The following is a 939,143-nucleotide window of genomic DNA, read 5'->3' on the forward strand; positions in this document are numbered from 1 at the left end:
AATTTTGCACCCTGGTCTGACAGATACTTTTTTTTTTTTTAAAGAGATGGGGTCTCACTATGTTGCCCAGGCTATAGTGCAGTGGCTATTCCCAGGTACAATCACAGTGCACAGCAGCCTCAAACTCCTGGGCTCAAGCAACTTTCCTGCCTCACCCTCCTCAGTAGCTGGGACTACAGGTGTCTACCACTGCACCTGTCTCATTTGGTCTGACAGGCTCTTTATTTTATTTTGTTTTTATTTTTTCGAGGTGGGATCTCACTGTGCTGCACAGGCTGGTCTCAAACTCCCGGCCTCAAGCAATCCTCCCACCTCGGCCTCCCCAAGTGTTGGATTACAGGCATGAGCCACTGCTTCTGGCCTGGTCTAATAGACTCTTAATTACAACCCCATGGCCTCTGGAAGTTCCAGGACTATCTGTCCACAGCACAGGATCCTGTCTCTGCAGGCCAGAGTTCCTGCACTAAAGTCAAATGAGGATTTCCTCTTTAAGGTCCTGGCTATACAAATGGATTGCAGTCTGATTTCTCAGAAATCACATCCAGGCCTTAAAACCCATGTAAAGGGCTGGGCATGGTGGCTCATGCCTGTAATACCAGCACTTTGGGAGGCCGAGGCAGGCAGATCATGAGGTCAGGAGATTGAGACCATTCTGGCCAACATGGTGAAACCCCATCTCTACTAAAAATACAAAAATTAGCCGGGTGTGGTGGTGGGCGCCTGTAGTCCCAGCTACTCAGGAGGCTGAGGCAGGAGAATCACTTGAACTCGGGAGACAGAGGTTGCAGTGAGCCAAGATCTCACCACTGCACTCCATCCTGGTGACAGAGTGAGACTCTGTCTCAAAACAAAAAAAGCCTATGTAAAGACTTTTGCTACAACATTTATCACACTGTGTTGCAATTATTTGCTCTTCTGATCCTCTTTCCTACTAATACGAATGCTACCTGTGTGCTAAGCGTCCGTATATATACATTGCCCCATCTAATCTGCATAAACACCCAGCAAGGTATATTGATTAGACCTATTCTACAGATCAAGAAACTGAGGCTCAGAGTGGTGAAGGCATTTGATCCCCAGAATGCAGTTGAAGTTCAGAGATGGGTCTAATTTTGTCACGAGCCCATCCAGCACACCACGGGACATTTTCCTGCTAACAATAATAAACTCAGCAGTTGTTAAACACATGCCACGTGCTAGGCCAGGTACTAAGTGTTTCACATGCATAGCTCATGTTTCCTCAAAACATCCCAAATAGATAGAGACAATTATTCTCTCCTTTTAAAAGAGGCTGGGCATGGTGGCTTGTACCTGTAATCCCAGCACTTTGAGAGGCCAAGGCAGGAGGATTGTGTGAGCTCAGGAGTTCAAGACCAGCCTGGGTAACATAGCAAGACCTTGTCTCTATTAAAAATTTTAAAATTAAAAAAAATAGTTGAGTGTGTTGGTACATGCCTATAGTCTCAGCTACTTGGGAGGCTGAGGCAGGAGGATCACTTGAACTGGAGAGATGAAGGCTGCAGTGAGCTGTGATTGCACTACTGCCCTTCAGCCTAGGCAACAGAATGAGATCCTGTCTCAAAACAACAACAACAACACAACCCCCGCCAACACATACACACACACACACACACACACACACACACACACACACACACACACACACACAGATAAAACTGGTTGGGCACAGTGGCTCTTGTGTAGTCCCAGCACTTTGGGAGGCCAAGGCAGGCAGATTGCTTGAGCTCTGGAGTTCAAGACTTGCCTGGGTAACATGGCAGGAACTCATCTTTACAAAAAAAAATACAAAAATTAGCCGGGCATGGTGGTGTGAGCCTGTGGTCCCAGCTACATGGAAGGCTGAGGTGGGAGGATCACCTGAGTTCGGGAGGTCGAGGCTGCAGTGAGCCGTGATTGCGCCACTACACTCCAGCCTGGATGAAAGATGAGACCCTGTCTCAAAAATAAAAAATAAAGAGAGAGAGAGAAAAAAAAAAACTAAGGCTCAGAGAGGTCCAGGAACCTATCCAGGGTCACACATCTTTTAGAAGATGCCACTGGGATTTTTTTTTTTTTTTTTTTTTGAGATGGAGTCTCACTCTGTCACCCAGGCTGGAGTGCAGTGTGCGATTTCAGCTCACTGCAACCTCTACCTCTACCTCCCAGGTTCAAGTGATTCTCGTGCCTCAGCCTTCCGAGTAGCTGGGATTACAGGTGCACATCACCATATGCAGCTGGGATTTGAACCTACTTCAAACTACAACATCTGTGGACTTTTTACTCCATTTACTGCCTCTGTAAACAACCTCAAGTGCAGGGACCACCATGATTTCCATTCATCTGAATTTTCCCAAAGCCCAACAGGGTTCACCAGGTGATGAAATATTTACTGGGCATATTAGTGATGAAAGGAATGGGGCCCTGGATATGTCTCTACGTGCCCATGCAGGTTCCCTGGGTCTGCACTTCACATGGGGCATCTGTTCAGTACATGAGCCATGAAAATGGAAGCTGACTTCCTCATTATAACCCTTATTCTGGTGGTATGGCCTCTGATGAAGTATTACTTCTTTCTTTCTTTTTTTTTTTTTTTTTTTGAAATGCAGTCTCACTTTGTTGCCCAGGCTGGAGTCCAATAGCGCAATCTTGGTTCACTGCAGCCTCTGCCTCCCAGGTTCAAGAAATTCTCCCACCTCAGCCTCCCTAATAGCTGGGATTACAGTCGAACACCACCACGCCCAGCTAATTTTTTTTTTTTTTTTTTTGAGATGGAGTCTCACTCTGTTGCCCAGGCTGGAGTGCAGTGGTGCGATCTCAGTTTACTGCAACCTCTGCCTCCTGGGTTCAAGCGATTCTCCTGCCTCAGCCTCCTGAGTAGCTGGGATTACAGGTGTGCACCACCATGCCTGGCTAATTTTTGTATTTTTAGTAGAGACGGGGTTTCACCGTGTTGGTCAGGCTGGTCTCGAACTCCTGACCTCATGATCTGCCCGCCTCGGCCTCCCAAAGTGTTGGGATTACAGGCGTGAGAGCCACTGTGCCCGGCCTTAATTTATGTATTTTTAGTAGAGACAGGATTTCACCATGTTGGCAAGGCTGGTCTTGAACTCCTGAACTCAGGTGATCTGCCTGCCTCAGCCTCCCAAAAGTGCTGGGATTACAAGTGTGAGCCACCATGCTCAGCCGAAGTATTATTTAATAAGCCAGCTGTTTTTTTTTGTTTTGTTTTGTTTCCAGAGATGGGGTCTTGCTATGTTGCCCAGGATGGTCTCAAATTCCTGGGCTCAAGCGATCCTCCCACCTCAACCTCCCAAAGTGCCTGGATTGCAAGCATGAGCCACCACCCCGGCCCAAGCCAGCTGTTTTTGCTTACACTCCTTTAAAAGCTTTTGAGGATCCAGAAAAAGCAAAGAGCAATTAACTTATAACAGGCTGAGCTTTCTCTGCTGCCCGGCTTTGGCTATTACATGGTTTAGCTGGGCACAAGTAACAAACTGTGAACATCCTGCCCTGGAAGGTTCACAGCCACAAATAAAAAACAAATCTTTCTATGGGAATAGCGAGGAAAGGGCTGTTGGTCACACTTGGGGCTTTGAAAACACATCCCACATCCCCAGAGCTGACAGGAACTCCTATGAGGAGATCACCTTAGATCATGCAGGCCAATTACATGTCAGAATAAGAACTGACAATCTTGCCAGGTGCAGCAGCTCAAGCCTGTAAGCCTAATACTTTGGGAGGCCAAGATGGGAGGATCACTTGAGCCCATGAGGTTGAGGCTGCAGTGAGCCATGATCACGCCACTGCACTCCACCACGGGTGACAGAGCAAGACCCTGCTCAAATACAACAATAACAACACAAAAGGAGAAAACAAAAAAATAACTGACAATCTGGTGATATGAAAAGAGAAGTGGCTGGGCGTGGTGGCTCACACTTGTAATCCCAGCACATTGGGAGGTCGAGGCGGACAGATTGCTTCAGTCCAGGAGTTCGAGACCAGCCTGGGCGACATGGTGAAACCCCGTCTCTACTAAAAATACAAAAAACTAGCCGGGCATGATGGTACATGACTGTAGTCCCAGCTACTCAGGAGGTTAACATGGGAGAATCATCTGAGTCCGGGAGTTAGAGGCTGCAGTGAGCCGAGATCGTACCACTGCACTCCAGCCTGGGCAACCACAGCGAGATTCTATCTAAAAATAAAAAAAGGAAAATAAAAGAAAAGGGAAGAAAAAATGGAATTCTAGATCATGAATCTTAAGAATCCTCTGGTCTTTGATCTAGTATTATTAGCTCCACTGCTATGGGACAAATCACTCAGAACATATTGGCCTAAAACACCAAAGTCATTGATTACCTCTTATCTCCTGTGGGTTAGGAATTTGGGAGCAGCCTGGCTGTGTGGCTCTGGTTGGAGGTCTCTCGTGAGTCTGCAATCGGATGAAGGCTTGACTGAGATCTCACATCCACTTCCAAGGCGTTTCACCCACATGGCTGACAAACCGGTGCTGGCTGTTGGCAGGAAGCCTCAGCTCCTTGTCAGGTGGGCGTCTCCACAGGCTGTTGGGGTGTCCTCAGCACGGCAGCTGGCTTCTCACAGATTGAGCGATTCAAGAAACTCAAGGGAGAAGCTGCAATGCCTTTAATGACCCAGCCTTGAAAGTCACACGGGGTCACTTCTGCTATATTCTTTTTTTTTCTTTTTTTTTTTTTTGAGACGGAGTTTCGCTCTTGTTGCCCACGCTGGAGTGCGATGGCACGATCTCGGCTCACCGCAACCTGCACCTCCCAGGTTCAAGCGATTCCCCTGCCTCAGCCTCCTGAGTAGCTGGGATTACAGGCACGTGCCACCACACCCGGCTAATTTTGTATTTTTAGTAGAGATGGGGTTTCTCCATGTTGGTCAGGCTGGTCTGGAACTCCCGACCTCAGGTGATCTGCCCAAGTCAGCCTCCCAAAGTGTTGGGATTACAGGCGTAAGCCACTGTGCCTGGCCGCTTCTGCCATATTCTATTGTCTACTTGGGCTAGCCTGGTTCAGGGTGGAAGGCGACTGCACGGGGGCAGTGTCTTAGTCATTTGTAGCTGCCATAACAGAATATTGCAGGCTGAATGGCTTAAACAACAGGAATTTATTGCTCCCAGCTTTGGAACATGGAAGTTTGAGATCAAGGTGCCAGCATGGTTGGGTTCTGGTGAGGGACCTCTTCCTGGTGTACAGATGGCCGCCTTCTCATTTTGTCCTCACATGGTGGAGAGAGTGAGCTCTGGCCTCTTCAGCCTCTTACAAGGAAACTAATTCCATCATGGGGACTCTATCCTTATGACCTCCTCAAACCCAATTACCTCCAAATCCACCACATTAGGGGTTAGGGCTTCAATGAGAAGACACACAAGCATTTGGTGCATAGCAGGCATGAGTACAAGAAGACATGGGTTGTTGGGGCCATCTTGGAGGTACATTGCCAGTTCTGAGAATCCGGCCTAAGGATGAACAGCAGGTATTACCAACGTTTTAGGCACAAAGATGTTCATTACAGCATTATTTCTAATAGTAAGAAATTTGAGACATCTATATGAGATTGGCTGAGTTAACTCCAGCACAGCCATGCAATGGAATAAAGGATATATCCATGCAGATGTCCAGATAAAGGACTGGGAAGACACCACCACACTTTGAGCAACGATTATTTCTGTGGCTGGGCATGCGATTGAGTGGTATATGTAGAAAACTGAGGCTCACGGAGTCCCAGTGTGGGACCAAATGCAGGAAGGAAAGAAGTAGGTTCTTAAAATCTATTCTGCCACAGTTGCGTTCTCCTTAACCCCCTAGAGAATGGAATCTGGGGGGCCGGGCGCGGTGGCCCAAGCCTGTAATCCCAGCACTTCGGGAGGCTGAGGTGGGTGATCACTTGATATCAGGAGTTCAAAATCAGCCTGACCAACATGGTAAAGCCCCGTTTCTACTAAAAATGCAAAAATTAGCTGGACATGGTGGCGCGTGTCTGTAATCCCAGCTACTCAGGAGGCTGAGGCAGGAGAATTGCTTGAACCCAGGAGGCGGAGGTTGCAGTGAGCCAAGATCACACCACTGCATTCCAGCCTGGGTGACAAAGAAAGACTTCATCTCAAAAAAAAAAAAAAAAAAGAAAGAAAATGGAAGCTGGGCACTTTAGCTTCTGAATACCCACTACCACATGACTAAAACATCCCTTTAACCAAACTGTGTCTTTTCAAATCAGAGGCCTAGCAGCCACCAATGGGGTTTGATCCTAAGCAATAGCCTGTCCAGCTAGATGCCAGGGATTGACTCTCATCCACCTCTCTAATCCTCTCTGTCACCTACACCGATTAGGACACTGAGCACTCCAGACAAGGAAAGACCATGGGAGGCCAGGCACGGTGGCTCACGCCTGTAATCCCAGCACTTTGGAAGCCTCAGGCAGGTGGATCACGAGGTCAGGAGATCGAGACCATCCTGGCCAACGTGGTGAAGCCCGTCTCTACTAAAAATACAAAAATTAGCCGGGCATGGTGGCAGGTGCCTGTAATCCCAGCTACTCAGGAGGAGGCTGAGGCAGGAGAATTGCTTGAACCTGGGAGGCAGAGGTTGCAGTGAGCTGAGATCGTGCCACTGCACTCCAGCCAAGGTGACAGAGTGAGATGGAAGGAGGGAAGGAAGGAAGGAAGAGAGGAAGAGAGGGAGGGAGGGAGGGAGGGAAGGAAGGAAGGAAGGGCGAGCCATGGGCTACCCCTTCTCCTGTTGATGAGAAACAGGTGTTCATCCTCTTCCTTATTCCCCTCCCCCAGTTCAGTGGGAAATCACCAGCCATTTTTCTTGACCTCAGCACATTCATTATCCAGGGATTGCAAAGAAAAGGAGACCATTTCTGGAAGAAATATATGGCTCCATCTGTCCCTGTTTCCCTAAGGCTCCTAAGTTTCAAAAAGCTTTTTGCAGATGAAAATACAGGTTTGTCTTTCCTTCCTTCTTTTCTTTCTCTTTCTCTTTCTTTTTTCTTTCTTTCTTTCCTTTCTTTCTTAGATGGAGTCTCACTCTGCTGCCCAGGCTAGAATGCAGTGGTAGGATCTCGGCTCACTGCAACCTCTACCTCCCAGGTTCAAGTGATTCTCGTGCCTCAGCCTCCCGAGTACCTGGGATTACAGGTGCCTGCCACCACGCCTGGCTAAGTTTTGTATTTTTAGTAGAGACAAGGTTTCACCATGTTGGTCAGGCTGGTCTCAAACTCCTGACCTCCAGTGATCTGCCTGCCTTGGCCTCCCAAAGTGCTGGGATTATAGGCGTGAGCCATTGCAGCCAGCTGAAAATACAGGTTTCTTCCGGCCAGACTGCTGCAGTCCCTGCAGACCCAATGGCATCTTTTTCTGGGGTTTAGGACAATTATATCCCTAAGGAAGAACAGGCTGATCAGCTGATAGAATGGGATGCTAACTTTCCCCCCACCTCAGTCAGCAAGCCGGATGTGACAGAATAACAAGACTTTCTGCTATGATTTTAACACTAATAAAGTAGTTTGACAGATGGGCACAAGCTGTGGTGACAAACAGACCCTGCTTTGACTTCCATCTCTGCCAAAGATGTACTGTGTGGCCCTGGGCAAGTCACTTCACCTCTCTGTGCCCCCATTTGCTAACTTAAAAAGGAAAGAGTAATATGGCCTACCTCTCATGGTTGCTGCGAGAGTTAATTAGATATCATTTAAATGCTTAGCAAGGTATGCTGGGCGCAGTGGCTCACGCCTGTAATCCCAGCACTTTGGGAGGCCGAGATGGGAGGATCATGAGGTCAGGAAATCGAGACCATCCTGGCTAACATGGTGAAACCCCATCTCTACTAAAAACACAAAAAATTAGCCAGGCTTGGTGGCGGGTGCCTGTAGTCCCAACTACTCGGGAGGCTGAGGCAGGAGAATGGCTTGAACCCGGGAGGCGGAGCTTGCAGTGAGCCAAGATTGCGCCACTGCACTCCGGCCTGGGTGACAGAGCGAGACTCCACCTCAAAAAAAAAAAAAAAAATGCTTAGCAAGGTATATAACCTAATAAGAGCATTAAAAATAGTTGCCATAATTATTATATTATTGCAAATTCAGAAGACATCTTATTGGGGAAGGAGATGATGGCAGGATGTAAACGTTGTAAATCTGAAAATACCGCAGTACTGTGAGCGGCTTCCCTTGCTCATGCTCTCTGGCTAAATTATTTCCACTTGGGAATTTTGGTGCTTCTTTTTTATCACTTCGTGGTTTTGTTTTTGTTTTCATTTTGTTTTGTTTTTGTTTTTGTTGTTGTTGTTGTTTTTGACATGGAGTCTTGCTCTGTCGCCCAGGCTGGAGTACAGTGGCACGATCTCGGCTCACTGCAACCTCCGCCTCCTGGGTTCAAGCAATTCCCCTGTCTCAGCCTCCCGAGTAGCTGGGATTACAGGCGTGTGCCACCACACCCGGCTGATTTTTGTATTTTTGGTAGAGATGGGGTTTCACCGTGCTGGCCAGGCTGATCTCAAACCCCGGACCTCGAGTGATCCACCCGCCTCAGCCTCCTAAAGTGCTGGGATTACAGGCATGAGCCACTGCACCTAGTCACTTTGTGGTTTGTTTATCCAGAAAGGCGGAAAAAGCCAGGCATGGTGGCTCACACCTGTAATCCCAGCACTTTGGGAGGTCAAGGTGGGCGGATCACTCGAGGTCAGGGGTTCTAGGCCAGCCTGGCCAACATGGCAAAACCCCTGTCTCTATTAAAAATACAAAAAAAATTTGCCAGGCATGGTGGCAAATACCTGTAATCCCAGCTACTCGAGAGGCTGAGGTAGGAGAATCACTTGAGCCCGGAAGGCAGAGGTTGCAGTGAGCAGAGATCTCACCACTGCACTGCAGCCTGGGTGACAGAGCAAGAGTCTGTCTAAAAACAACAAAAAAACAAAACAACAACAATAGCAAAATAGAAAGGAGGAAAAGCATGGGGACTAATCCGGGAGCAGAGCCTAAGGAACCAGATTCAAAACCAGACCCTGCTGGCCTGGATGAAGTCTTTGTGCACATTATGAAAAGCTGCCCAGTGTGACTATGGGGAAACTGCTGAGCCACGCTGGGCCTCAGTTTCTTCATCTCTGAAATGGGGATAAATAAGAAGATCTATCTCACTGGAATATTCAGAAGATCACTGTACGAACTGGTGCACACTCTCAAGCATGCTGGGTTTTTGTTGGTTGGTTGGTTGGTCGTTTTTTTTTTCTTTTTGAGACAGAGTCTCACTCTGTTGCCCAGGCTGGAGTGTAGTGGCACGATCATGGCTCACTGCTGCCTGGACCTTCTGGGTTCAAGTGATCCTCCTGCCTCAGCCTCCTGAGTAGCTGGGACTGCAGGTGTGTGCCATGACACTTTTGTATTTTTTGTAGAGAAGTGGTTTCACCCTGTTGCTCAGGCTGGTCTCGAATTCCTGGACTCAAGTGATCCTCCCACCATGGCCTCCCAAAGTGCTGAGATTACAGGTGTGAGCCACCTCAGCCTACAAGCATGTTACAAATACCATTTATGAGCTGATCTTTCCCTTAGGCAACACCCCCGACACACACACATTTTCTGTTAACCTGGGAACAAGGTCAAATCTTTTCCATCTCAAGGGAAAAATTATCTCCCATAACCTTGCATCAACCTTCAATACCAGTCTTAACCCCTTCACCAACAAACTTTTTGAGAGTTGTAGCCCACTTGCTGCCTCCCCCTCCTCGCTTCTGCTTTGGCTCTTTCTCTCTCCCCACCCTGAATCTTCTCTTTCCAAGGACAAATTCCTAGGGCCGGATCCAGGGCCTCCTAGTCCGGGTTTGCAGGCCTGCCTGGTGACCCTGACACGGCACTGCTCTCTGCTGCCTTCACTCTTTCTCCCTCTGGCCACCTCTCCAATGTTCGTGTCCCCAGGGCCCTCCCCCGCCCCTTCTTCTTGCCGTTTCATTCTCTCCTGGGCAGGCCCATGCATTCCCAAATCTGCTGGGCCCACACCTCCAGGGCCGAGCAGCCAGTGGCCATCTCCATGTGGCAGTTCCACAGGCCCCTCAGGTGGAGCTTATCCCCGTCCTGACACCTGACTTCCCTCCTGGGTTCCCATTTCAGGAAACACCCCACTGTCCACTCAGCTGCCCAAGCCAGACCGAGGTGCTTCCCTCATCCTTCACCAGTCACCAAGGCCCATCAATTTAGGCTGGGTGTGGTGGCTCATGCCTGTAATCCCAGCACTTTGGGAGGCCGAGGTGGGCGGATCACGAGGTCAAGAGATCGAGACCATCCTGGCCAACATGGTGAAACCTCATCTCTACTAAAAATACAAAAATTAGCTGTGCGTGGTGGTGCATGCCTGTAGTCCCAGCTACTCGGGAGGCTGAGGCAGGAGAATCGCTTAAACCCGGGAGGCAGAGGTTGCAGTGAGCTGAGATCGCGCCACTGCACTCCAGCCTGGCAACAGAGCAAGACTCCGTCCCAAAAAACAAACAACAACAACAACAACAAATTTAGCCTTCTGAAGTTCTCTTGCCATCATCCTCTCACCTCCATCCCACCATCCCACTCTGATCCAGGCCATTCATCCATTCAGTGGCCTTTCATTGTGCACCTACTGTGTTCTAGGGACCATGCAAGGCACTGGGCACGTACATCTCTCCCTGAATCCTTAGAACCCATCCTTACTGGTCTCCTCCACAAAACACTTCCCACCCAGAACCCTGCGTGAACGCTAGCACTGTGCTGTCTACAGAACTTTCTGCAATGCTGGAAATGTTCTCTATCTGTGCTGTCCAATAGGGTAGCCACAAGTAGCCATTGAGCACTTAAAACAGGGCACGTGTGACAAGGGAACAGAATTTCTCATTTAGTTTTATTTAAATTAATTTATTTAATTAACTGTTTTAATATTTAATTTATTTAAATTATTTTAGTTTTATTTAAATTTATTTAACTAGCGGCTGCCACATGGGACAGTGCAGCTCTAGAGGGAAAAGCTGACCACATCCTTTGCAGTTTGCAGCCCCTCCTTGGCTCCCCAGAGCCCTCAGGGTCAAGTCCAATGACCTACAAGGCCTGGCATGGTCTGCGTCCCGCCCACTGCCCCAGCTGGCTCTCCACCTGTGACACTGGTTGCTTAGAGTTTGTGGAAGCCAGGGCGCTCACCTCTACCTCCGGGCCTTTGCACCAGTTCTTTTTTTGTTTTTTGAGACTGAGTCTCACTCTGTCTCCCAGGCTAGAGTGCAGTGGCGCGATCTCAGCTCACTGCAACCTCCACCTCCTGGGTTCAAGCAATTCTCATGCCTCAGCCTCACGAGTAGCTGGGATTACAGACACCTGCCACCACGCCTGGCTAATTTTTGTACTTTTAGTAGAGATGGGGTTTCCCCATGTTGGCCAGGCTGGTCTCGAACTCCTGAACCTCAAGTGATCCGCCTGCCTCGGCCTCCCAAAGTGCTGGGATACAGGTGTGAGGTGAGCCACCACACCTGGCCCACCAGTTCTTCTTTTTTTTTTTTTTTTTTTTGAGATGGAGTCTTGCTCTGTCACCAGGCTAGAGTGCAGTGGTGTGATCTCGGCTCACTGCAACCTCTGCCTCCCGGGTCCAAGTGATTCTCCTGCCTCAGCCTCCCAAGTAGCTAGGACTACAGGCTTGCACCACCACGCCCAGCTAATTTTTTTTTTTCCTATTTTTAGTAGAGATGGGTTTCACATTGTGGCCAGGATGGTCTCCATCTCTTGACCTTGTGATCCGCCCACCTCTGCCTCCCAAAGTGCTGGGATTACAGGCATGAGCCACCGCACCTGGCCTCGCCCATCAGTTCTTTAGTCTGGTAGGAACACTCCCACACCCAATTCCCCACACAACCCCCATTTCTTCTCACTCTTTCACGCCCAATCCAGGGGTCCCTGTTGGACTTCTGTGATGGGGGCCCTCCTCCGTTCCATTTGGAAGCTTTGGGTCATGGCATGAGGCTATACCAGTGATGCCCTGTCCACATCAGCTGAGAGGTGTTCCCCAGGGATCGCCGAAGATCCTTCAGGGCAGTGGCCTCAGAGAGCTGATGGGTGGCACCGACAAGAGGTAGGACCCCTGGCCATTCCTGCTGAGAATCCAGCCTGTGTGGCTTTCATGGAGACGATCTGCATTATTAGCAGAAAAAAGCACGGGGCTTTAAAGTCAGACAGGCCTGGAAGGAGGGTGGAGGTTCAAATCCCATTTCTGCAACTTGAACCCACTCACTATAAGCTCAGTTTTTTGTTGTTGTTGTTGTTGTTTTTGAGACAAGAGTCTTGTTCTGTCTCCCAGGCTGGAGTGCAATGGCACGATCTCGGCTCACTGCAACTTCCACCTCCTGGGTTCACGCGATTCTCCTGCCTCAGCCTGCAGAGTAGCTGGAATTACAGGTGCCTTCCACCACGCCTGGCTAATGTTTGTATTTTTAGTAGAGACGGGGTTTTACCATGTTGGCCAGGCTGATCACAAACTCCCAACCTCAAGTGATCCGCCCACCTCGGCCTCCCAAAGTGCTGGGATTACAGGCGTGAGCCATCGTGCCCGGCCTCAGTTTTCATTTCAATAAAATGGAGTAACAGCATTTCCCGGGGAGGATTCTTGTAAGAGTTAGATATTGTAACCCTAGAAGTAGCTCCGTAGCTAGTTTTTTTAGGGAAAGGGAAAAGATTTGTATGGCCCAGATGCTGTCCTTATAATCCCACAGGTGGAGCCCTCCTCCCACAGAAATGAGGTCTTGTCTTCAGTTTTAAGAGTGAAAAACCAAAGTCCAATCTCTTTATCTCTGGTGGCAGAGATAAAGAAACTGAGGGTCAGAGAGGGCCAGGAGTTTGTCAGAAACCACAGGGCAAGTGGACAGCAATACTGAGAATGCAGACCCACGGATGCCCCCCGGGATAACTGTGCCTAGAATCTGTGGGTCCAATGGAGGGAAGAAAGCCCCCGAAAGGCGCTCACCTTTTCGGATGGGGTTTTCTGCCTTCTTCCTGTTGGACCTTGGGACTGGCCGGTCCCCTCTAGGGGAATCGGAGGCAGAGGCGCCTCCCGGAGTCCCCTGCGGGGCGCTCTGGAGCCTGTGCACCTGGAGGCCGGCAGACACTCCGGGCCTGCAGCGGGGACCCTCGGAGCTGGAGAGCTCCAGGAGGTGCAGGCAGCGCGCCACCTCCTCCAGACGGTACACGACGGGGCGTCGCGCCTCCAGGGCTAGGCCGGGCGGATGGAGGGGGTCCCCGGAGCCCGGGGGAAGTGGCGCAGTGGGCGTCTGCATCGGCCCGAAGGCACTTGCGCAGAGGTCCGGCAGGCAGCAGAGCACCTTGTGGGCGTGGTCGCTGGAGGCAGCGCCTGGCACCCCCATCTGGCACAGAGCGTCCCTGCCCTGCCCCCTGGGGCTGCGGAGGCCACCTCCACGCCCATTTGCCATCCCTGAGCCGCTTCTGCGACCTGTGGGGGTGGGGCGAGGGTGACTGGGCTTTCTCTTCCCCTTTCTTTGGAAGTTTCTATGACATCCCAAGCCCAAGAGCTGCTGGCATTGTGTCCTCCTCTCACCTGTCATCTGGGGGTCGGGGAGACAGACTGAACTCACCAAACCACAGAGCTCGCTGTGCACCCCTGAATGGGACACTATCTCTTCCTTCATTCAACAGACAGATCTGGGGCTGGGGTCAAGAGCCTCCCTCTTCCCATTGTGTGCTTAGGCAACTCTCTGAACCTCAGTTTTCTCATCTGTAAAATGGGAATGCTAAGAATAATACCATTTTAATAGTGTTTTCAGGATTAATAAGAAAACAACCAAAGTGTTTGGCATCCCGGAGGCCTGCAGCAAAGGGGCTGTTTCTGGTTTTGTTTTGTTTTGTTTTGAAACAGGGTCTCACTCTGTCACCCAGGTTGGAGTGCAGTGGAGCTGTGCAGCGGCGTGATCTCGGCTCACTGCAGTCTCTGCCTCCCAAGTTCAAGTGATTCTCCTGCCTCAGCTTCCTGAGTAGCTGGAATTATAGGTGTGCTGCATGCCCGGACATTTTTTGGATTTCTAGTAGAGAGGGGGTTTCACCATGTTGGCCAGGCTGGTCTCAAACTCCTGACCTCAAGTGATCCGCCTGCCTCGGCCTCCCAAAGTGCTGGGATTACAGGCGTGAGCCACAGCCCCCAGCTGGGGCTGTTTTTGTTGAACCCTTCCTCCACCCCTACCTTCCTGCCCCCTCAGCCCAAGGGAACCCCCTGCCTGGTCCACCCAGGAGCCCATCCCTGCTGAGCTTTGGGTTGAGCAGGGAGAATGGCTAAGGCCGAAGCTGGAACCAGCAAGAGACAGGCTCTGTGACCTTGGACAAGTAACTGCCTCTCTCTGGGCCTCAGTTTCCCCATCTGTAGAAGACAGGTGCTATACTGCAACAAGTCAGAGGGGCAGCAATGACCGGTACATTTATGGAGCACTTACTGTATGCTTCATGCTTCACCTGCTTCCTAACAACCTTATGAGGCCACCAGCCCCACGGTACAGGAAGCAAGGCTCAAAGAGGTGGAGCGAGGCGTCTACGGTCATACAGCTATAAGTAGGGTTGGTAGACTTGAACCCCAGCTCTCCTTTCTGAGTAGCATGTTCCCCTGGGGGCCTTGGGCTAACTTTGGAGGGGCTTCCACCTCCCCAGCCCTCCCTTCCTTCCAACCTCCATCGGGAGGCGCTCCCCTGGAGGAGCAGCTGCCGCTGGCCCCCACCAGGCTGGGCACAGAAGGCCAGGGCTGGGCATGTTCCCCTGGGGGCCTTGGGCTAACTTTGGAGGGGCTTCCACCTCCCCAGCCCTCCCTTCCTTCCAGCCTCCATCAGGAGGCGCTCCCCTGGAGGAGCAGCTGCCGCTGGCCCCCACCAGGCTGGGCACAGAAGGCCAGGGCTGGGCTGCTGCTCTGCCTCCAGCTAGCTGGGAGATGAGATGGACAAACACGGGAGAGTCGGCCTGTTGGGGGAGGGCATTCTGGAAACCTGCCCTGGCTCTCCGGGTCTGCACCCAATAGCCACAGAAATGGAGACTCAGTTCCTTCAGCAATCTGTGCCCCTACTATGTGCTTGGCACTGAGCAAGGTTCTGGGGTGGGGTGGAAAAAACGGGACACCTGTCTGTCCTCCAGGAGCTCACCCTAAGTCACAGAAGCCCGTGTTGATGGAGGATTTACTATGCGGACTGCCTCCTTTAGTTCTTACTACAGCCAAGTAATTGGTGCTAATATTATCCCCAAGTGAAGTATTTGGAAGACGAGGTCCAGAGAGGAAAAGTGATTTGTCCGAGGTCATACTACTCGGTCAGTGTTGGAGCTGAGGTTTGAACCCCAGACAGGCTGACTCCAGGGAGGACCTGAACTGTCTCTCTACAGGGCTGTTCATAGAGTACCTACTATGTGCCAGTCATTGTAGGTCCTCTCCAACCCTCCCACAGACTGTACCCCTATTTTGCAGAGAGGGAAACAGAGGCTCAGAGAGGTTAGGTAACTGGGCCAAGACTACACAGCCAGGAAGTGGCAGAGCAAAGATTCAAACTCAGACTTGCCTGATTCCCCAAACTTCTCAGGACCCAAGAGGAGAAAAGAGATCAGCCCTATCATTCGTTCAGTCAGTCAGTCAGTCATTCAACAAGTATTTATTGAGCACTTATTATATCAGGTATAGGGCAGACAGCAATCAACCTGACCCAGCCCCTGCCCTCAGGGAGCTCACAGTCCTGGGCATATCCATGGGGTGCTCATACTAAATAGTTATCTCTTCAGCATTTAGGGGAGGGGCTGTCAGGAATAGCTTCCTGGAAGAGGCAGCTCTGGAATTCTGTCTGGGCCATCTAGGTAAGACATTTAACTTCTGAGTTTTTTCATCTGAAAATTAGTAATAATAAGGCTCACTTGGTCCAGTGTGGCTCAAGAAATGTCATCCATGCCCGGTGCAGTGGCTCACATCTGTAAATCCTACCACTTTGGGAGGCCAAGGCAGATGGATCACTTGAGCCCAGAAGCTCAAGACCAGCCTGGGCAACATAGGGGACCCTCATCTCTATAAATAATAATACTAAAAATGAGCTGTGTGTGGTGGCACATGCCTGTGGTTCTAGTTACTCAGGAGGCTGAGGAGGGAGGATCGCTTGAGCCCAGGAGTTCAAGGCTGCAGTAAGCTGTGATCGTGCCACTGCACTCCAGCCTGGGTGACAGAGCAAAACCGTCTGTTAAAAAAGGAAATGGCTGGGCACAGTGGCTCACGCCTGTAATCCCAGCACTTTGGGAGGTTGAGGCAGGTGGATCACGAGGTGAAGAGTTCAAGACCAGCCTGACCAATATGGTGAAACTCTGTCTCTATTAAAAATACAAAAATTAGCCGGGTGTGGTGGCACGTGTCTGTAGTCCCAGCTATTCAGGAGGCTGAGGCAGGAGAATTGCTTGAACCCGGGAGGCGGAGGTTGCAGTGAGCAAAGATTGCACCACTGCACTCCACCGTGGGCGACAGAGCAAGACTCCATCTCAAAAAAAAAAGAAAAAATTCTGTCATTCATGATTACTGTTATAATCCCAGCGAGCCCCTACCACAGGGCACAGAAAGTGGGCAGGGAGAGAAGAGGGGTGATATCCCAAAGTCCATGCTTTGGGAGAGGACAGGTAGAGAGTTCCCAAGACCCTCAGAGCCCAGGAGTACAGGACAAACTAGTGAAAAGAATCCGCAGTGGCTTCAGACAGGGTGTCGCCTCTGTGGATCTGTGGCCAAAACTGTGACCTCAGCCAGGCCCCTGGGGCCTTCAGCAGGAATGAGGTCAGGGCTGTGGCTGGGGGAGAGAAAGGAGCAACAGGTGTTCAAGAACTAAGGACAGCTGCATAAAGGGTGGGGGAGGGGGGAGATTCTGAGCTTAGAGCTTTAGCATTGGTGTAACCTGAGTTCAAATCCAGGTAGGACACTCATCATGTGAACTTAGGCAGGTGATGTCACCTCTCCAAGCCTCACTTCCTCTTTTAGATATTGTGTTATTAATACCTGTATCACTAACTTGTCATAGAAAATCAGATCATCCTGACAATTACTTTATTGATTAATTGATTGATTGATTGAGACAGGGTCTCTCACTGTATCACCCAGGCTGGAGTGCAGTGGCACAATCATGGCTCATTGTGGCCTCAATGTCCTGGGCCCAAGTGATCCTCCCACCTGAGCCTCCTGAGTAGCTAGGACTACAGGTGCTCACCACCGCACCTGGCTAATTTTTGTATTTTTTGTAGAGACAGGGTTTCACCATGTTGCCCAGACCGGTCACGAACTTGTGAGCTCGAGCAATCCACCTGCCCGACCTCCCAAAGTGCTGGGATTACGGGTATGGTGTAGAGCACTTACCAGGGCCAGGGGCTGTTCTAAACACTTTCTACGTATATTTTGTTAATGAGAGGTATGTGGCACAGCAGCTGGCTCATGCCACATAAGCACAGCTGTTATCACTCCTCTGCATCATGTGATTTTGTTACAATCACTGTGTTTTACTAATCAGGAAAAACACCAGCAATAACAACAACAGGGAAAGCGAATTCCATTTTGGGAGCAGGATAGGGCCTTGGGCGATTCTGTGGGCCTGGCTGGGACCTAGATGAGGGCAAGAATTTCAGAGGGCCCAGTCCCTCTAGGGCTATGCACTTGAGGTCTTCTCTCAGGAACTTCAGGAAAAAAAGGCAGAATTAGAAACCTTTCCTAGGAAGAATTAGGAACTCTTGTCCTAGAAGTCCAACTTGCCTCCTAAATAGAGCATGTGTGTGTGTGTGTGTGTGTGTGTATGCATGTGTGTATGTATGCGTGCATGTATGCGTGTGTGTATGCGTATGCGCACGTGCATGTGTATGTGTGTGTATGTTTATGTGCACGTGCCTATGTGTGTATGCATGTATGTGCATGTGTGTATGTGTATGCACATGTGCATGTGTGTGTATGTGTACGTGTGTGTATGCGCACGTGCATGTCTGTGTGTATCTGTGTATGTGTATGCGCACGTGCATGTGTGTATCTGTGTATGTGTATGCGCACGTGCATGTGTGTATGCATGTGTATGCATGCGTGTGTGTATGCGCACGTGTGTGTGTGCATGTGTGTGTGTATGCGCACGTGCATGTGTGTATATGTGTGTATATGTATGCACACGTGTATGTGTGTATGCACATGTGTGTGTGTGTGTATGCGTGTGTTTGGTGGTATCGGGGCATTGTCCCAGATCACTGCCCAGCTCCTGGCCTTGCTCAGTCTTGCACGCTTTCCAGCCCAGCCCATCCAAGCCCTGCTGCCAACCGCCAGTCCCAGCTGTCTGTTGTGGCAGATGTTTTTGGCTGTGCCATAGCAACGCCAGAACAGGATGTAACTTGGATCACAGCAGGGACAAGCCCACGCGCACAGGCCGCCCATGCCTTTCCCCTCCCTGAAGGCCTGTTGGGAAAGACTGGTCAGGTCCAGGTCGAGGACAAATGGTGTTTGTTGTCTGGAGAGAGGCAGACCTCATGTCCTCTTGGGGTCAGTGGCAGGGGAGTGGGAGGACATAGTGCAAATCCTAGCTGAGCGCCTCCTTCAATGAGCTCAGGTTTGCATCCATTGGCTCTTCCAGGAGATGCTAAGGGAGTTGCCAGGTAGGACGAGAAACCACCTGTCAGCAAGGCCTGGCCTGTGGGGGCCGGCCTGTCTTCCCCACGATTATAGCAACTACTCATTGAGGGATTACTTTGTGCTACTTATGCTAAATACTTTCTATAAACAAAGAATATAAAGATTCAGGGGCATTTACTTTGTGTTAATTACACAGTGCTACCCTGTTTTTTTTAAGGAGCGAAGGTTTAATAGGCAAAAGAAAAAGAAAGAGAAAGGAAAACTGCTCTGTCTCTCTAGTGAGAGAGGGGAGACTTCTAAGAGGAAAAGAGCCACCAGCGGAGGATGCACTGGATTTTATAGTCAGGTTTGAGGAGGCGGTGTCTGATTTACATAGCGAACAAGATTACTTCCCTGAACTGTAAACTTCCCGCACATTGCATACACAGAGAGGATAGGAGATCCTTGCTCTGTCGCCCGGGCTGGAGTGCAGAGGCGTGATCTCAGCTCACTGCAGCCTCCACCTCCCGGGTTCAAGCAATTCTGTCTCAAACAAACAAAACGCAAAGTTGGAGATCCTGCTGCCAAAACCCCGTTGGGCAGTTGGAGGCCTGGGTCAGTCTAGAAGCCTTTGGATAACACCTGGGGTAGCCCCAGCCAGAAATCCTCAGTTGCTCCAAAACCTCTCCCAGCCCCACGTGACGGCTAAGTTCTCCATGAAAGGATGCTGGTTCAAACATGTCCAGCAAACCACGGGTGCTGGAGGATTCTCCATGTTCTCCCCAGTAAGACTGACGTCCGAGTCTTTAAGAATGGCAGCCACACTAACCGTGTTTTTAACTGGCTGATGGATACCCATTATTGATTTGACTTGGTTCTAAAATGGAGGCTGAGAGCCCTGAGATGAAAGGTCAGAGGTGGAGTCTGCTCCTCTACTCACCGTTTTGATGAAAGTTGTACCTTGGTATCCGGACAAGGTCCCCATTATGAAGCTGCTATGTTGTCTGGGGTAAATACCTGGGGTTCGTCATCTCGCACCAGGAAAATTTAGGACATGGACACACATGAAGAGTTTGGGAGCGGAGGTTTAATAGGCAAAAGAAAGAGAAAGGAAAACAGCTCTCTCTAGCGAGAGAGAGGGGACTTCGAGAGGGAAAGACCAACAGTGCTAGTCTTTATAATACTACTAGGAGGTTATTCCTGTTTTCCAAATGGGGAAACTGAGGTGGAGAGAGATTCAGTCACTTGTCCCAAGTAGCTGAATGTGTAAATTAAGGAGCTGCAATTGGGACCTAGGACTGTCTTGCTCCAAAACCCTTGATCGAATGGTAATGCTGCCAGGACTGGCTACATAATTTACTAGACCCAGTGCAAAACAAAAAGGCCACGCTCTTGTTTAAGAATGATGAGAAATTTCAAGATGGTGACAGCAGAACATGAAAACCAAGTGCAAGGTCTTCGCAAATTTATGCAACTGCCCTGAAGCCAGCCCTGGGCACTGTACTTCCATTGTCACAGCACGCAGTTCCCTTGCCACCCTCAGACACTCAGAAGGGTGGGCACAAGCAACCTAGAGCAGCTGACAGCCCAAGACAGTAAGCCCCTGCCTGGCACCCGAGAGCTACAGCGATCCAAAGGTACTCTGTTCCTGGGGACCAATGCAACCCCATCAAAGGGAGGGAAGGAAAGAGCCTTCCACAAAAATGCTCTACTGAGTTTCTAGAGCCACGGGCCTGGGAGCTTAGAGAGCAAATTTTAGCTCAATTTAAAAAAAAATTCTTTTATTAAATCTTTCCTTTTTTTTTTTTTTTCCCAAGATGGAGTCTTGCTCTATCACCCAGGCTGGAGTGCAGTGGAACAATCTCGGCTCACTGCAACCTCCACCTCCTGAGTTCAAGCAATTCTCCTGCCTCAGCCTCCTGAGTAGCCGGGATTACAGGTGCCTGCCCCCACACCTGGCTGATTTTTGTATTTTTAATAGAAGCGGGGTTTCATCATGTTGGCCAGGCTAGTCTCGAACTCCTGACCTCGTGATCCGCCCACCTCGGCCTCCCAAAGTGCTGGGATTATAGGCATGAGCCATCTCGCCCAGCCACATTTTTTATAAGCTTTTGTTTTGTTTTGTTTTTTGTTTGAGACGGAGTCTCGCTCTGTTGCCCAGACTGGAGTGCAGCAGCGCGATCTTGGCTCATTGCAAGCTCCGCCTCCCAGGTTCACGCCATTCTCCTGCCTCAGCCTCCCGAGTAGCTGGGACTACAGGCACCTGCCACCACGCCCAGATAATTTTTTGTATTTTTAGTAGAGACGGGGGTTTCACCGTGTTGGCCAGGATGGTCTCGATCTCCTGACCTCGTGATCCACCCGCCTCGGCCTCCTAAAGTGCTGGGATTACAGGCGTGAGCCACCGTGTCCAGCCACATTTTTTAAATTATAAAAGTAACATAATCCTGAGGCCGACACGGGCAGATCACTTGAGGTCAGGAGTTCGACACCAGCCTGGCCAACATGGTGAAACTCCATCTCTACTGAAAATACGAAAAGTTAGCCAGGCATGGTGGCATGTGCCTGTAGTCCCAGCTACTCGGGAAGCTAAGGCAGGCGAATCACTTGAGCTCAGGAGGCAGAGGTTGCAGTGAGCCAAGATTGGGCTACTGCACTACAGCCTGGGTGACAGAGAGAGACTCTGTCTAAAAAAAAAAAAAAAGCCGGATGTGGTGGCTCACACCTGTAATCCCAGCACTTTGAAAGCCCAAGGCAGGTGGATCACCTGAGGTCAGGAGTTTGAGACCAGCCTGGCCAACATGACAAAACCCCATCTCTACTAAAAATACAAAAATTAGCCAGGTGTGGTAGTGCATGCCTGTTATTCCAGCTACTCGGGAGGCTGAGGTAGGAGAATTGCTTGAACCCGGGAGGCGGAGGTTGCAGTGAGCCGAGATCACACCATTGCACTCCAGCCTGGGCAACAGAGCGAGACTCCATCTCAAAAAAAAGAAAAAAAAGTAACATAATTCTGTTGCAGAGATTTTGGAAGACAGACAAAAGAAGGAACAAAATAAGCCTTGAATCCTCCCTGTCTAAACCATTGCTGTTAGCAGGTGGTGAGTTTTCTTTCTTTCACAGAGGGCTTTCTGTCAGGATCCCCGGGATGACATAGACTGCCTCTTCTTTTCCTCAGTGCCTGGCCCACAGCAGGGGCTCCATGAACCAGAGAGGAATGCCAGAATGAGTGGATGTTATAAAGGGCTTGGCTTGGTTGACCTTTCAGATTCTTCTGGACTCTGAAAAACTCAGGATTCTTTGATTCACAGCAAATGCCTAGCATCGACCTGGGGTTCAGTCCCAATATGCCAGGCCCTTGCCAGTCTCAGAAGTGACTTGAGACATGGCCCCAGCCCCAGTGGAACTTGGTTTAGCCAGTCATGGGTGTCCCCAAACGTTCCAAGCTTTGGCAAATGAAGCAGGGGCTCCTTTTTAAAAAAGATCTTTATAAAAAATCAAGTCAACATGAAATTGGAATACGAAATTAATATAACTGAGGTTTTCCCTCAAATCCTATGCTTTTAAGCTAATGATTCTACAGTCCTAGAACCTTTTTTTTTGTTTTTTTTTTTTTTTTTAAGAGACAAGTTTTACTTTGTTGACTAGGCTGGAGTACAGTGGTGCCATCAAAGCTCACTGCAGTCTCCAACTCCTGGGCTCAAGCAATCCTCCTGCCTCAGCCTCCCCTTTAGAGTAGCTACATCTATAGGCACATGCCCCCACACCCAGCTAACTTTTAAAGTTTTGTGGAGATGGGGTGTTGCTTTCTTGCCCAGGCTGGTCTTGAACTCCTGGCTTCAAGCAATCCTCCCACCTCAGCCTCTCAAAGTGAGAGGACTGCAGGCATGAGCCACTGTGCCCAGCCTGCAACTAACACTTATGGTTATCAATACTCCCTCCCTTAGTTAACTGTCTTAGGTATCATAATAGCCTTTCTTATATGTATCAAAACTCATACTGAACAACAAGTTCTCAGTTGCAAAAGGAGATTTATTGTTTGCACCTGTCTATAAGTACTTGCCCACAAGTTAAACAAACGCACGCATAAGTCCACAGGGGCTCCTTTTCATGGCATATCTCATTTACTCCCTCACTCTCTCAGCATCTGTTGAGCATCTACTGCCCTCTAAGCATTGCACACATGCATTAGGGACTATTTTCCTTGGGGAGAAGATGGTGGGGTAGAAATTGCATGAATTTGGAGTCAGGCACTCCCAGCCTCTGCCCCTTCCTGGCTGTGTGTCCCTGACCCACGTTACCTAACCTCTCTGAGCATCCACTGCTTCCTCTGTAAAACAGAATCATATCTGCGGTGAGGATTAACTTGGTAATACATGTGAAACCCTTGCAACTAGGAATATATCCTCCAATTCCAACAATAACAACCACCATTTATTTATTAGGTAGTGTGCCAGGCAGAAGGGGATTTGCATGCATTATCAGTGAATTCACCAATGACCCCATGAAGTAGGTAGCATTGTCAGTTTGTTCTGATCCAATTTCAAGAGCAAGAGGGAGGTCTACCACCACCACCACCACCACCACCACAATGTACCATTTGTGGGATAATTTGTCTTTTTAAAATCTTTTATTTTTATTTGTTTTTGAGACACGGTCTTGCTCTGTTGCATAAGCTGGAGTGCAGTGGTTCGATCTCGGCTCACTGCAACCTCTGCCTCCCAGGCTCAGGAGATCCTTCACCTCAGCCACTCAAGTAGCTGGGACCACTGGCACACCACCATGCCTGGCTAATTTTTGTATTATTGGTAGAGATGGGGGTTCACCATGTTACCTGGGCTGGTCTTGAACTCCTGGGCTCAAGCAATCTGCCTGCCTCGGCCTCTCAAGGTGTTGGGATAACAGGCGTCAAGCCACCGTGCCCAAATTTGTCTTTTAGAGTCGGATGCTGGAGCATCCTCTCCTAGGCTGGGAGGTTGCTAATGTAAATGCCACACTGTATTTGCTGAAGTGGTTTACAAAAAAAAGGAATTTCAGGTTGAAAATGGACTCTTAACAAGGTACTTCAGGATGCACAATTTCCATTTAAAGGCAAAATATGGTGAATATGATCTACGGGAAAGAAACACACCTTGTGTCACCCCAATAGCCTTTGGAGCAAGAAGTGGGTCCAATTTCCCAGGGGCTGGGGGCTTCATCTCCAACTCATCTGCTTCCTTGCTGAAACCACAAGGGAGATCAAGATGCATCTTTGTCTGGCTTCTTTCTACTTCTGGGGTGGGAGAGACAGCTCTGGGAAGGGTTTCAGATGATGAGGGAGCAGTTCCTATCTGGCTTCATCAATTTTTAGATGTACCTGTAGGCAAATTACTTCCACTCTGTGGGCCTGTTTTTTCATAAACTGAGAATAATGCCAACAAGGCAGTTAATAGAAGGATCCCAAGGTAGTCCAAAGAGTTCAAGAAAGTTAGAAAAAGGACTCTCCTCTACCTTTTTTTTTCTTTTTTTTGTTTTTTGAGACAGAGTCTCACTCTGTCACCCAGGCTGGAGTGCAGTGGTGCAATCTTGGCTCACAGCAACCTCCACCTCCTGGGTTCAAGCGATTCTCCTGCCTCAGCCTCCCGAGTAGCTGGGATTACAGGCGCCCGCCATCATGCCCGGCTAATTTTTGTATTTTTAGTTGAGACGGCGTTTCACCATGTGAGCCAGGCTGGTCTTGAGCTTCTGACCTCAAGTGATCCACCTGCCTTGGCTTCCCAAAGTGCTGGGATTACAGGCGTGAGCCACCGTGCCCAACCCTCTCACCTCTTTTGAGATATGCATCACAGACCACAATGCCCAGTTTGGAGAATTCCAGGGGATTCTTTATGTAAAGCACATAGAAGGTATGTGATAAACATAACCTGGTTTTAGGAGGCAAGGATGCGTGGGTGGGTGGTGTTTCCTGGGTGGAGCTCTCCTTTAGAAAGGGCTTCTTTACCATAAAGTGAATCCCCCTAAGTTCCAAGCCGTCCTCTGTGCTGCCTTTGGAGCCTCTCCCGAACATCTTGCCAAGAGGGGGTTCCCCAGGCATAAACACAAACAAGCATGCGGATCCTCCCCAGCAAAACCACCTCCACTGTAGATGTGATCTGGGATCGTGCCCAACCGCGAGACAGTTACTCTGAGGAGGAAATCAGGGCAAAAGCAGCCCATTACAGGAATATTGTCCTAGGGCCTTGAACAAATAAGTATCGGATGAGTTTTATGAACACACATTGTTAGGGTAGTGTGGGTGTTGTCTCCAAAAAGCATGTGTGCAATGTAATTAGCAAAGCGTGAGCCTACTCAGTTGCATCATATTCTTATTTTGATGGTTTCTAAACTTGGCCATCAGAATTCCCAGGGAATCTCAGAAACATACAGATTGCTGGGGCCCATCCCACCCCATTCATGGCTGGAACCCAAAGAGAATTTGTTAGCTATCTTCAACCTTGCCAGAGAACAGTGTCTTGAACCATGACCCTCAGTGATTTGTTTTTAAAACATTTTACAGAGAGGGCTGCATTATAGCTTGATAACACTATTAGAAGCATCCTGTGGCTTGGCGCGGTGGCTCATGCCTATAATCCCAGCACTTTGGGAGGCCAAGGCGGGTGGATTACCTGAGGTTGGGAGTTTGAGAACAGCCTGACCAACATGGAGAAACCCCATTTCGATTAAAAATACAAAATTAGCCAGGCGTGGTGGCACATGCCTGTATTCCCAGCTACTCGGGAGGCTGAGGCAGGAAAATCACTTGAACCCAGGAGGCAGAGGTTGCGGTGAGCTGAGATCACACCATTGCACTCCAGTCTGGGCAACAAGAGCTAAACTCCATCTCAAAAGAAAAAAAAAAAAGAAGCATCCCACTAAACTTTTAATATTCAATAAGCAATTCTTAACCAAAATTTGGCACCCCATAGAGATTTACCTAGAAGGGGCTGGGCACAGTGGCTCATGCCTATAATCTCAACACTTTGGGAGGCTGAGGCAGGAGGATCATCAGAAACCAGGAGTTCAAGACCAGTCTGGGCAACATAGTGAGACCCTATCTTTTAAATAAATAAATAAATAAATTTAGCTGGGTGCAGCAGTGTGTGGCTCTGGTCCCAGCTACTTGGGAGGCTGAGGCAGGATTGCTGGAGCCCAGGAGATCAACACTTCAGTGAGCCATGACTGCCACTGCACTCCAGGCTGTCTCAAAAAAAGAAAGACTTACCTAGCAGGACTAAATGTGCTAATCAGCATGTGAGCAATCTGGTCTGCTTGATGATTATAATTCTTTTGGTAAAGTAATAAACTTGCATTCTGGTTTATTCATCAGTCTTTTGAGTCCAGTTGAGAGACAGAGCAAGTCCAGATGAACTGAACAAAATACTTCCTGGCTCTGCAGGCACTGGAATTTAGGGGTCACGCCCAGGTACTTGTGACAGTTAGTGCTCACCAAATACATGTGCCCCATACATTTCCCAGTCTCCCTGGCTGTTGCATTGGGACCCTGTGACTGGGCCCTGCCCACTGGAAAGCAAGTAGAAATGATGTATCGCATCCAGACAGAGGAGACTGAGTGAATGTGACTCCTCCCTGACTACACAGCAGAAAGCAAAGAACTCTAAGGAGGCAGAATTTTAAGATGGAAGTTGAGGTGGCTCACACCTGTAATCCCAGCACTTTGGGAGGCCAAGGTGGGAGGATCACTTGAAGACAGGAATTAAAGACCAGCCTGGGCAGCAAAGCGAGACTTCATGTCTATAATAAATTGTAAAAATTAGCGGGGCAAGGTGGTGCACGCCTGTAGTCCCAGCTACTGGGGAGGCTGAGGTGGGAGGATTGCTTGAGGCAGGAGGATCACTTTAGCCTAGGAAGTCGAGGTTGCAGTGAGCTATGATGGCACCACTGAACTCCAGCCTGAGCAAGAGAGCCAGACCCAGTCTCAAAAAAAAAAAAAAAAAAATTAAAAAAAAAAAAATGGAAGCAGCTCTGCCTCCTGAGTGTCCAAGGGAGAAGAGCCACCAAAAGCTGCCTGGGGTGAAGTGGACTGGGACATGAGCATGCACCTTGGAAACCAGCAGTACTTAGCCTCCAGGGTCCTCCCTCTCCCACCAGGGCTGGTGGGAGCAGGTTAGATGTTCTTTAGTGCACACCTCTGGCTTTACATTTCCTACTTGTACGGGAAGAGAACCCACCCAAAGTCCAAATCCTTTCCTGGTGGGTAACTTTTTTTTTTTGGTACACAAAGGACCACCCACAGGTGGGCCTGTTCTTGCTTACTGACAAAATTAGAAAGAAAACAGACTAGTTCCAGGAGGAACTATCATTTCTTCCTGTGGTCCTTTCTTTGGTGTAACTTGTCCAGGTTTTCTAGCAAAGAACTGAGCATGTAATAGATGCTCAATAAAGACTGGCCATGTCAATGACGATGATGATGACGATGTATCAGACTGTTTTGGCAAGGGCTGAGGAAGCAGTTTCCTTTTATATAAACTCAGTCATCAGGAATTTATAAAGAAAAAGTTTATTTTCATCACAAGAAGCACACACACTATATACAATACACACCAACAGAAGTAAAAAAAAAGTGCATTCTGCATCTTCTACTGCAAATTCACAGTACAAAAGATACTGCCTTTAAATATATTATTTAAAAAAACAAGAAGAAAAACAATAAAAAAAATCATCGATATCTTAACGCAATTCACGGGAACCCACTGGCAGCTTCTGGAAAACCAAACAACTCATGGTGTGGAGCTCCTGATTGGGGAAGGGACAGGGATTGGTCTGTACCTACATTTTGTTGCAAAAGAGCTCAGGACACTAACAGAGAGGAAAACTAGGGTGGTCTAGGTGGTAATAAAATCTCTATGAAAGAAGAGTATGATTGTGTGACTGGGGAATGGGCAGGTGCTGGACTCTGGTGCAGAGGCTGCCTGGCCTGCGCCACCCCACGGCTGGCTAGCAGACCAAGCTACGTTCTTTCATTGGCTCCTATGGGACACAGCATGGGCCAATGCCTGCCTGGCCTGCAGGAACCGCCAGTGTTGTTTCTAGCAAGGCTCCTTGGAATAGATGTGAACACACAATGTAAAACTGCATAGCAGGATAAACACGTATGGAGTAGGACAAGCTCACAACCCAATGCTGACCACTACTGACAAGACCAAGTATCCAATCATAACAGATGAGACTTTAACAGTTTTGCATAAATACATAGTATTTGTAAACTATTATTAAGGCACTCAATTGTAAAACAATAATTACAGTGTAGGAAAAGAGGGAGGAAGCAGCTATCTTCTCATGCAGCAAGGCCGACAGGAAGGACAGTGGAGGACTGGTGATCTGCTTATCGGGACTCCTGTCTGAGACAGTGACTGAAGCCGGGGCCCCAGCACCTATGGCCAAACAAGAAGACGGCAGTCTCTCCAGAACCACCCAGGGCGGCACTGGTCACAGTTTCATTCCAGATCGTTAAGGTGATTTGCTCTGTGGCTCAGGTGACACAGTGTGTCTGGATGCACATGATCACTTGACTCGGTTTCTATACTCAAATATACAGATGCAGAGTGAACTCAAACACACAGGCATTCCACTGCAGAGCAGATGATAACAAAACAAGTGGCTGGGGACAGGGGTCATTCAACAACCTTCATTTGGTTTGCAATGTCTGCAGGAATCTGGGTAGTGGGACCAAGACAAGTGAGCCTGCTCTGTGCTAGCCAGGTGTCACCAAGTTTCTGATCTACCCAGCTCTCTTGCCAGAGGTGAAGGGGGTCCCCTCGCTGAGTTGCGTGTTTAGAGGAGCCCTGCTAGGTGGCCAGCCAATGAGAAGAGTTTTGGGCAAAATGTATTCTGGCACCAACAATTTCCCACCAATGGAAGGCAACTCCCTCTCCAGATGCCTCAGGTGAGATGACTTAATAGGATCTTGACTAAATTATGTAGCATTTGTTCCCACTAGAGAGAAAAGGTCCCCAGGAGAGTGGTAGGGAAATTCATCAACCTTCTAGAATGGACTGCCCTCAGATAAGAGTGCATTAGTCCAGGGCCGTGCTGAGGGTCTGTTCTGTTCAAGCTCAGCTCCACACTGCTGCAAACTCTGGACTTCTCCAGGGGAAAAGGGCTTTAGATTACTGGAATGCTCTTTAGCTGAAGAGGACAGGGTGGAGCAGAATGGGCTTGGACAGTACAGCTGTCTGTGTGCACCTGGTGAGCAATCTGTATGCTTAAGCAACAGGGTGCCAAGGAGAAGGGCTTGCCACCCAGCAGAGAGCTATTCAACAGCCCAGAGGTTGGCTGGGGTCCCTGCATGGAGAGCAAGGAAGCAGGGAATGTAAAGAGAAATAAACTCTGCTCTTAGGAAATACATGCAACCAGGGACCTTGCTAGAAGGCTCGGAAGTAGCCGTAAGACAAAGAAATGGAAATCGGCATTGTCAATTACCATCCGAGAGCAGCCCCGGTTCTCCTCTTCCCGTGACCACTATCCCCCTTATACTTAGCAAGACTTAAAGAGAAGACTTTCCTGTATCAATGCAAGGTGAAGATGTAGAAAAGTTCAGTCTAACTTTTGGCATGCCACATGAATTAATGTGAGGCAGAAGATAAGATTCAGCTGTTTTTTATAAAGAGTATCAAGCTGATTTAGAAAATGTTCCTTTTGTCCCAATTCAACAAATGCATTCAATGAAAATGATAGTCATAAAAAACCAGTGACTTGCACAGCACAGACCCCTGCCTCCTCTGCCTGCCTCTTTCCTGTGCCACTTATGTTTGGAATTTTCCCCATCAGCTAAGGTTGCATACAAAGCAAGGGCCAAGCTATGGCATATGTTACAGTGCAAACTTCCTTTTCACAGACAGCATGAATTCGTCTTTGCCCAGGTGTCCCGACACCTGACAGAATGCTCATCTTGTTCATACAGCATTTTATTTTTTTGAGACGGAGTTTCACTCCCAGTTTCATTGCACCCAGGCTGGAGTGCAGTGGCGCGATCTCGGCTCATTGCAACCTCCGCCACCCAGGTTCAAGCGATTCTCCTGCCTCAGCCTCCTAAGTAGCTAGGATTACAGGCACGCACTACCACACCCAGCTAAGTTTTTGTATTTTTAGTAGAGACGGGGTTTCACCATGTTGGCCAGGCTGGTCTAGAACTCCTGACCTCAGATGATCCGCCTGCCTCGGCCTCCCAAAGTGCTAGGATTACAGGCGTGAGCCACCGCGCCCGGCCCCATCATACAGCATTTTAAATAGCCATGTGCCATCTGTTTACATGCAACTGATCTGGGTTTCCAAAAATAAACCTTACCCTTTTCTCCAGGCCAGGCTATTAAGCATCAAGTCCAGAATGCTTCACTCTGCTCTGTGGACGGGACCAGCGCTCTCGTCTGGATGTTGATATGCTAGCTGTGCTTCCAAAAATGAATGGGTAAGTTTGCCAGAAGCCAAAGACCAACTTGTACTCTCCAGATTCCACACCCCACCCCCCAACTCTTTAGATAAGAAAAATTATGGCTTTCAAAATTAAAGTTTTCAAAAATATATCATTCTCATACATAGACGTGGTTAAAAAACCAACAAAAGCCTGTCATCACTAAATTTAAAAGATTATTTTGACACAAAAATTGATCTACCACATGAAATTTGATTTGGCAAAACATACCGAACTTGATATTTTTTGAGGCTATGCTTTTGTTGGCTGAGGGAAAGGGGGAACAACCCACAGGGGTTTAGGAATAAGTGGATAATCACCTTTTAAGGTGATTTTAATTGACACTAGTGGGAAAACAGCTCCCTATAAAGTAATGTATGTATTTTTAAAAATCACTCCAAGGAGACAAAGTCCTGGAGGGAGGATTTTTGCAAAAACTGTGCTCACTAGGTAAAATATGAACTAGCCTTGTTCCTGCAGATCCCTCCTGGGGTGCTTTCTAGAATAGCTTTGGGGAACACAGTTCTGGCCAATGTTAAGATGATGGCTCACTCACTCACTTTCAGAATTCAGCTGGTCCTTGAAGGCTTTCTGGTTTCACTGAGTTAATCTGGCGGACCCAGCTGAGGGCAAGATGGAATTGTGGAAGAGCTTCAGCCAACTGTGTTCACCTGCCTTCCCCCATGTACGCAACCTACTCCATCCTGCACAGGTGAGGCTAGTGCGGGGCTGGCAAAGCTTGTGGTCGGGAGGAGGGAAGGGTCTGGCCTTAGGTGTCAGAGAGGCAGAGGGCTTCACATTTACCCAGTTTCTTCCTACAGGGCCATGAGCAGCCCTGTGTGGCAAATCAAACCAGGGGTCAGCAACTTTTTCTACAAAGGGCCTGACAGTAAGTACCTCAGGCTTTGTGGGCCACATGAATTCTGTCACATATTATTTCTTTTTTTTACAACTCCTTAAAAAGGTAAAAGCCATCGCTTGAGCCAGGGAGGTTGATGCTGCAGTGAGTCATGATTGCACTACTGTACTCCAGCCTAGGTGACAGAGCCAGGCCCTGTCTTAAAGAGGAAAAACCATTCCTAGCTCACGGGGCCACATGCCATAGTTTGCTGACCCCTGAATTCAACCTTTCTGCTTTTCTGCAAGCTGCCTCTCTCTCGAAATGTTTTGACATCTAGCTTGCTGACACCTTTGATTCAAGCCTGGCGCAGCGGGACTGGCTGAGCTCACCTGAGTCTTAAAGGGGCCGCCCACAGAGCCAGGCAGCGACTACAGATCCCTCTTATACTCCCTCACTGCTGCTGGGAAGAGCTGGAGGGAAACAGGAAGCAGTAATCTCACTGCAGGAAGGGGCAACTGTAGACATCCGGGAAGCATCCCGACAGTCCCGTTCCTTTCGGGGAAGCCGCTGAAATCTCCTTTCCCTTCCCTAGATGGGCCCTAGTGGACCTAAGCATCTGGGCTCTCAGCAGGACGATGTGTCTCAGAACCACCACCTGAGCCAGACACTTGAGCAATTTCAAACCTAAACACAATCATGTGTTTCAGCAGCAGACACTCAACAATGCAGGTGGGCCCTTCCCCTTGAGATTTAAACTTCAGCATTAGCAACAACTGAGAACAACCCATACATTTTCCCCACCGGACCCCTGTGCTGGTCAAACACGTAACAACACAACCAGGACAGGGCGCCTGCACCACCATTCGGGCACAGAGTCAGCTCAACAACAGCGTGGGACTACTCATCTGATGACTTTACTCAGCAGTGCTTGGGGCTGTCGGGTTAAAAGTCTTGACACGTCTGGGGTCCCAACCAAAACACAAAACGAAAAATTCTTTTTTTGGAAAAACGCTTTCAGACAGAGCATTATTCCCTGGAACAAGCCTTGGTCATTCGTGTGTTTTAAAAATAAAAAGCGCAGCGAGAACAGAGGTAGGACTTAATGTTGCCATCCGAGAGTTTTCTGCGAGGCCAAGAATGAGCTAGAACGTGTGCCGCGGTGAGGCTGCCACCACCAGGACTCTTCTGCAGGATGCGAAGGGAACAGTCTGGATGTGTGCGCCTATGTGTGCACGTTCTTCCTAAAACATGGTTCTTCTTGAAGACACGGTGGGAGCGGAGTTTTGTGTCTCCTGGCCGGCGGCTCCTGGTTCTCCCAGGCCACACGACTGACAGCTCCCCTTCTTGTGCTGCATGTTGGTTAGTTTCTTCTCCTCCTCTCTATGGCAAGAGTAGGGGAAAAGTTAGGATGACTTCACTCGTTTAAGGGAAATCAAGATGTAAGGGGTCGATCCAAATCCACAGTGAAAGTGAGGGAGGGATCATATGAAAATATCCGCCCAGCCTGACGCAGCAAAAGGCGGGTCAGCTTTTGCTCATCCACGAAGGGCTCTTTAAGTTTTCTGGGGCGGGTTTCCCTGATGGTTTGGAGGTTGCAGCTGGGTCCCTCGGGGTTCCCTGGGGCTCATGCAAGAAGGAAGATTCACTCAAAGTGGTGTCCTGGGAGTCAGCGACGGTGGACGGGTCAGCCTCACTGGACAGGTCTTCCGTTGAGAAGGTGAGACTCCCCAGCTTGGCAAGAGAGTGTGAGCGCTTCAGTGGGGAAGAGACGGTGAGGCCCGCCAGCCGGAGCCGGGTCTCAATCTCCTGTGTCCGCTGCTTCACCAGCCCGGGCTTCCCACGGACACTGTGGATGCTATCGCTGCTGGAGCTCCGGGTCAGGTTGGAGCTCATGGAAGAGGAGGTGGGGGTGTAGCAGATGGTCTTCAGAAAGTCTTTTGAGAAACTACTGGTGTGGTCCAGGCGGTAGAAGAAAGGAGGGGGGCTCTTCAGTGAGCCTCCTTCCAATGAAGCGGGGGCGGCCTCTGACTTCTCATCACTCCCGGCCTGGCTGGGCATAACCAGGGGGCCCAGCTCGTGGAGCGCGGCTGGATCCTGGCTCTCCTCGGGGATGCTGGCCTCCAGCCTGCTGGCAGGGCCATCCCTGGAGGGAGGTGCTGGGTCTGCAGGCACGCTCTTCAGCCGCTCTAGCTCTTTGGTGTGCTTGCGGACCAAGCCTGCCTTCTGCAGCTGAATGATGGACTCCTGGTGCTGCATCAGGTAGCTGTTGGTTGTCGGCTTCTCAGATTCATTACTGAACAGAAGCCTCAGGTCCTTGGCTGGCTTCATATCTTTCTTGGGTGACGATTCTTCCTTTATTACCACTTCTGTGCTGGGAGGGTTCTTATCACAGTGAGAATTCTTCAAAAGGAGGGACTTTGGCAGGACTTTTGGGGTCTCTCTGGAAGGTTCCAAAAGGCTGGCTGGTGGCTCTAGGGCAGCTCCAGCCCCAGGGCCACTGGTGTCTGCCCTCCTGGAGCCTGCTGGTGGTAGGAACGGGGGAGGTTCGGTTGGGCCAGAGGCTGGCTTCTCCGGAACACGGGACCTGCTGGCCAAGTGGGCCACAGGGGAGGACGTGATGTGGGGTAGGAAGGCTGGCTGGGTGCAGATGGCGGGAGCATTGGGGTCCTCACATCGCTCCCTGGAGGCCTCAGGAGCCCCGCTGGCTGTAGGGTACATGCAGTCGGCACAGGATTTATAGGAAGGCTTCACTTTGTTAAGGATCCCAAATATAGCATCATCCTGCAAGGAAGGGGACAAGAGCATGGTGAGACGGTGCAGTCATGAGCCAAAGACCAAAAACATGAGGGTGGGCAGGGAAAGGGGTGCGAGGCCGGACTGGGGGCCAGGCCTGGAGGGGAGGCTCTCATTTCACTTAATACTGACAGACAGACCTCCTGGAGCCCACTTGATCGAGAATAACCACTGGCCTGAGGTGGATTTTATACCCCAATAGAAAACAAGTTTACATTGTTTCCTAAGGAAACCCTCCTGCCTTTTGGTCAGTGAGGATCTAAGTGAACGTGACACATGCCTCTGTGTCCCCACCCTTCACTTCCTTACAGGCCAACTGACAGGTACCCAGTGGTCCTGGGAATGGACTAGAAAGCTGTGTGAAGAGTCCCAGGGGAGAGAGGGACAAGTTCTAAGTCTCCGCGGAGGGAAGGCTTCCCAGAGGAACTGACACTTCAGCTGAGGCTTCTGGGACAAGCAGGTGTTGACCAGCCAGAGAGAGCAGCATGCAGGTCCAGAAGCAAAGCAGGAAGGAGGAGGGCACCCCCCTACCCCACCCCGCCTGCACAGGACTGTAGGCTGGAGGGCAGGACAAGGCAGGAGGGCAACAGGGCTCTGTCTCTCTCTCTTTCAAACAGATAAGAGACAAGGTCCTACTATGTTGCCCAGGCTGGTCTCGAACTCCTGGGCTCAAGTGTTCCTCCTGCCTCGGCCTCCCAAAGTGCTAGGATTACAGGTGTGAGCGACTACACCCCGCCAGCTCTGTCTCTCAACACCTCCTTATGTCCTTGCCCCATCCTCTGAGCCACTGTGATCCCAGCATCCCAACTTCCCCTCTTACCCCAGCAGCCTGCCTGTAGACCACAGCCAGAGGGGGCTCATCACCCACCTGCTTAAAGGCCCCGCCATGGCTTCCAGTTTTTTTTTTTTTTTAAATGAAGTTTCGCTCTTGTTGCCCAGGGTGGAGTGCAATTGCGTGATCTTGTCTCACTGCAACCTCTGCCTCCCAGGTTCAAGCAATTCTCCTGCCTCAGCCTCCTGAGTAGCTGGGATTACAGGCATGCACCACCACAGCCAGCTAATTTAATATTTTTAGTAGAGATGTGGTTTCACCATGTTGGTCAGACTGGTCTCAAACTCCTGACCTCAGATGATCTGCCCGCCTCAGCCTCTCAAAGTGCTGGGATTACAGGCGTGCGGCACCATGCCCAGCTAATTTTGTATTTTTAGTAGAGACAGGGTTTCACCATGTTGGTCATGCTGGTCTCAAACTCCTGACCTCAGATGATCTGCCTGCCTTGGCCTCCAAAAGTGCTGGGATTATAAGCGTGAGCCACTGCACCTGGCCCAGGGTTTTATCTCATCTGTCTTTATGGGTATTTGCTTTGTGGTAGGCAGGGAAGTGGGGGAAATCCATAATTAGTATTTGATTTGGAATGCTTTATGGAGGTCGACAGATGCAACTGCCCAGTTTTGTTTGCATTATAACATGCTGTTAATAATAATAAACTGGCTGTATACTTGAATGCATCTGTCAGGACCCCAAGTGCCCCCACTTGAGAACCACGGCTGTCCTGTGAGATGGGCAGGTGAAGCCAGAGGCAACAAAGTCAGCAGCAGGGCAAGGGTGGAAGTGGAGACCAGGCTGCACGGCCACCCTTCCACTGAACCAGCCTCTGCTCCTGCATCACTTCCCCCATGGAGGAGGGAAAAGGTTGGCTGGAATTAACCAATTTCTCAGTAAGCACCAGGTTGAAGCTCAAACCTTGTGGCAGATAATCCACTAAAAATGGCAACTCCAAGAGACTAATGGAGTTAAGTATTAGAGTCTAAGTTGGAAGGCTGGATACTTGACAACGTTGGGAAATTACTATCAGTTTTGTTTTTGTTTTTAGACGGAGTCTCGCTCTGTCACCCAGGCTGGAGTGCAGTGGCACGAACTTGACTCACTGCAACCTCTGCCTCCTGGGTTCAAGCAATTCTCGTGCCTCAGCCTCCTGAGTAGCTGGGATTACAGGCATGCACCATCACACCCAGCTAATTTTTATATTTTTAGTAGAGACAGGGTTTCACCATGTTGGTCAGGATAGTTTCCATCTCCTGACCTCCTGATCTGCCTGCCTCGGCTTCCCAAAATGCTGGGATTACAGATGTGAGCTACCGCGTCTGGCCCTATCAGTTTTTTTAAAAGGTGACAATGGTATTGTGGCTATGTTAACATACTGGAGCATTTATGAATAAAATGATATATCTGAGGCCAAGCGTGGTGACTCAAACCTGTAATTCCAGCACTTTGGGAAGCCAAGGTGGGCAGATGGCTTGAGACCAGGCTGGGCAACAGTAAGACCTCATCTCTACAAAAAAATAGAAAAGATTAACCGGGTGTGGTAGCATGCGCCTGTGGTCCCAGCTACTCAGGAGGCTGAGGTAGGAGGATCACTTGAGCCTGGGAGGTCAAGGCTGCAGTGAACCGTGATCATGCCACTGTACTCCAGCATGGGAAACAGTGAGAACTTGTCTATAGTATGTATCTATCTATATCTACAGTATATACCTATAATATATATTTTTTAGATACAGGTATCTATATCTAAATCTGGGATTGGTTCCAGGATCATCAGGGGTGTGGGGAAGTGGGTGGTAGGGGTGAGATGAAAAAGAATAGTCATATATCGATAAAGGCTGAAGTTGGCTGATAAATTATATGTTTTAATTTTACATACACAAAAAGAAATTGAGTTGGAAGCCCTGCCCAGGGTATGAATAAGGTACATGGGGTGAAGATGGTGTGCAGAGATATGTGTTATTCCCAACAGATTCTCAATTTGCTATATAAGGTATGCACTACGTACCCACCAGCAGAATCACCCTGTGAAAGAACCCTCAGGTCCCTGGAGATGGGAGCTGGGGGCCCAGAGGAGACAATAGAAAAAAATCAGCTGGGTGTGGTGGCGGGTGCCTGTAGTCCCTACTACAGAGGCTGAGGTAGGCCAATTAGAGTGGGATGGAAGGGATGGGGTGTGCCACCCTGCAGGCCGGGCTCTGCCTACCTCCATGCCGTTGGGACAGCTCCTCTTGCTGTTGTTGTTTAGGTTCTCCGAGTTGAGCAGGTTTTGATCGAGCTGGGTTGGAAGCTGCCCCCACCTCCCTGCTCCCAGGCCCTCCTCCCTTTCCGTCTCCTCCACCTGCAGCAAGGAGCCGCTCCGACCTTTGGGACTCCCAAACTCTAGTTTCTTCTTCACATCCTTCTCACAGAGTCCGGAACCTTGCTGGGGCTGTCTGGCCGGCCTGTGCACCTCTGCAGGTGGAGCAGCTTCCTCCAACAGAGCCTCCCTCTCCGGATCCTCCAGGTGGACCAAGCTGCCAGTTTCATCCTCAGGGGAAGGCAGAAGGGGGTCTGAGAGTCGCCGGAAACAGCAGGGGAGGGGGGGCCCTAAGCCGGGCTGGGCGGCATCATCCAAGAAGGGCAGCTGGCTTTCCGGGGTGCCATCTGGGGTCTCTGGCAAGAAGTCGCCAGGTCCTGCAGGGTCATCCACAGGCTGCTGGAGGCTGCTGTCTGTCTGCTGACGCCACAGCTTGTTGTGCCGCTGTTTGCTGCGGGGAGAGAGGGTAGAGGAAGGTGAGGGGAGGAGGATGGTGCCTGGGGGTGCTGGGAAGAGTATGCGGTGAGCCAGTGAGGGGCTGCCCAAGGTCAGGGCGCCAGGGACGATCCATGGCTCATTCAGGTAAAGCCTCTCTCTGTTCATTTGTTCCCAAGAAACACAAGGATGAGAAACAGCACTGGCTCCTAAGTTGTCCAGGCTCGCACAGGAAGCCTGATGTGACTTTCTGCCTCTGATGACAACGGGGAAGGAACGCGGGGGCGTCTAGACTTCAATCTGTGTATCTGTGTTTAGTGATGCCTCATTGTCACGTCAGTTACACTCCATCTCTCATTTCTCTGTCAAATAAGAATAACAACGCTCTCCTACCTATATTGTAGGGAAATGAAGGGAATCAAAGTGGAGTATGTACAGATCTATACACGATAATACAACTATACACACACATAACGCACTGCAATGCATTTGGGAAGATCCTGGAAAACTAGAAAGTATTTGTTTAGGTTTAGGTCAGTTTTTAAACAATTTCTTCTACTATGATGACATTGTTTTTATAATCCCTTTTTTTTTTTTTTTTGAGATGAGGGTCTCACTCTGTGGTCCAGGCAGTGCAGTGGTGTGATCACGGTTCACAGCAGCCTCAAACTCCTGGGCTCAAGCAGTCCTCCCACTTCACCCTCCCAAGTGGGGCTACAGGCATGTGACACCATCCCTGGCTAATTTTTAAATTATTTTTTTTGTAGTGACAGGGTCTTGCTATGTTGCCCAAGCTGGTCTTGTACTCCTGGTCTCAAGCGATCCTCCTACCTCAGCCTCCCAAAGTGTTGGGATTACTGGCATGAGCCACTGCACCAAGCCCTGTAATACATTTTTAAAATGTAAGGCATAAAAAAAAAGTTTACGGTGAAATAAGGTAACTAAGTCACCCTCAAGGACCTTAAAGTAATACCAGTATCACAGGCTTGCGAGGGTTAAAAAGAGAGAGGTAAATGTAAGAGCACAGTGTGACAGAGCCATTCATCCTCTCTGCTCGGTGTGCACATCCCAGCCAGCAGCTACTCAAGGTCACTGCCACGCTGCTATGAACCTGGCCTGGAGCGCCTGGCTTAGGCTGCAGAGGGCACTGAGTGCGTGGCAGGCTCAGGGAGAGGTCAGTGAGATGCTCGCTCTTCCTCCTCCTCCTCTGGGCCTTGCCTGGGGACCTGTCCAGCCCTTCCGACAGTGAAGGAGTCCACAGTTGGCCGGCCCTGTTCTCTGGACCCTGTTTAACTCTGCTAGGGCACTCCTGCATTCCCAAACTTGGCCAAGAGGCTGGTAGACTTTGCCTGTGGCTTCCTTCCAACACCAGACTGATATCTCCCAGGGAGGCCTGCTTCTTGTACAGACTGACTGGAAAGGGAACCGGGAGAAAGTGCCGCCCAGGCTCTGGGCTTCCAACTTGAGAGCCTGGGGTACTGGAACTACGGTGAGGACCTCCCCCACCACCCCGTGTGGGTGACAGAACCGCAGGGCTTTTTGCACACAGCACCCTGACTCAGAGGCTGAGTGAGGGGCCGCGGTGTACCTCTCCCTCCTGCCGCCCACTGGCTGTGTATGGGGGATAGGTCAACCTCTCAGCGTCAGCTCCTTATCCCTGCCCTGATCCTCGTAAAAGGGGGATAACCTGTACAGAAATTTTTAGGATGGGAGTTCAGAGACTTTAAGCTACATTTATTATTTACTACAAGCCAGATGTGGAAGTATCTGTAAAGGTAAACTTGTTTAGCACTGCAAAAGGAAAACAAATCTTGGGACCCCAAACTCATTAAGCCAAAGGGAAAAGTCAAGCCGGGAAGTGGGTCACGCAAATCTGCCTCCCATTTTGATTCCTAAATAAGATGGCTACGAAGATGAAAAGCTACACACCTCCCTCATATCTTGCCCACAAGGAAATTCCTTGCGGTCCCCAAGATCTTTACCCTAAAGCTTTTCGGTTAAAATTCACCATGGCAATGTAAATTGCCCACTATCTTCATAGATTGTGGGGGGTGGGTGGGAAGGAAGACACAGGACAGAACTCAAAGTCATCCCTCTACCCATCTGACACAAATGCATATCTGATTGTTTCCTCTGCTCTATTGTCTATGTTATGCAAAAACGCAGATTCACTGAGCCAGATGAAGGCATACATGACTCTCTTCCCCCTACCCCGCTTCACATGAAAATTGTGCATTTCTCGATATCCCATCCTTTCCCCTTAAAATTTGAAGCCCTCAAAATTATCTTCAGAGAAAGGCACAGACGTGTCTCCCAGGTGTGCATCCTTAACAATGGCAAATAAACCTCCTAAAATGATTGAGACTTGCCTCGGTCATTTGGCTTGATTGACAGATAGCACTCATGCAAACCTCACAGCAGCTCTATTGGGTGGGTATTCTTTAAAAACTTTTTTTTTTTTGGAGGTGAAGTCTCACTCTGTCACCCAGGCTGGGGTGCAGTGGTATGATCTCGGAACCTCTGCCTCTTGGGTTCAAGCAATCCTCGTGCCTCAGCCTCCTGAGTAGCTGAGATTACAGGCACACGCCACCACACCTGGCTAATTTTTTTTGTATATTTTTAGAAGAGATGGGGTTTCACTATGTTGGCCAGGCTGGTCTCAAACTCCTGACCTCAGGTGATCCGCCTGCATCGGCCTCCCAAAGTGCTGGGATTACAGCGCCTGACCCTCAATTTTTTTTTTTACAGCTAAAATACATATAATATAAAATTTGGGCCAGGTGTGGTGGCCCAGCACTTTGGAAGGCTGAGGTGGAAGGATCGATTGAGCCCAGGAGTTTGAGACCAGCCTGGGCAACATACCAAAACCTTTTCTCTACAGAAAAAAATATAAAAAATTAACCGGGTATTGTGGTGCGCACCTGTAGTCCCAGCTGTTTGGGGGGCTGAGGTGGGAGAATCATTTGAGCCTGGGAGGTTGAGGTGTCATGATCATACCCTGCAATCCGGCCTGGGTGACAGAGTGAGACCCTGTCTCAAAAAAATAAAATTTGCCACCCTGACCTCTTTTTATTTATATATTTAAACAATTTTTATTTATGTATTTCTTTCTGAGAAAAGGTCTCGCTCTGTTGCTCAGGCTGGAGTGCAGTGATGCGATCATGGCTCACTGCGGTCTTGAACTCCTGGTCTCCCAGGTTCAAGCCATTCTCCCGCCTCAGCCTTCCAAGTAGCTGGGATTACAGGTGCACGCCACCACACCCAGCTAATTCTTGTATTTTTAGTAGAGACGGGGTTTAACCTTGTTGGCCAGACTGGTCTCGAACTCCTGACCTCAAGTGATCCACCTGCCTCGGCCTCTTAAAGTGCTGGGATTACGGGCATGAGCCACCACACCCGGCCTCATCTTGACCACTTCTAAGTGTACATTAAATACATTCATAATGTTATGCAACCATCACCACCAACCAGAGAGCCTCTAGAGTCTCCAGAATGCTCTGTCTCTGGCAAAGCTGAAATTCGGTACCCATTGAACAGTAACTCCCCATTCCCTTCTTCCAGTCCCTGGCAACCACCATTCTACTCTCTGTGACTTTGACTTCTCTAAGTATTTCATATGCATGGAAACATACAGTAGTTCTTTTCGTGATTTGCTTATTTCACTTAGCGCAATGTCATGAAGGTTCATGACTGTCGTAGCCTGTGTCAGTCTTTCCTTCCTTTTTAAGGCTGTGTAGTATCCCATTGTATGAATATGTCACGTTTTGTTTGTTTATTCATCCATCAATGAACACATGGGTTGCTTCCACTTTTTGGCTATCGTGGATAATGTTGCTATAAGCACTAATGTACAAATATCTCTCCGAGACTCTGCTTTCAATTGTTTTGGATATATTTCCACAAGTGGAATTGCTAGATGATATAATTTTATTCCTTTTTTTTTTTTTAGACGAAGTTTTGCTGTTGTTGCCCAGGCTGGAGTGCAATGGTGTGATCTCGGCTCACTGTAACCTCCACCTCCCGGGTTCAAGCAATTCTCCTGCCTCAGCCTCCTGAGTAGCTGGGATTACAGGTGCATGCCACCACACCCAGCTAATTTTGTATTTTTAGTAGAGATGGGGTTTCTCCATGTTGGTTAGGCTGGCCTTGAACTCCTGACCTCAGGTGATCCACCTGCCTGGGTCTCCCAAAGTACTGGGATTACAGGCATGAGCCACAATGCCTGGCCCCTAATTTTCTGAAGAACCACCATACTGTTTTCCACAGCACCTGTACCATTAACATCCACATTAAGGTGAGCATTCATTGTTTTGTTTGTTTGTTTTCTTTTTCAGACAGCGTCTGGTTCTGTCACCCAGACTGGAGTGCAGTGGCACAATCTCGGCTCACTGCAACCTCTGCCCCCTGGGCTCAAGCAACCCTCTGATCTCAGCATCCCAAGCAGCTAGGACCACTGGTGCACGCCACCACGCTGGGCTTTTTTTTTTTGTACTTCTAGTAGAGACAGGGTCTCAGCATGTTGCCAATGACAGCAATAGGAGGCAGAGAAATTCTAGGCAGACAGGTGCGGGTCCCTGGCAAAACCCCACCTTCAAGCCGAAAAGCCTGAAACCTGTGTCCCAGAGTAAGAACACCCAACCCTGTGTGCCTGCTCTCTCCCAACTGGCTCTTTCTGAATAATGTCTTTTTACCAATTGAATGTTGCCTTTTCCAAAACTACCTATAGCCCACTCCACCCCCATCCTGTGCCTATAAAGACCCCAGACTCAGCTGGCAGAGAGAAGCAGCAGTTGGACGTCAGGAAGAAGTGCCTGGATGTCGGAGAGAGTGGCAGCTTGACTTTAGAAGATGGAGGCTGGACGAGGCAGAGAGGTGGCTTGACCTCAGGGGAGAGCGACCTTCCCTTCCTATCCCCTTTCCAGCTCCCCTCTCTGCTGAGGGCTGCTTTCATCACTCAGTAAAATTCTCCACATTCACCATTCTTCAATTCGCCCATGTGACCTCATTCCTCTTGAGCACCAGACAAGAATTCAGGACACACCAGGTGTGAGTACCCAAAAATGCTGTCACATTGGCCCTTTGCCCTCACTGGTAGAAGGCAGCTGCCTCACACGATGAAGCAAAGGGCCCACTGAGCTGGTAACACACTGCTATCTGTGGATGGCAGAGCTAAAGGAGTATTATAACACACCCTCTGAGGCCTTAGGGTCACAGGCACCCACACCTGGATGCTGCCATGGGGCCTGCACAGGGTTCACTCCTGCCAGAGCAAAGAGGCCGGTTCCTCCACTCGCTCACCCCAGTTCCTGCACTAGTTCGCTTGTACGCTCCCTCCCATGAGGGGTTGAGTGGGGTGGACTGGGTAAATGAGGCACCTCTGTCACGTGTCCCAAAAAGGGGTCAAGAAAATATACTACATCAGCAAGGCTGGTCTCGAACTCCTGAGCTCAAGCGACCACCCACCTTGGCCTCCCAAATTGTTGGGATTACAGGTGTGGGCCACCACACCTGACCTCAGTGTTTTAAAAAGCATTTTTGTTTAAGAGATGGGGTCTTGCTCTGTCATGCAGGCTGGAGTCCAGTAGCACAATCACAGTTCACTGCAGACTCGAACTCTTGGGCTCAAGCAATACTCCCATCTCAGTTTCCTAAGCAGCTCGGACTACAAGTGCATGTCCCAGGCCCAGCTAAGGTGGGCATTAATTCTTAGAAGAGGGAACTGAGGCTCGGGAAGACTGATGGGCTTGCCCTGACTTGCCCTGCTCATCAGTGGCGGAACCTGGTTGCTGTGCCTCTCCGAGTCCTTGGCTTTTCCTGCAGCAAAGCTGGTGCACAGGGCTTGGCACAAACCAGATGCCCAGGAAGCGAGATGCGCACGTGCTTACGCCACACACACGAGGCCAGGCCTTGGCTTAGAACCTAGGCACCGTTCCCTCCAGCAGCAAAACCAGCTTTATGTGTGTGCCAAGAAAATCAAAACAGATCCCTCCTGGAAACCACTCATCAAAGCCCAAACAATAGTTGTTTTTCTCAAACTGGCTCCCCCTGAGAGGCAGGATTTTGGCTGTGGAAGCGGCTGCTGGGCCGAATGGGAGCATGCTCTGCTGCCGACAGAGGCCTGGCTGGCTTGGCCACATGGCTGCTCCAGCTCCGCCTGCCAACCCTTCTCTCCAGGCAGGCACCCACCTTGCATCCAAGATGCCTTCATACTCAGACAGCTGCCTCATAAAGCCCGCGTTGGGGCGCGTGATGCTGCGCTTCTGCTTTACATAGTTATATGCTTTTTCCAGAGGCCAGCCGAATTCCTTCATTGCATAGGCTATGACTGTGGAGGCCGAGCGACTCACGCCCATTTTGCAATGCACCAGGCACTTGGAATGGTTCCTCCTGCAGGGGTGGGAGCAGTTGGGGAGGAGAGATGGGGGAGAAGCAGTGGGGAAGGAGTTAAAAAGCTCCAACAACTTCATTCTCTCAGGTTTTACCCGAATCATTTTTTTAAACCCTGTAGATATCTTACTGCCGAAATCCTCCTACGTCTTAATGTTTACGGAGCAGATGTCCACGCACTCTCTAAAGGAAATACCACCACTGTAGAATCAATTAGCACACAATGGGATATCAAAAGAAATCTGTTCTGGCCTGGCCATGTTTTGTTTGCAGGGAGAGCTTCAATATTTGGCTGCCTTCAGGGACCAAGTGAGAATCTTCTCACATGGCTGGGATGGGCTAGGGGACCAAAAGCCCTTTCCTGAGACGAGAGTGGGCAGCTAACGGGATTTCTGCAAGAGCTACTCAGCTGCTACAGCAGATGGAGACAGTGAATGAGTTACTGCAGAAAAATGGGGTCAGCAAACTGAAAGCTGCAAGGCCCTGGGGAGAGCGAGATGCTCTTCAGACAGGAGGGCCAGGGAGCAGGAGTAAGGGCGGCCGCAAAAAAAAGCCAGGAGTGGAAGATGGGGCTGGCCGTTTATTTGTAAGGAGGCAGTGCTGGCCCAGGCCTGGCTGATTTACCAGATATGGCCCAGGAGACAGTGTTTCTTTAAGTATCACTTGCTCAAGAATGTGAAGGAGCGCCAAGCCAGTAAGGGCAGCACCTGCGAAACTTTATTTGTACAGAAGGCAGACCCACCAGGTGGGAGCCGGCTCTGGTTTCCTATACCCCAACCTTGAAATTCTCCTGCAAATCTCAGTGGGGTTTTTTCCCCCTAACTGCTGGTCTGAAGTTTCCGTCAAGGGAGTCTTGAGTTTGTCTCCTGGGAATATAAGGGAACTAAGATTTGGTTAAGGACACATCATGTGGCTTTGACCCAGAGGGAGATAAAGCAGAAGAGGGTGATTGTCTTGACAGCATCTCAAAGGGTTCTTTCTGTTCTTAATAAGGCAGAGCTGTTTCGCAGGGGAATAAAATGAGCACCAGAGACAGGTGAAACCGCTGACGGGCTCAGGGGCAGTGGGGCTGGCCATGACCTCCAACGTGCTGTCCTGTTTCATGCGACAGTAACTCAGGGAGGGAAGAAGGGCCGTATTCTTAGGGAGACAGTCCCAAAGAAGCTCTAAGCCCGTGTCCGTGCATGTCATCCCCTAGCCCTCTTTGGCTCAGTGACTTCCTAGGGGTGGGGCCCCTGAGTGTCCACTTGGTATCTGGGGCTTGCCTGGAATCAGAGCTGATGATGACAACTGGGGTCAAGTGTCACAATCAAAGATAGGTGGGAGAGACTAAGCTCAATAGGGACTCTACCTGGAGAGGACCAACCACTTTTCTCCTTTGGTGCTTGGAGTCCTGCGACTAAAAGCAAAGGTCCATCCCACATCAAGTCCACTCCCACCAGCCAACTCCTGCGTCTGGAGTCCCGTTAGGATCCCCCCTCCCACCAGCCGACTTCTGCATCTGCAGTCTCGTTCATTCCCACTCTCCCAGCCTCAGCAGGTTGGTTTCATCCTCAGCCCCGCCTCTCTGTCCACTTACTTCGCTTTGTTTATAAAATGATACGCTTCATTCCAGTGGGCGAGGAGGTCTGTGGTCTCTTCATCGTAGACTCGGATGTTATGATATGCAAATAAGCCAGGAAAAAAATTATCGATTTCTCTGGTAACATTTAAAATGTAATCAACCCTGCAATGAGAAAAAAATAAGAAACAAATTTGGACAATCTGAATGAGAAAGAAAAGCAAGGTAATAAAAACTGGCAGAGAAAAGAAAAGGAAACACACATTAACCAAGGGTCATATGTTCGTGGCGGGACTTTGGTTTTTCCTTAATAGCTATGTTTTTTGGTATTTTCTAAATGCCCTCTCAATGGTGAAAATGTGTTATATTTATACTAAGAAACCAAATTATTGTAAAGACCTTATAAAAAGAAAGCTCAGTTTAAAGCATTCTGGAAAATTAAATATACGTATTACTTAAATTTATAACTATTCATGACTATTATGAATATACAGAGGCTTAAAAAAATCCCAGTGTCTTCACTCTTAAAGAGCTAAAAAGCAGACTATATCCATCCATTATCTATATCCTTGGGAACTGCCTTAAATCTTTTTTTGGAAAAAGGCAAGATAGACAAATAAGTATTTGACAGGGTCTGCTAACCCAGGTTCTGTAGTTCTCTCAACTTAATCAATACTTTTACTTCTGGAAGAAAATAATGTCAGGAGTTAGAAAACATCTCAAATAGGTTTCATAATATTTAGACATGCTTAAAAAAATACCTAAGAAAATCATTAATTTATTCCCAGCAAGACGAAAGCACAGAAGAGTATGGCCTTACGTTTTAAGAATACTTTCTGTTGAAAGAATGCATCTTAACCGGTAGTTCTAAAGATGTATTTTAAGATTTGTTTAGTCTTGATTTTTAAACGTGGTAATTCTAGAATGTCATCATGTCAGGCCCACAGAACGGTGATTTTGTGGCTGTGTTGTTTTAAAAAAAAAAAAAAAAAAAGTCCAGACATCTGTTCTTGAAGGTCTAGATTGAAACATTTTTCATCCCTGCTGAGTGTTTGTCAGACTACGACAGGCATATGCTTCTGGCCAACACTGAGCGTAAAGTTGCAAGATTCCCACCAGGCCCCAAAGCATTAGCTCAGATAGAGCCCAAAGTGGCCCAGGGATCAGGGTTGCTGACTAACGCAACAGCCAGCAGACCTCTGCGTCCACACTAGGGTTTGCAGCAACTGTGCGGGGCAGGGAAGCGGGGTGGGGGTGAGGCAGCACAGAGCCTAATCAATATCCAGGCGGTCCTACAGCAATTAGAGTGTAATTTTAAGTTTTCCTCAATCCACACGATCACGCGAGACTTCGGCACAATCTAAACTCCATGAATTATTCAGGGCGTGGTGTTTGGAAGCACATCTGTTTAGCTATGCACATCAACCCCTGGCAGCCACTTCAGAGACCAGGGTGCAGGCAATTACAGGCAGGCAGCCCCAAGGTCTCCCCCTCCATGGCAGAGTGGAGGGTTTCTAAGCTGCCTGGAAGGACAGGGAAAGACAAGGGGAGGAGACTCACCCTGAGCCCTGCAGTTCCTCCAGATTGGATGCATTCCATTCAGAGCCCTGGGAGACAGATCACACAAGCTCCTGTGAGTGTCACATGTCAGCCTCAGAGCTGCTCAGGGGATGCATGGTTTGCCCTAGCTCTGGCGGTGAGGTCTTATTTCATGGCCCCATTGGCCTCAGAGAACAGAGAGAACCAGCGGCTGATATTCAAGGAGATTCCTGAGTGAGTACTCAGAGCATGAGAGGAAGGGAGGGAGGGACGGAGGGAGGGAAGGGTCCCGGCCCTCACTGGCCCCTTGGCCTTAGGGAAACAGCAAGTCCAGGAAAACCTGCTCTCCGTCTCCCCACTTCCTTTCCTAAGAGTCCAGTGGGGGGGGGTCCTGTAAGCAGAGGCAATGACCTGCGACCTCCCACCCAGGGAAGGGCACGTTCACAAGCCACTAATTAAAGCAGGAATCGTTCTACCTTCTGGGAAGTATTTTGGCAATACTGAAAAAGTTCCCACCCTCTGACCCAGTAATTCCACTTACAAAAAGCTATCCTGAGGAAATAATCAGAACTCACACAGTGATTTAGGTAGGAGGATATTTATAATTATTTGTAATAAACCAGTGGAAACCACCCAAACGTCCAAAGGGAAAAAATGAGTAAAATAAATGAGGCTGGATCTTCATGATGGAGTCTTTAAAACAAATAAATTTTGCAGAATATTTAATGACACAGGCAAATACCATGTAAGGAAAAAAAATTTTAAGAGAGGAGGATACAGGACTATATAAACATAAACAGTATGATCCTTTCTTTCTTTGTGCGTTTTCAAAGAAGCTATATATGCATTTTAAAAACCCAAAAAAACAGAAGATGGGAAAATAAATATGCCAAAATGTTAACAGGGACTACCTCTGGATTTGCGAGATCGGGAATGCTTTTTTCTTCTTTAGATTTATTTCTATTTTCAGACTTTCTGCAACATGTTTTAATTTAGTACTTTTAAAAAATGGTATCATTGAAAAACCTTCCACTCCCAAGCATTCAAAGGACATGGAACGGGGGAAAAAAAAAAAGAAAAGAAAAAATGATCACTTTCCTCTTAGGAAATGCAAACAACATAGTATCATAAAGAGCAAAAGAATCCACCTTTGTCTTCCTTGAAACTTCCTTTCCCAAGTTCCCAAGAGGGCAGACCCCTCAGGACCAGGGGTGGCAGGGCCCTGAGCAAGCTGGCAATGTGCGACACTAGCTGAATTTTCATATTTGAGGGAGAGGCCCAAACATAAAAATTCCTTTAGTATCTCTCATGGAAAAAGTGACATAAAGCACTGAACCACACTAAAAACATAACGCGAGTGCCGCTGAAGCTGAGACTGTCCTCTTGCTGTGACTGCCACCTAGTGGAGAAAGAAGGAAGGTGCCTTCTGTTCCCTTCTCACCAGGGAAATCAACAGACTTCCAGGGAGATCAGTGCCCAGGACTGCCCACACTTTCAAATCCACACATGTACATACATTTTAATCAATCACTATGAAATCTATATAGATTTGTATACAGAAATGTATTAAAAAATATACATATCTACTTATCTACATAGATATCATGACATATACATAACTCTTAATTACTTCCTACAGAAAACAAAGTCTTTCTTGTCTCTAGTAGTAAATTTACTTCCTTAGCTTTCCCAGGAAGCACTTTCTCCTCTAACAATGGTTACCATTAGTTAGCACCTGCAAAAACTGTACTCGGTGCTTTAAATATGTATTTTTAATTTTATTTTATTAAAAAAAATATTTTTTAGAGACAAGGTCTCACTATGTTGCCCAGGCTGGCTTCCAACTCCTAGGCTAAAGCTATCCTCCCCCTCAGCCTCCTGAGTAGCTGGGACTACAGGCATAAGCCACTGTGCCCAGTTTGTATTTCATTTAATCCTCATAGTCATCCCTTGGGGTATAGGATGAAGAAAAAAAGAGGAAAAGTGACTTCTTCCAAGTCACATAGCCGCTGAGGCTGAGGAGTGGGAATCCCGGCCCTGGTGGGCCCTGATTTTCATTACACCACTAGGCCTCTCTAATTTTAGTAACGTGCCTTCCTCTATAGCCTCTCTGACTTTGACAACTTGCCAGTTGCCTTCTATGGATATTCACAGCATTAAAACAATCTGAGCTAGCCGTGGAGGTGCACAGAAATCAGTACAACCCACCCAGAGCTACAGGACCCGGGTGAGGGCTTCCAGCGGCCCTGGAGCCGTGCATGGAAAAGCTGTCTGGACAAGCTCAGCGGGAGCTCCGTGTCAGCTGTGTGATCTCTCCTCCCTGTTGTTTCTCATGTCTCAGGATGCCTAGGCATAATTCTGGGGTTTGGTGAGGACACTTCCTTTAGTAACTGGGGTTTTTTAGCCCACAAACCACTTGGAAGTAACTGGATGGGGCCTATGTGTTAGTGGCTGAAGAAGACAAAGGGTTTGCAAGAGTCTGAAACACATGCCAGTTGACTACGCCAAATAGCTCCCAAACAACTCCCCGCAGCTCAGCTGGAAGCCACGTCTCAAACAGCTGGCTCAAGAGCAGATCAGCAGGCTGCAGGCCAGAGAAGGGGCCAAAGAGGGGAGCTCCTGCCAGCCAGGATGGAGGCTCTGGCAACTCAAGTTTTTTGCCTGCTTTTTCTCCCGGACTTGCTACAAACTCTTAAACAACCAGGGTCTGATTTATGTCCCCCAAACCAGATACTGCCAGGGCCATGCCTCTTACGAGATAAAGATGATCGAAGATAAGGGAGGGCTTGTCCATCTGTCCCAAGATAAGTAGCATCTCATTGTCTATAAATTCCTTGAGTTCCTTCAAGTTACAATTCATCTGTTTCTCTAATTCATTACGAATCTGTGGAGTAGAAAATATTAGGAAAAGTGATTTGTTAAAGAAAACAATCGTCCACCTCAAAAGAATTAAAGTTACAATGGAAACTGTGCCTATTTCCAAAAAAGGTGGGTGTTTTTTCTCTTTCAGAGTAATACATTTAGATACACGCAACATACATGCGTGGGTGGCAGGAATGCAGGTTATTCAGCTTAGAAGTAAACCCAACTGGGTAAAGTTTATTATTTCAAATAAGGAATTTGATTTCCATGAGATCTCTTCTACCAAGTTTAAACTTACTTTTACTTTTATAATTAAATGTCAAATACATCAAATAATCTAAAATCAGTTCTATCTTTCTTGGAAAGATATCACAATATGATTTTTAAAAAATGTATTCATTAATTAAAAGACAGGGCTGGATGGAGTGGCTCATGCCTGTAATCCCGGCACTCTGGGAGGCCTTGGTGGGAGGATTGCTTGAGGCCAGGAGTTCAAGACCAGCCTGGTCAACACAGGAAGACCAAGTCTCTTAAAAAAAAAAAAAAGATTATAAATGAACTTTTAAAATGTCAATTTTAACTTCTTAGATCCATCCAGTTGAATCTCTCATTGTAATTCATTGCATGCTTTGAATAAAAAGCAATGGAAAAAAAAGTGATCCAGGAAAAAACATGAAAAGGTAAAAAGGTAGAGAGAAATTATTCTAGAATTTGATACTTGCAGGTCAAGCTGTCATCCTGTGGAGAAATAAGTCTGCTGTCTCTTCCATAAAACCCAAGGTAATAGGGAGCAGAAGAGAGAACAAGGGGGTGTTATTAAAACAGATCAATGCTTCTCGGTGCAGTCTGTGGATCTCATGGACTTCTCCCCAAAGGCCATATAGGTGAGGCTCACAAAGGTCAAGAAATTCACTCAATGTCTCATAGCCGATAAGCGGCAGATCTGGACTCAAACTGGAGTCTGACTCCGAGGCCTGATACAATTGTAGAACGAGGCAGAAAAAAGCCTCCGGGGGCTGATACCAGAGGACAGGTAAAGACAACCAGATGTTGGGCCTGCTTTTGCTGCACTTTCGGGAGCAGGACACATGGAGGCTGCATGACCTCTGACCTGCAATGAAGGGAGGAGTTGTCTTACCTCTTTGGAAGTCACATTTTCTAGATCCTGGCTCATCATGATGCTTCGGAGCTTGGCTTTGATGAGGCGCTCGGTCCTTTCCCCTTCAGTGGGCCTGGAAAGAAATGACGTTTAGGAGAGCAAGGAGCTGTAGAAAGCTTGTGGTCGGAGGTTACAGGAATGCCAGATGCTCCTGGGTCTAAACAGAACACGGCTTGGCAAGGAGAGCACGCTTCTTGGTGTGCATGTTCTCAGGCAGCAGGGAGAGGTGCACAGAAAACCCGCTGCAGCTCTAGAACTCCCACGGGAGTCAACAGAGCAGGGAGCAGGTCAAGCGGGGAGAGGACAGTGTGGAAACTCCTTGCTCAGACGCTCTTAGGGCAGGATGCTGGGATGCCCAGCGCAACATCCCCAGGCCCCTGGGCCCTTGAGTCTCTGCTCGAACACGTGTGGGCATGAGGACCTCACTGTCTGAGGCAGCCCGGCCCAGCTGCAGCAGATCCCATTATCCCCTTTTTCCTCAGAATCAAAATCTGGGTATTTCCCTGCTCTGGTTTTAACTCTAGGGGACACACAGACCAGGATAATCCTTCTTCCCCATGAGGAATCTTCAAATATTCAAAGGCAACTACCCTTCCTCCGTGATTTCAAGGCCCTCTCCTAATGTGGCTTCCCATCCCTCAGGTCTCTGCCCTCTGAACACACTGTGGTTTATCCATAGTCTTCCCAAAATGCAGTGTCCTGGAGGAACACCACACTGTGGGAGCAGGGTCCTGACCCCGAGGGGAGGGGCGACCAGCATTCTCCCTAACTAGACTTCAGCGAGTGTGGCCTCTCCATGTCAGCGCTGTCGTAGGTCACACGACACAGGTCATGTGGTTCACCATGGCTGCTGCTAAGGCAGGCTGCCCTCACCAGTTGTGTTTTTGGATCCAAGGAAGCAGAGGACACATTCCTAACTCTCCTCAGAGCAGAGCGGGAGGCTCTGAGAATTAAGTCTCTGGTAATCTGAAGAGAAAAGGCCAGACCACAGAGCTCTGGAAGGAGTTGGGGACACAAAGGGCCACACATTCCTTTGAGAGTCTGATGGGAGTTACGGACCCCGTCCCCAGAAATGCATTCACCAAATTCATCAGTAATTTTTTTTTTTTTTTTCTTTTTTTTGCATGGGACAGGGGCCTGTGTCACAGACCCCTGCTTTAAACGCTGGTTCTGAGAAAGCTAGGGTTCTCACTCAAGGGACTCCAGGGGAGGTGTGGCCCAATGCAGGTTCAGGGTCGGGCACAGGGCAGGTGGGGGAGAGGCAGGTGCCTGTGGGCTTGGGTGCGCTCACACCAGAGGCACCTCACTTACTTGTCCACAAATAGCGCGGGGGAGTCGGGCCGCGTAGACTCCAGGTCCTGCATGGCGTTCCACTCGTTGATGCAGCTCTGCTCGGAGCTGATGCAGCTCTCATAGTAGGTAGCCCAGATGAGAGCTACACCCCCGGGGAAGTAGTTGTGCCTCCGGGCCACTTCGCAGGCCTTGTGAAGCACCTGCAGGGCAGACCTGGGGCGAGGAGAAGACAGGGTCAGGCCTGGGAAGGCACAAGAGATGCAGGGTTTTCTCCTCTGACAAAGGGGTTCAAATACGGGAAGGGAAGGGCAATGATTGATTGGTTGATTATTTCTTTTTGGGACAGAGTCTCGCTCTGTCACTCCCAGGCTAGAGTGCAGTGGCACGTTCTCGGCCCAATGCAATCTCCGCCTCCTGGGTTCAAGCAATTCTCCTGCATCAGCCTCCCGAGCAGCTGGGACCACAGGCGCCCACCACCACGCCCAGCTAATTTTTCTATTTTTAGGAGAGACAGGGTTTCACAATGTTGGACAGGCTGGTCTTGAATTCCTAGCCTCAAGTGATCTGCCCGCCTCGGCCTCCCAAAGTACTGGGATTATAGGCGTGAGCCACCATGCCCGGCTGAGAAGTGCAGTTTGTAAAGGGCTCACTCTTGGAGTCACACTTACACATACAGGCGGCTGGGGAATGCATATAGCCTGAAACATTCAGCCCGCCAGGACACGGAGCTAGTCCTTGGGACATATTCACTGATTGAATCTAAGAGTGGCCAGAACACCCCACATTATTTCCAAAGAGCAGCAGAAACAAACAACAACAAACTACTTCATAACTCTTCCAATCAGGTGGTTCACGGGTTATTTTACAACCCATCAATTAACTCCAGAGAATTAAGAACTGCTCCTGAAGCGTGGTAACCCTGAACATATGTTCATATGACCCACATTGAACCTAAGACCCACAATTAAGCTTAGCAGCTGGAAGAAAAAGTCTTTAATATGCAACAGAGACATCTGCCTGCATTCTAAATAATTACATTTCCACCCATCCCCCCATCAACATTCTAATAGCTTAGATGCTTAGATTTCTTAAGAAAACAAGTTCTAGAAAGTCATTTTAATATAGAAACTAACTGAAGAGGTTTGGGGAGCAGACTGGGAAACAATATTAAGAATCTATGTTTTATTTAGTCACCCTCTTTTACTTCTTTTTTTTTTTTTTTTTTTTTTTTTTGTTTGAGAGAGAGTCTCACTCCATCGCCCGGGCTGGAGTGCAGGGGCGTGATCTCGGTTCACGGCAACCTCCATGTCCTGGGTTCAACTAATTCTCTTGCCTCAGCCTCCTGAGTAGCTGGGACTACAGGTGTGTACCGTCACACCTGGCTATTTTTTGTATTTTTAGTACAGACAGCATTTTGCCATGTTGGCCAGGCTGGTCTCAAACTCCTGACCTCAGGTCATCCACCCACCGTGGCCTCCCAAAGTGCTGGGGTTACAGTTGTGAGCCACCACGCCTAGCCCATTTTACTTCTTTTTACAAAAATATAGGCTGAGGCCAGGTACGGTGGCTCACGCCTGGAATCCCAGCACTTTGGGAGGAGGCTGAGGTGGGAGGACTGCTTGAGGCCAGGAGTTTGAGACCAGCCTGGGCAACATAGTGAGACCCCATCTCTACAAAAAAAAAAATAGAAAAGTTAGCCGGGTGTGGTGGCGCATGCCTGTAGTCCCAGCTACTTGGGAGGCTGAGGCAGGAGGATCACCTGAGCCTGGGAGGTCAAGGCTGCAGTGAACCATGATCACACCACTGCACCCCAGCCTGGGTGACGGAGCAAGACCCTGTCTCAAAAAAAAAAAAAAACGAGAAACCCCAAACCCCCCAACATTGTGAATATACTTAATGCCGCTAAAAATTGTGCCTTTAAATATGGTGAAAATGATAAACTTTATGTTACATGTATTTTGCGCCTCCCTCAACATGCACATACGTAACGAGCTTCTTGGTAGAAGGGGTTTTTCTATTCATGCTGTCGGCTAAGAAAATATTTCTAGGGAGTTAAAAGTCCCTAAAACCACACTTACCACATGGCCTGGACAGACACAGGCTTAAATATGTGCATCCTTCCTGCTGTGCTCACGCTGAACCCACTGAGAATAAAACACAGAGAGAAAGGTATCTGTGGTGAGAAATCAGCGCCTTGAGTGAAATCACTCTGGGAGGAGGGAGCCAAACCACTGCGCACGCTGGGAACAAGCACATCTCAGGCCACATGATGAGGGATTTTACGGAACCCGCTTTCGCAGAGACATGGGCAAGGGCAGAAAGAGACACATTCCCAGATGAGGAGGGCTTGTTTTTAACCCAGCACTGCGAGTTCCACCAAAAACTGAAACCCTAGCAAAGGGTGCCAGGTGAAGGCCTCCGAGAGCGTCTCTCTATGTTCCAACGTGGTTCCTGCCTCCCTGCCACCTCCTGTCCCACAGGCCCGGCCGTTCCTTTTTGTAATTGCATGGAAACTATATTCATAGGATTGCACGGAAAATAATCAATATATAAAAATATCTATTAATACATTAATATAAATATGTTAATATAAAATACTAATATAAAATATAAAAAATTAATACAAGCCAGGGGTGGTGGCTCACGCCTGTAATCCCAGCACTTTGGGAGGCCGAGGAGGGTGGATCACCTGAGGTCAAGAGTTTGAGACCAGCCTGGCCAACATGGTGAAACCCCGTCTTTACTAAAAATACAAAAATTAGCCAGGCATGGTGGCAGGTGCCTGTAATCCCAGCTATTCGGGAGGCTGAGGCAGGAGAATCACTTGAACCCAGGAAGTGGAGGTTGCAGTGAGCCGAGATCGTACCACTGCACTCCACCCAGGGTGACAGAGTGAGACTCCGTTGAAAAAAAGAGAAAAAAAAATTAATACAAAGATATTAAAATTAAAAAGGAAAAATATCCCCATAACCCCATCACTTAAACAACAAATCAAATTTTTATTTTTCTCTTCCCATCCTACAAGGCAACATAACTCTGACCTGCTTAGAATCCCCGTGTCAGGCCACTTTCCTATTCTGTTTCTTCCCACTCCTCACCGTGCCCACACACCTTCCTTGGGAGTGAACGCGTGCGGACGCTAGACGGCCCCTCATCCCCCGACTGCCTGCCCGGGTGGAACTGGTTCATTCCTCCTTTGTGGCCCCCAGGGTGGCGCTTGAAACCTTGTTGTGCCTGTCAGTTGTATGTCTCTCCTTGTACCCCCAAAGCTGGTGAGTTCCTGCTGCACCACATTAGTCCGTGAACTTTCAGGACAAGCCCCATGGAGGGCATGCGGTGAGAGTTCACTTAACCCATCGAGGTGGCGGATGGGTATCGGTTTACCGCTGTCTTGAACTTCACACAGCAGCATATCTCCTGTAATCACTCCCACTGATACTTCATGAGCTAAACTCCCCAATCAGACGTCCAAAACATACCCTCCCTCGTGCCCTCTCACTCGAGGGCAATATGATTTCTCCCGCTGTGACACTCCCGCCACACGTGTCATTCAGTGCTAATGATCATCCAAGGATGCCTGAACCAGCTCGTGTTTTCAATGCCTACTACATACAGTGAGAGAATCTTTTAAAGAGACCTCCTTACCCATCTCCATCAAGGTGGATTTTCGTGTCGCTCCACAGTCGGAGAACCATCCCAATGGTGCAGCTTTTACTGCGATGGGGGAGAGAAGACATGTGGAGTCAGCGTCTACCCACCTACGTGTACAGCCTTTCCAGCTCACCACCTGGTCCAGGACGGGCTGTTGGACGTACGTGTGGGAGTAGGCTGTCTGCATAGGAACCGTTCACTGATGAATTCTAGAAGACACAGGTCTGGGATGGCCCTGTGGACACAACTCCGTAAGTGCTCAGCTGAGGCTTTTGGGTGCAGTGTGGGCTGACCGCACGCCCACTCTACAGCAGGGAGGCAGCTGCCCAGGGCTGGTGCTCTGCTGGCGGAGGCCACATGTGTACTTGGGGGTACATAGGCAAGCACCGGCAGCCAAGCCCGGCCTGGCCTGTCCTGGGTGGCGGCAGGGGGAGCGTGCTCACACCGTTCCCGGAGCTCACTTTCAGACCTGTGCACCTGCGCCTTTAGTGTGGCTGCGGTTTTACAATCTCGCTTAATCTGGTTTTGTTTTGCCCATCCTACCAGTGAAATGAGACCGAATGACTGCAGAGACTGGCGCCACTGAAAAACAGAGGGAAAGAAAGGGCTTATCGGAGAGTCCTCAGATTATGATGAAAATTCTTCAGGCATTTAAAAGTCGACTTGTGAGAAGCCGCTGTAACCGTGCCAAGAGCCAGCTCTGTGGACCTCAGGAATCTCATGCTTCCATCTCTGCTGCTGCCAACACCACGGTCATGTTTTATGTGTGCCCGTGTGAATGGGGCCTCTGGGGATCACAGACCCAGCTCCCCTCCCAGGTAGCGCCCTGCCCCATGCAGGACTCTTCTCAACCCCATGCTTCTATATCTGTGGGGAAGGTTGTTCCAAGCCCTTCCGGCCAATGACACTCAGGCTTTTGGGTTGGGCAAATTCTCAGGTCCCTCCGTGCCATCCTACCCACTCTGGAGGGACTAACTAGTATTTCTCTTATAGCACTGAAAAATAAAATTTATTTTGGGCCTCACAGAGCTCTAGGGACCACGTGGCTGTGTCAGCCCCAGGAGGAGGCAAGGAAAGGGTCCCTATGGAGCCCAAATCCGACAGGCAGAAGCCAGGTCAGATGGTGCCCTGAGAACGTGCAGTCTAGAAGACCCAACCTGAGCCCTGACAACCCTCACCAGGAACTCATAAGGAGGTGGGTACAGCACAGAGAGCTGCAGAGAGCACAGGACGGGGGCAGGGCCAAGGCCAGGCCTAGGCCAGGGGCGGGGCCTTCCAGGGCAGGCGGAGGTCAAGGGGGCAGGGATGAGACTGCCCATGGGAAATAAGGGGCACATAAAACCATGTGGAACCTAAGCCCCTAGGCCGGCCTCCCTTGGACAGAGATGCGCAAGAGGCTCAGCCCACAGGGGACTTCTGCTCACGGCCTTCAACTAGAGCCAGGAGCATGGAACAGGGACCATACAGGACTGCAACAACTGCACGCATCTCCTATCATCCCCTAGCTGTTACTTTTGTGAGTTTCCAGCAGTCCTACAATGATTAACAATAAGATTTCTACAAGGAAGGAAGACCCATGGGAAGCATATTTTTCTTTTCTTTTTTTTTTTTTTTTGAGCCAGAGTCTTGCTCCGTTGCCCAGGCTGGAATACAGTGGTGTAATCACAGCTCACTGCAGCCTCGACCTCCAGGGCCTAATCAATCCTCCCACCTCAGCCTCCTGAGTAGCTAGGACCACAGGCACATGCCACTATGCCCAGCTTTTTAAAAAAAACTTTTTTGTACAGATAAGGCCCCACTATATTGCCCAGGCTGGTCTTAAACTCCTGGGCTCAAGCAGTCCTCTTGTCTCCACCTGGGGAGCATACATGGGAAGCAGGAAAGGGATACATAGTAAGGGAAGCTGAATCTTTTTAGAGGAAGAGTGACCCCAAAGGATAAAGTGGGTGGGAGCAATTGCAGAAGAAGAAAGCAGGCTCCAAGTTCCTAGGGCCTGTATGGCGGGAACAGAGAAGCCAGATGGGTCTGGAGGTCCAGGCAGGAGACCAGCCTGTTCCAAGACCCCATCGTGGAGTCCTTCACCAATGGCAAAACACTGATGTGTGGATGGTGGTGTACACTCATGGCATTCAAAATGTTCCCAATCCGAATCGAAAACATAATCCTGCTCGGGTGTGGTGGCTCATACCTGTAATCCCAGCACTTTGGGAGGTGGAGACAAGAGGACTGCTTGAGCCCAGGAGTTTGAGACCAGCCTGGGCAATAGTGATTTTTTTAAAAATTATATATAAAAAAAAATTAGCTGGGAATGGTGGCATGTGCCTGTGGCCTCGGCTACTCAGGGGGCTGAGGTAGGAGAAATGATTGATTCTGGGAGGTTGAGGCTGCAATGAGCCTTGATTTCACCACTCCAGCCTGGGTGACAGAGCGAGATCCTGTCTCCAAATTAAAAAAAAAAAAAAAAAAGGAAGGAAAGGGAAGGGGAGGGGAGGGGAGGGGAGGGGAAGGGAAGGGAAGGGGAAGGGAAGGTGAAAGGGAAGGGAAGCGAAGGGGAAGGGGATAGGGAAAACAGGAAAAGAAAGAAGAGAAGAGAATAGAATCCACGATTGAACCCTAAGGTGGCATGGCTGCTCTGGTCTTCCCAGGATGCGTATGCAGATATAAGACTCTGAGTGAGGCCGGGTACAGTGGCTCACGCCTGTAATCCCAGCACTATGGGAGGCCGAGGAGGGTGGATCACTTGAGGTCAGTAGTTCGAGACCAGCCTGGCTAACATGGTGAAACCCTGTCTCTACTAAAAATACAAAAACTTTCCAGGCATGGTGGTGCATGCCTGTAATCCCAGCTACTCAGGAGACTGAGGCAGGAGAATCGCTTGAACGCGGGAGGCAGAGGTTGCAGTGAGCCAAGATCGTGCCACTACACTCCAGCCTGGGTGATAGAGTGAGACCCCATCTTAAAAACAAAAACAAAAACTTTGAGAGTGCGCAAGCCTGCTGCAGGAGCCGCCATTCCAATGCTGCCTTCTGGAGAAGCGTTGGACTCTTATGAAGATGCCCTTTGGGGGTAATGCTTGTCTCTTCCTTTTTTTTTTTGGCAGGGGGAATAAAAAAATAAAATCCCAAGGAAGGAATTTAGAAAAAACAAGTACATTGCTCCCTCAGCAGGCCAAAGGCTTCTGGCGGGGACCTGGACTTTTTTTCAAGCCAGGAAGGAAGACAACAGCCTGGTGCCCGGGCAATGTGGGAGCTGCAGGAGAAGGCCCAGTTCCCAGCCCCCGGGATTCCCTGGGCACAGAAGGCAGCTGTGTCAGGCCCAGCGACAGGAAAGACTGCTTAGTTCCGGTTCCCATCAGGCCCCTGCTCATCTTGGGTGGCCTCTCAACCGCCCTCTCCAACCTCAGAGACCTGCCCTGGCCTTGGGGTCGGTGCCCACAGGTGGGCCGTGGCTCCTGCTCAGAGGGTGCAGAGACTCGAACTTGAGGGAAGAGCATGCAGGAGAGGCGAGGGAACCACAGGGAGAGGGACCTGGGAGAACTGAAGTCGGGGTGCCGAGGGGAGGCAAAGGGAGGAGAGGGTGGGAAGGAAGAGCGCCATGGGGGCGGTGCGGACGAGCGCACGGGCCAGTCTCCTCCAGCCAGGCAGCAGCGGAGTGGGATGCGCATGTGGGCATCTAAGGCATGCCCGTGACTGCTGGCCTGTGAGCTCTGTGAGACTGTAGGTGTGTCTGCCGTGCTCCCTGATGTGGCCCCAGCACCTGGCGGGGCGCCCGGCACAGGGAAAGAGCTAGCAAGTCCATACATGATAAACCTAGGAGTGAATGAATGAGCAAGGTGGTGTACAGGAAGAGAGCTGCAGCCTGCTGGGAAAGAATGAGTGGCATCTACTCATTCAGCAGGTCGACAGGAAAAGCCCTGCCTCCAAGTCCCAGCCCGGCCACTAACCGGGATGACCCTGGGGTAATCACTGCAGCCTCGTGAGCTTCTGACTGTCATGTGTAAAATCTGAGGTAGCACTACCCACCCCAGGGGGATGAAGGGGTTAAATGAGATGTTCACAGAGGCATTTTGTAGGTGTGCTGTACTCTACAGTCAGGAGGACTGGGCTTCCACACTGCTCCCACGGTTAGGATCAAGACATTGGGCACAGGCCATGGGAGGCCGATTTCCGTTCGGGATCAGAAAGCATTATTGGAACAGGCCACACTTGCGAGGGAAGTCCCTGCCTCAGAAAGATTCAGAAAAGCTAGACAGTCACTGGAAGAACAATTACAACCGCAAGACGGTCAAACACTAAACACCGCTATGCCTCAGAACCGTACAGATAATGGCCAAATAGATGGGGCTCTGGGCATTTCTGAGAGCACCTGCCTGGTGGCACCCCATCCTAATGGACCATGCCCTCCAGTCTCCAAGTGGCTCTTCAGAGCTCACATCCGAACACCTCCTATGCTACAGGTTCTTCTAGCCCCAGGTTCCCAACCACCCCAAGGCCACAGAGGCCAGCCCCAACTCCATCTTCTACATGTGTCACAGGAAACTTTCTCATAGTGCTATTTATTATGTACTGCGGGGGTGGGGGCCATGTCATAAAAGAAATGTCCTCCCTTTTTTATTCATCTCCTTCTAACAAGCATCAAAGTCTCAGTCGCTAGCATGTGACTTACAGAAGCTCTCATGGGAACAAGACAAGACCATACTGTTACCGTGACACTCACGGCCTCCCTGACTGGTTTCTGCTGTTGATTCTGCCTCAAATGCTCCTCAAATGCACCTTGCTGCTCCGCCTCCACCCTAGAGCTCGCCTGACTGCCCACTTGCCCGTTAAGAGTCGGCTTAGGCTTCACTCCTGCCAGAAAGGTCCTGCCAGGTGCTCTCAACAGTCACCCCCTCCTGTGGTCTCACAAAACCCCAGCACCTCTCGGTCACTCTCTCCCTCCTATCTGGTTGTGACTGTCTTCCATGCTCACTTAGAAGCTCTCTGAGGCCAAGAACTGTGTGTACTGTTGCTTCTTTGTTTACCTGGGCCTAGCCCATTGCCTCATACACAGGAGAATGCAAATAAATCATATGCTTAATGAATGAGTCGATGAATGAATGATGAATAAAGGGAATCTAATCTAGTTTTAACAAATCCAGGTTTTGCAATGATCTCACAGGCATTCATTTATCTTGTGATGTCAGGGGAGTGACTCCACCCTCATTTCACACGCATCTTGGGGTCAATGCTCTAACTTACTTGGCCTCCAGTTAGTGGGAAATTACAAGCTACACTTCAAGCCTCTGACTAGGACCTGCCATGAAGTACTTGGGAATCAGTGGAGTATCACTGTGGGGTGAGGTGTCTGAGGCGAGGCCCACCAATCTCCATACTTCTCCCCGGGCCCCTCTGCCTGAGAGGGTCTCCCTGCTTCCCTTGGCAGACTCTGGTTTGGCCTTCTGGGTTCGGCGTTGTTGTCACCTCCTTCAGGAAGCATTTCTGGCTAAGGTGCCCCACTCTATAGCAGCTGGTGTAAAACCTCTCTAAGCAAACAGCATAACTTTCTGTCCTCTCAATTGACTGAGTTCTGAGAGCACAGCCTGGAGCTGGCACGGTGCCTGGCACAGAGAGCTGAAATGGCACACCCTAGTGTTCCCAGTGGCTCGACTCCCCAGGCTCTCCATCAGGACGCAGCCCTCTCCCACCTCTGATGGATATGGGACCATGGAATGCTTTGTCCAGCAGCAACTCTTGCCTCCCTCACAGAAGGGAACACCTAGCCCATCAGACTCACCTTTCCTTACTGGAAAAGTCCACTCCCAGCAAGATATTCTCCTCGGTGTCCTGGCGCCCGCTGCTGTACACCACCACCATGTACCGGACCCGGTCCGCCCAGGCGCTCTCCAGGCGCACTGCCTGGAACAGGGCAGACATGCTCTCACTAACCTGCCTTTGGAGGTGGTGCCTCCCTCCCATCTCCAATGCAAGATCAACACTTTCAGTGTTCTACCTTTCCCTCTGGGAGTTAAAAATGAAGAGAAAATTCTTGGCTGGGCATGGTGGTTCAGGCCTGTAATCCCAGCACTTTGGGAGGCCAAGGTAGGCAGATCACTTGAGGTCAGGAGTTCGAGACCAGCCTGGCCAACATGGCAAAACCCCATCTCTTACTAAAAATACAAAAATTAGCTGGGCATGGTGGCGTGCGCCTGTAATCCCAGCTACTCAGGGGACTGAGGCACGAGAATCTCTTGAACCCGGGAAGCGGAGGTTGCAGTGAGCTGAGATCATGCCACCACATGCCAGCCAGAGCGACAGAGTGAGATTCTGTCTCAAACAACAACAACACAACAAAACACAAAGCGGAAGTTCTTGACAGCAGGAACCAGGCCTCGTTTCTCTCTGTAGCACCAGGGACGCCGCCTGGCTCAGAGGAATCACCCAAAATGCAAGAAATCAGTGAACACATGAAATCCAAAGAAAGTTCGTATTTAGCTTATTTAACTGCCGTGGAGACCTGTTTCATCCCTCCTCCCGCCCCTCTGGGGAACTGAGGAGTCAACCTGGCTTTGGCTTTAGTGCACAATTTGAGAATTTGTTGTAACCTAAAAGCTTTTCCCCTTATCATTCACGAATGGTTCCCCACCAGGTTTCACAATTAAAAATTAAAACTTGCTGGCTGGGCACGGTGGCTTACACCTATAACTCCAGGACTTTGGGAGGCAGAGGCAGGAGAATCATTTGAGGCCAGGAGTTCAAGACCAGCCTGGGCAAAATAGCAAGACCCCATATCCACAAAATTTTTTTAAAAATAAGGCAGGGTGGTACACACTTGTAGTCCCAGCTATCCAGGAGGCTGAGGTGGGAAGATTGCTTGAACCCAGGAGTTTGAGGCTGTAGTGAGCTAAGATCATGCCACTGCACTCCAGCCTGGGCAACAGAGCAAGACCCTCATCTCACAAAAATTAAAAAAAAATTTTTTAACTTGACATTCTCACTGCTTCTTACCAGCTTGATTCTGTCTTCGCAACGCAGAAGGTTGATCATCACCTGAAGATGTTGAGGCAGATCACCTGTTGGACCAATAAAGAAAGCTTTAAAAGGTCTCTTACCTACTCTCTAGGAAAAAAAACCTCTGAAAGGCTGACTTTGAGGGCTTGGAAAAAGATTGAGAAGTTAAAATTTGTCTACCTACACCACAGGAGAATCACCACAAAAACTTCAAGTCTGAATTTCTCTTACACCACTCTGAATACTGTGCGACGTGGATGGGTGACATGGAGCTTACTGTCATGTTGTTAAAAGTTGCTCTTATTTCCTGAAATACATACAGTATAGGTTTCCAAATACAAAATGTGAAAAATACAGGCAAGCCTAGAGAAAAATGTTATTTCATTCAAGCCAATGTTACTCGGCAGGTTGGGGTGCCTAGAAACGACAGCTGTGGCTGGAAGTAAGGCATTTGCTAAGAGTTAATCATTAGAGAAAAAGGACAGAGCATCACGTTTCCTCTTCAAACAACTTCTTCTTCTATACAGAGTCTCGCACTGTCACCCAGGCTGGAGTGCAGTGGTACGATCTCAGCTCACTGCAACCTCCGCCTCCTGGATTCAACAGATTCTTCTGCTTCAGCCTCCTAAGTAGCTGGGATTACAGGTGCCCATCACCAGACCCGGCTAATTTTTGTATTTATAGTAGAGATGGAGTTTCACCATGTTGGCCAGGCTGGTCTCGAACTCCTGACCTCAAGTGATCTGCACGCCTCAGCCTCCCAAAGTGCTGGGATTACAGGCATAAGCTACCCCACCCAGGCCCCACTTCAAACTTCTGCATTTTCCACTGGAGGCAGACATTATTTCCATAACCGGGGGGGCGGGGGGAAATGTTTAAGTGACTCTACAGATAGCAGCTGTATGCTGGTTGCCCAGAGAAATAATTTGAATAGAAACCAATCTGTCATTTTCTCTTTTCTTGCTAAAAATTATGTACTCTTTTTTCTTCACTATGTAAAACAGGCAGTAACCAGGGACGGCTTCTGAACTTCTCTGAGCTGCCCCAGGGTTCAGGAGGTGTTCCTGGAGTGCAGTGAGGAAAGTCTCTTACTGGCCATGAGTCTCGCGCGAAGCAGAGACCCTGTCAGAAGAAGCGCACACTTTCACGGAGGGGAAAGTTGTAAGGGAGGTGCATAATTAGTAAGTAGCAGGTGTGACTCCAAGGTTGCTTTTTTTCTCTAGCTTACACATTTTTCTTTATATCTGCAAGGATTTCTTTCTGAAGAAAGGGTCATCTGTAGAGATGCTAATATCAGCCTGGTGTGGTGGCTCACACCTGTAATCCCAGTGCTTTGGGAGGCCGAGGCAGGAGACTCACTTGAGGCCAGGCATTCAAGACCAGTCTGGGCAACATGGCAAGACCCCATCTCTACAGAAAAGTAAAAAATTAGCTGGGCTTTCTGGTTCACATCTGTAGTCCCAGCTACTTGGGAGGCCAAGGCAGGAGGATCGCTGGAGCCCAGGAGTTTGAGATCACCCTGGGCAACACGATAAGACCCTGTCTCTACAAAGGAAAAAAAATTACTCTATACATCACAATTACAACCCCAAAAGGATCAATAATGCTTACACACTCAAATGCTCCAAAAGGAAACATTGTGTTTGTTCCTTTTGCAAAAGCATCTTTTTCATTTTAAGGGAGAAGGACAGATGATGTCCAAATTGCACTTCCTGTCTCAGAGAGGAATTGGGTCATTAGAAATTTGTGCCTCTAGCCAGGAGGGTAGATCTCATGTTAAGCGTTCTTTCTTTTTCTTTTTTTTTCAATAGAGACAGGGTTTTGCCATGTTGCCCAGGCTGGTCTCGAACTCCTGGACTCAAATGATCCTCTCACCTCAGCCTCCCAAAGTGCTGGGATTATAGGCATGAGCCACCAAACCCAGGCCAATTAAGCATTCTTTCCACAATAAGTAAAATTTAAAAAAGAAAAGAACCATGCCCCTCTTATCTGTCCTCTCCAGTTATACAATTCCACAGTGTATAACACCCTGTGTTGACCCTGCTTCCTATGATGAGCGATTTGGAGATAAGGGTTCACATTAAAGAAAGCCATAGACCTCCCCAGCCCCTTCCTCCACCCGTCATGTCACCAATGCAACACAACGACAACGACCATGAGCTGGTTCTTCACCTGCCTGGGCCCTCCCACCATCTACCCGAGTCACAGAACTGCATTGGGGAAAGCAAAAACAAACCCCTGTCTGATAAATGCCTAAATGAAAGGGACATTTTCCACACAGATAAACTTCTTTCAGTGGGATTGTTTGCTGAGATATGGAACTGCTGACAGACAGAAATCCAAACCCCAGTCTGACATCCACACACAAAAAAATCAGAGAATATAAGCCCTAGAAAGGGTCTCAAATTGACTGGACTGGCTGAAACAAACTGAACTACTTTTCCAAGGACAGAATTAACCCTCAATTGTACTCAGCTCTGCACAGTGGTTACTGGGGGGCCTCTGGTACATTCAGGAGACTTGATGGTAATTCTAGGGAAAAAAAGGAACTAACGTAAGTCTAGTCTGCGTCTGTCCCAAGGTCATTTACAGACCAACTGTGGACAGCTGGCGGCCCCTCTGCCTTCCGACCTCATCGTCCACTCCAGACCTCAGGGCACAAGAGTCAGCCAGCTGGTGGCTTGCATCCTACCCTTCTAGTCTTTGGATTAGAGGAAGGAGGTATCTGACACTTAGTGAGCAGAGCTTGAGCATTTGCTTTGTCATATGTGTTACAATTAAAACATGAACAACAGCTACATTTCTAAGAGGGCAGAATAATTAGCAAATTCAAGAACGAAGAATCTGGCTGAGTATGGCACCTCAAACCTATAATCCCAATGCTTTGAGAGGCTGAGGTGGGGAGATGGCTTGAGGCCAGGAGTTGGAGACCAGCCTGAGCAACATAGTGAGTGAGACCTCATCTACACACACACACACACACACACACACAACTAGCTGGGTGTGGTGACACGCATCTATGGTCCCAGCTACTCAGGAAGCTAAGGCTGGACAATCACTTGAGCCCAGGAGGTCGAGGCTGCAGTGAGCTATGATCAGGCCACTGCACGCCAGCCTGGGCAAGAGAATGAGATCCGTCTCTAAAAAAACTTTTCATATAATTAAAAAAAAAAAAAGAATGAAGGGTCTGTTTATAGCTGTATTGTACTAGAAGTCATCGTAATAACAATGATAGTTACCCATATATATATACAGCACCTACTACAGGTAGGTATGTTACACGCATAACTCTAAATTTCCATATTGTCTGAGGCACCAGTATTTGATGCCCATTGTAAAGACTAGGAAACTGAGGCTTAGAAGTCGACCTGTTACGGCTTAGTAAGTTGGAGAACTAGGATCAGAAGACAGGTCTGCCTGGCTTCAAAACAAATACTATTTCCACAAACCACACTGCCTCCTTGTACAGGACAGTTATTTTCTTTGCTTAAAACAGACCTAAATATCATCAACATCAGTATGTGAAAATACTGACTGAGCCTTGGTGTTTGCTATAAATTGCATGGTGTAGAATTCTAACCTGAGCACTCAGATCTAAAATGAAGCTGAATGACTTGAGGTTAAACAAACAAAATGTTCACAAGAAAACTGGCCACAATAGCTGGTTGGTTTCACCTGCTGCTGTTCTGAAAGGTAAAGGCCTTCTCAGCTCACAGACATTCAATTATGCACTGCCTCTCCAAGAAATGCCCTGAGATGCTGTCCACCTACGACAAAGATCCACTTACATGCAAGCACTTTTTCCTCTTTCTTTCTTTTTGAGATAGGGTCCTTTTCTTTTGTCACCCAGGCTGGAGTGCAGTGGCGCAATCGTGGCTCACTGAGCAACACAGTGAGCAACATAGTGAGACCTCATTTACATACACACCCACAAAAAACTAGCTGGCTGTGGTGACACATCAGCCTCGACCTCCTGGGCTCAAGCAATCCTCCCACCTCAGCCCCCAACCTTGCTGGGATTACAGGCATGCGCCACCACGCCCAGCTAATTTTTGTATTTTTTGCAGAGATAGGGTTTCACTGTGTTGTTCGGGTTAGTCTGGAACTCCTGGGTTCAAGCGAGATCTGCCCACCTTGGCCTCCCAAATCCTGGAATTACAGGCAAGAGCCACCGTGCCTGGCCATAAGTGTGTTTTGTTGTTATTGTTTTTAAGAAACAGAGTCTCTCTCTGTCACCCAGGCTGGAGTGCAGTGGCGTGATCCTAGCTTGCTGCAGCCTCAAACTCCTGGGCTCAAGCGATCCTCCCAACTCAGCCTCCCAAAGCACTGGGATTACAGGTGTGAGATACCATGCAGGGCCACGCAAGCATTTCTTGAATTCCTCTTTCTAACTGCCTTCAGCTCTGAGTCAAGTCTCCTAAGAAAACCAGTCTTACTACTTAGTAGGCACTTCTTATTTAAACTCAGTTTGATCCTCACCCTATTACTTCTGTCTACTTCCTAAAAACAAACTATTACAGAATCAAGACTTCCTACTACAGTGTCTATCTCAGAGTTGGAGCCAAAGGCCCTTCAAGAAATTCTCCAAATGAGTGTTTTTCAAATGCTTGGAGAAATCCATCCCAAGATTAGGTATACAGCACTCCAGATGGTTATTTTCAAGTGGACGACATCTGGCTATAATTCATTTTGGTGCATTTGTTAAAAAGTCAGGCTGTAACTTACAGCCTGCAATTAACTGATAAACTACAGAGAGGAAATCTTTGCATCCCAGCAGGATGCTGCTGACCTTACTCCTGACGCAGACAGACATGACATAAAAGGTTGGAAAATGTGCGTGGTCTGCTCAAGAGAGAGCATCTGAGCCTCTGCCTGCACTGGTCACTGCAAACCTGCGTCCACTATGTCTAAGGCCTTCAAACTCAGCAACATCACCAACAATGGAAGTTTCCTCTGCTGTCCAGAAAAGAAGCTCCAATGTAAGAGTATCAACTTAGAGCCCTCACCTGCATGCTTGTGGGGGTGCTGAAGACTCCGCTGGCCTTGAGGGCTGCTTCCCTGTTGTAAGAAGAGGGCTGCGCCTTTCACCATGAAAAAGCTCTCACTTAAGCTGGGAAGGATAAGACCAGAGCACAGTTAGACCGGAATTCAGACAGGAAAATGGACAAAGAATTACTGCAGGGGAAAAAGCTTTAGCGTGGACAAATGGCATGTAAAATGCAAATAGGATGAAACTGCTTTTATAATAATTCCACGTAGTACTTTTCTCAAACCTTGCTTTTGCTAAAAGCTTGCTGCTGGAGAATTTTCGTGACAAAATAATGCTTCTGTGACAACACCCAAAGTTCTACATAGGCTCTCCAGGGCCCCTTTCTGCAGAATACTGGACAGGGATCTCACTGTCATATAACATTTTCTTCTTTCTTTTTTTTTTGAGACGCAGTTTCACTCTGTCATCCAGGCTGGAGTACAGTGGTGTGATCTCAACTCACTGCAACCTCTGCCTCCTGGGTTCAAGCGATTCTCATGTCTCAGCCTCCCCAGAAGCTGAGATTACAGGCATGTGCCACCATGGCCAGCTAATTATTGTATTATTAGTAGAGACATGGTTTTACCATGTTGGCCAGGCTGGTCTCAAACTCCTGACCTCCAGCAATCTGCCTGCTTAGGCCTCCTGGAGTGCTGTGATTACAGGCGTGACCACGCCCAGCCATAACATTTTCTAAGAAAAGAGAACAACTCCCTGATTAGGAGAGGGCAGTCTACTTTGTGAATTCTCATGCTCTTGCTGTTGATCTCTGCTTCTAACTCTCTGGCTTTTAACAACTCCATTGTTTCTTGGTGACTTCCCTTGATGGAATACAAGATGAAATTACACTTTCACTAGTTGTTTGCATTTTAAGAAAAGTGGGGAGGGGCCGGGTGGCTCAAGCCTGTAATCCCAGCATTTTGGGAGGCCAAGGCAGTGGATCACTTGAGGTCAGGAGTTCGAGACCAGTCTGGCCAACATGGTGAAACCCTGTCTCTACTAAAAATGCAAAAATTAGCCAGGCGTGGTGGCACATGCCTGTAATCCCAGCTACTCAGAAGGCTGAGGCACAAGAATCGCTTACTTGAGCCCCAGGGACGGAGGTTGGAGTGAGCCAAGATCGCACCACGCACCACTGCACTCCAGCCTGGGCGACAGAGCAAGACTGTGTCTCAAAAAAAAAAAAAGAAAGAAAGAAAGAAAGAAAAAAGTGGGTGGATACTGACTTGTGATTTAACTTAGTCAAGGTTGTCCTGTCCACTATTCTTGAGGAAAACCTCAAGTTGGCCCAATGAATTTCTCAGCAGAATGAATCTTTGGCCTTTGTTATTTTAGCTAGCAATAACATTTATAACTACCTATAACTTTAAAAATTACAATTAAAAAATGTTTATTTGGGAGGCTGGGGTGGAAGGATCATTTGAGCCCAGGAGTTCGAGACCAGCCTGGGCAACGTTGTGAGACCCCGTCGTACATCAAAAGTTTTTATTTTTAATTTCACTTTCATGACTTGGCTATCAAGTCTGGCTTTTGCAAAAATTAAGACATAAGAAAAGAATGCTTCAGCTATGAATTACTATCAATTGTTCAAAAATACCATCAACTCTCAAAATTATGCATAAAATACACCAAAATTATTAACAACGGCTTTGCGGGAGGTGGGGGAGGAGGAGGAATAGATTATCTTCTAGTATTTTCCAAATGTTCTATATTAAACATATATTAACCTTTAAAACATCTACTTTTGTTTGATTCTCAAAATAATATAAAACACTACTATATAATTTAAAAAGAACATTCTAATCTTAATAATTTCATAAAAGGAGGTCACAGTTCAAATTGTAGGCAACTATAAAAATTTCGCTCTTGAACAACCAATGAACATATACATGATTTGAAGGAAAAATCCCTAAGAAAAAGCAGTCTTCTAATTAAAGAGAACCTTGAAATTAAGTAAATCAATTCCTGACAGAAAGACGAAGATGTTTTCTGTAATACAAGAAAGCAAGATCACCTTTGCCCCAGACATCTAATGTTAGTAGTTAAACGTTCGAATTCTGGAATAAAAAACTCAGCAAAGTCTAAAGTATGACTCTGGGTGCCAAGAAAATGCCACAGGAACTAGCATTTCCAATCAGCAGCTCCTGAGATCAGGAAGACTGTTATGTTCTATGATATAAAGTCCACAATAAAATCTGTTAGTTTTTCTGGTTAAATGCTCATGCTAAAAATAGTGACTGCTCAAATATTAAGTAAGAAGACTTAGTTTTGCCTTCTTGTTCAGTCCTCTGAATTCCAGGCAATTGGTTTTCGATATCTTGTGACACCAATACTTGACATCTAACAGCATTTTGTCCACTACTGCAGATGCACTGCCGAGTCATCCTTTCCACCCTCTCACAGGCATATATTTGTGCTGCAAGGTTCAAGTGTTGAGGAGCTCAGGATTATAAATAACGAAAGAAACGAGAAGCAGCCTTTCTTTGCTGTCTCACCCTCACTCATAGGAAGTAAAAAGCTCTTTAGCATCCATCTGGCCGATCTCATTTCACAGGCTGCAGAATCACCTAACCCTTTCCACCTGCAAAGCTTGTCACTCTCTCCTTCCTTAGAATCTCACAGCTGAGTATGTTTTCAGAACTGTTCTTAGACACAGATCATTTACTATTTATTCTCATCAAAATCTGAAACAGCTATGCGAGAGGTTCCAAACTCATGAAACCTAAAACAACCATCAGTTCATCGAAGCAGCTGGGAAAATCTTTTCGAGACAACATCAACTGCTTTTGTTCATGAGATTAAAAAAAAAAAATTCATACTGACCAGAAACCCAAGCACGCTGGAAACAGCCAACCATTAACGATGACCTTTGCCTTGGAAACCATGAGCAAAAATTCCCCTTGGTTTCCCTTATATTTCCTTTGGAAAAAAAAAGGAACAATGCAACAGACTAGGCTGGTTTCACTCTGTGATCACTTACAAGGCCAGCTGTTCCTCCTCCATGTTCCTACACTGATAAGAATCAGGGACTCCTGCTCTACGCATGAAGTCAGGATGGCATTGATTGGGGCCCTGGAACACTCTGCCTCTGTTCCCCCACGACAATCAAGTAACAGGCATTTACTGTAAAAAGCAAGACTGGAAGCTGCAGGGAAGCCCAAGTAGCAGCGCATTATCCCGAAGCTGTGAGATCACCCTGCGTCCTGCAAATACAGTCAGGAGATACAGCCAGAGGAAACCGCACGACATGACTCTCCGGGTGGGGGGTGGGGTGGGAGGCCGCAGAGCATGGTCAGTCACAGGATTTATGAAAACAAGATGCAGAAAGTCTCTGTGACCCGGCTTCCTGGCTTCTCTTCTGAGCTCACTCTGGGCCCAGAGCCTCATGCGCCCTCTGCGTGGCTGACCTGAATACTGTATCTGACGACTGCAGCTTCTGATGCCCAGAGGCACAGGCTCCCGATTCATCAGACCCTCAAAGTGTCCCACTGGGGAAGTCCATGAAGAAATCCACATTGGTGATGGCACGCTCACTTTACCAGGTGTCTGGGGCCAGGAAGCCCAAACCCACAAGCCATCCATCCCAGCCACCCAGAAGTCACTCTTCTCACAAAAGATCTGAGTGTCCTAAAAGGAGTGACTAAAGTTACAAAAGGTCAGACGCAGACAGACAAAACGGAAATGTCTTCCTCCACCGCTGTAAGAAAAATCTTGATGAGGGATAAAAAAAAAAAAAGCCGCTGCCCTCTCTACCCGCCAACTGGAATGTTTTTATCTCCACCACACAGATCTGTTCTCGGACACTGATTACTGCCATTCGGGAAGCTTCATAAGATTAAAGTTTCTCCAAAGCATTGAAGACAGACAAAAAACCTCAATCAATGCTCCTCAAAAAACCCCAGGCCCCCAAAATATAAACAGCCAGTGTCATCCAGAAACCAAGCCATGGCAGGAAACCAGTAATCAGGGTGGTCATACGTACTAATTTGAGCTGGAAACCTCTGGACAGCAGAAGCAGTGGGTTGGCTGAAGGAAGATGCAGAAGTCGGTAAAATAAAAGAGGTTCGTGGCTGCAGTGCTCACATCTCTAACGCTCCCTACAACTGCCCTCCGAGCTCTGGCCATCTGCTCCCTATGGAGATCAGGAAAAGCCAGGAGGCTGCCGAGTGCTTCCACGAGGGCTGGGGAGCCAACTCCTCCTCAGAGTCCTACCCGAAAAGCAAATGGCTCTTGTGGAACTCTTGTCTTCCTCTGATATTTTGGCTGAAAAAGGCCCTTGTCCCAGCACATCCTGATGAAAGAGGGCCATTCAGCAAAACAGCTGAGGTTCCTCTAATCACTGCACTCCTACGGGCTTTTCTGTAGGCCGGAGAAACAAGCACCGGGGTGTGCATTCGACATTGTGAGGGCAAACAACTGGCCCCAAGGAACCAACCCCAAGCAACAAGACCCCCTTCCGATTCAAATCAACATTCTGAAGGATGACTCTTTCTTTCAAATCAGCATCCATTTACCCAACGGTGACGGTGACGTGGGCAGCTGCCGCAGTTAGTTATTCTGCGTACTCAAAGCACGGTTACATCCTGAAAATTCTTCAGTCATGCTAACAGCTATCTGAGGGGACACGCCAGGTAGAGGGGACCACATGCACACCTATGAGGAGCTCTGGGATACGCACGGTGCCCAAGGCAGGTCAGGCTGCAAAGGTCCTAAAGGTTGGAGGTGTGATCCCAAACCCTCCAGGCACAAGCCAGCCAAGAGCTGTGTTTTTAGCGTTTCTTTCAGTGAGAGAAATAAGTTCAGGATGTGAATAACCATGACGCAGGAGAGAATGGAATAAGTACCCTAAGAAAGGGGCTCGGCTAGGGTTTACAAGAGGGAGGAGGGAGCATTTAACTGGTGACTTCTGGAACAATTCCTGAAGGAAGCAGCACTGAGTAGGGGCTTCTCTTCCCTCGGCTCACAAGTGACCAAGCGATCCTCCCTACGGATTAAGTGAAACACACATTACCATGATTCTGGTTTTGCAGGTGAGGAAACCCCAGCTTGCCTAGGAGCACATATCTCTACAAGATGGGGCTGGACTCACATCTATCTGCCCCACGCCCACCTGCTTAACCCCTGTTAAGCAGCTGTTCTACTCATCCAGAATGAAAATCAGAGCCATTATGCTGCGGTCACATCCGCTCATGCCTGCCCAGGTGCCTAATGGCAAAGCCACTAAGGCACTGAGAAGTCAGAATGTGGATCACATCTTCCGTCCTTCTTCCCAGTGTGTGAATGCATCATGCGTGGGAAAGAGAGAGAAGGAACCATTCAAGCAAACAGAACTCCAGGAAGACGAGACTGTGCCGGGGTTCTTCCATCTGCCCAAGTAGAAATCAGAAGGGCAGGGGACCCACAGCCTTATCCTACCCACCACTGCCGTCATAGTTGGGGGACAGGACACATCCTTTGGCCCTTCTGCACTGCATAGAGGCTAAGGAGTTCTGTAAACCACACAGCCACGCTGACCAAGAAGTCGCTTTCAAGGTAAGTTTCTCATCAACAGGACTATTATTTACTGAGGATCTCCCATGTGGCCAAGGCTGTAGGAGGTACTTAGCTACGCCACGTCATTGAACTCTGGCAGTTCTGCAGGGTAAGGTATTTTCTCCATATGACAAACGAAGGAAGCCCGTCAACAATTCCAAAATAGAATCACCAGGGATAGCATGGACAACGCCCATGGTGACTGCCGCGCTTTAAGGTTTAAGAAAAGTAAAAACTGGGGGTGATGACTCATTCCTGTAATCCCAGCACTTTGGGAGGCTGAGATGGGTGGATCATTTGAGGTCAGGAGTTCGAGACTAGCATGGTCAACATGGCAAAACCCTGTCTCTACTAAAAATACAAAAATTAGCCAGGTGTGGTGGTGCATGCCTGTAATCCCAGCTACTCAGGAGGCTGAGGCAGAGAATCACTTGAACCCAGGAGGCGGAGGTTGCAGTGAGCCAAGATCGCACCACTGTACTCCAGCCTGGGCGACAAAGTGAGACACTGTCTTGGGCAGGGGCGGTGGGGAACAAAAGTAAAAACAATGGTCTGGGAATTCATATTTCTGGGTTCCAATTTACATTCTACCATATATACTCTGATTAACCCCTAGAATTAACCCCTAGAATTCCTTACAGGGTTCTGTTCATTCATCCAAACAGGCAAACATTTGCAGAGCATGGAGCACAGGGTAAGCCAAGCCAGCCCAAGCTCTGATAAGGGCAAAGACAGCCATCCTCTTTAAGGAATGGGTATATGTGCTGGTGATCTGGGTGTCTGCCCTGCTGCATAGAAACAGCATTTCTTGAAGAACAAAAATAGTAGGTATAGAAACATCACAGTATGGAATATCCAAACACCCCTGAATTCCAACTCTGGTCATACATTGAAACAACCTATCAAACTCCTAAAACACATTCATGCCCAGGTCCAGCCTCAGCAGAGTCTAATTCGGAAGGTCTGTGATGAGTCCTGGGCATCTACTTTTTTAAAAAGTTCCAGGGAGCTGGGCATGGTAGCTCATGCCTGTAATCACAGCACTTTGGGAGGTCAAAGTGGGAGAATCAGTTGACCCCTGGAGTTCAAGATTAACCTGGGCAACGTAACAAGATCCCATCTCTACAAAAAAATAAAAATAAAATTAGCTAGGCTTGGTGGTGTGTGCCTGTAGTCCCAGCTGCTCAGGAGGCTGAGGTGGGAGAATCACTTGAGCCTGGTGAGGTCAAGGCTACAGTGAGCTGTGACCACACCACTGCACTCCAACCTGGGAGACAGATCTTGTCTCCAGAAAGTTCCAGGGGGTGCTTCTGATGCACAGCCAAGTTTTAAAAACCTCAGAATCAAATAACATCATGGCCAGGCATGGTGGCTCACGCCTGTAATCCTGGCACTTTGGGAGGCCAAGGTGGGTGGATCACTTGAGGTCAGGAGTTCAAGACCAGCCTGGAAAACATGGTGAAACCCAGTCTTTACTAAAAATACAAAAATTAGCTGAGCGTGGTGACGCACACTTGTAGTCCCAGCTTCTTGGGAAGCTGAGGCACGAGAATCACTTGTACCCTGGAGGTCGAGGCTGCACTGAGTGGAGATTGTGATCCTGGAGTCCCCACTGCACTCCAGCCTGGATGAGAGTGAGACTGTCTCAAAAACAAACACACAAACAAACAACATCAGAAGACACAGAGAAAACAGTCTTCTCCATGGGCTTCATAAAGATACCTCTCACATAGGTACACGTCGATGTTTTCTGCTGGTAAAAGGTAACACCAACAAAAAGGCATGGTGCTCTCAGAAGGTGGGTGATGTGATTAGGTGCAATAAAGGGAGGTCATGCTAGGGTCAAAAACAAAATAATACTCTCTTTGGAAGCAGTAAAACAGATGCTAGTCTTCTACTACACACTTTCAGAGACCTGAATGTTCTTCTGGCCCTCTAAGGGAGACGCTGCATCATGACAATACGAAATGATGACAGTGAAAGCAAAAACAGATCAGACCTGTGCTGTGTGAAACAGACATGGGGTCTCGCTATGTTGCCCAGGCTGGTCTCCAACTCCTGAGCTCAAGCGATTGTTCCGCCTTGGCCTCCCAAAGTGCTGGGGTGACAGCTGTGAGCCACCGAGACCAACCTCAGATCAGACCTTTGACAAACTCTGCTGTGGACAAAGCATTCTGGTGAATGTCAACTCATCTGATCTTCACAAAACCGTGTGGAAGACCAGACAGGCATTATTACACTAATTTATGCCTAAGGAAACAGGGAGTTAAATAGTACAAATTTAGGATTTCTGATGCTGTATCTCGAAAAAAAAGTAGAGAATATGAGCCTGAAGAAGAGGCCCTGTAAAGGGTCCCAGATTGATGGGACAGGCTGAGACAAACGGAATCACTTTTCCCTGGATAGAACTAACCCTCAATGGTACCCCACTCTGCATGGTGATTACTGAGGGGACTGTCAATTGTCCAGCGAACTTGATGGTAATTCTAGGAGAAAAAGGAACTAATGTAATGCTGTCAGCATAGAAAGATGGGTGCCAACGAGCATTCCAAAAAGGAGGCTCTGTTAATTCGGTTTCGATCAACAAGTATTTGCTGAGTGTCTATTGTGTCCGGTCAGTGCTAAGGCCTGAGAATTTAGAAGTGAAACAGACCCGGTTTCCACCCATGCCACAGACCACTCCACACCTGGTCTGGAGTGACACTGGAGGGCCAGGCAGGCACAGGACAGTAACTTCGATATAAGGCAGCAAGTTCCACGGTGGAAGGAGGTGGAAGGTGCAGATGCACGTACACACAGGGGTTCAGGGAGGCCTCCCTGGAAGAAATGAAGCCTGCGAGGCCCTGAAGGATCAGTAAACAGAGAGGCATAAGGGGCAGGAGAGTAAGATGATTATGCTACATGTACCTTATTGTGAACCCAGGAGGATTTGGCCTCTGTCATAAAAGGCCCCCCTGTGGGTTCATAAACCTCAATTTACAAATTGTGCTTTATATATCAGTTCCTTATAAGTTTGGTTAGCGTAAATTGGTTTCTTAGAACTTGATCATCCCTGAGTGAACTCACAAATTCAAGTTTCAGAATGTGCAAACCTAAGAAACAAACCTCATGCTTGTGGTTGAGACATCGCACTGTCAACATCACAAATTCTCAGCACCTGAATGCCTGGTATACTATCAACATATATTGTTTTAAATATGTAAATAATAGCTTTCTAGTTATAGAGAGTTTGTCCCTACATTTTTCCACTTAATTTTTACAATCCCATTCCCCTGATGAAACAACCCCAGCCTGGGCAACATGGCAAAATCCTGCCTCTACAAAAAATACAAAAATTAGCTGGGTGTGGTGGCGTGCACCTGCAGTCCCGGGTATTTGGGAGGCTGAAGTGGGAGAATCACTTGAGCCCGGGAGGCAGAGGTTGCAGTGAGCCAAGATTGTACCGCTGCACTCCAGCCTGGGAGACAGAGGGAGACTCTGTCCCACCCACCCCCGCCTCCCAAAAGAAAAGAAAAGAAAGAAAAGAAAATGAAACCACCAAGACTGGGAGAAGATAAATGACTTGTCTGTGGTCATCTGGCTAATAAGAGGTAGAATGGGGCTGAAAAAGTTCGGTGCTCTTCCTGAAGAATCCATAGGTCAGAAAGCAGCACCATCTGACCTGCAGCAATAGCAGCAACGTGGAAAGCTAATCAACTGACCTCAAAACCACTCTCAGTGAGGCTCTGGATGGATTCAGAACCCCAGGCCTAGCAAAGTGAAGTTGATAAAGATGTAAAGGAGATCGAAAATTCACCATTTGGAGAGAGATTAGCTAAAGACTGCAGGTCGGATGGAAAATTCTTTCCATGGTTCTCCCACAGGTTCTTCCCTCATTTGGAACTCGTGTTTAAAAGTCACAAAGACCCTGAGTTGGGCCAAGGTCTCGTTCTTCTTCACTGTGGGCCTTGCAGTGCAACATGGCAGGGCCTCGTTCCAAATGTCACTCTTCAGAGCCTAAGAAAACAAGTAACTTTAGGGACACACCTGTCAACCGGAGCTCCCAAATTGTACCCCCCTAAACACATAATGCTGAGCATAGAAAAATTCCAGCTCTGCAGAGCGTTATACTTAGGGAAAGGGGTCACAGACAAGGAATGCTGGCAGGGCTCATTACAAATATCTTTGCTGCTGGAACATGTATTGTTTGGCTAGAAGGCGTAGGCTTCTCTCAGAGAGAAGGAATGTCCAAAAGTATTTCAGACAGTAAGAGACATTCTCTGAGCCAGCTACACAGCTCTCCTTCAAACCAACGGGTAGCGGCAAGCAGCTGAACTGACCAGCGAGCTCGCAAAAGCAAGCTTTTTTTTTTTTTTCTCCCTAAATAAGACAGCAAGTGATGTGTCTTGGCTTGGTTTAGCAAATTTTAAGATAGTTCCCTGATGACCCCAAGAGCCCTCAGGCCCCATGGAAGCTGGAGCTAATGCATCTTCCTCCAAGCATCATCTGCTCTACCAGGATCTAAGCCCCTTCACGAGGGCAGAAGGTATAAAGGCTGCACTGTGCGGGAAATGCTATGGCAGCAAAGACAGCCAAACACGCCAGAAATAACAGGCACATGAAGGAAATGTTTCTGAGACAGCTCAAAAATTCCGAGAAGAGATTATCCCGACTGTCCCAGGTTCTCAGCCCTGTCTATGGTATGCAGCCCCATACCACAGTCATTTGTCACCGAGTCCTAACTTTGTCAGAGGCCCCTCCTTTCAGGTCTCTCAGGCACCACCCAGTTCTGGCCCTCCTCACCCCCGTGAGCCAGGCGACATCCAAGCAGCCCCACGGTGCACCCGGCTCTGTGCTGCATTCTCTGAATGTCCCTGAAGGCCAGGGCTGTTGTATTCTCTACCCACTCTCTGTCTAGTATGGGAGCCACTGGCCAGATGTGTTGACTGAACACTTAAGATGCAGTAAGTGTGACCAAGAAACTGGGTTTGTCATTTTATTTCATTTTAGTTAATTTAAATTTAAGTTTAATTAGCTACATGAGGCTATCAGCTGTGGTATAGGACAGCAGAGCTCCGGAAGCTTTTGGCCTGGTGAGAAGAATCAGGACAAGCGCCTCCCTGGCCTCTCGCCCACTCTGCACAGCCGCTAACCATTGCTCTCATGACATTCTTTCCCAGCCCCAGAACTTTTAGCCATGTGACATCATCTATTGATTAGAGTCCAAACTTCTTGTGCTAACTCTCTATGGGTTGCCACAATTAGCCATTGTATGTCGTTAACCTAAATTTCATTCATCTGCTATGTCCTGACCTTAGGGGCTTAGAATATAGTTAGAAAACAGTATTTCAGAATAAAAAACCATTCTTGTATTACCTCTCGCACTATTCCCCCTGTTCTCCATGCTTCGCATTCTCTGTTCTATCCCCAGCTATAGCACTGTCCCCATAAAGCCTACTGTGGTTCTCGGCTCATGGTGTCCTTCCTCCCATCTGCCTCCCGACGTCATGCCTGTCTTCCAGTGTTTATGCCTTCTCCAGGAAGCTTTCTCTTGTGGCCCTCGCTGTGAGCTATAGCTCCTCCCTTTCAACATCTTCTAGCACCTCCTCTTACTGTGCAGGTGAGGACACTGAGGCTTAAGGGTTAAGTCACTTGCTCAAGGTCACATACAGTCGGTCCTCTGTATCCGCGGGTTCCTCATCAGTGGATTCAACCAACTACAGACAGAAAATACAGTATTTGAGGGATGCTGAACTCTTTGAATTAGTGGGTTCTGCGGGTGCTTAAGCATCCATGGATTTTGTTATCCTCGGCAAAGGCGGGGGTCCTGAAACCAATCCCCTTGGATACTGAAGGAAAGACCACCCTTAGTGATAGGAACCTAGGAACCCAAGTTCCCTCATTTCCAAATCGTGTTCCCTGACCCACTTATTTACTAACTAGTGGTGAAGCCATCTTCCTGCCAGTATATTTTAACTTCACAATGGGATGTGAGGGCCAGGATGCACATGCTTTTTAAATCTCCCTCTGTGCTTGACATACAGTAGATTGAAAGTAAGTGCTGGTAGATACACTGGCCAAGCTGTGCTCTTCTCTGAAGTCAGTATTCCAGGAGTAACTCACCCTGGTCATCTCTGTGCCCTGGGCACACTGGGCACTCCCCACACACAGGTTGAACCTGGCAAATAAGACTCACAGCATCATGCCACGTGCGAGTTAAAGCCACCTGGAGGTCAGGTCAGGTCTTCCTGACAACTGAGTGCTTCAAATAACACAACAGCAGCTAAGTTCCCCACATCACCTTGAGTGTCTGGAGAGCTAGGCCTATGACTTCTCTGTCTCAGGATCCCTCTCAGTGCCCAGAAAACAGTGGACATCAATAAATGTAACACCAATAACATCTTCGTTGAGCGCTATGCTAAGCACATCAGGTATGTTAACTCATTTATTCCCCAGTGTCCATCTCTCAGTGTTTTATACATACGGGAACTGAGGCTCAATTAGCCGAGCGTGGTGTCGTGCTCCTGTAATCCCAGCTATTGGGAGGCACAAGAATCACTCGAACCCAGGAGATGGAGGTTGCAGTGAGCCGAGATTGTGCCACAGCACTGCAACAGAGTAAGACTCCGTCTTAAAAAAACAAAAAAACAGAAAACAAAACAAACAAACACTGAGGCTCAGGGAGGTTAAGTCACCTGCCCAAGTTCATGAGACCAAGGAGCCGGGAAGCAGGAAGGGGAAGGCAGGAGTGTAACTCTGAAACCTCTGCTCTTAGGCACTGGCTTTCAGCTGAACTGATACCTCTGGAAAACAGTCTCAAAAAAGTCCACTTCTCCTCCCAACAATTCAGACCTAAAAACCATTTGGCGGGGAAGGGCAGGGCAAGCTTCTGAGTTGGGGAGGGGGTGTGGGATCCCAAGCTGAGGTGTCTGTTGGCAAGCAGGGTGCAAAGGGCATCTGTGCAGGGAGGGGGCTGCAAGGGAGACAGAGACTGCTCACAGGCAAGGAATGAAATATTAAACATTAATGTTAATATTAATATTTATAATTAATATATTTATGATATATAGCATATATACATATTATATTAATTAATTATAACTATATTAATATAATTAATTATAACTATATTAATATAATCAATTATAACTATATTAATATAATCGATTATAACTATATTAATATAATCGATTATAACTATATTAATATAATCGATTATAACTATATTAATATAATCGATTATATTAATATTAATATAATCAATATTAACAAATATATACTATATAATATAAATAATACCTAAGTTTATATAATATGCATAATGTTAATATTTATTAATATTTCAGGGACAATGGGAGTCATGAATATGGAGAGACAAAACTAGAATGAACCCCAAGGTGCTGCATCAGAATTGAAGGTACCAGTCTGAACTCATAGTTTTCAACCTATTGAAATAAATATAGATGCACGTGTGTGTGTATGCACGTACATACAAATGTTCCCTAATTCTGCCCATTGAGAGGCCTGTGGTTAGCAACACCCCAACAGCAATAAGCAGACCTAGCTTGGCTCCTAAATTTCATTTTCCACTAAAAGGAACCAGAGCCCCTTGGATAAAGGACTGATTCCACAGGTGGGTAGGGAGCATCTGTTGCCAGAAAGCAAGAAAGCACTTAAAGAATGATGTGGACATGTCAAAGGGACACAGAAGCCAGCCTGGATGAGATCCCACTGGCCCTAACTGTCCACAAGGACAATTTGAGCAAGGATGTCAACAATTTAAGAGCAGATTATAAACCACTGAATAAAACAGAAAAATACAAAGAATTGAAACGGACATTGATGGCAGACAGGATATTAACATAATTTTAAAGTATCTCTCCAAGGAATGCTTCTGAATGATGAAGGGGAAAAGAATAACTGTACAGTGGAAAAGCCTGGTAAAACCCACCTTAGTGACCAAAGTGAATGTCACCATAGTGGGACAAAAGGAAATCAAGTGCCACCTTATGGGATTCAACGAGGACGCAGCATCCCTTGGGTGATGTTCCAGCCAAATACACGTGCCCGGTGGAATCACACAAGAACATCAGACACACTCACACTGAGGGACACTCTGCAAACTGACAGTACTGGGCACAAACATGTCCAGGTCATGGTCGACCGCAGTGGCTCATGCCTGTAATCCCAGCATTTTGGGAGGCTGAGGTGGGCGGATCACTTGAGGTCAGGGGTTCGAGACCAGCCTGGCCAACATGGCAACACCCTATTCTCTACTAAAAATACAAAAATTAGCCGAGCGTGGTGGAGCATGCCCGTAATCCCAGCTACTTGGGGCGCTAAGGCACAAGAATCGCTTGAACCCGGGAGGTGGAGGTTGCAGCGAGCTGAGATATCACCGCTGCACTCCAGCTTGGGCGACAGAGTGAGTTTCCAACTCAAAAAATAAAAAAATAAAATAAAATCCAGGCCACAAGAGTCAAAGAAAGACTGAGGAAGGTTCCAGACTGCAGGAGAGCCAAGAGACAGGATAACTAGATGCAATGGGCAGTCCTGAATTGGATCTTTTGTTATGAAGGACAACGCTGGGACATATGGTGACTCTTGAATGGGGTTAGAGGACTAGACGGTGGGAATGCATCAGAGTCAGTGTCCCGCGTGGATGGCTGTGTTGCGGTTCTGTGGGAGAATGCCCTGGTCTGTATTCCAAGGGTAATGGAGTAGCAGGTTGACAAATTACTTTCAAATGGTTCAAAAAAGAAAGTTCTTTTCACTGTACTTGCAATTCTTATGTAAGCTGGAAATTATCTCAAAATTAACGAGAATTTTTTATCGACGTAGTATTTTACATATTTATGGAAAACATGTAAGTATTTGTTACATGCATAAACTGTGTAATGACCAAGTCAGAGTATCTGGGGTATCCATGACCTTGAGTATTAATCATTTGTATGTGTTGGGAGCATTACAAGTTTTCGAGTTACCAATTTTTTTTTTTTTCCTTTGAGACAGGGTCTTACTCTGTCGCCCAGGCTGGAGTGCAGTGGGACGACCACGGCTCACGCAGCACAGCCTCCACCTCCCAGGCTCAAGCGATCCTTCCACCTCAACCACCCAAGTAGCTGGGACTACAGGTGTGTGCTGCCACCCCCAGCTAATTTTTTAATTTTTTTGTAGAGACAGGGTCTCACTATGCTGCCAGGGCTGGTACTGAACTCCTAGGCTCAAGAGATCCTCCCACCTCGGTCTCCCAAAGTGCTGGGATCATAGGCATGAGCCACCATACCCAGCCAAATTTTTTAAAGTTATTTTTTAAATCTCCACTTAATTCGATTTTGGTAAAACACGACCTGTAATTTTTCTTTATCGGTAGGTAATAAAAGCTTCAGATGATTTTACTGATCACTGGTATGGGCATATTTCATGACTTTGCCCTTTCATCTCTTGCATAGTTTTACCCTCACCAAGCAAGACCTTCCCTGCCTCAGCACTGTTTGCCCTCTTCGTGTTTTCCAGAACAGAAGTGGCCCTGTTTCGTGCCCAGAGCAGAAGAGAACGATGAAGAGCTCTGCTCTCCCAGGTCTTCCTGGTCTGTGTGTGTCCAGGTTTTGAGGGCCTCTCACATACACGGCTCTGGACCACGTAAGATCTAATTTTAGCATTTTCCTGCTCGGAGACCACATGTTTGGAACAGCAGGGGCTGACCTGCCCGTGCAGGCCTCCTATTGTGAAGGGCACGCGAAGCCAGGATACCGCAGCCCTGCAGGATGTGACTCAGCATCCTGTCTCAGTGCTGGGGCGGCCAGCAGCTCTGGCACCAAGTGCTGCTGCTGACCTCACCTCTTAAGACCACAAATACCCAGGGTAATTGGTGGGATAGGCATGCAGCATCAGCTCTCCCTGTTAAGACAACTTGCTTGTCCATCCATTATGCTGGGCTTCCTTGTGAACACCACAGGTATCTATCAGGAAGAGTTCTTCCGAGGAACTGATCTGCTGGTATTTTCAGGACACCAAGAATCAAGAGATTGGTCTTGTTTCTCTCTTTGCTTTGACTACCAGGAAACTCAAAGTCAGATCTGTGGCCAAATTCTGGTAACCATACCAATGCTATGTCATGTATTACATGTACAAACCTTCCCCTTACTTCATCTTATTTTCTTCTGCTTTCTTCGTGTCCCGATTTTCTCACTAATGTTACATTCTATTGTTCTCTATGAATGTTGTAAGGTGTTTCAAATCCTTTTTGGAGGGCACTACTGTAGATACAACACACATTACCCCTGAGGGATAAGGACTCTTTTTGACTCCACACAGAATCCCTGGCATTTGGCAAAGAACCCATATTTAGGCACTAAATACACATGGGCTGAATGGAAAAAGCCAATAGCTAAGTAAAAACCACCTCCATTACCATATTGTTTCACAAGAGGTTCTTTTCCCTTCCATCTCATGAGGTGGGGCCTGGTCAGGAGTCCCCAGGGCCTGGGAATTAGGTTCCTTAGGGAGCCTTCTTGCTGTAGGGGCAGCCAACAGGTCAGTGGCCTTGACTCCAGACCTAAAGAGCCACTCCTAGACTCCCAGCTGCAACAGACACAGCGTGGCACGGGTGGGCCTGGCCACTGGGGAAGTGACAAGTGATTTCCAGATGCTGCAGCCAGCCTGGCTCTTTCCAGACCACACTGAAGGCCCCTTCCTGTGGGAATTCTGATGGGGCCCAGATTTGGGGAAACACGCCTCGAGGACTCTTGGCAAGTGCGTGCCAGGCCTGGACCAGGAATGACTTCTGTGGGCACAGGGAGAGACCAGGCATTTCCTAACACAGGACCTTGAACAGCCTTCTCTGAAACAAAGTCTTTCTAAAAATAGCTTCAAAAGTAACCATTCAAGAAAAGAAAGAAAAAAAAAACTGTAAAAGTAAAGGCACTCAAGAATGATATTTCCCAGATAAAAGCCTGGCACAGGTTTCAGAGGAACTTGCAGGAAAACAGGTCAAGGCTGGGTTTTTCCTCTTAGGTGTCACTTGGTTAACATTGGTCTTTGGAGGGGAACAAGTGCGGCAGGAAGGGCTGGCACTGAAAATGATGGCCACTGGGTATAGGCCAGGGCCAGACACTGTACACAGAACAAGACTCTCTGGAGGCCTCAGGAGGGCCCTGAGAGGAGGAAGGCAGGTGGTGGGCCCAGGGTCAGACATGCAAGTGAGCTAAGTGGCAAGGCCGATGCCCCATCCAGAAGCCCCGCTCTGACCACACGCAGGCTCTCCCGGCATGTCCTCATTTATGCGGCAGTCTCTTGTATCTCACTGCAATTCTGCCCCCACACTGCAGGCTGGCCAGCGTGGCTTCCTCATAAGCACATCACCCTGCATCCCGACACTGACTACACCCACAAAGCAGGAGCCCCCGCACCCTCCAGCCCAATCGCTCAGTTCGCTTTGAAAATGGCTCCTCTCGGGGGCTGGGCGCAGTGGCTCATGCCTGTAATCCCAGCACTTTGGGAGGCCGAGGTGGTTGGATTGCTTGTGGTCAGGAATTCAAGACCAGCCTGGCCAACATGGTGAAACCCCATCTCTACTAAAAATACAAAAAATTCGCCAGGCATGGTGGTACAAGCCTATAGTCCTAGCTACCCAAGAGGCTGAGGCAGGAGAATCACTTGAACCCAGGAGGCAGAGGTTGCAGTTAGCCGAGATCGTGCCACTGCACTCTAGCCTGGGTGACGGAGCAAGACTGTCTCAAAAAAAAGAAAAAAAAAAAGAAAATGGCTCCTCTGGATTTTGATTAATCCTATTTTGATTAATCCTGGTTTCTCATTTTCAGCCTTCCTTGAAGCAGCATGACCCATCTGGATGTCCTCCTCATCTCAGGAATTTTCTAATAAGCTGTCTAAATCCAGAGATCCGACCACAGAACAATGAATGCCAAAGATGAGTTCTAAAGATGCGAGTACTTTCTTTCTAAACGGACGCTGCTTTGTGTATGGCTCTGCTCCTGGGGGCAGACGCGGCAGGCTAAGCCCTGCGGAGGAGGAGGTGAGTCCCAGCAGAGGGTCACTTCCTCTCAGTAGCCCGGCTGGTTTTCTCCACTGCAGGGTCAGACCATAGCCCTGACCCAGCTAGACCCCCATAAGCGCATGACCTTGCTCTCACCGTGGGAATAAAACTCGTGATAGTCAGTTACAAATACACAGCAAATGATGAGCAGCACAATATAAACACAGATCTAGATTGGTGGGTCTGAGGACTCATTCTTAAATTTGGAGGCCATCACCTAATCTTGTCTTTTCACTTTACATAGCAGGAGACAGGGACCCAGAGAAGTGAAGAGGCGTTGCCTTAGGTTGCACAGCAGATGACGCCTCTCAAGATGGACCCTAGGTTGTCTGACTCCGTCTCACAGCTTTGCCCCATTTATCATGAAGATGAACGCTGGTAACACTGCTACCTACGAGCTGAGCTTGCACGCACATTCCTGGTGTGTACATGCATGCGTGCACGCTCACGCAATGTGCTAAGTGCACAGGAAGGAGACCAGAGCCCTGAGGCGTTCTTTTGAAGTCTAAGTACTGGTGTTTCGAAAGTTTAATGAAACCTACTAGACTCTGAGCAAAATTCGTTTTACGTTAACCTTAATGAAAAGTTTAATTAAGTTCTGACAGAATTAACTCTTCACGTCTCTGTCCTCATTTGTCCCCATTCTAGAATGAGTTTTCTAATTAAAAAAAATATATAGGGCCGGGTGCAGTGGCTCACGCCTGTAATCCCAGCACTTTGGGAGGCCGAGGCGAGTGGATCACCTGAGGTCAGGAGTTCGAGACCAACCTGGCCAACATGGTGAAACCCCGTCTCTACTAAAAATACGAAAAATTAGCTAGGGGTGGTGGCGCATGCCTGTAATCCCAGCTACTCGGGAGGCTGAGGCAGGAGAATCACTGGAACCCTGGAGGCAGAGGTTGCAGTGAGCCAAGATCGTGCCACTGCACTCCAGCCTGGTGACAGAGCAAGTCTCCATCCCCCCCCACAAAAAAAAAGTATATATGTGTGTGTGTGTATATATATATATATATATAGCTAGGCACAGTGGCTCATGCCTGGAATCCCAGCACTTTGGGAGGCCGATGTGGGCAGATCACTTGAGTCCAGGAGTTCAAGATCAGCCTGGGCAACACAGTGAGACCCTGTCTCTACCAAAAATACAAGGTGGTGTGCACCTGTGGTCCCAGCTACTTGGGAGGCTGAGGTGGGAGGACCAATTGAGCCCAGGAGGTCGGGGCTGCAGTGAGCTGTAATCATGCCACTGTACTCCAGTCTGGGCAACAGAGCAAGACTCTGTCTCAAAAAGAAGAAAAGAGAGAGAGAGGGAAAAAAAATTGAAGGCAAATTCTGATTTTCAAATCAAACGTTCCAACAAACTGCAGAAATAAAACCCGAGTTAAACCAAAAGGAACAGCCAAACAGCACAATGACCCCAATGTTTAAATATGCCCCAATGTTTAAAAGTGGGAGTCAATGGGAGGCCACTACCTACAAGGCCACAGGGGTTAGGGCAGGACTCAGGTCCCTGAATCACAGCAGCCTGCATTCAAACCCTGGCTCAGGCCTCCCACCAGCCTCGTGGAACTGGTTTCCTAAAATGAGGAGAGTCCCTACTTTGCAGGCTTGTGACAACAAGATGACAGCAAGTGCAAAAGTTCCAAGCCCAGAGCCTGCAGCCTGCAGAAGCTGGCCTCATTACCACCCGGATGTTCTCCGGGCTGCAGCACATGAAGGGGATACGTGACAATCCCTGCTTTAAGTACAGCTCAGGGAGTTGACGGGACCTGCCCAAGCACATAGTGATGCCGCTAATGGCTCACCAGGAAGAATGGACTGCAAAGCCTGGTTCTTCTGATAAACTCCATTCTGTCTCCCAGTGTGGGTTCTGATGCATAGGGAGGAGGAAAAGACAGTGCTTGGATTTTGGGGTGAAGAGCACAGGTTTTGGAGTCAATGAGACATGGAGTATGAGGGTCTCAGCTCTACCGTTTACTACTAAATAAAAACAGGCCACTGACCTCTCTGGGGTTTAGTCTTCTCCTCCAGGGAATGGGAATTCAAATGTCCTTACAGGGTTTTCACAAAGATTAACTGAAATAATGCACACAAGGCAATCACAGAGTGGAGTATGGGTGCTCCCTTTTCTCTCCTCCATCCCTGCTTTATTTTTTCGCCTGGGCACTTACCAACACACGATTATTGCGCTTGTTTATTTTATTTACTGTCTTGTCTCCTCAACAGAATGTCAGCTTCCAGAGCAGGAATTTTTATTTTGTTTGTTGCTATATTCCCAGCCCCTAAAACAGGGCTTGGCACACAGTAGGAGCTCAAAAAATATTTGTTGAATGAATAGCTCACAAGCAGACAGATGAGGACAGAGGGGTCTTGAGACTGATCTAACAGCACCGATATTACTAAACTGCAACGGAGGCAACGGTGGGAAGAATTTCTCTGTCCTTTGTTTCCTGAAAGTCCAAGACCACTTTTAGTTGCTCAACAGGAAACAATACTCAACTTACAAGACCTCTAGGGCCTATCCAGGGCAAACTGGGCACTGTGAGGCAGGAGGTCAGGCAGCCCTGTCCCTAGGGTGGCTCACGGTCTAGTGGGCAGGGCCAGCTTCTTCATATGTGCTCAGAGGGGCCCCGTGCTTGGTTTAATACTCTGTTGGTGCCATCTTGAAATTCTTAATAATGTTTGTTGTTGTTGTTTGTTTGTTGGTTTGAGACAGAGTCTCACTCTGTCGCCCAGGGTGGAATGCAGTGGTGTGATCTCAGCTCACTGTAACCTCCACCTCCCGGGTTCCAGTGATTCTCCTGCCTCAGCCTCCCAAGTAGCTGGGATTACAGGCACGCGCCACCATACTCGGCTAATTTTTGTATTTTTAGCAGAGACAGGGTTTCACCATGTTGCCCAGGATGGTCTCAAACTCCTGACCTCAAGTGATCCGCCCGCCTCGGCCTCCCAAAGTGCTAGGATTACAGGCGTGAGCCACTGAGCCCAGCCTCTTAATAATGTTTTTAAAAGGGGCTCTCCCATGTTCATTTTGCACTGGGCTTCACAAATTACGCAGCCAGTCCTGCATTACAGGAAATATTTCTGTACCTAAGTACATATACTACAAAGCAAGTACCAAACACCAAGGAAACACTAAGGAGAGAAAAACGCCTGTGAGAAGAAAAAGGAAGACACGAATCATTCCCAACAGAAGCTGTTACCATGAAGGAAGTACGGGCAGGGGCATTTGTTGAATGTCTACTATGGGAGAAGGGGTTCGCATCATGAGCACATTTAATTCTGACAACCACCCTACAAGCTGTGTACTATACTGGCCATTTGAAACTAAGGCCTGCCCGAGATCATATAATAGCCTAGGAGGTGACAAAGGACAGACACAGGAGCCAAACCCATGCCCATCCCTCCCTAAGTCCAAAATCATAGAAAAAAAAAAATAAGAATCAACATGGGCGGTTATTTTTAAGGCCAGCATGTTCAAGGTGGGGGCAAATCCAAGAGACACTAAGCCTCAGAGCATGAACAAGCATGTGGGTGCTGAGTGGAGGGGACCAGTGTTTACCAGGGTGATGTCAGACTCTGCAAGGCTCGCTCCCCGTGTTTCTGGTCTCTTCCCATGAGCACCAGGCACCCCTTACCATCCCCAAACTAGGCACATCTGTAACGCTGAATGGAAGCCTACTTGTTTACATGTGTTCTATGTTAGACTGGGGGCATCCCTAGAACACACACAGATTGACTGGTGGGCAGAATTCTGCTAGGTGCATGCACCCGAGTGAGCCTTTCTCTTTGAATGTGGGAGGGACCAGAGAACAAGATGGGAGAGCTGTTCCCTTAATTAGGCTGTGCTGCACATTAAAGGCGGTAAGACAGTCATTCCAGTGATAACAATCTGTCATAAGACCCTACAGAAGCAGACTCTCCTGTTGGCCTTGAAGAAGCAAGCACCACGAATTCTCCACAGCTGCAAGAAAATGAATTCAGGCCAGGCGTGGTGGCTCACGCCTGTAATCCCAGCACTTTGGGAGGCTGAGGCGGGTGGATCACCTGAAGTCAGGAGTTTGAGACCAGCCTGACCAATACGGTGAAACCCCATCTCTACTAAAAATACAAAAATTTGCAGGGTACACCTACAGTCCCAGCTACTCGGGAGGCTGAGACAGGACAAAAATTTGCAGGGTACACCTACAGTCCCAGCTACTCGGGAGGCTGAGACAGGACAAAAATTTGCAGGGTACACCTACAGTCCCAGCTACTCGGGAGGCTGAGACAGGAGAATTACTTGAACCCAGGAGGCAGAGGCTGCAGTGAGCCGAGATCGCACCACTGCACTCCAGCCTGGGCAACAGAGCAGAAAAAAAAAAAAAAAAGTAAAAAAAAAAAGAAAATGAATTCAGCCAAGAACCACGTGAGCTTAAAAGAGGACCCTGGGGTTCAGACAAGACCTCAGCCCCGGCCAGCAAGCCTTGTGAGTTCCCGAACAGAGAACCCAGCTATACCGTGTCCAGATTCCTGACCCATGGAAGCTGTGAGATAATAAACATGGCCTGGGTGCGGTGGCTGGCCAGGCATGATGGCTCATGCCTGTAATCCCAGCACTTTGGGAGGCCAAGGCGGGCAGATCACCTGAGTTCAGGTGCTCGAGACCAACCTGCCCGACATGATGAAACCCTGTCTCTACTAAAAATACAAAATTGGCCAGGTGTGGTGGTATGCGCCTGTAATCCCAGATACTTGGGAGGCTGAGGCAGGAGAATCGCTTGAACCCGGGAGGCGGAGGTTGCAGCGAGCTGAGATTGCGCCATTGCACTCTAGCCTGAGCAACGTGAGCGAAACTCCATTTCAAATTTAAACAAAATAAACATATATTGTTTAACTGTTAAGTTAGTGGTAACTTGTCATGCAGCAGGCAATGACTGATACAGTAACCTATGCACACATCCATCTCCAGTACGGACACAGAACTTGGATGCACGGGGTGCATGACACCTCTTGGCAGGACTTAACTGGACAGACAAGCAACAAAGACAATAAAGCCCAGGCTAAGATGGACTGCCAAGGGCAGGGAGGAACCCCAGAGTGTGGACAGGTGCAAAAGTAGGGGTGTTCAATGAAGAGGGGAAGCATGGTCTGCAGGGCAATGACATGCCAACCCCCATCCACTCTGACACTGTAGGGGAGGGGGTGAAGGCAAAACCACACTTCAAAAGGCTGTAGGGAGAATGGGGTCCCTGGGGGACTTCCAAGTGGAGACCAAAAGGGGAAGGGAGTGCGGAGAGAAAGGCAGAGGAGTCAGGGAGTTCACAGTTTACCACTGAAACCAAATAAAACAGAAGAGACAAAATCCTGCAGCTCGCTCTGGCCCAAACCTTTGCTAGGGCAGGCAATCACAAATGAGCAAATTATAATAATTCTAATGACCACGTTCCCGCAATTGACTTGGAAATGCTGGATTAAAAAAAAAAAACTTCACTCCTGATCCACACCCTGGGGACAATATTATCTCCCCAGTGTCCTACCTAGCCCACAACTACTTATGTCTCATGCCAGACTGAGCCAGCTCCCGGGATGGCAAGGGAGCCAGGAGCTGCTGCCAGCAGGGCCATCTGCTCACCAATTCCCACAGTCTGAACGGCACAGCTTCCAAAGAGGGACTACGAGCGGCCAGCAGCAGCCTGCACATGCAGAAGGCAGGGGAGAGCGAGGGAAATGGATCTATACTGCTCTGCTGCAATCATCTGCATGCTGGGTGTGAGATGATCAGTTCTTGAGACACTTCCCAGAAGGCCTTCAGAAATACTGTCTGAGTTACAACACTGCTTCCTCCAAGTCTGTATTCTTATTTGCATCTTATAGGAATGTAGCCGGGTAAAGGAGGAAGGCTGCTTCAAGTCAAAGGGCATCCATGGTGGGCGCCCTCTCAGGCCTGGACCCAGCACCTGCAGGAGTCGGCCCCTTTAATTCTCCTCTGCCGTGAACTAACACTGCACATCAGCAATACTTTGTGAAGACCGAGCACAGCAACCAAGCCCACTGTGGACCTGATTCTAGGCAAGGAACTTTTTTTTTTTTTGAGACAGGGTCTTGCTGTCACCCAGGATGGAGTGCAGCGGCACAATCTCAGCTCACTGCAGTCTCGACCTCCTGGGTTCAAGTGATTCTCCTACCTCAACCTCTTGAGTAGCTGGGACTACAGGCGTGCGCCACCATGCCCAGCTAATTTTTCTATTTTTTTTGCGGAGATGGGGTCTTGCCATGTTGTGTAGGCTGGTCTCAAACTACGGGGCTCAAGCAATCCACTCACCTTGGCTTCCCAAAGTATTGGGATTACAGGCGTGAGCCACTGGGCCTGGCCTAGACAAGGAACATCACACAACTACTCCACAACCCTGAAAGGTCACAGTGTCATCCCTGTTTTATAGGTGGAACAATTGAGACCCACAGAGCTGTAAGAACACACAAAGGTAAAGGAACTCAGCCACCAGCACAGGAGCCAGATGCCAAACTTAGGTCTGCCTGACTCAGAACCCCACTGCCTTCCCTCTACACCTGGCTGTTTCTCCTACATGTCTGGAATTTACTGCAGGGTCAAAGGTTCATCCATTTAAACTGTTCACTTTTATCAACTTACTTATTTTGAGACAGAGTCTCGCTCTGTTGCCCAGGCTGGAGTGCAGTGACGCAAACTCGGCTCACTGCAACCTCCCGGGTTCAAACAATTCTCCTGCCTCAGCCTCCCGAGTAGCTGGGATTACAGGAGCGCACCACCAGGCCGGCTGATTTTTGTATTTTTAGTAGAAAGGGGGTTTCACCATGTTGGCCAGGCTGGTCTCGAACTCCGGAGCTCCAGTGATCCGTCCCGCCTTGGCCTTCCAAAGTGCTGGGATTAGAGATGTGAGCCACCGTGCCCAGCCATTTAAACTGTTTAAATGCTACACAAAGGCAGAGAAATGAGGCCGTCACTAAGGGATTTGAGAGCAGTTAGGGATACAACAAGGGCACACAGACCTGCATTGTAAGGCGGGTGTGGCACCTGTCACAGATAGGGATGCCAGGGGCTCCCTGCTTTCTCTGAAGAGAGGGAAATCACAAATATCTGGGGCAGGCGCACTTTTAGCTGGTCATGAGGACTACAGCCAGGTGAAAAGGAACTGGCCTAGGGAACGTGTGTGACGGGGGAGCAGGGAGTAGTCCCAATGGACTGGAAAAGGCACATGCGAGAGGGGAGGGTGGAAAGGCCACCAACGCCGGTGACGCTGGAGCTCAGAAAAGACTCCGAGGACCAGAAGGAAGAAGCATCAAGGGACCAGGGGGTGATATGCCAAGGTAGAGAGGATGGGTCTGAGGTGTTCCTCTGTGACGGGACAGAAGAGATGTGAGGACCTGAAGAGGCGCCACCAGGGAACTTGAGAAAAAGAAGGCAGGTGGCTCGGAAGACCCGATCCATGTGACCCTGCAATTTATTGGATATGGATGAATCAGAGCTGACTTTTTCGATGACCCAAAAGATGAAACTATTAATTAAGGCTAGACGGAGGGGAGAAAAGAGAGAGAAATACCCTGCTACCTCCAGTTTTTCTCCCTACAGCACCTCCTAGAGATGAGGTGATGGCAGCTCACCTTCAGGATCCATTGGAAACAAAGAGAAATCTCTCCCTAATTCTCCTGACCCCAAACAGAAAGCAACCAACTATTCCATAATTTTCTTCTCTAGGAGAGATTCAGAGAGAAGAGGCCTGAAAATGCAAATTAACACACGGATGTGAATGAGTTTCAGTCAAAGCTTAAACCAGGACACAACTTTTCTTGTGTAGCGAGGAAGGCTAGGAGGCAGGATGGTGTCCTGTGCCTAAAAAGGTGAGTGTGACGTCAAGGTGGCTGAAGAGGGGTTTAAAAGGGCACCTAGGGGGACAAGCCCAGAGCCCAGCATCCCACCCTAAATGAGAACACAGGTCTCCAACTCCAGCCCAGGGTCTCCCTGTGGTCACAATGGTGTTGGGGACCTGCTGACAGTGGCACGGAAGGACTCTCGGTGGTGGTCAGAATGACCCAACATCCCAGGAGGCACCTGCCACCAGTTGGCATGAGTCCTTGGTGCTGGCCCTGGCGCTGCTGCTAATCCACCCCAGTGGACTTAGGCATGCTCCCTCACCTGTATGTCCAAGACAGCTAATTCAACAGTACTACTAACCTGGTCCCCAGAAAGGCGGCAGAGTAGGATCAACTTGGCATTAGAGGTCTCGCTTCAAATACAGGATTTCCCAATTCCAATCTTGGGCCTCAGCCACCAACCGGGAAAACCCCCCTCCAAGGGCTGTTTTGAGAATATGGAAAGCTGCCAAAGCTTTATTTCCCATCCCTTTGTAAGGTCCCCTGCAGCTCCCAACTAGAAGAGAAAGGGACCTTTTATTAGCAAGAAAAGGGCCAGGTGCAGTGACTGTCATCACGCCTGTAATCCCAGCACTTTGGGAGGCTGAGGTGGGAGGATCACTTAAGCCCAAGAGTTTGAGACCAGCCTCAACAACACAGTGTGATCTCATCTCTTCAAAACACATTTAAAAAAATTAGCCAGGTGTGGTGGCGCACGCCTGTAGTCCCAGCTACTTGGGAGGCTGAGGTGGGAAGATAGCTTGGCCCCAGGAGTTCAAGGCTGCAGTGAGCTATGATCACACCATTGCACTCCGGCCTGGACAACAAAGACCCTGTCTCTAAAAAATAAAAATAAAAAGTTTTAATTTTAAAAAAGGTTAAATACTAATGAGAAAGGTCCACATACAAATTTTCATGTCACTGCTATTTATAAGTTCTTATTAACTGAAAACACTATGCTATAAGCTATTAAAGGTAACTAAAAAATAAAAATAGCTCTTTGCCCCAAAGACAGTCTAAGTGACAGAGCTCAGTACTCACTCATCAACAACAGCCCTGAGAGAGACAAGAGATGGAAGAGATTCCAACCCCAAGAAAGGGCTGGAGGGGAGCCAGGGGAGGAGGCATGGGGGAGGGGACCTCCAAGAGGGAGCTAGGGGAGGGCAGATGGGGAGGAGAGCCCAGAAGGGAGCTGGGGGAGGGGAACATGGGGGAGGGGAGCATGGGGGAGGGGAGCTCCAAGGGGGAGCATGGGGGAGGGGAGATGGGGAGGGGAGCTCTAGGAGGGAGCTGGGGGAGGGGAGATGGGGAGGGGAGCTCCAGGAAGGAGCTGGGGGAGGGGAGCATTGGGGAGGGGAGATGGGGGAGGGGAGCTCCAAGAGTGAGCTGGGGGAGGGGAGATGGGGAGGGGAGCTCCAGGAGGGAGCTGGGGGAGGGGAGATGGGGAGGGGAGCTCCAGGAGGGAGCTGGGGGAGGGAAGATGGGGAGGGGAGCTCCAGGAGGGAGCTGGGGGAGGGCAGATGGGGAGGGGAGCTCCAGGAGGGAGCTGGGGGAGGGGAGATGGGGAGGGGAGCTCCAGGAGGGAGCTGGGGGAAAAGGGCTTGGGGAGGGTAGCTCAATGACGGGACGTGGGGATGGGGAGCTAAGGAGGAGATCTGGGAGAGGGGAGCTTGGGGAGGGGAGATGGGGGAGGGGAGATGGGGGAGGAAAGCTGGGGAAGGGGATCTGGGAGAGGGAAGCTTGGGGAGAGGATCTAGGGAGGGGAGCTGGGGGTGGGGAGATGGGGAGGAGAAATGGGAGAGGAGCTTGGGGAGGGGGATCTAGGGAGGAAATCTGGGGCAAGGGAGCTGAGGGAGGGGAACTTGGGGAGGGGATTTAGGGAGGGGAGCTGGGGGAAGGGGAGCTCAGAGAGGGGACTTCAGGGAGGGGAGATGGGAGAGGGGATTGGGGAGGGATGGTTAGGGATGGGATCTAGGGAGGGGATTTGGGGGAGGGAAGCTTGGGGAGGGGATCTGGGGGAGGGGAGTGGGGAAGAGAGATGGGGAGTCGGGGGAGGGGAACCTGGAGGGAGGGATCTGGGGAAGGGGATTTTGGGGAGGAGAACAGGTGGAGAGAGGAGCTGGTGGGGAGGGCAGTTGGGGGCAGGCATCTGGGGGAGATTTGGGGGGAAGGGAGCTGGGCGCCCACAGGAGCCGCTGTGAGGTGGGCAAGCCCCTCTTTCAGTTCCTCCTCGACAGTCAGTCTCCAGACTTCCACTCCACCCCTCCCTGCTTCCACCCAGACAGTCTGATCTGCAACTCGGCCCATGACTGCCCCCATTGGGAATCCAGCTGCTTCTAGCCTGGGAACCCTGACGTGGGCCCTGACCTGACCAATCAAAAACCCCAGGGTGATGGAGCAAATGTGTCCTGTATCTTGAGCATAACATTAAAAGTGAGGACCCAGCAGAAGTCCCCCAGCGAGGACCCAGAAATAAGGAATCTCTTTGATTCTTGCAGGCTAGTGTTTCCCTACCCACATAATCTTTAGAAATCATGTGTGCCGTAATAAAAGTGAGTATTTCCCCTCCCTTCACTCAAGCACACAGAAACATCGGAGAAAAGCTGAGCATATTTCTACCAGTTCTGCATATGAGTTTGACCAGAACACCCTGCTGTCGGTAATGAATGGTTGACCCCAATTTCTGAACACATATTTCCTTTTCCAATTAATTTTCCTTCCCCTCATGAGATAAAACAGACTATTTTTTTTTAAAGAACAATATTCCTGAAAATTTATTTACTTTTTTTAAAACTATGAGGTCAGAGTTTAAGACTGGCTCCTTGGTATGAAGGAATACATGATATTAATATAACAAAGGGCTGAATCTTCCATAAATCAACAAAACACCCAAACAAAGGCAGAACTTAATTTTTGGCAAAGAAAAAACAAAAATGTTTTTGGTGTCCATTAGTGAATACATCAGCTGAGGACTGCCATCTTGGAATCTTTTAAATGAGCAGAGCTAAAGATTTCTCATAAGCACAATTAAAGCACCCTGAATTGATACCTTTAGGGGGTTGAGTATCTGTTTCAAATCAGCAAAGTGCTTACCGCAAAAGGAACACCTTACCAAAAGCAAGATGAAAAAGTGAGGGCAGAGTGTCATGATTATTACTTTTTTTTTTAAGCAGAAGAATAGTCTGCAAGAAAATACATAAAAATGCTCAAGTTAGGCCGGGCACAGTAGCTCATGACTGTAATCCCAGTACTTCAGGAGGCCAAGCAGGAAGATGTCTTGAGGCCAGGAGTCCAAGACCAGCCTGGGCAACACAGCAAGACCTTGTCTCTATTAGAAAATAATAAGTTACCAAAAAATGCTCAAAATGGTAATGTAAGGGTGGTAGAATAATGGCAATTATTTTCCTTCTTTTCCAAGCGTTATATAATATTATTAAAGTGGCTAGACATATGTATGGATTTTAAAGCACTTCAGTTTTATGTGTTTTAGGTATAATTTCTAAAGCACTAAAAAATTGGCATATTCTTTTTTTTTTTTTTTTAAGACGGAGTTTTGCTCTGTCGCCAGGCTGGAGTGCAGTGGCGCAATCTTGGCTCACTCTGCCTCCCGGGTTCAAGCGATTCCCCCGCCTCAGCCCCCCAAGTAGCTGGGACTACAAGCACACACTACCACGCCCGGTTAATTTTTTCTGTTTTTTTAGTAGAGACAGGGTTTCACCATGTTGGCCAGGATGGTCTCGATCTCCTGACCTTGTGATCCACCCGCCTCAGCCTCCCAAAGTGCTGGAATTACAGGCGTGACCCACCGCACCCAGCCCAAAATTGGCATATTCTTTTTGAACGTTTTCCCTTTGGGAGAGGAACAAGAGCATTCCTTACCTGCTTGGGAGAAAGACTTAGGAACAAGAATTGAAAGTCTGCTTACCTGAGGTTTAATTTTCGATCTTCTTCGCTGCCAGCCTCCAACTACAGAGAAAGAAAGAGAATATCACACCACAGGCACCACTGTCAACACGCCTCGGGCGGCAGTCTCACATTTTCTACCCCGGTACTGGAAAAAGATAAAGATATCCAGGAAACCTAGCTACTTCTAAACAGCCGTGCCCTTTCCTCACCAATCCCGGTCTGTCCCTTGGAGTCATTTCCGTGGGGGAATTTTCAGGTTTCCAAATGTTGACCCACATTCCTGCCGCAGTCCAGGGGATGGAGTCCTGTTAGCTCAACATTTCCTATCTGGTGTTGTTACCCAGCACGGTCTTTTAGCCCTCAGCCCTCAACTTTCCGAGGTTGTTCTGGACCTTATCCTGTTTTTCTCTTTTAAGGGGAGGGGGTCATGTTTAAAGAGAATCCACTTCCTCCGCAGAGCCAGGCAATAACAGCTGAGTGATGAACACCATTTTCAAAAAACCAACCCAGGCAAGACTTGCACAGTGGAAGGTGGCCAGGAATCAGGCCGTCTGTTTGTGGGTCTTGAAAGCTCTTGATGGTTCTCGAAAAGACTTAAACATTTGATACGAAACATCCTAGGCTATCGGTTTATTTATATAAATGCAAGAAAGAGATATTTAATATTTTCTGAAATCTAAAAGGCCACGAGTTTGGGCTCCAGAAGTACCTATGACTTATTTTTATTTTTTTTCTTTCAGAGAGCAAACTGAAAATAAGAAGGAAACACATACACACCCCCCAAACAACTCCGCACCGCTGGGACTTGGCATGTTTTTTATGTTGCACAGAGGCGCCCATTGAATGGGAAAGAGAAACCTGGAAAGCTGTGATGGCTGGGAGAGATGCAGGGCTGATCGAGGACAGAAATGAGGCAGGAGCCAAGGGCGAAGGAAAAAGGGTCCAGAGATAATGTAGGGAGGGGCCTGGGCAGCAAGGGACACCCACCAGGAGGTGGCAACTTCAACCAAGAATGAGTACACCAGCCCGGCGCAGTGGCTCACACCTGGAATCCCAGCACTGCAGGAGGCCGAGGTGGGCGGATCACCTGAGGTCAGGAGTTCGAGACCAGCCTAGCCAACAAGGTGACACGCTGTCTCTACTAAAAATACAAAAATTAGCCAGGCACGGTGACATGTACCTGTAATCCCAGCTACCTGGGAGGCTGAGGCAGGAGAATCACTTGAACCCAGGAGGCGGAGGTTGCAGTGAGCCGAGATTGCACCACTGCACTCCAGCCTGGTGAAAGAGCAATACTTCGTTTCAAAAAAAAAAAAAAAGCGTACACCAGAGGGCCTGGGAGTCCCTACATCATATTAAGATGAAGTACATACAAGATTCTGCAGAGGCACCTACCCCACACTGAAGGAGAAGTGGAAAGAGCAGGGAAGGCTTCAATGACCACAAAACAAGTCACAAGAGCAACAAATTGACAAAGAGTATGTTGGGGTCTAACCCAGTGGTTCTCAATGCGGAGCAAGTTCTCTCAACAGGAGACATTGGAAGATGTCTGGAGGCATTTTTCTGGAGGTCACTACTGGCACCTAGTGGGTAGAGGACAGGATCCCACAACACACAGGATGGTCCCCCCACAAGAGAGAATGTTCTGGTCCCAAGTATCAACAGTGGGTTGAGAAACTCTGGTCCAATCCAAAAAAGTGCCTGGAGATCTGCCCATGAAAATTAGTCACTTTGAATGTTTCTCAGAAATAACAATGTTATGATCCATTCCTGAAAATTATTGATTTATCTATTCTTGTGCTCTGCCTGTTCACACAAAGGAACTGAGATAAGATTCACAGGAAAATGACATAAGTGACATAATCAAAGACTGGGAAAAAAAGAAAATTAAAAGAGAAAAGAGAGCCTTAGGACTGAGGGCTGTGATCCCCCGTTTCCCACGCCGGCAGCAGGCCTGGCTGTGTCAGGAAAGCACTGCCCTAAGTGTCTGACTCATTATGAAGTTGCAATTTGAAGAGTGATGACGTGACTTGGGGGTACGGACTTCACAATCATTTAACTCTCGGTCACTCTCTGAGGTTCTCAGATGAAAGGCCATCTCAGGTCAGTTATTCCAGGGAAACTACATCTGCCAAGGAACACATGAAAGAGGTAATTCAGTCCTTTTAGATGAGCCAGGGCCCACACACAGGAAGCAACTCAAGCGAGGGCGGACCAGGGCAGAACCGGCCTGGCCTAGGTCTCCTGACCCCATACACACTTGCTGTCTCCATCCCACCTTGCTTCTCACCTCAACACATCTGAACGAGGGCCTTGCCTTCGGGAAACATCCCAGCGCATTCAAAGCCAAGCAATGAATGCTGCAGCTTTGCTATGATCAAATAAAAGCTGCCTGAGTTTTACTTTATGTTTATCAGGGTCATTGGCACTTGGTAAAAATAATGCTTTATATAATAATTGAAAATGTATCTAGTAGACACAACACAAATGTCCAACAAAATGTGGTACATCCATACAATGGAGTATTATACAGCCATGAAAAGGAATGAAGTACTGCCACATGCTACAATATGCATGAACTTTGAAAACGTGATGCTGAGTCAAAGAAGCCAGACACAAAAGGCCACACAGGGTGTGATTCCATTTATATAAAATGTCCAGAATAAGCAAATCCATAGATACAGAAAGTAGATTAGTGGTTGCCTAAGGTTAGGGAGAATGGGGCAGGGGGAGGCTGCAGGTGAGGGCTAACGGGTACAGGGTTCCTATTTTGGGGAGGATGAAAATGTTCTGGAATTAGATGGTGGTGGTTGCACAATCTCATGTATATACTAAAAACCACTGAATTGTACACTTTAAAATGGCAAATTTATGGTATGTAACTAAAAAATAATAAGACCTTAAAATGCGTAAGACAAGAACAGATTAGGTTGCAAGTAACTCTAGGAACATGGGGTTTTGAATCAGAAATCTGGGCTGACAGGTTCAGCCTGAAGCCAACCTCTCCCCTTACCTCACATAAACTTTTGTGATGAGAACCTGAGATTAAGTGCATAAATTGCCAGACAGCAGTGACCGGAACAGAAAACAGCCCCTCCTCGCTGTGGGAAGGAAAGGCGCTCCTGCAACCTAACTTCTCAGTAGCAGGCTATTGATCGCCAGTGTTCTTTTGCCTCTAATCAGCGTGTAGAGGGGGATTACTAGAACCTTCTGTGTATAGATAACTCATGAATGGCCTCTCCTCTCCAAGGAGGGGGCTGTGAAGGTTCAACTTCCCAGCCACTCTGAAAATGTCCCTGCCAATCCCAGCAAAACAAGGCTGAAGAACTACCCTACCAGGAGACAGGGCTGTCAAGCCAAATGCAAACATTATTCTCTTGTCTCTCTCAGACACACAAACCTCCCCCGTGTTATCAGTCAACTTCCCCCACTCCCTCCCACAAAGAAAGGGGCTGAAGAGCCCAGATGCTGGCTGCGGAACTTCCTGGGCCTGGGACCGCAGGGCCGCTCCTCCAGTCTTCTCTAAACACAGCTAAGGGTCTGCAGGCGGACACTCAGCCTTGTTATAGGTAAGAGTTTAGACCAGAGGCCTTGACGGGTTCTTCAAGAGATGGTGGGCAAGATTGCGCGACCAGAGGGTCATCCCTGCAGCTACAGAGGGCTGACCTGCTCAGAGGCCCAAGGCCCCAGCCTAGGACAAGCCAGGCCAACCCTGCAGGCTAAGAGGGCAACAGTGCCCTCAATCAACCCCAGAGGAAAAAGTGGCCAGGCAAACGGACCTGGGCCACACACAGACCCACAAAAACGCGCACAGTGCCAGGACACGCAACCCAGGAATGCACCTATGCAATCACCCAGAATGGGTCACAGCCACACAGAAAGATAGATGCACATAAACACACAGGCCTGAGTGATGTTACAGAAAGGAAAAGCCAGACTAAGGCTGCACGCACAGACGTGAAACACAGCCACACAGAGCCCACAGCACGCTCGGTCACCGTCACACAGTGACACGGGCACGCCTACAGACAGAACTCCAGAGGCGGCAGGCGGGGAAACAATCTCACACGTTTGTAGGGGCACTCCCAGATGCCTGTCTCACGCTGGCACAGTCCCCGGACGGCAGGTCAGCAACAGTCACATCTCACATCGCACAGCCAGGCATACAGGCAAAGGGCCTAGAACTACCCCGGCCACAGGTCTCAGAACCAGCGGCTCACGCAGTCACCCAATCAAGGGTCCCAGTTGCACATCCAGTCACCCCTGGACCCTGGTCACACTGCAGAGTCACTCACAAATGGGAGTCCCGACAGACGCACAGTCCTCCCCAGACAGAGGTCAACCCAAGATGGGGGTCACACCTGAAATCACAGTCCCCACACAATCACGAGGTCACATCTGCACACACAGTCTCTGCACAGTCACCCTTAGGGGTCACAACGCACACAGTCTCCGCCTAACAGGGGTCACCCCAAGATGGGGGTAACCCCCTGATGTGGGTCACAGCGCACACACAGTATCCTGCAGACACTCCCAGAGGGGTCGCACTGCATACACAGTCCCTGCAAAGTCGCCCCCCGATAGGGGTCACACCGCACACAAAGTCCCCGCACAGCTCCCCAAGACAGGGTCACATCGCACACAGTCCTCGCACGGTCACCCCGGTCCGGCTGCCCGGCTCTGTTCCTACGGCGGGGCCCCGAGGAGCCCGCGCAGCCGCCCCCCTGCCCCGCACGCGCGGCCCCAGCTCCGGCGGCCTCGGCGCGGCGTCCGGCGGCCCAGGCCGGGCGCGGCGAGCCCGGGGCTCACCTCGCTGTTGCTGGCCGAGGAGGAGGCGGCGCTGGGCGTGGGCGAGCGCTGCAGGGTCACCAGGGCCATGGCTGCGGCGCGGTGCGAGGGCGCCACAGACGTCTCGAGCTAGAGCCGCCACCGCCACCGCCGCCCGGGCCGGGCCCGGGGCCTCCTGGAGCCGCGCGCGGGCGGCCGGGCCGAGCCGGGCCGGGCCCGCCCCTCCCCCTCGGCGTCGCCACCGCCCCCGCCCCCAGCTCCCGCCTCCCGCGCCGGCGCGCGCAGGCCTCAGTGCGCGGAGTGGGCGGGGAAGCGGGCAGGGCGGGACGAGGAGGCGCGCGTGCGCGGGGGCCCTGAGGGCTGCCCGAGGCCTCGGCTGGTCGATCACGTCCCTCGCGCGCCCGACACACGCGCCCCCGCCCGCGCGCCCCGCTATCAGGCCTGGGACTCGGGGGCGCGCGCGCCGCCCGGAGCCCGTACGCCCCAGGGGCCCTGCCCGCTGCTCTGCCTGGGGAAACTGAGGCCCGGCGACCGTGCAGACAGGACTGTACAGCGACCAGGAAATAAAAGACGTCCTGGGGCCGGGCGCGGTGGCTCACGCCTGTAATCCCAGCACTTTGGGAGGCTGAGGCGGGCGGATTACGAGGTCAAGAGATCGAGACCATCCTGGCCAACATGGTGAAACCCCGTCTCTACTAAAAAGACAAAAATTAGCTGGGCGCAGTGGTGCGCGCCTGTAGTCCCAGCTACTCGGGAGGCTGAGGCAAGAGAATCGCTTGAATCTGGGAGGCGGAGGTTGCAATGAGCTGAGATCGCGCCACTGCACTCCAGCCTGGGCGACAGAGCGAGACTCGGTCTCAAAAAAACAAAAAACAAAAAACAAAAACAGTAAGCAAAATAGATTCGCCTGATTTTGCAGAGGTTAATCAAGTTATTAGGCACGTTTTTAAAAAAGTATTTTGCTAATCTTTTTCAATGAATTCTTTCTGGGTGTTCTGAAACCCAGCCAACTCCTTGGAGGTCAGGGAAGGCTTCCCAGAAGAGCTTTATTCTGAGGCTTGGGCTTGAGCATAAGCAGGATTAACAGGTGAAAGAACAGAGAGACAGCTCTCCAAGCAGGGGGGATCAGCGTGCCCTGAAGCAGGAAGAAGTTTGTCAACCGGAGGCCAGCACTCAGGGAAGGGAAGAGGGGAGGAATGGCTGGAGTCTCCATCCTCTCTGGAAAGATCGCTCCGGCTGCTGCGTGGATGAGGGACCACGGGGCAGAGGGCTGAGGGAGACCAGGGAGGAGGCTGCTGCTGTTGTCCCGGGGAGAGGTGACCAGTTATGGGGATGGAGAGGGGAACATGGAATAAGATACCAAGAAGGCAATTCTGGCTTGACTTAGTAGTAGGAAACTTTTCTTTTAGCCAAAATCTCATCTCCCGGCTCCCACCCCCAACCTCTGCATGTTGCACAAGCACTCGCAAACGCAGTGGTCCCAGCCTGCCCCGCAGCTTAGCAAATTTGTCTTACTGCCCAACAGGAAACCCACGCAGCCTCCTGGATTCTTCCCCGTCCCTCCCTCTGTCCTGGGGCTGTGACCTCCTCCATGTTATTCACAGGGTCTCAGCACGATTCATCTCAAAGGTGATTCTAGTGGGGGGCACTGTAGCTTCTACGGAGCGTTTCTAAGAGGGGATTTGTGGGAATGTTTGTGGTTGTCTTGCTGATGGAGGGGGAGAGCTCCTGGCATTTAGAGTGCAAGAGCCTTGGATGCTAAATGTCTTCCAATGCACTGGACAGTCTCCCCAACAAGAATTGCTCCATTCCCACAAAATGTTTCCTGGGTGAAAAACCCATTTATAGTAATTTGAAGCCAGAACCTAACTCCATTTCATGCATCAACACTAGTCTTCCTTCCTTCCTTCCTTCCTTCCTTCCTTCCTTCCTGCCTTCCTTCCTTCCTTCCTCTCTTTCTCTCACTTTTTTTCTGAAACAGGGTCTCACTCCCGTCACCCAGGCTGAAGTGCAATGTCACAATCATAGCTCACTGCAGCCTCCATCTCCCAGGCTCAAATCATCCTCCTGCTTCAGTCTCCTGAGTACAACGGGTACACACCACCACACCCAGCTCCTTTAAAAAAAAAGTTTAACTATGTTGCCCAGGCAATCCTCCTGCTTCCGCCTTCCAAAGTGCTGGGATTACAGACAGAAGCCACCATGGCTAGCCTGGTATTTTTTACTGAATTTTCAGAAAGGTGACTATGTTGAAACCCTGTCTCTCCTAAAAATACAAAAAATTAGCCAGGCATGGTGGCGGGCACCTATAATCTCAGCTACTCAGGAGGCTGAGGCAGGAGAATCACTTGAACCCGGGAGGCAGAGGTTGCAGCAATCTGAGATCGTGCCACTGCACTCCAGCCTGTGTGACACAGCAAGACAGAGAGAAAGAGAGAAGGGAAGGGAGGGGAGGGGAGGGGAGAGGAGGGGAGAGGAGGGGAGAGGAGGGGAGGGGAGAGGAGGGGAGGGGAGAGGAGGGGAGGGGAGGGGAGGGGAGAGGAGGGGAGAGGAGGGGAGGGGAGAGGAGGGGAGGGGAGAGGAGGGGAGGGGAGGGGAGGGGAGGGGAGAGGAGGGGAGGGGAGGGAAAGGAAGGGAAAATACACTTTGTTTTGCTTGAGAGTTTTGTCAAGAGTTGTTCATCCATCCTTAGGGAAAAGGAGGTAATGGATGGCAACGCCTCTGCTAATATTAGAGCATCCCACACAAGGTGCCCACAACTGTAGCTGCACTCTAGGTAGACAGACAGTCATAGGTACTTAAATGTCAAATATAAGGGAAAATTGTGGACAAAATTCAGTTGAGTAGAGAATATTTTATTTCTCAAATCCAAGCACATTGATTATTGGCAGGCCCATGCTTCTGAGATGCCCCTGTGTCCTCTAAGGGAGTAGTGGCTGAGCATTTCCACATTGTAATGCATGTTGTTTCATTATGATTTATTTTTCTTTTATGTCTCTCTTACATTAGTTTTCAAATTTGAGAGTTTGAGAATCCCCTGGAGAAAATACAGATTGCTAGACCCCACCTCCCAGAGTTTCGAATTCACAAGGTTTGCTGTAGGGCTGGAAAATTTGCACGTCTAACAAATTCACAGGCAATGCTGATGCTTCTGTCTGGGGACGACAGTCTGAGAACTACTGCCTATACAAATGCAATGGCCTCTTCACCAAGAAATTCCTACCTAGATCTGATCCTGGTACCCGTCCGTGGCCCCCAATCCTAATCCCCCTGCTCTGGCCGGCCTGCTTTTCCACTCACCCCAACTTTTTTGGAGGCAGTCTCCACCCCTTCTCACTTCCTCTTAGAGCTGAGAGCCCTTTTCTTCCCCACAACTAACTCTTGCTAGAAATCACCTCCAAAAAGCTTTCCCTGCCCCTTAAGCAGTGTCATTTCCAGGATCTCGTAGCCCTCACCCTACCCTTAAACACACAGCAAGTGTCAGTCTGCCTTATCATAATGGGTCCATCTCTCTGTCTTGTCCCATTACCGTAGAGCCAGGAACGGTCCCTAAGAAAAGCCTCAGGAATCAGGCTGGGACCAGCGTGAGGGTGCAAAATGTAAGAGGGTGCCCCCAAAAACTCAATGATTAAGATAAATAGTATTTTAATGCAATATTTTAGAAAATCAAAATTAATGCCAAATCCATGATGAATAAAATATTTTTAAAATTTGCTTTTTTTTTTTTTTTTTAATTGAGACAGAGTCTTGCTCTGTTGCCCAGGCTGGAGTGCAGTGTGGCACAATCTCTGCCTCTTGGGTTCAAGCAGTTCTCCTGCCTCAGCCTCCCGAGTAGCTGGGATTACAGACCCCCACCACCATGACCGGCTAATTTTTGTATTTTTAGTAGAGATGGGGTTTCACCATGTTGGCCAGGCTGGTCTCAAATTCCTGAAATCAGTGATCTGCCTGCCTCGGCCTCCCAAAATGCTGGGATTACAGGTGTGAGCCACTGCACCTGGTCAAAATATTTACAAAAATTTTTTAAGAGCCAAGGTCTCATTCTGTCACCCAGGACTGGGTGTAGTGGTGCAATCCTAGCTCACTTCAGCCTTGAACTCTGGGCTCAAGCCATCCTCCTGCCTCTGCCTCCGGAGTACCTGAGACTACAGGTGTACACCACCACGCCTGGCTGACTTTATTTTTGCCAGAAACTGGGTGTTGCTATGTTGCCCAGGCTGGTTTCAAACTCCTGGAGGCACTCAATCCCCCGACCTTGGCCTCCCAAAGCTTTGGGATTACCGGCATGAGCCACCACACCTGGCCAAAGTATCAAATTTTTAAGTAAAATTGGCATCAGTATTGTGTCACTGATTCTTCCACTTACTTCAGACTTCAGTGTAGCTCAGCAAAGCACTTTTATTGATCCTGTCTTTATTTGATTCTTTTACAACTTTGGCCATTCTAAAGCCTTTTGTGAAAATGGCCTGTGGTTCAGCTGGGCATGGTGGCGTGCACCTGTAATCCCAGCTACTCGGGAGGCTGTGGCAGGAGAATCGCCTGAAACCAGGAGGTGGAGGCTGCAGTGGGCTGAGATCGTGCCACTTTTGACACTCTGTCTCAAAAAAAAAAAAAAAAAAAAAAAAGGAAGCCTGTCGGCTTGACTCCAGTAGCCTCTGATGGGGTGGAGTGGACAAGGGGAAGTGAAAGCTCCCAGGCCTCAGTCAGGGCAGGTCCCAAGAAGCCCTGAGCATGGAGGAGGGGAACAATCCAGTAGAGGCAGCTCTGAAGTTTTCTCCCATGCATTAGAGCCCTTTCCAATCAGTATCATGATTTTTCATCATATAATAGTTTATTTAATCATCTTTGACCTCCTCCTTGTAGTCCCAGCTCACTTTTGTAACTAATAAAAAACAGTGAGTTATTGAGCTATTTGCTCTCTGCTAAGGCACAATGCAAAGTGCTTTGTGAGTGTGTGGGGGACATGATTTATTAACATGTGACTGTCCCCCCACTTATACTCCAAGATCACCTCCTCCAGGAAGCCTTCCTTGCCCCGTGGCTGGGTTAGGCACCCCTTCTCTGTGCTCCTACAGCCCCTGTGCATTAGTGACAATGGCATTGTGGATCTGCCCTAGGCCCATTTCTGGGTTGGGACACTTTAGGTACATTCATTCTTGTCACCCTGTGATTCTCATTTCATGGGTGAGGAAATTGATGCACAGAGTGGTTAAGGCACTGGCCCCAAGTTATGTAACTAAGGAGTGGTGAACCTGGTTCACCCATGTTTTTCTGCTTTAGAACTCAGGCAAAGACAGGTTCTTCCAGGACAGCCTCAGAAAGTGTTGGTGCAAATTAGGTTGGTGCAAAAGTAATTGCGGTTTTTGTCATTTTTTTTTTTTTTAATGGTGCAAAAGTAATTGCGGTTTTGTCATTAATGACCAACTATTATAAGTAATAGTTCCCTTTTTTTTTTTTTTTGAGATGGAATCTTGCTCTGTTGCCCAGGCTGGAGTGCAGTGGCTTGATCTTGGCTCTCTGCAAACTCCGCTTCCTGGGTTCAAGTGATTCTCCTGCCTCAGCCTCCCAAGTAGCTGGGATTACAGGTGCCCACCCCCATGCCCAGCTAATTTTTGTATTTTTAGTAGAAACGGGGTTTCACCATGTTGGCCAGGCTGGTCCCGAACTCCTGACCTCAAGTGATCCACCCACCTCGGCCTCCCAAAGTGCTGGGATTACAGGTGTGAGCCACTGCACCTGGCCAGTAGTTTGCCTGTTAAAGCAAATAACTTGTAATTTCTCCTTAATTATTCATTCCAAAATGATATTCAGAGGTAATAAAGCTCTGATAGGCTGAATAATGGCCTGCAAAGATGTCCATATTCCAAATCCCTAGAATCCCTGCCTATGTTACCTTGCATGCTAAGAGGGTTTTACAGATGTGATTAAACTCAGGATGTTTAGATGGGGAAATTTTCCTGGAGGAGGCCCAAGAGGTCCTAATGTAATCACAAGGGTCCTTATAAGAGGGAGGTGAGAAGGTCAGAGTCAGTAGTAAGAGATGTGACAACGGAACTGAGGGATTAGAGTGAAGGAAGAGGCCACAATCCAAGGAATGCAGGCAGTTGCTAAAAGTGGAAAAACACCAAAAAATGAATTCTCCTTTCAGAGCCTCCAGAAAGAATGGAGCCCTGCTGATATCTTTTTCTTTTCTTTTTTGAGTTAGGGTCTTGCTCACAGAGCTGTCACCCAGGCTGGAGTGCAGTGGCATCATCATAGCTCACAGCAGCCTCGACCTCCAGGGCTCAAGGGATTCTCCCACCTCAGCCTCCTGAGTAGCTGCGACTACAGACACACACCACTATGCCCGGTTGACTTTTTTTAATTATTATTATACTTTAAGTTCTGGGGTACATGTGCAGAATGTGCAGGCTTGTTACATAGGTATACACGTGCCATGGTGGTTTGCTGCACCCATCAACCCGTCATCTGCATTAGATATTTCTCCTAATGTTATCCCTCCCCTGGCCCACCACCCCCTGACTGGCCCCGGTGTGTGATGTTCCCCATGCCCGGTTGATTTTTAAGGGTTTTGTTTGTTTGTTTGTTTTTTTAGAGACGAGGGTCTCAGCTGGGTGCAGTGGCTCATGCCTGTAATTCCAGCACTTTGGGAGGTAAGGCGGGCAGATTGCTTCAGCCCAGGAGTTCAAGACCAGCCTGGGCAACATGGCGAAACCAAAAAATGCAAAAAATTAACTGGGCATGGTGGCACATGCCTGAGGCTGAGGTGGGAGTATCGTCTGAGCCTGGGAGATCAAGGCTGCAGTGAGCCATGATCATGCCACTGTGCTCCAGCCTGGTTGATGGGGTGAGACCCTGTGTCTAAAAAATAAAAGAAATGAAGGTCTTGCTGTGTTTCCTAGGCTGTTCTTGAACTCCTAGGCTCAAGCAATCCTCCTGCCTCAGCCACCCCAGTTGCTTGGATTACAGGCACAAGCCACCATGTCCAATCCTGGCAACGTCTTGATTTTAGACTTCTGATCTCTACAATTGCAAGAGAATAAATTTATGTTGTTTTAAGCCACGAAATCTCTGGGAATTTGTTACAGCAGCCATACGAAATGAATATAAAACTCAACCTCCATTTGGGCTTTAAAAAACATATCATTATAATGCCATTACCCAGTATATTCCAGGTGCTTCCCAAGCGTTGTGTCATTTTCTCATTCACTCAATTCATCCAATAAACTATGTTTGTTGCTCTCCTGGGCACTAGTCTAGGAATCTGGGTTCCATCAGTGAACAAAATGGAATCACTGCCCTTGAAGAGCATTCAATCAAGTGGGAAATATAGTAAAAATATATATATATGCAAATATGTTTAAAATCATATGTGGTAAATATATTGCATTTAAATGAATTAATAGGCCGGGCACGGTGGCTCATGCCTGTAATCCCAGCACTTTGGGAGGCCGAGGCCAGTGGATCACTTGAGGCCAGGAGTTCGAGACCAGCCTGGCCAACATGGCGAAACCCCGTCTCTACTAAAAGTACAAAAATTAGCCAGTTGTGGTGGTGGGTGCCTGTAATCCCAGGTACTCGGGAGGCTGAGGCACAAAAATCGCTTGAACTGAGGGGGTGCGGAGGTTGCAGTGAGCCGAGATCATGCCACTGCACTCCAGCCTGGGTGACAGAGTGAGACTGTCTCAAAATAATAATAATAATAATTAATTAAATGAATTAATATTGGTAAGGGTCTTAGAACAAGATAGGCACTGATATGTGTCAAATAAATGAAATATGATGTCCAATCATGAAAAAGCTTGGGAGAAAAACAAAGCAGGCTAAGGGCAGAGTAATGGAGGAGGCCACTTAGACAAATGGTCAGGGAAGCTTCTGGGTGAGGTGATATTTGAGCAGAGGAATCACCATGACAGCACCACCAGGGAGGTGTAGAAACCCTGGGATCTGCCTGGTTCATTCAAACTGGCCTCCCCACTAAGGAACTGTGAGGTACTTTTTCTGAGACCCATTTTCTTTCTGTCTGTGTCACCCAGGCTGGAGCGCAGTGGCGCGATCTCGGCTCACTGCAACCTCCTCCCCCCAGGCTCAAGTGATCCTCCCACCTCAGCCTCCTGAGTAGCTAGGATTACAGGTGTGTGCCACCATACCCAGCTAATTTTTGTATTTTTAGTAGAGTCGGCGTTTCACCATGTTGGCCAGGCCAGGCTGCCACCTTGGCTTCCTACAGTGCTGGGATTACAGGTGTGAGCCTTCAGACCCAGCCGAGACCCACTGTCTTTCTCTGTAAAATTGATATGAAAGTGATAGTGCTCGGCCGGGCATAGTGGCTCACGCCTGTAATCCCAGCACTTTGGGAGGCCAAGGTGGGCAGATAACCTGAGGTCAGGAGTTCAAGACCAGCCTGTCCAAGACGGTGAAACCCTGTCTCTACTGAAAATACAAAAATTAGCCAGGTGTGGTGGTGGGTGCCTATAATCTCAGCTACTCAGGAGGCTGAGGCAGGAGAATCGCTTGAACCCAGGAAGCAGAGGTTACAGTGAGTCGAGGTCCCGCCACTTCACTCCAGCCTGGACAACAAAGCAAGACTCCATCTCAAAAAAAAAAAAAAAAAGAAAAGAAAAGAAAAGAAAGTGGTAGTGCTGACCTCAGAGCTTGGTTGTGTCAATTGAACAGCATACTATGCAGGAAAGGCAGAGCGTGCTGTCCTATTTACTAATAGTACCTAAGGTATTGGGTTGAATTGTGTCCCCACAAAATTCACTAGTCCCTGTGAATGGGACCTTATTTGGAAATGAGGTCTTTGCAGCTGATCAAGTTAAGATGAGGTCATTAGGGCGGGGCCCTATTCGCATATGACTGTGTCCGTATGAAAAGGGGGAAATTTGCTGGGCGCGGTAGCTCATGCCTATAATCCCAGCACTTTGGGAGACCAAGGCGGGTGGATCACCTGAGGTCAGGAGTTCGAGACCAGCCTGACAAACATGGAGAAACCCTGTCTCTATTACAAATACAAAATTAGCCAGGCGTGGTGGTGCATGTCTGTAATCCCAGCTACTTCGGAGGCTGAGGCAGGAGAATCACTTGAACCCGGGGGGTGGAGGTTGCAGTGAACTGAGATTGCGCCATTGCACTCCAGCCTGGGCAACAAGAGCGAAACTGCATCTCAAAAAATAAACAAACAAACAAATAAATAAATAAATAATAAAAGGGGAAATTTGGACCCAGAGCCAAGGGGAAAATGCTTCCTGAAGGTTGTAGTTGTGCTGCCACAAGCCAAAGAGCACCCGAGATGGTCAGCAAACCACCAGAGCTAGGAGTGAGAAGTGAGGAGCAGATTTGCGTGGCCTTCTGAAGAAACCAGCAACTCGATTTCAGAGTTCCAGGCTCCAGAACTGTGAGAGTAAATGCCTGTGGTTTAAGCCTCCCAGTTTGTGGCACTTTGTTACAGCAGCCACAGGAAAGGAACGCATCTAACATGATCATTTCATCAGCTGCAGAAAATGAGGCTCAGAGCAAGGCTAGGGTTTGAACCCAGGCCAACTAGACCCCAGACCACATACATGGGTTGTTGGCCTTTCTAGCCTGGGAGGTGACAGTTTGGATGTTCCACTATTTGCAGGGAACGGTGTTCAGAGGACTCAAAGCTTCTGCCACCTGGGCCAGGGTGTCCAGTGTTAGATATGGAAGTCAGGTATCTGGGGCTTCTGACAAAGCATCTCTCTGGGTGGGTCAATAGGCACCAGCAGCCAGGCAGTTGAGGGATCTCTGCCCCTGTGCGGAGTTGGCTGAAGCCTCCCTTCCTCTACCCATCCCTTCATTTAACCTGCTTGCCAGATCAAGGTGTTCCCTGGCCTCTGCCAGGGGTGTATTCACCTGAATTTGCCTTTTATTCACTATGATCACAAGCAACACACTGACCCTTGCTGGGCCTCAGAATCTCAACTCTTGGTGGGGTGCGGTGGCCCATGCTGGTAATCCCAGCACTGGGAGGCCAAGGTGGGTGAATCACTTGAGGCCACGAGTTAGAGACCAGCCTGGCCAACATGGCAAAAACCTGTCTCTACTAAAAATACAAAAATTAGCCAGGCATGGTGGCATGCACCTGTAGTCCCAGCTACTCAGGAGGCTGATGCACAAGAATCACTTGAATCCAGGAGATGGAGGTTGCAATGAGCCAAGATCACACCACTGCACTCCAGCCTGGGTGACGGAGTGAGACTCTGTCTCAAAAAACAAACAAAAGAATCTCAACTCTTAATATGGAATGATTAATGTCCTATAAGAAAGCATTGGTTAGATCAATTGGGTATATGCATGTGATATCCCTCCTAGATAGCTCTCAGTGGTCCTCATCTCCTGATATTCATGCCCTGTGGAGTCTCTTCACACAATACATAGAACTGACCTGTGTAACCACTAGGATATCACAGATACTACAGCATGTGGCTTCTGAGGCTAGGGGTCATAAAAGACACTGAAGCTGCTGTCTTGCTGTCTCTTGGATTTCTCATTCTGGGGGAATCCAGCTACCATGTCATGGGGACATTTAGGACATTTAAGCAGCCAAAGAGAGAGGGCCGCATGGCAAGAAACTGAGGTCTCCTGCCAATGACCAGCACTAACCTATTGTCATGTGAATGCACCACCTTGAAAATGGATCCTCCAGCCCCAGTCAGGCCTTTATTTATTTATTTACTTATTAATTGAGACCGGGTCTCATTCTGTCTCCCAGGCTGGAGTACAGTGGCACCATCTTGGCTCGCTGTAACCTCTGCCTCCTGGGTTCAAGCGATTCTCATTCTTCAGCCTCCCGAGTAGCTGGGATTACAGGCGTGCGCTACCATGCCCAGCTAGTTTTTTTGTATTTTTAGTAGAGACAGGGTTTCGCCATGTTGCCCAGGCTGGTCTCAAACTCCTGGCCTCCAGTGATCTGCCTATCTCGGACCCCCAAAGTGCTGAGATTACAGGCAAGAGCCATTGTGCCAGGCCCCCCATTCAAGCCTTCAGATGAGATCACAGCCATGGCCAACATCTGGAGTGCAACCTCATGAGACACTCTGAGCCAGAGCTGCCCAGCTGAGCTGCTTCCAGATTCCAGGCCCAAAGAAAATGTATGAGATAATAAATGTTTATTGTTTTAAGCTGCTAAATTTTAAGGTAACTTGTTATGCAGCAATAGATAACTTTTATATGCTGCCATAAAAATATTATAAAACCATGCACTAGTACAGAAAGATTTTTATAAAATATTAAGTGGAAGAAAAGAAAAGCAGGCCACCAAACAGCGTAGGACAGTAGACCCCATTTTTGAAAGAAAAATGTGAAGAGTTAAAAAACTCTACCAAAAGGGGAAAAAAAAGAGGGCATCAATGGAGAGATGGAGAAGCTTTGTTTTTGGATGGGAAGACTCAGTATGGTAGAGTTAACAACCTCTCGAAATTAAATTAAATGGAAATGCTATTGAAATCCCAACTTGATTCTTTTGAGTGTAGGGATCTTTACAACAGATAACTGGACAAGCTAACATTTATTGGGTATATATGTGCGTTGCATCACGTGACAGTCACTGTTTCATCTTAATTCCACCATAGGAGAAAGTCCCTCTTTATTTAATTTTTCTGAGAGTAAAGTACTGCTATTACCTGTTCCCCTTCCCATTTTACTTAGGAGGTTTCAAGAGGGGACTTGTCTGAGATCCTGGAAACCGTGGAGGTGAGATGACATCAAGCATGTTTGATATTTACATGTGTGCCCTTGGGCCTCCTGCCACATGGCCTCCCCACTGTGCCCTGGTTTCCCTAAGTACCAGCCCAAGGACACATGGATAGGAAAGGTGGAGCTGGGGCACCAGCCCAGTCTGCCTGACTCCAGAGTCCCTGGTCTTAATCACTAAACCACCCCAGAAAAGTAACCGTGGGAGAAGAGACCTGCAAACTAGGAAAAAGAAGATTAAAGGGAAGGAATCTGTTCTGCTAGATATTAAAACATATGACAAAGCTGTAGAAATTAAAACAGAATGGGGCCGGGTGCAGCAGCTTATGCCTGTAATCCCAGCACTTTGGGAGGCCAAGGTGAGTGGATCACCTGAGGTCAGGAGTTCTAGATCAGTGTGACCAATATGGTAAAACCCTGTCTCTACTAAAAGTATAAAAATTAGCTGGGCATAGTGGTGTGCACCTGTAGTCCCAGCTACTCTGCAGGCTGAGCCAGGAGAATTACTTGAACCTGGGAGGCAGAGGTTGCAGTGAGCCAAGCTCACACTACTACACTCCAGCCTGGGCTACAGAGCGAGACTCCAGTTCAAAAAAAAAAAAAAAGAAAGAAAAAAAAAGAAGAAGAAAAAAAAAAACCGGGCGCAGTGGCTCATGCCTGTAATCCCAGCACTTTGGGAGGCCGAGGTGGGTGGATCACCTGAGGTCAGGAATTCAAGACCAGCCTGGCCAACATGGTGAAACCCTGTCTCTACTAAAAACACAAAATCAGCAGGGTGTGGTGCTGCATGCGTATAATCCCAGCTACTTGGGAGACTGAGGCAAGAGAATCCCTTGAACCTGGAAGGCAGAGGTTGCAGTGAACCAAGACTGCGCCACTGCACTCCAGCCTGGGCAACAAGAGCAAAATTCCATCTCAAAAACAAAACAAAACAAAAACAAAAACAAAAACAAACATAGAATGGGTGCTGGCCTAGAAAGCCACAAACAGATGAATGGAGCACAACATTAAGTCCAGGAATAAACTCAAACACACAGGAAAGTCTGGTGAACGATAATAGGAGGTAGGTATCTGTGAAGCGTGGAGTAAGAGTGAGTTACTCAACCAACAGTTCTGCTGCCACTGGCTAGCAAGTAAATGCGGATCCCTACCCCACTGCTAGTCTCCAAAATTAATTCCAAATGAGTCAGTTAAATGTTTAAAAAACCTTCAAAAGTTGCCAGGCATGGTGGCTCACGCCTGTAATCCCAGCACTTTGGGAGGCCGAGGCGGGTGGATCACCTGAGGTCAGGAGTTCTAGATCAGTGTGACCAATATAGCAAAACCCCACCTCTACTAAAAACACAAAAATTAGCTGGGCATGGTCGAGGGCGCCTATCGTCCCAGCTACTCAGGAGGCTGAGCCAGGAGATTTACTAGAACCCAGGAGGCAGAGGTTGCAGTGGGCCAAGATCACACCACCCACACTCCAGCCTGGGCAACAGAGTGAGACTCGTTCTCAGAAAAAAAAAAAAAAAAAACCTTCAAAAGTTATAGAAAGTCTGTGTGAGTAATTTTTAATATGAAGCAAGGGAGAGAGATGAAGCAGGGTTTCTAAACATGACTATAGCCATATAAAAGTATGTTATAAAGCTGGGCGTGGTGGCTCACGCCTGTAATCCCAGCACTTTGGGAGGCTGAGGCGGGTGGATCACCTGAGGTCAGGAGTTTGAGACCAGCCTGACCAACATGGAGAAACCCCGTCTCTACTAAAAATACAAAAACTAGCTGGGTATGGTGGCGCATGTCTGTAATCCCAGCTCCTCAGGAGGCTGAGGCAGGAGAATTGCTTGAAGTCGGGAGGTGGAGGTTGCAGTGAGCCGAGATCGCACCATTGCACTCCAGCCTGGGCAACAAGAGCGAAACTCCGACTCAAAAAAAAAAAATGTTATAAAACCACACACCACTATAAAGAAATGATAATGCAAAAATCATAAAGGACGAAAAAAAAAAGGAAATAGATTTAACTACAAAAAAGTTTTTGTTTTGCTTTTGTTTTTTTAGAGTTAGAGTCTTGTTCTTTTTCCCAGGCTGGTACAATCATAGCTCACTGCCACCTTGAACTCTTGGGCTCAAGCAATCCTCCTGCCTCTGAAACTGCGTTTGCAAAAATTATAACTGAGAAAACGATGACAGTGAAAGAGATCTGACCTAACTGACTCCATCTTGCTTCTAACCTCCAAGCTGTCCGTGTTCATTCCTGGGTGTAGGCCAAACTAACTTTGGGAGGAATTTAGTTTATAGTTTAACTTTGTCAAAGTTTAACTAAGATGTTAATAGCCCATTTTCCAAAACAAACCCCTTTCCTGCCTGGGGACTAGACTGCCTTTGCAGGACTAACAAATTATTATAGCTACCAGATTAGAAATTATGGTTTAGGAGTCATGCAGCTGAAGCCTACAAGATTCTGAATCTCCCAAATTGCTCCTGGAGATAACATCACCATTGTAAAACCTAAGATCAGTGCTTGACATATTTTGCAGACCTCGCACTCGATGGATCAGCTGGCACTACCCAAATGGATAAACAGGCTCATCTGATCTGTGGTCCCCACCCAGAAACTGACCCAGCATAAGAGGACCGCTTCAACTCCTATAACTTTGTCTCCAACCTGAACAATCAACACTCCCCTACTTTCTGACCCCCTACCCACCAAATTACCCTTAAAAACCTTAGCCAGGCGCAGTGGCTCATGCCTGTAATCCCAGCACTTTGGGAGGCTAAGGCAGGCGGATCACCTGAGGTCAGGGTTCGAGACCAACCATGGCCAACATAGTGAAACCCCATCTCTACTAAAAATACAAAATTAGCCAGGTGTGGTAGTGTGCGCCTGTAATCCCAGCTACTCAGGAGGCTGAGGCAGGAGAATCGCCTGAACCCGGGACACAGAGGTGGCAGTGAGCCAAGATCACTCCACTGCACTCCAGCCTGTATGACAAGAGCAAAACTCGGTCTCAAAAACAAAACAAAACAAAAAACCCACAGAAAAAAACCCTGAACCATGATCCTAAACTCTTTCACTATTGCAGTTCCCCTGACTTGATACATTGGCTCTGTCTAGGCAGCGGGCAAGGATAACCCATTGGGCAGTTGCACCTCAGCCTCCTGAGTAGCTGGGATTACAAATGCAAGCCACAGCTAAAAAAATTTTCAAACCTTTGTAGGACAGACAAATTGGGGAAAACATTTGCAACAAAGGGATGATACACATACATATAAAGAGTTCTTTCAAGGCTGGGCACAGTGGCTCACGCCTGTAATCCCAGCACTTTGGGAGGCCGAGGCAGGCAGATCACGAGGTCAGGAGTTCAAGACCAGCCTGGCCAATATGGTGAAACCCCATCTGTACTAAAAATACAAAAATTAGCCGGGTGTGGTGGCATGCGCCTGTAATCCCAGTTACTCAGGAGGCTGAGGCAGGAGAATTGCTTGAACCCGGGAAGCAGAGATTGCAGTGAGCCGAGATCGCACCACTGCACTCCAGCCTGGGTGACAGAGTGAGACTCCATCTCAAAAAAAAAAAAAAAAAAAAAGAGTTATTTCAAATTAATAAGAAAAATAACCAACACAATTCAATAGAAAAATGGGGAAAAAAGAATAGGCACTTTACAAAGAAATAAATACAAAGCCCAGTGGACATGAAACTTTGCCATCTCCTTAGCAGGGCTTGGAGTAAGATGGGGAGAAGGAAGGATGCAAAATTTAAGGAGGCTGTCACTCTCAGGGCCATGTAAGTACAAAGTGGGCATATGAGGGTAAGTGCCTCCTTAAATGTGTAAATTGCTAGAGCCCTGCTGGATGGCAGTCTGGCAAAATGGATCAATATTTTAAATGTACAAACCCTGGCACAATGATTCCATTTTTAGGAACTGACCTTATGGAAACGATCAGGCAAGTGTGCCAAGAAACACATCTAGGATGTTTTTAATGTCGACAAATTAGAAATGACAGGTAAATTCAACCCTACGGACTGACTTTAAAAATTGTTACATCTGGCTGGGCATGGTGGCTCACGCCTGTAATCCCAGCATTTTGGGAGACCAACATGGGAGGATCGCTTGAGCCCAGGAGTTCAAGACCAGTCTGGGCAACATAGGGAGACCCCGTCGCTACAAAAAAAAAAAAAAGTAAAAATTAGCCAGGTTGGTGGTGCATGCCTGTAGTTCTAACTACTCAGGAGGCTGAGGAGGGAGGATCACTTGAGCCCTAGAGGTCAAGACTACAGTGAACTGTGATTGCGCCACTGTACTCCAGCCTGGGCAATAGAGTGAGGCCCTGTCTCAAAAAAGAAAAAAAAATGTTACATCCAGGTACATTGGCATCCTGTGTAAAAAGGATGCCATCCTGTAGTCCCAGCTGCTTGGGAGGCTGAGGCAGGAGAATCGTTTGAGCCCAGGAATTCGAGGCTTCAGTGAGCTATGTTCACACCACTGCACTTCAGCCTAGGCAACAGAGCAAGACTTTGTCAATAAATTAAAAGAAAAATAAAAAGTACGTCACTGTTCTATAGTGGTCGTGGAAAGAGGCTCAGGGTATGCCATATTGGTACAAGTGAACAGAGGAACCAACATATGTCACATGATACTATTTTTGCCACCTGCCCGTGTTTATGTTCACATTTGGAAATATTTGCCCAAAGTAATGGTCCCTATTTCCTGGTGGTGGGATTAATTGCAGGGGATTCTTACTTTCTTCTTTATGCCTGCTGCATAAATACTTGAAATCCTTAAATACTGCTTAATACTTGAAAAAGTGATTAAAGCTAATTTTGTCTGAGAAAGAGAGTGGGAGTTAACCTGTTATTCTGTAACTTCCTGGCCCCACCAGGGTTGACTCCTGCAGAGCATTCTCCAGGTAAATGTTTTTGCCCTGGCCTGACTGTATTTCAGAACTACCAGGAGGTCGTTTTGTTTATCAACCACCCAGTGGGGTCAAAAAGACCCTTAACTTCTACAATTCCAGCCAAATAAACAGAAGTTGCTTTCGAAAGTCTAGGGCCTCCCATTACTAGGATCAGTGAGTTTAGGACTTCAGGGTAGTGGAAAGGGCCTTGGTCCCACAGAGCTGTCTCAGGGCACTTAAATTTCCCTAAGTGTAAAATGGACAGCTTCAACCGTATCAGTGTTTCTCACCTTTCTCTTTTCTTTTCTTTTGAGACAGGGTCTTGCTCTGTTACCCAGGCTGGAGTGCAATGGCAAGATCTCAGCTCAGTGCCGCCTCAACCACCCAGGCTAATCAATCCTTCTACCTCAGCCTCCCAAGTAACTGGGACTACAGGCCTGTGCCACCATGCTTGGCTAATTTTTTGTAGAGATGGGGTTTCATCATGTTGCCCAGGCTGGTATCAAACGCCTGGGCTCAAGAGATCCTCCTGCCCCAGCCTCTCAAAGTGCTGCGATTACAGGCGTGAGCCACTGTGCCTGGCTTTTTCTTAAACTCACTCTCCTTTTTAATAAAGATAAAATTCTTACACCCTTCCTAGTGGGTACCTTTCTCCTTATTCCAATAGCCGAGAAGATACTGTGGAACTTTACTTTCTGTAGATTATATCACGAAAACAATAGTTGTCCCCCAAGCTCATTTTCCAAAATTAAATAATAATTCTAAGTATGCTTGTTTGTACACAGTACAGGACTTTCTGAAGCCACAGGCCACCTCCAGTCCTGGTCACTGATGCCTGGGGTCCTTCTCTGGCTCTCAATTAAAAGCTATAGTGTAGTGACTGAGTACCCCAGTTCTGGACACAACCTGGGTGAGGGTCGCCAGGTAAAATACAGGGCGTTCTGGGGAGGTGGCCCACGCCTGTAATCCTAGCACTTTGGGAGGCCAAAGTGGGAGGATCAGGAGTTCAAGACCAGCCTGGCCAACATGGCAAACAATGTCTATACTAAAAATAAAAAAATTAGCCTGGTGCAGTGGCACATGCCTATAATGCCAGCTACTTGGGAGGCTGAGGCACAAGAATCACTTGAACCAGGGAGGCGGAGTTTGCAGTGAGCCAAGACCACGCCACTGCACTCCAGCCTGGGCAACAGAGCGAGACCCTATCTCAAAAAAAAAAAAAATATAGATACACACACACACACACACACACACACACACACACACACACACACACACATATGGTGTCCTGGAATCTATTTCCTAGATCTGGCAACCCTAACCTAGTTCACATTTGGGCCTCTGCTTCCAGGCAGTGTGACTATAAGCACAGTCTGTCTTTCCTTTTTTCTTTGTCTCACCCTCTTTCTTCTTCTTTCCTTCTTCCCTCCTTGCCTGCCTGCTTTCTCCTTCTTTCATTTTTCTTCCTCCCTTTCCTCCCCTCCACTCCCTCCTCCTTCCTTCCTTTATTCCTTACTTCCTCTCTCCTTTTCTCTCTCTCTTTCTTCCCTAATTGTGTCAAGTGCATCAATCTTAATTTTAAATATGCAGCTTGATGAATTTTTACATATGCATAAACTCCTGCAACCACTACCCAGATTAAGGAGCACGTTTCCAGCATCCCAGGAAATTTTCTCATGCCTCTTGCTGGTCAGTATCTCCCCCAGAGGTAACCACTCTTCTCACAGCCTGTTATTGTCAATTAATTTTGTATGTTCTTGAATTTCATAAAAGTGGAAGTATGCAATATGAGCTCTTAAGTGTCTGGCTGCTTCTTCTTAACCTAATGACTGAGATTCATTCAGGTTGCTATATATAACAGTATTTTCCCTTTTCATTGCTGTATAATATTCCATTGTGTGAATTTTTTTTTGGAGGGGGGAGTTTTGTTTCCTGAAAACACCACAATTTGTTTATCCATCCTCTGTCTCATAGATATTTGGTTGTTTCCAGTTTGGGGTGTAAATTCAAAATAAAATCCTAAGGGTCCACTAAATGAACACCCTTCTTGGCAAAGGGAACCCCAGAAAAACTTTAAAAACTTTGTTTCCAGCCATGATGAGACAGGAGGTCAGGCACACCACATTACACTCCCTTCCTTCCTTTTGTGGTTTAGATACAAGAAAAGATCAGCATCAATGCTAAAATAGAGGGCTGAGTATGGTGACTCACACCTGTAATCCCAGTCCCCTGGGAGACTGAGGAAGGCAGATCACTTGAGGCCAGAAGTTCGAGACCAGCCTGGGCAACATGGTGAAACTCTGTCTCTACAAAATAAAATAAAATAAAATAAAATAATTAGCCAGGCACGGTGGTGCGTGTCTGTGGTCCCAGCTACTGGGGAGGCTGAGGTGAGAGGATCGCTTGAGCCCAGGAAGCAGAGGCTGCAGTGAGTCATGATCTTTCCACTGCACTCCAGCATGGGTAATAGAGTGAGACTCTGTCTCAAAAAAAAAAAAAAAAGAGAGAGAGATTATAAGACTGACAGAACAGACTTTTTGTGGCAATAAGATACCAAATTATAAACACAGCCTAAGGCCATGTCAGGCAAGGGTTAAGTCAGGTGCCCCTACTCTTAAGGAATAAACTATGTTCTAATTATGTTACAAGATTTTTCTTTTTCTCTAGCAGCGAAACAAGCACTGGCCTCAGAAGAAGCAATATTAAAACAGTTACAACTCATCTAGCACACAGACACCCAACTGACACCCTGTTCCTCCAGTCATAACAACAACTACAGCTTTGATTGAACAAGAGACTGAGTTTGGTAACTTTCTCCTAATAAAAAGATCACTGACTATGGACTGCTTCTGGTGGGGTTACGAAACCGCAACCTCATGTGCCTGCATTTCCTGAAAAGACATTTTGATGTGTAGGTTCTAATTGTAATACATTGATTGATTGATTGATCAATTGATTGATTGAGATAGGGTCTTACTCTGTTGCCCAGGCTGGAGTGCAGTGGCACGATCACAACTCACTGCAACCTCTGCCTCCTGGGCTCAAGCAATCCTCCCACCTCAGCCTCCCAAGTAGCTGGGACTACAGGTGCACGCAACTGCGCCCGGCTACTTTTTGTATTTTTTGTAGAGACAGGGGTTTCGCCATGTTGCCCAAGCTGGTCTCAAACTCCTGGGCTCAAGCGATCCACCCACCTTGGACTCCAAAAGTGCTAGTATTATAGGCATGAGCCACCATGGCTGGCCTAATTGTAATACATTTAAATGTTAAGTCTCCACCCCAAAGTGAACATGGGTTGTATGTTACATGCACATTTGTTCATACACATGTGTTGGGGCCACCTTCATAAATATTCATAGCTTCTCCTGTAACCTGCTGGATATATCATTCAGCCAACCCCTTCAGCACAAAGCTCCTAACCCAACCCCTCCTCCTTCAAAGTGCCCGTCTCTGTTCTTGGTAGGAGGCATACTTCCCAGGCCATGGACTGGTCACCTTGTGGGCTATAACCCCTTATAAGAAATAAGATTTCTTCTCCTCTCTGAATTTACACATTTGTGATTTTTTTTTTTTTTTTTTTTTTAGTTAACAGGGGCTATGAACATTCTTACAGAAGCCTTTTGATTGATGTGTGTTTTCATTTATCTTGGGTATATATATAGGCGTGGGCATGATAGATATTAGGATAGCCATCTTTAACTTCAGTGGATGCTGGAGCAAGTTTCTGAATTTCAACTCTGAAGTGGGGATGATAATAACAGCACCTGCCTTACAGGGCTGTTTCGAGATTCAAAGAGAAAATCTGGGTAAGGCAGGGTGCGGTGGCTCACGCCTATAATCCCACCACTTTGGGAGGCCAAGGTGGGCAGATCACCTGAGGTCAGGAGTTCAAGACCAGCCTGGCCAACATGGTGAAACCCTGTCTCTACTAAAAATAGAAAAACAATGAGCCAGGTGAGGTGGTATGTGCCTGTAAACCCAGCCACTCGGGAGTCTGAGGCAGGAGAATTGCTTGAATCTGGGAGGCAGATGTTGCAGTGAGTTGAGATGGCACCACTGCACTCCAGCCTGGGCGACAGAGTGAGACTCTGTCTCAGAAAAAAATAAAAAAGAAAAAAAGAAAATCCAGGTATTTAGAATTGGTACACCGCAATTTACAAAACGTAAATTATTGCTGTGATGGCAGTGGGGAGCATGAAGATATTGGACTAACTTTTATGAATGTTCAAGTGCTCCCATGATGAATTAAACACACAGGGAACTTTATAAGGGCCATATGTTATATAAGTGATACATGACTATTGTATTAAAATTCAAACTAGTTAGATATAAAGTAAAAAGTGGGTTTCACCCTATCCATTTTTTATTATTGAAGAAAAAAAAATATGTCATAGCGTGGTGGCTTATGCCTGTAATCCCAACCCTTTGGGAGGTCGGGGTGGGATGATTGCTTGAGGCCAGGAGTTTGAGACCAGCTTGGGCAAAATAGCAAGACCCTGTCTTTACAAAAAGTAAGTAATTTGGCTGGGTGTTATGGCATGCATCTGTAGTCCTGGCTAGGCTGAAGCAGAAGGATTGCTTGAGCGCAGGAGTTCAAGGCGCCACTGCACTCTGGCCTGGGTGACAGAGTGAGATCCTCTCTCTCTCTCTCTCTCTTTTTTTTTTTTTTTTTTTTGTTTTTTGAGACTGGGTCTCACTCTGTCACCCAGGCTAGAGTGCAGTGGCTTGATCTTGGTTCACTGCAAGCTCCGCCTCCCAGTTCAAGTGATTCTCTTGCCTCAGCCTCCCGAGTAGCTGAGATTACGGACATGTGCCACCACGGCCGGCTAATTTTTGTATTTTTAGTAGAGATAGGGTTTCACCAACATGTTAGCCAGGCTGGTCTCAAACGCCTAACCTCAAGTGATCCATCCACCTCGGCCTCCCAAAGTGCTGCGATTACAGGCAAGAGCCACTGCGCCTGGCCTGACCCTGTCTGTTATCTTTTCTTTTTCTTTTTTTTTGTTTTCTTTTTTTTTTTTAGACAGAGTATCGCTCTGTAGCCCAGGCTGGAGTGTGCAGTGGTGCCATCTTGGCTCACTGCTACCTCCACCCACCAGGTTCAAGCAATTCTCCTGCCTCAGCCTCCTGTGTAGCCAGGATTACAGGCACACCCCACCACTCCTGGCTGATTTTTTGTAATTTTAGTAGAGACGGGGTTTCGCCATGTTGGCCAGGCTGGTCTCGAACTCCTGACCTCAGGTGATCCACCCACCATGGCCTCCCAAAGTGTCAGAATTACAGGTGTGAGGCACTGTGCCCAGCCGACCCTCTTTTAAAAAAGGAAAAAATACTATGCAGTGAGTATTTTGCATGCATTTTCTTATTTCATCTTCGTCTTTTTATTTGATGATACTAAAGGCAGGTGTTAGAGGCTGGATTGCTAAAGCTGACCCAAAGAATGCCTCCCTCAGGGCTGGTTGGTCCCTCTCTCTCAGGCCTCAGTCTTCCCATCTGTACAGTGAGGTGCCTGCAGATCTCTGGGCTCTAAAAATCACAGCTCCATGTTTATCCCTGGCAGAGGAAGGGCCTGGAGTCCTGCTGCTTGCGTCTCTGGGATACGGGAGCAAAGAGCCACGCATCCTCATGGCCCACACAGGCGTCACCTCCAGTCTCTCCTTGGCCTCATCTCCCCAGCGTCCTGGAATGGCATCGGGCTGGCCCAGGGAGCCCCTGTCCTGTGCCTCTCCTTTCCCCTCAGGGGCTGCCAGGCTGACCACCCCCACCGCAGGCCAGGCCTACAGTGCCCCATGGAACGTCCTGACCCTCCCCCAGGGTGGCAGCAGGAAGAAGGAAGAAAGGGGATCCTCTCCAGCTGGCCAGAGAGACAGACCTTCTTGTGCTCATCAACCCTCCAAGAATGCCTGCCCTCCCTCCTTCCCCCAAGGCCTGTCCACAGGGGCTTGAGATCAGCCAGAAAAGTCAGGCAACTTTTCAGGGACTGGGAGCGAGGTCTCCCGGCCGGGCCTGGGTCCAGTCTCTGTGGGCAGTGCAGTGCCGAGCCCCACCCCTCAAGCCGTGCCCTGTCCATAGCTCCAGACTTTGACCCTGCACTCCAGTCCGGGCTGGCGGACAGAGGGCTGGAAACAAGACGCTCCAGAATCAGGAGCTTCCCCTCAGGAAATAGCATCCTGTGTCCCCGCACTGCAGTTGTCTGGTCTCTCCAGCAGTTTGGTACTTCCGGTGAGTGGCAGATGCACCTTTGAGCTGGGGACAGGGGTTGGGAGAGGGGAGAGGCAAAGGATTTCATGTCCTCCCAATGTCAAAGACAGGGCTCAACATTACAGCCTAAGGCAGGTGACAGGAAAGGAGAGATCCAGCCTCTCAAACATCCAGCAGAGAGACCATAGGTAAGTGATTTTTCCCTCCCCAAGCCTCAGTTTCTTCACCTGGAACATGGGGATCATAACTCCCCTCTTACAGCGTGAGTCTGAGTGTTAAAAGAGGTGGTGCATGTAAAGTGCTTAGAGCAGATCTAGGCACATAGCAAGTACTCAAATGGTAGTTATTATTATTTTTGGTGGGGGAGTTGGTAGGCTGGTTCTCAAACTTTTATAGCTTCTGTTCCATTTCAAGGATAAACTCTGCAAATAACTTCATGAGAAGTAGCCGTGTGGTGCAACCAGGGAGAACTAATTATGTTCATTCAAATGCCTCATCTCTGGCTTACTGATTTTTTTTTTTAAAAAGAAGTCTTTCATATTCTTTGCTATGGGCACATAGCAATCAAAGGCATCAGCTGTCTCAGATTGCCTTCTAGGGGACAAGGGAGGTCCTAGGCAGATAAATGCAAGACTGAAAGACAAGCAGAAAGCATCAAGTGGCAACTGCATGCCAACTGCCTAAATATTTTTTTGGAGCAGTGCAGAAAGCGCCGATAGAACTGGGTCTAGGTCCGAATGCTGTCCCATACTGACTGCGTAACCTTGGGTGGGTGACTTCTCCTCCCTAAACCTCAGTCCCAGCCTCCAGAATGAGGGCGGTAACCTTCCCTACTTCCTAGAGCAGTTGAGAGGATTGAGAGGATTATGTCGGTACTGCATCTACAGGTGTCTGGCAAGTGGCAGAGACCAAAATACATTGGTTCCCTTCCTGCTCCACACTTACACAGACATTCTAATCACACACACACACACACACACACACACACACACACAAATATAATAATCCCAGCTGTTTGCATCTTCTGGGATACATACTCCAAGCTTGCTGGGTTGAAGTAATGATGTAAAACAGAGGAGAACGGCAACACTAATAAAAACATCAGCAACAACACGAAAATGTCCAACCGAATAACTGAGCTGGGTGCGTTTAAGTCCAAAAGCTCATTACCTACACGCATGAATGATTTTACCTAAGGCTGGATCTGCCACATCTGACAATCTGTCTCTGGCTTGTCATGAGGACCTCATGCATTTATTTTGTATTTTAAAACACACACACACACACACACACACACACACACACACGTTGCTATAATCAGTGTCAACTTTGACTCATATCTTGAATTTTTTTAAAAAAAGATAATTGACTTAGGACTCACACTTTTTTCCTTTTAAATTTTTTTTTTTTTTTTTTTTTTGACAGAGTTTCACTCTTGTCACCTGGGCTGGAGTGCAATGGCATGATTTCTGCCCACTGCAATCTCCACCTCCCAGGTTCAAGGGATTCTCCTGCCTCGGCCTCCCGAGTAGCTGGAATTTCAGGCGTGCACCACCATGCCAAGCTAATTTTTTTGTATTTTTGTAGAGACAGGGTTTCACCATATTGGCCAGGCTGGTCTTGAACTCCCGACCTCAAGTGATCTGCCAGCCTCGACCTCCCAAAGTGCTGGAATTAAAGACGTGAGCCACTGTGCCCGGCCTTTTTGATTTTCCATTCTATTCCTACCAACACTCTAAAAATTCCTACAGGCATTTTATTTTATTTTATTTTATCTTATTTTATATTATATTTTATGTTTGAAATGCAGGACTCTGAAGCTTCAGCTGTTCCTATTTACCGGCTTGATTCTCAGATTTTTCAAACCATGTGATTTACTGGCAAGCATGGCATTTAAGCACCTAGGCTTATGAGTCAGGCTGGCCTGGGCTCTGCCTCTCACCACCTGGGTGTCCAGGAGCTGATATTCCAGTGAGGAGACAATAAGGCAAGGAGCTTTGTCAGCTCTCATAAAAGTTTATAGATGAGGTCGGGCATGGTGGCTCACGCCTGTAATCCTAGCACTTTGAGAGTCTGAGGCCAGCAAATCACCTGAGGTCAGAAGTTTGAGACCAGCCTGGCCAACATGGTGAAACCTTGTCTCTACTAAAAATACAAAAATTAGCCAGGCATGTTGGTGCATGCCTGTAATCCCAGCTACTCAGGAGGCTGAGGCAGGAGAATCACCTGAACCCGGGAGGCAGAGTCTGCAGTGAGCCAAGATTGTACCATTGCACTCCAGCCTGGGCGACAAGAGTGAAACTCTGTCTCGAAAAAATAAAGTTTATAGATGAGGAAACTGAGGTTCGATTAGGATTAACCAACTCATCCTGGTTTGCCTGGGACTCTGATGCACTGACTTTTAGTCTGAAAGTCTGCATCCTGGGAGGACCCTCAGCCCTGGGCAAGCTGGGGAGGTTGGTCACCCTCACTCAGTCAAGTTGAGCAACTTGCCCAGGGTTACATGGCTGGTGTGTGCCCAAGTCAGGCTGCGAACCTGGGTCTGTCTGACTCTCAGCCTGGGCCATACTGTCTCTTAGATTCTTCATGGAGAATTAGGAAAAATACAGAAAGCCCTTTATTCCTCTGCCTTCTCATTGTTAACATATAAAAATGGTCAAGCGGGCGGGTGCAGTGGCACACACCTGAAAGCCCAGCGCTTTGGGAGGCTGAGGGGGGAGGATTGCTTGAGCCTAGGAATTGGAGGTGGCAGTGAGCTATGATTGTGCCACTGCACTCCAGCCTGGGTGACAGAGTGAGACCTTGTCTCTTAAAAAAAAGAAAAAGAGTGGTCAGCTCTCCGGAAATTATGCAGACAGTCAAAAAGCCCAGAGAGGGGAATTAACTTAGCCAAGGTCGCACAGCAAGGCAGAAGTGAAGCCAGGTCTGACTCTGCCTTTCTCTTCTCCTCTTTTTTTTTTTGAGGCAGAATTTCGCTCTGTTGCCCAGACTGGAATGCAGTGGTGCGAACTCGACTCGCTGCAACCTCTGCTGCCCAGGTTCAAGCGATTCTCCTGCCTCAGCCTCCCGAGTAGCTGGGATTACAGGCGCCTGCCACCGCGCCTGGCTAATTTTTGTAGTTTTCAGTAGAGATGGGGTTTCACCATCTTGGCCAGACTGGTCTTGAAGTCCTGACCTCGTGATCCACCCGCCTCGGCCTCCCGAGGTATTGGGATTACAGGCGTAAGCCACTGCAGCTGGTCCTCCCTCTCTCCTTTTGTTCCTGCAATGTCTTTGTTCTATGTGATTTTTCAAAATGCTAGGAGACAGGAAGGAGGCTGCTGTGTGTTGAGGGCCTACTCTGTGCCAGGCGTGGTACCAAGAACTTTTGCTAAACTTCTTATTTAATCCTTAAAATGACCCTGTGAGATTGGGATTAACCCTGTTTTGCAGATGAAGAGCTTGTGTCTCCAGAGGCAAAGTATGGGGGAAGAGGGAAGAGAGAAGACCAAGGGTCCCTGAGAGGGGCTGTCCCCTAAGCCCCAGTATCCAAGCTCGGGCTCGAAGCTGGAAGGAGAATTGCCTAGAGGAACGATACCTTTCTGTTTGTTGGTTCTATCTCCAACTTGGCTTCTGAAACCCCAACAGAGTCCAGTTCTTGTGGGCTGGAGCCGTTTTCCCTCCTTTATAAAACTAGGCCATATTAAGAATGTCCCGCTGTCCAGGGCCACAGGCCCGAGTTGCCAGGAGCTGAGGTCTGCGGGAGGAGAGTTGTGAGTGAAGATGAGGGAAAGTTGAATTTGGCTCTTCTGGGCACAAATAATTCTCTTGTTCTGCCTCAGCAGGAGCCTGCAGAATATTTCCCTGCTGTGCGGGCTTAAGTAGCTTCAAGGTTAAAAGCTGGTAGGCCTTCTAAACTTCTCAGGGCCCAATCAGCCCTGTGCCCCAAGGCAGGTGGAGTTCTGTGCTGGAAGACCAAGTTCTGAGGCCAGACACTGCGTCTGTCATGCTCATAGCTGCATTTGCTAGCTGCCAGCCTGGCACATGGTAGGTGTGCATTAAGCGTGTGTTGAGTTTACTCAAATTGAAATTAAGTCACAGCTGTACCATTTAACTGGCTGTGTGACTTCAGGTAAGTCACATCACCTCTCTGAACCACAGTTTCCTCCTCTGTAAGACGGGACTGATAACAGCAGCCCCTACCTCATGACAGTGTTGGGAGACTTGGATGAATGGATGCTTGTGAAGCACTTAGTGCCGGGGCCAGCTGGCTCACAGTAGGTGCTCCACAAATGTCAGTATATTACTTCTTTTGCATCAGGCAGCTTGTTAAATTTGTTACGTTTGGCATCTTGTTCAATTTCCCATCCATCCCCTCAAGCATAGGTTATTAGAGGTTGAAGCATCTTGCCCAAAGTTAACGGCCAGTAGGTGGCAGAGCTGAGTCCTGAAGCCAGAGCCCATCGCACTAACCACCGGCCTACCCAGCCTACAGTTGGTCGTGCCCTCTGCTGGGTCTTTTCTATTCCCAGCCCAGAAACTGGGTGTCTGGGGACGCTCCCCAGAGAAAGTTGCATCATTCACCAGCCGTGTGACTGTGGCCAAGTCTCGGTCACTTCTCCATACCTCAGTGTTTCCATTTGCAAAACGGGAACAATGATATTCCTTCCTCCTAGGGGTCATCGGGAAGGTCAAATATAAAAAGGGCTTGGTGGTGTCTGGCACCTTCTAAGCCTTCAGTGGATGGTGGCAATGGCGCTAAGGATGATGGAGATGATGGTGATGATGTTGTGCCTCAACCCTTCCTTCCCACAGGCTGCTGCAATGCGTGTGGTGGTGATTGGAGCAGGAGTCATCGGGCTGTCCACCGCCCTCTGCATCCATGAGCGCTACCACTCAGTCCTGCAGCCACTGGACATAAAGGTCTACGCGGACCGCTTCACCCCACTCACCACCACCGACGTGGCTGCCGGCCTCTGGCAGCCCTACCTTTCTGACCCCAACAACCCACAGGAGGCGTGAGTGAGGGTCACATAGGGTAGCCTGGGGTGCCCATGGACCTAAGTCTGCAGAGGGAGTCAGGGTTCCCATCACCAAGAGCAAGCCCCTTGTGGAAGCTCTGATCTAGCATAAAATAAAGAAAATGCCAGGCGTGGTGGTTCACGCCTTTAATCCTAGCACTTTGGGAGGTCGAGGTGGGAGGATCACTTGAGGCCAGGAGTTCCAGATCAGCCTGGGCAACGTGGTGAAACCCCATCTCTACCAAAAATACAAAAAATTAGCCGGGCATGGTGGCGCACACCTGTAATCCCAGCTACTCGGGAGGCTGAGGCAGGAAAACCATTTGAGCCTAGGAGGTGAAGGTGGCAGTGAGCTGAGATTCCGCCACTGCACTCGTGACAGAGTGAGACTCTGTTTCAAAAAGAAAAAAATAAAGAAAAGATTCATAAATATTAAGCCCCTTGCTCTGTGCCAGATACTAGGAGGCTTTGTCTCGTCTTCCCTAAACTGGGTGCCTGTCAATACCACATGATTGGTGAATCTGGAAAACTTCCTCTGTTTTAATTTATACATTTTTATTTATTTTTTGAGATTGTGTTTCACTCTTGTCGCCCAGACTGGAGTGCAATGGCGTGATCCTGGCTCACTGCATCCTCTGCCTCCCAGGTTCAAGCGATTCTCCTGCCTCAGCTTCCCAAGTAACTGGGATTACAGGCATCTGCCACCACGCCTGGCTAATTTTTGTATTTTTAGTAGAGATGGAGTTTCATGTTGGCCAGACTGGTCTCGAACTCCTGACCTCAAGTGATCTGCCCACCTTGACCTCCCAAAGTGCTGGGATTACAGGCATGAGCCATCATGCCTTGCCAAATTTTATCTTTTTAAATAGAGATAGGGTCTCACTATGTTGCCCGGGCTGGTCTTGAACTCCTGGGCTCAAGTGATCTGCCCTCCTTGGCCTCCCAAAGTGCTGGAATTACAGGCATGAGCCATCATGCCTTGCCAAATTTTATCTTTTTAAATAGAGATAGGGTCTCACTATGTTACCCGGGCTGGTCTTGAACTCCTGGGCTCAAGTGATCTGCCCTCCTTGGCCTCCCAAAGTGCTGGGATTACAGGTGTGAGCCCTTGCACCCAGCTGAATCTAGAAAACTTCTAAGTGGGTGAACATCTAAGTGGGTGGATGGATGCACAGATTTATCAAATAAATTGCAAAGGTCATTATGGTAGTTTAGAAACTGCCAGATGGTTCAGCAAATGGAACACCCAATGAATAGCAGCTCAAACAGATTAAAAAAAAATTTTTAAGAGGCATCCTGTCACCCAGGCTGAAGTGCAGTGACATGATCATAGCTCATTGCAGCCTTGACCTCCTGGGCTCAAGTGATCCTCCCACCTCAGCCTCCCAAGTAGCGAGGACACACATGCATGCTATCATGCCTGGATAATTTTCTTTATTTTTTGTAGAGCCAGGGTCTTCCTATGTTACCCAGGCTTGTCTCAAACTCCTGACCTCAAGTGACCCTCCTGCCTCAGCCTCCTGAAGAGCTGGGATTATAGGCATGAGCCACTGCAACCAGCCAGAATTTTAATTCACACAGCTGTAAAAAACCAATGATTCTGATCAGTGGGCAGTGATTCGGGGCCCAGGCTCCTTCCATCTAATGGCTCTGCCGTTTTTCCACGTGCTTTTGAGGTCACCTCAATGTCACCATTCACATGGGCTGGTGACTGCAGAAGGATCATGCAGGACCACACGTGCAGAGTCTTTAGAGTCCCTTGGCCAGAAACAAGTCACACAGTCACATTTAGCTGCGAGAGGGTCTAGGAAATGTAGGTGAGCTGTGTGCCCAGGGGGAGGAGGAAAAGTTGTAGGAGCGGCAAGTCGATGTCTGCCACCAGTGTTTACAAGGAGGGGTGCTTGCAGCCAGACTGAACAGTGTGGCTCATAATCCCCAAAGCCAGGTCAAGGACTTCACTGAAACTCATCAGCCATGTAATCCCATGCTGGAGGTGCACTCCATATGGTTATGATGGGGCATCCTTCATTCCCTCTCTTCTTTATTCTATTAATGGGGAAATATTGGAAAATTTAGGAGGGAGAAGACCCAAGGCATTTGGGGAGTTGCAGGAGTGAACGTGGTGGATTTCTGGGTTTTGGACACACCCCAAGCTCCTGATCATGCCACAGCCCCATGCCAGCTGACCTAAGGTTTTTTGCCCAGCTCAGGGCATTGGGTGATCGAACTCTTCATGACCCTTCCAGGGACTGGAGCCAACAGACCTTTGACTATCTCCTGAGCCATGTCCATTCTCCCAACGCTGAAAACCTGGGCCTGTTCCTAATCTCGGGCTACAACCTCTTCCATGAAGCCATTCCGGTGGGTGAACAGTTCTTGACCATGAGGGATGAGCACCCAGGGCTGGGGTAGTGAGGGTGGGTGCAGCAGAGCCTTAATCACAGATGAGGGCGGGGTGCTTTGAGTCTCGTAGGCAACAGACTCCTGGGTTCAAAACAGGTTTGGTTTAAATTCTATTTTTGCTTTGAAAATTATTTTTGTTTTACATTTTGCTGTTAAATTGGCAGAGGACAAAGAATCTTCTGATGCCCAGGGGAAACTAGCCTTTGATTAGCATGGCTAAAATACAAACATGTTCTGCAGTGACGGGCACTTGGTGCTGAAGCCAAAAGGTTTCAAGTGCCCCTGAAGGTCCCAAGGCTTTTTATCAAGAAGGAATAAAATACTCATCAAAGCAAAAACTGCCAAAGCATTTATTATGTGCCAGGTCCAGTCCTAACTAATTTACAGCTAGCGACTAATTTAATTCTCTTTATAACCGGGAGGTAAGGGCTGTCCTTATCCTCACTTAATAAATGAGAAAACGGAGGCTCCAAGAAATGGAGTAACTTGCCCAAGGCCACAGAGCTCGCCAGTGGCAGAGCTGGGATTTGAACCCAGGCCATCTGTGACTCCATGGTGTCCAGTGTGCTAACAGGAACAGCACAGCCCTGGGACGGTTTGCTCAGGCTCCTTGGAGAGGGTGGTCTGGCGCTGTGCCCAGAGCCCCGTGCCAGCTCTCAAGGTTCATTCAACCTTTGGCACTGTGCTAAGGGCTTTATCCACATTATCTGTTACCTTTCATGGGACCAAGAGTATTTTTTTTTTTTTGAGACAGGGTCTCACTGTATTGCCCAGGCTGGAGTGCATTGGCATGATCTCGGCTCACTGCAACCTCTGCTTCCTGGGTTCAAGCCATTCTCCTGTCTCAGCCTCCTGAGTAATTGGGATTACAGGTGCGCACTACCACGCCTGGCTAATTTTTGTATTTTTAAGAGATGGGGTTTCACTATGACGGCCGGGCTGGTCTCGAACTCCTGACCTCAAGTGATCTGCCTGCCTTGGCCTCCCAAAGTGCTGGGATTACAGGCGTGAACCACTGCACCCGGCCAAGAGTGATTATTAACTCCATGATACAGACAAGGAAACTGAGTCTCAGAGAATTCAAGTAGCAAGTGATGAGGCTGGGGTCTCTGACACTATGCTCTGTTGTCTGACACTATGCTCTGTTGCTTTCTCTCATCCCCGGGGACTCTCACTGTTTCTGCTTTCTCTCCCCTATTTCTGACTTTTCCCCTATAACTCACCCTCGGTCTTACTCTTACCCTTACCATAAATAGGGGTTAAGAACATGAACTCTGGAACTAAGCTGTATGGGTTAAAATCCCAACACCACCATTTATTAGCTGTGTAATCTTAGACAAGTTATTTAATCTTTCTAAGCCTCAATTGGTCCATCTGTAAACTGGGGAAAGAATAGCATCCACCCCAATGGCTTCTTGTGAAGATTAAATGGACCAGTATAAGAAAATGCTTGGAACAGTGCCTTATATGCACTTAGCATTACATAAGTCTCTGTCATTATCATTTTTTTTTTTTTTGAGATGAAGTCTCGCTCTGTGGCCCAGGCTGGAGTGCAGCGGCACAATTTCGGCTTACTGCAACCTCCAGCTCCCAGATTCAAGCAATTCTCCTGCCTCAATCTCCTGAGTATCTAGGATTACAGGCATGCACCACCATATCTTGCTAATTTTTGTATTATTATTTAGTATAAACAGGGTTTCACCATGTTGGCCAGACTGGTCTGGAGCTCCTGACCTCAGGTGATCCACCCATCTCAGCTTCCCAAAGTGCTGGGATTACAGGTGTGAGCCACCTCGCCTGGCCCATTATCATTATTATTGACTTCCATCCCACCCAGTGCCCCCTTTGTCCTTCCTCTTCAGGACCCTTCCTGGAAGGACACAGTTCTGGGATTTCGGAAGCTGACCCCCAGAGAGCTGGATATGTTCCCAGATTACGGGTGAGTTTATTGTCACAGGCAAAGGGGACTGGGGCCTGACGAGTTAGCAGACCTGTCCAGAAGGCAGCAGAGGGTAGAGGCACCAGATTTCCTGTCCTACCCAGGCCCTGGTACCCTGGTCTCCTGGTCCTTGGTCCAGCTCCTTCAGAGAGGCTACCCACTCAAACCTGGCCTTGGGCTGGGAAGGTAGGGGGTATGAAATCACAGATCTCAAGCCCAGAAGCTCCATATCACCATATTGTTTTGTAGATGAAGATACTGAGTTTCAGAGAGGCTAAGTGACTTCCTAAGGTCACACAGCCAAGTGGCCAAACTGGGATTCCAACCAGTCTGTATGACCCCACACCCCTCCTTTCTTTTCTCTACAGCCTGATGCCTCTCTGGTCTTCTCCTCACCCCACCCCACACCACACCTGAATCCCCTCTACGAATGCACATTCAATCTCCACTTGCATTTTCCAATGTCAGATATGGCCTTTTCTGATAGAAAAATTTTCCTTGCATTGAGCTCAAAACCACGTCCCCCCTTGAACTTCACGTAGTGGTCCTGGCACTACCCTTTGGGCCCACAGAACAACATTGCTCCCACCTCCATTTCACAGCCTTCAAATATAGCTCTGATTTTTACCTTTATTTCCACCTTTTGCTTACTGTGACTCTAGCTATGGCTGGTTCCACACAAGCCTAATTCTGGAGGGAAAGAACTATCTACAGTGGCTGACTGAAAGGTGAGATTTTAAGCTTCACTTTGAGGGAGGTACCTCCCAGAGACCAAGTTGTAGTGGAAGATGGTTCGTGGGCTTCCCTCAGCATGGACTAACCCCCAGGTTTGAAGAATACCCTTAGGCCTGGTGTGGGAGCTATCCTTGGTCCTGATCACCGCTGGGCACAGAGGCAATGGATCCTGAGCCTAGCTGAGCATCAGAACCACCTGGGCAGCTGTTTACACATGATGTCCATTAACAACCTCTTTCAAATCCCTAATGTTTGTGTAATAGTTTTAGATGTATTCTTTTAAGGTTTCCAGATACATTTACATCATCTGCAAAACATAAGCTGCCTTTTATTTTTATCTCCCTCTCTCTTTTTTTTTCTTCTCTAACTGCTTTGGCCAATACCTCTAGAACAATGTTACTCATACAGATGATAGTGGATGGCTTTGACTTGTTCCTCATGTTAATAGGAATCTTGCAGTGTTCTAAATTAGCAAACACTCACTTGAGAGATACATTGGTATTTATATTCACATACATTCATATTAAGGGAGATTCCATACCTTTTTTGTGTGTGTGAGATGGAGTCTCGCTCTGTCACCCAGGCTGGAGTGCAGTGGTGCGATCTTGGCTCACTGCAAGCTCTGCCTCCTGGGTTCATGTCATTCTCCTGCCTCAGCCTCCTGAGTAGCTGCGACTACAGGTGCCTGCCACCACCACACCTGGCTAATTTTTTGTATTTTTAGTAGAGATGGGTTTTCACCATGTTAGCCAGGATGGTCTCAATCTCCTGACCTCGTAATCTGCCCGCCTCGGCCTCCCAAAATGCTGGGATTACAGGTGTCAGCCACCACGCCCAGCCTGATTCCATACATTTTTTATATATTACTGTTTTTTAAAGATTTTTAGGCCAGGCATGGTGGTTCATACCTGTAATCCTAGCACATTGAGAGGCCGAGGTGGGCAGATCACTTGAGCCCAGGAGTTCAAGACCAGCCTGGGCAACATGGCAAAACCCTGTCTCTACAGAAAAATTCAAAAATCAGCCAGGTATAATGGTGCATGCCTGTAGTCACAGCTACTTAGGAGGCTGAGGTGGGAGGATGGCTTTATCCCGGGAAGGAGAGGCTGCAGTGAGCTGTGATCATGCCACTGCACTCCAGCCTGGGTGACAGGGCGAGACCCTGTCTCAAAAAAAAAAAAAAAGATTAAAAAAATATGGAATATATAGTGGCTTTTATCAGATGACCTCAGAAGATTTTTTTTAAATGTAGATTTTAGGACCCCACTCTATACCTGCTGAATTAGAACTTCTGGGATAAGGTTCATAAATTTGCTTTTTTTCATTTTTTTGAGACAAAATCTTACTTTGTCACCCAGGCTGGAGTGGGATGTAGTGGTATGAACACAACTCACAGCAGCCTCAACTTCCTGGGCTCAAGTGATGCTCCCACCTCAGCCTCCAAAGTAGCTGGGACCACATGCATGTGCCACAATGCCTATCTAATTTTTAAATATTTTTGTAGAGATAGGGTCTCACTATGTTGCCCAGGCTGGTCTCAAACCCCTGGGCTCAAGCAATCTTCCTGCCTCAGCCTCCCAAAGTGCTGGGATTACAGGCGTGAGCAAACAGGCCTAGCAAAAATTTGCATTTTAAGAAGCTTCCTGGCGATTCTAATTATCAGCCATGTTTGGGAATCATTGTACTAAGACATGGCTATTTCTCCTAACCTGGGGACACATGACCCTTGTCCAGTCTTTTCCAGGAAAAACATGCCCTCAAGATGTTTTTCTATCTTGAGGAAATGATGGAAATGAGATAGTTCCAAGGGTATGCTTCACCTTCTTTTTGGCTTATTTCCTGTTCTTTGGATGTTTCTAGTGTATTTCTTTCTTTCTTCTTTTTTTTTTTTTTTTTTTTTGAGACAGAGTCTTGCTCTGTCACCCAGGCTGGAGAGCAGTGGCGCAATCTCGGCTCACTGCAAGCTCCGCCTCCTGGGTTCATGCCTTTCTCCTGCCTCAGCCTCCCGAGTAGCTTGGAATACAGGCGCCTGCCACCACGTCTGGCTAATTTTTTTTTTGTATTGTTAGTAGAGACGGGGTTTCACCGTCTTAGCCAGGATGGTCTCAATCTCCTGACCTCGTGATCCGCCCACCTCGGCCTCCCAAAGTACTGGGATTACAGGCGTGAGCCACCGCGCCTCGCTGTTTCTAGTGTATTTCTAATCGTGATAGATGTTTTTCCTATGGGATGTTTAAAAGGAGGGTGGATGTCCTCAGCCCACCTCCCTCCTCATGCCCGGCTTCTGACAAAGGGGAATTTGGCACTGGTACAACTCTCCCCTTCTCTACTCTGAATCTCATCGCCTTTGCTGTTACAAAGCAATGTGGTGGTCATAGGAAGTGCTGGGGGCTAAGAGGCCTGGGTTTGAGTTCCAACTCCATCATTGACTCACTCTATGGCCTTCAGCAAGGCCCTTCCCCCACTCCATCTGCCCAACAAGGGGCTTGGACCATCTCTGGTTTCTCAAAGGAGATTTTGTGGACCACCAGTCCAGTAGGTGCTCATGAGCTGATTTGATGACACAGCCATCTTCTCAAGCAGCATCCTGTGCAACTAACGTCCGCAGAAGGTTGTTTGGGAAAGGTCCCTGTGCCACCCTCTTGGTGGGATGGGGCAGATAGCTGAATACTGGGCTTTTTGATGTGTTTGATCATCCCAGGTTAACTGAGAGGGGAGTGAAGTTCTTCCAGCGGAAAGTGGAGTCTTTTGAGGAGGTGAGTTGCAGGGCTGATGCGGTGGATGGGGCAGGGAGAAGAGGGGAGGCCTCTGCTTCTTGCTGCTGAGTCGGGGGCTCCCTTCTCAGGCTCCTAGGGTCCCCACAGGCCTGCCTCAGACCCTTGCCCCAGAAGCACTCAGGTATTCTGAAGGAGGAAGTCTCTGCCTTCATGTTGGTAGTGGGAACAAAGGAACACTGGGATCATGGTGGCCATTAGGAGCTGATTTATATCTGAGACTCAATGAGTTTTGGGTCTAGAGAGCTGGCCGCATTTTCTCAGTGTCAGCTGCACTCCAAGGTCAGAACTTGGTTGCTTCCTAGCCCTACCGACATCTGTGTTGGTCTTTCTGCAAAGTCCAGGCCCTCAGCTGACTCACCTCTAAAGAAGCACCACCACCAATAATAATGACAGGAAAAGCCACCATCTCCAGGCACCAGCAAAAAGAGCTTTACTGTATGGCTTCATTCAATCCCAGCATCTAAAACCCTGCTTGGCACAAGGAAGGCGCTCCGTACATGTAGCTACTAGTGCTATGTCATGAAGACTAACCTGCTCTGGTCAGGCCCTGATGGACACCGAAGATACATGGTCGACCCAATGCAGTCCTCATTCTCAGTCATTCACTCAGGAACAATAGTAGCGTCTTGCAATGTGTGTGTCCCTTAACTTACTCGTGGTGAGAGTCACTGGGGCTGGGTTGGGGAGCTTAGGGGCTCACGATGCGTGCTTGAGATGAGATCATCTCATCTGTAGACAGAGCTGGGGTTCCAACGTGTCTTCTGCAAATGTCTTGGCAGAGTAGAAGGCAAGAGAATAAAGTTAAAAGGAGTCAGAAGGAGAAAGAGAACTCTCTCTGCTTCCTTTCTGACTTCTTTTGGGAGGTTCCAGGAAGATTTCCCCCATCCAAAGAACTGTTTTACAACCACTTTTATATTCAGAGTTGTGCAGGAGCCTCATAACAGCCTATGAACAGCCATGGGCAGCCTCATTTTACAGGGGCAGCTGAGAATTAAGGAGGTAACCAGACATTTTCAAGGTCACACGTCAGATAAATGGCAGTATGAAAATTTGAAGCCAGGCCCCTCTGATTCCTCATTGAGACCTCTCCCCACTGTTCATCAGGGAGTAGACAGATTGAGGGTAGAAGAAAGGGGAAGAGAGAACAGGGAATACCAGGGTCTTCCCCACCTTTCATCCCCCACTACCCTGTTGGTTGCTACCAGGTGGCAAGAGAAGGCGCAGACGTGATTGTCAACTGCACTGGGGTATGGGCTGGGGCGCTACAACGAGACCCCCTGCTGCAGCCAGGCCGGGGGCAGATCATGAAGGTGAGTGTGAGGGTGAGACCCCTACCTTTTGTTAATAGGAAGATCATTCTGCATGCTTATTTCATCCCTCAAGATCATGGACAAATCAGGAACATCTGTTAGAGGAACCCCCCGGACTGCAGGGAATTGACATGTAAAAAAAACAAACCTGTCCCACCCCCATTGCTCTCTTTCAGGATTTCCTCTTGATCGTGAAGCATGCATGTATGCGCTTGTACCTATGTGGGAGCAGCATATGCCTGTATTGCAATAAAAATAGCAAACATTAGAGTGTTTACCAAGCGCGAGATACAGTCCTAAGCACTTTATTGTGTTTATTATTATTATTAATTATTAATTGTGTTATTATTATTATCATTGTTATTATTATTTTTGAGACAGGGTATCACTCCATTGCCCAGGTTAGAGTGCAGTATCTTGATCATGGCTCACTGTAGCCTTGACCTCCCAGGCTCCCACCTTAGCCTACTGAGTAGCTGAGACTACAAGCGCATGCCACCACCATGCTCAGCCAATTTTTTTATTTTTTGTAGAGAAAGGATTTCACCATATTGCTCAGGCTGGTCTCAAACTCCTGGGCTCAAGTGATCCCCCCACCTTGGCCTGTCAAAGTGCTGGGATTACAGGCGTGAGCCACCACGCTCAGCCTATTGTGTTAATTAATTTAGTGATGGCCACAGCCCTTCGAGCTGGGTACTACCATATCGTTATTGTCATCTTACAGATGAAGAAATTGAGGCACAGAGGAGTTAAGTAACAGGCACAAGTTCACACGGTAGTACGCAGTGCAATTGGGATTGGAATCCAGGCAACCTGGCTTAAGAGCCTGTGCGTGCAAGCATTGTTCCATGCCTCCTCTTGCTGTGTGTGTGCATATGAGGGTATGTGTGTGTGCATGTATGTGTGTGTGTGTATGTAAGGGTATGTGTGCATATGTGTGTGTGCATGTGTGAGGGTGTGTGTGCATGTGTGAGGGTGTGTGTGCATGTGTGTGAGGGTGTGTGCATATGTGATGGTGTGTGCACATATGTGAGGGTGTGTGTGCATGTGTGTGAGGGTGTGTGCATATGTGTGACGGTGTGTGTGCACGTATGTGGGGGTGATTGTGCATGTATGTGAGGGTGTATGTGCATATGTGTGATGGTGTGCGTGCATGCACACCATGTGAGGGTATGTGTGTGTGCATGTGTGTGAAGGTGTGTGCGCATGTGAGAGTGTATGTACGTGTGTGATGGTGTGTGTGTGTGAGAGTATGTATGCATGTGTGTGAGGGTATGTGTGTGCATGTGTGTGAGGGTGTGTGCATGTATGTAAGGGTGTGTGTGCATGCATGTGTGTGAGGGGTATATGTGTGGATGCATGTGAGGGTGTGTGTGTGCATGTGTGTGAGGGTGTGTGTCTGAGGGTGTGTGTGTGCATGTGCACCTGTGAATGTTCATAGGTGTGCAGGTGTGTGTGCTTCTGTGTGTAGGGGTGCGTGTGTGTGTTCCTAATGTGGGCTGATGGGTGTAACAACCAAATGAGTGACTGAAGCATAAGTCTCAAATCATCGAGGTTTATGGAGCCAGCTTGAGGGCGCACCCAGGAAAAACGCGAGTCACAGATGCACCTGTGACTCCTTTTTCCAAAGAGGTTCTCAGGAGATTTAGTCTTTATACATTTTCTTTAAAAAAAAAAAGTGAGAGAAGGGTGTAGCAGCGAGAGAATGATTGCATACTTGTGAAACTTTAGTTAGTGCCCAGTAAATCTACATTTTACATAAGATGAAGGTTTGGGCCAGGCGTGGTGACTCACACCTGTAATCCCAGCACTTTGGGAGGCTGAGGCAGGTGGATCACGAGGTCAGGAGTTCGAGACCAGCCTGGCCAACGTGGTGAAACCCCATCTCTACTAAAAATACAAAAAATTAGCTGGGTGTGGTGGCAGGTGCCTGTAATCCCAGCTACTCGGGAGGCTGACGCAGGAGAATCGCTTGAACCCGGGAGGCAGAGGCTGCAGTGAGCCGAGACTACACCACTGCACTCCAGCCTGGCAACAGAGCGAGGCTGTCTCAAAAAAAAAAAAAAAAAAAAAAATTGAAGGTTTGAAGGAAAAAGGAATGGAGGAAGTTCTGTATCTGGGAAGATAAGCTTGTCATTGATGTTATCAGTGTGGAGTCTGTTGAAAGGGCTGGTTTCTGCTTACCCCTTAGGGAAGAAAGCCTAACTTTGGTCAGGTCATTGAGGGAGGGGATATAATGAGACGTGTCGGACCTCCCTTCCCCCCGCAGCTGTGAACTCAGCTCCAAGGTTTCTCTGGGGCTCCTGGGGCCAAGAGGGGGTCTGTTCAGTCGGTTGGGGACTTAGAATTTTATTTTTATTTCTCATGTGTATGCATTTACATGTGTGTACTGGTGCTTTTCTTCGGACATGTGGGTGAGGAGAAACAATGCTTCAGGGAGCAGGGGTGGCTGCCAATTAGGGCAGCTCTTCCTGCAAGAGGCAAGCAGTCAGGTGCAGACTTGGGCCATAGTGTCATGAGAGGTCTTATAAGGAATCAGCCTGGCCACTCTTGTCAGGACATCTGGCCACAGAGGGGAGCAAGGGCAGCCACATTGACTCACCTCCGCTGATGAGACTTTCCTGCCCTGAATCAACAGGTGGACGCCCCTTGGATGAAGCACTTCATTCTCACCCATGACCCAGAGAGAGGCATCTACAATTCCCCGTACATCATCCCAGGGTAAAATTGGACTGTTCTCGGGCAGAAGAGTGGTCCCCTTCATGCCCTCTTCATGACCCTGCTGCCTCCCCCAAGCTCCTTACTCCCTGCAGTTGTTCCCTTTCAATGTTTTTATGTACTTAGCTATTTTTTATTATTATTTTTTGAGACAGAGTTTCACTCTTATTGCCCAGGCTGGAGTGTAATGGTGCGATCTTGGCTCACTGCAACCTCTGCCTCCCAGGTTCAAGCAATTATCCTGCCTCAGCCTCCCAAGTAGCTGAGATTACAGGTGCCCACCACCACATCCAGCTAATTTTTTGTATTTTTAGTAGAGACAGGGTTTCACCATGTTGGCCAGGCTGGTCTTGAACTCCTGACTCAGGTGATCCACCTACCCTTGCCTCCCAAAGTGCTGGGATTACAGGCGTGAGCCACCGTGCCTGGCCCCTTTCAATGTTTTTAGTGAGTTTGAGCTACTGAATCCCTGGGAAGGCAGACTCAGCCTCGACTGAGGTCTACCGTGAACATTCTTTTGGATGACAATAGTGGTGATGCTGGAGACAAAGGCAGTGGATGTAATGTGGTGACACTAAAAGTGGTATGTAGGTGGCTCACGCCTGTAATCCCAGCACTTTGCGAGGCCAATGTGGGAGGATTTCTTGAGCCCAGGAGTTCAAGACCAGCTTGGGCAACATGGCAAGACCCCGTCTCTACAAAAATACAAAAATTAGCCGGGCGTGATGGTGTATGCCTATGGTCCCAGCTATTCGAGAGGCTGAGATGGGAGGATTGCTTGAACCTGGGAGGTTGAGGATGCAGTGAGCCATGTTCACACCACTGTACTCCAGCTTGGGCCACAGAGCGAGACCCCATCTCAAAAAAAAAAAAAAGTGGTGTGAATGGCAATAATGGGAGTGGGAATGGGAATGGTGATTGGGGCTGATGGTGATGATAATGTTAACGGTGGAGATGACAATGTCACTGAAACCAGTGGTGGTGTTCATGGGATGACAATATTGTTGATAGCGGAATGGTGGTATTAGGGATAATATTGTATTGATGGGGAAGACAGCGTTCATGGGGGTGGTGATTAGCGTAAGAGTTGTAGAGTGGTGATGTTAATGGAGGTGGTCTGGTGCTGATGAGGAGATCAATGTTGATGAAGGTGTGATTGGGAGTGGGGATGGTAGCTGGTGCTGATGGAAATGACACTATCAATGATGTTAATACTGTAGCAGAGCTGACAGTCTCAAAGGCAATGTTAATAACATGGTTGCACCAACCATGTTATCTCAATGGCGATGTTACTGGTGTCGTGGAGATGACAATATCAATGGCAATGTTAGTGGTGGTGGTGAAATGATGAATGCAGTTGGTGGTGATGACCTATTAATGATAGTAGCAAAGACAATGTTGTTGATGGAGATGACAACATTGATGGAAGTGGTGATGGAAGAGTTCGTTGTTGGTGTTGATGGTGATGACAGTGGCAATTGAGGTAGTGATGGTGGTGGTGTTAGCAGAGGTGACAAGGTTGATGGTAATGACCTTTATTCATCTCAGAGCCTTCATTTTCCTTCATCCTTGACCCTCCTCATTTGTATCTAGGACCCAGACAGTTACTCTTGGAGGCATCTTCCAGTTGGGAAACTGGAGTGAACTAAACAATATCCAGGACCACAACACCATTTGGGAAGGCTGCTGCAGACTGGAGCCCACACTGAAGGTAAGGTAGGGAGGAGTAGCAGTGCCCTAAACCAAGGTCGTGGGAGCTTGGTAATGAGGACACTTCAGGACGGGAAGATGCCACCGCTGGGATAACTGGGCAAATTAATTCCAGCAAGGGATGTGGAACATAACAGAATTTGATAATGTACAGGGAAGTTCTTGCTATGGGCTAATGAATCCTGTCTGGCCATGGCTGAGAGCCCTTGGTTTTCACATTTGTCTGCGAGTGATGATGACAGTAGTGATGGTGATGAGGATGAGTTGGTACTGATGGTGAGGAAAATGCTGAGAATGGTAATAGTGATGGTGATAAGGTGGTGACAGTTGTTAAAATTATGGTGGTGGCTGATGGTGAGGGTAGTGGTTGATGATGGAATTGGTGGAAAGGTGGAAGCAGTAATGGTAATGATGTTGGTAGCTGATAAAGATGGTGTTGGTGGTAGTGGTGATTGATAAAGATGACTGTGATTATATTAGTGGTGGTGGTGATGAGATTCTAAAAGCTAACTCCCTACTACCTAAAAATGGCAGCAGGAAAAAAAAATCCAGAAATGAGTGATCAGCACTTTTCTTTCCAGAATGCAAGAATTATTGGTGAACGAACTGGCTTCCGGCCAGTACGCCCCCAGATTCGGCTAGAAAGAGAACAGCTTCGCACTGGACCTTCAAACACAGAGGTATGCTCCCATGGCAAGGAAAGTAATGCCCTCTTCCACTCCTCAGATGGCTCTGGCATTTTCAGGGAACAGTCATGTCTGATCTCAAGTTCCACACAGGCTCCATAGCAGGCAGGGGCAGTGGTGGCTAATATCCCCTCCTCTATAAATGGGGAAACTGAGGCTCAATGATGGTTAAGGACCTGCTCAAGGTTACATAGAGGGGCAGTGGTGATGTTAATGGAGGTGGTGCTGATGAGATCAATGTTGATAATGGTGTGACTGGGAGTGGGGATGGTAGCTGGTGCTGATGGAAATGACACTATCAAGTATGTTAGTACCACAGCAGAGGTGACGATCTCAAAGGCAGTGTTAACATGGCTGCACTAACTGTCTCATTGGCAATATTAATCGTGTGGCAGAGATGACAGTATCAATGGCAGTGTTAATGATGGTGGTGAAATGGTGAATGGGGTTGGTTTTCTAAAGTCTGTGGTCAAATAACAGGAAAATGTGTACTTACTGGATGTGTACTTCGTGTCAGACACAGCAGCAAGTCCATTACATGAATGACCTTATTAAATCTCCTCTGGAGCTCTTTGGGATAGGGACAGTTCTCCCTATGCTTCGGATGAGGAAACTGGGGTGAATTAAGAGGTGAAGTCACTTGCCCAAGTCAGACCACTGGTGGAAGGCAGGGCTGGGATGTGATTTGAATTTGACTCCAAGGCTATTTCCAGATATCCATTTTGTGGCTGCCCCATCATCTCTTGCAACTGTTCCAGGGGGTCCCCACCATTCCACCCCGGTGCCAAGAGAAGCTCAGGTGGCATCTGGCTTTGCCCAGGACTCTTCGGGAGGCTCCTGAGTCTTCCAGGGCAGAAGAGCTTCATCTATTCTTTCCACTGTCCCTCTCGGACCTGGCCACCTTCTCTCTTGCCTCTCCTAGGTCATCCACAACTATGGCCATGGAGGCTACGGGCTCACCATCCACTGGGGATGTGCCCTGGAGGCAGCCAAGCTCTTTGGGAGAATCCTGGAAGAAAAGAAATTGTCCAGAATGCCACCATCCCACCTCTGAAGACTCCAGTGACTGCTGCCTCCCCCCACAAGAACTCCCTTCTCCCCTCAGCCAATGAATCAATGTGCTCCTTCATAAGCCATTGCTTCTCCCTCACTTCTTTCCTCAAAGAAGCATGAGGTGAGAGAAAGCCACAAAGTCAGTGCCTGGAGAAGGGTTCAGCCCAACATGGGGCCCCTCTCATCACTGAAATCCCTCTACCTTCTCTGGGTCTGGCATTATAAAGAACAGCTGAGGCTGTCATTCCATGAGTCTTCAGAAGAAAGGACAGCTCAGAAAATCAAAGAGGCCAACTGCCCAGAGCCACAGAAAATGGAGGATAATTGAGGCTAAGTAACCTGATTACAAGTTGTACTAACATATTAAAGGTTCTGAAAAGTCCTGCAGCAAAGACAACTATCTGATGTTGTTTAACCCAGTGCTTGCTAAACCTATCTGGCTATGGAACTCTTTTGCCCAGAGCACCCATGAATGCCATGACACAAATCTGAGAAAATGCTGGAACAGATTTTGTTGTATCTGTTGTGTTTGTTGTAGGAGGTTATACATACAACTGGGGTGTGGAGAGGGCAGAGAGGTGAGGCACTGAACTAGTAACACATGGTGTTTGTTCCACATCTAGAATTCCAAATGGCATCAGCTATTCACCGAGTGGCCCCATGAGCACCACGTAACCTTTGAGGAGGGGCCACTGGAGGGATCATCCCACAAGGAACCCCTTCATAGAGAACTGTTTTAGTCCATTTTCTGTTGCTTATAACAGAATATCTGAAACTGGAGATTTTTTTTTTTTTTTTTTGAGACAGGATCTCACTCTGTCACCCAGGCTGGTGTGCAGTGGCATGATTTTGGCTCACTGCAACCTCCGCCTCCCAGGCTCAAATGATCCTCCCTCCTCAGCCACCCGAGTAGCTGGGACTACAGGCGCTTGCTACCATGCCCAGCTAATTTTGTGTGTGTGTGTGTGTGTGTGTGTTTTGTAGAGAGTGTTTTGTAGAGACTGGGTTTGGCCATGTTGTCCAGGCTGGCGTTGAACTCCTGGGATCAAGTGATCCTCCTGCCTCAGCCTCCAAAGTGGTGGGATTATAGGCATAAGCCACCACGCCTGGCGGAAACTGTGGAATTAATAGAGAAAAGGAATTTATTTATTACCGTTATAGAGTCTGAGAAGTCCAAGGTTGAGGGGCCACATCTGGTGAGAGCCTTCTCTCTGGCTGGTGCAGAGGTGGGGACTCTCTGCAGAGTCCCAGGGAGGCTTAGGGCATCACGTGGTGAGGGGGCTGATTGTGCTAATGTGCTAGCTCAGCTCTGTCCCTTGTCTTAGAAAGCCACCATTTTCCTTCCCAAGATGACCCATTAATCCATTAACCTAATAACCCATTAATTGATAAATGGATTAATCCATTTATGAGAGCAGCGCTCTTAGGATCCAATCACCTCTTAAAGGCGCCACCTCTCCAGACCACCACTAAGGTGGTGGACTAAGGACTAAGTCTCAACGTGAGTTTTGGCAGGGACGTTTAAGCAATAGCAAGAACTAAACTCACCAAGCATACTCCTTTTTTGGGGGGCAATTTAACATCTCTCTTGTCTTTGGGCTGGCACCCTCGGAAATGACAAACAAGCTCCCAGATGTTTTTGAAAGCCTTAAATGAGCCTGGGAGACCCCATAGCATCTTCATCCCTAATTACCAGCCTCAGCCTCTGAGGTCGATTTTCACCTGTCTGGGTTTCTGTGACAGGCCAGAGCCTAGGAAGCCTCGTGCATCTTGGCCCAGGAGTGCCCCGTGTGCTGTGAAGAGGTCTCAGTTGGCTCCTGCCATGCCCTGCCATTTCCATGAGGGCTGTTTCATGAAGCACCTGCCATGATGCTGGCCAAGCCTAGTCTAAGTAGGGTGAGAGAGCCGAGATTTAAGGTAGACATCAATCCTAACAACAACAGTTATTATTGTTATTATTTTGAGACGGAATCTCACTCTGTCGCCCAGGCTGGAGTGCAGTGGCGCAATCTCAGCTCACTGCAACCTTCACCTCCCAGGTTCAAGCAATTCTCGGCCTCAGCTTCCAGAGTAGCTGGGATTACAGGCGCCCGCCAACCTGCCTGGCTAATTTTTGTATTTTAAGTAAAGATGGGGTTTCACCATCTTGGCCAGGCTGGTTGTGAACTCCTGACCTCATGAGCCACCTGCCTTGGCCTCCCGAAGTGCTGGGATTACAGGTATGAGCCACCGCGCCCAGCCAGTAATTATTATTATAGCTAAAACTTAATATATTCAGTCTGGGTACCATACTTTGTGCTAAACTCTTACAAAACATTGCTCATTTAATCCTTACACATGCCTCATGAGGTAGCTATTATCCCATTTCATAGGTGAGAAGACTGAGGCAGAGAAAGGCAGCCTGGCCGGGTGCGGTGGCTTACACCTGTAATCCCAGCACTTTGGGAGGGCGAGGCAGGTAGATCACTTGAGGTCAGGAGTTCGACACAAGCCTGGCCAACATGGTGAAACCCTGTTTCTACTAAAAATAAAAAAATTAGCGGGGCGTGCTGGCAGGTGCCTGTAATCCCAGCTATTCTGGAGGCTGAGGCAGGAAAATCACTTGAACCTAGGAGGCGGAGGTTGCAGTGAGCCTAGATCATGCCACTGCACTCCAGCCTGGGCAACACAGTGAGGCTCTGTCAAAAAAAAAAAGAAAGAGAAAGAAAGAAAGAGGGAGGGAGGGAGGGAAAGAGGGAGGGAGGGAGAGAGAGAGGAAGGAAGGAAGGAAGGAAGGAAGGAAGGAAAGAAAGAAAAGAAGAAAAGAAAAGAAAAGAGAGAAAGGATGGAAGGTAGCCTAAAGTCAATAGCTGGGATGCGATAGAATAGAGATTCTGGCTCAGAAATTATGCAATTCCAGTGCTTCACTTTCTTTCCCCGCCCCCGACAGAGTCTTGCTCTGTCGCACAAGCTGGAGTGCAGTGGCATGATCTTGACTCATTGCAACCTCCGCCTCCCGGGTTCAAACAGTTGTCCTGCCTCAGCCTCACGAGTAGCTGAGATTACAGGCACGCACCACCATGGCCGGCTAATTTTTGTGTTTTCAGTAGAGACGGGGTTTCACCATGTTGGTCAGGCTGGTCTCAAACTCCTGACCTTGTGATCTGCCCACCTCGGCCTCCCAGGTGCTGGGATTACAGGCGTGAGCCACCGCACCAGGCCGAGTGCTTCACTTTCAACTACCACACAAGACTGAATCCAAATTGTGGAGGGGAGCAGGGGGTGTTGGCGGGGTGGGGAATATGTAGCTATGAAGGGATCGGTTGGGCCTCTTCCTCAACTCTCTCCGCAAGCACACTGAAAAGGAACTAGCTCTCTCTTCCTCATAGCTACATTTGGGCCAAGATGAGAGGACTCTGACAAGGATCCCAGGGCAAGGGCACTTCCTGGTGCTTGGAGTAAGACCCAGGATTTAGTTTTTGACCAATGTGATTTCTTTATCCAGCCTAAAATTCTGTAGGGCAGGGGCCCCCAACCCCCGGGCCATGGACTGATAATGGTCTGTGGCCTATTAGGAACTGGGCCACACAGCAGGGCATGGGTGGTGGGTGAGCGAGCATTACCGCATGAACTCTGCCTCCTGTCAGATCAGCGGTGGCATTAGATTCTCATAGGAGTGCAAACCCTATTGTGAACTGTGCATGCGAGGGATCTAGGTTGCTTGCTCCTTATGAGAATTTGCTTTTTGTTTTTTTTTTTGCTTTTGTTTTTTGTTTTTCGAGACTGAGTCTCGTTCTGTCACCCAGGCTGGAGTGCAGTGGCATAATCTCGGCTCACTGAACCCTCCACCTCCTGGGTTCAAGAGATTTTCCTGCCTCAGTCTCTCAAGTAATTGGGACTACAGGTGCGTGCCACCACGCCTGGCTGATTTTTGTATTTTTAATAGAGGCAGGGTTTTACCATGTTGGCCAGGCTGTTCTTGAACTCCTGACCTCAAATGATCCACCCACCTTGGCCTTCCAAACTCCTGGGATTGCAGGCATGAGCCACCACCCCCAGCCCCTTATGAGAAATCTAATGCCTGAACTACCACTGCCCCCCACAGCACCCCCACAGCACCCCATCTGTGGAAAAATTGTCTTCCACAAAACCAGTCCCTGGTGCCAAAAAGGTTGGGGACACCTGGCCTAGGGAGAATGATCCCTACCTGCCAGCCAAGGCTAGCTGTCAGTAGAAATCCTATAGGACTCAGTACACAGTGAACTCACAAAATTGTATGGGGACACGAGATTCCACATTCAGACCCAGAATGACCCTCTTGTTCTTTCTGCAAATGCTAAGAACCTCCTTGAAAATGTATACTAAAATTAAGAATAGAAGGATCATGGGGAAATCCTGCAACCCACATAGTTCTGTAAATTTTATAGTGGTTGATTTTTACACAGGAAGTCTTCACTTAATGTCGTGGCTAAAAAATTAGCCGAGTGTGGTGGCACATGCCTGTAATCCCAGCAACTTGGAAGGCTGAGGCACAAGAATTGCTTGAACCTGAGAGGTGGAGGTTGCAGTGAGCCTAGACCATGCCACTGCACTCCAGCCTGGGTGACAGAGCGAGACTCTGTCTCCTAAAAAATTAATTAAAATAAAATAAAAACAGGAATGAATATCACATGCACATCTTTGGGGTGTGGGAGGAAACCGGATACCCGGAGAACACCCATGTAGACATGGAGAGAACGTGCAAGCTCTACACAGACAGTGGCCCCTGCCGGAATTGATTTTTTTTTTTTTTATTTCTCATCGAGGTTGTAATGAAATAAGTTATTCGAGGATATGTTATACTTTTCCTTTGCCTAACACTGCTACTTCTGTCCTGAAGGCAATTTGCAACTGGATTTTCAGTGAATTCTTGGCAGCTTGATGAATTTAGAAAAGGCTATTCTTTCCTCATCGAATCGTCTTGGCACTTTTGTGGAAAATCAGTTGACTATAAATGTATGGGTTTGGTCAGGCACAGTGGCTCATGCCTCTAATCCCAACACTGGGAGGGCTAGGTGGGCGGATCACTTGAGCTCAGGAATTCGAGACCACCCTGGGCAACATGGCAAAACCCTGTCTCTACCAAAAATACAAAAATTAGCTGGGCGTGGTGGTGCACACCTGTGGTCCCAGCTACTTGGGAGGCTGAGGTGGGAGGATCGCTGGAGCCTGGGAAGTCGAGGCTGCAGTGAGCTGTGATCATGCCACTGCACTCCAGCCTGGATGACAGAGCAAGATGCTGTCTCCATAATAAAAATAAAAATAAATGTATGTGTTTATTTTTGGACCCTATTCCACAGATCTATCTTATGCTAGTACCACACTGTCTTGATTTCCGTAGCATTCTCGTACATTTTAAAATCAGGAAGTGTGAGTCCTCCAACTTTGTTCCTCTTTTTCAAGACTTTTGTTTTGGCTCTTCTGGGTCCTTTTCATTTCTGTATGAGTTTAAAATCAGCCTGACAGGCTAGGCATGGTGGCTCACACCTGTAATCCCGGCACTTTGGGAGGCTGAGGCCCGTGGATCACTTGGGGGCAGGAGCTCAAGACCAGCAGGGGCAACATGGTGAGACCCCGTCTCTACCAAAAATACAAAAAATTAGCTGGGCATGGTGGCACATGCCTGTAATCCCAGCTACTCAGGAGGCTGAGACAGGAGAATCGCTTGAACCCAGGAGGTGGAGGTTGCAGTGAGCCAAGATCGCACCATTGCACTCCAGCCTGGGTGACAGAGCAAGACTCTGTCTCAAAAAAAAAAAACAAAAAAAAAAACAGCTTGACAATTTCTTCAAAATAAGCCAGCTGGCTGAGAAAGTTTGACAGGGATTGTGTTGAATCTATATGTCATTTGGAGAGTATGGATTGACATCTTAACAATTTAGGTCTTCTGATTCATGAATATGAAATGTTTCTCCATTTATTTAGATCTTCAGTTTCTTTCAGCAATGTTTTGTAGTTTGTAGGTCTTACACTGCACTTGTTAAATTTATTCCTAAGTATTTTATTTGTTTTGATGCTCTTGGGAGTGGAATTGTTTTCTTATCGATGAATTTAGAAAGCACTCTCTTCTCTGGCATGGTGGGGGTTGGGGCATTTTAAGTAGTTCATCATAAAATATTCTTGATTAATTGAGAATGATTATTGCCAGACACCGTGGCTCATTCCTGTAATCCCAGCTACTTGGGAGGCTGATGTGGGAGGATCGATTGAGCCTAGGAGTTCGAGACCAGCCTGGGCAACATAGCATCTCAAAAAAGAGAGAATGATTATATATGATGTATGTGGATATTCAAATATAAAATATAGTAAGGTACCACCAGTGACCAAAGTCTGCCTGAAACCCCCAAATCCTTGAGGAGTCAGAAGGTGCTTCAGGATGCTCTAGAGCTTCAGGGTTGTCATCCCTTGTGCCTCCTACGACACTCTCTGCATTCATCCTTAGCACCCGTATCACACTGTATCACAGTGGTGTGTTCATGCATGTTCCCTAGTATACTGTGAGAGCTTGAAGATAAGGAATATCTCCTCCTCCTCCTCCTTCTCCTACTCCTCCTCCTTCTCCTCCTCCTCCTTCTCCTCCTCCTCCTCCTTCTTCTCCTCCTCCTGCTTCTCCTCCTCCTCCTCCTTCTCCTCCTTCTCCTCCTCCTTCTTCTCCTCCTCCTCTTCCTCTTCCTTTTCCTCTTCCTTCTTCCTCTTCCTCCTCCTCCTCCTTCCTTCTCCTCCTCTTCCTTCTTCTTTTATTTTTCTTGAGCCAGAGTCTCACTCTGTTACCCAGGCTGGAGTGCAGTGGCATGGTCACAGCTCACTACAGCCTCGACTTCCCAGGCTCAGGTGATTCTCCCACCTCAGCCTCCAAGTAGCTGGGACCACAGGAGCACACCACCAGGCTTGGCTAATTTTTGTATTCTTTTTGGAGTCAGGGTTTTGTCATGTTGCCCAGGCTGGTCTCAAACTTCTGGGCTCAGGCGATCCTCCCGTCTGGCCTCCTAAGTGCTGGGATTACAGTCATGAGCCACCACACCTGGCTTGTTTTGTTTTGTTTTGTTTTGTTTTTTAAGAGACAGGATCTGTCATTCTATCATTCAGGCTGGAATGCTGTGGCACGATCAAAGCGAACTGCCGCCTCAAACTCCTGGCCTCAAGTGATCCTCCCGCATCAGCCTCCCAAAGTGCTGGGATTATGGGCATGAGCCACTGCACCCAGCCAGGACCATGTCTTATGATATTTTGCATCCTCAGTGTTGAATAACATGTCCAGGACATGCTGGATATTCCATGCATACTGACCACTTGCCACGTTATGATCTGTAAGAGAGTTCTGATGAATAGACTTGAGAGTTTATGCACATGTCACTGCAGATTCCAGGCATACCAGCAATTGTCTGCACCACCCTGCTAAAGGGCAGGCCAATGCCACCGTGTCTGTACCTCTCCACCACTTCTTCCTGACCCAATTGAATTGGACCAAGACTCAATCCAACACTAAACTGGGCCAATCAGCTTCATTCCTGAAGATCTGGGAGTGGGGCACTGAGCAGCTGAGTCAGGTATGTTTGCAGAGCTGGGTTATGAGGCTATGGAAGCTCTGTGCATGATTATGCATACACAGCAGCCACAAGGAAACAGATGGAAGCTAGACTCATTTCTGCCAGAAAAGGGAAGAAACAAGAGCCACAGATTCAGAGGGGCAGCTGTCTTGGGCCCCAGTGGTTTCCCAGATCCCTGTTCCTCTGAATGACACCAGGCTGTACTTTATTCCTATGCAATCTCTCTAAACTGTCAGAGTGAACCATCAGCCCATCAACCAAAGCTGCACTGCAGATGCATTTTATTGAGCTCACACATCATTTGAACATTTTTGATCCAATATACTAATATTTGGAGATTTCACAGAAAAACCTAGACTCCTCTTTTGAACATTGTAAGATCTGGTCACACTGGACCCATGGTGGAACAACATCAGCTGGAAGGGAGTTGCAGCCCCCCCCTGCAGACAGGGCTGGTGTTTCTCTTGTCCTTACACCTTTTCCATTTCACTGATTTACATGCCCTGAATTTCCCCTGTAGGAAATTAACTACCGATCCCAGTCTTATAATAAAGCTCTGTTCCTTAATTTTAATTATCCTGAGTAGAATTTCTGTTCCTGGCCACGAAAACAGTGCTGATGAGAGCTCTGTGGCCTACACATCCACGGCAGGCTCCTTGCAACCATCGCCCATCCAACAGCCATTGCTATCCTTCTTCTGTGCTAACAGAATCCCAATTTTGTGTTCAGGAGGCTGTGGGTATCCCTTGGTGCTCGTAGGCCCTTCCTTCCAGCCCTACAGCAGGACTCATGCTGGGATGGGCATGACACCCAGGTCTGATCAATGAGAAGCAATGGTAAATCTGCCAGGGGACTTCCTTTTCTAACCAAAACCAACAGACTCTTCTGAAAGAAAACCTTTTATGACTGCTCCTTTCCCATTCTACCTTCTTTGAAAAGAAATATGATGTCCAGCACAGGGGCAGCCATTTTGTGACCATGAGGTTTCAAGCACAGGGTCAGATGGCCAACATGCAGAGGATGGTGAAAAGAAAAGGCAAAAAGAAGCTGGGTTCTTGATAACATTGTTGAGCGTTGAACCTTCTCTGATCTCTGCCTGGTTTTGGTTCTAATGGTTTAAGCCACTATTGACTGAGATTACTGTTCTTAGGTTGGTGCAAAAGTAATTGCATTTGGGAGGCCAAGGTGGGCGGATCACTTGAGGTCAGGAGTTTGAGACCAGCCTGACCAACATGGTGAAACCTTGTCTATACTAAAAATACAAAAATTAGCCAAGCATCAAGGCGGGCACCTGTAATCCCAGCTACTCAGGAGGCTGAGGAGGGAGAATCGCTTGAACCTGGGAGACAGAGTTGCAGTGAGCTGAGACTTCATCTCAAAAAAAAAAAAAAAGTAATTGCAGTTTTTGCCATTGAAAATAATGGCAGGGGAGACTCTTGATCTTATCATTCAAGGCTTTCTGTTGCTCAATGTTATATTAAAAACAATGAATTTCCATACTAATTTCAAAGTCAATTCCTAAGATACTGTTTCATCCCATTGTGAACACCACCAAGGTCAGTTATATGTTTTTCAGAATACTTGAAGTACGAGAAAAACAGAAATATATAGCTCTGGCTACATTAAATATCTTTTGCCACTTTCTGAGATCTTTCGTAACTCTAAGAGAAACATGGCATTTCCATTAACGAAAATAGGAGCTTTTTGAATAGGATTGTTCAAAATTAGATACAAATGTTCTCAGCTAAAGGTCTCACATATTCAGAAGTTTGGGTGCCTTTTGTGATAGCTCTTGTATCATTTGATAATATTGATTTTTTTGAAAAAGGCAGGCTATTTACAAGGCAAAGAGTTTTTGTTTTGTTTTGTTTTGTTTTTGAGATGGAGTCTTGCTCTGTCGCCCAGGCTGGAGTGCAGTGGCGCGATCTCGGCTCACTGCAAGCTCTGCCTCCTGGGTTCACGCCATTCTCCGGCCTCAGCCTCCTGAGTAGCTGGGACTACAGGCACCCGCCACCACACCTGGCTAATTTTTTTTTGTATTTTTAGTAGAGACGGGGTTTCACCATGTTAGCCAGGATGGTCTCGATCTCCTGACCTTGTGATCCGCCCGCCTCGGCCTCCAAAAGTGCTGGGATTATAGGCATGAGCCACCATACCCAGCAGGAGTTTTTAACTTTCACTTTCTCAAGTAGAGAAGGCCCTCAACTGTAAACCCCTTTACCCTAGTCTCTGGGAAATATTCCTGCCCACCAAGCACTCTATCCCCCCCAGCCCCCAGCTCCACTGGGTTATTCTAGGGTGAGGGAGCGGACATGATCATCCAGTAGCGTCTGACCAGCCGGAAGGCAAAAGAGACAAGCAAAAGTTCTGTGTTACCCAGGAGAGCTCAGCTGTCCAGAAATAATTAGAGCTACAGCCACACGTGGTTCAAGGAAATGTGGTTGTCAGAGAGAGACAGAGATCTGCCAAGCCATCTCCTCTTCAACTGCCTGGGCGGAGGGGGCTGCAGCCCACATTTTAGAGACACAGTATTGTTTGCAGTTGATTTAGAACTTGAGCTGGAAGAAGTCCCCCATCATGACCTGCACACCATTAGAAGAAAGTGTTGTCTCCAACAAGCTCAGCCACAATGTTGGCTGCCAACGGTATGTCTTTCCCCACTCATTGGAAAGGAGATTATCACACTAAAGCATTGAGATGAATTCCGATGAACAAAGGTAGTCAGACCGTTAGGCTGGACTGTCACTAGGACATGATGACAATGAATAAACTTAGGCTCTTGCAATGTCCATCACTGACATGTTTTAATAAGAGTTGAACGCACAAATTGGCTTCCTTGCAATGTTTACTTCAAGCAGTAGGTCTGTCTGCTCTGGCCTTTGATGGGATCTGCCAGCTTCCTCCCTCCTTGTCTATGTCCCCTGCCTTCACCATGGGAAAAAAGGCTCCAGTAAACCAAATCCCAGAAGTGATGTTGCCTGCGGAGACCAACTCAAAACCAACTGGCCTCCCACTGCTTCCTTTGAAAACATATACATTTCACACACCTGAGTCCTCCCACCCCTCTCCACTCCACGGCAGGCTCCATGAATGGAACTCCAGGGGCTGCCTTTGTGTAATGATCAAGACGTCCCTGGACAGAGGAGCAGCTTCGCATCAGGGAATCCTGGTCCCCTGATCCCCATGGGATGAGATGGTGGGTGTAGCATCCTTCTGGTTTCTCTGCCCATTCAGCTGTCTACCCATGCACAAAACCCAAAGCCCTGGATTTTGGATTTTGTACCTGCAAACCTGAGTAAACTTTTTCCCCTCAAGAGTCATCATTCAGGCCGGGTGCAGTGGCTCCCACCTGTAATCTCAGCACTGTGGGAGGCCGAGGCGGGTGGATCACTTGAGGTCAGGAGTTCGAGACCAGCCTGGCCAACATGGTGAAACCCTGTCTCTACTAAAAAGTACAGGTGGGCACCTGTAATCCCAGCTACTCGGGAGGCTGAGACAGGAGAATTGCTTGAACCCGGGAGGCAGAGTTGCAGTGAGCCGAGATCACGCTACTGCACTCCAGCCTGGGCGACAGATCAAGACTCCGTCTCAAAAAACAATAAAAGTCACCATTCAGCCTGACCAAGGAGGGGGCCAGGAAAGAAGTCGGAACCGTGGCCTTCGCTGCTTCAGAAGGGGAGGCCCGTGCTCTGACTTCAGCTTGATTCACTTTGGCCTCAGTCCTCAGTTCCCAGGGGGTAACGGCGTTCTGAGGTTGTCACCTGGTGCAAGACCAGCTGTCCCCAGGGACACATCTGGATCTCTTGGTGCCAACAACGGCAACTCCAGAGGGGGCTGGGTGGGGGCATGTGGCTCCAGTTTGAATGCACCATGTCCATCTGCCAGAGAATCCACTGGTCAGGCTCTAGGGAGGCAAACCGGGGGGCCCCTGCCAGGAAATAGCTGCTCAGACCACACCTAGATCGCCTGCAATTTCAAAGAAGAAAGCCTGGGGCTGTGAGTGTGGGAGAAACCTACTGAACAGGTCCGGTGGGTGGACAGCAGGTGTCACATGGGCCTGAGCCTGGACGGTATCTACAGAGAGATATTTTGGTTGTTCACTGAGGGTTTGGCCGGGTGACTCTGGGTGGTGTCTGATTGGTTGCTGGCATTACCAGACCCTCCTAATATGGGTAGTCTTCCCATGTAGATCCACAGGTTATGAACAAAGCTTTCACCACATATACAGAGAACCCCCTAGAGCAAACATCTCCCCATCCCTGGGTGGACCTCAATGAAGATGAGCAAACTGAGTCAAGACACAAAACCCTGTTGGTCCAGGTCATACTCTTGGGTGAGTTCTTGATGTCGGCAGTGACAATCAGTGCCCCAGTTGGGGCCTGCCAGCCCCCCAAGCTCTGCAGCCTCAAAGACCAGCTCAGTCCCCCATCGGTCACTATTCCTGAGAGCCAGAGTTCGACCTGGTAACACCTGCACCGTGCATTCCTCGGCCGACCATCTCCTGGCCCCACTCCCGGTGGCTGGACTCCTGCAGTCCTCGGCCTTTGGTCTCAATGGGCAAAAAGCAGGAGGCCAGGGCAGCCAGGAGGCAGCAGCCACTGTAAACTGCCAGAGTCAGGTACACAGAGGATTCCAGCATCACCTAGGGGAAGGAGACACGGGTCGGTGAAAGCATCCCTTCTGAAGCACAGACATCGCCAACCATCAAATAGTATTAGTAACATCAGGCCCTCTCGTGATATCTGCTTGCTAAAAAGGATCTGGTGATTCCCTCCTCTCCCCCTTTGTCCCTCTCTCTCCTTGTGACACGCCTGCCCCTCCTTTGCCTTCCTCCATGAGTAAAAGCTTCCTGAGGCCTCACCAGAAGCCAAGCAGATGCTGGTGCCATGCTTGTACAGCCTGCAGAATCGTGAGTCAAATAAATCTCTTCTTTATAAATTACCTGATCTCAAGTATTCTTTTTTTTGTTTTTTGTTTTTTTTGTTTTTTTGAGATGAGTTTCATTCTTGTTGCCCAGACTGGAGTGCAATGGCGCAATCTTGGCTCACCGCAACCTCCGCCTTCAGGGTTCAAGCGATTCTCCTCCCAAGTAGCTGGGATTACAGGCTTCTGCCACCACGCCCGGCTAATTTTGTATTTTTAGTAGAGATGGGGTTTCTCCATGTTGGTCAGGCTGGTCTCGAACTCCTGACCTCAGGTGATCCACCCACCTTGGCCTCCCAAAGTGCTGGGATTGCAGGCATGAGCCAACACGCCCAGCCAGGTATTCCTTGAAATCAACACAAAACGGACCAACACAGATGCCATGCCACAGCCCTATGAGCTAAGTACTTCATCCCCATTTTACAAAGGAGAAAACTGAGGCTCAAAGAGGATAAGTGGTTCCTACCCAAGTTCATACAGATAATAAGGATGGGGCTGGGATTTGAACTTGGGTCTGCTAAGCTTGAGTCTGGGCTCCTTATAACTCTTCTCTCCTCTGGAACAGTGCAGTGCCTGTGCCAACTTCCTAGCTTTTGGCACATGGCAAACAACACGGCAGAGCTGAGTCCCATTTTCTTTTCTTTTGAGATGTAGTCTCGCTCTGTCTCCAGGCTGGAGTGCAGTGGTGCAATCTTGGCTCACTGCAACCTCTGCCTCCCGGGTTCAAGCAATTTTTCTGCCTCAGCCTTTTGAGTAGCTGGGACTACAGGCATATGCCACCATGCCTGGCTAATTCTTTTGTATTTTTAAGAGAGATGGAGTCTCACCAAATTGACCAGGCTGGACTTGAACACCTGACCTCAAGTAATCTGCCCACCTCAGCCTCCCAAAGTGCTGGGATTACAGCTGTGAGCCACCATGCCCAGCCCATTTCTTCATTTGCCAAATGGGCATAGAGTGGTGTCACTTCCTAATGGGAAGAACCTGGCAGCACCTGGCACCGTGGAGGCACATGGTGAGCTCTCAACCAGCATCAGTTAGGAGTGCCACACAACGGCTAAAATCAAAGTAGAATAGAAACACTTGGCTAAACACGTCTTTAAATTCCATTTCTCTGCAATATTCAGACTTGGCAAATCTACAGAAAGCAGATGGGTGGTTGCCAGGAGCCTAGAGGAAGTGGGCAATGAGGAGTGACTGCTTAGTGGATCCAGGGGTTTATTTTGGGGTGATGAGAATGTTTTGGAACTAGATAGAAGCAGTGGTTGCCCAACGCTGTGAATGTGCTGAATGCCACTGAATTGTTCCCTTTAAGATGGTTAATTTTGTTATGTGACGTTTACCTCAATAAAAAAGTGATTCAAACAGAAAAAAACCTGGATTTTCAAAAAGCAAAAAGACTTACTAAGATCCCTAGATACAAATGCTTCATGACACACGAAGAGTTGCAAAATTCTGCAATGACGTCTAATTATCTAATTCAAAAAGCAGGAACTGGCATATTTATTTGTTTTCCACTAAATTTTGTCGGCATACTTGTTTTCTTTCCTTTTTTTTTCTTTTTGAGACAAGGTCTCACTCTATCGCCCAGGCCGGAGTGTAGTGGAGCAATTTTGGCTCATTGCAAACTCTGCCTCCTGGGTTCAAGCAATTTTTGTGCCTCAGCCAGAATTACAGGCACCTGCCACCACACCTAGTTAATTTTTGTATTTTTAGTAGAGATGGGGGTTTCACCATGTTGGCCAGGCTGGTCTCGAACTCCTGACCTGAAGTGATCTGCCCGCCTCAGCCTCCTAAAGGGCTGGGATTACAGGCGTGAGACACAGCACCTGACCCTTCTTTCCTTTTGTTAAAAAAAAAAAAATTTTTTTGGCCAGGCACAGTGGCTCATGCCTGTAATCCCAGCACTTTGGAGGCCGAGGCAGGCAGATCACAAGGTCAAGAGATCGAGACCATCCTGGCCAACGTGGTGAAACCTTGTCTCTACTAAAAATACAGAAATTAGCCAGGCGTGGTGGTGCACGCCTGTAATCCCAGCTACTCGGGAGGCTGAGGCAGGAGAATCGCTTGAACCTGGGAGGCGGAGGTCACAGTGAGCTGAGATCACACCACTGCACTCCAGCCTGGGTGACAAAGCGAGACTCCATCCCAAAAAAAAAAAAAAAAAATCAACTTTTATCATAGATTAAGGGGTCCACTGCAGGTTTGTTACACAGATATATTGCATGATGCTGAAGTTTGGGGGTACAAATGACCCCATCCCCAGGTAGTGAGCCCAGTACCCAATAGGTGGAATTTTCAGCCCATGACTCCCACCCTTCCTTCCCAGTCGAGTGGTCCCCAGTGTCCATTACTCCTATTTTTATGTCTATGTGTATTCAATGTCTAGCTCCCAGAGAACATGCAGTATTTGGTTTTCTGTTCTTGCATTAATTCACTCACAATTGCCCACTTGTTTTCATCCACATTGTTTTTAAGCAAAACATATGGCAGCCCAAGGATTTTCTTCACAGGGAAGACCTGGGTTTGACTCCTGGATTGGCTACTTTCCAGCTGCATGACCTTGAGCATGTCATTTTAGCCCCTGAGCCTCTGTTTTCTCATCTGCAGGCAATATTTCTTCTGTCCTCGGGTGTGTTGTTATGATAAAATGAGCGAATGCAACCCGAGGGCTCTGGGGACAGTCGGCATGTAGTAACTGCTTGCCATGCATGGGGTTTTGTCACCCCCCATCCCTCTGTATTTGGGGGCAGCACCTACCTGGGCGATGAACGGAGTGATGAGAGCACCCACTCTTGCCATGCCGCTGCAGGTGCCCAGGCCGAGGGCCCGCGTTGCCGTGGGGTAGACCTGAAACACAGCAGCCGGATATAGGCATGGGGACATGCAGGTTCCTCCCACCACTCCAGCTCCAAGCTGATAGGACCAACCTCAGGGGCAGGCCGGAAGTCAGGGCAAATCCCTCCAGTGCTGGTGACGCCCTTAAGGGACAGGGATCCTCACCCCAAAGGGCATGGGAGGCTCAACTCAGACCTAGGGCAAGAGGCTGAGCTGCGGGTGGGAACCCAGTAAAGGGGTCCACTCTGTCCTGGGGGGGGCTCCCCAAAGACTCCTCCACCAGGAACTGCCACAAGTTCACAACTCAGGGGTTGCTCTCTACCTTCTTCTCATGCGTTCACCTTGAAGCCTGGGTCACAGGTTTTCAAGGGACTTCATAAAGAGAGAGATGGAAATGTTTACAGTCTCTCAGTTTGTACCCAGTAGGGGCCACGTGCTTTGTTAAGTGGCAAAGTGAGAAGGGATTGTGCATCTTCCAGCCCAAGGTAATTAAGAAGGGTATGTTTTCTCCTCTCCCTTCCCATGTCTGCTGGCTGCGAGAAGGACTCCATGGCCCTAAGCCAGAGGGCTTCTCAGCCTGGGCACTGTGGATGTTTTGGGATGGCTCATTCTTTGTCATGGGGGTGGGGGTTGCTGTGCGTTGTAGGATGTTTGGCAGCATCCCTGGCCTCTACCCACGAGATTCCAGCAGCCCTTCTGCCTCCCCATGCCACCTTATGACAATCCAAAATATTCCCAGGCATTGCCAAATGTCCCCTGGGGCAAGATCCCTGGATAAGAAAGGCACACGATGCGAGGAGCCTGGGTTCCCAAATCACTGGAGGAGGAAAGCTGTCCCCCAACCTAGAACACCCATATTGGACTCTTTTATTTTATAGTATTTTATTTACTTATTTATTTGAGACAGGGTCTCACTCTGTCATTCAGGCTGGAGTGCAGTGGCACAATCATGGCTCACTGCAGCCTCGACCTCCCCGGGTTCAAGTGATCCTCCCACCTCAGCCCCACCCCGAGTAGCTGGGACAACAGGCATGTGCCACCACTCCCAGCTAATTTTTGTATGTTTTTTAGGGATGAGGTTTCACCATGTTACCCAGGTTGGTCTTGAACTCCTGAGCTCAAGCGATCCACCTGCCTCGGCCTCCCGAAGTGCTGGGTTTACAGGCGTGAACCACTGTGCCTGGCCTGGGCTCTTTTATAAGTGAGAAGCTGCTCTCGTATCAAAACCCTCCACTCTGGGGGTTCCCTGTTACATTAGCTAACATGTTTTAACAAATGCAATGCTCAGTGTAGAAAGCTTGCAAAGAATAAAAACTTAAAGAGGAAAATATAAAACTCATTCAGGATCTCAACACTCGAGATTTGTCACATTTTTATGTATATTCCTCTAGCCTTTTCTGGATTATATATTGCACATATATCTTCATTCACTTACTTATTCAGCACATACTTCTTCAGTGCATACCATATGCATTTCTACATGATATTTCAATTTACTCAATTACATAAACAATATAGAAATATATCCTCCTTGTAAAAAATCAAAATGCCTAAATTCTCTCCTGATCTACTTCCACTGCCAGGAAAATTCTCCTCATAGGGCCCTACTATCAGGGATATCTTTGGAATGTATCTTCCCAGATATGTTCAAAAATATACACATGGAAAATAGAAAGTAAAATACATAAATGGTATCATATCATACATATTCTGCAATCTGCCTTTTCCATTCAGTAGTATGTCTTAAAATCTTGTCCACATCAATACATAGACATCCACCTCATTCTTTTTTTTTTTTTTGAGATAGGGTTTTGCTCCATTGCCCAGGCTGGAGTACAGTGGCATGACCATGGCTCACTGCAGCCTTCAACTCCTAGGCTCAAGTGATCCTCCCACCTCAGCCTTCTGAGTAGCTGGAACTACAGGTGTGCGCCACCACAGCCTGGCTCATTTTTATTTTATTTTTTTAGAGAGAGGGTCTTGCTATGTTGCTCAGGCTGGTCTCAAACATCCGGGCTCAAGTGATCCTCCTGCCTCGGCCTCCCAAAGTGTTGGGATTATAGGCATGAGCTACCGCGCCCACCACCTCATTCTTTTTAATGGTTTCTGGAAGCAGAGCATCCCCCACAGCCACTCTCCCCCCACTGCCCGTTCCCCAGCAGCTCCCAGACACCCCTCCTACCTCAGGTGTGTAAACATATGCCGCTTGAAAGCCTCCAGAAATAAACGCTCTTGCAATGAAGAGTAACAGAGTGAGCACATTTCTAGGAGGAGGATAAAGGCAGATGATGGCATTTTTTTCTGTCTGCTTGTTTCAGCATAGTCCTATCTTCCCAGGCAGTATCAATGCCCTAGCAATTGGCAAAGGTTACCCCTCCCCGATGCTCATTGATACAGACATGCAGGCACACATATTTCAGTATCATCTTGACAGTCCTGCTTTTGTAAGTTAATCATTCCTCAAAGTAACAGGCTGAGAGATGGGAACACCTGTGGTGCCCAGGATGGGCACAAGATTAGGGAGAAGTGATATAAATAGTGGAAAGCTCAGACAGGAATTTGGCTGAGGGTGGAGCAGGAATTGAGCCAGGGGCCAGCTGAGCTGGGGAAAGTAAACCACTATTTAGTATTCTTAGGATAATTCTGATCCCAACCCTCTGTCCCATTGTTCCCATAAATGTCCCAGAACACTAACATTTCAGGGTCGAAGCTACATCTCCCAATCTTCCTCAGACCAGGAGGTGGCCCACAGATTCCTCACTAGGTGTGGTCTGGGGCCTCTCAGAGATCAATAGAGGCATAAGCCATTTCTATATTTTGAGGCTCTTGGCAAATGGAAAAATGGAGAAATGTTAAAACGGGATTACAAAACGATCTATTTGAAATATTTCCATTGAACAAGTTAACAGTTTTAACATATATATAAATAGCTACATTTATGATCTCATTGGGAGATGATATCAAAAGTCTAAATATGGCATCATTAGAGCAAAACTGGGGCCAAAGTTCTCCCCTGACTACAACCCCCATCAGAGACCCTGATCTTTTATCCAGTTGTGAGGCAGCCATGACCCTCAGTCCTAATGAACACCTACACCTTTTTACCTGTATCTGCACCCACTCCTGGGCCTGCACTGACACCTGCACCCCCACTTGTACCCACACTTGGGCCAATACCCGCAACCTGGGCCGGCACCCACACCCTACACCCACACTTGGGCCTACACTCACACCTGGGTCTGTACCCCTACCTGCACCCACACCTGCACCCATACTTGGGCCAATACCCACACCTGGGCCTCACCCACACTTGTACCTACACTTGGGCTTACACCCACACTTGGGCTTACACCCACACCTGAGCCTCACCCACACCTGTACCTACACTTGAGCTTACACCCACATCTGGGCATCTACCCCACCTGTACCCACACTTGGGCCAATACCCACACCTGGGCCTGCACCCACACCTGGGCCTGCACCTATACCTGCACCCACACTTGGGCCTATACCCACACCTGGGCCTATACCCACACCTGGGCCTGCACCCACACCTGGGCCTATACCCACACCTGTGCCCACACTTGGGTCTATACACACACCTGGGTCTGCACCCATACCTGGGCATACACCAACACATGCACTCACACCTGTACCTGTACCCATATTCACACCTACACCCACACTTGGGCCTGCACCTCCACCTGGGCTTACATTAACACCTGGCCCGCACATCTACCTGGGCCTGCACCCACACCTGCACCCACACCTCCACCTGTGCTCAAACTCATACCTAGGCTTGCAGATCACCTACCTTCCAACACAGATAAACAGCAGGAGGCTGCAGAAGGAGAAGATGACAAAGCACAGGGCCATGGTCTTCTTGCGCCCCAGGCGGTCAATAATCCACAGAGTCACAAGGACACCTGGAAGGGGAGTGGGGAGAGATAGGCAGCTTCCGATGTGATTCCCAATGCCCTCCATCCTCGTAGCACAGCCTGTATCATCCCCTCCCCTGGAGGGTGGACTAGACTTAGTGACTCACTTCTAATGACTAGAAGACAGCAAAAGTGATAAGGTGTCACTTTTGAGGTCAGGTGATAAAAGACTGTGACTTCTGTCTTGGTGTTCTCTTTCCCTGGCCCTTCTCATATATTTGCTTTGATGGAGAAGGCCAGTTGGCAAGGAACTGAAGGTAGCCTCTGGCCAACAGCCAGCAAGGAACTGAGGCCCTCAGTGCAAAAACCTTCAAGGAATGGAATCTTGCCAGCAACCATGTCAGTAAGCATGGGAGTGGATCCTGCCCCAGCTGAGCTTTCAGATGAGACTACAGACCCTGGGCCAATGCCTTGATTGCAGCCACATGAAATATGCTGAAGTAGAACACCCAGAGAAGCCACAACAACTGTGAGATCATAAGTGTGCATTGTTTTAAGCCACTACATTTTTGGGATGATTTGTTACCTGGCAATAGATAACTAACCCAGGCACCAGCAGGAGCCTGAATGATGACATTCACTGAATCCAGGGAACAGGATGTCTGGGTTCTAATGCCTCATTTTCCCTTTAACTTGCCATGTGGTCTTGGGCTAGTCCCTTACCTCCTCTGAGCCTCATTTTCTTCTTCTATAAAATGGGCCTAAAAAATAACACACTCTACCTCAGTAGAGGCAGTATAGCATAGTGCTTATTAGTAATAATAATAACTGAATTTGAGATAAGCATTTTTACATCTTTTTTTTTTTTTTTTTTTGACAGAGCTTCACTCTGTCACCCAGGGTGGGGCGCAGTGGTGCGTGTGATATCAGCTTATTGCAATCTCCGCCTCCTGGGTTCAAGCGATTCCTGTGCCTCAGCCTGCTGAGTAGCTGGGACTACAGGTGCACGCCATCATGCCCAGCTAATTTTTGTAGTTTTAGTAGAGATGGAGTTTCATCATTTGGCCAGGCTGCTCTCGAACTCCTGACCTCAGGTAATCTGCCTGCCTTGGCCTCCCAAAGCACCAGGATTACAGGCATGAGCCACCATGCCCGGCCCCATTTTTACATCCATAATCTTGTTTAGTCATCAAAACGATCCTCTAAAATACATGCTATTAATTTATCAAATAGCATTTTTCCACAGTTATTCAGTCAATGAGCACCTACTGTGTGTCAGGAACTGTTCCAGGAGGTTGGGGCACATTAATGAACAAAACCAAATAAAACAATACACATAGTAAATAAAGAAGAATCTGGGTTTCAGAGAGGTAAAATCACAGAAATGGTGACTGCTTCCAGTTACAGAAATGTCATGTAATGTGACTTTCTTAAAGTCACAGAAATGGAGATTGCAAATGCTGAGTTTAACTTCTAGCCTTCATTCTTACCTACTAAGCTGTGTGGGGAAAGGGTTTTAGAGGAAAGATAGACAGTGTAGTATGGGACTGAAGACTCTGAATTCTAGGGTGGCAGCACAGGTCTTAGCGCTGCCTGCTGTGGGGTACTCAGTATCATAGTTGGGTTTTCCCAGAAGCAAACCCTGAGACAAGGATGCAAGTGCAAGGCATCGACTTGGGAGGTAATCCAAGAAAGGACCAGCAGGAGAGTGGGGAAGTAAATTTGGGAAGGGAAAGCAACAAACAAAAGGTGGGTATCAAGCAGTTGCCCACTACTGTGGGCAACTGGAGCTGAATTCCACTGGGGGACTCAAAAGCCAGCATAGAACATGCGCCTTGGAGTTTTCCTGCTGATGGGCAAGGACGCTGGGGTATTTGTCCACCAAATCCCACAGTATTGTTTAAAGGCTGCTCCCAGGTGCTAACTCCTTGGCACTTCCAGCTACCTTGCTTGCTTTTAGATACAGACACTTCTCATTCCTTCTGAGATAGTCTTCAGGCACAGAATCCTAGCAGTTGCAAGTTGCGGGAACAGTTTCTGCTACACTGGGCAAATTATGTCACCACTCTGAGCCTCAGTTTCTTCAGCTGTAAAATGGGAATAACTAAACGACTTCACAAGATTAAATAAGATTGCATCTGTAAGACATTTAACACAGGCCTTGGCATACAACAGGTACTCAATAAATACTAGAAGTTATTGTAGTTGTAATAATTATTCCTCTTAAAAGAAAAAAAGATAGATCACCTTTGCATCACGTGCAGGTTTGGATTTTTGACACTCTACTGTTCCTTTCCAGTGTGCCTGGTGTTGGAGGATGATTCTCCATGGGTTTCTCATATTTCTACACATCTTATGAGCAGAGGGATCAGCTGCCCTTTTGGACCAGGCTACCATGTCAGAGTTGTTTGTACAGCAAACAACCTTGGAAGATAGGGATACTGTTTCCCTCTGGAGCAAAGGGCAGGTTGGCTTATCGTCCAATATAATAAAGATGATGTCTCCCTTAGGGAGGTTTCTGGCAGGCTATTATAAAATATTTGGGTTCCCTAAGCTTGGGGTTCCCCAGCTGTGTTGAAAATCCATTGCATGTGTAGCCTCCACGTGGGTCCTTCCTCATCATCCCCATGGGACTTGGGGGCAAGGGAAACAGTCACCAAGGTACTACTCAAGCTGCTTGCTATAATAGTCTTTTGTCTCTGACCCAGGAGTCTCATGTCTTCTGCCAGCATGCATGAAACTGGGCAGCTTAACTTGACAGCCTTCAAGTAGGGTAACATCTCAGCCCCTTCACAGTTCTTGACAACTTATAGTTAAGGATTGAAAAACAAAGTCCCTCGCTGACTAAAAATGGGATTTGCTTCCAGGTAGGGTAGACAGAGCCACCAGCTGAACAATTGCCATATTCCCAGGCTTGCCTGACACAGCTTCACCTTGCACAGGTCCCTCACCTGGAAACTCAGAGAGGGTGGTCCACAGCAAGTCCATGTAATCCTCCTCACTCAGGTACTCGCAGGCCAGGCTGCATTTTGCCTCTACAGCCTTCTTCCGACTGGAGACTGGGGTTGGGAGAGAGAAAGAGAGGGGGAGACATATACAGAGTCTTGAATCACACCTTCCTGCTCCCCATACCTCCTTCCCTGGGGTGATTCAGTTTAGATGCCATAGAAAGAGCCCAGACTCAGAGACAGACAGATTCATGTTTGAACACCAAGCCGCAGTGCTCCAGCTTCATCTCTCTAAGTGTGAGTTTCCTCATAAAACTGGGGCAAATAAAAGCACCATGTAAAGGGATTGAGAGACTGAAAGTGGGCTATGCGTATGAATGTGCTTAGTACAGAATTGGCACGTAGTAGGCACTTTAGTGGCAGACAGACTCTAGGGTGGCCCCCATGATCCCCACTTCCTGGTAGTCATATTCTTGTGTAATCCCCTCCCCTTGATTGTGTAGATGGGGCCTGTGACTTGCTTCTAGCCAACAGAGTACAGCAAAGGTGACAGGATGTATGTGATTGCATTAAACAAGACTGAAATGCCCATTGTGCAGGACTGTCTCTTATGCTTTTCCTTGATGACTATGAAGGAGCAAGTGGCCATGTAGGTGGCCTATGTGGTGGCAAGGAGTGGAGGGGAGCCTCTAGTTGCTGAGGGCAGCCTCAGTTGACAGCCAGCAAGAATTTGAAGCTCTCAGTCCTACAACCACAAGGAATTGAATGCTACCAACAACCAACATAGGTGGGGTGGTGGGTCCTTCCACAGTTGAGCTTCCAGATGAGAACACAGACCTCCAGTCCTGGCTGATGCCTTGATTGCAGCCTGGCAAAGGACCCTGCTAAGTTGTGTCCAGACTCCTGACCTACAGAAGCTATGAGATGATAAGTGTGTGCTGTCTCAGGCCACTAAGAAACAACACACATTTATCATCTCATAGTTTCTGTAGGTCAGGAGTTTGTGGTAATTCTGTTATGCACCAATAGATAACTAATACATGGTTATCACCTGTTCCTGTCCCTCACCATCTACCCCTAACCTTTTTATTGAAAGCGAATTGGAGTGGAACCCAATGGCCAAAGAGGTGATGGAAACAAGATCTCATCCCTGTTCCAGGCAGAGTTAATAAAGAAGGATGAATGCTACATTGCTCCCTTCCTGACCTTGCTTTACTCTCAAACTATGGGACTAATCTCCTAAAGATAGAGGTGAAATGGTCTGAAATGTGTCCCTCCAAAATTCATGTTGAAACCTAATCTCCATTGTGTTGGTATTAAGAGGTAGGGACTTTGGGGAAGTGATTAAGTCATGAAGGCTCTTCCATCATGAATGGGATTAGTGTCTTCATTAAAGAGGTTGAAGGGAGCTCCCCAGCCCTTATGCCATCTGAGGACACAGTGTTTGCCCCTTTTATCATGTGAGGATGCCACAAGAAGATGCTGTCTATAAAGCAGAGAGCTCTCCCCAGACACTGAATCTACTGGTGCCTTGATTTTAGACTTCCCAGCCCCCCAGGACCGACAGAAATAAATTTCTGTTGTTTCTAAGTTACCCAGTCTAAGGTATTTTGTTATAGCAGTCCAAATTGATTCACACACCCTATCTGAACCAGCCATTTAACAGGCAAGACTCAGAGAGGGTGAGTGTCCCCCAAAGTTGCTCCACCTACACTTTCCCCATCTCAGTTGTGGCATCTCCATCCTTCCAGTTGCTCAGGCAGAAAGCCTTGGAGGTATCCTTGACTATTCTCTTTTATTATACCCTACGGCCAACCCATCAGCTGTTCAACCTTCAAAATATATTAGAATAGGATTGGCCACATCTCATCACTGCTGAGACAGAGCAGGGACCCTGTCTCAGGAGGCTTCTGCCCACCACCCCCAAACATGGAAATAAAGGAAAATCTTGAGTCCCTTCAAGAGAAATACCAGGCACCTAGCTAGCCTTGAGAAGTAACTGAAGAACTTAATAAACAGGAAGGTAAAAATACCTTAAAATAATAGCCACCCAAGAAGGTTAGAGCCACAGGATGTTTGGTTCCCTATAGAAACTAAAGATAACATCTTAACATATGTCCCTGAGTTGGTTTCAGAAACCCAGAATCCACCAGATGGAAAATGCTGACCACCATTGAGTAGACATAATAGATAAGGGAGAACTGAGGACTCAACTCTGACCACTGCCCTTGATTATAAATCTTTTCCTGAGGGGCCTAGAGAGAGTCAGGCCCACAGGCCAAACCTTAACACTCCTTCCTGCTGACCTCAAGTTTTTGAAAAAGCCTTCCTTTTTTTTTTTACCAATTACAAATCAAAGAATCTCTAAGTCCACCTGTAAGGCCCCCTGATCCTCAAGATATCCCAATTTCAGGGTCCAAACCAAGGTATAGTTTCCATGGATTGACCTCTGATTTTGCCTGTAACTTCTACTTTCCTAAAATGTACCCCTGCCTTTAAAAATCCTTGTTTATAAGCCATCCAGGAGGTCGGATCTTCAGTGTGAACTGCTTGTTTCTCCTTGCTTGGCATCCTGCAAATAAACGCCCTCCTTTCTCCTACTGCAAACTTCAGTGTAGATGTTTGGCTTTACCGTGCCGGGGGAGGTTCGGTTCAGTAATACTGCCGCCATCTTGGTCTGAGCCATCGTCAACCATCCTCTCTCATCTGGATTACCAAAATAACCTTCCAACTAGTCTACCTGCTTCTACGCTTGTACTCACTTTCTCCCCTGACCTCTCCACCCAGCCATGGTCTATTTCCAACACGTCAGTCAAAGGGATACTTTTTAAACCTAAGTCAAATCACTGTTATTCCTCTGCCTAAAACTCTGCAATGACCTCCCATGACACATAGAGTAAAAGCCAAAGTCCTTCAAAAATCTTTAAGGCCCTATATTATCTGGCACTTAACACATCCTTGACCCCACCTTCTACTTCTTCCCCTGTTGCTCCACTCACTCTACTCCAGCACACTGGTCTCCTTGCTGTTCCTTTGGCAAGTAAGGCATGCACCTGCCTCAGGATCTTTGCACTGGCTGATCTCTCTTCCTGAATTGCCCTTTATCCCTCCCCATGATGAATTTCCTCACTTCCTTCAAGTCTTTGAATTTCACCTTCTCATTGAGGCCACCCTGACCATCCTATTTAAAACTTAACTCTAACCACTGCCCCTTTATCTGCCCTACATTCCTGACCTTTTTTTTTTTTTTGAGACAGGGTCTCACTTTGTCACCCAGGCTGGAGTGCAGTGGCACAATCACCGCTCACTGCAGCCTTGAATTCCTGGGCTCAAGCAATTTTCCCACCTCAGCCTCCCAAATAGCTGGGACCACAGGCACACACCACCAGGCCCAGCTAATTATTTTGTATTCTTTGTAGAGATAGGAATTTGCCACATTGCCCAGGTTGGTCTCGAACTCCTAGCCTCAAGCAATCCTCCCTCCTCGCCCTCCCAATTGCTGGTATTACAGGTGTGAGCCACCACACCTGGGCTTGTTGCCATCTTTATGTTCATGAGTACCCAATGTTTAGCTCCCACTTATAAGTAAGAACATGTCGTATTTGGTTTTCTGTTCTTGTGCTAATTTGCTTAGGGTAATGGCCTCCAGCTGCCTCCATGCTGCTGCAAAGGACATGATTTTGTTCTTTTTTATGGCTGTGTAGTATTTCATGGTGTACTGGTACCATATTTTCTTAACCCAATCCACAGAAATATGGCATGCTTCATCAATTTGCATGGAATCCTTGTGCAGAGTCCATGCTAATTTTCTCTGTATTGTTCTAATTTTAGTATATGTGCTGCTGAAGTAAGCATGTGTGAAAGACTTTGAAATGGGCAAAAATGTCTTGTAGTTGTACCTTTATAGGTTACCTTCACCTGTCATTGTCTTTGAGCTATGTTGTAGAAAAATGATAGTAATGTAAATGATTCTAGTATTAATACATAGAAATGCAAATAGTGCCTGGTGGTGATGCAGTTGACTGCCCTATACATATTGACCAGTTTTGCCTCTAATTGTAAATTCACTTCAGCATTTCTGATTGCCTGTATATGTGTTTGCTTTGACTTCTCCTTTGAACCAGTTGTACCCTCTTATTTGTGTTAGTAGACAATTCTCTTTGGGTCTCTGACATTTCTGCATGTTTTGAGTAGATGCGCTGACTACCTTTGTTCTGGACTATATTTTCAAGGATATTTGTTTAGCAAACAGCCTTGGAAGAAAGAGAATGTCTCCCCTTGGCTCAAATAGTAGTTTGCTTATGGCTTTCGAAGATAAAATGTCTCTCTCCAGAGCAAAGGACAGGCATGCTTACTGTCTAGTATAAAAGGTTGGGGTTCCCTAAGCTCAGGGATCTTCTCTTGTTACACAACTCAATACTTTTGTTGGTATTGCCTGCCCCTCTTCATGTTACCCTGGGGGATTGGGGGCTTGAGGAACTGGTGTAGGAAAATGCCGATACTCTGGCTACTGCAATTGCTATGAGTAATATGGTCCTTTGTCTCTGACCCAGGAGTGTTGTGTCCTCTGCTAGCACCTGTGGGAGCTGTGAAAGGCTAACTTGTCAGCTTGCAAATAGGTCACACTCAGACTTTAAGTAATTCTTAACTGATTCATTTATTAATTAATGAGTTAATTGAAGTCTGTCATGTATTAATTTTATATTTGTACGAGAGGCATGATTTTACCTTTTGTTTAAAATTTTTCCTTTAACTCATCTATCACCTTGTAATATACTATATAATTTCTCATCATGCTATTGTCTCCCCTTCCCCCCAAATATAAGCCCACAGGGCAGAAATATTTGTCTTTTGTAATTAGAATTCACTGACGTATTCTAATGACAAAGACTCTCTCTCTCTCTTTTTTTTTTTTTTTTTTTGAAAGAGGCTCTCACTCTGTTGCCCAGGCTGGAGCAGGATTGTGCAGTGGCACAATCTTCGCTCACTGCAACCCTCCACACCTGCAGGCTCAAGTGATCCTCCCACTTCAGCCTCCTGAGTAGCTGGGACCACAGGCACACCAAGTCAGGCTACTTTTTTGTACTTTTTATAGAGATGGGGTCTTACCATTTGCCCAGGCTGGTCTTGAACTCCTGAGCTCAAGTGATTCACCTGCCTCAGCCTCCCAAAGTGCTGGGATTAAAGGCATGAGCCACCATGCTCAGCTGACAAAAAACTCTTTTTTTTTTTTTTTTGAGAGAGAGTCTCATACCATCGCCCAGGTTGGAAAGCAGTGGTGCTATATTGGCTCACTGCAACCTCCGCCTCCTGGGTTCAAGCAATTCTCCTGACTTGGCCTCCCGAGTAGCTGGGATTACAGGCACATGCCATCATGCCTGGCTACTTTTTGTATTTTAGTAGAGATGAGTTTCACCATTTTGGCCAGGCTGGTCTCAAACTCCTGACCTCAAGTGGTCCACCTGCCTCAGCCTCCCAAAGTGCTGGGATTACAGGTGTGAGCCACCATGCGCAGCCAACCCCCACACCCCCCTGACCCCCACCATTTTAACCAAACTTTTGTCAGGCTCCTCTGAGTCTTTTTAAAATTTCATCCTCACCCTTGGGCTCTGTCTAGTTTTGACAAGATACTGCTGAATCAGTCTAGCGAAAATGCACACCTTTGATATTTTTGATCCAATTCCTCACCCCCCACCCTTGATTTCTTATCACCCTGGCCTGTGATGGGGTTCAGGACATGCCAACCCTCAAATATGGCACCTTGGCATTTTGAATATTTTAAGTCAAAATAATTGGAGAAACAGCATGTGGAGAAGGGGCCTCTGACCTTCCTTTGCCCCTCACCCCTGAAGCAGGTCATAAAACCCAGACGGATTTTCTGATTTTTTTTTTTTTTTTGAGACAGAACCTCACTCTGTCACCCAGGCTGGAATGCAGTGGTACAATCTCGTCTCACAGCAAGCTCCGCTTCTCAGGCTCAAGCGATCCTCCCAGTTCAGCCTCCCAAGTAGCTGGGAACACAGATGCACGCCACCACACTCGGCTCAGTTTTTGTAGTTTTGATAGAGACAGGGTTTCACCATATTGCCCAGGCTGGTCTCGAACTCCTGAGTTCAAGCAATCTGCCCGCGTCAGCCTCTCAGAGTGCTGGGATTACAGGCATGAACCACCATGCCCGGCCATTTTATGACTTTATTTTGAAGCAAATCATAAAACCCTCAGGTGAGAGGTGCCCTGCCTATACCCAGAGAAAAAGAAAATCCTTATCTCCAAAGACACAGGGACAGAAAAGAATCTGAACAGGCCTTGCTGACTTTCCCCCAGTTTGTTACCACTAGGTCACACTCTTCGTCCTGTCATATTTCTCTACGACTCTCCACTGTTCATCAAATCTGGCACAAAGATACTCAGGCTTAACCATTTCTCCAGGTCTTCCTTTCCTTATGAAGGCTCCTATGCCACATCAAACTTAGATGAAATACGTTCATATGCTTTTCTTAATCTGTCTTTTGTTATAGGGGCCTCAGTCATAAAACCAGGATGAATAGAAGGAAAGATATGCTTCCTCCCCTATACTTGCCTTCAGCAATAGTCCTTTTTAAATATTTATTTATTTAGTTAGTTAGTTAGTTAGTTAGCTAGTTATATTTTTAGAGACAGGGCCTCGCTCTGTTGCCCAGGCTGGAATGCAATGGTGTGATCACACCTCACTGCAGCTTTGACTTCCCCAGGCCCAGACAATCCTCCTGCCTCAGCCTCCTGAGTAGCTGGGACCACAGGCATGCGAATTTTTTCTACATTTTGTAGAAATGGGGTCTCACTATGTTGCCCAGGCTGGTCTTGAACTCCTGAGCATAAGCAATCCTCCCACTTTTGCCTCCCAAGGTGCTGGGATTACGAGTATGAGCCTGGCCCAGCAATAATCCTATCAAGTCGGTTTAACCAGAAACCATCTTATCCTTGACATTTCCTCTTAGTAATTTTCCATCCACTGACTCCCCCACCCTGCTCCCTGGCTATAAATCCCCACTTTGAATACTTGCGTATACAGAAAGGAGCCCAGTTCTATACTGAGGTCTCTCTCCTCCTATTGCAATTGTTACTAAATGAAATTTTCCTTCACTGCTTTCACTTCTGTCCAGCTCTGGCTTTTTTGGACACTGACACATAGACCAGTACCTGGCGTGTAGAAAATACATACTAAGTAAATGACTTGCCCAAAGTGACACAGGTACTTGGTGCTGGAACCCAGGTCTCCTAATTTCCAGCTGTGGGCTTGTTCTACAGTTTTACTTTCCCACCCAGGTATAAGAGAGAGCTTTTCAACAGGGGTTGGCAAACTCTGACCAAATCTGGTCCCTTGCCTGTTTTTTGCCTGACCTATGTGCTAAAAATGTTTTTTTCGAATGATTTTTAGAAATTAAAAGAAGAGGAAATAATGAGGCATAAAAATGACCCAAAATTCAAATTTGCATGGAAACACAAGCAATGCTTGTTCATTTATATTGTTAAAAGAAAGACCTTGGACAAATTAAATGTAACAGAGTTTAATTGAACAAACAGTAAATCGTGAATCAGGCAGCCCCCAAGCCAGAATAGGGTCAGAGACAGACTGGTACTGCCAAGTGTTTAAAGGTTTATGGACAGAAACAGGAAAGTAACAGAAGACGGAAGTGAGATACAGAAATTGCTGGACTGGTTACAGCTCAGTGTTTGCCTTATTTGAATAGAGTTTGAACAGTTGATTGCTTTTTTTTTTTTTTTTTTTTTAGAGAGAATCTCGCTTTGTTGCCCAGGCTGGAGTGCAGTGGCGTCTTCTCGGCTCACTGCAGCCTCAGCCTCCCCAGTTCAAGCAATTCTGCCTCAGCTTCCTGAGTAGCTGGGATTATAGGCATGTGCCACCACACTCAGCTAATTTTTGTATTTTTAGTAGAGATGGGGTTTCGCCGTGTTGGCCAGGCTGGTCCTGAACTCCTGACCTCAGGTGATCCTCCCACCTCGGCTCCCAAAGTCCTGGGATTACAGGCATGAGCCACTACGCCTGGTGAGTTGACTGCTTTTGAGTGGCGGAAATCAGCGATTGGCACAAGAGTAGATTACAGTCTGTTCACACATCCAGTTAGGTTACAGTTCATACAGCTCACTATGTATGGAGAAACTTTAGGCTGAACTTAAAATATGCAAGGAGGCAGCTTTAGGCTGGACTTAATTTAACAATATGCCGTCCACTGTTGTGCTGCTACAAACAACAGAGTTATGTGGCCTGCAAATCCTAAAATATTTACTACCTGACCTTTTATAGAAAAAGATTGCTAACCCCTGTTTTACGACATTCCCCTGAATCCTTAGTTTAAGCATTAGGATGCTTAGCTTAAGCATTCTACTCTTAGGAGAGGCAATCTGTGCTCAGTCAATACCAAACCCTGTGATTGACTCTACAATCAAAGCACATCAGCAGAGCATTTAACACAGACTCTCCCACACCCCCACAGTGAGATGGGACTCCACTACCTCACTCAATCCTTATACCAATAAACAAAACTATTAACTATGATTATAGAGGCCTAATATAAAAGATAATTGGGCAAACCCCGAACACAAGCAGGAACTTGATTCTTTTATCCTCTAACCTGAGTTCAATGCTGAGAATTTAGTGTTATCTTAAAAGTCAGAATGGCTTAAAAGCACAGGCATAAAAAAGCATATAGACTTTTCTTTGCATTTGTTTCTTTTTGTCCAGAGGTTCCCACCTCCAGCTGCACAATAGAATCACATGGAGAGCTTTTAAAACTTACTAATGCTTGAGCTCCACCTGCTCTCCCAAGTCCTGATTAAATGGGTCTGGGCACTGTTTAAAAGCTTCCCGGCTCTGCATGGTGGCTCACGCCTGTAATCCCAGCACCTCGGGAGGCCGAGGTGGGTGGATCACGAGGTCAAGAGATTGAGACCATCCTGGCCAACATGGTGAAACCCCGTCTCTACTAAAAAATACAAAAAATTAGCTGGGCGTGATGGCGGTCGCCTGTAGTCCCAGCTACTCGGGAGGCTGAGGCAGGAGAATAACTTGAACCCGGGAGGTGGAGCTTGCAGTGAGCCGAGATTGCGCCACTGCACTCCAGCCTGGCGACTGAGCGAGACTCCGTCTCAAAAAAAAAAAAAAAAATGCTTCCCGGGTGAGTCTGTTATGTGGCCGTGGTGGAGAGCCAACTTGGTCCTCAAACTTAATGTGCACATTAGAATTATTGCTCAGGATCATATCCATAAAGCTCTGAGTACTATACTTCGTGAGGGCTCTTTAGGGGATTTGCGATGATAATTTTATTTTTTTATTTTTATTTTTTTTACACACACAGAGTCTCGCTCTCACCCAGGCTGGATTGCCGAGGCACAATCATGGCTCACGGCAGCCTGGAACTCATGGGCTCAGGCAGCCCTTCTGCCTCAGCCTCCCAGCTAGTAGCTAGGACTACAGGCACACACCACCATGCCCAGCTAATTTTTTAAATTTTTTGTAGAGACAGGGTCTTGCCATGTTGTCCAGGCTGTTCTTGAACTCCTGGCCTCAAGTGATCCTCCTGCCTCTTCCTCCCAAACCGCTAGGATTATGGGTGTGAGACACCATACCCAGCCATAATTTTAACCTATATTACATTTTCACCTTAAAATACTATTAGGCCCAGGAGATCAAGGCTGCAGTGAGCTATGATCACACCACTGCTCTCCAGCCTGGGTAACAGAGCAAGACCCTGTCTCAAAAAAAAGAAAAAGTAATGCTATTAGAAAAAATTAACTGAGAGGCCATTAGTCTGAGACAGCTCCAGTGTTGTGGGGTCCTAGGCGAGCAAACTGAAATCAGTTAAGAGTAACTTAACTGCAAACCAAAAATGAAATCCTAAGCTCCCAATCTACTGAACGAATCCCTTCTTGGCCAAGGGGACCCCAGAGAAACCTGAAAAACTGAATTCCGGCCATGATGGGAAGGAGGTTCAGACATACCTCCTTCTTATACCCCCTCCCTCTTGGAGTTTAGGCACAGCTGACCAGCATTAACATTAAAACAAAGATCGTAAGACCGACAAAACAGACTCTTCGTGGCAATCAGATACCAAATTCCAACTTGACTCTAGTAGAACATCACTCAACAGACAGCAGACCCTGAGGGAAATCAAAATATTTTACTCCCAAATATAATTCTTTTTTTTTCGTTTTTGAAATGGAATCTCACTCTGTCGCCTAGGCTGGAGTGCAGTGGTGCAATCTCTGCTCACTGCAACCCCCACCTGCTGAGTCCAAGCGATTCTCCTGGCTTAGCCTCCTGAGTAGCTGGGATTACAAGCACATACCACCGCAACCAGCTAATTTTTGTACTTATAGTGTAGACGGGGTTTTGTCATGTTGGCCAGGCTGGTCTCTAACTCCTGGCCTCAGCCTACCTGCCTCGGCCTCCTAAAGTGCTGGGACTACATGCACGAGCCACCACGCCTGGCCTGCAACTTTTCAGCCTCTTTTCTGTGAATAAATAAATAAATAAGTAAATTTAACTAACATGCTATTTCTTTTTGCACCTGTAGTCCCAGCTACTTTGGGGGCTGAAGTAGGAAGATCTCTTGAGCCCAGGAGGTGGAGGCTGCAGTGAGCCATGACTGTGCCACTGCACTCCACCCTGGGTGAAAGAATGAGACCTTGTCTCAAAAATAATAATAATAATAGGCCAGGCACAGTGGCTCACACCTGTAATCCCAGCACTTTGGAAGTCCAAGGCAGTCAGATCATCTGAGGTCAGGAGTTTGAGACCTGCCTGGCCAACACTGCAAAACACCATCTTTACTAAAAAAAATACAAAAATTAGCCAGACATGGTGGTGCCACCTGTAATCCCAGCTACTTGGGAGGCTGAGGCAGGAGGATTGCTTGAACCCAGGAAGCGGAGGCTGCAGTGAGCTGAGATCAAGCCACTGCACTCCAGCCTGGGCGACAGAGCAAGACTCCGTCAAAAATAAAAAATAAAAAAATAATAATAATAAATTTAATAATAATAATTTTGAAAAGGAAGATTCACAGCAAACCATGTGAAGGGGCCTAGTTTACCTGAGCTGGCTGACAAGAAAATCTGCTCTGTTTTAATCCAATAAGGAAAGTCACTTTGAAACAACCCACCTGCTTTTTGTTCCCTGTTTCTGTTTTCTTCAGCTCTTTTCTACTGATTCATAAATCGCTGTCCGCTCAGATAAACTCTTCAAAATTACCTCTGTTTTTCTTTAATGTGCCTTGGTTTATGTTTTAACAGTGCGAACTTCAGAGCCCAAACCCTGACATAAGATGTGGCTCCTCTAAGATTAGCTCCATCGCGACAAGACTGTCCAGGTTTCTACAGAGTGTCTTGGAAACCACAGAAGTAGTACAAGGCCAATCCCTTAAGGGCAGAGCCTGGGGTGGGAGTGTGTGCATGACTGTGTATGTGCCGAGGGTGTGGGAGTAGTTAGCTGGCAAAGACAACCAAGATACTCACTGCCGCAGACATCTCCTGCCTGGAAGAGTTCTGTGGTGAGTAGAACTAACCCGTAGTAAGAGAATGCATTGGAAAACCTGCCAGGAGAAAGCAAGAAAGGTAAAGAAATGATCAGAGGAACACCAGTCCCCTTTCCCTACCCCCTTGGGAAGGGCCAATGTCTACAGCAGCAGGGACCAGTCTTTGGGCTTCACTGGGATTTTGGGGGCTTTACTGGGGACCTTGAGCAAGAAGATGGTAGGTAAAAAAGCATCACGATATGATCAAAGGGAAGTGATCCTGTGTCCTTTGAAAGACCAAGAACTGTCAGAGGTGTTTGAACCAGAGCACCTCCATCTTGAATAGGGGTTGGGTAAATGAAGGCTGAGACCTACTGGGCTGCATTCCCAGATGGTTACGCATTTTAAGTCACAGGATAAGATAGGAGGTCGGCCAAGATACAGATCATAAAGACCTTGCTGATAAAGCAGGTTGCAGTAAAGAAGCCAGCTATGAATCCACCAAAACCAAGATGGCGATGAGAGTGACCTCTGGTCATCCTCACTGCTACACTCCCACCAGTGCCGTTACAGTTTACAAATGCCATGGCAACTTCAGGAAGTTACCCTATATGGTCTAAAAAGGGAAGGCATGAATAATCCACCTCTTGTTTAGCACATCACCAAGAAATAACCATAAAAATGGGCAACCAGGAGCCCTTGGGGCTGCTCTGCCTATGGAGCAGCCATTCTTTTATTCCTTTACTTTCTTAATAAAGTTGCTTTCACATTACTCTATAGACTGGTCTTGAATTATTTCTTGCATGAAATCCAAAAACCCTCTCTTGGGGTCTGAATCAGGACACCTTTCTGGTAACAGAACTATGCTATACAAGAGACACAACACCTCCAAGGCTGTCTACCCAACTGGCAATAGGGGAAAAATGGGACCAACCTCTGGAAGAAAACAGCCCCATTAATATCTTTTAGGGCTCTGGGTCAATTGCGTCAACTTGGACATGTGATTTTCGAATTTCAGAGCAGAATGACACCGTTTATTAATTCCTGGCTGACCCAGAAATTAGAATACTCAAGTTTGCAAGACCGGAACCTTCTCATCCAGTAGAATAGTTATATGAAAACTCAGTCATAATCAGAAGCCAGTGATTCATTTCCTTAGGTTTCAATGTGTGCAAGCAAATGTAGTGGCTTTCATAATGCACTAAAATTAGTCTCTAATTAATTGCTTCAGTATTCAAGGAGCGTTGGCCCAACCAAATTACATGTGCTCAAAGGTGGGTATTCTCAACTCTGATGCCCCACCATCCTTTTAAAAAATTCTGCAGGCTCACTGAGTTAATTGAGCTCTTAGGAATTCGGGGCAGAGCTAGAGTCCGTTCTGTATATTATCAAAGCTTTTTTCTCCTCTTCCCTGTAATTGACCACCTTGGGGACACTTCCCTGTTAATTAGCACCTTTGCTAAATGGTGAATAGAAAAATGAGAACTGGTTAAAATAGAACATAAAGCCTTAAGCCAGGCCAATTTTGTTCACTATTAATGCTGTGTACATGAATTGGTGCAAAGAGACTTGAAAGATGACTGCAGCTCCAATTCATTGTGGAGTTTAAGGTGATTACACTCTCCAAATACCACCCCCAACCCACACCTTCTGTCTCCACTCCCTTCCATGGGTATTATTTAAGAAAAAGTCCAACAGGATCAGAACTGGAACTTAAAAGGATGCCCATGTTGACCAAATCAGTGGTTCCCAAAATACGTGCCACATGCCACCCCTGTGGTACCCAAGGGGCAATGTGGGCTACAGGGAAGACACTGACATAGTATAAATACACACACACACACACACACACACACACACATGTATTTTTGAGACAGAGTCTCACTCTGTTGCCCAGGCTGGAGTGCAGGGGAGCAATGTCGGCTCACTGCAGCTTCTGTCTCCCGGGTTCAAGTGGTTCTCATCCCCCAGCCTCCCAAGTAGCTGGGACTACAGGTGCCCACCACCATGCCTGGCTAATTTTTGTATTTTAGTAGAGATAGGATTATGCCATGTTGGCCAGGCTGATCTCGAACTCCTGACCTCAGGTGATCCACCTGCCTCAGCCTCCCACAGTGCTGGGATTACAGGCATGAGACACCACACCAGCCCATATAGCAGAAATATTTAATCGTATTGTGAAAGAAAAATTACTTTTTAAGTTTACTTTCAATCCTTTCAATCCTTTTAAATTATATCCCAGTCTCACTTATGTGCTAATGAGTCCTTAACACCTCCCCTCTCCCATCTCTTTTTGTTTTGAGACAGGGTCTCACTCTGTTGCCCAGGCTGGAGTACAGTGGCATGATCACAGCTCATTGCAGCCTCAACCTCCTGGGCTCAAGTGATCCTCCCACCTCAGCCTCCTGAGTAGCTGGGACCACAGGTGCATGCCTCCACACCCAGCTAATTTAAACATTTTTTGTAGAGACAGGGTTTTACCGTGTTGCCCAGCCTGGTCTCAAACTGCTGGCCTCGAGAGATATTCCCACCTTGACCTTACCAAAGTGTTGGGATTATGGGCATGAGCCACCATGCCCAGCCAGCCTTCTTATCTCTTAAATACAGAGGCTCACTGCCTCTGCAAACCTCCGTCTAGTTACTTTTGCTGATATTTCTCTTTAAGAGTGCCTTCTATCTGTGACTTGCAATTAAGGTGTTTTCTTTTAAAGTAGAGTTATAAGCCTGGTTCAGCGGCTTACAACTGTAATCCCAGAATTTGGGGAGGCTGAGGAGGGAGGATTGCTTGAGTTCAGGAGTTCAAGGCTGCAGTAAGCTAGGAGAGCGCCACTGCACTCCAGCCTGCACGGTGATTAAAAGCAGTCAAGTTAAAGAAAAAGATGAAGGAAATGATAGTACGTACAGATGATAACCTGGATATGACGGAAATCAGGAGGATGATGTTCGAACTACTGAAATTTGCAAACGCTGCCTGAAATCAAAGTGCTATCTGTCCATTGCATTAAAACAAAACCCAAAACAGGGCACAGGGAGTGGAAAGGGGTCAAAGTGGTCAACAAACAGCTCTTACCATATAAACCACAGCAGCAAAGTTGTCCATCTAAAATGGGGTGTGAAAAGGTCCCTCATTTTGCCTCGGTCTTCCTGTTTCAAAACAAGGACATAGTGTTTATTCTCTCCCCTACAGATGCACGGGAGATGGGCTGGTGGCCTGAGACTAGTGCACACCAGGCTGGGAGGAAGGTTTCTAGTAAGTAGGACACTGGAGCTCTGAGAACCCAGGTCTCAAATCTACAGGACGCAGCCTCCCAGCCCCTCCAGCCAGAACCCAGCCATGTCCAGGGGCATGATCCCCACAGGATGGATCTCACGCCCTCCAACCTGGAAACCTGGACTTGGGAAGCAGATCCCTCCTTCCTGGCCCCTCAGACCTCAGCACAGATCCAAGGACACAGCAAGCAGAAAACCAGTCCAAAGCATGTCCAGCCATTTCACACACACACATGTGCCTTCCCCAGTTCTAGGTCTAGGTGGCAACAGTTAATGTGCTGAGAAACTAATTCACCAAAGGCCAATTTACCAAAAGATTGATTAGCTAAATGACCGATTGGCCAATTTTACATAATTCACAAATTTATCAAACTTTGCTTTACGATGTTCTTTAAAAAATATATGCTATGGCCAGGTGTGGTGGTTCGTGCCTGTAATCCCAGCACTTTGGGAGGCCGGGGCAGGTTGATCACTTGAAGCCAGGAGTTCGAGACCAGCCTGGCTTTCCCTCATCCATGGAAGGGATCTCTCCCCAAAGGCAACCAAATAGGCTTCTGCACCTCTTGAGGAATCCATCCTGCTCTGCCCCTGTAGATTTGGGGCAGGTCCCCTGGACTCTATGTTGTCAGACCAAACACCTCCTTCCAACTTGGTGAAATGCCATTCAGTTCTTCTTGCATAATATAAAAAGAATCAGAAATATAACTTTATTTTAAAAGGTAATTTCTTTATAGGATCTGATGTCTGCTTAAGGTATTTGTCATGTTTCTTCAATCGGCTTGGATGGTTCTTGAGGGCAGGGACTGCAGCCTTAAATCCGAATCTTTTCTCCCCATGTGTGCAATGCTGGTGCCTACATATACTAGGTGCTCATTAAGTTTCACCGTGGTGGACTCCCTGATGGTGTTACCAGCGGAGTGAGGCACCATTCATTAAGAACACCTACACAGGGTGCGGTTTGATCCCCTAGATCTAAGCACACTCCTTCCTGATATGGTTTTATTGCACAGCTTTTGCCAATCAGTCTCATTCGCTAGTCAGACTTCATCTGTGCTGAAAGGCGAAACCAAAGCAGGAGCAGTTACAGGACCCATTAGCAGAGGTTACTTTTCTCTAATCACTGGTGAAATTCTCCAGGAAGCATTTTTAGAACTTGGAAGTGAAAATACAGATTGGAGTTGCCAAATTACCCTTGCAGGTCCTGTCTACTGGGCCCTCATCTGCTCCATGTGCACGCACACACCCCACCTTGGGTACACATACCCACATGTGTCCTCGCATGCATGCCCTACTCCATATGCACACACTCCCCTGCATGCACCCCGATACGCACATTGCAGAGTCTATTGGTCCAGGCACTGACCTGTCTGGAGATGATGAGTTTCCCCAGCGGCATGGGAGCTCCGTTTTCAGTTGCTATCCTCTTTAAGGTGGCGATTGCCTTTTCCTGGTTCCCTGACAGCACATCATACCTTGCACTTTCAGGCAGCCACTGGGATGGGGGAGACAGGAAACCCAGGCGTGGCTGGTTAGGGTGGAACAGAGCACTCGCTTCTAGCCACACAGTGTTGCATGTGGGGTCTTTAAGAGTGGGGGCTCTGGAGCCAGAGAGCTGACTTCAAATCCTGGCCCCACCATTTATTATGTTGGTTGTGTGACCCTGTACAATTACTTGACTTCTCTGTGCTTTCATTTCCTTCTCCATAAAATGTGAATGATAAGAGATCCTACCTCTTAGGGCTCTTAAGAGGATTAAACAGGATAATACAGGCAAGGTGCCTAGTGCAGTGCCTGGTATGGGTTAATGCAGTTATTATTATTGTCACGGTTGCTATTACTATTATTTGGGGCTGTTTTCAGAGTTCCAGGTGAGGGCTGAATTAAATTAAGATCACTGTCAGAAATCTCACCCCCATTGTTCAAGGAATTACACCTCACCTGTATTCAGCATCATCTTGCAAACTCAGTTCAAGAGAAAGAAAGAAATCAGAAAGATTTTTAGGCCAATGGAAGTCCCAACCCCAAATGACTACATACATACATTTCTGTAAAAATGGAGCAACAGCTGTTTGAAACAGCAGGTATACTGGAGAAAAGACTAGGAGTTAGAAGATCTGATTTAGAGTTCTTTTGTCTACTTGCTGTAGGCCCTTTAACAAGTCAATTAGCCCCTCTGGGCTTCAGTTTTCTCATCAATAAAAAGAGGATATAGCAGAGAGTGCAAATGCCCACCAACATTCTGTTTCCTTTTTCATAGCGCAAAGTTGTCCTTAGATGTGGCTGCCCAGACAGGGACTACATTTCCCAGCTCCCTTTGCATCTAGGTGGGACCAAGTGACTTGTGTTCACCAATGGCATATGAGCAGACTATTCCTGGCCAAGGTATTTAAGAAGTGACTGTGCAGTCTCCACTTGCCTTTTGCAAGTCTGTTGTCTGTATGTAGAAGACTTCAAAGCCCTAGAGGATGGCAGAGCCACCAGCTGGACAAAAACTGGGCCCAGAATTCCACTTGCCAACCAGAAAAGTCATTCTGAACTATTGTGTTAGTGAGAGAGAAGCTCCTATCGTGCTGTTACTGAACTTGTGGGCTTTATTTGTTTCAGCAGCTGGTATCACCCTGACTAATATAGGGGTTCATTATAGTCCTGTGATTATTGGGAGGAATAAATATGATAATGCATGGAGCACAGAGCCTGCCACACAGTTAAGCTTAATAATTATTAATACTTATTATCATTACCAGGAATTTTTGTGGTATTTACCGTACATGAGAACTACCCATCTCTAGGCTTATTTTAGTGCCTACTGGCTGTAAAGTGTTTCAAGCATGTGCCCATGAAATGATGAGTATGTGGCAAGATCTCAGTAGAGGGTGTGGTTTATGCACAGATGAGATGAAGAGATCATTTAAACTCCTGGAGCCAGCCATGCCTGAAGTCTGACTTAATCCTCTGAAATGTATTTATCCCTCTCTTTTACTCAAGCCAGTTTGAATTGGGTTTCTGTCATTTGAAACTTAAGAGTCTCAACTAGTGCAATACAATCACTTTAAGTGTAGATTTTGCAATGATGGGGCCAATGTATCCTCCCATCCCCAGTTATCTCCCCAGAAAACATCCCAGAAGTGTCTGTCTGGAGGAAATCTAACACTCCATACTGGGGCTACCCCAGGCCATAGCTCCCTTGTCTCATTTCCTGATTTAAAAAAAATAATCTTGAAAGGTGGCTTTGGTATCCTTCCCTATCCCCTCCCCACCAAAATAGAGTGGACAGTAAGATGTCAGACAGCAAAAGGTGAAATCTCTTAAAGGATACCTACGAAACACAGCACGGCAAAGAGGAGGAGCGGGACAGCTGAGAGGATGAGCAGCCAACGCCAGCCCAGGCTGGGCATCACGAACACAGCCAGGACGACCTCGAACACTGTCCCGATGGCCCAGAATACCTGGCACAGGAGAATCAGGGTCAGTGGTGGGGGTAGCATGGTCCATACAGAGAGGAATTATGGGGGCATTGTGGACAAGGGTATCTCTGTGGGTAAGGGGTCATCGGAGTCAGTAAGGTTAGAATAGCCACACTTTCCCTGTGGTCTATATGGTTGGGCCAGGGCTGCCATGTTGCCCAGCTCACAAGGGTACCATTATACACTGTATAATATTTGCATGGCACCTGCTGGAGCTGAGCAATGTGGCAGCTTTGGTTAAGGAGATCAATGTGACCAATATTACGTGATGTCAAATTGGTAGTGAACACACTGGTTCTCTCTCTGTCTCTCTGTCTTTTTGTCTTGCTCTGTCACCCAGGCTGGAGTACAGTGTCCCGATCATGGCTCACTGTAGCCTTAACCTCCCAGGCTCAAGCAATCCTCCCACCTCAGCCTCCTGAGTGGCTGGAACTACAGGCACATGCCACCATGCCTGGCTAATTTCTTTTGTATTTTTAGTAGAGACAGGGTTTCACTATGTTTCCCAGGCCTCCTGGGCTCCTCGGCCTCCCAAAGCGCTGGGATTACAGGCATGAGCCACCAGACCCAGCCTCAAATTTTTTATTGTGGTAAAATACACATAACAAAATTTACCATCTTAATCATTTTTAAGTGTACAGTTCAGTGGTATTAAATACATTCACAATATTGCACAAACATCACCACTCCCCTTCTCCAGAACTCAATTTGCAAACGTGAAAGTCTGTGCCCATTTTTTTTTTTCTTTTTTTGAGACAGAGTCTTGCTCTGTCGCCCAGGCTGGAGTATAGTGGCGCAATCTTGGCTCACTGCAACCTCTGCCTTGCAGGTTCAAGCGATTCTCCTGCCTCAGCCTCCCGAGTAGCTGGGATTACAGGCGCCCCCCTCAACCACACCCAGCTAATTTTTGTATTTTTAGTAGAGACGGGGTTTCACCATGTTGGCCAGGGTGGTCTTGAACTCCTGACCTCATGGGATCCACCCCCCTCGGCCTCCCAAAGTGCTGGGATTACAGGCATGAGCCACCACGCCCGGCAAGAAATTCTGTACCATTAAGCAATAACTCTCCATTCCCCTCCATCCCCAGCCCCTTGGCAACCACTATTCTACTTTTCGTCTCTATGAATTTGATTACTCTAGGTACCTCATATAAGTGGAATCATACAGTATTTGTCTTTTTGTGACTGGCTTATTTCCCTGAGCATAATGTCCTCAAGATTCATCTGCATTGTACCATATGTCAGAATGTCCTTCCTTTTTAAGGCTGAATAATATTCCAATGAATGTATAGACCACAGCTTGTTTGTCCACGCATGTGTTGACAGACACTCGGGTTGCTTCCATGTCTTAGCTAGTGTGAATAACACGGCTATAAACGTGGTTGTACAAAATGGACACATTGATTTTGCTCACTGACATCCATCTCCCTTGCCCAATGGTGCCCCAGAATTCCTCATCAGAATTGCCACTTCTCGATGGGGCTGAATATCTTCAATTTGCCTGTCCAAGTCACTCTCCATCCTTTTCCACTTTTGTATGGGTTCCATCAACAGGCTCCCTGTCCTAGCGCTTCCCACTGGGTGCAGCCAATGTGGAGCCCTGCAGGAGATGGAAGCGGAGGGAGGAAAAAGAGACTGAAGCACTTACTCCCCTGGCTCCCTCCCTGCAGAGCAGTCGTGGCTGGCTGCATCTGTCAGCTGAGGGTCCTAGCTCCTGTCCAGCAGCCTTCATCATACAACTCTCTGGGCAGCTCATTAATCCCTCTCTTTGCCCCTTCTGGCCTGGGGTGGTAACACCCTGGCAGGGACTTTATAAATAGTCCATTATTTATTTATTTGTTTGTTGTTGTTGTTTTGAGACGGAGTCTCACTCTGTTGCCCAGGCTGGAGTTCAGTGGTGCAATCTCGGCTCAGTGCAACCTCTGCCTCCCAGGCTCAAGCAATTATCGTGCCTCAGCCTCCTGAGTAGCTGGGATTACAGGTGTGTGCCACCACACCTGGTTAATTTTTTTTGTTGAGATGGAGTTTTGCCATGTTGGCTACGCTGTTCTCAAACTCCTGACCTCAAGCAATCTGCCCACCTTGGCCTCTCAAAGTGCTGGGATTATAGGTGTGAGCCACTGTGCCCGGCCAATAGTCCCTTTATTAAACCATCTGCAGTGATCCTAATTTTAGAAGCTGTTTCCTACTGGGACCCTGACTCTACAACTACAGTCCATTCCAAAACCTGGCCCTCCAGCCTCCCTATTTGTTCTGGAGCCCCCAAGAACCTTCCAAAGTCCCCTTTTGCTTAAGTGAATCACAGTCGATTTCTGTTGCTGGCAATCAGAAGTGACAGAAAAATGTCTAACAACAAGTAATGCACTGATTAATAAGAATGGACACCAGTAGCCGGGCGCAGTGGCTCACACCTGTAATCCCAGCACTTTGGGAGGCCGAGGTGGGTGGCTCATGAGGTCAGGAGTTCAAGATCAGCCTGGCCAAGATGGTAAAACTTGTCTCTACTAAAAATACAAAAAAAAATTAGCCAGGCGTGGTGGTGGGCACCTGTAATCCCAGCTACTCAGGAGGCCGAGGCAGAGAATTGCTTAAACCTGGGAGGCGGAGGATGCAGAGAGCCAAGATCGCGCCACTGCACTCCAGCCTGGGCAACAGAGAGAAACTCTGTCTCACAAAAAAAAAAAAAAAGAATGGACACCAGTTATACAGGCCCATACCACCTGCACTGGGCCAAGATTTAACTCTTTAGTTGCTGAATCCTGGGAAGCCCTGAGAGAGGACAGAGTGTCAGGCAAGGGAATGAAGGGCAGTCAGAGTTCAAGATCAGCTGGTCTAGATACATTTCCTTTTCTTCTTCTCCTTCTTCTTCTTCTTCTCTTTCTCCTCCTCCTCCTGCTCCTCCTCCTCCTCCTCCTCCTTCTTCTCCCTTCCTCTTCTTCCTCTTCCTCTTCTTCTTCTTCTTTCTTTTTTTTTGAGACAGAGTCTTGCTCTGTCGCCTAGGCTGGAGTACAGTGGCACGATCTCAGCTCACTGCAACTTCCACCTCCTGGGTTCAAGCAATTCTCCTGCCTCAGCCTCCCAACTAGCTGGTATTACAGCCCACCACCACACCTGACTAACTTTTTGTATTTTTTGGTAGAGATGGGGTTTCACCGTGTTGGCCAGGCTGGTCGAGAACCCCTGACCTCAGGTGATCCAAACGCCCCGGCCTCCCAAAGTACGGGATTATGGGCATGAGCCACTGCGCCTGGCCTTTTTTTTTTTTTTAATAGATGGGGTCTTGCTCTGCCACTCAGGCTGGAGTGCAGTGATGTGATCACAGCTCACTGCAGCCTCAAACTCCTGGCCTCAAGTGATCCTCTTGCCTTGGCCTCCCAAAGTCCCAGATGCATTTCAATATTTAAACAATGGATTCATCCACATCAGTGTGGATCAGTGGAGCATCACCCTAATTGGTAAGAAGCAGATGTAGTCAGAATGTTGGGCTGTGGGATCAATGCGATTAACATTGTCAGTGTGGTTAAAATGATTGGGGACATCAGAGTGGGTTCATAGTCATCACTGTTGGAATCAATGTCCAGCATGAGCAAATAAACCATTCTGCCACTGTGTGGAGGGGGCCATTGGGCAGCTGCATGAAGTGGGGAGTCATGGAGCCATTGTATTTGCTCTGAGATCTTTCAGACCATGGTTAGAAAATGGGTCACAAGACCCTGGAAGAAAAACTTGACAGGAACTAGCTGGACCACGAAAGTTTTAAGGCAGCCTATAGGCCACAGAAATGGTCAAGAATGGAAATTCTTGACCAAAAAGACAGGTGGTGGGTGATGATATGAGTGTGGGCCAGAGTTCGGTCTACTCACACCACACCATTCAACACCAGCTCTCAGATACAAGCTATTTCCCGTTCAAGAAAAACATACCCTTCCATACCCTTGCCGACACTTCTTTTTTTGAGGGACGATAGATTGAATGTTTTTGTCAATTGAAGAATTTGTCCTTATTGCAAAACGGGCATGTCAGAAATGATGTAACTGATCCTTTTACGTCTTTGCATATTGAGTCTGTAATGTTTTTTTCTTAAACTCCCTTTTCCTTGACCTGTGGTTCAAGACATCTGAGAACCTCCTGCCGGAATCCACATGCTCTAGAGACCCAGGCCGCTCTCCTCCTTACCTCAATCAGCAAAATACATTTAGCTCTGGCTTTCATGGGAAGGAACTCGGCATACAGCGTCACCCTGGGAATGTAAAAGGGAAAGAAAGGGAGTTAAGATCAGAACTGGGTGGGAAAATGGCTACCGTTTTCTGAATTTGCAGCCGACATTCCTCCAAGGGTGGTCAGTGAACCACTTACATCAGAATTTCCTGAGATGATGTTGGTTAAATATACAGATCTCTAGCTCCCTCCCTTCCTAGACCTTCAGAAACAGACTCCAAGGGATGAGGCCCTGGCATCTGCATTTTTATTTTATTGTATTTATTTATTTATTTATGAGTCTCAGTCTGTCACCCAGGCTGAAGTGCAATCATAGCTCACTGCACAACCTTGAACTCCTGGGCTCAAGTGATCCTCCTGCCTCAGCCTCCAGAGTAGCTAAGACTACAGGCATGCACCACCACTCCTGGCTAATTATTATTATTATGATTTGTAGAGATGTATGTGACCCAGGCTGGTCTCGAACTCCTGGCCTCAAGCGATCCTCCCACCTCAGCCTCCAAAAGCACTGGGAATACAGATGTGAGGCACCATGCCCGGCCTCACCTGCATTTTTAACTCCCCAAGTGATTCTCAAATTTCCTAACTGCTGCCATTGAGCCCTACCCATAATCCAATAAGTCCAGGGAAAAATGTTTTCTTGGCAGGAACACCTCAACCTGAGCCCTTCTCAGCACACAATGTCAATCTGTCCCATCACTGGTGACATTAATTTTCATCACCTGATCAAGCTGGTGATGGAGATTACCAGCTTGGTAATCTGGTCTAACAGATTTCTCCACCCTAAGTTATAATTTTCCATTTGTGATTAAGAATATTTCCCCTTTGTGGGGAAGTATTCAGATTATGCCAATATCCTGTTCCCCATAGAACCTCTACCCACCAGCTTTTAGCCATTGACTATCTCTATCTAAGTCATCTACCACTGTGATGGTAACAAATGGTTGTTTTTGTTTGTTTTGTTTTTTGAGACAGGGTGTCACCCTATCCCCAGGCTTGAGTGCATGGTGTGATCATGGCTCACTGCAGCTTCAACCTTCCAGGCTCAAGCCATCCTCTTACCAGCCTCCAAGACTACAAGTGCTAGGATTATAGGCACACACCACCACGCCTGGCCAATTTTTTTTTTTTTAATTGTGGAGATGAGGTCTCACTATGTTGTTCATGCTGGTCTCAAACTCCTGGGCTCAAGCAATCCTCCTGCCTTGACTTCCCAAAGCGCTAGGATTACAGGCATGAGCCACTGTGCCTAGCCCCGCAAATGGTATTTTTTATTTTTATCATTCCTTCTATATTTATTAGTTGACATTCAACTGTAAGAAAGAGATTTTCCTTCTTCCCCTCATCGTATCTGTCTATCCATTTAATCAGTATAGACTTGTGGAGTCCTATTTATACAATGGGTCGAAGCCTGTTACTATTTTGATGCTTAGAAGAGCTTTTTCCTCCTCCCCTTTGTCTATCTTATCTTCTATCTATCTATCTATCCATTTAATCAATAAGGACTGGAGGATTCCAATTTTATTCCATGAGTTGCAACCTGTTTTTATTATTATTATTATTATTATTATTATTATTATTATTATTATTTTGAGACAGGGTCTTACTCTGTCGCTCAGGCTGGAGTGCAGTGGCATAATCTTGGCTCACTGAAACCTCCACCTCCCGGGTTCAAGCAATTCTCCCACCTCAGCCTCCTGAGTAGCTGAGATTACAGTTGCCTGCCACCATGCCTGGTTAATTTTTGTATTTTTTGGTAGAGACGGGGTTTCACCATGTTGCCCAGGCTGGTCTCAAATTCCTGACCTCAAGTGATCTGCCTGCCTCAGCCTCCTAAAGTCCTGGAATTACAGGTGTGAGCCACCATGCCCGGCCTGCAACCTGTTATTATTTTGATGCTCAGACTGTCCCAGATCTGCCCAGTGGGAGCCCCTTCAAGCTGATTCCTATTGTCTTTTTGGCATGCCTCCATCATTCCTTGAGGTCTTCCCTATTTTCTAGCACAAGATATTCAGCTCATCTTATAGTTCCCTTGCCCCAGCCCTGGAGTCTGTCATCACCTTTCTAAGAAGCCCTGGTTCCCTTTGGCAGAAGATGGTATTTAGAAACCAAGATCTCTGTGCTCAGTGTGCTCATTGCTCCTGGGGTGTCACTGCTGCTGGGCCTCTTGGTGGACACAGCTAAGAGATTATCTGTCTGTCTATCTATCTATCTCTATCTTACTTCTCTCCCTCTCTCTTCACACACTCACCATATCTATATCTATCTGTGTATATTTATTTAAAAACGAGTTCATACTGATACATTCCATTTCAGTTCATCACCTTAGGGTTCATTCTAAACTTCCCCACTTCCATGTTGCAATTCCCTTCTCCAATAATGGGAAATTTGGTCTCATTATCCTCAATATGGCTATGTCTTTGCTCAATTTACTTGTTTGCTTAATGTAACCAGCATCCCAACTGCACTGGCTGCCTCTGTCTGCTGCTTCCACACTTTCCTCCTTTTCACTTCCTCAGACTTGGGGCATGCTGGACAGGGAAGGGAACTTTTAAACCAGGCCCTGCTCCCACCTATCCCATGTTGCCTTCAATTTTGCTAGAAAGAGGAGGCCTTCTTTTCTCTCATATCTCCCACCTAAGGCAGGCATCTGAGCTACTAAATGGCCTCATGTTACTCTCCTAGCTCCTCTTAAGGGGTGGGGGTTGGGGGATAAAGGGAAGTTAATTTCCTTTAACCCTGTGAAGGCAGATGGTGCTGGGGACACATTTAGATCTCCTAGGATCCCTTTACTAGGTCTGTGTGCCCACCTTGCACTTCTGCTAATGGCTCATACCTGCAACCTTCTCTTAGGGATACTCTTGAGCAACTGAAGCTGCATCACCCCAGAGGTACCTAGGAGTTATGCCCATCTCCCCAGGGCAGGCTGCAGACTGGCATGTACGTGTATAAAAGGCCCATCCCCTGGCATTGGGGGAGGGGTGGGGGTCAGATCCTGTGGAGCAATGAACACTCCCTTAGCTCCCTGTGTGCTCAGGTGAGTCCAGAAGAAACCACATCCTTGTGAACTTCTTCCCTGTATCTTTCTCTTAGCATCTTTCACTCTTACAGCTTCCTCCCAAGAGCACTCTCAATAAATCACTTATAGAGGAATCTCTGCCCCCAGTTCTGTCTGCTTCTATGCAACCCAATCAATGGGTTTCCTTACAGAGCATTTCACTTTTCAAAAGGGGGCCTCAGCAATACCACTGAGATTTAGACAAAGTTCTATCATCAGTAAAAGTCCTACCACCATTTTCATATCTACATCTATCAACAACAGAGAAGTTGTTACTTGACCAGGATTGCACAGCTAGTAAGTTAGTAAGCAGAAGAGCCAACATTTTAAACTAGGTTTGTCTATATCATGCAGCCCATGAATCACTTCCCTGTTGGGACAGTTTCACAGTTATAAACAACACTTCCTTAAACATCTTTAGGCTGAAGTCTTTGTCTTCACATTGTTTCCTTAGGACAGATCCCCCTAAGTAGAATTTGAGTCAGAGGGTATGCCTGTTTTTATGATTTGAGATATATATATACTACCAAAGTGGTTCTCCAAAAAGTTGTTCCAATTTATATTCCTTTCAGTACCTCACTCAACAAAAACCATGGGGAATTTCATAACTAAACCCTGATAATAGAAACCAAGATTATAGTGGTTGCTAAAGATTGCAACAATTATCATGGATGACTTTTATATTTTATTCTGTTTTCCGAATGGTATGCTTATATTATTTTTAAAAATCAATAATAATACCATGTTTACCTTTCCTTTACCAAATCGAAGTCAAACTACTAATCATGCAAAAATGTGCAGCAGGATATTCTAAGGGCAAAGCTATTTCTGTCCTTAGAGATCGAGGATTTGTTTTTATAACAAACCTATAACGTATATCATGAAGTCTTTTCATTCTGTTTTTTTGTTTAGTTATAGAGTATTATATGAATGCAATCTCATTGTAAAATAATTTAGCAATACATAAGCATGCAGAGTATATGATGATTCTTCCTCTCCCTATGACCCCAACTCCCATTCCTCTCCCCCAAAGCCATAACTACTAATCAGAGTTTGCTTTGCAATCTTTCAGCTTTTTTTTTGCCCACACAGAGTCTCACTCTCTCATCCAGGCTGGAGTGCAGTGGTGCGATCTCAGGCTCACTGCAACCTCTGCCTCCCAGGTTCAAGTGATTCTCCTGCCTCAGCCCAAGTAGCTGGGATTACAGGTGCATGCCACAATGCCCAGCTAATTTTTTTGTATTTTTAATAGAGATGGGGTTTCGCCATGTTGGCCAGGCTGGTCTCGAACTCCTGACCTCAAGTGATCCACCCACCTCAGCCTCCCAAAGTGCTGGGATTACAGGCATGAGCTACTGTGCCTGGCCTGCAATCTTTCAGCCTCTTTTCTATGAAAAAAATAAATACATAAATTTAACTAACATGCTATTTCTTTCTTTTTCCCTTCTCTTTCCTTCCCTCTCTCCTACCTTTTCCTCCCTCCCTTACTTCTTTCCTTCTTTTTTTTTTTCTTAACATACACAGCACACTGTCAGCGTTCCACCCAAACATCCCCATTCTTAGCATGTCCACGCATGCCAGTCCACCTTCTAACTGCCAGTACCTGTGACCCTTTCCAGAGAACTTTCTCTGGTCAGTAAAGCTTGGCTGGCCAGCCTTTGTGGCAGGCCAGAAGTGCCGAAGAATTTAAACTTCCCGGGAGTAGCCCTCACTGGACAGTTCCCTCATCCTTGAAGTGGGACCATTTGGAGGACCTGCGGCTGAGTCTCCCAGAGGAAACTTCTTGCTCTTAAATTTCTGTGTTAGGTTCCGCTTCAGTAAGACAATATGGAAATCTTTTCATGTTAATAGAGGTAGATCTACAGCTTTATTTATTTTTGAGACAGGGTTTTGTTCTGTCACCCAGGCTGGAGTGTAATGGTGCAATCATAGCTCACTGCAGCCTTGAGCTCCTGGGCTCAAAGATTCTCCTGCCTCAGGCTCCCAAGTAGCTGGGATGACAGGCATGCACCAACATGCCCAGCTAATTTTTCTTTTTCTTTCTTTTTTTTTTTTTTGTAGACATGGAGTCTCACTATTTTGTCCAGGCTGGTCTCACACTCCTGGGCTCAAGCAATCCTCCTGCATTTGCCTCCCAAAGTGCTGGAACTACAGGCATGAGCCACCATGCCTGGCCAAGAATTACTCTTTTTTTCTTTTGAGACAGCGTCTCATTCTGTCACCCAGGCTGGAGTGCAGTGGCACGATAATGGCTTACTGCAGCCTTGACCTCCTGGGGTAGATGATCCTCCCACCTCAGCGTCCTGAGTAGCTGGGACTACAGGTGTGCACCACCACACTTGGCTAATTTTTGTATTTTTTGTAGAGACAAGGTTTCACCATGTTGCCCAGGCTGGTCTTGAATGCCTGAGTCAAGCGATCCACCTGCTTCAGCTTCCTTCTGAAGTGCTGGGATTGCAGGCATGAGCCACCATGCCCAGCTGAGCATTATTCTTAGCAGCTGCATAGTCTTCCTCACCTCGGTAGTATCATCATTTATTTAACTGCCCCCTAATTATGAATGCTTAGGTTGTGTTCAATTTCTTGCTTTTGCCACCTGTGCCACAAGAAACATCTTTTCCTATAATTGTTGTGCCCCATATTTGGCCATTATTTACAGCAGTTCATTATGAAAGCAAGCTACTTGATCTTTATCCAAAGTATGGCAATTATTATAATCAGACTGAAAAATAAAAGAATGAGCAATGAAATTAGCAATGCCAAGAATCAGCTGATTCTGGCATAAATAAATTCCCACTGCAAATAATCACATTTACAGCACTGGGCAATTAGAGGCTTGCCATTTGGATCACGTGTTTGGAAAGCAAGAACCTGTGATCTCAGCCTGGCATTTTTGCCTGGTCTTTGGAGGAACGAGGACAGGCTTTGTGTATAAGCTCATTGTAGACACCAATTTGAAGATCATTCTGAGGCAGGTTTCAAGGTAGAACAGCTGGGCAGCTACCTGAGGTACTGTCTTTAAGAGCAGCTAAAACACAAGTAGGGCGTGGGTTACCTTACTCCAGGTTTCCCACCGCAGCCGCTTACATAAATGGTGTTTGGCTGCGGTGCATGGCGCCCTCTACTGGAGGTAAAAAACACATGGGCCCAGTGCCAACCTGTATTGATGTTTTCGTGGAGAGACACGGGGCAATAACAGGTGATTATCATTTGTTATTTGTTGGTGCTTATTTGCATTTCCTAAATTTGGTAAAACAAAAGTATATTGTCTCTAATGACAAAAATAAAATTGTATTTAATTCCCTTGCTTGAATTAAAGTCTATTCCTTCTTGATGTCCCTCCGTAGAGAGAAAGTGTAATTAATCTGGGATTCTACATGTGATTCCTCTTATCTGCCTTAAAGGGTCTAGAAAACTGTTAAGAACCACCAGCCTACACTCCAGAGTCATTCTCCAAGTCAGTACCAGAAACGCCGTGGATATAAATGATTTAACAGGACCTTCTGACTATATATGCCTGAAACCCCTTTGAAATTGTTGTTCAACATGGTAAGGGCTTTGGCACCAGACACACCTGGATTTGAACCCAGTTGCAACTGGTTTGCCAAAGTTGCTCCAATATTTTCCGTCCCGGTATCTATGCACCTTTGCAGTATGACTGCAGCACATCCCATCAAGAGTTCATTTTCCCCTCCTGGGGATCTGTGTGGCCTTGTGACTTGCTTTGACCACCAGAATGTAGCAGAAATGATGTTATGCTAGTTCCAAGTATAGGCCTCAAGAAGGTTTGTGGCTTCTTCTTGCTGCCTTTGACCCCTGTTCAGATGCCATGGGACCAGGTGCCTGGGTGCCCCATGATTCAGTGGACTGAAGACACATGAGCAAGTCCCATGGAGTCTAGAGGAGCCACCAAACTGCCTCACTGCAGAATCATGAGTTGAATTAATCATTGTTTTAAACCATGAATGCAAAGGTGGTTTGTTACAAAGTAGAAGCAAACCCTACATTCCACTTTTTTTTCTTTTCTCTTTTTTTTTTTTTTTTTTTTTTGAGTCAGAGTCTCACTCTGTTCCCCAGGCTGGAGTGTAGTGGTACGATCTTGGCTCACCGCAACCTCTAACCCCCAGGTTCAAGTGATTCTCCTGCCTCAGCCTCCCAAGTAGCTAGGATTACAGGTGTGCACCACCACGCCTGGCTAATTTTTATATTTTTTAGTAGAGATGGGGTTTTGCCATGTTGTACAGGCTGGTCTCAAACTCCTGGCCTCAAGTGATCCACCTGCCTCAGCCTCCCAAAGTGCTGGAATTACAGGCATAAGCAACTGTGCCCAGGCCCCCTACACTACACTTAATAACTATCTGGCCAGGCACGGTGGCTCACACCTGTAATCCCAACACTTTGGGAGGCCAAGATGGGAGGATCACTTGAGTTCAAGAACAGCCTGGGTAACACAGTGAGACCGCCCACCCTGTGCCCTGCAGCCCATCTCAACAAAAAATTTTAAAAATTAGCTGGGCGTGGTGGCACACATCTGTACTCCTAGCTACTCCAGAGGCTGTGGTGGGAGGATCCCTTGAGACTGGAAGTTTGAGGCTGCAGGGAGGTATGATCGTGTTGCTGTACTCCAGCCTTGGCAACAGAGCGAAATCCGGTTTCAAAAATAATAATAATAACTATCTGACCTCCAGCAAGTCCCTTGTGAGTTCTAAGCCTCAGTTTTCACATCTGTCATACGGGGATAAAACAGTTGTTCAATGGACCAAGTAAGTTAGTCTGAGCAGAACATTTAGCAAAGTGCCCAGCACTTGGTAAGCTCCATTATTATATCTACTTTGGGGAAAGAAAGAAAAGAATGAGGAAGGGAGGAGAGAAGGAGGGTTGTAGAAAAGCACAGATCAGCGTAGAGGAATGGGCTCCTTAATGATCTAATTGACTTTTTTTTTTTTTTTTCTTTTTTTTTTTTGAGACAGAGTTTCACTCTTGTTGGCCAGGCTGGAGTGCAATGGCATGAACTCGGCTCACTGCAACCTCCACCTCCTGGGTTCAAGCGATTCTCCTGCCTCAGCCTCCCAAGTAGCTGGGATTACAGGCATGTGCCACCACGCCCAACTAATTTTGTATTTATAGTAGAGGCAGGGTTTCTCCATGTTGGTCAGGCTGGTCTCAAACTCCCGACCTCGGGTGATCTGCCCGCCTCAGCCTCCCAAAGTGCTTGGATTACAGGCGTGATCACCACGCCCGGCCCTAATTGACATTTATACTTAAAATTCAGAGTACATTACAAGGACTTCTGGTTGTTGAGCTTTTAAGAATTATACAGCAAAATCTTTTTCATCTGGTTTTATGAGTTGCTGCAATAGGATAAAGCTATTGTAAATTAATGGAAACTTTTAATTGCATTTAATCACATCAAAATATCTCCAACTAAATGTTTCTAAATAATGAACTTAAGGGAGCCATTTTTATAACTAGATAGGAACATTGTATAATTTAAGACATTATTTTTATGTAAGTGGATAGAGTTACAGTGGTGGGAAGCCAGTGGCTCTCTTGGGTGGCTAAATATTTCTTCTGCAATTTTGTTTCTAGTTTTTATTTGCCCTCCTCACAGATAAAACAGATATTTAGGCTGGGCGTGGTGGCTGATGCCTGTAATCCCAGCACTTTGGGAGGCTGAGGCAGGCGAATCGCTTGAGGTCAGGAGTTCGAGACCAGCCTGGTCAACATGGTGAAACCCCGTCTCTATTAAAAATACAAAAATTAGCCGGGTGTGGTGGCTTGCTCCCATAATCCCAGCTACTCGGGAAGCTGAGGTGGGAGGATCGCTTGAACCCAGGAGGTGGAGGTTGCAGTGAGCCGAGATATCACACCACTGCACTCCAGCCTGGGTGACAGAGTAAGAATCTGTCTCAAAAAAAAAAAAAAAAAAAAAAGCTATTTAGTGGAGTAGTTCAGATAATAGGTTTGGAGGGTCAAGTGATGTTTAGACATCAGCTCTGCCATTTACTAGCTATGTGACCTTGGGCATGCTACTTAGTTTCTACAAAGCTCCAGCTTTTGTACCTGTAAAATGGAGATGATCATAATATCTACATCCTAAGATGAGCGTTAAAGTGGTAATACACGTAAAGCACAAGGCTCAGTGTCTGGAATGTAATGATAGCTCAATAAACACATGGAAGGGCTACAGTAGTGTTCAATACATGAATAACTAAATGGGGAAGAAGTAGGGAGCAGGCAGGCAAGCTGGGGACCCTTAAGATAAGCATGAGATAAGGGGGAAAGGCCCTCCTAGCTCCTCTATGTCCTTTATTTTATTCCCCTGGTGTCCTGTGCCATAATCCCAGAACCCCATGGGAAGAATCTCTCGTCCTCTTTGTAGTCCCGCCCCTTTGCTGTTTTGGGGTGTGATTTTCTCTGTTCCAGCTACTCCACCCTTGCAATCGCATCTGCTTATAGGCTTCCGGAGGCTTCTCAAAATTCTGATCCACTGATGGCACCATTTTCTTGCTCTCCAGTACTCTTAAGTATTTATTCTATTTCTTAGCTGGGCGCCATGATGCATGCCTGTAATCCCAGCACTTTGGAAGGCCAAGGTAGGCAGATCGCTTGAGGCCAGGTATTCAAGACCAGCCCAGGCAATACAGTTAGACCCCGATCTCTACCAAAAAATAGAAAAAATTAGCTGAGCATGGTGGTGTGTGCCTGGAAGGCTGAGGCAGAAGGATCACTTGAGCCTGGGAGTTCGAGGCTGCAGTGAGCCATGATTTTGCCACTGTACTCCAGCCTGGGTAACAGAGCGAGACCCTGTCTCTCACAAAAAGAAAAGATTTATTCTATTTCTTACTACTTCTATGTCATTTCCAGGAAATGTGGAAGAAGAAGAAATAGAAAATGTCACTTCTCATTCTACCATCTTGAACAAGAATTTCTGTGGACATTCTGAATATTTAAATCCTTTATCTTTCCTTATATGAGAAGAAAATCCAGTGACTGTTTGAAGTCTATTTCTACAGGCATCTCTCTGAGCATCCCTGGTAAGGGAATTTGATTTGCTCTTCTGTGAGTACATTCCTTCCAGCCACGAGGGGAAAACGGTATCGTCCTCAATGAACTCATCATATTCATGAATAGGGCAGTAGTTGTGTCTGCAGGAATTCCTGGAGCTGGGCCAGAAGTGGAGCACATTGTCCACAAGTCCCTGCCAGCCCAGATTTATGGCTGCGGCTCCATTAATAGCCTTTCCTTCAAGCTCCAGTGGTTTGTAAGCTCATCCCAGATCCAGAAGTGTATGTCAAATGCCTACTCTACAGAGCCCTGGAGGAATTAATCATGAATCAAGGAGGGAAGGACTGAGGAGAGCTGAGAGCCACTCACCATCCTTCCAGCCTCCCAAGTGGCAGGAGGAGGCTGGGAGTTTGCTCATGTGTCAAATCCATGTGGTCATATCTCCCCTGTCCCTGTTCTATCTACAGTGATACCTTGAGTCATTCATCCGTCATCCATCATACATCACAATGACGCTTGAGCTTCTTGCCAAAGCCTTCAGCAGATCAAATGCTTGTTAATAAATCTTGAGTGCTCTGCCAGGCACTGTCCTGGGCATTTTACAGAATGTTGTCATTTAATGACTATTTTAAGGGACCCCATGAGGTGGGGATGTTGTTGTTCCATTTTAGAGATGAGAAAACAGATGCAGGAAGGTTCAGTGACTTGCCTGAGGTCATACAGCTATTATGTGACAGAGCAGCCAGGATTCAAACCCAAGCCGTCTGGTTTCAGAGCCCATGATCTATTTTAGAATTAGCATTATGCTGGCTGGGCGCAGTGGCTCACGCCTGTAATCCCAGCACTTTGGGAGGCTGAGGTGGGTGGATCACGAGGTCAGGAGATCGAGACCATCCTGGCCAACATGGTGAAACCCCGTCTCTACTAAAAATACAAAAAAAATTAGCTGGGCGTGGTGTCAGGCGCCTGTAGTCCCAGCTACTCGGGAGGCTGAGGCAGGAGAATGGTGTGAACCCTGGAGGCGGAGCTTGTAGTGAGCCGAGATTGCGCCACTGCACTCCAGCCTGGGCGACAGAGCGAGATTCCGTCTCAAAAAAAAAAAAAAAGAATTAGCATTACCCTTCTAGGCTGTCTCTTCCAGTCTTCCCCAATCATGATGCTCAGCAGGCATAAGAAATCAATCCCTGACCTATTACCCCTGAGGGGGTGGGCGCTCTAGCAGGACTGAACAGATCCCCACCCTCCAATGCTGATCTTGCTGCTTGTGCTGCCAAAGAGCCAGCCTGCCCGCAACAGAGACCAACATGGAGCCCCCAGGATGGAACCACTCCATGTCACTTGGTAGCAACTTAGGTACATACATTGGACTCTTCCAGTTTTGAAGGAGCAGCAATTCATCTTGACCGAATCGGCACCTATTCTGAGTATTGGTTTATCTTTCCTGCCCACAAGGTCTCAGTCACCACCATCACCTGAGGGCTCACACAATGTCTGACCCACTGACAAAGGATCCATCATAACATTGCATGGGACCCAAGGAGCCCATATAGAGTGAAGGAGATGTAGAAGCGGATGTATGGCCTGGAATCCGCTGGTCCTATCATATATTGTGCTATCCTGAAGCTGCTGGCCTAAGAGAGCAATGGAACAGGACTCTGAAGGTGTCACTAAGGTGTCAGCTTGGAGACGATGCCCTGTGACCATGGGGCACTGTCCTCCAGGACACAATACCCACTTAAGTCTATTGCCATTATGATGCTTCATTCCCAGGAGAAAAGATTCATGGGTCTGGAAATTAAGGGGTTGAAGTAAGAGTAGGCTTCACTGTCATCAGTCTCAGTGACCCAGATCAGGGGATTTGTACTTCACATCCTGCAACTTCTGGGCTCGGTGGGTCTAGAGGTCCTGGCTCCCAGGGAGGGAAAGCTTCCACAGGAGACACAGCAAGAGTCTCAGTAGAATGTCTTTTTTGAGATGGAGTCTTGCTCTGTCGCCGAGGCTGGATAGCAGTGGCGCGCTCTCAGCTCACTGCAAACTCCGCCTCCTGGGTTCAAGGGATTCTCCTGCCTCAGCCTCCCAAGTAGCTGGGATTACAGGTGTGTGTCACCACACCCAGCTAATTTTTGTAATTTTAGTAGAGACGGGATTTCACTGTGTCGGCCAGGATGGTCTCGAACTCCTGTCCTCACATGATCCACCTGCCTTGGCCTCCCAAAGTGCTGGGATTACAGACGTGAGCCACCGTGCCCGGACCCATTAGACTTTAAGCAACAGCTGCTACCCAGTAACTTTGGGCTCCTTTGTGTCAAGAAATGAACAGGCAAGAAAAAGAGTCACCGTGGGCTCCTTGGGTCCCATGTCAGAGAAATTGATCCTAACCACCATTAAGACTTAATAAGCCCCATCTATCATAGGGCCACCCAGGTGATATACCAGACATCTCTTGGTAATCTCCTGCTCAATTTTGGTGTTAAATGGACAAGCGCAGCAGCTATGGCCTAAAAGAGGCATGGCGACCAGGGACTCGAATCCCTTAGGCATGAGATCTCAGTCACCCACCCAGGTAAACCGTCTAGATCAGCGAGAGTGCTCGCTGAAGCTGAGAGGAATTTAGAATGGGAAGCAGAGGTGGGAGACATTTGGCCTTTTGGCCAAGGCAACTTCTGCAAGGAACTCAACTGTGAGCTCCATTGGCATCCATTGCAGCCGTGAGACTTTTGCAGAAAAGAGATTATCCAGAATCCTGGAGGAACTGTTCTTAGGCGGGGTGAGCTGATTACAATTATGGGCTGCATAACACATTTGAGTCAACAACAGACCACATATATGATGGTGGTCCCATAAGATTATAATACTGTGGTAATTAATTAACTTATTTATTTTGCAATCTTTTATTGAAGAGTACTGCTTCGTGCAGAGCAGGGCTAACTCATAGGCAGTGCACCCAGAGTTGGCCTATTTTCATTATTCTTTAATAGCGAGGGGGTCTAGCTATGTTGCCCAGGCTGATCTCAGACTCCTGGGCTCAAGGGATCCTCCTGCCTCAGCCTCCCAAAGTGCTGAGATTACAGGTGTAAGGTACCATGCCTGGCCTTTTTTTTTTTTTAATTTAATACTGTGTTTCTACTGTAGGTTTTCTATGTCTAAATGTGTTTAGAGATGCAAATACCATTGTGTTCGAATTGTCTGCAGTATTTAGCACAGCTACATGCTGTACGGGTGTGTAGCCCTGGAGCAATAGGCTATACCGTATAGCCTAGCTGTGTAGGAGGTTGTCCCATCTAGCTTTGTGTGAGGACAGTTTATGATGTTTGCACGGTGACAAAATCACCTATTGATGCATTTTTGGAACACATCCCCATCATTAAGTGACGCATGACTATATTTGAAGCAAGTGGGTCCACCCTGGACTGTGGAGGATGCTGTGATGTGCTACTTGGTCTGCCCTTCAGGACTGAGGCTTTTATTCCCTCCAAAATGAGCAGGAGCATTGCCTGCCAGGAGCTGAGTCCCTTGCAGAAGTTGCCTTGGCCAAAAGTAGCTGCCTTGCCTAAGATCATGCTCCATCCTTGAGGGCAGCCCACATCCGATGCCTGGTTGGTGTGAGGGTAAAAAGGCCTAGCCCCCCCGCCCCAATCTGAAACACCTCTGAAGGGCCACCTCTGCTTCTGAAACCCTGTAAGCTGACCAGAGGCCTCTGTGGCAATGGTATGGCAACTCAGCTTCCCCCTTCGCTGGTCCTAATTTTCTCACTTTCTTACAGGTGTTAATCCTAGTAACCACCTGCACAGTAATCTCCATCTCAAAGTCTATTCCCCAGGATCCCATCCTAGAACAGGGACCATGGTGCTCTTGCTCAATGCTGCGTCCTGGCACCTAGCATTTCTAGGTACTCAAGAAATATTGGTGGAATAAATGAATACACTACAAGGGATCGCCCTGGTCCTCTTGCAAAATTTTCCTAATGATTCCTTACCTCCAAGCTGTTCTACCTGCCATAGCCAGATCCATACTTCTAGGTACCTCCGCTGCTCAAGAACTCTCAGTGGCTCCTCATCACCAATAGAATCCCTTTGGCCTGGCATTTTAGGCCTTTAACAAGCTTGCCCTGGCCTACCTGTCCAACCTCAGCTTTTAATTCTTTTTTTTTTTTTTTTTTTTGAGTCAGAGTCTCACTCTGTCATTCAGGCTGGAGTGCAGCAGTACGATCTTGGCTCACTGCAACCTCTGCCTCCCAGGTTCAAGCGATTCTCCTGCCTTAGCCTCCCAAGTATCTGGGACTACAGGTGCCCGCCACCAAGCCCGGAAAATTTTTGTATTTTTAGTAGAGATGGGGTTTCACCATGTTGGTCAGGCTGGTCTCAAACTCCTGAGCTCAAGTGATCTATCCGTCTTGGCCTCCCAAAGTGCTGAGATTACAGGCATGAGCCACCGCGCCTGGCCAGCTTTCTCTTACAGATCTCATCCCTCCAAGCTGACCAACCAGACAATTAGCCTTCCTCAGCCTCAGCTACGGCTTCCTCTTTTCATGTGGTTCACTTCCTAGAAAATGTCCTAGATCTTCTCCAAGTCTCCTTCTGGGTCTTTCCAAATCCTTTGCCTTCTTAATAGCAAGGCAGTAAAATGCAATGGGTATAGAGCCCAGGCACTGGGGTTAGAAGGTCCAGTTCCTATTCCAGCTCCTCCACCACTTCCTGGCTGTGTTGCCTAGAGCAAGTTACTTTACCTCTCTGTGCCTCAGTTTCTTTATCTGTAAAATGGGGTTAATAATAGAATTTACCTTCTAGGGAAAATGAGAGATTAAAGGAGATCATCTGGGTAAACCGTTTAGAACAGCACCTGCCACATAGTTAACACTAAATATTGGCTATTATCATTTTTTAGGGTGGAGTCCAACACGCATTTTCTATAATGGGCCACATAGTGAATAGTTCAGGCTTTGCAGGCCATATATCTGCTGAAACTACTCAGTTCTGTTGCTGTGGCATGAAAACGACCATAGATAATACATAAATGGAGGGTGCGGTGTGTTCCAATAAAACTTTATTTACAAAACCAGTCAGCAGGTCGAATTCTGCCCGTATGCCATAGTGTGCCAATCTCTGCTTCAGGGCCCATCACAAATAGGAAGTCCTCCTCGATGCCCCAGGAGACAGTGGCTTCTTCCTACAGCTCTGAATATTCTCAGTACCTTAAACTACAACAGCAACAGCAAATTGCTGCCTGAGTGACATGTGGTTAGCATCATACTCTGCCTTGCGTTTAGGTAGGAAGAGCGTGGGAAGCAGCATTCATGGTAGCTAAAAGCATGGATATTGTAGTTACCCACCATGTGATTCAGACAGATGATTTCACTCTCTGAGGCTCAGTTTCCCCAACTGTAAAACGCAGATTGCAATAATACAATAACACACACCTCTTGGGCTGCTGCAATGCGTCCAAGTGGAACAGTCAATCAATGCTAGATGCATTATCATTTCGCTTTTACAACCTTCCAGCCATTGTGTTGTTTTGCTGCTGTTGTTGATCATAACAATACTGATAATGATGCTATTTTCTTGCTACACCATAGCTCCTTGATCCTGGAAGCCCTGGTATAGCTATCTCTGCACCCCTGCTGCCCCATCTCAGCCCCTAACTCCTGATCCAGACCATGAACAGACACGTGGATGGGCAGCCTGGCTGCATAGCCAGCACTGGGTATTTACTTACGACTGGGGAACTCCTCCGATCCCGAAGCCCACCAGGCCCCGGAGCACCAGGATCCAGCTATACACGGGCGCAAATGCACTAAGGATGCCATAGTACAGAGTCCACAGCACGCTGATCTTCAGCCCCTGAAGAGAAGGAAGACACGGAATCACAAGGGCTTTTCAGCACCTCCAGGTAGCGTTTGCACCTCACTGAGAGCCGCCGATAATGGGGTCACATTAAAGGGAGCCTACACAACCAAGGGGGTACTGGGTTCCTCTGTATGGGGAGTGCCAACCCACAGGGGTTGGGTGAGAAAATCATGGGGCATTCTTGGTTGTCCCAATGATTGGCATTGAATGCCAATCTGGGCCAGATATGTCAGATATTCCACAATACAGGAGACAAAATAGATTGTCCTGCATCTCATACCATCTCAAATGTTCTGCCCGACCATCATGCAGCTGAAACTCTGTTTCTGATGATCTGCACCTAGACTTTTTGCTCTGTTTCACACATTCAAGACTTTTTTTTTTTTTTTTTTGGCATAGTGTGAATATACACTTAATTTTTCAGGAACGCAACTTTCAGGTAAGTCAAAAGAAAATTTACTTTGTTTTACCTGGAACTTTACAAAATTGTTCTTTTCAGAAAACCATGCTGTCAATGACAACGCTGTGTGCAGCATTTGAGTCACTGATGGGAAGCTTCAGTGTCAGCTTTCACTCAGGGTTTATCTATGAATACACTGATCTAAACCTTATTTTAAAAGGTCAAATGTAAAGAAAAACCATCAACAATATTCAGTTAAGTCCAAACGTATTTACAATCAGGGGCAGATATTGACCCCTTCCTCTTGTCATCTAGACAGAGTTGTAGGTAAACATTTGCATATTAAAAATAAATTTTATTTTATTAATGACGTTTTAAATTTCTCCCTCCTAGTTAGCACTTTAGAACTGATTTCTTTCTTTTTCTCATTAACAAGTTTATTTTGGCATCATTATTCTAACATCTATTGTACCAGGATAAAACTATATCAAAGTATAACTGTACTGAGTGATATTTTTACTATGAAGAATAAAACATAATATAAAGGCAGTTTCCTGTGCGGGCAAACTCATTTTGAAGTTATTTTAATGAATGACATACTCTTACATCCTCCTAATTTGCAAATGAAACAAGTAACTTATTTCTTTCTTATTTATTTATTTTGAGACAGGGTCTCATTCTGTTGCCCGGGCTAGAGTGCAGTGGTGCAATCTCGGCTCACTGCAGCCTCAACCTCCCGGGCTCAAGTGATCATCCCACCTCAGTCTCCCATGTAACTGGAAGCACAGATGTGTGCCACCATGCCTGGCTAATTTTTGTATATTTTATAGACATGGGGTTTCACCATGTTGCCCAGGCTATTCTCAAACTCCTGGGATCAAGTGATCCACCCACCTCAGCCTCCCAAAGTGCTGAGATTACAGGTGTGAGCCAACACGCCTGGCTGATTTCTTTTTTAAAGTACGTGAATGACTAGGTTATTTTATCTTTGGAAATTTTTTCTGGATAGTTAAGAAGGCGTTATTCAGTGTTCACTTTTTTAAAGAAATGGAGTGTTGCTATGTTGCCCACGCTGATCTTGAACTCCTGAGTTCAAGGGATCCTCCTACCTCAGTCTCCTGAGTAGCTGGGATTACAGAGGCACATTTTCCACATTTTTAAAGTAAAGAGGGCATGTGTTCAATAGGGTCAAGAACCACAGAGGGACACAATGCTTCAAGACAAACATGGGGCCGAGCACGGTGGCTCACATCTGTAATCCCAGCATTTTGGGAGGCTGAGGCCGGGGATCACTTGAGGCCAGGAGCTCAAGACTAGCCTGGCCAACATGGTGAAGCCCTGTCTCTACTGAAAATGCAAAAATTAGCCAGGTGGAGTGGCGGGTGCCTGTAGTCCCAGCTACTTGGGAGTCTGAGGCAGGAGAATTGCTTGAACCTGGGAGGTGGAGGTTGCAGTGAGCCAAGAACTTGCCACTGCACTCCAGCCTGAGGGACAGAGTGAGACTCTATCTCAAAACAAAACAAAACAAAACAAAAAAGACAAACATGGCACATATTCCTGGAGTGTTAATTACCCTTAGAGATTGGAAAAAAAATTAAGAGTAAACAAATACTATTTTTATATCACAATCAATGCCAAATATGAGAGGGTAAAATGCAAATTTCACGTGCATTTTCAACCTGCTCTGTGAGGTCTGGTCAGGCCTCTTTCTGCAATACCCTTCCCAGAGCTCCAAGGGTGAGTTCACCTTCCTGTCCCCCAGGGAACACTTCAGGGGGCAAGTATGAAACATACTGATTTTTTGCTTTAAGATATTAAACTGAATTAAAGGAGATGAGTGAGGAAATTTGGAAGCCTACCAAATGATTTCGAGTCTTTTAGAAAATGACTTTATGTGGCAGAGAGAATATTTTAAATAATTTTGCATCACCTCACAAGAAAGTTATTTTTTTCATTTCAGTCTTCATTTTTATGATTATGTCAAAGAGTCCGTGAGGTGCCAGTCTGTCTTTAACACCTATTTATCTATTTGTATTTATTTATTTTTTTTTTGAAATAGAGTCTCGCTCAGTCACCCAGGCTGGAGTGCAGTGGCACGATCTCAGCTCACTGCAACCTCCGCCTCCTGGGTTCAAGCGATTCTCCTGCCTCAGCCTCTGAGTAGCTGGTATTACAGGTTTGCACCACCATGGCCAGCTAATTTTTGTACTTTTGGTAGAGTAAGTGTTTTGCCATGTTGACCAGGGTTTCGCCATGTTGCCCAGGCTGGTCTCGAACTCCTGGACTCAAACAATCCACCCACCTCAGCCTCCTAAAGTGCTAGGATTACAGGCATGAGCCACCACACCCAGCCAACACATTTTAAAAAATAGCTACTCTCCTCTCTATTTAACACAGAAGGCACTGGGACAACCACAACCACTAAGAATTTAATAACATTGCTTTGTTTGTGTTGCATTTATTTTTGCAGTCACTTCCTACTTAAGGCAATTGTTATTGATCTTCCAATTAAGACTGTATAGTTTCACTTTCCAAAAATATATTACAATTTTTTTATTAGCCCCATGTTACAAGTGATCGATTTTTAAAAAGCAATTTGATATAAAGAAAGTTATTCAGGTCCGGGCAAGGTGGCTCATGCCTGTAATCCCAGCACTTTGAGAGCTCGAGGCAAAAGGATCACTTGAGGCTGGGAGTTTGAGACCAATCTGGGCAACATAGCGAGACCCTTGGTCTACAAAAATTAAATCAAAAAAAAGAAAGAAAGAAGAAAGATATTAAGTACATAAGATAATAGGTGGCACAGGATTTACTAAAGTCTAGGAAGTGATGATAATAATAAAGCAACATTTTTGCACTCCTAAATCCATGACTGTAACATCGGTACTGGCCATACAGACATTTAATCCCTTTCTTTTGGCTTAAGCTAACTTAATAGGGACTTTCTTCCTTGGAATCCAAGGAGTCTTGAATCAAACAGAAGACTTAATTGGCATCAGCGGGAGAAAAGAAGGCACCGAGACAAGTGCATGGGAGTTAACCCTCCTTCAAGGTCTGCTGGGAGCCGTATTATCTGTCCTGTTTGATCACAACAGGTTGCAGCTGGCTCTGCATTTGTCTGTTGATGCCAGGGCTTTCCAGCTGCCCCAAAATGAGGGCTCAGCAACCCTGTGTAAGGCCTGTCATGGATATTACAAAAGCAGGGGGTACTGCCAGCAAGCCCCACCCAATAGCTTGTTTGGGACTCCGCAGACATGTCTCACGGGCCTTTGGGCTTTTCATTAACTATGACTGTCATTCCGTCTAATATCTGTTCTGCCCTCTATAGATTGATAGCTCCTTCCTTCCTTCTTTCCTCCTTCCCTCTCTCCCTTCTTTTTACATTTATTGAGCATCCCCTTTATATAAGGCTCCAGGGTAGATGCATAGACATTATGCATTCATTAATTTGCTCATTCAATAAGCATGTATTGAGCACCTGCTGTATACCAGACACTGACATATTTTCTTCACCCATTCATTCATTTATTCAATAAACACATGTTGAACACATGCTGTGTAGCCAGCATTAAAGATACTGATATATATTATTCATCCATTCATGCATAAAATATGCATATATTGAACACCTGCTGTTTGCTAGGCCCTGGGCTACCGTAAGGAACATGACAGCCAGAGTCTCTGACTTCATGGAACTTTCATTTGCATTTCATTAACCACTGTCACAACATTACACTGGGTCCTCACAGCAGCCCTGTGAACAAAGGTTGTTATTTTCATGTCTACTTTACAAATTAGCATAGCAAGGGCCCAAGTAGTTGAGCAATTTGCTGAAGATCCGTAAGTGGTGCCAAAGTTGGAGCCAGAACTTCCAACCTTGAATGAGCCACTCCCTTCCTCTAGAGCCTTTGATGGCTCCCTGTGACCTCTGACAGAAAACATAAATGCACAATGCACATGTAACACAGCAAGGATGGGGGCCTGGTGGAATTACAGGGAACTTTCCCTGTCGTGTCAGCCTCTGTTCAACTCTAGCCAAAAGATACCATGACAAAATGTGGGTTCCAGGCCTCCAGATTACCTGATTTTCCAAAAAACACATAACTTTATTTTTATGCAAGATGTCATTTTTGAAATGGAGGCAACTGATTCAAAATCCTATAAAACATTGTGCAGGATAAATAAAACACATCGGGGGCCATATTTGGCCTATGGGTTACCAGTTTGCAACTTGTAGCCTAGAAAGCCTGGTGCTCGTGGGCCAAATGTGGCCTGTGGTATTCTCTAACACGTTCAACCGAAGGACAGTATTTACAGGTCGAGGAGGCCCAAGGATCATCAGAGGGAGTCCGAGCGCCTGCCAGGCACCTTCACTTCCTTCTTAAAGATAAGATAGACCTAATAGCTTTTGAACTAGATAGTGACCGCTCCATACCATATTCTAAGTGTATTATACACTTTTTCCCTCTCTCCCTTCCTTCCTTCCTTCTTTCCTTCTTTCCTCCCTCCCTCCATTCCCTCCCCCCACTTCCCTCCCTCCCTTCCTTCCTTTCCTTTCCTTCTTTAGAGATGACATCTTGCTCTGTCACCCAGGCTGGAGTGCAGTGGCTCAGTCACAGCTCACTGCATCCTTGAATTCCTGGGCTCAAGCGATCCTCTCACTTCAGCCCCCAAGTAGCCTGGACCACAGTCACATGCCATCATGCCTGGCTACATTTTCTTATTTAATCCCCCCATTAAAGTGCCTATTATGGAGTCTATTTTGCAGATGGGGAAACTGAAGCTCAGAGAGGTGAAGCATCTTGCCCAAGCTCACCTCAGTCAACAGGGGTGCACTGTGATATAAACCTGGATGCGTTTATCTCCATGTCTTCAAGACCACACACCTACAGTTTCCTTCACGTTTCCATGGCTGCCACAAACTCCCAGGTGGTAGAAACTTCTGTAGGAACCAAAGTGGCTCACTGAGTCCTAACCCCGTATGTGAATGCCCCACAATATCATGCGGTGAACGCCCCGGCAGGAATCTTATAGCTGGGCCAGGGCAGATCAAGGAGGTTCTCGGTGGTTGCCAAGGCTTGCCAGCTGCCTGGCTTGCACAGTGTTCCTGGGGGAATTTTGGGGAAGCTTTATAATTAGAGTCTGATCTGTCCTTCCTGAGGTTGGGCCAGAATTCCATGCTGGGGAGGAGGAAGCTCTGCAATCTGGGGACACTTTCTCTTTCCCTCTGGTCAGGCCGGTTTCATGTTGGGTATGGAATTTATCAAGCTGTTTGGAAGAACTGGCGGGACACCATATGGGCAGCCTTCCTGGGCTTCATCTATTTGGGATGAATGAATGTTCAACTAATCAACTAAATTCTGAGGGATAATTCAGTTATGTCTCCCAGCGGCCAAGGTCAGGGTTAAGGATGTGGACCCTGGAGCCAGGTGTGCCTGTATTTCAATGCTGGCATTGCCATTTACGGACACCACAAGCTTGGCAGTGGTATAATAATAGACATTTATGTCATTTTCTCTGTGCCAAGAGTTTTATGTACAAGGGCCATTTACTCCTCATAACAGCACCATGGGAGAGACTATTATTATCCCACCTACAGATGAGAAAACTGAGACACAGAGAAGTTGAATAGCTTGTCTTTAATTAGAGGAGCTGGGATTTGAACCCAAGCAGTCTGGCCTCAAAACCCATGCTTTTCACAATGACACTGCATTATTTCACTTGTCCAAATGAGCTTCTTAGGTAAATATTGAAATGAGGGCTGAGGCCAGGCATGGTGGCTCACACCTATAATCCCAGCACTTTGGGAGGCCGATGTGGGCAGATCACGAGGTCAGGAGATCGAGACCATCCTGGCTAACACGGTGAAACCCCGTCTCTACTAAAATTATAAAAATTAGCCTGGCCTGGTGGCACGTGCCTGTAGTCCCAGCTACTTGGGAGGCTGAAGCAGGAGAATCGCTTGAACCTGGGAGGCAGAGCTTGCAGTGAGCCAAGATCTCACCACTGCACTCCAGCCTGGGTGACAAAGCGCGACTTTGTCTCAATTAAAAAAAAAGGAAAAAAAGAAAGAAAGAAAGAAATGAGGGCTGAGCAGGCCCAGGAGATGAAGAAAGAACATGAAGAGCGGATGCCACATCACTGCAACTTGGCGATATTGTTTGCACATGTTTTCTAGAGCCTGGTTTCTCAACCTCAGCACCGCCAACATCTTGGACTGGGTCATTCTTTGTGGTGGGGGCTGTCCCATGCACTGTGGGCTATGAAGCAGAATCCTTGGCCCCTATGCACTGGATGCCAGTAGCACACCCCTCCCCCAACGTGTGACAATCAAAAATGTCTCTAGACATTGCCAAGTGCCCCTAGCCCTGAACTGAGAACTACTATTTTGGAAGGTGCCAAAATATGGTTACAACCTTCAAGATTCAGTAAATGGCATTTCTGAAAACCCCTCTGTAAATCTCTTTAAAATCTCCTCTGAGGCCCTTCACAAACATGAAGATGTCTATATGGGAACGCCAAGTGAATTACTGCCCCTAGTGGCAGAGTAAATATACTCTTCCAAGGGAAGTTGGGATCCTACATGAATGACCATTGTGCATTGTGGACTTTCCAGGTCAACAAAGAACACTCATCAGGCAGTTGCTGCTCTGGAGAGGATAAGGCAGTTGCTGCTCTAGAGAGGATAAGAAAGTAGCAGAGAGTGGAAACAAGGAGGTCTGGTTCTCATCCACCACAGCTCAGTCACTCAAGAAGTATTTATTGAGTGTGCACTCTCAACCAGGGAGGTCAGGCTCTGGGGCCAACTCAGTGAACAAAACAAATGCAGCCCCTTTCCTCACGGAGTTTACTAAATTCCCTCCACACTCTTCAGTCTTGTGCCTGTGGCAGACAACACTAGTCAATCACAGCACTATCCCACTGAGCCTTCTGACTCCTCAAATCCATGTTTCTGGCATCCTCTAATAAATGATTAGAACAGACACAGAGACAAAACCCACCTGCCCTTTCATTTTGGGGATTCAATGAATGGTAGCTATGAATATCTGTGTTTTCTAATTCAGCCTCCTCTGATATAAATAAGGAAATTTCAGCCCTAGATGGGGAGTGGCTTGCTTTAGCCATGCAGTGTCAGATTCAAGCCCAAAGTTAAGGTATTTTTACTCATTTTCTGTTATATTCCTCACTGCCTTATGATTCAGCAATTGGATAGCAGAATTTGGGGTTCAGCAAATTTCCTCATTATGGATTCCTGAAGTGTGTGTGTGTGTGTGTGTGCATGTTTGTCTTTTGTGTGTGTGTGTGTGTGTGTGTTTGTGCATGTTTGTCTCAGGAACAAATAAATGAATTTTTTTTTCCAGACAGAGTCTCGCTCTGTTGCCCAGGCTGGAGTGTAGTGGCATGATCTCGGCTCACTGCAGCCTCCCCATCCTGGGTTCAAGCAATTCTCCTGCCTCAGCCTCCTGAGTACCTGGCACTACAGGTGCATGCCACTGGGCCTGGCTAAGTTTTGTAGTTTTTGTAGAGATGGGGTTTCGCCATGTTGCCTAGGCTGGTCTCTAACTCCTGAGCTCAGGTGATCTGTCCTCCCAAAGTGCTGGGATTACAGGCATGAGCCACCACTCCTGGCCTCCTTTGATTATTTTAAAGGCTTAAAGATTAACATTGGATTCAGCCTCAGACAGCCACAGCTTTACAGTTCTTTTAACGGCTGCTCAGCTCCATCAAAACAAAAATGACTCTGTTTTATTTTCAGAGGTGTTTTTTCTTCTCTCCTTCCTTCCCTCCTCCTTCCCTCCCTCCTTTCTTCCTTTTTTCTTCCTTCTCCCCCTTCCTCACTCTCTCTCCCTACCTCCTTCCTTTCTTCCTCCCCCCTCCCTTCCTACCTCGCTCTCTTTCTCCTTTCTTCTTTCCCCCTTTCCTTTTCTTTCTTTTTTTTTTTTCTGAGACAAATTTTCACTCTTGTTGCCCAGGCTGGAGTGCAATGGCACGATCTCGGCTCCTGAGTAGCTTACAGGCATGCGCCACCATGCCTGGCTAATTTTGTATTTTCAGTAGAGATGGGGTTTCACCATGTTGGTCAGGCTGGTCTCGAACTTCTGACCTCAGGTCATCCTCCCACCTCGGCCTCCCAAAGTGCTGGGATTACAGGCATGAGCCACCGCGTTCATGCCCTCTTTAGTTCCTTCCTTTTTTTCTTCCTTCCCTCCCTCTGTCCCTTCTCCCTCCCTCCCTTCTTCTTTACTTCCCTCCTCCTTTTTTTTCCTTCCTTCCTTCCTTCCTCTCTCCTGTCCTTAAACTCTTGTTCATTCTTCCAAACAGAAAATCACCATGCCATCACTCATATGCTCCAGAAACAGGAAGTGGGTGGGAGAGCAGATGGGGGCAGAATCTAAGGAGCTGCCACTGAAGACCAGAGTAATTCCTTCTTGGGTTAACAGGGGGGTAATAACCAGCTTTTACTTCCTTTGGGAGCCCCAGAGAGGCCTTTCCAACTGCCATCTCCAGCCCCATCACCGGCCAAGACCCCGAGGCCCATCATGGCTGCATTTAGTTTCCAGCCTGCTGCCTCTGGAGTTACATTCTTGGCAATTATATTGATCACCATTTCTTGGCAGTTATATTGATCACCATCTTCCAGGTGTCTGCTGGCCCAAGTTTCCTGCGCAATAGCAGTGAGAGGGGATGCAGCTGGAGTCTGCATCCTCTATGGCATTGCTGGAACGTTCATTCATTCATTGAGCCATCACCTGCTTCTGGAGCACCTACTGATTCAAGCCACAGGCATCATAGTGAAGACAGAGCTCTAGACTTAGAATGAGCAAGACCTGATTCTGTGATGAGCAAACCATGTGGTCCTGGGTAAGTTGCCCACTCTCCGTGCCTCAGTTTCCTCTTCTATCAAGTTAGAGTGATAATAGCACCTACTTCAATGGTTATTAAGGGGATTGGATGAGCTAACGCATGAACCATACTTTGCATCATGCCTGCTATACAACGCGCTATTTTATTTTCAGCCCATGATTTGCTAGTTGTAGTGGAGATTGCCTGTTACCTACCCAGCATCCAGATCTCACTTCTTCCTTCCTAACAGAATTCTAGGTTTGTTGAGGTAGCCCATTCCCAGCTCCAGTAGTAGGTTATTCTTAGTCTAAGCCAATCGTTTTCAAAGTATGGTCCCAAGCATTGACATTGCATGGGGTCTTGTCAGAAATGCTACACTCGGAATTTCAGTTTACATGTGTCCTGTGCCTAGCATGTGCCTGGCATTGTACAAAGAGATTCACACAGTGGCTCACATCTGTAATCCCAGCACTTTGGGAGGCTGAGGTGGGAGGACTGCTTGAGGCCAGGAGTTTGAGACCAGCCTGGGCAACATAGTGAGACCCTGTCTGTCTACAAAAAATAAAAAAACAATTAGCTGGGCATGGTGGCACAAGTCTTGTCCCAGCTACTTGGGAGGCTCAGGTGGGAGGATTGCTTGAGCCCAGAAGGTCAAGGCTGCAGTTAGCTATGATTGCACCTTTGCACTCCAGCCTGGGCAACAGAGCAAGACCTTGTCTCAAAAAAACAAAAGAAACAGTGATTTACACCTCAATTAACCCTAATTCATCTCTATTAACCCTCCAATACAGGTTCTGTTATTTTCTTCTTTATACGTATTAGGAAATTGATAATCAAAGAGGTCAATTTGGCTGAGCACAGTGGCTCATGCCTGTAATCTCAGCACTTTGGGAGGCCATGGCCGGTGGATCACTTGAGGTCAGGAGTTTGAGACCAGCCTGGCCAACATGGTGAAACCCTGTCTGTACTAAAAATACAAAAATTAGCCAGGCTTGGTGGCAGGTGCCTGTAATCCCAGCTACTTGGGTGGCTGAGGCAGGAGAATCACTTGAACCCAGGAGGCCGAGGTTGCAGTGAGCCAAGATCGTGCGATTGCACTCCAGCCTGGGCGACAGAGCAAGACTCCGTCTCAAAAAAAAAAAAAAAAAAAAATGTCAGTTTGCTTGCCCAAGATCACACAGCCAGTAGTGGCAAAATTGACACTGAACCTGGGTCCACCTGATTTCAAGGCCCTGAGCTGTAAGTTCCCTCTTCCTTCTTGTTTGCAAATCCATTTCATATCATGTCTGAGCTCTCCCAAAAGCTGGCTCTAAGATAAGGATCCTAGTAAAGATAGTTTATTTGAGCAGTGATTCCAGTAGGGGAGTGGAGAAGTGAGACAGGGAAGGGAAGGAAGGTAATTCAGGGTGTCTTCATGAACAGGCTCCCACAGCAGACACTGGAGCTCAGTCCTGCTGGGATTGAGAAATGGCTTTCTGGGTGCAGTGGCTCATGTCTGTAATCCCAGCGCTGTGGGAAGGCCAAGGCAGGAGGATCGCTTGAGGCCAGGAATTTGAGACCAGCCTGGGCAATATGGTGAAATCCCATTTCTACAAAAAATACAAAAATGAGCTGGGTGTATTGGCGCATGCTTGTAGTCCCAGCTGCTTGGAGGGCTAAGGTGGGAGGATTGCTTGAGCCTGGGAGGTTGAGGCTACTGTGAGCTGAGACTGTGCCACTGCACTCCAGGAAGACCCTGTCTCAAACAAAAAGAAAAACAAAAAACCCAAAATTTGAGAAATGGCTCTCTTTAGGGCAAGAGAATCAATGGCTTTATCTAGTATCCCTTGACTGCCCCAGCCAGGGGTAATGAGGAAATGGTTCTGGTCCAGGGGATATGAATAGGCATTGATTGTCTAGATTCTGAAATGTATATGCGTGGGCCCCACTAGGAATCTGTGCTTTGAAGAGAGTCCACAGCAGCCTTACAGCAATGTCTTCTCACTGTACTTCAACATCATCCTTATTAGGCCTCCCAACTGCTAATGCAGAACGGGTTTGCTACTTGTCCAGACCATCACCAAGACAACCCAGAGGACATGCGTTTAGAAGAGTAAGTTTGCCTTACTGTTTTCCTGCCGTACTGGTCTGAGATATTTCCCCAGAGCGTGGAGCTGGACATCATGCCTACAAAGACCACCTGTGGGGGGAAAGACAGTTGTCATTAGACAGAGGATGTGGATCATTGCACAGAAAGGGAACAACAAACGGAAGTGGTGACGTCACCCTCTAGGTAACAGCAATGATCTAACATTCACTGAGAGCCTGCCAAGGGGCAAACACTAAGTGCTTCCCGCAAGCTTCCCAACAATCCCATGGGGAGGGTGCTATTATTATTCCCATTTTACAGATGAGGGAACTGAGACTCAGAGAGAGAGGCAATTGCAGGACCAGCGTCACAGAGGCGTTAAGTGGCGCAGCCTGCGCTGGTATCAGGCATTCTGGCTCCAGAACTAGCTTTTGACAAGTTTCACACCATCCCAAAGAAACACTTGCCCTGCTGCTGAGAAAATACCAAGGGCTGCAAGGTAGAGGTTGGCATACAGGAGGCTGGCATGGGAGCTGTAAACTACTAGTAAGAGAAACCACTCATTGTGTGGGAGGCCAAGTCATTGTTACATTGTTAATCCTTGGAGTAACAGCTGGTGAGATTTGAATGATCCTACTCATATGACAGAATGGGGAGCTGAGGCTCAGATAGATTAGAAACCTGCTCCGCCTCCCTGAAAGGAGAGAGTAGAGGCAAGTCTTAAGCCCAAGCAGGCTGACTGGCACCTCATCACCATGCTCTTCCCTCTCCAAGTGCCAGACACCATGCTGAAGCCTTTATGCACACATCTTACTGCATCCTCACAGTAGCCCTACTTGGTGGGTGCTTATATTCTCCCCATTTCACAGATAAGGCAACTGAGGGCCAGAGAGGGGAGGGCACAGATTCAGTTTGGTCTGACCCAAAAAGCATTTCTTGTGGCATGTCCGAGGGCAGGGAGTGGGGATGGTACACAGAAGCGTTCCAAGGGAGAAGCAGACAGTTTATGTATGTATAATTTATTTATTTGTTTGTTTGTTTGTTTAGACAGGATCTTGCTCTGTCACCCAGGCTGGAGTGCAGTGGTATGGTCATGGTTCACTGCAGCCTCAGCCTCCTGGGCTCAAGTGATCCTCTCACCTCAGCCTCCTGAGTAGGGGAGACTACAGGTGTGCACCACCATGCCTAGCTAATTTTATTTATTTATTTATTTAGTAGAGACAGGATCTCACTTCGTTGTCCAGGTTGGTCTCTAACTCCTTGCTTCAAGGGATCCTTCCACATCAGCCTCCCACAGTGCTGGGATTACAGGCATGAGCCACTACACCTGGCCCGAATGGATCATTTTAAGGGAATTCATTTCCAAGTTTTCAACTTCCCTACAGATTCTTTCTCAAGAACGAGTTAGGAGTCTTCTTCTCCATTTCCTGCCTGACTCCCTCTTTCTCAGCCACACCTCTCTAGGCCAGTCTGACCAAGGCATTGCTTTTCAATGTAAACCCTTCAGGGTGCCTCAGAAGGGGCACTGATGATGCACTTACAGATGACTTTTGCAAGTCATCTGGTTTCCAATACCTTTATTATTACTTTCAACAGAATTGAAAAACAGTCTAATCAAGCTGTCAGCAAGTTAGGTCATGGAACATAATTTTTCAGAAATGAAAGCTGTGTGCTCTTTGGCACACGCAATTTGGAGAGCGTTTTTAAAAATCAAGTGGCATTAGTTTATTGAGTTCTAACAAAACTCCTTCAGTTCCTCAAAACTTTTTTTTATGTGAACAAAGCTTTTCATATATATAGTCATTCAGGAAAAGTGACAAATAGGAACAGACCTGGTGCTGAACCCTGTCTCACTTTAGCAATAATCATTCAGGAATACATAAAATATTTGGGAAACATTCCACACCACTCATTAAGGGATACATTTCCAATAAAACCTTGCTTATGATTAACAATTATTTATCAAAATTATATGTTGTTGTTGTGGTCTATTGTGTACTACTAAAAATTATAATGATAAGTCAGTGCAGGAGAAAAATTTTAGTGCTTAGAGCCTTCTCATCTCAGAGAATTAAAACTAATAATTTAGAATGTATGTATTCTGTCACAGAGAATTATAATAGGGTAATGAATGTGATCCTTTTAAGCAAAATAATATTACATTAGGCCAGCCTGGGCAACGTGGTGAAACTCTGTCTCTACTAAAAGTAAAAAAATTAGCTGGGCATGGTGGCGTGTGTCTTTGGTCCCAGCTGCTCAGGAGGCTGGGGTGGGAGGATGGCTTGAACTTAGAAGGCGAAGGTTGCAGTGAGACAAAATCACGCCACTATACTCCAGCCTGGGCAACACAGAGAGACCCTATTTCAAAAAAAAAATACATTAAGGTAAAATTATATGGAGAAATGAATGGAAATACCAGTTCCAAGAAAAAAGCAATGCAAAATTTCCAAATTCCTCTAAAGAGCTTGTTCATGTAACTTTAAAACAAATGATGGCAGATATCAGGTAAGTATTTCCATTTTTCCATTTTACTAGACACATTTTAAAAAGTGATATGATAATTTTATTTTGATTTTTATATTTCACTACACTGGCAATGGCATCATCTGCAACCTACAATTTTAAAACTTTCATGTCAATGTAAAAACATGTGACAGTCCTGGATTCTACATGGTTTTTATTTAATTCTTTTCTAGATTAACCTTGAAAAAAGATGTTTGAAGATTACTGTCTTGGGATAAAGTGTTGCCTTTGTTATGTGCTAAGTGATATTCTTACATCCTCAAAGAGTTAAATATCCCTCAAAACACCCATTTTCCCCAAAAGGAGAGATTCTGGCACAGCAAAGCACTGCTTCTATATCATAATAATTACGGTAATCTTGCACAGTATTTCCTGCAGCAAAAATGTGCATCTGTAATATCCTCCTTGGGTACTTTATGTCTCCAACTCCTGCAGGACTCTGACTTTTCCTTAGAAAATTTACCCATGAGACTTAATGGCTCTACCTAGCCCACAAGTCTAAACCTCATACCACAAGAAAGTAGCCCGAGGCAGGGGCTCTGAGCCTGCCAGGCCTGGCTTTCAATTCTGCCTCTTACAGGCTGTCTGGGCTTGTGCAAGTCAATGCCCCTCTCTAAGCCTCAGTTTCCTTATCTGTAGAAGTGACAGTAATAAAAGCACCTCTTTCATAGGTTTGAGAAGGTTAAAGAGGTAATGTATGCAAAACCATTAGCCTGGCCCAAAATAAGTGCTCAGTAAATTATGGTTGTTATCATCCAATGGCAAGAGACCAGAAAGGCCCTACATTGCAAAAACACAGACCTGCAGTTATTATTATTATTGTTGTTATTTGAGATGGAGTGTCACTCTGTCACCCAGGCTGGAATGGAGTGGTGAAATCTCGGCTCTCTGCAAACTCAGCCTCCCGGGTTCAAGTGATTCTCCTGCCTCAGCCTTCTGAGTAGCTAGGATTACAGGACGCGCCACCATGCCCAGTCAATTTTTGTATTTTTGGTAGAGACGGGGTTTCACCAAGTTGGCCAGCCTGGTCTTGAACTCCTGGCCTCAAGTGATCTGCCCGCCTCAGCCTCCCAAAGTGCTGGGATTACAGGTGTCAGCTACCGTGACCAGCCTGCAGTTACTCTTTAGGAGACATTGGTAAGAAGGAGGAATATAAAAAGCAAGTATCATGGACTCAGCCCCTGGTGTGTACTAGGGGCTGTGTGTATTTAACAAAATACACAGAAAAACAGGCATTATCACTCCCATTTCGCAGGCCACAAAATACAGCCATCAAGTGCCTCACTCAAGGTCACACTTCTGGAGGTGACTAAACCACAAAAACACAGGTGTATGTGCCATGAAACTCTTCCCACTGAGCTACACAACCTTATTGCTAATATCAGACTGGGCCATGCTGTGTGGAAGGCACTCAGGCCATTCCAGAACAGTTATCTACAAAAAACAACATTCTGGGAGGCATCCTGAATTGGCAGTGACTCCATCACTGATGCAGATCACAGACCTTGGGCAAGGGATTAACCTCTCTGTGCCTCATCTTGCTCAACTAATCATAGCGCCTAGCTCATAGGTCTGTGAGGATTAAAGAGCACATGTACATTGTGCATATATTGTATGCAATGTAGGTAAAGGCCTTTGCACAGTAAATGCTCTGTAAGTATTAGCTTTTGTGATTATCATTATTATCCTCTTATCCAGCCTGGCCATTCCTCTCTCTCTCTCTCTCTTTTTTTTTTTTTTAATTTGAGGTGGAGTCCTCCTCTGTCACCCAGGCCGGAGTGCAATGGCACAATCTCAGCTCACTGCAACCTCTGCCTCCCGGATTCAAGCAATTCTCCTGCCTCAGCCTCCCGAGTAGCTGGGATTACAGGCGCCCCCACCACGCCCAGCTAATTTTTGTATTTTTAGTAGAGATGGGGTTTCACCATATTGGTCAGACTGGTCTCGAACTCCTGACCTCAGGTGGTCCACCCACCTCAGCCTCCCAAAGTGCTGGGATTACAGGCGTGAGCCACTACGCCCAGCCCATTCCTCTCTTTTAAGAGGTTGCTGCTGATATCTCCCTGACAAAAAGTGAGGGTTCTGCAGCCTCCTCCTTCAAGCCTTAATTCCAGGGAGCAATAGCTCCAATTTATTGAACACCTACTCTATGCCAGGCACTGTGTTGTTTCCAGTCCTCAAATAATCCTAGGGATGTGGGGATTGGCACCTCCTGTTTGCAGCCAAGAAAACAGGCATACAGAGTTTAAGTGATATGCACAGGTGGGTTTCAAGCTCCCAGCAACAGAATAGGATGCCTGGGACACCCTCCCAAGTAGCTGGACCTCCGGGTGAAGTAGAGTTGGCTGTAAACCTGCTAGGATATGTGAGGTGGGGATGGGACAGTGTTTCCATCAGGGCTTAATTCTTTTCTGCTGAGCCTTCGGCAGCAGGAGAAGGGAGATATCCCACAGGACACCCCAGGGGAGCAGAACTGTATGCAACAGAAGGGAGCTGCTGGGCTGCCTACCGAGGTCAGCAATGCCACCTGCCAGCTTGGGAGCCTCCACTCGCAATGCAGCTGTGGTGCCAGGATGCTGAGGATCATCATCTCCATGGCATCAGCCATCTGCAGAGAGGACGGAGACATCATGAGGCCAGGATGCTGCTTGGTGCTGGGGAAGGCTGGCCAAGTCCATAACCCCAGAGACAGAGACTGTAGCACACCCCTCTCTACCCATTGCCAAGTGCCCTGCTGCACATCAAACCACACTCAAAGCTCCAGCAGTTAAAACCATGCATTACCATTGCAGGAATAGACAAATAGACATTTTATATTATTTTCGTGTGTGGTTTTTTTGTGTGTGTTTTAAAAAATATGGGCATATCACAAACAAAGTGGGAAAACATATTTCTAAAATCTGAGAAAAAAACATTTTTATAGATGCAGAGAGACAATTATCTTTTTGGTGCAGTTAAAGACTAGCTTGTCTTTGGCTTATAGGTCATTTGTTCATGTAGAATAGAATATAATTGTCAGTATAGTTAACAAGTGTGACCTTTTAATACATTAAAACAGACTCAGAATCCCTAGCAATTAAACATCGTGTACCTTTACGAGACTAGACAGACTAGGACAGACATGGAATCTAGAAGCATGCCCATGTCTTGGGAATTTGGTATACGATAAAGGCAGCTTTTCCAATTAGGGGGGGAAATGTTGTGGGGAAATTGACGATCCATTTGGGAAAATATGTAGTTAGATCACCATCTCCTGCCATTCACAAAAATTAATTTCAAGTATATTAAAGGTTTGGCTGTACTCTTTGCCATAGCCAGGGGATTTGAATGAGGGATCATGAGAGTCTTGAAGCAGAAGGCACATTTCTAATCTGTGCATGCTTTTCTAGGGAGAGCTCTACAGCTGACATCATAATCTCATAGTAGCCCTGAGCCCAAAGAGTTGAAAGCCACCTAATTAGCTAGAAAGTTCAACTCCTTCTTGGGGGCAACTGCCAAACACACCCAGCTCTCCTCAAGCACAGATCTCGTTATCACCACTTATTACGCCACATAAATTTTGTTGATTGAAATTCAAGCAAAGGCTCCATGTGCAAAGAACTGTGTCCTTCCTTGTAGGCCATGGAAACCCAGTTGAGCAGCATGGGGGTTTCTTGGAGGCTGAGCCACTGCCCCCCAGAAATACTTGCCCAAGCCAAGCCAGTGAGAACAGACAGCTTCCACTGAAATTTTCCAAAGCCAATGGCTTCCACTGCATCTTCCACCATGAAAGTATCTGGGAAGGAGAAAGGGAGAGGGAAGGAAGGAATCAGTGCACCTTGCAGTTGTCCTAGTGTGGGGTTTTCTGGGGTGGTCCCCAGCCAAGCTAATTAAACACAGCACATGCTGCTTTTAGAACTTATCCTAGAAAAATATTCCAGTGTGAAGTGATATCCTACAACTGCAGCATTACTTACAACGGGAGAAACGGAAAAACCCAGAATGTCCATCAACAGGAGTTGGCTAAATAAATTAAGTAGATATTATACATATATAAATTATTAAATATCCACATTATGAAATATGACCCAACAGTTAACAAGAATGTGCAGATATAGAAAGATACACAAAGTATATTGTTAATTAATGTTTAAAAATAAAACAAGATCGACAACAAGGTATTTAGCATGGTTCTATTCTTGGAAATGTACGCATGTGGGTGTACATGTATCTATCCGTAGAATATATACAAGGCTTTGAATTATGGTTTAATTTGTTTGTCAGAGGGAGGAAGGAAAAAATTATATGAGAATTAACTTTCTTCCTTTTACAATGTATTACTTCCATGGCCAGAAAAAAAAGAAATACTTCTTTGTTTTGTTTTTGTTTTGAGACAGTGTCTCGCTCTGTTGCCCAGGCTGGAACTCGGTGGTACAATCATAGCTCAATGCAGCCTCTATCTCCTGGGCTCAAGCCATCCTCCTGCCTCAGCCTCCCAAGTAGCTGGGACTACAGGCACATGTCACCATGCCCAGCTATTTTTTTTCTATTTTTTGTAGAGATGAGGTCTCACTATGTTACCCAGGCTGGTCTTGAACTCCTGAGCTCAAGCTGTCTTCCCACCTCAGCCCCTCAAAGTGTTAGGATTACCGATGTGAGCCACCATGCCCGGCCTGAAATACTTTTGAAAGGTACAATTCCATCTGCACTCCGATGGAAAGATGTGCACACTATATTGTTAAGTGAAAAGCAAAAGTTGTGGAAAGGTATGTACCAGAGGAGCTGTCTTTGTGATAAAATGTATATACGTGTGTGTGTGCCAAGCAGGGGAAGTAAGACTGAGTGGACATCTTACAAACTGCTTACCAGGCTCATCTTTGAAAACAACACTCACTTTCCTACTTTGAGAATTTCTTTAATGTCTGAATGCTTTCCAAATAAACAAGTGTTATTTTTATGCTCAGAAAAAAACACAGATATAATTTATAAGCTAATAAGTGTTTTTGAAACATACTAAAAGACGGCCGGATGCTGTGGCTTATGCCTGTAATCCCAGCACTTTGGGAGGCTGAGGCAGGAGGATCACTTGAGACCTGGAGTTTGAGAGCAGCCTGGGCAGCATAGTGAGTCCCCATCTCTACTAAAAATATTTTTAAAAAGTAGCTGTGAGTTGTGGCTCACGCCTATGGTCCTAGCTACCTGGGAGGCTCAGGGAGGAGGATGACTTGAGCCAGGAAGGTTTCAAGGTTGCAGTGAGCTGTGATCATGCCACTGCACTCCAGCCTGGGTGACAGAGTAAGATTCTGTCTCAAAATAAAAAAAATCCAAAAAACAAAACTAAACTAAATTAAAACACTAAACCCAATATGTTATGCTGGATTGTATCTGGGAATAGCACAATTGCAATGACTGGTGAAATCCGAATAAAGTCTGTAGTTGAGCTAATAGTAGCACACCAAGGTTAATTTTTTTAGTTTAGTTGTTAACATTAGGGGAGGCTGGGTAAAGGGTATGTGAGAAATGTCTATACTATATCTGCAATTTTTTTGTAAAGCTAAAATAATTCCAAAATGAATAGTTAATTAAAAAATAAAAATACAGCCAGGTGTGGTGGCTCACGCCTGAAATCTCAACACTTTGGGAGGCCAAGGCGAGCAGATCACCTGAGGCCAGGAGTTTGACACCATCCTGGCCAACATGGTGAAACCCCGTCTCTACTGAAAATACAAAAAATTAGCTGGGCGCGGTGGCGGGCGCCTGTAGTCCCAGCTACTCAGGAGGCTGAGGCAGGAGAATGGCGTGAACCCGGGAAGCGGAGCTTGCAGTGAGCCGAGATTGCGCCACTGCAGTCCGCAGTCTGGCCTGGGCAACAGAGCGAGACTCCGTCTCAAAAAAAAAAAAAAAAAAATTAGCCAGGTGTGGTGGCGCATGCCTGTAGTCCCAGCTACTCAGGAGGCTGAGGCAGGAGAATCGCTTGAACCCAGGAGGTGGAGGTTGCAGTGAGCTGAGACCGTACCACTGCACTCCAGCCTGGGTGACAGAGTGAGTTTCCATCTGAAAAAAATAAAAATACTAAAGGAGGATGCTGGGTGGCCCCGTGGGTGACCTCCGAGGATCTCATCAGCCCCTGCTGGGAGGTGTCATCTTTTTGGAATTTCAACCATGGGCTTTGTATGTCAATCATAATTTTCTCCAGAAGTGTGAGCTGGCGTTGATCACATTAGCAGGTTGTGGTTTCCTCCAGCAAAAAATATCATCCACAAGAAGAACAGTAGTGAGACTATTGTGGGGCATTTACTGGGTGCTCACTACCTGCAAGGCACTGTGCCGAAAGCTAGATGTGCATTATTTCATTTAATCCCCATCACAATCCTATGAGTTAAGGCCTAGTAGTAGCCCCATTTTACAGAGGAGGATATGGACTTGCCCTGTGTTTCACAGAGTTGGGAGTAGAGCCCAGATCAGCCTGAGAATAAAGCCTCAGCTTCCCTCCATCCCCTGTCATTGCCACCTTATCTCTGCCAACAATAGGCCTTGCATTCAAGTCATTAGTCCTCTCTTAGATTTGGAATCTGAGGCTTTTCAGGAATGCATAGAATGTTTTCATCCATCAGCAACAAGAAGTGAGGAAAGCTGGAGACCAGGTCCCACAGCACCGCCTCAGAGTCAGAACAAGGTCGTGGGTAAGAATGTGGGCTCTGAGGCCAGATTGCCTGGGCGTAAATCCAAATTGGCTAATTCCTAGCTGTATAACCCTCAGCAAGATACTTAACCCTTCTGTGCTTCAGTTTCCTCACCTGCAAAATGGGGAAGATGTTGGTAATAGATCCAATTGGAACTGTTGTGAGGATTAGATGGATAAAACATGTAAACTGGTTAGAGCAGTGCCTGGCACATAATAAATCCTCAGTCAATGTTAGCTACTCCCATACCATCATCAGTGTCACCATTACTATCACACTATCATCATAACCAACATCATCACCACCATTGTCATTATACTGTCATCCCCACCATCAGCACTATCACCATCGTCTTCACTATCAGCATCACCACCACTATCATCACCATCATCACCACCACCGCCATCATCTTCATCATCATCACCACCATCATCTTCATCATCACCACCATCATCACTACCATCATCATCATCACCACCATCATCATCACTATCATCATCATCGTCACCATCATAACCACCATCTTCATCATCATCACTATCATCATCATCACCATCGTAACCACCATCTTCATCATCATCATCACTATCATCATCATTGCCAACCTTATCATCACCATCTTCATCCTATCATTATCATCACCATCATCATGATCTCCATCATCATCTTCATCACCATAATCATCACTATCACCATCATTATCACCACAATCATCATCATCACCACACTATCATCACCATCATCACCACCACCACCATCATTTTCATCATCATCACCATCATCATCATCTTCACCATCATCATCATCACTATCATCACCACTGCCATCCTTATCACCATCTTCATCACTATCATCATCATCACCATCACCATCATCATGATCACCATCATCATCATCACCATAATCATCACTATCAACATCATTATCACCACAATCATCATCATCACCACCACTATCATCACCATCATCACCACCACCACCATCATTTTCATCATCACCGTCATCATCGTCACCATCATCTTCACCATTATCATCATCACTATCATCACCACTGCCATCCTTATCACCATCTTCATCACTATCATCATCATCACCATCACCATCATCATGATCACCATCATTATCATCACCATCATCATCATCACCATCATCATCACTGTCACCATCATCATCATCATCACTATCATCATCACCATCATCATCATCACTATCATCAACATCACCACCATCATCATCACTATCATCATCATCACCATCATCATCATCACCATCATCATCACTGTCACCATCATCATCATCACTATCATCACCACCATCATCATCATCACTATCATCATCATCATCATCATTGCCATCCTTATCATCTTTCATCACTAGCATCATCATCACCATCACCATCATGATCACCATCATCATCATCATAATCATCACTATCACCATCATTATCATTGTCACCATCATCATTATCACCACCATCATCATATCATCATCATCACCACCATCATCACCATCACCATCATCACCATCATCATGATCACCATCATCATGATCACCATCATCATAATCACCATAATCATCACTATCACCACCATCATCATCACCATTGTCATCACCATCATCACCATTGCCATCTTTATCATCACAGTCTTCATCACTATGATCATCACCATCACCATAATCATCACCATTATCACCATCATCCTCACCATCATCATCATTACTATCATGATCATCACCATCATCATTGCCACCATCATCACCACCACCATCATCATCATCATCATCACCATCATCATCTTTGTCACCATTATCATCATTGTTATTGCCATCCTCAGCCAAGTGTTGTGCATTGATGCTGACTGGCAGGGATTGTGATGTAACCTTGCCTGCTGAAGTAAGCTATGTAGGCTCAGCTCCCACTTCCAGCTCCACCCCTTGGCCCCCTGGGCCCTCCCAACTGCCCCTTCACATTACCCCTCTGAAATTGCCTGCTGGGTAGGCAACCTTGACCGTGGCCCAGGCTGATTCCCCAACTGCAGGGCCCTCTCACCATCAGTGGGATTGGCAAACTCCTTGGGCACAGCTGCCCCATCATCCAGCTCCACAGCCTCTAGGCCCACGTGGACCCCTTCAATCTGGACTTCATGCTCTCCTGAAGCCGTGTCGTCCTCTGACCTTGCACTCTCGCCTGTGCGACGGAATTTCACAACCCTAGAGAACAGAACAAATCTGGTCAAGATGGCTAAAGCTTCCCCCAAATGGCCTTGCTGCACAGCTCTAGTGACCAGGACAGGTGAAAGACTTCTTCTCATGGTTTGGAGAGTTGATGGATGGGGGTTAGCATTTCTATTGATTTGGACTGGGGTTGGGGAGAGTAATAACTTCAAGAGTTATAATATCAGGACTGCCATATACAGTTGAGCAGATTGGGCACTGCCCAATTCCAGGGTTTCCTATTCACAAAGTAGGTTATGTGATTGAGGATATCTTTGTTTTAGGCCAGAATACTGTTTGTGAGTACATTTGTTTCAGATTTTAGACTCATCTGTCTATATCTAACATTTTGGTCATCTAAAGGTCATGTTAGGCCCACAAAAAGTTGCTCACACCATATTTCTAAAAGTTTAAAGTGGATGCCATTTTTTAGAATAGAGACAAGGTTTCACTATGTTGCCCAGTCTGGTCTCAAACTCCTGAGCTCAAGTGATCCTCCCTCGTCAGCCTCCCAAAGTTCTGGGATTACAGGTGTGAGCTACCACGCCTGGTGCCAAAATTTTAAAATTGGGAAAATTCACATAAAAAGCCAGAATCCCAATGTCTCTTGAAAAAGTAGAATATCTCGCTGTCTGGAGCCCACATTCCTGCATTGGAATTGTGCTAGGTCTGGGCAGTGGTGGTCCCCGGCCCACCCCAACCCCTGTTTTAGATGGGTCATGCACTCCACAGTTGACCACTGTCTCATTATCTCCAGCCCTAAGGGTCTTTTGCCAGTTATCCTTGCACTTGCTCTGTGTTCCTCTCACTTGGCACGTGGCCCCATTTGTCAGGCCCTGTAGACATTTGAGTTTGAGACCCCATGGGCCCCACTCTTATGCAATATGTCCTTCAAACTATGCTGTTTCTTGTTCCTCTGCAAGAAGCTTTGATTTTTCTGGGCAGTAGTTTCTTCATCTGGGACTCCGGGGCAAAATTACCTGTCTCCTTCCAACTTTCTCACTCCCAAACACAAAATTCCTGCTGTCTCCCAGCCCTAGGGTGGGTTTTGGGGTTATAGCACTGAAAAGACAGATGTGTTCTGACCTCACAGTCTCTCAAGGGGATAGTGATACCGAATGTGCAAGTCCTTTCTATCACAGCTTTGAGTCCTCATAGACTTTTTGAGGAAAGTTTGGGGTGCTGGGTACAGTGGATCATGCCTGTAATCCCAGCACTTTGGGAGGCTGAGGAGGGAGGATTGCTTGGGCAAAGGAGTTCAAGACCAGCCTGGGCAACATAGTGAGATGCCATCTCTACAAAAAAGAAAAAAATTAGTTGGACATGGTGGTGTGTGACTTTGGTCCCAGCTACTTGGGAGGCTGAGGTGGGAGGATCACTTGAACCCATAAGGGTGAGGCTGCAGTGAGCCGTGATCATACCACTGCATTCCAGCCTGAGCAACAGAGAGAGACCCTATCTGAAAAATAAAAAGAAAGAAACAAAGAAAAGAAAGAAAGAGAGAGAGAGGAGAAGGAAGAAAGAAGAAGAAAGAGAGAGAGAAAGAAATAAAAAAGGAAGGAAGGAAGCAAGGAAGGAAGGAAAGAAAAAATAAAAGGAAAAGGAAAAGGAAAATAAAAAAGTCTGGCTGGGCATGGTCACTCACGCCTATAATCTCCACACTTTGGGAGGCTGGCGTGAAAGGGTCACTTGAGTCCAGTAGTTTAAGACAAGCCTGGTTGACATGGCAAAACCCCATCTCTACAAAAAATACAAAAATTAGCCAGGCATGGTGGCATGTGCCTGTGGTCCCAGCTACTTGGGAGGCTGAGGTGGGAGGATTGCTTGAGCCCAGGAGGTGGAGGTTGCAGTGAGCCAAGATTGCACCACTCCCTCCAGCCTGGGTGACAGAGCAAGATCCTAGGATTTTATTTGTTAAGAAAAAGAAAAAAGTCTGGAGTTACATGGGCATGAATAGCAGAGGTAGTATATGAGCAGATGGAGTACACATTTGATCCATGTTTTTAAAAGGTAAAAAAAAGAGAAATATTTAAGTTCAAAATACTGCTATTATTATTAACGATTGCATCATTCCATGTATTTCACCAGAGTAACTGTTGTGCTGGCATAGAAAGGGTAAATCTCTGGATTTCAGAAGCACAGGGAACATAACCTGCTTGTGAAGTTCTAGAAGAGAAAAGACAGATTAAATCACAGTAATTCTGTAAACACCTGAAACTCCACTCCTTGGCAAGGCTGGGCTTGGAAAACCTGAGCTGTCAGGCTCGTCTTGGCAGGGAAATGCAGGGCCCAGCACAGGGCTGGCAGACAGACTGGTGGGGTTTGAAGCTTGGTGCTAACATTTCACCCCCTCTACCACAGTCACCTCTAATAGAATCAAGTTTGTGCTCTGTGCAAGTTCCAGCTGTTTTCTGTGCACTCGATCTGCATAGCACCACTCTGAAGTTCATATTATTATCACCATTTTACAGACAAGAACACTGAGGTCCTAGAAGTCACATGGCTTGCCCACAGTCCCATAACTAAACAGGCATGGAACCGGGATTCAACCACAGGTTTATCTGGCTTAAAACACTGTATTCCTGGCCAATGAGAGGGTAACACCTCTTCAGACTCTTCCATTGCTTCCCATTTACTCTATTTTTTAATAAAGATATTTTATTTTGAGATATTTCAAGCATATAAAATTACATACATAACAATGAGAGAAATATCTTTGTTTCTGCTGTTTAACTAAAGGATTAGACTATTAGGTTGACCCATGTGAAATCGCCAACATTTGTCCCTAGTTTACTTGAAGCCATCCTGTCTCCATCGCTCACATCTTCATAGGCATTTCACATTTTAAAATAGGCAAAGGACTTCAAGAGACATTTCTCCAAAGAAGACATGCAAGGGGCCAATAGGCACATAATAAGTTGCTCAATATTACGGAAATGCAAATCAAAATCACAATGAGATACCATGAGATGCAGGTTCTCACTCTGTCGCCAGTGCTCTTCTTTGATCGGGGAGGGGGGGGTCTTTATAGGCATCATTATTTGATTTAATGCTCAGAGTAAACTTGAGAGGTGGAGACTATTATTATCCCCACTGGATAAGACAAACACATAGTCACTCTGAGCCTCAGTTTACCTCTTCTATACATTGGTGTGATAGTTGTGCCGTAAGTCAGGTGTCCTAGAAGAAAATCGTGAAACAGGGATTCTTTTTCTACTGTGGTAAAATATACATGCCATATTAAAATACAAAATTTGCCATTTTAACCATTATAAGTGTACAATTCAGTGACATTAAGTTTCACCTGAAACTCTGTACCCATAGAAATCAATGCTCCATTTTCCCCTATTCAGCCCTGACGAGCACCAATCTACTTTCTGTCTCTATGAATTTGACTCCTCTAGGGATCTCAGATAAGTGAAATCATACAGTAATTTTCCTTTTGTGTCTGGCTTATTTCCCTTAGCATAATGTCTTCAAGGCTCATCCAATGTTGCAGCACATTGCAGAACTTCCCTCCTTTTTAAGGCTGAATAATATTCCATTGTGTGGACAGACCACATTTTGCTGATCCATTCATCTGTTGATGGACAGGTTGTTTCCATGTTTTGGTTATTGTGAATAATGCTGTAATGAACATGAGTGTACAAATATCTATTTGAGTTCCTGCTTTCACTTATTTTAGATATAGACCCATAAGACGAATTACTGGATGAAAGGGTTATTCTATGTTTTATTTTTTGAGGAATTGCCAGAATGTCTTCCACAGTGGCTGCACCGTTTTGTATTCTCACAAGCAATGCACAAAGATTCCAATTTCTCCACATCCTTGCCAATACTTGTTATTTTCCATTTGCTTGATAACAGCCATCCTAATGGGTGTGAGATGGTATCTCATTGTGATTTTGATTTGCATTTCCCTAATGTTGAGCAACTTATTATGTGCTTATTGGCCCTTTGTACATCTTTGAAGAAATGTCTATTGAAGTCCTTTGCCTATTTTAAACTTGGGTTGTTTGACTTCTTGTTGTTGACTTGTACTTCTTTCTGTATTCTGGATATAGATCCCTTATCAGACATATGATTTGCAAACAATTTTTCCCATTCTTTGGATTGCCTTTTTACTCTATTGATTGTGATCGTTGAATGCACCAAAGTTTGAAAAAAAAAATTTTAATACAGGGTCTCACTCTGTCACCCAGGCTGGAGTGCAGTGGCGTGATCATGGCCCACTGCAGCCTCGACCTCCTGGGCTCAGGTGCTCCTCCCACCTCAGCCTCTTGAGTAACTGGGACTACAGGTGCACACGGCCATGCCTGACTAATTTTTTTTTCTTTTTTTGTAGAGATGAGTTTTCACCATGTTGGCCAGGCTGATCTTGAACTCCTGAGCTAAAGCGATCTACCCACCTTGGCCTCCCAAAGTGCTGGGATTACAGGTGTGAGCCACCACGCCAGGCCAAAAGTTTTAAATTTTGATGTAGCCCGATATATCTACTTTTATTTTTATTATCTGCTCTTTTGGTGTCATACCCATGAAATCATTGCCAAGTCCAGATCATAAGGCTTTTCTCCTATATTTTCTTCTCAACTTTTATGGGTTTAGGTCTTTGATCCATTTTGAGTTAATTTTTATATATGGTGTTAGGTAAGAGTCCAACTTCATTCTTTCACATACGGACATCCAATGTTCCTAATACCATCTGTTTAAAGACTGTCCTTTCCCCTACTGAGTGATCTTGGCACCATTTTGAAAATCATTTAATCAAATCATATGATTCGAGAATTTATTTCTGAGCTCTTGATTCTATTCCATTGATCTGTATGTCTATCCTTAAGCCACACCCAAGTAAGTAGTAGTAAGTTTTGAAATTGGAAAGTGTGAGACCTTTAATTTTGTTCTTATTTTTCAAGATTGTTTTAGTTATTCGGTGTCCCTTGAGAGATTCTATATGAATCTTCAGGTAGATTTCCCTTTATTTCTTCCTTTCTTACTTCTTTTCTCTCTTTTTTTTTTTTTTTTTTTTGAGACCCAGTCTCGCTGTGACACCCAGGCTGGAGTGCAATGGCATGATCTCTGGTAACTGCAGCCTCCGCTTCCCAGGTTCAAGTGATTCTCCTCCCTCAGCCTCCTGAGTAGCTGGGACTACAGGCGCATGCCACCACACCCAGCTAATTTTTGTATTTTTAGTAAAGACGGGGTTTCACCATATTGGCCAGGCTGATCTCGAACTCCTGACCTCAAGTGATCGGCCTGCCTTAGCCTCCCAAAGTGCTGGTATTACAGGCATGAGCCACCATGCCCACCCTCCTTTTTTTCTTTTGAGACGGAGTCTCGCTCTGTTGCTCAGACTAGAGTGCAATGGCACTATTATAGCTCCCTACAGCCTCAAACTCCTGGATTCAAGTGATCCTCCTGCCTCAGCCTCCTGAGTAGCTGGGACTACAGGCACGCACCACCACCACACCTAGCTTTTTGTTAGTTTGTTTCGTAGAGACAGGGGTCTCATTATGTTGGTCAGGCTGGTCTCAAACTCTTGGCCTCAAGCCATCCTCCCGCCTTGGCCTCCCGAAGTGCTGGGATTAGGATTTTTCTATTTCTGAAAACAGTGAGATGGCGATGTTTGTGTAAGCGATTTACTGAGGAAGGAGTCTAAAGAGAAACCCACTGGAAAGCAGGAGGAAGCTAAGAAAGGATGTAGCTCCTGCTGAAGTCTAGCCTCAGCCTGACCCCACAGGGAGCTCTGAAGTGTGAATCGTGACACTGAGAGGGTCCCGCCCGGGGGTGTGAGGGCTGGGCTGTTACACCCTCATATGAGTCAGTCCTTGGCCACACCACCCCCAGCAGTGGAGAGCATAATCTCCCAGACAAGGTGGCTCCCCTCCACCAGGGGCAATCCAGAGGGAGCTACAGTTGTGAACCAACACTGGCAATAGCTGGGGGAGTGCCAGCCTGCTAAAGGAATCTGTAAAGAGCACCAACCATATCTGCTACAAAGAAGTTCCTGCAGAGTTATTATACAAATTAATTGTAAAGCACGAGACAAATGTGAGGGATTCATCACTGAATTCCCCTTCCTCGAACTCCTTGGATAATAGCCCTCAAACCATGCAACTAGTTATTGAGCATTTGCTATAAGCCAAGAGCTATGCGAAGCCCTTTATATTATCTCCTGCTACCTTAACAATCAACTTATGAATTAGGTACAGTTATTATACCCATTTTATACATGAGGAAATGGCTGCTCAGGTTACAGCAGTTGCCCTAGGTCACACAGCTTGAAGGAGCCGAGGCTTCAGTTTGGTGGTCTTTGGTAATAGCGCCTTCAGTCCTAATCACTGGGCGTCAGGTCAGTGCCTCTCCCAAGCATTCACATATCTCAGGAATGAATGCAAGGTCTAAACTGAGCTGGCTTGTGTGGGCAGGCTTGCCAGAGAGTGGAAAACAGCGTGTGTTCTGGAGCAGGAATCAAAAGGCACAGCTCCATCCATGTCCCTACAAAGGACATGAACTCATCCTTTTTTATGGCTGCATAGTATTCCATGGTGTTTATGGCTGCATAGTATTCCATGGTGTATATGTGCCACATTTTATTAATCCAGTCTATCATTGATGGACATTATTCTCAGCAAACTATCGCAAGGACAAAAAACCAAACACCGCATGTTCTCACTCATAGGTGGGAACTGAACAATGAGAACACTTGGACACAGGAAGGGGAACATCACACACCGGGACCTGTCGTGGGATAGGGGGAGGGGGGAGGGATAGCATTAGGAGATATACCTAATGTAAATGACGAGTTAATAGGTGCAGCACACCAACATGGCACATGTATACATATGTAACAAACCTGCACACTGTGCACATGTACCCTAGAACTTAAAGTATAATAAAAAATAAAATAAAATAAAATAAAACAAAACAGAAAAATAAATAAATAAATAAATAAACAAACAAAAACAAAAGGCACAGCTCCATTCCAGCCTGACTGACAGCTCTTTGGACTGTCACTTGAGTCCAGGGGTTCTTGAACTGGATGCAGCCTCAGAACTCCCACGGGGCTGGTCACGACATGGATGGCTGGGCCCCGCCCCCAGAAGGCCTGATTCAGAAGGTCTGACCTGGGGCCAAACCTTTACACTTTGAGTGCATTCCCAGATGCTGCTGGCATTGCTGATCTGGGGACTGCTCTTCTCGTTCATCAGAGGCAGGCAAGCGATTCTGCTGTCCCCCTGCCCTCAACCCCATCGTGAAGCAGAAGCACTGAGGGACTGAGCCCCGAGGAGTCTCCACTCTCTTGTTGGCTGAGCTGGGCGTCTACAACTCACCGTCCTACCCTGAGAGACCTATGACACAGGACTCAGGCAAACATCCTGCCGTCTGGAGCTGGGGCATCCCTTGCAGCTGGAAGGCAGGTGTCACTTAGGAGCAAAGGCTTGGTGACAGACTGCCTTAGGCCTGGATATCTGGTTAGAAGGTGGGACCCAGGACATCTCTTAAGCAGTACTTGCCCAGCAAGAACACTGTTTTATTCAAAATAGGTATTTAAGAGGTCTGCATGGTGGCTCACGCCTCTAATCCCAGCACTTTAGGAGGCCAAGGCAGGAGGATTGCTTGAGACCAGGAGTTTGAGACCAGGCTGGGCAACACAGCAAGACCCCATCTCGGGTTTTGCTTGTTTGTTTGTTTGTTTGTTTGTTTGTTTTGAGACAGAATCTTGCTAGGTCACCAAGGCTGGAGTGCAGTATCCTGATCTTGGCTCACAGCAACCTCTGCCTCCCGAGTTCAAGCAATCCTCGTGCCTTGGCCTCCTGAGTAGCTGGGATTATAGGCATGTGCCACCACGCCTGGCTAATTTTTGTATTTTCAGTAGAGACAGACTTTCTCCATGTTGGCCAGGCTGGTCTCAAACTCCTGACTTCAGGTGATCCACCTGCCTTGGCCTCCCAAAGTGCTGGGATTACAGGCGTGAGCCATCACCCCTAGCCTGTAAGACCCCATCTCTACAAAAAAAAACAAAAAAAAAAGATTAGCCAGGCATGGTAGCACATACTTGTGGTCTTGGCTACTCAAAAGGCTGAGGCAGGAGGGTCTCTTGAGCCCAGGAAGTTGAGGCTACAGTGAGCTATGATTGCACCACTGCACCTAGCCTGGACAACAGAGTGAGATCCTGACTCTAAAGAAATAAAGAAATAAACCAAAGTAGGTATTTAGTTACGGTAACTTCTCAGGGATGCTGATAGAGATTGTGGGGGTGCTTGAAAGTCAGCGGTGTGCGTATAAACTGGCTCTCAAATACCCTCCCCCAACAATATTGATTTGTAGTATTTACCAATATCTGCGTCCTAGATACTCCCACGATGGCTTGTTTCAGCCTGTCAGTGACTAAATAACAGGCTCCCCAAATTCTTGCATATTTAACAATCCATCTGCTCTCTAGAACTGGTACCATCGGGCTCTAGCACATCACTGTTAAAAAAAAAAAAAGTCCTCAGGGGTGCAGTGGCTCACACCTGTAATCCCAGCACTTTAGGAGGCGGAGGCAAGAGGATCACTTCAGTCTAGGGGTTCAAGACCAGCCTGGGCAAAATAGGGAGACCCCATCTCTACAAAGAATTTTAAAATTAGCCAGATGCAGTGGTGTGTGCCTGTAGTCCTAGCTACTCAGGAGGCTGAGGTGGGAGGGTCGCTTGAGCCTGAGAGGTCGAGGCTGCAGTGAGCTATGATCACACCACTGCACTCCAGGCTGGGCAACAGAAAGAGACACTGTCTCTGAAAAACAAAACAAATGAACAAACAGAAACCTCCTGAAACTACTGACACATGCTACATTACAGATGAACCTCAAAAATATTACGCTGAGCAAAGAAGCTAGTCACAAAAGCTCACATAGATATGAGTCCGCTTAAATGAAGTGTCCAGAATTCATGGAGACAGAAAGCAGATTAGTGGCTACCAGGGGCTAGGGGATTGCCAGGGAATGGGGAGTCACAGCTTAATGGGTGTGGGGTCTCCTTTTGGGGTGATGAAAATGCTCTGGGACTAGACAGAGATGAGGGTTGTGCAACCTTGTAAAACTGCACACTTTAATTGATGGTTAAGATGGAAAAAAATAAAAAATAAATAAAATGGTTAAAATAGAGCCAGACATGGTGGGGGGCTGGGGTGGCACATGTGTCTGTAATCCTAGCTACGTGGATGGGCTAAAGCAAGAGAACTGCTTGAGGCCAGGACTTCAAGACCAGCTTGGGTAACATAGCGAGACCCCGTCTTTTATTTTTTTGAGACGGAGTCTCACTCTGTCACCCAGGCTCACTGCAACCTCTGCCTCCCAGGTTCAAGCAATTCTCCTGCCTCAGGCTCCCAAGTAGCTGGGATTACAGGCACGCACCACCACGCCCGGCTAACTTTTGCACTTTTAGTAGAGACAGGGTTTCACCATGTTGGCCAGGCTGGTCTCAAACTCCTGACCTCAGATGATCCACCTACCTCGGACTCCCAAAGTGCAGGTATTACAGATGTAAGCCATGGTGCCCAGCTGCAAGACCCCATTTCTAAGGGGAAAAAAAAGGTTAAAATGGTAAAGTCTACGTTATGTGTATTTTGCCTTCAAAAAAAAAAAAAAAGAAAAGAAAATCCTTAGCTCTTAGCACTGCCACAGATGTTACTGAAATCCCTTATCCAACAAATATCGAAAGAGCACCTGCTTTGTGCCAGGCCCAAAGGTGCTGCTGGGATCACTAAGGTCATCAGACGTCAATGCCTTTCTGCAGTGCTCATAGTCTACCAGGAGGGGATAAGAATTTTAAAAAGAAAAATAATGATTAAAAATGGACATCACTATATAGATGGTTTGCACATTGTAAGAAATGCTGCAAATAAAATAAACTGGGTGCTGTGAAAGGCTTATGGTGGGGGTGACATTTCACGTATGGAACCCACTAAGTGAGGGGTGGTGTGAAATGGGCTACAGAAAGGAAACTACAAGTGAGTGGGACCCCCAGTCCCAAAGAAGCAACCCCAAAATCAAAAACGTGAAGAGTCCCCTAAGGTATTCACAGAAGATGGACACATAGAGAAATATCCCAGGAAGGAAGGACATGAACGTTTGCGTGCATTCTCAATTCATCTTTAGGAATGAAGGCAAGGTCAATGGATCAGTACCCTTGACTCTGAGGATATCACAGAAAGAAATCGCTGTGTGGCCTGATCATCTTCCTTGAATACTCCTTTTGTCACATCTTCGCCGCAAGGACCGTCCACGGCTCCCTACTTCCTTCTGTGGACTAATAGTGACCACTGCAACCTTTTGGAAGGTAATTTGTGATAGCTTTCACAATGTTTAAATGTCCCGTGCTGCCACCAGCTTTGTTCTGCTGGCAATTCATTACAGGGATGGAAACAAGATGGCAATAACTTACGATACTGATCTTGGCTGATACGGGGCAAGGCACAGTGCCTCAAGCCTATAATCCCAGCACTTTGGGAGGCCAAGGTGAGCAGATCATTTGAGGTCAGGAGTTTCAAACCAGCTTGGCCAACATAGTGAAACCCCGTCTTTACTAAAAATACAAAAATTAGCTGGGCCTGGTGGCATGCACCTGTAATCCCAGCTACTCAGGAGGCTGAGGCAGGAGAATCGCTTGAACCCGGGAGGCAGAGGTTGCAGTGAGCTGAGATCACGCCACTGCACTCCAGCCTGGGTGACATGGTGAACTCTGTCAAAAAATAATAAGAATAAAGAACAGCTGATATGGACCATTAGTTTGCCATGTTTCAGGTCCAGAGTTCAGTGCCTTATGGATTATCTTATTTAATACGCATTTTCACTATCCCTATTTTGCAAATGAGGACACTTAAGCACAGAGGGGCGGCAAGCTCGCCCAAGGTCACACAGTAAGTGGCTAAGCCACGCTTTGGCAAAGCCATCTGACTTCAGAGTCTCCAGTCCAGCCACCCTGCTATAGTCCCTTCTGCTGCTAGCATGCTCTTTGCAGCTTTGATTGTGATAATAGAACACTAGAAATGATCATTAGGACAGGGGTGATTAAATGGATATAGCACATCCACTTTTTAAATGTTTTTACAGCCATGCAGGGTGGCTCATGCCTGTAATCTCAGCACTTTGGGAGGCCAAGGTGAGAGAATTGCTTGATCAAGCCCAGGAGTTCAAGACTAGCCTGGGCAACATAGTAAGACCCTCATCTCAACAAAAAATTTTTAAAAAATTAGCTGGGCATGGTGGTGCGTGTCTGTGGTCCCAGCTACTCGGGAGGCTGAGGTGGGAGGATTATTTGAGCCTGGGAGGTCAAAGCTGCAGTGAGCCACAATCACACCACAGCATTCCAGCCTGGGCAACAGAGCTAGAACCTGTCTCAAAAAAAAAATTAAAAATAAATAAATAAATAAAAATGTTAACAAATTTTTAAGTTGGCCTGTATCAAAATAGCCAAAAGGCAGAAACAACCAGCCAAAAGGCAGAAATATCCAACAGATAAATGGATAAACAAAATGTGAACAATATATACAATAGAATATGATCCAGGCTTAAAAAGAAAGGAAATTGTGACACATGTTACAACATGGATGAACCTTGAAGATATTATGCGGAGTGAAGTAAGGCAGTCACAAAAGGATTCTACCTATATGAGGATTCTACCTATGTGAGGGGACCTAGAACACTTACATTCACAGATGTAGAAAGCAGGATAGTGGTTACCAGGGGCTGGGGGGAAGGGAGGATAGGGAGTTAGTGTTTAATGAGTACAGTTGGGGAGGATGAAAAAATTCTGGAGATGGATGATAGTGATGGTTGCACAACATTGTGAATGTACTTAATGCCACTAACTGTACACTTAAAATGGTTTATGGTCCTATAATGCCAGTACTTTGGGAAGCCCAGGAGGGCAGACCACTTGAGGTCAGGAGTTTGAAACCAGCCTGGCCAACATGGTGAAACCCTGTCTCTACTGAAAATACAAAAATTAGCCGGGCGTGTTGGGTCATGCCTGTAATCCAGCAACTCAAGAGGCTGAGGGCAGGACAATCGCTTGAATCTGGGAGGGGGGAGGTTGCAGTGAGCTGAGATCGCACCACTGCACTCCAGCCTGGGCAACGCAGGTAGACTCTGTCTCAAAAAAAAAAAAATGTCAATGGTAAATTTTATGTTACATATATTTTACCACAATAAACATACACACACACACATACATACATACACACACATACATACATACATACATACACACACACACGCTGATCTGTAAGGGTCAACAGGGCAAGATTGTTGAGGCTCATTATTAAATGTGCTATAAAATGGGCTGGGCACAGTGGCTCATGCCTATAATCCTGGCATTTTGAGTGGCAGAAGTGGGAAGATCACTTGAAGTCAGGAGTTTGAGACCAGCTTGGAGAACAAAGTGAGACTCTGTTTCTCCAAAAAGAAAAAGTGGTATAGCATGGTCCTGTGAGCTAGGTCCTCAATACTCAAAAACTTACGTGTGGTCCTGGCCAGATGCCGAGGCTCATGCCTGTAGTCCCCACACTTTGGGAGGCCAAGATGAACATATTACTTGAGGTCAGGAGTTTGAGACCAGCCTGGCCAACATGGTGAATCCTCGTCTTTACTAAAAATACAAAAATTAGCTGTGCATGGTGACTCATGCATGTAATCCCAGCTATTCAGGAGGCTGAGGCAAGAGAATCGCTTGAACCCAGGAGAAATAGGTTGCAGGCCAAGATGGCGCTACTGCACTCCAGCCTGGGCAACAGAGCAAGACTCCATCGAAAAACAAAAAAAAGAAAGAAAGAAAAACTTAAGTGTGGTTCTGAACCAGAGGCCCCAGCAATCCCTTAGGAGCTTGTTAGAAAGGCAGAATCTTGGCCAGGCATCGTGGCTCATACCTATAATTCTAGCACTTTGGGAGGCTGAGGCTGGAAGATCGCTTGAGCCCAGGAGCTATAGACCAGCCTGGGTAACAAAGTGAGACCTCCGTCTCTACAAAAAATACAGAAATTAGTCGGGAGTAGTGGCGTGTGCCTGCAGTCCCAGCTACTCAGGAGGCTAAAGTGGGAGAATCACTTGAGCCCAGGAGTTTGAGGTTGCAGTGGGCTGTGATTACACCACTGCACTCCAGCCTGGGTGACAGAACAAGACCCTGTCTCAAGATAAATAAATAGAGGAGGAGGAGCCAAGATGGCCGAATAGGAACAGCTCCGGTCTACAGCTCCCAGCGTGAGCGACACAGAAGACGGGTGATTTCTGCATTTCCATCTGAGGTACCGGGTTCATCTCACTAGGGAGTGCCAGACAGTGGGCGCAGGTCAGTGGGTGCGTGCACCGTGCGCGAGCCGAAGCAGGGCGAGGCATTGCCTCACTTGGGAAGCGCAAGGGGTCAGGGAGTTCCCTTTCTGAGTCAAAGAAAGGGGTGACGGACGCACCTGGAAAATCGGGTCACTCCCACCCGAATATTGCGCTTTTCAGACCGGCTTAAAAAACGGCGCACCACGAGATTATATTCCGCACCTGGCTCGGAGGGTCCTACGCCCACGGAGTCTCGCTGATTGCTAGCACAGCAGTCTGAGATCAAACTGCAAGGCGGCAGCGAGGCTGGGGGAGGGGCGCCCGCCATTGCCCAGGCTTGCTTAGGTAAACAAAGCAGCCAGGAAGCTCGAACTGGGTGGAGCCCACCACAGCTCAAGGAGGCCTGCCTGCCTCTGTAGGCTCCACCTCTGCGGGCAGGGCACAGACAAACAAAAAGACAGCAGTAACCTCTGCAGACTTAAATGTCCCTGTCTGACAGCTTTGAAGAGAGCAGCGGTTCTCCCAGCACGCAGCTGGAGATCTGAGAACGGGCAGACTGCCTCCTCAAGTGGGTCCCTGACCCCTGACCCCCGAGCAGCCTAACTGGGAGGCACCCCCCAGCAGGGGCACACTGACAACTCACAAGGCAGGGTATTCCAACAGACCTGCAGCTGAGGGTCCTGTCTGTTAGAAGGAAAACTAACAAACAGAAAGGACATTCACACCAAAAACCCATCTGTACATCACCATCATCAAAGACCAAAAGTAGATAAAACCACAAAGATGGGGAAAAAACAGAACAGAAAAACTGGAAACTCTAAAACGCAGAGCGCCTCTCCTCCTCCAAAGGAACGCAGTTCCTCACCAGCAACGGAACAAAGCTGGATGGAGAATGACTTTGACGAGCTGAGAGAAGAAGGCTTCAGACGATCAAATTACTCTGAGCTACGGGAGGACATTCAAACCAAAGGCAAAGAAGTTGAAAACTTTGAAAAAAATTTAGAAGAACGTATAACTAGAATAACCAATACAGAGAAGTGCTTAAAGGAGCTAATGGAGCTGAAAACCAAGGCTCAAGAACTAGGTGAAGAATGCAGAAGCCTCAGGAGCCGATGCGATCAACTGGAAGAAAGAGTATCAGCAATGGAAGATGAAATGAATGAAATGAAGCGAGAAGGGAAGTTTAGAGAAAAAAGAATAAAAAGAAATGAGCAAAGCCTCCAAGAAATATGGGACTATGTGAAAAGACCAAATCTACGTCTGATTGGTATACCTGAAAGTGATGGGGAGAATGGAACCAAGTTGGAAAACACTCTGCAGGATATTATCCAGGAGAACTTCCCCAATCTAGCAAGGCAGGCCAATGTTCAGATTCAGGAAATACAGAGAATGCCACAAAGATACTCCTCGAGAAGAGCAACTCCAAGACACATAATTGTCAGATTCACCAAAGTTGAAATGAAGGAAAAAATGTTAAGGGCAGCCTGAGAGAAAGGTCGGGTTACCCTCAAAGGGAAGCCCATCAGACTAACAGCAGATCTCTCGGCAGAAACCCTACAAGCCATAAGAGAGTGGGGGCCAATATTCAACATTCTTAAAGAAAAGAATTTTCAACCTAGAATTTCATATCCAGCCAAACTAAGCTTCATAAGTGAAGGAGAAATAAAATACTTTACAGACAAGCAAATGCTGAGAGATTTTGTCACCACCAGGCCTGCCCTAAAAGAGCTCCTGAAGGAAGCGCTAAACATGGAAAGGAACAACCGGTACCAGCCGTTGCAAAATCATGCCAAAATGTAAAGACCACCGAGACTAGGAAGAAACTGCATCAACTAACAAGCAAAATCACCAGCTAACATCATAATGACAGGATCAAATTCACACATAACAATATTAACTTTAAATGTAAATGGACTAAATTCTCCAATTAAAAGACACAGACTGGCAAATTGGATAAAGAGTCAAGACCCATCAGTGTGCTGTATTCAGGAAACCCATCTCACGTGCAGAGACACACATAGGCTCAAAATAAAAGGATGGAGGAAGATCTACCAAGCAAATGGAAAACAAAAAAAGGCAGGGGTTGCAATCCTAGTCTCTGATAAAACAGACTTTAAACCAACAAAGATCAAAAGAGACAAAGAAGGCCATTACATAATGGTAAAGGGATCAATTCAACAAGAAGAGCTAACTATCCTAAATATATATGCACCCAATACAGGAGCACCCAGATTCATAAAGCAAGTCCTGAGTGACCCACAAAGAGACTTAGACTCCCACACATTAATAATGGCAGACTTTAACACCCCACTGTCAACATTAGACAGATCAATGAGACAGAAAGTCAACAAGGATACCCAGGAATTGAACTCAGCTCTGCACCAAGCAGACCTAATAGACATCTACAGAACTCTCCACCCCAAATCAACAGAATATACATTTTTTTCAGCACCACACCACACCTATTCCAAAATTGACCACATAGTTGGAAGTAAAGCTCTCCTCAGCAAATGTAAAAGAACAGAGATTATAACAAACTATCTCTTAGACCACAGTGCAATCAAACTAGAACTCAGGATTAAGAATCTCACTCAAAACCTCTCAACTACATGGAAACTGAACAACCTGCTCCTGAATGACTACTGGATACATAACGAAATGAAGGCAGAAATAAAGATGTTCTTTGAAACCAACGAGAACAAAGACACAACATACCAGAATCTCTGGGACACATTCAAAGCAGTGTGTAGAGGGAAATTTATAGCACTAAATGCCCACAAGAGAAAGCAGGAAAGATCCAACATTGACACCCTAACATCACAATTAAAAGAACTAGAAAAGCAAGAGCGAACACATTCAAAAGCTAGCAGAAGGCAAGAAATAACTAAAATCAGAGCAGAACTGAAGGAAATAGAGACACAAAAAACCCTTCAAAAAATTAATGAATCCAGGAGCTGGTTTTTTGAAAGGATCAACAAAATTGATAGACCGCTAGCAAGACTAATAAAGAAAAAAAGAGAAGAATCAAATAGACACAATAAAAAATGATAAAGGGGATATCAGCACCGATCCCACAGAAATACAAACTACCATCAGAGAATAGTACAAACACCTCTACGCAAATAAACTAGAAAATCTAGAAGAAATGGATAAATTCCTCGACACATACAGTCTCCCAAGACTAAACCAGGAAGAAGTTGAATCTCTGAATAGACCAATAACAGGAGCTGAAATTGTGGCAATAATCAATAGTTTACCAACCAAAAAGAGTCCAGGACCAGATGGATTCACAGCCGAATTCTATCAGAGGTACAAGGAGGAACTGGTACCATTCCTTCTGAAACTATTCCAATCAATAGAAAAAGAGGGAATCCTCCCTAACTCATTTTATGAGGCCAGCATCATTCTGATACCAAAGCCGGGCAGAGACACAACCAAAAAAGAGAATTTTAGACCAATATCCTTGATGAACATTGATGCAAAAATCCTCAATAAAATACTGGCAAAACGAATCCAGCAGCACATCAAAAAGCTTATCCACCATGATCAAGTGGGCTTCATCCCTGGGATGCAAGGCTGGTTCAATATACGCAAATCAATAAATGTAATCCAGCATATAAACAGAGCCAAAGACAAAAACCACATGATTATCTCAATAGATGCAGAAAAAGCCTTTGACAAAATTCAACAACCCTTCATGCTAAAAACTCTCAATAAATTAGGTATTGATGGGACGTATTTCAAAATAATAAGAGCTATCTATGACAAACCCACAGCCAATATCATACTGAATGGGCAAAAACTGGAAGCATTCCCTTTGAAAACTGGCACAAGACAGGGATGCCCTCTCTCACCACTCCTATTCAACATAGTGTTGGCAGTTCTGGCCAGGGCAATTAGGCTGGAGAAGGAAATAAAGGGTATTCAATTAGGAAAAGAGGAAGTCAAATTGTCCCTGTTTGCAGACGACATGATTGCATATCTAGAAAACCCCATTGTCTCAGCCCCAAATCTCCTTAAGCTGATAAGCAACTTCAGCAAAGTCTCAGGATACAAAATCAATGTACAAAAATCACAGGCATTCTTATACACCAATAACAGACAGAGAGCCAAATCATGAGTGAACTCCCATTCACAATTGCTTCAAAGAGAATAAAATACCTAGGAATCCAACTTACAAGGGATGTGAAGGACCTCTTCAAGGAGAACTACAAACCACTGCTCAAGGAAATAAAAGAGGATACAAACAAATGGAAGAACATTCCATGCTCATGGGTAGGAAGAATCAATATCATGAAAATGGCCATACTGCCCAAGGTAATTTATAGATTCAATGCCATCCCCATAAAGCTACCAATGACTTTCTTCACAGAATTGGAAAAAACTATTTTAAAGTTCATATGGAACCAAAAAAGAGCCCGCATTGCCAAGTCAATCCTAAGCCAAAAGAACAAAGCTGGAGGCATCACACTACCTGACTTCAAACTATACTACAAGGCTACAGTAACCAAAACAGCATGGTACTGGTACCAAAACAGAGATATAGATCAATGGAACAGAACAGAGCCCTCAGAAATAATGCCGCATATCTACAACTATCTGATCTTTGACAAACCTGAGAAAAACAAGCAATGGGGAAAGGATTCCCTATTTAATAAATGGTGCTGGGAAAACTGGCTAGCCATATGTAGGAAGCTGAAACTGGATCCCTTCCTTACACCTTATACAAAAATCAATTCAAGATGGATTAAAGCCTTAAACCTTAGACCTAAAACCATAAAAACCCTAGAAGAAAACCTAGGCATTACCATTCAGGACATAGGCATGGGCAAGGACTTCATGTCCAAAACACCAAAAGCAATGGCAACAAAAGACAAAATTGACAAATGGGATCTAATTAAACTAAAGAGCTTCTGCACAGCAAAAGAAACTACCATCAGAGTGAACAGGCAACCTACAAAATGGGAGAAAATTTTTGCAACCTACTCATCTGACAAAGGGCTAATATCCAGAATCTACAATGAACTCAAACAAATTTACAAGAAAAAAAAACAACCCCATCAAAAAGTGGGCAAAGGATATGAACAGACACTTCTCAAAAGAAGACATTTATGCAGCCAAAAAACACATGAAAAAATGCTCATCATCACTGGCCATCAGAGAAATGCAAATCAAAACCACAATGAGATACCATCTCACACCAGTTAGAATGGCAATCATTAAAAAGTCAGGAAACAACAGGTGCTGGAGAGGATGTGGAGAAATAGGAACACTTTTACACTGTTGGTGGGACTGTAAACTAGTTCAACCATTGTGGAAGTCAGTGTGGCGATTCCTCAGGGATCTAGAACTAGAAATACCATTTGACCCAGCCATCCCATTACTGGGTATATACCCAAAGGACTATAAATCATGCTGCTATAAAGACACATGCACACGTATGTTTATTGCGGCATTATTCACAATAGCAAAGACTTGGAACCAACCCAAATGTCCAACAATGATAGACTGGATTAAGAAAATGTGGCACATGTACACCATGGAACACTATGCAGCCATAAAAAATGATGAGTTCATGTCCTTTGTAGGGACATGGATGAAATTGGAAATCATCTTTCTCAGTAAACTACCGCAAGAACAAAAAACCAAACACCGCGTATTCTCACTCATAGGTGGGAATTGAACAATGAGATCACATGGACACAGGAAGGGAAATATCACACTCTGGGGACTGTGGTGGGGTGGGGGGAGGGGGGAGGGATAGCATTGGGAGATATACCTAATGCTAGATGACAAGTTAGTGGGTGCAATGCACCAGCATGGCACATGTATACATATGTAACTAACCTGCACAATGTGCACATGTACCCTAAAACTTAAAGTATAATAAAAAAAATTAAAAAATTAAAAATAAATAAATAAATAAATAAATAAAAATAAAAATAAAAAAACAAGAAATGCAGAGTCTCAGACCCTGTACCAAACCTACTGAATCAGCATCTGCATTTTAACCAGTCTCCAGGCAGTTTGTTTGCATGCTACAGTCTGAGAAATACTGTTCTAGAGGAGTTATGCTTAGACAATCATAGACATTTGGGAAGGACACATAAGAAGCCTAACTCTGGTTTCTTCTGGGGAGGAGAACTGGACGGGAATGGGAAGTTTTGAGGGAAGACACATTTTTTTTGCTTATTCATTTTGGACCCTTCTGTAATGTTTGACATTTTTAACCTGGGCATCTACTGCTCTTATTATAAATATACATAACAACAGCAACTATTGACCGTGCTCTAGTTGATGGAACAGCATGCTGCTAAGCATGACTATGCTCTGCTTTCGTCTGTGAAGTGGGAATGACAGCCAGCTTGCAGACGGTTGTGAGCATTAACTGAGCTTGATGAAGAGGAAAATTGTGAGCAATGAGGAAATATGAGCTTCCTGCAACCTGTCTTCTCCAAGTCACCTCTCTACCTTGAGTTTGGAGTACATTGACCCTTGTAAAAAGTGACTTTGAGAAAATGGCTTAGCTCCCTGCAGTTTTATTTATTTATTTTTTGAGACATGGTCTTGCTCTGTCACCAAGGCTGGAGTGCAGTCGTGCAATAAAGCTCACCGCACCCTCCAACTCCTGGGCTCAAGCGATCCTCCTGCCTCAGCTTCCACAGTAGCTAGGACTGCAGGCGTTTGCCACCGTATCCAGCCAATTTTAAAATTTCTTGTAGAGATAGGGTCTCACTATGTTGCCCAGGCTGGTCTCAAACTCCTGGGCTTGAGTGGTCCTCCTGCCTCAGCCTCCTGAAGTGCTGGGATTACAGGCGTGAGCCACAGAGCCCAACCTCCCTGCAGTTTTAAACCTGGACCTGCTCACATTTCTTCTCTGGCAAACCACAAAAAGCGAGGGCACCTTTGTTTATTAAAGTTTGTTTTGAAACAGAAATAAAGAGGGACCTTTGACATTGAATTGTACAGTACTCAGAAAGCCAGTCTACATTTTGAATCAGTCGGGTTCCTAAAAGAATTTGTCAACTACATGAGCCAAGATTTCCTGAGGGGAAAAAAAAGTAATATGAAAGAAAAAGAAAATAGCAGTGGCATATGTTAAATATATGAAGGCTTCAAAACAAGCTGGCTCACAATCTCTTGCCATTTGTTGTATATGTATATATATAGCATATAATTTACCAAAATAGCAGGGAACATTTGTTTTACATAATTTTGCTATTTAAGGAAGAGAAGAACTTGAGGAAATAGTTGTCAACCTAAAGATCTTGTTTGTACCACCATAGAATTTTCCTCGGTACCTTAAATTAGGGCCTGTGACTCGATTCAGGTATTGCTACTTTTTTTTTTTTTTTTTTTGAGACAGGGTCTTACTCTGTTGCCCAAGTTTGGAGTGCAGATCTGGGCTCACTGCAGCCTCGACTTCCCAGGCTCAAGCAATCCTCTCACCTCAGCTCCCCAAGTAGCTGGGTCTCCAGCTATGTGCCAGCATGCTCAGCATATTTTTTTTTAATTTTAGTAGAAACAAGGTCTTGCTATGTTGCCCAGGCTGGTCTCAAACTCCTGAGCTCAAGTGATCCCCAAAGTGTTGGGATTACAGGTGTTAGCCACCATGCCCGGCCTGATACAAGTATTTCATTTCATTTCATTTCATTTCATTTCATTTCATTTCATTTATTTTATTTTAGATGGAGTCTCACTCTGCCACCCAGGCTGGAGTGCAGTGGCCCAATTTTGGCTCACTGCAACCTCCGTCTCCCGAGTTCTAGTGATTCTCCTGCCTCATCCCCCCGAGTAGCTGGGATTACAGGTATCCACCACCATGCCTAGCTAAGTTTTGTAGTTTTAGTAGAGACGAGGTTTCACCATGTTGGCCAGGCTGGTCTCGAACTCCTGACTTCAAGTGATCTACCTGTCTTGGCCTCCCAAAGTGCTGGGATTACAGGTGTGAGCCACTGTGCCTAGCCAGGTATTTTAAATAAGGAAGTTTTCTCTCTTTTCATCTCGGCCTCTGGAGTTTTAGCCCTTGAGTTCAGGCTATCAGAGTTCAAGCTATCAGACTGAAAAGGAAGCTTAAGCTGTGATTATCTGTGTGTGGAATTCAGAGTCAGAGAGGTGGTCCATCGGAGTAGACAAGAGAGCCCAACTCTGGCAAACAGACTGACTTGGGTTTGAATCCCCTACCCACACCATTCAGTACCTGTGTGACCCTGGGTAGTTTACTTTGCTTCTCTGAGCCTCAGTTTTCTCACCTATAAAATGGAAATGGTAATTCCTACCTCACAGGGTAGCCATGGAGATCATAGGAGTCTATCTATCGAGAGCATCTGGAAGAGCCTAGCAGGACCATTCAGTACTTCCATAAGCATCTATTGAGGGCTGACATGCTGAGTGAGTGCTGGGGTCCAATGGAGGATGAAATTGACATGGTCCCTGACCTCGAGAAGTGGATGCTCTGGTTGGCAAGGTGGTTAATACACAAGTAAACAAATACATCACTATACATTTGCAAAGGAAATATATCTTGAGGAGGAAGCAAACAGGGTGCCAAGTGGGGACAGCAGTGGTACCCAAGGAACCCTCATGCCCTAGAAGGTGGGTGCCATTCCTGTCCCCACTTTACAGATGATAAAACTGAGGCCTAAAGAAAAAAAGTGAGTGATCAGAAAAGACCTCCCCAAGGAGAGATCAAGGGGACAAAGACAGTCCCACACAAATAGGGGAGGAGTAGAGAGAACAGCTAGTGCAAAGGCCTGGAGGTGGGACCAGGGAACAGAGGTCAGAGAGACAGCTGGGATCACACAGAGCCCTGGAGGTCACAGTGAGGATTTTCTGTGTTGTCCTAAGACCAGTGGGACACCATGGAAGGGTTTCAAGTAGCAGCAAGAGGGTGGAAGATGATCAGAGTTGAGTTTTGAGAAGGTCACTCAGCACATTCTCCCGCAAGAGGAGGAATCAATGGAGGAAAGTGGGTTGTTTTGTTTTGTTTTGTTTTGTTTGAGAAAGAGTCTCACTCTTGTCACCCAGGCTGGAGTGCAGTGGCACAGTCTCGGCTCACTGCAACTTCTCACTCCTGGATTCAAGCGATTCTCCTGCCTCAACCTCCCAAGTAGCTGGGATTACAGCTGCCTGCTACCACGCCTGGCTAATTTTTGTATTTTTAGTAGAGATGGGGTTTCACCATGTTGGCCAGAAAGGTCTCAAACTCCTGACCTCAGATGATCTGCCTACCTGGGCCTCCCAAAGTGCTGGGATTACAGGGTGACCCACTGTGCCCACCCCAGAAAGCGTTTCTTAAATATAGGTTTTAATATTATTTAGGTATGGCAAGGCTGAGAAATCACGAGATGTGAGCCATTGACAAGATATACTCTGTCATACTTACAGATCCCAAGAAGAAGGGGCATGCCACACTTTAAGGGGCACACATGGCAGCCCCAGGGTTTGTCAGGAGGCAGAGGGTATAGGGGGAGAACGTGACCAAGAGCCTTTATTGTGGTTTCCCAGGAAAGAAATGGGCAAGGCAGAGGCTGCCGGCTTAGGTTCGGTTCGTTTGAATAATTTCATCCTTCTCTGGAGCATAGGGGCTGTCCTTAATTGTCTCATGCCTGGTTCTGGGGTGATGAGGGCAGGTAGATGTGGCCTGGAGTCTGGGAGCTGGATAAAGAAGGCGGCTGGAGAGACCTGAGGCTCTGGCCTGATTGGTTTGTATAGGAAAGGCACGCTGGCAGGTGAGCTGTTTGCTATTTCTAGGAATTAGTTAACTCTGAGAGGGGCAAGTCCCTCCAGGGTCAGCAAGCCTCCAAGATGCTGAAGCATCAGAATATAAACAATCAATGGCCTGGTTAATACAAAAAGATGGCTGCAGAGGAGTCAGGGAGGCCAGGAAGGAAGCTGTGTGGCCAGTGGGAGAAGAGGTGGTGGTGGTTTGGATTAGGGGGGTTGGAGAGGTGGAGGGCTGAGGCTTTTGTTAAATATTCATCCCTTTCTCCCCAACTCTTCCAAATAGTACAAGAAGACATCTTCATAGGGAGGCTCCTCTGCCAGTGGAAGGCAGGGTTGCAAGAAGGGATCACCTTGTTTGGGGAACTCGATCAAAAACACTGATAACCAGTATCCCTCAGCTTTGTCCCAGATACCCTGGTGATGTGGCGTCTTCTGAATCTGAAACTTATCAACAAATGGAGTTAGATGCTGTGCACTTGAAGCAGCAGAGACTGCCAAGGTCACTAACATATGGACTTGCTTTGTCTCCTTCAAGACAAGACCTGGGGCACTCCCTGAGCTGTAGGATTTGAGAAGAGTCTTCCCAGGAGATGAACCTCTTCTTCAAATATTTGAGGCTCTGACCTGTGAAAGAAGGTGCCTCTCAACCTGAATCCTAACAGCAGAGCTTGAACTTCTGGGTATAAGAAAGAAGGAAGCAGATCTCAACTCAATATAAAGAGGAGCCTTATCAGGCACAGAAGTCGAGAGATGAAAATGGCTGCTTTAGGAGGCAGTGGGCTCACTCTCATGAGAGGCACTGCAACAGAGGCAGGTGTCCCTGTGATTGGCTCAGGAGTAATGATATTTAATATTTATGCATCACTTCAGCATGCCAGGTCCAAGCCTGAGTGTTATAAACTATCTTATGTAATGCACTCAACAATCATAACAGGGAAGTATTATTAATAACTCTAGTTTCAGCCAGCACAGTGGCTCATGCCTATAATCCCAACACTTGGGAGGCTGAGGTGGGAGGATCACCTGAGCCCAGGAGTTCGAGACCAACCTGGGCAACATGGCAAGACCATGTCTCTACAAAAAATTAAAAAATTAGCTGACCGTGGTGGTACGCACCTTTGGTCTCAGCTACTGGGGAGGATGAGATGGAAGGATCATTTGAACCCAAGAGGTGAAGACTGCAGTGAGCTATGATTGCACCACTGCACTCCAGCCAGGGTGACAGAGTGAGACCCTGTCTCAAAAAAAAAAAATCTCCAGTTTATAGACAACTAAGCTGAGGCTGGAGAGGTTACACCAATGGTTCCAGGTCTCCTAGATAATATGCAGTGTACTAGGACCCTGGCTCAAGTAGCTCCAAAACCCATGATCTTAACCAGTCAGCCAAAGCTTCTGTACCTGAAGCCAAGAATACCCCTGTGGAACTGATTAAAATGCTGATTCCTGGGCCATACTCTAGACCTAATAATGCTTTTGCATCTCTACAGAGTGGGGCCCAAGAACCTGAATTTTAATAAGATGTTGATGGCAGCCACAGAAGTCTGAAAGTCACCATCTGATGCCTGCCTGCTCTGAACTGGGGAGATGGGGTGTGAGGGGTTGGATGTGATGACCTTTAAGTTTCCTTCCATTTCTGAATGTGTTAGAAGTCTATAATTAATGGAAATTTTAGTTCTCTGTGGATTTTATTTATTTGCATTTTTCTGCCATCCCCGTCAACCTGAATAGCAATGAGCTTGTTCCTAGGATAGCAGACCACTAGCTTATATCCTGGACAAAAGGTAATGATAAAAAATAAATCCTAGTTAGCATTCATGAAGCCTTTATCAGGGGCTGGTAACTCTGCTAAGCACATTATAAGCATCATCTCAAGGAACCCTCATGCCCTAGGAGGTGGGTTCCATTGCTGTCTCCACTTTACAGATGATAAAACTGAGGCCTAAAGAAAAACAAGGAACTTGCCCAAGATCACCTACCAAGTTAGCCAGAAAGTCAGGATCCAAAACCAAATTGCCTGAGTTGAGTGCGCACACACTTACTCATTCTTTGACATGGCCTCAGCAGAGAGGAGTGGGTTACTCTTCTGATTGGAGAACAAAAAGGCCTGTGCTGCAACTTTCAGGGTTGGTTATTTGTCTTTGTAACTTTTTTTTTCTTTTCTTTCTTTTTTTTTTTTTTTTTTTGAGATGGAGTCTCGCTCTGTCACCCAGGCTGGAGTGCAGTGGCATGATATCCGCTCACTGCAGCGTCTGCTTCCCGGGTTCAAGAGATTCTCATGCTTCAGCCTCCCAAGTAGCTGGGATTACAGGCGCGAGCCACAACGCCTGGCTAATTTTTATATTTTTAGTAGAGACAGGGTTTTGCCGTGTTGGCCAGGCTGGTCTCGAACTCCTGACCTCAGATAATCAGCCCGCCTTGGCCTCCCAAAGAGCTGGGATTACAGGCATGAGCCACCGCATCCAGCCTTGTCTTTGTAACTTATTTATTCACTCATTCATTTAACAACCATACAGAGGGGACCCTCTCTGTGTCAGATTTGAGTTCTTGCCCCCATGGAACTTAGAGCCTTTTACCAAAGGTACCCTGAGCATTGCAGAAGATGCACACGTTGTTAAGAGAACATGTACAGGGTGCCAGCATGACTCAAGTCAGAGGAGTGAGGCTTAAAGAGAGATCTGAAGATGCTGTAGAAATGAGTGACTGCCTCCTGGATTCAAGCGATTCTCCTGCCTCAGCCTCCCGAGTAGCTGGGATTACAGGCACCCGCCACCACGCCCAGCTAATTTTTGTATTTTTTTAGTAGAGATGGGGTTTCACCATGTTGGCCAGGCTGGTCTCGAACTCCTAACCTCAAGTGATCCACCTGCCTCAGCCTCCCAAACTGCTGGGCTTACAGGTGTGAGCCATGGCGCCTGGCCCTAGAGCAGTGGTTTTCAACCGGGGCAATTTAGTCTCCTAGGGGCATCGGCAATGTCTAGAGACAGCTTTGATGGTCACAACTGGTGGGAGTGACAGTGACATCTGGTGGGTAGAGGAGGCCAGAAATGCTGCTAAACATCCTACAATGCATAGGACAGCCCCCTCACTACAAAGTATTGTCTGGTCTAAAATGTGAATAGTGTTGAGGCTGAGAAACCCTGGGTTAAAGAGTGAATGAGATACTATTAATAATTACACCAGCCTGGGCAGGGTAGCTCACACCTTTAAGCCCAGCACTTTGGAAAGTTGAGGCGGGAGGATTGCTAGAGCCCAGGAGTTTGAAGGCTGCAGTGAGCCATGATCATGCCACTGCACTCCAGCCTGGGCAACAGAGAGAGACCCTCTCTCTCTCAAAAAAAAAAAAAAAATTTTTTTTTAATTAAATAAATAAGTTAATAAATACACCAGAATAACTGACATGATCCAGGCTGGTGCCAGGCACATTCATCCAGAGAGCTGAGAATCAGTCTTGTAGAGCTGAAAATGCCCTCAAAAGTGACCCGGGCACCCCCTCGTGTCTCAAGGAAGTTAAATAAATTGCCCAAGATCACATAATCATTCACATGCAAATCTGCATAATTCTTTTAGACAGCCCAGAGAAGACTTTAGCTGGGGCTGTAAAGCCACTGTCTAGGCCAGTGAACCCTGGAATAATCCTCCCTAAGACCCAAGGCCACCCAAACAATGGCCTCTTTTCAAGGAGACTTTCTTTCTTTGGCCTCCAGACTATTGTGGTTTTTATTTTGTTTGGTTTTTCAGACTGGGTCTCACTTTGTCACCCAGGCTGGAGTGCAGTGGTGCAATCATAGCTCACTGCAATCTCAACCTTCCAGGTTCAAGTGATCCTTCTGCCTCAGCCTCCCAAGTAGCTGTGACCACAGGCACCACACCCAGATAATTTTGATTTTTTAGAGAGGGGGTCTTGCTATGTTGCCCAGGCTGATCTCAAACTCCTGAGCTAAGCGATTCTCCTGCCTTGGCCTCCCAAAGTGCTGGGATTATAGACAACGGCCATTGCACCTGGCCCAAACTGTTCCCCTTAAGTCACTGAAACATACATTCTTCAGAGGTGAAGCTGGCTGGCATAAAATGTAAACATTTTTGAAGTGAAGGGGTGTGAACAGCTTTAAGTGTGAGGTTTTCTGTTTTGTTTTTTGAGGCAGGGTCTCGCTCTGTCATCCAGGCTGGAGTGCAAGTGGCGTGATCTCAGCTCACTTCAACCTCTGCCTCCTGGTTTCAAGCGATTCTCATGCCTCAGCCTCCCAAGTAGCTGGGATTACAGGCACATGCCACCATACCTGGCTAATTTTTGTATTTTTAGTAAAGACAGGGTTTCACCATGTTGTCCAGGATGGTCTTGAACTCCTGACCTCAAGCGATCCTCCCACATTGGCCCCCACCAAAGTGCTGGGATTATAGACGAGGGCCACTGCACTATCTTATATAAGGCACTCAACAATCAGACTATTCCCCTTAAGTCATTGAAACACACATTTCTTAAGTGAAGCTGGCTGGCATAAAATGTAAACATTTTTGAAATGAAGGGGTGTGAGCAACTCTGAGTGTGAGGTTTTAAAGGCTGTGGTGGGTTCCCTTGGGGGATGCCCAGGCTATTACAATAACTCCCTACTTTTTGCCTGAAGTGAGTGACAATGATGCCCTATCTCTCTTCCTTGTCTAGGGATCCTCCCCCTCCTTTGGCCCCACTAGGTCTCAGGCGGATGGGAGCCAGCAGGAAGTCTCACGTGTGCCTTTGCCACCTCCTCTGGTCCTGTGTCTCTATGCAGAGCTTCTCCCCTAGAACTCAAACACAAATACTTGCCTGGCTTAACATGGGCTCAAAGAGTTTACCTGGGACAATTTCAACAGCAATAGTCATATAATCATTGTAGCATTATTCATAGTTACCAACCTATGGAATCGACCTAAGTGTCCATCAAGAGATGAATGGATCAAGGAAATGTGGTATAAACACAATGGAATACTATTCAGCATTAAGAGAGAAGGAAATCCACTCATTTGCAACAACATGAACGAACCTGGAGGACATTGTGTTAAGTGAAATAAGCCAGGCACAGAAAGACAAATACTGCATGATCTCATTTATATGTGGAATCTGAAAAAGTCAAACTCATAGAAGCAGAGAGTGGAATGGTGATTACCAGGAGCTTGGTAGGGGCTTGGAGGAATTAGGGAGTTGCTGCAGGTAAAAAAAATTTCAGTTAGGCTGGGCGCAGTGGCTCATGCCTCTAATCCCAGGACTTTGGGAGGCTGAAGCAGGCAGATCACCTGAGGTCAGGAGTTCAAGACCAGCCTGGCTGACATGGCAAAACCCCGTCTTTACTAAAAATACAAAAATTAGCCGAGTGCAGTGGTGGGTGCCTATAATCCCAGCTACTCAGGAGGCTGAGGCAGGAGAATCGCTTGAGCCTGAGAGGTGGAGGTTGCAGTGAGCCAAGATCACGCCACTGCACTCCAGCCTGAGCAACAGAGCGAGACTGTCTCAGAAAAAAAAAAAAATCAGTTAGACAGGAGAAATAGGTTCAAGAGATCTATCGTACAACATGGAGACTATAGTTAATAACAATTTAGAGTATTGTATACTTGAAAATTGCTAAGAAAGGAGATTTTAAGTGTACTCACCACAAAAAAGGATGTGAGATGATGCATATGTTAATTAGCTTGATTTAGCTATTTCACAATTACACGTATTTCAGAACAACATGTTCTACACCATACATATGTAATTTTTATTTGTCAATTTAACATTTTTTAAAATATTAAAATAATTAAAAAAATTTCATGTAATCAGTAGTCAAACTGCTGTTCTCCCAACCTCCCTGATTTAGTCAAAGAAAATAAGGAAATACGGCCAGGTATGGTGGTTCAAGCCTGTAATCCCAGCACTTTGGGAGGCCAAAGCAGGTGGATTGTTTGAGTCCAGGAGTTTGAGACCAGCCTGGACAACATAGCGAAACCCCGTCTCTACCAAAAATATAAAAAATGAGCCAGGCGTGGTGTCATGTGCCTGTAGTCTCAGCTACTGGGGAGGTTGAGGTGAAAGAATCAGCTGAGCCCAGGAGGTTGAGGCTGCCGTGAGCCATGATTGTGCCACTGCACTCGAGCCTGGGCAACTGGAGTGAGAGCCTGTCTTAAAAAAGGAATATGGGGAAGCAGAAAATAGACATGAAGAAACAAAGCTATGTCTGGTCTTTCCAGGTAGACTGGGCTACACAGTTGCTAAAACTTAATAGTGGTTCCACTGTCAGGGAAAATAACACAGCCGACAGACAGATTTTTCTGGTTTTTCATTCATGAAGTGTTCCTAATCATTTGGCCTGTCTATATTGGTCTACACTGGAATCCAGTAGTAGGTGAAACTGACAGCAATATCCCACACACTTGGGATACATCAGATCCCACCCTTGTGAAACTCTCATGAGGGAAGACAAACACTAAACACAATAAATAAGCAAATTATAGAGTTTATTAGCGATGATACGTGCTATGAAAAAAAGAAAAAGGAGAATATGGTATTGGAGGATAGAGGAAGAAGGCTGCAGCTTTTTTTCCAATTATGATTAAATACACATAACATCAAACTTACCGTCTTAACCTTTTTTTTTTTTTTCTGAGACAGAGTCTCACTCTGTCACCCAGGCTGGAGTGCAGTAGCACGATCTTTGATTACTGCAACCTCTGCCTCCCAGGTTCAAGTGATTCTTATGCCTCAGCCTCCTGACTAGCTGAGATTATAGGTGCATGCCACCACACCTGGCTAATTTTTGCATTTTTAGTAGAGACGGTTTTCACCATGTTGGCCAGGCTGATCTTGAACTTCTGGCCTCAAGTGATCTGCCTGCCTTAGCCTCCCAAAGTGCTGGGATTACAGGCGTGAGCCACTGCACCCAGCCCAATCTTAACCATTTTTAAGTATACAGTTCTCTGGCATTAAGCACGTTCACATTGTTGTACAATCATCACTACCATCCATCTGCAGAACTCTTTTCATTTTGCAAAATTTAAATTTAAATTCAGTACCATTAAACACCAACTCCCCATTCCCTCTCCCCCCACCACCGAGTTCCTGGAACCACCATTTTACTTTCTGTCTCTATGGATTTGACTGCTCTAGGCACCTCATATAAGTGGGATCATGCTGTATTTGTCTTTTTGTGACTGCTTTATTTGCACAATGTCTGCAAGCTTCATCTGCATTGTAGGACTGCCCAAATTTCCTTCCTTTTTTTTTTTTTTTGAGATGGAGTCCCACTCTGCTGCCCAGGCTGGAGTGCCACGGTGTGATCTCAGCTCATTGGGACCTCCATCTCCTAAGTTCAAGCGATTCTCGTGCCTCAGCCTCCCAAGTAGCTGGGATTACAGGTGCATGCCACCACACCTGGCTAATTTTTGTATTTTCAGTAGAGACTGGGTTTCACCATGTTGGCCAGGCTGGTCTTGAACTCCTGCCTTGGCCTTCCAAAGTGCCTCGGCCTTCCAAAGTGCTGGGAATACAGGCATGAGCCACTGCACCCGGCCAAAATGTCCTTCCTTTTTTAAGGCTGAATAATATTCCAAATGTGGATAGACCACATTTTGTTTCTTGAAAATTGCTAAGAGAAGAGATTTTAGCAATATTGCACAATGGAATATTATTCATCCATTCGTCAGTCCATGGGCATGGGTTTTCATGTTTGGCTATAGTGAATAATGCTGCTGTGAACATAGAAGTACGAATATCTCTTCAATACCCTGCTTCCCATTATTTTGCATCTATAACCAGAAGTGGAATTACTGGGTCACATGGCATTATTTTTATTTTTACATTTGAGGAACTGCCATACTCTTTTCCATGATGGCTACACTATTTTATATTTCACCAACAGTGTGCAAAAGTTCCAATTTCTCTACATCCTCACCAACATTTGTTATTTTCTGATTTTTTTGGTCTTTCTTTCTTTTTTGAGACAGGGTCTCATTCTATCACCCAGGCTGGAGTGTAGTGGCACATTCATAGCTCACTGCAGCCTCAAAACCCTGGGCTCAAGCAATCTTCCCTCCTCAGCCTCCTAAGTAGCTGGGACTACAGGCACACACCACCATGGCTGGCTAGTTTTTCAAAATTTTTGGTAGAGACGGGGTCTTGCTTTGTTGCCCAGGCTGGTCTCACAGCTCTTGGCTTCTAGCATTCCTCTCGCATTGGTCTCCCAAAGTGCTGAGATTATGGGCTTGAACCACCATGCCCAGCTCAGGTATTTTTTATTTTAATAGTAGCCATCCTGATGGGTATATGAGAGGGCTGCAAATTTAAAGAGAGTTATTAGGGTAAGCTTTGGTGAGAAGGTGGTATTTGAGACTTTATGAGAGTGAAGCAGGTACCTTGGAGAAGAGCTTTCTAGCGGGTGGATCCTGAGGCAGGAGCCTGGCTGGCATGGCTGAGGAACAGCAGGGAGGCAGCAGCATGAATGGGTAGGATAGTGAAAGAGATGAGGTGAGATGGGAACCATAGAAGATTTTTGAGCCAAGGAAGGACATGATCTGACTTTTAAAGAATCCCTCTGGCCACTGGGTTGAGAATGGGCTATAGGGAGGCAAGGGCAGGAGCGGGAAAACCAGCACAGACATCATTGCAATCAATCCCAGTGAGAGAGGATGGATACTTGAACCAGAGGATTGCAGCAGAAGGGGTGGGAGTCTGGGTGTTAAGTTGAAGGCAGGACCAAAGGATTTCTTGATGGACTGAAAGTGAAATGGGGCCAGGCATGGTGGCTCATGCCTGTAATCCCAGCATTTTGCGGGGCCAAGGCGGGAGGGTCACTTGGAGCCAGGTGACCAGCCTGGCCAACATGACAAAACCCCATCTCTATAAAAAATTAGCTGGGCATGGTGGTGCATGCCTGTTATCCCAGCTACAGGGGTGGCTATGATAATCGCTTGAACCTGGGAGGCAGAGGTTGCGGTGAGCTGAGATCACACCACTGCACTCCAGCCTGGGCAACAGAGCGAGACTCTGTCTCAACAAAACAAAACAAAACAAAAAAGTGAAATGGGAGGAAGAGGGGAGTCTAACTTGACTCCAAAGTTTCCGGCCAAATGGGACAAATGGAGTTGTTATCAACTGAGATGGGGGAGGCTGAAAGAGGAGCAGGTGGAGGACGGACGAAGAGTTCAAGTTCAGACATGTGCTCTCACACCACACCAGACATCTTCTTAGTGTTTTGCACAGGAGAATGTGGCTTCCAGGCGCTCCTACTACCTAATAAGTTGGAAGATCAGGGAAACGAATGCTGAGTGGAGGAAAACAATACCAGCACCACAAATCGAGACCATACTCAAAGCCAGGCACTGTGCTGAGAGCTTCCCAGCGATTATCTCTCTGATCCTTACAACAGCCCTGCAGGTATTATCACTGTTCTGACTTCACCGATAGGCACTCAGCCTTGGGGAGAAGAAGGCTTTGGCCCGAGGCCACCCAGATAGGGCCGGAGCCAGAGTTTGAACCCAGATCTGCCTGAGTCAGTTTCCACATTTTTACCTCTGCTATTGATTAAGACCGGCAGAAGTCAGGGGCAGATTTATTAAAATGGTGGACCCAAACTCAATCTTGAAAGACAGGGTTTGTAAGAAAGGAGACAGTAGATTCAGCAAATGCAGGATGATGTCCCAACTCCTTGTCATATACTACAAGACCCTGGATGGCCTACTCCCTGTTATCCTCAGCAGTTTCCCCTCAAGCCACTTGTTCATTAATGATCTTTTGGCTGATTTTGAGACACACCAAGCTTTTTTCCCAATTCAGGGCTTTTACCCATACAGTTTCTTCTTCCTGGAATGTTCTTAATCCTCTCTCTTTTTCCTGAAATCATATCTCCAGAGGATCAGGTCAAATGTCACTTCCTCAGGGAAGCCTTCCCTGATACCCACCTCCCATCTAAAACTAGTTTCCTTACCTGTACCCTGCATTAGTTCTTTTTTTTTTTTTTTTGAGACAGGATCTCACTCTGTCACTCAGGCTGGAGTGCAGTGTCATGATCATGGCTCATTGCAGCCTTGAACCCCCAGGCTCAAGCAATCCTCCTGCCTCAGCCTCCCTAGTAGTTGGGGCCACAGGCATGAGCCACCAGACCTGGCTAATTAAGAAAAAAATTTTTTTAGTAGTAACAGGTCTCAATATATTCCCCAGGCTTGCAGTAGTTCTTGATAGCACTTAAGACAATTCTCATAATTATTTGCAATGATGTGTTCAGTGTCCTCCCTCCTACCAAACCAGTGCTGTCCAATAGAACTTTCTGCAATTATGGAAATGTCCTAGACCAGGGGTCCCCAATCCCTGGGCCAAGGACCCGTAACGGTCTCTGGCCTGTTAGGAACCGGGCTGCACAGTGAGCCTTGGGTGAGTGAGCATTACCGCCCAAGCTCCACCTCCTGTCAATCAGCAGCGGCATTAGATTCTCATAGGAGCGTGAACCCTATTGTGAACTGACACACAAGGGGTCTAAGTTGCAGGCTCCTTATGAGAATCTAATGCCTGAAGATCTGAGGTGGAATGGTTTTATCCTGAAACCCCAACCCCATCCCCCTACCTAACCACCCCCATCCATGGAAAAATTGTCTTCCAAGAAACCAGTCCCTGGAGCCAAAAAAGTTGGGGACTGCTGGCCTACACGTATGCTGTCCAATATAGTAGCCACTAGCCACATGTAGCTATTGAGTATTTGAAATGTGGTTAGTATGACTGAGGGACAGATTTTTTTAAAATTTTACATTATATATATACACACACATTTTTTTTGAGACAGAGTCTCACTGTGTTGCCCAGGCTGGAGTGCAGTGGCACAATCTTTGCTCACCGCAACCTCTGCCTCCCAGGTTCAAGAGATTCTCCTGCCTCAGCCTCCCAAGTAGCTGGGATGTGCCACCATGCCTGACTAATTTTTTTTGTATTTTTAGTAGAGACAGTGTTTCACCATGTTGGTCAGGCTTGTCTCGAACTGCTGACCTCAAATGATCCACCCACCTCGGTCTCCCAAAGTGCTGGGATTATAGGCATGACCCACTGCACCTGGCCACATATTTTCTATTGTATATTATATATACATTTTATATTCTTTATTATACTATATAAATTATTTCATGTACAAAATGCATACTTTAAATTCATTTAAGTTTAAATTTAAATAGCCACATGTAGCTAGTGGCTAAATGTACTATTGGACATTGCAGCTCTAGATTGCGAGGTGCTTAAGCGCAAGAACCATTCTACCTTACTCAGCTGTAGAATCCTTTGTACCTAGGATGGTATCTAAGTAAATCAGTGAAAGAATGGATGGATGAATGAATGAATGAATGAATGAATGAATCGATCAATCAGTGTCTGCAAACTTGCTTTCAAGAAATCATCCTAGAAAGAACAGACCTAGAAAAGTCTGATTTGCACAAGGTCACACAAAAAGGCAGAACTGGATGCAAACTCTCAGCCTCCCAAATCTCCTCTATGTGGTGCTGTCCCAGAGTGGACAGCATGTGAAAAACAATGGTCTTTTGTGGTCTCAAATGAACCACCCCAGAGCTGTGTGAGGGTTCCTTCAAGTGTGAGGAAGGACTGTTTCTTAGACTCCCTCACTCCCTTTCCCCATTCCCCAACCATGTGAACTACTTAGTGGCTTATAATCTGCTAACACTTGGCCTCCCACGGGACTGAGCCTATTCCAAAGTCCACTCTTGCCAACCCTCTACAAGGCACTCTGAATTTTTTTTTAGCCATATTGCTCTCGGGAAATCTGCTGCCTGCAATCTGTGCATAATATACGAAGGGTGTGGTTTAAAAAACATCTAAATCGTGATTTGTAACCCACTCAGATTCATGTGGCCATTCCTTTTAGCTTACTCTTTTTTTAGAAATTGAGGTCAACACATTTCAGGGCTAATTTTGACTTCATTCAAATGTCATTTGGGGTTTGCAGATTAAGATTTTGAGGGAGTCCAGTACAGTAAACCTACATATTTTGTTTATATAAATGATTTTTCAGATGTAATAATAGTAATAGCTAATATGCATTGAGTGCTTTGTGTCTGCCCGGCATTTGGCATACATTATCTCATTTGATCTTCACAATAACCTTATGAATTAAGTACTGTTATGATCCTCATTGTGTAGCTAAGGAAACTGAGTCTCAGAAAGGTTAAGTCACTTGCTTAAAGTCACACAGCCAGGAAGTGGCATAGTAAGGATTTGAACCCAAGTATGTCTGATTCAAGAGATAATGTACTTAACCAGTACACAATTTGGCCTAATAGATAATATATGTATTTATGCCTATTAAGCACCAGAAAGAATAATCAAGAAACTTAACTCTGGGGAATAGAACTGGGGTTTGAAAAGAAAGGAGACTTACTCTTTATTCTTGTGCTTCTCTTTGAACTTTATTTACCTTTATTTATTGGTACATTGTATTATATTCCTATAAAAACCTAAATTTTTACATTTAAATAAGTGAAAACTTCTTATTTTTGCTTTTTTTAATTAAAGAAGGAATTGTCATGATAATGTCAGGTCTATATATTAGTAGATTAAATATACATGACCCTTTTGCAAAGTTCATATACACATGAATCTTTGAAAAGTTCACATCCTCTGACATTATTGAAAAATTTATCCCAGGAAAACCACAGTTCCAATATGTAGTCTAATTCTGAGTACCAAAGTTCACATTTCTGATATTAAATTATTTTTTATTGGGGGTAATCATTTTATTTTTGAACATGATATTTATTCTCAATAAAAGTTGTATGTTTTCCTTGGGAAATTTGTAATCAGACCTTTACATTTTTATGTACTGTTATATCTACGTCTGGATATTATTACTGAACATCCTCTAGCATTTGTGAAATAATGCTGTATTACATAATCAGATATACTATTTGTGGATCAATTAGTAAAACTTTAAAGCAAATTTTAAATTAATTAAAAATTTTGGTGAAAACTAATTTTACTCTGATTGAAAAGTAAACATTACAATCCCCTTCAGTACTCACAGCCTCAGAGAACTGTATCAGTCACACTAAAAGTCACTTGGGAGAATTCCTCAGTAGATTATAGAAAAAAATAATCCACCATTTTTAAAATCAAGAAAATACACACACACTAACTATAATTTATCCTTTCTAACAATCCCAAAGGGAATCTACTCTTACCACTCAAATGGCTAGTGCTTCTAAAAATTAAAACAACCCCTGCCCCACCAATGTTCTTTTTAATGCCCCCTCTCATACTCTTGGAATTTACTTAACAAATCACTATCTGCTTGTGGTAGGAAAAATCTGTAAGCCCCTCTACAAGGCCCCTGTCCTTTCGGTTGCTTGATATTTCCCCCAGATTCTCAGAGCAAATTTGGTTTTTCTTAAAAATCGCCATCCTCAAAGCAGTATATTCCTGATGTTCCGACAGTGAGTCTCACTCTAGCTAGCTGCTACAAAAACCTTTCATTCAGAAGAAGGCAAGAGGTTTCACCGACCGTGCACAGCCCTCTCATTCACACACTTCATAAACAACAGGACTTTGCCCAACCCTCTCCTCTAGGAAGGCATCCCAGTTTTTTTTATCAACCAGTTTGCAGCATCAGTATCATTCCCTTCCAAAAGACCTTGCAGAAAAATTATGGATTTCACAGCATAGGATTAGGGCTGGAAAGGACCGATGTCATTGCATAGACTCACCAATTCTGTCCACATTTCAAAACAGCAGCTAATGCTTTCTTAAAGCTCACATCTGAAAATCCTTTTAGGATTGAGAGCAATTAAAAGGGGAATCATAACCCCCGTGGTTCCCCCATAAGGTCCTGACAGATCTGATAAATGGAACTGAGTCAGAGATACAGAGGCTGGGCTGCTGGGGAAAGAAAATGGCTTGTCTCCTCCAGGCCCTAATTCCTTCCTCTGAAACAGTTCCCTTTAAATTCAAGAAACCATGCAGAGATGTACCCCCCCCCACCCCCCTTGCAGGTTTTCGTTTTTTAAAAGAAAGCCTGTCTGCCTCTTGCTCGCCCCCATGATACTCACGGCAGCTGCCTTAGCTGGAATAAGTCCTCCTCCATGTCCGCGCTGCGCCAGGATGAGCCCTTCTCATGGCCCTTACATGGTAGTGGTGGATGACGAGCCCTCCGGTTTTCAGCACCGGGAAGCTGGACAGCACCCGCGCCGCTTCCTCCCTGGAGCAGCAGCTGTTCGGGGAGGGAGCCGCTGGGGACCAGCCCACGAGACAAAGCCTCCGCCGCCAGGAGACCGCGGCGAGAGTGGGCGGAGAAGAGGAGGCGGAGGGCAGAGCGAGCTGCGCGGGGAGAGGGGGCAGGGAGAGCCCTTCTGCTTGGAAGAGTTCACAGGCTCTCTGGCTGATGGTGTATCACTGGGATGCCTATAGGGCACACCAGTCTGTGAAATGGTTGTCCGGGTACCAGTGAGCACCCTTTGATTGACGATGCGTGTCTAAATGTTTATTTGCGTGGATTCATTAATGTTATCCGTATAACACTCTTGAAACCCAGGCTGCTGTAACAAATACAGGCATGCATTTAAGTACGGTTTACTGAGCACCTATGTGCCAGGCACTGTAATAGGCACTGGGGGTATGACAGAACAAATTCGACCTGTCATTGTCATCGTGGAGCTAAGGGTCTAGTGAAATGAATCAAGAAAAGAAAAATGTAAATTAGGTATGAGAAGGCCAAAGATCACTCATTCTTTCAACAAGCGTTATTGGGTGAATTCTACAGCCCTGACCCTGGGGAATAAAAACATGAGTAAAATAAAGTCTCTGCCTTCAAGATCCTAGATAGTTTAATGGTTCCCCTAAGCCACCTCTCACTAGAATTTCTGACCCCTTTAGAACTTAAGCTCCATGAGGTTTCACTGATGTGTCCCAAGTACTAGAACAGTGTCTGGCACATAGAAGGTACCCCATAAATATTTGTTGAATAAATGGTTCTCAGTTCAGGCTGCATATAAGAATTGCCTGGCTCCATTTCAAACCAATTGAACTCAACTCTCGGGAGGTGGAGGCCAAGCCTGGGTATTTTTTATTTTTTCAATATTTATTTATTTATTTTTGAGACAAGTTCTTGCTCTGTTGCCCAGGCTGGAGTTGCAGTGGCATGATCATGGCTCATTACAGCCCCAACCACCTGGGCTAAAGCAATCCTCCCACCTCAACCTCCCTAGTAGCTGGGATCACAGGCTCATCCCAGCATACCCAGCTAATTTATTTATTGTAGAGATGGGGTCTTGCTTTGTTGCCCAGGCTGATCTAGAACTCCTGGCCTCAAGCAATCCTCCCATCTCGGCCTCCCAAAATGCTGGGATTATAGATGTGAGCCATTGCGCCCGGCCTCAGGGTATTTTTTAAAAGCTCCCCAGCACCATGAAGTGGAAACCCCTGATCAAGTGTGAACAAATGAAAAGAAAAGCTGGAAAATTATACAACAGAAAACTACTAAGATGATCCATGATGGCAACTGGCAAAAGCTATGAGAATGACCGTTGAATGGACACTTACAAGGAACTAAAGGAAGAAGGAAACATTTTTTTCTTTTTTTCTTTAATTGTTGACAAAGGGTGGGGGAAGTTGGAAGAGGGAACAAGAAAACCAATCTGAGAACTGAAAACAATCTCACATCGAATCCATAAAAGGACTTGAAAATCCAAAATTGAATGTGTGCCAGGCACCCGGATATGTACTTCACCATGGTCCCCTTGATCTTTGCAACAATCCTATGAGCAGGTGTGATTTTTATCCTTATTTTGTAAGATGAGGAAACAAGGCTCAGAGAAGGGTAGATTTGCTTGCACAAGGTCATGAGGACAGGAAAGAGTTGATCTGGACTTAAAACCCCGGCAGTCTATCTCCACAACCTGCGCCCTTAAATGCTAGGCTTTCTCTGAGTGTCTCAAAAGAAACCATCCATTGCGGGTATAGTAGGAGAAATTGGAACTATTGAAACATTGGATAACTTTAAACAAATCTAATGTTGGGAAAACCAATTATACAGTGGTACTCAAGCTCCAATGTATTATTTATCTAGTAAATATTAATGAGCAACAACTATGTGTCTGTCACAATGATAGTTTGAACTTATTCATGGCTCCTTCTCACCTCATACTGGAGTCAATCACAAGTTGTCCCACCCACACTTATTTCTAAAGGAATCTCTCCCCCATCCCTGCTGTGCACTACATTTGGTATCACATGATTCCTGGCCACAGCTGATTGGCTAAGAGGGTGGACACTTATCTAAAGACATCCAATCCAAACACTTGTCAGTATCCCCATTGTTGCATAGCTGGGAAAGGGAGCTGGACAACCTGGTACCTTTTCGATTATGGATTCAAATGTCTCTGAAGGTTTTTGCTTTAATTACCCCTTTTCCCTCAATCCTGGTGTCAGGTGGGGCTCTCTAGGGCTCTATGAATATTCATTATGCTCACTCTAAACAGCCCTCTTAGGGGTCGGGTACCATGGCTCACGCCTATAATCCCAGCACTCTGGGAGGCCGAGGCGGATGGATCACTTGAGGTCAGGAGTTCCAGACCAGCCTGGCCAACATGGCAAAACCTCGTCTCCACTTGAAAATAAAAAAACTTAGCCAGGTGTGGTGGCACAGACCTGTAGTCCCAGCTACTCGAGAGGCTGAGGCAGGAAAATCGCTTGAAGCCAGGAAGCAGAGGTTGCAATGAGCTGAGATCGCGCCACTGCACTCCAGCCTGGGTGATAGAGCGAAACTCTGTCTCAATAAATAAATAAATAAATAAATAGCCCCCTTATCATCCCATTTCAGCTTCTACTCATGTGCCTTAATCAGGACTTTTTTTTTTTTTTTTTTTTTTTGAGACAGAGTCTCTCTCTGTCACCCAGGCTGGAGTGCAATGGCGCAATCTCGGCTCACTGCTACCTCCACCTCCCGGATTCAAGCAATTCTCTGCCTCGGCCTCCCAAGTACCTGGGATTACAGGTGCCCGCCACCATGCCTGGCTAATTTTTTTGTATTTCTAGTAGAGACGGGGTTTCACCATCTTGGCCAGGCTGGTCTTGAACTCCTGACCTTGTGATCCACCTGCCTCGGCCTCCCAAAGTGCTGGGATTACAGGTGTGATCACCACCGCGACTGGCCAATCAGTATTTTTTGATGTTCAACAGAGACCAAGTCAAGTTCCTTCAAAGGAAAAAGGGAGTTTGCAGCCTGGAACTGGAGAGTGGTTAAAGCAGGCTCAGTCCTGGGGACTCTCTTCCCAGCTCCACCTCTTCCTGGGTGGGTAACCTCGAGCAGGTTGTCTAACTTTCCGTGCTTGCATTTCCTCATCAGAAATACGGGGATCAATAACCATAACTACTTCATAGGGTGGTGGTCAGAATCAAAGATAAAATGGAGGTGAAGGACCACACACTTGGATGGCACATAATAAGTGTTAGCTGTTGCAATGGTTAAATTAATTTATTTTAATTTTATTTTTTGAGACAAGATCTGGCTCTATCATCCAGGCTGGAGTGTGGTGGTGTGATCTCAGCTCATTGCCACCTCCACCTTTCAGGCTCAAGCCATCCTCCCACCTCAGCCTCCCGAATAGCTGGGATTACAGGTGTGCGCCACCATGCCAGGCTAATTTTTGTATTTTTTATAGAGAGGGGGTATCATCATGTTGCCCAGGCTGGCCTCAAACTCGTGAGCTCAAGCAATCAACCTGCCTCGGCCTCCCAAAGTGCTGGGATTGCAGGCTTGAGCCACCGTGCCCGGCCACAATGATTAATTTTAAGTATCAACTTGGTGGGTTTAAGGAATACCTAGAGAACTGGTAAAGCAGCATTTTTTTTTTCCCGAGACCGAGTCTCGCTCTGTCTCCCAGGCTGGAGTGCAGTGGCGCGATCTCAGCTCACTGCAAGCTCTGCTTCCCAGGTTCATGCCATTCTCCTGCCTCAGCCTCCTGAGTAGCTGGGACTACAGGCGCCCACCACCACCCTGGGCTAATTTTTTGTATTTTTAGTATTGACAGGATTTCACCATGTTAGCCAGGATGGTCTCGATCTCCTGATCTCGTGATCCACCTGCCTTGGCCCCCCAAAGTGCTGGGATTACAGGCGTGAACCACCACACCAGCCTAAAGCAGCATTTTTTGGTGTGTCTGTAAGGGTGTTTCAAGAGGAGATTGCTGTGTGAGTCTGAGTGGACAAAGTTCAGGAAGATCTGCCCTCGATGTGTGAATGAGCACCATCAAATCAGCTAGAGGCCCAGACAGAACAGAAACAGAGGAAAGGTGAGTTGATCTCTTTCTCCAGGAGCTGTTTCTTCTCCTGCCCTTGGACATCAGAACTGCAGGCTCTTTAGTCTTTAGAAACCAAGACTTACATGTGTGGCCCCCTTGGGTTTTTGGGCCCTTGAATTTGGCCCAGCATCCCAGGGTTTCTAGCTTGCAAATGGTCTGTTATGGAAATTCTCAGCCTCCCTAATTATGTTGGCCAATTCCCCTGATAAATCCCTTCATGTATTATATGAGAGATACCTTATATTTATATCTATGTAATATATTATATTATATGAAGATATTATTTATCTTGTTGGTTTTGTCTATCCGGAGAGCTCTGACTAATACAGTGCTTATCATTATGTTGCTCTCTTCACCCCCCAGCCCCCAAATCAATATCTTTTCTACTACCTTAAAATGTTAGCTGGCCTATGAAGGATAAGAAAAATAGATGGTATTGGGAAAAACTAAATCCTCCTCAAGTTTATGGAAATCAACAGAACATGTCCAAAATTGAGAAAACAAAAACTAGCCATATGAGTATCTCATATAGAAATTTGCCTGTAGATACTAAAAGAAGCAGCTAAAAGACTGAGAGTGGGTGGAAGTGGAACTGCCACTTTTTTTTTTTGACAGGGTCTTGCTCTGTCACCCAGGCTGGAGTGCAGTGGTGTGATCACAGCTCACTGCAGCCTGGACAGTAATCCTCCTGCCTCAGCCCAGCTCTAGCGATTCTCCCACCTCAGCCTCCCGAGTAGCTAGGACTACAAGTGTGCACCACCACACCTGGCTAATTTTTGTATTTTTTGTAGAGATGGAGTTTTGCTTCATTGCCCAGGCCGATCTCAAACTCCTGGGCTCAAGGGATCCTCCCACCTTGGCCAAAGGTGCTGGCATTACAGGTGTGAGCCACTGACCCTGGCATGAAGCGTTTTTTAAGTTGTAAATTTTTGGTACTATTTTATTTTTAAAACCATGTGTATCTTACTACCATGATTCTTTTAAATAATTTTTTAATTAAAATAAATTTTTTGAAACAGGGTCTGGCTCTGTTGCCCAGGCTGGAGTGCAATGATGCAATCTCAGCTAACTGCTACCTCCACTTCCCAGGCTCAAATCATCCTCCCACCTCAGCCTCCTGAGTAGCTGGGACTGCAGGCGCATGCCATCACACCTTGCTAATTTTTGTATTTTTGGTAGAGACAGGGCTTCACTGTGTTGCCCAGGCTGGTCTCGAACTCCTGGGCTCAAGTGATCCACCCGCCTTGGCCTCCCAAAGTGCTGGGATACAGTTGTGAGCCACCAGACCTGGCCTAAAAATAATTTTTATTGTGGTAAATACATATGTCTTAGCCAGGTCAGTTGCCATAACAAAATATCATAGTCTTGGTGGCTTACACAACAGAATTTTTTTTTTTTTTGAGACAGGGTCTCTGTCACTCAGGCTGGAATGCAGTGACATGATCATGGCTCACTGCAGCCTCAACCTCCCAAGCTCAAGTGATCCTTCCACCTCAGCCTCCTGAGTAGCTTCCTGTAGTAGACCGTAGGTGCGCACCACCATGCCCACCTAATTTTTGTATTTTTTCTGGGGAAGGAGTCTCACTATGTTGCCCAGGCTGGTCTCAAACTCCTGCATTCAAGCCATCCACCCACCTCGGCCTCCCAAAGTGTTGAGATTACAGGTGTGAGCCACTACACCCAGCCCAGAAATCCATTTCTAACAGTTCTAGAGGCTGACAAGTTCAAGATCAAAGTGCCAGTATAGTTAGGTTCTGGTGAGGGCTCTCTTCCCAGCTTGCAGATGGCCACCTTCTCTCTGTGCTTACATGCTCTTTCCTTGGCACATAAGCATAAAGAGAAAGCAAGCTCTCTGGCATATTTTCTTATAAGGGCACTATCTCATCATGTCAGCCCCACCTGCATGACCTTCTGTAACCCTGATTACTTCCCAAAGGCCCCATTTCCAAATACACATTATGGGGTTAGGGCTTCAACATATACATTTGGGGTGGACACAAACATTCAGTCCTTAACTATGTATCATAAAGTTTGAAGTGTACAATTTAGTGGCTTAGAGTATATTCATAATGTTATATAACCATCACGCTATTGACTTCCAGATCTTGATCATCCCAAAGAGAAACTCTACCCATTGAGTAATAACTCCCTGTTCCTCCCTCCTCCCAGCCTCTGGTAACCTCTATTCTACTTTCTTTTTTATTTTTATTTTTTAGAGACAGGGTCTCACTCTGCTGTCCAGGTTGACGTGCAGTGATGCAATCACGGCTCACTGCAACCTCAACCTTCTGGGCAATCCTCCCACCTCAGCCACTGGAGTGGCTGGAACTACAGGTGCATGCCACCATGCCCAGCTAAGTTTTATTTATTTATTTTTCTGTAGAGACAGAGTCTTGCTATGTAACCCAGGCTGGTCTCGAACTCCGGCTTCAAGCAATCCTCCTGCCTCAGCCTCCCAAAGTGCTGGGATTATAGGTGAGTGCCACAGTGCCAGGCCTATTCTACTTCCTGTTTCTATGAATTTGCCTACTCTAGTTACCTGATAAGAGTGGAATCATACAATATTTGTCCTTTTTATGTGGCTTATTTCACTTAACATAATGTTTTCAAGGTTCATCTGTGCTGTAGCATCTATCAGAACCTCATTCTTTTATATGACTGAATAATATTTCTTTGTAGGTATATGGCACATTTTGTTAATCCATTCATCTGTTGATGGACACGTGGGTTGTTTCCACCTTTTTGGCTATTGTGAAGAATGCTGCTATAAACATTGGTCTACAGTGTATCCCTTTGAGTCCCTGTTTTCAATTCTTATGAGTATATAAATAGGAGAAGAGTTGCTGAGTCATATGGTAACTATGTTTAAGTTTTTGAGGAACTGCCAAGCTGTTTTCTACAGCAGCTGTACCATTTTACATTCCCACCAGCAATGCACAAGGATTCCAATTTCTGCACATTCTCCTCAACACTTGTTGATAATAGCCATCCCAGTGGGTGTGGAGTGGTCTGATTTGCATTTCCCTAATAACTAACAATGTTGAGCATCTTTTCATGTGCTTATTGGCCACTGGCATATCTTCCTTGAGGAAATGTCTATGCAAGCCCCTCACTCATTTTTTAATTGAATTGTTCGGGGATTTTTGCTGTTGAGTTGCAGGAATATTCTATTAGGCCATTTTTGTATTGCTGTAAAGGAATACCTGACACTGGGTAATTTATAAAGAAAAGAGATTTAATTGACTCACAGTCTGCAGGCTGTACAGGAAGCATGGCGCTGGCATCTGCTTCTGGTGAGGGCCTCAGGAAGCTTAGAGTCATGATGGAAGGTGAAGGGGAGCAAGACAGAGAGAGGGGAGGTGCCACACCCTTTTTTTTTTCTGTTTTTTTGTTGTTGTTGTTGTTTTTGTTTTGAGATGTAGTTTCCCTCTTGTCGCCCAGACTGGAGTGCAATGGTGTGGTCTCAGCTCACTGCAACCTCCACCTACCAGGTTCAGGCAATTATCCTGCCTCAGCCTTCTGAGTAGCTGAGATTACAGGCGTGTGCCAACACGCCTGGCTAATTTTTGTAATTTTAGTAGAGAGGGGTTTCACCATGTTGACCAGGCTGGTCTCAAACTCCTGACCTCAGGTGATCCACCCCCCTCAGCCTCCCAAAGTGCTGGGATCACAGGCATGAGCCACCACACCCGACTACCACACACTTTTAAACAATCAGATGTCTTGTGAACTTACTCATCACCACAGCAATGGTGCTAAGCCATTCATGAAGGATCCACCCGCATGATCCAAACACCTCCCACTAGGCTCCACCTCCAACACTGGAGATTACATTTTAACATGAGATCTGGAGGGGACAAATATTCAAACCATATCAAATGTCCTTGAGATTTGAAAATATTGATGTATAATTAAAATGTTGGCTTGTTGTGGTCCTTACCCAATTACAGGGCATCTTTACAACTCCTGCTCAGCTCAGCTATGAATCATGTCAAGTTTCCTACCTTCTAAGAGAAGCTTCTGATTGCCACAGTACATCTTTTTAAGCCAGTTTATATAGATCATGGAGAGTTCTCACAGAAAGATACTGGCTGCAGCTTGGTCCAGATGTCTAGCTCTGGACCTGCGGTCAGTGTAAGAATTAAAGAAAGAGGAAAGAAACATGAAAAGTGGTTCAACTGTCAAAGACAAGTTTATTTTGGAGAATAAACCTGAGAGGGGCTTCTGGCCGAGTTAGGTCAGAGGCACTCTCTCTGACAGACTAAAAGTTTTTAAGGGTTCAGGGCAGGAGAGCTTATCACAGGCTTGGAATGTTTCTGTGTCTCTGTCTTGCTTATCTGGGAGGGAGAGTTTTGTGTCTGTTTCCATACATCTCTCTGACACTACAGGCATATCCCCTGAGTGTGCATTTAGCTTCCCTATCTTAGTGCACCTAAAGGGAAAGGAATGTACTTATTAGGGCACACTGTTTTACTAGGGCCCATTGTATGAGTGTGAAGTTTGGTGGTTACCCAAGAGACTTTCCACCCTCCCTCCGTGCCTGAGCTATCTTATCTGTGTTTTACTGTCTGCTCTTTCTGGCTGCTTACTGTTAGAAGAGAAGTGATTTCCTTGAAATGCATGAGGTTAGAAAGGGACCTGGAACAAAGTGGCAGTGTTTATCCAAGATGACGGTGCTCCTACTCTGTCAGACAGGGCATATGGCAGTCCATAACAGAGAACACAGCTGCTGAGAAGGCAGGGCTATGGGTAGGGCCGGTTCCTAGAAGGTAGGGTGAGAGGGGCAACCTTTGATTAACATTAATGGTACCCTATCTGTTAAGGCCTCTGAGAAAGTTCCCCGAGTTCTCCAGCCCTCCCATAATCCCTCCTCTCCCATCTGTACAACACTCTACATTCTTAAACAAGCAAATAGTTTATTTCCAGTAATCATTATTGAAATACGTGTTGAACTATATTTTCTGCCACTGAATACATGTTCACCTTCTTCCTGCAAGTTACGCTGTAAGATTAAGGCAGGGAACCTACTTTATACCTTTCCCACACCTACAAAAATCCTGTCGCCCTGCCCAGCTGTCAATCATTGTGTACTGGGCACCAGCTTTGGAGTCAGACACACTCAGCTCTGTGACTTACTACCTGTGTGATGGTAGACAGATTATTTTCCCTCTTTGAGTCTCAGTTGCATCATCTGTAAAATAGAGACAGATACCAACCTGCAGGTCTATTGTGTGGATTAAACAAGATGATGGATATTCATGTGCATGGCAAATGATTGTATGAAACAAATATATGTCAAACTCCCACTATAAGCAAGATCCTAATACAAGATCTTAAAACAAGTTTTTGAAAGAAAGGGGATATAGGGAGATGTTTGATCAAGGTGTACAAAGTTTCTTTCATTTATACAAGATGAATAAATTCTGGAGATCTAACGTACAGCATGGTGACTATAGGTAACGATACTTGAAATTTCTTAAAAGGGTAGATTCTAAGTGTTTTCACCAGACACACACACAAAAAGGTAGGTTGCTTGTTTGTTTGTTTGTTTTTTGAGACGGAGTCTCACTCTGTCGCCAGGCTGGAGTGCAGTGGCGCTATCTTGGCTCACTGCAACCTCTGCCTCCCAGGTTCAAGCAATTCTCTGCCTAAGTCCCCCGACTAACTGGGATTACAGACACCTGCCACCACGCCTGGCCAATTTTTGTATTTTTAGTAGAGAGAGGGTTTCACCATCTTGGCCAGGCTGGTCTTGAACTCCTGACCTCATGATCCACCTGCCTCGGCCTCCCTAAGTGCTGGGATTACAGGCGTGAGCCACCGTGCCAGGCCGATTGTGATTCTTTTACAATGTACACATATATCAAATCATCAAGTTGTACATCTTAAATATATACAGTATTTTTAAAATCAGGGGATGCTGAGCAAAGGGTATACCAGAACCTTCTGTTCTGTCTTTACAACTCTCCTGTAAATCCAAAATTATTCCAAAATAAAAAGTTTAATTTAAAAAACTAAAAAAAAACATACTTTTGAGCCATCTTAATATAGTATATTTTATAGAACTAGATAAACATGTTCAATGTCTATTTAAAATTTTAATTTATTAATGTGACTACACGCATTGGAAATGGCATATTACATAAAACAACAACCCATTTACAAATGCTACTTTTGTCCATCATTTTTATGGAACAGTTTCATTCAAACTCTACACATGTGTCCTCAATGGCATTGTCTTTGTCATGCTGGATCCACTTTTTTACTCACTTAACTCAGTTTTTTTCCAGAGCACATCATCTTCACTTCCAATTCAGCTGTATGAGGTATAGCACTTTTAAAATTTGCCACTGACAGTTTCTTTAAAAGTTAAACATAGAATTAATTACTCTATGATCTGGCAATTCCACTCCTAGGTATATACAAAAAGAATTAAAAACAGGGACTCAAACAAAAACGTGAACAACAAATGTTCATAGCAGCATTATTCACAATAGCCAAACAGTGGAAGCAACCCATGTGTCCATCAATAGATGAATGGATAAACAAAATGTGGTCTATCCATGCAATGGAATATCATTCAGCCATACAAATGAATGACGTTCCAATAGAAGCTACAATATGGATGAGGCTTGAAAACATTATGCTTAGTGAGATAAGCCAGTAACAACAAAAAAATATTGCATGATTCCCCTTATATGAGGTCTCAAAAGTAGTCACTCATAGAAACAGAAGGTAGAGACGAGGTGTGATTACTCGGGCTTGTAATCCTAGCACTTTGGGAGGCCAAGGCAGGAGGATTGCTTGAGCTCAGGAGTTCGAGACCAGCCCTGACAACATAGCAAGACCTCATCGCTACATTTTTTTTTAATTAGTCAGGTGTCATGGTGTGCATCTGTAGTCCCAGCTACTTGGGAGACTAAGGTAGGAGGATCACTTGAGCCTAGGCAGTCAAAGCTACAGTGAGCCATGATTGTGCCACTGCCCTCCAAACTGTGTGGCAGAGTGAGACTCTGTCAAAAAAAAAAAAAACACGGGCAACATGGTGAAACCCGTCTCTACAAAAAAAAAAATTACCTGGGCATGGTGGCTTGTGTCTGTAACCCCAGCTACTTGGGAGGCTGAGTCAGGAGGGTTGCTTGAGCCCAGGAGGCAGAGGTTGCAGTGAGCCAAGATCATGCCACTGCACTCCAGCCTGGGAGATAGAATGATACTGTCTAAAAAACAAAATAAATGCTCTATGCAAAACTTGTATTTAAATGTTCATAGCATTATTATTCATAACAGCCAAAAATTGGAAACAAGTCAAATGTTTATCAAATGATATGAATGGATAAACAAAATGTGGTATACCCATACAATGGAATATTATTTGTCAATAAAAAAGAAATGCAGTACTGATTATGGTGTAATATGGAAGAACCTTAAGAACATTGTGTTAGGTGAAACAATCCAGACATAGAAGGCCACATGTTGTACATATTGTGTGATTTCATTTACATGCAACATCCAGAATAGGCAAATCCATAGAGACAGAGAGTAGATCAGTGGTTGCTTAGGAATGGGGTTGTGGAGGGGGAAATGGAGATTGACTGCTAATACATATGACGACTCTTTTAGAAGGGACAAAAATGTCCTAAAAGTAGATGTGATAGTTGCACAACCCTGTGAATATACTTTAAAAAACCCCTATTAAATTGCACACTTTAAAGGCAGCTGCCTCCAGCCCACCACATTATCCATCTGTCTAGGAAATGGGGGCATGCCAAAAGCCAGATGGGTTTTATTTCACACCAGAGCAATGCATCATGATTTCCCCCCTCAGATTCTTAAAACAAAAGTGAATACTTTAAGGGAGACTGGAATAGAGACTGACAAGCTGCCCCTTAGCCTGAAATACTGAAAATAAAAAGCATGTGCTATGTACAAGCAGTCCCCCAATCAACTGTGTTCTAAATCCTATTCTTATCAAGACAGTATTCTACCAGTTATGAAAATGGCACTTAATTTTTTAAAAAGAAGCCCATGGACTTAAATTCAAAAAATGGATTTGTCTTTTTTTCTTTGAAACTTAAGTTGGAGTGTCAGAGTCAAATAAAATATAGAGGTGAACCTCTAAACTTAAAACATGTTATTTGAGAAGGAAGAATTATACTTCAAGGCATACCCATAGACCGGGTAGTCTTCAGTATGTATAAAGAACAAGCGAAGTTTGGAGGTTTTATAAAATGGAGAAATGTTACATGTTATTTTGAAAGAAAGTTCATTGGCACTGGTAAAGTTTGGAGGAGCTGGCAAATTCTGACTGGTGAGTGACAGGGATGGGTAACATTAGTCTTCGAGTCACAGCAGGTTGTTTTAGTAACACTGGTTTCAGGTTACAGCAGGCAGTTTGAGCAGCCAGGCTTGCAGAGAATTATTAATATAGCCTTGGAGCAATGCTATGTGCCCTGAGTACTTTTTCTCCCTGGCCTCTTGACTCTGTTTCAGTTGGGTATGACAAGAATGACCAAATTTGTATGATCAAATTTCACATGATTTAAAGAAAAAAAAGTGGGGGAATAAAACATTGATGGAAAGTCCCTAGTCTGCTAGCCATGCTGATGGGATGGCACTTCCATCTAGAGTCACTCCCAGATCCCTGGCACTGTGCTGGGAGCAGGTAAGTACCTCTTGACTTTGCCACAGAAGCTGGTAAAGAGGTGAGGCTTGGTTAAGAGGTTAAGCCCTTGTTAAATAATGTAAAGGTGCACAACTTTAAGGAGTCCCTGGGTCACATAGCTCATCCCTCCATGAAAATACAAGATGTCTAATCAGTACAATAACTAGGGAGGCCAAAAAGGGCAGAGAGAAAAACTGTGTAGCTTGCTCAAAGGACAAACTCCAAAAGTCTCCTAGTAAAACCCTAATCCCTCAGATAATGTGTTCCCAGAGGGCCGTAACATAAACAAGGGGAAGAGGTAATTCAGAAGCTGGTAAACCTGTCCAGACCTAAGGAAAAGCTCTCAAACAAAAACAGCTCAACGTGTCTGAGTCGTTGTTTTCAAAGGAATAGTGGTCTTCTCTCCACAATATTGTGACTTGTACCTCGTGTTTTTATTTTTACTCAATTTTCTAATTTCCCTTGTTAATGTTTCTCTTACCTATTGGCTATTCAGGAATGTGTTGTTTAATTTCCACATATCTATAAAATTTCCCAAATTCCTGTTTGTTATTGATTTCTAATTTCATTCCATTGCAGTTAGAGAACATATTTTATATGATTTCAATTCTTTTAAATTTTGAGGCTTATTTTATGGCCTAATATATGGTCTATCTTGAGGAATGTTTCATAAGCCACTTGAGAAGAAAGTGTATTCTGTAGGCCAGGTGTGGTGGCTCATGCCTGTAATCCCAACGCTTTGGGAGACTGAGGTGGGAGGATCGCTTGAGCTCATGAGTTCAAGACCAGCCTGGGCAACATAGTGAGACCCCCATCTCTATTAAAAAAGAAAGAAAGAGAGAAAATGCATTCTGCTGCTGTTGGGTGATGTGCTCCATAGATGTCTGTTAGAAACAGTTTATAGTGTTGTTCACGTCTGCTATTTCCTTGTTGATCTTCTGTCTAGTTGTTCTATCCATTATTGAAAGTAGGATATAGAAGTCTCCAACCATTACTGTTAAATTGTCTATTTCTCCCTTTAATTCTGTCCTTTTTTTTTCATTGTATTTTGGGCCTGTATTGTTAAGTGCATGTATGATTACAATTGTTTTATCTTCTTAATGAATTGGCTCTTTTATCATTATAAAGATTTTTTGGTTTTGAGTAACAATTTTTGTCTCAAAGTCTATTTTGTCTGATATTAGTGTAATTACTTCAGCTCGCTTTTGGTTGCTGTTTGAATGATACCACTTTTTCCATCCATTTACTTTTAACCTATTTGTGTCTATGAATCTGAAATGAGACTCCTGAAGATAGAATATAGTTGGATTATTTTTTTCACTTTGCCAATCTCTGACTTGTAATTGTAGAATATAATACACTCAAATTTAATGTAAAAAATTAATGTAATCACCAATAATGTAGGATTTACATTTTACTATTTGCTTTCAATATGTCATGTCTTTTTTGCTCCTCAGCTCCTCCATTACTGTCTTCTTTTGTGTTCAATATATATTTTCTAGTGTACCATTTTATTTCTTTTGTCTTTTCTTTCACTATATATTTTTGAGTTATTTTCTTAGTAGTTGCCCTGGAGATTACCATTACCATTTCAATTTGTTTATTTATTTTATTTTATTTTATTTTATTTATTTATTTTGAGATGGAGTCTCACTCTATTGCCAGGCTGGAGTGCAGTGGCACAATCTCGGCTTACTGCAACCTCCGCCTCCCGGGTTCAAGCGATTCTCCTGCCTCAGCCTCCTGAGTAGTTGGGACTACAGGCATGTGCCACCATGCCCAGCTAATTTTTGTATTTTTAGTAGAGATGAGGTTTCACCATGTTGGCCAGGATGGTCTTGATCTCTTGGCCTAGTGATCCGCCCACCTCGGCCTCCCAAAGTGCTGGGATTACAGGCGTGAGCCACCACACCCAGCCACCATTTTGATTTATAACAATCTAGTTTGGATTAATACCAACTTAATTTCAATAGTATATAAAAACATTGCCATATGTATCTCACTTCCCCTTAAGCTGTTATTGTTAAGATTACATCTTTAGGCATTGTGTGCCCATCAGCATAAATTTATAATTATTGCTTTATGTGGTTGTCTTTAAAATCAGATACACAAAAAAATTATATACAAAAAATACATGGGCCAGGCACAATGACTTATGTCTGTAATCCTAGCACTTTGGGAGGCCTAGGTGTGAGAATTGCTTGAGCTCAGGAATTCCAGACCTGGTCAACATAGTGAGACATCATCTCTGCAAAAAATAAACAAAATTAGCTGGGCATGGTGGCCCATGGCTGTAGTCCCAGCTAATTGGGAGGCTGAGGTGGGAGGATTGCTTGAGACCAAGAGGTTGAGGCTGAAGTGAGTCAGGGTTTCACCATTGCACTTAAGCTTGGGTGATAGAGTGAGATCCTGTCTCAAAAAATATGTATATATTTATACTTTCTTTTATGTTTACCTATGTAGCCAACTTTACGGATGCTCTTTATTTCCCCATGTGGGTTTGAATTACTGTTAGTGCCCTTTCATTTTAGCCCAAAATGTTCCTTTTAGTATTTCTTTCTTTCTTTTTTTTTTTTTTAGGGAGTCTCACCCTTTCACCCAGGCTGGAGTGCAGTGGTGTGATCTCAGCTCCCTGCAACCTCCACCTCCCAGGTTCAAGAGATTCTCCTGCCTCAGCCTCCTGAGTAGCTGGGATTACAGGTGTGAACCACGCCCAGCTAATTTTTGTATTTTGGATAGAGATGGGGTTTCACCATGTTGGCCTGGCAGGTCTCAAACTCCAGACCTGAGGTGATCCACCCTGCTTGGCCTCCCAAAGTGCTGGGATTACAGGTGCCCTTTAGTATTTCTTATAGGGCAAGTCTGCTAGTGACAAGTCTCTGTTTTTTTGTTTTGTTTAAGAATCTGGGAATGTCTTAATTCCTCCTTCATTTTTAAAGAATAGTTTTGCCAGATATAGTATTATTGTTGACAGCTTTGTTTTTTTTTAATACTTTGAATATGTCCTTCTACTACCTTTGGACCACCAAGGTTTCTAATGAGAATTTAGCTGTCAGTCTTATTAAGTATACCTTTTATGTGAGGGTTGCTTCTCTCTGCTTTCAAAATTCTCTTTGTCTTTGGCTTCCTACTGTTTAAATAGAATGTGTCTAGATGTGGACCTCTTTGAATATATTCTCTTGGAGTTCATTGAGCTTCTTTGATGTATAGATTAATGTTTTCCATAAAATGTTGGAAGTTTGGCATCTTTTTTTCTTCAGGTATTTTTTCTTCCCTTTTGTTTTTCTCCTTTCTTTCTGGAATTACCATTATGCCTAAATTGGTATGCCTGATGGAGTCCCACAGGTCTCTGAGCCTATGTTCATTTTCCTTCAATTATTTTTCCTTCTGTTCCTCATCTCAATGGAACTATCTTCATGTTCATTGATACTTTGCTTACCTGTTCAAATCTGCTGTTGTGCTCGCTAGTGAATTTTTCATTTCAGTTATTCTACTTTTCAACTTCAGAATTTCTACTTCATTCCTTTTAATAATCTCTATCTCTTTATTAATATTCTCCATTTGGGGAGACATTGTTCTCATTCTTTCCCTTAGATCTTTATGTCTAAATTCCTTTGATCATATTTAAAACTTATTTAAAGTCTTTGTTTCATAAGTTCAATGTCTGGACTTCCTCAAACACAATTTTTACTGTTTTTCCCCCTGTGCATAGGCCTTACTTTTTTTGTTTCTTCACATGTGTCATTATTTTTTATTGAATGCTGAGCATTTTATATAATATAATATGGCAACTCTGGAAATCAGATTCTCCTCCCTCCTCAGGGCTTGTTTTTGCTGCTGCTTGTTGTAGTTGCTGTTTGTTTTGTGGCTTTTCTGAACTAATTCCATAAACTCAGTTAGTGGCCTACAGGTGTGGCCACTGAAAACTCAGATAGCTTAGTGGTCAGCTAATAATTGGATAGAGATTTCCTTAAATGCCTGGAACTGCCTGGAACCAGTAAATCTTCCAGTCTTTGCCAAGGAGTGCCGTGTGTGTTGGGGTACACCTTCAACACTCAGCCTGTCAGCTGAAAACTCTGCCTTAGGCTTCACTTCCTGCTTGTGTCAAACATCAAGGTCAGCCAGATGTGAGAACTTAGGGCCTTCTCAGGTTTACCCTGAGCATGTAGAGAGTGCTGCACATGTGTATGTCCTTCTAGATACTCAGAATTACATCTGAATTTTTCAAAGCCCCTGAATATCTGATTCCTCAGATTTTCTTTTTTTTTCTTCCACTTTTATTTTAAGTTCCCAGGTACATGTGCAGGATATGCAGGTTTGTTACATAGGTAAGTGTGCCATGGTGGTTTGCTGCACAGATCAACCTATCACCTAGGTATTTAGCCCAACATTCATGAGCTGTTATTTCTGATGCTCTCCCTCCCCCGACCCCTCCAAAGGCCCCAGTGTATGTTGGTTCCCGCCCCCCTCCCCACCTGCCAGTTTCCATGTGTTCTCACCATGCAGCTCCCAATTGTAAGCATGTAAATATGTGGTGTTTGATTTCTGTTCCTGGATCAGCTCCATCCATGTCTCTGTCAAGGACATAATCTCATTCATTTTTATGGTTGCATAGTATTCCATGGTGTATATGTACCACATTGTCTGTATCCAGTCTATCATTGATGAGCATTTGGGTTGAATCCATGTCATTGCTATTGTAAATAGCACACATTTTCCTTTTAAGCTTTTTTTCCCTTTTAAGCTTTTTGCTAGTCTATCTTTTTTTTGCTGCAATTGTTATTCATTTCTTCAGCAATGAATGCTATTTATTAAAATACTTACCTGCAATGTTTCAACAAACAGTCTGTGTGGGCTTATATTTCCCTTTCTCTTGGATAAATAAATACCTAGAAGAGGAATGGTTGGATCATTATGGTAAGTTTATGTTTCTCTTTATATGAATCTGCCAAATAGTTTTCCAAAGTATATTATTTTACATTCCTGCTAGCAACGTATGATATCCAGTTGCTCCAAATCCTCACCAACAAGTGATATTAATTTCTTTAATTTTAGCCATTCTAATGGGTGTGTGGTGGTATTATATAATGGTGTTAATTTTTGTATCCCTGATGACTAGTGATGTTGACCATCTTTTCATGTGCCTACTGATCATTCTCATATACTGTATTGTGAAGTATCTGTCCAGATATTTTGCCAGTTCAGAGGGAATTGTTTTTCTTCTTATTGAATTGCAAGAGTTCTTTACATATTCCGGATACAAGTCTTTGTTAGATATATGTATTATAAACATTTTGTGGCTTATCTTTTTGTTTTCTTAACAGTGTTTTTTGAAAAGAAAAATTTTAAAATTTTGATTAGATCCAATGTATCAGTTTTTTCTTTTCTAGTTTGTGCTTTTTGTGATCTATCTATGAAATCTTTGTCTACCCCAAGGTTGCAAAGATTTTTCTCCGTTTTCCTCAGAAAGTTTTACAGTTTTAACTTTCAATTGTAGATCTATAATTCATTTCAAGTTAATTTGCATGTCTTGTTACATTCTTTTACAATAGTGTACCTTCTATATTTTTATGTGTCTTATCCTATAGTTCTCTATGGTTTATTTTGGCCATAGAGGAATGTCATATCTTCCAAAAAGGTTTGGGTGGGAAGACAGGAGATAGGGCTTGTGTTCTAGTCATTTGACCTTAGATAAAGTTCCTACAATGCTCTCATCTGTAAAATGGCACTAATTATATCTTACCCTATCTGCTGCCCATGAATGTAGTGAGAATATAAGGAGATGATACAGAAGCCAGCATTTAGAACTGATCTAGTTCCCGAGAAAAAATGTGGGGTGCTGTAACTATTCTTATTACTAAGTGATAAGAATCCATTTTTTTTTTTGAGATGGAATCTCACCCTGTCACCAGGCTGTAGTTCAGTGGCACGATCTCAGCTCACTGCAACCTCCACCTCCCAGGTTCAAGCAATTCTTCTGCCTCAGCCTCCCAAATAGCTGGGACTACAGGTGCCCGCCACCACACCCAGTGAATTTTTGCATTTTTGGTAGAGATGTGGTTTCACCATGTTGGCCAGGATGATCTCGATCTCTTGACCTCATGATCTGCCTGCCTTGGCCTCCCAAAGTGCTGGGATTACAGGCGTGAACCACCACACCTGGCCAGCCATTTTCTTTCTTTCTCTATCTCAGTGTTTCACTAAGGATGGAATGTTTACCTCTGAATGTAATCAAGATGACTTGGGGTGATATATGATATAAATATTTATCACATTTTAATTATCATATGTAGATACTTATTTTCACATATATTAGAAAAATATTGTTTTTTTTCTACATGTGAAAACAGTTTTTATAAAGAACATTTAAAATATTTATGTGCCACAGGTTGATGAATAAAATAGTGAAGGTAAAGTCTACATATGGCAAACAAAAAAAAAATTTAGGGTGCTACCAAAATACCTGAAGTTTGGGGAAACTTTAGAGTTTAACTATTAAGGAAGTGATTAGAGAAACTATTAGGGAAGCTTGTCAAAATGCAGATTCTTAGGCATCACACTGCTATGTTCTGATCCACTTGACTGTGTTGGGGCCTGGAACCCACACTTTTAACAAGCAGCTCAAGAGATTTTGAGGTAGTTGGTATAAAGTCCACATTTTGAGGAACATTGCTCCTGCTATAGTAGTTCTCTACTGCTGCATAAGAAATTACCCCCAAAACTTAGCATCTTTAAAAAAATTAACAATTGTTATCCCACACAGTTTCTGTGAGTCAGGAATCCACCAAGAGCAGCTGAGTTGGCTGGCTATTGCTCAGGGCCTTTTATGAGGTTGTAGCCAGATGTTGGCTATGGCTGTGGTCTCATCTGAAGACTTGACTGGGGCTGGAGGATCCACTTTCAAGATGGTGCACTCACGTGATTGGCAAGTTGGTAATGGCTGTTGGCAGAAGGCCTCAGTTCCTTGCCACATGGACCTCTCCATAATGCTGCCTGGGCATCTTCACAACATGGTGACTGGCTTTTCCCAGAGCAAGTGTTTCAAGAAAAAGCAAAGTGGAAGCAACAATGTATTTTATGACCTGGCTTTGGAATTCACATAGCATCACTCTCACAATAGTTTTTTCAATGTGAGATGTGAATTCAGAACATGGGGGATCATTGGGGACATATCTTTGAGGCTACCACACTCAGCTTTTCTCCCATATTGCCCTACATGGTCAAAATTCTCAGAAGAGGCAGTGGAGAAAGAACCAGATTCTCTACCAGGAAATGGGGTGTCTGGTTCCAGTTCTGCCCTCATTTAAACTCTCAGGTCCTCTGTTTCCTCATCAGTCAACTGAGCTGGCCTCTGATAGTCTCTTCAGTTTAGGACCTTCCAGATTAGAAAGAAAACAATTGTTTCCTTAAGATTAGATGTTTTGCAAAGCAATGTGCTGAAGACTTATGGGATTTCTGTTTTAACAGGATGAGGTGACTTTCAGGCAAATGCAATTCTTGCTGGGGAAAACAACCCATAAATTAACAACAAATAGGAGGAAACATGCACAATTAATCACATCCAAGTTCCTGAAAGCTTGCTGGGGCTTCATGATTTAAGAAAATGAATATGGCCAGGTGTGGTGGCTCACTCATGTAATCCCAGCACTTTGGGAGGCTGAGGCAGGTGGATCACGAGCTCAGGAGTTTGAGACCAGCCTGGCCAACGTGGTGAAACCCCATCTCTACTTAAAATATGAAAATTAGCCAGGCATGGTGGTGCGTGCCTGTTGTCCCACCTATTCCAGAGGCTGAGGCAGAGGAATCGCTTGAACCTGGTAGGTGGAGGTTGCAGTGAGCCAAGATAGTGCCACTGCACTCCAGCCTGGGTGACAGAGCGAAACTCCATTTCAAAAAAAAAAAGAAAAAAGAAAAAGAAAATGAATATATGTGAAGTATGAACTTATCAATCATATAAATTAGATGATGCCTATTCCATGGCAAATTATTTTTTTAAAGAATTTATCATGGCATTCCTTGAAGAGCTACTTTGGAAGGTCGAACTGTGAGTTTACTATTGTGAAGATCTGAGGTAAGAAAAGCTTTGAAGTGGGGTTTTAGGATCCCTCTGTCAATTGAAGCACAACCAGAAAAAAATAGTTTGAATTACAAAGATTGTGACAATTCAGAATGACTGCATAAAGAAAGACAAACTTATAGAGTATCTCTCAAATTATTTTTTAATTATAAAAAAATTGTAGAAACTCAAATAATATGAAACAGCATTCAGGAGAAAATTAAAATTACTAGTAATTTTACCACAGAGAGATAACCCAGAGTGACCACTTAAGAGGCATATCCTTTTAGTCATTTTTCTGTTCAAGGACACCCACACATAGGTATCTTCATACGAGATTGTGACCACATTTATTGTATTAGCTGACCTTCTTTTTTCACTTTGTATAAACTTCTGATGAGCTTTTTTTTTTCCAAAAGGAATGTCAATTTTGATGCTGTGTTTCCATTATGTTTTTCAAGTTTAAAATTATTTTTTGAATAAATATTGCATGGAGATGGTACAAAATTCACTAAGAACAAAAAGATGTTCCTTTCTGTCCTCAGTCATACGGTTCTTTTCCCAAAGGCAAGCAATGTGTGCTCCCAGTTACTTATTTATCCCTACAATTATAAATGCCTAATCTTTTATTCTCTCACACAAATGATAGCATTTTGCCCATTTTTCTGCACCCTCCTATTTTCTCTTAACAAAACATCTGAGCACCTTTCCTAACAATACGGAAAGAGCTGGCTCATTGTTTTCATAGCTACATAGTACTCTCCTGTGTGGGTATATAATAATTTTGCTGGATATTTAAATTGCTTCCAATCCCTTATTATTAAAAACAATGTTACAGAACATTATACTCAATGGTGAGAGACTAAAAGCTTTTCCTCTAAAATCAGGAACAAGATAAGGATGCTTGCTTTCACAACTTCTATTTAACGTAGTACTGGAAGTTCTAGCCACAGCAATTAGGCAAGAAAAAGACATAAAAGGCATCCAAATCAGAAAGAAAGAAGCAAAATTATCATTGTTTTCAGATGATATGATTTCATATGCAGAAAACCTTAAAGAGTCCAGAAAAAAGCTGTTAGAACTAATAAATTAATTCAGCAAAGTAGCAGGATACAAAGAAAGTCAATACACAAGAATCCATTGCATTTCTAGATACTAACAATGAATAATCTGAAAAAGAAGTGACAAAAACTATTTCATTTACAATAGCACCAAAAAGAATGAAATACTTAGGAATTAACCAAGGAAGTGAAAGACTTTTACAATGAAAATCACAAAATATTGCTGAAAGAAATTAAAGAAGACATAATGGAAACACATCCCAAGTCCATGGATTGGAAGAATTAATATCGTTAAAATGTCAATACTACCCAAAGTGATCTGTAGAGTAAATACAATCTCTGTCAAAATCCCGTTTACTTTTTGAAGAACTAGAAAAACCCATTCTAAATTCGTGTGGACTCTCAAGGGACCCCAAATAGCCAAAACAACCTGAGAAAGACAAGCTAGGCTGAAGGACTCACTCTTTCTAATTTCATAACTTACTACAAAGCCACACTAATCAAAACAGTATGATACTGGCATAAGATAGGCATATAGACCAATGAAGCCCAAATACAAACTCTCTGGTATATGGTCAAAATGACTTTTGACAAGAGTACCAATACGATTGAATGGGAAAAGGACAGTCTTCATCAAATAGTTCTGGGAAAACTGGATATCTATGTGCAAAAGAATGAAGTTGCCCCTTACCTAACAACACATACAAAAGTTAATTCAAAATGGGTAAATACCAAAATGCAAGACCTAAAATGATAAAACTCTTGGAAAATAATATAGGGCAAAACCTTTGTGACATTGGATTTGGCAGTGATTTCTTGGATATGACACCAAAGACACAGGCAACAACAACAAAAAATTGGCAAATTGGACTTCATGAAAATTTAAAACTTTTGCGCATCAAAAGACACTATCAAGAGTAAGAAAGCAACCCACAGAATAGGAGGATATCTTTGAAAAATTTTATATCTGATAAGAAATTAATATCCAGCAATTTCAGGTTGGGTACATATCCAAATGCATTGAAAGCAGGATCTTGAAGAGATATTTGTATATACCCATGTTCATAACAACATTATTCACAATAGCTAAAACATAGGTAGCAACCCGTGTCCATCAACAAAAGAGTGGATAAGCAGAATGTGGTATACAATGAGGAATAGTGTTCAGCCTTAAAAAGGAAGGAAATTCTGCAATATGCCACACCATAAATGAACCTTGAGGACATTATGCTAAGTGAAGTAAGCCAGACACAAAAAGACAAATTACTGTATGATTCCACTTATGTGAGATACTTAGAGTAGTTGAATAAATAGAGACAAAATGTAGAATAGTGGTTGCTAGGAACTGAGGAGCGTGTAGAATGAGGAGTTACTGTTTAACAGGTACAGAATTTTAGTTTTGCAGATGGAGAGTTCTGGAGATGGATGGTGGTGATGGTTACACAACATTATGAATGTCTTTCAATACCACTGAACTGCACACTTAAGAATGGTTGTCCAGACATGGTGGCTCACGCCTGCGATCTGAGCAGTTTGGGAGGCTGAGGTGGGAGGATTGTGTGAGGCCAGGAGTTTGACACCAGCCTGGGCAACATAGTGAGACCCCATCTCTACAAAAAAAGAAAAATCAGCCAGGCACAAAGGCTCGTGTCTGTAGTCCTAGCTACTCGCGAGGCTAGGGTGGAAGGATCATCTGAGCTCTGGAGTTCAAGGCTGCAGTGAGCTGTGATAATGCCACTGCACTCCAGCCTGGGCAACAGAGTGAGACTCTTTCTCTAAAAATAAAAATAAAAAAAAGAATGATTAAGATGACAAATTTTATGTTATATGTACTTTGCCACAATAAAAAAAAATGGAAAAATCCTCTCAAATGCTGTAATAAATATGTTTATTCTTCTACATATGTGATACTTTGTCACTGAGTATGCAGATTTGTAATTCTGATAAACATCCAAATTGCTCTACCTATACCTCTCACAGAGATACCCAAGTTTTCCTGTTTACCCATATACCATCATCATTATGTTATCACACTTTTTCATGCTTTATTAATCTGATGGGGGAAAAAATGTTTTCTGATTATAGTTTTAATCTGCATTCTTTTCATTACCAAGTAAGGTCAAACATCTTTTTTTTTTTTTTTTTTTTTTTCTGTTACCCAGGCTAGAGTGCAGTGGCGCAATCTCTGCTCACTGCAACCTCCGCCTCCCGGGTTCTAAGCGATTCTCCTGACTCAGCCTCCTGAGTAGCTGGGATTATAGGCATGTACTACCATGCCTGGCTAATTTTTGTATTTTTAGTAGAGACGGGGTTTCACCATGTTGGCCAGGCTGGTCTTGAATTCCTGACCTCGGGTGATCCACCCGCCTCGGCCTCCCAAAGTGCTGGGATTACAGGCGTGAGCCACTGCGCCCGCCCAAACATCTTTCCAAAGGGATAAGAGGTACTTATGTTCCATTTCCTATCCTCTCTTTAGCCCATTCTCAGGTGTTAATGAGATCCCAGCTAAAATCAGGGCTGGGTTGCTCCATATGCCCAGGCAGTGTCTTGAAACCAACAGAAATGTGGGGTGCAGATCACAGTGGGGGTGGGGGGTGATGGTCCCAGCCTGAGGGCTCAGGTCGGAGGCAGAATTGTCCAGCTTAAGACACAGGCCTTAGAATCACACAGACCCGCCTGCCATACTGTCTGGTCACAAACCCACAGTATGACCTTGGCCAAGTCAATTCACTTCTCCGGGCTTTAGCTTCCTCTTCTATGAAATGGGATTTTAATAGAACCCACTAGGAGGGGCTGTTGGGAGGATGAAACAGGGCAGTGCATGTAGGTACCTAGCATGGGGTCTTGTCGGTAACAAGTTTTGGCAGGTGGTTGCAATCAGTATGTTTCAGGTGAGGAAACTGTGACCCCATTGTACCAGTCAGGGTTCTCCAGAGAAACAGAATCAATAGAACGCGTGTGTATGTGTGTGTATGCACACGTATAGATCATATAGATACAGACATAGACACATAGACGTAGAACTAGACATAGCTATACATGTAGACATAGATATAGATATAGGAGTGAGCCTTAAAGAATTGGCTCACACAGTTGTGGAAGCTAGCAAGTCCAAAATCTATAGAGTGTGCCAGAAAGCTGGAGACCTATGGAAAAAGCCAGTGTTGCAATTCAGGCAGTCTGCAAGCAGAATTCCCTCTTATTCTTCCCTCTTGCTTGGGGGAAGTCAGTCTTTTTTTTTTTTTTTTTTTTTTTTTTTTAGATGGAGTCTCACTCTGTTGCTAGGCTGGAGTGCAGTGGCGCGATCTTGGCTCACTGGAACCTCCGCCCCCCCGGGTTTAAGTGATTCCCCTGCCTCAGCCTCCCTAGTACCTGGGACTACAGGCACATGCCACCACACCTGGCTAATTTTTATTATTATTATTTTGTATTTTAGTAGAGACAGCGTTTCACCATGTTGGCCAGGATGGTCTCGATCTCCTGACCTCGTGATCTGCCCACCTCAGCCTCCCACAGTGCTGGGATTACGGGCGTGAGCCATTGCACCCAGCCCAGTCTTTTTTTTTTTTTCTTCCTCTTCAGGCCTTCAATTAATTGGATGAGGCCCACCCACTATTTGGAGGGCAAGCTATTTTACTCAAAAGTCCACCAATTTAAATGTTAATCTCATCCAAAAACCATCTCACAGAAACATCCAGACTAATGTCTGACCAACTATCTGGCCACTTTGGCCTAGCCAAAGTTGACAATTAAACTTAACCATCACACCCAGGGAAAAAGATGAATTGCCTAGGATCACATAGCCAGCCAGCTGGAAGGTCTGTTTTGTTGTTGTTGCTGCTGTTGTTGTTGTTGAAATGGAGTCTCACTTTGTCGCCCAGGCTGGAGTGCAGTAGTGCGATCTTGGCTCACTGCCACCTCCACCTCCCAGGTTCAAGCAATCCTCCCACCTCAGCCTCCCGAGTAGCTAGGATTACAGGTGTGCGCCATCATGCCCAGCTAATTTTTGTATTTTTAGTAGAGACGGGGTTTCACCATGTTGGCCAGGCTGGTCTCGAACTCCTGACCTCAGGTGATCCACCCGCCTGGGCCTCCCAAAGTGGTGGGATTACAGGGGTTGAGCCACTGCGCCCGGCCAGCTGGAAGTTTTGATCCAGACCTCAAACCAAAGATTTTTTATTTCATTGACTAGGGTGACCACGTATTTGGAGACAGTCTCAGTTCAACACCTGTGGTCCCAGCATAATTCTTAGTAAAACCACCTTTTACTCCTCCAACGGGTTTAGTGTGAACAACAGAGGTGGATGCATTTTTTTTTTTTAACCGAGGAAACCCTTCTTATGTTCATTCAACATTTATTCACCTAAGAGACGATGTTTACCCTACACTTCATCCTCTTCTGGCCTTGAGGTCAACCCACAAACTTGTCTGGGGAGAAGGGTGAATCAGTGCTAAGAATGTGCTGCCAACATAATTGAGACCATGGTCAGCGGATCAATGGGAAAAAACAAGAGCTACAACAAACAGTTCTGACATGCTGTGTGAGGTGGAATTTAAATGATTTTGAGACATTTATTATTGTTTTGTTTTGGCCCCCAAAACAACCGCATGAGGAAAAAATAAACAGAAATCTTGTGAGTGTTTGAATCTTTCTGTGTTTATTCTTTCTACCTGTGGACAAACACAAATACATTATACATGTTCATGTGAAAGCATCTTGTTTTTCCAGACCGGACACTAAGACCCAGCGCTGAGGACAAAAGGAAGCAAGCTCTGCATATTTGAAGTGTTGCAAACTAGGGTCCATCCTCTGGGCCAGCCCTCTCCTCTAGTGACTTACTCAGAGTGTGTTGGGTAAGTGTGGCATTTAAAGAGAGGGTACTTTGGGAGGCCAAGGTGGGTGGATCACTTGAGCCCAGGAGTTCGAGACCAGTCTGGGCAACATGGTGAAACCCTCTGCCTCTACAAAAAATACAAAAAATTAGCTAGACTAATTTTAGTATTCACCCAGCCAGCTAAAGTGGTGGTTCTCAAAGTGCAGTCTGCAGGCTCCCTAAGGGTGCTCAAGACCCTTTTAGGAGGTTCACTGGGTCAGAATTTTTCATAATAATACTAAGCCCTTCCCATTCCCATTCACTCACCAGTGTATCTCGGAGTTTTCCAGAGGCCGTACAATGAGTGATGTGATCATGGGTCTGACGTCTAATAGAATGCCTACTTTTTTTTTTTTTTTTTTGAGACATGGTCTTGCTCTGTTGGCCAGGCTGTGTGGTGGAGTGCAGTGGCACAATCATGGCTCACTGCAACCTCTAACTCCTGGGCTCAAGCAATCCTCCCACCTCAGCCTCCCAAGTAGCTGGGACTAGAGGTGTGTGCCACCAAACCCAGCTAAATTTTGTATTTTTGTAGAGACAGGGTTTCACCATGTTGCCCAGACTCGTCTCAGACTCCTGGGTTCAAGGGGTCCACTCACCCTCAGTCACCCAAAGTGCCGGGATTATAGGTGTGAGCCATCGCGCCTGGCCTGCTTCAGTATTGTTGGGTTTTAAATATTTCTGTTTCCATCAGTGATTGCCAGGGGTTGAAGGGGGGTGGAGGGGGGTGAGTACCAAGGGCCAGGGGGTCACTTGTGGGCAGTGGTGATTCCGTATCTTGATTCACCTGAGGTCAGGAGTTCGAGACCAGCCTGGCCAACATGGCGAAACCCCATCTCTACTAAAAATACAAAAATTAGCCAGGCGTGGTGGCACGCACCTGAAGTCCCAGCTACTCAGGAGGCTAAGGCAGGAGAATGGCTTGAACCTGGGAGGTGGAGGTTGTAGTGAGCCAAGATCGCCCTACTGCACTCCAGCCTGGGCAACAGAGTGAGACTCTGTCTCAAAAAAAAAAAAAACAAAAAAAGAAAGAAAAAGAAAAACCGGATGTAAAACAGTTTATTCTTTAAGTGCAGGGGTGTGTAACGCAATCCTTGCTTGGCATGACCTTAGATCCTGTTTATAATTTGGTATCTTATTGCCACAAACAGTCCATTCTGTCTGTCTTATGATCACTGTTTCAACATTAAGGCTGGTCAGCTGTTGTGTCTAAACTTCTAAGGAAGAGGGTATAAGGAGGCATGTCTGACCTCTCATCTCATTATGGCTGGGAACTCAGTGTTTAAGGTTTCTTGAAGGTCCCCTTGGCCAAGAGGGGGCCCATTCAGTCAGTTGGCGGGGCTTAGGATTTTTAGTTTACATTCTGCTCACTGGAGTAGCACTTTTAATTTCCTTCAGGAAATTTTCCTTTGAATTCACAACTTGACTAAATGTTTGGTGCAAGAAGTCTTGCTTTCAGCCTATCCTGACTTTTGACACACCTTCCTCACTGAGCTTAATCATTTCTAGCTTTTGATTTAAAGTGAGAGATGTGCGACTCTTCCTATCCCTCGAACATTTAGAGGCGTGGACTGAAATTCAATATTGTTGTGTCTTACAGGCTAGGGAGACCTGAGAAGAGTGAGAGAGAGGGGGGAACAGCCAGTCAGTGGAGCACTTGGAACATACACAATACCGATTAAGTTGGCTGGTTTACCTGAATGCTGTTTGTGGCACCCCAAAACAATTACAATAGTAACATTAAGGATCACTGATCACAGATCACCTTAATAGGTGTAATAATAATGAAAAACTTTGGGACCAGGCACGGTGGCTCACGCCTGTAATCCCAGCACTTTGGGAGGCCAGGGCAAGCATATCTCCTGAGGTCAGGAGTTCGAAACCAGCCTGGCCAACACAGTGGAACCCCATCTCTACTAAAAACGCTAAAATTAGCCAGGCATGGTGGCGCGTGCCTGTAATTCCAGCTATTTGGGTGGCTGAGGCACGAAAATCGCTTGAACCCCAGGAGGTGGAGGTTGCAGTGAGCCAAGATTGCGCCACTGCACTCCAGCCTGCATGACAGAGTGAGGCATTATTGCAAAAAAGAAAAGAAAAAAAAAAGTTTGAAATATTACAAGAATTACCAGGATGTGGTACAGAGACACGAAGTGAGCACATGCTGTTGAAAATGGTGCCAATAGACTTGCTGTAGTCAGGTAGCCACAAACCTTGAACTTGTAAAAATGCAGTATCTTCGAAGCACAATAAAGTGAAGTGCAATAAAACAAGATATGCCGGGCGGGGCACGGTGGCTCACACCTGTAATCCCAGAACTTTGGGAGGCCAAGGTGGGTGGATCACAAGGTCAGGAGTTCAAGAGCAGCCTGGCCAATATGGTGAAACCCTGTCTCTACTAAAAATACAAAAATTAACTGGGCGTGGTGGCGGGAGCCTGTAGTCCCAGCTACTCGGGAGGCTGAGACAGGAGAATCACTTGAACCCGGGAGGCGGAGCTTGCAGTGAGCTGAGATCACGCCACTGCACTCCAGCCTGGGCCACAGAGCGAGCCTCCATCTCAAAAACAAACAACAACAACAAAAAAACAAGATATACCTATATACCTCAATTTTAAGGAAACAAAAATTCTCAATTTTAATTTCTAACAGAGTACAGTTAGATATAAACAAAATCCCTCAATCCTTTTTAAGCGTACAAAGAGATCCGGAGAACAAAAACTTTGAGAACTACTGATCTAATGCATTGATTTCTTTTGTTTTGTTTCTGTAGTTGGGGCTACAGGTATGCGACACCACCCCCAGCATGAATGCAATTACTCAGTCTGGAGTCGGAGAAAGCGATTGAAAGGGAGGGAAAAATCTTGCTGGCTCTAATGCTTTATAAACTGTGCTGTCCAATACGGTAGCTGCTGGCCACTTGGGGCTATTGAGCACATGAAAAGTGGGTACTCCAAACTGAGAGGTACTTAGTACCAAAAAACAAAAAAATAATGGGCCGGGCGCGGTGGCTCACACCTGTAATCCCAACACTTTGGGAGCCCGAGGCGGATGGATCACGAGGTCAGGAGTTCAAGCAGCCTGACCAACATGGTGAAACCCCGTCTCTACTAAAAATACAAAAAAATTAGCCGGGCGTGGTGGTGTGCACCTGTAATCCCAGCTACTCAGGAGGCTGAGGCAGGATAATCGCTTGAACCTGAGAGGCGAGATCGTGCCATTGCACTGCAGCCTGGGCGGCAGAGCAAGACTCCATCTCAAAAAAAAAAGAATGTAAATTATCTCATCAATAATTTTCACATAGAAATGACATATTTTGTTTTTCTTTTCTTTGTTTTTCGGTAGCCATGGGTTCTTGCTATGTTGCCCAGGTGGCCTTGGACTCTGGGCCTGAAGCCATCCTCTCACCTGGCCTCCCAAAGTGCTGGGATTATAGGCATAAGCCACTGCACCTGCCCCAATATTTTGAACATATTGGGTCAAGGAAAAAATATGGTTAAAATTAATTTTACCTCTTGCTTTTTTTTTTTTTTTTTTTTTTTTTGATGCTGAATCTCTCTCTGTTGCCCAGGCTGGAGTGCAGTGGTGTGATCTCAGCTCACTGCAGCCTCCGCCTCCCAGGTTCTAGCGATTCTCCCGCCTCAGCCTCCCGAGTAGCTGGGATTACAGGCACGCGCCACCACACCTGGCTGATTTTTGTATTTTTTAGTAGAGACGGGGTTTCACCATATTGGCCATGCTGGTCTCGAACTCCTGACCTCAAGCAATCCGTGCCCCCCACCCCCACCCCCCGGCCTCCCAAAGTGCTGGGATTACAAGTATGAGCCATCGCACCTGACCTCTTTTTTTTTTTTTTTGAGATGGAGTCTGGTTCTGTCACCCAGGCTGGAATGCAGTGGCATGATCTTGGCTCAGTGCAACCTCCACCACCACGGTTCAAGCAATTCTCCTGCCTCAGCCTCCTGAGTAGCTGGAATTACAGGAGCCTGCCACCACGCCCGGCTAATTTTTGTATTTTTAGTAGAGATGGGGTTTCACCATGTTGGCCAAGCTGGTCTCGAACTCTTGACCTCAGGTGATCCACCAGCCTCGTTCTCCCAAAGTGCTGGGATTACAGGCGTGAGCCACGGCGTCTGGCCTACCTCCTGCTTTTCACTTTAATGTGGCTACTGGAAAATGTAAAATTACCTATGTGGCTCCTGTATATTTCTGTTGGAGAGTGCCATTCTGGAGACAGACAGACCGAACTGCCAATCTCTGTTTCACCACTTACAAGCTGCGTCAAAAAACTTACTATTTCTTCAAATTTCCTGGGTTCCCTGGGATGTAAAATGTGGGTAATGTTAGAGTTGGTGTGAATATTAAATGTAAATAATGAATGTAACATACTTAGCTCTATACCTGGCACCCAAGTAAACAATAAGTTTGTTGGCTATTAAAGACGTTGATTTCTCTACTGATATCGTCAGAGATGGGCCTCATGCTCATTAAAGTTCCTTCCTCTGCGACCTATTTCCACTCTGGCCACAATAATAACTAATTATAGCAGAGGCCTGACCCGACTTTCGGCTGTTGGCCTCCCTTCCCCACATCGAAAAATTCAAATCATGACCCAGGGTCCATCCTAGAAGTGTGCCATCTGTATTTATGAATGGAGCCTAAGCAAATCTGAAAACCAAGCAGCCCCAGGCAACTGAGCCCAGCGTAGCAACCGACGCCGGGGCCTGTTGCTAAGGGAAAAGAAAGAAAGGACGTGGTCCGTCAGCTATTGCTCTCCGGGGGCAGCTACTTCCGGTCCCCCTGGGAGCTGTCCTGCGGTCTACGTTCCCCCGAGGTGCTGGGACTGCGGCCGCAGGTTCCGCTGTCTCGGGAACCGTCGTATCCCTCGGTCCGGCGGCGGCGGCGGCGGTAGCGGAGGAGACGGTTTCAGGCCTCCGGTGCGGCTGCAATGCTGAGCTCCCGGGCCGAGGCGGCGATGACCGCGGCCGACAGGGCCATCCAGCGCTTCCTGCGGACCGGGGCGGCCGTCAGGTGAGATTTTGGGGGGCGGGGCTGCCGAAGAGGCCGGGACCAGGGTCCCCAGCTTGGGCCCGTGACGGCTTTTTCATGCCCTAGTTGGGGTCTCCAGGGCCCGCGCGGGCATTCTGGAAGGTTCTGCGTCCTTTAGGGTTGGAGGCCTGGGCCCGTAGGTGGGAGGACTGACGGGCTCCAGTCCTTCGGCAACACCAATTCTGTCTGCACTCCCCAGGTCTGTCAGTCCCTCCCCCTCCTGTCATTGTTCCCAGGACACCCGGGGCACTCCAGTCTTGTCAAGGCCCCTAATTCTGTCAGTGCCCTCAGTCCTTTCAGTGCCTCCTAGGCCTGCCAAGACCCCTCAATCCTTCTAGTATACCCCCAGTCCTTCTGGGTCCCCCAATCATATCAGTTTCTGGACTGCCAGGGTTCCCCAACCTTGGCACGGTTCTTCTAGTCCTATAAGTGCCCCGGGCCTGCGAGCCCCGCGTTTTGTTAGTACCGCCCCCTATTCCTGTTAGCCCGCCCTCTAGTCTAATATGGATCGCCACTTCTGTCTGGGTCCCTGATGTTGTTAGTGTGAGTAAAGGCCCTTGTTTTGCAAGGGTCTCTAAATTGGTCAGGGCCCCTTTAACCTGTTAAGGTTGCTTGGTCCTGTTAAAGCCCTCCGTTCTTGTTAGGACTCCTCGATTGCCTGGGTCCCCAATCCTGTCAGGGCCCCCATTTCCCTCTTATTCACCCTCCCAAGGGCTCCAGGCTTCAGAACTGAGTACCCCCTCCCCCACTGCTGACCCCAAATGACTGAGACCTGTTGCTCAGGTCGGCTTCCTCTGGAACTGGAGCAGGTTTAAAGAGCTTATTATCCCAGGGCTGAAAGTCCTCGATACTTATCCTGTCCAGTGCCCCCATTCCGTAGATAGGAAGTGTGGCCCCATAGCTGACCTCATAGCAGAGTTGGGAGGAGAAGCCAGATCTTTTCATCCGCAGGCCCCACCACTCTCCTCGTGATGTCATTTTGCAGAGGAATGGAGTTTCCAAAGTCGCCACTTGTCCCTGGGTATTTTTTCCTTATGCTGCCAAAGTCATGGACAAGTCCTCTCTCCCATCCCCTTGACACTCTTCCCTTCAGTTTCCATCTTGAACTTCGTGGTTTTAAGCACAGACCTGGGGAGACAGACAGGCATGATTCAGAGCCATGTTCCTTCACTCACTGTGACCAAGTTGGGCTCTTAGTTTCTTCTGCTATAAAAATGAAAGTGATAGTAGAACCTGCATCTGTGGGGTTGTTTTAAAAATGAGGTAAGATTGTCACAGGGCCTGGCAGAGAGTATGTACCCTTAAATATTAGTGTTTGATTAGGGGATTTTAAAGCACTGGTAAAGCACCTTAGCACTTCCATGACAGTCCTTTATAATCTTTCCAGGCACTTTTGTGAACTCACGTATCGTGTAAAAGCACAGTGATGTATTAAGAAACTTCAAGAATACCTTTCACCAGCTGGGCATGGTGGCTCACACCTGTAATCCCAGCTCTTTGGAAGGCTGAGGCAGGTGGATTTCTTGAGCTCAGGAGTTCGAGACCAGCCTGGGCAATGTAGTGAGACCCTGTCTCTACAAAAAAATTTAAAAATTACCTGGGCATGTGGTGTGCAGCTGTGGTCCCAGCTACTTGGGAGGCTGAGGCAGGAGGATCACCTGAGCCCGGAAGGTGAAGATTGTGTTGAGCTGAGATGGCACCACTGCACTCCAGCCTGGGCACTAGAGCAACTAGAGCAAGACACTGTCTCAAAAAAAAATAAAAATAAAAATAAGAAAAAAAGAAAGAATAGCTTTCATGAATGATCCTGAGATTGTAATGCTTAATTTGTAGCAGCTAACATTTATTAAGTTCTTACTATGTACTGTATGCATTCACACTTATTTAATCCTCACAACAGCCCTATGAGGTAGGTCTTATGGATTGTCCCCATTGTACAGATGAGGAAACTGAGGCTTAGAAGGTGAAGTGATGCCAAATGAAATAGCAAAGCCAGGATTGAACCAGAATAAGGTAATCCCACTTTCTTAACCAAGTTTGGTGCATATTCTGTTGACTCTGTCTTGGAAAACAAATATTTATCTGAAATTCAGCTATCAGCTATGATACTAAGAAATGCTGATTATTATAAAACAGGGTCAATATTACCACCAGTGACTCTTCACCAAGTTAATGTTTACTGAACTGAAATCAAAACAATATTCACATGATCCAAATACTGGGATAATAATGTATTACACACACACACACACAAACACGTATGTATGCATGTGTAACATATATGCAGATACACATTACATAGCTATATACACATAGATGGTTTGTCTTATTTTGTAGAAATATATAACTTTGTATAAAAACAATGTTTTAAATTGTTGGGGAAATTTCTTAATATGTAGCAAAAGCATAACCAGCGTTCAAGTCAAGCCTGAAGTTAGGAAATCTTTAATTTTATAAATATTCAGCTCTTTTATACCATTGTATGTGTGCCCCTTCCCTGTCTAATATTCTAAAAGAGAAATTCATTTCTGTATATTTTCTCCAGTATTCAGTCATTCAATAAATATTTTATATATATATACACACACACATATATATACATATATATATATATATATATATTTTTTTTTTTTTTTTTTTTGAGGCAGAGTCTCGCTCAGTCACCCAGGCTGGAGTGCAGTGGCGCAATCTGGGCTCACTGTAACCTCCGCCTCTTGGACTCAAGCCATTCTGCCTCGGCCTCCAGAGTAGCTGGGATTACAGGCACCTGCCACCACACCCAGCTAATTTTTGTATTTTTAGTAGAGACAGGGTTTCACCGTGTTGGCCAGGCTGGTCTCCCACTGACCTCAGGTGATCCGCCCACCTCGGCCTCCCAAAGTGCTGGGATTACAGGCATGAGCCATCACACCTGGCCTCAATAAATATTATTGAGAACCTACTATGTGCTAAGTATGATCTAGACACTTGAGCTCATTAGTGGGTAAAACAAAGCACATGCCAGTTGAGGGAGACAGACAACAAACCCAGTGCATTAAAAAAAAAAAAAAGAAAAGAAAAAAAACATAGCGAATAGGTTAATTTTATGTTAGAAGGTGGTTAAGTTCTATGGTAAAAAGAAAAAGTAGAAACATGTCAAGGGGACAAGGACAGGTCCCACTGATATGTTCAGGTAGGCCTCTTGAGAAGCGAAGGGAGGTAAAGGAGTGAGCCAAGCAGTGATCTGGGGGAAGAGCATTCTGAGCAGAGGGAACAGCAGTGCAAACGCCTTGAGGTCAGAGCATTGGCTGGTAACGTTCCATGTGGAAGTGGAGTGAGAGGCAGAAAAGGAAAATAACTTCAGTTTTTCCTCAGAGTGAGAAGTAGCCTTTGGAATGTGATGATTTGACTTAGTTTTTGTTGTTGTTGTTGTTGTTGTTGTTGTTTTTTATGAGACTGAGTCTTTCTCTGTCACCTGGGCTGGAGTGCAATGGCACGATCTCAGCTCTGTGCAAACTCTGCCTCCCAGATTCAAGTGATTCTCCTGCCTCAGCCTCCCGAGTAGCTGGGATTACAGGTGCACATCACCACGGCCAGCTAATTTTTGTGTTTTTAGTAGAGACAGGGTTTCCACATGTTGCCCAGGCTGATCTCAAACTCTGGGGTTCAAAGGATCCTCCTGCCTTGACTTCCCAAAGTGCTGGGATTACAGGGATGAGCCACCGTGCCCAGCTGACTTAGATTTTAAATCCTAATGTCTAAACATCCTGATTTTCAAGATGTAATCCTATGACTATATGTTACTTTAACTTGCAATTAGGTATTTGGTGGGTTATTTTGACAAAATGTTATTCTGTCTATATCTGTATATTTGCCTTTTGTGTTTGTGTGAGGGAAGACAGTAAACTTGTTTTCTTTTTTAGATATAAAGTCATGAAGAACTGGGGAGTTATAGGTGGAATTGCTGCTGCTCTTGCAGCAGGAATATATGTTATTTGGGGTCCCATTACAGAAAGAAAGAAGCGTAGAAAAGGTAAGAATGAGAACACTGCATCATGGTCTGTAGACTTGACCCAGATCCCTGTTATCTGAAAACAGTACAAAGAAGGTGGGGAGGTTGGTCATATTTGTTCTCTGTATCTTTAAAATTAGGATTTCAGGTTTTCAAACAGTACTTTTACCGTTAGTCATTATTTTATACCATGTAGTAAAAAGATTTCTATTTCAGCCCCTCTCCAGACTGGAGTTGGAGGCATGCTTTGTAATGAAAAATGTCAAGCGGCATAATTGTCTAAGAAGTGTTCTCATTAGTACGGCAATTGTAGTTTTCAGTGGTACAGACTGACCAATTACATCATACATTTGTGTTCTCTCAGACTAGCTTGCTAGTAACTGGTAAAAATTTCAAGTTAGTGCCTTCATTACTAAAAAATTATTTTCTTTTTTTTTTTAATGCTCCCTTTTGAAAGTGTGGCTCTATGTAACATTGATTAAAATTCAGCAAAGAAAGAAAGAAGAATGTGGTGAAATTTGATCATTGTTAAATCTGGGGACAGTTATAATTGAGGTTTATTTTACATTCTCCCTCCTTTTTTTGTGTCTTTGAGAACTTTGATAATAAAAAGTTTTTTTAAAAGATTGCTAGCAGAAGAGAGAAGTATATTAGATTTCATTGATCTCTGCAGAAAGACTGATCAGAATTGGTATAGTGGTGTCTTTCCCAGTGATTGTTAAGATAAGAACAGAATCATTGTCCTGGGGAAGTAACAACAGAACAATTGTTTTCTTCTGTTCTGAGAAACATTGCTTTCTGATTAAAGAAGAAAGAGAGCATGTAGGGGAGAATGAGGAAGAGAAAAAGACAGGAGATGGTTACTAAGTGTTTTTGTACATTTAGGAAGAACCAAGCTGTGCTGGATACCATGATAGGTTTCAAAAATAACACACAAAGGGGACCTGTCCTTCTGTGCTTACAGTCTGCGGAGCAGTACTAGAACCAAGCCTTGGCACAGATAGAAGGCCTGGCCCCAGATCTCTGTGGATAAGGATCTTCTTGGATCGGGATTCCAAATTTAAGGCCACAGCGCAGGAACTCTGGGTCCCACATGGGAGAGAAATTGATCAAATGTGATATACTGTTCTCTTCTTCCCCCTGCTTTTTTTTTAGGGCTTGTGCCTGGCCTTGTTAATTTAGGGAACACCTGCTTCATGAACTCCCTGCTACAAGGCCTGTCTGCCTGTCCTGCTTTCATCAGGTGGCTGGAAGAGTTCACCTCCCAGTACTCCAGGGATCAGAAGGAGCCCCCCTCACACCAGTATTTATCCTTAACACTCTTGCACCTTCTGAAAGGTATCTAGATGGGAATTTCAAGGGAATTATGTACCTTTTCAAAGAAGTCCAGATGACAGAGACTCTTATAACAAAGAGTTAATACCTTATTGTAGGAAAAGATCATACAGATCATTATGAATAAACAACACCAAGAGCCCAATAGATACAAACAAGTATTTTTTAAAAATCAAAGATGGAGGCCGGGTGCAGTGGCTCATGCCTGTAATCCCAGTACTTTAGGAGGCCAAGGCAGGTGGATCACGAGGTCAGGAGTTCGAAACCAGCCTGACCAACATGGAGAAACTCCATCTCTACTAAAAACACAAAAAATATTATCTGGGCATGGTGGCACATGCCTGTAATCCCAGCTACTCAGGAGGCTGAGGCAGAAGAATCGCTTGAACCCGGGAGGCGGAGGTTGCGGTGAGCTGAGATCGCACCATTGCAGTCCAGCCTGAGCAACAAGAGCGAAACTCCGTCTCAAAAAAAAAAAAAAATCAAAGATGGAACCATTTATTTTTTAAATTGTCAAGTTAATAACAGCTTTTTAAGGAAGGAAAGAAATCCACTGCCACATAAACAGTTTCATCGTAAGAAGTATTCTGGTTTCAAAAACATTAAAGTAAAAAAAAAATGTCCGTTAGCCTAGAAAATAAGGTAATTCACAAAAGAAGTAATACAAATTGCTAACAAACTCAAATGTTCGACTCGACCATCATCAAAGAAGTATAAACAAAATAAAAATGCTGTTTTTTGCCTGTCAGCAAAGATTAAAAAACAAATTTGCAGCCCTGTCCAGCTGTTGGACAATACATCCATACACCGCTGAGAGGGGTGTAACTTAGTGCCACTTTTCTGGAAAGCAGTTTGGAACTACACAATAATAGCTTGCGAAATACTCAGTACTGTTTGACCCAGTAATTCCATGTCTGGGAGTCCGCCTTATGAAAATGGTTAGAAACGTAGATTGTGACTTAACTAGCCTGAAAAATGGAGTCTAAAAGCAAACAAGTTTAGGAATGGCTGAATGGTAGCCCCCAACTTGGAGAGTCACAATATACACTGGCTTGGTAAAGGTTTTAAGAAATAACCTACCCAACTTTTTTTTGTTTTTGTTTTTTGAGACAGAGTCTCACCTTTTTTTCCCAGCCTGGAGTGCAGTGGTACAATCTCAGCTCACTGCAACCTTCACCTCTCAGGTTCAAGTGATTCTTGTGCCTCAGCCTCCTGAGTAGCTGGGATGACAGGTCTGTGCCACCACACCCAGCTAATTTTTTGCATTTTTAGTTGAGACAGGGTCTTACTATGTTGGCCAGGCTAGTCTCAAACTCCTGGCCTCAAGTGGTATGCCTGCCTCAGCCTCCCAAAGTGCTGGAATTACAGGCATGAGCCACTACGCCTGGCCCCAACTTCATTTTTATTTTTATTTTATTTTATTTTTGAGACAGAGTCTTGTTCTGTTGCCCAGGCTGGAGTGCAGTAGCACGATCTCAGCTCACTGCAACCTCCGCCTCCCGGGTTCAAGCGATTCTTCTGCTTCAGCCTCCCTAGTATCTGGGATTACAGCTGCATGCCACCACGCCCGGCTAATGTTTGTATTTTTAGTAGAGACAGTGTTCGCCATGTTAGCCAGACATGTCTCGAACTCCTGACCTCAACTGATCTGCCTGCCTCAGCTCAAAGTGCTGGGATTACAGGCGTGAGCCACTGCACCTAGCCCAACTTCATTTTTAAACCAACTTTTTGACTGTAGAACTGTTTTTTTTCTTCATAAAATCTGCTGACATTCCATGGGTATTATACAGAGTGCAATGTATGCACAAAGATCTCCAACACCTAATTATAATGGCAAAAGGAAAGAATGTAGATATCAAACAGAATCATTAAGCAATCACCTGTGGCCATACTACCCTGAACTTACCTGATCTCATCAGACCTCGGAAGCTAAGCCGGGTAGTGGTTGGCTAGCACTTAGATGGGAAAATGATAAAGTAATCGATGGCATACAGCCATTAAGAATCACTTTTATGAAATTTTTTTTTAATTTGGGTGAGGGCATAGGCTGTAATATTAAATTTAAAGAGCAGCGTACAAAATATAATTTGACTTCATCAAGGTAGGAACTTCCACAGATAAAGACTGGACTGAAAAATGCTGAAATGTTAGCAGTGGCCATTTTGGTATTGTGCAGTCATTGGTAATTTTAAAATCATTTTTGGAAAAAAACTATACTTCAACTTTTAACAATAAGCATATATTGCTCTCACTGTAAGGAGAAAATTGGATTTAAAAAACATTCAGCTAAATCGTGCTTCACTGAGGTATTTTCCCATGTGAGCTCTGCTTGACACAGAAATCTTTATGAAGCAAGTGTACTTTTCTGTGGAAGAGGTGACTTGGGAATAATTTCTTTTACTATCCTGTTTTTTTAGCCCATTCCTGGTTTAGAAAAAAAAAATGTGCAACTCGCTGCCAGCGTTCATCTAATTTTACGTAAACATGCTCTTTGAGGCCGAAGCAAATCTGACTGATTTTAAATGCGAAAATAGAAAAACTGTTCTTGGAGTTCTTTCCTTTTTTTTTGAGATGAGTCTCGTCTTGTCACTCAGGCTGGAATGCAGTGGCGGGATCTCGGCTCACTGCAACCTCTGCCTCCCAGGTTCAAGCAATTCTCCTGCCTCAGCCTCCCGAGTAGCTGGGATTACAGGCATGCCCCACCACGCCTGGCTAGTTTTTGTATTTTTAGTAGAGACAGGGTTTCACCAGGCTGCTCTCGAACTCCTGACCTCAAGTGGTGCACCTGCCTTGGCCTCCCAAAGTGTTGGGATTACAGGCGTGAGCTACCATGCTTGGCCTTTTTAATTTTTTTAAAAAAATAGAGATGGGGTCTTGCTATGTTGACCAGGCTGGTCTCAAATTCCTGACCTCAAGTGATCCTCCCATCTTGGTCTCCCAAAGTGCTGGGATTACAGAGGTGAGCCACTGCACCCAGCCATGTTCATGGGAGTTATTTCTAAATAGAACTTGTCTCTAATCCTAATGTAACAGAAATGTATATGATGTTACATTAGGATTAAAGACAGGAGTATTCTTGGGGCAAATGGGAAATGGGTTAAAAACACCACTCCAAAGATTTTGTGAAAGCTGAAATGTCCACATGAGTTATCCTAACCCTGACCTCAGCACTGCCCTTATCCTTCACATGGGACCCAGTGCTGGGAGCCAGAGCCATCCTTGGGCTGCTGTCCCAGGATGTCTGCTCATTTCTCTGCTTCTGCTTTCCAATGTCTCTAACTTTGGTTTAAAAAAAAAAAAAAAAATTTTTTTTTTTTTTTAGACAGGGTTCTTCTGTCTGTCGCCCAGGCTGGAGTGCAGTGGCACAACCTCAGCTCACTGCAGCATCTGCCTCCCAGGCCCAAAACAATCCTCCATTTCCATTTCCCAGGTAGCTGGGACTACAGGCACATGCCACCAGGCCTGGCTAATTTTTTGTATTTTGAGTAGAGACAGGGTTTTGACTTGTTGCCCAGGCTGGTCTCGAACTCCTAAGCTCAAGCAATCTGCCTGCCTTGGCCTCCCAGAGTGCTGGGATTGCGGACATGAGCCACCATGCCTGGCCTATAAATAATTTTTTAATTATACAAGTAATGCATGAATCAGTTCTCTTTGTAAAAGATTAAAGCATTACAGAGAAGGCCAAAGTCCCCTTTATCAATACTCAACCCTGCTCCCCTCCACCTTTCCCAAAAGGAAGCTATAGGTGAATCCTTCCAGACCCTTTTCTGTGCATTTGAATACATTTCTATGCATCCATAGAAATTATATATTGTAGGTTTTTTTGTTTTCTGTTTTGTTTTTGTTTTGTTTTTTGGAGACAGGGTCTCACCCAAGCTGAAGTGCAGTGGTGCAGTCTCGGCTCACTGCACCTCAGCCTCCTGTGCTCAAGCTATCCTCCCACCCCAGCTTCCCAAGTAGCTGGGACTACAGGTGCGTGCTGCCACACCTGGCTAATTTTTGTATTTTTAGTAGAGATGGGGTTTCACACTGTTGCCTAGGCTGGTCTTGAACTCCTGGGCTCAGGTGATCCACCCGCCTCAGCCTCCCGTAGTGCTGGGATTACAGGCATGAACCACCACACCTGGCCTGTATATTGTTTTGTTCTGTTGGTGATTTACATGGCCAAATATAATACATTAGAGAAGCGTCCATTTTAGTACATGTAGCTCTACCTCCTTCACTTTTTTTTTTTTTTTTTTTTTTTTGAGACGGAGTCTCGCTCTGTCGCCCAGGCTGGAGTGCGGTGGCATGATCTCGGCTCACTGCAAGCTCCACCTCCTGGGTTCAAGCTAGTCTCCTGCCTCAGCCCCCCGAGTAGCTGGGATTATAGGCGCCATGCCTGGCTAATATTTTTGTATTTTTAGTAGAGACGGGGTTTCACCGTGTTAGCCAGGATGGTCTCAATCTCCTGACCTCGTGATCCGCCCGCCTTGGCCTCCCAAAGTGCTGGGATTACAGGCTTGAGCCACCGCGCCCAGCCTTTTTTTTCTTTTTTGAGTGTATTGGTCTTATAGTTTGTCTTCTGTGAATTGCTAGTTTATATCCTTTGCCTACTTTTTAAATTGTGGCAAAATATCCATAACATAAAATTTACCATTTTCAGCATATAGTTGAGTAGATTAAGTACAGCCACACTGTTGTGCAGCAGTCACGGCCATCCCTCTCTAGAACTCTTCATCATCCCGTACTGAAACTGTACCCATGAAACAGTAACTCCCACTCTCCCCTCCCCCTAGCCCTTGGTAACCACTGCCCTACTTTCTCTCTCTTTGAATTTGACTCAGACCTCATTAAGTCATGAGTTTCCTCATATTTATAAGATGTACCTCATTAAGCGGACTCATATAATATTCACCCTTTTGTAACTGGCTTATTTCACTTAATGTCTTCAGGGTTCATCCATGTTATACCATGTATCAGAATTTCATTCATTTTTAAGGCTGAATAATATTCTTTCTATTTTTTTTTTTAAGACAAAGTCTCATTCTGTCACCCAGGCTGGAGCGCAGTGGTGCGATCTTAGCTCACTGCCACTTCCGCCTTCCAGATTCAAGTGATTCTCCTGCCTCAGCCTTCCGAGTAGCTGGGATGACAGGCGTGCACCACCACACCTGGCTAATTTTTTGTATTTTTAGTAGAGACGGGGTTTTACCACATTGGCCAGGCTAATCTTGAACTCCTGACTTCAAGTGATCTGCCCACCTCAGCCTCCCAAAGTTCTGGGATTACAGGCGTGAGCCACCACGCCAGGCCTAGGCTGAATAATATTCTGTTGCATGTATATGCAGCATTTTGTTTGTCCCTCTGTCAGTCAGTGGACATTTGGCTTATTTTCATTCTTTGGCTATCATGAATAATGTTGCTGTGAACATTAGTGTCCAAATTCCCTGCTTTCAGTTATTTTCTGTAAACACTCAGAAGTAGAATTGCTGGATCAAATGGTAATTCTGTTTAATTTTTTGAGGAGCTGCTGTGCTGTTTTCCACAGATGGTGCACGATTTTATAATTCCACCAGCAATACATAAAAGTTCCAGTTTCTCCTCACCAACAGATATTATTTTCTGTTTTTATTGATAGTAGCCATCCTAATGGTATGGTAATTGCTTTAATTTGCATTTCCCTAATGATAAGTTATATTGAGCATCTTTTCATTTGCTTATTGGCCATTTTGTCTATCTTTTTGGGAGAAATGTCTGTTCAAGTCCTTTGCCCATTTTTGAATTGGGTTTCTTTTTTTTTTTTTTTTTTGAGAAGTCAGTCTGTTGCCAGGCTGGATTGCAGTGGCGCCATCTCAGCTCACTGCGACCTCCGCCTCCTGAGTTCTAAGCGATTCTCCTGCCTCAGCCTCCTGAGTAGCTGGGACTACAGGTGCATGCCACCACACCCAGCTAATTTTTGTATTTTTAGTAGAGACAGGGTTTCACCATGTTGGCCAGGATGGTCTCGATCTCTTGACCTTGTGATCTGCCTGTGTCAGGCCCCCAAAGTGCTGGGATTACAGGCATGAGCCACCACGCTCAGCATTGTTTGGTTTTTTGTTGTTGAGTTTTAGAAGTTCTGAGTTCATATATTCTGGGTATTAATCCCTTATCAGATGTGATTTGCAAACCTTGGTCACTTTTATTTTCTTCTTTGGGACAGAGTCTTGTTCTGTTGCCCAGACTGGAGTGCAGTGATGCAATCTCAGCTCACTGCAATCTCTGCCTCCAGGGTTCAAGTGATCCTCCTGCCACAGCTTCCCAAGTATTTAGGACAACAGGTGTGCACCCATCACCCCCGGCTAATTTTTGGGTGTTTGCTGTTGCTGTTTTTAATAGAGTTGATGGTTCACCATGTTGGCCAGGCTGGTCTTGAACTCCTGACCTGAAGTGATTAACCACCTCGGCCTCCCAGAGTGCTGGGATTACAGGCGTAGACCACTGCACCTGGCCTCATTCACTTTTACAGCTGCATAGTTTCCATAATGTCAAGACACCCCAGTTTATTCAGGCATTTGCTTCCAGCTCCTTGTCAAGATAAGCAGGCTACAGTGAACATCCTTATACATATCCCTTTATGCACCTAAGCATGCATTTCTCTAGGAAAAAAATTGCTGGATTGAGAAAGTAAAATTGCTGGATTGTACAATATGAAAATGTTAGTAGATATTGCCAAATTGCCCCATAGTATTTTAGACAAAGTTGGGTTAAAGGAGGCATTAAAATTTTCCTTTGGGGGGTAGTTGGTGGGGGGAGCTAACAGAAGGGCTGCCCGAGGGGTATGGGAGAAAGATGTGGTTCATTTCCCAACCCTGCTCCCTTTGTCCTGGGAGGGAAAGGGCTAGCCCCAGGGTATATACACACTGATGCAGAAGCCTGGACTTTATTATTATTTTTTTAAGTGAAAGCAAGTTTATTAAGAAAGTAAAGGAATAAAAGAATGGCTACTTCATAGGCAGAGCAGCCCAGAAGTCTGGGCTTTAAAGGAATCTTTCAAGCCCATTGACGGCAAGTCAGAAAGAAGAAACAGGCTGGCCTACTGTATCTTGGGAGTCACTGAACTTCCAGAAACTGCACTGAGAGGCAGGCTTCTGTATTTTTTTCTCTCACACTCTAGCAGTACTGGTCTAGTGTAACATGCTGGGAAGGAGGGTGGCCAAGATCAGGAGTCTGCACCTGATGGCTCATGGGCCAAATCCAGCCCACCACCTGTTTTTGTCAATAAAGTTTTATTGGAACACAGTCATGTCCATTTGTTTAGGTACTGCCTATGTCAGCCTCAAATAATCAAAGAGTTCGAGATCCAGCTAAAAGGGTTTATTGAAGCACAAAGTGTGAAGGCGGCTGTCTGGGGACACACAAATCCCAGGAAATGGTGATCAGTGCTCCCAGTGTGGGGAAAAGTGGGGATCATTTATATGACAAAAACGGAGGTACTGAACAGAATTATAACATTTTCCATACAATGGCTAACATACAGATGTAAGATTTGATTGGCTACTATGGATTACACTCTTAGGGGGTTGCCTACCATTCTGTTGTAAAGAGGTAATAATCACAAGGATCTCTATCTCCAGTCCATTCAGCCTAGGTTTGAGGGAAGAACAGGGAGTCTGGTTAACGTGTAACATCTCAACACAAAGGTCAGGAAGCAGTGGCCATGCGCCAGAGAAGAAAAGCAGCTGTGTTACATGACTGTTTCCAGCACTTTTTCCCTTGGCATAATGCATTTAGAAGGTCCTGAAATGTTATTTTCTTTTTACATCTATGGCTGCTTTTGTGCTGCAGTGGCAGAGTTGAGTAGTTGCAACAGAGACCATGTGGTCCACAAAGCCTAAGATGTGGCCAGGCACAGGGGCTCACACCTGTAATCCCAGCACGTTGGGAGGCCAAGGTGGGCAGATCACTTCACCCCAGAAATTCAAGACCAGCCTGGGCAACATGGTGAAACTCTGTCACTACAAAAAATACAAAAATTAGCTGAGCACAAGGACATGTGCCTGTAGTCCCAGCTGCTCAGGAGGCCAAGATGGGAGGATTGCTTGGGCCCAGGAGGTCAAGGCTGCAGTGAGCCAAGATCATGCCACTGCACCCTAGCCTGACAGAATGAGACCCTGTCTCAAAAAAAAAAAAAAAAAAAGCAAGCCTAAGATGTTTATTTTCTGGACTTTTACAGAAAAAGTGCCAATCCTTGGTCTAGAAGTAATTATAATATAAATAAGCCCATCAAACTTTTATTAGGCCTGATTCTACCTGTGATTGAAAAGTAAACCACTCGGGTGGGTGCAGTGGCTTGCACCTGTAATCCCAGCACTTTGAGAGGTTGAGGTGGGCGATCATGAGGTTAGGAGTTCGAGACCAGCGTGGCCAACATGGGGGAACCCCCATCTCTACTAAAAATACAAAAATTAGTCGGGCATGGTAGCGCATGCCTTGTAATCCCAGCTACTCGGGAGGCTGAGGCAGGAGAATCGCTTGAACCCAGGAGGCGGAGGTTGCAGTGAGCTGAGATCACGCCATTGCACTCCACCCTGGGCGACAGAGCACGACTCTGTTTCAAAAAAAAAGAAAAGTACACTACTCAAAAGACCCTTTAGGCTGCTGCATATAGCTTGATGCTTTGCCTTGAAAATCAGAAACTCAAATACAAACAAATACAAGCAAAGGCCTTGGGAAACAGCCCTGTGGAGAGGAGTGTAGCACCAAATATGGGGTTGGACTGGATGAATGTTAAAGGGCCCTCCCAACCTGAAAGTTGTGAGTTAAAATCATTTTGCTCAATAAGAACCTTGCAACAAATTTATATTGATGATGATAGTTTGAAGATACAGGAATCGGTTACTTCATTTAAATGCTGCAGCCTCATGAAAAATTACATTCATTCAGTAAACATAAATGCCTAATAGAGTACTAAGCATTGGGTAAAGCTACAAAGAATGATGAAAAATACCTAATTCTAAGGTTAATCCTACAGTCCTTAATTTTTTTTTTTTTTTTTTTTTTTTGAGATGGAGCGTCACTCTGTCACCCAGGCTGGAGTGCAGTGGCACGATGTCTGCTCACTGCAAGCTCCGCCTCCCGGGTTCATGCCATTCTCCTGCCTCAGCCTCCCGAGTACCTGGGACTACAGGCACCCACCACCACGCCCGGCTAATTTTTTTTTTTTATTTTTAGTGGAGACGGAGTTTCACCATGTTAGCCAGGATGATCTGGATCTCCTGACCTTGTAATCTGCCCACTTCGGCCTCCCAAAATTCTGGGATTACAGGCATGAGCCACCACACCCAGCCTGCGGTCTTTAATTTTTAATTAACTTTGATATGTTATACTGTGCAAGTTTTCTGGTTAGTTGTTATGCTGATGAATTTAATAATTGTCTTACCTTTTTTGTTTCCAGCCTTGTCCTGCCAAGAAGTTACTGATGATGAGGTCTTAGATGCAAGCTGCTTGTTGGATGTCTTAAGAATGTACAGATGGCAGATCTCATCATTTGAAGAACAGGTGAGTACAACATTTGAACAGGTTTAGCTTGGAGAATCCTTTCCCCTAGTGACTTGGGGCCTGACCTTAAAATTGCCTGGCCCCAGTGTACATTTCTGTGACATTTTAGACAACTTTAGTGTTCTGGGACCAGAGTACCAACTTTGTTCCTGCTCTCATGATCAGAGGGGAGATACAGCTGTTTTTCACTCAGTGGATGGAAGGTTAGCAGGATGGGACATAAACACACAGTTGCCAAAGAGCAAAATCTTTTTAGTTCTTGAGTGACTTGGCACTCCAATAAGTGATAGGGACACCTGGGTTCTTTAGAAAGAGGCAGGTGACTTTACCTTGGAGGCCCAGAGGTTTAGGTAAGATTTTTCTGGACCACACCCTCATTTTTTAAAAAATCAATCTTCGGAGCTTTGCTTAAAGTAGCCCGAAACCTCAAGCAGATGTCATATGCAATTTCAAGGCCGTATTCAGTCACTCCCACCTCCCTTTTCCACAACTACAGCTTTGCTGCCTTTTTTGGAACTTGGCCACCCTCCTCCCCGCCAGACCGCTGTTACCAACAGCAAGTCTGAAGCAGAGGCCAAGAGAATGAAGTTCTAGAGATGAAAAAATCTAGCCCCCAGTGACATACAGGTGCATCCTCCACAGCCACACTTCCAAGATGGCCTTGTCCAGCTTCGTGTAGGCGTTGTCTGCCGCCACTATCCAGAGAAATGGGAGGCGGCATCTTGGACCTCCCAAAACTGTGGGGCCGACGTGAGGGGCATCGAGAGACTTTTGGAAAGGGAGCTGGGGAGGCTTTCTAGCACCCCTTATTTTTAAAGGTGTTCTCTTGTTTTTGCTTTATTCTGAAGCCACAGGTCACTTTTTAGACATGGTGGTGGTATCTATACTTTCTTAAAATGTATCTCAGTTAATCCAATTGTATGTTGCAACGTTTTTCTATTTAGAAAATACTTTTAAAATCCTCCTCTGGTAACTGGAATTATTTATCTACATTTTACATTTCCCTAAACTGAGAGAATAACTTGGAGATTTAGTCACCAAGGACATCAGATAACTTTTTTAAGGTCCGACTTCTCCATCAAGGACTCACTTAGGTCCCAGTCACTCCTTGGAAGTATTTCCAACATCTTCAGCCCACAGCAGTCACTGAGCCCACATCGTGCTGTAGTCTGCAGGAAAAAGAGGTGAACACGTCTGTCCGGTGGCCTTTTTCTCTTTGAAGGTACCCAGAGCGTCTAGCATGGGCCTTGCCCACATCTTTATTATCAGCGATCCAGTCAATCAGGAGCAGATTTTCCCTGATTGTCAACCCATTTTCTTTGTCTAAAGCTAGAGCTTCAGAGGATGCATTGGGCCAAAGGCTTGCTTTGTGCAAATTACCTGATTTTATTATCACAATAACCATGTAAGGAATTACTGTTGTCCCCATTTTACAGATGGAAAAACACTGAGGCTCAGAGAAGTGGAATGATTTGCCCAGAATCATGCAGCTATTTAAGGGGCAGAGCCAGGATTTAAGACAGTCTAGTGCTACAGTGCACATTCAAGCTCCCCCTCCTCTGCAGTGCTGTCCCTTTCCTTAAGGCCTAGTTGTTACATGGCTGACCCACGGTTTAGGTTATAGATCCACCTCCATCCTTTCTCGGATCTGCTTCAAGCCTGGGCCCAGATGCCTGGTGTGTGAGGGCTCCTTGAGCCTCCCAGGAAGTGCTGATTCTCCTCCAGGTTCCCTGCTTCCTGTTCATCTGTACAGGGCTGCACCTCTGGTGTGCCGTTGGCTAATAGCTAGGCTGCCACACCTCCCCTGGATTGTGAGTCCCTCAGGGGCTAGAGCCTTGCCTTATTTATCTTTGAATCTCTACTTCCACTCTACAGCTGCAGTTTTATAGCCCAGGAGGGAATTCATTTATATAGGCAACAAGTATTTATTGAATGCCTGCCTGGGGTGGGGACTGTCGAGGGCAATGGAGTCGTAGCAGCAGACATGACTTGCAGGAGTTTCCTGCTCTCTTAGAGCTGGTATTCCAGTGGGGGATGAGGATAGCAGGCAGGGGTCGGTGCAGACAGTAAGCAGGGGATTTCAGGATATGCTAACAAGAAACTAGCTGGTGTAACATGGCATGGATAGGGAGGGCAGAGGAGGAGGAGCCAAGCTACAGGGGGAGACTGCTCCAGGTAGGGAGGCTCCTCTCAGGAGGTGAGGTTTCAGCGGAGACCGGAAGTATAAAAGAGAGTGAAGTGTGTGGACACCTGGGTACAGAGCATTCCAGACAGATGAAGAAGCTAGGGTATAAGTCTGGAGATGGTTATAAAGCTGCCACCTGTGGAGAATGGCAGGGAGGCCAGGGCGGGGAGGGCGGTGGAGGAGAGGGGCTGGCGAAGTTGGCAGGGAGCAGATTGTGCAGGGACTAGGAGGCTGCGGGCGGCATCAGCTTCTATTGTGTTTGCAGCGGGGAGCCACTAGAGGACTTTGAACTGGGGACTGGTTTGATCTGACTTGTTAGAAAAGGAAGGCTGGAGGGGCAAGAATGCAAGCCGAGAGGAAAGGTGGGAGGCCGCTGCAGTTATCTGGCCGAGATGGTGTGGCTCAGACTGGGGTCGAAGCAGGGTAGCTGAGAGTCCTCAGGAATTTAGGGCGTATTTTGGAGGAGGGTCCTTTTTTCAGGACTGCTGCTGAATTGGCTGAGGGTGGGTTAGAGTTCAGAGGGGTGGAGGCAGCTTTGGATAATTGGTTGGGGAGTATGCCCTGTGGAGGAGCTCTTTTGGCAGAGACCTGAAGGATAGGAGGTAGCCGTGCGAAGGTCTGAGCACAGCCCGAAATGGGAATAAGCTGGATATGTTCAAGGAACAGCAAAGAGGCCAGGGGCCGGGACATTGTGAATGTTGGGGGCTTTGTAGGCCAGATAAGAATGGTAGGTTTTACTCTAGTAGTGGAAGCCATTGGAAAGCTAAAAGCAGAAGAGTAAAGCTATCTGCCTTTTAAAGTATTGCTCTGGTGGCAGTGTGAGGGGACACCAAAGGAGAAGCAGAGGGCCTGTGTTGTGACCCCGTTACTCCCGGAAGAGTGAGGGGTGGCTTGGGTTTTTGGGGAGAGAGCCATTTGAGTTGATCCTTCAAGAGTAGTCCCATGCCATTGGATCCAGCAACCCCGCTGCTGGGTACAAACCAAAAGAATTCAAAGCAGGGACTCAGTAGGGTATTTGTATACTCAGGTTAATAGCAGCATGTTCGCAATAGCCAAGGGGTAGAAGCAACCCAAGTGTTCATCGGCTGATAAATAGGTAAACAAAACTTTCATACAATGGAATATTATTCAGCCTTAAAAAGGAAGGAAATTCTGCAGTATGCTACAACATAGGTGAAGCTTGAAGACGTTATGCCGAGGAAAATAAGCCAGTCACAAAGACCAACACTGTATGATTCCACTTGTGTGAGGTTCCCAGAGTAATCAGATTCCTAGAGAGATAAAGAATGGTGGGTGCCAGGGGTTGGGGAAGGGGAAATGGGAAATCAGTGTTTAACAGATATGGAGTTTCAGCTGGGGAAGATGAGAAAGTTCTGAAGATGGATGGCAGTGATGATTGTACAACAACATGAATGTACTTAATGCCACAGAATCATTCATGTTAAGATGATAAATGTTATGATATGTGTATTTTACCACAATTAACAAAAAACATAATCTTTTGAAATCGGAGTGGAGGTCAAGGCTGTCTCAGTGAAACAGAATGGTCTCATAGACTGCTGGCGTGAAGGCAGCCACCTGGCTTTCTCTCCTGCTCTCTGCTCCTGGACCTCTTGCTTGAGGGTCTTCACTCGTGACAGTGTCCAGGACATAACTGTTTTCTTTAATGAGCTGGGCCTTGAGAAGGTAGAAAGCAAATTCTACCCACATTCACTGTAGGGTGTCTGCCCGAGGTGGGTAGTTCTGATCTTGCTCTTGCCTCTTCCAACCTCTCTAAAGAATGCTTTGCCCTATGACAGGATGCTCACGAATTATTCCATGTCATTACCTCGTCATTGGAAGATGAGCGAGACCGCCAGCCTCGGGTCACACATTTGTTTGATGTGCATTCCCTGGAGGTAAACCATTAATATTTCCAACACGTTCTGTGCAGCTTGTGCATATTTAATAAGTATAGGGGAGGCAAGTGTAATCTTTGTACAACTTTAAAAGTAAGATTCAGTAAAAATCAGTGGTGGGAATGAGGCCAGGGGAGGGTCTTAAAACTACATGCTTTGCAGTTGGTGATCTGATTAGGGATGTCAAGGCTCTTTCAAATGATTCATTGCTGCAATTTGTGTTGGCTTTGAGAATAAAGAATGTGTTATTTTTTCCTGTTTAATACAGGGGAACAGGGGCCATAGGAATGCTAAGTGAGCCCTCATTTCCCTGTAACAGTATAAATATCGGAGGAGTTGACAAAAGTTAACCAGTAAGGATGAAAATATTCTGGAGAGAAGAAATATGTTTCTATTGCATTTGATGAAAGAATATTCATAGTATCCAGCCAGATAGGCTAATTGAGGCTACCTTTAGAAACCTGAGCTTTGTTAAAAGTTGATTTTTAGTGGTGTAATCAACGTAGAAACTTGTAAGGTTTAGGGGTGGGGTGAGGGTGGTGAAAGGGATTATAGTAAGGTTTTCAGTCTGTTTTTTTTTTTTCTCCCCTACAGCAGCAGTCAGAAATAACTCCCAAACAAATTACCTGCCGCACAAGAGGTAGCTGTTTTCCATTGAAATATAACACATAAGATGTGGACTTTTAAGATATGATAATAATTTGCTTGTTTTAAAAAGATTTTTTTCTGGTGACATACAGGCCAGCTTGAAGTGTGATGTGCTTGCAAAGGAACTTGTATTTTGGAAATAGCTTTAAATAGATTCTCTTGGTGTTCCCTTGCACCCCAGCCCAGCTGACTTTTCTTGAAACTGGCTTATTTGTACTTCAAACAAGGGCTTTCTTTTTACCTTTTTGAATTGATCCTGGGAAGAACATAATGAGCTGAATCTGTCGTGTCCTCAGCATTTCCAGTGCTGCCAAATTCTATTGCATATTACCACAGTCATCCTTAGGAGGAAATTGTTGTTTTCTTAAGACTTAAAAAATAAGATTAGCATATTAATTCCTCTGTGTAGTAATAGGAACAAATATTTTTTGAGCCCATGCTGTTTGCCAGGCATTGCATTATCTCATTTAAGCCTCATAACAACTCTACAAAGTTGATGATACTGGAGTTAATGGGATAATAACTATCCCAATTTTCCGCACACTGAGGCTTGTAGAGATTAAAGGCATTCCCAGGTCAGGTAGTGAATAAGAAGCACAGCCAGAGCTGATCCCTGGGCTGCACAACTCCAGAGCCCAGGTTTCTCACTTATGTTCTTTCCATTAAACCCCATTCTAGCCAAAGAAAGGCCTAGTTATTCAGAACTTGCTTATTCTGTTTATTTCAGAAGATTTTATCTCGCTTTATGGAATGTTCACTTGTGGTATCCTTCTTTTGACATCTCAAACATTTTAAGCATATGTTTGTAAAAAGACATTATTCAACACAAATTCCTTTTTAAAATGTGGCTCTACCCATTATACAGAAACCGTATATAAAGATAGATCTGTGTAAATTCTCCTATGAAGGAATGGGATGTCTTTTGGATGGAAGTCAATGAGGAAAGCTATTTCAATGTACTTTTCAAGAATATTTTTTCTTAAGAGGTAGTTTCTACCACATGCTAGAAAGGAAGATGAATGTTGAGCTTGGTGCCAAAGGGCTAAAAGTGACATATCAAAAAACTTTTTGCATTCCAGGGTCACCTCACCCTACATCCAATCACTGGAAGTCTCAACATCCTTTTCATGGAAGACTCACTAGTAATATGGTCTGCAAACACTGTGAACACCAGGTAAATACAATACCAACACTTGATATTTCCGGGAGAGGTTTTCCAAAAGTTAGGATTCTTGAAAGGACCTAGAGAGTGGGCTGACATCGGTCACTGGTGTTAGAGACTACCTGGCCTCTGCACACTAGTGGACTGACTACCCCACTTTGGTCAGTGTCAGCATGTCATTTGAGGTCAGATGGCATCTTCTGCACCAAGGACAACAGACCCACTGTGGATTGGCAGGCTCTTGAGTCCAGTGGTTGAGTCTATGCTCATGGTGGACACAGTAGATTCTAGGGCTGGTTTTTTCCCCTTTACTTTTGAGGTTTTAAAATAATATTTTATTATGGAAAATTTCCAACATCATACAAAAAGAGAGAATTGTACAACTGTCACCCCAATCCATTTTATTTTATTTTATTTTTTCACAGCCATTACTGACTCCGGGATCAGTCAACTTTATAACATTTTCATTGCCCCCTAAAGAAACTCCATACTCATTAGCAACCTCTCCCCATCCTTTCCATCACCCTACCCTTGTCAACCATGAATCTACCTCTGTCTCTATGGATTTGCATATTCTGGATGCTTCATATAAATGGAATCATGTAATGTGTGGCTTTTTGTGTCTGGCTTCTTTCATTTAGCATAATATTTCCACGTTTCTTCCATATTTTGGCATGAATCAGTACTTTGTTCCTTTTATTACCAAATAATATTGCATTACATGGATCTACAACATTTTTATCCATTCATCAGTTGATGGGCATTTGGATTGTTAACACTTTTTGGCCATTATGAATAATGTTGCTGTGAACATTTACATACAAGTTTTTGTGTGGACATATATTTTCACTTCAGTTGGGTATATACCTCAGAGTAGAATTGCTAGCTTATATGGTAACTCTTTTGTTTAACCTTTTAAGGAACTGCCAGACTGTTTTCCAAAGTGGCTATGCCATTTTTCATTCCCACCGGCAGTGTATGAGGGGTTCCAATTTCTTCACAGCCTCACCCACATTTTGATGTCAGCCCACTCTCTAGGTCCTGTCTAACATTGAGGTTCTAGCCATCCTACTGAGTGCAAAGTAGTATCTCACTGTGGCTTTTTCCCCCAGTTTTATTGAGATCTAATCGACAATAAAAATTGTATATATTTAGGGTGTACAAAGTGAAGATTTGATGTATGACTGTGTGTGTGTGTGTGCACGTGCACCTGTGCTCATATGTGGTGAGAACACTCTCTTAGTATATTTCAAGAATACAATACAGTATTATTAACTGTAGTCACCATGCTGTACGTTAACTCTCCAGAACTTATTCGTCTTATAACTGAAGGTTTGCATCTTTGAGCAACATCTCCCCACCTCCCCAGCCCCTGGCAGCCAGCATGTACTCTGCTTCTGTGAGTTTGACTTTTCTAGATTCCATATAGGTATGAGATCAGGTGGTGTTTATCTTTCTATATCTGGCTTATTTCACATAGCAGATGTCCTCCAGGTTCATCCATGTTGTCACAGATGGTAGGACTTCCTTTTTGATGGCTGAATAATATTCCATTATATGTGTATACCACATTTTCTCATTCATCTGTCTGTGGACATTCCATATCTTGGCTATTGTGAATAATGCTACAATGAAGATTGTTTTGCAGATGTATCTTTGAGATACTGATTTCATTTCCTCTGGATATATACCTAGGAGTGGCATTGCTAGTTCATATAATAGTTCTATTCTTAACTTTTTGAGGAACCTTCATACTGTTTTCCATTTACATTCCCACCAACAGTATGCAAGAGTTGCCTTCTCTCCACACCCTCGGCAACACTTGTTACGTGCTGTCTTTTTTTTTCAGACAGAGTCTCGCTCTGCTGCACCCAAACTAGAGTGCAGTGGTGCCATCTTGGCTCACTGCAACCTCCGTCTCTTGGGTTCAAGCAATTCTCCCACCACAGTCTCCCAAGTAGCTGGGATTACAGGCACCCGCCAACACACCCAGCTAATCTTTTGTATTTTTAGTAGAGATCGGGTTTCACCATATTGGCCAGGCTGGTCTTGAACTCCCAACCTCAAGTGATCCGCCTGTCTCGGCCTCCCAAAGTGCTGGGATTAAGGCATGAGCCACTGTGCCTGACCACATGCTGTCATTTTGGTAATAGCCATCCTAACAGGTGTGCGGTGATAGCTCTTTATGGTTTTATTTGCATTTCCCTGATGATTAGTGATATTGAGTGCCTTTTCATATACCCACTGGCCATTTGTATGTCTTTTTTTTGCAAAGTGTCTGTTCAGCTCCTTTGCCCATTTTTTAATCATGTTACTTTTTCTTTTTTTTTTTTTTTTTGCTGTTGGTCCATATGAGTTCCTTATAAACACTCTTTTAGTGTATTTCAAGTATTCAATTTTGGATATTAACCTCTTATCAGATATATGGTTTGCTAATATTTTCTTTCATTCCATATGTTGCCTTTTCATTTTGTTGATTGTTTCATTTGCTGTGTCATTGCGGTTCTGAGTGACATTACCTTGAAGACTAATATGTTGAATGGTCTTTTTAAAAATAAGGTTCATATATTAAAAGATATGTAAGATATGTTAAGGAACTGTAATCTATAAGTTGACTATTCATCTCTTTTTTCCGTGCATTATTTTGATACTATTGTAAGTGGAATTTAAAAAAATTTATTTTCAAATTGTTTGCCACTAGTATATAGACATACAGCTGTTTATATATTGACCTTATATCTTGAGATTTTTGTAAACATTCATTTATTACTTCTAGAAGCTGTAGAAGTTTTGTTATGTATTCCTTAGCATTCTCTGTGTATGCAAACAGTCATGTTGCTTATGAATAGAAATAGTTTTAGTTCTTCCTTTCCAACCCAATCTTTATTCCTTTTTTTTTTTTTTCTTTGCCTTATTATCCTGGCTAAGACTTATGGTACAAAGTTAAATAAGAGTGATGATGGCAGACATCTTTGCTTTGTTTCAAATCTTCTGAAGCAAGTATTTGGTGTTTTATAATTAAGTATGATATTAGCTTTAGGTTTTAGTATACCTCTTTATCATACTGACAAACTTCCCTTCTGTTCCTAGTTTGCTGAGAATTTTTGTAATGAATAGTGATTGGATTTTGTCAGTTTTTTCTGCATCCATTGAAATGATCATATTTTAGTCTTATTCTGTTGACTTGGTGAATTACAGTGATTGATTTTTTCTTTTTTTTTTTTTTTTTGAGACGGAGTCTTGCTCTGTCGCCCAGGCTGGAGTGCAGTGGCGTGATCTCGGCTCACTGCAAGCTCCACCTCCCAGGTTCACGCCATTCTCCTGCCTCAGCCTCCCGAGTAGCTGGGACTACAGGCGCCCGCCACCACGCCCGGCTAATTTTTTGTATTTTTTAGTAGAGACAGGGTTTCACCGTGTTAGCCAGGATGGTCTCGATCTCCTGACCTCGTGATCCGCCTGCCTCAGCCTCTCAAAGTGCTGGGATTACAGGCATGAGCCACTGTGCCCAGCCAGTGATTGATTTTTCTAATGTTAAACCAACCTTTCTGGGATAAACCCCACTTGATCATGATGCTTTATTGTTTTTATATATTATTGAATTTGATTTGCTAATATTTCCTAAAGGATATTAGTATCTGTGTTTATGAGGAATATTGTTCTTACACTTTTCTTCTCTTGTGATGTCTTTGTCAGGCTTTGTTATAAGGATTATACTAGCCTCATAAAATAGGCTGGAAAATGTTCCTTCCTCTGTTTACTGAAAGATTTTGTTTAATATTGGTATTATTTCTTGCTTGTTTGCTAAAATTTGTCTTTTCTTTAGCTCTATTTCTGCTAATTTTTTTTAAACTTTGTTATTGGATACAAGCATATGTATTATGATGAGTTAACTCATCTTGTCATGATAAATTGTCCCTCTTCATCTCTGCTAAGACTCCTTGACTTGAAGTCTATTTGAATGATTCATTTTTAATCTAGCTAATGTTTATTTGGTCATTTCTTTCTGTCATTTTCGGCCTTTGTATTTAAAGTGTGACTTTGTGGACAGCATATAATGGGTCTTGCTTTTTTAACTAGCTTGACAATCTTTTAGTTGGAATGCTTAGTCCATTTACATTTAATGTAAGTATTGATGTGATTAGATTTAGGTCTGCCATTTTACCATTTGTTTTCTGTTTGTCTTACATATTTTCTTGTTCCTCTGTTCCCCCTTCACTGGCTTCTTTCAGGTTAATGGAATACTTTTTAGTATTCCATTTTAATACCTTTGTTGGCCTTTTAGCTTTACTCTTGTGTGTTTGTGTTGGGGGGGGAGGGTGTGTGTGAGAGATTACGTTATGCAGTTTTACCTTATCACATTCTATTTAGAGTTAATATTATACTTCATGTAAAATCCTGGAATATTACAAAAGTATAGTTCTGTTACCCCAGCCTTTGTGCTATTATACATACATTATAAACCTCACAATACTGTGTCATAGTTTTTGCTTTAAAGAGTTATATGTGTTTCATTTCATTTCCTTTGGATATATACCTGGAAGTGGTATTGCTAGTTCATACAGTAGTTCTGTTCTTAACTTTTTGAGGAACCTCCTCCGTACAATTTTCCATAATAGCTGCACCAGCCAGGTGCTGTGGCTCACGTCTGTAATCCCAGCACTTTGGAAGGCTGAGACGAGTGGATCACGAGGTCAGGAGTTCAAGACCAGCATGGCCAACATGGTGAAACCCCGTCTCTACTAAAATTACAAAAATTAGCTGGGCCTGGTGGCGGGCGTCTGTAATCCCAGCTACTCGGGAGGCTGAGGCAGGAGAATGGCTTGAACCCAGGAGGCCGATGTTGTGGTGAGCCGAGATCACGCCACTGCACTTCAGTCTGGGCGACAGAGTGAGACTGAGTCTCAAAAAAAAAAAAAAATAGCTGCACCAGTTTACATTCCCACCAGTAGTATGCAAGAGTTGCCTTCTCTTAAGAGGCTGAGGCAGGAGAATTGCTTGAACCTGGGAGGCAGAGGTTGCAGTGAGCCGAGATCACACCACTGCATGCCAGCCTGGGCGACAAAGCGAGACTCCATCTCAAAAAAAAAAAAAAGAGTTGCCTTCTCTTCTACTAATTAATTAATAGAAAAATATGTTTACCATTTTTCTTGTTCTCAGTCTTTCTTGTAGATCAAAATCCATTTGATGTTTTTTCCCTTTTGGCCTAAAAACTTCCTTTTAACATTTGTTATAGGTGTACTGCTGACAGATACACTTAGATTTCATGTATATGAAAATGTTTTTGTCTTGCCTTCATTTTTGAAGAATACTACTGCTGGATATAGAACTTTGGGTTGACAGTGTTGCCGTGGTTTTGCTTTGGTTTATTTTAAATTCATCACTTTAAGGACATTGTTCTATTGTCTTCTGGCCTCCATTTTCTCAGTTAGTGTCATTTATATCATTCTTGTCTATGTAAATTGTCATTTGTTTTTCTTCTGCTTACACTGCTTACAAAATTTTCTCTTTATTTTTGTTCATGCTGCGCATAGATGTGGTTTTCTTAGTATTTATCTTATTTATCTTGTTTGGGGTTTGCTGAGTTTCTTAAATTTGTACTTTTTTTAACCAAGTTTGAAAATTCTTGGCTGTTATTTTTTCAACAAAGATTTTATGCCCATTTTTCACTTGTTATTTTACTTAATGTTGGCCCACAGGTCACTGAGGTCTTGTTCAATTTTCTTCAATCTTTCTTCTGTGTGTTCTTTAAATTAGATCATTTCTATTGACTTATCTTCACGTTCACTGATTCTTTTTTCTCTTTTTTTCTTTTCTTTTTCTTTTTTTTTTTCTTTTTTTTTTTTTTTTTTTTTTTTTTTTGTGACAGGGGTCTTAGCTCTGTCACCGAGGCTGGATTGCAATAATGTGATCATAGCTCACTGCAGCCTCAACCTCCCAGGCTCAAGTTATCCTCCCACCTTAGCCCCCTGAGCAGCTGGGACTACAGGTGTGTGCCACCACACCCAGCTAATTTTTTTTTATTTTTTGTAGAGACAGGGTCTCACTGTGTTGCTCAGGTTGGTCCTGAACTCCTGGGCTCAAGTGATCCTTACACTTCAGCCTCCCAAAGTGTTGGGATTACAGGTGTGAGCCACCATACCTGGCCTGATTCTTTTTTCATCTCCAATCTCTGTTTGCCTATGCAACAAATTTTTCATCGTAATCACTGTTGTTTTTAGTTATAGAATTTCCATTGCCTTCTTTTTAATAGTTTCCATTGTTCTGAGATTCTCAATTTGTTCATTCACTGTCACTGTATATTTTCCTTTACATCCTTGAGCATATTTATGATACATCTGTGAGGTCCTCGTGTGCTGACTTCTTTGTATTTTATGTTTGGTAATTTTTTATTGTATGCTTAACATCATAATAGAGACATAGAGAGTAGGGATTCTGTTACATATCTATGAAGAAAAATTAATTTTCTTCTGGCCTGCAGTTAACCTGGCTGGGCTCAAACTCAACTCTGTCTCCCCTACATTGGGCAGCAAAATCTCTGCTCAGTTTTTTTAGCTTCCAGCTGCTACTTTTTGCCAGGCTCCCTGGAGTTTCCCCCTGTGCACGTGTGGTTCAGGGATCAGCCCTGGAATTGAACAGAGTTTAGGTATAAACTTTGGGGCTCATCCCCTCTGTGTCTCCTTTCTTCCTGGCATTTCCCCTGGTCTCTCCACCAGCCCTGATTCTTGAACTCTGTCGTCTGACCACTCAATCCTGTAGGATGCTGCTTTTCGCCACCCAGCACCACATCAACCAGGAAAAAAAGCCACAAACACACAAATCTCGCCCACAGAGTTCTGTTTTTCCAACAGTTGACTTCTTTTCCATTTCTGCCTGCTTTTGGTAGCTCTCCGTTCATTCAAACGGTTTTGTTTTGTTGCAAACTTTACAATTGTTATCTCAAGGAGGGCCAATCTACCCAAGCACCTCTGCCATCACCAAAAGCAGGAACTCTCTCACCCTACTTCATCGTCTCCTTTTTTGCAATGAATAATCTAACATGAACATCTTTCCACATGATCATATGTTCTTCTACATTTTGTTTAACATAGTGTTTCATTCTGTGGACATGCCATATAATTTATTAAACCATTTGCTAGAACTTCCAACTACAGTCATGTGCTATATAATGATGTTTTGGTCAATGACAAACCACATATATGATGGTGGTCCCGTAAGATTATAATACTTTATTGGTACGGTACCTTTTCTGTTTTTAGATACACAAGTACTGCCCACTGTGTTACAGTTGCTTACAGCATTCAGTACGGTAACATGTTATACAGGTTGGTAGCCTAGGAGTAGTAGCTAGACAGTATAGCCTAGGTGTGTAGTAGGCTGCACCATCTAGGTTCTTGTAAGCGCGCTCTGCGATGTTTACACAATGATGACATCACCTAAGGATGCATTTCTCAGACTGTATCCCCATTGTTAAGTGATGCTGACTGTATTCAAATTTTTGCTATTACAAATAATGTTGATGAATATTCTTGTAGTTATGCCCATGGTTATTTCCTTAAAAATCCCAAAATTATTGCTGGGTCAGATATTTAATCTTTCAGTTGTTCCAAGCGATTCTTTAGTATTATTGTACCTCTTATGTGTACAAGGTTGTTTTAATATGTTTTAATAGAATTTTATTCTAAGTACATTATATTTTACTGTGTTAATGTTGGGCATCTCAATATTAAACTGTTTCATAGTCACATATCTTGCATCTTTAAAACTTTGAACTAAGCCTAAATCGTTTCTGGATTTTCTGCAATATTTCTTTCAGAGTCCTGTTCGATTTGATACCTTTGATAGCCTTTCACTAAGTATTCCAGCCGCCACATGGGTATGTACTGATTTATGGTTTATTTGGAGTCTGTTTCAGAAACATTTCAATCTGAAAGGGCTTTGAGGCATTTTATGTGGCTCAGGCACTATGTGTAATTCAGATACATGGTTGGTTGAACCCTCTCTTAACTTTCATATGGTGGCATGATTATGGGAGAGAGGAAAATGAATCGTTTTTCTTTTGCTCCAGAAATTTTGGCTTTTTGAATACACACGCACGCATGCGCGCACACACACACACACACACACACACACACACACACACACAGACATTAACCTCAGATTGAAAGATACCTAAAACAGCGTGGAAGTCCACAAGTTCGTGCAGTTACATCCTCATGCTCTAGAATCTGTCCGTAGTAGCAGTCTAGGGTGCTTTGAGCCCCATGTTTGTCCAGGAAACATCCAGTTGTGACTATAAAACTTTATTGCCTGCATACATCAAAATAAAGCTCTGGTCTTCACACTGCCATCTGCTAACAGTTTCAGTATAGCTGTCCTTTGAATTGTAGTAATTTTCTTCTTCTCATGCTGTAGGGTCACCCATTGACCCTGGACCACTGCCTTCACCACTTCATCTCATCAGAATCAGTGCGGGATGTTGTGTGTGACAACTGTACAAAGGTATGCATTGAACCCCAAATGTCATCGCCAGCTGGCCTGTGTGTGCTGATGTAGCGCCTCTCACACCAGTGACCCTGAGCTCTTCTGACTGTATCCAGTGGGTCTTTTCAGCCACTTCTACTTCTCCCTAATTTGGTTTGGACATTGGCAGCTCATGGACCAAATCTCTTTCCCAGATGAGTTTTGTTTCATGCACAGTGTTTAAAGAATAAACTGTCACGCTGAGATGAGAAATGCCCTCTCCAGTTTGCTGCAGTTGCCTCCAATCCCATTTGTTTTACACCCTTCCTTTTAACCTGTGCTACCTGCCTGACTCCCCTAAGTAACTTGAGTTTTCCCCTCTGACTCAAGAGGAACTGTATGGAACAGAATTTTTGAAGACAGAGAACAATTAATAGATGACATGCCAGTGTCAGAGCATCAGTGTTCGCTCTTCACATTCTCTTCCCTCCACTGTTTCTGTTATTTAATGACTAAGAGGGATCAGGGAAAACAATTCACAAATAACTGGGCAGCTGGGTTCATTTCAGCAGGTAGCAGTCAAGTGCCAATTGTGTGCCGCTATAACACCACTGTGGTCTGCAGCACTCCAAAGCTGTCCTATTTTAGGCATTGCTGCAGAGAAATGTTCCTTTTATTTCAGATTGAAGCCAAGGGAACGTTGAACGGGGAAAAGGTGGAACACCAGAGGACCACTTTTGTTAAACAGTTAAAACTAGGGAAGGTGAGCCCACACTACACACCCTGTTGGCTTTGTTTTGAGGACTCCGTGTATCCTGCCCCTGAAACAACTCGGTTCTCCCGATTTCTCTTCCACCCGCAGCTCCCTCAGTGTCTCTGCATCCACCTACAGCGGCTGAGCTGGTCCAGCCACGGCACGCCTCTGAAGCGGCATGAGCACGTGCAGTTCAATGAGTTCCTGATGATGGACATTTACAAGTACCACCTCCTTGGACATAAACCTAGTCAACACAACCCTAAACTGAACAAGAACCCAGGGCCTACACTGGAGCTGCAGGATGGGCCGGGAGCCCCCACACCAGGTGTGTGCGCGCGAGGAGCCGATGCAGCAGGAATTTTCAGCACAGAGAAAAGCAGTTTGGCATCACCACCTTCTGGGTCCCTTATGACAGGAGCACAAGGCTTGTACAATGGTGCTTAAACTCTTGAGAACAGCAGGATTGGGGGTGGAAGAGGGAAGATTTCTTAGAAGAGGTTAAAATTATGTAGCAGTGAGATGTATCGTTTTTGAAACCATATTACAGATGAAAAAGTACAGAGAGAAACGCTTAAAATTGCAGCTTTGCCTTCTAATTTTTCCGCTAAATGATATAATCATTGGCTCACATCATTCCAGTGAATTTCTTTTTTCGGTCATGTCATTTCCTGTCAGTAGAGGAAATGTAGGGAGGACATGTCCTGGCTAAAGATCACTGAGCCTCTTCTGGGGGTTGAAATGCCTTCTGTACTGAATTATGTATCTGATTCCATTACTGCCCTCAGCTGAGGTCTCATTTAAGCCGGGTAGCTATTATCGCCGGTCTTACTGATAAGAACATGGAGGCTCCACGGGGTTGAATGATTGGTCCAAGGGCAAACACCACACAGGAGAACTGGCCCTAGAATGCCATGTTGGGCCATTTTCTAAAGGTGTCTCATGTGACACACTGAGTTCTTTAGAGTTAGACATGAGGAAAACCCACTCACTTGAAGGGCTCACAGCCTGAACTCACCACCTGTCTGCTGCCCCCAGTTAGGTCAGGATTGTCTCACACCCCATACTTTCCTATTTAGGGTCCCTTACTCCTTTTGTTCTTTTTATGACCACAGTTGCATGGCCCGACACCTCATCATGTCAGGGAGATTGTGTTTTCCTCTTTCTCATCAAGTCACTAGATTAACATCGAAAAGAGATGAGGTAGGGGACAGACTCTGGTTCAGTCCTTGGCCCTGGTTTTAAATCAAAGACCTCTGCACCCCAGCTTCCCCATCTCCTGGGCTGGGGTGCAGGTTTACTAATGTTGAGAGCATGCTGGCTGTGGTTAAAGATGCCAGCAGTAGGGCCACTCGTGGTGGCTCACACCTGCAATCCCAGCACTTTGGGAGATTGAGGTGGGAGGATTGCCTGAACCCAGATGTTTGAGGCTGCAGTGAGCTGTGATCACACCACTGTGCTCCAGCCTGGGCAACAGAGCAAGATCCTGTCTAAAACACACACAAAAAATGTCATCAGGAAACTACTTGGTACATAACAGCCCCCAAAAATGACACTTGAAAGGAAAAGACATGTAAATATGGCCTTAATTATGTTGTCTACCCATAAACATGTATGAATGCTATTACACGTTGGTATTCCTTAGAAGCTGACAGAATTAAAGCAAATAGAATGCTTAGATCAGTGGTTCTCAACTTGGAGGAGTTTTGCCTCCCAAGGGACATTGGGCAGTGTCTGGTAACATTTTTGGTTATCACTACTGGGGGAGGGGTGCTACTGGTGTCTAGTGGGTAGAGGCCAGGGATGCTGTTCAACATCCTCTAATGCACAGGACAGCCCCCGCAACAAAGAATGATCCAGCCAAAACCATCATGGTGCTGCTGTTGAGAAACCTTGGTTTAGGTCAAAAGCCAGTAAATTAGCTACTGATTAACTTTGATACATGGCATTAGCAAACAGGGCTAGGAAGCTCAAAGATCCCAGGCTAGCCGTAAAGCTGGAGCTAGATACACTTTTCCTATTTGGGATTAAGACAGATTATCCCTATTTGAGATTAAGGATAAAGGGCAGATTATTTTATGAATCTATATAATACCAAATGAAATAGATTTTTTTCTTTGTAGCATTATGGGGAGTTAACTTTCAAGGTAATCAAAACCAGGTTTTGTTTACAGAGCCACTGCTAATTTTCATTGACTCGGGCCTTTTTCTCTTGCAGTTCTGAATCAGCCAGGGGCCCCCAAAACACAGATTTTTATGAATGGCGCCTGCTCCCCATCTTTATTGCCAACGCTGTCAGCGCCGATGCCCTTCCCTCTCCCAGTTGTTCCCGACTACAGGTGAGCCACCCTTTACAAGCCCCATCTTAGAGCTACCACTGCTCTTAGCTTCTAAAATTAGCTTTTCACAGAAATGAATTAAGGAAAATATAGATGTTTATTTTTCATTTTAAGGTGAAGTTTCACGATTACACATTCCTATTTATTTTTGTCCAAAATGGAAATAACTTTTAAATTAAAAATTTTTAAAGTACATAAAATTTACATATGCATATGTATGTGTGTATATATGTGTGTATGTATAAAATATAAAGAAAATTTAAAATTTCTTGGGATACCATCTAGAGATAGCCAATTAAACACTTAGGGTCATGCACTCTATAAAGTTGTACATCACACATACATATAGTGTACATAAACACATACACTCATTGATACAAACATCCACATATACACAATATACATATACTCATAGAATGTACATCTTGCCATGCCAGTAAATACAGATCTGTATTTTAATAGTTGTGTAGCATTTGGTGGTATGGACTTACCATTGTATTCATCCCCTATTTAACATTAGCATTCTTTTGTTTTTGCCTATAAAGTCTTTTTGTTAAAATTGTAAACCCCTGACATGTGTTCGTATCATTCAGCTCCTCCACATACCTCTTCCGGCTGATGGCAGTTGTCGTCCACCATGGAGACATGCACTCTGGACACTTTGTCACTTACCGACGGTCCCCACCTTCTGCCAGGAACCCTCTCTCAACTAGCAATCAGTGGCTGTGGGTCTCCGATGACACTGTCCGCAAGGCCAGCCTGCAGGAGGTCCTGTCCTCCAGCGCCTACCTGCTGTTCTACGAGCGCGTCCTTTCCAGGATGCAGCACCAGAGCCAGGAGTGCAAGTCTGAAGAATGACTGTGCCCTCCTGCAAGGCTAGAGCTGATGGCACTGTCTGCACTGTCCAGGAAAAAAGTAAAACTGTACTGTTGCGTGTGCAAGCGGCCCCACTAGAGCCTTCCAGCCTTCTGGTGTGTTCTAAGAGCAGGCTCCACCTGGGAGCCAGCCCCAGTTCACACCAAACCAGGCTCCCTGAACAGTCCTGTTCATGTGTGTAGGTGGTTCTGTTGTGTTAAGAAAGCATTCATTATGTCCGGAGTGTCTTTTTACTCATCTGATACAGGTAATTAAAAGAACTCAGATTCTTGAAGCCACCGTTTTCATATTGTAATGTTAGGTGTTCTCAGAGGGGAGGTACCTTTGTCTAATCAACGTTTCCACTTAGATCTTTTATTTTTAATAAGCAGGCCCATAAAAATTGTTGACAAGAATTAATGAAATTATTAAAGGCAACAATTTAGAAGAAAAAGTGCCTTTCACTTTCGATTGCTTTTGTAGCACGTCCATTGTGAAATATTCCTTCCAGGCTACTCAAAGGATAGCAAGAGAACAGGTAAATGATGCCTAAAGAACACCTTCCTTTTTCTATGCCTTTTCTAATCTTTCAATTCTTTCTATGGAGTAAAGGCTCATCTGCCAAATCTGCCCCCTGGGGAAACTCTTTCACTACTTTGTCAGTTATAAGTGAAGAGCTTACTTGTTGCTTTTATCTTTTGTATATTGGACTGAGATGTAATTACACTGTATTATAAAACTCTGTGAATAGCCAGAACTGAGCTGGATCTTTGCAACACCTGATTCCTCTGCTCTGTGGAAAACTTTTTCTTACACAAGGATCCACTGTGGACGGTTACTTTCATCTGTTTATTTATTGCCCATGCAGAGCTCTTAAGGTTTACAGGTGGGAGCTTGGGGCTGTATAAAAAAATAATCCCTGCCCTGAGTTGACACCTGGCTTAGGAAGGAAGGGCTGACTATGGGGCTGCAGTCTCTCTGAACCTCAGTTTCCTCATTTGTGAAGTGAAGGGTTAGATTTGATGACCACCAAAGTTCAGCCCTTTTCACGAAAAGGAGAAAGCAGCTTTTGACTTTTTAAAAAACATATAACTACAGCTGGCATCTAGTATTGTCATGTTGCTCTAGGTCCATATTCTGAATTTATTCATTTCCAATAGCCTAATACAAAAAGTATATATTGAGCACTTTCTTCCCTTTTCAGGTAAGTCTCTGAATGCAGCCCAGGGCCAAAGGAATTTTGATGACACAGTAGTACCTATGTTTTAAGCTATATTTTTAATTTAGAAAAATGGATACCAAATTCAAACCGACTCATCAGAGGTAAGATTTGGAATCAGACCTTTCCAAAAGGTCATCTGAGGTAAGGCTAAGACCGCACTTCCTCTGCTGGGGGTGAGCTGGCAGACACACCAAACAGTGCCTTGGCAGCAGCTCACAGTGCAGGAAGCCCAGGTGATCACTCTTCTGCTGGGCCCAGGCTGCACCCTGAGGACTCAGTAACTCACTCTCAACAGAATATTCTGTGCAGGCTCTCCAGGCTCTGGGCGTCAGGGTGCAAGGGGCAGCTTGAACTGTACGGTCCGTCCTGCACTCACCCGATGCAGACCTTGACTTTGATGTTGAAATGAACACACTTGTTTTACCCAAGTCTGGTGGAACAAATGCCCAATCATGTGACCTTAAAGTGTACTGCAAAGCTGTAGCTTTAAGTAATTGCTGTTCTGCCACTGCTTACTCTGAAATCTACCATCAAAGAAAGATAGAGAAAAGGGGCTGAGCCTTGGAATATATGGTTATAAGCAGATCTTTCTTTGGTCAGAGACCAGGGTTTGAGCCAAGGCTGTAAATGTGAACAATAGCTGTGCAAAGCCTTTTAACCTGACTTCTTCATTTTGTAAATTATTATGCATTAAGTAGCAGCCCAATAATCTGATTTCTAGTTTTATTTTCAAAGTAAGTAGCTTCTTTTGGGAAAAACCTAAGTTAAACTAGTAGTTTTGCCATAATAACTGCTGATTTATGTATTTGCTAAAGGTACTTTTGTATCTGCTGTGTATTATAGCAATAAAATAATCATTTTGTTAGAAAAAAATCACCTGGTGTTCTTTTGTAATACACTGATCTGTTACAAACATCATCTTTCTGAATTCTGCATTGTTACATAACAAGCCCTACGCTTTAAACCTTTCTGTGTTCCCTGTTGGTAAGGGAAATGCCAGCTCCCTCTTAGAGTCGAGAGGGAAAGAGAAAAGAGAAAAACTGTTAAAAATGTTTTTATTTTTTAGTAAGCAAAATTTTACGAAAAGTCAGATTCACCCGTGGAGCCAGAACCTTCTTTCTCACGGGAAGACTGTGGTACCAGTGCGTGTTGGTCGGGTGGTTCATCATTAGTAAGCTCCCGTGGGCCAGCGGCAGCCTGACCACCGCCACCCTCCTGGAGGGGCTTTTCCCACGGGAATCCTTATGCCGGAAGACAAAGTCTCTGCAGGCACCGAAGGAGACAGAGGCAATGGGGCTCCCAGGGGCCAGTTCTCTTTCATCATCTCGGTGCTCCCCGATGTGGTCACAGCCATCTTTATACCTGCAATGAGAAAACAAACACAGTGCATAAAAACAACCCTCTCCTGAAACTCACCAGCACCGCCAGCCCTCGTTTTCCTCACAGTGTGAAACAGCACTCTGCATGGCTGTACCTGCCGTTGTTTCTGCGAGGGCTTGAGGTCCACAGTGGGCTCTAAGATAAGCCAACGCTGAAGAGGTCTGTTGACGTATTTGTTCATGTGACTTATTTATTATTATTTTTGAGAGGGTCTCGCTCTGTCACCCAGGCTGAAGTGCAGTGGCACAATCATAGCTCACTGCAGCCTCGGCCTCCTGGGCTCAAGTGATTCTCCCACTTCAGCCTCCCAAGTAGCTGGGACTATAGGTATGCACCACCCCACCTAGCTAATTTCTTTTCTTTTGCAGAAACAGTTTCACCATGTTACCCAGGCTGGTCTCAAACTCGGGCTCAAGCAATTCACTCTCCTTGGCCTCCCAAAGTGTTGGGATTACAGGCATGAGTCACCACGTCCGGCCAGTTCATGTGCTTTAAAACTGAAGACACCCAAAGCCAAAATCACGTCTTACTGTAGTTCCCCTGGCCAGTCTATGTAAACCTTTATCACATGATTTTGCCCTGCACTCAAAGGCCATACTCTGCATAGCCCGGCCCCTGCCCACTGCTGAGCTCATGCCATCCCCTTCTTTCCCTCATTCACTGCTTTCCGGCCATCCTGCAGCATTTTTGCTTCACAGACACTCCAGAGTCCCTCTGCTCTCCCTCCAGATGTCTGTGGCTGGCACTCTCCATTTAGTTATCAGCTCAAACGCACTGCCTCAGCCCTCCTCTAACCACCCCATCTGAAGTGACCTTCCCTTAAACCCACCCAGGGTTCTCCACCAGGGTGATTCTGCCCCAGGGGACAGGTATTGGGGGGTGGGGGACACTACTTGCAATCTAGTGGATGGAGGCCAGGGATCTGCTCAACATCCTGCAAGGCACAGGTCAGCCCCAACAACAACGAATGACTGGGCCCAAAATGTCTGCAGTGCTGCCGTTGAGAAACCTTGCCCTAATCGCAAACCTCTCAGCCATTCTCAGTCAAATCGGCCTGTTTAATTTTTTGCAAGATGGTTATCACTGTCTGAAATCGTCTAGGGTCAGGCATAGTCGTTCACGCCTGTAATCCCAGCACTTTGGGAGGCTGAGGTGGGAGGATCGCTTGAGCCTAGCAGTTTGAGACCAAGCCTGGGCAACATAGAAAAACCCTGTCTCAAAAAAAAAAAAGAAAGAAAAAGAGAAGAAGAAATTATCTCATTCAGCTGTTTGTTCAGGAGTTAATCACCTCTCACTTCCTACTCCGGGATGAGCTCCAGGATCCAGGAAGACCGAGTGCTGGCGCTATTCCACTCTTAGAGCCCCAGTGTACTAAGAAATGATTTGTACCAATGAACCAAATAGGGTGGAACCCTAAACACTTCCTTTTGGAGGAGACAGAAGACTTGTAACATTGAGTCCACTAAACAGGGTGTCACCTGTTGATGAGCACAAAGTTGAAGGTCTGTCCAGTCACCCCAGAGACGTGATCCCGGATGCGCTCTAGAACTGGGATCCAGGGCTTTGGAGACAGCGTGAGGCCTGAAAATGTGTAGGTCAGCCCAGCGTCGCCATACGTTGCCTGCTTCCTGGGCACACTGTGCCACTTCCCGAATACCTGGACTCTGGCCAGTGCTCCTGTGCAGAGGAAACATGGCAGTTCCTTTCTACCTGACCCCCATCTAGAAATCCAGATGCCCCCCCCAACCCGCACTGCCATCACCAGAAATCCAGTGCCCCACATACATGCTCCCTGGGTATTCAAGATTGAAAGGGAAGTAAGGAATAACATTTCCCCGTCATTCCATGCAATTTAAACCCCTCTTCAATCATCATTTTGGCTTGCCCCAAATTTTCTTTTTGTTTTGTTTTCTTTGAGACAGGGTCTCCCTGTGTCACCCAGGCTGGAGTACAGTAGCACAATCTCAGCGCACTTCAACCTCCACCTCCCGTGCTCCAGCAATCCTCCCGCATCAGCCTCCTGAATAGCTGGGACCACAGGGGCGTGCCACCATGCCTGGCTAACTTTTTTGTAAGCTCACTGCAACCTCCACCTCCAGGGCTCCAGCAGCCCTCCTGCCTCAGCCTCCTGAGTAGCTGGGACCACAGGGGCATGCCACCATGCCCGGCTAACTTTTTTTGTATTTTTTTGTAAGACACAGGGTTTTATCATGTTGCCTAGACTGGTCTTGAACTCCTGGGCTCAAGTGGTCCGCCCACCTCAGTCTCCCAAAGTCTGGGATTATAGGTGTGCACCACTGCACCAAGCCAACTGCCCCAAATGTTCATGTAAGAACAGTGACTCTTGTTCTACAAGGAGAGAAACATGGTCCTGGGCCATTTTTTTAGTGAACACTGTAACTTAACTGCCTTAACTACAGTAAGGGCAGAATAAAGAGGCTGAAATTGGAACACGATAAAGTTAGTTTACAGGCTAGGATAGCTTGTCAACTGTAGGGACTAAGGGCATGTGACCCCATGAAAGATGGGGCTCACACTGCTGGGGTCTCTTGTGGGCATTTCTTTTTTTAAAGAGATGGTGAGCCAGGCGCGCTGGCTCATGCTTGCAATCCCAGCACTTTGGGAGGCCAAGGCGAGGATCACTCAAGGCCAGGAGTTCAATTAACAGCCTGGGTAACACAGTGAGACCTACAGATAATTTAAAAATTATCCAGGCTTGGTGGTGTACATCTGTGGTCCCAGTTACTTAGGATGCTGAGGTGGGAGAATCACTTGAGCCCAGGCGGACGAGGCTGCAGTGAGCCAAGATCGTGCCCCTGCCCTCCAGCCTAGGTGACAGAGCGAGACCCTGTCTCAAAGCATAAAAGAATAAAGTGACGAGGGGGTCTCACTATGTTGCCCAGGCTGGACTTGAACTCCTGGCCTCAAGTGATCCTCCTGCCTCAGCCTCCAGAGTAGCTGGGATTACAGGTGTGTACCACCGTGCCTGGCCTGTGGGCTTTCGTTTTTTGTTTTGTTTTGTTTTGAGACACAGTCTCACTCTGTTGCCCAGGCTGGAGTGCAGTGGTGCGATCTCGGCTCACTGCAACCTCTGCCTCCCGGTTTCAAGTGATTGTCCTGCCTCAGCCTCTCAAGTAGCTGGGACTACAGGCATGCACCACTACGCACAGCTCATTTTTTGTTGTTGTTGTTGTATTTTAGTAGAGATAGGGTTTCACCATATTGGCCAAGCTGGTCTCGAACTCCTGACCTCAAGTGATTCGCCCGTCTCGGGCTCCCAAAGTGCTGGGATTACAGGCGCGAGCCACCACGCCTAGCTTCCTGTGGGCTTTTCTATGCCTCTCTGCCAGATCCTTGTGTCCTCATTACAGGATAGAGGTGTGGTTCTCAACATGTGCTCCCCAGACCAGCAGCACCTGGACTCTCCTTAGAAACTAAACTAAACCACAGGGGTAGGGTCCAGCAATCCAAGTCCTGCCAACAGCAAGTCCACCAGGTGATGCTGAGAACCACTGGTGTGGAGAAATTACCTGGTTATTTGCCATCTCTCCTATGAGACCAGTGATTCTCAAACCCTGACTGCCCATGAGAATCACCTGGAAGCTTTTTAAACAAACAAGTGGTCAGCCTGCACTCGGAGCGATTCTGATTGAAGTGCTCTGCAGTAGAACCCAGCACGTTTTTTTACTTTGTTTTGTAAACTTTCCCAGAAGATACTCATCAGTAGCCAAGGAGAGATTCACTCGAGTCATCTGTCAGCTCCTAGTAGACAGGCAATCCAGTTTCTTTCAAGTTTATGTCCCAAGCACCTAAGGGGCTTAGCCCAGAGGTGCTCAGAGAATATTGGATGAATCCATTAGTGAACCCATCAGTAAATAATGGATCCTGAGTTCAGATTTCTCCAAACATACGATCATTAATTGCACCAAACAAGCCCTCAATGCACACACACACACACACACACCCCTCTGCTTACCTGTAAAATATTCTACTTCTTTCTCCAACTCTTGGAAAATCTCATCTGCCTCAGCTTTGCCAAACAGGACTGTGTAACTGCAGTCCAGGCCCTCAGCCCGAATGTGCCGCCAGCTAGGGCCTGCTGAGTGGCCTCCATTCCCTGGGGCCTCTCTCCTGGGCCTCTTCCTTGTGCTTTCTTTGTCTCCTCCCAACACAGCTGGCTCTTCTCCAGTTGGCTCTTGCTCCTCCTGCTTCCTCAAAAGGCCCCCTTGAGCCCCTTTCACCAGGAATCTGTCCATCCTGTCCCCACAGGAAAGAAGGGACGTCAGTGGCGAGGCCAAGACAGAAATTGCTCAAGTTCTATCCCCAGTGCAAAAATCTGTTTGTCCAAGGGGTCTCACAGCAACATTCCTAGTTTCACATTTTCATTTTAAAGTTTAAAACCATGTCCTAGAAAGGAAACAGAAGATGTTAAAGCCGGAAGGGACCCTAGGGACAATCTGATCCAGGGTCTCCCACGTCCACCTGTGCATCAGAATCAGCTGGCTAGCTTGCAAAAACCCAGAGGTCTGCACTCCACGCCTGAGCACCTGAATTTTTAAAGAACTACCTCCTGGGAATTCGCACGCCACAGCTAAACTTAGAAACTACAATCCAAACCCTCATTTTGCAGAAGGGGAAACTGTTGCCCACAGAGGCGAAGAGGTTTGCCCAAAGTCAACTGTCCACCCCTTTAAGGAGGAAGGACCCATAACTGACCTCGCTGCCCCCCACCAGTGTTAAAATAGATCAGTCTAGTGATGCTCAAGTGGATACGATTCAGAAGCGAGACGCAAAGAGGTTAAACACGGGTAAACCGCACGCAAAATTCTGATATCACTGCAACACGTCCGTGGGGTGGGGGTGGCAAGAGTGCTCTAGCATCGCAGCTCCGGCGCAGATCGGAATCCCGCAGTCACCCTGGTGGCCTCGTGGTGGGAAAGACGCGCCCCAGCGAATCGGTCGCGTCACTTCCGGAGCACGCTGGGAACTACGGCAGGCTAGGGCGCAAAGAGAGCAGCCGGGCGGCCCCCTGGTGCCACCTGCTGGCCTCCCGTGTGTGGCAAGCACTGCCGCTTTCCCGTTGATCACCTGTTGGGCCACTGTCGAGAATCACGGCTGGGGTGAGAACTGTGGCTTGGCGTCACTTCTCAGTGAGGGTTACTTTGGTGTCCGGAAAGGGCGTTGGGCCACCAGTATATTGTCACGAGTGGGAGCAGGAGTTCTGCAGTCGGATATCGTGGATTCTGTTTCTGTCTCCTCCGCCCTGGCTGTGTGGCCTCCCACAGGTCACTTAACCTCTCTGGGGTTAAGTTGCCTCATCTGTGAAGTGCGGACTACAGCACCTATGTCATGAGAGCGCCTGAGGAGATGACAGGATGCATGAGAAATGCTCTGTCCTCTAAATAAATGTTGGTTCCATTATTGCTCGTTTTTCTTTGTTTTCTTGTTTTTTGATGTTGTTCTTGTTTGTTTTGTTTTTTTGAGACAGGATCTCACTCTGTTGCCCAAGCTGGAATGCAATGGCATGATCATAGCTCACTGCAGCCTTGAACTCCTGGGTTAGAGCGATCCTCCCGTCTCAGCCTCTGGAGTAGCTGGGACTACAGGCACATCCCACCCCACCCTAAATAATTTTTTTATTATTTTTAGTAGAGATAGGGCCTTGCTATGTTGCCCAGGCTGGTCTCAAGCTCCTGGGCTCAAGTGATCCTCCCACCTGGGCCTCCCAAATTGTTGGGATTACAGGCGTGAGCCACCACGACCGGCTCCTAATTTTTATTTACTCTGTCTCCCCTCAATGGAACGAAAGCTCCATGAGATCAGAGGCTTTGTTTTGACAGATTTCAACAAATGTACAATATTGTATGATCACCACCACAATCAAGATCTAAGACAGTTCCGTCCCTCCATAAAACTGCTCCAGCCTCTTAATCAACTTCGCCCATCACCCAGCATCAGCAACCACTGATCTGTCTTCTCTCCCTATAGTTTTGCCTTTTCCAGAATTTCATATACAGGGAATTGCCGTGGTTTGAATATCTGTTCCTCCAAAATCCGCGTTGAAATTTAATCCTCAGTGTGGCAGTATTGAGAGGTGGGGCCTTGAAGAGGTGATTGGGACATGAGAGCTCTGTCATAATGTCCTCATAAATGAATTAATAGATTAATGGGCTCAGGGGTTAATGGGTTAATGGGTTACCGTGGGAGTGGGACTGGTGGCTTTATAAAAGGAAGAAGAGAGACCTGAGCTAGCACACTCAGGCCCCTCGCGATGTGATGCCCTACACGGCTTCAGGACTCAACAGAGTCCCCACCAGCAAGAGGGTTTTCACCAGATGCAGCCCCTCAACCTCGGACCTCTCAGCCTCTATGAGAAATGCCTTTGTGGGACTTCTTTCACTTAAGCATATTGCTTTTAAGATTCATTTATGCGCCCCCCCACCTCCCCGCTTTTTTTTGTGAGACAAGGTCTGGCTCTACTGCCTAAGCTGGAGTGCAGTTGCATGATCTCGGCTCACTGCAACCTCCACTTCCCAGGCTCCACTCCCACCTCAGCCTCCCAAGTAGCTGGGACTACAGGCATGCACCACTACACCCGGCTAATTTTTGTATTTTTTGTAGAGATGGGTTTTTGCCATGTTGCCCAGGCTGGTCTCCATAGTCTTCAGCTGGTGAGCTGAAGAAATCCGCCTGCCTTGGCCTCCCAAAGTGCTGGAATTGCAGTCATGAGCCGCTGTGCCCAGTCGTATATGCACATTTGTATTACTTATTTGTTCCTTTTTATTACTGGTATAGAAGGGATGCCCCACAGGAGTAGGCCCCACATAGGGTTGTTTCTCTGATTTTAGGTTACTATGAGTAAAATCACTATAAACATTCACATACAAGCTTTGTGAATATAGTTTTTCATTTCCCTTGGGTAAATAATGCCTAGGTGTGGGAGTGCTGGGTCATAGTGGCTCTAAGGGCAAATGATTTTCAGCTTTGAGCCTCTCTCCCTTAGACTTCAGCTTCTTGTCCTAGGCACTGGGACACACCAGCAACAAGAAGCAGCAAGTTCCTTTCTTCACTCAGGTTACATTTCGGGGATGGAGACAGAAACACACAAGGAAAGAATAAATAATATGCTGTCTCTAAAGAAATTGTGTAAAAAGAAAAAATAAATAAGATGCTTTTGTATAGTATAGCAGTTATAGAGCAATGGGCTAGAAAGTGGGGCAGGAGGAGAAGTCCTTTTCAGGGAAAGATCCTGAGCTGAGACCTGAGGCTTTCCAGGCAAGGGGACGGTGAATGCAAGGGTGTGCAGGCCACAGGGGGACAAGCTGGGTGTGTCCAGCAATTGTGCTGGGAGCTGGACTCAGTAGTGGGGGCTTCCATCAGAGAGGAGGCAGCACTGAGACCTGGGTAGGAAGCTGGGGTTTATTCTAAGCCTTTTTGAAAACCAAAGAAGGGTTTTAACCTAAGGATTGTCTTTTTTTTCTTTTTCTTTTTTTTGTTTGTAGACAGGGTCTTGCTCTGTCACCCAGGCTGGAGTGCAGTGGCACAATCTCAGCTCACTGCAACCTCCGCCTCCCGGGTTCAAGTGATTCTCCTGCCTCAGCCTCCTGAGTAGCTGGGATTGCAAATGCATGCCACCACGCCTGGCTAATTTTTGTATTTTTAGTAGAGACGGGGTTTCACCATGTTTGCCAGGCTGGTCTCGAACTCCTGTGCTCAAGCGATACGCCCCTCCTTGGCCTCCCAAAGTGTTGGGATTACAGGCGTGAGCCACCGAGCTGGGCCAGGCCCCAGGTATTGTCATGATGTAAAAATCTCTCTCTAGAAAAGAGAACACCAGCTTCCCAGCTGGTCTTCTGTAGCTAGGAGATGCAAGAGCAGCAGTTGAATTTGAGGTTTGCTTTGGAGAAAGAACCAAAAGCAGATATGGATGGTTTGGATGTGAGGGAGGGAAAGAGAATCCTAAGTGTATTAGTAGTGGTGGGAGGAGGTTCGGTACAGTGGTGTCATTTGGAAGACAAATCGTTGGTGTTTAACCTCTATGACCCGAAAGTCTCCCACAAGCCTGATACATTAGGCAAAATGTTTGACTGCACTAAGCCTTAGTTTATCGTCATAAAATAGGCCATGAAAATTGCGTGAGAAAATGTATATAACAGTTCAACAAATAATATTGGCTGGGTGTGGTGGCTCATGCCTGTAATCCCAGCACTTTGGGAGGCCAAGGTGGGCAGATCGCCTGAGGTCAGGAGTTCGAGACCAGACTGGCCAACATGGTGAGATCCCCCATCTCTACTAAAAAAATACAAAACACACTTGGGCAAACATGGTGAAACCCCATTTCTACTAAAAATAGAAAAATTAGCCAGGCGTGGTGGCGCGCGCCTATAATCCTAGCTGAGGCACGAGAATCGCTTGAATCCGGGAGGCGGAGGTTGCAGTGGGCTGAGATCACACCACTGCATTCCAGCCTGGGCGACAGAGCAAGACTCTGTCTCAAAAACAAAATACACACACAAAATATAATAGTATTTGTTTGTTTGTTTGTTTTTGAGATGCCTCGGATTACAGTGCGGGGATTACAGACGTGAGCCATCAAGCCCGGACAATATTATTATATTGTTCATTGCACTCCCACAACACCCCTAAGGGGCAGGAACTTTTCTTCCCAGCCCCCTCCCCCCGACCCCACCGAGAGACAGGGTCTCGCTCTGTCGCCCAGGCCTGGAGTGCATTGGCGCGATCAAAGCTCACTACAGCTCAGACCCTCTGGCCTCAAGCGATCCTCCAGCCTGGGCCTCCCAAAGCGCTAGGATTACAGGCGTGGGCCACCGCGCCTGACCAGTCTTCTCTTCTTGCAGCTGAGCCTTAAGAGCCTGTCCAAAGAGCAGAGGTGGGCTGAAGGCACAAAGCGAATGAAAGAATAGGCCCCCGGGCACCGTTGCACGCCCCACCTCCTCCCAGGGGCGTTGCACTCCAGCCCCTCCCGCACATGCGCACTGGGCCTTCCACCGCCCCCCGCCCCCAGCAAAGCCCCCCGCTCGGAGCATGCGCGGGCCGCTTGGCGCCAATTGCTGACCGCCACAGCCACAGCCAGGGCTAGCCTCGCCGGTTCCCGGGTGGCGCGCGTTCGCTGCCTCCTCAGCTCCAGGATGATCGGCCAGAAGACGCTCTACTCCTTTTTCTCCCCCAGCCCCGCCAGGAAGCGACACGCCCCCAGCCCCGAGCCGGCCGTCCAGGGGACCGGCGTGGCTGGGGTGCCTGAGGAAAGCGGAGATGCGGCGGTGAGGCGCGGCTTGGGCCGGGGCTAGGGGGTGAAGGGGGAGGAAGGCGGTGGGCCCCGCCTGACGGAGGGCGTGCAGGATCGCGCCTCTGACTCGGTAAACCCGGGCTCCGCTTTCCAAATAGCCTCCACGTGTTCAAAATAGCCGCCGCTGTCCCCCATGGGCCGCCATGCTAAAGGGCCAGCCAATGGGAACGCGTCTCGGGGCCCATGGCGCCAATCCGCGCGCCGCAGGCCCTCCTGGCTCGGTGCGCTGTCCAATCAGAGGGGAGAGGGGGCGGGACCCAGAGGGAGGTTTTTTGCCGCGAAAAGACCACGTGGGGACGCGGTGGGGCGGGTCTGGCGGGGGCGGGGCACCTCTGTGCAGGGTTCCCAGTCACCGCGACGCTCCTCGGGAAGCCATAGGGCGCCTCCCAGCCCGTCTCCCCGCTCCAGTTTAGAACCTAATTCCCAATTCCCGGACCGGGCCCAGCCCTGGGCTCTTACTGTCCGCTTTTGCTGGGACCTGTTCCACAAATGGGCGTCTTCTGCCTTGGGCCGTGGGGGTTGGGCCGGAAGCTGCGGACGCCTGGGAAGGGGCCGCTGCAGCTCTTGAGCCGCCTCTGCGGGGACCACTTGCAGGCCATCCCAGCCAAGAAGGCCCCGGCTGGGCAGGAGGAGCCTGGGACGCCGCCCTCCTCGCCGCTGAGTGCCGAGCAGTTGGACCGGATCCAGAGGAACAAGGCCGCGGCCCTGCTCAGACTCGCGGCCCGCAACGTGCCCGTGGGCTTTGGAGAGAGCTGGAAGAAGCACCTCAGCGGGGAGTTCGGGAAACCGTATTTTATCAAGGTAAATATGGAAATGCACCTTCCATAAGGGTAAATGTGGAGGCTGCCGGCCCTTTTGTCTTGTTAGTGTAGCCGGCCAAGTTCATGTTTCCGTAGGCTTAGGTTGTACCCCCTTCAACCTCCTTTACTCACAAAGGGGGTAAAAGAAAGCCATGATGTTTCACTCTGCAGCTTTATATTGGTTAAAGTTGTTAACGACCCGCGAGATGATATCATGGATTCATTTAAGTCACATAGTCTATTGTCCAGGAAAGGCTGGCGTAGTAAAATCACCAACCATCCTGAATGAAACCTGGCTTGAGCTTTAAAAAGCCGAGAGGAGTGGCACTGTCAGGACCCAGCCCAGAGAAAGAGGCAAGGAATTGACCTGATTGAACCACTTAGGTGGGGGGGCAGGCACTGTTTTTGTTTGTTGTTTTTTAAAAGAATTTGGACATAACATGACAAAGAACTAATGATGTTCCAAATAACTTGCACTAGAAGCTTTCTTATTGAATTCTTATGGTTTCCAATGAGAATCTGATTTTAAGTCTAGTTTATCTTTAAATCAGCTAATGGGATTTGTTGCAGAAGAAAGAAAGCATTACACTGTTTATCCACCCCCACACCAAGTCTTCACCTGGACCCAGATGTGTGACATAAAAGATGTAAGTACAACTTGTTGATAATTTTTATTGGGGAGAAGGAGTCAAATAGTATTTTTAAATTAGGGACACTGGAGTTAAGCCACAGTCCATCATTCAGTAGTAAATAAAACACTGAAATCCCGAGGTTTGGCTGACTGTATTTCAGCCTGTATTTACTCTTTTTAATGTTTACCACGTGGTATTTATGTGGCAAAAAGGAAAACTATGTACATCCTGTGCTCTTATTTCTTGTATTTTTTTTAAATCCTGAAACTAACCTCCCGCGGTGTCAGATGTTATGGTGGTGGTGAAGTTCAAACTGACACACAAAGCAGTTAAATCTTTTGCAGCTTGTTATAGTCAACCCCACCTTGACCTGACCACACTGCCTTATAGTTAGCACTTTCAAGCTCTTGACTTCTGGCCTGAACAGTTTTGTGGTTCTGTTATCAGATCCCTTTGCTTTAGTTTGTCTTATATAACAGTTGCTGGTTGGCGGCTCTCATCCATCTTGTGTTCAGAAGTTCGTGGGGCTGGGCACGGTGGCTCATGCCTGTAATCCCAGCACTTTCGGAGGCCAAAGTGGGAGGATCATTTGAGGTCAGGAGTTCAAGACCAATGAAACCTGGTCTCTCCTAAAATACAAAAATTAGCCGGGCATGGTGGCGCACGCCTGTAATTCCAGCTACTTGGGAGGCTGAGGTGGGAGAATCGCATGAGCCCAGGAGGCGGAGGTTGCAGTGAGCTGAGATCACACCACTTCACTCCAGCGTGGGCGACAGAGCCAGACCCTGTCTCAAAACAAAAAAAAAACCGTGGCTTCTCACTGTTGAACTATGAAAGCAGAGCAACCCTCTTTAAATAGGGCCACGTCCTACCTCTCAGCCTTACCTCCACCTCCCACTCTCCCACTCCAGAGTTGGACAGTGTGGCAAACCCCTCCCCACTTCTGTCTCTTAAAAATCAAGTAGATGCCTCTGTGGCACCTCCTTGAATTGAAGTCCGTTGCCTGCCACCTCTGTGATCCAGTTTTCCTCTGAGCTGCTACGATGCATTTAGCACCTGCTGACACTGGACTTTTAGGTTTCTTACCCGTTTTCCTCCCCCGTTTTGTAAACTGGGGCAAGAATCTTGTGATTTAATGAATATCTGTGAAATGACATAGAAGTGAAATAGGTGAATAAATCATCTTGATAAGGCAGCCACACCTAATACTTAGAAAATCTCGTAAGCTTAATTTTAGAGTAAGAATTTAGAATCTAGCTCTTTGGTTTTGAAGCTAAATTAAATCCTATTAAGATCAATACTAATTTGCTTCTTGTTTGAATGCCCTATTCTGAATACCAGTAATCAGTATAAACAGGGAATATTAAAAGGAATATTTTGAGGGAATGCTCAAAAACCAGTTTCAAACCTATGAGGATCAGATGGGCCAGCAGGGCTTCTTGACAGACCAGCATTGGGAGAGTTGTTTCACAAGAGAATATGTTGGCATGGTGTGAACACCAAGGGGAGGGACAAGAGGTCCCCAAAAGCCTCCTGGTCATGGAACATCTGGAGCTGGATTCTGAAAGATAGAGTATGTCAGCTGTGGAGGAAGATTCTAAGAACGCAATGGCAGAAGCTTGAGAATGAAGACTAGGTGGGTGGGCCCTGGATGGGAAGGACGAGGCGGCCTATGTTTCAACACCTCCCGTGACAGGAACTTCATTTCATTTCATTGTCTCTTGCCACCTACTCCCATGGCCCTTTTGATCTGACCTCATTCTCTTCTGGCTCCACCTGTTAGAGGATATAGGGGAGCAGACACCCTCATATGCTGCTGGTGGGAAATCTGAATTGCTTTTTTTTTTTTTTTTTTTTTTTTTTTTTGAGATGGAGTGCAGTGGTGCAATCTCGGCTTACTGCAACCTCCACCCCCTGGGTTCAAGCGATTCTCCTGCCTCAGCCTCCCGAGTAGCTGGGACTACAGGTGTGCGCCACCACACCCAGCTAATTTTTGTATTTTTAGTAGAGATGGGGTTTCACCATGTTGGCCAGATGGTTTCGATATCTTGACCTCGTGATCTGCCTACCTCGGCCTCCCAAAGTGCTGGGATTACAGGCGTGAGCCACCATGCCAGGCCCTAAATTGCTTTAATTCATCGAAAAGTAACTGGGGGCTAGGCACAGTGGCTCATGCCTGTAATCCCAGCATTTTGGGAGGCCGAGGAGGGAGGATCCCTTGATCTCAGGAATTTGAGACCAGCCTCAGCAACATAAGGGAGGCCGTGTGTCTACAAAAAGTAAAAAAAAAATTAGGTGGGCATAGTGGTGCACTCCTGTGGGCCCAGCTACTCTGGAGGCTCAGGTGGGAGGACCACTTGAGCCCAGGAGGGCGAGGCTGCCATGAGCTGTGATGGCACCACTGCACATCAGCCTGAGCAACACAGCAAAACCGTGTCTCAAAAAATTAAAAAAGCAGCTAGGTACATATCTTTACAAGTTTAAAATACGCTTAGCCTTTGACCAGCAACTCTGCTATTAGCAATCTATGCCATAGAAGTGTTTTATTTGTTTTGTTTATGTTTGTTTGAGGCAGGGTCTGTGCTGCTTACATTACAGTATTGTTTAATTCCTGACCCCTGGTGGTTCACAGGTGAAGGTTGTCATCCTGGGACAGGATCCATATCATGGACCTAATCAAGCTCACGGGCTCTGCTTTAGTGTTCAAAGGCCTGTTCCGCCTCCGCCCAGGTACAGTTGCTTTACAGGTGACTGCAGTCCAGACATGATTCCTTTCAGATGTGTACTTAGCTTATTACAAGTGGGACTATCTGGGGCACTGTTCACTAGCCTTGGAGGAGGATTTCTCGGCCTCAGCACCATTGACATTTGGGGCTGAGTCATTCTTTGTTGTGGAGGAGGAGAGGAGTCCTGTGCTATTGCAGGATCTTGTGCCACATCCCTGGCCTCTACCACTGGAAACCAGGAGCAACCCCCAGCTCGTGATAATGAAAAATGTGCAGACATTGCCAAAAGTCCCTTGGGGGCGTAAAATCACCCCTGGTTAAGAACCACTGCTTTGGGCCGGGCGCGGTGACTCACGCCTGTAATCCCAGCACTTTGGGAGGCTGAGGCAGGAGAATCGCTGGATCCCGGGAGGCGGAGGTGGCAGTGAGCCGAGATCCTGCTACTGCACTCTAGCCTGGGTGACACAGCAAGACTGGAAAAAAAAAAAAAAGAACCACTGCTTTTGGAGGATTTGGTGTATGATATACATAAATATGCTAAGGACAGAAAACTGTCCCTGAGCAACAGTGGGGGTCTGGGTTGTAACTGCTGGGTTGATTTACTTAGGTTTTCCAGAGTGCTGTTAAATCCAAGTACAGACTAAAGTAAAGGTCTTTGGCAGAGTCACCTGTTAGAAGGAGGACTGGCAGTGTTGATCTCATTAATCGGCGCCATATGTGCCAGTGTCCCTTCCAAGGGCTGGCTGTAACTTCTAACCTTTTCACATATGTCTTAGACGTTACTGAGCTTTCAAAATTATGCTTAAGATTCTGTTTTTTGTTTTTCTTGTGGCTTGCTTTCAGTTTGGAGAACATTTATAAAGAGTTGTCTACAGACATAGAGGATTTTGTTCATCCTGGCCATGGAGATTTATCTGGGTGGGCCAAGCAAGGTAAGCCAGCGACTGCTAGATTTTTTTTTTTTTTTTTTTTTTGAGACCGAGTCTCACTCTGTTGCCCAGGCTAGAGTGCAGTGGTGCAATCTCAGCTTACTGCAACCTCTGCCTCCCAGGTTCAGGCGATTCTCATGCCTCAGCCTCCTGAGTAGCTGGGACCACAGGCATGAGCCACCATAGCTGGCTAATTTTTTAATGTATTTTTAGTAGAGACAGGGTTTCACCATGTTGGCCAGGCTGGTCTCGAACTCCTGACCTCAGGTGATCCGCCCGACTCGGCTTCCCAAAGTGCTGGGATTACAGGCATAAGCCACCACGCCCAGCCCCGACTCCATTGTTGATGGTAGTGGCTGCTGCCATTATGCCGGCTGCAGCAGGGAAGCACAGCTTGCTACACTGGATCCCATCAAGCATTGGTTTCATCATGGATTTAGCTCCTGTTGCTGGGTATTGGGCTGATTTGCCTGAGCCTACATTTAACCTGTTTCTCTCATGTGTATAGGTGTTCTCCTTCTCAACGCTGTCCTCACGGTTCGTGCCCATCAAGCCAACTCTCATAAGGAGCGAGGCTGGGAGCAGTTCACTGATGCAGTTGTGTCCTGGCTAAATCAGAACTCGAATGGCCTTGTTTTCTTGCTCTGGGGCTCTTATGCTCAGAAGAAGGGCAGTGCCATTGATAGGGTATGTTTTGTTTTCTTTCTTTTTTTTCTTTTTTTTTTAACACTATAAAAACAATGTAAAGAATTCTAGGAGTCCCTGCTGTGTTTGGTCCTGGAAAATCCATGTTATAAAATAACTTTTATTTTCCCTTAGGCCTGTTATAAGGGTTTCCCATTGAAAACTGAGAAGAATTTGGACAAATTATAGGGGTGATGAGTTGTGTATGAGGAAAGCAAAGCAACTGGCCAACTTGTGACTGAATGCAGTTGGTGCTGTAGGCATGAACTTGGTGTCTACAAGATACAAGTCCCTGGGTACCATTCACTTAACAAGTGATGGATGAGGCATGTTTCTGGCTTCCAAGAAATTTGGGAACATATAGAAAACACAAAGAATTCCACTCAATCACAAATTTAACTTGCCCATGAAAATACTATCAGTGATCATTATTGTTTTGTTTCTGGGTTTTTTGTTTTTTGATGGAGTCTCGCTCTGTTGCCCAGGCTGTAGTGCAGTGGTATGATTTTGGCTCACTGCAACCTCCGCCTGCTGGGTTTAAGTGATTCTGCCTCAGCCTCCCGAGTAGCTGGGACTACAGGCGCCCGCCACCACACCCGGCTGATTTTTTTTTATTTTTTAGTAGAGACAGGGTTTCACCATGTTGGCCAGGCTGGTTTTGAACTCCTGACCTCAAGCGATCTGTCCTCCTCAACCTCCAAAGTGCTAGGATTACAGGCATGAGCCACCACACCCGGCCTATCGGTGATCATTATTAACCCCAAGGTCTAATTGCAGATACCCAACACGACCAAACCAGTGGCTCCCCTCCCTACATCTTCCCCCTATCTGCTACCTCCCTCTTTCCCTTCACTCACTGAAGCACTTCTACACCTGGTTGTGGAAATCAGAGACCTAAAAGTCATCCTTGAATCCTCCATCCCATCAGTAAATCCCATCAACTCTGCCTCCCAAAACACCCCAGTCTACTGCTTCTCATTCGCCACTGCTGCCCTTCAGGCATGAGTCACCATCATCTTTCTCCAGGAGAACCGTGATGGACTAGAGATGGAGGCTTGATGGAGAGCCGCAGAGTGGAGGAGGGAGAGATAGGGGGTGGGAAGGAGACGAGCCAGGGGTGTGTTCATCCCTGGCAAATGGGAGAGACATTGGGTGGGGGAGAAATTATAGAGTAAATGCTTCAATGATCGAAGGCAAGGGCTTAGCAGAGGTAACCTGACAATAGTTTTTGGTGTATCAGCAGGAGGTAACGGGGGTATCAGAAATGTGCACGTATATTTAACCCCTACCTTGTGTGGGTACTAGGTTGAGCACTTTTGTTTTTTGAGATGGAGTCTTTCTGTCACCCAGGCTGGAGTGCAGTGGCATGATCTCGGCTCACTGCAACTTCGCCTCCTGGGTTCAAGCACTTCTCCTGCCTCAGCCTCCTGAGTAGCTAGGATTACAGTTGCCTGCCACCACACCCAGCTAATATTTTTTATTTTTAGTAGAGACTGGGTTTCACCATGTTGACAAGGCTGGTCTTGAACTCCTGACCTCAAGCGATCCTCCCATCTTGGTCTCCCAAAGTGCTAGGATTACAGATGTAAGCCACCGCACCCGACCAGGTTGAGTACTTTGCATGCAGAATCTTACTTAACTCTCAGAAAGGCTTTGAGGTAGGCATACACTTGTATGAGTGACCTAAGATCTGACTGGTATGAACTGCTAAGATGTGATCATCTAGGTATGTAAGAAGTGTGCGTGAGAGTAATTGCTAATCTCTATCCCTTAGGGAGGTTTACGGCCAGTGTTGCTCTTCCGCAGTATATTGGTAATCTTTAATCATGGTTTGGTCTGAAAGTAAACAGTTGTTAAAGTAGCTTGGTCATTAAAGCCAAATTGCATATCTCCAGCCCAGTGTCTCTTCTGATCTATAGAGTGCCTTGTTACTACTGCCCCATGAACATGCCAAATTCAACATTTTCCAAACGAAGTTTCTCCTTTTCTCATCCATGCTTCACTAAACTTCCTCCTCTGCACTCCCTAGCAGCAAAAAGCACCATCATCTGCCCAGTTGTCCAGCCAGATCTATTACTGACACCTGCCTACCTCTCTTTCTCCCCTCTTCTGTCCTTTTTTTCCACCTTCCCAGTCAGTCAGTCATTCATATCTGTGTTCTTTCTTCCCCCTCCAAATCTACCCCTGCCTGACCACCTTTGCCTTCATTCAGGCCCTCACCTGATCTTGCCTGGAGGGTTCTGATGCTTTCTCCCTGGAAGGCCTTGCCTTAGGCTGAAGATCTGATTTCAGGGGGGTAGAGGGGTGGCCCCCAATCGGCCTCCCAGACTTAACTCTATCCCTCTTTGCACTCCGATCCCTAGGCTGACCCATTCCCCTTTACTTTTTCACGGTGCCCCACTTCCCTGCCTTTGCATATCCTGCTTTCTCTGCCTACAGTGTAGAGGTCATTTTCTTCTGGGATTCTTTAGAGCTCTGCAGGGCTGACATTTACAGGGGCCTGTGCTGCTTGCGTGTGTGTTCAGCATTTGGTGTGCATGACTTCTTATCACACTCAGCCCCTGTGATCCTCATTTGATTGGTCACAGTAACTTCATAAGCTGGGCGGTATTGTTATTCCCAGTCTACAGATGAAAACTGAAGCAGCTTAGAGTTGCAGCAACTTCTCTGTGGTACAGCTACTGAGGGTAGAGGTAGGCCTCGACCCCGGGCAGTCTGGCTCCAGGCTCTGTACTCTTAACCACACTGGATTGCCTGGCTTTAGTCCTCACCCCTCATCGCCCCTCCTGGACTGAGCCCCTTGAAGGCAAGAGTGTTTTGAGAAACAGTGATTTGTTCGTTAGTTTTTATATACAGAAAAGAAGAGGAAAACAAAAATGGTCTATATCTCCCTGTTAAAATAACTATAGTTGATATTTTAAAAAAATCAAAGTAGTCATTTGCCACATAATGATGTTTCAGTCATAAACTGTATATATGACGATGGTCCCATAAGATTATAATATTCTGGCCGGGTGTGGTGGCTCATACCTGTTATCCCAGCACTTTGGGTGGCCGAGGCGAGTGGATTGTCTGAGCTCAGGAGTTTGAGACCAGCCTGGGCAACATAGTGAAACCCTGTCTCTACTAAAATACAAAAAATTAGCCAGGTGTGGCGGCGTGTGCCTGTAGTCCCAGCTACTTGGGAGGCAGAGGTTGCAGTTAGCTGAGATCATGCCACTGCACTCCAGCCTGGCAACAGAGTGAGACTCTATCTCAAAAAAAAAACATATATATATATACACATATATATATACGTATATATATATGTGTATATATATATATATAAAAAATATTTTTACTGCATCTTTTCTATGTTTAGATACACAAATGCCTACCATTGTGTCACAGTTGCCTATAGTATTTAGTACAGTAACATGCTACACAGGTTTGTAGACCAGGAGCAATAAGCTACACTATATAGCCTAGGTGTGTAGTGGTAGGTTATCCCATTTGGGTTTGTGTAAAGATGCCCTGTGGTGTACGGATAGCAGTGAAATTGCCTAACAACACACTTCTCAGAATGCATCCCTGTCATTAGGTGATGTATGACTATTGCTTTTTTTCTTTTGAAACAGGGTCTAGCTCTGTCACCCAGGCTGGAATGCACTGGCTTGATCTCAACTCACTGCGGCCTCAACCTCCCAGGCTCAAGCAATCCTCCCACCTTAGTCACCTGAGTAGCAGGGACCACAGGCGTGCGCCACCACACCTGGCTAATTTTTGTATTTTTTTTTGTGGAGACAGGGTTTCACCACGTTGCCCAGGCTGGCTCTTGAACTCCTGGACTTAAACGATCCTCCTGCCTCGGCCTCCCAAAGTGCTGGGATTACAGGCGTGAGCTACCACACCTGGCCACTGACTATTCCTCTTTTTTTTTTTTTTTTTTTTTTTTCTGAGACAGTTTCACTCTTGTTGCCCAGGCTGGAGTGCAATGGCGTGATCTCAGTTCACTGCAGCCTCCCCCTCCTGGGTTCAAGTGATTCTCCTGCCTCAGCCTCCTGAGTAGCTGGGATTACAGGCATGTACCACCACATCCAGCTAATTTTGTATTTTTAGTAGAGACGGAGTTTCTTCATGTTGGTCAGGCTGGTCTTGAACTCCTGACCTCAGGTGATCCACCTACCTCAGCCTCCCAAAGTGCTGGGATTACAGGTGTGAGCCACCACGCCCGGCCAACTATTCCATTTTTGTGGCGAGATTTTTTTGTTTTTGTTTTTGTTTTTTAATTCTTCCTTCTTAGGAGCTGTAAGACTATTCAGAGAGTTCAGAAAGGCACAAAATGGAAAGTAAATGGCTTCCACTCTTTCTCTTAAAGGAACTACTAAATACAGTGTCTTGGGTATTTTTCTAAAGTTTTTAAAAAATGAAATTATTTTGCATTTTGTTCACTTGGTAAATTTTGGAGGTCATCTCATCAGTATATTTATCTTTCGCATGTTTTTCTAGGAGTTATGTGGTTTTACATTGTAAGAACTTTAGAAAAATACATTTAGCCAGTTCTGTAACACTGAATTGTATACTAGGTTTTAGCTGACATAAGCAGTGTGTCAGTCCCTTTATATGTACCTATTTGTGTAGGTACAACTGGTCCCTGGCTTATGAAGTTTGACCTGATTTTTTTCGACTTTACAATGGTGTATAACCATACTTTGAGCACTCACACGTTGTTTTTTTTTCTTTCTTTAAGAGACAGGGTCTCTTGGCTGGGAGCAGTGGCTCACGCCTGTAATCCCAACACTTTGAGAGGCCAGGGTGGCGGATCACTTGAGCTCAGGGGTTTGAGAACAGCCTGGGCAACATAGTGAGACCTTGTCTCTAAAAAACACAAAAAATTAGCCTGGTGTAGTGGCACGCACCTGTGGTCCCAGGTACTCAGGAGGCTGAGGTGGGAGAGTAACTTGAGCCTAGGAGGTGGAGGCTACAGTGGGCCACAGTCATGCCACTACACTCTAGCCTGGGTGACAGAGTAAGACCCCATCTCAAAAAATAAAAAATTAAAAAAAAAGATCTTGCTCTGTCACCCAGGCTGGAGTGCAGTGGCACAATTATAGCTTTTTGCAGCCTCGAACTCCTGGGCTCAAGTGATCCTGCCACCTCAGTCTTCTGTGTAGCTAGGACTGCAGGTGCATGCCATCACACTTGGCTAACTTTTTAATTTTTTTGTAGAGATGGGGTCTCGCTATGTTGCCTCAGTTGGTTGTAAACTCTTGGTCCCATGCAGTTGTCCTACCTTGGCCTCCCAAAGCACTGGGATTACAGGTGTAAGCCACCGTGACTGGCCCCGTTCTATTTTTCACTTTCAGTACAGTGTTCAATGAGTTACATGAGGTACTAAACACTTCATTGTAAAAGAAGCTTTGTTTTGCCCAGCTGTAGGCTAATGTAGGTGTTCTGAGCATGTTTAAGGTAGGGTAGGTTAAGCTATGATGTTCAGCAGGTTATATGTCATAAATATATCTTCAACTTAGGATATTTTCTACTTAGGATGGGTTTTCCAAGATGTTAACCCCATCCATTGTGTTAATAAGTTGAGGAGTTTATCTGTGTGTGTATGCATCATGGTGTCCTTTAGCAAATACAGTCTTAGCAGTGGAAATTGCTGGCAGTATGATAGGGACACTTGAAAATTGCATAGATAATTGCCAACTTGAAGGCAGAGGGTGGTGCTCTTTGCATCTCAGAGCCTAGCAAAGGTAGGTAGTTGCTCAACAAACGGACTAATGTTCTAATGCAAATGCTGAATGCTCCACTTTGGAAGGGGGAGAATTTAGAGGGCAAAGGGGAATCGCACAGGGTCTTAAAGTGCAACAGCCACAGTCCTTCCTTTTTGGGGAAAAAAAAAAAAAGTCCCGGCCGGGCATGGTGGTTCACGCCTGTAATCCCAGCACTTTGGGGAGGCCAAGGCGAGCGGATCACGAGGTCAAGAGATCGAGACCATCCTGGCCAATATGATGAAACCCCATCTCTACTAAAAATACAAAAATTAGCTGGGTGTGGTGGCACGCGCCTGTAGTCCCAGCTACTTGGGAAGCTGAGGCAGGAGAATCGCTTGAACCCGGGAGGCGGAGGTTGCAGTGAGTCGAGATCACGCCACTGCAGCAAGACTCTGTCTCAAAAAAAAAAAAAAAAAATTTAAAAAGTCCCAAATCTGCCACCATTTATTCTTGATCTTTTTCAGAAGCGGCACCATGTACTACAGACGGCTCATCCCTCCCCTTTGTCAGTGTATAGAGGGTTCTTTGGATGTAGACACTTTTCAAAGACCAATGAGCTGCTGCAGAAGTCTGGCAAGAAGCCCATTGACTGGAAGGAGCTGTGATCATCAGCTGAGGGGTGGCCTTTGAGAAGCTGCTGTTAACGTATTTGCCAGTTACGAAGTTCCACTGAAAATTTTCCTATTAATTCTTAAGTACTCTGCATAAGGGGGAAAAGCTTCCAGAAAGCAGCCATGAACCAGGCTGTCCAGGAATGGCAGCTGTATCCAACCACAAACAACAAAGGCTACCCTTTGACCAAATGTCTTTCTCTGCAACATGGCTTCGGCCTAAAATATGCAGAAGACAGATGAGGTCAAATACTCAGTTGGCTCTCTTTATCTCCCTTGCCTTTATGGTGAAACAGGGGAGATGTGCACCTTTCAGGCACAGCCCTAGTTTGGCGCCTGCTGCTCCTTGGTTTTGCCTGGTTAGACTTTCAGTGACAGATGTTGGGGTGTTTTTGCTTAGAAAGGTCCCCTTGTCTCAGCCTTGCAGGGCAGGCATGCCAGTCTCTGCCAGTTCCACTGCCCCCTTGATCTTTGAAGGAGTCCTCAGGCCCCTCGCAGCATAAGGATGTTTTGCAACTTTCCAGAATCTGGCCCAGAAATTAGGGCTCAATTTCCTGATTGTAGTAGAGGTTAAGATTGCTGTGAGCTTTATCAGATAAGAGACCGAGAGAAGTAAGCTGGGTCTTGTTATTCCTTGGGTGTTGGTGGAATAAGCAGTGGAATTTGAACAAGGAAGAGGAGAAAAGGGAATTTTGTCTTTATGGGGTGGGGTGATTTTCTCCTAGGGTTATGTCCAGTTGGGGTTTTTAAGGCAGCACAGACTGCCAAGTACTGTTTTTTTTAACCGACTGAAATCACTTTGGGATATTTTTTCCTGCAACACTGGAAAGTTTTAGTTTTTTAAGAAGTACTCATGCAGATATATATATATATATTTTTCCCAGTCCTTTTTTTAAGAGACGGTCTTTATTGGGTCTGCACCTCCATCCTTGATCTTGTTAGCAATGCTGTTTTTGCTGTTAGTCGGGTTAGAGTTGGCTCTACGCGAGGTTTGTTAATAAAAGTTTGTTAAAAGTTTGTTTTGTGCAAGTGTCCTTTGTGCGTCCAGGCCAGGGCATCCATGGACGTCCTTGGGCTGCCCTTTCCCTTGGCGCCTCCCAGGGTTCCCATAGCAACCACCGTCTGCAGGAGGGGCCGCCCTTGCCCCTCCTCCCCGCCCTGCCGCTCAGTGGAACGGCCCAACCCTCCCCTGGCTGCGGTGAGCGCTGGGCCCAACCCCCGGCCTGGAGCAGCGCCCCAACTCCGAGCACCGTGGAGCACCGGCTGCCAGCTGAGACCCCAGAGGGGTAACTAACGGCCTGAGGAAGGCATTTCTTCGGGGAACATGGCGTGCCCGTCGTGGCTACGTTCTGCCAAGCCCTGTGACGTTGGAGGGGAGCCGCCTGCATCCCCCGCTCAGCCAGTGTTTCTAGACTCCGAGACATCTGGAACTCGGAAGTGAGGCCAGGGCTCCAGGAAGACTCCCTGATGACGCACTGGCCCGCAGCCCAGGCTCAGGTAGTGGGGGCTGTCAGGATGATCTGTGGGATCCCCCAGTGTCCGAAGAAAGAAGCCACAATTGTGTTTTTTTTTCTTTCTTTCTTTTTCTTTTTTTTTTTTTGAGCGAGTCTCACTCTGTCGCTCAGGCTGAAGTACAGTGGCGCGATCTCGGCTCACTGCAACCTCTGCCTCCAGGGGTCAAGCAATCCTCCCACCTCAGCCTCCCAAGTAGCTGGGATTACGAGCATGCACTACCACGCCCGGCTAATTTTTGTACTTTTAGTAGAGAAACTTTTAACTAAATGGGCAAGAAAGAATGCATCCAGCCAGAACCTCGAGACTAGCAAATGCATTTCTTAAAAGGGCAGGGAGGGAGACCAGAGTTTGCTTGAAAATACTGCTTCCTTTCCTTATCTATGTAGGGAAGGGTTTATCATTCTACATTTTGTGGTCAGCAAGCTGGCTTTCACGGGAGGAGGATGCATGGTCGATTTGCCCTCTGGTAACTTTGGGATCTTCCTCTAAACAACAGTGGACTCCCTTAGCCAAGGAAGAAGTGAAGGGATAATTGTGCTTACACCAGTTAGCTTTTCACACTTCTCTCTCTCCCGGTGCAGCACTGCCGGTAGGGGGAGCAGTGAGCTCCAAGTTTCCAGGAATAATTCAAAACACAATTATTTTATATTTTAAAATATAAAATGTATATTTTAAATATATATACATACATTTCTATATAATATATACAAAAGTTCAATATACGTATATTGAATATATATGTATATAAGTTCAATATATATGTATGTATATTCAATATATATGTATGTATATATGTATATATATTCAATATATATGTGTATATATTGAACTTTAGTCATGTGGTGACACTTTAAACAGTACACAGAGCAGCTTCTGGGTCCATGACCCTCCAAAAATTTAATTACTGATTCTTTAGAAACTAGGCAACTCAGCCAGGTGTGGGGGCTCACGCCTGTAATCCCAGCACTTTGGGTGGCCGAGGTGGGTGGATCACCTGAGGTCGGGAGTTCAAGACCAGCCTGACCAGCATGGAGAAACCCTGTCTCCACTAAAAATACAAAATTAGCCAGGCGTGGTGGCACATGCCTGTAATCCCAGCTACTTGGGAGGCTGAGGCAGGAGAATCACTTGAACCCGGGCGATCGCACCATTGCACTCCAGACTGGGCAACAAGAGCATAAGAGCAAAACTCCGTCTCAAAAAAAAAAAAAAAAAAAAACCAACCAGGCAACTCATTTTGATGAACTCTTAGCTATGTGGTAGTTGCTTTTTTCATGTGTCAAGTCTGCTATATTCCTGCACTCAGTATGCAAAGATGCATAAAAGGCAGTCTTAGCCTTTTAGGTCAGCGGTTGGCAAACTTTCTGTGAAGGGTCAGGTGGTAAATATTTGAGGGTTTGCAGTTACCCGTTCTCCGTGGGAACTGCTCAACAACTCACTGCAGAGAAAGCAGCCGTGGGCAAAACGTACAGGAACGGGCGAGGCTGTGTTCCAATAAAACTTTATTATTTATGGACACTGAAATTAGATTTTAATATGATTTTCATGTGTCACGAAATCTTTTTTTTTCCTAAGCATTTAACAAATGTAAAAACCACTCCTAGCTTGGGAGCTATTGGAAAACAGGCATCTGGAACCACAGTCTGCAGACCCCTGTGTGTACTCACTGTCAGTGCGGTGGGAACAAAAAGGCAGCAACGGCTGGGTCAGCCCAGGAAAGAAGACATTTCCCAGTGGAGAGAATGTCTGAGTGGATATTGAACTTTCCAGGCCACAAAGAGGAACAAGAGCATTCAACACTGAGGAGCCTGCCTCTGCAAAGGCAGGACCCACATGCTGGATGTGGAGCTGGATGGTTCCACGTGGCAAGGTTTGGGAGGCTTCTGAGAACCTGGCCTAATGATTCCTGTTTCCTCCCTTTTCAGGTGAGTTAGGGAGATCTCTGACAGCTTTTGGAATTGGTAACACAAGGAAGTCAGTTATTAGCAAATGTTGTACTGGAAACGTCCAGTTATAAAATAATTAATTGTGTGAAAGTCACTGCCTGCTTTTGATCTACATCCAGCAGGGGAAGGTCAGGGACTATAAATTGTTTGCATTTTTTAAAGATAGACTTTAGCATGTTGCTAGTATGCTTGCATTATTAGATAATACATCTCTGTTCAAATTCACTTTCTGCTTCAGTTTGCTTCTCATATAAAAGTCTTCGCAAGTATGTTTGGTGGAGAAGCAAACTTTTTGGCGTATGCGTGTGGTGTTGGCTTTTCATCCTTGCCAAACCTTCAAGATTTGCAAGGAAAAACAGGTTGCAGGGAGGTGCTCTGGGTTACTTTGAAAAGACCTCACATGCTGACTTGTGCTGACTCAAGCTGAGGAAAGCTAGAACATTCCTCTGCTGGAGATGGCCTCCTTGTTTAGAGTCCTTCTGACACTGTAATTTGGGTCTGACAACAGGAAGTTCCTTTGTAGTTTAAGTCAATGGGAACCAATTTTTTTTTCTTTTTTTTGCGATAGAGTCTCACTCTGTTTCTTAAGATGGAGTACAGTGACTCAGTCATGGCTCACTGCAGCCTCAACTTCCTGGGTTCAGGTGATCCTCCTGCCTCAGCCTCCTGAGCAGCTGGGACCACTGGTATGCACCACCATACCTGGCTAAGTTTTTAATAGAAATGGGGTCTTGCTAAGTTGCCCAGGCTAGGGAACCAGTTTTTAAGTTTTTGAAATATGCTTGGAAATATAAATATTGGTGAGCGGAGCAGACCAGGAGATCAATAATTTATGTTCTCTGCTTGTTAGTTGTGTATATAGCATGTTCTTTTGTCTCTCTTAATGATGTTTGGGGTGAGGGTGTGGGAGAGGAAGGTAGGGAGCCTTCCAACAAGAAGCTAGTGCTCCTCCAGCCTAGAGAAGCTAAAACATGCAAAGCCAGACCCCATCCCTGGAAATTCTGATTTAATTGGTGGGGGAAGGCATGTGAATTCTCACAGAGGGTCCGGTTTGCAGCAGGACTGGTGATTTCTTTCCAGGTGCCTTGTTTTGTTAGACCATGTGGTCACTTAATAATTTTTTTTGGGCCAGGTACAGTGGCTCATACCTGTAATCCCAGTGCTTTAGGAGGCAAGGCAAGAAGATCGCTTTAGGCCAGGAGTTCAAGACCAACTTGGGCAACATAATGAGACCTTGTCTTTAAAAAAAAAAAATTTTTTTTTTTTTAATTAGCCAGGGGTGGTGTGTGCCTGTAGTTCTAGCTACTTGGGAAGCTGAGGCAGGAGGATCATTTGAGCCCAGGAGTTCGAGGCTGCAGTGAGCTATGATCATGCCACTGCACTCCATCCAGCCTGGGCAACAGAGCAAGATCCTATTTCTAAAACAAAACAAAACAAAACAAAAAATGTAACTTGATACCTGTGACTTTCTGAAACTAACAGCTGTTTGAAGAAATATATTTCTATTACCGTTCTTGTGTTTGATGGAAAGAGTTTATGAATAACTTTGGTTTCAAGCCTTCCAATTATATTCTGGAAAATACCTGTGTCTTAAAGAGATAGTGTCTAGGGAGAACTGAATCACTGCAGAGTTCTTCACCTGTATGTGTGGGTATGTCTAGTCTTTTTGCAAGTAATGAATTTCATTAGAAAGATATTAAGTGCTTGTCATGAGCAAGCCCCTGTGCCAGAAACTCAATATAAATCATTTCATTTTCTCACCCATATGGTGAAGTAGTTGATGAGGACACTGAAGCTCAGCCATTTGCTCAAAGTCATGGCTAATGGAGGGAGGATTCAAACCCACATCAGCTTGATTTCAAAGCCTAATAGTCCTGCCACTGTCAACACCCTGCCTAGATCATGATTATTTGGAATCACTGGGAAAGAATTTTTTTTTCATGAAGTTAGAAGCCTAAGAATTTTTTTCAATGGAATTTTATAAAAATGTCCTTGAATCACAGATGGCTCTCCCTGGAAACATAGGTTTGTTTGAGAGTCACCTCTTTTATTGTCTTAATAAATAGACTAAGAGCCATCACAAGGGCTACTGTGGCTAGAGAACATATGACTCGGGCCGGGCATTGTGCAGGCATTTGACCTGCATTCCTTCACCCCGGTTCCTGTAACATGTACCTGGTGCTGTGGGGTTACAGCTGATAATGCTGAGGTTTCCAGAGCACATGCTTCCAAGTCCAGTGGAGAAAATCCCAAGAAGTCCAATATTCAATGACTGTTCCTTATTGCAAAATAAGCCCAGAAACAAAGTAGCTGTGAACAGGCTGCACCAGCCCCAGCAGCAATTTCCATTTAAACCATTTTGCACAGATCCCGTGCTCAGCGCTCTCGCCAGTTTCTCCACTTGCTGTTTAGTAAGGCCATCATTGTTGGCAGGAAGTGGGTTCCACCTTCCCTGTTGCCTGAGCACAATGTGCTCCTATGTGGTCTCCACTTTCCTGCTGCCTAGTTGGCTGGGCTTCTCCAGCTGGGCCTTGGAGGCGACCTTTGTCCCACATGCCAGCCCTCCCCACGTTGCAGAACACTATGTAACTGCAGCGTGTGCTGAATTTCCTCTTCTGTGCTCAACCCTAGCAAGAGCCAGTCAACCCTGAATGAGAATGTGGCAATGGAGCTGTTTTTTTCTTTTATCCCCAAGTCACAAGAAATTGGAAACATTCCATTAAGTGGCGTGATTTGAGAGGGTTTCGCCAAATCTTTTCAGGGGAGAGAAGCCAGGTGACCTGATAGCGATCACCTTCCCATTCACGGTTTTCAATGGGGGCTTGTTTCTCAAATGACCAACACCTGTAGGCAGTTAATTTTCAGCATGTCACAGGAGGGCCCAGATGACTTTCTGCCTACTGCTTACGACAACATGGACTTTAGATGCCTCATGGCTTCAACAGCTAAGAATTATGAAATAAAGCGAGTTATGGGATTAAAAGGCAGATAGCAGAACTCTCCCAGGAGTAGCCAGGGCTGCACAAGTGGTTTGACGTGGGATCTTTCTCATCTTTGCCCCGGGTTGTTGCTGCTTTGAAGGTTAAGTGCTCCAGGGATATTTTTAAACAGCAGGGGCTGATTAATCTAAAAGTGACATTTGCAGTCCCCAGAGTAAGCAGCTAGCAGGCTTAGATTCAGGCCCTCAGCAAACAAGGAACCTGGAAAATGTAACCCTGAATGCACGGTGGGGAGGACATGGCAAGAGAAAAGCGGCAGGAATAAAGTGGTAAGTCAGCTCGCCCCTCCCCGGGGTCCGGACCATTCTGCCAACGTCCAGGTAAATTCGAACCCAATGTATAGTGAGAGCAGACCCTGTCTGAAGGCATGCACTTGGGGTCCCCGGGGAAAAACGACTCCCGTCATGTTTGAAGGAAGCTAATCAGAAGAGCTCGAAATGTAACGCAGATGAAAGAGAAGGGCCTTTCTTTGCTTCTATAAATGGTGGTGTGGATCCCTGGACATGCTCCCATATAAGTTCCACAACGTTTTATAAACAATTCTGTTTTTTGCCTCCAAAGCTACTGTCTTAAGGAATAGTATTCTGTTTCTGTTTCCTCAAATGGTTGTTCTTTTTTTTTTTTTTTTTTTTTTTAAAGCAGACTAAGGCTGGGCACGGTGGCTCATGCCACCCAGCACCTTGGGAGGCAGAGGCAGGTGGATCACTTGAGGTCAGGAGTTCGAGACCAGCCTGGCCAACATGGCGAAACCCCATCTGTACTAAACACATAAAAATTAGCCAGATGTGGTGATGGGCACCTGTAATCCCAGCTACTTGGGAGGCTGAGGCAGGAGAATCGCTTGAACCCAGGAGGTGGGGGTTGCAGTGAGCTAAAATTGCGCCACTGCATTCCAGCCTGACTGACAGAGCAAGACTCTGTCTCAAAAAAAAAAAAAAAGAAAAGAAAAAGAAAAAAAGGAGACTAAGAGTAAAGCGTTTGTAGTGGTCCTATATCCTATATTTCTAGGAAGACATGACTTTCTTTCAATGTTGAAAAAATGCATTCCAAAATAATATGCAAGTTAAAAAGTCACTCAGCACCGTGCAAAAGTCTCCTTGCTGTTATTCCTGTCTAACCCTCCTCCTCCAGGTAGCCACTGTGCACATTTTGGTATAAACCCCCCAGACCTTTTATTCTGTACACTCACACTGTACACAACTCTCTCCCTCATGTCTATTGTGATTACTTTTATTTTTTAATATCAATGGGCATCCATATAGGTTGGGTGACCAACCATCCCACTTTGCCCAGGACCGGGGAATTCCCGGGACATGGGACTTGCAATTTAAAAACTGAAAGGTGAAGATATTATTATTATCATTATTATTTGAGATGGAGTGCTCACTGCAAGCTCCGCCTCCTGGGTTCACGCCATTCTCCTGCCTCAGCCTCCCAAGTAGCTGGGACTACAGGCACCCACTACCACGCCCGGCTAATTTTTTTTGTATTTTTAGTAGAGACAGGGTTTCACTGTGTTAGCCAGGATGGTCTCGATCTCCTGACCTCAAGTGATCCGCCCGCCTCGGCCTCCCAGAGTGCTGGGATTACAGGCATGAGCCACCGCGCCTGGCCAAAGATATCATTTTATAAATTGCATGTTTCTGCTAATAGTGACATGGAGTTCTTTACAAGATTTCTTTTTATGACTTCTCCAAGTTTTAAGTGGAAAGACCCAGCCAATCCTAATTCATGTGATTTAGAGATGAAAATATCTCTAATCTGTAACTTTCTTTCAGAAGCTCTTAAGAGTTTTATTTGCTCCTGCTCAGGTGTTGTGTAAACTCGCTCATACTTTCAACACCTTTAGGTCTGAGACAGAAATTTGAGTATTACATTACATGAGATACCCAGTCTTCATGGGGAAATAAACATTTTAATCTTTTGAAATGGAGGTTTCCTTGAAGTCTTATCCCAGTAGAAACTTTGACCTTGTTCTTTTTTTTTTTTTTTTTTTGAGACAGAGTCTCGTCCTGTCACCCAGGCTGGAGTGCGATGGCACAATCTCAGCTCACTGCAACCCCTGCCTCCCAGGTTCAAGCAATTCCTCAGTCTCAGTCTCCCGAGTAGCTGGGATTGCAGGCAAGCACTACCACGCCCAGCTAATTTTTGTATTTTTAGTAGAGATGGGGTTTTGCCATGTTGGCCAGGCTGGTCTCGAACTCCTGACCTCAAGTGATCTGCTCACCTTGGCCTCCCAAAGTGCTGGGATTACGGGCATGAGCCACTGCACCCGGCCTGGAATACCTTGTTCTCATGCTTCCTCTGAATTTGTGATTCAGTGACTTGTTACTTCAAAGTAGAGTTCACCTGTACCCAGGGAAACCAGGAAACAGAGTTAGAAATATTGCATTTGATCGGAAAAATGTATGCACATTTCACATCCTATCCTAATAGATCTCTCTGTTTGCAGTGATAATAGTAAATTTATGACCGTAGAGTAAGGTGATTTTCTAGGAAGATAGACCGTGTTCATTTATTCCAGGAATCCAGGGATCCTTGTATCAGAGAATCCAGGCTGGGCACAGCAGAGAAACCAAGGTATTGATTATTGGGTAGTTGGCATACCCCAGGTATGCCATAATAATTATGGGATCTCACATAATTTTGAGGACAATCCTAGGAAGGAGATTTTATTTATTCCATTCCACAGGCCAGGAAACCAAGGTTCAGAGAATTTCCATGATGGGCTCAGGCCAATCAGATAACAAATGGCAAAGCCTCCACCCAAGTCTGCTGTACTCCAGAAGTCCTGCTCTCTGGGCTCATACCTTAGCCACTCTGACCCTTGCTGGGGCCCCAGAAAACAACTACACATAGAAAAGGTCTCTTCAGGCCAGACACAGTGGCTCACGCCTGTAATCCCAGCACTTTGGGAGGCTGAGGAGCTAGATCACTTGAGGTCAGGAGTTTGAGACCAACCTGGCCAACATGGTGAAACCCTTTCTCTACTAAAAATACAAAAATTAGCTGGGTGTGGTGGCTAGTGCCTGTAAACCCAGCGACTTGGGAGGCTGAGGTAGGAGAATCACTTGAACACAGGAGGTGGAGCTTGCCGTGAACCGAGATGGTGCCACCGCACTCCAGCCTGGGCAACAGAGCAAGACTCTGTCTCAAAAAAAAAAAAAAAATGATTTTGAGACAGGGCTGGGTGGCTCACGCCTATAATCCCAGCACTTTGGGAGGCTGAGGCAGGCAGATCACTTGAGGTCAGGAGTTCAAGGCCAGCCTGACCAACATGGCAAAACCCTGTCTCTACTAAAAATACAAAAATTAGCCAGTTATGGTGGTGCGCCTGTAATCCCAGCTACCTGGGAGGCTGAGGCAGGAGAATCGCTTGAAACTGGGAACCAGACGTTGCAGCAAGCTGAGATCGCGCCACTGCACTCTAGCCTGGGCGACAGAGCGAGACTCCATCTCAGAAGAAAAAAAAAAAGGATTAAAGGATTTTCCACCACTCCTGTTGAACTAATTAAGCTCCATATTTTTAAATTAAATAATGAGTGAAGGTGATATCAGAGGACAACTTGAACACACTCTCCTTTCTATTTAGAAGCAAATCAGCTGCAGACTTCAATACTAGCTATTATAGAATAATCAGTTGTTGGACATGCCCCTCCCAACTGACCTAGAAGGCTTTCTCTGCTGTGTTATAAGGAAGGCTTCGGTCTTTTATTTCCATACTCCCCACAAAGTGAGGCTTTTGGAGCTCTTCTGATATGGAGAGCTGCCCATGCAAGGTGGAAACAGGCCTCCAGGGCCAATCAGTTTGGGAAACACCAGGCTGCCTGTGGTTTACAGCAGGACTTCTCAGAGCCTTTACTATGCTAAATGCAGTGGGACTCTCCAAGATGTGACATTGGGATTTGGCCCTAGAAATGTTATTTTTTGGCAAGGGTGGGGACCATCTTTCAGGATTGGTATTCATAGCCACCTCTTGCAAAACATGGAACCGTTTCATTCCATGCCTTCCTCATCTCCTTGCAGGATCCTGGGAGGCAGGACCATGGAGTGGATGAGGTTCACAGGCTCGAGCTCTTGAGCAGGGGGCAAGGGGTGTGTGTGTGCATGTGTGTATGCATGCATGTGTGTGTGTATGTGTGTGTGTGTAAATAGAGCACTGTCTCCCAGGGTTCTGGATGAATTTGAACAGGGAGAAAGTAGAATTGATTCAGTGAGATCTGCTAACAGGCTGTTGCACTAGCTCAGCCTTGGAGTGAGGCAATGGTGGGCGTAGGGGAAGGGATGAAGAAAACACACCCACACACGTGTGCCACACACGTGCACACCTGGAGCTGGAGGGCCCAGCCCGGGGCCCAGCTCTGCCACTCACTGATGTGACTCTGAACAACAGACTTTCTCTCTGTGCCTCATCTTATCATTTTTGTGAACATTTAAAGAGATAACACACACAAAGTGCACAGCATAAGACTCAGTGTGTAGGAGGTGCTCAACAAACATCAGCTTTCTTTTTTATTTTTTTGAGACATAGTCTTGCTCTGTTGCCCAGGCTGGGGTGCAGTGGCGTGATCTCAGCTAACTGCAACCTCCACCTCCCAGGTTCAAGCGATTCTCCTGCCTCAGCCTCCCAAGTAGCTGGGACCACAGGTGCATATCACCACACTCGGCTAATTTTTGTATTTTTAGTAGAAACAGGGTTTCACCATGTTGGCCAGGCTGGTCTCGAACTCCTGACCTCAAGTGATCTGCCCGCCTAGGCCTCCCAAAGTGCTGGGATTACAGGCATGAGAGACCACACCTGCCAGCTTTCATTCTTATTCAACATGCTTTTATGGGTTCCTTGAGGGACTACTATATGCCTCCTAGTGTATACTGGAGTTACAAAAGAACCCTATTTTCAGAGTTGCAAATAGACTGGGGAAGGGGTCGGGGGAGATGAAGTCAGAAATTGATGATAAATCTGTGCCCCTCTGGGTTTTAAGCCTTGCCTGCTCTCACAGATCTTACCTTCTAGTGGGGGACACTGGTAGATGTGTAATAATGACCCACATAACTACAACCTATGATGAGTGCCAGGAGGAAGAGATCAGGGAACTGTGGGGCATAGAGCAAGAGCATGGTGTTCCATGGCATCTCTCTGGTGGCCCCTGATACAGCAGTATGAGGGAGCAGCCAGCAGGGGTTCAACAGCCGTGCAGATGCCTGTGCCCAGGGCCTCACCTGGACACTCCCAGCCCCAAGGACTCAGTGGAGCAGGAGGATTCCCCAGGTAGGCAGCAGGGGTGGGGGTGGCACAGACACACCTGAGCTGGGTGCAGGCCTCCAGCAAGTGTTCACTGACCCTGACGCTTCTGTGTGCTAGGCACTGTGCTGGAGAGCCCAGAGCAAGACAGAGCCACTCCTTGCCCTTAGGAAGCTTCTATTCCAGTGGAGAAGAGGCATAAACTCATTGGTGAATGCAGAGAGTCAGGTCAGCACGTGATGAATGGCACGTGTCCTACAGAATAAGACCACTGAGTATCAGGGTGGGTTTGAGGTGGGGACACTGAAGCCAACCATCAGAAAAAGAGCAAGAGATAACCATGCAAAGGACAGAAGTGGGGGCAGGGAAGGGAAGAACATTCCAGAACATTCCAGGCAGCATGTGCAGAGGAACGTAGAGGGGTCAGTGTGGCAGAGGCCGGTTTGCCAGGGCCATGTAGACCATGGAAAGGGGTGCAGTGAGCAATCATTGAAAAGGTGAAATTCAGTTTATCTGCTTACTACCCGGGTGAGTGACTTTGCGTCACTTCAACTTCTCGAACCCAGAACTTCCTCATCAATAAAACGAGGCTTCCCCTGCTACTGGTCTCACAAGGTGGAATGAGACAATGATTATAAAATGCTTCATATAGGCCAGGTATGGTGGTTCATGCCTGTAATCCCAGTGCTTTGGGAGGCCAAGGCGGGAGGATTGCTTGAGTCCCTGTCTGTATAAAATATAAAAAGTTTCGCTGGGCGTGGTGGCACATGCCTGTAATCCCAGTGCTTTGGGAGGCCGAGGAGGGGGATTGCTTGAGCCCAGGAATTCAAGGCTGCAATGAGCTATGATTGTGCCACTGCACTCCAGCCTAGGCGCCAGAGTCAGACATTGTCTCAAAAAAAAAAAAAAAAAAAAAAAAAGATGCTGAATACAGAGCCTAGCACAAATTAGTACTCATAAGTATTAGCTATTAATATTCAGGTTTCAGTCAGCTGGTGGGTACTTGCATTGTATTTTATGAACTTTTTAACTTTTTGGTATAGGAAAAAAAGTTGACCTGTTTTTTTTTAACACCTTCAGAAGCAGAGTAAATAGCACAGTGGTCCCCCAATGCATTCATCAGCCAGCTTCAATAACCATTGCCTTTCTGCCCTTCTAGTTTCATCTTCCTATACCCATTTTCCCTATATTATTCCCCCAACATTTTATTATAAAAAAATTTAAGCTGGGTGCAGTGGCTCATGCCTGTAATCCCAGCACTTTGGGGGCCAAAGTGGGCGGATCACGAGGTCAGGAGATCGAGACCATCCTGGCTAACATGGTGAAACCCCGTCTCTACTAAAAATACAAAAAATTAGCCGGGCGTGGTGGCAGGTGCCTGTAGTCCCAGCTACTCAGGAGGTTGAGGCAGGAGAATGGCATGAACCCAGGAGGCGGAGCTTGCAGTGAGCCGAGATCGCACCACTGCACTCCAGCCTGGGCGACAGAGCGAGACTCCATCTCAAAAAAAAAAAAAAAATTTTTAAACATACAAGTTGAAAGAATTTTACAGTGGGTGCCCATATACCCCTGATTAGATTCTGCCATTACCATTTTTCTGTATTTGTCACCTGTAAATTGCAGATATCAGTGTCTTTATCCTTGAATACTTCAACATGCATGTCATTAATTAGAGCTCCAGAGTTTTTTTTGTTTGTTTGTTTATTTGTTTGTTTTAAGAGACAGGGTCTTAGGCCGAGCGTGGTGGCTCACATCTGTAATTCCAGCACTTTGGGAGGCCGAGGCGGGCAGATCACTTGAGGCCAGGAGTTTAAGACCAGCCTGGCCAACATGGAAAAACGCCCATCTCTACAAAAAATACAAAAATTAGCCAGGCCTGGTGGCATGCACCTGTAATCCCAACTACTCAGGAGGCTGAGGCAGGAGAATCTTTTGAACCTGGGAGGCAGAGGTTGCATTGAGCCAAGATTGTGCCACTACACTCCAGCCTGGGTGACAGAGTGAGACCCTGTCTCAAAAAAAAGAAAAGAGACAGGGTCTCACTCTGTCGCCCAGGCTGGAGTGCAGTGGCACAATCTCGGCTCACTTGCAGCCTCTACTACCCTGGGCTCCCATCTCAGCCTCCAGAGTAGCTGGGACTACAGGGACACACCACCACGCCTGGCTAATTTTTTTTTTTTAATTTTTATTTTTTAGGTAACAGAGTTTGCCATGTTGCTCGGGCTGGTCTTGAACTCCTGGGCTCAAGCGATCCTCCTGCCTTGGCCTCCCAAAGTGCTGGGATTATAGATGTGAGCCACTGCATCTGGCCCCCAGACTATTTTCAAGCAATTCTCACAGCTAGATGTCACACTGTTTTGCCCGTAATACTTTAGCACACATTTCTAAAAGACACAAGTTTTTTTTTTAAACCATTGCCATAATTATATCTATCTAACAGAATGAATGATAATTCCTTAATCTAGTACCTAGTTCATGCTGACTGTCCTCCAGGTGGCTCAAAGATGTCTTTGAATGGTTTTATTCAAATCAGGACCCACAGGGTTTCTCTTAAGTCTCCTCATCTGTAATAATCAGCAACTCCCTTTATTAAATGCCAGTTACTTATTGAAACTGGGTCATTTGTCCCGTAGAATTTTCCATATTCTGGATTTGGCTGATTGCATCTTCCAAGTGTCATCTAACATGTTCTTCTATACCTATAAATAAGTACTAGGTCAAGAGGCTTGAATCAATTCAGGTGCAGATCCTTAGCAGGAATACTTTGAAGGTGTTTTTCTGTTTTCTCTTGCATCACGTCAAGAACATAAAGTTCAGTTACCCCACTTTTAGTGATTTTTGTTCATTAGTGAGTTTAGGGTATCAGTCTGACCTCCGTCGTAAAGTTCCCTATCACCCTCTTGCCGAATGACTTTACTGCCTGCTGATGAGCAAAGCCCAGATTATTGTTTCGTTACTATAGTGATTTTCTACTTCCGTCAATCTTTCTGTGCTTATTAGCTCTTGTTGTTTTTTGTTGTTGTTGTTGTTGTTTCTGGTTTTGTTTGTTTGTTTTGAGACAGGGTCTCTCTCTGTCATCCAGGCTAGAGTGCAGTGGCACAATCTTGGCTCACTGCAACCTCAACTTGTCAGGTTCAAGCGATCCTCCTGCCTCAGCCTCTTGAGTAGCTGGGACCACAGGCGCTCGCCACCATGCCTGGCTAATTTTATGTATTTTTGATAGAGATGAGGTTTCACTACATTGCCCAGGCTGGTCTCAAACCTGAGCTCAAACGATACTCCCGCCTTGGCCTTCCAAAGAGCTGGCATTACAGGCATGAGCCACTGTGCCCGGCCCAACTCTCATTGTTCTCTACCACACGACTTTCCTCAAGCATTTGCTTACCCTGAAATACAGTCCCTGAAAGGCAGAGTACATGGTTGATTATGTCCTTTTTTTGTGTGTGGGCGGGGCTAAGTCTATTTTCAGAGTAATGAGTAGCCCTAGCAGCCATGAAAAGTATCAACGAGTTGTTTTTGTTTTGAGGGGTGTTACGACCTTATGGTTTTTAAAGATATTTTGATGTGTTTCAATCCACTGCAGTCATCATCCGTTTGCAGCCTCTCTTTGGTAGCCCATGCCCCTGGAGGGTCCTTGTTTTCAGGCAAGAAGATATCTCAGCTCATCATGTACATTTCTGCCCCAGCCCTAGAATCAGACATTTCTCCAAGGAGTCCTGGTTCCTTTCAGTGGGAAATGTTCTTAGAGACATTATAATCTGGACACTAACGATGTCTGTGGAATTTTTACAAGATCGCCTTGGCTTCTCTGTGCATGATGAACTGGAGGGACAAGACCAGGCCAGAGAGACAGGTCAAGAGACTTTCGCAGTGGCCCAAGTGAGATATAACAGTGGCTTGAACTTGATCTTAGGTAAATCACTTAGCGCAATGCTTGGTACATGATGGAGAGCACCATAAATGGTAGCACACTCTTTCATCAATGACTTGATCTGTATTAGTTTACTTAAACTCCAAAACTGTATGAGGAAGACTTCCTTATCATTGTATACATGAGAAAACCCAAGCTCAGAGAGGTGAGGAAACTTGTTCAAGGTCACACAGGAAATGAACAGCAGAAATAGAACCTGAATCCAGATCTCGTGCTCTAACCAATGCACTGTGTCGCCCAGAGGGTTCTTGGTTTCACACTCAAAAATGACTTACATTTTGGTGCAAAACCTGATCCATCACGAGTTCATGGCGATTCTCCTGGTTGTGCCCTCAGGTTTGTGATTTTATTTGCTTCCCAGTGAGATCATAAACCCACGAGGGCAGGGCTGGGCCATTCCTGCCTGTTTGCTCCATGTCTCCAGCAGCGTGTACCACACCTGGCAGGTGCTCAGGAAATACCTGCTGATGAATGAGTGAATGGCTGAAGAAGGCAAATTCACAGCACAGCAGGGGGAGAAGCGAAGAAGGATAGGATTCCACCTGTGAAGATGGCAAGGACCAGAACTTAGGAGAGCTGAACAGTGGACTTCAGCAATTTCTGCAGGGATAATTCAAGTGAGAGGCTAGCCAGACAGATCAGACTGATAGGCCTTTAGACTGCGGAACATGTTTTCCATTGGAGGTGGAAAAACGGCTCCTCTTACCTTCCTTCAAGGCAGGGGCCGATCTGGAACCATTCAGGCCAGTTTTGCTTGGGATGGCAGATTCACCACATCAAGAATTTGATCTGAACCAGGCATGGTGGCTTATGCCTGTAATCCCAGAACTTTGGGAGGAAGAGGTGGGAAGATTGCTTGAGGACAGGAGTTCAAGACCAGCCTGGGCAACACAGAAAGACCCTATCTCTACAAAATATAAAAAAGATTAGCTAGATGTCGTGGTGTGCACCTGTAGTCCCAGCTATTTGGGAGGCTAAAACAGGAGGATTGCTTGATCCCAGGAGTTCGAGGCTGCTGTCAGTTACAATTGTGCCACTGGACTCCAGCCTGGGTGACAGAGAGAGACCTTGTCTCTACACACACAAAAAAAATAAAAAATAAAAAGAAAGAAAAAAGAAGTTTGGTTTGTCTCAACAGGCATTAATTGAGCACCTACAGTGTACCAGGCATTGTGGATGTGCATCTTTCTGGGTCTATACTCTCAGAGGGCCCTGGGAGACTCAATCATTTGAGTAATTTCCTGGCTGAGGGAGAAGCTGAAATGTACAGGCTTCTCTTAAATATGTTTTGCTCCCTGAAGTTGTTCCAAAATCAGAGGCCTTGAATGCTGTACACCCGTACTCTAGGATGGAATGGTTTGGGATTTGGCACAAAACCAGAGATGTAGTAATCTTTTGCTTACTCTAGCAGTACTGGCTGGGATTCCCTGAAGACCCAGATGCTCTGACATGTTGTAAGTTTGAAAACTGCTGACCCTCTTTTGGGTGTCTTTTTCAGGCTCTGATTCCACCAATCCAATAGGGTAGCCCATTAAACAATTGAATCAACGACCTGGTCACCTCCGCCTATGACAAATCTAGCTTTAGAGTCAGGTAGCCCAGGGTCGAATGCCATGTATACCTCCAAGCTGTGTGACTTCAAACAAGTCACTCCACCTCTCTGGACATTGGATTCTCATGTGTGAAATGGGATACTTGTAAACAAGATGCTTATAGTGGAAGGCATTATTGGTATTATTAATTATTAGGACAAAGCTCTTACTCAGGAGTTCAAGATCAGCCTGGGCAACAAAGTGAGATCCTGTCTCTACAGAAAAAAAAAAAACCCAAAAAACCAAAAATTAGCTGGGCATGGTGGCACACGCCTGTAGTCCCAGCTACTCTGGAGGCTGAGGTAGGAGGATGGCTTCAGCCTGGGAGGCAGAGGTTGCAGTGAGCCAAGATCATGCCACTGCACTCTGGCCTGGGTGATAGATCCAGAATTCGCCTAAAAAAAAAAAAAGAATAAAGTTCTTAGTATTTGCAGTCAGGGAGTGTCAGGGAGCACACTCACTCCCTAGATTCCTAGAGATGACAGTTGCAATTATTTTGCTGTCCCCGAACATTTGTTCCTCTGGTGTAAGGGAGCATGGTGTGTCACCAGTGCCGTCAAGCACAGTTGCAGGGGAAGGCGAAGTTCTTGGATCACACCATGGGGTGTGCCTTTTCAAGTCTTACAGTTCGCAGGGAGGGTAGACCTCCCTCCACTGCCAGCTAAAAGTTGTCACGTATCTTCTTCAGATGTAAAAATCTTAAAGGATCATCCTTCACAACATAGCTGATTTGCTAATCACAGCTCCTGCTTTAGGAACTTTGGCAGAGTCCCCAAGAGTAAATTCTGCTTGAGATGTCCTGCTCCCTTGGCAGCCTGGCGAGCTCCTATTCAACCTTCAAAGTCCCAGTGCAGATGCTCTTTACTTTTTGCTCTCCCTCACGTCTGTCTCCAACCCGGAAGGTATCCTCTCTGAACTGCCTTCTAGATGTGGCTTTTCCTGATTCTGAGATTCTAGCAATTAGATCTTATGGAGTTTTGCTCTGTCGCCCAGGCCGCAGTGCAGTGGTGTGATCTCGGCTCACTGCAACCTCCACCTCCCGGGTTCAAGTGATTCTCCTGCCTCAGCCTCCCTAGTAGCTGGGATTACTGCTGCCTGCCACCACACCTGGCTAATTTTTTTGGACTTTTTTTATTTTATTTTATTTTATTTTTTAGACGGAGTTTCACTCTTGTTTCCCAGGCTGGAGTGCAATGGCACGATCTTGGCTCATTGCAACTTCCGCCTCCTGGGTTCAAGTGATTCTCCCACCTCAGCCTCCCAAGTAGCTGGGATTACAGGCACCCACCACCACGCCCAGCTAATTTTTTGTGTTTTTAGTAGAGACGGGGTTTCACTATGTTGGCCAGGCTGGTCTCGAACTCCCGAACTCAAGTGATCTGCCCCCCTCAGCCTCCCAAAGTGCTGGGATTACGGGCGTGAGCCACTGCACCCAGTCAGTAATTAGATTTTAATTTTAAAAGTTTTTCTTTATTTGGGCAGAACATAGCTATCTCCCCAAAAGTCTTTCCAAGAAGAACCCAAAGTCTACAGAAGTACTTTTGTTGCTTTCTTTTTTTTTTTTTTAAAGCAATAATAGATGGACTTTTTTTTCCCAATTTAATTAATTAATTTGTTTTCTGAGACAGGGTCTCGCTATGTTACCCAGGCTGGTCCTGAACTGCTGGGCGCAAACAATCCTCCCACTTTGGCCTCCTGAAGTGCTGGAATTATAGGCATGAGCCACTGTGTCTGGTCAACTTAATAAATTATTAATTGACAAATAAACATTGCTTATTTATTTGTGGCCTGGACACAGGCCAGGCACAGTGGCTCAGGCCTGTAATCCCAACACTTTGGGAGGCCAAAGTGGGAGGATCACTTGAGGCCAGCCTGGGTGACAAAGCAAGACCCTGTCTCGAAAAAAATAAATAAATAAATAAAAAAGAATGGATACAGATTTAAAAACAAGCCCACAACTCTAAAAAACAAGGTAGTGACCGTGACCATCACTTAGGACCTTTTCTAGAGTTTGTGGACAGAAATTCTGCATGTAGAGCAGGAGAGTGTGAGAATTAGGAGCTCAGGCTCCAAAGTGAGGCCACGTGGGTCTTAAAGTGTGGGCTTAGAGAGTGACTGAGCCTCGGTTTTCTCGCCTGTGAAAGGAGCAGGACCCTGCATGTAAAGCTCTTAGCACAGTGGCTGTCATAGGCCACACACATGCCAGTGACACAGAAAAACACTTGTCGCGACTTATTAGGAATCACTTCCTCTTCCCTGCAACACTCCCTAACATTTCCTTTCTTCCCTTCTTCAACCCCTATGTGGGCATTAAAAAAATAATCCTCTGTTGAAATAACTGAAAAAATGGTCTCCCTGGGCCCCCAAACACACCCAGAGTCCTTAGGAGCATCCTCACTGGATCAGGGAACAGATAGGATGTTAATTCAGCCTGGTCCATGCTGCTGAAAGCCCAGAGACTTTCCCCTTTGGAAAAATGCCTGCCCCTGCAGGGCACCATCCCCTCTGCCCCCCAAAAGCAGTTCTAGGCTGCAGGCCTGGGAAGCTGTCCTTGATGGGGGGATCTGCCTGTCCTGCCTGGGCTGGCCGATCCTTAGAGAGTGGCTCTGACACCTGACCAGGACTGACAGGTGCTGTGAACCAAATGTGAATCCTTTCTGTCCATGAGTGGAGGAAGATGCTCACAGCAGAAGCCGCCATCACTATCACCTGCCTGGTTCTTTCTGTTTGGTGCAGCAGGAAGGGGAAGGCTCTATTTGGTGTTGAGTGACTACATGAATCTTGGTTGATTCTCACAATAAGGCAGGTGAGGTAGGCGAGGCTGGGTATTTTGCCCCCTTTTCTAGATGGGGACACTGAGGTTTGGAGAGGGGAGGTGATTTGTTCAAGATCACACTGTCCATTGGTGGCAGAGTCCTGGAGCGGTGGCTCACACTGCCCATGGTGCTCTGAGTGGAGATGGTGAATGCTGATGGCTCAGATGTGTACAGCCCAACTGCATCCAGCACTGCACTCAGTGCCCCAGGGGGGATGAACTCATTGAACTCTTAACAGCCCAGCAATGATGTAGGTACCATCCTTATCCCCATTTTGCAGATGAGGAGACTGATGATCAGGGAGGGCATTTAACTTGCCCAAGGCTTCCCCAGCTTGTAAGTGGCAGAACCGACATGTGAACCCAGGTCAGTTTCCAGGGGACCAAACAAGGTGCCCGGTGACAGTTGACTTTGGCCGCCAATCATGCCTCAATATAGCGGAAGAACTGGCCTGGAGCCGGGGATCTTGGTTGGTCCCAGTCTTTGGCTCTGTGGCTAATTGCACATGTGACCTCCTGGCCACCATTTGCTCATCTACAACACAAGCACACTGGACTCGATGATCCCTGTGCTTCCCCGCATTCAGCTGTAGGTTGCAGCAGGTGGCTTTTGAGAAACACTCTGATCTGTGACACCCCAGATCTACAGGCCGAGTGCAGGTGAAGGTGTCCACCAGTCAGCCTCTTACGCCCCAGCAGCCACACTTGGCCTGTCCCCATCAGTTTAATTATCTCTGAATTTGCAAAAGGACATTGCGCCACTTGCTGAAGGGCCCCTGACCACCCCCTCTTTGTCCCGATACTGTTGCTTCTCTTTCCTGCCTGGGCTGACCTGTGTGTCCAGCTGGCCATTCGTGCCCAGTATAGCCAAACACAAGTTGTGCTGAGTCTCACCCTCCCTTCTGGACAGGCGTCTGACAGATGAACCCCTTGGAACATCTGTCGATGCTGTTTTCCTGTCTACCCAGGGCTGTTGTGATTACAGGACTGTTTAAAGCCTGTACCAGAGATGGAGAGTTGGGCAAGAGGGCAATTGCATGAGCAGTGAAGTAGGGCTAAGTACAGAAATGTGGCAAGCTGGAGGGAGGTGGTCCTCAAGCCCACGAAGCCCCTGGGAGCACAGATAGCCTCTTAACTACCTAAGCTTGAGGTCAGGAGAAGGCTGAGTGAGGACCTTTGAAATGGCTTAAATTTATGGGTGACAGATAAAGGCATGCTGCACTGCCAACTTGGGGGAACGCTCACCCATGTCGGAGTGCTGGCCGGTCCAAGCCCCACCCCCATGGCCTGATGCACGCCACCAGCCTCCCGCTGAAAGGTGACACTCTGCCAGCTGGGTTCCCTTAGTCACCCTGTGGGCGCCTGTCAGCCTCACTCAAGAATGGAGCTGGTGGCTGCATCCCCAGTGACGGTAAGTGGCAACAAGTGCTGGGGAGTTAATCTTGGTGGGAGGAAAAATCCAAGCATGGATGGGGATTGCTGGATGCTGACATTCTGTCCCCTCTGTCCTTTAAAAACCTCACCAGGCATGGGGATGAGTGTGCTGTGGGTTGTGGAGGGACTGGAAAACAGACTCCTGACTCCCGTCCTTGCCCTGCCCTTGCCTGGTGACTGGCCAGCACTTACCAGGACTGAGCAGTTTCTCGTGTTCATTGTGGTGAAGGCCACGATCACTCTTTCAACAGGCAGCTGTTGCTTGGGTTAGGTTTGCAAGACATAAAAATAGCTTTGTCTGGCATCTGGTTTTCGGGTCCGCTGGGTTATTTCAGCGAAGGGCAGCAGCTTGTCATGATAGCGTCCACAGAGGTTCACTGGAAGGGCTCGTCTGGCCTTCCCTGCTCATGGAATCAAACTGCGTGATCGGTGCTCATTCTTGACCACGGCCCCCCCACGCCACCGTCTGGCACCGTTAGTTTGCATGTCGATCTGCGGCTGTGTCTTAAAGGTACACAGCCAGGTGTCTGTCTGTTTTTAGGATCATATCTACGCACTCCTTGTACCACCTGCTGCCTTATGGAATTTACTTATCTCCACTGCAGTGGTGGGACAGTGGAAAAGGTATGAGCAAGGGAAAGTTACTGATCCACAGTTTACCAAGCTGTAAAATGGAAGTCAAATAGTGACAATGACAATAATAACATCCATTGGGTTGTTCCTTTTTTTTTTTGAGATGGAGTCTCACTCTGTCACCCAGGCTGGAGTGCAGTGGTATGATCTCAGCTCACTGCAACCTCTGCCTCCTGGGTTTAGGTGATTCTCCTGCCTCAGCCTCCCAAGTAGCTGGGATTACAGGCGTGCACCACCACGCCCAGCTAATTTTTGTATTTTTTAGTAGAATGAGGTTTCACCTTGTTGGCCAGGCTGGTCTCAAACTTCTGACTTCAGGTGATCCACCTGCCTCAGCCTCCCAAAGTGCTGGGATTACAGGTGTGAGCCATCACGCCCGGTCCCATGGAGGTGTTTTAAGGATTGGAGGGAGGTGGTGGTGAGGGTCTTGGGAGCTTGAAGACACTCCACAAATTTGATGGCTTGTATGTGTGGTTGCTATATAGGTACAGATGTTATGCAGAGAGCAGCAGTGAGGTGAATGGGGTGAGAATTCGTATCCCCATTTTATAGATGAGGAAACTGAGGCTCAGAGAGTTTCTTCTGTAGCTTTCTCAAACAGTCCTCCGATTTGTCTCTGTGTATTCACTTGGGAAAAGTTCTTGTGTGGGGTGACCTTTGGGTCCCACGTCATTATTCCGCAAAGAAAAGGGAAAGGCTGTGAGGTTTTTCATGTAGGTAACCCTGGCAAGGAAGGTTTGGGGGATTAGATCCAACAGAATAACAGATTGTAAAGGATTTGCAGAGTGAGAGAAGGGCTGAACTGGGGAGAAGAGCTGGCCACTGCATTCGTCAGAGCCTCCGCTGTACAACTTGCAGCTTTACCTGCCATCCCTCTATCACCTGCCGTGCGTGTGTCTAACCATCTTGCCCATTGACTCATCCACTCACCTTCTCTCTCCACACACCACCTACTCATCCTTCTATCCGTAGTTAATCAGCCATCCATTTGTCCAGCCAGCCAGGATTTTCTAAGCAAGTTCCTGAAGAACTTATATCATGTAAAACTTGCATAATTTGATTGGCTTTCCAACAGGAATCAATGTAAACAATGTATTCTCACACCTCATAATTCACAACCATTGTAGCACACTTTTGTCTTTATGCTGCACTTCTCTTTCTCTCTCTCTCTCTCTCTCTCTCTCGTTGCCCAGGCTGGAGTGCAGTGGCGTGATCTTGGCTCACTGCAACCTCCCCCTCCTGAGCTCAAGCAATTCTCCTGCCTCAGCCTCCTGAGTACCTGGGACTACAGGCACACACCACTGCCCATGGCTAATTTTTATATTTTTTGTGGAGACGGGGTTTCGCCATGTTGCCCAGGCAGGTTGTAAACTCCTGAGCTCAAGAGATCTGCCCACCTTGGCCTCTGAAAGTGCTGGGGTTACAGGCATGAGCCACCGTGCCTGGCCTTGATGCTGCACTTTTCTAAGCAATAATTCAAGTATTTTTTAACTGGGGTAGAGGGATGCCCACCCTATCAATTTTATGCACCTGCTGTTTCTTATATCTCACAATTTCAAATGCACACATTTAAAATTTGCCTAAGATTGGTCGCATTTGTATGAGTTGTTCTCTTCAGCCCTTTCTTTCAAAACTGTCATGGAGATACTTGGCTCATTCTCTTGGTGTTCCTGAATGCAGTTTCAGAAATGAAAACTTTAAAAATCAAAATTCCAGCTTGGTTCAAGACATTGGTTGGTGCTCAATGTGTGTGCATATATATATATATATATATATATATATTTTTTTTTTTTTTTTTTTCATTTTTTCAGCACACAGGTTTTTTTTTTTTCATTTGTTTTGTTTTGTTTTTTTGAGACAGGATCTCACTTGGTTGCCCAGGCTGGAGTGCATTGGTGCCATCATGGCTCACTGTAGTCTTGATGTCCCAGGCTCAAGTGAGCCTCCCGCCTTGGCCTCCCAAAGTGTTGGGATTACAGACGTAGCCATTGCCCCCAGCTTACACACAGTTTTTGAGCTCTTACTCTGTGCCAAGCACCAAGCTGGGTACAAGGATCCAAAATGAATGACACTTGGTCTATGTCCCCAAGCACCACCCAGTCGGTCAGGGAGAACAGACAACCGAACAAGCCACTTCCATGCCATGTTTTCTGTGTCATCATGATGGAAGTCTGTACCCAGGCCTCCCAGGCCAGGATGGACTGGGCAAAGAGCCCCAAGGGAGTGGACTGCCGAATTTCTAAAGCATTTGGCCACTGTGGCCAGCAGAGGGCATGAGAGGGAGTGGCCATTCAGCAGGGGTCAGGTTTAGAGGGCCCCGTATGCCCTCCTTTCCTGGGGAGGATGTAGGATTTAATCTGTTGGGCCTCTGGGGAAGCCGGGATAGCTTTTGCAACATTTTTGGCAATGTTCTCTGGCTGTTGTTAATTTCAAAATTTTTCCTGAGGGCATGTGTGAGCCAGCTGTTTCAGGACTCGGACCTTTCTTGCAGACAATTTTAAAGATTTTCTTGAGAATTTACTATGCACAAGAGAAATAGTAATAGTATGAAATAGACTTTGTCCCCAGAGGTTCCTAGCTCACCATTCAGAGGCAAAAGGAGACGGGAAGGCAAGGACTAGGCAGAGGAGTTGAGACCAGAGATTCACAACCAAAGGGCAGTTTTGCCTCCCATGGGACATTTGTCAATGTCTGGAGATGTTTTGGTTGTCCCAGCTGATGGAGGTAGATGCTACTGGCATCAAACAGGCAGAGGTCAAGGGTGTTGCTCTACATACTATAATGCACAGGACAGCCCCCACCACAAAGAATTTTCCAACCCTAAATATCAGTAGTGCCATGGTTGAGAAATCCTGGGGTAAGAACAAGGCTTGGGCATCAGAAAGATACCCATAGTACTGCTATGTATTTGTTTGAGTCGTTGTTTTCAATTCTTTTGGGATATACCTAGGAGTGAGATTGCTGGATCATATGATAATTCTATGTTCAACTTTTTAAGGAACCACCAGACTTTTTTCCACAACGGCTACAACATTTTAAATTCCTACTGGCAATGGTTAAGAGTTCCAATTTCTGTACCTCTTCACCAACACTTGTTATTCTCTCTCTCTCTCTTTTGGGTTATAGCCATCCCAGTGCATGTGAAGTGGTATCTCACTGTGATTATATGATTTGCATTTTCCTGACACCTAAGCATGTTGAATATCTTTTCATCTATTTATTGACCATTTGTATATCTTCATTGGAGCAATGTCTATCCGAGTCTTTTGTCCACTTAAAAATTGGGTTGTCTTTTTGTTGTTGAGTTTTAGGAGTTCTTTATACATTCTGGGCACTAGACTCTTATTAGATATATGGTTTGCAAGTGGTCCTCCCATTCTGTAGGTTATCTTTTCACTTTCTTGATAGCATCCTATGATTCACGAAAGCTTTTAATCTTGATGAAGTCCAATTTACCTATTTTTTCTTATGGTAAATTGGACTTCATCAAGAAGCATCCAATGCTTGTGGTGTCATATCTAAGAATCAATTGACAAATCCAAGGTCATGATGAATTACTTCTATGTTTTCTTCTAAGAGGTTTGTGGTTTTAGCTTTTATATTTAGGTCTTTGATCCATTTTGAGTTAATGATTGTATGTGGTATGAAGTAGGGGTCCAACTTTTTATTCTTGTGCATGTGGAAATCCAGTTGTTCCAGCACCATGTGGTGTTAAAGAGGTAATACTTTTTTTTTTTTTTTTTTTGAGACGGAGTCTTGCTCTGTCGCCCAGGCTGGAGTGCAGTGGTGCGATCTCGGCTCACTGCAAGCTCTGCCTCCCGGGTTCACGCCATTCTCCTTCCTCAGTCTCCCAAGTAGCTGGGACTACAGGTGCCTGCCACCATGCCTGGCTAAATTTTTTTGTATTTTTAGTAGAGATGGGGTTTCACCATGTTAGCCAGGATAGTCTTGATCTCCTGACCTCGTGATCCACCTGCTTCAGCCTCCCAAAGTGCTGGGATTACAGGCATGAGCCACCATGCCTGGCCTGAAGAGATCATTCTTTCTCCATTGGATGGTCTTGATATCCATGTCAAAAATAGATTGACCATAGATGTATAGGTTTCTATTCCATTGATCTATATGTCTATCTTATGCCAAATACCATGCTGTTTTGTTTACCATAGCTTTGTAGTAAGTTTTTAAATTGGGAAATGTGAATCTTCAAACATATTTTTTAAGATTGTTTTGGCTGATTGGGGCCTCTTGAAATTCCATATAAATCTGTATATTCCTTTGGATAATATGGACATCTTAACAATAAGTCTTCCAATCCATGAGCAAGGTATGTCTTTCCATTTATTTAATTCTTCTTTAATTTCTTTTAGTAATGTTTTGTAGTTTTCAGTGTGCAGGTCTTTCACTTCTTTGGTTAAATTTATTCCTAGGTAGGAAACAAGTGTGATAGGCAATAATAGAAAAAGGAAACATTGAAATTAAACATATTTATTTCTAGGTGTTTTATTCTTTTGAATGCTATTATAAATGGAATTGTTTTCTTAATTTCTTTTTCAGATTATTTACCACTGGTGTATAGAAACACAACTATTTTTGTGTATTTATCTTGTATCCTGCAACTTTGCTTAATTATTTTTATTACCTCTACAATACCAAGGTTTTCTGTGTGTGTATTATCTGGCACTTTCTACATATAGGACCATGTAATCTGTGAATAGGGGTGGCTTTACTTCTTCCTTCCTAATCTCTATGTCTTTTATTTCATTTTATTGTCTAATTGGTTTGTCTAGAACTTCCAGTACAGTGTTGAATAGCACTGGTGAAAGTGGGCATCCTTGTCTTATTCCTGGTTAAAGCTATCAGCCTTTCCCCATTTAGTATGATGTTAGCTGTGGATTTTTCATAAATGTACTTTATTAAGTTGCAGTTCCCTTCTGTTCCTAATTTTCTGAATGTTGTTATCATGAAAGGGTGTTGGATTTTGTCAAATGCTTTTCCTGCATCAATTGGGATGATCATGTGGTTTTTTTCCCTTTGTTCCATTAATGTGGCATGTTACATTGACATTGAGCCACCCTTGACTGACTTTTCTTTAAAAAAAACACATGATGATCTTGAAAGGAAAAAACCCCTCTGACCCTGTGTACTACCTAGAAAATAGCCTTGGCAACATATCAGCAAATTCTGCTGCTGAAAGTGTGTAAGAAGTACTTGGATTGTTTAGTTCTGGGAAATATTGAGAACTTTTCCACTTCCTTTAAAAACATTGTGTTGAAATTTAAAAAGAAAAAGCTTTATGGCAGGGCACAGTGTCTCACGCCTGTAATCCTAGCACTTTGGGAGGCAGAGGTGGGCGGATCACTTGAGGTCAGGAGTTAGACACCAGCCTAGCCAACATGGTGAAACCCCATCTTTACAAAAAATACAAAAATTAGCCGGGCATGGTGGGGGGCACCTGTAATCCCAGCTACTAGGGAGGCTGAGGCTCAAGAATCTCTTGAACCCAGGAGGCAGAGGTTGCAGTGAGCTGAGATTACGCCACTATGCTCCCACCTGGGCGACAGGGTCAGATTCTGACTCAAAAAAAAAAAAAGGATTTTTAGATACCAAATTGACCTGCTGAGCTTTGTGGTCCACTTTTGTAATGCTTCTAGTATATAATTGTGGCAAAATTGGTTCAGAAATTTCAACACATAGAGAGAGGTCCCATTTAAAAATTTTTTTTGAAATAGGGTCTCACTCTGTTGTCCAGGCTGGAGTGCAGTGGTGCCATCTTAGCTCATTTCAACCTCTGCCTCCTGGGCTTTTCTTTTCTTTTTCTTTTTTTTTTTGTTTTTGAGACCAAGTCTCACTCTGTTGCCCGGGCTGGAATGCAGTTGCATGATCTCAGCTCACTGCAACCTCCACCTCCAGGTTCAAGTGATTCTCATGCCTCAGACTCCCGAGTAGCTGGAATTACAGGCACCCACCTCCATGCCCAGCTAATTTTTGTATTTTTATTTTTAGTACAGACAGGGCTTCACCATGTTGGCCAGGCTGGTCTCAAACTCCCAACCTCAGGTGATCTGCCCGCCTCAGCCTCCCAAAGTGCTGGGATTACAGGCATGAGCCACCGCACTGGGCTCATTTTTAAAACAAGATTTCCTTCAAATAACAATGATCTACTCATTAGTAGGGCAGAGTTAGGGTGATAGAAAGAGGTGTGGCTTAGAGATTGGAATACCTGGGTTCATTCTTTCAATACACACTTGTAAGCCCTCATTGCATACCAGGCACTGGTCTAGACCCTGCAACAGAAAACAGTCTCCCGAGGCTTGTTGGGCTTCTATGCTAGTTGTAAGCATACCCCACACTGGGGATGATGGCGCCCTTCCTCCCTCCAGGGCCATGATGGTGACTGACTATATGATAATAATACTAGAATGATGATGATGATGACAGAAGCAACAATTCCCTTTCATTTATAAAGTGGAATATAATTAAGAGTCTTTAAAAAAAAAAAATAACAGCTTTGGCTGGGCGCGGTGGGTCACGTCTGTAATCCTAGCACTTTGGGAAGCCAAGGTCAGGAGTTAGAGAGCAACCTGGTCAACATGGTGAAATTCTGTCTCCACAAAAATACAAAAATTAGCTAGGCATGGTGGTGCATGCCTGTAGCCCAAGCTACTCAGGAGGCTGAGGCAGAATTGCTTGAACCCAGGAGGCGGAGTTTGCAGTGAGCAGAGATTGCGGCACTGCACTCCAGCCTGGGCAACAAAGGGAGACTGCATCTCAAAACAAAAAAACAAAAAAACCCCAGCTTTATTGAGAGATAATTCACATGGCATACAATCCACTCATGTAAAGGACAAGTCAATGTTTTTTAACTGTATTCACAGAGCTGTACAACCATCACCTCAATCTGCTTTAGAACATTTTCATCATCCCAAACAGAAACCCTACACTCTGTAGCCATCATCCCCATCCCACTAGGTCCTGGCAACCACTAATCTGTTTTCTGTCTCTCAAGATTGGCCTGTTCTGCACACTTCATATACTTGGAATCGTATAATATGTGACCTTTTGTGATTGGCTTCTTTAACTTAGCAGTTTTCAAGGTTCTTCCTTGAACCTTGGCAGGAAACTAAGATCCAGAGGGGTGAAGGAATATGTCCAAGCCTGTTTCAGGCAGAGCAGGGAGGAGAACCCCATCTCTCCCCTCGTCCAGTATTTCAGGAATACACAGCACCCCAACAGCCTCCTGCCCCACTAGCTTCTTTAGGAGAGAAATCACTTGATTATGTAAATCCTAAAATGTCTCTCCTTTTCTCCTTACAGATTTTCTGAATGGTCTTGCTTCTTTGTCTATCTTGTCTGATTTTCTCCTGTCTGACCTTTTCCTGGTTAAAAATCTGGGGGAAAATGACGGACTCCAAGCCGATCACCAAGAGTAAATCAGAAGCAAACCTCATCCCGAGCCAGGAGCCCTTTCCAGCCTCTGATAACTCAGGGGAGACACCGCAGAGAAATGGGGAGGGCCACACTCTGCCCAAGACACCCAGCCAGGCCGAGCCAGCCTCCCACAAAGGCCCCAAAGATGCCGGTCGGCGGAGAAACTCCCTACCACCCTCCCACCAGAAGCCCCCAAGAAACCCCCTTTCTTCCAGTGACGCAGCACCCTCCCCAGAGCTTCAAGCCAACGGGACTGGGACACAAGGTCTGGAGGCCACAGATACCAATGGCCTGTCCTCCTCAGCCAGGCCCCAGGGCCAGCAAGCTGGCTCCCCCTCCAAAGAAGACAAGAAGCAGGCAAACATCAAGAGGCAGCTGATGACCAACTTCATCCTGGGCTCTTTTGATGACTACTCCTCCGACGAGGACTCTGTTGCTGGCTCATCTCGTGAGTCTACCCGGAAGGGCAGCCGGGCCAGCTTGGGGGCCCTGTCCCTGGAGGCTTATCTGACCACAGGTGAAGCTGAGACCCGCGTCCCCACTATGAGGTAATGTGCATTTTCTCCTTGTAACTGAGGAGTGCAGAGTTCAGGTGGGGTCCACACCCTTCCCAACCTGTGCCCACCTTGATCAAGCTGTTTGCTGATGCCAAAGCTTCAAGGGTGGCTATGCACAAAAGGAGAAGACACGAGCCTTCTCAGAAGTTTCCTTCCTTCCTTCCTTCCTTCCTTCCTTCCTTCCTTCCATCCTTCCTTCCTTCTTTCCTTCCTTCCTTCCTTCCTTCCTTCCTTCCTTCCTTCCTTCCTTCCTTCCTTCCTTCCTTCCTTCCTTCCTTCCTTCCCTCCTTTCAAAATCATTCCTTGAGGCTGGGCACAGTGGCTCATGCCTGTAATCCCAGCACTTTGGGAGGCCAAGGCAGGCAGATCACTTGAGGTCGGGAGTTTAAGACTAGCCTGGCCAACATGGTGAAACTCCGTTTCTACTAAAAATACAAAAATTCACCAGGCATGCAGGCGTGTGCCTGTAATCCCAGCTGCTTGGAAGGCTGAGGCGGGAGAATCTCTTGAACCCAGGAAGTGGAGGTTGCAGTGAGCTGAGATCACGTCACTGCACTCCAGCCTGGGTGACAGGGCGAGACCTTGTCTCAAAAAAGGAAAAAAGGAAAGAAATCATTCCTTGTGCATCTACTGCATGCACAGGGCTCGATGCCATGAAACTGACTTTCTAGAAGACCTCAGCCTAGTTGGGGAAGATGACCTTGTGTTTAGTTATAATTTAAGCTGAATGAGCCAAGGCTGGCAAGAGCCACAAGTGATGATGGTAGTCTAGAGGGAGGGGCAGTTCTCTCTGCCTCCTGAAGAGACATTGATTCATTCATTCTTTTTTTTTTTTTTTTTTTTTTTTGAGACAGGGTCTTACTCTGTCACTCTGTTAGCTGAGTGTACTGGTAGGATCATAGCTCACTACAACCTCAAACTCCCGGGCTCAAGCAATCCTCCCACCTCAGTGCACTCCTGGGTAGCTGGGACTACAGGTGTGCACCACCACACCTAGCTAATTTTTAAATTTTTTATAGAAATGGGAATCTCACCATATTGCCCAGGCTGGTCTCCAACTCCTGGACTCAAGCGATCCTCGGTCTCCCAAAGTGCTGGGATTACAGGCATGAGCCACCACACCCAGCCCATTCATTCATTCATTCATTCAGCAGGTAACTGACAACTGAAAAACCAGCCTTCCCCCAGTGATGCCTGAAAAGCAGAAACTCAAACACTCTAAAGGTCTCCATCAATTTGATTGTTGGAAATGAATGCCTGTAGGTTCATAACAGGTGGGACTATCCCAGCGGCTGCAGTCAGTGGCTTTGTTGTTGATGTTGTTGTTATCCACCTTCTCCTCTGCCATCCCCAAATTACAAATGGAATACAGCACTTCCAGGTAGAAAATTTGGGAAATATAGGAGAACAGAGAGAAGAAAAGAGCCACCAACCAAAACTTCACCAGCCAGAGGGAAACCTCTGTTCTCATTGTTCTACTTCTTCCTTCTAGTGTGTTTTTCTCCTCTGGAGTGAAGTTTTACTGGCTATTCTTTTAAGCATCTCCTGTACTCTCTCCCAAATTAGAAAAATCTAGAGGTGGTCTTCCATACATGTCCATGTTAGCAGTGAGCTTGGTTTTAACCCTGGTAGCTGGAAGTAGAAGACAGAGAAAAAGGAGGAGGAAAGTATTCCATATACTGAAACTTTTCAGGGGAAGAGTGTTTGAGTTTCTAGAAGGGTTAAGGGAAGAGAAAGTCTCAGAATCTAGTACAAAGAGCACAGTCTGTGGAGTCAGCTGGAGTGGGGTTCAGTCTTTGGCTCTGCCACCCCCTACTGTGTGACCTTGGGCATGACCCTTCACCTCTCCAGGCCCCAGTACCTCTGTAAAATGTGGAAGGGATTAAATGGGATAATGTAGGCAGGCATGGTGGCTCACACCTGTAATTCCAGCACTTTGGGAGGATGAGGCAGGAGGATCGCTTGAGGCCAGGAGTTCAAGACCAGCCTGGGCAATATAGTGAGACCTCATCTCTAAAAAAAAAATTAAGAATTTGCCAGACATTGTGGTGCATACCTATAGTTCTAGCTACTTGAGAGGCTGAAGCAGGAGGGTCACTTGAGCCCAGAAGTTTGTGGTTATAGTGAGCTATAATTGTGCCACTGCACTCCAGCCTGGGCAACAGAGCAAGACTCTGTCTCAAAATAAAAAAACAAAAAAGAATGTATCAAACCAACAAACTTATAACATGATTATTATTATTACTATTTCCTGAGTCTTGGATGCCAAAATAGTCGTGAAGATTAAATGAACTAATATTTCTCAGGTACTTGGCAAGAGAATAAAGCATCCATATTTGGTAGATAATAAATAGAAAGGGGGGCAAGTCTCCCACCTTTCCACCCACTGTCTTCCTGCCACCATTTTGAGGGGTCTTTACTGGTTTGAGCTTAAACCAAGGTTTTTCTGAGCTGGTACATTTATAAAGGCGAAAACTATCTCTCTCTTTCTCTTTCTTTCTTCTTTTTTTATTTTTTTGGACAGAGTCTCACTCTGTCACCCAGGCTGGAGTGCAGTGGCATGATCTTGGCTCACAGCAACCTCTGCCTCCCGGGTTCAAGCAATTCTCCTGCTTCAGCCTCCCAAGTAGCTGGAATTATGGGCGTGTGCCACCACACCTGGCTAATTTTTGTATTTTTAGTAGAGACGGGGTTTCACCATGTTGGCCAGTCTGGTCTTGAACTCCTGACCTCAAGTGATCCACCCGCCTTGGCCTCCCAAAGTGCTGGAATTACAGGCATGAGCCATCACGTCTAGCCTACTTAACTATCTTTCATAGGGAAAATGAAACCAAAATGTTGAGTGAATTTCCTGCCCTCGTGTCTTCATGGCATAGAAACCTAACATTGTAGATCAATCTTTTATCCTTACTTTGTCCCAGCAAACAGCTGGCAGGAGGGACAGAGGGATCTTGGAAAGGCAGTGAATGTGGAGCTGAATGACATTGTAGGATTGTGGGCGATTCAAAGGCTATGATATGGTGAACGAAGGAGTGATGTGCTGCATGAACTTGGGTGAGTCCCTTCCCCTCTCTGAGTCTCCAATTTATCATCTTTAGAATGAGGAGGCTGAGGCTGGGCCTGATGGCTCATACCTGTAATTCCAGCACTTTGGGTGGCCGAGGTGGGTGGATTGCTTGAGCTCAGGAGTTCAAGACCAGCCTGGGCAACATGGCAAAACCTCATCTCTACAAAAAAATATAAAAATTAGCCAGTTGTGGTGGTATGCACCTATAGTCCCAGCTACTAGGGAGGCTGAGGTGGGAGAATCACTTAAGCCCAGGAGGCAGAGGTTGCAGTGAGCTGAGATTGCCCCACTGCATCCCAGCCTGGGTGACACAGGCAGACCCTGTCTCAAAAAAAAAAAAAAAAAAAAAATGAATGAGGAGGCTGCACCAGACTCCTGAGATGTGACCTGTGGCCCTAAAGCTCACTGACATACAGTTAGTTATTTTGTCCCCGGTATGTGTGCATTTTCAGAGTTGAGAATTTAGAATTTTAGCACCCAGGGGCAATGCGGGTGGTTCTGCTGGCACCTCCTGAGACACTGGCACTTCCTCAAGGAACATTCCCAGCCCCAGAATCAGGGGCTTCTGACAGAGAAGACTCATGTGTGCTTGTTGTTTCTAATGAACTGTAGTGAGAATCCCACATCAAAGAATCTTCAGGGAGTCAAGCCTTAGACATGTGTGCTGGTGCCTGCTGCCTCTGGTGTTTGACTGGATGAAAAAATTATGTCCAAACCTGGTGTTCCAGCCTGTTGGAAACAACGCATATCAAAATGAGGCTGAGGTCCAGCATGGTGACTCACGCGTTTGGGGAGACTGAGGTGGGAGGATCCCTTGAGCCCAGAAGTTTGAGAGCAGCCTGGGCAACATAATGAGACCCTGTCTCTACAAAAAATAAAAATAAAAAATAAAATGAGGCCAGGTAAGGTGGCTCACACCTGTAATCCTAGTACTTTGGGAGGCTGAGGTGGGTGGATTGCCTGAGCTCAGGAGTTCAAGACCAGCCTGGGCAACATGGTGAAACCCCATCTCTATTAAACTACAAAAAATTAGCCAGGCATGGTGGTGCACGCCTGTAGTCCCAGCTACTCAGGAGGCTGAAGTGGGAGAATCGCCTGAACTCAGGAGGTGGAGGTTGCAGTGAGCTGAGATCACGCCACTACACTCCAGCATGGGCAACAGAGTGAGACTCTGTCTCAATAAATAAATAAATAAATAAAATGAGGCTGAGCATTTTATTATCTTGTAGAGCTTTTGGCTTTGGATTTTGGCATCTTTGGGATCCGTGGTAGCCTGGTGTTTGCTGGTTACCCATTGACTCTTTTGCACACATACAGGCAGGGTAGTAATACCTCTTCCCTGGTGTTCACAGGTCAACACCCAAGCAGTTTTGGGTGTAGGCCATGGAAGGTGGTGTCAAAAGACAAAATCACAGCAAATTTGATTTAAAACTCGAATTGGCTTTTATTTACAATTCTAGGATCATGCAGCACCTCATTCTGTAAAATAGAATGGGTCTTCCGAAGAGCTGAGCAGAGAGGAGCTTGGCTTTATAGGCAGAACAGGGCTGAAGAAAGCAGAAACAAGGGACAAAGGGGAGCTTCATAGTTTCTTTCTTTTTCTTTTTCTTTCTTTCTTTCTTTTTTTTTTTTTTTTTTGAGACAGAGTCTTGCTCTGTCACCCAGGCTGGAGGCTGGAGTGCAATGGCACAATCTCGGCTCACTGCAACCTCTGCCTCCCGGGTTCAAGTGATTCTTCTGCTTCAGCCTCCTGAGTATCTGGGACTACAGGCACATGCCACCATGCCTGGCTAATTTTTTATATTTTTAGTAGAGATGGGGTTTCACCATATTAGCTAGGCTGGTCTCCATCTCCTGACGTCGTGATCCACCTGTCTAGGCCTCCCAAAGTGCTGGGATTACAGGCGTGAGCCACTGCGCCCGGCCCGCTTCATAGTTTCAAAATGACTTTCCCTTCAGGGTTAAAACAAATGCAACTTTCTTATCATGTTGGCTCAGGTACACTGGACCCCTTCTGATTGGTTGCTATTGTTTTTTGGAAAACTGGTCAGTTTCAAAGTTCAGACTGATTGCGAGGCAGTTGGCCAGGAGTGATCCGTCGTTTTGGTTTGGTCTGTAGGGGCTAAGCACAGGAGCTCAGCTCAAAATCATGGCCTCCCATATATTAAAATTTTGTTTTAATTTTTTAGATTTGGGGGGTACAAGTTCAGTTTTGTCACTTGGATATAATTCCCAGTGGTGAAGCCTGGGCTTTTACGAGCCATTGCTTGCATAGTGTACATTGTATCTATTAGGTAATTTGTCATTCCTTACCCCTTCCCACCATGCCACCTTTCCAAATCTCCAGTATCTATTATTCTACTCTTTAGGTCCATGTGTACACTTTATTTAGCTCCACTTATAAGTGAGAACAAGCATAAATTATATTTAAGGGTGGTGCATGCAGGCCAGCCAGCCAGTTGCCTGTAACCAGCTGGAGCACTGAGGAAAGGAAGCCTGACCCAAAAAGGCAAATACAGTGAGCAAGAATCCCTGTTAGCTGAATCCAGGAACTCCTTCTGAAAAAAAATATTATTTTTCTTGAGGCCAGGCACGGCAGGTCATGCCTGTAATCCCAGCACTTTGGGAGGCCGAGGGGGGCGGATCACAAGGTCAGGAGTTTGAGACCAGCCTGGCCAACACGGCAAAACCCCATCTCTACTAAAAAAAAAAAAAAATAGAAAAATTAGCTGGGCGTGGTGGCAGGTGCCTGTAATCCCAGCTCTTCAGGAGGCTGAGTTAGGAGAATCACTTGAACCTGGGAGGCAGAGGTTGCAGTGAGCCAAGACCACGCCACTGCACTCCAGCCTGGGCAACAGAGTGAGACTCTGACTCGAAAAAAAAATTATTATTATTTTTTCTTGATAAGTTGCTAAATAATCTGTATCCTCTGGCAAATCTTCTAACCGTTTGAGGTCCTGTTTCTGCAAAATGGAAGCAGGGGCTAGAGGTTTAAGCTAGTCCTTCCAGACAGGATCCAACCCTTGCCCCATTTCCAAGACAAACAACTAAGGCCTGGGAGAAGAGGCCAGGGGTATTTATTTGAGGGTTCTGACTCACGTGGAAGCCACAGTGAAGAAGTGACTTGTATTTGTGGATCTGCTTCTGCTCTCTGCAGTTTCCTTGGGCAGTCACTTCACTGCTGCTCTGCCCTGGAAGGCCACTTCCTACATTCACCTCTTCCTGCCAGGCCAGTAGCTGGGAGACTGGCAAGGCAAGGATGGAAAATGCTTGTGTTAAGTCTGTGATTTGGGAGGAAGCTCTTTCTGAAGCAGTCTTCAAGGGGCTGTCTCCTTCCTGCAGTGCCCAGAGCATCCCAGAGTTCTCACAACTGTGTTCCTGTTTTGGGAGTTCGCACTGGGTTCCCTCTGAACTGAAACACTCTCTTTCTCCCAACCCCTGAACCCAGACCTCCCACCAGGGCCAGCTTCACAGGCATGCCCTGTGCTTCAAGGGACCCCGTGCTTGTTTTGACGCTTTGTTGTCGCCGTCTTGAGATTCTTTTTTATTTTGTTTTTTGAGACATGATCTTGCTCTGATACCCAGGCTGGAGTGCAGTAGCATGGTCATGGCTCACTGCAGCTTTGACTTCCTGGGCTCAAGTGATCCTCCCGTCTCAGCCTCCTGACTAGCTGGGACTACAGGCACGTGCCACCACAGCTGGCTAATTTTTTTATTTTTGGTAAAGATGAGGTTTTGCCATTTTGCTCAGGCTGGTCGGAATCTCATGAGCTCAAGCAATCTGCCCACCTCGGCCTCCCAAAGTACTGGGATTACAGGAATAAGCCACTGCACCCAGCCCCAAATTCACAATAATTTTTCAACAAGGGGCTCTGTGTTTTCATTTTGCACTGGGTCCTGCAAATTCTGTAGCCGGTCCTGCCTCTACTGCTAGCTCTTTGCCCATCAGAGTCACTTCCTCAAAGGGCCTTCCCTGTCCCTTTCTCACATTTAAAAAATCTACCCCCCAATTACCTTCAGTATCTTTATCAATCACTCTGATTAGTTGTCTTTGCAACATTTAATTATTTCTTGAGATTATGTCTGTTTTTGTTTGTTTGTTTGTTTGTTTGTTTTGACACAGTTTCACTCTGTCACCCAGGCTGGAGTGCTGTGGTGTGATCTCAGCTCACTGCAACCCCACAGGCTCAAGAAATCCTCCCACATCAGCCTCCTGAGAAGCTGGGACTACAGGCATGCATCACCATGTCTGGCTACTTTTTTTTTTTTTTTTTTTTTTTTAGTATTTTTAGTAGACACTGGGTTTCACCATGTTGGCTAGGCTGGTCTTGAACTCCTGAGTTCAAGCAATCCACCCACCTCGGCCTCCCAAAGTGCTGGGATTACAGGTGTGAACCTCCACAACCGGCTCCTAAAAGATTACGTCTTTTATTTTTTTATGATCTACTTGGTTATTACCTGTCTCCCTACACTGGAAGCAAGTTCCGTGAAGCCAGGGCCATAGTTATAGTGGTCTCTGTTTTTCCCCACTGCCTAGGCTGGTGCTGGCTCATGGTAGGCTTTGAATATCTGCTAAATACATGAATGAAATGAGCTGCAACAAGCTTGCCAAAGACAGAATTCTGCATTACGGGGGAATGTAAAACATGTGATGAATGAGTGTGGGAATGGATGAACGAATGGATGAATGAATGGATGAATGAATGAATGGATTAATTAATTAATTAACAGGTGAATAGGCATTTTATAGTTGTTGCTCTTTAGCAGCAGTAAATTTTTGTTTTCATAAAATTCTTTCTCCTTGTATCTTGTGACTTTGGAGACTAGTTCTGGGGTGAAACTCCAATTTTAAATTTTTCTTCTGTCTTTGATAGGATCATGCAAACTCAGCCTTTCTCTCCTTTCTCCCAGCTGGCAAGGGCTGGCTGAGAATATGAATCCAACAACCTCGTTAAGCTCTCTCCTCCCATCTCCTCCCCTTTGGGTTGATCTCAGGGCAGGGATTAGAACTTGGCCTTTCCTTGGACTTGGAAACAGTCCCTGAGGTTTGGAAATCCCATGCAACACTTAGAAACAGAGCTAATGAGAACATTACATGATGTGGCAAAATCACTGCTTACATGCTCTGAAATGAGCACGGTTACAAGAACCTCCTGTTCTGTGTGATCCCATTTTGTTGGACAAACAGCATGTGGTTAGTAGTGCATAGTGGGCCTATGATGAGACACTCAGGTTCAAAGCTACCTCTTCCTAGCTTGTACCCCGACTTAGTATGACCCTGTGGGGTGCGCATGTGGACTGAATGGAATGGGACAGGTTCAGGATTGCTGAGATTGCAGCTGGAATCCTGAAACTTAAAGCTATGAAATTGAAGTTCATAAATTAGTGGTGAACTCATTTGGCAGCAAAACCTGTCCTGAATTGATGTGAGGTTATGTATAGTAATTATTTATCCTATTCTGCTGCTGAAATATTAATATGATAATGTGGAACAGAAAGTTTTACCTTCCTAAAAACAATAATTTCCAAGTTCCAAAACATATCAGGCCCTGGGAATTTCAGATAAGGGATTATGGACTATATATAACATGCTTAGAATAGTTCCTGGCATATAGTAAGCACAAAAAATGCTTCTGCTTAGTAAATGTGCCTAATAAATGTGTGTGTGTGTATGCGTATGTGTTTGTATGTGTGTGTCTTAGAGGGACTGTAAAGAGTGTCTCCAAATAGTAAATAATCATTTTATGTGGTATGATTATGAGTGATTTAAATTTTCTTCTGCATTTTCTAACTTTCTGCTCTAAATGTCATTTTATAATGCATTTTAACAATGTATAATAATAAAACAGTATAAAAATATTGGGAGAAAGAGTAAACCAATCATCTCACTTCCTAGATAGGAAGCTGAAGCCCAGAGACATTCCAGGCCTCTCAGCAAGGTAATCAGAGGCCCAGAGCACCATTTGAACCCAGACCCTCGTTAGATGTGGATGTGAAATCAGTCAACGAACTGCTAGTATTAGTGTCACTGCCTAACCTTCCCCCAGCGGGTAAGAGGCTTGGACTCCAGGACGGGCACCTCCGTCCTCCTCCTAACTTGTTCTTTCTATTAGTGGGAAGGGTTGGGAGATTAGGGTAGTTTATGGATAACCTTTAAGTCGTATGAGCTTGAGGACATCATCTACCTTCTCAGGGGCCAGACTGGACACTCTGAGGTTCTTTGTGGCTCTAACAGTTGGTGGCTTTGTTCCTTTATATGTGGAGGAATGGACAGCAGGGAGGGGGCTGGGAGATAGAGAAGGAGAGTAGCTGGAAAATGGCAGAAAAGTTTGTTAATTTACAGGCAGGCTGAAGCGGGAGGATCGTTTGAGCCCAGGAGTTTGAGGCTGCAGTGAGCTATGATTGTGCCAGTGTACCCCAGCCTGAGCAACAGAGCAAGACCCTATCTCTCTTAAGGAAATTGTTAATTTAGAACCATTTTCTCCCTGGTAAATGACCACAGATAGTCTGGGTTCTAGGCAAGAGAGAGGACACACTAAGGGATGAAATGGTAGGTGGGGAAGTCAAGGTTTGTCCCATCCATTCGTTGGCCCAGGAGCAGTTATTGCAACCCCTCTGGGTGCCAGGCAGTCAGTTGGCACTACAGATGCAAAGATGGTGAGATACAGCCTCTGTCCTTAGGGAGACCAGGGCAAGGGGTCTGAGAGCCCACAGGCCAGGGCATTCCCCATCATTTTTACAGAGAGAGCTGTGGAATAGTTAAGAGCACAACACGCTGGTGGCTGAGGCTGGGGGCTGGTGTGCTGGCTTCTCCACCTAGCCATCATGTGACTTGGGGCCAAGTTCTGTGATTTTCTGTGCCTCAGTTTCCTCTGAAATGAAGTCATCGTGTTACCTCCCTCACAGGGTTGGGATCAGGCTTCATTGAGTTGCTGTAAGTACAGCACTCGAAGCAGCACCCATGGTGCGATCATGGTCATTAGATCCAGTGCACGGCATAAGAGCCCAGGACCCACAATCAGGTCTGGATTCAGACCTCTCCTGTTACCTGTCTGAGCTGCAATTTCCTGCTCTGTTGAGGCAGGATAATACTAGTGCCTACTTTAGGAGATTGTTGAGATCGAGTGGGAGCAAGTGCTGGGGGTGGACGGCCCAGAGGTGGTTCAGTAGCCATTAGTTGGGTGGGCTTCTTCCAAAGTTCTTGCCTGTGCGCATGGTTATTCCCAAGCCCTGGCCGGGCTTACATCTTAAAGGTGTAGCAACCTGTGTCCACGGAGGAGGAAGAGGATTGAAAAGGCAGGTGAAGTGTCCCGATAAAAGGATAAAGTCCAAAACAGCAGATGGGTGCTGAAGTGTTCCTTCCCGCCACCATTTACGACCATGTTGGGATCACTGAGGTAAGAACAGTTTAGCAAGGCAGACCTTGGATCCCAGGAAGGCAAATGAGGCTCTGTGGGGTCTGGACATACAGAGGGGGCCCTGCAGGCAAAGGTAGGTGAAGGAATACCAGGAAAGGGAGCTGACACCAGGGACCTGGCATCGCCCCCACTTTCCCAGATAGCAGACTGGGTGGGCTTGCAGTGCAGCCTCCCAGCTGCTTGTTCGTCATCCCAGCCCACATCTCTTATCGGCTCCAAGCAAGGAACAGGTCAGGAAACTAAATTGTCTATGCATATTTTTATGCGCCCCTGAGTGAAATGCCAAGGATCTTCCTGTAATGTTTAATTTATTCATTTATTGACTTAGGAAGGGGCTGGGAGAAACTCTCTTTTCAAGTCTCTTTAGCTCCTAAAATGTTTACTTTTTCTTTTTCTTTTTCTTTTTTTCTTTTCTTTTCTTTTTTCTTTCTTTTTTTTTTTTTTGAGACGGAGTCTCGCTCTGTAGCTCAGGCTGGAGTGCAGTGGCACAATTTCAGCTCACTGCAACCTCTACCGCCCGGGTCCCGGTTCAAGCAATTCTCCTGCCTCAGCCTCCCGAGTAGCTGGGATTACAGGCATGCACCACCATGCCCAGCTAATTTTTGTATTTTTAATAGAGACAGGGTTTCACCATGTTGTCCAGGCTGGTCTTGAACTCCTGACCTCATGATCTGCCCTCCTTGGCCTCCCAAAGTGCTGGGATTACAGGTGTGAGCCACTGCGCCCGGCCTCCTAAAATGTTTTCTAGGAGCTTGGGGGAAAGAGGATCCCTGTCTTTGAGTTGTTCTTGTATTAAGTTAATACAAGGTACAGAGCAACTAACCATTCATACATTCCCCTCCCCCTTAAGCATCATTGCCCTATTTTAGAAAAATTATTCACTTCTGCTCTATACTTAATGTAACACAGTCCCCCCCACCCCATATATTGAAAGAGATTATTTCATTTTGCTTTTCTGCAAAAATGAAGGCAAATTGTATGTGGATAATTTTATAGTTGAGGAAGTGGAGAGACGGGATTTACTTAAGGTCATCCGTGAGGGGAAGGGTAAGTTCAAGCCCATGGATGGCACAGTCTTTCTACCACGCTGCTGGCCACATGCATGCGGATTTTCTTGTTGATTTTGTGTGTGTATTGTTCATTGACCTGGGTTTTCCCTCTGCAATACCAGTAAGTAAAATTGAGCTTCTAGTAAGTCTGAGAGGAAGGGCTTAATGCATGAGACAGCAACTACCACCATGCTTGAACTGTTTCATCAAAAAGCACAACAATGGATGTTTGTATAAAGGTGGTGTTGTGCTTGGAGGTGGATATTAGGTTGGTGCAAAAGTAATCGTGGTTTTTGCAATCCCTTTTAATGGCAGAAACTGCAATTAGTTTTGCACCGACTGAATATTATTCATTTCTTTCCGTCTTCTATTCCCTAATAATGCAATTAGAGAAAAATGCAAGGTCATGATCACTGTGATGAAATGATGAGCCCACCCATCTAAATGAAATCCCTTATTTGAGACCCTGGGTCATAGTGAGATGTGTGAGGCTGTCTTTCAGGCTGTATTAGCAGAGAAGTGAGAATATCTATACAGTGTTTAAGTAGTGTTGGGGTTTTTGCAATAGAGAATAAAAATCTAGAGCAATACAAGTATGCTGGCAAGCAGTTCTCTTCTGCATGATCCTAACTGACTTTGGTAGGGTTGGGGTATTTTGAAATATCTTCATTTCTTGATTTTCATTGCTTTCCCTATTTTGAGGTGGTTACATTTACACTGGGGATATTTGGGGGATGAATACTTGTTGGTTTTGGTTTGAATCTCTAAAAATCAGGATACAGTGGGTTACTTTTTTGGAGGAGGTGAAGACAAGGCTGTGAACACCTTCCCAGAAACTTGAAGAACTGAGAATTTTGTTTATCTGTTTTTTTTCTTAAACCTGTTGTTGAAATGTTATTTAATATATGGTCAGGGCATAGCTATCCACTGCTGTCAGGCATGGCTGCTTAAACAGGGGCCCAGGGTGTTTATGTTGTGGCCAAGTACTTGGCACCCCCGGGAAGTGTGGCCCTGCCTGTGCCTTTTCTTTCTTTCTTTCTTTTTTTTTTTTTTTTTTTTTTTTTGAGAAAGGGTCTTGCTCTATTCCCCAGGCTGGAGTGTAGCGAGATCATGGCTCACTGCAGCCTCAGCTACCTGGGCTCAGGTAATCTTCCCGCCTCAGCCTCCTGAGTAGCTGGAATTACAGGTATGCACCACCACGCTGGCTAATTTTCATATTTTTAGTAGAGATGGGGTTTCACTATGTTGGTCAGGTTGGTCTTGAACTGCTGGCCTCAAGTGATCTGCCTGCCTCGGCCTCCCAAAGTGCTGGGATTACAGGTGTGAGCCACTGCACGTGGCCTTCCTGTGAAGTGAATTTTTAATTGTATTTTAAAATTTGTTTTCATGTTTTTGTTTGTTTTGAGACAGAGTCTTGCAATGTTGCCCAGGCTGGAATGCAGTGGCCTGATCTCGGCTCACTTAAACCTCTGCCTCGTGGGTTCAAGTGATTCTCCTGCCTCAGCCTCTGGAGTAGCTGGGACTTCAGGCCACCCCGCCACCACACCCAGCTAATTTTTGTAGTTTTAGTAGAGACGAAATTTCACCATGTTGGCCAGGCTGGTCTTGAACTCCTGACCTCAAGTGATCTGCCCACCTCGGCCCCCCAAAGTGCTGGGATTACAGGCATGAGCCACCATGCCTGGCCTGTTTTCATGATTCTGATACATTATATTTTTACACATTTATAGGATACATGTAAAATTTTGTTACATGCATAGAATGCATAATGATTGTAGGGACCAAGGGAATATCTTCTGCTTTGCCCTCTGAAGTTTCGCTGAAAAATTAACTTGTAAAAAGGCAGATTAGTTGGAGAAAAGACACACAAATTTAATTAATGTGTACACTGGGAGAACCGCAGAGTGATTACCCAGAAGGGAATTTACTGGCCAGCATTTACATTATTTTTGGTTGGTTTGTTGGCTATGAAAGTAGGCTACCTTTATTATTACTGCGATGACTTCTAGGTAGTGTTTTGGTTCTTTGCATTTATTACATTACTTGAAGAAGCATTCATTCATTTATTTTTGATTTTTTGAGATGGAGTCTCACTCTGTCACTCAGGCTGGAATGCAGTACCGCCATCTGGGCTCACTTCAACCTCCGCCTCTCGGGTTTTAGTGATTCTCTCTCCTCAGTCTCTCGAGTAGCTGGGACTACAGGTGTGCACCACCATGCCCGGCTAATTTTTGTATTATTAGTAGAGACAGGGTGTCACCATGTTGGCCAGGCCGGCCTCAAACTCCTGACCTCAAGCGCCTGCCTCAGCCTCCCAAAGTGCTGGTATTACAGGCATGAGCTACCAGGCCCGGCCTCATTCGTTTATTCTAACTGGAATCGGTTTGTCTGAGTTCAAGACCCTGGGCTCTGGCACTTCAGATAACATGCATCTCTGGGCCCCAGTTTCCTTATCTGTATTATAGGGATAAAAACAATAAGATTGCCACGAGGATTAAGTGACACAGAGGAACAAAGGAGCACTTAGTAAATGTTAGTCTTACCAGAAGTTTATTTCGGATCACCGGGCTGCTGGGGTCCTCCCTGTCCTGGAGGCACTCGCTTCAGTAGCGGACCCAGGTGGTGCAAAGTGCGTGCTAGAAGCACACTGGGTGATTGCGCAGCCACCTGTCCCAGGGAGTGGAGGTGAAAAGATGAGAGAAACCAGGACTTTGGGAAATAAAAGTCGACTTGACAACAGGGACTTTTAACGGGCACAGTGGCGACCTCTGACTCACATTTTAAATTTCCCATATTTTCCACCGCTTCCCTATCGTGTGTGTATTCAAGCATATCAATTGCTGCCAATATGTAGGGGTGTCCCATATTGGGGAGCAAAGCAGAAGAGAGGCTTTAAAAATATATATCTCCGCAGCTCATTTCGGCTGCCGAAGCTCAGCGGCGGGTCGGAGGTAGGCCGGCCCGGGGGCGGGGCTCCGTCCGGAAGGCGGGGCCCTCCTGGGGCGGGGTCGGTGTGGGGGCGGGGCCTGGGTGGGGCCTAGGCGGGCGCGATGGCCCGGGACTCTGGCGCGCAGGGTGCATTTCGGGATGGAGCAAGCGCAGCGCGAAGTTGGGCGCCCGCCGGCTGCAGCAGAACCCCGCCCGCGGCGCTCTAGGACTGCATCTCGGCCTCCGGGTCGCGACCTGGCTGTCCTGCTGGGTCCCGGGCCTCGGGTCGGCTTCAGGCGGTTAAGGGGTGCATGCTCTGCACCCCTGCGGGAGCCCGGTGGGATTGGCCTGCGGGGTGGTCAACATGAGTCCTGCCAAGTGCAAGATCTGTTTCCCTGATCGCGAAGTAAAGTAAGTAAGCCTGCAATTGTAATGACCATGATCTTTTACAAACTTACGCAGTCTTCCTTCCCCTTGAAGTCAAGCTGTGTGTCCTCTTAGCACCGCCCCCTTTACCCCCACCCCCATCCAAAGAAACACGGGCTTGAGTTGGCTGCTGGGGAGATGATGCCCGCCTTGGAAACTCTAGCTGGCCTTGGCGGGAGGGGAGGAAGGAGGCTGGACGTTGGGGGTGACGTTGCTTGGAGGAGGTCGCTTCGGAGCACACAGGTGCCTAAAGATCAGCCCTTGCGCAGGGGCACGCCTTCCCCGCTTTCTCTCCTTCGCCTCCAGAAGCTGATGGTTGTGGAAGGCAGGTCTCTTTTGAAGCTGAAGCCTGGGCAAATCGACGTGAACTTGAGCAGGCTCTCATTGAGGGTCATTTTCTGAGCAGATGAGCGTAGGCATCTCAGTGCCTGAGTGCTTTGTAGCTCTACCTACTTGGTTTTGTTTCTTTCCTTTTTTGTCCTCATTTTATTGCACTTAAAAAGAATTACCAAATTGATGGTGTGTCTGTTGTTGACAATTCAGAAAATTATAGATAAGCAAAAAAGAGGAACAAAAATCACCCATAATTCCACCCCTGTGATGTTTGTTAACAGTTGTATATTCTTCAGCTTTTTTTTTTTTCCGGTGCAGATATGTTTTAATTTATAAACTTGAATCATGCAGAACGTTCTGTAACTCACTTTTTCATTCAACATTAAGTATTTTTCTACCACTGGGCTTGGCAAACTATGACCCACTGCCTGTTTTGGGATGGCCTGCAAGCAGAGAATGGTTTTTTCATGTTTAAGTGATTGAAAAAAAAATCAAAAGAAGATTGTTTTGTGACACGTGAAAATTACATGAAATTCAAATTTCAGTGTCTACGAAAAAAGTTTTATTGGACTGCAGCCTGCTCATCGATTTATGATTTATGCCTAGTTCATGGCTGCTTTTGTGCCTCACTGGAGGATTTGAGTGGTGGGACAGAGACTGACCAGATCTAAAGTACTTACTGCCTGACCCTTGACAGACAATGTTTGCCAATCCCTGCCTACAACATGCTTTTACTGGATTCATAGTGTTCCTTTAAATGGGTGCACCTTAAAATGTATGAATAATCCTCGCCAGGCAGGGTGGTGCAAGCCTGTAGTCCCAAATACTCAGGAGGCTGAGGAGGGAGGATGCTTTTGCCCAGGAGTTGGAGGCTGCAGTGTGCTATGATCGTTCCTGTGAACAGCCACTGCACTCTAGCCTGGGCAACATAGCAAGACCCCATCTCTGAAAAAAAATGTGCCCAGGTGTGGTGGCTCATGCCTGTAATCCTAGCGCTTTGGGAGGCCAAGGCAGGAGAACTGCTTGAACTCGGGAGTTCGAGACCAGCTTGGGCAACATAGTGAGACCCCCATCTCTACTTAAAAAAAAATTAGCTGAGGATGGTGATGCATGCCTGGAGTTTCAGCTACTGGAAAGACTAAGGGAAGAGGATTGCTTGAGCCTGGGAGATCGAGGCTGTAGTGAGCAATGGTTGTGCTATTGCACTCCAGCCTGGGCAACAGAGCAAGACCCTGTCTCTTAAAAAAAAAGTATAAGTAATCCCCTATAAGTAGCGGATATTCAGGCTGTTTCTCTCTGTTTTTTTTTTTTTTTTTGGGGGGGGGCTATTATCAACAGCACAGTGAGGAATACCCCTGTAGCTGAATCTCTGCCTCCATCCTTTATTTTCTTAGGATATGTTTACCTGGTCCATAAACATTCATGCACACCTCCCATGCATAAGGCCTGCAACTGGTAGCAGGAAGGGTCGCAAAAATGGTTGGAAACCGTGACCTCCGCCCTCCAGGAACTTCGGTTCCATTGTGGAAGGCAGATGTCTTCTCAGTAACTCCAATTCGAGGCTGATGGGTGCAACAGTAATAGCCACTACCACTCATGGGGTGCTTTCAGTATGCCAGGCCAAGTGCTTTGTAGGTGTGGTCTCATGCCATCTTCAAAATACCACTGTGGGGGCACTAAGTGGAGAGTGTTGTACCCATTTCACAAACCACTTTAATGGAAAAAAAGAAAAACCTCACACAAATTTGGAATTGTCCCAGCAAGTCCAGGACGTGGGGTCCCCCTATTTATAATAATATGGACATACTTTGTTGGGGGACTACATTGTTCCTCTCTTAGCTTAGAGTGGCTAAAAAGATGGATTTGGACGATCTAACTTTGCCACCAAGCTGTGTGATCTTCTGGAGCAGGTACCATCAAGCCTTGGAACCTCAGTTTCCACATCTGTCCAAGGGACTAGCCCTCATAGGCCTTTCTAGAGTTGTTATTATTATTATTATTATTATTATTACAGACAGGGTCTTGCTCTGTTGCCCAGACAGTGGCATGATCATGGCTCATTACAGCCTCAGCCTCCGGGCTCAAGCAGTCCTCTCACCTCAGCCTTCCAAGTAGTGGGACCACAGGCATGCGCCACCACACCCAGCTAATTTTTGTATTTTTTAGAGAGACAGGGTTTCACCATGTTTCCCAGGCTGGTCTTGAACTCTTGAGCTAAGCAATCCTCACAACTCAGCTTCCCAAAGTGCTGGGATTACAGGCATGAGCCACCATGCCCGGCTCTTTCTTGGTCCGTTGAGACTCTGTGTGGAAGTCGCTGGTCTTGAGTACTGCCCTGGGTCAGCACAAACATTGATGAAAACTAATAAGTAAAGACAGAGTTCGGTTATGAAAGAGCCCTCTGGAGTTGGGAGGCATTTGGGATCTTGTGCTGAAGGCTCGGGCCATCTAAGAAGCCAGAACTCCTGAGAAGGTGAGGTCGCAAATGATGACTGATTTTTCATGGCATGAGAACGGGGTCACAGTTCAGAGAGTAGAGAAATGATTGTGGATCAGAGTGCAGAAGGGCTTGAAATAAAGTTGGGGATGAGGAGGCAGAAGTTGTTTTTTAATGAGTCCCATTTCACTGCCATGCAATTCTGCTCTGAAAGGCCAGCTGCCTGCATGCAAATATTGGCTGTAGACCTATCAGGGGTTTTCACTCTTGGCTACACATTAGAATTTCCTGGTGGGGAGATTTTTGAAAAATCTGGATGCCGGGGACCCCACCTCTACCCCCTAGACATGCTGATGGGACCCCGACATCAGAATCTTATAAAGTTTTTCATGTCAGGGTTGAAAACTCGTGCCTAGCTTGGGGTCAGCAGACTGCTATTATAAACGGCCAGACAGTAAATATTTTTGGCTTTGTGGCCATGTGGTCTCTGTTGTAACTACTCAACTCTGCTGTTTCCTGCACCAGAAGCCATAGTTATGTAATTGAACAGGCCTGGCTGTGTTTCAATCAGACATTATTTATAGATGGGGAAATTCAAAGTTCATATAATTTTTATGTGTCACAAAACAGGATTCTTTTGATTTTTTTTTTTTTTTCGATGACTTAAAAATGTTGGCTGGGCATGGTGGCTTATGTCTATAGTCCCAGCACTTTAGAAGACCAAGACAGGAGGGTTGCTTGAGGAGTTTGAGACCAGTCTGGGCAACATGATGAAACCCCGTCTCTACAAAAATAAACCAATTAGTTGGGCATGGTGGTGCACACCTGCAGTCCCAGCTACTCAGGAGGCTGAGGTGGGAGGATCACTTGAGCCCAGGAGTTTGAGGCTGCAGTGAACTATTTTTGCACCACTGCACTGTAGTCCTGGCAACAGAGGGAGACCCTGTCTCTATAAAAAACAAATAAGGCTGGGTGCGGTGGCTCACACTTGTGGTCCCAGCACTTTGGGAGGCCAAGGTGGGCAGATCGCCCTGAGGTCAGGAGTTCAAGACCAGCCTGGCCAACATGGTAAAACCCTGTCTCTAATAAAAATACAAAAATTAGCAGAGCGTGGTAGCACACATCTGTAGTCCCAGCTACTCGGGAGGCTGAGGCAGGAGAATCACTTGAACCTGAGAGGTGGAGGTAGCAGTGAGCTGAGATCACACCGCTGCACTCCAGCCTGGGCGACAGAGCAAGACTCCCTTTCGAAACAAACGAAACAAAACAAAAAACAATCTAAAAAGTTAAAACCGCTCTTAGCCTGTGGGAGATACAAAAACAGGTGGCCGAGTGGATTTGACCCATGGGTCCTAGTTTGCCCACTCACCCCTGGCCTAGCCAAGGTAGTCATCCCAGGGGGTACTGATGGGGCAGGTGGCTTGAGAAATTTCCAAGGGTCCATTTCTGGAGAGCGTGGTTTTGTGCTGTTTGAACGATATCAACCTTTACTGGGCTACACAGTGTTCTTTCTTGCTTTCTTGTTTGGAAGTAGTTGTAATTACAGAATTGCCTGGCTCAGAATCAGCTCTTAGCAGTGCGGGTAGCCGTTACCATCTCTATTTTATAGAAGAAAAGAGAGGGAAGAAATTGAAGGTCTGATTAATGCCGGGGCCCTAGCCTAATGGCCCAGCCTGGGCTCCTGTAATGCTATCCTGCAGACGTACATGGTAGCTAAAGTGTTGCAAGCTGTTTACTTTGGCTAGGTCCAGGGATAAACTGTTAATTCCATCATGTGAGGAAACTGAGGCAGGGAGTATTGAAGTAACTTTCCCAGGATTACACAGGTTATAAGCGGTAGATTCTGGCTTCAAAGCCTAGGAGGATGGCCGCAGTCTACCAGAGTTTCTAAACTGCGGCTCTGTTGACACTTGGGGCTGTCCAGTTCTTTGTGGGGCTGTCCTGTGCATTGCAGGGTGTTGAGCAGCATCCCTGGTCTCCACCCACTAGATGCCAGTAGCGCATCCCCCAAGTTGTGACAATCAAAGATGTCTCCAGGTATTGCTCCCCGGGGAGCAAAATTTCCCCCAGTTAAGCACTCAGGGCTGGGCGCGGTGGCTCACCCCTGTAATCCCAGCACTTTGGGAGGCCAAGGTGGGCAGATCACCTGAGGTCAGGAGTTCGAGACCAGCCTGGCCAACATAGTGAAACCCCATTTCTACTAAAAATACAAAAATTAGCCAGGCATGGTGGCAGGCACCTATAGTCCCAGCTACTCGGGAGGCTGAGACAGGAGAATCGCTTGAATCTGGGAGGCAGAGGTTGCAGTGAGCCGAGATGGTGCCACTTCACTCCAGCCTGGGTGACAGAGCTAGACTCTGTCTCAAAAAAAAAAAAAAAACCAACCAACCAAACAAAAAACCTCAGCATTATACATGTTTGTCTCTTATTTGAGAGGAATATAAGAGGCCATATGTGTAATGCATGTTTTAAAAGTCCAGTTAATAGAGGGGCTTCCATTTATCTCAGATTGTCTTTCTGCCTAGAAGTTAGATTCTGAGGTCAGCTAGAGTTGGATTTGAAACGGGGCTCTGCCACTTGCCAGCTGTGAAACTGGAGGTAAATGGTCCTCTCTGAACCTCGGTTTCCTCATCGTGAACCTGGAGATGACAGACTCCTCCATACAGGGCTGTGGAGATTCACTGAGAGGCCCCCTGTGCCCAGTCCATAGTGGGCAGCCGAGAATGTTTATTTCCTCCATTCCTGATACTATTCTGCCTGGTCTTGTGCTCCGGCAGCTGACTGCATTTGGTGTTTGGCTGACACCTCTGCTGTTGATTGTACCTGAAGTCATTTCCAAAGTCACCTTGAAACATTTCAGCTCTCACCCTTGCCGTGCTGTATAAGGACAGGGCTTCTCACTGGACAATGGCACTTAGGATGATCCTCCTTCAGTGGAAGCAAATGCTGGCCGAAGGTCAGCTCTCTAGAGCCAATGTTGGTTGGCTTCCAGCTTTATCAAAAAGAATTAAAATAGCCACTTGCCTGGAGATTGGGCCTGAAACAAGGCCAGTCCGGCAGCTTTGTGTGTTCGCTTGCCTAGCCTGCGGTAATGGGCTTGTGGCCTGCCTGATGGAGGGGCTCTGTCACCAGTTTCGAAATCAACATGGTGGCCAAGAATGGTTTTTTTGCCCCCTAGGCCACAAATGAAGTTTTTCTTTGTTGTGCTTTAGGTCAAATTGCTAGAGTTTTAATGTTTGTGTGTGTAGAAATGGGATGTCTCAGACTTTCTGAAGCTGAACCATCAAGCCAGCCAGTCAGGGAAGGTCGTGGACAGAATGAGGGGTGCGGCTGTGTGTGGGAATGTCGATTAGTACAACCTCTGTGGAAAACAGTTTGGAGAGTTCTCAAGGAACTAAAATAGATCTGCCAGTCTCTCCAGCAATCCCACTACTGGGTATGTACACAAAGGAAAAGAAATCACTCAGTCAGATTCGCTTTTCATTGGGAGGATCTTAACATGATTGGTTGAAAACAATAAATAAAATTAGCAAGGAGTCCAGTTGTGGGGTCTCACGCCTGTAATCCCAGCACTTTGGGAGGCTGAGGCAGGCAGATCACTTGAGGTCAGGAGTTCAAGACCACTCTGGCCAACGTGTAAAACCCCGTCTCTACTAAAAATACAAAATTTAGCCGGACATGGTGGCGGGCACCTGTAACCCTAGTTGCTCGGGAGGCTGAGGGAGGAAAATTGCTTGAACCTGGGAGGTGGAGGTTGCAGAGAGCCGAGATTATGCCACTGCTCTCCAGCCTGGGCGACAGAGTGAGACGCAGTCTCAGAAAAATAAAATAAAATAAAATAAAGAAATAATTATATCAAAAGACACCTGTACTTGTATAGTTATCACAGCACTATTCACAGTAGCAAAGATATGGAATCAACCTAAGTGTCCACCAACAGATGACTAGATACAGAAAATTTGGTGTATATATATATATAATTTTTTATGGCTCAGTAGTATTCTTTTGTGTGTATGTGTGTGTGTGGTGTGTGTGTGTGTGTATACCTACATGTATACATGGGTGTTCCTCTTACAAAATTAATAGCTTTTTTCTTATTGAAAATAACACATCATTGCAGAACATTTTTTAAAATATAGCAAAGAGATAACGGCTCTTAATACTTTAGCATTTTTTTCCCCCAGATCAGGGGTCTGTCTACAAATGATGTCCCTTGGGTTGCATCTACCTTTTTTTGTAAATAAATGAAGTTCTCTTTTTTTTTTTTTTTAGGTAGAGTTTCACTCTGTTGCCCAGGCTGGAGTGCAGTGGTGTGATCTCAGCTCACTGCAACCTCTGCCTCCCGGGTTCAAGTGATTTTTGTGCCTCAGCCTCCCCAGTAGCTGAGACTACAGGCGTGCGCCACCATGCCCAGCTACTTTTTGTGTTTTTTTAGTTGGGATGGGGTTTCATCATGTTGGCCAGGCTGGTCTCAAACTCTTGCCCTCAAGTTATCTGCCCATCTTCGCCTCCCAAAGTGCTGGGATTACAGGCGTGAGCCACCGTGCCCAGCGTAGCATTAACCTTTTAGAAGCTAGAAAGCAGATGAATGAGTGGTCACTGGCTTAAGGCTGAGTCCTAATGGAGCAGTGAGGAAAGTTGGGGACCCCTGGCCATCTGTACCACAGAACCCCCAAAAGGCATAGTGTCTGGCAGCAAGGGATGCCCCTGGAGCTGAGGGGTAAGGAGGGTACCAAAATGAGAAGGACAGGGTGGAAGACTCCCAGGTCCCCTCCCCTGTCTCCTGCGGCAGGGGCTGTCCACTTCGACCCCAACAGAAGGCAGCAGTTCAAAGGTACATATAGAGGGTCTTGGGAGAGGGGATCGACAGGCACAGTTGAGGGCATGGGGCCTGTATCCCAAATAGGAAGATAAGGGTCTGAATAGGTGCTGAATTCTTAGAACTTCCCCGTTCCCCCCGGGGCTCCAGGCTGACCTTTACTGTCCAGGCAGAAGACTGGAAAACTTCTCCCTGGGGAATCTGGCCAGCGAGAGAGAAAGACACAAAGATACTGACTCAGGGGATCCCCAACGCACTCCTACCTCACCCTACATTGAGCTCAGGGTCAACCAGGTCCACCACAGTCTCAGAAATTCTGTTCTCACTCATAGTCACAAGGTTGGAACCAAGGCTTCCCTGACATTTGGGTTCAGTTTCTTTTTCTTTTTCTTTTTTGAGATGGAGTTTTGCTCTTGTTGCCCAGGCTGGAGTGTAATGGCACAATCTCAGCTCACTGCAACCTCCGCCTCTCAGGTTCAAGCGATTCTCCTGCCTCAGCCTCCCATGTAGGGGGGATTACAGGTGCACGCCACCAAGCCCGGCTAATTTTTTGTATTTTTAGTAGAGATGGGGTTTCACCATGTTGTCCATGCTGCTCTCAAACTCCTGAACTCAGGTGATTCACCTGCCTCGGCCTCCCATAGTGCTGGGATTACAGGCGTGAGCCACTGCACCCGGCCCTGAGGTCCAGTTTCTCATATGTAAGTCAAGGTCCAAACCAGTAGACACAGGAAGCTTGGAAGAAACAGAAACCACGCTGGAGAAGAGAAGTTTAAAAAGCTCTCATTAATATCATCGTTGAGGTCAGACAGGATGTTGCACTCATAGGAAGAGGATGCTATAACAAAGGGAACATTTGTAGGCCAAAAACAGGCTCGTAGACATCAAAAACATGATAGCAGAAATGAAGAACTCCACTGAATGTTTAGAAGATGAGGCTGAGAAAAATCAACCAGCAAGTAGAAGAAGAGAGAGAATAGGAGAGGGGAAAAATGCATAAACCAGTAGGCCAGTGTAGGAATTTCAACATCCAGATAATAGGACTTCGGGAAAAAATAGAGAAAAAAAGAGGCAAGGACATCATCAAGGAAGTATTTGTTTCTTGTTGTTGTTGTTGTTGTTTGAGATGGAGTCTCACTCTATTGCCCAGGCTGGAGCGCAGTGGCACAATCTTGGCTCACTACAACATCCGCCTCCTGGGTTCAAGTGATTCTCCTGCTTCAGCCTCTCAAGTAGCTGGGATTACAGATGCACACCACCATGCCCGGCTAATTTTTGTATTTTTAGTAGAGACGGGGTTTCACCATGTTGGCCAAGCTGGTCTCTAACTCCTGACCTTAAGTGATCTTCCCACTTCAGCTTCCAAAAGTGCTGGGATCACAGGCGTAAGCCACCATGTTCAGCCCATCAAGGAAGTATTTGAAGACAAATTCCCAGGATGGAAGTTTCCAGATTGAGAGGGCCTGAGAGATGTGCAGCCTCATTGGTGGAAGCAGACACATACTTGAGCTCATCACTGTGAAATCATAGAGTTCTGGGGACAGAGGGACGCTCCTATAAGCATCTGGATATGAAAAAACAGGTCACCTACAAAGGATCAAGGATCAGAATTACTCTTGTTCTAGCAGCCTTGGAAGCCACAACACAATGGCACAAGGCTTCTAAAACTTGAAGAAGGTTTTCCTTCCTGAAATTTCTTTTTGTTTGAGATAGAGTCTCACTCTGTCGCCCAGGCTGGAGTCCAGTGGCGCGATCTCGGCTTACTGCAACCTCCATTCTCTGGGTTCAAGCAATTCTCCTGCCTCAGTCTCCCAAGTAGCTGGGATTACAGGTGCACAACTCTGTGTCTGGATAACTTCTGTATTTTTAGTAGAGATGGGGTTCACCATATTGGCCGGGCTGGTCTCAAACTCCTGACCTCAAGTGATCTACCCACCTCAGCCTCCCAAAGTGCTAGGATTACAGGCATGAGCCACCATGCCTGGCCCTTCCTAGCATTTCACACACAGCCAAGTGGTAAGGTTGAATGTGAGGGCAGGAGAAAGGCTGAAGTGCAATGGTGCAATCCTAGCTCACTGCAGCCTTGACTTCCTGGGCTCAAGTGATCCTTCTACCTTAGCCTCCTGAGTAGCTAGGACTACAGGCAGGTGCCACCATGCCTAGCTAATTTAAATTTTTTTTTTTTTTTTTTGAGATGGAGTCTGACCCTGTTGCCCAGTCTGGAGTGCAGTGGTGCAATCTCGGCTCACTGCAACCTCCACCTCCTGGGTTCAAGCAATTCTCCCTCCTCGGCTTTCCAAGGTGCTGGGATTACAGGTGTGAGCCACCACGCCTGGCCCTGAATAGCCTTTCTTAGAAAGCTACTTGAGGATGTCTTCCACTGAAACCAGAGGGTAAACCAAGGAAGAGCAACACACAGGAGACAGGAAACAGGAGATTCAACATAGACTGAAAGGGAGTCTCCAGGGTGATGGTGATAAGGAAGCCCAGTCAGGAATAGGGCAGGGAAATTGAGGGCATCATTGTCATGCGCCTTGCCATTCTACCATCTTCTTAAGTGGATGAAACTACTGGAGGATATGCCCCAGCAAAACAAGGGAGTCTACCAAGAAAGACGAGCCACCCATTCCCCCAAATTAGGAATCCAACCCCAAGGAAAGGCAAAGGGAATTCTAGGGATGTCAGCAAAGGGAAGCCCCAAAACAATGGTGATGTAGGGGCCTAGAGGACAGCCAGTACCTACGGAAGGAGAACAGAGGCCTTCAGGAGAGATGTCACCAGTGGAAAAAAACAGAACTGATCAATTATTTATTATTATTATTTTTAATGAGATGGGGTCTTGCTACATTGCCCAGGCTGGTCTCGAACTCCTGGTCTCAAGCAGTCCTCCTGCCTTGGCCTCCCGAAGTGCTGGGATTACAGGTATGAGCCACTGCATGTGGCCTGATCAATTATCTTATGTGTACTGGGAATCTATTAGGAGGAGTGGGGTGATTTAGCAACAGGTACAAGGAACACTAAGTAAAGGAAAAAAATCATTAACTCCAGGAAAAGGCAAAAAGAAAGGAACTAAAATCTGGTACACTGCAGCTCTCATATGTGAATAATGATCACAAACTTCATATGTGAATAATGATCACAAACAAGTAAAACATTGAATACCCAGTTTGCTAAATTACAGTAGACTTCTATGGTATTGACCAGCTGGTGGAGGGGAGCCGATGGGGTGGCCTTGTGAGATAACTAAATTCACATCTCTCAGGATGGGAAGGCCATAGATGCTGTCTCACATGGATGACTCACAAGATTGCATACACTTGTTGTTTAGGACTATGGAGATGTGTAATTGCTAGAAAAAATCAGCATCAGTTTCCTCTGGTGTGGAGGGACAGAGCAGGAAACCTGTTTTGTTGTTAAACATTTAAAAAATTGTTTTCAGTTTTCTAAAGAAATTTTGTGGGCTGGGCGTGGTGGCTCATGCCTGTATTTTGGAAGGCCGAGGTGGGAGGATCACTTGAAGCCAGGAGTTCAAGACCAGCCTGGGCAACAAAGTGAGACCCCTGTCTCTACAAAAAAGAAAACTTAAAAACTTCTGAAATACAAATGTAGAAAAGTACATGAAAGATATTAATACCATGTAACAAGTCGGAACGATTAGAATGTGTGGACTTCTTCCCTGATCATAAAACTCTCACCCTTGTTATAAGTTTTTTAGTATTATTCAGGTTCCTAAACAATGGGCATGTAAAGTAAAAATTAACTTAGGATTAAAAATCTAAACATCCACCTTGGGACAGGTAGAAGAAACTGCTCCTTCTAGTTCATGTGCTGGTACCTTAGCTGGCCTCTTAAGGTGCTTTCAGTTGGGTACAGTGGTTCACGCCTGTAATCCCAATGCTTTGAAAGGCTTTGACGTCACTTGACATCAAGAGTTTGGACGAGCCTGGGCAACATAGTGAGACCCCATCTCTACAAAAATGTTTAAAAGTCGGCTGGGCTTGGTAGTGCCCTCTGTGGTCCCAGCTACCCAAGGAGGTCGAGGCTGCAGCGAGCCACGATTGCACCACTGCATACTAGCCTAGGTGACAGAATGAGATCCCGTCTCAAAAAAAAAAAAAAAAAAAAAAAAAAAACCGAAGGTGCTTCCTGCCCTTGAGCCTCCTTGTAAATTGCTTCAGGGGCTCTGGAGAGCAAGTGCAAAGCAGGGGGGCTCTGGTGCAGTTTGGCTCCTCTGCTCCACTGGCTTTACAGGTGCCGAGCTCTGAGTCCCAGGCTTCTTCCCTCATGCACGTCTGTCCCTCATTCTTATTCTGCAGGCCGAGCATGTCGGGACTCCACCTGGTGAAGAGGGGACGGGAACACAAGAAGCTGGACCTGCACAGAGACTTTACCGTGGCTTCTCCCGCTGAGTTTGTCACACGCTTTGGGGGGGATCGGGTCATCGAGAAGGTACAGATGGGTCTCGGCACTCTGGGTGGGGTCCGATTGGGGTGCAGGGGCCCCTCCTCTCAGCTGGAGGTGGGAGATTCGGGTTCAGGCTCATTCTGCCTGCTGCAGAGAGGGGGTGAGGGCCACGCTCCTCTGAGTTTTAATAGTTTAACCCTCAAATAGAAATAATAGTGAAGCCTCTTTCAAAGGGCTATTGTGAGGATGAAATGAAATAAGACAGGTAAAACACATTGTACTGTAAAACACTCAAAAAGTGTTAAGGGTGATCACAATGACACCAAAGGAATAAAAAAAAAATCATTCACTGGGCTCGGCACAGTGGCTCATGCCTGTAATCCCAGCACTTTGGGAGGGTGAGGTGGGCAGATCATTTGGGCCCAGCCTGGGTTTGTGTTCAAGTTCAAGACCAGCATGGACGACATGACAAAATCCTGTCTCTGCAAAAAAATTAAAAAATTAGCAGGATGTGGTGGTGTACACCTGTAGTCCCAGCTACTCGGGAGGCTGAGGTGGGAGGATCACTTGAAGCTGGAAGGTCGAAGCTGCAGTGAGCTGTGATTGCACCACTGTACTCCAGCCTGGGTGACAGAGCAAGACTCTGTCTCAAAAAAAAAAATATATGTATGTGTATATATATATATATATATATATATATATATATTTCAGACAAACAGCCATCCATCCATCCATCCATTTGATGATCCATTCATGTGGATGGCAGACTTTGAGCTCCTGCTCTGTGCTGGGGTGTGTGCCATGGAAATACATAGAAATACCAAGAGGAATGATGTGCTGCGGGGGCTGCAGGAGGCTCTGCAGCTGTGAGGTGGACTCGGGGTAGCACGTGGCCCCCAGCGCAGGTAGATGTGCATCTACAGCTCCTTCCTTGTCTTCCCATGCAGGTGCTTATTGCCAACAACGGGATTGCCGCCGTGAAGTGCATGCGCTCCATCCGCAGGTGGGCCTATGAGATGTTCCGCAACGAGCGGGCCATCCGGTTTGTTGTGATGGTGACCCCCGAGGACCTTAAGGCCAACGCAGGTACCTGGGCCTTGACCCTCTCCTCCCATCACGCTCCATCCTTGCCTGCCCTCGCCTCCTTCCCCTGTGCCTAGGCAAGTCCATCCTGGACTCCCGATGGTCAGGACCTCTCATGAGTCTGTATTTATTTGTCCTTCCTTCTTTATTTAATTAAAATGTCTGCTGACATCAAGAACAACTCATGTGCCTTACAAAAATGCAGATGGTTAACATGCAGAGAGGAAATTCGATCTTTGAGAAATGTCTGTGTTCTAGCAGATTGGGGGCTGTTTCTCCTGCAGGTGTATGTAATTGTATTTCAATCATTTGTTCATTCTTCCGTTCATTTGCCTAAGTTTATTATAATGAATCATTCTATAAACAACTGTTGGATGATTTACTTTTTTCCTGAACAGTCTTATCCTTTTATAGGCCCTACTCCCCACAGCAGCCAAAGTGACCTTTTAAAAGCATAACTTCTTCTGCTGTATTTTCTGAAGGTTGTTAAAAACAAAAACCTCAGCCAGAGCGCTGGCTCACCCCTGTAATCCCAGCACTTTGGGAGGCTAAGGTGGGAGGATTGCTTGAGCCCTTGAGTTTGAGAGCAGCCTGGGTAACATAATAAGACCCTGTCTCTACAAAAAATAAAAATAAAAAAATTAACTGGGTATAGTGGCACGCACCTGTAGTCTCAGCTACTCAGGAAGCTGAGGTGGGAGGATCGCTTCAGCCCAGGGGGTCTAGGCTGCAGTGAGCTGTGATTACACCGCTGCATTCCAGCCTGGGAAACAGACTGAGACTCTGTCTCAAATAAAACAACATAAACCTAAAAGCATAACTCAGGTCCGAGCACAGTGGCTCACGCCTGTAATCCCAGCACTTTGGGAGGCCAAGATGGGCGAATCACTTGAGGCCAGGAGTTTTGAGATCAGCCTGCCCAATGTGGTGGAACCCCATCTCTACTAAAAATACCTCCCAAAAATTTGCCGGGCATGGTGGCAGGTGCCTGTAGTCCCAGCTCTTCAGGAGGCTGAGGCAGGAGAATTGCTTGAATCCAGGAGGCGGAGGTTGCAGTAGGCTGAGATCACTCCACTGCACTGCGGCCTGGGCGACAGAGTGAGACTGTCTCAAAAAAAAAAAAAAAAAAGCAAAACAAAAACCAACATAAGTCAGGTCTTCAGGTCTTTTTGTGCTTCTCCTTAAAATGCATCAGAGGCTGTGTGCTGTTCCCAATATTAGCAACCTCAGCACCATCCCCTAAGCCTTCCTGCCCCAAGCTCTTCACAGACATGGCCTCATTTGTTACTTACAGCTCTGTTTTACAGATGGCACAGTCGAGGCACAGGGATGTGAATTTATCACTTGTCCAGGGTCACACAACCATCATGTGATGCGGGTGGGATGGGAACCCTGGTCTGGGTTCAGAGCATCATCCAGTGGGTCCTCCCATCTTGGTTAGTCTAAAATTCAAAATTGTCACCCAGGCCTATTAAGTCCCCTCCTGGCTCCATCTTGAACCTCTTGCCCTCCATCAGCCGGGTACCAGTCACCCTGACCTCTGGTAGCTCCTGGGCCTGTTGCAGAGTCTTGGCACCTGCTGGAACCTCTATTGAAGGTGCTTCTCCCAGAGCCCTTTGTGCAGTGGACTCCCTCCCCACCCAGCCTGTAGGTCTCAACATGATCATCGCATCTCTCTCAGAGAACCTCATTTATTTTCTTCCCAGCACTGACCGGAGTCTGTAGTTATTGTGTTTATTTTCTTGTTTATCTTCTCCAACATAAAAGAAAAACTGGACAAGGACCAGGAAGCCTGTCTGGCCGCTCACTTCATCATCTCTGGAATCTCCCCGTTGGCCGACACTTCTGTGTTTGATAAACATAGGAGGCAGGCAGGCCGGAAGGAGCAGCTGCTCTGGGATTTCTTTCTGTGTTTGCATATAAAGTGCCACATTGTTCAATTTCAGGATCTTAGCAATTCTATAGTACAGATGTCCCAACCCCTGTGTTTGGATTGAGTCTAACTTTTCCTAGTCCAAAACACTGCTCAGTGGCTGTTCTCTGACTTTGGCCTCATTGATGTGTGGGTTTTTGTTTGTTTGTTTGTTGTTGCTTTTTTTCTGAGATGGAGTCTTGCTCTACCTCCCGGGTTCAAGCAATTCTTGTGCCTCAGCCTCCCAAGTAGCTGGGACTTCAGGCATGTACCACCACGACTGGCTAATTTTTGTATTTTTAGTGGAGATGGAGTTTCACCATGTTGGCCAGGCTAGTCTTGAACTCCTGACTTCAGGTGATCTGCCCGCCTCAGCCTCCCAAAGTGCTGGGATTACAGGTGTCAGCCACCGCGCCCAGCCAGCGTGTGTTTTTTTAAGGACATATTCCTAGACATGGAACTTCTGGCTTAAAGAGCATGAGTATTTTAAAATCAAAACATTGCGTTATGTTCAGCCTTAAAAAGGAAGGAAATCCCGTCATATGTTACAACACAGATGAACCTTGAGGACGTTATGCTGGTCACAAAAAGTGAAATAAGCCAGTCACAAAAAGACAAATACTGCATGATTCCATGTAGAAGGGGTAACTAGAGTAGTGCAATTCATAGAGAGAGAGAAGATCGTTGGTTGCCAAGGACATGAGGGAGGGAGAGAAAGGGAGTTGTTCATGAGTATAGAGCTTCAGATTCATAAAATGAAAAAGTTGTGGACATCTGTTTCACAATATAAATATACTTCACTATTGAACTGTACACTCAAAAATGGTTAAGATGGTAAATTTTGTGTGTGTTTTTTTTTTTACCATAATTTAAAACTCTGTATTGTATTTTTGTTTGTTTGTTTGTTTTTTGAGACAGGGCCTTGCTCTGTCACCCAGGCTGGAGCGCAGTGACATGATCACGACTCATTGTAGCCTCGACCTTCTAGGCTCAAGTGATCCTCCTGCCTTGGCCTCCCAAGTAGCTGGGACTATAGGCATGCACCACCATTCCTGGCTACTTTTTTTGGATTTTTTTTTTTTTTTTTTTTTGTGGAGACAAAGTCTCTGTGTGTTGCCCAAACTGGTCTTGAATTCTTGGCCTCAAGTGATCCTCCTGCCTCTGCCTCCCAAAGTGCTGGGATGTCAGGCGTGCACCACCGTGCCCAGCCCTATTATATTATTTAATGGTAAAACAATATTAAGATAAACTTTAAATAGGACTTTTTTTAAAAACCCACCTCTAATCCCAGTCTGTTGACAGATTACTTCCTTCTTCCTTCGTTCCTTTCCAGGCCTTCCAGGCCTTGTCCAGAAACATATCTGTATCACATAATTAAAATCATATTTCATTTTCTTTACATTTTCTTTCTTTTTTTTTTTTATTAGACAGAGTCTCGTTCTGTCACCCAGGCTGGAGTGCAGTGGTGTGATCTCAGCTCACTGCTACCTCCGCCTCCTGGGTTCAAGCGATTCTCCTACCTCAGCCTCCTGAGTACCTTGGATTACAGGTGCCCACCACCACGCCTGGCTAATTTTTGTATTTTTAGTAGAGACAGAATTTCACCATGTTGCCCAGGCCGGTTTCGAACTCCTGGCCTCAGGCCATCTGCCTGCCTCGGCCTCCCAAAGTGCTGGGATTACAGGCGTGAGCCACCACGCCTGGCCTTCTCTTTACATTTTCATACATGTTTGTCCATTGTTACCATAGAAATCTGCATGGTTCTGCTTTCCATGGCTGTACATAGTCACATCTTGTAATGTTCTGCCATTGATGTCAGTCTGTCAGCAGTTCCTTCCTTCTCCCTCCCATTTAATTTCAGAGTACATCAAGATGGCGGATCATTACGTCCCCGTCCCAGGAGGGCCCAATAACAACAACTATGCCAACGTGGAGCTGATTGTGGACATTGCCAAGAGAATCCCCGTGCAGGTAGATGGACTGGGGTGCCCAAGTGTGGCCCCTGAGTGTGGGATGATGCCCCTAGGTTCTAGTTCAATTCCACAGTTCACAAGGGGTGGAGGGTCCAGATCCCACAAGGCTCCAAATTCCTGGGCTGATGTAACACAGAAAAGAGTGTTCAAGTGAGGCGAAGCACATTCTGTTTTTAAAAAAAAATTTTATAGACAGGATCTCGCCATGTTGGCCAGGCTGGTCTCGAACTCCTGGGCTCAAGTGATCCTCCTGCCTTGGCCTCCCAAACTGCTGGGGTTATAGGCGTGAGTTACTGCACCTGGCTGGGAGGCATATTCTTGAAGGAAGATTGTTGCTCACCCCTTTCTGTGTTTGCAGGCGGTGTGGGCTGGCTGGGGCCATGCTTCAGAAAACCCTAAACTTCCGGAGCTGCTGTGCAAGAATGGAGTTGCTTTCTTAGGTAGAGTGTGTCCCCATCAGATACATGGGAATTGGGGTATTGCTGGGACACTCTGCTGGGTCTGACCCTCTTTCTCCTCCTGTCCTGTAAAGCGGAGGTCCGTTTGATTTCCCACCTCACACTTCTGTCGTGAGGAGTGAGTGAGTCCCAGGGTGGAAGGGCACATAGCTAATCTGCCAACTCATGGAATTAGGAGCTGCCCGCTTTTCAAAGGAAGACACACAGGCAGCCAACAAGCATATGAAAAAAAGCTCAACATCACTGATCATTAGAGAAAGGCAAGTCAAAACCAGAGTGAGATACCATTTCTTGACAGATTCTGAGATTGTGGAGAAAAGGGAACGCTTATGCACTGTTGGTGGGAGTGTAAACTAGTTCACCCATTGTGGAAAACAGTGAGGCAATTCCTCAAAGAGCCAAAAATAGAACTACCGTTTAACCCAGCAATCCTGTTACTGGGTATATACCCAGAGGAATTTAAAATCATTCGACCATAAAGACGCATGAACACGAATGTTTATTGCAGCACTATTCACAGTAGCAAAGGCATGGAGTCAACCTAAATGCCCATCAATAACAGATTGGATAAAGAAAATGTGGTACATATACACCATGGAATACTATGCAGCCATCAAAAATACTGAGATTATGTCTTTTGTGGGAACATGGATGGAGCTGGAGGCCGTTATCCTTAGCAAACTAACACAGGAACAGAAAACCAAATATTAAATGTTCTCACTTATAAGTGGGAGCTAAATGATGAGAACATATGGACACAAAGAGGGAACAGCAGACACTACTTGAGGGTGAAAGGCGAGAGGAGGGAGAAAAGCAGAAAAAATAACTATTGGATACTAGGCTTGGTACCTGGGTGATGAAATAATCTGTACCACAAACCCCTGTGACATAAGTTTACCTATATAACAAATTTGCACATGTAATTATGTCCATGTCCTTGTGTAGTTTAGGGGAATCATTTACTATCATGTAATAAATCCCTGCTTCTCCTTACCGGTGGGTCTGAAAACAGTCTTGCCCAAATGTGAAGCAACTCAGTGCGGATCAATACATGATATTCACCTGAGGTACAGCCGGGAGTCCCATGCCCATTGACGTTTTCTTTGTCTGTGGACTCTGAGTACATGTGGGCATCTGTCCTGTCTGACAGTTACCCAGGACTCTCATTATCAGTCTTAATTCCTCTGGAGGTTGATGATCCAGCCCACTGGACAAACTACAGCTCATAGGCCAAATCCAGCCTATGGCTTGCCTTTGTAAATAAAGTTTTATTAAAACATGGTCGTGCTTATTCGTTTATGTATTGCCTATGGCTGCTTTCACCCAACACTGGCAAAGTTGAGTCATTGTGACAGAGACCTGCAGGCTCGCACAACTGAAAGTATTTCCCATCTGGCTCTTTATAGAAAGAGTTTGCTAACCTATGGTCCAGCTCTTTGAGCTCCTAGCTTACCTCTTTGATCTAGCTTTCTGCCTTCCCTCCAAAGTGAATTTTGTATATGCCACTGTAGCCTAGGTTGTAACTCACAACAGGTTTACAATCCACATACGTTGAAAGTTGACTGATGCAATAGCAGACTAACAGATTATTTTTCTTCCCTGACATGAGGTTAAGCTCCTTGAGAGCTGGGACCAGAGAATTTTCTCTGTCATCTGCTCCTTACCTGGCCCCACCACCGTGCACTCGGTCGGCCTTCAGCCTCGAGGGTCTTGTGACTGACCGGATTCTGCTTCCCTTCTTGTCCCCGATTCCTCAGGCCCTCCCAGTGAGGCCATGTGGGCCTTAGGAGATAAGATCGCCTCCACCGTTGTCGCCCAGACGCTACAGGTCCCAACCCTGCCCTGGAGTGGAAGCGGTAAGGGACCCCGAGCTTCCCTCTGGGGGAGCTTCTCAGCCCAGTCTTGATAATGTGAACGGTCAGGGTGACAGAAGTATGCTTGTAACAATTCTTTCCATTACAAATGTTACTTACTTTTATTTTTTAGTCATTAGCAAAATATTTTAAAATTTTAAATTAGTAAACAAGTGGTATAATTTATTGTAGGCAATTTAGAAAATACAAGAAGTACAAAAAAGAAATGGAAATCATTCATAATCCTATGACCCAGTGTTGAACATTTATTACATTGTAGGTATCTACCTTTCCAACCTTTTTCTGGCCATATTCTTTGGGAAAAAAAAAAAAAAAAGACAGATCTTGGCCAGTGGCTCATGTCTGTAACCCAACCCCCCAACCCAGTGCTTTCAGAGGCTGAGGGAGGAGGATCACTTGAAGCCAGGAGTTCAAGACCAGCCTGGGCAACATAGCAAGACCCCATCTCCAGAAAAAGTAAAAAAAAAAAAAATTAACTGGTTATGGTGGTGCATACCTGTAGTCCCAACTACTGAGGAGGCTGAGGCAGGAGGGTGGCTTGAGCCTAGGAGGTCGAGGTTACAGTGAACTATGGTGGCACCACTGCACTCCAGCCTGGGTGATGAGACCCTGTCTTTAAAAGGAAACAACAACCCATCTTACATTTCCTAGTTTGTGACTTTTTTTTTCCTCACTAATGAATATCTTTCTATGTAAAAAATACACTTTACACCATTTAAGATGCCTGCATAGGATTATATCTTATGGATGTATCATAATTTACTTAACAGTCCTCATGGTTAAACAATTTAGGTTGTTTCCAATTTATTTTTTCTAATTTAAAAAATATTCAAAGGAATGGAGCTTTGATAATCTTACAGCTAAATTTATGTGTGCATTTTAATAATTTTCTTAGGATAAATTCCTAACAGTGGAGTTTCTAGGACAAATTAAAAAATAAATAGGACCGTCTCAAAAGTTTCCTATTAAATTTGTTTTTTTTTCCCCCCCCAAAAGTTGAATTTTAAATTTGGGATGGAAAATTTGCTTTCATTTGTTAAATCTTTGCATGGTGTTGGGAAATAATTATTCACATATAAATGACTCCATAAGGTAGAATTGGGATTTTTTTTTGGATTTAGATTAATATGGTTGTTGTTGGTCGACTCAGTCTGAGTTTCTTTCCTTTTTTGTTGTTTTGTTTTCGAGACAGGGTCTCACTCTGTCACCCAGGCCAAACTGTAGTGGCATGATCATAGCTCACAGCAGTCTTGACCTCCTGAGCTCAAGTGATCCTCCTGTATCAGCCTCCCGAGTAGCTGGGACTACAGGCCCATGCCACCATGCCTGGCTAATTATAAAATTTTTTTTGTAAAGACAAGGTCTCACTATGTTGCCAGGGTTGGTCTTAAAGTCCTGGGTTCAAGCGATTCCCCCCACCTCAGCCTCCCAAAGTGCTGGGATTATAAGCATGAGCCACCACGCCTGGCAGTTAGTTTCTTAAGCTTGATTTCTCATTCAAGGTTGGGTTAGTTCTTGAGGAAATGAAAAGCCATTGTGAGAAGCTGAAGGGAGTGTCTGTATTCCGCTGGTCCAGAAGCCCAGGTCTAGCACTATGTCAGCAGGGAGAGGCGCTGTGGTTTCTGGGTTGTGTGTGTTTCTCCTGGATTTGGGAGGAATCAGGTTTCTTTGTGACTCTCCAGGCCTGACAGTGGAGTGGACAGAAGATGATCTGCAGCAGGGAAAAAGAATCAGTGTCCCAGAAGATGTTTATGACAAGGGTTGCGTGAAAGACGTAGATGAGGGCTTGGAGGTAAATGCAGAGCCTGTGGGGGCCAGGGGAGCCAGAACCGAACTGCCTCTGTCCTGGTAGCAGTTGGCAACTGGCTAACCTCTAAAGAGGTCTGTTTGTCCTTTGCACCCAGGCAGCAGAAAGAATTGGTTTTCCATTGATGATCAAAGCTTCTGAAGGTGGCGGAGGGAAGGGAATCCGGAAGGCTGAGAGTGCGGAGGACTTCCCGATCCTTTTCAGACAAGTGAGCAGTTCTTGCTGTGTCTTTTCGCATCTGTCTTTGGGAATTGTTTGTGGGCTGCCAGATTATTTCTCTTAGCATTATTCTGTGACAGTCAAGAAGACATTTGTAGGAGCTGGATGTATCGTTGTATCGTATTTTGCAACAAACGCGTACATTTTTACTCAGAAAAGCCCATGGTTTTGTGTCGATCTTGACAGAATCTTTTAGGTAGTTCAAGTCTATAAATCAGTGTATCTAGAAATGATTTCAGAGATACAGGATCAAAATAGCTGTTTGTGACTATATTGGCCTATAGAGGAATGGGATATTTTATAAATATTAGTACTCTTGTTATTTCTAATGTTTCTAGATGGTCTATTTTATTTTATTTTTGAGACAGAGTTCACTCTGTCACCCAGGCTGGAGTGCAGTGGCACAATCTCAGCTCACTGCAACCTCTGCCTTCCAGGTTCAAACAATTCTAGTGCCTCAGCCTCCTGAGTAGCTGGGATTACAGGCGTGTGCCACCACACGCAGCTCATTTTTGTCTTTTTAGTAGAGACAGAGTTTCACCATGTTGGCTGGGCTGGTCTCAAACTCTTGGCCTTGAGTGATCCACCCGCCCTGGCCTCCCAAAGTGCTGGGATTACAGGTGTGATCCGCTGCGCCCTGCCTGATCAATTTTAACTGTAGGAACGAATTGCACATTTACTTACTGGTAGCTAGTTTTCCTCTTTTAAAACCTTATGTCCGTTATCAGCAATGTTTAGAAAACATTTATACTGACAATCTTCCCATTCTTAAAGCTATTTTAATATTTCTAGCTTTTCTTCTAGACCTTCTTCATATGTATATTTTAAAGAGCTGTATTCAGTCTACACGAAATTTTGCTCTGCATTTAACACATTCCAAATTGTAGATCATGAATATTATTATGTTATTCCTGCCTTGGCAATTATTTTGATGATTACTCAATATTTTATGTGTGGCAATAGCCTTATTTATGAAACCTTTCCTTTTTTGTTAAATGTTTAGCTTATTTCTACTTTGTTATTATGAATAATAATACCACAGTATAATGTGATATTTAGTACTATAAATAACACTTAGCTCTTTTTTCTTCTTAATTATTTTCTTGGATAAAGACTTGGGGAGAAAGACTTAGTTAAATAGCACACACTTTACATGCACTTTGAAACACATATCAGTACATTGCTTTCTAGGAGTTTTACTAATTATACCACTCTTGGTATAATATGTGAATGTTGTATAAAGCAGCAGTTTCACTACCATTGTATCGCTGTTGGGGTGTACAAGTGTTTTGGGGATTTGGGTGGGGGGAAGAATTGATATTAAAAGGGAAGTTGCAGCAGCAGTACAGAAAGTTCACATCTATCCTTCGCCCGGTTTCACTCGTTAACATTTTTCATATAACTTTGCAACTAAGAGATTAACATGGGCACTTTTCTGTTTGGTAAACTCCAGACTAGATTGAATTTCATCTGTTTTTGCACCAATGTCCCTTTCCTGTTGCAGGATTCAGTCCTGGATTCCATATTGCATTAGGGGTCATACAGATTTTAAAGCTTTTTTGCTTTTTAAAAAATAGACTTTATTTATTAGAGCAGTTTTAGGGTCACAGCAAAATGGAGCGGAAAGAATAGAGAGTTCCCACATACCCCAGGCCCTCATGTGCACACAGATGCCCAAGCTTTTTTATTTTACTTATATGAGTGCACTATGAATATGTTCTTAATGTAGAGAGTCAGTCAAGTCAGCCATGTGTTAAGAATAAAAAAGGAAAAACCCTTTTCCCCATTACCTTCCAACTCTCCTTTCTCAGATGTAACCACTATTAGCAGCTGCCGATGGTGGGGGGCTCTTTTCAGCACTGTCACTGTATATACTTTTACATAGACATTCATACAGTTGTTTCATTATTTTTTGCATGACTTCATCCTATACATTATTGCAAATTTGTTAAACTTAATTTGTCTTAGAAATCATTGCACGTGAATACTTTTCACATTGTCTTTAAGAATCTCTAGAAGACATGCCTATAAAACAATGCCTTTCAGCTCTTAACAGGATGAAGTAAGTTTGTCCTTAGATTCCACCCGGGAGAGCTAGCTGAGAAAGTGCAGTAAGTGGAAGAAAAAGACAACCACAGATTAGTGTGTTTTGGTCCCATTTTCATTCAAAGAAACTTTCTCTGTATGTGTTGCTATATGCATAGAAGAAAGCCAGTTTGGACACCAAACTCTTTAACAGTGCAATATCTTTAGGGGATGTGACTGTGGGAGATTTTACCATTTCACAGAGTTTGACTTAAAAAAGAGAATATGTTGCAGGTAGTGACTATTGGGCTGGCGGTGCAGCTGGTAAAGGAATTTACCAAGACAGCTGTAGGTAAAGAAAGGCAGATTTATTGGAGGAAGTATGAAAATATGTTGCAAGATTGCAACAGGCAGCACAGCAGAGAAGGATCTGTCTGCAAAGAGGCAAGGGCTGGTGGGAGGTTTTATAGGGTGGTGCTGGAGGAGGGGCTGTGAGGTCATTACGTCCTGGGGTTGTTTGTGATTAGCCATCTCTCGAGCAGTTGTTCATTGTTCTTCCCCACCTGGGGCCGTCCCCCACCTGGGGCCCCTTTCTCCTCGTTACTGTGGAGTCGGGACTCCACAGAATATTATGTCTGTGAGACAACAAAAGTAAAAGATCAGCAGAGTCCTGGATGAGTACCCTAAACACATCACTGCGTTTGTTTTATGTTCTCTCCTGAGAACTTCCAGAAGCTTCCAGAGCTGGTTTCCCCATGAAGATCAGGCTGCTCTGCTTCCCCCGACAGGTACAGAGTGAGATCCCAGGCTCGCCCATCTTTCTCATGAAGCTGGCCCAGCACGCCCGTCACCTGGAAGTTCAGATCCTCGCTGACCAGTATGGGAATGCTGTGTCTCTGTTTGGTCGCGACTGCTCCATCCAGCGGCGGCATCAGAAGATCGTTGAGGAAGCACCGGCCACCATCGCCCCGCTGGCCATATTCGAGTTCATGGAGCAGGTACACTTCTCAGAGCCCAGGGGGCAGCTTCAGAGAGAGCCGTCTCAGCTCAGAGTCAGGAAGAACTTTCTACGGTCAGTGTGGCTGAATGGTGGCATGGGTGCCTAACAAGAGGGATGAGGGCCCATTCCAGAGGTGATTTCAGCATCACACAGGTTTATTGGATTAGCCGGTCTGTGAACTCCCCAAATATTTCTTTTCTTTTTTGAGACAGAGTCTCACTGTGTTGCCCACGCTGGAGTGCAGTGGTGCGATGATAGTTCACAGCAGCCTGTAACTCCTGGGCTCAAGTGATCCTCCCACCTCAGCCTCCCAAGTAGCTGGGACTACAGGAACCTGTCACCATGTCTGGCTAATTTTAAAAAAAAATTTTTGTAGAGACAGAGTCTTGCTATGTTGCCCAGGCTGGCCTTGAACTTCTGGCCTCAAGTGATCCTCCCGCCTTGGCCTCCTTAAGCGCTAGGGTGATAGGCATGAGCCACCACACCTGGCCAGTCCCAAAATATTTCACATGTAGCAGGTGCTCAGTCTGCATTTGGTGAAGGAACTGATAGTCACCATTTACAGTTCCCTGAAAAGACCTCTGGAACCCCCTTGGCCTCTTTCTGTTTCTTCACAGTGTGCCATCCGCCTGGCCAAGACCGTGGGCTATGTGAGTGCAGGGACAGTGGAATACCTCTATAGTCAGGATGGCAGCTTCCACTTCTTGGAGCTGAATCCTCGCTTGCAGGTGGAACATCCCTGCACAGAAATGATTGCTGATGTTAATCTGCCGGCCGCCCAGCTACAGGTGAGAAAATGGGCTTGGGGCCCTGGGACTTCTCTGCCCTGGGTCAGGGGTCCATGTGCTGCTCCCATTAGTCCATCCCGCCCATCTCTTGGCCGACTGTCCCAGGGGAATGACTGGCCAAAGAGCACTTTGAGAAATCTGTAAAAGCTATAGTTCTCCCTGGGAAAATATCTTTTATACAATTTCAGGACATTCATAGACCTAGAGAAATGTTTCTTAACCTTGTTATCATTATCACTCCCTGCAAGGATCCTTTGGACACATTTTATATCCTAATCCCTGTCTTGTGAAATTTTAATATCACAAATATACCACATACCTGTTTGGATATTGTAGATATATCTGTGCTTTATTCATGAAAAGAGTGAGATTTTCTTCACTCCCAAGAACAAATATTTGTCTCTTCAGAGGCAATATCATCCCTGTTAAGAATATGTGATCCAGAGTTGTAACCTCTTGGGTTAAAGGGAACTCTAAATTTTTTTTTTATTTTTAATTTTGATGGGTATATAGTAAGTCTGTATATTTATAGGGTGCAAGAGATTTTTGTTTTTGTTTTTGTTTTTTTGAGACGGAGTCTTGCTCTGTTGCCCAGGCTGGAGTGCAGTGGCGCGATCTCGGCTCACTGCAGCCTCCGCCTCCCAGGCATACAATGTGTAATAATCACATCAGGGTAAATGGGTATCCATCCCCCTCCAGCGTTTATCCTTTCTTTGTGTTATGGTGTTATGAATATTCCAATTATACTCTTTTAGTTAATTTTAAAATGTACAATAAATTATTGTTGACTGTAGTCACCCTGTTGTACTATATCAAATAGCAGGCCGTATTCATTCTCTTAATCACTACATTTTTGCGCCCATTAATCATCCTCGCTTTCCATGCCCCTACCTCTTCCTTTCCAGCCTCTGGTAACCATCATTCTACTCTCTGTGTCTGTGAGTTCCATTGTTTTAATTTTTAGCTCCCACAAATGAGTGAGAACATGCAAAGTTTGTTTTTCTCTGCCTGGTTTATTTCATTTAACATAATGTTCTCCAGTTCCATCCACGTTGTTGCAAATCATGGTCTCATTCTTTTTTATGTCTGAATAGTACTCCATTGTGTGTATGTACCACATTTTCTTTTTCCTTTTTCTTTTCTTTTTTTTTTTTTTTTGAGATGCAGTCTCGCTCTGTTGCCCAGGCTGGAGTGTAGTGGTGCAATCTCGGCTCACTGCAACCTCCACCTCTTGGGTTCAAGCAATTATCCTGCCTCAGCCTCCCTAGTAGTTGGGATTACAGGTGCACACTACTATGCCCAGCTAATTTTTGCATTTTTAGTAGAGATGGGGTTTCACCATATTGGCCAGGCTGGTCTCAAACTCCTGACCTCAGATGATCTGCCCACCTCAACTTCCCAAAGTGCTAGGATTACAGGCATGAGCCACTGCACCTGGCCTGTACCACATTTTCTTTATCCAATCATCTGTTGATGGACATTTAGGTTGATTCCAAATCTTGGCTATTGTGAATAGTGCTACAATAAACATGGGAGTACAGATACTCTTCGATATACTGATTTCCTTTCTTTTGAGTATATATTTAGCAGTAGGATTGCTAGATTGGTAGTTCTACTTTTAGTTTTTTAAGGAACCTCCATATTGTCCTCCATAGTGGTTGTACTAATTTTCAGTCCTACCAACAGTGTATGAGGGGTCCCTTTTCTCCACGTCCTTGCTAGCACTTCTTTTTCTGTTTTCTTTTTCCTTTCCTTTTTTTTTTTTTTTTTTTTTTGAGAGTGAGTCTTGCTCTGTTGCCCAGGCTGGAGTACAGTGGTGCGATCTTGGCTCACAGCAACCTCTGCCTCACGGTTCGAACAATTCTCCTGCCTCAGCCTCCTGAGTAGCTGGGACTACAGGCGTGTGCCACGACGCCCAGCTAATTTTTTGTGTATTTAGTAGAGATGGGGTTTCACCGTGTTAGCCAGGATAGTCTTGATCTCCTGACCTCGTGATCTACCCACCTCAGCCTCCCAAAGTGCTGGGATTACAAGCTTGAGCCACCGCGCCCAGCTGCTAGTATTTCTTATTGCCTGTCTTTTGGATAAAAGCCATTTTAACTGGAGTGAGACAATGTCTCATTGTGGTTTTGATTTGCATTTCTCTGATGATCAGAGATGTTGGGTGCCTTTTCCTATGCCTGTTTGCCATTCGTATGTCTTCTTTTGGGAAATGTCTATTCAGATCTTTTGTCTGTTTTTAATTGGATTCATGAGACTTTTTTCCTACTCAGTTGTTTTAGCTTCTTTTTTGTTTTTGAGCCAGGGCCTTGCTCTGTTGCCCAGGCAGGAATGCAGTGGCATGATCATGGCTCACTGCAGTCTTGACCTCCTGGGCTCAAGCGATTCTCCCACATCAACCTCCTGAGTAGCTGAGACTACAAGTGTGCAACACCATGCCCAGCTAACTTTTTAAAATTTTTTGTACAGATAAGGTCTCACTATGTTGTCTAGGCTGGTCTCAAACTCTTGGGTTCAAGCAGCCCTCCCACCTCAGCCTCCCAAAGAGCTGGTGTTACAGGCATGAGTCACCATGCTCATCCTTGAGCTTCTTATGTATTCTGGTTATTAATCCCTCGTCAGGTGGCTAGTTTACAAATGTTTTCTCCCATGCTGTGGATTGTCTCTTCCCTTTGTTGATTGTTTCCTTTGCTGTGCAGAAGTTTCTTAACTTGATGTGATCCCATTTGTCCTTTTTTTGCTTTAGTTGTCTGTGCCTTTGGGGTATTACTCAATAAATTTTTGCCCAGACTGATGTTCCTGAGAGTTCCCCCAATGTTTTCTTCTAGTAGTTTCATAATTTCAGGTCTTAGATTTAAGTCTTTAGTCTATTTTGATTTGAAGAATTTGATTCTTCATTTATGATTCTGCATATGGATATCCAGTTTTCCCAGCACCATTTATCGAAGAGACTTTTTCCCCATTGCATGTTCTTCGCAAGTCTGTCAAAAATCAGTTCACTGTAGATGTATGGATTTGTTTCTGGATTCTCTATTCTGTCCCATTGATCTATGTGTTTGTTTTTATGTCAGTACCACCCTGTTTTGGTTACTGTAGCTCTGTAATATAACTCATAGTCAGGTAATTCAATTCCTCCAGTGTTTGTTCTTTTTTTTCAGGATGGTATTGGCTATTCTGGGTCTTTTGTGTTTCCATATAAACTTTAGGATTTTTTTTTCTATTTCTGTGAAGAATGTCATTGGTATTTTGGTAGGGATTGCACTGAATCTATAGATTGCTTTGGGTAATATAGCCATTTTAACAATACTGATTCTTCCAAACCATGAACATGGAATATCTTTCCATTTTTGTGTGTCCTCTTCAATTTCTCACATCAGTGTTTTATGCTTTTTATTATAGAGACCTTTCACTTCTTTGGTTAAGTTTATTCCAGGGATTTTATTTTGTTTGTAGCTATCATAAATGGAATTACTTTCTTGATTTTTTTTTCCAGACCATTCGCTCTTGGCATATAGAAATGCTACTGATTTTTATATGTTGATTTTGTATCCTGTAGATTTACTGAATTTGTCAATTCGAATTGTTTTTTTGGTGGATTCTTTAGGTTTATCCAATTTTAAGATTATATCATCTGTAAACAAGGATAATTGGACTTCTTCCTTTCCAATTTGGATGTCCTTTATTTCTTCTCTAAATTGTTTTCATTGTTTTCTTCCTTCCTTCCTTCTTTCTTCCCATAATGGGGTCTCATTACGTTGCCCAGGCTGGTCTCCCTCCCTTCCTCTTTTTCTTCCTTCAGCAGAATTTTTTAAAAAGTTTTCTTTATTTTTTTTTCAGTTTGAAAGATTTCAAAAAAGTTGCAAGAATGATACAATTAATACCCATACGCCCTGCATATAGATCCATCAGTTGCCACATTTGCTTTGTCTCTCTTCTGTCTGTTTGTATAATTTTAGGGGGCTCAATCTTTTTTTTTTTTCTTTGAGATGGAGTCTCGCCCTTTCACCCAGGCTGGAGTGCAGTGGTGCGATCTTGGCTCACTGCAACCTCCACCTCCCAGGTTCAAGCGATTCTCCTGCCTCAGCCTCCCGAGTAGCTGGGATTATAGGTGCCTGCCACCACACCCAGCTAATTTTTATATTTTTAGTAGAGACGGGGCTTCACCATGTTGGCCAGGCTGGTCTCGAACTCCTGACCTCAACTGATCAGCCCACCTCGGCCTCCCAAAATGCTGGGATTACAGGTATGCACCACTGTGCCCGGCCGTGGGCTCAATCTTTTGAGCAATGGTTTGAGTGAACCTTCGTAACATATGGCCTCTGAATACTTCATTCTAAAGGCCTCCTACAACAAGAGCATTCCGGTCCAATGCCCTAGTGCAATTATGACACTTGAGAAATAGAGCATTGATACCACATCTATATCTAATATATACCATTCACATTAAATATTTTCCCTGTTGTTCCAATAATGTCTTTTTGTAGCTGTTTTTTGTCTCTTAAATCCAGGATCCAACCCAACCCAGGGTGACACATTCCATTTTATTTTCATGTGTCTTTAATCTCTTTAATCTGAAAGCATTTCGTAGTCTTTTTTCATCCTTGACATTGGCATTAAAATTTTTTTTTTTTTTTTTGGTGATGGAGTCTCGCTCTGTCACTCAGGCTGGAATGCAGTGGTGCAATCACGACTCACTACAGATTCAACCTCCCAGGCTCAAGTGATCCTCCCACCTCAGCCTCCTGAGTAGCTGGGACCACAGGTGCAAGTCACCATGCCTGGCTAATGTTTTTTTAATTTTTTCTGTAGAGATCGGGTCTCATTATGTTGCCCAGGCTGGTCTCCAACTCCTAGGCTCAAGCGATCTGCCTGCTTCAGCCTCCCAAAGTTCTGGGATTACAGGCATGGACACTGGCATTTTTGAGGAGCTCAGGCAGAATGTCCCTCATTGGATTTCTCTGATTGTTTCTTCCTGGTTCGATTCCTGCTACACATTTTGGCAGAATACTACACAGGTGTTGTGTCCTTAATACATCTCATCATGAAGCCTGTTAAATCTGATCATTTGGTTAAGCTGGTTCCATAATTGTCTACTTTTTACCCATTCTTCATGTCCAGTTTCCCCTTCGGGTGCCCTTTACAAAAACTTCCTTTAACTCTGCAGCCAACATGGTTGCTTCTCACCTTCCCTAGCTCTAAAAGTCTAGTGCTTTTACTTGATGCATGTATTTTCTTGTTGTGTGATGTTGTTTCATAAATATTTTTCCTTTTCCCAACTGTACTATTTGCTCCACTGTGAAAAGTTCATGTCTTATGGCTTTTTCTTTCTTTGGCTCTCTGGCCACAGTAGAGCACCATGTTGTCTATAGAGTAGTGTCTGTATATCCTAAATCATTGACTGAACCTCCGTTGCATCTACCACTGTGCCTGGTGTTTTGGGGCCGTGTTCTGGTAGGACTGACAGTCTGTGGGTTGGATCTCTTGATTTTAGATCGCCATGGGCGTGCCACTGCACCGGCTGAAGGATATCCGGCTTCTGTATGGAGAGTCACCATGGGGAGTGACTCCCATTTCTTTTGAAACCCCCTCAAACCCTCCCCTCGCCCGAGGCCACGTCATTGCCGCCAGAATCACCAGCGAAAACCCAGACGAGGCAAGTTATGGGGGCCCCTGTGTTTCCACCATCTCAGATCTCCCAGCATGTGGGGGACCCTGGATGTTAGCCTGGGAAGAGACACCCACAAGCTATCCAGGCATCTCAGTTTACAAATGGGGAAACTGAGGCATGGGAAGGGACATCCCATGGTTTATTTGATTATTGGATTTATTGGATTTTTATTTTTATTTATTTTTATTTTTTTGAGATGGAGTCTCACCCTGTCACCCAGGCTGGAGTGTAGTGGCGCAATCTTGGCTCACTACAACCTCTGCCTCCCAGGTTCAAGCGATTCTCCTGCCTCAGTCTCCCAAGTAGTTGGGATTACAGGCGCCCGCCACCACGCCTGGCTAATTTTTGTATTTTTAGTAGAGACGGGGTTTCACCATATTGGCCAGGCTGGTCTGGAACTCCTGACCTTGAGTGATCCACCCGCCTCGGCCTCCCAAAGTGTTGGGATTACAGGCATGAGCCACCACACCTGGCTGGATTTACTGGATTTTTGGATTATTGCCAGGCTCTGGGCCGAGCCTTCCCATGTCTCACTGCTCACTTATAGGACACTACTGCTGCTGGACATCGTCACCCCACATTACAGGCAAAGAGCCTGGGGTAACTTGCTTCCTGTCTCCCACCTGGGACCTGCTGAGACCCATCAGTGGACTCCAAAAGCCATGCCTATCTTTGGGACAAGCAGCCAGGTTTAGAACCCTAGTCCTTGGATTTCTGGCCCCGTGTGCTTTTTGCTACAGTATGAAGTCTGGCTCATTGTAGAGAGTCCCTTTGTGACTTGGCCTTACTTGGGTCTTAAAAAACAAACCAACTGGCATCCCTTACAGTTTACATGCATACCGACCGTTGATTGTCACAGGACTCATCAATCTACTACAACTTAATTGCTTAATTATTACCCTCAGGAAACTGGGGGTAAGAGAGGGTACACCTCCACCCCTTTTAATTAAATAATTTTAAGCTAGGGTAGCTGTATTCATTTAGGGTTCTTGGCTGTGAACCAAACACCAACTCTGGTGGACAAGCAAAAGGGGAATTTTTTGGAGGGATGATGGCTCGTTCCCAGGTTCCTAGGAGGATGGAGGACCAGGTATGGTAACAGCCCAGGCACTTGGGTCGCTCCATCTCTCACTTCTACATACCTCTCCCCAAATCCTTCATCCCTTAGTTCAGGAGCCCTAATCCCAGTGAGAGGTGCCATGTCCACCCACTCTTACCAAAATTGTACTTAGAGGGAGACGGGCCGTTCTCCCAGAGGGAATCAGGTGTGTGTTGGCAGCAGCCTGGCCGATGGGGTGAGGAAAAGGGGGATGGAGGGAGGGAGGGAGGAAGGGGTAGGAAAGGAAGGAGGGAAGAGGGGAGTGAGGAAGGACGAAGGGAGAGAGGGAAGGAGGGAGGGAAGGAGGAAGGAAGGAGAGAAGAAAGGAAGGAAATACCAACGAAATGGCCTCTTCCCTAGCAGCAAGGGCCCTGCCCAGGATGCCCTGGATTTCTTCACCTGCAGAGGTTTTCATTATCCAGAATTGGAAATCTAACCTGTCTTCACTTCTATTTAAACTTTTTATTTTCGAAATGTCAAGCATATAAAGTCAGAATGTCCCTTCACTCAGCTCCATCAATCATCAATGTTCGCCCATTTAACACCTGCACTACCATCTCTGTCCCAACTCGCTTATTTTATTTATTTATTTATTTATTTATTTATTTATTTATTTATTTATTTGAGACAGGTTCTTGCTCTGTCACCCAGGCGGGAGTGCAGTGGCGTAGTCATGCCTCACTGCAGCCTAATCTCCTGGGCTCAAGAGATCCTTCTGCCTCAGCCCCACAAGTAGCTGGGACTACAGGTGTGTGCCACCACACCTGGCTAATATTTTAATTTTTTGTAGAGATGGGGTCTCCTGATGTTACTCTGGCTGGTTTTGAACTCCTGGGCTCAAGTGATCCTCCTACCTCTGCCTCCCAAAGTGCTGGGATTACAGACATGAGCCACTGCGACTGAACCAACTTCGTTATTTTTTTACAGTTAAAAAAAATAAGAATTATAGGCATTGAGGAGCTCATATGGGTACACCCATGAATAGATACATCCATACCTGTAACAAGCGATATCAGTGTTCTATTGACTACCCTAAGCTTTTGGTCAGCGTAGGGGTTCTTGGGTTTTCCCAGGACTGAATTCTGATGAAAATATATCTGGAGTAATGATTTCTTCCATTTTGCATTTTCTGTCCGGACTCCAGGGTTTTAAGCCGAGCTCCGGGACTGTCCAGGAACTGAATTTCCGGAGCAGCAAGAACGTGTGGGGTTACTTCAGCGTGGCCGCTACTGGAGGCCTGCACGAGTTTGCGGATTCCCAATTTGGGCACTGCTTCTCCTGGGGAGAGAACCGGGAAGAGGCCATTTCGTCAGTATCTCCTTCCTTCCTTCCTTCCTTCCTTCCTTCCTTCCTTCCTTCCTTCCTTCCTTCCTTCCTTCCCTCTCTCCCTTCTTCCCCTCTTCCTTCCCTCTTTCTCCTCCCTTCCTTTCTTCTTCCCTCCCTCTCAGCCTTTCTCCTTTTTTCCTTCCTTCCCTTCCATTGCCTTCCTGCCTTCCTTTCTTCCTTCCTTCCTCCCCTCTTCTGCCCTCCCCTCCCCTTCCATCCCTTCCCCTCCCTTCCTTCCTCCCGTCCTTCCTCCTCCCCTTCCCTTCTTTCCTCCCTTCCTCCCTCCTTCCTTCTTTTCCTGACTTCTCTGCTTTCCTCCCCCTCCCTTTCTTCCTCCTTCTTTCCTTCCTTCCTTCTTTCCCTCCCTTCCCACTTCCTCCTTTTCCCAATTCCTTCCTTTAAGAAATGAAACGGTCCCCTGGGGCTTCAGATACAGTAGCATTTCAGGAGACCAAGAAAAGTAAATCACAGGGTAGGCCCCATTTAAAATACCCTGTGCTTGAAGTTCAAGATCAAAGCCTGCCCTTTTTTTCCTTTATTGAAGATCCACAAAGTAAAATAAGTGCACCAAGGTCATTTGGTCTTGAGCTTATAAGAGTTCTAGCTTGAAGGAGATCTAAAGATTGTTCTAGGAGATACCCAAAGTGTAAAAGGTGCTAAGTACCATAGCTGAAGAAAGGGGGAGGGAAACTCCTTTACATTTAAACCTTATCAGTAGTTCCCTAATGGGTTGTATTTCACACCGAAGACTAAATTTTAAGGAGTGTGTCCTGCTGTGAACCACCCACCACTCTGAGGCCTGTGACAGCAGCCCCATGTCCCCAGCTCAGCCAAGTCCTCCCATACTTGTGATAGTTTCTGCAGAGCTGAGAAGCCCACATTGACAGAGGGACCCCCAAATTCTGACACACCATCTCCGACACTTCTCCTGGCTTGACATGGGTGTGGAAAGGTATAAAACTAGTTTACTTTGTAATTAAATGTTTTTGTGTGGGTAACTGCCCTTCGGAGTGAAAAAATCCCAAAGGCCTTAGCATTAAAATCTGACGTGGGGCACTTAGCCACGAATTAAATTGAGTTGGGCAGTTTTGATGATCAGGTTTTCTTTGCCAGCTTAGAATAATTAATTTTAATCATGCTTAGTGAAAAATCAAGATCCTTGAAGTTTATGGAAGATTGCAGCAAAAAGGGCTTACTTAATAGGAGTAGGCGGAAGACAGGTCAGCCAGCCCAGACCCCTCCGAGTGAAGTGACCTGTGGCTTGTCACATGCTACGAGTGGACCAACCGCAACTTCAACAGAACTCACAGGCAGAAATTCCAGCTTTTCTTATTGCTGTTAGTGAGAGTCCAGTAGGGGGATCAACTGTCCTCGTTTTCCTGGCACCGGTTTCTCAGGTTGAAGGACTTCTCAGTGCTAAAATGGGGACCACCCCAAGGAAACTGGGACAAGTCACTCACCCGTGAGACCAGCGGGTTAACTCTCATACCCAGCTTCCAGACCCACAGCTGACTTTTCATGGCCTATGGATACCCTTGTATGACCTTACTGGGTCTTCATTTTCTCACCCCCAAAATGGGGTCATCAGTGTCCTTCCCCGTTACCTGCTGACAGCACACAGGATGCTGCAAGACATGAAAGCTTACTCGGCCAGGCACAGTGGCTCATGCCTGTAATCCCAGCACTTTGGGAGGCCAAGGCGGGCAGATCACTTGAAGCCAGGAGTTCAAGACCAGCCTGGCCAACATGACGAAACCCCGTGTCTACTAAAAATACTGAAATTAGCCGGGCATCCTGGTGGCCATCTGTAATCCCAGCTACTCGGGAGGCTGAGGCAGGAGAATTGCTTGAACCTGGGAGATGGAGGTTGCAGTGAGCTGAGATCGTGCCATTTCACTCCAGCCTGGGCAACAAGAGTGAAGCTCCGTCTCAAAAAAACAAAAAAAAGAAAAAAAGAAAGCTTTCTCTCCCAGAAGAAGAGGTGTTCAGATACCTGCCCACACTCACCATGAATTCATAGGGCTCAGCTTCCCGAGTAGCTGGGACTATAGGCGCGTCCCACCACGCCCGGCTAGTTTTGTATTTTTAGTAGAGACGGGATTTCTCCATGTTGGTCAGGCTGGTCTCGAACTCCTGACCTCAAGTGATCCACCCGCCTTGGCCTCACAAAGTGTTGGGATTACAGGCGTGAGCCACTGCACCTGGCCTGAGGTTTAGCTATTTGAACTGGTGCTCTTGGAGATTTGGAGTCTGTGTGTTGGGGAGAGGCAGCCATGGGGCCCACCAGGCCCCTGAGCCGGGTGACAGTGCCGTCCATCTGCAGGTGCACCCCACACACACCAGGCAGAGCAGCTGTGTGGAAGGTGAGAGGGTGGCACCAGCTCTGGGGACAGGAGATTTGAATAGGTCAAGGGAGAGACAGAGGCGGTGACCGATTTTCCCTTTGTTTTTTTTTCTTCTTTTAAGAGATAGCGTCTCACTGTGTTGCCCAGGCTGGAGTGCAATGGTGTGATCATAGCTCACTGCAGCCTCAAACTCCTGGGCTCAAGCGATCCTCCCCCTTTAGCCTCCTGAGTAGCTGGGACTACAGTCACATACCATCACGCTTGGCTGATTTTAAAATTTTTGTAGAGATGGCGTCTCATTATGTTGCCCAGGCTGGTCTTGAACTCATGCCTCAAGCAATCCTCCCGCCTCAGACTCCCAAAGCAGTGGGATTACAGGCATGAACCACCATGCCTGGCTGGTTCTTTCTCTACTAATCATTAACTATTATAGTCAATAATTATAACAATAATAACTAATCACGTTCATTGTAGTTAACATTTATTGATCAGTGACCATGTGCATTACATGGATTGTCTCATTTCAATTCTCGAACACCCTCATGAAGTCAGGGCTATTTCCCCATTTTCCATATGAGGAAACTGAGGCCCAGAGTTCTCAAGTCACTTGGCCAAGATTAGCCAGGCAGTAAACCCTGGCGCTGATTCAATGCACTGGCTGTGTCAGTCAGAGCCCTCTCTTAACTCTTCTTTTTTTTTTTTTTTGGAGACAGAGTCTTGCTCTGTCGCCCAGCCTGGAGTGCAGTGGTGTGATCTCAGCTCCCTGCAACCTCTGCCTCCCAGATTCAAGTGATTCTCCTGCCTCAGCCTCCTGAGTAGCTGAGATTACAGGCGTCCTCCACCATGCTGAGCTAAGTTTTGTATTTTTGGTAGAGATGGGGTTTCGCCATGTTGGCCAGGCTGGTCTTGAACTCCTGACCTCAAGTAATACACCTACCTCAGCCTCCCAAAGTGCTGGGATTACAGGCGTGAGCCACCACACCCGGCCACTCCTGTGCTTTTCCAGTTCTCTGAATCACATCATTGCAGCAACTCTGTTGATGTATGCATGAATTTGGAAAATGATCCATGTGCCTTTCCCTTCAAGGAACATGGTGGTGGCTTTGAAGGAACTGTCCATCCGAGGCGACTTTAGGACTACCGTGGAATACCTCATTAACCTCCTGGAGACCGAGAGCTTCCAGAACAACGACATCGACACCGGGTGGTTGGACTACCTCATTGCTGAGAAAGTGCAGGTAGGGAGTGAGCTGCCTGTGTCTCCCCTCTGGATGGCCGAGACCTCGGCTTCCTGAGGATACTGAAGTGCATTTTCTCCTAGGCGGAGAAACCGGATATCATGCTTGGGGTGGTATGCGGGGCCTTGAACGTGGCCGATGCGATGTTCAGAACGTGCATGACAGATTTCTTACACTCCCTGGAAAGGTAGGGGCTGTGGCAGTTCCCTTCTGCTTTTGTGATATGTGTTAGCGGCTTAGGAGGCTGAATCTGTCTCCTTTATTTGTGTGGCCAGTTAGTCACCAGGCAATTGGTGAGTCTCTCCTCCGGTCTTGCCTCTGGGAAATTCCTCTACAGATCAACCTAGGCTACCCTTGAAGAGGCTGTGGGTTAGGGAATGGGATTCTCGAGGCCAGGGTGGCAGTCAGTGAACAGGCTGTTGTGTACGGATCCATGCTGACTTGTGTAAGGTACATCATAATAGTCAGGAGTTCTGAGTTCAAGGAGGTGGATTTGGGAAGCAAAGCGGCTTAAAGGTCATCTCTACAAGCGGGTGCATTCCCAGACCCTCACCAGAATCAGAGGGTCATCATGAAATGGACCAGAATGGAAAGCAACCAGGCGATCTCTGTTAGGATAGGCCGGGGTTTCTCAGCCTCAGCACCATTAACATTTTGTGCTGGATGCTTTTTTTTTGTTTGGGAACCTGTCCCGTGCATCATAGGATGTTAGCAGCATTCCTGGCCTCTACCCACTAAATGCCAGGAGCAGCCCTTCCCTCTGAGTCATGACAATCAAATATATCTCCAGACATTGCCCAATGTCCCAGGGTTAGGAGTAGAATAATCACCCCCAGTTGAGAACTGCTGCAAGAGGCAAAGGAACTATCAAAAAGAAAATAAAAGGATAAACTTTTTTTTTTTTGAGACAGAGTCTTGCTCTGTCATCCAGGCTATCACCCAGGCTAGAGTGCAGTGGTATGATCACAGCTCACTGCAGCCTGGACTTCCTGGGCTCCAGTGATCTGCCCACCTCAGCCTCCCAAGTAGTTGGGACCACCGGTGCATGCCATCATGCCTGGCCAATTTTTTTAACTTTTTGCATAGATGGGGTCTCACTATGTTGCCCCCCAGGCTGGTCTCAAACTCATGGCCTCAAGCAATCCTCCTGCCTCAACTCTGAAAGTGCTGAGATTATAGGCGTGAGCCACTGTGCCTGGTAAGAAATGTTTTTAGTGTTTGGTTATGCTTTTGAACGGTAGTAGAATCACAGTCCCTGCTCTGGTTTCTTTCATAAGCCGAAGGCAGGATCCCATATGTGAAATTTTTCCAAGAGACCGTTATGGATTTTGCTCCTGAAAAGCCTTTGTAAGATTTCAAATCCCTCAGCAAGTGCTGATTCCTTAAGTTCTAAGCAATATCAGGCTGCTCAGGGTGATTCAGGTTCTGTGCGTGACTTTTAATCAGATTTAGCCTTTTTTTTTTTTTTTTTTGAGACATAGTCTCGCTCTGTCACACAGGCTGGAGTGCAATGGTGTGATCTCAGCTCACTGCAACCTCCGCCTCCTGCATTCAAGCAATTCTTGTGCCTCAGCCTCCCGAGTAGCTGGGATGACAGCTGCATGCCACCACGCCCGGCTAATTTTTGTATTTTTAGTAGAGATGGGGTTTTGCCATGTTGGCCAGGCTGGTCTCGAACTCTTGGCCTCAAGTGATGTGCCTGCCTCAGCCTCCCAAGGTGCAGGGATTACAGGCGTGAGCCATTGCGCCCAGCCCAGGCTTAGCATTTTTAGTGCAGTCAGGTTTGCTGATGCAGAGAGTTGCGTAATTTTTTTAAATGCAAGGGATGGCTGTGGAGTTCTCAGTCCCTCCCAAGGCTGACCACAACCCTGTCTTTTCTTTCAGGGGCCAGGTCCTCCCAGCGGATTCACTACTGAACCTCGTAGATGTGGAATTAATTTACGGAGGTGTTAAGTACATTCTCAAGGTAAATGCCCCCGTGCCTCTCCGATGTCTCCAACACTCTGCAAGCTTCAGGGAGTTTCTTTCTTCCATGAACCATCCCTGGAGTGGATTTGCTCATGCTTGGGTTTGAGCTCTTGTGTTCCTCGGGAATCCCCATGTAGTCCGTGACCTTGACACCTAAACACTTTGGCTTTTAGAACATGTAGGGCTGTGCATTCTGCAGAGGGCACAATGGAGCGTGGATAAGTTTCCTGTAGCTGCGGTAACAAGGTACCACAAACTGGTTTAAACCAACAAAAATTTATTGTGTCCCAGTTCTGGAAGCCAAGTCTAAAATCGAGGTGTTGGCGGGCCGTGGTCTCTCTGAAGGCGCTGGGGCAGGATCTGTTCCGAGCCTCCCCAGCTTCTGGTGCTGCTGGCAGTCCCTGGTGATTTTTGGCTTGTGGATGCCTTGCCCCAGTCTCTGTCTCTGTTTTTTTTTTTTGTTGTTGTTGTTGTTGTTTTTTCAAACGGAGCCTCACTCTGTCACCCAGGCTGGAGTGCAGTGGCTCAACCTTGGCTCACTGCAACCTCCATCTCCCAGGTTCAAGCAATTCTTCTGTCTCAGCCTCCTGAGTAGCCGAGATTATAGGCATATGCCACCATGCCTGGCTAATTTTTGTATTTTTAGTAGAAATGGGATTTCACCATGTTGCCTAGGCTGGTCTTGAACTCCTGAGCTCAAGTGATCTGCCCTGCCTTGGCCTCCCAAAGTGCTGGGATTACAGGCATGAGCCACCCCCCAACCTCTGCCTCTGTGTGTGCATGTGTGTGTGTGTGTGTGTGTGTGTGTGTGTGTGTGTTTACATTGGCCTCCCAAAGTGCTGGGATTACAGTCATGAGCCACCCCCTGGCCTCTGCCTCTGTGTGTGTGTGTGTGTGTGTGTGTGTGTGTGTGTGTGTTCACATTATCTTCCATGACTGTGTCTTTGTGTCTCTTCTCTTGTAAGAACACCAGTCACATTGGATTTAGCGTCCACCCTAATCCAGTATGATTTCATCTTAATTACATCTGCAGAGACCTCATTCCAAATAAGGTCACATTCCAAGGTTCCAGGAAGGCCATGAATTTTGGAGGATATTATTCAACCCCTATAGAATGTGAGCTGGGCCTTTGCTGAGACAGAATAGTGGGCCCGGGTCTGTTTCCAGGGGCTCTGAGGCTGGTTTTGTTCTCTGTCTCTGCACCACGTGTAGATTACTGGCATCTTCCCTGGTTTACTACTGGAGTCCCTGGGGCTTATTCCGGTTGCTCTCCTCTGTCAGAAGTGCCTAGTTGCCCTTTGTGGGCCATCCAAGGTCAATTCAACAGTGTCAGAAATGTCTCTGAGATGCACAGGTAGGGGGTGAGGCTTGGTGTCCTAGCCATGGTGTTCTGGGCCCAGGGTCCTTGTTGGGGTGAGCCGGCTGTGGCATCAGTGCCCCGGGTTCCAATGCAATGGCAGGAGGCTGTGTCCCCTGTAAGCCCAGGCCTGCCCAGTACTTCCCAGCCTCACATTGTCAGGAGGGAAAAGAGGACAGAGTTTGAGTCTGCTTATGAGACAGAATTTTTGTTTTCTTTAATTAGTACTTTCTATTTAATATTGATGAGCATGAGTAGAACTCACAACTTTGGAGATTTGGGGGCTTTAGTTCAACTAAACCTGTGTGTCATTGATCAGGGTATGCTTTCACAATCATCCTCCTTTGCCCCTAATGCCTCTTGGCTACCTTTGGGGACCTAGCTGCCCCCAACTTGATTTTAAATGTCACATATGCACAATGTAGAAAATTTCAAAATTTCAAGCGAGCATAAAAAATCAGGAAAACAAATCCATCATGTGCTAATGCCTAGAGGTAATCCTGGTAAACATTTTAGCAAATCTTTGTTATATATTTTTTTCCTTTTGCATTAATTTTACAAAGTTGAGATCATGGTGCAAATGCAGTTTTACAGCTTTGATATGATCATGGCATAAAGTTTTCCATGTTATTAACAAGTTTTTTTTTTAACACGAGTCTAAACTCATGTCTGTGGCACTGTCTCCCTGAACTTTTAATAGTGATGGGAACATTCCCTATCTTCTGTGTCCAAGATGCTGCCCTTATGTGGTGACTGAGAGCTTGAAAGTGGCCAGTGTGACTGAGGAACTGAATTTTACATTTTATTTCATTTTGATCAGTTTAAATAGCTGTGTGTGGTTAGGGGTCACCGTATCAGACAGGGCAGATCTAAAGTGTTCCATTGCAAGGTTGTTGGCTTGCTAATTTTGTTCTAATTTTTGTTGTTATTACAAATAATGCTGCAATACACATTCCTCTATTTCTTGCTGCCTTGTGTCATAAACTGTGAATTTTATAGGTTGAAGGCCCTTTAGGGTGTGTGTTTTCTGAGAGAAAACTGAACTGAAGTACCAGATGGGGCAGGCGCTCTTCCTGGAGGGAGATGTAGTGCTGGGGCCAGGGCTTGGCTGTGTCTCTCTCACGTGTCCCAAAGCTCTTGTGTGCTCCTGGGCAGAGCTGGGTCTGGGAAGCAGAGCCCTAGTCCATGTCCAGGTGTCTTAGTCCATTTGGGCTACTGTCGTAAAATACCAAAGACTGAGTGGCTTCTAAACCACACACTGAATTTCTCACAATTCTCTAGGCTGGGAAGGTCAATATCAAGATACTGGCAGATTTGGTATCTACTGAGGACCCACCTTTCGTTTCATAGATGCTGTCCTTTCGCTATGTCCTTAGATGTCAGAAATGGGCCACAGAGCTCTACAGGGGATCTTTTATAAGGGCACTAATCTCTTTTACAAGGGCCCCACCTTCATGATCTCATCACCTCCCAAAGGCTCCACCTCCTAAAGCCATCACATTAGGGGTTGGGATTTCAACTTATGAATTTTGCGGGGACACAAACGTTTAGTCCATTGCACCTGGCTGCTGGTGGAGTCTCCAGGGCTGCCTCACACAGAGTGAGAGCTGGAGACAGGAATCAGAAGGGAGTCTCTAGCCCCAGAGGACATGCAGTTGCCAACACGGCTTGACAGGGACTATATAAGCGGCCATTAGCCTACCCACAGGGCAGGTGTGGCTCGCTACTCCAGGCCTCCCCCAGCCCCATCAGCAGCTGCTCCCTTGGCAGGAATTGTGAGGGCTGGGTCCGAGAGACGGGGGTGTTCATCTTGGCCCTCTGTGGTGGACAACCAGCTCTTGTTTGTTGTTAGCGGGGCCCAGCAGTGCTCTGGGAGCACATCCTGAACCCAGGCGGTGACAAGGGGCTTGTCCCCACAGGTGGCCCGGCAGTCTCTGACCATGTTCGTTCTCATCATGAATGGCTGCCACATCGAGATTGATGCCCACCGGCTGAATGATGGGGGGCTCCTGCTCTCCTACAATGGGAACAGCTACACCACCTACATGAAGGAAGAGGTTGACAGGTGCGTGGGGGTGCGAGTCCCACTGTGGGCTGGGCATGCACAGCTCTCTGTCCTAGGCATGGAAAACACAGCACTGGCCTGTGTGCAGGTCCAAGGGTCTTAGAGAAGGTGCCTTTCTGGTAAATTCTGGGGGTGTGCAGAGAAGTTAATCTCTTGGTTGGAATTCTGTGCAACTGGCAGATATTTAGGGGAGGATCCTAGGAGGCCCTTTTCTAGTAACCTGGTTGGTGGGGATTCAGAGCTGAACGGGACATGACTCCCAGCTCTGTGGCCTGCGAGGTGTGTGACCAGGTGCCTGCTGCCTGTGCATCTGGGCTCTGGCATCCACCCAGTTAGTGCGGCAGTGACCTACTAAGCTCCTCCGTACCAGGCGCTGTGCTGGGTGTTGGGATAGCATTCTGGGTGTGACTCGTGGAGCTTCCAGCCCATTCGGGAAGATGACACACTGAACAAACAGATAGTGGCAGGAAAGGGTGTCGTGTACCTGACGGGTAACACACAAGATGCCCTGGAAGCTCTTAGCACAGGGGCTTGTGAGATAGTGAGATAGGCCCCAAAGATGCCCCGCCTCCAGTGTGTCTGATCACCCCGAGATCACGCAATGAAACAGACCCCAGCCAAGGTGATGAAAGGGGAGGGGATGTCTGAAAAGCTCCAGTTAGAGAGTGGAGACTCTCTTCTCAATCCTCAATGTTTTGGAAGAAGGAAGACTAGGTTTATGCCAGAGTAATATTTTGTTATCTCCTTTTTTTTCTTTTTGAGAGAGGGTCTCGCTCTGTCACCCAGGCAGGAGTGCAGTGGCACCATCATGACTCACTGCAGCCTCAACTTCCCTGGGCTCCGAGATGATCCCCCCACCTCAGTCCCCCAAGTTGCTGGGACTACGGGCATGTGCCACCACGCCTGGCTAATTTTTGTATTTTTTGTAGAGACGGGGTTTTGCCATGTTGCTCAGGCTGGTCTTGAACTTCTGGACTCAAGCAGTTGGCCAGCCTTGGCCTCCCAAAGTGCTGGGATTGCAGTCATGAGCCACTGCACCCTGCCTGTTATCTCTTTTTTAACCCACGTTCTATCTGCCAAGAATGTTCAGGATTACTATAGGTTCTACTCTCCCCAGTTCAAAGGTTAAGACTTTGAATCAGTAAATATTTGTTGAATCATATCCACTGATTGATTTTTCTGTGTCAGGCCCTGTTGGAAGTATGTCAGTAAAAGGAACCAGCTTTCAGCCAAAAAAGGGTCACATCCTTTTTATTATTTTATTTTATTTTAAAGACTGGTTCTTACTCTGTTGCCCAGCCTGGGCAAGAGTGAGACCCTGATCGCTTGAGTCCAGAAGTTTGAGACCAGTCTGGGCAACATGGCAAAACCCCATCTCTATAAAATACAATGATTAGCCAAGTGTGGTGGCGTGTGCCTGTAGTCCCAGCAATTTAGGGGGTTGTGATGGGAGGATCACCTGACCCCAGGGAGGTCAAGGCTTCAGTGAACCATGATTGTGCCACTGCACTCCAGCCTGGGTGACAGAGTAATTATAGCTCACAATAGCCTCAAACTCCTGGGCTCAAAGGATTCTCCTGCCTCAGCCTCCTGAGTAGCTGGGACTACTGGCATATGCTACCACGCCCAGCTATTTTTTTTTTTTTATTTTTTGTAGAGGCAGGGTCTCACTGTGTTGCCCAAGCTTGTCTTGAACTCCTGGCCTCAAGCCATCCTCCCACCTCGGCCTCCCAAAGAAAGCATCACAGCCTTGGCCAGGCACAGTGGCTCACGTCTGTAATCCCAGCACTTTGGGAGGCTGAGGCGGGCGGATCATGAGGTCAGGAGATCGAGACCATCCTGGCTAACATGGTGAAACCCCATCTTTACTAAAAATACAAAAAAAAATTAGCTGGATGTGGTGGTGGGCGCCTGTAGTCCCAGCTATGCGGGAGGCTGAGGCAGGAGAATGGCGTGAACCCGGGAGGCGGAGCTTGCAGTGAGCCGAGATCGCGCCACTGCACTCCAGCCTGGGCAACAGAGCGAGACTCCGTCTCAAAAAAAAAAATAAAATAAGAAAGCATCACAGCCTTTTTGTTCACCCACCTCACTCTCAGTGTCTCTGAGATAACTATCAACTGCCACCCTTTGGGAATGTAGAGGGTACACTCCCCCTTTAGGAAGGGGAAATGGTATTGAAAGCCGGACTAGGGCTTGCTGAGTTGGTAGTCCTCATCAGTCTCCCTACCCGACTCCTCCTCTCTCCCAGTTACCGAATTACCATCGGCAATAAGACGTGTGTGTTTGAGAAGGAGAACGATCCTACAGTCCTGAGATCCCCCTCGGCTGGGAAGCTGACACAGTACACAGTGGAGGATGGGGGCCACGTTGAGGCTGGGAGCAGCTACGCTGAGATGGAGGTGACTGCAGAGCCGGCCGTGGGGAATCCTGAACCCTCAAACTCCCACTCTTCTGGCTTTGTCCCATGTCTGAACAAACAGGCCTACCTCTCCCCTTGACCACTGTCTGCAAATTTCTAAGGGAATCAGTCTGTGGATTTCAGCCAAATCCCCTGAAGTATTCAAAGAAAAAAACTTCAGGCTGGGCGTGGTGGTTCACGCCTGTAATCCCAGCACTTTGGGAGGCTGAGGCGGGCGGATCACGAGGTCAGGAGATCAAGACCATCCTGGCTAACATGGTGAAACCCCGTCTCTACTAAAAATACAAAAAATTAGCCGGGCATGGTGGCAGGCGCCTGTAGTCCCAGCTATGCAGGAGGCTGAGGCAGGAGGATGGCGTGAAGGCAGGAGGATGGCGTGAACCCAGGAGGCGGAGCTTGCAGTGAGCTGAGATGGCGCCACTGCACTCCAGCCTGAGCGACAGAGAAAGACTCCGTCTCAAAAAAAAAAAAAAAAAACTTCAAAAAATGCACATCTCCCCAGGAATGAGTAAGAAGGTTAATGACAGAGAAACTGGGTACAGAGAATATGGAAACTCTCTGTACTATTTACATAACTGTTCTATAAACTGTTGTGTAAATCAGTTTCCTTGATTTCTTTATTTTTTTTTTGAGACAAGTCTCAGTCTGTCACCCGGGCTGGAGTGTAGTGGCGTGATCTTGTCTCACTGCAAACTCCGCCTCCCAGGCTCAAGTGATCCTCCCACCTCAGCCTTCCAAGTAGTTGGGATTACAGGCACGCACCAACATGCCTGGCTTAATTTTTTGTATTTTTGGTAGTGACAGGGTTTCGTCATGCTGCTCAAGCTGGTCAAATACCTGAGCTCAGGTGATCCACCTGCTTTGGCCTCTGAAAGTGCTGGGATTGCAGGCATGAGCCACTGCACACAGCCAAGAATTGATTGATAATAACAATTATTGTCAATCAATGATTAAATATTAAATATTGACCCCAGCAATAATTGAAAGGTGTTAAGCCAACACTTGCAAAGCCATAACCATGTGGCAGGTGCTGTTCTAAGCATTTTACTGATCTTTATTTTTTAACCTTCCCAGCAAATATATGAGATGGGCACAAATGTGATCCCCATTTTATAAAAAAGCTGGGCCCAGGCAGGCTAAGAAACTCACTGGAGGTCACACAAAGCCAGGATTCAAACCCGGAAAATAACAACAATAATAGCAATGAAAATACATCAATAATAGTAGCTACTGCATATTGACCTGCTGCATGGCAGGATCTGCATCTCATTCAATCCTCGTAAGAGCCCTAAGAGGTGAAACTGTCATTATTCCTCATTTTACACTTGGGGAAACTGAGGCTCAAGGAGGGGAGCCACTTCTGAAGATCACAGAGGTATTGGTGGGGGCAGTTCCTGGGATTCTAGTCCAGGCCTGGCTGACTTGGGTGCCCAAGCTGTGAACTGCCAAGCAAGAGAGATAGCACAGTCCTGGCTCTGCGGCCGCCACCATGGTGACAAAGCTCATGCCACGCACGTATCCAGACATTCGGGAAAATTAAAAGGGCTGATGAGCAGATTCTTCATTTCACAGAGTGTTCCCTGAGGGTTTTCTAAGTGCCTTTAATAAAACAAACTGTTCACAAAATGTTTGATTTATGCAGTACGTTTTAGGAACGTGTATATGAACCACTCTATGTAATATGATTTAACAGTATTTCTAAGAGAAGACTCCCCCTTTGGAAATAAACATCAGTTTCCATATCTGTAAAATGGGCATCATAAACACCTCCTTGGCTGGCTTTGCAGATTGAATGGCACTTGCCTGGCACTTAGCAGGCTTCCAGTAAAGGTCACTTTTCCTTGTACCTTCTGCCTGAACACTACCCAGGGAGTCATTCTGGCGCGTCCCTGGGTAGTGTCCCGGCGCGTCCCTGCTCCGGCATCACTAGTTCTGGGTGGCTCTGGGTGTCAATCCCGGTGGGCTCTGTACTATTTCTTCTTTTTACGAAATAGGTGATGAAGATGATCATGACCCTGAACGTTCAGGAAAGAGGCCGGGTGAAGTACATCAAGCGTCCAGGTGCCGTGCTGGAAGCAGGCTGCGTGGTGGCCAGGCTGGAGCTCGATGACCCTTCTAAAGTCCACCCGGTATGTGGCTCCACGGCCCAAGTGCTCTGGCTGGTGCAGGTGCACTCGTGACCTCCACTGGTTCAGTGAGACAGGTGGACTCAAGGCTGGTAGCGCTTCTCCTGCCTCCACCTGCAGACAGAGCTCGTCGCAGCAGCCACCGTGATGGTGCAGAAACACAAGGAAGCCGCGCCCTGCTTTACTCAGATCCCTCTCTGTGGCTCTCCATCCTGCTTAGAGCAAAACCCAATTTCTGCCAGTGACCTGCAAGACCCCAAATGAGCTAGCTGTTCCCTGCTTTCTTCTCTGCCTTTCTCCTCTGTCCCTCTCCCCATCACTTACTTGAATACACTGGACCCCTCCCTCCTGGCGGCTGTCCTCTCTGCTGTGAAGGACCTACCCCAGACTTTGCAGGGATCACTCTCAACTCCTGGGAGCTTTGATTCCAATGTCTTCCCCTCAATGAGGGCATTCTTGACCATTGACCACCTTTTCTTTTTAATAGACTTAATTTTTAGTATAGTTTTAGATGTACAGAACAGTTATGTAAGTAGTGCAGAGTTCCCATATTCTCTGTGGCCAGTTTCCCTGTCATTCATTTAATTATCATTCAATTAATTGTTAGTATTATTATTATTATTCATTTTTTTTTGAGACAGACTCTCGCTCTGTCGCCCAGGCTGGAGTGCAGTGGCGTGATCTCGACTCACTGCAACCTCTGCCTCCCTGGTTCAAGTGATTCTTCTGCCTCAGCCTCCTGAGTAGCTGGGGATTATAGGTGTGTACCACCATACCAGCTAATTTTTGTATTTTTAGTAGAGACAGGGTTTCACCATGTTGGCCATGCTGGTCTTGAACTCCTGACCTCAGGTGATCCACCCTCCTCAGCCTCCCAAAGTGATGGGATTACAGGTGTGAGCCACTGCACCTGGCCTCAATTAATTACTATTGTTATCAATTTACTGTTATTAATTTAACTATTATTGCACGAGCATGGTCCATTTGTCATATTTAATGAACCAATATCGATATATTAGGTATTATTGTTTAAGAATAATAATTAACTTTAAAATTTAACTATTATTGCAATAATATGGTCCATTTGTCACATTTAATGAACCAATATTGGTACATTATTGTTCACTCAGATTTCTTTAGTTCATTTTTTAAAAATTGTGGTTAAATACACATAACAAAATTTACCATCTTAGCCATTTTTAAATGTTCTCTTGAGCAGTATTAAATCCATTCACATTGTTGCACAGCCATCACCATCATCCATCTCCAGCACTTGCAAAACTGAAACTTGACACTCGTTAAATGGTAACTCCTGAGTCCCTCCTCCCTCCAGCCCCTGGCAACCATTGTTCTGCTTTCTGTCTATCAATTCAACTCCTCTAGGTGCCTCATATAGGTGGAATCTATATAGTATCTGGCCTTTTGTGACTAGCTTATTTCATTTAGCGTAACGTCTCCAAGTTTCATCCATCTGATAGCATGTGGCAGAATTTCCCTGTTTTTTAAGGCTGCATAATATTCCCTTGTAGGGGTGAATCACATTTTGTTTATCCACCCATCCACTGATGGACACTTGGATTGTTTCTACCTGTTGGCTACTGTGAATAAGGCAGCTATGAACATGAGTGTACGATTTTCTTAGTTTTTACCTATTGTCCAGGATCCCATCCAGGTTAGCACATTGCATATAGTTGTCAGGTCTCTTTCAACCGCCCTTTAAAAAATTGTGCTCACCTCCACCCACGTGCAAACACACACCGTACCTCACAAAGATGATCTCACTGATTGTCTTGTTGCTTTATTATTTGGCCTCCAGGAGACTGGAAACACCGTGAGAACAGGGCCTTTTGGCTTTCTTGCTCGCTGCTGGGGCCCCAGTGCCAAAAACAGGGCCTAGTACATCAGAGGTGCTCTGTAAATATTGGTTGTTGGATGAACGTGTAGCAGGCAGGTGCCGGGGGCGTCCCCCTGTCCTCAGGACCACCAGGGGGTGCACCAGAGTGTCTGTCATGTGACCCTGAGCTCAGGCTCTTGGGGGCACCTCCAATTTAGATTCCTCTTAATTTGTCAAGCTGTGTCATTACCGATGAGTCCCTGAGGTCAAGGACTACTTTCGATGTCCACTGTTGTGATCCTGGGGCTTAGCACAGTGCTCGGAGCATAGTGGGTGCTCAGAAATAACAAGTCTTGATGAATGAATGAATGTTTACACCCTCCTAAGCAAGACTCTAAAATAATTAGTACATCTGTCCAGTAAAAAAAAAATTTAAAAATATCACATGGTCTCTTTTCTCCAGAGTATTCTATTAATTGTATTTGTTTTCTTTTTTAAAAAAATTATAATTATTATGGGTACATAATAGGTGTACATGTTTATGGGGGTACATGTGATCTTTTGGTATAGGCATACCGTCTAATAATCAAATCAGGGTGATTGGGGTATCTATTACCTCAAGCATTTTTCATTTCTTTGCGCTAGGAACATTCCAGTTCTACTCTTTTGGTTAGTTTAAAATGTACAGTCGATTTTAATTGACTGTAGAGTCACCCTGTTGTGCTATCAATACTATATCTTTTTTTTTTTTTTTTTTTTGAGATGGAGTTTTGCTCTTGTCGCCCAGGCTGGAGTGCAGTGGCGTGATCTCAGCTCACTGCAACCTCTACCTCCAGGGTTCAAGCAATTCTCGTGCCTCAGCCTCCTGAGTAGCTGGGACTTAAGGCACCTGCCACTATGCCCAGCTAATTTTTGTATTTTTAGTAGAGATGGGGTTTCACCATGTTGGCCAGGCTGATCTCGAACTCCTGACCTCAGGTGATCCGCCCACCTCAGCCTCCCAAAGTGCTGGGATTACAGGTGTGAGCCACCATGTCCAGCCTCAATACTAGATCTTATTCATTCTATCTAACTGGATTTTTGTACCCGTTAACCATCCCCACTCCCACCAGCCCCACTACCCTTCCCAGACCCTGGCAGCCATCACTCTACATTCTATTTCCATGAGTTTATTTGTTTTAATTTTCAGCTCCCACATATGAGTGAGAACATGCTAAATTTGTCTTTCTGCCCAGCTTATTTCACTTAATGTAATATCCTCCAGTTCCATCCATGTTGCTGCACATGACTGTTGTTACAATTCTTTTCATTAGTCTCTTTCTCTCTTTTTTTGAGACAGAGTCTCACTCTGTCACCCAGGCTGGTGTGCAGTGGCACAATCTCAGCTCACTGCAACCTCCACTTCCTGGGTTCAAGCAATTCTCCTGCCTCAGACTCCCGGGTAGCAAGTACCTGGGACCACAGGTTTGTGCGACCATGCCTGACTAATTTTTGTATTTTTAGTAGTGATGGGGTTTCACTAGGTTGGCCAGGCTGATCTTGACCTCCTGGCCTCAAGCGATCCGTCCACCTTGGCCTCCCAAAATGCTGGGATTACAAGGGTGAGCCACTGTGCCTGGCATCACTAGTCTCTTTAGGGAGTTCCCAAAGCTAGGAATAGACTGGGCCTTTTTGGATCAGTGGGCAGGTCTGGGTACCTGCACTGTGATTCCTTTCAGCACACATTTCCTGTGCTGGGTTAATGAGGCAGGGCCTGCCCACCCATTCCCTGCAGCCTCACATAAATGCTTGTGAGACAGACTGGGAGATCGAGTAACTTCACTTGGTGAGTGTAGTTAGAAGACCGCCCTTGGCCCTGGGCTGTGGGGACCCACATGGAGAAGCTATGATCAGATTGTGTAGGGGAAAACCCTCAAGTCAGCTTTTTTTTTTTTTGAGACAGAATTTCACTCCATTACCCAGGCTGGAGTGCAATGGCACAATCTTGGCTCACTGCAACCTCTGCCTCCCAGGTTCAACTGATTCTCCTGCCTCAGCCTCTGGAGTAGCTCGGATTACAGGCACGCGCCACCATGACTGGCTAATTTTTGTGTGTATTTTTAGTAGAGATGGGGTTTCACCATGTTGGCCAGGCTGGTCTCGAACTCTTGACCTCAGTTCATCCTCCCACCTCGGACTCCCAAAGTGCTGGGATTATGGTCATGAGCCACCGTGCCCGGCCAAGTCATCTCTTAAAAGGGGAGAAAAGCCTGCAGGGCTAGGGGTGGGGATGGGTGTGGGTGGAGGGGTAGAGGGTGGGCAGGAAACGGAGTGTTCTCTGCTGGGAGAACAGCACCCCAGCACTGTGCGTCATGCACAGTAGGTATTTGTAGAATGAATGAGTAGACGAATGAGCACATTTAGTCTGTGTTGCCCTCTAGGGAGCTTTTTATTTTTCCATGTGTTTACCTAAGACTGAATTTTTATGATTTACAAAAATCAGATGCATTTGTATGAGATGTTCATAAATTTTCATCCTACTGTGAGGTGTTTAACTTTGGGATTCAATAGAGAATGAAAATAAATACAGAACATGAGATTTGTTGATTATAAAGCAAAACAACAACAACAACAAACAGATCGGCCGGGCGCAGTGGCTCACCCCTGTAATCCCAGCACTTTGGGAGGCCAAGGCGGGCAGATCATGAGGTCAAGAGATCAAGACCATCCTGGCCAACATGGTGAAAACCTGTCTATACTAAAAATACAAAAATTAGCTGGGCGTGGTGGCCTGCGCCTGTAGTCCCAGCTACTCGGGAGACTGAGGCAGGAGAATTGCTTGAACCCGGGAGGCAGAGGTTGCAGTGAGCCGAGGTCATGCCACTGCAGTCCAGCCTGGGGACAATGCGAGTGTCTCAAAAAAAAAAAAAAAACAGATCTCACCGCCACCCCACAAAACTGTCTGGGGTGTGAAACTGTGTACTGGGCCATTTGCAAAAGGAATGGTTTGGAAAACCCACATTGGGGTGTGAGTTTGGCCGTTTTAACTTTCCAGTTCATTGTCTTTGATTTTTTCCTCAGACCTCATCCTCACTTGATTACGGAAGCCGGCAGATCTGTCCTGCCTCCCGTTCTGCCCGGTCCCATTTGGAATTCCCAGAGTTTTCCTGACCTGTCGTTCTTGTGGTGTCTCATCAGGCTGAACCGTTCACAGGAGAACTCCCTGCCCAGCAGACACTGCCCATCCTCGGAGAGAAACTGCACCAGGTCTTCCACAGCGTCCTGGAAAACCTCACCAACGTCATGAGTGGCTTTTGTCTGCCAGAGCCCGTTTTTAGCATAAAGGTAAAGTCACCTATGAGCGCAGGCGTGTAGACCAGTGCGGAGGGTCAGAAGATCTACCCCGTGACAGCAGAGGTCATTATTGAGTAAGAAATGAGAAAATGGTCGGTCCTCTGTTGTTTTTATTTTATTTATTTTATTTTTTCAGACAAGGTCTCACTCTGTCACCCAGACTCACTGCAGCCTCGACCTCCTGGGCTCAAGAGATCCTACCACCTCAGCCTCCCACGTAGCTGGGACTATAGGTGCACCCCACCACGCCCGGCTAATTTTTTGTATTTTTGTAGAGATGGCATTTTGCCATGTTCCCCACGCTGGTCTTGAACTCTTGGGCTCAAGTGATCCATCCGCCTGGGCCTCCCAAAGTGCTGGGATTACAGGCCTGAGCCACCGCACCCAGCCCCTCGGTTGTGTTTATGAAGGACCTGTCCTCAGGGAATTCCTCAATTCAATTGTAAACATTGGCCTGACTTTTTCTCCTTGATCGTAAACTGGGCTTGTAGCAGTTCAGCTCAAGACTGAGAATACTCCAGTAGGACATTAAGGAAGGAGTCAGTGGGGGTCACCCTGCTTAAGGAGATGACAGACAAGGCACTTTGTTTGAAACACACCTCTGTTCGTCATTCACCCTTGCTGGGTCTCATCTGCTCACTCAGTAGAGAAACAAGAAGTTCTCTGATTTGCAGACCTCCTTGAAAGACCCATGATGCTCATAGCAGTGACTAAGCATCACACTGTGTGCTGTACCGGGTCCGTCTCAGGAGAGCAAATCATGATGGTGATGACGATAATAACCGCCAACCCTTAGCAAGTATGTACCATGTGTCACCCCCCTTTGTTTTTGAGAGGGAGCCTTGCTCTGTCACCCACACCAAAGTGTGGTGGCACGATCTTGTCTCACTGTAACCTCTGCCTCCCAGGTTCAAGCGATTCTCCTGCCTCAGCCTCCCGAGTAGCTGGGATTACAGGCGTGTGCCACCATACCCAGCTAATTTTTGTATTTTTTAGTAGAGACGGGGTTCTACCGTGTTGGCCAGGCTGGTCTTGAACTCCTGACCTCAGGTGATCCACCCACCTTGGCCTCCCAAAGTACTGGGATTACAGGCGTGAGCCACCGTGCCCGCTGTGTCACCTTCTAACTACTTAAAAGTTCAATCATTTCATCCTCCCAGCAACCGATAAGGTAGGAACTCTTATTTCCACTTACAGTTGAGGCAACTGAGGGACACAGAGACTAAGAGACTTGCTGTGCTTCATACATGAGGAGGCAAAGATGAGATCTGAACCATGGCCATCAGGATTCTGACTCTGTGCTCTTCGCCCCCACGTTATGCTGCCTGATGATTATTACCACCATTGCAACATTTTTTTTTTTTTTTTGGAGACAGGGTCTTGCTCTGTCTCCCAGGCTGGAGTACAGTGGGGGAAACACTGCTCACTACAACCTCGACCTCTGGGTTCAAGCAATCATCCCACTTCAGCCTTCCAAGTAGCTGGGGTTACAGGTGCCTGCCACCACACCCAGCTAATTTTTTGTAGAGACGGGGTCTCGCCATGTTGCCCAGGCTGGTCTCGAACTTCTGGGCTCAAGTGATCCTCCCGCCTTGGCCTCCCAAAGTGTTCAGATTACAGGCATCAGCCACCGCACCCCACAATAATTGCAACTTTTATTAGTTGGGGCACTTCGCAGTTTATGCATCAGTTCACTTTGAAACCTCACAACCACACTAGGATGTTGGCCCCACTATCATCGTCATCCAAAGACCATCAGCATTGGCTACTGAGACACCCCGGAAACAGCATAGGGCAGCAGTTCAGAGTCTCAGGAGCTGAATAGCCTGGGTTTGCTTCTTACTAGCTGAGTGACTTTGGTTAACTTAACTAACCTCTCTGTGTTTCAGTTGCCTCAATTGCAAAATGGACAAAATCATTAGACTTCCTTTATATGGTTGCTTTTAGGGATCAAATGATAACATGAAAAGAAAGTTCCTAGAACACTGTCTGGCACTAAGCAAGTATCCTATAAACATCAGCTCATCATGTGACCTTATGTTTGATCCCCCACACCATGCTGGCTTTCTGATGCACAGAGAGGGGGAGTCAGGGTCTTCCTATGTAGGGAAACTGAGTATTCCCCTGTGGTCAGGGGGCCATTCCACTCTGGACTGCCCCAGAGGCTGCTGGGTCTGGATCTTCAGCCACTTGAGTGCATGGGGTCAGGATGGGTTGAGCTGTGTTGGGTGCCCTGTTTGGGGCGGTGGTGCCCATGCCCATGCAGGGCTGGGGGCTGATGCTGTGGTCCCCGCTTCAGCTGAAGGAGTGGGTGCAGAAGCTCATGATGACCCTCCGGCACCCGTCACTGCCGCTGCTGGAGCTGCAGGAGATCATGACCAGCGTGGCAGGCCGCATCCCCGCCCCTGTGGAGAAGTCTGTCCGCAGGGTGATGGCCCAGTATGCCAGCAACATCACCTCGGTGCTGTGCCAGTTCCCCAGCCAGCAGGTGCGTGCTCCCCTGCCCAGCCCCACCCCACCAGGATGGTCACACTGGGCCGGCTCCCGGTCTGGCTCGATATCTGGCCTCTGATCAAGTTGAACTCCTTGAGACCCACTTATAGCCTAACATATCAGGGGCCGAGGGTTTCCTTTTGAGCCTTGTCTGCAGAATCCTATCATTTACTCAAAGCAACAGTTGTTTGAATGAACATCAGTATTCCTTAGGCCTCATTGCCTAAAACCCAAGATTCTGAATAGGAGTGAGCAGTTGTTGCAGATGGAGTGAGCATTTCCCAAAAAATAAACTGGCTGACATCATTAGAGGAAACTGCAAGTTTTTTTATTTTTGTTTTTTCACTGGTTTGCAGCTTTGATTTTCTGCCCCTGGATTTTGTAGGTGATCATCTGGGAGCTCCATGTATGTGTGTGTGTGTGTGTATCTGTGTGTATATATATATACACACACATATATATGCATATATATACACATACACACACGTGTGTATATATGTATATACACACATACACACACGTGTGTATATATGTATATACACACATACACACACGTGTGTATATATGTGTATACACACATACACACACGTGTGTGTATATATGTGTATACACACATACACACACGTGTGTGTATATATGTGTATATGTGTATATATACACACGTGTGTATATATGTGTATATGTGTATATATACACACACGTGTGTATATATGTGTATATATGTATATATACACACATGTGTGTGTATATGTATATATACACGTACATGTATGTGTGTATATATGTATATATACACACGTGTGTATATGTATATATGTATATATACACACGTGTGTATATGTATATATGTATATATACACACATGTGTGTATATGTATATATGTATATATACACACATGTGTGTATATGTACATATACACACACATATCTGTGTGTATATGTATATATACACACACATATCTGTGTATATATGTATATACACGCACACACATATCTGTGTATATATGTATATACACGCACACACATGTGTATATATGTATATACACGCACACACATGTGTATATATGTATATACACGCACATACATGTGTATATATGTATATATACGCACATACATGTGTATATGTGTATATATACATGTATGTGTATATACGCACATACATGTGTATATGTGTATATATACGTGCATGTATATATACATATATACATGTATGTGTGTATATACATATAAACATATATATGTATATATATAATATTTTTTAAGAATTATACTGAGGTCGGGTGCATTGGCTCACGCCTGTAATCCCAGCACGTTGGGAGGCCAGGGCAGGTGGATCACTTGAGGTCAGGAGTTCGAGACCAGCCTGGTCAACATGGTGAAACCCCATCTATACTAAAAAAAAAAAATTAGCTGGGCGTGGTGTTGCACACCTGCAATCCCAACTACTCAGGAGGCTGAGGCAGGAGAATTGCTTGAACCCAGGAGGTGGAGGTTGCAGTGAGCCGAGATCGCACCACTGTGCTCCAGAAAAAAAAAAAAGAATGTACTGAGATGTCTTATCATAATCATAGTTGCATTTGTGAACATGTTAAAAAAAAAAAAAGAATGGAAGCCATTCCAGGGAAGTAAGAAATATCTCTGTTATTTACACATCGGCCTCGCGTTGTTCATTTTGTTGTGGTTGTTGGTTTTGTGGGGCATTTGAAAGGCATTTGCACTGGGAAGAGCCCCTCTGCCTGTTTGCCTTCCTGCCCTCTGGTGGGAGGGTTCCCCACCATCATCATCCACCCACCCACAAATTGGTGATTTGGGAAACCAGAGGACAGTGTAGTTCAGGCCATTCTCGGAGGTTAGGAGTTCTATGGGTTGGAATGTTGTTCAGCCAAAGAAAGAAAGAATACTGATTCATGCTCCCACGTGGATGAACCTATTGTGCTAAGGGAAATAAGCCAGGCACAAAAGACCACATATTATGTGATTCCTCTTTTTTTTTTTTTTTTTTTTTTGAGACCTCCCGAATAGTTGGGATTACAGGTGTACACCACCATTCCCAGCTATTTTTTTGTATTTTTTTAGTGAAGATGGGTTTTCACCATGTTGGCCAGGCTGGTCTTGAACTCCTGACCTCAGGTGATCTGCCTGCCTCGGCCTCCCAGAGTGCTGGGATTACAGGCATGAGCCATGGTGCCCAGCCCTGTGTGATTCCAATTTTATGAAATGTCCAGAATAGGCACGTTCATGAAGAAGGAAGTAGATTAGTGGCCGCCAGGGGCTGCAGTGCAGGGAAAATGGAGAGTGAGCGCTAATGACTACAAGGTTTCTTTTTAGAGTGACGAAAATGCTTTAAAATTAGATGGTGGTGATAGTTGCACAACTTTATGAATACACTACCAACCACTGAATGTACACTTTAAAGGGAGATGGTGGAATATGATGGTGTGTAAGTTATATCTGAACTAAAAAATAACAAAAGCCAAACTCTAGAGGATCCTAACTGAAAAAGTACACACTTGGAACTTTCAGGAATTTGTCATTGATCCAGGTTTTTTTTTCTTTAAAAATATTTTTGATGCCAAAGGCAATACACCGATAACATTATGTGTAATGATAAAGACAGGACCCTTCCCCATGAGCACCCTGGTTTTTGCTAGAGTGGGACATTCCCATCTCCTTGTTCCCCATCCCATTGATATGTGCGGAATGGTATAAGGCGAATGTGTGCACTCCTCCATGTGATCGCTGGCATTTTGAGCGCTTGAATTCCTCACCGTTGAGGGGATGAACAGGGGTGTTTCAGGGTAGCTGGAAGGCTTTGGGCCTGGAATTTTCAATCTTCAAATGAGTCTCGGATGGGACCTCCCTGGGAGGCTGTGGTGGGTCCTTTAGGTCAGCAGTTCCCAACCTTTTTAGCACCAGGGACCGGTTTTGTGGAAGATAGTTTTTCCACGGACCGGGGAGGGGGATGGTTTCGGGATGATTCAAGCACGTTACATTTATGGTGCACTTTATTTCTATTATGATTACATTGTAATATATAATGAAATAATTATACAACTCACCATAATGTAGAATCTGTGAGAGCCCCAGGCTTGTTTTCCTGCACCTAGAAGGTCCCATCTGGGGGTGATGGGAGACAGCGACAGATCATCAGGCCTTAGATTATCGTAACGAGCATGCAACCTAGGTCCCTCGCATGCACGGTTCACAGCAGGGTTTGCGCTCCTGTGAGAATCTAATGCTCCCGCTGATCTGACAGGAGGTGGAGCTCAGATGGTAATGTGAGCAATGGGGAGGGGCTGTAAATACAGATGAAGCTTCGCTCCCTCACCCACTGCTTACCTCCCACTGTTCAGCCAGTTCCTAACAGGCCACGGACCAGTGCTCGTTTGGGTACTGGTTTGGGGACCCTTTCTTTAGGGGACTGCTGTGTGTCATCTGAATCATCAGCAGTCAGACCTGTCTTGTTTTCCCATCCAGATAGCCACCATCCTGGACTGCCATGCAGCCACCCTGCAGCGGAAGGCTGATCGAGAGGTCTTCTTCATCAACACCCAGAGCATCGTGCAGTTGGTCCAGAGGTGAATCCTGGGTCTCCCCGTAGGATGTGGTTGTCACCTGAATCGTCGCATGCATTGCACCAGGGTGGTGCTCTGGGGCTGTCTTCAGGGCAGGCTTGAACTGAGAGAAAGTGTGTTATAGTCCTGCAGTGCCATTACTAACAGCAGAACCCTGGGTGAGGTACTTTACTTCTGTAAATCTCTGTTTGTAAATCTCAGCTCACTGCAACCTCCGCCTCCCAGGTTCAAGCAATTCTCCTGCCTCAGCCTCCCGAATAGCTGGGATTACGGGCATGTGCCACCATGCCTGGCTAATTCTTGTACTTTTAGTAGAGACGGTGTTTCACCATGTTGGCCAGGCTGGTCTCGAACTCCTGACCTCAAGTGATCCATTCTCCTCGACCTCCCAAAGTGCTGGGATTACAGGCCTGAGCCACCATGTCTGGCCTATAAATGTATTAAGTTTTGTGAAGTGCTGACAAATAGTAAATACTTGATAGATACATTAGATTGAGACAATGGGATGAAATAGCTTTATGTATGATAAAACACTGCAAAAATTGTTATTGTGGCTTTTGGGACAATTGCAAAGGAAAGTGGATGAATAATTGTATTTCATCTCAAGTAGTTATTTATTGTACAGGGGTTTCCCGCTGCAGGACTATTCTGATGACAAAAGGATTTTCTTTGTTTTTTTGAGATGGAGTTTCGCTCTGTCGGCCAGGCTGGAGTGTAATGGTTCGATCTTGGCTCACTGCAAGCTCCGCCTCCCGGGTTCACGCCATTCTTCTGCTGCCTCAGCCTCCCGAGTAGCTGGAACTACGGGCGCCCAACACCACGCCCGGCTAATTTTTTTGTGTGTTTTTAGCAGAGATGGAGTTTCATCATGTTAGCCAGGATGGTCTCAATCTCCTGACCTCGTGATCCCCCTGCCTCGGCCTCCCAAAGTGCTGGGATTACAGGTGTGAGCCACTGCACCCGGCTGACAAAAGGATTTTCTGCCACTTTTCATGAAAAATCCACCTAGCAAGAAGGCTTTCCTTATGAAGACAATCAGGGCCAGGCGCTGTGGCTTATGCCTGTAATCCCAGAATTTTGGGAGGCCAAGGCAAGAGGATCACTTGAGGCCAGGAGTTGGAGACCAGCCTGGGTGATGTAGCGAGACCCTGTCTCTACAAAAAAAAAAGAAAAAAAAAATGAGTCGGGGATGGTGGTGTGTACCTATAGGCCCAGCTACTCAGGAGGCTGAGGTGAGAGGACTGCTTGAGCCCAGGAGTTCGAGGTTATAGTGAGCTGTGATCGCGCCATTGCACTCCAGCCTGGGGACAGAGCAAGACCTTGTCTTTTATGAAAAAGAAAAAAGGAATCAAAGCATTCTTGGATTTGAACCAGTAAATTCCAGGCATGTTTCCCATGTGCCAGAAACTCACAGGTACAAAGAATGTGAGATTGTAGAAAACTGGCCTCCTTTTCAAGGAGCTCCTCAGCTGTTAGGGAGAGAGATTTTAGTGTGGATTCCCCACAAACTGCAAGTTTCACAGCCAAGGGCTAGGAAGGGAGTCCTCCTAAAACACATAGACTGCTAACCTTAAGCCCATCCTTTAAGCTTCAGAGAAACATCTAGGAAAAATGAACCATTAATAAATTAACTGAATTTTCTAGCAAGTTTTCTGTGCTGACCATAAATATTAAAGCCCTGTCCTGTATTGTGTAAGTATGTTTTAAAATCACATTTGTATCAGAGTCTTTTAGCATCTTGGTCTGTTTTGTTGTGATTTGGTGATGCTGCCATGAAGCGTCTACTTCCCCACAACTCAGTGGCGCATCTCCTGAGAAACTTGACTCCTGTGTTCAGATTTTTGGAAGAACATCCAGGTTAAAACTTTGTTTTAAAAGAAGCGGCTAGGTGCGATGGCTCACACCTATAATCCCAGCACTTTGGGAGGCCAAGGCGGATGGATTGCTTGAGCTCAGAGGTTCGAGACCAGCCTGGGCAATATGGTGAAACCCTGTCTACAAAATATACAAAAATTAGCCAGGCTTGGTGGTGGCCACCTGTGGTCCCAGCTACTCCAGAGGCTGAGGTGAGAGGATTGCTTGAGCCCGGGAGGCAGAGATTACAGTGAGCTGTGATTGCACCACTGCACTCCAGCCTGGGTGGCAGAACAAAACCTCGTCTCAAAAAAAAGAAAAAAAAAAAGGGAGAAGCAAAATTTACATGGGGATCTTTTGGTAAATGTTTTTCCAGTTTGTCTTTTTAAAATGGTCTCTATACCTTGGGTAAGTAATTGAAAAATTTTGTTTTTAACAGTTAAAGCTTGCTAAAATTGGCTACCCCTGTTCAGTATCCGAAATCTATGAAGTTTTTTTTTTTTCTTAACTCTGTGGCCAGAAAGGCGCCCTCCCAAGTATAAGGCTTGGGATCTACCTACTCCAGTTTTGCCTCCAGTTTGATGTGGGACTTTGGGCAGGGCAGTGTTCTTTTTGGCCTGCAGATGAATCAACTCCATATCCTTTGAAGGCCTCAGGATTAGAGGGTGCCTCTAGATACTTTAAAAAAATTTTTGGCTGGGCGCGGTGGCTCATGCCTGTAATCCCAGCACTTTGGGAGGCCAAGACAGCCGGATCATGAGGTCAGGAGATCGAGACCATCCTGGCTAACACGGTGAAACCCCGTCTCTACTAAAAATACAAAAAAATTAGCCGAGCGTGGGTGGCAGGCGCCTGTAGTCCCAGCTACTCGGGAGGCTGAGGCAGGAGAATGGCGTGAACCCGGGAGGTGGAGCTTGCAGTGAGCCGAGAATCGTGCCACCGCACTCCAGCCTGGCCGACTGAGCGAGACTCTGTTTCAAAAAAAAAAATGTATTTTTAAATTAACTAATTAATTAATTTTTATTTATTTATTTTGAGACAAGCTGTCACCCAGGCTGGAGTGCAGCAGTGCAATCATAGCTCACAACAGCCTTGACCTCCTGGGCTCAAGCGATCCTATCACCTCAGCCTCCTATGTAGCTAGGACCACAGTCATGCGCTACCACTCCCGGCTAATTTTTTTGATTTTTTTGTAAAGACAAGGTCTCACCTTGTTGCCCAGGCTGCTCTTGAACTTCTGAGCTCAAATGATACTCACGCCTCAGCCTCCCAAAGTGCTGGGATTATTGGTGTGAGCCACCATGCCTGGCCTTAATTTTTTTGTTTTGTTTTGTAGATATGGGGTCTTGGCTATATTGCCCAGGCTTGAACTCCTGGGCTCCAGTGATCCTCCCACCTCAGTGTCCTTTCTAAAATCCTTTCTCTCTCTCTCTTTTTTTTTTTTTTTTTTTTGAGACGGAGTCTTGCTCTGTCGCCCAGGCTGGAGTGCAGTGGTGCGATCTCGGCTCACTGCAACCTCCTCTTCCCGGATTCAAGCTATTCTCATGCCTCAGCCTCCTGAGTAGCTGGGACTACCGGCGCGTGCCACCATGCCCAGCTAGTTTTTGTATTTTTAGTAGAGACAGGGTTTCACCATTTTGGCCAGGCTGGTCTCGATCTCTTGACCTCGTGATCTGCCTGCCTCGGCCTCCCAAAGTGCTGGGATTACAGGCATGAGCCACCATGCCCAGCCAATCCTTTCTCTTTTTAAAAATCATAAAAAAAAATACTAAATATTCAGGTACTCAAGGAAGGGTGTGAGCATTAAGAGCAGCCTTCCCTTCTCCCCAGATACCGCAGCGGGATCCGCGGCTATATGAAAACAGTGGTGTTGGATCTCCTGAGAAGATACTTGCGTGTTGAGCACCATTTTCAGCAAGGCAAGAGATGCTGATGCCAACACCAGTGGGATGGTGGGGGGCGTGAGGAGCCTGAGCTTTACCTCTGTGTGGTGTTTTGTCTCCCCCAGCCCACTACGACAAGTGTGTGATAAACCTCAGGGAGCAGTTCAAGCCAGACATGTCCCAGGTGCTGGACTGCATCTTCTCCCACGCACAGGTGGCCAAGAAGAACCAGCTGGTGATCATGTTGATCGTAAGCAGGAAGAGGGCCTGTTACTAGACTGGGGGTGGGTCAGGAGTCCACAAACGTTTTCTTAAAAGGGCCAGAAAGTGGCTGGGTGCGGTGGCTCATGCCTGTAATCCCATCACTTTGGGAGGCTGAGGCGGGCAGATCACTTGAGGTTAGGAGTTTGAGACCAGCCTGGCTAACATAGTGAAACCTCGTCTCCACTAAAAATACAAAAATTAGCTGGCCATGGTGGTGCATACCTGTAATCCCAGCTACTTGGGAGGCTGAAGCAGAAGGATCGCTTGAACCCTGAAGGCAGAGGTTGCAGTGAGCCGAGATTGTGCCATTGCACTCCAGCCTGGGCAACAGGGTGAGATTCTGTCTCAAAAAATAAATAAAAGAAAAAGTAAGCCAGCAAGTAAATTTTTTAGACTTTGCAGGTTGGTGTGGTCTCTGTCGTGACCACTCAACACTGCCTTTGTACAATGTAAGGGAATGGGCATGGCTGTGTTCCCATAAAACTTTGTTGGGAGCCCGAGGTGGGAGGATCACTTGAGCCTAGGAGTTCAAGTCCAGCCTAGGCAACATTGCAAGACTCCATTTCTTAGAAAAAAAATTAAAACTGGGCACTGTGGCTCACATCTGTAATCCCAGCACTTTGGGTGGCTGAGGCAGGAGAATCACTCGAGGCCAGGAGTTTGAGACGAGCCTGGGCAACATAGGGAGACCCCCATCTCTACAAAAAGTACAAAAATTAGCCAGGTGTGGTGGTGTGCACCTGTAGTCCCAGCTACTCAGGGGGCTGAGGCAGGAGGATTGCTTGAGCCTGGGATGTTGAGGCTGCAGTAAGCTGTGATCACACCACTACACTCCAGCCTGGGTGACAGAATGAGATCCTGTCTCAAAAAACAACAAAAAAAATCCCAACTTTGTATACAAAAACAGGCAATGAGTCGGGTTTGTTGGCACTGGGAAGATCATGACTAATGCAAAGCACCTAGTTTGTGCCAGGTACTCCTGAAGTGCTTTCCAAATAAATAGTTGCTCATTTAATTCACGCAGCAGTCCTAGAAAGTGGGTACTGCTGTCACAGCTCTTTGGCAGAGCACAGAGAGGTTAAGCCACTTGCCCAAGGGCACCCAGCTCCTAAATGTAGAGCCAGGATTTGAACCAATAGTCTGACTCCAGACTCATGAACTATTAGCCGCAGGATATTGGATTTTGAGTCCTGTGTGTGGAGAAGAAGAAATATGGAGTCTCTGTTCTTGTTTCTCTTTCCACTCGATGATAGCAGTCTTTTGTTTTTTGTCTGTTTTTTCTTTTGAGACAGGGTCTCGCTCTGTTGCCCAGGCTGGAGTGCAGTGGTGCCATCATGGCTCACTGTAGCCTCTATCCCCTGGGCTTAAGCCATCCTCCCACCTCAGCCTCCCAAGTAGCTGGGATTACAGACTCACACCACCACGCCCAGCTAGTTTGTTTGTTTGTTTGTTTGTTTGTTTGTTTGTTTTGTAGAGATGAGGTCTCACTATGTTTCCCAGTCTTGTCTCGAACTCCCGCGCTCAAGCAATCCTCCTGCCTTGGCCTCCCAAAGTGCTGGGATTACAGGCATAAGCCACTGCGCCTGGCCGATAATAGCAGTCTTTTATAACTAAAAATATTTTTCTTTGATATGTCCCTTGCAACTGACTTGGAAAATGTAGGATCAGCAGAGTAAGAGCAACTTGGACTTGGCTTATAGTAGAAAGGGGTTTGGCAATTTTTTTTTTTTTTTTTTTGAGATGGAGTCTTGCTCTGTCGCCCAGGCTGGGGTGCAATGGCATAATCTTGGCTCACTGCAACCTCCGCCTCCCGGGTTCTATCTATCTTCTATCTATCTTTTTTTTTTTTTTTGAGGCAGAGTCTCACTCTATCCCCCAGGCTGGAGTGCAGTGGCACGATCTCTGTTCACTGCAACCTCCACCTCCAGGGTTCAAGCAATTCTCCTGTCTCAGCCTCGTTTAGCTGGGATTACAGGCATGCGCCACCACGCCCGGCTAATTTTTGTGTTTTTAGTAGAGACGTGGTTTCACCATGTTAGCCAGGCTGGTCTTGAATTCCTGACCTCAGGTGATCCACCAGCCTCGGCCTCCCAAAGTGCTGGGATTATAGACATGAGCCACCACGCCCGGCCTGGCAACTTTTTTTTGTAAAGGGCTCCAGATAGTAAAGATTTTAGGCTTGAGGACGTCCACCCCCTATTGCCACTACTCAGCTCTGTGAGCTCTGCCACTGTAGCCTGAAAACTAGACAATAGGTACATGAATGAGGGTGGCTATGTTCCAATAAAACTTTATTTACAAAAACAGTCAGTAGGCAGAGTTTGGCCACGATCTCAGAGAATAGTTAATACCCTGTCCCCTGTCCAAGTTGCATTAATAAATATTGGGATTTTTGGTAAAGAATCATTTAAAAATCTCACGCAGCAGCTTTTAATCCTGGCTGTACATTAGAATCACCTAGGGGGTGGGGAGACTTAAAAAATACAATTGCCCATGCCCCACCCTTGGTCAATTTAATCAGAGTTTCTAGGGGTAGGGCCCAGGCATTAGTGCTTTTTGAAAGTTTCCCTGTGGGAAACCTAAATGTGCACTGTATATTAGATAATATTATTGGTTTAATGTTCAGTTTCTTTGGTGTTTTAATGGTTCTGTAGTAGGTGGAAGGGAGATATGTGCGAAAATAGTGTAAAGGATTGTGGTGTCTGCAACTGACTTTCAGAAAAAGAGAGAGTGTGTATGTGTATGCGCACGTACGTTCTTATTAGAGAAAAATCAAATATGATAATGTGGCAAAAGTTTTAACAATTAGTGAATCTAGGTGATTACTATGGGTTTTTAACATACTGATCTTCAATTCTTCTGTAGTTTTGAAGTTTGTAAAAATTAATTGGGAGAGAGGACTCTCCAAGTGATTGCAACACGCAGCCAGGACTGGGAATTTATGCCCAAGGAGATATCCACTCTTTGGGGGGAGTTCTATTACTAAAATAATATAATGTTTTTCAAAATACATTCTTTGGATGGAGTTTCCTGGAGTTTGAGTGTTTGTCAAGCAAAATATGCCTGTAATCTATTACAGTCAGCTTGCCATTCAAAGGCAGTGGGTCTGTGGGTTATTTTGCTGTTCGTTCTTCTGTGCACATATTGACTCTCTTCTGGGCATGAAGTCATGAAATATCATGTACACCAGAGGACAGCCAAGGGAAGATGGGTGGAGCAGCCCCCAGTTCTTGGGAATTGGGACATTTTCCTGGACCTCCTTGGTGATAGAGGCTAAAAATGTTGAACCAATTACAGTCTCGGGATAAATGTGAGATTCATTATTCTTCTGACTTTCTTGGTCCCATTTGTTAGAAAATAGTGAGTTCTCTGCACCTGATGGTATTTGGTACCTGAGAGGTTTTGAACAAAGACTTGTGAATTGAATGATTATTTCGAAATGAATTTTTTTGAGGCTTTTAAAGGGACCTAGTTTCTGACACCAGTTCACTGGTCATGGGACTTCGTTAGTGACAAAACGAAGCAAACAAAACATGATTCTGAGAACTAAAATATACAAGATGAGACTGCTTCACAAAGTTAACAAGAAAGAAAAATGGTGTTGTTGTTGTTGTTGTTGTTGTTTGTTTGTTTTCGAGACAGAGTCTTGCTCTGTCACCCAGGTTGGAGTGCAGTGGCGCAATCTCGGCTCACTACAACCTCTGCCTCCTGGGTTCAAGTGATTCTCCTGCCTCAGCCTCCCGAGTAGCTGGGACTACAGGCACGTACCACCACACCTGACTAATTTTTTTGTAGTTTTAGTAGGAAACAGGGTTTTGCCATGTTGGCCAGGCTGGTCTTGAACTCTTGGCCTCAGATGATTTGTCCGCCTTGGCCTCCCAAAGTGCAGGGATTACAGGCCTGAGCCACCATGCCCTGCCTAGAAAAATGTTTTTGTTATTATTATTATTATCTTTTGTATGTAGAAGGCAATGGTTAGATTTTTTAACATTCACACTTAGATGTGTGGGGGGAAATTTAAAAAATGTTCACACAAACTCTTGAGTTTTTCACCTCTTAGAAAAGCACCAGTCTAGCTGCTGGCCAGCACCTGTGCTGTCTGGCCTGGGAGCCACATGCCTAGGGGATTGGTGGGGAGTTATGCCACCACCGTTTAATAATAGAAAGCAAATCAGAGAAGGGAGAGGAGATTTAGAACACTTTCCTACCACATTTCTTCAGCATTGATGTTCCTGTGTCTTTGTGTATGAAATATCAATATGTTGAAGTTTTTTCTGATGATAAAATCAGTCTCGGTTCATTATAATAGGAAAATGCAGAAACACATGTAGAAAAAAATGCCCCACAGCTCTACCATCTGGTGACCTCTTGAAGACCAGTCTTAGTGGATGCCCGGGGTGGGGAATGGGGGCATATTGCTCAGGAGCTCTGATATTTAGCATTCATTGCTCCATCTTCAGTGGGTGGTTAGGGAGCACCTGCGCTGAGCTGTTCCCAAGCCCCATATGCACTTAGGGCATAAGAGGAGATGCGAACACCGGCTGCACCCAGGCCTGGTCTCCAGCAGAAAGGCCCTTCTTTCAGAAGCAGAGAGGAGGGATGCAACACAGACACATTGTCCCTCCCTCTCCTGCAAGATTCAACCCCACGTCCCTCTCCTCTGAAACCGTGAGCGCCTTAAGTCAGGCAGCAATGTGTAGGGGAAGGAGCGGGAGGCTTTGGGGGCAGAATAGTGCTGTGTTCGAATCTGGCTCTGTCTTGCACATGTTTGCTGGCTTTGGGGTGAGGCATATTGCCTCTTTGAGCCTCAGTGTTCCTATCTGTAAAATGGGAATCAAAATAAGTAACTCTTCGTGGGGGTGGGAGAATTTGGGGAGTTGTATATAAAGGGTCTAGCTGTTTACTAGCCACCTGGCACATAGTATGTGCCTGATAATCACTGACCTTTTTTTTTTTTTTTGGGGGGGAGACAGAGTCTGGCTCTGTTGCCCAGGCTGGAGTACAGTGGTGCGATCTCAGCTCACTGCAACCTCCACCTCCCAAGGGATGATCAAATCATCCTCCCACCTCAGCCTTCTGAGTAGCTGGGACTACAGGCATGTGCCACCATGCCCGGCTAATTTTTCTATTTTTTTTTTTGTAGAGACAAGGTTTTGCGCTGTTGCCCAGGCTGGTCTCAAACTCCTGAGCTCAAGCGATCCTCCTGCCTCAGCCACCCAAAGTGCTGGGATTATAGGTGTGAGCCACCATGCCTGGCCTAATCACTGGCTATTAATAGTAACGTAGGCAGGGACTTAGTTGTATTTGTTTGTTCTTACCAGGCATTTAGGGCATGTTGTGGGGTGGATGAATGGGTGGCCGAGTGAGTGAGTGAGTGAGTGAATGAATGACTGACTGGGGTGGGTGCACAGTAGAAAGTGGTGAGGGTTTGCATAACAGGCTGTGCTGGGCCTGTTTGGAGAGTGGAGCAGCCGCCTGGCTTTTGCGGCAGGTGCTCCCCAAGTCGAGATGAGTGCTGCATGTTTCCCTGGGCTGGAGAAAAGCCATTTGGCTTCTTTTTCTGTCCCCTAAGGATGAGCTGTGTGGCCCAGACCCTTCCCTGTCGGACGAGCTGATCTCCATCCTCAACGAGCTCACTCAGCTGAGCAAAAGCGAGCACTGCAAAGTGGCCCTCAGAGCCCGGCAGGTAGGGTCTCAGGGTGCGGTCCCCACGATGTGCGTTTCCCCCCACCCTCCTATGTGTCCCCTACCGTGCTCAGCCCTCACCATGCACAGTCCCACCGTGCTGCCGGCCCGTGCCCGAGCCTCTGCCTTCTGCCCTGGGAGGTTGGCTCACGCCAGCGCCCCCATCCCTCCCCCTGCAGATCCTGATTGCCTCCCACCTCCCCTCCTACGAGCTGCGGCATAACCAGGTGGAGTCCATTTTCCTGTCTGCCATTGACATGTACGGCCACCAGTTCTGCCCCGAGAACCTCAAGGTGAGCCCGTCTCCTTCCTTTCACCATCTGCAGAGCACACACTGTGGCCCAGGTGGGGGCCTCTGGGGAAACGGCTCCTCCTGCCCTCCAGGTGCTCAGTGGGGTGCAGGGCACAGCCACAGATGCAGACAGTTCAGCCCAATGTGGCCAGGGCTGCCCGAGGGGTCACCTGGGGAGACTCTAGGAGAGGTGGGCATGGAGCCCAGTCCTCCAGGAAGGACAGTGTGACAGCAGTGGGGGCTCACCTGGTGCAGTTTACAAACCTCAGCCATATGGAGCATATCTGGAAGCTGTGAGCCCTCCTGTGGCTGAGTCGCGGCCTCATCTTCCCTATTCCTGGACTCTGGCTCATTTACATGTTCTCAGGTACCCCCTCAGTGCCTGATGGGAGACCTGTCCCAGGTGCCGTCATCCCGGAGTTCTTCACCAGCTCTCCTATGATTAAATAGGGGAGGAGCCCAGCGCGCTGCAGGGCACTGATCGCTTTTAGTGGTCAAAGCATGACTTCTGCCTGCTCCCACCGCCCCCACTCATCAGACTGGTGATTAAAAAACTTACTCACTGGCTGGGCACGGTGGCTCATGCCTGTAATCCCAGCACTCGGGAGGCCAAGACTGGAGGATCACTTAAGCCCAGGAATTTGAGGCCAGCCTGGGCAACATGTGAGACCCTGTCTCTACAAAAAATAGACACACAAAAAAAAGAGCCACGATGTTGGCGCACGCTGTAGTCCCAGCTGCTCAAGAGGTTGAGGTGGGGAGATCGCTTCAGCCTGGGAGTTTGAGGCTGCGGTGAGCTATGATCACACCACTGCACTCCAGTTTATCTCAAATAAAAACAAAGAAAAACCTGAAACTTGTTCACATTTACTTTTCCTTGTTTCCCCTTTTCATTTCCCTTAGAAATTAATACTTTCGGAAACAACCATCTTCGACGTCCTGCCTACTTTCTTCTATCACGCAAACAAAGTCGTGTGCATGGCGTCCTTGGAGGTAAGCAGGAGAGGCCCAGAGAACAGCACTGACCATGCCAGTTCTAGTGTTCACTGCCGCTACCATGCACCTGACCCTAGGCCACATGCCTTGGTGAATGTGATCCTATCCTTTTCTCTTCAAGGTAGCTATGTTAATAGTCCCATCTTACAGAGGAAGGAACTGAGGCTCAGAGAGGTCAAGTGACTTATGCAACGTCACACAGCTAGAAAGTGGCAGAACCAGGTTTTGCATTATTGGGTCTGCCTCATTCCAGATTCCATGCTAGTTACCACTGCTGTCTCATGTCATTCCAGCCTCTTCCAGGCAGGGCACATTAAATACTAATCCCTGAGAGCCAAGTCTGAGGCACCTCATCTAAACTTTCTGACTCACGTGCATTAAATACCTTTGAAAGACTTTTCTGCTTGGAACTGCCAGAGCTAGAGGAGCCCAGGTGACAACTTAAGGTGACCCCCTGCCCCCCGAGTGATGAGGTAGAAGGGCGTGGCCAGTAGCAAAACCCAGATTAGAGCCAGGTGATCCCAGGTGGTCTTGCTCCCGGGAGCAAGAATTCAGGTCTTCTTGAATTCAGGAACCAAGAAGTGTTGTGTTGGTTCCAGGAAATCAGAGTTTTAAATCTGCTCTTTTATTATTATTATTATTATTATTTTGAGACTCGCTTGTGCCTAGGGTGGAGTGCAGTGGCACTATCTCGGCTCACTGCAGCCTCTGCCTCCTGGGTTCAAATGATTCTCCTTCCTCAGCCTCCCCAGTAGCTGGGCCTACAGGCGCCCACCACCACACCTGGCTAATTTTTGTATTGTTAGTAGAGACAGGGTTTCACCATGTTGGCCAGGCTGGTCTGGAACTCCTGACCTCAAGTGATCTGCCTGCCTCAGCCTCCCAATAAATCTGCTGCCCTTTTAGAATCTTTTTAAGAAAATATGTTTTTAACACGGCCCTCTTACCCGGGTCTGCTTTGCTGGCAGTAGTTTTTCCAATATTCTTTATCTTCTGAGCTCAGAGTCTCAGTCCCCTGTTGCCCCCACTTTCTCTTCTGCATCCTTGGGAGCCTGTGAGTCACACAGTGAGAAGGTTTACTGGGTCTTCTGGAGACCATCTTGGGCTTGTTAGCATATTACAGCCACAGGGTCTCCTGGGCCTGCAACTTTTATTCCTCTATGGGTTTCACCTCTGGAAGAATCTTTCTCAGGCCTCACTCTTTGTTTCTAACAGGGAGACCTAATACACCTCTTCTGTAGTTACTTTAAACACAATTTTTGTTTTGTTAGAGACAGGTCTTGCCGTGTTGACCAGGCTGGACTTGAACTGCTACGCTCAAGCGATCCTCCTGCCTCACCCTCCCCAGTAGCTTGGACTACAGGTGCATGCCACCATGCTTGACTTACAGTTACTTTTTAAAGTGCTAAATGCTGTTTGTGTCAATTAGAGATTTTTCTAGGATGCTTTTGGGTTTTTTTATTTGTTTTGTTTTTCCACCACGCCCAGCTAATTTTTGTATATTTAGTAGAGATGGGGTTTTGCCATGTCATCCAGGCTGGCCTGGAATTCCTGGGCTCACGCGATCCACCTGCCTTGGCTCCCCAGAGTGCTGGGATTACAGGCGTGTGCCACCATGCCTGACCCCATTCTTGACAGGGAATGGTGGGAACCTTCCCCAAATTCAAGTTCCCCAGTGCTGGCCAAGGGCAAGTCTTTTAATGGAAAGCAATTATGTCTGCTAATTGCTGTATTAGCTCCTGCTGCCCAGTTCCCGCATTTCCTGTTCAGTTGAAAAGCTTCCAGTGTTTAAACTCCAGAACTGCATTGTCCACTATGGCAGCCACCAGCCACGTGTGGTTAGTGAGCACTTGAACTGCATCCAGTCTAAATCGAGCTGTGCTCTAAGTGGAAAATACACACTCCATTCCAAAGATGTAGTACTGTATGGAGAAAAGAATGTAAACCATCTCAATAATTTCTTATATTGATTACATGTTGAAATGATAATATTTGCATATGTGGGGTGAAATAAAATATATTATTAAAATTATTTTTTATCTTTTTTCTAAGTGGTTACTAGAAAATTTAAAATTATAGGCCAGGTGAGGTGGCTCATGCCTGTAATCCCAGCTCTTTAGGAGGCTGAGGTGGGAGAATCACTGAACTCAGGAGTTGCAGACCAGCCTGGGCAACATAGGAAGATCCTTTCTTTACTAAATATAAAAAACAAAAAAAATTAGCCAGGTGTGGTGGTGCCTGTAGTCCCAGCTACTTGGGAGGCTGAAGTGGGAGGATCCTTTGAGCTCAGGAGTTCAAGGCTGCAGTGGGTTATGATCTCACCACTGTACTCCAGCCTGGGTGATGGAGTGAGACCCTGTCTCAAAAGTAAATAAATAAAATAAAGTTACATACACAGCTTGTGTTATATTTCTGTTGGACAGCACTGCTCTAAAGCAGGGTTTGATAAACTATAGACCATGGACCATATTTGGCCCACCACCTGTTTCTGTAAAGTTTTATCAGAACGCGGCCAGGTACGGTGGCTCATGCCTGTAATCCCAGCACTTTGGGAGGCCAAGGCGGGCGGATCACCTGAGGTCGGGAGTTTGAGACCAGACTGACCAACATGGAGAAACCCCGTCTCTACTAAAAATACAAAATTAGCCAGGCATGGTGGTGCATGCCTGTAATCCCAGCTACTCAGGAGGCTGAGGCAGGAGAATCGCTTGAACCTGGGAGGAGGAGGTTGTGGTGAGCTGAGATCATGCCATTGCACTCCAGCCTGGGCAACAAGAACAAAACTCCATCTCAAAAAAAAAAAAAAAAAAAAGAAGAATGCAGCCACACCCATTCATTTACATGTTGTCCACAGCTACGTCCGTGCTAACAGCAGAATTGAGTAGTTGCAGCCAAGATGATATGTCCCACAAAGCCTAAAATATTTACTACCTATCTCTTACAGAAGTTTATCAACCCCTGCTCTAGAGTTTAGAGTGGATTTTGTGTAACTAGTAACACTCTGAAATATGAGCAAATTTGCTCTTAACTGCTGCTTAGAAATCTTTTTTTTTTTTTAATTGAGGAAGGATTTTTCTCTGTTGCCCAGGCTGAAGTGCAGTGGTGCTATCATAGCTCATTGCAGCCTCAACATCCTGTGCTCAAGCAATCCTCCCACCTCAGCCTCCCGAGTAGCTGGGACTACAGGCGCCTGCCACCATGCCTGGCTAGTTTTTGTATTTTTAGTAGACATGGGGATTTGCCATGTTGCCCAGACTGGTCTCGAACTCCTGGGTTCGAGTGACCTACCTGCCCTGGCCTTCCAAAATGCTGGATTGCAGGCCTGAGCCACTGCACCCGGCCTGCTTACAGATAGATATTTTAGAGGTCATTTCTGGTACCTGTTCCCCGTGAGTGCCCTCAGCTTTTGAGCACACTCTGCAGTGGCCCCTGAGAGAATGTCCGTGTGTTTCTGCCTTGTCAGGTTTACGTGCGGAGGGGCTACATCGCCTATGAGTTAAACAGCCTGCAGCACCGGCAGCTCCCGGACGGCACCTGCGTGGTAGAATTCCAGTTCATGCTGCCGTCCTCCCACCCAAACCGGTATGGAGTGGGACACACCCAGGGACGGCCTGTGTTTCTGTTCTTCCTGACCTCTGTCGTCCTGTCTCTGGAAGGACCTGGCAAGTGTGTTTGGGCACGCTGCTGGGGAGACATCAGCGATAAGCACTTCCCCTGTGGGAGCTCCCTGCAGCGCCATTTTCTCCCCTCTAACATGGTGATAATGCAGAGCCCACCTCCTACACCTGCACTGTTCAGTACAGTAGCCATGTGTGCCTATTTACATTAAAATGAATGCACATGGGCCAGGCGCGGTGGCTCATGCCTGTAATCCCAGCACTTTGGGGGGCCGAGGCGGGCAGATCACTTGAGGTCAGGAGTTCCAGACCAGCCTGGCCAACATGGTGAAACCCCATCTCTACTAAAAATACAAAAATTAGCCGGGCGTGGTGGCACATGCCTGTAATCCCAGCTACTGGGGAGGCTGAGGCAGGAGGATCACTTGAACCCGGGAGGCAGAGTGAGTCAGTGAGCTGAGATTGCCCCACTGCACTCCAGCCTGGGCGAAGAAGCGAGACTCCGTCTCAAAAAAAAAAAAAAAAAGAGGCCAAACACAGTAGTGGCTCACACCTGTAATCTCAGCACTTTGGGAGGCTGAGGTGGGTGGATCACAAGGTCAGGGGTTCGAGACCAGCCTGGCCAACATGGTGAAACCCTATCTCTACTAAAAAAAATACAAAAATTAGCCTGGCATGGTGGTGTGCACTGGTAATCCCAGGTACCCGGGAGGCTGAGGGAGAACTGCTCGAACCCGGGAGGCAGAGGTTGCAGTGAGCTGAGATTGCACCACTACACGCCAGCCTGGGTGACAGAGCAAGAGTCCATCTCAAAAAAAAAAAAGAGAAAAAACAAAGAATGCAAATGAGCCAGCCATGGTGGCCCACACCTGTAATCCTAGCACTTCGGAGGGCTGAAGGGGGCAGATCAGGAACTTGAGGCCTGGAGTTTGACACCAGCCCGGCCAACTTGGTGAAACCCCATCTCTACTAAAAATATAAAAATTTGCCAGGCGTGGTGGCACACCCCTGTAATCCCAGGTTACTCGGGAGGCTGAGGGATGAGAATCTCTTAAACCTGGGAGGCAGAGGTTGCAGTGAGCCAAGATTGTGCCACTGCACTCCAGCCTGGGTGACAGAGCGAAACTCTGTCTCAAAAAAAAAAAAAAAAAAAATTCAGCTTCTCAGTCATACTGGGTGGCTCATGGCTGCCATATTATTTGACAGTGGAGTTCTAGAACATTCTGTCATGGTAGAAAGTTCTAGTAGACAATGCCACCCAAGCCATTGGGAAGAGTCATGAGATAAGGCACATGTAGCATTTTAGACAGTGCCTGGCACAAAGGAAGTTGTTGACTGTAAGTGATCCCGGAGATGATCATGACTAACGCTGTTATTACCATCTAGTGGCATGCCATTGGCCTGGGCACTCTGCTCAGTGCTCCCACACTCTTTTATTTATTTATTTTTTTTGAGATGGAGTCTCGCTCTGTTGCCCAGGCTGGAGTGCCAGTGGCACAATCTCAGCTCCCAGATTCAAGCGATTCTCCTGCCTCAGCCTCCCGAGTAGCTGGGACTACAGGCGCACACCACCATGCTCGGCTAATTTTTATATTTTTAGTAGAGATGGGGTTTCATCATGTCAGCCAGGCTGATCTTGAATGCCTGACCTCAGATGATCCACCCGCCTTGGCCTCCCAAAGTGCTGGGATTACAGGCGTGAGCCACCGTGCCCAGCCCACACTCTTATTTTATTCAGCTCTTATCCTCTATCGGCCAAAAATGTGTTCTCATCCTCGTTTTACAGATGGGAGCCCTGGGCCCTCACCTGACCTAGGCTGAGCTGCTTGTGCACGTGGAGTGGGAATTTGAGCCCAGGCCACACTCTCACCTCCAAGTCCTTTCCACAGCATTCAGGGGCCCTCTGAGCCAGGTGTGAGGGCACCTGTCCTGTCTGTGTCCACTGTAGTCTGCTGTCCAAGAGCTGTAGTTCAGTAGATACCCTCAGTGTTCTCACCTGAGAATATCTTTTTTTGATTTTTTTGAGATGGAGTCTCACTCTGTCACCCAGGCTGGAGTGCAACGGCGCGATCTCAGCTCACTGCAGCCTCCGCCTCCTGGGTTCAAGCGATTCTCCTGCCTCAGCCTCCTGAGTAGCTGGGACCACAGTCATGCACCACCAAGCCCCACTACTTTTTTTTGTAATTTTAGTAGAGATGGGGTTTCACTGCATTGACCAGGTTGGTCTGGAACTCCTAACCTCAAATGATCTGTCCACCTCAGCCTCCCAAAGTGATGGGATGACAGGCGCCACCATGCCTGGCTCACCTAAAAATATCTGATGTGTCTGAGTTCCTCACTCACAGTCTTTTTTTCAGTCCATCTTGTTTCAGGACCCAAAGTATTAATACCATTTAGGTCAGGTAGAGTGGGATACCTTCTCTTAAAGTAATTATGTCTCCTTGGGATTCGAAGTGTTCTCTCTCACGCTCCCTCACCCCTCTGGTTTTAGTTCTTATGGGGGTGCCCAAGGCCTTACCTACGGCGGCATTGATGTCATTGTGATTTGGGAGTTCGGTTGATCAGATCTGTACAGGCAATAGGGTTCATGCTTTGGTGAAGCGGGGATTTTTCTGGCCTCTTAGGATTTTTAAAATAACTTTCTTTTCCTGTTGGTTTTAAGAAGAAAGATGCTGCTATGTTTTGGATGAAGAAAAGGGGGCTTCCCCACGAGGCACTGCCTTTCCTAGTTATTTGTTTTTACCCTTCTTATTTCCAAAAATAGGATTGTGACATTTTACCCCATTGAGAGAAAGGGGACTGACTGCTTGCAGCCTGGGGTCATTCTGGGGATTTGGAGAGCAGTGGTGGTGTAAGATATTTTGTAGCTGTCTACTCCTGAGAAGGACTCTTTTGATTTTTTTGTTTGGTTGTTTAGAGACAGAGTCTAGTTCTGTCACCCAGGCTAGAGTGCAGTGGTGTGATCATAGCTCACTACAGCCTTGAACTCCTGGGCTCATGTGATCCTCCCACCTCAGCTCCCTGTGTAGCTGGGACCACAGGCTTGCGCCACCACACCTGGCTAATTCTTTAAAAATATTTTTTTGCAGAGATGGGGGTCTCACTATGTGGCCCAGGTTGGTCTTGAACTCCTGGGTTCAAGTGATCCTCCTGCCTCGGCCTCCCAAAGTGCTGATATTATAGGCGCGAGCCCCTGTGCCTGGCCTTCTCTTTTGATCTTATTGTCCCAGCAAGTCAGCCCTGTTAGGAAGGGAAGGGCGGCTCTCCTGAGGGCTGTGGGTCATGCCTTGTGAGCTACACGTATATCCAGGTTATTGGTTGTGATTTTCAGTATGGGCACAGGGTCCTTTTTTGACCCAGAGAGACATTGAGGACCCTGGGGGATTCCTGGCCATCTAAGATTCTCATGATTGCTCTCAGTGCCAGAAATGTACTCTGGGCCTGTGAAGAGACCTTGCCTGCGGCTGCCCCCACCAACCAGCCCTTTAATGCCTCTGTAAAGGGCCATGAGGAATAAAGTCTATCCCCAAGATGGCCTGGCTTGGCCCTCAACACTTGTGTGTGTAGAGCCAGGCACATGGTGCTTTAGGTCACCGAGACCCAAGGGAAGGTCAGATGAGAAGTTGGCAGGGCTTTGTGCCAGCTGCAGCCTGGACCTGGACCTCTGTGCTGGGTGGGAACTGGCTACATCCCCCTGCGATGGGGCTGCTGTCCTAGCTCTGCCCACTGTTGCCCTGCAGGAAACTGACCATCACAACCAGACTTCTCCATGATTTTTTCCAGCAGAAGCAGGAAATCTATTTTTTTTTAACCTGAAGTCCTTCCATTTTTCAATGGGGACAGGTAATTCATGTTAAATGAATACATGAACACATGTTAATTCATGTATGTTATTAAAATGCTGCATGGACCAAAGTCATTCTGTGAGTGGCATTCAGCCACACTGCCACTGCAAGTTTGTGACCCCTGGATTGAGCTGTCGGGGAGCAGAGGGGCCATGATCGTGATTTCAGAGCACCCAACAGGAATGCACACACCTGTGTCAGGGTCCCCAAAAGCACCCCCAGGTTCGATCATCGCCTAGGAGAACTCACAGGTCTCGGGACATAGTCATGCTTATAGCTCTGACTTATTAGGGGGCAAGGATACAAAGCAGTTAGCCAAGGCAGAAGGCATCAGGGTGAAGTCCAGAGGAAAGCAGGTGTGCTGCCAGGGTCCTCTCCCAGTGGATTCACGCAGGGTGCACTTCATTCCCCCAGCAAGGAGTTGTGACAACACAAGTGAAGGGTTGTCTTCCAGCCCCGCACCAGGGATTGGTGGCTGGTCACATCACCCTCTGCTCTGCATCGAAATCTCAGGCTTGCAGAAGAAAGCAGGTGTTCAGCATAAACCACACTGTTTGTGCAAACAGTTGAGGCACAGTGAGCCCCCCTTGTCACCTTCAGGGAACGATAGGAACCTTCCCCAAGTCCAAGTTCCCAGAGGCCAGCCAAGGGCTGTCCTTGCAAGCAAGCAGGTCTCCTTTCTCAGAAGAGCAGTGTGGGGCCTGCTGTGCTGACTTCCTGCACACCATTTCATTACCCCTCCCGTATCTGATTCCAAGGCCCAATTCTAACAACCTCAGGTGGCCCATTGAGATTTGCTGCTGGTGAGCAGCCAGTTCTGGGAGCATCGTTGTCTAAACTCCAGAAGGCTGCTGACTTTGTCCCAAGGGCAAGTTTGATGGAGGGATTACAGGGAGCAGAGGACTGGAGTGTCCGTCAGGACCAAGCCTGACTGCCTCACCAGCTGCCTGGGGCTGGTGGATTTCTCCAGGAGAAATTGATGCTGGGAGTGTTTCTTCTCTGTGGTCAAGTTCAGCACTTGGGGCTCCCCTCGGGACTGTGTTGAGACTGGACTCTCATGCATGAATCATTGATTCCTACACTTGTTGAGCTCTTACTCTTCACCAGGTCCTGAGGGATCAGATGAGACCCTCCTCAGGCCCCGGCCCCAGCCATTGTCTCATCCCCTGCCCATTTTAAGCCCCCATTTGGAAGAGCTCTAAATCTGGTCCAGCTCACTGAAGCTTCAGGAGTAGGAGCAGCTCGTAGAGTTGGGTCTGCAAGCAGCTGCCTCATCCCCGACTTGCCATCACCTTACAGGATGACCGTGCCCATCAGCATCACCAACCCTGACCTGCTGAGGCACAGCACAGAGCTCTTCATGGACAGCGGCTTCTCCCCACTGTGCCAGCGCATGGGAGCCATGGTAGCCTTCAGGAGATTCGAGGACTTCACCAGGTACCCAGCATGGCCCGGTCTCCAACACCCTGAGCATGGGGGCTGGGCAGACTTCCCTTGAATCCCCCCCCAATTCACTGGACAGATGGGGTGGGAGAGACCCAGACACGTGGCACAGCATGTCAATAACAACAGAATAATAATAGCATTGTAGCCAAGAGTATGAGCCTACATGTCAGCTTGCCTGGCACAGCACATCAATAACAACAGAATAATAAGAGCATCGTAGCCAAGAGTGTGAGCCTGCGTGTCAGCTTGCCTGGTTTGAATTCTGGCTATGTGCTTTCTAACTAAGAGACTGAGCAAAATATTTTTACCTCTCCATACCTTCGTTTTCTTATCTGTAAAATGGGAATAATAAAGGACTCACTTCATAGGTGCGCCATGAGAATTAAATGAGATAACATATGTGAAATAACATATTTAAAGTATAATTAGTATGCAGATAATATAGTGACTAAATGTTAGCTCTCAATAGTTACTGTTATAGTCTTTTTTCAGCCTTTCACTGTGTGTTCTGCTTTGTGCTTGGAGTATCTTGTGGAATTTTCACAACAGCCTCATGAGGCATAGGGATTACTCTTATTACCTTTCTTTGACTCGGGGTGAGGTGAGGTTTCTAGGATCTCCCAGCCAGTAAAAATGGGAGCCAAGAGTTGATCTCAAGCCCAGCTGATGCCTGAAAGCGCTGGAATCCTTCCCTGTATTCCTGATCACAGATCACTTAGGTTCATTCTTCCCTTTTGGGAAGGACCCCATCACGGGTGCTCTGGACAAAGTAGACAGGGAACCTCCTGAGCTCTGTAGAGTTGGATAAGATCAAAGGGTGTTGGCTGGGAAATTGGGAGGGTCTGGCGTTCCCTGCTGCCTGGCTTGGAAGCTTGACCTCATCCCCATGGGTCAGCAGCCCCTCAGCCCTCCCTCTCTACCCGCACCCCCAGAAATTTTGATGAAGTCATCTCTTGCTTCGCCAACGTGCCCAAAGACACCCCCCTCTTCAGCGAGGCCCGCACCTCCCTATACTCCGAGGATGACTGCAAGGTAAGCGTCTAAGCCCAGGGAGCAACCTGGGGAGCAGGTGGGCCGTGGCCCCCAGGCTTTCCAGCCCTACCCCTTGCTTCTCCCTCTCAGAGCCTCAGAGAAGAGCCCATCCACATTCTGAATGTGTCCATCCAGTGTGCAGACCACCTGGAGGATGAGGCACTGGTGCCGATTTTACGGACATTCGTACAGTCCAAGGTACTCTGGGCGTGCCTCTGGTTTTGGTGGGGGTTCTTGGAGAAGGAGGAGGGGCTGGGCTCGTCGAGGCGGCCCTTGGGGAGGCAGGCGTGCTGAGTACTTCAGAGCCACAGACCTGGCTTCCCACTCTAGCTCTGCTCGCCTCATAGCTGGCGACCTTGGGCAGATGTGGCTGAACGTGGGGTCAGCATTTCTCTCGCTCACGGTGTTGCAATGATTCAATGACAAAGTATATACACGGCTTAGCCAGTCCCAGGTACGGAGGGCACACCCAATAAATAGTTTGGAGATTTTCTGGGAGTGTTTTTGTTGGAATAATCCAGAAACTGGCAGTTTTAAAATGGCTACTTACATTGATGACCAAGTGTGCCAATAACAGCAGGTTGCTCTGTAAGCCTGTGATGCCATTGTATTTCAGCCTGGGGGACAGAGCGAGACCCTGTCTCAAAAAAAATTATATATATTTACAGTATACAATGTGATATTTTTTAATTATCTTTTTAATAACAGCTTTATTGAGACATCATTGACATACTACACAATTCACCCATTTAAAGTGTGCAGTTTTGCAGCCATAAAAAAGAATGAGATCATGTCCTTTGCGGGGACATGGATGAAGCTGGAAGCCATCATCCTCAGCAAACTAACACAAGAACAGAAAACCAAACACCGCATGTGCTCACTCATAAGTGGGAGCTGAACATTGAGAACACATGGGCAGAGGGAGGGTAACAACGCACACCGGGGCCTGTCGGGGGGTGGGGGCCGAGGGGAGGGAACTTAGAGGACAGGTCGGTAGGTGCAGCAAACCACCATGGCACATATATACCTGTGTAACAAGCCTGCACGTTCTGCACATGTATCCTGTTTTTTTTTTTAGAAGAAATAAGAAAAAAAGTGTACAATTTAATATATTTTTAGTATATTCACCAGGTTGTACAACCATCACCAGAATCAATTTTAGGACATTCTCATCACTCCATAGAAAAACCCTGTACCTGTTAGCAGTCACTCCCCTCTGTCCCCAACCCAAAAACCCTCTCCCCACCACAGCCCTAGGCAACCACTAATCTACTTTCTCTCTATATAGATTTGCCTATTCTGGACGTTTCATATAAATGGAATCAGATCACAGGAGGTCTCTTATGATTGACATCTTCCACTTAGCATAATGTTTACAGGTTCATCCGTGTGGTAACATGCAGCAATACTTCAGTTCCTTTTACGGCCAAATAATATTCCATTGTGTCTTTGGTTTTTAATGCAGAAAAATATCCTTGTGGATTATGGACTCCGACGAATCACATTCTTGATTGCCCAAGAGGTTAGTTCACAGTTCATCTCTATGAGTCTTTCCCATTCTCCAAGCCTTGGTGTGTGCCATTTATTTGATATTTATTTTGTAGATTTGGGTGAAAGAGATCATTAGAAAGGAGAAGGATTTCCAAATGATTCATTCTAGAAGTGAATGTAATCGTTTACAATCACTAAATAAGGATGTACATATTTCAGTGCGTCTTGCTTGATTTAATTGTCTTGTGTGTGGATTTCTTTTTGCAGAAAGAATTTCCCAAGTTTTTCACATTCAGAGCAAGAGATGAGGTATGGCCAAAAGTAATGATGTTTTCTCTTCTCTAGCATCTTGTTTTATTTTTTAAGAGATGGGATGGGGCCGGGTGTGGTGGCTCAAGCCCGTAATCCTAGCACTTTGGGAGGCTGAGGCAGGAGGTTTGCTTGAGCTCAGGAGTTCTAGACCAGCCTGGGTTATATAGTGAGACCCTGTCTCTACAAAAAAATTAAAAAATCAGCCTGGCATTGTGATGCAAGCCTGTGGTCCCAGCTACTTGGGAGGCTGAGGTGGGAGGATTGCTTGAACCTGGGAAATAGAGGTTTCAGTGAGCCAAGGTGATTCCACTGCACTCTAGCCTGGGTGACAGAGTGAGACTCTGTCTCAAAAAAAAGGAAAAAAAAGAGATGGGGTCTCACTATGTTGCCCAGGCTGGACTCGAACTTATGGCTCAAGCGATTCTCTTGCTTCAGCCTCCCGAATAGCTGGGACTATAGGCACATGCCACCGTGCCTCCCAGCTCCCTGGCATCTTTGATATTCATGAAGAATATAGTCTGCAGTCCTTAAGGCATCCCCATATTCAAGAATGTAGCAACTTTTGTGTAGACTGCAGTCTTCCTCTGGGATTGTATTTCCATTGAGAGCCCTCTGTTCCCTGCATGGCACTCAGACCTGAGAATCTTGCCCTTTCAGCCTCACTACAGGTTTCTGTCTTGCTTGAATAATTTTCAGTACTTGCTGATGTACTCAGTAAGACATTTTTTCCAAACTGTTTTTCTTATGCTCGTCTAGAACAGTGGTTGGCAAACTCACTTGCAGACCAGCTGCCTGTTTTTACGAATAAAGTTTTATTGGAACACAGCCACACCCGTTGGATTCCACATTGTCTACTCTGGCTTTCACTCTAACAGTAGCAGAATTGAGTAGTTGTGACAGAGCCCGTATGATCCATCAGCCTAAAACATTTACTCTCTGGCCATTTAAGAAAACGTTTACCGATCCCTGTTGTAGAACAGGTAGGTTTATTCCCAGCACTGATTCAAGACCCCACCAAATTCAGCATTTTGCATTTTAATTTATCCAAAGCTTTATTTTTCTAGCTAAGACACATCCTTTTCTTAATGTCTTCATTTTTTTTTTCAGTTTAGTTTCCAGTACTGTCAGTTGCTTTCTTTTCGGGGACCAATTTCCACCAAGAAACCAGGGGTTAGTGGCTTCATGAGAATTGCCACAGGCTGTGACAGATGGAGAACAGCCTGGTCACGCTGGCAGGTGATAGGGACTAGCTAGGTTCCCCCAGGAGCCAGCGCTGCACCCAGCACAACAGGCTTGCAATGCCCATAGCTCTCCTCAGATCTTAGCAAAACCCCAAATATCTGGAGCCCTGGGGGTAGCTTACAATTAGGGAACATCATGAATGCTGCATTCCTGAGTGCCAAACCCATGGACACCAGGGGTCTGCAGAGTAGGGTGTGGACCAAGCAGGGACGCAGCTCCAACGTCACGCTGTGTGTGTATGTGTCTGTCTTCTCTCTCTGGTCCGCCTACAGTTTGCAGAAGATCGCATTTACCGTCACTTGGAACCTGCCCTGGCCTTCCAGCTGGAACTTAACCGGATGCGTAACTTCGATCTGACCGCCGTGCCCTGTGCCAACCACAAGATGCACCTTTACCTGGGTGCTGCCAAGGTGAAGGAAGGTGTGGAAGTGACGGACCATAGGTTCTTCATCCGCGCCATCATCAGGCACTCTGACCTGATCACAAAGGTAAGATGTCGCAGAGCATTTCTTCCTCTCTCAGAACCTGGCCCTCCCTTCCTTACATTCCTGCTCTGTGCTGGGTCCTGGGCTGCATGCTGGGGATGGAGAGTACACCAACACCCAGGGTCCTGCCCTTGCTATGCTCCAGTCCAGGGCAGGAGGCGGACAGCAAAGTGGCCTGTGATCACGTCCAGGCTGGTGGCACTTGGATCTGTTTCTTGTATTATGTGGGTCTCTGCGCATGAGAAGAAAATTTCCAGGATAGAAAAATACTGGTTTGTTCAGGGAATTTCTTAATATTTGCTGACTGAGTGATCGTTTTCCATTGTTTCTTGCATTTAGAAAAGTAATCCATGGCCGGGTGCAGTGACCCATGCCTGTAATCCCAGTACTTTGGGAGGCTGAGGTGGGCGGATCACTTGAGGTCAGGGGTTCAAAACCAGCCTGGCCAACATGGTGAAACCCTGTGTCTACTAAAAATACAAAAATTACCTGGGCGTGGTGGCGTACACCTGTAATTCCAGCTACTCAGGAGGCCGAGGCATGAGAATCGCTTGAACCTGAGAGGCGGAGGTTGCAGTGAGCTGAGATGGAGCCCTTGTACTTCAGCCTGGGGGATAGAGTGAGACCCTATCACAAAAAAAAAAAAAAAAGAAAAAAAGAAACAGAAGTAATCCATGATTATATTGTGAAAATTTTAAATAAGACTGAAAACGATTTTTAAGAACCTAGCGCAAGGACCGAGAATCCTGTCACTGAGGGGCCAGCTTAGTTGTTGACTGTTTCTAGACACAATTCCGTCCCTGAAACCTAGAGTTGTAGGCATAAGTTGCAGATAAGAGCTGAGAGTGGACAGATCATTTGAATATATTATTCTTTAATTGGTCAGTCACTTGTGGACCTCTTTCATTGTTAATAAAGAGTGGTCCACCACATATTATTTCCTTGCATGGATGTACCGTGTATAATTTTTTTTTTTTTTTTACTAATCCCCTATTGATGGAAACATATATATATTATTATATATATAATTATATATAATAATATATATAATATATTATATAATATAACATATAATATACATAATATAATATATAATATGTTATATAACATTATATATACATAATATAATACATATTATATGTATTTATATAAATATATATTTATATAAATGTATATATAATTATTATATATATATATTTTTTTGGAGATGGAGTTTTGCTCTTGTTGCCCAGGCTGGAGTGCAATGGCACAATCTCAGTTCACTGCAACCTCCGCACCCCCGGGTTCAAACAATTCTCCTGCCTCAGCCTTCTGAGTAGCTAGGACTACAGGCACACCCCACCATGCCCAGCTAATTTTGTATTTTTAGTAGAGATGGGGTTTCTCCATGTTGGTCAGGCTGGTCTGAAACTGCCGACCTCAGGTGATCTGCCCACTTCGGCCTCCCAAAGTGCTGGGATTACAGGCGTGAGCCACCACGCCTGGCCCTATTGATGGATATTAAGCTAACTGCAGTTTTTTTGCTACCTGTCAGCTAGATGTTTTATTTTTATTTTGATACAGAGATTTGCTCTTGTCACCCAGGCTGGAGTGCAGTGGCGTGATCTTGGCTCACTACCACCTCTGCCTCCCGGGTTCAAGCGATTCTCCTGCGTCAGCTTCCTAAGTAGCTGGGATTATAGGCGCCCACCACCATGCCCAGCTAATTTTTGTATTTTTAGTAGAGACGGAGTTTCACCATGTTGGCCAGGCTGGTCTCGAACTCCTGACAACTGATCCACCCATCTCGGCCTCCCAAAGTGCTGGGATTATAGGCGTGAGCCACTGTGCCTGGCCAAGCCGTTTTAATAGGTTTTATTATTGTTGAGGTATGGTGAGGCCAACAGATAAGGAGACAACTGCCATCAAAAAGACAGTTTATTACTCATAGTTCCCAAGAAGAAGGGGTTTTCCCTGCCATGGGGCCACATGGGGAGGCTCTGGGGTTGGTCAGGCAGCAGAGGGACAGAGGGGAAGACATGGAAGACGTGGACGAGAGCCTTGATTGTGGTTTCCTGGAGAAGAAAAAAGTGAGGCTGAGTAAACAGGTTTAGGATTGGCTGTGAATCATCTCAGCAGACCCTGGCATATAGAAGCTGTCTCTGGTTCTCAGGAATCTGGCCCTGGGTGATTAGAGCAGGTGGTTTGTGTCCCCAGGTATGATCCAGGGTCAGCAAGGCCCCAGGTGTCAAAGTGTCAGAATGCAGAAAATAGGACACATGTCAATACACTCAACAGCTTTGCAGTCCCTTCGCCTCTGAGAGGCAGGGCTCTGCTGTTCTTGCCTGGCACACTTTTTGGAGGAGGGGAATGTTTTCCTCCTGTCTCTGCCTCTTTGGGGCTGAGTTTCCAGCCAGCTGGGAGTAGGCCTGCACCCCTGGCCTGAGCAGCTGCCCCTCCCACTCTTTGGCAGGAAGCCTCCTTCGAATACCTGCAGAACGAGGGTGAGCGGCTGCTCCTGGAGGCCATGGACGAGCTGGAGGTGGCGTTCAATAACACCAGCGTGCGCACCGACTGCAACCACATCTTCCTCAACTTCGTGCCCACTGTCATCATGGACCCCTTCAAGGTCTCGCCTTTGCAGGGGGGCTCTCACCGGGCTCTGGGTTCACCCTCTGAGCCATGCTGCTTTGGGGTATTGTCTCTTGCCACTCAAGACCTGGGTTCCAGGATGAAACCATGCGTATCTGAGCCTCAGTTGCTGCGGGAGGAGAGCAAACCTTCTGCCATTCAATTCTAGAGCTATGTTTTAGCCATGCCCTGCACGGGAATGCTTTACTTTAAGGATGACAAGCATGCTCAAAATGTCTTTCAAAACAAAATTTTGTCCTTTCCCTGGTTCCAGGCTGCGCTGGGGACTGCATGTGGGTGGGGAGAGACGTGAGACCGTGAGGTCTGTGGCTGAATGTTCCCTGTCAGGTGGCTCTTCACGAGCAGACAGACTTTTATGGTGGTGATTCTGGAATGAAAGAAGCCCCACTTGTAATCCCAGTACTTTGGGAGGCTGAGGTGGGTAGATTGCTTGAGCCCAGGAATTTGAGACAAGCCTGGGCAACATGGAGAGACCCTATCTCTACTAAAAATTTTAAAAATTAAAAAATAAAATATTAAGATTATTAATCAAATTAATATTAATATCGATATATTAATATTATTAAAATATATAAATGTATTTTATTTTATTATTTAATAATATATATTATTAAAAATAATTAATACAATAGTATTATTAAAAAGAGAAGTCCTGATACATCCGTTTGGTATCTGGGGGATTCAGGGGACCCATGTGGAGGCTCTGGCCTCACTAGTTCAGGTAGTTCCAGAAGGAAGCAGTGCAATGGCTTGAGTCAAAGGCATGTAAAGATAGTATAACATAGCAGTACTAGTTCAGTCACTTATCAGCCTCAGTTTCCTTATCTGTCAGTGAGGGATTAGAAAAGCTCGCCTCTCTTGAGTACTTACGAAGGCAAAATGAGGTAGAGTTTTAAATGCTTAGCAAGAGCCGTTGCTTGTTATTAGTTAATACTTTTTGTTGGATACACACTATGTCCCAGGCGTTTTTGCAGTCAGTATATCTCATCCTCTTATTAGTATCAGTGCTATTGCAAATGTCCTTGGGATGTCTTGGCCCTGAAACTGGAATTGCTGTGTTTTGGGGCAGATCGAGGAGTCCGTGCGCTACATGGTTATGCGCTACGGCAGCCGGCTGTGGAAACTCCGTGTGCTACAGGCTGAGGTCAAGATCAACATCCGCCAGACCACCACCGGCAGTGCCGTTCCCATCCGCCTGTTCATCACCAATGAGTCGGGCTACTACCTGGACATCAGCCTCTACAAAGAAGTGACTGACTCCAGATCTGGAAATGTAAGGCTGGCCCGCGCCGTGGGGGTCTAAGTCAAAGCAGAAGCAGGCTGCTTGGGCCATCAATTTGTAGATTAAGATGGCATTTGGAGGCGGTCTTGCCTTGCTCTCCCATGTCATTCTGGGTTGGGGTAGCCCCCTCTGAGTGTTATGTTAAATGTGTTAGCCTTTGAATCTTGGTTTTTCACTCACCTAAAAAGGAGAGTGAATCTCCAAGTTTAATCCATTCTGTGGCCATGTTGGATTTTTGATAGAGACAAGGTGTCACCATATTGGCCAGGCTGGTCTCGAATTCCTGACTTCAAGTGATCTGCCCGCCTCGACCTCCAAAGTGCTGGGATTATAGGCGTGAGCCACCACGCCTGGCCATATGGCCATATTTGGGATAAGTTGTGCACTACTGTGGTTGACTGTAATGCAGTCCTCAGATTGGTTCACTTAGGGAAATACTTTCCCAACCATGTTCTAGGACAGACTTTTGTAAAGTGAATTAAATGTTCTTTTGACTGCCATTTAAATTCCTATGTGTGTACATAAAAATATACATATATATACACGCCATTTTTTAAAGAGATATTGCCTAGACTGGGCCTGAACTCCTGGGTTCAAGCAATCTTCTGGCCTCAGCCTCCCAAGTAGCTGGGACTACAGGCACATGCCATTGTGCCTGGTCTATGCACTTTTTATTTTGGAGTAATTGAAGACTGAAGACTCTCAAGCAGTTGCAAAATTAGTACAGAAGAAAAAAAATAGTGCAGAGGATTTTCACCCAGTTTCCCCCAATGGTAATGTTGATTGAACTTCACCATTGCACATCATTAAAACAGGAAATTGACATTGGCACAGGACTGTTCGCACCAACACTGACCACGTTCGGATTTCACCAGCGTTTCCATGCATGCCTGTTGTTGGGAGTGTGTGATGCCTTGATCACTGTATTTTTGGAACTGCATTCCACAGCCCCTGTTGTCCCTTCTTGTTCTGGCCCTCCACAGTGGTGAAGAAGGGAGTTTTACGTAGCCCAGGCACTCACTTTGTCATGCCATGTGACATGCTTTGCTTCCCCCACCTGCATTTTCATTGAGGACTGGGCAGAAATAAATTGGGGGAGATGTGTGATTCTCTCTCACTCTCTGTTTTCCCTCCTTTCTGGTCCAGATCATGTTTCACTCCTTCGGCAACAAGCAAGGGCCCCAGCACGGGATGCTGATCAATACTCCCTACGTCACCAAGGATCTGCTCCAGGCCAAGCGATTCCAGGCCCAGACCCTGGGAACCACCTACATCTATGACTTCCCGGAAATGTTCAGGCAGGCAAGTCCGGCGGCTCAGACGCGGTACCCCCTGGGTCCTCCCAGCAGACTCCACCAGAACCAAAGCCCATCCTTAATTCTCCTTCTAAAGACCTAGTCTAAAGGACAAGGTCTTGCCAGGTGCGGTGGCTCACGCCTATAATCCCAGCACTTCGGGAGGCCGAGGAGGGAGGATTGCTTGAGCCCAGGAGTTGAAGAACCCCATCTCTACAAAATATACAAAAATTAACCGGGCGTGGTGGCGCATGCCTGTAGTCCCAGCTACTTGAAGGCTGAGGCAGGAAGGATCACCTGAGCCTGGGAGGTCGAGGCTGCAGTGAGCCATGATGTCACCACTGCACTCCAGGCTGGGTGACCGAGTGAGACCCCGTCTTCAAAAAAAAAGAACAAGGTCTGCATTGAAGAAAAAGAAATGAATGTGTTGAGAACGACTTCATAGTATTTTTCTCCAAATAAGACTAATTTATCCCAATGATAAAAGTCATAGGATATAGAAACTTCAGAAAATAAAGGAGGTTGGAACAAAGAAAAAATAATTCCTAGTCCCACACTCTGATGACAAATTGCTTAACATTTTGATGTGTTTCCTTCTGGTCTTTTTAATGGTCATTTATTAAGTACCTGCTACTTACCAGGCACCATTCGAAGTCTAGACAGCTGTGGGAAAGAGGAGGGGGTCACTGCCTTGAGTAATTTTTAGTCTACTCTTAAAAAATAATGTTTTGGGTTGGGCACAGTGGCTCACGCCTGTAATCCCAGCACTTTGGGAGGCTGAGGCAGGTGGATCATTTGAGGTCAGGAGTTTAAGACCAGCCTGGCCAACATGGTGAAACCCCATCTCTACTAAAAATACGAAAATTAACCAGGCGTAGTGGCAGGCACCTGTAGTCCCAGCTACTCGGGAGGCTGAGGCAGGAGAATTGCTTGAACCCGGGAGGTGGAGGCTGCAGTGAGCTGAGATGGCCCCACTGCACTCTAGCCCTGGTGACAGAGCGAGACTCTGTCTCAAAAACAAAAACAAAAACAAAAAAATAATGTTTTATTATGTTTTTCTGATGATTAAAGTATACATAGGAAACTATGGAAAGGTAAGAATAAGGAAGTAAAATTCTATTCATATGTAATTTTCCCACCATCAATGCCTGAAAGAACATTTGGGTGCATTTTCTTCAAGTATTTTTTATGCCTTTATATGTTTATGCCCTAGGGGCTTTAAAGGAGCCTGAACCACTGACATTGGTGATGTGAATGTCTCTTCATTTTCCAGGATTGCTTTGGAATGACATTATATATATATATATATATTTATTTATTTATTTATTATACTTTAAGTTCTAGGGTACATGTGCACAATGTGCAGGTTTGTTACATATGTATACATGTGCCATGTTGGTATGGGATCTAATTAAACTAAAGAGCTTCTGCACAGCAAAAGAAACTACCATTAGAGTGAACAGGCAGCCTACAGAATGGGAGAAAATTTTTGCAATCTACTCATCTGACAAAGGGCTAATATCCAGAATCTACAAAGAACGCAAACAAATTTACAAGAAAAACAACAACCCCATCAACAAGTGAATGACGTTCATGAAACCAAGGTCAAGGACCTTCCAGTGTAGGCAGGAAGCATCTGTTCCTACCTCTGCCTATGCCTCATGCATAGAGGATATGAAAGAGTAGGAAAAGCTGCTCTTTAGAGTAACTCGGGCCTCAGCTCGAATGCTGGATCTGTCCCCTTGCTTCCTGCTGTCCCTAGCCAAGTTCCTTCACCTCTCTGGGCCTCAGTTTCCTCTTCTGTAAAATAAGAATAATAACAGTACCTACCAAAAGTTGTTGGAAAAGTGTATGTATTCAGTGGGCGCTTAATAAGTGGAAACTTATGATTAAGAATGTCATTGTCTGTATCCTTTTGCCTTTGACCTCAAGAGCTATAAGGGAAGAAACATGACTGAACCAGAAGCAAATCCATCGTCTCTTTTTTAGATAAATCCATTGTCTCTTTTTTACAGGCATGAGCCACCATGCCTGGCTAATTTTTTTATTTATAGTGGAGACAGGGTTTCACTATGTTGGCCAGGCTGGTCTCAAACTCCCGGCCTCAGGTGATCTGCCTGCCTCAGCCTCCCGAAGTGTTTGGATTACAGGCATGAGCCACCACACCCAGCTGTCTGTCTGTCTGTCTGCCTCTATATCTATATCTATGTCTATATCTATCTATTTATCTATCTATCTATCGAGAGAATGGAAAACTGAACAGCAGACCAGAGCTAAATTTATCAATATGGATAAATCTCTCAAACAAAGAGGAGTAGAAAAAGTAATTTGCTGCCGGGCGTGGTGGCTCACGCCTGTAATCCCAGCACTTTGGGAGGCTATGGTGGGTGGATCACCTGAGGTCAGGAATTTGAGACTAGCCTGACCAACATGGAGAAACCCTGTCTCTACTAAAAATACAAAATTAGCCAGGTGTGGTGGTGCCTCAACCCGGGAGGTTGAGGCAGGAGAATCACTGAATCCGGGAGGCAGAGGTTGCGGTGAGCTGAGATTGCGCCATTGCACTCCAGCCTGGGCAACAAGAGAAAAAAAAAATAGAAAAAGTAATTTGCGGAAGGATGTGTACAGTGTGGTACTCTTTATTTAAAGTTTGCAGTGCAAAACGATATTGTATGTTTCCAATGTATGCATACAGGATAAAGGAAAATGAAAAAAAAAGCATGCATAGGACTGGGTAGGCACTGAATTCAAGGGAATGGTCACCTGTGGGTTGGAGTTGGGAGGAAGAATGAGCTGGGGCTTCAATCGCATCTTTCTTCTTTCTTTCAAAAACTTTAAACAACTATGGAAAAATCAAGATTTGACAGAGCCACTGGATGGGTGCTCATATTTAAATATGCTTTAAATATTTCATGATTCAAAAAGAGAGAGTGAACTACAGAATTCACCCTGGAATCATGACAGATCATCTCTGTCTGGGAAAGATAGTTCTTCCCTACTGATGACTTCAAGTTTTTTCTCTTTCCTCTTCTCTCCCCAGGCTCTCTTTAAACTGTGGGGCTCCCCAGACAAGTATCCCAAAGACATCCTGACATACACTGAATTAGTGTTGGACTCTCAGGGCCAGCTGGTGGAGATGAACCGACTTCCTGGTGGAAATGAGGTAATAGCTCAGCGGAGCCTAACCCCTGGCTGGAGTCACCCCCTTAAAAATATTTTTGGGCCAGGTGCAGTAGCTCACACCTGTAATCCCAGTGCTTTGGGAGGCCAAGGTGGGTGGATCACTTGAGGTCAGAAGTTCAAGACCAGCCTGGGCTACATGGTGAGAACCTGTCTCTACATAAAATTTTAAAATTAGCTGTGTGTGGTGGTGTGCTCCTATAGTCCCAGCTACTCGAGAGACTGAGGCAGGAGTGATTGCTTAAGCCCAGAAAGTTGAGGCTGCAATGAGCTGTGATTGCACCACTGCACTCTGGCCTGCGCAACAGAGCAAGACCCTGTATCTAAAAAAAATAATAATAACTAAAATAAAATAAAAAGTTTTCCCCCAAAGAAACAAACTCATTTTCCTTGTGCATTCATCCCCTTGCCAGGTGGGCATGGTGGCCTTCAAAATGAGGTTTAAGACCCAGGAGTACCCGGAAGGACGGGATGTGATCGTCATCGGCAATGACATCACCTTTCGCATTGGATCCTTTGGCCCTGGAGAGGACCTTCTGTACCTGCGGGCATCCGAGATGGCCCGGGCAGAGGGCATTCCCAAAATTTACGTGGCAGCCAACAGTGGCGCCCGTATTGGCATGGCAGAGGAGATCAAACACATGTTCCACGTGGCTTGGGTGGACCCAGAAGACCCCCACAAAGTACGTCGTGAAACTGGCGGGGCAGGGTGATTCTGCTCAGCTACTACTGTATTTTCAGTGGGAGTGCTAGCACCTGCAAGAGGTGAAAAAAATCTCACTTATGTATAAAGCACAGATGTACATGTAGTGTATAAACAGGCATACAGTGTATCAGTGATACTAACATTTCACTGTGGCGGGGGGGATGGTGATGAGAAAAAAAAGATCTAAAAAGGCTCCTTAACGGGGATAATGAAAAAAGTCTATAAACCCTGAGCTGATATACACTGAGCGCTCCTGAATGCAGTGTGCACTGAGAATGCAGAGGTGATTGTGTCAACTCCCTGGCCTCATAGCGTTCTTAGAATTATGGCTCACACCTGTCATCCCAGCAACTCAGGAGGCTTGGGTGGGAGGATAGCTTGAAGCCAGGAATTCATGACCAAGCTAGGTAACCTAGGCAGCATAGCCAGACTTCGTCTCTACTAATGAAAAAACTAGGTGAGCATGATGGTGCCTGCCTGTAGTCAGCCTCAGCTACTTGGGAAGTTGAAGTGGGAGGATCACTTGGAGCCCAGGAGTTCAAGGCTGCAGTGAGCCATGATCATCATACCACTGCACTCCAGACTGGGCAACTGAGTGAGACCCCCCATCTCAAAAAAAAAGAAAAATCTTTGGGGAGTTGTATAGATACCAGCTTGCCATAAAAGGCAAGATGAATGAGGGAAGCGCACGCATTCTGTGATGTGAAATGACAGGGGACAGTCATCCTTTCCATTCAGAGCATGCATTCTCGGGGGCGATATTGCCCACTACCCCCAAGAAGACAGAAAAATAATTTTTGGGGTGGCAATAAAATAGTTTTTAACATATATACATATACAGAGTATGTAAATAGTGGTTAAACAGTGTATCTTGAAAATTAAAATTTCATGTTGGGGTGCTGGCAATAAGAAATAAAAATGAGATAGTCCTTAGAGGAGAGCTTAGCTCAAAGCAGAACTTCAGTTTATGGCTGTTATTAATACGGTATTTACATGAGATGTGTTAATGTGTCATTGACATGTTACTAACATGTTATTAACATCCATCCCTACGATGTTCACATTAAGAAAAAAAAAACAGTGGCTTTCAGTGCAGGGAACTGGATTCGTAGCCTCACTAAAGTATTTTTTAAGGGATTTAAATACCTGTACCTGACTCCCCAAGACTACACCAGAATCAGCTCCCTGAACTCCGTCCACTGTAAACACATCGAGGAAGGAGGAGAGTCCAGGTAAATAACTTATCAGGTAGCTCCTTAATTTTGCTCATGGTTAATTTCAGCTGTCTTCTTTCCTCGGGGCTTGTGGCGATATTTTCCAGTGGGGTGGTGGTGTTTGTATGATGGGAACCAATGCCTGTTGGGGGCACTGATGCCTTAAACATTTGTTAAACTCTCCAAGGTGAGTCCATCCTTGTCATTCTAAAATGAGTGACTCCTTTCACAAAAAATAGCACGTCATGTAGGGAGAATGAGATTGGATTCTCGTGAATCTCCTAGGAGCCGCAGGCTCACATTTTGTGACCAAACTGATGCAGCGGTGACTTGGCAAACTGGGAAGGTATGGGTGGGGCAGAGAGAGGTCTGTTCTTCGAGAGCATTCAAAGGCTACTATCTTTTCCAGGACAAGTTATGTTTTTCTCAGTGGGATTAACTGACTCAGGATTTCCTAGACTGGGTTTTTTGCAATGTTAGTGACAAGCTGGGGGGAAATTCCATAGTCAGATGAGTTTGGGAAACACTGGGTTAAATGAGATCTCATAAACATCTTTATTGCAGACCTTCTTAGTACCTGTAGCATGCTGTATTAGTCAGCGTTCTCCAGAGGGACAGGACTAGTAGGATATATGTATATATGAAAGGGACTTTATTAAGGAGAATTGACTCACATGATCATAAGGTGAAGTCCCATGATAGGCTGTCTGCAAGCTGAGGAGCAAGGAAGCCAGTAGTGGCTCGGTCTGAGTCTAAAAGCCTCAAAAGTAGGGAAGCCAATAGTGCAGCCTTCAGTGGCCAAAGGCCTGAGGGCCCCTGGCAAACCACTGGCGTGAGTCCAAGAGTCCAAAGGCCGAAGAACCTGGAGTCTGATGTTTGAGGGCAGGAAGCTTCCAGCATGTGAGAAAGATGAAAGCCAGAAGACTCAGCAAGGCAGCTTACTCCACCTTCTTTCACCTGCTTTTTCTAGCCGCGCTGGCAGCTGGATGACTGGATGGTGCGCACCCACATTGAGGATGGGTCTTCCTCTCCCAGTCCACTGACTCAAATGTTAATCTCCTCTAGCAACACCCTCAAAGACACACCCAGAAACAGTACTTTGCATCCTAAAGTTGACACTTAATATTAACCATCACACATGCTAAAGTGCATTGTGAATCTCTAACAGAGGCTGGCGGGACAGTGTTTCTCATTATGTGGCCCTGGAATTTTTGATTGATTGATTGTGAATGGGTTTCCTCTGTGTACCCCCATCTCTCTGTAGACCGTTGGAGGAATATGGGCCGAGGGTGATATTTCACTGAGACAGCCCCTGAACAGGCAGATATCTTTGGTTGTATAAACCAAAAAGTATCTGAGACAGGTCTCAATCAATTGAGAAGTTTATTTTGCCAAGGTTAGGGACACATCCAGAAGCAAAGAACACGGAATCATAGAAACCGTCTGTGGCGTGTACCTTTCTTCAAAGATGATTTGGAGGGCTTCAGTATTTAAAGGAGAAAAGCAGGCTGGAGGGGAAAGAGGGAAGTTCTGGTAATCACATGTTGCAGGAGAAAAGGCGCAGGCAGGGGAAGTCAGTTATGTATTCTTCCTGCGCTCAGTAAGTCAGCACTTTCTATAAGATAAGGTGGACATAGAGGAACTACCTGTGGAGATATTTCAGCTTTTATCTGTATCTATCTGCTTACTAAAGAAACAAAAGGAAAGGCAGCTTGCACAACTCAGCTTCAGCTTAAATTGTTCCTTTTGGCATTGTGAATCGTGGTCCTAGTTTTTATTTTCCTTTCACAGATGGGAGCAGTGTGATGATTTATTTATTTATTTGAGACAGAATCCCGCTCTGTCACCCAGGCTGGAGTGCAGTGGTGTAATCTTGGCTCACTGCAACCTCCACTTCCCAGGTTCAAGCGATTCTTCTGCCTCAGCTTCCCAAGTAGCTGGGATTACAGGCGTGCACCACCACGCCCAGCTAACTTTTGTATTTTTAGTAGAGATGGGGTTTCGCCATATTGGCCAGGCTGGTCTCAAACTCCTGACCTCAAGTAATCTGCCCGCCTCGTCCTCCCAAACTGCTGGGATTACAGAGCAGGGTGATGATTGTTGATGCTGCACTTGCCCTTTTAGAAATCTTAGCACTCATTTTGAGGGTTCTAGATGCCAATTTCATTTTGCCTCTGGATGCTTTGTCTGCTTCCAATCTCTCACCTTGCTGCCCAGTCAGTCCCTTCTTGGGAAATGCATCCACCTTGGATTTTTTGGGGCTAGAGCCCAGCCTTTAACCTGTGCTTGCTTTTGAAGATACATGATCACGGATATCATCGGGAAGGATGATGGCTTGGGCGTGGAGAATCTGAGGGGCTCAGGCATGATTGCTGGGGAGTCCTCTCTGGCTTACGAAGAGATCGTCACCATTAGCTTGGTGAGTCTTCTTCTATTTTCTCTTACTTTTCAACTTTCCATTATAGAAACTTTAAAATTGTCACAAAATTAGAGAGAATCAATAATAAGCCCCATGTGCCCGTCACATACCTCCTACAGTTACCACATGCCAGCCCACTGATATTTCCTCAATCTCACCCCCATCCCCTGCACCTGTTTTAGAGTATTTTAAAGCCAGCCCCCATCATGTCTTTTCATCCATAAATACGTAAGGGTAGATCTTTAACAGATAATGACTCTCACCCTCTTCCCCCGGTTTTTAAAAACATAACTGAAATACTAATATTACACCCAACAGAATCAGCAATATCATTGAAACCCAGTGTGGTTTAACAGTTATCTCAAAATACCCTTTTCTAGTGGTTTGTTTGAATCAGGGTCCAATCTCATCTTATTTTCAAGGTACTGAATGTTTAGAAGAACTTTTCTCTGACTTTAACTGGCATATAAGGAGTAGTCCCCATCCCATCCCCATGGCCTTTCCAAAAATGTTTTCTGTTTCTAGTAGTAGTACTACTGTAGTAGTAGTAGTAGTACTAGTAGTAATTCTAGTACTAGCAGTGGTGGTAGTAGTGGTGGTGGTAGTAGTAGTAGTGGTAGTAGTGTTTGTGGTGGTGAATCTGTATGGGTCTAAGGCAGAGTGAGAGACCGAGGCAAGTCTCTCAGCAGGAGTGAAAGTTTATTAAAAAGTTTTAAAGCAAGAATGAAATGAAGTACACTTGGAAGAGGGCCAAACAAGGCAACCTGAGAGATCCAAGTGCCTCATCCAACCCTTTTGAGGTTTTATGCATTGGCATGATTCCAGGGTTTGTGTTTCTTCTCCCCTGATTCTTCCCTTGGGGTGGGCTGTCTGCATGCACGTGGTCTGCCAGCACTTAGGAGGGGCCGCATGAACAGTGTGTTTACTGAAGTTGTGTGCATGCTCACTTGAGGCTTTCCTCCTTTACCAGTCGAGTGTTCCTAGAAGAAGGGCACGGTACCAGATAAACTCTGCCATCTTACCTCTTAGCATGCATGCTTGAGCCCACCCACCCAGCTCCTGAGATCTTATGGGGAAGCTGCTTATCACTAGCTTCAGGTGTTTTCTATCTATCAGGAGATTGCCTTTCCCTGGAGCCAGCTGTGACCAATATTAATTTTAGAGAGACACTTTAGCAACTGCCTAACTATCACCTGATGGTTGCCTTCCTCTCCTGCCCTGCTCATGTCTGCTTAACTACCTACTCTAACAGCAGCAGCAGCAGGAATAATAGTACTCTTTAATGATAAACTGCCTTGGAAGGCCTTATTTGTACATGCAATGTTGAATCTTCAGTTTCCAAGTGGAAAATGTTGGTCATAAGCATCTTCCTTGGGCTTGTTTTCTAGATTATATGTATAGTCTTTTTATTTTGAAGTCATCTAGGACCCACCGTAAGTTATAAGATACTACAGAGAATTTCCAAGTACCCTTCACCCAGCTTCCCCTATGGTACTTACATAACCGTAGTACATTATCGAAACCAGGAAACTGACATTGGCACAATATTGTTAACTCAGTACAGACCTTATTTTGAATTTCACCAGTTTTTACATGCACTCCTAGGTGTCCTTTTGGTTGTTAAGAGGCTGCAATGGCCCATGAATGCCCAGGCTCAGAAGAGCTGCACACAAGCCTCTTAAAATCTGAAACATTCACTGTCTGCTGCTTGTCTTTACAGCAATCTTTGTTAACCATGTTATTTCCAGATAGGAATCCAAGCTCAATAAAGTGGCCTGAAGAATAGGCTTTTGCCTCTACTGTGGTTTGGCTCCAAATCGGGTTGCCATTGGTCAAAACATAACTTCCATTTGGTCCCAGCAGGTTCCTGGACTCTTCCCTGCTGTGGGGGGTGGGTCCCTCGCCACTCTCCAGAATTCAGAGGGGGTCCTCTCTCCACAGGTGACCTGCCGAGCCATTGGGATTGGGGCCTACTTGGTGAGGCTGGGCCAGCGAGTGATCCAGGTGGAGAATTCCCACATCATCCTCACAGGAGCAAGTGCTCTCAACAAGGTGACCAAAAAGGGGCCTGTGCAGAGTGGATCCTTGGGGGCCAGGAGTCATTTTAACATTCCCATTGGTCTCTGGTGGGGGATTTTTCTCAATATGAAGCCAGTTTCATTCCTACTGATACAAGAGCTCTTTTTTTCCAATTTGCAGCTATCTGGGTCCTTATGAGAAAAAAAAAATTAGTTTTAGGCAATTCTGGTCGATCTAACTCCCTGTATTACTGACATTTTAAAACAAATTATTGAAGTGCCATTACACATTGCAGAAAATTAGAAAAGGAACCCCCCAAAAAAGTAATTTTGCAGCTTCTATCATTCTGGTATAGTTCCCTCTCATCTTCTGTCTTTATGTGGTTAATTTATAGTGAATATGCAGTTTTGTATTCTACTTTTTTCACTGTATTAAAACATTTTCCTTGTTGAAAAGTCTCTATACTTAATGTCTGCTCAAATCTCAGCCAAAGTCTCAAAGCCTGGTTCTTGAACCAACAGCATCAGCATCAGATGGGAACTTGTCAGAAATGCACATCCTCAAGCCCTGCTGCAGACCTGCTGAATCAGAAACACTAGCTAGGGTTTTGCTTTTGAGATGGTCAAGGTAGAAGTCAGCTGCATCACCAGTTCTCAAATTGGCCTGCATATTGGAATTATCTAGAAACTAAAAAACAAACAAAACACAAAAACTAATTCCTCGAAGATTCTGATATAATTGGTCTGGATGTAGCCTGAGCATCAGGATTTGTGAAATCTCCTGGGTGATTCTAATGTGTAGCCAGGATTGAGAAGCACTGAGATGATTTCCAAACAGGTGGTAGAGCCCTGCACCGTGCAGGACATTGCTAACCATGTTGTGTCAAAGCAGGTCCTGGGAAGAGAGGTCTACACATCCAACAACCAGCTGGGTGGCGTTCAGATCATGCATTACAATGGTGTCTCCCACATCACCGTGCCAGATGACTTTGAGGGGGTTTATACCATCCTGGAGTGGCTGTCCTATATGCCAAAGGTGCAGTACTCCCCCTGCAGCTTAGAACCTGGAAGACTCTTATTAAGCTCATTGGCTAATTCTGTCCCTGTCACCTCCTGGGTGGTGTGGGAGGCTGAGGAGCAGGAAGCACTGCACATGTGGCTGGGGTTGATTTTTCTTACTCCTTCTTCCTTCTCTGATGCCCAGCCCTGTACTAGGTGTCCTTTGCTCTTTTGGTGGCACTAATGCCATTGTAAGGATGCTATCTGTTAATCCTTTAGAAAGAGGTAGTATTGCCTCTTGACAAGAGGCAGCATTGGACAATACTGAGTCTTTAAGCTTTACAGTCAGGCTGGATTTGATTCCTGCCTTCCTCCTCGGTAGCTGTAAGACACTGGGAGAGTCCCTAAGTTTTTCTGAGCCTGTTTCCTCATCTGTGAAATGAGAATAATAATAGCACCTAACTCATGGTGTTATCATGATGATTAAGTGAAGTGATATTTAAAGCACAACGTTTGGTAGGTCCTCACCAAAGTAAGAAGGGGACAATCGTGGGCACAGTTCTTGGTTAACTGTAACATTCCTTACAAATGAGTGAGGTTGTCATTCTTCATTATAACCATTTCTGAGAGGTTGGGTTTACAGAGTTCAGGTCATTCCAGATCTTCTGCCAAGAACCCCAAGTCACAAATGTCAGTTTGTATTCCCAAGTGCCCCTTTTCCCCATCTGCATGCCATCTGTTACCATTCTCTGCAACCAATCTCTTTTTCTTTCTTTTAAGATGTTTTTCCTCCTATCTGACCATATATAGCAGTAGCAACCCTTTCCTGCGTTTCTGTAACTTCCCAGCATCAGTGACACCATCTGAACCGGGAAGCACACTCAGGAGTTCATAAACTAGATTTCAGAAGAATCCATGGGATGGCCAGTCCTTATCTGGCATTTTCCAATCAGAGCAGTGGCTTCAGGAGCCCTAGGGAGGGGATATTGCTGCATAACCAGGCATAATCATAGTCAGAGGAGCAAAGTGCTGATCAGAGGTATTATTGACAAGCACCACAGACTAAGTCAGAGACTTGGCTTTCTTTTTTAGGATAATCACAGCCCTGTCCCTATCATCACACCCACTGACCCCATTGACAGAGAAATTGAATTCCTCCCATCCAGAGCTCCCTACGACCCCCGGTGGATGCTTGCAGGAAGGCCTCACCCAAGTAAGTTCTAAAGTATTTTGCCTAGGACCTGGTCTCGGGTTTCTTTCTAGGGCTTGAGACAAAGGAGCACTTTGTCTCAAGCGCTTGAGACAAAGGCTTGATATTCGTTCTCATATCCCAGAGAGGTATACCTGAAATCAAATGCAGGGAAAGTAGAGAAATGGAGATTTTACTCTAGGCTTTTCCTGAGCCATTGACCAAGAAGGGGTGGAAACAGCCTCCAGTTTCTGGAGCTAATAGATGGAGGTGGGGTGCAATGGTGGTCCTGGTCTCCCTCCCCTGATGCTCCATGCTCCGTGGTCTCTAACTGCCCCACTGTCTCATCAGTAGAAAATTCAGTGCTGAAACATCAGAGTTTCAAAGAGAAGACTGCATCTTTCTCTTTCTTTCTCTCTTACAAAGGAACTCTGTGAGTTTACACAGGATAGGCAATCTGGTCTCCTCTTCTTTTTTTTTTTTTGAGACAGTGTTGCTCTGTCGCCCAGGCTGGAGTGCAGTGGCGCGATCTTGGCTTACTGCAATCTCTACCTCCTGGGTTCAAGTGATTCTCCTGACTCAGTCTACCGAGTAGCTGGGATTACAGGTGCCTGCCACCACACCCAGCTAATTTTTGTATTTTTAGTAGAGGCGGAGTTTCACCATGTTGGCCAGGCTGGTCTTGAACACATGACCTCAAGTGATCTGCCTGCCTCAGCCTCCCAAAGTGCTGGAATTACAGACATGAGCCACCATGCCTGGCCAATTTTACCTCTTCTATACCTACACACACACACACACACACACGCACGTGGACACGTGAACACACATGCACATGCACACACATTTTTGCACACACACATTCTCTCTCTGAAAGGGATGAGTTTCTCTCTTGGAGGTATATTATTTCAGTCTGAGCAACCAGAACACAACAGGAAAGTTGAGCTGCTCCCGTCACTATATCCCAAATCTAGAATTTCACATGCTGCTACCTTTAGACTTGGCTGCTCCTTGGCTGTGCAATGCAGGAGAGGTGACCCTCGGGAGTGTGCTAGACTCCAGCCAGTGCAAGGAGTCCTGTGGCTTCCTTCTCTTGCTTTTCATTTCTCTTGGGCTTTCTGGCCTGTAAACACTGAGGGGGCTGCTTATCTCAATTAAAAAATGTTCGGCTTCTCACTGTCAGGCCAGTCCTCGGCAGATGCTGAAGCTGTGCTGTTGCATGCCTGGGTGCCGGGCCTCCCATGCCTGAGATGCCTCTTACTCTGGCTGCCCCCTCCTGGTCAGAGCCACAGCCATTTACGCTGTTGCATGGATTTAAGTCATCATTTCTTCCCCACCAATGGCTGTCATTGACATCATCATATTCTCTCTCTGTCTCTCTGGGAAATTGAAACTTTTTTCCCAATTAAGTGGTTATGAAGCTGCAGCCAGCAGCTAGCAGGTGAGGGATGAGTTTTTCGGGAAAGGTGGTCCCTTCCTAAAATCCCACCTTCTGGAGGTGTCTGTCCACTCTCTGCATCTTAGGAAGAGAAGGCAGAGACCATGATTAGAATCTATGTGTTTGGAGTTGGCTGGCTGTTGATGGTAGTCACATATTCCATACAGACTGAATTCTTGACTTGGTATATTTATTGCAGCCCTGTTTGTCTTTTGAGGCATTTTGGGAAGGAGGGAAGGGGTTGGGCTGTGTGGTTTTAGGTAGAAAGGGGTATCTGGGCTATGAGGTTAAAGCCAGGCTGTCCTTAGGGAGCTTTTGCACAGCCAGGAGTGTCCTGGGGGCCCCCAGCCACCTGGCCCTCCAGCCTGGGCTTCTGCCCTTCTGTCCACAGCTCTGAAGGGAACGTGGCAGAGCGGATTCTTTGACCACGGCAGTTTCAAGGAAATCATGGCACCCTGGGCGCAGACCGTGGTGACAGGACGAGCAAGGTAATCATGAAGACGGGAGCAGGCTGCCCATGTCTGACTCACCAGGCATTGGGGCCCCGAGGTGTGAGGCCAGGGACCTCCAGGGGCAATTTTCTTCTTGGCCTCAGGATTTTCTAAAAGAAAAAACCAATTTGGGGAATGATTTCTGCAGTGTCTGTGTGTGCCCTTAGAAGGTATCTCAGCCAGCCTCCTCCTGAGGCCTGGGACCCTGTAGTCAGTCCCCAGGCCACAAGGGCTAACAACCCCTTTGGGCATCAGAAGGTGGCCTTGGGTGCTCTCCCCAGAAAACTTCACAGACACTGGCACTCTGAATTCCATCTTAGGAGAGCCATGGACAGGAGCCCTGTTGTATGCCACTGTTGGTGGGAGGCTGCAATGCTTGCATGCTTTCCAAGCTGGGCAGCTCACCCTTCAGCCTTGTAGCTTTCATCTCTTTGGACAGCTCCACCTGCCTGAAAGTTCCTCCTTATAATGAGCCCCGAGCTCCCTCCTCATCATTTACCACTCATTCCTGGTACGATGTCGCAGCTATAAGTCCAGGCTCTGCATTAGACCTGAGGCCAAGCCCCATCTCCATCACTCACCCTCTCTGGTCCTTCACATCTGTAAAATAGGGATAATAATTCTACCCCAAAGGATTATTGTGATGATTAGATGCAATAACATGTGTGAAATATTTAAAATCGACATACTCCATAAGTGGGAATGGCTGCTATCATTTACATCTTCGGCAATAAATACTAAAGTGCAGCCAGGGCCGGGCGTGGCAGCTCACACCTGTAATCCCAGCACGTTGGGAGGCCAAGGCGGGTGGATCACCTGCAGTCAGGAGTTCGAGACCAGCCTGGCCAACATGGCGAAACCCCGTCTCTACTGAAAATACAAAAATTAGCTGGGCGTGGTGGCAGGCACCTGTAATCCCAGCTACTCGGGGGGCTGAAGCAGCAGAATTGCTTGAACCCAGAAGGTGGATGTTGCAGTGAGCCGAGATTGCGCCATTGCACTCCAGCCTGGGTGACAGAGCGAGACTCCATCTTCAAAATAAATAAAATAAAATAAATTATATTTTTAAAAGCAAAAAATAAAAAAAAAAAAATCCACTCCTTCTTCCATGTGAAAACACTTTGATTTGAAGACTGCTCTCCCCCACCCCTGCATCATAGGGTAAACGAGAACCATGTAGTGATGCACAGTTCAGTAGCAAGTAACTGATGTCATGGCATCCCCTGAGCTGAGTCTCTGTCCAGTTCAATATCCCTCAGCCCTTTCCAAGTGCAACTTGATGTCTAGACCAGTGTAGTAGCTGCTGGCTACATGTGATGCTTTAGTTTCATTATTATTATTATTATTTTGAGACAAGGTCTTGCTCTGTCACCCAGGCTGGAGTGCAGAGGCATGATCGCTGTTCACTGCAGCCTTGACCTCCTGGGCTCAAGCAATCCTCCCACCTCAGCCTCCCAAGTAGCTGGGACTAGAGGTGTGCGCCACCACACCTAGCCAGTTTTTTTATTTTTTGCAGATACAGGGTCTCACTATGCTGTCCAGGCTGGTCTCAAACTCCTGGACTCAAGCAATCCTCCTGCTTCAGACTCTCAAAGTGCTGGGATTACAGGCATAAGCCACCATGCCCGGCTCCTTCAGTTTAAATTGAACTAAGTCAAAGTGACAGAGGATGACCTGTTCCATTCCTCACACTTGCCACGTTCCACGTGCAGCCCACAGCTCCTGTATTGGACAGTGCAGATGGAGAACGTGGCCCTCGTCACAGAAAGTTCTAGTGGTTCATGCTGCTCCAGGCCCTATACCATCCCAGCCCTCCTCTGATGGTTCTTGCCTCAAAAAGGGCACCAATAGGTCTGCTACCTTTCGAGGCTCTTACCATTTGGGGGCTTTTTCTTTGCCTTCCAATAAAATAATCCGCCAGATTAAAAAGAGCATTCTCCTCCACGTGCCCTCACCCCCACACCCAGAGGTCCCCAAATGCACCTGGGGTGCTGCCCAGGGCCTGGCTCACTGGTGCTCATTTTCCAGGCTTGGGGGGATTCCCGTGGGAGTGATTGCTGTGGAGACACGGACTGTGGAGGTGGCAGTCCCTGCAGACCCTGCCAACCTGGATTCTGAGGCCAAGGTGAGGGGGCCGGGAGCTGTGGCTGCTGGTTTAGCCAGCGGTACTGTCGAGAGTGGGTCCTGGGCGTGGGGGTCCCATCCCTGCCCTGCCAACTTAGGTGGAGAAGCAGGGGACCCAGTGCAGTCCCTGGCCCTGGGGGGCTCAGTGCCTGTTTCTCTGACACTTTCTCTATGGGTTGCATAAATGGCTGCACCATCTTGCTTCTTCCTCAGCAGATGATAAAGGTCCCTAGAAACCCCTCCCACCTCCTGCCCTGCCTCTGTTGCTGTTTCTGCGCTAGGCCAGGGCACAGACTGAGAAGAGCTCAGGAGTCAAGAGGGCTGGGTTCCAGGGCCGGCTTTACCCCAACTCAGTGTGACCTTGACGAGCTTGGCACCCCTCGGAGCCTGTAAAGGAGGGCAACGGGAACCTTGCTGGGCTGCAATGGGAGGGTCAGCCTGGTCCTGAGCGGAGGAGATGGGGCTTCCATCCTTCTGAGCCCTGGCTCTGGTGCTGGGGCCAGCACAGATCAGATCGCCTGCCATCCAGAGCGAGGTTCTGGCAGCCGTCCCTCTGTCCTGGGTTGTGGTTGTGCAGAGACATCTGATCCCCGCAGCTCTGTGTTCCAGATAATTCAGCAGGCAGGACAGGTGTGGTTCCCAGACTCAGCCTACAAAACCGCCCAGGCCGTCAAGGACTTCAACCGGGAGAAGTTGCCCCTGATGATCTTTGCCAACTGGAGGGGGTTCTCCGGTGGCATGAAAGGTAAGCCCCTCCCTGCCTATGTTACCCCAAAGCCTTGGGGTCAGCACCCAGGACAGCACCCTCTGGGTGGTGATGCTAATGTCCTAGTCTGTGCCCATCATCATCTTAGCTGTGTCTCCCAACAACCCTGAGGAGAAAATATTGTTCAGGTGCCCCACTACCCCGTTTTAAAGATGAGGAACTGCTGGGCACAGTGGCAGACACCTGTAATCCCGGTGCTTTGGGAGGCCAAGGCAGAAAGATCATTTGAGGCCAGGAGTTTGAGACCAGCCTGGGGCAGTATAGCAAGACCCTGTCTCTACAAAAAAACAAAATAAATGTTTAAAAAATTAGCTGGGCATGGTGGCACATGCCTATTGTCCCAGCTATTTGGGAGGCTGAGGTGGGAGGATTGCTTGAGCCCAGGAGGTTGAGGCTGTACTCCAGCCTGGGCAACGGAGTGAGACCCCCATCTCAAAAAAAAAAACAAAAAAACAAAAAAAAAACAATGAGGAACTGAGGGTTGGAGGCAAAGTGTCACTTTCTAGAGGTCACACCATGAGGTGCAGGTCAGGGAGGGGCAGCCCCAGGAGCTGCCGGGTGACCTGGGCAGGCACCTCCCCATTTGGCAAGGTGAGGAGGATGTTTGTCCACCCTTCCCTCTGCAGAAAGCTGCTCTGAGCCTCATGTGACCTTACAATTGTGTGAGGGCTTTTTAAGCCACCAAGCATGTTTTGGGAGAGAGTGGCTGTTGGATCACTGGGGTGTTGAGGACAGAGCTGGATGGGAGGCAGACAGACCTGCTGTGAGTCCTTGTTAACTGGGTGACATCACTGAGCCTCAGTTTCCCTCCTTTGTAAAAGGGGGTTAAGAACAGGACCAACCTCAGAGGGCCGAGGTAAGAGTCTGATGAGCTAATTGCTGACATGCAGTGTGATTGTCAGTGCTGTTATTATTGCATTCTTGTTTTCATGTAGGGTGCCTGGGGACCTGGAGAGATGTGTCTTGGTGGAAGATAAGGGCCATGTTGCCCATGCACATTGGGGAAGGATCAGTGTGACTGTTAGTGAGGGTTTTCTTTGCTGGAAATGGTGGGGCAGGGCAGGGACAGTCATGGGTGAGGGCATTTCAATTCCAGTTGGAAAGAATCCTAGAGATTGGTTTTTCCCTGTGCCTTCACAGATGAGGCCACTGAGGCCCACACTGGGTGAATGACCTGTTCGAGGTCACACAGCCACTTAGAGAGTGATCAGTACTCTCAAATCCCAGCCCAGTGCTCTCCAAGCCTCTCAGCTGGGCTCACTCTCCCAGGACCCCCAGGACAACTAGGGCAGTGGGTTTCATGTGTGGATGAGTGAGGGCCCTGAACTGGGAGGCTGCTTTGCTTTTCAGACATGTATGACCAGGTGCTGAAGTTTGGAGCCTACATCGTGGACGGCCTTAGACAATACAAACAGCCCATCCTGATCTATATCCCGCCCTATGCGGAGCTCCGGGGAGGCTCCTGGGTGGTCATAGATGCCACCATCAACCCGCTGTGCATAGAAATGTATGCAGACAAAGAGAGCAGGTGGGTGTGTTGCCCTTAGCCTGGCTTAGCCTTTTCTTGTTCTCCCAGCCTTGAGAGCCCATGACCTTGGGAGATCATGGAGGGATGCAGTGGCTGGAACCTGTAAGTGGTGGAGAAATGTTGTCTCTTCTTTCATGGTTTCCACTTCCCCTTCCCAAGGAAGTTTGCAATCAAAAAATAAAAAGGAAAGACCAAAAGCACTTGAACTTCCTGGCAGCCAGGATGAAAAGGGAAATATGATGAGCCATTTATCTCTCATTAGACTCTGAGCTATGAGTTCCTATAGGAAATGTTTTATTCAGTTTTATATCCCAGGGTCTAGCACAGTGCCTTACTCTCCTGGTAGGTGGTCAGAAAATACTGGCTAAACAAATGACTGAATGAATACTTGCATGAGAGGATACCGGTTCTTCGCGGGAGAGGTAACCTCCTTGGCACTTTCCTTAGGAGGAATTTATTCCAGAGATTCTTACAGAAAGGATGATGACAATAATGTTCACAGCACAGTGACTGATGACTTTGAAGTGAAAACTACATGCTACACAGGATGTCAAGGCCTCAAGAGTCATTCTACTCCAAATATAGGCACGGCATTCCTGTGTTCACTCCCTCATTCATTTGCTAATTCAATGAATATCCATTGATTACCTCACTGTATGCCAGCCATTCTGGTAGACATTATGATATGGTGGCAAATGGGCCAAGCTTGTCCTGCATTCAGGGCACTTAGACCCTTGTTAGGGACTGCTGAGGTCAGTCCTCCAGGAAGACTCAGGATACTGAGCAGCACTTGAATGGAGTCATTGCTAACTTTTCATGCTGGCCACCAGGAAGCTCAGAGCTACTGATAGCATTCTTCAGGGCTTCTAAGCTGTCAAAAGCAAAAGGGGGCAGGGGGAGAATAAGGGGTAAATAAAAATGTTGGAAATGAGGCCAGGCGTGGTGGCTCACGCCTGTAATCCCAGCATTTTGGGAGGCTAAGGGGGGCAGATCACTTGAGGCCAGGAGTTCAAGACCAGCCTGGCCAACACAGTGAAACCCCGTCTCTACTAAAAATACAAAAATTAGCTGGGCATGGTGGTACACGCCTGTAATCCAAGCTGCTCGGGGGGCTGAGGCAGGAGAATCACTTGAACCCGGGAGGCAGAGATTGTAGTGAACCGAGATAGTGCCACTGCACTCCAGCCTGGGTGACAGAGTGAGACCCTGTCTAAAAAAAAAACAAAAAAAAAAAAAAAGAAAGAAAAGAAAATGTATGTTGGAAATGGGAGGACAGCTCACACAAGACTACACTGGGCTCTCAAGGTGCTTTTGTGAGATTTAAAGCGATCAGAAACAGTGCCCCTCCTCTAGGAGGGCAGAAATTAGCAAAGTTAGAGAGGACTGTGGCTGGAGAGCAGGAGGGTTATGCTGCCATGGAAAAAGTCGTACACTCTTAGACCTGAAAGGGGCCCTCCAGAGTTCAGAAAGCATTATTTTAAACAGTTGGCTCAGTCTTTCCATCTGTGGGTAAAGATACAGAGGCCCAGAGAGGGAAAGTGACTTGTCTAAGGGCACACAGCATGTGTGGGGGTAAAAGAGCTGAGGACTGACACCCAGATCTTCTGGCTCTCTTCCCTCCAGCTCCCCCCACATCCATTAGCCCTTGCTTGCTGGGCAATGCCTCATATACCCCCATCCCTGCCTCTTCTCTTTTAAGGGGTGGTGTTCTGGAACCAGAGGGGACAGTGGAGATTAAGTTCCGAAAGAAAGATCTGATAAAGTCCATGAGAAGGATCGATCCAGCTTACAAGAAGCTCATGGAACAGCTAGGTAAGGGGGTCCCAAAGGCTTCACCTCTCAGAGGTCAAGAGAGGCCCAGCTGGCCCACTGCTGGGGGTTTCTAGGATGTTAAAAATAAAATGAAAAAATACCAAAATACAGCTATAATAACTGTGAGATTTTTAAAGATATTCACATTTGTCTGTTTGTTTTGTTTTGTTTTTTTGAGGTCTGGCTCTATTGCCTAGGCTGGAGTGCAGGGTGCAATCTCAGCTCACTGCAACCTCTGCCTCCCAGGCATAAGCCATCCTCCCATCTCAGCCTGAGTAGCTGGGACTACAAGTACGCAACACCATGCCTAGCTAATTTTTGTATTTTTGTAGATGTGGGGTTTCGCCATGTTGCCCAGGCTGTTCTCAAACTCCTGGGCTCAAGCAATCCACCTACCTCAGCCTCCCAAAATGCTGGGGTTACAGGCATGAGCTACCATGATTGGAGGACATTCACATTTCTAAATCAACCTTTTTAACATTATATATATATATATATATATATATATATATATTGCCATCGTGAATTTATTTCTCAGCATACACAAAAGATAGCAATTGAAGTATTTGGGGCTGATGGGGATTATCAGAATTTTGGTGGCAAAATGTTCCTTTAGAATTCCCAATCAGAGATAAGATATTTTACTAATTTTGTTTGAATGACAGCTTTGTTTTACTTGTCATCTTTAGATGTAATTATCTTTATTTATTTATTTGTTTATTTTTGAGACAGAGTCTTGCTCTGTTGCCCAGGCTGGGGTGCAGTGGCGCAATCTCAGCTCACTGCAACCTCTGCCTCCCAGGTTCAAGCGATTCTCATGCCTCAGCCTCTCAAGTAGCAGGAATTACAGGTGTGTGCCACCACACCTGGCTAATTTTTGTGTTTTTAGTAGAGACAGGGTTTCACCATGTTGGCCAGGCTGGTCTTGAACTCCTGGCCTCAAGTGATTTGCCTGCGTCAGCCTCCCAAAGTGCTGGGATTACAGGCGTGAGCCACTAAGTCTGGCCACAAGATGATATTTAAATATCCATTTTAAGTGTCAGTGTCTTTATAACTGTGCTATTCACAAGATTTTTTACAGTGTGTGCGTGTAATTTCTTTGGCTGGTATCAGGGTAATGCTGATCTCATAGAATGAGTTGAAGTGTTCGCTCCTATTTTCTGAGTTTTTGCAGAATTGGCATTATTTCTTTATGTTTTTGATAGAGGTTTTTACCTATAAATTCAACTTCTTTGTTATATATAGGACTATTTGTGTTATCTGTTTCCTCCTAGGTGAGCTTTGGTGGTTTGTGTGTTTCAAGGAATTTGTCTATTTCATCTTAAGTTGTCAATTTGGCATAGAGTTGCTTATAATATTCCCTTATCATATTTTACAATGTGTACTAAAAATCATTGATATAGTATCCTACAAGCACGATGGGTCTGATGGAAGGGGAAAATGTAGAGTTGCATGTTGAATGCTGTCTTGCAATTGTGAGTGCATTTCTGAGACTGTACTAGCTATTTGATCTGAGACAAAGGGGGCCATCAAGATGGGCCTGGGGTGGGGGCCAGGCCAGTGGACTCTGGGGGACCTAGGGGGCTGAGGGCAGCCTGTGTAGCAGCAGGGGTAATATCAGAGTTAAAGCTCAGACCTCTCACAAGGCAAGGCCTGTCCTGCAAATCCTGATTTGTGCCTTCTTCAAAAAAAAAAAAAAATCTCCACCCCATCACATATGACCAGCTTCCATGGCTTGACTGGCCTTTCTGCTCACCTGCAGGGGAACCTGATCTCTCCGACAAGGACCGAAAGGACCTGGAGGGCCGGCTAAAGGCTCGCGAGGACCTGCTGCTCCCCATCTACCACCAGGTGGCGGTGCAGTTCGCCGACTTCCATGACACACCCGGCCGGATGCTGGAGAAGGGCGTCATATCTGTGAGAGCCACAGCTGCCGTGTAGGGTGCAAAGAGCCCACCCTGTTTTCCAAAACATGGAGGACATTTGGGCTCGGGGGCGGGGAGGGCGGTGGTGGTTGGGATGGGTCAAATGCTGCAGGAGGTGGGAGTCACCTGGGAACTTTAAAATAATCCCGATCCCCAGGTGGCACTGCAGACCAGTGAAATCCAAACACCTGGATGGAAGCCAGGCGGTCGTATTTTTTAAAGATCCCCAAGAGATTCTAATAAGCAGCAAAGTTCAGGGACCACTAGTCTGATGGCTCGGTCAGTTTGGACCTGGACCAGGGGTAGAAACCGTTGTTCCTGTCCAGCATTCACCCACCCCTCACCATTGCAAGGACTCCCACAGTCACCTCCTACCCATGTCCAGTGCTCATTGGTTCTCTTGCTGCATTGTTCTCCCTCCCAGCTGACTCATGCCTCACACGAGCCTGTGTTTGTGTCGGTTGAGGTAGAAGTGGGTGCCAGGTTTTTATGGGGGACATTTTTTCAACTATGGCCAGTCTGGAGTCCTGGTGACGTCCTGCCTCTGAGCAGGTGCCTTCTCCTCCCTGAGCCTCAGCTTACTTGCCTGGGATGATCTGGGAATGATCTCAGAGCCTGGGCCCAGCCCCGGGCAGCCACTGTCATGGGTGTGGTCAGAGCCAGTGTCCCGTCTCCTCCTTCCCTTTCCGGGGATTCAAGCCTGGCTCGTCCACAGGACATCCTGGAGTGGAAGACCGCACGCACCTTCCTGTATTGGCGTCTGCGCCGCCTCCTCCTGGAGGACCAGGTCAAGCAGGAGATCCTGCAGGCCAGCGGGGAGCTGAGTCACGTGCATATCCAGTCCATGCTGCGTCGCTGGTTCGTGGAGACGGAGGGGGCTGTCAAGGTGGGCCTGGGGTGAGAACGAGGCCGGTGAGCACAGGGGGTGCTGGGGGCTGAGACAGCTGGCCCACAGCTGGGTCCCTCTCTGAGGCATCCTCTGCCCCCTCCCCAGGCCTACTTGTGGGACAACAACCAGGTGGTTGTGCAGTGGCTGGAACAGCACTGGCAGGCAGGGGATGGCCCGCGCTCCACCATCCGTGAGAACATCACGTACCTGAAGCACGACTCTGTCCTCAAGACCATCCGAGGGTGAGTGGCCACCGCACCTGCTTCCCAGCCTCCTGGCAAGGACCCGAGCCTGGATTGACCCCTAGCTACCCGACTCCTATGCAGCCACTTGAACCCGCCACCCTGTGCAGTCTGGGGTTGTCCCCGCCCCCTCCCCGCTCCCCAGCAAAGAGACCACACTCCCTAATGTCGGGTCTCCCAGCACAGTGGCTGGGGTGGGACAGAGAGCCTAGAGGTACTCTGAAGGCCGTGTGAGATGCTTCCAACTCATGAACCTTGCTGGAATATGGACTTGTCCAAAGTCACAGCTGGAGCAGGGTTGGTCACAGAACCCACATTTGGAACCGCTAGCCTTCAGGCTGCTGTCTTCCACGCCAGTGTTGACCTTTCCAGAGGGTCCCCTCCCCCAATTGCCATGGGGTCACCCCGTGAAGGAGGGAGTCGAGCACAGGGGACCCCATTTTGGGGATGAAGCTGAGACTCAAGGCAGTGTCTTGTCTCAGGTCATGTCACAAAGCAGTGACCAGTAGGGACGGTGGTGCCTCAAGGCATTCTGAACTTCAGGTCACAGCCCCTCCTGCTGCACAGGACCATCACCCCCATGGGGACCACAGCAGGGACTCGGGAGCTCTGGGTTCTGGGGTGTGGCCCCACACAAGGACTCTGCCACCCTTGGGGCCACTGAAAAAGTGGCTGGAGTGATCCCAGCCCTCCTCTCACCTCCCCCACAGCCTGGTTGAAGAAAACCCCGAGGTGGCCGTGGACTGTGTGATATACCTGAGCCAGCACATCAGCCCAGCTGAGCGGGCGCAGGTCGTTCACCTGCTGTCTACCATGGACAGCCCGGCCTCCACCTGACCGTGGCCCGCCCAGCCACTCCCGGGACCACGGCAAAAGGAACCACCCAGACCCACCACCCGTACACCCTCAGCAGACCCTGAAGACTTGCTTTTAAACAAAGAAAATCCTGGGCACTTCTGCAGGGCTGCTGGTTCCGAGCTGACACCCGTCTTAACAAAAGGCCCAGGAGTGCCTCTTCCAAACAAAAACAGCCTCCTCTCCATAGCTGGGAAGTTTATTTTGTTTTGTCTCTGAAGACAGCAGTTTTATTGCATCACTAAATCTAATCAAGCTAAAACATCCCTGTTTCCTTTTGCAAAACAGTGCCTGGCATGTGGGATCCAGGCGTTCTTTAGGATCCTTGGATACCACATCGTGAAATCTTTTATTTTTTTACTCTGAGACCAGCACCAGATGTAAGTAAGCATCTCATATATTTCAGCCAAATAAATGGGCCAAGGGAAAAAAATATATATATATAGACAGGACTAGAGAAAACCTATTTTTGTAATGATGTTTCTTTGGATACTGTCTAGTCACCCAGAAAAATGTATGGATGAATTTTTTTTTTTTTTTTTGAGACAAAGTCTCACTGTGTCATGCAGGCTGGAGTGCAGTGGCATGATCTCACTGCAACCTCCATCTCCTGTCTCAGCCTCCTAGATAACTGGGATTACAGGTGCCCACCACCATGCCCGGCTAATTTTTGTATTTTTGGTAGAGACAGAGTTTCACCAGGTTGGTCAGGCTGGTCTCAAACTCTTGACTTCAGGTAATCCACCCACCTTGGCCTCCCAAAGTGCTGGGATTACAGGCATGAGCCACCATCTTCAGCCAGATGATTTTTTTATTGAGAGAGTGAAATGCTATTTTGTTCCCCAAATGGCGCTAGTGAATCACTAGGAGGGTCCCACTGATAGGCCATGTTTAGCACTGGTTGCCAGGGATTCTCTTTTTGAGAGAGGGAAAGCAAAATGAATGGAAGTACCCAGCTGGAGGTTTCAGGGCTTCTGGAGGATGCTCTCGCATAGCTCGAGGTCCTCTGCCCACCTCTTCTCTCCAAGGAAAATGAGGACTGCCCCTTCCCCCTGCAGGATTGGCCCCCAGCCTGCGCATGCACCCTCCTCTTGCCCAAGTGGGGAGCACAGAGGCGGAGAGGAATCCCTTACCACACCCACGGCCCAGCTTGCTCACGAGTGTCACCTCTGTGACGGTCACCACTGCTCCCTTGGAGGGCCACTTGAGTTACTGTTGCTTCCTCGCCTGCTGGCTTGATGAGCACCGATGGTGGGATCTGACCCCGAGGGGCAGAGCTGTCGGTGACTGAGGACTGGACTGTGGTGACCATGCCGATTTGCTCAGGGAGAACGTTGCAATGCACCCAGCAGCTCCTGGCTCTGCAGGCGGCACAGCCTGGGGCCCTGTGATCCTCTGGTTTCTTCCATTGGGGCGGAGTCGGGGATGGAGGGAGCTGGCCACAACCCACTGCTCTGATGGGTGGTTTGTCCAAGGATGCTGAATGTAATGCCTGGTCAATGTGGAAGCCCATGAGGTTGCCCAGGGAAGCCTCCAAAAGCTGGGATGCTTGAGGGTATCCAAGTTGAAAAAGACAAAATCTGACCATCAGCCAGTGACAGTCCTGGCAAATGAAGGTGGGGCGGGGCAGTGAGGGGTGGGAGAAGGTGAATGATTCATTATTCCACCCCGAGGTTTGCTGGGGTGAGGGGAAGAATCGATGCTGCTTTGGGAACTGAAGGTTTTTCTGTTGGGAAGGCCCTCTTGGTTTTGGAGAGAAAGACAAGTTATGAGTAGCTGCTACCCTGGAACGGTGGGCAGAGAGCCTACTAGGAAATGTGCAGAATAAACTATTTTTTGAAGGAAACACTTTGGCCTTGACTTTATTATCTGGATTGGAGAAGGCAGGTTGCCTCCAGGAGCAAAGGTAGGCGTTCACCTTTGCACCCTCCATTCCTGACACCACAGCTGAGACCTTGAGTGAGTTCCCATCACAGGGGCAGACGGGGATGCAGTGAAGGAAGCTGAAGGCTAGACTGAAATGGACAAAGTCATCCCTTTTTGAAAGCACTGGGGAAAAATGTTTTAGAAAATTATATGCAAGCCTAGTCTATACCACAGGCAAAAAGGGAGCTTCTCTGGAAGAAGGGGTTGGGGGTTGGCCCAGGCACTTCACGTGCGAGTTCCATTCCTTTCCACCACCTTGATCCACCCCTGTTGTGCAGATGAGGAAGCTGAGGCACAGAGAGGTGAAGGCATTTGTCCATGGTTATGCAGAGACGGAATCAAGTCTGCTTGGCTCCAGAACCCAGCCCTTTCCTTTTATGACCTAGGTCCTTGGTGGGCAGGCTTAAGCCACACTTAGGAGTTGGTTTTACATGGACCCAAACTGCAGAAGAACCCCCTACCCGCCCCCCACCGTGGCTTCTCAGCACACAGTGACTATTCAATTTTGTCTCCAAAACACGTAACAACAACTGTTACCTTGATTCTGCCTGACACCTTTTCCAGGCAATTCCCCCTCACCAGGGATGGGCCAATCAGAGTTCTCCATTCCCCCTGACAGTGACTGACGCAGGTATGGGCGTGTATCCCCAGTAGAGCCGATCAGAATTCTTTAGGGATGGCTGACAGTGCTGATGTGGAGAGAACCTACCAATGCAGGGGGAAGCCAAGCCCAGAGATAGAGGGGGAGATCCAGTCCTGTTGGTGGTACTTGGATGCCTGGATCAAGCCATGCCTGAAGTCAGTAGCCCAGTCCCAGGAACCTATCCATGGTTTTTGTTTGTTTGTTTTAATGTTTGCACTAGTTTGAGTTGGAGCTCTATCCTTAGCCCTGGAGATGGCCCAGTTAGCCCAGAAGACAGCAGTTAATTTCCACCCACAGCAGCACCTAATGGTGGTCTGTATCAGCAGACCCTCCAGGCAGGGAGGCGAGGACCTGAGAACAAGCTGAAATGCAGCCCTCTGGGATGGGGAGGAGGAAGCTCTGATTTGGTTTTGCATCCTGAAGACTACAGGTCAATTGTTTGTTTTCATCCGGATTTGAAACCCGGACACAAGTTGCTATCTGCTGCTAAGGATGCTGGAGTTTACTCTGTGGACATCAGCTGAAAGTGCTTTCTCTGACAAGGCTAACTTTTCTCCCTTGAAGGACTTAGTGTAGCCAGTCACAAGGGGAAGGGAGAAAGGATCAGACAACTGAGTGTGGACAGAGGTCTTGTTGGGCAGGTTGGGTGCTAACTGAACACTCCCTACGATGGCCACTGGTCACGTGCCAGGTTCTGGCCTCTTTCCACACAATCCTCATGTGACCCTTGGAGGTGGCTGCTACATACACTCTATCCTCATTTTTTTTTTTTATGAGACAGGGTCTCGCTCTGTTGCCCAGGCTGGAGTCCAGTGATGTGATTTCAGCTCACTGCAGCCTCAACCTCCCAGGCACAAATAATCCTCCCACCTCAGCCTCCCGAGTAGCTGGGACTACAGGCATGCACCACCATGCCCAGCTAGCTTTTTTGGTTTTTGTAGAGACAGGGTCTATCTATGTTGTCCAGGCTGGTCTCAAACTCCTGGCCTCAAGCGATCCTCCCACTTCAGCATCCTGGAGTGCTAGAATTAGAGGTGTGAGCTGCTATACCCAGCTTCTATCCTCATTTTTATAGAAGAGAAAACCCAGGCTCAGAGATGAGCAGACTTCTCCAAGTGCACATAGCAGGTAAAAGGAGGGGCCAGGCTAGGAACCCAGGCTGGCTCAGACCCAATCCCCCTGGGCTTAATGCCTTTCCGTAAATCCTGAACCTTTGCAAGGGTTAGATCCCAAAACATGAGAGCATCCTGTAGACCAAGCTCCACTCCTCCTGCCTCCCTGACTTCCTGGCTAATTCAGCCAATGGCATCATTCAGATCCTCATCAAAAGCCTCATGCTCTCCATGCCAAGAGCCCACACTAGGGTGGGCTGCCCTCTTTCCCGATTGGCAGATTTTTCAGCCCTTGATTGGCAGATTCTGTAGCCCCTAAACCACTCAGAGGAACCTCACATTTCTGCATGCACAGTGGGCTCCTCCACATCACAAATGTAAATGTGGACTGGGTTATCCCCATTTCTACTCCTTTCTTTGGCCTCCCCAATTGATTATTTTATTTATTATCTTGTTATTTTGCCTTCCTCTGCTCCAAAAGTCAGTTGGCCTTTTTTCTCAGGGTCATTCTTTTCCCCTAACGTTTTACTATGAAAATTTCCAAATGCCAAAAAGTCAAAATATTTCATAGCACTCACCCCAACCCACCATCTTGATGCCACCATTGACATCTGACTGTGCTTGTACCTTCTTTAACACCATTCTCTCCATCTGTCCATCTCTCTGTGAATGCATGTTATTATTTTGTCACATTTCAGAGTAAATTGCAGACATTAATACATTTCTCCAGAGTTATTTTTGCATTTCAAAACCAGTTGTTTGTTTTGTAAATCACTTCCTGAGCTTTTTTGCAGCTGAGAGCACATCCAGATCAACAGAGCTGTGTTGAGACGAAGCAGCCAGCCGCGTGGCCAGAGAGGGAGCTCCAGTTCTCACAGTGCACACAGCACCAGAAAAACGCTTTTTTTCCATTATTTTATGAGCATATGCCACAGGCTGAGCACTGTGAGAGGGTGCTGCCATGAGCAAGGCAAGCCACTCCTGCCCTTGGGGACTGATATCCTGGGGTTCCCAACAGGTAGAAATTGCAAGTGGCTAACCATAAGGAGATGTTTAGGGTCACGACTAGTCAAAACAGTGACTGTTAAATCCAGAAATGTCCAGGGTCCACTTTTCAGAGTTCTTGTGACAGGAACGTGATAGAGAAGAGAACAAGGACCATCCACACAGGCCACAGAAAGGTTCTGAATGACCACCACGCACAGCAAAGCCTCCCTATGGCTTCTGCTAACTCAACCAGTGTGGACAAATCAGCCCTCTTCTGGGCACTGGCCGTGCAGCCGATGCACCGAGCCACGCTGCTTGACGTCCAGACAGATCTGCCGAAAATGCCACTTCCTTGTACTAAGTGCCCTTGGGACAAAAGTATCACTCAATCCCATAAGACATGGCATGAGTCCTGGGGCCCAACTTCAGCTATGCGAGAGCATCTTGTTACTACCGTGAACCAACCAGTCTAAACTGTCAGTTCACCTCCAGGTGAGCACTGGCTGTTTCTCCTGGGGAACCTCTTCCCCCTTGGCCTTTGTCTGGCTGACTCCTACTCATCCCTCAAAACCCAACTCAAATGGCACTTCCCCCAGGCAGCCTTCTTTGACCACCTCTCCCATGGGTTGGGAGCCCTCCTCTGTGCTCTGACAGCCCCTGTTCTCTCTCTTTTGTGCAACATATGTGAAACAGATTTCTAACTAAAACACACAGCTAGGGATCCCTAGGTGTTTCCGGTTGCTGAACCAGGGCTGGATTTTGGAGAACAGTCTGCTGACAGAGAGGTGGTCCTCTCCTGGGAGGGGAGGTGAGAGGATGCTCCTGAGGATGTTCTGTATTTTGTAATACCCTGACCAACGCGGTATGTCTCTGGATGGAATACTGTGTAGGAAACACAGGCAAAGAGCCTACATGTTTTTTTGTTTTTGTTTTTTTGAGACAGAGTCTTGCTCTGTCGCCCAGGCTGGAGTTCAGTGGTGCAATCTTAGCACACCACAATCTCTGCCACCTGGGTTCAAGCGATTCTCCACCCTCAGCCTCCCAAGTAGCTGGGATTACAGGCACATGCCACCATGCCTGGCTAACTTTTGTATCTTTAGTAGAGACGGGGTTTTGCCCTGTTGGCCAGGCTGGTCTTGAACCCCTGACCTCAAGTGATCCACCTACCTCCACCTCCCAAAGTGCTGGGATTATAGGTGTGAGCCACCACACCTGGTCTAGTATTTTGTATTTTGTATATTTTTATTGTGGTAAAATATACATAAGAAAATCTTAACCATTTTTAAGCGTATAGTTCAGTAGTGTTAAGCGCGTCCACACTGCTGTGCAGTCCATCTCCAGAATGCTTTTCATCTTGCAAGAGTGAAGCTCTGTACCATTAAACACTAACTCCCCACTCCCCTCCCCTCCCAGCCCCTGGCAACCACCATTCTACTTTCTGTGTCTATGAATTTGACTACTCTAGGTACCTCATGTAAGTGGAATCATATAGTATTTGTCCTCTTTGTGACTGGCTTATCCCACTTAGCATAATGTCCTTAGGGTTCATCCATGTTTAGCATGGGTCAGAATTTCCTTCCTTTTTAAGGCTGAATAATACTCCATTGCGTGGCTAGAGCACAGTTTATGTATCCACGCATCCATCAGTGAATTACTTGGTGGCTTCCACCTTTTGGTGGTTGTGAATACTGCTGCTATGAAAATGGGGGTACAGAGTCAGGTGCAGTGGCTCGCACCTATAATCCCAGCACTTTAGGAGGCTGAGGCGGGTGGATCACCTGAGGTCAGGAGTTCAAGACCAGCCTGGCTAACAAGGTGAAACCCCATTTCTACAAAAAATACAAAAATTAGCCAGGTGTGGTGGTACGCACCTGTAGTCCCAGCTACTCGGGAGGCTGGGGCAGGAGAATGGCTTGAACCTGGGAGGCAGAGGTTGCAGTGAGCTGAGATCGTACCACTCACTCCAGCCTGGGCAACAGAGCGAGACTACATCTCAGAAAAAAAAAAAAAGCAAACGGGATTGCTGGACCTGGCGGTAATTCTTTTTAATTCTTTGCACAATCAGCATACTGTTTTTCCAACGCTGCTGTGCCATTTTACATTCCCACCAACAATGCACAAACTTCCCTAATTTCTCCACATCCTTGCCCATACTATTTGTTTTCCTCTTTTTGTTTTTGGTTTTTATGTGTTTGTTTGATAATAGCCATCTAAGGGGTGGAGTCTAGAAGCAATTGAACTCAAAAGTCATTGCACCTTTTTACTTGCATGCCTCGATCGTCACGGACGGGATATATAGACCCCACCTGTGACCCGGACATCCAATTCCTCTGCCTCTTGCTTCCCTCGCTCACCCAGCTGGCCCCGCCCCGCTGCAGCCACGCCTCCCTCTCTTCTCTCCCACCTGCTCCCCATTCTGCGATGATGCTGAAATCCAGACGCCCGCAGACCCAGGCGGTGGCAGAACTCCTGGGGGCCGGTGGAGAAGGAAGCAGCTGGCCAGCCAGGCTCATTCTCCGTGAGGCGGCACCCAAGGTACTTTGTTCATCTTTCCCCATCTCACTCCCACTGCCTGAACCTTTCTGGGAGCCTCCTCTTCCCTTTAGTTGCCGCCAGGGTCACCTGCAGGCCGCACAAGTGTAAGGCCTTTCTCAGTTCAAGTCAGAGGAATGTTCCGTGTCCCTAGCCCTCGGGTCTGCCTTATCTCAGTTCACAGGCCCACCCTGCGATCCGCTCCTCACTCTGTCTTAGAATCTTCTCACCCTTCCCCTCACCAGCTCCCAAGCGTAGCAGGGGTGCTTGTTTAAAAAGCTCAGATTGACTCTGGCCCTGCCTCAGTCTCTCTCTCTCTCTCTCTCTCTTTTTTTTTTTTTTTTTTTTGAGATGGAGTTTCACTCTGTCACCCAGGCTGGAGCACAGTGGCATGATCTCAGCTCACTGCAACCTCCACCTACTGGGTTCAAGCGATTCTTCTGCCTCAGCCTCCTGAGTAGCTGGGATTACAGATGTGCACCACCACACACAGCTAATTTTTGTATTTTTAGTAGAGACGGGGTTTCATCATGTTGGCCACGCTGGTCTCAAACTCCTGACCTTAAGTGATCCCGTCAACTTGGCCTCCCAAAGTGCTGGGATTACAGGTGTGAGCCACCGTGCCCGGCCATGCCTCAGAATCCCAGATGGATCTGGAGAGCTAGATCTTTTTCTTTTCCTTTGAGATGGGGGTCTCATTATGTTGCCCAGGCTGGAGTGCAGTGGCACTATCACAGTTCACCGTAGCTTCAACCTCCCAGGCTCAAGCTATCCTCCCACCTCAGCCTACCCAGTAGCTGGAACTACAGGTACACACCACCATGACCACCTAATTTTCTAATTTATTATTTGTAGAGATGGGGTCTTGCTATGTCTCTTAGGGTGGTCTCCAACTCCTGGGCTCAAGCTATCCTCCTGCCTTGGCCTCCCAAGGTGCTGGGATTACAGGTATGAGCCACTGCACCTGGCCAAGATGGGGTCTTGCTATGTTGCCCAGGCTGAGATCTAGATCTTAAAAGGCCCCAGGAGATGTTGGTAGTCTGCAAGTTTGACCACATTTCTGTGGTTACCAGAGACGCTAGTCAATGATGGAAGGTGGGAAGCACCCCCCTAGAGAAGATCAGAGATGCTTCCACCTGTTGGGGGGCACTTACCCCACAGGAGGAAGCCTGGGCAGCCTTGGGGTCAGAGGATGTGGGTCCTAGAGATGAGCCCGGTTGTCCCTCTCCTGGGAGTGTTTGCTTCTGTCCCGTGGCAACCTGTGAGTGACTGTAGAAGAGCTGGACAGGTTCTTGTGGACTGGACACCCCTTGGGGATGGCCTGGCCTGGCTCTTTGGCTGCTGTTGGATTTGCCCACATTTCAGCCGCCAGTGAGATCTCTGTCCTGCTTTGACTCTTGAGGGTTTTGATTCCAGAGATCAGAGGTCCAGCATCTATACCCACAGGATCAACAGTCAACACAACCAGCATCCTCCAAAGGAGGTGATGCTTAGCTCCAGCACCTCATCTCCTACTTCTGATCCATCTTCTTATTCCTTTCCCTGAACTTCCCACTGACCACTCTTTAGGAGCCTACACTAGGTCATTACAGTGCCATGGAGGGGCGAGGAGACCTGCAGACTTGGGGTTAAATCCCAGTCACGTAACCTCAGAGAGTTTTTGTTCCTATGTAAACCAGCAAACAGATGGTGTCAGCTGAGGCCTCTGAGATGTGATAAAAGACCGTGGGGAAGCACAGTGTCATTTGAATCCCATCTCTAGCCTTTACTAATCATACCTAAGCTACCTAGCCTCTCTGAGCCTCAGTTTTCTCTTCTGTAAAATGGGGATGTATTTATTGTCTATGGCTGCTGTAAGAATCCCCACAAATTTAGTGGCTTAAAACAATATAAATTTATCATCCTACAGTTCTGGAGGTCAGAAGTCCAACATGTGTCTCCCTGGGCTAAAATCAAGGTGTCAGTGGGGCTGCGGTCCTTCTGGAGGCTCTAGGGGAGAGAATCCATTCTCTTGCCTTTTCCAGCGTCTAGAGGCTCCATTCCATCCTCACAGCATCTTTAAATCTGACACTGACTCTCCTGCCTCCCTCCTTTACCCATAGGACCCTTATGATTACATTGGCCTACCTTGATAACCTGGGGTAATCTTCCACCATTTTTTTTTTTTTTTGAGACAGTGTCTTGCTCTGTCACCCAGCCTAGAGTGTGGTGGTGCAATCACAGCTCGCTGCAGGCTCGATCTCCTGGACTCAAGTGATTCTCCTGCCTCAGCCTCCTGAGTAGCTGAGACTACAGGTGTGCACCACCCTGCTTGGCTAATCCTTTGTTTATTTATTTATTTTTTTTGTAAAGATGGAGTCTTAGTATGTTGCCCAGGCTGGCCTCAAACTCCTGGGCTCAGGCAATCCCTCTGCCTCCCAAACTGCTGGGATTACAGGTGTGAGCCACCACACCCGGCAATTCGACCTATTTTAAGGCCCCTGATTAGCAAACATAATTCCATCTGCATCTTTTATTCCCACTTGCCTGGTAATAACATATTCGCAGGTTCCAGGGATTAGGACCAGGGAGGAAAATAAGGATAGATTGTGTCCTGGTATACATTGCAGGGAATAAGCTCCCTATACATGCTAGTGAATGCTGTTACTATTTTTGTTGCTAGAATGTGGGTGATTTCTCATAGAAGGGGAAGAAAAGCTTTAGAAACATGATCTCTGAGCCTCAGTTTCCTCATCTGGGAAATGGGAACATCCCACTGGTTGTGCAGGCTGTGGTGCGGTTCCGGGGAGATGCTGCCTGACTAGTGTTGAACTCTGTGCAGCACACGGCAGGTGCTTACATGACGGCAATTTGCGTTTTTTCTCCCATTAGTTGCTCAACCCCAGAAGGAGTCTCATTCCCCCCATGTCTCCTGTATGCTTTCTTCTGGTGTCATCATGGCCAGCTGGCACTCTGGCTGTGAGCAGAGCTCTGCCTAGAGCTTGTGACCCTGGCATTTTTGCCTGGACTCTGCACACCTGACTCCCCCTTGCCCATGGCCAGGAACAGAAGTCAGACTCAACTGTGGCTCCCAGCCCTTTCCTGGTGGTGACCCAGTGGCTGGGCTCCATTCTCCCAGCTGAGCACTCCAGGATATGGAGGGTGCCCCTGTCCCCTAGCTCCTGCAAAGTCCCTGGGGTATGCTCATTGGCTGTGAACACCATGGCCTAGGTCACTTGTTCCCCACTGCAGCCAATTTCAGAGGGTGGCTGGGGGATGCAATGCTCTTTTTGGCCAGGCTGGGTTCACAGGGTCATTTAGGAGCCAAGCCAAGAGAGGATGTTACAGGTGCTGGGCAGAGAAAGCCAGGCTGCCGCAGGCACCCTCTCCCTACCCCATGCCTGGCCTCCACCAAGCACTTCCTGACACCACCCATAGCCCATCCTCCCAGACAAACTTCCTCACTCATGAAACGTTGCATGTGCACGAATCTGGTCTCCCCTGAGGCTGCAGGCCACTTCCTGGGTGGGCCTAAGAGTTAGACTCCTGCCTGTAATCCCAGCACTTTGGGAGGCCGAGGCGGGCGCATCACGAGGTCAAGCGATCGAGACCATCCTGGCCAACAGGATGAAACCCTGTCTCTACTAAAAATACAAAAATTAGCTGGGCATGGTGGTGTTGCCTGTAGTCCCAGCTACTCGGGAGGCTGAGCCAGGAGAATCGCTTGAACCTGGGAGGCAGAGGTTGCAGTGAGGCAAGATCGCACCACTGCACTCCAGCCTGGCAACAGAGCGAGACTCCATCTCAAAAAATAAAAAAAAGTTAGACTCCTAATTAACACATCCTTTGCCTGTTATATCTTGGACAGCAAGTCACCTGCTTTATTCCCCTGAGCCTCAGTTTCTTCATCTGTGAAATGGGTGTAGTAACAAATCAGACATGCTTCCTAGGGCTGTTATGAGGACCAAATGAGCTAATTTACAGCAGTGACTAGTGCAGGGCCTGGCATATAGCAGGTGCTGGAAGGGGTGTGTCTCTTTCCATCTTGTCTTTTCTGACATGAGGTACACACCTGAGCTGTGCCACTGAGCTCCAGGACACACACTCAGCCAACCCTACCTCTCCAAGCCTCTGCTCTGAGTGGTAAATGGCGTTCACGATCCCTGCCTGAAATGATGCCTGTCAAGCAGCAGGTCTCAGGGACAGTAAATGGAGGCGGTGCTCATTGTAACCTTCATGAAAAACTTCCCCCAGCTTCTGGTGCGATGGGAACTTGGTGTCAGAATGCCTGGTTCTGAGTGGTGTCACCTCTCTGGGCCTCAATTTCCCCATCTATAAATGGGATCTCACCTGTAAGGGGTGAGTGAGTGATGTCATTATCCTTTATCTCCCTTTGACCTTCTCACGAGCCACAGAGCTGCCATTCAGCCTTTATTGATAGAAGACAGTTGCTCAATTCTACACTTACAGTCTTGATGTTGCCCAAACACGGAGTCTTTGTGAATAACAGTTTCAACATCTTATCAGGGGTCATGTTACACAAAGCAGATGAGCAGTGCAGGTCAGACGGGTAGCACTGGGATTGTGTCTAAGGGTGGTGGATACTCGGTAGAAAGTTCCAGAACTGGGAAAAACTTAAAGCTCGCCCTTCAAGGCGGGGCTTAATGCCAAAACTCCCAGGCAGCTGGCTGAGCTGTTGATTAAACAGAACATCCTGGCTCTAGGGTTCGGGAACTCCCAGACACCAAGTCAACATCCATCTGGTGGAAAGAGGGGGATGGTGCGTGAGGCTGCAGCTTCTCCAATTTTGTCTCAGCTTTGCTGGGAGAGCATTTTTCACATTTGACTAGCTCACTCCCCTGTCTCTCTTCTAACCCAGCTATCTGCGGAACTTGCCACTTGGGGAGTCAGTAATTAGCAAGGAGAGAAAAAGAAGCATAAAAACAGCTGCAGGGCAAAGGGAGGTGAGGAAGTGCCAATAAATATCATGCGTTGAAGTTTTGTCCACCACTTGCCACGTGGTTCGAGCTTTACGTGGTTCAGTTGGCTTTCATTCCATCAGGGGTGTCTTAAATCCCAGTACAAAAGCACCCCCCTCCAGTTCCTCCCTCTCCCATCGCATTTTCCCCTTTGAAAGCCCCCCAAGCCCCCAAACAATGGCACCGCCCCTCTTAGGTACATGCAAGAAGAGATGTGAATCATGAACAGGTAGAAAAATATCTGGTCTCTAATACGGAAAAAATGGGATGTTTCACAGTATCAACAGTGCTTGCTGGTTCTAAAAAGTAGCCCCAGGCTGCCAAGGGATTATGAGCCAGTTAGAGATGTCATTCTCTGGCCTGTAGGAGTTAGGATGGCTGGGAGGTAGGGAGGGAGAAGGAGTCCCATTCCAGAGGCCTCGGGATGGGTTTGCAGAAGTGGGGTGGATGGGCCACAATAAATATAAATAAATTTACACAAGGTCACGGTACCCGGCATGGCCCAGGAATCTGCGCTAATAAAATTCTAACAGACTATCGGAAAGGTGGGGCTGAAGGCCACCTGGACCGGCTCCCATTTCAGAGTTCAGCTTGTCCTGTCCAAGAGAGAGGCTCAAGCTTCTCCGGCTCCATTTCCCGCCCTGGGCCTGTCCCCCGGAGGCTGCGGCTGAGGTTTGATCCACTCAGCCATTTCCCATGAGGATGAATTCAAGGGCTTTCACCCCAGGGTGTTTCCTTAATGCACCAAGGTGTCCCAAAATGGGGTGCAGGTCACTGAGGTCACGCAGCCAGGATCCAGGATGGAGAAGTCTCACTCAACACGGGCAGGCATTGCGGCTCAGGCCTCGGAGGAGTGTCAAGGGGTCGGGGGATGCTGGGTTGCTTGTCCACCTTCCTCCATTCTTCTGACTTGGAAGAGCCCCCAGAAACTGCTCCGGAAGCTCCAGGGGGAGGCACGAGAAGGAGAGGGGCTGCTGAGGGGAACCGCTTCCCTGTCCAGCCGGCAACTTCGCCACAGGTCCAGGAGAGGCTTCGGGGACAATGAGGGACCTGCCTTCTGGGAACACCCTGTTCTAGTCAGTTCTCTGCCCAAGCCGGGTGCCGGGGTTCCAGGGCAGGTGAGGCTGACAGCTCAAAGCAGGGCTATAGGCTTGTTCCCCTGTGCACCCAGGTACTGGGAGGAGGAGCTGGTGCCCGATGCAGCCACACTGTCCGGAGTGGAGTACGCTGTGTAGAGACCCGTCACCTGCAAGTCTGGGAAGGACTGGTCGCTGCCACCCGAGGCAGGGGTTAGGCCTGAGGCCCCCAGGTCACAGCCAAGCGGGGAGTCTGCAAAGGCGCCCAGTGTGTCCAAGCTGAATCCCTCATCCTTCATCTCCTCCCACAGGTTCCCTTTCAAAGACAAAAGCATTAGGGTGAGCTGGCTTCCCATCAAATGACCTGAGTTCGAATCCCCCATCTTAGGGAAGAGGCAGAGACCATGTGTGGTGTCTAAGTCATGTGTTGTAGAAAAAGGGCATGGGGCCGGGCCTGGTGGCTCAAGCCTGTAATCCCAGCACTTTGGGAGGCCGAGGTGGGTGGATCACTTGAGGCCAGGAGTTCAACGCCAGCCTGGCCAACATGGCAAAACCCCATCTCTACTAAAAATACAAAAATTAGCCTGGGCTGGTAGCGCACACCTGTAATCCCAGCTACTTGGGAGGCTGAGGCACAAGAATCACTTGAACCCAGGAGTTGGAGGCTGCAGTGAGCAGAGATTGTGCCACTGCGCTACAGCCTGGGTGACAGAGTGAGACTCCACCTCAAAAAAAAAAAAAAAAAAAAAAAAGCATGGAAGGGCCAGAGTCGCAGCAGCCCCGGGCCCTCACCTTCCCACTGAATGTCCTTGGGAAAGTCACTTCCATCTCAGAACCTCAGAATAAGATGGAAATGATCAGTGAACCCAGCTCCTAAGGCTGTGGCACGGGTTAAACAAGAGGACTTGTGAAAAGCATTTAGTTCTCATGGTATCATTATGGTCAAAGCCAGGGGGACAAGACAATGTTTCTCTTTCTTCAGCACGTTGAACTACACAACAATCCAGGGGGAAAGAGGCAGGGAGGTGCAAATATACCCACTTCACAGCTGCAGCTGACTTGCCACTTGTCCATTTCCCTCGCTAGAGACAGAACTCAGGGCAGAGGCTGTCTCCACCCTTGGCTGGAACATAAGAGCTGCACCTGTGCTAGTGAATGGATGAAGTCTGAGCCTTCACTGAAACCTGAAATTCCCTTGTTCGTTCATTCATCACGTCCCATTTATTGGAGATGATCATGCGGCAAGGCAGCAGGTCAGAGTGTGACCTGGCATGGGGCTGGCACATGTGAGTTGAAGCAGTTACTGATGAAAACTTTGGGGTCAGACCGAGGTTTAACTCCGGACTCTGCCACTTACTAGCCAGGTGACCTTGGGTGAGTGACTTCACTTCTCTCTGCCTCAGTTTCCTCATTGGCAGAACAGGGATGTGGAATGGTGGTGACCTCAGGTGATGCCTATGGAATGCTTTGGCCCGGTATACAGCAAATGCTCATTCCCTGTTGGCTGCCATTGGCTATAACAGGTTGAACATCCCTAATCCAACCAAACATCTGAAATCTGAACTGCTCCAACGAGCATGACATTTGAGTGTCTTGTCGGAGCTCAAAAATTTTTGGATTTTGGAGCATTTTGGATTTCCGGATTAGGGATGTTCAACTTGTAAAGGTTGTTGCTATGGGAACAAGACTGTGGGGCAAATGCAGGCAGTACAGTCCTCTCCCTCACTCCCTTTGGCCCCCGGGCCTCTCCCCTCCCCATTCCATTCCCATCACTCCATTCCTCCAGCCTCACCCTGCAGAGCGAAGTCCATGATGCTCGGGTCGAGGGCATCCACCTCAGTGTTCATGTCGGTGCTGATGTTGATGAAGTCTACAGGAGCCCTTCCCATGGCGGGGTGGGGGAGCGGGCTGGGGCTGAGGTCCGGCAGGGCGTGCAGTGGCGGGGTCTGGGCTGGTGCTGGAGAGTCTGGAGCAAGATGTGCCTGGGGCTGGACCTGGTGGTGCAGGGGGACTGACTGCAGGGACAGGGTCATCAGTGGCTGGGGTGGGAGCTGGGAGACAGCCAGGCAGCCATGCGCCACGGCCACTGTGGTGGCGTGAGTCAGCACGGGGGCCTCTGGTTCCCCCGGTTTGCCGGGGCGCCGGCAGCTTTCAGGCCGGTCGGAGATCAGCTTGTCCAACTCCTCTGCAGGCAAGTGGGAGAGGTCACTCAGAACCCACCCAGCAGTTACCGGGCCCCAGCCCAGGCCTGGGTTCAAATTCCAGTGTCACCACCTGTGTGACCTTAGCAAGCCTCTTGGACACTCAGAACCTCTGTCTCCTCACCTATGAAATGACACAGGCATCATCTCATCTCACAACTTACATTGCCACCCATTGTAAATGAAGGTGTCTATTAAATACTTCTCTGCGTCCTAGCCCATGCTGGGTGTCAATATTTTATTATTTTAAACATCTCTGCCCATCTAGCAAAACATCATACCCTCTGCACACGGTTGTTGTGGAAATGTAACAAAATCACAGACTGTGCAGAATCTTTGAGGAATAAGAGACGACATCAAAGGCTGGGCTCATGCAATCCCAGTGCTTTGGGAGGCTGAAGCAGGAGGACAGCTTGAGGCCAAGAGTTCAAGATTAGCCTGAACAACATAGTGAGCTACCATCTCTACAAAAAATAAAAAATATGAGCTGGGCTTGGTGGTGTGTGCCTGTAGTACCAGCTACTTGGGAGGCTGAGGTGGGGGGATCACTTGAGCCCAGGAGGTTGAGGCTGCAGTAAGACATGATTGCACTACTGTACTCCAGCCTGGGTGATAGAGCAAGACCCTGCCTTTAAAAAAAAAATGTCATCAGATAATAACACTAGCCCCTTTCATCTTTCATCGGGACAGTGCCTTACAGGACAGCCCTGTAACCCTAGGGCTTCACTTAAATCTCATAACAGCCCTGCAAGAAGGAGGTAAGGCCGCGATTACAAATCCCATAAGACTGGGACAAAATGTATTAACATGCAAGGGGCCCTAGCCACTCCCTGCTACTAAAGAGACATTAAGAAGTGTTGCTGTGGGTTAAAAATCCTTAACACTCTTGGATATAAACAAGTAAAGACAAATTACTCTCATATTATTTTTGATTAATGGCTATGTCTTGTTGAGTGCAACACAGGGTTGATAGTAGACTGGTAGGGTCCCCAGATCTATTTGGGTTGTACCCATTTGAGAAATGAGAGCACTTAGAATGTAGAAGGCAAAATAACTTGCCCAAGACTTCACTCCGAATATGTGTCAGTACTGGCCCTGGGTCTCAAGCCAGACCCCAGAGCTCTCGGTGGGGTGGGCGCGATGTCATACCCCCTCAACTGAGGGACCATTGGCTCCTGCTATAGCCCTTCTCCCTGCCTTGAGTTGTTCATCCCCAAGCCACACTGCTAGCCCCATTCCTACACCGCATGGTGATACCCAACAGACTCTGGCCATACTCCGAAGGCTGGGGCACAATTAGCCTCCACGTCACAGTCCCCATGCATATGTCCCTTGGATGGCCCCTCCTCAAATCCATTAATTTTTTTTTTAAAAGCAGATGCAATCCTTTTTCTAATTAGGAACAGGATAGAAGTTTTGGAAAATACAGAAATATGTGAAAAATATAAAAGTTATCAATGGTCTCTCCATTCACAGTAAAGATTTTGGTGTATTTCTTCCCAAACACACAAGCATATTTATTCTCATTCTCTCACTCGCTCTCTCTCAGATACATACATTTTTGGGAGGGAAGTGAATATGGATATATATGTATTTTAAAATATGATCTTGCTGTGGATATTGATTATAACCTGCCCCTTTTCACTTATTGTTTGAGAACTTTTTTTTTTTTTTTTTTGAGATGGAGTCTTGCTCTGTCACCCAGGCTGGAGTACAGTGGCTTGATCTCGGGTCACTGCAACCTCCGCCTCCTGGGTTCAAGTGATTCTCCTGCCTCAGCCTCCTAAGTAGCTGGGATTACAGGCACCTGCCACCATGCCTGGCTAATTTTTGTATTTTTAGTAGAGATGGGGTTTCACCATGTTGGCCAGGCTGGTCTTGAACTCCTGACCTCAGGTGATCCACCCGCCTTGGCCTCCCAAAGTGCTGGGATTATGGGCATGAGCCACCGCACCCGGCCTAACATTTATTTATGTTCCAAAAATATTTTAAAATATTTCTCATTTCTAATACTTGCATGGTATGCCATTCTATTTATTTAACCAACCCCTATTGTGAGATGTCTGGACTGCTTTCTGTGTTTCACTCTTAGAAATAATTTTGTGATGGATAACTTTGTTCACAAACCTTCTGCTCAAATCTTTGCTCTTCACAGTACACATCATCAGAAGTAGAATAATTGGACCAATCCATGGGTACCATTTGCAGGTGTTTGATATATTAGCTTTCCCTCAAAAAGTTTAACAGCTTAAATTCCTATCCATTATATACGAAGCTCTCTATTGTTCCACATCCTAGCCCACACTGAGTGTTACTATTTTAAACATCTCTGACAATGTGGTAGGAAAGCAATGTGTAACCCATGGTTGTGTAGTTTGGCATTTCTGGGCAAGAAACTATGGATGACAAGTGAGATCCAACAGCTTTTCCTGTTTTTGATCAGGCCCCTCTACTACTCCTGCCACTGGATAGGGTTGGGGAGGGGGAGGCCTATTTCATAGGAGGGAGGGAGGTTTGCCAGACGCCTGTCTTCCCATCATCCTGGCTGAGAAGTGTTGGAGACTGGGTAGGGCATAGGCAGAGCTGGGGCTGGGCTGGGAGGAGGGGCGCGTGGTGTGTGTGTGCATGCATATGTGTGCGTGCATGTGTGCGTGTGCGCACACACTAGGGGCTGCCCGGGCCTCTTGGCCATGCTCTGGTGGATGGTGGCCAGGTCCTTCCTCTTCCACTTGTGTGTGCGCACGTGTGTGTGCGTGCGTGTGTGTGTGCGCGCTGTGGGCTGTCCGGGCCTCACCAGAGTTGGCCATGCTCTAGTAGATGGTGGCTAGGTCCTTCCTCTTCCACGTGTGTGTGCGCACATGTGTGTGTGTGCATCCAGGCCTCACCGGGGTTGGCTACGCTCCGGTGGATGGCGGCCAGGTCCTTCCTCTTCTGTGTGTGTGTGTTTGTGCATTTGTGTGCATTTGTGTGTGTGCGCACATGCTGTGGGCTATCTGGGCCTCACTGGGGTTGGCCATGCTCCAGTGGATGCCAGCCAGGTCCTTCCTCTTCTGCGTGTGTGTGTGCACGCATGTGTGTATTGGTCTGTGTGTGCATTTGTGTGTGTGTGCGTGCTGCAAGCTGTCTGGGCCTCACCGGGATTGGCCATGCTCCAGTGGATGGCAGCCAGGTCCTTCCTCTTCTGCGTGTGTGCGTGCATTTGTGTGCACAGGTGTGTGAGTGCATTTGTGTGTGTGCGCGCATGTGTGCATCTGGGCCTCACTGGGGTTGCCCATGCTCCGGTGGATGGCAGCCAGGTCCTTCCTCTTCTGTGTGCGTGTGCGTGTATTTGTGTGTGTGCGCATATTTGTGTGTGTGCGCGTGCGTATGCATCGGCTTCACCAGGGTTGGCCATGCTCTGGTGGATGTCGGCCAGGTCCTTCCTCTTCCGTGTGTGTGTGTGTGTGTGTGTGTGTGTGTGCGCGCACTGCGGGCTGTCCGGCCCTCACCAGGGTTGGCCATACTCCGGTGGATGGCAGCCAGGTCCTTCCTCTTCCACTTGTGCATCTCCTCCTCCATCTTGTCGATGCGGGCCAGGTTCAGAGCCCACAGGCAGCCCTTGCGGGAGGAGCCGCTCATCTTGTTCTCCACCTTCTCGAAGCACTTGTTCAGAGACAGGTTGTGCCGCACCGAGTTCTTCCACCCGTCGGGGGCCGTCTATGAAGACACATGGGCATTCAGAGGCCTCCCTGTAAGCCCTTCCCCCTACCCCGGGGATCTCCTACTCAGGCCTATAGGGGCAGGACACCGCGGTGGCAGGAGTAATTTGACAGTGCCTGACACTCAGCCTCAAGTTGGAGAGACAAGAGAGAGTGCTGGGGACTGAGGCCAACTGGTGTGGCCATGCCCTGATGAGAGGGGAACTACAGTTCAGCTCTGGCCAACTGTTACTATAGGAGGATGCAGCCTGGCCTGCTGGATCTTCCATATTCTCTCTCCCATTCAGGAAGCAAGCAAGGAAGAATGATGCCAATAAATGGATAACTGATCGAGTGTATTCAATGCAAATTTACTTTTTTTTTTTTTTTTGTGACAGGGTCTTGTTCCATCACCCAGGCTGGAGTACAGTGGTATGATCACGGCTCACTGCAACCTCAACCTCCTGGGATCAAACAGTCTTCCCACCTCAGCCCCCCAAGTAGCTGGGACTACAGTCGTGCACCACCAGCAAATTATTTTTAAATGCTAGATAACCAGATATCACAATGCATCTCACACCACATGTGTACATGTGTGCACACACACTGTACTGCAGTATTTTTGCTAAGGACACTGTCCAATCCAGGGACCCCACAGCTTGGTGTACCCTCTAACTTCCTGCTCCACTTTTTGCTTTGATGCTAACAAGGATAACACTACTAGTGGCCAACCCTATGCTGGAAGCTGCCAGGCCCTTTATCTGCAGGATCCTCACTGACCCTGCCAGCTTGGGATGATTCTCCACCCCTGACAGATGAGGATACTGAGGCTCAGAGGTGAAGGCTTTTGCCAATTCTGTTGTTTTGCATCATTATGTTGTACTGAATCTGTGCTGAGTACCTAGTCTGGTGCCTCTACCCTTTTCTCCTTGGGATGCCTAATGAACTCCTCTTCATCTGTCAGAGCCCAGTTCAAATGCCCCCCTCTCTTTCTGACTTTCTTCTGTGTGAGTGTGTGTGCACATGTCCTAACCACCAGATGTACAGACATAACTGGGAACCAAAGAGGGTTGGCCCAGGGCCAGCCCTGGATTCTGGCAGCACCAGGAAGAGACCAGGGCAGCTCCAGCACCCCTACCCTAGCTTGGGACTCACCTTGAAGTAGGGGAAGTGCTCCTTCATGAAGCTGTAGATCTCGCTCACAGGCAGGCTGCCTGTCTTGCTGTTCTTCAGGGCCATGGCGATCAGACAGCTGGGGGCAGGAGGTGGGGCAGGGCAGGGCAGGGCAGGACAGGGCAGGCCAGGCATGAAAGGGTCTCAGGCTGACAGCCCAATGCCGCCTCTGCCAGGAAGCCTGCCCTGCTTGACCCTAAACACTCACACACAGTGAGCTCTCAATATCTTTTCATGGCCCGATGTCTTTCCCACCCTTTGCCCTTTCTCCTTGATCTGGGCACAACAATTGGTACTGACTTGAGAAATCTTACCCTTTCCCCTCTTTATTGCATCCCCATAATTTTAATGGCTATGAGCCTTCAGACTTTACCTAGGTTGTTTCCCCCTCCCCAAACTCCCACGAGGTATACAATACTATTATTTTGATGACTTTTTACATTTGGGGAAATCGAGGCTCAGAGAGGTCATCCCACTTCCCCAAGGCCACGTGGCTTATGAATGAAGTGAACTGTGGCACTGGACTCAGGTCTGCAGTGGGCTCTTGACCTGGGGGACCCTATGATGCGCCTTCCTGAGAACAAGTCCCACCTGGGGGTTCCCCACTCCCCAAAACCTCCCCCTTGGAAGTCTGGGCTGCCACACTAGCTGTCTGAGATGCCCTGAGGGCAGCCTCATCCCTCTCTCCCGGAGCCGCCCTTGGCCCTGACCCGGCCCACCCTGGACCTCACCTGTACGAGTAGATGGGCTTGGGGTAGTGTTTGGGGTGCAGTTCTTGAGATGAATGCACAGCCACGTGGGGCTGGGGGTAGGGGGGCCGCACCCCAAATGGGGGGCCATAGAGGCCCACAGGAGGGCACTTCCCACAGGCAGGGGCAGGGAGAAAGTGGCAGAGAAAGAGAGAAGGTGAGAAATAACATACGTCACTCACAGTAACACTGTCCCCACCCCAGTTTCAAAACACCTTGTGTGGGGATTCACAACCGTCCAGGAAACAATCTTGTCTCCACTCAGGGCAGGAGTTTTGGGGGAACGGAATGAATGACCCCATGACATGAGCATGGAGGGAATGTTATCCCCATGTGCTGGGTGAGTAAACTGAGGCTCAGAGGGGTCCCCGGCCAGCCCAAGGCAGGGTGTCTGCTGCTCAGTCCAGGGCTCCCCTGAGCCCTTGGTACCTGCTGGGCACCCGGGGGGAGCGGGAACTGTGGTTGGGTGGCAGGTGAGTACAGATGCGGCGGGTCCTGCAGGCCAGATGAGGGCTGGCCCCCCACGGGGAACTGGCTCATCTGCTGGGCAGGAAGAGGAGGAGACAGAGGGTCACGGTGGGGGTAGACACCCAGTCTGGAGGGCACTACCCGCCCTCCGCAGTCCATGCAGTGCCACTTACGCTGTCTCTGTGGCCAGTTATGGGGCCCAGACCTGGCATGCCTCGGGGGGCCATGCCTGCTGGGCCATGGAGAAGGGGACTTGGAGTGGCTCCCACATGCAGGTCGGCCACCCCAGCCAAGGCACCTGCCGGAGAGAAGCACAGAGACGCTGCTGGGCTGGAGGAATGGTGGCTGCCACCAGGAACAGCCCAGTGCCCAGGTGTCTCCGGAGAACGGAGCCAGCCCCTTTCCTCGGACCAGGCACATAGTAGGTGCTTGGCAAATCACTTCCCTGGTGTGTAGTGAAAAGTAGGTTCTTACCAGCTGTATAACCTTAGGTCAGCCTCAGTTTTCCCATTTGTACTTGATCTACTGATACCCCTAACTATAAATCTGCTGTGAGGGTTAAATGAGATAATGTCTATCAAGTGCTTAGCACACTGCTGGGCACATGATAATATCTCAATAAACATGAGTCAATAATAAATGATAATTGATTATGTCCTTCATGAAGCTAAAACACCAATTCACGGTTCATTTCTTTTCCTCAAAAACATGCCATGGCTCCCGAGTGCCTCTAGGTTTAGGTCCAAAGTACCTTTGTGCCTCCTCTCCCCTTTGCCAAGCCCTGCTGCTCCACACAGGATGAGAATGGCAGACATACTTCCCCCATCTTGTGCTGGGCTTGTGACAGACATTGCTAATCTATCACAGATTCTTACTGCTCTAGCCTGATTTTAGGCAGCCACCTCCAATCAAGCAAAGTTGACCTGCAGGATGGTCTTGCCCTAGGGCCACCTCTTCCAGGAAGCCCTCTGGGTCCTTCAGCTCTCTTCTGAGTTCTGGCTGCCACTGTCCCTAGATCTGTTTGTCTTGTCCTTCTCTCTCTGACCAGATCATCAGCTTTCTAAGAACTGGGACCACAACTTATATCATTCATTGCTCCAAATGCCTGGCACAGTAACAGGCCCACAGAAAGTACCCAGCAGCCACAGTGGGGAAAGAAGAGGAGAGGCGTCCTTATTTCACCATTTGTTAAACACCTCCGCATTCAAGGCACTTTCTGCATTGAATCCTCACAATGTCCCATGCAGGCAGTTCTGTTACACTTTTGCTGCAGATGTGGAAACCAGTCAGGGCAGAAAGCACTTGGCTGAGATCACACAGCTGTTCCCTGGGCGTTCTAGATCAGGGGTTGGCAAACTGGCAGCCAAACTCTGTTTTTGTAAATAAAGTTTTATTGGCACAGAGTTGCATTGATTCATTTACATATTGGCTGTGGCTGGTTTTGTGTTACGATGGCAAAGTTGAATTGTTTTGACAGATCAGTTGACCTACAAAATCTAAAATATTTACTACCTGGCCCTTGACAGAAAATTTGCTGACCCCTGCTGTACATGCTTTGCCCAAGAACGATTTGCCCAATGAAATAAATAATCCTAGACAAGTATTTTTCAACCACTGGTACTTTTAATATACTGTTGTTTATTGTTTTGTCACTGTTTTGCTTTTCTTCAATACTTTCTGTGTCTCTAAGCATTTTATCCATTTGCTATGATTGCACCTAACTGCCACTAGCTGCCTTTTATTGAGCATCGACTGTGTGCCAGCCCCTACACTCAGCACTTTCCACACATTATCTCTTGGAATCCTCTTGATCAGGGGGCAGCAAACTTCTTTTGTGAAGGGCCAGATGGCAAATATTTCAGGCTTTGCCAGCCAGATGGTCTCTGTGTTTTTACAACCCTTGGAAAATGTAAAATCCATTCCTAACACAAAGGCTGTACAAAAACAGGTCGTAGGCTGCATTTGGCCCACGGGCTGTAGTTTGCCAACTGCCCTAGAGGTTCAAGATGCACCAGTGTGGCAGCGGGACTCTATTCACAGAAACCTTAGCTCGCCCAGGGCCTGGCGCACAGTTAAGCAAATGATAAACCACATCTCTCTAAGGAAGGGAGCATTTGTCCCATTTTACAGATGCAGAAAGAGAGGCCCAGAGAGACTGGGAGACCGGGTCATGGCTGCACAGTGGGTGGGTGGCAGGGCTGGGAATCACCCCTCTCCTATATCACCCTCCTCCCTGCCTACCTTGTCCCTGAGCCTACCTGGGTGTGGATGTGGCACGCAGGGGCCACCCAGGTCCACGCGGCCACTTGCCATCTGCTGCAGCCGAGGCACATCCACCGCCGTGAGCCACGACAGCGACTGCAGGTCCCCGGGAAGGTCATCATCGCTGGTGGTGGCTAGAAGCCTGCAAAGAGGAACAGAGAACTCGGGCGGGAGGGGGAGCTTAGGCCAGCTCCTGGGGGTGCGTCCCGACCTCTGGAAGCACCCGCTTAATGTGCCTCATCTCCCCAAGCCACGCCAGCCCTCCAACCTGCCCGTCCCCAGGACTGGACACGGGAACCTGGTCCCAGATCCCTTTCGGCAGCCAGATCTTTCATCCTCATCATTCCTTCCTTAGCCCACTTAACGCATCCTACTTAGCACCTACCACATAAACAATGCACGCGAATATTTGTTGAGGACTTGACCAGTGCCAGACACCGATCAAGCCTTTTTACACTCCCAGTCACCCTATGAGGCAGGTGTTATTATTCCTATTTTACAGATGGGGAAACCGAGGCACAGTTGGAGCTCACCTACTATGGGACACTACAGCACAGAGCACTCAGGGCCTGTGGTCAGGGTCCCACCTGCCATGACAAGATCAGTCACCTGACTCCATGTCCAGGGCAGTTTCCTGCTGTACTGTAGCTGTGAGGAACATGGAACTTGGGAACGGTCTGCGTGGATGATCCTGCCATGTGCTGAGGCAGCTGAGTGCCTGCTACCTGCCAGGCCCTGGACTCAGCATTCAACAAGCGCTGTCCTGCACAATCCCCACAGCTGCTGTGAGATGTAGGGTGGGCCCATACTCCCCTCGTACAGATGAGAAAACTGAGGCTTGGAGCACCGAGTCACCTGCCCAAGGCGACACAGAACAGGAGGTGGTGGGGCTGAGACCCAGTCAGTGCCTCCTGAAGCCTGAGCCCTTCAACTCGACCCCTGGTGGTCCCAAGAGGCTCCAGTTAGGACCCACACCCACCAGCCGCAACAGATTCATGGGCAAAACATCGGTTGTAGTGGATGTAGGATAGCTGCCCATGGAGGTGCCAGACAGGTCGGTGATTTGGGATAGCCATGTCACTCCCCAGTGCCCTCAAGTCACACTTGCCACGCGACTCCGAGAGCATCGGGTCTTACACCACCATCCGGGCCCTGTCGTGATGGTGCAGACCAGCCCAGGAGCACACGCCCGACTCCACCACATCTGCCACCCCTGTAGCCAGGGGCTTTCTGTGTCACCACCAAGAGGCCCACAGTCTAAATTCTAAGTTCCATGTTTCAAAAATAGCCTCATAGATTGAGGGGCAGAGAGAGGCGGGACACCGACCCATCCTGCCCTGGTTTTCTGCGCCTCTCGGAGGCTCCAGCAAAGCCCGGCCCCTTCCCTCCCTCCATCTGCTTGGCCAGCTCTGCCTCACGTTCTCCCTCTCCCTCCTCCTCCCTGTCTCTCTCTCTGCTCCTCCCCATCTCTCCCCTCTTGTGTTTTAGGGCCACAATTAGCGTTGCCATGGCCACACTGCTCAGTTGTCGCAGGGCCGGGCCCTGGGCCCACAAAGCTGGCATCAGGTGACTGCCTGGCTGCCCCCGCGATTGGCTGCCTCATAGGGAAACAGGGCCTGGAAACGATTTGAAAACGCGGCCGGCCGGCCGTGTCAGTGGCAGCAGTTGGTCCGGCTGCTGTCCCCCGGCATCCCATTGTGTGACAAACGACTGTTGCCCCTGTGGCACGTGGCCCCCATTGTCCCAGGGTCTCAGTGCAATTGTTTCTGCAGCCCCCCGGCTGCCACCCCTCCGGCCGCCACCCCTCCGGCTGCCACCCCTCCGGCCTGCTCGTAACTCATCTGGCCAAGTGACAGCCACGGCCCCGGGCCTGGGCGATACCATCTGTCCCCTCAGGCCCTGGGAGACCACGGGGTGAGGTGCAGGGGCAGGGCCTGCTATGCCACCCGCTGTTGGGGGTGCTGGCCAGTCCTCACCCTCCCTTCCTCACCCACTGGCCAGACAACCTCCCGGCGCCTGGTGGTGCAAGCCATGCTCCTGTTCAGTAACCTGCTGTGACTCCCCACTGCCCTGGCTGCTCTGCTTGGCACTGCGGTAACAAGGAGAAGTGGAGATGGGTCCCTGCTGGCAGGTTTGGTAAGGTGGCTGCCCTCCAAAGCTCCCTGAGTAGTCGGGGGGAGGGGCTATAAATAACCCAGGTTCCTAAGTGCCACTGTGGGGCAGGATCTCTGGCAGCAGGTAAACCTAACAGGCAGTACTCGTGGTGGTTAAATGCTTGGGCTCTGGATTCTAATCCTGGTTTCCACTTGCCTGTGTGCCCTTGGGCCACTGGCTTAACCTCTCTGAGCCTCAGTTTCTTATCTGTATAATGCGGATAACAATAGCTGTTATCGCATAGGATGTCATAAGAAATATGTAATTGTATGTAAAGCACTTGGAACAGTGGCTCACGGTCAATGTAATATGAATATTTAGCTGCTATTAATATTAATACCAACATTAATGCTCATATTAATATCCACCAGGTCGCCAGGGGGCTGGAAGTACACTGAAGCTTTGGGGTCTGGGGGTCACACCGACATGCCCCGGCCACTGCTACCACTAAACACGCCCATGTAATGAGCACTGCCTGGGTTTTACACTGGCCCCATTTTACAGATGAAGAAACTCAGGACTGAGTGGTCACTTCAATGCTGTCAGCCTGTTTCCCTATAGAGTGAGGATTACACGAAGTCACGTATAAAGGGCTGAGCACAAGGCTGAGCATCTAGTTGGGCTGAGTCAATGGCACTATCCTGATTCTTCTCTTTCCTGCTACTCGTGAGCCCCTCTGGCTCCCCCTTCCTGCAGCCCCACTCCTTCTGCAGCCCCCCGCAGGCCCAGGCAGGGCTCACCTCCACGCCTTTGCATTTGCCGTTCCCCTTGCAGGAATGATGCCCTTTCTGCTCCCTCCCCTGCACCCATGCCCACCCCTGGAGGCTCACTGCAAAGTCTGACTTCTGGCCTCTTCACCCCAGACATCCTGCAGACATCACTGGACCCCACCTCTTACTTTACCTCTGGAAAGCAGAGACTGGTTTGCTCCCAATCTCACAGTCTGGAAAAGGACCAGGGTTGGGGTCCTGACTCCCTGTGCAGGTTCCTGCTACCCCGAGAGCAGCACCTCCGCTGGGAAGCCTTTGCCACCCAGACCCCAAGCACAGGGACCCACTCTGCACCCTGACTGCTCTCTACACTTCGCCAGGACCAGCCAGTCCTGCACTGTCTAGTTCTCTGCCCCATCACTCTGCCTTCTGGCTCATTGAGTGTTGGCTCCAAACCCCATATTGCCCCATGTCCTTGCACACAGTGGGTGCCTTTGTTTGTTTTTTGAGACAGAGTCTCGCTCTGTCACCCAGGCTAGAATGTAGTGGCACGATCTCGGCTCACTGCAACCTCCGCCTCCTGAGTTCAAGCGATTCTCCTGCCTCAGCCTCCTGAGTAGCTGGAAGTACAGGCACGCGCCACCACGCTGGGCTAATTTTTGTATTTTTATTAGATATGGGGTTTCACCATGTTGGTCAGGCTGGTGCTGAACTTCTGACCTTGTGATCCGCCCATCTTGGCCTCCCAAAGTGGGTGCCCTTTAAATGCCTGCTTGGCTGGTTGAAATAGGCTGACCGCAGGCCACCAGCGCTGAGAGTTGGTGTGACAGTGACGGTCACATCTAGCTCTTTTGAACTGACAGAGCGGTCTTCCACCTCCTCAGGTCCTTGCCACAGTCCCAGGACAGGGACAGAGAGTAGGCAGCCCCACTTCACAGAGGGGGAAGCTGAGGCCAGCCCAGTAAAAGCAAAATCCCTTTGTTTATAAGCGAGGCAGTCAGAACTCGAACCCGGGTCTGTCTGCCTCCCTCAGGTGGTTCCTGTGGCACTACAGGTGGAGATCAGACGTCTTCCGGGGGAGATGCCCCACCCTGGGTCCCAGGCTCTCACTTGGGGCTACGCGAACCGGCATCTCCCAGAGAGCCAGTTAAAATGCAGAGTTGGGGCCCCAGCTCAGACCCTGAAGCCCCACCCTTGGGACTTCCAGCTATGCTCTGGGGGAAGGACAGCCCACAGGGGACACGGCCAAAGCTCAGGCTTTGACTGGACAGATCTAGGTTCAAGTCCTTGTAACCCCTGAGCTGCGTGACCTTGGACAAGTCACTGCAGGTCCCTGGGGCTCCAATCCCTGGCTGTCGTAGGATCAGGTGAGCCACTGTGTGACTGACTTTTGGCACAGGTGCAGTCCCCATCTCCCTTCTCGGGGGTTTGCTGTACATGCTTGGGGTCGATGGCCAGGCCCCTGCTTCCCCACTACTCCAGGCATCCCAAAGGTGGTCTGGTCCTCTCTTGTGCCCACTGCCCATGCCAGAATGTCCACCTCAGTGCACCTGACAGGTGGCCCCAGCCAGCACCCTGGACACCTGCAGTGGCTGTGGGTACCAGGAGCACTGTGGTGGGAGTCCACTGGCTCCGAAGGCTGGCTAACTTCCTGCTGTCTCTTAGGGTCTCTCTGGCATTCAGGCATGTCTTCTGCATACATGGCAAGGTCCAGGGGCTGATGCACTAGGGCCTACATGAGAATGTCTCATCCCCCAACCCCCTGCCCACACTGACCTCTGTCCCCTGCAGAAAGGTCAGCACGTGCCCCTCTCCACAGTGGCATGTGAAGCCCCCTCCACACCTCTCCCTCATCAGTGCCTGAAGTTCCCTCATTAAAGGTGTCCCCATGTGCCCTCGCCTCTCCTGGTGCCTCATTTGAGATGTTGTAAACTACAGGGCTCACAGCAGCTGTAACTCAGGAAAGACTCCTTGGTTCTGGAACCACCCATTCTGGCTTCTCAGCCATAGGCCCTGGGGAGGGCACTTAATCGCCAGCCTCAGTTTCCCACCTGTAAAATGGGCATGAGTGATAATAATAATAATAGTAATAGCCGCAATACCTCATACCCCCCAGGCTGGCACACTGGTGTGGAGGCGGAGTGGCTTTGTGATCCACCCTGCCATCTTAGAGGGTTTGGGAATATTCCCTGGTGTGTGTGTAACAGAGAGAGCCACACAGAGAGAGACCCTAAATCAACCTCCTAAGTTTCTCCTCTACTGGAAAATGACAGGACATTTTTAATTCAAAGAAAAAGGCACATTCTAGCCCCACTGCCCTGGGCTCTCCTCCCAAGGCCTGTTCTGCTCCCCATCTGGGTGTGTCACTTCAGTTCCTGGGCGAGAGGAAAATTCAGCCCTGCTAACCCTGAGTCTCCCATGTCACTGATGCCTGCCTGCCTAGGGTCACCTCCAGAGGAGGCTTTGAGAAGAATCAACTGCAAAGACCCAACTCTGGCCGGGTGTGGTGGCTCATGCCTGTAATCCCAGCACTTTGGGAGGCCAAGCCAGGCAGATCACCTGAGGTCAGGAGTTTGAGACCAGCCTGGCCAACATGGCGAAACCCTGTCTCTACTAAAAATACAAAAAGTAGCTGGGCACGGCGGCGTGCGCCTGTAATCCCAGCTACTCGGGAGGCTGAGGCAGGAGAATTGCTTGAACCTAGGAGGCGGAGGTTGCAGTGAGCCAAGATCATGCCACTGCACTCCAGCCTGGGCGATAGAGCAAGATACTGTCTCAAAAAGAAAAAGAAGACCCAACTCCTTCCACCCGCTTCCTCCACTCTCCCTCCATCTCTGACTCCCCTTCTCTCTTCTTCTGTGTCTGTCACTGTAACTGAGGGGCCCTGGGAGGAAGTCCCAGCCCTGCCCTTCAGGTTTGGTGGCATCTGATGTGCTTCCTAACCTTCCTGAGCCTCAGTTTCCTCATCTGTAGAATGGGAGCAACAATGATGAAGGCAGAGCACCCACAAGAGCTCTGATAAGTGCCCATCCTCTCCTCTTCCCCTTTCTCTGACATGGCGTCCAGGGTCCCCGATCTCCCATGGACCTGTCTCCACCCTACTCACCTACAGTCCCCTGCATGGTACCAGCCCTGCTGCTGGGTCGCCCAGAGGCACTGAGCCAGGCTTTCTGGGGAAGAGGCCGGGTACCTGCAATTAACGCATCCCCCAGCCTCAGGTGGTTCCTGCGCACCCAGCGCTGGGGAGCTGTGGCCCCATCCTGCCCTCCAACCTGTTCAGGTGACCCCCGTGCTCTCACTCAGGTGTGGTATGTGACAAGCCTCCGTTGCACTAAAGGTCCCGGCTGGGGCCAAATGTCCTTCCCCCCTTCTCTGTGTGCCTTCCTCTGTGTCTCTGCGCCTTCTGTTCCCTCACAAAGGATGCCTTTCCTTCTCCCTCTCTGCACCTTTCAGTGTCTCCCCATTGGATTCCCGATTTCTCTGAGCCCCAGGGAGCGCTCTAGTTGGCCACAATTTTCTTCTGAGCCCAACTGGTGGCCCCAGGGAGGGTAGGGGCTACACCTTCAGGTCTTCAGGGTCCCTAAGGGTCTGGCAGGGAGGAGACCAGGACAGGACAGGGGTTGAGTCCCCTGCTGGGTGCAGGCAGCCCCCAGAGACCCTGATGCTGAAGCAAGGACCCTCATGCCCCCAGGGGAGGAGCCAAACTCCCAGTGCCCAGCACAGGGCCGGGCACACAAAGGCTGCTCTACAAGTACCCACAGATGAACACAGATGAGCAAACAGACCCAGCATTCTGGTTGCTCCACCCACACTCCCCTGGGGTCAGCTGTCCCCCCATGGATGTGGCATGGGGTGGACAAGCCCCTGGTGTGCGCCCAGCCCTGAGCTAAAGCCACTTTCTCACTGGATCTCACATCATCCTTGCAAGAGCCTGATCAGGCAGGGATTGTTATCGTCACCACCTTCCCATTTGCCAGACGAGAACACTGAGGCCAGAGAGGAACAGGCCTGTCTAGGGTCACCCAGCCAGGGAGCTGTGGAACCAGGAGATCCACCTCCAGAGACTGGGTTGGCCACAACAACCCTGTCCTTTTCTCCCTGGCTGAAGAAGTGTGCTCTATTACAGAGGTCAACAACCTCCAGGCTGAGGACCAGTACTGGTCCGTGGCCTGTTACGAACCGGGCTGCACAGAAGGAGGTGAGTAGCAGGTGCCTGAGCTCCACCTCCTGTCAGATCAGCAGCGGCATTAGATTCTCACGGGAGCGTAAACCCTATTGTGAACTGCACATGCAAGAGATTTAGGTTGTCCACTCCTTATGAGAATCTTTTTGTTTTGTTTTGTTTTCTTGAGACAGGGGCTTGCTCTTGTCGCCCAGGCTGGAGTGCAGTGGCATGATCTTGGCTCACTGCAACCTTCACCTCCTGGGTTCAAGTGATTCTCCTGTCTCAGACTCCCAAGTAACTGGGATTACAGGCGCCACCATGCCCAGCTCAGTCTTTGCATTTTTAGTAGAGATGGGGTTTCACCATGTTGGCCTGGCTGGCCTTGAACTCCTGACCTCAAGTCATCCACCCACCTTGGCCTCCCAAAGTGCTGGGATTACAGGCGTGAGCCACGGTGCCCAGCCTCCTTATGAGAATCTAATGTCGGATGATATGAGGTGAAACAGTTTCATCCCGAAACCATCCCCCTTCCTTCACCCGGTCCATGGAAAAATTCTCTTTCACAAAACCAATCCCTGGTGCCAAAAAGGCTGAGACTGCTGCTCTATGATATCTAGAAAATCCTCGCAGTGTCTCCCCAATAGGCAGGCACAAGCAGCTATTTACATTTAAATTCATTGAAATAAAATCAAATGTACAGATTTGGTTCCTTGGCCCATCAGCCACGTTTGAAGTGCTGAATGGTCACACATGGCCAGTGCAGATATGAAATATCTCCATCAGTGGAGAAAGTTCTAGGTGGCAGTGATCTGAAACAATCTTTTCCATCTTGATGGAAAAAATCTGTGGTGTTCTTACATTGCCTTAAAACAACTAGAAATTTGATTTAGATCTGGAAATTTAAGGAGATGATTTCATGGAATTTTGAGTTTTAGTATGTTTCATTGTAAAAGGAGTCCCCCATCGCCATCCCCACCACCAGCAAGGAGGTTGCAGGGAAGAGCTCTGTAAAACAGGAGCTGTGCATTAGGGCATCTCACAAAGTTGTGAGCCCCCCGTCCCAGACCTATCCAAGCAGTAGCCGAGGGGATGAACTGCCAGGCCCCTGCTGGATGAAAGATGAGCCCAAGCAACCTGTACGGTTCCTTTTGTTTCAGGTTTTTTTTTTTTGTTTTTTTTTTTTGCTTTGTTTTGTTTTGTTTTTGTTTTTAACATGGAGTTTCGCTCTTCTCCAATGGAGTGCAATGGCATGATCTCGGCTCACTGCAACCTCCGCCTCCCGGGTTCAAGGAATTCTCCTGTCTCAGCCGCCTGAGTAGTTGGAATTACAGGCACCCACCACTACACCCAGCTAATTTTTGGCATTTTTAGTAGAGAGAGAGTTTCACCACGTTGGCCAGACTGGTCTCGAATTCCTGACCTTAGGTGATCCGCCCACCTCGGCCTCCCAAAGTGTTGGGATTACAGGTGTGAGCCACCACGCCCAGCCCTTCTAAGGTTGCTTTTGATGCAAAGACCCCGACATTTGTGGGAGAAACCTGCAGGTGAACCCCCTGGGAGCATTTCCAAAGTTCCATCATCTTGGGCAAGCACCTTTCCTTCTCCAGACCTCAATTTCCCCAACTATAAAGCAGCAGCAACAGAGTAGAGGGTCCCTCAGGGCCACAGGTGTGAGCTCCTCCTGGCTGCGTGACCTGGGGCTGGTGACTTATCTGCCCTGGGCCTCAGTTTCACTGTGTAGACAGTGGGAATAATAATAGCAGCTACCCTAAGGGAGTTGCCTGAGAGAAAATGACAACAGTTCATCAATAATTTATTTAAGCATCAGATCAGATGAGGCATCTGGTCTGCTGAAAAGGCAGGCAGAACTATTAGTTCAGGGGTCCCCAGGGTGACTCCTGACAATGTGTCTTTCTCAAACTACGTGGGTGATCTGTCACCCACAGGGAGTCCTCATTGGTGAGCAGAGAGCTTTTTGGGCAAAAAGAACATAAAAGACCTATCTGGTGCTCCAGAGTCTCCCTGAATTCAATAGTTCACCAGCAACTTCCCCCGCCCCCAAGGACGCTTCTTGCTTTTCAAAGCTCAGCCTTTTGCAGGTGCATATTTTTCCTTATCAAAACGCATATGCACACAGACACACACACGCACGCATGCACACTACGCACACGGATGCACACATGTGTGCACACACACGTGCACACACACAACACACATATGCACACACAACACACACGTGCATGTAAACGCACACATGCACACGCCCACAGACCCTAGAGGCTTCATCATCCCCTTTAACAGATAGGAAAGGTGAGGTCAAGCCAGGTGACCTCGCCAAATCCCCAAGCTTCAGCAGCCCCAGGTAGCTGCTTCAGCACCTCCCTCCTTAGGCCTCGATTTCCTCATCTGGGATGCCACTAGAGCCCCTTTAGGCAGTCCCCCCTCTGCCAGGAAGTAGGGGGATGCTGAAGGGTTGGGTCCCCTTTTGAAGGGACGGAACACATGGAGCATTCAAGGTCTGAGACAGATCCGGGCAAGGATTGAGGTGGCACCCTGGGAACATCAGTGTCAGAATAACACTCTATCATTGGTGTAATCCATTTCCCAAGTACCTACTATGTGCTTATTACTTCATGGGTGTTACCTGTGTGCCCTTGTGAGTTCTGCAATGCCACATCCTAAGCCCATCCCAGCGGGGCAGCCCAGCCCCGGGTCCCCCTTTGCTCTCTCTGTGGCACTGCAGTGGAGTGGTCACCCAGGTAGGCTTTGGGGTCAGCCAGGCCTAGATCTGGCCACTTAGCAGCTGTGAGAATTGTCTGCAGCTGTCTGCCTCTCTGAGCCTCAGTTTGCACATCTATAAAATGGGAGTGCTAATGCTCATCCATCTCACGAGGTATGGTGAGGATTGAAGGAAGGCACACAGGTAGGCCGCTCACCCCAGTGGTGGTGGTCCCATTATAGTAAACATCTCCTGAAGAGTATGGAGAAGTAGACCCCGTGAAGACAGCCAACAGCAGGGTGTCCGGCACTCGGGAAGTGTCTGCTTTATTCCACAGCATTTCTTGAACTCTCACTTGCCAGGCACTGTTCTGGCAAGCAGAAGCAACTGTCCGCATCCAAGGAGATAACTTTCTGATTGACGCCAGAATGCACAGGAGAGACCCCTGCATGGGATGCTACCTTCCTGCCAACCCCCTAGGTCCAAAACTCTCCAGTCTCCTGAGAGCCTGTGGGGACAGCTACCTGTCATCCTCATTTCACAGATGGGATGGCTGAGGCCCAGAGAGATGAGTGACATGTCTCAGCCACATAGCATATCTGCAAAGGAGCTGGGATTTGAACCAGGGACGCACTCAGAGCCTGGAGCCTCTTCACTCAGCTGCTCTACCAGTTTGGTTGAAATGCAGGAAGGGCAAACCCTCATCATATCATTTATTTAAAAAATCAGGGTGTGCCCAGGCGTGATGGCTCATGCTTGTAATCGAAGCGCTTTGGGAGGCTGATGCAGGAGGATCACTTGAGGCCAGGAGTTCAAGACCAGCCTGGACAACATACTGACACCTTGCCTCTACAAACATTTTTTAAATTAGCCAGGCATGGTGATGCAGGCCTGTGGTCCCAGCTACTTAGGAGGCTGAGGCAGGAGGATTGTTTGAGCCCACAAGTTTGAGGCTGCAGTGAGTTCTGATTACGCTGCTGCACTCCAGCCTGGGGGACAGAGCAAGACCCTGTCTCTAAAAAAATAAAAATAAAAAATAGAAAATAAAAAAATCCAGCTGCCAGGTATCCCCATGGTGTCACAGTCACTTGTCAGGGGACCCTGTGGTAGCTCTGGGCAAGGCAAGACACCACTGGAGTCCATGGCTTCCATCCTACGCTGACTGGGAGATCAACCCAACCCACTTTAATGGACAATGTCCTTAATCAGTTGTGTTGCTGGAGGGAGGAAAGAAACCGGCAGGGAACAGGAGGACAGGGACCAGGGAGACCTGCATTCCAGTCCAGCTCCACTCTTAATGGGGAAGTCTTGGGAAGATAACTCAATGCCCTTTGAACCCCAGCATCCTCGTGTGCCGAACAGAGGTGAGAACAGAGCCTGACTCTCAGTTCGGGGTAGGCAAACCATAGGTGCCATGTTTGGCTCCAGGTAGGCACTGGAGAACTGTTTGTGGAATGGATTTAACACCCAGCAGCCAAAGTGACCTCTTACAAGGGACATTGGAACCTGTCATTGTCCTTAAAACCCACCAAGGGAGTGAGAGTCAAGCTCCTCACCTTGACCTGGCACTCGACCATCTCCTTCCCCACCTCTCTCCTTCCATCCTCTCTGCTCTAGCAACCTGTCCATCTCCCAGTTCCTCAAACATTCTAATTCTCACTCATCTTAAGATCACTGTACACACTGTTCCCTCTGCCTGGAATGCTGTTCCATGCACTCATTTATAGCTGGCTCTTTCTCAGCCTAAATGATCTCTCCTGCAAGAGGCCCTCCCAGGCCCTCCCTATCTCTTCCTGTGGGTGTCCACAGAATACTTATTTTGCAATGAGATATTTACTTATACATGTTTCCAGTCTTTCTGCCATAGGATGGCAAGGACCAGGAGGCCCTCTATTTTGTTTAGCACCTGGCATAGGACCTGACGCCCTGTGGGCATCTATTACATACTCTCAAGTATGAAAGCTAGAGTCAGAAAGGGAGGAAGAGTCCTCAGCCCAGCCCAGCCCCAACATATCTTGCATTCTTCAATCTCCATTCATTTCCTGCCCAGCTTAAATACACCTCCTCCAGGAAGCCCTCCCAGACCAGTTCAGCATCTCCCAGTTTTCCCTTCTCCTGAAATGGTTAGTGCTGTCAGTATCTACACGTAGCACAGACCACTCATGATCACCCACTAATGTAACCCAGGCATCTGTTCTTACCCGCTCCTCCCTTCTAGATACTAAATGCCAAGAGGACAAAGATGGATGTGTCTTACACCTCATTACAAGACCCATAGCAGCCAGCTCTGAGCCTTTCATTTGACAAATATTTGTCCCCCCAATGTGAACTGGACCCCCACGGCCACTGTCCCGTGATTGTTGCCATAAAGGTAAAATGCAATGAACTTGCCATAGAGCCTGGCAGGTGCCCACACAGGGTCACACATATTTATGGATGGATTATGGTTTCTGTGGGAATACTTGCCTACATAGCTGAAGTCCAGAGACCACAATTAACTCTTTACTTCCTACCTTGGGATTCCTTAGGTTGATACAGCAATTGTACAGAGGAAAGAATATCCATCTTGAGTTTAGTTGAAATCTCATCTCAACCCCTTCATAGCTGTGTGATTTGGGGGAAGTCACTTCACCTCTCTGTGCTGCAGTTTCCTCATAAGTAAAATGGAATAATAATAATTCTCACCACAGGGGGCAGATGTGAGGATAAGATCAGGTAACCTCTAAGACAAAGCCAGACACATAGTAGTAGGTGCTCAGGCCACATTTCTCTCTTCCCACTTCATTCTCTCCTCTGCGTTGTCATTTAGGAGGGGTCTGCCTGACAAATATTGCCGGGGGGTGGGGGTTAGATCACCATTCCAGAGATTCAGAGACATGTCCCGCCCTACCTGCGCGGCAACTCCGCCCTGATTACAACAAGGTTTCGCCTGCCTTCTTGAGATGTGGTGGGTAAGAAACTGTTACATCACTGAAAGCTGTTCTTGTTCCCAATCCAACCATTACACAAAAAGGGATTAAGCATTTCATGGAGGTGTTTATTTAGCTAACACATCTTTTGTAACCATGTGCAGGATAAAGAAAATCAAATACAATTTAGCAAGCTCAGAAATTCCCAGCTTGGCCAAGGGTCAGTGTAGTGTGAAATGATTTGATTAGGAATTTGGATAAAAGAATCTTTCCTTTCTAGAACAAGAGTTGGCTTGGGACTTAGAATGTGCATGTGTGTGTGAGTGCATGCACACATGTGTTTTTTAGGGATGAAACTGCAAGACTGGGAAAGAGTCGGACCACAGAGAGGCTACCTCTCTTCCTTGCCCATAAGGTCACCTGAGGAGCTGTTCTCTCCACCCTGAGGGTGAAGGGATGGGAAGACATCGGGATGGTTACTGCCCCTAAGAAACGGAGCCCCTTCCAAGGAGATCACAACTGATGGGTGAAGCCACCTGATATGGGTTAAACTATCCCCACACGCAGTGTGGGTTCAAGAGAAATTTATCATCCCTTGAGCATGAAGCCTCCCTGTGTTTCCATGGATGTGTTATTTTCACGTGATATTTGTCCATTCATCCATCTATCCAGTACATATGTATTAACTTTTATCTACTGTGTGCCCAGCATTGCAGTCCACAGATAAGAGAACCACCATCCAGAGAGAGGAAGGGCTTTCCCCTAAGGTCGCCTCATTTCTTAGAGCAGGGACTGAGATTTTGGGAAGTGAACATCCAGCACGAGGATCCAGAAGGAGGACCACTGAGCCTTGTGGCCCTGGGAGAAGGTGAGGGTCCAAGAAGCCAGAAGCCTGCCTTCCGTCATCTCACTGGGCCTCAGTTTCCCAATCTGTAAAAGGAGCTTGTTGGACCTGACCTCTAGAATAAATTCTAAAAGGTAGGGGCAGGTGATTAATAATATAAGTTCTGCCCCTTCATAAATGTGTGCCTTTGAGCAAGTCATGTCTCTTGGCCTCAGTATCCTTACCTGTAGATTGGGATAATGTCAGTACCTGTCTCATGGTTGTTACTATAAAAAAGTGGCACGCCTGTAATCCCAGGACTTTGGGAGGCTGAGGCAGGCGGATCACTTAAGATCAGGTGTTGAAGACCAGCCTGGACAATATGGTGAAACCCCATCTCTACTAAAAATACAAAAATTAGCTGGGCGTGGTGATGGGCGTCTGTAATCCCAGCTACTCAGGAGGCTGAGGCAGGAGAATTGCTGGAACCCAGGAAGTGGAAGTTGCAGTGAGCTGAGATCGCACCACTGCACTCCAGCCTGGACGATAGAGCCAGACTCCGTCAAAAAAAAAAAAAAGAAAGAAAAGAAAAGAAAGAGAAAGAAAGAAAGAAAGAAAGAAAGAAAGAAAGAAAGAAAGAAAGAAAGAAAGAAAGAAAGAAAGAAAGAAAGGAGAAAGAAAGAAGGAAAGAAGGAAAGAAAGAAGTAAATAAAAAGATGAAATGGGATGCTGCCCTTGCTAAGATGTTTTGCAGGTGCCTGGCACACAGTAGATACTTAATAACTCTGTTTTAGCACCTCTAAGGGTGGACTTTCCTCCCACCCCCTGAGCTAGAGAGAAATCCAGCTAACCCACATTGAGCATGAGCCCTGTTTACCGTTGCCCAAGAGGTCAGGACCACCCCCAGTCCCCTGCCCCTTCATCAGCAGCAGGGCTGAGAGGCTGCTGCCAATTTGCTGTCTAGGCCCCGCCACTGACTCCTGACAGCTCCCCAGGGACAGGGCAGCCGCCTCTAGCTGCTGCCCCCGCCCTCCTGCACACAGCCATTGAAAATTAACGGCCAAACTCAGCCCCAGGGGGATGGAGAGCCAGGCGGCTGCACGAGAGGCTGGACCCACAGCCTAAGTGGTCCTTGGAGTCCTTCTCTGGGATGTGGGAGGGCGAATGAGAAGCCCATAAACTTTTCCTGGGCTACTATTTGGGGAGAAAAATGGGAGTGGTTGGAAGTGGGAAGTCACTGTGTAATCATAAAACCCCCTCTGCAAGAAAGCATTCTCTCCCAGGCCCCTCTGAATGCCTTGACCCATTCGAAGTGCAGAATCCTCCCAGCAAACCTGCAAATTGGGTGGCTCCATTTCACTGATGAAGAACCTGAGGCTCAGAGAGAGGCAGTGACTACTCCAGGGTCACACTGAGGTGAGGTGATGCAGCAGCTTATTCTGTTCCAACACCCGTGCTCATGGCCAGTGGGACTTGGGGCCAGTGGTCACAAATGGTGGTTACAAATACTCTCAGGGTGCAACCACTTTGGGGCCAAGTCTCCACTGTACCCATGATGAGCTGTGCCATCTTGTTAAGCCATTTAAACAGGCTCAGCCTTGGTTTCCTCATTCACCAAATGGGCCCAAGAGTTCTACCTTCATGGGGTGGTTTTGGGGATTTGATGGGATTTGACGGGGATTTATGCCAAAAGCCAAGAGCACAGGGAAGGCAGGCAGTAAAAGGTTAAGAAACCACCAGCTGCTATTATTATTGTTGTTATTATTATTATTATGTTATTTTGCCTTCTGGATACTCTGGCTGTTGGATATAAGAAAACACTGCTGGGCACGGTGGCTCACGCCTATAATCCCAGCACTTTGGAGGGAGGTCGAGGCAAGTGGATCACTTGAGGTCAGGAGTTTGAGACCAGCCTGACCAACATGGCAAAACTCTGTCTCTACTAAAAATAAAAAATTAGCCAGGCACGGTTGCTCTCGCCTGTAATCCCACCTATTAGGGAGGCTGAGGCAGGAGAATTGCTTGAGCCCGGGAGGCGGAGGTTGCAGTGAACTGAGTTCACACCACTGCACTCCAGCCTAGGTGACAGAGTGACTCACACACACAAAAAAAACAAGTAAAAAAACCAAAAACAAACAAACAAAACAAAAACCAGCCTTGAATCCACGTGAACAGGAAAGGCTTGTGCCAGACCAGGAGCCTGGGCACCTCTGGATCCAGTGCTGATGGGAACAGGCCTGCTTCTCCTCCCCACTCCCCAACTCCTGACCCCTGCTAGCTCGGCAGTGGACTGGCTAGGCATTGCCAGGCCCCCAAGAAGTTCTCTGCTTGCCCCGCCCTGTTTTTGGAGAAGGGCAGTTGCTTAGTGCCCCCAGACAGTTTGTCAGCTGGGTGGCCCAGATGAACAAGGTCAAGACTCCGGGGCTGAGTCTGATGGGAGCCCCTCCTGGGCAGCACCTGGGCACCTGGATTCAGGGTTTCTCCCACCCTCCAAGTTCCTCCCCACTTCCCACCGTGAGAGCCCTCCATAGACGCGTCTCTTGCGGGAAGCTGGACTCTCTAATGTAACTAAGTGGTAACAGCAACAGCAACTACTGATTATGTGTTTCTTGCTCTACAAGCTTTATTTACTTAATCCTCCCAGCAACTGCATGAGGGAAGAGCTGTGATCATGCCCATTTTAAAGATGAGAAACAAAAGCAAGTCACCGGCCCTGCCTAAAGCTGGGCTTTGAACCTGCACGTGTCTGAATCCTAGCAATTGTTCTCACTCTCTGACTCCCCTATCTCCAGTGCTTTTAAGGGGCGCTTTTAGGCAACAGTAAGATTCAATGTCTTTGAGCTCTTAAAGCCAACCTGGAGGAAGGATGCGCTCGCCCAGGCTTGCAGCTAGGAGGGCAGAAGTAGATTCACCCTGGATACATTCAGTGCCTGCTGGGTGTCAGGTGCCTTCATAGATAATATGATACATATATCATTTAACCCTCCAGAGCTAGCTTTTACTATCCCCATTGCACAAAACTATGAAAGTTCACAGGTGAATCTGCTCATAATTGGTGAATGGCAGAGCCAAAAATGATTACTAAATTGTCATAACAACTCCATGCAGTGGGTATTATTTCTATCCCCATTCTACAGATGAAGAAGCTGAGGCTCAGAGAGCTCCACGTAGCCAGAGAAGTTGGGATTATAATGGACTTGAGAGCCTAAGCTGCTAACCCTTACACTGCCACTAAATCACTTGGCATTATTTAAACCCTGAGAGTGCTGGAAGGAAGCCTAGAGGCCCTTGGCTGTGTGATCTTGGGAGAAGCCATTTCATTTTTCTAAGCCTCAGTTTCCTCACCTATACAACAGGGCTCATCAGAGCAACCTCCCGAGATGAGGTGAGTGATGGGGGATGGCACACAGTAGGTGCTTGCAAACTGCCACGTACCTGGCCCCAGCTCTGCACACAGCAGGCTCTCTGCAAATATCTGTTTGAATCTGTGTCCTCGTTTGGATCTCAGAAGGCAGCTTCCAGGCCCACAGCCCTCAGGAAGCAGCCTCCCTCTAATTGCGGGCTGCGGTCTGTCCCAGCAGGCACTCCTGGTGAGTTGCAGTGACCCCGGGGGGGCCAGACAAACCCTGGGTAAACAGGGCTGATAGGAGGTGACAGCCTGCTCTTCCCAGGCCAGCCCTGGTCCTGTCCCCATTCCGTAATCTGGACTGTGCCCCCTCAGCCTACAGACATGTTGCTTGCTCTGTCGGGGGAGCCCTGGAAACGAGGTCAGGGCTCCCTGGCCTCAAGGGGAAAGAGGCCGGGAGGGGACTCCAGGTCCTTCCTTTTCCTCCTTTTCCCTCCTGGAGACCTTGGACAAGCCCTTTCCCCTTTCTTGGCCTCAGTTTCCCCAACTGTAAAAAAAATAGGGGGTGCGCAGACTGGTTGACCTCCTAAAGGCCTTTTTGGCTATGATGTTTGAAGACAAAAAAAGACAGAAGGGCTCTGAAGGCTTCCATGCATCCTCTCAGTTGTACCTTGCTTCACCCTGTTTCAAGGCCTCAGTTTCCATCTAATTTACTCTTCAAACACATGAGGCCTAGAAGAAACCTTAAGATCATCTACTTCAACAAGATCAATTAAATGATGAGGAAGTGAGGCCCAGGGCAAAGGACTTGCTGAATGTCACACAGCCTGGCTGAGAACTTAGCATATCTGACTACTTTCTTAACATCTGTGGAGGATAGAACCCAATTCCTCCCAGAAGGTTTTTTTTTGGCAGGGGGTGGGGGAGCATTTCCCACAGCCCCCATTAAGGCCACTGGAGGGGAAGCAGTAGCTGCTATTGTCATCTTAACATTCACCAGGATGCCCAAACAGTATCAAATGCAGAAACGGACCTCTTTTGGAGGGGACAAGAGACAGCAGGCATTTCGTGGTCCCACTGGGCCAGGTTGTGGCCCAGACACCCTTAGCAAGACCAACATTGAAATCAAGACTTTCCAGCTCTCCCGCAAAAATCACAGAATTGAACATAACAATAGTTCTTGGGCAGTTTCAGAAACCATAAACAGCATACAAACACTTTGAGCAATTAAAAAATATATAGTTTGTTATTGTTGGAGCCCTCACCTGTATTCCTGTGGAGAGGGGTGGTGATTTTGCCCTGAGTTTCGAATAATTCCTGACATTATGGATGAGGTGTCACTTTCTATCATCTCCTTGGGAAAAGACAAGCAGAAAACAAAGCTCCCATCAGCGACGATATGGACAGGGCAGAAACCCACAGTTTTCCCGCAATTCAGAAAGATGGAGCACAATCAACTCACAGAACACTTTTTTTTTCTTTAAAGAAAAAAGTTCTAGAGGATTCCTGGGCATCTCAGGTCACTTTCCCAGGGCAATTCTACAGCGTTTTAGAAACAAATGAAGAGAATGAAATGAAATTCCCGGTTCTTTCGAATTAATGGGGGAAGAGCAAGGGAAGCTCTAGAATCCAAATGTCAAACCTGGAAAATGTGGACTCACAAAATAGGAATCAGAAAAACGATTTCCTTCCAAGCCTTATATTTTCAACCTCAGTTTGGTTATGATCACTTTCAAAATAAGGGGCAGCTGGATGTGACATGTGTATTTCTCTGGGGGAACAAATTCCCACTTGCAAAGGGAATAATCCCCGCAAGCTCCTGCCCTGAAATGCCTTCAGAAATGCCACAAGCCCTTACTGGAAAACCAATCCAACCACCCACGTCCCCGCAACACACAAACACTGCCTTAAAAAAATAATAAAAATATTTGAGTTCCCTAAGTTTCTCAAACTCCAAGCCTGAACCAACATAAAAGCCCACCAAAGCCTCAGTTCCGCCCCCAAAGCCATCGAAGGATTCCCAGGAAGGAGGAAAAGGGAGCAGAGGGAGGCGGCCCCGCAGCCCCTGCGCCCGGGTCTCTACCCTGGAAATGCAATGCCCGGCATTGCCCGGGAGGAGGGAGCAAAGCCGACCCTGCAAGGCGGTACCTGGAGCCGATCCTCGCGGGGCCGCCGCTGCCGGCGCTCCGGGGGTGGGCAGGGGTTCCGGAGGGGGGCTCCCTCGCGCTCGCCCCTCGCGTTCCGCAATTTGGCCGCCGTCGCAGCTCGAACCGTTTTTAAATTTCCCTCTCTGGAGCTGTCCAGCTCAGAGCATGCGCAGTAGCCGTGCGGGGGGCTTTTCCCCAAGGGTCAGTTACAGGGCAGGGTCAAGGGGATTGCAGCGGGCGTTTCCCAGCAGCCGCGAGCCTTGCACGCCCCGGGGTTCTGGGGGGGGGGTGTGTGTGAGGGGGGCGGGGCGGAGGAGTGCAGGGGTAGGGACCCCTCTTCAAACTTTGCCAACAGTGACAACAACTGCATGCCCGAGAGCATGCGTTGAGGAGCAGTGGGAGGGTGATTTCGGCCAAGGGAATTAAGTTGCAAAAGGAGGCTGGGTGCATTAAAACTTGCAATCCCGCCTGGGGCAAAGGACGTGGGCGGGCGGAGAGATCTGTTGCAACCCCCTCTCTCCCCCAAAGTGGAGGACGGGCCGGGAGGCAGAGACGGGGCCCCAGGTGGACGCGGATTCGGTCCACCTGTCCCTTTAAGAAAGTTGCGCCCGCGCGGGCTGGCGCGCAGCGGGAGGGGGCTGCGGAGCGGGGCGCGGGGCGCCTCCACCTGCTGGGGCCGCGAGGGGGGGCCCGGGCCCAGCGCGGCGGCGAGGCGAGGAGGGCTCCCCGGGACTGCGCGCTGCGCCCCCCTGTCCCGCGAGGAGGGTGAGCCCGCCCGGAGCGAGTGCGGCGGGGCTCGGCGGCCCCGGCAGCCGCGACGACGGCGACGGCGGTGGCGGTGGCGGTGGCGGCGGCGGCGGAGGCGGAGGCTGCGGCGTTCGGGGTACGGCGCCGCGAGCCCAGCGCAGCCGTTGGGGGCAGTGGCCCGCGTGTGCAACCGCGCTCCCTCCCTTCCCCGCCGCCCGGCCCGCGCCGCCGCTGCCCCGCCCCGCCTGGAGCCAGCCGCGGGAAAGGTGGCGCGGACCGCGGACGGCGGCGGGGCCCAGAGCGGGCAGAGGTCTCCACAGGCCCCTTAGGAGGCTTGGATGAGTTTGGTCCCCTGGAAAGTTTGCGTTTCTGGCGCCCTAACTCTCAAGCCTCCGTTGCAGTAATTGCCACGGCAGCAACGATATTAGGCACGGCTACCCCCATTCTTTCGTTACTTATTGACGCCTGCTTCTGGGTTCTTCTTCGCATCAGCCCTTGATGACATAGCATGGTCCTCCTTTTGCATGGGGGGAACCCAAAGCCCCGAGCGGCAGTGAGTGGGTCGGCGGCGCACGGGCAGAGCGCGGGCTCCCGCACCTCCCCAGCTCGCGTACTGCACGTGGACCTCTGCGCCGCCCCCACCGAGTGAGGCTCAGGCACCCGAAGCGTCTGGAGTTGTTTTGAGGCTGTCCTCGCGTTATCTACTTCGCAGCAGGCAGGGGACCAGTGTCCCCGCACCTGTGACTGTTTTTTTTTTTTTAAACCCAGTGTTTAAGTTCAGGAAGAACTCAGGGCTCCCCTGGACTGGGTGTGCCTGGATTTCAAGTTCTATTCAGGTGGGCTGTGACCTTGGCACTGGTCCATGTCCTCACAAATGGTTTTCTGGTAGCACCTGGACGTCCTTCCTCCTTTCTTCTCTGCCAGGAGTAAATAGATCAGCTTTCATTCTCTAGGGAGGAAAAAGATGTAGTTTACAGATGTTAGTTGAGGTCACAGTCATGAAACTTTCTCAGTTTTCATCTCCCGCGACCAGCATGTATTTAAAATGTGTGTTTTGACCGGTTAGGAAAGTGGTTTACATAGTTTATGTTGCTTTGAATGTCCCTGAATGACATATAATTAATTCACCAGTAAAGTTGTAAGCATTCAAAGCATTTGGGTTTATTTCTGTTAATCCTTCTTGGAGTTGTAAGGAAACGTGGGTGACTTGACAACCTCCTTGTGAGGTCACAGTCATTTTCATTAAGGTGTAATTTTATATCTTCAGAATGGTTTGGAAAGAAATTGTCTCTTCTGAAAGCTGATGGATTCAGTAAAGTTTTTAAAATAAAAGGCATCCAGTCTGTGAGTTCTGTAGACTCATGAAATATGGAAAAGAAAAGCAAGAATCCTTCACTAAAAGACAGCCCCTCCCACTAAAAAGGAGTGGGGTGGGAGGTTGAGGGTGTTGGGGAGGCCATTTAATTAAAAAATTGAGATTTTTGAGTTCACTGCTTCAGGCCTGGTTGGTAAAAATATTGCCACTAAAACACCTACTGCTACAAAACCCAGGGAACTTAACAAAAACACTGCTTTCGCTTTGTTAGATCAATCTGTTTTTCCCTTATATAAATACATGGCATTTTTCAATTGTAGTAGGTCACCTGGGGTGAAATCAGAACCATAAAATGCAAGGCTTAGGAATCTTTATTTTTTAATAAGTGCCTCAGGTGATTTTATGGTCAAGCAAATGAGGACACCTGTACTAGGTGATGCTTTCACTGAGCTAAAGGCGGCCAATACCCACCTTTTTTGTTTTGTTTTGTTTAAATGAAAGAATGTGAAATTCACCTGCGTCCATAGCTTCATTACACATTATCATTTGCTCCGGTGTAGGGAGAGGATCCCAGGCCTTATATTGGTCCTGATTTCTTCAGATTCCCTATTAGCACGATTTCTACGAGGCCCAACACAAACCCAGTTTACCAGACCTCCGATTATACAAGAAATCTTGCAGAAGAAAGAAAAAGCAATAGGTATGTGGCTTTGGCTTTCCTTTCCAGTTCTATGCAGTGGAAAATGCTCTAATCTGCGTCTTGGTTGCTTAGGTTTGATAGTTAAGCAGTGTAGTTATCTGCCTGATCTGTTATCTGCATGGTCTGTTCAAAGCTAAGATGCCCATGGCTATGTAAGAAATATTTGTTCATGATGCTGATAAGCTTATAAATCAACTCAGTCATAACTGGGAACACCAGTTCCTCACATGCAATGTGTAGAAACAGTGTTTGTACTGAAGGATTAAGAGTATTAACTCACTTGGCAAGCTGAAAGCAGGTTTTATTTGATCAAGAAGTTCAGTTTTTTTTTTTGTTTGTTTGTTTGTTTTTGAGATGGAGTCTCGCTCTGTCATCTAGGCTGGAGTGCAGTGGCATGATCTCGGCTGACTGCAAGCACCACCTCCCGGGTTCACGCCATTCTCCTGCCTCAGCCTCCCGAGTAGCTGGGACTACAGGCGCCTGCCACCACGCCCAGCTAATTTTTTGTTTTGTTTTGTTTTGTTTTGTTTTGTTTTAAGTAGAGACGGGGTTTCACTGTGTTAGCCAAGATGGTCTCAATCTCCTGACCTCGTGATCTGCCCGCCTCAGTCTCCCAAAGTGCTGGGATTACAGGCGTGAGTCACCACGGCCCGGCCTAGAAGTTCAGTTTTATTATCAGGTCATGACCGTTTCTTCTCCTTTTTCCCAAGTCCTTGGCTTTTGCTTTGCTTATTGGTCTAGTTTTCCAATGGTGAGGAGGAAAAGGGAGTGAGGTCTGGAATATGTGATTTGTAGTAATGATCAGGTCTCTTTCTTTGACCCTGACCGCTGGCTTGGTCTAGTGAACTGCAGGGCATGTCTATGAAGCAGAAATACCAAGGTTTTTTTTGTTTGTTTTTTGTTTTGTTTTGTTTTTTTTTTTTTTAACTTGAACCATTAAATTAGAACCCTCCAGGGCCATGGCACCCTGGGCTGTGTCTGGCACATAGTACCCTGGAGATTTATAGGCACTTTTTTCCCTTGCTTTGTCAATTCCTAAAAGCTAGGTGATATTTTCTTATAAGAAAGTTCTCAATGGAGGCTGGGTGTGGTGGCTCAGGGCTGTAATCCCTGCACTTTGGGAGGCCGAGGCGGGTGGATGCTTGAGCTCAGGAGTTCGAGACCAGCCTGAGCAACATGGTGAGACTTTGTCTCTACAAAAAAAATAAACAAAAAATTAGCCAGGCATGGTGGTGCATGCTTGTAGTCCCAGCTACTTGGGAGGCTGAGATGGAAGGATTGCTTTGAGCCCCTGGAGGTTGAGGCTGCAGTGAGTTAAGATTGCACTACTGCACTCCAGCCTGGGCAACAGAGTGAGAACCTGTCTCAAAAAAACAAACCAAAAAAAACCCCACAAGTTCTCACAGGAGAGTTTATCCAGTGCCCCCTCTCCAAGGTGCATGCCAGTAATTTCGAATTCTGGTTTCCTAAGATGTACAGTTCCGTGGCACTGTGGAGCCGCCATTTAATGTCCAACAACAACTTCAGAAGATGGGAGCACAGATTATTTTTTTCCCCTTTAGGAGACCATGAAAATACACTGGTCATTGATCTCCGCTGCTGTTAGCATGACTGATATGTGTATGATCATTCTTTGGGAGTGCGATTGCAGAAGAAATGCTTATTGTTGTCATATGTCTTATTTAATAAGAGGATGCTAAACCCTTGGATGTTTCCGGGAAGGGAATGCTCTAATGTCTTTGCACATTTGTGATATCATCCTACAACCTCAGCCCAGATCCAGGTTCATCACTGTTCTGTTCTACTTCCCAGAAAAGTGGACATAGCAGCTAACAAAATCAAGCCTGTTATGGACTATGATCCACAAATGTGCACTGGGCAAGTTGCAAGAGCATTTTTTTTTTAATTCTTTTCCATCCTTTTATAATAACCTCATTTAATTTTGTGATGGTTTTAGTCAATATGTCCAGGCATTCCTTTATGAAAAGTGTTTTCTTTGGAGTTTTTTGTTTCTCGTTTTTTTAGACGGAGTTTCGCTCTTTTTCCCCAGTCTGGAGTGCAGTGGTGGGATCTTGGCTCAATGCAACCTCTGCCTCCCCGGTTCAAGTGATTCTTCTGCCTCAGGCTCCTGAGTAGCTGGGATTACAGGCGCGCACCACCATGCCTGGCTAATTTTTGTATTTTTAGTAGACACGGGGTTTTACCATATTGCCTAGACTGGTCTAGAACTCCTGACTTCAAGTGGTCTGCTCGCCTTGACCTCCCAAAATGCTGGGATTACAGGCGTGAGCCACCATACCTGGCCTTTTTTACTTTTTTTCTTTTTTCTTTGTCTTTTTTTTTTTTTTAAGCTTTTTAAAAAAAAAAATCTGGGCTGTCTCTTGGCTGGTATTACTGAATATCTATCTCCATTGTTATGCTGCTCATTGATACTCACCAGGCCCTGGAAAATTCTGAGCTACCTTCTGAATCATCAAAGACATAACAAATTGGCATCATTTTAACCTTAAGCATGTTTTATTGTTGGCTAGTGAATAATCCATGATATATTAACACAGTGATTCCATATGAATTAGAATATTTGCTCAAAACCACCCATTCCCTGCTGCTAGCAGGCTCTTTCAATAGGGTGACAGCCCTCTAGGAAAAGGGCTTCATGATGGCTCCGCTGTGAGGCAGACCAGGTTCAAGTCTCAAAGCTGTCCCTCCCCTAGTCCCCCTGGCTGAGTGTTTCTGGACAAGTTATTCCCTGCATCCTCACTTCCCCATCTCTCAAAAAGGAATACCACCACTCATCTTTCAGGGCTCTGAGAGGCTTAAAGACAGCACCTGATGCTAGAAGGTGCTCAACAGGCAACAGCTATGTTTCCAGGTGATTGTTTCTAAAGGCGCTTCTCCTTGTTCTGTAGCTACATGGGCCCAGAAAAAGTAAAGAATAATCAAGTTGGCTGGGCTCACACCTGTAATCCCAGCACTTTGGGAGACTGAGGTCAGCAGATCACTTGAGCCCAGGAATTCGAGACCAGCTTGGGCCACATGGTAAAACCCCATCTCTACAAAAAAAATACAAAAATTAGCCAGCTGTGGTGACGTGTGTCTGTAGTTCCAGCTACTCAGGAGGCTGAGGTAGGAGGATCGCTTGAGCCCGGAAGGCAGAGGCTGCAGTGAGCCATGATCGTGCCACTGCATTCCAGCCTGGGCTACAAACCAAGACCCTGTCTCAAAAATAAAATAAAAAATATTCAGGGCCCTTGTCTTCTGCCCTGAATCCATTACCTCACCCAATTTAAGATCTTGCCTTCATTTTCCATCAGGAAATTCCATTCACCAATCACCAATCAAGGAAAAGCTGTCTTGCCTCTGAATTCTATAGCTGATTGAATTTGGCCACTTTGTGTATCTCTTTTAGTGTTATTTTCTCATATCGTGCAGGATTATTGCTCTAGCCATTGGACCTATGTTATAGGTGCATTTATATATAATTCCATATCTAATCTGGGTCTACATTATTAGACTGGGACTATTACTCTATTCTGTATTCTATTTTCTTTGTATGTGATTTTCTATTTTTTCAAATCAGGGATCCTGAGCCAGGGATCTACAGGCCACATTCAGCCACAGACAGGCTTTGTTTGGCTCACAGGTTTTCTTTTAAAATTTTTGAATTAGATGCTAGAATTTTTAAATTCTACACGTTGGGGTTTTTTCTTTAAAAATCGAAAAGTTGGCCACACTAGGCCCACGATCCCTCAAGATAGCTATCAGCTGGGACCAAGTGCAGCTTGCCTCCTGTTACAGGGCTGGTCCCAGGGTTTTCAGTATGCCCCAGACCCTACCAGTCCTTATCACCCAATCCCAAGACTTGGGCCTTTGCCATTTTTCTTGGAACATGTCTTTCTTTGGTCTTATAATACAGTGAAGACAAAAATAAAATATCTTCTGTGTCTGTGTTGCTATCAAAATTTCAAAAATTGTCAGTAGCTAATACAAAGAATGAGTTATCCTCTCAAACAGCTTACTCTGCCCAACGAGGTGCTAAGTTCTATACATCTCGTTCTGACTTCCTGATGATGCTGTGAGGTGGGTGTTTGGTGCTTTTGCTTTCTTTAGGTTTGATTTCAAATAAGTATATTCTTCTTTGTAATATATTTTGAAATTCATGGTAACTCTTGATTAGAATAATATCTTTTATGGAATAAACTAAGACAAAAATAAGAGTGTTACATGAAAATGCATAATTCCTCTGCATGCTTCAAGCCACCTCTTTTTTATGTCACAGATTGATTTGGGTGGGTGGGGGGGAGCTCTTCCTTTGTCCACAAAAGGGCCTTTTTAAATAGTTCATTGCTCAACTGAGAATCCAAACTTGTACTTTTCACTGCAAACAGCTTTATCCTGCAAACACCCAGCAACCGTGAGTGGTTTTAAAGAACTGCTTAGAGAACTTTCTTTCAGTCTTACTACTATTGTGTGTTCGGATCATGCTCCCCAGTAACAAAAAGCAGCGTGTTCACTCACCAACAGCCCATTCCCAAGATTCTAGATGGGGCCTTTCCCATCTCTTCCCATTTGTGTCTGAAGTGAGGTGAACGTGAAACCAGGGCGTATAAACTTGTTCCAATATAGCACTCCCCAGATACTTGCCTCATAACAATCCTGGCTGTTTGTTTTAGAAATGGTAATGTATCATTGTAACAAATTATACTTAAAAATCATTTAGTGTGAAATTGCAGATTAATCCCATAGGGATGGGGTATTAACAATCCCCCAGCCTTTTGGAGCATACAGATGGTGAATCTAGGGTTTACAATAGGAACAATCGCTGATTACATGCATGGGTGTAACGGACAAAAAGACCCCCACAACTTGGGCCTGGAGAATACGGTGGAGGTCCTAGCGCCTGACTTGTTTGGGACCCTCGGGTCCCTAAGAATGTGTTTCATCATCTTGCATATGTGAAATTCTGCAGTCTGTTCTGTGAGCTTTGAAACCTACCAAGTGCATATATAGAAATGTTCTTTCAGTGTGCTTAGCTTTTGTGCTTAGATTCCATTTGAATTTGTTTAAAGAGCAACTGCACAGTGGAGGAGGCAGTGAGGGTTTGGTAGATGTGCTTTGCTGATAGTTCATTATCAAAACCATACCTGCAGATTCACTAATCATCAGGAAGGAAGTTGTCATGCATTGCATGAGCTGGGATGTGTTGATTGCCTCAAAAATTAATCTGCCCTTGAGATGAAAAGGACTGACTCTGAAATACAATTCTCCTGATTTTGAAACTGTCACTTGCCTGACTCACTGTAAACTCCATGACATGCTTGATGTTGAGAATGAAAATGGCACACTTATACGCACAATCTTGAATGCAGATCACTTTACAGTAGTGGCCAGCCAGTATGTGCTGGAGACTGAAATAACCAAGTAATAAGTCTGTTTCTATTTAAATAATTTAATTTTTTAGAGAAACAGTGTCTCATTACCCAATTGTTCACTAAAAATTTAAATCAGAGAGTAACCATTTCGATAGTAATTTAAGTTCAAGTAAGTTCTCCTAATCTCTATTTGATTTCAGATGCAAAGATGAGAAATAACTTTGCAGTCAGGAGAATATATTCTCAGAGAAAAATACACTTCCCCTGGCCTTTTTCAGGGCTTCTCAAGAAACCCTTTATTCCAATGAACTGTTGTTTATCCTAAGTATTATTTTTCCACCCACCTTTTTGATGTAGGGCTCACAGCAACATAAAAGTACAGGCAATGTTGCACCTGAATGTCTGTGTCTGGCTGAAGACAGAGCTTTGTTTCCTTTTAGGGATACAGCCTCCACTCTGGTTTTAAGGCTTATCCCTGAACCCAGCCAGGGATTTGGGACAGCGTTGGACCAGCTGAGTATTAATGACAGTGTCCTCTCTATTGGGCCAAGTAATTACCCTCCCAGAAGGGCTTTACAGCTCTGTCTTGAGAGGATGCTTGTAAGCTTCTCAGGGTAATTCTAGAGGTGCTGTGCAACTGGTCCTCGTTTCAACTGTGTCTCTCAGGCACTGGGTCTGGATAACATCTTGTTCAGAATGACCAGGGTAGCCTTTGTCGTCATGGTTATCAATGACATTTATGACATTATGCAGCAAGATTTATTCCCTGGAAAAAGTCTGTTCTGTCAGGTTTAAAACGTACATTAAAGTATCGAACAAAACATATAGTTGTTGGTACATAGCTTAAAAAAGCAAGGAGTGGTCAAAGCTGAACAAATTTAGGTTATAACCCAAAGTATAAAACAAGTATCTGTGAGTAAATGCTGATTAAAGAAATATTTACATGGAGGAGAAGTAACAAATATTTCTTAGAATCCCAATGTAACCATATTTCTTATGCTACATTAGAACAAGTTTATATTTATTATAAAATAAATATTTCTTAGAAAAGAATTTATAAATATTCCTTATAAATGTAGCTGCTCCTTCCCCTAGGAGGTAGAGGCTAATTTTCCCTTCACTCCTTCCCTTCACTGTTTGGCTGGTCTTGGTGATTGGCCTCCAAATAACAGAGTATGGAGAGGAATAAAAAGTAGCTTTGCAGTGGAGCAGGCTGGCACACATGACCTTGACCAAGTGATAAAAGTTAAGGTCAGCAGCACTGTCAGTGGCTCTCATGCTTCCCCAATAAATGATGAAGGCACAGAGGTGCTTCACCTCCATGCTATTCTTCCCAAAAATCTATAACCCCAGTCAACTCATGAGGAAAAACATCAGACAACCCCAAGTTGAGGCACATTCTACAATAGACTGGACCAACACACTCCAAAATTGTCAAGGTCATGAAAAACAAGGAAGCAGGAGACACTGTCCCAGACCAGAAGCGACTGGGTGGGCATGAATGCAGTGTGGTGCCCTGGGTTGGATCCTGCAGCAGGAAGAGAACATTTCTGAGGAAGGTGGTAAAGTCCAAATCAAGTCTGGAGTTTACATAGGAATGTGCCAAAGTGGATGTCTTACTTGTGAGAAATGTACCATGGTAATGTGAAATGATGGGCGGGAGTGAGGGGAGGGGAAATCAGGTGCGAGGCATTTGGGAACTCTCTGCGTTTTTGGTTTTGTTTTTTTTTTTTTTTTTTTTTTGCAACTTTTCTGTCATTCTAAAATCATTCAAAACCAAAAAGTGTATTTAATCAAGAAAATGATACATCCATGTTCTAAGCGTATACCCAAAACAATGGAAAGCAGGATCTCAAAGAGATATTTGCATACTCATGTTCATAGCAGCATTATTCACAATAACCAAAAGGTGGAAGCAACCCAACAACCCAACTGCCCATCAACAGATGAATGGATAAACACAACGTGGCTTCTCCATGCAATGGAATATTCAGTCTTAACAAGGAAATTCAGGCACGTGCAAGAGCATGGATGAACTTTGAAGATGTTACACTAAGGGAAATAAGCTAGTCACAAAAAAGGCAGACTGCATTATTCTACTTATATGAGATACACACAGTAGTCAGACTCAGAAACAAATTAGAATGGTAGTTGTCAGGGGGCTGGGGGAAGGGAAAAAATGGGAGTGCTTGTTTAATAGATATAGAGTTTCTGATTTTCAAGATGGAAAAACTTCTGGAGATCTGGTGCACAAGGTGAATGTAACACTAATGAACTGTACACTTAGAATGGGTTAGTTGGTAAACAATGTTAGGTGGTGGTGATGGTGGTATTTTTTTACCACAGTTAAATCAAGGAAATGAGTATAACAATTATACAAGTTAGGAAAACCTTTGCTTGCCATGAGAAAGGTCTATGGCAAAGTTCTCAGTCTTGGTGTTAAAGACATTTGGGGCTGGATGATTTTTTGTTTGGGGGCACTTTCTGGGTGTTGTAGGATATTTAGTGGCTCCCTGGATTCTAGCCACTAGATGTTAGATGTTGCCCACATCATAACGAGCAAAACTACCTCCAGATAATGATAAATGTTCCTTGGGGCTCAGGAGCAAAATTGCCCCCAGCTTAGAACCACTGGCCTTAGAAGACTGGAGAGGAAACAGAACAGATTGTTTTTGTTTTGTTTTGTTTTGTTTTGAATTACTAAATTGGCTAGACTTTCATTGTCTAATATGGTAGCCATGAACCATACGGGGCTATGTAAATTTAAAATAAAATTTATTGGCCAGGCATAGTGGTTTATGCCTGTAATCCCAGTGCTTTAGGAGACTGAGGTGGGAAGATCACTTGAGCCCAGGAGTTTGAGACCAGCCTGGGCAACTGAGAGATTGTCTCTACAAAAAATAAAAATTAAAAATAGCTGGGCATGGTGGGAGGTTCCTGTAGTCCCAGCTGCTTGAGAAGCAGAGGTAGGAGGATCACTTGAGCCCAGGAGTCTGAGGCTGCAGAGAGCTATTATTGTTCCACTGCACTCCAGACTGGGTGACAGAGCAAGACCCTGTCTCAAAAGAAAAAAACGGGCCAGACGTGGTGGCTCACACCTGTAATCCCAACACTTTGGGAGGCCAAGGTGGGGGGATCACTTGAGGACAGGAGTTCCAGACTACCCTGGCCAACATGATGAAACCCCATCTCTATTAAAAATACAAAAAAAAAAAAAAAAAAAAAAGCCAGGTGTGGTGGCATGTGCCTGTAATCTCAGCTATTTGGGAGGCTGAGGCAGGAGAATCACTTGAACCCAGGAGGCAGAGGTTGCAGTGAGCTGAGATCGCACCACTGCACTCCAGCCTGGGCAACAGAGCATGAATCTGTCTCAAAAAAAAAAAAAAAAAAAAAAAATTGCTTTTGTATGTGAAGAAAAGTAAGCTGAGTTATTGCCTCATCTCATATACAAAGGTAAATGCTAGAAGGGTTTAGAAGACAAACTGTAAAAGGATTAATATCAATCTGAAACAATATATAGGAGAATATTGGGAAGGACTTGTTAAAGAAGATCCTCGGCTGGGCGTGGTGGCTCATGCCTGTAATCCCAGCACTTTGAGAGGCCGAGGCGGGTGGATCACGAGGTCAAGAGATCAAGACTGTCCTGGCCAACGTGGTGAAACCCCATCTCTACCAAAAATAACAAAATTAGCTGGGCATGGCGGCGGGTACCTGTAATCCCAGCTACTTGGGAGGCTGAGGCAGGAGAATTGCTTGAACCCAGGAGGCAGAGGTTGCAGTGAGCCAAGATCGTGCCACTGCACTCCAGCCTGGGCGACAGAGCAATACTCCATCTTAAAAGCCCTCAAAAACACAAATTAAGGGCATAAGTGGGTAAATCTGCCTGCATAAAAATTAAAGACTTATGTTCAACTAAGAATACCACACACAATAGACAGGTGACAGACTCAAAGATCTTTGCAATGTCTAAACCAGCCAGGGATTCTGCTCTAGACCTAGAATACAAATGGAAATACTGAGGCCAGGCATGGTGGCTCACGCCTGTAATCCAGCACTGGGAGGCTGAGGCAAGCAGATCACTTGAGGTCAGGAGTTCGAGACCAGCCTGGCCAATATGGTGAAACCCCCTTGTCTCTACTAAAAGCACAAAAATTAGCCGGGTGTGGTGACGGGCGCCTGTAATCCCAGCTACTTAGGAGGCTGAGGCAGGAGAATCGCTTAAACCCAGGAGGTGGAGGTTGCAGTGAGCCGAGATTGTGCCACTGCTCTCCAGCCTGGGCAATAGAGCGAGATCCCTCTCAAAAAAAAAGGAAACACTGCAAATCAATGGAAAAGATAGGAAACTCGTAGAAAAGGTCAGGTGTTCATATGACTGGACCATTTCCAGAATGAGAAGCTTACTGGCTAATAAACATTTGTGGTTAATCACTCTTCTATAAGCTCATCAAAAAATCAGATTAATATAAAATTAAACAACAGAATACCACTTTATATCCATCAAACTGGCAAAGATTGTACAGCCTGATAATACCACCTAATGGCAATGATACAGAGAAATAGACATACAGGGAAAATTGTAATGCACTTTTGAGGGACTGATGACTACAACCATTCCAGAAAAGAGTTTTGCAGAACACGATGTAATTACGCATGCAATGCCCTTATGACCACTCTCACCTCTGGCCATATACCCCCAAGAAATTGTACACAGGTCCCAAAGGGAACACATCTGAAGGTGTTCATCATGCTGTTGTCTGAGGCAGTGATGAGTTAGAATTGACCTAAATATCTATCCTTGGGGAAGTGGATGGGTTAGGCAAGTGGATCAAGCAGAGAGCCAGATATGAGCTGGCTCTCTTTATGGTCTTTAAGACCATAAAGATGTTTACTGCTATATGAAACACTTGCATATAAATTGGATCTGTCTTCTTTATAAAGATCTCCTGGAAGCCCCACCTAAACACTCCTCCATTAATCTTTGCCTGGAGCTGAAACTGGTTGCCTCTCCTAGCTCCAAGAGAGCCTTGAACGTCCAACACTTTACATTTCCAGCCTTTCAGAGACAAAGAACGAAGGGGTCCCTGCCTGGCCTCTGAGTCACCAGTCTGTAGTATCTACAATGCATTTCAAAATACTCAAAATATTAAGTGTTTTAATTTAACCGTATTAATGCATATTGATTTATACATATTTTCAGTGGGGTCACAGTTACTGCTTTTTGTTTGTTTGTTTGTTTTAGGATGTGGGACAAAGCCAAGTAATGTTCTTGCTTTAACTACACCTATAAGGCCAGGCATGGTGGCTCACGCCTGTAATCCCAGTACTTTGGGAGGCTGAGGCAGGTGGATCATGAGGTCCAGGAGTTCAAGACCAGCCTGACCAATATGGTGAAACTCTGTCTCTACTAAAATTACAAAAATTAGCTGGGTGTGGTGGCAGGCACCTGTAATCCCAGCTACTCGGGAGGCTGAGGCAGAAGAATTGCTTGAACTTGGGAGGCGGAGGTTCTAGTGAGCCAATATCACGCCACTGTACTCCAGCCTGGATGGCAGAGGGAGACTCCGTCTCAAAAAAAAAAAAAAAAAAAAAAATCACCCCTGTAATCCTAGCACTTTAGGAGGCCGAGGCAGGCAGATCACGAGGTCAGGAGATCGAGACCATCCTGGCCAACATGGTGAAACCCCATCTCTACTAAAAATACAAAAATTAGCTGGGCATGGTGTTGTGCGCCTGTGGTCCCAGCTACTCGGGAGGCTGAGGCAGGAGAATCGCTTGAACCTGGGAGGCAGAGGTTGCAGTGAACTGAGATCACGCCACTGCACTCCAACCTGGGCGACAGAGTGAGACTGTCTCAAAAACAAAAAACAATACCCATAATGAAATGTCTGTAATTCCTAGGGTCAGTTTCTTTATTGTGGAATGGGGACTTAACACGTGCAAAGCAATTTGAGTACAGAATACCTTCTAGGTTTTTATCCTAGATCTTTTACAGTTTTCTCCCCTTACCAAATTTAATGGAAATTAACCCACAGGCTACATTCTCTTTGTAATACACATTGAAAGATGTCTATGCACTCGGGTTCCATTGGTTTGTCCGATGTTGAAATGAATTAATTAAAATAGCAAGTGTCATGGGCACAAAAACAGAACATCCTTGCATTTCTGTTCCCACCAGCTGAGTTGAATTCTTATGAGTCACCTGTGTTTGTTGGTGGGAACAGAAATGCACGGATGTTCTAGAGAGCCCTGTTTCTCAAACTTGCCAGCCTCACTTAGGTCCCTTGAGGATCTTATTAAAAAGCAGATTCTGTTTCAGTTAAGTCTGGGAGAGGATCTGGGATTTTTCATTTCTAAGTGCTCCCAGAGGGTACTGATGCTGCTGGCCCCAGACCTAAGGTAAGAAGGTTCTAGAAGGTCTGCTGTTTTTGACAGTTCAGCATGCCTGGTAGCATCAATGTGTCCAACAGGGTATGGAAAGCAGTAACGAGTCGGGGTTTGATTCATAGAGGTCAGTTAAGAACGTCTATTCCTTATTGCTTCAGTTACTCCTGGGGAGTAATAAACCACCCCAAATTTAGTGACATAAAATCACCCTTTTATTCTCACCAACTTGGTGAGCAAGGAATTCAGAAAGTGTATAATGGTTGGTCAGATGTGGTGGCTAATGCTTGTAATCCCAACATTTGGGAAGCTGAGGCGGGAGGATTCCTTGGGCCTGAGTTTGAAATTAGTCTGGGAAACATAGTGAGACCCTGACTCAAGAAAAAAAAAAAAAAAGTGTTCAACAGAGCTGGCTTGTCTTTGGTCTTCAATGTCTGGGACCTCAGCTAGGAAGACCCCAAGGCTGGGGTGGGAGTGACTTGATAGTTGATCTCAAGTCATACTAAGACTCACTCTCATGCCTGGCTCCTGGACTCGGGGCACTAAAGGATGAGGTCAACTGACCAGAATGCCTACAGGTGGCCTTTCCATGCGCTGGGCTTTCTTACAGCTTGGCGGCCTCAGGGGGCCACATGCTGCAATGGAAGCTCTGTCTTTAATCTAGCCCCGGAAGCCACACAGTGTCCCTTCTGCCACATTCTGTTGGTTACAAGTAAGTCACAAGCCACCTAGATTCAAGGGAGAGAGTTACACTCTACCTTTTGATAGGGGAGTGGCAAGATGTAGAACAAGTGGGATGGGAGATACTGTTGTGAATGTCTTTGGAAAATCTAATCTGCCTAACTTATTTTATAAGCTTCCCCCTGCCATGATTAAGATGCTTTTGACAAAACACCACACCTCTTCAATGTGTCTCTTAGGTATTAAAATTGTGTAATTGATATTAGGGTCTAAAATTCTGCTCAGGGAGCCAAGAGTGAAGATAATGGGTGAACACTGATTTCTTTCTACATTTGTTACCTTATCTGAGAAAGAAAGTCTCAGTTCTCATTTCTTTTTCTTTTTCTTTTCTTTTTTTTTTTAAATTTTACTTTAAGTTCCAGGATACGTTTGCAGAATGTGCAGGTTTGTTAAATAGGTATACATGTGCCATGGTGGTTTGCTGCACCATCCAACCCATCATCTAGGTTTTAAGCCCTGCATGCATTAGATATTTGGCCTAATGCTCTCCCTGTCCTTTTCCCCTACCCTCCAACAGGCCCTGGTGTATGATGTTCCCCTCCCTGTGTCCCTGTGTTCTTATCGTTCAACTCCCATTTATGAGTGAGAACAAGTGGTGGTTGGTTTTCTGTTCCTGTGTTAGTTTGCTGAGAATGATGACTTCCAGCCTCATCCATGTCCCTGCAAAGGACATGATCTCATTCTTTTTATGGCTGCATGGTATTCCATGGTGTATATGTACCACATTTTCTTTATCTAGTCTATCATTGCTGGGCATTTGGGTTGGTTCCAAGTCATTGCTATTGTAAACAGTGCTGCAATAAACATACATGTGCATGTGTCTTTATAGTAGAATGATTTATAATCCTTTGGGTATATACCCAGTAATGGGATTGCTGGATCAAATGGTATTTCTGGTTCTAGATCCTTGAGGAATTGCCACACTGGCTTCTACAATGGTTGAACTAGAACAAGCGATGGGGAAAGGATTCCCTATTTAATAAATGGTGCTGGGAAAACTGGCTAGCCATATGCAGAAAACTGAAACTGGAACCCTTCCTAAAAATATCTTATACAAAAATTAAGATGATTAAAGACTTAAGTGTAAAACCCAAAACCATAAAAACCCTGAAAGAAAACCTAGGCAATACCATTCAGGACATACGCATAGGCAAAGACTTCATGACTAAAACACCAAAAGCAATTTCAACAAAAGGCAAAATTGACAAATGGGATCTAATTAAAGAGCTTTTGCACAGCAAAAAAAGCTAGCATCAGAGTAAACAGGCAACCTACAGAATGGGAGAAAAATTTTGCAATCTATCCATCTGACAAAGGGCTAATATCCAGAATCTACAAGGAATTTAAACAAATATACAAGAAAAACCCATCAAAAAGTGGGCAAAGGATATGAAGAGACCCTTCTCAAAAGAAGACATTTATGCGGCCAAGAAAACATGAAAAATAGCTCATCATCACTGATCATTAGAGAAATGCAAATCAAAACCACAATGAGATACCATCTCACGCCAGTCAGAATGTCTATTATTAAAAAGTCAGGAAACAACCAATGTTGGCAAGGCTGTGGAGAAATAGGAACGCTTTTACACTGTTGGTGGGAGTGTAAATTAGTTCTCATTCTTTAAGGCTTACACAAGACCATCCCTGATAGCAGTTCTTCGGTATTGGGTAAAGGCCCTGTCTAGAAGATATTTTCTGTGGTCCAAGGAGACTGCTATCTGAGGCCCTGTCAGCATGCAGCAGTGCTTACCTGAAGAGGTGAATCAGACTTCTCGGGCACAACCTGCTGGCCTGCCGGTGCCTGTCCAGGCATCCTCCTCATCCACCAGATGAATGATTCCATCACTGTCCAGTTGCCCAGGGCCCCAGAAGTTTGTATGTTTCTAGATCACTTCCTGCTGCATCCTCTCTCCCTACTTCCATGCTGTCTGTCATCCCTTCTTGGTCTTTCTTCTCCCATTCCCAGGCTAGTGGGTCTTGGGAACACACCATTCCTCCACATGGGGGATGAGGAAGGAACTCTTCATCCATGCTACCCCACATTCTGTTGGTTACAAGTGAGTAACAAGCCACCTAGATTCAAGGGAGGGAATTAGACTCTACCTTTTTTTTATATTTTATTTTATTTTATTTTATTTTATTTTATTTTATTTTATTTTATTTTTTGAGACAGCATCTCACTCTGTTGTTCAGTCTGAAGTGTAGTGGCACAATCTTGGCTCACTGCAACCTCCGCCTCCTGGGTTCAAGCAATTCTCCTGCCTCAGCCTCCTGAGTAGCCGGGATTACAGGCATGTCACCATCCCCGGCTAATTTTTGTATTTTTAGTAGACATGGGGTTTCGCCACGTTGCCCAGGCTGGTCTCAAATCCCTGGCTTCAAGCAATTCATCCACCTCGGCCCCCAAAGTGCTGGGATTACAGGCATGTGCCACCATACCCGGTCTAGACTCTACCTTTTGATGGGGGAATGGGCAAGGTTTAGAAGAGCAAGTGGGATGGGAGGCACTATTGTGACCATCTTTGGAAAATCTATTCTGCCAAACTTATAAACTTTCCCCCCACTCTATGAATAAGATACCTTGGACAAAATACACCTCTTCAATACATCTCTTAGATATTAACACTGTTATTACATTAGAGTTTAAAATTTTGCTCATGGAGCAAGGAGGAGGAGGGAACTCTTCCTTTATGCTACAGTAGAATGTGTCCCCAGCTCCTGTAGTTATTTAATTTTTCTTTTCTTTTTCTTTTTCTTTTTCTTTTTTTTTTTTTTTTGAGACAGAGTCTCCCTCTGTCACCCAGGCTGGAGTACAGTGGCTCAATCTCAGCTCCCTGCAACCTCTGCCTCCTGGGTTCAAGCAATTCTCTGCCTCAGCCTCCAAAGTAGCTGGGATTATGGGCACCCACCACCATGCCTGGCTAATTTTTTTTGTATTTTTAGTAGAGATGGGGTTTTACCATCTTGGCCAGGCTGGTCTTGAACTCCTGACCTTGTGATCCACCCGCCTCGGCCACTCAAAGTGCTGGGATTACAGGCGTGAGCCACCGTGCCTGGCCTTCTGTAGTTATTTTAAAAAGGAAGAAAAAGTGCTGGCTGGGTGCGACGGCTCACGCCTGTAATAACTGCACTTTGGGAGGCCGAGGGTGGATCACTGAGGTCAGGAGTTTGAGACCAACCTGGCTAACACGGCAAAACCCTGTCTCTACTAAAAACATAAAAATTAGCCAGGTGTGGTGGCAGGTGCCTGTGATCGCAGCTACTCAGGAGGCTGAAGCAGGAGAATCACTTGAACCCAGGAGGCAGAGGTTGCAGTGAGCAGAGATTGTGCCACTGCATTCCAGCCTGAAAGAGCAAAACTGTCTCAAAAAAAAAAAAAAAAAAGAAAGAAAAAAAAGAAAAAGTGCCTCTTCTGCCTGATGTGGTGTCTCCAAAGTGCTTTCTTCTAGAATTCAATTCAACCTAAAAATATTCTGGTCACTCGTAACTTAACAATAGCATAATAATAACTAGCATTTATTGACTGTTTGCTCAGTGCTGGGTCCTGTCCCAAATGCTTTCTATGCATCAACTCTTTTTAGACTCCAAAAGTATTTTAGGCTGATTGCATTGTTTGATATACCACTTAGAATTATTTAAAACTCAGAAGAAGGATGGTGATAGCTAAAAAGTCCCATCGTAGCTGCTTCACTATTGTCAAGATGTTTTGGTCTCTGAGTAAAATTCTGAGAATAATCATTGGGGATCATAACACACACACACACACGCATATATATATATATGCGTGTGTGTGTGTGTGTGATGCCTATGTGATTTACCTTAGTTTTTTTAAATTGGGGTGAAATTCTCATTACTGTAAAATTAGGTATTACCAAGTGAACAATTCAGTGGCATTTGGTACATTCACGATGTTGTGCAAGCAACATGCATTAATTCTTAATCCTTAGAACAAGCCTATGAGAGAGATGCTATCAGTACTCCTTTTATTTTATCTTATTTTTTAAGAGATGGGGGTCTTGCTTATGTTGCCCAAACTGGTCTTGAACTCCTGGGCTCAAGCGGTCCTCCCACCTCAGCCTCCCAAAGTGCTGGGATTACTGGTTTGAGCTGTTACACCTGGCTTTAGTATCCCTTTTAAACTGATGAGACAACTGAGACACTGTGCAGTTACAGAATAGGTCACAGAGCTAGGCTGTGATAATGCTGGCTCTGAACTTTTTGTTCCTTTCCCCTTCTGCATTTCATGCATTTTAATAAATCCAAAATAACATTGAAACTATAAAAAGAACATCTCTAAAAATGGATTTTCTTCTAATGTCGTTTTTTCCTGTTTTGCAGAGACATATCTTTTTACCTATATTTTCGCTAAATATTGTATCACAAGTATTTTCTTTTTTCCAGCTGTATTTGAGGTATTATTGACACATAAAATTGTATATGTTTAAGGTGTACAATGTGATGTTTTGATATACAAATATCTTGTGGAATGATTAGCATGATCAAGCTAATTAACACATTCTTGAAATTCGCTGGGAGAGTAGACCTTAAATGTTCTCAGCACACATAAAAAGTGGTAACTGTGTAAAGTGATGAGACTTTTGTTCCTAACAGTTGTGGTACATCAGCTCCCAGTAAAATAAAATCAGTTTTCTTTTTTTTCTTTTTTTTTTTTTTTGCAAATCTGTCTATGTTTTTAGGAACCTCCTTTCTTTATATGCACAAACTCTGTTAATTGGATGGTATTTTCAGTTTTGTACCTGATCTTCTGTTCCACGTGTTTATTGTATATATCTGTGTAGTTTATATGGGCAAGTATGCCCTAGATTGAAAAACAGCCTGTGGCCCACTGCTTGTTTTTATAAGTAAAGTTTTATTGTACAGCCGTGTTCATTAGTGTACAATATTGTCCACGGCTGCTTTTCAGCCACAAGAGGAGAGTTGAGTAGTTGTAACAGCCCTTTATGACCTGGAAAGCCTAAAATATTTCCTGTCTAACTCTTCCCAGAAAAATTCTGCTGAACCTTGCCTTAGGTAGGGTTGCTTTCTCTCTCTTGGGCTTAGGAAGGTGAACAGAGAGGGAGAGAATCTTTCCAAGGGAGGCTCTGGAAAGAACAGATTAACCAGTCATCCTCAGTGGGTGCTGAGATGAATTTTTGACTACTCGGGGATTGTGAGCTAGCCTTTTGTTACTTCTTATGCTAGAAAATGATTCAAAGAAGGCTTAAATGCAGGTGGTTGAAATAGCTCATAAACCAGGAGCTGTCTGTAGATCTTTTGGTTCCTGCCTTCCCTGAATAATGGCTTTTCCTTTCACTTATTCAACTAATAATAATTAACCACCTGCCAGTGTGTGTTCTTACCATGATGCTGTGCTCCTTAAAAACAATTCAACCTCATACATCATGTGCCAATTATATGCCAGTGATTATGCCGAGGCCTTGACAATAGAACCTCCTACACACTTGGACGATAGTATGCATTTGTTCCTAGAATTCCACGTTGTGATCAAGGCCAAGCACTGTGGGTACAGCTGTGGATAGGACAGCCGTAGTCTCTGCTTTCAAGGAATTTATGGGGGAGGAGGCAGATGATGAGTAAGTAAACAAGTGAATGGCAAGATAACTTCGGGCAGCATGGTGGTGAACCGGACTGGGGGCCTGGGACAGAAAACAAACATTTGTGGCAAAACTGGTGAAATCTCAATCAAATCGGGAGTCTAGTTAATGGTAATGTTAATTTCATTTCTTAGTTGTTCCCAGTGTACCAGGTTAGGTGAGATGCTAACATTAGGGGAAACTGAGAGAGGGTATATGGAACTGCCTGCACTGTGTTTGCAACCTCTCTGTAAGTCTAAAATTATTCCAAATAAAGTGTGTGTGTGTAGATACGTGGATGAAAACATGTACACACACACATACATATATACATACACACATGAAGCTGGCTATACTTTTTCAGTATTTTTAAAGCAATTACTTAAATGATACTGTCGTTATTATAAAATTTTTAATAGCAACAGACATACCACTTGGCTAACGATGTATATCTGAATGTGCCTGATGGACACATGTCTCGCAAGGTTACTCCTGTGCTTTGGAAGCTAAGGAACTTCCCACTTCCTCATTTAATAACTGGATTCGTAAGGGCTTCGTAAGCTTGAGTGACCCATGCTTTGTTGCCAGGTCTATTCCAGTGACCCCTACCAAGACCCCTGTCCCAATTCGTATATCAGAGAAAAATGAATCTATTTCAGGAACCATCAGTCCTCATTATCTCTAATTGGGTCTGGCGGCTGGAGACAGGCCTCATTATTTTTAATTGGGACCCATAGTTCTAGAACGAAACACCACCCAGTTTCATGCAGATCATGCCTGGATATTTGCTTGCAAGTTCAAAGTGAAATTGCATTGTGGGATTTCCAGGAAATCACACTATTTTTCTGCCCCTTTTTTCCCCCAGCTAACTTTACAGTTGTCGTCTTGTGTCGTCAGACTAAAAATAATATTTGAATGGGGACTGTCCGTGTTTATGTCGGAGGGGTTTTTAGCATCTGGGTGGTGGTCATGTAGATTTTTCTTTCAAAATTAATGAATATGATAATACGCAGCAATTTGACAGATTGCTCACTTAAGTATCATTTACATACTGCTTTGGGCATGGCGTTATGCCACGGATAAATTTCCCTTGCTTAAAGACACTCATTTTTGCTCATTTTTCTAATTTACTGTAGAGCAGGCAATCCTTCACAAATATATATGCTTTCCTGTTTTTTCATCATTATCCTGATGTTGCTAAAATCAGTCAGCACCTGACGCAGGAAATTCATTTTAGAAAATCCATAGCAGAGTCTGTCTTCACTCACTCTTGATTAGAGTTTTTAGTTGTCCCAGCTCTCCTAATATTTTAACACTCCAAGGCAGCAACACATTCTGTTTTTAATTTTTAACATGCTCTTCATCCCACCACATAGACACTGACCTTTCTTTAACAAGCTTGAATGCTTTCCAAGGCCTTTTGGGGACTTGCTTCCACTCAAGGTAGAAGTTCTGAGATTTGGCATGGGCCGAATCCCTTGAGAGAGTAGGAACAGACTGGGGTGCGGTGGGGCGGGGGTGGGGTGCTGAGAGCCTGAGACATTTTGCCAAACATTCAGACACAAAGTCTGGGCCCTCCTCGGAGCCAAGAGCTTCTTGTAAGAAAAGAAGACCACCCTGGAAGGAGGACTTCGGGAGCGGTAGCTTTCACTCTTTGCTTCCTCAGGGACACTTTTTAGACCTTTCAGGAAAGAGAAAAAGGCTGGGGCAGTCATTCCAGGGAATGTGAGAAGATGGATGGGGCAGTGGTTCATCCCTGCAGTTCTCCCGTGCAATTACTCTCCCTCCTGCAAACAGCTTGAAAATGTAGCTCCTGCATGACAGCTGGAGATAAGCTGCTTTTGTCTAATTTGTTCCTAATGCTTTTGCATTTAGTGCAATTCTGCTGTGTGTATACAGCCTAACCCTGTCATGTTTGAGATCCTCTTGAAATCTCTTTTTGTCTCCAGTACAAAGATCAGATTTTGGTGCTGTGTGCCTTTGGGTAAGCTATTTAACTCCTCTATGCTTTCATTTCCTTAATTTGAGCACGGGAATAATGTTATAACACAATCTATCTCATGGGGTGTCGTAAGGAGCAAATGATTTAAAATGTATAAAATACTCAGCACAGTGTCTGGCAGAGAGCAAGTGCTGTACTGGGATTTGCTATCTAACAGAGAGCAGTAGGATTTTCATGAACCTCAGTCCATTTTAAGCCAACTCCCAAGCTTAAGTTAGAATTGGTCTGCTTACTTGGAAAACAATGTAGTATTTGGAAATTGCAGAAGTTCTAAAGTTAAAGGTGATATGTCTGCCAGACAGCTAGAATCCTCCAATAGTGGTCAGAGCCCAGAAACAGGAGATGGGAAGATGACCCCTTCTCTCCTGCCCTTTTCCCCAGGACCAGTTTTGTTTCATCCCGGGCTTGTGGCATTTTGGATGAAGGGGGCCTGCCTTCAGACACAAGCTCTTCTGGCCCTTCCTAGGGGCAGACATCCTCATGTAGGGCTCAGGCCTAAGGCTGGAAACCAAGAGCTCCTTGTGGCCACAGACCAAGTGCCCTTGTGGCCGTTCCTGTCAAGGTCATCCATCTGCAACTGCATTGTGCCCTGGTGCAGCTTTTCATTTTCATTTTTATTTTCTTAGAGGCCAGGGTCTCGCTCTGTTGCCCACGCTGGAGTGCAGTGGTGCAATCCTAGCACACTGCAGCCTCAAACTCCTGGGCTCAGGTGATCCTCTTGCCTCAGCTTCCTGAGTAGCTGAGACTACAGGCACATGCCACCATAGCTGGCTAATAATTAAAAATTTTTATTGTAGAGATGGGGGTCTCACTATGTTGCCCAAAACTGGTCTCAAAGTCTGGGGCTTAAGCAGTCCTCCTGCCTTTCTTCCCAAGGTGCTAGGATTACAGGCGTGAGCCACCGTGCCCAGCCTGGTGCAGATCTTAATGCACATTTTTCTACACAAATGTTCCCCAAAGGCCAAATTTGGTGCCAGGTTTTATATGCAGGTCGACATAATTTGTATTATGACCGCAATTCTATGAAGGTTTTCTTTGGACTTGTTCATTTAAAAAACAATGTAAAAACGCCGGGTGCCATGGCTCACACCTGTAATCCCAGCACTTTGGGAGGCTGAGGTGGGTGGATCACCTGAGGTCAGGAGTTTGAGACCAGCCTGGCCAACATGGTGAAACCCCGTTTCTTTTAAAAATACAAAAATTAGCCAGGCGTGGTGGCAGGTGCCTGTAATCCCAGCTACATGGGAGGTTGAGGCAGGAGAATCCCTTGAACCTGGGAGGCAGAGGTTGCAGTGAGCTGAGACCGCACCATCGCACTCTAGCCTTGGAGACAGGAGTGAAACTCTGTCTCAAAAAAAAAAGTTCAGATGTTACCTAGAGGCCTGAGGGAGCTTATGTTGCATCGTGTCCTCTCTGAGGACTCATGGTGCATGGATCATCCATTGCCTTCTCTTGCTTGTTTGTGCATTTGCTGGTTTTCTCTCCTTCTCCATAGGCACCAGTCTCCTCTAAGGTTCTTTCTCTCTCCATCTTTGCCTTTTCAGTCTAGTCCCTGCTGCCTTATTTGTCTCTAAGAGATGAACTGAGACTGCAACCAGAAGCACACAGGAACACGTGACTGTGGCCAGCATGAGGAGGGGTCCTAAGTGTGTGCCAGGGCCTGGAGACAGATGGTTCCTGACTTGCGATCCTTCAACTTAGGATCGTCTGACTTTACAATGACGCAAAAGCAATACACACCCAAGCATGCTCGTCAATTTATGATGCGGGTACATCTGGATGAATCCATCCTAAATTGAAAATATCAAGTGGAAAATGCACTTTGGACTTAGAATGTTTTCAGGTTATGATGGGTTTATCAGGATGTAACCCCATTGTTAAGGGGCACCTGTAGAAGTCACCTCATGAACCCTCCTACCAACCCAGGGAAATTTCATTGATTCATTTTATTTAGTTAGTTTGTTTATTTTAAATTTTATTTATTACTTATATATTTACTTATTATTTATTTGCTTATTTACTTGTTTATGTACTCATTATTTACTTATTTGTTTACTTTTTTTTTGAGACAGAGTCTCACTTTGTCGCCCAGGCCGGAGTACAGTGATGCAATCTCGGCTCACTGCAACCTCCACCTCCTGGGTTCAAGCGATTCTCCTACCTCAGCCTCCTGAGTAGCTGGGATTACAGGCATACACTACCACGCCCAGCTAATTTTTGTATTTTTTAAGTAGAGATGGGGTTTTGCCGTGTTGGCCAGGCTGGTCTCAAACTCCTGACCTCAGGTGATCTCCCTGCCCCAGTCTCCCAAAGTGACTGGCATTACAGGCATGAGCCACCGTGCCCAGCCCTACTTATTTGTTTACTTATTTACATGTTGGTTGGTTGATTGACAGGGGTCTTGCTATGTTGCTCAGGCTGGTCTTGAACTCCTGGCCTCATGCAGTCCTCCTGCCTCAGCCTCTCAAATAGCTGGGATTACAGGTGTGAGGCACCAGGCCCAGCAAGGAAATAGATATTATTATCCACATTGTTGTAGATGAGAAAATAAGGCTCAAAAAGGTTAAGCATCTAGGAAAGCCAGGACCAGATCCATTGAAATTGCCTGCTAAAGCTAGTACACTTCTCACAAGCTCAAGTTTCCTTCTCCTTTTTAGCAGGGTATTTTTCTTGTCTATGTATCTCGAAGCCTTTGTTTTACTTACAGATATTTTCCCTCTTCTTATATTTAGCATTCCTATTAGTTCTGTGATCAGTTTTTTCTTCTGGCTTGTTATTTGTGTTGCTTTTAAAATAAAAGCTTTATTGAGAGAGAATTCACATACCATAAAACTTGCCCTTTTAAAATGTACAATAGGTTGTAAAAGGGTAGTAGGTTTTAGTATATTCACAAAGTTATGAACTGTCACCACTATTTGAGAACATTTCTCTTCCCCCAAAAAGAAACCCTGTACCCATTAGCAGTCTCTCCCTTTTCCCCTCAGTCCCTGGCAACCAAGTAATCTATTCTGTCTCTACAGATTTTTGTTTCCATGGATTTGTTTATTCTGGAAATTTTATATAAGTGGCTTCTTTAGCATAATATCTTTAAAGTTCATCCATGTTGTAGCATGTAGCGATACTTCGCTCCTTTTCATGGCTGTATAATAGTCTATTATAATAATATGTCACATTTTATTTATCCATTTGTCAGTTGATGAAAATCTGAGTGGTTTCTGATTTGGGGCTATTATGAATAATGCTGCTGTGAATATTGATGTTTCTGGGGAGGCCTCAGGGAACTTACAGTCATGGCAGAAGGCAAAGGGGAAACTAGTGCTTCACATGGCCAGAGCAGGGAGCAGGTGTGGGGGGGTGCCATATACTTTGAAACAACTAGAGCTCGTGAGAACTATCGTGATGACAGCACCAAGGGGGATGTTGTTAAACTATAAGAAATTGCTCCCATGATTCAACCATCTCCCACCAGGCCCCACCCCCAGCATTGGGGATTACATTTCAACATGAAATTTGGGTGGGGACACCAGTTCAAACCCTATCCCCCGTCAATCATACTCTTTATTTTTAGCTATTACAATCTGTTTCTTCTTTTGTAAAAAACAAACAAACAAAAAAAAAACTAATATTTTGCCAGTTTTCAAAAATGCATTGACCTGTGAATTGGAATTGCATTAAATATATGTAAAATTATTTGGGGGATGATTGACATTTTTTATAATATTCAGTCTCTTCACCAGGAATGCTGAAGCCATCTTTTATCTCTCTTAGTAAAGTTTTATAGTTTTCTTTATAAGGCTCCTATGCATTTCTTTCCAATATTAGTGCCAGATATTTTATTGGCTATGTAGATGACATTTTCTTCCCATTTTCTGTTAATAAATCAATAGGCAATTTAAAAAATGTGTTTGTCTTATATTCAGCCACTTTGCTGAGTTTTCTCATTAATTCTAGGGACTTTTGCATGGTTTCCATTAGATTTTCTAAGCACATCATCCTTTCATCTTCAATCCTCTCCTTTTTCTTTTTTTTGTGACAGAGTCTTGCTCTGTTGCCCAGGCTGAAGTGCAGTGGCACAATCATGGCTCACTGCATCCTCAAACCCCTGGGCTCAAGCAATCCCAATCCTCTTAATTTTTAAAACCTTCAAGTGACACAGCAGTCAATGTTCCCTGACTCTTATATGAATCCATTTTGCTGTCCCTTGATGTTGTCTCTCAGGTCTCTTATTTCTACTTCTCCTTGTTCTTCCCAAGCCCTAAGACTCTCCTCCAGTCATAGACCTTTCCCTATTTAGCCCATTCCTTCTTCCTCACTTTTCAATCCACCTTGACAACTTCATTGCCTTCTAACCCCTGTTAACACCACATCTTCTGCAATCATGTCTGTATTCATTTAGAATGTTAGGGGAGAGAGAGAAGAAAAAGAAAAAAGTTCAACTCAAACTGGCTTGAGTATTAGACTGCACTTCTGAAAACACTTGGCTGGATCACGGGGTTCAATACTGACATCAGCACTTGGTCTTGTGCTCTCTCTCAGCTCTGTTTTTCCCTTGGTGGTTATTCTTAGGCAGATTCTCTCCTTAAGGTGGTCTCCACGTACTATAGGCTAAGTACCAACAGTTTAGCAATTTCAGTAGAAAAAAATAAGGACTTTTCTCTCTCAGACATTAAAAGAAAAAATCCAGAATGAACTGTTGTCAGAGTGCCTTGAGGCTCTAGTTAGTTAGTTAATTCCTGAACAATCCACTCTGGTTAAGAGGTGATACAGAACTCTGATTGGCCAGGCCTGGGTCACATGCCCAGTCCCCCACCAATTACTATGGTCAGAGATGGTGCAGAACTCTGACCAAGCCTGGGTCACATGCCCATTCCCGAACCAATTGCCATTGTCATAGGTGATAGAGTGCTCTGGGTCATGGTGCTTCTTTGAAGCATGGAGTTGTCTAACATGGGCCAAACATGGAGTTGGAGGCCTGGAGTCAAGGCAAAGGAAAACACACTTACTAGAAGGAGGGAGGCTGATGGGCAGAAAAAAACAGGAACCCACTACCCCATCCCAAAACTAAGACACTTCTAGAACCTCTCTTCTACCTTCCAGCTGGAACACAGTCGTTGGAGGGAAGGAAGGAAGCACAGAGATAAATGACAATGACTATGATACATTGTAACTTTTCATGTCCATTTTTGCTTCCAGGGGTTAAGAAACCTGAAAGCATTTTTTCCTGTGATTTCCAGAGAGGTTTTTTTCCCCTTTCTACTCTCAAAGAATTGAAACATTTGAAAGATATTAGCTTCATATATTCTTATAATTCAAATATGAGGAAGACCATAACTGTAGTAATGGCATGCCCACTCCCGGGGAACCATGCAGAGAGCTATCAGTGATAAATGTGAATCCCACCTCGATAGGATGTGTTAGTCTGTTCTCATGCTGCTAATAAAGACATAATGCAAGGCTGGGTAATTTATAAAGAAAAGAGGTTTAATTGACTCACAGTTCCACATGGCTGGGGAGGCCTCACAATAGGGGTGGAAACTGAAGGGGAAGCAAGACACGTCATACATGGCAGCAGGCAAGAGATCATGTGCAGGGGAACTCCGCTTTATAAAACCATCAGATCTAGTGAGACTTATTCACTATCACAAGAACAGCATGGGAAAGACCTGCCCCCATGATTCAATTACCTCCCACAGGGTCCCTCCCATCACACGTGGGGATTATGGGAGCTACAATTCAAGATGAGATTTGGGTGGGGACACAGCCAAACCATATCATAGGGGTTTGACTTCTGGAACCCTGCTTTTGGGAGGAGTGAAACCTGTTATGTACTCATTTGTGATCACAGAAGTTTTAATCTGAGGGTAGTACAATATGCACAAACCTAGCTGATCAAACCGTGAATTTTCCAACTCAGTAGACAGTTGGGATGTTTGGCAACGATTTTCTGAGATCTTTGTGAATGTATATGTGGATCTCTACATAGGTACAAAAAGCTCCCCAGACTTCAGCAAGGGTTTAGTTTAGGGGTTGTCTGTATCAGAAACTGGAAAGCTAAGAAAAAAAAGGGGAAATGTCTCCCAAATGCTTCAAATCATTTATTTGATGGATTTTTCGTTTTCGAGACGGTCTTGTTCTGTTGCCCAGGCTGGAGTGTGGTGGCGCCATTATGGCTCACTGCAGCCTTGAACTCCTGAGCTCAAGCGATCCTCCTGCTTTGACCTCCCAAAGTGTTGGGAATATAAGTGTGAGCCACTGCACTCAGCCTTTAAAACCATTTAGAATACCAACCCCTCATCAGACGAGACACTTTCAAGCATTGTACTTTAACAACCTAGAAAAAAGCCATAGGCCCAGTATTTCTCTTTCAACTAAAACTGTGTAGCTTGAATGGATGGCAACTCACAGGGCAAAAACAGACGTCTGAGGGCTGGCTTCTGACCACCCCTGTCTCTCCAAGGTCACATTTCCAGTCTGACCTCTCTTGGGTGTCTTGATCACATCTAAAGTTAATTTTCTGGCCAGGCATGGTGGCTCACACCTGTAATCCCAGCACTTTGGAGGGCCAAGAAGGGCAGATCACTTGAGGTCAGGAGTTAGAGAGCAGCCTGGCCAACATGGTGAAACCTTGTCTCTACTAAAAATACAAAAATCAGCCAGGTGTGATGGCACGCGCCTCTTATCCCAGCTACTCGGGAGGCTGAAGCAGGAGAATCACTTGAATCGGAGGTGGAGGTTGCAGCGAGCTGAGATTGTGCCACTGCACTCCAGCCTGGGTGACAGAGCAAGACTCCATCTCAAAAAAAAAAAAAAAAAAAAAAAAATCATTTTCCTTGCTTTCTGCTTCATTTTCTGCTTCACACCCATCTTGTTAGTTTCCAGAATTCTTAGGCCTCTGACCCTACATCCTGCCCTTATTTCTTGAAGTGAATTGATAAAGTCTTGTCCTTTTGCTGGGAAGCAATAGGGTTCCTGTTACGATGCTCAAGCTTACAGGAGGTTTTCAAAATCTTTATATTTTTCCATAAGAGAATAGTTTGTTCATAACACTGTATTGCTTCATATGTAAATTTTCAGGAGGAAAGAAGTGCTTCTCATTAAAAAATTAACATTTCCGGCCAGGTGCAGTGGCTCATGCCTGTAATCCCAGCACTTTGGGAGGCCAAAGTGGGTGGATCACTTGAGATCAGGAGTTGGAGACCAGCCTGGCCAACATGGTGAAACACTGTCTCTACTAAAATTACAAAAATTAGCCAGAAGTGGTGGCAGGCACCTGTAATCCCAGCTGTGCAGGAGACTGAGGCAGGAGAATTGCTTGAATGCGGAAGGTGGAGGTTGCAATGAGCCAAGATAGCACCATTGCACTGCACTGCAGCCTGGGCAACAGAGCGAGCCTACTCCTCAAAAAAATAAAAATAAGTTAACATTTCCACTTTTAAGCTATTGTTATGCTTAAAAGACTACAGAGAATATTTGGAGTGGCAGAGTCCTTGATGAACAAAATTCTAACCTAGAAACCATTAAGAAAAAACTTCTGACAAAATTTATGTACAAATTGAAAACAAATTTTGAAAAATCCTAAATAATGTTGAAGGGCAAGAAACAAACTGAGATGATTATTTGCAGCACATGACAAACGACTAATTGCCTTAAGATATAAAGAGCTCTTGCAAATAAATTAGAAAAGGACCAACAATCCAAAAATGTTGGGAAGAAGAGAGAAGACAAAAGCAGGGAGAGGAAGCCTTAAAGATAAATTCAGATGGCTTTGAAGCATAGGAAAAGAGGATCAGCCTTCCTTACCATTATGAAAATCCTGAAATAGGCAACAATCAAAACTTGATAATACAAAGTGATAGCCAGAGTATAGAAGACAAGTATCTTTGTGCACTGCTGGGAATGTCAATTCATTCATCTTTGATGTAAGGCATTATGACAGTGTTTAGCAAAATAATAAATGTCATGTAAACCTCGACTCAGTAATTCAACTTATAGGAACTCCATATCCTACTGTTTTCCATATATGTATGTCTTAGAGTCAGATTACAGCATTGTTTATAGTATTAATAGCAAAACTTGAAACAATTTAAACACTAACCTCTGGGACCTAGTTCAATCTTCTATGGAGAATCCATACAATATCCATTTAAAAGTACATTAGGCAATACGGTGGCATACCTACAGTATCACACACCTGTAAGAGTTCATTTTTTTAATTTATTTATTTTAGATGGAATCTTGCTCTGTTGCCCAGGCTGGAGTGCAGTGAGTGGCATGATTCTCAGCTCACTGCAACCTCTGCAATCCCGGTTCAAGCGATTCTCCTGCCTCAGCCTCCCGAGTAGCTGGGATTACAGGCGCCCGGCTAATTTTTGTATTTTTAATAGAGATAGGGTTTCACCATGTTGGCCAGGCTGGTCTCGAACTCCTGACCTTAGGTGATCCACCTGCCTTGGCCTCCCAAACTGCTGAGATTACAGGCATGAGCCAGGTGCCTAGCAAGAGGTCATTTTTAACACCCCCCTGTTCTCTACAACAAAATTATTTTCAGCAATAGTCATGAAATGAAACAAGTAACACTAATAGCCAGAAAAGAAGTAGAGACAGTGAGATATTTCATTGAACTTTGGATATATAAAATCATACAGTAAAAGAAACAAATTCAAAATTAAATATTGCAGTACAAAATGGGAGAAGTAGTAATGGATTAGTCTTTTTAAATTACATTCATGTATTTTTTGACAAAAGATTAGAAGGTTATTCTACATATTTGTCATTAGTTTCTGTTTTCAACTCCGGCAAATCTGTCTATGATTTTTATCAATATTGATCCTTTTTGCATATGCATGTTCAATAGATAGAAAGCAAGAGATATATAAATGGTTGGGGAAAGTCTTAAGGATAAGGTTGGTAGAGATTCATAAAAATTCCTTTTCATGGCCAGGCTCAGTGGCTCATGCCAGTAATCCCCGCACTTTGGGAGGCTGAGGTGGGCAGATCACTTGAGGTCAGGAGTTCGAGACCAGCCTGGACAACGTGGCAAAATTCCATCTCTACCAAAAATACAAAAAATTAGCCATATGTGGTGGCGGGCACCTGTAATCCCAGCTACTCAGGAGGCTGAGGCAGGAGAATTGCTTGAATCTGGGAGGCGGAGGTTGCAGTGAGCCAAGATTGTGCCACTTGCACTCTAGCCTGGGTGACAGAGCGAGACTCCATCTCGAAAAAAAAAAAAAAAAAGCCAGATTTCAGCGTTCCATCTCAAAAAAAAAAAAAAAATCCTTTTCACAGCACATTCCAGAAATGGTAATATTGTCTATGTCTGTTTCTTCAGATTAATTCTTGCAGTTTTCACATGCCTCCATTGTTGAAAATTTTCCACTTCACTACAGAATTCATCATACATTTCTATTATATTTGCTAAGAATTTCTGCAAAAAATCAGATAAAATGGCTGAACGATAGCAATCGTGGAAATAAATGAAGACCAACAAAATGAAAATAAGCAAATATTCAGAGTTTGCTATAGCAAGGGAGTCAGCCACCATCACATGCATTTGTGGCAGAGACTCAATGGCAGGCAGAAGAGTAGGAAAGTTTCATATTGGGGAAGAGGAGGATGACTTCAGGTTTGCCCTGATTGGAGGCTGTTTGCGGGAGAAAGCAGCAGGTGGGCTAGCCAGAAGCAGAGCATCCTCTGTGATGGGTTAGGGGTGCATATTTGGGCTACTCTAGTTGGTCCTAAGTAGAAAGCAGGGATAAAACTTAAGGAAGTTGTCAGTGATGAATCAAGTACTGGCTACCTTGGGCTGATTGTTCTAAGGCTTATTGTTTGACTCCCTGGGTTATTACTAGAGTTAGTGGTCTGATTTCTTACAAGTGTGATGTGTAGTCTGCTGGCTTCCTGGACTGGTTACTGTAGAAAACAGGCTGGCTTTCTGGGTAGGCTGCTGCAGGCTGTGGGTCAGATTTCAGGTTTTATATATGGCCTGGTCATTGATAATCTGTATGTTCAGTCTTTCATGGCATTAATATTATTTTGTTCTTTGTTTCAGAACATGTTTCAGAAATGATCAAAGCATTTAAATATTTATTTCATTTCTTTCAGTAAAATCAGTATGTTTTGTTGTTTTTCTGCCACACTGCTTTAAAATTTGATTCTTTTTTTTTTTTTTTTGAGACAGAGTCTCAAAAAATCTCCATCTGGATGACTCTGTCACCCAGGCTGGAGTGCAGTGGCACTCTCTTGGCTCACTGCAACCTCCACCTCCTGGGTTCAAGCAGTTCTCCTGCCTCAGCCTCCCAAGTAGCTAGGACTACAGGCATGCGCCACCACGCTCAGCTAATTTTTGTATTTTTAGTAGAGATGGGGTTTCACCATGTTGTCCAGGCTGGTCTTGAACTCCTGACCTCAAGTGATCTGCCCACCTTGGCCTCCCGAAGTGTTGGGATTACAGGCATGAGCCACTGCATCCAGTCCTGATTTTTTTTAATGTATATATTCATTTTCTTTTATTTTTCTGTTGCGTGGTTTATGGTTTTCTGTACAATTTCTGTGTGAGCATCTTCAGGAGACTTTTTTTTTTTTTTTTTTTGAGACAGCGTCATGCTCTGTCACACAGGCTGGAGTGCAGTGGTGTGAACATGGCTCACTGCAGCCTTGATCTCCTGTGTTCAAGTGATCCTCCCACCTCAGCCTTCCAAGTATTTGGGACCACAGGTGCACACCACCATGTCTGGCTAATTTTTAAATTTTTTGTAGAGACAGGGCCTCTCTGTGTTGCCCATGCTGGTCTCGAACTCCTGGCTTCAAGTGATCCTCCCACCTCGGCCTCTGAAAGTGCTGAGATTATAGGTGTGAGCCACTGTACCTGGCCCAGAGATAATTTCAAAGCTTGGTGGTTAGGCTAATTCTGCCTCTTCCCAAATATTTTTATGACTGATTAACCTCATTTAAAACATCACATAAGGGCCAGGCACAATGGCTCATACTTGTTATCCCAGCACGTTGGGAGGCCAAGGTGGGGAGGATCACTTGAAGCCAGGAGTTCAAGACCAGTCTGAGCCACAAAGCAAGATCCCATCTCTTTAAAAAATAATAATAACATAAGCAAAAATTAACTCTGAAAAAGAAAAAAAATTGCATTTAGCTATCATGATTTATTTCTAGTCTAGTGTATAAAGTCGAAAATATGTAGTATCACAGGGACTAGAAACACAAATAGTGCCTGAAGTAAGCTCAAACAATGTGAATTTGATAAGATCTTGCTCAGAAAGTGAACACACATAGGTAAGTTTGTATGTGCCAGGGGATGTTAGCATAACTAGAAATTCTCCAGATAAACTTCTGTGTAGAATGCAATTTAAGGGATAATCAACAAAACGAAATCATGTGAATTTTCTATGTCCATTATTATAACTCAACAGAAACCACAGCAATCATTTAATACTTGGGTCAACAAAAAAATTCTTTTTAGGGAGGAATATTTTTATCACTGACATTGCTTAGAATTGCTAATTTTTGGTGATAATAAAAAGCAGGCTGACTTAATTGTTTTATTATTATTTGTAAATTTTCTACAGACACCTAGGTATTCCTGCTATCCCCAACCCCCAACCCATATGCCACTGGAGATACTTTAACAGAATCGAACGATCACAATGAGAGAGTAAGGAAAAAATTCAAAAGCAAGGACTAAGTGTGTGTATATTACATGCTCCCACTTGCATGTGTTTTAAGCAATACATGTACTTATACATATTGATGAATGGAATGACTGAAAGAACATAGAAGACGTTATTGAAGTGGTCACTTTTCAAGAGGGAGTCTGGGAAACAGGAGTGGGATGGGAGCTAGTCTCTGTCCTAGCTGACTCGCTGGGGACTTCTGTTCATTGCACAATGTACAAGGCATTGCACTAGGTGTATTGCATAAGCTATTTCTTTAGTTTTTACCTGATGTCCTTTTTCTATTCCATGATCCCATACAAGGTACATTCCATTTAGTCATCATGTCTCCTTTGGCTTCTCTTGGCTGTGACAGTTTCTCAGACTTTCCTTGTTAAGGATGACCTTGACAATTTTGAGGAGTACAAAGCAGGCATTTTGTAGGTTGCCCCAATATTTAAATTTGTCTGATATTTTTCTCATCATTATATTGGTGTTAGGGGTTATTGGGAAGACCACAGAGGCAGGGTGTTATTTTCATCACATCACATTAAGGGCACATACTATCCACATGATATAACAGTTGATGTTGACCTGACCTCTTTTTAAACTCAAAAATATGACACCAAGAAAACTGTTACAGCTAATAAGTGATTTCAGCAAGGTTGCAGGATACAAGATCAATACACAAAAGTCAACTATATTTTTGTATGCTGGCAATGAACAATCTGAAAATGAAATAAATCTTACAAAAACATCAAGAAGAATAAAATACTTAGGAATAAAGTTAGCAAAAGAAGTGTAAGACTTGAACGCTGAAAACTATAAAGTGTCATTGAAAGAAATTGAAGAAGACCTAAATAAATGGAAAGATATCCTATGCTCACAGATTGGAAGACTTAATATCATTAGAATGTCAATACTCCCCAAATTGACCTACATATTCAATGCCATCCCTATCAAAATACTATCTGGCTTATTTGCAGAAATTGATAGACTAACTCTAAAATTTTTGGAAATGCAAGGGACCCAGAATGGCCAAAACTATCTTTAAAAAGGGAAATGAAATTGGATGTTTTACATTTCCTGATTTTAAAACTGACTACAAAGCTACAAAGACTGTGAGGTACGGCCATAAAGACAGACATGTAGATCAATGGAATAGAATTAAAAGTTCAGGTGTAAACTACTATGTTTATGGTCAATTGATTTTCGACAAGGGAGCCAAGATGACTCAATGGGGGAAAGAATAATTTTTCAACAAATGATGCTGGAGCGACATGCCACATGCAATGTTATAAAGTTAGATGTCTCCTTCACATAATACACAAAAACTTACTCAAAATGAATTAACTATAAAACTATTAGAAGAAAACACAGGTGTACATCTTTGTGACCTTGAATTATGCAATGGTTTCTTAGACATTATACTTAAAACACAAGAAACCAAAGGTAAAAAAATAGATAAATTAGGCTTCATCAAAGTTTAAGTCTTTTGTGTTTCAAAGGATACTATCAAGAAAGTGAAAAGACAACCTACAGAATGAGAAAATATTTGCAAATCATATACAGTGTCAGATAAAGTTCTAGTATCCAGAATATATAAGGAGCTTCTACAACTCAACAACAAAAAGACAAAGAACCCATCTTGAAAATGGGCGAAGGATTTGCATAGACAGTTCTCCAAAAAAGGTATAGAAATGGCAAATACACATGAAAAGATGCTTAGCATCGTTAGTCATCAGTGAAATGTAAATCAAAACCACAATGAGATACCACTGCACATCAACTAGCTTGGCTAGAATAAAAAAGGTGAACAACAATAACAGGTGTTGGCAAGAATTCGGAGAAAATGGAAACCTCATACATTCTTGGTGGGAATGTAAAATGATGTGGCCAGTTTAGAAAACAGTTTGGCAGGTCCTTAAAAAGTTAAACATAGAGTTAACACGTAACCCAGCAATTCCACTCCTAGGTATATACCCAAGAGAAATGAAAACAAGTCCACACAAAAATTTGCACCTGAATGTTGATAGCATTATTTGCAATAGCCAAAAAGTGGAAAAAACCCAAATGTGCATCAACTGATGGATAAACAAAATGTGGTATATCCATACCAGAGGCATTATGTGGCAATAAAAATGAAGTGTACTGGTTCATGCTAAAACATGGATGAAACTTGAAGACACAATGCTAAGTGAAAGAAGCCAGTCATGAAAGGTCACATATTGTATGACTGTGTTCATATGAAATGTCCATGATAGGCCAAATGTATAGAGACAGCAGATTAGTGGTTTCAAGGTGCTAGGGTGGGGAAAAGGGAGATCATAGATAATGGATATAGGATTTCTTTTGGGGGTCATGAAAATGTTCTTGAATTAAATAGTGATGATGATTGCACAACATTGTGAATCTATAATAGTCCCTCCATATTTATGGGTTCCAATTCCATGAATTCAACCAACCTTGGATCAAAAGTATTCAGGGAAAAATTTTCATCTGTATGAAGATGTACAGACACTTTTTTGTCATTGTTGCCTAGACAATGTAGTATAACAACTATTTACATGGCATTTACATTCTACTAGGTATTATAAGTAATCTGACAATGATTTAAAGTGTACAGGAGGATGTGCATAGGTTATATGCAAATACTATGCCATTTTATATCAGGCAATTGAGCATCCATGGATTTTTGAAGGTCCTGGAACCAATCCCCCACAGATACTGAGGTACAACTGTACTTAAAAAACAATGAACTGTATAAATAAGTGAATGTTATACGTGATTTATATTTCAATTAAAAATATATTTCAGATATGCAAAAATGTATGAAGAATCATATAGGCCAGGCGCGATGGCCCACACCTGTAATTCCAGCACTTTGGGAGGCTGAGGCAGGTGGATCACTTGAAGTCAGGAGTTCGAGACCAGCCTGGTCAACATGGTGAAACCTTATCTCTACTAAAAATACAAAAGTTAGCTGGGCGTTGTGGCGGGTGCCTTGTAATCCCAGCTACTCAGGAGGCTGAGGCAGGAGAATCACTTGAACCTGGGGGGCGGAGGTTGCAGTGAACTGAGATCCTGCCATTGTGCTCCAGCCTGGGCAACAGAGCAAGGCTCCATCTCAAGAAAAAAATAAATTATATTTAAAAACTAAAATATATGTCTATAAAATTATATATTTTTAAAAAACATTTTTAGTATACTATTTCTGGTTGTCCCTTTGTAACCAAATCAAGGATATGTTATATTACCTATTCAGTTACAAAAATGGAATCATTTCTTTAAAAAAGTCAATTGATCAAAAATTAGAGTGTCCAAAGAATTATTAGCATATTTCTGCTCTTGTCAGGGCTTGTGTTAGGGGTTCTCCAATAGGATATATATACAGAGAGAGAGATACATGAAATGGGATTAATAAATGAAATCCTGAGGTCAGTCGCTGGACCCACAGTCCTCCATCCAACAGGGGGTGCTGTTTAGGTTCGAATGAACCCAGCACTGAATCCACTGTCCATACCCTTAGCCATGATCCTGTTGCAGCAGCAGGCTCAAGTTTGGGGGCCCAAGGCATACAATGTGGTGGGTGATGGGTGGGGTTGTCTGAAAGAACAAGAATAGAACTTTATACGATGAGGCCCAGACCAGGAAGGGGTGAACTCTGAGCTTCATGGTAAACCCATCTGTAACTGAACAGCCTCCAATATCAGCAACCTTGTGATTTTTTATGAGATGATAGTGCCCCTGCATCACTTCAGCATCTGAAAATAATAATAAAATGAAAGTAAAGTCCTGAGTCTCCGTATTATGAAACCTTGAAGTTACCCAATCAACTTGATTCCATGAAATTTAAGGCTGTAAAGTTTTTCAAACAGAGCCAACAGGTACTTCCAGCAGGAGTTCCCTGGAGCTGGATCCTAGGCTAAGAGATTGGGAGAATTTTCTTTTCTTTTTTTTTTCTTTTTTTCTTTTTTTTTAAGCATAGCTCACCGAGGGTCCTGCCATTATTTCAATAGTCAGTGACTGGTCAGGAACATAAGCAACTAATCAAAGATCAGCAGTGTCTGTAACGTAAACTCAAGGGAGGTTGGGTTTCCAGTTCTTATCTCCCTGGAGCAGCCCGGTGTGCCTACATGTAGACGGCCATAAGATGCAGTTTCTGCCTCCCACCGTAAATTATTAACTTAGCTCCACCCCGCAAGCTAGAATCGCCTCATACCTTGTTGCTGGATGTCAGGCATCACAGAATCATAAGTCAGTGGGAAGCAACTTTTGAATGGCTCAAGAGGAATAGTTGTTAACAACCTGCTCTCCCTCTGTGCGTGATGGAATCCAAGGTAATGTGACTTGAACACTAGAAGGTGGTTACACCTGGTGACCTCTTTTCTACCAAGAACTTTCCAAATGGCTATAATGCTGGGCCTCTGCTAGGCCTGGAGAGAGAACTGGGCGTGTGAATAAGATTCTGAATTTATTTGATGAAAAATTCTATGTTAAGATGATCATGTAGATATCTCCCTTCTGTTGCTGGGGGCAAGTACGATGATTTAGAACCAAAGCATGGGAGAGTTACCGATTCATTTCACATTGGTCTAGAACAGCGTGCTGTGCAATAAAGACAGAAATGGTCTCTGTTAGCACTGCCTAATGCAAGAGCTCTTGGCTATGTGTGACTACTGAGTGGTTAAACTGTGGCTGGTTCCTGGGGAACTGAATTGTAAATTTGACTGAATTTTCATTAATTTAAATAGCCACATGTGGCTAGTGGCTACTGTGTTAGCATGGTTGGGTCTTAAATAATAGATGGTGACCTCATGTTGAAGGAAATTGTAGGTAATAATTGGCCTTACATGTAAGACTATTGGTACATTTTCTTCATTACCCTAGATACCTTGTGTTTCCTTTTAAATGCGATAAGCCCAACTTGTCCCAGGTAATGATCATTTTAAGAAGCTAAGACAGCTGTTTTTATTATCAGGTAGACAATGGTAAAGCTCTCCTGGGAAGATGGAAGACAGAACTTGAGTGTCAAACCTATTGCCTCTTTCCAGGAGTTAATTCTAAGCATAAAGACTTCCAAGGACAGGTTTTCTGGGTTTCGATAGCATAATCATCTCATGTGTTCTCTGTTTAGAAAACATTATCTGCTGAAGGATTGTTTCTTTTCTTGCCTAGACAGCCAAAAAGCTTACAGAAACATTTATGGATGTAGTTAGAATAATTTCGTAGCTGTTCACAGAAGCCTCAGGCACCATGAAGAAACCCTAGCTACAGCTTGTCATTGATCCATTCAGTCAATTACCCATTTCTATAGCACTGAATACTGTCACCTTGGCAACTGGTAACTCAAAATGGCACTGTCCTTGACCGAAAATGTATCTGAATGCCCATAACAAAGTCCTGGTTTTAGATGCCATTCTTGCATGATATCTCAAAGTGGTAACTCTAGGAAGCATGATTCATTGGGAGAAAATAATTTAGTTGATGGACAGAGAGGAGTATTTGCTGTAGGTCTTGCAGTGAAAGACAACAGATAGGTCTGTCCTCAAGGTCGCATGTGCCTTTTTTTAAATTGTCATGGCTTTACAAAATGCACGTAGAAGTAACCATGCAGATTGACTTATACATAGTTACACTTTTTTGAAAAATGGAGGAAGCTCTTCCTTCTTATGAATTAATTCCCAGATTCCTTTGGTAAAACATTATTTGGATAGAGTTTACTCCAGATTAAAAAAGAACAAACTGGGCTGGGCATGGTGGCTTGTGCCTATAATCCTAGCACTTTGGAAGGCCAAGGTGGGAGGATCCCTTGAGACTAGGAGCTTGAGACCAGCATGAGCAACATAGTGTGACCCCCCCACCAAAAAAATTAAAAAGTAGCTAGATATGGTGGCACATGCCTGTGGTCCCAGCTACTCCAGAGGCTAAAGTGGGAGGATCACTTGAGCTAGGGTGATCAAGGCTGCAGTGAACTGTGATCATGCCATGCACTCAGCCTGGATGACAGTCTGAAACCCTGTCTCAAAAAAAAAAAAAAAAAAGAGGCCGGGTGCGGTGGCTCATGCCTGTAATCCCAGCACTTTGGGAGGCCGAGGCAGGCAGATCACGAGGTCAGGAGATCGAGACCATCCTGGCTAACACGGTGAAACCCCGTCTCTACTAAAAATACAAAAAAATTAGCCGGGCGTGGTAGGGGGTGCCTATAGTCCCAGCTACTCGGGAGGCTGAGGCAGGAGAATGGCGTGAACCCGGGAGGCAGAGCTTGCAGTGAGCGGAGATCACGCCACTGCACTCCAGCCTGGGCGACAGAGCAAGACTCTGTCTTGAAAAAAAAAAAAAGTTAATATTATTATTATATTATTTTATATTATATTAAATATTAGAGATGGAACCATTCAGAAATGACCTCAGAAGGAGCTGAGTTTGATGAACAAAGCAAAATGAAGAACTGAAGCACCATGAATAACAATGCTGATTTTAGCGAGCATTTGCTTCGTGCCGTTGATTGTCATTGTCCACATGGTAGCATATTTAGTTCGCAGGTGATTCATTCAAAAGCTCACTTTATGCAAATCATCTGGGCAGTTGCCTCTTCTCTCCAAGTTAGTTGGGTTGTAGGGAATCCATAAACTCCTGATATGGTTTGGCTGTGTCCCCACCCAAATCTCATCTTGAATTGTAGCTCCCATAATTCCCTCGTGTTGTGGGAGGGACCCGGTGGGAGATTATCGAATCATGGGGGCAGTTTCCCCCATACTGTTCTCATGGTAGTGAATAAGTCTCATGAGATCTGATGGTCTTATAAGGGGAAACCCCCTTCGCTTGGCTCTCATTCTCTTCTCTGCCGCCATGTGAGGCATGGCTTTCACCTTCCACCGAGGTTGTAAGGCCTCCCCAGCCACGTGGAACTGTGAGTGCATGGAACCTCTTTCCTTTGTAAATTGCCCAGTCTCAAGTATGTCTTTATTAGCAGCGTGAAAACGAACTAATAAAGCTCCCTGTCAGATAATGAGGAAGAGACTCATGGCTTATATCCATGTTCATTCAATATTTATAGAAGGTGGCTTCTACTGTTTCAGATGAGCACTTTTCCATGGTTCAAATATGTTTTCCTGACTTTATAACACATCAAAGAATCAAAGTGATATAGGTAATTTAAAAAAGATTTTTATTTTAAAATAATGATAGACTCACAAGAAGTAACAAAAATAATACAGAGAGGTCTCAAATATCCCTCAATCGTTACATCTTACATAATTAGAGCACAATATCTAAACCAGGACAAATAATGCTGGTACAATGTGCATATACAGTTACATGCCATTTTGTTACATCTGTAGATTTATGGAACAACCACCATCAGTAATTATTTTTACCCTGAGTGTCATAAGTGCTAATTAATTAAGCTCATTAAGCCTTGAATAGACTCATTCTCATGTTCCATTAGTAGGCAGGTTCACTAGAAGATGGGTGAAGTGGTGTACAAGTAATATGTTGGGTTCAGCACATAACTGGGTTAGATAAATTGCTTCCTGGATCTTATTTCAGAGACCTTTATTTTTAATTTTGCAACTGATCTTACTATCACTGATTTTCACATCAAAGCTTGAATTTAAACCTGGCCAGGATGTTTTTATATTATTACCGTAAAAACTCTTATGCCAGGTAAAAATATGAACACTTTCCTCCCATCAGCCTCTACTATCTTACCTTATCTTTTGACTAACAAAATAAACATTTTATATCAAAACCGTGGGGGGAAAAAGCCAAATCACACAGTTTCACCGCAGACACTTATGACAATATTTTAAGGTAACTTCCTAATTAACCATCTTTTTATTGGTATCTGTTTAAAAGCCATCTAAAAGATTAGACATTGTGTCCAGAACTGGTGCCTTGTTCACTGCTCCTGTAATTGCGTTATATTTCTAAAGAGATTGTAAATTCCTGGGGACCAGGTACCTTCTATAATGCCTTGCACACAGTAGATGCTCAGAAAATATTTGCTGATTGGTTGTTCAGCTGCTGGGTTCACTTGAAAAATAAGAAGAAAGCCCCCATGGCTAGGATGATTGCAATCACATTTATGTCCCTGTTAGAGTCACTCAAATTTCCAGTGTCATCATTTGCTTCTTAAGCCGAAAACACGGATTCTGGAGTAAATGTTTCTAATAGTAGTTTTTGCAGATGCCACAAAATTATTTCATTTAGTCTCTGCTTGGTAAAAGCACCATCTAATGTGGAAGATTCCACGGTGGTTGGAGATGCTGCTTCAAATTACTGCATGCTTTTACTCATCGCTGTCATATGTAGAAAAGGAAACTCTATTTTCCCTTCCACGCTATTTTCTAGACATTCAGGATTCCATAAGATATGCTTTGCTCTCTTTGCTTCAGAATGTAACTTTTACTAGTGAGTGGGACAAGAAGTTTCTCTCAATACAGTCCAGAAGATGAAGCCTTTTTTCTCTTTTGGGGAATGGATTCCTTGTCGTCACATAAGCCTGGCTCTGTTCATAATACCACTTTTATTTTTTTCCATAAAAATAGCTTTTTAATTACATAAATGATAAATGACCATTGTAGAAAGGATCTTTTAAACGGTATAGGAAATTGTAAGAAAATGACAATGATTTGAAATTCTGCCAGCCCTGGCTAACAACGGCATGCTGAGGCCCATGCATCTTGCATTTCTTCGTGTGCATGAGCATATTCAGCCCTCATCTCTCACCTCCCACTCTCCACCTCCTTCCCCCAGGGTCTTTATGTAATTGTCTCCATGGTCATAGAAACATATGGGGCTATTTGGGTAGCTACCCACATACATACATGAATGTATTTTCATCATTGTTTATTCTACGAAACTAGAATCCTTATTACATACACTTTTGCTACATCTTGCGTGTCTCGTTATAGACATCTCTTGAGCCTTTTAGCATAGATCTAACAGATTATTTTTCTCCCCGACATGTATGATGAAGTGTGTTAAACATACAGAAAAGAAGAAATTGTACAGAAAACACCCACTACCTAGATTCTACCATTAACCTATTACTTATGCTTATTTTTCATCTATCTATCCCTGTAACCACTAATGTATCTTATTTTGGGGGGATAGATTTCAAAGAAAGTTGCAGACATCAGCATACTTCCCCTAAATGCTTTGCACACCTGCCATTAGCTCGTGTTCAGTGTTTTTTCTTTCGAGGTAAATAGTATATACAATCTAAAGCACTAACCTTGGATATTTCATTTGGTAAGTTTTGATGAAGGTATATACCTGTGTGACCCAAATCCCTATTGAGACACAGCCCCACTATTACCTCAAAAGGTGTTCTCATGCCCCCACCCAATATAATACCAGTTTTAGTAGAGTCTTCAAGTGGTAACATTTGTTGATGAAAATAATTTTAGTCCTTAATATTAATACTATAATCAAGGGTACTTGCCCCAAATACTCATAAACAATATTATTGTGAGGCTGGGCACAGTGGCTCATGCCTGTAATCCCAGCATTTTGGGAGGCCGAAGTGGATGGATCACCTGAGGTCAGGAGTTTGAGACCAGCCTGGCCAACACGGTGAAACTCCATCACTACTAAAGACAAAAATTAGCCGGGTATGGTGGTACACACCTGTAATCCCAGCTACTCAGGAGGCTGACGCAGGAAAATCGCTTGAACCCGGGAGGCGGAGGTTGCAGTGAGCCGATATTGCGCCATTGCACTCCAGCCTGGGTGACAGAGCGAGACTCCGTCTCAAAAAAAAAAAAAAAAAAAAAAAAAATTGTGGTTATAGAACTTACCGGGAAATAAACTGTTGCTTGAATTTTGATTCCTAAACTTGTAATTCTAGATGTTTCAAATCTAAATGATGTGATATTTGAAATATATTTAGGTGTGTCGTTCTTAATTTATAAAGATGAATCACGTTATTTTTAAAATGATCTAAAACAATATATAAAATGTTATCCGAGTATTATTTATACACCCACACACATGCACAGGGGTGGGGAGAACTAGAAGGAATATTCCACAATAAGCAGTCTTGCTCTGTCACCCAGGCTGGAGTGCAGTGGCACCATCTCGGCTCACTGCAACCCCCGCCTCCCAGGTTCAAGTGCTTCTCCTGCCTCAGCCTCCTAAGTAGCTGGTATTACAGGCACCCACCACCACACTTGGCTAATTTTTTTTTATTTTTAGTAGAAACGGGGTTTCACCATGTCGGCCAGGCTGGTCTCTCAAAACTCCTGACCTCAGGTGATCTGCCCGCCTCAGCCCCCAAATTGCTGGGATTCAGGCGTTAGCCACCACGCCTGGCCAGCAGTGGTAATTTCTGAGCAGTGGGATTATGAATGATTTTTATTCTCTTTGTTGCATTTTTTCCAGAATGTCTAAAATAAAGGTGTAATTCTTCTGTAATCAAACAAAAAGATCCCATTTTAAAGAGTTTTAGGGGCTTTTAATAGCTGTTTATTTAATAAGTATATTTTTCATCCCCATCTGTCTTATCACAAATCATTCAGTGCAATAGCAAAATTCAGAAAAGTAAAATTGTAAGAATTGTACACATTTATCTTTATTTCTTGCATATTTGTCACACAAGGGGTGACTGTGTATGCTCTTCCTTCTTCTTTTACTCTCCGTCTCCTCCCTTGCCATAATAAGCTATAAAAATCCCAGCCTGAAGCCAGGCACAGTGGCTCAAGCCTGTAATCCCAGCACTTTGGGAGGCTGAGGCGGGCAGATCACGAAGTCAGGAGATCGAGACCATCCTGGCTAACACAGTCGAATCTCTTGTCTCTACAAAAAAAAAAGAAAAGAAAAAATACAAAAGATTAGCTGAGTGTGGTGGCACGCGCCTGTAGTCCGAGCTACTCAGGAGGCTGAGGCAGGAGAATCGCTTTAACCCAGGAGGTGGAGATTGCAGTGAGCCGAGATCACGCCACTGCACTCCAGCCTGGGTGACAGAGCGAGACTCTGTCTAAAAAAAAAAAAAAAAGAAAAGAAAAGAAATCCCAGCCTGCAATTCCCGGGTTACCACATGCCCAGGATAAGTGCCCAAGATGTCTGCCCTTTAGGGAATGAATGTTTCCAGTAAACATAGCCAGTTTCTGGCTAAAGAGCTTGTATATTTTGCTTTTTATTTAAAAATTGGGACAGAAAAAAATATGTTTCTTCAACAAGAGGAATCTTAGGGACTAGCAGTATCTTTTTGGTTTCAGTGTCTGCCTAGCCTTTACTTTTACACATTTGAGATTAGACCTTTTTGGCCCAACTCTCCAGAAGGAAGAGAAGAGAACAGGGGGCCTGTCCTCCTTGGCAAGGTTAGTATTACAAATGAGAAATAGCCTGACTTGCATTTGGTATGGAGGAAAAGGGGTTGGAAAAATTCTAATAAGGTCTAGTTGTGGGAAAAGAAGGAAAAGCTGGCCTTGCCATCCGCACAGTCAACAGGCCCTGAGTTCCTGGTAGCCGGAGCTGGCAGAAGTCTATCCTGGTGGTCTTGGTTCCTTCCTCCCTCCTCTGTGAGCCCCCTTTTCTACCCCACAGTGTTTGGTGGAGTTTTCTGTCTCTGGTGGTCTTCAATATGAATGTTTCTGTATTCACACGACTTCAGGGGAATAACAATTCTCCTTACGTGCAATCTTCCTTAACTTAATCTTTAAATTTTCCCTAGATCACTGGGGAAACGTGCGACTGGGTCATATTCACACCCATGTAATTTAAACAGCAAAGTGCACCTGAATCACCTCAGGGAACTTGTTGAAATGCAGATTCTGACTCAAGCAGGACCTGAGGTTTTGTTCTGTGGATGCTCGAACTGCATCCATGGACCACAATTTAAGGGCTTATAGCTATGGGCCTGGGATATACCCTTATAGAAATTATCTACGATACCTGTCGAGCATGCAGCTTCCTGAGCCCTCCTCTTGTGGGTTTTCTAGATCCACCAGGATGCTAAAGTTTGCATCCTGCATGTAAAATTCCTGCATGCTGAGGTTTGAGAACCACAGCCTTAGGTTTTTGTTTTTTTGGTTTGTTTTTGTTTTGTTTTGTTTGGTTTGGTTTTTCTTTGTTTGTTTTTTGGTTTTTCTTTTTCTTTTTTTTTTTGGGAGATGAAGTCTCTGTCACCCAGGCTGGAGTGCAGTGGCCTGATCTTGGCTCACTGCAACCTCTGACTCCTGCCTCAGCCTCCCAAGTAGCTGGGATTACAGGTGTGTGCTGCCACGCCCAGCAAATTTTTTTTTTTTCTGGTATTTTTAGTAGAGATAGGGTTTCATCATGTTGGCCAGGCTGATCTTAAACTCCTGACCTCAAGTGATCTGCCCGTCCTGGCCTCTCAAAGTGCTCGGATTACAGGCGTGAGCCACCACACCTGGCCACAGCCTTAGCTTTAAGTGGTTTCTAAATGTACCTCAAGTCACAACCACTTTTAACCAAATATTATTTAAACACCCCTTTTTGGGTGATGAATAATTTAAAAGCCATGTTGAAAGCTGTCTACTGTGTGAAGTCTACTAATTTTCTTACTAACCCAAGGGACTCAGACTGAGATGAAAAAACAAAACCCTGAAAAAAATTTGCATTTGATGGTCCAAACAGGTTTTAACATAATCCATTGTCAATATCCAATTTCTACTGAGTGTTTGCAAGGCTCCCAGACCATGAAATATCTTTTGTTCCAGAGAAAGATAGCTGTGGATACCAGGAGGATTCTCCTTAAGGCAAGAAAAGCCCTTTCTGTTTGTTTTTGTTTTTTTTTTGTTTTTTTACAAGATCAGCTACAAATTCTTTTAGGTAAACAACTTCAAAGAACCTCATGGGCTCTGGGAAAGCTTAAATGTGATCAGAATATATATCCTCTATTTAAAACTGCTATAAACTTCCAACAATTTTTTTTTCTAACATTTATCAGTAGGAAGTAGTGCAAGAAGACTAGGCTTTGCATTTAATGTTTTTTAACCCTCTATTTATGCTGAAAAAGATGGTCATGTAATGGCATTTTTTTCCCCTCCACCTCTAACTCCCGTGGGCCAATTTAAGGCTATGAACTGCTCTCATTTTTACTAGGAGACTAATCTCTAAGGTAATTTAGAAGCACTATTCTGTTTGCTGATATTCATAATTATACGCATTCAGTGGTGATTAAGAGGCTGCAGCTGGATAATAAAACACCAACAGTCCCCTTGTTGTTAGATAAAAAGATAATCCTTCATTTCAACTGTAGAGCTGTCAGTGTTGGGTAAATCAAACACATAAAAACTTGCAATATTATCATTCTCAGATTTGATCCTTATAAATTCCATAGCTAAGACCCCTTGAATCAAAGCATCAGACCGTGCTTCTTTCTTGATGTGTGTTTGGTTTACATTTTAGCTGCCACTGAATATTATTCCAAACTGGGGACAGCACCTTCTGAGGGGCTTCCTAGAGAGCAGCCCTCTCCATCTGGTCATTGAACAAAAATGCATTCAGTTCTATGAGGAAACTACTACCTGCTCTTTGCAGCATTAATTTCTGGTTCGTGTTTAGTGAGCCAGGAAGCAGTCATGGGTTTGGAAAGGTGATGTCTCAACTCGGGTTTTAAATAGCATTCTTTTTCAACACTGTTAGGTGCTGTGAACACAGAGCTGCTGGGAATAAAAAAAGGTCTTAATTTAGAAGTATCCCAACTTGAGGGATGTATTACAAACCATTAAACATTGATTGGAAAAGGGTTATATTTGAAATTCCACTTTGCTTCTCTTGGTGTGTGCAGTTTTAAAATACCATTGATTCAGAAATATGGTTCCTAAGGAAAGAAGGATGTGTGCTAAACGGGACATTGAACAGGGTTGGCAAACTTTTTCTGTAAAGGGCCAGATAGTAAGTATCTTAGGCTCACCTCTTTGTAGCATAAAAGCAGCCATAGGCAAACATAAATGTGTCTGTGTTCCAATAAAACTTTATTTATGGATACTGAAATTTGAATTTCATATAATTTTCTCATGCCATGAAATACTATTCTCTTGATTTTTTTTCTCCCAACCATTTCTCATGCCATGAAATACTATTCTCTTGATTTTTTTTCTCCCAACCATTTCTCATGCCATGAAATACTATTCTCTTGATTTTTTTTCTCCCAGCCATTTCTCATGCCATGAAATACTATTCTCTTGATTTTTTTTCTCCCAACCATTTCTCATGCCATGAAATACTATTCTCTTGATTTTTTTTCTCCCAACCATTTCTCATGCCATGAAATACTATTCTCTTGATTTTTTTCTCCCAACCATTTAAAAATGTAAAAGCCATTCTTAGCTCAAGTGTCATTCTAAAACAGGCGGTGGGCTGGACTGGGGCCATGGGCCATCATTTGCTGATTTTTCATGCAGAGCAGCAAAACTGTTCTTGCTTTTTGAATTTCCTTGACCACTCACTGAGTTTCTACAGTTGGCATCATTATGAATATTGCTTTCTACTTAAGCATCCACTGATATCTAGTATGTTCTTAGGTTTGGCTCGATGACCAGAGGCAGTTTTCAATAACGCATCATGACAATTACCAGAAGCAAATGTAATGTGCAAATATCAGGATTGCTGTCATAAGAAAAATAACACAGTGACACAAGTCATTTTTTTAGAAATGTAAAAAGGTATACAAGACTGTAAACCTGAAGTCCTGGTTGGTTTTTAAGCCTTAGACATAAGGCAACCACAGGATTCCGTGTTAGGGGAGAAATAGAAACAATAATCTACCCTTTTTGACGGTATAATCAAGTTGATCTCTTTTGGTTCTGCTATTTCCCTGCTATCTCCACAAGGCTAACTAATTTTCCAGATAAAACAGGGCTTCTCACCTACTTAGCTTCCCTAACTGTAATTTTATAAAGAGTAAGTTGAAAATGAAAGTGTGGACTTCGTCTCCGGGACTGTTGTCCTAATTCTTTTCTTTGAGGGAAAATACAACAGAATTTTGCCATGCAATGTTTTCGAAAGGCTTTTTATGAAAGCCAGTTCCTATTCTGACTCACTGGTTTCCTCTCAGTGCATTCTGCAAGCATCACGAGATAGTGTGTTCTCTGCAGTATGCAGAGTAAAAGCGATACCATGAGCGTTTTAGGTCTGTACATATTCCTTTATGATTAGTTACATCAGATAATCTGGCGAGGCTTTAAGATTTTTTTTTTTTTTTCCTCCACCACTTCTGGGGGAAGCATCCTGTGGTGTTAAAAAAAAAAAAAAAAAAAAAAAAGGCTCTAAGATAAATATTTCCCAACCTTTCCAATAGGGTTTTGGGCCTTTGGGTATGAGTTTTTAGTAAAATTTTTAAACACAGGCATTCAAGGAATATACACCCAGCCCATCAGGAGTTGGCCTGTGGTCCCTCGCTGATGTATAGCAAGTGTTTCAAACTCTTGTTAGCAAAGATGGTTTTCGGTGTCTGTGCCCGGGAGATGGCCTTCCGCTACGGGAGGGCAGGAGGTGGCCGGGGAGCTGTCCCCGCTCACTAACCTAACCGTGGTTCGGATTTCTGGCCTAAACCCAGGCATTTGAGCGCCTCATAGCTCGTGGGGAACCTGACAGGCAATTGTATTATGAAAGCTGACATGCTGAATGGACCCTTCTTGACGATATTCTTTACCTGTCTCTTTGTGTTAAAGTGGGGACAAGCAAAGTAGCAGAGGAGAGAGTCGACCGAGGCGGGAGGGAGGTGGCAGGTGGAATGAAATATCGGGCAGTTTCATGTGCGGAGCTGATGTCGCCGGCATAACAAGAAAGGGTTGCACAGAACAAATCTCTATTGTTCCCTGTCATCTTTAAATGAGTGTCAAAGTAGGCAGGGGGGCTTTGACCGTTAACCGCACAATTTAGCCTGCCTGTTGTGTCTCGCGGGCCCCACCTCCTTGGAGTTTCTCAGATTAGAAAAGAACGCCCCAGCCCCTTATAAATGGGCCATCTCTTGTTCTTTGTGTCCGGACTGCCTAGTGTGAAATCCACAGTGACGTTAAATGTTTTCTAATGAATAATTACTGAAAGGAAATGGAGGGCTATATGTGTAATGGATTGTAGCGCATTAAAATGTTTTATTTTGCGCACAAAAATGTTGTCCTTCACAAGCACCATGATTGTTGCGAAAAGGCCTTTGTGCGGACCTGTTTCAATGGATTATCTGCAAGCGTTTCCATCCCAAATGGGAATCAAAGGGCGTCTTTGGCAAACTAATGTTTTTCAAGATGGCAGCCATGAAACGCAGTTAGTATTTAAAGTTGTGGAGTTTAAAGGAATGTTTGAACTCGGGAGATTTTCTCACTTACTTTCCCCTCTTTTGATTTGGGAAAGTGAAGCGACTCCCCGCGACCTCTGTCCTGTTCCGGCGGCCGGACGGTCAGCCCTTTACAAGATTCTTGGAGCCTATTTCTTAGGAACAAGCAAGAGGTCCCAGGAATGGGTAGCTGGCACTTTGTCTTGGCTACCCTTCTTTTTTCTTTTTCTTCTTTCTTTTTTTTTTTTATTTCCTGGATGTATGTGGATAAATATGAGACTGCAGGGAATTTCAAATGTCACCTCGTTGTGAACTTATTCAGAGTTTCCCAGTGGGTTTTACTGGGGAACGTATTGGGATTTGGGTGGCTATTCATTGTCTCTCTAAATACTGAGACCCTTGAGTTTGTGTACCAGCTCTAATCGGTTTATGACAAAATTAATGGGAGTTTCTGGTGCCTCGTGAATCAATGCAGAGATGTGAACTTCAGAGTTTCAACGATGCTTTGTTGCCAATTAGGCGACCACTATAGCCAGGGTCTAGCCTGCCCCATCTCTCTTCTCTGTCTCTGTCTCTGTCTCTCTCTCTCTCTTCACTAATAATATTGAGGACTGAAGACAAGAATAGCTGTTGTTTTCTGATGACTGTAGGCTAAATGTTTTGTGAAACACATAGTTTTCTAACTTCTCAAGCATCTGCCTTCATGAGGGTAGAGAGTAGGTGTGTTTGTTCCATGGAAAATATTTCCTTGGTCCTTATGGAAGATGTGTGAACTGGAGTCAAAAAAATCTATAGTCTTGCTCTTTCTCCATGAGAATAATCATACTGAACTCCATAAAGAAAAAAACAAATGAGCATTTCTCAATTGTGAATTAGAGAGGTTAACAGAAATAGGTCTTGTTTACAAGACTGCCTAAAATCTTGGTTGGTTTTTACGTTTTAGACATGAGACAACCACAGGATTCTATGTTAGGGGAGAAATAGAAACAATAATCTACACTTTTTGAAGGTATAACGGAGTAGTGATAGAGTCTCCTTCCCAACCTATGAACACAACTCACGTCTGTCAAGTTGTTCTCTTTTCCTTTTGCTATTTCCCTGCTATCTCCACAAGTCTAATTTTCCAGATAAAATAAGGCTTCTCACCTACTTGGCTTCCCCACCTGTAATTTTATAAAGAATAAGTGAAAAATCAAAGTGTGGCCTTTCTCTGACCATTGGAACTGTTGTCCCAATTCTTTTCTTGGAAGGAAAATACAACAGAATTTTGCCATGCAATGTTTTTAAAAGGCTTATTATTGTAGGACATAACCCACACACTGAAAAGTGCATAAAATAAATGTGCAACTTAATAAATTATAAAGTGTACACCCATGTAGTAACCATCCAGGTAAAGACATAGAAGGTTCTAGCACCCCAGAAACCCCTCATATACCTCCTCCACTTAACTCCCTTCATACCCACTAAAGATAACCACTATTTGGATTTTCGTGACTCGTTTTTGAGTCATTTGCTGAGGACTTACCCCCCAAAAAAACTTAAAAAAATCAAACTAGTTTCACAAAGTGAAAGCATCTAGATGATTCTAACTGGCATAGAGATGAGCACAATTATGTCTTAATATGTGTCACAAAAACTAGCAGGCCAGGTGCAGTGGCTCACGCCTGTAATCCCAGCACTTTGGGAGGCCGAGGCAGGCAGATCACTTGAGCTCAGGAGTTCATGACCAGCTTGGCCAACATGGCAAAACCCTGTCTCTATGAAAATTTTTTTAAAATTAGCCAGGTGAGGTGGGACATGCCTGCATGGTCCCAGCTACTTGGAGGCTGAGGCAGGAGGATCACTTGAGCTCAGGAGGTCGAGGTTGCAGTGAGCTGTGATTGTGCCACTGCACTCCAGCAGCCTGGGTGACAGAGCAAGACCTTGTCTCACAAAAAAAAAAAAAAAAAAAAAAAAAAAGAAGAACCACTAACCAGCAAACCCAATGCTTTGCTGTGCAACACTATTACATAGAACAAGATGAAGGGAGGCCCTGTTGTTGTTAATCTTGCATCAATGCAAAGAAAACAATTGAGTCAGTAACAGAAAAGATGAGATTTGGACAGGGCAAAAATCACAAGTGAATCACGCAGCCATGGGAGTCATTAATAATTGTCTTTGGATTGGGGCAGATTGCCTTCTGTTTAAGTTTGGAAAAAGAAAGCAGATAGACAATATCATTTATTGCTCAGCCACCCAAAGGCTTAGTAATTCTGTCAGCAAAAATGAGAGCTCTTCCCTATAAACCACAAGTCACCAAACAATTGTTGGGTAACATAAACATGAGCTGTGTGTCCTTGATTATTTTATTGAGAGAAGGCAGGACTCCGTTAACTGTGAGATGTATTGAAAGGACATCTTTCTGTATTCAGCCTTCTAGTTTTGATGTGAAGTCTGATTTGAGCCAAAAGAGAATCTGTTTTTCTTCTGCATTTAAATATTATTATTGAAAATTATGTCATCCACTATGTTTTGTTTTGTAGGGGAGAAAAGGTACTATCTTTTTTAACTTTGCAGGTTCATGACTGAGAAACCAATTACAAAAGACAGATTAACAAGAGAAAAGTATATACATTTATTGAATTTGTTTAACACATCACAGGAGCCTTCAGAAATGAAGACCCACAGAAAACTGTATATTTGTGCTTGGGTTTGATGAAGAGGGGACAGTCATGCAGAAGTAGGATTGGACAAAAGAGGATGGGTTTGATCTAACGGTAATAAACCGGGAGAAACTTAGCAAGGCCTGTTTGTCCACATTCTTCTTGGTATTTCCGTGTCTTCACAGATGAGGACATTCCTTTCTTGTATGTATACTAATACATAGAAGACCCTCTGGAATGAGGATCTTAATCACCTACTTTTTAAGGCAAAGTCACCCAGTTTCTATGGCCTGCTTTGGCTCCTCTTTCAAGTGCCAATGTGCCGTATTTTGCCATAGCATATCTTGCAGTCCATCAGTTTCATTGGTTGCAAGCAATAGAAACAACCTAAATTATGCCAAGAAGGAATAAGTTGTTTTCTTTTGGCCTTAGATGCAGGGAGTGAAGTTGGAGAGTCCCTCGTTCATAGCACACAACTGTTTTGCTCTTTCCAAAGCCTCTCTCCCAATTTCTTTTCCTTCTTTCATCTCCCTCATAGTTATCTCCGCAATTAGGCACTTCCTTCCTCACCAGCACATTTGATATGCATCCTTTAATATGCCCATATCGGCATGCAGCATGTTGCTTTGTTTGGCACAAAAAAAATTACATGCTAGTTAAATGGTAAATTGTTTCTTTTTTCTTCATAATACATTTAGTATCTTTCCTAGATGTTGTGAGTACATTTCATTTGTTGCCCCTGACCAAGGAGAGTATTCCCTAGGGTGCTTCTCCCACTTACCCAGTCCTGGTGGTAGATATCTTCTTTCTCCATGCCCCTGAAATGCAGATCTAGGCTCCTGAAGAGAGGAATCCAGAAATCTAGCTGTGTCTTCCACCTTCCTCGTGGCTACATAAGAGGGAGCGTCGGCCGGGCGCGGTGGCTCACGCCTGTAATCCAGCACTTTGGGAGGCCGAGACGAGTGGATCACTTGAGGTCAAGAGTTTGAGACCAGCCTGGCCAACATGGTGAAACCCCAACTCTACTAAAAATACAAAATTAGCTGCGTACGGTGGTGCATGCCTGTAATCCCAGCTACTTGGGAGGCTGAGGCAGGAGAATCGCTTGAACCCAGGAGGCAGAGGTTGCAGAGAGCTGAGATCACGCCATTGCACTCCAGTCTGGGCAACAAGAGAGAAACTCCGTCTCAAAAAAAAAGAAGAAGACGCGTCTTGCTGGCCAGTCCCACCTGCGAGAAGATGTACCTCTGGGAGAAGTCAGAGGAGGAGGCATAGATGCTGGTGGAGGAAAAACAGATAGGGTAACATAGCAAGACGAAAAAGAAATAAAATACTCTTGGACCCCGTGTCTGACAAGTCAGTGGGGAAAACAGACAGACATCAGAAGTGGGTCAGGCTGGGCACAGTGGCTCAAGCCTGTAATCCCAGCACTTTGGGAGGCTGAGGTGGGTGGATCACTTGAGGTTTGGAGTTTAAGACCAGCTTTACCAACATGGTGAAACCCCATCTCTACCAAAAAATACAAAAAATATGTTAGCCGGGAAGTCTGAGGCAGGAGAATTGTTTGAACCTGGGAGGCAGAGGTTGCAGTGAGCCAAGATCATGCCACTGCACTCCAGACTGGGCAACAGAGAGAGACCATGTCTTTAAAAAAAAAAAAAAAAAAAAAAAAAAAGAAGTGGGAACAGCATGGGCAATCCAGTACCTGTACCTCCTGCCTCATGTAACTGTCTGTCCAGTCCAGTCTGTGTGGATAAGCATACACATACATACATATTTAATAATCATAGTGTCCATATACATTGTATTCTGCTGTTCTTTTTGAGCAGGGTCTCACTTTTTTGCCCAGGACTGGGGTGTGGTGGCGTGAACACTGCTCACTGCAGCCTCAAACTCGGGGGCTCAATCCTCCCACCTCAGGTCCCCAGTACCTGGGACTACTGGGCATGCACCACTATGCCAGGCTAATTTTTGTATTTTTTGTAGAGATGGGGTTTCTCCATATTGCCCAGGCTAGGCTTGAGCTCCTGAGCTCAAGCGATCCACCTGCCTCGGCTTCCCACGTTCTTTTTTAAAAGGCAGAAAATATTGGTTACATAATGTTCATAGGCATTACTATTATGTCTTATTGTTGTAAATTTAATGTAAATCACCATTTTAGATAACACCACAGAAACACAGATAATTTTTGTAATTGCTTAAAATATTTCCCTAGTCAAAGTCCTAAGGAATAGCAATACATTTTTTTTTCCATATGATAATGTTACCTTTCAAAGGGATAATCAAAATTTACAATGCTACCTCCAGTGTGTTTGGGTTATAATTTCACTTCAACCTTGTCAGAATTAATACACAAGTATTATTCTTTCCCTTATTTGTCACCTTATGGTAATAACTTGGTACTGCTGATTTAATTTGCATACATTTAATTATTACTGATGTTGAGCATCAAAAGGCAATCTTCAGGCAGGGCGTGGTGGTTCACAACTATAATCCCAGTGATTTGGAAGGCCGAGGCGGGAGGATCGCTTGAGGCTAGGAGATCAAGTCCAGCCTGGGCAACATAGTAAGACATTGTCTCTACAAAAAATTAAAAACAAGACTTAGCTTGATGTGGTAGTGTGTACTTGTAGTCCCAGCTACTTGAGAGGCTGAGGCAGGAGGATCACTTGAATCCCAGAGTTCAAGGCTGCAGTGAGCTAAGATTGTGCCACTACACTCCAGCCTGGGCAACAGAGCAAGACCCTGTCTCTTAAAATAAATAAATAAACAAGGTAATCTTTAAACAGGAACCAGCAACTGAACTAACAGTAACATAGCTCAGCATGGGCCAATTCCAGTTCCGTCATGAAACTGAAAATACTTCCCAGGCAGATGGCTGTATCTAGGCAAAACTGAAGTAGATCAAGCGTCTATTTAGCATTATGGCTTCGGGGCTTTCTTCTCAGTCTCTTTCTTCTGGTACTTTTCCCCTCCCTCGGACACTTGGAGCCTCAGTGGAGGTGGTGAGCTTGGTTGGAGGCTGGTTGGGAGCACAGGCTCTGGAGTTCAGCTGTTGATTTTGAATCCTGCCTTCCTTGCTTACCATCTGTGGGTCTTAGATAGTTGAGCCTTAGTTTGCTCTTTTGAAAAATCAAGATGATAATACCTATTTCACAGGGGGGTTGTGAGGATTAAATAAGATGATGAGATGACCAATGTGAGACCATGGCCCAGAGCCAACATGCAGGCTGCATGATGGAACGGGAGGCCTAGATGCTTCTGTGAGCTCCTACCATTTAGACCAGGGGTACCCAACCCCTGGGCAGTGGACTGGTACCGGTCCGTGGCCTGTTAGGAACTGGGCCGCACAGCAGGAGATGAGTGGTGGGTGAGCTAGCATCACTGCCGATGCTCCGCCTCCTGTTAGATCCGTGGCAGCATTAGACTCTCACAGGATTGTGAAGCCTGTTGTGAACTGCACGTGTGAAGGATCTAGGTTGAACACTCCTTATGAGGATCTAACGCCTGGTGATCTCAGGTGGAGCAGGAGTTTCATCCTGAAACCATTCCCTCCCTCTTCTCCCGTCCATGGAAAAATTGTCTTCCACGAAACCAGTCCCTGGTGACAAAAAGGTTGGGGACCACTGACCGCTGTCCTAGACCACCCAGATGTGCCTTCTTCAGAACTTCTTATGCCTTTTCTTTCCAATCACTTCTTTTTGCAAAATGTCCCAAACCAGGGTTCCATCAACTTTAATCTGTGTACCAATGTCCCATTAACTTCAATCTAAGTCCTGTCAACTTCAGTCTGTGTACCAATGGCCCATCAACTTTAAGTGCCTGAAGTAAAGGGATCCAGGGGTGAATTGTTAGCCAATGCTATAGTTTATTCAAGGTGGGGGCAGGCTTGGGGAAGTCAGGGGCCTCTCAGTACCCCTCAAGGCTAACCATGTAAGAATCCTTGAAACAAATGTGGAACTGGCTTGAGACCATATAGCTGTGGGATTTGTTTCACGGTTTAAGAGGACAAGAAACCGTACTCAGGTGCCTCTTTCTGAACTTCCAGAACAATCTCCTTGCCAAAGAACGGGAAGCTCCCTGTGCCAGACTAATCAGTGACTCTCCCTCAGATGCAGAAAAACTTAATTATAAATGCAAAGCAACAAAGTGCAAAATTGAGCAGTGAACAGATGTAGACAGAACATTTGCATTTGATATATAAAAGGTCAAACTGAGTAGAGGCAAGAAGGATGAGCAAGAAGCATGATGGATGTGGGTTGAATCTCAGCTCTGCCACTTACCAGCTGTAGAAATATTGTCACTTATTACTACAGATTGAACTTCCCAGATCCAAAAATGCAAAATGCCCGCAAATCCGAAACTTTATGAGTGCCCACTTGATGCTCAAAGGAAACGGTCATTGGAGAATTTTGGATTTCAGATTTTCAGATGTGAGATGCTCAACCAGCAAGCATAATGCAAATATTCCAAAATCAGAAGAAAGTTCAAAATCTCATGTATTTCTTGTCCCAAGCAGTTCAAATAAGGGATACTCAACCTGTATGTCAATTGTTATTTTATCATCTGCTACTTCCAGGGGAGGAAAAACTCACTTTTACATAGTTACCTTCATCAGATATTTCTCTGCAGGAAAAGTTTCATAAGCAAAGTCAAAAGAAAAATGGGAAAATGGGGAAAAATATTCACAGTGCATAGGAAAAGGCTAATTTCCTAACTTTACAAAGAGACCATACAAATGAAAGACAAAAATAAGTTCTCCTTAGACCCTTAGGAAGGATATGAGTAGGTGGATCATAGAAAAAGAGATACAAAAGCCCGTCACCTGTACAAAAATATGTTCTCTCTCGCTTGCAATTCAGGGAATGCTTCCATCTCCAGCTACATTGCTGGAGAAAATTTTTTAAAAGACCCATAACACAAGTACTAAAGAGATTTGGGGGAAAACTGCATTTTCATACCCAGTTTGTGGAAGGGGAAGTTGCGGCAATCTTTTATATTTATTTATTATTCATGTATTTATTTATTTATTTATTTACTTATTTCGAGACAGAGTCTTGCTCTGTCGTCCAGGCTGGAGTACAATGACACTATCTCGGCTCACTGCAAGCTCCACCTCCCAGGTTCACCCCATTCTCCTGCCTCAGCCTCCTGAGTAGCTAGGACTACAGGCGCCCGCCACCACACCCGGCTAATTTTTTTGTATTTTTAGTAGAGACAGGGTTTCACCGTGTTAGCCAGGATGGTCTCGATCTCCTGACCTCATGATCCGCTCGCCTCCGCCTCCCAAAGTGCTGGGATTACAGGCGTGAGCTACCATGCCTGGCCTATTTTTAAATTAGTTTTTAAAGACAAGGTCTCGCTTTGTCACCCAGGCTGGAGTGCAGTGGCACAATCATGGCTCACTGCAACCTCAAACTTCTGGGCTCATATGATGCTCCCGCTTCAGCCTCCTGAGTTGCTGGGACTACAGGTGTTGCACCACCACTCATGGCCAGCAGCAATCTTTTTGATGAATATTTGCTAAGTAAGCTCTCCAAATTGTCTTGACCTAGCAATTCCTCCTCTGCAAGTATCTCCTACTGGTTCTCTCAAAGAAAAGGCCAAATTATAAGCAGGAAGATGCCCATTACAAGATGGTTTGTGACATGCAAAACTAAAAACAAAGTTAGTTTATAGGACTGTCCGCTCCTCAAGGACAGGAATATCTTTCTGGCTTGTTCACTGAAATATCCCAAGCAAGTGCCTAAAGCAGGGCTTGAGATGTAAAAAGAGCTCAATAGATGTTTGGCAGATAATTGAAGGTAATAAACAATGGGACAACTTACAGTCATTAAAAAGAATAAGATAGGCTGGGCACGGTGGCTCATGCCTGTAATCCCAGCACTTTGGGAGGCCGAGGCAGGCGGATCACCTGAGGTCAGGAGTTTGAGACCATCCTGGGCAACGTGGTGAAACCCAACCTCTACTAAAAATATAAAAATTAGCCAGGTGCAGTGGCACACACCTTTAATCCCAGCTACTCGGGAGGCTGAGGCAGGAGAATTGCTTGAACCCGAGAGGTGGAGGTTGCAGTGAGCTGAGATCAGCCTGGGCAACAAAGCAAGACTCCATCTTAAAAAAAAAAAAAAAAAAAAGGGTTCTTGCTGATAGGAAAAGATGTTAAGGATATATTGGGGTTTTTCCAACTTTTATTTTAGATTCAGGGGTACACGTGCAGGTTTGTTACCTGGGTTTATTGTGTGATGCTCAGTACCCAATAGTTAGTTTTTCAACCCTTTCCCCCTCTCTTCCTTCCCCCTCCAGCAGTCCTCAGTTTCTGTTGTTGCCATCTTCATGTCCATGAGTACCCAGCGTTTAGCTCCCACTTGTGAGAACATGCCATAATTGGTTTTCTCTTCCTGCATTAATTAACTTAGGGTAATGGCCGGTAGCTGCATCCATGTTGCTGCAAAGGACATGATTTCTTTCTTTTTTTTTTGAGACTGAGTTTCACTGTTGTCACCCAGGCTGGAGTGTAGTGGTGTGATCTCGGCTCACTGCAAATTCTGCCTCCTGGGTTCAAGCAATTCTCCTGCCTCAGCCTCCCGAGTAGCTGGGATTACAGGCATGTGCCACCACACCTGGCTAATTTTTGTACTTTTACTAGAGACAGGGTTTCACCATGTTGGCCAGGTTAGTCTCAAACTCCTGACCTCAGGTGATCCAAATGAGCCACGATGCCTGGCTCATTCTTTTCATGGCTGCACAGTATTCCATGGTGTATATGTACCAAATTTTCTCTATCCAAGAGAATATATTGCTAAGGAAGAAAAAAGCAAAATACAGCATGCTGCATCTTATGTGATTTTGTCTGGATAAATACAAAAACCAAATGATATCGAGGCATAAATTTTCAGGAAGGATGCACAAGGAAGAGTGGTAAACCTCTGGGGAGAGACTGAGGTTCAAAGAGATGAGAGTGGCTTTTGCTTTTCAGACTGTTTGACGCTTAAAAATTGGATGGGTATTAATGATAATATTTAAAAATCTCTCTCTCACACACACCCCCATAGACATGCATGTACATGTGTGCCATGTTACAGGACATATGGCCAGATATCATGGGAACCAAGAAGTTACCAGGTTGTAAGAGTCTGTGTCTGTCTTTCTATCTCTGGGATTGCAAATTGATGTCTTTGCCTATGCATTGGCCAGTATGGTCAGCAGCATAGGTCGTCATAACCCTGTAATTCACTTCTCCATGACAAAATGAGTTAAGCCTCATAGGCTCCCCTGTATTAGTCCATTTTCATGCTGCTGATAAAGACATACCTCAGTTGGGGTAATTTATAATTATAAAGAAAAAGAGGTTTAACGGACTCACAGTTCCACATGGCTTGGGAGGCCTCACAATCATGACAGAAGGCGAAAGGCACGTCTTACATGGCAGCAGAAAATAGAGAACTTGTACAGGGAAACTCCCTTTTATAAAACTATCAGATCTTGTGAGACTTGTTCACTGTCATGAGAACAGCACAGGGAAGACCCGCCCCCGTGATTCAATTACCTCCCACCATGTCCCTCCCATGACACATGGGAATTGTGGGAGCTACAACTCAAGATGAGATTTGGGTGGGGACACAGCCAAACCATATCACTCCCTAACCCAGATTCCCAGGCCCATTTCTGTCTTGCCAATGTAGGTCTATTCCCCTCCCTGGCTGAAGCCAGGGTAGTGCCATGCCCTTGTCTACATGCGACCAGCTCAGCTCACCCCTTCAACAGGACTGAGCAGGGGAAGGATTGTCTTGGAAGAGGATGTAGGTGGGAAGGTAGTTCCTGTCATCTCTATCATGCCAAGGTCCAAAGGAGGCAGTGACATTGGTCAAAGTCACATGTCTACCCAGCAGTGGGATGAGGCTGAAATTCTGATCCCTTCCACAGCCTCCCCCATCACTTAGCTTCCCTGTTTATACTTTCACAAAGAGGAAAATACCATCTGGCTATGGAGTTGTTGTGGGTAATACATGAGACAGAGATTTGTAAACTGCCCAGTTACCGGGCTCTGTGCACAGTAAAAACTCAATAAATAGAAAGGGCTACTACCCATTTTAATATTACATTTTATTGGCAGGGAGGTACATTTGGGTAAATCAATGTTGATTTTCCTTCTTTAACCTGTGCTCGCTCTCAGACCAGTGGCTTTAGTTAGAATGCTTCCTCTTTGAATTCTCTAGATTATTTCAAATCTATACATGGCACTGAATTTATTCACTCATTTGACAAATCTGCTGAGCACCAATTATGTGGCAAGACTTGAGCTAGAAGCTGGGGACACACAATGAAAAAGACTTACCCCTGAGAGGCTTCTAGAAGGGCTCAGCCTAAGATCAAGGAATCAAGTAATTAGAATCACTGTCAGCTGCAGTTATTAGGATAATGGCAGTTTCATAACTGTAACTTGTACAAAATGCTATAAAGAAATAGGGTGAAGAGATAATAATAGAGGAATTTGCTTATTTTATAAATGTTTCAAATACAAGTTACAAAATTTAGAAAGAGCTAACAGGTATATATAACAAAGCTTAAGCCTTCTTTTCCAGAAGCAACTACGGTTTTCAATTCCTTGGGCATGCTTTTAGGGAGATGTTGTGACTTTATAAGCATCTATGTGTACACACGTACATTGGTTTTCTTTTTTTTCTTTCTTTTTTTTTTTTTTTTTTTTGAAATAGGGTCTCACTCTGCTACCCAGGCTGGAGTACAGTGGTGCAGTTATGACTCACTGCAGCCTCTACCTCCCCGGGCTCAGATGATCTTCCTACCTTGGCCTCCTAAGTAGCTGGGACTTCAGGTGTGTGCCATCGCACCTGGCTCATTTTTGTATTTTTCTGTAGAGATGGGGTTTGGCCATGTTGCCCAGGCTGGTCTCAAACTCCTGAGCTAAAGCAATCTGCCTGCCTACGCCTTCCAAAGCTCTGGGATTACAGGTGTGAGCCACCATGCCCAGCCTTGTTTTTCTTACAAATGGTAGCATTCTATTTAGGAGATTCTATAGCTCTATGGTCTTTCATTGGATGCATGAACCATAATTTAATTTACCTGTTTCCTATTGATGGATATTGAGGTTGCTTATTATTTTGTTCACATGAGAGCATATCTAGAGGATAAATATCTACAAATGAAATTATTGTGTCAAAGAATATATGCCTAATTTTTGAAATATACTTTCAAATTACATTTCATAAAGATTCTATAATATATACACCTTCTCACTTGTAATAGATGCTAGTAATTCCTTTCCACACTTACTGAGAGTATGTTCTCAAACTTAGCTATCAGAGTGCCAAAAATGAAAATCGTATCTCAGTATATTTGAATAGCATTTTTCTTTTGAGTGAAATGGAGTATCTTCTACATATATTTAAAAGACAAAGTTGTATTTTCTGTGAATTGTTGTTTACATCCTTCATTTTTGGTGTATTTGTGTGGGGTGTTGGACTTTTATTGATTTATGGAAGCTTTTTGTATATTAAGAAAACTAATGATTTATCTGAGCTATAAATTGTAAATATTTTTCCTAGAATTGATTTGTCTTTTAACTCTGCTTATAATGTTTTTTTCTAGGGAGAAATATTTTCTACGTAGTTGAATGAACAGTCTGTTCTTTTGTGGATTCTGGTTGTTTTTAGTCATACTTAGGCATGTCTTGCTTCATTCATATTTTCTTGTACTTTCCTTTCATTATTTTATTTTTTAGTGTTTAAATCTTTGATCCTTCCAGAATTGTTTTGGTGTAAAATATGACATAGATGTCCAGCCTTCCTTTTATAGAACTATCCAGTGTTTCCAACATTAATTTTGAAAATTAGGTTGATAAATGTATAATTTACATTCAGTAAAATTCACACTTTTTAGATGACATTTCTCTGAGTTTTTACAATTGCATAATGCCATTTATTGAATAACTCATTTTCTTACCATGAATTTGAAATACTACCTTGACTATTTAATAAATCCACCTGTATGTTTGGGATAAGTTCTATTCTTTCCATTTAGCAATATTGAATTGCTTGTCAATTCATGTTCAAGGTTATGTTATTGAATTTATGTCTTAATTAAAGACATATGTCATCATGTCTTAATTTATGTCTTAACATTGAATTTATGTCTTAATATCTGCTAAGGCTGGTACCTTCTCATTAATCTTTTTGTTTCTTTCAGAAATTTCCTGGATATTCTTACTTATTTTTCTATATGAGCTTTAGACTCAATTTGTTTAGCATGCAATAAATCTTGGCAGTATTTTAAATGGGACTTTATTTTATAGTTGAACTTAGGTAAATTAATAACTATATGATATTGAATCTCCCTATCCAAGAACATAGTATATCTTTCCATTTGTTTGAATTTTTTGTGTGTTCCTCAAGAGTGTGTTAAAATTATTTTTATAGAAATCTGGCACATTTGGTGATAAACTTATTCTATATTTTATCTCTTTAGTCAATATCTTAAGGGGAGTTATTTCTACCATTGCATATTCTAACTAATAATTATTTGGTTACATTAGAGCTATTGATTTTTGTTTATTAACTTTGTATATGGCCTGAATTTACATATCATATATAATGTTTGGATTTTCCTTGGAAATAGTAATCAGCAGATGCTTTTCTTCTCCAATGTTTCTATTTTGATTTCCTCCTCTTATCTAATTGCATTGGCCAGTACTTCGAATTAGGACGATAAAGAAAACTTACGTCTTTTTCTTGATTTTAAGAGGCATGCTTTTATGTTTATTAAGTATGGTGCTAGCTTTTGAGACATAGCTGTATTTTTATAATGTTAAATAAGTGTCTACTGTTTTTGTAATTATCAAGAATGTAATATAATTATAATTATCAAGAATGAAAATTGAGTTGATCAAATGCTTTTTTAAAACTTAGATGTATAATTTTTCACATGATCTATTGATTTGGTAAATCTATTATTAATAGGTTTTCTAATATTGTATTCTTAGAATAATCTATTTTATTACTAGATTTTCTGATATAACATTCCTGGAATAAATCCCATTTGGTCATGTTTTACTATTTCTTTATGTTTTGTTGAATTCAACTTGCTAATCACTTATTGAGGAATTTGGTTTTGATATTCCTAAGATGAGCTTGGTCTAGTTACTTTTATATTTTTATTACAAAATATCACACACAGAAGAGTATATATAAATATGTATAACTTAAAGAATAACAAACACTCATATGCCTCCACCCAGTGAAAGATACAAAACCCACCCTTGGTTTTCTTTGTTGTTTTACCACCTGTAAAAGTATTCTCTAGCCAGAGTGGTGGCACATACCTGTAATCCCAGCTACTCGGGAGGCTGAGGCAGGAGAATCACTTGAACCTGGGAGGTGGAGGCTGCAGTGAGCTGAGATCACACCACTGCACTCCAGCCTGGGCGACAGAGTGAGACTCTGTCTCAAAGAAAGCAATAGATTGCTTAATTTTGCTTATTTGGGGCCCTTGTTATAATAGAATTAAACTACATATACTCTTATGTGACTGGCTTTCTTTGAACAATGCTGTTCTTTGAGATTGAACCACGTTGATCAGCACGTGATGGATTCACTTCCGCAGTTGTACACAGCATGACTGAATTAAACATTTTTGTTGAATCTATCCTGAATTGGCCTGTTTTTCCATTTCTATAAGTCATCTTTTGTGTCCTTCTGGAGTGTGTTAAAAAGAATATGGATTCTGGAGTCAGGCTGTTTAGTGTCCATCTCAGTTGACATGTACTAGCTATGTGGCAAGTTATTTAACCCCTCTGTGTCTCAGTTTCCCCGTCTGTAAAATGGGAGCTAAAATACCTACTACCTCATAGGGTTATTGAAAGGTTTCAAATGAATTCATATATAAGAAGCACTTGGGGCAGTGCCTGGCATACTGTAAGTTCTATATAATTGTTTGTGGTATGACTATACCACTGTGCAATCATAATAGTAACATATTCTTTTATTGGTGGAAGTTGAGTGTGTTTCTTGTTTTGGAGTTGTTATAAATAACGCTGCCATGTACCTTCCTATGCTTGTCCCCCACAGCACATAAACAAGAGGAATTAAGTGGCTTGGTCAGAGGATATGTGTCTTCAGCTTTTCTGGGCTATACTAAATTGTTTTCCAAAGTAATTGTACCAATTTACATTCCCATCCATATAGTATAAGAGTTTCTCTTGCTCTACATCCTTCCCAGCTTGTCTTGTTAGGCTTTAAAATTTTTGTCAGTTTGGTAAGTATAAAATTATATTCCGGTGCATATTAATTTGCACATTTCATATTTGTATTGGCCATTTGATTTTTTTTTTTTCGAGACGAAGTCTGGCTCTGTTGCCCAGGCTGGAGTGTAGTGGCATGATCTCGGCTCACTGCAACCTCCACCTCCTGGGTTCAAGCAATTCTCCTTACTCAGCCTCCTGAGTAGCTGGGATTACACGTGCCTGCCACTGTGCCCAGTGAATTTTTGTATTTTTAGTAGAGACGGGGTTTCGCCATGTTGGCCAGGCTGGTCTCAAACTCCTGACCTAAGGTGATCCACCTGCCTTGGCCTCCCAAAGTGCTGGGATTACAGGCGTAAGCCACCATGCCCGGCGGATTTTTTTTTTTTTTTTGACAAGGTCTGGCTCTATTGCCCAGGCTGGAGTGCAGTGGCACAATCTTGGCTCACTGCAGCCTCCACCTCCCAGGCTCAAGCCACCCTCCCACCTCAGCCTCCTGAGTTGCTGGGGCTACAGGCGTGTACCACCACATGCAGCTAATTTTCATATTTTTTGTAGAGATGGGGTTTTGCCATGTTGCCCACACTGGTCTCAAACTCATGGCCTCAAGCGATCTGCCCACCTCGGCCTCCCAAAATGTTAAGATTACAGGTGGGAGCCACCACACCCGGCCAGCCATTCAATTTTATATAAAATGCCTGTTTGCCACCATCCTATTTTTAGATTGAACTGTTTGATTTTTCTTATTCATTTCTAGATCCTTTTTATGTATTGGAAATAGCTTCCCCAACTCTATAGCTTTGCGCTTCACTCTTTTTATATCATTTAATAAAATGTATTGATTTTAATGTAATCAAGATTGTACATCATTCCCTTTATGGTTGATGCTTTTTCATATGAATTATGAAGAAATCCTGGCTAGGAATAGTGGCTCACACCTGTAATCCCAGCACTTTGGAAGGCCGAGGCAGATGGATCACTTGAGCCTAGGAGTTTGAGACAAGCCTGGGCAATATGGCAAAACCCTTTCTCTATAAAAAAATACAAAAATTAGCAGGGTGTGGTGATGAGTGCCTGTGGCCTCAACTACTTGGGAAGCTAAGGCAAGAGGATCATTTGAGCCCAGAAGTTTGAGGCTACAGTAATCTATAATAGCACCACTACACTTCGGCGTGGGCAACAGAGCAAGACCCTGTCTCAATCAGTCAATCAATGGAAAGAAAGAAATAATTTCCTACCCCAAGGCCATGAAGATATCTTCTATATTCTCTTCTAAAGCTTTATAGTTTTGCCTTTCACATTTAGATTTTTTTTGGTAACCATCTTACTGAAATACAATTCATACACCATACAATTTAGAGTAGATACCTCAAGGTTTTCAGTTTATTCACAGAGTTACACAACCATCAACACAATCAATTTTAGAGCATTTCAACACCTTGAAAAGAAATTTCATGCCCTTTAGCAGTCACCTCAAACTGCCTAGCACTTGGTAACTACTGATCCACTTTCCATGTCTATATATTTCACTGTTCTGGATATTTCATATAAATGAAGTCATATAGTAGTTGTCCTTTTGTAACTGCTTCTTTCACCTAGCATGATGTTTTCAAGGTTCATCCATGTTGTAACATGTATCAGTACTCCTTTCTTTTTGTTGCCACATATAGGTCTTTAATCCACTGAAAATTACTTTTCTGTGTGGTATGGGGTAGGCATACAGTTTTTTTGCACACACCTCCCAGTGTCCCAGGATGATATTTGGAAAAGGCTGCCCTTTTCTCACTGCTTTGTTCTGCTACCTTTGTCAACATAAAGTGTTCATTTATTTGTAGGTCTGATCCTGGGCTCTCTATTCTGTTACACTGGTGTCTTTGTATCCCCATGCCAATATCATACTATCTGGATTAATGTAGTTTTACAGTATGGCTTGGTAACTAGTAGAGCAAGTCATCAGACAACAATAAGCTGTTCTGTATACAGATTATCTTGGCTATTCTTGGTCCTTTGCAATTTCACAAAAATTTCAGAAACAGCTTGTCAAGTTTTACTTAAACTTCTTGGGATTTTGATTGTGATAGTATTGAATCTAAGGACCAGTGTGGGAGAACATAACATCTTTAGAATACTGAGTCTTTCCATTCATGAATATGGTATACCCTTTTATTGTTCTTTAATTTCTTCTAATTGTTTTCCTTTAAAATGTATTGAGGTGAAATTCACATAATGTAAAATTAGCTGTTTTAAAGTAATCAGATTCAGTGGCATTTTGTAAACTCACAGTATTGTGCAGCCGCCACTTCTTTATAGTTTCAAAACATTTCCATCACTCCAAAGTAAAATATCTTCCCATTAAGCAGTTTCCACTCATGTTCCCTCCCACCATCTCTTGCCGTCTTAGTCCATTTTGTGTTGCTATAAAGGAATACTTGAGGCTGAATAGTTTATAAAGAAAGAAAGGTTTATTTGGCTTATAATTCTGATGGCTGGAAAGTTCAAGATTGGGCATCTGCACGTGTTGAGGGCCTCATAGTGGAAGATAAAGGGAAACTAACATGTGCAGAGATCACATGGTGAGTGAGGAAGCAAGAGAGAGGAGGTGGAGGTATCACCTGATGGGCTCTTTTTAAATAACCAGCTCTTTCAGGAACAAATAGAGTGAAAACTCACTCACCCTGAGGGAGGGCATTAATTTATTCATGAGGGATCCATGGGATGGAGCCTATGACCCAAGCACCTCCTAGAAGGCCCCACCTCCAACACTGGGGATCAGGTTTCAACATGAGACTTGGTGGAAACAAACCATACCCAAACCAAAGCATTTGGCAACCACCAATCTGCATTCTGCCTCTATGGCTTTATCAGTTCTGTTTATCCAATAATGTCTTATCATTTTCTCCTATAGCAGTCTTATATATCTTCTATTAGATTTATTCCTAAAGAATCTTTAACTTTATTGTGAAATGTTTTAAATAAGTATTATGAAAAATAAACATTCTATATGTCATGCAACCAATAAGCTTTGTATAAAAGTAGAAAGAATAGTATAATGAATCTCCTAGTAACTCTCACCACCAGGATAATAATCATCTCATGGCCAGTGATGTCTTACCTCCTTCCCCACTTGTTTCCCATAGCCAGGTTACTCTGATACAGTTCCAGACACAATGTCATTTCCTCCGTATTTCAGTATTTATTTCTAAGTGATACAGAATCTTTTAAAAACATAACCACTATGCCATACGTTGTGATTATTGATAACTCTTTTTCATCTCTTTTTTAAAATAACAGCTTTATTGAGATCTAATTCATATGCCATACAATTAATCTATTTAAAGTGTACAGTTCACTTGTTTTTAATATATTTGCAGAGTTGTGCAGTCATCACCACACCATGGACATGTTTCCGTTTCTCTTGGGTAGATACCTAAGAGTGGAACTGCTGGGTCATATGGTAGCTCTGTTTAATCTTTGGAGGAGCTACCAGAATGTTTTCCAAAGTGGCTGCACCATTTTCTTTTTCTTTTTTTTTCTTTTTTATTTATTTATTTATTTTTTTGAGATAAGGTCTCACTCTTTTGCCCAGGCTGGAGTCCAGTGGTGTGATCACGGCTTACTGCAGCCTTGACCTCCCAGACTTAAGCAATCCTCCCACCTCAGCCTCCCAAATAGATGGTACCACAGGTGTGCACCACCATACCCAGCCAATTTTTTTTTTCATTTTTGTAGAGATGTGGTCTCACTGTGCTACCCAGGCTAGTCTCAAACTCCTGAGCTCAAGCCCCCGTCTGGGCCTCCCAAAAGGCTGGGATTGCAGGCATGCGCCACTGTGCCCGACCTGCACCATTTTATATTCCCACCAACAATGGATGAGGGTTCTAAATTGTTTACTTCCTTGCCAACACTTATTATCTGATATTTTCCCTGGTGAGGGCCTCAGGCTACTCGTAGTGGAAGGTAAAAGGAAGCTAGCACGTAGAGAGATTACATGGTGTGAGAGGAAGCAAGAGAGAGAGGGAGGGAGGGATAGGGGTGGGTGTGAAGTGGTATCTCATTGTGGTTTTGAGTTGCATTTTCTACTTTTTTCTCTTTTAAAATATAGGTTCCCTTGTAGTTTCCTTCAACAAATGTTGAAGAAAGTAACTAGATTTTCCTGTAGCGTCTCCCACTCTGGATTTAGGTGATGGTATACTACAGCATTGTTTAATGTCTTTTCCATTCCTTACTGTCCTTTGAATTGGAAGTTAGATCTAAACCTGTGCTCCCTGAGTACTAGGCACTGGTCACCTATGGCTATGTAAATTTAAATAAATCAAAATTAAATACAAATTTCAGTTCCTCAGCCTCACCACATTTCAAGTGCTAAAAGGCCACACATGTGGCTAGTGGCTGCTGTACTGAACAGTGAAGCTATCAAACATTTTCATCATGTCAGAAGATTCTATTTGACAGCACTGACTTAGGGGTTAGATCAGATTCAGCTCTGTAGGATTTCAATCTTTTGAAACTTGAGATTTACTTTATGGCTGGGAATAATGTCCATTTTTAAAAAGTTCTATGTGCTTTTGAACTAAAATGTATATGCTCCAGTTGTTGGGTGCAACGGTCTACATGTGTTAGTTGATTGTGGTGTTTGATTTTCTGTGTGCTATTGAGCGTTTTTTGCTATTGGTTTCTGTCAGTTTCTATCAGAGAGAGGCTAGTTATGATCCCTCACTATGGGATTGTTTTAGTAAACTGCAATATAGTAAGCACAAATAGTGAAATACTTTGCAGTTCTAAAAAATAATGAGGAATATCTCTCTAAACAACTCCCAAATGAGCTCCAAAAAAGACAAGATTGAAAAATAGCATATATAGTTTGCAAACATTAGCCTAAGAAAAGAGGAAAACAAATCTACATGTAAATTGCTTATATTTAAAAAAGAAACTGTTTTAGCAATTTTAACCTTTTTTTTTTTTTTTTTTTTTTGAGATGGAGTCTCACTCTGTCACCAGGCTGGAGTGCAGTGGAGCAATCTCAGCTCACTGCAACCTCCGCTTCCCAGGTTCAAGCCATTCTTTTGCCTCAGCCTCCCAAGTAGCTGAGACTACAGGCACTCACCACCACACCTAGCTAATTTTTGTATTTTCAGTACAGATGGAGTTTCACCATGTTGGCCAGCATGGTGTCGATGTCTTAACCTCGTGATCCGCCCACCTCAGCCTCCCAAAGTGCTGGGATTACAGGCATAAGCCACCACGCCCGGCCAGCAATTTTAACTTTTTAAAATTTTTATTTCATTTTTTACTTTTTGTAGAGATACGGTCTCGCTTTGTTGCCCACGCTGGTTTCAAACTCCTGGCCTCGAGTGATCCTCCTGCCTCAGCCTCCCAAAGTGCTGGGATTACACATGACAGCCACCGCACCCAGGCCAATTTTAACATTTAAAAAATAGTTGTTTACAGGAGGAGGATGAGAATGCAGAAGAAAGGGTAAGAACAGGAGCTAGGTCTCTGAATATGCCCTAATTTATTCCTTGGCATCATTAAATATTCTACATACTTATAAAACAAAATTAAATTTAAAAATCAATCCGCTGACATAAACGGTAAAATGAAAAAAAAATGTACATCTGGTTGCTAGCATAGAGAGATTGACTATTTCAAGGGAACCTAAAAAACACAGTAATGTGTCTCTACAATTCCAGTGAGGTTTACCCTGAGGACAAAGAATTCAAAAAGTTTTAGATGGTTTTCAGTAATCCCACTGGTGACAGTGTTGGTATTATTATTTTGAGACTGTTGTGTGTATATTGTTAATAAAGCCAATGAAACATTGCTCATGTCATTGAACTAGAATTTTTGGATGGGAGAAAAGAGAAGAGATAGAAAACTAAGGTTAAGGCTGGGTGTGATGGTTCACACTGGTAATTCCAGAATTTGGAAGGCCAAGGTGGGCAGATCACTTCAGGTCAGGAGTTCGAGACCAGCCTGGCCAACATGGTGAAACCCCATCTTTACTAAAAATACAAAAATTAGCCAGGCATGGTGGCCCGCACCAGTAGTCCCAACTACTCGGGAGGCTGAGGCAGGAGAATCACTTGAACCCGGGAGGCAGAGGTTGCAGAGAGGTGAGATCACGTCATTGCACTCCAGCCTGGGCAACAGAGCGAGACTCTGTCTCAGAAAACTAAGGTTAAGTTCAAACCTCTTCATTCTATATTAAATTGATAGAATCAGAATAAACTCATAATATATTTTATTTTTAAAATGCTTTCTTCTGCTATTGAAAAGGTCTAGAAACAATGATTAACCCTGCAGCAATGACCACTCCTAGGGTATGAACGTGGCAGCTACCATCTACCCACTCAAAGAAACCAGAGTTCATTGGAGAAAAGACAGATTCAAGGTCTAGGTTGAAAATAAATAAGCTTTGAAACAACTCAGCATCCTTATAAGCAAGAAAGCTCATAAAGACAAGGCCATGTCAGAAGGACTCGAATCACTCAGGTATGACAGCATGCACCTGTAATCCCAGCTACTTGGGAAGCTGAGGAGAGAAGATGGCTTGAGCTCAGGAGTTCAAGATTACAGTGAGCTATGACTGCACTACCGCAGTCCAGGCTGGATGACAGAGTAAAAATCCTATCTCCAAAATAACAATAATAAATTAATTAAACTAAAAATTACTCAAGAGCCTACTTGATAGATTCCCACTGGCCAAATTTGGGATAAATTGGGCATCAATAAGGTTAACTGTTGGCTGGGCGCAGTGGCTCATACCTGTAGTCCCAGCACTTTGGGAGGCCAAGGTGGGTGGATCACTTGAGGTCAGGAGTTCGAGACCAGCCTGGCCAACATGGTGAAACCCCGTCTCTACTAAAAATACAAAATCTTAGTTGGGTGTGGTGGTGCAAGCCTATAATCCCAGCTACTTGGTTCATGCCTATGATCCCAGCTACTCTGAGGGACAAGAATTGCTTTAACCCAGAAGGCGGAGGTTGCAGTGAGTCAATATCGCACCACTGCACTCCAGCCTGGGCAACAGAGCAAGACTCTGTCTTAAAAAAAAAGTTAACTATCATGGCATGAAACATAACCAATACATATAAACCTTTAATTTGTAATGATATTAAAAACTCATTGTCACCTTGGGAGGAAGCAGTGGAACCAACTCATTATTCTGAAAACTAGCAAATCAAACATTTATCCTGCCTTTCCCTTGCAAACTGTACCACAGGGCAACCAAACAGTTAATAAGGGAAATTTCTCTTTATAGAACAGTCTCATCTAATAAATGAAGATGGTTTGATAGAACTGGAATATCAAACTCCTAAGAAAATGTGGATTTGGGTAGTGTGTATCAGAAAACACTGACATCCTGAAAAGACAGCCAGCCCTCATGTGTCTCCTTCTGGAAGTATAATATGCTGCCTATGAAGTCTTTTTTTTTGCCAAAACCAATCAATCTTGTATCTGATTGGACCTCTAATTCAAACAACCAGTTTTCAGGAAATGCAGGAGAAAGACAGACATGTTAAATGACTCCTTAAGAATGCAATTAACAAAACCTAGAATGTGAGAAATTCTACAAGACAGATTGTCCAATTTTCTCTATGAATAAATTGCAAGAAAGAAATGGAGGGAACCTATAGAACAAAAGAGACTTGAGAGACACATTGGCTAAATGCAATGTGTGGACCTTGTTTGGATCCTGATTTGAGCAAACCAATTGTAAAATATAGATATAATTAGAGAAATTTGAACATTAGGTATTATAATTAGTATTAAGGAATTATTATGGTATTCTTTATGATAATGGTGTTGTGATTACATATAGGTATATAAGTGCATGTATAGTTTTAGAGCTCCTATGTTTTAGAGATACCTACTAAAATATTTATACATAAAGCGATATAATGTTTTGTGATTTACCTCGAAATAATCCAGTGCTGGGGGAGTAGTGAAACACAGCTGGAATAGGGGAAGGCATACGTTCATTGTTGAAGCTGTGTATATTGAGTTTGTTGTACTTTTGTTAGTTTTGTGTATGAGAACTTTTCAAAATATCTTTATATATATATATTTACAGGAAAAATATATTTTAAAAATATGAATTAAAATAATGATATATATAAATAAATATATAAATATATAAAAAATAAATATAAAGAAAAGATGAAGTAAAAAATAATACTGGCAGTACACAGACAATGACAATACATGTGAAGGAAGTGCTCAAATGATGGTGCTTGGGCAATAAAGGCTCGGGGGCTATGCAGTGGTTTGCAAACTCTCTTCTGCCCTAAGCTTTCCCCAGAACCTCTCCCATGTTTCTGTGGGGCAACCCAGTGAAACTCTCACCCCCTACTTCAATCAGAAAGGTCTGCTTTCCTCAATTTTACATATTAAGGTTTCTTATAACATTTCCCTTGAACAAAGGATTTTGACATTTCAAATAAAATTCAAAAATGACAGCTTCAAGGCTTATCATCTACCCTCTTCTCCCCTTAAAAAATAGCCCTTACTCTTCCTCCAGAACTTTAGGGTAGTAGCCAAAACAGCTGGCCAAGTTTAACATGGGAGAACTGTGGCTCACATTCAAACTGCTGTCCTCCCAGTGGAAAAGTTCTGTTCCGCATGTGTATTAGTCAGGATAAGCAGTCTTCAGCTACAATAACAAACAGCCCCAAAACTCAGAAGTTTCCCATAACAGGAGTTTATTTCTTACGTACACAAAGTCTACTGTGGGTGTTGATGACTCTTCAAGACATCTCTCCTCCATGTGATGGCTCAGGAATCCAGGCTGTTTTGATCTTGTGGCTTGTCCATTCAGCAAAAGAAATTCTCAGTCATTGCAGTATCAAAGAAGTTCTAATAACACTGGAAGGGTCTTACACAAATGTCACTTCTATTTACAGCCAGTTGGCCGGAAGTAGTCAAGCAACTCCACCTAACTGCAAGGGAGTTTGTAAATGTGGGGAAGTCCACGGAATAGCTGGCAGGCATTTCTGCCTCTACCATGGCATCTCACCACCTTTCCACATACTGTGGCCTCCCTGTCATCTCCCCACCCCGACTCCACATACTGGGTCAAGCATTAGATTATGTAGAAGATGATCAGATCATCACTGAGTACATGATACTTCCAAAATGATGGTTCTGGTTTGAGTGTTTCCTTGAATCCCCTGCTTTTAGATGAGCAACAGGTCTAAACCATCCAAGACAAAGAGTGGCTTGCTGCAGAGGCTGCAAAATAATGTCCTGCAAGGGTAAATTGTACGACAGGACTGGGTATGTAATTCCAAACTTCTGACTTAAATAATCGGAAGTTCTGGCAACACAGGCCCTATATTTGTGCCTGATGTCAACCAGCTGGAGCCAGACAGTAGCTACACACCAGAGATGGCCATTCATTCCTGAGTCTAACCCAGTCCCCATCACCTGGCAGCTTGACTCAGTCATGGTACCTGCTGGAACCCTGTAACAGGCAGAATCTGTGATCCCTGCACCATGGTTATGCACAGTTAGGATCCTCCACAGTTTTATCACCCCAAAGATGGAGTTCTTTCTTAGATGTAACTTAATTTGATTTAATTTAATTTTCTTAGGTGTAATTGAAGATCTCTTTAATTTCCTCCCTCTTATTTAATCTGGATTTAATGCTCTCTTTATAAGTCTCTTAGTCATCTTTTTGGTCAAGGCTGAATCACTCCAACTTCTTGATTACCCTTCTCCTTTATGTCCCAATATTCATCCCTTTGATGGTCCATGTCACTCTTATTGGGACACTCTCGTTTTCTCACGCCCTTTAAAAGATAACTGGAAATCAACAAAGGAATCGAGGTGTCAGAACTGAAATATTGCAATAAACAAAACTCTAGTCTGAAGTGAATGGAGTCTGCTTTGACCCTGGCAAGTTAAAAATCATTGTCATGTTCCTTAATCTACAAGGTTTTGTCAAATTTCTTTGGGCTTCAAGTCACATCAGTTCCTAGGCTGACTGCAGGAGTACCCCACCCTCCCATCCTTAGGACCAGGCTAAGAGAGAAATTTGGTTAATCTCTGCATCCTCCACCTGCAGCAACCTGACTGCAGTAATATTTCTGGGTGCAGCTCCAGACATTATTTCAGACACCAACCCACCTCCAATTTAATAGAGGCTCATTGACTCCTAATCAGCAGACTTGCTTTACTATGTTTCTATTTCTAATAATCGTGATTATTGATACTAATGATGACAAAAGCAAGCACTCACTAAATTTAAATTGTGCCTGGCAGGGTTCCATGTGCTTTACATGGTTCTGGTGAAACTGACAACCCTATGAGGTAAGTACAATTATAATTCCGTTTTATAGAGATGAAACAAGAGACTTGGGACTCTCCCAAGATTATACTGCCAGGAAGCAACAGAGATAGGATTTGAACTTGGAAATGCTCGTGTTCCAACGTCTTAATCATTATGCTATGCTATATGTGGTACAGCATGGAAATATTTGGGATTACTAAAATGTTTCTTTTTTTCTTTCTTTCTTTTCTTTTTTTTTTTTTAAGACAATGTCTCACTCTGTTGCCTAGGCTGGAGTGTAGCAGTGCAATCATGGCTCATTGCAGCCTCAGCCTTCTGAGGTTCATGCGATCCTCCCACTTCAGCATGAGCAGCTGGGACTACAGGCACGCACTGCCACACCCAGCTAGTTTTCATATTTTTAGTAGAGACAGAGTTTCAACATGTTACTCAGGCTGGTTTCAAACTCCTGGGCTCAAGTGATCCGCCTGCCTTGGCCTCCCAAAGTGCCAGGATTACAAACACGAGCCTACCACGCCCAGCCTGAAATCACTAAAATATTGTTTGATCTAAATGCATTGTTTTGAATGTTAGGTTGCTAGTGATTAAGGCTCTTCTAGCTCCATTTGGCTAGTGTAGGGAGACATCTGGTGGCCATTCTGTTTTTTAAAACTTTTTTTATGGAAAACTTCAAATTTATGCAAAGTAAACAGAATAGTATCATAAATCCCCCTCTACCCACCACCTAGCTTTAACAATTAACATTCTGCCATTCCGTTTATATTCATACCTCCAGCCAATCCCTACCTCTTCCCCACTTATTTTTTACGGTTGTTTTTCAAAAATAAAATTTACATATAGTGAAATGCACACAATTTTAACAGTTTATCTTGACCGATAGATATACTCATGTAACCCACAGCCCTATCATGATATGGAATGTTTTCATCACTCCAAAAATGTCATTTGCCTGACAACTCCTCAACTAGGCAACAATTGTTCTGATTTTTCACTGTGGATTAGTTTTGCTTGTCCCAGTGTGCCATATCAATGGAATCCTACAGTACGACTCTTTTGTGTCTGGGCTCTTTCACTCAGCATAATGTCTGTGAGAGTCATCCATGCTCTTGCGTGTACCCGTTATTTCTCTTTTATTGCTGTCCTCCTTCTATTGTACAGATGGGCCACAGCCATTCTCCAGTTGATGGGGATTTGGATTGTTTCCAGTTAGGGGCCGTTCTGAATAAAGTTGAGCATGAGTTGAACTTCATGTTCAAGTCTTTTTGTAGACATATGTTTACATTTCTCTTGTGTAAATACTTAGGAGTGGAATCGCTGGATCAAAGAATAGAGGCATGGTTAACTTCATTAGAAACTGCCAGATCTTTTTCCCAAAGTGATTCTCTTTGCATTCCTACCAGAAGTGCGAGAGAATTCTGTCTGCTCCGCATCCTCACCAGTATTTGGTGTTGTCAGTGTTTTTAATTTTAACTATTGTGGTGGTATCTCATTGTGGTTTTAATTTGTGTTTCCCTGATGACTAACAATGTTGACCATTTTTCTATGTGTGTATTGCCAATTTGTCTATCTTCCTTTGTGAAGTGTCTATTCAAGTCTTTTGCCAAATTTTCATTGGGTTTGTCTTTTTATTATTGGACTGTAGGTGTCTTTTATTCTGGATACAAATTCTTTGCGTCTGTATAATTTAGGAATATTTTCTGCTGTTCTGTGACTTGCCTATTTTCTTAACAGTGTCTTCTAATGAGAAGCTTTATATTTGGTGAAGTCTGATTTCTTATTTTGTGTCTTTTATTATTATTTCTTCCTGGCTCTCATCTAAGAAAACTTTGCCTTCCCCTGGTTACAAAGATGGTCCCCTTGTTTACTTCCAGTAGCTTTATATAGATTTTAAATTTGCATTTAGGTCTAAGATGCATCTCAAGTTCGTGTGTGTGTGTGTGTGTGTGTGTGTGTGTGTGTGTGTGTGTGTGTAGTGTAGTGTAATGTAATATAGGGACTGAAATGCATTTTTACTTTCTTTTTCTATTTATATATTTTTAAGTAGAGATGGGAATCTCCCTGTGTTGCCCAGGCTGGTCTCCAACTCCTGGCTTTAGACAATCCTCCTGCCTCAGCATCCCAGTGTGCTGGGATCACAGCTGTGAGCCACCACACACAACTGCAATTTTTTTTCTTTATAAATATCTAGTTGTTCCTGCACCATTGGATGGAAATGTTTTCCATTTCTGTGCTGAATTGTTTTGGGACCTCTACTGAAAATCAATTGAGACGCAGTCTTATTAAACACAGTCTTATTCTAGCTTTGTTTTTCTTTTGCAAGGTTAATTTGGCTATGCTAGGACCTTTGCATATCCATATGTACCAGTTGTCAATTTATTGCCTCTCAGATCCAAATTCACCCTTCATTACCTGCTGAGCAATAACCAACTGCACGCTTTAGGCATTTCTCCTTAAAGTGAACACAATGTCATTTTTGTCACTAGAGGGCACTGGAGGGACATTGCAAAGGCAGGCCGCTTCTCTTCCTGATGTCCTTTGCTATGTTTTGCTTTTTCTTGTTTTCAGACTGTACATTCTGCTGCACGTGGTATGTGGGGGGGACACACACTAACCGTGTGCCCAGAGCACATAGTCTCTCAGTGACCTCACAGCTCTGGCCAAGGGCCTGGTGACCACTTTGTCACAGCCCTCCTGATGCAGACATTACACACTCCAGGCTTCATACCTACTCCTGTTCCCTCTCCCAACGCACACCTGCCCTCTGGCCGCAGCTTGCCTGAGCCCTGGAAGGTTGATTTCCTTGGCCCCCTCCATGGTCTCCCATCCAGCAGCGCGGGTGCTCAGGAAGGTCATGCCTGGTGCCTGCCCAGTGACCGAACCAGCTCTGGCCCTGGTATCCTGGTGAGATTCTTTGCCATCCAATGGGCTGTAGCCACACCTTCTCCAGTGACATCTGAAGCCCATCCTTGGAGAGGAACACTCCAAGTTTGTCCTTCCTTAAATATTCCTCTGTAGCAAGAATTTCCCTTTCTGGCCCAAACTCCTCACCACCCATGTGAGAATTACAAAGTGAGTTTACACAATTAACACTTATTGAAATAAAGAAAAATTAATTTTAAAAAAAGAAAAAATTCAAGCTTGACTAATCAACATAAAGGAAACATTAATTTAAAAAAAACATTTATTGAGTCCATGGTTGTCAGGAAAGCAAGTCTGGGTATGTTGTCTAGGTTCATTTTCTGGCTGCGTCTTTTGGCAGATTTTGGGCGTGGCTTATGACATTCCTATGCCTCAGTTTTCTCATCTGTAGAATGGGCATCATAATAGTATTTCATAGGGTCAGAATGAAGATCAAATGAAACAGTATAAGTCAAGTGTTTAGAATAGTACCTAGCAGTAAATACTTGGTTCCTATCAGCTGCTGCTATTCCTATTTTTTATGATTATGATCTTGTATCCCCAACCATATTGTAAACTCTAAGTGAAGACGGCATAATTTAATGCTGGCTCTCTACTATCCCAGGGTTTAGCATCTTGTTATTTCCATGCATTAGACGTGTAATAGATATTACCAAATAGATGAGCTGCTGAAGAATGTTCTATTTCCCGTAGAAAGAAGACGTGAGGAGGAAACACATCCGTCTGCACATGGAAGGGGCGCTGACTGCCCGGGACAAGGTCGGGGTTCAGGATTTTGTGCTATTGGACGCGTACACCAGCGAATCTGCCTTTGTCGACAACCTCCGCAAGCGTTTCAGCGAGAACCTCATATACGTAACGTGACCCACTTCTCAGCTGTTTTTCTAGGGTGGTTGTTCCCTTCTTGCCTTCACGACTTTGATGAGTGTGAATAATAGCACTCTATTAGGTTAGACATTAAAGGGAGATACTGAGGCGCCACTCTTAGATGCACTTCGATCCTTTGTGCTAAGACGTTTATGGCTGCCCGTGACAGAGACCCAACTTACACCAGCCTAAGTCACTAAAAGGAATCTGTCCATGTCTGTTACTGTAGGTCCCGGGACTAGATCTAGGGTTTCAGACAATGTCTGGCAACTCCTTCTCAATCTCTGCTCTGCTTTCTTAGGCATCCATTTCTTTCTCAAGTGCATGGCAGCAAGATGGCTGCCCTCAGATCCAGGCTGTCATTTTATCAGCTCAGGGTTGCTGCAGAGAAGCGAGCCAATACTCTGGGGATAAGCTCTAGTAAATGGCCCAAGTTGACATTGATCAGCTCTGATTGGCCCACTTTCGGTCATGTGCCTGTCTCTGAACCAATCCCATGGCTAGAAATGAAGACTATTCTGATTGGCCAGGCTCTTACCAGGCCTGCCCCTGAAGGTGAGGGGTGGAGTTGGAGCCCTGGACGGTATAGGCAGAGAGCTGGGGAAGAGGGTTCCCCAAAGGACTCTGTTGGGAGAAAGGGGCAGAGATACCAAGCAGGCAAAAATAAGAGCTGTCCACCACACCCCACGAATGGTCAAGGGTCGAGAATGCAGCACTTACCAAACTCTTCTCAGATTGATCTTGTCACATCTAGTTTTTATTCAAAAGCTAGTTTTCGTTAAATTCCCATTTATCACCATACTCTGATTTGAGGGTCGTTTTTCAGGTAAATTCCTCTAGGGTAAACTTCATAGTGTCCCTGTGTGTGTCGTGGGTGTTATTAAAATTATTTAATTTTTTGAGATTTTATTAGCTTTTTGCTAAGAGTAAATTAGACAGAAGTGGTTTAAAAATAATTGTCTTATAGCTATTTTGTTTGTAATGCTGCTCGTGACTTAATCTATATGTTGAAACCAAGGATACCAGAAGAAGTAAACAAGGTGTTTCTTAGAGTACATATCCTAGAGCCTAACTTTCATAATTATCACCCTTAATTGTAGAAATAGAAAAACTAATTTTATGTACAGGAAAAGGAAAAAATAGCATGGTACAGAGAAGTACAAATGGCATGACAGGATCATTGCGATTAAGCTAAATGTTTCTGATTTGAACGGATACATTTCAGAAACTGTCTTCCACCCTGAATTTCTACTGATTGAAGTAATATGGGGTTTTATTGAAACTTCTCTGCTTTGGTTCTCTGTTTGATTTTTGTCCTGGAGATTGGAGAACGATTTTAGCGTAATCTTTTTTTCTTTTTTTTTTTTTTGAGTTGGGTCTTGCTAAGTTGCCCAGGCTAGTCTTGAACTCCTGGGTTCAAGCACTCCTCCTGCCTCAGCCTCCCACGTAGCTGGGATTACAGGCACACACCACCACACCCAGCTATTTTAGCATAATCTTAATATATACTTTAGTGCATCCTGTATTTGAAACAGCTACACACTGAGAATCTGAGAATACCAGATGTATTTTCCAAGGAGTATATTAATTTTTTTTCTATATAAGAGCTTGGAGCTCTTTGTTTATTCATAATTGTATTTCAAAAGCCTATGTTAGTGGTTATATTATAAATATAAGTAAGTACTTGAAAAACTTGAATATGAGTAGAATTTAATGTTGAAATCTAGGAATATAAGTGCCAGTAGCGGGAGTGTTTTGCCCAATTTTAGGAGGTTTGTAGGTATACCCATCCTGTTTTCTTGTTTGTTTGTTTTTTTTTTCTTTTTCATATGGAGTCTCACTCTGTCGCCCAGGCTGGGGTGCAGTGGCCCCGATCTTGGCTCACTGCAACCTCCGCCACCCGGGTTCAAGCAATTCTCCTGCCTCAGCCTCCCAAGTAGCTGGGATTACAGGCATCCGCCACCACGCCTGGCTAATTTTTTTGTATTTTTAGTAGAGATGGGGTTTCATCATGTTGGCCAGGCTGGTCTCAAACTCCTGACCTTGGGTGATCCACCTGCCTCAGCCTCCCAGAGTCCTGGGATTACTGTGCCCGGCCCACCCATCCTACTTTCACTCAATGCCAGAGAGACCTTTAAGAACCATAAATCAGGTTTACGTGCTCCCCTCTTAAAGTTGTCCATTCATGTGTAATAGTTTAGGGAGGTATTTCTCTTTTTTTGTATCTTCAACTTTTAACTTCAGGGGTACATGTGCAGGATGTGCAGGTTTGTTACATAGGTAAACGTGCTGTGGTGGTTTGCTGCACAGATCATCCCATCACCAAGGTATTAAGACCAGCATGCATTAGCTATTCTTCCTGATGCTCTCTGTCCCCCGCAACAAGCCCCAATGGGTGTTGTTCCCCCCTCTCCCACAAATGTGTCCATGTGTCCTCATCATTTAGTTCCCACTTATTAGCAAGAACACGCAGTGTTTGGTTTTCTGTTCCTGCATTAGTTTGCTGAGGATAATGGCTTCTAGCTACTTCCATGTCCCAGCAAAGGACATGATCTCGTTCCTTTTTATGGCTACATAGTATTCCATAGTGTATATGCACTATATTTTCTTCATTCAGTCTATCATTGATGGGCATTTGGGTTGATTCCATGTCTTTGATGTTGTGAATAGTGCCGCAGTGAACACACGTGTACATGTATCTTTATAATAGAATGATTTATATTTCTTTGGGATTGCTGGGTCAAATGGTATTTCTGCCTCTAGATCTTTGAGGAATCGCCACACTGTTTTCCACAATGGTTGAACTAATTTACACTCCCACCAACAGTGTAAAAGCCTTCCTTTTTCTCCACTGCCTTGCCAGCATCTGTTATTTTTTTACTTTTTAATAATCGCCATTCTGACTGGTGTGAGATGATATCTCATTGTGGTTTGGATTTGCATTTCTGTAATGATCGGTGGTGTTGAGCTTTTTTTCATATGATTGTTGGCTGCATGTATGTCTTCTTTTTGCGAAGTGTCTGTTTATTTTCCTTTGCCCACTTTTTAATGGGATTGTTTTTTCTTGTAAGTTTGTTTAAATTCCTTGTAGACTGGATATTAGACCTTTGTCAGGTGGATAGGTTGTAGAACTTTTCTCCCATTCTGTAGGTTGCCTGTTCACTCTGGTGATAGTTTCTTTTGCTGTGCAGAAGCTCTTTAGTTTAATTAGATCCCATTTGTCAATTTTTGCTTTTGTTACAATTGCTTTTGGCATTTTCATCATGAAATCTTTGTGGGGCAGGTATTTTATTTCAGTAGGGGAGTGTGGTATCTCTGCCATCCACTGCATTTAGAATAAAACCCCAATTCCTCGTGGGAGCCCACGGAGCCTGTATGATCTGAGCCTGCTCCATCTTCGACATCCTCTCTTGCTAGTCTCCATTCTGCCCTCACTCGGGCTTCAACCACAATGGCCTCTCATGCCCCTAGCCTGCCTCATGTATCCCTTCAGCCTGAAATGCCCTTCCTGCCTACTTTGTTTACAGCTGGCTCCTCATCCTTCAAGCTCTGCTCAGGTGTCACCTCCTTAAAGAAGTCTTCCCGGCCAGGCGCGGTGGCTCACACCTGTAATCCCAGCACTTTGGGAGGCCGAGGCAGGCAGATCGCCTGAGGTCAGGAGTTCAAGACCAGCCTGGCCAACATGGTGAAACTGCATCTCTACTAAAAATACAAAATTAGCTGGGGGTGGTGGCGCATGCCTGTAATCCCAGCTATGGGAGGCTGAGGAGAATCACTTGAACCTGGGAGGCAGAGGTTGCAATGAGCCGAGATCGAGCCACTGCACTCCAGCCTGGGCAGCAAAGTGAGACTCTGTCTCAAAAAAAAGAAGACGACTTCCCCATGCCTGCTAATATGGCCTGCCTTTATTGTTTGTACCCTCGTTATGCTATGTATACCTTTCTTTTTATTTATTTATTTAGTTAGTTTTTTGAGTCAGAGTCTCGCTCTGTCACCCAGGCTGGAGTGCAGTGGCTGATCTCGGCTCACTGCAACCTCCGCCTCCTGGGTTCAAGAGATTCTCCTGCCTCCGCCTCCCGAGTAACTGGGACTACAGGCATGCACCATCACACCTGGCTAATTTTTTGTATTTTTAGTAGAGATGGGGTTTTACCATGTTAGCCAGGATGGTCTCGATCTCCTGACCTGTGATCCACCCGCCTCGGCCTCCCAAAGTGCTGGGATTACAGGCATGATCCACCGCGCCCGGCCATGTACACCTTTCTTAACACTGATCTCTTCCTGCAGCTGTCTTCATTCCTCAGCTGTTTGTCTGCTGTCTCCCTCATACACCTGCCATGTAAGCTCCCAGCAGAGACCCCGCCTGATTTATCATTTTAAATCCTCCATGTGGAATGAACACATGGGGATCATCATGTGTGACAGTCTTTTGCACCCCAGAATTCCTCACTTGTGCTTTGGTCCATTTCTCTAGACATATATTGGCACCCTCCTTGTGTCTGTGAATCCATACCAGGAGCTCGGAATCTACACTGTGAGCCAGATGGAACTTTATCAAGGGGTCAATTTCTTTGAACTGCCACCACATGTGTAAGTAGCATCCACAGGATCATCACTAGGAGGATTTTTCTTTTTCCCCTTCCTCTCTCTCCTTCCTTCTCACCACGCATCTGTCCATCCATTCATCCATCCATCCATCCATCCATCCATCCATCCATCCGCCCACCCATCCATTCATCCACCTATCCATCCACCTATCTATCCATCCATCCACATATCCATCCATCCGCCTATCCATCCATCCATTTACCTATCCATCCACCTACCTATCCATCGATACATCCATCCATCCATCCATCTAAATCCTTGATGCATGTTTATTAGGTTCTGTACCTCATTTAAGCCCTTGCCTTCTTGTGAAGTAAGTATTCCAAAGTAGTAGAAAACTTTAGAGGGTCTTTATGGAATCTCAGCTTAAATATGAAAAGAGGTGCAACCTGTGTGTAACTGCTGAGAAATTTAAGTGTGGCTGGAGAGATGTCTTCTCCGGGAAGAGGGTTGCTATAGTGCCATCTACTGGTGCCTGAGTGTCATAGCGGCTAAGAGGACTGCTCGTTGGTAGAAACTTCCCAGGGCTGTGGAAGCTTAAGAGGTGCAAATTTCTTCATTCCTCTCCCCTATGTATAACCTATGGTAATAATAATTTGTAGATGGTGATTATATTTTTAGTACATAACATTTTCTGTTTTATGCAAGTTTTTGAAAATACATACTCGCCTGCAGTATGGCCAGAATTTGTTTTTATGTAATACTATAAGCTGACAGGGTAGAATTATTCACCTGAACTCAGATCTCTTGTCTCCAAACACCATGTTTCCTTCTTAACATGTAACTGACTCTGTAAAAACAATCTGTTTAGATTTCTCATTTAATTCAGAAGTTAATTAAAAGGGACTGAAATAAAAATTTGCATGTAGTTAGAGATTACTGGTTAGTTACACATTAATTCAGAGTTTCTAGAGCCATTTCACAGAAGCTAGAAAATATAACCACCTTGATATCAGTTTTCACAAACTTGAGTACGTTTTTAGGCCTTAAAACCTTACCATTTTAAATAATTTCCCTTGTATTTGAAAATAACATATAACCCATATTTTCTGCTAAATAATGCCATTTGTTTGTCACTATGCCTGATTGGCCAAATGTTCTAATAGTTATTTAACATTCAAAACAATGACTACCAAAAAAAAAAAAGGAAACTTGAGCAATTTTTTCTTGCCCAGGCTTTGCTGAATTTTCTAGTTTTTCTCCCTCTTGACTTCTAGGCTAATATTTAGATTCTGCCTCTGTTGTCTTGGTGACTCAGCTATTCCACTTTCTAAGTCACTTATAAGCCTTTCTGCATCACCACCATATATATGTTGAGACAGGGTCTCGCTTTGTCACCCAGACTGGAGAGCAGTGACACAGTAATGGATCACTGCAGCCTCCACCTCCCAGAGCTCAGGTGATCCTCCAACCTCAGCCTCCTAAGTAGCCAGGACTACAGGTACACACCACCACCCTGGCTAATTTTTGTAATTTTTATAGAGACAGGGTCTCAGTGTGTTGCCCATGCTGGTCTCGAACTCCTGGGGCTCAAGCGATCTGCCTGCCTCAGCCTCCGAAAGTGCTGGGATTACAGGGTGTGAGCCACCATGCCCAGCCACCACCATGTATTAAAAGCCGAAATGGCTTTGGAACTCTGCCTCGTATTCAGGTTATATTCCTGGGATACCTTCATGCTTTGGTGTCTGATCTTGAAGATAAAGCACTTCTCATAGTTTTACCTCTTGTCCTAAAGATATCACTGAAGTTTGTTAATCTCTTTGGTTTCCTGCCACTCCATTTTTAGTATTCTAGGTTTTGAGGGAAAAAATACATGAGATCTTACTCTATTTATTGAATTGAATTATTTAGTATTTAGACAAGATTGTTATTTTCATCTAGAGTTAATAGAACGTCTCTTGGAGATGTAACTTAGTAGCTGGCTTATTCTTATAAAACATGTTGATGGATTAAAAACATAAATTTGGTGAACTTTAAAAAATATTTTCAGGCCAGGCGCGGTGGCTCACACCTGTAATCCCAGCACTTTGGGAGGCTGAGGCAGGTGGATCACGAGGTCAGGAGTTCCAGACCAGCCTGATCAACATGGTGAAACCCCGTCTCTACTAAAAATAAAAAAATTAGCCAGGCGTGGTAGTGCTGCACTTATAATCCCAGCTACTCGGGAGACCGTGGCATGAGAATCGCTTGAACTTGGGAGGCAGAGGTTGCAATGAGCTCAGATCGTGCTACTGCACTCTGGCCTGGGCGACAGAGCGAGACTCCATCTCAAAAAAAAAAAAAAATTCTCAAATTCTTCCTTTTAGCTCTTCTACTATTTGAGTTTTGATATCTAGTACACTCTATATTTGATTAGTCAGTGGGTCGTGGTAGAGGATTTTTTGTTTTTTTGTTTTTCGGGTTTGGGTTTTTTTGTTTTGTTTTTTGTTGGTTTGTTTTGTTGTTGTTGATGTTGTTGTTGTTGTTGTTTTTGAGACAGAGTCTTGCTGTGTTGCCCAGCCTGGAGTGCAATGGCATAATCTCGGCTCACTGCAACTTCTGCCTCCCGGGTTCAAGCAATTCTCCTGCCTCAGCCTCCCGAGTAGCTGGGATTACAAGCATGCACCACCATACCTGGCTAATTTTTGTATCTTTTTTTAGTACAGAAGGGATTTCATCATGTTGGCCAGGCTAGTCTCGAACTCCTGACCTCAAGTGATCCACCCGCCTCAGCTTCCCAGAGTGCTGGGATTACAAGCATGAGCCACTGTGCCCCGCCTATGGAAAGGGTTTGATATGTGTTTGAGCTCATTGTCCTTGTACCACAGTCTGGATGTGGCTTCCTGGAGATGGAGCACCTCATTTTTCTTCTTTGGTGGGTGTCAGAGTCAAGGGAAGTACCATTAAAACGAATTTGTTTCCGTCTCACTCCTCCTCCAGCTACGCTATAGCCGACAACGCTTACCGAATGATGTGTGCTGAACTAAATAACCATTTCATCCTCATTTCTGGAGAGAGTGGGGCAGGGAAAACAGAGGCCTCCAAGAAAATTCTCGAGTATTTTGCAGTGACCTGCCCAATGACCCAGTCACTACAAATAGCCCGTGACAGACTGCTGTTCTCCAACCCAGTGCTGGAGGTAAGCGATCTCTGGGGACCAATCGAAGGGAGTTCCAGGGAGGTCACTAAGTGAGACAAATCCTGTCTGGGCAGGTCAGTCAAAATGGGCAGGTCACTGTTAAGAAAAGAGGTCACACAGATAGTGTCACAGTTAAGGGTGTGACCTGGAACTAAGCCCATTTCCCCATTTGTTGAATGGGTCTGCTTATAGTACCTACCTTTTAAGACATTTGGTTTTTGTTTTGGTTTCGTTTTTTTTTTTTTTTTTTTTTTTTTTTTTTGAGACGGAGTCTCTCTCCGTCACCCAGGCCTGGAGTACAGTGGCACAATCTCGGCTCACAGAAACCTCCGCCTCCTGAGTTTAAGCAATTCTCCTGCTTCAGCTTCCCAAGTAGCTGGCACTATAGGCACGTACCATCATTCCCAGCTAATTTTTGCATTTTTAGTAGAGACGGGGTTTCGCCATGTTGGCCAGGCTAGTCTGGAACTCCTGACCTCAGGTGACCTTCCCTGCATCAGCCTCCCAAAGTGCTGTAATTACAGGCGTGAGCCACCACACCCAGCCTAAGAAGTTTTGAGGCTTAAGTGAAACAGATGCACAAAAAACACACAGCAGAATTAGGAAGCACCAAAAATAATGTATTATTTATTAATAGTTTTCTTATTATTGAGTTAAAATTATTTTGGTTATGATTACTTCCACTATTGCAATTCACTGACTTGCTGAACAAGTCATTTTCTCCTGTGTTTTTGTGGCCCTTTCTATAAATGAAGATGTTTATAGTTGAAGGAATTTTCCCAGTGGACCCTTTGAGCAGAGCAACGGTGGTATAAAAAGGGGTCTGGTGATGGGGGCTGTCCACTGTACCTTCTAGAACAGCATGGGGCTAGGGTTCTATGTACCCCTCCTGAGACCATTTCCAATATATTCCTAATTGGATTCTAGGAAGAAGATATTGTTCCCCTTTTCTCCCCGGGTCCAGATCTAGTGTTTGGCATTAAATTCTCTGTAGTTAGCGATTCCTTCTTAGAAGATAAAGCATGCCTTTCCTCCCTGGCTCCTTCCGCTCTCTCTCCTCCATTTTTGTAATAAGTGTATTATTTGGGGTCAGGAATTTGATACGCATGGTGAGCTTAAATGACAGTGAATGACACTTTGTATTCCAAGGCTTTTGGAAATGCCAGAACGCTCCGGAATGACAACTCCAGCAGATTTGGGAAATACATGGATATACAATTTGATTTTCAGGTACACTGAAGCTCCTATTACTGGTTCATGGGGACCCCTTATTTTGCCAGTGACGGAACCCAAGCCAAGGCCCCTTAAGGGGAGAACGGCATTTTTTGGCTCAAGCTATTTAAAAAAATATCCAGGGTTAGTGCTGGTTTTAGGAAATGCAAATTAAGACCACAATGAGATAACATTTTATACCATCTGGATGGGCAAAAACTAAAAAGTCTGATCTATACCAGGTGTTGATGAAGATATGGATCATAAGGAATTCTTACACATTGCTGGTGGGGTGTAAAATATTGGAAAATTATTGGAAAATAATGGGTTGTACCAGAGATATGATGCTATCTTAAGAAGCTGAAAAAACATAATGTAAGGTGCAACCATTCCGCTCCCAGAGATATCGCTACAGATGCGTAAGCATGTCCATAAGAGCACTGCTCATCATGAGCAAGTAAACGGACTGAACAGCACCAACACATCTGGGGAGAACTGAAATGTCCATCGACAGGAGAACGACTACACTGTGGTGTGTTCACACCAACAGGCATTACACTGCAGAGAGCAAATGAACCACAGCTACACCTCATGTGGATGGGTCTTGGGAACATACTGTATGCCAGCATGATATCATTTTTTCCATTAAGCTTAAAAACAAATCACAAGGGCCGGATGCAGTGGCTCATGCCTGTAATCCCAGCAATTTGAGAGGCCAAGGTGGGTGGATTACCTGAGGTCAGGAGTTCAAGACCAGCCTGGTCAACATTGTGAAACCCCATCTCTAAAAAAAAAAATACAAAAAATTAGCCATGCATGGTGGTGTGCGACTGTAATCCCAGCTACTCGGAAGGCTGAGGCAGGAGAATTGCTTGAACCTGGGAGGTGGAGGTTGCAGTTGGCACCACTGCACTCCAGCCCGGGCAACAAGAGCGAAACTTCCTCTCAAAAAAAAAAAAAAAAAAAAAAAAGACACAAGTAAACAATATATTGTTTAGGCATGCCTGCTTACCTGGCAGGGGCCAGCACTCTTTTTCGGATACAGCCAGATAGTAAGTATTTTAGGCTTTGTGAGCCATTCAGCCATACAGTCGCAATGACCCAAGTCCAGTCTTGTAGCATGAAAGCAGCCATGGACAATGCGTAAGTGAATGAGCGTAGCTGTGTTAGACACAGAAGTGGGGCTAAGGCAAGCAGGAAAGGAAGGCAGAATTCTCAAGGGCTCATAATTCCAAGCGGTAAAATGACACATGGGGGAGCAGCAGCTGTATGAGCACGGAGCTCAATGTTCAGGACAAACTGGCTAAAGGATTTCCCAGAGGCTGGGATGTGGGCCTCTGGTGGAGTGGATTTGGAAAGAAATTTAATAGCTATGCATATTTGAAAATTTTTTTGAAACTTCAACACATATACTGAAAAGGCCGTAAAACATGAGGATAGCCCAGTGAATTTCTACGTATGTGTCCACCTCTGTAACCACCACCCAGATCAAGACATAAAAATTTCTAGCATCCAGGCCAGGCCTGGTGGCTCGCACCTGTAATCCCAGCACTTTGGGAGGCCGAGGTGGGCAGATCACCCGAGGTCAGGAGTTCGAGACCAGCCTGGCCAACATGGTGAAACCCTGTCTCTAATAAAAATATGAAAATTAGCCGAGTGTGGTGGCGCACACCTGTAGTCCCAGCTACTCAGGAGGCTGAGGCATGAGAAACACTTGAACTTGGGAGGCAGAGGTTGCAGTGAGCCCAGATTGTGCCACTGCACTCCAGCCTGAGCAAGAGAGTGAGACTCTGTCTCAAAAAAAAAAAAAAAAAAAAAAAATGCTAGCATCTGAAGGCCAGGCATGGTGACTCACACCTGTAATCCCAGCACTTTGGGAGGTCGAGGTGAGAGGATTGCTTGAGTCTAGGAGTTCAAGACCAGCCTGGGCAACATAGTGAGACCCCCGTCTTTACAAAAAACAAAAACAAAATAGTAAGGCGCAGTGGTGCATGCCTATAGTCCCAGTTACTTGGGAGGCTGAGGTGGGAGAATTGCTTGAGCCCAGGCATTTGAGGTTATAGTGAGCCATGATCAGGCCACAGCATTCCAGCCTGGGCAACAAAGCAAGACCCTATCTCTTAAAAATTCTAAAATCCAAAAGCTTTTCCTGCCCTTCCCCAACACACTCCCCCTTCCCACTGCCCACTGTTCTGACCTCTGTGATCACAGGTTCATTTCACTGGTCATTGAAGTGCATATGAATGAAATTACACAGTATGTTCTATTTTGTGCCTGGCTTCTTTCAATCAACGTATCTGTCAGATTCATCCATGTCCTTGCATGTAGCAGTTGTTCACTTTTTGATTATATGACTATGTCACAACTTATCTGTTCTACTTTTGATGGACATTTGGGCTGTTTGCAATTTAGGACCGTGACATATAGCACTTTGAACATCCTTGCACATGCCCTTTAGTAGATTTACATTGGATTAAAGAAGTGGAATTGTGGGGTTCTTACCAGCAAAGCAGTGTTAGGATAATTAATGATGGTTCCGGTTGCTCCATACCCTTGCCAACATTTATATTCTTCATCCTTTTGAGAAATTCTGGTGGGATATAGTGGTTTTTCACTGTGATTTAAGTTTGTATCTCCCTGGTGATGAATGACATTTTGCTTCTTGGCCACTTAAAGGCTTTCTTTTTCATTCAAGTCTTTTGCCCGTTTTTAATTGGGTTGTCAATTCTTTCCTATTGATTTGCAAGAATCTTTATATATTCTGGAATAAAAATCCTTTATTGGATATATTATTGAAAATATTAATTAAGACAGTGTGATATTGACACAAGGATAGATAAAGAAGACAATGGATCAGAATAAAGTCCAGAAAGGATAGAGTTCACATGTACAGTCAGCTGATTTACAACGAAACCATCACTATGATTCAGTAGAGAAAAGATCATCTTTCCAATAAATGGCACAGATCAACTGGATATCAACATGAATAAAAAGACCTTTGACCACTACCCCTCTGCATATACAAAAATTAAATAGTGAGGGATCATTATCCTAAACAATCATGCTTCTAGAAAAAGACATAGAAACTATCTTCATGATAGTTTCTTGGGGTAAGCAAAAATTTTTGTAAACAGAACCCAGGAAATACTAATGACAGAAGATTGATATGTCCAAAAAAAAGAAAGAAGATTGATCAGATCAGACTTCATTCAAACTTAGAACTTCGGGCCATCAGGAGATGCCAGGAAGAGAGTGGTTTGATTGTTGTCACTGCTGCAATTTTTGTTCTGTTTTGAAGGGCATTCCCGTAGGTGGGCATATCATCAGTTACTTGATAGAGAAGTCCCGAGTTGTCTACCAAAACGAAGGCGAGCGGAATTTCCACATCTTCTACCAGCTGCTGGCAGGTGGCGAAGAGGAGCGCCTGTCTTACCTGGGACTCGAGCGAGACCCCCAGCTGTATAAATACCTCTCACAGGTGGGAAGGACCAGCACCTGGCTTTGGTGACTCTTTGGAGCAGGGGATCAGAGATGTTTCTACGTGCTGCTGTAGGATGTTTGAGACATTCTATTACCATCCTGCTATGTGTCCTATTGGCTGATTTCTCCATATATATATCACAAGCAATCTAATCCATCTCCTCTTATGCCTGGCAGCTATATCACCTTGGTAAAGTAACCAATGTCTAGGTAAGTGGTTCTCATCCCTGGCTGAAACTAGAATCACCTGAAGAGCCCTTTAAAAACACAAATGCCTGGGCCATACCCTCCAGAGATTCAGATTTCATTGGTCTGGGTAGGACCTGGGCATCAGAATTATTTTAAATGTCCTCCTGGTGATTTAGCGTACAGCCAAAGTGAGGAGCGCTGATCTGGATGTGATAGAAACTCACTGTCCAACTATGCCCCAAACCTATGCTATCTCATTCTGCTTTCAAACTACCTTTTTTTTTTTCTTTTTTTGGGACAGGTTCTCACTCTGTCCTCCAGGCTGGAGTGCAGTAGCATAATAATGGCTCATTGCAGCCTTGACCTCCTGGGCTCAAGTGATCCTCCCATCTCAGCCTCCCAAGTAGCTAGGACTACAGGCGCGAGGTACCATGCCTCGCTAATTTTTGTAGTTTTTGTAGAGACAGTGTTTCTCCATGTTGTCCAGGCTGGTCTCAAACTCCTGAGCTAGAGAGATCCGCCTGCCTCAGCCTCCCAAAGTGCTGAGTTTACAGGCACGAGCCACTGTGAACTACTTTTGAAAAGATCTTTTCCCGCATTCCTGCCTTCCACCTTGACAAATGTTTGCTGCCAAATGAACACACCACCTTACAGAAATAGTTCAAGCTATTCCTATAAACAAGCCTAGAGTCTAGTGTTATAAAATTGACTGTCAGAATATAACCCTGCAATATTTGTTTTTCTGCAGCCTGCACTAGCGTCCTACAATGCCCAGATTGTAAGGCACGTCTCAGCATTTGATGTCATTAACACCTTTTTAGTCCCAACATTTTTTTTATTTTTCTCTTCTCACTTGGCCTGGCTTTGAATGGAGGCCACCTTGTAGAATGTAGATGAAGGCATCATTTAAGAGAGAAAATGAGGTCTTATAAAATGAATCTCATAAAATGAGGATCAACACTTTCTAGAAATCATGGAAGAAAAGAAGCCTTGACAAAAGTTCACCTTGAAAAATGAAGGCAGGCTGGGGCACGGTGGCTCACACCTGTATCCCAACACTTTGGGAGGCCAAGGCAGGAGGATCGCTTGAGTCCAGGAATTTAAGACCGGCCTGGGCAATGTAGCAAGACCCCATCTCTAAATGTATTTTAAAAATAGAAATAAGAAAAATGAAGGTAAATAGTGAAAAGAAAGAATCTCATAATCTAATTTTATACTAAGCAAACTCAACTAATTACTAGAACAAAGAATAAATCAAATGTGATGTTTTTTTCTTTTTGGAGGGCTTAATTTTCCCAACAAAGCTGTATGGTCGCATCATGATTGTATTCCCATAGCATGACCAGAAAGGGTCAATTTGTAAAAATATTTGAGGCCTCATCCATTTTCCCAAGGGCTTCTCTAACCCTTTGATAAATCCTTCTCTTTTAGAATATATCGTGTCTTTATTCCTGTAGATTTTTTTATGGCCACATTAATTCAACTAGATCTTTATACATCAGGGGCTTTGGAAATGGGTCTAGCAATTTGCCACTATTATTTTAAAACCAATTTCATGATCTCTCATAACTTTGGTAAACTTTATGGCTTCACTCTGCAGTATATTCGCACTGCTTTCAAACCAACAGGTTTTGGAGAGGGACTGATTTGCATAAACCCATCCCTTCAGGGACAGGAGCAGATGTTGCTGGTTGTGCGGGAAGGTTTGTGAGGCTGCAAATTTTATATCGGCCACTTTAAGTTTTAGGGTACATGTGCACAACGTGCAGGTTAGTTACATATGTAAAAAAAAATTTTTATATCGGTCACTTCACTAGGAAATATTTTCATGGTATGACACATCTGATTTCCCCCATGCAATGAAGAAATCTTTTAAGAAAACAGATCTTCAGATAATTAGGAAACTAGGAACACCCTGTACCACAAAAGCAAAATAATACAAAACATTTGTCTAGAATGTTTTCTCTTTAAATCAGTCTGTTATTTAAAAGACAACTTCTGGAGTTCATGGGGAAAATCTCTGCTTGTGATCATTTTCACAAAACCTCTGTTTCTCTAAATGCTAGCCTTTTATTTCCTTGCAGGAAAGGCTTCTTTCATCTAGTCCTGCAGTGAAATTTTTGTTGGCAATCTCTAAGTGAGTCAGGAGTTTCTGATTTTAAGCACTTTAATATTCCTGCATATTTCAGCAGATATTTCTTGAGACAAACAGCTTCAATTTATTTAGCAAAAATGATAAGAAAACTATGTTTAAAAACACATACAAAAAGATACACCACTTACATGTAACTTGGAATGTTTTCCCAGAACAGAGATTTTTAAACAAAATTCCAAATAAATTTGAAAAAAAGCAACAGTTGTCAGATCATTACATGCTAGACAATTAGAGTAAAACCTATTTTTGATTCGCAATTCAGTACATTATATAGGACTAGCTTTTGCATCTTCAGAGAGGAATAGACATGCTTAATTGCCCCTATAAAAATGACATTAAGTGACTCAAACTTTTTGTCAACAGGGTCATTGTGCCAAAGAGTCATCCATTAGTGACAAGAATGACTGGAAAACTGTTTCCAACGCCTTTTCTGTCATTGATTTTACTGAAGCTGACCTCGAGGTACGTGCTTTTGCAGCAGAACTGATAGTTCCCCCTGGGACTGAGGAAACATTCCTAATTTCTTGGTGTTTGCAGAATACAGTGGCCAAATTCAACAAATAAAAATACAGGATGCAGCTGGGTGTGGTGGCGCACACCTGTAATTCCAGCATTTTGGGAGGACAAGGCGGGCGGATCACTTGAGGTCAGGAGTTTAAGACCAGCCTGGCCAACATGGTGAAACCCTGTCTGTACTAAAAAAAAGTACAAAAATTAACCAGGCGCGGTGGCAGGCACCTGTAATCCCAGCTACTCCGGAGACGGAGGCAGGAGAATCGCTTGAATCCGGGAGATGGAGGTTGCAATGAGCCGAGATTGTGCCACTGCACTCCAGCCTGGGTGACAGAGCGAGACTGCGTCTCAAAAAAACAAAACCAAAAGCAAAAATACAGGATGCCCAGTTACATATGAATTTCAGATAAACAGTGAAGAATTTTTTAGTATAATCATGTTCCAATTATTGCATGTGGGCAAACTTATACTAAAAAATTAATGTAAGTTTGAAATTCAAATATTAACTGTGGGTTCTTTTATCTGGCAACTCTAAGTTTTCCTAATATTGTGTGCAAGGAGGAAGAGTCAGTTTTTTTTCTCCTGTAAAGTAAGTCCAGTCTCAACAATTTAGGTGCCATAGAATTACAAGATTCTCATTTATTGAGGCTTCTGTTTTGGTACAAACTAGAACAAATTGTAGAATTTATAAACAATTTGTTTTTACATCTTTTTGTCTTTTTTTTTTTTTTCATTTTGATTGTTAAACTATCAGTCTTTCAAGGGCCAGAATGTAATTTAAAAACAGCTGTATTTGAAGCCAGGTGCAGTGGCTCACACCTGTAATCCTGATGCTTTGGGAGGCTGAGGTGGAGAAATCACTTGAGGCTAGCAGTTTGAGACTAGCCTGGGGAACATAGTGAGACCCTGCCTCTACAAAAAAATTTTAAAAATTAGCTAGGCATGGTGGTGCATGCCTGTAGTCCCAGCCACTCAGGAGGCTGATGCGGGAGGATCGCTTGAGCCCAGGAGGTTGAGGCTGTAGTGAGCTATGATGGCACCATTGCACTCCAGCCTGGGTGACAGAGCAAGACCCTGTCTCTTAAAAAAAAAGATAGATGGATGGATAGATAGATAGATAATGTTATTTGAAAATTAAGTGCGTTCATTAGTGAGGTTTATTTTAGAAAGTATTTTATAAATTATTTTTTCCTCTTTTGAGACAGAGTCTTGCTCTGTCGCCAGGCAGGAGTACAATGGCGCTATCTTGGCTCACTGCAACCTCCGCCTCCCGGGTTCAAGCAATTCTACTGCCTCAGTCTCCCAAGTAGCTGGGACTACAGGCACATGCCACCGTGCCCAGCTAATTTTTGTGTTTTTAGTAGAGATGGGGTTTCACCATGTTGGCCAGATGGTCTCGATCTCTTGACTTCGGGTGATCTGCCCACCTCGGCCTCCCAAAGTGCTGGGATTACAGGCGTGAGCCACCGCGCCCGGCCATAAAATATTTTATAAAAGTGTTTTATTTTATGAAAAATCCATTTATGTATTTGTTGTTGTTATATGAAAATAAAGTGTTTCCTGCTGGACACTGAATGAGGCTGTTTCCCTCTTCCCTTAGCACCTGAAGTGAATAACAGGGCTGATTTCTGAGGAAGCAGGAGGGCTTGGTTCTGTGGGCTCAGGTGTGGAATTGGGACGGGGGCATTTTTCCTTCAGGTGTCTCCACTAATGACATGTATCAATTAGGCGGCCACCGTTCTCTTTCCCTGTCCTGATCTCCTGTCTCTGAACACTTCCCATGTTCCTAGAATCTCTTTGGAATTATTGCCAGTGTCTTACACCTGGGGAACATTGGTTTTGAAGAAGACGACCAAGGCTGTGCCACTATCCCAGACACCCATGAGATCAAGTGGATAGCCAAGGTGATGCTCCTCTTTTGGAGAGGACAGAAGGAGGGGGATGGGTGGGAGAGAAGAGCGAGGTAGCTGGGTGCCCACAGTTAGGCCCAAATATCTGGTGCCGTGCTGTTTTGGCTGATATTGGTTAGGAGGTTTAAAGAGTGGGGGTTTGAAGGAGAGGGCAGGAGTAAAAGCCAGTTGGTTGAGGGAGCTATTGTGGCCTGTTTTGTAATAACGCACAATGATCAGTCTGGGCAGATAACCCTGGGCCTGGATACTCTATGAACTCTTTATAAGTTAGTGAGTAGGCCGGGCGCAATGGCTCATGCCTGTGATCCCAGTGCTTTGGGAGGCCAAGGCAGGAGGATCGCTTGAGGCCAGAAATTCAAGGCTGCAGTGAGCCATGATCATGCCACTGCACTCCAGCCTGGGCAACATAGTGAGACCCTATCTCTTAAAAAAAAAAAAAAAAAAAAAAAAAAAAAAAAATTAGCTATGAATGGTGGCACACACCTGTAGTCCCAGCTACTCAGGAGGCTAAGGTAGGAGGATCACTTCAGCCCGGGAGGTGGAGGTTGCAGTGAGCTGAGATTGTGCCACTGCACTCCAGCCTGGATGACAGAGTGAGACCTTGTCTGAAAAAAAGTTACAATGAGCTATGATTGTGCCACCACATTCCCACCTGGGTAACAGAGCCATACCTTGTCTCTAAAAAAATAATAAAAAGCAAGTAAAACTGCGTCACTGAATAGCATTCTGGATTTCTTTTACATGCAGCTCCTGGGGGTCCACCCATCAGTCCTTCTGGAAGCTCTCACCCACAGAAAAATTGAAGCCAAAACTGAGGAGGTAAAAATGGCTATAGGTGGAAATGTGCCAGCCCTCCCTGCTGCTGCTGCCTCCCTCGATAACAGCAGGGTGGTGGCCTCAGGGGAGGCCAAACCTTTGATCCTAGCTCACCAGGCCCTGCGTGGTCCAGCTCCTGTGGAGTGTCCTGCCTCATCTTCCCCCATCACCATCACCACCACCACACCAATGCTAGCAATCCACACCTCATACTGTCTATGTCTTCCCTCCACAGGAGTCTTTGCACATGCTATTCCTTCTGCTGGAACACTGTTCCCGGTGCTTTATCTAGTTAACTCCTCTTCATCCTTCATTTCCTGGGGGTCACTTCCTCAAGGAGCCTTCTCTGATCCTCCCACCTCTACGTCAAAGCACCCTATGTATCTCTTGTAGCCCTTTCAACATGACTGTGATTCTTTGAATGTCTCTCCATCCCTCCCTACCCTCAAATGAACTGTGTGCCCATGAAGGTCAGGACTGTGTGTCTGGGTTACAGCTGTATCTCGGCAGCCCAGCACAGTGCCTGGCACACATGGGCACTCAAGAAAGAGCCATCATATGAACCAAAGACAAGAGTAGCATCTTCCCAGCATGTATCCTTTGCCAGTCATCATTAAACACTAGTTCAAGACTGTGTGTGGTGGCTTATACCTGTAATCACTTTAGGAGGCTGCAGTGGGAGGATTCCTTGAGCCCAGGAGTTCAAGACCAGCCTGGGCAACATGGCTAGACCACATTTCTACAAAAAAAAAAAAAAAAAAAAAAGCGAGGCATGGTGGTGGGCACCTGTAGTCCCAGCTACTGCATTCCAGGCTGGGCAGCAGAGCGAGACCCTGTCTCATTATTTTATTTTTTTTTTAAGAAAAAAGACTTCTTTGAACACTCTGGGGGCTTCTTTTTTCCACCTATAATGATGCACCTTGTCATTCTTTTCAGGTGATCTGCCCGTTGACACTAGAACTCTCTGTCTACGCTAGAGATGCAATGGCAAAGGCTGTTTATGGACGAACGTTTACTTGGCTGGTCAACAAAATCAATTCCTCCTTAGTTAACAAGGTTGGTCAACGCATTTTGGATCCCTTGCTCTTGCTCACGTGGTGATGTTTTATAATCATCGTTTCTTTAAAGAATTTGGGAGGGAGAATGAACTGTGGGCGCCTCATGGGCAGAGATGGTGTCTTTCCCTATTCACATTTCCCATGTCTAGCATACAGTATGGGTGCATGCCGAATGACTTATACAATGTGTTCCAAAGCGTGCTGTGCATAGTGCTTGTGGTATGCCAGATAGCTTCAAGTGTACACAGAAACTTTTTATTTTTTATTTTTATTTTTAGAGACAAGATCTTGCTCTGTCACTCAGGCTGGGGTGCAGTGGTGCAATCATAACTTGCAACTTCCAGCTTCTGGGCTTAAGCAATTCTCCTACCTCAGCCTCCCAAATAGCTGGAACTACAGTTGCATACCACCATGCCCTGCTAATTTTAAAAAAAAATTTTGTAGAGATGAGGTCTTGCTATGTTGTCCAGGCTGGTCTCAAACTCCCAGGCCCAAGCCATCTTCCCACTGCTGCCTTCCTAAGTGCTGGGATTACAGGCATGAACCACCACAAATCTTTAAATTTCAACAGTAATATATTCACCTGACATTTTAAAAATTTCAACAGAAGCATATTTTAACATATTTACGAAAAAATATAGCCCTTGAAACTCACGCTTCAGTCACGTTTCCTTTTCAAGTGGAATTATTTAAATAAAAAAGGGATTTAATCCAAGCTAAAAATTAAGAAATGATACATGGATGGGGAGGGGATATGTGGATGTGACAAAATTCATGGAGGTAGGACACAAAAGATGATTTTGGAGGCAGTGACTTAGGACACTCATACAGAGTATTTAATTGTGTCCCTTTAAAACTAAATAAATACATTATCTCTTTTTTATTTTTTTTTGAGACGGAGTCCCACTTTGTCGTTCAGGCTGAAGTGCAGTGGCACAATCTTGGCTCACTGCAGCCTCCACCTCTGGGGTTCAAGCGATTCTTGTGCCTCAAACTCCCAAGTAGTGGGATTACAGGTGCATGCCACCATGCCTGGCTAATTTTTGTAATTTTTTAGTAGAAATGGGGTTTCGCCATGTTGGCCAGGCTGGTCTCAAACTCCTGGCCACAAGTGATCCGCCTGCCTCAGCCTCCCAAAGTGCTGGGATTGCAGGCGTGAGCCACCACGCCTGGCCTGAAATAAATACATCATCTTTAAATACCCACCCTGGCCTGAGGGTACTTGGTCCTCTTACTTGGATAGGCATCTTCTTGTCTGTCTATAGGTCCTTTTCTCCATCTCCTTCTCCTTCTTCTTCTCCTTCTTCTTTTTCTTCTTCTTCTTCTTCTTCTTTTTTTTTTTTTTTTTTTTTTTTTTTTGATTGTACATGGGCTTGGGAGGCTGAGGACACCTGAACAAAGAAGTGAATCAGAAGGGGAAGGTCTGACTACACAGGTGATGGCTATGGAAGCTGCAGTGGGATCTGAGCAGGCAGGAGCAGCAGGCTGGGGAAATTACTTCCACCCAAAGATTTTCCGCATTGTTGGAGACAGAGGACATATGAGCTTTAGCGCCAAGTCCCAGTTTAGGGGAGCAGCAACAGTTTTGAGTAGCACAAAGGAAAAGACCTAACTATGAATGGGGTGTGTTATTTTGACCAGGATTTCACCAGGAAAACTGTAATTGGATTACTGGACATCTATGGGTTTGAAGTCTTTGACAAGAATGGGTATGTTTTGTCATTACCTACCTATCTGTCTTTTGCCCTTTTTTAAGATTTCAGTCGAGATTTAAATCTTTCGCTAATGTTACTAGATTGATTTCCCTGTCCCCAGAAAGTCTCTAGATTTACATAGTTTCTAACTCACAGACCATCCTAGATGTGGACTAACCATAAAAATGCAAATATATTTTCACTTGACTCTTATGATCTATTTAGTAAATTATTTTATTAATGAGGACTTTGCTTTTTCTTTATTAAAAAGTATGCCTAAAAAGAATATAATTTGTTTAAAAAAATTGTTCTCTTCATATAACTTTAGTTACTTAAATCTTTTGTATCTCTAGTTTTGAACAGTTCTGTATAAATTACTGCAATGAGAAACTCCAGCAACTGTTAATTGAGAGGACTCTAAAAGCAGAACAGGCAGAATATGAAATGGAAGGCATAGAGGTAAACATTTTGATGTTTTCTCCTCATCTGATTTCTTCATCTAGCTAAAGACTTCTTTTTTTAATTTAATTAATTTTTTTTTTATTTTTTTGAGACAAGATCTCACTCTGTCGCCCAGGCTGGAGTCCAGTGGCACAATCATGACTGGTTGCAACCTCCACCTCCTGGGCTCGAGTGATCCTCCTGCCTCAGCCTCCTAAGTAGCTGGGATCACAGGCACATGCCACCATGCCTGGCTAATTGTTTTACTTTTTGTAGAGACAGGGTCTCTCTATGTTGCCCAGGCTGGTCTCGAACTCCTGGACTCAAGTGATCTTCCTGCCTCAACCTCCCAAAGTACTGGGATTACAGGTGTGAGCCACTGTGCCCAACCACTAAAGACATTTAACTGAAGTATTATTTCATTGGAGATATTCCTGATTAGTACTGAGGATTAATTTTTAGGCCTTCTCTGCTTATTTCCTGGGAAATTATTTTGATATTCAGAAAATATAATTTGTTTAAGGTTGAATATAAAAACTAGATTTTGAAAAAAGATGTTTTAGAAAACCAATTTAAAACCAACTTTGATGCTCATCTAAATATTTCTTGGAGAATTCATTCCTCTTTGTCATTTTAGTGGGAGCCAATTAAATATTTCAACAACAAGATCATCTGTGATTTGGTAGAAGAGAGACATAAAGGAATCATATCTATTCTGGTGAGAAAAATGAATGTTGCATTAGAGCTATTCACCCGGCACTTACAACTCTTGGAAGAACTTTTTCCCAGGCTTAAAAAGGGTTGAGCCAGGCCAGGCACGGTGGCTCACGCCTGTAATTCCAACACTTTGGGAGGCCGAGGTGGGTGGATCACCTGAGGTCAGGAGTTAGAAAGCAGCCTGAACAGTATGGTGTAACCCTGTCTCTACTAAAAATACAAAAATTAGCCGGGCATGATGGCATGCGCCTGTAGTCCCAGCTACTTGGGAGGCTGAAACAGGAGAATTGCTTGAACCCCGGAGGCAGAGGTTGCAGTGAGCTGAGATCATACCACTGCGCTCCAGCCTGGGCGACAGAGGGAGACTCCATCTCAAAAAATAAAAATAAAAATAAAAAAAGGGTTGAGCCAGGGTGGTCTCTAACTCCTGGGCTCAAGCAGTCCTCCCACATCAGCCTCCTGAGTAGCTGGGACTACAAAGGTATACCACCACACCTGGCTAAATTTTAAAAATTTTGTAGAGACAGGGTTTCACCATGTGCCTGTGCTGGTCTTGAACTCCTGGGCTCAAGACATCCTCCCACCTTGGCCTGCCAAATGCCAGGATTATAGGTGTGAACCACTTCACCCAACCACACCTGTAATTTTTAAGATGCCAACTAAATGGTATCATTCTTGAGGACGAAAAATAGGAAATAGAAAAATGAACTTAAGAAATATAAAAACTTCGACTTAACTGGTTTTATACCTTTCTTTCCATGAGGGCTTTTCTTCTACAACAAGAGTCTGTACACATGGTAATCATGGTCAGTGATGACTGGTTTAGAGAAAACGAGGTTGGTCATAGTAGCTGTGTGGAGTATCCTTGGGAAGACTTTGAGTCAGATGGTCAGAGTGTTGCCTTTTCATGGGATATTCAGGCCCTCTGGTTCCATGGTCCCCTTATCAAATCTTAGAAGCCAAACACATGGATTAAGCCCTTCTTCCCCCCAGAATGTTCACCTGCACTTACATGAATTGACAGTCTTTTAGTCCAGTACTTTCTGTTCCAGCTGGTGAAAGCATTTAAACTTGGCATTGATGGAGTGTGGTGCTGTGGATTGAGGCTTCTCTTTTTCTTTTGAAGGATGAAGAATGCATTCGGCCTGGTCCTGCTACAGACTTGAGTTTCCTGGAGAAATTGGAAGAGAAAGTGGGCAAACATGCACACTTCGAAACGTACATACTTTATTTTACCAGATTTTGCATGGGGGAAGATGATTGTGTCTCCATTTTCTTTAGTATTTGGATAATGTTCTTCAAGAGAACAACTACTTCATACATAAAAATATCTTTATGTATACCACTCATAGATGTGCCAGACCTTTGTTAGTAGAAATTAAACCTAAATGAATTATAATTTTTTTTTGAGACATGGTCTCAGTCTGTCACCTAGGCTGGAGTGCAGTGACGTGATCACAGCTCACTGCAGCCTCAACCTCCCAGGCTCAAGTGATCCTCCAACCTCAGCCTCCCAAGAAGCCAGGACTACAAACATACACCACAATGCCTGGCTAATTTTTATATTTTTTGTAAAGACAGGGTTTCACCCTGTTGCCCAGGCTGGTCTGGAACTCCTGGCTTCAAGCGATCCACCCATCTTGGCCTCCCAAAGTGCTGGGATTACTGCTGTGAGCCATCGTGCCCAGACACAAGTATGATTTTTTAAAAAGATTTTATATCTTCCTTTATTCAGTGATCATTATATTTTGGACATGTCTATGTACATGAAATAATCTTTTCAAAAATTCAGGTATAAAATACAGTGATATGTGTAGATCTGAAATGTACAACCTGATAAATTTTTGTACTTGTATGTGCCTGTGTAACCACCATGCGGATCAGATATAGAGTACCACATCCCACAAGATCAACTAGACATTTAACTTAGTCTTTGAGGTAAGCAGGAGAGAATTTAAGAGCATATGCTGGAGTCATTAAGACCTGGTTTGTTTGCTTGTTTCTTTTTTGTTTTTTGGTTTTGTTTTGTTTTGTTTGAGATGGAGTCTCACTCTGTTGCCCAGGCTGGAGTGCAGTTGTGCAATCTCTGCTCACTACAACCTCCGCCTCCTGGGTTTAAACGATTCTCCTGCCTCAGCCTCCCAAGTAGCTGGGATTACAAGCACTTGCCACTACGCCCGGCTAATTTGTTGTTGTTGTTGTTGTTGTTGTTGTTATTATTATTATTTGAGACAGAGTCTTGCTCTGTTGCCCAGGCTGAGTGTAGTAGGGCGATCTCGGCTCACTGCAACCTCCACCTCCCGGGTTCAAGTGATTCTGCTTCAGCCTCACAAGTAGCTGGGACTACAGGTGTGCGCCATCACGCCTGGCTATTTTTTTGTATTTTTAGTAGAGGTGGGCTTTCACCATGTTAGCCAGGCTGGTCTCGAACTCCTGACCTCAAGTGATCTGCCCACCTCAGTGTCCCAAAGTGCTGGGATTACAGAAATGAGCCACCATGCCTGGCCCCAAGACCAAATGAATGCTCCTGCATTTGTGTTTTCCCTGCTATACAAGATGGGGGTTATTAACATACCTACCATCCAATTTTGTAAATGATGCCATAAATTGCCTAGTGCAATCTCTGGCCATGGTAAAGACTTAGTAAATGGTGGTGGCTTTCTCAGACCTGTTGTAGAATACTGAAAGGATATAAGTAAATGAAATTGCAAAGGATAAGTACATGAAATTGCATAGTGAATCAAGAATGGAAAAATAAATTGGGGTACATTCACAAATGGAATAATATATCACTGTGCAATGAATAATCTATAACTGCATGCAATGATGTAAGTAAATTACACAAATGAGTACATACTGTGGCCGAGCGTGCTGGTTCATGCCTATAATCCCAGCACTTTGAGAGGCCGAGGCAGCTGGATCACCTGAGGTCAAGAGTTCAAGACCAGCCTGACCAACATGGTGAAACCCTGTCTCTACTAAAAATACAAAAATTAGCCAGGCATGGTGGTACACGCCTGTAGTTCCAGCTACTCAGGAGGCTGAGGCAGGAGAATCGCTTGAACCTGGGAGGTAGAGGTTGCAGTGAGCCGAGATTGCGCCACTGCACTCCAGCCTGGGCAACAGAGCAAGACTCCATCTCAAAGAGAAAAAAAAGGACTACATTCTATATAATTCCATTGCAATGCAATGCATACAACTGGGTAAAAATTCACTTATGCTGCTACATGTCTGGTTGCGACTAGAAAGGGCTCAAAGTGGGGGTTCTCAGGGACTGGTAATGAATGCTCTGCTTCTTAATCTGGGTGCTGGTTGCACAGGCATATCGTTTTCAAAAATTCATTGAGCCGTACGCTTAGAATATATGTGTGCTGTCAATATGTATGACAGATTTAAGTAAAAGTCATTTTAAAAAATCAAGAATCTGGCCAGACACAGTGGCTCACACCTGTAATCCCAGCTGTTTGCGAGACCAAGACGAGTGGATAATCTGAGGTCAGGAGTTCAAGACCAGCCTGGCCAACATGGTGAAACCCCATCTCCACTAAAAATCCAAAAAATTAGCCAGGTGTGGTGGCTTACGCCTGTAATCCCAGCTACTCAGGAGGCTGAGGCAGGAGAATCGTCTGAACTCAGGAGGTGGAGGTTGCAGTAAGCCGAGATCACACCACTGCACTCCCGCCTGGGAGACAGAGTGAGACTCCATCTCAAAAAAAAAAAAAAAAAGAAAGAAAAAAAAAATCAAGAATCTGTAGAAACTGAAAACTGATGTTTTATGAGTATTTTAGTCTCTCAACATTATAAAAATATAAGATTTAAAATTGTTCTTTGTTACATCACCTAGAAAAACAAAAGTTAATTTATTATGCAAATACATGTGTTTCTGTGGCTCAGTTCTATACTTTTATTTCTCAGCATTTATGGGAAGAAAGGATCTAATTTTATTTTTTTATTTTTTGAGACAAGGTCTCACTCTGTTGCACAGGCTGGAGTCTAGTGGTATAATTATAGCTCACTGCAGCCTCAAATTCCTGGGCTCAAGCAATCCTCCCACCTCGGCCTCCTGAGTAGCTGGGACTACAAGGCACATGCTACCACTCCCAGCTAATTCTTTGTATTTTTTTTTTAAAGACAGGGTCTTGCTGTGTTGCCCAGACTAATCTCAAACTCCTGGCCTTAAACGATCCTCCTGCCTCAGCCTCCCAAAGTACTAGGATTATAGGTGTGAGCCACCATGCCCGGCCAAAGGATCTAATTTTAAAGAAATCTTGGTCTATGGCCAGAAAATAAGTAACAAAACTTCCTGGGAGCCTCCCTGTGTGGTGGCTTTCAATGTGGACCTAACTGATTGAAGACGTCTCTCTCTCACTCTTTGCTTCAGTTATTGGTGCCATTTTGTCTCAGTGAAGTAGAAAGTTCAACTCATGGGCCAGGCACGGTGGCTTAGGCCTGTAATCCCAGCACTTTGGTAGGCTGAGGCAGGCAGATCACGAGGTCAGGAGTTCGAGACCAGCCTGACCAACATGGTGAAACTCCATCTCTACTAAAAATACAAAAATTAGCCGGGTGTGGTGGCACCTGCCTGTAATCTCAGCTACTCCAGAGGCTGAGGCAGGAGAATCGCTTAAACCCAGGGGGTCGGAGGTTGCCGTGAGCCAAGATTGTGCCACTGCACTCCAGCTTGGGCAACAGAGCAAGACGCCATCTCAAAAAAGAAAAGAAAAGAAAGTTCAACTCGTGTCTATTTCTGTCTCGTAGCCGTAAGCTGGCTGGTCCAAAGGGCCGAAAGAGGATTGGCTGGATGGAGTTCCGACTCCTCCACTATGCAGGAGAGGTCACATACTGCACCAAGGGTGAGTGGCCGTGGGGTACAGGTGACAGCCATGTATGTGCCCAGCCTGGTGTCTTACAATAAGCTCCGAGTCCATGCAGGAAATGGTGCACAGCCATCCCAAACGTTCCCTAACCTCGCGTTCAAGCCATTTGAAAAAGTCTTTCTAATTGTATTTATTATTTTTGTAAATAACCACTTTATTGAGATGCAATTCACATATCATCCATTTACCCCATTTTAAAATGTACAATTCAGCAGTTTTTAGTATTAATATATTCAGAGTTGTGAAAACATTACCACCATTCATTTTATTTTATTTTATTTTATTTTATTTTATTTTATTTTATTTTATTTATTTTGAGAGAGAGTCTCGCTGTGTTGCCCAGGCTGGAGTGCAGTGGCTCAATCTCAGCTCACTGCAACCTCCGCCTCCCAGGTTCAAGCCATTCTCCTGCCTCAGCCTCCCAAGTAACTGGGATTACAGGTGCCCACCACCACGACCAGCTAATTTTTTTGTTTGTTTGTTTTTGCCATGTTGGCCAGGCTGGTCTGGAACTCCTGAGGCCCACCTCAGCCTCCCAAAGTGCTGGGATTACAGGTGTGAGCCACCATGCCTGGCTACCACCATTCATTTTAGAACATTTTATCACCCCCAAAAGAAATCCTGTACCCATTAGCAGGCACTCTCTGTTTCCCTCTAACCCCACCCCTTCCCCTGTAGCTCAAGGCAACTAGCTGATCTACCTTCCCTCTCTATAGATTTGACTGTTGTTGTTGGTTTTTTTTTTTTTGACATTTTTTATAACTGGAATCATGCAATGTGTGACCTTTTGTGTCTGGTTTCTTTCACTTAACATAATTTTGTCAGGGTTCATCCATGCTTTCATTCCTTTTTATTGCCAAATAATATCCCATGATGTGGATATGCCACATTTTGTTCATGCATTCATCAATAACTCATGGTAGGCACTTGGGTTGTTTATACCTTCTAACTATTATAAAGCTACCATGAATATGTCGGTATGAGTTTCAGTATGGGCATAAGTTTTCATTTTTCTTATATATATACGTAGGAATGGAATTATTAGATTAGATATGGTAACTCGGCCGGGTGTGATGGCTCACGCCTGTAATCCAGCACTTTGGGAAGCCAAGGGGAGCAGATCACCTGAGGTCAGGAGTTTGAGACCAGCCTGGCCAAGATAGTGAAGCCCCATCTCTACTAAAAATACAAAAATTATGTTAAAAATACAAAATTAGCCGGGCGTGGTGGCACATGCCTGTAATCCCAGCTACTAGGGAGGGTGAGGCAGGAGAATCGCTTGAACCTGGGAGGCAGAGGTTGCGGTGAGTTGAGATCGCGCCATTGCACTCCAGCCTGGGCAACAAGAGTGAAACTCCATCTCAAAAAAAAAAAAAATTAGCCGGTCGTGGTGGTGATCGCCTGTAGTCCCAGCTACTTGGGAGGCCGAGGCAGGAGAATTGCTTGAACCGGGGAGGCAGAGGTTGCAGTGAGCTGAGATTGTGCTGCTGCATTCCAGCCTGGGTGACAGAGCAAGACTTCATCTCAAAATAAAAAATATATATGTTAACTCTATGCTTAACCTTTTGAGGAATTGCCAGGTCATTTTCCAAAGCAGCTGCACCGTTTTACATTTCCACCAGCAGTATATGAGGGGTTCCAATATCTCCACAGCCTCAGCCACACTTGCGTTATATCATTCTATATATCTGTTATGTTCTATATGTGATGTTCTGCTCTGTCTCCCAGGCTGGCGTGCAGTGGCATGATCTCGGCTCACTGCAAGCTCCGCCTCCTGGGTTCACGCCATTCTCCTGCCTCAGCCTCCCAAGTAGCTGGGACTACAGGTGCCCGCCACCACACCTGGATAATTTTTTGCATTTTTAGTAGAGACGGGGTTTCACCGTGTTAGCCAGGGTGGTCTCCATCTACCGACCTCGTGATGCACCCACCTTGGCCTCCCAAAATGCTGGGATTACAGGCGTGAGCCACCATGCCCCGCCTATATGTGGTGTTCTTCCAACCGTATTAGTGGGTGTGAAGTGGTATCTCATTGTGCTTTTGATTTGCATTTCTCTAATGACCTATGATATTAAACATGTTTTCACGTGCTTATTGGCTGTTTCTCTTCCTTGGAGAAATGTCTACGCAGATCTTTTGCCCATGTTTTAAGATTGGGTTTTTTTGTTTTGTTTTGTTTTGTTTTTTTTGAGACGGAGTCTCGCTCTGTCGCCCAGACTGGAGTCCGGTGGCGCGATCTCGGCTCACTGCAAGCTCCGCCTCCCGGATTCATGCCATTCTCCTGCCTCAGCCTCCCGAGTAGCTGGGACTACAGGCGCCCGCCACCACGCCCGGCTAATTTTTTCTATTTTGTAGTAGAGACGGGGTTTCACCGTGTTAGCCAGGATGGTCTCGATCTCCTGACCTCATGATCCACCCACCTCGGCCTCCCAAAGTTCTGGGATTACAGGTGTGAGCCACCGCGCCCGGCCTAAGATTGGGTTGTTTTTCATTATTGAGTTGTAAGAATTGTTTATATATCCTAGATACTAGATCCTGATCAGATATACAATTTGCAAATATTTTCTCCAGTTCTATGAGTTGTCTTTTCATTTTTGTGATGGTGTCCTTTGAAGCACAGAAGTTTTTAGTTTTGATGAAGTCTAATTGTTCTTCATTTTCTTTAGTCACTTTTACTTTTGGTTTGAAATTAGTTTTACTTTTTTTTTTCTTTCTTTCTTTTGAGACAAGGTCTTGCTTCATTACCCAGGCTAAAGTGCAGTGGCGTGATCTTGGCCCACTGCAACCTCTGCCTCCCGGGGTTCAAGCGATTCTCCTGCCTCAGCCTCCCGAGTAGCTGGGATTATAGATGTCCGCCACCACGCCCAACTAATTTTTGTATTTTTAGTAGAGACAGGGTTTTGTTTTGTTTTGTTTTGTTTTTTAGACGGAGTCTCGCCTGTGGCCCAGGCTGGAGTGCAGTGGCAAGATCTCGGCTCACTGCAAGCTCTGCCTCCTGGGTTTGCACCATTCTCCTGCCTCAGCCTCCCTAGTAGCTGGGACTACAGGCACCCCACGCCCGGCTAGTTTTTTGTATTTTTTAGTAGAGACGGGGTTTCACCATGTTGGCCAAGATGGTCTCGATCTCCTGACCTCGTGATCCACCCGCCTCAGCCTCTCAAAGTGCTGGGATTACAGGCGTGAGCCACCGCACCCAGCATTATTTTTACTTTTAAATAAGAGTATATTTCTAAGAATCTTTTAAAAAGTAATTACACATACAGGTATTAGGGTTTTTTTTCTTTGAATGCAAAGTGACAAAAAGAAAAAATTTTTAAAAAGGATGAGTCTCTTTGTGCAGATAATCCGTTTATTTTTGTTTAAAGAATAAAGATAATACACATGTAGAGCTATAAACTGCTGACAGCACAGAAAGGAACAAAAGGAAAACTCAAATGCCTTTTACTCTCAGTGTCTCCTTTGGGGGGACCACAATAATAAACAGTTTCTTGTAACTACTTCCAGGAAAATAGAAATGTTTTCTGCATATACCTATGTGAGGATACACACACACACACACACACACACACACACTCACTCATACTCATTCACTCTACCTTGATCTCACTTTTTTCCATGTGTTGGTGGGGAGTTTTCCATGTGCCGGGTGCTAGGCAGATGTGGTGGGGCGGGGGCATCGTGGATAAGGAAATCTGATTCTCTTACCATCTGCTCTGAGTTTTTCTACTTCTCTGTAGCACCAGGAATTGTGTCATCCTCATATTTGGGTTCTGGGATATTTCTGGTAATAATCTCATGGTATATTATTTGATTTTGGCTTTCTGTGGGGGGAGTGAAGCCAGCTTGCTTCTATGCCACCATTTTTTTTCTTAAACACTTTTGATGCATGCCTTTTTAAAATTTTTATTTAATCATTTTTCTGGAAACAGGGTTTCACTTTGTTGCCTAGACTGGAGTACAGTGCGCAATCGTGGCTCACTGCAGTCTTGACTTCCTGGGCTCAAGCAATCCTCCTACCTCAGCTCCCCAAGTAGCTGGGACTACAGGCATGCACCACCACACGCAGCTAAGTTTTTAAAAATATTTGTGTAGAGACAGGCTAGTCTCAGACTCACTATGTTGCCCAGGCTAGTCTCAAACTCCTAGGCTCGAGCTATCCTCCCACCTCAGCCTTCCAAAGTGCTGGGATCACAGGCATGAGACACCATGCTTGGCTGCTCCCCCAACTTAAAAAAAAAAAAAAAAATCTGGTTTTGCCTTTATAATGCCATTTACTTTCTAATGTAATTATTAACTGATTAAGTTTTAGGTAGACAGATAAGCCAAGTTTTAAACCTGGAAATGACATGTCTGTCTTTGCCTGAAGATGCTGTTGGGTACCACCAGCCATGGTGCTTGAGTTTGTTTTTTCTCAGTCGTGGGGAATTTTCTCATCTATTTAGAGTCCCAGCTGGCTGTCCTTGAAGTTCAGTGCCACTCTGTTTCTGTATATTCAGTGTATTTGTGTTTCTTTGCTATTGGACTAGGGCAAGTGTGCAATACTTAGTGTAAAGACTATGCATATTTATACGACAGCTCATCAGGATTGAGTATAGCATTTGTGCCACGAGTTCAGTTCTGAGGACCTGGTTCTCAATGAGGGACATGTTACCCGCCCCCCGGAGGGATATGTGGCAATGTCTAGCATATTAGTCCATTCTCACATTGCTATAAAGAACTACCTGAGATTGGGTAATTTATAAAGAAAAGAGGTTTAATTAACTCAAAGTTCATCAGGCTGTGCAGGAAGCATGGCTGGGGTGGCCTCAGGAAACATACAATCATGGTGGAAGGTGAAGGGGAAGCAGGCATGTCTAACATGCCCGGAGGAGGAGGAATAGAGTGAAGGGGGAAGTGCTACAAACTTTTAAACAACCAGATCTCCTGAGAACTATCATGAGAACAGCGAGGGGGACATCTGTCCCCATGATCCAATCACCCCCAACCAGGCCCCTCTTCCAACATTGGGGATTGCAATTTGACTTGAGATTTGGGCGAGGGCACAGACCCAAACCATATAATCTAGAAATACATTTGGTTGTCACAACTGGGGACAGTGTTACTGGGATCTAGTGTGAATAGAGGCCAGAGATGCTTCTCAACATCCCACAATGCATGGGACAGCCCCCACCACAAAGAACGACCCAGCCCCAAATACCCATAGTGCCAAGGTTGAGAAACTATGAGCTAATCCTAAGAAATTCTTTTTCAGAATTTCCCTTTGCAATGAGTTGGGATGGAATTGTATTTTTAGGCAGAGACATTGATTCAAAAAATTTTTCTTCAATGTTTTACAGGATTCTTGGAAAAAAACAATGATCTTCTTTACAGACATCTGAAAGAAGTAAGTCTGACACTTAACTGTATGTGTTTCTGATTATTTTGAAATATTACCCATGATAGTGATTTTGGTAGAATTCGCCTTCTGGATTTTTTTTTTTTCCATGCATCGTATTAGAACTCCAGCATGTCATGGCCAGAACAGACATTCAGGATCATCTGTGTGGACACTTCACTCAACAAACCATTCAAATGTGTATGATGCCCCCTGGGCACCAGCTCTGGAGGTCATCAGTGAACAAGATGGAGCTCCGAACAAGATGGAGCTCTTATTCTCGTGGGGCTTACAGTCAGGAGTTGGGGAAGCAGATAATAAATATATACACAAATAAGTTATCCATTAGTGAGAAGTGCTGCAAAGAGAATAAACAAGGAACTGTGATTGAAGGGGACATTTTTAATTTAGGTGATTAGAGAAAACACCCCTTGGAGGTGACTTTGAGCTAAAACCTGAATGAGAATGATTTGGGCCATAGAAGGATCAGAAGTTATTCCAGGTAGAGAGACCAGTATGTGCAAAGGTCCTGTGGTCTGGACGAGGGGCAATGTTAGGAGAGGGGGCTGAGAGCTTAGCAGGGGCAGGTCCACAGGGGAAGTAGAGATTTCATTCTGGTGTTATGAGAATATACTGGGGTGACATGATCTGAGGACGAGGAAGCTGAGACCCAGACAGGTCACAGCTTGCACAAGGCCACATCATGAGGTGGGGGCTGGAGATGGTATTAGCCCCCAGGGCTGCCGACGGAATTCCCAATCTCTTTGCCTTTCCATATATCTCATCAATCTGAGAAGTGTTGCTGCTGCTGCTGCTGTTGTTTTTGAGACAGGGTCTGGCTCTGTCACCCAGGCTGGAGTGCAGTGACGTCATCATTGCCCACTGCAGCCTCAGCCTCCTGGGCTCGAGTGATCCTCCTGCCTCAGTCTGAGTAGCTAGGACTTCAGACACACACCACCACACCCAACTAATTTTTTTGTTTGTTAGAGACAGGATCTTGCTATGACGCCTAGGCTGGTCTCGAACTCCTGGCCTCAAGTGATCCTCCCACCTCACTCTCCCAAAGCTGGGATTGCAGGCATGAGCCACTGCGCCATGCCTAAAACCTTGAGTTTTTAAGGCCCCTATTTTGTATTAAAATAGTTAACTGTTTTGTGCAAAATTAGATTTTATTAGCTTGGTTTATTAAAAGCTTAACCCTAAAGGTAACATTTTTGGAGTGAGCAGGTGAACAGTCACCTCAGGAGTGTTTTTTCTGCCTTCCCAAACTTTCTCTGCCACTTCTGGGACTGCTTGTCTCAACCTTTTTGGACTCAAGGTAGACGAGCAACTCCTGACTTTGGATCCACCAGACAGTCGCTCTCTGGGTCTGAGTCCCAGCCCAGCCCCTTCCCTGCTGGGGACCGTGTGGCAGGTTTCCCGTCAGCAAAGTGGGGCTGCTGCTGTCCGCCTCATGGAGTAGCTGTGGAGAACACTGGAGTGGACGTGTCTGGTTAACAAATGGGCGACAGCGTTTCTCTAACAGCTTCCCCTCTGGGGTCATGGCCGTCAGCTTCACAAACCAATCCACGGAGAGGACATCACATAGGAAAGAAGTCTCCAAATCTCTCCCTTCACCCACCAGGGCTGAAGCTCCCTGAACTTTTTGACTTCAGGACGGAACACTTCTCATTTGTTTCTGTACTATTGGCAGATTACTCTTCCATATCACTGTAGGTTTAGAACTGCAATGGATTAAACAACAACAAAAAAATTCAATTAAAAAAAATGGGGTGCCAGGCACAGTGGCTCATGCCTGTAATCCCAGCACTTTGAAAGTCCGAGGTGGGTGGATCGCTTGAGCCCAGGAGCTTGAACCCAGCCTGGACAACATGGTGAAACCCCATCCTTATCAAAAAAAATTAAATTAAAAAATTAGCTGGGTGTGGTGGCACACCCCTGTGGTTCTAGCTACTTGGGAGGCTGAGGTAGGGGGATTGCTTGAGCCCAGGAGGTGGAGGTTGCAGTGAGCTGTGACCGTGTCATTCATTGCACTCCAGCCTGGATGACAGAGTGAGACCCTGTCTTGAAAAAAACAGAAAAAAAAATTTTTTTGAGATGTGGTAAACATACATAACAAAATTTAGCATTTTAATCATTTTATTTATTTATTATTTTTGAGACAGAGTCTCACTCTGTCACCCAGGCTAGAGTACAGTGGCATGATCTCAACTCACTGCAACCTCTGCTTCTGGGGTTCAAGCAATTCTCCTGCCTCAGCCTCCCGAGTAGCTGGGATTACAGGCATATGCCACCACACCAGGCTAATTTTTTTTGTATTTTTAGTAGAGACGGTGTTTCACCTTGTTGGTCAGTCTGGTCTTGAACTCCTGGCCTCAGGTGATCCACCCGCCTTGGTCTCCCAATGTGCTGGGATTACAGGCGTGAGCGACCACGCTCGGCCACATTTTAATCATTTTAAAGTGTACAGTTCAATAGTGTTGAGTAGATTTACATGGTTGCGCAGTTGATCTCCTGAACTCTTTTCATCTTGCAGAACTGAAACTCAGTATCCACTAAACAACTGCTCTCCGTTCCCCCTCCCAGCAGCCACTGGAAATACTGTCTACTTTCTACCTCTATGAACTTCAGTCCTCTAGGGACCTTATATGAGTGGAATCAGACAGTGTTTTTCTTTTTGCAACTGGCTTATTTCACTTAGCTTATTCCACTTAGCATAGTGAGCATAATACTTATTTCACTTAGCGTGGGTTTATTCGTGTTGTGGAATATGTCAGAATCATGCTTTTGAAGGTGGAATAATATTCCATGTTACCTATGTAGGGAAAATATTTTTCTGGTAAAGAATTAAATATTTTAAAAAATTAAGGACTTTTGGTGATATAGATTATTTAAAAAATACACGCACAGGGGCGAAAGTCAAACAGTCCAAAAGCTAGTGCCCTGGGTCCCATGTCAGCAAGTCTCTCGCCCGAGAGTCAACTGCTCTCACCTTTGTATTGTGCGTCCTTCCAGGGACCACACAGGATGTGCGTATGTGTATCTCTTTCTTTCTTTTTATTTCTCTTTGCACAATAATAGCACACTGTATGTGTGGTTTTGCGTCTTGCTTTTTTCACTTAACACCATTATCTTGGAGATCATTCTTTTTTTTCTTTTTGAGACAGGTTCTCAGTCTGTCACTCAGGCTGGAGTGCAGTGGCGCAATCAGAGTTCACTGCAGCCTCGACTTCGTGGGCTCAAGTGATCCTCCTACCTCAGCCTCCTGAGTAACTGGGACCATAGGTGCACACCACCACACCTGGCTAACTTCTTTGTAAAGATGAGGTTTTGCCATGTTGCCCAGGCTGGTCTCAAACTCCTGGGCTCAAGCCATCTTCCTGCCTTGGCCTCCCCAAGTACTGGGATTACAAGCCTGAGCCCCACCATTCCTGGCCTGGGATCATTTCTTAAACAGCCAGTTTATTCTGAAGCAGCTGCACTGAACCAGGGACAATGTCGGAGAAAAAACGTCTGGCTTCAGCAAGCAGAGAAAGCAGTGGATGTAGAATGTGAACATGGCCTTCCATATTTAACTGTGTTGTTCCCCTTTCTTTACATTAGGAACATCTTCAAGCATTCAAGAAGCAGATGGCTCTGTTGCTTCATGCACACTCTGTGAGCCGTCCTGACAGCCCTGTAGTGATTTCTGAAACAGCGAACGTGGTACTCATTTCTCTTCACTTACAGGTGCTGTGCAAGTCCAAGAACATTATCCTGAGGGAATGCTTCCTGCTGGCCGAGTTAGAAAACCGGAGGAGGCCCCCAACAGTGAGTGGGAAAAACACCCATGCAAAATTGGATCTCACCAGAGGGTGAGATGACCACCAACTACCTACGCTTTTTAAGCCACCTTCCCCTTTTCTGGAAGTATTACTCTCTAACAGATTCTACTAAATATATGCACCTGTAATCTCACACCTGTAATCCCAGCACTTTGGGAGCCTCACATCTGTAATCCCAGCACTTTGGGAGGCCCAGGTGGGAGAATCACTTGAGGCCAGGAGTTCAAGACCAGACTGGGTAACATAATGAGACCCTGTCTCTACAAAAATAAAAATAAAAACAAATCAGTCAGACAAAACTTGGGTGCATTAAAAACATAAAAGAAAGAAAGAAAAAATCAATTAGCCAGGTGCAGTGGTGTGCATCCATAGTCCCAGCTACTTTCGGAGGCTGAGGCAGGAGGATCCTTGAACCCAGGAGTTTGAAGTTACAATGAGCCATGATTATGCCACTGCACTCCAGACTAGGTGACAGAGCAAGACCCTGTCTCTTAAAAAATCACTTGGAACGTGGCTTATGATATATACATTAACTTAGAATGTGATATTCATGTTCCAAGTTTAGTCCCAGTTTGTTCATTTGCAGGCATTCATTGAGCAGCACCTACTATGTATATGTGGCAGGCACTGTGCCAGGCACAGGGATTCAGCAATAACAAGCCAGATGAGGTCCCTGCCCTCAAGGGACTTACAATCTAGTGGGAGAGAGTATAAGAAAATACCATCAAATAAAGAAGTTATAATAATACCAGCATCATGAAGGACACGTGTCAACAAAGAAACACAAAGGAAGGTGGAAGAGAATGACAGGCCTGGGGCAGAACTGGTTCCTGCTGGGCACTCACCACGTCTTTGCTGAGCAAGTGAGGCATCCTAGACAGATGCTTGTCCAGCTTCCACGTGACCAGACCAAGACTGGCCTTCTCAGGTCAGGACATCCAAAGCCACCTCTTAATGGGCCAGATGGCCACTAGGAAGACAATCTGTCAATAGTTCAGCTCTATAGGGCTGACACCTTGAGCCCTGGCCAGTCTTTTTGTATTCGTTGGAAGCAGCAGTATCTCTCTGGCTCGTTCTCTCTCTCTTTCTCTCTCTCTCTGCAGGTGGGGACTCAGTTTAAAAACAGTCTGAGCAGCCTTCTAGAAACCCTCATCTCTAAGGAGCCCTCCTACATCCGTTGCATCAAGCCCAACGACAGGAAAGAACCCAGTGAGTTGTGGATCATTATGAACTGGGCTCAGGGAAAGGAGGCTGGGAGCCAAAGCAAGGTGGCAGTGGGTTGGGATCCTAAACACCACCACAAGCTTGCTCGATGTCCTCTGGATGTGAATCATTTTCCTTTCTAAATGATAGAAGTTGGCCAGATGTTACAGGCTTATGCCTGTAATCCCAGCCCTTTGGGAGGTTGAGGCAGGCGGATCACTTGAACCCAGGAATTGGAAACCAGTTTGGGCAACATGGCAAAACCCCGTCTCTACAAAAAATGCGAAAATTAGCCAGGCATGGTGGCGTGTCTCTACTAAACATACAAACACTAGCTGGGTGTGGTGGAACATGTCTGTAGTCCCATCTACTTGGGAGGCTGAGGTGGGAGGATCAATTGATCCCAGGAGTTCAAGGCTGCAGTGAGCCATGACTGTGCCACTGCACTCCAGTATGGGTGACAGAGTGAGACCCTATCTCAAAAAATAATAATAATAGAAGGTAAATGAATGCCTTTGGTGGTTCAGAGTGAGCATTTCTCAGAGGTTGTTCAGTTTCAGGAGCAACACAGCTGAGTCAGGCAGGTGTCAGAGGCGAAGGGAGTCAACGTCACTCTTTTCTAGCCAAGGAACAGTCTTCGAAAATGATCTATGACTTGGGTAGTTTCTAAGCTCTTGCCATGGTCTATAATATAGTTGTTAGGAACCATTATAATGAACTATAATGGACCATCAGAGGCTCACAGAGGCTAGGCAGGAAAAGCAAATGAGTGAAGCAGACAGGTTGAAAGGCAATAGGCAGTGGGGAGGACTGTGGCAAACTGGAGAAGGCACATTCTGTCTAAAGGGGCAACAGCGCTACTCCTCTCCTGCCAGCTGTTGCCATGTGGGACTCTGGCCTCAGGATAGCCAGATCTCAGGACTTTTCAGAGGAACCAGAAATTTAATTTTTTCCTATAAAATTCCCCCATTTAAAAAGCACAATTGGGCTGGGCATATGGTGGCTCATGCCTGTAATCCCAGCATTTTGGGAGGCCGAGGCGGGTGGATCACCTAAGGTCAAGAGTTCGAGACCAGCCTGGCCAACACGGTGAAACCACGTCTCTACTAAAAATACAAAAATTAGCCAGGCATGGTGGTGTGCACCTGTAATCCCCACTACTTGGGAGGCTGAGGCAGGAGAATCACTTGAACCCAGGAGGCAGAGGTTGCAGTGAGCCGAGATTGTGCCACTGCACTCCAGCCTGGGCAAAAAGAATGAAACCCCATCTCAAAAAAAAAAAAAAAAAAAAATTAAGACCTCACGAAATGAGTCTGGGGCCAGACCCAGCCCACTGAACTTCAGCTTGCAGCCTGTGATCTGCCTTGGTTGATATGAAGCCATGGGATCCTTTCCTGTCATTCTCTGTTCTATTTCTCCAAAGGCAAATTTGATGACTTCCTCATAAGGCATCAGATCAAATACCTGGGGCTGATGGAGCACCTGCGGGTGAGACGGGCTGGTTTTGCATACCGAAGGAAATACGAGCATTTCTTGCAAAGGTAAAATGTGCTTTATTGATCTGAAGCCAATAGTCATGTGCCTACTACATGAGAATCTCTGGGGTTTAGTGGTAAATAAAATGGCATCCCTTAGGAAGGCTCAGTTTGGTTGTTAACTGCTGTAGTTATGACAGCTAAAAACACTAACATTTGGGAGAACATAAAAACCCAACTCTGGCTGGGTGCGGTGGCTCATGCCTGTAATCCCAGCATTTTGGGAGGCCGAGGTGGGAGGATTGCTTGAGGCCAGGAGTTCGAGACCGTCCTGGGCAACATGGCAAAACCCAATCTCTACAAAAAAAAAAAAAAAAAAAAAAAAAAAAATATATATATATATATATATATATATATTAGATGGGTGTGGTGGTACACACCTGTAGTCCCAGCTACTCAGAAGGCTGAGGTGGGAGGATCACCTGAGCCTGGGAGGTTGAGGCTGCGGTGAACTTGAGATCGTACCACTGCACTCCAGCCTGGGTGACAGAATGAGAACCATCTCAAAAACAAAACAAAACAACAAAAAAAAAAACTCACAAAAATTCAGTTTACCATCTTCTGTTCATTTCACTAATCCCTGACTGTTTACAGTCAAGGGCAAGGCCAAGTGCGTAGATCTGCCACCAGGGGGCAGCCGTGGGCAGTGCCCCACAGGCCTCTGAATTAGCAGGAGAAGCTAAGTCCATTTGTGACCGTAGGGCCTGGTTTAGTGCCTTAGCGCAACGGGCTGTCAAGAGCAGCAGGTTAGCGGTGGGGACATGGGTTTTCAAACCACATGAACTTGGATCATAATCCTCATTCTCTTATAGCTGTGACCTGTCATTTCCCTTATCTGTAGGATTAAATTGTCTGGGATCAGGGAGTTTGTAAAGATTTAATGAACTATTTCTACGCCTACTCTCACCATCCCCCAAATTGCTTATACACCAACACTTCTTCAATGATGGGCTGTGTGTGAATTTATGCTACCAAAATAGCAACACACTCTCAAGCATAATAAATGGTCACTTTGTTGGGTCAGAATGGTTGAATAGCAGAAATTTCATGTGGTTCAACCAATATTTTGAGTGTAGTCATTTGAGACTCTTTGCCTTTATTTTTCCTGGATGTACCTCCTTTGCCCACCATTTTTGCCCATCCGCTACTTATTCATTCATCTTCATCCCAAATCTGACTTCTGCGGCAGATGGCAGGGCAACAGCCACTGCCCACCTCACCCCCCTCCAAACATATACACACTTGATGTTCCCATCTACCTGTGTTTTTTTGAACTTCATACATCTCTTGTCTATTTTTGCTGCTTTCTGAGGCTCATTCATTCTTTCCATAAAATCTAGTGAGCAGGCCGGGCATGTTGCCTCACACCTGTAATTCCAGCACTTGGGGAGGCCAAGGTGGGCAGATCACTTGAGGTCAGAAGTTCAAGACCAGCCTGACCAACATGGTGAAATCCTGTCTGCTAAAAACACAAAAATCAGCCAGGCATAGTGGCGCATGCCTGTAATTCCAGCTACTCAGGAGGCTGAAGCATGAGAATCATTTGAACCCGGGAGGCAGAGGTTGCAGTGAGCTGAAATCACACCACTGCACTCCAGCCTGGGTGATAGAATGAGACTCTGTATCAAAACAAACAAAAACTGGTGAGCAGCTATCTGAGCTAGCACTGTCCTAGGTGCTGGGGTGATGTCAGAGAACAGAACAGACCCCATCCCTGTCCTCATGGAATTTACTTTCTATGGGGGAGACCAACAATAACAAAGACGTAAAGTTGGCCCTCCACACCCGCGGGTTCCACATCTGAGGATTCACCCAACTATGGATTCAAAATGCTTTTAAAAATACAATAAAAATAACAATACAACAATAATAATACAAATTAAAAAGCAATATAGTCTAATATCTATTTATGTAGTATTTACATAGTATTAGGTATAATAAGTAATTTAGAGATGATTTAAAGTGTACAGGAAGATGTACTCAGGTTATATGCAAACACTATGCCATTTTTTATTAGAGACTTGAACATCCGTGGATTTTGTATCCATGGGGGTCCTGGAACCAATTCCCCACATACGATGAGGGGTGACTGCATAAGGCCAGGCAGGGATATGTTATTTGAAGAAAAGTGAATCCAGGTAAGGGGAAAGAGTGGCCAGGCTCCCTCCTTAGGTAAGGGGGTCACTCTCTGAGTGAGGAAGTGAGCCATGAGGACATTTGGTGTCTTAGTCTGTTTGGGCTGCTGTAACGAAACACTACACTGGGTGGCTTCTAACCAACAGAAACTTTTCACAGTTCTGGAGGATGGGAAGTCCAAGATCAAGGCACTGGCAGACTCAGTGTCTGGTGAGGGCCAGCTTCCTTGTTTGTAGATGGTGCCTTCTCGCTGTGTCTTCACATAGTTGATGATGTAGTCATAAGGGCACTAATCTCATTTATGAGTGCTCCACCCTTGTGACCTGATCACCTGTCAGAGGCCCTGCCTCCTAACACCATCACATTGGGAGTTAGATTTCATCATATGAATTTTGTGGGGACACAGACGATCAGTCCATAGCATTCAGGGAACATCAATCAAGGCAGGAAAGCCTGGAGGTGGGAGCAGGCTCTAGGGCAAGCTGAGAGGCCAGCGTGGCAGCTGGTCAGTGGCTGGGGACAGAGGCAAGGGGAGATTCACGGGATCGAGCTGGAGATAGCCAAACCCCGTGCACCTGCCTGGCACCACTTCCCTTGATCAGGGAGCAACCATATCATAGAGTTGAAGACATAAGGTACTAGTCCCTCCAACCTGCAGGCATTTAGGGCCTCTCCCCAGCCCCTCCATATCTGTCTAGCTTTGGCGGTGCATGCTGGTATTGCGCAAGGTCTGCATGGATGAAAGCAGGGCCTGAGGCTGTGCTGTGTCCCCTGGGGGTGGTGGAGACCCTATCTTCTCCAGCTTTCACTGGAGTTCAGGAAGCACACATCCTGCACCTTTGTGTAGGTGGCTGAACAGAGGAAGAACATGGGACACTCGATACCCTTAAAGAACATGCTCATAAATTCCAGGAAAATAAAAATATTTTTCACTGGACATGGTAGCTCATGCCTGTAATCCCAGCACTTTGGGAGGCCGAAAAGTGATCACCTGAGGTGAGGAGCTTGAAACCAGCCTGGCCAACGTGGAGAAACCCTGTCTCTACTAAAAATACAAAAATTAGCTGGGCGTGGTGGCACATGCCTATAATCCCAGCTACACAGGAGGCTGAAGCAGGAGAATCGCTTGAACCCAGGAGGCAGAGGTTGCAGTGAGCTGATATCGCACCACTGCACTCCAGTCTGGGTGACAGAGTGAGCTCTGTATCAAAAATATATATACATGTATTTTTTTTAACAGTTTAAAATCGGATTTTAGAACGTGGGAGGTGGAGCTTGCAGTGAGCCGAGATCGCACCACTGCACTCCAGCCTGGGAGACAGAGCGAGACTCCATCTCAAAAAAAAAAAAAAAATCTGATTTTAAAATAAACATAATATGAGGCCAGGCACGGTGGCTCACACCTGTAATCCCAGCGCTTTGGGAGGCCGAAGTGGGTGGATCACGAGGCCAGGAGATCGAGACCATCCTGGCTAACACAATGAAACTCCGTCTCTACTAAAAAATACAAAAAATTAGCCAGGTGTGGTGGCGGGCACCTGTAGTCCCAGCTACTCGGGAGGCTGAGGCAGGAGAATGGCGTGAACCTGGGAGGCGGAGCTTGCAGTGAGTGGAGATTGTGCCACTGCACTCCAGCCTGGGTGACAGAGCAAGACTCCGTCTCAAAAATAAATAAATAAATAACATAAATATAATAAGAAAGGAAGGAGCATATTGGGAACACCACTGCTAGCACTCATTGAGTCTTGGACTGGGACTAAATACCTAGTGTGTATTATCTCGTTTAAACCTCATGAGAACCCCATGAGGAAGGTCCTGTTACTGTTCATGTCACACAGGTGAGGCAGCGACTCCTCCCGCTCCGGAGCTGGGCTGGAACCCAGGCATTCTGTTTCTACGCCAGTGGCTCCGGTTGTGCTGCTTCCAGCCTTGATCCATCTGCACTTCTGAATTCTGCGTTCAGTTGTTTCATTATACTACAGACATCACGGTTCTCTTTCTAGGGACTGCAGGGTAGAAGGGAACTGCATGCTGGAATCAGGTTCTTAACACTGGAGCCAAAATTACCCCTGGGGGACGGGGGAAGCCCTCATCACTTCCCAAGCATGGAACCCTTTCTTTCTCTTCTCTACTCTTTCTTGAGACAGGATCTCTGTTACCCAGGCTGGAGTGCTCCCTGAAGCCTCAACCTCCTGGACTCAAGCGATCCTCCTGCCTCAGCCTCCTGAGTAGCTGGGACTACAGCCGCACACTGCCACACCTGGCTAAAAAAAAAATTTTTTTTTTTTTTTTTTTTTTTTTTTGAGATGGAGTCTTGCTCTGTCGCCCAGGCTGGAGTACAGTGGCGCAATCTCGGCTCACTGCAAGCTTCGCCTCCCAGGTTCACACTATTCTCCTTCCTCAGCCTCCCCAGTAGCTGGGACTACAGGTGCCCGCCACCATGCCTGGCTAATTTTGTTTTGTATTTTTAGTAGAGACAGGGTTTCACCATGTTAGCCAGGATGGTCTCGATCTCTTGACCTTGTGATCCGCCCGCCTCGGCCTCCCAAAGTGCTGGGATTACAGGCTTGAGCCCCTGCGCCTGGCCTTTTTTTAAGTAGAGACGGGGTCTGCCCAGGCTGGTCTCAAATGCCTGGCCTCAAGTGATCCTCCTGCCTTGGCCTCCCAAATTGCTGGGATCACAGGCATGAGGCACCATACCCGGTCTCAAGCATAGAACTTTTTCTTCTGGTACTAGACTATGTTTGTTTGTCTGTTCAGTTTTCTGTCGATGGACATCTGGGTTGTTTCCACCTTTTGGCTATTATGAATCATAGCACCATGCACTGCTACACCCAATGGCTGCTATGAACATTCAGGTATGAATGTTCGGACACCTTTTCATTTCTCTTGGACAGATACCTAGGAGTGGAATTGAGTCACTGGGTTGAGCGTCTGATGATGTCATTGTTCTACAAAGACAGGTCAAACTCCCTACTATATTGAAACAGTTTCTCTCTCCTTTCTTTCTTGCAAAGTACCCATCTTTGAATTCGAGAAAGTTCGTGTAATGGGACTACTACATACACTGAGTGGCCGACATGCCACAGCAGTGCTCAGCAGGCCTCTGGGGCCGGGGATGTGGGGGAGGGCTAGAGGAAGGTACGGTCACAGCTTCTCCATGTCCATCTCCTCTCCTAGGTACAAGTCCTTATGCCCAGACACCTGGCCGCACTGGCACGGGCCTCCAGCAGAGGGCGTGGAACGGCTGATCAAGTACATCGGCTACAAACCCGAGGAATACAAGTTAGGCAAGTAAGTGACCAGAAGACCACCAAATGGTCTCTTCCCTTGACATCAAAGGGTTTTGTGCATTGATCCGTATCCATCTAGAGCCTGGAGACTCGATTCCTAGGGATTTATGGAGATTTGCGAGATTTATGCTTCATCTACTCGATGTAAATGCAGCTCTTAATTCTTTAGAAGAGCTATGGTGCTGCCGGTGGGAGGAAATGAAGTTATAAAGGAAACTTCCGCACTAAACTGATTTAGCAGATGGGCCTCCTTGCTAGCAAAACAAAGAGGGAACCAGAGGGGGCACCTAACGTCCGTGTGCCTGGATTCTTTCACTGTTCCCATGTACGCATGACCTGCCAGAGGAGCTACTGGGACCTAGACAATGTGAGATCATCTGTAGCATCTCAGAAATGGTGTGCTGGAACTCTTAACTGTAGAGTTGTAGTTATCCATGAGCAGAGACTTTCGTACACATTGAAAGCTTTCAGGCACAACTCAAGGGACATGAATCGGGAAGATCCGAGTCCGTCTTGTGCGTCATTTTGGTCAGGGTTAATGAGGTTGCAGGGAAAGGTGTCTCAGCATGAAGATCTATTCCCCGACAGCAGGGCTTCCCCACTCCAGAGAGCTCTGCCTGTGATCCTGTTCATGGGCTTTCCCTGCTGACTCCTAACTCCCACTTGTACATGGTCGTCTGGGCCGCCTTGGCCTCTCTCCATCTGTAGACTCCTATTCTGGGCCTGTTCCAAGGATCAGTTACTTAGTCAGTCCAGATCTCCAAGGGGATTCTGCAAGGCTCAGCACATCCTGAGGGAGGCAGGGCATGGAGGTCAGAGGTGGGATCCGTCTGTCCCCTGTTCCATAAATTGAAACAGGGACAAGGGAGAGTGGGATCACCAGGCACCACCCACTGCTGTCCCCAGTGGCTGCCCTGGGAACTTTCCCTCACCAGGCCTGGGGTCGGGCAGGCAATGTGAGGTCAGTATTTGTAACTTCTCTCTGCTGGCTACTGTGATCTTCTTTTTATTTTTTTATTTTTTGAGACAGAGTCTTGCTCTGTCACCCAGGCTGCAGTGGCATGATCTCGGCTCACTGTAACCTCCGCTTCCTGGGTTCAAGCGATTCTCCTGCCTTAGCCTCTCGAGTAGCTGGGATTACAGGTGCACACTACCACAATGGGCTAATTTTTGTATTTTTAGTAGAGACAGGGTTTCACCGCGTTTGTCAGGCTGGTCTCAAACTCCTGACCTCAGGTGATTCACCTGCCTCGGCCTCCCAAAGTGCTGGGATTGCAGGCGTGAGCCACCGCGCCCAGCGTGATCTTCTTTTAAGCTTAGATCCACATTATTTGTCTGGCTGGGCGTGGTGGCTGGTGCCTGTAATCCCAGCTACTCGGGAGTCTGAGGCACGAGAATCATTTGAACCTGGGAGATGGGGGTTGCAGTGAGCCGAGATTGCACCACTGCACTCCAGCCTGGGCAACAAACTGAGACTCTGTTTCAAAACAAAAACAAAAAACAAACAAAAACACCCATATTCTTTGTCGTCACTCTTTAAAGCCTAGCAACATAACTTGAAGCAACTTCAGGTTACGTTGGTTTATTCATTTCCTAGGACTGCGTAACAGATGATCACAAAGTGGCTGATTTAAAACAAATCTATTCTCTCCTAGTTGTGGAGGCCAGAAATCCAAAAATCAAGAGTTGGCAGGGCCACATTCCTGCGGGAGCCTCTTTTAGCTCTGGTGGCTCCTGGCATTGCTTAGCTGTAGCCGTGTCCCTCCAATCTCTGCCTCCGTCCTCACGTGGGCTCCTCCCTGTGTCTTTCTGTGTGTATAGAGACACTCTCAATGGATTTAGGGCCCACCCTATTCCAGGATGAGCTCATTTCTATCCTTACCTCAATCACATCTGCAAACACTATTTCCAAATAAGATGGTATTCTGAGGTTCTGAGTGGAAATGAATTTTTGAAGGGGGCACCGTTCAACCCACTAGATGGTAAACTGACCAATTAATAACAAAAACATTTCTTTTCACTTCTAGAACCAAAATATTCATTCGTTTCCCCAGAACTCTGTTTGCTACCGAAGATGCCTTTGAATTTAGTAAACATCAACTAGGTATGATTTCTTTTTCTGTCCCGATTTCAATAGAATATGAAATGAACAAGTGGAGCTTGGGGGTAAATCTTAAACACGGGTGTTTGATATAGTGTTAGAAGCATTCGCTTTGGAAACTAGGAACGAGATATGGGATTATGATAAGATCCCTGTGAATTTCTGCTTTAATGACTGCTTGGAGGTCAGTCACAGATGCAGGCAGATATATAAACATTGTTCCGCCGTTTCAGTTCTCGTTTGGATCAGATTCTGTTGTTCACTACTAGGGTGTAAAACCGTGAGAGACCAGCCCCTTGAAATTAAAGTTTACAAAACTTCACTTGTCTGCGTGTCTGATGTTGGAAAGTTTAGCTTCAAAGCCTGCAGCCTGGGTGTTTGCTGGGAATGGTCAATGAGAAAAGTTAGATGGGGAAATGCAAAAAGTAAAAAATCAAAACTGCGGGGGGAGGGAGCGTCTCTTTTGAAATGTAACCGGTCTGTCAAGAACTACGCTTGAGTCATTTGAGGGCCTGCTGTGCGCCAGGTGAACACTAAGTCCTTTAAACCATGGTCTCATTCTGTTCTGAGAACAGACCTGTAAGGGAGGTGACATAGGTGCTATCGTCTCCGCTTTCTATGCAGGGAAACTGAGGCACGGAGGTGTTGGTAACTTGTTGAAGGCTACACAGCAAGTAAGCAGCCTAGCTGCGGTTTGAACCTGGGTCTGTCTGGCTTCAAGGCTTGGTGGTCTCATTTTCTGACCTCCGTAGCAGTGGGCACCAATGGCTGGGGATCTGGTTGAAGGGCCACAGTTAGGCCAGTGGGGCCTGAGCCAGCATCTCTAACCAGCTCGTGGGGAATAGGATGTGGCTGCTCTGCAAGGCTCTTGATGAGCTTGGCCTCTGATAGGACCTAAATTGCTGTGTGGAGGGGGTGGATGCAGGATGTAGAAGCCGAGGGAGAGTGTTCTCTGATCAGACCTGGATTCATGCTCCTCCTTAGCTGTGTTGCCCGGCAAGCGTCTTCACCATCTGTCTGAGCCTGCGTGCCCATTTATAAAACATGCTGATGATGCCTGCCTTGTGGGGTGGCGTATGAGAATGAAATCTAATGCCTGACATGGAACTGGGGGGCTTGTAGCACTAGGTCTGTTCCTTGCCCTGGGAAAAGGAAAGGCAGGAAGGAAACTCCAGTTCCCGGGCAGCATCTGGGAGCCAGGCGTCATGTAACCAGCCAGCTCTCAGGTCTGCAGTGCTGAAATAGCTTCCTGAAACATCACTACACCACAGGACTTTGATGCCCCCTTCCATCGGCCCCCAAACACCCCTGGAGATCACAACCACAAAGATGCGCAAATGCAAAGCCATTTCACCAAAACGTCTGTTTTATTTTAAGTTGCAAGAATCCAAGCCACTTACAAACGCTGCCTAGGAAGGAGAGAATACGTGAAAAAAAGACAAGCAGGTAAGAATTAAATAGAAACAAATAAGTTTGCTCCCTTTCTCATCTGCTTGGCACCTGGGGGCACATTTGTGAGTTCTCTCCCCCTGCTCATCCTTAAAACCTTGTGTGGTGCTATCTTGGGGTCCAGTTCTGGGGCCTCTTCTCATTTTTACCTTATTGATTGGAGATTATAACATAGTGGCCTGTATGTGTTCCACAGGCATGTTTTATTAGTCCTACAATATGTGTACATTTAAAGAATAATTTTGTGGGCCAGTCGCGGTGGCTCATACCTATAATCCTAGCACTTTGGGAGGCTGAGGCGCGTGGATTACTTGAGCTCAAGAGTTCAAGACCAGCCTTGGCAGCATGGTGAAACCCTGTCTCTACCAAAACAAAACAAAACAAAACACCCAAAAATTAGCTAGGCATGGTGGTTAATGCCTGTAGTCCCAGCTACTTGGAGGGCTGATGCAGGAGGACTGTTTGAGCCCAGGAGGTGGAGGTTGCAGTGAGCCACGATGGAACCACTGCACTCCAGCCTGGGTGACAAAGTGAGACCCTGTCTCAAAAAAAATAAAAGAATAATTTTTGAAAAAGTTTCAAACATACAAGTACCCTTGAAGCCCTTCCATTTTTTTGTCCCTCCCCAGTCATGTTCTCAAACAACACTCCCACCCACACGCATACATTTCTTGAGAGTAACCACTCTCTTGAATTTTGCATTAATCATTCTCTTGTTTTTCTTCAATAGTTTCACTATCTATGGGTGTATCTCTAAATAATATATTTATAATTTAGCATGTTTTAAACTTAACTATACTCTTGGTATTTTGGGTGACATTTTTGCACTCCAAATTGATTTTGAAATTCAACCAGGAGATGTGCATAGATTTAGTTATTCATTTGCTGATAGCTACATAGTATTCCACTATAGCAGCAGAGGTCAGCATTATAGGAAGTATTTTAGACTTGGGAGTCTTATGGTCTCCATCGCAGTAACTCAAGTCTGCCATGGTAGCAGGAAAGTAGCTTTAGATAATATGTAAATGAATGGACAGGGCTGTGTAGAGATAAAACTTTACATAAACAAGTGGCAGGCTGTAGTGGGCCAGCCCCTGAGCTATGAGTATGCCACAACTTAGCTGTTCTGTTGATGGACGTTTGGGTTGATTCAAGTTGCTTGTCTTTGTAATAGAAACAATGCTGTTCTGAGGATTCGAAGAAAAGCGTTTAAAAAATCTGAAGAGCATTTAAAAATTGGGAAACAGGCCAGGCATGGTGGCTCACACCTGTAATTTCAGCACTTTGGGAGGCTGACGTGGGCAGATAACCTGAGGTCAGGAGTTCGAGATCAGCCTGCCCAACATGGCGAAACCCCGTCTCTACTAAAAATACAAAAAAAAATTAGGCGTGGTGGTGCACACCTGTAATCCCAGCTACTGGGGAGGCTGAGGTGGGAGAATTGCTTGAACCCAGGCAGCAGAGGTTGCAGTGAACCAAGATCACACCATTGCACTCCAGCTTGGGCGACAGAGCAAGGCTCTGTCTAAAAAAAAAAAAAAAAAAAAATTGGGAAATAAGCCAGAACCTAAGTTTTATATGCCCTAGTTTGCTTGTGTACCCCAATTTTTAAATGTAGACAACTAAAAGTAAACCCCAGTGAGACTAAACATGGTGGTAAGACTAATCTGTACCATCACAAGTGCCATTGCTGTGGCTGAAAAAGACCCTGGGAAAATGACTCCCTCATGTAATTTCAGGGCTTCCCTAGAAACCTTCCATAGCCCCCTCTGTTCTGTCTCCCCCTGGTTCAGTTGTTGCCTGAGTACTCCCAGGTAAGAACTGATGACATTCATCCGACCTTCCATCTCTGAGGCTAACAGAGTGCTGCGGTGGGCGTCCAGATGTTTGTTGAATGGACAAAGCCTTCTGGAAAAGCCTTCTGTATTTCCATACGATTGTGCTCACCTTCTAATGCCAGCAGTGAACTCTTTCAGCCATCAAACTGGAAGCCCACTGGCGTGGGGCCCTGGCTCGGAAGGCAATCCAAAGGAGAAAGTGGGCCGTGCGGATTATCAGAAAGTAAGTTCTCAGGTACAACAGAGAGGACAGGTCACTAAATGCTGGTACCCTGCAGGGATGGTCATGGAGGTAGATGAGTTCTTTGTGATTTTTTGATTTGTGCAGAAAGGAAAAACTCCCTTCAGAATGCCATTAGGAATTCAGGTCCATCCCTTTGCTCTGAGCTGAATTTGATGGTGATCACAACTCAATGTATTTGGAATTTCTCTTAGCCTGGCTCAAAAGTCACAAAGTCAAATGCCTTCTGATGCCAGGCAGGTAAAGTGAGTGAGTCTCATGGGCTGGGATAAGACAACAGGGCATGGTGGAGACCAGCAAACTGGAACGCTCAGTCTACCTCAAGGTGGGGCGGTAACTAGCCCATTCCAGTTTACTGCTGCTGTGGGGAAATGTAGCCAGATGGCTTGAATTTTCAAGGAACGCTGAAATCTGGCTTTTGGGGTTTTGTTGTTGTTGTTTGTTTTTTTTGTTTGAGATGGAGTCTCACTCTGTCGCCCAGGCTGGAGTACAATGGTGTGATCTCGGCTCACTGCAACCTCCGCCTTCTGGGTTCAAGCGATTCTCCTGCCTCAGCCTTCCAAGTAGCTGAGATTACAGGCACACACCACCACACCCGGCTAAATTTTTTGTATTTTTAGTAGAGAGACAGGGTTTCACCATGTTGGTCAGGCTAGTCTCGAATTCTTGACCTCAAATGATCCGCCTGCCTCAGCCTGCCAAAATGCTGGGATTACAGGCATGAGCCACCATGCCCAGCCTTGAAATCTGGCTTTTATGCCCTGCTTCCTAACTTTTTAAAATTGGCAGCTAATTAAAGCTCCTCAAAACAAAACAAAAGGCCGTGTGGGTGAAATCGAACATATATGTGGGGCAGATTTGGCCTCTGGCCTATGTGGTCATCTCCACAGCCTCTACCACTTTGGCCGCCTCTGAATCAAAGAAGGGGGAAGAGAATGTAAATCTCGGTGAAGAAATGGTCCAGAAAAGTAAGAAAACATTTTCCTTTTTAGGTTCATTAAAGGATTCATCAGTCGCAACAAACCCCTCTGTCCTGACAACGAGGAATTTATCGTGTTTGTGCGGAAGAATTACATCTTGAATCTCCGGTATCACCTTCCAAAGACTGTCCTGGACAAGAGCTGGCTGAGGCCTCCTGGCATCTTGGAAAATGTAAGGACTAATCTGGGATTTCCAGTGTTGTAAGTAGCACGGGCACTGACGAAGCTTAACTCTTGCATGTCTTTGTGCTGCCTCCCTTTGGCTTGAAAGGGCTGCCCTGGCAAAGCCCTTCTTCCCAAGGATGCTGCACAAGAAATTGAACTCCTCAGAATTTGCGATGTCCTTAGTAGCATTATAAAGCCACTGGAGTGTCCTTAGTAGCATTATAAAGCCACTGGAGGTTGTTTAAACAGAGCACTTTTTTTTTTTTTTTGAGATGGAGTCTTGCTCTGTCACCCAGGCTAGAGTGCAGTGGCGCGATCTTGGCTCACTGCAACCTCCGCCTCCTAGGCTCAAGTGATTCTGGTGTGTCAGCCCCCCTGAATAACTGAGATTACAGGCGCCCGCCACCATGCCTGGCTAATTTTTGTATTTTTAGTAGAGACGGAGTTTTGCCATGTTGGCCAGGTTAGTCTCGAACTCCTGACCTCAAATGATCTGTCCGCCTCAGCCTCCCAAAGTGCTGGGATTACAGGTGCGAGTCACCGTGCCCAGCCGACAGAGTACTTTCGAATCATTTCTATTCCTGACGTAGCCTTCCTAGAATAGCATCCCTCAAGAGATGATCTGAGGACCCTCTGTGTCTGGAACTTAGAGGCGGGGCTGTTGTAAGAGTCCCGGGCTCCACTTTGGACCCACTGAGTCAGAATCTCCAGGAATCTCATTATAGCCAGTTCTGCAGGTGAGTCATAAACATATTCAAGTTTGAGAATCATTCGTTAAGCAACAGCAAAAAGTTGGGAGAGGATCAGGTTAGCTGCTGTGACTATAAAATATAAAATATTAACACTGTGCTTGAAATCAAACTGAATTCAGCAGTGTTTTTTTAAAGCTTCATTTTGATCGCCACAGCCCCAGACAGGGAGTGAGTGAGGCAAGTGGAAAGAAGTGTGTTCTCCACACAGGCATCAGATCTGCTCAGGAAAATGTGCGTGAGGAACCTGGTGCAGAAGTACTGCCGCGGGATCACAGCTGAGCGGAAAGCAATGGTAGGGACATGATGTCTGCGGTGGCCGGTGGTGGGGGTGGGTGTAAGAGTGGGTCCTGAGTGTCAGTCCTCCTCATCCACCATTTCACCTATAAGCGGGGGTCATGCTAGTCCCATGCTTTGAAATGTTCAAGATAATTGCAGGTAGACCTGCAGAGAGCCCTGGATGAATGCCAGCTGTTACTGTAATCAGCATGGCTCCGTTTGTTACCATGGGAACACAATCACAACGGCTCCTGCCATCCATCCACCGGAGCAGAGAATGTAGACCCCTTTCTGCTGGAAATCTGTTTTTCACCGTGCTAACCTGCGGGTCTTTTGTGTAAAGGGCTAGAAGAGTAACTATTTCAGGGTTTGTGGCCTTTCTCTGTTGGAATTACTCAACTCTGCTGCTACAGTGAGAAAGCAGCCATGGACAATGTGTGCATGAATGGCATGGCTCTGTCCCAATAGAATGTTACTTACAAAAAGGGACAGCAGGCTGAGTTTGGCCTGCAGGCTGTGGTTTCCCAATCCCTGATCTACAAGAAACTGCTCTTGGAACTCTGGAAAATCCACTTTCAGGAAGGTAGTAAGGGAACGAGCAGAAACGTCAACCCAGTCTCTACCAATATGACTTTCAGGGCATTTTGGCCAAAGCCAGGAAGGTGTTCTGACTTGTATGCTCCAGGGTAACAAGGCTCCCACAGTTTATCCAGCAAAGGATGTGACCTCAATGGGTCTAGAGCTCTTCTATCCCAAAGAAGCCTGTGGCTACCATTTTTATACTTTCAATTGTGTATTACCAGATGCAGCAAAAGGTAGTTACAAGTGAAATCTTCAGGGGAAGGAAAGACGGCTACACAGAAAGTTTAAATCAACCCTTTGTCAACAGTCGGATAGGTAAGTACATTTTCCAGCCTATGTACTTGGCTTTCCAATTCTAAAAGGAGTTAAAGGGTGGGGTGCGGTGGCTCATGCCCATAATCTCAGCACTTTGGGAGGCCGAGGTGGGCGGATTGCCTGAGCTCAGGAGTTCGAGACCAGCCTGGCCAACATGGCGAAACCCCATCTCAACTAAAATACAAAATATTAGCAGGGCGTGGTGGTGTCCACCTGTAGTCCCAACTACTCGGGAGGCAGAGGCAGGAGAATGGCTTGAACCCAGGAGGCGGAGGACGCAGTGAGCCGAGATCATGCCACTGCACTCCAGCCTGGGAGACAGAGCGAGACTCTGTCTCCAAAAAAATAAGTCAAAGGCAGATGCTCAACTCTGCAGCATTTCCTGATGGCTATTTCCCCACCTGAGATCTTAGCACAGAGATGCATAACAAAACTAGCAGATACCAATGACTTTTCCACAGGATTGGTACTTTAGTGATGATTCATGGCCTTCTGGTTCCCTCTCTAGATGAAGGAGACATTAATCCGAAAGTGCTTCAGCTAATTAGCCATGAGAAAATCCAGGTAAGGCGATGTGTGTCCTCAGTCTCAAACAGGATTCCCTCATCGAGTCTAAGAGCAGGGTCCCCTTTCTCCATAAAGGGCGCACTATTTAAATGCAGGGGTGCAGCTGGGCAGCTGGGGCTCTCAACTGTGATGCTTTGGGTATTAACTAAGATGATGGGGAACAAATGATGATTAGATAATGGCTGCTGTTCTCATGACACCTCCGTCACCCTAGAAACTGTCTTGGTTTGCTTTCCTACAAAATTGAATGAAGTGTAGCCATGAACTTAATCACGAAACACCCCCTTATTGGTGAGAGGCAGTGTGGCATAGTGCCTGGGCACTGACACTTGCTTTGAACGTAGCAGCCGTGAGATCCTGGGCAGGTCACTTAAGCTCTTGGTGCCTCTGATCTTCTGTGAATGAGGATGATGGGTTTACTGAGAGGATGAATGAGTCGGTGGGCGAGAGGTGCTCAGGCTGCTGCCTGGCACGCAGCAGCAGGTGAAGCCCTGGTGATCGTGTGTGCCAGTGTCTGCTCTTTTTTTTTTTTTTTTTTTTTTTGTTCCCTGGGGAATAGAAGCCACTGTGACTGGATTGGATTACACTGTGGCTGTGAGAGTTTTCATCTCTGACCATCAGAGCAGACCTGCAAGGCAGGCAGCCATAGCCTTGACTTCCTCAGAGGGCAACGCAGGTAGGCAGAGCTAGGGATCCAAATCCCCATCATGCAGAGAGCCAGGAAAAAAAAAAAAATATATATATATATATATATGTGTGTGTGTGTGTGTGTATATATGTGTACGTATGTGTGTATATATGTGTACGTATGTGTGTATATATGTGTACGTATATGTGTGTATATGTGTACGTATATATGTGTGTATATGTGTACGTATGTGTGTGTATATGTGTACGTATGTGTGTATATGTGTACGTATATGTGTGTATATGTGTACGTATATGTGTGTGTATATGTGTACGTATATGTGTGTGTATATGTGTACGTATATGTGTGTGTATATGTGTACGTATATATGTGTGTATATATGTGTACGTATATATGTGTGTATGTATGTGTACGTATATATGTGTGTATATACACACACACACACACACACACACACACACACACACACATACACGCAAAATCTGTTTGAGCTTTTCTAAATGCTTGACATCACTTTACCGGTGTCTGAGTAGCAAGAAACTCGGTACTCTGCCCCACCTTCCCTGGTGAAGTCACCTTCCCCTTGCAGTATGGTGTCCCGGTCATTAAATATGACAGAAAAGGCTTCAAAGCACGGCAGCGGCAACTCATTCTTACTCAGAAAGCAGCTTACGTGGTGGAACTTGCCAAAATCAAGCAGAAAATAGAGTACTCAGCTCTCAAAGGTAAGAAGTGGGCAATCTTTAAAACAATGCACTGAGTTGACTCAACTACTGGAAAGCCCAGTAATGAAGCTCCCAAATGGGAAACACAAGTGTAGGGTGCCCATAAACCCCGGGGTAGTGATGCACACCTGTAGTCTCAGCTACTCGGAAGGCTGAGGCAGGAGGATCACTTGAGCCTGGGAATTCGAAGCTGCAGTGAGCTATGATTGTGCCACACACTCCAGCCTGGGTGGCAAAGTGAGACTCTGGCTCAAAAAAAAAAACAAAAAACAAAACCATCTGCCCTCCTCCCCTAGCGTTGCCCAGCCTGGACTGCACCCTTATTCTGGCATAAATATTAATAGCACCACTTTACTCAAGTACCCAGGTTGGGCAATAGTCTGCTTCCACGGTGATCAGAGCCCACTAGCAGGCTAAGATTTCTAAAGTATGCCCTTCATCCTTCTGGGCCCAGCTAGGAGAATGAAGTGTGGTGTTGGGCAGCCCCTGGGCGTATCTCTTCTTCCTCTGTACTAATGTCAAGCTCTCTAGTTCTTGGCTCCTAACTCTGGATCTGTCTTAAGGTGTCTCCACTAGCAATCTGAGTGATGGAATCTTAGTCATTCATGTTTCACCAGAGGACAGCAAGCAAAAGGTAATTGACAGCCACCAGTCTCTACTAAAAGACAGAAACAATACACTGCCAAAATGTTAAGTTGACCACCGTGAAACTTCTCTATTGGAGTGTCTGTTTCTTTAAGCTGTGAATACTGAAATTATGCCTTGTCTCCTCCCCACCCCAGGGGGATGCCGTTTTGCAGTGTGGACACGTGTTTGAAGCAGTTACTAAACTCGTCATGCTGGTTAAGAAGGAGAACATTGTCAATGTTGTTCAAGGAAGGTAGGTGGCTTCATCTTCAGCTCAGGAAGTAATTCAATGTTAAAATGTTTATTAAGGCCGAGCGTGGTGGCTCATGCCTATAATCCCAGCACTTTGGGAGGCTGAGGTGAGCAGATAACTTGAGGCTAGGAGTTCAAGACCAGCCTGGCCAAAATGGTGAAACCCCGTTTCTACTAAGAATACAAAGATTAGCCGGGTTTGGTGGTGCACACTTGTAATCCCAGATACTTGGGAGGCCTGAGGCACGAGAATCCCTTGAACCCAGGAAGCGGAGGTTGCAATGAGCCAAGATCACACCACTGCACTCCAGCCTGGGCAACAGAGATAGACAATGTCTCAAAAAAAAAAAAAAATTACAGATCGGGGAAGATGCAAATATTGTTTTCACTCCTGCTTGCCTCCTGCTTCCAACGTAATCAAGCACCATCTCTACCAGTAAGGGGTGAGAAGCCTCTAGTGTTACATCCTCGCCCCTTCCCATAAGTAACTTTTTTCCGTCTTCATCCCTGGGATCTTGGCCTTCAGAGAAATGAAGTCAGTGAAGGCAGGATATCCTGGAGAGCTGTTTCTTTTCCCTCATCCTGTGCTGTTCCAAGTTTTAACAACCAGAGCACATTTGTAGGTGGAATAAGGAGAGAGAGTTGAGTGCTTTGAAATGTGTTGTCTTTGTGTTGCTGTACCTGAGGGAATACTCAGCCCCTCAGAGTTTCAGTGTGATATGGAAGTAGTTCCATAGACATCAACTGACCCTTTGAAGAACTGAATGTGCTCATTTGATCTCATGGTAACTACAGAAACATGTAAGTTGCCCAGCTGTGGCAACAGCATTCTTCCTTTCCTCAAATATGCAATAAAACACTGTAATAAAACAGGAATTTGATCTTGAAACTAGTAGAATTTAATAAGTGAATTTCTTCTGTAGACCAAAGGTTGAGAGAAGAAAATACAGTATGTCAGTAATGTGTCACTTTGTGTATTTTAAGTTTACAGTTTTTTATTAGTCCGGGAAAAGAAGGCACAATAGTTTTCGACACTGGACTGGAAGAACAAGTCTATAAAAATAAAAATGGACAATTAACAGTGGTGAGTGGCCGTCTCTGGGAGGGAAGTAAGCCGTTTTAGATGAGAATATAAGTTAAAGTTCTACCAATTTCAGTCCTGTAGATTGACTGGAATCATAAGCTATTAATAGTTCATTTCTGCCCTCTATTCCTAATTCTACATCTGTAAGACAGGAAGAAACTGATATAGAGATACACACATCTAAACACTGAATGAGAAAAGAAAAAAAGCTTAACCATCCTTGTCAGTGAACCAGAAGCTGACATGAGACACTTCCCAAATAGCAGAGTCTAACTTTTCACTGGATAAAGGCTTCACGCTTATTACAGTTATCCATAACTATCCATAACTTCCCCCCACGTGGAAATCAATGCGCTTGTGTCCCACCCAGATACTGAGACTTAATTGGTTGGAGGTGCGGCTTAGGCTTCAGGATGCAAGAAAATATAAACGTAAGAAAAATATGTAAGAAAGAAATGTGTAAAAAATATGTAAGAAAATATAAAGTTGCTTTTTGGAATACATGTGTCAAAGGCTGCCCATGTTAATACCTTTGGTATAAAATGGATCTAACAAGCACAGAGGTTTGGGAACCATGGCTACGTTAGGGAGAAGTCTAGCCTGAGCACACAAGTACGCTGCCTTCCCTGACTGTGCCCATGCTGGGCTGAGGGTCCCAGTGGTCCTCGCTGGCTGCTAGTACACGGAGCTTGTTTTGATCCAGTTTTGCTGAAAACGACATGTTAAAAGCAGAGGGAGCTGAATCTTTAAAATGTATCTTGTATTATAGGAAGAATTTTGATACAAATTAATTAAAAAATGGTCTGTGAACATGGAGTGTCTCATACACATTTAAATTTAAGTGGATTTACCTATAAAGTCATTTTGCAGGCCCGGCGCGGTGGCTCACGCCTATAATCCCAGCACTTTGGGAGGCCGAGATGGGCAGATCACCTGAGGTCAGGAGTTCGAGACCAGTCTGGCCAACATGGTGAACTCCGTCTCTACTAAAAATACAAAAATTAGTTGAGCATGGTGGCACATGCCTATAGTTCCAGATACTCAGGGAGGCTGAGGCAGGAGAATTGCTTGAACACAGGAGGCGGAGGTTGCAGTGAGCTGAGATCGCACCACTACACTCCAGCCTGGGCGATAGAGTGAGACTCCATCTCAAAAAAATAAAATCATTTTGTAGATATAAAATAATTGCCCCTAGACACAATGAACTCCTTTGGGGACAAGTTAAAATAAGGATCATTTTGGATGTAGACTATAAGGTGTCTTTTTAGTTTACACACTGTCTTAAAAGTGACACCCCAGAGACTGTGTCTCTCTCCTCTGGAGTCACACGGAGTCCATCTTCCTCCCTGACTGGTTCTGGCTGAAGAGGCTGACAGGCCTCGATGAGCCAGTTTCTAAGTCTGGCTTGTCTCATGGGAGGTGGCACTGGCTTCTCACAGGCCCTCCACACCCACCTTGCTAATGGTGACAGTTGAGGTGATAACTGTTTCCTTTTGCGCAAAGGGAGCGGGGAAGGGCTGTAAACCGAAGTGTGACTCTCTCCCAGGTGTCAGTCCGGAGGAAGTCCTGATAGAGGATGACGTCTGACCTCTACCATCGCCATTTTTGCTCCAACTGAGGAAACTACAGGGGAAGTGGGGATTGGATCCAGTTAGCTACCTCTTCAAGGTACCAGGCCCGCAGCACTAACAGATCACATCTGAAGAAACTGAGGGGCGTTAGGCCAAAGCCTAATCCCAGCTCCTCAGCTGCCCCATGGCACCTTATTTAAAATGTCACCTTCTGGAAGCAGACCCCAGGTCACCCGAAGGCGCAATTCTAAACACCCTCGACAGGATCTATGTTCAGTGCGCAGTCCAACGTGTCATTAGAGGGTGGGCAAGATTCTCTACCTCTGTCAAGCTGCCCTGAGACATGATGAAATACTGTGTACAGCAAGTTCTCAAATAACATTTCGTTATATGTTGATAAGACATCTGATTCCTGGGCAGGGCCACTGTCTGGGTGGAGTCTGTATGTTCTCCCCATGTCTCTGGGTTTCTTCTGGGTGCTCTGGTTTCCTCCCACGTCCCCAAGGTGTGTGTGTCAGGTGCACTGGCGTGTCTATGCGGTCCCAGTCTGAGTGAGTGTGGGTGCGTGAGCCCCGTGAGAGGAGGACATCCTGTCCAGGGTGGGTCCCGCCTTCTGCCCTGAGCTGCTGGGATTGGGCTCTGGCCATCTGCAACCCTGAACGTGCAGGTTGGAGAACGAATGAATACAAATTTTATTGTAAAATAAAAATGTATATAAAGCATATGAGCACACAAATGGACAATAAATGCCACAGCGCAAAAGCGTGTAGCGAGCCTGCCACGCTTGTGACTGGGGAGGGGCTCCGTATAATCTCACCTTTGCAAGCGTTTATTTACTGATGTATGCGGCCACCACTGTGACCACCATCACTTACCGATTCACCAAAACTTAGGTAATATGGTCTTATTTTTGATTTAATTAAATATACGTGTAGCTCATGTATTTCACAGTTTAATATGAGAAGTGCTTTGGTCTTTATTTAGAAATTGGGTGATGTTTTTGTGCCCAGCAACATGCTGTAGGAATTTAACTCTTGTTTACATCCATTAGCCTCATGGTTTTGCTTCAAGTCTCAGCTTCCAAGAACCTATCGATGACTTACTGTGCATGGTCTGAGACTAAGTAAAGGAAATTTCCTAAAGCTGTGAAATTTGAATTTTGCTTTAAATAAATGGAACTCACATGTGTCAAGGGATTGGGTTTGGTGAACTGAAGCCCTCTGCCCCATAATAGCAAATCAGTGGTAACACCAGCTGATTCACTTTTTCATGAGCCAGGCAGCCTTTGACCCCAAGACTTCCTTTTGGTGTTTGAATTCAAACAAACACTACAGAAACATGACTGTCTTTTCCCTTCCACCTGGAGCGACTTTAAGGGGCTGAGGCAGAACGTGGGGGCCCTGCCTTTGTTGTAAACCGATTTTAGGGGCCTGGTTATGCCGGGCATGCCTGAAAAGAGCCAGAAAACAGAAGCATTTTATGACTTTTATTTTACATGTCGCCAACGTTTGTACAACATACAGTGGCTACATCTAAAACTTTGAGCATTTTTTTATGGCGCAAAGAGACAGAAAGGTTAATGACACACTTAACTGTTACAGTGACTTTGGGTAGGGCCCTAAAGACAGCACACGCTCCAGAGGGCGGGCTGAGTGTTGTTCACACTTGGGTCCTGAATCGCTGTTGTAAGGTACAGAGACACACTTTAACTGGGGAATGGGGTCCCCACACAGTGATCGCCCCACGGGAGGGTGACAGAATATGCCAGGAATTGTCTTGGACATGGGCCCCAGTCACCACAATCAGATGGCTTATTTGAAACAAACAAACAAAAAAAACCCTTGATTACGACACACCAAAGCTGTTCCAATTTGTAAAAAACTGTAGTTATTACATTGCAATGAAATCTCTTTACCAAATCTTGGGCCAGTGTTTTACCTGGATAGTGCTTACATTATAAATATTGGTTTTTGCCCTTAGTGCTAACATAAGAAAAATCAGTTCCTTGTATACTCAATAACAGAGCTTGGACCAGCCAATGCTGTCTATTCACTCATGGCTATAATGCAGCCGACAGAATTGTTCACCATGGAATGTTTTATAAACCTGTTCATATTCCAGAGAGACAAAGACTCAAAACTACAAGTGCAAAGTTGGGTAGAGAGAGCTGCCAGAAACACTAGCTCATTAGGCATAGAGGCCACAGCAAATCAAATTGTTCCACAAACTCATTCTTCACACAAACATTTAAAACACTATGCAGCCAGGTGTGGTGACTCACACCTGTAATCCCAGCACTTTGGGAGGCCAAGGTGGTCGGATCACAGGGTCAGGAGTTCAAGACCAGCCTGGCCAACATGGTGAAACCCCATCTCTACTAAAAATACAAAATTAGCTGGGCATGGGCTGATGGGTACCTGCAATCCCAGCTACTCGGGAGGCTGAGGCAGCAGAATCGCTTGAACCCAGGAGGCACAAGTTGTGGTAAGTGGAGATGGTGCCACTACACTCCAGCCTGGCCAATAGAGCAAGACTCCGCCTCAAAAAAAAATTTATACAATGGCTTTTCCATTTTCCTGGCCAACATTCACTTCGACTTTCTAAAAAAGCTCAACCCAAAAGAAAGACAGGGTTGGTGTTTAACACTTAAACAGTATAAAATATTTACGAAACATTTTGTAAGCCCTCTTTCCTTAGCACTTAATAAAATCCAAATGGCCTAATATAAAAGTTTCTCACACGACAGTTTAAAAAGCATCTGCCCAATACACGATTTTGACATTCAGTCATGATTGTTTTAAAGTTTTATTGTAGACTTTGCTGTTGGATACAAAATGAAGGCATACAACTGTCACAGGCAGGGCAGTAAGTACAAAGTCTAAGCTGTAAAAACCGTTTGAAAATATAAACTCGTTTTTGGAATACATGTGTCAAAGGCTGCCCATGTTAATACCTTTGGTATAAAACGGTAACGATTCCCTTGACAAACCCATCCATCACCTGACGCACATTCACATCTCCTGGTAACTACTCTACCTAGTCTAGTCTCAACCACCCCTGTCAGTCACGACTCACTCCTGTTCCTTTGCAGGTGCAGAGGAGCCTGGGAGGTAGGTCACTGAGAACACCCGTCCTACATAGGCGCTGCGCCCAGCCGGGCTCCAGCAGGGGCCGCCACCTGTGCCCCACAAGCACACGTCCCCACCCACAGTCACACATATCCCTTAAACAAACATGAACACAGACACAAACCAGACCCAAAGTTATCTATCTACCCGCACATCCTCAACCTGTTCACTGCTGGCCACTCTACACTGTGTAAAAATCAGAGGCAAAGACAAGGGGGTCTGTGTTTATAGCAGGGAAGCTCCCTGGGGCTGGTGGTGTGAGGGTGTCCCTGCCTGGATGCCAGGCTGGGAGGACAAAGGGTATGGGCCACACTGAATTTCTAAGCAAAATGACTTAGAAAGTTAGCCCAGCTTCATGGGGAAGGAGGCTGAAGAGGAGCGGGATCCCAGGGAGGGGTAGTTTATGAGCTATGCCTGTCACAGGGTCAGATGGCCTTCCTGGAGTGGAGTCGGGTCAATCAGGAGAACAACTGGACGGGGCTGGAGTTGGGGAAAGAACCAGAAACAGAGCTGGACACTTACTGCCATGGAAAGTTCTGCTCCTACGCAGACATATGGGGTCCCAGTGAGCACCAGGCCAAAGACCAGCCCAAGGTGGCAAAAGGCTTGATCCCTAAACAAAGCCTTGCACCCAAAGTTGCACTGGTCTCAACGATTTAGACGCTCATTCAGCCATATTTCCACTGCCACAAGCTGCAATTATCAACAAGCTCTAGGCCCAAAGCCACATGGCAGAAAGCACGTCTAGCAAAGCAGTGGGGATTGTGCCCGGGCCAAACACACAGGAACCAGGAGTGGACCTGCTGGGGCTGGAGGATTATGAAATAGGAAGCAGGGAGCTCAGATACCTCTGGTGGCCTCCAACTGCAGGACAACTCTCAGAATTGTCAAACTGAACCCTTAAGGGAGTGTCACCCAAAAAGCCCACATAGGAAGTCGACACCCACAAAAATAAATATTGCAAACAAAAGTTCTCACATACACTTCACACTCATTCATACTTTTCCTCTGAGAACCGAGAAAGCCTGGCTCCAAAGAGTCTCAGATTCTCATGAAAAGTAGAGATCTTAGACACAGCTTGTTCAACGACAGGGGTCATACGCCTGGGTCAAGACAATCAATTTGCCTTGTCAAGCAATACCAAAATAATCATCTGGCTTGTTACAAAAGTATCTCCAGGCTCCAAGGGAAGCAGAAGGGGCCCGGCAGCCTGCACAGGATCTGGGTGTAGCACGGCAGGGAGTGGGGGCGGTGAGAGGAGGGCGGCTCGGTCTCTTGCCTGCTCACTGGTGGAGGTGGGCCCGGTCATCAGGGCGCTTGATGTGGATCCTCCGCACGCGCTCGATCCGCTCCCGCTCCTCGTCCTCGTCCAGGTGGTGGGAGCGCCCCGCCGCCCCGCCTGTGGCCTCCAGGAGCGCATTGTCAGGTCCCCGGCCATCCTGGGCCTCATACAGCAAAATGTTCAGGGTCTCCTCATAAATCCGGGCTTCGGGAAACTCCACCTGTGTTCCCACAGTATACAGGGCAGGTAAGTTATGGCCCACCCCCTCTGCCAACACCTGGACTTTAAGCAGGGCCGCCAGGCTAAATCAGGCCCCTGGGATTCTGCTGAAGGCCACCAGTATTATTTTTAAATAAACTGATATTTTCAATGGCAACACTTACATGTGGTGCTAAATGCACAGAAAATCAAGGGGATGCAGAGAAACAGGTCTCCCTGCCCCTAGTTTCCCTTCTTAAAGGTACAGTTTCTCATCATTTTACCCTCTCAAAGATTCTGTGCATGTAAATATGTGTAATACACATATTTATTCACACACTTCAAAAAACACACAAGGTGGCCCACCACACAGAGTTGTACATGTCTTCCTCTTGTGCCTAACTTAACCTAGAGATCATTCTGTATCAAGGAATTATAAATACGACAATGCAATTAACCATACTTGGATGGCCATTTAGGTCAGTGCTAATATGCTTCTCCTAACAGAGCTGCAACCTTGCACAGAAGTCCTTCCACACCTTAAAGCAGTCTCTAAAGCAGTTTTTTGTACAGGGTCCAGCTGGGGACTCCCACGAAATGGGCATGAGCCCTTCTGCTGTTTGGCAAATCATTGTGTTTGCTCATTGCCCTTCAGGGTTAAGGTGTGATGAACAGGAAGAGGGCCACATAAGCAGGTCCCACACATTTGATCAGACTAGACTCCACTTTCAGGGTGGAATTCGGAGGTTCTGGGAAAAATGGAGCAGGCACACTCTACCCCGTCTTCCTCACTGACACTACAAAGCCAGAATGGGATGCACACAGCAGCTAACTGTGGACTCAGAAGTAAATCATGGCAGGCAGATGGGGGAAACAACAGAATTTGGAGTAATGCCCAACAGTGAGTTTACTGTTTGCTGCTGCCAGCACTGATGCAGCCTGAAACCCTGAAATGGCACCAGGACAGAAGACCTCCAGAAGGTCTCTAGTGGCCAGGGAGGCCAACAGAGTCTAACAGGCAGAGAGGCTGGGAGGAAATCCTGGTTTTCTTTCCTTTTTTTTTAAAAGATATGGGATCTGGCTAATTAAGCTTTAAAATTTTAAGACTTCTCATTTTTAGAGCTTAATAAGGAGCAAGGGGATTTAGAGACCACATGGTCTGATCCCAACTGTTTCTTGATTCACAGACCAGGTTCAGGAGTGGCGTGTTCTTGTGTTTGTGAAGCTGGTTAGGGGCAGAGCCAGGACGGGAGTCCAAGGGCCTCTTTCTTTTCTCTTTTTTGTTTTGAGAGGGAGTGTTGCTCTGTCACCCAGGCTGGAGTGCAGTGGCACAATCATAGCTCACTGCAGCCTTGAACGCCTAGGCTCAAATGATTCTCCCACCTCAGCCTCCCCAAGTAGTTGAGACTATAGGCATGCATCACCATGCCCAACTAACTTTTTGTAGAGATGAGTGTGTTGCTATGTTGCCCAGGCTGGTCTTGAACTACTGGGCTTAAATGATTCTCCCACCTCAGCCTCCCAAGTAGTTTAGACTACAGGCACACACCACCATGCCCAGCTATTTTTTAAAAAATTTTTGGTAGAGACAGGGGTGTTGCTATGTTGCCCAGGCTGGTCTTAAACTCCTGGACTCAAGCAATCCTTCTGCTTTGGCCTCCCAAAGTGCGGGATTACAGGTGTGAGCCACCATGCTCAGTCCTTTTCTTTATTTTCTTGCACCCAGACCTGAGCATTCCTGTGGCAGCAACCAGAGACTGCAGGAGTCAAAACTCTGAGGGAAGGAACCTTCTTTTCTGATGAGAAGAGCTGTGGTCTCAGCAGGATTGGGAGAATCTGGTTGCTTTTTCTATCTTCATGCTCCTGGGCCCAAAATACAGGCATGGTTACAGAAAGTGGGTGGCAAAGGGGGAATAACCAAACCCCCAGCTTTCTGGCTGGCCGATCAGAGAAGGGGACTCCAGGGAAGCTTAGAGAACTGCGGAGAAGAGGAGCTTGAGAAAGCAGCCTGTGAAGTTGTATATGAACTCCTAGACCCACACCCAGCTGCAAGATCTACCCCTAAACTGCATACGCAGACTGAAAGAACTGAATGCTGCAAGAGATACTGCCCAGGACAGACGGGCCACAGCATGGCACACAGCTAGGACAGATTTGAAGGCTTTGAAAATCAAACTGTCACCGCAACTACAAACTACAGAAGGCTGGTTAGAGCTTGCAGCCTGAGCCCAACTGGGTCAATTGCCTGCTAAAACAAAAACATCAATGTTCTCCCTAGGATTTAAACAAGGCCTGGAGTCCTTTAACAATATTCAAAATGTTTAGGATACAATCAAAATTTCTCAATACACAAGAACCAAGAAATTCTCAACTCCTGTGGGAAATAACTCACAGATGCTAGCGCCAAGGTGACACAAGGTTTTGGAATTACCTGACAAAGACCTGGCAGCAGCTATTATTAACCTGTTCCAGTAAGTAAGGGCCAATGCTCTTAGAGCAAATGGAAACATAGGGAGTCTCAGCAAGGAGACAGAAAAACCAAATGAGCACTTGAGAACTGACAAATACAATAACCAACAACCTCAAACAAAAACACAACTTACCAGCAGGGCTCAATAACAGAGTGGAGATGAGACAGGAGAGGAGAGTGATATGGGCTGGGTGCAGTGGCTCATGCCTGTAATCCCAACACTTTGGGAGGCCAAGGTAGAAGGACCACTTGAGGCCAGGAGGTCGAGACCAGCCTGGGCAACATAGTGAAAGCCAGTCCCTACAAAAATAAATAAAATGAGCCAGGTGTAGTAGCATGCACCTGTGGACCCAGCTACTCAGGAGGCTGAGGCAGGAGGATCACTTGAGCCCAGGAGTTCAAGGCTGCATTGAGCTATGATTGTGTCACTGTACTCAAGCCTGGGTGACAGAGCAACACTCTCTCTCAAAACAAAGAGAAAAGAAAGAGGCCCTTGGCTTCCCATCCTGGCTCTGCCACTAACTAGCTTTACAAACACAAGAACATGCCACTCCTGAACCTGTCTGCTAATCTAGAAACAGTTGGGATCAGACCATGTGGTCTCTAAATCCCCTTGTTCCTTATTAAGCTCTAAAAATGAGAAGTCTTAATCTTTTAAAGCTTAATCAATATGGTGACTCTCCTCTTACTACCCAAGGGCAGAGGCAGCCCAGGTATATTTTTAAAAAATCAAACCATGACAGAATGGGGGTCTAATTACAGGAAGAATTCACAGCCCTGAAAAAAAAAAAACAGTTCACAGGAGAAAAGGGGCATGATGTCTTGCCAATGTGGAGAGAGAGGCAGATGATTCTGGTTCACCCCCTGCCCCCGGGATCTTTGAAAGCAAAAAGAACCTCAGTGTTTAGCACTTCTTGGCTACCTTAAGAACAATATCTATTCTTTTAGGATAGATTTTGAATGCTTAGGAATAAAATATGTTGTCAAATTCATCCTGTGAGTGCTGGGGAGGAGGAGTAGATACAGACTGAGTGAGAGTGCCCAAGCTGATGGCCCTTGACGTGGCGTGATGGCACAGGGGAAATCACCACACTATAATTCTGTGTATGGCTTCAATTTTCAATAATAAGTTAAAAAAAAAAAAGACTCTGGTTTCTACTTTGTGATGTGATGATTTCTTCTCATTTGCTTTTTGTTCGAGGTCAGCTACAGAATCATGCAGAACTGTGGCCCCAAAAGCTGCAGGGACAATAGTAACCTGGGTAAGTGACCTACAGGCTCAGGCTCTTAAGACTCCTGTGCAAGGGTGACAAGAGGCATGACCGTCGGCCCACAGCAGACCTGCTGCATGTCACTGGATAGCCAGAATTCCCTTAGACACGTTAAAGAAATGACAGAGTGTATAATGTGAATTAAAAGTTTAAAAAGACAGAAAACCCAATTGCAGAGCCCCAAAAGGGCAGGCAAATTCAATTAAGGGGGGGCCAGATCTCTAGCAGCACTATGCAGAGCAATCCAGCTTTGTGGAACGGCATGGTGGGAGAAGTCAAAGGATAGGTCAAGCCTACTGGTTTGGAGAGGATGATATAAAAACACATCCCCAGAGTCCAGCCCAGTCAGGGAGTCAAGCATGCTTGGAAGGAAGCCAGCAAGGTAGGGAGCTAAAGGAATGCCAGATGAACCCTACATTTGGCTCCTTGCAGGGCCTAAAAGATAAATATTTTAAGGATGAGCAATCACAAGGCAAGCAAAGCATTTTAAAAGCATTTCCCTCTGTATTGGGCTCAAGTGAAAGGAAGTTCTATAGGTGTGTGTTTCAGAACAGCCACTCCAAACTGTCCTCTCGAGGCTCTTACCTTGGTCTGTTTCTTCTCAGTGGCATAGACGATGGAGGTACAACAGACTTCAGCAATCTTCCGGCCCTGACCATAAAAGGACCAGCAGCAGATTTCATCCCCAATAACATCCTTTATGAACAGGACCCTTCCGTTAAAGCGCAGAGACAGCTTATCAAACAGTTCAATGTTTTTCAACATATTGTCGTCAGAATTGCTGCAAAAGAGCATTTGATACGGTGACCACAAGCTGGTAAAAACTGCCATCATTTGCTGGGCCCTTCTACACGCAGGGCCCTACTGAGCCCACTTTCTCCACTACCTCATTTCAACCTCACAATAATCCCATGACAAAGGCACTCCAATCTCCATCACTCAAGAAGGAAAGTGAGGATCAGAGAAATTAGGTAATTGCTCAAGGCTGAACCTAATAAATGGCAGACACGCCCCCCAAAAGACAGCCCTGGCCCCTAAGCCTGAGTGCTCCTAACCATTGTGCTTGAGTGACAGCCTCTGGGCACAGGCACCAGGTGGAGGAGAGCACCTCACCGAGCCCCAAGAGGAGCAGAATGGCACTGCCCAAGGGAGACTCTATATCCTAGGTCTTTTTAAAGATCTTGAGTAACCTGATTAAATCCTCCCTGCATCCCTCAAGTTCCTGAGTTAGAGCCACATGTTTTCAAGGGCCAAATGGCATTCTAGAAACCTGCATATATTGCTGGTGGGAATGTAAAATGGTGCAGCCACTTTAGAAAACAGTTTGGCAGGTCCTCGAATGATTAAACATAGAATTACCACATGACCCAGCAATTCTGTTCCCAGAGAAATGAAAACGTAAGTCCACATAGAGACTTTGCATGAATGTTCATAACAGCATTACACACAATAGCCAAAAAGTGCAAACAACCCAAATGTCCATCAACTGATGAATGGGTAAAGAAAATGTGGTCTACACTGTGGAATATTATTCTGCCATAAAAAGGAATGAAGTATTGATTCATGCTACAACATGGATAAACCTTGAAAACCTCTTAGGTAATCTCATTATGCTGAATGAAGGAATCTGGTCACAAAAGGCCATATATTATGCAATTCCATTCACATAAAAATGTCCAGAACAGGCAAATTCATCAAGACAGAAAACAGATTAGTGGTTACCTAGGGCTGTGGGGTTGGGGAAGCAATGGTTGAGGGAAAATGGGGAGTGACTGCTAACGAATAGAGGGTTTCTTTTCAGGCAGTGAAAAAGTTCTAAAATTAGATAGTCGTTATGGCCTCACAACTTGTGAATATATAAAAACCACATATTGTGAATATAATAATAACTGTACACTCTAGAAAGATGACTTTTATGATATGTGTGAATTATAGCTCAGAGTTATACCCCTGTATCCATCTGTCTACTTATCTATCCAGGCAGAGAGGTACAGAGGGGTCATCCTCATCTGAAGGTACGAAGAAGAGCTGGGCCTGGCTGGTGTGAGTGGAGGTTTTCCTAGTAAATGGAGCTGTCTTTCCCGGCTGACGCCTTACCTGGTATATGAGTATTTGTTGTTACTTCTGTTGTAGAGCAACTTCACGGCTGGCTGTGGGTTGTTTTAAAAGAAGAAGAAGAGAGTTACTTGGCAGGCAGATGCAATGAACTACTAGCTTCCCATAGGGCTGGGGCCCTGCCCTGCATCAGAAGAGGCAGACAAGCATAGCTTGCTGGCTGGAGAGGGGGACCACATGACCCAATAGCAGGGGCACAAAAGATGACCTGTAGCTTCCCACTGTGAACCCATTATCAGGCCTCACTCAGGCAATTATACATGTTTTTATTTCAAAAGTTATTCAGAAGAACCTCCATCATTTCTGGTAGCAAAAGAAATTCCACAAGGGTGCCTCCAACATACCTTATTTGAAGTCGCTATAAGTTTTTGTTCTTCCTTGGATGAGGTGATCACAGGGACCTTGCAGAAAGGCTCATAAGTATCTTTGTTCTGCTGGAACAAAACATGCTTTCAGCCTAGGAGGCCTGCCTAGCACTGCATTTTTAAAGTTGACCGGCTGGACAGGCTCTGGCGAGGGGAGATGGGGCAGTCATGGCTGGGAAGAGAGAAGGATTCTCACCACCAGTGAACTAGATGGGGGAAGACAGGGAGTTGAATTTCCCAGTAAGTCTGCTCTTTGGCTATGACCATGATAGGCCAGGATGCTGAGTAAGTACTAACAATGATGACACATTTTCCACAGCCCAGGAAGCCACTCAAAAATAAACCCTTGACGTGGCAGCAGAAACGTGTTTTAATCAAAAGCTCCTAAAACCCCACTACCATGACTGCAGAGGAATTAAAAAAAAAAGCATAAACCCATAAGGGGAAAAAGAATGGGAGAAGTGAGGTCAGCAGACCAGTAAAAAAAGTCAAAAATTTGAGGGTAGAAAGGTCACAGGTGAGCGTTAACCAAGGAGAGGGGGAAAGCTGAAACCAGTGGGCGGAAGCACTGGAAAGATCCCCAAATCCATCTCCGTCCCCATGCAGGCAGAAGAAAGGGCCATCTTCCTGCAGTGGTTTGCACGGTAGAGGACAGGGCTGAGCTGCGATTCTGAAAACGGGGGGACAAGTGAACATCACACTAAGTGATGAGCAACCCCAGCTCCTTCCCCTTCCAGATCCCCAAAGGCAGCCGGCCAGGCCTAGACCCGTCAGGCAGGAGGAGAGTAGAGGATTCCTCTTCAGGAACACCACCTGCTTCCCCCAAAATGGCTTACAGATTCTGACAGTTGGGGGTCCCGCTGAAAAAGTCTGCCTTATCACCCACAATGCAGCCCAGTGGACAACAAGGACCTTCCATGCACAAACAGCTTTCAGAGTCTCTCATTCCTTCAACAGACAGCCAAGCATCATCAGATTACATGTGAAAAGCCTCTTTAACATGAGAACAAAACCAAAACAAAGACAGGAAAAGAGGAGGAGTCAGATAATGAAGGGAGAAGAAAGAAAACAAACAGAATCATCAGACAGTTGAGAGCAGATACGGCCTCCTAGGAAACAAGATGAGCACGCTGTGGAAAGCAGGGCATTCGGACAGCAAGAAAAGGCTCCTGAAGTTAGAAAGACGAAGCAGAAATGAAAATTTTGATAGAAGGGTTGAAAAGGTGAAAAATAAAACTTCTGAGAAAGTAGAACAAAAGGATAAAGCCAGAGACACTAAGAGGAAAGAATTAGGAGGTCAGTCCTGGAGGTCTAACCTTAGACTAACAGAAACGAGACCCAGGGGCATGTCTCCAAGACAAAGATGAAACAGAACCTCTGATGTGTCTGAACACACCACTATGAGACCGCTGAGAACGTGGGGCTGAAGTAGGAACATATATTTAGAAAACCAAGTGAACAAAACAATGAGGCAATCCCTAACTCTGGCAAACTTAAAGTTATAGAAGAAAGAAAATAATCACTGTACACTCTGTGGCTTAACTGTCAGCCGTATTTACACGTCATGACGTAAACTCTGAATTTAACCAAAACTGTGATGAACTGTACTGGGAGAATGGGAGAAGGAAAAGTATGCCTAAGCTTGGTGGGGGTAGAGGTAGGGGCAGTGCGTGAGCTAAATTCTAGTTTCTATAGTCATGCCAGTAGATAATGTCAAAAACTGGGAATTCAATAAAGAGCAGCACAGGCGAATTATGTGGAAACATAAATGTGAACAGAAAAAACTGCTGAAAGAATTCACAGAGGTTACTGCAAGGGTGAAGGAGAGTAGGAGGGGTATGGTGGTGTTTTGATGTTAACCTTGCAGCACTATTTGACTTCTTGAAGGATGCATGTGCATCACTTTCAACAGTGTAGTAATAATAAAAAAGTAAATGCTGCAACATTCAGTTAGGTCTGCAGTGAGTTCAGACTCTCAGAGTAGAGGTGGTGTGCAGCATTATGGGTACTGGTCCGGTGCGGGGCCAGACACAGACATGTGGTGTGGGGGAGGCCCAAACAAGGGCCTCATGCACACAGACCAGATTCCTACGAAAACCCAAAGGGATGCTTCTGATGCTCTGCCACGTTGCAACTTTGTTTGAAATAAAGGGGTGTTGGCCATGTCTAGAAGCATTTTGTTTTTGTGGGATTTTACTGTCACCAGACCTGACTCCAGTGGTCCTGCTCTGTCTAGCTAAGGAGTGAGGGGTGTCTGTCTGTAGAGATTATGCTGAGCTCCCAACAATGACTTGTGGGACTAGAGTAAGCCCTAAGATTGGTCCCGAACACCGACCAAGTTTCACACCGCGGGGTTCTCTGCTGAAGGGTTGAGATGTACACATGAGAAGATCCAACAGCATGGGGCTGCAAGGAGTGACACAGTAGTTAGGTGGCCTGCTGTTCCAGGGAGGCCTCTCAGGGGTCACTCCAACCGAAGGAATCGGGCTCCAGGGCAAACTCATTAACTCTCACAACATCTCAGTCAGACAGAAACTGCCCCCATTTTGCAGAGAGGGAAAATGAGGAAGGCAGGTAGGCTTGGTGCCTCTCCACCCATATGGGAAGAAAGGGTGATGCCTACTTGTAGGGCCGCCTGGCACTCTTCCACCAGGCCTTGGACTAGGTAGTACTTGGCTTCTGCTAGCAGCTCCTCGATCTCCCGGCGGCTCTCGGGTAAAGGCACCGCCCCGTCTCGAAGGTAGTTGAGTATCGTACCAAAGTGCTTCCCACAGCGGTCAATGAGGATCCAGCCTGCAGAGGGAGGAGGCAGGGGCTGGTTACATGGGCCCTCCTCTTGTGGGAGGCCCTGAGCAGAGCTGGGGTGTCTCTCGGCTCCCTCTACCTCCCAGCGGAGAGCGGGACTGCCTGGAGAATGGCAGCCTCACCTGCCTACCTGCCCACTAAGGGCTGAGGAAGCCCCCACAGCCTCCAGGCCCTACTGGCTGGACACAACCATAACCCCAGGTGACCCTGGTCTGAGGCTCTGTTAGACATCCCGACTCTTGAGGCCCAAAAGTACACTTCTGAAGTACCCTCAAATATCCCTTACACAAGGACATCCAACAGGGGCCTCGTGTACCACACCTGGGTAAAACAGGCCCAAATGGCCACATACCAAGGATAGAAGAAAGCCTTCTGGGTAAAAAATATCTACTTCCTCTTTCCACAAAGCTTCCTTCAAACTGTCACATTAACAGAGCCATTTCTAAGAACGCACAAGTCTCACCCTCGCAGACTGTGACCTCTGACTCCCAAGGCTGAGCCCTAGACACTGACCAGCACCAACACAGGAAGTCCTATCCCACAACTTCCTGCAACAAGCACTTAGTGGCTAGTGAATGACCAAGACAGACCCCACCCTCAGGCAGCTCGGTAAACATGGGGAGACAGAATCAGCTTTTATTGGATATGGAAAAAGGTCCCAAAGCTGACCAAATCCAGGCACTGTGAAACATTCTTGGGGGTGGGGGCCAGGAAGACTCCCTACTCTGCTGCTCAATGTCCTTTCTAATCTTGTCACTGAGCTGACATTCCTCCACCAGAGATCCTGAGGGTTTTCAGAACTCCTCTACTGAAATGCAGTGTCTCTGGGAGTGGTATTTGTAGAAGACAGGACTGGAGCCTAGGAGGAGGAGGTACCAAAAAGGAAGGCAGGAATGGAGCAAAGTCCAAGTATCTCCCAACAGCAAATGTGAAGCTCTAAAAAGAAGCCAGACAGATGAGAGGGTGAAGTCGAGGCCTTCTGACAAGCAGGGTGACCTCAGGCAAGGGGCGTCCCCACGGCTCCTGCCACGCATTACAGGTGGAAAATGCCAGTGCGCAGGGCCGTGAGAAGGCTTCAGTAGGAATCGGTCACTTTATGCTACCACCTTCCTCCCCACTTTGGGAGAAGGGCCAACATTTCCACTCCTAACAACGCTGTGCCCTGTTCCACTCCTAACAATGCTGTGCCCTGTTCCACGTCCTCCTCAGACTGGGCCCTACTGATCCTGGGCCTTGGATCAGTGGCAGAGGCCAGCAAAAGTTGAGAGCAGCAAACGCATCTTTTTCACAATCCAGAGTCTTAAGTCTGCCCGCTTTCCCCTACCCCTTACCTGGCAGGTCCAGTCCCTGCCAAGTGCCCTCTCATGGTTTTAGGGCATAGTTTGGTATTCTTTGCATGAATTGCCAGGAAAGTTTGATAACAGGGCCGTTTCCAGGTTCCCCTGATGAAACAGCTCAGCCTAAAGTTCCTGGGCCTTTTGTTAAAAGAACGGTCTCCACCCTCCAGCGGCTTCCACTTCCTACTTCCGCACTGTTCCAATTTCCTGAGTAGGTGGGAAGAATACCCCAAGTGGGGGGAAATGCAATACAAATGTATAGCCCTGAGTCAACTCCTGGTTTCAGGGAAGAAAGAGGCCTTCCCAGGCATGGTAAATCACATCACCCTGACAGTGACCTGCAAATGTGATCCCACCCCACTTCTTTCTACATCTGAGAAAACAAAATATGGAATTAATATCTTATGCAACCCAGATGCCTCCAGGGCCAGTAAGCACAATAAATGAGTGCAGCTGGGCGGGGCTGAGGCTGGGGCTGACAGGACAGCATCTGCCCTGCCCCCAAGAGAGGCAGGCTCTTCCCACTCCAGCCAAGAGTGGCCAGGCAGGAATGTGGGCCCAAGAGCTGTGAGCTCTGATGTTCCATGCAATGCCAGAAACCCAGATTTTTCTGTGAATTCCCTGATTTTTAAAGGACGGTAAACTAATTAAAACAAAACAAAACTGTCATCAACCCACCACAAGGCAAACAAAACACATCTGCAGTTGAACTGGGCCTGCAGGCTACCAGCTTGAGGCCTCTGTGCTACCCTACACCAAGTAATTTTTTCTCAGAAGGCTGACAAGGCAGGGAAAGACCGTATTATCTTTCTACCAGTTCTTTTTTGAGGGGAGCTCATTCCCTTGCATTTTCCACAAATAAAACAGAGGCTCAGAGAGGTGCAGTGCCATTCCCAAGCAGAGGCAGCAGGACTAGACCACAAAGAAAAAGTAAGGCACTCATAGGAAAACTCCTTTCACCAGAATTGAAAAGATAAATAGAATTCAACTCAGCTGCGCAGGGAAGGAACCTTCCACGTTCTGCCTTTGATGTCTGCAGAACTCAGCTGCTTGGGAAGACCCAGGGCCCTGAAATCAATTATCCAAATGACAGCCCAGAGTTCCCATAAATGAACAGGCAGACCGTGACACTGGGCTCCGGCTCAAGAATGCCGTCAGGAAATGCTTGTGGCGAAAGAATCATACTTTGGACAAATAAGGGCAAGGGAGCCAGGCACACTCTCCAGGAGGTTTCAATCAGCGTTTTGACTTTAAGATACTGTGGTTGCTTTCAAAGCAGGAAGTGATCCCTTTGAAAGTCAGCTCAAATGCCTAGCACGTAGAAAGACAAATGGAAGTCAAGCAGCTCCTCGCATGTGGGGGGTCTCTCTCCTGCTGCCACGGGGCACGAGAGCTATTTAGGAAGGCTGTCCAAAGTCAGGGCAGCCTGGGATCCCAGACCCATTAGGCAAGGCTGGAGAGCAGAACTGACCGGGACCACACTGGGCAGCACTGGACTTGGGCTCCAGGACGTCCTCAGCACAGCACAGCAGTTAAGTGTTGGAAACCCAGCTCTGATACCTTCTTGCTGGATGACATTGGTGCTTCAATTAACCTCTGTCTAGCAGTTTTCTCTTCTACAAACGATCTCACAGGGTTGACATAAAAATATGATGAAAGAACGTACAGAAGGCACACAGCACAATGCTGGGTCTACCAACAGCACTCAAAAGCAGCTATGGGTCTTTAACAATCTCATCTTTCATCATTATTGCTGGAAGCAGAGCAGCAGCGTCCAGAGGCAGCAAGTTCCAGCCCCCAGGATGGAGTTGGTGTTGCTTTCAGGGACCCAAGGGAGGAGAAGGCTGCTCTGGGGGTCAGGAGGATTGGGCCACTAGGCTCCCCTCCTCCCCGCCCCGTGAGCATACCATGTGCTTCCTCTCTCCCTGGATGTCTGACCTCTCCTTTCCCCTCTCCCACCACCTCCAGGGAACCTTCACTGACCTCTCTTTGCCATCCTAAGGTATTTATACTCTATATTTTTGTGGTTCCCAAACACCCCTGATCATAAATGCCACCCAAGGTACTTGTGAAAAATTCAGATTCTAGCAACCTGCCTCATTCCTGATCAGAATCCCTAGGGCAGGGTCTCCAACCTGAGCACTTTGACATTTTGGACCAGATAATTCTTAGTTGTAAGAGGCTGCCCCGCACATTGTAGGGTATTTAGTTGCATCCCTGGCCTCTACTCACTTGACGCCAGGAGCACCATCATCCCCAAGAAACAACAAAAATGTCTCTGGACATTGCTAAATATCCCAAAAAATCACCCATTGGTTTGGGCATCACTGAGGTAGATCAAGGATGTAAGTGTAAAAAAGCGATTTAAACTCTGAGGTTTCCAAAAGCCCCATTAAAAAAGCTCAGACAAGTCAGACTGGGAGAAGATATTTGCAGCACTGGACCCCAAAGAAACAGGATCCAGTATATGAACTTTTGCAAAGTAATAAGAAAAAGGCAAATGTGTAAGTAAGATGCAATCAAGCAGTTAAAAGATTAAACTCAAAAGAGCAATACACATAAAAACATGCTCAACGTACCAGACATTAGGAAATACTGAATAAAACAAGGTACCATATCATACTCACCAGATTTGCAATAATTAAAAGGTTGGACAGTGCCAAGGGTTGGCAAAAATCCAGACTTCTGCAGGGAGTAGAAGTTGCCATAACCACTCCAGAAGGGACTCCTGCAATATCTAAGGAAGTAGAAGATGCTGTCCCAATTCCCCTCCTGGGAATAAACTCTAGGGCTGAGCTCCCAACAGTGGGTAAGATCTTAAAGCCATAGCCCTTGAGATGGCTGGGTGGGATCTAGGGAGTCCAGAGCCCCCTCATTTGCCAAAGTGAAAATATGATTGTCTACGTGCCCCATGATGTGGCAAAGGCTGGGCAGCATCGCACAGAGAAACTCCCACGCACGGGGAAAGCGTTCAAGGATGTTCACATTCGTCACAGTGAACACCGCAAACCCTCTACATGATCATCAACAGAATATGGCTCCGGCAGCGGCTGTATGCTTCTAGAATGGACACTCTACCACCGGAAAATGTCTGAACGAGAGCTATTTAGTTGTGGATTGATCTCACAAGCATAATGCTACGTAAGCAAAAGCAAAACATACAAACTGTACAGCACCATTTACATCACGTTTAAAAACACACCAACAGCGCCTTGTTTAGGGACATGCACAGCTATAGTAAGAGTAATACCTGGAAAGATGGACACTTGTGGTTCTCAATGCTGGTTGCACACTAGAATCACCCAGAGAGCTCTTCAAAGTCCTACTGCCTGGGCCACACCCTGGCTGGGACCCAGGCACCAGTACTGACCTCCTCAGGTGACTCCCTCTGTAGCCAAGCTTGAGATCCACCTGGTGACCCCAAATGCTTACCTTTGGAAGGGAGAGGGACAAACAGAGAAGGCACAAAGGGGCCCCACAGGTACAGGTCATACTTTATGCCTGGGCTGAGCCTGGTGGCACAGGTGAGTTTGTTGTATTATTCACAATTTAAAAGCTCTCAGGTACTTCAGAATTTTACCAAAGAGCATTGTCATGGAAGGCAGAAGGGCTGGAGATCTCAGGGAAACCCCCAGGAACTGCAGTTTTCCCATGGATCAGACTGGACTTCCCAGTTTTCTAGGGGAATGTGCGATCACAAAATGAATGACTCTTCAATCTAGTGTACGCACTAATTCCAAAATACATTAGCAAGACATCAGAAAACCTACAATAGGGGGAAGTATTGTACGAAGCAACAGGGATGAAACAGACCACTACAGGCAAATGCTGAACAGAATGCATTGTGAAAGGTGCTACCTACATCCGTGGACCAATGGCAATGCTGACAAGGAGTCAGGTGAAAATTCTAGCATTGTGGGAACTGAACCTTTCCGGGAAGAGTCTGGAAAGGGCATGCTCACTGCCACAGTGTCCTTGTCTTCTCAGAAAAGCCATCCCTTGGGGGTAGTGTGGAACTGCAGCACACTCATCCCTGAAGGCCAAGGCAGGCAGCCTCTCCCGACATGCTGCTAAGACCTGCTTCTCTGTAGCCCCTCAGCAACACTCATCCCCCCAACATTTACACTCAGAACAAAAGCCATAATTGACAGTTCCCATTTACTGAGTTCTCCCAACATCTCAGGCCCTGTGGCAAGCGCTTTCTCATGTCCTCACTCAATCCCCAACTCTGCAAAACATTATCATTCATAACTGGGGAAGGAGGAAAGAGGTTCAGAGAAAAAGCCACTTGTCCAATGTCACATGACCAGTAAATGGCAAATAGGCCAAAATTAGCACAACATGTAGACAGAGCTCCACAAATGTCGGCTGTGACTGTGACATGCAGCAGAGCCAGGTGTTGAACCCAGGCCTGGCTAACATCAACATCCAAGTTCTTCTTGGTTTAGGAGTTACTTGCACACAGTACAAAACTCAATCAGGTAGAAGGGCCCAGAGCAAAAAGGAGACTATTCCCCCCATGCTGGATGCCAGGTCCCCTCTCCTGAAGCAATCACTTTCTTGGGCAACATGACACATCCCCTGTTCAGGACCTTCAAAGCCCCTGTCCTTTAACCAGCAAGCTGTACTGCTGGATTCACTGCCTGGCTGAGCTGCACTTGGCATTTCTGCCTATTTGTAGCAAACTTCATTGCAGCTGACAGGCTTCCAGCCTGTAGGCCAGGGTAGAGCTGCAGGATGCAGGGAGTCTATCCCAGTTTGTAGACCCAAGGGTGCATTTGAGGCAACATGCAGGCCATGGGTCAGGCTATGCAGTGCTCTCTCCAAGGACCGACAGGATCGCTCTGCCAGACACAGACAACAGCTGGAAGGCCAGATACCCAGCCTACCAGCCCAGGCCTTCACGAGGGCCCCCACCAGAGGGCTTTAGCACAAAGACAGCAGTTAAACCATAAGGATGCCACACTCAAATGATCTGGCCTTGGACCAGGCCCACAACTAGCCATGGACAGCAGACAGTAAGAGGCAGCAAGTCCTGGGTTCAGCAGCTTCACCTTTTCTAGTCCCATCAGCTTTTGAAAAAGCATTTCACCTCTGAAATGGGGACTCCTCACTTGGAATGGCAACAACAGTATCCACCCCTCGAAGGGTTATGGTGAGGATTAAATGAAACAATACCCATCGGCTGTGCGTGGTGGCTCACGCCTGTAATCCCAGCATTTTGGGAGGCTGAGGTGAGAGGATGGCTTGAGCCCAGGAGTTCGAGGCCAGCCTGGGCAACATAGTGAGGCCCCATCTCCAGAAAAAAATTCTAAAAATTAGCTGTGTTTGGTGGTGCATGCCTGTATTCCCAGCTACACAGAAGGCTGAGGCGGGAGGATTGCTTGAACCCAGGAGATGGAGGCTGCCGTGAGCTATGATGGCCCTAGTGCACTTCAGCCTGGGTGACAGAGAAAGACCCTGTCTCAAAAAAAGAGAAAAGAATGCCCCATAAAATGCCATACCATTAGCTTTTCATAATGATATGAAGCAGGGGCTGAGCTCCGGTGACATGAAACAAGTCACAGTTTGCAGTGTCAAAATGACACTGTGTCCCCCGAGAACCTGTGTTTTCCAGGCAGCACCAGGAGAAAAACATCTCATAGCAGGGATTTAGAAGGTGAGCAGTCCTGCCAGTACCACTCGTATGCTCTGTCCAGTCGGGGACAGGGGGACAGAGGAGTCCGTTTCTTTTTTGATATGGCATCAGGCCACCAAGGCGAGGCCTTTCGAGGAGAAGAGCCTCAGCTTTCGAGGCAACTCAGCAGCCTTTCCTGAGCCCCTCCAGAGAGTGGGTAGGGTATGAGAAAAACCACAACAATCCTGGTTCTCAGATAATGCCTGCTTCCTCCAGCAGCGGGGGTGCTATTGTCTTGATTTCCACAGATACTCTCGGGCCATGTGGGGTGTGGCACAGCAAAGAGGATCCTCCCACTCATAAAAAGCTAAGTGTGAGATGGCAGCTTTGGGGCTCCAACCTCAGTTCGCTGCTGCCTGAACAGAAACCGGAGTTCACAGGAAGCAGAACCTCCAGCCCCACACCCTGGCCTTCCCCAGGACACAGAGAGGAATGTCCTCACCAGTGGGTAGCCCAAGCCTCAGCCCTCTTAGGATCAGAGAATTAACTGTGGGACACCAGGCTTAGGTCCCCCAATCCCACCCGCTTATGTGAAAACTCACCCACCCTCCCAAGTCAATGTCCCTGGAAAGGTAGGGCAGCAGCACAGAAGACCAGTCTCAGAAACAGGAAGGCGGGGTCAAGGTCAAGCCAGGCTGTGCCCTGGCCTGGTCTTAAGCAATCTCAGGCCAAGGAATGAAGGATGGTACTATTTTTAAACCTCATGTGACCTGCACGCAAACCCAGCCAGGTAAGGATGGAGCCCTGTTGTCAGGGGCTCTTTGATCATTCCAGGTGAGTAGGAAGTAGTTATGACAATGCCCCTCTCAACAATTCTTTGCCTTTTTTTTTTTTTTTTTGAGACGGAGTCTCGCTCTGTCGCCCAGGCTGGAGTGCAGTGGCGCGATCTCAGCTCACTGCAAGCTCCGCCTCCCGAGTTCACGTCATTCTCCTGCCTCAGCCTCCCGAGTAGCTGGGACTACAGGCACCCACCACCACGCCCGGCTAATTTTTTGTATTTTTAGTAGAGATGGGGTTTCACCTTGTTAGCCAGGATGGTCTCGATCTCCTGACCTCGTGATCCGCCCGCCTCAGCTTCCCAAAGTGCTGGGATTACATGCATGAGCCACTGTGCCCAGCCGATTCTTTGCCTTTTAATAACATGACTTTCCACAAGAAAAAGAAAAACGTGTGTGTGTGTGTGTATATCTATCTATCTATCTACACACACACATATACACACATGCACTGAATACTGACTATGTGCCGATGGCCCCACGGGGGAGGGTATTGTCATGCCCATTTCACCAGAGGAAGAAAATGAGACCAAAAGCTTCGGCCACTTGGTTAGGATCACCAGATACTAATGGGGAGCTGAGACTGAAACCCAGGTTGGCAAGTCTTTGTCAAGACCCCATCTTGGGAGGACAAGGGTCCAGGGAAGATACCTCTCTCTCCCCCAGGCTTGAGTTTCACTCTGAAGTCACAGAAGCATGGCAGAGATAAGCAAGCTAAGCCCTGGGTGAGGAAGTGACTTTCTCAAAGTAACATAGCAAATCAACGACCAAGTCAAGATGGTGGGAGTCCCCAACAAGCTGCCTCCTACACATCTTCAGGTCTCGACTTAAATGTCACTTCTTCAGGGAAGCCCTCCTTGACCACATAACGCATGGCCAGAGGCAGGCACATGGTGGGTGAGCTTACCTTCACTGTCGGTGAGCACTTCCATGCGCCCGCTGAACATGGCCTTCAGCATGGTGTCCTGCTTGGTCAGCGTCTGCATGGTGGTATAGTAGAGGGCTCCACCCACATTCAGCTTCACGTATTTGGAGCTGGGGCTCGTGCCCTTGAAGGAAGTGGTGCGGGTAGCAGCCGCTGGCACCGCTGAGCTCACCACACTTTCTCCTGACATCTCTTCCTGCCAGTGGAGAGGATACAGGGTCATGACATCAGGCCTGGTTGACTGCTTTCAGCCTGTGGATTCAATCTGGCCTCCAGATGTGTTTTGCTTGGGCCACGCATACACAGCATTTAAAAGTTTGCTTCCAATGTGGACAACTAAGGAGAGCTCACAGAAAAATCTGGACTTCTGGCTTCTCCTAAAATCAGAGGCCAACTGGGCTAGCAGGGGAACAACTGGTCAGAGCTGGGGTATTGGATGACCCCTAGAGAGGGCCATGCATCCCCTAGTTTGTCCCAAAACCCACCCAAAAAGCCTCATACACTGACCCTGCCTGTCGACCCTGCAGGCACAAGGGTGCCCCTAACTCTTGTGTTATAAGCACTTCCTTTCTGCCTAGCACCTGTATACATGAACACCCTGGCTGCACCCTAAAACAGCCTAAAGCACTGCCCAGGTCTCTTTACATTTCCTTATTGCCATGTACCACTCAATAGCTAGCTAAGTGTCATTTTTCAGCTGCATCACAGATGAAATAAGCTTTATGAAGTTGAATGGGATTCCAGCTGGCACTCCTATCACTTCCTGTAGGGAGAAGGTGTTTCTGAGGACTAAACAACAGACATGGAAACTTTTGGAACCAAGTTATTGCAAAATTAGACCTCCTAGACTAGTGCTGCCCAAAAGAGCAAGATCCCACTACCATCTCCCTGATAGCATGGCTGACTCTCTGTACATCTCAAAGAAATGGATACAGTGGCTGATTTACGCAGGCCTGGAAAGTGAGATTGGTATCCGGCACATGTGTACTCAGAGCAAACATGTCTGAAATGAACAGGTAAAACTGTAGAGGTGGAGATGTGCAAGGGTGGGCAGAATCTTTGCTGAATCTGGGGTAGCCCCCACGGCTGGCCCTACCATTCCCATTGAACATCAACAGTTTTTCACAGCACATCACCCTCAGACAAGGCCACTCTGTGCCCTTGCGACAAGACAAAAACAGGACCATTCAGTCATCATGTCCGGACACAGACAAAAACATAAACATTATCCAAAATACAAAAATGACCAAAGATCCCCTATCCTGGCTAATAGGAGTTATAGCTGCTGCTTTACCAATGAGAGGTTTAGCCTCCTTCCATTCTTCCTGCTTTCAAGTCAGGAATCACTGAGACCCAATCACAGAATTAGCCCTGCTTCCCAGCAGCATCCAACACAGAGCAAAGCCCCACTTCTCTGAACTGTCTCTCAAATCACCCAACACAAGCCCACAGCCCTTCTCTGAGATGTCCCACAGTTCTTCCCCACCCCAATGCAACAAGGAAATAAACCCAACTTTGCTTGACTACAGGTATGCTCCTCGTGCTTTTTGGCTGCAGGGCACTGACAGCACATAACTTGTTTGAACTATTCCCTGAAACTGAAAAAGAATTGTCTAGCTTTTCCAGATTTTCTATAATGAATGGGTACTACAACTATAACTGGTAAAACACAAACGTTATTTTTGTAAATGGGACTGGGAGTAAAGGGAGGCAGCTTGCAACAGCAGAAGCAACGCGACAGTCATGGACAATATTCAATTCAAGGTTATCCAACTCTTCTGGCCAACTCTCCCCAACTCCATGGCACCCAACAGTGGCCTGGATATCACCTGCCATGTCAGGGCCCTGCAGAGTGAAACAGAGAAAGAACGGCCTCCTGGAAAGAAATGTTTTCTCAAGAAACAGTTCCTTTTTCATCAAGAAAAGTCACAAGAAAATATGTTTTCAAAAGCTCAGGCTTAGCTCACCTGGGGTCTTTGCTGCCCGATGCCAAACACAAAAGAGGTCCAGAAGAAGCAGTTACCCCTCCTTTCTAGCTGTCCTCTGAAATCAGTCCCCAGAGACCTCACACTAACAGTTATGACCAGCCACCTCCCTCAGAAAAATCCTTTGTCCATGGGATGACAGGAGTAGCTTATGGAAATAAAAGTTTCCAAAAACTGTGAAGACCTCGAAGGGGGGGAGAAAAGGCTTACGGTCATGGGTGAGGGTGTGTGTTGAGGAAATTTGCCCCAAAATGCAAATACTTTTTAAGCACCCCTTTCAGATCTAATTTTATATAATAAATGCTTGTTATGGGAAACGATCTAGCATTTTGGAAGGTGCCTATCATGAAACAGACAAAAAAGTACATAAAGTATACTTCATGTAAAGTCAAAGCACAGTAAATATGTGATATGAAGGATTTTTTTCTAATGGCATACTTGTATAGGACACTTACCATGAATGGAGTGTGTAGGCCTGGAAATTGCTCTGGGTGAGCGAGTGGTGAGTAAATGTGAAGGTCTAGGACATTACTGTACACTACTGTAGCTTTATCAACACTGCACAGGGAGGCCACACTACATTTATTTAAAATATTTTTTCTTTCCATAATAAATTAACCTTTGCTTACTGTAACTTTTTACTTTAAAAACTTTTTAATTTTTTTTTAACTTTTGGACCCTTTTGTAATAACATAGCTTAAAACACATATTGCACAGCTGTACAAAAATATTTTCTTTCTTTATATCCTTATTCTATAAGCTTTTTTCTCTTTTTTTACTTTTTAAACTTTTTTATCCAAAACTACAAAATACACACACATTAGCCTAGCCTACACAGGGTCAGGATTATCAGTATCACTGTCCTCCACATCCTGTCCCACTAGAAGGTCTTCAGGGACAGTAACACGCATGGAACTGTCATCTCCCGTAAGAATCCCTTCTTCTGGGATACCTCCAGAAGCACCTGCCTGAGGCTGTTTTACAGTTTTCACTTAAAAAAAAAAAGGCAGGTAGGAGTATATTCTAAAATAACCATTAATAGTAAATACATTAACCAGTGATATATCTATCAAGTTCATTACTATTATCGACTATTATGTACTGTACATAATTGTGTGTGCTAGACTTATACAACTGGCAGCAAAGTAGTTCTGTTTACACCAGCATCACCACGAACACGTAATATGTTGTGCTACCACTGAAATGACAGCTACACTATCACTGGGCTACAGGAATTTTTCAGTTCCATTATAATCTTAAGGGACTGTTATATACGCAGTCTGTCACTAACCAAACTGTCATTATGTGCGCATGACTGTACCTTTTTTGGCTTTCCAATACCTTTTTAAAGATAATTTGCACATAATGAAGTATACTTTAAGTGTACAGTTTGATGTGTTTTGGTCAATACTTGCACCTGTGTAGCCCCCACTCCAATCAAGCTGTCTTGGAACATTTCCATGCCTCCAGAAAGCCCCTCGGTGTCCCTTGACCACTGCATTTCTACCACATGCCTTTTACAAATTCAAACAATGCTGGAAGACAGCTATAGTTATTTCCATTTTGTGGATTTGGATGCCACAGCCCCATCAGGGTCAGTCACTCTCAAGCTGGAGTTGAGTCAGTGACGGGGCCAGTGAAGGACATGGGCAAGTGGTGGCTGGCCCAGAGACCATCACACCTAGTAGATTGAGAGCTATGATACATAAGCTGAGAAAGGCCAGCCTCACCTCCCTTCTTTAAAAAGTACAAAAAGCCCTGAAAATAGTCGCGAGGTAAAGTGTGGCTAAGGGTTTGGAGTTAGACCTGTGCATAAGGCCCCAGCCCTACCACTTAGTAGCTGTGTCCAGGGCCAAAAGCCTCACCTCCCTCACAGGGCTCCCTAGCTCTGAGTAAACACTCCAAACACTCAAATTATGATGATTTGAGAATGCTCCCGAAGTCTCAAACTATCTTCTCTTTGGAAACTGTTTCCAGCTCTAATGGCAGACGGCATGACTAAGAGATAAAGGCAGGAGCCATCCTGATCTAGAATGAGACTACAGATTAGGCAACAAAAGCTCTAAACCTTTTCAGAGCTCACCCTCTCCAAAGGTCAGTCAACCTAATAGTAGGCAAGGCCCTTGGGGGAAAAGTTTTGGCAGCATTCGTGTCCTTGAGCCCAAGTTACAGTGAACTTAGGACACGAGGCAGTGGACCAGAGACCCCCACCATAGCAAACCTCTCTAGGGAGGACTCTCCCCACTGTTGCTACTGGAATCCTGCTTTTTTTTTTTTTTTTGAGACTGAGTTTTGCTCTTATTGCCCAGGCTACAGTACAACGGCACGATCTCAGCTCACCGCAACGTCTGCCTCCCAGGTTCAAGCAATTCTCCTGCCTCACCCTCCCGAGTAGCTGGGATTACAGGCATGCACCACCACACCTGGCTAATTTTATATTGTTAGTAGAGATGGGGTTTCACCATGTTGGTCAGGCTGGTCTCAAACTCCTGACCTCAGGTGATCCTTCTGCCTCGGCATCCCAAAGTGCTCGGATTACAGGTGTGAGCCACCGCGACTGGCTAATTTTGTATTTTTAGTACAGACGGGATTTCTCCACATTGGTCAGGCTGGTCTCGAACTCCCGACCTCAAGTGATCCATCTGCCTCGGCCTCCCAAAGTGCTGAGATTACAGGCATGAACCACCGTGCCTGGCCAGGATCCTGCTTTTTGACTTGTTTCAAAGGTTTGATTTCATTACCAATGAAGCTGGGGAGGTGAAGCAGGAGACAGCAAAATTGGTTACATGAAACAGAGAGGCAATGAATACTTGAGATACTGGCTACGGATCTGATTCAATCAGAAGTTTATTCCAGTTAAATGGTCAGTCTCTCTTCTCTCCATCTCCCCTGAATATAATGTTGCTGATTCTAAACAGTGGCTCTCCAGTTGGTGACAATCGAAATCAGCTGGGAGCTCAAAACTCCTGACACCTAGGTCCTACCATGAAAATTCTGATGTAATTGGTCCGGGATGTGGACTAGGCAACAGAATTTTTAAAACTCCCTCAGGAGATTTTAAAGCCCACCAAGATTAGAGCCCACTATTCTAAAAAGCACTGTACCCCTTATTTAAGCTACCATTAACTCCACGGTCTTGGCCCAGTGAATTCCTGACCTGACACATTAAAAACAAACCAAAACACCATAAACCAAAGCCAGCCCCCACTTCACAGCTTCAGAGCCACAGGGAGGAAGCAACTGTATGCATGCATGAAAATACAAAAATCAGCTGAAGGGGGAAAATCATCGACTGAAAAGGAGGCTCAGGCAAGTACAGTAGGAAAAAACGCACCAAATCCCTGACCCCACGTTTTCTATATGCTTCTCTGTAGAAGTCTTGTGTGCCTGTGTGTGTGTTAAGGAAAACGGGATAGTCTCGGCAAACCTGGATTGCAATCCAGTTCCACCATTTCCTTCGTGAAATTCAAGCAATTTAACCCAAGTCTCAGTTTTCTAACTTGTAAAATGGAGTGTTAAAGCCATAATCTTCAAAACCCTCAGAGAATGAATGTTAAAGCATTTGGCACCTAGTCCTTTGTGTAGTTTCCTTTGGGCGTCTCAAACATTGGGATCAGTGGTTCCCAACCCTGGCTACTAGAATCACCTGCGTGTGCTTAAAAAACATGATGCCAGGCCAGGCACAGTGGCTCACACCCATTATCCCAGCACTTTGGGAGGCTGAGGCGGGAGGATTGCTTGAGCCCAGGAATTCGAGACCAGCCTGAGCAACATAAGACCTAATCTCCACAAAAAAATTAAAAAAAAAAATTAACCGGTCATGGTGGCACACACCTGTAGTCCCAGCTACTCGGGAGACTGCGGTGGGAGGACTGCTTGAGGCAGGGAAGGTGAGGCTTTAGTGAGCCAAGATAATACCAGTGCACTCTCCAGCCTGGGCGACAGAGCAAGACCCTGTCTCCAAAAAACAAAAACAAACTCACACACACCTGTGCTTGCCTGGGCTACACCCCAGATCAATTAATCAGTATCTCAGAGATGCGGAGGGGTGGCTGATCAGTCACTAGTGTTTAAAAAGCTCTTTGGGGGATTCGGATGTGGGACCAGGGCTTACTGCCACCTAGCTAAGGTATTTAACCAGCTTTATCTAAGAGTTGCCAGGGATGTGAGGCAAAGCATCACCTCAGGGGATTCCTACAGCAAAGAAGTTTAAGAAACACTGTATTGAGGCTTGTATAAAACCTTCCCAAACTGAGGGCATTTCTACAACTCAGAAAAGTCTGCTGTTACATTTCAACTAAACTAAGTCACATAATTGCAGCATTTTACATCCAAAATTTGCTTATAAGACAGCTACCGCCAATTGCAACTTCCATCAAATGACATTCTCTCCCTGTGTTTAATACACAAACTCTTGGTCTATTTCTCTCAATGTTCTAGTGAGAAAGATGTTTATCATCAACCCCACTTTTTTGGGGAGAAAACTAGGAATCACACCTATAAGAGCCCTCTGACTCCCAACTCCTTTGCCCCTTTCATTACACAGTCCAAATCAAGAAATCATTAGTCTAATCCCTTGCAGGGCTTGTTAAAACCGATAGATGGGCTCCACCCCAAGAATGTCTGATTCAGTAGTCTCTGACAGGGCTTGAAATTTCAGCCATTTTGAATAAGTTACCAGGTGTTGCTGCTGGTGGGACCAGAGTTTGAGAACCACTGGTTTATGCTGCCTTCTTCCCATCCGCTGGTCCTTATTTTGCACAAAATGGAGCGGACTAGTCAACGTCAGCTACAGGATAACTGACTTTTCTTCAGCAGCGTCACTGGGACTGATTTTCCCTTAAGACTGCACTTTCCAGGGACGTGACAAACAAGCAAGCAAGTAGAAAGAAGATCTGGGCCAATCTTTGGTCATCTCTACCCAGGGACAATGAGCTACTCAGGGAACAGACCCTTGAGGATCCCAAGCAGACAAACCCCACAGCTGAGAGACAGATCTTGAAACATCCTCCGCTCCTTAGGCGTGGTCACCTCTGGCCTCAATGGAAGTTACAGATAGGTACCCAGGCGCCAGCTGAGGCACTGAACTCCGTGGCGCAGGTATCCTAACCTCAGGCCCCTGGCATCTCTCCCCAGGATTCCAAGCACTGAACGCACATCAGCCTGCTGGGCTCTCTCGATTTCTTTCCCTCACTGGGCCGTGTGTTCAGACGCACCTGGGAGCCCCTTCCCCACTTCCTGGAAACTCAGCGACTCCAGCCACAACCTCCAAAACGCCAAACGCTCCGCCCCAAGGAATCCTACCTCACCTTCTCATAACCTGCCCATTCATTCTCCTTCATAATCCTCCAAATCCTCATTTTCCACCCCCAAATGTCCGTTTTCAATTGATATCTCTTTGTTCTCCTCGCAATCACCAACTCCCATCTCCAACCAGCACTCAGGACTCACTTGGAGACACCCCTTCCTCACGCACACACGTATCTACTCCGCAAGCCCAAATGTGCTTCCCGGATTCCTAACCGCCAGGGAGCCTCCCTACCACCACCCCCGCCCCTAATTCTCCACCCAAAGCCCTTCCCCCACCCCGGGCCTTTCCCCTAACCAATCCCCCAAATGCCTCTCCACTATCGTGACTGCCCCTCATCACACCCCCTCCTCTCGGTCCCTTCTTATACTCTGCTGCTGCCCAGCTCCCTCGGCCGCCCTCAACCCCTAGTCCATGGGCACCGCCCTCCCTACCATGAAAAGTCGGAGGACGCAGGAGTCTCCAAACCCGGACTGAGAGAGGCAGGAAACACCCAGCTCACGCCAGCCGGGGGCGGAGGCGGGGCCGGAGCGATAACTTCCGCTGTCCGCACCCCACTTCCGCCCCGCAGAGGGCAACGTCTTAAGCCGTCCGTTGTGCGCCTAGGGGCCAGTTTTCTTTCCAGCCTCCCCGGCCGGAGTGGGTTCCAGCTTTTCTCGGCTGGGGAGGGCATTTATCCCACCTCCGCTATTTCAGCTGCCAGAGGGGAGGCAAGGTGTGGGGAAGTTTTCCTTCCCGGGCGAAGAAGCTCTGCGGAACTGTCATTTTCCGGAACTGGATGCTTGCTTCCTGGCGGGGTTCTGAAAGCGAACACCGCGGGGCAAGATGGCGGTAGTGCGTCGGCTGCTGCCCCGGGTCTGGCAGAACTCGGGTGTTTTGGGCTGAGACAGTGGCAGCTGCGGCCCCGACCCCAAGTGCGGGGACCTCCGGCGAATAAAGGTCGGCCTGCGGGTAGGCCGGTAGGGCCTGCGGTCCGGCCTGCGGGAGAACTGGGTCGTCAGTCCTCCGAGTGGTGGGGCTGGGGACTTTGAGGGAGTTGGCTCTAGGGCACAGTCCCTGCCTGGCCAGGTCGGAGGAACAAGTGCTGGGATCTGGCGTGTGTGCTCCAGGGGCTCTTTCCGCGGCCCTTTCCACCTCTTTTCACTTTGGGGACGGTAGGCCTTTATAAACGGACTAATGCTGGGTGATTTGTTCCTGTGGTTGTTGATGCCGAGGAAAGACTCTGGGCCCCAGGACTCACCTAAACTGGAGTTCGAATACTGTTCGCTCGCTGTGTGACCTTGGGTGAGTTCCCTCACCTCTCTGAGCCTCAGTTTCCTTCTGTGTAAATGGAGTAATTAGCAGGTTTCACAGAGGGTGTGAATACGTTTTAGTACCGTGCCTGACACCTAGTTCTGAATAAAGAAAAACTTGATCGTAATTTAACTCCAGCTTAGCCCCCACAGGCAATCTTGCACTCTCAACTTCTCTTTGCTTGGCCATTCTGTGAACGGGGGAGCCCTGGATCTTGTTTGTTTTACTTAGTGATAAATAACTGTTTTGGATATACATGGATTCAGATTCAAAAGCATCCACCTTAGATAGGCTGTAGCTTTCAATAAATAGTAGCTGTTAATATGAATAGTCTCTTTAAGTCGTGTTTCCTATTCTTTAAATAAAAATTAGATTATTGAGGCTGGCCACGGTGGCTCACGCCTGTAATCCTAGCACTTTGGGAGGCCGAGGCGGGCGGATCACCTGAGGTCAGAAGTTCAAGACCAGCGTGGCCAACATGGTGAAACCGCATCTCTACTAAAAATACAAAAATTAGCCGGGCGTGGTGGCGGGCGCCTTTAATCCCAGCGACTTGGGAGGCTGAAGCAGGAGAATCACTTGAACCTGGGAGGCGGAGGTTGCAGTGAGCAGAGTTCGCGCCGCTGCACTCCAGCCTGGGCAACAAAGTGAGACTCCGTCTCAAAAAAACAAAGATTATCGAGAACTGATAGAGCTGTTGAAAAGACAAGTTGGTTAAATAATCTGTGCAGTGTCTGATACACCGTCTGCCCAGAACAAGTGGTGGTGGTCATTAAACCTGGTGGCCCAGCTTTTCCTACTGCACAGGGACAATCCTCTTGGCTTAGTCAGCAGTTGGTATTTATGATGCTTCAGCTTTGGAAATATAGAGGTAAGACAAGAGTCTGAATCCTGCCTCTTAGTTATTACAGCCTTGACTCTGCCACATACTAATGGTCTAGACTGGAGTAGATGAGATCATGAATGATCTTCTCATAGGACTCCTCTCCTTATTAGATGAGATCACTTATAAAGGACTTGACACATAATGGGCACTCATTTACTTTTTTAAATGATCTTGGTTATCACCAACCTCTTATTTTCTAATCTTTCTACCTATATGATTCTTGTTTCCCTAACTAGATTGCAAGCTTCTTAAGGACAATACAATAAAGCTCACTTACATGCTACATGCTTTTAGATATCCTATATTAATATTTTCCCATTTAATCCTAATCACAATGTTGTGATGACTAAATTGAGGTACAAGAAGGATAAATGTTGCATTTAATCCTTTCAGCAACCCTAGGACATAGACACTATTATTACCCTCGATTTACACATAAGGAAACTGAGGCCTAGAGAGGATAAGTAACTTGGCCAAATGTCGGATAGAAGGAGTACTAAAAAGAACCAAGGCCCGCTTTCTCTGATGCAAGACTTTTTCTGCTGCGCACAGCCTTTTCTTTGGTTCTCCATGGCATTTAGCAAAATAAGTACTTAATAAACACTTGATTGTGTGTTTTATTAATTGACGAACTATAGTATACACTGTGCAGGTGGAGAAGGTATATAGGAAAGGATGAGAAAAACTGTAAAGTGTAGGCTATTATATGATATGAACAGAAATCAACCAATAACATTGCTGAAGGGATAATAATCTCAAGGAAGGGGATAAGAGTAATTTCTTATTCTGGGAGGGCCCCTGGGAGAAGTGAAAGTTTTAAGATCGTCTTACAGTGCTTAGGTACAGTTTGCATGCAACTTTGTTTTTCTTTTGGGAAGAGGCTCCCTCTTCCCCTTCTAATTCCATGGACCCTCTGCCATTGAGGCACTGTCTGCATGTCATGGAGGGAGCATATCATTGTGCTTGTGGCTTGGGCCCTGCTCTTTTGCAGTCCTGAGGAGCTTGAATCTGTTACTCACTCTAAACAACAGGGCCAGGAGTTCATAGCCCAAGGGACAGGACTGGTGAATCTTAGTGCATTTAAGATAGGAAAAAAGTTAATGGGTGAGAAATGTCAGACTGCCAGCATTATTTCCTACCCAGAGAACCTTAGTAACTGTCCAGGTGGGAGCCTCTGCTGAAGAGTTTTTTTTTTTTTTTAATCCTTGTGTCTATAAAAATAATACACCAGTTAGACTTCCTGACTATACACTCTACAATGTGCACTCAAGTACCTCCATAGGTACCTGATAAGCATCATCACATTTAGTCCTCATTATCAACCTCTAAGCCAATTAATAGATGAAGATGGAAAGACTCAGGGCCCAGTGTGGTGGCTCATACCTGTAATCCTAACATTTTGGGAGGCCAAGGCAGGAGGATCTCTTGAGCCCAGGAGTTTGAGACCACCAACCTGGGCAATATAGCGAGACCCCACCTCTACAAAAAATTTAAAAACTAGCCAGATGTGGTGGTATGTACCTGTGGTCCCAGCTACTTGAGAAGCTGAGGTGGGAGAATCGCTTGAGCCTGGGAGGTAGAAGCTGCAATGAACCATGATTGCACCACTGCACTCCAGCTTGGATGACAGAGCGAGACCCTGCCTTAAAAAAAAAAAAAAGACTTAGACATTCTCCCTATAGTATGTGGCAGAGCTAGGGACTGGCTCCAACTCTGTGTGACTCCCAAAGCCCGTGTGCCCCTCACTGTGCAGTGCTGCTTCACCATGTGCATGCTGTGGAAAATTTAGAAAATACAGACCAATTAAGAAAAATTTCCCGCAATTTCAGTACCTCAAAACAGCCACTGGTAACATGTTGGTATAGTTCATGCTAGTTTTGTATCTGTGTGTGTGTACATTTTTCTTTAGGTAATTGGGGTCTTATTGGTCCACAGGCAGCCCTTTATTCACTTCTAAGGCATAAACGTTTTTCCATTATCATTAAAAATGTCAAACACGCTGAGGCAGGAGAATGGCATGAACCCGGGAGGCGGAGCTTGCAGTGAGCCAATATCGCGCCACTGCACTCCAGCCTGGGCGACAGAGCAAGACTCCGTCTCAAAAAAAAAAAAAAAAATGTCAAACATGGCCGGGCACAGTGGCTCACACCTGTAACCCCAACTGAGATAGGGTATGGTGGCACACACCTGTAATCCCAGCTACTTGGGAGGCTGAAGCAGGAGAATCGCTTGAACCTGGGAGCAGAAGTTATAGTGAGCTGAAATTATGCCGCTGCACTCCAACCTCAGCGACAGAGTGAGACTATCTCAAAAAAAAAAAAAAGGAAAATGTCAAATATAATTTTCAGTAGCTCTTTAACATTCCATGACCTCTAAGTTATTTTGCTTCCCATCACAGCTGTAATTCAACAACAACTTTGGGATTTATTTTCAACATATTCCCTTTAAACTGTGAGGATTGAAGAGATACAGTATAACATTTAGATGAGACATTAAATAAAGAGGACCCAGTGGTGTTTTTAAAAAACCATTGGCATTGTAGTTACTACTTTTACTCAGTGAGGAAGATGTATGATACCACACCTATAAAATTTAACCCTAAGTCTGGATTTTTTTCTTCTGCTTCTGCCAGAAAAAATAACAAGCTTTTCTGAAGTGAGAAGCTGTTCTCAGCCACGAGTCCTGTGCAAGATCACTAATGATTACCTGGCATTTCTGCGACACAGGCAGGTCCTCAGGTGAGATCTCCAGACTTTACTGCTGGGGCAGGAAGCGTAAATGATTCAGAAGATGGCTACCGTTTCTCTCCAAGCCTTTTATAAGTTGGTGCAAAAGTAATTACGACTTAGTGTTTTTTTAAAAAAGTTGAAACCCACAATTACTTTTGTACCAACCTAATACCTTCCCTCCTGTGGTCAAGTGGGCTCTGTTAGTTTGTTTCAAGGATTACTGATGATGTTTGACAGATCACTGTTGAGAAGGGGTCACAGAGGTCCCTTGATATGTTCATGTGGTGGGAGGCTTGCACCAACTTTTTTTTGGTTATAAAAGGGTATTATTTTATTGTCCTTATTAATACTAATAATAGAGCACACTTATTAAATGCCTTTCAATAACACGTAATTAATTTAATACCTCTAGGAGATAATACTATTAAGTCCAATGTTTATTTTAATAATTTTTAAATTTCTTTGTATGGATGTAGGGGGTACAGGTTTCTTATATGCATATATTGTGTAATGGTGGAGTCTGGGCTTTTAGGGCACCCATCACCCGAATGGTGAACATTGTACCAATAAATAATTGTTCAATCCTTACCCCTGTCCCATCTCCCACCTTTTGGAGTCTCCATTATCTTATTCCACTCTGTTTGTCCATGTGGGCCCATTGTTTTGCTCCCACTTCTAAGTGAGGTCATGCAGTATTTGCCTTTCAGTTTCAGAGTTATTTCACTTAGGATAGATGGCCCCTAGTTCTAGCCATCCGACTTTTTACTCTGGATGATATTTTCATGTGGGTGCTACTTCAAGTAAAGTAGCCTGGTAGAGAGATTGTTTTCTGGAAGTCTGGATTTCTGAATAATTCATTTCAGTGTTTTTAACTGGGCTGATTGTGCATTTTGTATAGAATGGCAATGTCATCAAGCATCTAAAGAAATCATCTCAATATGGGAGCCTCCGGGGGTCAGTGCTGTGTGCTTTAGGCTGCTAGCAAAAGCTGTTCCTTTAGGAAAAAACAGTTACTGGTGATTTAGATAAAAACTTAGTATATAATTTAGAGCTGCTCTTCAGAAAAGCACCCGTTAGTGGACAGGACCAGTTCTACAGTAAAGTCTTCACTGGTCCTTGGCAGGATGGTAATTGTAAGGACAATGGAATAAGCTATACATAAAACCAAATATCTTCAATATAATGGACTGTCTTGCATTCTGAAGTGTGTACCTTTTGCTTTGTTAATGTTGAAATGGCCCTTTCTTTTTTGTGTGCTGTCACAAAGTATGCACTGGTAAATATTTGTTTAGTGAATGGATGAATACAATGATGATGACAGCAAATAATCATGTTGGATTTTTCTCTCGAGTCCTTACTTGGCAAAATAAAAGCTGACCTCTCAGTTTTGGTTTCCCAAATACTGTGGACTACTCCAGAAAATTCAAATATCTGGGAATCTTTGACCTATAGGATACCTGGTTTGAATTAGAGCTTTATGGGTGGGACTGATTCATTCTTTGTTCATTCGTAAAGCTGGGCCTGCCCTTATCCTATGCCAGGTGCTGTGCTCTTTCCCTTAAGAAGATGTGATTATTTAATATAGGATGTAGCATCCCTGGTCTTGGTGAGTTGCATGAAAGAGCCTATAGGAGGTAGGGACTTGTGCCGGAGAGCTGTTAGCGCTTTGGAGGGTGTTGACAGGTCCTGAGTATCTCTGCTGCCCAGGTCCCTGCCCACCCTCTGCTCTTGAGCCCCTTTCTGTGTGTGTTTTTCACACAACAATCTACAACACCCACTTGCCCATTTTCCTTGCAGGGTTTGTGCAAGTTTGCAAACATGTTCACCCTGTCTCAGACCTCGAGAGCATGGTTCATCGATAGAGCCCGTCAGGCACGAGAAGAAAGGCTTGTGCAGAAGGAACGGGAGCGGGCAGCTGTTGTGATCCAGGCCCATGTCCGGAGTTTTCTCTGTCGGAGTCGACTGCAGAGAGATATCAGGTAAGGGCTAGGATCTCCCTAGCACATGATTCTCTGGCTCCCAATTAATAGCAGATAAATGAGTTTTTTCTCATAAAGTGCTTGAAAAGCCTTCCAGGTGCTACAAGCTGTTAATTTAAAATGTCTTTTTTTGCACTTTCTTTTCTAGGAGAGAGATTGATGACTTTTTTAAAGCAGATGACCCTGAGTCCACTAAAAGAAGTGCACTTTGTATTTTCAAGATTGCCAGGAAACTGCTGTTCCTATTCAGAATCAAAGAGGATAATGAGGTAAAACGATAATAGCAAACATGTATAATACTTCCATATGTCAGATCTTTTATAATTATTGATATTAACTCAGTTCTTATAGCAGCTTTATGAGGTAATTACTGTCACCCTCACATCCTGTCCCTTTTGTTTTCTTGGGACCTGTTTTGGAGGGATTATGCCCAGTGCTTTTAGGAATCTTTTCACATTGACCATTATAAGCACAAGTTGAACTCAGATGCATGCAAGAGTCAGGAAGTTTAGGTAAATGAGTAAAAAAAACATATATGAGATAAAACATAATACAAAATACAAATCATATTAAACGGTAACTGACAGGCAGCAGTGGTAAGGACATCAAAAGGAGTAGCAGGGTCTGTGGCCTGCCCCATCCACGGGGAGCAGCTACTACACACCTCGGTGGTGGACTCATACTCTGATTTTTTTTTGAGATGAAGTCTCTCTCTGTCGCCAGGCTGGTGTGCAGTGGCGCAGTCTTGGCTCACTGCCAGTCTTCACCTCCCGGGTTCAAGCAGTTCTCCGGCCTCAGCCTCCCTAGTATCTGGAACTATAGGCTCGTGCCACCACGCCCAGCTAATTTTTGTATTTTTAGTAGAGATGGGGTTTCACCATGTTGGCCAGGATAGTCTCGATCTCTTAGCCTTGTGATCTGCCCGCCTCAGCCTCCCAGAGTGCTGGGATTACAGGCGTGAGCCACTGTACCCAGCCTCTGATTTTTTTTTTTTTTTTTTAAAGAGATGCCAAAGATCTGAGTTTTTATGCTCAATGTTCGTTCATTCATTCTTTCATATTCTGAGACAGGGTCTCACTGTCGCCCAGGCTGGAGTGCAGTAGCACTATCACAGCTCACTATAGTCTTGACCTCCCAAGTCTCAAACGATTCTTCTGCCTCAGCCTCCTCAGTAGCTGGGACTGCAGGTGTGTGCCACCATGCACAGCAAGTTTTTGTATTTTTTGTAGAGATAGGGTTTTACCTTATTGCCCAGGCTTGTCTCAAACTCCTGGGCTCAAGTGATCCACCTGCCTCAGCATCCCAAAGTGCTGGGATTACAGGCGTGAGCTACCATCAATGTTCTAATTTGTAAATCTTGGCAATTAATTTGAAATTTTTTAAATATCCTGCAAATCATACAAAAGGTGCCAGTTTGCACCTTAGGGATTAGAATGATCAGCCTGAAAAGTGTAATCCCAGAAAAGCAGCTAGTTATCTGTAATAGTACTAACAATGCCACTGAGGCATGTCTCCAAGTTACCAGCTGTTAGGCTGTTAGGCATTCCTATTGCTAAGCTTCACATTGTGCCAACCCTCTCTAGGCACTGGGCCCTTGGGAGGAAACAGGACGGGCAAGATCTCTACGCTCATGGAGCTCATAGCCCAGCAAGAGAGGGAGGACTATGCAGGCAGTGAACACATGATTACGTAGATGAGGACAGATAAGCTGGAGGAGGTGAACCTCATCTTACAGAGAAGGAAACTGCAGCTCAGGGTGGTAGGGCAGCTTGCCCAATATCACATGGTTTAAGGGCGGATCCAGGATTGGTATAGCCAAAATGGAACCTGTTTTCTAGTTTCCACTTTTCTTCCTTTTGCATTACAGGATAAAAGTGATGATACAGCAGCCTTTGGCTACTGGCTGTGAGGCAAAAGTCAGTATCCATGGTGCTTAAGAAAAGGTAAACTGGAGAGCACAGTTGAGGAGACAGCAGCAGGCCTGCAGGAATCCAAATCCAGTTTGCCAGATTGATACTGTTTTTTGAAAGAAGCCTCAATTTGGGTTTTTATGTGAAGTATACCAGTTTCTAAAACATTTCTATAGGGTTCCTCCAGCTCTTGGGCCACCAGTTGGAGAACCCTTTAGTCTTTATGATCTTCAGTGTCCTCATCTGTAGGAAGGAACTGCATGTGATTATGTGTGAATCACCTGGCATAATACCTGCACGTGCCAGGTACCCGCTGAAGGCTTGTTTTCTTTGTTTTCACTTTTTGATGGATTGTGGGAATGTATAACCCCCAGTGTGTCTCTTTGCAGAGATTTGAGAAGTTGTGTCGCAGCATCCTGAGCAGCATGGATGCTGAGAATGAGCCTAAGGTAAGTGGACGGGAGCCGCAGTGTCTCCCACAAGCTCTTAAGGGCCAACCTACTGGGCTCTGAAAGTTCCTGTTGAATATTAGGACCAATTCACACACAAATGCAAATAAGTAGTGGATGGAAAACATTACCAAAGTACAAATGATTCCTTAGTTTCTTCATGATCCAGGTAGCTACGTTCTGCTCTTGCCACAACACAGGATAGTAAATTTTCTTACTAGGCTATTTTGTCTTTGCGTTTAGTGTTAAAATAAGTCCTGTTTACAGCTTATTTGTCCATTCAGGTCCACTGCTTTATCTGGCACTGGACCTAACTAATAGGTCCAGTTCCAACAGTTAGAGCACAAGTGATATGATCTCTATAACAGCCCATGACATTCCTCTTTTTCCCACCTATAGGTGTGGTATGTGTCCCTGGCTTGTTCTAAGGACCTCACCCTCCTTTGGATTCAACAGATCAAGAACATTTTGTGGTACTGCTGTGATTTTCTCAAGCAGCTCAAGGTAACAAAAAAAAAAAAAAAAAAAAAAAGCAAAACCAGAAACAGTACGTATGTCATTTTCACCTGTAGACTTTAGTCTGTATTTTCAGAGTCACTATCAACGAGAGTTGCTAGTTGAGCCACTGTTCTGGAAGAGAGGAATTTTGATTCTGTTATCAATATGAGCCCTCCTTTGGTGTGTGTTGGACCCTTAAACTGCTTGCCACGCCACAGCCTCCATGGCAGGGAATCTGTCACTTTCCTTCCCATTCATTTAATGTAATCAGTACTTTATGATCTACATTATTATACTAGTCAGGCCTCTTGTTAAAAGTACAGAAGCCGAACGTGAGCACAGCTAGTATCACGTACCAGTTAAGCAAGGAAGAGAACGTTGTGCTCTAGAATATATTCAGTAACGTGGCAGCTAGAGTAAGGAGAGCTAGGGGGTTCTGATTCTCCCTCTCATTCTTTTCTCTCATCCCTGCTCCCTTTTGGGGTCACCTCGTCCTTTCCTGCTGTAATCATGGCAACGAGCAGTTTTGACTTTATATTCTTACTCTGTCTTGACTAAAGGGAGGAGAGGCCTCCCGACCAGTTCAAAAATCCAGGTTTCTTGTAGGTCCAGTGAATCCTGGGTTCATCTCTGAACCAGTCACAGTGGCAAGAGGAATGGGGTACTGCCACTAGCCCAGCCTGGTCCTGTGTTCCCCTACCCCCTTCAGTGTTCTGAAAAGGATGGACAGGGGTGTGAGCAGACATACACAGGAGCCACTTCCACTTTGCTTATAAGGATAGAGAGGTCTCAGGGACAGAGGCTTGGCAAGGACACAGATAGCAGCTCAGTAATGGAACGAAAGTCCCCAGACCGCCCCCAACCCCAGTAATAATCCATTCCCAGCCATCCCTCTTTGGCTGCTCAGGAATGGCTCTTGCCATGCCTGGCTTGTCAGGTGAGACATGGCTCAGCGCAGGGTTTCCACACTATGTTCCTCGGAGCCCTGGGAGTCCACCAGAATGCCTTAGGGCCAAGTGAGCAGGGTATTTCCCTACCTGCACGCGAGCCAGGCAGATCCTTGTTTATCTGCTCTCTATGTGTACATTCCACAACAGATTGCTCTTTGAGGAGAAGCTCTTCTATTTTGGACAAACAAAAAAAGTTTATGCAAAGAAACAGACGTCAGGAGAAAAAGGGCCCTGACTCTGGAGCCAGGAATATGTGAAATTCAGTCCTGATTCTGCTGTTCATTTCCCACGTGGCCTTGAACAAGCTGCTTCCCCTCTCTTACTGTCGATGAGCTTTGAGGTTTGAACTCAGTGGTCTCCAAGGTTGTCTCCAAGGTCCCTTCCAGGTGGACCTGCTATAGGGTCTGTGGGCCTAGAAAGCAGTCAGGCCTTTTGCTTGACTTACACTTGGTGAAACAATGAACTGTCATCAAAATTAGAACAGCAGCCAACATTACATGGAGTTATCTATGTGCCAGACACTGTTCTTAGTGCATCATACGCATTAATCCATTTATTTCTCACAACAACCCTATGAGGAAAGCAGTGTTACTATTTCTGGTCAACAGATGAGGAAACCGAGGCACAGAAAGGTTAAGAAACTTGCCTAAGCTCACACAGCTAGTAAGTGGTGAAGTCAGAAGGCTGAGCCCAGAGTCCTAGTCATGCTCAATTGCATTTCTGCTCTGTTGCTGCAGAGTTCAGACAGACAGGCAGGCACATGTACATACAGCAAGCCAGCCCTGGTCATCTTGTTTTCTAGGGATTCTCAATTCTCCATTCCCAAGAATAATGGAATCCCATGATTCCATTATCAGGCACTAGAGTGCCACATTCCCTGTTATTTAACTCCTGGAGTGGTCATTGCCCAAGAGAAAAAGAATTAAGACTGACTTATAATCCTGACTCAGTGATTCCAGGCTGAGTGCCCATAGAGCAGTTGTAAAGTGAACACTTCACTGTCTGGAATCAGAAGACGTGTGTCTTAATCTTGCTGTGTTTATTGTTTCCAGCCTGAAATCCTGCAGGACTCCCGACTCATCACCCTGTACCTCACGATGCTTGTCACCTTCACAGACACTTCAACGTGGAAAATTCTTCGGGGAAAAGGTCTGTGGGACTTGCTTCAAAATGTTCTCTAACCAACATTTCCATAGAGAGCTCAGGGACCTTTTTTCCTTTGTAAGAAGCATTTTTGCCACAAGCCTCAGGGAAGGCCCTGAGACCATACAAATGAGGATGCCCTTGGTGCTGACCATCAGACTGCATCGCAGTATCCACAATCCATTCAGCATTGTGTGTTGTACTCAACCCTTCTTTGAATTTACATTTAAAGTCATGGTTCTTCTGATTTTAATTTTTATAGTTCCCACAGTGCCTTAGCCTCCAAGTGATTACATTCACTTAAGCCTTGTCATTTTACTTGGAAAATCATTAGGTTGTGAATAATTCTATTTTGCCCATAAAATTTGCATTATAAACTTCTTCCTTCCCTGGTAAGTGTCGTTAGTGCCGTGTGTTTCATATGGTCATTTCATTCATCTGTTCAACAAGTAGCCCATACATGCCAGATGCCTCTAGGCGCTGAAGACAGATAAGCAAAACAGAAAGGGGCATTGCCCTCCAGGGACTTTAGGTGCTCCCTTCCTCACAGAACTTAAAGTCCGATGAGGAAAACAGGCATTAAATAGATGTCGCTCATAGATATAAAATGACAATAATGTGGTAAGTGCTTGGAAGGAAGCATGCAAGAGAAATGAGAGTGTCCAGTAGGGTGGGGAGGCCTTGCTTGGTCTGGGTCTCTAGCTTTCCTGAAGAAGTGGTGTGTGAGCTGAGAGCTGCAGAGGGAGCTAGGATTCACAGAGTGAAGAGCGGGGATGAAACGGAAAGCAGGGAAAGCTGTATGCAAGGCTCCAGGTCAGCAAGGAGGGCTTATTTCAGGCATGACCCTGGCCTCTTGGGGGGAACCCAAAAATTGTTCAGTTCTGGGCCCTGCTGGGAAGCTCATGTCCCATTGAGGAGAGTAGGCATCCCCCTGGCGAAGGCAGTGCTAGGCCCTAGGAGGGAATTAGAAAAGGTGCTACAGGCGCTCAGAGGCCAGAGACGTCACTTCTGGCTAGGGGTGTGAGAGGACCCATCACTCAAGAGGTGACACTTGAGCCAGGCCTACCAGGAGAGAGAGAGTTCCAGGTACGCATTGCCTTTCTGTGCTCTGGCACCAGGCCTAAGGGAAAAGGGAGGCAAGCCAGGGGGTATCTCATTTCTTAGGGCCTCGGATGTGGGACACAATTTCCTGTCCCACATAAACAGGTCACATTATGGCAAGAGACTTTTTTGTTCTCACTGTTTTCTTTCTTTAGGTGAAAGTCTTCGACCAGCGATGAACCACATTTGTGCAAATATAATGGGACATCTCAACCAGCATGGATTTTATTCTGTGCTGCAGGTCTGTGACTCCTGCCCCCCAGTGTGCAACTTCTCCACTCTCCAACACCTGCACTTGGATTTTTACATTTGCATTCAGCATACCTGGTGTCCTCCTCAGAAACACTTTTCATAGGAAGAGCTTGATGCCTGCTGTCCTCTTCTTCCTTCCCCTGCCTTGTCTCACTTGTGGGTCAGGTAAAGGGAGGACAGTGGTGCTGGGATCCCTTGAATGCTCTACATTTTTGGCTGCAAGGGTAATCCAGTCTTTTGACATTTAAACTCTGGAAGGAGACCTCAGGGCTTGTTCCCTCAGATTCCTTCTTGGTTGATGTCTAGAATCATATTTCTAGCTCTGTGTCCTCAAACAGCCCTTTCCACTTTGTACCTTGTTGTGCCAGATCATACCTCTAGGGAATTGTTGAGAAAGCCTGATTGCTGTTTAAAGGTACAATGGAAGTCTTGAGTTTGAGAAGTAATGTTGACTTTGCCCTTCCTTCTCCCTAGTGCTGTGATGGGCTGTTTCCTGATTTGGTTTCATATGCTCCTCACAACAACCCTGTGAGGTGGTCCGTTGGCAGAAGCTGGTATGACTGGCAGTTGTCTCGCTAGAGGAACCTTCTACTTCATACCATAATTAAACGGCTTCTAAAATAATATGATGTCTTTAAATTTTAAGTCTGGCATTATTTGTATTAGCTGTTTTTTTAACTTTATTATTAAAGAATTTCTAACCATAATATTTAGAGAAAGAGTGGTAGAGTTAACCTCGTTACCCAATACTTTCTTCCCTTTCCTTTTATAAAAACACTGCATACGGTTTTTTGTTTTTTTGTTTTTTTGTTTTTTTTTTAAGAGACAGGGTTGCCCTGTCACCCAGGCTGGCCTCAAGGAATCTTCCTGCCTCAGCCTCCTGAGCTGGGACTGTAGGTACAAGCCACCATGCCTGGCTCACAATACAGTTTTTTTATCTGAAGCACTCAGTTTACTTTTTTGCTCTTTTATGTACAAATGAATATAAAGTTGATATCATCCTCTGACCAATTAAAACATTCTTTTCAGATATTGTTAACCCGTGGCCTGGCAAGACCCCGTCCTTGTCTATCCAAAGGCACTTTAACAGCAGCTTTTTCTCTAGCGTTACGGTGAGTAAGAAACCATAGCTGAGGTGTTGGCATGTTCTTGAATGCTTCCTCCTCTTGGTTTTTCTTTCTCTCGTTACTGGTATTAGGTATAGACTTGCCCATTTTGTCAGAATTTATGGGAAGCATTGTTCTTAATGAAAGTGAGCACATTTGTGACTGCTCAAACTTTTTCTTAATCTTCAGTCTTGAATATTTCTTAATCTTCAGCCCTGAATATTATTGCAGTGTGATCTTTGGAAACTATTCAAAATGAATTTCTTTTATCTAAAAGAGGCCAAGATGCAATCATTTTTCCTTTTGAAGTTTTAATTGACAAAACAAAAAACCTAGGAGCCAGGAGAAGCCCAGCAAAGGGCAGGGTGAGAGGATTAAGGAAATAATGTGAATACGCATGTAAAATGTTAGAATTTGGAGGACCAGAGAAGAGGTGATATTTGCCTTCACTTAGTTTGGAGATGTCAGGTACTGAAGAAGCTAAGTTAATTCCTTATGGAAATTACACCTGCAATTCTGAGAATTGCCAAATGTAAAACACTATGCTTGTTCATAGGTCCAGAACATGTTTAAACTGTCAAGGGGAACACTAGCTTGGGGAGATGTTAATAAAAGATCCTGGAAGGAAGAGTGTCATGGTGGAACCAGCTTGGTGAAAGCTGCCTGCTCTGCCCCCATCTGTGGATCTACAGTACACCTTCATGCTGAGAGCTCTGAGAAGTGCTGCTATGCTAGCAGGACCCCATGGGCTTATTTAACCCGGGGTTGGCCCAAACGTATCTGAGCATGGAATACCCCTGCCTTGTTTTTTGGATGCCGTTGATATCCCATGAAATCATTTTCCATGGAAAACCTATTTGGAAAATGATGGGCTAGAGCATGGGTTGGCCAAATTTTCTGGAAAGAGCCGGATAAATATTTCAACTCTATGGGCCATACAGCCTCTGTCACAACCACTCTGCCATTGCATCTTGAAAGCAGTCGTAGATTGTACATACACAAATGAGCATGACTGTGTTCCAGTAAAACTTTATTTACAAAAATAGGCCATAGTTTATAAACACCTGGTCTAGACTGTGCTTTCCACTAACCACTAGCCACAGGGGGCTGTTTAAATGAAAATTCATTTAAGTTAAATAAAATGAAGAATTCACTTCCTCAGTTGCATTAGCCACATTTCAAATGCTCAGCGGCCACATGTAACTAGTAGCAATTGTGTGGGACAGCACAGATATAGAAAACTTCCAGCATCACAGAAAGTTCTGTTGGACAAGGCTGACCTAGAGCAGGTCTGTCCGATGGAAACACAGTTAGAGCCACATTTAAAAAGCCAAAAGAGGCCAGGCACGGCGGCCCATGCCTGTAATCCCAGCACTTTGGGAGACTGAGGTGGGCAGATCATTTTGAGCTCAGGAGTTCAAGACCAGTCTGGGCAACATGGCCAAACCTTGTCTCTACAAAAAATACAAACATTAGCTGGGCATGGTGCCATGTGCCTGTGGTTCCAGCTACTCAGGAGTCTGAGGTGGGAGGATCACTGGAGCCAGGGAAGTCAAGGCTGCAGCGAGCCGTGATTGAGCTTCTCCAGCCTGGATGACAGAGTGATACCTGGTCTCAAAAAAAAAAAAAAAAGTCAAAATAAAAGGGAAATTTAGTATAATGATATGTTTTTATTTAAACTAATATATCCAAAATGTTATTTTTACATGTAATCAATATTTTTAAATTATTTTAATTAAAATTAAATGTGTTACATTTTTCTCTTCATGCCAAGTCTTCAAAACTGGTATGTACTTAGAGCACATCTGAATTTGGACCAGCCGCATTTTTAAGTGCTCAGTAGCCACATATAGCCAGTGGCTACCATATTAGACCACATGCCTCTAGAGGCTAGACCCTCACACAGAAGAACAGGATGTAACCGGTTATGCTATCATTAGTTATGGAAGTATAACTATTTATCTAATAAACAATTGTGCCTTCATTTCATACTTCTAGGGAAGTTATGTGAGTTGTATTTAATGAGCCCTAATGTCTAGGTACAAACAGGTTTTCCCAGAAGCCTAAGAAACAGATTCACTGCAACTGTCCCTACCCAAGTCACCTTGTGGGGCAGCTCATTCCAGCAGCATTGCCCACTGTCCTCTGGCAGACACAGTGAAGGTCAGCACACTGAGGCCTGAACTTTCAAGCTCAGGAGCAGCTCTGCCTCCCCCTCCACCTCCAGAGACACAAGCTCTAGGAGCACCTCACCTTTCTTACCTGTCCAGCATCCCTCCCCTGTCCTGGTGTGGTTGTAATTCACATATGATTCACCAACATGCTCACATCCAGTCATTCTACCACACTTAAATTCTCCTTTAAGAATATAACCAGCAGTCATCCTTGTAGTTTTTCTTCTCTGTATGTATTAGATTCCATTGAATCACTTGTTAAGGCCAGGCTACTCTAAAGCCTTTTTCCCAAATAGAACTTTTCCCCTCTGAATGTTTGTATATAATTGAACACAATCAGGACCTTTTAAAGTAAGATATCAGTGGTTTCATCATATAGGAATATAGTGAAAGTCTATAAAATCGTCAGTGGTGTGCCAAGATGTGATCACTAAATCCTGAAATATGAATAGCTAACATTCATGGGCCACACATTGTTCTAAAACTTTTACACGTATTAACTGACTCCTCACCACATTCTCTTATCTCCGTTTTATTTATTTATTTGTGAGACAAGGTCGTGCTTTGCCATCAAGGGTGGAGTGCAGTGGCATGATCAGAGCTCACTGCAGCCTCAAACTCCCGGGCTCAAGCCATCCTCCCACCTCAGCCTTCCATGTAGCTAGGACTACAGGCACATGCCCAGCTAATTTTTTTATTTTTAAAATTTTTGTAGAGACAGGGTCTCACTATATTGCCCAGGCTGGTCTCAAACTCCTGGCCTCAAGCGATCCTCATGCCTCAGCCTCTCAAAAAGTGCTGGAATTATAGGAGTGAGCCACCACACCTGGCTTTTCTCCATTTTATAGATAAGGAAGCTAAGGCCCAGAGAAGTTAAACTGTTTGCTCTTGGTCACACAGCAGGGAGTGGCCAGGCCAGAAATTAAACCCAGGCTATTTAACTCCAGAACTCATACTCTTTCTTCTTATTCTTTGTACTTGCCTCACATGTTGGACACATTTTTGTATTCTAAGAATAATATATATATTTTTTAGTAAATAGCACTTGAGAACCTTCCCAAACTTGCCCTGTTCCTCACACTGCCGTGGCATTGATTTTCTGGACGCCTAGTTTGCCCAGGCACTTAGTCATGTAACCACTAGCCGTGGCTTCTGTTTTTCCCCATATGCCTGCCCAGCTCCCTGGTTGTACTCTGAGCTCTCTGTTAGCAGGGACTGTGCATCAGTCATACCTCTTCTGTTTATCCTTCTCCTCAACCCCCCACCATGTCTGGCCCTGTTAAACAATCAAGTAAGCAGTGCACTTATAGACTTTGTCACCCAGAGGTACTTAAATGCAACAGCTACAGGTAGGCTAAAGAAAGATTCTGTTGACCTCATGCTGGGGAAATCGGTAATAAGAAATTGAGGGAGTTGTAGGAGTGTTTGCAGTGTGTGTGGTTTTTTGAGTCTGGCCTCATGCGGACTAAAAAGATCACACCCCTCCAAACATTGAGGCAGCCCTGCAGTCCTATAATGCTTCCACTGATACGTCGCTCCCAGTCAGGCAGGCAGGCCAAGTTACTTAGGGATATGGCCCAGGATGGAATCCATAGGTTTCTGTGAGAACCCCTAGAGAATGCCACAGCCCTTTGTACCCTTATAACAATGCAGTCCTTTCCTTGCAAATGCGAAGTGACTGGTTGTAGTTTTAGCAGCTTTCTCTGTGATTTGCTTTTCTTCTATTTAGGGAATTGTGCTCTTCTGTTTTAAACTTCTTTCTAACCTGCAGAAAAGAACATGGTTCTCTTTTCATGTGCCCCACTCAGATCAGAGAGGTTAGCTCAGTTGGTTAGCCTCACCTAGACAAGTGGTGAACATAGGTACTGATATTTTCAGCATTTCAGCTTCATAAAACATCCTTGTCCCAAAAATGGTACTCTTGAAAGTGAAAGTATATAGTGTGAATTCTGAGAGCCTAAATACCACTAACACCTCTGCTCATTGCTATTGGAGCACATTAGCTAGAAGAAACCTTTTTTTTCCCCTCTGTAAGTTGTTCTCATACCTTTTTTTCTGCATGACCTCTGAGTGATTTTTAAAAATAACTTTATTGAAGTCTAATTCACATCTCATACACTTTATTCATTTAAAGCATACCATTCCCTGGCATTTAGTATGTTCACAGAGTTGTGCAACCATCACCTGCTGAGACCAGCTTGGTCGGGGAGACCCTAACCCAGCGGCACTAGAGGAATTAAAGACACACACACAGAAATATAGAGGTGTGGAGTAGGAAATCAGGGGTCTCACAGCCTTCAGAGCTGAGAGCCTCGAACAGAGATTTACCCACGTATTTACTGACAGCAAGCCAGTGATAAGCATTGTTTCTATAGATTATAGATTAACTAAAAGTATTCCTTATGGGGAAACAAAGGGATGGGCCGAAATAAAGGGATGGGCTCTGGCTAGTTATCTGCAGCAGGAGCAAGTCCTTAAGGCACAGATTGCTCATGCTATTGTTTGTGGTTTAAGAACGCCTTTAAGCAGTTTTCCACCCTGGGTGGGCCAGGTGTTCCTTGCCCTCATTCCAGTAGACCTACAACCTTCTGGCCGTGGGCATCACGGCCATCACGAACATGTCACAATGCTGCAGAGATTTTGTTTATGGCCAGTTTTGGGGCCAGTTTATGGCCAGATTTTGGGGGCCTATTCCCAAAAATCACCACAATCTAATTCCATAATATTTTATCACCCTGAAAAGAAACCTAATACCCATTAGCAGTCACTCCCTTTTCCCCTCTCCCCAGAACCCCTGGCAACAACTAATCTACTTTCTATCTCTTTGGATTTGCCTGTTGTGGACATCTCACATAAATGGAATCACATCATATGTGGTCTTTTGCTACTGGCTTTTTTCACTTTGCGTAATATAATCAGAGTTCATCCACGTTGTAGCATGGATCAGTACTTCATGCATTTTATGGCCAAATAATATTCCATTATATGGATATACCACATTTGAGTTGTTTCTACTTTTTGGCTATTATAAATAGTGCTGCTGTGAACATTTATGTACAAGTTTTTGTATAGACATATGTTTTCATTTCTCTTGGGCATATTCCTGGGAGTAGACTTCCCTGGGTCATGTGGTAACTCCATGCTTAACCTTTTGAAGAATTGCCAAATTATTTTCCAGAGTGCCTGTGCTATTTTACCTTCCCAGGAGTAGTGTTGTGTGAGGTCTCCAGTTTCTCCACATCCTTGCCAATACTTGTTATCTGTCTTTTTTATTTAGCCATCCCAGTGGCTGTACAGGGGTATCTCACTGTTGTTTTGATTTACAATTCCCTGGTAGTTAGTGATGTTGAACATCTTTTCATGTGCTTATTAACCATTTGTGTATCTTCTTTGGAGAAATGTATGTTTAGATCCTTCGTCTACTTTTTAATTGGATGTTTCATCTTTTATGAGAGTTGTGAGTTCTTTATATGCTCTAGATACAAGTCCCTTTTCAGACAAGTGATCTCCAGGTGTTTCCTTCTGTTCCATGGGTTGTCTTTTCACTTTCTTGATAGTGTCTTTTGAATCACAAAAGTTTTAAACTTTGAAGAAGCACAACTTACCTGTTTTTTTCTTTTGACTCTTGTGCTTTTAGTGTGATAACCTCAGAAATCATTGCCTAACCTGAAATCTCAAAGCTTTACTCCTGTGTTTTCTTCTAAGAATTTTATAGTTTTAGTTATAAAACTAGCATTTAGGTCTGTGGCTCATTTCATTATTTTTTATATATGGTGTGGGATAGGGACCATTATTTTATCTAATAGTATTTATCTTTTTTTGATTATGGAAGCAATACATGCTTATTGTAGAAAACCTAGATAAAGCAGAAAAACATAAAAAAGAAAAAAATTTCTCATAATTCTACAACCAGAGATACATTGTTAACTTTATCTGTCCTCAATCTTTTAAAAATGTATCTATATTTGTGTTTATATTTCGAAACATTATACAATATATATACTTATATATAGTATACATACTATAGATACACTACATGTGTATATATTGTGTATCTATAGTGTATATATAGTTTTAAATAAACTGCTTAACTGAATTATGAGTTATTGGTGAGTTACCACAGAGTGAACACACCTGGGTAAGCACCACCCAATAGAGAAATCGATTATACCAGCACTCCAAAACCCCCTTTTTTCCCTCCCTCCCCATCACAAACTCCTTCCTCTTCCATGTATATAGTTTTTCATCTTGCCTTTTTTTAAAGTTCATTGTAGCATGAGCATTCTCTCATGTCAGTAAAATTTCAAAACTGGTTTTTCATAGCTGCACAGTATGGCATCAGCAACTGGACCATCACTGACTTGTCCATTTCCCCAGTGTATGTCCCCAATTTCAGCCTTCAGTTTTCTCAGAAATCCCACGCAGAATAATTTCTAGGAATTTGAGCACGTTGGTGGGGTTGTGCTTTTGTTCTGGATGCACACGGAGACCTGTCTGAATGAGTGGATCTATCTGTGTCTAGCCCTGTGATTGCTGCACAGTTCTCAGACAATCTGATTCGGCCGTTCCTCATCCACATCATGTCTGTGCCTGCTCTGGTGACTCATCTCAGCACAGTGACCCCTGAGGTAAGCAGGCTCTGTGAGTTCCCCGTGAAAACCCAATTGTGTTTTTCTTTTCTTCTTAAACATTAGAAAGTAAAATGGCTTCTCTGCTTATTTCCACACCTCCCTTTAATTGTTCTTTGGGACCAGTGGCCGTGATAGACACATTTGTGTTAGTAGCCCAAAGAAGTGGGTTCTTGTCTGTCCATTTTCTTCTTGGTGTTTGCTAGCACATCCTCCATAACCACGGGTGATCTGCAAGTGATCAAGTTCACTCTCTACAGGAAACTGTTTCTGGCAGTTTCTGATTTAACGGTCTGCTATTCTTTGCAGCGCCTCACTGTTTTAGAATCCCATGACATGCTTCGTAAATTCATCATATTTTTAAGAGACCAAGATCGATGCCGTGATGTATGTGAAAGTTTAGAAGGATGCCATACGCTTTGTCTAATGGGTAAGTATCCGTGGCTGGAACTTGATTGTGTCCTGGCCATCAGGGAAAGCCCGAGTGTTTTGCCTGTCACTATTCTAGAGATTTGGTTGTTTTCTGTAACAATTGGAAGTGCTTACAATAAAAAACACGTATTTAGATAGACAGTTAAAATAGACATGTAAATAAAAATCACATGGAAAATATTCCAGCCTGGCAAACTAGTTAAGTGACTGTTAATGAACATTAGATGTCAGCCTTTAGCTTCCTGGCAGTCAAGGAGAAAGTGAAAATGTGGTGAATTGCCTGGATAATTCCCATCTCAAGAGAGAAGGGAGGGAGTAGTTAGGTGGGGCTTATATCAGAGCAGCGCCTGCTTTACCTATTTTACAGTGTTTTCATTGTAGATGGAAGAAAGGGTTTATGAATAGAAGCATTTGAGGCAGAGGCACAGAATTCTCCTTGCCTAAATTTATTTTAGATAGGAAAAGTTTTTTTTGTTTTTTTTTTTTTGAAGACAGGGTCTCACTTTGTCACCCAGGCTGGACTGCAGTGGCACAGTCATGGCTCACTGCATCCTCTACCTCCTGGGCTTAGGTGATCCTCCCACCTCAGCCTCCTGAGTAGCTGGGACTACAAGCGCACACTACCACGGCCGACTAATTTTTGTATTTTTAGTGGAGACGGGGTTTTTCACCATGTTGCCCAGTCTAGTCTCCTTGGGCTCGAACAATCCACACGCCTCAGCCTGCGAGATTACAGACTTGAGATAAAAACTTCCCTGGGGCCAAATTTCATGAGGAGTTTCTGGTGCGAATGTTCACACGAGTGACGTTGACTAACTGGTGAACGTTGAATAACAGCGACTTCCCACGACACTCAGATACTCTTCAAAGACCATTTCTTATGTTAACCCTTGATTTTTAAGCATTAATATAATATTAAAATGTAACACTAACTAAATATCACCTACCTCTGTGTGCCTAACATTTTACCTGCCACTTCATCCTCATATGGAGAGTAGGGATCATCATTCCAATCTTACAAATGAAGAAACAAGTTTGAGACATGGGTTGACGGCCACGGCTCACCTTGTCTGTGGCATAGCCAGGATTTGAAGTCAGCTTGGCCCGTTTCTTACCTTTGCACCACACAGCAGCCTCCGGCATTGACAGGTGCCCCTTATGTGGAAATTTCTTGCTGCACATGGGATGTGGCCGCCTGAGCCACAGGCAGGGAGCAGGGCCGGGAGGCACCAAAATGTTTGTCTGGGCCCATCACACTCAGCCTTCTCTCTCTGTAGGCAACCTCCTACACTTGGGCTCCCTCAGCCCCAGAGTGTTAGAGGAGGAGACAGATGGGTTCGTGAGTTTGCTCACCCAGACGCTGTGCTACTGTCGGAAGTATGTGTCTCAGAAGAAGTCCAACCTGACCCACTGGCATCCTGTCCTTGGCTGGTTCTCCCAATCTGTGGATTATGGGTGAGTCCCAGATGCAAATCACTGTCTTTCCTGCCTCTCTCCCACCATCTTCTTCTTCCTTCTTTCTTTCTTCCAGCTTGTGGTGTTTTGTTTCTTATTATAAAAATAATATGTATTCATTATATATTAATAAATTGTGAGTAAGAACAAAAGAGGATAAAAACCAGCCCATTATCCTGTAAACCAAAGATAACTTGAGTGAACATCCTGTCAGTTTTCCTATCTAGAAATACTGATCCTTTTTTACAAAATTGAAATCCTATTATTTTGTATTTTGTTCCTTCCATTCAGCTATGGACCTTATCAATGTTTTTTCTTCTTCACTGTCACTTTTTGACTAGACTGCCATATTTTGGAGATGCTAAAACAAGACAAATGATTCAAAGGGAATAGAAATCACCCAAAATCCTTTTCAAGAGGTGGAATATAAATTTTTAAAAGTGTAATTATGAACTTAAAAACATGAGAAACACTAGACTAGAAGAAGGGAGATCAAGTAAGGTGCAGCTTCATGAATTTGAAATATCTACCTGAGCTGAGATAAAGTGGTTTCTGGAGAGGAACCAGCTCTGCTGCCCCAGCTGTTTTCTTGTTCACATATCTGCTCGAGGCATGGGGTCCCTGGCAGTTACCCTTGCAGCAGAAAACTAAAGGCCTGGGGAGGAAATCCCCAAATTTTTCTTTTGTTGTACCTGAGTGACATCCCTGGGTCCTATCTAGTTAAAAAGACTCATTGCTAGGGAACAGCCTGCCCCAGCGTGACACCTCAGCCTGAGGAGGATGGGGCGGAGGTGCTGAGAGTCAGGAGGCTGTGGGAGGTAAGTGAAGGAGAGCAGCACCTCCGCAGACAGCCTGCTCTCCGCTCCACTTCCTCTTCTTGGAGGGACTTGGACGACTTGCTTTGCCTTGCTTTCCTCATCTGAAACCTGGGGATAATTTTCACCCTCCCTTTGATAGGGCTTTCTAGAAAGATTGAATGAGATAATGCATGTGAAGCACCTACCAGCAGGCAGGCCTGGCCGTACTCAGGGGTGGCGGCTATTAACAATATGATGATCAATGTGGGAACCACTAGGAGTCTCACCTCACCTTCTTGAGCAGGAAGGTGACAGCAGATTCCAGGAAGTTGAGGGATGCTGAGTGCAGTGTGGAGTCAGGCAAGGAACCCCTGGAATGCAAGGAAACACTGAGGAGGCTGCTGAGTCATCTAGATTTGGCCCCCCACCACCTGCAAGCCAGCTATGAGGAGGGAGGCAGTGCAGTGGGTACAAGATTGTTTTTGTCACCTGGGTGGTAGCAAGTGTCTTCGAGAAGAGTGTGACTCATGGAGCTTGGGGACCTGGGGAAAGCAGACAAGATGAAGAGTCAATGCCCTTGACGTACCAGCCCCTCAGCAATGATTTGTTAGTTCCACTTTTTATTTTTGTAATCTTCTTTGCCATGTTGAGTGCCAGGTCCTAGCTACAGCTCCGAGTGGAAGGCCATTAGGAACTGTGTGGGCTGGCCCTGGCCCTGCATCAGATGGAACTGACAGACCAGGTCTCCTCTGCTCTCTCCTAGCCTTAACGAGTCAATGCACTTGATCACCAAACAGCTGCAGTTCTTGTGGGGGGTGCCTCTGATCCGGATCTTCTTCTGTGACATCCTGAGCAAGAAGCTACTGGAGAGCCAGGAGCCAGCCCACGCACAGCCAGCATCCCCTCAGAATGTGCTCCCAGTGAAGAGTGAGTGACGGGAGCAGGCCCAACCCTGTAGCTCCACTTGGCTGAAGTACAGCTCCTGTTTCTTCCTATATGGATGTTCCGCTGTGTTTGTGGGATGCTCTAACTTTGTTTTTGTTGTTATCGTTCTTGTTGTTAGAGACAGAGTCTCACTGTATTGCCCAGGCTACAGTGCAGTGGCATGATCATAGCTTACTAGCCTCTAACTCCTAGGCTCAGGTGATCCTCCCACGTCAGCCTCCCAAGTATAATAGCTGGGACTACAGGCGTGTACTGCCATGCCTGGCTAATTTTTTTTTTTTTTTAATTTTTGTAGAGATGGGGGCCTTACCTTATTGCCCAGGTTTGTTTCCAATTCCTGACCTCAAGTGATCCTCCTACCTCAGCCTCCCAAAGTGCTGGGGTGACATATATGAGCCACCATACCTGGCCTCCAGCTTGTTCCACAACAATTTTGAGGCTTGTTAGGTCACTAAGTTCATATATAGCAAAACAAAAAATCCATAAGAATAGAAAACAAGGATTGGGGAAATAGAAATAGGTGAACACAATCAAGATTGGGTCATAAAAGCATGTCCACACACATATGTTACATTAGGGCCACTGTGGCTACCTGTGAACTTCAGTTTGGCTGTGAACCAACATGAAATGTTTCAGAAACCGACATGAAAAGGGGTCTGTGGATGCTTTCTTCTAATTTCTTAGAAGTAGAGCTTTTCTGAGTTCTTAAGAAAATAAATCTCCCATGTGGGACTCCTTATAAAGGAGCCACTCACTGAACCACAGGCGGGGCTAGCGCTTCAGTGGCTTTCCTATCGCAGGGTCAGTAATGGGTTCCATGGGAAGGTTCTCGTTGCACGCTCTTATTAAAAGTTATGGAAAGGCCACTAATGCATAATTTGACAGAGTTACCTGCCTGTGGTGGGTTTTCAGGTTCAGGGTGTCTGTTCTTCTACTGAGTGTGTTGCAAAACTCTGTCTCATAGCTAGCAGTAAGCGTGGGCTCAGCAAATGTGACTCCAGCAGGATATCAATGGGAAGGTTGAAAACAAAGGTAGAATATCATTCAAAACCAGGTGTCAGAACTAGAGGTTGTCACGCCTTACTTCCCTCTAAAGGCACAGAAAATAGAGATGTAGCCAGGGCCCCTGCCTTTGCCCCTCTTTCCCTAATATAGTCCTCTGAATTTTTACCATTGTGGGTTTTGAAATTTGGTGATTTCCAGTATAAGAATCCCATGTAAGATTTGAATATGCCTGGCTTATTCTGAGAAATATTTGGGTATTCTGAAGAGATCTTTGGGTTGTACCTAAAAACCTGTTGTTAATGTTTTTCTAATTTATCCCAAAGAAATGCCTTGAATTGAGTGAGTTGCCCCACTGTCTGGCCTGGCTGTGCATTTAGAGCTTTACTGAAATGCTCTTCCTTTTCCAGGGTGGGATTTGGCAGCTGGCTGAGCTGCTGCTCACATGTCTTCTTTTCTCCATGCCAGGTCTCCTAAAGCGTGCTTTTCAAAAGTCGGCATCAGTCCGGAATATTCTCAGGCCTGTCGGGGGTAAACGGGTCGACTCTGCAGAAGTCCAGAAGGTTTGCAACATCTGTGTCCTCTACCAGACCTCGCTGACAACTCTCACACAGATTCGGCTGCAGATACTCACAGGTTCGCAGTCCCCAGGGCATCTTCTTCACCTCTCACATTTGGCAGACAGTTTGTCTTAGCAAAAGTCGATGTTTTTTTCTGGCTTCTTTGACTCTGAAAATAGATTCTGAAGGAGGGCATTTTTGAGCTGTTCCTCTTAGAGATTAGTCCACCTCAGTTACATTGCTCATGCTCACCTCAATCATAAGCACTTGCATCTCATTCCTGTTTTGTGACTCTTACTTTAATTATGAAGTAGAATTTACTTTTAAAAAGTTTCTGTTTTCTGAGTAAAGAAGCAAAAAAGATAGGGTTGCAAAAAAAAAAGGAAAAAGAAAACCACTTTTAATTCCATAATCCAAAAACAGTCAACTGTGCCTGAGTGTACTGCACATATAAAATAAATATATTTAAATTGAAATATACAGCACTATGCTTTCCTTTCCAATAATCATTTTACCATGTCACAAATTCTTCGAAAACCTTATCTTTATTGGCTACATAGTATCTCATCACATGGATATGCCCAACATTTTCCTTTTTAGCTTAACATGGAGGAAAGTCCCCTCTGTGAGCACAGAATTGGGTATCACAGGCTTTTAGGTTGCAGCACAGTTGTTGTTATGAATTGGTCTTACAAGTACAAAAGGCCTTTGTAAACCGTGGAAGCCTTTTATTACATGAAGGATTAAGAGCTTCTCTGCTGCATTTTACATTTTTTAACATCATAAATCACTGCTTCTCTTTCACACTTATTTATCCATTCTTCAAATATTTATTGAGCACCCCTGTGTGCCAGGCACTGAGGATACAGAGGTGAAAGAGAGAGCCAAGTTCTTCGTTCTCAAGGGGATTGTATTCTAGTAGTGGGGAGACTGAAAATAAGCAAGTAAAAAGTAGGGCTCATGTAATGATGGGCACTGTGAGAATGAAAATGCTGAGAGATGATGTTGGCCTGGGCTACAGCAGGATTTCTCAGCCTTAGCATTATGGATGTCTTGGGCTGGCCCATTCTTTGTCATGAGGGGCTGTCTTGTGTGTTTTGGGATGTTTAGCAGCCCTGGTCCCTACTCATAGATGCCAGTAGCACCTTCCCAACCAGCGTGACAGCCAAACATATCTTCAAATTTGGCATTCAGCCAAATGCCCCCTGGGAGGCAAAATCATTCCTGGTTGAAAGCCACTGGCCTAGTTTAGTAGCAATGGAGATTAAGGCAGGAGGATTTAGATTTGTTTTAGAGGTAGAAGATATGGGTCTTACTGGTAGCTTGGATTTGGGAGCATGAGGACTGAGGGTTTTAAAGAAGATACCAGGTTGTTGGCCCAACCACCTGTGTGGATGGTAGCACTGTTTGCTGAGCTGGAGAAGACCGGGGGCAGGGCCTGTGAGGAGTCTGTTGTGTTGTGGCTGTGACAAGGGAAAGGGGCCTGCTGGGCATGCTGGCAGAGGTGACACTCTGGGAGCATCAGCTGAGGGATGGAGTGTAAAGCCATGGGCTTTCAGCCTAGGGCAGGTTTCCCAAAGATGAGCAGAGGGAGGAGAGAAGGGGCAAGACCATACCTGGGGTACCCCAGCGCCTGAGGGTTTGAGCAGCATCTTGAGTGAGAGGAGTTTGGGGTTGTGGTTTGTGTCCAGCTTTTTTTTTTTTTTTCGAGACGGAGTCTCACTCTGTCGCCCAGGCTGTAGTGCAGTAGCGCAATCTCGGCTCAACTGCAGGCTCCGCCTCCCAGGTTCACGCCATTCTCCTGCCTCAGCCTCCCGAGTAGCTGGGATTACAGGCGCCTGCCACCATGCCCGGCTAATTTTTTTTTTGTATTTTTAGTTGAGACGGGGTTTCACTGTGTTAGCCAGGATGGTCTCGATCTCCTGTGTGTCCAGCTTTTTAAATGAGCTCACATTGAAGCTCATTTTCCCAAGTGAGAGAATCCAAATACAGGTTTTTTAGTCAACTTGAAAATATACACTTTAAGGATAAAGATAAACTAGTCTAAAGTGTATGTTTGATATTCAGTCTATTTAGCAACTTAGATTATAGAAAATAACGCTTGTTTTTAAAATACTGCTGTTTTTCTACTGACAACTTAGGAAGTGTCTGTTTGTGCTCCTCACACACATCTGATAGCACTGGCACTGCTGCTGGTCTGTCTGCCATTGCTCTGCCAGGCCCAGTGTCTCCATCTCTGTCTAAATGGCTAGATATGCAGCCCTTGTTGAATCAGTGTGTGATGCTATGAGCATTCTAGTCTACGCTACATGAGTCCTTTACACAGAACTCGAGGACACTTGCTTTTCTTCTTTTATCCCATAGGAGTATATTTGTGATCTCCACAGTGTTAACTGTTTCCTCTGTTTCTATTTTAACCTATTTTTGAATTGTGAGAGTTCCACATTCTTGGGTGTGTTTGATATAACATGGACAGTTGAAAGACTAGTTATGAGTGGGGCACCTATGTCATCACCAACAGATCAAGAAAGTCTTGCTTCTAAAGGCTTCTTTATAACCACATCCTCCTACCCTTGAAAATGTGAGGTCTAAGCTCTAGGCATAATCACTAAATTGATACAATTCTTGGCCTCCTTTAGAATTCCTTCAGTTCACCCTCTAAGTATCCTTCAGTAGCTCTGATGGAGTTCCCCCAACTCCCACTGCTGGCTAATATACCTTCCCCAAACAGTTCTTTATTCAAAACTAAATAATTCAGAGAGTGCCCTATAAGATGAGAGGTATTGTAAGGGCTCGTATACAAGGTGACTGTGCTTTTCTGAGGAACACACCTTAATGTATATTCAGTGACACATGGCATTTCAGATCCAGCCTTTCTAAGTCAAGAGATGTGTTATTAGATGTAAACTATACCCGTGATGTGGCCTGTGTGTCTAAGGCCTTGTAGCCATCAGGAAACAAATTTAGAAAGTCCTCTGTGTCCCCTTTTGCTTCCTCAGGGTTCCATTTTTGTATAGTTCAGAGCATCCTACCACAGTCATTGACTGCATTTCCACTTTTAACATAATAGAATAATAGAGGTAAGTGGGGGGAAGCTTTGCCAAAGGTGGCGAGCCTGCAAGATGGTTTAAGGCAAGGGTCAGCAGACTACTGTTGGGGGGCCAAATCCAGCCCACTACTTGTTTTTGTCAATAAATTTTTACTAGAACAGACCCAAATCTGTTTTGTTTTTGTTTTTGTTTTTGTTTTTGGAGACAGAGTTTCGCTCTTGTCGCCCAGGCTAGAGTGCAGTGGTGCGATCTCGGCTCACTGCAACCTCTGCCTCCCAGGTTCAAGCGATTCTCCTGCCTCAGCCTCCTGAGCAGCTGGGATTACAGGTGCTGGCCACCACGCCCGGCTGATTTTGTATTTTTTAGTAGAGACAGTGTTTCTCATCATGTTGGCCAGGCTGGTCTCAAACTCCTGACCTCAGATGATCCACCCGCCTCAGCCTCCCAGAGTGCTGGGATTACAGGCGTGAGCCACAGCACCGGGCTGCCAAATCTGTTTCTTTACACATTGTCTGTGGCCGCTTTTGTGCTGTAGTGGTAGCACTGAGTAGTTGTAACAGTGTTAGACTAAATTTGGCCTGAGGATGCCTCCATATTTTGAGTCCTTAAGTAAGGAACTGCAGCCTAACTTAGTATGTAAACTGACTAGAAGTCTAACTTAGGACTATTCAGTATTTTTGTAACAAATAGCTGCCAATCACAGCAGCCTAGCTTCAATCAATCACAGGTGGCCATCTGATTAGACCACATTCAAATAAGGCAAAGCCGAGGTGTAACCAGTCAAGCTGTCTCTGTACCTCACTTCAGTTTTGCCCCTAAATGTTGCCTGCCCAGAATGTGGACTGGAGCTGTCTGAACCTCGTCTGGTTCTGAGGGCTGCCTGATGGATGAATTGTTTTTTGCTCAGACTTGGCTAGATTTAATTTAACAGCAGAGACCTTCTGGCCCACAGTGCCTAAAAATATTTACTCTTTGGCTGTTTCCTGAAACAAATTGCTGATCCCTGATTTAAAGCATAAATGCTAAGTCAGACCTGAGTTCTATTCCTGGCTCTGACATACAGGCTGTGTGATTTGGGGCCAATTATTTAACCTTTCTGTGCTTCAGTTTCCTCCTGTATAAGATGGGGATAACACTGGGCTTCAGAAAATGGAAAGCAAACAATACATACGGAGTGCTTAGAATGGTGCCTGGCACATAGTCAGCACCCACTGACTACTGGCTCTTATCATTGTTACTCTCGTGGTGATAATGCTTTTCTCCATAATCCCACCTTCTTTTCACGCACATTAAATGTTCATGGATAGGTTTAAGTGTTTTGTTTCCCCACTGGATAGGAGAAATAACAGACCAGGTGGAGTCTCCACCTGAAGCTTGGGTTTCTCTGTGTTTTTTCCAGGTCTCACTTACCTTGATGACCTGCTTCCCAAACTGTGGGCATTTATCTGTGAGCTCGGGCCCCACGGAGGGTTAAAGCTCTTCTTGGAATGCCTGAACAATGACACTGAAGAGTCCAAGCAACTCTTGGCCATGCTGATGCTGTTCTGTGACTGTTCGCGGCACCTCATCACGTAGGTTGACTGCTGTGGGACTGAATTCCTTTCCTAGAATATGGAGAGACCAAAATACAGTGTCAGTAAGGAAGTAATTGCTAATGTGATTACTGCAAACATTTGGACCTGTGTGGCAGGGCATTGTAAGAACTAGCCATTTACCAAGTGAGCAGTGTGCAGTAAATGTTCAGCAGTTGTTAGGGTGGGGCCTGGGAGTTAAAAGTTCCCATCCTTTCAAGGAAGCTGATCAGTACCACTGGCTGTGGCTTGGGGTCTCCTGGAGATGGGTTTAGATCATGGCTCAGCCATTTATTCACTGTGCTAGCTAGATTCCTGGAAAATTCCAAAGTCAGAGCCAGGGTGCAGATCCTTGCTAAGCAGATCTTGAGACACCCTGGGCAAGGGATCACGGATTCAACCTCTCTGAGACTCAGTTGACTCATCTGTAAATGGGAATGACAATAGCACATACCTTTTAGGCACATGGTAGGGATTAAAAGACATAATTATTGCAAAGTGCTTATCACAGTCCCTGGCACATAGGATGAGTTCAGTACTTGTTGGCTCTTATTATTATCAAGCCGACCCTGAGCAAGTTTCTTAACCTCTTTGAGTCTCTATTTCCTCATTAGAATGAAGAGAATATTACCAGTTCAATAGAGGGTAAGTGAAAAAAACAGCGTCAAATACTTAGTGCAGTGCCTGGCACAGAGTGGGAAATTAACAAACATTAGTCCCATTTAGTTCCTTTGGTTTTTAAGCTTATGCATCTTGTGTGTTTGGTATTCTTTTCATTCCACCTTTTCCCAAAAGGTTGGTGAAGAATTATAAGATACAATGGACCTCAGGCAGTTATGTTCAGGCTGGAAGACTTTAGCCGGAGAGGATCAGGGACATGTAGGTGGCAGATTGGGTGAGGATCATGGAAGAACTCACTGAGCAGTTGGAGGCAAGAGCAGGGGTCTAGCTGCTGGTGAAGACATCCTTAATCACTGGATGGGGGTAAGCCAAGAGTGAATCTTATTCTAGTGTATGGAGCAGTGTTAGGAAATGTTCAGATAGAGCTGTGTCTTAAATGGCTCATTTATTCATATGTTCTTTCAAACATTTATTCATTTACTCACAAATGCTTACTAAGTACCTGCTAAGTGTCACTAGTATGTGTCTTAGATATCGAAAAGATTCTGCAGCTTTCCTCAGTAAACATCGACTCTCAGTCAATGTTCCTTGATATGCAGACATGAATAAGGAAGGCGTGAATTGAGGTGTGAATTAAGAAAGTGTCACAGTCAGATCCTTATGAATAAGAAAAATATAGAGTACAGATTTTTTCTTAATTGTATTTTTTAACTTTTTACTATGGTCGATTTCAAATTAATAGAAAGTAGAAAGGATAATATAATGAACCCTCATGTGCCCATTATCAGCTTCAACAGTACCACCTCACAGCCAGTTTTGCTTCATCCAAATGCCCACCTGCTTTTCTCTCCCACATTATTTTGAAGCAAATCCTAGACATCATATCATTTTTTTCATTTTATTTTTATTTTATTTTACTTTAAGTTCTAGGATACATGTGCTGAAAGTGCAGGTTTGTTACATAGGTATACATGTGCTGTGGTGGTTTGCTGCACCTGTCACCCCGTCATCTAGGTTTTAAGCTCTACATGCATTAGGTATTTGTCCTAAGGCTCTCCCTCCCCTTTCCCCCTACCCCTGATGATATCATATCATTTTATCTGTAGATTTTACAGTAAGTATCTCTACAAGATAAAGCTTATTTCTCAACCTCGTTTATTGTCTAGTAAGCAGTACAGATTTTTTTTCTCTTCGCCTTTTTTCAGTGTGGAATTGTGGGTAATTTTCTCTCTGATTTAGAATCCTTGATGACATTGAAGTTTATGAAGAACAGATTTCATTCAAACTGGAAGAGCTGGTCACTATCTCCTCTTTCCTGAATTCTTTTGTGTTTAAGATGATCTGGGATGGAATTGTAGGTAAGAGAAAAGGTGTCTGCTGTTGTTTGGTTGATGCTGCACCCAGGGAGGCCGAAGAGTCTATGGCATCAACTGATTCTTAGCTTTATTGTCTCTCCAAGTTAATAGAAGGTGCACATTTATTCCCACAATTGGAAATTTTCTTTCTTCACTCTCTGTGACTTCTTAAGATAGTGGTGTGGTTATAGAAGTCTTGCTCTCCCAGGCTCCCTTCAGGATTTGCATGTATGTGTCGAGGATTATTAATGATGATTAATTTTGCCCTGAATCTCCTGTTGATTCTTCCATTTGATTTCCGTGAAGATAAAACATGTGCCAGTGCACACTTGAGATGAGAGTCCACCTCCCGAAGTGTCTCCAATTGCTCAGGACAAAGCTCCTTAGACTTAAAAGGCCCTTCGGATGACACACTAGTGGGAGGCAGCATGAGTGATTTTGTCTGAGAGGTACTCAGGCCCTGCAGACACTTAGCACTTACCCAGGGTGCCTTTTAATTCTGTCGGTTCCACATATAATTCAGAGCGAGGGAGATCAAGGACTTGATGACAACTGCGGAAGACAAGAGCTGTCCTCCCCTTGCTCTCTGGCTCTGACTCCTCCTCTGACTTTCCTGTTTGTTTGTCCCACAGAGAACGCCAAGGGTGAGACCTTGGAGCTGTTCCAGTCTGTCCACGGGTGGCTTATGGTGCTGTACGAGCGGGACTGCCGGCGGCGCTTCACCCCCGAGGACCACTGGCTGCGAAAGTGAGCTCCAGGGGTGAGGAGGGCTCCATGGAAGCCAGCCTGCTCCGGCACGCTGCCCGAGCACTCAGCTCTCATGTTCTAGGGCAGAGAGGACTTTTTCCCTCTGCTTCATTTTGTCTGTTCATTTGTGTAAAGAGAGCTGCTGTCCCTGTGAAGCACCTGTCAGGACGCTTCTGTTAAGAGATGTTTACACCAAATATGATTAGAGTTAATTAATGGCAACAGAGCCAGATTATATTTAGCATACATTTCTCATCCAAACTAGGAAGAGGTCTTTTAGCTGAGCTGAGCAACAGAGCATGAGAGTTAAAAGGCAGTTTTTATTAGCAGAATTACTAGAGTAAAAACTGCTTTTAGGTTTTTTGGAGAGTAATGGGGTGGGGGAAATCCTCCTATCACAACTGAACATAGGCATGTATCTGCATTTTTATCAATGAGTTCAAGCTTTATGGCAACTGCTGAAGCTGTGGCACTAGAGCAGGGACTGGCAAACTTCTGTAAAGGGCCAGATGACTTTAGGCTTTGTGGACCAGACAGTCTCTGTTGTAGCTACTCAACTCTGCTCTTGTAGCACAAAAGCTGCCATAGGCTATACATGTATGAATGAGTATGGTCATGTTCCCATCAGACTCTTGAGAAACAGACAGCACCCTGCATGTGGCCCACATGGTGTCATTTCCCAGCCTCACACTAGAGGATGGTTTCCTTCTTTTAATTCTCCCAAACCCATGTCTTTCTTCTCAAGGGATCTCAAACCTAGCGTGCTCTTCCAAGAACTCGACAGGGACAGAAAACGGGCACAGTTGATCCTGCAGTACATCCCACATGTCATCCCTCACAAAAACGTGAGTTGCACTCAGAGCTGGGCCCCGATGTGTCTTTCTATTCCCCCACGTGGTTCCTGCCTTTCCATCCTTGCTATGGCAATTGGAGGTGACTAAGTGGGATCATTCATTCAGCACAAGGAAACGGTGGTTGCTATTACTTTGGTGAGGTTACACCCAGTGCTGGGGTACAGAGCTGGAGAAGACAGTGTGAACTGGCGATGCTGGTGGAGTGGCAGCCCAGGTACGGAGACCTGACCAGCTGGAGGGAGGGAAAGGGGACAGGAAAGGGTCCCACGGGCAAAAGTGGACAGTGTTGAAAGGCTGAGTTAGAAAGGATGAGGTGCTTTTGGAGAGTCAAATGTGCAGTGTGGCTGGAGAGAATAGAAAGGATGGGGTCAAGAGGAAGCCGAGGAGGGTAGTAGGAACTAGAGCAAGACAGCCTTAGAAACCAAGGCTGGGAGCAAGGGCTTTCTGCAAAGCCACCGGAGGGCTGGAAGCTTAGGAGGCACCTGGTCAGAGCCATACTTCAGGAAGGTCATCTTGGCTGCAGCGTGGAGGGCTGGCTAGAGGCAGGGGTGTTAAAGCAAGCTGTCCTGCACTAGGGTGGGCCCTGGGAGTCAAAAGATGAGCAAGTCAAGAGATTTTTAAGGAGGCCTCAGAGAATGGTCACATCCCAAGGGGAAAGAAAGGAAGAATTCAGGTGATGCTCGGGTGTCTGGCTTGGGTACTTGGGGGGTGTTTTCCTGAGGTGGAAGAGCAGGACTGGGACATGGCGGCGAGTTCAGCATCGAGCAGGTAGGATGTGAGATGTCTCTGGCTCCTGGAAGCCATTGGAAAGGGGGTCTGGCATTCAGGAGGGAGGAGCTTGTGTGGGGAGAGCACCCAAATCTCCTGACTGCCCCCATGGACTGGGTGAGGTAGTCAGGGAATCAGACAGCACCCAAGTCTGCTGACTCCCCCCATAACCTGGGCGAGGTGGTTGGGGAGTCAGACGGAGTGAGAAGTCCAGGGCACTGAGGCAGAGCCCTGCAGGACCCGTCCCACAGAGGGCCAACACGAGGAGGGAAGGAGGGAAACCAGGAGAGTGCCACACACCCGGGGGATGAGAGAGACTTGGGGAGGATTGGGCTGTGGCAGGAGCATCCAGGAAATGAGGGTAGCAAGCATGGCTCACGTCCCTGGTGAGTGGCAGGCACTCTGGAAATGTCCGATGCTGCGACAACACTCAGCTCCTCTTAGAAGAGTCTTCTAGGAGTCTAGGTTGTGTCCTTTATTTTTCTCCTGTTCTATTTTCTTTTTCTTTTTTTAACGAAGTAGACATATTTTTAGAAAAGAGCATAAATCATATTTTTGTAAATTAAATCTCATTTTTCAGAGGTATTTCATCCTCACTGCTGTCTGATACTGTTCTGTCCTTGACTTTAATACTTATGGTTGCTATTCTTTCCCCCTCAAGCAGTGATGTGCAAACAATGTGGCTGTTTAAATTCTTACTGCACTTGGCAAACTCTCAGAAGTGAAGGGCCTTACGGCAATTACTTAATCAAATGTGCCTTCCTTGAGGGAGCCCCTGCTATGATGTCCCTGACCTTGCTTCCAATAGAAAATGCACAGCTTTGCAAAACAGGCTGTTCTGTGGCTTTACTTTTCCAAAAGATAGAACATTCTTCCTCATCATGAACTGTGCTTCTCTGTAACTTCTACCCTTTGGTCCTTGAACAACCCCTAAAAGTGGCTTCTTTTATCTTCTGTGATCTGTTGGCAGCTCCCGTTTGCATGTGGGGCTTGTGTTTTCCAAGTGTAGTATCCTTAGCCTCTCCACCTCGTCTTTGTTTGAAATAGGCTCCAGCCTTCATCTCCTGGGCCTCATCTGGTTTGGTGGTGTCTGGTTTAAAATGCAGCCCCTCCTCCTGGACCCGCGTGTCTGTGAAATCAGCCTCTGACCATTGCATTCCCATAACACATCGTCTAGACCCTCCGCTCTGTTTCTCTGTGGTTCACGTGTGCTGTGGCCACTGGAGGTGCTGCACAATATTTTAAATTTCTGAGGAGAACACAGTGAGACACCACATGAACTGCTAGTTCAGAGTAGTTCGTGGTTTCAACATGAGATTGCACTACATTCTTTTTAATGATGTTTGCAAAGCTGGCTTGTAAGAACAAAATAAAAATATTTTATATTTCAAAGTATGTGCATTTGTAAAATACAGCAACTGAGGTCTTAGGACATAAATATTTGGGACCTAACTACCTAGTAAAAAGGACTGCTAGGGATTTCTTTTGGCCTAGGAGTACCATGAAAAAAGTTACTGCAGTGATAGAGGTGCTGTGAATAAGAAAGTCAGGGAACCGCTGAGATAAATTGGAATGACTTTTAAGTCCAGGGTATATAGTAATCCCCACATTTTTTTTTTCTTTTGGGAATTTTGCTTAAATATGTCATCAAGGTTGTTTGTCCTTAGTTCATAAAATGTCCTCCCTCAGGAAAATGGGGCCCTCGTCATCTCCTGCCCCTTCCTGCTCCGTGATTGCAGGTCCTGGGGGAGTATCTAAGGCTTGGTGTTTTCAGAGCAGATGGGCTGTCTTGTTGCCCCTCCGCCCATCTCAAGCTTCAAGCTCCCCTTAGTGGCATGTGTGCTGCCCTCTGCCATTGAAATATTCTTGCTGGAGTACACAGGAGGGTAATAGGCTCTCTCTGCTCTGTTACCATTATACCATCTGCCCTAAATGTTGAACCTCTCCCTTGTTCTCGATTTCACTATAATGCCTTTCTTGTTTTCCTTAACATTTGTTAAAGCCTCAGCTCTGCCTGGCTCACGTGCACAGCACTTCATTTTCTGCACCCTCTTACATCGCTTTTACCTGTTTATGTGTGACTCATCCCCTGGCTGGCCCTTAAGTCCTCTCTGCCTTTTGTGTTTACCCAGAAGGCCTAAGAGGTGTGGAGTGGGCAGAGGCTTTGTAGTATGGGGGCTGTGTCTGGGCTTTGGATTTCATTCCATCCCCCTGCCCACCAACTGTGTAGCCTTGGGTGAGTAAGGTCTTCATCTGTAGAATGGGGAGAATGATCCGTACCCAACTGTCCACTGCAGTCGCTGAGGTTGCCCAGCCCTTGCAGCCTGGATAAGCTTGCCTCAGACTTTCTTCCATGCCCCATAGAAATCCAGAGCCCTGTCCAGGCTTTCTGTGGTCACTTCTGTCTCTTTAGTTCTGTTTCTGTGTCTTCTGCTATCTCCACCCCATACTGGATTGACCCAGATGTAACTCGCCTTCCGCCTGTGTATCACCAAACAGCACCCCTTCAGGTGGTCATGCCAAAGATTTGGGGTCATAGGAAGTAGTTGTGTCACAAACTACACGACTCCACATGACAAACACCTGTTCTCAAAAGTCCTACAGTTCCCCTGCCATGGAGGGGAGAGGTAGGAGCACCCTTCATTCCTATCACCAGCCTCCCTCCCTGTGTCCCCAATCTGTCCCCTCTCTTCTGCATGGCCCTGGAACCTCTCAGGGCTTTTGGTTCTACTCAGAGCACGTCAGTCCTGTCACGTCTAGATCTGTCAACCAGCCTCAGCAAGATGCTTCACTGAACAGTAGTTCCTCCACTCAGTACCATCCCCTTTCTTCTTCTTTTTTTTTTTTTATTAAGACAGAGTCTCGCTCTGTCGCCCAGGCTGGAGTGCAGTGGCGCGATCTCAGCTCACTGCAAGCTCCACCTACCGGGTTCACGCCATTCTCCTGCCTCAGCCTCCCGAGTAGCTGGGACTACAGGTGCTCGCCACCACGCCCAGCTAATTTTTTGTATTTTTAGTGGAGACGGGGTTTCACCGTGTTAGCCAGGATGGTCTCGATCTCCTGACCTCATGATCCGCCCGCCTAGGCCTCCCAAAGTGCTGGGATTACAGGCGTGAGCCACCGCGACTGGCCCATCCCCTTTCTTCTTAAGGGGCTGTTGGTCATTGCTTTTTTTGTTACAATCATATTTGCCTAATAGAGTTAACATAATAATTAAATGAAAATATACTAGCACCCACTGGTATATAGTATTTCCTGTTGTTGTTACTATTATTACTGTTTTTTTGTTGTTGTTGTTGTTGTTTTGAGACAGAGTTTCACTCTTGTTGCCCAGGCTGGAGTGTGATGGTACGATCTTGGCTCACCACAACCTGCGCCTCCCAAGTTCAAGCGATTCTCCTGCCTCAGCCTCCCGAGTAGCTGGGATTACAGGCATGTGCCACCACGCCCAGCTAATTCTATATTTTTAGTAGAGTTGGGGTTTCTCCCTGTTGGTCAGGCTGGTCTCGAACTCCCGACCTCAGGTGATCCACCTGCCTCGGCCTCTCAAAGTGCTGGGATTACAGGCGTGAGCCACTGTGCCCAGCTGTTACTGTTCTTATTTGTATTTAATAAAGTTCTTGACTTTGGGGGAGATTCCCATTTTTAAAAAAACAGCTGTGGTTAGATTTATGTATTCATTCAGCTGACTTGATTTAAATGGTATTAGGGTGCTGATTCTTGAGCCCAGGATGGGGCAAAGAGTCATGCTCTTTCTAAATAGGTTTAGCAGAATCTTAAGAATAAGGAGAGAGGGTTCCTTTCAAGCAGTAATTGAGAAATATTACTGGTGGGACTGTGGTGGGCTTGAAGGCACAGAGGAGGCAGGTTGAAAGGTCAGGGAGCTTTATACTGTAGGGTCATTTTTAAATTTTCTGACAGTAGGAAAAGTTATCTTTGAATTATTTTTGTTCTTAGGATTCATAATATTGATTTCCCTTAAAGCAGGCACAGCTAGATAAAGAAGGCTCTGTAACTTGTTCTGCCACCAAGTTTTTATAGTGGATTATTGACTGAATGAGGAGGATTTTCTTTTTTCTTTTTTTTCTTTTTTTTTTTTTTTTTTTTTTGAGACAGAGTCTCACTCTGTCCCCCAGGCTGGAGTGCAGTGGCACGATCTTGGCTCACTGTAACCTCTGCCTCCTGGGTTCAAGTGATTCTCCTGCCTCAACCTCCCAAGTAGCTAGGATTACAGGTGCATGCCACCACACCCAGCTAATTTTTGTATTTTGTATTTAGTAGAGACGAGGTTTCACCATGTTGGCCAGGCTGGTTTTGAACTCCCGACCTCAGGTAATCCGCCCACCTGGGCCTCCCAGAGTGCTGGGATTACAGGCGTGAGCCCCCACGCCCAGCCTTGAGGAGGATTTTCTCGTGGGCCATTCCTAGCTGGACCCTAGCTGCAGCCAGACCACTCTTTCCGGAACGTTTTTTGCTTGTGTATTCAACAGTATTTCTAATTCCCACAAGTGTTCCAGGGAATGCTTCTGTTCTCACAGGACACTTCTAACTGGTAGCACATGTTAAGGCATCCCATTCTGCTTGCATCTCATCTAACTTCAGTTTCAGTCATTTTTGCAGAGTGTTTTTATGGAATCGTCAGTTTGCTGACCCTGTTTTCTGATCCCGCCTTTGTTCATTTTAGAGAGTTCTACTGTTTCGAACCATGGTTACCAAGGAGAAGGAGAAACTGGGGCTGGTGGAAACCAGCTCTGCCTCCCCGCATGTCACTCACATCACCATCCGCCGGTCCAGGATGCTGGAGGTGAGTGTGAAGCCTATGGAATCCTACCACAAGGAAGTGGGCCCTGCAACATGGAAGCTCTTTAGTGGACGGTCTCTGGCTTTTGAACTGTTCCTGTTACTCCTTGATCTGAAATTAAGGCTCTGGGAGCAGGAAAGGGGTCATTTGTCCTGTTGACTGCTCTGAACAGCTGCTTGGTTAAACATGTTCTCATTGCTGGAGACCCAGCAGTGTCTTCCTTTACCCCATGAGAGCTAGAGTATCCTGGGCTAGAGCATCCACCTCTTCATGTCCCTTTGAAATGAGGACAGGAGCTGCCAGTCACAGCGGCTGCACTAACACTCTCAGGTCTGTGCAAACTCCATTTGTCCCAGCAGGCACTTTGCTGAGACTCTCAACTGTGATTGTAGTATATAAGTGGAGTGGAGGTGTTACATTTACTGAGTTATGTAGAGAAATACTTTTATCACAGAGCCAGAAGTTCTTTGTAGACAGAAACTTACAAGATACCACTGAAGTGACCCACCTGAGCTAAATCCGTTGTCTGGAACTACCACTATACGGTGACTCCATGTAAATTAGAGATAGGTACCCAGTCCTCATATGTCAGAAAATTGTCACAATACATTGGTTTTGTTGGTACAAGACCGTGCCTCCAATCTGCTGGAACATGGTTGTCATAAACTTAACTACCTACGATGTCTGTGTTATCCATGCCACAGCCTCCCCTGGGCTTGTATAGTGCACAGCCTACCCATACATGCTCATCCTGCCAGCGATAGAATTGGTGACTGAGCCACAGTCCCCATTCCCTGGAGAGGCTTGGCTTCATTTATTTGCCATGTTTGCACTTCAGACCTTTTTATCACACTCCAGCTGCAGTTCCCCATGAGCCTGTCCTGTAGTGTAGGACAGTCACGGGATCCCCTGAAGTATGTGGCCAGATAGCCACCCCCACCAGCAGATGGCTTCTGGCAGCAGCTGTTCCTCCTCACGTGTCTTCATTTTCTCCCTCGGTGCATCGTACCTTGTTTGTGTCACTCCTTACTGGAGAGCTTGTTTGAGTGCCCCTGGCCACTGGTGATCAATGCCGAGAGCTGCTAGGAAGGCAGTGTGTGCTGAACAGTGGATGTTTCTGACATTCTTCAAGGTAGGCATAAGGAATTGAAGGGCCCACTGGGCCCTGCAGGCCATGTGAAGGAGTAAAGCTGGCTGAGTGGGTCTCATTACAGGAGCATTCTGTTTGCGTGCTAGACATATAGAAATAATCTCCACTTCTGCGCCCTCCTGTTCTTGAAACAGCCCTCTTGGTCTGTGTAGCTCTACTTGAGAAAAATAGCCCCCACGAGTGAGTTGATAAATGGCAACTGACACCCAGCCTCAGTGTTGGGGAGCAGTTGGAAGCACGTGCCTCCCCAGAAGAGGCCACCGCCACTCAGCTCCTCCAGACCTGCCATGTGACGAGGTGGGCTCCATAACGCTCTTGAGTTTTTAAGAGAAGGCCAAAATTCAGATCTTCCATGTTGTGAACTAATTGAACTCTGTAAAGTGCCTAGAAAGTCAGATAACACCTGTCTTTCCACCAAATTCAACCTGTGGGCCACCCATTTGCAACCTCTGCTTTTGATTCAGAAAAAGCCCAATTGTGTGGTAGGGACTCCCTTTCTAGCACTTCCCTCTGCAGACCCAGATGCATCTCCCTTGTCTCTAGAAATCCTCAGCCCCACTACCCATCACGCCTACCCAGACGTGGCCAGCACCCACCCATGGGAAGAGTCTGGGGTGGTATAGATTGCAGTATCTCCTGAGAGTGGCAGAATCCGACTCCCTTCACAAATATCATTGCTTATTGGAAATTCACTTGACATCCCAGTTACTCTGGCCCTACTTTTTAAAGCATATCCCTCAGGGATGGCAAAAGAGATGTCTGTCTTAGGCTTTAGGCAAAGTCCCTTTTCCTCTTTACTTTCCACTGGAGAAGGGGAGAGGGTTGTTCATTGTTATCCCAGTTGTCGTAATCTGGTGGCTTGGTTATTAGAATATGAGAGCCCAGGGGCCTTTGCTGGATTTGGACACAAGGGGGCGTCAGTAAGCTGATCTCAGACTCATGCTCTCCTGGGCATTGTTTCCTTTTTTATGGTTAGTATTGAGGGCTATGCTTCTCTATTAGGCTTCCAGATATTAAAGTCCTGTAGGAAGGCTCTTCTTCCCAGAGGGTGAGTTTGGGCTGGAACTCTAGTATTCAGAACCGGAAGGATCCTCAAACATACTCTTACCCAGTCCTTTCCCCTGTCTCTGTCAAAGGCAGAACTGAGGCCAGAGAACTTCAGTCAAGGTCACTTGGATATCAGTGATAGAGCTGGGCCTGGAAGCCAGGCATCCCTTTTCTAGCTCAGTATTCCCTGTGTGTGCATGTTGAGATGCAGTGAAGAAGAGGAACGCTGACTCACATTCACCTCCCAAGAGGCATGGATATAATCCTCGCATATCCACGCCAGTTCCCAGAAGGCAGGAAATGTATCACAAGAGGCAGTCCCCTCTAAACGTTTAAACAAAGAGGCTGGTGTGGAGCTGATCAAGCAAGACTGAGATTTGAATCCAGTAAACGCTCCTTGAGCTAGGCCATGTGCCACTTGCTTTCACATGTACCATCCCATTTCATCCACATAACCACAAACGCATCTACTAATGCGTGTGAAGGCTGGGGAGGCATAATTTTAAAGCAGGTTGGAGGAACTCCTGCAGGCAGACAGGAACTTGATGGAATTCTCCATCCGTTCTCATCTCAGTGCCAAGATAATTATCTTAAATTTAGGCAGAATGGTTTAAATGCTGTTACAGCTGCCTGTTGACTTCCTGTTTCTCCCTTTTGTCATCTAACTTAATGATTCTCAAACTTTATGTACATAAAAAGTCCTTCTCAGGTTTGCCTCCACAAAACTGTGCTCCTGTTCCCACATGTGACTTAGGGGTCTTGAGAGGTAATTTTCCCTTGCCCACTAACTTTGAAGCCTAACCCCTGAATCGGGGCACCATAGGATAGTCCTTTGGGGATCACTGGGTGAACATGGCAGGAAGGCAGCAAGGGTTCCCCAAAACAGGTCTCGCCACACTGGCATACTGCTCGTTTGCTTTGTGATGAGGGGACCAGACGGCAGCCGAGTGGATGCTGTGGAGACAGCCTGTCTAACCTGCGAAGCATGTGACAGTGTTACAGTTGTAGCTGAAAGGGAGAAATGTGGCATGGCCTTCATAGGACAGCAGGGTTGATTGGTCACTTGTTCCATCACAGTGTCTGAAGACATCAGTTTCACCTGGTGATTGGGCCTCTCAAGTCGGGCCAACAGACTCTTCCCTGGGCCCTGTGCTGTTCAGCACTGTTTTTATAGTCACTGCTCTGAAATAAAAACCTCAGCACCCCAAGTACTAGGAATGCATTAGATGATGGAACCAGAAGCCAGGAAGGCCTCAACAGATTAGAATCAAGAGACAAACTAAACAGATGATTTAGTAGGAGAACTCCAAAGTTGTGGTTCTGGGGCTGTGCATGTTGAGGTCTGGATGGAGTAGATGTGCTGAATGGCTGTGTCCTAACAGAGCTGACCACCAGCCAGAAGTCCAGGCCCAGCACCACCCCCACATCTCGGTCTCTGCTCCCTGCGTTGATCCCTGCCATCCACCTGCTCTGCTGCCAATAGAAAGATCTGACAGAAAGTCAGCCCTGTTACTCTTTGCCTAAAACCTTCTGCAGCTCCCATTACCTTCAGGATGTCCCCTAAATTCCTCAGCATGACTTGCAGGCACTTCATGATTGGGAAGGCAGCGGGAGATGAGGGGTGATGGGTAATTCTTTTCATTTTACAGTGTTCTGTAGGTTTGATTTTTTTTTTTTTTCTTTTTTCTTTTTTTTACCATGAGCTAAAGATACTCTTAGCATTGAGAGAGAGAGAAATGTATCTTGTCCCGGTTTCTTTCATCCTTTGTCTGATGGCCAGGAGCTTGTCATGACTCATTTTGTCTAACTTCCCCATCTCACTGCTCTGTCCCCTTGAGGTCAGTCTCCCCTTGCCAAGGAGTGATACTGTCACATCCCCAAATGAATCTTTGCTTTTAATCAGCACTCATTCAAAAGCAGGTGAGAACGGCTCCTGTCATGCATCCACGTTTCATAATTTGCACATTTGGTAATGATGCTGGGAGAGCTTCGCACAGAGGAGAGGGAACCCCGAATTGTGTGCATAAGGCTTTGGGCTTCCTAATGGGCTGTAATTCTGCTCTTGGCAGGACGGCTACGAGCAGCTTAGGCAGCTCTCCCAGCACGCCATGAAGGGGGTCATCCGTGTGAAGTTTGTCAATGACCTCGGGGTGGACGAAGCAGGGATTGATCAAGACGGTGTTTTTAAGGAGTTCTTGGAAGAGATCATCAAGAGAGTTTTTGACCCAGCACTCAATCTGTTCAAGGTATTTAAGGGGAGCAACAGCAGGGCTGACAGCAGCCAGATTCAAGAAGTGAAGAGCTGGGCTTGCTCCTTGCAAGGCACTTGACCTCTGCCTCTCCCCGTCTTTTTGCCTTGCAGACAACCAGTGGGGATGAGAGGCTGTACCCCTCACCCACATCCTACATCCATGAGAATTACCTGCAGCTCTTCGAGTTTGTGGGGAAGATGCTGGGGAAGGCTGTGTATGAGGTAGGAACGTTAAGAAACAGAGAAATGTAAAATAAAATGTTAACGGTACCATGGGCTTCTTCACATACACATATGTGATCAGGCTTGGCCATGTAAACTGTCACTAGGATACAAGCGAGGACAGGGGCAGGAACCAAGGTTTGTTGTACACCAGTGCTAGGTACTTTGCCTGTGGCATCTCATCTCATCCCATCGACAGCCCTGTGACGGGGCTGCCACTGTCCTGGCTATTTAAGGATGGGAGACCTGAAGCTTTGAGGAGTCACCTGTCCAGAGTTTCGTTGCTAGTTAAGTGGTAGAGGTGGAATTTGAACCCAGGCCGGCCCAAGTCCTAAGGCCAGCCCTCTTCTTTCCTGAGGCATGAGGAGTGGTGTGCAGAGCCAGATGGCCACACGGAGGCTGGGTCCCCGTTGTAGGAGGGCAGCATTTTGTGGAGTTTGATAGTTTTAAAATCTTGTGTTGTTTGAGTGAGTGCTTCCCAGCCATGGCAACAGGACAGGACCAGCTGTTCCTAGTCAGCCGTGTGACCATGTGCCTTCAAGTTTCTTTAGTTTTTAAGCCGTGTTCTCGCATCAGTAAAGTGGAGATAAGAAAAGCCACATTCCTGGGTTGCCGTTAATGGTAAGTGAGGAGGGCCTTCTACGGTGCCCAGCCAGCTGCTCACACCAGGTGGATCGGAGCAGTCATCCTCACCTTACTAAGAGGAAGTGAGTCTGGGTTTCCACTCTGTGGCCTGATGGGGTCAGGGTGATGTGGCCCACACAGCTCCTGTCCATTGAAACCCCGTCCATTGAAAGCCAAGGTGGGACCACCTTCAGTGGGAAGTCACCGCCTGTTCCTTGGGAGAGTCCTGTTTCCCAGGAGGAAGGAAAGCTGCAGCACAAGCCCAGCCAGTCTGTGTGGCCTTCGCAGTGGGCTCCAGAGCTGCAGGGACCCTGCCTGGGTCTCAGGCTCTGCTGAGCTTCTGGCCCAAGCACGGAGGAAGCGAGCCACCTGGGCAGCACTCCTCGCATACCCCAGGAACCTGGAGAAGCCAGATGCTTTCCAAACAGAAAGAGCCAGCAGCTGGGCCAAGCTGAGAGGGAGGTCTCAGGGCCAAACTCCTTTCACTCTCGAATAATCCATTGTTCTCTCTGTCTGGAAACAGTCTATGTGCACCGGCCTCAGTCCCTGGCCATGATGGAATCAGGTGGCCCATCTGAGCCCCTGCCCAAACACCATCCAGTCTTCCTTGTGCCCTCCAGTGATTTGGGTCCTGGGCCCATTCTCTGTGCCTCTGTTTCCTCATCTGCATAATAGAAACAATTTCTCAGTTGATTTCCATTGAAAAAGTTAAAAATCCCATTAGGACCCACCCGAGCACATGGCATATGTTTTCCTTTAAACACGTTGCTGTGATGACACTCAGAAGAGCCTGGGCCACCTGGAAAGCATGGCCTCCTGGCTTCTCTGAATGTCATGCCATTTCCCAGGCCTCGCCTCTGTGTCCTTTCCCTCCCTCACCTCTGACAGTAATTGTGCTGACGAGAGAAGATGGGACCTGCTAGGCCCTGCATGAGGAGTGGCATGGATTAACTCATTTACCCCTTACGGTCCTCTGACAGGTGTCATCAAGTCCGAGTGACTGTCCCCTCTCAGCCTCTCCAGTCCACATGTCTCTCTCCACCCTCCTGCCGCTACCCTGGCACAGTCTGTCGGCGTTTTCCCCTGGCAGCATGCCACAGCCGTCTGGCTGTGTCTGCCTCCTGTCTTCCTCTCGCCAGCCCATTCCCCACATAAAAGTGCAGCTCTGTCCCTTCCCTGCTCAGAGCCCTCTGGACAGAATCCAGCCTGCAGCAAGGCTTACGGGCCCTCCCTGACCTGGCCCTGCATCCTCATTGGACATAGCTTCCATTGCTTCCGTGCCCTCCATCCCTGGAGTATGCCTGGGGCCTCGTACCAGTGCCTGGCTGGCTCCTTTAGGCCTCACTTAGCTGGCTTTTCCTCCCGGAAGCTCCCCAACTCTGCCTTTGGGGGAGAGCTTATCCTCTGTGCTCCTCTGGCCCCTGCCAATGCCATGGCTGCCCTGAGAGCTTGGGGGTGCTGGTACTGTGCACGTTCCATCCTCTTAACTGAGAGGCTGGTGCTGCCCCCCACTGACAGGTGAGACAGCTGAGGGCCCCTGGCTTGGCAGCAGCCCAGCTAGGATTTAATCCCTGAGCACTGTAGCTCCAAACCATGTGTCCTGACCACTGCGCTGTCCCCAGGAGGCACTCAGTTGTATTTGGTAGAGGATGGGGAGATACTGCCCTCCGGATTGGAAACTTAGGAGGGGCCTGGAAATGCCGATGGCACCCCTGGGCCATGTCTGCACCCTGAGCCACCCCAATCCAAACACTGCATCAGAATCCTGGCTGATGGACAGCTCTGCTTCTCTGCTCTCCCAGGGAATTGTGGTGGACGTGCCATTTGCATCCTTCTTCCTGAGCCAACTGCTTGGGCACCACCACAGCGTCTTCTATAGCTCGGTGGATGAACTGCCTTCTCTGGACTCCGAGTTCTATAAAAACCTCACCTCCATCAAGGTGAGCATGGAATGGTGGGTGAGCTAAGCCGAGCACTGGTGTGAACTCACAGCTTGCGAAGTCCCAGAAGGAGATGGCCTGTCCTCTCTTATTGCTGTTGCTGTAGCTGCTACAGGCCCCTCACATCCCCCTGTGGGCAGTCCCACTTGGGGCTGATCCTCACAACCTCCTTCCTCAAAGTCACGAATGACTTTCTTTGCGTCAAGCTGTTCAGCAGCCATGGGTGTTCCCAGCACCAAAGCAGCGCCTCAAGGGAGGGTTAAACCTCTTAAGCACATAGTGCTCCATGGCCCTAACACTTTCCCCTTCTCTGTTACATTAGCGCTATGATGGGGACATCACTGACCTGGGCCTGACGCTGTCTTACGACGAGGACGTCATGGGTCAGGTAGGTCCGCCCTTTGGCTGAGCTCCCTTTCCACTGCCCCCATGGGCTCCTGAGACCTGCCGTGTTATTTGTTTTCCTCAGAAAGAGCCCCAAGCTGAGGCTCTGTCTGGTCCCTTGTCCTCCCCACCCCTCGCCCATCCTCCTCCCCTCTTGCCAGGAGGGAGGGCCCCCTCCTTTCCTTCCCAGTTGACCTGGCCTTTGAAGCTTCCCGCAGAGACCCTGCTTTCTTATATCGCATTTTAGGGTAATTCCCCATTTGTAACATGGCTTTTCGTTACCATGGTGAGGATTAGCCGTTACAAATGGAGGATTATGTCTTAGAGAAGGGGAAGATGCCACCTGAGAAGCGCCTCAAGCTCAAGCAGAAGCCTGTCCTTGTTCATTCTCAGCATACAGAGCAGAGCAGGGAGCAGAGACCCTGGTCTCAGGGCCGCAGCACGTCTCCTCCCACGGTTCCTTCTGGCTTTTCTCTGTAGCAGCCTCCGCGCCCTTTGATTGTGTCCTGGTGGAGGTCCCTGCATGAGGCTCTGGGAGTGCAGGTCCAAGGGCCGCTCAGGAGAAACCACGCCATGAGCTTCTTAATGCAGAGCCGACTTATTAGACTCGCGCTTGGGCACCTCAGAACCCCCAGTCTCCCTGAGCCACACTTTCCATATCCATTTGCCAGATGCGAGTCCTGGATGGGCCCAGTCTGTAAGCACCGCTGGGAGCCCTGCGTGGCCTGTCCTCCTGAAAGGCCCCTGGGCAGGCTGGCACGTGAAGGCTCTGAGAAGCCTGTAAGGAGGAAACCAAAGTGGAGCTGAGTTAATCTCAAGCTTCCCTACATCCTGGGACACAGAACTCTTCTTTGAAGGAAGGAAAGAATGCTGTCTCGCAGGATCGTTCTCTACAGAATAGCTCACGGGCAGGGTGTTCCTGGAATCAGGGGAAACCTCAGGCTGGCTGATTCTTAAGGGCCCTTTCAGCTTTAAAACCCACTGGTGCCACCTGAGATGCTGACAGCAGTGGGACTGGGATCAGTGTGTTCCTTTCTAGAGCTGTAGGGTTATAGAATCTTCACAGAATTTCTATTAAAATTGGCTTCAAATGATATGTCCTTTGATTTTTAGGTGATCCACGGAAGTGTTCTTGAAGTTGAAAGAAGCAGTTGATTTTACAGAGTTTAAAATAAATCTATAATCAGATGTTGAGGCTTTATCCTGACATAATTTTTCTCCCGACTATAAAGATAATGAAACTTCTAACAAAAAAAAATTAGCTCTAATATGAGCAAAAGATGAAAAGATAATGAAACTTCTAACAAAAAAAATTAGCTCTAATATGAGCAAAAGATGAAAACGCAAGCTGCCCGTAATGCCAGTGCCCACAGGGTGCCCGTGATAGTGTGTTACCTGCGTCCCTTGAGACTCTTTCCCGAGTCTCCCTTTCCAGAAATGATGCCATTCTGTGCATGTTGTTACATCAGTGGCCTTTTTTCACCTTTTTAGTAAACGCACATTTTCATCATATTGTTTAGTACCTGCACAGTATTCCAGGGTATGGATGTACCAGTGTTTATTTAACCGTCCTACTCTACTCCGAAATGCCAACACATTCCCCTCCATGACATCCCGAAGTCTTAATACAAATGTTTGAACAAGGATTGGGTGAGAAAAAAACCTTTTGTATTGATCATGCAGGGTCTGCTTGTTGATATTTCAGCCTTGACTTTTTATGAGAAAGGATGGTTCCCAAGCATGTGCCATCTTAATTCCATCATTATCATGGATGTTTGTGCTGGGCCCTCTCATCTCCGGGAAGCTTTATTTCCCCATTAGAGTCCTCCCTATTAATTACTCCCATCTTCTCCCCCAGCTTGTTTGCCATGAACTGATTCCTGGAGGGAAGACCATTCCTGTTACAAATGAAAATAAGTGAGTATAGCAATTAGGTTTTTAAGGTCACCACTTGAAAAGACTTCATTCTGGCTCTCTGCGCTTATGTTGAGAATTTATTAAGATAGATTGAAGTAGAAAGAGGCCATAAATATCATAATGGAATTTACTGGTTACAGTTCATAGGCCAGAATTGTATTAAATTCAATTTGCGGCCGGGCACAGTGGCTCATGCCTATAATCCCAGCACTTTGTTAGGCCGAGGCGGGCGGATCACGAGGTCAGGAGTTCGAGACCAGCCTGATCAACATGGTGAAACCCCGTCTCTACTGAAAATACAAAAATTAGCTGGGCGTGGTGGCTCATGCCTGTAATCCCAGCTACTCAGGAGGCTGAGGCAGGAGAATCGCTTGAACCTGGGAGGTGGAGGTTGCAGTGAGCCAAGATCGCACCAGCGCACTCCAGCCTGGGCGACAGAGTGAGACTCCGTCTCAAAAAAAAAAAAAAATTGATTTGCAAAATAAGAATTGACCATTTATTTTTTGCAGTAGCACTTCTAAGGTCAGAGGCACCCAGGCCACGGTGTTCTTAGGAGTTTAATAACGGCCCTAGATGCTGACAGATGGATTCTGAGCCATTCAGCACACTGTCCTGAACCCAGAGGGCACAGAGGTGGAAAGACACCTTGGCGGGGAGGGGCAGATCATTTTGGATGATAGCACGTGGCAGTTGTATAAAACAGTGTTCTTGAGAAGACACCGTGATGAATTCAAATGCCACAGACGGAGGTCCTTAGACATGGGAATTGGAGAGACTCTGAGGCCCAGCAACTATTGTCACAGATAAAGGGCTCTGCAGAATCTATCATAAATGTCATCCTTTTTGGTCCCTAGAAGCAAAACCTCTCAGTGCATGGTCTCCACTCGGCCCTATTGTCACCTAATTAAAACAGTGGAGCCTGGCATGAGAAGCAGACATTGGCCCCCTTGTCAGTTTATCAATCTCCCGCCGCCAGGCTCAGTTGAGCATTTGAACTGTTAATTGGAGCATCAGTCTCTTTAGTGACAAGTGAGGGCTCAGTCCCACCTGGTGAGTCATTTGAATCAGATGCACGTCGCAGTCCAGTGTTCCCAAGCATCATGTTCCTCTCGGATCAGGTGGTTCAGTCAGTCTGCAAGCTTGGGACTTTTTTATTTAGACTGTCAGAAACGTCAGGAGAACAGACCCTGTTTTCATAATGATTGAAATACACCGGCCTTGCTCCTTGGCCACAGGGCATTAGTTTGAAAACTTAGAAGGAACAAAGTGCAGATTGGGAGGGACTGCCTGCAAGAGTAGAGAGGGCCCAGCCAGGGCCAGAGAGAGAGCATGGTGAGTCCTGCCCCTGCCTGCCATGTAACCTGTAGCCATTCCTTTAGGGGGGTGCTTGTAGGGCAATGTGTATAAAATACCTTCCTGGGTGTCAGGCTCAGAGGAGGGCTTAAATGACAGCAGTGATGTTTACCATCCTCAGATGGGTGACGTGTCACATGGATCCTGCCACCCCCTGAGAGGACACGCATTGCCAGGTGTTGCAGCTTGGGGGTGACAGTAGGTAGTCACTCACTCTCCCCACATAGGCACTGGCTGCTAAGTAGAGCGCCCAGAGGAGGTAGGTGGGAGCAGGCTGTGCTGGAGGGAGAGTCCTGTCCTGCTGGGAAACCTCCTATGTGGAAACTTGTTTCACAGATTCTTAGCATTTATAGCATAAAGCCTCAGGTCAGGGTAAGGATACTCAGTTCTGCATACTAACTCAAAAGGCCTAGCAGTGCCAGTTTCTCCCTCTTTAGGGGTGATACTTGATCTTGCACTTTATGAGTGTTGGATGTTTCCCATACTCTCTTCTCTCGTATCTCCCTCTCTCCTTCCCTCCCTCTCACCTCCTCCCTTCCTCTCCCCCTTTCTCAGTAAAGTGGAGCAGTACTCGTCACCTGCTTCAAAGTATACCTGGAAGGAGGAGCAATGATAGGAAAATCGTATTTGTATGTATTAATATACAGGTTTGCTGCTGGAAAATTTTTTTAAATAGGGATATTTTTGAGATTACTAAAGCTTTAGCATTGTAAAACATTTATTTGGACTCTACTGATTTGGAATTGGTGAGAGTCATACGTGGGCCGGGCTCAAGTTCTTTGCTAAGAAATCAGTGATGCAAGGCTGGGTGCGTTGGCTCACACCTGTAATCCCAGCACTTTGGGAGGCCAAGGCAGGTGGATCACCTGAGATCAGGAGTTGAAGACCAGCCTAGTCAACATGGTGAAACTCCGTCTCTACTAAAAATACAAAAATTAGCTGGACATGGTGGCAGGCGCTGTAATGTCAGCTCAGGAGACTGAGGCAGGAAAATCACTTGAACCCAGGAGGCAGAGGTTGCAGTGAGCCGAATCGCGCCATTGCACTCCAGCATGGGCGACAAGAATGAAACTCCATCTCAAAAAAAAAAAGAAAAGAAAAAGAAAAGGCCAGGCGTGGTGGCTCACATCTGTAATCCCAGCACTTTGGGAGGCCGAGACGGGCAGATCACCCGAGGTCAGGAGTTTGAGACCAGACTGGTCCAACATGGTGAACCCCATCTCTACTAGAAATACAAAAAAATTAACTGGGTGTGGTGGTGCATGCCTGTAGTCCCAGCTACTTGGGAGGCTGAGGCAGGAGAATCGCTTGAACCCGGGAGTCAGAGGTCGCAGTGAGCTGAGATCGCACCACTGCACTCCAGCCTGGGTGACGGAGTGAGACTCTGTCTCAAAACATAAATAAATAAAAAGAAAAAAGAAATTAGCGATGCTAGCAAGCCTGTTGGAATGTATGTAACCTGTTGAGAGGATTATATGCTTTATGCAGTTGTAGTTGAGGGCACTGTGTTCATCACAGCAGACCCAGAGACCCTCTGCTTGGAACCATTGTAAGTTGCTCTGACTTCCCAGTTGAGTCCACTCCTAGCCCAGCTGCGTGTTTAAAGCATCTGCAGGTCCGCCTTGCCATAGCATTAGACTGTTGATCCAGATTAGCAAGGTTTTGATTAAAGTTTTGACATGAAACAATTTTTTTCTATTTTAAAACTTATTAGAGGACTGAATGGTATCTTAATTGATTTATGTCCAGAAGAATGAGATTAAATGAAAGTCCAAAAAGCACCCTTTGTACTAAGAAGGGCCCTCTTCTTACGTGGGGAATGTCTCCTTGTGATTCCCGACATAGTGGGGGCTTACCCCGAGGTGTGACCTATGGGTTTTGGGGAGGAGTGAATGATGCAGTGCCCTCAAAGGCTTGATGTGCACACAGTGGCGTATGGTGTGCAGTTCGTGAGTGCTGTCGTCATTGTCGCCATTGTCATTGTTCTGATGAAACACTCTGGTACTATTTGTGTTTTTTGTAAAATGGTTCAGAAATGACTAGACTGTCTTTCAGCCCATTGGTGACAGCCTGCCCCGTCCTGTTAATTGTCATTGTTATCTCTTCCTTGTTGGCAACAGAATTAGCTACATCCATCTGATGGCACATTTTCGAATGCACACTCAAATAAAAAACCAAACAGCTGCCCTCATTAGCGGATTCCGTTCCATTATCAAACCCGAGTGGATCCGAATGTTCTCAACTCCTGAACTGCAGCGTCTCATCTCTGGCGACAATGCTGAGATTGATCTGGAAGATTTAAAGTAAGAGGCGGGTGGGGGGAAGGGTGAAATTCCTTGGCCTCCCAGAAAGCCAGCTGCTCCCTCGCTGGGTTCCTTTTAGAGAGTTGTTTTAGGAGCCTGTCTCCAGATCTCCTTCTCCTCCCTGGACTGGCTAGACTGCTTTGGATTAAAAGCTTGACCACTTGTCTGCCTAGAGATTAAGAAGTGGAAGCAGGCCTGAGGACTGGGGGTTCTCTGAAGCTCTAGGAGATGGGGTCAGAGGATCTGGGGCTGGCCTCTGCTTGGGAACAGCAGGGCCAGCTCTCAAATTCCCCACCCTTTTAGCTTCCCAGGGAGATAGAGTTATTGAGGCATGAACTTCTGGCTTTAAGAGAAATTAGTAGTGTTCCCCAGGCCTGCCAGAGTGGACCGTGCCAGCTGTCTGCATGACCTGCCTGCCTGTCCATAAGTGCCCACGCTAGCACATTGCTGAGCCCAGGTCTGTATTGCTTTCAGGAAGCACACAGTCTACTACGGTGGTTTCCATGGAAGTCACAGAGTCATCATCTGGCTCTGGGATATTCTGGCCTCCGACTTCACACCGGATGAGAGAGCTATGTTTCTGAAGGTATTTTATTTATTACCTATGCATGCATGCATGTATTCTCATAAACCTGGAAGGCCAGTTGATGTAATAATTTACGCTGAAGAAACTGAAATTATCAGGAGGACCTCAGATAGTCAGCACATCCTCTCCCACAGGCAGGCCTCCCGGTAGGCCAAGCAGTAACCAGAGAGGGGCTTGAGGGGCACGGCCGAGCCTGCTGTGTGTCCCTGGCTGCAGGGACAGGCCCCCTGCACAGGTGGGCATACCTGTTGTGCTCGGCACTCCGTCCTCCCCTTTGCCTATGCTGGCCTTGATAACATCTTTTTTCTTTATTTCCTTTCATTATAGAAGTAAATGACCCTCTGCTTGGAACCTTACCTTAGGAAAATACAGATAAGCAAAATATTAAACAATTGCTGTTCCTCCAGTATGGAATTGTCAACTCTCTACACTCCTACTCACCAGGGACTGTCTCTCTATACCCATTTTCTCAATAGCGTAAGACACACATACACACCCACAGTGTCCCAATAAAACACACACAATTGCTTAGGCTGATATCAAGATGTATTTTTGCAAATAAAGTGGCTGACGTTAACTGGTTCCCCAGTTATGGTGTCTGTAAAAGTTGTAAATGTTCAAAATATTCCCCTAATGCCATTGCATTGTTTTTTGTTACTGACATCAGCAGTGTGTAAGTATTTCCTAGGACGCTGAATGGCACACACGCTTCTCTGTGTATGTGTTATATATGTGTATATTTCTCTAAAAATGGGATCCTATCATTTCCCACCAGCCTTCCTACTTGACAGAATATCAATGAACATTTTGCCATGTTCTGGTGGTAAATTTAGTGCCTTGAAATGTTTTCTTTTGGAGGTTTGGGCTTGAACAATCTCATGTGGCCTCATCTGTTGAGGCAACCTGGACAGTGTCACTGGCAATTAAAATGACAGCTGGTTTCCTCTCTCCTGGGTGGTCATTCTGAGGAGAGTTTATTCCTGTTGAAGAGGCCCTCACGCAGTCCAGCAGATAACACAAATGCCCCACATCCCCACAGGTCTCCGGGGATTTAGGATGGGCAGGCAGACAGAATTCCAGAAGTTGATTCTGGGAGAATCAGTTCAGTTTTCCCAGAAGTGCCTCATGGGCAAAGCAGTTTCTGCCAAGCTATAAAACGGCTCACGCTGGCCCCTCCTACAGAGGAAAACCAGTGTCTCATCATTGTGCAGGTGCTGCCCCACAAAACAGGTGTGTTTGTGCCTTTGGATAACCTGTCACCAAACCTACAGTTCCTTACCATGTGCCTGCCCTTTTGTGCAGCTGCATACAGGCCCCAGAGCCAAGCAGAAGAAATGTAACCCTTGCCCAGGAGTGGATGTGACCACGACCATGCTTCTCTTAAATGTAAAGCAAGCAGAGCATCCAGGGGTTTCCTGTGTCCTCCGCCCCTCCCCGCTCGCAGGAGCGGGAAAGCTTCCCTCCCTCCTTTCACCCACCTGAATTTGCAGCGGGCAGACCTGAGCCGGCCTAAATTGGGATGCACAGATACTTCTGTGTCTGTCCCCTTATTCTTAAAACAGGACTAACCACAGCCCCGACACACAGCATCCGTAGAGTGATTGGATGAGGTTGCATTCAGGGAATGCTCGTCACAGTGTGGAAACACAAAAATGCTTCCTGCATTGATGCTGCTATGGTTTTTATAAATAAAACATGTTAGAATAGGAATAGATCTTGTTAATACTCTTTTTAAAACTTTTTTTGATGCCCGACACACATAAACTGTCTTTGGATGGTCTCAGGAATCTCAGAACCATTTATAACAGACCCAAACCCTCAAATTGCCCCTGAGTTTTGGAGGACAGCTTGATGATGTAAGTGACAAGCCCCTGTATCCCCTAGAGAAGGGAGAACATTCTTGGCTACTGTTGAGTTAAAGTGAATGGTTTCTTGGGACACTCCTGTGCAAGTTTATCACTTAGATTTCCAGGCTGGTCAGATGCCTCTCTCCAGGCACGAGCTAGCACATTTGCAGGAATAACGCAGGGGCTGCCGCTTGGAGAACGCCGGGAGTTCCCAGGGGGTAGCAGGGAAGTGTGGCTGGCTGCCCACAGGCCCCACTTGGGCTGCCGGCACCTCAGCCTGCTCTGCAGCCTCACTGGCTCTGGGGCCTCATTTTTGTCAGTGTGCTGAGAGGTTATTAGTCTCTTGCACAGGGTCCCCCGGGGCCCCAGCACATAGACCACTCTAAATCAGCAGGCCCAGGGCTCAGGTGACTGCACCTGTGCAGTCCCCTCTGCATGAATAAGGAGCCGGCAGGATGCCAAGTGCAAGGCCAGTGAGTGCGGGTCTCCCGGGCTCCCTCTGTTCGCACCACGTGCAGTGGGTGCCACCAGCCTCCGCCTCGCCCTCACCGTCTCCCATTTTCTCCTCACATGGTCTCTCTGTGGGAGGGTGTCAGCTGCTGCTCTGTTCCTCTTAACAATCCCACAGGAGACCTGCCTCTCGGGGACGCCTCACCAGTGCCCTGGCTGGGCATTTGTGCTGTTCCTACTCTGCAGTCACACGTGCTCTCACAAGTGGCCAGTCGCACCTATTGGGTATGGGTTTCATGTGTCTTAGTCCCCGAGAGCAGCACCCTTGAGAGAGATGTACGGCGTGTGCCAGTTTTGGGGCCAGATCCACCCCGCCACTCCATACGGCTGGCTAGACAGCAGTTACAACACGGTAACAGACAGAGCAAACACGTGCTACACAGCTGCAAGGGCCCGTCCTGGAAGAGCAGGAGCCTGCCCCGTCCCCACTGACCCTGCTTTGTGTTGCAGTTCGTGACCAGCTGCTCCAGACCCCCGCTCCTGGGATTCGCCTACCTCAAGCCTCCATTCTCCATCCGCTGCGTGGAGGTGTCGGACGATCAGGTACCCCCACGGGGTGGGTGGGGAAGAGCCTTGACTTCCCTCTTGGTGGTTGTCTGCTGTGCCCACTGTGCAAGGCCCTTATCTAGTCCATATCTCAGCAAGGCAGGCAGCTGGACCCCTCAGAGCCAAGTGAGGAGGGCCCCACAGTTCTCACGGCAGGAGAACCAGCCAGCCCCAGAGAGACTGCCCACGGACTCAGCCCTCTCTCGGCAGCCCCTTTCTCTTTCCTTCCTCAGGGAAGGGTACCTGGAGTGGGGGTGGGTACGTGCTGTTTTTAGTGGCGTCTGGCCTCACCAGGGCTCCAGATCTGAGGCAGCATGGGAGAAAGTGAGAGAGTGGGCTCAGGAGGCAGGCAGGCGCAGACTCGAATGCTACTCCTACCCCAGCAGGCTGTGCACGTCCAGGCTCGCTGCTTCATTTCCTCATTGGCCAAAGGAGAAGGAAAGCCTTCAGGGTTACGGAGCTCTGTGTGTCTCAAGCCTGGCCCACTGTGGGTGCTCAAATGAGAGTCCTACTCCCCATAAAAACCCAGTGGCCGCCTCTGGGTGTAGCTGCCTCTCATGATGCAGTTTGAGCCCGTGATGCCACCTTGTACAGGAAGCTACACAGTCCTCGGCCTCCATGCTTAAGGGAAAGTTGGCCCAAGTCATGGTCTGCCACCGGCCACAGCACCGGTGAGGAGGGAGGAGTGCATTCAGAAATGTTTGGGCACCTAACAGTTTTTACAGCATTCTACTTTTTGTCAATTGGTTAACCAGTAATTCGCTGTGAACCGGAAGGCCCCATTTCCAAAAGCTTACTTAGTGCAGGAATTCTCTGTGCAGGCCCCAGGGAGAAGGGGTTCCTTCTCTGGAAGCCAGTCGTCTTGTGTCTGGGGCTTGACCTCGGGTAGTGGTGCCAGGGCAGCGCCCTGCACTCTGCCCAGCATCCAGGGACTGGCCAGATCCCCTCCCTGGGCTCCCTGGCCTTGGCATCAGCCTGGGCTCCCAAACTAGGCCCTTCCCAATTCAAGGCCACGATGTGTGCCTTCAGGACACCGGGGACACTCTGGGCAGCGTCCTCCGGGGCTTCTTCACCATCCGCAAGCGGGAGCCAGGCGGCCGCCTGCCCACCTCCTCCACCTGCTTCAACCTGCTCAAGCTGCCCAACTACAGCAAGAAGAGCGTCCTCCGCGAGAAGCTGCGCTACGCCATCAGCATGAACACGGGCTTTGAACTCTCCTAGCTCCTGTCCCAGCCCTGCCTCCAGGGCTCCTGGGCTGCCAGGGACCTTCAGCTCCCAGAGGCAGTGTGGTCCTGGGAATGTGACCAACATGCCAGGTGACATTGGCCCCTAGACCCTCTCTATAGCCATGAGACTCCTTGTGGCCTCAAGAAATTTAGACGCCCACGACAGCACTACACAGCATCTCCAGGTGATGCCCAAGGCACAGGGCTGCAGAAAATAAACCTCCAGATTCCACCAACACGGGTCCATTCTTCCTGGTGATGGCAGAGGGGCTTCTTTTAGCTAGTTTGATCTTTTGGGAGTCTGTCTTTCCTTAGCCGTCTGAGTGAGCTGTGTATGAACAAGTCCCAGGAGTTCCAAGAGTCTAGAGTGGTTTTTGCAGCATGGGTTGAGTGTACAAAGCCTACTGTGCGTGAGATCCTCTCCTTCCGTTTCTGAAATCTCTTACTCAGGTAAGGCCTCGCCAAGCCTCTATGCACCCCACAAAGTTTCTGCCTCCATGCCGTCCACAGCGCCTCTTCCCAGACAGCCAGGCCCATCTGCTGCCCAGGGAAGCGCAGGCGCCTGCTAGGGACGCTATGGACACCGTGAGTCCAAGGCGCTGCTCCTGCCTTGAAGCCACGCGCTCCACGCCGCGGCCCTCCCATTTTCTGCGTCCTCAGCGGGCTGAGCTGCCAGAGAGTCTTCCCGGACCTATTCCCGTCCTATGCATTCACATTGGCATCCTGGTTTGGGGGAAGAAAAACAACGGCCCTTAGCAGCAGCCCCGTTTCCAGAATGTGCTGCCTGTTCCCCAAAGCCTGCTTGTCCCGCGGAGGACGGCTGCCTTTGACCCTGCTTATTTGTCTCACTGGTTATCTAATGAGGAACAAACACTAACCTAAGGTACACATCCCATCTGGGCGGTGGCTTCACTCCTGAGTCTGCAAAATCCCAGGAAACTTGGGTCTTGCTGCCCATCCTTCCTCAGCACAGGGAACCCGGAAGCCCGTTGCACTGACAGAGGCTCACACCCTCTGGGTTTTTTGTTTTTTTTTTAAACTTCATTTCTCTTCCAACCCATTGTGTTCCTCTGCCCTCATTCTTTACCTTTGTTGTAAGAACTTTAGCTCCAGGGAACTGAGGCAGAGGCCCTGTTTGTGGTCTGTGTTGACAGCCACCCACCCTCTCCCACCTCATGCTCCTGCACCTGCACCACCAAGGTTGATGCCGGATTCGAAGCCAGGAAGGCCCAGTCCCTCCTCTGCTCTCCTCAAAGACGCAAAACATTTTCCAACAAGAGCTGTCACAGTGGCAGCAAAGCAGGGGCCACCCGTCTCCACAGTCCTTCAGAGTTTCAGCTGCATCCTGGTGTCCCACCCAGGTCGAGCCCCCAGGCTTCTGGAAAAGAGTGTGTGCTCTACTTTGATGGAAACATGGCAAGGAATTTAAAGACAGGAATGTATTAATATTATTGAAGGTGTGTTCGTAACCTCTGATTCTGTGGACTTGCCACTTTCTCCAAACGCTCGGTTCCTTTGAAGATTTCTTCTGAACGTGTGTGCGCACGCTGGGCGGGTTCGTGCATACATGCGGGGACCCCAGACTGTCAGCACAGGGAAGATGGATCCCATCCTAATTTTTATCACCTGAAGGTTGGAACCAGTGAGGGACTGGGAGAGAGTGATTTATAAGCACCAATATCAACTTCATGTGGATTTTTGACAAGGAGGGGTAGTTTGTAATTTCATTTAAATTCTTTTCAGCAGCTGGAAATATTGCACTATCTGAAACACTGAATCTCCTTTTGTAACTGGTGTTCACTGACACCTTGATGGCTCTTGATGGCTCTAAAAAGTTGTAGGATTTTTTGTTTTTGTAGCTAACTTATGGATTGAGATGTGATCAAAGGCTTTATTAAATTTGTACTTCAGCATATGATGGCTGCGTTCTGCATTTCATTCCGCCATATGCCTGGACCGTTCACACTTGGGTATCTGGGCTTAGGGAGCATGTAGGCTTCCACAATGGAGGGAAGATGTGGAGGGGCGCAGAGCACATGTCCTCATCTCCCCAGCCAGAGTTCAGGGATGTTGGCAGTCTGTCCTATTTGCTTCCAATTGTGTTTCAAGAAGTAACACATTTCAGATGAGCACCCTCTATGGGCCCATCCCTCTCACCCACTTCCCAGAGGCAGCTGTCACCATAGGTTGGGTGTATATCTTTGCAGTCCATGTTTTACACAGTAATATTCTTTTTTTGTTTTTTTGAGATGGGGTTTTGCCATGTCACCCAGACCAGTCGCGAACTCAGGGGCTCAAGTGATCCGCCCACCTTGGCTTCCCAAAGTGCTAAGATTACTGGCATGAGCCACCATGCCCAGCCAGTAGTAACTTTCAAAAGTGATCAACGGATGTTGAACAAACCCAGATAAGTGTCTGGAGTGAAATTTTACAGCTACTTCTGGGTGTGCCAGGCGTTGTTCCCTTAGTGAGGATTGCACTTGCTGTCTCCCCACAGGACACGCAGCCGTTCTCACTGCATTCCCCAGCCAGGTTTCCTCCGCACCAGGAGCCCAGGTCAGACCTGCCAGGTGTTTGCCCCGCCTTGGTGCTTCTGTCCTGACCCTCGGCAGCTCTGAAGTCCCAGTGGCTTCTCGCTGCTCCCCTGGCCTGGGAAGCCCCTGAGGATCAGAGCACAAACTTGGCTTGTTAGGATCCAGTCAGGAAAGAACCCTGGAGAGGCTTGTGGCCTCTCTGGAAGTCAGATGTCTCAACACCCAAGAAGAATTCATGCACGCAGGCGTCCTCACAAGGAGCGTTCATGTAACTAAAAGAAAAAACAGTGTAACCACCTGCCTCCCCAAAACACACATCGCCAGCCTCCAGTGTGAGGCACACCCACCTAAAACTAAAGCTTTATTCTGTGACATTCTGGCTTTTGTTTTGTTTTGTTTTTTTGAGATGGAGTCTCGCTGTCGCCCAGGTTGGAGTGCAGTGGCGCGATCTCAGCTCACTGCAGGCTCCGTCTCCCAGGTTCACACCATTCTCCTGCCGCAGCCTCCCACATAGCTGGGACTACAGGTGCCCGCCACCTTGCCTGGCTAATTTTTTGTATTTTTAGGAGAGACAGGGTTTCACCGTGTTAGCCAGGATGGTCTTGATCTGACCTCATGATCCCCCCGCCTCGGCCTCCCAAAGTGCTGGGATTACAGGCGTGAGCCACCGCGCCCGGCCAACATTCTGGCTTTTACTTACAAGTTATCACTACAAAGAGAAAGGATGTCTTTATAACCAGGAAAAATAAGTGAGTTTTTAAAATTATTTAAATGGAAATATAATTGTAATATGCTGACAGAACTTGCAAGTGCCTAAGAATAATTAGCTGGAACAGAGTTTGAGAAGCGCTGGCCTCCACTCTTCTGACAGCAGCAGAGCCTGTTAGCAGACAAGGCACTGCTGAAAGCCATAGGGTCTGGACAGCTGGGTTCTCGCCAAGCTTGGCGAGTAAATCCAGGACCCCCTTAAGCCTCAGGCTTATCTCCTGGAAACTTATCAAATTGGCCAGAGTGGCCGGAGAACTGTGGAAGTGGTTCCTTCAGTGCTGTTTTCCAAGAAGCAGAGCGTGGGCTCTGGAATCGCAGAGATGTGTGAGCAAACCCCAACCCTCCACTTCCTGCCCCACGTGGAGGGCAGCCTCCCTGTGTGTTCCTTATCTAGAACACAGGAATCTTGATGTCCCCTCCAGAGCACGTGAGGATTAAATGCAGTTACATATGACGCACCCAGCGCAGCACCTGGCACCAAGTACGCATCCGTTAGTCCTCTTCCTACATTTCCTCACCTTTCACTTTAAGAAAACAGGGCTGCCCATGACCCTGGAGATCAGGCTCGGATTAAGCTTCCAGAGTGGCTCCTGCTGCTGCTGATGATCCCAGCAGGGTGAGGAGATGCTGGATGGAGAGCAGTTATCTGTTGCACTTAGGCAAGATCGGAGGAAAGTCACATTCCCTCATCCACACTGCCGCCTCTGAGGAATCGTCTGAGTAGCACAGAACAGAAGCAAAGTGCCTTTCAGCCAGAAGGATCCAGCCAAGGCGTTTCCAGGCCCCTGTGGCCTCAGGGCACCTCACTGTGCCCCCTACACTGCACATACAATCGCTTGGACTGTGATTCAGAAGAAGCTGCATGGCCAGGCTCGGTAGCTCATGCCTGTAATCTGAACACTTTGGGAGGCTGAGGCGGGCAGATCCCCTGAGGTCAGGAGTTCCAGACCATCCTGGCCAATACGGTGAAACCCTGTCTCTACTAAAAATACAAAAATGACCTGGGTGTGGTGGCGCACACCTGTAGTCCCAGCTACTCGGGAGGCTGAGGCTGGAGAATTGCTTGAACCCAGGAGGCGGAGGTTGCAATGAGCCAAGATCACACCACTGCACTCCAGCTTGGGTGACAGAATGAGACTCCGTCTCAAAAACAAAAAAACCCCACAAAAACAAAACTGCACAGCAGCCTAGGCGGCATTCATAGTTCTCACCACCCTCTGGAGCGTGGGGTCAGAATGGCATCCTTTGCTTCACGGCAGTCATCCTGACTGTTACACTTGTTGAGAGCATGTGCTCCAGAGCCCCAGCTGAGTGCAGATCTTACGAGGGCATTAGAGAGAGCAAGAGCCTCAGAGCATCCTGCCGCTGGGTGCAAACCCCAGCTCTGCCGCCCACGATCTGGGAGGCCGGTGGAAAGTTTCCTGGCCCCTCAGACCTGCAGTTTCCTCTTCCATGAAACGAGGATAGCAGCACCCACCATGCAGTCTTGCCGTGAACCACAGAGAAATGGGCTGAAAAGCCCCAGTCTGTGCCATCTATGAGCCATCAATGACTCATGGCTGTGATAACTGTCATTATTTTGTTCCAGGGATCGAATTGACATTCCTTCTGGAGTTTGTTTTTGAAACTCCTTGCAAGACGCTTTGGCTGACGTTAACAGGACATCCCGGGGATCCTCTGCTGGGCTTCGCTCAGCCCCTGGTGTGCAGGCTCCCTGTGTGCCCACACCCCAGCTATTCCCGAGCTTCCATTATGCACTGGGGGCAGCAGCTCCTCCACCCGGGGACCAGCAGTTGCAGTTCCATCATGCTTTTCTTACCGTGACAGTCCAAGTGTTTTCTGAGCTGTAGGGAGACTCAAAGCCTTGGGCATACTGGGATGGGGTCTGTGTCAGCTTATAGACCTTCCACCGAGAGAGCCAGCCTGCTGGAGCCCACCAGCAACGACAGAGAAACCTCTCTGAAGATGTGCCCTGCCTCCTTGACCCCAGAGAATCCTGCAGAGGAAGCTGAAAGCGTTCATTCTGCTGCCGAAGTCTTCTGCTCCTTGGCTGCCCCAGGCCCTGAGTCTGCCTAGATGTATGTGCAGGGTTTGGGTGGGGGATTTTTGGTTTTTGTTTGTTTGTTTTTTGAGACAGGGTCTTGCTGTGTTGCCCAGGCTGGATCAAGATTGCCCAGGCGCAATCTTGGTTCACTACAACCTCCGCCTCCGAGGCTCAAGCAATCCTCCCACCTCAGCCTCCCAGGTAGCTGGGACCACAAGTGTGCATCACCACAACCGGCTAGTTTATTTTGTATTTTTTATAGAAACAGGGTTTTGCCATATTGCCCACGCTGGTCTTGAACTCCTGGGCTCAAGCAATCCACCTGCCTTGGTCTCCCAAAGTTCTGGGATTACAGGCATGAGCCATTCACTGCACCGGGCCCCCTATGTGCAGGGTTACCAGTCAGGCTGCCTTCTCCAAATGCTTCTAAATCTGGTTTTTATGGGGCCATGGCAGTGGCCACTGAGTAAAGGAAGACACTTGTCGGAATGGCACATGGATGTTTAAAAAACTCAGTGTTCTGGAAACCCAGTGTCCTTGGCCTTCAGACCACGGGCATGTGAAAGAGAAGCTATTGTGAAGTCATTCTGGCCCTTCCAGGACTGCCCCTCACACAGAGTCCTAAACTAGCCTGCCTTATGCTGGGGAGGGACAAGTTATTTTACAACAAGAACATTGTAGCCAGAACTTGTGTGTTGTAGCCAGAACTTGTGCTGTTGCAAAGAGCAGAAGCTGGCAGACCAGCTCAGAGCCAGAGCAGGTGGTGAGGAGGTATGAGAGCGGCTCTGGGACCCACGCAAGAAGTGCGGTGGGCGGGAGCTGAGGTGGTCCTCTCCTCCTCTTGGGCCACATGAGCCCTTCTCTGCACGTCTCTGGCTCCAGCGTCCCCATGAACTGCCTCTGAGTCCACCATCCTTGCAGCTATGCAGCCTTGCGCTCCTGGGGCCTCTAGCCAAACCACTGCTGCATCCCTCAGACCATGTTCCAGCGTGGTCCACCTGCCTGCGGCTGAGTGGCCTTCAGCTAGGGTCCCCTCACTAGTCTGGTCAGCTCTGATGAGACAGGCTAGGATCCTGCAGGCAGCAGGGGCTGTAGACACAGCAGTTCCCAGATAAAGAGGCCGCAGAAGACCAAGCAGTGACCCAGGCCGGTGACGGGCAATGTGGACTAGTGGTCAAGGGCACAGGCCTTGACCTTGGACCTGTACTTGAGCTCGGATCACCACACCCACCCTCAGTGACTTGAGAGTAGGCAGCATTTCACTTCTCGGAGATTCATTTTCCCCAGCTGTAAAGTAGTGAATAACAGTTCCTGCCTGCCATGAGGATTAAACGAGGTCACATCTGTTAAGCACCTGGCAAATTATAGTTGCCCAGTAAATGCTATCTCCCCTTCTTCCTTGGCCTTGGGGCCAGGCAGGGTGGAGTATTGGGTCAGAAGGTAACTCTCATTGCTGTTCTAAAACAATTCCATTGGCTCCTATATTGGTTTCCCATGGCTGCTGCAACAAATCACAACAAGCCGGGTGGCTTAAAACAACGGAAATGTATTCTCCTCGGACAGTTCTGGCCAGAAGCCTGAAATCAAGGTGCCCACAGGCAGCACTCCCTCTGGAGGCTCTGGGGAGAAGCCTGCCCTGCCTCTTCTAGCTTCTGGTGGCCCCTGCGTGCTTGGCTGTAACTGTATCACTCCCATCTCTGCCTCCATCCCCATATAGTCTTCCCTCTAGGGCTTCCTCTTTCTCCTTCTCTTAGAAGGACTTGTCCTTGAATTAGGACCCACCCTCACCCAAGATGATCTCATCTTGTGGTCCTTACCTTAATTACATCTACAAAGACCTGTTTCCAAAAAAGGTCCCATGCACAGGTTCTGGGGGTTAGCACTTGGACAGATTGTTCAGGGGGACACCATTCAACCCACTACAACTGTCTTCCAGAGCAAGTGTGGCAGGAGGTGATTCTTCATGCCATGAACCACCACATGCTCACAGATCCTAAACAATCTCATAGGGTGAGGGGGTGAAAAGGAGAATTGCTTATTCAAGGACGGGAAATATTTGGCGCCTGTGTCATCACTGCCTCCTCCTCACCCATGGCAGACATTACTAATTGATTCCTGCACTGTGTCTTCATGTGCTGCTTTCAGCAGTCCATGGGTATGGGCCTGGGAAGCTAAACCTGTTTGCCATTTCCTGGCTTATGTCTTGTCTCAAAAGTGTAGTAGAAATAATAATAGTCATAATTAACATTTACTCAGGTGCCAGCCACTTTTTCTTGGAATATGTCACCAAATCCTCTCAATAGCTCTGAGATCATACTATTAATCCCGTCCTCAAGATGGTGTATGGGTTGAATTCTGTCCCAAAAAAGATGCATCCTAACCCCCACTACCTCAGCATGTGGCCTTATTTGGAAATAGGGTTGTTGTAGATGTAACTAGTTCAGATGAGGTCATATAGGAGTAGGGTGGGACCCTAATCCGATGTGACTGGTGTCCTTACAGAAAGAGAGGACTCGGCCATGTGAAGACAGAGGCAGAGACTCAAGTGGGGAACCTTCAGGCCAAGGAACGCAGGGACTTCCAGCCATCACCCATAGCCAGGAGAGAGGCTAGGAACAGATTCTCCTTCACAGCCTGGAGAGGAACCAACCCTGTGAATCTCTTGATTTCAGACTTAACAGCTTCTAGAATTGTGAGAGGATGAATGTCTGCTGCTTAAGTCCCCGAGTTTATGGTGCTTTGTTCCGTCAGCCACAGGAAACTAGTATAGATTTTGAGACCAGACAGATTTGTCACACACCCAAGGTCACATGTTTGGAAGAGGTCAAACCAGGATTTGAACTTGGGCTGGTGGGCATCACAGGAACCGGCAGCTGCTGCTCAGCCCCAGCAGCTGGCCGCCCTGCCCAGGCTAGATACCATGTGGCCAGGCTCCCCACTTTTCAAAAGAAGCCACAAATTCCAATGTCTGTGAAATCTCCAGATTTAAAAATTGTTGGCAGATTGAAAATCTGAAACACCACTGTTCAGGCCTCGGGAAATACAGAAGGGCTGCGTGTGCGTGTGGCTTGTCTGAACACTGCAGATGTGTCAGACACTGGAGCCAAACAGTCTCCACAGTGTAGAGTGACAGGTGGAGCTGGACAAGATGATGTTCACTGGAATAATCCACGGACCTGTCACCAGGTGCCAGAAACCAGCCTCATGCAGACAGGCTCCAGGGGAGTGGCTCGGCACGGGGTCAGCGGCTGGTAACACAGCAGGACTCGGCTGAGGCCCTAACGGTTTGGGGTTGCATTAATTGTGGGAGAGTGTCTAGAGTGAAGGAGGTAATAGTCCTATTCTGTTCTCTGTGGCTCACACCCTACCTGGAATCGATCCTTTGTTTCTCTCCAGGAGCCACACTTTAAGAAGGATGCAGGAGGCTGGGCGTGGTGGCTCACGCCTGTAATCCCAACACTTTCGGAGGCAGATGGATGACTTGAAGTCAGGAGTTCGAGACCAGCCTGGCCAACATGGCGAAACCTCGTCTCTACTAAAAACACAAAAATTAGCCCGGCATGGTGGCAGGCACCTGTAGTCTCAGCTACTCTGGAGGCTGAGGCAGGAGAATCACTTGAACCCGGGCGGCAGAAGGTTGCAGTGAGCTGAGATTGCGCCACTGCACTCCAGCCTGGGTGACAGAGCTAGATTGTCTAATAAAAAAAAAAAGTGGGGGGTAGCAGGAAAAACTAGCCCACAGCCAGAGATGGTACCATAAGGAGGGTTGGAGCGGGCCTCTCAAAGCAAGCCTAGCAGTGTACCCAAGCTACATGTAGACGATGGGCCACCCGAGATGTTAGCAGCATCCTGAGGGGGTGTCGGCCTCTGTCTTGGAGGGTGCTGGCTTAAGGGTTGAGCCTCAGACTGCAGGGTGTGTTTGGGAAGCAGCTGCCCACAGCTCTGGTCATTAAAGAAGAGAGCGAGCTGGTTCTTCTGGCCCCAGCAATAACAACAAAACAACCTGGAGTATGGTCCCTGCAGCCCTTCCCAGACACAGAGTTCTCATTCTCCAAACGTGGACATCCGGAGGGACACACGGCCTTACGTGGCCACCAGCAGGCCATGGACGGACATTGCCCAGCCCACGTTGCTGCCACAGGTGGACACTCAGAGCGAGAGAGAGGGAAGTTGGGGTGCTGGTGGGAATGGGTGTGGACTGGAATGTTCTAGAGGTATGGGGGGCCTGAGACATCTTGTGAAGTGGGGCGGGGGGCGGGGCTTCTCCATGAGGCCAAAGGTGAGCAGGCCTCTGGGTGTTTCAGAAGAACTGCCCTGGCAACATGCAAGTACAGTTCTAGCAGAGACGCCAAATCAACTGTCAAAACCGAGCCACTGCCACCCCACAAAGCCAGGAAAAGCTTCTAACTGACAATCTTGGGTAAGTCGGCCCTCAGCCTCTGCATCTCCCACCACAGACCAAGGCTCCCAGATCCCCCCAGCCCATGCACTCCATGTGGTCCCCTCTGTGTGCCTGGATACATCGGGACTCTTGGGTGTCACTGGGGATTCCTGCCCTGCCACATGGGGTAAGCTACTGGTAATTACTCAGCTGTGGGAGCTCCTGGTCATCAGCCTTCAAACACAGAAACTCAGGTATTTTTCCCAGCAGACCCTGACCAGCCTCTGTATTTCTCCATAACGCTGGTCGGCTGGGCACAGCGATCTTGGCAACAGATTTTGCGAAATAAACTTGGTCAGTGGATCCCAGTCAACAAAATGTTTTTCCATCTGTTACCCACTTCCTCCTGCCTGTGAAGGGGCAGTGCTCTCTCCTTCTTATAGGTGAGGCTCTGAGAGGTGGAGTGAGTGACTTGCCCAGGGACTCAAAGCCAGGATATGAGGAACTGGGATGTAAGCCCAAGCCTTTGACCAGGAAGGTGACCTCACTCACTCACTTGCCTTCCCTGATCGTCAGAGGCCTGGACAGAAGCCTTCTGTCTCCCAGAGGGGCTAGTCCCACTGACTCTCCTGACCTGCTCCCATCCCACTAGGGACACTGTCCAGGGGAGGGAGCACACCCCATGTGGGGCTTGGTGTGAAGTCTGCTGGGTGGCTTTGTCACATTGCAGATGGTGCCAGATGAGCCGGGCCCCGCCCAGGAAGCCAGACTGCCAGGGAGTTCAGACTCAGCCAACAAACAGACCCACAGGGCCTCCTGTGCCCCAGGCTGGGTGCTGAGTTACAGCCGTGCACACGGTGGACGTGATCCCTGCCCTACAGAGCTCACTCTCTGGTGGGAAAGAGTCAGAACTAATTCAAGGAGGAGGTGTATGGCCACATCCTGTGATCAGCGTCCCTGGCATCTAGTGCTGTGCTATTCTGATGCCCACTCAAGTGGGGAAAGCTGAGGTCAGGAGCTGGTCATTCCCATGCCCAAGGCCCCAGAGTCAGTTAAGTGGCAGAGCCAGGATTCAAACCCTGGTCTGCCACACTCCAGAGCCCTCACTCGGTTTGAGCAGGCAGAAGAGGGGTGGGAGAACATTCTAGGCAAAGGGCTCAGCTTGAGCCAAGCCCCAGGGGCTGCTCTGTCCCTTATCTGGAGCCCGCTGCCTCCACTGCTTGTCCCACTTACCCTTGCCGGGGATGCTGCAAACTGACAGACACACCCATTTTGCCAGTGAGTTCCCACAGCATTTTAAAGGACTTCTTCAGGACCCTAGAGCCCTGGTCTCCCCAAGGCTGCAGAGCAGCAGCTGCCCCCCAGGCACAGAGCTGAAAGGCAGAGCTGGATTTCAGGGTGTGCTGAGTAAAGGGCCGATCTACCCTGCACTTTGGAAGCTCACCGGGTAGAGGGAGGCCAGAGGAATTTCAGGGACTCCACGACTTCCTTAGCTTATCATTCATGTCCCAACAGGCTGCAGCCTGTCTCCCTACCAGCTAAGGCAGAGTTGCAAGTGGGACAGAATCAGTGCCCACTCCAAACATGGCTCCTTGGCTGCATCTGGGAACGGGTTCCATTAGGTGGTGTGTGGAGGGTCTCAAACATCTTAACAGTGATGGTGAATGCGCCAGTGCCTCTGCAGCAGGGGCCAGAGTTCCTGTCTCCCCTCCTGGTTTGCTATCACAGGGGCCCCTGGTGAATAGGCTGGGTGGCTCATCCCAGCGAGTGTTCAAACTCAAAAGCTGGATGGCTAGAAACTGCCCACCTGCACCAAACCACCATCAGAAGTGGTCTTTATCAGCCAGGGCAACAGAAGCCAGCTCTGCCTCACTTAGAAAAGAAATGTATTGGGCAGTATTGAGGGCTGGAAGCCCAGGCCACAAGCAGAATGGGAGCCAGGGCAGTTCAGGGGACCTGTGCAGTTCAGCCTGAAGCTGGGTCTCTTTAGGATGCTGTGGGCGTGAATGAACCAGCTCCAGCCAGCAACCCATCCTCGCTCAGTGCATGCAGGGGTCTTTAGGGAAATTCAGAGAAAATTCAGGGATTGAAGTAGACTGGGCAAGGCACTGATGTCATTCATTCTTTCATACTCATTTCAATAAATATTTTTGGGCACCTGCTGTGTGCACAGCCTGTTCTAGGCACTGGGATTCAATCTCATTTTGTTGTTCTTGAGACTGAGTCTCATTCTGTTGCCCAGGCTGGCAATGTGGCACGATCTCGGCTCGCTGCAACTTCTGCCTCCTGGGCTCAGGTGATCCTCCCACCTCAGCCTCCCGAGTGGCTGGAACTACAGGTGCACGCCACCACACCTGGCTAATTTTTGTATTTTTTGTAAAGACAGAGTTTTGCAATGTTGCTCAGGCTGGTGTTGAACTCCTGGGCTCAAGCGATCCTCCTGCCTCAGCCTCCCAAACTGCTGGGATTACAGGTGTGAGACACCACACCCAGCCGGATTCAGAGTATTTTGAGAGAGACAGACACCAAAGGAGAAACCAATAAGATAATTTCTGGTGTGTTGAAAATGAGACAAAGAGCCCCATGGAGATTGTATCCCATGGGAAGAAGTAAATCCTCAAAAAGAAATTGAAGCAATTGGATGGTGGGTCCCCAAACAGCAAATATCCACAAGAGGCGTCCTGCCCACACTGGCCCCAGGGCAGTGATCAGGATTCAGATTCCAGAACTAGACTAGAATTCAAATCTAGCCTCAGCCACTTTCTCATCACGACCTGGAGCAAGTCACTTCGTCTTTCCAAGCTTGCAAAATTGGGATGATCACTCTTCCCTGGTTGCTGAGATCAAACAAGGTCATACATGCAGTGCCGGCCATGCAGGCATCATCGAGTTCCATCCTGAGAACTCGATCACGTCCTGGGTGCATGTGCGCGTACGCGCGCACACACATGTACACACGCACACGCATGCATGCATGCACGGTGGGGCACCCAAGCCGATGCCCGCTCCTCGAGGCTGGGGGCTATGCATGCCTGACCCTCTGGTGTATTCAATTATAGGTTTAGCCACATTCATTCCTCCCTCCTTGTAGGTAAGATTTATTAAAATACCCAATCACAGAAATAGCCCTGCTCCCTGACAGCAGCCAACCCACAGCGAAACCACGTTTCCTTGAACCCTCCCCCAAACCCCAACACACGCCAAAACCCTATAATAAGTCCTTGCACAGACCCTCTTCCTGAGGCACCCCAGGTTCCCCACGGTGCGCGTGCTCCCTTATTGCAACAAGACAATAAATCTGACTTTGTTCGACTACAGGTGTGTTCTTGGTGGTCTTTGGCTGCAGGGCACTTTAAACCCAAAAATGTCCCCTGTACAAAATATTTGCAGCCACTTCAGGGGAGGGGAGCTGGAACTGGTTTGTCACACAGCTGGGAACAGCACCCCAGGGAACAACGCAATCAAAAGGAGGTGGTTTCCAGAGCTGCAGTCCCTAGACTGGGGATGGAGTGGGGGTGCGGGATGTCACACCATTTCTCACTGGCTTTAGTCTTAACTTTTCGTGCTTTAATGTGAAATGTAATTACAGATTCAGAGTTATGGTGGTGAGCTCGTCAGGGCTAATTAATTAGTCAGATTTATAAGTATTTGGTTCTCAGAGATCAATGACCCTGATGGGTCGCCTGAAAGCTCTGAGAAATCCCCTTCCTGATAGCTAGTTTTCTTGGGGAGCGGTGGGCTTGGGAGAGCTGCTTTTGCTTTGGCGGCTGGTTGAGAGGGACAGCCTGACCACTCTCAAGCAGCCTGGAGACCATAGGTGCCTCTGAAGTCCCCACACCTTTGAGATCTGTGAGGGCTCTGCCCTAGGAATCAGAAATGTCAAATAGAGGCCACTCGCTCCGCTGCCTCTCCCAGAGGCCACGGCAGACATTAGTAATGGATTCCCAAACCCCTCCCTGTTGAATCTGGACCCAGCACAGCCTGCCAGGCAATCACTTGGAATTGGTGTCTCTTTCCTACCCCTGGGATAAGTCCTTCCCTGCTCTCAGCAGAACAGAAGAGAAAGGAAACTGGATTTTGACACCAGAGGCTGGGATTGAGGTGGGTTTTGCCACTTGCTAACTGGCACACTGGGCTCATCACACTACCTATGGGGGTGCCACTTATCCAGGAAGAGTTAGGGTGATAATCCAGGATGAAAATCTCTATGAGATCACAAACATGAAGGTTCTCTGTCTACTCTCAACCCCTGTACAAGATAAAGATGGGGCAACCAACAGAGGAGGAAGAGATGCCAACATCTCAACATAGTGGGGAAAAGCTGGCGCAGCGATCCCCCAGGGGCAGCTCAGTGGAGGCAGGTTCATTTTTCTTTCAACCTCTTTTGCCCTAGAATGGAAGCCAGGCTTCTACATGCACGCTGGACTCTGCACAGCCAGCTGCCTCCGACAGGGAAAACGGTGCACATTCTCCAGGCTTCCAGACTTCGGGGCTCCCTGATGGCTTTGGCTACTGGAGGGTACCCTCCCCACATGAGGGGGCTGGAATGTATCAGGGAGTATCACCCTCTAAGAAGCTTCTCTCTAGTCTCCAGCCATCCCACGGGAGGTAGATGGTTTATTTACAGGCAGAGAAACCACTTGTCAGTTTCCTTTCATTCATGTGTATTACACAGTAAGCCTTTTGTCAAATCCAGCCCAAATTCATTGTAGAAAAATTAGAAAATCCAGACGAAATGAAAATGAACATTAAAACCACCCATCTTCCCACCACTGAGAGATACATATTAGTAACACATGCATTTTTCTATGGTATATAAACACATGTATGTTTCTTTTTAGGATTTGGGTCATTCTATATGTAACATTTTGCAATTTAGGTTTTTTTTTCACTTTATAATAGTGAACGCCCTTTCATAGAAGTAAATATGTAGACACCATCATTTTCAGTGGCTTTATGGTATTTCTTACAGTCCCTTATTGTTAATATTTTACTTATTTAATTATCCAGCTCCCTATTGTTGGACATTGTCTTCCAATTTTTCACTGTAATGAGCAGCACTTTTCTGCACTGGAAAAAACAAAAACAAAAACAAAAAACCCTTGCAGTTTCACCAGTGTGACTATTTCCTGCACTGAAAAAACAAAAACAAAAAAGCCAAAAAAAAAAAAAAAAAACTCTTGCAGCTCCACCAATGTGTCTATTTCCTTCACAAAAATTCTCAGACACAGAGTTGCAGGACTGTAAGGTACACACCTCTCTAGGACTTTCATGCACATTGCCAAATTGCCCTCCTGAAAGTTCATACCGATCTCCACTCCCTGCAACCGTGAGAGTCAACATTTCTCTCTCCCCGCTGAAGTCAGCAGGTGGAAAGCCATAGGCTCAGGACTCTTTCCAGCTGCTGGGATCCTGCAGCTGGACCCCCGAGGGCCATAGAAATACAGTTCTCTCTCTTCCACTCCCCAGTCAAAGCACCTTGAGAGAGTCCCTGGCCGGGCCGGGGCAGGGTCCTGAGACCACCTGGCATGCCCACTCGCAGCCCTTACCTCCTCCCTCTCCCTGTGCACGCCTGGATGTCTTTTCTCAAGGCCCGATGCTCACACCGTGTGGCAGGGTAGCAAGCTTTTGAGTTATAGTGAACCTTATTTCCCTCTACAGCTCCCACGGAGTTAACAGATGTACGCACGTCTGAGGCAGTCATGCGGCAAGAGACTTTGGGCCCAATCCTTTCTGTTTTGACAGTGTGTAATCGAGGTGAAGCCATAAATTTTATAAACAAGAATAAACGACCCTTAGCAACATATGTCTGCTTGACCCTTCCAAGGTGATTGTAAATAAAGGCACCTGCTGACCAGTGAGGGCCATCGGCACTGCAGATGGACAGTGATGAGAGCCGAAGGACCGGTGCCTTGGGAGCTTGCACTGGGAGGCATTTCGGCAGTGAGGGGCGGGGGGAAGAGGTCACCTTGCCCCCCGCTCGGGTCCTGAGTCAGTTAGACACCTTCATGCTACTTATGTACTCCGTTCTCCAGGGTGCCTTTGCCCCGTGCTGCCTTGAATTGGCATTTGCTTCTTACCCTTCCTCGGAGAGGACACTTGTAGCTGTGGCAACTAAGTTCCTCCTGGGGGTTTGTTTTTGAGACAGGGTCTCGCTTTGTTGCCCGGTCTGGAGTGCAGGGGCACGATCACAGCTCACTCGGCCTCAAGCTCCTGGGCTCAAGCGATCTTTTCACCTCAGTCTCGAGTAGCTGGGACTACAGGTGCGCACATCAATCCTGGGCTTTTTTTTTTTTTTTTTTTTTTAAAGAAACAGGGTCTCACTATGTTGCCCAGGCTGATCTCAAACTCCTGGCCTCAAGTGATCCTCCCGCTTTGGTCTCCCGACATGTCAGGAGTACAGGCAAGAGCCACCGCACCCAGCCTCTTCCAGGTTTTTGGTAGTCCCTTCACTTCCCCCAGAGAAGAAGCCCTGACCCACTTGATTGCCAGTCACGCCCTCACTGCCAACTGTGCCAGGGCGGCCACCCCACGGGGACCTGAAGAGTAGGGTCCTTGTCTTGGCTTTGCCTCTGCCCACAGGGAGCATGCTGGAGACAGGCAGATCCGAGTTCAAATCCAAGTTGGACTTCTTCCTCTCTGCGTGACACCAGCCAAGGTGCCGTCTCCCTGTGCCTCGGTTTCTGAGTCTATGACGCAAAGGTACTAACATCCACTTGGTGGGGTTGTTATGGGGAATACATGCCAAGCATGCAAGGAAGGTGCTCTCCAAGGTTAGCTATGCTGAGATGGTTTAAAAAGCTCTGGTGGTAAGGAGAGCTTAGTAAGTGTCAGCTGTTGACAGTATCATTATACCCAGTGTCACCCCCATGGACACTGTGTGACTTTGAGCAAGTGACTTTACCCTTGGAGCCCCCGTTTCCTCACCTGTGAAATGGGGAGGATAATTGTATGTACCTTGTAGGGTTCTGAGAACTAGAAAGACATGAACACCCTGGCACTGTAGTACAATTGAGCATAGAGCTAGGTGTTGAGGAAATGCCTGTCATGGTGTTTGAGGCACAGAGCCCTGATTTAAAGCCTGGTTCTGCCTCCTAGCTGTCTGACCTTGAGAAACTCCTATCTCCTCTCTGGGCCTCAGTTTCCTCATCTGTAAGTTGGGGGTGATAATATTAATAGTTCCACCTCCATGAGCTCTTGACATAATTAAATGAACTATTGAATGTAAGGTTCTTAGCAAGATGCCTGGACATAATCAGTGCTCTATGTGTGGTCCTTATTAAGATGTACTTATTAAGTTCTCCTCTCTGCTGGGCAAGGTGGCTCACGCCTATAATCTCAGCACTTTGGGAGGCCAAGGCAGGTGGATCACTTGAGGTCAGGAGTTCGAGACCAGCCTGGCTAACATGGCGAAACCTTGTCTCTACTAAAAATACAAAAAAAAATTAGCCAGGCATCGTGATGCATGCCTATAATCCCAGCTACTCAGGAGGCTGAGGCCGGAGAATCACTTGAACCCAGGAGGTGGAGGTTGCAGTTGAGCCGAGATCACGCCATCGCACTCCAGCCTGGGTGACAGAGCAAGACTCGGTCTCAAAAAAAAAAAAAAAAAAGGCCAGGCGCAGTGGCTCACACCTGTAATCCCAGCACTTTGGGAGGCCGAGGTGGGCAGATCACCTGAGGTCAGGAGTTTGAGGCCAGCCTGGCCAACATGGTGAAACCCCATCTCTACTAAAGATACAAAAAATTATCTGGGTGTGGTAGCATGGGCCTGTAATCCCAGCTACTCAGGAGGCTGAGGCAGGAGAATCGCTTGAACCCGGGAGGTGGAGGTTGCAGTGAGCTGAGATCATGCCATTGCACTCCAGCCTGGGTGACAGGGTGAGACTCCATCTCAAAAAAAAAAAAAAAATAGTTCTCCTCTCCAGGCCTCAGTTTCCTCATTTATAAAATGGGAGCAATGATGTCTGAGACCGTGTTCAGCTCTCATTGTCCTGCAATTCACTCTCACTTTCACTTTGGCCCTGTGTTCCTGGAGCCACATCCCCATCTTCTCATCTGATTGTGCCTGGCCACCTCTGGAGGCCACCTGTCTCCCCCACCCACTCAGCAAGCCTGAGGGGCCAGAGGTGCTGCCATGCTGTCCTCAGCGTCACCTGGGGATGAGCTTTTAGAACGTGCTTTGAAAAGGGTCAAATATGATTGAACAACAATAGCTATTTTTTGGAGCTGCTATCATGTCTGGGGCCTGTGGACTTATTTCTGAACTCTTGGAAATTGGTATTATTATCCTATTATAAAAGATAAAGAGGCTTTGAGTGGTTAAACCATTTGCTTAAGGAGATGCTGGAAGTGACAAAGATGGAATCTGAATTCAAATAGTAGTAGTAATAGCAAACAACTGTAATAACAGGAGCTAATATTTGCCAGGGGGCAATATTACTCTTTTAAGTATTACCTCATTAAACAATCCCAGTGACCCATGGGGTGGATGTTATGATTCCCATTCTATAGGTGGAGGAGCAAGACCGAGACAGATGGAATGACTTGCCCAGTCACCAAGGCAGGAGGTGACAAAGCTGGCCTTGAACCTGAGCCTGCCTGGGGCCAGTGCCCAAGCCAGCTGTTTGACAGTCCTTCCCTGCACCCCACAACCCTACAAGCATCAAAGGTCACCCAGCAGCCTCTCCCAGCCAGCCCCAAGTGCATCTTCTCACCCTTCCAGGCTGGAGCTATCTGACCCTGAAACAGGCTGCTGAAGGCAGCCTTGGGAATCCTGACTTAGCTCCCGAAGAGGGTCGCATGGGTTCTCTTAGAAAAGGGATTCTTACCGGGAGGTTCCATGGACTTCCTATGACTGGATGCAAACTTGTGAATATGTGTGTGTGCATTCCAAAGGTGACAAACCACAGCTTGAGAAGTTTCTGATTCTGTGGAATGGGAGAACACGAGGGATGTCCCCAAAGTTTCTAGGTCTCCGCAATCTGCCTGTCCCTGCCTCTGTTGGACTTTAGCACTATCTTCCAGGAGGACTCTGAGAGAAGAAAAGCAATAGGCCAAGGCAAGTTAAAACTGTGCCGCCTGCCTCTAGCTGGACTGACTGCAAAGATGCATTTATTCCAGCTTGTGTCAGTATTGCCAGAAGATTCTCAGGCCCCGCCAGAGGGGAGGGATGAGCCACAAATCCTTCCAGGCACTGATTTATGTAGCATTCATGCGGAATTTATTATACAAAGAATTTTATTCAATTAAACTTGAAATGCATCTGGATTCTTAAAGGTTCAGTAGTGATCACTGGGACAGGGCGATCATAAAACTGAATGGGCTGTCGGAAGGTGTCGAGGCAGCAGCAAGGGTGACATTGCCACTGACGGGGGCTTCCGAACTGGGGACGTTTGTCATTGGGATGTGTTACAAGTTCGGGCTGTGGAAATTACTCGATGAAAAACGCACATTAACGATAGCCATGAAATATTAGTTAAGGGAAACTAGGTTGAGAAATGAGACAGCAGGATCTATCAGAGCCTGGCATTGTTCGCCACAGCCCAGGTAGTGATTAAAACGACTGTCAAGCGGCAGTGGGTGGGAGCTGAGGAGCACGGGGCTGTGAGTGACGAGGCCGCGTCCGGGGCTCACATCTTGGCACTGACTCCCCAGGACAACTTGGTTCCCCACCCAATGCCTCCTTCCAGGGCTGCTATGGGGTTCAAATGAGATAATGTCTGTGGAACACTTGGCTCAGGGCACTGCACATAGCAAGCCCTTCCACAGTGCGGGCTGGTGTCACTGTGACTGTGGGCTTCTCTCTGACACAAGAGCCAACTGCCAGCTTGTCTCTGGAAATGACACTAAACACCCCATTCCAGGGAGCCTGACCTGGAGGCGGAGGAGGCATTTTCATGGGTGCAAAATGTAAGGAAGTGCCCACAAACTCAGGGATCGAGTAGTATTTGTGTGCAATATTTTCCAAAATCAAATTATGAAAAAAATCTACGATAAGCAAGGGATCACGACTTTAAATAAAAACAGGCTGCTGTTTGTTTCAAAACCCCGTGTTCCCGTGCAATGGGACTGATTGTTTCTGAGAGTTGCCAGTGGTGTGCAAACACTGGGGCAGCGGGGGCTTCGCAGTCACATTTCCTGACTGTAGGGCTTTCATTAACTTTTCCCACCTGGTTCAAAATATGGGAGGACATTTGCTCAGTGTACAGAGGGGTACACATCTTTTCTTTTGCCTCGGGCTCTTGATAGAGCTTTTGAAAGGCACTGCAGAAGAGCAAATGTTTTAAACACCCCATCCTTCCAGCCCCCAAAGCAAGCTTTCTCCATTTTTCCCAGGTTGGTAGCACAGGAGAGAAACACCTGCTGAGTGGTGGCATCTGCCCTGCACCCAGGTGGTTTCTCAGAGAAGTGTTTGCTGGTGAACCGGGAGACAGATACAGAGGCGGGGGTCTGAGAACGCGACTGTTAACATCCAGGCTGTGACACCCGGTCCTGGAAGGACAGGACTTGGCAACAGGTGAACGGCCTTGTTTCAAAGATTGTCACTTTAGGATGTTGTATTTACTCAAAAAGCTTTCCTTATCCTTTGGAGGCTGTGCTTTCCCATGGCTAGGCATGCAGGGCTGCTGTGTTATTTTATATATATATATATATTCCAGGAAGATTTTGAGATTTTGAGGTGTAGACAGAATTGAGTGATTCGCTGCAAGCTCTTTGAACATACTCCCTGACCGAGCCTTAGTGATTGCGTTTTCAGGGTTTTTTTTTTTTTTTTTTTTTTTTTGTGACGGAGTCTCACTCTATCAGCCAGGCTGGAGTGTCGTGTCACGATCTTGGCTCACTGCAGCCTCTGCCTCGTAGGTTCAAGTGATTCTCCTGCCTCAGCCTCCTGAATAGCTGGGATTACAGGCACCCGCCACCATGCCCAGCTAATTTTTTTTTTTTTTTTTTTTTTTTAGCAGAAATGGGGTTTTACCATGTTGACCAGGCTGGTCTCAAACTCCTGACCTCAGGTGATCTGCCTGCCTCGGCCTCCCAAAGTCCGTTTTCAGCTCTGTTTTGCAAACACTGAGCACCGACTCCGTACCAGACCTGGTAGTGACGATGGGGGCAGGGAGGCACGGAACAAAGCCACCTCCTGGAAGGCATTCACACACTCCTGGTCATCTGCACCTCACCCACCCTGCCCAAGGCTCAAGAGGGCCATCACAGCCTGTCAGCAATGAAAGGACCCAGAAGACACAAGTGAATATACCTGGCCCTCCTGCAAACTTTGCAGGCCAGGTGGTAAGAATGAAGGCAAAAATATGCACGTGACTAAGAAGGTAATGTTTGCTGACTTGCCAGCAAGAAAGATGGCCGGAAAGACCAGCTGTCCCGAGCCTAGCGCGGTGGCCCATGCTAAGCAGCCACTCAGTCAATATGTGATGGCTGAATGGAGTTCGCCAGGCATTTCAGCCCTGAAACTGGACAAGAGCCTGCCCTTCCAAAGTCATTTCCTGCAATTAGCAGCCTGCAGTCTTTAGGTTCTTGGGGCTGCCTCTTCTGCCCTTCATAAATATTGCCTTTCCCAAGGACACTGCTGGCACTGGCAGTGTCGTTTCATAGCAGGAGGGAGCAGCAGTGACAACTGAAATAAATACAGCCGTGGCACCGATCTCAGAGGCATAAGCCAGCCAAGTGCAACATCGGAGAAATCAGTCTGGTGGATGTCAGCCTTGCTGGAAACTGACAACCTCATTTTCTCAAGCTGAAGATGCTGCACCGCAGACCCTTGACTCAGTCCAACCAGACAGGGAATGTTCACCTTCAAGTGGTAGTGTTGTTCTCATCAGCATCTCCATCCCTTTCAGAGGGGGTCCTCTAAGCTGCACCCCCATCACACACACTTCAATCTAAGCCAGGAGTTTCTGAGCCTCGCCTGTCAATCTGCAGCTATCCTTCCCCCACACTTTGGCGGTGATGGGTGGCTCAGAGGTGACTAAACTTCCAAATCTTGTCCGCCTTCCCCTTTACAAATGTGACATTTAAAGCACCTTTGGCACAGGTAAATCACAATTACATTTTCAAGGGCCTCTGGTCCCATTCCAAATCTGTGAACAACCTGAGCTGGCAGTGGGAGGGCTCTCTCTCACACACACACACACACACACACACACACACACACACACACACACGGCTCCAGCCTTTCCAACTTTTATTCCTTTTCCGCACAGCTCCTTCTCATTGCAGCAATCACTTTACCTGTCTTTCCTGCAATGCCAATTCATTCCCACATCCCTCCAAGACCCAGGAGAGCTTGGGGAAGCAGGGTCAGGGACAGAATCCCCAAAGGGTCACAGTCCCTTGAGGAAGGTGGCAAGAGGTGTAGATCAAAGCTGAGCTGGGACAAAAGGCTGCTTTGAGCCTCTCTGGGTGAGCTCTTCAGGAACCAGGACCCCAGAAGGGCAAGCTCCTCTCTCCACGGCCATCGCCATGGAGGGATCCTCCAAGCTCCCACTTTCTGTGATTTCAGAGTCCCTCAGACTCGGCCGATGGGTCATTTTTCATGTATATTTTCTCTTGATTCCCCTCCTTCATGGCTGCATATCTGGCTAGCGTGAAGAGATAGTCACTGAGTCTGGAGGGGCAGAGAGAGAGAAGCAAACAGAATGGTTTGAAATGAGAGATCAACGCTAACTGGGTCTTCCCATATCCGCCTACAAGGAGGAGATATAAATGACGCACTCTGGGCACATTGTGCAGGGAGGGCGGGGGCCCAGCCATCTTGCACTTAATGGATGGCACACGAGGCCAGCTGCTGTGAATGCCAAGGACTCTACTCCAGTGTCAAGGCTGGGGCCATTCCTGCAGGATGAGGCCATTGCCCCGGCCCTACCCCATGGGGCAGATGACTTTGGACTCCTCTCTGAGCCGGTTTTTGCACCTTTGAGTGATCAGGGCTCAGGTGCGTGATCAGTTTGGGTGTTTCCCAAACTACAGTGTGCACAGGCATCACCAGGGGATCTCAGCGACGTGCAGATTCTGACTCAGGAGGGCTGGGCTGGGCTGGGCCCGGGGCTCTGCAGGTCTAGTTCCTGCCCTGGCTGATGCTGACACTGCTGGACTAGGCCCTACTGACATTCTGGATCATTCTGTGTGTTCGGGGCTGTCCTGTGCATCCTGTGCAGTGTAGGATGCTGACAGCACCTTTGGTCTCCACCCACCAGGTGCCAGTGGCACCCCTGCACCCAGTGTGACAACTAGTAATGCCTCCAAACATCGCCAAAGGTACCGGGTGAGAAGCACAGGCTGGAGCACTCTAGAGACCAGAGCCCAGCCCCTTTCCCGCCTCCTCCTTTGAACCAACAGCAATGGTCATCTGTGCATGAGGCCTTCTGCAGGGGCAGCAGTGGAGGGAACTAGAGGACGACGCCACGGGCCCCAGAAGGCGCTTACGCTGTCAGCTCTTCTGCCTTCTGCTGTCCGCACCTTTTGCTGTTTCACTCCCAGCACGAGGCACCACGTTCCTCCCTCTCTCTCTGCCCCAGTCTTGCCCTCAGAGGCCAGCTCCACACCACATCCTCCTGAGTCCTCCCCTGACTCAGGCCCCCTGGGCCCCACGGCTGGCTCTCAGGAAGAGCGAAGGGGAGGTTGTTCAGGGTATTTTACCCCTGGGCCGCATGCTCCTGGAGGGCAGTGGTGTGCCTGTTGCTTGTTGGCTCTGTGAAGCCTCACTGAGGAGATGAAATGGCCTGTCCCGTGCAATGCTATGGGACCGCAGGGTTGCTGCTTTGAAGGTGAAGTAGACCTGCTCCTCACTCCCGGCGAAACCCCCCTCCCAGAAGGAAAGGAGCTGCTCAGGACCCGTCAAAGCGCCATGTCTCTGGGAGGAGTGGCCACAGTCAAGGGCCTGAGGTCACTTTCTAGACACCCAGGACAGCTCCTGGGGTGCAGACCTGCTCCCCCAGCTCTCTACCTGCCCCCAGGCTCTGGCCTTGCCCACACTGATGCCACAGAAGCCAGGGCTGGGGCAGGAACCCGCAGAGCAGGCTTTGGGCCAGGTGTGGCTCCAGCCTCATGGGCCGGCCGCGAGGCAGAGGAAGCCCTCCCTGGGCTAGCCTGGCTCACTGGGGCCTGCATGGGGTCCCCTGAGCGCAGCTTGGCCCGGCTCTCTTGTTGGTTCATGCTGCCGCAGGCCCTCTCGGGGACAGGAAACTGGCTGAGAGAGGGCCTGAAGCCTGGCTCCCTGGTCAGTCACCACCGAGAGGCCTCCCCTGAGCACCCAGCCTCTAAGAACGCCCTTTGCCCCCGCAATGCCACTTTGCACTTAGGTTTTTCTTCCTGGTTTTTACAGCAGCCTCTCCCAATAAGATCTAAATCTTATCGGGACAGGCACAGGGCCCACCTTGTTCACCACTGCCTCCCCTGTGCCCGGCGTGGTGCCTGGCACAGAGCAGATGTTCATAAACACTAAGGGAATGAAGGAGGGGGTGCGGGAATGCTGCCCCACACTGCTTCCCGGACCGCTGCACCGCTGCTACTTCCCACAGATGAGCCTCGGCTTTCAGAGAGGAACCCCCAGGTTCCACGCGAGTACCTGTTTAAGAACTTGGCCACGTTCGCATCGGTCTCTCCCATCTGGACAAGAGGCACCACACTAGAAAGGGAGGAGACACTGAGTCACGTGACATTATGGGGCTCAACAGGCTCTGACCTGGGCCTAAACCTTGAGCAGCATTTCACATCCTGCCACCGCTCAACCTGAACCTGCACAGGCTCGGCCGGCAGTGGAGATGACAAATCCATCACAGGTGGGTTTAAACAGGCCATCGGCCCCCTTTCCACCAGCACATCGCAGGACGGCCTGGCCAAGGAGGGATCAAGGATGGCTGGTGAGTTGAGGGAGCCACCTGGCCTACACCACACCCCAGCCAGCCAGCTTTTGTACCACTGGACCTGGGTCTGGGTGGGGTGAAGTTGGGGTGGTCTGCCTCTAGCCTTCAAAGGAAGTGGGGGCCTGACCCTTAATTCCCAATGGGCTAAACTCTAAGCCCCTTGTACATCATGACTTAGAACAACTTCACAGGGGAGAAAAAGACCCAGGCAGACCAAGCTCCTGATTCCGCAGGATTCTGGATTCCTGGGGTCCATGCCAGTCTATTTGCAGATACATTAGACACTGGACGGCCATCTGCTGGGCACCAGTGTGGTGGCGGGCCCTTGCCGAGCCTTTCCCAGGTATCACCCTGTGGCATACCCCTTGTTGGCAAGCCAGCTACCCAAAGCCCAGCCTCAGGGTTCTCATCCCCACCCAAAGCCATGCACCCGGCTAGCGGCCCAGGAGGGTGTGCACCCAGGCCTGTCACAGAGCTCCAGGCTGTCTCTAGTGGGCACCGCATGCTCAGCGAGGAGCTTCCTCACCCGAGGTGCCCCAGGTGTGTGTCCCCACCTCAGGACAATCTGCACCTTGCCACTGCCATGGCTGCGTAACTCTCTGCTGCATGGAGGACCTATCAGCTGCTCCGCCATGCCTGTTTTCGGGGCCTTTGGGTTGTTTCCAGTTTCTTGCTATTATGAGCACTGCTGATGGATGGCTTTGTACAAATGACAGTTTTTTCTTTTGAAGCCAAAGCTTGTTCTGTTACCTGGGATCTCTAAGGAGCTATCTGGGCCCGAGAGCCTTTCATAAAGAACAAAACCTTAGTGGTGTGGGACCGTGGAAGAGCTCAGGCTTGGCCCAGACAGACGTGGACTCCAATCTGGATTCTGCTATCAACCATGTGGGGGACCGTGACCATGGTGTCATTTCTCTGAGCCACAGCTTCCTGACTCCTGTAAAACAGAGGCCACCACCACCTCTCTCCCAGGGCTATCAACAAGGAGTAAATGAAATTATGAACATAAAGTGCCAGTCCATTGGATCAAAGTAGGGCTTGCTTTCTCTTCTCTGTAAAGCTGGCTGGCAGCCTGGTCTCTGAGTGGTGTAGATAGAGACTTTGCTCATTTTCTTCTAAAGATTCCTTGAAAAGGCTGTCAGTAGCTTTGGAGGAGGTGGTGGCTAGTCTGCTGACAACGTCCACCTGGGCTCCCCACAGCCATGCAGGCCTTTCAGGAGCCTTATGCACCCAGCAGCCAGCAGGGTCCTTTCATGTCTACCCCTGTCCCCAAGATGGCTGAGGCTGAGAACCCAGCAATAACTTCCTGCTGTTCTCAGAATACAGGGCTCACAAACAAGGTGCAATTGTGTTGTCTGATAGTCTATTTGGTCACATGTCACTGTCTCCACTTCACAACATGGTGCTCTGAGGACAGGGACTTGGTCTGTCCTGGTCCCCGTCTGGCACAGTGGAGGGGCCCAGACAAGGTCTGTTGATGTGTGGCTGGATGGCTCAGAGATGGCCCTGCTGTACCTGCCTCCTGCCCGCTGTGCAGAGGCCCCTCTCCCTCTCCCCATCTCCGTCCTCCTCTCCCTCTCCCTCCCCCCTCCCCCTTGTTCCTCTCCCTCTCCCTTGGGCCCTCTCCCTCTCTCCAGCCCTCTTACCGTCTCTCGGCCCGGCGGCACACGGCCCGGCAGAAATGCAGCGCCGAGCTGATCTTGCCTCCCGACTGAAAGGAGAAAGGGACATTGCCTGAGCAGGGTGGGAAAGGTGTGCCCACTGCGGACAGGAGCTCCTCTGAAGTCCAGCCCTGCCCCCCAAACCGGGCAGTGTTCTGCCTCCAGGAGCCCTGCCACGGCACACCCACCGGGCACGCTGCTCCAGAGTGGGCAGGGCTGGGAGGGACCGGTGAGGACCTGGAGGGACTTGGGGAACTGGAGGACAGCGTCTGTCACTGTGAAAAGAGGGATTTATTCAGAGCCCATGTGTGTCTGTCACTGAACCTGCCTGCAGCCGCCCCCGGTTAAGCCTGCCCAGTACCTACAGGCAGGATGAAGGCCGTGAGTGGTGGGAGCTGGCTGGTGTACTTGTCGATCCACTGCTCCAGCTCCAGGATGGGCCCCGCCTTGAACGTGGTATACTCTGAGGAGCCAAGGAGCAGAGGGAACTGCCATGAGGCCATCACCCACCAGACCATGGCGGGAACCACCCCCGCCGCCCTTCCACCTGGGTGTCCCGCAGACTGCTTCCACTGGCTCAGAAGGTACCTTCCCTCCCAGGAGCTACGAGCAAGGCTAACTGACCCACCCGTGGGTCCCTGGGGGCCTGGGATCCCAGATGGTGACCCTAGGAGAGTCCCCTGACCCTAGGGCCCTCTGAACACCCACAGGAGTTTGAGAATTACTTAAGTGAGCCTCCCGGGCCGAGGAGCATGGTGTCGCCAGGGCCGAGCCGACGTCCTGCAATGTGCACTGGATCTGGGGGGCGACAGAAAGTGACAGTCAAGATCTATGTGAGATGGGCTGGACAGAGACAATGTGCAGAGGCGCCACCTAATACGCCGGCAAAGCCTGTGCCAGCTAGCTCATGAAGGGCTGTGATATGGTTTGGCAATGTGTCCCCATCCAAATCTCATGTTAAATTGTGATCCCCAGAGTTGGAGGTGGGGCCTGGTGGGAGGTGATTGGATCATTGGGGTAGTTTTGAATGGTTTAGCCCCAGCCCCCTAGTGCTGTCTTGTGATAGAGTTCTCATGAGATGTGGTTGTTTGAAAGTGTGTAGCACCTCCCTCTTCACACTCTCTCTCTCCTATCAGCCATGTGAAGATGTACCTGCTTCCCCTTTGCCTTCCGCCATGACTGTAGGTTTCCTGAGGCCTCCCCAGAAGCAGAAGCCTGTACAGCCCACAAAACCATGTGCAGATTAAACTTCTTTTCTTTATAAATTATCCGGTCTCAGGTAGTTCTTTATAGCAGTGCGAGAACAGACTAATACAGGCTATCAGACCTTGAACTGGCTGACATTTGAAAGCAAACTCTGAACTTTCAGCACAACATCTTCGTTGGACACCCAGCCCTGCTGAGGGGGACCTGGTGTGGCTCTTTTGCAGTCTGAGGGAGGAAAAGGCTCCCATGGGGGCAGCAGCTGGGTTAAGCAGATGACACGCATCACACACCCAGGGACAGTCAAGAGGAACCGTCTGGGCTCTGTCCACGTCTCCTGTGCACCTAGGCCCTGTGAGGTTTTCTTCTTTTCTCAACATTTGACAGCTTTGGTTTTCTAACCTGTAACAGTTGGGCCAAGAGGTCAAATGTGACAGTGCTTTCTAAACTCTAAAGGACAAGGAGCTTGGAGAATGTAGTCAGCCGAGGCGTGTGGGGATTCTGGGAGCAGGAAGCCTGGCTGGGTGAGGCCTGTGCTCTGTCCAGGTGGGGAGTGGGTTTGCTTGGAACAGAAGTGGTCTGTTAAGGTCTGCTGCAGGACTCCAGGCCCCTGCATGACAAATGTCCAACAGCTCTCATGCATGTGAAGACCACAAGTACCACCTCTGACTTTGTGCCCAGCCAGGGTCCACTCAAGCTGGATGGTGGGCTACCAGGAGGGTGAAGGTCTGCGACTTCTGACCTCTCCTAAGATGGCCACTGTGACAGCATTCAAGAAGCAGGCCATGGTGTGTGAGAGCAGAGGCTGCCCATCCAGCACTGGGCTGGAACCTTCCCAGGGCTTCTGACCAGCAGACCTTGGGCAAGCTGCTTCCCTGCTTGGGGTCTCTGCACTTTCACAGTCAAAGCGGGAGTGATAATACTACCCACTTGGTTGGCCACGTGCAGCGTGTACCCCAAGGGCTGGGGAGAAATGGCACCAGTTTGGGAATCAGATTCCAGCTCTACTGATGCCTGGCTGTGGGGGCTGGGCAAGTCAGCCTTTCTGAGGCTCAGTTTGGCTCCCTATAAGCTGTGGACATTAACTTCCACCTCACGGGTGTCTGTGAGGGTGAAATGGGTGATATGAGGAAAGCAGTGGCATTGCTGCCCGGCCTCATCCACAGGCCCTGCGAGCGGCTACCAGGCCAGGCGGGGCTCCCAGGTGAACCAGACACTGTCCCCGCCCTCACAGTGCCAAGGCTGGGTGGGAGGTGGATGGGTGAACAGGTTAACACCCCTTGTGATGCCTGTGGTTAGAGGATGTGGAAATCCAGGAGCAGTGCCTAACCCAGCTGGAGATTAGGTGGCCAGGGAAGGCCCTTGAGGAGGTGACGTGACAGCTGCGACCCAACGCGTACAGCAGACAGAAATGACCGCTGCTACCGCGGCTCCTCAGGAGGTTGAAAGCCTTCCTCCACCACACAGAATGTTCTGGCAGCTGAGGCTTCCTCCTGCAGCCACAGCCTGTGGCAGCCCCACCTACTACCCTCCGTCTGTTCCCAGGGGCCTGAGCAGGCTCCAGCCTGGGCTTCAGAACGGAAGTGGGAAGGGCTGACCCTGCGGGGAGCGGTTTCTGGGGACCTGGGTCCATGTGGAGGTGGAAAGTGCGGCACCCTGGGCATTCTGGGGTGGTGACCCTGTCTCCGTGCTTGAAGTTCTCTGCGTGGGTCAGAGGCCCCCTCCTTCTTAGGGAACAGAACAGTGACACTGTGACGCATGAGTCCCACGGGCTGAGGGCTCACTGCAGCTAGGCTTCCCAGGTTCCCTCTGCATCGGGCATGAGCGAGGCACTTCACACCGGCTTTCTCAGCCTCGGTGCTATTGCCATTCAAGGCCGGGTCATTCTTCGTTGACGGGGGCTGTCCCCTGCATTGCAGGATATTTACATGCCAGCAACACCCCCAACACCCAGATGTGGCAACCAAAAATGTCTCCAGATATTGCTCAGCGGGCCCTGAGGGGCAGAATGGCCCTGGGTTGAGAACCGTTGCATTTTAAATTCCCTCATTTAGTACAATCCTCCCCACTCGCCTGTGAAGGAAGATTATATGTCTCCAGTTGTTTGTTTTGGAGACAGAGGTTTTTTTTTTTTTTTTTTTTTAAAGACAGGATCCCACTCTGTTGCCCAGGCTACAGTGCAGTGGTGTAATCACATCTCACTGCAGCCTCAACCTGTAAGACTCAAGCGATTCTCCCACCTCAGCCTTGTAAGTTGCTGGGACTATGGGTGCATGCCACCATACTTGGCTAATTTTTAATTTTTTTTTTTTTTTGTAGAGACAGGGTCTCCCTAAGTTGCCCAGGCTGGTCTTGAACTCCTGGCTTGAAGTGATGCTCCCACCTTGGCCGCCCAAAGTGCTGGGATTACAGGCTTAATTGAACCATGGTGCTCGGCCTGAGACAGGGTCTCAATCTCTTGCCCAGGCAGGAGTGCAGTGGCATGATCACAGCTCACTGCAGCCTTGACCTCCTGGGCTCAAGAGATCCTCCTACCTCAGTTTCCTGAGTAGCTAAGGCTACAGGCATTCACCACTATGCCTGGCTAATTTTCAAATATTTTGTAGAGTCAGGGTCTTATTATGTTACCTAGGCTCCTGGCCTCAAGTGATCTTCCTGCCTCAGTCTCCCAAGTAGCTGAGATTGCAGGTGTGAGCCACCATACCTGGCCTGTCCGCATTTTACAGATGAAGAAATGGAGCTCACAGAGGGAGAGTAACTAGCCCCAGGTGACACAAAGAGTAACTGGTGGCTGGATGCTGAGTCCCGTGATGGCCACCGGGGCTGAAGATTCCCAGCTTGGGTGAGATGGTGTTACTCACTTTCTGAAGCTCTTCGGCAAATGTATGGCCCTTTTCTGTGACTAATTCCAGAGCAAACCTATGAAGAAAAAGGAAAAAGAATTTGCCTGTAATGTAATGTCCCTAGGCCCTGTCTTGCCATAAACAATAGATTCTCAGGTGGCAGGCCATTTAGTTAATTTAGCTATAATAGCCATGTTATTTTTCTTGCTAACAATAAGAACATTATAGCCTTCCATTTGGGGGCGGTGGTATTTGTTTCTTGAAATGCCTTTTCGGATGCTCATTATTTCCAGTCAAGAATTCCTTTTGAACAGCTACTCTGGCCAGGCCCAGGAGAGTCAGTGGTGAACAGAAGCTGACCCAGGCTCTCTCCAGCAAGTTGGTGACAGGGTGAGCAGTGACAGTCTCAAGTGCTGGATCCTGAGCTCTGACCCGCAGCCCTGTGGTGATAGGTGAGTGGGAACCAGACAGACCCAGGTGCAAATTCTGCACCGCTGCTGAGTGTCTCTGGGACTTCAGGCAAAGCTTACACCTTCATGTTCAGGAGCGTGATATTCAGGAGTGTGATAGGTAATCAGATTAGACATACTCCTGAATGTGAAGGTGCAAACTGAGATCAGTGCTCTGAAGGAAAGAGCAATAGAAGCCTAATCTGACCTTGGCTAGAGAGGCAGGGAGGGCTTCCTGGAGGAGGTGATGCTGGAGGGGAGACTTTGAAGGCTGGGGAGGACTTCCCTCATAAGGCAGAGAAAGCAAACTGCCCCCCGACACAGGTCAGGACCCTGGCTCTGCCTCCCTCAGAACCCTGCACTTCCCTCCTGCACCAGTCAGTGCCCCAGCAGGAGACAGTGGCGCGCTGCAGGGATTCCTGGAGGAGGGCTTTGGGAAGGGACAATTCACAGAGGTATGGGCAGAGTTTCAGGGAAATGCAGGAGCCTGAAGGGCAAGGGTCGGGGAAGGTACAACTCACCCTGGAGGGAGCTGAATTCTGGAGTCACTCAGCAGGGAGGGAGTTAGGTAGGGAGCCCAGCTGCCACCAGAGCCATGCACCACTGGGGAACAGGGTCACACACACTCATGAGCTCTCTGCACTCACTCTCCTATCACCTACTGGTGCCTCCCACTGGCTGGACCCACCTGAATGCCAGAAGACCAACGAATCGAGGTGGCACAGCCACCAGGTGATAAGGTCAGCCTCCCATGCATAAAGAGAAGGTGAAGAGAAGGGATTTGAAAGGGCCAATGGAGAATATCCAGCCCATCTTCCTGGCACATCTTACAGTTAGAACTAAACACACCAGTATGTGATTCCCGTCTGGTGTGTCTTCCCCTCTGGACCAAAGGGAGGGCTGTGCAGGCTGGGACACAGTCTGTCTCCATCATAGCGGATGCCCCATGCCTGCCTCACAGGAGGTGTGCAGAAGTACCTGCTTGCCGAGGGATGCCCCGTGACCAGGCCAGTGGCAGGCCCCACCCTGGGCACTTGCCCCAAGCCTGCTCCCACCCTCGTAGCTGCCCAGTGAGTGCTGCCTGCTCCCTGCACTCTGCAGCTCAGGAAGGTGGGGCTGAGGTTCTGCTCCCTGCACTCTGCAGCTCAGGAAGGCGGGGCTGAGGTTCTCTGTTGAGCAGCGCCTCGCACTGCAGATGCTTGGTCAATATCTGACCAAGGAAGAATCCACAACTGAGGTTTCTCCAACCTCCCGCTCCTCCTCAACTGAGAGACGATGGCTCGTGTTTTAGAGCTCATTAGAATAGCTGATGCGAGAACTGGCCTTTTCTCCCTTTGCCCACTTGGTCTTGTGTCTGCCCTCTTCTGGACCCCCTCCCACACACACCAAGGGGTTTGTTTGCCTTCTCTACCCGGCTGGCTGACTATCTGTACCTCCCATTATCTGTCCCGAAAATCTCACCTAGTCAGGCCCGCCATGGAGAAATGGTAGCCAGGAACAGGTAAGTGTTAAGAATAGTAATAATGAGGAGACTCGCTTGAACCCGGGAGGCAGAGGTTGCAGTGAGCCGAGATCACACCATTGCACTCCAGTCTGGGCAACAAGCGCGAAACTCCGTCTCGGAAAAAAAAAAAAAAGAAGAGTGATAATAGCTAACATTATTTTTACTTGTGCTAGGCACTGTCCTCAGGGTGAAACATGGAATCATCTCATTTAAGCCCCACAAGAACAGTGAGATGGGAATTATCATGATGACTACTTGACAGAACCGTAAACTGAGGCTCACAGAGGCCACGTGATTTACCTGACGTCCCAGAGACAATCAGCAGCGGTGCTGAAAATTTGCAGCTGGGTCTGTCTGGCTCCCATGCACCTATAACCCCAGGGCCCCGGGGTCAGATTTCAGGATCCAGCACCTGAGACTGTTGCTGCTCCCCCTGTCACCAGCCTGTAGGGCATGCTGGGCAGACTGTGCTCCTGCTTGCAAATATTTGCTGCCCCTCCTACCCCGCTGATGTCAGGCATGTGCACGTGACAGGCTCTGGCCGCTGAAATGTGAATAAATGGAAGGCATCATTCCCAAGAAAGGTTTGTCTTTTGGAGACAGAGTCGTACTCTGTCACCCAGACTGGAGTGCAGTGGTGCGATCATGGCTCACTGCAGCCTCAACCTCCCAGACTCAAGTGATCCTCCTGCCTCAGCTTTCTGAGTAGCTGGGACTACAGGTGTGCACCACCACGCCTGGCTAATTTTTTAACTTTTCTTTTTAGTAGAGATGAAGTCTTGCTATGTTGCTCAGGCTGGTCTCAAACTCCTGAGCTCAAGTGATTCTCCCACCTCGGCCTCCCAAAGCGCTGGGATTAGACATGTGAGCCGCTGCACCTAGTCATTTTTTTTTCAACTTTTATTTACCAACAAAGTTTAGTCTCCATAAAGACTGTCAAAAACTGCCAATGTTGACTATATTTCAAGTCATCATGGTGGGGTAGTGGGAAAAGTTTTCAATCAGCAATAATCACATCTTGGGTAAACCTCACTGGCGACAACACTGACACTGCACAATCCCCTGGCAGCGTCAGGAGCCAATGTGAGCTTCACCATGACCTCTTTTCCCTCTGCCACAATGACTGATAATTGCCCCAGGCAGCAGCTGTACTAGCAGCCTGTGTCCCAGAATGAAGGCCGCATGGAGCCAAAGAATATACCCTGTGATGGGCATGAAGTGGGAACAGCAAGTCCATCTTTGGTGTCATAAGTCAGGAGATTTTGGGGTTGTCTGTGATCACAGCATGACCTGGCCCATCCTGATCTGGTCCATCCTTGAGTCCACCTTCTAAACTTTGGCTTATGTAAAAAACAACAGTCACAAAAGGGATCACATTGGATGTACTGTGCATTATACTAACTCACCTCTTTCACTCAGTATACTAACCTCAGTGGCACACACAGGCTCACCTGAAAAGTGAGGGATGAGAGGGAGGCAGCTTCACATGGCATGGGCCAGAGGCCAGCGCAGGCACAGGCAGGGCCAGAAGGGAAAGGAGTCTGCAGCCCCACAGCCTTGTGGAGCTGACCAGCCTGTGCTTCAGGGCTGAGGAAAGTTCAATAAGGGCTGACAACCTCCGAGGCTGCTGCCCAGCATGCGTGAGAGCTTCACATTCATTACGTTTACTCATACTCGACTCAAACGCAACCTCAAGGCCAATCCTGTCCCCCTTACCCAATAGCTGAACTTAATTCATCTGTAGTTCCCACGGCTTCAAACACTTGGTCATCTTTGGGTCTCCTTTCTCCTGTGAAGGTACTAGAAAACCCTGTGGAAAAAAATGTTTAGCCACCCAAATTAAGATTCTGTTTTCCTGATATGCTGTTTTTTTTTTTTTAAACTTTCAAAGATTTTAAAGAACTTTCTCTTTTTTGAACAGTCACTCTGTCATCCAGGCTGGAGTACAGCGGCGTGATCTTGGCTCACTGCAGCCTCCCCCTCCCAGGTTCAAGTGATTCTCATGCCTCAGTCTCCCAAGTAGCTGGGATTACAAGTGTGTACCACCATGCCCGGCTAATTTTTGTATTTTTAGTAGAGACGGGTTTTCGCCCATGTTGGCCGAGCTAGTCTTGAACTCCTGGTCTCAAGTGATTCACCCGCCTCAGCCTCCCAAAGTGCTGAGATTACAGGCATGAGCCACCGTACCACCCCTTAAAGAACTTTCAACTTGAAATATAGCATATACACAGAAAAGTGCTCAAATCGTAAGTGTGCAAGTTGGTGAATTACTACTAACTGAATATACCTCCTTGATCAGCACCTAGCTTCATAAACAGAACATGAGCAACACCCTGAAAGCCCCCATGTAACCCCTTTTAGTTGCCACTCCCCAAGGGTTAGCCACTATGCTCACTTCTTTCCTGATGTGCTTTTCAACTTAAAAACCACATACTAACCATCCTGATAAAGAAATACAACACGTTCTATATTTTATATCATATATACATTACCATTATATTTCACATGAAGTCAAAGTCCTCTGTGCCTCTGCCTAGCTCACAGTCCCGCCTTTCTCCCCCAACCTCTGAGAAAGTGAAAACTGCCCCTGACAGTTTGGAGCTGGCTTTCGCTATCGGGCAGGCTTTGGGGTTGCCAGGTGCCGGCCTGGCACTCACAGGTAGACTGTGGTGTTCTGCTGAACACAAACCATTTCACAGAAAACCATCAGACAGGCCACTCTATGACTATGACGGTTCGAGACCAAGACAAGGCCACTGCGGAAGAACGTCTGAGCACAGACGACTGTGTCCAAACTCCAAAAGATGACCAAACCTCCCCCTTCCCTGGCTAATGTGAGTGACTGCTGCATCTTTATCCATTACAGCGTTAGCACCTCTTTGTCCCTTCTGTCTTCTAGAAACAAATTATTAACATACCCAATTACAGGCCAGGTGCAGTGGCTCACACTGTAATCCCAGGACTTTGGGAGGCCATGGTGGGCAGATCACTTGAGGCCAGGAGTTCGAGACTAGCCTGGCCAACATGGCAAATCCCCGTCTCTACTAAAAACAGAAAAAATTAGTTGGGCATGGTGATGCATGCCTGTAGTCCCAGCTATTCGCGAGGCTGAGGCATAAGAATTGCTTGAACCCAGGAGGTTGCAGTGAGCTGAGATCGTGCCACTGCACTCCAGCCTGGGCAACAGAACTAGACCCTGTCTCAAAAAACAAAAAAAGATACCCAGTGACAGAAACAGCCCTGCTTCCTAACAGGATTCAATCCAGAACAAAGCCCCACTTCCTTGTAACCACCCAACACAAGCCCAACCCTACAATAAGTCCTTTCCAACATCCTCTTCCTTCTTTTTAATTGTGGTAACAGATGATACATAACAGAAATTTTACCATTTTGACCCTTCTTAAGTTTACCATTCAGTGGCACTGAGTATGTCCCGTACATGCTTTTATACTTTTACTATACAAGTATATATCCAAAAAACAATACATACTAGTGGTCTGCATGCTTTTGTACTACAAAAAATGGTATACTGTCTTGGTGCGGTAGCTCATGCCTCCTGTAATCCCAGCATTTTGGGAGGCTGAGCTGGGAGGATACCTTGAGCCTAGCAGTTCAAGACCAGCCTGGGCAACACAGCAAGACCTCATCTCTACAAAAAAAATTAAAAAGTATTAGCCAGGCATGGCGATGTGTGCCTGTTGTCCCAGATACTCAGAAGGCTGAGGTGGGAGGATTGCTTGAGTCTGAAAGGTGGAGGCTGTTGTGAGCCATGACTGAGCCACTGCACTCCAGCCTGGGTGACAGAGTAAAACCCTGTATCAAAAAAAAAAAAAAAAAAGGATCATAGCAACGCATTCTTCTGCATCTTACTTTTTTCTATATAACATGTTCTAGCATTTTAAAAACTATTAAAGTAATATATACTCATTATAAAAAATAATAAAATAGAATAAAAGTATGTAAATAGTGAAAGTCCTTCTGTTTGTTCCCCTCTCACAACTTAATCTCTCTCCCAGAACAGTCCCAGGTGTAACCTTTCAGACTATTCTACACACACCTGAACACACATATATGTACATGCTTATCCAGACAGATTCAGGCTTTTGTCATTTAATATCTCTTGGGTGTTTTTCATTTCACATTACATTTTTGTAACATATTTTGAGATCTGTCAAATATCATACTTTTTTTTTCTGAGACTTTTTTTTTTTCTGAGATGGAGTCTTGCTCTGTCACCCAGGCTGGAGTGCAGTGGCATGATCTTGGCTCACTGCAACCTCTGCCTCCCGAGTTCAAGCAATTCTCCTGCCTCAGCCTCCCAAGTAGCTGCTGGGGTTACAGGCATGGACCACCATACTCAGCTAATTTTTGTATTTTTAGTAGAGATGGGGTTTCACCACATTGGCCAGGCTAGTCTCAAATTCCTGGCCTCAGATGATTAGCCCAACAGGGCCTCCCAAAGTGCCGGGATTACAGGCATGAGCCACCGCGCCTGGTATATTATACTTTAAAGTGGCTGCAAAGAATTTGGAAGAACTTTAAAATGGTGTATGCCATGAGTATTTCTTTGCATTTTTCACCTGTCCCCACCCTACCTTTGTCTCCCGTTTTGGTGTAAATCTTGGGGATCCTGGGTGTCTTCGAGGAAGGCTGTGGCCTAATGAGAAATAAACATCAGTATCTGGTGAGTGGGGATGGCTTACACAGAGGGTCAGCTCCTTCAGAGGGTCCCAGCTTGCTGCTTGTAACCTCAGAGGCAGCACTTACCCCTTACTGCTTAGATGGTCATCTCTTGTTGATTTCTTTCCCCTAGATCCTTTCTAATAGCAAACATTTTGTGGGCAAGACCAGAGCTGGATGACAGAGTGTGTAGAGTAGCTGATGTAATGCCTTGCTCAACAAAGATGCTCAATAAATATTTGCTGAAGGACTTGATTGATCCTTTGCCATTGTCCCTGCACTGTGCCAAGTAGTTTACAGGCATTATCTTCTGGAATTATCCTGGAATCTTTCCACAACCCCAAAGGTAGCCAACACCTATTCTCTTCATTTTACTGAGGAGGAAACTATGGCTCAGATGAGACACCTTCCTAGACCATCCAAGAAGAGGCAGGAGTGGGATGCCCAAAACTGTCCTAGACCAGAGCACAAACTGTAACTTCTATCCTACCGAAATTATTTATTTATTTATTATTATTATTATTATTTTGAGATGGGGTCTCACTCTGTCACCCAGGCTGAAATGCAGTTGCACGATCTAGGCTCACTGCAACCTCTGCCTCCCAGGCTCAAACAATCCTCCCACCTCAGCCTCCCGAGCAGCTGGGAGCACGGGTGTATACCACCACACCCAGCTAATTTTTTTTTTTTTTTTTTTTTGGTAGAGACGGGTTTCACCATGTTGCTCAGGCTGGTTTTGAACTCCTGAGCTCAAGCAATACTCCTGCCTCAAACTCCCAAAGTGTTGTGATTACAGGCGTGAGCCACCGTATCTGGCCTATGATTATTTTGTTCACAGACAGGGTCTTGCTCTGTTGCCTAAGCTGGAATGCAGTGCAGTGGCATGATCATAGCTCACTGCAGCCTTGAACTCCTGAGCTCAAGTGATCCTCTGCCTCAGCCTCCCAAGTAGCTAGGACTCTTAACTCTATCCTACCCAAATTTTTATCTTATACTCCACCAACTCAGGGCCTCTTGCAGGAAAAGAAACCTGAGCCACTTCCATAGTATGAGGCTTCGAGTGTACTCAGAGATGAAGAATTGCCAAAATACAGCTCAAAAAGTGGCATTTTCAAAAAACAATGTAAACAACTCAAGGACATAGCTCAAAATTAAAATGTGACATTACAAGCCCATTCGAAGGTTAATTTCCTGGATCTGTGAACTAAATTAATCCATTATTAATCCACGGTACTCTAGAGGTTCTGAGGTCTGGGTTGAGGTGCAAGTTTCAAGGAATATGAGGAAAGCCATCTTTAGAAGGTGCTGGTGTATCTGGGACCTGGGGAATAAACTGCTTTGGAGATTGGTCACAATCTGAGTCGAGAGCCCTCCTGGCCCACATGGGATATGCCCTGCCCTGCCCGATGATAGCGGGACTTCATTGGGACTTAGGCAAAGACTACCTGGTCTCTGGCGCCCACGTGGCCCACGTTGCCATGGTGACGTCAGAACAGCGTGGAGACGTCACCTGACGGTTGCCGCGGTGACCTCACGGCGGTGTGACGTACCCATGGCGACGACACCACGATTCACGGCAGGTGTTCGAGTTGCCCTTCCCGCCAGCCACTCACCTGTCCCCGTCTTCCACGCCCTGAGGGCCGCGGCTCTGGAAACGGGGATACAGGAGCCTGGCGGCGCCGAAGCACCCGCGCAGGCCAAGACGGCTCCCCAGGCCAAGACGGCTCCCCAGGCCGCACACAGCCATGAGCCAGGCTGCTTGACGGGACCTGACCCCGCCAGGTTCCCGTCCAGTCCGCGGGGTGACTCCACCCACAGCTGGCCGCGCCACCGCTCAGGTTTCAATTTTTATTGGTTCGCAGTTCTCACCCCAGGGCGGGACACTCCCAGGGACTTGTTTCCCATTGGTTTAACGGAAGGAGCGGGGCGGGAAAACCCGTGTCGGCTTGGCTGCAACACCTATTGACCAATGTTCAAGCCTATTGGTAAAGGTACTCCGGGCTCGCGCGCTCTGATTGGCTGGCCTGAAGTACAACGCCTCCTCCCCTTGAGGCACGGGCGCTCTGGGTTGTGGGAGTTGGGGAGCTGCTCCGGCTTCGGCGCGGAGGGGCGGCGGCCGGGGAGGCGGCGGCGGCGGCAGGTGAGAGGCCGGGGTCGGGCGGCCGGGCGGCGCGAGGTCCTAGACCCAGGACGACGCTGAGCCAGGCGTCCAGCTTCTGTGGCTCAGTTTACCCAGCTCTGAGAGTCTTGCCCCGAGGGATCGGCGACCTCAATCTGACAGTCGTGATTTTGAGCTTGACAAGCAAGGGGATTCCCCGCTCTGAGCCTCAGTTTTTCTAAGAAATGGGGATCACGATAGTACTTAGCTCATAGTACACCTGAATCTTAGCGTAAGGTAATCTACGTAAAGCCTTAAGCGGAGGATAATTTTGCGTTATGTATAAAAGTGTAAATTGCACACACCTATAGACCCTGCAAGCTCCTTTCTAGGACTCTGTCCTGCAGAAATACTCATTTAAGTGTGCAAAACGAGGCGTACTGGGTGTTTTCTGCAGCCTTGTTTATAATTGTGACACATTGGAAACAGCCTAAATGTCCAGCAAAGAGTTCTTTCTGCTCCATGATTTCATGTAATTTCTACCTTTAATAGTAGTAGTTGTAAAAGCTGAAACGAAGAACAGAGCCAGTAATAAGTAGCTCTCAGTAATTGAATGATTAGTAGGTGCCAGACACCGCCAAGTGTTTCCCTTGCGTTAATTTAACCTTCCTAACATCCACCGAGGTAGGTACGGTTATTTTCTCTCCATATAACGTGTGGGGAAACCGAGGTTCTTAGCCATTTAAGTGAGTTAACTAAGATGACATCACTGGGGAGTGGAAGAGCTGGCATTTGAACCCAGATCTGTTGGATGTGTCCAGTTGACTCCTGCATTGCCTTTCTGGTACGTAGCAAGTGCTGGACGGTAACTACCTTTTTTGTTATTATGATGGGCTTGAACTAGGTGTTCTAAGATCTCTTCCTGCTGGTTCTGACATCTAGAGATCTTTGCTCTTCTCATTGGCTTTCCCTTTTAGGATTCCCAGGAGCCATGTTGTCAGAAGTCCTACTGGTGTCTGCTCCGGGGAAAGTCATCCTTCATGGAGAACATGCCGTGGTACATGGCAAGGTACAAAGCCGTTAGAGCCTTTAAGGATTGGGTACCCCTTCTCCCTGATGCTAATTTTGTAAGAAGGTAAAAGGACACCCTGAGGCACAGCTTGGGAGCAGATCAGAGAGATCAGGTTCTCCCCAGCCAGGCAAGGAAAAGATTTCTTATGCCCACTGAAGGGATTCTTGGGCCTCGCTCGGTATGATAGCAAAAAGATGATTATAATATAAAGCCCTGTGAGTGGAATGAGATCACCTAGGAGTGAGCTTTGATGCAGAAGGAAAGAGGTTTGAGAACTGAGCTCCGGGGCACTAAGACATTTAGAAGTTGGAAGGATGATCTAGCAAAGGAGTTGAAAACATCCATTATCTCATTTTACCCTTACAGCTACCCCCAAGGCATACCCTTTTATTATCCTATTTTACAAATGTGCAAACTGAGGCTTAGGAGAGAAGTGGTAACTTGATCCAAGTCCTATATACCTTGGTAGAGCTTGGTGTGAACCTAAGTCTGTCTGAAACCACCTCTGCTGCACTCTGCTTTTTTTTTTTTTTCCTGAGACAGTCTTGCTCTGTCACCGGAGTGCAATCTTGCGATCATGGCTCACTGCAGCCTCCAACCTCAGCCTCCCAAGTAGCTGGGACCACAGGTGTGTACCACCATGCCCCACTAATTTTTTTCTTTTATTTTTCTGTAGAGACGTGGTCTGACACTACGCTGGTCTCAAACTCCTGGGCTCAAGTGATCCTCTTGCCTTGGCCTCCCAAAGTGCTGGGATTACAGATATGAGCCACCACACCTGGCTTCTCACTGCTATTCTTTATGTTCTTATATTTCTCATTGAAAACATGGTGATTATGGGGAAGTGATTCCTTGGTATTGAGAACCTCTGAAATTTTGCAGGCAGAAGGCAAAGTGGATTTTAACTTTTAGCTGATCGATGGTGGCTGTTCCCAGGCTTAGTGGGAGAGCATGCCAAGGTTGATTAGCAGTGTCTGGCAAGGGCATGGCTAGGAGTGGCCTCTGTGCTTATGTTTGCTCTCTTCTTAGCACGTGGGTCCTGGCCCCTTTGCCACTCACCCTCAGGCTTATTGCTTTTGTCATTTATTCTATAGGTAGCACTGGCTGTATCCTTGAACTTGAGAACATTCCTCCGGCTTCAACCCCACAGCAATGGGAAAGTGGACCTCAGCTTACCCAACATTGGTATCAAGCGGGCCTGGGATGTGGCCAGGCTTCAGTCACTGGACACAAGCTTTCTGGGTGAGTGCAAGGAGGAGAAACCAGGTGTGCTAAGAGCCTACAGAGAGGGCAGCTGGCCAGGTATTCTGGGCTGTCCCCAAGGGAGCCAGGGGCCAGCTATTTCCCGGGTGTTTTCTACCCTGACCTCATAAAATTAGCTTCACTCATTTTATTTTTTTAAAATTTATAGGTGTAAAACAATGCATTGGATCTCTGTGGGCTGTTGTGGACAGATCATCAAGGCCTATTGTTGAGTGAAAAAAATGCAAAACAGCAAACATACGTATTTAAGTATAAATATGTGTATAAATGATAGAAAAGGTCTCGGGGGCATAGACATCAGATTGGCAGTGGTGATTAGTTCTCCTGGGAGAGACCTAGGGCCAGAGAGTAGACAAAGTGACACATGTTTTAAATAAGGAGAATATATTGGCATTTTGTATAATTAAAAATTGATAAAAGTAGGCCAGGCACAGTGGCTCATGCCTGTAATTCCAGCACTTTGGGAGGCCAAGGCGGGCGGATCATCTGAGGTCAGGAGTTCGAGACCAGCCTGGCCAACATGTCGAAACCATGTCTCTACTAAAAATACAAAAATTAGCTGGGTGTGGTGGCACACACCTGTAATCTCAGCTACTCAGGAGGCTGAGGTAGGAGAATCGCTTGAACCTGGGAGGCAGAGGTTGCAGTGAGCCAAGATTGCGCCATTGCACTCCAGCCTGGGGGACAGGGCAAGACTCCATCTCAAAAAAAAAAAAAAAAATTTAATAAAAGTACAAGTTACCTATGCTTATTATTGGAAAATATAGTCAATACTGGGACATTGTAATTTTAAAAATCACCTATTATTTCCCTTCTCCTTTCCCTGACCCCAGTAATGACTCTAAGCATTTAGGCATTAATCCTTCTGGGTGATTTTCTGTAGATTGATAGAAAGATTGATAGAGACAGGGAGATATCTTGGTTTTTTAACCAAAATTGGGTCAGGCCATATAAACCATTCAGAAGTACTGATTTTTTCTTTGTGTGTCACGTGTGTGTGCTGATTTTTGACAGCACTGTGAAGATTTCATCCACTCATAAGCAGGCCAGCTTTTTCCATCAGTGGAGTCCCCTGTACCTGCCCCAGAGCTGACGTGTGTTTTCTCTGTTGTCAGTTTACTGTCTGCTCCCTGGGCTGAATGAAGCCTTGCTCTTTGGAACAGTGTTTCTCAGCCAGGATGGGGTAAATGAGAATCTTTTTGGGTTTTTTCCTTACACTGCACCTGAACCCTTGACACCTGCTTCCCATTCCCCATGAGAAACCACAGTCACTCCCATATGCCGTATGGGGATGGAGGAAGAGTTGAAAATTCTCATTTCACTTGTTGAGATGGGGTCTCACTGTGTTGCCCAGGCTGGTCTGGAACTCCTGGGCTCAAGCAGTTTTCCACTTTCCCACCTTGGGCTCCCAAAGTGCTGGGGTTACAGGTGAGAGCCACTGTGCCCAGCCAAAATCCTCATTTTAGAGCAGCCCTTTTTAACTTCATCATATCTTGGAATCACCCAGGAGTTTTTTGTGATGGTGGTGGTGGTTTTTTTTAACCAATACAGATGGATGGGCTCCTGGCTCCGCCCCTCTCTTATTGGGAGTTGGTAGTGGTGGTAGGAGTTTTTGAAAGGGGTTCCTTGGGTGATTCTGGGGACACCTCAGTTAAAAGCCACTCCTTTGGAGCGTGCATCTGAAAACAACCAGCCAGAGCACATGGAACTTGCTTTCCAAGGTGCACAGGGCCACCCAGCCAGACCAGAAATGTCTCCTGAGAACCAGCTGCAACTTGTGTATGTCAGTAGCTTGGGGTGGAAGCAGCCAGGTATGGGGGAACATGTCTCAGACCACTCCAACTCCCTCAGTGAACCTGGGGCAGGTCACTTCATCCTCTGGGCCTCGGAGCAGAGACATGTTTCCTGACTGAGGGCTGCCATGAGGATCCGACGACACTGGAGGCAGGCATTAGGGGTGCGACACAGAGTGCATTATGTAGGGAAGGGCTTGTTAGTTTTGGAGCTCTGGGAGACATACTATCTTCTAGGTTGCAAAGATCTACCATCTTTCTTTCAGTGTCCTTTTGCTCCCTCCTGATAGTAATAAACATTGAACTTTTTTTTTTTTTTTAAGAGGCAGGGTCTTACTATGTTGCCCAGGCTGGTCCCAAATTCCTGGGCTCAAGTGTTCTTCTGCCTTAGCCTCCCGAGTAGCTGGGAATATAAGCACATACCACTGCACCGTGCTACTACAGTGAACACTTATTGGGCACTTACGTGTGCCAGGCACTAAGTGTGTTCACATATGTTAGCACTCTTAGAATTCGCCAGCATTCCCTGGAAGTAGGTGGTGGTATTCATCCCCATTGTACAGATCTGAAAATTAAAGTTCAGAGGTCAAGTGGCTCAGGTTACACTTGTTGGTGACACTGAAAGGATTCAGACCCAGGTTTCTCCTAGCCCCAAAGTCCAGGCTCTTAACAGCTGTTCCATCTCGATTACAAAGCTCTGAAATACCTGGGTTCTCAATGATGCCATGACTTGGCCATTTGAGTATATCATTAATCCATTCAACACACATTTACCCAGTACTTAACCAGTGCCCGAAGTTTCCTAACACACGCATGCCCAATTCCATTTCCCAGTCCCTTGAGAATGTGACCTGAGGCTCAGCGAGTGATTTGTAAAGGTGAGCTGGCCAGAAAGGCTCTGCCTTCTCAGTGTCTCAGAGGAAAGTGGCCCAGGTTCCTGTACATCCCTGGGAACAACCTGCCTCACCTTCCCCTTCTGCCCAGGCACCGCCTCGCATTTACACTGTCCTATTCCTGATGATTATCTTTTGGAGGAGGGAAATATTTTGGGGGTTAACTTAACACTCTTTTGATTTTGGTTTTATACAATGGAAGGTGAAACCTAGGCCCTTGTGCGATTGAGCCAGCATTCTCTGTGTGTGTCTGTGTGTCTGTGTGTGTTTGTTTTAAGACTACAATTTTTTTTTTTTTTTTTTTTGAGACAGGGTCTCACTCTGTTATGCAGCCTGGAGTACAGTGGTGCGACCACAGCTCACTGTTTCTTCAACCTCCTGGGCTCAAGCGATCCTCCTGCCTCAGCCTTCTGAGTAGCTGGGACCACAGGTGTGCGCCACCATGCCTGGCTAGTTTTTGTACTTTCTGTAGAGTTGGGGTTTCGCCATGTTACCTAGGCTGGTCTCAAACTCCTAGGCACAAGTGATCTGCCCACCTTGGCCTCCCAAAGTACTGGGGTTACAGGCATAAGCGCCTGCACCCAACCTTAAAACTACTGTTAATTAGCACTTACTACATGCCAGGTGCTGTGCTAAAAAGTTTACACCCCTTATTTAACTTTACGTTCCTGACAACCGTAAGAAGAGGCACTGTTGTTATCCCTGTTTTACCAAGGTGGGAAACAGGTTCAGGGAGGTTAAGTCACACGGCCAGTAAATGGCACAGTTGGGACTCAAACCCAAGTCTGCCTAAAGCCAATGAACAGACTTGGGTGTGGGGTTCAGACCATAAATTCGTGTCCATCCATGTTCCAATTCCAGTGACTAGTCGATTTTCTGTGTTCTGTTGTTTATAAAGCACCAAAGTCCCTCTCACCCACTTGTGTTTGCTTGTTTGCCTGTGGAACAGAGCAAGGTGATGTCACAACACCCACCTCAGAGCAAGTGGAGAAGCTAAAGGAGGTTGCAGGCTTGCCTGACGACTGTGCTGTCACCGAGCGCCTGGCTGTGCTGGCCTTTCTTTACTTATACCTGTCCATCTGCCGGAAGCAGAGGTGTGTGCGTGGTCTGGGGAAGGAGTCCAGATTCAGCCTCCCATGGAGAAAAAGGAAGAGTTTCTGTCATTGCTGCTGGAGAATGCACATGCTCTCTTCTAGAGCAGCAGCCATTGGCTGTCCTCATCATGTGCCAGGCACCCTGCCAGGCACGGTATATATGGCGTGCCTTTTTTTTGAGACAGGGTCTCTGTTGCTCAGGCTGGAACGCAGTGGTATGATCTCAGCTGACTCCAGCCTCGACCTCCCAGGCTCAAGTGATCCTTCCACCTCAGCCTTCCAAGTAGCTGGGACTACAGGTGCGCACCACCATGCCTGGCTAAATTTTTAAATTTTTGTAGAGATGGAGTCTCACTGTGTTGCCCAGGCTGGTCTCAAACTCCTGGGCTCATGTGATCCAACTGCCTTGGCCTCTGAAAGTGCTGGGATTAGAGGCATGAGCGACTGCACCCGGCCCCAGCCTCTCTGTTGTTGTTTTTGTTGTTTTTGTTTTTGTCCAGAACCCAAAGGGAAAAAAACCTCAAGGGGGCAGCCCTTCCCTTGAGCAGCAGATGCTGGCTCAGTGGCCAGGCTCTATGCTGAGGACACATTCGGAAACGGCCTGATACTTGCCGTCCGAAGCAGAATTTCAACTTGAGAGAGGCATGTCCCCTTAAGTGGGTGAGGGGCATTCCAGAATCTTCCAGGCTGGGTGGGGTGGGTACGTGGAATTTGAAGACGCACATTATTACAATTTTTCTATTTGGGAAATGGGAAAAGCACTTCGTGGAAATTACCAAACATGAAGTTTGACAGTTCTTGCTTGGGGGAAATACATGTAAGATGTAGCGATTCGGACCTTTCTGGTGATCAAAAGCAGACCCGTGTTACACATGGTTGGGGAGCACCGTCTGGCGGGAGAGGCCCCGGTGAACACACAATCCTAGTGTGCGGTGGTGAGGCAGCGGTGGAGGGAGGGAGGGCAGGCGGGGGTCCTAGAAGGGGAGCCAGGAGGGTCTTTGTGGGCAGCTACGGAAAGTGTCACAGTGGAAGCGACATTTGATAAGGCCTTGAGAGATGGGTAGGGATTTCTCTGTGGGATAAGGAGGTGCACGGCTATTGCAGGCAGAGGGGCCAGCCTGTGCTCAGAGCAGGCCCACAGAAAAGCCTAGCATGTGGGCACAGGAAGGAGGTGGGAGAAAGGGGTTGACAGCTTGCCAGGTGCTTCTGGGAAGGGCTCTGGTTGAATGACCCAGGGATTTAAATGAACTTGATACCTGTTTTCTAGTTGTCTGATTCAGCATGAGTTCCTGATGTTCAATAGGGATACATTTGGGGTCAGGAATTCTCCCCCAGTTGAGAAAACTGGACCAGATGCTTGGAGTCAGGCCTGGGCCTGGCCCCTGGTTCAGTGCTGGCACCCCACTGCCCTGCGGGAGAGTCACGTTTCACACCCTGGTGTGTTTCAGGGCCCTGCCGAGCCTGGATATCGTAGTGTGGTCGGAGCTGCCCCCCGGGGCGGGCTTGGGCTCCAGCGCCGCCTACTCGGTGTGTCTGGCAGCAGCCCTCCTGACTGTGTGCGAGGAGATCCCAAACCCGCTGAAGGACGGGGATTGCGTCAACAGGTAACCATGGTCCTTACCTGGCCAGTGTCCCTCCCGCACGGCAGGACAGGGACGTGGCTTCTCTCACTGAGACCTCACCACCTCCCTGTGAGGTGAGAGGTGTCATAGTGGCCATTTTAACATGAGGAAGCTGAGCCCCGAGAGGTCAAATGGCTGGCCCAGGGCCACACAGCTAGTGCTGGCAGAGTGGGATTTGAACTCAGAGTCTGAGCTTTTCTCTCCTGCTCTCCACCACCTCTGCTCACCCCCATCTTGGCTCTGTTGGTTTCAAGCGCCCATGGTATGGTAGAAAGAGCTGGAGTCCAGATCTAGAGGGCAGCAGGTTAGATGAACCCTCCCACCTCTGCATTGACTCAGGCTAGGACAGTGTTCTCCTCTGTATGGTAATGACAGTGCCCTAGGGGTGATTGTCCAGTTTTACCACATGGTTATGAAAGAAACTAAGAGTTTGCTGAGAAATCCACATTAGGGGGTGTGCCCATTAGACTAGGGCATCTCTCCTCCTACGGGGCCGTCTCCACGGAGGGCGTGTCACCTCTCTGCGTTCCTATTGACCACGTGAGTCAGTGAGGCCTGTCCAGACAGGCTTGACCACAGACCATTTCTATCATTAGGAGAATGTTCCTTGAGAAACCACCCAGTGCGCAGAGGTTACGCAGTTTGTCCCAGGACCAGGAGTTGTGGATGAGGCCCCCAAATGCAGAGCTCTGTCCTCTTCCTGGGCTTGTTTTTGTTTTGTTTTGTTTTGTTTTCTGAGCTTGGTTTTTTTGTTTGTTTGTTTGTTTGTTTGTTTGTTTGTTTTTTGAGATGGAGTCTCGCTCTGTCACCCAGGCTGGAGTGCAGTGGTGTGATCTTGGCTCACTGCAACCTCTGCCTCCAGGTTCAAGTGATTTTCCACGGGCCAAAGGACTGGCCCTGTCTTTCAAAAGGTGGAGGGTGACTGTGTGTGTGCACTTGCATGTGTGTGTGTTCTTATGCTGCTTCTAACCATTTCTCCCACCTTCCCCTGAAGGCCAGTCATTCCTTCTCAGAACCCTTAGGGAGAGTAGACCTCCCACCCCACCCCACCCCACCACACCCCACCCATCATGTGTTTCTGAGTCGGAAAGGACTGGAGCCCAGTCTCCTTTGAAGACTCAAATCTGAGCCCCCTAAAAAACAAACTGTGTAGAGCAGGAGGAAGACTCACATTTGTTGAGAGGGCCAGGCCCTGGGCTAGGTCAGCTGCCTGAGTTACCTTCCCCCGCCTCCATCACTCACTTCATCCCAGGCACGCTGCCACCTGTTGGTCCCTGGGAAGGGCCAGCCAGCTCTGGTGTGGTTCCAGTGCTGCACAAGTGGTGTGTCTGGAATGCACCCCACACACACACCTTGCCCAGCTGGCTCCCCTTGTCCTTCAGGCACCACCACCCCGCCCCAGCCCCCAGCAATTCAGCCCATCGTACTCTTACAGAAACACCTGGTTTGTTTTTGTTTTTGTTTTTTTAACTATATTATCATTTATTAAATGTAATTAGGTAGCTCTGGATCCTTGGTCTGTTTTTTTTTTCTTTTATTATTATTATACTTTAAGTTTTAGGGTACATGTGCACAATGTGCAGGTTAGTTACATATGTATACATGTGCCATGCTGGTGTGCTGCACCCATTAGCTCATCATTTAGCATTAGGTATATCTCCTAATGCTATCCCTCCCCTCTCCCCCCATCCCACCACAGTCCCCAGAGTGTGATGTTCCCCTTCCTGTGTCCATGTGTTCTCATTGTTCAATTCCCACCTATGAGTGAGAATATGCGGTGTTTGGTTTTTTGTTCTTGCGATAGTTTACTGAGAATGATGATTTCCAATTTCATCCATGTCCCTACAAAGGACATGAACTCATCATTTTTTATGGCTGCATAGTGTTCCATGGTGTATATGTGCCACATTTTCTTAATCCAGTCTATCATTGTTGGACATTTGGGTGGGTTCCAAGTCTTTGCTATTGTGAATAGTGCTGCAATAAACACACGTGTGCATGTGTCTTTATAGCAGCATGATTTATAGTCCTTTGGGTATATACCCAGTAATGGGATGGCTGGGTCAAATGGTATTTCTAGTTCTACATCCCTGAGGAATCGCCACACTGACTTCCACAATGGTTGAACTAGTTTACAGTCCCACCAACAGTGTAAAAGTGTTCCTATTTCTCCACATCCTCTCCAGCACCTGTTGAGAAACACCTGCTTTGAAGTCACATATTGCAGTGTCATGGATTTGTTTGTATTTGAATACTGATCGCTTTCTGACCTTCACTTTCTCCATTAGACTCTAAGCTCCAAGAAGTCAGGGACCTTGTCTGTTTTGCTCCCTACTAGGAGCTTAGTCACAGGCACATAGCAGTTGCTCAATAAATGCTGAATGAATAAGTGAGTGTATCTTGTTGGCACCATTAAGTTAGTAGCTAAGAGCTTGGGCTCCAAGTCAGCAGATGTGGTCCTGACCCAGCAGTGAGTAGCACTGTGATCTCCAGGATGCTGTTTGACCCATCCAAGCCTCAGTTTCCGTTTCTGTAAGAAACAGGATAATTATTATACCTTCCCTGTAGGGCACAATTGGGAGGATTATGAACCATTTCTCAATGGTCCATTTGAGAAAGCATTTAGCACAATGTTTGGCACATGCTAATCAATAGTATGTTAACTGATGTTAACTCATTATTAATCATAGTCTCACAGCTACCATGTGAGTTGCCAAGTCCGTAAAAATCCTTATTTGGCAGATGAAGAAAGAGACTCAGAGCAGGTAATTGACTTGCTCAGGGCTCACAGCAAGTAAGTGATTGAACCAGGCCCCCAGGCGCTGTGACCCCAGACGGCCTATTTTGAGGGGAGCACATCCTATCTCCTGGGCATTACACAAAGCACTTGTGTATTTTTTCCATCTCAATATCCTCAGTGAGATAGACACTATTATCCCTGTTTTATGGATGAGAAAACAGGGTTTAAGGTGAAGCAGTTGCTCACAGATGCCCAGTGAGTCAGTGATAGGATGGGCTCCAAAAAGGGCTCACTGGCTGGGCACGGTGGCTCACGCCTGTAATCCCAGCACTTTGGGAGGCTGAGGTAGGCAGATCGCTTCAGGTCAGGAGTTCGAGATCAGCCTGGCCAACACAGCAAAAACCCATCTCTACTAAAAATACAAACATTAGCCAGGCGTGGTGGCAGGCGCCTGTAATCCCAGCTACTCGGGAGGCTGAGGTAGGAGAATCGCTTGAACCCAGGAGGCAGAGGTTGCAGTGAGCTGAGATCGTGCCACAGCACTCCAGCCTGGGGGACAAGAGCGAAACTCCATCTCAAAAAAACAAAACTAGGCTGACTGCTTACTCCATAACTCTGCCACTGAGCCACATCATTCTCAGAGGTCAGAAAACCACCTTTAGCTTCTGCTGTTTCATGAGGAAGGGAATCTGCAGAAAGGAAACAAAAGCTGAGAGAAAAGAGTGGGGAAGTGGGGTTGATCATTTTGTCTTGTTCCATACTCATGTGTTTTGGGTCTGTTCATTTAAACTGTTTGTGAGCCCACACCTGGTCCATGGAAGGCAGTGAGGCCACGTGCTTGGGAGAGATCCAGACATGGTTGGGACGAGCCTGGCCCCTCCAGGGGTCTCTGGGGCTCCTGGGATTTGAATTCATAATGATCGTGCTTTGGATCTACTTGCAGGGCCCTGGGAAAGAGTCACACCTCTGCCCGTTCTTCTTAAAGGCAGGCTTGGTTCAGGTGTGGACGCTTATGCAGAGGTCTGTTATAGTGGCAGTTGCCACCTGCTGCTTGTGGACACCTTGCCATCATTAGACACACATGCAGCTAGCCTCTGAGGAGGGTGGGGGTTCCAATTCTCCAGGGAAGGATAATGAGGCTCAGAGAGGTTAGATAACAGGCCCAGAGTCACTCAGCTAGTAAGAGGCAATGCAGGGGCCAGGTGCGGTGGCTCATGCCTGTAATCCCAGCACTTTGGGAGGCCAAAGCGGGCGTTCGAGACCAGCCTGTCCAATATGGTGAAACCCCGTCTCTACTAAAAAATACAAAAATTAGCTGGGCGTGCTGGTGTGCACCTGTTGTCCCAGCTGCTCGGGAGGCTGAGGCAGGAGAATTGCTTGAACCCGGGAGAAAGTGAGCTGAGATTGCACCACTGCACTCCAGCCTGGGTGACAGAGTGAGACTCCGTCTCAAAAAAAAAGAAAAAAAAAGAGGCAAAGTAGGACCACGGGAGTCCAAAGCCCAGGCTGTTTTGACTGCGCCAGGTGGGCTTCAGAGGGAAGGGCGCACACTTGGCACGCTCCGTAGCTGGAGAGGTTCAGAGTGGACTTGTTCTTTCTGAGCTCAAGGGCCCAAGCTCCTATGCCCCTTGGCCTGCCCAGCACAGCCCCAGGTGACCCCTCCCCAGCCCCACTCCTCACTGCCACAGTAAAGATGAACATCTGTGTCTTCAGGTGGACCAAGGAGGATTTGGAGCTAATTAACAAGTGGGCCTTCCAAGGGGAGAGAATGATTCACGGGAACCCCTCCGGAGTGGACAATGCTGTCAGCACCTGGGGTAGGTGTGGCCTCAGGTTTATTTTATTGTTGTTATTTTAAAAATTCTTATTACAATGGTAGGTGCCCAAGAGTCTGTGCTGGTTTGGGAGGAATCGAATCAATGGATTCTGGAAAAAATAGCATTTTCCTATTTTGGGGGGAATGGGGAGAAATCTTGGGGCCCTGTCTCACACCCCCTGAATCAGAATCTCCGGGGGTGGAACTGGGGCCTGGGAAGCTGCAGCTTCCACGAGCTCCCCAAGAGAGTTGTAGGTTCAGGATGCAGAGCCGTTGCCGTGGAGTTTGCACACCATCCAGGTGGCCTCCCCTCTGGCAAGAACTCTTGCTTACAGGGCCCAGATGCTGTGTCCTGGGCCCCACCTTCACCATGTGGCTTGTCGGGGGAAGCTGGACAGTCTGGAGGGAGGGGGACCCAGGAATCCAAGGCCTGGCAAGAGCTTCCTGGTGGGGCTTCGGGGACCTTTTGCCCTCCTGCACCTTTTGTAACTGAAGCTGGGCTGACTCATTACTTAGCCTCTTTCCTGAATGGGGCAAAATGAACCCAACCCAAAGTTCAACCTCTCTCCCAAGTAGCACAGATATGTTAGCTTTTCCCACAGCTCTGACCCACTGGTTTTTCTCTTTAGGAGGAGCCCTCCGATACCATCAAGGGAAGATTTCATCCTTAAAGAGGTAACCTGGGGGTGGAGCAGCACATTCAGCCATGGCTGCATTGATGTGTGCAGGGGGCAGAGCTCTGCACCTTTGGGAAGTACCATAGGAGGCAGGTGTCCCTGGCTCTTCATCCCCCAATGTGGCCCTCACAGTGCACTAGCTGCAAGGAAGCAGGGGTGGTGGGGAAGACCTGCTCTCTCCTTCTCCCCTTCAGCTCTTAAATTGCAGAGATATCAGAAAGGGAAAGTCATGCATGGCTGTGCCCGTAGACTCTCAGCTGCTCATTCATTCATTCCTGTATTTGCTTAGTAAACAAGAATCCATTACTTCCTGTGTTCCCGATGATGCTGCACTGGGGCGTAGGAATGGAGAGATGAAGCTTGGGTACAGTTTCCAAGGACTCTCAGTCTGCTTGTGGGGGTGGGGCCAGACACACACAAAAGCCGCCACAGGACAATGTGAGAGTCACCATGATGGAGGCACACAGGGCAGAGGCAGGATGGAAGCGGGAGGGAGGCTTGGGAGGGGCTTGGAGCAGAAGTGACATTTGGAGACTCTCAGCCTGTTTTATGTTTCTGTGTCCCTCCCGCTGGAATCATTGGAATCACAAACGTGCATGTGCGATTTCAGCATTCTCTGTTCTGTTTGCGATTTCAGCATCCTCTGTTCTGTTTGCACCCACGGCAGAATTGTTGGGTGCCTGGAATGAAACGCATGGCAGAGGGGAGCCAGGTGCCTTTTTGACTGTTCCCTAAGCCCTTGATCAAGTTGTGGGGTGGTGTTTGTCCCAGGGCACTTTGCCACCTCCATGGGCCTTTTCGCATCAGTAAGGGTCCTGGGGCTCTCTCCTCTTTACTCAGGGCGGTCTTCATGGATGAGTGGCAGGTCCTGGCCTGCAGCCCCCACCAGCTGGGCCACTCCATTAGTGGCTCAGTAACCTGGCCTGCCACAGCGCCACACCTGGGCCCCCGGCTAGTTCTCTGGGATCTTTCTGTCCCAGCTCAGTCATGCCTCCCTTTCCAAGGCTGTACGTCAGAGTTGTCAGCATTGGCACTATTGAGATTTGGGGCTGGGTTATTCTTTGTGGTGGGGCTGCCCTGTGCATTGTAGCCATCCCCAGCCCCTACCCACTAGATGCCAGTAGCACCCTCAGCGTGGCAATCAAAAACATCTCCAGACATTGCTTAGTGTCCCTTGGGAGGCAGAATCACCCTTGCCGCCGACCTTTGCACTCCGCAGAAGCCAGTAGGAGCGTGGAACAGCTTCCTCGGGTTGCTCCAGCAGTCGTCAGGAGAGCCTCGGGTGCCGAGGTGAAGCTGGTCTGCCACCGCCCCGGATCCATGTGGAACCAGAGCTGGATCATGTGGGGGAGTCTCAAATGCCCGGGCCCCGGCCTGTCTTCAGGAGCCCACGGTCTGATGGGGAAGGCGGTCACTGGAATCGTCAGAGAGAAGACACCTGAAGGGTTGTGAAGCTGCTGTGGGTGACAGTGACAGGCGTCTTAGATCTGGCTGCGAGCCTGGGGAATCATTCATGGAAGTGGTGGCATTTCATTCCTTCAGTGTCTCCTGAGAGCCACTTGTGGCCTAAGCACTGGACTAGGCCCTGGAGCTAGAAAACTGATGAAGACGTGGGCTGGGCACCGAGTGTACGGTCTACTGGGGGCATCAGGAGATGAATGAGGAGGTTTCCAAGGGGGGCGGGCAGGGGAACGGCCAGGGGAATGGCCAGGCGTTGCTGGTGTGCTGGGCGGAGGCGCTGGGTCCACAGGCCTAGGTTTGAGTCCAGCTCTCCCACTTGCCAGCTGGTGCCCTCAGGTGAGTCACTTCTCCCAGACCTCCAGCTCCTTGTTTACTTAGGGGGATCTTGAACATACAATCAGAAGCGGTGGCTCTGAAGTGCTTACCTGTTTGCTGGCCGAGTTCATTCATCCTTTCCACAAGTATCATTAAGCACCTACTGCGTGCTGAGTACTGGGGCCTCCGCAGGGAACAAAACAAAGCCCCGCCTCCGTGGAACTCATACTTTGTTGGGAGAGGAGAAAAAATCAGTTGTCTGTGAGAGCATATCAGGCAGTCTTAAGCACCTTTAGGAAACAAGGCAGGGTCAGAGGCTACAAAGAGAAGGAGGGGTCCGATTGGATGGGGGTTCGGGGGCTGCTGGTGAAGGAACATTGAGCAGAAACCTGAATAAGTCACGCCGCTATGGGGCGGGGCTGGTCCCTGGCAGAGGAAGCGCGGTGCAAAGGTCCTGAGACGAGCACGCTGCCTGCCGTGTGACACAGTAGCTGGGAGGTCAGAGTGGCTGAGTGGAGTGAGCAGCCTGGGGAGCGAGGAGAGAAGAAGAGGCTGGGGCAGTGGCCAAGCCCGGATCACAGGAGCGCTTACCAGGCTTACCCCCTGCGTGGTGGCCGCTGGATGGGTATGAGCCCTGGATCTGGTGGGGCTGGTGACAGGCCTGTCTGCAGAGGACTTGTCTAAGAAAGATGAAGATGCAACACCCAAACTCCTCCCGCCTGGCTAGATGGGAGCATGGAGCAAACCAACCTTTGCTGCCTGCTGTGGGGTGCCACGGGAGCAGATGGCGGCTTCACAGAGAAGCTGGGGGCCAGACTCCACGTTAATCCCATGGATGGCTTAAGGAGCTTCCCCCCACCAACCATGCGTGGTGCCTCTCTGTAAAGAAAAAATGCATTGTTTGTGAAGTGGATCAAGATGCGGCCTCCCAGAACGCTGCCCTTTTGAGGAATGGCTTGTCTTAGAAGGGAAGAGAAAAGCCAAATAGAATGTTCATCTTTTGTAAAGTTAAAAAAAAAAAAAAGCCAGCCTCCAAGGCTGAGAATCGATATTAATTTCATGGGCTTATGGGCAGTGAGATAAAGCAGGTTTCTGGCAGCCCTTTCCAGCCCTATTGGATTTTACAATCTTGAACTGTGAAGACAGCGAATAAAGGTATCAAGGGCTCTGCCCGTCTCCAGCTGTCTCGGGCCAGAGCTCATCCAAATCCCCCACCTTCCATCCCAGCCTGCAGCCCTCTGAAAGGCAGGTTGGATGGCAAGAAATGTCAGCTTGAGCCCTCGAAGACGGCTCACTACAAGGACAGTTGGGATTGTGGCTTTAGGAGGGATTTATGCAGCTCCTCTGGGGCAGGTGAGGACCACGGGGTCATGCTAGAGAGTCAGCTCAACGTGGCTGCCTGGGACACGTCTATGTGCCAGAGGGCAGCCAAGGGGATGACTGACTCTACATCTGGTTTTAGACCAGGGCTGCTCGTCCGGGCACCATTGAGGTAGGGCAAGAATGGGCTCAGCGTGCTGGGGACCATCCTCCTCTGCAACCCTGCCCTCCCTGCATTTACGAGCCCGTGCGTGGCACTGCCCGCACCAGCTAGCCTGGGCATCTTCCCTCTGTGTGATCCATTTCAGGGCCTGTTGCTTGGTCTTTCTAAAACTCCAGCTTCGTGGGGGTGACCCACACAAGTGAACCTTCGCCCCCTCCTTGTACTCTGCTATAGCCACTTTGAATTTCTCACTGGATGACTGTGCCGGGTTCCGCCACCTCCAGGCTCACACAGGCTGCTCCAACTGCCAGAAATCCTCACCCTTCTAGCTTTGCTTGGTGGCTTCTTACCCTTCCTCAGTTCTCAGTGTCCACGTCATGCCAGAAAAACCTTCTCGGCCCTTCTCCCCTATCCCCTCTCTGGCCCCGGCCCCAAGGCCACGCTGTGCCTAGCATGTTGTAGGTCCCAGTTGAAGTTGAATGAATAAATGAGTGAAAAGCCAAGGGAGAATGGCCACCCAACCAGTGCCTGGGATGGAGGCGCAGCTGTGGCCAGCAGCAGAAGCCCCATGCTCCCCCAATCCAGTGTCACCTCTTGTGCCTCCCTTCTTCCTCCGTATCAGGGTGGGCGGCTTCCCGGACTGCTCCCAGTCCTGTCCCAGCTCCTCCATCTTGAGTTCAGTGTGGACCTGCCTCCTCTTCACCCTGCAGGTCGCCAGCTCTCCAGATCCTGCTGACCAACACCAAAGTCCCTCGCAATACCAGGGCCCTTGTGGCTGGCGTCAGAAACAGGCTGCTCAAGGTGACTCTTGTTCCCTTCTTGGGCAGGTTTCAGGAAGGCCAGGACACAATTACATCTGGATTTTCGAGGTCTCCCTCTGGCTGATGGGTTATAGGGGGTGTGGTGGGTGGTGGGGGCCCTTAGGGAGGTGGTTTTGGCAGAAAAGAAGGTACCGTCCGTGCCCGTAGCCTGGCCAGGAAAATGACAGTGGTCGGGCTCGTTAGACACACTGACTTTGCAGCTGGGAAGGCAAAAAAACAGGCTCAGAAGAGAGGTGGTTTCCCCAGAGGATGGGCACGGGCTGTGTGAACACCTCCTCCCTCCACCCCACTGCTGGGGCAGCTGTCCTGCATCTGCCTGCCCCCAGGCCTCACCAGCCGTTCCTTCTTTTTTTCTCCAGTTCCCAGAGATCGTGGCCCCCCTCCTGACCTCAATAGATGCCATCTCCCTGGAGTGTGAGCGCGTGCTGGGAGAGATGGGGGAAGCCCCAGCCCCGGAGCAGTACCTCGTGCTGGAAGTAAGAGCCTGTCTGCAGGAACCGGGGTTACTGAGTCCACACCACTGTCCAAGGCAGTGGCTCTGCAATCTGGCTGTGCTCAGAATCCCCCGGAAGCTAGCACATAGAGGTCAGGACCTGCCTCTGGCCTATGCTCTCAGCTGGGCCCAGGTCTGTGCGTGCCATATAAGCGTATCTTATTTTCAGGCCTCTTCCTGGGTGATTCCGAGTAATTGGGAGAGTGCAAGGGAGGCCAGGGCCTGGCTCGTGCTAAGTGCAATGGAAACAGGTTTGGGTCACTTCTAAGGAGCTCTGGCCCACGTAGGTAGATGGGGATGTGGCTGATGCAGAGTGCTCTGTCGGTGCAGGGGTGACTTCTTGGTCACTCTCCTGCTATTGCTAACTTCATGGGTGCATTCAACAACTACTTGTCAACTGCCTGCTTTGGGTCAGACAGATCCTAACATTGTTTTTTCATCATTGCAACCCCATCCACTGCCATTTGCATAATTCTAGTGTAGAGGTTGTGACCTGGTACTTTGGGTGTGATCAGGCCTGTGTGTGAATCCCAGCTCCACTTCTGCTGGACGTGTGGCCTCGCTAGAGTGTCTTAAGAATGCTCAGATTAGACGGGCGCAGTGGCTCACCTGTAGTATTAGCACTTTGGGAGGCCAAGGCAGGTGGATTGCTTGAGTCCAGGAGTTCGAGACCAGGCTGGGCAATGTGGTGAAACTCTGTCTCTACAAAAAATACAAAAGTTAGCCAGACATGACGGTACATATCGGTAGTCCCAGCTACTCGAGAGGCTGAGGCAGGAGGATCACTTGAGCCCAGGAGGTCAAGTTTGTAGCCTGGGCGACAGAATGAGACCTTGTCTCACACACACACAAAAAATGCTTGGAGTCTCATGGGTGACACGCAAGCACAATGTCTGGTGTGCTATGAGCTTAGGGAACCAAAGAGCCCAGGCTCCCCCTGGACACAGTCCACCTGGCCTGGTGAATATGGGCTGTTAGCCATCTGGCTGCCCTTGCAGAATGAGAGGATCGGGTGGCCCCTAGCTGCCGTGGCTGTGCAGCAGCCGTCAGTGAAGGGACAGGAGAGGGGCGTGCGGTCTCCATGTCACCACAGTCCCTCCCCGCGCCCCGCACTCTGTAGTCATTGCCTGGTGTCTCCCGGTCCCCCGTGGGCATTCGAGTCTGTAGCCCCTGTGCTGAGTGGAAGCTGCCACTAAAGCAAGCCTTTTACAAATGATTCTTTTCACTTGATCCTCACACCCACCTCCCTGTGAAGTAGGTGTCTTATCCCTATTTTACAGATGTAAAAACTGAGGCCTGAAGAGAGACTTCCCCCAAGGTTATCCAGCTAGTGAGTGGCCGAGCCAGGGGTCCAGCCGACGGACTGGTCTGTCCCTTTATTCAACAGATCTGTCATGAGCACCTACTATGTGCCAGGGCAGCGCCTCCATCGAATTCCTGTGTTTCGGCCCTCATTCCCTCAGTCTTTGTCTTCCTAGCTCTCAATTCCTTCCACATAGAAAGGAGGGAACACAGTCCCCCCGAGTAGGAAATCAATAATGATAGAATACTGCCTAAAATACACCCTGTCGAGTCCCTGGAGAATGCCACAGAACAGCACGTTGATTATACATTGTGTGTATTTTTGGCTGTGGCAGCCGCTGAAATGTGCAGCTCAGCTCCTGGACAGCTTTGCACTCAAACCAGCGAACTGTTCTCCTGTGTCACAACCTGTCATCTGATCCTTGACAGATTTTGGATCAGAATGTGACAGGTGTCTGGAACCTGCCTCGGCAACGTGACACCTGGTGCTCAGGCGCAGAGAGCGGCCCCCAGAAGTCTTCTCTCACATCCAGCCCATCAGGCTGGTGAGAGGCACCCGGGGCTGCCACCAGGCCATCATGCCTGTCTGCTCATTTGTCAAAAATGGTGAGCTTGGCGCAGAGCGAGGTATGAGGCAGGCTGTTGGGGAGGGCCACTCCAACCCTGCCTGACCGGCCATCCCCATGCGGGAGAGCTAGGTGGGCCTCCGCAGAGATGCCTCAGTGATTGGCAACTCCTGGTATACAGGCAATCCAGGTGCCCCGGAACAGAGCTTCACACGGAAGTGAGGAATGCCAGGGGGTGCTCTCAGAGGCAGGGTAGACAGGAGCTTCATGTCAGGCAGACCCGCCTTCCAGTGCCAGCTTGGTACCTACTAGCTCAGTGATCGTGGGCAAGTCACTTCTTCTCTGAGCCTCTGTTTCCCCTTTTGTAAAGTGGGGATGATGCTAACGTACCCATAAAAATACTAACAGCACATATCTCGTGCCAGGCATTGAACAGAAAACTCACCTTGTTTCGTCTCAGGGCAAAGAAGCAGATTTTTTTTTTTTTTTTTTTTTTGAGACAGAGTCATCTTGCTCTGTCGCCCAGGCTGGAGTGCAGTGGCACAATCTTGGCTCATTGCATCCTCCCAGGTTCAAATGATCCTCGTGCCGCAGCCTCCTGAGTAGCTGGGATTACAGGCACACGCCAACATACGTGGCTGATTTTTGTATATTTAGTAGAGATGGGGTTTCGCCATGTTGGCCAGGCTGGTCTCAAACTCCTGACCTCAAGTGATCCACCCGCCTCGACCTCCCAAAGTGCTGGGATTAAAGACGTGAGCCACCACACCCTGCTGAGGCAGATACTCTTATGACCCCGGTTTACAAGCAGGAGACAGACCCAGTGCAGAAGACCTTGCTCAAGGACACACGACCAAAAAGGGGCAGAGCAGAGACTCGAACACAGGCCTACTTGACTCCAAATCCCATGGTTTTTACTTCCTGATGGCTGGGACCGTGGCTGGGCACCCATCCTTAGAGCCCCAGCACGTTGTGGGTGTTTGGTAAATGAAATCTAACTACTGGGTGCCTGGGCAGTGGAAGCTGTGAAGTTTTATTTTTTCATCCACATGCATCTTGTTGGATCCTTAAAGAGCAGGAAGTTTATCCTGCATAACTGAAGAAACCTAGACAAACAGCTGTTTCCCTGCTTATGGCCTTGCTGGAGTTACACCTAGTTCTTATTCTGAAACCAGTCCCCAAGGCAGCTGTAGGGAGGCATGTTATTTGAAACTTTTTCTCTTGCAAATGGCAGAAATCCATTTCAACCAGACTTTTGTAGAAAGGGAATGTATTGGCTCTCAACTGAGAAGACCAGAGGTAAATGGCTTCAGGTATAGCTCAATCCAGGGGCTGAAACAATGTGTCGGGAATCTGTCCATCTGCCACGTAATATCTGATCATGTGGCAAGATAGGTCATCTTGGCGACTTGTGTCTGAAGTTAATTATTTTAGCAGCTCTAGTGGGAAGGGGCAGAGGAAACCCTGGGAGGGCTGTGATTGGCCCAGCTTGGACCACATGCCCATCCCTGATCAGTCACCAGTGCCAGAGGCTTCTGTGACCAGCCCTAGGATATGTGCTCACTGCTGTGGTGAAGGTATGCTCAGCTCTACCCAAGCTCCGTGAGAAATGCTGCAGGGCAGAAGGATTCTTTTACAAGTGGAGAGGGCCAGGGTGCCAGGTAGGCAAAGCCGTTGGCTGTCTCCAGCCAACAACTGTCAGATGGACGAGGCAGGCTCAGGGGTGGGCATAGGACCTTGGCCTCAGGCAGGCCAAGTGGGAACAGATGGAACCTTCTCCCCTAGGAGCTCATTGACATGAACCAGCACCATCTGAATGCCCTCGGCGTGGGCCACGCCTCTCTGGACCAGCTCTGCCAGGTGACCAGGGCCCGCGGACTTCACAGCAAGCTGACTGGCGCAGGCGGTGGTGGCTGTGGCATCACACTCCTCAAGCCAGGTATCCCGGGGGTAGGTGGGCCAGGCTGCCAGCCTGGGCTCCTAAGAGGGGTCCACCTGGAGAATTCCCTTGAAAGGAAAAAGAGACCTGGAAACAGGTCTCAGCTCCGCTGTGTGGCCTTGGGCAAGTTAGTTAACCTCTGGTCTTTGCTTCCTCATTGGTAAAATAAGGATGAGAGTATCTAGCTTGCAAGATCGTTGCCCAGATTCAAGCAGGAAAGTGCACCTAGAGAGCCTGGTGCAGGGCTGGGCTGTGGCTGGGGCTCCTGTCATCGGGGCTGTCCGCACAAGCTTGGGAAGTAACCAGGGCATTGTCACTCTCCACGTCTGCCTAACCTTGCCCCACTTGTACCCTTGATGTGGTCAGGATGCGGTTGATTTTGCTACAAAACGAAAGGGTTTCCTTCCCGTTGGTTTGGGGAAAGAGGAAGACCGAGTAATGGGCTTGGCTTAGGAAGCTCCCTGGTGCCTGGGGGCCTGGCAAGGGGCTTCTGCTAGTGTTTAACCACCTGACACCTACCTCTGCCCTCAGGCTCGCTCCTGGCCTACAGTAGGCACTAACCGGTCCCACCTGCCTCCATTTCCCTCTGTGCTCCTTGTCCCCTCCTTCCTTCCTTCTTTCTCTTTCTGTCTTTATCTCCTCCTCTCTGTTCTTCATCCTTCCTTTCCCCTCTGCTTTGCACTGAGCCCCCTTAGGCTCCAGACATCCCCTCACACTCCATGATGGCTCCCAGGCCTCAGGAGGTGGCCACATCCTCACTCCAGCCAACCCCAACTGTTGGTTCCTAGTTCAGAGCCCATGACGATGGTGGGACTTGACATTTCTGGAGTGTGCCCGCTGTGCCAGGTGTTGTGCCAGGCACTTTACCTGCGTTATTTCCTTTAAGCCTCCCTGAGATCTGCACGGGGAGTCATCATTAGCCCCATTCCCAGATGAGGAGACTGAGACTGAGAGAGGGGAAGTCACTTGTCTGAGGCCACACGGCCAGTACAAGGCAAGGCCAAGTCCTGTGACTTGAGAGCCCATGTTTTTAACTCTTGCTCCCTAAACCCCTGGGGGTGCAAGGCTGGGCATTCCAGTGCACGGAGGGGCTGCAGGTAACCTTGGGCTTTATGGCCTGTTGGCTCAGGTGGGTCACAGCCAGGAAGGCACAGCAGGAAGGCCTGGGCTTTTGCCTTGAATATGATGAGCTTCTCCCACGGAGCGGAGAGTTGTCAAGGGTGACCTGCCTTCCCTCCCCGCAGGGCTGGAGCAGCCAGAAGTGGAGGCCACGAAGCAGGCCCTGACCAGCTGTGGCTTTGACTGCTTGGAAACCAGCATCGGTGCCCCCGGCGTCTCCATCCACTCAGCCACCTCCCTGGACAGCCGAGTCCAGCAAGCCCTGGATGGCCTCTGAGAGGAGCCCACGACACTGCAGCCCCACCCAGATGCCCCTTTCTGGATTATTCTGGGGGCTGCAGTTCGACTCTGTGCTGGCCAGCGAGCGCCCAGCTCCTGACACTGCTGGAGAGGCCCCAGCCGCTTGGCGATGCCAGCCAAGCTCTGCAGTCCCAGCGGTGGGACCTAGGGAGGCATGGTCTGCCCTCTGCATCCTCTGGAGCCAGCCGAGCAGGAGGCCTAGGAGGGTCCTCTGAGACTCCAGACCTGAGGCGAGAAGGGCTGCTTCCCTGAAGCTCCCACAGTCCCATCTGCTTCAGGCCCCCGCCTTGGCCTGTGTTCTTCCTGGCCGCCTGGGTCCAATGCTCAGGTGCTGGGGCCTGGTTCCCGGAGAAGTGTGCCTTCTCTCTCCCTTTTCAGGGACCGCCCCCTGTCTCTCAGGGCCAGGCCTCTCCCTCCTCCAGGAAGCCTTCCCCTACCCCTTGTCGCCCCTCCCTCCCAGAGCACCTGCTGTCTGGGTGGCTCACTCAGCACTTGGTGTGGCCTTCCCTTCTACCTAGCGGGATGGGGCTCCCCCAGGGGCTGTCCCGGAGGCGGTGGGCCTGGTTAAATAAGGCAGGGTTTATATGCACTTTCTTCCGATCTGTACCTGAGAGGTTTGTGGAAAAGATGGCAAATGGGGAATAAAAAGATTTTGTGTCAACAGTAGAGACTCCAGGCCACCAGCACCTCCCTCTGTCCCTGTCCCCTCTCCAGCTGTTTCCTCCATGGAGCTCTTCAGCAATGGAGGGAAATAGGGTTTGGGGTCACTTTGTTGTGCGTCTTGGGGATGAGGTGGCTTTTCCCAGATGGCCCTTGCTGGAGAGGGACTGGGACACGGCTCTCAGTCCATCAGCACAACTCTAGGCTGCTGCTGCGGAGGGAGAAGTTGAGCTTCCTAGCTCCAGAATCACAAGCACCCACGAGAGCACAGACCTGTGTAAGACAGGAAAGCAGAACCTGCCATCGCTCCTGGGGCGCGCCTTCCTTTCTGAAATGAACTGGCTGGATGGAGAAAACAGACTCAAATGTTCTGGCCCGGGTGCCTGGCACTCCCCACCCCCGCCCCCCACCGGCCCTATTTGAACTTTATATTGCAGTCAGCTTGGTGCTTTCCGAAATGCCATTAGCCATCAGGAAACCCTTGTAGTTGGTGCCTTGCCAGCCAGAACCTCTGGGACCCACGGACCTGCAAAGAGGCCGAGTGGAAAGGTGGGGGCCGGCGCAGGGATTTCAGGATGAGGTGAAAGCGATTCAGTGCGCGTCTGCCCTTGGCCACTAGGGGGCAGCTGGCGGCCTTCCCTGCTGTTGTCTTCCTGCAGGGTGAGAGGAGCAGGAGCCGAGCTCCACCCCCACGCCAGCCTTGGGCCCGGCCTGGGATCACTGCTGGGAACGTGAGAGTGAAGGGAGGACGCCTACCCCAGCTTAACTTGTAGAAATGGCCCCAGATCACTGATGGCTGTTCCCTGCCCCTTCCCTTCAAAACACAACGCATAAAGCAGTAATACTAATTAATACTGAACGCTCACTGTGGACTAGGCGTGTTTACGCATCGCCCCTTCTCATCTCTGCCCCGACCTCAGTGTCATTGCTAGTCTCATCCCCGCTTTACAGACCAGGAAACCAAAGGTCAGAGAGATCGAGTAACTGGTGCAAGTCCACACAGCTCATCAGCATCTGAGGCCGGATTCAAATGGACTCCAGAGCCTGCTCTTAGCCCCTACGTGTGTCTGCTGGGTGCGGCTCTGTGTGCAGGCTCACTGCGATTTTTTAGCTTTCTGTGCTCAGGCTCGTTTTTCTGGATTCGGATGTATTTGACCGGGGTGGGGCTCGGACCTGCATGTTTTCCTCCCCACGCGATTTTAATGAACAACCAGGCCAGAGGCTGCTGTGCCCTCAGTGATGGCGCTGGCTGACAGCCAGCCTCCAGCCTTTAGGAGGTGGGCCTGGGAGCCTCCCCAGGCTTCCATAGATGTCCGCGGCAGCTGTGAGATGGGTGCAGGGGACAGAGGCTGAGACCCCCAGAGCCCGTCTGCTCCTTGAGGCCCTCTCTCTCTCATTCCCTGGGGACAGGATGTCACTCCTGGGGCAGGGGCCAGCTCAACACTCTTGCTCCAGTGAAGCAGCTGCCGGTGCGCTTTGGCCAGAGCAACCTTTCAACCCAGCCACCCCTGCGGCCACCATATGGGCCTGGTGTCACACTCCTGGCTACCTTGTAGACAGTTGGCACTTGCGGCTGTCACCCCTTCTCATTGCCTATTGCAGTGGTTCTCGCTCTCAGAGCTGCACCTCGGAACCACCTAAGGACCCACGAATTCCTGACTCCACCCCAGATATTCTGAGTTAATCTGTCTCAGCGGTATCTTTTTAAAAAGACATCTTTTAAAAGCTCCCAGGTGATTCTAACGTGTGACCAAGCACCACATGGTGCTGCACACCTGTAGTCCCAGCTACTCAGGACGCTGAGGCAGGAGGATCGCCTGAGCCCAGGAGTTGGAGGCTGCAGTGAGCTATGATGGTGCCACTGCACTCCAGCCTGGATGACAGAGTGAGACCCCGTCTCAAAAATATTTTTAAAAAATAAGAAAATGCAGCCAGGGCTGAAGATACCGAACTGGATGACCCCAGGGTCATCTCTGCACGCCATTGTGGTGGTTGAGCACTTCAGCCCTGCCCACCCCCTGGCCATGTGACCTTGGGCAAGACAGCTTACCTCTGGAGGCCACAGCTTCCTCATCGGGAAAGTGGGATTCACTAATACCCACCTTATGGAGGTTTCGTGGGGATCAATGAGAAAATATACAGAAGGCCCTTGACACAGTGCGTGGCACACGGTAAGTGCTCAATAAATACTCATTATTATAACTGTCTTATGCTGAGAGATAAGGGTGTCTTCCAGAGCCCCAAAACTTCAGAATGGTGCACAGAGCTGGCTCAAGGCGCCCTGCCCAGATGGTCCAAAGCCCCTAGGTTGAGACCCCTTGGGTCGCTGTTGGAGAAACACACCTAAGGCCCACCGGCTTTCCCACCTCCCTGCTTCCTCTGCAAAGAGGCGGTCACATAGCACTGACACCTTCTTTGCGAGGGGAACAGCAGTGCCTTTCAGGTCATAAGCTGGAGCCGCTCCCAGGGTCTGCAGCCTGAAGTTCTCAGAGAATTTCCCTGGTTCTGGCAAGGGTCTCACTTTGGGAGGCAGGCAGGAAATACTGTGGTTCTTTCCAGACAGAGTAGCTGCTATGGTTGCACTGATGTCGTCTCTGTCAGTGAGGAGTCCTTTTATTTATTTTTAGACAGTCTCACTCTGTTGCCCAGGCTGGAGTGCAGTGGCGCCATCTTGGCTCTCTGCAACCTCTGCTTCCCAGGTTCAAGTGATTCTCCCGCCTCAGCCTCCCAAGTAGCTGGGATTACAGGTGTGTGCCACCACGCCTGGGTAATTTTTGTATTTTTAGTAGAGACAGGGTTTCCGCCACGTTGGCCAGGCTGGTCTCGAACTCCTGACCTCAAATGATCTGCCCACCTCGGCCTCCCAAAGTGCTGGGATTACAGGCATGAGCCACCACACTTGGCCTGGTGAGGAGTCTTTCCTCACCAAGGTTTCTGTGGCCTGCTGGCAGCCAGTCGCGTTGGCTGGCTGGCTCCAGGTCAGCAAGCGTGGTGGGGGGCCGGCCCTGCCCTTCGCTTGTGCTTGGCCCAGCCAGCTCCTTTCTCCTCCACGGCTGTTTTCCTCCTTGTTTCCTCAGCTAGCGCCCTTTGGAAGACACCTGGCTCAGGGGCCCGCACCTCGCAGGTGCTTCCTTCCCCAGCCCTTCCTGGTTTCCAGCTAATTTTGGACAAGTTCTTTGGCTGTCTCTTAGCACCTACTGTCTTCTAGGAAGGGGCAGAGAGCTGGATTTGAGGCCAGGAGCTCTGGTTCCTAGTCTGAGCTCTTTAGTTCTCAAATTATAATATTTTTACTATTACAGAAACAGTGTAAATACACTGTAGAAAGAAAATACAGATTAGCAAAAATCACATCAAAGCACTGTGTTTTTACCATACAGAGATTACCCCTGTGAACAGCTGCCACCTTTCCCTCTGTGTGTGTGTGTGTGTGTGTGTGTGTTCATGCTGTTCGATAAAGTGAGATCATACTGTACATGCTGTTTTGTTACCTACCTTTTTGGTTTCCAGTCACCTTTCTCTGTCAATATGTTTCATCTCTAATGCCCAGGCTATAGTCACATTTCCTCCAGTTGGGCCAGGTGTCCGGCACCCTGTCTAATACCACATACCTGGCTGTTACAGCCCTGGCTTCTCTTTTAATCTAGCACAGCAGCCCTACACACACACACACACACACACACACTCATACCTATTTTTCTCCATGATATGACTTGCTTAAGAGACCCAGCGGATCATCCTGCAGAATGCTGTGTCTTCTACACTGGTCATTCAGAATCCAGCCCCTCCACATGGCTTTGGGAGGTCTTGAACCCTTTACTGAGCACCTACGATGTGCTCAGCATGGTGCTAAGTGCTTTGTGTGCTTTATCCCTGTGAATCATTTCAGTCCATTGAGCTAATTACCGTGCTTATCCCCATTCTGTTGGTGAGTAAACTGAGGCCCAGAGTAGGGAAGTGACTTGCCCAGGGTCACGTGGCAGAGTGGGATTTGCACGCAGTTCTGTGTAACTTCAGGGCCCTGCTCTTAGCCCGTGTCTAGACTCTCCCCGGGGAGGTGACTGGTGACCTCTCCGAGCTCCCTCTCCCCACCATACCTAATTGACAGAACTGAGTTGTCACATCTGCCCCAGCGGTGCTGGCCCAGCTCACCCCTGCTGCCCGCTTGGCCCTGGCTGTGAACACCTCAGACCCCCAACCTACACAACAAACAGGCAAAGGGAGCAACCTGCCAAAGAACATGATGTGTGGTCTCACAGCACTGTGCCCGGAGCCCCCACCTCCCCATATCCAAGGAAAACCTGGCACTGGGCCGAACCTCACACCTCACACCTCATGTCCTCAAAACTGAAACAGACAAGGGCAATGGTCTCCCAATGAATGCTTCAGTTGCTTGAATCCAAAAGTGTCAGGGTCAGGAGGACCCTTGGAGATCACACAGTCCATCACCTCGTTTGCTGTGAATGCGGAGACCAAGACTCAGAGAGGGCAAGAGATTGCCTAAGGTCACACAGTGAGCCACCTTGTCCTCTTCCTTGCCATTTGGTTTTCTCCATGCGGCAGGGTTGTCACAGGAAAAGCACTTGCAATCCAGAGATCCGTCTTCAGGCCCAGCTTCTGCACCTGCTGGCTGCGTGACTTCCAGCCGGGACTCCTCTGTACCCCCAACTCGGCCTCAGTTTCCTCAAATGTAACATCCCAGGCAGGGTGCTAAACCCCTCAGGCATCATTCCACTTACTTCCCACAGCAACCCTGCAGACCAGGTACAACAGAACCACAATTCTTTGTCCAAAATCCTGGGGCCAGATGTGATGTGGAATGGAGGATTTTGCAGGTTTTAGGGAGACCCCCTCCCGGCCCATGTTTCATTCCACGTGGCATCTGGGGCAGCACCACCAACCCCTGACTCTATATGAAAGGTACGAAGAGTCCCACTAAGTCGAGTGAAGGCCATAAATAATATGTGAGCCTATGTGGCACTGGCCTTTTTTTTTTTTTTTTTTTTTTGAGACAGGGTCTTGCTCTGTTGCCCAGGCTGTACTGCAGTGGCAAGATCACAGCTCACTGCAGCCTCGACCTCCCAAGCTCAAGCAATTCTCCCACCTCAGCCTCCTGAATAGCTGAGACTACAGGCATGCGCCACCACCCCCTGCTTCTTTTTCTACTTTTTGTAGAGATGGGGTTTTGCTATGTTGCCCAGGCTGGTTTCCAGTTCCTGGGCTCAAGCAATCCTCCCACCTCAGCCTCCCAAGGTGCTGGGATTACAGGCATGAGCCACCATGCCCAGCCTGCTGCATTTGCTGACAAATGAATTTTGATGCCAAGGCCCTGGGTTTCAGAGTGTCTTGGGTTGTGGGCCTGAATTATTTCCCCATTTTGCAGAGAAGCAGACAGATGCTCTCAGACAGGCTCAGTGGCTCACCCGAGGGAGTGTGCTCAGGTTTGAACCCTGTCAGTCTAGCTGGACGAGACCTCCTGCACCGCAGGGTCTGACCAGGGCCCTTCTTTGTCGCTCAGGGTGAAAGGGCTCTGTACTGGCCAGTGGGGGGTGAGACGCCATTCTGCCTGGTGCAGCGTGAGGGCAAGGGGCCCCGGGTCCCAGGTACACTGGCTCAAGCTATTAAGTCAAACCAGAGTCTTCTGTCTTATTTTTTTTCCACCATAAACCTTGTAATGTGACAAACGAGGCTGCAGAAAAGTGGCCAAGTGACAGGTCCATGACATAGCTGCCGGACTCTCTTGGGGTTTCTGTTTCCTCCCAAAAACCAGGGAAGCAATGAGGGGGCCACAGCCCGAGGGAGAGGGAGGGGGCTCCTTCTCCTCCCAGACCAGCCCCTGCCTCCCTCCAGACCTAGGGAGGGCATGGGGGAGGCCTGAGCGCATTGATTCTCACCACACTCAGGCTCACAGAGCAGGGAGCCACTTACTTGCACAGAGAGGGTAAGAGACGGAATGCCAACTGAGCCTCTTTTACAGGCATCTGAGCCCAAACCTCCATGCTCCCTCACTCAGATTAACAGGGTCTGTTATACGTGGTTTTTCGTTTGTTTTTTAATCTCTCTCTCTTTTTTTTTTTTTTTTTTTAGAGAAAGGGTCTCCCTCTGTCACCCAGACTGGAGTGCAGTGGCGTGATCACAGCTCATTGTAGCCTTGAACTCCTGGGCTCAAGCAATTCTCCCATCTCAGCTTCCTGAGTAGCTAGAACCACAGGCTCATGCCACCATGCCTGGCTATGTGTTTTATTTTTTTGTAGAGACAGGGTCTCTATGTTGCCCAGGCTGGCATGTTGTCCTGGGCTCAAGCGATCCTCCCACCTCGGCCTCCCAAAGTGTTGGGATTACAGGCGTGAGCCACTGCACCCAAGCTGTTATACATATTTTAAATCTGATCAGGAAAATATCCATTTTGAGGCATTTGGGTAATGCACTGGCTGAGGCCACGGTGGCCCCCTTGGATGTTGAAGGGGCACCGAAGCTGTCCTAGGCACATGGGCATCCTCCCTGCCCAAAGAAAGAAGCTGCCAGACTCCACAGCCACTGCAGGCAGGATCCAGCCCCTTCTTCATGAGCACTATCCATTCAGCAAATGTTAAATGCACACGTTCTATATGCCAGGAACTGGGCCAGGCCCCAGGGAAGTGAGGTGACTGACCAGAGCTGCTCCTGCCCCGCTTCGGCATGCTGGCCGTGGTTCCGGAGGCTTTCGTGTCACTTCCTCCGCCCATACTCATGGCGAGCCCAGGAGGAAAGTGTGGTGAACCCCATTTTACATAGCAGGAAACTGAGGCCCAGAGAGGAAGTCTCTGCTCCAAGTCATGCAGTCATCAGGTGCAGAAGCTCGGCCCTGAGACAGGTCTCTAGATTCCAAGCACAGTGCTCTCCTGTGTCACCCTGGCTGTCTTGGCCCCAGATGTGGAGGTGAGCATTTGTGGGAGAAGGGAGGTGAGCAGGATGTGGAGAGGGGAAGGCAAGGAGAAAACCAAATGAAAGAGGACAAGGTGGCTTGCTGGGTGACTTCCGGCAGGTCTCTTGCCCTCTCTGGGCCTCATTGTCCCCATCCATTGAAATAATGGTGTCTGTTTACTCTGCCAGAAGCTCCGATGCTCTCATTTAATCCTCCTAGCAATCAGTATTTTGTGGACTCTGGGCTCAGACAGATCTGGCCTTTGATCTGTGGCCTGACTACTTCCAGCTCTGGGGCCTTAGGCAGGTCACATTATTTCTCTGAGCCTCAGGTGCCTCATCAGTAAAGTAGAAATACTAGGAAATAATGCACATCTAAAACATAGCTCAGGCTGGGCGCAGTGGCTCATGCTGTAATCCTAGCACTTTGGGAGGTCGAGGCGTGCAGATCCCTTGAGCCCAGGAGTTGGAGACCAGCCTGGACAACATGGCAAAACCCCGTCTCTACCAAAAATACAAAAAAATTAGCCGGACATGGTGGCACATGCCTGTAGTCCCAGCTACCTGGAAAGCTGAAGTGGGAGGACTGCTTGAGCCCGGAGGTCAAGGCTGCAGTGAGCTGAGATCGCGCCATTGCACTCCAGCCTGGGCGAAAGAGCGAGACTTCATCTTAAATAAATAAATAAATAAATAAATAAAACGTAGCCTGGCACCTAGTACTTAGACTCAGCACCCGGGGGATAGGAACTATTGTTATTATCAGAGAGGGGGAAACTGAGGCTCAGAGAGGCGACGCGACAGCTCAGAAGTGGCCAAGCCAGGATTTGAATCCAGTAGGACTGACTCTAAAGCCTGGGGCCTCCTCCCCTTTCATCACTAGGCAAGGCTAGGTTTTGCTGACATGTCCTGTCCCCAGAGGGAGATTAGAGGGAAGAGCCACCCCTTTCAGCCCTGAGGGACTTAAGCAACTAGTTGGATCTGGCTGGGCTGCCTGAGACCACAATGTGAGCCAGTGATGATCACAGGTCTGGAAGTTGGAGGACACAACCTTGGAGGAAGAGACTCCCCTCGAACCGAGCACCTGCCTTCTGTTGTCAAGACAGCCACATCTGCTCCATTTCCCCTTTGACTTCACTGGGCAAGGGATGTTTTGTGCACACAGCTGGCCTTGTCCTTGGCAGGCATCAGAGCGGCTCTCACTCGCCCCACGTTACCATCTCCTACCATCTGCCTCAAAGAGACACATCCACCACTTGATGGACGTTGGTCCATCAAGATCATTCCCCGATAGAGCTACAAGGACCTACACTCTGCAGATGAGGAAACTGAGGCACAGAGATGGGTCACGCAGTATGGTTGTGGCAGAGCTGGGACTCAAACCCAGGCTCTGAATGGCTGAGGGTGCTGGGTCAAGATGGGGCATCCCAAGGTCAGGAAAAAGAGCAAGAGAGCTGCTAACGTGTCCTCACTGGCCCTGGGAGATGCTAGTACCTCTGCTGATGCCAGTAGTCAGTTTTGACCAGAGTTGGCTCCACGGAGGGCTGAGGGCACGTGGATGCAAGAGTCACGGCTTTGATGAGGAGTAGGGTGAAGGTGTGTGGCGAGGCCAGGATCGGGACTCCCCACCTCCCCACCTGCCTTGTGTGGTTGAGGAGAGCACTGTGCAGGGAGCCAGCATTTCTAAATGCTGTGTGACTTAGGTGAGTGGCTTCCCCTTTCTGGATCTCGGTCTCCTTTTCATATCTGAGATGTTATTCCCAGACCCATGAGAAGCCCCCGGGGGCCGTGGCCTGGTCTTGTTCCCCGCCTGCATCTCAGCATCACTCTGATAACCTCTCCCTGCTCAGGGGTCTCAAACTCACAAGCCTCCAGGGACCAGGCAGGCAGCCACAAGCCAGGCTTGGGGAGGACGCGGCAGGCCCCTGGCCCCAGCTCCAGCCAGCTGTTGCCCTGCAGGGTGGTGAACCCACCATCCAAACCTTTCTATTTAATTTTTAAAAAGAATTCAGAAATCTGGAGTTGTGGATAAAATTTGATTTTTAAATACCGTTCAGTAATAAAACCAAATTTTAAACAATAACAAATGATTATGTCAAGCCCGGGTGCAAAATGGAAACCACCCCAGGGTTGAGACCTTCAGAAGCCGGGCCCCTCTGGCTCTGGGGAGTGAGCTGGGGCATGGGGGTCACCCCCAGGGGTGGGGCCCCCCCTGGAATCTGATTACCCCTCAGTGCCCCACGAAGCAGCAGGCCTGCGGGTGGCGGGGCGGCAGGGGCACCGGCGGCTGGGTTGTGAGCTCATCCCCGGGAGGCACAGATGGTATTTTTTTTTATCAGTGTCAGCACGGACTTCTTTCTGCTCTGATGACTAGATTCTAAAGAGGCAGTGACATTATTTGAGATAACAGAGGGAGCAGAAAAAGGGTCAGCAATGGAGAGAAAACGGCAGAGCCAGCAGATAAAGGGGAGGCCGGAGGGGGCGGAGCACCCTCGCTGGGGGTGCACCCCCCCATTCTTGTGATTCCTGCTCCCTAAGCCTGGCTCCCTGTGGTGGGGGCTGGAATGCCGCCCGGCCCAGGGCAGCGGAGAGGCCCAGACAGCTGCGCCGAGCCGCCCGCTCTGCTCCCCGGCAGCCCTCCTTGGCTGCCCGGCCGCCCATTCCGCCTTTTCAATTCGATTCAATTAGGCCGCCCCGCTCGGAAGCTTGTCTCCTCTGATATCCAGTTTAACTGACAGGGGATTAGTGCTGTTTGTATTACACACACACTCTCTCTCCGGCTGCCAAACTGCTGGCAGGGCCCTGGGACCCGGGTTATTTATGGAGCTGGCTGGCCATACCTTCCCTCTCGGACCTGCTTCCTTTGGAAGCAGGGGGCTGGGGGCCCTGCTCTGTGCTCCCCCTCCATCCCAACCCCACCACTTCCTGATCCAGGGGCCTGAGGGCCTGGGCAATGGAGCAGAAGAGCCCAGATAGAACTGGGTTCGAATCTCAGCTCTGCCACTTGCTGGCTGTGTGACCTTGGGTGAGCAACATTGCCTCTCAGCCTCAGTTTCTTTATGTGAAAAATGGAGACGAGGAACCGGCTCATCAGGTGGTTGTGGGGATAAAGCGAGGAGGCAGGGGCAGGGCACTGAACACAGGGCCTGCGTATTCACTGTGCATGTTCACTCAGCGCATGGGACGGGGTGACGATTCTGCACTGGGTGCTGTGCTGAGTCACAGAGGAGGTAGTGGTGGGCCATGCTGATCCAGCCTGCCTTCCAGAAGCCCACACTCAGGTGCAGGAGAGAAAAATGAACATGGAGTCCCTCCCGGTGCTCACACAGGGAGCCCTGGCTAGATGGGAGCATTGATGACAGTGATGATGATGGAGATGGAAACAAGTGCCACCCCAGGCCCTTTGCCTCTGCTGTTCCCTCTGCCTGGAACATCCCCCCGACCCCCCCACCCCCGCCACACACACACACACCTCCTCCGCACCCTCACACTTCACCTGGCTGGCATGTGGCCTCAGTTTACCACTCACCTCCTCCAAAAGCCTTCCCTGACCCACCCTCCTCCTAATGCAGTTCTCCCCTCTTGCCCTCCATCTCTCCCTTTGCTTTATGTCCAAATGTGCCATCTGTTGTTGACTTGTTGCATCGCCTGTCTCCTCAGGAAACTGCGCCTTCCTGAGGGCACACATAGGAGCCCACTCACCGGTCCCCCTGAGTCTAGCACAGTGCCTGGCTCATGCTAAGAGCTTGAGTCTTTCTGGATGAATGGATGCATAAAGGAATGAATGAATGAACAGAGAAGTAGACAGACAAAGGCCCCCTTGCCTGCAACATGGCCATCCTGCTCAGCTCAGTACATCTGGCTTCCCTAGGCCACCTGCCCAGCCCTCCAAAGGGGTTTGCTGGGTCTTGGAATAGGTGGAGGTCAGGTGCTGGTCCAAAGCAGGTGTGGATGCTTCTCTTCTTATCCTTGCTTTACTCAAAGGGAAGGAAGGGCCTTTATAGACCTTTCCTCTCAGCATTCAGGGGACTAGTGAGTACTTTGAGGTGATGGGCTGGAAGGCCCCAGGCCTAGGAAATGTCCTTATTTTGGGGAAGGGCCTCATGCTGCCAGGTCCCGTCTGCATCTTCTCCCTCACTCCGTTTCACAGATCTTGGGTGTGGGGGCACTGGCCCTGACATGCAGGTCTGAACATTTCTACAATTCAATGCAATGAAATAGTAGCCATTACTTACTGCACACACTGGTGCCAGGCTTAACACCCATGACCTCATTTCATTCTCACAAGAGCTCTCCATTCCCCAGAAGAGAAACCTGACAGTCAGAGTTGTGGTGGGGTGTGCCTGACATCACCCAGCCAGGAAGGGGTGAAGCTGGGATCAACCCCAGGACTCTGAGGTTCAATATCTGCTCATTCATCTAACATCTGCCATGTGCCAGACACTTTGGTGTGCGCTGTCTCCCGATGTCCTGAGAAGTAGGTATTCTATGCCCCACTTTGCAGAAGGGAAATTTGAGACTCAGAAAGGTGAAGTGGCTGAACCTCAGTCTCACAGCCTGCTAGGGGCAGAGCTGGCTGGAAACAAGGGTCTGCTTGAGCTCTCATCCAGTTTATAACCTCTACCCTGTGGTTTCTTCCTCAACTCAAGGCCCTGGCCCTGGGGTGTTTCAGATCGATATAGGGCGTGGGTGGGCAGGGAGGGCACACATCTATCAAGCAGCAGGTGCTGAGTTTCTCAAGAGCCCCTGAAATATGACACAGTCCCTGCTGGTAAGGGAGATGTCATCCAGTTACAAGAATATCAAATAAATATGTAAAGAGTTACAAGAATTCAATGACATATAGGAATGTTGAGTACTCTCCCAGGGTGCATGCGTGACTCACAAGTCTGAGCAGTTGGGCAGGGAAGGCAACCTTGAAAGATACATGGATTTGGAAACAGAAGCCCACAAAATAATCATTACAATTACAATGAACTGATCATTATGATGATGATAATAATCATTAATAATGACTACAATTCAGCCCCATATTTGTAGGTCTTGCTGTTCCCATTTCACAGACAAAGATAATGAAGCTCAGAGACAGGAAGCAGCATGCCTAAGGCCAGCCAGCAGGTAGATGGGGCTCAAGCGCAGAGCCTTTGATCCCAAAGTCAGTTCCTCTTCTCCAGCCCTGGACTCGCAGAGTGTCACACTCACAGAGTGTCACAAGTAGCAGGTGGTCTGGCCTGGGTCTTGATGGTTGAGCCAGCATTTGTTTCAAGGGCCAGCTTCTTGGCCAAGGGCCAAGTGTGGCTGGGGCGGAGGTATCCGGTGGAGGTACTGCCTGAGCTCAGATGAACCCTTCCCTGCCCTCCAGGGCTTACAGGGCAGAGCAAGCTAAGCAAACTGATGATGACAGTGAAGAGCAGTGGATTCTGAGTTACCATGGGAACAGGGAAGAAGAGGGGTGCCTCTTCTTCCTAGCCTGGCATGGGATCAAGGAAGGCTTCCTGGAGGAAGAGGTACCTTGGTGGAATTTTGGCTGGGCTAGAAGGTAAGAGAGGGCATTTGAGGCAGCAAAGGCACTGAAGTGAGCAATACCGTGGTGTGCGCAGAGAATCCAAACGCTGTTCTGTGTTCAGTTGGAACCTACAGTAAGTATGAGGCCAACATAAAGCAAGTTTTATCCTGAGGGCTCTGGGGAGCCAGGGTGGGTGTTAGGCAGGGATGGTGGGGTCATAATGATGCTTTATAAAGTTCTCTGGCTGCGGCATGATAAATGGAGGGGCAGGGGGAAAGGAGTCAGGTGAGAGGTACAATGGCTGGAGAGGGGCAGTGGCATTAGGGACAGATGGAGAGGAGGTGACAGATAGGAAGATTTTGTAGGTGCCTGGAGCAGCCTTTCAGTTTTGGAGTCCACCTTGTCACTCTGTTCAAGGAGCGGGTATACCCTGCTCCCTTCTTTTGAGACTGGTTCTCACTCTGTCACCCAGGCTGCTGTGTGGTGGCACAATCACAGCTCACTGCAGCCTTGAACTCATGAGCTCAAGCCATCCTACCACCTCAACCTCTCAAGTAGCTGGAACTACAGTCATGTACTAGTATGCCTGGCTAATTTTTTACTTTTTTTTTTTTTTTTTTGTAGAGATGGGGTTCTTGCTATGTTGCCCAGGGTGGTCTCGAACTTCTGGGCTCAAGCAATCCCCCACCCCTCGGCCTCCCAAAGTGCTGGGATAACAGGCATGAGCCACTGTGCCCGGCCATATACCCCTCTTTTGATAGTCTCCAGCTGGAGGTGGGGCCTCTTTTGCCGATGCCCTAGTTGGCATGGAAGCCCTTTATAACGGTGTTCTAATTAGGGCTCCCATAACAAAGTACCATAAATGTGGTGGCTTAAAACAACAGAGATTTACTCTGTCATGGTTCAGGAGGCCAGAAGTCTAGAATGAAGGTGTCGACAGGACCAGGGACCCTCTGAGACACTGGGTCCTCTGAGAACCCTCCCTTGCCTCTTCCTAGCTTCTGGTGGTGGCTGGCAGTCCTGGGCTTGCGGTTGCATCACTCCAGCCTTGGCTGTTGCTGACACATGGCCTTCTCCCTGTGTGTCTGGCTTCACATGGCATTCCCTCTTATAAGGACAGCAGCCCACCCTCATGACCTCATCTTAACTTGATTACATCTGCAAAGACCTCATTTTCAAATAAAGTCACATTCATGGGGATCCGGGGTTAGGACTTCAAAATCTCTTTGTGGGGGACACGATTCCACTCCCAATAACCCCTAAGGGGCTGGGCATGGTGGCTCATGTGGGTAATCCTAGCACTTTGGGAGGCTGAGGTGGGAGGATTGCTTGAGCTCATGAGTTTGAGACCAGCCTAGGCAATAGGGTGAAACCCCATCTATACAAAAAATACAAAAATTAGCCAGGCACTGTGGTAAGCGCTTATAGTTCCAGCTACTTGGGAGGCCAAGATGGGAGGATGGCAGGATGGCTTGAGCTCAAGAGTTCGAGACCAGCCTGAGCAACATGTCGAAACCCCATCTCTACAATAAAATACAAAAATTAGCTGGGTGTCGTGATGAATGCTTGTAGTCCCAGCTATTCGAGAGGCTGAGGTGGGAGGATGGCTTGAGCCCAGGAGGTAGAGGTTACAGCGAGCCGAGATTGCACCACTGCACTCCAGCCTGAATGACAGAGCCAGACCTTGTCTTAAAAAAACAAAACAAACCCTAAGGGCAGGGGTTTTGCTGGTTGTTTCTGCCTCTGTGGTCTCCAGCCAGAGCCTGGCATATGTCTGTGCCAGAGGGGAGTTGTGGATAGAGTCAGAGTGTCCAGTCTCTCCCCGTGGGTGACCGCAGCCCCTGCTGCCAACAGCAGCAGCCACAGCCCGCTTGGCATCTGGGCAAGGCAGGTCTCCCGGGAAGCCCCCTCCCACGGGCTGTTCTCCGAAAGAAGTGGTGTTGATGTCGGCAGGTGCCTGTCACTTCCCTTCCCCAGCAAAGTCTCAAACTGTCAGAATAAGTGAAATAGTCATTGCCTATCTCTGCGTTTGAGATTTTATTGGCAGTTTCATTGTCACCCAAAACAACCTCCTTTTCTCCGTTGGCGTTTTCATCAGATGGGTCTGTGGGCAGGAGGAGGAGGCAGGGCTGGCTCCTAAAAACAGGCCTGGGCAGGTCATGGTGCTGGCTCCACTGGGCTGGAGTCAGCAGGGGCAAAAGACCCCGTGGTGGGCTCTGCCATGCCTTGGCTCCTGCAGAAAGCTGCTGGGCACTCTCTCCAGGGAGCAAAAAGGAAGTGAGAGACGGAAGGTAAAAACACCCTGAGAGCCCCTGGAGATGGTCACAATGGCCAGATGGGGCAGCCCAGACTGCACAGTGGGTCCTCAGGCCCTTCCCCAGTCCTCCCTGGTGGGAATTAGGGGGGCATTATGGTGGTGGGGTAGGAGCATGGGCTGTGGCATCAGACCCACCTGGCGGCAGGCACCTCAGAGCAAGCACTTCTCCCTGCAGAGCCTCAATGTGCCTGTCTGTCAAATGGGGTGGTAACAGGAACCTTCCATCAGCTGAGGGCTTGATCTGGGCCACACACCCAATTATCCTGTTCAGTCCTCCCCAGAACCGAGAGAGGTGGGTGTGCTCAAGCTCTTCATTTTCTTGATATGGAAACTGAGGCAGCCCGACCAAGGTTACCACAGCAGGCAAATTGCAGGGGTTGGGTTTGAATCCAGGCTGTGAGACTCCAAGCCTGGTTGTGAATCCACTTTGGAGGGTTAGTGGAAGGAGTGTAGGTGATATTATTTTTTTTTTTTTTTGAGACAGGGTCTCACTCTGTTGCCCAGGCCGGAGTTCAGTGGTGCGATCACGGCTCACTGCAGCCTCTACCTCCCAGGCTCAATTGATTCTCCTACCTCAGCCTCCCAAGCAGCTGGGACTACAGGTGTACACCACCACACTCAGCTAAGTTTTAATTTTTCCTAGAGGCGGGATCTCTCTGTTGCTCAGGCTGGCCTCGGACTTCTGGGCTCAAGTGGTCCTCCCACCTTGGCCTCCTGAAGTGCCAGGATTACAGGTGTGAGCCATTGTGCCCGCTGGTAATAAAGTGTCAACAGAGTACTAGGCACATGGGACAAAAAGCCATCTGTTATTGTTGTCTGGGCATGGGGTAGAATCTGGGCCCCTTGGCAGTCACTCTCTGTCCTGGGACTTTCTGGACATCACTGGGTAGTTTCACCCACAGGGTGGCCTAAGGAACCTCCAAGGGAATGGGGTGAGCTCAGGAGTTCCACTGAGACTGGGGGTCCCTGTGTGGGGCTCAATCCTGCTTCATGCTGTGATCCTGCTGGTGTACTCTGTCCCTGGCCCCCAGCAGGGCTGGGTGCCACTCTACCACATCCAAGCATCACAGAAGGGAATCTGAGGCCCAGAGAGCTGTCCCTTGCTCAGGGCTCCTGAGCCAGGGAGGTGGATACAGTGGTTAGAACCACAGATTGTGGAGTCAGTGAACTCCATGTTTGAGTTCTGGTGTGGCCACCTGCTGGTTGGTTAACAAGTTGCTGAGTCTCAGAGTCTCAGTTGCATCCTCTGCACATTGGGATAATAAAGGATTCCTCTGGAGACTGGGTGCTGTGGCTCTCACCTGTAACCCAGCTACTCAGCAGGGAGGTTGGCTTGAGCGGGGGAGTTCGAACCTGTAGCCCCGGTGCTACTCAGCAGGGAGGCTTGCTTGAGCCCGGGTGTTTGAGGCTGCAGTGAGCTATGATCACACCACTGCACTCCAGCCTGGGTTACAGAGTGAGACAGTCTCTAAAAAAAATCACATCCCCCTGCTAAGGCCGAGGGGACAAATGATGCTACACAGAAGACATTAGCACACAGAGAAAAGAAGACAGAGTTTTGGCATCTACAGGCTCCTTGAAGATCTCAGACTCCAGCCCATTCTTGGTGCAGAGGAGGAAACTGAGGCCCAGAGATTAGGGAGGGTTTCCACTTAGCCACCCCGCAGAACAGGGGCTTGTTCCTTGGCCCTGTAACTCCCGATCCAGAATGTCAGCCACCTCCCCAGCTGGCGTCGTCCCGGGAGTCCCCTCCGCCCCTCACCTGCCCTTCTCCCCGTGTCTCTGCCTTCGAGAGCCCAAGCTGCGGGCCCGCAGTGAGGAATGCCATTCTCCCTCTCCCCGGCACACTGAAGGTTTTGAAAGTTAAAGTATTACCGTCGGCTTTGTTGTTGCCTAACTACGACAGACAAATTGAGAACCAGTTGTCAAAATGTCAGTGCACAACAAATCAACATGCAGAACGAGTCTCAGCGCTCTGCGGTGTATAATTAAACAAAAAATCCCTTTTAGAAATTTCAGCGAGCGTTGGTTCCACTTTATATTTGTCTGTGTGATTAATAAAGGCAGCTAATTTTCAGACTTTAAAAACAGCTAGAAAATAGCTCCTAATTACATATTAGGTTCCTCGCGGCCCCCGCTGCGCTCCGCCGGCATTGGTGGGCCGAAGAATTTGGCAGAGTCTTAATTGCATTCTGAGCATCATCTAATTTTAGTTAAATGTAATGTAATCAGCAGCAGATGTCTGAAATAAAATATGAATTATGAATATGATGAAATTTCATTCTTGAATAAAAAAGTAATTTGCTATTTAGTTCATTAAAGTCATAGAGGTTTATTAGGAGCAGGTATATATGGCCCGATGAGGGTATATATTAAGTGATACTGGGAGACAGAAACCCCAAAGGGATGGGAAACTTCATCCAGGAGAGTTCAGTTATGATTAATGACTGTGGGGGCTGGAGAGGCTCCTGGGGACCCTGAGTTTACCCAGCCGGAGAATTCCCTCGGGCTCTTTGAGGAAGGCCCTGAGTTTTGGGACAAGGGGACTTAGAGAGGAAAGCCCTGGGTGCTGCCCCTGAGCCCTGTCCCACCCCTGACACCCACCCCCACCTCCTTACCGCTTCCAAGATGGGCACAGTGGAGAGCTGGCTCCTTGGACATTGCTCTATGCAGGACACTCACCTGGGCCTGGTGACACAGCATGAGGTGGTGATCAGCTTCTTACACACTGAGCAGAGATTGGGGCTCTGCCTCTCGCTGTGTGACCTCAGGCCAGAACCTCAGTTTCCCTTTCTATACAAGGGGACTAATCATAGTACCTATCAGACACTCTGAACAGTACCTGGAATGTGGCAAAGCCCTCGTTTAGCGTTAGCTGCTGGAGTTGCTGTTATTAGCTGTAGAGGTCATATTTTAAATTAGTATTAAAATGCCTTCTTTTGTTTTCAGTCTGTGTGTGTGTGTGTGTGTGTGTGTGTGTGTGTGTGTGTATGTGTGAGACGGAATCTCACTCTGTTGCCCAGGCTGGAGTGCAGTGGCACGATCTTGACTCACTGCAACCTCTGCTCCCCGGGTTCCAGTTATTCTCCTGCCTCAGCCTCCTGAGTAGCTGGGATTACAGGTGTGAGCCACCACATCTGGCTAATTTTTGTATTTTTAGTAGAAATGGGTTTCACCATGTTGGCCAGGCTGGTTTGGGACTCCTGACCTCAGGTGATCCACCTGTCTCAGCCTCCCAAAGTGCTGGGATTACAGGCATGAGCCACCGCACCCAGCATGTTTTCATCTTTTTTGTTTGCTGTTTAGAGATAGGGTCTCACTCTGTCACCCAAGATGGAGTGCAGTGGTACCATCATAGCTCACTGCAGCCTCCCAACTTTGGGCTCAAGCAATCCTCCTGCCTCAGCCTCCCAAGTAACTGGAACTACAGGGCACACACTACCACACCTGGCTAATTTTGTATTTTTTATTGTTTTGTAGAGACAGGGTCTCACTATGTTGCCCAGGCTGGTCTTGAACTCCTGGCTTCAAGTGATCCTCCTGACTTGGCCTCCCAAAGTGCTGGGATTATAGGAGTAAGCCATGGCACCTGGTCTGTTTTGTCTCGTAAGCAGCCTGTGATGCAGATCATAAGTTCTAGTCTGTTTTTTTTAGCTGAGGCTGAGGGAGGTTAAATGATGTGTCTGCAGTCACACAGTGAATAATTGCCAAAGTTGAGATTTGAACCAGAACCGTCCTGCTCCCGGTGTTCCCTGCTACATCCAGAGCAGTGCCAGGACAGCTGGCGGGAGTCCTGGCTGAGGATTCTGGAGGGGGTGGCTCATCAGCCCCAGAAGGAGACAGAGAAGAGTGAGGGACAGGCGGGTAGGATCTGCCAGAAGATGCTCTGGTCAGGTCGGGGACAGAGGCTGCCTCTCCAACCTCCCACTTCACACCAACCAATGATTTCCTGCAATTATCTGGAAAAGATTAATTAGTAAAGTGCACCATATTGACTGAAGGCCGCCCCGGCGATCGATAACTTGGGAAAGTCTCCCAGGTGCCCAGAGAAAAAAACCGAACTGGAAAGTGGGGGAGGAGGCTCATTTTGCAACCCTGGGGTTGTCCACTCGGCTCTCTGGGTCGGGGCCAGCTCTGCGTGACTCCCTCTTGGCTTCAAGCAAGACCTTTTTGCCTCTCTGAACCTGTTTCCCCACATGTAAAGTGGGGGGCTGGACTGACCCCTATCCAGGGATCTTCCTTCTACTGGAGGAAGTTCTGGGAGGAGAGCAGGCACTCTGGGGGTACCGGGGGCTGATCGGGTGGCTGCTGTGGAGGGAGCCCCCTTCTCTAGGGCTTGACTTTCCGCTGCTGATGTGGAAGACAGCTGGAGACCAAGGACGCCTCAGGGATCCATGGTGGCTGCCATCTGAGGGTGAAAGAGAATGTCTGGTCTAAGGAAGACCAACGTCTGCTGGCTACGGTTTCTGGCAGGGCAAAGAGTCAAGTGTGTGCATCATATGGGTTAAGATGATAAGCCAGGGAGACAGGGGAATAATAACCCCAAGTCCTCACTTCCCCAAGCATTGCCTTAAGGGTCTCCTTGCCTCTTTGAACCTCAGTATCCTTCTCTGTAAATAGTGCGGTCCTGTTGAGCTGCTGGGAGTCTCCGAAGGGTTGGTGTGAGCCCATGGCCCAGCCCGGTGCCTGCGCAGAGCAGGTGCAGGGTCAACAGAAGCTGCTGTCACAGTGAGCTGCTATAGTCTCCCCCAAGCCCCAGTCAGTATCCCAGCAGGACATGGCATTCCACTGGGATGGTACCAGCGAAGAGAGTTTAGTAAAGGGAGTTCTGTAAACAGAGTTGCAAACCAAACAGGGATGGTGAGACCATCAGGGTCGGGAAACAGCAAGGTCCCCCCTTCTCATTTCCAAGGTCTGATGGGGCAGAAACGGAGTTGCCAGATCCCACAAGGAGCTGGAGCCATGGAGAGGGGTGCCACGAGGTGAGCAGGAGCCTTCGTCACAAAGGGACAGATTATTGCCAGGAATGCAGCACTTAAGCCAGCTGAGTTGGGCAGAGACACCCCAAACTCTCCCTCTGCCCGCTCCCAGCCTCCCATTGGATGATTCCACCTGAAACTTAGAGGACAAGTTGCCCCTGGATGCTGTCTATGGAGGTCAGCTTCCCAGGGTAAAGAGCCAGGCAGGGAACAGGAGAACAGACCAATGGTAAAAGGGAAAAGCCTACCACAGCCCTTCTTCCCAGAAATTTGGAGAAGCGTTTTATGGGAGGAGTCTTCTGGGTGGCAGTGGGCAAGAGGGGGTCTTCACCAGGCAGAGACTTCACCCCATGTTGCAGACCCTGAGTCCCATGAGGCCTCACCTTGCCCATGAGAAGAATCTCACTTCACGCCCAGCACTCCTGAAACAGAGCTCCTTGGGAGTTGCAAGGATGTCAGACACGCCTGGGTTTGCCAATTTCCAACTTATTTGCTTATGCCCTGGATGTAGCGGCTTCACCTCTCTGAGATGAAATGACACCGCATCAGCAGCGTCCCCAGCACGGTGCTTGATGTGTAGTGGGGGCTCACAAAGCACTCCCTCCCTCCCTTTTCCACCTTCTTTCTAATAAGCCACCCGTACCACCAGCCATTTGTCTAATAGTGATTGGGCTCCTGCCACGTGCCAGGCCTGCACCGGGCCCCGGCCCAAGCTGCTGCAGAACTGAGAATCATTTGTCCTGCAACAAACACTGTCTGAGCATCTCCTCCGAGCCAGACTCTGGGGACACAGCGGCCACAAGACAGCTCTGGCCCCTGCTCCTGTGAGGTCCACGGTGTCTCAGGGAAGCAGACTGGAAGCTGGAGTTTGGGTGTTTGGGGTTTTAATGGGGTGTTGGGAGGGCCTGGATGCCAGTCAGCAGCATCCATCAAGGAAAGAACCCCTCCAGTATTCTCAGCCTGACATCTGGGAAGGAGTCCTAGATGGGGTTCTCAGTGTGCAAGACCCCAGCACACAAGTCCAAGCAGCCCTCAAATCCTGGGCCTGGAGGGGTCTGGGAGGGCTGGACCACTCAGGTACTTTCCCTCCACTCACCCCCAGGACCACCGCCCACCACCTCACCTCCCACCAGGACCTGAGGGCGCTGGCCTGCTGCCCCCTGGCCACTCCCTGGCCCAGGTCAGCCGCCTGCCCCTGCTCTATTCATCAAGGGCATGACAACTGAAATTCATTTGAAGATGAAGAAAGTGCCCGCTAATCCATTCTGCAAGACATTGATAGACTAGCAGCTCAGGGAGAATTGCACGGCAGTAATGAAATTAGGCTAAAACTGCTGGCGGATTGCAGATAATTGCCCTTGTCTGTCACTAGGAATAACATCTCCCAAATCCAACACAATGATTGTTCAAGTTGCAGGAATTTCTTTTCTTTTCCTTTTTTTTTTTTTTTTAAAGGCAGGAGAGGCAAGGCCAATCTGGGTCTTGGAAGCTTTGCCTGGGCAGCAGCCTGGGGTGTGGGAAGTGGGCATCTGTATACTCACCACCTCCCCTGCCCAGCCTCAGCCAGTAGGGATGGGGGTACAGGGCAGGAGGAGGAGGTCAGGACATTTTTCCCTGGATGCCCTCCACTCGCATATTCTAGCCAGTAAGGTCCTGGGTGGAAAGCAGAGAGGGAGCAGGGAATCTTGGGGAGTGGGGCCTAAGCAGTGACAGCTCTGGATTTGTTTTAGTTTTTGTTTTGAGACAGGGTGTCACTCTGTCACCCAGGTTGGAGTGCAGTGGTGCGATCATAGCTCCCAGCAGCCTCGAACTCCTGGGGCCAAAGCGGTCCTCCTGCCTCAGCCTCCCAAGTGGCTGGGACTACAGACACATGCCACCAGACCGAATTGACAGCTCTGGATTTTTATGAGATTGAGTCTGCCTGGAAGAAGAGTCATAAAGTCACACTTCCATTATGTTGAGGCAACATCCATTCCGCACATAAGAGAATGGACTGAGGCGGGGCAGCTCAAGCCCCACTAAGCCACTCCCCAAGGCTGCTATGGGGTCTAGATTCTCAGAGAGGAAAGTTCTGAGAAGGGACTCTTTATGGACTCAGTGGTTTCCTAGGCTGTTGGCGTGATCGGCGCATAGCTGGCTGTAGTTAATGCTGCCTGAGTGAATGACGTCAGAGAGCATTCAATGTCAGCAACAGCATGTTTGAATGTCAGCATGATGGGCTTGTCACGTGTTAGCATTATGGCATGTGTGCATGTCATCGGATGATGTCATAGAAGATTTGAATGTCAACATCGTGCTATGTTCCAATGTCAGCAGCCCAGAAAGCTTGACTGTCCTTCTCCTAGGTGGTTGGAGTGTCAACATCATGTTTTAGCACAGGCAGATAATTGACTCAGAGAACGGGGAGCTGTAAGGAGTGCTAGGGATTGGTCCAAACTTCACTTGACAGATGAGGAAATGGAGGCCCAGAGAAGTTAAGTGATTTGCCCAAGGTCACACAGCAAGAAGGATCCTAAATGTAAGCTTCATCAGTGTCACAGTTTGGGCTAGGTCAGCCCTTGGAGAACTTGTAACCCTTTCTCTCCACCAGGTCCCTCTGGTCCCAGTCCCCCTGGGGTGCTGGTTCCTGGTCCTCAGTTCTTGGGAATATGCCCATGCTCTGAAATTGATTGCAGGAATTCCCAGAATCCTTTGGCCTGCTAACCATGGGTTAGTCAATTTCGCTCATCAGCCCCAGCCATGGAAGGAGTCACGCTTTCTCTATCCTCATTCCTTTTGATCAAAAGGAGTCTGTTGAGGGCTTCTTATGGCCAAGGAAGGGTGCTGAGAATGAGATGAGGCCATGAGGAAGATGGCAGAGTGGACTGGAGCCGTAGAGGAGGGAGATGTGATCCCCATTGAGGGCTTATGTTTGGGAAGTCTTCAGGAAGAAGTTGACTTTTGAAGGGGGTTTTGAAGGAGCCGAAAGGTTTTCACCTGGAGCCTCAGCCAGAGTTGGAATTGGGAGAGGGGCTAGGTATGGGGATAGAAGACATTTGCCCCCAAAATGGGGAAGAGGCCCAGATAATGGGGGTAGAGGTGGTGGTACAGTACCCGATGATGTAGGGCCATTTATTATGGTCTTTCTTTTCATCAGATTTCATCCACAACCTCCAATACCCCTGGCAGCCCTGGAAGAATCAGTGATTGTCAAAGTGTGATCCACAGACCTCTGCGGGTCCCCAAGACTCTTTCAGGGTTTCTGGGAGGTCAAAACTGTTTTCATCATAACGCAAAGATGTCCTTTCATCAAAGTACTTGCCAGGCCTGACCCTACGTAGCTTTGGAGATGCAGACAAAATTGGGCACATTCAGGGTAGCACGGCTACAGACAATACAAAGATATTATTGGCCTTTTTCACCATGTTGACATTTGCACTCAGGGTGCAAAAGTCATGGGTGGCTACAACTGCTGGTTTCGTAGCATCGACCAGAGCAGTGGAACCACACTGGGAGAGAAATCATCTCTTTCTTCATCTTAAATACTCTTGGCAAAAAAGCCAGTTTCACTTAAGAATGCCCTTGATGAAAATTTAAAGGGTCTGGGCGTGGTGGCTCACACCTGTAATTCCAGCACTTTGGGAAGCTGAGGTGGGAGGATCACTTGAAGTCAGGAGTTCGAGACCAGCCTGGTCAACATGGTGAAACCTTGTCTCTACTAAAAACACAAAAATTAGCTGGGTGTGATGGCGGGCGCCTGTAGTCCCAGCTACCTGGGAGGCTGAGGCAGGAGAATCGCTTGAATCCGCGAGGCAGAGTTTGCAGTGAGCCGAGATCATGCTACTGCACTCCAGCCTGGCGATAGAGCAAGACCCTGTCTCAAAAAAAAGAAAAAAAGAAAATTTAAAGGTATTAATTAAAAAAATCTCAACCTTTGAACATGCCACTTCTAAATATTCTGTGTGACAAAATGGGAAGTATGTACAACAAGAACCCTCTCTCCTGGCTCCGTCGTTGCTTGAGACAAGCACCGTGTGACTGGGTTGCAAGCTGCGCTAGCCACTCTTCATGGAACACCATTTGTACTTGAAAGAACAACCAACCAACAAACTATAGCCTTTCAGACTGGGACATTGGCAGATATTCTCTTAAAAATGAACAAAGTTGCCTGTCAACTGACAGTATTTGTTGCCAATGATAAAATTTGACTTGCAAGCAAAAATTAGAATTTTGGAGAACTTGTGTCTGCCACCGTGGGTTTGACAGCTTCCTACTTAAATACTTTCCCAGAGACTGGTGGTATATTAGTGAATGTGACTTTTTTGGATATTGTATTATGAAATGTGACATCATCTAGAAGAGATGCATAATTCAGTAAACCAGTATTTTTTCCAATGACCAATGCATCATGTTACAAAATGAATAAAAGACCCATTCAAAGTGCAAAGCAGACCAGCGGGTTTTAACAGAGTAGGAAGAGCTCATTGATGTGGTTTCAGATACCATATTGTAACAAACCATTGAGAAACTACCACTTGTGAAGATCTGGTTTAGTATCCAAGAAGGATATCCATAATTATCTGAGAAGGCTATTAAAATACTCTTTCCTTTTTGAGCCAAATATCTGTGTGAAGCCAGATATTCTTCCCACACTTAAACCAAAACATGTTGCAACAAGCTGAATGCAAAAGCACATATGAGAATCCAGCTGTGTTCTATTAAGCCAGTCATTACAGAGATTTGCAAAAATGTTAAACAATAAATGAATTCCCATTTTATGGGTGCTGAAACTGGGGCTTAGAAAGTGGCAGAGCTGTGCCTTGGATCAAATCCCTTTCTCTGCTGTGCCTCAGTCTCCCCATCTGGTCGCCGACCTAGAAGCTGATGAGCAAAGGTCTTCTCACATCTCCTGCCCAGGCATCAGTGCCAGGCTCTGGCCCCTTGGCCCTCTTCCCCACCTGCTGCCCAAGGTGGGCGGGGTCCAGGCCCTGGGAGGCTGGTGGCCAGCCTCACGTCCCCAGGCCTGGCAAGGAGATGACCAGGGTCGTTTGCAGTAATGAATTGCGGACGGGTGGCGGCCGGGTGAAGGAGTGCGCCGGCCATGGCCCGTAATGCCTCACACGCCAGGTCTGGCACGGGTAATTTACTGCCACCGACAATAACATATTTCACTTCCCGTCGCCCCAATGAAGATTAGTTGTGTTTGCAAGTGGCTGAGTACACAGTCAATTCCGCTTAAACGTTTACAGTCAACTGAGCACAGATAATGCCCCCTCCGAACATGTATCTGTGCCTCCTGCAGCTCGGGGAGGGGCTCAGAGCAGAGGAAGGGGGTCCCCGCCCCAGGAAGGGACTGCAGCTGCTGCTTCACCGAGACCCAGGCTGTATAGTGGGAGGGATTTGGGAGCCGGGGGTTGGGCTGAGATCTATAGCTTCCTTTGATGCCCCCCTCCCCCACCTCTTTTCAGATTGTCCTTTAAAATCATTCATTCAACAAACACTTTGCTAAGGACCTCTGTATAGCCTTTAGGTACAGGGAGAATTCAAAGCCATGATTATATTTGATTCTAGCGACATCCTAGGAGGCATATTTGCTCTCCAGTTTCCAAAAGAAGGGAAGTTAAGGCTCAGGGAGGCTCAATAGCTTTCCCAAGGTCACATAGCTGGTGCCATGCAGAGTCAGGATTTGAACCCAGGCCTGATGGGGTTTCTGAGTCTCATATTATTCCTAGTGGTCCTGATTGTACAAGCTTGAGCCCTGGCCTGGGCTAGATTGTCTGCCCTGTCCAACAATGGCCCCACAGCTGCTAGAGGAACTCTAGATTCATATTCCCTGTGCACCTATATTTGGGTTGACCAGTAGACTCTGGTTTGGAATCCCTGGGTCAGGTAGGGGGTCCTATGGCAGGGCTGGGGTGCTTTGAGCCTGAAGTCATTTAAGCCTGGACAGAGGAGGGAGGCCTGGAATTTTTCTTGTCAGGTGAAGGAGTTTGCTCCTGAGAAGCAGGCTTCTTTTCTTTTTTTTTCTTTTTCCTTTTTTCTTCTTTTTTTCTTTCTTTCTTTTCCTTTTTTTTTTTTTGACAGGGTCTTACTCTATCACCTAGGCTGGAGTGCATTGAGGCAGTCATGGCTCACTGCAGCCTCAACCTCCTAGGCTCAGGTGGTCCTCCCACCTCAGCCTCCCAAGTAGCTGGGACCACAGGTGCACACCATCATCCCCAGCTAATTTTTTTTTTCTTTTTGAGATGAAGTCTCACTCTGTTGCCCAGGTTGGAGTGCAGTGGTGCCATCTTGGCTCACTGCAACCTCCGCCTCCTGAGTTCAAGCCATTCTCCTGCCTCAGCCTCCCGAGTAGCTGGGACTACAGGCGCCCACCACCATGCCCAGCTAATTTTTATATTTTTTGTAGAGACTGGATTTCCCCATGTTGCCCAGGCTGGTCTGGAACTACTCCTGGACTCAAACAATCTGCTTACATCAGCCTCCCAAAGTCCTCCCAGGTGTGAGCCACCATGCCTGGCCAACAAACAGGCTTCTTTTTTTTTTTTTTTTTTTTCCTGAGACAAAGTCTCATTCTGTTGCCTAGGCTGGAGTGCAGTGGCACCGTCTCAGCTCACCACAACCTCCGCCTCCCAGGTTCAAGTGATTCTTCTGCCTCAGCCTCCCGAGTAGCTGGGATTACAGGTACCCACCACTTACGCCCAGTTAATTTTGTATATTTAGTAGAGATGGGGTTTCACCATGTTGGCCAGGATGGTCTCAAACTCCTGACCTCAAGTGATCCACCTACCTTGGCCTCCCAAAGTGCTTTGATTACAAGTGTGAGCCACCGCACCCAGCCCAAACAGGTTTCTTGATGAGGGTTGCCCAGTCCAGTCCTGGGGCCCAGCTCCCCACCAGACCTACCCCTGACACTTGCAGGGTCTAGAGTTGGTATGCATGGAGGCCCTGGCCCCAGGCCACCCAGCCCTGTCTTCCCAACATGGGCTGCAGCCAGGACTGGAAAGACCTTGCTTACATATATGTAGATGCCAGCCCACCAGGCCCAGCTCCAGACACACCCACCCCCTGAAACGGCTGCCCCTTGGCCAAGAGGCCTACTCTTACTGGTGGCAGATTTGTCCTGGGAGCATGGACCTTGGATGGGCTTAGGGAAGGGCCCCTCCAGGCCACAGAAGGGGGCTGAGGGCTGTTGGAGAAGGGGATTCCAGGATCTCAGCTTCTGGATTCGGTCAGGAGAGGGGCAGGCCCCCGGTGGGCACGTCCCCTGTGGGAGGGGGCTCAGCTGAGTCCTCTAAGTAGCAAGCAGGTAGTCCAGGTCCAAGGTGATGCCATCTCCAAGCTATCCTTGCTCATGGCCAGGGGGGTGTTGGGGAGGCCGAGGGGGTGATCTTGGGCCCCTCCATTCCACACCGCTCCCTATCCAAGGCCAGCCTCTGAAGTCCCTGAGGGGCTTCCATGCCATGGTGACCTCGCCGGCACTGCCCGTCCAAGGCCTGCTATGGAGAAGCAGAGACCCGCTGTGCCTCACCCTGAGGCTGGGCCTTCCATCGCCAGAATCCCACTGCAAATGTCAGACTTTCATGTCTCACTGAAGCCCCGTTACCTGGCAGGTGGCCATTCTCTCAGGGAGGAGCTGTGACTCAGAGAAGGGAGGGTACACATGGGGGAGGGAGGGGCCAGGGCCCAACTTCAGGTCTGCGTCCCCAGGGGAGGTCCCGGCCCTCTGCCCTGGACCTGTGGTGGGAGGGAGTGTGTGTGCGCACGTGTGTATGTGTGTGTATGTGCGTGTGCAGGTATGTGTGTGTCTGTGCATGTGTGCATGTGTATGTGTGTGTGTGTGTGCGTGTGTGTGGTCCTGGCCACACATGCACATGTGATAGGGTCCCACATGGTGTCACACTATGTCAGGGGCATCATGCCAGCAGATGCCGTGGGACACTGTCTACTGGGGTGACACTGTACCAGACACAATGTGTCTGTCCATGTCTGCGGACACTGCTGGGTGCCTCTGTTGTCTGTGATGCAGTTTATCTGTGGCAGTGGGACACTGTCCAGTTGACCCTGGCGGGTGGATGGGCATTGCTTACCTGTGTCTGTGCCACTGTCTGCTGCTGCTGTCCTGCAGACACTCTCTTCTCTATCTGTTTGGGACTCCGTGTGTATCTCTGTAACACTGTGGATGTGTCTGCAAGGCACGGTCCAGGTGACCCTGTGAGTGAATGGAGACACTGTCCCAGGACACTGTAAATCAGACTGTGTGTGACACTTCCCCTAGGAGCCTGGACAGTCAATGTGACACTATCTGTCTCTGTGACATCATCCGGGTGGCCTGTGTGTGTCTCCGTGACACCAGCCAGATGGCCTTGCTGGATCCCTGTGGCACTCTCCCCTTGTGACTGTAACTGTGTGCCAAGGCTTGAGACACCCTGCTGGACACTGGCTGCTGGTGACTGCTGGACTCATCCTTGAGTCTCTGAGTCATCCAGGCCACTCCCCTCATCCACCCAGATCCTGAGAAGAGGACTTGCGGCAGCAGAAATCACCACAGAGACCTTAGCCCTCAGTGACCACAGACCAGGGTGCCCACTGCTGGACGGATCTGACACCCGTGGTCTTGTCCACCCTCCTGCCTCCCCACACGGGTGCATCTGTCACCCTAAGCCCTCTCTGTCCTCAGGGGCAGCAGTGGCAGGGCCTTTCATCCTGGACTGGACCCCACCCAGCCATTTCCAAATCTGGGAGCCTCTCCGGGGCTCCCAGGGCACAGCACCTGTCCACCTATTGAGCCCCTACAATGGGCCGAAACTGTTCGGACACTGGGGTGCAGTCAAGTCCCTGCCCTTGCCAAGTACACCAGGAGCACCCCTCACGAGACCACCCTTGGATGCAGAGCCCCATCCAGCCCCCGCCCACCAGATGCCTAAAGCTCCGCTGAAGCCTCGTGTTCTGGAGGAAAAACAGCCTAGGACAGGAGTCGGTGAACCTGGCTGATGACTCCTTTGCTGTGTGACCCTTAGATAGCTTGCTGAACTTCTCTGGGCTAAGACCTGAGATGGCCTAAGGAAGGGCTTTGATGGTTGGGAAGTGCAGTAGAAAAAGCAGAATGCCCTGCACTGGCACAGACTCCTTGGTGCTCAGAGGCCGCTGCTTCTCTTAGAACAGCCTCTGAGTCAAGTGCTGTACATGCCTTGTCTCCTCCGAGCCAAGCCCTCTTTGATTTCCACTTTGCAGATGCGGAAATAGGTTCAGAGAAGGCAAATGGCTTGCGTGGAGGCCCCACAGATGACAGAGCTAGGACCAAACCCATACTCGGAATAACCTCTAAGCTGCCCACTGTGGTCTCCAATATGGAGGAGGCATGGCAGAAATTATCTTCCCCTTTTACAGACGGGGGAACTGAGGCTTGGAGAGGGAATGTGATGTTTGGGGGTTTCTGGACTCCCCAGCCAGTGCTCCCCCACCCCTCCCTAATCCCTCTACCATCCTGAGTGCAAAGCACAATGATTATGGTGAGGGGAGGGTTGGGCAGGAGGAGAGAGCCTGTTGGGGACAAAGGATCCCTGTGGCCACACAATGGTGACAATCAAAGCCAGATGACAGGCACTGGGCTCCGGAGCAGCTTGGAACCCACCTGCAGCTTCCTCCAGACAATGGGGTGCCTGTGTTCCTGGGAGGGGCACAATAGCCCCCTGTGTTTGGGGGCCTGCCTCTCCCTGCACCACTCTGGGGGCAGGAGACGGTCATGGCAGCCTCGCCTAGGAGCCAGGTGGGAGGGGCTGGGTAAGCCCCCACATGGTGGAGGCAGGAAAGCGGGAACAGGCAGCCCACCCGCCTGGTATGGTTTGGAAGATCTCTCTTCTCTGACCCAAACACCTCACCAACAACAGCCTGTCACCATGCCTAGAAGTGTGCAACTAGCTCTCCAGTCCGTTGCCTTTGGAGAATCAATTTACACATCTCAGAGCCTCAGTTTCTTCATCTGTAAAATGGAACCGATAGACCTTAGTTGGCAGAAGTGCCATGAAAATTCAATGAGAGAGGCACATTGAGTGACACACAGTAATGGCTTGATAGTAATGGCTTGAGATGAGTTAGTTCCTTTTCAGGATGGATGGATGGATGGACAGAATAGATGAGTGGAAGGATGGGTATGAGGTGAGGGCCTGGGTAGCAACTGGAAGGATGAATGACAGATGGAATAATGGCTGCGGTGATCAGGGAAGGCTTCCAGGAGGAGGCAGACAGGCAGAGAGGAGGGTACTCCAATTCCCTAGCTCCTGGCCTGGATCCTCACACAGAGCAGGTGCTCAGATAACCTTTCTTTTTCTTTTTTTTTTTTTTTGAACACTCTGTCACCCAGGCTGGAGTGCAGGGGCACGATCTCGGCTCACTGCAACTTCCGCCTCCCAGGTTCAAACGACTCTCCTGTCTCAGCCTCCCAAATAGCTGGGACCACAGGTATGCACCACCACTTCTGGCTAATTTTTATATTTTTAGTAGGGACGGGGTTTCACCATGTTAGCCAGGCTGGTCTCGAACTCCTGACCTCAAGTGATCCACCCGCCTCAGCCTCCCAAAGTGCTGGGATTACAGGTGTGAGCCACTGCGCCTGGCCCAGAGAACACTTGTTGAGTGAATGTGTGATGTGCTGCCAACAGGGCCCCTCTCCTTGGATCCCAGGTCTGTGCTGATCAGGCGCTGGGGTTTGTCTGTCCCTCACCAAGGCCCTTCCAGGGGACAGGACAAGGACTCCAGTCCCTCTCTGTGCTGGGGAGAGGTGGCAAAGGCACGAGACTTGGCATCACGTGGTCCCAGCACCAAGTTCCAGCTCCACCTCTTCCTGGCTGTGTGACTTTGGGCCAATCCCTTTCCCTCTCTGAGCCTCAGCTGCTTCTACTCTGTAAACTCGGTGTATCATCCTGACCTCACCCTGGTGTCATGGGCAGCGAGAGGTGATAGAGATGGGTGTCTCCAGTGCACAGCAGGTTCACAGTCTGGCTGCAGCGCAATGGCCGTGAAGGGCTCAGGGCCCAGAGTCAAGACCTGAGTCATGGCCTCTGGAATCCTAACATCCCCCTAACTTCTGTCCTCCAGCCCCTGAACCTTGAAGGGGTCGATGGGACATTTCATAATTTAAAGAGACCAAGCAAGAGACTCTCGAACCACAGCCGCCTCTTAATGGAATTGCTGAAAAGGGCTTTTTAATTAAAAATAAGAAGTTTGGGACAGGTTCATATCCATAATTCAGGACCCTGGCACTGCCACCTCCCGTGATTTCATTTCCCTATATTTATGTCTCTCTCTCGCAGAGATCTATATTATTAAAATCCTGCATGAAAAATGGGCTCAGCTTTTCAGGTGGAGTTGTAAATATTTACCCTTCCTAATGCAGGTCCCCCCACCTCTGTCTCAGGAAGCTTAGGGGCTTTTAAATGCAGCTTAAGCATCCCAGAGATGTCTCATTAAAATTTAGTCTTGCTTTTCCTTCTGCTTTGTTTAGCACCTACAGAGCAAGGGAGAGTGGCTGGGAGGGGGCCAGGGAGGTGATGGGGGTAGGGTCAGGGGACCCTAGCTAGGTGGGCCTGGAGACCCCTGCAGAATCTCCAGAGCCCCAGCCCAGAGAAGAGCCTACAGGGCAGGGGAAGTGCCCGGAGCTGGCTCTTCCTCGGGGAAGGTCATGTCTGCAGTGTTGGCTGTGCTGGCCATGGGCTGTTCCATGTCGCCCCCTTTCAGCCCCCACCTCACAGAGCCTGGGGGGCTTCCTGAGTCACTCCCTTCCCTCCCTCCCTCTCTCTCTTCCTCTCTCTCTCTTTCTTTTTCTTTCTTTCTTTCTCTTTCCCCTTTTTCTTTCTTTTCTCTCTGTTTCTCTCTCTACCCTCTTTTCTTTCTCTTCTTTCTTTCTCTTTCTTTTTTCTTTCCTTCTTTCGTTCCTTCCTTCCCTTTCTTTCTTTTCTTTCTTTTTCTTTCTTTTTTCTCCCTTCCTTTTTCTTTCTTTCTTTCTTTCTTTCTTTCTTTCTTTCTTTCTTTCTTTCTTTCTTTCTTTCTTTCTTTTTCTTTCTTTCCTTCCTTCCTTTCTTCCTTCCTTCCTTCCTTCCGTTTCTTTCTTTGTCTCTCTCTCTTTTTCTTTCTCTCTCTCTCTCTCCAAGGTCTTGCCCTGTCTCCCAGGCTGGAGTGCAGTGGCACAAACACAACTTACTGCAGCCTCTATCTCCTAGGTTCAAGTGATCCTCCCACCTCAGCCTCCCAAGTAGCTGAGACTACAGGTGCCCACCATCACACCTCGCTAACTTTTTTAAAACTTCATTCATAGATACAGGGGGTCTTGCTATGTAGCCCAGGCTGTTCTCAAACTCTTGGCCTCAAGCCATCCTCCCACTTCTGCCTCCCACCTTCCCCCTTTCCTTCCTCTGAATTTGCCACACTCTCATGAGCCTCCAGGCCTTCATACCTGCGTGGAATACTGGAATAGTTTTCTGCCCAGAGTCACTTTACTTCTCCTTAGTTCCTTCGAGTCTCTGCCTGCACATCTGTTTCTTGGGAGAATGTCCAGGCCTTGGGCTGGGTTAGGGGCCCCTCCCTACATGCTTGCCTTGACAGTGGCAATGTCACAAGCGGCTGTCGTTTCCATCTTGCCACCACCCCCATCTATTGGCTTCCTGGAGATGGGGAGTGTTTCTTGCTCCCCACCATGTCCCCAGCACCGGCACAGGGTCTGGAAAGTCATAAGCCCTCAGCAAGGGGACATTCAATGAGGGTTGCACAACAGAGGAGAGTCAGGGATTTGCCCAGAGGGTCCTGGGTGACAGCTTTCCTAAACTGCTTTCCGGGCTGTGCCACGTGGCCCTGCCCAGCTCTGGTGGGTGATTCTGAAGGTCTGGGGTGGCCCCCAGCTCGGTTTTGCCCTGACCACAGGTTCAGAGCATGAATCACAGACACACGGGGCAGGGGTCTACCCACAGGGTTTTTGTACACACCGTTGGGCGGACAGTGCACCAGCTTTAGTGAGGTGTCAGTTACATACTGCAGAAGGCACACACTGGAAGTGCATCATTCAATGGTTGTCTGGATATTCACAGAGTTTGCAACTAGCACACAATCAATTTTAGTACATTTTCATCATTTCCCTCAAAAGGAAACTCCCTCATTAATAGTCACACACACACACACACACACACACACACACACACGATCCATGGCAACCACTAACCTTTCTGTCTCTCTGGATTTACCTATTCTTGGCATTTCATATAAATGAAACTATTAACATGTGGTCATTTATGATGGGTTTCTTTCACCAAACATGCTGTTTTCAAAGATCATCGATGTCTTCACATGTATCAGAATTTCATGCCTTTTTAACAGCTGAGTAATATTCCATTGTAGGGATAGACCACATTTGATTTATCCAGCCCTCAGTCGATGGACGTATGGGTTGTTTCTACTTTTTAGCTATTATGAATAATGTTGTTATGAGCATTTGTGTACAAGTCTTGATGTGGACGCATCAAGTCTTCATTTCTCTTGAGTAGATAGTGGAGAGTAGAATTGCTGGGTCTTGTGCTTGGGTTTTTTTTTTTTTTTTTTTTTTTTTAAGATGGGGTCTCACTGTGTTGCTGGAGTGCAGTGCCTACTCACAGGCACAATCATAGCTCACTGCAGCCCAGAACTCCTGGGCTCAGGTGATCCTCCCGCCTCAGCCTCCTGAGTATGCTTGGGACTACAAGTGCACCTTGGCAGGTGTACTTACTTGTATACTTGGGACTACAGGTACACACCCAGCCTTGCTGGGGTTTTGTGATGGCATTTTGGCACTCTGAAGCTTTCTGGCAGCCTCCTGGGTGGTGAGGGAAGGGCCGTGCTGACAGCTGGGAGTGGCAAGAGGGGAATATACAGAGGATAGGAGAGCATTTATCAGCCATGACACCTGGGTAAGTCCCTCCATCTCTGAGCCTTGGCTTCCCCACCCGCCATGCAGGGATAATCGGTGTGCCTCCTGGAGTTGCCGGGGGCCATATGAAATGACAAGTCAGAGTGACAAGCCTCGGTAGCCACTCCCCTTCACCAGGTGTGGGACGGGCCCTGGGAACGCTGCATCAGCTGTCAAGCGCTGCTGTTCCTGCCCCTCTTCCCGGGCCGGGTGCTGTCAATCAGCTCCCACACACTTATCTGGGGTCGTGGCCCCCTAGTTCTGCCCGTCCTGTGGGTGCTGAGTGAATGTCTCCTCTGCGCAGAGGTGTCCTCGCTCATTTTCCAGCTGATGGAGCCAATTAGTAGTGTCAGGAGGTTCTTCTCACCTGTGATTCCATTATAACAGCCAGAAGGGAAGATGCTACTCCAAGGAGATCATTAAAAAGTCTAAATTATCAGGTACCCAACGCAGCCTCTCCTCTCACTTGCCCAGAGACAGCAGCAAGGGCAGTGGGGGGTTTCCATGGGGTGGGCGGTAGTCAGAGATCAGGGAAGCCCCTGGGCTTGGCTTGAGTGGAGCAGGGCCCCTCCTCCCCCATCCCCAGGCGCTGGCTGCCAGGCATCAGGTGCCCCTGTCCTCTGTGCTGTGGGCCAGTAGAGAGGGGAGGGGACCCAAGGCCTCTCCTATTCCCGAGTGCTTGACTTTCCCTGCCCCAGTTCACACAATCCTCACAAAGGCAGCCCCGGTGATTGTAGAGCCTCAGTTCCCCTGGGTCTGCAAGACACAGAGCCTGTGCTTTGTCAGCCTCAGTGACAGGTCATTACTGTTATTGTGTTATTAATATTGTCAACATCTCCTACACCCACCCAGATACACTTTGCAAAACTCTGCCCTGGTGGAAAAAGCCCTGGAGTGGGAGTGAGGGGTCCAGGTTCCAGGCCCTGTCTGCTACGGGAGACCCCAGTGATGGTGGCAAATCCCACCCCATTGGGCCTTGAGTCACCATCTGCACAGTGGGGATGATCACATTGCTGTGTGGCAGTGCCTTGCAGTGGCCAAGGTCTAGAGTGGCAGCCAGGCTACCTGCTCTGCCCTTCACAGGTGACTTGAACCCTTAGAGCCTCTGTTTTCTCATCTGTGAAATGGGAGAATAATATTCCTCACTCCGCTGGGTTGTGGTGAAAAACTGGGTTGTGGTTACACGTGCAATGCCTGGCTCAGAGCAGGACTCAGTCAACATTAGCAAATGTGGCCAATGCTTGGACCTGCTCTGAGGACCCAGAAAGGTGAGGGGTAGAGGGGTGTTTGGGGGACCGCCATGCAGTGGATCAAAGGGGGCGATGGTTTGGCTAAGAGAGAAAGAGAGAGAATGGGGCCAGCATATTCATTTCTCCTCCAAGGTAAACCAGGAAGGAGCTCCTAGGTAGACCCCTGGCCCCTGAGGTGAGGCCACGCTGGCACTCGTCACCTGAGGGACCCTTCACCTGGGGCAACCATGCAGCTGTCACCCAGGGGCTGCAGTTGGAGCCCCTCTTCCGTGTCACTTTCCAATCTGCCATGAGGAATCAAAGACACTGACGGGCCTGTTAGTGCCCATTCTCCGGGGATCACTCAGACAATTTCCCCATGCTCCGTGACAACGGGTGGTAATTAAGGTGTCAGCATATCATTTAGCCCTTTCAGTGCAAAGCTCAGAGACAGGCTGGGTGATCTTCAGCCTCATTAATGAGAGACGTGCAGAGAGAGTGGGAGGGTGGGAGGCAGGTGCGCTGGCTTCAGAGAGGGACACACGCCCTGCTTCCCCTTCCAGACTGTGTTGGCCATTCTTCCCAGGTGGCTTCACTGACCTCCTGTAGCAGACAGGGCCTGGAACCTGGACCCAAGGGGGAGGGATGCATCCAGTGGGCAGGTGGATATCTGAGCAGCCTCAGGGCTCATCGCCGTGGAGGTGGGCAGGAGAGGAGATGGCCTGGGAGCTATAGAGGGGCAGAAGGGACCAAGGACACGTTGGTTCTGCTGCATCAAACGTGCCCCCAGCTCTGGGGACCCCCATCAAAGCCCTCAGGAGGCTGCTTGGCCAATGGGCGGTGCAGGCCTCATGCTCCCTTCTAGGCAGTGACTCCTGGAAGACGGGACCATGTATGTCACCTCCATCTCTGTCTCCAGTTCTCCAGAGCTTGGCAGAGAATGAAACTCCATAAATGCTTAAAGGGTGCAGGCAGGCAGGAGGGAGGGAGGGAGAGAAGGAAGGAGGGAGGGAGGGGTAAAAAAGACAAATAGAAGAGAAGAGAGGGGTCAGAGAGGCAAATGTTTGATAATGAGAGGAATGAGGTATGAAAATGATATGAGCATTAAAAAAAGGATGCTGGAGCCGGGCGCCGTGGTTCACACCTGTAATCCCAGCACTTTGGGAGGTGCTGGTGGATCACCTGAGGTCAGGAGTTCAAGACCAGCCTGGCCAACATGGTGAAACCCCATCTCTACTAAAAATACAAAGATTAGCTGGGCGTGATGGCAGGTGCCTGTAATTCCAGCTACTTGGGAGGCTGAGGCAGAAGAATCGCTTGAATCCGGGAGGCAGAGGTGGCAGTGAACCGAGATCACACCACTGCACTCCACCCTGGGCAACGGAGCAAGACTGTCTCAAAAAAAAAAAAAAAAGAACAGAAAAAAGAAGAAAAGGCCACGGAAATGTGACTCTGTGTGTGTAGGTGTGTGTGTGTATATGTGTGTGTGTGCTGGGTTAAACTATGCCCCCTAAAAAGATACGTTGAGGTCCTAACACCCTATACCCATAACTATGGCCTCATTTGGAAATAGGGTATTTGCAGATGTAATCAAATTGAGATGAGGTCATTAGCACGACTCCTAATCCAATATGACCGGTGTTCTTGTAAAAAGAGGAAAAGAGACCCAGACACACAGGGAGGAGACCATGTGATGATGCAGGCAGGGATTGGGGTGATGCAGCTGTAAGCCCCGAAATACCAAGGTTTAATGGTCACCTCAGAAGCTAGGAAGAGGCAAGGAAGGATTTTACCCTGAATCTCAGATGGAATGGCCCTGCTGACCTATGATTTTAGACTTCCAGCCTCCAGAACTGTGATAGAGTTGATTTCTGTTGCTTTAAGCCACTCAGTGTGTGCTACTTTGTTATAAGAGCCTAGGACACTAGTACAGTTTATATATACACCTGTGTGTACAAAAGGGAGGAAAGAGAAAAGAGAGAGAGAGATGGAGATACAAAAAAAGTGCCTGAGATTTAGTGCCTGAGAAAGCTGAGGCTTCAGCATAGCTTGACCAATCACACTGTCTGTGTTGAGAGGCTCTCTTGGCAGAAGCATCACCATCCCCATAACCACCACCACCACCACCATTATCACCATTGTGACCACCATCACCACCACCACCATCACCACAGCACCATCACCGTCATCACCACAGAACCACCACCAACACCACAGCACCACCACCACCATCACCACCACCACCACTACCACCACCACCACCATCACCATCACCGTCACCATCACCACCACTACCATCACCATCACCATCACCACCACCACCACCATCACCACCACCATCACTATCACCATCACCACCATCACCACCATCACCACCACCATCACTATCACCACCACCACCATCACCACCACCACCACCACCACTACCACCACCACCATCACCACCACCATCGCCATCATGATCACCACCACAATCATCACCACCACAACCGTCACCACCACCATTACCACCATCATCACCACCACCACCATCACCACCATCACCATCATCACCATCACCACCACCGCCATCATCACCATCACCACCACCACCATCACCACCACCATCGCCATCATGATCACCACCACAATCATCACCACCACAACCGTCACCACCACCATTACCACCATCATCACCACCACCACCATCACCACCATCACCATCATCACCATCACCGCCACTGCCATCATCACCATCACCACCACCACCATCATCACCATCACCACCACCACTACCACCACCATCATCACCACCACCATCACTACCATCACCACCATCACCACCATCACCATCATCACCATCACCACCACCACCATCATCACCATCACCACCACCACCATCATCACCATCATCACCACCACCACCATCACCATCACCACCACCACCATCACCACCACCACCACCATCACCATCACCACCACCACCACCACCACCATCACCACCACCATCATCATCATCATCATCACCACCACCATCACCACCATCACCACCACCACCACCACCATCGCCATCATGATCACCACCACAATCATCACCACCACTGTCACCACCACCACCGTCACCACCATTACCACCATCATCACCACCACCACCACCATCACCACCACCACCACCACCATCATCACCATCACCATCACCACCATGATCACCACCACCATTATCACCATCACCACCATCACCACCACCACCACCATCACCACCACCACCACCATCACCACCACCACCACCATCACCACCACCACCACCACCATCATCACCATCACCATCACCACCATGATCACCACCACCATTATCACCATCACCACCATCACCACCACCACCACCATCACCACCACCACCACCATCACCACCACCACCACCATCACCACCACCATCACCACCACCACCATCACCACCACCATCATCACCACCATCATCACTTCCATTACCATTGCCACCACCACCATCACCACCACCACCATCACCACCATCATCACTGCCACCACCATCATCACCATCACCACCACCACCATCACCACGATAATCACCTCCATCACCATTGCCACCACCACCATCACCACCACCACTATCATCACAGCACCACCACCATCACCATCACCACCATCATCACCGCTACCACCATCACCACCACCATTATCACCACCACCGTCACTACCACCACGACCACCACCATCACCACCACCATCAGCACCACCATTATCACCACCACCATCATCACCATCACAACCAGCACCATCATTATCACCACATCACCAGTAGCAGCATGACCACCATCACCACCACCATTATCACCACCACAACCACCATCAATACCACCATCACCACTACCACTCCAGCACCATCACAAAAAGCACCATCATTATCACCACTACCACAAGCAGCAGCATGACCATTATTATCACCACTACCATCATTACCACCATCATCATTACCACCAGCACCACCATCATCATCACCACCACCATCATTACAAGCAGCACCATCATTATCACCACCACCAGCAGCAGCAGCATGACCACCATCACCACCACCATCATCACTACCGTCATCACCACCGTCACCATCATAACCACCATCATTATCATCACCATTAAGGCCACCATCATCACCATCATGACTGCCATCACCACCACCGTGTGTGGGAGTAGCAGCAGAGAGAAGGCAGAGCCCTGGGGCATGCCTGCATTCAAGAGGCAGCAGAAAGGGAGGAGGCTGCACACACACACACATCAGACAGGTAAGAGGAGAACAGGAGAGAACGTGTCTCAGAATCAGAGGGCAAAGAGAGTTGCAAAGAGGGAGTTAGAACAGTGTTTGACATCCCAGGGAGGCCTGCGAGGTGGGACAAATGCCTGTCCAGGGCTTGGGGGCAGCATTCGCAGGGGTTGGAGGGTCAGAGCAGATGGCAGTGGGTGCAGGAGTGAATGGGAGGTGGGAGTGGAGTGAAGGCACCAGGGTGCTGGTTGGAAAGAATCTCCTGGTTGCTGAGTGGAGAACAGATGGAGGGAGAAGCCCAAGGCGAGGATGTCAGGAGGGGCTGGTGCAGTCCTCCATATGGGAGATGGTGGCCGCCCTACCTAGGGAAGAGGCCATAGGGAGGGAGACTCAGGGGCCTTGAAGGAGAAACCCTTGGCCACGCTGGCCATCTGGACACCTCATCCTCATTGCCACTATATGTTTGCTAGGGCCGCCATAACAAAGTACCACAAACTGGGTGGCTTAACACAACAGAGGTTTATCCTCTCCCAGTTCTGGAGGCCGGAAATCTGAAATCAAGATGTCAACAGGGTAGGTTCCTTCTGGAGGCTCTGAGGCAAAAAAATGCCATGCCCTTCTGCTGGCTTCCGATGGTTGCAGCCTGCCCTTGGCATCTATGGCTTGTAGAGGCAGTCCTCCCATCTCTGCCTCTGTGATCACCCGGTGTTTTCCTCTCTGTGTCTATGTCCAAATTTCCCTCTTCTTGTAAGGACATTAATCGTTGGATTAGAGCCCACCCTAATCCAATGTGACCTCATTTTATCTTGAATATATCTGCAAAGACCTTCTTCTGGATAAAGTCGCATTCATAGGTAGCGGGAGATAGGACTTCATCATATCTTCTGGGGGGACACAGTTTAAACCACTGCAGCCACGGTCACACTGGCTGTCATCCCCATTGCTAGAGGCATTTAATCAGCACCTAATTGTCCCCAGAGCTGGCCCAGGCACAAGGATCCTGCTCTCATGGAGCTTATAGTCTATGACCCAAACACTGGACAGAAATATTGGGGAACAGGGCTGGGGCTTGGCAGATCAGGGGAGTGCCTGGGGCCACCCTTTGGAGTGCCGTCCTCAGAGTTGGCCTAGGAAAAGAAAGCAGGCTGGGGGGAGGGGTTGCAGCGTCTGCCCCAGCACCTCCTCTCCTTCCCTGGCATTTGGATAAATCCACAAAGAGCCCATGACATCTGGAGCCTGTGTAAACGGAGCATAAATTAGCTCTAACAATCGCATCTGGAGCTGCCACGCTGCAGTCTGTTTCCTGCCGAACCCTGGGTGGGCTTGGGGTGGGTGGGAGGGCAGAAGGTGGCCTGACTGTGCCTGAAATCCCACTGTTAGCATCACTTTATTTTTAGAAGCTTCTGCTAAAATGCATGTGTGCTCATGGCACGCGGGACACCAATTCCAGGATTCTTTTCCTAGATTGTGGAGTCGGGAGGCTAATGATGGGGACATGGTGGGGCAAGCCTTGCAAAGCGGAGAAGTCGATGGGTGGGGCACCTCCCGGGGGCGAAGGAAACTGAGGACAGGCTTGGGGGCTGCTGGGAGGGAGGGATGAGAGGGGACAAGCCAGAGCCAGGTGTGGCCACGAAGCCAATGTCACATCCTGCACCATGCTTCCAGCATCACACTGTGAGTCCCAGAGCCAACCAGGGTTGAGGAGGTAGGGAATGGACTACCGGGGCCCAGACCTTTCCACGCATTAACTCATTTGACTTCAGCTTATACTGATGGTGCCTGGTGAGGATGGTTTGTATCATCCCCATTTTACAGATGAAGAAACTGAGAGCCAAGACCAGACCATTCCCAGGTCTCTGAGCCAGGATCTGAACCAGGTGCTTCGACTCCTCATCTTCCTTGTTGTCTTGCCCCACACCTGTCCAAAGAGAAGGTGAGCCTGGGTAACAAAGCAAGACTCTGTCTCTACCAAAAATTTTAAAAATTAGCCAGGCCTGGTGGCATCCACCTGTATTCCCAGCTACTCTGGAGGCTGAGGAGGGAGGATTGCCAGAGCCCAGGAGTTCAAGGCTGCGATTAGCTGAGATCACACCACTGCACTGCAGCCTGGGTGAGACAGTGAGATCCTGTCTCTAAAAAAAAAAAAATTTAATAAATAAAGAGAATGTGCACATGTATGTGTGCATATATGTGAGAGCATCTCTGGGTGAATAAGCATGCAAAGGCATAGCATGTGAGTGTGTAGGAGTGTCGGTGTGTGCTAATGTGTGTGTATGGGATGGGAGGGGGCAGCCTCTCCCCCGACCTGGGGTCAAGTGTAGAAGCCAAGGTCCCCTCTTCCCCACCTGACCCAATCAGCAGGGCCACCATCAACTGGAGTCATCCATTATTGGGCACCTACTGTATATAGGACCAGCACGTTCATCTTCACACTTATTCAATATAATAGGCAGGCTATTTCTTGAGCACCTACTATGCGCCAAGCCTCACACCAGGCACTGGGGATAGGAGATAAGTGAGACACAGTCCCTGGCCCTAAGATGCTTGCTGTCCAGTGGGGGAGGCAGCCATGGCACAGCTGAACTTGGCAGTAGACTGTAGGAGGTATCCTATGAGATTAAGTTCACAGCACTGGGAGGTGGGCTTCCTGGAGGAGGTGGCATTTGGGATTTGGCTTCCTGAGCATATGGGCTGTGTCTGGTTCATGCTGAACCCCTGCTCCCAGCTCAGTGCTGGGCACCATAGTTGTCCCCTCCGTGTTTGTTGAATGACTATTGATACGGTATGGATGTGTCCCCAACCAAATCTCATCTCGAATTGTAATCCTAATTGTAATCCCCATGTGTTGGGGGAGGGACCTGGTGTGAGGTGATTGGATCATGGAGGCAGTTTCCCCCATGCTATTCTCGTGATAGTGAGTGAGTTCTCATGAGACCTGATGGTTTTATAAGTGGTGGTTTCCCTTGCTCTCTTCTCTCTCCTGCCACCTTGTGAAGAAAGTGCCTGCTTCCCCTTCGCCATGATTGTAAGTTTCCTGAGGCCTCCCCAACCAAGCAGAACTGTGAGTTGATTAAGCTTCTTCCTTTACAAATCACCCAGTCTCAGGGAAGTTCTTTATAGCAGTGTGAAAATGGACTAATACAACTATTGATTAGAAAATGAGCAGGTTCTCAATAGGCAGAGTTAGTTGCGGGGAGAGTCAGCCCGCCGAGGGCCCAGAGACACGGAGGTAGGGAAGCCCAAGGCGTTTCGATTAGGGCCTTTTTGGAGATCCTCGGCTAGGAGAAAGAGCACATACTTAGGAATCAGGCAGTTCTGGGGGGAACCTGGCCCCAGGACTTATGTGCTTGCTGGGTGACTCTTGGCAAGTTTCTTAACCTCTCTGATCCTATTTTCTCACCTCCAAAGTGGAGCCTCAGGTGACCTATATTTGTTTTTCTTTCTTTTCTTTCTTTTTTTTTTTTTTTTTTAAGACAGGGTCTTGCTCTGTCATCCAGGCTGGAGTACAGTGGAGTGATCTTAGCTCACTGAAGCCTCGACCTCTTGGGCTCAAGTGATCCTCCCACCTCAGCCTCCCAAGCAGCTGGGATTACAAGCACCCACCACCATGTCCCAGCTAATTTCTTTTCTTTTTTTTTTTTTTTTTTTGTAGAGATGGGGCCTTGCTATGTTGCTCAGGCTGGTCTCAAACTCCTGGCCTCAAGTGATCCTCCCACTGCAGCCTCCCAAAGTACTGGGGTTACAGGTGTGAGCCACCTCATCCAGCTTTTTTTTTTTTTTCTTTTTCTTATGGAAACTTAAACACACAAATGAGTGAAAAGAATAGAATCATGAACTTTTATGAACCCATCACGTAACGTGAGCAATCACCAACATTTTGCCATTCTGGTTTGAAGACATTAAAATGGCCATTAAAGTCAGCACGGAGTGGAGACAATAGAACAGCTCTGACCAAGTTAGGGCCCTTGGGCAGTAATAACTCTGCCAGGACCGCTGCCTGGCTGGCAGGGACTGGAGGCCACTGTTACTGCAAAGCGTGCCCCAGTTCCAGAGATGTCAAAATGTGAGTCTTGGTATTGATCAAATACAGCAGCAGAGAGGCCAGGCTGCATTTTACTTGAGACATGCAGTTAGTGACTAAACAGGGGGTCAGGCTTTTCCTCACTCAATTCTTTGGGAGTTTTTTTTGTTTTGTTTTGTTTTGTTTTGTTTTGTTTTTTTGGTGTTTTCAGCCTCTCCCCACAACCAAAACACAAACAGATGACCCTAGGATTATTAAGATCAAAAGCAGGGCCAGGCGCGGTAGCTCACGCCTATAATCCCAGCACTTCGGGTGGCTGAATCAGGGGTATCACTTGAGGTCAGGAGTTCGAGACCAACTTGGCCAACATGGTGAAACCCCGTCTGTACTAAAACTACAAAATTAGCCAGGCTTGCTGGCGTGTGTCTGTAATCCCAGCTACTCAGGCGGCTAAGGCAGGAGAACCACTTGAACCCAGGAGTTGGAGGGTGCGGTGAGCTGAGATCACGCCATTGCACTCTAGCCTGGGTGACAGAGCAAAACTCCATCTCAAAAAAAAAAAAGATCAAAAGCGCTCGTGGAGTGGAGAGATACCAGCTGTTGTAGGTGCAGTCAGGGAGGCTCTAGGAGGAGGTGACTTGAGCCAAGATCTAATTAGTGCACAAAAAGAATAAATGCTCCAGGCAGAGGAATTGTCAAGAGGTGGCCTTTAGGTCCAGGGAACTGGCTGAAGATCAATGCGGTTTGTGTGCACATGCTGGGGATGACGGGAGAAGCAGGAAATGGGGCCGGGAAGTCAGGGAAATCCACTCTGGGCCTTGGAGGCCATGTGAGAGCCTTTGACATGAGCTTGAGAGCAGTGCTAGCTATTGGGGGTTTTTGGTGTTTTGTTTTGTTTTTTAAATTTTTAAAATTTCAATAGCTTTAGGGGTACAAGTGGTTTTTGGTTACATGGATGAGCTGTGTAGTGGTGAAGTCTGGGATTTTAGTGTACCCAGCACCCAAATAGAGTACATTGTACCCAATAGGTAGTTTTTCATTCCTCACCCCCCTTCTAACCTCCCCTTCTGAATCTCCAGTGTCCGTTAGACCATTCCACATGCCTTTGCATACCCACAGCTTAGCTCCCACTTATAAGTGAGAAGATGTGATATTTGGTTTTCCATTCCTGAGTTACTTCACTTGGGTTAATGGCATCCAGTCCCACCCAAGTTGCTGCAAAAGACACGTTTCCATTTTTTATGGCTGAATAGTATTCCATGGTGTATATATATACCACATTTTCTTTATCTGCTCATCAGTTGATGGGCACTTAGGTTGATTCCAAATATTTGCTATTGTGAATTGTGCTGCCATAAACATTATGTGTGCATGTGCCTTTTTGATAGAATGACTTCTGTTCCTTTGGGTAGATACCCAGCAGTGGGACTGCTGGATTGAATGGTAGATCTACTTTTAATTTTTTTTTTTTTTTGAAATGGAGTCTCGCTCTGTTGCCCACCCTGGAATTGCAGTGGCACGTTTTCAGCTCACTGCCACCTCCACCTCCTGGGTTCAAGCAATTCTCCTGCCTCAGGCTTCTGAGTAGCTAGGACTACAGGCATGAGCCACCACACCTGACTAATTTTTGTATTTTTAGTAGAGATGGGGTTTCACCATGTTGGCCAGGCTGGTCTCAAACTCCTGACCTCAAGTGATCCACCCGCCTCAGTCTATATATATATATATAAAATATTATATATATAATATAATTATATATATATAATATAATAATATAATATATATATAATATAATTATATTATATATATATATATATTTTTTTTTAAGAAACAGAGTCTTGCTCTGTCCCATAAGCTGTAGTGCAGTGGCATGATCATCTCACTGCAGCCTTAAATTCCTGGACTCAAGCGATCCTCTTGCCTCAGCCTCCTGAGTAGCTGGAACTACAGGCACTTGCCAACATGCCCGGGCTAATTTTTAATTTTTTTGTAGAGACAGGGGTCTGGCTGTGTTGCCCAGGCTGGTCTCGAACTCTGAGGCTACAGCGATCTTCCTACCTGGGACCTCCCAAAGTGCTAGGATTACAGGCACGAATCATCATATCCAGCCTAGGTTTTCATTTTTAAAAGAGCCAGTGTTCTTTTCTTCCAGAGGTATAATAATGCCATGCTCACCCCCCATGATGGAAACCCCCAGGCCTGGGTCTTCACCCTCTCTGCCCCCCTTTCCTTGGTAGGCCCCTGGCATGGCTTCATCACTTCACCACCTTCTATGTGCTGGGGATGCCCCCGTTTCTATCCCCAGCCCAGGCCTCACCCCCAAGCTCAAGGATCATGTGTCCAGCTGGTCACCCAACCTCGCCAGCAGGCATTGCACACTCACCAAGTCCCAAACCGACCCCTGGACACTCCCTAACCCTGACCTGTTTCCTCCTGAGTCTTCCTCTTCTCGGTTAGCAGCAGCTTCATCCTGCGAGGCCCAAACCTTTCCTCTCTTGCTTACCCTGAATGGCTGATCCATCAGCCAGTCCTGTCAGTGTTACCTCCTATCTACATCCGGAATCTGCCACTTCTCACCACCTCCATCACTACTGCCCACGCTGGACCACGCCCCCATCCTCCCGAGCCTCGCCACTGGCCTTCCTACCTCCATCTTTGCTCCATTCTTAGTCTATTCTTCTCATGACTACCAGATGGAACCTTTACAGAGATAAGGCAGCTTGTTACTCCTCTGCTCAACAACCCACCATGGCTCCCAGCTCCCTCTGTGAAAAGCCAGTCTGTCCAGTGGCCCTGAGAGTCCACTGGCCTTGGCCCCAGGCCCTCTCTGGACATATCCATCCCTCTGTCCTTACTCACTCTCCCTCAGCTTCTGGCTTGTTCCCTTATAACCTGTAGCTTAAAAAAAAATAGGCCAGGTGTGATGGCTTATGCCTGTAATCCCAGCACTTTGGGAGGCCAAGGTGGGAGGATCACTTGAAGCTAGAAGTTCAAGACCAGCCTGAACAACATAGTGAGACCCCATCTCCATTTAAAAAAAAATTTTTTCTTGTAATTCAGATGTAATTCACATACCATAAAAGTCACCCCTCGTAATGTGGACAATTCAGCAGTTTTAGTATATTCATGAAGTTATACAATCATCACCACTCTAATTCCAGAACATTTTCATCAGCCCAGAAGGAAGCCCTGCACCCCTTAGTTGTCACTTCCCATTCCTCCCTCCACACCCTGTCCTGGGGAACCAGTCACCTACTTTCTGTCTCTACGGATACGCCTATTCTATCCATTTATATAAATGAATTCTGACAATATGTGGCCAATATCTGGCTTCTTCACTTTGCATCATGTTTTCAAGGTTCATCCAGGGGTGGTACCTCACACCTGTGATGCCATCACTTTCGGAGACCCAGGTGGGAACATCACTTGAGGCCAGGAGTTTGAGACCAGCCTGGGCAATATAGCAAGACCCTGTCTCCACACACACACATAAAATTAGCCTGGCATAGTTGCACCTGTAGTCCTAGTGACTCAACAGGCTGAGGCAGGAGGATCAGTTGGACCTGGGAGGTCCAGGCTGCAATGAGCTATGGTCACACCACTGCACTCCTACCAGGGTGACAGAACAAGACCTTGTCTCTATTTTTAAAATAAAATAAAATATGCATCTTGTTGACCTGTGGCATTTTCTATCTGTATCATCCTTGTGTCTGCCTCTCCCCTCTAGAATACCAGTGACCCGAGGGTTCACTGATCTTCTGCACCCAAGACAGCACCTAATACAGAGAAGGGACTCAATCTATATTGGTGGAATGAATGAATGAATGAATGATGGTGTTGGAGAGGCTTGACCTTTTCACGAGACTCCCCTATATCCCAGCATCCTCTGCACAACTGAAGCCAACCCCTATTCAAACCCCCACAAAGTCACCCCCATTTCTGGGGCACCCTCCCTGCATCTTCAACTCCTAGGTGGACCCCACCTCTCTCTCCTCCAACCTCCCAGAGCTCCGAGTCACTTTGTCTCTGTTGGGACCCTCTCTGTTATCTCCGAGACGACCATCTCTCAGGCTCCTGTTAGGCCCCCTGAGGGGCAGCAAGTGGATTCTGTTCACCTTTGCATCCTGAACATGCCAGGGTATGGTAGATGTCTCCTAACAACAACACAGTGTGTGGAGTGAATGCTTTGAAGGATCTTCCAGCCCTAAAGAGGCTTCTCTTCCCTCTCACGGTGCCTGGAATCCACCACAGCATCAGCCTGCAGGACGTGTGGTGTCCCCAGAAGTGGCCCATCTGGAGAAGATGAGGAGGGAACACCTTGCTCAGCCCCTTGGAGCTGTGAATGTGTGGGTGGGCAGAGCACAGGCATGCTCTTGTCCCCTTGAGCCCCAGGAGGCAGCCACAGCAGGCACTGCCCTTGTCCCCATGCTACAGATTGGGAAACTGAGGCTTATATGTCAAGGAGGGTTGCAAGCTGAGTGACTTGCCCAAGATCCCTGCTGCTACTTCTTGAAGGAGCCCAGAATCAACCCCAAGGGTCTCTGACTTCAAACCCCACTGTCTCCATCCCACACCATTTTGGGGGCCACATTTAGGCCCTGGCCCACCTATGTCAGATTCATCAAGGGAACTGATTTGTGAAGTAGATGCCCAGGTCCCAGCTGGGAGGTTCTGTTTCAGTGGATCTGGGTAGGGGCCTGGGACTCCAACTTTTGAACCAGCTACCGAGCTGATCCTAATGCTTTCTGAGCTGGGAGACCCCTGGGTCTGCACCCTCCTGCATATAAGGGTCTGAGACAGGAGAATCAGGACTCAGGAGTTTTGAAATCAAGAGTGGCCTGGTGTCTGAGTCCTGAAGGTGCCCTGCTTGATGGGGACTCAGGCCCCTGCCTCTGCCCCTCTTCCTACATGGGGGCTGCTGCCAGCGAGCACGGCTTTGCTGGTAAAGTCTTTATCGGGAATGTCGCCTAATGCATTCATATCAAACAATAGCGCCTCATACATCATCCCTGCCAGAGGCCACCTCTGCTAAGACAAGCACAGTCCGTTACCCTGACGGGTGCAGGCCGTGCACAAAACAGATAACAGGTCCCGGCTGTGCAGGGTGACGTGGGGTGGGGAGTTGTCACAGTGAGCACCTAAGGGGCCTTGGGCAGCTGCCACCCCAGGTGGTCGGGACATGGGATGTCTGAGGTTCCAACCTCATAGGGCAGTAGATTGGATGTTGGTGGACAGCCTGGCTCTGCCTCCTCCGGGAAGCAAGTCAACCTTTCTGAGCCTCTTTCCCCCATTTGTCAAAGGGGGTTAGGAATAGGACTTGTGTCACATAGGGCTGCTTGCGGAGCTTGAGACAGGAGACTGGTAAAGTGTCAGGCACAATGCCCAGGGAAGAGAAGATATCTGATACACGGTAGCTATACCTACTATATTATTACCAGGGCCCCATCGACTGCGGCCTGCCCCTTTCCAGGGACAGCCTTCAGAAAGATAATGGTCTTCGTTATCTCCAGGCTCCTGCGGGCATGGAGGGACAATTCTCACCCGCGCCTGCCTGCTGCATCCCCAGAAGCAGAGCCTGACACAGGGACTGGAAAGCAAGTCATTTATTTTGGAGATGAAGCTCACACCAGTCGGAGACGGGGAAAGGGAGGCAGGAGGAAGGGCAGCTGAGAAAGGCTGTGTGATAAAGCTGGACAATCACTGTGGGCCACCCGGGTGTTGTCCCCTGGGCAGCAGTGTGGGATACACACTTCAAGGGGCTGGGGGCTGGAGAGCTGATAGATCATCTCCCATCACCATGGGGACTGCTCCAGGGGACATTCATTCTTGAATACTTCCGGCTCGGTGTATAAGTGGCAAAACAGTCTTGGGAGAAATGCCTGGGGCAGAGAAATGTGGGTGCTGGTAGCTAGAGGCTGGACTCACATGCACCCACGTGGTAAGGGTCTGGGACATGGGTGGGGTGCTATTAGGGGCCGAATTGTGTACCACCAAATTCATATATGGAAATCCCAGCCCCCACTACCTAAGAATGTGACTGTACTTGGAGACAGGACCTTTATGCAGGTAATTCAGGTAAAATGAGGTCATTGAGGGTAAGCCCTAATCCAACATGACTGGTGTCCTCACAAGAAGAGGCGATTAGGACCCAGACACACAAAGGGAAAAGCCTGGGTCAAGACACCAGGAGGTGGCCAGCTACAGGCTAAGGAGAGACCTCGGAAGAAATCAGTCCCCCTGATACTTGAGTTTAGACTTCTAGCCTCCAGAACTGTGAGAAAGTCAACTTCTGTGGATGAAGCCACCCAGGCTGTGGCATTTTGTTATGGCAGCCTGAGCAATGAACACAGACACTGCCACTCCTCCTCTCTCTCATTTCTGGCCATTCACCCTCTTTGCTAAGAGTCAAGTTCCGCTCTCGATCCAGCCACCACCACCCTGTCTGGATGCCCCAAGTTTCCCCAGTCCTCTTTTGCCTCAAGATCTTGGCCTTTGCTATTCCCTCCACCTAGAATGCTCTTACCCCAGATCTTCATGTCTTCGTTCTTCCTGTCTCTGCTCACTGGTCCTCTTTGTGCAGAGGTCCTCCCCTACCCCTTTATCCTTCTCTTTCACCTTAGCCTGTTGTATTTTCTTTTGTGCACTGCTCTGGCCCTGCCTTACTTGTTTGTTTACTGTCATCTCCCTCCACTGAAATGCAGGTTCGTGATGGCCGGAGCCTTGTCCATCTTGTTCGTTACTTTGACCTCAGTGCCCAGAACAGTGCCTTTTTTAGAGTAGGGATCAGCAAATTTGGGGAGAGTCAACATGAGTTCAGGAGTGGAGCCTGACTAGCCAGCTCCCCATGCAGCCAGCTCTTGAGAGTGTTTCAAAGCTGTTTGCATTTCCTCCTTCCCTTCAGCCCAGTACAGGCACATAGTAGGTGCTCAATAAATTATTGAGAAGGAAGAACAAGGTCTGTGGGGGCAGCTGTCTTTGTTTATCTATATGCCTGGTGGGTTTTCCTTTGTTTTTCACCTAGAAAGTTCAAAGCCATGGATGTGCTTTAAACGGATAGATTTTCCTTTCTCTACGTCTGCCGGGAGGAGGTCACCAGCTGAGGGCCCGCGAGGCCAGGAAGCACAGTGCCCTGCCATTCAGGACCAGAAAGCACAAAAGGCAGTTGCATCCCACCCGAAGAGTAAGGGGAAAAGAAAGAATCATCAGATTATTTCAGAGTCACTGAGGACCACAGTGAAAACCAAGGAGATTTTGCTGATGCCAGAAGCAGTGAGGGGTTGGTGACATAGGTGCCCTGGTAAGGGAGGGAGGAGATCTCTGATCCTGCTACTCCCAGGATCCACACTAAGCACTTTTTAGCATGAGCTCACTGGATCTTCACCCCAGCTCTGGGAGGCAGCCTGGGGTGGTGGTTAAAGTGGAAACTCCGGAGCTCTATCTCCTGGATTCAAATCCCATCCCCACACCTCAAGGGCTGTGTGTCTTTGGGGAAGTGTATGCAGCTCCCTGGGCGTCGGTCTACTTTGGTCTGTGAAATGGGTAATGGTAACTATTTCAGACAGTTGTTACAAGGGCCAAAAGTAAAACCTGATGGTATGAGTCTGAACCCAGTTAGAATTGGTTCCCCAGAATTCCTGGTTAACCTCACATGTGACTTTATTCTGCGTGGAATCAAATACTTTGTACTCCATCTTTGATGTTGCGGCAGGGCTTTTACTGCATTGAAAGCCCTTGAACAGTGCTATGTCAGTGGCAGCCATGATTATTGTTAATCTCATTTTAAAGATGACAAACCACTGTCCGAGCTGGCAGTTGGCAGAAGTCCACAGGCAGGAGAGGGCATTTTGGTGGCCCCAAGGCCTGAGGACAGGGGTGGGTTTAGACATTTCAGCCCAACCCAGGAGCTGTTGGCTGATCCAGAGGGGCAGCAGCTTCATTACCTGCCCTGCTCTCAATCAGCCAAGTCAAGTGAAGGAAAAACGTGACTGTAAGCCAGGGCTTTATCTGCTGCCCTGTGGACAGCCATGCTGGGCTGGGTCTCCTCCCTCTGGGCCCAGAAGCTGAGAGTCAGATGGCCACTGTCCACTCAAATAAACCAGAAAAGCACACCTACAGCAGACAGGGATGGAGATTGGGTTTGGGGTTGCGTAGCGGCCCGGAGAGTAGGGGAGTGGGCCAGGCTCTTTGCAGCACATGATTAAAGACCTCAGTAATTGTGTCTGACTGGGACTCATCCCCAGGGCTGGACACGAGGGGGATCCCAAAGCCCAGATGTGGCCCAGGGTCAGAGGCTGACGGAGGGTGGGGAGCACCCCCTTGTAGCTCCTGAGCAGCGAGTCCTGTGGTTCTAGAAGATGGTGCCATACATCACTCGACACGCCTTTCCATGGGACCAGCCGGGCTGACAGCAGCCATTTATCTGAATGTCATTGGCAGTAAACTGGCGCAGGGGAGGGTGGTGAGGAGGGAGGGAGCTGGGGACCAAGTGGAGAGGAGAGGGTCCTTGGGAATTTCCCAGAGGCCAGTCCACAGCCACAGCCTTGGTGAGGGGAGCAGGCAGGGCAGTGACAAGGCTGCCATGGGGAGACAAAGCAAAGCTGTCCATGGTGCCAAATGCCACCTTCTTTCTCACTGGAGACACTTGGGGTAGAGGTAGAGGTGAACTCAGTGCTAACCTGGAAGTCAGGTGGAAGTTGGGACCAACTCCGTGGAGAGACACTCTGGTTGGGGAGGAGGTGCCTTTCGTAGACCCTCATGGTTATTAGCATGGAATTTGGACTTTGGAGCCATAATCCTGTTGTCTTCTTTCATTTAAAGAATATGGGCCGGGCGCGGTGACTCACATCTCTAATCCCAGCGCTTTGGGAGGCCAAGGCGGGTAGATCACGTGAGGTCAGGAGTTTGAGAGGCCAGCCTGGCAACATGGCAAAACCCTGTCTCTACTAAAAATACAAAAATTAGCCAGGTGTAGTGGCACATGCCTGTAATCCCAGCTACTTGGGAGGTGGAAGCAAGAGAATCACTTGAACCTGGGAGGCAGAGGTTGCAGTGAGCCAAGATCTCACCATTCTACTCCAGCCTGGGTGACAGAACAAGACTCCGTCTCAAAAAAATAAAAATAAAGAATATGCCCGGGAACAGTGGCTCACACCTCTAATCCCAGCACTTTGGGAGGCCAAGGTGGATGGGAAGCTTGAGCTCAGGAATTGGAGACCAGCCTGTCCAACATGGTGAGACCCCATCTCTACCAAAAATACAAAAAATTAGCTAGGCCTAGTGGCACATGCATGTAGTCCCAGCTACTCGGGAGGCTGAACCAGGAGGATAGTTTGAGCTCAGGAAGGGGAGCTTCCAGTGAGGCGAGATCATGCCACTGCCCTCCAGCCTGGGTGAAAGAGTGAGACCCTGTCTCAAAAAGAAAGAAAGAAAGACTACACAACCTAAAGTAAGCATTTCACCACTGGCTGTGTGACCCGGGGCAAGTGACTTAACCTCTGTGAGCCCCAGTTTCCTCATCTGTAAAATGAGGGTAGTAATCATAGCTGCTCCACCAGGTCGTGGGAGGATTCGGGGAGCTAATTAGCAGTGCCTGGCTCATGGAAAGTGCTCGGTAAGTCTTAGCTGGTGTTATTATCATTATTAATGCTATGATGCTCTGATAAGCAATACCAGGGGGAGCCAGGCTTCGTTTAGAGAGCCAGGGAAGACCTGATTAAAGCTTGCATGGGGGAGGGTATAAAGCATTCCAGCCAAAAGAGATGGCACAGAGGCCCTGAGGCAGGAAGGGGCAAGACACCATCCAACAGCTAAAAGGAAGCCAGAGGGGCTGCACAAATCCCCAGGCCTCAGTTTCTTAATCTGTTACATGGGCATAATAGTAGAACCTATTACCTTCGAGGCTGTGAGGGTTAAGTGAGACTGTGTTTAAAGTTTCCAGCATAAGGCCAGGTTCAGTGGCTCATGTTTGTAATTCCAGCACTTTGAGAGGCTGAGGAGGGCAGATGGCTTGAGTTCAGTAGTTTCAGACAAGCCTGGGCAGCATGGCAAAACCTGGTCTCTACAAACATTTCAAAAATTAGCTGGGTGTGGTGCTGCACATCTGTAGTCCCAGATACTTGGGAGGCTGAGGTGGGAGGATCGCTTGAGCCCCAGCATTAGAGGCTGCAGTAAGCCATGACAGTGCCACTGCCCTCTAGCCTGGGCGACCAAGTGAGACCCTGTCTCAAACAAACAAACGAATAAAAACACAAAGTGAGTCAAAGAAAGCATGTTTATGGCCTAAATTTGACCTGTGAAAGGTCATGCGCTCAGTAGGTGTTCAATAAATGAGGCCCCTTTCCCTTGGGAAGTCTCCACCTCCAATCTCCAGAGCCACTCCCTCCTCTGTGTCTCTGCCTCTACCTCCCTGCTTAGAGTTCAGACCTTCCTAGGCCAGGCTGGCACCCTGGGACCTGAGACCTAGATCCCTCCAGTTCAAGAAGAAGCTGAGCCTCACCCAAATCTAAGCACCCCCCCAATCCCCATCCCTCCTCCTGCCTGCCTGGGGACCCAGGATCACAAGGACACAGGTGGCTGGTGTGGGAGGCACATGTTACCAGCCTTGTCACCACTGCTGCCACTGCACCCTCCCCTGTCTGTGGCTTCGGAAAACCCTAGGAGCCAGGTGACAGGATTCCCCAGGGTCTGCACCTGCTTCAGGGACGGCGGCTGTGACTCAGAAGTGCGACCAGGTTCAGTTGATGGTAAATGCTCCAGTGAAACAGGCAGAAAAGAAGTGACATGAGGTCAGGGCCAGAGGGAGCCTTGGAGGTCAGCCCAACAGTGTTCAGTGGGGAAACTGAGGCCCAGGTAATGGAAGGTCACATAGCAAGGTGCTAGGACCCAGGTCTGCTGACTAGAAGAGATTCACGACACCTGGGCCGGCGTGGTGGCTCACACCTGTAATCCCAGCACTTTGGGAGGCCAAGGCAGATGGATCACCTAAGGTCAGGAGTTTGAGCCCAGCCTGGCCAACATGGTAAAACTCCATCTCCACTAAAAAATACAAAAAATTAGCCGGGCATGGTGGAGCATGCCTGTAGCCCCAGCTGCTCAGGAGGCTGACGCGGGAGAATTGCTTAAACCTGGGAGGCGGAGGTTGCAGTGAGCCGAGATCACACCACTGCACTCCAGCCTGTCCAGCCTGGAAGACAGAATGAGACTCCATCTCAAAACAAACAAACAAACAAACAAACAAACAAAAAAACAAAAAAAAGATTCATGACACCTTTCTTCCAGAACAAAGTCTAGAGCAGGGGTATCAGAGCTGAGGCATCATATTCCCTGGGCTTCCATATCCCCTGGGTCATGGAAAGAGGATGGCACTGGAGGCTTACAGGCTGTGTTTCCGTCCTGGTTCTGCCACTTACTGTGTGTCCTCAGGCAAGTTGCTTAGCCTCTCTGGACCTCCAGTACATCATCTGTAAAGTGGGAATAAGCCCTTTGCCAAAGTTAAGTGAGAATTTGTGTAAAATGTCCAGTTCATAATGGATATGTAAAAGTCTTTTTTTTTTTAAAGGCACTTATACCTGGCTTCATTTAAAAAGGGCTGAGAAGTGACTTAGAAATATACACCATGATGCCAAAGCAGAAAATGCCCTGATGAGGGGAACATGACGGATGGCGGGATAAGGTTCCATATGTCAAGCAGTGGGCTAAACATGGTCTCAGAGTGTCCTGGCAGCCAAAGCAAAGAGAGATACACAGGCATTACTTGACTCCTAGAGTCCATAAGCTAAGAAACTACTAGTTGCTTAGGGGAGGAAAAAAATTGGTTTTTCATAGTAATGAGATGTGAGAAATATCTCATGTGAGTCTTCAAAAATGAACACTGTAAAAAGTTGTGTTAATTCTCTTTCCCTTCCACACTCTCAGCCCTTCTCTAACTACTCATTAGGGTCACCCAAACCCTACAACCTCAGCTGATGGCATCATGGCTAAGAGCCGAGGCCTTGAAGACAAAACCAGACTCCATCCCTGTGCAGCCTTGGGCTAGTGTCTTCCCCTCTCTGAGCCTCAGTTTCCTCATCTGTAAAATGGGGCGGGAGGATTTATAATGATAACTATCTCACTGGGTTGCCTGGAAGATTCTAGGAGTTATCTTCCATAAAGAGTTTGGAATGGAGTCTGGTACACAGTAAGTGCTCAATAAATGGTGGCTGTTACAGGAGTAACTCAATAAATGTTCAATGAATGAATAGCACAGGGCATCTTATCTCCCAAACCGTCCCTTCTGCGCTTCTCGGCAGCAGGCTTTCTCCCCACACCAAATTGAAACTCCTGGTGTGTGTGTGGTGTGTGTGTTTGTTTTAATCAATTCCAGGGTTTGTGGGAGCCAAAAAGCCCAGGTTAATGGAACAGAGCCGAATCCCCTGTGAATTTCAAACCCTCCTTGAAAGGCCTTTGCTTTTTCCTGCTCAGTCACTGGGAAGCTGCTGCCTCCACTCTCCACTCGGGGAGGAGAAATTGAATAATTGATGCAATTTGAATAACACTAGGATTTGTAATGATATTGAAATGTAAAGATAAAAAGGGGCGTGAACAGGCGCTGATAGCGGAAGGAAAAGTTGTTAATAGGCACTTAGGGGCTGGTGTTGGGGGGAACGCACCACTGGAAACACACACTGAAAAGGCATTTAAAAGAGGAGGCACAGGGGGTGGGGGTGAGCTGGGAAACCTCCACCCAACAAGAGGGAAAACCATATTCATAAATAAGATGCAGAAATTTCTCCCGACTCAGCAGCACTAACAGTTAGAGAGTGGATAATTATTTAAATGCCAAATCATTCTGTTCATTAGAATCCCAAATCACAGCTAAAGAAACTGATTGCCCAGGGCAGGGCTGAGGAGGTGGTGGAGGAGGAGGGAGGTGGCTGGAGGAGCAGGAAATCAGGGGAGAGTTTCCCTAACCTCTGGTCCATGCCAGGAGTAAGATGAGATACAACAGAGGAAGAAGTGGCTTCAAAAGTCAGAGAGACTTGGGTTCAAGTCCAGGATCTGGTACTTCCTGGCGTGTGGGCATGTTACCTTACCTCTCTGAGCCTTAGTTTGCCCAGCTGAAACATGGGGTTAATGCAAGGACGTACTGTAACCTTCATAGGTTCAACACTCAAGGCCCGCAGCAAGTCAAGACACCAAGACATGGGGTTGCAGCAGAGAATGAGGTTTAATTGTAGGGTCACTGAACAAGGGGATGGGAAGAAACCTCAAATCCATCTCCCAGAGGAGTTTGAGGCTGGCGTTTTTAAGGGTTTTGGAGTGGGCTGAAGTATGGAGATGGTTGATTAGTGGAAGAGTGCAGGGCAAAGTCATGGGGCAGGAAGAGGAAGCAGCTGTATTCTCACACTGATCCCGTTCCTCTGTGAGCATTGCTGGAATTCCAGGTCTGAAAAATACCTTAAGCAATCCTTAAACAAAACCCTTATGATTCTAACATCAGAGATCCCATCTACAAGAACAACAGGAATACAAGTCAATTCTTAAACCATCTATGAATCCGATTTATAGAAACAGTGTGGACGCAATGGTCAGTATCTAGTGCTACGTGACTTTTTGCAACAAGGAAATGGGCCAAGTGCAGCCAGATTAATGCTTAATTATCACTATATTTCTGTCCAGAACCCAGCATGTCCTTCTTGTCAACCCAGTGGGGACGGTTTTATTACTTCGTAGGCAGTGAGTGTTATCTGCTATTAATAGCGTATGATCTTGGGCGGGACTGAGAAAGGGTGGAGGAAGGAGATAGCTGAGGCTGGGGGAGGTGGGAGAGAAGTCTCCAATGAGCCCCAAGTTGAGCCCCTTTCTCCCTCCTCATTCCTCCCCTCTCTCCCCCAGTCACAGCCATAGGAGCTGACTTAAGAGGTAGATACTGGGTCCCAGAGACCGTAAGGGACTTGGCCAAGATGGCACAGTAAGCCGGTGGCACAGCCAGGGATCCCAAATACCCATGTATCCTATAATCCCCCAACTCCCAGCCTGACCTGGCTGCCCTCTGGGGTGGGCGCCCGCTCAGTGCCCCGGGAGCGTTATCGTCTGTGGACAAGAGTCACAAGGGCAAATCAGTAACAATTTGATTATGCGAAGGACTCCAGGCTGGCTGGCGCCCCTTCCCACGGCAGATGGCCAGGCTGCCCCTCGGACACAAGCCAGTGAGGTCCTGGAGCAGGGAGCACTGGCTGGGCTCAGCTGGGACAGGAAATCCCAAACCAAGTAAGCAACATGTGCATATGAGCTCTCACTCTAAGGACGGTGATAGCAGTAATAAGACAGTCACACACATGTGAGCGCGACAGCATCTGCTGGCTTTTATTCTATACCAGGACCTACGCTAAGCATTCTACACCATCTAGGTGTTATAACAACCCCATCAGCAGCGACGATGAGGAAACTGAGGCCGAGAGACTCGAGGTCACTAGTTCACGTAGCCCCAGAGCTGTGAAACAAAGGTTTGTGCCTAAGTCTGCCTGAAACCCAAGACTCTCAGTGTAACTCGGGGCAGCACCCAAGCCTCAGTCCTTGGCCAGTGCCTTACTTCTTCTTCACCATGGCTCTGGGAGGTCCCTTAGGTGCCCTGTTTGCAGGTGAGAACCTGCACAGTCCCACAGAGAGGTGGAGAAGGAGCTGGGATTCAGGCATAGGTTGCTCTGAGTCTCATTGTTATGCGCCCCCCGTCTGGCTTTTTTTTTTTTTTTTTTGAGACCTAGTCTCGCTCTGCCATCCAGGCTGGAGTGCGGCAGCGCGATCTCGGCTCACTGCAACCTCCACCTCCTGGGTTCAAGCAATTCTCCTGCCTCAGCCTCCCAAGTAGCTGGGATTACAGGCATCCACCACCATGCCCAGCTGAATTTTTTAATTTTTAGTGGAGACGGGGTTTCACCGTGTTGGCCAGGCTGGTCTCGAACTCCTGACCTCAGGTGATCCGCCTGCCTTGGCCTCCCAAAGTACTGGAATTACAGTTGTGAGCCACTGTGCCTGGCTTCCCATCTGACTCTTTCTGGAGCCTCAGACCCCACCTTGTTCCATCCCACCTTGCCAACCTCCACCCACCCCACCAGCATCCTACCCTGTGGCCTCCTGGTCACCTAGGAGAGCTGCCTGGGTGTAACTTTCACCATTCCTCCAAATGGCACTTCGGGTGGCCACTCTTCGGGCCCAAGAAGTCTGGGGAACCAGCCACAAGCCCCTGCATGGCCCCCCCACTTGCTGAAGGTCACCCTGGTACTCACACTCAGCCTAGGTTGGGGGCCAGGCCTGCCAAGGTGCCCTAAGTAGTAATTGAAATATTAGCTCTGTGAACATGTCAGTGGCTCTGTGCTGAGAGGCAGCTCCTTTGGCTGTGAGGCAGGGCCCTCTCCTTTCCCCTGAGGGCCACATGGAGAGATCTGAGAAGCACTGGGACCTGGGCCAGCCAGAGGATCTGGGTTGGACCCTGCATCACTGTGCAGCCTTGATTAAGTCCTTTCCCTTCTCTGGGCCTTTGTATTATAAAATGGATACATCCATCCTTCCCGCCTCATCCCATGACTGAAATTAGCCTGGGGCCTGGCATACAGTACGTGCTAACTAAATGCTTGATGGGATTCACTAGAACAATATTTTCCAAGGTGAGATAGCTGTTCTACCTGCCCAGCATCATGTGAGGTGCTTGTTACAAACGCAAACTCCTGGGCCCCACCCGGAACAGCAGGTTCTGGGGCCTTGGAGTCTGCATTTGTGACAAACGCTCCCAGTGACCCCAGCTGGCACTGCCCAGCACCCCTGCTTCCTGCTGAGGTAGGAGGAGCAGCTTAGGCTTTGGGGCAGGCAGCTGAGCCTCAATTTGCTTACACATCAGTGAGAACAGAAATATTCACCTCTTGGGGCTTTGAGGAGGCATGAATGAGATATCAGGCATGACCCATAATAAGTACCCAGAAAATAGGTCGGGGGCAGTGGCTCAAGCTTGTAATCCCAGCACTTTGGGAGGCTAAGGCGGGCAGATCTGTTGAGGTCAGGAGCTCGAGACCAGCCTGGCCAACATGGTGAAACCCTGTCTCTACTAAAAATACAAAAATTAGCTGGGCATGGTGGTGGGCACTTGTAATCCCAGCTATTCAGGAGGATGAGCCGAGATTGTGCCACTGCACTCCAGCCTGGGCGACAGAGTGAGAGTCTGTCTAAAAAAAAAAAAAAGTACCCAGGAAATGATATTCCCCCTTCCACCCACCCATGCCCCTTTGGTGGAGGACCAAGCATCAGCATACACCCCCAAAGTGGGGACAAGTGGCTATCCTGCCCCTCAGGAGCCTCGTCAGCAGGGCCCGCTCCAAATGGATCTTTTCCCCCCATTTTTGCAGACAACATCAGCATCTCTTGGGGCGGGCCAAGAAAATGCCAGCGTCAGCACACCACATGCCCCAGCCAGACACCGCTGCTCTTTATTAATTAACCGCCAGATGTTAGTTTTGCATCTTTTATCAGAGGGAGGTTTGTCATCGGGACCTTGTATGTCAGGCCATTAGGGAGAGTCAGGAAAACATCCCTGGGGGGACCCTGGAGTTGGCAGGCAGCCGGGAAGGAGGACATGAAGCCAGGTGTCCGGCCCTCTCCCATGTGAGCCACACAGCCCCCAGCCCAGTGCACGCCTCTGCCCCAGCCGCCCCAGCCCCCAGTGCCTCCCTGGCAGTGGCTAGAGCAGCCAGCCATCTGGTCCTTCAAGAAAGGTCCCTGAGGAGGCTACTCGGGCACCAGTTCACTGGGGCCACCTTGGGAAGCAAAATAGCCCCAGCCCTGCTCTCCAGAGCTCACAGTCACAATGGAGAGAGCCACAATCCAGTAAACCCACATCAATAACATGATGACAAATTGTGATCTGTGTCATGAAGGAAACTGACAAGCTTCAGAGAGAGGGCAAACAGCAGGCCGGGGACCTAATTTAGATGAAGCGGTTCCCCTGGGGAGGTGACATTTAAGTGGAGTCGTGAAAAAGGAGCCAGGGGCAGAAGGTTCCAGGCAGAGGACACAGCAAGGACAAAGGCCCTGGGGCAGGAGCGAGCTTGGCACACTTAAGGAACTGAAGAAAGATCCGCAAGGCTGGAGCGTGGTAAAGGGGGCAGCCACCAGGCTGGCAGGGTTAGCTGGGCCCAGACCAGGGGTCCTCAGGGGACATGCGGAGGAGCATGAAATTCTTGTCCGGAGGGCACTGAGGAGCCACAACAGGCTTTGGAGCAGGGGAGCGATGTAGTGAAGGGATTTTCACGTTAGGAAGGTCCCTCTCTCTGCAGAGCAAGGAACAGATTGGCTGTGATATGGTCAATTGCAAAGGACAGCAGGACCCAAACAATGGCTTCATCAGGACACAGCATGTTCCGGGCGCTTCCTGGGTGCCAGGCAGGATTCACACTTCAAAGTTTAGGTGGCAGAAATGGCAAGTCTTATTCCTCCATCAGATGTGGGGTGTGAGGAAGAGTAAAGCACCTAGAGGGTTCCGAGTTCCTTGCTGCAGCCACCCCTGAGTCTTTTCATGCTCCCAACACCCTCCAAGACTGGAATCATGGGTTGTCTGCACTTTACAGATGAAGAAATGGAGGCCCAGAGACATGCAAGAGTGTGCTCAAGGTCACACTGCTAAGAGCAGCAGGTCTTGCATTTGAACCAGGTCTGCCTGCCACCGTCTTTACTGTGAACAGCTGTCCAAGCTCAGGCAGGTGGCAGGTAACAGCTCACCTTTACCCTGCTGCTTTGCGATGCCTGTTTCAACCTCTCCCAGTGACACAGCAAAGGCCACTGGGCAGAGCAGAGAGAGGGGTCTGCCTCGCTATCTGACCTGACCAGGCAGGGGTCAGTAAGTCCCAGCTCCGGGCTGTCCCAGCCCAAAGGTCAGCATCATCTCCCTGCAAATAGATATGGCCCCATTACTCTGGGTTATTATTTTCCACCTGATCCATGCACCATAGGATAAACAGGTGATTACTTCTCCCCTCAGTTCAGTTTCTGATTTGCATATAATAAATATCACCCCCAGGAAGTGTGTACGTGTTGTGTGTGTGTGCATGCGTGCACACACACACATACGTCGGGGGTTGGAAAACAGAGCTCATGTCTTATTTATGAGGAATAAACAGGAGCACAAGCTCACATAATCAACACATATTTAATCTGGCTCTTATTCACCCTTTTGACTCTAATGAGGCCGGGTCTGTGAGTGGCTGTGTGTGTGTGTGTGTGTGTGTGTATCTTTGTGTGTGCATCTGTGTATGTGTGTGTGCACAGGCTACAGAGGGATGCCCCTGCCAGAATCTTTAGTCCACCCTGGTCAGGGCTGATGGTTGGGGCATAGATGGCTGAAGACATCACCTGACCCTAGGGGTTCACTCTGGGGGTTCCTCAAGAGGTAGTTGGGGGAATCCAGACTTAAGATCTGGAAGGAGGGTATTTGCTCCCTCCAACAAGTTCACAGCGCAATTTTTTAAAATATTGCCATAATGTGTCTGAGCTATCCAAAATACTTGCAACCAGCAATATAAATTGTGCAGCATTAGCCACAGTTCTGTTTGCAGTGACATGTAATATCACATATTTTCAGCAAGATAGAAAAGCAAAAGTGAAAAAAAAAAAAAAGCCAAGCAGAATCAAGGTCACGTGCTCATGCACACCAGAGCCAAGACTTGAACTTGGGACTCAGGCTTCACAGCCCAAGTTAGTGCTACCTCATCATGCTGGCTTCCTGATCATGAGGAGAAAGAAAAACAACAGGAGAACCCATCAGTGTGCCCACCTGCTATTCTTCAGCTCCTGTTCCAATGAGAGAGAAACTGAGACCAGAAAAGTGAAGGGATTCGCCTATGGTCATGCACAAAACCATGCAAAGCTTTAATTCAAATCCAAGTCTTACTCTTTCGTTACAGTCACTATTTTGTGGACTGGGAATTCAGTCAGGGCACAGCAGGGACAGCTTGTATTTGCTCCATGATGACTGGGCCTTCATTTGGGGTGGCTTGGATGACTAGAAATGTGTCCCAGTTCTGCCGGGCATGGTGGCTGTCACCTGTAATCCCAGCACTTTGGGAGACTAAGATAGGCAGATGGCTTGAGTCTAGGAGTTCAAGACCAGCCTGGCCAACATGGCAAAACTCTGTCTCTGCAAAATATACAAAAGTTAGACAGGCATGGTAGTACACACCTGTAGTCCCAGCTACTTGGGAGGCTGAGGGAGAAGGATCATTTGAGCTTGGGAGGTCGAGGCTGCAGTGCGCCGTGATTGCACCACTGCACTCCGGCCTGGGTGACAGCAAGAACCGGTCAAAAAAAAAAAAAGAAAGAAAAGAAAAAAATGTTCCAGTCAAATGGTTTTTCTTGATTTTTCTCCAAGTTGAATATGCTGGGGCTGAAATGCCCACAGTGGCTCTTTCACTCACATATCTGACTCCCGGAATCAATGGCTGGGACATCTAGAGCTGGCTGAACACGTCCCTCCTCTCCACCCAGCCTCTCCACTTAGCCAGCTTTGGACTTCCTCACAATATGGCGGTCTCAGAGTAGTTAGACTTCTTACGTGGCAGCAGGCGTCCACCAGAGAAAACATTCTGAAATCATGGATGTGTTTTCTATTTTGGTATGCTTGTTTATTTCTATGAATACATTGTTTTTGTAAAGACACAAATGATGAGTGTGTGGTGTAAAAATTCAAACAGTAGGTCAGGCTCAGTGGCTCACACCTGTAATCCCAGCACTTTGGGAGGCCAAGTGGGGTGGATCACCTGAGGTCAGGAGTTTGAGACCAGCCTGGCCAACATGGTGAAACCCCGTCTCTACTAAAAATACAGAAAATTAGGTGGATGTGGTCACAGGCACCTGTAATCCAGCTACTTGGGAGCCTGAGGCAGAAGAATCTCTTGAACCCATGAGGTGGAGGTTACAGTGAGCCAAAACTGCACCATTGGACTCCAGCCTGGATGACAAGAGCAAGACTCTGCCTCAAGAAAAAAAAAATCAAACAATATGGAAAGTATAAAGATTAGAGCCAAAAAAAAAAATCAGAATTCTACCACCTAGAAATGAACGTTTGGTGAACTTCAATCAAGGAATTCTTCTGCAACCAAATTGAAAATCAAAGGGTGAATGGATGAATGAGTGACAGGCAAAAGGACGAATGGGTAAGTATATGAGTGGTGACTGAGTTGATGGAGAGAAAAAAAAGAAAATTTGGGAGGCCAAGGCAGGCGGATCACTTGAGGTCAGGAGTTCGAGACCATCCTGGACAACATGGCAAAACCCCGTCTCCACTAAAAATACAAAAAAAATTAGCTGAGCATCGTGGGAGCTTGCCTGTAATCCCAGCTACTCAGGAGGCTGAGGCAGGAGAATCCCTTGAACCCGCGAGCAGAGGTTACAGTGAGCTGAGATGGTGCCACTGCACTCCAGCCTCGGCAATAGAGTGAGATTCCATCTCAAAAAAAAAAAAAAACAAACAAACAAAACTGTGACTGTTGAGGATTCTAAGAGTTGAGGAAAGAGACAGCTAAGGTTCTGTGGATGTTGGAAAGGTGGTGTTAAGAGACCTGGCTCTCCAGACCTTCGCCCTAGCCACTCAGCAGCCATGACTGAAGCTCATCTTCTGCAGAGTCCAGTTCCCATAGAAATAGAGCATTCTAAAAATAGACCACTTCCCTCCAGTGAATCATCTAAGAGGAGATGGTCTCTAGCACGGGGGAAGGGGGCCCCCACCACACAGAGCCAGGATGGTTTACCCTCGACCGTGCCTCCACGCTAGTTACCTGCCTGAATCCTCCTTCAACTCAATCCGCCTTCAACTCAAACTCTCATCCTTCCCCGCCCTTGAGTGGCTCCTGCCACCTACAAGGTGGAGTCCAAACTATTACTACCATTCCTACCACCTCTACTACTATTACCACCATTCCTACCACCACTATTACTATTGCTACCATTCCTACCACCACTGTTACCATTACCACCATTCCTACCACCATTATTACTATTACCATCATTTCTACCACTACCATTCCTATCACCACTATTACTACCACCACTATTACTATTACCACCATTCCTACCACTATTACTATTACCACCATTCCTACCACCACTATTACTATTAATTATCACCATTCCTATTACCCCTCTTACTATTACTACCATTCCTACTGCCATTATAACTACCACCATTATTACTATTACCACCATTCCTACCACTATTACTATTACCACCATTCCTACCACCACTATTACCATTACCACCATTCCTACCACCACTATTGCTATTACCACCATTCCTACCACCACTATGACTATTACCACCATTCCTACTGCCACTATGACTATTACCACCATTTCTACCACTACCATTCCTGCCGCCACTATTACTACCACCATTATTACTATTACTACCATTCCTAACACCACTATTACTATTACCACCATTCCTACCACTATTACTATTACCACCATTCCTACCACCCCATTACTATTACCACCATTCCTAACACCACTATTACCACCATTCCTAACACCACTATTACTATTACTACCATTCCTACCACTACCATTCCTACCACCACTATTACCATTACCACCATTCCTACCACCACTATTGCTATTACCACCATTCCTACCACCGCTATTACTATTACCACCATTCCTACCGCCACTATGACTATTACCACCATTCCTACCACCACTATGACTATTACCACCATTTCTACCACTACCATTCCTGCCGCCACTATTACTACCACCATTATTACTATTACTACCATTCCTAACACCACTATGACTATTACCACCATTCCTACCACCATTATTACTATTACCACCATTTCTACCACTACAATTCCTACCACCACTATTACTACCACCATTATTACTATTACCACCATTCCTACCACCCCATTACTACCACTATTGCTATTGCTCCCACAATGACCACTATTACTCCCATGATTGCTGTTACTACTACAATTACTATTACTGTCCCCACTATTACTATTATTACCACCATTATTGCTACCTTTACTGCCACCACTATTATTACTAATTACTACCACTATTACTATTATTACCATACTACCAATACCACTAATACTGTTGCTACCACCACTGTTACCACAATTACTACTGCCACTATTACTACCACTATTGCTATTGCTTCCCCAATTACAACAATTGCTTTCACAATTGCTGTTACTACTACAATTATTCCTACCACCACTATTCCTATTACCACCATTGCTACCACCACTATTACTACCACTCTTGCTATTGCTCCCACAATTACTACTATTACTCCCACAATTGCTGTTTCTACTACAGTTACTACTATTACTACCACCACTATTGCTACTTTACTGATTACTGCCACTATTACTACTATTGCCACTACTATCAATACCACTGTTACTATTGCTACCACTATCACTACTACTACTCATTTGCCTTCTCCTTTATTCTTCTGCAGTAATCTTTATTGTTATTTACAATTTTTTACTACAAAGGTAACACATAATTCACTATAGAAAAGTTAAGAAATTAGAGATAATTTGAGACCTTGTTGGGAGGTTCTAGCAGGGGAGTGCAGCTACTCGTATACCCTTGACTGAAGACTGCTCCTCCTCTATCAGGGATTGTTGTCCTCTTTGACCAAGTGTGCAGCTTCGGGAGGGACGCACATGGAGTGGTGAGGGAGGAAGGGGACACCTACCTAGCCAGCCAGATCAGCCTAATCAACCCTGGCGATCAATGGGTTGACAGACTTCACAGCCAGATTGCCCTCACATCCAGGAAATTAGAGATAATTTCAAAGAAGAAAGTAAAATTCACCCCCAAGTACCGCCATCCAGAGGTGTCAGCCACATTAGGTCCCCAGTCCTGAGTGGAGTCTCAGGCGCTCCATGGCCAGCTGCACGCCACCTTCACACCCCATTTCCTCTCTGACGGTGGGCTCCAGCTGGACTGAGTCTCTAATGTTCCCACAGGCACCTGCCCGCTGTCCCCTTGCCTCTGGGCCTTTGCCTATGCTGTTCCTTCTGCGTGGCATGGCCTTCCTCTTGGACTTCATCTGGCTACCCCCCCCGCCCTGACCTTGCCACACTCCCTAGGCTCTGAGCATAGACCAGGCCCCCTAGGGAGCCTTCTCTGAGGACCCACACCCCTTAAGCTGGGTCTGGGGCCCCTGATGGACCCCCACAGTCCCCAAGCATCCCCAGTTGAAGCCCATCTCACCCTGTGTGATAAGTCCCTGTGTCCCTGTCTGTCTCCCCCACTGTAGAAAGCAGGGGTCATGACTGGGCCACCTCTGTATGCCTGTCACAGGCCTGCCACAGAACAGGGGGGTCTATACATGCTCATTGAATGAATGAGTGAATGCCTCAGTCTGGAAGGGCTTCTTAGAAGAGGTGGCATTCAAGCCAAGGTCTCAAACGTGGGAAAGAAAGTAGTCCAGACATAGGGCCAGGCAGCTTTTCCTGCACCAAATGATGGCTCTTCTGCATTGACTTTGACCTGGGCTGTCACCTGGGCCCAGAGCGTTTGCAAACCCTCTAGGCTCCCAGCAGCATGTTTGAGGAAGCCAGGCAGCTCCTGCCCTGTCCATGCCACCACACAGACACCACCAGATGTGAAGTGCAGGGGACCTCTGTGTGCTAGTGATTTCTCATAACCGCCCGCCAACAGACAAGGTGAACAGTTCACATTTACGAATCCTTGTTAACAGTGCGGCAGGAGATATTTCACTTTAAGTGCCCCTTTCTACGGAAAAAGAGAAAAAAATGATAACAGAAAATGTAAGTTATCTCAGCATGGAGAGATGCTGAGAGCTCTGAGCCAGGCCTTCAAGGAGACAGAACAGAGGCTAGAACATGAGGAGGGGAGTCCCTTTCATGCCCCCCCACAAGCAGTCAGGCCCCAGGGGCATTCCCAAAGCAGAGATTGGCAGGAAAGCCAAACCTAGCAGGGGAGTAAGGTGGGCACAGCATAGAAGCTGGCTCCACATATCCAAACAGGCAAAGAGAAAAGTACAGGGCTGGTTACGGCAACCTTTAGAAAACAAAAAAAGAACAAAACTGGAAACAACCTAAGTATCCATCAATAGGGGACTGCTTAAGTATAAATTATAATATGGCCATTTGAATGGAGTACTATACATTGAGGAAAAAGAATACAGTTGTTCCATGTGGACCAATAGAGAAGCATGTGCATGAAATATGACTAAGTGGAACAAGCACATTATAGGACAATTTATAGCATGGTACCATTTATGTAAAAGGAAGCATGTATTTGCTTGATATGCACATAGAAGTATGTGGAGAGAGTTACACAAAAATCTATTCACACGGCTACTCTCTGGGGAGTGAGATGGCAGAACTGGGGATGGGGAACAACTTTTGACCTTTGTTTCATTTACTTTTGTGTTAGTTTTTACTGTGTACAGTATTACTTATTTTTATTCTTTTTGTTTGTTTTTATACTTTTTTTTTAAAGACAGGGTCTCACTCTGCCACCCAGGCTGGAGTGCAGTGACACCATCATAGCTCACTGCAGCCTCAACCTCCAGGACTCAAGCAATCCTCCAGCCTCAGCCTCCCAAGTAGTGGGAGCTCCAGGCACTTGCCACCATGCCCGGCTCATTTATTTATTTTTTGTAACAATGAAGCCTCACTATGTTGCCCAGGCTCAATATTACTTTTATAACTTAGAAGTTTAAATCTTTTAAAATGTTAACTTGAGAGGAGGGAGTGTTTTATTTTTTTCCTTTATATCCTTCTCTATTGTTTGAATTTTTTACAACCATTATGTCTATAAATATAAAAATATAATACAATTTTTTTTTGAGATGGAGTCTTGCTCTGTCACCCAAGCTGGAGCACAGTGGCACGATCTCGGCTCATTGCAACCTCTGCCTCCTGGGTTCAAGCGATTCTCCTGTCTCAGCCTCCTGAGTAGCTGGAATTACAGGCGCACGCCACCAAGCCCGGTTAATTTTTGTGGGTTTCACCATGTTGGCCAGGCTGATCTTGAACTTCTGACCTCAGGTGATCCACCTGCCTCAGCCTCCCAAAGTGCTGGGATTACAGGCGTGAGCCACTGCGCTCGGCCATATAATACAATTTCTTTTTTAACAAAAATATGTTGGCTTTGATGTCAAGCAGATCTCGTTCTTGTTCTCAACCTTTCCTTTACCACCTGGTTGGCTCAGCCTCTCTGAGTATCAATTTCCTCTGCAGCAATTTTGGATATTAACAGAATGTACAGGCCAGGTGCTGTGACTCATGCCTATTATCGCAGCACTTTGGGAGGCCAAGGTGGAAAGATCTCTTGAGGCCAGAAGTTCAAGACCAGCCTGGGCAACATAGTGAGCTCTCATCTCTACAAATAATAATAATAATAATAATAAAGAATTAGCCAGGCATGGTAGTGCATGCCTGTAGTCCTAGCTGCTTGGAAGGCTGAGGTGAGAGGATCACTTGAGCCCAGGAGTTCAAGGCTGCAGTGAGCTCTGATCACACCACTGCATTCCAGCCTAGGCAACTGAGAAAACTTCATTTCAAAAGGGAGAGAGAAAGAGAGAGAGAGAGAGAGAGAGAGAGAGAGAATGTATGGAGCAAGTGTGCATTGCAGTGAATGTCAGCTTTATCATTATGATTATTATACCCCATCAAGGGAGATGGCAAGCTCTTGTACACCATCCCAGTTGGTGAGTTAATGCCCATCCCTGTGACAGACTCTATAAAGCTACTTAAAATGTTGTAGACCAGTGGCTCACAAACTGTTTTTAGGAATGTAATTCAGTTACAAATGAAATCTTAGGGGGAAGCCCAGAATGTATAACACAGGAAGAAGATTGTGTCAGCATTTAAAGTGTGACACCCATACTGAGTGGATGTTTGCAGCCTTATGTTTGTCCTGTATCCTGTCCCCTTCTTTTGGTGACAATACCCTGGTCTTCCTTTTGGGGGAAATGTCCCTCCCCCAACTCTCAAGCCCCTCCACAGCATCAGAGGTGGGCGTGGACCTGATGCCTAAAGCATCCTCTGGACACAGGGAAAGAAAGGTTCAGGGACCAGAATGACCAGTTAGGGCCAGTCAGTCTTGTCACTTCCATGCAAAGTGTGAAGAGAGGGAAGGTCCTTTCCTTTTTTTTTTTTTTTTTTTTTTTGAGACAGAGTCTCCCTCTGTCACCTGGGCTGGAGTGCAGTGGCGCAATCTTGGCTTACTGCAACCTCTGCCTCCTGGGTTCAAGCGATTCTCCTGCCTCAGCCTCCCGAGTAGCTGGGACTACAGGTGTGTGCCACCACTCCCGGCTAATTTTTTTATTTGTTTAGTAGAGACAGGGTTTCACCATATTGGCCAGGCTGGTCTCGAACTCCTGACCTCATGATCTGCCCTCCTCGGCCTCCCAAAGTGCTGGGATTACAGATATGAGCCACCATGCCCGTCCAGGAAGGTCCTTTGCTTCCTGGATTTGAGCCTGGGATGGGGAAGGGGTAAGCCTAGAGCTGCCAGAGGCCATCCTCAGAGCCTACGAATGAGGCCAATGCTGGGAAAGGTGAACCAGGGAGACGGGGAAAAATGGGCCCTGGTGACAAGGAGGAAAGCCCCTGAATCGCACTGTGCCTGAAGCCAGCACTATCCTCTGGAGTTTTTTCTTGCAGGAGCCATTATGCTCTAGTCAGTTGGGTTTTCTGTCACTTGCAACCAAAGAAGAGCTAAATGATATAATACATTTATTCATAAAGCCAGTTAGGAAAAAACAATGAAGGTGCTTTGATAGACATTAACATTTGAAATCAGGAGTTAGGGATGACAGCTGCTCTCTTTTATCATCCTTGCATTCAATTTCTTCTTCTTTTTTTTAGTATTAACTTATTTTTTTATTTTAGTTTAGTTTTTCAATTGACACATAATAATTGTACATATCATGATGTTTCTATACATATAATGTATAGTGATCAGATATCAGGGTTATTAGCATATCCATCATCTGAAACATTTCTCATTTTACATGCAACTTATTTCTGTATTTGGTTTTGGTTGCCTGATGGTTCCACTATCAGGGAGATCTGGATTCACAGGTAAGAGGTTGCAAATTGTTTGTGGTTTAATGTAGGACTTGGGTGCCCAAACGCTGGAGCAAGACAGTCAGAGCTCAAATACACCCCAGCTGCGGAATCTGGGGCAAGCCACTTGACCTCTCTGAGTCTCAGTGTACTAGCACCCACCTCACAGGAGGGTTGGGAATAGGAGATGAGTGAATACATGATACACGTGAAAGCATTTAGACAGTGCCTGACACCCGGTTTGGGTGAACTCGTGTTCTTATTCTGCCACATTCTAACTCATCGGAGCACCTGTGTGCTGCCTCGGGCTGACAGGTTTACCGGAATAAAACTTCACCTGCTATGTCGGTTTCATTGGCAAACATCCTGAGATGGCAGGGCATGCTTTTATAAAACTTATTTGCCACTGCTTCTCTGTGATTTAGGATTTTCTGGATAGTGACCTCAGAGCCGTGCTGCAGGGACAAAGGAACCTCTAGAGACGTTTTAGGAAAGTGATTTTGAGCTCAACATGCAGAACATGTTCCAGTGCATGAAGCTGTCTAGAGTGGACCAGGCTGCCCTCCAGGTAAGAGCTTCCTTTGTCAAGAAAGTGTTCATAATTAGGCTGATTGTCGTGCCGTGAGCATCATAATAGGGATGCCAGCACCAGATGGAAGGAAGACTTCATTCACACATTCATTCATTCAACAAACGTTTACTGAGTTCATTTTTTGTTTTGTTAAGAGTCAAGGTCTCACTTACTCTGTCACCTGGGCTGGAGTGTAGTGATGCCTTCATAGGTCACTGCAGCCTCAATCTGCTGGGCTCAAGGGATCCTCCCAACAACAGGTGCATGCCACCACACCCAGCTAGTTTTTTTAATTTTTGTAGAGACAGTGTCTCACTTTATTGCCCAGGCTAGTCTTGAACTCCTGGCTTCAAGCTATCCTCCCACCTCGGCCCTGCAAAGTGCTGGATTACTGGATTACCATGCCCAGCCTCCAGAGTTCTTACAAGGAGGCAGGCACTAGGCTGAACGTCCCCTCTAACTCTCAGATTAGGTAATTTCACAAGTAATTTCTTGCAAAGGTAAGAAAGACTCAGCCGGGCGCAGTGGCTCATGCCTGTAATCCCGGCACTTTTGGAGGCCGAGGCAGGTGGATAACCTGAGCTCAGGAGTTCGAGACCAGCCTGGGCAACATGATGAAACCCTGTCTCTACCAAAAATACAAAAAAAAAAAAAATTAATAACAATTAGCTGGACAATGGTGGCATTTTAAAAATTAGCTGAGCCTGATGGCACATGCCTGTGGTCTCAGCTACTCAGGAGGCTGAGGCAGGAGGGTCACCTGAGCCCAGTTCAAGACCAGCCTGGGCAACATAGTGAGACCCTGTCTCTACAGAAATTTTAAAATTTAGCCTGGCATGGTGGTCCACACCTGTAGTCCCAGCTACTTGGGAGGCTGAGGTAGAAGGTTCTCTTGAGCCTGGGAGGCAGAAGTGGCAGTGAGCCAAGATCACGCCCCTGTACCCCAACCTGGGTGACAGAGTGAGACCCCGTCTCAAAAAAAAAAAAAATGAGAGAGAGAGAAAGATTCCTTCCACCAGCCTTCTGTGGGCTGTTTTCATTTTTAAAGAGGATCAAGCGTGCATGCTTCATGCTAAGGACTGGGTTTCTGATGGTGGCCCCTCAGACACCACTGCAGCTTACCTGGGAGTAGAGAGGAAAGGCAGCCCCACCTGCCTTGCTACACATCTTACCTGCTGGTGTGAACAGAACAAGGAAGAAAGACACACCCCCCAACACCTCCCACCAAGGTAGGGTTTCAGATCATAACAGCAGTATTAAAAGTGACCAGCTAAGCCGGGTGTGGTGGCTCACACCTGTAATCCCAGCACTTTGGGAGGCCCACGCGGGTGGATCACTTGAGGTCAGGAGTTCAAGACAAGCCCAACCAACATGGTGAAACCACCTATCTACTAAAAATACAAAAATTAGCCAGGCATGGTGGCGGCTGCCTGTAGTCCCAGCTACTCAGGAGGCTGAGACCGAGAATCGCATGAACCTGGAAGGTGGAGGTTGCAGTGAGCCGAGATTGCGCCACTGCACTGCAGCCTGAGCAACAGAGTGACACTCTGTCTCAAAAAAAAAAAAAAGTGACAAACTAAGCATGTAACACATGTGAGCTCATTTCATTTCAGCTGCCCTGGGTCGGGGAGAGGGGTCGGGTGGGAAGGTGGGGATAGGTAGGCAGTTTGGAAGCAGATCGCCCTCCCCTACTCACTCACCAACACCTTCCCTCCACGTATGCACAGCGGAAGACCTTAACCTCCTCTATCCCCAGGTGAACAAACAGGCAAGTTGGAGAGCAGACGGTGGTACCAGCAGCAGGAACAGCAGATCAATCAAATTGTCTTCACCAGAAAGCCTAGATCAGGTGCCCGGAAAGAAAGCATCCGTCAAGGGGTAGAACATTGGCCTTCAAGGAGCGTCCAGTAGGCCCTGGAAGGTCCTAGCTCCATGGAACAGAACATCTCTATCTGTTGAGCATTTTCTGTGTGTCTGATAGTAATGACAATAATAGCTGGCATGTATTCAGTCCATGCCTGGTTTAAGCCTCATAGAACTTCTGTAAGGCGATTGAGGTGACCCTCTTTTTATTTCAGATAAGAAACCTGGGGCTCAGAGAGGCAGAATGTCTCTTCCAATTAGCAGGCCTGCCTGGCTTCAAAGCTCCTGCCCTCCCTACTCTGCTACCCAGCATTCTGTGACTCCCATAATCCTCCCAAAACCTCCAAGGGTGCTTTTATGCCCACTTCACAGGTGCAGAAACAGAGGTCCAGAGAGGCAAAGTCACTTGCCCAAAGACCCACAAGAGCTGAGCTGGCCCTCAGCCCGGTTCCATCTGATCTCCAGTCCTGGGGCTTCCCCTCACCTGTGGCCTCCCTGAGCAAGAACCTGAAGGAGACAGAGTGTGGTACACAGGCTCATTTCTGGTTCAGGGGACAGTGTGTGCGGTAGCAGGAGAAGCCTCCAGGCCCATCGTAGAAAGGCATAGCCCCCCGCCTCTCTTTCTCTGCAGCCTGGGGAAAATCTCACTTCCTATAGGGGCTGCTGCTCTAGCCAATTAATCTCCACATTTCTCCTTCTAAATGTAAATGGCAGGTGAGTGGGATGTTATGGGTTTTGGAAAAATAAAAAGCAACACAAAAGTAATTTGTGTTCAATTTGCGTGCAGCTCTTGACAAAAGCCCCAAAGAGACAAGGACTCCCCAGCCCTAAGTTCCATTCTGGGCCTCCACCTTGGAGGGTGGGGAGGGCTCAGTGAGGAATGAACGGGTTCTTCACATCTCACGACTTCTGGGAAGGACAGCCTCCCCCGCCCAGCGCCCCACCCTCCTTCTCCTCCCCTCACCTCTCCTTTGTCTCTCTCCCTCCCTAACCTCTCCTCCCTTTCCCAGCTCTCTGCTTCTCTCTCTCCCCAACCCCCAGAACTCCGCTGGTGCACTGCACCGAGAGGCAATTTATAAAGCAGATGTTTACTGCAAGGTTTTACATGAGCTTGGTGCCTCGCCAAACGTTATAGTAATTGGAGGCTGCGTTTAATTACTGATCAACGTAAAGTTAGGAAGAGACAGGCTTGGAAAATGCCTCTGGTCTAGACTTTCCTCTCTGCCTCCAAGAAGGCAAGAGCTCCTGAGCCGAGGCCTGAGTAGCAGCAAGAATTAGTAAAACAGGCTTGCGAGTAGCTACTGGCCCACTGGGCTCTAGGAAATGGCACTGGGGAGAAGAGACCAGATTTTGCTATAACCATTCCTCTTCTTGCTAGTTCATTATTGATGCCTTCTTTGTGCCAGAACTGTGTTGGGCACTGGGGTCACAGGGATTAATGAATTTCTCCCAATGCCTGGGCCAGGTGATTTACATACATTATTGTTCAACATAAGACAGGTATGCTAGCCAGGCTCTAAGTCCAGAAGTGATAGCTTGTGACTTCCAAGGCTAAGTCATTACAGACACCGCAGCCTCTGTCTTGTTCTCTTAGATCATTTGCTCCAGGGGAAGCCAGCCACCATATCATGAGGACACTCAGGCAGCCCTGTGGGGAGATCCACGTGGGGATGAACTGAGGAGCCACCTTGAGGATTGGATCCCCCAGCTCAGTCAAGCCTTCAGATGGCTGCAGTCCTGGCCGACATCATAACTGCAACTTCACGAGGGATACCAAACAAAAGCCATCCAGCTATGCCACTCCCAGGTTCCTGACTCACAGAAACTATGAATGCTAAATATTTATTGTGTTAACTCACTGCATTTTAGAATAATAGGTAACTAATACAATAGCCATGGAAAAGAAGGAAATACAAGGAAGCCTGATAAGTAGGAAACACAAATAAATATGGCAAGAAAGAGTCCAGCCATATAGTTATGTAATTATTTAATAGATATATACATATAAAAGATAGATTGAGGCAAGGTGCAGTGGCTCATACCTGTAATCCCGACAGTTTGACAGGCCAAGGCAAGAGGATCAGTTGAGGCCAGGAGTTCAAGACCAGCCTGGGCAATATAGCAAGACCCCATCTCTACTAAAAATAAATTGTTAAAAAAGATAGATAGATAGAGATAAATATGGTCATAGATATATATGAATGTAGATATGGATACAGATATTTTGATATATTGATATATATTTTATATATGATATTATAACAATATAATCACAATAAATGTGAATGAGTTAAATTCATCAATTAAAAAATATTATTTCATTCTTTCCTCACAATAACCCCAGGAGATAAACATTATTATATCCACTTTACAGGTGAAAAAATTGAGGCTCAGAATGGGAAAGAAACTTGCCCAAGGTCTCCGAACTCAAAAATGGTAAGGTTGTGATTCAAACCCGGGTCCTTCTGAATACAAAGCCCGGAGACTCTAATACCACACTGTCTTGCTATTTCCTTGTGATAGAAGAGGAAACTGAGACTCAGAAAGGGTGAGTGACTTGCTTAGGGTCACATCTCAAGGCATTGCAAAGCTGGAGTCAGAGCCAGGCACCTCACTCATTGTCTGGTGTCTGCCCAGTGACCTTTGGAGCTCTGCCATCAATGCACAAGCATCTCAGGGGTCTTCTGTCTTTGTAGCTGTTTAAGATGGCTGGGGACCCTTGACTGTGGTCAGAGAGATGCTGTAGAGTCAGATGGTGGGGCCTCCTCAGGGGAGGACACCAGCACAAAGCAACGTGCAGGAGTGCAGGGTGGGGGTGGCTCGATGCATTGAGCTGAACTCCGGTAATTACATCAAGGCCAGAAGCATAATTTGTATCTGGGTGATGAATGTCTGTGTTTTCGGGCCTGATTGCCCTATTTACATTTGGAATTTGCTGATCTATTATTAATGTTTCCTGGAGGCCAGGGTGACGGGTATGTGCAGCTGGGGAGCCACCTTCCCCCCGATCCAGGGAATATTAGTTCTTAGGCTCTAGCTACTCCAAGCACCATTTACCTGCTCCTTGTGTAACCCTGACCTTCATGGGGCTCTCTTGGACCAAATGGCATGGGGCTACCTGAGATGAGATTTCCCAACCTCTTACAGACCTGTGCATGCACACTCAGATGTACGTATGTGGCAGGCACGGTAATTGCATACTCACACACTCACACCTATGTATATACATACCTACCTCCTTATCTACCCTTACGCACCCTCACACAAACATGCACCTACATGAAATGCATATGCATGTGCATGCAAACTCATGTGTACATGTGCACACACATACAGCATGCACACACACCATCACATGCACCGACCATGTTGAGAACAACACAGCAGCTTGCCATGGTCTCCCAGCCAGAGTGGTGATGGTCAAGTCCATGAACCATGGGCCCAGATGGTTAGCATTTGAATCCCAACTCTGCCACTTACCAGCTGTGTGATCTTAAGCAAGTTACTTCACCTCTTTGTGCTCTGTTTCCCTCTATGTAAAATGAGGATGATAACCTTATTCATCTCATAAGATTGTTGTGAGGAAGTAGTGAGCTAATGAAACACCCTTGCCTAATGCGTGGTAAGCACTGGATATGTATTTGCAATGTCGTTATTAATTTTATTGCTTATGTTCCTGAAACATAGTAGACTCTGAGTCATTTTGTTGAAGGGATGGTTAAACACACCCTTCCAAGTTCAGGTACACAGTCCCACTGTCCCTTCCCCAACATTTCTGCTTCTTCATTTCTTCAACCCCTCCTGAGGTCAAGCTCCACAGCCTCTTCTGAAGCCCCTCCTGTCTGTTCACCCCTCTGTGTCTACCTCAAGGCTTCAGACCAGACGGAACTATAGAAAGAGCACTGGAGTTGGAGTCCCCAGACTAAGAATCAGACCATGGCTCTGCCACTTGCCAGCAGCATGACCCTGGCCCTGCAGTTCTAAGACTCAGTTTCATGATCTAGGCCATGGGGTAATGATAGAAATTACCTTAAGAAACAACCACCAATGGATGGCTACTGGTGGAGGGATGGATAGGCAGTGTAGGGATGAGCATGTATATTCCCTGGCCAGGCTGGGCCCTGCTGGGGGCTGTTTGTGGAGGGGAGTGACTACACTGTCATGCAAATGAGTATGCAAATTATATGCTCACATGTGCATGGGCACCCACATCCTTATAGGGGCACCTTCACACAGACATGTGCCTACAAGGGAATGCATGTGTGAATATGCAAACACACATGATGCAGCCACACCGGAAGTGCCAGGACTTGGAGGAGATGGTGCTATGTGACCTTGCCTGAGTCTCCATACCTCTCTGAGCCTCCATTTTCTTTGTTTGTTAAATACGATGAGCTGCACCTGGCCCATGTTTAATTGTGTTGAGGACTGAATAGACAATGACCGGTAATTCTGATCATGGTGCTTAGTATACAGTAAGCACTTAATACGTGGCAGCTATGATGAGCTTCTTCATTTGCGAAGTCTCAGGCTGGAAGGAGTGCTCTCTGAGACCCCCACCAACTCCAAGGTCCTGTGAGTCTGTGGTTTTCGTCCCCCAATCCCTTAGAGTTTGTCAGCCATCTAGACTGGAGGGCCCTTGTGTAGTTTCCAGAAACTGGCTCCCAAAAGTTGATTCTGCCATTCTTTTCCTATGCTGGAATCTCTGGCCTGTGGCAACTCTAAGAGTTATGCTGGTGGACCCAGTGACAGATGAGGAAACTGAGGCCCTGGGTGAGGCAAGAGTCACCAAGGCCAGCCCAGAGCTGGAGGTGGGACGGACATTGGAACCTAGACTACTGGTTACCCCGGGCTGGGCTTCTGCAGGCAGCACTTTTTTTTTTTTGAGACAGAGTCTCACTCTGTCACCCACGCTGGAGTGCAGTGGCGCGATCTCGGCTCACTGCATCCTCTGCCTCCTGGGTTCAAGCGATTCTCCTGCCTCAGCCTCCTGAGTAGCTGGAACTACAGGTGCATGCGACCACGCCCAGCTTTTTTTTTTTTTTTTTTTTTTTTTTGTATTTTTAGTAGAGATGGGGTTTCACCATGTTGGCCAAGATGGTCTTAATCTCCTGACCTCAGGTGATCCACCTGCCTCAGCTTCCCAAAGTGCTGGGATTACAAGCACAAGCCACTGCACCTGGCCTGCAGCCAGCATTTTTGCAGCCTTCTCTGTGCAGAGAAGAAGCTGGGCGTGTTGGCTTAGTCTGAGTGTCCTACTTCAAGATGTGACCCATCTCAGGGTCACCAAGCCCTAAGCAGTGCTCCCCACCACACACACAGACACAAATCAAATACATTGTACGTGAAGACCCCATAACAGGAATAGGCACTACCCTGTGTTGAGTACTCACTACATAGAAGCACTTCCCACCTGTTTCATCTCATCCTCATGTGTAGGAACCTGAGGCAAGGAACGCGTTCAAGGACACACAGGTCAGAAATAACAGAGTTGGAACTTGAACCTGGGTCCTCTTGACTCCAGAGTCTCTGCCTTTAACTTTGATGCTCCAATGTCTCCCCAGTGAAGTCAAGCAGAGAAAATGGGTTTGCAAACTGCAACAGGCAGGGCCGACCTGGGATCAGAGGCCTTGATTGCTCCTGGGTTTGGGGGGTGGGGGAGTAGGAAGAGGTGCCTGGCCTAGAGGCTGCAGTAGCAAGAACCACCCACTGCGCCCTCCAGAAAGGGGCCCCCGTTTTCTTGTGATGCCAGGGAAGGTCGGGCAGTGAGCACATTAAATAAGGCCATAAATTTGTCATGAAGACTGGAAATGAACAGGGCTTATCATTTATGGATGGAATAATTAAGCCACTGCTTTTGGTGGCTTTGCCGAGGGCTGTGCCTGGACTCCAGGCATCGCCAGCAACCAAGTCAGGGACCCCTTGGGGGATTTCACTGTCATCCCCCGAAACCCCAGCATCTCACACCAGACACTGAGGAGACTCCACCAGCGGCCAGAACAGCCACCTACTCAGTCAGTACAGACCTCCCGGGCTGCATGAGGTCATAAAAACCCTGACCAATCCCAGGGAGACCCCTCTCTCAAACTCTGCCCATGGAGGGGTTGCCCACCTCCTTAGATAGACGTGGTGGACCTGGCTTCCTAGAACAAAAAGAGGCCCCTGGTATGGTAGAAAGTGTGAAGCATTTAGACCACCCTGGGTTCAAATCTTGGCTCTCTCATGCTCCAGCTGTGTGCCTCTGGGCCAGTCACTTCACCTCTCTGAGCCACCTCTCAAAAATGGGCAAAATAGACCAGGCACAGTGGCCCATGCATGTAATCATTGTATTTGGGGAGGAGGTAGGATTGCTCTAGGCCAAGCGTTTGAGTCCAACCTGGACAACACAGTGAGACTTCATCTCTACAAAAAACATTTAAAAAGTAGCCGGTGTGGTGGTGCACACCTATAGTCCCAGCTACTCTGGAGGCTGAGGCAGTAGGATTGCTTGAGCCCAGGAGTTCCAGGTTACAGTGAGCTATGATTGCACCGCTGCACTCCAGCCTGGCAGACAGAGTGAGACCCTGTCTCTGAAAAAAAAAAAAAAAAAAAAAAAAAAAAAAGAGGCAAAATAGTGTTTAGTGTTGTATGAGTTATGTGGAGGATCGAGTTAAATCATAGCTATGAAGTGCCTAGTGAGGATCAGGCATCTTGTAAGTGCTCTACAAATCCAGCATGTCATTTCTTTCACCCAACAGAGTTCTCAGGCAGGACTAGAAGGCTCAGAGAGGCAAGGAGACTCAAATGAGGAAACACAGCAAGTGAGCAAAAAGTGGTGCCTACTTCCTTCCCCTGGAGTTCCCTGTCATCTATCATGCATGGTAGAGGGCTCAGCTCATTCCCCAAGAAAAGACTGAGTTCCAGTCCCCTCCCTGCTCCCAGCTACGGCAGGTCCGTGGAGGAGAAAGGGAGGTCATTGTACAGGTGATTGTAGCCACTAATATTTCCAGAGCTCTTGCAGTGGGGTAAGAGCTATCCTAGGTGCTCTGCACTTGTGATTTCATTTTATTCTCCAAACAACACTTTGAAGTGGGAACCATTATCATCCCCATTTTAGAGGTGAAGAAATGGAACTCACACCCAGATCCTTGACCTGAGTCACTTAGCCAAGATGTGGAATTTGTGTGTGATTTCCTGGGTCCCAGCAATGTCAGGCTTGGGGGAGCATAGCAAATTAAGACTATTTGGATTCTGCCGGCACATTCCAGATTTCCAGCTTTGCTATTCCATGTTCTTGAGTGGGTTCAAGCCCTTTTTTTACAGATTGGGAGACTGAGGTCCAGCCATTGAGGCAGAGCCTTAGAGCTTGCCCACTAGTTCTCCAGGGCCTGTCCCATCAGTGGCAGACACCAAGGCTGATGCAATCAGAGAGGCCTCTGCCACCTGCCTTGGGGAAAGGTCTGGACCCTCCTTGCATCCCCACCCCACCCACTCTCCATCACTATGGCAACCATGCAGGTGAGCCTCATCACTGCTAATCCTCTAATTACCAGCCACCTCTTCAATCGGCTGTAATTACTTTGGGGACACAGTTAACCTCTCATTAGGAACGCACGGCCGCTTTCTCCAAAAGCACAGCAGTGACATGCCTAGTAATTTACCGCCCCGGCTCGCAGGGCCGCTTTGTATTTAACTCGGGCGCCATTGCATCCCTGTCATTACTCCAGCCCGGTTGTCATGACGATTAATCATTCAATCCCTCATCAGCAACTTTTGCCAAATGTCACCCTGCTCTTGATCAAAATCCATCCTGCAGCCCGACACTGGGGGACTAATGACTTGGAAATAGGCTTCCCCATTCCTGAGAGCTTTTCCCCAAGACTCCTTTTCAGCTCCTTCCAGGAAAGGGAAAGAAAAATGTGAGCTCAGTGTGAAGGGGGGTGAAGGGGGTGGTGAGGGTGGCAGAAAAATTAGCAGGTGTTGAGTGCTTACTCTGTGCTAGGCACCTGAGGGACATCCATGCACCCAACCCTAATGGCAACACATTTCCTAGAAGGGAAAGTTGAGGCTCAGGGAAGCTGAGTGGCTTGCCAACAAGGAAGTATAGAGAGAGTCTTCCTTAGATCTCTCTGATTCCCAAGCTGGGCTGTTTTGACCAGACCTCAAGAATCTTGACTATCACCAATTATCAAGGATCCTGGAATGCCAGAGTTTGGGACAGCCCAGTTTAATGGGCCAGAAATTAGCTGGCCCATAAAATCCAGGGCAAAAAGCATTAGAGACAAACCTGGGAACTTTATGATAAGGAGCCCAATCCAGGATGAACAGATAACTGTCGTGAATACCTATGTCCCAAACAACATGGCAGCAACATCTGGCAAACAGCAACCTCAGAATCCAGATGAAGAAATAGGCTGAAACATATTGGTAATAATGCCATAAAATTATCTAGACTAAGATTCTTGACCTGGGGTCCTTGGAGCTTCATGATGGACTTTGGTGGCCCATGAGCCCCCTGAGAATCACGCTACATTTTGATTGGATGTATGTGCATTTTTCTAGGAAGATGCTACAGAAAATGGTAAGAACTGCTCTAGCACATTTCTCTCATCTTTCCCCGTATCCCTATTTTATAGAAGGGAATACTGAGGCCCAGGTAGGGGCCATGGCTTGTGCAAAGTTCCACAGCAATTCAGGGTGGAAACCCCAGGTCCAAGCAGGGATGAACTCTTTCTCAGATGCCTAGAGCAGCCAAGTAGGGCTGGGCAGGCTGTGCAGTGCACAACCCCAGGGGCCTTCATGAAGACATTGATGTGCATGACACTCTCCTCGATGGGTTCTGCTAGATCAAGGGGAAGAATTTTTTCTCCTTCACAGTGGCTGCCAGCCCCCCAGGTCCGCAGACTTCTAAGGAAGACCAGCCCCCAGTCCTGCTAAAGGAATCTTTCCTAGGCCCCTCCCAGGGAACGTTCCTGCTGGCTGGGCCGCCAGCATGTGTGAGACATAATTACAGCACGTTGTAAATGGCATTAACAGACTGTCACAGCAGCCACATGGTATTAGCAAATGGCTCTGTCTTCATCAGGCAGTCCCCGCAGCCCCCGGGATAGAGCACTTCCCAAGGGGTCTTCTTCCAGGTCCAGGCTGCATAAGCCTCCTGGTGGGGGACTAGGGGTGGGGGCAATGATTCAACTAACAGAGACCTGGCGGTTCTCCAAGGCTTTCTGAGGTCTCAGCAAAAAGCTGAGTAAAAAGTTAGGAAATCTGATTTGTAAACCTAGTTCAGCAGCAAACTTTCTGTGGGGGACAAACTAACCTTTATCAGGCAGCTACTTATGTGCCAGGTGTTCTAGAATGTAATCTTATTTAAACCTCATAACAACAGCTAAACAATTATATTCACCTTGCTTTACTGAGGCTCAGAGGGGAAAGGTCGCTTGTCCAAGTCCCTTCAGCTAATAAGTGGCAGGTGTAGGATTCAAACCAAGGTTTGATGCCTTCAGAACCTGGGCTTTTCCATATATCATGTGGCTTCTTTGGAAAATTCTTTGATCCGTTTTCTGACAATAGAATCTATAGCCTTGAGGGTAATTGTCTAAAGCTGCCAGCCCACTGGAAAGTCACCAGCCCCTGAGCTCTACTTAATGGGGCTTCCATGGGAGCAACATAGTAACAATATGGTAATAATTGAGATAATAACAATTGTTAAATGTTTCCATACAGTTTATCCTATGATTCTTTGTAACAAACCTATGAAGAAAAAGGAACAAGTAGTCCTATTTGAGAGAGTTGAATACTAAGGTCCAGAGGGGGAAAGGAACTTCCTCAAAGCTCCACAGTAAGTCTGTGGTGGAGCCAGGATGAATTCCCCTTGTGTCCTAATTCTCAGTCCTGTTGTTTTCCCACAAGCCACTGAGAAAGGTGTCCATAGGGCTGCGTCTGGAGACTGAGCAGGAGAGCATTCATTCTTCCGGGTGCTTCCTGCCCTCCCACCTGCCCAGTGGGCACCAGTGATTTATGCTTTATCTGGGAGGCCTCCAGGCTGCAGGCAGCAGGATAGGCTGCTTCCCGACTGGTAAGCAAATCCCCCGCTGAGCAGGTCATATTTTATCCGGGCCACCACCTGCCAGCTCATTTGCTTACGGATACAGGTGCTTCATCAGGAAGGAATTAACGATTACTTAGCCCAGAGACCCCGGCAGATAGAGAGCAAGCCTGGGCCACAGCTGGGGTGGGAAACCAGGAACCTGTCTGTGAGGTCTCTATCTCCTCCCAGACCCTTAGCCTGATCTGGAACCAAAGGATAAGTAGGAGTCAAGGATAGAAGGAGGGGCCAGGTGCAGTTGCTTGCTCACACCTGTAATCTTAGCACTTTGGGAGACCAAGGTGGGAGGATCCCTTGACCCCAGGAGTTTGAGATCAGCCTGGACAACATGGCAAACCCCATCTCTACTAAAAATACAAAAATAGTTGGGTATGGTGGCGCACACCTGTGATCCCAGCTACTCGGGAGGCTGAGGCTCAAACCCAGGAGGTGGAGATTGCAGTGAGCTGAGACTATACCACTGTACTCCAGCTTGGGAGACAGAGCAAGACTCTGTCTGAAAAAAAAAAAAGAAATAAAAAAAGGATAGAAGGAGAAACCTACCTGCTTTGGAGGAAGCTGATCCCCTGCTCCCAACCCCATCCACATTCTACCAGTTCTTCAGAGTTTGGTGCCAATAACCCCATTCTTGGCAGCCTTCCAAGATCTTCTGCTTACCTTACCAAAAATAATACTATAGTAAATTGAACAGTCCCAGATTGTTTATTGGTGCCTAGTACTTTATAAACATTGCCTCATTTAATCCAGACCAACAAATACGAGGCATTTTTAAATTCCTATTTTACATATAAGGAAATTGAAGCTCAGATTAAGCAACTTGTCCAAGGTCACACAATGAGTAAAGGGCAGGGCCTACGCTTCTCTGATTTCAGATCTCCATTCTAAGCAGGATGTACTGCCCCACCCAGCCTGTTCCCTGAACCCCAGACTTTTCTTTTTCAGTGCTTTATTTACTTGCTCATTTATTTATTTATTTATTTTTGAGACAGGGTCTCATTCTGTCACCCAGGCTGGAATGCAGTGGTGCAATCATAGTCCACTGCACCCTCAACCTCCTGGGCTCAAGTGAGCCTCCCACCTCAGCTTCTCAAGTAGCTGGGACTGCAGGTGCGCCACACCCGGCTAATTTTTATTTTTATATTTTTTTGTAGAGCCAGAGGTTTCACTATGTTGCCCAGGCTGGTCTCAAACAATCATCCTGCCTCAGCTTCTTAGAGTGCTGGGATTTATAATCGTGAGCCACCACATCGGGCCTATTTACTTATTTTTAATATAATTTTTAAATTTCGGATCCACAGAAAAGTTTTTCTTTATTTTAGAAACATTATATTTTGCATTTACAGAAAAATTACAGATGGTTCAGAGATAGTACAGAGTTCCCATATACTCCACACCATTTCTCCTATTATTAACGTCTTATGTGAAGATGGTACATTTGTCACAGTTAATGAACCGATATTGATACACTATTATTAACCAAGTCCAAACTTTATTTAGATTTCCTTAGTTTTTACCTAATATCCTTTTCCTGTACCACGATCCTATGCAGGATACCACAGTACATTTAATAGTCACTTTTTCTTCAGCTCTTGTTATGTGGGTCTGTTTCTTGAACTTTGTTTTGATGACCTTTAGGATTCTACAGAGTACTAGTCACATAATTTGTACAATGTACCTCAGTTGGAATTTGTCTGATGTTTTTCTCGAATTAGACCACGGTTATCTGTTTTAGGAGGAAGACCGCAGAGGTAAGTTGCCATTCTCATCACATCAAAGTACATATTATCAACATGACCTGGCCAGGTGTGGTGGCTCACGCCTATAATCCCAGCACTTTGGGAGGCCAAGGTGGGTGGATCAGGAGTTCAAGACCAGCCTGGCCAACATAGGGAAACCCCATCTCTACTAAAAATACAAAAATTAGCCGGACGTGGTGGCACACACCTGTAATCCCAGCTACTCAGGAGGCTGAGGCACGAGAATTGCTTGGACGCGGGAGGCAGAGGTTACAGTGAGCCAAGACCATACCACTGCACTCTAGCCTGCGTGACAAGAGTGATCCCCTGCTCCCAACCCCATCCAAATTCTACCAGTTCTTCAGAGTTTAGTGCCAATAACCCCATTCCCGGCAGCCTTCCAAGATCAAAAAAAAAAAAAAAAAAAAACCAAACATGACCTATCACTGTTGATCTTAACCTTTATCATGAGGCTGAGCTAGTGTTTGTCAGTCTTCTCCACTGTCACATTACTCTGGAGAGCAGTGGCATGATCACAACTCACGGCAGCCTCAACCTCCCGGGCTCAAGCAATCCCCCCACCTCAGCCTCGCAAAGTGGCTGAGATTACAAGTATAAGCCTGTAATGTTACTTTTGTGTTTCCTCCTTTCCATATTGCACTCTTTAGAAGGAAGTCACTAAATGCATCCCAAACTTAAGGAGTGGGAAGTTACGCTGCACCTCCTTGAGGGCAGAGTATTTACATAAATTATTCAGAATTATTCTACAAAGAAGATTTGTATGTTCTCTTGTTTGTTTATTCAATCATTTATTTTTATTAGTGTGGACTCATGGATATTTGTTTTATACTTTGAGTCATGATCCAGTACCACTGTGTGCTTTTTAAATGATACTTGGCTCTTTCTTCCTTGGTTCACCAGTAATTGCCAAAAATCCGTTCTAAGGCAATCTTATTCCATGGCATTTTAATAGGCAATCCCCTCAAAATAGATTTTGGAGGCAAGTCATTTGAGTAATGGTGGAAAAGGATTGGAAAGAGATCTTGACTGCATTGACTGGTCAGATTTTCTTTTTTTTTTTTTTTTTTTGAAGCTAGAATCTTGCTCTGTTGCCCAGGCTGGAGTGCTGTTGTGCAATCAGAGCTCACTGCAGCATTGACCTCCCAGGCTCAAGGAATCCTCCTGCCTCAGCTCTCAAGTAGCTAAGACTACAGGCATGCACCACCATCCCCAGCTAGTTGTTTTTTGTTTTGTTTTGTTTTTGTTTTTCAGAGATGAGCGGGTGGTCTTGTTGGTCTTGAACTCCTGGCCCCAATTGATCATCCAGTCTTGGCCTCCCAAAGAGCTGAAATTATAGGTGTGAGCCACCATGCCTGGCCCAAATCTTTTAATGGGCCAATAATGTGAGTAGTGAATCACTTAGAGGAAGGTCTAATAGGCAACATTTCCCTCATTTTTTTTTCCTGGAACCCTGTTCTGGGGGCAGGGGAGGAGGGACAGGTAAAGGACGCATAGGAGAAAATCATCAAACCAGGAGCTCTTAAGAGCAAAGATTATGTTTTATCCTCCTCTTCCTCTCCAGAAATTAGTACCGAGAAGGTGCCAAGGAAAAGCAGTTAGATAGGTGGAAGGATAGATAGATGGATGGAAGGGTGAGTGAAAGGGTGAATGGATGGATGGATGGATGGATGGATGGATGGATGGATGGATGGATGGATGGGTAAGTGGATGGTTATGTAAATGGCTAGATAGAAACATGGAAAGATGAACAGACAGAAGGATTTGTGGTTGATAGATGGATGGATGAATGGGTGAGTTGGTAGGTGGATGAATGGATAAATAGTTGGGTTGGTAGGTGGATGAATGGATAAATAGTTGGGTTGGTGGTGAATGAATGGATGGATAAATGAGTTGATAGGTGGATGGGTGGATACATAGATGGGTTGGCAGGTAGATAAATGGATGGATGGATGGACAGACAGAAGGATGGATGGATGAATTGGTAGATTGGAAGGTGAATGGGTTGGTAGATGTTGACTTCCAGGTTTTTGTTGTTGTTGTTGTTTTGAGATGGAGTCTTGCTCTGTCACTCAGAATGGAATGTAGTTGTGTGATCTCGGCTTACTGCAACCTCCATCTTCCAGGTTCAAGCAATTCTCCTACCTCAGCCTCCTGAGTAGCTGGGACTACAGGTGTACATCTGGCTACAGGTGTAGCCAGACTACAGGTCTGGCTCATTTTTATATTTTTAGTACAGACGGGGTTTTGCCATGTTGGCCAGGCTGGTCTCGAACTCCTGACCTCAGGTGATCTGCCCGCCTCGGCCTCCCAAAGTGCTGGGGTTACAGGCATGAGCCACTGTGCCTGGCCTCTGACTTCTTGTTTTGATACTTTTCTTTTTTAGTAGAAAGACTATCCCCCACTTCTGTTACCCACAAGTTTCCAGAGTTAGGGCTCGAGATAATTGGTCACTGCTGACAGAGGCAGTGAAAATAGTGACCATTTATTATACCCTAACTCATGCCAGGCACTTTGCATGCTCCTTCATCCTCACAACAGTCTATGTGGTAGGTATTATTATTTCTCCCCATTATTCAAAGGAAGAAACTGAAGACCAGAGAAGTCAAGAAACTTGGACAAAGTCCCCCAGCAGGAAAAAGTGATGGAGCTGGAATTGTCGCTGAGATCTAAGTCTCTTTACTCCCTGGATTCCCCACAATGGCCCTAGGTCTCTAGGCTTATCATCACTTCTCATCCCTTTGCTGGGCCCCACCAGGTCAGTGGGAAGATGACAAAGATCTTCAGTGACCTGGAGAAGAGAGAGGCAACATTACAAGACTTGCTATATCTTTTCATCCAGCACCAGGCTGCAGAATGGTCCCAGCTGAGATAGAACAGAGTCCCTGGAAACAAAGCACCAAGGGGTCTTCAGACCACATGCACGTGTGTATGTATGCATACATTTAAAGATCTATAGAGGTTTTTTCTTTTTTTTCTGTTTTTCTTTCTTTCTTTCTTTCTTTCTTTCTTTCTTTCTTTCTTTCTTTCTTTCTCTCTTTTTTTTTTTTTTTGAGACGGAGTCTTTCTCTGTTGCCCAGGTTGGGGTGTAGTTGCACGATCTCAGCTCACTGCAACCTCCACCTCCCAGGCTCAAGCAGTTCTCGTGCCTCAGCCTCCTGAGTAGCTGGGATTTACAGGCATGCACTACCAGGCCCGGCTAATTTTGTATTTTTAGTAGAGTAATTTTGTATATTTAGTTTCAACATGTTGGCCAGGCTGGTCTCAAACTCCTGACCTCAAGTGATCTGCCCACCTCGGCTTCCCAAAGTTCTGGGATTACAGGCATGAGCCACCGCACCCAGTTTATAGTGTTTTATATAGCTACCTGTGTTGCTTCCAAAAATATGATTTGAAGTAGTTGACATTTTAAAAATCCCTGCCTAGTTATGCCATTAAAATTAGAAATAAAATACAAGAGAGTTAAGTATAAAGAGAGTTGGGAGCAGAGAGGTATCCAGGCTCTCACATCAGAGGGAGTGAGGTAGGGAAAAGGCCTATACTATTAGATGCGGGAATGGGGAATATGCACAAAAAAGACTCTATTCTCTGACCGCCCTGTCTCTGCTTTTCATAGTCTTGCAAGGTCCTCATATTCCCTTAAAATTGTTTAAAAGCCACATTAAAAAAAAAGAATGTTTTTTCCTATCAGTATAGAAAGAGACAAATTACATCAGAAAATCTAGGTTAAGGCAATAATGGCAATTGAAGTCTAAACCTGGTCCTGAGCTTCCTAGCAGCCGTGGCAAAAAGGCAAATGGGTTTGTTTTCTTAGTTCTCACGGGCTTCCAAAATCAATGTTTAAGGAAAGTATAATAAAGTCTAGGTTTTCCAGAGAGAGAGACTTTTCTCCATGCTGAATCCTGAGAGGGGTATGTCCCCTGGGCCATTGGAGCCTCCATGTGACATAGAATGACCCTGAATAACATCATGGTTCAGTTTCTTTATCGCTGTTTTGCATTCTACATGTGGTTCCTTCTCATGTCAACCCTCAGCAACCACCAAGGGCTCCATCAGTTTGTGGCTTTTAAACAATTTGTGGCTTTTAAACAATGGGTAAGCAGTTCTCCTGGGGAAGGAATAATTTGATCTGACTTGATCCAGGGACCAAGCTTGGATCATCTGGAGGGTGGAGGATGAGTGTCTTCGGGCGGCGGCAGCAGCAGCAGATAAGACTCCAGCAGCCCTGGGAGCAAGAGGGGGGTGTGGGAGGCAACGGACACAGGGCAGTTAACATTCCTAGTATCCAGGATTGGACCAGAGAAACCAAGTCTTTCACTCCTTTCTTCCTCCCTGGAAAGGCCTAACCAGGGCATCTGCCCACCAGGAAAAGCCCTCAGCCAAACCTAGTAGAATGAGCTTTGAAATCAGATCGTCAAGACTCAAGTCCTGGATCAGATCGTCAAGGCTCAAGTGCTGGCTCTGTCGCTGGTTAGCTGTGTGACCTTGAACAAGTCTCCAAGCCTTTCTGGTTCTCCATGTCCTCATCTGGAATGCGGAAATAGTCACTGCTCCATGAGGTTGCTGAGAGCCTTAGATGAGGTAACTTTACGCATGTGAAGTCAGGTTAGTATTATAGTTGCCAGTCTCCTTTCTGCCTTCATTTTCTCTCCTTGTCTTGGAACAATCCAGTGTGCTGATGGACCCCATGTGGGAGAGCAGAGCCTGATGCTTCTAGAGTGGGCTTCTTGGGGGTCCATGGCTAGGTTTTACTGTGCTCATGAACCCATGAAACAATAGGCAATATTAAGTGTACAGAGGCATTTTTCTAGGTAGAAAGTCCATAGCTTCTATCAAGTGCCCAAAGGGACCCAGGACCCCAAGAAGCCAGCTGTCACTGCCCTGAGGGGTGGCTCTGACCCTCCTGTCCTTTGCCGCCCTAACACCAGACTCCGGGCCCAGTCCTCAGGTCATCTGCCAGCCTCAAGCGTCATCGGGCCCCAACCTGGCTGGGTTCCTCCTTTGCCACAGCAAGGGGGATGGGCAGACCTGGTTCTTAGAAGGGTGCAGCCTTGATCTGGGCTGGTACCAGGAAATAAAGCTCCAAAAGTGTATTGAGGTCAGGCGCAGTGGTTCACGCCCGTAATCCCACTGCTTTGGGAGGCTGAGGTGGGAGGATCACTTAGGGCCAAGAGTTCAAGACCAGTCTGGACAACAAAGCAAGACCTCGTCTCTACACAAAATTAAAAAATTAGCTGGACACAGTGGTGTGAGCCTGTAGTCCCAGCTTCTCAGGAGGCTGAGGCAGGAGGATTGCTTGAGCCCAGGAGTTTGAGGCTGCAGTGAGCTATGACCGCACCACGGCACTGCAGCCTGGGTGAGAGTGAGGCCCTGTCTCAAAACAAACTCCAAATAGTGTATTGAGAACTTAAAATGAGCTACAAGTGTCTGCACATGTGATCTTCTTTAATTGGCCCTGAGTCCTGGGATGATTATCCCCATTCTAAAGGTGAGGAAACTGAGGCCCAGAGAGGGGAGTGGGAGGGCTCACTCAGAGCTAGAGGCAGTGCTGGGATTTGGGCCCAGTGCTGGTTGATTCCGGAGCCCGTGCTCTTTCCATAGTGTCACAGGGGGCCTAGGAAATCCGTGGGGGCCTGAAGATGGGAACAGGCCTGCAAGGTACCGTTGTTCAGGTTGTACCCTGCCCAGGGACATCTGGTTGAGGGAGTGGCATTGGGAGTGAAATGCGTCTGAAATTTGGCTCGAGGCCCACTAGCCTAGGCTTGTCCTAAGGGCCTTCAACAGCCTAGAGAAAGAGTTGCCTTTCTTTTCTGGGGACAAATTATTGTCCCCAGAATGGGGCTTTTTCCTAATGGGTCAGCCCAGAGTGAGCACCATTTTTTATCATTTCAATAAAGCCCCCAGAAAGGCTCCCTGCAATTCTGGTGGAAACACATTTTTTGGGTTTGTTTGTTTGTTTGTTTGTTTGTTTTGTTTTGAGACAGGGTCTCGCTCTGTTGCCCAGGCTGTGGAGTGCTGTGGTGTGATCATAGCTCACTGCAGCTTTGACCTCCCAGGCTCAAGCAATCCTCCCACTTCATCCTTCTAAGTAAATGGGACTATAGGCATGCACCACCACACCCAGGTAATTTTTAAAATTTTTTGTAGAGATGGAGGTCTCACTATGTTGCCCAAGCTGGTCTCGAACTACTGAGCTCAGATGATCCTCCTGCTTTAACCTTCCAAAGTGCTGGGATTACCAAAGTGCTGGGATTACAGACATGAACCACCACACCCGGCCATGAAACACATTTTTAAAAGGTGTGCACATTGGCATGAGCTGAGACTCTCTGCCTAGCTTCTACAATGACACTTTCAAGATGGAGTCCCATGGGACCTACCTGCCCAGAGAAGCCAGCCCAGCCTCAGCAGGCAGAAGACAGTTCCTGACACTCTCCAAGATAAGCCAGGGCCAAGGAGGAGGTGCAGGGATTGGGACATCATTTACTCTGCTCGGCTGTTCCTAGAGTGCCCCCTCCCACCCCATCTGGCCCCCATCTCCCAACCCCCCGCTAACACATGACCCTCAGGCATGGGAGGCAGAGCCCCCTAGTAGAGAACCATAGAGACCTCAGGCCTATGGTCATTTTCCTAGCCATGGTAGTAATCTACAAACCAGTGGTATCTTTTCAGGAAAGGGTGGGCAGGCCCTCCTGGTCCCTAGAAAATCCCTCCCATGACTGGCATCTCCCAGAAGCATCCTCCCCAGGCCAGCCCTATGGTCACCTATAAGGACTGATTGCCCAGGTCCACCACCACTCAGCACCCATTCTGTCCTCTCTCCTTCTCCTCTCATCCTCCCACTCCCTGCTACCACTTTGGGCCTGATTAACCCCCTGAAATCTGCCATGCCACAATGACTAATCAGGCTCATGCCCTACTAATTGGCACTCAGAGACCTGACAAATGGCTCTGCTGTGGGATTCCAGTGCTGGGCTGGGCTAACTTTCCATACCCAAGCAACCCCCAGTTTGCCCCTAAGACAGGTGGGCTGGAGCCCTAGCAGAGAGGGGGAAGCAGAGGACCCAGGACAGAGGGAGAGCCGCTTAGCAACCCTCTGATTAACTCAGGTCTGCCACTTCCTGACTGTGTGTCTTAGAGCAAATTATCTCCCTCTCTGAGCCTGGCATTCAGACTCTGAGCTTCATCTCCAGTTTTAGCTCCTTAGGTACCCTGCTTCTTCTGCTCCATCCAAACCGCCCAATGACTGTGGTCTAGTCTCAGCACTCTGGGGGAAAAAGGTGTGTGCATTATATGTGTGCATGTGTGCATAAGTTTATTATAAACTTTATTGATATGACAGATGTGTAGCACACTTTTTTTTTTTTTTTTGAGACAGGGCCTCCCTCTTTTGCCTAGGCTAGAGTGCAGTGGTACGATCATGGCTCACTGCAGCCTCGACCTCCTGGGCTCAAGTGATCCTCCCACTTCAGCCTCCTGAGTAGCTGGGACCACAGGCATGTGCCACCATGCCTGACCAATTTTTTATTTTTATTTTTTTGTAGAGACAGGGTCTCACTATGTTGCCCAGGCTGGCTTGAACTCTTGGCCTCACATGATCCTCCTGCCTCAGCCTCCCAAAATGCTGGGATTACAGACGTGAGCCACGGTGCCTGTCCTCTAGCACACAATTTTAAAACAATAGTAAAATACCAATAGCCTTTTATTGTAGATTCCATAGAGTCAATTGATTCTCATAAAATGCTTTCATGGATTTTTGCCAAATTCTGGTATTAGTAGCCAATCTATGGTTAAAATTGATGAGCAAATGTAGTTCAGGCATGGATATTGGTTGGTATTTTCATTTACGTGTTAAAGGGTAAGCTGAAAGTGAAACAGCGACATTGTATTGCAGAACTTCACTCATTCAGCAGTGATGTGAGCAACTTCTTTGTTGAATTGCATAATAATTTTTGAGTACAGGAAGAATATTTTCTCAATTTTTTATGCTATTCACTTGCAATGGCTATAAACACAACATACAGGCCAGGTGCAGTTGCTCACACCTGTAATCCCAGCACTTTGGGAGGCGGGGATCACTTGAGGCCAGGAGTTCGAAACCAGCCTGGGCAACGTAGCAAGGCCCCATCTCTACAAAAAAATATTTAAAAAATTAACCAGGCATGGAGGTACATGCCTGTAAGTCCTAGCTACTCGGAAGACTGAGGAGGGAGGATCGTTTGAGCCCAGGAGTTGGAGGCTGCAGTGATCTATGATCACGCCACTGCACTCCAATCTGGGAGGCAGATTAAGATCCTATATCTAAAGCAAGCAAACAAACAAAGTCTACAAGCACATATAAGTTTAATCTGTGTTATTAACATATTCTGCATTTCTTTCTTTCTTTTTTTTTTTTTTGAAGCAGAGTCTCGCTTTGTTGCCTAGGCTGGAGTGCAGTGGCGCGATCTCAGCTCACTGCAACCTTCACCTCCCGGGTTCAAGCAATTCTCCTGCCTCAGCCTACGGAGTAGCTGGGACTACAGGCGCGTGCCACCACGCCCAGCTAATTTTTTGTATTTTTAGCAAAGACGGGGTTTCACTGTGTTAGCCAGGATGGTCTCGATCTCCTGACTTTGTGATCCCCCTGCCTTGGCCTCCCAAAGTGCTGAGATTTCAGGCGTGAGCCATCACGCCCGGCCTTTTTGTTTTCATTTGAGACAGAGTCTCGCTTTGTTGCCCAAGCTGGAGTGCAGTGGTGCGATCTCAGTTCACTGCAATCTCTGTCTCTGTTTCCCAAGTTAAAGCGATTCTCCTGCCTCAGCCTCCCAAGTAGCTGGGACTACAGGCATGCGCCACCATGCCCAGCTAATTTTTGTACTTTTAGTACAGACAGGGTTTCACCATATTAGCCAGGCTGGTCTCGAATTCCTGACCTCAGGCAATCTGCCCACCTTGGCCTCCCAAAGTGCTGGGATTACAGGCATGAGCCACTGTGCCTGGTCATTTTCTGCATTACTTTCTAAGTTTGGAGTATCAACAAAACAATAAACTAAGCCTTCATTTGTATCACTTGCCAATTTCTGTGGTGTAAATACTCTAATTTCAAACCACCAACATGATGTTAGTAAATGCAGAGAGGGGGAGAGATGGGTAGATACTATTATATGGTTATCTCCACTGTATAGATTCCACAGATGCAAATAACCTTAAGAAATTATTTGCATCTATTGAATATATATTATACAGATAATAGCAAGATGTAGTAAAGCACTAAGGATTGATGAGTTTTGAGTATTTATTACTGTTTTAATATGAATGTATTTAGCTATATGTTTATATAATTTAAATTTTAATAATCACCAAATGTTGTATAAGGAAGAATTTGACTGGCTTTTGTCTCTTATTCCTGGGAGGGAGACTCTAAATCCTTGGAATTCCTCAGAGTAATAGGAGTGACTTCGTTATTTATGAGCCCTTTGGCTTGTTTGTTTGAGATAGAGTTTTGCTCTGCTGCCCAGGCTAGAGTGCAGTGGTACAATCTTGGCTCACTGCAAGTTCCGCCTCCCGGGTTCAAGTGATTCTCCTGCCTCAGCCTCCCAAGTACCTGGGATTACAGGTGCCCACCACCATGCCCAGATAATTTTTATATTTTTAATAGAGACAAGGTTTCACCATGTTGGCCAGGCTGGTCTCGAACTCCTGACTTCAAGTGATCCACCCCCCCCCCCCCCCCTCAGCCTCCCAAAGTGCTGGGATTACAGATGTGAGCCACCATGCCTGGCCTATTTGTTTTGAGATGGGATCTTGCTCTGTCACCCAGGCTGGAGTGCAGCGACATGATCACGACTTGCTACAGCCTCAATGTCCCAGACTCAAGTGATCCTCCTGCCTCAGCCTCCCGAGTAGCTAGGACTACAGACACACACCACCACACCCAGGTAATTTTTTTATTATCTGTTAAGACAGAGTCTCACTATTTTGCCTAGGCTGGTCTCGAACTCCTGGGCTCAAGCAATCCTCTCACCTTGGCTTCCCAAAGTACTGGGATTATAGGCATGAGCTACTGCACCCATCTTATATGCCCTTTGGATCACACCTGAGTTTATACTAAGAGATGAAATGACTCAGGATGGGGTTGGTCACCAGAAAAATGAACCATGTGATTAGAAAGTCTCTGAGGCCCCTAACCTCCAGGTGGGGGAGATGTCTGCAGATTGGCTTCAGTCATATGGCCATTATTCAATCACGTCTACATAATGCACCCACAGTAAAAACTCTTGACACCAAAGCTCAATAGAGCATCCTGGCTGGTGAGCACACTGATGTGCTGGGAGGGTGATATGCCATGACCCCATGGGGAGAGAAGCTCTGAGGTCAGGACCCTCTCAGACCTCACCCTATATGTCTCTTTATTTGGCCAGTCCCAATTTTATCCTTTATAATAAAACTGTAATTGTAAATATAGTGCTTTTCTGAGTTCTGTGAGCCACTCTAGCAAGTTACCAAATATGAGGGGGGTCATGGAAACTCCTGAATTTGTGGCCGGTTGGTCATATGTGCAGGTGGCTTAGGGATCCCTGATCTTGCACTTGACATCTGAAAGGAGGGCAGTATTGTTAGGACTCAGATGCTAACTCTGGGTGGTCAGCATCTAAATTGGATTGAATTGCGGTACACCAGCAGGTATCAGATACTGTGTTTAACAACTGGCTTATAAAATTCCTGAAATTGTAGCAGTTGGGTTTCACTGAGGTGGCACAAGCACCCCTGCCTTGTACTACCTATGAGCCTTCACATATGCCATTCCTCCTTCTGGAATGCCCTCTTTACACTCAGCTTCATTCTTTATTGACTGAGTTATTCAAAATCTTTCTTGAGTGCATGCTCTGCATCAAGCACTATGCTAGGAGCTTGGGAAAGCGAAGAAAATAGACAACCTCTGCAGTGGGTGCTATCAACACCCCACTCAGGTCCTGTGGGATCCTTTTGTCTATTGCTCTGCACCACTCTGCCAGCTTCCATGTGCTGTCCTTCATCTGCCTGCACTTGAGACTCTTCCTCAAAGGACTATCTCTGGGCTTCTGGAGCCACTCTTCTGCCATGTGCAGAGACCCCAGGGGTCTCTCCCTTCACCTTTCTGCTAGGACAGTTCTTAGTCAATGACTGACAGCGAGCATGAAAGCCCAGCTTTCTTGCCTCAGACCAAGATAACCCTGCCATGTAACTCACACTCCAGAGCTCCTGTGTGGGACCATGAGTCTTGTCCTGAGGTTGTACCCTGCCTGGCTTCCTTCCCTTCCCTGTCCTGTTTTCCCCACACCCTTCCTCATCTCCCTTGGGATCACTGGCTTAAACCATCATTTGCACACCAATTCTTGTCTCAGTGTCCAAACCATCTCTGTTCTGTGGAGCTCACAGTCCAGTGGGAAGCTCCCAGCCAAGAAAAAAAAACACCCCACATTTCTTTACAAATGAAGATCAGTGCTCTGAAGGAGCAAGAACAGGGTCTCTGAAAGCTGTAGCTCAGACCTGCCCAGTCAGAGCAACTAAGGAAGGCTCCCTTGAGGAAGGGGTGCTTCTTATAGGATGAACTCTGAAGGATGAGGGGGAGTTTAGCCAGGTTAAGGAGCTGAGAGGCTTTGCAGGCAGGTGGCCTAGCAGGTGCAAAGGCCCTGTGGTAGGAGAGAGAGAGAGGTGGGTGTGGCCTGGAATGCAGAGTGAGATGAAGCTGGAGGAATTGGCAGAAACAAGACAAGACTGTGTGGCTTGTCAGCCTGAGTGGAGATTGGGGTCCATGTTCTGACAGGACTGGAAACACACCTCGCATGGCAAGAGATTTAAATTTTGAAATTTATCCAATTGTAAAATATAAAAGATCTTCAAGTCACAGGAATTAACCATGTGAATCAGCCCACCCAATGAAGAAGGTGACTGCATGAACAAGCATGTTCACTGCGGTGGTGTGTGTGATAGAAAAGGAAACAGAGAAGCAACCTGAATGTCTGCCAAGAGAGGACAGGTTTAATACATTTGGCTATTCATTCATCGGCTCCTCTATCACCTTTAAAAAGCATGAGGGAGATGTGGACGTGCTCACACAGAACTCCCTCTAGGCTGAGCTGTCGGGTGCAGAAAAAAAAACACGCAAATTAGATTGTTGTACGCTCACATCCTCTGAGAAACAGGGTGTATCCAGAAAACATTGACAGAGAGTTAACACACATACACACAATTGTTAAAAGCAGCTACCATGGTGTATGACACATAGTAAACAGTCAATAAATAGTCGAGTGACCAACTGATGAATGAATGAATGAATGAATGAATGCCTTGTTGCTTCTGGGGAGTAGGAATGAAGGTCAGAGAGAGTTTTACTTTTTTATCTTCTATGCTTGCCTGTGACTAATTGTTTTCTATTTGCATATTTTCTTTTATAATTTTAGCTTTTGAAGTATAATTTACAGACAACAAAATTCACTGGTTTTAAGTGTATAGTTTGATGAGTTTTCACAAACACATACAGTCATGTAAACAACAACACAATCACTATGTAGAACATTTCCCCACATTTTCCTCCCTGCTGGGGCCCCAGCTTTGCCTCCTTTCTTGCCTTCGTCCTGAGAAAGGAAGTTGAGCCCAGAGAGGAGGCAGGAGGGAACCCGGGCCCCTCTGAGGGAATTACCTCGTTTAATCCCCACACAGCCTGGCATGGTACGAGGCTCCCTGTTTTAGAGGGGAAGGACAGCTCAGAGGGTGATGAACTGAGGATTCATCTCCTCCCCTGTATTGGCCTACTGAGATGCTTGGAAGCCCTTCAAGATCAAGGAGTGAAGGAAAAAACATCCTAGAAGCACTTGGACCACTGTGAATGTAAGAATGGAGATGGAGGCCGGGCATGCTTGCTCACACTTATAATCCCAGCACTTTGGGAGGCCAAAGCAGGAGGATCCCTTGAGGCCAGATGTTCAAGACCAGCTTGGGCAACATAGTGAGACCCCCCCGCCGTCTCTA

General features: G+C 46.8%; 13 protein-coding genes, 6 long non-coding RNA genes, 2 other non-coding genes and 4 pseudogenes across 131 annotated transcripts, besides 64 other annotated features; 10 read left to right on the top strand and 15 right to left on the bottom strand.

The window, feature by feature from the left end:
• Positions 13,172–13,241: a silencer, noted in NCBI's record as "silent region_4833". NCBI's record gives its function as "represses an Ori minimal core promoter by ATAC-STARR-seq in GM12878 lymphoblastoid cells {active_cell/tissue: GM12878}" and the evidence as "EXISTENCE:reporter gene assay evidence [ECO:0000049][PMID:35858748]".
• Positions 14,799–15,299: an enhancer, noted in NCBI's record as "H3K4me1 hESC enhancer chr12:109164153-109164653 (GRCh37/hg19 assembly coordinates)". NCBI's record gives its function as "activates a minimal SCP1, AML or CMV promoter by ChIP-STARR-seq in primed H9 embryonic stem cells {active_cell/tissue: H9 hESC(primed)}" and the evidence as "EXISTENCE:reporter gene assay evidence [ECO:0000049][PMID:30033119]".
• Positions 16,558–16,667: an enhancer, noted in NCBI's record as "active region_6978". NCBI's record gives its function as "activates an Ori minimal core promoter by ATAC-STARR-seq in GM12878 lymphoblastoid cells {active_cell/tissue: GM12878}" and the evidence as "EXISTENCE:reporter gene assay evidence [ECO:0000049][PMID:35858748]".
• LOC124900333 (small nucleolar RNA SNORA40) lies at positions 22,566–22,693 on the bottom strand. The gene has a single exon (XR_007063635.1). It is a non-coding gene; the product is annotated as a small nucleolar RNA SNORA40 (small nucleolar RNA).
• On the bottom strand, positions 22,613–102,005 carry SSH1 (slingshot protein phosphatase 1). 16 transcript variants are annotated; one of them, XM_047429021.1, is made up of 16 exons: positions 101,850–102,005; positions 97,060–97,100; positions 78,590–78,930; positions 67,680–67,783; positions 62,671–62,735; positions 61,460–61,581; positions 55,682–55,750; positions 54,115–54,180; positions 52,055–52,249; positions 50,723–50,816; positions 49,478–49,606; positions 46,744–46,790; positions 45,202–45,348; positions 43,422–43,622; positions 36,708–37,251; positions 22,613–33,666 (listed from the first exon to the last, which is right to left on the bottom strand). In XM_047429021.1, the coding sequence occupies exons 4-16, from the start codon at positions 67,762–67,764 to the stop codon at positions 32,410–32,412; spliced, it is 3,021 nt and encodes a 1,006-aa protein (XP_047284977.1). In that variant the 5' UTR covers positions 67,765–67,783; positions 78,590–78,930; positions 97,060–97,100; positions 101,850–102,005; the 3' UTR covers positions 22,613–32,409. The 16 variants fall into 16 exon arrangements, with proteins under 16 accessions (XP_047284977.1, NP_061857.3, XP_005269041.1 ...); NM_018984.4 differs by lacking the exon at positions 78,590–78,930; XM_005268984.5 differs by lacking the exons at positions 78,590–78,930; positions 101,850–102,005 and adding an exon at positions 97,250–101,716.
• Positions 36,586–37,086: an enhancer, noted in NCBI's record as "H3K4me1 hESC enhancer chr12:109185940-109186440 (GRCh37/hg19 assembly coordinates)". NCBI's record gives its function as "activates a minimal SCP1, AML or CMV promoter by ChIP-STARR-seq in naive H9 embryonic stem cells {active_cell/tissue: H9 hESC(naive)}" and the evidence as "EXISTENCE:reporter gene assay evidence [ECO:0000049][PMID:30033119]".
• Positions 38,455–38,965: an enhancer, noted in NCBI's record as "H3K27ac-H3K4me1 hESC enhancer chr12:109187809-109188319 (GRCh37/hg19 assembly coordinates)". NCBI's record gives its function as "activates a minimal SCP1, AML or CMV promoter by ChIP-STARR-seq in naive H9 embryonic stem cells {active_cell/tissue: H9 hESC(naive)}" and the evidence as "EXISTENCE:reporter gene assay evidence [ECO:0000049][PMID:30033119]".
• Positions 42,787–43,288: an enhancer, noted in NCBI's record as "H3K4me1 hESC enhancer chr12:109192141-109192642 (GRCh37/hg19 assembly coordinates)". NCBI's record gives its function as "activates a minimal SCP1, AML or CMV promoter by ChIP-STARR-seq in naive H9 embryonic stem cells {active_cell/tissue: H9 hESC(naive)}" and the evidence as "EXISTENCE:reporter gene assay evidence [ECO:0000049][PMID:30033119]".
• Positions 46,018–46,971: an enhancer, noted in NCBI's record as "NANOG-H3K27ac hESC enhancer chr12:109195372-109196325 (GRCh37/hg19 assembly coordinates)". NCBI's record gives its function as "activates a minimal SCP1, AML or CMV promoter by ChIP-STARR-seq in naive H9 embryonic stem cells {active_cell/tissue: H9 hESC(naive)}" and the evidence as "EXISTENCE:reporter gene assay evidence [ECO:0000049][PMID:30033119]".
• On the top strand, positions 46,552–60,767 carry LOC101929204 (uncharacterized). Of its 3 annotated transcripts, XR_007063451.1 has the most exons (5): positions 46,552–46,956; positions 55,720–55,938; positions 56,234–56,505; positions 56,715–56,882; positions 58,788–60,767. It is a non-coding gene; the product is annotated as an uncharacterized LOC101929204 (long non-coding RNA). The 3 variants fall into 3 exon arrangements; XR_945329.3 differs by having other exon boundaries at positions 56,234–56,882; XR_007063452.1 differs by lacking the exon at positions 56,715–56,882.
• Positions 50,016–51,215: an enhancer, noted in NCBI's record as "CDK7 strongly-dependent group 2 enhancer chr12:109199370-109200569 (GRCh37/hg19 assembly coordinates)". NCBI's record gives its function as "activates an origin of replication core promoter dependent on BRD2, BRD4, P300/CBP, MED14 and CDK7 cofactors, with strong dependence on CDK7, by STARR-seq in HCT116 cells {active_cell/tissue: HCT116}" and the evidence as "EXISTENCE:reporter gene assay evidence [ECO:0000049][PMID:35650434]".
• Positions 58,613–59,216: an enhancer, noted in NCBI's record as "H3K4me1 hESC enhancer chr12:109207967-109208570 (GRCh37/hg19 assembly coordinates)". NCBI's record gives its function as "activates a minimal SCP1, AML or CMV promoter by ChIP-STARR-seq in primed H9 embryonic stem cells {active_cell/tissue: H9 hESC(primed)}" and the evidence as "EXISTENCE:reporter gene assay evidence [ECO:0000049][PMID:30033119]".
• Positions 66,409–66,458: an enhancer, noted in NCBI's record as "active region_6979". NCBI's record gives its function as "activates an Ori minimal core promoter by ATAC-STARR-seq in GM12878 lymphoblastoid cells {active_cell/tissue: GM12878}" and the evidence as "EXISTENCE:reporter gene assay evidence [ECO:0000049][PMID:35858748]".
• Positions 72,082–72,653: an enhancer, noted in NCBI's record as "H3K27ac-H3K4me1 hESC enhancer chr12:109221436-109222007 (GRCh37/hg19 assembly coordinates)". NCBI's record gives its function as "activates a minimal SCP1, AML or CMV promoter by ChIP-STARR-seq in naive H9 embryonic stem cells {active_cell/tissue: H9 hESC(naive)}" and the evidence as "EXISTENCE:reporter gene assay evidence [ECO:0000049][PMID:30033119]".
• Positions 76,105–76,214: an enhancer, noted in NCBI's record as "active region_6980". NCBI's record gives its function as "activates an Ori minimal core promoter by ATAC-STARR-seq in GM12878 lymphoblastoid cells {active_cell/tissue: GM12878}" and the evidence as "EXISTENCE:reporter gene assay evidence [ECO:0000049][PMID:35858748]".
• On the bottom strand, positions 81,330–81,428 carry MIR619 (microRNA 619). Its single transcript, NR_030350.1, has one exon. It is a non-coding gene; the product is annotated as a microRNA 619 (primary transcript).
• Positions 82,284–83,483: an enhancer, noted in NCBI's record as "P300/CBP strongly-dependent group 1 enhancer chr12:109231638-109232837 (GRCh37/hg19 assembly coordinates)". NCBI's record gives its function as "activates an origin of replication core promoter dependent on BRD2, BRD4, P300/CBP, MED14 and CDK7 cofactors, with strong dependence on P300/CBP, by STARR-seq in HCT116 cells {active_cell/tissue: HCT116}" and the evidence as "EXISTENCE:reporter gene assay evidence [ECO:0000049][PMID:35650434]".
• Positions 82,788–82,917: an enhancer, noted in NCBI's record as "active region_6981". NCBI's record gives its function as "activates an Ori minimal core promoter by ATAC-STARR-seq in GM12878 lymphoblastoid cells {active_cell/tissue: GM12878}" and the evidence as "EXISTENCE:reporter gene assay evidence [ECO:0000049][PMID:35858748]".
• Positions 83,477–84,078: an enhancer, noted in NCBI's record as "H3K27ac-H3K4me1 hESC enhancer chr12:109232831-109233432 (GRCh37/hg19 assembly coordinates)". NCBI's record gives its function as "activates a minimal SCP1, AML or CMV promoter by ChIP-STARR-seq in primed H9 embryonic stem cells {active_cell/tissue: H9 hESC(primed)}" and the evidence as "EXISTENCE:reporter gene assay evidence [ECO:0000049][PMID:30033119]".
• Positions 95,212–95,261: a silencer, noted in NCBI's record as "silent region_4834". NCBI's record gives its function as "represses an Ori minimal core promoter by ATAC-STARR-seq in GM12878 lymphoblastoid cells {active_cell/tissue: GM12878}" and the evidence as "EXISTENCE:reporter gene assay evidence [ECO:0000049][PMID:35858748]".
• Positions 95,302–95,351: a silencer, noted in NCBI's record as "silent region_4835". NCBI's record gives its function as "represses an Ori minimal core promoter by ATAC-STARR-seq in GM12878 lymphoblastoid cells {active_cell/tissue: GM12878}" and the evidence as "EXISTENCE:reporter gene assay evidence [ECO:0000049][PMID:35858748]".
• Positions 95,362–95,431: a silencer, noted in NCBI's record as "silent region_4836". NCBI's record gives its function as "represses an Ori minimal core promoter by ATAC-STARR-seq in GM12878 lymphoblastoid cells {active_cell/tissue: GM12878}" and the evidence as "EXISTENCE:reporter gene assay evidence [ECO:0000049][PMID:35858748]".
• Positions 98,387–99,586: an enhancer, noted in NCBI's record as "P300/CBP strongly-dependent group 1 enhancer chr12:109247741-109248940 (GRCh37/hg19 assembly coordinates)". NCBI's record gives its function as "activates an origin of replication core promoter dependent on BRD2, BRD4, P300/CBP, MED14 and CDK7 cofactors, with strong dependence on P300/CBP, by STARR-seq in HCT116 cells {active_cell/tissue: HCT116}" and the evidence as "EXISTENCE:reporter gene assay evidence [ECO:0000049][PMID:35650434]".
• Positions 100,701–101,202: an enhancer, noted in NCBI's record as "H3K27ac-H3K4me1 hESC enhancer chr12:109250055-109250556 (GRCh37/hg19 assembly coordinates)". NCBI's record gives its function as "activates a minimal SCP1, AML or CMV promoter by ChIP-STARR-seq in naive H9 embryonic stem cells {active_cell/tissue: H9 hESC(naive)}" and the evidence as "EXISTENCE:reporter gene assay evidence [ECO:0000049][PMID:30033119]".
• Positions 101,255–101,304: an enhancer, noted in NCBI's record as "active region_6982". NCBI's record gives its function as "activates an Ori minimal core promoter by ATAC-STARR-seq in GM12878 lymphoblastoid cells {active_cell/tissue: GM12878}" and the evidence as "EXISTENCE:reporter gene assay evidence [ECO:0000049][PMID:35858748]".
• Positions 101,735–102,474: a silencer, noted in NCBI's record as "silent region_4837". NCBI's record gives its function as "represses an Ori minimal core promoter by ATAC-STARR-seq in GM12878 lymphoblastoid cells {active_cell/tissue: GM12878}" and the evidence as "EXISTENCE:reporter gene assay evidence [ECO:0000049][PMID:35858748]".
• Positions 124,274–124,891: an enhancer, noted in NCBI's record as "H3K27ac-H3K4me1 hESC enhancer chr12:109273628-109274245 (GRCh37/hg19 assembly coordinates)". NCBI's record gives its function as "activates a minimal SCP1, AML or CMV promoter by ChIP-STARR-seq in naive H9 embryonic stem cells {active_cell/tissue: H9 hESC(naive)}" and the evidence as "EXISTENCE:reporter gene assay evidence [ECO:0000049][PMID:30033119]".
• On the top strand, positions 124,514–145,465 carry DAO (D-amino acid oxidase). Of its 5 annotated transcripts, none has more exons than NM_001413634.1 (12): positions 124,514–124,646; positions 124,732–124,813; positions 129,420–129,622; positions 131,872–131,986; positions 133,891–133,967; positions 134,630–134,695; positions 137,404–137,458; positions 138,685–138,789; positions 141,428–141,510; positions 143,101–143,218; positions 143,799–143,897; positions 144,826–145,465. In NM_001413634.1, exons 3-12 carry the CDS (start codon positions 129,429–129,431, stop codon positions 144,955–144,957), a joined length of 1,044 nt encoding a protein of 347 aa, NP_001400563.1. In that variant the 5' UTR covers positions 124,514–124,646; positions 124,732–124,813; positions 129,420–129,428; the 3' UTR covers positions 144,958–145,465. The 5 variants fall into 5 exon arrangements, with proteins under 5 accessions (NP_001400563.1, XP_011536306.1, NP_001908.3 ...); XM_011538004.3 differs by having other exon boundaries at positions 124,736–124,813; NM_001917.5 differs by lacking the exon at positions 124,732–124,813.
• Positions 134,722–134,922: a silencer, noted in NCBI's record as "peak1937 fragment used in MPRA reporter construct". NCBI's record gives its function as "represses an SCP1 promoter by STARR-seq MPRAs in K562 erythroleukemia cells {active_cell/tissue: K562}" and the evidence as "EXISTENCE:reporter gene assay evidence [ECO:0000049][PMID:32103011]".
• Positions 137,887–144,918, bottom strand: LOC124903011 (uncharacterized). Its single transcript, XR_007063453.1, has 2 exons — positions 144,400–144,918; positions 137,887–138,250 (listed from the first exon to the last, which is right to left on the bottom strand). It is a non-coding gene; the product is annotated as an uncharacterized LOC124903011 (long non-coding RNA).
• Positions 151,623–152,123: an enhancer, noted in NCBI's record as "H3K27ac hESC enhancer chr12:109300977-109301477 (GRCh37/hg19 assembly coordinates)". NCBI's record gives its function as "activates a minimal SCP1, AML or CMV promoter by ChIP-STARR-seq in naive H9 embryonic stem cells {active_cell/tissue: H9 hESC(naive)}" and the evidence as "EXISTENCE:reporter gene assay evidence [ECO:0000049][PMID:30033119]".
• On the bottom strand, positions 152,163–265,490 carry SVOP (SV2 related protein). The gene is made up of 16 exons (NM_018711.5): positions 265,256–265,490; positions 228,023–228,183; positions 223,000–223,085; positions 221,820–221,918; positions 216,827–216,898; positions 205,345–205,469; positions 189,525–189,588; positions 185,206–185,331; positions 183,249–183,377; positions 181,686–181,759; positions 178,617–178,693; positions 167,112–167,219; positions 164,097–164,208; positions 162,465–162,546; positions 160,205–160,294; positions 152,163–157,163 (listed from the first exon to the last, which is right to left on the bottom strand). The coding sequence occupies exons 1-16, from the start codon at positions 265,288–265,290 to the stop codon at positions 156,957–156,959; spliced, it is 1,647 nt and encodes a 548-aa protein (NP_061181.1). The 5' UTR covers positions 265,291–265,490; the 3' UTR covers positions 152,163–156,956.
• Positions 162,481–162,996: an enhancer, noted in NCBI's record as "NANOG hESC enhancer chr12:109311835-109312350 (GRCh37/hg19 assembly coordinates)". NCBI's record gives its function as "activates a minimal SCP1, AML or CMV promoter by ChIP-STARR-seq in naive H9 embryonic stem cells {active_cell/tissue: H9 hESC(naive)}" and the evidence as "EXISTENCE:reporter gene assay evidence [ECO:0000049][PMID:30033119]".
• RNU6-361P (RNA, U6 small nuclear 361, pseudogene) lies at positions 170,857–170,963 on the bottom strand (annotated as a pseudogene).
• Positions 228,177–252,143, top strand: LOC105378256 (uncharacterized). The gene is made up of 3 exons (XR_945331.3): positions 228,177–228,265; positions 238,325–238,505; positions 251,502–252,143. It is a non-coding gene; the product is annotated as an uncharacterized LOC105378256 (long non-coding RNA).
• A 2,020-nt stretch (positions 265,491–267,510) lies between the features above and the next one.
• Positions 267,511–332,445, top strand: USP30 (ubiquitin specific peptidase 30). 14 transcript variants are annotated; one of them, NM_001301175.2, is made up of 16 exons: positions 267,511–267,589; positions 269,225–269,494; positions 271,887–271,978; positions 292,012–292,136; positions 301,104–301,213; positions 302,348–302,530; positions 311,946–312,049; positions 316,034–316,132; positions 316,727–316,772; positions 317,860–317,954; positions 325,756–325,815; positions 326,355–326,441; positions 327,085–327,165; positions 327,265–327,484; positions 329,375–329,495; positions 330,089–332,445. In NM_001301175.2, the coding sequence occupies exons 5-16, from the start codon at positions 301,114–301,116 to the stop codon at positions 330,351–330,353; spliced, it is 1,461 nt and encodes a 486-aa protein (NP_001288104.1). In that variant the 5' UTR covers positions 267,511–267,589; positions 269,225–269,494; positions 271,887–271,978; positions 292,012–292,136; positions 301,104–301,113; the 3' UTR covers positions 330,354–332,445. The 14 variants fall into 14 exon arrangements, with proteins under 14 accessions (NP_001288104.1, XP_047285688.1, XP_016875541.1 ...); XM_047429732.1 differs by lacking the exons at positions 267,511–267,589; positions 271,887–271,978 and adding an exon at positions 299,142–299,214 and having other exon boundaries at positions 327,265–327,595; XM_017020052.3 differs by lacking the exons at positions 267,511–267,589; positions 271,887–271,978 and having other exon boundaries at positions 327,265–327,595.
• Positions 296,463–298,387, bottom strand: USP30-AS1 (USP30 antisense RNA 1). Its single transcript, NR_038996.1, has 2 exons — positions 298,108–298,387; positions 296,463–297,160 (listed from the first exon to the last, which is right to left on the bottom strand). It is a non-coding gene; the product is annotated as a USP30 antisense RNA 1 (long non-coding RNA).
• Positions 297,192–297,691: an enhancer, noted in NCBI's record as "H3K27ac hESC enhancer chr12:109490575-109491074 (GRCh37/hg19 assembly coordinates)". NCBI's record gives its function as "activates a minimal SCP1, AML or CMV promoter by ChIP-STARR-seq in primed H9 embryonic stem cells {active_cell/tissue: H9 hESC(primed)}" and the evidence as "EXISTENCE:reporter gene assay evidence [ECO:0000049][PMID:30033119]".
• Positions 298,025–298,394: an enhancer, noted in NCBI's record as "active region_6983". NCBI's record gives its function as "activates an Ori minimal core promoter by ATAC-STARR-seq in GM12878 lymphoblastoid cells {active_cell/tissue: GM12878}" and the evidence as "EXISTENCE:reporter gene assay evidence [ECO:0000049][PMID:35858748]".
• RNA5SP372 (RNA, 5S ribosomal pseudogene 372) lies at positions 304,408–304,522 on the top strand (annotated as a pseudogene).
• A 165-nt stretch (positions 332,446–332,610) lies between the features above and the next one.
• Positions 332,611–337,894, bottom strand: ALKBH2 (alkB homolog 2, alpha-ketoglutarate dependent dioxygenase). 8 transcript variants are annotated; one of them, NM_001145375.2, is made up of 4 exons: positions 337,772–337,894; positions 336,929–337,209; positions 334,431–334,629; positions 332,611–332,934 (listed from the first exon to the last, which is right to left on the bottom strand). In NM_001145375.2, exons 2-4 carry the CDS (start codon positions 337,206–337,208, stop codon positions 332,628–332,630), a joined length of 786 nt encoding a protein of 261 aa, NP_001138847.1. In that variant the 5' UTR covers position 337,209; positions 337,772–337,894; the 3' UTR covers positions 332,611–332,627. The 8 variants fall into 8 exon arrangements, with proteins under 8 accessions (NP_001138847.1, XP_005253892.1, NP_001001655.1 ...); XM_005253835.6 differs by having other exon boundaries at positions 336,929–337,359; NM_001001655.3 differs by having other exon boundaries at positions 337,669–337,894.
• UNG (uracil DNA glycosylase) lies at positions 342,019–355,414 on the top strand. 2 transcript variants are annotated; one of them, NM_080911.3, is made up of 7 exons: positions 342,019–342,233; positions 342,854–343,060; positions 343,611–343,706; positions 346,324–346,421; positions 347,261–347,349; positions 347,855–348,033; positions 354,251–355,414. In NM_080911.3, exons 1-7 carry the CDS (start codon positions 342,102–342,104, stop codon positions 354,389–354,391), a joined length of 942 nt encoding a protein of 313 aa, NP_550433.1. In that variant the 5' UTR covers positions 342,019–342,101; the 3' UTR covers positions 354,392–355,414. The 2 variants fall into 2 exon arrangements, with proteins under 2 accessions (NP_550433.1, NP_003353.1); NM_003362.4 differs by lacking the exon at positions 342,019–342,233 and having other exon boundaries at positions 342,594–343,060.
• Positions 342,198–342,587: a silencer, noted in NCBI's record as "silent region_4838". NCBI's record gives its function as "represses an Ori minimal core promoter by ATAC-STARR-seq in GM12878 lymphoblastoid cells {active_cell/tissue: GM12878}" and the evidence as "EXISTENCE:reporter gene assay evidence [ECO:0000049][PMID:35858748]".
• Positions 355,251–355,801: an enhancer, noted in NCBI's record as "H3K4me1 hESC enhancer chr12:109548634-109549184 (GRCh37/hg19 assembly coordinates)". NCBI's record gives its function as "activates a minimal SCP1, AML or CMV promoter by ChIP-STARR-seq in naive H9 embryonic stem cells {active_cell/tissue: H9 hESC(naive)}" and the evidence as "EXISTENCE:reporter gene assay evidence [ECO:0000049][PMID:30033119]".
• Positions 355,611–512,648, top strand: ACACB (acetyl-CoA carboxylase beta). Of its 18 annotated transcripts, NM_001412734.1 has the most exons (54): positions 355,611–355,894; positions 357,517–357,837; positions 383,819–384,480; positions 411,283–411,415; positions 412,318–412,456; positions 416,227–416,336; positions 416,697–416,778; positions 418,554–418,652; positions 420,353–420,462; positions 420,575–420,685; positions 423,510–423,719; positions 424,339–424,509; positions 430,001–430,162; positions 432,421–432,584; positions 436,035–436,185; positions 436,269–436,372; positions 438,070–438,151; positions 441,430–441,575; positions 443,824–443,974; positions 445,989–446,123; positions 451,132–451,278; positions 453,587–453,775; positions 457,258–457,358; positions 461,040–461,128; positions 461,218–461,342; positions 466,929–467,042; positions 467,221–467,334; positions 468,237–468,326; positions 471,793–471,911; positions 477,091–477,228; positions 478,170–478,269; positions 478,360–478,467; positions 479,735–479,791; positions 480,028–480,069; positions 481,587–481,802; positions 484,252–484,407; positions 485,500–485,703; positions 486,859–487,014; positions 490,048–490,170; positions 490,601–490,870; positions 492,028–492,125; positions 494,406–494,526; positions 496,468–496,578; positions 497,437–497,580; positions 498,636–498,756; positions 500,562–500,658; positions 502,690–502,786; positions 503,395–503,530; positions 504,902–505,079; positions 506,779–506,891; positions 508,654–508,808; positions 509,532–509,702; positions 509,811–509,947; positions 510,658–512,648. In NM_001412734.1, the coding sequence occupies exons 3-54, from the start codon at positions 383,828–383,830 to the stop codon at positions 510,782–510,784; spliced, it is 7,377 nt and encodes a 2,458-aa protein (NP_001399663.1). In that variant the 5' UTR covers positions 355,611–355,894; positions 357,517–357,837; positions 383,819–383,827; the 3' UTR covers positions 510,785–512,648. The 18 variants fall into 18 exon arrangements, 17 of the variants coding, with proteins under 17 accessions (NP_001399663.1, XP_047284720.1, NP_001399666.1 ...); XM_047428764.1 differs by lacking the exon at positions 383,819–384,480 and having other exon boundaries at positions 357,488–357,837; NM_001412737.1 differs by lacking the exon at positions 383,819–384,480 and having other exon boundaries at positions 357,683–357,837.
• On the bottom strand, positions 363,076–376,264 carry LOC105369974 (uncharacterized). Its single transcript, XR_945332.3, has 3 exons — positions 376,064–376,264; positions 368,568–372,017; positions 363,076–363,206 (listed from the first exon to the last, which is right to left on the bottom strand). It is a non-coding gene; the product is annotated as an uncharacterized LOC105369974 (long non-coding RNA).
• Positions 398,917–399,076: a silencer, noted in NCBI's record as "silent region_4839". NCBI's record gives its function as "represses an Ori minimal core promoter by ATAC-STARR-seq in GM12878 lymphoblastoid cells {active_cell/tissue: GM12878}" and the evidence as "EXISTENCE:reporter gene assay evidence [ECO:0000049][PMID:35858748]".
• Positions 483,832–484,333: an enhancer, noted in NCBI's record as "H3K4me1 hESC enhancer chr12:109677215-109677716 (GRCh37/hg19 assembly coordinates)". NCBI's record gives its function as "activates a minimal SCP1, AML or CMV promoter by ChIP-STARR-seq in naive H9 embryonic stem cells {active_cell/tissue: H9 hESC(naive)}" and the evidence as "EXISTENCE:reporter gene assay evidence [ECO:0000049][PMID:30033119]".
• Positions 484,334–484,833: an enhancer, noted in NCBI's record as "H3K4me1 hESC enhancer chr12:109677717-109678216 (GRCh37/hg19 assembly coordinates)". NCBI's record gives its function as "activates a minimal SCP1, AML or CMV promoter by ChIP-STARR-seq in naive H9 embryonic stem cells {active_cell/tissue: H9 hESC(naive)}" and the evidence as "EXISTENCE:reporter gene assay evidence [ECO:0000049][PMID:30033119]".
• Positions 508,726–508,835: an enhancer, noted in NCBI's record as "active region_6984". NCBI's record gives its function as "activates an Ori minimal core promoter by ATAC-STARR-seq in GM12878 lymphoblastoid cells {active_cell/tissue: GM12878}" and the evidence as "EXISTENCE:reporter gene assay evidence [ECO:0000049][PMID:35858748]".
• Positions 517,766–518,060: a silencer, noted in NCBI's record as "tiled region #176; HepG2 Repressive non-DNase unmatched - State 10:DNaseD, and K562 Repressive non-DNase unmatched - State 10:DNaseD". NCBI's record gives its function as "represses a minimal TATA promoter and a strong SV40 promoter by Sharpr-MPRA in HepG2 and K562 cells {active_cell/tissue: HepG2 | K562}" and the evidence as "EXISTENCE:reporter gene assay evidence [ECO:0000049][PMID:27701403]".
• FOXN4 (forkhead box N4) lies at positions 522,400–553,706 on the bottom strand. 5 transcript variants are annotated; one of them, NM_213596.3, is made up of 10 exons: positions 553,541–553,706; positions 552,658–552,746; positions 534,563–534,708; positions 532,478–532,602; positions 532,266–532,376; positions 531,819–531,946; positions 531,070–531,166; positions 529,726–529,933; positions 525,829–526,221; positions 522,400–524,352 (listed from the first exon to the last, which is right to left on the bottom strand). In NM_213596.3, exons 2-10 carry the CDS (start codon positions 552,741–552,743, stop codon positions 524,093–524,095), a joined length of 1,554 nt encoding a protein of 517 aa, NP_998761.2. In that variant the 5' UTR covers positions 552,744–552,746; positions 553,541–553,706; the 3' UTR covers positions 522,400–524,092. The 5 variants fall into 5 exon arrangements, with proteins under 5 accessions (NP_998761.2, XP_011536224.1, XP_047284267.1 ...); XM_011537922.3 differs by having other exon boundaries at positions 532,266–532,379; XM_011537923.3 differs by lacking the exon at positions 522,400–524,352 and adding an exon at positions 526,311–526,361 and having other exon boundaries at positions 526,181–526,221; positions 532,266–532,379.
• Positions 529,402–530,245: an enhancer, noted in NCBI's record as "H3K4me1 hESC enhancer chr12:109722785-109723628 (GRCh37/hg19 assembly coordinates)". NCBI's record gives its function as "activates a minimal SCP1, AML or CMV promoter by ChIP-STARR-seq in naive H9 embryonic stem cells {active_cell/tissue: H9 hESC(naive)}" and the evidence as "EXISTENCE:reporter gene assay evidence [ECO:0000049][PMID:30033119]".
• Positions 532,087–532,246: a silencer, noted in NCBI's record as "fragment chr12:109725470-109725629 (GRCh37/hg19 assembly coordinates)". NCBI's record gives its function as "represses an EF-1alpha promoter that drives an FKBP-Casp9 reporter gene in an ReSE screen in HepG2 liver carcinoma cells and K562 erythroleukemia cells {active_cell/tissue: HepG2 | K562}" and the evidence as "EXISTENCE:reporter gene assay evidence [ECO:0000049][PMID:32094911]".
• Positions 532,411–533,020: an enhancer, noted in NCBI's record as "H3K4me1 hESC enhancer chr12:109725794-109726403 (GRCh37/hg19 assembly coordinates)". NCBI's record gives its function as "activates a minimal SCP1, AML or CMV promoter by ChIP-STARR-seq in primed H9 embryonic stem cells {active_cell/tissue: H9 hESC(primed)}" and the evidence as "EXISTENCE:reporter gene assay evidence [ECO:0000049][PMID:30033119]".
• Positions 535,652–535,852: a silencer, noted in NCBI's record as "peak1938 fragment used in MPRA reporter construct". NCBI's record gives its function as "represses an SCP1 promoter by STARR-seq MPRAs in K562 erythroleukemia cells {active_cell/tissue: K562}" and the evidence as "EXISTENCE:reporter gene assay evidence [ECO:0000049][PMID:32103011]".
• Positions 546,106–546,400: a silencer, noted in NCBI's record as "tiled region #9197; HepG2 Repressive non-DNase unmatched - State 23:Low, and K562 Repressive non-DNase unmatched - State 22:ReprW". NCBI's record gives its function as "represses a minimal TATA promoter and a strong SV40 promoter by Sharpr-MPRA in HepG2 and K562 cells {active_cell/tissue: HepG2 | K562}" and the evidence as "EXISTENCE:reporter gene assay evidence [ECO:0000049][PMID:27701403]".
• Positions 553,707–554,889: 1,183 nt separating the features above from the next.
• MYO1H (myosin IH) lies at positions 554,890–692,801 on the top strand. 3 transcript variants are annotated; one of them, XM_011538223.3, is made up of 34 exons: positions 554,890–555,122; positions 556,162–556,301; positions 633,105–633,266; positions 637,753–637,868; positions 640,806–641,004; positions 642,154–642,234; positions 645,515–645,694; positions 648,404–648,502; positions 650,344–650,457; positions 651,211–651,282; positions 652,216–652,335; positions 653,979–654,046; positions 654,385–654,490; positions 655,110–655,190; positions 656,316–656,407; positions 659,948–660,042; positions 665,403–665,449; positions 669,170–669,250; positions 670,368–670,473; positions 671,891–672,008; positions 677,036–677,101; positions 677,319–677,432; positions 679,459–679,535; positions 680,910–680,978; positions 682,958–683,042; positions 684,053–684,212; positions 685,166–685,249; positions 686,037–686,130; positions 686,639–686,694; positions 687,936–688,071; positions 688,635–688,705; positions 688,854–688,951; positions 689,935–690,034; positions 691,581–692,801. In XM_011538223.3, exons 3-34 carry the CDS (start codon positions 633,141–633,143, stop codon positions 691,602–691,604), a joined length of 3,135 nt encoding a protein of 1,044 aa, XP_011536525.1. In that variant the 5' UTR covers positions 554,890–555,122; positions 556,162–556,301; positions 633,105–633,140; the 3' UTR covers positions 691,605–692,801. The 3 variants fall into 3 exon arrangements, with proteins under 3 accessions (XP_011536525.1, NP_001094891.4, XP_047284694.1); NM_001101421.4 differs by lacking the exons at positions 554,890–555,122; positions 556,162–556,301; positions 677,036–677,101 and adding an exon at positions 592,322–592,394; XM_047428738.1 differs by lacking the exons at positions 554,890–555,122; positions 556,162–556,301; positions 677,036–677,101 and having other exon boundaries at positions 632,699–633,266.
• Positions 556,922–557,122: a silencer, noted in NCBI's record as "peak1941 fragment used in MPRA reporter construct". NCBI's record gives its function as "represses an SCP1 promoter by STARR-seq MPRAs in K562 erythroleukemia cells {active_cell/tissue: K562}" and the evidence as "EXISTENCE:reporter gene assay evidence [ECO:0000049][PMID:32103011]".
• LINC01486 (long intergenic non-protein coding RNA 1486) lies at positions 598,609–603,910 on the bottom strand. The gene is made up of 3 exons (NR_120462.1): positions 603,683–603,910; positions 601,554–601,688; positions 598,609–598,857 (listed from the first exon to the last, which is right to left on the bottom strand). It is a non-coding gene; the product is annotated as a long intergenic non-protein coding RNA 1486 (long non-coding RNA).
• Positions 602,866–603,025: an enhancer, noted in NCBI's record as "active region_6985". NCBI's record gives its function as "activates an Ori minimal core promoter by ATAC-STARR-seq in GM12878 lymphoblastoid cells {active_cell/tissue: GM12878}" and the evidence as "EXISTENCE:reporter gene assay evidence [ECO:0000049][PMID:35858748]".
• Positions 641,012–641,212: a silencer, noted in NCBI's record as "peak1943 fragment used in MPRA reporter construct". NCBI's record gives its function as "represses an SCP1 promoter by STARR-seq MPRAs in K562 erythroleukemia cells {active_cell/tissue: K562}" and the evidence as "EXISTENCE:reporter gene assay evidence [ECO:0000049][PMID:32103011]".
• Positions 678,187–678,691: an enhancer, noted in NCBI's record as "H3K4me1 hESC enhancer chr12:109871570-109872074 (GRCh37/hg19 assembly coordinates)". NCBI's record gives its function as "activates a minimal SCP1, AML or CMV promoter by ChIP-STARR-seq in naive H9 embryonic stem cells {active_cell/tissue: H9 hESC(naive)}" and the evidence as "EXISTENCE:reporter gene assay evidence [ECO:0000049][PMID:30033119]".
• Positions 692,802–693,076: 275 nt separating the features above from the next.
• Positions 693,077–721,722, bottom strand: KCTD10 (potassium channel tetramerization domain containing 10). 7 transcript variants are annotated; one of them, NM_001317399.2, is made up of 7 exons: positions 721,682–721,722; positions 713,937–714,150; positions 705,058–705,227; positions 702,414–702,500; positions 702,052–702,104; positions 700,540–700,666; positions 693,077–696,235 (listed from the first exon to the last, which is right to left on the bottom strand). In NM_001317399.2, exons 1-7 carry the CDS (start codon positions 721,682–721,684, stop codon positions 696,017–696,019), a joined length of 873 nt encoding a protein of 290 aa, NP_001304328.1. In that variant the 5' UTR covers positions 721,685–721,722; the 3' UTR covers positions 693,077–696,016. The 7 variants fall into 7 exon arrangements, 5 of the variants coding, with proteins under 5 accessions (NP_001304328.1, NP_114160.1, NP_001304324.1 ...); NM_031954.5 differs by having other exon boundaries at positions 700,540–700,735; NM_001317395.2 differs by having other exon boundaries at positions 700,540–700,735; positions 702,414–702,503.
• Positions 702,948–703,753: an enhancer, noted in NCBI's record as "OCT4-NANOG-H3K27ac-H3K4me1 hESC enhancer chr12:109896331-109897136 (GRCh37/hg19 assembly coordinates)". NCBI's record gives its function as "activates a minimal SCP1, AML or CMV promoter by ChIP-STARR-seq in naive H9 embryonic stem cells {active_cell/tissue: H9 hESC(naive)}" and the evidence as "EXISTENCE:reporter gene assay evidence [ECO:0000049][PMID:30033119]".
• Positions 704,561–705,366: an enhancer, noted in NCBI's record as "H3K27ac-H3K4me1 hESC enhancer chr12:109897944-109898749 (GRCh37/hg19 assembly coordinates)". NCBI's record gives its function as "activates a minimal SCP1, AML or CMV promoter by ChIP-STARR-seq in naive H9 embryonic stem cells {active_cell/tissue: H9 hESC(naive)}" and the evidence as "EXISTENCE:reporter gene assay evidence [ECO:0000049][PMID:30033119]".
• Positions 705,367–706,173: an enhancer, noted in NCBI's record as "H3K27ac-H3K4me1 hESC enhancer chr12:109898750-109899556 (GRCh37/hg19 assembly coordinates)". NCBI's record gives its function as "activates a minimal SCP1, AML or CMV promoter by ChIP-STARR-seq in naive H9 embryonic stem cells {active_cell/tissue: H9 hESC(naive)}" and the evidence as "EXISTENCE:reporter gene assay evidence [ECO:0000049][PMID:30033119]".
• Positions 706,980–707,786: an enhancer, noted in NCBI's record as "NANOG-H3K27ac-H3K4me1 hESC enhancer chr12:109900363-109901169 (GRCh37/hg19 assembly coordinates)". NCBI's record gives its function as "activates a minimal SCP1, AML or CMV promoter by ChIP-STARR-seq in primed H9 embryonic stem cells {active_cell/tissue: H9 hESC(primed)}" and the evidence as "EXISTENCE:reporter gene assay evidence [ECO:0000049][PMID:30033119]".
• Positions 720,635–721,370: an enhancer, noted in NCBI's record as "H3K27ac hESC enhancer chr12:109914018-109914753 (GRCh37/hg19 assembly coordinates)". NCBI's record gives its function as "activates a minimal SCP1, AML or CMV promoter by ChIP-STARR-seq in primed H9 embryonic stem cells {active_cell/tissue: H9 hESC(primed)}" and the evidence as "EXISTENCE:reporter gene assay evidence [ECO:0000049][PMID:30033119]".
• Positions 721,879–721,968: an enhancer, noted in NCBI's record as "active region_6986". NCBI's record gives its function as "activates an Ori minimal core promoter by ATAC-STARR-seq in GM12878 lymphoblastoid cells {active_cell/tissue: GM12878}" and the evidence as "EXISTENCE:reporter gene assay evidence [ECO:0000049][PMID:35858748]".
• On the top strand, positions 722,056–792,251 carry UBE3B (ubiquitin protein ligase E3B). 22 transcript variants are annotated; one of them, XM_011538961.2, is made up of 28 exons: positions 722,056–722,531; positions 726,059–726,164; positions 727,953–728,134; positions 728,283–728,403; positions 730,434–730,493; positions 730,893–730,997; positions 732,994–733,090; positions 734,341–734,426; positions 735,467–735,549; positions 742,240–742,345; positions 742,655–742,775; positions 744,055–744,232; positions 745,793–745,956; positions 747,445–747,612; positions 751,986–752,157; positions 754,018–754,136; positions 754,766–754,880; positions 755,626–755,725; positions 761,187–761,306; positions 765,570–765,746; positions 765,863–765,973; positions 768,400–768,537; positions 768,860–768,925; positions 770,780–770,838; positions 774,312–774,494; positions 774,969–775,080; positions 777,888–777,980; positions 787,952–792,251. In XM_011538961.2, the coding sequence occupies exons 3-28, from the start codon at positions 727,974–727,976 to the stop codon at positions 788,033–788,035; spliced, it is 3,099 nt and encodes a 1,032-aa protein (XP_011537263.1). In that variant the 5' UTR covers positions 722,056–722,531; positions 726,059–726,164; positions 727,953–727,973; the 3' UTR covers positions 788,036–792,251. The 22 variants fall into 22 exon arrangements, with proteins under 22 accessions (XP_011537263.1, XP_047285808.1, XP_047285807.1 ...); XM_047429852.1 differs by having other exon boundaries at positions 722,056–722,198; XM_047429851.1 differs by having other exon boundaries at positions 722,056–722,186.
• Positions 783,582–784,083: an enhancer, noted in NCBI's record as "H3K4me1 hESC enhancer chr12:109976965-109977466 (GRCh37/hg19 assembly coordinates)". NCBI's record gives its function as "activates a minimal SCP1, AML or CMV promoter by ChIP-STARR-seq in primed H9 embryonic stem cells {active_cell/tissue: H9 hESC(primed)}" and the evidence as "EXISTENCE:reporter gene assay evidence [ECO:0000049][PMID:30033119]".
• Positions 785,532–786,094: an enhancer, noted in NCBI's record as "H3K27ac-H3K4me1 hESC enhancer chr12:109978915-109979477 (GRCh37/hg19 assembly coordinates)". NCBI's record gives its function as "activates a minimal SCP1, AML or CMV promoter by ChIP-STARR-seq in primed H9 embryonic stem cells {active_cell/tissue: H9 hESC(primed)}" and the evidence as "EXISTENCE:reporter gene assay evidence [ECO:0000049][PMID:30033119]".
• On the bottom strand, positions 798,137–817,926 carry MMAB (metabolism of cobalamin associated B). 5 transcript variants are annotated; one of them, NR_038118.2, is made up of 10 exons: positions 817,769–817,926; positions 816,071–816,132; positions 813,192–813,285; positions 809,541–809,598; positions 806,202–806,274; positions 805,842–805,939; positions 805,665–805,751; positions 805,462–805,526; positions 803,518–803,577; positions 798,137–801,558 (listed from the first exon to the last, which is right to left on the bottom strand). NR_038118.2 is itself a non-coding variant. In NM_052845.4 (9 exons), exons 1-9 carry the CDS (start codon positions 817,900–817,902, stop codon positions 801,450–801,452), a joined length of 753 nt encoding a protein of 250 aa, NP_443077.1. In that variant the 5' UTR covers positions 817,903–817,926; the 3' UTR covers positions 798,137–801,449. The 5 variants fall into 5 exon arrangements, 4 of the variants coding, with proteins under 4 accessions (NP_443077.1, XP_011536569.1, XP_047284726.1 ...); NM_052845.4 differs by lacking the exon at positions 805,665–805,751; XM_011538267.4 differs by lacking the exons at positions 813,192–813,285; positions 816,071–816,132; positions 817,769–817,926 and adding exons at positions 812,677–812,815; positions 812,927–813,180.
• Positions 802,060–802,561: an enhancer, noted in NCBI's record as "H3K4me1 hESC enhancer chr12:109995443-109995944 (GRCh37/hg19 assembly coordinates)". NCBI's record gives its function as "activates a minimal SCP1, AML or CMV promoter by ChIP-STARR-seq in naive H9 embryonic stem cells {active_cell/tissue: H9 hESC(naive)}" and the evidence as "EXISTENCE:reporter gene assay evidence [ECO:0000049][PMID:30033119]".
• Positions 805,970–806,469: an enhancer, noted in NCBI's record as "H3K4me1 hESC enhancer chr12:109999353-109999852 (GRCh37/hg19 assembly coordinates)". NCBI's record gives its function as "activates a minimal SCP1, AML or CMV promoter by ChIP-STARR-seq in naive H9 embryonic stem cells {active_cell/tissue: H9 hESC(naive)}" and the evidence as "EXISTENCE:reporter gene assay evidence [ECO:0000049][PMID:30033119]".
• Positions 807,755–808,255: an enhancer, noted in NCBI's record as "H3K4me1 hESC enhancer chr12:110001138-110001638 (GRCh37/hg19 assembly coordinates)". NCBI's record gives its function as "activates a minimal SCP1, AML or CMV promoter by ChIP-STARR-seq in naive H9 embryonic stem cells {active_cell/tissue: H9 hESC(naive)}" and the evidence as "EXISTENCE:reporter gene assay evidence [ECO:0000049][PMID:30033119]".
• On the bottom strand, positions 812,397–812,537 carry RNU4-32P (RNA, U4 small nuclear 32, pseudogene; annotated as a pseudogene).
• Positions 817,316–817,817: an enhancer, noted in NCBI's record as "H3K27ac hESC enhancer chr12:110010699-110011200 (GRCh37/hg19 assembly coordinates)". NCBI's record gives its function as "activates a minimal SCP1, AML or CMV promoter by ChIP-STARR-seq in naive H9 embryonic stem cells {active_cell/tissue: H9 hESC(naive)}" and the evidence as "EXISTENCE:reporter gene assay evidence [ECO:0000049][PMID:30033119]".
• MVK (mevalonate kinase) lies at positions 817,694–842,547 on the top strand. 15 transcript variants are annotated; one of them, NR_182758.1, is made up of 12 exons: positions 818,216–818,295; positions 819,231–819,322; positions 820,420–820,567; positions 823,587–823,704; positions 824,224–824,368; positions 825,817–825,972; positions 830,444–830,547; positions 831,176–831,221; positions 835,193–835,283; positions 835,663–835,779; positions 839,450–839,603; positions 840,848–842,547. NR_182758.1 is itself a non-coding variant. In NM_001414511.1 (12 exons), the coding sequence occupies exons 3-12, from the start codon at positions 819,245–819,247 to the stop codon at positions 840,997–840,999; spliced, it is 1,191 nt and encodes a 396-aa protein (NP_001401440.1). In that variant the 5' UTR covers positions 818,216–818,295; positions 818,942–819,097; positions 819,231–819,244; the 3' UTR covers positions 841,000–842,547. The 15 variants fall into 15 exon arrangements, 11 of the variants coding, with proteins under 11 accessions (XP_047284829.1, XP_016874802.1, NP_001401440.1 ...); NM_001414511.1 differs by lacking the exon at positions 823,587–823,704 and adding an exon at positions 818,942–819,097; NM_001414512.1 differs by lacking the exon at positions 823,587–823,704 and adding an exon at positions 831,513–831,587.
• Positions 817,818–818,317: an enhancer, noted in NCBI's record as "H3K27ac hESC enhancer chr12:110011201-110011700 (GRCh37/hg19 assembly coordinates)". NCBI's record gives its function as "activates a minimal SCP1, AML or CMV promoter by ChIP-STARR-seq in naive H9 embryonic stem cells {active_cell/tissue: H9 hESC(naive)}" and the evidence as "EXISTENCE:reporter gene assay evidence [ECO:0000049][PMID:30033119]".
• Positions 817,818–818,456: a biological region, named in NCBI's record as "H3K27ac hESC enhancer GRCh37_chr12:110011201-110011700".
• Positions 818,077–818,206: a silencer, noted in NCBI's record as "silent region_4840". NCBI's record gives its function as "represses an Ori minimal core promoter by ATAC-STARR-seq in GM12878 lymphoblastoid cells {active_cell/tissue: GM12878}" and the evidence as "EXISTENCE:reporter gene assay evidence [ECO:0000049][PMID:35858748]".
• Positions 818,227–818,456: a silencer, noted in NCBI's record as "silent region_4841". NCBI's record gives its function as "represses an Ori minimal core promoter by ATAC-STARR-seq in GM12878 lymphoblastoid cells {active_cell/tissue: GM12878}" and the evidence as "EXISTENCE:reporter gene assay evidence [ECO:0000049][PMID:35858748]".
• Positions 842,950–843,639: an enhancer, noted in NCBI's record as "H3K27ac-H3K4me1 hESC enhancer chr12:110036333-110037022 (GRCh37/hg19 assembly coordinates)". NCBI's record gives its function as "activates a minimal SCP1, AML or CMV promoter by ChIP-STARR-seq in naive H9 embryonic stem cells {active_cell/tissue: H9 hESC(naive)}" and the evidence as "EXISTENCE:reporter gene assay evidence [ECO:0000049][PMID:30033119]".
• Positions 855,647–856,147: an enhancer, noted in NCBI's record as "H3K4me1 hESC enhancer chr12:110049030-110049530 (GRCh37/hg19 assembly coordinates)". NCBI's record gives its function as "activates a minimal SCP1, AML or CMV promoter by ChIP-STARR-seq in naive H9 embryonic stem cells {active_cell/tissue: H9 hESC(naive)}" and the evidence as "EXISTENCE:reporter gene assay evidence [ECO:0000049][PMID:30033119]".
• On the bottom strand, positions 907,285–907,605 carry RN7SKP250 (RN7SK pseudogene 250; annotated as a pseudogene).
• Positions 912,544–912,713: a silencer, noted in NCBI's record as "fragment chr12:110105927-110106096 (GRCh37/hg19 assembly coordinates)". NCBI's record gives its function as "represses an EF-1alpha promoter that drives an FKBP-Casp9 reporter gene in an ReSE screen in phorbol 12-myristate 13-acetate-treated (for megakaryocytic differentiation) K562 erythroleukemia cells {active_cell/tissue: K562(+PMA)}" and the evidence as "EXISTENCE:reporter gene assay evidence [ECO:0000049][PMID:32094911]".
• Positions 915,505–916,704: an enhancer, noted in NCBI's record as "CDK7 strongly-dependent group 2 enhancer chr12:110108888-110110087 (GRCh37/hg19 assembly coordinates)". NCBI's record gives its function as "activates an origin of replication core promoter dependent on BRD2, BRD4, P300/CBP, MED14 and CDK7 cofactors, with strong dependence on CDK7, by STARR-seq in HCT116 cells {active_cell/tissue: HCT116}" and the evidence as "EXISTENCE:reporter gene assay evidence [ECO:0000049][PMID:35650434]".

Source organism: Homo sapiens, chromosome 12 (genome assembly GCF_000001405.40).
Source record: "Homo sapiens chromosome 12, GRCh38.p14 Primary Assembly".
Lineage (NCBI taxonomy): Eukaryota > Metazoa > Chordata > Mammalia > Primates > Hominidae > Homo > Homo sapiens.

Coding starts and splice junctions, on each gene's coding strand:
- ALKBH2 (NM_001145375.2), bottom strand. CDS start 337,208: ATGGACAGATTCCTGGTGAAAGGGGCTCAAGGGGGCCTTTTGAGGAAG. Junction 334,630..336,928: donor AGAAGTAGAATATTTTACAG/GTAAGCAGAGGG, acceptor TCCTCTGCACAG/GAGCACTGGCCAGAGTCCAG. Junction 332,935..334,430: donor AACTTTGTGCTCATCAACAG/GTGACACCCTGT, acceptor TTCTCATTGCAG/GTATAAAGATGGCTGTGACC.
- MYO1H (XM_011538223.3), top strand. CDS start 633,141: ATGGAAGGGGCGCTGACTGCCCGGGACAAGGTCGGGGTTCAGGATTTT. Junction 669,251..670,367: donor ACCGGAGGAGGCCCCCAACA/GTGAGTGGGAAA, acceptor CTCTCTCTGCAG/GTGGGGACTCAGTTTAAAAA. Junction 686,695..687,935: donor TTAGCCATGAGAAAATCCAG/GTAAGGCGATGT, acceptor TTCCCCTTGCAG/TATGGTGTCCCGGTCATTAA.
- SSH1 (XM_011538497.2), bottom strand. CDS start 71,827: ATGGCCAGAGCTCGGAGGGCAGTTGTAGGGAGCGTTAGAGATGTGAGC. Junction 46,791..49,477: donor TCTTCGATCATCTTTATCTC/GTAAGAGGCATG, acceptor TCTGTCTCCCAG/GGCTCTGAATGGAATGCATC. Junction 45,349..46,743: donor GAGGAACTGCAGGGCTCAGG/GTGAGTCTCCTC, acceptor TTCTCATTGCAG/GGTTGATTACATTTTAAATG.
- UNG (NM_080911.3), top strand. CDS start 342,102: ATGATCGGCCAGAAGACGCTCTACTCCTTTTTCTCCCCCAGCCCCGCC. Junction 343,061..343,610: donor GGAAACCGTATTTTATCAAG/GTAAATATGGAA, acceptor TCTTTAAATCAG/CTAATGGGATTTGTTGCAGA. Junction 343,707..346,323: donor AGATGTGTGACATAAAAGAT/GTAAGTACAACT, acceptor GGTGGTTCACAG/GTGAAGGTTGTCATCCTGGG.
- UBE3B (NM_130466.4), top strand. CDS start 727,974: ATGTTCACCCTGTCTCAGACCTCGAGAGCATGGTTCATCGATAGAGCC. Junction 755,726..761,186: donor ATGTCATCCCTCACAAAAAC/GTGAGTTGCACT, acceptor TGTTCATTTTAG/AGAGTTCTACTGTTTCGAAC. Junction 777,981..779,012: donor TGGAGGTGTCGGACGATCAG/GTACCCCCACGG, acceptor GTGTGCCTTCAG/GACACCGGGGACACTCTGGG.
- FOXN4 (XM_011537922.3), bottom strand. CDS start 552,743: ATGATAGAAAGTGACACCTCATCCATAATGTCAGGAATTATTCGAAAC. Junction 532,603..534,562: donor CGTGCCACATCCACACCCAG/GTAGGCTCAGGG, acceptor TCTCTCCGGCAG/GTGCCTTGGCTGGGGTGGCC. Junction 524,353..525,828: donor CATGGACTTCGCTCTGCAGG/GTGAGGCTGGAG, acceptor TGTCTTTGAAAG/GGAACCTGTGGGAGGAGATG.
- MMAB (NM_052845.4), bottom strand. CDS start 817,902: ATGGCTGTGTGCGGCCTGGGGAGCCGTCTTGGCCTGGGGAGCCGTCTT. Junction 809,599..813,191: donor GAATTAAGTTCAGCTATTGG/GTAAGGGGGACA, acceptor TTTTCTTCATAG/GTTTGCTCTGGAATTAGTCA. Junction 806,275..809,540: donor TTGCCGAAGAGCTTCAGAAA/GTGAGTAACACC, acceptor GTCGCCCCCCAG/ATCCAGTGCACATTGCAGGA.
- DAO (NM_001413634.1), top strand. CDS start 129,429: ATGCGTGTGGTGGTGATTGGAGCAGGAGTCATCGGGCTGTCCACCGCC. Junction 131,987..133,890: donor TCTTCCATGAAGCCATTCCG/GTGGGTGAACAG, acceptor CTTCCTCTTCAG/GACCCTTCCTGGAAGGACAC. Junction 133,968..134,629: donor GATATGTTCCCAGATTACGG/GTGAGTTTATTG, acceptor CTGTGACTCTAG/CTATGGCTGGTTCCACACAA.
- ACACB (NM_001412734.1), top strand. CDS start 383,828: ATGGTCTTGCTTCTTTGTCTATCTTGTCTGATTTTCTCCTGTCTGACC. Junction 411,416..412,317: donor GGGATCGGGTCATCGAGAAG/GTACAGATGGGT, acceptor CTTCCCATGCAG/GTGCTTATTGCCAACAACGG. Junction 467,043..467,220: donor TGGCCCTCAGAGCCCGGCAG/GTAGGGTCTCAG, acceptor CTCCCCCTGCAG/ATCCTGATTGCCTCCCACCT.
- MVK (XM_047428873.1), top strand. CDS start 817,708: ATGGCGACGACACCACGATTCACGGCAGGTGTTCGAGTTGCCCTTCCC. Junction 824,369..825,816: donor TCCATCTGCCGGAAGCAGAG/GTGTGTGCGTGG, acceptor GGTGTGTTTCAG/GGCCCTGCCGAGCCTGGATA. Junction 839,604..840,847: donor CATCACACTCCTCAAGCCAG/GTATCCCGGGGG, acceptor CCCTCCCCGCAG/GGCTGGAGCAGCCAGAAGTG.
- KCTD10 (NM_001317395.2), bottom strand. Junction 702,105..702,413: donor TTATAGCGACTTCAAATAAG/GTATGTTGGAGG, acceptor AACAACCCACAG/CCAGCCGTGAAGTTGCTCTA. Junction 696,236..700,539: donor CTGAGAAGAAACAGACCAAG/GTAAGAGCCTCG, acceptor GTGGGAACACAG/GTGGAGTTTCCCGAAGCCCG.
- USP30 (XM_017020048.2), top strand. CDS start 297,101: ATGCTGAGCTCCCGGGCCGAGGCGGCGATGACCGCGGCCGACAGGGCC. Junction 312,050..316,033: donor TCTCATCATTTGAAGAACAG/GTGAGTACAACA, acceptor GCCCTATGACAG/GATGCTCACGAATTATTCCA. Junction 317,955..325,755: donor GCAAACACTGTGAACACCAG/GTAAATACAATA, acceptor TATTTCTTTCAG/AGTCCTGTTCGATTTGATAC.
- SVOP (NM_018711.5), bottom strand. CDS start 265,290: ATGGAGGAGGACTTATTCCAGCTAAGGCAGCTGCC. Junction 228,184..265,255: donor TTCCAGCTAAGGCAGCTGCC/GTGAGTATCATG, acceptor TCTGTTCTCTAG/GGTTGTGAAATTCCGTCGCA. Junction 162,547..164,096: donor CTGTTTATCTGTGTTGGAAG/GTAGGTGATCTG, acceptor TCCTCCTCCTAG/AAATGTGCTCACTCTGTTAC.